The following is a 1,153,433-nucleotide window of genomic DNA, read 5'->3' on the forward strand; positions in this document are numbered from 1 at the left end:
AGCCGGCTCTGGCCTCGACCAGCCCAGAGTGGCTCCCACAGTGCAATGGCAGGCTGAAGGGCTCCTCAAGCGCCACCAATGTGGACGCCGAGGCCCAGGAGGCGCAGAGAGCGAGGGCTGCTAGCAGGTTGTCACCTCTCAGTCCCAGCTACTCGGGAGGCTGAGGCAGGAGAATGGCGTGAACCCTGGAGGCGGAGGCTGCAGTGAGCTGAGATTGCGCCATTGCACTCCAGCCTGAGGGACAAAGTGAGGCTCTGTCTCAAAAAAAGAAAAAAAAAGAAAACAGGCAGCACGCTGAGAATGTGCGTTTAGAGGTGGTGTACATTTTCAGCATTACAAATGAATTGAGATAAGTAGCAATAGTTTTTTTGGTCCATAGATTTTTGGTATCTTAACTAGTTTTGGATCTCTTCCACTAAAGAGATTGCCTGTGGAACCTTGTTAGGAATGGAAGTACTGAAGGCGTGCCTGGGTTTGAATTTTGTTCTGTCCCTTGCACCCTGCCTGGGTTCAAATCCTAGCTCTGCTTAGTAAGTTCTTTTAAGGGGGTGATCTTCGAGCAAATGTCTTAGCTCCTGTTTTCCCAAGTAAATGGACACAATAGTTGCTACCTTGTGGAAGATTCACGTAATTGACCAGCATTTACCAAGGAGCATCAGTGTTTAGTTTTAGTCATTGGTGATTGTGTAGTTGGACTGTGAGGCGGTGCTAGGGTAGGGGGTGGTGTGTGTGTGTGTAGCACTTAATTGCATGCAAAGGAAAAGATACTTTTGATGACCCAGAGGCAGCTCTTCTCTGCTTTTGTATCAAAAGGGAAGAAGGGAGTTGGGAGAGGGAAAGGAATTCTGTTCAATACTAAGCTCTCTTCCTCAAAATCAGAGGTACATAGAATGTGTAATAATTTACAGAATTTCTAGTCTTGAGCAATCTGATTTTTTAAAATTTATTTTTATTTTTTCAGGTCGAGACTGAGCTGAAAGTTAATCTGTGGCGACATGCTGGAGGTACTAGACAAACACCTCATTCCAGCAGCTAACACTGGCAAGGCCAAGGTTTTCTATTATGAAATATAGATTCTATACTAGAAAAGAAAATGTAAGATTAAAAGTTGGCCTTTTTAGAATCATGACTTTCTTTTATGTAGGTTTCCAATTTTTATTTAAAAATAATTGTTTAATGTTAGAAGAATAGTTAATATTGGAATAAAAAGATGGTCAGGCTATTATAAAAACACATTAGCTTTTGTTTTACTTATTTATATTCTTTTGCTTCCATGAGACCTATCTCATTCTCCTCCCCAAACGGCCATACATTGCACAGTGCTGGCTGAATGTTTCATGTAGAAATTTTATTTTATGATTCATACACTTGTGGCATTTCTTGGAACCACTTGCTTGTTTAATTCTAGTCTATCAAGTGATAATTTTGTTGATACTTAGAGGCTCCTCAGTTAATTTCTGTGGGATTTTTGGTTATATTTAATAAGGAAAATAATAGGAAATATCTAAGAAAAAAGAAACAAAGCCAATTATTCTTGAGAGTGTTTAGAATTATTGAAGTACACTTCTTAGTTCTTAGTATAGAACCTACATTTCATAATAGAAAACCTTGGACTTGCCAGTGGTAGCTGCTGGAATGAGCTGTTTGTCCAGTGCATCCAGAATGTCGCCACAGATTAACTGTAGCTCAGTCTAAACCTGAAAAAATAAAAATAAATTTTAAAAAATCAAATTGTTGAAGTCAAGAAATTCTGTAAATTATTACACATTCTATGTACCTCTGATTTTGAGGAAGAGAGCTTAGTATTGAACAGAATTAGTATCCCTCTCCAAAACTCCCTTCTTCCCTTTTGACACAAAAGCAGAGAAAAGCTGCCTCTCCATTCAAAAGTATCTTTTCCTTTCTACATGCAATTAAGTGCTACACACACACACATACACCACCCCCCACCCCAACCCTCTCACAGTCCAAATACAGAATCACCAATGACTAAAACTGAACACTGATGCTACTTGGTAAAGGCTGGTCAATTACATGAATCCTTCACAAGGTAGCAACTATTGTGTCCATTTACTTGGGAAAACAGGAGCTAAGACATTTGCTCAAAGATCATCACCTTAAAAGAACTTACTAAGTAGAGCTAGGATTTGAACCCAGGCAGGGTGCAAGGGACAGAACAAAATTTAAACCCAGGCAGTTTGCCTTCAGTGCTTACATTCCTAACAACGTTCAATAGGCAATCTCTTCAGTGGAAGAGATCCAAAACTAGTTAAGATACCAAAAATCTATGGACCAAAGTAACTACTGCCACTCATTTCTATTCATTTATAATGCTGGAAATGTACACCACCTCTAAAGGCACATACCCAGTTTGCTGCTTTTTTTTTGTTTTTTTTAAAGGGAGTCTCACTCTATTGCCCAGGCTGGAGTGCAGTGGCAGGACCTCGGCTCTCTGCAAGCTCCACCTCCCGGGTTCACGCAATTCTCCTGCCTCAGCCTCCAGAATAGCTGGGACTACAGGCACCCGCCACCACGCCCTGCTCATTTTTTGTTTTTTTAGTAGAGATGGAGTTTCAACGTGTTAGCCAGGATCGTCTCGATATCCTGACCTCGTGATCTCGGCCTCCCAAAGTGATGGGATTACAGGCGTGAGCCACCGCGGCCTGCCTTTGTTTTGTTTTGTTTTGTTTTTTGTTTTGTTTAGTTTCCCCGTTTTTTTGGTTTTTTTTTTTTGGGAGGTGGAGGGAGGCGGATCACAAGGTCAGGAGATTGAGACCATCTGGCTAACACGGTGAAACCCTGTCTGTACTAAAAATAGGAAAAAAGGCCAGCCTCGGGGGTTCACACCTGTAATCCCAGCACTTTGGGAGGCTGAGGCGGGCAGATCACAAGGTCAGGAGATCGAGACCCTCCTGGCTAATACGGTGAAACTCCATCTCTACTAAAAATAAAAAAAACTTTGCCAGGCGTGGTGGTGGGCACCTGTAGTCCCAGCTACTCGGGAGGCTGAGTCAGGAGAATGGTGTGAACCCAGGAGGCAGAGCTTGCGGTGAGCCGACATTGTGCCACTGCACTCCAGCCTAGGCGACAGAGGGAGACTCCGTCTCAGAAAAAAAACCAGGCCGGGTGCAGTGGCTTACGCCTGTAATCCCAACACTTTGAGAGGCTGATGTGGATGGATCTCTTGAGGTCAGGAGTTCGAGACCAGCCTGGCCAACATGGTGAAACCCTGTCTCTACTGAAAATACAAAATAGCTGGGCGTGGTGGCATGCACCTGTAATTCCAGCTACTCGGGAGGCTGAGTCAGGAGAATCACTTGAACCCAGGAGGCAGAGGTTATAGTGAGCCAAGATCACACCACTGCATTCCAGCCTGGGCGACAGAGCGAGACTCTGTCAAAAAAAAACAAAAATGAAACAAAGCCAAAAAAAAAAAAAAAAAACAACAACTGTGATACTGGCATAAGGACAGACATATAGATCAATGGGGTGGAATAGAGGGCCCAGAAACAAACCCTCATGTCAGTGGTCAGTTGAGTTTTGAAAAGGGTGCGAAGACATGCCGGGCACAGTGGCTCACGCCAGTAATCCCAACATTTTGGGAGGCTGAGGCAGGAGGATCACTTGTGGTCAGGAGGTTGATCAGCCTGGCCAACATGGCAAAACCTTGTCTTTACCAAAAATACAAAAATTATCCAGGCATGGTGGTGCATGCCTATAATCCTAGCTACTCGAGAAGCTGAGGCACAAGAATCACTTGAACCCGGAAGACTGAGGTTGCAGTGAGCCGAGATCACTCCACTGTGATCCAGCCTGGGTGACAAAGTGAGACAAGAAAGAAAGAGAAAGAGAGAGAAAGAGAGAGAAGGAAGAAGGAAGGAAAGAAGGAAGGAAGGAAACAGACAGAGAAAAGAAAGGAAAGAGACGGGTGCCAAGACTATGTAATGGGGAAAAAACAATCTTTTCAATAAACAGGCTGAGTCAGGAGAAACAGAGACAGAGACAGAGAAAAGAAAAGAAAAGAAAGAAAGGAAAGAGATATTCCAAGACCATTTAATGGGGAAAAAAACAATCTTTTCAATAAACAGTGCTGAGAAAACTGAGTATATATAAAAGAATGAAGTAGGATTCTTACCATATGCCATATACAAATTTAACTCAAAATGGATCAAAAACATAAACTTGAGCTAAAATTATGAAACTCTTAGAAGAAAACATAGGAGAAAACCTTGAAAACATGGGATTCAGCAGTGTTTTCTTGGATATAACATCCAAAGCACAGGCAACAAAAGAAAATAGATAAATTGGCCGGGCGCGGTGGCTCACGTGTGTAATCCCAGCACTTTGGGAGGCTGAGGCAGGTGGATCATGAGGGCAGGAGATTGAGACCATCCTGGCTAACATGGTGAAACCCCGTCTCTACTAAAAATACAAAAAGTTAGCCAGGGGTGGTGGTGGGCGCCTGTAGTACCAGCTACTCAGGAGGCTGAGGCAGGAGAATGGCATGAACCCGGGAGGCGGAGCTTGCAGTGAGCTGAGATTGCGCCCCTGCACTCCAGCCTGGGTGACAGAGCGAGACTCCTTCTGAAAAAAAAAAAAAAAAAAAAAAAAGATAAAAAGATAAATTGATCTTCATCAGTTTAAGAACTTTCATCAAAGAACACTATGAAGAGAGTGAAAAGAGGCCAGGTGTGGTGGCTCATGCCTGTAAATCCCAGCGTTTTGGGATGCCAAGGTGGGAAGATCACTTGTGCCCAGGAGTTTGAGACCAGTCTGGGCAACACAGGGAGACCTCCATCTCTACAGAAAATTTAAAAATTAGCTGGACATGGTGGCATGTGCCTGTAGTCCCAGCTACTTGGGAGGCTGAGGTGGGAGGACCACTTGATCTCAAGAGGTCGAGGCTGCAGTGAGCCGTGATAACACCAGTGCACTCCAACATGAGTGAGAGTGAGACCCTATCTCAAAAGAAAAGACCAAAAAAAGTGTGAAGAGACAACTCACAGAATGGGAGAAAATATTTGCAAATTATATGTCTGATAAGGGGTTAATATCCAGAACGTATTAAAAAAAAAAAAACTCCTACAACTCAACAATTACAAAAACAAGGAAGCCAATTCAAAACTGGGCAAAAGGCTTAGACATTTCCCCAGAGAAGACAGGCACACATGAGAAGAAGCTCCACATCACTGATCACAGTGGGGCGGTGGCTCATTGTGGAGGGAGGGTGGCTTGAATCCAGGAATTTGAGACCAACTTGGGCAACATAGTGAGATCCCATCTTTACAAAAAGTAAAATAAAATTCAGCCAGGCATGGTGGTGCACACTTGTGGTCCCAGCTACTCTGGGTGGGGTGCTGAGGCAGGAGGGTTGCCTGAACCCAAGGAATTCAAGCTTGAAGTGAACTATGATTGCACTACTGCACTCCAGCCTGGGCAACAGAGCAAGATCTTGTCTCAAAGAGAAAAAGCATGCAGTCTAAACTCAGTTTTCATCCTTCTCTGTTCCCTACACATTTGCAAGATACCACACCATTATTCGCCATTAAACATGGCTATGGCTGCATCACTTTCTAGCCTTCAGATGGCCATAGTGGAATTTATTCACCCTTTCTTGGTCATGTAGATCATTTCTCTGTTTTTTTTTTAAGTGTCTTGCTATTGGCTGTTTATTCGTCTTTGCTTTCTGAATCATTTCTGCTTCGGGTCCCGTGGCCCTGCTTTGGCTCCTGCCCCTTCTTTCCGTTGGCTGCCACCTCTCCCTCCTCCTTTCCCACGGGGCCAGGGACTTCCTGGGAAAGACACGTCTGGCTTTGTGTGCCTTGCCCATAGCCATGGTTTTACCATGTGATGTCACCACATCACTGACCTTTGACTTAAGCAGATGAGTCATAACTTGTGCTGTCATTTCTCTCCTGAGAAGCTAAACTAAGAGATACAGGCAATGTTCCTGAGCAGTCCTGGAGGGCCAAACTGAAAAGCCACTCACATCCGGGGCTGAGGCAACCATTTTTTTTTTTTTTTTTTTTTTTTTTTGAGATAGGATCTCACTTTGTCACCCAGGATGGAGTACAGTGGTGCTATCTCGGCTCACTGCAGTCTCTGTCCCCCAGACTCAAGCGGTCCTCCTACCTCAGCCTCCTGAGTAGCTGGTACCACAGGTGGATGCCACCATGCCCAGCTAGTTTTTTGTATTTTTCGTAGAGATGGGTTTTTGCCATGTTGCCCAGGCTGGTCTTGAACTCCTGGGCTCAACTGATCCACCTGCCTCAGTCTCCCAAAGTGCTGGGATCAAAGGTGTCCGCCATGGTGCCTGGAGGTTACCATTTTGGATCACCCATGTACTAGTGGATCAGCCTAGAAAGCGTGTTCTGACAGCCCAAGCGTCCGTTACAGATGACGCTTACAGACTACAGGCGCCCGCCACCACGCCCGGCTAATGTTTTGTATTTTTAGTGGAGAAGGGGTTTCACCGTGTTTGCCAGGATGGTCTTGATCACCTGACCTTGTGATCCGCCCGCCTCAGCCTCCCAAAGTGCTGGGATTATAGATGTGAGCCACCGCGCCCAGCCATGGTTCCGTTTTTATGAGGTATCTACAAATGTGAAACTCACAGAGGCAGTGCATACAATAGTGGTTACCAGGGGCTGGGGGGTGGGCGAAACGGGGAGTTGTTCCATGGGTGAAAAGTTTCAGTTATGCTAGAGGAATACGTTCTAGAGATCTGCTGTACAACACACGGCCTGTGAATAACAATACTGTACATTTCAAAATCTGTTAAGTGGGTAGATCTCATGTTGTGTTGTTACCACACACATAAAAACCCAAAACAAAAACAAGACCAAAGGGACACAAGGAAACTTGGGGAGGTGTAGGGTATGTCTATTCCCTCCATGTAGTGACAGTATCATGGGTGTTTGCAAATGTTCAGACTTACCAAATTGTACACATTAACCATGTGCAGTTCTGTGCCTATCAATTATTCCTCAATAAGATTGTTTTTTTCTTTTCTTTTTTTTGAGACGGCATCTCGTTCTGTCTCCCAGGCTGGAGTGCAGTGGTGCCATCATAGCTCGCTGCAGCCTTGAATTCCTAGGCTCAAGTGATCCTCCCGCCTCAGCCTTCAGGGTACCTGGGACCACAGGCATATGCCATCATGTCCTGCTAATTTTTATTTTTTTTAATATTTTGTAGAGATGCAACCTTGATATGTTGCCCAGGCTCTTCTTGAACTCCGGGGCTTAAATTATTCTTCTGTCTCGGCCTCTTAAAGTGCTGGGATTATAGGCGTCAGCTACCGCACATGGCCCCTCTCCCTTTTTCTGTTCAGGATAAGCCAGTGGTCCCTGGGGTCCTTTGTCACCTGTGTCCCAGGAGTCTTCTGGAGCTGAACCGAGGCTCTTGCACACACATCTGGGCTTGGACCCGACATCATCAGAACTGACGCTCTAGGACACATGGCTTTGACTCCTTTCATAAAACGTCCACGTCAGCAGCTTTCACCCATTTATTCAACAAATACTCATTAGCGGCCTCCTGTTCCCTCAGCCTTGGTTTAGGCCCTGGGGTTACTGGGCGTAATGGTGGGTGTGGCCCCTACTCTCATGAAGGTTAGTGGTGAGAGAAAGGAAGAAATAACTACACGAGATGGTTTTGGTGATGAACGCCCTGAAGAACAGAAAGCAGGGAGATGTGGGAGTGCCTGGGGTTGGTGGGGCAGGCCTCACAGGGCAGTGGCACCTGGGTTGAGACCTGGAAGACAGATTGCATCAGAGCACCAAGCGGGGCTCTTTGTCACAAACAACAGGATCCCACTCTGGTTAACAAGCAGAAAACGAATGCATGGGAAAGCGTGTCAGGTGGTTCAGAGAATGGGCTGGAGGCCTGGAGAGTTGGGCCAGCACACAGGGGCTTCCTAAGGGAGTTGGCAGCCAGAACCTTCAGCAGAGTCATGCCGCCACCCTGGATACTGGACGCCATTTGGGACTTGAAGGCTGGACCCTCTGGCAAGCCCCCAACAGAGGGACCTTCAACCTGGGCCCGCTGACCTGCCCCAGATTACAGGTTTGTCCTCTACTGGGTATCTTTTCGAACTGAAGATGGCTTCCCATCTCATGCACGGTGAAAGCCACAGTCTTTATAAAGTCCTACATGTAGCTGGTGCAGTGGTCCATGCCTGTAATCCCAGCACTCAGTACTTGGGGAGGCTGTGATGGGACTGCATGAGCCTAGGAATTCAAGACCAGCCTGGGCAATGTAGCAAGACCCCATCTCTGCAAAATAAAAAATTAAAAGATTAGCCAGGCATGATGGCACATGTCTAGTCTCAGCTACTCAGGAGGCTAAGGCAGGAGGTCGAGGCTGCAGTGAGCCATGATCACGCCACTGCACTCCAGCCCGGGAGATACAATGAGAACCTGTCTCAAAAAAAAAAAACTTTCTACATGACTTGGGTCCGATCCTCTGCCTTCATCCACTGTTCTTCCCTTGCCCCATCCTGCTCTGGCCACTTTGGCCACTTTGCTGTTCCTCAGTCATGCCAAGCATGGCTCTGCCTTCAGAACATTTTCCCCAGGTGTCCCCATTGCTCCCTTCTGCCCCTCCTCCAAGTCTTAGCTCAACACTTACCTTGAGGCCTGCCTGACCTCCCTATTAAGCACAACCTCACCTGCCCACCTGGTTCCTTCATGCTCATATTTTTTCCTGCTGGTCACCTTCTAACATACCATTATTGTGTCTGCTATTCATGGATGATCTCACTGATGACTCTCTGTCGGGGGCCCAGGCGGGGGCTGAGATTAGAGTCAGTACTCCACAGCTGTTTGTTGAATGAGCCTCAGTTTGAATCGTGCTTCTGTCATCGAATAGCTGTGTGATTCTGCACAAGTGTTTTAACCTCTCTGGGCCTCAGTTTCCCCATCTGTAACTTGGGGGCCTACCTCAAATGGGTTCCTGGTGAAGAGTAACAAGACCGTATCCTAAGTTCCAGTTGCCTTTTCCTCTGTCTTTCCACCTTCCCTTCCAGCCCCTCCAAATCTCTTTTGTTCAGACAGGGTCTCACTCTGTCGCCCAGGCTGGAATGCCATGATCTAGGTTCACTGCAGCCTCTACCTCCCAGGCTCAAATGAAACCCACCACAGCCTCCCAGAGTGCTGAGTGCTGGGATTACAGGCGTGAAACACTGTACCAGCTACATGTAGAACTTTATAAAGACTGTGGCTTTCACCGTGTGGGGAGCCATCTTCAGTTCTTCTGTAGCCGGGACTACGGGTGCATGCCACCACGCCTGGCCAACTGGTTTTGTGTTTTTTGTTTTTTTGTACAGATAGGGGTTTCTCATGTTGGCCAGGCTGGGCTCGAAATCCTGGTCTCCAGCTATCCTCCCACCTTGACTTCCCAAAGTGCTGGGGTTACAGGCGTGAGCCACCGCCCCCGCCCCCTCGAAATCTGTTAAGACTAGAGTCTCGCCAAGGAAATGCAATCGCAATATGACGTTTCCATTTACTTTGGATTATATGTCATTATGAATATTAACAAGACTTAAAAAGGACACCTTCGGGTAGGTCAGACGAAAAGTATAAAAATTGCGTTGTGGGGCTGCAGTTTGAGGACGGTGTCTGCAGCCGTCACATGGTAGCAAAACGGTGTTAGGCAGTGCAGAAGAGTCTGCATCGACCACAGCCAGAGTTCACGCATCGGGAGGTTCATGCGGTTTGAGAAGGAACAGGCAGGGCCGGGGCTGGGGGGGAAAGGGTGGGGGGGGGCGGCAGGCGGGCCAGGGTGCGGTTCCTCGCGCTCGCCACTAGAGGTCAGGAGTTTACCGCTTCAGGGCTGGAAGATGGCCCCTCGGGGATTGGAAAGTGCTGGCCTGGGGTGGAAACCCGGGCAGGGTTGGATGCGGCGCCTCTGGCGGCCCGTGGTTACTGACACCCGACTTTGGCATGACTTTTTTTTTTTTTTTCCCATCAAATTTCCTGTCTTTGTGGGCTGATGGACTAGAGGAAAGATGCCCGTTGAGGGTCAAAGGCGGAGCCTCTTTTGCAGCTTCTCAAAGCGCCTTCTTTAACAAAGAGACAATCTGCACGGGGTCTAGAACGGTTCTGAAACCCTGGTGAAGGTTTCTAAACTTCCTGTGCGGGTCTCCTGCCCGAGTGCCCACGCTGCCCCCGGGGTGGCTGGCCAGTGAGCCCCGCCTCCCAGTCTGACTGTCCCCGCGTCAGCCTGGATCATCTTTCGGGACCAGCTCCATTTGCACAGCCTGAGCTGTAGAGGGCGCTGGAGAGTTCGGGGTTCTTGTCCCAACTGTGCCCGTGCAGGCCCGTTCCACCCACTGGGGCTCAGTTTCCCCATGTGCCTAATAAGGAAGTCATGCGAGGTGGGGCTTCCAGCCTCTTGCAGCTTTGCCATTCATCACTTCCGCGTCTTCAGAGAGGCTGCCAAGTCTCCTCTGAATGAAGTTCCCCAAAAAGCAAAGGTAAGAAAATACACAGAGCTTACCCAGACACCAGGCCCTTTACAAATAGACCATTTCTTACCTTAGGCCGCCAGAAGGTCCTTATTCTAGCTTCGTGGAGAAAAGAGGAGCCTTCGCCTCAGTCCCCAGAGGCTGGGTGGAGTGGCTGAATTTTGGGGCCAGGTTTGGCACCTCTGGGGAAGCCCAAAGTGACACGGATGGTTTCAAAGCCACCTAGAGGATAAGGTGTCAGGACAGTGACAAGACCCCAGGTCCCTATCACACACCAAAGCTCACTGAGCCTCCGCCTGGGATCTCTGCTGAGTCTCTGACAGACCAGGAGAGAAGGGACTGGGGGTGCTGACCCCCAGAAAGTCAGAGAATGTGACAGTTGGAGGACCTGGGTTTGAGTCCTGGATCACCCCTTCCCCACCTTGGCAAACTACTCAGACTCTGGAAACCTGTTTCACTTGTAAGATGGGGATGACAATGAAACTCACCTTGCAGGGCTGTGAAGACGCCTTAAGACAAGTGCATGTAAAAATCTTCACACACACACACAAAGCCTTCCTAAAGATGGGGCGACAAGGCCTCCTAAGCAGCAGGTGGCCAGGCACCATGTGGGGGCTGGGGTCCTGTTTTCCCTGCAACCTGGGAAAGGGCTGATGGGCACTTGGTGGGTTTCGAATCATGACCCTGGACCTCAGGTGGCGGTGTGCTTTGTGTCTGCCGCAGAAGATCCCAGCCTCGTGCCTGTGAGTCCCACTATGGATGTTGAAGGGGTGGACAGCAGACGGGTGAGCCCCAGGCTGGCAGCTAGCAAGACCTCTCCCGTGTGAGCCCAGCACCCCCAATTCCCCTGAAATGTGATGTCTAGTGCTCCAGGCTGGGGGCTGTGGATCCTGGTTCCAGCTGTGTGAGGGCTAGAAGGCCCTGGGCAGGTCACCTGCCCTCTCTGGGCCTATTTCTGTCACATACTGAAGGGCTGAGCGCACTGGACTCTGTGGCTGTGCAACTCTTTGGTTCTGCATTTGTCCCTGAGGGCCCCTTAGTAGGCAGGGATAGTTTGAGGGCCTCAGGGCTGGGCCCCAAGACTCAGGTGCTCTCAACCCCTTCCTGGAGTGCCTAACTCAGGGGAGCAGACAGGCCCAGCAGGTAGGGCCACTCTCTTGCTCAGCTCCTGGAGCTGTATGTTTTTTGTAGCATAAAAGTCCATTGTATCAATATATAATCACTTAACCAATTCTCTATTGAAATGGTGGTCTATACATAAAAGAAAATACCATTCAGCCCTAAGAAAGAAGGGAATATTCCATTTGCAACCACATGGATGAACCTGGAGGACATTATGCTAAGTGAAATAAGTCAGGCACTTGTTTTCCAATTTCTGGTTGATTGACATGTAACTCTTTAGACGTTGAATGTTATCTGGACATATGATGTGAGGCACAGATGGAATTTATGCCTTTCCAAGCCCTTAGCCAATCGTCCCTGCACCATTTATTTAATAATCAAGACATCCGGCTGGGAGCGGTGGCTCATACCTGTAATCCCAGCACTTTGGGAGGCCGAGGCGGGCGGATCACGAGGTCAGGAGATCGAGACCACGGTGAAACCCCGTCTCTACTAAAAAATACAAAAAATGAGCCGGGCACGGTGGTGGGTGCCTGTAGTTCCAGCTACTCGGAAGACTGAGGCAGGAGAATGGTGTGAACCCGGGAGGCGGAGCTTGCAGTGAGCCGAGATCGCACCACTGCACTTCAGCCTGGGTGACAGAGCGAGACTCTGTCTCAAAATAATAATAATAATAATAAAATAATCAAGACATCCTCTCCCCACAGCTTTGAAATGCCTCGGTGCCCATGTACTTCATTCCTACATTCCTGCAGGTCTGTGTGTGGGCTCCCTTGTCTACGCATCCCACTGCTGTTCTATTCTCATGCTAGTCCCAAACCTCTGACTTTGTACCAGAAAGTTCAGTGACCAGATGACCAACCATGCAAGGCTGGTTCTCCTTTGGTTCCTCTACTAGATAGGGCTTGACACCCACTTTGGCTTGGGAATGTCAACTGCAGCCAGTTGTTACTGAACATTTAGTATTGACATTGAAAACCAGCACCTTCTATTCAAGAGGGAAACACTGTTGCAATGATTGTGGAACTAGCTCTTCTTACTAACTAGAGTCGCCATCCTTAAGAACACCCATCACCACAAACGTCCAAGACACTGGGAAATCTCAAGAACTCTGATGGCACCGACTTCCTGCAGTTCTGCAGAATGATCCCAAACTACTACTACTCTTTTGTTCTCGGAACTGCTTTTTGAGATTATTCTCTCTCCTCTCTCGGTGTCAAGTCGTCCGCAGTCACTTCTTGCCTCTAGCAGCTCTCCTTGTCATACTCTGTTCTGATCACCCATGGGTTGCAAACTCCAATAATTAAGTTTGGTGACCGTATTGGTGGCTGATCCTTACCACAACTCTGTTACATAGCTATCATGATCCTTACATTTTGAGATGAGAGTTTTTTAGCAGTGAATGATGATAGACTGTTTCTGAAACAAGGTGGACAGACATGTATCGGAAACTTGAGGAAGGATCCTCTGGGAAAAGCATCTCAGTCAAGCCCACGAGTCAGTGCACGGGAGGGAGAAGGGGAAATGAAAGTCAGGTTGCAAAGCATTATCAAGGAGTGGGGACGAAGAGGGAGCGGGAGTAGAGAAAGGCGGGGGGGTCTCTGGCGGAGCAAGATTTTGGAGGGGTAGAAAGGGAGTAGATGAAGAGTTGAAGTGGAGGCATTTGTTCAGAGGAAGGAGATATCTGTTCCTCTGAGTTATCATAAAAGGAGGAGAAGCTATGTAAAGATGCAGAGAAATGTGGAGGTTGAGCAAAGCGGCTGGTCGCAGATGTTTGTGGGAAAATAGAGAGAAGTCATTGAATAGAGCTGTTGAGCTCCTTATTGGGATGAAGCTCAGCTGCCCACAGCAGTAGCTGGCTTGAAATTACACCCAGTATTGATTGCTTTCACTTCCCTACCTGACTTCTCTCTCCGCCAGTGTTCAAGCTGCCTCCCTCCCTCCCTCCCTCCCTCCCTCCCTTCCTTCCTTTCTTTCTTTTTCTTTCTTTTTTTGACATAGTCTCATGCTGTTGCCTGGGCTGGAGTGCAAAGGCACGATCTTAGCTCACTGCAACCTCCACCTCCCAGGTTCAAGCAATTCTCCTAAAGCAAAACCAAAATTAAAGAAAAAAAGTTAGACCAGCTCGGTGGGTCACGCCTGTAATCCCAGAACTTTGTGAAGCCAAGGCGGGTGGATCATGGGGTCAGGAGATCGAGACCATCCTGGCTAACATGGTGAAACCCCGTCTCTACTAAAAATACAAAAAACTAGCCAGGCGTGGTGGCGGGTGCCTGTAGTTCCAGCTACTCAGGAGGCGGAGGTGGGAGAGTGGCATGAACCCGGGAGGCGGAGCTTGCAGTGAGCCGAGATCACCCCACTGCACTCCAGCCTGGGGGACAGAGCGAGACTCCATCTCAAAAAAAAAAAAAAGGGTCTGTCTTATTCACCTGTCTCCCTGCCTAGCACTGGACCAGGCACATGGCAAGCTCTCTGTAAGGCTCCGTTGAATGAATTGGGAAGGCATTAAATATCCCCATTTTACAGATCAGCAAACTGAGGCCTACAGAGGGAAAAATGACTCACCCCAATGACACTGCTAGTCAGGGACAGGGTGGAATGGAATTAAGGATTTGGAGACTCTGTGGTCCGGTGCTGTTCCCTGCACTGCTCTGTTACTGTACAGTTACAGAAGCCGGATTCAGGAGAAATCAAAACACAAAGAGTCATTATTTTCAAGTTTCTTATTTTTTACTATGCTTGACTCTGATCTTTCCAAACATGGTTTTCCTGATAATTCATGACCTGAGAGGAAAACCTTCACACAACTTTGCTCTCAAATGGGTCAGAAAGAGCAACTGGCACTTTGGGAGGCCAGGGCAGGTGGATTGCTTGAGGGCAGGAGTTCAAGACCAGCCTGGCCAACTTGGTGAAACCCCATCTCTACTAAAAATACAAAAAATTAGCTGGACATGGTGGTGGGTGCCTGTAATACCGGTTAGTGAGGAGGCTGAGGCGGGAGAGTCACTTGGACCCAGGAGGCAAAGGTTGCAGTGAGCCAAGATCGGCCCATTGCATTCCGGTCTGGCAACAGAGAGAGACTTTGTCTAAAAAAAAAAAAAAAAACAGAAGGAGGCTGGGTGCAGTGGCTCACGCCAGTAATCCCAGCACTTTGGGAGGTCAAGGCAGGAGGATCACAAGGTCAGGAGATGGAGACTATCCTGGCTAACACGGTGAAACCCCATCTCTACTAAAAATACAAAAAATTAGCCGGGCGTGGTGGCGGGCGCCTGTAGTCCCAGCTACTCGGGCGGCTGAGGCAGGAGAATGGTGTGAACCCGGGAGGCGGAGCTTGCAGTGAGCCGAGATCGCACCACTGCACTCCAGCCTGGGCAACAGAGCAAGACTCTGTGTCAAAAAACAAAACAAAACAGGAGCAACCGGGGCATTGCAGCTGAAAGCAGCCTCCAGTATCACCTAGTCCACCCACCCCAGTGCCTCCTCAAGAGGGGAGGTGAGTCTTGCACAATCACATGGGGGGCAGCTGAGCTGGACTCCCTTTACAGTGCTCCATTTATTCACAGGAAGTCAGGTGGCATCGGTGCAGGCTGAGCAGCAGAACGGAGCCTGGGTATTCATAGGACAAATGCTCACGGAAGCCTCTGGTACTGGCAGTCAAGCCCTGCAACCTCCAACAGGTCCCCACAGAGGCAGCGAAGCCCATGCGGGGAGGGAGGCAAAGCTCAGGGGGCAGGACAGGTGGGCCTTGCCCCACCAGAAGGACCTTTCTTGTGCATGCTCTTTCCCGACTGCTGCTATGCTGTGCTCTTGACAGCTTTGTCAAGAGGAGGACAGCTACCGTCCAAGTCTAGAGATTTATGGCTGAAGAAGGAACCAGGGATGTCCCACCTTATTCAGCCCTTTGAAAGTGGATTTACAGGATTGATATCTGGGCTGGGACACTTTGCCTTATCTTCGGGAAGGACTGTCCCACCCAGTTCTCCTTTGCTGCTGACACCTGCTGGGCCCCATGGCTGGAGAAATGAAACACACTGAGCCTGAGACTGGGAAATGCAGGTAGATGTTCCCAATGCACGGGAGACGTGCGCGGGTCTCGCTGGTCCAGGTCGGGGGTTGAGCAGGCCCTGCTGCCTGCCCCCAGGGTTATTGCTGGGACTCGGGAGAGCACAGTTGGGCAGCTGGTAGGATTGCACCTGGTCACGGCTTCTACATAGGCCAGAGGGTGTTCATTCACTCACCCCTTCATTCATCACATCCCCGAACACACGTATGCCAAAAAAAGAAAGAACCCATCACCTACCACGAGTCAGGCAGCTACAGGCTGAGGATCCAGAGATGAGTGATATCCCAGTGCTGGCCTTGAGGCGCTCCTGGACTAGAGGCCAGTGAACACAGTTACGGTGCGGTGTGGTGAGGGTCTGGACAGAGGCTTGCTTGGGGCTCTGGACGAGGGTCCATCCCAGCCCGCTAAGGGAGAGCAGTCAGGGAAGACTTCCTAGAGGAGGATGAAAGATGCGAACAGGCACTCCAGGAAGAGGGAATAGCCTGTCCCAAGGCGTGGAGGTGTGGATGGGCAGGCACACATGTAGCTCAGCGTGGCATGTGCAGCGTGGGTCAGGGAGAGGAAGGAGGCAAGACGGGTGGCGGTGGACGCAGGTCACTGAGATGCATGTGCATCCTGAGGAGCTTGGATTTTACCGTGGAGGCCACGTAGAGCCACAGAGGGGTTTCAAGGAGAATCCAGATCACACAATCAGATTTGCTGTCGTGAAGGCACTTGGGTGGCAGGTGATGAAGTGTGGATCAGAAGGAAGCGGGTGCTTGGCTGTGCATTGTTATTGCCTGGGGAGCTCTGGGAAGCACTGATGCCTGGGTGCCACCTCCAGAGGCACCCCTGAATGGGCCGGGGTGTGGCCTCGGCGTCAGGAAGGGGAAACTCCCTCCCCTGTGCAGGTGAGGGTGAGCCAGTGGAGAGGGATCCCCGTTAGCAGGCACTGTAGCCTTCCAGGTACGAACTGAAGAGGTGGTTTCCGTGCAGATGCAGGTGAGCAGATTCAGGAGGGAGAAACACAGCCCATACTTATGAGTTGGATGTGGATTCATAGAGAAAAGGGAAAAAAAAAAAAAAAAACAGTGGCAGGTCCTCAAAAGTTTACACACAGAGTAACCACATGATCCAGCAGCCCCACTCCCAGGTTCATGCCCAGGAGAAATGAAAGCATATGTTCAAGAACATGGACACACATGTTCAGAGCAGCATTTCCTTTTCTTTTCTTTTCTTTTTTCTTTTCTTTTTGAGGCAGAGGGACAGAGTCTGACTCTGTCACCCAGGCTGGAGTGCCGTGGTCTGATCACAGCTCACTGCAACCTCAAGTGATTCTCCTGCCTCAGCCTCCCTAGTAGCTGGGATTACAGGCATGCACCATCATGCCCAGCTAATTTTTGTGTTTCTAGTAGAGACGGGGTTTCACCATGTTGGCCAGGCTGGTCTCGAACTCCTGGCCTCAAGTGATCCGCCCACCTCAGACCCCTTCTGGGATTGCAGGTGTGAGCCAACTGCGCCCAACCCAGAGCAGCATTTTTATAGTAGCCCCAAACTGGAAGTAACCCAAATGCCCGTCAACTGATACCTGGATAAACAGAATGCAGTGCCTCTATTCAATGGAGTATTATTTGGCTATAAGAATAATGAAATACTAACACAGGCAACAACATGGGTGAACCTGGAACACAGTATGCTAAATCAAAGAAACCAGTGACAAATGTCATATGATTCCATTGACATGAAATGTCCTGAAGAGGAGAACCCATGTCGTCAGCACATAGATCAGTGTTTGCCAGAGATGAGGAGAAATGGTGAAATCCTGTCTCTACTGAAAATACAAAAATTAGCTGGGTATAGTTGCATGTGCCTGTAATCTCAGCTACTCAGGAGGCTGAGGCAGGAGAATCGCTTGAGCCTGGGAGGCGGAGGTTGCAGTGAGCTGAGATTATGCCAGTGCACTCCAGCCTGGGTGACAGAGCGAGAAGTTGTCAAAAAGAAAGGAAAAAAGAAAGAAAGAGAGAGAAAGAAAGAAAGAAAATATTCGAAGACTGTTGCAGTGATGGTTGCATAACTGTATGATATACCAAAACCCATTGACTTGTACTCTTTAAATGGATGAATTCTATTTTATGTGAATTACATCTCAATAAAGCTGTGAAAGAGAGAGATAAGCTGGGTGCAGTGGTGCACACCTATAGTGCCAGCTACTTGGGAGGCTGAGGTGGGAAGATCGGCCAAGCCCAGGAGTTCAAGTCCAGCCTAGGCAACATAGTGAGAAGTGAGATTCCATCTCAAAAAATAAAAAAGACAGAGAAAGGGAAGACGCAAGCAAGTTTGGGTTCTGACACTTGGGTGTCAGCTAAATGTTGGTTACATAGATCAGTTACGAAATAGAGGTAAGATGAGCAAGTTGGGGACAGTATGATACTGACTTATTTACTCATTCAGCAAACATTTTTCGAGCACCAGGCAGTGGGAAATATCAGTGAACAAAACAAAAACATCCCTTTCCTGTGGCTCTCACGCTCTAGTGGAAAGAGAAAAATCATACAATAAATAAACCCATTTGTAAGGTGATCAGTGCAATGGAAAAACCTATAGCAAGCAAGAAGGATGGCATGCTGGGAAGGGCTGCGGCTTTAACAGGGGTGGGCAGGCATGGCCTTGCAGGGAAGCTGACATGTGAGCAGACACTTGAAGGCAGCAAAGGGTGAACTTGGGTGACTGAGGGAAGAGCATTCCAGGCAGAGGGAATGTTGGTGCAAGGCTCTGAGGCAGGCGTGTTGGAGACACAGCGAGAGGCAGGGCAGACAAGCAAGGTGGGGAAGAGGAGAAGGGGTGGAGGAAAGGGAGAGAAGGCGATAAGAAGTCGCGGCTCAGCAGGTGGGGAAGCGGAACCCTGCAGGCCGTGTCCTCCACCCAGAGGGTGTGCATCTTACTCTGAGGGACGTGGGAGCCATGGGGGATTGTGAGCAGAGCGGTGCCATGGCCTGACCTACCAGGTAGAGTCTCCCTCTAGATCAGGATTTCTCAACTCGGCACTAGTGACACTTGGAGCAGGATCATTCCTTGTTACAGAGCCTGTCCTATGCATTGTGGGATGTTCAGCAGCATCCCCGACCTCTGCCTACAAGACTCCACAAAGGACCCTCTGTCCTAGTTGTGACAAACAAAGATATCCCCAGACCCTACCACATGTAACCTGGGAGGCAAAAGCACCCACATTTGAGAACCATGGTTCTAGGATGTAAGAGTGTGTACACAGGCAGCTCAGGTTTCCACAGGCTGGATTTGAGGTGCCTGTGAGACCTGCGTGCTGAGATTCTTTTGAGCAGTCAGACAGGAGGGACTGGAGCCCAGGAGAGAAGTCTGGGCAGCTTTGCTGTCTTCAGGCTCGGCGGCTGTTAGAAGGAATGTTGCAGAAAAAAAGAAAGCGATACGCAAAGAGTCTATTTCATTTCATTTAATTTTTTGAGCAAGGATTATGCTAAAGTCACCAGGCAAGAAACCAAGATGAGTCCACCTCACAAATACAGAAACTTCAGATCCAAGGCAGCTTGTAAGGTACAGAACGTTCTGGACTGTAGAAAAGAGAGGGTTAATCCAACCTAATTAGGAGAGAAATGCCATTATCCACTGAAATATTTCTTGACTATCTCCTACATGCTAGTCAGTTTCACTCACATTGTCTCATTTAATCTTTGAAAAACTAAATAAAAGTGTGAAGTAAATATTTTCCCCTCCCTTCTTTTTAAAGATTAGAAAACAGGGGCTCAAAAGGACCCACATACTCAGACTCACCCTGTCAATGACAGAGCTGGAGTTTGAGCACAGTTTGTTTAATGCCAAAACCCAATAGTGGCTTCTGGAAGCTTCTAGAAGGTGGGGCTGGAACTTCGCATTGAAGAGGTTGACAGGCAGTGTTGCAGGGAAATGGGAGAGGGAAACACACCAGGAAAAGGGAACTGCTTGGGCATGGCTTCGGCAGAGAATGAGGTACAGAGATTTGAGGACAGGATGATTTCTTGGAACACAGAGCTTGGTTCAGTAGAAAGAGCACAGGAAAGCCAGGATGTGGCCAGTTGAAAGGGAGGGGCTTTGACCATGTGGTGAGCCATTTTGCGTTTTACTCTGTTGGCATCAAGGAGACAAATAATGAGAACTCTGACTTGGGAAAAATGTTAAGGATCATTTTATCTTTTATCAAAATTGTAGCTCTTAAGTCTGGGGGCCTGCTATTCCCCATCTTACCTAAAAGGCACAAATGCACCTCTCCAAGCCAGGTATAAGACCCCCAACAATAGTTGCCTGGTCAAAAAATGCATCCTCAGAGTTGTCTACTACTACAGTAAATCTGGGGACAGTTTCTGAAAACTTGTTTCCCTAAAAGTTTTCATCAAACTATATTCACTGACATGTAACGATAATCATCAGCACTAAATCACATCCCAGGAGGTATCTGAGTGCAACCGTGAGGTGCTCCTTCATGTCTGAAGATGCATTTATAACAATCTGGAAAATAGTCTAGAAGATCTTCTTGGAAGTTAGACCTTCAACTTTATCTGAATTTTGATGATAAATCAAGAGCTCTTATTGTGCAGTTTCTGAGGTTCTTCAAAAGAGTGACTGTTTCTCTGTTTCCCCAGAAAAATACTACAATGTGGGGTGTGTGTGTGTGTGTGTGTGTGTGTGTGTAGGTGTACGTGCACATATGTGGGTGGGGGTGAATATGCCTATACGTGTGTGTGGATGGAGTAGGTATACATGCTGTGAGGGTGTGTGTGGATGGAGTAGGTATACATGCTGTGAGAGTGTGTGTGGATGGAGTAGGTATACATGCTGTGAGAGTGTGTGTGGATGCAGATGTGTGAGTGTGGGTGTGGGTGGGAGATTGTATGTGAGTGCATGTGAATGTGTGTGTAGATGGAGTGGGTATACATGCTGTGAGTGTGTGTGGATGGAGTAGATATACATGCTGTAAGTATGTGTGGATGGAGTGGGTATACATGCTGTGAGTGTGTGGATGTGCATGTGTGAGTGTGGGTGGGAGATTGTATGTGAGTGCATGTGAGTGTGTGTGTAGATGGAGTAGGTATACATGCTGTGAGTGTGTGTGGATGGAGTAGATATACATGCATGTGAGTGTGTGTGTGGATGGAGTAGGTATACATGCCTGTGTGTGGATGCAGATGTGTGTGTGGGTGGGAGTTTGTGTGTGAGTGCATGTGAGTGAGTGTGTGTGGTGAGTGTATGGAATGGGTTAGCCCATGCATAGAGCATCTCTTAGCCTACTTGACAGCTTAGGAGCCACCTCCTCCAGGAAGCCTTCCTTAATCTGTCCTTTGTCCTGCCCCTCAGGACCCAGGTGACACCAGGCATACAATTGCTTTATCCCTGGAGGTCTGCCCCCGACTCATCTCATCCCCAAACACAGACACATGCAAGAATGTGACCCTCCCTTCCCAATACAACACTAGGACATTTTATTCCCTTTGTATTCCTGGTGTCTGGTACATGGTAGGTCATCAATAAATAATTGAATTAAATATTGCAAAGGCCTCCAAATATCAGAATTGGTAAGCTCTAAAGTCTCTGTTTATTCTTGCAGATTCCTTCCCAGGTTTCAGCAGATCATAGAGAAACTCTCTCCCGCCAGTCCTAGTCTCAATGGGACAGTAAAGTGAAACAGGAACACCACCATCCCATACCCCTCCCCTTCAGTCAGTCCCTCCAAAATGAGCTGCTGCTGCTGGGGGAGCCAAAGCTAAACTCCATTTTTTTTTTTTTTTTTTTTTTTTTTTTTTTTTTTTTGAAACAGAGTCTCGCTCTGTCGTCCAGGCTGGAGTGCAGTGGCACCATCTCGGCTCCCTGCAAGCTCCGCCTCCCGGGTTCATGCCATTCTCCTGCCTCAACCTCCCGAGTAGCTGGGACTACAGGTGCCCACCACCACGCCCGGCTAATTTTTTGTGTTTTTTTTCAGTAGAGATGGGGTTTCACAGTGTTAGCCAGGATGGTCTCCATCTCCTGACCTCGTGATCCACCCGCCTCGGTCTCCCAAAGTGCTAGGATTACAGGTGTGAGCCACCGCGCCTGGCCAACCAGAGCTAAGCTTCTGCAGAGGCCTCTGCCCATGTCACCCCAGCTCCGCAGTCCTACCTGCCATGAGTCTTCCCATAACTATACCTAGGCTTGCTGACTGCTCTGTGAGGACGCCCAGCGTCACTGCACTATGGGATGGGGCAGTCAGAGCAGGGCTTCTTAGACTCTAACATGCACGTGATCACCTGTTTAGCATGCGGATCCTGATCCAGTAGGTCTGGGATGGGGCCTAAGATTCTGCACATCTAATACGCTCCCAGGTCATGCCCATGTTGCTGGCCTGTGGACCTTCCTCCCACCGGCAAATGCTTCCTCGCAGCTATTCAAGAGAGTGGTGTGGTGCAAATCGGGTACTGAGTCATTTGGTCACTTTCCCTTCTTGTTAAGTCAACTTCTACCATTTCACATGCATAGAAGTTTTGACAAGCCCTTGAGTCTTTTGTTTCTTTCTGTACCCCAGTAAAAAAAAGAACAGGCCAGGCGTGGTGGCTCACACCTGCAATCCCAGCACATTGTGAGGCCGAGGCGGGCAGATCGCGAGGTCAGGAAATGGAGATCGAGACCATCCTGGCTAACACGGTGAAACCCCGTCTCTACTAAAAAGACAAAAAATTGGCCGGGCGCGGTGGCTCAAGCCTGTAATCCCAGCACTTTGGGAGGCCGAGGCGGGCGGATCACAAGGTCAGGAGATCGAGACCACAGTGAAACCCCGTCTCTACTAAAAATACAAAAAATTAGCCGGGCGCGGTGGGCGCCTGTAGTCCCAGCTACTCAGGAGGCTGAGGCAGGAGAATGGCGGGAACCCGGGAGGCGGAGCTTGCAGTGAGCCGAGATCGCGCCATTGCACTCCAGCCTGGGCAACAGCGTGAGACTCCGTCTCAAAAAAAAAAAAAAAAAAAAAAAGACAAAAAATTAGCTGGGCGTGGTGGCAGGCGCCTGTAGTCCCAGCTACTTGGGAGGCTGAGGCAGGAGAATCACTTGAACCTGGGAGGCAGAGCTTGCAGTGAGCCAAGATTGCACCACTGCACTCCAGCCTGGGTAACAGAGCAAGACTCCATCTCAAAACAAACAAACAAACAAAACAACAACAACAAAAGAAAACAAAACAGATTCTATATTCATTGCTTCCAGTCTGCTAAAGGAGAAAGAAAATTGGACTGGGCATTAGGTGACATTAACTCCAGTGCCAGCTCTGCAGGCCCTCAAGGTTTTTTGGCCTCTGTTTCCTTTCCTATAAAGTGGGCTAACATAGTGGCTGACCTGGTTATTTCAAGAAGAGAGTGTGAGATTGCAGAGAGAGTGTGGGCTTTCTGGTGTCAGAACCAGTTTCTTTTTTTTTTTTTTTTTTGAGACGGGGTCTCGCTCTGTTGCCCAGGCTGGAGTGCAGTGGCCCGTTCTCAGCTCACTGCAAGCTCCCCCTCCCAGGTTCACGCCATTCTCCTGCCTCAGCCTCCTGAGTAGCTGGGACTACAGGCACCCACCATCACACCTGGCTAATTTTTTTTGTCTTTTTAGTAGAGACGGGGTTTCACCATGTTAGCCAGGATGGTCTCGATCTCCTGACCTTGTGATCCACTCGCCTCAGCTTCCCAAAGTGCTGGGATTACAGGCGTGAGCCACCGCGCCCGGCCTGAACCAGTTTCTAATGAAGAAAAATGACTCGCCTTCTCGGAGCCTCACTTTCTTCATCTGTTAAGTTAGAGAGGAAAAGAAAATGTGGGATATATAAGTGTGCAAGGCCTGTCAGCTGCCAGAAGTGCAACAAATGTTGAATCCCTTCTCTGCTCAAAGGGCTGTGATGGAAATTAAAAAGCCCCTTCTCAGTAAGGCCTCCCTGGGCACCCAATCTAAAATGTCAGGCCCCTCCCCCTTTTCTCTTTATTGCGGATCACTGTCTAACATTTGACTTCCTTATCCGGCTTATCATCTCTCCCTCGGCGAAGGGCCATGACATGAGGCCGAGAATCTGTGTCCGGATGGCTTGCTAATGTATCCGTGGTGCCTAGACCAGGCCTGGGACATGGATCTTTGTCGAGTGCATGGACCAGCAGTGCTTTAGATATTATACTATTGCGTTATCAGAATCCGTTTCTTCCACACCCCTGAAGCCAGAATCATGCACATGGAGAGTGTATAAAGCTGTTGAAAAGCGGAGCCCTAGCAGCAAACAGCCCAGGCTGAGGCTTTGAGGACAACAGGAGACAAAGGAATACTTGATGACTTCGTAGTGGGAGGCATGGAGAATTAACATAGTCAAGAACTGCGAGGCAATAAGAGGAGAGTCTTGGGCAGCCCTCAAATAGAATATTGTTCCTCTTCCTCTCTCCACCTCACCTAGCTACAAGAGATGAATCCTGTTCCCTCATAAGCCAGCTGATTCCATGACACAGCAGTTCATGCAGTCCCCGAGATTTATCCCAACTGCCTTCCTCATGTTCAGCTTCCAGGCTGCTCATTTCCTTGGCTTATTCACCCTGCGTCAATTTCCAGCGTGGCCCAGTCCCCAGGATCAACACACTCAGTTTGGGATTCTCTATTCAAGCTCTGATCTTGATTTCGTATTTGCCCTGTAGCGTCAGGCACTCAACACTTGGGTCAGGGGCACCCCACAGTCTGAGCCCCTTTCCAGGGGAGAGTGGAAGAGAACATGGGTTTAAGGTCAGGTGGCTCTGGGTTCCAACCCTGAGTCCTTGAGTCACTAGGTTTTGCCATCTTGGTCAATTTACCTGACCTCAGCTTTCCTGTTTGTGAGATACAGAGAGAAATATTATACTGCAATCTTGTTGTGAGCAGTGACTCTCAAAGTTTGGTCTTTGGCACATCAATCCTATGAGATGGAAAGGGGTTTTATTGTCAAGTGAGGTTGGCAAATGCTCAATATCATATCCTCGTCTTGGGAATTCTCAAATAACAAAAGAATGGGTTCCACTTTCATTAACTCAGTTTTTTCCAAGCACCAGAATTGTTTTTGCAAGGAATACCTGTTAGCATCCTGCAGAACCAATGTTCTGTATAACCCACCGTGGGGAAAGCTGCTTGGGAAGATTAGAAATGCTCAACACCAGGCCCTCTGCTCGGCTCCTGGCACCAGGAAGCATGAGCCCCTGTTGCATTTCTTCCTAATGTCAGGGATGTTTAGTCAAACCTTTCCTACCTCTGCTACAAAAAAGCATTTTAGGCTGTTGAGACAAGTAGTTTTCCCAAATATTTTTGTTGAGCCCTTTTCATGAAAGAGAAATAACACAAACTGAAGTTAATGACATCTGCACTTTGGAGCCTTGCTCTGTTGCCCAGGCTGGAGTGCAGTGGCATGATCTCGGCTCACTGAAAGCACTGCCTCCCAGGTTCAAGTGATTCTCCTGCCTCAGCCTCCCAAGTAGCTGAGACTGCAGGCACCCACCACCATGCCCAGCTAACATTTATATTTTCTTAGCAGATATGGGTTTTTACCATTGTTGGCCAGGCTGGTCTTGAACCCCTTACCTCAAGTGATCCACCTGCCTCAGCTTCCCAAAGTGCTGGGATTACAGTCATAAGCCACCATGCCCAGCCCACATCTGTACATTTAAAGCTAAAATACGAGCACTCATAAGCCTCGCTCTGTAGAACAGTCACTCTTGGATTTCTGGGAAGTGATTACTCAGACCTGCACCAATAGGAATTGGTGAAGTTGGGTAACTTGCCCAAAGTAGCAGAGTCAGCTCTTTCTAGTGACACCACCACCCTACACACACAAATTAGGGTATGTCCTATCATGTAGGTTCAGGGGATCTGAATACATTCATATCTCATCCTTCTAAAAAAAAGTCTAGGCCGGCCGGCGTGGTGGCTCAACCTGTAATCCCAGCACTTTGGGAGGCCGAGACGGGCGGATCACGAGGTCAGGAGATCGAGACCATCCTGGCTGACACGGTGAAACCCCGTCTCTACTAAAAAAATACAAAAAAAAAACTAGCCGGGCGAGGTGGCGGGCGCCTGTAGTCCCAGCTACTCAGGAGGCTGAGGCTGAACCCGGGAGGCAGAATCTGGCCACTGCACTCCAGCCTGGGGCGGCAGAGCGAACTCCGTCTCAAAAAAAAAAAAAAAAAAAAAAGTCTAGGCCGGGCGTGGTGGCTCATACCTGTAATCCCAGCACTTTGGGAGGCCAAGGGGGGCGGATCACGAGGTCAGGAGATCGAGACAATCCAGGCTAACACCGTGAAACCCCGTCTCTACTAAAAGTACAAAAAATTAGCCGGGCACAGTGGCAGGCACCTGTAGTCCCATATACATAGGCAGGAGAATGGTGTGAACCCGGGAGGTGGAGTTTGCAGTGAGCCGAGATTGCGCCACTGCAGTCCATCCTGGGCGACAGAGCAAGACTCCGTCTCAAAAAAAAAAAAAAAAAAGGTATAGCAATATGTATCCCAAAAGCCTTAAAAATCTTCCCATTTGGGAATGCCACTTCTGAAATGACTGCAAGGAAACCATCTAAAATAAAGACAAAGAGATGTGCATAAAGATATTCAGGCCAGGTGCCGTGGCTCACACCTGTAATTCTGGAGCTTTGGGAGGACGAGACAAGAAGATTGCTTGAGCCCAGGAGTTCGAGGGCGCAGTGAGCTAGGATCACATCACTGCACTCCAGCCCAGGCAACAGAGTGAGACCCTGTCTGTTAAACAAACAAACAAAAATATATTCATCACAGCATGATAATAGGCAGAACCAGAAACAACCCAACATTTGGAGAATAGTAAAATGTCCAACAGCTAGGGAATGATTACATCCATTATGAGACCTCTCTACATTAAACATCTTACAGCCATTTAGACTGATGTTTATTAAGAATTTTGAATGATACGGAACATGCTTACACTATAAGGTTAAGGAAATAAAACAGGCTACAAAAATAAAATGTATACACTATAATAACAGCTATGGTGGTGCACTCGTAGTAAATTTACTAATATATTAGGAGTGGTTATTTCTGAGTGGAGAGATGAGTGATTTTTCATTCTATTCTATATAATTTTATATATTTTCTCTCTTTATTCTACATGTTTTTCTGTATTTCCAAGTTTTATACAATAGTGATCAAGAAAAGGTAATTATTTATTTAAAAAGAAAAAAAGACCCATGAGTTATTGGAACCAGTAGATCTAAATGGCATTACAAACACGACTGTGGTCAGAGGTATCTCCCCTATCTAAGCAGTGCCAGGTTAGGGAACGCCGCCCATCAGCGTTTCCCAAACTCCAGGAACCATCTGTCCCACAGTGTCATATCTGTGTAGAACCTACACCATTTTTCATAGAAATCAACTCAGTTTTTTATATTTGAATATCTGTATTTTAAGAAAAATTTTATATCACTCTAAATGGAAAAAAAAGTCACTTGCCATTAATGGAAAGTGATCACAAAAAGAAATGCAACAAAACAAAACAATATCATTAAACTCTATACTGGTAAACCTTCTGAGCTTGAGACCTGTTTTTGCTCTGTTTAATAAAAGCAGGGGCCAAAGGACAGTGTTTTCAGGGAGGAAGGACATATTTACAAGGGTTTGGGAGTAAGCCTACCCTAGCAACAGACCCCTCAAAGGAATCGGGAAGATCGAAAGACAATGAAAAAGATTTTCTCACTAGAGATTTTGATTTATTTTTGACAATTTGCCCACCTACCACCCAAACTGCCTAGGATACGACACCTGGGGAAAGTGCCGTTCAGTGTCCCCAGCACCAGTGAGTCTCCCAGAGTTTGCCAGTCACTTACCCAGCTGGTTTCAAACTCAAGGACAGGTGTTTGGACCATCAGTGCCTTTCCACTCCTCTTACAATTCCAAAGTCCTGTCCTTGTTCAAGACCATGGTGTTTGCATGCAGTATTTTTAATGTCTTCATCATTTATTGCAAATCGTGCTTCAGGGTTTGTAAAACCATAAACTTGCCAATGCCGTGCCAGTCCTGAATCTGAAACAGGCCAGAGAAGTCAAAGTGGGCAAAAAGATGCCACCTGTGCAGGGAAACGGTAGAAGCCAGATTAGAGCTTAGTGAACTTAAATGTCACTCATTACACAGAGGAGGACGCTGAGGCCTGAAAGGAAGAAGGGACTGATGAACAGTGACAGAGCTGGCTTAGAATCCAGGTCCCCAACTGCCAGTCCAACGTCATCTTTCTGCTACACTCCATCTGAAATTTGCTCAGAACGAAAGATGACTGGTCGCTTTTAGTGTGAGAGGTTCGCCTGCTTTGGAATCCCTTTCTAGATGCAGGATCAGAAACTATTAATAACATCAGAGGCCAGGCTGGGCACAGTGGCTCACACCTGTAATCCCAGCACTTTGGGAGGCCAAGGAGGGTGGATCACTTGAGCCCAGGAGTTCAAGACCAGCCTGGGCAACGTGATGAAAACCCATCTCTACAAAATACACGAAAATTAGTCAGGAGTGGTGGCACGCACCTGTGGTCCCAGCTACTCAGGAGGCTGAGGTGGGAGGATCACCTGAGCCCAGGAGGTCAAGGCTGCAGTGAGCCATATTTCCGCTACTGCACTCTAGCCTGGATGACAGAGAGAGAGAGACCCTGTCTCAAAAACATAAAATAAAATTCACTTTTCAATCCCATAATTATTCATCTCCATCACTTCCTTCCATATCCTCAACTCTCTCTTCCTTCATTTCATGTTGCTTTTCCAAAACCACAGCCCTGGTTAAATCCAACTCTCTTGCTTCCTTAGCACCTGACCCTGTGTAGCTGAACCAAATTTGTGAAGAAAGCACAACCATACCAGTTGCTCTTGCATTTACATTCACCTTTAATGATGCCAGGGAGTCATACTACACATTCCCAGTCGATAGATATTGGCACATCCCACTCAATATTTGTTGAACAAATGAGTTGAATGCATGGATTTTAGTTAGGGTCCCATTCATGCTACAGTTCTGCTTGTCCAACTTTTAACATTTCACAAAATGAATTTTGCAACCAGGTTCAGGCTGAAATGGTAATACTGTCATCTTTGTTTGGAAGCTGTCTTAATGGTGTTTGCCTGGGCTGGTTCAACCTATAGGCAAAGGAGGCTCTTACTGGATTTAAGTTGTTGTTGGAGCCAGGGCTTGACCTGAGAACCTCAGGACTTTTCTTCCTCCAGAAAGAGCTTTTTGAAACAAGTCTAGGGGTCGGTCCAAAGCTCAGGAGCTGCAACTCAAATGCCTTCTTATAGTATTACTTGTATAAGTAAATAGTTGGCTTCCTATTGCGAGAAAAGATGTGTTTGTTCTCAAGGCTGTCTCCTGGCACCCACTAGGGATGCTGGAAAACACACTTCTGCCCTCCTGATGTTGTTTTGAAATAGCTGGCACAGTTTGGATTCTTCGACCACAAACACAATTGTACGCTGCAGCTGAAATATAAGCCACACTGCTTCCTCGGCTCTGTTTTGAAGCCCATCTGTCCCCTACCTCATCATAAAGCTTACTAAGAACCTGGCCTCCTTTCCACTCACCGTAGGTGCCCATGCCGACGATACGCATTGTTTGGTTTTCATTGATGTCAGCAGTGCTAATGATTAAGTGAAACACTCCACTCCATTCAAACGTCTTGCTTTCACCTGTTGATCCCATTGTGAAGAAAGGTGCAGCGTGCCTTCCAATATTTCTCCCAGAACTGGCTGCTACAGCGCAAGTGAGGTGAAACAGTGGAAGTTAGCCCTGTGGATTTGAATCATGCCGCCCCACCTTTACCAGCACCCTGAATGTCGGCCTTCTTCCCACTCAGATGTAGTTGGCCTCGAAAAGACCCAGAACAGATACCTCATCACCAAGGGGTACTAGACAAAAACGGAAGGTATAAGCAAAGCAGACATAAGTACTTATCAAGGTAGGTACTTCAGATGTGCACTCTTTATGTAACTGACAGCCCAACCGAATATTTTTGAGACGAAGTCTCGCTTGTTGCCCGGGCTGGAGTGCAATGGCACGATCTCGGCTCACTGCAACATCTGCCTCCCGGGTTCAAGCGATTCTCCAGCTTCAGCCTCCCAAGTAGCTGGCGCCCACCACCACACCTGGCTAGTTTTTGTATTTTTAATAGAGACGGGGTTTCACTATGTCGGCCAGACTGGTCTCGAACTGCTGACCTCATGATCTACCCGCCTCGGCTGAAATTTTTTTTAATGATGCAGAATTCTAGCTCGTGTTCTGACTAAGGTAGGATTTAGGGGTGGGGGCAAAGCAAGAATGCTATTACTCTGAGGTCTGGGTTGCCTTTAACAAGAGAACACCAAAACAGTGAAGAAAAATTGCTAATTGTTGTTTCAAAAAAAGAACAATAAAAAGCAAGCTTCCCTGCCCCTGCCCCCTACTCTTGCCCCCTTAACGCTCTCAATCTCTCCGTGAGATTTAAAAAAGAAAAGCCCAGGAAATTCCAAGCATGAATGCCTCCCCAGATAAGACAGAAATCAAGAAAACCAAACTTTGAAAAGTAAGCATTTTGATCTTCATGCAAACATGGAGTTAATCTAGGGACAGCTAGGCACAATTACACAGATGAATTCATTGTGTGAAATGGTCGCTGAGCGTAGAGAATGTCAGTGCCAGTTCAGAGTCCAAGCTCTGTAGGGGTCATACCTGAATCTGCTGAGCTGAGCACATGGAAACCTCAGTGTGCATTCAGCCTTGACCATTCTTTTTAATTTATTTCATAGTGGCTCACTGGGGTGGCTTCAGGAAACACAAATCAAGTGTCGGTCGTGGTGTTTGAAAACATGCCGGGTTTTGATATGTGTTTGACTGAAAATAGAAATAAAAATCTTTGAGTCTCTATCTACACGTGTTAAAGTTGTTCTTAAGGTAATGGTATGTTTTTTAGACTCTTTTACTTTTCAAATCAGCTTTTATTCATCTGGAGAGGAAGCCCTCTTGAGTGACACAGCCTTAGGCTGATGGCAGCCAGGTGCTGACTCTGCTTGTGTGAAATTCCCCAGGGGTCCTAGGGGACCATCATTCCTTGACTCTGGGTCTCCACATCTGTCAACTGAGGAGTCCCAGTACTGGTCTCTACAGTGCAAGTGAGGTGAAACAGTGGAAAGTCAGCCCTGTTGATCTGAATCATGCCACCCCACCCTTCCAGCACCCCGAATGTCGGCCTTCTCCCCATTTGGATGTGGTTGTCTTTGGAAAGACCCAGAACAGGTATTTCACTAGCAAGTGGTACTAGACAAAAACGGAAGGTATAGCAAAGCGGAAGTATGTGCTGGACTAACTCCGTGATCCAGTTCTCTAGTTCTGAGGCTTCAACTCACTGGAGTTTGGAAATACCACTCCATCTTGAGGATTTGATTTTAAACAAATGGGAAGTATTTTTACAGGGTAAACTGCTTGTGACTCTCCAACCTAATTGACTTGCCAAACCCACAGACTCAGGGCCACAGGTGGAAAGGACTCAGGTCTTTTGTTTTAAACACCCATCCCTGTTCCAATCAAGAGAAAATTCTAAACTCACCAGGTATCATAGGCCATGATGCATATGTGAAGTGTATCTTTACAAAGGAACTACATTATCGAGAAAATTTTCTCCGTGTTTATAATTATAAAATATTTGCACTGAAAGAGTCCTTAGCAAGCATGTAAACCCAGAATGATTAAAGCAACTTGCCCAAGAGCACACAGGCAGCAGGGAGGGAGTCAGGACCAAAATGCACGTCTCCTGGCTCCCAGCTGGGTTCAGGCTCCTGCATGTGCCCTTCAGAGATAGGAAAGTTCACCTTTGAAATTTGCCTTTTCATATTCACCTGCACCCTTAACAAACAGGGAATGGAAATGTTGAATTTTGCATGTTGGAGTTAGATCATGTTGCAACTCATTAGAGAAATCAGGATTGATGAAAAATTCACAGTTGCCTAGTCTGTAGGACAGTTTCACAAAAGATGACGGTCTTCATTTGACGCTGCCCCTGTTTTGTCACCAGAAGAGGAGCAGCCAGGAGAAAAGGGAAGGAAAGAGGCCCTGGTCTCCTCGGGAACTGTGTTACTGACAGAACAAGGAACAGCTTTGGCTGGAGATGTTTCTGCTGACTTTGGAGTATGGATCAGAAGAGAGTCCTGGCTTGCTGATGGTGCTCAGGTCTATGGAAAACAGGATGGTCTTAGAGTTAAAAACAAACAACCAACCCTGGGTGTTGTCTCAGAATATCTCCTGATCTCACAGATTTGGAAAAAGGACTCCTATTTCCAGCATTTTCAAATGCTTAAGCTACCAACACACTTGTCTCCCAAAGTCCGAGCGTACAGGCAAGGCGCCACACTCCTATTCCATGCACCTGAATTCAGGGATCATGTCTGCCCCAGGTCCTCTGAGGAGGGAGGGCAGGGCCTGGGAGGAAAGGATGAGTCAGCTGAAACTAATGGAAATTAAAGGTAAGTCTAAGAGAAGCTAGCATGGCACTGCAAGGTAAAGTGTGGGGAATGGCCCAGAACCAGAAGAGCTGAGCTTCGTTGCATTTGGGCTATGTGACCTTGGGCAGGATATTTACCCTGTTTCCTTATCTGTGAGATAAGGAGAACCATACCTCCTGAAAGTATTAAAGGAGAAGACTTATATCTAGTTCCCTTCCTCCCCCACTTTCCTTAACAGAATCTCTCAAGAGATGCTGCCATTTCCTGAGCACCCATGAGCTCATCTTATCCTTACAACTGAAAGTGCTTTTTCAGATGTCAGACATGGAAAAATATGGCACGTAAAAGAGGATGTCACTTTGACAATCAATCCTCCCCCAGCCCAAAACCAATTATTATAATCACTGATGAGACTGTGATACGGCCTGTGATTCACTTATGTACTCTTCTGTGTCCATAAGATCAGCTTCTGTCTTCTGCTTCCACCATTCCCAGTTCTCACTCCATTCCTAGCGTCACCTCTTGAAGATGATGCCTGTCCCTAACCTGCTTAAGTAGCAGAAGCAGCTTTCTGTATCTGGAAGAGGAGAGGCCACACGGGGCTTGGGGAGACACCATGATTTCTGGTCCTAGATGGTGTCCCCTTCTCACCATTCCCACACACAGTCACCCTTTGAGCTTGCACCATCCTTATAGCAGACCCTGCTGGCACCACTCTGGGGGGGAACAGTAACTCTCAAGGTTCAGGTGCAGAACAAGCACCTGTCAGGTGTATCCTGGCTCTGCCACTCACTGTGGGACCTAAGCCAATCCACTTCCTCTCTCTGAGCCTCAGTTTTCCCAAGGATAAAAAGAAGGATCTAGATGAGGTACCTGTCAAAGGCCACTCCAGCTCAGATCGTCTGACTTGCTTACTGTCTGATGAGACTTATCTTCTCCCAGAAAAGGCTTCTTTTTCTAAAGCCAAGTGTAGCAAGGACTCCTCTACCCTTTCTAGGCATATCAGACTTTCTTTAAAAAGATCTTATTTTGGCCCGGCATGATGGCTCAAGCCTGTAATCCCAACACTTTGGGAGGCCGAGGCGGGTGGATCAGGAGGTCAGGAGTTCGAGACCAGCCTGACCAACATGGTGAAATCCCGTCTCTACTAAAGATACAAAAAAAAAAAAAAAAAGAAAAAAGAAAAAAATAGCCAAGCATGGTGGTGTGCACCTGTAATCCCAGCTACTCAGAAGGCTGAGGCAGGAGAATCACTTGCACCCGGGAGGCAGAGGTTGCAGTGAGCCGAGATCACGCCATTGTACTCCAGCCTGGACGACAGGGCAAGACTCTGTCTCAAAAATTAAAAATAAAAAAAAGAAAAAGAAAAAAAGGATCTTACTTTACCAGGCTTTTTGGGGCCCACTGCCACTCAGAGGCCAAAATTCTCCCAATGTCAGCGGCTAGAAGAAAATCAGATCAAAAACATCCCTGCGCCTCATCTGAACCCAATTTCTGCTTTGAACCGTTTGCCAAGTCTAGGGCTTATCAGCCAGAGTGTGTGTGAATTACCATATGAAAGGACTCTCTTGGATCATATTTAAAAGAATCATCATTTCAATTTAGATCAGAAAAACACCCAGTCCTTCAGAAAATACATATAAATTCTTCTCTAAATGCCCAAACAGATTTATGCCCATAGAAGATGTAATTATCTCCTTCTGGGATAAAGGAATCTTCTAGCTGTGAGGGTGAGCCAAGAAGCCAGAACTTTCTGCCTAAGAGGAGACTGCAGCAGGGCCACTACAGAAGGTTGTCCAAGTTGTTCACTGCGCAAGGGCACTGGGCCAAGAGAGGGTAGCGGAGGCATGAGTAGCGGCTTGAATCCAGTCTGAGCTCCACTGGCCAAGTCATGTGCCCAGTGCAAGGTTACGTCAGTTCAAATGGAGGGGCACCTTTTGGTAATTGAGTAGAGGCACCGTATATGCTAGCAGGCAGCCACCCGGCATGGAAAAATGGGTTTTTCTTTTGTTAACAAACACATCAGCTCCCAAAGGCTCACAGCAAGAGCAGATGGCAGGAAAGCGGAAGTGAAGGCTGGGTGGCGGGGCAGGCGTGAGGAGAAGCTTGGGAAACCGTCTTGGGTGTCTGTAGAGGAGCTTACACCCTAATGCCTCCCAGCTGGCCCTGCATGAACATAGTTCTGAGAAGACTCCAGTAAGAGACTGTTTCCAGCCCCTCCCCTCCTTTACTGCCCCTCCTTTGGGGCTCTGCTCAGCCTTCCCTGATCTCCCAGCCTACATTAGAGTCCCCGTTGCAGGTTCTCTGAGCACCTTTGTTTTTCCTTTTTAACACTCAAGCTGCACTTTGTAATTATGTGGGCGTTGGGAATTTGAGTCACCTCTATTCTCCCCCCCCCCTTAGACTAGAAGCTGTGTGAAGGCAAACTATGTTAGGTTTTGCTCTTGTACCCCCAGAACCCAGCATAGTGTCTGGGGCATGAAGCAGGAACTATGAATGAATTAAAATGGTGTGAATTAAAGGGTGTGAGCCTTGCACTCTGCCTGCCTTTTTGCCAGGCCTAGGAGGTTGTCTGGGCACAGTGACATGTGGTCACCATGATATAAGTTCTGTGCCCACCCCCAGGAGACACAGTCCAGAAACAACATATCCAACCCTGGCCAAGCATTCAAAACACATATGAAGACCAATGAAAACAGCTTCCCAAAACCCACCCCAAGACATTGTGATTCAGGGCTACGATTTGTGTATTTAACAAGGTCCCCGGCCGGGCGCGGTGGCTCAAGCCTGTAATCCCAGCACTTTGGGAGGCCGAGATGGGCGGATCACGAGGTCAGGAGATCGAGACCATCCTGGCTAATATGGTGAAACCCCGTCTCTACTAAAAATACAAAAAAACTAGCCGGGCGAGGTGGTGGGCGCCTGTAGTCCCAGCTACTCGGGAGGCTGAGGCAGGAGAATGGCGTAAACCCGGGAGGTGGAGCTTGCAGTGAGCTGAGATCCGGCCACTGCACTCCAGCCTGGGCGACAAAGCGAGACTCCGTCTCAAAAAAAAAAAAAAAAAAAAACAAGGTCCCCCAGGTGATACTAATCTGCCTATCAGAACCAACAGATACTGTTGCAATAGATACAAAGAAGCACAGGGATCAAAGAGAAGGATCCCGAGGTCCCATACAAAGATCTGTGGAAGGGTTTCCAGTGCAAGTGAAGTCTCAGCCAGGTCTTGATGGCTGGGAAGGGCATTCTGGGTCAAGGAAGGACACAAACAAAGACAGAGACATTGGTGCACGTGGTGTGAACAAATGGGGCCAGGGCAGCAGGGTTGAATCCAAATGACAAGAATCCACTCCTGGGGGACAATCAAGCGTAAGTCACCCACCACTCCACTGGGCTCCCAGAGCCCTTTTAGGCAGGAAGCCCACATTTTGGCAGCCCCCAGAGGAGTTCCTCTGCACCCCCATTTCTCATGCGGGCTTCCATCCTATTTTCAGTCCCATTTCCCTTCTCCCTCTTTCTCATGTTCTTCCTCTAGTTAGATTGTGGACTCCTGGGGTCCCATGGCCATCAGGGAAGTATTGCCAGGGACTTCTTTGATAAATAGGCCTGATTTAAGAACTCCAAACTGTCCTGGCTGAATACAGGAGACTGCTGAAGCTGGCAAAAACTGTAGCCCCTAAAGTCAGTATCTACAGCCACGCATCTCCAGTGTGGCAGAGAAGGGTCATTTTACTTGATATAAAAGCAGTATCTGGAGCATGAAGATCAGGCCCTAGAGAGGCCTACGCATCATGCCGCACTTCCATCTTTTTTTTTTTTTTTTAACCCAGAATGAGGAGGCTAACATTGGAAACGACAATGTGGGATGGGAGGGCAGATCCTCAAAGACCTGCTTGAGCCCTGCCTAAGGTGGAGCGGGAGAATCCACAAGCTGGGTGGCTCAGGCTGTAGGAATCCCAGGTTCCCATCCATCCTTCCATATCTTTCCATGACTTCCTCTCTCCCCACCCCTCTCCGTCTTCCTCCAACGGGCCTGGGCTGGGTTGGCATGCTGGTGCTCTCTCTTAACTGGACTTTTCTAACGAGCCTGTCTGTTGCCTGGACATGTTTTCTACAAGTAAATACGCTGGAGAGAGGAAGTGGAAGTCCTCAGCACGTGGTTCCTCTCTTTGGACCAAGTGGCCTCTGGGGACCCAGTGAGGATCTGAAGTTCCCAGCGTTTGCACCAAGCTGCAGACCCAGGTGTCTTCTGAGCAGTGCCCCGCGCCACAGTTCAGTGCCACCCGCCAAAGCCCGAACTATCTTGTCTGCTGTCCAGTTATAAATTAATCTCTTGTCATCAGTGATTAACTTATTCAAGCCACGGGAGCTGCTGAACCAAAACAGCCCCTTGGGGTGAAAGAGCCTCCAGCATGGTGTGGCGTGTAGGTCTGCCTGTGACCCTGGCCATGCCGGCTCTTGTGCTGTGTCAGCAGGGCGGCAGGGATGGCCAGGGCAGGGGTCTGGCTCTGGGCACTGCTGCCCTGGAATGTTCACTGAGTCCCTCAAAGTGGAGATCCATGCTGCAAATATCTAGGGCTTGTGTGTGTGTGTGTGTGTGTGTGTGTGTGTGTGTGTTTGTCTGCAAGGAAGGCTTTGAAAAGGGGGTTGGGGTGGGCCATGTCCCTAGGGGCACATGTCACCTGAATGCAAACAGCCTGGACTGATAGAGGAGCAGAGGGGAGTCCAACTTTGGAATTCAACGATGTTGAGGGATGTTATGGGCCACCTCTTAGAGCATAAGCTGTCGCAGTGGGAAGAGTTCTCCAAGGTCATTAGTTCCAACCTCCTAATTCTATAGAGGCCAAGGAAGAAGGTTTGACTCACCCAAGGCCACACTCTAGAGCCAATGGGGAGGAAAAGAACAAATGTCAAATCTTGTCTATATGTCAGATAAAGGCTCATTTAGTCACCACCATGATGATAGGCAACAAACAACTTCCTTAGGAAAAAATTTCCAAGGAATCCTTCTATACCACACCACTACCATTTAAAGACCTTGAATGTAAGATTTCTCTGATTTTTTTCTGAATAGCCCTGGTAGATTTGGTCTCACTTCTTAGTTCAGAGCACCTCACAGCAATTTTAAAATGGTGCCTTTATTCACCTCTAGGATGATCCTCCCCCAGAAAACTGTAACCCCAGCCTAACCAGGAGAAAAACATCAGACCAACCCAAAATGAGGGATATTCTACAAAGAACTTCACTCCTACTCCTCAAAACTGTCACGGTCACCAAAGCCAAGGAAAGCCTGAGAAACTGTCACGGACTGGAGAGCTAGAGAGACACGATGATTAATTGCAATGTGGATGGGTACTGGATGGGATCCGGGAATAGGAAAAGGTCATTGGAAAATTAGTGGAATGTGAATAAAGTATAGAGTTTAGTTAACAGTAGTGTAACAATGCTGCCTCCTTAGTTGCAACAAATGGACTACAGTAATGTAAGTTTATGGCCACACCACCCTGAACTTGTCTAGAGTAATGTAAAATGTTAACAATAGGGGAAACTGGGTGTGAGATACACAAACTCTGTACTACCGTTGCATCTTTTCTGTAAATCTTTTTTTTTTTTTAATGAGACAGAGTTTCATTCTTGTCGCCCAGGCTGAAGTGCAGTGGCAAAATCTCAGCTCACTGCAACCTCCGCCTCCCAGGTTCAATGATTCTCTTGCCTCAGTCTCCCAAGTAGCTGGGATTACAGGTGCCCACCACCACCCCTGGCTAATTTTTGTATTTTTAGTAGGGACGGGGTTTCACTCTGTTGGCCAGGCTGGTCTCGAACTCCTGACCTCAGTTGATCCGCCCACCTCGGCCTCCCAAAGTGCAGGGATTACAGGCATCAGCCACCGTGCCCGGCCCTTTTCTGTAAACCTAAAACTATTTTAAAACAAAGCATTTATTTAAAACTTGTTTAAAACTTTGTTTTCTTTAGTCTGGAACCTTTATCAGAAGGTTCATTACAGTGTCCATAACATGGTAGGTGTGGAACAACAAGTATTTGAAAGAGGAAAGAAGGAATGAGAGAGGGAAGGAAGGAGAAGTAGAGAAGAGAGGAAGGAAAGGAGGAAGGGCAAGAGGGAGGGAGAAAGATATTAAGGGACAAAATACAAAAGTAAATAGAACCAGTCAGGTGTGGTGGCTCACGCCTGTAATCCTAACAATGAGAGGCCTAAGCAGGTGGATCGCTTGAGCCCAGAAGTTGGAGACCAGCCTAAGCAACATGACGAGACCCCATGTCTACTAAAAAATACAAAAAAATTAGCTGGGCGTGGTGGTATGTGCCTGTAGTCCCCACTACTTTGGAGGCTGAGCTGGGAGGATCACCTGAGCCCAGGAAGTAGAGGCTGCAGTGAGCTGTGATTGCACCGCTGCACTCCAACCTTGGTGACAGAATGAGACTCTGTCTCAAAAAGAAAAAAGTAAGTAGAACCATCATCAACTGATAAATGGATAACTGTGGTATCTCTGTGCAATAGATTCAATGGGATATTGGGCCATGAAAAGAAATTAAGTAGTAACACATGCTATAACAGGGAAGAGCTTGGAGACATTATGCTAAGTGAAAATAAGTCAGACAAAAAGACCATGTATTGCATGGTTCCATTTATATTAAATGTCCATATGCAGATATGAAATGTTCAAAGGCAAATCCACAGAATAACAAATAGATGAGTGATTACCATCTTATCTGTTGGGGACTGGGGAGGAGAAACAGGAGCGGCTGCTCATGGTTATAGGGTTTCTTTCTGGGGCAATGAAAATGTCCCAGAATTAGACAGGAGTGATGGCTGCACAACCTTGCGAACAGACAAAAAGCACTGAATTGTACGCTTTCAAATGGTGAATTTTATGGCATGTAAATTACATAACAAAGTTTAAAATAAAATAAATGAAAATTTGCAATCAATACAACCCGATCTGTACCTTCAAGGATCTCACAGCGTACTGGGGGCACCATTTCAGTCCAGACGACTGTAAGCCTCTCCCTTGTCTGTAAACTCTATGGAGGTAGGAACCATGAGTGTTTTGTTCATTCTTGTGCCCAGCACCTGGTAGGCTGTCAGTAAGCACTCACCGAATGAAGCAGTCAGTATGTGAAGTCCTGAGACAAGTATATGCACAGGAGCTCTGGGGCTACAGAGGAGAGGCTGGTTTTATTTATTTATTTATGTACTTATTTATTCATTTATTTTTGAGACAGAATCTTGCCCTGTTGCCCAGCCTGGAGTGCAGTGGTGCCTTCATAGCTCACAGCAGCCTCAAACTCAGGCATCCCCAATAGTGGGGACTACGGACATGCATCACTGCGCCCAGCCTTTCTTATTTTTTAGAGATGAGATCTCTCGATGCTGCCCAGGCTGGTCTCGAACTCTCAGCCTCAAGCAATCCTCCCACCTTGGTCTCCCAGAGTGCTGGGATTACAGGTGTGAGCCACCGCACCTGGCCAGAGAGGCTAACTTTCTAAGGCATTCGGAAAAACCACAGGCTCTGATGTGGACAAGGTTTAACAAATCATGACACCGTAAAGATTTTGAAACCTCTCCCTAGTGACTAATCCAGGCAGTTCGAAGTTCCCAAGCAAAGCCCTGAAAAGGTGGCTTCTTCCAGCCCGCTGCCCACTCCCTGTGCCCGGCAACCACTTTCTCTTGGATACCCACAAACTCCCTGGGGAAATTTGGTCTAGCTATCCCAAGAACTCACAGTCTAGAGAAAGGGGTGAGTAGGCACATCCCTAACACCCTACCTCTGCTGATGCAGTATGCTGAGGAGAGCAGAGGGATGTGCCCCAGGGCCATGACTAGCAGCTCACAGCCCTGGAGCAGTTTTGGTGACATCATATCAGTATGAGGGGCCTTGAAGCACAAAGGAATGAATTTATTCTGAAATACAGTTTCTGGGCTGGTCTATCTCCACTATTCCTCCTGCAAATAGTTGTGTACTTTCTTCTTCCTCCTTTCAAGGCAGGGTGGGGGGGGGTGCTTCATAGATCCTTAGATCTAGCCTTCAATGTCATCAATCAAGGCCCCAGTAAGACCCCCAGGTGACTCAACTACTCAAAGCTAAGTGCCATAAAAAGAAAAAAAAAGAAAATTGCTTTCTGACTTCTTGATCCAGCCAGAAGGAAGTGAATATATTTTTAATCTAGTTTCAAGTACCTCAAAATACTGGGTAGTTCTGGCTGGAAACTGTCACAGATATAGAAAGGACTCAGCAGAGAGCTCCCGACCACAAAAATGAGCTTAGCAGGGAAAGAAATCTACCCAACTAAGCACTGCAGTCTTGGCAGATCAGAAGTGGAAGCGCAAAGGATTTGTAGGCACACGAGGCTGGATGTAATAACAGCCCAGCTATGTCACCTTAGGAAAGTAAATTCTGAGCCTCGTGTGTAACGTGAGGATATAGTGCCCACCTCACTGTGTCATTCTGAGATTACAAAGATTATGTGTGTCAAAGCATCCTGATTAAGGTCTGGCAAATAAGAGACACTCAATAAACTGCAGGTCTTGCTTTTCATTGTTGCAATTACTATTGTAATTATAAAGATACCTTGTAAATTTGGAAAGTATTTGAAAATAAATTGTTCATCAAAAAACTGTCTCTAATCCTCCAGTGTATTCTAAAACCTATTCAAAGAACAAATTGAGCCCTGGATTTTTATCCCGGACTAAATGGCAAATAGAGTTGCTATGCTGTTTTGTAATGAGTATGTTGTGATAAAATCACAGAACAACAGACGCTGGATTTTAGACACCCACTCTCCTGCCTTTCAGCCTTGTCTGTAAAACAAAACAAAATACAACAAAGCACCAATCAGCCTCAGTGGACAGGCTGAGAAAGAGATTTTGGCTTCACGTGAAATCTGATTTCAATCTCCATTTCTTATTAAAATGGCAGCTTTGCAGGAATGCACTAAACACCTGATAGAAGTAGAAACTCACATGGTTTAAACAGAAGAAGGAAGAAGAGGGGGAAGTAGGGGGAGGGAGAAGAAGTGGCAGCAATAGCAAGTGCTCTGCACCAAATAGCTCTGATCTTGGCTAGCTACTGACTTTTGAATTTCTCTGGAAAATCAAGGGCGGTGCGTTACACATAGGAATTCTAGGAATCAGGTTTACCAAGTTTGATTTACCTAACTCATCAATTAGCATATGCTTCTCCCCAACCCCCCAACCCCACCACCACCAGTGACCAAACACTATTTGGAGGTTGTCTTCTCCTTGTCTGCCTTCTAAATCCTGCCCACCCTTTAGGGTCCAATCCCCATTCCCATGCAGTCTCCAGAAATGGCTCACCATTCTTTCGCTTTGCTGAACTCAGACTGACAGAAACTTAAGGTTAAAGTGGACAGTGGAGTTTCTTACCCACCCTCAAATACTGCAAAATTCCCGAGCCAACACCACCTGCTGCTGAAATATCTCTGGTAACAGAGAATGCATCACTGAACGTGGCATTCATAAGTTCTGTTGTTGACTGCTAGAAACAGCAGAACCAAACTCAGTTTCCCCACTACTTCCATTCACAGGACCCAAGTCAGCCTCAGGGCCACAGACGGTAGATCTAATTCCTCTTCCTCAGCAGGCTGGCTTCAGGACCCTGTATTCAGAAGGGCACTATGTGACAGGCTCTGCTTTAGCCACAGGGCATTCAATTCAAGGGTGAATTCAATGAATTGAAGTCATGGTCCCTGCCCCCCGCCCCCTGCATTTGGAGTGGGAGGCAGACAAGGAAGCAGATTATAAACAAGAGGTTCTCAAAGTGTGATCCCTGGACCAACATCAGCAACAGCACCTGGGAACATGTCAGAGATGCTGAATCTCAGAGCCCCACCCCAGACCTGCTGAGTCAACAATGTTGGAGGTGGGCCCAGAAATCTGTGTTTGAACGAGCTCACCAGGTGGCTCTGATGCACACTCAAGCTTGAGAACCACTGACAGAATGCAATATTATGCAGCCACCGAAAATTGTGTTTCAAAAGATACTTAATGACATTGGAAAATGATCTTGATATAATGATAAACTAGGGGGGAGAATCAGTTTACAAAATTACATACAAAATAATGCCTATTTTGGGGAGCAGAAACTACAGAGAGAAAAGTACTGGCAATAAATGCTATCAAATATTCATAGTGGCTCTCTCTGGAGCTAAGTTGGTTTATATTTTCTTTTTTTTCTTTGAGACAGAGTCTTACTCTGTCACCAGGCTGGAGTGCAGTGCCGCGATCTCGGCTCACTGCAACCTCCACCTCCCGGATTCAAGTGATTCTCCTGCCTCAGCCTCCTGAGTAGCTGGGATTACAGGTGTGCGCCACCATGCCAAGCTAATTTTTGTATTTTTAGTAGAGACAGGGTTTCACCCTGTTGGCCAGGATGTTCTTCATCCTTGAGTTCACGATCCACCTGCCTTGGCCTCCCAAAGTGCTGGGATTACAGGCGTGAGCCACTGCGCCAGGCCTATATTTTCTTTTTTATGTTGCTCCATGCTATCTATATTTTCCACTTTTATAGGCAGAGCCTTACTATTACAATAGATGATTGTAATTCACCAAGGCCCTGCCTTCCTTGTCAAGACCGTGAAGCCCCATTCACACCTAGGCCTGGGGAGTTGGCAGAACTTACATACACCTTCTCTTTGCTGTAACATTTGGCCCCTATGACCAGATTGTAGCGCTCATCCCAGATCTGGATTCTCTCCTCCAGAGTGGTAGGAATCTACCCCTTTAGCCTCCTGTCTAGAAGAAGAACAACATTTACTCAGTGCTAGTTACAGGCTAAATGCTTTGCATGTGTTACATTTACTCTCTATAAGGATCCTAGCAGGTTGCTTAAATTCTCCCTATTCACCAATGAGAAAACTGAGACTCAGAGGAATTAAGTCACTTGTTCAAAGACCACACCTCTTTTCAGTCTGGGCCATTTCTGCTAATAGGCATTTTAACCCTGGCTTCATTTAAAAGTTTTCTGGGCCGGGCGTGGTGGCTCACTTCTGTAATCCCAGCACTTTGGGAGGCCAAGGTGGGCAGATCACCTGAGGTTAGGAATCCGAGACCAGCCTGGCTAACATGGTGAAACCCCATCTCTACTAAAAATACAAAAATTAGCCGGGCGTGGTGGCGCGCATCTGTAATCTCAGCTACTCAGAAGGCTGAGGCAGGAGAATCGCTTGAACCCAGGAGCGGAGGTTGCAGCGAGTCGGGATCACGCCATGCACTCCAGACTGGGCGACAAGAGCAAGACTTCATCTCAAATAAAAAATAAAAATAAAAAGTTTTCTGGAAAACTTGAAAAGAAAAACAAACAGAAAACAACAGGCCTGATTCCCACTACAAACCAGTGACCTCCACATCTCTGGGGGTAAGGTCCAGGTACTGGTATGTCTTACAAACACCCCAGGTAGTTCCAGTGTGCAGCCAGAGGGAGACCCATTAGATGGTGCCAATTCCTTGAGCTCTTAACCATCTACCCAACCCCAGTAAAATAGTAAACAGGAAATACTTGCTTCTTGTGTGTTCCTCCAGGCCCAGTTGGGTTTAATAGAATTGCACCCACCCAACATTTATTGTGCTAGATAGATACTGCTGGACACCACTGTGCTTATTGTAAAATAATCACTTGGAGCACTAGGAACCACAATAGATCAAGGCCAACAGTGTGCATTAGCATTTACGTGTCAATAGAGGAGCCCAAGGCCTCAGCCAGGTGGGTGTGGCTGTTTAAACACTTGATGACTTAAGGGATTTCAGATATTCACTGGACAATCTAAGCTATTGATCTCATCACAAACACCACATCCAAAGAAGAAAATTTGATTTTTTTTTTTTTTTTTTTTTTTTTTTTTTTTGAGACGGGTCGCTCTGTCACCCAGGCTGGAGTGCAGTGGCATAATCTCGGCTCACTGCAAGCTCCACCTCCCGGGTTCATGCCATTCTCCTACCTCAGCCTCCCAAGTAGCTGCGACTATAGGCGCCCGCCACCATGACCGGCTAATTTTCTGTATTTTTAGTAGAGATGGGATTTCACCGTGTTAGCCAGGATGGTCTCAATCTCCTGACCTCGTGATCTGCCCGCCTCAGCCTCCCAAAGTGCTGGGAATACAGGCGTGAGCCACCTCACCTGGCTGAAAAAAATTTTTAATAATTTAAAAAATTATAATTCTTTCTTTTCAGCTTTATCCCATCAAGGTTTCAGGTTGTTTCTTAGTTTCCTCCTGTTCATGTCACCACTAGATGGTGCACATTACAAAACATTAGCCCAGAAGTGGGGCTGCATTTGTCATTTTGCAATAACTAGAAGGGAATCAGAGGTAGGGCTGCCAGATTGACCAAATCAAAATGAAAGACTTCCAGGGGCCAGGTGCACTGGCTCACACCTGTAATCCCAGCACTTTGGGAGGCCGAGGTGGGTGGATCACGAGGACAGGAGTTCATGACCAGTCTGGCCAATATGCTAAAATCCCATCTCTACTAAAAATACAAAAATTAGCTGGGTGTGGTGGCGTGCGCCTCTAGTCCCACCTGCTCTGGAGGCTGAGGCAGGAGAACTGTTCGAACCCGGGAAGCGGCGGTTGCAGTGAGCTAAGATCGCACCACTACACTACATCCAGCCTGGGTGACAGAGTGAGACTCCGTCTCAAAAATTAAAAAAAATTTAAAAAATAAAAAGAAAAGACTTCCAGTTAAATTTGAATTTTAGCTAAAATATCACATGGGACATACTTATGCTAAAAAACAACAACAACAAACCTGCTCGTTGTTTATCTGAAATTCTAATTTAACTGGATGTCCTAAATTCTACCTGGCAACTCTAATCAGAGGGGACTTCAGGGAATAAGTAGATAACACGATAGCTCTCAGTTTTTTCAAACACTAGATTTTTTGCTGGCATGCTTGGAGGGATCAAAAGACTCAAACCCACAGGAAACAAGCCAGCAATCATGACAACACAATCATAACTACAGCACGACAATGTCTTCAGGGTCCAAAAGCCTTAGCAAGGAACCCGCTACTCCCTGGTTTGCCCCAAGTCATTGTGTTCCTGCCCTGAACACATCTCTTATGTAATCAAGGCAAAGTTCTTGAATGCTCCAGCAAACTCCCTTGCTTTCCTTGGCAATGGTTTGATGGAACCTTGCCCTATGCCATCTAGATCTTAAATTAAGATGGACCTAAACTGTTTTGAAGCATAGAACCTCAATGTTCAATTTGACAGGGAAGAGTGCAATCATTTGTAAGAAAACTAATTTTTATATGTTGATCAAAACTTAGTGGCATATATGTAAACGTGGGTATTGCACCTCCTGCCCATAGCTGGCAGCCCTTGGCCAGCCTCAAGTTTAATAACTCATGGAGAAGAGAAGCTACTTAATCTGCATTCTGAGCTCTTTCTTGATATGCATTGACTTGACCTGCTTGACTATAAGCCCTCTACAAGAAGGGACAATCTTTACAGCATCTTGAATAGAGAAAAACGGAAACGTAACCTTGAATTCAGGGCATTGCACTCTGAATCAATGTTGCGCTTAATATGCTTTCTAGAAAATTGATTGTCCCCGCTTTGTGATCCAAGCTGTGGTCCATAGATCTACCTGTGTGACAAATGGATCCCTGAGTATAGGATAGGGAGATGAAAAAAGAAAAAGAGAATTGGAGAAGCTCAGATTGGAAGCATTAACCATCAAAGCTTCATAGTTGGAGCCTACTCTGATATCTGATTGCTCTCTCTGTTGAGAGGGTGAGGAAGGCCTGATGGTCAGCTAGCTCAGTCTCAATGCCACTATTTCTTTCTCCTGGAAAATGATCCCTTGCAGGAATAGGTAACATGGGAGAAAACATAGATGATACAATTCATTCATGACTATGCTCCGAAACTTGTGAACACATTGAGAAGAGTCGAATTTCTTGCGTCTAGAAACCCATTCCAAGTAGAGCAGCCCCACAGGAATGCTGCCTCCCCCGTAAGACTAAAAAGAGAATATTCGTCTGGACGCGGTGGCTCACGCCTGTAATCCCAGCACTTTGAGAGGCCAAGGCAGACAGATCACCTGAGGTCAGGAGTTCGAAACCAGCCTGGCCAACATGGCGAAACCCCGTCTCTAATAAAAATACAAAACATTAGCCAGGCATGGTGGTGTGGCGCCTGTAGTCCCAGTACTTGGGAAGGCTGAGGCAGGAGAATCACTTGAAACCGGAAGCAGAGGTTGCAGTGAGCCGAGATCGTGCCACTGCACTCCAGCCTGGACGACAGAGCAAGACTCCATCTCAAAAAAAAAAAGAGAGAGAGAATATTCATTTTGCTGGTGAAGAGGGGACATTTGGGGGCTGGGGACCTCCTCTTGGTAGATTCCTGACAAGCTGTGTAAGTCGTTAGGCCCAGGGGAAGACCATGAGGTTTTTCATCTGCAGAATGGGTACACGATCACTTCTCTTCCTCTTGGTAATCCTTAACTAACATACTCACACCTAGGAAAATTTAGGTCCTAAAGTAACATCCTGTTTAGACAGCCACATAAGAATGGTCAGGCAGTGACATGATTTAGACATTTTTGCGCTGTGAGATATCCTGAATTCCTTAGGTTAACACATGGATAAACATGCAAAGGAAAAGACATCACATTTTTCAGATTTTACTCACAATCCTCAAAGCATAACGGTTCTGGAGGAAGCTGAGCATTCCTACTTGGGAAGGGAGGGTAGGAATCAAGATTGATTGAAGTGAGTCATCCTAACTCCCCTGCTGAGCGGTTCCCATCCCCAGGAACTCTGCCTGTCTGCACGGATTCATTCCTCACACACTGTTGAGCATCTTGTGTGTGCCAGGTGCTGCAGATGAAAATATCACATTGTTTTGCAAGTGAGAAAACCAAGACTCAGAGAGTTCCCAAGATAACATAGCAAGTGATGCAGCTGAGATTTTAACCCAGGCAGTCTGGCTGCAGAGAAGCTGGAGTACTTAGCCATTATAGAAACTTCAACAACAATCAAAACGCAGTTTCTGGGTCGGGCAAGGTGGCTTATGCCTGTAACTCCAGCACTTTGGGAGGCCGAGATAGGTGGATCATGAGGTCAGATGATCGAGACCATCCTGGTCAACATGGTGAAACCCCATCTCTACTAAAATACAAAAAATTAAATTGCCAGGCGTGCTGGCGCACACCTATAGTCCCAGCTATAGGGGAGGCAGGGGAATTGCTTGAAACTGGGAGGCGGAGGTGGCAGTGAGCCGAGATCACGCCACGGCACTCCAGTCTGGTGACAGAGCGAGACTCCGTCAAAAACAACAACAACAAAAAAAAGCAGTCCCTTTTCTCGAGGAGATTATCATTAAGTGAGGAGAGCAGATAAATAAATCAATAATTAAGAAGAGACAGAATGGTAGTAGAGGTGAGTCATATAGGAAAGCCACAGGGGTACCACCAAGGGGACTTAAACCAGTGGCAGGTGGAAGTGAGCACAAGGTGAGTACAAGGAGGTTTCCTGAAACAATGAGTTTTGACAAACAAGGAAGGATCTTCCAGGGAAAAGAGAGGAAGAATTGTTTCCTTGCAGAGAGAAAATAGCAGATGCAATGTTTCTGATGCAGTAAGCAGCTTTAAGAAATCTGTAAAAATATCAGTGACTGGAGCAGAAGGTAGAAGTGGCCAAGAAGCGTAGCAAGAAGTGAGACAGAAGAAGCAGTCAGGGGTCAATAACAAACGGCCTTTTATACCACCTGAAAGTTGGATTTTATTCTGAAACTAACGGGATCCATTGAAGGATTTTCAACTAGAGGGCAAGGTAATCTAAAACTTTACCAAGTTCACTTGAGCAATATTATGGATAATAGATTGGAGAGGCACAAGAGTAAGCTAAAAATACTCAAAAATATCTTCCATACCTGCTCCAGTCTGAGCCAATTGTTCTCCAGAGAAGATGCACAGCTTTCTTTGTCACCTTCACTCTGTTGTCTTCCTACATTGGCTTTATCTTCCTCTTCCTGTCCACACCTTGCTGGAGTAGATTCTCATGTAGAAATACTAAGGAAATCTGCTTTACAGGTAAAATTTCTGAGTTCTTGCACATCTGAACTGCCTTTATTCTGCCCTCATTCTTGATAGATAATTTGACTGGGTATAGAATTCTTGGTTGAAGCTCCAAAAAAACAAAAACAAAAACAAAAGGAATATACTTCACCAAAGAGGTGAAAGAGTTCTACAAGGAAAACTATGAAACACTGCTGAAAGAAATCATTGATGACACAAACAAATAAAAACACATCCCATACTCATGGATAGGTAGAATCAATATCGTGAAAATGACCATACTGCCAAAAGCAATCTACAGATTTGTGCAGTTCCCCTCAAAATACCATCATTGTTCTTCAAAGAACTAGAAAAAACATCCTAAAATTCATCTGAAACCAAAAAAGAGCCCACATAGCCAAAGCAATATTAAGCAAGAAGAACAAATCTGGAGGCATCACATTACTTGACTTCAAATTATATTACAAAGCTATAGTCATCAAAATAGCATGGCACTTGTATTAAAATAGGCTTGTAGACCAATGGACAGAACCCATAAATCAAATCAAATACTTACAGTCAACTGATCTTTGACAAAGCACACAAAAACATAAATTGGGGAAAGGACACCCCCCCATTCAATAAATGGTGCTGGGAAAACTGGCAAGCCACATGTAGAAGAATGAAACTGGATCCTCATGTATTATTTTATGCAAAAATCAACTCAAGATGGATCAAAGACTTAAATCTAAGACCTGAAACCATAAAAAATTATAGAAGGTAACATTGGAAAAACTCTTCTAGTCACTGGCTTAGGCAAATAATTCATAACTAAGACCCCAAAGGCAAATTCGACAATAACAAAAATAAATAAATGGGACCTAATTAAATTCTGTACCCAGTCAAAAATAAATAAATGGGGCCTAATTAAACTGAAAGTCTTCTGCACAGCAAAAGAGATAACCAGCAGAGTAAACAGACAACCCACAGAGTGGGAGAAATATTCATAAACTATGCATCCAACAAAGGACTAATATCCAAAATCTATAAGGAGTTCAAACAAATCTGCAAGAAAAAGATAAATAATCCCATCAAAAAGTGGGCAAAGTACATGAATAGACAATTCTCAAAAGAAGACCCACAAACATATCAAAAAGCACTCAACATTGCTAATTATCAGGGAAATGCAAACTTAAACCACAATGAGATACCACCTTACTCCTGCAAGAATAGTTATAATTAAAAAGTCAAAAAATACTAGATGTTGGCATGGATGTGGTGAAAAGGGAACACTTCTGCACTGCTCATGAGAATGTAAATTAGTACAACCACTATGGAAAACAGTACGGAAATTCCTTAACTAACTAAAAGTAGAACTACCATTCAACCCAGAAATCCTACTACTGGTGTCTACCCAAAGGAAAAGAAGTCATTATATTAAAAAGATACATGCACATGCATGTCTATAGTGGCACAATTCACAATTGCAAAGATATGAAACCAACCTAAGTGCCCATCAACTAACAAGTGGAAAAAGAAAATATGTTGTATATATGCTACATTGGAATACTACTCAGTCATAAAAAGGAATGAAATAATGTCTTTTGCAGCAACTTGGATGGAGCTGGAGGTCATATTCTAAGTGAAGTAGCTCAAGAATGGAAAACCAAATATCACATGTTCTCATTTATAAGTGGGAGCTAAGCTATGAGGATGCAAAGGCATAAGAATGATATAACGAATACTGGGGACTCAAGGGGGAAAGAGTGTGAGGGGGGTGAGGGATAAAAGACTATATATAGGGTACAGTGTATTCTGCTTGAGTGATGGGTGCACTAAAATTTCAGAAATTACCACTAATGAACTTATCTATGTAACCAAAACCACCTGTAACCGAGAAACTATTGAAATTTTTTTAAAAAGAATTCTAGTTTGAAGACAACATTTTCTCTCGGGACTTTGAAAGCATTGCTCCATTATCTTCTGGTGATCAGGTTCTCTTTCCTTTGCTCTCCCATTCATAAGAATTATCTCGTATTTCACATAATCTTGGGCATTACACTTCAGCGATACTGGCCTTCCTGTTGTTCCTTGAACATATCAAACTTTACCTACCTACCTCTTGCCTCTTCCTGAAATGTTCTTTCCCCAATCCCCTTGTGGCTGGCTTCATTTCATCCATCAGGTCTGAGCTCAAATGTTGGCTCTCAGAGAGGACTTTCTTTACCAACCTAGCTAAACTGGCAAACACTAGATGTGTAAAAATATTGAGTTAATTTAAAATAATTAATTAATTCATTAAATCTAATTGGGCCAGGCACAGTAGCATGTAATCCCAGATACTCAGGAGGCTGAGGTGGGAGGATTGCTTGAGCCCAGGAGTTTGAAACCAGCCTGGGCAACATATTAAGATCCACATCTCAAAAAAAAAAAAAAAAAAAAAAAAAAAAAAAAAACTAATTGAGATTCTGCGGAATATTTCAAAAAGGAGTTAGTATTATTTGAACTGTGCCAAATTCACAATTTTATTTATTTTCATGCTATGCACATGAGAAAAAAACGAATCCCAAATGCCTACCTCACACCATACATGAAAAATAATTTAGGTGCCTTATAGATCTAAATGTAAAAGAAAAACTAATAAATATTCTAGAATAAGACATAAAATATCTTCATGATCTTGTAGGGTGGCAGATTCTTAAGCAGGACACGAAAAGCCTTAACCATTAAGACAAAACTTAATTAATTGGACTAGATTAAAATTTAAAGCTTCCGTTCATCAAAAAACATCATGAAGTGAGTAAAAAGACAAATGAGAAAAGATATTTGCAATACACAATGCACAAAGAACCCATTTTTAGAATATATAAAGAACACTAATCATTAATAAGAAGAAGGCAGACAATGAAGACATACCAACAGAAAAATGGGCAAAATATTTGAACAAATAATACACAAAAGAAGATATCCAAGTGGCTGATAAAGATATGAGCATAGTGCTCAATTTCACTATTCCTCAAAGAAATGCAACTTAAAAGCATAATATAATATCACTATACATTCACCAGAGTAGCAAAAATGAAAAAGACAAATGATTCAAATGCCAGCCAGTGTTCGGAGCTTCTAGGACTCATATTCAGTGCTGGATATGTATACTTATCAATTTCCTTTGGAAATCATCTTTAAAGCTAAACATATCCATGCACTGTGACTTGGCAATTCCACTCCTGGAAAAACTCCCAATTGCACATGTATTTTCATCAAAAGGTATTTACCAAAAGAATGCTCACAGCAGAACTATTAGTAACAGCCTAAAACAGGAGGCCAGGCATGGTGGCTTACGCCTGTAATCCCAGCACTTTGGGTGGCCAAGGCGGGTGGATCACCTGAGGTTGGGAGTTCGAGACCAGCCTGACCAACATCGAGAAACCCCATCTCTATTAAAAATACAAAATTAGCTGGGCGTGGTGGCACATGCCTGTAATCCCATCTACTCGGGAGGCTGAGGCAGGAAAATCGCTTGAACCCAGGAGGCAGAGGTTGCAGTGAGCCGAGATCACGCTATTGCACTCCAGCCTGGGCAATGAGAGCAAAACACTGTCTCAAAAACAAAAAACAAAAAACAGGAAACTACCCAAATATCTCTCAAAAGTAGAATGGATAAATTGTGGTATAGTCGTAAAATGGAATACTATTTAGTATGAGAATAAATGAACTATTATATGCAACAACATGAATGCACCTCGTAAACATATACATAGTAAGAGAAGCAATATACAAAAGATTTTATATTCTGTCCCATTTATATAAAATTCAAAAATAGGCAAAAACAATCTACGGGTTTAAAGTTATTATCTTTGCTTTCTCTTGGAGTAGGTGGGTAGTGGGGGCTGAACAGAACTGAGAGAGGGCACCAGTGAGATTTCTGGGGCACTGGTAATGTTTTTCGTTTTTGATCTGGGTGCTGGTTACATGGATATATTCACTGTGTGAAAATTCATCAATCTATGCATTTATGATTTGTGCATTTTTCTGTATGTATGTTATAGTTCAATAGAAAGGTTGCCGAAAAATGATGTTGTGGGAATTAAATAAGATAAAAAATTAAGGAACCCTGTTCAGTGCATAGCAGATGACAAGTACCCATTAAATGTTAATTGTTAAATTTCCTTGTATAGTAATCATAGTGAGCCAAAGAGAGACTTTTTTTTACCACTGCAAAAAGTAAATTTGAAAAACAGAATCATACCCATTAGGATGGCCGTTATTTGAAAAACAAAACAAACAAACAGATAATAAGAAGTGTTGGCAAAGATGTGGAGAAATTGGAAACCTGTACATTGCTGATAGGAACGTAAAACGGTGCAGCCACTGTGGAAAATAGTATGGCAGTTCCTCAAACAATGAAACATGGAATTACCACATGATCCAGCAATTCCACTTCTAGATATATACCCGAAAGAATGAAAAGCAGGGACTTGAAGAGATATTTGTACACCAAAGTTCATAGCAGCAATATTCACAATAGCTGTAAGGTAAAAACAACCCAATGTCCATCAACAGATGAATGTATAAACAAAATGTGGTATATCCACACAATTGAATAGTATTCAGCCTTAAACGCTGGGCATGGTGGCTCATGCCTGTGATAAATAAATAAATAAATAAATAAATAAATAAATAAGCCGGGCATGGTGGCAGGTGCCCGTAGTCCCAGCTACTTGGGAGGCTGAGGCAAGAGAATGGCGTGAGCCCGGGAGGCGAAGCTTGCAGTGAGCTGAGATTGTGCCACTGCACTCCAGCCTGGATGACAGAGCGAGACTCTGTCTCAAAAACAAAAAACAAACAAAACAAAGGAAGGAAATTCTGACACATGCTACAACTTGGATGAACCTTGAAGACAGTATGCTAAGTGAAATAAGCCATACATAAAAGGACATTGACTAAAAAAATCTTTTCCACACTGCTCTGAAATATTATCTTTATCATAAATCAAGTGGCCTATATGTGTCAGTCCACTTCTAGACCCTCTATTCTATTCGTGCGTTCATCTGTTTTTGGTCTACAATACCATACTATCTTAGTTACTGTAGCTTCCAATAAGGCATGATATGCTGCAGTATAATCCTTCCAGCTCTGTTCTGCTTCAGGATTATCTTGGCTATTTGCATTTCTATGCATATTTTAGACTCCCACTGCTTGTCGATTTCCATTAAAACACATGCTGGGATTTTGAATGAAATTGCATTGAATTTATGAATCAATTTGATAAGAGTAACGATGCTTTGAATTAGTAACTATCCCCATTACGGAGATGAGAAAACAGATTTGAAGAGATTATGTAACGTGCTTAAAGTCACACAGTCAGGATTTGAACCCGACACTGCACTCTTCCATGTCTGACTTCAGAGCCTTCACATTGAACCATGCCTTCTAAGGAGACTAAAATATCTCTACTACTACTGTCACTCATTGCCACCTAAGGACAGAAATTATGTCATCTACGTTTGTATCTACTTAGCTGCTAGACATTGCCCAGGACTAAGAAACTGTTCAATAAGGGCTCATTCAGGGCTGGGCGCGTGGCTCACGTCTGTAATCCCAGCACTTCGGGAGGCCGAGGCGGGCGGATCATGAGGTCAGGATATCGAGACCATCCTGGCTAACACGGTGAAACCCCGTCTCTACTAAAAATACAAAAAATTAGCCGGGCGTGGCGGTGGGTGCCTGTAGTCCCACCTACTCGGGAGGCTGAGGCAGGAGAATGGCGTGAACCCGGGAGGCAGAGCTTGCAGTGAGCCAAGATGGCGCTGCGGCACTCCAACCTGGGCAACAGAACTAGACTCTGTCTCAAAAATAAATAAATAAGTGCTGATTCAGTGATCAATTAAATGGGTGGGTGAGTAAGGTAGAGAATCACTAGCTTCTGAGAGCATAATGCCTTGCTGGCTGCCAGATGAATTTGCATTTGCCCCTCAGAGACAAATACCTAAATAAACAAACCAAACAGACTGGATGTGGTGGCTGTCATGCCAGCACTTTGGGAGGCAGAGGTGGGAGGATCCCTTGAGCCCAGGAGCTCAAGACCAGCCCCGGCAACATAGGGAGACTCTGTCTCTACATTAAAAAAAAAAAAAAAAAAAGTTGCTTTACAGATTTTTTTTTCTTTTTGAGACAGAGTCTCGCTCTGTCCCCCAGGCTGGAGTGCAGTGGCGCGATCTCCACTCACTGCAAGCTCCGCCTCAGGGGTTCACACCATTCTCCTGCCTCAGCCTCCTGAGTAGCTGGGACTACAGGCGCCTGCCACCACGCCCAGCTAATTTTTTGTATTTTTAGTAGAGATGAGGTTTCACCATGTTAGCCAGGATGGTCTCAATCTCCTGACCTCGTGATCCGCCTGCCTCGGCCTCCCAAAGTGCTGGGATTTTTAAAAACCAAAACTAACATTAATTAAATTAAAATTTTGTTCTGTGACTTTTTTTTTTTTTTTTTTTTTTTTTGTGATGGAGTCTCGCCCTGTCACCCAGGCTGGAGTGCAGTGGTGTGATCTTGGCTCACTGCAACCTCCGCCTCCCAGTTTCAAATGATTCTCCTATCTCAGCCTCCCGAGTAACTGGGATTACAGATGTGTGCCACCACGCCCAGCTAATTTTTGTATTTTTAGTGGAGACCGGGTTTCACCATGTTGGCCAGGCTGGTCTCGAACTCCTTGTGATCTGCCCACCTCGGCCTCCCAAAGTGCTCTGATTACAGCAGTGAGCCATTGTGCCCGTCCTGTTCTGTTACATTTTAACCCCTAACAGCCTAAGTCTTACCACCTAAGTACTACTTGACTTCCTGTAGAACTCTCCAACTTGTTCTCTTTTTGATCCAACTACCATGACTAAATGGAATAATGTCTACAGTCCATGTGACCAACATCACTAGGTATAAGGGAAGTCTGTTGGGTTAGAACTGCCCCACATTTACTTCCCTTCCCTAATAGCATCCTCACTTCCTTTATTGGAATCACCTCTTCTGCACCAGGCATAGGTTGGTGGTTCTACTTACTCCTAGCTGAGAGGTGGGCGGGTGGCCTAAGCTTGATCAATCTGATGTTCTTTCCCTGGGATTGGAATCTTGAGCAAAGAGAAAATAAGCAGGGATTGGCTACAGCACCACACCACCCTGCCCCGCATTGACCAGGCAGTTCCTCAAGAGGTTGGCTGCTGAGGTTTTCCAGCCATGCTCTCCAATCTCCTGATGATTCTTCGAGCCTCTGGGAGCCTTCCAGTATATTTATTTTTTGCTTAAAATTTTTTGCTACCAAAAGTTTCCTAACTGATACAGAATCTAATATCAGAAGCGGGATGTTGCAAGGCTAAGCGGAGGCATTTGAGTGAAAAGAAATAATTGATATCTGAGAATTTAGTAATTCTTTGTTAAGTTTCAGTAAATGGCTGGTTAAACCATTGCCTAGTAAGTCCTGAGAGTCAGACTATATGCTTCCTGAGGCTTTAACATCAAAGGATATTGTAAAAGAAAAAAAAAAGTTTTGGATTTTGGAGTGTGCTGACTTCTTCAGTAAGGTCTTCCAAGAAAGAGATAAGATTAGACTGAAACCGTCAGGGGCGTTTGAACCAGAGCAACTCCATCTTGAACAGGAGCTGAGTAAAATAAGGCTGAGACCGACAGGGCTGCATTCCCAGGAGGTTGTGGCATTCTTAGTCACAGAATGAGATGCGAGGTCAGCACAAGATACAAGTCAAGAGAGCTGGCTGATAAAACATCATGTGGTAAAGAAGCCTGCCAAATCCCACCAAAACCAAGATGATGACAAAAGTGACCTCTGGCCATCCTCGCTGCTCATTGTATGCTAATTATAATGCATCGGCATGCTAAAAGACACTCCCACCCGCACCTTGGCAGTTTACAAATGCCATGGCAACGTCAGGAAGTTACCCCTATACAGTCTACAAAGGGGAGAAACCCCCAGTTCTGGAAAGTGCCCACCCCTTTCCTGAAAAACTCATGAATAATTCACCCTTATTTCGCATATAATCAAGAAATAACCATAAAAATGGCCAACCAGCAGCTCGTGCTGCTGCTCTGCCTATGGAGTGGCCATTCTTTATTCCTTTGCTTTCTTAATAAACTTGCTTTCACTGTATGCACTCACCCTGAATTCTTCCTTGCACAAGATCCAAAAACCCTCTCTTGGGGTTTGGATTGGGACTCATTTCCAGTAACAAAACTGGTCCATCTAAAAGCAAGAGACAAGAGAAAAGAACAGGTTTGCTAAGAGTTGCCTTTTTTGCCAATGGCCTGCTGTTCCGCTTGTCCAGGAGTACAGGAAAAGCTCCTTTTTCACCCTCAAAGTTGGCAAAAGAGCTCGGCATGGTGGCTTGTGCCTATAATCCCAATACTTTGGGAAGCTAAGGCAGGTAGATAGTTGGAAGCCAGGAGTTCAAGACCAGCCTGGGCAACATAGTGAGAGTCTATCTCTACAAAAAAAAAAAATTTTTTTTAATTAGCTGGGCATGGTGACGTGTGTTTCCCCCTACTAGGGAGGCTGAGGTGGGAGGATCACTTGAGCGCAGAAGTTCAAGGCTGCAGGAGCTATGATCACACCGCGGCACTCCAACCTGAGTGACGGAGGGAGACCCCATGTAAAATACAATACAATATAATATGAAACATGAAATGAGCAAAAGAAAGGCGGGAACATAGGAACCTAACAGGAAATAAGATTGAGGCCTGGGAGGCAGCCCTCCCAAGCACCTCCTATTATGCCTTGAACGAAGAAGTTAACACTGCCCTTGGGAAGATGCAGCAGGATGCAGCCTGAGACCAGCACACAACAGGGATTATTGCTCCGCTAGGACTGCGGGCCCAGGCTGCCTGGGGTTGAATCCCCGCTCTGCCACTTACAAGCAGGTTGCTTTATTGCTCCATGAATTGTTTTCCAAAATTGTGCATGGTAACAGTTCCTGTCTCACAGGGCTGCTTATCAAGATTAAGTGAGTTAATAATACATATAAAGGCTTTAGAACAGTGCCTGTCCCATAGTAAGCAATCAATACATGTTACTCACCATATTTTTGTTGTTATTATAAGGAATGAGTAGTCTGAGTCCTCTCCACCCACCATATTGTTTTGGCTTTTCTCCAGTTGAGGCTAAGACAGAAGCATCAAATTGAAGGGATCAGGGGACGGCCAGAGCACTGGGCCCCATACTAGGAGGTTGATATTCCCAGGGAGGCTTTTGTTTCAAAGACTATGACGTGGTAAGATCTCTGGCTCTGGGTACTCTCCATGGCATCAGCCAGGAGCACATAGACCAGGACCTTGTTAACTTTTTAAGGGTGTCATTTTGCCAAAGAATCCTCAAGCCTGGCCTATAACGGCCTAGGGTGGCAATTTCCAGGCTTCCAAACTCACATCAACAGAGAGACAGCTGCTGAAACAGTGCCGCTCCCAGAAAGGGGTACCCCTCCTCAATGTGCATGTCACAGCGTCCCATGAAGGACAATCCACAGGAGAGATTTTCCCAGACAGACAAGCAGGGGCCCCTGAGGGCAACGGGCAGAGGGGAGTCTTGCAGAGGGCAGAGCTGGGGGAAGTCACTTATTTGCCCCCAGGAGACCACGTCCATGTGATTTCTGGCAGAGTCAGATATGGGCTATGGGCCAGTGACCACTGTGAGTTGTTTCCTATTCTTTCCTTTTCCAAAGGAGAGTTATTACTGCAATTTCCCTGTTCTCTCTCTACCAATGTCTACTGAGTGCTGGTTAAATTTACCATTTAACCTCAGTGGACCACCGGGAACCAATAAGAGCTCCATGTATGAGGATCACACATCACCCAGAGAACCAGAACTGGATAAAATTGTGGCTTGTCTCTTTGAAAAATTGTGGCTTGGCTCTTTGAGGGAAAGGGGTTGACTATGTTTGGTGTGGAGAGTGGAACTTTGTTAAGGCATGTTTATGGAGATAGATTTAAGTGTGGCTATTGGGCAGCTAGAGGGGGTAGACTGTACTGAACATATGTTGTTTTTGCAACCCGGTATCCACTCAGTCTTCTGACAAAATAACCTCTTCCAAATGTGGTTGGGTTGGCATCCCAGTCCTACACAAAAATCTAGGGATGGGCCTTGATTCTCTTAAGCCAATTGATGTGCCCTATCCCCCATCTATATAAAGAAAGCCAATGAAATTTGATACATGTGCTAAGTCTGGAAAAAGAAGTTTCTCACTCTTCTCTCCATCTGTCTGCAACAGAAGTTACTGGAAAGAGACCTCTCTTCCCCTGGATGGCATTGTGTGAAGACGTGGGACTTGCAGTCACTGTGGACATTTCTGACCACAAAGACCCATGAAACTCGATGATGAAGCCAAATCTAATACCACAGAAGGCAGAGCAAGGAGAGCGGGAGAGGCTGGCCTTGGTGACACTGTTTGAATCTAGTCTTCTCTGAATCAGTCCCCTCCACTTCTTAGCCCTTCTCATAGGTTCATAGTAAGTCATCTTTTAATATAAAACCCCTTATTTATTAAGACCACGGAGCTTCTGTCGTCACAGCATAAGTGGCGAATTCGGCTCATAGGTTCATTAGCACAGCCTCCCGAATGGGACCACAGGGTGCTAATTTTTTTATCTTTTAATAATAAAACACCTCGGCTTAGTGCTTTAGGCGTCAGGAGTTTTATAGTTTACAAAACATTTGCATAGACAGATCTCTTTTGATATTGTTACCTCCCAAATAGGCCAGGCAGACCTTGCGTTATCATCCTCCTTTTACTAGATGGGGAAACTAGGCTTGGAGAGTCTACTTTGCTCAGGGACACTCAGCCAGTAATTAGAAGGGCTAGAGCTTGAACTCAGGTCTTCTGACTTGAAGAAAAATTCTCATCTTGCAGTAGGTGTTGCACAGGCCCATTGCAGAACACAGCTTCTGTTCGAAATTCTGCAGTGGAACAGGATAGTCCTGCACCCAACCCAACTGATGTTCTCTCCCCATCAAATTCTCAAGTCTTGCCTGGATTTCAAGTCCTGAGCCCCGGAACAATTGCTTCTGCAGGAGGGGAAAGGACTCTGAGATATCTCTGAGGCAGTCATGCACGAGATCATTTTCCCTTGTGGTTTCATTGATTTTATGATGAGGGAGTCTGTGATCTTAGTTGGAAATATTTATGCTCTAAGGGGAGAGACTCAGGAGTCTCAGTCGTGTCTGTAGGCCACCCACCCCCAGGGACCTTCTTCATTTAGTGATTCCTCCTCTCCCGCCCCCCTTCCCCTGTCAGCCTGCCTTTACTCAGGGTGAGGTGGAGTGGGTGATGTATTTATGAGAGTGGTGTTCCAGAGCCCACGCGGAGGAGTAAATTACAAATGAATGCACCTCCAGGATGGGGTGGCCTCCCTTGTCCTGGCGGCACTTCAAAGCTTCCTGAAAATTCCCCAAGGAAAACAGCCAGTCTCAGAGGAGCTCCCTTCAACCCTCTGATGGCTTTGTCAGACACCTGTCCTAGCGTCCTCCAAGATCTGCCAGCTCTAACTCACTTGTTTCCACACCTGCTCACACAGAGAGCAGTGCCCCTTTGCAGAAGGAGACACAGAGGTGGAGGGAGGCCCAGATTATAAAGTTAGAAGGCTCAGGGGCTAAATCCACCCTCCAGATGCCCTTCTGGAGTTCCATTTACCAGTGCTACCTTCCTGAAGGGCCAGAACTGTGTCTCATCTGTCTTTAAATCTCCATCTCTAGCACAAATGATGGCCAACAGATGGGGCTCAATACATTTTTGTGGAAATCATGGGCAATTTTGCCATCCTTTCTATTAAAGTCCAACATGAATTTCCCATTCCTTTAGGCCACAGAGAACAAAGACTTTAAGATGCTTATAGGCATTGGATAGTATCCCATCTGATTCCTCAGTAACTCTTCCAGGTACCAAAATAAAAACCATTTACATCAGTAAAATTGCTTTACAATTTACAAAGCCCGTTTACTTATATCCTGCCATTCATCTCTATAACCATGAGGCTGGCACAGGTTCACCCATCTCAGAGATGAGGAAACGAAGAGAGTTTGGGTAATTTGCCAGAAGTCACACAGCTGATAAATGACAAAGACAGGACTCACACCCAGGTTTTTTAATTCTAAGTCCAGGGTTATTTCCACTGCATCATAACAAGCAGTGCTTCTTGTTTTGTTTGTTGTTGTTGTTTAGAGACAGAGTCTCGCACTGTTGCCTGGGCTGGATGGCGTACAATGGCGCGATCTTGGCTCACTGCAACCTCCACCTCCCAGGTTCACACAATTCTCCTGCCTCAGCCTCCCGAGTAGCTGAGATTACAGGCACACACCACCACATCTGGGTAATTTTTTGTATTTTTAGTAGAGATAGGGTTTCACCATGTTGGCTGGGCTGGTCTCAAACTCCTGACCTCATGATCCGCCCGCCTCGGCCTCCTGAAGTGCTGGGACTACAGGCGTGAGCCACTGTGCCCCGCCATAGTGTATTTTTATCGCCACCTTCTCACAGGCCCTGATGGGCTACTGGAGAAAGAGGAAGCTGAGTCCGGGGTGGGAAATCCCCAACTCCACCTGTGGCAATGGAGCAGGAAGATGAGGGTTGTCTCCAAGCTGCCTCCACTTCCTGTGCACCTACCGCAGGCTGGCTCCCTACACACACTGACCTGCTTCCAGGAGAGGATTTACAGAGAAGCTGAAGCTTCAAGCCCCTCCTGTGGTCCCGGTTAATGGGTGCCACCAATTGACTACACAGAACACCTGAAATGCCCTGAGCTCAAAAATAAAAGAAACCTCAGAGAGGTTTTCCCAGATTTGACAACAATCCTAAAAATGTGCATGACATTACAAATAATGATTAGTGGCGCTGAATAATAAACTCCCAGTAATCAAAACCAACTTTTGATGAACCGTGCTATTAAAAGACTGAATTATCTTTCTCTTCTGGCTATGGACAATATTACAAAATCTTTGTCATTGTAGGGAGTGATCAAAGAGGATTCAGTCAAAACCTAGGAAAGAAAGTATTTCAATTTTAGATTCGGGGGGTATGTGTGCAGGTTTGTTACAAGGATATATCGTGTAATGCTGGGGTTTGGGCTTCTCTTGAACCCCACCCAAATAGTGAACGTAGTGCCCAATAGGTAGTTTTTCCACCCACCCCCCATCCTTCCTCCCTGATGTTGGAGTCCCCAGTGTCTATTGTTTCCATCATTACGTTCGTGCATACCCATTGTTTAACTCCCACTTACAAGTAAGAACACGCAGGATTTGGTTTTCTGTTTCTGCATTACTTCATCTAGGATTATGGCGTCTAGCTGCATCCATGTCTCTGCAAAGATATGATTTCATCGAAAAGAAAGTATTTGAAAGAGCTTTGTTCAGGTAGTTAATTTTTTCTTAGATTCGTGATGTTTATGCTATTTGTTGACTTTCCAAATGTATAATTTTTGTCAATTCTAATTATAAATAAATGCCCATTTTTTACCTAATTTAGTGTAGTTTTCCATCCTGTTTCCTTAAAGAAAGTCCCATCAAATTGTAAAAGCCTCAGGTTCTCAGGTAAAAGCCTCAGGTTGGATCCAACCCTGTAGGGTCATCTCATTTAGATATTATTAGCATAATAACTCTATGAAAGAATTACTGTTATTATCTTCATTTTACAGATGAAGAAACTAAGGTTCGGAGATGATCATTTTGCCCAGATCCCACAAACTAGTAAGGAGCAAGTCTTGGTTTCAAACTCAGATGTGACCCACAGTCCAAGCTTTTCCTACTATGTGATTACTAGAACCAACCTTTGAGGAAATTCATTTGTGGTCCAGCCACTTAATGTTTTGGGAAACTGTGGTTTTAAAATATGTCCACAAATTATTTGGTACTCTTTCTTCCAAGAGGTCATTCCTAACTCCGCTCCCATCATGTGCAGGCTGGACTTAATGACTTGCTTTGAACAAATAGAATATGGAGGATGATGGCAAGAGATTTGATCTTGAAAGATGCTGGGGCTTCCTTCTAGTTCTCTCTTTCTTGGACTACTTTTTCCAGGTCATGCTAACTCTCATGTCACGAGGACACTCAGGCAGCCTATGGAGAGGTCCGCATGGTGAGGAACTGAGACCTCTGGCCAACAGCTTTGTGAGTGCACCATCTTGAATCTCCAATCCCGATCCAGCCTTCAGATGATTGTAGCCCAACCAACATCATGATTGCAATCTCATGAGAGACCACCCATTGCAAACCTGCTCCTGGATTCCTGACCCTCAGATACTATGAGATAATAAATGTTTTTAGCTGCTAAGTTTGGGGGTAATTTGTTATCAGCAATAGATAATTAATATGGGAACTGCTTAATGTTGTTGTAATGGAGATACTGGCTGGGTGTTTCTGAAATGTTTACATGGGAGATTGATTGGGAGGGTGCGATTGGCTCCCTGCAAATCCACCACTACTGGAAAACAATTTCATACACATATTTTACCAAGGGTGGACCAATATTGTATTTTATTCTGCATTTGCAAACATCCTCTCAATTAATCAGATTAGCTGTGGTGGTGCAGATATTCCAGCTGCTCGCCCATTACCAAAATGATCTCTTTACATTGAGGACCCAAGTGAAGGTTAAGAGGGAAAATATCTCGTTTTTTATTACGCCTCTCACTTGACAAAAGATTTGAAACTTTTTATAATATTATATCCTTTTAGTATATAAATAAGACAATGAGAAACAAAAGTCAAAAGCAGCAAGAATGTTGAACAATCTGAAGATCAAGACTAAAGCAAAGTTGGAATGTGCTATGCAAGCTCCAGGTCCTCCAGTTATTCAAAACGAGCCATTCATTTAGGCTCTGACCTTCCCAGAGGAAGCATAGGAAGCAAATTCCCACTGTCAGGACCAGCTTCATGTGTCTGCAGCCAGTGCAGTTGCACAAGGCCCTGTTACTCCAAAGGGCCCCATAGTTGGGGGTAATGCTCTGAGGTTGCCATTTTGAAATTCTTCAGTATTTTATCCTTGAATTTGTGTTTTGTAAGTGAAATCTGACATCCCAATGGAGCATATAACAGGGATTTGGAGCCTCTGCTCACAGTCTGTTCCTACTACTTGCTGCCTCTCACCTCCCTGTCCCCCAGTGGGCTATGCTTGCCCCGCTTCCTCTTCCCCTTCCTGCTCTACAACAGCCACCACCCTCCACCCAGGGAGGTATCAGCAGAGGGAGACTGGCACCTGGCCATCACTCTCCACCCTGCTGCAGGGACCTGGGCATAGAGGTGGGTAGAGTAAGAGTCAGGTGTGTGCCCCAAGGTGTCTTGGTGCAGGACAAGGTGGAAGCCGTCCCCACCTCTGGCTGGCGGTGCCCCACGTGTCTAAAAGGAATCCTCCCTACAGCTCTCAGGAAGGGAGAGGCTGAGGGATATTCTTTGCTGCTGTGGCCAGGCAGAGGCACTGGCAACGGGGTGAGGAGTGTGGCTGAGAGGCTCTATCCTAGCCATGCAGAGTGGCAGGTCACCTTTGGCTGCAAACTTGGCAGAGGCCTCGTGTCCACCCCAGATCCTGGTACCAAGCATGCCCCAGCACAGAGCTTACAGTCCCCAGGGGTCACCTGTCCACCGTGGGTGGGGCAGCAAGTGCATGGAAAGGGGACATTGACTTCCCAGGGCCCCACATTTTCATTTTGCACTGAGCCCACAAATTATTTGGCCAGCCTTGTCTGTTGTGCCGTAGGGAAGGAAGAAATCCATTTCTGAGAGTTAAGGAAGTTTTTCCAGCCCACGTGTCTGAAAGGAATCCCCCCTACAGCTCTCAAGAAAGGAGAGGCTGAGGGATATTCTTTGCTGCTGTGGCCAGGCAGAGGCACTGGCACCGGGGTGAGGGGTGTGGCTGAGAGGCTCCATTCCAGCCACGCAGAATGGCCGGCTGCCCAGGAACCCACCCATGCAAGGAACTCTGCAGCCTCCAAATCCAACCCTGAAGCACCAAGCGTCTGCAGCCCCGCTGAGCTCTCGCAGCAGCCCACGAGGTGCAGAACAGGCTGTGTTGCATTCTCTGTGACTGCAGACTCACTAGGCATTCAGTGAGCCAACTCCATGTGGTTTGAAAACGCCACCAAAATGTCATACTGGCTAGGCAGCTGGTCTGTGTGTCCTGGGGGGAGTCTCTATGCCAGGGGCTGCTCCTTTGCCTGGGAGCAAATCACAGTGTCCCACACAGGTAGGCTGACTTGGTGAAGGAGGGGACATAGGCCCACCCTGTGCAGGCAGCAGGGGTTTGTCATGGGGGTCTAGAGTCTGACCAAAATCAAGGGACTCTATGGGAAAGATGTGAAGACAGAGTTTACAGACTTGCCACGTGGACCTATTTGCAGCAGGCCCCTCCTCTCTGCCCTCCCATTGCCTCCTTGTCAAATGAGGCATTTCCAGGCAGGTGCATCTCACTCTACAGGGTCTTCAGGGCCAGGCTTGCCAATCCTGAGCAGAGTACCGAATGCACTGGGAGGAATTCATGTCATATTTTGTTCCTAGATGGTGAGCTCTTCTGATTCCAAAGGAGTACACTTTCTTTTCCATCCAAAAAAAAAATCTCGAAACGCTCCCTTGGACCAAAAAGTCTACCGAGATGTGACCAGCATTTAGGGTTTGTCCGTGACATTTAGAGTATCTTTGTTTGTCAAGAACTGAGGAGTTTCAGTGCTAAAATGAGGCCACTCTCAGGCAAATAGGAGGGTTGGTCACCCAACTGCCCTTTAGGTAAGTGAGAAGCCAGGTAAATCCAGATTATGTTTTTCAATAAAAAATTAATGATCACATTTATCACTCACCTTCAGGAGGACATATCTTAATACGAAATAAAACTCTCTGTGCTGAATTTCCTCAGGAGAGCCCAGAGGTCTTTCACGATGATACAGTAAGGGAAAGGAAGGACAGAGATCTGTTTCCTAGACTTGGCCTCTTTCCCTTAAAGTTGAGTTTTATCTGGTAGGACCTGCAAATGATAACTCCTCAGAGAACTGTGCTTTTCTAGAAAGGCGAGTAAGGTGAGAGGTCAGTTGTTCTCTGTGTACACACACCTATGTGCGAGAAAACTGTTCAACCTAAAATGCTAGCAAGGGCCTCCTAGGAATACCCGCTTTTCAAAGTTTTGCACTATTCTTGAATATGAAAACTGCAAAATCAGCTGTGCAAAAAAAAAAATAACTTTTTTTTTTTAAAGCTCTTAGCTTAAGTTCTACCAGGAGTCTCCATTGTATTGTGGTGGTAGAAGTTTGATCTTAGCCTATTCTTAGTCCCCATCTTTTCTTCAATGTTAATATCGAAGTTAGGAGGGGTCAGGAGAGGGAGTACTTCGTGTAATGGCAAGGTGCAAGGCAAGAAGGCGGGGGCGGTGGCGTCTCATGAGACCAGAAGCAAATATTTAGTGAGCACTTCCACGGTGCCAGGCACTAAGAGCTTCATCTGTGTTCCATCTTTTGTTATCTTAGATCAGTAGTGATCTGTATGATTTTTACCCACATTTTATAGATGAGGCACAGAAAAGGTAAGGGGCTTACAAAAGGATTACATGGCTAGGAACAGGCAGAGCTAAGGTTGAAAACCAAAGGCCTGATTCCAGAGGTCATTCATTTAACAAATATTGACGCATCACCTATTATCTGACCTAGGCTCACAGGATGGAGCCTAAAGAGAAAGGAATCCCTGCCTCAAGGCGCTTCCATTCCGGCCTCTTCACTGCACTGTTTCTTGCAGCAGCCGTGAGGCATCCACTCCCCATCCTGGTCCTGGGGCGTTATTTCCTCCAGGCTGCTTTTTTCCTTGCTCTCATTCTAGGGGACTCTTCAAGCCCTATGACTCTCTTTTTACTTCCACTCTTCTCCTAGGAAGGTGGACATGCATTCTATCTGCACCGTTCTGGCTCAGACCTCTTCTACTTCCACCTGCTCACCAACTCAAAGCACTTCGAAACCCCAGGTGCGTCCGCTCACTCATCATGCCCAGGGCCATTTCAGGCAGGCACATCGACCATGCACACAGGCCATTCCTGCTCTGGGGCCAGAACTCTGAACATCTAGCTTGAATGGGGAACAAAACTGCATTTGTCAGGAAGATCTACGCATGCCTCATTTCTTACTCTCCTCCTTCCCTGGTGGCGAGAAAACTGGTTCTAACTCACCCAGTTTTTTCTAGGTCCTGGGTCATCTCACAGCCATGGATTTTAAGTTTCCAAACCCTAAAGCGTTCTCTGCTCGCTACAGAAAATCCCTTCCCGCCCACTCGGTGTGTGTGACTGAACCTAAGTAGCATAAGGGTCAAGCAGGGAATAAGAGAAAAGACAGGGGAATGAACCCACCAGTTAACACTGTGTAAGACCCCTTCACTTCAAACAGCTGCCTGTTATTATTTCTACAGTTTGGGCCCCATAGATAAACATGGTTCGTGCACTATTAACGTTCGCCATACCCTTTCGACAAATCCCCCTTTGTGCCTCAATTTACTCACTTGTAAAGTAGGAATAATGACAGTGCCCACCTCCTACAATGTTTGGGAAGATTAAAATCAGTTAAACAGGCCGGGCGCGGTGGCTCAAGCCTGTAATCCCAGCACTTTCGGAGGCCGAGACGGGCAGATCACGAGGTCAGGAGATCGAGACCATCCTGGCTAACACGGTGAAACCCCGTCTCTACTAAAAATACAAAAAACTAGCCGGGCGTGGTGGCGGGCATCTGTAGTCCCAGCTACTCGGGAGGCTGAGGCAGGAGAATGGCGTAAACCCGGGAGGCGGAGCTTGCTGTGAGCCGAGATGGCGCCACTGCACTCCAGCCTGGGGGACAGAGCAAGACTCCGTCTCAAAAAAAAAAAAAAAAAAAAAATCAGTTAAAGAGTGTGAAGTGCTGCTCAGAACAGTTTCTGGCAAGGAGGGAGTGCCCTGTACACTGTTAGCTGTCATTATTATGATTAGTATCATTTGTTGTTGGTGTCATATTTGTCTTTCTCGTTACCCATGTTTCAGGGTGAAGACAATGTTTTAAAAATGTATCTCTGTATCCGATTCAGCACATGACAGGGCCCAGCACACAGTAGGTATTCAGTACATGTTGATTTATTGTTTTTTTTTTTAAGAGAAAGGGCCTCGCTCTGTCACCCAGACTGGAGTGCAGTGACGCTATCATAGCTCACTACAGCCTCGGACTCCTTGACTCAAGCGATCCTCCCACCTCAGCCTCCCGAGTAGCTAGGAAAACAGGCACACACCACCACACCTGGCTAATTTTAAAAAATTTTAAAAAGTTTTCTCTAGAGATGGGATCTCACTATGTTGCCCAAGCTTTGAATTTTTTTTTTTTTTTTTTTTTTGAGACAGAGTCTCGCTCTGTCGCCCAGGCTGGAGTGCAGTGGCCGGATCTCAGCTCACTGCAAGCTCCGCCTCCCGGGTTTGCGCCATTCTCCTGCCTCAGCCTCCCGAGTAGCTGGGACTACAGGCGCCCGCCACCTCGCCCGGCTAGTTTTCTGTATTTCTTTTTAGTAGAGACGGGGTTTCACCGTGTTAGCCAGGATGGTCTTGATCTCCTGACCTTGTGATCCGCCCGTCTTGGCCTCCCAAAGTGCTGGGATTACAGGCTTGAGCCACCGCGCCTGGCCAAGGCTTTGAATTTTAACTGAAGAAACAAACTGTTGTGTTTTGTTCTCTCTAACTAAAAATTCAGATTCAGACCTTTGATGTAATGAAATCACTTGACTCCTCCTCCACCCGCCCCTACCGATTACAAAAGATTACATACCTTAGACTGTCAGAGCTGGAAGAGACCTGGGGGATCATCTGGTCTAACCTTAGTTTACAGAGAAGAATTACAAAACCCAGGAAGAGGAAAATGAACTGCTCATGGTTACTTAGTGGGTAAAAGAAGGACTTATAAACCAACTGGTGGGAGTTTAATCACTTCCTTTGCAGGACTGAGAAACAGAGCTCATCCCTCCTTGTGCTCATGACTCATTGACAACATTTAATGAACACTCACCCCATGCCATGCTTAGGAGTGGGAAGACTGCAGGCCATAAGGCTAGAGCAGGGTTTAAATCTCAGTTCCACCCCTCGGCAGCTAACACCCTTGAATAAACCGAGCCTCATTATCCTCACTTATAAAACAGGGACAAATAATAAAGAGATGGAAGGAGTTTTGCGGGGAGTCAATGAACGGATGTGTTTGTGTTTCTAGCATATAGTAGCAATGTTTGTTTCCTTCCTCTCCACTCTGGTAGCAAGCCAAAGAAGTAGAAGATGGGCCCTTGTCCTTAAGGAGATTATGATCCTGTCTCTTATGAAGAAGTCTGAGCATGAGCTGAGCGGAAAGTCAAAGGACAGGGAGAGTTAACTGGGAATGCTTAATGGGAGAGGCAATTCTAGTTTTAAAAGAGAGAAAGAAGATCGATTGGCAGGGAGCATTAGAAAGATTTCCTAATGTGCTCTTCAGAGAGGCTTCCCCTGACCACCTGTGCAAAGTAGCCCCCATCACTCTCTGTCCCCTTGCCCAACATTCTATATCACAGCATTTACAACTCTGACACCCTTGCTTGTCTTTCTGTTTTTCATCTGTGCCCCCAACTAGAATGCATGCTCCAAAGAGCAGGGAATTCTTCATCTGCCATCTGCTTGGTGCTGTCACTCCTGTTCTAAACAATGTCTGGCATATCATAATTGCTTGAAAATGTTTGTCAAGTGAATATAGAGTGACAAATTACAACAGTAGCTGAGTGATCTTGGGAAGAAAGGAATTATTTGCCCGGGAAGAGTGTTTAAAATATCAAGGAATTAGTGAATGGTGCTCCAGTACTGAGGGCTGGGATTTGACCATTTCCGATGGCAGAAAGGAGGCCTCTTCTGTTGAGCTGGTGGAACAGCTTCCCTCCCTGGAAGGCCCACGTTCCCAACCTTTGGTCAGCTCTTTTCACTCCCATACCAACGTGAGCCGAGAGAGAGAACCACACCTCCTCAAGACCTGGGGTGCCTTTAGGTTAGCGCTTTACACGGGATCATCTGAAGTCATAAGGAATTCTCGAGTGTGTCTGACTTTGTCGAGTGTTAGTCCAGCTAAGTGTTAGAGAGATGGATGCTCACAGCCCACAAATAGCATGGTTGAATCACCAAGCATCTTGTTTGTGTTAGAGAGTGAGATAAACTCTAGGAGCCTTCACCCATAAAACTGTCTGCAGTATTGAAAACATGCTTCATAAAAACTCCCTGATGACCGGGAATGTATTCTTCTAACGTGGGATTGGCTGAAAACATTTTTGAAAACAAATTACTATGGGTTGTCCAGTTTTGCTCTTATGCAGTAGGGGGCGCTGTTGATACAAATTCCATCCGTACTACACGGACTCCATTACACTAACCACAGGTGTTCCGTGTTCACAGCTTTACCCAGACACTATAGTCCTGCTTGTTAACACTGAAGAGTTAACAGGTGTGCCAGGAGAAGAACGTGGCTTACTCAAACTGTTTGAAGGATAGCATTTTCTTGGTTGGCATCCTATCAACTCTTAACTAGTTCTCTTCGTACAGAAACGTTTTCACCTTTTTCAATTCTTACCATATAACATTGACTTTTCTCCTAAAGAGATTATTTGTTGTTCATCCTAAGGATTAATGTTTGGTGTCCTGAGAATCAGTGTATTAGAGGAATGTCAAGATGTCTGAAATGAGGAAGCCCAAGTCCTACCCACCAACTAGAAGAAAATTTAGACAAAGTCAAGTTGAACCCAACTCTCCCAAGAGATGAACTTACTAGGGCTGCAAAGGTACTTGTCCGGAAAACCACTCTTGGGTTTCCCCATAAGCAATATAGTCATTTAGGGAGGAAAGCTGCCCCTATAGAAATCCCAAAGTGGGGTGCATGAGAGTTTTCGAATGCCAAATATTGTAGGGATATTCACCCACTTAGAGACTGGGCGATAGATTTGCATTTCTGGAAGCTCTGACCTTACAGAATAAGGGATGAATAAAGGGTACCCTGGACCATGAAGAAAAGATGCCTCCAATCCTTCACCCTGTCTTAAGCAACAAGCTTCCAAGGCTGACTGAGCTTCGCCAGATCCTGCTTTGGCCATCTTGGGATGACCAAATTACCACATGGGTGAAGAAAGTATGGAGAATTGGGGGGCTATGGAGATACTTTGACCTTTTCTGGAGTCTAGGACCTTCACCGTCCTTGACGGTGCTTCTATTCTAGTTCTTCTAGCAGAGGAGGGCAGTGTTCCTATGAAGTTCCTATGCTCCCTGTGGCTCAAGGCCTTTGAAACTGGGGATCCCGGCCGAAGGCTGACTCAGTGTCTCAGGACCCAGCAAGCCCCTCAGCCCCTCAGCTCCTTCAGCCTCCCTCCACATAATGCTGTGGATGGAGGTGCCAGAGAGAGGCTGCAAAACAAAGGTGGCTTTCACCCAGAGCCAGCTGAGAGGTGATGACTGTGGTGGTGGGGTCTGCAGCCCTGAAGCAGGGTGCTGTCCTGTGACTCTGAGCTCAAAAATGTGTGAAATTTCTTTTTGCTGGGTATTCTACATCAAGCGGAACCTGTTCTCAGAGAAACATTCCATTTCACAGACCCTAATGGCTTTCCTCTGTGCTGATGCATTAATGAGGCTCCGGCTCATTCTAATCAGAAGGAAGCCATGCAGATAATTGCCTGAATTTTTAATTCAGGGTTATGATAGGGGAATCAAAGTCACACTGCAGTTGCTGAGGCTGCCTCTAGTTCCAGGCCATTGACTTTTGCAATTTTCTTTGATTTCCCCCTCCCTGTCTCTTTCTCCCCACTCCCACTCTCTCTCTCTCTCTCTCTCTCTCTCTCTCTCTCTCTCTTTTTCTCTCTGTCTCTCTCAGACTTGGTGGAGACTGACAGTCAGTTTCAGGTTGGGGTGGAGTAGAGAAATAGGGGCAGCCCTTGGGGTCTCCCACAGTCTTTCTTCCTCCTCTTTTGCAATCCTTCCCCTCCCCCATGAAAGCGTGGATCCTGCCTGCACCTGTCACCCCAGGGCTGGTTCTGGGAGAGTGCCCTGCAACTGGCCTTCCCACTCAGGGTCTCCGTGCCCATAAGCAAGGACAGGAAATTTGCCCCAGGAGAGGATCTCCCTTGGCAATTTACTTCTCATTCCATCTCAGTTTTTAGGGCAGAGGAGAGAAATGATAAAGGGAAGGGAAAAAGAGATCAGGTGACCAGAGCAGCTCAGCAGCTTCCAATGCCTTGCAAAGGCAATCTGTTCTCCTTTGGTGCTGAGACCAAGGGCAGGTGGAAAGTTGGAGGAACCTAAGCCTGAGGTCCTTCCTGAATTAACTTCTCCCCTGACATAATCATCACTGAGTGCTAGAACTTTAAAGAACTTACAGAACCCTGACAACTACAGGTGGTAGACAGAGGTAAATGCAAACTGGTTGTACGATAGGCCACTAACCCACAAATGAAAGAAAGGACCCAGAGGCTGGTACAGAAAGAGGCTCCCTGACATTGGCCAGTTTGCCCAGAATGTCCAGAACTTTGGGGTGACACAGAATTTGCTAGGGTGAGAGTGGGCAGCCTTTATGGCTCAATTCCAACCAATAGTCACTTTCCAGGAGAGTGACTATTCTTGCAAGGGAAGTTTTCTTCTCCCAGTATGCTCCAGTGCTGGCTATAGCAACACCATCGGCACACGTTTACACTTTAAGCCGGCATTCAGCAGAGTGATTCTTTCCCTTCCAGATTGGTCTCTGAATCACTGGGCACCACACACTTGGCATCTAAGAGCAAAATGTATCTCCACATCTCTGACTCTGTATATCGGTTCAGGATTCTTACTTTCAAGAGAGAGAAGATAATTTTCACTGGGACTGAGCATCTCCTGGGTGCCAAGGATGTTATATACCATCATTCCATTTAACCATTACCAGTACCTTGTGAAGAGGAGATGACTGTCTCTACTTTACACTTCAGGAAACTTGGGTTCACCAAAAAGGAACAGAAATTTTATTGCCACCTGCACCTCACCTTCCAGGGAAAGTTTTGTTTTGTGGAACCCAGAAATCCCTTTCAAGGTGTGTTTCCAGGGCTTAGCAATGCTACTGATAATGCAGTCTTTCCAATTGCAGGCTACAGCTTTCAGAAATCAAAGGAGGCAGTTACCTTTATTATGCTGGTGGAATTTGACCTCTGCTGGGCTTTTGTTTCCTCAATAAAACACGGCCTCATATCTGAATAGCACCCCTCTCCCAAGAATGCCAAAGCAACCTCACAAACTCCACAGTCATCCACACGCTGACTCCTTGAGAACATCCCCAACAGAACTATCATTTGACTCAGCAATCCCATCACTGGGTATCTACCCAAAGGAAAATAAATCGTTCTACCAAAAAGGCACAGGCACTTGCATGTTCATTGCCATGTTATTCACAATAGCAAAGACATGGAGTCAACTAGATGCCCATCCACGGTGGATTAGATAAAGCAAATGTGGTACATATACACCATAGAATACTATGCAGCAATAAAAAAGAGTGAAATCACGTCCTTTGCAGCAACATGGATGCAGCTGGAGGCTATTCTCCCAAAGGAATTAATGCAGGAACAGAAAACCAAATACTACATGTTCTCACTTATAAGTGGGAGCTGACCACTGGGTACATACAGACACAAAGGTGGGAAAAATAGACTCTGGGGACTCCAAAAGGGGAGAGGGAGGGAGGGAGGAAGGCAAGGGTTGAAAAACTACCTATTGGGTACTATGCTCACTACCTGGGTGATAGGATCATTCATACCCCAAACCTTGGTGTCATACAATATACCCAGACAACAAACCTGCACATGTACCCCTGAATCTAAAATAAAAGTTGAAATTATTTAAAAAAAAAAAAAAAAAAAAAGCAGTCCATCTCTTCTAGAACAGTGGACCTCATCATGGTGCTAGACTATTTTATGATAGCACAGAGTATCTCTGGGGATGTTTGCGAACCTCTGTTGAACTTTTAAAGCAAAATCAGTTACCGTTTCTTTTTTTTTTTTTTTCATTTTTATTTTCATAGAGACGGAGTCTCACTTTGTTGTCCAGGTTGGTCTTGAACTCCTGGGCTCAAGTGATTCTCTTGTCTCAGCTTCCAAAAGTGCTGGGATTACAGGCGTGAGCCACTGTACCCAGCCAGGTTTCTATGTCTTTTAATTTTTTTTTTTAAAGGCATGTGCTTTGGGACACCTTTAGGCAGAGTTAGGGTCTCATTTATTCAATCAGTGTATATTTAATGAGCACCAACTATGCACCAGATTGTTCCAGGCACTGAGTCCTGCCCTCTGAGGGAACATCACAGTTTAGTGGGTTAGATGAATGCAGGCTGAGGGATACGGCAGAGGATGAATGTTGAAAGGAAATCCTGAAATCAAGCTAACAACATGCTGTGTAAACTCCAACAAAATTGAGAGTAACAGTGAGCGCCCTTGTTCCTGAGCCCAGAGCATAGATCCATTCAGGGATGAAAAACCCCATTCTAAACTTTGGTCCCCTCCCACCTCAAAAGGCAACTTTCTCTTAGCTCTCTGGAGACCCAGTCTGCTCCCAGGTCCTGTGCATTCCAGCTCCAGCCCTGTGAACTTGGAGTTAATGATTAAACCATGCGGTAGTGCCGTGGCTGGAGGCCGAGGCTTCCTTGGGGTGAGCTGGGTGGCTCAGCCCTGGAAACTGCCAAGTTCCTGGCTCGGCTCCAGCCAGGGATAGGCCGGAGACAGAGCCAGCCCCCACACCCACATGCAGCTCATTTTCAAAGTTGGCTGCAGTCTCAACAACCTCTAGTCACAGAACCTCCTGCTACAAACCTAAGGCACTGTGGTATAGTGGAAAATCGAATGTAAAAGGAAACGCAAGTCTTACGTGCAAATTCTGACCCTGCTACTAATTCACTGGGTGACCTTGGGGTAGTCTCCTCACCTTTTCTGGGTTTCAAGTTCCTCATCCGTAACAGAAGAATGTTGGACCAGAACGTGCCATGTTCTCTTACAATTCTGTGCATTTGCACATGCTGTTACATTGCCTGGTACACCCTTCCTATCCCTTTTGTCTTCTTACTCATCCTCCAAAGTGCAGCTGAGGGGTCGCCATCTTCAGAAAGCTCCCTGACCCTCTCCCAACAGGCTAAGCTAGATGCCCCTTCTTTTAGTCCCATAGCACTCTGTATTTCCTTTATCATAACACTTAGCCTACTGTTTTTACAGGCGTATTTTGGAGATATTGTGGGTTCACTTCCAGACCACTGCAATAAAGCAAATACGGCAATACAGTGAGTCACACAAATGTTTTGGTTTCCCAGTGCATCTAAGAGTTATGGTCACACTGTACTGTCGTCTATTAAGTGTACCATAGCATCACATCTTTTAACAAGTACATACCTTAATTTTAAGATACTTTGTTGCTTAAAAAAAAAAAAATGGTACCAATCATCTGAGCCTTCAGTGAGTAGTAATCTTTTTGCTGGTAGAGGGTCTTGCTTCACTGTTGATGGCTGCTGACTGATTAGGGTGGTGGTTGCTGAAGATTGAGGTTGCCGCGGCAATTAAAAAAAATAATAAGACAATGAAGTTTGTGACATAGATGGACTTTTCCTTTTACAAAAGATTTCTCTGTAGCATGCAGCGCTTTTTGGTAGCATTTTGTCCACAATAGAAGTTCTTTCAAAACTGGAGTCAATTCTGTCAAATCCTGCCACCACTTTATCAACTAAGTTTATGAGATATTCTCAGTCCTTTGTTGTCATTTCAACAATGTTCATGGCATCTTCACCGGGAGTAGATTCCATCTCAAAAAACTACTTTCTTTGCTCATCTATAAGAACCAACTCCTCATCTGTCAAAGTTATATTATGAGCATCCAGGAGTATGACACAAAGGTGGAATAGACATTAATTTTGTGCATTCTTTGGTAATTTTTTTTTGGTAACGACAAAGCTTTGCTACAATTTTACGCATTTCATTCAAATCAGTGATCTGTGTTTGTATAATTTCTGAAACGTAATTGTGGATTATAAAAGTGTAACATCATAATTACATTTCTTTTTTTTTTTTTTTTTTTTTTTTTTTTTTGAGACGGAGTCTCGCTGTGTCTCCCAGGCTGGAGTGCAGTGGCGTGATCTCGGCTCACTGCAAGCTCCGCCTCCCGGGTTCACGCCATTCTCCCGCCTCAGCCTCCCAAGTAGCTGAGACTACAGGCGCCCGCCACCACGCCTGGCTAGTTTTTTATATTTTTAGTAGAGACGGGGTTTCACCATGTTAGCCAGGATAGTCTCGATCTCCTGACCTCGTGATCCACCCGCCTCGGCCTCCCAAAGTGCTGGGATTACAGGCTTGAGCCACCGCGCCCGGCCCATAATTACATTTCTAACTAGAATTAGTATGTCTAGTTTTGTATCTTTGTGCCATATTATTTTAAGTTCTGTAATATATGTGCAGGATGTGCAGATTTGTTACATACATAAATGTGTGCCATGGTTGTTTGCTACACCTATCAACCCATCACCTAAGTATTAAGCCCTACGTGCATTAGCTATTTTTCCTGATACTCTCCCTCCCCCACCCCCAACAGGCCCCAGTGTGTGGTGTTCCCCTCCCTGTGTCCATGTGTTCTCATTGCTCAGCTCCCACTCATAAGTGAAAATATGCAGTGTTTGGTTTTTTGTTCCTGTGTTAGTTTGCTGAGGACAATGGCTTCCAGCCCCATCCAAGTCACTGCAAAGGGCGTGATCTCATTCCTTCTTATGGCTGCATAATATTCCATGGTGTATATGTGCCACATTTTCTTTATCCAGTCTACCATTGGGTTGGTTACATGTCTTTGCTATTGTGAGTAGTGCTGCAATGGACATATGTGTGCATGTATCTGTGTCATAGAATGATTTATATTCCTTTGGGTACATACCAAGTAATGGGATTGCTGGGTCAAACGGCATTTCTGGTTCTAGGTCTTTGAGGAATTGCCATACTGTCTTCCACAATGGTTGAACTAATTTACATTTCCACCAACAGTGTAAAAGTGTTCCTACTCCTCCACAGCCTCGCCAGCATCTGCTGTTTCTTGACTTTTTAATAATCACCATTCTGGCTGGTGTGAGATGGTATCTCATTGTGGTTTTGATTTACATTTCTCTAATGATCACTGATGTTGACCCTTTATTTTTATGTTTACAGTGTCTGTTCATGTCCTTTGCTCACTTGTTAATGGGGTTGTTTGGTTTTTTCTTGTAAACTTAAGCTCCTTATAGATTCTGAATATTAGACCTTTGTCAGATGGATAGATTGCAAAAATTTTCTCCCATTCTACAGGTTGTCTATTCACTCTGATGATAGTTTCTTTTGCTGTGCAGAAGCTCTTTAGTTTAATTAGATTTCATTTGTCCATTTTTGCTTAGACTCCCACACAATAATAGTGGGAGACTTTAACACCCCACTACCAATATTAGACAGATCATCAAGACAGAAAATTAACAAATACATTCAGGACTTGAACTCAGCTCTGGATCAAGTGGACCTGACAGATATCTACAGAACTCTTCACCCAAAAACAACAGCATATACGTTCTTCTTGGCACCGCATGGCACTTACTATAAAATTGATCACATAATTGGAAGTAAAACACTCCTCAGCAAATGCAAGAGAGCTGAAATCATAACAAACAGTCTCTCAGACCACAACACAATCTAATTAGAACTCAAGATTAAGAAGCTCACTCAAAACCACACAACTGCATGGAAATTGAATAGCCTGCTCCTGAATGATTCCCGGGTAAATAATGAAATTAAGGCAGAAATCAAGAAGTTCTTTGAAACCAATGAGAACAAAGAGACAACATGCCAGAATCTCTGTTCAGCTAAAGCAATGTTAACAGAGAAATGTATAACACTAAACACTATAACACAAAAAGCTAGAAAGATCTCAAATTGACAATCTAACATCACAACTAAAAGAACTAGAGAGCCAAGAGCAAACAAACCCCAAAGCTGGCAGAAGACAAGAAATAACCAAGATTAGAGCAGAACTGAAGGAGACAGAGATCCAAAAACCCTTCAAAAAATCAACAAATCCAGGAACTGATTTTTTGAAGACCAAAAAAAAAAAAAAAAAAAAAAGACTGCTAGCTAGACTAATAAAGAAGAAAAGAGAGAAGAATCGAATAGACACAACAACAACAACAAAAAGATAAAGGGGATAACACCACTGACCCCACAGAAATACAACCATCAGATAATATTAAAAACACCGCTATGCAAAAAAACTAGAAAATCTATAAGAAATGGATACGTTCCTGGACACATACACTCTCCCAAGACTGAACCAGGAAGAAGTTGAATCCCTGAATAGACCAATAACAAGTTCTGAAATTGAGGCACTAATTAATGGCCTACCAACCAAAAAAAGCCCAGGACCAGAAAGATTTACACCTGAATTCTACCAGAGGTACAAAGAGGAGCTGGTACCATTTCTTCTGAAACTATTCCAAATGATTGAAAAGGAGGGACTCCTCCCTAACTTATTTTATGAGGCCAGTGTCATTCTGATACCAAAACCTGGCAGAGATATGACAAAAAAAGAAAACTTCAGGCCAATATCCCTCATAAACATTGATGCAAAAATCCTCAATAAAATACTGGTAAGCCTAATCCAGCAGCACATCAAAAAGTTTATCCACCACGATCAAGTCAGCTTCGTCCCTAGGATGCAAGGCTGGTTCAACATATGCAAATCAATAAGCATAATTCATCATATAAACAAAACTAAAGACAAAAACCACATGATTATCTCAATAGGCACAGAAAAGGCCTTCCATAAAATTCAACATCTCTTCATATTAAAAACTCTCAATAAACTACGTATTGATGGAACATACATCAAGACAATAAGAGCCATTTATGACAGACCCACAACCAATATCATACTGAATGGGCAAAAGTTGGAAGCATTCTCCCTGAAAACCAGCGCAAGACAAGGATGCCCTCTCTCACCACTCCTATTTGACATAGTATTGGGAGTTCTAGCCAGGGCAATCAGGCAAAAGAAAGAAAGAAAGCATACTCAAATAGGAAGAGAGGAAGTCAAACTGTCTCTGTTTGCAGACGACATGATCCTATATTTAGAAAACTCCATCATCTCAGCCCAAAAGCTCTTAAGATGATAAGCAACTTCAGCAAAGTCTTAGGATAAAAAATCAATGTGCAAAAATCACAATCACTAGCATTCCTATACACCAACAATAAACAAGCAGACAGCCAAATCATGAATGAACTCTCATTCACAATTGCTACTAAGAGAATAAAATACCTAAGAATACAGCTAACAAGGGAAGTGAAGGACCTCTTCAAGGAGAACTACAAACCACTGCTCAAGGAAATCAGAGAAGACACAAAGAAATGGAAAAACATTCCATGTTCATGGATAGGAAGAATCAATATTGTGAAAATGGCCATACTGCCCAAAGTAATTTACAGATTCAATGCTATTTCCATTAAATGACCATTGACATTCTTCACAGAATTAGAACAAACTACTTTTTATGCTGCATTTTAACACTTGGTATTACTTAGGTTATTTTGTTTTGGTTAAAATGGCTCAGGTAGAAAAAACAATCCAATTCATATTAAGACGATGTACAAAACTGTAAATAAAATGTGTACAGAGAATTGTCTTTTAGACGACTAGATTCGTCCTTTTATTTCTCCATCTCTATGAAAGAATGTGTACTTCTTATTGCAAGGCAGTCTCTACTGTGTCTTCTTTTGTGGCGTCTTCCATGTGAACAGCATAAGCTTGGAGCACTAGTTTGATTATTATGTTTATTACAATTTGTAATAAATTGAGAAGATAGCATCATATATATGGGGAAAAAGCTACATCATGAGATTGCAGCAATTCAGTCGCATCTTCAGGCTCCACTGTTTTTTCAGAAGCAGGGAGGAGGGAACAGGCTCCATTTCTAATTCTGGTTCTCTTGCTATTTTTACCACATGTGCAGTGACTTCCCCCCACTGAAGTAATGCGTAAGGGTTGGAATCAACTTCTTCCAAATTCTTGTTAACGTCGACATCTTGACCCTGACCCATGAATCATGAATGTTCTTAATGACATCTAGAACAATGAATCCTTTCCAGAAGGTTTTCAATTTACTTTGCCCAGATCCATCAGAGAAATCACTATCTTTGGCAGCTATAGCCTTATGAAATGTATTTCTTAAATAATAAGATTTGAGAGTCAAAATCACTCCTTGATCCATGGACTACAGAACGGATGTTGTATTAGCAGGTATGAAAACAGCATTCATCTCCTCATACATCTGCATTAGAGTTACTGGGCGACCAGGTGCATTGTCAATGAGCAGTAATATTTTGAAAGGAATCCTTTTTTCTGAGCAGTAGTTTTCAACAGTGGGCTTAAAATATTCAGAAAACCATGCTGTAAATAGATGTCCTGTCATCAGGCTTTGTTATTCCATTTCTAGAGCACACACAGAGTAGGTTTAATATATTTCTTTAAAGTCCTAGGAGTTTTGAAATAGTCAATGAGCTTGAATGCTCACGCCTGTAATCTCAGCACTTTGGGAGACTGAGGTGGGTGGATCACGAGGTCAGGAGCTCAAGACCAGCCTGGCTAAGATGGTGAAACTCCATCTCTGCTAAAAACTACAAAAAATTAGCCAGGCGCTGTGGCAGGCTCCTGTAATCCCAGCTACTCAGGAGGCTGAGGCAGGAGAATTGCTTGAACCCGGGCGGCAGAGGTTGCAGTGAGCCGAGATTATGCCACTGCACTCCAGCCTGGGTGACAGAGTGAGACTCTGTCTCAAAAAAAAAAAAAAAAAAAAAAAAAGGCCGGGCGCGGAGGCTCACGCATGTAATCTCAGCACTTTGGGAGGCCGAGGCGGGCGGATCTCAAGGTCAGGAGATTGAGACCATCCTGACTAAGGCGGTGAAATCCCGTCTCTACTAAAAATATGAAAAATTAGCCGGGCATGGTGGCAGGCGCCTGGAGTCCCAGCTACTCGGGTGGCTGAGGCAGGAGAATGGCGTGAATCCTGGGAGGTGGAGCTTGCAGTGAGCAGAGATCCGGCCACTGCACTCCAGCCTGGGCGAGGGTGCGAGACTCCATCTCAAAAAAAAAGAGAGAGAAAGAAAGAAAGAAGAAAAACAAGAAATAGTTAATGAGCATTGGCTTCAACTTAAAGTCACCAACTCCATTAGCCCCTAACAAGAGAGCCAACCTGTCCTTTGAAGCTTTGAGGCCAGGTATTGACTTCTTCCTAGCTATGAAAGTCCTAGGTAGCATCTTCTTCTAATAGAAGGCTGTTTGGTCTACATTGAAAATCTGTTGCTTAGTGTAGCTGCCTTCATCCGCAATCTTAGGTAAATATCCTAGAGAGCTTGCTGCAGCTTCTACATCAGCACTTGCTGCTTCTCTTGCACTTTTACGTTATAGAGATTATTTCTTTTCTTAAATCACATCAACCAATCTCTGCTAGCTTAAAAAAAAATATTTTGCAGCCTCCTTACATCTCTCTGCCTTCACAAAATTGAAGAGAATAAGGGCCTTTCTCTGGCCCTGGCTAAGGCTTTGGCTTAAGGGAATATAGCGGCTGGTTTGATCTTCTCTTCCCACCACTCAAGCTTTCTGCATATGAGCAATAAGGCTGTTTCCCTTTCTCATCATGCATGTGTCCACAGGAGTAGCGCTTTCCATTTGCTTCAAGAACTTTTCTTTGCCTTCACAACTCAGCTAACTGGTGCAAGAGGCCTAGTTTTCAGTCTAGCTCAGCTTTCACGTGCCTTCCTCACTAAGCTTAAGCCTTTCTAGCTTTTGATTTAAAAAGAGATGTGCGACTCTTCCTTTCACTTGAACACTTTGAGGCCACTGCAGGGATTATTAGTTGGCCTGATTTTAATATATTGTGTCCCAGGGAATAGGGAGGCCCAAGGCATGGGAGAGAGATGGGGGGACACCTGGTCGGTGGAGGAATCAGAACACACATATTTATGGATTAAATTTGCTATCCTATATGGTGCGGTTTGTGGTACCCCAAAACAATGACAATAGTAACATCAAAGATCACTGATCACAGATCAACATGATATATATAATAATACGAAAAAGTTAGAAATATTGCAAGCATTACCCAAATGTGACTCTGAGACAAAAAATGAGTATATACTGTTGGAAAATTGGCACCAATAGCGTTGCTCAATGCAGGGGTGCCAGAAATCATGCATTTGTAAAAAACCAAAACAAAAAAAAACTCAGTACATGAGAAGCACCATAGAATGAGGTATGCTTTGCTTAGCCTCATTCTCAGTCCTGCCCCACCCGCTATTGGACTATAAGCTTTTGAAGACAGAAGCTTTTGTTTATCTATTTTTGTATCCCCAGGGCACAGCATAGTACCTGGCATTAAGTGTGTGTTCAGAAATTTTAAGTTTCCTCCAATTAGAATCATTATGGTTAATGATATTTGTGAATTTACTTCTACCATTTTATTTTATGTTTTCTTTTTATTTTTACTTCTTTTCTCCTTTCTCTTTATTTTTTTTGCATTCTACCAATTGATCATATTATTTTTATTCGTTGGCTTAAAAGTTTTACATTCCATTTCTACTCTTTTAGTGGGAACCCTTAAATTTTTAATATAAATACTTATCCTAATTAGTCTAAAGGTAATCAATATCTCTAATGATTTTTCCTAAAATATAAAACCATAGGACACTTTAATTTGCCCTTGTCAAATACCTACTATGTCCTGGTAATTTAGTTTCATCTTATTTTTAAACCCACCAAAATTACTCTTTTAACAAAATTTTGTAGGCCAGGTACAGTGGTGCATGCCTATAATCCCAGCACTTAGAGAGGCCGAGGTGGGAGGACTGCTTGAGCCCAGGATTTTGAGACCAGCCTGGGCAACATAGGGAGACCCCATCTCTACAAAAAATTTTTAAAAATTAGCTAGGCTTGATGGCCCATGCCTCTTGTCCCAGCTACTCAGGAGGCTGAAGTAGGAGCACATCTCTATATATACATCTTGGGTGCCTGGGGTTCTGTTGCCCAGGCTGGAGTGCAGTGGTGAGATATCGGCTCACTGCAACCTCCGCCTCCTGTATTCAAGCGATTCTCCTGCCTCAACCTCCTGAGTAGCTGGGATTACAGGCACCTGCCACTACACCCAGCTAATTTTTGTATTTTTAGTAGAGATGGGATTTCGCCATGTTGGCCAGGCTGGTCTTGAATCCCTGACCTCAGTTGATCTGCCTGCTTCGGCCTCTCAAAGTGCTGGGATTATAGGCATGACCCACCGTGCCCGGCATGTGCCCATTCTGCATTTCTAACAAGCTCCCAGATGATGCCAGTGCTGCTGGTCCACGGACCATGTTTGACCAGCAAGGGTCCAATACAACCAGACACTGTGTTAAGAACATACGCGATGTGGGGGTTGGAGACAGAGAGTTTAAAAAGAACAACAGAGTTTGAGAAAGGAATACCCAGACTCTCAAAGCTCAGCTTTAGTGGCTGCAGGAAAATACGCTACAGTTATGGTGAAGGTTTGCCTGTTCACACATATTATTCCAGGTGCACAGGAAAAGGAAGAACAAATTATTTCCCTGTGTGAACCACAGAAAAGGAGTCTTGATGTATTTCTTTACATGCCAGCCACTTCCCTCTTTAGTGACTAATGCCAGCATTTTTTTTTTCCTGAGGTCTGAAGCAAAACTATGCCAAGCCCACCTCCTTAACTCACGCCTCATTATGGTCAGGGGGAACCCCATCTTCTTATGTACCTACAAATGCCACTGCAGCATAACTACATCAGGTCATTTCATCAGATTACGTTGCACAGATGTCAGCCTCTCTGGTCCCTCTGAGCCCACCTGCTTTGGAGAAACCATCCCAGAAAGGTTGCGAATTCCTGAATTGTTGGTATGGTGTTGAAAGAGGGAGAAACTGCAATGATGGGGGCTGGCCATCTGCCTATAAATTTTCACACCTGTAGCTTGTGTTGTTCTAGAGAGTGTCTACACTACACTTCTCTGATGCCACCAACCTGCTGCTTTTATTTTTAAAGAGGAAAAAAAAAAACCTATTCCAGTAATAATCTCATCTACATTTAATTATATTGCCCTGAGCACTTTTCTTTCACTGGCAATGAATGTGACCTGTAAAGAGTGTCTAGGGCCCTCAGGCCATAGTCACTTCCTGCAAGAGAAACTGAGATGGGATCCCCCGAGCCTGCTTAGAGCTGAGTGGTGCCCAGGGTCTGCACTGCTCGCCAGTGGCATGGGCACACCAAAACTGACCCTGAACTCCCCAAAGAGTCCTTTGAAATAGGCTAGGAAAGAGAGCAAAAATGAAGAAGGACGTTTTCTGAAGGGGCCACTCAAATTCTGTTGACACAAAGGGCCCACCTCTCCAATTCTGTATATTCAAGCCTTTCTCTCTTTTTTTTTTTTTTTTTTTTGAGACAGAGTCTTGCTCTGTCGCCCAGGCTGGAGTGCAGTGGCGCGATCTAGGCTCACTGCAACCTCTGCCTCCCAGGTTCACGCCATTCTCCTCCTCAGCCTCCCAAGTAGCTGGAACTACAGGTGCCCACCACCACAACTGGCTAATTTTGTTTTTGTATTTTTAGTAGGGACGGGGTCTCACCGTGTTAGCCAGGATGGTCTCGATCTCCCGACCTCATGATCCACCCGCCTCGGCCTCCCGAAGTCCTGGGATTACAGGCGTGAGCCACCGCGCCCAGCCCAATCCTTTCTTTCTTGAAGACTGAGGAGGAGAAAGCAGCTAAACTGTGTGGAGTTTTACAAAATCCACAGGCCCTAAGTGCACGGTCAGAGGCAGAGCAGAGGCCTGCACAGCAGAGCTACAGCAACCCTCAACCTTAGAATGGGGTGGGGGTACTTTCAGAGAAGGAGGGACCTCAACATTTGCCTAAATCAACCCCTTGGTTTCCAGGGAAACCAAGATCCAGCAAGAAGAAGAAAAGAGGACTGGCCTGCAAATACCCATAGGGTTTTTAAAATACAGCAATGGGCCAGGCATGGTGGCTCATGCCTGTAATCCCAGCACTTTGGGAGGCCAAGGTGGGCAGATCACCTGAGGCCAGGAGTTCGAGACCAGCCTGACCAACATGGTGAAACCCTGTCTCTACTAAAAAGTACAAAAAATAGCCAGGCATGGTGGCAGGTACCTGTAATCCCAGTCACTCAGGAGGGTAAGGCAGGAGAATCTCTTGAACCAGGGAGGCAGAGGTTGCAGTGAGCCAAGATTGTGCCACGGCACCCCGGCCTGGGCAATAGAGCAAGACTCCTTATCAAAAACTAATAATTTAATTAAATACAGAAATTTTTTTTAAATTAAATCCCCTTGGCATATTGTCACAGAGAACTTCAGAACCGATGTTTGAAAGCTCAAAAGCTGTAAACCATCAGGCACCAGGAACATGGCCGCTACAGCAGTGAGTCTCCACTGTGGAAGGCATCAGAACTTGGGGAATGAGCAGCGATTTGACTCCAAATCACACTGTGAGGTAATGAGAGAATCAGTCCTCAAATCCAGATCAAGCAATTCTCAACTCAGTGCTCTCTCTACCCCACTCAAGAGATGTGCTAGAAAACGTAAAATATAAATGAAAAGACCGGCTGGGCGCGGTGGCTCAAGCCTGTAATCCCAGCACTTTGGGAGGCCGAGGCGGGCGGATCACAAGGTCAGGAGATCGAGACCACAGTGAAACCCCGTCTCTACTAAAAATACAAAAAATTAGCCGGGCGCGGTGGCGGGCGCCTGTAGTCCCAGCTACTCAGGAGGCTGAGGCAGGAGAATGGTGGGAACCCGGGAGGCGGAGCTTGCAGTGAGCCGAGATCGCGCCACTGCACTCCAGCCTGGGCAACAGCGTGAGACTCCGTCTCAAAAAAAAAATAAAATAAAATAAATAAATAAATAAATAAATGAAAAGACCATAGCACTGAACTTCACCCCCACACAAATAGGAAAATAGGATTTGTGCACTGAGGTTTACTGTTTGACCAAGTGAGCCAGTAGTTTCAATGTATTACAAAAGTCAAGATTAGAAAAACTTGTTTTTAATAGTTTAATGAATTCTATTAAACTATAGATAGTGATCTATAGAGAGAGGCAGTCATCAGAGGGAGAGGGTTAACCCTAAATACCAGACTTAGGCAGAAATTCCATTTTAGGTTTTAAACCAGAAATACATTTGGGAAGATTCGTGTTTTAATATCAAATACTTGAGCCCTGCAGGAGTATATGCGCTAACAAACTCACAGATGGTAAATAGCTGTGAAAAAAACTCATAGATGGTAACTATGCCCAGCCTAATTTCCATTACTTCCATACTGTCTTCAAATTTCTGACTTCCAACATCAAAATTCCACAAACTGCAGCCTCCTGGTTCCCAAAAGGACCTACTTATTACTGACCTGAGTTACTAACATCACTAGTTGCACATCTTCTTTTGCTACTAGCTTTGGATCAAATACTAATTACATAGTCAATGATTGTGTGAATTCGCATCGGCTTTCTGGAAGGCAAATTGGCAATACATGTCAAAAGCCACAAAAATATCTATACCCTTGGGCTAAAAAATCCCACTTCTGGAACTTTTCCTCAGAAGAAAAGTCAAAAAAAGAAGAGACATTATAAAAGATGCCCATCATGGCATTATCGAGAACTACCCAACAATAAGGTCAACGACAGCACATCTGTAAGAACAGCTACCGTTGGCTGAAGAAATTCTCTGCCAGGCCTCTACATGTTTTACTTCTTTTTTTTTTTTTTTTTTGAGACGGAGTCTTGCTCTGTCCCCCAGGCTGATGTTCAGTGGCGCAATCTCCGCTCACTGCAAGCTCCGCCTCCCGGGTTCACGCCATTCTCCTGCCTCAGCCTCCCGAGTAGCTGGGACTACAGGCGCCCGCCACCATGCCCGGCTAATTTTTTGTATTTTTAGTAGAGATGGGGTTTCACCGTGTTAGCCAAGATGGTCTCGATCTCTTGACCTCGTGATCCGCCCGTCTCCGCCTCCCAAAGTGCTGGGATTACAGGCGTGAGCCACTGCGCCCGGCCTACATGTTTTACTTCTAAACCTTACAGTAACCCTGCCATGTCTGTGTGACCTCCCACTTCACAGACGAGAAAATAGACTCAAAGCACAAGGCAGTAACTGAGCCAAGGTCATATGAGTAGTAAGTGTCAGAAGCAAGGCTTGAACCCAAGGCTTTCTGACTCTGATACCTCTGCCTGTTCCATTCACCCCTGGGATTGCTTGCAACCAAGATGCTGGAGCAGTGAGTCCCAGGAACAAGCCATGATGCAGTAGCTTCCATGATAAGCAGGAAGAAGCAGCAGTGGTGAAAAAGCCTTCCTGGGCTGGGCATAATGGCTCAGGCCTGTAATCCCAGCACTTTGAGAGGCTGAGGCAGGAGGATCACTTGAGGCCAGGAGTTTGAGACCAGCCTGGTCAACATGGCGAAACTCTGTCTCTACTAAAAATACAAAAATTAGCTGAGCATGGTGGCACACACCTGTAATCCCAGCTACTTGGGAGGCTGAGGCAGGAGAATTGCTTGAACCTGGGAGGCAGAGGTTGCAGTGTGCCAAGATGGCGCCACTGCACTCCAGCCTGGGCAATGGAGCAAGACTCCATCTCCAGAAACAACAACAACAACAACAACAACAACAAAAACCTTCCTGAAATAACATTCAGGGAAAGAGAAGGAGATTAAATTAAATTAAATTAAACCTATAGTATGATTATAATTTTTATTAAAATATGTATAACATTTAAAAGTGATCACTTTTAAAAGGAAATAATTGGGCTAGCATTTGGTGGTCGGGAATGAGTGGGTACTTTCTTCTATTTATAGTTCCTTAAATGGTGTTATGCTAATATCTTAACAGCAAGCCTTAAAAAAATAATAATAAAGACTGACTTGACCAGTGTCTTAAGCTTAATAAAAGCATGTGAATGTTTTCCTCTCTCTCCTACCTTTGGGTGACTTCTCCACCCTGCCAGTTCTCTCTCGGTTTCATGATGCTTGCACCTTGCCGAAACCACAACTTCCCCCCAGAGTGTTCCTGAGTACCCAGGAGAGAGTCACTGGTAGGTCTTTTTCAGTAGAGGTGAGAGGATGCTGGAATAATGACATCACTATTCAAATGGTGAAGGAGAGAGGGAGAGCACCAAACAAACTCACACACCAAGGAGAAAACCAGTGGGCTTTTATGGCTCTGTTTATGGGAAGTGCCTCACCAACTGAAAGGTCAGGAGCTGACGTGTCCAACGGCACTGGAGCATTACATGAAATTGCAAAAGTAGAACCTTATAAAAATTCATAAGCTTGGCTGGGCGCGGTGGCTCACGCCTGTAATCCCAGCACTTTGGGAGGCTGAGACGGGCAGATCACGAGGTCAAGAGATCGAGACCATCCTACCTAACACGGTGAAACCCCGTCTCTACTAAAAATACAAAAAAAATAGCTGGGTGTGGTGGCAGGTGCCTGTAGTCCCAGCTACTCGGAAGGCTGAGGCAGGAGAATGGCGTGAACCCGGGAGGCAGAGCTTGCAGTGAGCCGAGATTGTGCCACTGCACTCCAGCCTGGGAGACAGAGCAAGGCTCTGCCTCAAAAAAAAAAAAAAAAATTTCATAAGCTCATGAAACACCCTCTTGACTATATCAGTTAGCGGTACAGTGCCCAGGATTCTGTCAGGCTCCAGAAAAAATGAAGCATTAGCAACCACATCCTGAGCACCCCAGCATTGTCTTAGAACCATGTCCTCAGCATTGTTCTAGGTCCGTCTCCTCGTAAAAAAAAAAACATGCATTGGGTGCTTACTGTATGCCTGTGCTTTGTGGAGCTCCTCCCATGTTAACTGTTTTCATCCCCATGTCCAATCCTATAATAGACATTATTGGCTTACGGGTGAGAAAACCAAGGCTTATTAAACCTGCAGTATAATTTTCGTTAAAAAGTGTGTAACAGCTAAAACATGATTACAGAGGGAAATAGTTGGGCTGGCATTTTTAAATGGGGTTTAAAAAAAAACTTGCCCCGCTGAGATTCAAGTCCAGGTCTGCCTGACACCAATCGCTGCACTCTGCAACCTCTCACACCATCACACCACCCAAAGTCTGTTTCAGCCACTCCTTTCAACACCCTGCGTGATTCTAAGCACTGTCTCCTTTATATGGAGAACACGGTCCTCTACCTGCGTGATCAGAACTGAGTGAGAGTTCACCAGGCTTCCTGCCTTCTCAGTAAAAAGAAAAGTGTTCCACGATGGAAAGAACGTGGCCTTTGGCATGAGATGAATCCAGGTTTGCATCCTGACTTCCGCATTCAGTAACTTCAGTAAGTCACCGAGTGACTCTGAGTCTCCATTTTCTCATCTGCAGAATGGGAGCCCCCTTCTCAGTGACGAGGACTGGAGTCCAGCACAGAGCCTGGTGAGAGTGGGAGTATTTTCACGTGGTTTTCCATTGATTGTGGAGGGATTGCTGAGGTCCAGCTCTCCCCGCTCCGGTGAAGCTGCTGTGAGACAATCATTGGTTGTCAGAAGCGCTCTGTAAATAGTGAAGGATGAGCAAGAGGTTCAGTGGCCCCTCAATGAAAAAACCTAATTATCCAGGATGTTCCTCCAGCTGCTACCTTTGCCATTTCCTTGCTCTCCTTCCAACTGATGCCACCAGACTTTGCCCAATTCATCCACCAGTGGGATGTCTGTTTCCTTTGATGAGACTATCCATTCCCCAATCTCCTAAGATGTTTATCTTCATCCTCGTTGTGCCTAGTCATTGATTTTCCTGTTTTACCCCCCTTTCCAAGCTCACCAGATGCCCTGTGCCTCAACTGTTCCACACTGCTCTTTGCAATTTTCCAGTTGGCACACAGAAAATTCTAGTAGGGTGTGTGACACAAGGGCAGTGACCACATCCCCAGGCCCAAGTACCATGCCTACCATATGGGAGGCGTTCAATAAATGTATGATATGTGGGTGAATGAATGAATGAATGAATCATTAACAAGTAGTTTGTATGGCCTGAGTGGAGAGTGAGTTATCCAACAGGAGGTTCTCGCAGAGGACCTATTGCTGGCTGTGAGCAGAGACTCCCAAGACAGGTCTGCCAGGCTCCCTGGGAGGCAGGGCGGATTACGTGCAGCCTTTCTGTTACCTGTTTCATATATATCAAGCCTGTCCAACCCATGGCCCATGCGTCACATGTGGCCTGGGACAGCTTTGAATGAGGCCCAACACAAATTTGTAAATTTTCTTAAAACAGTATGAGATTTGCTATATATATATATATATATATATATATATATTTTTTTTTTTTAGCTCATCAGCTATCGTTAGTGTATTTTATATGTGGCCCAAAACAATTTTTATTCCAATGTGGCCCAGGCAAGCCAAAAGATTGGACATCCCGATATGTATCATCTCATTTAATTCTCAAAAGAACCCTATCCATGCAAGTGGAAACCCCATCTTACAAAGAAGACTCACTCGCCCGGTTACCAGCAAGGTGGGGATTCTAACTCAGGTCTCTCTGACTCCAAATCCAATGTCGCTTCCTCATGCTGGGGGTTAAATGCATGGGCTCTGATGCCAGACAATTTGGGTTCATATCCTGATTTGCCTCTTACTAGCAGAGGGAACTATGACAATTCAAAGGACTCCCAAGTCCTGATTATCTTCTTTTTTTTTTTTTCTTTTTTTGAGACGGTATCTCGCTCTGTCACCCAGACGGTATCTCGCTCTGTCACCCAGTATCTCACTCTGTCACCCAGATCATGGTGGCATGATCTCGGCTCACTGCAACCTCTACCTTCCAGGTTCACACCATTCTCCTGCCTCAGCCTCCTGAGAAGCTGGGACTACAGACGCCTGCCACCGCGCCCGGCTAATTTTTTTGTATTTTTAGTAGAGACGGAGTTTCACCGTGCTAGCCAGGATGGTCTCGATCTCCTGACCTCGTGATCTGCCCGCCTCAGCCTCCCAAAGTGCTGGGATTACAGACGTGAGCCACTGTGCCCTGCCCTAAGTCCTGATTATCTTATCTGTAAAACGAGGATAATTGTATTTCTTACTTCAAGAATTGCTGTGAGAGTTACATGCGATAATATAAGAAAAATATCACCAGCCAAGCGCACAGTAAGTCTTCAATAGCAGCAGCAACAGCAGCAACAATAGTAATAGTAGTAGTGGTGGTAGCGGTACTAGGAATGTATGAACAGTGGTAGGAGTGATAGTGGTAGGGGTGGTATTCATAATGGCAAGAGTGTAATTAATAGTAATAGTAGTGGCCAGATGCTGTGGTTCACACCTGTAATCCCAGCACTTTGGAAGGCCAAGGCAGGAGGATTGCTTGAGGGCAGGAGTCCAAGACCCCATTTCTGGAAAAAATTTTTAAAAATCGGTCAGGTGTGGTGGCATGCACCTGTAGTCCCAGCTATTTGGGGGCTGAGACAGGAGGATTACTTGAGCCCAGGAGTTCAAGGCTGCAGTGAGCTATGATTGCACCACTGCATTCCAGCCTGGGCAACAGAGTGAGACACCAACTCTTAAAAAAAAAAAAATAGTGGTATATTGGTGGTGGTGGTGGTATTAACAGTGGTAGTGGTAGTAGTAGTAGCGGTATTAATAGTGGGAATAATGGTAATAGTAGTGGCATTAATGGTAGTTGTAGTGATAACACTAGTGGTGGTAGTGGCAGTAGCAGTGGTGTTAATGGTGGTAGTGACAGTAGCACTAGTCACGTAGTGGTAGTAATTGTGGTATTAATAGAGGTTGTAGTGGTTGTGGTAGTAGTGATATTAACGGTGACAGAAGTGGTGGTAGTAGTAGTAATAGTAGTGGTTGCAGAGTAGGGTATTAGTCATGCTGGCAGGAATTGAGTGGTGGTAGTAAGTGGTAGTAGTACGGGGTGATTTTAATGTTGACGTACCCTGAAGGCATGGTGGTAACTTGAGGATGTCAAGTGGGCTTGTTAACTTAAGTTACTTCCACTCTGGGAGACTGGGAGAGTATAGCAGTGGGAGAGGGATGCAAAGGAAACCTATATTCTGGGGTCCCAGTTGTCCTTACGAGCGGGAGAGCTGCAATTCCCAGGCACAGCCACAAGGCGGGGGCAATGATTTGGCACTCATGACATCGGAACATGCCCAGGAAAAAATAACTGGCTCAGGAGCTGGGAGCACCCTGAGGACCCCAGGAGACTCCCGGGAAATGAAGGAGAGTTGGCTGGTGGAGCTTCAGAGACAATTCGATCCTTGGGGTTTAAGACAGACATCAGCAGAGCAGGGTCCGCCACAGGAAAGCAGGAAGGGAAAGTGCAAAATGGGATGAGAGCAACAGGGGTGACCCCAAAACTGTGGTTCTCAATTTGTTTCCACCTGAGTGACAACGTTGGAACAGGGTGTGTGTGTGGCCCTCACTTCCAGGGGTGGGTGGACACAAATGAGCCACAGATGATGAGCAGTTCCCCTTTCTCTCTCACTCATCAGGACCCTCTATTATGTGGTGGGTATCCGAGAGTTTGAGGACCACTGATTTGGACTGGAACGTGGTGGCCAGAGGACGCAGAGAGAAAGTTTAAAAGGTACAGACATCTTTCAAGGAGCCACCTACACACAGAGGACTAGAGTGGCTGAGGATGGGCTGTGGGTGTCAATGCTAAAAACATGGCTTTATGGTTAGGGTTTGTAAAAGGGGCCCAGATTCCAATTCTGGCTCTACACTTTCAGCTACGTGACCTTGGACAAGGAGATAATATTAGTACTGGTAGGTTTGTTGTCCAGAGTAAATGAGATGATATCTTTAAAGTGCTTAGCATGTGCCTGGTAGTAACCACAGTTAACTGCAAAAAAAAGGGCAGCTATGATTATTACTATCATTATTGTTACGTGGGCTTGACAATGGAGAGAGATTACTTTTAAATCCTCTCTCTATAATCCCATCAATGTTACAGTGTCTTATACAGGAACTGTCTTGTATTTTGCTCAAGGTGTGTTACGTGTAATAGAACTGGCTTCCCAATGAGATTTCAAGGCCCCTAAGGGTAAAGCTATATGTCTCTTGACTTTTGGACAATTCCAATTATAACTCTGGACATAGAGTAGTTGGGTGATCAACATACTTGTCCATTGGTCTGTTGTAAAATTGATAGCCTGTAAATTTTCCAGCATGGCACCTAACAAAGCAATGCAGTAATCATTTGCTAAGCACCAGCTGTATGCTGAGAACACTGGGATAGTCTAATTTGGGGAGATTGTCCTATGCATCCCTGTCTTCTCATTGCTAGGCTATGACTCTGTGGGAGCCCATTGAATCTCTCCTCCTCCCTCCACTCTGACCAAACTGACCCCACTTCTGGGCAGAAACACTGGCATGGAACAGAAGAGACAGTACTAGAAACTAACTTGGTTCAGTGAATTTAGGCATTTGTTTCTCAAGTTCACAAGACCATTTCCTGATGGACTAGACAAAATTGATATAAAGTTGCCGTGACACTGAAGGAAAGGAAGAGAGAAAGAACTGAAAGTCCTGCTTAAATAAACTCAAAGGAAGCCAACGGGGTAAAGGACTTCCTTGGCCTCGTTGCTCTTCTGCCTTATGGGTCTGTTTCCTCATCTGGAACATAAGGGTACAAAAGTAGTGGGTTGCTAAGGTCGTTTAAGGACCCTGGACATAGCTCTATGTGGAGACTCACAGTGACAGAATTCTGGCTGCTTTTTAGTCACTAATTCCCTGTGTGGCCAGGGCCCCGGAGTCACTCATCCTCCACACCTCAGCTTCCCCAAGTGCAGGTGACCTCCAAGTTTACCCTGGCTGACCTTTAAAGGCCATCCCAGCCGGCACACCGATGCTACTTCTAACGTTCTGCCCAGTTCTGCCTGCCCTGCTCTCACCCCGACCACTGTTTGGAGTTTCAGTGGTGGGTGAGTTTCACTTCTTTTTCTTTCTCTCGATGGCAGGTAACTTTCGTGATGACGTACTCCTCCAGAGACGGTCTGGGACACAATTCTGATGGATGGAGGTGAACATGACTGTCCCTTGATACAAGGGGTAGAATTGATTCTGTTGCTGTTGTCCTTTGAGAATCACCACATGACTCTGTGTGGCTATTTCTTCAACTGCAAAATGAGAGAGCATGTTTCCTTTTTAGTCAGCAATATCACCCTTAAGGAAACCTTGAAGGGCAGTTCTATTATTAAGTATCTCAAGCACAAACTTTGATAAATGGCTTCTTTTTTTGCAAATTACAAATTGAATAGCCTTCTCGCCTCCTGTACTCCTGCACTCTCTTCAACCCGGAACCACAGGGGCTCTTTCAAGGGCATTTACCCCTTTGAGATGGGGAAAGAGGTGCCATTAATATGAACTTTCTCCTTCATCCTGATTCACCCTCCATTTCATTGCTGGCTGAAGGCCTCCTGTACAACCAGATGCATTTGAATAATTAATACTCAGCAAGTTGAATGGTTGACCTTCAACAGCTTTATGGCTCCTGAAACCGAGAGTGTTGTCTGTGAAGGCAGGGTCTCATGAAGCGGTCCAGGATGGCGCCTGAGGGAGGCTTCCTCATTAAACTCAAAGAATGTGGGACGAGAGCAGAAGCTGGCATGACTGCAGCCTCACCCAAGCCTCTGTGGAGAGCATCGTAGGTAGGAACTGGGCTTAAGTGAGAGTCAGTGATAAATGAGTGGCCATACCACACCTCAGAAGAGTGAACATGTGACTGAGATAAAAATGATCCGGTCTGCAGATTAGGAAGAGATGAGGCCCTAATACCTGTCAGGGGACAGGGAATGAATGTCCTTCATTGATCCATTCAAGAAACATGTATTGGGGCCGGGCGCAGTGGCTCACGCCTGTAATCCCAGCACTTTGGGAGGCCGAGGTGGGTGAATCACCTGAGGTCAGGAGTTCAAGACCAGCCTGGCCAACATGGCGAAACTCTGTCTCTACTAAAATACCAAAAAATTAGCCAGGCATGCTGGCGCACACCTGTAGTCCCAGCTACCCGGGAGGCTGAGGCAGGAGAGTCACTTGAACCTAGGAGGCAGGGGTTCCAATGAGGTGAGATGGCACCACTGCACTTCAGCCTGGGTGACAGAGTGAGACTCTGTAAAAAAAATATATAGAGAGAGAGACCTACCAAGTACCAGGCATTGTTTTAGACACTAGGGTTATATTAGCGAATGAACCAGAACCTCCCCTCCCAAAAAAGAAACCCTGCCTTTGTGGAGCTTACATCCTAATTGGGGAGAGAGTTGACGAATAAAATGCATCATTTGCCAGATGGTGATAAGTGCTTAGAAGGAGAAAGGAGGCAGAGCGTGGGGCTGGAGAACATCGGGTAGGAGATGAGCTGCAGTTTTAATAAAGATGGGCAAAGGAAGCCTCCCTGAGGAGATGGCAGATTAGCACACATTTGTGGGAGCTGAGGAGTGGGCTCTGCAGCCATCTGGGGAAGAGGGTCCCAGGGAAGGAAAACTGCAAGTGCAAAGGCCCTGGGGCAGAAATGTGTCCTGATGTGTTCCAGGAAGAGCTAGGAGGCCCCATGGGGGGATTCAAGTCCGTCTCATAGGGCTTTTCCTCCCAGTGAGACCGGAAACCATTCGAGCATTTATCAGCAGAGAAAGGCATGAGGTGGCTTCTGACTTAACAGGATTCCTCTGGCTACTGTGTGGAGAAGAGACTGTAGGGGGCAAGGGAAGATGCAGAGGGACCAAATGAGATGACAGGAAAGATGCCTGGCATGACTGAAAGGAGCCTGATGGAGGAACCGAGAAGTGGTCAGATCCTGGGTTCATGTTGAAGGAAGGTTGGCGGATTTGCTGAAGGAGTAGATACAGGTGTAAGGGAAAAGGACTAGTCCTTGGTTCTTGTTTTGGGGCCTGAGCAGCTAGAAAGATGAAATTGCCGTGTATGGAACCGAGACAGATTGCAAGAGAGTTGAGCAGGAAAATAAGCAGCAGCGTATGAACAATGTAGGGAGGGGATGTGTGGCATGCCTGCCCCACCCAGGAGAGTTCAAGGAATCTTACCAAACCGTGTCAGCCGGGGCACCCTGCACAAGTGGTACTGCAGGGTGAGGGAACATTTTCTTGCGTCAGAGCACCTGGCCTCATTCAGGTCCCTCGTCTGCCACTCTCCAGTGAAGGGATTTGGGACACATCATTTAAGCAAGCTGTGCTTCAGTCTACCCATCTTCAAAATCCCAGAGAGGGTGTGTGTGTGCGTGTGTGTGCGTGCGTGTGTGTGTGTGTGTGTGTGAGAGAGAGAGAGAGAGAGAGAGAATATATATATAGCTTCGTAAAATGCAAAACATTACACCCAGAGGCAGAGGTACAGTGAAATACTAGACTTTGGAACCAAAAGAGCTGCAACCCCTTCCTAGCTACATGATGTTGGGCAAGTTTCTTTTTTTTGGAGACAGAGTCTCACTCTGTCACCCAGGCTAGAGCACAGAGGCGTGATCTCGGCTCGCTGCAACCTCCGCCTCCTAGGTTCAAGCGATTCTCCTGCCTCAGCCTCGTGAGTAGCTGGGATTACAGGCATATGCCACTGTGCCCATCTTATTTTTGTTGGTGGTGGTTTTTTTTTTTTTTTTTTTTTTTTTTTAGTAGAGACAGGGTTTTGCCATGTTGCCCAGGCTGGTCTCGAACTTCTGACCTCGGGTGATCCCCCTGCTTCAGCCTCCCAAAGTGCTGGAATTGTAAGCATGAGCCACCGTGCCCAGCCAATGTTGAGCAAGTTTCTTAATCTCTCAAAGTCTTGGTTCCCTCATGTGTAAAGTGGAGATAGCACTGCCTACCTTACAAGATTGTCATGAGGTTTTAAGAGATAAGGCTTTTAAAGCATCTAGCAGAGAGCTAGGTACATAGTAGGAGCCCGATATAGCTGTTATTACACATGAAATAATGGTTATTATAGGTGTATTTATTTGTGTGTTGGCCACCTGGGTGATCCCAAAGCCCAGCAACATAGATGATATTATTTTATCTTGTGATGTATCATCAATAAATGATTTATTATGTATTTGCCTGTGGCCACATATACTCTGTGACATTATGAGCTTCCAAGAAACTCCTAGGAGCTGAGAAATAATAATAGAGACTTAAATATCCAAAATCAAACTTTCTTGAGACAAGGGATCTCATTTTATATTTTTTTCTTTGTATCTTTTACTGTAGACCTGGTTCAATGACTACACTTGAAAGTTATTTAATAGATAGATAGGATCAAAGAAAGGGAGCTTAGACATTCTTTTACTTAACCACTTTCATTTAAACGTAAGAAAACTAGAGCCCCGAGAGGGCCAGCGACTTGCCAGAGTGAACCAGCAAGTGAGTAGCTGATCTAGGGCTGGTATGAAGCTCGCCTGCCTCTTAGATCGATGGCTTTCCACTCTACTTCTCATCGCTGTGGGATGAATGAAACCAACCATGGTGAAATCAAGATCCTTTATTGACTTAGACCCTCTTTGATGGGCTCATCCAGTCTGACAAAGATTCAGAAGATTTGCTTGTAATTCCTTGTAATGACAATAGGATAAAGCAAAGGTTCTTGAATGGTTCCTTGAGCTTCTTGGATTTCTCTGGGGCCTGCAGTGTTTGCACTGGTCTAGACATTTTCCACCAAATCCCCCAGCAAATATTTGAAGGCCTTGATACAATGCCATACAAATAACCATATCTAAAGCTCTCCTTCGTAAACAGCCTGAGGTCCTTAGTCAGTCAGCAGTGATCGCAGAAAAAAACAAAACAAAACAAAACAAAACCAAAACTTGGCTCCTAGAAACAGTTTTTAAAAGGAAAACCTCAAAGACAACCTAAGAAGTAACACATTTTTGTTGTGGTTAAAGTCACAATTGTTATTTAGACCATTCACTGACAGCTGGGAGAGGGGTGTGTGTGTGTATTTTAACAGCTTTTCAAAGATACAGAAGAAATTTCCTTAGCAAATGTTAGTTTTTAAAAGTAACCTTTAAACTTTAAAAAAACCTGTGCCTCTTGTTCTGTTCCAAGTGTTGCATGTATAGCATTTAAATTTTAATAAGGGTTAGGGAAAAGACTTTGGAGTTAGATCAAATGCAGAAAAAAAATTGCTGTGGAATTTTGACGTGGTTCCTATAATAAGTTTCTTGTCATTGTCAGAGAAAAAAAGCAAGCACTCTCTCCTCACATGTTAGCAATCTGGCAATAGCACTAAAGATTTGTACAGGGAAATGCACACGAAATCTCAATAACAGTAGTTAGAGTTTACGACCAAAGCAGCCACAGCCAGACACCACAGATCAGAAAGTCCCAGGCCATCACCCAGCTGGACTACCTACTTGTCCCCACCCACTGCTTCCAACCTCCACAGTCTTCATAATTACTTCTGCACTACCTCCCAACCTTGTAAATTAACAATCTTATTTCCTAAAACCTTCTACTTTATTTATCCCCAGTAATCACAGGTTAATCAGATAAACTACCCTGTGGTCCAATCAGCAAGTCCTTTAGCAAAAGCAAGTAACAAAATAACCTAAATGTATTATTATTGATAATCATAGCAACTAACATTTCTGCTGCTTTATGACAATACTGTGCATTATCTAATTTAATCTTCATTCAAACTATGAATTTGCACTTACATTATCTCCATTTTTACCAAAGTAGAACCTAAATTCTAACTAGTACTCTATTCTAGTTTAAATACATAAAGGATCTTTAGCAATAATTGATAGAATTTGAGAATTATAAAAGTCTCTAAGAGATCTTTTTTTTTTTTTTTTTTTTTTTTGAGACAGAGTCTCACTCTGTCACCCAGGCTGGAGTGCAGTGGCACAATCTCGGCTCACTGCAAGCTCCGCCTCCTGGGTTCACACCATTCTCCTGCCTCAGCCTCCCGAGTAGCTGGGACTACAGGTGCCCGCCACCACGCCCAGTTAATTTTTTTTTTTTTGTATTTTTACAAAAATACAAAAAAATACAAACAGGGTTTCACTGTGTTAGCCAGAATGGTCTCGATCTTCTGACCTCGTGATTCGCCCGTCTCAACCTCCCAAAGTGCTGGGATTACAGGCGTGAGCCACCGCACTCAGCCAAGATCATATAATCTTAATGGAGTGTATTGCATGTTTTTTCTTGCCACTAATATTTGATTGGCAGTAATTCCTAAGCCATAAACAGGACCATACTACAAAAATGTTTGAAACTTTTTTCAGTTAATATATTGAGATATCATTAAATAAATAAGAATTAGAAAGTGTCAGCAACAATTGAGATTAAAGAAACTTGCACTTTCTCATTTTGCTTTAATTTTTTACAATGGCTGTACATTACCAAGAACTAAAAGAAAAAGTTATCTCCATTTTTAAAAGTTAAAAAGGATTACAGTACTTTATAGCAGAACATTGACACAAACCCATTGACATAAAAGTTTAGTCATTCACAGGGAGGGGGACATCCCACACCAGGGCCTGTCGGTGAGTTGGGGGCAAGGGGAGGGAGAGAATTAGGACAAATACCTAATGCATGCAGGGCTTAAAACCTGGAGGGCAGGCTGATGGGTGCAGCAAACCACCATGGCACATGTATACCTATGTAACAAACCTGCACGTTCTGCACGTTATATCACAGAACTTAAATTGTTTTAAAAAGTTCAGTTATTTATACCAACCTAGAGCTTTATGGTTTGCAAAGTACTTTTAATCTTCACAATAACCCTGTAAAATATTTAATTTTCTGGGGAAGGAAACTGAGGCTGGGCATGGTGGCTGATGCCTGTAATCCCAACACTTTCGGAGGCTGAAGCAAGTGGATTGCTTGACCTCAAGAGTCTGAGACCAGTGTGGGCAACATGGTGAAACCCTGACTACACACAAAAAAACAAAAATTAGCCAGGCATGGTGGCTCCACGCCTGTAGGCCCAGCTACTTGAGGGGCTGAAGGGAGAGGATTGCTTGAGCCCAGGCGGTGGAGGTTGCAGTAAGCTGAGATTGTACTACTGCACTCCAGTCTGGGTGACAGAGTAAGACTCTGTCTCAAAAAAAAAAAAAAAAAAAAAGGGTGTATAGTGTGTGTGACTCAAGGTTATATATAGCCATAAGGTAGAATTTGAACTCAGACCTCTGGACCCCGTGTGCTGCACATATTCCATGACCCTAAGACCTTCCTATAGTCACTTATCCATGTGTCCCAGGTCCTAAATGCTTTCTGGATTCTGCTCTGTCACCTGTACCTAGAAGTTTATGAGTTTTCACTTCCAGGATCTACTATTTTGAAGAGGAGAGCCACCGTGTAACAGCTGTTCCTTATCACTGGAAAGAAGAGAATAATGCTGCTGCTGCTGCTGCTTCTGCTGCTTTTTTCAAAGGTTCTCACTCTGTTGCCCAGGATGGAGTGAAATGGCACTATCTCAGCTCACTGCGGCCTCAACCTCCCAGGCTCAAGCGATCCTCCTACTATAGCCTCCTGAGTAGCTGGGACTGTAAGTGAGCACCACTACAACAGGCTAATGTTTTTTTTATTTTTTGTGGAGAAGGGGCTCTCAATTGCTGCCCAGGCTGGTCTTGAAGTCCTTGGCTCAAGTGATCCGCCTGCCTTGGCCTCCCAAAGTGCTGGGATTATAGGCGTGAGCCACCTCAACTGGCCAATAACTCTTCTTAACTAGACCCTTGGGGGAAAATGATACATGCATCCTAGGCATGAGCATAGTGCCTGCTAAGAGGTTCTCCCTTTCCCTCTCCTCTTCTTGCTACAGACTTCCTTGAGCCCTGACTGCACACAGAGCCCACGTTATGGAAGAAACTTCCAGAGGCGCATAACTAGTCAGCCCTGACTACATGTTTCCTATGTGCCAACATCTTCCATTGTTTTCTTCATTAAGTCCCAGCAATAATATTATCCCACCTTTCAGATGAGGAAACTGAGCTTTAGAGAAATTAAATCGCTAGTGAATGGTCACAGTGAGTAAGAGGAGGAATGGAAATTCCAATCAGCCATCTGTTCCCACCACCCACATTCTTAAGTGCTCCTTTTGGCTCCCTTTGAAGAGTGTACAAGGGAGAAGAAGGAATCAGGGATCTGTTTTGGCTTTTAATAGCATATATGCATGTGTGCATGCACGTGTGTGTGTGTATCTGTGCAAGCAGGCAAAACAGTACAAAGGAAACAAATAAACTGAATAGCAATTACCTAGACAAAGAGAGGAGATTGGGAAGCAGGTGATAAACAGGGGAGAAAGCAGACTTTCTCTTTTTGCTTTAGTAAGTTTTGATTATTTGAATTTATCATAATGTCTATTCAATCTTTTTAAATTATGATAAATCCACACAGCATAACACCTGCTGTCTTGACCATTTTAAGTGTACAGTTCAATAGTATTTTAAGTACATTGTTATTATTGGGCAGTCATCAGCACCATCGGCTCCATAACCTTCATCTTGCAAAACTGAAACTCTGTACCCGTTAAATAATAACTCCCCATCCCTCACTTCCCAGCCCATGGAAACCACCATTCTACTTTCAGTCTCTATTAATTTGGCTACTCTAGATATCTCATATAAGTGGAATCATACAGTTTTCGTCTTTGTGTGTCTGACTTATTTCAGTAGCATAACGTTCTCAAGGTTCATCCCTGTTGAGATATGTGTCAGAATTTCCTTCCTTCTTTTTTTTTTTTTTTTTTTTTTTGAGATGGAGGTGTGAGCCACCACACCTGGCCAGAATTTCCTTCCTCCTCAAGGTTGAATAATTTTCCATTGTATGTATATGTATATACATGTACATATACAATGTATATATGTATGTATATATAGTATACATTGTATATATGTATGTATATAGTACACATTGTATATATGTATGTATATAGTATACATTGTATATATGTATGTATATATAGTATACATACTATATATGTATGTGTATATATTGTATACATACTATATATGTATATATACAATGGAAAATTATTTTGTCTATTGAGAGATGAATGAACAAATATATATATATATAAAATCTCTTAATAGACACTTGAGGCTGGGAGCAGTGGCTCACGCTTGTAATCCTCGCACTTTGGGAGGCAGAGGCGGGCAGATCACTTGAGGTCAGGAGTTCAAGACTAGCCTGAACAACACAGTGAAACTTTGTCTCTACTAAAAATACAAAAATTAGCCAGGCATGGTGGTGGGTGCCTGTAATTCCAGCTACTTAGGAGGCTGAAGCAGGAGAATCACTTGAACCTGGGAGGCGGAGGTTGCAGTGAGCCAAGATTGCACCATTGCACCCCAGCCTGGGCTACAAGAGTGAAACTCCTTCTCAAAAAAAAAAAAAAAAAAAAAAAAAAAAAAAAAAAAAAAAAGACACTTGAGTTGCTTCCACCTTTTGGCTAGTGTGAATACTTATGCTATGAACATGGGTACACAAATATCTCTTCAAGTCCCTGCTTTCAGTTCCTTGGGGCCTATAACCAGAAATAAAATTGCTAGATTATATGGTGATATTGATTTGTTTTGTAATTCAAAAACTAAAAGCCTTTTTTAAAAAGTGAATGCTCACATAGATTACAATATTCAATAACAAGACAAGGAAGACAGTAGTGAAAATGATGGCTTAAGGGTCACTGCAGTTGTCAAGGGCTGTGAGCTCCCTGGGGGCAGGGGCCAGCCTTGCAGCTTCATACCCCACCCCACCACCCCATGCCCGACACATGCCTGTCTTCTTTAGGTGCTCAGTATGCTTACACTCAATCCCATTGCCCTAAAGCAATGACTTCACCAAAGTAGCTGGTGACAGAGGCAAGTGACAAATCTTCCCAAAGGACACAAAAGGCCTGCGTGGAGACAGTGCCCTGGTGACAGCGGAGGACAGGTCTTGATCACCTGCTCACTCACTGTATGACCTTGGGCCCTTAACTTCTGGGGCCTCAGTCTCCTTGGTTCCGTGAAGATTCTGTCCACCTTGCATTGTCACAGAATTACCGGGAAAATTCACCATTTATTCCTTCACCGAAATATTGCATGCCTCCTGGTGCAAGGCTACATCAAATTTGAAAGTAAAAAATTTCATTCAAAAAACACCGCTTGTGTTTTTATGTTTGTGTTATTTGCATAGCATTTTTTCATTATTTTATTGTGTATTCCTTGATTCGTTCTACACTGAAGCGCCTTGTCTCATTCCTTTGTTTTTAACACAAGGGTCTAAGAAGAAAAAAGTGCTCGGAGTTCTTTAAGAGCTTGGAACATGACTTTCTTCTGATGGCCCCATAAACCAGATTATCTCCCATGCCCTACAGGCGAGAACTCCCGGGTCAGGAACTTCTGGGAAACGGTGCTTTCTTCTGCTCTCTGAAAAACCTGTCAGCTCTTCTACTCCACAGTGGTCATCTCCAGCTGCAAGGAGAAGTTAATGAGGTGTGCGGGACAGTGATGGGAAAAGGTCAGCCTCCACATCACTCCTGACACCACTGCCAAGTGAGGGCCATGAAGGGGAACTGGCCATCGGGTAAGAGAGCTGGACCAGAAAGCAATCTCTATTGCATTAGCTGCTGGTTCTGAATGTGTGGAAAGAGGCCAAGGTCCAGCCCATGGACTGTGACAGAACATTCTTACAACACTGAGAGGTCTGAGCAAAGGCCGGCCAGACAGCAGAGGCACTGCCTCTGTCCAGTGGTGTCTTGGGGGTATTTTTTCCTTACTTTTTGCCTTTCTCTCTCCATCTCTCCCTCCCTCTCTCCCTCTCTCCTTGTCTCTCCCTCTCTCCTTGTCTCTCCCTCTCTCCCTCCCTTTCTCCCTCTCTCCTTCTCTCTCTCTCTCCCTCTCTCTCTCCCTCTCTCCTCTCTCTCTCCCTCCCTTTCTCCCTCTCTCTCTCCGTTTCACTCTCTCTCCTCTTCTTACCTTCCTTCGTTTCTTTTCTTTCTTCATTTCTTTCTTTTGCTTTCCTTCTCTCCTTCCCTTTTATCCTGCTTTCCTTTTTTTAAAAAAAAGCTTATTTCATTTCTTTTCTTCATTATCCCCCTTTTCTTTTCTTTCTTTCTTTCTGCCTTTCTCTCTCCTCCTATACCTCCAATCAATCTCCCCTTATTATTTTCCAAATTGTAAAAAATTCCTGAGAGGTGTCTGTCTTGTGACCTCTAGGCAAGTTTATCCAAAAATAAAATAGAAATTAGTACTTTTCTATTTTATGCACAAGCCGATATATTGAGGGTACAGGATGAAAATCTTGGATCTTATTTTTTTTATTTTTGAGTCGGAGTTTCGTTCTTGTTGTCCAGGCTGGAGTGCAATGGTGCGGTCTCAGCTCACTGCAACCTCCGCCTCCTGGGTTCAAGTGATTCTCCTGCCTCAGCCACCCAAGTGGCTGGGATTACAGGCACCCGCCACCACATCCAGCTATTATTTATTTATTTATTTATTTGGTATTGTTAGCAGAGACGTGGTTTCACCATTTTGGCCAGGCTGGTCTCGAACTCCTGACCTCAGATGATCCAACCACCTCAGCCTCCCAAAGTAATGGGATTACAGGTGTGAACCACCATGCCTGGCCTTATTTTTATATGTATGTTAACTCCATACTTTTATTCTTGTGTTAGTCTTACAATGAGCATAAAATATTAGTATGGTAGCACATGTAGTAAGTTAATTAATTCATTCATACAAATAGTGGAAACGAGGTGTTCAAACTTTTTTTTTAATTGAGAGGAGTAACTGGGGAAAAATATTTTCACACAAATGCTTTAAAGAAAAGCCCTTTAAAAACTTAGCAACACTTCATTCAACTCATTCCTATGTATAGTCAGTGTCTTTGCAACTCAGAGGGGATTTCTGGGCATGCACTGGGCCTGTATGGTAGGGTGGGTGGAGCACACGAACATCCCAAGAAGTCCGAGTTGATTTCCAGCCACATGTCACTTTTGAACCTCCTTCCCCAGGAAGATCCCTCACTTACAACAGTGTCCCGCACACTTCCTTTTCACTGTCCCCTGCCCTTTCATTTTTCTCGTTCATACATCCTCTTGTTCATACATCCTCTTGACTTGCTGTCTGCCCCTGGCTCTTGCTGGCAGGTGAGCTCTGGGAGGACAGGGGCTTTGTCTGTTTCATTCACGGCTGCATCACCAGTACCCGGAATAGGGCCTGACACAGACACATACTTGTTGAACAAACAAACCAACTTCTGCAAAGGTCCAAGTTACAAACCCAAACAAGGCTTGAGAACTCTGTTACAAACAGAATTTTCTAATTCTGGTGGAATTAGAATTCTACTGTATTTTCTCTCTTCTTTTTTTTTTTTTTTTTTTTTGAGATGGAGTCTCGCTCTGTCACCCAGGCTGGAGTGCAGTGGCGGGATCTCAGCTCACTGCAAGCTCCGCCTCCCGGGTTCACGCCATTCTCCTGCCTCAGCCTCCCAAGTAGCTGGGACTATAGGTGCCCGCCACCTCGCCCGGCTAGTTTTTTGTATTTTTTAGTAGAGACGGGGTTTCACCGTGTTAGCCAGGATGCTCTCGATCTCCTGACCTCGTGATCCGCCCGTCTCGGCCTCCCAAAGTGCTGGGATTACAGGCGTGAGCCACCGCGCCCGGCCTTTTCTCTCTTCTTAATCATTAGTTTTCTGAAGGCTAATTTCATAGCAATTATGATGCTTAATTACATGGAGTTAAACACTTTTTGGCCGGGCGTAGTGGCTCACGCCTGTAATCCCAACACTTTGGGAGGCCAAGGCGGGCGGATCACGAGGTCAGGAGTTTGAGATCAGCCTGGCCAATGTGGTAAAACCCTGTCTCTACTAAAAATACAAATATTAGCTAGGTGTGGTGGCACTCACGTGTAGTCCAGGCTACTTGGGAGGCTGAAGCAGAAGAATCACTTGAACCCAGGAGGTGGAGGTTGCAGTGAGCCGAGATCGTGCCACAGCATTCCAGCCTGGGTGACAGAGGGAGACTCTGTCTCAAAAAAACAAAACAAAACAAAACAGAAACAAAAAAACACTTTCTAACTCCCTGGCCAGATTGAACTCCTTGAGAATAGAAATTGTATTTTTAGGCCAGGCTCAGTGGCTCACACCTATAATCCCAACACTTTGGGAGGCTGAGGCGGGTGTATCACCTGAGATCAGGAGTTTGAGACCAGCCTGTCTAACATGGAGAAACCCTGTCTCTACTAAAAATACAAAATTAGCCAGGCGTGAAGGCACATGCCTGTAATCCCAGCTATTCAGGAGGCTGAGGCAGGAGAATCGCTTGAACCCGGGAGTTGGAGGTTGCGGTGAGTCGAGACCGCGCCATTGCACTCCAGTCTGGGCAACAAGAGCAAAACTCCTTCTCAAAAAAAAAAAAAAAAAAAAGAGAGAGAGAGAGAGAGAGATTGTGTCTTTAACATCTTTAAATCTCCAGTATTTTGCATATAGTAAATTCTGAATGGATGTTTGTTGAATGAATAAATGAATGTAACCTGGACCTTGGACATGCAGAAAGGTAGACACAGAACACAGCAAAAGATGTAGTCGCTTACAGAGCACCTGCGGCATACAGTGCACTGTTCTAAGCACAACTGAGCAACACAGAAGACTTAGAAAGTTTATTTCCTGGCCAGGCATGGTGGCTCATGCCTGTAATTCCAGCACTTTGGGAGGCTGAGGCAGGTGGATCACTTGAGGTCAGGAGTGCAACACCTGCCTGGCCAATATGGTGAAACCCTGTCTCTACTAAAAATATAAAAATTAGCTGGGCATGGTGGCAGGCGCCTGTAATCCCAGCTACTCAGGAGGTTGAAGCAGAAGAATCACTTGAACCCAGGAGGTGGAGGTTGCTGTGAGCCGAGATCGTGCCACTGCACTCCTGCCTGGGCAACAAGAGCAAGACCCCGTCTCAGAAAAAAAAAAAAAAAAAGCGTATTTCCTGTGCTTTAGGAATTTACAATCCACTTAGGAAAGATACAACAATCATGTAATGCCTCAAGAACAGCTGTAAATGGTTTTAGACTTCCAACAAACACAAAACAATAGGTTAAAATATGGTAAAGTAAGTTCATCAGCTTGTCTGCCAGTACAGTCAGTGAATTACTGTGCCCTATCACCACCTTAAGTCCTGGTGCTAAGGATCTGAGATTGATAAAAATTCAAGCCTGTCCTTGCGCAACTTCTGGTCTAGACACGTGATGAGGTCATTTCCACAACCTGAGCAAAGAGCCAGGACAGAAATCAGCACAGAGGGCACTGGGAACAGAAAGGAAGAATACAAAACCACAAAACCACGTGTTTCTCAACCTCAGCCCCACGGACATTTTTTTTTTTTTTTTAATTTTTAAAAATAGAGAAGGGGTCTCACTACGTTGCTCAGGCTGGTCTCGAACTCCTGGGCTCAAGAGATCCTCCTGCCTCAGCCTCTCAAAGTACTAGGATTATAGGCATGAGCCACCTCACTCTGCCCCATGGACATTTTAGACCAGATAATTCTTTGTTGTGGGAGGCTGTCCCATGCACTGTGGTATGTTTAGCCACATCCCTGGCTTCTACCCACTAGATGCCAGTAGCACCGCCCCCTCAGCCATGACAACCAAAAACGTCTCTAGACATTAGGACCAACTACATAATTTGCAAGGCCCAGTGCAAAAAGAAAGTGTGGGACTCTTCATTCATAAAGCAGAGGGAAAGTGCCCCTGAAGATACTCAGATATAAAGAGTTTTCATTCCCTTGGGATAGGCACACTATCAGGGTGAGTGCAAACCCTTGTAGGTGTCTGGTGACCCCACTCCATGACTCAGCACACACACGGAACCCACCAGCTGCCACGTCCCCGCTCTGACCAGCCACTGGGCCATGCATTTGCCCTTCCGAGGGCATGGAAGTCAAACCAGGTCTCCCTTCCCACAACTTGCTGCTCCAACCCATGGCAGATGGACAACCCCCAAGGGCATTACAACCATGGCACAAGGACACCCTTGGTTCAGAGGTGGGTAAAAAGCATGCCCCCCACGTAGCCTATTGCCTAATGCTCCATGGCACTGCCAGCCTGGGTCAGGGATGGCCACTGCCAAGCTCCACCCCGAGATGCCGTGCAACAAAAATACTCTATCTCAACCTCTCTCTGCCCACATGAAGACCCTAAGGACACAGAGGGCAGCAGTGGTTGCTGAGTGGGAGTGGGAAGAGAGAGGCCTGGCCAAGCCAGGGGCATCCGTGGATGGAGAGCTGGGGCCTGAAACCCACGCCGGAAAGGTAAGGAGGCAGTGGGAAGGGGGGACCACATGAACTGAGACTCTAAGCTCCCGGCATATGCCCTATTGTCCCATCAGCTTCACCTACAAAACAGAAAGTAAAAAACTATTAAGAATTGCAAGATGGCGGCCGGGCGCGGTGGCTCACGCCTGTAATCCCAGCACTTTGGGAGGCCGAGGCGGGCGGATCACGAGGTCAGGAGATCGAAACCATCCTGGCCAACACGGTGAAACCCTGTCTCTACTAAAAATACCAAAAAAATTAGCCGGGCGTAGTGGCGGGCGCCTGTAGTCCCAGCTACTTGGGAGGCTGAGGCAGGAGAATGGCGTGAACCTGGGAGGCGGAGCTTGCAGTGAATCAAGATCGCGCCACTGTACTCCAGCCTGGGTTACAGGGCTACAGAGCAAGATTCCGTCTCAAAAAAAAAAAAAAAAAAAAAAAAAAAAAAAAAAAGAATTTCAAGATGGCAACTACAGGGCGTTAAACCCCAAGCACACTCATGAAGCTGACCCTACCAGATATTACCAGAGCCCCCTAGGAGTTAAAACCATGCCCAAGTGAGAACCACTGATTGATAATTCAACCTAGGGTCAGGTGGGGCTTCTCAAAGGACTTGAGCTCTCAGCTGATCCCAGAAGGTTACGGGGTGGGGTGGGGGGGATGATTAGAAGGAACAGAGCTAGTCAGGAAAGCTTCCAGCCACTCATGAATTTTAAACCACATTTTCAGGGAAGTTGCAAAGTCTGGTTTGGCTGGAAGGAGCTCTTCCAGGTGGAGGGAGTGGCAGGTGAACAGGTATAGGAATGGAAATTAGCAAGTCGCTATAGGTTTGGCAGGGGAAGTGTGGGGAGAGGATGAATAAGAGAGGGGTCTTTCCACCTTACATGGATTATATCTGAACTTTCCTGTTGCCGCACTGTGGCTTCTGGTGAGTTGCTGAACTTCTAGGCCTCCTCCTGCATGTGGTGTGGGCTGTGACTCACTCTTCCTAAGGCCCTGGTGCGTGAAAGCTGAGGGGCACCCATCAGCAACCTTGAAGAGGCTCCTTCCACGGAGACCCTCATCTCCGCTCTGGTTTCTTTCCCTCTGTGCTGCCCCGCAACACCTTCACTCACCTCCTGTGGGCAAAGGCTCACTGGAGGGTCTCCATCAATGAGATCAATGAGCCTGCTGGTACCGTGTCTCTCTAAGTGTGTCACCTCGGGTAATCATCATCAAATAAGAGCTACTGAAAGCTTATTGACAGCCTCTCTTCTAATTGCTTTATATAGGCATTGACCATTTACTGTTTACAACCTCCCTGTGAGGTAAATGCTATCTCTATCCCCATTTTAAAGGTGGGAACGGTGAACCCCACAGAGGTTTAGTGAATTGCCCATATACAGTAAGTGAGCTGTGAGTCCAAAATCTGAATCCTGGCAGTTTGGCTACAGAGTCTTCATATTGAACAATTTCACTCAGTTTTGTAAAATGGAGATAATAAGAGTAACCTGAGGCCGGGCACAGTGGCTCACATCTGTAATCCGAGCAGTTTGGGAGGCAGAGGCAGGAAGATCACTTGAGGTCGGGAGTTCAAGATCAGCCTGGCTAACATGATGAAACCTTGTCTCTACTAAAAACACAAAAATTAGCCAGGTATGGTGGCACGTGCCTGTAATCCCAGCTACTCAGGAGGCTGAGGCATGAGAATCGCTTGAACCCGGAAGCTGGAGTTTGCAGTGCACCAAGATCATGCCACCGCACTCCAGCCTGGGCGACAGAGTGAGGTTCCATCTCAAAACAAAACAAAACAAAACAAAAAACAAAAACCAGCAACCTCAGATAATTTTAAGGATCAGATGAGATTAGTGTAAATCTTCACACAGTGATATAGGTACATAATAAGTAGTCACTACTATTGTTATTGTCGTTACAAGCATTCTTTTCTTTTTTTTTTTTTTTTTTTTTTTTTTTTTTTTTGAGACGGAGTCTCGCTGTGTCACCCAGGCTGGAGTGCAGTGGCGCAATCTCGGCTCACTGCAAGCTCCGCCTCCCGGGTTCACGCCATTCTCCCGCCTCAGCCTTCAAGTAGCTGGGACTACAGTCACCCGCCACCACGCCCGGCTAGTTTTTTGTATTTTTAGTAGAGACGGGGTTTCACCATGTTAGCCAGGATGGTCTTGATCTCCTGACCTCGTGATCCACCCGCCTTGGCCTCCCAAAGTGCTGGGATTACAGGCTTGAGCCACCGCGCCCGGCACAAGCATTCTTTAAAAAAAATTAAATAATGGCTCATACGCCATTGAAAACTTTGAGATGCCTCATTGCCTAAGGAGAGAGGATGAGACCCCCCAGGCCTGGCATTCAATGTTTGCTCTTGACCAGCCCTGTCCTTACTTTCCAGTGTCATCGTTAGCAAGATTCCTCCGTGGTCCAGGCAGCCCAACTTGCTCTCCTCCCCCGTCACCTCATTACCTGCTTTCATGCTGGGCTCAGCTCTTCTTTCTGCTTGAAATGTTCTCTGGCTTCTCCTTGATGTCAACATTCTATGTGCTCTTTAAGGACCCTGAGCCGGCACAGAATTTTGTTGGTTCCCCTATTATTATTGACATTTGCTTCTATTTATTAATTGTGCCAAGGGGGTTTACATGTACTGTCTGGTCTGCCAATTTCTACACTGTCCTCCTTTTTACAGATAAGGAAACTGAAGTTCAGAGTGTCATCTTACCCAAGGTCACATCTGAAAAGCAGCAGAGACCGATTTCAACCCAGATCAGGCTGACTCCAAGCCCCATGCTGATTCCCTACGGCACCTGCCTCTTGACTGGTACAGAAAGCCAGGGAGAGCTGCATTTGAATCTCAACCCAATCTGAGCAAGAACAAGCTCTGTGCAACTCCAACAGTTTAAGCATCAGTTAGGAACACTAACAATAATAATACTGTCTCATGGGCAGTTATGAAGAGCAAATGAGATGCTTTGTGTAAAGCAATCAGCACAGTGCTATCATGAAGCCTGTTCCACTCTGTCTAGCAATAGAGGTGTGTGTCCATGTCTGTCCCTCCCTCTGGATAACCAACTCCTTTAGAGCAGGAAGTGAATCTGGTTGCTCCAGCAGTGCCAGACACTGACTGCATGCCCAGCACATAGCGGATGCTCCATAAATGTTTGTTGCATTGACTCAGAAGCCCTGCATGGCTCTTCACCCCCAGGCCTGGGAACAGGGCATAGTCATCAGAGCACAAAAGGATACCTCGGTCATCCCTTAGTGTGAGGCTGAGTGGTAACTCTCATGCCCAAGGCACAGGTCATGGACAGCACTCCCGACCAGATACAGTAGGGCAAGTGGAGGCAGAGTCCACCTCGCTCCTGCTCTGCAACCAGGACCTCTAGAACCAGAGAAGACTCGTCGGTGGGGAGAAACAGGATAACATCAAGTGGGCAGAGGTTCTTGACTCACAGATCGAACTCTTTCCTAGAACCCTTACCAGAGAGGAAGGAAAAAGCCTTTGCCTCACTCAAGCATGGCATCGGGGGTAGAAACTGGTTGTCTTACTGTGTCTTCCTCTTAGGCCTGGTCCCTGTTCCTTGGCTGTGCTTTGTGCTGATCTTGTCATTATACAAACCCAATGTCATGGAGAAAACACTGGGTTCTAGATGCAGAAGTCTCAGGTGGTGATTCTGGCGCCTTTTGGGGGTCGTTTTTCCTCTGAGCCTCAGTTTCGTCATCTGTGAAATGTGCGTAGTAATGCCTGCCTTGCCTTCTTTGCAGGACTCTTTTGAAGATCAAATAAAAGAGGAAAGCTCTTTGCACACCATAAAATACTGTACAAATAGCATAGTTCTTTACGTGCCAGGTCTCTCCCTTGACAGGAAAGGCTTTCTCTCTCATCCTCTCCCCTCTCTGTCTCCTTTCTCCCTCTCTCTCTGCCTCTTTAAAGCAATCACAAGATTTTTCTGTGTGCTGAGGCTTTTCAGGGTGCTTCTGTGTGTGCCCCCATCTGTTTCAGGGCTCGGAAGGTGTCAAAGTGCCACAAATGAGGCACATAACATGGGATCTAGAGGTCCTCTGTCCAAGTCTGGGGTTCCGCTCCTTAACTGTTTGTGGGTCCTTGGGCCAATTCTTACCCTCTTGGAACCTCCATTTCCTCATCATTAAAGCAGGGATGGAGGATATTGCCTACTTCACAGGCCTGTGAGGGAGGAAAAAGGGGAGAGTGGAGCTGGGGCACCTCAATAACACTTATTTAAATATCAATCTGAAAACAGTTTCCAGAAAATTCTAGGAAAGATTATTGCCTTTTTCCTGAAACACTGCAGCCTAGCCACGATCATTTATTCAGTAAATATTTATGGAACACCTGCTGTGTGCTGGGCCTACCATTTACTCCATAAACACTTATGGGGCACCTTCTTTGTGCTAGGCCCACTGCCAATCTCATTTTTCATGGATGTTGTGGTAAAAGAAAGAGGAGTAGATGGTTGCTCTGGAGCGAAGGCTATGGTAGGTGTAGTATTTATTAGTTTAATATCATACTAGGTAGCCAGTTTTTAATTTAATCTTTTACAAGCTACTGGGAATACCCTGTTTCTAAAAAATGACCCAGCAGAAGGATGTGGGTTGTTGAATCAAAATGAGAGAGAAATCTTCTTTACCTTTAGGAGTTTCCCTGGCAACGATCATCTAATAGCAGCATGTCTGGGAAATAAAAGCTCAGAGCCGAAAGGGATTTCTAGAAAGGAATCTGATGGTGGGGACTGGTGGGATCTGGGATCCTCCTGTATCCATTTGTTATTTCCCCAGAGTGCTCCATGCAGAGTAGACACTCGGTAGTGTTTGTTACTGAACTCAGACCAGAAACTCTGTATTTCAAAGGAGGGGAGGGAGGACACGAGGGAGCCTCTGAGCCGTGTGCTGTGATCAAGCAAGTACTCCATGTGTTCCCAGCTCGTGCCAACCCCACACAAGATGTTTTTCTGTGTTACTTCATTTAATTCTTCCAGGAACTTTATAAGGTATGAATTTCATTATTATCACTGTTTACCTTTGGTGATAATATAAGGCTGAAAGAAATTTAGTAACTTGCCCAAAGTTATGGCCACACACTCCCAGAAAGCAGGTGGCCCGTCTGACTCCAGAACTGATTCTCCCAGGGTCCTGTGCTGTATCTCTTGGGAAAGTCATTTATCCTCCCTGAATTTGCTTCCTTATCCCAAAGAGGAAGAAGTGAAAGGGGATGATTTTAAGGCCCCTTTTGGACATGTGGACTTCTAGTGGCATAAGTGCTTTATCCAGGGGTTGACAAACTGTGACACATGGGCCAAATGCAGCCAGCTAATTGTTTTTGTAAATAAGCTTTATTGGAACACAGCCACACATATTCATTTATGTATTGTCGATAAGAGCAGAGTTGAATAGTTGTAACAGAGACCGTCTGGCCCATAAAACCTAAAATATTTACTATTTTGCCCTTTATAGAAAAAGTTTGCTGACTCCTGGACTATACTATGCTATAGACCTTAATGATGATTAACTATAATGATGAATAGGAAAAAATCTGGAGGACCAAACATCAACTGTAAACCGTTGAGGGGGATAAGAAGATTATTTACACTGTTTACTTTTTTTTTTTTTTTTTAGATGGAGTCTTGCTCTGTGGCCCAGGCTGGAGTGCAGTGGCATGATCTTGGCTCACTGCAACCTCTGCCTCCTGAGTTCATACCAGTCTCCTGCCTCAGCCTCCCGAGTAGCTGGGACTACAGGCGCCCGCCACCACACCTGGCTAATTTTGTATTTTTAGTAGAGTTGGGGTTTCACCATGTTAGCCAGGTGGTCTCAATCTCCTGACCTCGTGATCCGCCTGCCTCGGCCTCGCAAAGTGCTGGGATTACAGGCGTGAGCCACCGCGCCCAGCCCTATACTGTTTACATTTTATACTTGGAGTTATTTATTTAATTTACTTTATACTAATTTATAACTTACATATGGCAACATGCACAAATCCCACACATGTAGCCTGGTGATGGATCCACCATCCCAACCAATATATAGAACCTTTTCTAGCACCCCAGAAACCTCTAGCACCATGGATTCGTTTTTCCACTTTTTAACTTTATATAAATAGAATCACACAGTATAGATTCTTTTGTGTCTGGTAAAAGTAGTTATTTATTTATTTAGAGAATGGGGTCTCACTCTGTCACTCAAGCTGAAGTGCAGTGACACAGTCATAGTTCAATGGAACCAACCTCAGACTCCTGAGCTCAAGCGATCCTCCCACCTCAGCCTCCCGAGTAGCTAGGACTATGAGCACGCACTACCATGCCTGGCTACTTTTTTTATTTTTGTAGAGACAGGGTCTCACTATTTTGCCCCAGCTGATCTTGAACTCCTGGGCTTAAGCTATCTTCCCACCTTGGCCTCCCAAAGCACTGGGATCACAGGTGTGTGCCACCACACCTGGCAAGTATTTAGTTTTAACAGTATTGTCCAGAGGCAATCACATGTTCATTTACTCAGTAAGCATTTTCTTGAGCATCTACCATGCATCGGCATCTCTCCAGGCACTGAGGAGTAAGACATGAGAAGATGCCTGCCCCTCATGGGGTTTGCTCTCTGTGGTGTATTTTTTCGTGGCTAGTCAAGGCTTCATGTCCACTACTACATAGAGGTCTGGCCTGAGCTCTTGGCCCATCTGCCCAAAGGCCTGCAAGTAGACATCCTAATAATTTAAGACCTTTTAGGAATTTCAAATTATAAAAAAAGTCGGAGGACCTAAATGGTTATCCAAACCAACCGGCCATTTTTCAAAGGTAGAATCAGAGACCCAGAGAAGGTGCTCACCAAAACTCCTGGGGAGATGAATTTCCCAGAAAGGGGTACTGTAGCCAGAAGAAGAACCTCAGGCTCTTTCCAGACCCTGAAGTCTAGAATGTTCTCCAGGTTGCAACACTGCTGTCTAACAAGAAGGCCCCTGACCTCCTGCAGAACAGCTTAGGATGGTATTTATGTTTTACTCTAGAGATGATTTTATTTTGAGGCCTTCTAGATACTCTGTGAACCAATCAGAAAGCCTGGGAGAGTGGAGTGGCAGGGGGTGGAAATGACCAGAATCTCTTCTGTAAACAAAGAAGTGCAACCGTGAAAAGTAGGGGAAAGACTGCATGTACAAATCAGAAAAATATCACTTGCGCTGCTAAGTTCCAGGGGAGATGAGTTCACAGAAACCACACGTGCCAATCTGTGGAATGACCAGCATGGTGCCCAGAACGCCTTCATAGAGTGATGAATCAACTAGATTTCAACTTATTTTATACCAGGGATTGCACCTCCCATAAAAAAAAAAGAAAAAAACCTTGGGATATGAACTGCAAATTCATCTAGTTTGAGTAGACAAAACTGATATGGTCTCTTCAAATTCAGTAGCTCTCAAAAACATGCTGGGACTATAAGAGCCTAAAGACATCAGTTGCCTCAGTTCTCAGCGTGTTTTCAAGATGTGTCTTTTCTTTCTAAATACGTGAGAGCCCACCATATTCTAGGAATCTGTAGTTGCTAACTCACCTAATCTTCACACAGGCGCAGTAGAGTGTCATTATCATTTTGCACATAAGGAAACTAAAGATCAGAAAGATAATGTAACATGCCCGAAGTCACACAGCAGGTGAAGCAGATCTTGGGTTCAAGTTTAGTTCTGTTTGACTACTCCAAAGCCTGCCCACTATTCTCTGCTGGGTATCCTCCACCTCTCCCCCCTTAGAATCCTCCTTTCAACTTCTCATCTCTCAGAACAATGACAGCTAGAGACCTTCCCCTTTCATCCTAAAGTCCTGCTCAAAAGTTCTTAGCCCCAATCTCAACCCTTCCTTTAATTTGCTGAGGTGGCTACAAGCAACCTGAGACTCTCCCATATCTTATTTTTCCATCTTTAAAATAGGGTTATTATATCAGTCCATCATCACTTTATTCTGTGTGAAGCATAAACAGATGTTATTTCAATCCTACTCCGTCTTCCTCTATTTGGGGGAAGTTTAACTGAAGAGTTTTATAGGATAGCTCACTTAGCATTTGTGACCTGCATTCTGAAAGACTATCTGCTGGTCTACTTTACACATCTCTTTCTAAATTTCCATATGAAGGGATTGATGAAACTGTTTGAAGATCTACAGTACAGAATAATTACTTGATGAGCACTTACATCGCACAAAGTGGTATATTACAAGGTAGGTCTAGGAAGGAGCATTACAGGAAGTTGCTGGATGTGAATAGCCAGATTACCTGGAAAACATACCTGACACTCATAGGAAATGTGTCGTATCCTCTGTGTGAAATTTCCTGCACTTTCACGCAGTTACCTGGGGTATGGGGAAGAATGGGTTTGCTGACACCTGAATTCTGAGAGAGAATGAGACTTGGGAATCAGATGGGGCACACAGCAGCTGGAACTGCCAATCAAAGTTTTGTTGTTACAACAGAAATGATTGCTGTTTTTTCAATGGGTTTTTCCAGCTTAACACAGAAACTGATCTTCATTACACTTGATGCTTCTATCCTGATAGCGAGTGAGAGACAGAAAAAGAAATTGTTCTCCAGGAACATTTACTCTGAACACTTCATTATCCTTCTTGAGGCAAGCTGGACAGTTAGAGAATGTTCTTCCAGTGGGCAAAATTATGAGAGGCAAAGATTTGCCACCTATTACAACAAACTAGAGGGAAAAAAAAGGTGAAATGAAAAGCCAACATTTTTATGAAGTTATGACTCCCTCTGGCAACCTGAGGAGTAACGGGCTTCTGGAGGCTGAAGGATGGAGATGTTCCTGAATTTGGGGTTTGCTTGTCTCAGGCAAAGAGGGACTGAGATCAGTGTAAACCTTCCCCAGGCTCCATGCACTTAACCATCCCTTCTTTCTGGCTCTCAGCACAAGTGGCCCAGGCACCTGTAGCAGACCCTGTATTTAAGAGGCATCCTAGCTCCTTAACAGCCTGACTTGATAAATTACACCATCAGCCCTCGCACACCTAAGAGATTAGATCCTGCCCCTAGGCAGATGAGAGCTGCTAGACCCTTCCTCCTCCTGCTGAAATTCCTCTCTATCCCTAACCTAACCTTACTTCCTCCTAGTTATCTTTCAAGGGTGGGAGAGGAAGGAAAATGTGCTTAGAAACTCTTTTGCAATGTTTCTGCTGATTCTGAAACCTTAGTCCTCCAATCCCTCCAACCCCAGCACTGTATCACCAATTCTGAAAACCCTAAGTTTCCAGAGAAACTCAATTTTACTACTGGGAACTGGCTTCCCATCTTCCCAGACCAGAAAGTGTTGAACTTTATTATTAGACCAAGAGGTTGCACAAGTGGTCTCACTCAATATACACCCCCCCAAATAAAAGGTATCAGTGGTATCCCCTTTTTGCAGATGAGGAAACTGAGGCTCCCAGAAGGGAAGCGTTATGCTTCTCCCCAGAAGCCTTAGGTCTGTGTATGGTGGAAGCAAAGAATTCCCTTCCCCTGTTCTTCTACAGGTCAGGTCCTAGCTTGCAGGTTTGGGCGCAGCCCTCCCCTCCTGCCGGTCTCCCGGGGAAAAGCAGGTGAAACTCCAATAGTGCTGCCAGGCCTATGGCTTCCTACCTGGCCCAGGCCAGACTGGAAAAAAGCAAAACAAAACAAAACAAAAAACTTCTTTCCCTCAATAGCTCTGTCGACACCTTCTCTACTAGGAGTGCAAGATTCCTGCCACTGCTGCAGTGACCTCGTTTGCAGAGCTCGTCCCCTGCCCAGGGAACCACAGATGTTCTGGAACTGCGAATAAACCAGAAATGAGTGAGCCGGGGGGACACTCGGCTGCAAGTGTCCATCCAGCTGCAGGTCAAGCTTTGCTTTCACTGCCTCACCATCCTAGTGCCTCACCATTCTGCCTCACCATCCTCCCCCAAGGCGAAGACGCCTTGACATCGGGTTTAAACAGGAGAGTGACGAGCCCCAGGGGTCCAGCTCCCCAGTGGCGTTGTCAGGCTGGGCGCCGGTGCAGCCCGGCTGCTGGGGGAGCTTCACTTTGGCTACTCCCTCTGCCCATAAAGTAGTCTCTTTCCAAGAGTCCTCCCGGACTCCTTCACCCTCGTCTACGCTCTCTGGCGGGCAGTTCTGCAAACCCAAACCGCCAGACCGGGCCAGGGAAGTTCTGGGGCCTGGAGAGCAGTAACCAAAGTGGAAATAAATGGAGTCCCTCCAGGGCGCGCGCACCCCACCTAAGGCGGCCTCACCTCCCCGCTGGCCTCGGCGCCCCTTCCTAAGTGGTCAGTTTCTCTTCCGCCCTGCGGGCTCTCCTGGCCCACCACCTGCGTCGGCTGGGACGCATCCAGGGTCTCTACTCTTCGTTTCCTCCTGCGTCCCCTTCTTCCACGAGCACCCCAGCTTCCTCCGGCTCTCACCTGAACGCCGAAGCATAGTGTCTTCTCTCTGGACTAAAGCGGAACTGAGAACCGGTGGAAAAGCCCCGCGCCTAGGCTGCAAGGCACTGGCTTAACAAGTCCAGAGGTTAGCTGAAGTTTGGCTGATAAGCAGAACCAGTAAAAGAAGGTCTCCAGCCCCCCAGCGTGAGTAGAATGGACCCTGGCAAAGCCCCGCTCCCGGCCCGGGTCTTCTGTTCTCCAGGTCTGCCCCTCCGGCTCTCCCTCTCTCCGGGTTTCCCCCTCCCCACCATCATTTGCATCCAGCCGAAAGCTGGGCCCTTCCCACTAATTTGCATATCTTATATGGCCTAATGGTGGCGATCATGGCAAGTTAGAAGTTTTCTGACTCCTCTCGGAGGAGACTCCGGGACCCCGGGGAGTAACAGGTGTCTGGAGGCTGAAGGGTGGAGGGGTTCCTGGATTTGGAGTTTGCTTGTGAAAATCCCCTCCACCCTCCTCTCTCGCACCCACCCACGCCCTCACCCCCTTCTTTTTCTGTCCTTGGAAAATGGTGTCCAAGCTCACGTCGCTCCAGCAAGAACTCCTGAGCGCCCTGCTGAGCTCCGGGGTCACCAAGGAGGTGCTGGTTCAGGCCTTGGAGGAGTTGCTGCCATCGCCGAACTTCGGGGTGAAGCTGGAGACGCTGCCCTTGTCCCCTGGCAGCGGGGCCGAGCCCGACACCAAGCCGGTCTTCCATACTCTCACCAACGGCCACGCCAAGGGCCGCTTGTCCGGCGACGAGGGCTCCGAGGACGGCGACGACTATGACACACCTCCCATCCTCAAGGAGCTGCAGGCGCTCAACACCGAGGAGGCGGCGGAGCAGCGGGCGGAGGTGGACCGGATGCTCAGGTAGGCGCAGAGCGAGTTGGAGAGGACCCACCCGAACCCCTGGAGCCCCTGCCCCGGGCCTGAGTGACACTGCGCCCGACCACACTCGCCAAGCCCGTTTCCCACCAGAGAAGTCCCCCGGGGGGCGCTCTGCTTCTCTCCCAACACCTGGACCCTTCCCAATCCCTTAGCCGAAAGACACTGCGGCCCACCGGGCTTCTTCTCCCCGGGCCCAGGCCAGCGTCGTGGACCCAGGGGCTTTTCCCCACGGGGCTGGAGCTCGGCCAGGGAGAACTGGAGCTGCGGAGCCCTTTGCCGGGAGGTTTGCCCACGCGACTGAAGGTGCGAGTGGGTGCAGTGAAACCGCTGCGACTTCCCAGGAGCAGAGGCTCGCGCCGCTACAAGCCCCAGGCCGCGCATTTTTTCCTGCGCGCTGCCTGGGTCTGGAAAGCCGCATGTCGGCCTCGGACACATTGACCTGCATGATGACCTGCAGTTCTTTGCCGAAGGACAGGCGGCGTCCGGGGCCGGGATCTGGGAGGCGAGTTCCCTGGTGGGCACTCTTGTTAGCCGCCCCCATGCAAGGCCCAGAATTATCCGAGATCCCCAACGCCGGTTTAGATTTGCAAAGGGCATGTTGCACGTTGGGTCGGGGTGGACCCGCGCGGGGCCCAAGAAACCAAGCGGGGTGGTGTGGGGGCGAACATGTCTCAGACCTCAGTTCGCAGAGGATTTGGTCTCAGTCTGAGAAAGGAGTCTGCTCTCAGTCTGAGAAAGGAGGGCGTTTCCAGACCTCGCTGCCCACCCCCGGCCTCTCCCCAGGAGGTCAGGCCGGCTGGCAGTGTATCCCCAGGGCCGGGATCGTTTGTGGGTCCTCCCCGACCGCCCTAGGCTTTGACAGCTGGTTACTAATTATCTAAAGAGCCGAGCGGTTCCCTGGGACCGCACGTCGCTCCCGGGCCACTCCGCTTTAGGACGGAGCCCATCGCGTGGCTTCGGACACTGAAGCGCCGCGATTTCGGGGCTGAGCCTCGGCCTTACGTCCGCAGCGGCGGTTTGGGGTGGGATATGACCTTGCATTTGAATTTGCGCTCCGAGGGCCTGGCGGTTTGCCCTCTAGCCAAAACAATCAGGGATCTTGTAGATATTTTTCCCCCAAACACACTTTGGTATAATTCATAGGTTTGCGGTTCTTCCCTCGCCGCTCTCCCGCCCGGAGGTGATTTCTCCCTTATCGGGAGAGAACTCCTGCAAGAGAGTTCCGCGACGCGGCAGGTGTGAGTCATAGAGGCTAAGAGGGGTCGAGAGAGTGGCCCCTAGGGGCGGCTGGGGCGCCAGGGCTGCCGGGAGGTCGCTCAGAACCAGGCGGATGAACCAGGCTCCCACTGCCGGCCACTGGGGGGTCACAGGGCCTAGGCCCTCCGGCCCGGCCGCAGGCGGCCGCTTTTTAGCGCGGCGCTGGAAAGACCCGGGGCGCCCCTCCGCACCCAGCCCCGCGCCGGGCTGGACGCAGCTGAGACGTAACATAAACTGCAGCACGTGGAGTTGGGGTGTTATTAATTTATTTCTATAAATCATCAACAGAAAGATACACAAAGAGCCGTGATTAGGTTGAAAAGAGAGGCGGGTTATTCATTGGTGAAGTTGTAAACGCGGCTTAGAAGGGAAAGGAAATCAAAACGCGGGCACGGGGCTGCTCGCCGCTCCCAGCCAGGCGCACCCAGCCAGGCGCCCCGTGCGGCCCCGTGGCCCCGCCGCCCCGGCGCCGGACGCGGGCTCTCTGAGCGCCGGAGCCGCCCGCGGAGCCCCCGGGTCGCCGACACCCGCAGGCCCGGCCAGTGGAAAGCCAGGCCCGGCCCAGGGTCCTCAGACCCCAGCACCCCTCTTCCCTCCCCAAAACCCCAGGCCCCAGTAGGGCAGGGAGGGAGACTGGGGAGCCGGAGACCCTCGTCGAGTTGGAGACGCGGGACAGACCTGGAGGCTTTTTTCTCCCGTCCCGAGCGGGTGCTGCCTTTCCTCCCCCGCTCCCGGGAGCGTAGGACTTGATTAAAGTAATTTTTCAAGAAATCGCTAGCGGTCCTTAGGTCATTGCACAGGGGGCTCCCGAGCCCCCGGGCAAACGCACTCCCTTCTTTTGCCCACTGTGTTCCCTTAAGACGAAAAGCAAAGAGAAAAGAGAAGTCGTATTTTGGAGTTCCTGGAATTCTAGTAAACCTGGAAGAGAAAGGCGGGGAAGGAAGGTCCGGACTGCGCGCTTCCCGGTCCCCGGCTCCCGGCCGGAGCTGGCCTTACTCGCGGCCTCGAGGCGGGCGCGCCGGGGGCATCTAGAAAGTGGGTTGCTTTGTAAGAAGCCAAAGTTGGGCTCCTTAACGAACGTGCCGCGGATTGCGCTGGGATCCAGGCTTCTCTGTTCGTGGGCAGCAAAGTCATTGTTTGAGAAGGAGCGTGCGGGACGGACCCTGCGGGCGCCACGGCCGGCGTTTGACACCTGCGCTTGGGACACAATGGCCGCTGGCGCTCTTCGGGACCCGTGCCTTTCTCCGTGTTAGGAACCCCTGAACCTGAGCTGTGTTTTCAAATAAAAAAAATAAATAACCAACTCTCCCGGCTCTTGCCGGTGAACACACGTGAATTTGGGGTCAGAGAGCTGTAAAGGTGTAACTGCGCCATCTTACTCCTCACTCTCTTTTTAAGTCGGACTTAAAAGGTTTTGCCATCATTTATAAGGTTTTGGGGGGCTTTTTTTTTACCCTCCCCAATTGGTGAACTAATTCACTATTTCCACAGAACCATTCCCACTTACAACAGTACCCTATTTTTCTAGGTTTCTTAGGCATACCAAATGAACCCAGGTAAAGGCAATTAAACAAAAGAAAAATAGCCGAAGAATTTGCAAAAGCCATATTAACTTTTAAAATGCAGTTTTCCCCCTAAGGTTCGAAGTTTCTTGTTCGTAACCATTGAAAGTGTTTTTCCACCCTAAAAAATCTGTGGAAATATTCACCGGAAATAAGCTTTTAAATGATCTGTGATGTTTACAAGGACATGTCTAAAATGTTTATTACATTATTTTCCTCTTAATGTGAATTCTCCACGTTTGAAACTGTAACTCATTTTCTCATTTTTTGTTCTTGTTGTTACTTCCTTATATTGTGTACTTGGAAAGTACCTTTGTAAATACTTGAGAAACTCGTTTTTATATATAATTAATATAAAAGTTTGCATTTCTCAAAAACATCTCTATCAAAGCCTGTGCTCTCACGAGTTTAATACCAAAGTCTTGATAAAACAATCACAACTACCCAAATGCTTGCAAAATATGTTCAATTACTGGATTTTTATTCATTAAACAAAATTAATTTTATTTGACATATTAAAGGCACCATTTAGAAATAAAATTGCTTATTATATTGCACTGCTGTATCTATTTCAGCCTCTACTTTACACTGGTTTTTTTTTGTTTGTTTGTTTCACCTGAAACTAGTTTGTTTGTTTCACCTGAAACTAGTTTTCCCTTTCGTTTTTTTTTTTTTTTTTCCATGTTCTATTGAGCTAATACATACATCAACATACAGTAATGGGGTGCTGGTTTTTGTAAGTTAAATATGTACCTGCATTAAATAAATAGTAAATGTGTATATATTGCTTCTTTAGTACTTTTGTTCTGTGCTGCACAGTATTTTCTTAATTTCTAGTTTTAAATTATATCTCTCTTTTCAAAGCATCTGTTCAATAAGCAAGAAAAGATATTGGCAAAGTTGAAACCATTCTAGACAAATAAAATTCAAAGGTGCTAAAATTAGCAATTTACACACCCGTGTTTATGAGAAATGAAAAGTATAATCATGTTCTTACCCAGTGCTTAAAATTTATGAGAAACACAATAATACAGGAAAACAAGGCATCTAAAATTGTTAATGTCCGAAATTGAAATTATTTGTCCCCATTAGCCCAGTAGATTTTGTCTGGAAGGTGGGGCTGTGGATTTTTTTTTTTTTTTTTTTTTTTAACTACTTGCCTTACCTCAGTGGTGTGATCCTCCAGTCCCAAGGAGGTACAACATTGTATTCTGGAAAACTTTTCTAAAACTCTGAAAAGTATTTACTATTTGGCTGAGACACCCTCCTTGCTTCTCAGAAGGTGAACACGTACATTTCACCCCTGTTTTATAAGAAATGGAGATCCCCATTCAAAAGGAAAATAATGTAGGAGAGGTTGAAGCTAAAATTGGGCAGATTCAGAAACTGGTGCTATCCCCACTTCATTGTAGGATCAGTGAGTCCAGCCCCAAGCTAACGGCATCCCCACTTTCCAGTTGGCCTCCTGCCTTTTAAATCTCCCACATTCCAGGAAAATGAAGAAAAGCAAAATAAAACGGCCAGGCGCGGTGGCTCAGCAGTTTGGGGGGCCGAGGCAGATGGATCACCTAAGGTCAGGAGTGTGAGACCAGCCTGGCCAACATGACGAAACCCTGTCTCTACTAAAAATACAAAAATTAGTTGGGTGTGGTGCCGGGCGTCTATAATCCCAGCTACTCGGGAGGCTGAGGCAGGAAAATCGCTTGAACCCGGGAGGCGTAAGTTGCAGTGAGCCAAGATGCCATTTCACTCCAGCCTGGGTGAAGAGCAAAACTCCACCTCAAAATAAATAAATAAATAAATAAATAAATAAATAAAAATAAACAAAACAAGAGCTTTTCTTTTTGCTTTGTAAGAGAGAGTGGTGGTGGTGCTTTTTTATTCCTGAAGATGGGAAGTGCTCTTTTGTCCGCTAACCTCGGAAGAAAGGGGTGAGGTGTACCATACAGGGGCCGCCGGCCACCTTCTCTTCTGTTTAGCTTCCATTTTGGCCTCATGTCTATCCCAAAGTTGTAGCTTAGATGGGTGGAAAATTCAGAATTTTGCATAGAGTATAGGTAGCACCCCCTAGAAAGAGAATATTTCTCCCCAGATGTCTCCCGCTAGTACCCTAACCATCTGCTTGTCTGTCTAGTGAGGACCCTTGGAGGGCTGCTAAAATGATCAAGGGCTACATGCAGCAGCACAACATCCCCCAGAGGGAGGTGGTCGATGTCACCGGCCTGAACCAATCACACCTCTCCCAGCATCTCAACAAGGGCACCCCTATGAAGACCCAGAAGCGTGCTGCCCTGTACACTTGGTACGTCAGAAAGCAACGAGAGATCCTCCGACGTAAGTGTTTTCATCCTGCCTCTGCCTCAGCCTGAAGTGACCTTTGCCCTCTCACCCCATGGGCTGCCTCAGTTTCCCTTTCATCAACAAGGCCCTGTGAGCATTTAGCAGATATAAGGAAACTGGCAAGTAGATTTAGCCTTGGTGGTTGCTGTACAATGGATTGGCTTCTATCATGTTCTTCGGTCACAGCCCCTTGCTACCCAGCCAGTTGCTCTGAGGAGCCTGTCAGTGTAAGCAGCCTAGCTTAAACTTTTTGGCCCCTCCTTCCAACGTCCTCCTCTTTGAAACCAAGTAGGTGGCAGAGTGAAATATCTTCCCCCAGAGAAAGCCAAGTATCTCCCCTTGATACATGACCAACAGTCAATTTCCAAAGAAGACATTTCGTTGCAGTCAATAATATTAATTACTATTACAATTTCCTCCTCTCTGGAAAAAGTATCAACAATAGAAGGCATTTGTATAGAGAGATATATTCAGAACTTCACCCTGTTCTTGGAGGAGGGGTTTGAATCCTGAGGCAATTTAAGGTGTTTGCTCACATTTACCAAAATTGGTCGAGTGTGGGGACCTCAGCTGGTGGCCCTGCTCCTGAAGAAGCTACTTCTGGCTAAGGCAGGGCACAGGAAAAGTGTCTGCATTTGGAACTCTGACTCCTCAATTCTTATCATTCCTATTCCCATCCCAAAGTTTTTTTTCTGTCCCAAGATTTCTACCACCCAATTATTCTGAAAAGTTTTTGTTTTGAAGTAAGTCTAGGGAAGTTTGAACTGCATATGAATAACAAGAGTAGAATGACATACTGCCTGTATTTTAGGAAAGTATTCTTTGACATTAGACTTTCATTACTTTGATCCCATCCTTTCCCCAGAAAATTTTGTATTGGTTTTCACTCTCCCCACACATTATCCTCTGGCTTTATCTGAGCTTCTCTGTCTTTATCAAGATGTTAGTTTCCACCACTTTCTGGTTTGGGCTTTTTCCCTCTTGCTTTTTAAAATGACTCTTGTTTTCTGTTACACAGTGCTCTGAAGTGATTGTTTCAGTATTTATTGTCTCAATGTCCCTGGGCTGGTGAAAGGAAGGGTTTTAGGTGTTCATTTCATATTGTGTTTGTGCTTTTGTTGGGAGCATTACATGAATACATTGGAAGAAGTAACGTGAGAGCTATTTGCTGCTTAGAGCGGGAGACCTTTCCAAGAATGGGTTGGCCCCCCATACCTGGTGACTAGCTCTTTAAGAATTTGTGTTCCTGACATGAAGCAACTCTCTGTATAGTTCCTGGAAAGCCTAAAAAAATTCTCAGGAGCCATTGTCTCCGAAGACCCAACAACCCTTGAGCCCTGCCCAATTATTTAAGTTTTATGTAGCATCTCCAGTCTGTGCTGCCTCTCTGTATTCAATGAGAATTTCTTCAGAAAGGAGAAGGAGGCAGGAAAGGCAGACTGGAAACTTCTCAAAAGACAGCGGTCCAGAAAGTTTCTCAAGAAGTTGAGGAAGGGACATTTTACAAATACAACAGTCTCGTCAAGAGAATTGTTGTTATTGTTATTTTTGTTTTATTTATTTATTTATTTATTTATTGAGATGGAGTATCGTTCTGTCGCCCAGGCTGGAGTGCAGTGGCGTGATCTCAGCTCACTGGAAGCTCCGCTTCCCGGGTTCACGCCATTCTCCTGCCTCAGCCTCCCAAGTAGCTGGGACTACAGGCGCCCGCCACCATGCTGGGCGATTTTTTTTTTTTTGTATTTTTAGTAGAGACGGGGTTTCACCATGTTAGCCAGGATGGTCTTGATCTCCTGACCTCGTGATACGCCCGCCTTGGCCTCCCAAAGTGCTGGGATTACAGGCGTGAGCCACCACGCCTGGCCGTTATTTTTGTTTTAAAGTCGCATGAGATATAAAAGCTTAAGAAACAGTCCTTCATTCTGTAACTATTATACAGGCACCTACTATGTGCCAAACACTATGCTAAGCTGTGGAATACATAGGTTCTTTTCTCCAGGGACTTACCTGCCATCCAGTGAAGAAGTGGAGACGTTTGAGTAAATAATGACATTCACTTTTTAAGAGCTGTTATAAAGATATACACAAGGGGCAGCAGAGGAACTGCTAAATTGCCTGGAGATATCATGGAAGGCTTCCTAGAATAGGTGACATTCAAATCATGTCTTGAAGGATGAATACAAGACATGCAAGTATAATATAAGAATCAGGAAGTAAGAGAGATAAAAGAGGGACACAAGTGAATGGGGTGAGGAGAAGGAGGAAGAGAGGGGAGAGAATACAAAATGATACATGAATACAAATTTCCTTGAAAAACTAAAAATAACAAATGGTAATATTCATGGGCCTCTCTACACACATAGAATCTCCTTGTCCAAGCTGGCCCCCAAGCCTATAAAGAGACTACTGAAGCCAACTTCTCCAAGATAATTTTCATGGGCAATGGACATTTTGTTCCCCAAACACAATTAATCTGAAGGGAAGTAGAGAAGAGTTCGTGGTGGTTAGAGGGAGCAAATGTGGGAGTCTAGTTCTTCAAAAATTGGGAGAGGCTAGAGCCAAGCCCCTGAGGTCAGTGGAACCTGAATGGTTCTGAGCACCTACAGGCAAAGCCACCTGGCTGATTTGAGGACACACTGAGTTCTGAACACTGTTCAGGCTGCTACCTCCTCAAAGGGCAGGTGAGAGACTGAGGCAGCCCCCACAATAGGGAGCAGCTGCGAGAGTGTCACACCCACCAGACACAAAGCTTCAGGAGTCGGTTTTGTCACCTCCACACAAGTCAGATCTGAAGGGTTTGCGGGTACATTGCTTGGGTTTTGTTTTTAGTGAGAGGCGATGCACAGGGTGGTAGTTAGGAGTCTGCAAGCCTGCAGGCTGGGCTCATGTCTGGGCTCCTGCCCTAAGTCCTCATGACTTTGGGCAAGTCACTTAACCAGTCTGAACCTCAGTTTCTTAATCTGTAAAATAGAGATGGCCGTACTTCTCACATGGAGAGGTTGTAAGAATTAGATGAAGGAATATATTCAGAGGATTTGGCACAATACCTCACCATAGAAATGGTTCAATAAATGTTAACCGTTATTGTGTCTGTTTACATTAAATGAAAAAATCTCCCATTGCTCCCAGGCCCTTGGGATGATCTACACTGGCTTTGGCTATCGGTGACTCCACCGGTGCCACTCAGGGCCTACAGGGAGGAGGGAAGACACTGTGACAGAGCTCACTGAGCAGGGGACGTCTCCTTCTCTCCCTTTGATTTCTCCTCAAGTAACTGCATTTAGAGGAGCTGCTGTGAAGCCAAATACTGTACAGGGGCGAAAGCACTTTGAAAAGTATAATCAGGTGGGGCACTGTGGCTCACGCCTGTAACCCCAATGCTTTAGGAGGCTGAGGTGGTGGGAAGTCTGCTTGAGGCCAGGAGTCTGAGACCAGCCTGGGCAACATAGTGAGACTCCATCTCTACAAACATAATTTTTTTAATTAGTCCGGTGTGGTGGCTTGCACACCTGTAGTCCCAGCTACTTGGGAGGCTAAGGCAAGATGATGGCTTGAGCCCAGGAGGTCAAGGCTGCAGTGAGCTATGATCGTACTACTGCATTCCAGCCTGGGTGACAGAGCAAGACCTTGTCTGTAAAAAAGAAAAAGTCTAACCCCCAAAGGAATTTGGGCCAACATCACCATCATCCTGACTAGGGGTAGATATTCTGAAAGGCTAGTTAGTATCCCTAAGCTTTCAGTCAGTCTCATCCCACAGCTGGGGGGACTAAGTGATGAGGGAATTAAGCTAGGGTCCCACATGATCCCACTAGCAGTGACTTCCCACTAGCCATTTGGCAGGGACTCTCTCAGGTCTATAGTAGCATTGTTGGGCACCACTGAAAACAGAGCCCTAAGGTGGCCTAAGAATCCTCCAGGGTTCTAAATGGGCCAAATCAAAGGCCACAGTGTCACGATCAGTCCACAGTTAAACAAAGCCCAACACCACCTGCAGTTGGGATCCCAAGTCCTGGCTGGCTAGGGACCCTAACCGTTCCTCCTGATGGACCAAAATGGACATGAGCCTTAGATAGGTGGCAAGTTCCCTGCTGCTGGAGGCATATAGACTGGAGGGCCACTCGGTGGGGGGTTGTAGAGGGGATTCAAACATTAAGTAGTAGCCTGACTTGAACCTTGAGGATTTTTGATCCAGTTGTCCAAAAGAACGAGAAGGATAGCATGTAAATGATGGCACATTCAGAGCTTATCACAAAGGGAGGTGGTAGCCTTCCACTCTCTGTGACCTGTGAGAGTAATTACAGGAACTGTGAAAGAAAGACATTAAGGCTGGGTGCAGTGGCTCACGCCTGTAATCTCTGCACTTTGGGAGGCTGAGGCGGGTGGATCACCTGAGGTCAGGAGTTCGAGACCAGCCTGCCCAACACGATGAAACCCCATCTCTATGAAAAATACAAAAAATTAGCTGGGCATGGTGCCGCATACCTATAATCCTAGCTACTCAGGAGGCTGAGGCAGGAGAATCGTTTGAACCTGGGAGGCGGAGATTGCAGTGAGCCGAGATCACACCACTGCACTCCAGCCTGGGCAACAAGAGCAAAACTCTGTCTCAAAAAAAAAAAAAAAAAAAAAAAAAAGACATTAAGATCTAGAACATAGGGACCCAGAGCTAGGAAATGAATGTGTTATGTGTCTTTGCTCAGCAGAGTGCTTAGCCTCTTTGTTTATTCATCTGTAAAATGGAATTAATCACCCCAGTGAGCCCTGCTGCATGCAGATATGAAGACGAGGACAGCAAAGCTTTCTTCTTCAGTCATGTAAATATCAAATCTCATTAAACCATGTAGGCTAAGGCATCACCACTGGGCTGAGCTGCTGGCTCTCATTCATTCCAGAAAAATCTCCTGAGGGTCACAGTATTCCTGGACCCAAGGAATTGGACAGACAGGGAGCATCATTTCCAGCTAATTAAACACCACTCCCAGACGGGTCCTATGTTTGTAGTCTTTGAAATTATTTGAGATCTAAAGCACATCTTCTCTTTCCAATACAGAGCTCCAGTTATATTTATTTCAAAGCATGTTTCAAAAGGTTTGGGGTTTTTCTAAAAACCTGACTTTATAATGTAGATACCTCGGATATAGGAAGAGGGAGGAGAGGTGGGGAGTGCTATCTACAGCCTCTGAATATTTGTGCAAGTATAAATTGTACCTTTGAGCAGTTCTCCCCTGGATCTGAGACTCGATTGAGCTCACCCACTTGACATCAAATACAAGAGTTCAGGATGCAGAGTGTTGCTTCATGTCTGAGGGCCAGTGAGCCAAAGGGGAAAAAAAAATAATTTTCTTAAAACAATGGCTGGCTATGTTTGAGCTCCTTCAAAGAAAGGAAAAGGGTGGCTTTGCTGGAGCAACTGAGGTGGGCAGTAAAGGCCTGTGCTGAGGCCTCCCCATCTCCAGCTCCACATGCAGCGAGAGCAGGTTGCAAAGCTTAGTTAGAAGAGGGGAATAAATGTGTCTTCGTCCGTTGTCTGTCTGTCTGTCTGTCTGTCTGCTGAGTGAAGGCTACAGACCCTATCAAATCTACTCCTTTCTCTTTTCAGAATTCAACCAGACAGTCCAGAGTTCTGGAAATATGACAGACAAAAGCAGTCAGGATCAGCTGCTGTTTCTCTTTCCAGAGTTCAGTCAACAGAGCCAGGGGCCTGGGCAGTCCGATGATGCCTGCTCTGAGCCCACCAACAAGAAGATGCGCCGCAACCGGTTCAAATGGGGGCCCGCATCCCAGCAAATCTTGTACCAGGCCTACGACCGGCAAAAGAACCCCAGCAAGGAAGAGAGAGAGGCCTTAGTGGAGGAATGCAACAGGTAACACCACCAGAAGCTCACCTGGGCAGGTGGGCAAGCACAGGGACCCAGGATCCCTCCCCTCGGTCCTGGGATATTGAGACACTAGTTATACAGATAAGTGTGGCTAAATCAGGGCTTCCCAAAGTATGTTCCCAATATCAATTCATTAGTCAGTAAGTCTGAGAACCAGCATATGGATACTTCCCCTTAGAGAATCACAACATATATTAAAGGCTCTGAGAAGCCCTGCAGTCAAGAAAACCACTTAGCTTTGTTGAATGTGTTGTTAACTCTGGAATCTTTGGTAGAGTACAAACAATCCCATGAATTATTATTCTAGGGAAGATACTCTGGAGAATGCTGGTGTAAAATATGATACCTGTGAAATGAAAATTTTGTGTTCGACCTCCATACAGGCCAGGATAAAACTCTCCCTTAGCCACAGACCCTAGATCTGGCCTCTACCAATTGTCAGACATGCAGTGGTCCAAAAGGAAGCTTGGCAGGAGAGTAAGAATTGGTCAGATCTGTTCAGTCTACTCTGCCCCCACTGACTCAACAGAGTTCTGTTTACATGTTAACTACCAACCAGGCACGGTGGCTCACACTTATAATCCCAGCACTTTGGGTGGCCAAGGCAGAGGATTGCTCGAGCCCAGGAGTTTGGGACCAGCCTGGGCAACATGGCGAGACCTTATCTCTATTTTAAAACAAACAAACAAACAAACAAACAAAAACTATGTGTTATTTTATTTATTTATTTTTCATATGTGGTCTTGCTATGTTGCCCAGCAGATCTTGAACTGGGCTTAAGCAATCCTCCTGCCTTGGCCTCCCAAATAGCTGGAATTATAGGCTGTAGCCACCGGGCCCAGCTATTTTTTTTTTTTTAAACTATTGGAAAACCTTGGGAAATCTTTTTACTTCATTCCTGCCCTATTCTCCCTGACTCCAGTATTGACTTTTTAAAAATTCAGCTCTTTGGTCTGGCCAAGGCCTGTGTGCGCTTTCTCTGTCTCTGGGCTGGGCTGGCCTTGGCAGTGGAAAGAATGCAGCCAGGGAAGTCAGGCTGGGAAGCAGAGAGGCCTGTACTCCCACTGAGTCCTCAGGCTGTGCTCCGTACCCCGACTAATGAGATGCCTTGCAGCACCAGTAGTGTCTAAGAATCTCTCACACCTGGGTTTGAGGTTTCACCAGCCCTGATAAAGCTAGAGACCGGCCATCTCAATGCACCCTGCTTTGGACCCCACCCTGCCTGCCTTTTGGAGGGTATAAGGCATTTTGCTTCCTGGCACTCTTTCAGGGAGTTCAAACCCCAAAAGACCAGAAATCCTCTTGAAGTGCTTTGAAGGCATTCAAGACAGAGTCAGCGAAGGGCTTTGCCTTTTGTGTGGTGGGAAGAATGGCTAAATAAGGAGGTGTCAGGAAGCCCCATCTGGACCTTCCCCTGGACTGCCTGTCCCCAGCTTGCTCTCTTCTCCTCGGGAGCCACACCAGAGCCTAAGTCCCTGACTCCCAGGGTGGCATAGCCTGCTCTGTCCCTGCATTCAGACCCACTTCAGCCATCTTCATCATATCACTCCATGGGCTGGCCTTTTCTCTGCATAGGCCTCTCCTCCTCAGCCTTCCATTCTGCCCACGGCCCATTCACACTCCCAACCAAGACTGCTGTGATTGTGTGCTTTTGGCCAAACACCAACAAGTCCCCCCACCACCCTCACTCACCATCTCCCCTCCATCCATCCCCAGGGCAGAATGTTTGCAGCGAGGGGTGTCCCCCTCCAAAGCCCACGGCCTGGGCTCCAACTTGGTCACTGAGGTCCGTGTCTACAACTGGTTTGCAAACCGCAGGAAGGAGGAGGCATTCCGGCAGAAGCTGGCCATGGACGCCTATAGCTCCAACCAGACTCACAGCCTGAACCCTCTGCTCTCCCACGGCTCCCCCCACCACCAGCCCAGCTCCTCTCCTCCGAACAAGCTGTCAGGTAAACAAAGGTTGGGCCTCACTGCCTCAGCAACCCATCCTGGTTCTCGCCACGGATCTTACCTGGTTTAAGGGTTTTCAGAGGAGCAAATCCTTTGAGGTGATCCTAGGGCTGCTCTCTCATTGCCAGAATATTCCCCTGGAAATAATGTGTGGCTCTGATCAGTTTCCTCCAACTTCTGGCTCAGCCACTGCCCTGTGAGGCTCACTTAGCCTCCAGGGAACCCTTTACCCTATTTGTCTCCTTCCCTCTTCTTCTCCCTGTGTGGCTGCTGACTCAGCGGTCATTCTACACTGAGGAGGCTGCCTTATGGGTGGACCAGGTCCAAATCTCAGGCAGAGGGGTCGTGATGGTGTGGCATCCCTCGCAGTGTTGGAGGATGGCACTCTGTCCACCTCCTCCATCCCTGGCCATATCCTGCCCCTCGCTCGGTCCGGCTGCCTCAGGAGAAGCCCAGTGGCCTTTGGGGACGGCCACTCTGTTGGTGGCCTCTGCTTGTTGGCTTCCGTGTTTCATCAGGGTTGGTGGGGGTCAGTCACTTGAAATCTTTGCAGTGATGAGTTGGGCCAAACTGACTGAGTACCTGCTCCATCGTGCTTGATTGAGTGCTCCTTTGTGTGGGCCCTGGCCTGGATTAGAATGCCTCTGCTGTGGGCTTTCGGTTTGTCAGGATGGAATCCTACAGCCTCCTTGGGAAAAAGCACACCTATATGCTGAGCTCTGTGTTAGGCACAGGCTGGGATGGAGCACTTCTTCTGGCCCTTCATTCTTCCGGCAAAGCTGACTTCCTAGAATTGACGTGTTCACCGGGGTCTGTGCGGTGCCCATGAGGACAAAGTGTAGCAGCCTCCTGCCTGCTCCAAGAAAAGGGCTTGCGAAAGGAAAGCCAAACACTGTTTCTAACTCGGGGGTGATTCTGAAACCTGTTGCTCCCCTCACCTGTTGGTTGCCCTTCTGATGAGAAAGGCCTGAGGGCTGGGAGCTAACCCAAGTGTTCAGGGGACCAAAGCCCCCAAGACAGGCTCAGAGCCATCAGCTGGGTGGTATACAAGCATTTGTTCCATGCCTGCTGTGCCCTCCCATAGCACAGCCTCTTCCAGGGCCTCTGGGAGCCTGACAGTGTCCAGCATGAAGCTGGGGCCAGTGCCGGGGGTTTCTCTAGGTCCCTCTCCCATAGAGGAGAGAGGCTCAGCCACACAGGAAGATAGTCTTAGTTACTTAGGAGGCAGAGAAGCCCCCAGGCAAAGACTGGCCTGATTGCAGAGTAACTTCACCCCTTTAGGGAAATTCAAAGCAGGGTTCTGAGGGTTGTGGCAAATGGCACGTGGCTGGCACTGAGCAGGACCAGAGCGCTTGGCCGCCACAGCGATCCACGGAGTTGAAGCTGGGAGCTGCGGGGGGCGTGGTTGGGGCAAGGGGCATTATTGAGAAGACAATGGCCATTGTGCTGGGACCTGTGATCTCCACACCAAAGTCAGGGAGCCTGGAAGCCAAACAAAGGCCCAGCAGCCTTCTGACAAGCTGGGGCTGTGCTGAGGTCACCACGGGGTCGTTGGTTTAGGCATCCTGTGTGCTGACAGGAGACCCAGAGAGCTGGGGCTGGATGGACGGGGAGCAGGTGCTGGAAACCCAGCAGGGTGGGCAGAAAACACCGCCTGCGTACTCTTCTGACTGGAGTCTAAGAAGGGCACGTCCCACGGGAAGTGGATTCTCTGGGGTAGCCCAGAAGTCTGGATCTTTCTAAAAATCATGTAATATTAGAATTTGGAGGGAATTGGAAGAAAGGAACTGAGGCCCAGAAAGAGGCAGTGATTTGCCAAAGTGACACAGAGCAATGGTAGCAAAACAAGGACTAGGGCTCAGGCCTGCTGGTTCCCACTCCGTGCTTTCCCACAGCACAACGACGTGTTGAGTGCTTACCACGTCCTGGGAATACGCTAGTGATGTACGAGCTGCGCGTCCTGCCCTCTGGGAGCTTACTGTCTGGTAGGAAAGATATTGGGTCATCAGGTCAGTGTCAAGTCCCCAGAACCAGCTGCGGATCGAGGTTTCATTTGGGGGCTTTGTGGATCTTTCTGCGGTGTGATAGATCCTATTGCTGTTTCTGGAGCAACAGTTATGGGACACTGAATATTCTCGGTGACTGCTTTTCTTCTGTTTTTTTTTTTTTGAGAGACGGGGTCTCCCTCTGTCACCTGAACTAGAGTGCAGTGGTGCAGTCTTGCCTCACTACAGCCTCAAACTCCTGGTCTCAAGCAGTCCTCCTGCCTTAGCCTCCCAAAGTGCTGGGATTACAGTTGTGAGATTGTACCCAGCCCTTCTGCCTTAATTTTCACTCTGGGCTCCTCAACATGGTCCTTGGCCCAAGCCCAGGGACTGGCTTCTCTTTCTCTGAGTGCAGTTATGTATCTGGGTTCTAACCAGTGAGGTTATAACTGTGGCTGATTCACATAACTTCTCTGAGTCTGAGTTTCCTGCCTACAAAATGGAGAAATAGGACCTTCCAGACAGGGTGCGTGTGAGGATGAAGGGAGTGAATGTAAAAAGACACCTTTCTCAGTAACCCATACTACCCTCATTATGACTCTTAACGTTAGAGAGGGCTAAACAAGGGCAGTGGGAAGACTGGCAGGCAGCAGAAATCATTTTCTTTTTGATCTCACACACCAGGGCATTCCCCCTGAGAGGCAGTGAGATGTGTCCTGGCCCTGGGACTAGAAACAGAGGTGGCTGCTGTGCTGGTGCCTGGGATGCAGGATGCTGGGGTCAAAGACTAGTGTCCCCATCTCAGGCTGCCAGGATGGCATGTGTGCCATGACAGGGCTCCTGAGTAATGCAAGCAGGCAGACAGCAGGCTACAGCCCAGCACTCAGGGGTGGCTTCTGTCTGTAGAGCCACATGGCACTCTTCCCACCTCAGTGCCCACAGCCAAGGTGTGGTCACTAACCAAGTCAGAAATATAACTGCATGCAGAATACAAAAAAAAAAAAAAAAAAAACAAACAAACAAAAAAAAAAACACTCTGTGGGCTGGGTGTGGTGGCTCACACCTGAAATCCCAGAACTTTGGGAGGCCAAGGCGGGCAGATCACTTGAGGTCAGCAGTTTGAAACCAGTCTGACCAACATGGTGAAACCCATCTCTATTAAAAACACAAAAATCAGCCGGGTGTGGTGGCAGGCACCAGTGACTCCGGAGGCTGAGGCAGGAGAATCGCTTGAACCCGGGAGGCGGGAGGTGGAGGTTGCAGTGAGCCGAGATGGGCCACTCCACTCCACTCCACTCCAACCTGGGTGACAGAGCAAGACTCTGTCTGGGAAAAAAAAAAAAAAGATCTCCATGTTGCTGAGCAGAGCTCAACATCCATGGTCAGCACTAGCAACCCCAAAGACTGAGCTGGGGGAAACAAGGCCCCAGTTCCCCCACACCCACTCTCCACACTCTTCCCTCTCCAAACACCGCACCTGAGCCAGGAGGGCTGGCAGCACCTTGGAGACGAGGCTTCCCCAGAACCCTCGTCCTAGAGAGGAAGAGCGCCCTTTCTCTAACAGCACCTTCCCTCCCAGCCCTGCTTACCATGCTGTGGCCCACTTGCCCACGATGACCATGGTGTGACCCTAGTCCTGGAATGTCCGGCACAATAGGGGTGGCAGGAGGAGCACTCTGCCTCTGTCAGCGGCTGATTGGTTACAAGATGCCCTACAAACACATTGTCAGCAGAATCAGCTGTTTCCAGCGTTGCCCCTCCTCGGCTTTACAATCACACACCAGCATGCAGCCAAGGGTTGTCATGGCTTTGTCTCCCTTATGCATGCTTAATTGACAATTAAGCTGGGGCTTTGAACCAGCCTGGCTGCCGCTGCTGGGCCTTCATCTTTCCAGGGAGTGTCACAGGGGCACCCTTTGTTTGCTCTTCTTGGGGGCCTGAAGTTACTGTAGCAGGCTGCAGGCAGCCATTTATCTTCAGCCTGGAAGGCCTTTATCTGCCCCCACCCCCTATTCCAGCTCTCGGCCAGCAGGAGCTGTCCCTGGTTATAGGCCCCATGACAGCCCATTCTGAGGCCATTGAGCAGGTCCGGAGTGATGGCCTCTACCTCCCTTCTGGAGATGAATCAAGAGAAAGGCCCCCAAAAGGTCAGAGGGCAGGGCGGCAGCAAGGAGAGGGACTGGTTGGAGCCTGGTGCTTGTATTGATTGGCTCCAGGAGGAGGAGGAGGAAGTTGGCGCGGGATGGAAACTCTGCTAGCCTTGGCCCAAGCTGTGGTATCTGCTGTGTGATCTGTGGCGACCTTGCTCCCCGTACCTTTTGCTCTAGTCAGCAGCAAGCTCACTTGGCCACCACCTTGAGGAGGCGAGGAGGGGTAAAAGGTCTTCCTCAGCGTCCGCTCTCCCATGCGTGATGTGCTCACTCTTGTGTCACCTTTTGAGAGGGAAGTGGGGACTTACTCTCCTGGAAAGAAAGTGAGGCACAAAGAAGAGAAGAGGCCCCTCCAGGAGGACTTTCATGGGTCCCGAACCGTAGCCCCTTTACCAAAGAGGAGACATTGATTTCTGTGGCTGCTGCTCCTCCTCTCGCTGAACTCTATTCCTCCCTCTCCAAACCCAGTGGACTTGACTTCCCTGATGTGGCTTAGAGCTTGAAAAACAGAGAATCCTGCCTCCTGCCCCTCCCTCATCCCCCTTCACAGTCCCTCCCAGGTTACCTGTGGGAATCTAACCCTGGGTCTCAGACAAGCCAAACTCTGGGCCAGGGTACCTATGTGAAGTGCTGTTGCTTTTCCCGGCACTGGATTCTGCAGGACCCGAGGAAATCTCCAGAGTTTCCAGTGGCAAGGTAGTGACTCAACGGAGGAATTCTAATGGCCAGTGTTGATGGAGCACTTACTTCCTTGGTCCCAGGCCCTGGGCCGAGTTCCTCTGTGCATCAGCTTATGTGACCCGCACAATGACCCTGCAGAGTAGGAGCCATCTGTAGTGTCATCTTCATTTTACAATCAAGGGAAGTGAACTATTTAGAATGGAAGGAATGTGCCCAACTTCATATTCTTAGTAAGTGGTGGGGAGAGGTTTTGAGCTGTTGCACACTGTCTATCTCTTTTTGCTTTATGCAGATGCTAAAACTTTTCAGGCACAAAATCCAACACACACACAGAGAGAGAGAGAAACACACACACACACACGCGCGCACACGCACACATACACACACACACACACAGACAGCCCCCAGCAGTTCCTTTTCCCACATTCCTACTGTTCCCCTCTGAATGACACCAAGGCTTTGGGAGATCACGGCCAAAGAGGTGGGGTAAGGGTGTGAGTCTCCCATTCTGGCTAGTTTACTGCTTCCTCCCCAACCACTGCCCCTGACCAAGGTGGATTCTGTGCCCTGCCCAGGCAAGAAATCAAAGCCCCCTGTTTCACGACCCCATCCCCATCTGTGTGGGGATTTGAACTGCCCTTGCAGTCGGCACCGTCTGGGCTACTAAATGCCTTAACAACTTAATGGGGCTTCTGAGACAGTGCAAGCACCTCAGCTCACCTCTGGGAGCTCCGCCCACTCCCTGGGCAGCAGACAGCGGGAGGGGTTTATGAGGGCAGTTGTAAAAATATTCATCTCAGCAGCGAAGTTCCTTATGGTAAATAAGGCCCATTGTCCCTAAGTAGCAGATTATTTCAGTTCAGAAGAGAGACAAATCTTGCCTTGAAATGTCTGCTATTGTAGGAAGCACATTCTTACTGACTTGAGGTTTAGTAAGTGGTGGACATGGGCGGCTCCAGTGTTCTCCGTCTTAGGGACTTTATCTGAGTGCCATTTTATCTCTTGAATTTGAAGATCATTTTATCTTGTGGGTACCACCCCATCGGCTGCCACTAGATTGGGGAAGACAATCAGGATATTAATGAGATTAAGAGGCGTAACCTTCAAGGTATTCTGCTGTCAGCCTCCCCCTGATAGGGAACCAGCCCTGGTCTGCATACAAAGAAACCAGGCTGCTGGGCTGGTGGGGCTCCAAGCCTTTGCACAAAGGGGCCAGGAGATACTGCAGTCCTATCACCTAAGGGTCATGCCTAATCCCCCCTGAAGGATCCTTAGACGATTCAAGGACTCCTTGCCGCCTCCAGTCAGCTCTGGGGAGGAAGGAAGCTGCCTGCAAGCACACAGCCCTGGCCTGCGGCTCATGGTAGAAGTGCTCTTGGAAACTGTTGAAGGTTTGATGGGAAGTGACAGGAACTTGGAGAGAATTAAGCACCACGGTGCCGAGAGAGGCAGAGATCTGTGCAAGGGCCTTTGAAGCTACCTGCTTAATGGAATGGAACAAGATCTGGCCTTATGCCTCTACCTGTTTTTTAGGGGGACGTACAAACACAAATGAAGAGGAGAGAGAGAAATATACATGCATATATATGTATTATACACACACACACACACACACACACACACACACAGAAACTATGTATATAAAAGGAATTCAGCCCACATATAAAGTCAGATCAATCAGTCAATCATGGTTATTATCCTAGCTATTCATAAATACTCTAGAACAGGGATTGACAAACCTTTTCTGTAAAGAGCCAGATAGTAAATATTATTTTAAACTATTCAGTTGTAATTACTCAATTGTGCCTTTGTAGCACCATAGACATGGAAGTGAGTGAACATCGCTGTCTTCCAAGCAAACTTTATGGGGACTGAAATTTAAGTTTCATATAATTTTCACATAGCATCCTATAGTCTTTAATGGATTGTTTCTCAACTATTTAAAAATGTGAAACCCATTCGTAGCTGGTGGGTCGTACAAAGACAGGCTGCTTTGGTCAACAGACCAGTTTGCTGACCCTGCCGTAGGACAATAGTTCTCAAACGTGGCCACACTTTAGAATCACCTGAGGGAGTATCTAAAAATCCCAGTATCCAAGCTGCACCCTGGACCTGTCAGAACGGCTGGGGAGTGGGCCTACACATCAGTAGTTAGAATTTTCTAAGTGATAGCAATGTGCAGCTAAATTTGAGAACCAATTCTCAGGTTCTCAAATTTAGCTTCTCAAATGTTAAAGTGCACGCTAATTCCCTGGGGCGGGGGGTGTTAAGATACAGATTCTCATTCTGTAGGCCTGGGGTGAGGCCCGAGTTTCTGCATTTTCAACAGGTTCCCAGGTGCCGTTGAAGAGGATGGTCTGGGACACACTTTGAGTACCGGGGGTGGATTAGCAACTCATTCCCCTTTGCCTCCCCAACCTGTGTAATTTGCCTCACCATCCCCAGCCTTGACATCTAATATGGGGAAATGCTCTTTTAAATCCAGCCGGCACAGCGACAAAATTACAGGCTATGGAGCCACACCCAAATTCCAACCTTAACTTGGCCACTTACTGCTGTGTGACCCTGGGCAAGTCTCTGGAATCTCTGTGCTTGCCTCTCGAGGTGTGGAGACATCCACTCGTGCAGATGCTGGAAGAATTAAATGAGATAATATATATGTAAAACACTCCAGATGTAACAGGCTCTCATAAATAGTAGCTGTTACCATTCCTTGCAGAGGCTTGTGGGTTCTTTGTTTTTTGGTTTTTTAGTTTTTTCCCTCTTTCCTTGTCCTTCTTGGAGGTTTCATCCAATCTTGATTTTTAAAGAATTTGGGTATCTCCAACTAGATATTCATCTTGGTGTTTGCAGCAAACTTAGGCTGGCTTCTTGTAGCACATTGGGCATGAGGCAGTCTCCCGGTCTTCCTAGGACTTCTCTGTGACATCCACAAGGCATATTGAGTGTCGTAAGTCATTTAGTACAAATTCAGGAAACAGTGAGGGGAAGCTGGGAAGACCATGGATTGGTGGGGGCAGAGGGCAGGGTCATGACCGTGTAGCAGGAGGTCAAGTTCATGATGTTTATGTAGTCGAGATGACCGTGAATTTCCTGTAACTAATAGGGCATTTTTCTTTTTTTTTTTCTTTCTTTCTTTCTTTCTTTTTTTTTTTTTTTTTTTTTTTTTGAGAGACGGAGTCTCACTCTGTTGCCCAGGCTGAAGTGCAGTGGCACGATCTTGGCACACTGCAAGCTCCGCCTCCTGGGTTCATGCCATTCTCCTGCCTCAGCCTCCCGAGTAGCTGGGACTACAGGCGCCCACCACCACGCTAATTTTTTGTTTTTTTTTTTTTTTTTAAGTAGAGATGGGGTTTCACTGTGTTAGCCAGGATAGTTGCGATCTCCTGACCTCGTGATCCACCCGCCTCAGTCTCCCAAAGTGCTGGGATTACAGGCATGAACCATCATGCCCAGCCATTTTTCTTTTTTAATTAAAGGAGGTGTGAGTACCCCTACCCCTCTCATGTGTATTGCTTGTTAGTAATTAGCCCTGGGAACCTATCAGGTAGAGGGGGTGTGGGATGTTCCCAGTGGAGGCTGCATCTGGGAAGCTTAATGGCCTCTGTTCTTAGAAGGGAAGTTCCCCCAAACTTCAGGCGAAGGAGCATTAAGAAGGAGAGGGTGCACACAGCCCCACAGTAAGCAAAGGGAAACCTCAGAAGCTCCTACGGGCTGATTTTCTGGAAACCACTCGCCTCAACCTGTGAGCATGCATCTGCTTCAGGTACCGTCCCGTTACCCTACACTCTAACTTCAACAACCTCCGCAATAGCACACTTGTGTGAGTTCAGCCACTGAGGAATCAACTGGCAAGTGGGGGGACTCGATGCCTCCAATGCTTTTGAGAAGTCAATAGTCAGTTTTCTCAGGACTTATACTCTGCATGTTCTTCCTAAGTTGGAGAAACACTGTGCAGATGGTCTTTAGCATGTAGACTTTCCTAAGGAAAGTCTACCTGAGCCAAGGTGAGCTGGTTATGGCCAGTGCCTTCTCAGGACTGGATTCAGATGTGTGTGTCTGGGTAGCCAAGCATAGCACCCAAATCAGGCTTGGCTTGGGTTGTGGTTCTGTCACTATCTGGCAGTGTGGCCTCAAGTTATTAGCCTCTTTGTCCCAATACCTATCCCCTTAGGGGTGCTGTGAGGCTTAAATATGATCAGACACGCCCAGTGCCAAGAACAGTGCCTGGCAAGGAAGGTTAGCTGCCATTACAGTATTATTGAATTGACTCAGAAACTTGAGGGTGTTGAGAGAACAGAAGAGCTTGGGTTCTCTCTGGGTTCTTGACAAGGGTTTTGCCTTGCAGTTTCACCCTGGAAGGATTGATTTCCCTTTCCATAAACCCTGCTTGTCATTTGAAACATCAGAAACAATGAACCTAAGTATTGGCAAGATCAGTGGTTCTCAAATCTCTCTCCAGACCACATAAAAATCATCCAGGGAGCTCATTAAAAATAGACATGGCTCCCTCCACCCACCCACACCTTTAGAATCAGAATTGAGAAATGAGGGCTTTACAGGCATAAGAGCTTTTGACAAAAGCCCTAAGAGATTTACCTAGAGTCCCAGCTACTTGGGAGGCTGAGGCAGGAGGATCACTTGAGCCCAGGAGTTTGAGGGTGGAGTGAGCTATGGCAGTTGGATTGTAGACAACAAGGAGAACAGGCTACTTATTTCTATCTCCATTCATAAAACACCTTGAGATAAATTAAGCACTTTGTGCCCATTGGTGCCACTACACTACAGCCCGGGTGACAGAGTGAGACCCTGTCTCTAAAAAACAAAAAAGAGAGAGAGAGATTTGGATGCATAGTCAGGGTTGACATTACTAGGCCTGATGGAGCAGGAGAGTTCTGAAGGGGTTGAAGGTAATCCTCATGGCCCCTTGCAGAAATGGGAAAGGAGAAGCAGCCGGGGTGAGAGGCCTTGGACTAGGATTCAGGAGATCAGAGCCACCAATGAGCAAGGGTGACCTTGGGTGAATCATTTAACTTCCTGGGAATTCTGGCAAATGAGGGTGTGGGATGAGGGCCTTTCCATTCTGACAGGCTATTATTTGGAGACTGCATGTTGCATCCAGTCTTGGGGCCCAGGACTCCGCAGCTTGAAGTGCAGAGGGAGGCTTGCCATTGTGGTATTTTATTGTGAAACTCATCATCTGTCTCTCTCTCCTTCTCTCCCTCACTCCCTCGCTCCTTCCCCGTTTCAGGAACTGTGTGCTGTTAGAAGCCTTCCACCTTTATTAGGGATCATTAGAGCTTTACAACACCAGCAGATTGGGTGGGGCCAGTCACAATAAACAGATTTATAATGGGTATAAACGAGACACCTATAACTGCTGGAGGTTAACACTTTCAGGGCCTCTGAATAGCAGCTGGCATGCCCATGCCTTCTGGCCCTGTCCACTGCAGGGTGCTTCTTCCTGCTTGGCACCCATTGGACTGGGTTGGCAGTGAAGCCTAAGTGAGTTCTTGTTCAGCAAGGGTGGAAAACACTTAAACAACATCTCCTATTTGTGTAACATCAGTTTGCACGATGGGCACACAAGTGCTTAATTTCTCTCAAGGTGTTTTGTGGATAGAGACAGAAATGAGCAGCCTTTCTTCCTCATTGTCTACAACCCTACAGCCAGGGGAACTAGACGCTTTGCATCCCTACTTGTAAACTTCAATCTCACCATGAAGAAGAAGGTCCCTGAAGTCTCTGAATGCCTTGCTCTCTATGAATGTATTCTGAATGGTAGCATTATGGGCTGTACCAACATCTAAGCCTGAGTTGGATTTCTTCACCATTGTGTCTCCAGCCCATAGCCCTGTGCCTGGCACACGGTAGACACTCCATATATTTGTGAAATAAAGATATCTATTATAGAGGGCTTCCTGTCAAAGCATATGCAGGAAGCCCCTGTTTTATAAATTTGGTATTCAGTTTAAGAATTAAACTGAGCATAGGATTAGTTATGTTTTATATAGCATATATGTGCTGTATATATATATAGGCATATTTTCTCTTCTCTAGAAACAATGTCACTCAGCTCACCCCTATTAACACTGCTTAAGTATACAGTTCACAAATTAATGTCAACATTTAATGTTACCAGAAAGTTTTCAAAGAACATATCATGACTTTCTCCCTAATATTTTACTGGTAAACTAGTCTCATTTAATTTAGTTCTGCTAGTTAGCTTAATGTTCTACTACTTTCATTCCTTTTAAAATCTCTTACCAGGATCCCCAGGGCAAGAAAAAAGCAAGAACTTCTCCTCTTGTGTTTCCGTTGAGCAAAGTGAGGTCTAGAAAAGGGACTGGGCTACTGCAAATCAATTATCTGGAGAGACAGAAGCAAAACTGCCCCGCTCTGGGCAGCCATCAGGTCTCTGGTGGTGCTCCCTGAGCATCTGCCTGGTGCTCCTAGCTCAGTGCCCAACACCTGGTGTTGCTTGGGATGAGCCTCCCTGGGCCTGCCAGTGATCAATAGCTATCTGTCATGATGATGGTGATGATGATGATGATGATGATAATGATACTGATGGAGATGCCCTCTGTGACAGTGATGAAGAGGCTGGGATCTGGCCAGGCAAATCCCTATCACAAGGAAGCTCTGACACTTGCCAGGCCTCAAAGGATCTTCTCCCTGGGTATCATCTCCCAGTAGGGTCTTTCTTATGTATAGGCTGTGGTGGAAAACCTCTTTTTTCTAAGGCAATTTTATTAGCCCTTCAGTCACAATACAGATGTCTGTTTATAGGACCTTACTTTTGTGTGGACACCCAGTGGCTCAGTCTGCTGATGGCTTTATAGCCTTTCTCGCTTTGCCCAGACCCACTGGGAGCATCGCCATTCTCCTTGTCGGCCAGGCCTAGAGGCCTTTGTTGCAGCCATATTATCTCTGCCCGCAAAGGCAGCTGCTCAGAAAACACCAGACCCCAGGAGGCAGACTGCAGAAGAGCACTGTCTGTCCCCACAGCCTTTAAGCCTAACGATGTCCACCGTTAACCCTTCTTAGTTTTACCCTTAGTTTCTTTGGAGAAAGGGGCATTTAAGTTACTCATGTTGCCACAGTAAAATCCCATTAATTGACTCTTCTCCTTATACCCAAATCAACCCAGTGACCCCCAAACTCGGTTCTTCAAATGTGAAACTGCCCAAGTCTATCAATACTGTTTCTTCAATCTTGATTATATTTTAATCTCTCTCTCCTTTTCTCTTACTCCCCTTTCTTCCTCCTTAAAAAGAATGCTTGCCTCTCCTTGCCCACAGAAAAACAGGGAGAGGGAGGCCAAAGCAGGACTACTTGAGCCCAGGAGTTTGAGACCACCCTGGGCAACATAGAGCCCCCATCTCTACAAAATAATAACAATAATAATAATAATAATAATAAATTAGCCAAGCATGGTGGCATGCACCTGTAGTCTCAACTATTTGGGGGGCTGAGGTAGAAGGATTCCTTGAGCCCAGCAGGTCAAGGCGGCAGTAAGCTGTGATTGCGCCACCGCACTCCAGCCTGGGTGACAGAGCTAGAGCTTGCCTCAAAAACGAAAAGAAAAATGGGAAGATTTAGAGGATAAATGGATATACTCCGGTCACTTCACCATCACTCAACTTAACAGTCTAAAGGGGAAAGTGATGTGGAGTCATCAGAGTTTAAGCGTAGGTTATTCATTCATCATTTACTCCTTCAGCAAATGTTTAATGAATGCCTAGCATGACTCCATGCCAAGAAGAAAATGGAGAATACAGACAAGGTCCTGCCCTCATGGGGCTTACATTCTAGTGAGGGATGCAGCCAAGGAACAAGTAAACAAACCTGCAAAATCATTTCAAGCTATTAGTGGGTCATGATGGGGAGGCTCTACATATCTGGAGCCCATTTGGGGCTTATGGGAAAGAGGGAGAAGGGTCAGCTTTGGAATACCACTGACTTGCTGGGAGACCCCCTAGCAAGGAGCGGTGCAAACAACCTTGTCCTCTCTGAACCTCAGTTTTCCACTCTGTCAAATGGGTGCCTGTGACACATTGAGAAGCAGACGGGTGTGACATACTCTCAGATGTGAGGACTGCCCAAGTTCTCAAGTGCCAGGCTGGTTCCTTTTGCCTACAGCAGCAATCTTCAGGCTGAACTATTCGTTGCAAACCACCTGATGTTTGCCTGCAGAAACTGCCACTCTGGTAGGGATGAGGCGTGGTGGCACAGGTAGACCTTGTGGGGGAGGACACGCGGAGTTTCTGTTGCTCTTCTACCTCCCCGCATGTGCAGTTTTTTCAAGTGCACCATGCACATTAGCTTCTGTTCTCAGCCAAGGTGCTTTTGATGAAAGATTTTTTTTTCTTTTCTTGGTTACATTTGCTTTGATTTTTTTTTAAATAAGAAAACCAGTTTGTGGGCTTCCCTTAAGTATCACTCAACTTTTACTCCTTGAGTCAAGAATGTTTACTGTCCCCACAGGCCTGTCTGTATTTCTCCTCTTATGAATTGAGCTCCTAACTAAGCCATGTTAGGTAGAAAGGGATCTGGAATTGAAACCAGCCCAGCATTTAAATTGCTTTCATCTTGCATCAGCTTTTTCTTCCACACTCGCAGATTTTTAATCTTCTAAACTCTTTGCAAACATGAATCTTTATCCTCGCAGAGGAGGAAGTATTAATAAGAACTAGCAAAAGTCCTGTGCTACAAACAAGGACACTGAGGCAGCAATGCTAACTCATTTGAAAGCTTTAATTGCTGGAGTTCTCAGTTTCAAGCCAGGGAATTGTTCACATTCTTTTCTTCCAAATGGGCCTCTCAGAAGTTCACCAGATGGAATCATTTGTCTGTCTGCCTCTGTCCTTAAGAAAAGTAACGTGTTTAGGGAGAAGGTAGAGTTATCAGGACACAGTACTGGGTCCATCAAGCCTGGCGCAGTCTCTCCCTGTGCTCTCCCCAACATAACGATTTGGCTTCCTAGGAAAGATGGCACTGTCTACTCATAATTTATGAACAATGAACATAGGTATTTCCTTTTGGAAGAGCTTTCTCCTTCGCATGTTCTCTCCTGCCTGAGTTTAAATTCCCAGTTTCTAGACCCAACAGGGTTGGGTTGTGCTCTGCATGAGGTTAGAAACACAGGGGAAGAATGTGTGTGACAGAGCCCCAGCCAGTTGAGTAATGTTTACTCTGTTGGTGGCTGGGACGCTCACTCATGCTGGCAGAGGTCCACCAGCCAGAGGAACATTCCTGCATTATCAGGGATGGGAGGTTGGCTCTGAAATGTCAAGGGTGAACGGCATCCCACCAGATTCTGGGTGCAGCTCACAGACCTCAGCGAAAGGAACCCCCAGGCTTCAGCGCCAAAGGCCACATCAGGGGCAAGCTGAGCCCACATTGCCCAGGAATCCCCACTTTCCTCATTTCTTCTTACTGAAAGAGCAATTCTGGTCCTGTTTTCCTGGTTGACATTGCTCTTCTGTTCACACAGCAGAACCAGTGCATCTCTGACATTATTTTATTCATTCATGATTCTGGGTTGTGAAGAAGGAATATCTGCATGCCCCTTTCACAGACAAAAATGCCGAGGCCCAGAAGTTAACTGACCCAGAATCATCAGAGAGTTAAGGCAGAGAGAGAGAGAGAGAGAGAGAGGGAGAGAGATTGTTAAAGTGTCTGGAGCCTGGTGCCCAGTTGATCTCTGGAATCGTGGAATTGGGGTCTCAGCTGTTTTTTGAAGCTCTTAGAGCGGAATTAAATCGCCAGGGGCTCTGTGAGCTGTAGCTCTAAGCCCCTGAAGCACAGGTTTCTGGGGACTGAGGCGGGTGGATGACTTGAGTTCAAGAGTTTGAGACCAGCCTGGCCAACACGGTGAAACCCTGTCTCTACCAAAAATACAAAAATTTAGCTGAGCATGGTGGTGGGCACCTGTAGTCCCAGCTACTTAGAAGGCTGAGGCAGGAGAATCACTTGAGCCCGGGAGGTGAAAGTTGCCGTGAGCTGAGATTATGCCACTGTACCCAGATTAGGTGACAGAATGAGACTCCGTCTCTGAAATAAAATTTTTAAAAAGCACAACACTTGAAAACCTCTTCAGTGACACATTTTTTGCTTTGAGATGAAGTCTTGCTCTGGTCACCCAGGCTGGAGTGCAGTGGCGCGATCTCAGCTCACTGCAACCTCCACCTCCCAGGTTCAAGCAATTTTCCTGCCTTAACTTCCTGAGTAGCTGGGATTACAACACTGTGCCCAGCTAATGCACATACCACCATACCCAGCTAAATTTTGTATTTTTAGTAGAGAGAGGGTTTCACCACGTTGGCCAGGCTGGTCTCGAACTCCTGACCTTAAGTGATCCATCTGCCTCGGCCTCCCAAAGTGCTAGGATTACAGGCATGAGCCACCGTGCCTAGCCAACACATTTTTAAAAGATAAGAATCCAATAAAAAGATTATCAGAGTTTTATACCCGTTAAATAGTTAAGAAATATATAAATGCTGTACAACAATAAATATGGCAAGTTTGCCTAGGGAAGTGGGCATCAGAAGGGCTGCGGGTTGTGCGTTACTGTGAATCAGTGGAGAAAGGGTTATCTGAAATGGGAAGGAAAAGATGTGACTCCATATTGCGTGGATGTGTCTCACCAGCGCACACAGTGGACTGAGGTGCTTGGAGGATGTTTGAGGTGTGCATATGTACATACAGCAGCATTGTTAGCATTCTCCTATGTGGTTCCATTCGGCTGGATGCAGCTTTCTGAATTCACTAAGTGTTTTGCAAATGTGAAATTGACATTATACTCAAATTATCCCCTAATATGTCAATAGAATTGGAACAGATTTACACTTTCACTACCATAAATACAGAACTGACTGTATTTTCTCCTTCTGCTAGATGTGGTGCTCTTTGTCTGGGGCATGGGTGCTCAAAGCTGCTGGGGTTTCATTCCTTCAGTCAATAAATATTCATAGTATCAGGCAGTCTGCTAGGCTGTGAGGATGTGACAAGTAAAAACTCATCTCTGTCTTTAAGAGGCAGAGAAAAGTGAACATATCATCAGCATGCATGCAGGGTGACTGACTCCTGCCGTAAGCCTCTGTCTAGTGCATGTAAAATACAAAGGATGGAGCGGCCATCTCCCAGGATGAATCAAGAAGAGCTTCACAGGGGGGCAACATGTGACATGAGATGCTTTCCAGGCAGAGGGAACAGCAAAGGTGCAGAGGCAGGAGATGGTCAGGCCATTTGAGAAATGCGTTAAGGTCGTGGTGAGAGATAGTGCAAATAAAACAGATGTTGGGAGGCCGAGACGGGCAGATCACGAGGTCAGGAGATCGAGACCATCCTGGCTGACACGGTGAAACCCTGTCTCTACTAAAAAATACAAAAAACTAGCCGGGCGAGGTGGCGGGCGCCTGTAGTCCCAGCTACTCGGGAGGCTGAGGCAGGAGAATGGCGTGAACCCGAGAGGCGGAGCTTGCAGTGAGCTGAGATCCCGCCACTGCACTCCAGCCTGGGTGGCAGAGCGAGACTCCGTCTCAAAAAAAATAAATAAATAAAAATAAAAAAAATAAATAAAACAGATGAATCGCGAAGGCCCAGTTCTGCCAGTCTCAGGTGTTGGGGCTTTTCTGGAAAGCAGTGAGGAGCCATCAGACATTTCCAAGCAGAGCAGAGGCATGGTGTGACTTTGTTTTAGAAAGAAATCCCAGGCTGCAGCAGTGTGAAAGGCACCTTGGAGATGGTGCTCGCACAGGAAGGCAGGGCAAGGATGCTGGCTTCTTGAAACCATGCACTTCTGCCATGCCTTTGGCACTTCTGACCAGTCTATCGGATAGAAACCAAATGATCTGCGTCTGTCCCATATGCTGTTGGGAATCCAGGAGTAACCCGATACCCATGATGCTCATGCCTAGGAACAGGGGAAAGTAGACGATCTACTCACCAGGGCCTCAGGGTTGTCTCGACTCCACCTTGGATGGCTTTTGCTGCTTGACACACTTGCTGTGGTTTGCAGAGCCAACACTGGGGACAGGGCCAATTAGTGGCTTGAGCTAGGAAGTAAGTGGAAGGCGAATGGCTGCCATCTGCCACTCTCATTTCTCCTGTGGGTCCTCTGTGGCTATTCACCTGGCATCTTTGGTTAATCAATATTAAACCAGAGCCCTTGTCATATGTTCACTTTAAGAACTTGCATTGGTGAAGGAAGAAGGGAAGATGCCATTCCATTTCTTAATGCTCCCTAGCACAGTGCCTGGCACATGGTAGGTGCTCAATAAAGTGGCATGACCTCAGCCTTCCTAAAAATGTCTTTTAAACAAAGACAGTCCCAGAGTAGGAGGAATTGACGTGTTTTCAGCAACTGTTATATGCCCAGCATGGTCTGGGTACTTGGACATCCATTAACTCATTCCGTTCTCTTCCCAATGACCTGACGGATGGATATTGTTAACAATGAGGAACTGAAGCTCAGGGAGGTTAAGTAACTTTCCAAGGTCACACAGGTCTTACAGGGTAGAGCCAAGATTTAAACCCAGGTCACCTGGCTCCAGAGCCTACACACTTTGCACTTATTTTTGTTCTCACTTCAAGTGTTCTTCTGAGTTTTTGAAATATAGGAGGACTGGCCTCTCCTTCCTCTAACAAGAGCACCTATTTTTGGTGTACACCTTGTGATGCACCCCCACCCCCTCCCCCCATAAGATGGCTGGCTGATTACAGCCACCCTCTCAGGGGCCAGTGATTGCCACATTCTTGGTGAGAGGAGCATCGTGGGAACAGCTGCAGGTGGATCTGGAGCTGATGAGCAGCCTTGTGCCTGGCTCCCATCGCATTGCTGTGACAATGGGCCCCCTCCCCACGGTGGGCAGTCCTCTGGCTTATAGATGAGGAAGCTGGTGCTCACCCAAGAAATTGACAGCAGAGCTGAGATTAAAACAGGGATCCCCCAATTCCCAGCCAGACCTCTGTCACTTAACCAGAGGCTTTTAAAGGAATGTTCAGAGGTCTAGGCTCATCTGTCTTTTAACAGAGCAGCTCCATCGTTATATTTCTTATATTAAAGTTTTGTTGGGGAGAAAACGAAGTGTGAAAACCACAACAGCCTTGGAATATGCTGCCTAGACTCTAACAAATGGCTCTTGAGTCTCTCCTGACATGCTCCCTTGTAAAGAAGCCTTTTGTTTCCTGCGGAAATCCTTGGTTAATTATTTTTAAATAAATAATTGCGTAGCCTTTGGTAGGGGAGAAGCCTCCCTGTGACCCATATTTGATCATCAGAGGGCTGGCCCTTTTCCGTCAGCCAAATTAAATAGGCTAAATCCAGAGACTGTTTGACTTGAGACTGAATCGATGATGGGGACAGGCTGGGAGGTAAAAACACACCTGACTCCCAGCGTTATCACCACTCTCTCCGGAGCAGAGCCGCTCGGGGAGGTAAATAGCTGGTTAGGGAGTCAGAGAAAGCAGGAGAAAAACAGGGTGAAGTCCAGTTCCTCCAAAAGAACGGAGCAAGAGGGCAGCGGCCAGACCTCCCTCCTAAGTTGCTTCCAGGGCAAAGCATCAGTGGTTCTGCCAGGGTAGGATTCTTTGGAAACTCTTCTCTACGGAAAGATAATTCCATTCAGTGTTTAGAATCTGTCCTAAGCCATCCAGAATTCTAGGACCTTAGGGCAAATATCTTGGGGTCCATTCCTATACCAGCTTCCTCCCCACAGCATCCCCACCCATAGTTGCCATTTATATGGCATTTTGCAAGAAACCGTATAGATGTTACCTCTAATCCAAAAAGAGCCCTCTTGAGGATGCATTCTCTCCACTTTTCTAGAGGAAACAAAGGCACAGAGAGGGAAAGTAATTTTCCCATGATCACAGATCTATTAAGAGCAGCGTCAGAATTTGAACCCGAGTTGGTTTAGCTGCAGAGTCCATAGTCTTCCCACTGCCCTTCCTTGATAGAAATTCTTCCTTTTGTTTATTTGAAATCTACCTTCCTCTTTTCCATTGGACCTAGCTCTGCCTTCAGAGCTCATAAGGTTCAAATCTCTTTCTTCTTCTATGTGACAACACTTTGAACTGTTGGCAGCATCCTGCTGGGAACTGGGTGGCAAATGTGAGTGAAGAAAGAAGGCCTCATTTAATCCAATGGGATGGCATCAATGGCAAACAGGAGACGTGGGGGCTGCAAATAGACGCACAGGAGGACAGGGTACTGGGCACGGGCTGTTGACTTGGGGAGCTGGATGTTGTTCCTCCTTTTAACTTCATGATTTCTGTTCTTCCCCAAAAATGTAGTGCCTTAAACCAATACACCAATTCCAGCGCCATCCCACTGTCACCACCACCCCTACTAGCAGCTCCTTGATTCAAAGAATGGGGAAAATGGCCAATAGAAAAGCTCATAGAGCAAGCATCAAGCCACTACATACTCAGACAAGTTGCTCTTGAAGGTTAGAACCCAGCTTTAGCATTTGTTTTATTTTTTTCCCCAGCCCTCTTAAGTTCTAGGTCATATCAGCCTTGGGTAATGTCCTTAGGAAGATCCAAGGAAAACTGGCTTGGGGCTCATCTAGTCTCAACTTGGTAAGCTTCATCTTAGTGAATTAGAGGCAGATCACGACACGGATTATGGCAGTGTGCCTGGCCCCTGGGGGAACTTTGTAGCCTCCTCTGGAAGGTGGGGCTCTAGCTAGGGCAGGGGGTGGGTGGATGAAAGAGAACCAACAGAATCAGTATACAGGGATGGTTCATCTTGGGAAACTGGGCAAAGGAAGACGTGCAGCCAAAGAGTTGGTCCACTTCTCCAGATGATTCTATGCCTAGAGTATTTGGTCTCTGCAGGACAGGGTCCTCCAAACCTTTTTGTCAAATCCAAAGCAAAAAACAAGAACACTGTCTTTCTAAGCACCGAGCTTAGGGTGAGATGTCCCATGTAACCTCAACCTTGTCCTTGACTGTTTCATGGGCACATCAAGCAGGACTTCCATCTGCAAACTGGACCCAGGTTCTTGGCGTTCTTTGGCTTCCTTCAGTTGCCTGATCTCTGTCCAGTACTTTTCTTTCCTGAGAGCAGACCTCCATTTTGGTTCCCGAGCAAGAGGGAGGGTCAGAGCAGTGAGGCTGTAAACATGTTTGGTTCTACCCTTCCCTTGCAGAGCAAACTCCAGTGGTTTACTAAGCATCCACATCTGCCTGTGTGTGCTGCCTGCCCCACCTCCCGGCAGACGCACCTTTCCCTGTGCCCTGGAAGGCAGCCAAATGGGACCCCACCAAAGGAATGTGAGTTCTACAGCCTAGCCCCTAGACGCAGCCTCATCCCTGTCCTGCTCTGCCTGTGTCCGTGCCCCTGACCTCTTGGGCCTGGCCACAAAGTGATACGCAGAGACTGACGCCTAAGCTACGGCTCTTTCAAGGGTCACTGGACAAGGGCTTCTTCTTTGTCACATGGGTCTACTTATACTTTGCAGCGCCACGAGAGATGCCAGGGAAACAAACATTTCTAGAAGGCATTTTAAAGAATAAAAGAAATACTCCAGCCAGTAAGAGTATCCTAAAAGAACTATGCGGAAGCAATAACAAACAGAATCCATCCAGTCATTCATTTATTCATCAGAAGTTTACTGAGTGGCTAGTCAGTGCCAAGGCACTGGGGATACATCAGTGAACAAAACAAAAGGGATAAAAATGCCCTGCCCTCATGGAGCTTATATTCTAGAATTAAATAAAGAACATGCCATATTTACCCTGGAGAAAAACAGCCGATATTTCTTGTGGGTGGACAGGGAAGGATAAGGCAACTTTATTTTCTTATTACCCACCCTTGAAAACGGGGTGCCGAGTCATTGTTCCAGGGCCCTGGTGGCACTAATGTTCCCTATTGGGTTTGTGTTGTTTTGCAGGAGTGCGCTACAGCCAGCAGGGAAGCAATGAGGTCACTTCCTCCTCAACAATCAGTCACCACGGCAACAGCGCCATGGTGACCAGCCAGTCGGTTTTACAGCAAGTCTCCCCAGCCAGCCTGGACCCAGGCCACAATCTTCTCTCACCTGATGGTAAAATGGTGAGTACACCTGGGCCATTGTAGCTCTGGAGCTGATAAGATAAGAGGCAAAACAAACACAACTTCTCACAAGGCCTGCCTCAAACAATGAAGCATTGTAGCCCCGCAGGGGAAAATGAGGGCTGTCCGGAGTTGGAAAGGAGAGGTAGTGCTGGTGACCTAGCCTTTGGCGGGTAGAAGAGGTGTTCGGTTTGAACCCAGCCAATAAATCTGACAGAGTTCTGCTCTCATTTTATTGATTGAATGCCTCATAAAGGAGCAAGCCCGGTGGGACACTGTTTGTTTCGGGGCTTGCCAATGACATTTGTGTTGATAAAATGTTCATTCATCCCTCCCCCCAAGGCCTCCAAAGCCAATTTTTTAACTTAGAGAGCACCTCACTTTGACACAAGCCCCCTCTTCCTCCTTACCATCCCCTTGGTACTCACAAGGAGAGTCATTAGCAAGTCAGGATGTAGTGGATAGGAGGCGATGGGGAGAAGCTTCTTGAACTGGAACGGCAAAAGACATGGGATGCCATGACAGCGAAGATCACAGTACAAATGGTAGATGGGGTGGGGCGACGCTTAGGGAGGGAGAAACACCAGCTTTGAAGTTACAATTGCCCAGGTTCAAATCTCAGCTCCAGCTCTTAATAGCTGTGCAGCCTGAGCAGGTTACTCGATTACTTATGATCTCTTTTCCTCATCTATAAAATAGGGCCGGTAACAGTAGGCTCAGCAGGGGCACGAGCGTGATAACATATGAGAAATACTCTGCAGTGTTTGCCATAGGAAATAGTCAATCAACTGCAGTATTGTTGTTGTTGTCGTGTTAATGTCAATATCATTCTCATTAAATGAAGTTTTCTATATCTGTAACCATAGCCCCACATCCAGATGCAAGTTTAGCACACTTGGTGAAGAATGGACAATTTGAATTTGAATTTTCTACATCAAACTAGATTCTAGGCCAGGTGCAGTGGCTCACACCTGTAATTCCAGCACTTGGGGAGGCTGAGGCAGCTGGATCACTTGAGGCCAGAAAGTTTGAGACCGGCCTGGAAAACATGGTGAAACATCATCTCTATAAAAAAAAAATACAAAAATTAGCCGGGCGTGGTGGCACGCACCTGTAATCCCAGCTACTCGGGAGGCTGAGGTGGGAAGCTCACTTGAGCCTGGGAGGCAGAGGTTGCAGTGAGCCGAGTTCACGCCACTGCACTCCAGCCTGGGCAACAGAGTGTGACTCGGGTGTCTCAAAAAACAATAATTAATAATAATAATACAATAAATAAAACTAGGTTCTAATTAGGATTAGGTTCTGATCCTGTAGCAACACAAGTGCAGGAGAGTGGCTTATGGGAGAACAGGAGCATTACAACACGGCAAGGGTACAGAATGAAAAGCTCTATTCTTTGGGTCATGCTCTGTTTTTCAGGGGAGGGAGGAGCCGCGGGTTCCTGACTTTCATGCTGAAGGTGGAGCTGCACACATTCCCAGAGTGGGGGCCAGGATGGGTGAGGGCAACAGGGTGCAGAGGCCATTTTAGATCTTGACGTGTGTGCTGTGTAGGCAACACAGAAACGGTGGGTCACAGGTGATTGAGTCCCTGGCTCCCTGGAGGAAAAACAAAGTGTGGTTTCTGAGGGGAACGCTGACCCGGCCAATTCTGGTTTCGGAGGACCTGAGCTGCTCGCCCTGGTCGTGGTCTCTGAAAACAAAAATGAAAGGGCACTCCTGGGGAAGGCATTTTGCAGCCCCCTTCTCCTACTCCCACCTATCCCTTAAGAAAGATTCTTCTCCATATGAAGAACCACTTGTGTCAGTTACCTGTGAGAGGTACAGACAAGTCCTTCTGTCTTCTCAAGAGTGTCCCGAACAAGTTAGGGTTAAGGATTACCCAGGCTTCAGTGGAGAAGGGGGCCTTATGGAAGAGGTCTTGACTTCTCAGTGCGAAAAACCTTCCAGGTCTCAGCTCTTATTGCTTGAAGGTCCTTGGGGTTTCCTGTTGAGCTCTGCCACTCCTAAGAGGCAGGCTGCCTCACCCAGGCCAGGGCCGCTCTCAATGCAGCCTGCGGACACGCTTTTTGCTTCCTGTTCTGCTCGGCGGTGCTTTAACTGGGCAGTGTGTTACTGGATTGATGATTGACCAAGACTGCACACCTCAACGTTAGCAAACACCTGGAAGCTTGTTTGCGGGACTGGCTTTTCTCTTGTCTCCAAACACCCTAGTGCATGTGCTGTGTCACTATCATCAGAGGCCCAAATTCAAGAGTTTGTTTTCTTGTTAATATAATAACATGTCCATCACGGATCTTGGTCCACCAAGGCAAGAGTGGAGTATGGCTAAAAAGGAGTGCAGGCAAGGGAACCAGTATGTGCAAGTCTTGGCTCGGTCATTCACCAGCAGTAGGGTGGACAAATTGCTTAACCTCAGTTTCTTCATCTGTAAAATGGGGGATAATGATGCCTACGTCATAGGGTTGGTGTGAAGATGGCTTGCAGCACTGTTGTTCTTTGGGTCAGCCCTGTTCTAGGAATGACAGTCTCTGCATGCTGACTTTCAGTAGGACATGCCCTGAAATCTTTCCCCAAGGACTGGTTTTGGAAATAAAGTCAATCCATTTGAACTCTCTGTTGTACCGTCTGCCCCTACCCACCCCCATGCCCAAATGTCATGCGTTGACAAAAAACTGGCCAGGTTTAGGGTTATAGTCTGTGCATGTCGAACCTTTAAAAAAAAAAAAAAGAAAGAAAGAAAGAAAAAAGAAAAACACATACTGGATACTTTCACAGTATCAAGCAGTATGTCCTGATGGTGAAAAGCTCAGGCAGGCCGTGGTGGCAGATAGCCTGCTTTCAACCCCAATTCTACCACTTGGGCACACTTCTTAACTTCTCTAAATTTCAGTATCCTTATCTATGAAATAGGGATAATAATACCAACATTATAGACTATAGGTATGTAAAGAACCTAGCATAGTGAACAGACCATAAGTGACAGCATTCATATAATTCAGGCTCTCCAAATTACCATGTAAGGATCACCACTGATATCCTTAGCAGTGCCCTAGCTTCCATCAGTCCAGGAGCCAAATAGAAAGTAATGCTTGTAGCCGGGCACAGTGGTTCACACGTGTAATTCCACTACTTCGGGAGGTGACGAAAGATCATTGCTTGAGCCCAGGAGTTCAAGACCAGCTTGGGTAACACAGCAAGACCCTGTCTCTACAAAAAATTAAAAAATTAGCCGGGCACGGTGGTGCATGCCTGTTGTCCCAGCTCCTCCAGAGGTTGAGGTGATAGGATCGCTTAATTCCAGGAGTTCGAAGCTGTAGTGAGCTGTGATCGTGCCACTGCACTCCAGCCTTGGCGACAGAGTAAGACCCTGTCTCAAAATAAAATAAAATAAAATAAAATAATGGTTGCATTTTAGAATGGGAAGTAACTTGATCAAGGTTGCCCAAACTTAGCATGTGGATAAGATTTAAACTCCAGCAAAACTGGATTTTAACTCTGGCTTTTTCACTTATGAGTCAAGTGACACAGAAATAGTCTCTTCTAAAGATCAGTTTCTTAATCTGCAGTATAGGGACTGATAGTAATAATGCCTGCCCTACTTGTGTCATTATCTATTAAGGACAATCAGTGAAAGCACTTTACAAATCCTAAAGCCACACACATTTAAATTATCTTTATCACCGGCTTCCACATTTCTCTTATACCATTAACCACATGCTGAAATGGCAGAGAAATTACTGTCACTTGGTTGACTTTCTCCAAAGGAACTACATTACCCAAGAGATTCAGTCTGAAGGCAGGTTACGGAATTTTTTTTTTTTTTAAATGACTCTGACATTTTGAAAAACAAGTCCAGCAAACAGGCTGGTTCTCTCTTGTTTGATGTGGTCAGAATTCCTTCTTGGTCATGTGACCCCCTAACTCATTTCTTGATGCTTATTTTAAAAACACAAACAAACCTGTTTGGTTTTTTCTTTCTTTCTTTTTCAAATTAACCTTGGACGCTGTGGGGTTGACCAGAAGGGCAGGGTGGGAGATACCATCTTACCTGGGTGCTGGTGTGAGACCTATGGTCTGAAGAGCTCTGGGAAGTGAAAGATGGAAGAAGGAAAGTTGAGTTACTCAGACATCTGGTGTATCCTAACCCTAGAGCACCTCTCATGGTTCCTGACGCTCTCAAGCATGCCTGGGTTCAGAATAAGAGGGGCCAGCCCTTTCTTAATAATAACTTTAAAAATTATTTTGGCCGGGCGCAGTGGCTCAAACCTGTAATCCCAGCACTTTGGGAGGCCGAGATAGGCGGAATACGAGGTCAGGAGATCGAGACCATCCTGGCTAACATGGTGAAATCCTGTCTCTACTAAAAAATACAAAAAACTAGCTGGGCGAGGTGGCGGGCGTCTGTGGTCCCAGCTACTCAGGAGGCTGAGGCAGGAGAATGGCGTAAACCCGGGAGGCGGAGCTTGCAGTGAGCTGAGATCCGGCCACTGCACTCCAGCCTGGGCGATAGAGCGAGACTCTGTCTCCAAAAAAAAGAAAAAAAAAATTATTTTGAGGCTGGGCACAGTGGCTCCCGCCTGTAATCCCAGCACTTTGGGAGGCCGAGGTGGGCACATAACCTGAGGTCAGGAGTTCAAGACCAGCCTGGCCAACATAGTGAAATCCTGTCTCTACTAAAAATACGAAAATTAGCCAGGTGTGGTGGTGGGTGCCTGTAGTTCCAGCCACTCGGGAGACTGAGGCAGGAGAATTGCTTGAACCCGGGAGGCGGAGGTTGCAGTGAGCCGAGATCACGCCACTGCACTCCAGCCTAGGCAACAGAGCTGGACTCCACCTCAAAAAAAGAAAAAAATTATTTTGAAACTATAAGTAGTAAACTGATTTATCATGGAAAAAGTGTAGGGGTGTATAAAACTGATGGTGCCCTTATAATTACAACTAGAGTTAATGGGAAAACATTGGAAACATTTCTGATAACATCAGAAACAAGCACATCTGTTACAGCTGTTATCGTTTAATACTATAAGTTCTAAGCAATGCAATAGGACATGTAGACATATCTGTACTAGCAAGGAAAAGACTCTGTTACCATCAGATGCTTGTATTACAATTACATACTTGGAAAAAAATCAATGAGGAAAAGACACTAGTAAGTTTCAATGAAGTGGTCATGTACAAAGTAAATACACAAAAATCAGTAGCTTTCTCATACTAATCTGTCATTAAAATATAATGGCGATTACAATATAGGATCCTTGACCAAAAAAGAAATAAAAAATTTTGTAATGTGTACTGGAGATATGGAAAAAGTAGAGAAACCTTATAATGGCTAGTGTCCCTCAACCTTTAGTAATTTCTGAAGCTGGCTAGTAACTCAGACAGTCAACAACAAATGCACCATGAGGGCAGGGATCATTGTCTGTTTTACTTACTGCTGTATCCCCAGCACCTAGAACAGTGTCTTCCCACAGTAGACACTTAATAATTGTGTTTTTTTCTTTTTTTGTAGAGATGGGATTTCACCATGTTGCCCAGGCTGGTCTTGAACTCCTGAGCTCAGCCAGTCCTCCTGCCTTGTCCTCCCAAAGTGCTGGGATTACAGGCGTGAACCACCGCACCCACCCAATAATTGTTATTGAGTGAATGAAGGAATGAATTTCAGAACTAGCCATGCCAAGGAATCGCTAAGTCACATCATGTTGTAAACTGCTCTTTGTGGTCCAAGACCACCCATGTTTCTCTTGTTTTTTTCTCTCCATCAGATCTCAGTCTCGGGAGGAGGTTTGCCCCCAGTCAGCACCTTGACGAATATCCACAGCCTCTCCCACCATAACCCCCAGCAATCTCAAAACCTCATCATGACACCCCTCTCTGGAGTCATGGCAATTGCACAAAGTAAGTTCTATTCTTGGTCAGAAAACTTGGGGGCGGGGAGAAGAATGGGAAGCAAATTAGTGCGGTGAAAAATAACTGTAGGTCTCCTTCAAACTCACCCACACTTGTAGATTTGGTTTAACTTCTTTAGCTTCTGATCGGTCTCCTTAAATCCAATATTTGGATTGTTTAGCCTAAAACAAGAGAAAATTATGGAATGGATTTGTATCCTGGTCACAGTTCAGCAGCTGTGCATTCTTGGTCAAATCATTGAACCTTTAGGAGATTCAATGTCCTCATCTACAAAATAGGTTGTTGAAGTGATCAAATGACAGTGAATATGAACATGCTTGTAAATCTCTAAAGCATGAATATGTATAACATGGTAGCTTACACTTTGTCTTGAGTTCATTCCTGTCACTAAGTAGGTGGTAGATTTTTCAGGAGGTTCTTTATGTTTGGTGATGATGAAGTAAGAATGACAGGTTTCCTTCTAAATGGGGAATTTTGTGTGGTATATGAAATCTCCTTGACCAGCAGTGAAAATACACCGAGGGAGGACCCAGAAGGAAACTGCCATTGTATCTGAGAGCTTTGAAAACTTTAAGGAGAAATAGATTGCTTTGGGACATCACATGCCTGAAGACACAGAGATGGATCAGGTCCCTCCAGCTCCAGGAGGCTCATATTCAACAGCAAGCCTGTGCCCTCCCATACATAGGCCATCTCGAGGCATGAGAAGGCTGAAGGGAACTGTGGTCGTGGATGTCTCTTTGAGAGTTTTAATGTTGATGAGTATTCAGCATATTTTCAGCTTCACCATGACAGCTCAGGCCAAGTCATTGTTTCTCAAAACCATCCTTGTGACCCTTGGATGTATTACTGGATGTCTTGGGAGAGATGTAAGGGCAGCACATGGGTCATCTTTCTTTCAACCTTGTATCGCTCCATTGTCCTCTTGACCTTCCTTGTGTCTAGGGCCCATGTTGGCCATCTCTTTGTTTCTGCCTTTTTCTTCCTTCCCTCTTCTCTCCCTAAATCAGCTCTAGCTAGGGTCGGAACTTGGATTCTCACTTCTGAAGAGAATGACTTACGCATCCTTTGAGGTCAGAACAGGGCTAGGCCCATTGGAGCACACAAATTTATTGAATATGTGTGGCTCTCACTCTATCCTTAGCTGCTTGGAAATTGACACACAGTGCATTTATTTTGGCAGAAGGAAAATGGGACTGGGGAAGCATTTGGAGAACTCATAATATAAATGATCATTTTAAATGTACTGCCTTTTGACTGGGCCCTCTGGTATATGGAATATGGTAATTATACTAACACCAGAGTTTGGAATGAGATAAGATACCTAAAACCAGCTTGTTTGCCATTTAGAAGATTTGATTAAAAGACCCGTGGAGAAGATATTCCACTTATTTCTGCAATCAAAATAATAAACAAACTGTCCCACTTAACTTATTTCTTCCATTCTAAGCTTTCACTGCCATACAGTTATATATATATATATATATATATATACACACACTATCTGAATTAAAATTTTCCCTGGGGCTAGTCTTTATCTTTCCATTTTACACTTTCTAATTTCCTCTACTCATATTTCTCTATTATCTCACAATGCTCCTTAATTTCCTATTCAGATAGGCTACACCAAAGTGCACACTGACCTTAGAAGGATAGCTGTGTGTGTACATATCTGTGTACACTGGGGTAGACAGAGCATGAGGAATGGTGAGAATCACCAGAAAACTGCTGAGACACAGAGGTCCTACACTACGGAGTGTCAGGACAAGGAACTGGTTGCAGGCATCCTTATTTAACTGACTGAGGTGTTGAGTACCACAGGCCCTGCCTCGGAATTGCAGAAGCCCGTGGAGAAGGTGGTAACAAATTATGTGGCAGGGCCAATTCCTCACTCTCTACTCATTCTCATCTCTTCATCCTATTCTCTTCCTCCTCTCTTCCATGGACTGGATAGCAGACTTCCCAAGCAAGAACCAGTGCCCAGAAACAGAAACAGATGAAAAGGTCAAGACTTACCCACTGAGGGAGCTGGAATGACATCAGAGGCTCTCAATCCTGGAATTGAGGCACATTAGGATCACAGACTGCATTGAAAATAAGGTTCCTGGGCCCCACCTCTGAAAGTTCTGACTCATTAGGTCTTGGGTGGGGCCCAGGAATGTATATTTGTTAAAGAGCTCCCCCAGATGATTTCTGAAGCACATGCAGGTTTCAGAACTATGCCTTCAAATGTCATCCACTCTAGACAGGATCATTTGCTTTTCTGGGCAGCAGTTTCCCAAAAAGAGCAGCAGCAGTGCTCCCGGAGATTTCTCACAAACAGCAAATCCATGGGGCCTCCTGGGAGACTGAGACCGTAAGCAGGAGGTAGGACAGGGAAGCACAGTAATCAGGGTATCTGGTGAGATGCTGGCTTGAGGAGACGCTGAGCCCCCTGGGGAACTGGAGACAGTGCTGTTCTGAGGGTGATCAGAGTGTCGCACCCCCCAGCCCCCACCCAGGAGAGCCAGAAGCAGGATTATCCCCCTGTCCTTTCTGCTCAGGGCTCTCGCCTTTTAGGTTTCTGATAACAGTATCAGCGAAAGCTCTGAGGAGGCAATTGTTGAGGACTCTGTGTTATCTCCATTGATGACTTCCCACAAACCTGCTTATGAAACCGCCTCCATTTCAGGAAAGCCTCTCTAGGTGTCCCTTCCGCATCCACCTAAAACAGACCTTTTTCTGGATTCCTTCTTCATCCCATTCTTTCCCCAATTTCCCGGAAAGCAAGAACACACGAACACAGTCGGCCCCAGGAAGTAGGTCCAGGTGTCTTCTCTCCTGATCGTCCTGTCCCCACTCCAATCCTACCTTAGCTGTCTTCCTCCGGGTCGCTCTTAGGGAGGAGATAGACCGTGGGTACCAGGGGATCCAGTCCTCCCAGTTCTGGCCCGGGTTCTAAAGAGGCCTCAGGATACAGACACAGTTCCAAGTCACAGAGGCCCTGACATCCCCAGAGCAGAAAGATGGGAAGACCCGCTATAACTGCCACGAGACAACCTTTAATGTACTACTTCCTCTTTCTAAAACCTGGTCCTTTCAGTGCCACAAGCCCTATGCTGCCAGATAAGATATGCCCACTTCATAGACTGGCTGAGTTCCAGGGTTTTCTCCCGTCTCTGTTACAATCAAGGGAGTTGGCACCTGACATCTCTCGGGGTCTTTGCACAGTCTACTAAATAAGGGTCTCCAGACTTCACCCTCCCGGGACTATGGAAGTTGTTTTTGATCAAAATTTGGGTCCCTGCACACTCCTGCCCTCTACTGGACAGACGGATCTGGGCAATAACCTGTGCGTCCGTGTAGACATCTTTAACTCTGCCCTGCAGGCACCAGGGCAAGCCTCTGTCACAGCCTGGCATGGATGGAGTGGGCAAGCAGAGCCAGCTTTTCCAAAGCCCTGCTAACCTCAAGAAAGCTAAGTTTGGGAGGTCACAGGATGACTTCGGGAGACTCTCAGGCTTTAGTCAGATCTGTTTAATGCCGGTCTCCAACCCACAACTCACTGTGGAATTTGAGCAAGTACATTCATCTCTCCAAGTCTCCATTTCTTTACATAGGAGATCCCATGCAATCTCCTATGTAACAGGCTCAGCCCAGTGACTGGGACATTGAGCAGGGGCTCAAATGATGACATCCATTCACCTCTTCTCATCCCAAGAGCTGTCTCTGATGTTTTCCTCTTGCTCCCACAGGCCTCAACACCTCCCAAGCACAGAGTGTCCCTGTCATCAACAGTGTGGCCGGCAGCCTGGCAGCCCTGCAGCCCGTCCAGTTCTCCCAGCAGCTGCACAGCCCTCACCAGCAGCCCCTCATGCAGCAGAGCCCAGGCAGCCACATGGCCCAGCAGCCCTTTATGGCAGCTGTGACTCAACTGCAGAACTCACACAGTAAGGACACGGGCATGTGGAGGGAGGGAGCACTGAGGACCCTCAGTGGCCAACCACTTTCCCTCTCTGGGTCTGAACTTTCTCAGAAGTTTATTGGCTTGGTCGCTTTTCCCTGCCTGTGATCAACCGACCAAGACAGTTTCTCAAGCGTAATTCGTGTGTGTTGCTGTACCTTTTCTAGTCCTCTCCTCTACCCTTGAGATTCCCAGGGAAAGGTCTGAAGAGGACAGTGTAGGCCTACAGATGAAGGGGAGTTGGAACCAGACAGCATGTGGAACACGCACCGCCAACTTCCCATTCCAACACCTCTGGAAAAGATCACACCCAGAAACCACCAGCACCTTTTCCCAGTGAACCTCAACTTAGCCTTTGCAATCCAAACTTCCAAGCAGCCATTATCAGATGGTCAGAGTTGGCATCTAATTTGCATCCCGTTTGCCTTCCCTAAAATAGAAGAATCTTCTAGAGTCCTGTGTCCTCCTATTTATACACCACAAACACCTCTAATCAAGAACCAGGAACACAAGTGAAAAATACCAGTGGCATGCCGTCCTGGGCATTAGAGTTTCTTCCTCCCTGCCAGCCTTGCATCCCTGCACACAGACTTTTTCTCATATCCAATTTCTATACCTACCCCAAGCCTACCTTTCGACCACTTATTTCCCAGCCAATCTCTGCCTTTCGTCCTGAGTCCCAGGCTTCCAATCCTCTGGCCAGGTCTGGCTATAGCCCCTGACACGGAAGTTTGGGGAGGAATCATGGCTTCTCGGCTTCAGAAACCCCAAGGAAGTGTACAGTACAAAGCACTAGTCTTAGATCAGACAGACCTGGATTTAAATCCTGGCTGTGATACTTACCAGCTATGCAGCCTAATGCAAGTTACTTAGCCACTCTAAGCCCAATCTCTTCATCCACGAAATGGAAGTAGTATGCATTTAGGGTCATTATGAGCATGAAATAAACATGGGGTGAACTGCGTTTGGTAAGCATAAAGAATTATCAAGATTATTTATAAAGGGACTCCTAGAAGGCAATGATGGTGGAAGAGATTTGTGTTTCTTCCCTAGCTGCATCGGATAAGCTGTGGGTCTGGGGGAGAACAGCCAAGTCCAGCCTTCTATCTTCAGGGCTCAATCCCCACTCAGGCCTGTGGAGCTGGTTTCTGAGCACCATCTCACATTCCAATCACATTTTAGTGGCTTCTGAAAATCTGCCACAGCCTGTAGCAGAGTCTGAGACCACATGTGCCCCACTTCCCATCCTCCCAGAGCATGGCAATGTGCTCCCCACTTACCCCTCTCCCTTCACCTGGCCAGGCTTCCTCAGTGGCCAGGCCTGGGTGGGACAGTCAGAGAGTGGTCACCAGTGACCCGTGGACTGCTGAGGCCCAGCAGGCCTGGTCACCCATGAAGAGAGAGCCCATGGTGCCCCGGACCAGGAAATAACCTGCCTCCCTGCATGAGAAGGGCAAGCTGAGGCAACGGCCAGTGACCTTCACCCCCGTTCCATACCGGAGGCCTCCCTGTTAGGCCCCACGTTCTGAGAACAGGCTGGTCTCTCCCTCAGAGCCAAGCATCCGCATGCTTTCGGGAGTTGGTCATGTGACTTGAAATTTACATGAATCTTACGGATAACTCATAAAAGAAATCCCCACTGTAACCACCACCCCTTTTATCTGCCTGGGGAGATGGGAGCTGTGGTGTGGGATGGGGGCTCTGTAGCTGGGTATGTGCCTGTGCATGCGCCTTGAGTCTGTCTTTACTCTGTCTCTCCAGTGTACGCACACAAGCAGGAACCCCCCCAGTATTCCCACACCTCCCGGTTTCCATCTGCAATGGTGGTCACAGATACCAGCAGCATCAGTACACTCACCAACATGTCTTCAAGTAAACAGGTAATGCCAGCAGGATTTGCGGGGGTTGGGGTGTGGGCAGGGTGTGACTAAGGCTATTGATGTGCAGAGGGTGTGGCAAGCATGGACTTGGCCAGAAGTTAGGTCCTTCTGAGGCCCCCTGCTACTTGCAAAGGGAATCCTTAAGGTCCCAGGGCGAAAAAAGGGCCAATGGCTGAAAGGGCTTACTGCTCCCCCAGATTCCCCAGTAAGAGCACTAAACAAGGACAGAAGTTTGATAGGTCGCTGGAGCCTGGATGACATAGAGTGCTTAGATATTGAGATTGAGTGTTCCCTAATGGAATGATCGTGGAAAAGGTATTTCCAAGGAGGGCTCAGGAGGACAGATCCCCTGCTGAGGTTCATGCTTTGCAAGAGGCATCCCTGAGGATCCACAAAGTTGTCAGTGGGGAAAGTAACCAAGAAGTCAGAGGTCCTGAGGCTGATTGCCTTTGACCCAGAATGCCATAAGCTCCGGGAATGACCCAGTTATGTCAACCCATGGGGACTCCCCAGTAGACAGCCTGGCTTTTCCAGGGGTATGCATCCACTTGCGGTTTTATCAGGAAATTTAGAATCAACTTCCTGGTGCACTGAAAGTGGGGAATCCAGAGGCTTAGTCACTGTTTCAGTTGATGACTAAGCCCCACCTCCGAATAGAGGTGATGGAATAGTAAAGTCAGGCAGCTGATGGCGAGGCTCGTTGCTCCAGCTTGGACAGCTGGACCGCAAGAAGACACCGAGAGTTAGAAAACAGGACAAGCTGTCTGAACACAGGCGATGATTCCAGAGTAACACAATGAAACCTTTTAGTAGCTGGGGTCTGTGCAGCGTGGGAACTGTTTGGCCTCTATCGATTACTAGATAAGTAGGTGACAACCTTGAACTTCATGTCAGAGGCTCTCAGCAGAATTTGGTCTTGTTGATGGTCTTTTTTTCATCTGAGCCCTGCAAATCACACTTCATCTGCCGCCATGGGCTTCCCAGGAGGTTCCTTTATGGGATCAGGGTTCTCTATCCTTTCCTTTGCCCCGATCTCCTCCCAGCCCTAGAGTGTAGGTGGAGCAGGTGGGTTCTACTCCTAGTTCTGCCATTTGCTTGGTGACCTTGACCTCCCTGAGCCTTCATTTCTTCATCTTTAAAGTGAGAGTTGTAACATCTGCTTTTTCTGAGGATTCAGCAAGGTTGCACAGATTAAGTAACTGGTGTCTTGGGCACTGAAACACACACACGGCCAGGGCAGCTGGGCTCCTGAGCTGGGCGTAGAGGGAGAGGTGTGTGGGACCTGCTTTGTCACTCTTCTCTCACCCAATAGAAGATGAAAGGACAACTCCTCGCTACCCTGCCCTTCGACTCCCGTGCGAGTTCCCAGTCTTTGTAGTGAGCAGGGAAAACATTTATCTGTGCTCACAAATCTCAATCGGGGGGCAGCCAGGCGCAGCGGCCCTCCTTGGGAATACCTTCCCCTTTGAAAGGTTTATCAATCCATCTGCCGCTTGGTCAGCCCCAGACAGGACCATGATTAATTATTCCTGTCTTTCCCAAGTTGACTTTGATGGTTGCTTGTTGAAACAAGTCCTCTGAATTCAGGAAATGGTCTCCTAATCAAAATACTTTAAGATGCTCCCTGAGACGCTGCACCAGCCCCCTACTGGCTTCTCCTCTCCATTGGACAGAGTGGCGAGCCGACCTTGAAGCTGCATGAGTGGCCTCCCAGAACTGCTGTGACATTGTCTCCATGTCCCCAGGCATTTCAGGAGTCTGGCAATAGACTCATTTCTGTGATGATGAGGATGATTATTACACTTAGGATGAAAAATACTCATGTGGCATGTTACAGTTTATACTTCTCATGAACATTGTCTCATCGTGTTCTTTTTACTGCAACCTCCTAAGCACAAAGAAATGAACTAAAGCCCAGAGATGAAGAGTGACCTGCCCAAGGTCACACAGATGATAAATTCTAGAGCTGGACCTTCAGGCTTTAGTCTTTGACTCTAAATACTTGCCTTTCACTACTCATCTTTAAAATTCTATGGTAACTGCTGCCACTCTTGTTGTCTTTGTGGTCAGGAACAAGAGTAAAAAATAAGTTCATGGCCAGGCGCGGTGGCTCAAGCCTGTAATCCCAGCACTTTAGGAGGCCGAGACAGGCGGATCACGAGGTCAGGAGATTGAGACCATCCTGGCTAACACGGTGAAACCCTGTCTCTACTAAAAAATACAAAAACCTAGCCGGGCAAGGTGGCGGGCACCTGTAGTCCCAGCTACTCGGGAGGCTGAGGCAGGAGAATGGCCTGAACCCGGGAGGCGGAGCTTGCAGTGAGCTGAGATCTGGCCACTGCACTCCAGCCTGGGCGACAGAGCGAGACTCCGTCTCAAAAAAAAAAAAAAAAGTTCACTTACTATATTCCACTCAGGAGACATTCTTCCAACAAGTTGAAAGAGAAGGAGGAATGGGAAGGGCACAGTGAGGTAAAATGAGGGTAAAGGTGCTGCGTTCTGACAGCAGAAGGTACCCAAGGTGAAGACAGTTTGTACAAACTCTGTTCCTAAGGCAAAGGGTCAGAAGTGAGTTCTGAAAGAGACCTGATGGCAATTCTGCTTTTTTGTTTTTGTTTTAAGGTCTTATATTCCAACAGGAATCGCAAATTCACAGCTGGCGTGTTCCAATTTATTGCTTATAGCGATGTCTGTTTGCATCGCTATAAAGAAATATCTGAGGCTGGGTAAAAGAGGTTAAAAGGCTTATGGTTCTGCAGGCTTTACATGAAGCACGATGCCAGCATCTGCCTCTGCTGAAGGCCTCAGAGGGTTTACAATCATGGCGGAAGGTGCAGGCAGGGCAGGTGCATCACATGGCGAGAGTGGGAGCAGGAGAGAGAAGGGGGAGGCCTTGGGCTTTATTTATTTATTTATTTATTTATTTATTTATTTATTCATTTATTTATTTTTTTATGTTTTGAGACAGGGTCCAGTTCTGTCACCCAGGCTGGAGTGCAGTGGCACTATCATAGCTCACTGCAGCTTTAACCGCCTGGGCTCAATCAATCCTCCCATCTCAGCCTCCAGAGTAACTGAGACTACAGGCGCACACCACCATGCCAGGCTAATTTTTGCATTTTTTTTTTGTTTTGCCATGTTGCCCAGGCTGTTCTCAAACTCCTGCGCTCAAGTGAACCACCTGCCTTGGCCTCCCAAAGTGCTGGGATTACAGGTGTGAGCCACCATGCCTAGCCCTAGACTCTTTTAAACAGCCAGATCTCACGTGAACTAACTCAAGCATGAATTCACTGACTCATCACCAAGGGGATGATGCTAAGCCATTTATGAGCGATCTGCTCCCATGATCCAGTACCTCCCACTAAGCCCCACCTGCAATATGGGGAATCACATTTCAACATGAGATTTGGAGGGGACACACATCCAAACCATATCATTCCACCCGTGGCCTCCCAAATCTCATGTCCTTCTCACATTGCAAAATACAATCATCCCTTCCCACTAGTCCCTGAAAGTCTTAACTCATTCCAGTATTAACTCAAAGTCCGAAGTTTCATCTGAGACTCAAGAGCAAGTCCTTCCACCTATGAGCTTGTAAAATAAAAAACTATATACTTACTTCCAAAATACAATGGTGGTACAGGCATTGTGTAGATGTTTCCATCCCAAAAGAAATACATTGGCCAAAAGAAAGGGGTAACACCCCATTAAGTCTGAAACCCAACAGGGCAGGCATTAAATCTTTTTTTTTTTTTTTTTTTTGAGACGGAGTCTCGCTCTGTCGCCCGGGCTGGAGTGCAGTGGCCGGATCTCAGCTCACTGCAAGCTCCGCCTCCCGGGTTTACGCCATTCTCCTGCCTCAGCCTCCCGAATAGCTGGGACTACAGGCGCCCGCCACCTCGCCCGGCTAGTTTTTTGTATTTTTTTTTAGTAGAGACGGGGTTTCACCGTGTTAGCCAGGATGGTCTCGATCTCCTGACCTCGTGATCCGCCCGCCTCGGCCTCCCAGAGCATTAAATCTTAAAGCTCCAAAATAATCCTTGATTCCATGTCCCATATCCTGGGCACATTGGTGTGCCAGATGGGCTCCCAAGGTCTTGGGCAGATCTGCCCTGTGGCTTTTACATTCTGAGGTTGCAAGCTGCTAGTGGCTTTACCATTCTGAGGTCTAGAGGGTAGCAGGCCCATTCCCACAGCTCCATTAGGCAGTATCCTGCTGGGGACTCTGTGGGGGTGGGGGGACTCCAATCCCACATTTCCCCTCAGCACTCCCCTAGTGGAGGTTCTCTGTGGGGGCTCTGCCCCTGCAGCAGGCTTCTGCCTGGGCACCCAGGCTTTCTGATACATCCTCTGAAATCTAGGAGGAAGCTGCCAAGCCTTCTTCACTCTTGCGTTCTGTGCATCTGCAGGCTTAACACCACTTGGAACCCACCAAGGCTTACAGACTGCGCCCTCTAGAGTGGTGGTCTGAGCTGTATTTGGGGCCCTTTGAGCCAGAGCTGAAGCTAGAGTAGCAGGTATGCAGGGATCAGTGTCCAAAGGCTGTGCAAGGCAGCAGGGCATTTGGGCAACCCCCCAAAACCATATTTTCTTCCTAGGCCTCTGGGCCTCTAATGGGAGGGGCTGCCTACAAGATTTCTGAAATACTTCAATGCCTTTTTTCCATTGTCTTGGCTATTAGCACATGACCCTCTTTAGTCAAGCTAATCTCTCTAGCAAGTTGTTGCTCCACAAGCCACTTGAATTCCTTCTCTACCATAGGGTTAGGCTGCAAATTTTCCAAACTTTTATGCTCTGCTTCCCTTTTTAAATGTAAATTCCAACATTCCAAATGTAGGTTATTCCTTTGCTTCCATAGCTGACTGTGGGTTGTTAGAAGCAGCCAGGCCACACCTTGAATGTTTTACTGCTTAGAAATGTCTTCCCTTAGATACCCTAGGCTATCATTCTGAAATTCAAACTTCCACAGGTCCCTAGAATATGGACACAATGCAGCCAAGTTCTCCGCCTGGGCGTAAGGAGGGTGACCTTTGTTCTAGTTCCCGATCAGTTCTTCATTTCCATCTGAGACCTCATCAGTCTGGCCTTTGCTTTCCATATTTCTATCAGAATTTTGGTCACAATCACTTAACAGGTCTCTAAGAAATTCCAAACTTTCCTTCATCTTCCTGTCTTCTTCTGGCCCTCTAAACTCCCAATCTCTGCCTATTACCCGTTGCCAAAGCTGCTTCCACATCTTCAAGTATCTTTTTTTTTTTTTTTTTTGGGCGGGGGCGGGACGGAGTTTTGCTCTTGTTGTCCAGCCTGGAGTGCAATGGTGTGATCTTGGCTCACTGCAACCTACACCTCCCAGGTTCAAGCAATTCTGCCTCAGCCTCCCGAGTAGCTAGGATTACAGGCGCAGGCCACCACGCCTGGCTAATTTTTTGTATTTTTAGTAGAAACAAGGTTTCACCATGTTGGCCAGGCTGGTCTCAAACTCCTGACCTCAGGTAATCCACCCGCCTCGGCCTCCCAAAGTGCTGGGATCACAGGCGTGAGCCACTGTGCCTGGCCATCTTCAAGTATCTCTATAGCAATGTCCCACTCCCAGCACCAGTTTTTTGTGTTAGTCCATTTGCATCACTGTAAAGGAATACCTGAGGCTGGGTAACTTATAAAGAAAATACGTCTAATTGGCTCATGGCTCTGCAGGTTGTACAGGAAGTGTGGTGCCAGCATCTGCTTCTGGTGAGGGCCTTAGGAAGCTTACAGTCAGGGCAGAAGGTAAAAGGGGAATAGGCATGTCATATGGTGAGATAAAGAACAAGAGAGAGAAAGGGGCGATCTCAGACTCTTAACTAGATCCTGTGTGGATTAACTCGAGTGAGAGCTCACTTATGACCAAGGGGATGGTGCTGAGCCATTCATAAGGGATCTGCCCCCTTGATCCAGTATCTCCCACTAGGCCTTACCTCCAACACTGGGGATCATATTTCAACATGAAATTTGGAAGGGACACACATCTAAACCATATCACTAAGTATCAAGGACATACGAGTGAGGGGAGAGAAGGATTTCTTGGTCAAATATGTTGGGGGAACTGCTGGGTTCCATAAAGTTAAATGCCACTGGGCAGGGCTTCTCAGAGCATTTCACTTGCTGATGTGTGCGCTGACCCAGGCAGTTAGCACGCACCCTGCTCGGGTCAAAGGGACACATCCTGAGCAGTGCTATTTTAGAGGCATTGTACAGTGGTAGGAAACGCCAGCAGACCTGAGCTACTTTCAGCTCCATCACCCTCTGGTATGTGACCTTGGGCAGTTAATTGCCTTTTGGGAGACTCAGTTTCTTCATCTATAAATGGGGAAAATCCCACCCCCATCTCACAAAATATTCAACGTGCCTAACAGAATGCCTAGTACATAGTCAAGTACTCAGAGTGATAGCACCCACCCTGTTTTCTCTCCCGTCTGTGATCCTTTAGGAGATAGTTGTCTCCCCTTCCAGTGACTTTTTTTTTTTTGAGACGGAGTCTCACTCTGTTACCCAGGCTAGAGTGCAATGGCATGGTCTCAGCTCACTGCAACCTCCTCCTACTGGGTTCAAGCGATTCTCCTGCCTCAGCCTCCCAAGTAGCTGGGACTACAGGCACACGCCACCACACCTAGCTAATTTTTTGTATTTTTAGTAGAGACGGGGTTTCACCATGTTGGCCAGGCTGGTCTCGAACTCCTGACCTCTTGATCCGCCTGCCTCCGCCTCCCAAAGTGCTGGAATTACAGGCATGAGCCACTGAGCCCGGCCTAGTGACTCTTTCAATATCCAACTTGGTGCTTGGTCTACATGCAGTCAAAGCAGGCTGGGGTAAGAAAATGTCTCAGGATTACTACTGTCTCTCAAGCACATCCTACCTCTTGGGCCTGAGCTCCAGATCCCTGTTTCCCATTCTCCTGCTGATACACAGACTCCCCATTCACCCACTTCCCAGGAAAAAAGCAAATAGTTCAGGGCCTCTCAAAGCACCCATACCCTTTGGGCTTAGCCAAATGCCTGGGCTATATTAGATGTTCAGTAAATAACAAAGAATGAATGAATGAATGCAGAACTCGTATTTTTTGATGGCTCCATATTCCAAGCAGCACCCCAGATGCTTTTCTAGCTTACATTTCCTGGAGAACCCTCTTACCCATTCTGCAAGGTCGTTATTTTTATACCTGATTTACAAAGCAGAAAACTGAGGTTCAAAGACAGGTGTGGATCTGGTCAAGTTCAAACAGATCATAAATTCCAGAGCTGGACTTCCAGACTGGTTTTCTCACTCCCAACCCATTAAACAACGTTCATCTTCCAATATCCACTTTTAAGCACCCATAATAACAACCTAAGGCTATGCAGGTATAAAGCTAAAGCCAGGATTTGTACTTGTATCTGTCCGATCCCAGTACTTCCTGTTGTCAAGGCAGACGTGCCCCAAGGGCCTTGGGGATTACAGGTCAGGAACCCCAGGCTGGGACTTCTCGCTGCCAAGAATCCTTCTGCATCTACTGCCATCTGTCCCCTCCAGAGCACATACCTCTCCCTCCTCCTCAACTCTTGGGTGCTGGCAAGTTATCTCTGAGTGGGTTTGTGCCTGAGTTCAACAATGCCCCGCTAGTCTGGAAACAAGACCACAGCAAGCACTGACCTCAGTTAGAACAAGTGTAGGCAGGTTGTGAGCCAACTCCTGTTTCCACAACGTTCTCTCCCCGCTGCTTGACTTCCTAGTTTATGGGAAGGTCAAGAGAGGGCCCCCAGAGCAGTCACTAGTCAGGGCGCTGACATGGGGAGAGGGGAGGGGGGTGGCCTCAACATCTATCCGCTTCAGCTGTTCCCGCTCTCCCAGCTTCTTCACTGGGTGGGGAAGCAGAGTGTTCTGATGGTTGGGAGCATCGACTTGGGAGTTAGGCAGATTTGGGCTCAAGATTCTACTACTTTCTACCTGTGTGACCTCAGAGAAATGTCTAAGCCTCTCTGAGCCTCTGTTTGCGCACCTGTAAAATGAAGATAATGATACCTCTTTCATGGGATCACTGAAAGGACTAACTGATGAAGACGTGTAAAATACTCAGCGCATGTCCCAAAGGAAACACCCAGCCCATGGAAGCTGGGTCACTCTTGACTTCCCCTGCTGGCATCCCTGAGTGGCTCTGAGTTTGGGAAAAGGGCTTTAAGTGGCAAAAGGCATTTATTTCCCCCTGTTGAGGGGGTTGAAAGAAGTGCTCTTACATAGGGGTGCACAGCACAAGCCCTGCTGTTATGAGACCCTGGCCAACTTACTTATCACTTCTCCAGGCCACACTTCCCTCATCTGTAAAACCGGAATTATAATCATGACTTTTTTTATATATACTTTAAGTTCTAGGCTTCGGCCAGGCACGGTGTCTCACGCCTGTAATCCCAGCACTTTGGGAGGCCGAGGCGGGCGGATCACGAGGTCAGGAGATAGAGACCAGCCTGGCGAACACGGTGAAACCCCGTCTCTACTAAAAATAAAAAAAAAATTAGCCGGGTGTGGTGGTGTGCGCCTGTAGTCCCAGCTACTCAGGAGGCTGAGGCAGGAGAATGGCATGAACCCGGGAGGCCGAGGTTGCAGCGAGCCGAGATCGCGCCACTGCACTCCAGCCTGCGCGACAGAGCGAGACTCCGTCTCAAAAGAAAAAAAAAAAAAGTTCTAGGGTACATGTGCACAACGAGCAGGTTTGTTACATATGTATACATGTGCCATGTTGGTGTGCTGCACGCATTAACTCATCATTTACATTAGGTATATCTCCTAATGCTATCCCTCACCCCTCCCCGCACCCCACAACAGGCCCCCGTGTGTGATGTTCCCCTTCCTGTGTCCAAGTGTTCTCATTGTTCAATTCCCACCTATGAGTGAGAACATGCAATGTTTGGTTTTCTGTTCTTGCGATAGTTTGCTGAGAATGATGGTTTCCAGCTGCATCCACGTCCCTACAAAGGACATGAACTCATCCTTTTTTATGGCTGCCTGGTATTCCATGGGGTATATGGGCCACATTTTCTTAATCCAGTCTGTTATTGATGGACATTTGGGTTGGTTCCAAGTCTTTGTGTGAATAGTGCCACAATAAACATATGTGTGCATGTGTCTTTATAGCAGCATGATTTATAATCCTTTGGGTATATACCCAGTAATGAGATGGCTGGGTCAAATGGTATTTCTAGTTCTAGATCCTTAAGGAATCGCCACACTGTCTTCCACAATGGTTGAACTGGTTTACACTCCCACCAACAGTGTAAAAGTGTTCCTATTTTTCCACATCTTCTCCAGCACCTGTTGTTTCCTGACTTCTTAATGATCGCCATTCTAACTGTCGTGAGATGGTATCTCATTGTGGTTTTGATTTGCATTTCTCTGATGGCCAGTGATGATGAGCATTTTTTCATGACTTTTAGTTAATGGAGCTACGATGAATCTCACATAAGTTCATGGTCATAGAAGTGACTTATGTGTCCTCACTGTCTCCATTTCCTCACCCTCAATTCTCTCTTGAGATCGCTGCAGACTGGCTTTTGTCCTCACACCTCACTGTGTCCAGCTCACGAACACCTCCCTGCTGCTGAATCCAATGGTTACTTTTCAGCCTCTGTCTTTGACACAACTGATCGCTCTCTCCTTTTTTCCATGTGAGTTTAGGATACTACCATTCCTGATTCTTCTACGGCACTGGCCATTTCTCATCTCCTCAGCTGACAACTCATCTTCCCCACATTTATGTGTTGGAGGGCCCCAGGCCTCATTCTTTGGCCTCCTCTCATCTATGCTCACTCCTGGGTGGTCTCCTCCAGTCCATGGCTTTAGGTCAAGTGTACACGCCGATGGCTCCTATAATTCTGTCTGCAGTCCAGTCTTCCCTGAGCGCTTACTCACAAATCCAGTGCTTCTTCGGCAGGGAGAGATGCATGTCTAAAATATCTAATAAGCCTCTTGAATTCAATGTGCCTAAAATAGGAACTCTTCATTTTGCCCTAATTTCATCCTATCAAAATTGCTTCCTCCATGGGCTTCTCCATTTCCAAAACTGGTACCAGTTATTCAAGTGAGCGAGCTGAGAGTGTCCCTGATTCTTCTCTCCACATTACATCGGTCCATCAATAAGTTCTACTAGGGGGCCCTCAGGATACATCCTAAATCTGGCCTCTTCTCACACTCCCATCAGGACTGTCCTAGTCCCAGCCCAGGCCCCCTTGTCTCTCCCTGATCTCCTTAGGTGGCCCCTGCCTGTCTCCCACTTCCACCCTTGCCCCACTAGGGTCTGTTCACCAGAGTGATCTCTTACAAAGAGACATCAAGTATGTCAATCCCCTGGCAAAACTCTCCAATAGCTTTCCATGACAACCTAACTAAAACAGAGACATACAGGATCCTATGTGATTATGCCACTGCCAGTGTCACCGTTCTCACCTCCTCCCTCGCTCCATCGCCCGCTCAGCTTCAGCTGTGCCACGGCTGAAGAGATCCCACTCCAGGACTCCTGCATTTGTGGTGTCTGCCCAGAGCTCTTTTTTTCCATGCATTTTTACATGCTTGCCCATTCACTTCATTCAGCTCAAATGTTACCACTTCAAAGAGGCCTCGCCTGATTCCCCTATCTAAGGTAATCTCTTTTTCCTCAAGCTGCCCTAACCTGTATGTTTATTTTTCTATGGAGTGCTCATTTCTACCTAAATTTGTATTATATGTGTGTGTGTGTGTATGTATGTGTGCATTTGTTTACTTGTTTATTATTCAAAGCCTTCACTAGGAGGTAAAGTCTGTGAAGACGTGGGCAGGGTCTTGTTTACAGTTGCATCTCCAGTGTCTAAAAAAGTGCTAAGTACGCAGTAGGCACTCAAACATGTGTTAAATGAATTCACGATAATCACCTACTTCAAAGGGTCCATGTAAGAATTTGAGGCAGTGATGGTTCTGAAACCCTTAGTATGGTGCCTGGCACACAGTAGGACATCGATAAATGTTAGCTCTTACCATTATGTAACAAATCCTCTTAGAGTGAGGATGCCCTTCACATTGCCACAGCTACCGCACCTTTCAGATGGAGGGTCCGCGGTCTCTCAGAGATCTTCTGGGCCAGGCCCCCGTGGGGCTGCATGTGCTGGGCCTCCAGTTCTAAAAGACCACAGTGCACCCCTTATCAGATGTTTGTGTTTAGACTCTGAAGGGGGCAAATAACTCTAGTTCCTTTGACAACATTTTGGGCTCTGCCACCATTTTATTATGTGAGCAAACATTTGATAGCTGGGAAGCCCATCCCTAATGACAGGTCATAGAATCTCACTGGCGTCTCCTTATCTGCCCTTCTTGTTTGCTCTTCTATTGAAACCTGCAAGGTCACAAGCCGTTTTCTCTCTCCTCCACCTGAAATCTGAAAATTGGAAAAAGGCTGATAGTGGGAAGTAAAGAGACTTGAGAGTGGGGGTGGGCCAGAGGAGGAAGAGGAGGCAAAGGGTATCAGAGGACCCTGACCAATGTCTCAAGAATGTAGAAGGATCAGAAGCCCTGTCTCCTCACATGCACACACTGCTCAGCTCCACTTTTTTTTTTTTTTTTTTTTTTTTTTTTTTGTGAGACGAGTCTTGCTCTGTTGCCCAGGCTGGAGTGCAGGAGCGTAATATCGGCTCACCACAACCTCCACCTACCAGGTTCAAGCAATTCTCCTGCCTCAGCCTCCCAAGTAGCTGGGACTACAGGTGCACACCACCATGCCCGGCTAATTTTTGTATTTTTAGTAGGGATGGGGTTTCACTATATTAGCCAGTCTGGTCTCGATCTCCTGACCTCATGATTCATCCGCCTTGGCCTCTCACAGTGCTGGGATTATAGGTGTGAGCCAACGTGCCCAGCCTTCAGCCCCACTCTTAAGAGCACTGAGGAGCAGCACGGGCTTGGGCTGAAGAACCCCATGTTAATAATAACAGTTGTGCCAAGGACCATTCTCAGGACTCTGCAGGTGTTGACTCGTCGAATCACACAACAACTCCCATTTTATAGGGGAAGAAACTGAGGCACACAGAGAGTGACTTGTCCAAGAGCACAAAACTTCGTAGAAGGCTCCCCACCTCCAAGCATGATTGAAAGAGCACACTCTGAGTGGTCACCTACACAGCTAGTTTGAGGCTGTGGCTCCACACTCTCCTAGTTCTCAAACCTTGGATAATTCACTGACTCTTTTAGCCTTGTTTTCCTAATCTGTCAAATAGACATAATGGTATCCTCATATAGGGTTATGGTTGGAGCACTGATCAATGTGGTAACAGTGGCCTTTAGTAGTATTTGTAGGCGCGTGTGTGTGTGTGTGTGTGTGTGTGTGTGTGTGTGTGTTTGGGGGGATCTTGAGAGAATAAGCCACTAAGTCAAAGGCAGAACCTTAGATGCCAACAAAAACAAAAGGGAAGGAGGAGACACAGGGAGACAAAAAGACTCCCCAGAAGTGAAAAGGAGAGCAGGGACGCTCCATGACGGTTCAAATGAGTAAGGCCCGGGCACTGGAGGGCGAGGCTGCCCTGAGTTGGGTGAGGTGGCTTCTCTTGAGGGCTTCTCCAGCCATTCTGGGGTCTCCTGCCCTGGTCCACCCACAAGGATGGCATCAGAGGCCTTCAGCCTTTGGATCCTTTCCCTGGTCCTCTGAGTTTCTTATGCCAAAGTAAGAAACCTGTAGAAAGCACTTTGCAATTTGCAAAGCTCCTTCCTGATGAGTAGTTTGAGTGGTCATTTTCTCATGTGCTTTCTGGCCTTGCGGCCCTAGGTGAGCAGCACTGGCACACCCTGGGAACTTGTTAGAAATGCAGACTCTTAGGCCCACCGCAGGCCTACAAGTCAGAATTAAACCAGAATCCACATTTTCACAGGCTCCCTGGTACTTGTGGGTCCATTAAAGTTTGAGAAGCATTAGTATAGGAGACCTCAGCTCTTAGAGGTCTTAGGTAGAGACCCTTGTGTCCATGAGAGGCAAGAGCTCACCATCCAGCTGCCTTTTCAAGCACACTGGGCACTCTATAATGCCACTGTCACAGAAAGAGGGGCCCAACTTCAGGATTAAGGTCAGCAAATTAGGACTATTTCAAGGTCCTCAACGATTCACTTCTCTCTTCTGAAGTGGCCGGGAAAGCCGGCTCCCAGGTTTTCCTGCAGGAAGTGCGCCTCAGCATGAAAACCGCAGAACTGAGCAGACACGAGGCCCCCAGCCCTCCACCTGCTGCCCTTTGCTGGTGGAGTTGGGCATCAGCTCCCTTAGAGAAGCCAAACTAATGGCCCATGTCCCTGCCAAATGACACAGCTGAGCACTCTCCCTCCTCTCTCTCTGCAGTGTCCTCTGCAGGCCTGGTGATGCCTACACATCACTTACTTTGTGCGCAGCAACAAGGACCGTGTTTTCCACACCATCAGCCTCTGGGCAGCTGTCGTGGAAAAGCCCAGTGACCTGACAAGCACCTGCGAGAGGTCCCTGCTTACCCGACGGACGTCCTGCTGGCACCTCAGGCAATCCACTCTCAGGAGGCGCATCCTGAAACCCAGCTTCCCTTCTATGCAGTATTGCCACGATGCCTCTCCCACGATGTCACGGACTCCTGTCTGTCCTGGAGGTGGGAGACAAGGAACCGCCGAAGAGGAAGCAAGAAAGCCGTACTGTCTACGTTGTGATCCTTCATCGAACAAACTGATGCGAAAACTTGAATCTGTTACTGAAACGAGGAGAGGAGGACACGTGCTAGTGAACTGAGCCAAACACACTGTAAATATCTGCAGACTCCCTCCCCCGCCCCCATCCCAAATGATCTTGAGATTTCTTTTAAAGAAGTAAATTTGTCCAATGGCTGTAAACTATAAACTACTGTAATTAAGTGCAATTTCCCCTGTGTGTCCTCTCCCCTCTGCCCTGTATATAATACTAAAGTGTCTAATAGTTTTCTTTGTAAAGGTCAGAGTCAAAATTTCAAAAGTGATCTGTCCCCTCTCTCTTCCTTCATGGAGAAACACCCTAAGTGGGAAGTGAAGCCGCTTGTCCCCTCCCTCAGGTCTGGACACTCATGGGGATGGCATACCTTGGACTGACTACCAGCTAACTCCAGTCTCCTGACATTAAGACACACCTCTGGATCCCTGGAGGGGCTGAATGTAGTGTGTCAGAGTAATGTGCCAGCTTCCTGTGGGTCAGGAGTTCAGCCGTGCACTCCCTAACAAACCCCAGGGCAGGGAAACTGGCTGTTTGATAGCAGAAGAAAAAGTTGCAGTCTCAGAAAGCCTTCCATTAAAACAATTTATTTTATCACTACCCAGAGCCTCATATTTCTGTCTCTGATACTTTCCCTGCCATGGTTCCACCAAGGACCCCTGGCCTCTGGTCTCCTTGGAATTTTCTGTGTACTCCGCTGGGATCATGTAGTGTGTCATCTAGGGGTGTAGAGAGGCGGGTGGCCTTCTCTTGCCATCATTGTTCCTGGTGTCTTTGTGTAGGCTTCACTGCTAATTGAGGTAAAGGAGAGTTGATTTCCCCAGTAAGACTCCACGAGTCACTCAGAGGGCATCTGGCTGGAGCAGGAGCTAGCACCCTTTTCTTCCCTGCAACTCACAGGGGTAAAGTCACAGAGTCAACTCCTGGTGGGTGACCTGTGTGATAGAAACAGACAAAAAGTAGGATGAATGAAAACCCTGCGGGTAAATTGTTTAGCCTCATTTAAAGCATTAATTCCAGACTTTCTTCCTGCCCTCCTTTTCCTTCCTTTAGAGCTCTCAGTCACTGAGTGAATGGGCTCTTGTGGACATCACCTCTTGCCCAAGATTCTCTCTCTGGCGGGGATGCTAAGGAATACAAATAGTCCAAACAGTAAAAAGCCAAAGGCCCAGAGACTCCATCAGCAGGGACTTTACCACAAATAATTCAGTGCTGACTCCAGGAGAAAGGAAGATGGACCTGTCTTCTTTGCTGTTTTCTTTTTTGCCAAACAGCATAGGCCTACTGGCCTGTGGCTCTTCGCTTTTAGGCAGAGCATGTCCCAACGGAAGTGGAAGCAAAGATTGTGCTAACCAGGCCATGAGTAATGGACTTTTTTCAAAATCCCATTGAAGTGGGAGATTCAATTTTCAGCGAGCTGGGCAAATTTACTGAGTACCTACTCTGTGGCCAGGAATGGATGGATATGGAAATACTGACTTTAATTGATTCCTAGCTCCCCCTAACAGTATAATTTGGGTTGAAACAGTCAAGAGAAAAATTCATGACTGGGTTGAGGAGGGCTGAGGACAAGGCCAAGCACTACATATGGAGAGAGGCCAAGATCCCCTTTCATTAGTTGAGCTGTCCTGTTGGATGGCTCCTGTGAGCTCCGGGAAGAGGAAGGGAACACAGGCCTCAAGCTCCAGCCCCATTGAAGCCCTATATCTGGACTCGTGTTGTTTCTGGAAAAGCAAGCATCTGCTTTTGGTAGATTTTAGATCTTGCATTTAGACCCTGAAAACCCAGAAGGTCGTATTTATCTAACAGGTCATCTGGGCAGAGGTGTAGATGGAAGACAGGGAGGAGGGCTGGGTTGGGGACAGTCTCTAGAGAGTTTTCCTAACCAAATCCTGTTTGAACCAAGATATGTAGACAGCTGACCCTGGCAACTGAGAGCCCCAAGGATGGTTAGCTTCACCTTTCTAAATCAAACAGGGACCTCCCTCCACTGGCTATACAAGGGCCCAGGGGAATTACACACTCTGAAGATTCATTGGCAAGCTTCCACCCCCACACCTTCCTCCCACCACCTGATGGACCAACCATCTCCAAGGGTCTTTTCATACCCTGACCCCAGGCTCACAGACAGACGGTTCCATTTTTATCAGAGCCAGCTGTCACTTTCCAGGGTGAGCCTGGGGAAGGCAAATTTCATTTTAACATCCATGGATAGGAAATAAAATCAGTACTGAAAACCTGCCTTAAACTGTATTAAACTTCTCCATGCTAACCAGTTACGGGGTATTCCACCTAGGCAGAGATACTGCAGTGTAAGCTGCTGAATTCAGGTAGATAAGAAAGAATACAAGGCAGACAGTCAGGGAATCTGAGCTCTTGGCCCACAGTTGAGGGCAAGTCTTTGAATTATCTTTGGAGCCAGAATTCCTTGATTAGAATCTCCAACTCCACCATTTAACCTCCCTGGTCCTTAGTGTCCTGCTATGTGAAGCTGGAATGATAATGGTAGTACCTACTTTATAAGGTTGTTTGAGAAGTAAGAGGGTTAATATATGTTAAACACATAGAACTGTATATACGATGGGTATTGTGTGTTAGTATCATCTCATCTCAGAGTGCCTTCTCCTGTAGTCTCGTGTAGTCTTCTGGGTTTGGTTGACATTCCCAGATAACTTCATCACCAACTTGACGTTTGCTTAAAAAAAAAAAAACAACTGCCAATAATTGGTAACATGTTTTTGTTCATTTGTATGGTATATGGCAAATCTCAGTGGTAAACCAAGGCTGAGTCGGGAAGGAAGGGCCTGAGGAGAAGAGAAAGGCTTCACTGGGGAGAGTCTTTGTCCTCCTTAGGAAAAGAAGAAGATAGAACGTGATGATCTTACATGATCTTACATGTGGGAGGGCCACAGAGAGCACTGGGAAGATGGAACTAAAAGTGGCTTCGTGTTCTAAAAAGTGGGTTGGGGATCATGGAGGAGTCCAGTGAGCAAGGAAGAGTGAAGGTCAGGAAGAGGTGGGAGCTAACTTCTGTCCCAGGAAAATCAGGGCCAGTGTATCCCTTTTGACTTAGGAATTAATTCAAACACGCCATCCAAAGCTGCTCTAGAAAATGAGATATGACATATCCACGTCTTCACACTTCAAACACATCCCAACAGCATCACACAGGCTGAATATTTATGAGAAATTGCAATCCGCTGAACCAAGTGCCTGTTAGGTCCCTCCTCCCCACCCCGCTCCCTCCTCTTCTTCTCCTGGGTGCAGAGGTCATTCTAACTGGACAAATACTGGATTGTCTGCTGAGATTTATAACATGACTATTTTACAAATGAATCTTTAGAGTGGGCAGGACTTTGCACGTGCCTGGATGAACATTCCTTTTTCCTGGATGCGTGCCTATAGAGAAAACACTTTCAAAGGGAGAACCCACAAAGCAAATATGAGGGGGACAACATGAAAAGCAGGAAACACTAAAACAGGCTTCGCACAATCTGCGTATGTACGTTTATGCCAACAGATCACGCAACACAAAAACAAGATGTTTCTTTCTGCCGTCTTTTATGTTTTCACCAGATACACACTGTTACATTCCCCAAAGAAAGATTTCTTTCCAGTGCTACATTGTCTTGACATCATTAACGAACTGATACATTACATTATCCCCAATTAATTATGAAGGTTGAAGGTAATACATGGATAAAGCTAATTTTTTAAAAAGACCAGAAAATACCAGTATAAGGAAAACATGTCAGATTTCCTGAGCCATTACAAGATCTTCTGTATATATCTTTGCTTTTGGAAACACATAATCCAAAATAATATTGCCCCTTCATTTATTCAAGAAATACTTACTGGCACTTGCTGCATGTTAGGCACTATCGTTCTAGACACTGGAGATACATCAGTAGACCAAATACATAAAAATCCTTACCTTCATGAACCCTATATTCTAGTCACGGAGATAGCAAATAAATACGTGAATATGTGTATGTGTATGTGTGTGTGGCAGATGATTTAAAAAATCAATGCAAATTATAGCAGGTAAAGGAGATACCGGGAGTAGCCATCTATTTTTATTTATTTAGTTTTAATTTTTTTTGAGACAGAGTCTCACTCTGTGACCCAGACTGGAGTACAGTGACGTGATATCAGCTCACTGCAACCTCCGCCTCCTGGGTCCAAGCAATTCTCCTGCCTCAGCCTCCTGAGTAGCTGGAACTACAGGCACATGTCACCATGCCAGCTAATTTTTGTATTTTTCAGTAGAGACAAGGTTTCGCCATGTTGGCCAGGCTGGTCTGGAACTCCTGACCTCAGGTGATCTGCCCGCCTTGGCCTCCCTAAGTGCTGGGATTACAGGCGTGAGCCACTGTGCGCAGCCTGGTAGCCATTTTAAACAGGATGGACAAGGAAGAAGAGAGTGGCCACAGAGAACGTGACATCTGAGAGCCCCAAGGTTGCTGAGTGAGCCACGTGGACACCTGGGAGGAGAGCATTCCAGGCAGAGGTAACAGCAAGTGCAAAGGCCCTGAGGCAGGAAAGAAACGTATATCAGAGCAGCTAGAGCAGAGAGAGGGGGAAAGTTCTGGTTCACAGAGGTAAGCAGGTGCAGGGGCACGACGACAAACGGCCTTGTGGCCATTTGTAAGGACTTCTGCCAACTGCTGTAAGAACTTTGGCTTTTACTTTGTGTGAGCTGGGAGCCAGCAGAGAATTTTGAATACAGTAAGGATAAGATATGACTTATGTTTTAAAAGGATCCCTCTGACTGCTGAGCTTCTGGGAAAGGGCGTGCCAAGAGTGCCAGCAAAGAGACTATCAGGAAGTTGTTGCCATAATCTAAGCATGGGTGATGAGAGGTGATCTGATTGTGTATTTTGAAGGTAGAGGATTTGAAGATACCAGGATTTCCTGATGGTTTAGGTGTGGAATGTGAGAAAGAGAGTGATCAAAAACAATTCCAAGATTTGGGCCCTAAACAAAGTAGGAAATAGAAATTAGTGTTGTTGGCCAATTGTGGTGGCTCACACCCATAATCTCAGTACTTTGGGAGGCCAAGGCAAGAGGATCTTTTGAATCTTGGAGTTTGTGACCAGCCTGGGCAACATAGCAAGACTTTGTCTCTACTAAAAATTTTAAAAATCCAGGTATGGTGGTGTGCACCTGTGGTCCCAGCTACTCAGGAAGCTAAGGCAAGAGGATTGCTTGAGGAGGTCAAGGCTGCAGTGAGCCAAGATTGCACCACTGCACTCCAGCCTGGGCAACAGAGCAAGACCCTGTCTCAAAAAAAAATATAAATAAATAATAAAAATGAAAATTTAAAAATCCCTGCTGCTGTAGAAAACGAAAAACAATGTTACACAAACATATGCTCTATCTTGGTTATTCTTTAAAGTGGTACCTTAGGAAGCATCTTAGTAGTATGTTATGCTGTGATGTGATATTATCATATCCCTAATATGATGTCAGGCTCTTCATATCCCTAATATGATCCCTAAATGATGTCAACCAAATGACATTCATTTGGTTGATGTATTAGTCTGCTCTCACACTGCTATAAAGACATACCTGAGACTGGATAATTTATAAAGAAAAGAGGTTTAATCAGCTCACGGTTATGTGGGCTGTACAGGTTTCTGCTTCTGGGAGGCCTCAGGAAACTTACTATGATGGTGGAAGGTGAAGCAGAAGTAAGCATGTCTTACATGGCAGGCAGGAGGAAGAGAGAGAAGGGGGAGGTGCCACACACTTTCAACTGACTAGATCTCCTGAGAACTCTAGCATGAGACGGCACTGGGGGATGGTGCTAAAACCATTAGAAATCGCCCCCATGATCCAATCACCTCCCACCAGGCCCCACCTCCAACATTGGGATTTACAATTTGACATGAGATTTGGTCGGGGACACAGAGCCAAATCACATTAGTCAACAAGTGTTTATTGAGTGCTTACTATATGCTACATACTCCTTCCTCTAGGCATGGGAAGAAAAGCAGTTTAAAAAAGGTCACTTCCCTATGGGGTTTATATTCAACTGGGAGGGAGCCAACAAGAACTAAACAATATACTAAATGTATACTAAATAAACAAATATATGGGTGTTGATACATACTAGAAAGAAAAACAAAGCAGAGAAAGGTGAAAGGGGAGGGTGGCTAAGGAGGTGGATTCATATTTGCATGGGTATCTTTACTTTGCTTTCCAAGATAGGATTTCTTTTGGGCATCCTGACCAAAAAGATAACTGAGTGAGTATTTCTGAATCACCTGCACTGCCTGCTGAAGACTTCGTTTCCCTACTGCTTCCTCCTTTAGGAGATTCTATCAGTTCCCCCTTGCTGCTGTAACAAATTACCAAAAATGTGGTGACTTTAAATAACAGAAATTTATTCTCTTACAGTTCTGGAGGCCAGAAGTCCAAAATCAGTATCACTGGACCAAAATCAGGCTGTCAACAGGCTGTCACTCACTCCAGAAGCTTGAAATTTAGGAGAATCTTACCTTGATTCTTCCAGCCTCTATTGGCTGTCAGCAGTTCTTGGCTTGTGGCCACATCACTCCTATCTCTGCCTCCGTGGTCACATTGCCCTCTACTCTGTGTCAAATCTCCCTCTTCCTCCCTCTTATAAAGATACATGTGATTGTATTCACAGCCCACTGTGTTGCTTAGGATAATGTTCCTTAATCACATCAGCAAAAACCCTTTTTCCTTTTCATGTATCATTTACAGAATGGAGGGATTAGGACCTGATATCTTTGGGGGTCATTATTCAGCCTAATACAGAGACTTTATCACAAACCCACACATTCAAAGCTAGAAAAGAGAACTTAAGGTGATATTTTCTTTTGTACAACTTTTCCATTATAATTCAGCATTATTTTCAAAAAATAGGTTGTCTTGTCCAGGAAACATGGATGGTAACAAGAAAGACAACTGTTTCTTAATCATTACAAAATCTACTTTCAGCAGCCACACTTTGGGGCACTTGAATCAACAAGTCAATGAAAAACTTAAGCATGTTGCTCATGTTTGTATCATGGAGACAAAACAATAGTTTGCCACTGTAGTTAGGGTTAACCATTTATCTGCTCATTTGTTCATCTAGTAAATATTTACTGCTGCTGTATAGAGTTATGGTTAAGAGCTCAGAGTAAGGAGTCATTCAAATCTGATTTCAAACCCTGACTCTACCCCTTACTAGCTGTGAGATCTTTGGAAGGCAACTTAACCTGTCTGAATGTTTCCTTATCTGAAAATGGGGTTGTCTGGGGATTAAATGAGATAGAAGATGCATAAAGTCTTTTGCTTGGTACGTAAGAAGGTGCTCAATAAATGTTCGTCATTAGCATCCAATTCAGGAATACAACATGAGATAGCACAATGGGCCCCTTCCCTACTGTCTTCCTCCCACCAGAATATAGGTTTTGTGAGAACAGGCGTGTGGTGTTTTGTTCACTGGTTCGTCCCCAGCTTCCGGTACCTGACACCCATTGGCACTTGGTAAATATTCTCTGAATAAATGAATGTGTGTATGTATATTATGGGGTTTACTAGTTTTGTGTTTGGAAAATGACCCCAATACACACCTCCCACCACCACTATCACTATCACTCTCTGGGGCCTCCCAAGATTCAAAGGAAGAAGCAAGTCATTGGTATGACTTCTATCACTGGGGATAAGGAGAAAGAAGAGATGAAAATGGTAGTCCTGGGTGGTGTTTTATGACTAGTGTACTACTATGGATAGTTGGAAGTGTAACTTGTTTAGTACTAAACTAAAAGTGAAAGTTAAAATAATTGAGAGAGCTAAAGAAAAACAGGCCACCTCTCAAACTCATTTCAGCTTCGAGCTGGCACTAAAAGGGGGGGAAATCCCAGTACTTATGCCTACCCATGGGTCCAATTTCTGTATACCATCTGCAAATACTCCTACTATTCACAGAAAGAAAATCAGATTGCAAACTTCTTAAGGACAAAGACCTTATGTTATGCCTACCAGCCTAACCCAGGTTCTTCATTCCTTTGACTATATTCTTTGTACATTTTCAATATGCAAAACACATAAGTGTGGCAGGGAGACCCCACACTTGAGTGTGAGTGCTCATTCATTCAACAAACCTCTTTTGCACACCGACTTTGAGTCAGGCATGTTGGTGGGTGGTGGGGATTCTAAAATGTCCTGAAGGAGTTCCCAGCCTGGCTGGGGAGACAGATAACTTAGCAAGTGATTTCAATGACAGGGTGTGGGTGTTAGAAGGCATACTGATAGGACAATAGAGGAAGTTCTGCTTGGATGGCAATCAGAGAAGGTTCCTTGGTAGATATGTAAACTGTATCATGAAGAATGAGTGACAGTTCACCAGGTGAATGGGGAGCAGAGGATAGTGGAGGAGGCATTCCAGGCTAAAGACCCACAATGCAAAGCGAATGTCTAAATCAATAAGTTCATGGTGTTTCAGTCCAAATCTTCTGTCCTCACTGATTCCCCCAACCCAGCTCTGCATGCCTGAGACCCCTGCCTGAACTTCTCTTGCCCTGGCTCTGTAAATCATGATCTGACAGAGTGAAATGTGCTCTCCAGGCTGCAGGGTGTCAGGTCAAGGTAATGGGTCACTGGTCAGCCGGTGCCCCAGCAGAGTGAACCACGGCCTGAGAATCAAATATGTAGCCCCCACATCTCAGATGAGCAGAGGTGGGGCATAGGGTAAAGCATGTGATGTTTACGTTCAGAAACTGCAAAGCTACTAGCTTGCGAAGTGTCATTACATCTGCAGGTGGAGGGTAATTTTCCTGTTACTCAAGGTCTCCTAATCGGGCTCTGATTGGTTTCTGGGGAATTGTTTTATGACCCAGAGCCAGGCAGCGATAGATAGGAGATGTGGTTTGGTGGGCAGCAGTTTACAAGGCAGGAAATTGCTTCACTGGGCACAACCATTCATAAGAAACACCTCTGGGAAAAGGAGACCCGGGATCCTGGCAGGTCCGCCCCTGGCCATCTGTTTACATCAGCAGCAACCCACGTTCCTGGTTACACAATGTGGCAGCGTCATTTTGACTGGGGGATCTTTGCCCCGTGGAAGAATAAACACATTCCTCACTCTCAATAGAATTAGCAGACCTCACAGACTTTTCAGTGAGTCTCCTGGAGGCCTTAATGTCATAGGAAGGTGACTCTAAACATGATTAGCTGTACAACCTCACTCATTCCAAATTCAGTTGAATTTTCCTTCAAGGACAGTGAAGGCTTAGATGAAGATACTCCAAAGACGAAGGGTGGAAGGGATAACACTTTGTCAGGATTGTCAGTTGCCAAAGCCACGCCAAGTTTCTTAGGAACAATCCATTAGGGCCAGGCATGGTGGCTCACGCCTATAATCCCAGCACTTTGGGAGGCTGAGGCAGGCGGATCATTTGAGGTCAGGAGTTCAAGACCAGCCTAAATAACATGGTGAAACCCTGTCTCTATTAAAATTACGAAAAAACAAAATTAGCTGGGCGCAGTGGTGTGCTCCTGTAATCCCAGCTACTCAGGAGGCTGAGGCAAGAGAATCCACTTGAACTCAGGAGGCAGAGGTTGCGGTGAGCTGAGATCGCACCACTGCATTCCAGCCTGGGCAACATAGCAAGACTCTATCTCAAAAACAAAAAAAAAAACAGGAACAATCCATTCACTGGCTTAGGGGTCACTGGTCAGTCTGGGTAGGAGGAGGCAGGGCTGTGGGTTGTTCGGATACATTGCCCGCATTTCCATTGTCCCATCAGCTCTGCAGTTCCTTAGCTGAGTTCTAGAGTCCAGAGTTTTTAGCATCTAAAGCCATCAAATCCGCGTGTGCCATGGGAAGGAAAGATAAGGGGCAGTGGCAGAGTCTCCAGAACTATAGCTACTTGGGAGGCTGAGGTGGAAGGATCGCTTGAACCCAGGAGGTGGAGGTTGTATTAAGCCAAGATCATGCCACTGCACTCCTGCCTAGGTGACAAAGTGAGACCCTGTATTAAAAGAGTCATGCGCCAAAGCTTCCTCCTCCCCACCCTATTTGTAAACTCCATCTTACTCCCATCCTGGCGAGGTGAGCTTCATTCACCTCCCTAAGGTCTCAGGTTCAGTATCTTTGAAATGGAGAGAATCATGGCACTTAACTTCACAGCCCTAATGTGAAGACTAAATGATATAACGAATTTTCTTACTTTTTTTTTTTTTTTTTTTTTTTTTTGAGACGGAGTCTCGCTCTGTCGCCCAGGCTGGAGTGCAGTGGCTGGATATCAGCTCACTGCAAGCTCCTCCTCCCGGGTTTACGCCATTCTCCTGCCTCAGCCTCCCAAGTAGCTGGGACTACAGGCGCCCGCCACCTCGCCCGGCTAGTTTTTTGTATTTTTTAGTAGAGACGGGGTTTCACTGGGTTAGCCAGGATAGTCTCGATCTCCTGACCTCGTGATCCGCCCGTCTCGGCCTCCCAAAGTGCTGTGATTACAGGCTTGAGCCACCACGCCCGGCCTGAATTTCCTTACTCTTAAGTGTGTTTGCACACTTAAAGTTTGGTGCATTTTCTCTTGGGCAGTCGAGCAGGTGGAGGGACTTGAGGTGAATTTCATTTTATGTTTGTTTTTACTTTCCATATGAGGAATCATAGACAATCTATTGTTATCCCTGACTTAGTCCAAGACCTACTAACCGTATTCTTAGGCTATTGGGCAGAATATCCAGGAGCAGTCAGTGGTAGAAAGCCCTGGGCTTGCCCCATCTGAACATGTTTTGTTTGCTTCTATAGAGACCATTTGTTTAATTTTGTCTCCCACTTGCAAATTCTAAAGGGGCCCAGACCATGCCATTCTTGCTTACCACTGTATCTCCAGGACTTTATACAGTGCCTGAAGCATATTAGGTTCTCCATAAAGACTTGTGGAATGAATAAGAAAGTGCATTAATGTGTGAGTGAAAAAAATGAAGGCATCACACCTCTTTAAAAACTTAAAAAAATACTAATACGGTGAATCCATAACAAACCTGTATGGACTTGGGATCATATAACTTCTCCATTACCAGCTAAAAGGTAGTCTTTTTATCTGGTAAAAAGCAATTGCGTCAGGGAACACTAACTGGGGTATTGTGCTAAAGCTACCAAGGCAGTTGCAAGAACAATCCCTAGACCAGGACCCTTTAGATAGATAATTAGTTCAAGTATCTGCATTAGCTGTTAGTTGTTTTTGTTTTTTTTGAGACGGAGTCTTGCTCTGTCATCCAGGCTGGAGTGCTGTGGCGCGATCTCAGCTCACTGCAACCTCCGCCTCCCAGGTTCAAGCGATTCTCCTGCCTCAGCCTCCCATGTAGCTTGGATTGCAGGCATGTGCTGCCATGCCTGATTTTTGTATTTTTAGTAGAGACGGGGTTTCACCATGTTGGCCAGGCTGTTCTCGAACCCCTGACCTCAGGTGATCTGCCCGCCTTGACCTCTCAAAGTGCTCAGATTACAAGCGCGAGCCACCGCACCTGGCCGTGTTAGTTGTTGTGAACTCCCCTCAGGATCCCATGCTCACTGCTGCTTCTGCCCTACTCATTCTCTGTGAAGGAGACTACAGAAAGATTGATGGCCATTGCCCCAGACATCTAGGGAATATGGTCACTGGCCACCTGATCTCCAAACCCTGTTGTAGGGACCAGGATAAGCCCAGAGGTGGAGGGATGGCCCTGTGAGGTCAGACTGAAGGAGTGTGTGACCAGCGCAGCATAGGTCAAATCCAGAAGAGTGTTTCCAGATCAAGGGCAGGGGCCATGCAAATGTGTTAGAAATCCACTTTGGGGTGGTACCCTGAATGTGGTACATTTGGGCCTGATGTCCCAAAAGGCAAGCTTCTCAAACTGGAGTAACAGGGCAGTGAGCCAGAGGTTGCAAGAAGTCACAGGAAAGATGGCTCATCTTCCTGGAGTGTCCATTTTATTCAGATATAAGAAATGTTAACTGTATTTTTCTATAAAAGCAAACTGATGGATTATGGTAGAAAACAGAAAATTTAAACATGCTTTTAAGATAAAACATGGGGCTTTGAAGAAAGTTTCTGTTTGCAGCGATCTAAAACCCCACACCCCTTGTGAAGTGTAAATTCACTCTCTGCCACTAATGGTACTTCACAGGAAAAGCTTCAGAAGTGCTGACTGCAAAGAACCACACAGAAAATGCCACCCATGGACACTGCACCACACTGCCCACACATACACTGCCAGGCCCCCACTCCACACAGCAAAGTTCCCCTCCATGAGACAATGGCATTGGGATGCAACAGCCTCTTATATCACGTGGGTTGACTCTCTGTCCCCAAGAGATCAACTGGCTATCCTTCCTCCTGCAGGTTCTCAGAGATATCAGACCCTGTCTGAAAGAAGGAGCTACACCCACAATGTTAATTTCTCTATTCCCACTGTCCAGCATGCTTGGCACAGATGAGGCATTCAATTAATGTGTGTTGGGATGAACTGAACTCCAGACAGATGCCTCCACCTCCTCGTTCCTTCCTCCTGAGGGTGGAGGCAGCTGTGGCCTCAAATCCACAGGCAGCCCAAACCAAATAGTATGGGATACAGCTAACAAGCACAGCTCCAGCTAGGGCCCAGTGGTGGCCAGTTTCACTTCTTTTGTTCCCAGAGCTAAAGGGCTGAAAAATCCATTCCAAGCGAAGATACTAGAAATTACTTTTATTCCCATTTTTGAGAGGAGGATACAAGTCATAAAGGAAAAGCCTCCACATGCTGTTAGTTGGCAAGTTATCAGCTCCACTCTGGAATATACCAAGACCAATGGTGGATAGGTACCTGAGTCTCTGGCATCTGTGGTAAGCTCACTCTGGGCAAACTTACCCAAGACTCCAGGCCTCTGGTTGTCAAAGGAGCTTCCTGGGGTCCCCAGATCCAGCTCTTCCTCTGCCCTCCAGGGAAGTGAAGCTTCACTGGGTCTCCCCAACTCCAGCATAAGCCCCTGAGAGTGGGAATGGTGTCCAATTAATCTTTGTAACTCTACTGCTTAGCAGAGTCTCTGAACATAAGATGCCCTGAAGAAATATATGCTGGTAATGATGACACCATTCACCTATAGACATTTGACAAATATGTATGTTCTGTGCAGTCTTTTGGGCCTAGGAATTCAATGATGAATCAGAAACAGCCTCTTCCCTTAAGGGGCCATAGCTTAGTAGGGAAGGCTAACAACTGCCAACTGCAATATGGTGTAAACACCATGACAGAGGCCTGTACAGAATAAAGAGGCAGCACGAGGGGCCCTCCAGGCAGTGCAGGTGCTGCCTGCTCTCTAGTTGGTGGACTCAGTAGCTTCAAGTGGGGGCTTTTAAAGCCATTGAGGTGGGCTCAGTCTTCTGTAGTTGAAGTCATGGGGGGTGGGGGAGAGGGAGGGTCATGTTTGAAGGTGGGCTTTCACAATCACAGGAATGCCCAGCGTGGGTGGGCCAGAGGGTGACCTTCTCATCACCCTGTAGGAAAGTGAGGCCCAGCTAACACCTGTTGGAACAGGTAACTCCCATTTGCCCATTGTCCTGTGTTTGCAGAGGAGGAGCAGGGAACTCCGGAGAGTAAGAGGGAATGGGTCACAACCAGGTGAGTCTCCTTTTGGCACCACAAGCATTAGCACAGAGATAGGGCGGCTGCCCTGGGCAGGATTTATAACTCCAGATTTCAAGGTCTTATCATAAACAAGCTCTTTCTGAATTGCAACATGTCAGGGGTAGGGGGAGCAGACAGACAGAGACAGACTAGAGAGCGGTGTTGGGGGTGGGGGGCATTAGAATGTGGCTGATAGGGAAGTTGTGGGGGAGAGGTGGAGCTATTCATGGCTAACATTGTATGGAACATGGAACTGGTTAATAATAATGCTTTGCTTCTTATCCCATTCCCATGGCCCAACCATGAAAGGTAATAAACATGATTTGGAACATAGTGAAATCCTGGGGCAAGGCAAGCCCAGAGAGGCAAGCATTGTTTTACATAGGCTCCTGCTCTCTAGAACTTTCTGCCCCACTCCATGGATTCCTCATCAGTGCATTTTAGTGAGTGTGAGTAGGGGGTGGGTGGGCAATGTCTCTGGTCATTACCTAAGGCTTCTGAGCTGTCACCGGGAAATAGCAAATTGCCCACTCATGCTGCTTTGGTGGGGAGAAGGGGTGAAGCATGGGGCAGGAGTCAGGGAGGCACCTGTCAGAGGTGTGATTGGGGACATCAGGGCAAAGTGGAGAGACCTGCTGTGGCCCCTCAAGGCACCAGTGCTGCCTCTGGATGCCTCTTTCTCTCTTCAAGTCTTCCCTTGACTTTCATTCTCACCGGATGCCAGCTGAATAAAGACAGTGACCAAGGGAAGCAGCCTACACTCCAATTGGCCCTGGACCACACTCCTGTAAACCACCTTGAAGGGAGGGGACTAGGTGTCCCCTTCACTGAAGGCCTGTCACTAGCCCTTCTGGACTTTGGCCTGGTCTTCCTTCTGTTCAGACCAGGTGGGATGGCAAGCTCAGCAGGGGCTGAAAGATGCTCCTCGGAGGACCCCCAGAGCGTGCCTCCCTCCTCCTGCTTCTCCCGAGACATCAAACACACCAGGCTGGGTAGGCAGGCAGAGTTAACAAACACAGCGAGGCTTGGGAGAGGCTTGGAGGCCTCTCCTTCAGACTCCCAATTCCAGCCTGAGCAAATCCCCCGTGACTTCAAAGCCAGCAGCTTGTTTGCCTGGCCACAGGGCAGCAACAATGCTTTCCCTTTTGACCTAAGAAAGCATCCTTGAGGCTAGGCGCGGTCACTCACTCCTGTAATCCCAGCACTTTGGGAAGCTGAGTTGGGTGGATCACCTGAGATCAGGAGTTTGAGACCAGCCTGGGCAATATGCTGAAACCCCACCTCTACTAAAAATACAAAAATTAGCTGGGCATGGTGGCAGACACTTGTAATCCTAGCCACCCGGGAAGCTGAGGCAGGACAATCACTTGAAACTGGGAGGCGGAGGGTGCAGTGAACCGAGATCGCACCACTGCACTCCAGCCTGGGCGACAGAGTAAGACTCCATCTCAAATAAATAAATAAATAAACAAACAAATAAGCATCCTCGGCATCATTGCTGGAGGACTGCTGGCCAGGGTGTGGAGTGGAGAGGTCACTGACCTAAACCCTGCTTAGGGGCTCTGAGGTAGGCATTCCTGCCAGCCTGCCCTGCTGATCCAAGACCGGGGGATGTGTTGGGTAGGCCTGGTAGAAACTGTATCCCCATACTCCTGGAAAGCCTGACCCAGCCAGGACTCAGGGCAGAGAGAATAGGCCCACCTCAACCCAGCCGGGCATGGCAGGCCACATCAATGCACCCGGGAATGGAGACCACACCATGCACTTGCCGGGCCCCTGACGGCCACCCTTATTTCCAGGGATTCACACCACAAATGTAGCAGTATGTGTGCTTGTCTGTGCCAGGTGCATGTGTGTGCACAGAAGTGTACACATCCCGGCCGGGCACAGTGGCTCATGCCCGTAATCCCAGCACTTTGGGAAGCTGAGGTGGGTGAATCACCTGAGATCAGGAGTTCAAGACCAGCCTGACCAACATGGCAAAACCCGTCTCCACTAAAAATACAAAATTAGCCGGCTGTGGTGACGCATGCCTGTAATCCCAGCTACTTGGGAGGTTGAGGCAGGAAAATCCTTGAACCCGGGAGGCGGAGGTTGCAGTGAGCCGATATTGTGCCATTGCACTCCAGCCTGGGTGACAAAGTTAAACTCTGTCAAAAAAAAAAAAGAGAGAAAGAAAAGAAAAAGAAAGAAAAGAAAGAAAGAAAGAAAGAGAAAAGAAAGGAAAGAAAGGAAAGAAAAGAAAGAAAGGAAAGAAAGGAAGGAAAAGAAAGAAAAGAAGGAAATGTGCACATCCCAGCAGTCCCAGACATCACCACACGGTTCTTTAGGAACTATGCTCTTGACTCGCATCTTGAAAAAAACAAATCTATGCTTGATCTAAAAGCAACGCCTCCTATTGCTGCTATCACCAGTTTAAAAAATAAAATACAAGCAAAAGTCAGAGAACTATATATGAGAAGCAGTAACTTAATTCAACCTGTCAGCTCAAGAAATGAAGAAATCTCTCGTAGGACAGGAGGCTTACTTACCCTTCAGTTAACTTCTGCCAAGTTGATGATGAAACACTCATACTTTCAGGGATCTTCACATTGAAGTTTAAAAAAAAAAAAACCCCCACATTATAGCATCCTGCACCCAGTGGATCTTCGACAAGATGTTTCGGTAATGATTATGATGATTTTTTCCCTGAAGAAGGGCCCCCATGTATTCTCTATCCCATGCAAGAGAGGGTAAGGAGAGTGTCTAAGCTCTTTCTGAAGATTTGGCCTCACCGTTATGACAGTGTAGGTTAAGTGGAGCTGTTTGGACACTAAAGTCACCCTGAGCTGGGTTCACATTCTTGATTCTATCACTTATTCCCTATGTGACCCTGACTACACTAACACTCCAAGCCTACGTTTCCTCATCTGGAAAGGAGCTAAAACCTGCTGGCAGTTCCTGTCCTAAGAAAGTAATCATGTTCTTGGTGATTATAATAAGAAATCATTTGGCAAAGAACAGCTCATGGACAGAAACCCAGGACTGGGGCTGCACACCCCACACAGATATCCATTGCAGCTCCCTCCACAATTTAGTGAGACAGCGTAAGATAGTGGTTAAGAGCACTGGAGCTGGACTGCATGAGCTCCAATCCCACTCTGCCACTTTTAGCTGTGTGACCTTGAACAAACACTTAATCTCTGTGCCTCAGTTTCCTCAACTGTAAAACAAAGATAATAACAGTATGTACCACACAGGACTGTTGTCCTTTGGATGAAATGAATTAACATCATGAAATGAGTTCACATCTATAAAGTGCTTAGAACAATGGGTGGCACATTACAAGTGCCACATGTTTGCAGTTTTTATTATTGCATTGTCAACACTAGATACATACACCACTATCCTTGTGAATACTGCACAGGCAAAGTTACAAGTATTTAGTGAATATGAGGAGCATGTGTTGGGGTGGGGGATGTTTACTGATTTGTAAGTATGAGTTTTTGAGCAGGCTAGGTAGAAGGGAGATATGGGTAGTTAGGATTTCAGTCTCAAAAACATACCTCGAAGTTGATTTGTGCTAGTCAGATGCAAGCGTGGATGCCAATCCCACTAAACCAGGAGGTGTGAGACTGAGCTGAGGAGAGCACTCCTGCTGTCCCTTCCCTTCCTGTGGATCCTCCAACATCAAGTAAGGTTTTAAAAAATTCATGAAATGGTTTCATGTAAGAAATTGAGGCTGGACATGGTGGCTAGCACCTGTAATCCCAGCACTTTGGGAGGCCGAGGCGGGCGGATTACTTGAGGCCAGGAGTTCAAGACCAGTTTGGCCAACACGGCAAAACCCCGTCTCTACTAAAAATACAAAAATTAGCTGGGTGTGGTGGTGCACACCTGTAATCCCAGCCACCTGGGAGGCAGAGGCATGAGAATCACTTGAACCCGGGAGGCGGAGGTGCAGTGAGCCGAGATCACGGCATTGCACTCCACCCTGGGCGACAGAGCAAGGTTCCATCTCAAAAAAAAAAATTGAATTTTAATTCTATAGTAAAAATCCCAATGTACCAGTGTTCTGAAATTTGAGGACGGTGTTTTTTCCTGTCCTGGGACAGCAGTCCTAATGACTTTCCCTACCCCTGACCAAGCAGGTGTTTCCTGGTAACCTGCTGGCAGCCTCCACGCTGCAGGTGCTGCCCCATTTGTCTCCAAAACAGAGTAGATTTCTGTCCTGGTCCTTTCCCCACAGACTTTGCTCTGTTTTGGAGAGCTCCAAAGTGCTGCAGGAAAGGGTATAGGGGATGAAAGATTAAAAACAAACAAATATACCTCCATGGCTTCTGGTCTGAATGATGAGGCAATGGGGGACAGTTTGTCTTCGTGTTCTGCAAATGCAGGCCTCGTTTTATACAGAAGCCGTGCTTGATCACATTTATAGATGGCTAATTATGAAGTAACAACACACATTATTAAATTTAGTGAGGATATATATAAAGTCCTGTCTGTAGAAGCATTTTTCTTCTCTTTCTTAACATACAAATAGTATATTTTCAGAAATGCAGTTCAAATAAAAAATATATGGAGGGCTTAATTAACCCTAAACTCACCACAAATCAGCAGTGTGTCACAGCTACTAAAGACACAAATCTAGACGGCATCAATAGAAGTGACTGTGTTCAGATGATATGAGGCCCATTTTGTTTGCAATCCGAATACATCTTAAAAATCTAGCCATCATTCTCTCTACTTTTGTTTTCTTTTTTTTTCTTGAGACAGAAACTCACTCTGTTACCCAGGCTGGGGGCAGCAATGTGATCTTAGCTCACTGCAACCTTCCCCTCCCCCACTCAAGCAATCCCACCTCAGCCTCCCAAGTAGCTGGGACTAAGGTGCATGCCACCATACCCAGCTAATTTTTGTATTTTTTTTTTTTTTATATAGAGATGGGGTTTCACCATGTTGCCCAGGCTGGTCTCGAACTCTTGACCTCAAGCAATCCTCCCACCTTGGCCTCCCAAAGTGCTAAGATTACAGGCAGGAGCCACCAAACCTGTCCCCGTCTAATTTTTGTATTTTTTGTAAAGACAGGTTTTTGCCATGTTGCCCAGGCTGGCCTTGAACTCTTGAGCTCAAGGGATCCATCTATCCCAGCCTCCCAAAGTGCTGGAATTATAGGCGTGAGCCACTGCACCCGGCCTAGGCAACATTTTCAAGAGGGCCATTGACCAACTAGAAAGCACTGAGAGGAGAATGACCAGGATAGTGAGAAGTTTGGAAAACTATCTCATTCAGACAATAACTAAACCTCCTAGAGACAGGTAGTCTGAGAAACTAACAAATATGTGAAGAGCTGTCATGTAGAGGAGAAAACCTAACTCTCTAGATCAGTGGGCAGACTGTGGATTCACATGAGAATTTATTCAACGGCTTGCTGGTGAGGTGAACCCATCCCTGGCAGTTGGTAAATGCTGGAGGATGATCTGTCAGGGATGCAATACAGGGATAACTACATTACATAGTGGGTTGGATTAGACAAGAAGCCATTCAACTCTAAGAGTCAATGAATCTGTTTTTAAAAAATTAGAAATAGAGTCTTCTGTTTAGGCAAAATAGGATACTTGCCTAAAACTCCCACTGTTAAAAAGTCATTTAAATGGGTAAAAGCATTGTTTGTTCTGAAGCATTTCTTTTAAAATGCACTCTACAGCCAGGCGTGGTAGCTCATACCTATAATCCCAACACTGCGGGAAGCCACGGTGGGAGGATCGCTTGAGCCCAGGAGTTCACAGCTGCAGTGAGCCAGGATCTGCACTCCAGCCTGGGCAACAGAGCAAGACCCTGCCTCAAAAAATTAAATAAGTAAATAAATAATAAGATAAAATGCAATATGTTATCTGGGATGGGCAACATATTAGCACAGATAGATTTATCAGGTAACTAGCTGGAAGGAAGTGCGGGATCATGGAAATGCATTCAACTGGAAATCGGAAGATCTGGGTGTGAATCTCCCACTTATAAACTGTGTGGTCTTAAGCAGTTACTTACCTCTTTGAGTTTCTTCTTTAAATTTTTTGTCGAGACAAGTTCTCATTATATTGTCCAGACTGGTCTCAATCTCCTGGCCTCAAACAATCCCTTCTGCCTCAGCCTCTCAAAGTGCTGGGTTTACAGGCATGAGCCATCACACCTGGTTACCTCTTTGAGTTTCTGTTTCTTTATCTATTAAATGCAAATAGAAATATCTATTCTCAAACACCAAAGGTGTATACATTTTGAACACCAAAGATACATACATTTTGCTGGTACAGGTCTGGCAGGCAGAGCATAGCTCTAAAGCCAATAGTTCTGGTGATATATCCCTGTTAAGGTGGCATGTCCCTTTAACTAATAGCTATCCACTTTCACCACCTTCATTAATTTCATTGCATTTTACTGTCTATCCCAGCCAATGCAATAAGGCAAGGAAATAAATAGGCATAAGGATTGGAAAGGAAAAAATAAAATTGTTGCTATTTGTTGACAATATAATTATTTACATAGAGAATCCAAAATAATGTATAGACAAGCTATCAGAACTACTGAAAGGATTGCGCAAGGTTGCTGGATTCAGAATCAATATACAAAAAGTCAGATGCATTCCAATACACCTGCAAAACTAATTAGAAAATGTAATCTTAAAGGGACCTTGTTACATATCTGCAAAAACTAAAAGGTATTAGCAATAGATCTAATAAAAGAAGTGTTAACCCAAATGAAGAAAATGATAAAACTTTATTGACGGACATAAAAGAAGCCCTAAATAAATAGAACAATATACCATGTTTGTGAACAGAAATACCCACTATTATAAAAACAGCCAATCCTCCCCCAAATTTATCTATAAATTCAATGCACTACCAAAAAAAATCCCAACTTGGTTATATTTATATTTATATATAGTATATCAAAAATTAAAAAATTATATTCAAATATGAACTAGAAAAGAGTAAAGAATGGCTAAGACACTTAGGGGGGTGGGTTGTTTTTGTTTTTATTTTGAAACAGGGTCTCTCTCTGTCACCCAGGCTGGAGTGCAGTGGTGTGATTCTTGGTTTGCAGACAATTGCCTTTTCGCTATGTCTTCACATGGCCTTTCCTTGCTTGTGGAGAGAGAACTCTCTCTCTTCCTCTTCTTAGAAGGGCACTAATCCCACCAAGAGAGTCCTACCCTCATGATTTAATCTAAACCTAATTACTCATTACTCCCCAAAGGCCTCACCTTCAAATACCATCACACTGGGGGCTAGGGATTCAGCATGTTAATTCTGGGGAAACACAAACATTCTGCCACAACAGTCTACCAGGTACCTCAGACAATGAGGATGAAGGTGGAGTGAAAAATACAAAGACTGATGGAAATCTTTTCTTTTTTTCTCTCTTTTTTTTTTTTTTTTTTTTCGAGACAGAGTCTCACTCTGTTGCCCAGGCTGAAGGGCAGTGGTACAATCTCAGTTCACTGCAACCTCAGCCTCTCAGGTTCAAGTGATCCTCCAACCTCACCCTCCTGAGTAGCTAGCACTACAGGTACATGCCACCACACCTGGCTAATTTTTGGATTTTTAGTAGAGACAGGGTTTTGCCACGTTGCCCAGGCTGGTCTTGAACTCCTGGCCTCAAGTGATCTGCCTACCTTGACCTCTCAAAGTGCTGGGATTACAGCTGTGAGCCACCACCACGATTGGCCTGATGGAAATCTTTTAAAAACAATTAGGTTCCCAGATTCCCTTCCTTGCTGCGTGCAGCCAGACCTTTGAAGAGGGTAAAACAAAGAGTCTCTGGAAAGCAGAATAACAGACAAAGCTGAGCCCAGGTTACTCTGTCTGATCCATGGATCTCCCTTAAACATTCGTGACAAAGGGTAAGCCAGTCTTATGCTTGAACCCATGCAGTGACAAAGAACTCCCTCTTGCCCAGTAATAATAGCAACTAACCCTTACTGAGTGCTAGCTGTGTGCCTGGCCCTTTAAGCCCTTCCCATATACTGACTCTTCGAAAGTTGGCTCATTCCAAATTTGGACAGCTCGGTCTGTAAAAGGTTCAGACAGGCCTCTAAAGTTTCCCTCCTACCTTCATGTGTCTCTTAACTGAGGAGGAAGGAGGACTTTCATGTTGGGATGGCAGGTCCATAGAGATTATATATGGCAAGAGAAATGTTCATTGTGTTACATGTTTATCATCAAAAGCGCAGTCTATACTGGGCTCTAAAGTAATAGCAATAGTCATAGTTATTGCAAAGCCTGTACTCACTCTACATGCATTTACCTCACTTGATTCACATAACAATAGTATTTTTCTACAAACTGATTCTTTGAAAGATTAAGTGTTCTAAGGTTACAGAGCTAGTAACCAGCCTTCTGGCCCAGTCTGTCTGACCCAGAGGCTGAGCTGTTAATCACAAGAGTCAATACAAGTTTTCATCTACTATGTTTCTGAGAAGTATGTACTAGAAAAATCTCTGACTTTGGTGAAGATCTGAGCTCTGCTTCCTCCTCTGCTACTTTCCTGTGAGCTTGAGCAAATTTTCTCTTTTCCTTAAGTATAAAACAAGAGAGCTGGACTAGATGATCTCAAAAGCCCAAATTTAATTCTAATCATCTATATTCCAAGTTAAAGGTGTCTATAATCCTTCCCCATCTGGTAACATTTCTTGGAGCATCCAAATAACATGTGGAGATGATGATGATGATGATGATGATGATGATGATGAATGAATGAATCAATGAATGTACGAATGAATGAAGTGAAATCTTTCACATTTTCTTTTGCAAAAGGCTGCCCCTGGTCAGATATTCCTAGAGGACGAAAGAGAGTTCTTGTCTCCCTTTTCGGTTTCAGTTGCTTTTCACCAGTTGGCCTCAAATCTACGGTGTAAATAAAGCCAGCTTCACCCCCAGGCCTTTCTCTCAAGGCCCAGCTGTAGGCTAGAAGCAGAAAGTGAATATGCAGAGTGGCCAATTAGTTCACTGTGTGCCCTCATGACCTCTGACCCCTGCTGGGCCACCCCATCCATTAGCTGTCCTCTTCGCCCTCCACCCTCTTCTCTCAGTTTGAATCGTTGTCCTGCCATTCTCTTTCAGCAAAGAAACATGCTCAGGCATTTGGGCAGCAGCCTCCACTTTCTGCTCTTTTGTCTCCTCCCTCTGTTGCTCTTGTTGCTAACCTGGTCACCACTCCTTGACCCTACTGTTCTCGCCCCTCCTGGGGCTGGGGAGGGACAGTATTCCAAGACAGGGTTTGCAGGGAGGAAGAAGGCAAGCCCTTGCTTTTCCTTTTCACTTGAGTTTCATTCCACAAACGAATTTTGATAGTACTCCTTATTGCAAGAAATTCCTTGTAATGCTTCCTCCGGGATGACGATTTCTTTCGAAAGTGTTTCGAAAAGTCCACGTAAGTGAAGGCAGCAGTATGTTCCTTTGAGATGCTGGCTACTCCTTTATGAGGTTGGAAAATATATATACAGTATGTAAACACATATATTATAAATTATACATATTCTGTTGATTGAGGAGGGAAAAACTGTTCAAGATTATGGGTATGTGAGTATATAGTTGTGAAATACAAAGCAATCATCAAAAGAGAAAATCAACAAATTAACTTTATTACACTTGAAAAAAACATTTTCAAGTGTTGATGGCATCTGCTAACTCTTCAGAATCTCAGCTCAGACAGAAAAGGAGCTGGTGGTGAGTTTATCAAGTGCTTGAGAGTCAGACCCACTGGATTTAAATCTAAGTCCTGTCATTTGGTCACTAGGTGACTTCTGGTAATAATAGTAGCTTCTATTGTCTGACTGCATGCTAGATGCCAAGCACTTTACACATATCATTTCATCCTCATAATAAGCAGTGAGTGAGAGATGATCAGTTATCATCTTTATTTTGCAAATAAAGAAATGAAAGCCAAGAGTAATTAAATTATTGGCTCAGCACTGTATAAATGGTAAATGGCAGAAAAGGAAGATGAACAAGGTAGGTGAACAAGGTAACATGGCTCCAGAGTTCTTAAATCCAATGTTATACCTCCTCCAAATTGCAAAGTACAGTACTTAAGTTATTTAACCTTTATGAGTTTTGATTTCCTTGCCTGTAAGATGATCATCTATAAAATACCTACTAGCAATGATTAACAACTGAATGCTTATAATAGTCCAAGCATTTTTCTAAATGCTGAATTCTTTACTTCATTTAATACTTATGAAGTCCCCCAAAATAGGAACTAGTATCCCCATGACGCAGAGGAGGAAACTGGGGCTTAGATAGGTTAAGAAACTAACCCAGATCAGAGGAAAATGAGTCATTATATGAAAAAGATACTTCCACATGCATGTTTATAGCAGCGCAATTTGCAATTGCAAAAATGTGGAACCAACCCAAATGCTCATCAATCAACGAGTGGATAAAGAAACTGTGGTATATATAGACGACAAAATACTACTCAGCCATAAAAAGGAATGAATTAATAGCATTCACAGCAACCTGGATGGGACTGGAGACTATAATTCTAAGGGAAGTAACTCAGGAATGGAAAACCAAACATCGTATGTTCTCACTGATAAGTGAGAGCTAAACTATGAGGATGCAAAGACATAAGAATGACTTTGGGGTCTCAGGGGGAAGGGGTGGGAAGGGGATGAAGGATAAAAGACTACAAATCAGGTTCAGTGTATACTGCTTTGGTGACAGGTGCACCAAAATCTAACAAATCACCACTAAAGAACTTACTTGTGTAACCAAAAACTACGTTCCCCAAAAACCTATGGAAATAAAAAAAATTTTTTTAAAGAAACTAACCCAGATCACATACAACTACTAAGTGGTAGAGCTGGAATTCTAATTTGAGCCTGTGTCACTGCAGAGCCCGTGCCCCTTCCACTTTCCACTCCGTGACAATGGCCTCGATTAGGCCTACTGAGGAAGGTGGAGTATATATTCAGAGAAGGCTATGGGAACACAGGGATGGAGAAACATTAATTCCAACTGAGGGTAACAGGGACAGATTTATGAAGAATGTAGAGATTCACTTGATAGATATTCACTTTAATGCCAGAAAGGCTCAGAAATATATCTGTTTAATAAAGTTAGGCACACCCTCATTGGGTACTAATGTTAATGCTAAAGAAGCTAGGTCCTTGCCATAAAAATGCCTCATCAATAGTAAAGCAGGGACTGTATCCTACTCATCTTAGTAGTACTATCCCGCACCCTTACACTTTCCCAGTCTAATGGCAACTAGAATAGTGCCTTACACATAGTAGGCACTTGACAGGTATTTCCAAAATGAATAAGTGAATGATACTTCAGGAAAGACTTGCTTTGGGACCGTGCTAACTTGGGGGATGCTGTAGCCCCCCAAGCTGGAAGACCCTTTTCCCTCTTGTCTTTCTCCCTGCAGTTCCTCTGACAAGCCCATAGGCTGAGTGACAGGAGATCCACTGTACCGGAGATGATTTATGGTTCTTTGTTATACAAATCCTTTCACATTCCTCCCCATCCTCTTTTCGCAGCCAATTCATCATGATATTTAAATGAAACTTTGGTTAGTGAACTATGGCTCACCGCCCTAAAGACAATTATTCAAGATGCCATCTCTAAAACAGTTTTTAAAAAGACCCTCACTCCATCAGGATTGTCTTAGATTTCCCTGCTTTTCCCAAGGACCCAGGGAAATGCCTTTGCTTTTACTTTAGAGAATCCCAGGTACTCAGCTGGAGCAGTGAAAAGAAAGAAGGCAATGCTCTGTAATTGTTCCATAATTAAAATACTAGAAGCCCCAAGGAAGATATAACCACAGTATTTCAGCCTAGGCTACAGAATAACTTTGCAAAGATGCCTCCGAGATATTTTACTTAATGCTCTGGGAACCCCAGCTTTATTGAGTCAATCTGCCATCAAAATGATGATGGCAAAGTAAAGTGAAACTTTCTGATTCTTCATGCCATTAATACAAGCTGGTGTTACCCTAATCAAACTAAACCCCTTATCGTGACTATAGGAGTGGAACAGAAGCAAGCATTTCCTCCAACTGTCATTAAACTTATTTCAATCATATCACTCATGGGATATGACATATGCTGCCATTATCTTGACTGTGTCAGTACAATCAGTAGAACTGGGACAAATTCTTGGGCAAAAAAAAAAAAAAAACACATATGTTAATTCTAATACAAGATGGTGCAGAAATGGGTACTTTTATTTATTGATTTTATATAACATCACTTTATTGTGAAAATAATGGCTGTTAGATACTAACTGCAAGACATGTAATAATAAAGATGAGTAGCTGGTGCCTTTTAATTTCCTACTATGTGATGCTAAATAAACTCACTGCTTTTCTCTGTGCCTCACTTTCCCTTTATATATATTTAGAAGAATGTTTTGCTTCCCATACTCCTAAAAGACAGAAAACTCAAAATGCAACGGAACACAGTGAGGTATTTTATAAAATAATGTGTATTTTTAAAAGTTGGGCAGCTGGTCATGGTGGCACAGACCTATAACCCCAGCTACTAGAGAGGTTGAGGCAGGAGGATTATTTGACCCCAGGAGTTTCGGTCCAGCCTGGGAAACAGCAAAACACGGGTCTAAAAATTTTTTGTTAATAAAGAAATAAAACCTATTTTCTAAAAAGTTGGGCATATCTCTCAATTTCAGTAATTTTTTTTAAAGTAGGGCACACATCTCAATTTCAGTGAACCGCATCATACTTTCAATGTATCAAAGCAGCTGGGTGTGATGGCTCACGCCTGTAATCTCAGCATTTTGGGAGACTGAGGCAGGAGGACTGCTTGAGGTCGGGAATTCGAGATCAGCCTAGGCAACATAGTGAGACCCCATCTCTATTTTAAAATTAAAAAATAATTTTTTTAAGTATCAAAGAAACTCACATAATATTCTTTTGTAAAAATAATCAAGCCCCTTGTATACTATTTTAGAACATTCAAAATTTCAAGTAATAAATTTGCTTAAAAGAGAAGTTCAACTAGGCCAGGCGTGGTGGCTCACGCCTATAATCCCAGCGGTTTGGGAGGCCGAGGCGGGCAGATTGCCTGAGCTCAGGAGTTCGTGACCAGCCTGGGCAACATGGTAAACCCCGTCTCTACTAAAATACAAAAAAATTAGCTGGGCATGGCAGTGTGCACCTGTAGTACCAGCTACTTGGGAGGCTGAGGCAGGAGAATTGCTTGAACCCAGGAGGTGGAGGTTGCAGTGAACCGAGACTGCGCCACTGCACTCCAGCCTTGGTGACCGAGCGAGACAGCATCTCAAAAAAAAAAAAAAAAAAAAAAAAACAGAGAGAGGTTCAACTAAACTTACGAAGTTCCTTGGGTACACCCTATGTACTTGGTGGTATAAAATATTTTTATTACATATATTATCAGCTGAAACATTTATTATGTACTGTCCTTGCTTCCCACTCCTTGAATGCAAGCAGTTACCTTTGACCTATACGATGTTAACAATTTATTATTCATTCCAAATGAGTTTGTTTCTATTTAGTTGTCTATAAAAGTCTATCCCAAAGCAATTAGATAAAACAAAAAAGACATGAATTTAAGTGAAGAGCAAGATTTTTAAGATATTAACTCTTTACACAATTTGTTAATAGTCACACTAATTATTAATATTAAAAATCATAATCTGATTTATATTTTTCCCTAAGAATTTTTTTTTTTGAGGCAAAGTCTTGCTCTGTCATCCAGGCTGGAGTACAGTGGCACAATCATAGCTCTCAGTAGCCTCAAACTCCTGGGCTCAAGCGATCCTCCTACCTTAACCTCCTGAGTAGCTGGGAATATACCACATACCACTATCCCCAGCTAATTTTTTAATTTTCTGTAGAAACAAGGTCTTGATATGTTGCCCAGGCTGGCCTTGAACTCCTGGGCTCAAGCAATCCTCCTGCCTCGGCCTCCCAAAGTGCTAGAATTCCAGGCGTGAACTACCACATATGACCTCCCCAAGAATTTTGTCCTCCAAACTGAAAAAACAATGCTGTGGTAGAACCACAGTTCCCGAACTGTGCCCCAAGGAACTCCAGCATGGAACAGCAGCAAGTCCATAGAGCAACACAGAATATTTCAAATGTTCAAGGACAACACAATGATACTCAACATCTGTTGAAAATCACATGAACTACTAGTATGAGCTAGCCATGGTTTCAACGTTCAAATAGTACCCTTTTGGTAACGTCAGATCATTGCAAAGCGGGGTTTTCTGTGATTGCTGGGATGAAAGTCAAGTACTATGTGAATATCAACGTGAATCAGGAAATGAGTGTGTCAGTGTCCAACCTGAGCCCAAGGTTTGAGAAGACGTGCAGCATGCAATAAGCTTGTACTGCAACCTTATGTTATAGAGACTTTTTTTTTTTTTGAGAAGGAGTCTCACTCCACTCTGTCACCCAGGCTGGAGTGCAGTGGCACAATCTCGGCTCACTACAACCTCTGCTTCCTGGGTTCAAGCAATACTCCTGCCTCAGCCTCCCAAGTAGCTAAGATAACAGGCACCTGCCACCACGCCCGGCTAGTAGAGATGGGGTTTCTTTTTTTTTTTTTTTTTTTTTTTTTTTTTTTTTTGTGTCGCCCAGGCTGGAGCGCAGTGGCGTTTTTAGTAGCAAGATGGGGCCATTTCACGTATGTTGGCCCGGCAGAGCGGGGTTTTGTCTCGAAACTTGTCCGCCCGCCTCGGCCTCCCAAAGTGCTGGGACCTCAAGATGGGGTTTAATGTTGGCCTGTCTCAAACTCCTGACCTCAAGTAATCTGCCTGCCTCAACCTCCCAAAGTGCTGAGATAAAAGGCATGAGCTACCGCACCCGGCCTATATTATAGATACTATTATTAGACTCATTTTATAGTTCACAAAACTGAGGTTCCCAAACTTTATTGATAACTGTTCTCTTAGTGTCTAGGTAATTTTTTTTTGCAACTGTCATTAGCAAGTAAGTATAATTATTTTAAAATGAAATACAGTCTTTTTCTTCAAACTTATATGTATGGCCCGGGCGGTGGCTCATGCCTTTAATCCCAGCTCTTTGGGAGGCCAAGGCAGGAGCATCACTTGAGACCAGGAGTTTAAGATCAGCCTAGCCCACATAGCGAAACCCCATCTCTACTAAAAATTCAAAAATTAGCTGGGTAAGTCGGTACACACCTGTAATCATAGCTACTTGGGAGGCTGATGCATGAGAATTGATTGAACCTGGGAGGCAGAGGTTGCAGTGAGCCATGATCACGTCACCGCACTTCAACATGGGCAACAGAGCAGGACTCTGTCTCAAAAAAATAAAAAAATTTTAGATGTATTATTTTTTCAAATGGCTACTAAGTTGTAAAATCATAAATATATATTAAGATATTTGGGCTTGGCCGGGCGCGGTGGCTCACGCCTGTAATCCCAACACTTTGGGAGGCCGAGACGGGCGGATCACGAGGTCAGGAGATCGAGACCATCCTGGCTAACATGGTGAAACCTCGTCTCTACTAAAAATGCAAAAAATTAGCCGGGCGTGGCGGTGGGCGCCTGTAGTCCCAGCTACTCTGGAGGCTGAGGCAGGAGAATGGTGTGAGCCCAGGAGGCGGAGCTTGCAGTGAGCCGAGATTGCGCCACTGCACTCCAGCCTGGGCGACAGAGCAAGACTCCGTCTCAAAAAAAAAAAAAAAAAAAAAAGATATTTGGGCTTAACTTAATAAATGGAATTATTAGGTATTTCTCTGAGCCTGAGTTGTGAAAAAATTACTGAGACTCTAGGAGCACAGTTATCAAGAAAGTTTGAGAACCCTGGTTTTTTCTAGTGTAATATGAGTCTAATAACAGTATTTACAACATAGGGTTGCAATGAGATTAAATGAATTAATTTACAAAAAGTATTCGGAATAGTACTAGGCATCTTGTAGTAGTAGTAATATTACCACCTCATTACCTAGGACAGTTCTCGTCAATGATCTGACATCCACTTCTATGTGATTGATAAAAGAGTTTTGAAGTACATCTGCATCACTAACATTAAAACTTTATAACTGCCATCATAATCAGAAGTTTTTATTTAAATTTACTATCTGGGAAGGGACCAAAAATTATTCTATTTCTTTATTTTTTGATTTCTTAAATGTTTAGGTCTTCTGGGATTAAAATTTTCATTCTATTGTTTTTTTAATAACTAGGAATCCAGAATTTCTCTCTATTACAGAGTTAAAAAAAAAAAAACCCTTCAAAATTCTTTTGTACCAGGTTGGTATCTTTTAAAAAGCAATTTTAAAACCTGTGTTCATGCCAAGCATGGTGGCTCACATTTGTAATCACAGCATTTTGGGAGGTCGAGGTGAGAAGACTGCTTGAGGCCAGGAGTTCAAGACCAGCCTGGGCAACATAGCGAGACACCATTTCTACACAACAAAAGCAAAAGTAATCAGCCAGGTGTAGTGGTGGGTGACGACAGTCCAAGCTACTCGGTAGGCTGAGGTAGCAGGATTGCTTGGGCCCAAGAGGTGGAAGCTGCAGTGAGCTATGACTGCAACACTGTACTCCAGCCTGGGCAACAGAGCAAGACCCTGTCTCAAAAAATAAAATAAAAATTGTGTTCAAAGAAGCATCTAATAAGGTATTTGCCCTCTTCCCACTCCCCACACCCCAACTAAGACCTTCTAAAAGCTGTTCTGCTAGGAAGGTGAGCAGAATTTACTTGCTACACATTGACTACAGCCTTTATCTTGCTTACTCTTTTTATTTCTTAATTTCAGACTTACAGAAAAGGTATAGAAATTGTACAAAAAATTCCTGTATACTCTTCACCCAATTTCTTAAATATTGCTATTTTACCACGTTTGTTTTATCATTTTGGTCATTTTGCTAGCATAGTATCTGACATATTTCTCCACTCTAAATTTATAATCTGTCTCTTTATAATTAATAAATATCTTGTGGGGACATACTTTGTGACTATGTAAATATCCCATTTCCCAACCAAACTTTACCTGCTAGTTTTCCCATCCATCGATGCTTCGATTATTACCATGATCGTTGCCAGATAGTGATTTCCTAATTCCATTATTCCTTCTATATTTATTAGTTGATATTCTACAATAAGGACTCACTTTTCCTTCTCCCACATTTACTTACTCTTATTTGTATGCCCACATATGTTATTCGATGAGTTATTATACATTACTATCATTATTTATTTTTATGCTTAATTGTTCCAGATTTGGCCAGCAGGAATCCCTTCAGGATAACTCTTGGACATTTTGACATGCCTGATCCTGTATTTTTAAAGCACTTTCTAACTTACTAGCTCAATAAGATGTGCAAGGCTCATCTTGTACCCTCCCCAGCCCTGGCCTCCCTGGAATAGGCCAATTCCTCACGGAGCTCCGGTTCCTTTAAATAGTGAACAAAATTTAGAAATCATGATCTAAGTGACAGGTGTGCTCATTGCTCTTGGGGTGCCATTGTCCCTGGGCTTTCTCAGTGAATAGAGCCAGGGAATATATACACGCATATATATATGATTATACGTACACAATAAAAACATACTCATACCTTTCTTAAAAAACATGAGTTCTATACTGTCATTCCAAGTCTAATCCAACACTATAGGATTCATTCTACTTTTGTCCCATTCTAATTTGTAACTCTCTTCTCTCTGTGAGGAAAATGAATTCCATTATCTATAATAAATTTACTTATTTGCCCAATTCCAGAATATACAGAAGTAGTTTTAGAATTGCTACCAAAAGACATCCTCTAGTGCAAAAAAAAAAAAAAGTAACTAAAATTTAATATTCATTTGCAGTTCATTTAGTCTTTAATCTGAGAGTATACAGGGAAAAAAATCTATATTCTAAAGTGGCTTGGATTGGGTTAGTCCCCCCACCAACATACCTGCCCTTCAAGGTGACTATATTATTCACTTGAAGCTGTTAGTTTGATTTGTTTGTATTCCATTTTAGTATTTCCCTCCCCATTTGTGTGTGTGTGTGTGTGTGTGTGTCTATGTGTGTTTTAGTATATGAACACTAACATGGTTCCAAAAAATAGACCCATACAGAAAGAAATATCCAAGAAAATTGTCAGTCCTCATCTCCTCCACTTAGTCCCCAGCCTCCTCACCCTTTTTTCCTCATTTCCACCCACTTCCTGTAGGTAACCAGTCTCATTACTTTCTAATTTATCCTTCCTGGTTTTCTTTTTTGGTCAAAAAAGCAAACGTGTATGTTTTCTCACTCCTTTTTTTTTTTTTTTTTTTAAATACACAAAAAGTAGCATACTGTAGATTTTGTACTCTACCTTTTTCACTAAATAATATACCCTAGAAATCATTCTATATCGGTTTACGGACATCTTCCTCATTCCTTTTTTTTTTTTTTTTTTTTTTTTGAGACACACTCAGGTTGGAGTGCAGTGGTGTGATCTCAGCTCTGCAACCTCTGCTTCCTGGGTTCACGCAATTCTCCAGGCTGGTCTCAAACCCCTGAGCTCAAAGGAGTTTAAGCCTTTCCTTGAATAGAGTCCTGAGTTCAAAGGAGTTTGAGCTCAGGAGTTTGAGACCACCCTGGGCAAGATGGCAAAACCCTGTCATCCTGCCTCGGATTCTCATCAAGTGCTGGGATTACAGGTGTGAGCTACCGTGCCTGGCCTTATATTTATTTAATTAGTTTAGTTCTGAGAGTAATGCTGTACAAAAACAATGGGGCAGGGGAAGAGCCCTTAGATAAGAAATAATAGATACTTAAGGATGGATCACATTCTGCCTGTGGGAATGATTGGGGATATATTTTTACATCTCTAGGAAGGACGTATTTCCTCCCAGCAGAGTTGATGATCTGAAGTTGCTGGCAACATGATAAATAGTGAAGGGAGTAGGTCTGCCCGTGCTACAGAGCCTGGTTAATTACACTGTAAATCATGCAAATACCGACATGTTGAACAAAAAGCTTCTCCAGACATCTTCTCCTTCTCACTAAAAGACAGTTCTTTAAAAAACTAGGCAGATCGGTTGCCGGGCGCGGTGGCTCACGCCTGTAATCCCAGCACTTTGAGAGGCCGAGGCGGGCGGATCACAAGGTCAGGAGATCGAGACCACGGTGAAACCCCGTCTCTACTAAAAATACAAAAAATTAGCCGGGCGCGGTTGTGGGCGCCTGTAGTCCCAGCTACTCGGGAGGCTGAGGCAGGAGAATGGCGTGAACCCGGGAGGCGGAGCTTGCAGTGAGCCGAGATCGCGCCACTGCACTCCAGCCTGGGCGACAGAGCGAGACTCCGTCTCAAAAAAAAAAAAAAAAAAAAAAAAAAAAAAAAAAAAAAACTAGGCAGATCGGTAATTATCTCAAGCTGAGAATATACAAAATGCTGATACTAACCCCTAGAGATGCAGAAAAGTTTTAGGGCTTTGACGTCTGTAAGGCATTTAAAAAAAGCTTGGCCGGGCAAGTGGCTCACGCTTATAATCCCAGCACTTTGGGAGGCCGAGGTGGGCGGATCACGAGGTCAGGAGATCGAGACCATCCCGGCTAACACGGTGAAACCCCTTCTCTACTAAAATTACAAAAAAGTTAGCCAGGCGTGGTGGTGGGCGCCTGTAGTCACAGCTACTCGGGAGGCTGAAGCAGGAGAATGGTGTGAATCCGGGAGGCGGAGCTTGCAGTGAGCCGAGATCGCGCCACTGTGTTCCAGCCTGGGCGACACAGCAAGACTCCGCCTCAAAAAAAAAAAAAAAAAAAAAAACGCTTAACAAATATGATTTATAAATCATACACTCCTGATTAAGCATTTTATTAGTAGGACAACCAAATCCCACTCCCCATAGTCTACAATCAACACTGTAACATTGTTCTAGAATTTTATTATTTGTATCTTTCTCTTGGGAGCCTTTCCTTGCATAGAGTCTAGGATTCACGAATGATTCTCTACCCCTTAGAAAGGTAAATGTTTCATTTGGAAATCTTTGTGCGATCTGGGCTTTCACAGATGGAGATCAAAGATAGGAATTAGTCGTCTACTCCGTTCCTGACCAATAATGTCAGCAAATCCTCCCTTGTCCCTTTGTCTCTTCCACAATAAAAGCAAAAGAATATTACCATGGTGCACATATTGATATTTCACCACTTTTATATTACCATTTATACTGTGACCATTTCATTCACATGGTATCTTCCAGGTTGCTCCACTGTAAATTTTCAGTTTTTCTCTTTGTAATTAATCAATAGCTTGTGGGACACACTTTGTGACTACGTAAATATCCTGTTTCTCATATGTGGCAAAGAGTTTCATGAAGAGGCCACAAATTCACAATAGGGGCCCTCATTAGATCTCCTTAAATATGATATTATTTAAACCACCTCATGCCAAATAGTCTATACCTGAAGAAAACCAAGTTTCATTAATTGCTGCTTTTATCTTGGCATCAATAACATGAGGCAACACAGCCTTGTTTAAAGAGCTCAAGCTTGGGAATCACACAGATTGGGTTCAAAACCCAGTATGGCAACTTACTACCTATATGATGTGAGAGGCAAGCTACTTGACGTCTCCGAGCCCTAGTTTCTTCTCAGAAACATAACATTGTAATATTAACCTCATAGCGCTGTTGTGAGTTCAATGAGCTCATATAATCTGAAAAGTACCCTGAACCCAATGTGGCACACAGCAGGCATTCAACAAATGGTATCTATTAATAAATAATAATGGTGATATTATTTTGGTTAGTTTTGAACCCTGATGAAATTTTTTATGGATGGAGACATTCTGGCATACTATACACTGATTCTATTGATCCAGCCTTATGCCAGAGCTGATTTAAAAACAGAAAAGCAAATTCCTTGGTAGATTCTCTTCAGGAAATTAAACTGTGGGGTCTATGGGCCCAGAATTCATGTCAACTCTTCATTTCAATGTGGACTGTCCATTTGGAGGTCAATAAGATGATTCCAGAGAGCCCTTTATTCCAAGACTGGAGTGCCACCGTGAGGTCAGCATTGGTCCTTGCGATATTTACTTCAATTCTGTCCTGAGTAAAAGAATATTTGAGTAGTTACACTTACATTGCATTGTAGCCTAAAAAGTACTCTCTGTTGACTACTGGTGACAAAAAAAAAAAAAAATACAAAAAGTGTAAGAATTTGGATTTCTTAAGTACTTGACTTGGATTTCTAAAGTACTAGACTGTTGGTAAATCTTGAGAATTTGAAATTGGAAACTCAGCCCCGGGGAAAGCAAGGTTTTTGTCTCACTGTGGGAATGGCTTCTGGGTTTGTTATCCATAGCCAATCACCCTCTCCTCAACTTACTTTTAAATTAAGATCCTGATGTTACAATTCAGAAGTTCCTAGCTCCCATTGCAAATAAATAATAATTTCTACTTTCAAATATCCATTCGAAACTTCATTCAAATGTCCCACAAAAATCTCAAACTCAACATATTCAGAATTAAAGTTACTATTAATAAATAGTCCTCACACAAACCTAGCCCTTCAGCATTCCCCCTTTCCATGAAAAGGCTCACCCCTACTCAGTCACCTAAGTTTGAGACCTGGGAGTTATTTTAGGTTTCTGCCTCTCCTACTGTCCTCCCACATCCAATCACTTTACCTCCTTAATGTCCTTTAGATCTGCTCCTTTCTCTTCTTCCTTCAGCCACTGCCTTCTTTCCTCACTAGACTGCTATTTCAACATTGTCCTGGTCTCCCTGATTCCGGACTCACCTCTCTTCTGCGATGTTGCTAAAGTGATCTTTTAAAATTAAAAACTGCCAGGCACAGTGGCTCATGCCTGTCATTCCAGCATGTTGGGAGGCCGAGGCAGGTGGATTGTTTGAGCCCAGGAGTTCAAGACCAGCCTAGGCAACATGGTAAAACCCGATTCCTACCAAAAAAAAAAAAAAATGTAAAAATTAGCTGGGCATGGTGGTGCATGCCTGTAGTCCCAGCTACTAGAGAGGCTGAGGTGGGAGGATCACCTGAGCCTGGGGAGGGCAAGGCTGCAGTGAGCTATGATTGCACCACTGCACTGCAGCCTGGATGACAGGGTGAGACCCTGTCTCTAAATAAATAAATATTAAATTAAAAACTGTTTATATCAGTGGTTTAACATCCTTTAATGGCTCTCAGTGCCAACAAGATCAGGTTCAAAGTCCTCAGTGTATACAAAAGGCCCGTCACAAGCTGGTCCCTACCTACCTGTCCAGCTCCAATTCTTGCTGCAGCATCCAATTCCAGCTTTGCTGAGCCACTAGTAGCTCCCCAAATACAACAGGGTGTTTCATGCCTCCTTACATTTGTTGCGCTGCTCTTCTCTCTACTTAAATGCCTGTCTTGTCTAATTGGTCAACACTTTATTTGTTAAGGCTACGCCAGCTTTATCTTCTCTACAAAGTCTTTCTAACTTTCTACAAAGCCCACTCCATCCTGCCACCCTAGAGCAACTTACTCCCTCACTTTCTATAACTTATACTGCAGTGCCTAGAGAATTTCCTCGCTCTGTTTGCAAACAGTTCTCTGTCCCTTGCAAACTCAAAGCTCCTTGAGACCAAGGACTGCGTTTAGTTCATTTTTGGATCCCTAAGCCCTACTAGTCCATGCCAGAAACACTGTAAAAACAACCACCACCATGTTTGTTGAATGATAAACAAGGAGTGGAGAAAAAGTTTTCAAAAACATACTCTTAGGACACAGAGTGATCATTCTATTCACAACAAGTTATCCCAACTAGCCTCCACTGCAGTGTTAGACAGACTTTGTGTTCTCACTTGCTCCAGCTGACAAATCATGTGTGTCTACCAGTCAGACCGTACTGGTTTTTAGAGAAATTCCAGTTATACAAAACCATGATTCAGTTTCCTCACCGCTTTTGTTGACAATGCTTCTAAATTGTTTTGTTTTGTTTTTTCCCCAGGAGGAAATGGTCCTTTAATGAGTCAGCTGGACATTGTGAGGGTATGAAATGGTCTAAGTCTAACAGTTTCTATTTGCCTTCTTTCATTCATTCATCTAAAATTTATCACAAAGCACTAAGCAAAAAAACATACGGTCCCTTCCATAATTCATTAAGGTTGGCAGTTTCAGGGATCTTTGTCTATTTCATTTCACTTCATTAATTCGACAAGATTTACTGACCACTTACTATGAAACAGACTCCATAAAAAGCAAACAACATGAAGATAAATGAGATGTAGGAACAGCCCTCAAAAAGCTTAAAGTCTGTGGACATACATGGAAATATCATTTCAATGCTATAGGAAAAGAGTTAAAATAGAGGTACTTATGAAGTGGCATGAGAACTCAAAGAAAGATGGACTATGTCAAGGAGGGGACATTCAGGGTGAGTTCTCAGGAGAGGATGTGTAAACTGAGTATTGAAGAATATAAGGAGTTCTCCATGGAGGAAAGGAAGAAAGGACATTCCAAGAAGAAAGAAAAATAAGTAGAAAGGTTCTGAGTTGGAAGCAAAGCTGAAATGAGGTAAGAAAACTAAAGCTTAGAGAGGGTAAGTGACCACACAGCTGGTTAAGTGTTGGGACTGAGAGTTGAACCCAAGCTGAAGCTGTTTATGGGAGGGAGTCATAGTTCTTGAGAATGCTGAAGAAGATAAAACATTGAGAACCACTGCTTAAGGTTTGACCTACAAGTTATAGTTCAGACTATATTCAGTAGACAATAGGGAATCCTGAGAGGTTTTTAAGCAGAGAAACAACATGGGCCACATTTGGGCTTCAGAAATATAATTCCAGCAGGTGGATTCTTAATGTTGACTACAATTAGAATCACTTGAGAAGCTTTCAAAAATTACAGGCTAAGGAACCAGTATAGAACAATTAAACCAGAATTTCTGGGGGTGGGACTCAGTTTTCTTTTGTTTGTTTTGAGGCAGGGTCTTGCTCTGTTGCCCAGGCTGGAGTGTAGGGGTGTGATCATGGCTCACTGCAACCTCGACCTCCCAGGCTCAAGTGATCCTCCCAGTTCAGCCTCCCTAGTAGCTGGGACTACAGGTACACCACCACACTTGGCTAATTTTTTAAAATTTTTGGTAGAAATGGGGTCTCCCTATGTTGCCCAGGCTGGTCTTGAATTCCTGGCCCGAAGCAATCCTCCTGCCTCAGCCTCCCAAAGTGCTGGGATTATAGATGTCAGCCACTGCACTTGGTCACTTGTTTTATAAGTTCTTCAGAAGATTCTAACACGTGGTTAGGGTCAAGAACTATTGCTCTAGAAGGAAGAACTGAAAGATGGAAAAGAACTAATATTGATTAAGAAGTTACTATGTGTGAGATTTTGTTCCAAATGCTTTATACAATAACTACAGAATATATATACACATATATATACACACATATTAGGATTTTATATATATCTAGTATTCTGACCCATCTCAACCATTTTGAGCCCTGTGTGGTGAAAAATTATGTTACTCCTAACATCAAGGTAGATATTATAATCCTATAATCACTATTTTACCAACAAGGAAACTGAGGAACAGACCAGTGAACTAACTCATTTAAGATTATCAAATTAATAAATAATACAATTGGACTCAAATGTTAAGTCTTTCTGATGCCCCAAACCTACACTCCTTCCACTACATACCACTGCCTATGAGCCTAGCTTCATCTCCGGAACAATTCCAAAGTAGTTATCATGATCCCCATTTTACAAATAAAAAAATTAGTCCCAGAAAGATTGATGTGACCAAATCACAAATCACAGTTAATAGTGAAGAGGCTGGGAGAATTTAAACTCAGCCCTATTTAACTCCAAGTCCACGCTTATGAAGGTAAAGAATATAGTACATATTCAACACTCAATATAATTCTTCTTTCCTCTGAAAGGGAAGCAGCAAGTTGAGTTATTAGTATAACATAGAGTATTATTCCTAGCGGCTTCCTCTTCCTTCTTCGGTCCTAGGTGGCTAAACTTCTATTGAACTATCAATCTCAGGTGCTTTTTTTGTTGGAGTGGGGAGGGCAGAACTCTGCCATAACCTTCCATGATATTAACCCAGCAAAAGTTTATCCCTGGCCAAATCTAACACTATACACTTCACACCCTTATTTAAGTGGCTGAATCATGCTAATTTGTCTCCTTTTAAATTAATTGCCCTGAACCTCAAATGGGCATTCATTGCCCAGAATTATTACCGCCTTTCTTCAGTAAGTTCATTTTCCCACTGTTAGAGAATATTATTTCATATCACTTCTCTCATCAGCCCTCCAACACACCCTGAGAAAATTCCATCCCACCCCCATCCCATAATTCTCCCTTCTCTGTTGTGTCAACAATTTATACCTTTCCACTGGGTCATCCCACATAATTTACAAACATCTCCTAGCCCCCATATTTAAAAACATCAAAAAACAAAAGGAAACCCTCTTTGATTTCACATCTGGCTATAGCTACCACCCATCCCATTTCTCTGTTATCCTGCTCAGCTAAATCTTTGGAAGAGTTGATTTCATCCATCTCCATTTCACCACCTTCACCAATCATCTCCGTTCACCAATGTCCCTGAAACTGACATTATCAGGGTCTAGTGACCTCCACATTACCAAATGCAGTGATCTTTTCTGTCTTCAGCCTCTCAACAGCCTTTGAAATAGCTGATCACTACCTTCTTCTTGAAACTTTCCTCTGGCTTTGGTGATGCCAAATTCCTGGTCTTCCTACCTCACTGCTTGCTTCCTACTTCACTTGCTTCTTCTCAGACTCTTGCTTTATGGTGTCTCCTCCTCCACCTGATCTCCAAGCATTAGAGTACCATAGGGTCAGTCCTGGGTCCCCTTCTCTTCTCTATTCATGGATTTTCTCTAAGTGATCACATTCAGGCTCAGGCTTTTGGAGAGGGGTTTGTTACCACTTACATAGGAATTAGGTTCTAAATGAGCTCATAAAGAAAAAAAATCTCATAAAGTTGAATTTTTTTTTAATTCCCTAAGTCATCCATAAAACACAGGAGTTGTCATTTCATACATGTTAATTTTATATATGGCTCTGGCCATATTTATGTGCCAGACTGAAGATCAACACACTAATATTGAGTTTTCCTCTTATGTTGAGATAGATTAATTTTATTTATTTTTGAGACAAAGTCTCACTCTGTCACCCAGGTTGGAGTACAGTGGTGCCGTTATGAGTCACTGCAGCCTCAGCCTCCCAAGCTCAAGCAATCTTCCTGCCTCAGCCTCCCAAGTGGCTGGGACTATAGGTGTGTGCCACTACGCCCAGCTAATGTTTTAATTTTTTGTAGAGATGGAGTTCCGCCATGTTGCCCAGACTGGTTTCAAACTTCTGAGCTGAAGTAATCTGCCCACCTTGGCCTTCCAAAGTGCTAGGATTACAGGTATAAGTCACAGCGCCTGACCGAAGATGAATTATTTTTATTGAACAACAGATGAAGTACTTGGGAAATTCCTATTTTTAAAGAGTAGACAGGAAGACCACTTGGGACAGGAAGACCACCACCACCCCACTGTAATAGGGAGTAAGGGACGGAATCCATCTGAGAAATGGCAGATTCACACCCCCCACCTCATGCTCACCTCACACCTGCTTTCCTTGATTGTAAACGACTCACCTATACAATTTCAATTTGGTCAAATACATGTAACTGAATTTTTATAAGTTAAATGCGTATATGGTGCAACTCCTTTGTATCATTTATATGTTGATGACTTCCAAATTAATTTCTCTAACCCTAATTTTTGTTCCTGAGCTTCAGATTCAGAACCAACTACCTACTTGGATGTCTCCATTTAAAGTCAACTAGGCATCTTAACATGTCCAAAACATAACAATTGATTTTACCCTCCGTGTCTCACTTGTACCAAAAAGCCCTCCTTCTTCTCTTAGGCTTTCTTAGCTCAGTAAATGGCATGCCATCTACTCAGCCAAAAAACTAGGAGTGATCTTTGACTCCTCCCTTTCTCTCACCTCTGCATAAAATCCGTCAGGTACATTTAGCTCTACCTCCAAAATACACGCCAGATCTATCCATTTATCTCTTGCAACACAGATACCAACCTAGACAAGCCACGATCAACATTCTACTTTGACTAATCTGTTTCCACTCTCAGCTTTTCTGTGGTCCATTCTCCAAATAGCCAGTGTAATCCTTTATGAAACATCCACTCATTCATTCACCAAAGTGCACAGGAACTGGGAATACACAGCGAAGCAAAGGTATATCCCTGTGCTCAGGGACTTACATTCCAGAAGAGGGAGAGGCAATAAGCAGTAAATAATTTCGTACAGATGCAATAAATATAAAAAATTAACTGTAATAAACTAAATCATGTTCTCTCCATAAAAATTTTCAAATGGTTTCCTAAGGTGGAAGTCCAAATTCTTTACTACCACCCTGTTACAAGAATCTGTGATATCTGGCTTCTGTTTGTCCCTCCAACCTTATCTATACTACTCTATCACACTGCAACTTGGCTCCAGTCACACTGGCATTCTTTCTTTCTTTTTTTTTTTTTTTTTTTTGAGAGGGAGTCTCGCTATGTCGCCCAGGCTGGGATGCAGTGGCCGGATCTCAGCTCACTGCAAGCTCCGCCTCCCGGGTTTACGCCATTCTCCTGCCTCAGCCTCCCGAGTAGCTGGGACTACAGGCGCCCGCCACCTCGCCCGGCTAGTTATTTTTTGTATTTTTTAGTTGAGATGGGGTTTCACCTTGTTAGCCAGGATGGTCTCGATCTCCTGACCTCGTGATCCTCCCGTCTCGGCCTCCCAAAGTGCTGGGATTACAGGCTTGAGCCACCGCGCCCGGCCCACACTGGCATTCTTTCTATTCCCTCAAGGTTCCAATTTTTTTCCCCTTCTTCAGTCACGTGTTTCCCCTGTCTGGAATGCTGTTCCCAGATCTTGGACAGGTTGCTTCCTTAGCTCAAGTTATCACTTCAACAGAGTGAATTTCAGTAAGTCAGCTCTCCCATCATTTTCTCTATCAATTACACTTTTTTGTTTCATAGCACTTATTACTTTAGAGATTTTGCTTATTTGTTAACAATATCTGTTGTTCCTACTAAAATGTAAGCTTCGTAGGACGAGAAATCTTAAGATGTTGTTTACTAAAGTATCCCTCAAAGTCTAGAACAGTGCCCAACATAGGAGGATACTGATTAATATTTTTTAAAAGAATTTACACACGCCTGTAGTCCCAGTAGTTTGGGAGACCGAGCTGGGAGGATCGCTTGAGCCCAGGAATGCGAGGCTGCGACTGCGCCACTGCGCTCCAGCCTGGGCGACAGAGCGAGACCTTGTTTCAAGAAAAAAAAAAAAAAAAAAGATAAATAATGACGGAGTACACGGTAGTAAAATACCCCCTTCTCTCTCACCCAGCCAGGCTCCGCCTACGGGAGCCAATTACGCTCACGCCCTCTTCCGACGCTGTCAGAGGCCCGGGAAGTAATCTGCGCAGGCGCTGTAGAACGGTGGCGCTTTCTGGGTAAAGATGGACGTCCACGATCTCTTTCGCCGGCTCGGCGCAGGGGCCAAATTCGACACGAGACGTTTCTCGGCAGACGCAGCTCGATTCCAGGTACTGTGCCCGGGGGACCGAGGCCCGAGTAACTGAGAAGGAGCAGGAGCCCGGGAATGAACCCGCTGCGGGGGGAGGCCGGCGCACATGGACACGCGTGGCCTGGTTCTCACCCCCCGTGGGGTATTTTGCTTCCTTTTGTGTTCAGCTTACCTGCACACCTAGTCGGTTGAAGCCTTCTGAATGAGCTCTTTAACTATCCTGTTGTAGACCTAGTTGGGCCTGGCACGGAAACGCTGTTTCCTCCCTCTTACTCCAAGTTGGAATCCTCCTTTCAAAAGGAACTTTTTCTCCGAACCTAGAGGAAAGGAATTACGAAAACAGAAACAACCGAAGATGGAGAAAACAGATTCTCTCACTATAGTCTCCCCCAAGTTTGGCCTGGCAAGCGTATAGTTGTACCGGGCGTGGTTCTTTTTATTGCTTCAACCCCATGGCTTAAGTAACCAAGGAGAAGAGCGATTTATAAATGGGGGATTTTACCTAGAGAAGTAATAAGTGATAAATCGGGGGAAGTCAATTGGGCCCCAATTGTGGAAAATATTGAATGTCTACTTTGCTGTTTGAGTGTGTATGTGTGTGTGACATGTGTTTCTTCTTTCTCTAACTATTGAGTATGATCTCTGGAGCCAGATTATCTGGCTCTAAATGCTAAGTCTGCCAGTTACTAATTTTGAGACCTTCCTCAAGTTACTTAATTTCCGAATGTCTTGGTTTTCTCATTCGTAATACTGCTATTTACTTTATGGAGTTGTAAATATGAAGCAATTTAATATCTATAAACATGCTTAGAAATCTGCTTGACATTTAGTAAGCGTATGTGTTCATTGCTAATATTAATTTGTTACTATTATGAGGTCAGAGAAGATCTCTTCAGATTCTATTTGCCCAGACACTTGTTAGCTCGACAGATACTTGAAAAGGTAGAAAAGAGGAGTCATTGGACAATCTTGCTTGAATGAAAGGAATGGTCTTCTGTCAGTAGGTTTCATTTTAAATGTTTTGGGTTTTAGATAGGAAAAAGGAAATATGACTTTGATTCTTCGGAGGTGCTTCAGGGACTGGACTTTTTTGGGAACAAGAAGTCTGTCCCGGGTGTGTGTGGAGCATCACAAACACATCAGAAGCCCCAAAATGAAGAGAAAAAAGAAGAGAGCCTAACTGAAAGGAAGAAAGAGCAGAGCAAGAAAAAAAGGAAGATGATGACTTCAGGTTAGTGTTTGATATCTGTTATGTGTTTTCGCTTTAATTTTGTTCAGTTATAAAAATAATACAGGCTTATGGTTACAAGTCAGACAATAAAGTCATTTGTCAGCTGATGGCACTCAGGTTATTTCCAGGTATTTACCATTAGAAATATTGTTACAGCAAAGATAATTTTAAGTAAAGATACTTACATGTGTAAATCCTTTCGTACAGGTACTGTTATTTCTGCAGAATACCATCCCAAAAGTAGCATCATATGGTGAAAGGGTATGTACCCTTTCTTTGAAAAATACTACAAAATGACTTCCCAAGTCCTTGTCAGTGCTGAATATTATTGGTGTTAATTTTTTTGCCAGGCTAATGAATGAAACTTTTTTTTTTTTTTTTTTTTTTTGAGACAGAGTGTTGCTCTGTCGCCAGGCTGGAGTGCAGTGGAGCGATCTCGGCTCACTACAACCTCTGCCTCCTGGGTTCAAGCGATTCTTCTGCCTTAGCCTCCCAAGTAGCTGGGACTACAGGTACGTGGCACCACGCCCAGCTAATTTTTGTATTTTTAGTAGAGATGGGGTTTCACCATGTTGGCCAGGGTGGCCTGGATCTCTTGACCTTGTGATCCGCCTGCCTCGGCCTCCCAAAGTGCTGGGATTACAGACGTGAGCCACCGTGCCTGGCCTGAAACTATTTTATATTTATATTTTTTTGATAAGTAGTGAGGTCGAGCTTTTTTTTTTTTGAGACGAGTCTTGCTCTCTCGCCCAGTCTGTAGTGCACTGGCACAATCTTGGCTCACTGCAAGCTCCGCCTCCCGGGTTCGTGCCATTCTCCTGCCTCAGCCTCCCTAGTAGCTGGGACTACAAGCACCCGCCACTGTGCCCGGCTAATTTTTTGTATTTTTAGTAGAGACAGGGTTTCACCGTGTTAGCCAGGATGGTCTCGATCTCCTGACCTCGTGATCTGCCTGCCTCCGCCTCCCAGTGTGCTGGGATTACAGGCATGAGCCACCGCACCTGGCTGGTCGAGCATATTTTTGTATGCTTTACTTGACATTAACATTTCACCTTTTGCAAATTGTTTGTTCTTACTCTGCCCATTTGGACAGAGGCGTTTTTTTTTTTTTTTTTTTTTTTTTTTTTTGAGACGGAGTCAGGCTGGAGTGCAGTGGCAAGATCTCAGCTCACTGCAAGCTCCGCCTCCCAGGTTCATGCCATTCTCCTTGCCTCAGCCTCCCGAGCAGCTGGGACTACAGGTGCCCGCCACCTTGCCCGGCTAGTTTTTTGTATTTTTAGTAGAGACGGGGTTTCACTGTGTTCATCAGGATGGTCTCGATCTCCTGATCTCGTGATCCACACGTCTCGGCCTCCCAAAGTGCTGGGATTACAGGCTTAAGCCACCGCGCTACAGAGGCGTTTTTGTTTGTTTGTTTGTTTTTCTTTTCTTGTACTATAGGGCTATTTATATATTTTTAAAATCTATAATATAAAGTTTCCTAATCATTTACCTTTTTTTGGTAAACACTTGAGTTATACAATGATGAAAAGTAAAGTTCCTTCCTATTGTTTATCTCCAGTCCCATTTCTCCAGAGGCAGCCACTGTTAATCAGTTTCTTTTGTATTTTTCTGGGGACACTCTATTCCCATGTATTTATGCCTGACTCAAAAAAAAAAAACAAATACTCTACATACTATGTCTATATACTTTGATTACTCTATATACACTCTGTTGGGAACCTCTCTTACTACCTTCCTCTTTTTTAAAAACAATGTATCTTGGAGGTTGTTTGGAATCAGTAGGAAGTACATTGCCTTGTTTATTTTAACACAGCATTGTATCCCATTGTGTATTGCATAATTGATTTAACAAGTTCCTTTGTGATGGATATTTGTAGTTTTCACATTTTTGCTGTTGTAGTTTTGAAGTGTCATTCTACTTTTCTTTGCATGTGTATGTGAGTATATCTGTCCCATAAATTCTTAGAAGTGGAATTGCAGAGTTAGCAAACAGATTTATCCACCAGAAACACTCCATCAGTAGGAAGTACTTTGCCTTATTCATTGTTAACCCAGCATAGTAGCCCATCATACACTGTAGGGATGCCCCATGATCAATTTGACATGTAACTGTGTGAGGGACATTTACGACATTGTTTGCATGCTTTTGCTGTTACAGTGCTGCAGTAAAAGTTATTCTTCCCTGGCTGCAAGGAAGTTTGATAAAACCTTTACCATGATTAATAAGAAAGACATGCCACAAACTTAGCAAAATGATTCAAATGTTGGGCCACCAGAAATATACAGCTGTGTACTGTAACCATTGTGGCAACAAATGTATTTAGACCATAGATGTATGATAAATGTGTAGGCATGTATCGATTATTATTATTTTTTTTGAGATGGAGTCTTGCTCTGTCGCCCAGGCTGGAGTGCAGTGGCATGATCTCGGCTCACTGCAAGCTCTGCCTCCTGGGTTCACGCTATTCTCCTGCCTCAGCCTCCCTAGTAGCTGGGACTACAGGTGCCCGCCACGACACTCAGCTAATTTAGTTTTTGTATTTTTAGTAGAGACAGGGTTTCACTGTGTTAGCCAGGATGGTCTCAATCTCCTGATTTCGTGATTCGCCCACGTTGGCCTCCCAAAGTGCTGGGATTACAGATGTGAGCCACTACTCCTGGCCAGGCATGTATCTTTATTTATTTATTTGTTTGTTTGTTTGTTTATTTATTTTTGAGACGGAGTCTCGCTCTTTCGCGTAGGCTGGACTGCAGTGGCATGATCTCGGCTTACTGCAAGCTCTACCTCCCGGGTTCATGCCATTCTCCTGCCTCAGCCTCCTGAGTAGCTGGGACTACAGGTGCCCGCCACCGCGCCTGGCTAAATTTTTGTATTTTTAGTAGAGATGGGGTTTCACCGTGTTAGCCAGGATGGTCTCGATCTCCTGACCTCGTGATCCACCCGCCTCAGCCTCCCAGAGTGCTGAGATTATAGGCGTGAGTCTCTGCACCTGGCCGCATGTATCTATTTTTAACTGGAAAATTGAAGAGCTTATGAATTAGTAATGATTTGGGTCATTTAGTACCAACTGTCTCATAAAGGAAACAAAATTTTTTTTAAAGTCATTCTACTTTGTGATGCCTTCCAGCAAGGTATAAGACTTTCCTCTTTTTGTAAATTTGTCTCTCCATATGCATTGTACCCTTATTGTATTACATTGTTCCCTTATCGTATTACATTGTTCATCTGTTTCTTCTTAATTTATTAAACCTCATATATTGAGGAAATTAGCTCTATGTCTAGCATATTATGTTTACAAATATGTTTCCAGATTGTCATATGTCACTTGTCTTGTTTATTTATTTACTTTTTGGCCTTCTGTGCATTAAGTTTGTTTTTTTAAAATTCTAAGCTGGCTCACTTCGTAATCCCAACACTTTGGGAGGCTGAGGTGGGCTGATCACTTGAGGTAGGGAATTTGAGACCAGTCTGGCCAACATGGTGAACTTTCATCTCTGCTAAAAGTATGAAAGAATTAGCCAGATGTGGTGGTGCACACCTGTAATCCCAGCTACTTGGGAGGCTGAGGCAGGAAAATCACTTGAACCCAGGAGTTGGAAGTTGCAGTGAGCTGAGATCACACCACTGCATTCCAGCCTAGGTGACAGAAACAGAGCAAGACCCTGTCTCAAAACAAACAAACAAACAAAAAACAACAGCAAACTTCCATGTTTTCTTATTTGTTTCAATTTGTTATATTAAAATCTTTGACCCTGTGGAATTTTATTTGGTATAAGGAGTGAATAGGGAACTAAAATTTTTTTCAAATGTCTGAATAATTGTCTTAATACCATATGTTGGTGTTTTGTGTTATGTGGACTAATTGTCTTAATATCATATGTTGATAATCTGTGTTTTCTCTATTGGACTTTAATGCAACTTTAATTGTATACTGATTTTCCATATATATTCAAGTCTGTCTCTGGACCTCTTCTGTTTCTGTATTTGTATACCAATACCAGCTTGTTTTAATTACTATGGCCTTATATGTTATAAAATCCAGTAGAGTGGAGAGGCATACCAATATTTTAGGCAACTCAGTATTTTCTCCCTACAGTGATCTTCAGAATCATCGCAATCCCAATTAGAATTCTAGCAGAATTTTTTTTGTAGAAATTTCTGCTAAAGCTTTGGCTTTCTTCAAACACTCTCATAATAAGCAGATACTACTCTTGGGCCTTCCAGAAAGTCAACAAGCAAAGTGCCTTGCACATCCAAAAAACCTATTGCCGTTGCCTTTGCTCTTGACTTGTCAACTTTTGCTTTGACTGGACCACTTCCACCTCTTGGTAGTCATTGGTTTAATTGTGCTTTGTCTTCATGATCAAACTGGTAAAACCATGTTTCATCTTCTGTTAAAGTTCTTCAAAGAAATGCTTTAGGACCTTGATCCCACTTGTTTAAAATTTCTTTTGAAATCTCTGCTCTTGTCTGCAGCTGATTTGGGAGCAGTGGTTTTGGCACCCATCAGATGGAAAATTTGCTCAACTTATTTTCATTAAGAATTGGTAGGTAGAAGTCCAGATGTGGTGGCTCATGTTTGTAATCCCAGCACTTTGGGAGGCTGAGGTGGGTGGATCATCTGAGGTTAGGAGTTTGAAACCAGCCTGGCCAACATGGTGAAATCCCGTCTCTACTAAAAATACAAAATTAACCAAGCATGGTGGCGCATGCCTGTAGTCTCAGCTACCTGGGAGGCTGAGGCAGGAGAATCGCTTGAACCTAGGAGGCGGAGGTTCCAGTGAGCCGAGATCATGCCATTGCACTCCAGCCTGGGCAAAAAGAAACTCCGTCTCAAAAACAAATAACAAAACAAAGAATTGGTAGGGAGGCCAGGTGCAGTGGTTCACCTATAATCCCCGTGCTTTGGGAAGCTGAGGTAGGAGGATCAGTTGAGGCCAGGAATTTTGAGACCAGATTGGGCAACATAGCAAGACTCCATCTATACAAAAAAATAGGGCCAGGAGCAGTGGCTCACGCTTGTAATCCCAGTACTTTGGGAGGCCAAGGTGGAAGGATTGCTTGAGGCCAGGAGTTCAAAACCAGCCTGGCCAACATGGTGAAACCCTGTCTCTACTAAAAAAAAAAAAAAAAAAAAAAAAAAAATTAGCTGGATATGGTAGCTGGTGCCTATAATCCCAGCTACTCGGGAGGCTGAGGCAGGAGAATCGCTTCCACCCGGGAGGCAGAGGTTGCAGTGAGCCAAAGCCGAGATCACACCACTGCACTCCAGCCTTGGTGACACAGTAAACTCTAAAAAGAAAAAGAAAAATTAGCTGCACGTGGTAGCGCATGTCTGTAGTCCCAGCTACTTGGGAGGCTGAGGCAGGAGGATTGCTTTAGCCCAAGAGTTTGAGGTTACAGTGAGCTGTGATCATGCCTGTGTACTCTAGCCTGGCTGACAGAACAAAACCCTATCTCGAAAAAAATATATATATGGTGTAAGCTGAAGCAGTTCAGATGGCTGTGGTGTTGGCTGTTGTTTCTGCTATTAATCAACAGTCCTCTTTAATTAGGGCATGAACAAGATGAATTTTTTCCTTATAAATTGACGTGGGTGGTCTGCTGCTATAGACTTCATCTTCAATGTTATCTTGTTCCTTCTCAATGGGTGGTGTGGTGCTACGGACTTCATCTTCAATATTATCTTGTTCCTTCTTAAAACAGGTTATCCATTTGTAAACAGCTGATTTCTCTGGGGCCTTGCCCCCATAATCTTTTCATAAAGCATCAGTGATTTCACTATTCTTCTCCCCAAGCTTCACTGTAAATTTGAAGTTTGTTCTTGCTTCAGTTTTAAGAAGAATTCATGTTGCTTTTTTCAAACTGCTGTCTTATCCTTCTTAGTGTCCCAGACTGGATCCAGTTCACCCATATTATAACAAGTTGGTATGAGTTTATTTTGGTGCAAAAAATTTGAAATTTTTGCATAGTTTCTTCATAATATGGATTTTCCATGAACTTTTTGAAGGCCCCCTTATGTATAGATCAGTTAAAGAGAATAGCTAGTCCACAAACCCATGCATATATGGTCAATTAGTTCTCAACAGAGGTAAAAGGTAAATCAGCAGGGAAAAGAAAGTCTTTTCACAAACAGTGCTGGATCCATGTAGAAAAAACTGAACATCAAACCTAACTTTACATTGTAAGCAAAAATTAACTTCAAATGACTCAGACTGAAGTTTAAAACTATAAAAGTTCTAGAAGAAAACATAGGAAAAAAATTTTTGTGGCCTTGAGATATGTAAAGATTCCTTAGCACAACAGCAACAAAAATTTTTTAAAAAGAAAAAATTGATATATTGGACTTATCAAAACTAAAAATGTTCATTCTTCAAAAGATAACATTAAGAAAATGAAAAGGCAAGTCACAGATGGGAAAATATTCGCAAAATGTATATCAAGGGACTTGTATCTACTCACTAAAGAAGATAATACACATGGTGATAAGCACATAAAAGACATTCAACATCAGTAGCCATCAGGCAAATTAAAACCACAATACAATACTACTACATACTCATTAGAATGGCTAAAAATAGAAAGAGTGACTGTACCAAGTATGGGCAAGGATGTACAGAAACAAGCTCTCATAGTGTTGATGGTAAAATGGTACAACCACTTTGGAAAATAGTTTGACTTTTTTTTTTTTTAAATTAAACGTATATTTACCATATTACCCAGCTATTCTACTTGTCAATATTTACCTAAGAGACAGGAAAATACAAATCTTCAGGAAGACTTGTACACAAATTTTCATAGCAACATTACTTATAGCCAAAAGCTAGAAATGACCCAAATGTTCCTCAACAGGTAAATGATGAACTGTACCTCCATACAATGAAATACTACCTAGTAATAAAATGGTAAGTTGTTGATACATGCTGCAACCTAGATGAACTTCAGAATAACTATCTTGAGTGAAAGAAGCCAGACAAAAATTAGTACATATGACGTGATTCCATTTATATAAAATTCCAGAAAAGGCAAACTAATCTATAGTGGCAGAAATTAGATTGGTGGTTGCCTATGCATGGAGTGATGGATTATAAGGGGTCATGAGGAAATTTGGAGAAGTGATAGAAATAACCTAGAATGTGGTAATGGCTTTTTGGCTGTGTAGATATGTCAAAACTCATCGAATTAGATACTTTGAATATATGCAGATTATTGTATATATTTATGCCTCGGTGAAGTTGAAAAAAATTAAGAAATTAGAACTAGTCTTTGCTAGTTTTAGAACTAATTTAGAAATTAGAACTAGTCTTTGCTTTGTAGAACTAGTCTTTGCTTATTAAACTTAAAATTTTTTAAGTTAGGCCAGGCACGGTGGCTCACACCTGTAATCCCAGCACTTTGGGAGGCCAAGGCGGGTGGATCATGAGGTCAGGAGTTTGAGACCAGCCTGCCAACATGGTGAAACCCCATCTCCACTAAAAATACAAAAATTAGCTGGACGTGGTGGCATGCCTCTGTAGTCCCAGCTACTAGGGAGGCTGAGAATCACCTGGGAGACAGAGGTTGCAGTGAGCCAAGATCATGCCACTCCACTCCAGCCTGAGCAACAGAACAAGAGTCTGTCTCAAAAAAAAAAAAAAAAAAAATTTAGGTTAGTCTTACATATTTATTCTCCCATACAAACTGTTAAGTCAGGTGGTCTAGTCACCAAAACAGGCCTCCCAAAGTGCTGGGATTACAGGCGTGAGCCACCGCGCCTGGCCAGTCATTGCTATTTTAAGTGAGATCTTTCATCATATTTATTTTTTAGTTGTTGGTTGTTTACATATAGAGAACCTGACTGCCTTATTGAAATTTCTCATTGTTTGGCCAGGTACGGTGGCTCACGCCTGTAATCCCAGCACTTTGGGAGGCCGAGGCAGGCGGATCACTTGAGGTCAGGTGTTTGAGACCAGCCTGGCCAAGATGGTGAAACCCCATTTCTACTAAAAATACAAAACAAAATTAGCCAGGCATGGTGGCGGATGTCTGTAATCCCAGCTACTCGGGAGGCTGAGGCAGAGAATTGCTTGAACCAGGGAGGCAGCGGTTGCAGTGAGCCGAGATCGCACCACTACACTCCAGTCTGGGCGACAGACTGAGACTTCGTCTCAAATAAAAAAAAAAAAAGAAATTTCTCATTGTTTAAGTTGCTTTTCAATTAAACCCCTGTTGTTTTCAAGTATACTCAGTACGCTGCTGAAATAGCCAACAAAGGGAAGATAGTGAGCTTCAGAGCTCTGATCATAGCAACACAGAACTTGCCTTTTCATTTTCATTTTTATACATCCTATTACTTTCTCTTATCTAGTTGCATCAGCTGTACTTTTTCTTTTTTTAATGTGAAGGTATGGCTCTCTTGCTGCACATACACCCAAGATTAAAACCTTTTTTCTTTTTTTTTTTTTTTTTCAAGACAAGGTTTTCTCTATTACCCAGGCTGGAATGCAGTGGCGTGATCACAGCTCTCTGCAGCCTCAACCTCCCAGGCTCAAATGATCCTCCCCGCTCAGCCTCCTGAGTAGCTGGGACTACAGGCATGCACCACCACCCACCCTTGGCTAATTTTTAATTTTTTTTGAAGAGACGGGTCCTCACTATTTTGCCTAGACCGTTAAAATCTTTTACTTTTTAAAAATACATTTTAGAAATTACTTCCCAAGAAGAAGGTGCTACTATACAGTGGATATCATCTGTAGAAGCAAAGATTGAAGACAAAAAAGTTCCGAGAGAAAGTAAACTCACTTCCGGAAAGTTGGAGCATCTCAGAAAGGAAAAGGTAGAAAAATGTTTTGGGGCCAAAAGTGTATATATTTTCTGACCTAGTGACTTATTCACTGGACTTGGGTTATTCTGTTGTTAACATGAATATAGTTTTGTGAAGACAGAAGGTTAATTACATTCATTTAGATTTTACTTTAATGAAAACTTAAAGCAAAGTAGACATTTGTGCTGTGGGTGAACATTTTAAAGTTTAAATTACAGATACGTATATAAAATTCTTGACCTGCTCAAGTTTCAAGATTGATAGTATGTTTAGAATTATGTTTTTAAAATTTTGTAACCCCTTTCAATAAACACAATTTGACTCCCTTTCTTCTCTGTATTGAGCTCACCGGTTTAGAAGGATTTCCTCTGACACAGATTAGGGAGTTAGAATTCTTAAAGAAGGTGTTTTATGACTTGGGATTAAGAGGAGTAGGATATGGAAGAAACAACAAATACACCCTTTTTGTGTCTGCTGTACACCTGCCATATTCCTGATGGAGAGGTGTGTTCAGCTCACTTCAGGGATTAGTATGGCAATGCTTCAGTAACCCAGAAACCACAATTTGGCTGTCTCTGGTCCAGACAATGGGGAAACAAATCAAATCAACACTACTAGACTCTACTTTTTGGCATTCAGTTTTAATAAGCAGAGTTTTAGGGTAAATCATCAAAAAGCATTGATACTTGTATGCTAACCACCATATTAAAATAGTAGATGGATTCAATGGCTGACTTCTAAGAAGTTTATTTAAGGTTAGAAGTTATGACTGTGACAATAACACATTAATATGAAGAAAGCATAGACATTTTATGGAGGTTTTCTATGAAAGGGCATGAAATGTACCTAATATCTGTGATGATTTGGTTCTTGGATTTAACCAAAAGGTTTCATATGCTGCTAAAGGTTATCCCAGAAACTGTTAATGTTGCTTTATAACATCTGAGAATGTATTTATTTGGCCATATCCATAGGGGCCTCTTTACTTCACTTTTCAGATAAACTTCTTGCGGAATAAACACAAAATTCACGTCCAAGGAACCGATCTTCCTGACCCAATTGCTACGTTTCAGCAACTTGACCAGGAATATAAAATCAATTCTCGACTACTTCAGAACATTTTAGATGCAGGTTTCCAAATGCCTACGCCAATCCAAATGCAAGCCATCCCAGTTATGCTGCATGTGAGTATGAAGATCTAGAATGCCTGTAACATTCCTTCCTCTGTGTGTTTGCTCATTCTCTTCCCTCTCTTCTTGAAATTATTCTTTCCACCTTATCTCCCCTGTTAAAATCCTTCACTTCCTTTTAAGTTCATCAAATGCCCGTGCCTCCATAAAAGTTGCCTTGATTACTCCATCTAGATGTGATCTTCCTTTTCCAGTACCATTTCCTCCACACTGCAGTTCTCCTTGGTATTTGGTGTGTTCTTTTCCTTACAACATTTATTTTACATTTTACACTACTTTGTATTCGCACCAATCATATTTTTTTCATTTTACTACTGTGTAACCCCTTGGAGAATGGGGATTATGTTTCATTTGTTCATTGTTTATTTAGTTTATAATGCTCAGGAACTACTCCAGAAATACAAATGCTTTCTAAAGTTCTTGTATATAGCCTGACTTATTTTTCCCAATACTTTTTATAATTAAAGTACACTTTACATACAATAAAATGCATAGATTTTTAAGCGCCCTGTTTAGTGAGTTTCAGCAATGCATATCCTGTGTAACCACTATTCCAGTGAAGATGGAGAACATATGTATTACCCCAGACAATTTTCTTGTGCCCTTTCCAGTCAGTCCTCACCCTGCCCCTGCTCAGAGGCAATTTCTATTCTGATTTCTACTACTGTGTATTTCTTTTGCCTCTATTCTAGAGTTTTATATGAGTGGAATCACACATTAATCTTTTATTTCTGGTTTCTTTCACTTTGTGTAATGCTTTGAGATTCGTCTATATTACATATAGCAATAGTTTGTTACCGAGTAGTATTATGTTGTATGAATATACCACAATTTGTTATCCAGTCACTTGTTGATAGAGGTATGGATTAACTTAGGTTTTCGGACATTAAGTTTTTCTGAGGTTTGTTTCTGTAGCAATGAGAGTTGGGTTTTTTCCCCATGTAACCAAGATGGCCTTCAGTTCTGGTTTCCAAAGGATATAAGATACCTTTTCATCTATGCTAGTCCTTTTCATTTTCTTTGAGAGCTGTAATGAGAATACATTCATACATTTAAATGATGCTGTTGACTCATGTTATAGTAAATTTGCTTTTAATTTTTGTTTAAGATTGTTTCTGTCATGGCTTTAGCTTAAAGCTTTAAAAATCACAGTGGGGGCCGGGTGTGGTGGCTCACGCCTGTAATCCTAGCACTTTGGGAGGCCAAAGCAGGCGGGTCACAAGGTCAGGAGATTGAGACCATCTTGGCTAACACGGTGAAATCCCGTCTCTACTAAAAATACAAAAAATTAGCCAGGCGTGGTGGCAGGCGCCTGTAGTCCCAGCTACTTGAGAGACTGAGGCAAGAGAATGACGTGAACCCAGGAGGCGGAGCTTGCAGTGAGCCAAGATTGTGCCACTGCACTCCAGCCTGGGCGACAGAGCAAGACTGCGTCTCAAAAAAAAAAAATTCGCAGTGGGCCAGATATGGTGGCTCACGCCTGTAATCACGCCTTGTGGAATTTGCAAAGTGATATTTGGAAGCCCATGGAGGGCTTCCTCCCAGCACTTTGGGAGGCCAAGGCGGGCAGATCACGAGGTCAGGAGTTCAAGACCAGTCTGGCCAATATGGTGAAACCCTGTCTCTACTAAAAATACAAAAACTAGCTGGGCCAGTGACTTGTGCCTGTAGTCCCAGCTACTTGGGAGGCCGAGACAGAAGAATTGCTTGAACCCGAGAGGCGGAGGTTGCAGTGGGCTGAGATCGCGCCACTGCACTCCAGCCTGGGTGTCAGAGTGAGACTCTGTATCAAAAAAAAAAAAAAATCACAGTGAGTTTTTGAAAATTGTGTCCTATAAATTACTCTGTCCCTCAGGTCATTGCTATTTTTTATTTCTTCAGCCATTCTGTTTTTAATAAAACCTTCCCTAGTGATTGAGCAGTACAGATACCAGGACAAAAAGTTGGTTTTATAATTTTATTTTGACAATAGTTAAGTGGAAAAGAAAAGTTGAAATAATGGATATAACTTAGGTTATGAATTCTCTTTGGGTTTTAGTTATCTGTATTCTTTACAACCATTCAAAGGGAATTCGAGGGCAATGCTCAGAAACTTTGTTGGGGCGACGGTGGCATGAATGGAGGATGTTGGGAAAGCAGGTATGACTTGAATGAATGGATTCATTACGTAAAATTTTATTTGTTTTTTTCTAGGGCTGGTAGCATTATTTGACCAGGCTCTGAAAAACTTATGTCCTTTCTTTGTAGTACTTAATCATATCCTATTTTTTAGGGTCGGGAACTTCTGGCTTCTGCTCCAACCGGATCTGGAAAAACATTAGCTTTTAGCATTCCTATTTTAATGCAGCTGAAACAGCCTGCGAATAAGGGCTTCAGAGCCCTGATTATATCACCAACACGGGAACTTGCCAGCCAGGTATGACTTGTAGCTGTTGAAGAGAATGTGATTGGTGTTTACTTCAGTGATCTTTCTTATTTGAAGGTAATAAAAAGATCTTAAAAAAGCAAGGCCCGTGTCTTCTGTCATGGTCAAGTATCCTCTGCACAGCAGAGTGCTCTGGATCTTACACCATGTGGGCAAATCTTTTAAGTCTTTCTATAAGTTCCTAAAACACAATGATTTTAATATTTACACTTCTTTGGTAAATGCTTTAAGGTCTTTGAAGTTGAAAGGCTAATGAAATATAGTCCTTCTTGGACATTTATTTTTCTTATCTAAAAAAAAATGAATACTCATCTTAGTTTTGATTTTTATTTATTTATTTGTTTGGTTTTAGCCACAGATTCTTACTCTGTTACCCAGGCTGGCATGCAGTGATGTGATCATGGCTTACTGCAACCTCAAACTCCTGGCCTCAAGAGATCTCCCGCTTTAGCCTCTTGAGTAACTGGGACCACAGGCACATGCCACTGCACGTGGTTAATTTTTTTCTTTTTGTAGAAACAAGGTCTCCCTATGTTACCCAGGCTGCTGTTGAACTCCTGGGTTCAAGTGATCCTCCCACCTTGGCCTACCAAATTACAGAGCTTACAGGCATGAGTCATTATGCCTGACTCATCTCAGTTTTTTTTTTGAGAAAGGAAAAGTATACAGTGATCTGTTCCACCCTCCCAGTGTGCTTAATATAAAACACATACCAAGTATGAGATAGTCTTGTAATAGTACTGTGTGTGTATGTGTATATATATGTATCTATATGTGTGTGTGTGTGTGTGTGTATATATATATATATTTTTTTTTTTGAGACAGTCATACTCTGTGGACCAGGCTGGAGTGCAGTGGTGCCATCTCAGCTCACTGCAACCTCTGTCTCCCAGGTTCAAGTGATTCTCCTGCCTCAGCCTCCCAAGTAGCTGGGATTACAGGCGTGCACCATCATGCCTGGCTAATTGTTTTTGTGTTTTTAGTAGAGATAGGGTTTTGCCACGTTGGCCAGGCTGGTCTTGAACTCCTGGCCTCAACTGGAGTTCTGCCCACCTTGGCCTCCCAAAGTGCTGGGATTACAGGTGTGAGCCCCCGCACCCAGCCAATAGTACTGTATTCTGAAAACAATACGTAATAGATTAGTTTTTTTTTTTTTTTTTTTTTTTTTTGAGACGGAGTCTCGCTCTGTTGCCCAGGCTGGAGTGCAGTGGTGTGATCTCAGCTCACTGCAAGCTCCGCCTCCTGGGTTCACGCTGTTCTCCTGCCTCAGCCTCCCGAGTCGCTGGGACTACAGGCACCCGCCACCACACCCGGCTAATTTTTTTGTCTTTTTTTAGTAGAGACGGGGTTTCACTGTGTTAGCCAGGATGGTCTTGATCTCCTGACCTCATGATCCGCCCGCCTCGGCCTCCCAAAGTGCTGGGATTACAGGCGTGAGCCACCGCGCCCGGCCGATTAGTTTTATCTCTGGGAACTAGTCTATTCCACCTGAAGAAATTATTGAATCTTTTTAGGCATTGAAGTTTCAAAATGCTGAGATTTCAGGTTCATCTACAGATAGTTATGAGTTTAATTTCAGATATTCATGGGTTGGTAATAGATTTATTTTATTAATCATGTAAAAGAGAGTATACATCTTGTCCAAGTATGTTAGCAGCTAATGTTTTTATCTTTTTTTTTTTTTTTAGATTCACAGAGAGTTAATAAAAATTTCTGAGGGAACAGGATTCAGGATACATATGATCCACAAAGCAGCAGTGGCAGCCAAGAAATTTGGACCTAAATCATCTAAAAAGTTTGGTAAGGAATTCATACATGGGATGTAGAACATGTAAGGAATCTGGAAACTATAAATATCCTAATTGCTATGTAAGTATTGTTAAAGTATAGTCATGTATGTATAAAATTTGAATTTTAGAAGAACTAAAGAGATTCCCTTCTCACTCTACTGAGAAGTTATACATAACATATATACCAGTAGTTCTCAACTAGAGACAATCTTGCTCCCCACCTTTTACCACAGGGACATTTGGCAATAATCTGGAGACATTTTTAGTTGTCACAACTGGGGAGAAGTGCTACTAGCCTGTAGTTACTGGCCTATAGCCAAGGATGCTATTAAACATTCTGCAATGCACAAGACAGTCCCCTGCAACGAAGAGTTAGTTGGCCCAAAATGGTAACAGTGCTGAGGCTGAAAAATTCTGATATATACCATTGATTTTTAATCTGCCATGGAAATAATCTGGCAGACAAGAATGGCACACATAGCTGGGTGCAGTGGCTCACACCTGTAATCCCAGCTACAGGTATGGAGAAAGCTGAGGTGGGAGGATTGCTCGAGGCCAGGAGTTTGGGACCAGCCTTGGCAACATAGCGAGACTCAATCTCTAAAAGAAATTAAAAAAAAAAAAAAAAATAGCCAGGCATGGTGGTGCACGCCTGTAGTCCTAGCTACTTGGAAGTCTGAGGTGGGAAGATCGCTTGAGCCCAGGAGTTCAAGGCTGCCATGAGCTGTGATTGTACCACTGTACTCCAGCCTGAGCAACAGAGTGAGACTCCATCTTTAAAAAAACAGAAAGAATGGCTTACATCCTCACCCTTATATCAGCCAGAGAATCTGCTTTCATCTACTTTTCTTTCTTTTTGTTTTTTGACTTGTCCACTTGGAGATAAGCTTTCATCTGTTGTTGTTGTTGTTGTTGTTGTTTTAAATCTAGGGCCTCTGCATAAAATTCCATGTTAAAAAAATGATTTTCCTGGGGAAAAAAAAGATTTGAAAATTAAATTGTTCCTGCCTCTTAGAAATGGAGAAGAGGCTGGGTGTTGTGGCTCATGCCTGTAATCCCAGCATTTTGGGAGGCTGAGGCAGGGAGATTGCTTGAGCCCTGGAATTCAAGACCAGCCTGGACAACATAGGGAGACCTTGTTTCTACAAAAATAAAAGTAAAAAAAAAATTTACCATCTCTACTAAAAATACAAAAAATTAGCCGGGTGTGGTGGGGGGCACCTGTGGTGCCAGCTACTCAGGAGGCTGAGGCAGGAGAATGGCATGAACCCAGGAGGCAGAGCTTGCAGTGAGCCGAGATCACGCCACTGCACTCCAGCCTGGGTGACAGAACTAGACTCCATCTCAAAAAATAATAATAAATAAAAATTAGCCAGGTGCAGTGGCATGTGCCTGTAGTACCAGCTACTCAGAATGCTGATGCCAGAGGATCTCTTGAGCCCAGGAGTTTGAGGTTGCATGCAGTGAGCTCTGATCACACCATTGTACTCCATCCAGCCTGGGTGACAGAGCAAGACCCTGTCTCAAAAAAAGAAAAAGAGAAAGCTGCTCAGATATAATAAAAGGAAAGTAGGGATATAATAGTTTTGTGTTGTTGGCTCTGACTACTTCCCACTTCAGGCTATTAACTGAAGTTGAGGAGGCTTAATTCCTAGTTCAAGAGAGACAAATCCTGATTTTTGCAATTTCTACCATTTGTTTTTCCTATAGATATTCTTGTGACTACTCCAAATCGACTAATCTATTTATTAAAGCAAGATCCCCCAGGAATCGACCTAACAAGGTATAGATGATATTTTCATGTCTTTCATATGTATTTTTCATTCCGTTGATTACATTTTGTCCTCCATTGCTTGTATTTTTTCCCTTTGGAGCTTGCTGTTTGCTACCTTCCGTCAGTGTTGGCACTGAGAATAATGTTTTTTTTTTTTTAAAAAAAAAACTCATATAAAAGAAAACTATCTGGTCTGGAAGAAAGTTATACATTTTGATAAGCATTTAGTACAGAATTCCCCTAGACCTTTTTGCATGTTTCAGCAATGGTGATGGAGTTAGTGAAGTTTATGAAAAGCTCTGTTGTCGTTAATGGAACCTTGTATCTTTGAGGCTATTGGAATAGGTACATTGAGCTATGTTTATCTAGCTTTTACCTTTTTCCTGCTGTGTTAGTCCGTTTTCATGCTGCTCTAAACAGCTACTTGAGACTGGGTAATTTATAAAGAACGGAAGGTTTAATTGACCCACAAGTCAGGGCATGACTGGGGAGGCCTTAGGAAACTTATAGTCATGGCAGAAGAGGAAGCAAGGCACATCTCACATGGTGGCAGATGACGGGGGTGGAGAGAGAGAGAGTGCCCCCATGATCCAATCATCTCCCACCAGGTCCCTCCCTCAACACATGGGGATTACAGTTTGAGATGAGATATGGGTGGGGATACACAGTCAAACCATATCACCTGCTTATTTTTCTTTTCTTTTTTTTTTTTTCTGGTATGATAAAGTGGATCTGAGAAGCAGCATCATAGTTTGACTTTCTCATGTGTCCACTGCCCCCATGGTTTAGTGAAGTGTCTTGGATCTTTCAGTTCAATATCCACAAGTTGTTTTGTTATTTCTTAGTGTTGAGTGGCTTGTAGTAGACGAATCAGATAAACTGTTTGAAGATGGCAAAACTGGGTTCAGAGACCAGCTGGCTTCCATTTTCCTGGCCTGCACATCCCACAAGGTCCGAAGAGCTATGTTCAGTGCAACTTTTGCATATGATGTTGAACAGTGGTGCAAACTCAACCTGGACAATGTCATCAGTGTGTCCATTGGAGCAAGGTATTTAATTGTTTTTCAACATTATCCCATTGATTTTCTTTTTTTTAAATACAAGTCTTTTTTTTAAGACTGAAGGAAATAGGTTTCTTGGCCTGAGACTAGCAAGGGAGAGAGTTTTACTGATTGAAATGTGTTCTTTTAAGCCAAGATTGTTCAAGGATGTTCTGTTTTAGAATAATCTAAAAGAAGGTTTTTATATCATGTTAACATTCCTATCATGCTTTTAGGTGTTTTTTTCCATCCACAGAGTATAATATGAGCTCTGTGGCCACCCAGAAGATTTAGTTTCTTTGATGACTTAAATAAGTGGACCACAGAGGAAGAATGTGATGTTACTGAGCCACTTGATTTATATTTCTGTTTAAAAAATATTTTGGGGAGCATTTTATGGTAAATAAATGCTCAGTGATAAAAAAAAGTTTAAAGAAATTATGATATTGCTACCTGATGGATTATTATGTAACCCCTGAAATGATGTAGGAAGACTGTAGCTATATGAAAAAGTGTTTGTAATACCATATTAAATGAAAAAGTAGCCAATGGAACTGTAAAAAATACCCTATTTTAAACCTAAAATTCCTGTGTTTAAGAAGAAAGCAAGGTTGGGTATGGTGCCTCACACCTGTAATCCCAGCACTTTGGGAGGCAGAGGCAGGTGGATCACCCGAGGTCAGGAGTTCAAGACTAGCCTGACCAAAATGGTGAAACCCTGTCTCTTCCCAAAATACAAAAATTGGCGTATGTCTGTAGTCCCAGCTACTTGGGAGGCTGAGGCAGGAGAATTGCTTGAACTTGGGAGGTGGAGGTTGCAGTGGGCCAAGATCACCCCACTGCACTCCAGCCTGAGTGACAAAGTGAGACTCCATCTTAAAAAAAGGGAAAGCAGAATGAGTTCACATAAACATAATTTAAAGGCTGACAGTAGAATGGGAAAAATATTTATGATACAACATAGTACATTGTAACATCTTACAGAGTATTAATAAAGTCTTAATATATCTCACCCCCAACTGTTGGTCTATAAATAAATCTTTGCTAATCATTATGAAAAATGTTTAACCATGTGTAATAACAACCTTAAAAATGTTTTTATTATTTTACTCAATAATTTTACAGTTAGAAATTTTTTATAATTAATCAGATACATGAAAATTCATGACTGAAACATAAGTTTTAATGGTTAGCATTTCAAGATAGTTTTAAAATTAGAAGAAAGCATTTAAAAATAACAATTTTTGTCTTCAAGTTAAAATATAAAAAATTAAGTACTTATTAATATTGACAGTAGAAAAATTGATTTTGTTGGAGTTGTGTGTAAATGTTTTCATTTATTTAGAGTTCAGGGGGAAAAAGCAAAAATTGACTCTTACAAACTACAAGGTATATTTTCTTCTCAGGAATTCTGCAGTAGAAACTGTAGAACAAGAGCTTCTCTTTGTTGGATCTGAGACTGGAAAACTTCTGGCCATGAGAGAACTTGTTAAAAAGGTATATTTGGATTACCTTCTTGAATTTTGGTAAAGTTTGCCAAGTCTTATATTTCTGGTGGGAGGCTATTACAGTGGTAGCATTGTGTCATCATCATTCTTGCCTCGTATTCAGTAATCCACTGGTAAATTGATAAGAAAGTACATTGTGCCAACTATATGATCATCCTGCATCCTATTTAGTAATCTAGCAGTAAACTGTTAAGAAGCATATTGTCCCAACTCTTATCCCAACGGACAGAAGCTTGCCTCTCAGAATATGGTGAGTTGTCTTTTCGCAGCTCAGATTAAACTAGGAAACAATCTACCTGATGCCCTGAGAATCTCATTTTTCCACATTTGTCTGCTCCATCCCTCTGCTGGTTTCTTATAGAAGAATTGGGGTGTTGTAGGACACTGAGTGGGGTTTTCTGTTTTTATCCTATCAGTAAGTACTGAGTAGAAGGCATAGTTGAAAGTTAAGTACTGAGGTGTCAGCGCTGGACAATACAAGAAATCTCCTAAGTTCTGCCCCTGGAATTTAGTCTTATTTAGAGGGATAAAATAAATACACTTCTGTAAGATAATCTCTGATAAACTGTCATAAAGGGCTAAAGAGTACTTTTTTAAGCATCCATATCATCATAATGGGGCCATCAGGGTGAGCTGAATTGGTTGAGCCTTATAGAAGAAATGCTACTAAACTGATCCTTGAAAGATTTTCAAGACAAAAAAAAAGGTGAAGGGGAAGAGCAAGGATGGCTGGGGGAGCAGCTTGAGTAAAGCCTTAAGAGATGGAAGCGAACACCATGTGTTTGAAGACTAATGAAGCAGTTACCAGTCTAAGGCAAACAGCTTATGGTATGGAATTAAAGAAAGCCAGGTTGGACAGGAAAGTTGGGGACAGGATATTTTTGAAGAATGTGACTACATAATTTGTTTTTGTTTTTGTTTTTGAGACAGAGTCTCGTTCTTTCACCCAGGTTGGAGTGCAGTGGTGTCATCTTGGCTCACTGCAAGCCCTGCCTCCTGGGTTCACACCATTCTCCCTCAGCCTCCCGAGTACTTGGGACTACAGGTGCCTGCCACCACGCCCAGCTAATTGTGACTACATAATTTTTAAGGAAAATTAGTTAAACAGTAATATGTAAGGTGAATTATAATGGGAAAGATGGAAAGTAAGGAAACCAATCAGGCTTTTAAACTGGGCTAGGCAGAGATGAGGAAGAAATAAGGGCAGCAGCCTTAGTGGTGGGACATTACGTATAGTTGGAGGATGAAAGGGAAAAGTTTGTAAGTACCTGGTGACTATAGAAATGGTTTGCTTTAGTGGTTAAGAGCGTGGACTCTGGAGCCAGGCTATTTGGGTAGAAGTTCTAGCTCCACCACTGCAGCTTTGCACAACTTAACCTCTCTTCCACATTTTCCTTGTCTGTAAAATGGGATAATAATATCTACCTCATAGAGCTGTTTTACTATTAATTTGTTAGTACAAGCATAGCACTTATTATATAATAGTGCTTGGCACATAGTAAATGCTAAATGTATTTTATTAATATTCTTAAGAGAATCATTTGGTACTAGGAAATTTAAGGTTTTCCAGGATATTCACTTGGAGATTATACACCAGAGATTTTTAGCCATGTATGACCTTTGGGAGGTCTGCAGACCCTCTAAAATTATATGTAAGATTTTTGTGCGAATGAGTGGTTGCTTATTGGAAAGTTTCTTAGCTTTCATAAGATTCCAAAAGAGGTGTTTAAACCATCATAAAAAGGCTAAGAAATTTGGCCAGGCGCGGTGGCTCACGCCTGTAATTCTAGCACTTTGGGAGGCTGAAGTGGGCGGATCATCAGGTCAGGAGTTTGAGACCAGCCTGACCAACATGGTGAAACCCCATCTCTACTAAAAATACAAAAAAATTAGCCAGGCGTGGTAGCGCACGCCTGTAATCCCAGCTACTCAGGAGGCCGAGACAGGAGAATCACTTGAACCTGGGAGGCAGAGGTTGCAGTGAGCCGAGATTGCACCACTGTATTCCAGCCTGGGCAACAGAGCGACAGTCGGTCTCAAAAAAAAAAAAAAAAAAAAAGGAGAAAAAAAGGCTAAAAAACTCTAATATGAACAGTTAAAAAGATAGAAAGCTGGTTTGAGAGAGAGTAAGGGTTTGATAGTGTAAATGTAAAAATAATTTGCTTAGATACACAGACATCAGATGTAGTTAAAAAAAATTTTGCGTAGAGCTAGTAGTAGAGATTCAGCTCAGTAAAATAAAGATTATATTGAAAGAACAGAACCAAGAACTAAGCTTGGGGAGAGCACCAGAATTAGGATAATAATGAGTTAATGAGGGATGAAATACCACCTGTGGGGTACAGTGTACGCCAGTGGGGTGATGGGTACACTAAAAGCCCAGATTTCACCAGTATGCAATATATCTGTGTAACACAACTGCATTTGTACCCCTAAATCCATAAGAATAAAAAAATTTCACCCCAAAAAACCAAATGAATTAAAAAGATAGTTATTTCATTTTAAGCAGAATAAAAAAAGGTTTTGAGGCACAGAAGTCAAGAGATGATTATTTCAAAGTTTGGGCATCTGTTATTGTAGAGGGGTGTTGGGGGATTGATTAGACAAGATTATTGGAATTAGCAAGATGGAGAATATAGTTGAAGTTGAGTGGAAATAACCAATTGGAGAGAATGGTGAGGAAGATGGAGGCAGAGTTAGACCACTAGCCCAAGAAATTTGGCCAAGAAAGTACATTAAATTGAATTGGGTTCTTAGAAGCTACAATCATAATATGAAATACTGACCAATTGTATTCTTGATTGAGTTATGTGTGCCAATTTTTGCCTTCTTTTAGGGTTTCAGTCCACCTGTTCTTGTTTTTGTTCAGTCCATTGAAAGGGCTAAAGAACTTTTTCATGAGCTCATATATGAAGGTATTAATGTGGATGTTATTCATGCAGAGAGAACACAACAGCAGGTAAAGTCAAATGTATACTTTGAAACTCAGAAGAGCTACTTGATTTTAAATTATTGACTTTAAATTTATGAAGTACCTGTTTTCATTCTAAAGTAATTTAATATATATTCTGTTAACCAGAGAGATAACACAGTCCACAGTTTCAGAGCAGGAAGAATCTGGGTTCTGATTTGTACGGCTTTGCTAGCAAGAGGGATTGATTTTAAAGGTGTGAACTTGGTGATCAACTATGACTTTCCAACCAGCTCAGTGGAATATATCCACAGGATAGGTGAGTTGTCTTTTTTTCCTTCCCCTCTGTCACCCACTGATCTGTCTTAGCACCCCTGCTATTCCTGGCACACATGCTCATTTCTTAGTGCTATGAAAATCCAGTGACTTTTGTAAACGAATTTTGAGAGCCTCCATCCACCCAAAATGTGTTTTTTAATGGTCTAATTTTTCTTAGGTCGAACTGGAAGAGCAGGGAATAAGGGAAAAGCAATTACATTTTTCACTGAAGATGATAAACCATTATTAAGAAGGTAAACTAGAAAAAATAACCTAGTGCTATTGGCAGAATTGCTTCATTATTCTTATATGTATATTCAATTAAGAGATAATTACGGAACGGCTGCGTCCCAGATTCTACTGATAATGGTGTTAGTTAACCATATTTTAGCCATGGGAAAGGAAAAATGATCAAAGGGCCTTGTTTTTGCCCTTCCATTATTAGATTTTGGAAATGCATATTCAAAGTGGAATAATGTTCATTGTAAGTTTCAGATTCACAGGACTTTTTCAGTGGTTGACGTTAGATTTTAATGTAGAAGATGAGTTTCCTGCATTTTGACTGTCTACAGTAATCTTTGGTTGATGGTGATTGATAACACTTCACATTTCTAGGTAATGAAATCTAGTTTTGGCCCAAGGGGGTTTGTACTTAGATCTATTTATTGGTTTTGGTAAATATTTTGATTGTGCTTTCTGAGCTTTGGCTCTGCCACCTGTCAGCCTTTGTATCGCTTTGAGCAGATTCAAGTGTGCGTGTGTAGAGGGGTATATTCCAGCAACCTAGATCCACCATAGGCCTCAGCAACTGCAAGCATGTGAATCTCATGACCCAAATAATTAACTATGCACCTCAGTTTTCCATCTGTGAAATGAGGATAGTGACAGTATTTACAACACAGGCTTGTTGTGAAGAGTGAAGAAGTTACTATACACAAAAAACTTGGCAACAGTGCCAGCCCCATAGTAGGCACTTCCACTTAATGAATTTAAGCTTGACTCTGGCTTCAGTCAGTGCTTCGTCCAAGATTGATTGAGTTTACCAGCTTTATAGGATTTGATAAATGTTGAAATGTTATCTCTAGTTATTCATCAGTGCATTAATTTCAGCCCAGTGGATAGTTCTCTCTGTAATCCAATGTGCTTACATCAGGTAATAATTGATAACATATCAGAACACTTTGTGGATTACTTTGTGTAGTTTTAGTTCCCTCTAACGTTGTGCAGAGGGTTTACATTCATAAACATCCGTTTAGCAAGATACAAGTTTATGGGTTTCTTTTTCAGCGTTGCCAATGTTATACAGCAGGCCGGGTGTCCTGTACCAGAATACATAAAAGGTTTTCAGAAACTACTAAGGTACAATCTTGAATTTACCTGGATCTTAGACTCTCTGTCTCTTTGTATATACACTCTTTTTTTTTTTTTTCTTGCTCTGTTGCCCAGGCTGGAATGCAGTGGCATGATCACAGCTCACTATATAGCCTTGATCTCCGGGGCTCAAGTGATCCTCCTGCCTCAGTCCCCTGAGTAGCTGGGACTACAGGCATGCATCACCATGCCTGGCTATAATATTTTTTAGATTTATGGGGAGTAGAAATGGGGTCTTGCTATGTTAACCAGGCTAATCTTGAACTCCTGGTCTCAAGTGATCCTATCTTATATCTTTGCATCCCAAAGTGCTAGGATTACAGGCATGAGTCACTGTGCCCAGCCCAAAACTGCTTGTGAATATTATATATTATTTCTTGCCAGTTTTTTATCCTTTATTTATTTTTTTTTTAAATTTTTTTTCCTTGAGATGAAGTCTCAGCTCATTGCAACCTCTGCCTTCCAGATTTAAGCAGTTCTCCTGCCTCAGCCTTTCAAGTGGCTAGAATTACAGGTGTGTGCCACTACGCCCAGCTAATCTTTGTATTTTTAGTAGAGACGGGGTTTCATCATGTTGGCCAGGCTGGTCTCAAACTCCTGACCTCAAGTGATCTGCCTGCCTCGGCCTCCTAAAGTGCTGGGATTATAGGCATGAGCTACTGTACCCAGCCTTATCCTTGAAATTTTAAGTATTCAGATTCTTTTAAAAGTATTCAGTATAAGCAAAATATGCTAAGAATTATTTTGGTTCATAAAACCAGTAAAAAACTTAATTGATCAAAATCAAACTCTGATGCTTGTTAACATAGGATATAAGGTTAGCACAGGACATATTTTTATCACAGTCAGTAGCTTTTTAAAAGGTGGATTGAATTTATCATCCCTTTGAGTTAGCTCTCTAAATGCTATTAGGTGACCTCATTTATTAAAGTAGTTAACAGCCCCACCTTAAACCAGTAAATGGTTTTAAAAAATGAATTTTGTGGCCGGATGCAGTAGCCCACGCCTGTAATCCCAGCATTTTGGGAGGTCGAGGTGGGCGGATCACCTGAGGTCGGGAGTTTGAGACCAGCCTGACCAACATGGAGAAACCCCATCTCTACTTAAAATACAAAAAAAAATTTATCTGGGCATGGCGGTGCATGCCTGTAATCCCAGCTACTCGGGAGGCTGAGGCAGGAGAATCGCCTGAACCCAGGAGGCAGAGGTTGCAGTGAGCCGAGATTCCACCATTGCACTCCAGCCTGGGCAACAAGAGCAAAACTCCGTCTCAAAGAAACAAAAAATGAATTTTGTGATCAAGGATCAAAACTAATTCTAGCTTTAACTCTTCTAATTGAAGTTGGACTTAATTTGTTTCCTCTTTTACTTTGTAACTTTCAGCAAACAAAAGAAAAAGATGATTAAGAAACCATTGGAAAGGGAGAGCATTAGTACAACTCCAAAATGTTTCTTAGAAAAAGCTAAGGATAAACGGTAAGTATGTGGTAAGAAAAATGGCTATTTGACACCATCATAAAGTTATAGTAGGCATTATTTTTCCTTAGGGTAAATTTTTAGAAGTAAAATTGATACTACAGTCTGTTATAAAATGTGATAAAAATAATATATTTTAGGTTGCCTATAATTGGGGAATTTGTTTGTTTGTTTGTTTGTTTGTCGGTTTTTTTGGGATGGAGTCTCGCACTGTTGCCCAGGCTGGAGTGCAGTAGTGTGATCTCGGCTCACTGCAACCTCTGCCTCCCGGGTTCAAGCTATTCTACTGCCTCATCCTCCCAAATAGCTGGGATTACAGGCTCCTGCCCACCACACCCAGCTAATTTTTTTGTATTTTTATTAGACACGGAGTTTCACCATGTTGGTCAGGCTGACCTCAGGTGATCCACCCGCCTCAGCCTTCCAGAGTGCTGGGATTACAGGCGTGAGCCACCGTGCCCGGCCAGGAATTTATTTTAATATTGGAATTTTTCTGTGTCAATATGTTGATGATCTGCTTTTTTCCATCTTGGAAAATATTATTTCAATTCCTTGTAAATTAGAATTGTACTGCCCACCTTCTCTACACAACCCACATTAAGACATGCTACTAAGGCCAGTAGTTAGGACCATTGACTTACATGAATCTAGTCTTCTTTGAAGCTCCTTCATATTCTGGGCAGGATTTCAATATGATCTCAGGCTTATGCAGATGCACATTGTAACAGCTGTAAAAAGTATTACTTAGGTAAATTTGTGCTAGCTTAGCTGAGTTTTATGAGGATATTAAAGCATAGTTTTTTAGCATACATATAGACTCCCTTATTTTGCCCAGTAATACTAGGAAGCTTTATATTTTGAAAAGGATAGGTCAAGATATTCTGAACAGTTATACTCTTTCCACTATTTAAGGAAAATGGCACTCTTCACATTGTACCAGAACCAGGTTATTATATACTGTAGTAGAATTGTTCAAGTCTATAATTTGTTGGGTTTTTTTCCCCCTGAGAGTGCTATCAGTGGCCTAGGATATTACCATTGTGAAATATGCTAATGCTTATATCCAGTTACCTCACATCTGTTCTATAGAAGTCATTAGGAAAAAACTGTTTCCATAACCAGTAGGCATTTACCAAGTTGTCCTGCAAGGTACTTGGTGGTGGTTGGATATACAAATGAATATAAAATGAGACTCCTTTCCTGAAGCTGCGGAAAGAAGATTCGTGTACATGACAGAAAATTAGAGACTGGTTTTTAAATAAAATAGGAGTTTAGAGAAGAGAAAGATGATTGTGAATTGGTGTGGTTACAGAAGTTTCAACAAAGTAGAACTGTCTTTAAGGATAGGTAAAATTTAGGCATGGAGAAGGGAACCAGATGAACAGAGGCATGAAAATTAGAGTGTACTTTGTAATAAGTGAACAAGAGTTCACATGTTGGTATTGACTATGAGGAATAAAGGTCAGTTCAAATATACAATGTATATAGTGTCCCAAAATTTTATCGTACTTTTGTTTTAATAACTTAGGAAGGAAAAGTGCTACAAACTGAAAAAAGTATATTTGAATGATCAATCCTTTTAATTCCATTTGTACTTAATTCAGTTTTGGGAATGCTTCACATTCACTTTTTTTTTTTTTGAGATGGAGTCTTGCTCTGCCGCCCTGTCGCCCAGGCTGGAGTGCAGTGGCGCAAACTCCGCTCACTGCAACCTCCACCTCCCAGGTTCAAGTGATTCTCGTGCCTCAGCCTTCTAGGTAGCTGAGATTACAGGCACCCGCCACCATACCCGGCTAATTTTTGTATTTTTACTAGAGACAGGGTTTCACCATGTTGGCCAGGCTAGTCTCGAACTCTCGGCCTCATGTGATCTTCCACCTCAGCCTCCCAAAGTGCTGGGATTACAAGTGTGAGCCACTGCACCTGGCCAACATTTTTAAATTTTAATTTTCTGTCGCAGCACTCTCTGGGTGACACGTAGACCGGTGGATTGGTAGCGAACCTTGTTATGCTTGGCCGCTTTGGTCACCTAATCTGTCTTAATAGACCTGTTGGTGGGAGAGGAGTGGGTCACATCAGAACTGTTATGCATGCATTACTCTTTGGATGGTCTTAAAGCCAAGATAACAAATGCAGTCCTTTCAGGCACTGAGCAGCAACTGATGAAAGTTTTTACAAAGGTCAAAAATCAACTAGAACATAAGATGGTGACTATGTTGAATTTTAATAAGATCCATCAGTATTTTAAATAATTATACTTTAAATGCTGATTTGTTTTTGTTTTGAGATGGAATCTCTGTCGCTAGGCTGGAGTGCGGTGGCGCGATCTCGGCTCACTGCAACCTCTGCCTCCCGGGCTTAAGTGGTTCTCCTGCCTCCGCCTCCTGAGTAGCTGGGATTACAGGCATGTACCACCATGCCCAGCTAATTTTTGTATTTTTAGTAAAGACAGGATTTCACCATGTTGGCCAGGATGGTCGTGATCTCCTGGCCTTGTGATCTGCCTGCCTCCGCCTCCCAAAGTGTTGGGGTTACAGGCATGAGCCACTGCACCTGCCTTCCTCTGAGGTTATTAAAACTTAATTTGTACTAAGACTTCGAAGACACTTGATATAAATCTTGTCATATCAGCCCCCTGCTTCGGGTGCTTTGGTTGTGTCTCCATTTTCTTCGTGTGTAAAGGCCATACTACTTAACATAGCATACAAGCAAGACCTGTCATGATCCCACTCTGGCTTCCCTCTGCACTGTCGATGTTTCCTTCATGATCCCACCCATGCCGATAGGCTCAGCTCATACCTCTGTGCTCATAGCTCTTAAGGGCATATCTTCAGCCCCAACTTCCCCATTGAGCTACAGACCTGAATCCTTGTTGCTTAGTGGACCTCACTTCAGGCACCACAAACTTGGCCCCATGCAGTGAGTGGGGGAGGAACTGGATTTGGAGCCAGAAGAACTGGTTCTAGTATCTACTTCCCTGTGTAGAGTTGGGATTTGGGATTATATGAGTTAGTACACACCAAAGAACTTTGTATTACTGTAGTAATAGTTTGCAAACATTGATTATTTTCTCAAAACTTTTTTCCTTTGTCTGTTACCACTTAGTTAATGACATTCGACCTTCACTAGGCTATAGGATCAGAATGATAGGATTCATGTCTAACATGGATTACCAGTAAGTGATGACTGGCAAGTTACTCAACCACTCTGTGCCTCATTTTCCTCATCTGTAAACGGAGGATAATACTAGAATACTCCTCATAAGCTGTTAGGAAAATTACCTGAGTTAATACACGTAAAGCACTTAATAACAGTTTCTAGCACTTAGTAAGCACTGAATCAATGTGAATCATTAGGTCAGGATCCGAATCGATCTGTCGTAGCATGTAGTAATGTAGTTTACTGTGATGGTTTTGCCTCACTTAGGTGATTGTGATTTTCTAAAGGGCAGAGACCATGTCTAATGCATCTTTGTGTTCCTGGTGCCCGTTATTTGATACACAGTAGGTTTCAGTAAATGTTTATTAAACTGGTGGTAGGGTTATGGAAAGTAAATATATCTAGAATTTTTTATTCCGTTTTCCCTACTTTGCTCTTTACAGGAAAAAGGTCACTGGTCAGAACAGCAAGAAGAAAGTAGCTCTTGAAGACAAAAGTTAAAAACAGACTTTAAAAATACCATCCCAGAAATGTAATTTTATGATCCCAACATGAATGGTGTTTTCATGGAATACTTGAAGTCTTACAGTCACCTGTACCAAACATTTGAGATCAACTACAAGTACATGGGACTGGTGAAAAATGATCCTAAGCTATCAAGTCAATTTCAATTTGTAGGTGCCTTTTTTTTTTTTTTCTTTAGAGATGGGATCTTGCCATGTTGCCCAGGCTGCTCTTGAACTCCTGACCTCATGCAATCCTCCTGCCTCAGCCTCCCGAGTAGCTGAGGTTACAGGCACAAGCCGCTGCACCCAGCTCTGTAGGTGACTTTTAAATGATTATACAATGGAAATAACATTCATTGACATTGGTTTGAATCCAGAGAGATACTTCTTATAGAAGAACAAATGTTTATGCTAAAAATAACACCAAAATGTGGTAAACTCTTAAGGACTTTTCCCTTTGAGTGTGAAGGAAGGTGTGATGAATGCTGTGGAGAGGCATCTGGAACAGAAAATCAAAATAAAGCCTTGACATTAAATACCCCTTCCACTGCTCACTTTGTGGATGGTAGCATGGGCTGTCTACCAAGAAGAAACCTGCTGCTCTCTTAATTTTAGTATTTCCTAATTAGTTGATGGCCTTTTGTGTTGTGAACCACAACAAAGAGAGGCCTCTTTTGTGGCTGGTTATTCAAGTTCCCTGGGATTTTAAATTCTTTGGTCTATTAAGTATCCTTGTATTGGATACTTAATACCTTAGCCCTGCCATGATGTTGCACAAGATCATGATCGGCTTCTCTCTCTCTTCATTTTCCGTCATTTAACCATATTCTTTCCTGTCTCTTTTTCCATTTAAGATTATTTTATTTGAATACTGATAAACATTTTATCCTGATAAGGAAGAATGTTCCTGTTACTTGATATACCTCTGTCTTCATTCTGTTACAGCTTATCTTTCCTTAGGTTGATGGCACCTCATTTAGTAAGTAGATCTCTGCCTAAGCTAAAGGATTATGATCATATGGTGTTGGAGACTATTAACTATTAGATTTTTCTGAGATACGAGTTTTGTACAATGGAATGAAAAATTGACTTCATACACGTAAGACTGTTGCCTAAGAATGACTTGAATGTTATCAGTACTACTACAGAACTATAATATACATTACCTTTTCTCAGCAGCATTTGAATTCAACTTATTTATTTCCTCTATTCGCAGCTTTTTCTAGAGTCAGAACAGGTGGACTTTGTTTTGAATATTTTAGATGGGACAAAAATTGTTCATCTTCAGAATTTATTTAATGATAGACCTGGTACAGGGTGTAAAAATACTTACAAGAATATGGTTTTTTTGTTTGTTCATGCAAACAGATCCTTTACCCAATATATATTCTGGAGGTAGGTATACTGGTGCAACCCATTTGCCAGCTGTGTGACTTTGAATAAGTTCTTAATTTCTCAGAGTTTCAGTGTTCTCATCTATGAAATTGTGTCTCAAATTGTAAGTACCTAGCACTGTACCTGACACATAGTAAACTCACAATAAATATTCCTTTAACACACATAGATTTTGTTAGAAAAACAGGCTTGATAACACAGTTCCTACCCTTACAATATAATGTTAGAGAGAAAGTAAAGGAGCAGATAGAGTCACGCATCACTTAATGACAGAGATATGTTCTGAGAAACGCATCGTTAGGTGATTTTGTCATTGTGTAAACATCATGTTATATACTTCCACAAACCTAGATGGTATAGCCTACTGTACACCTAGGCTATGTGGTACAGTCTATCGCTCCTAGGCTACAGACCTGTGTAGCATGTTACTGTCTTGAATGCTATAGACTGTTGGAACGTGTAGACTTTTATAAACACTGCCCACTTAATCTATACTAAATTTATTGAAAATATTTTTCTTGGCCAGGCGTGGTGGCTCACGCCTGTAATCCTAGCACTTTGGGAGGCCTAGGTGGGCAGATTGAGCTCAGGAGTTTGAGACCAGCCCAGGCAACATGGCAAAACCCCATCTTTACTAGAAAAATACCAAAAAAAGTTAGCCAGGTGTGGTAACATAATCCCAGCTACTTAGGAGTCTGAGGCAGGAGAATAGCTTGAACCTGTGAGGCAGAGGTTGTAGTAAGCCGAGATCGCGCTACTGCACTCCAGCCTGGGCAACAGGGCAAGACTCTCTTGAAAATATACACACACACACATATTTTATATATATATATGTTATATATATATATAAAATATATATTTTTTCTTCAATAAAGTAACCTTAGCGTGCTATAACTTTTTTACTTTGTAAGAGTTTTTTTTTTTTTTTTTTTTTTCTTGAGAAACAGTGTCTGTCGCCTAGTCTGGAGTTTAGTGGCACAATCATGGCTTACTGCAGCCTTGACCTCTTAGACTCAAGTGATCCTCAAACCTCAGCCTCCTGTATAGCTGGTACTATAGGTGTGGGCCACCAACACTCAGGTAATTTTTAAATTTTTTTTGTAGAGACGAGGTTTCGCTTGTTGTCCAGGTTGGGTTTTTTAGAAAAAAATTTTTTTTTTGAGGTGAAGTCTTCCTCTGTTGCCCAGGCTGGAGTGCGGTGGAATGATCTCGGCTCACTGCAACCTCTGACTCCTGGGTTCAAGTGATTCTCCTGCCTCAGCCTCCCGAGTAGCTGGGACTACAGGCATGCACCACCACACCCAGCTAATTTTTGTATTTTTGTAGAGACGGAGTTTCACCATGTTGGCCAGGCTGGTCTCAAACTCCCGACCTTGGGTGAGCCACTGCCTCTGGCCTTTATAAACTTTTTGACTCTTGTAATAACACTTAGCCTAAAATGCAAACGTACAGCCGTAGAAAAATATTTTCTTTCTTTATACCCTTATTCTAGAAGCTTTTTTTCTATTGTTTTTTTTTTTTTATTTTACTATTATTTACTTTTAAACTTTTTCGTTAAAAACCATGGCACAAACACACACATTATGCTAGGCCTACAAAAGGTCAGGATCATCAGTCTCACTGACTTCCACCCCCACTTCTCATCCCACCATTGTATCTGCTGTCTGTGGCTGACCAAAACATCATCATGTAGCACATGACTAGTGTGACAAGTGCTGTTAGATGAAAGGCCATGATGCTAAAGCATCACAGGAGGGCATCTAACCCAGATTGGGGATGTCATGGAAGGCCGACATCCTGAGTTGAATCCTACAAATGTAAAAACCAATAGGTAAAGAAGAGGAACAAAAAGTATTCCAAGACAAACTGAGGTCACATCTATGATCCTTGTCTTTATTGTGTCTGTTTAAAGTATCTACAGTAACCTGCATCAACTTAGTCAATGTATTAATACTAAATTTAGCTCCTTCAAAGCAGTCTGAACTGCGTGCTACATAAATTTCAGCTTCACCCAGGGAAGGGAAGGAGTGAAATTAGTGAATAGACAGTTACAGCAAAAGACAGAAACAAAAAACAAAAATTGAATAGCTGGTTCTAGTGAATGAGCAAGGACTTTGGCGTCAAACTGGCCTGGATTTGAATCCTGATCCTATTTGCTTGTAGCTATATGATCTGGACAAATGACGTTGTTTCTAACCTTGATTTTCTCATCTGTAAGATGCCAATTGTAACTCCTAAGGATACTGAGGATTTTTTAAAATGGGCTTACAGTTCCTGACCAGTGGTTTGTGCCTAATAAATAACTTATTACAAATTGTTACCCAGTAAAAACCCTGAGACAAGAGTGAAAAAATAAAGCTAATTAATCCATTACTTGCTAACAAGCAAACTACATGCTTGAGAAAAGTACTCAACTTTTATGTTTTACTTCCAGACAGTAGTTTGATTAAAACAAACAAAAAAAATCACAGTCCAGGCATGTGGCTTACGGCTCACACCCTGGCTCTGGGAGGCCAAGGCGGGAGCATAGCTTGAACCCAGGAGTTTGAAACCAGCCTGGGCAACATAGATCCTATCTCTACAAAAAAAAAATGGCCCCGTGTGGTGGTGCATGCCTGTGGTCCCAGCTACTCAGGATGCTGAGGCGAGAAGATCGCTTGAGCCCGGGAGGTTGAGGCTGCTGTGAGCCGTGATCATGCCACTGCACTCCAGCCTGGACAACACAGCAAGACCCTGTCTCCAAAAAAAAAAAAAACAATTCAGTAAAAAAAATGCCGAAATAGCTTCAGAGTAGTTATGAACTGCTTCCCAAAAACCACTGTTTTGCACTTACCTGCAAGAATAGGAAAAACAAAGGGACTGTAAGGTGGCAGGATGGCAGAAACAAACAAGAGTAGTACACCTTGGAGTTCTTTTTTAAATATGGGTTGGGTTTTTGTGCTTTGGTTGATTTAAAATAAAATTTAAATGCCTTCAGCGTCTGTGATAGGTGCCAACATGAAGCTGCCGAGTTCCAGAGAAAGGGGGGACAGCTGATCACTAATCAGTGCTGCGAGACTATCAAAGGGCCCTTCAGGAGCTATCTGTTCTTTGTGTGTAAAGAGAGAACACTAGTGTACCCACCGTCTAGTTTAAAAATCAGGACTCAGCCTACTCTTTCCACTAACCGCGATCATGGTTTTCAAACGGAGGACCAACGGCGCTTTGCCACTGGGCCACCACCTGGGCCCTGCAGAGGGCCTACCAGACAATGAATCAGCTCCCTTGGAGAGGCGCCTGCGACCGCCCCACCACCCCGAGAGCTAGAATTGAACCTGGGGGACCTCTGCGGCGCCCTATCACATGCCGTGGGCGCGCCACGCCTCCCCGAGGGCCGGGGGAGTCACGTGGGCGCGCGGCCCCGCCCCATCGCCCTGTCCGCGGCGAGGTGGGGCCTGGTGTTTGCCCCGGAAGTGGATGTCTTCCTCTGACAGCTGCTGATAAGTTGGCGGCGGCGAGGGCAGCGGCAGGCCGGGAGCAAGATGGCGTTGCGGCCAGGACCTGGGTCTGGCGGCGGCGGGGCCGCGGGAGCCGGCGCGGGGGCCGCCGGGGGAGGCAGGTAGGTGTGAAGGACCGGGCAGGAACCCCCTGGCCTCCGCGGGGGCGGCGAGGGGCGCTTGGCGGTTATGGCGGTTTTCTCCAGCTCCGATTCTTTTCCTTGGAACTGGGCTGCAGGAGGAGGGTCATCCCCCAGGGACCCAGGACGAAAGGGGCGTGTGGAGCCCGGGTGCCCGACGCTTGTGTTCCGGGCTCATTTGGGGACGCCGGCCGCCTGGGGTCGAGCGGGGAGCGGGCGCGCGCCCAGTGTGGGAGGGGAGAGAAGATGAGGGTCCTCTTGGGGGGGGGGGGGGCGGGGTAAATCAGGAACCCCGACTCCGCTCCTAGTCCTGGCTGCCTTGAAGCGACCAGGGTCTTCCCTTTCCCTGGGCTTTCTAGACTTAACCAGATATGTTGGAGGGAGGGCTCTAAAAATCTGTTCACAAAGCTGGATGACTGTTTCCAAGGGGGTGTGTGTGTGGACGATTTGTCTCTTCCCCTTTTAGAGTGTCCTGTCCTCATTATATTTCCTTAACCCGCGACAAACGGCAGGAACATCTAAAGACCTCTGAATTAGTAATGGTCTTGAGATAGAGTTATTGTCTTGTACACTAACTCTTAAGACTTGTCTGTCTCCTTTTTAAAAAGGCATTTAAAAACAAAGAAAATGCACTGTTAAACAGCAGTTGCGCATTTATTAGAACAAAGCTTCCAGACTCTTAGCCCTTAAACACATCTGCCCTCTGCCACATTTCAGCCAAGAACTGGCTGTGGTTCTTCTACCCAGAACGATAAGGGAGATGTACATTTGCAAGTTGACAGGTTCATTATCATTTAAGGAAATATTTTATTCCGGGAAGTTTTCACTCCACTTCTATAATGACCTAGTCTGATTTTGTTTTACTAACCAACACATACAGCACACACATTTGGAGGTACCCTAAATTATCGTTGGAAATCGAAGTGTTAGGTTTTGTTTTGTTGTTTTTTTTTTTGTTTGTTTTTCCATGCAGTGTTTCAATTTCGGAGTCGTGAACACTACAAAAGTGTGAGGACCTTAAAGTTATCACCTCTTGCGGGTGCTTGTGTGTATGTCAGGAAACGAGCAGTGGCTGTTCAATAAACCACCTGTGTGCAACCCCATTTTTCATTTTCTCTGCACATCTTAGACTTAAGATTTTTAAACTTTTTGCTTTCTCTTTTGTTCTCTTCGTTGTTTCATTAGAGGGTTTTTAAAAAAATAAATACTTGGTATAAGCCAGTTTCTGGCTGGAGAAGAAACACATGTAATAATGTCCCCTCTATTTGTTTTGTTTTCTTTTTTTTCTTTTTTTCTTTCGTCTTGTTTTTTTTTTTTTTTTTTTTTCTTTTTTAATTTTTTTGAGAGGAAGTCTCGCTCTGTTACCCAGGCCAGAGTGCAGCGGCGCGATCTCGACCCACTGCGACCTCTGCCTCTGGGTTCAGGTGATTCTCCTGCCTCAGCCTCTGGAGGGATTACCCCCAGATGCGCGCCACCACGCCCAGCTAATTTTTGTTGATTGAGCGATTGAGACAGAGTCTCGTTCCGTCACCCAGGCTGGAGTGCCGTGGCACGATCCCGGCTCAGTGCAACCTCCACCTCGCGGGTTCAAGCGATTTTCCTGCCTCAGCCTCTCAAGTAGCTGGGATTACAGGCATGCTCCACCACGCCCAACTGATTTCTGTGTTTTTAGTAGAGACGGTTTCACCATGTTGGCCAGGCTGGTCTCAAACTCCTGGCCTCAAGTGATCCGCCCACCTCGGCCTTCCAAAGTTCTGGAATTACAGGCGTGAGTCACCACGCCCGGCATCCTCTATTTATTTCCTATGTGTGATTACAGTTTCTAAAATATCCCTGGGTGGTATTAATTTGATCAAGTATATGATTAATCATGGCACCAAGTTCTGGGAAAATGTAAACTTAGAAGAATTGATATCTAGGCCCAAATTGTTATTTACTTAAAAAAAAAGGTTTTTGGGTGGGGAGGACCTCAGGTTCAAGTGCATTATTCCCTTTAGTTTATAGTATTTGAGTATCATTCGTCCATGGACGCAAATTTTTTAAATGAATATGGGTTGAATTTTGATAGAATGATTTTTAAATTTCCCTCCTTTGTAAATGTAGTAACATCTGTATTCTAAAACTGTAAACGATATATGGGAGAGAAAGAAATGGTTAAAATGATCCTTACCTTGAAAAATGTATGGTACATGTTACATATATTGGCAGCTTTCTGAGACTGAGAAGCTGTATCCTCAATAGAAAAAGAAATACTATGTTTTTTTAGAGAGTTATGGTAAAGGCTGAAGCTATTTTATTTTTAATTTTCTTTTTGCCACCCACCCTCCCTGAAATTATTTTATAAGGAAACTAACATTATGGCAACCTAAGTATATTAGAAGAAAAAGAACAGGCAACTTCTCTACACCTTTAATGGAGAAAATCCTTGAACTATAACTGACTGTATTGTTTGGATACTTCTCTGTATTCTGAGAGGCTAAGCAAAAGACAATAATGTTTTCCAAATTTAATATTAGCCTACTTTTGATTGGTGTCCTGAATGAGCTACTTTAGAATAAATGGTAGAGTTGTATAAATGGCAAAATTTGCCCAAGAGATGAGAAGTATAATTCCTTTTTTTTTTTTTTTTTTTTAAATCAAGTAAGGCAGAAAAAAAAAAAGTTGAAAGGTCTGGATTAGTCTGTAGTCATTGAATGCCTACATGGGTAAGGTAATGTTCTTGATGCTGTAATGAATTAAAAAGACATCAAAACATGGTCCCCATCCTTGGAGAATGTACAAAATGACTGTGGTACAAAGTAAAAGAGAACAAAAGAGGTCACGTTCCTCTAGAATGTTATCATTTATGAACTTGTCTATTTTTTCCTATCTTTTACAAGCGTTTAGAGGGCTTCCTCATCTTTTCTTCTTCCACTGCTTCTAGCACATTTTTGCACATAAAAAACATTCTGTAAATATTTGTGGATTCCAGCTACATCAAAGGCAAAGAAGTGGTATTTCAGTTGGGTTACAATTAGAGGAAGAGGAAGCGGTCAAGAGATTGTTGTAGAGCTGGGAAGGCCTAGTGAACACTAAGGAAACAACGTACCTGCAGTGCCAGATGACTGTGGCTCCGAGTGGTGGTGAAGAGTTTTGTGAGATTATTTTATAAGGAAACTAACATTAGTTTCCTTATAAAACTGAAAAGTAGAGTTGTGCCCAAACTAGAGAGGGCCTTGAGTTTAAACTAAGGAAATTCAGTTTCAGGGAAATCATTCCATGGTTTTAACTCCAGGAGTGCATCTTGCTAAAGGACCGTTTAATTACTGAGTAATGGTTCATCATTTAGAAAGATGTCTGTCACTTGTGCTGCTTCAGATGAATTAGAATCCAGAGTCTGGAGGAGGGGTGATCCATTAGTAAGTCTTTAGGAGTCTAGGCCTAAGAAGTGAAGGCTAGTGTCAAATCTAGGTTAGTAGCAAAGGTAACTGAAAAGGAGGGACGGATGAGATAGGTAAGTGACAGAGCTCTGCTTTCATACTGAGATATCAGTAATATATGAATTAGTGATTTCACCTTTGTAATTAAATTGTTGGTCATTTTGCTGCCCAGTTTTTTGCCAAGCTTTTACTGTCTTATTAATGCCTCAGCTGCTTATCTAACCAATCTTTAAGCATGTTGATATTAGTTGTCTAAACATTTCAGAGAAAAATACAAATTTTTCATAGGTCACTTAGCAGTTCGAGTTGCTAAATTCTTACCAAAGTCATGTTTGTCAGTAGTCTTACTTTTGTTTTTATTTTGTTTTCAAAGGAACCTTTATACATCTGTTTATGTATTTATGTCTATGTGATTGTCTTAGCTGAGACTTTGTCAGACTTGATTCTACATCCTCATTTGACAGAGGGGAAACCAGACAGGGGGTGAAGGAGATTGCACAGAGCTTCACAGTTACTTTATGGCAAAGCTGGAAGAAAGAAAATATAACACGAGTTTCCAATTCTTCTGAGCCACTAGACCATATGACTAATTTAAATGTTTAAGGCTGATTTTTAAAAACCTTGACAGCTTGATTACTTAAATGTGTTCATTGCTCCTAAATTTATCAATTTTAGCATATGAGTAATGTCTTTAAAAACTGAATACAGGCATACCTCATTGCAGTTAGCAGATACAGTGTTTTTTATAAATTGAAGGTTTGTGGCAACCCTGCATTGAGCAAGTTTATCCGCACAATTTTTCCACAACCTGTGTTCACTTCATGTCTCTGTCACATTTTGGTAATTCTCACAATATTTCAAACTCTTTCATTATTATTATTTGTTATGGTAATCTGTGATCAGTGTGTCTTTCATGTTACTGGTGTAATTGTTTTGGAGCACCACAAACCCAGCTCGTATAAGCCAGCAAACGTAATGGATAAATGTTTTGTGTAATCTGACTGCTCCACCTACCAGCTGTTGCCCTGTCTTCCTCTCCAAGGGCCTCCATATTCCCTGAGACATAACAGTATTGAAGTTAGGCCGATGAACCCTACAATGGCCTCTAAGTGTTGGTGAAAGGAAGAGTCACACATCTCTCCCTTTAAATCAGAAGCTAGAAATGATAAAGCTTAGTCATTAAGTGTTGAAAGCTGAGGTAAGTCAAAAGCTAGGCCTCTTACACCAGTTAAACTAAGTTGTGAATGCAGAGGAAAAGTTTCTGAAGGAAATTAAAAGTCCTATTCCAGGAAACACAAGTGTTAAGAAAGTGAAACAGCTTTGTTGCAGATAATGAGAAAGGGTGAGTGGTCTGGATAGAAGATTAAACCACCCTTAACTTTCCCTTAAGCCAAAGCCTAATCTGGAGCAAGATCCTTAGTCTCTTCAATTCTGTGAAGGCTGAAGGCTGAGAGAGGTGAGGAAGCTGCAGAAGAAAAGTTGGAAGCTAACAGGTCGGTTTATGAAGTTTAAGGAAAGAAGGTGTCTCCATAACATAAAAGTGCAAGGTGAAGCAGCAAGTGCTGATGTAGAAGCTTTAGCAACTTATTCAGAAGAGCTAAGATCATTGATGAAGGTGGCTATGCTAAACAATAGATTTTCTGTTTTCTTTTTTTTTTTTAGACAGAGTCTCACTCTGTCACCCAGGCTGGAGTGCAGTAGCGTAATCTTGGCTCAGTGCAACCTCCGCCTCCCAGGTTCAAGTGATTCTTCTGCCTAGGCCTCCCCAGTGGCTGAGATTACAGGCGCGCGCCACCATGCCTGGCTAATTTTATATTTTTAGTAGAGATGGGGTTTCACTACGTTGGCCAGGCTGGTCACGAACTCCTGACCTGCCTTGACCTTCCAAAGTGCTGGGATTAACAGGCATGAGCAACCATGTCTGGCCAGATTTTCAGTGCAGACGAAGATGCAACCTAGGACTTTCCTAGCTAGAGAAGAGAAGTCAATGTCTGGTGCCAGAGGACAGGCTGACTCTCTTGTTAGGGCCTAATGCAGCTGGTGACTTTAAATTGAACCAATGCTCATTGACCACTTTGAAAATGTTAGGGCTTTTTAAAAGTATGCTAAATCTACTCTGCCTATACTCCATAAATTGAACCACAAAGCCTCAGTGACAGCACATCTGTTTACAGCATGGTTTGCCCATTGTTGAGACCAATTGCTCAGAAAAAAGATTCTTTTGAAAATATTACTGCTGGCCGGGCGCGGTGGCTCAAGCCTGTAATCCCGGCACTTTGGGAGGCCGAGACGGGCGGATCACGAGGTCAGGAGATCGAGACCATGCTGGCTAACACGGTGAAACCCCGTCTCTACTAAAAATACAAAAAACTAGCCGGGCGCGGTGGCGGGCGCCTGTAGTCCCAGCTACTTGGGAGGCTGAGGCCGGAGAATGGCGTGAACCTGGGAGGCGGAGCTTGCAGTGAGCTGAGATCCGGCCACTGCACTACAGCCTGGGTGACAGAGCGAGACTCCGTCTCAAAAAAAAAAAAAAAAAAAAAAAAGAAAATATTACTGCTTATTGACAATGTGCCTGGTCACCCAAGAGCTCTGATGACAATGCATAAGAAGTTTAATGTTCTCATGCCTGCTAAAACAACATCCATTCTGCAGTCCATGAATCAAGGAGTAATTTCTCCTTTCATCTCTTATTATTTGAGAAATTTATTTCATAAGGCTATAATGCCCATAGATACTGATTTCTTTTGATGGAACTGGGCACAGTAAATTGAAAACTTTCTGGAAAAGAATCACTGTTATAATTTTTATATTCTTTATTGTTGTTGTTGTTATTTTAGAGAGATGAGGTCTCACTATGTTGCCAAGGCTGGTCTCAAATTCATGGGCTCAAGCAATCCTCCCACCTTGGCCTCCCAAAGTGCTGGGATTACGGGTGTGAGCCACCAGGCCCAGCCATTCACTAGATTCTCTAAAGAGTATCTGGAAACCTTCTTTTCAGATCCTTGACTTCCACATTAAGAACCTTTCTCACTCAGAAGTCTTCCTTGATTTGTCCCTTTTTCTTTCTAGGCTCAGAGAAAGAAGTCCCACTTCGTTTTCAAACCAGATCCATTTTGCTAGTTTGTTTGTTTTGTTTTGTTTTGAAACAGAGTCTTGCTCTGTTGCTCAGGCTGGAGTGCAGTGGCTCAGCAATCTCGGCTCACTGCAACCTCTGCCTCCTGGGTTCAAGCAATTCTCATGTCTCAGCCTCCTGGATAGCTGGGATTACAGGCACATGCCACCACAACTGGCTAACTTTTGTATTTTTAGTAAAGATGGTGTTTTGCCATGTTGACCAGGCTGGTCTTGAACTCCTGGCCTCAACTGATCTGCCTGCCTTGGCCTCCCAGAGTCCTGGGATTACAGACATGCACCCCCTCATGTGGCCCCCTTTTGCTACTTTGTGTGTTAATCCCATTTCCTTAAAAACCTTATCAATCACTAAGTACGTATTTTGTCTCTTAAATTTTTTCTCCCTAGGGTCTCTTCCTCTTTCTTTTTTTTTTTTTTTTTTTTTTTTTTTTTTGAGACGGAGTCTCGCTCTGTCGCCCAGGCTGGAGTGCACTGGCCGGATCTCAGCTCACTGCAAGCTCCGCCTCCCGGGTTTTACGCCATTCTCCTGCCTCAGCCTCCCGAGTAGCTGGGACTACAGGCGCCCGCCACCTCGCCCGGCTAAGTTTTTGTATTTTTTTTTTTTTAGTAGAGACGGGGTTTCACCGTGTCAGCCAGGATGGTCTCGATCTCCTGACCTCGTGATCCGCCCGTCTCGGCCTCCCAAAGTGCTGGGATTACAGGCTTGAGCCATCGCGCCCAGCCCTCTTCCTCTTTCTCTGTTGAAACTAACTCACTCAACGATCACCGTTTTTGAAAACAGTGATTTATTTTATTTTTATTTTTTTTTTTGAGACGGAGTCTCGCTCTGTCGCCCAGCCTAGGCTGGAGTGCAGTGGCGCGATCTCGGCTCACTGCAAGCTCCGCCTCCCAGGTTCACGCCATTCTCCTGCCTCAGCCTCCCGAGTAGCTGGGACTACAGGCGCCCACAACCGCGCCCGGCTAATTTTTTGTATTTTTAGTAGAGACGGGGTTTCACCGTGGTCTCGATCTCCTGACCTTGTGATCCGCCCGCCTCGGCCTCCCAAAGTGCTGGGATTACAGGCGTGAGCCACCGCGCCCGGCCAGTGATTTATTTTTTAATCTTTGTTCTCACCACTATTCTACAGCATTAGATGCTGGTAACTACTTCCTTCTTGAAATGTGGTCCTTCTTCAGTTATAACTCTGTTATAAGGACTCCCTTGGTTCTCAATGACCATTTCCTACTCAGTTTTCACTGTAAGAATTCTCCAAGTGTCAGGACTGGGCGCAGTGGCTCACACCTGTAATCCCAGCACTTTGGGAGGCTGAGGTGGGCGGATTATGAGGTCAGGAGATCAAGACCATCCTGGCTAACATGGTGAAACCCTGTCTCTACTAAAAAATACAAAAAATTAGCCGGGCATGGTGGCGGGTGCCTGTAGTCCCAGCTACTTGGGAGGCTGAGGCGGGAGAATGGCGTGAACTCGGGAGGCAGAACTTGCAGTGGGCCGAAATGGTGCCACTGCACTCCAGCCTGGGCGAAAGAGCCAGACTCTGTCTCAAAAAAAATAAAAAATAAAAAAGATATATATATTCATGCCCTTGGCTATTTCATCTACAACCAGAGCTTATTTTTTATTTTTTATTTTTTTGATGCGGAGTTTCACTCTTGTTGCCCAGGCTGGAGTGCAGTGGTGCGATCTGAGCTCACCACAACCTCCACCTCCCGGGTTCAAGCGGTTCTCCTGCCTCAGCCTCCTGAGTAGCTGGGATTACAGGCATGCACCACCACGCCCAGCTAATTTTGAATTTTTAGTGGAGACGGGGTTTCTCCATGTTGGTCAGACTGGTCTCGAACTCCCAACCTCAGGTGATCTGCCCGCCTCTGCCTCCCAAAGTGCCGGGATTACAGGCGTGAGCCACTGCCTGGCCAGAGCTTAATTTTTTAACCTTTATTTATTTATTTATTTGAGACAGAGTCTCACTCTGTCGCCCAGACTTAACCTTTATTTAAAAGAGCCTAGGCCAAGTGCGGTAGCTCACGCCTGTAACCCCAGCACTTTGAGAGGCCGAGGCGGGCAGATCATGAGGCCAGGAGTTCAAGACCAGCCTGGCCATCATGGTGAAATCCTGTCTCTACTGAAAATACAATAATTAGCAGGGTGTGGTAGTGCTCGCCTGTAGTCCCAGCTACATGGGAAGCTGAGGCAGGAGAATCACTTGAGCCTGGTGGGTGGAGAGGTTGCAGTGAACTGAGATCATGCCATCACACTCCAGCCTGGATGAGAAGAGCAAACTCTGTCACAAAAAAATTATAATAATAAAAATTTTTAAAAGGTGTCAGCTTAACCCTTAGAAGAGAGCTTTCTTATGCTGTAAAGTGAGGACTTAGTGTTTAATGGGTACAGAGTTTCTGTTTGGGATGATGGAAAAGTTCTGGAAATGGATAGTGGTAATGGTTGCACAACATTGTGAATGTCCTTAATTATGCCGTGGAATTATACACTTAAAAATGGTTAAAATGATAGAATTTTATGTTGTGTATATGTTGCCACAATAACAATAAAACCTCTCACAACTTCATATAATATTAAAAATAAAATTAAACATTTTGAAGGCCCTCGGCCTGGTGCGATGGCTCACCTGAGGTCAGGAGTTTGAGACTGGCCTGGCCAACATGGTGAAACCCTGTCTCTACTAAAAATAAAAAAAAATTAGCCAGGCATGGTGGTGGGCAACTGTAATCCCAGCTACTCAGGAGGCTGAAGCAGGAGAATTGCTTGAACACAGGAGGCGGAGGCTGCAGTGAGCCAAGATCGCACTATTGCACTCCAGCCTGGGCAACAAGAGCAAAACTCTATCTCAAAAATAAATAAATAAATAAAATAAAAATAAATAAAGGCCCTGTACAATCTGCTTGCTTTTAAATCATATAGTTAACATTTAACCTACATTCATTTCTCCAAACATCCCTGCATCTCTGCCTCAGAGCTTTTGCTCAAAATATATAGTGTGCTTCTATTTTTCTTTAAGATTCAGCTCCAGAGCTACTTCTATAAAACTTCTTTTTTTATTAAATTCATCTTTTTCTTCTCATCCTTATTAATAATTTTGACCTCGCTTATAGCAGTTAGCACATTTACCCTGTGGTATAGTTATTTGCCTGCATATGTGTATTTTTGCTTATAAGATTCCATCATTTCATGTTGTTGACACTCAATAGATGTTGACTGAATTGAATCTGAAGTCTCTCATTTTATAGATGGGGAAATTGGAATCCAGAGAGGACACACAGTGACAGAGCCAGGACTAGTTTCAGGGTTTTCTGTCTTCTGTTTCAACAAGTTTCCGTCTGCACTAACATAGTGACATGCATCCTATGGATGCTCTCAGTCTACTGATGTTAGACAATTCAGTATTGTGGTACAGAATAAACACCAGGTCCCATCTACGAGTCTTTCATCCATATAAAAAAGTACATTTGTTATTTGAAAATCTTTGTACATATGAAGATTATGATGTATTTTTATTCTGTTTTCAGCTTCATGTTTCCTGTTGCAGGTGGGATAAGACCCCCTCAAGGTATGTGAAAGTTTAAGTTTTGAACTTTTATTTTTCACTCTTGTGTTTCTGAATCTGGAATTAAATAAGTAAATAGAAAGTAAGTTCTATTGCTGCTAAATAGAGTAAAATTTTCTACACTCTTAAACGTATATGACAGCTACTCTTAAAATTTCTCAAAAATTATATAATTTTGGGAGTAATAAGGGTCACTTCTCATTTCTCCCAAACCTATATAAACATTACGTTCATAGATTGTTTAACCTCAGAGGTGAAAGAGACTTTTAGGACAAGAATGTTAAGGAACAGGTGATAAGAATGAAATGAGCTGTAATTCACTTAATGATGTCTTTCTCCTTCTGTCTAGTCTTCCGCTAGATTGTTAGTGCCATGTCTGTCTAATGCTCATCTAGCATTATCTCTAGCACCCAGCATGTTGATTTAACATAATAGGTTCTCTGTAGATGTTTGTTGAATGAATAAACGAACATCTTTAGTTGTTTCACACTGCTATTTTTTCTCTATATGATAGTATCTTCTTATAATCATGTTTTATAAACATAATTTTGAAATTAAAAGAGATCACATACTGTGATTCAGCTTAAAGTATTTAAGTCTCAGGATTTTGTTTGGTTTTGGTTTTTTATTTTTATTTTAATTTTTTGAGATGGGGTCTTGCTCTTTCGCCCAGGCTGGAGTACTGGTGGCACAGTCATAGCTTACTGCATAGCCTCGGCCTCCTAGGCTCAAGCATTTCTCCCACCTCAGCTTCCCAGGTAGCTGGGACCACAGGTGCATACCACCACGCCTGGCTAATTTTTAAATATTTTGTAGAGACACGGTCTCCTTATGTTGCCCAGGCTGGTATCAAATTCCTCGGCTCAAGCGATTCTCCTGCCTTGGCCTCCCAAAGCACTGGGATTACAGGCATGAGCCCCCATGTCATATAAGTCTCAGTTCTATTCCTAGAAATTTCTGTACTAAGTATACCTCTTCTCTCTTGGTCTGAGACCAGGACCCACCAATATCAATTCTAGCTTTATCTTCAAGGAAATAGTAGTGACGGAATATAATTTTGACCCATGCTGCCATGCAGCTGGGACACAACAGTGAAGAAGGAATAGATCTGCCTTTCTCTGGCTTTTTTTCCACTCACTTCTCCCACTCTGATGTATTCCCTCTCCCCTCACACCAAGCTGCTTCTGAAAACTGGCTCTTCTTAAAAAGCCAGCGTTGATTGGTTGTCATAGATTTGCTGGAGAAACAGAGACTCATAGGTCAGCAGTAGAGATAAAAGATAAAGAGCAGCTCAGTAGCAGATGGTCAGTGGCTCATCCTGACTTTGTCTTCATTTATAATCAGTGATGGCGGTTGAGTTTCAGGCAAGTTTTTCCAAGGGTCAGTTGTATTCTTTTCATCGTGTTCACGTTTATGCATTATTTAAGCTATCTGTAATTAGATGTGTCCCAGATTGAGATCAAATGGTTTGAGATCTTTTGTTCTTTAGGAAGGTATTACAGAGTTATGTGTTCATTATCATGGTTTGTTATTTTGCATTTCTATACATTTTCAAGTAAAAATATACCTATGGAGCAAAGGAACTGGACAAGAAGAGCTCTCAAAATGTTGCCTGATATTTTTTCTTAGGGAATTTGGAATTGGTTTGGAGATTTTTTTTAACAGTTTTTAGGATGAACTTTTGGATCATTTGAAGGCTTTAAATTATGCGTGCATCATTTCTGAAAACATATGTAAGAAACTGACAGCAAGGGTGGCCACAAGATCGTGAGTACTTGAATAGGAGACAGAGGAGAGAAAGAGACCTATTTTTTACTGTGTACACTTTTGTGCCTTGAAATATTATGCCAGATATGTGAGTTACCCATTCAGAAATAAAATAAAATCAATTAAAATGAATAAAACTTTAAGTCTAAAGAAATAAGACAGAAAACATCTTACGGTGGCTGTTTTCAATCTGTGTATTCTAATTCTCCCTGACACCTTGTGATCTTTGTACTTGGTGTTCTTTGGTCTGGAATATTCTTCCCAAATACCTGCATGGCTTGGTTCTTTATTTTCTTGAGGACCTTTCTGAGATACCACCCTGTTGGTGAAACTTTTTCTGATTGCCCTATGTAAAATAGCAACCACTCTATTCCCTCTTGCCCTGCTTTATTATTTTTTGGCCCTAGCTCTTATCACCACCTGATATGTACTTATTTTTTTGTTGTCTGTCTCTCCTGATTACAGTGTAAGCTCCGTGAGAGTGAAGACCTGGTTTTATTCATGGCTGTGTCCCCAGAACAGTGCCTAATATGGAGTAGGCCTCAAATACTTGAATAAGTGAATGGTCTACCTCAAATAACTGTTAGCCACAATGTGGATGTCCATGCTTCTGAAATTAGGCTAGGTTATAGATAACCTGGAAGGTACACAAAAGCCATAAGATAAACATGGTATGATTTCCTAGATCTTTAATTTTTCAAATCGACAGTTTGATATAAAGTTCCTTACGGTGGAACCAACATGGATGTAGTTTGAATGCAAAATTAGAGTGAAATTTGTGCTCAGGCTATGTAAGGATTTTGTTTTATTCACTTCTGTGTACCAAGCACATAGAACTATGCCTAGCATATGGTAGGCGTTTAGTATTTATTAAAATCCCAAAGAGATGTATATTCATTCACCTATGCTCTTGGAAAAGTTTGGGAAACACTAGCCTAAATCATACTTTCATGATAGTTTTCTGCCATTGCACATACTGATGGCTACTTTGTGGTAACTGTTATATTACCTATTCATGTAAGAAAAAGGAAGAAGAATAACATTTCTTTGAGCATAGTAAGTATTAAACAGTTTTACAAATGAGAAACCAAGGCATAGAAAGAAGCAAATTGCCCAAGGTTCCAAAGAAGTATGTGGCATTTCTAGTTGGCTCCTAGAGTTCATGCTCCTGTTATTTTGTTAGTTATCTGCTGCTGTGTAACAGATTATCCTGAACATTAAAAAGTAAACATTTTATTATTTTATAGTGTGTCTGTGGGTCAGGAATCTAAGAGTAGCTCTGCTGGGTGGTTCAGGCTCAAGACCTCTTATGAGATGGCAGTGAAGATGAGCCAGGCTTGCAGTCATCTGAAAGTTTCATGGAGCTGCTTCCAGGGTGGCTCACTGAGATAGATGGCAAATTCATGCTGCCTTTTCGCAGAAGACCTCAGTACCTTACCACATGGATTCTCCATAGGTCTTACTGAGTATTTCATAACGTGGCAGTGCTCCAGAGCGAGTGATCCGAAAGAACCAGGAGGAAACTACAGTGTCTTTTAAGAACTAGCCTCCGGGCCAGGCGCAGTGGCTCACACCTGTAATCCTAGCACTTTGAGAGGCTGAGGCGGGTGGATCACTTGAGGTCAGGAATTCAAGACCAGCCTGACCAAGACGGCGAAACCCCATCTCTACTAAAAGTACAAAAATTAGCAGACACCTGTAGTCCCAGCTACTTGGGAGCCTTGAACCCAGGAAGTGGAAGTTGCAGTGAGCTGAGATCATGCCACTGAACTCCAGCCTGGGTGACAGAGTGAGACTCTGTCTCAAAAAAAATAAATAAATAACTGGCCTTCAAAGTTATATGCTGTCATTTCCACAGTATCCTATTGGTTATACTGGTCAGCCCCATTCAGTATGGAATGGAACAACACACGAGTATGAATACCAGGAGACAGAGGTCACTGGAGGCCATCTTGAAGGCTGAGTACCCCAATTAGGCCATACTGTTTTTTAGTATGCATACAAATTCCATAGAAGAGATACTATCTTCATTTTACAGATGAAGTTTTGTAACTTGTTCAAGATCACACAGCTAAGTAAATGACGGAGTTGGAATTCATATTCATATCTGTCTCACTCGACCCTGTACTTTTTCCATTACACTCTGCTTCCTGCCAAGTAACAAGTCCTTTAGGTACTTATGGTTTTAAGAAAATAAACTTTAAAATACATTGACTTTAATAATGTCTTTATGTTTTCAGCAGGCCTGATGCCGATGCAGCAACAAGGATTTCCTATGGTCTCTGTCATGCAGCCTAATATGCAAGGCATTATGGGAATGAATTACAGCTCTCAGATGTCCCAAGGACCTATTGCTATGCAGGTACTTGCTTCTTTAGTTGGTTTCTTACAAAGTTATTGTTTGTTGTTATGTTTATATATCAAGAGCTACAGGCTAAGAGCTTAATGTTACAATTAGAAATAAGCATAAATAAATGACTTCCTTCAAACTAAAATGAAGATGTGTTCACCCTCCAAGAGTGAGGGAGAAGGCTAAGTGTAGTGGCTCACACCTGTAATCCCCGCACTTTGGGAGGCCGAGGCAGGCATGTGGGTGTGGTGGCATGTGCCTGTAGTCCCAGCTACTCGGGAGGCTGAGGCAGGGCAATCCCTTGAACCCGAGAGGCGGAGGTTGCAGCGAGCCGAGATCATGCCACTGTACTCCAGGGCAACGAGGGGAGACTCCCGTCTCAAAAAAAAGGCCTGAGGAAAAAAAGGTTTTTGCTTTTGTACTATTAACCAATATCTTTAAAGCCATATACTGTATTTCTTTTTTACCTAATAATTTATTTAGTTTTGCTTTTTTCAACTTTTATTTTAGATTCAGGGGACAGTCTGTAGGTTTATTACACTAATGTGTTGTGTGATGCTGAGGGTTGGGGTATGATGGAACCGATCACCTGGGTAGTGAGCATAGTACCAAACAGGTAGTTTTCCAACTCTTCCCCCGCTCTTTCTCCCCTCTTATAGTCTCCAGTCTTTATGTCGAGCCTGTCTTTATGTCCGTGTGCACCCAGTGTTTAGCTCCCACTTGTAAGTGAGAACATGTGGTATTTGGTTTTTTGTTTCTGTGTTAGTTTACTTACTTACCTAATACTTTAACATTTTCTATTTCTGTGTGTTTTGTTATACAGTATATACTTTTATACAGTAACACATGTATATAACTTATAAATAAGTAATATTAGGAGTTCACAACCAGAATTTTCAGTTGAAACCATTGTTGTTTTGAAGTCAATTATGCAAATAAAGCTTCTGTTTTGTGTTTAAATGGTCAGGAAAACTTCCAGTGTCATTTTTTATCCATCTCTAGAAGGAAGCAAATGGGAATACATTGAGATTTTGTAGGTTTTTAATTCACGTTAAGCTAGCTTTCACTAGGTTGTGCTGCAGAAACAGTCCCCAGATCTCCATGACTTACAAAAGTTTAGCCCTCACTCGTGATACATATCCTCATGTGTTGGTGCTGACTCTGCTCCATGTTTTCTTTATCCTAGGACCCTCAGCCAGGACATCCTAGGCTCTTGGCATAGGAAAAAGAGATGGCCAAACGCTGTGATGTCTTTTAAAGCTAACACCTGGAGGTAGCATATATTAGTCACTTCTGCTCACCAAAGTAATATGGCCTTAGCATCAGTAGAGGAGGAATATACCAGGAGGAATGTAAACCATATAGGGATATGTAGTCCTCTTAGAATAAACGCAGCAAATGGCCAGGAGCGGTGGCTCACACCTGTTATCCCAGCACTTTGGGAGGCCAAGGCAGGCAGATCACAAGGTCAGGAGATTGAGGCCAGCCTGACCAGCAGGGTGAAACCCCGTCTGTACTAAAAATACAAAAATTAGTCGGGCATGGTGGTGCGCACCTGTAGTCCCAGCTACTCAGGAGGCTGAGGCAGGATAATCGCTTGAACCTGGGAGGCGGAGGTTGTAGTGAGCTGAGATTGTGCCACTGCACTCCTGCCTGGGCAACAGAGTAAGACTCCGTCTCAAAAAAAATAAAGTAAAATAAAAAAATAAGAATAAAGGCAGCAAATAACTAAAAACAATCTACTATAGAATACAATGTCTTTTAAATTAAAACTTCCTAAGCTTACTACTGAATCTTAATAACAATTGATACAAATTTTAAATCATTAATTTTTACACTAAACATTATTTTATGCTTACACAATTATCTGAAAAATGTTTTTAGAGTTTGAACCAACCAAAAACAGTAAGAGTCTCTAATATGCAGAACAATAGGAAAAAAAGTAAACTATGAGAGTTGATAGTGCCTTAATAATGTCCCTGAATATCAGAAGCTTGTGTATTAATGATGCTAAGACAAAGCAACCAAAGTCTTTTTCTTTAACCTTTACTCTTGCTGACAGGCATTATATTGTTTGGAAGATTCTGACCCCTTTTTTTTTTTTTTTTTTTTTTTTGAGATGGAGTTTCACTCTTGTTGCCCAGGCTAGAGTGCAATGGTATGATCTCGGCTCACTACAACCTCCGCCTCCTGGGTTCAAGTGATTCTCCTGCCTCTGCCTCCCAAGTAACTGGTATTACAGGTGTGCGCCACCACACCCAGCTAATTTTGTATTTTTAGTAGAGTCGGGGTTTTGCCATGTTGGCCAGGCTGGTTTCAAACCCCTGACCTCCGGTGATCCATCTGCCACGGCCTCCCAGAGTGCTGGTATTAAAGGTGTGAGCCACCACACCCAGTTGCTGCTCGCCATTTTTTTTTTAGAGTCTTGCTCTGTCGCCCAGGCTGGAGTGCAGTGGCGCAATCTCGGCTCACTGCAAGCTCTGCTTCCCAGGTTCACGCTGTTCTCCTGCCTCAGTCTTCCGAGTAGCTGGGACTACAGGCTCCCACCACCACGCCTGGCTAATTTTTTGTATTTTTAGTAGAGATGGGGTTTCACTGTGTTAGCCAGGATGGTCCCAATCTCCTGACCTCGTGATCTACCCGCCTCAGCCTCCCAAAGTGCTGGGATTACAGGCATGAGCCGTTGTGCCTGGCTTGCTCACCATTTTTTAAGGCGAAAAACACCCAGATTTTATTTGCCACCCCCTGGCCGAAACTCAGTAGCCTTAATCAATCAGGGACATATATGAAGCAAACCCATTGGTCCTTTAGTTATCTCTTAATCTCTTAAGTCTTTGGAGATAAAAGTGATGATTCAGATAAAAGTCAACATAGAAATTTAGTCTCTTTTTTTTTTTTTTTTTTTTTGAGACAGTGTCTGGCTCTGTTGCTCAGGCTGGAGTGCAGTGGTGCAATCTCAGCTCACTGCAACCTCTGCCTCCTGGGTTCAAGCGATTCTCCTGCCTCAGCTTCCCAAGCAGCTGGGATTACAGGCGCATGCCACCACATCCGACTAATTTTTGTATTTTTAGTAGAGACAGGATTTTATAGTGTTGGCCAGGCTGGTCTTGAACTCTTGACCTCAAGTGATCCACCCGCTTTGGCCTCCCAAAGTGCTGGGATTACAGGCGTGAGCCATTGTGCTGGCCAGAAATTTAGTCTTGATGATTATTATATTATTATTGATTATTATAATATCTCGCTTCCTCAAAAAACATAAAAAGAAAACCCTCCTCATGATGTACAATACATTTTAAAATTATTATTCTGAAGCATTTCAAACATCTAGGCAAGTGTAGAGCACATGATGGACATGTGTAAACCTGTTGCAAACTGTTGTGTAATTCTAAGAAATAATAGAAATCGTTTGCCCAGTTCCCCTATTGGTAAAACTTGTAGAACTATAGTAACACAATCAGCGTATGGACATTGGCACAGCTGAGATACAGAACATTTCTATCTCCCCAGGGATCTCCTCACGTTGCCCTTTTGTAGCTGTACTCACTTCCTTCCTGCCCCACTTTACCCCTTTTGCATTCGCTAGTGTGTTCCCCATTTCTATAATTTTGTAGTTTCAAAAATGTTATATAAATTGAATCATTAACCTTTTGGATTTGGCGTTTGTCGCTTAGCATAATCCCTTCAGATTCATCCAAGTTGTTGCATGTATCAGTAGTTCATTTTTTTAAAATTGATGAGTAATAGTTCATGGTTTGGATGTATGACTGTTTAACCGTTTGCTCACTGAAGGACATCAGGGTTGTTTACAGTTTTTGGCTATTACAAATAAAGGTTTTTGCGTGAACATACCTCATTTCTTGGGATAAATGCCCAAGAGTACAATTGCTAGGTTGCATGTATTGCATTTTTGGTTTTTTAAGATGCTGCCAAACTTCTTTCCAGAGTAGCTGTAATATTTTACATTCCTACCAGCAGTGTATCAGAGGTTCAGTTATACTGCATCCTTACCTGCATTTAGTGTCATTATTTTTTGTTTAGCCATTCTGACAGGTATGTTTAATATCTCATGGTTTTAATTTGCATGGTTTTAATGTGCAGATGATGTTGAACATCTTTTCATGTGTTTATTTACCATCATTACATTTTCTTCAGAGAAATGTCTTTTCATAGCTTCTGACCATTTTCTAATTGCATTTTTTGGTATTTTACTATTGAATTTTGAGAGTTCTTTATATCTTTTAGGTACTAGTCCTTTGTCAGATATGTGGTTTACTAGTGTTTTCTTCTTGTCTTTAGCTTGTCTTTTCACCCTCTTAATGGGGTCTTTCACAGAGCAAAAATTGAATTTTGATGAAATTCAATTTACCAGTTTTTCCTGTTATGGATCATGCATTGGTATAACTCTAAGAGTTCATTGCCTTGCCCTAGATTCTGGAGATTTTCTCCTATGTTTTTTTCTAAAAGTTTTATGGTTTTCATTTAAGTCCATGATCCATTTTGAGTTAATTTTTGATTAAGATCTAAGACTTAGATTGAGGTTGTTTTTTATCTCTGTCTTTGTATCTATGTAAGTCTGCCCCAGCAACATTTGTGGAAAAAGCTATTCTGCTTCCATTGAAATGCTTTCACATTTTTGTCAAAAATCAGTTGGGCATGCTTGTATGTATCTTTCTCTAGGTTCTCTGTTCTGTGCTGTCGTTTTATGTATATGCCTGTTCCTTCACCGATAACACAGTCTTTGTGATGGTAGCTATACGATAAGGTTGAGTCCTCCTACGTTATTCTTCTTTCCAGAATTTAACTATTCTGGTTTCTCTGCCTTTCCATATTAATTCTGGGATAATCTTGTCTATCTCTGGAAAAACTCTTGCTGGAGTTTTGATAGGCATTGTATTAAACCTCTATGAATTTAGGGAGAATTGATGTCTTTGAGAATTGACGTCTTCCGTCATAACAGTATGGGATGTCTCTTCATTTGTTTAGATCTTTGGTTTCTTCTATCAGCATTTATATAGTTTTCAGCATAAAAGTCACATCCGTGTTTGGTTAGATTTACATCTAAATATTTTGGTTTTTTGAGGAATTATGAATGGCGTTTTTTAATGTCAATGTTCACATATTCATTGGTAGTGTATAGAAATACAGTTGATTGTATATGTTTGTTTTATATCCTTCAACCTTACTGAACTTTTTATTAGCTCTGGGAATTTTTTTGTGGATTCCCTTGGGATTTTTTATATAGGTAGTCAGGTCCTACCTTTATCAAATTTTAACATGCCACATTTGCTTTACATTTTTTTAAAGAATTCAAAAATACTTTCCTTCCTCTCCTTCCCCAGAGGTGGTTATCACTATCATGAATTCAGTGTTTATGGTTCTCGTATATATTTTTATACTACTTTGTCACCCAGGCTGGAGTGCAGTGGCGCGATCTCGACTCACTGCAACCTCCACCTCCTGTGTTCAAGCAATTCTCCTGCCTCAGCATCCCTAGTACCAGGGATACAGGTGCCCACCACCTCACCTGGCTAGTTTCTGTATTTTAGTAGAGATGGGGTTTCACCATGTTGGCCAGACTGGTCTCAAACTCCTGACCTCAAGCAATCTACCCACCTCTACCTCCCAAAGTGCTGGGATTACAGGCATGAGCCACTGTGCCTGGCCATAATTTTATACTTTTATTATTTTATATATTTGTATACTTACGAGCAATATATAATATTTTCTAGGTTTTAAATTTTACGTATGTACCCTTCAACATCTTAACTTTTTAATTTAACATTGTTTGCCCCCAAGACTTATCCCTGTTGTAAAATTATGCCAAGTTCATTCATAGTAGCTGCTGTGTGGTATTTCATTGAGTGAATATATGTTGTTCTATTAACAGACATTTAAATTGCTTCTAATGTTTAGCTGTTTTGATCTCATTGATTTCTGAGTGTTCATTATATATTCTGGATTCTAATCCTTTGTAGTTACATGTGTTGCCAGTATCTTCTCCTAGTCGTTGGCCTCTTTTAATTTTGTTTATAGTGTCTTGTTGTGTAGAAATTAAGTCAGATGGATAAATCATTTCTTTTTTTCTGTCTTATCTAAGACATTCTTCCTTACCTGTGTCTTCTTATTTTAAAAAAGTTAAGTTTCTTGTCTTTCTTGTCTTTTTTTTTTTTTTTTTTTTTGAGACAGAGTCTCGCCCTGTTGCCCAGGCTGGAGTGTGGCGCAATCTCGGCTCACTGCAACTGCTGCTTCCTGGGCTCAAGCAATTCACCTGCCTTAGCCTCTAGAGTGACTGCAACTACAGGCATGCACCACCACGCCTGACTAATTTTGTATTTTTAGTAGAGATGGGATTTTACCATGTTGCCCAGGCTGGTCTGGAACTCCTGGCCTCAAGTGATCTGCCTGCCTCAGCCTCCCAAAGTGCTGGGATTACAGGGTGTGAGCCAATGCGCCCAGCCTGTCTTTTCAGATTAAGTCTCTAACCTACCTAGAATTGTTCTTTAGAATCAGCGTGAGGTAGAAGGATGTAATTTTATTATGTTCCATTGTAGTCAGTTGTTCCCAAATCATTTATAAATAGCCCGTTTTTTATTTATTGATTTCTGTGATTATTCCTGTAATATTACACTTCTTTATGTGCTTTGGATTAATTTCTAGGCTCATGTATTTGTCTCATTGCTGCATCTGTCTTTCCTTGCGTCAGTAAATATCTTATGCCTTAATTATCTAGCCTGAGATAAGCATTGATATGTGGTAGTATGGATCATCCTCCTTCTTTTACAGAATTATAACTGATTCAAGGTCCTTTGCCCTTCAGTATAATTTTAAGATCAACTTGTCAAAACAAAACTGTTGGGGTTCTAACTGAAATGGACACTTTTACTCTTTTAGTCTTAACTGTCATGCTATGCTCCTCAACTTATTGAAATCTTAAGTGCCGTCAGTAGTTTATCAAATGTATCTCAGATTTCTGAGTTCTTTCTTTTGTTATGTCATCCATTCAGTATGTAATTAAAGACTAGTATCTCTTAATCTTTTAGTTTATTTAGATTTCAAAAGTCTATAAAACTTAGTCCCTCCTTTCCAGGTGTAGGGGAAACACAAAATGCCGTTTAGTAAATTTGAATGTTCTTCAAGAGAGGAGTTTGTAAGTAAGAAGGCAATATGCATGACACGTTTCTTTCTTTCATTCTTTGTTATTTTTGTTGAACACTTTGCCTTATTTTTCATCTCTGATTTGGGTAGTTTCTTTTGTATTTTATATACTTTGGGTGAACTGAGTAAAAAAAAAGAAAAATTTAATTCTAGGACTGTGATCCTAATTTTTAGCAGCAAGAGAGCAATACTGTGATTTAAAATAAGTATACACAGCTATCTCCACCCAAGATTTAGAATAGAGAATGTTAGCAATAAAGCAATATTGTGTGTAACTCCAGTTGTAGAGTGCTAGAAACCCTTCAAAAGCATTCCAAGCTGGCCGGGCATCATGGCTCATGCCTGTAATTCCAGCCCTTTGGGAGGCCAAGGTGGGTGGATCACTTGAGGTCAGGAGTTCGAGACCAGCCTAGCCAACCTGGTGAAACCCCATCTGTACTGAAAATACAAAAATTAGCTCGGTGTGGTGGCACATGCCTGTAGTCTTAGCTACTTGGGAGGCTGAGGTGGGAGAATCACTTTAGCCTGGGAGGTGGAGGTTGCAGTGAGCTGAGATTGCACTACTGCATCCCAACTTGGGTGACAGAGTGAGACCCTGCCTCTAAATAAATAAATAAATAGAATTTAATGTGAATCCTCAATGTTTTTCTCTCCGGCATGGTTCAGTGGTTTTTGTATAAGCATGGAGAAGTTGATTAGTTGATTCTAATCAGGGGTGAAGTTTACCAGGAGACCATGTTAAGGAATTGACAATTAAGGGCATTAAGGATATTGACAAGGGCATTTAATATTGAACCCTAGAATCTAAATTGAGCAGGAAGGGAAGTGAGGATATAATGAAGATGATTAATCATGAGAAACGTGGCAAATTAACAGGTGGAACCTACAAAATAAGCCCAGGGAAAAAATAATAAATTAACAGGTGGGAGATATTAACGAGATAGGCGAATTACTGGTCTAGATGAGCTAGAAGGATCAGAAGTGGTGGTCAAGTGTCAGGATGCCTAACATCCAGATTTTGGACATGACACAGTCTTTGGTGCAGATAGATCACGGGTATTACCATGGAATGGGAAGCTGGAATTGTATGTTGGGCATGATTGTGATGAGGAGGCTAAAGACCTAGAAGACCACAGTGTTAGGTGAGTGATCCGTGTTGGTGATTGTTGACGTTACCAAGAGCAGTTGGGAGATAGAATGGAAGATAGCAAAGTCTGAAGTGTACAACTGAAGAGTGAGGAAGTTGAGGGTCAGTAGATGACGTGAACAAGATCGGAGAGTAAATGATGAAGTCTATTACTGAGAAATTAAAATGTATTCAGGTTTTTGAAGGTAGAGAGAGGAGAAAAGGTTTAGAAGAAGCAAGGAAGAATATTCCCCACTTACAGGAAATAGAAAAGTAGCAGTCTCCAAAATGAGAGTGTTTCACGGACAGACTTTAGTTAGGGACAGAAGGGGAACTTTTCAGGGAGAAGGTTGAGTAGTAGAAGAGTTTTCACTCACTAAAAATTAGCCATTTAACTATTATCATTGTCATCACTCTTAATATTAGATTTCGAACCAGGTGCGATGGCACATGCCTGTAGTCCTAGCTACTCTGGGGCTGAGGTGGGAGGATCTCTTGAGCTCAAGAGTTGGAGGCTGCCGTGAGCTGTGATTACACCATTGCACTCCAGCCTGGGTGACACAACGAGACCGTGTCTCTAAAAACATAATATTATTAAATTTTGTGATTAGCTGTTGTGTTATTCTTATTTCTGGACACTTTAATAAACTTTATAATATTGTATTATGTCATTATTATTGAATATGTTTCTTTCATTTTCTATAAAAGTTTGACTATTAGGCCTTTGATAACATCAAAATATTCATTATCCTCTCATATATATTGGAAAATCAGATTTAATTTCATTTGTGGTATGTTTACCATATGCCAGCCTCTTACCTATTATTGCAAATATGAAAATATGTAAGATATAATGCCTCTTCTCAAAGAGGATTAGTGAGCTCACAAGAATGTAATTTGTGGGCATATACTTCCATACTCACACACCAATCAGACTATTAGCAGCAGTCACCTCTGGGACAGTGAAGGGAATGGAGGGCTAGATATTAAGGGGAGCCTTCCATTTTTAGCATCTTTTAATATAATATGTTTATTTGCATATTTGCATCTTATTTGCATCTCTGCATCTTTTAATACAGTATATTTCTATTTTTTACAAATAAAAATATTAAGATAGAATTTTTGAAAGTCACATTTTTGTGTGTGATAATTAAAGGGAGAAATTGTGTTTTCTAAGCCTTTGTCTGTTTCTTCTAGGCAGGAATACCAATGGGACCAATGCCAGCAGCGGGAATGCCTTACCTAGGACAAGCACCCTTCCTGGGCATGCGTCCTCCAGGCCCACAGTACACTCCAGACATGCAGAAGCAGTTTGCCGAAGAGCAGCAGTAAGAGATCACCAAAATTAAAGGATAACAAAGATACATTATAGCATCTATCTTAAGAATTGTCTAATAATCTCTAGTGAAGATTTGAAACTAAAACAGTCAAAAGTTGTCTTTAAAACTCTTGGCCAGGCGTGGTGGCTCATGCCTGTAATCCCAGCACTTTGGGAGGCCAAAGCGGGCAGATCACGAGGTCAGGAGGTTGAGACCATCCTGGCTAACACGGTGAAACCCCGTCTCTACTAAAAAATACAAAAAATTAGCCGGGCGTGGTGGTGGGCGCCTATAGTCCCAGCTACTCGGGAGGCTGAGGCAGGGGAATGGCTTGTACCCGGGAGGTGGAGCTTGTAGTGAGCCAAGATGAGCCACTGCACCCCAGCCTGGGCGACAGAGCAAGACTCTGTCTCAAAAAAAAAAAAACAAAAACTCTTAAGGCCTGGCCCAGTGGCTCATGCCTATAATCCCAGCACTTTGGGAGGCTGAGGCGGGCAGATAGCTTGAACCCAGGAGTTCGAGGCCAGCCTGAGCAACATGGTGAAACCTTGTCTCTACAAAAAATACAAAATATTAGCTAGGCTTGGTGGCTCATGCCTGTAGTCCCAGCTGCTCTGGAGGCTGAGGTGGGAGGATCACCTGGGCCCCGAGATTGAGGCTGCAGTCAGCCGTGATCATGCCACTGTACTCCAGCTTGGGTAACAGAGTGAGACCCTATTTAAAAACAAAAACAAAAAAGCCTCTTTAAAATACCATTATTACAAGTTTAGAGTCAAAAAGGACCTTAGAGATCCTCTAATTCAACCCTGTTGTTTTTTATCTAGTGAAAGTGAAGTTCAGGAAAATGAAACAACTTGTCAGTCCAGGTAACACAGTTACCAGCAAAGCCTGAACCCAAAGTCAGGCCTCCTGATTCCCAGATCATTACTCTTTCTCCTGTATGACACTGCCTTCCCAAGCAGGTTCTTGTTTAATATGCAGAGCAAAGTGTGTTCTTACGTTTGTCTGCCTGTTTTTTGAGAACACTTTTGTATGCAAAAGCTTGTTTCCTCCTCTTGCAAATTAGATGAGAAATAAATTCATATTCATAATTTAGGTAAATCATTATTTAGACTCATGTCAAATATTTTGGAATTAATGTAGTGAGGAAACAGGATTGTCATAAGAAAACTAGATATTTAGCAATGAAATTTACACTTCTAGAAGTGCAACATGATATTGCTGAAACTGTTAGAAATCTGAATATAAAACAGTGTATAATCCTGGGAGCTTGTTTTTTATTAGGTCATTTTTCCTTCAGGAAACGATTTGAACAGCAGCAAAAACTCTTAGAAGAAGAAAGAAAAAGACGCCAGTTTGAAGAGCAGAAGCAAAAGCTCAGACTTTTGAGCAGTGTGAAACCCAAGGTAATACTTCAATACTTCTCTTCACCCAGAACATACACACCCTGAATGTGCCTCTTCCCACTCATTGAGTGGATGTCATCACTGGGGCACCAGCCCAAGCTGGGGCTGTGATTGACTCTTCTCATTTCGGTTTATCTAATTCCTAATGTGAAGGATTTTTCATTTTCTGTGAAGATACACTGTTATTGATGAGAATAGGGTATCAGCCATTATCTTCTCAACTCTTTTTTAGTATCATGGCAATATTTGTAATCTTTTTCTTGGAAAGCAGTAATCCTGAATTCAGTGATATTTCATATTTCTCTTAGAGCCTTCACAGGACGCTTAATATCAAACAGGTCTATCCTGAAGTATTTATTTATTGGCCTTGTAATGTTTTTATTTTCTGTAGAGTGTCATTGTTTAGTCATTTACCTGTTTTTCTGACTTGGAGAAGTCATCATCAGAAGTATGTGGTAAAAATATTGGAAGTAGATGAGTATCTGTGCCTTTCTTAATTTGGGAGGGTTTAGGATAGAGTGAGGGATAAGTAATGAAATATACATATATTTGTTGTTTCTTAGACAGGAGAGAAGAGTAGAGATGATGCTTTGGAAGCCATAAAAGGAAATTTAGATGGGTTTTCCAGAGATGCAAAAATGCACCCTACTCCAGCATCGCACCCCAAGAAACCAGGTAGTTTTAAGAGGCATTACATTTTTCTTTTCTTGGAAGGTGATTTACGTAGTCCCTGTTTCTTTACCTCGCCATTATATGTGTGTGTGAAAAGTCAATGCAGAACTCTTCCTTCAAGCTAAGTACAGATTTGGATGTTCTCAAATGTGCAGTGGCTTAAGAGCTGTAGTCTGGATAACAACTGTCTTGGGAGGGAAAAAAACCTGTCTTCTAATTAAATGTCAGTACGACAATTTCACCTGTAAGTTTTCTGTATATAAATATATTAACATTAGTAAAATCTATTCAGTCAGAGCAAATGTAATAAATGAGTTTACCATTTAATTCTCATTGTTTTACAGTAATTTTATGAACTAGTTCTGATTTCATTACTTAATGTGATTAAACTTATAAATTCTTAAAATGACTCGTTTCTAAAAATCATGGGTGTAATAATGCTCTTCTTGAAATTTTAGTTTCTCTAATGCATTTCTTTGTAATTTTTATCATCATTTATTGTCAGGTAAGCAAAAAGAAATGTACCTGTTTCAGAAAGCAGGGTAAAGGGATTGGGGGGTGGCGTTTAGTTGTTCTTTTGAACATTTGGCAGTTCAAATGAGTCTTGTATTTGCATAATTGTTACCACATTGTTTTTAAAAATTCAACATTTCAAGTCGGGCGCTGTGGCTCATGCGTGTAATCCCAGCACTTTGGGAGACTGAGGTGGGTGGGATCACTTGAGGTCAGGAGTTTAAGACCAGCCTGGCCAACATGGTGAAACCCTGTCTCTACTAAAAATACAAAAATAGGCCAGGCACGGTGGCTCGAGCGCCTGTAATCCCAGCACTTTGGGAGGCCGAGACGGGCGGATCACGGGGTCAGGAGATCGAGACCATCCTGGCTAACATGGTGAAACCCCATCTCTACTAAAAAATACAAAAAACTAGCCGGGCGAGGTGGCGGGTGCCTGTAGTCCCAGCTACTCGGGAGGCAGAGGCAGGAGAATGGCGTAAACCCGGGAGGCGGAGCTTGCAGTGAGCTGAGATCCGGCCACTGCACTCTAGCCTGGGCGACAAAGTGAGACTCCGTCTCAAAAAAAAAAAAAAAAAAAAAATTAGCTGGGCATGGTGGTGCGTGCCTGTATTCCCAGCTACTCGGGAAGCTGAGGCAGGAGAATCACTTGAACCCGGGAGGCGGAGGTTACAATGAGCCGAGATCATGCCACTGCCCACTCCAGCTTGGGCGTCAGAGCAAGACTCCATTGCAAAAATTCAAAGTTTTGACATTTTATCAGCTGATTTCAAGAAAACGTACCTAATAGGTAAACAGTTTTCATAAATCATTTAGGCAGCCAAGAAAGTACTACCTTCTGCTGGAAAATGTTACATTGATAAATTTTATCTTGAACTCTTGTATTATAGTACCTTTCATGGTTGATATCAAGAAGGAATAATCACAGGCATAGTAACCAGTTCTTGATTTTCCGGGACAACTTTTACTCTGTTCTGTTAATTTCACTTAAGATTCCCATTCCAAAAGTATGCCCCAAAATAAAATATACAAGATTGAAAAGAAAACAGGTATTAGCAATCAGGCTGAGATTAGAAAGGAAAAATATACCTAAAAATGAAAATTATAAGTTGAATAAGCTAGTCAAGGAGTAATTCAAGAATATATATTGGAAGTTAATACTAAAACTGGACCTAGACTGGAGGTTAGGAAAAGGAGAGAAAGGCAGTCAGGAGTTCAAGACCAGCCTGGCCAACATGGTGAAACCCCATCTCTACTAAAAATACAAAAAATTAATTGGGCATGGTGGCACATGCCTATAATCCCAGTCACTTGGTAGGCTGAGGCAGGAGAATAGCTTGAACCTGGGAGATAGAGGCTGCAGTGAGTCAAGACTGCGCCACTGCACTCCAGCCTGGACGACAGAGTGAGACTCCATCTGAAAAAAACAAAAAACCAAAAACCTAGTCGTAAAGTATTTATAAAAAGAGTGTCCAGGCCGGGCGCGGTGGCTCAAGCCTGTAATCCCAGCACTTTGGGAGGCCGAGACGGGCGGATCATGATGTCAGGAGATCGAGACCATCCTGGCTAACACGGTGAAACCCCGTCTCTACTAAAAATACAAGAAAATTAGCCGGGCGAGGTGGCGGGCGCCTGTAGTCCCAGCTACTCGGGAGGCTGAGGCAGGAGAATGGCGTGAACCCGGGGGAGCGGAGCTTGCAGTGAGCCGAGATCGCGCCACTGCACTCCAGCCTGGGGCACAGAGCAAGACTCCGCGTCAAAAAAATAAAAAAAAAATAAAATAAAAAAAATAAAAAGAGTGTCCAGCCATTCTACCACCAAAGGCACCTTTTAAATTTCTCTTTATAGATTGTTTATCTAAAATGCTGAATACTGAATATACAAACTATATTGATCATATAAATTTTTTTTTTTGAGACAGGGTCTCACTCTATTGCCCAGGCTGGAGTGCAGGGACATGATCACAGCTCACTGCAGCCATGACTTCCCAGGCTCAGACAATACTCCCACTTCAACCTCACGAGTAACTGGGACCACAGATGCACACCACCACACCTAGCTAATTTTTGTATTTTTTGTAGAGACGAGATTTCACCATGTTGCCCAGGCTGGTCTCAAACTCCTGGGCTCAAGCAGTCCACCTGCTTTAGCTTTCCAAAGTGCTAGGATTACAGGTGTGAGCAACTGTGCCTGGCCCATCATATAACTTTTATACTTTTTAATCATACACATTAGCTGCTAGAGTTGGTATGGGCCAAAATATATTCCACATAGAATTCACACATTCTAGCCAAATGCAAAGAAACATTGGTTTGGTCATTATAGTATATCCCAAGTAAATAGTCAGGGTCCATTTAAAAAATATTTTAAGTAGCTGGGAACCCAAATTGAGAACCTAATTGTTGGGAGACTTGGAATATAATGTGGGAGGGCTTTTTCTTTTTAAAACAAACTTAATTAAGGCAATAATTTTGCATATTTTGCATCTTCTTAGAACTTTCAGTGCATCCAGGTTTTGTTTCATTGATCCTAGAGAGAGGAAAGAAGTATGCAGGGTCTCCATTTTTCAAATGAGAGCCATTTCTTAAAAAAAAAGACTACTCCTAAGCTTCAAGTCAGTGAAGAAAAAAAGACTACTTATTGTGACAATAGACTTTAGTCATATTAAAGCAATTCAAAGTAATTTAAAATGTGGGGAGGCTGGGCGCAGTGGCTCACACCTGTAATCCCAGCACTTTGGGAGGCCGAGGTGGACAGATCACCTGAGGTCAGGAGTTCGAGACCAGCCTGACCAGTCTGGAGAAACTCCATCTCTACTAAAAATACAAAATTAGCCAGGTGTGGTGGCATATGCCTGTAATCCCAGCTGATATTTAGGAGGCTGAGGTAGAACCCAGGAGGTGGAGGTTGCTGTGAGCGGAGATCACGCCGTTGCACTCCAGCCTGGGCAACAGAGCGAGACTCTGTCTCAAAAAAAAAAAAAAAAAAAAAAATCTGGGGCCAGGCGTGGTGGTGCACACCTGTAATCCAGCTACTTGGGAGGCTGAGGCAGAAGAATTGCTTGAACCTGGGAGGCAGAGGCTGCAGTGAGCTGAGATTGCGCCACTGCACTCCAGCCTGGGTGACAGAGCTAGACTCCATCTCAGAAAAACAAAAACAGAAACAAAACAAAGAAGGTGAGACGTGGTGGCTCACATCTGTAATCCCAAAACTTTGGGAGACCAAGGCAGGCAGATCATGTGAATTCAGGAGTTCGAGACCAGCCTGGCCAATATGGTGAAACCCTGTCTCTACTAAAAATACAAAAATTAGCCGGGCGTGGTGGTGGGCGCCTGTAGTCCCAGCTACTTGCGAGGCTGAGGCACGAGAATGGCTTGAACCTGGGAGGCAGAGGTTGCAGTGAGCTGAGATCATGCCACTGTACTCTAGCCTGGTTGACAGAGGGAGACCCAGTCTCATATAATAATAATAATAGTAGTAGTAACAATAATACATGTAAAGATGCAACAATAAAATAGTATTGTTAAAGAGCTTCATGTTAAATGTAGCCCCAGTCGAGCAGGTTCATTACATAAGTGAATTTTACATTTAATAATAAAAAGCCACAGTGACATTTGTATCATTTAGTGCCAAAAATCTTTTAAAGGTAGTCGTAGTCTTCAGGCAGGGTTTACTTTCTTAAATTGACTGTTATTGTTTGATTCAGCACTTTATATATCCTAATGTTGATGCTTTTCACAAGAAAATATCACCTTAATAATGTGTTTAATATTCTTGTCTTGGCCAGGCATGGTGGCTCAGCCTGTAATCCCAGTGCTTTGGGAGGCCAAGGTGGGTGGCTTACCTTAGGTCAGGAGTTCAAGACCAGCCTGGCCAGTACGGTGAAATCCCTGTCTCTACTAAAAATACAAAAATTGGGCTGGGTGTGGTGGCTCACACCTGTAATCCCAGCACTTTGGGTGGTGGAGGCGGGCAGATCACAAGGTCAGGAGTTCGAGACCAACCTGGCCAATATGGTGAAACCCCATCTCTACTGAAAATACAAAAATTAGCCGGGCATGGTGGTTGCTACTTGGGAGGCTGAGGCAGAAGAATTGCTTGAACCCAGGAGGCGGAGGTTGTCATGAGCCAAGATCACGCCATTGCACTCCAGTCTGGGCGACAGAGCAACAGTCTGGGTGACAGAGCAAGATTCCATCACACACACACACACACACACACACACACACACACAAACACAAAAACAAAAATTAACTGGGCATGGTGGTGCGTACCTGTAGTCCCAGCTACTCAAGAGGCTGAGGCAGAAAAATCTCTTGAACCTGGGGAACAAAGCAGAGGTTGCAGTGAGCTGAGCTCATGCCATTGCACTCTAGCCTGGGCATCACAGAGAGATTCTATCTCAAAAAAAAAAACAAGTTCTTTTGTAATTTTTATTCCTCATATGGTAACTTTACTGAAATATGATCTATGCAAGTGTGTGGATCAAGCATGATATTTCAAAAATTACAGGTTTGTATTGTGCATTATTTCTTACTGAATTTCTTAATAAATAATGAAATTTAGTCATCATGGTATATATCTGTCCAAAATGTATTCAGCACTATATAGGTAGGTTTTCTTACATCTAATGTGTATTGGTTTGAGATAATATTATCTAGATAAACAGATCATTTTGACTTCAAAAATAATCGTCACTTTGATGTAAAGCATCAATGGTCTCAGGGGAAAAATTATTAATCTAATGAAAGAAAGAAAGACTGTTAAGGCCAGGAGCTCGAGACCAGCGTGGGCAACATAGTGACACACCATCTCTATGAAAAAAAAAAGAAAGGAAGAATTAGCTGGGTATGCTGGCATGTACCTATATTCCTAGCTACTCAGGAGGCTGAGGCTGGAGGATCGCTTGAGCCCAAGAGTTTGAGGCTGCTATGATTATGAGCTGTGAGCATGCCACAGCACTCTGGCCTAGGTCCTGTCTGTAAAATAAATCAATAGATACATACATTTTTAGTTTTGCCTTTTTTGAACCAAATGCAAAATAGCTATTAAAATTCCCCTTTAGAAAGACATAATATTGTGTATAGACATCAAAGTGTTTTACATGCATCATATAATTCCATTTGACTATTGTTACTTGTTATTTCTTGTTCACCTCCCTGTTTATGTTTCAATATATTCTTTTGCAATTGTACTACATCTTAATTCCTTTTTCTCTGTTGGTTTCCATTTTTGTGTGTTTCATTGCCATTTTCCATTTTGCAGATTGCCCCACATCATCTCATTCTACTAAAACTGTCTCCCCATCACCTGCCTTTCTTGATGAAGAAGAATTCAGTGACTTTATGCAGGGACCTGTTGAAGTTCCCCCATGTGGGCCTTCTTCCACGTCCCAGCCCTTTCAGTCTTTCCACCCCTCCACCCCACTTGTCCAGTTGCATACACAGAAGGCTGGGACACAGCCTCTCCCTCCAGGTCAGAGTCCAGTGCCTTTTGCCTTACATGGTGTCCCTGGGCAAATTCCTTACTTCTCTACTGCTTCAGCCTCACACAGTGTACCAAAAGCAGGTAACTCTTAGCATTATTAATGAAAATATTCTTAAGATATCCTGGGATAACTTATTTATGTTATATAAGTAGAATAATCCAGTGATGTTGGCAAATAAACATGTACATGAATGTATGACTGCTGTTGAAATTCAACAAACAAGTGTTCTAGATTTTTAAGTTCTGGGGTCTTCACATTCTGGAAAGGTGATTTAAAAGTTTTGCTCCTCAAGTAGGAGCACTTTAAACTGCCTTATAACTTTAAAAGAAATCTTCTGATTTTTCTGGAAGATTGTTGTTTGGGAGATTCACCAACATCATTTTCTTAAGAATAAGGAGCTAGGAAAGGCTTCTTTAGAAAGTACTCTTTCAGCTTCAGTGACAGGGCACTTGGGGGCAGAAGCCCGGGTTGTTCATTTACTATCAGTTTGTCCTTGATGTGCCTTAGATTTTGTCATCTGTAAAATGAATAGAGACAGCTCCCCATCCTGGCTGGAGACAGGGTGCTGGGAGGGATCTTGGCAGACATGTACTCAGTCCAGACTTTCTCATTTGATGGATGTGAAAACAGACCAAGAGGTGATGATGATGTCACTGGCCAGAGGCCTCCCTAGGAGTTAGTGAAAGTGTTGTCTTATGTAGGTTGTCAGATTTCAAAGGTAGTGCTCCTTCTTCCACTATACTCTTCCACCTACTGTCTCATAGAATTCTTTAGAATCACAGTAGATAATTATGTTTACATTCTCTAAAATCTCTAATAGTCTCTCAAGTCCTATACAAATGTGCAATAATTGAATTATTTCAACGTTTACATTTTTTTATTTTTTGAGACAGAGTCTTGCAGTATCGCCCAGGCTGGAGTCCAATGGCTTGATCTCAGCTCACTGCAACCTCCGCCTCCTGGGTTCAAGTGATTCTCCTGCCTCAGCCTCCCGAGTAGCTGAGATTACAGGCACCTGCCACCATGCCTGGCTAATTTTTTGTATTTTTAGTAGAGGTGGGGTTTCACTATGTTGGTCAGGCTGGTCTTGAACTTCTGACCTTGTGATCTGCCTGCCTTGGCCTCCCAAAGTGCTGGGATTGCAGGCTTGAGCCATGGCGCCTAGCCACAGTGTTTACATTATATGTGGCAGGGCCTCCCTTTAGAATATGGAGGTGAGCTGGGCACCGTGGCTCACGTCTGTAATCCCAGCACTTTGGAAGGCTGAGGTGGGTAGGTCACCTGAGGTCAGGAGTTCGAGACCAGCCTGGCCAACATGACGAAACCCTGTCTCTACTAAAAATACAAAAATTAGCTGGGCTTGGTGGTGGGCGCCTATAATCTTAGCTACTCAGTAGGCTGAGGCGGGAGAATCGCTTGAACCTGGGAGGCAGAGGTTGCAGTGAGCTGAGATCGTGCCAGTACACTATAGCCTGGGCGACAAAGTAAGACTCTGTCTCAAAAAAAAAAAAAAAAAAGAATATGGGGGTGGAGATGGATGATTGAAAAGATTAGACATGTACACATATACAGTTATATATAAATAATCCTTCGTGCTGTTTGTTTAGGCCCTTCCTTGGAGGAGAAGTTCCTAGTATCTTGTGATATAAGTACATCTGGGCAGGAACAAATTAAATTAAATACTTCTGAAGTTGGCCACAAAGCCCTAGGCCCAGGTTCCAGTAAGAGCCATCCCAGTGTAACGGCCAGTAACGGGGGTGCTGTAGATGGATGTGTAAGTGGTACCACCACTGCAGAGGCAGAAAAGACTTCAGATCAAAACCTGTCAATTGAAGAGAGTGGTGAGCTCGTGAAACATTCAGCAAAAAACTTGTTTAACCAAACGTTGCTCAAATGCTAACACCTTAAGCATTAATCTTCAAATGAATGCTGCTTGATTTTGCTAATTGAAATTTTGCTTGAGATATATTTAATGCATTCCTTTCTCCAATTAACCCCTAAGATTTTGCTCTGAATTCTTTCAACACACTGTTACTCGTTTTTTAAAATGATTTTGATAACTGGTTTTCTTAATTGGAATCATTTCTGATTTAAAATTTTCTTTCCTTTTATTTTATAAAAACTCTCTTTTTTTCCATTTATACTTTGTCTTCTTCCATAAAGGTTGAAAAGTTAAAATGTAACTGGAAAAGTCACCAATGAGAATATAATCTTGCTTTGTCTACAATAAATCATATGCACCACTGCCTAAAATATCTAAATTTTATAAATTCAACCCTCAGAAATGAATTAGAATGTGGGCAGCCTAGGAGGCAAACTTTTGGGAGGATATTTCACTGGACAAAAAGCCCCCAAAAGTCCTGTATATTTAAAACATCTGTATCATATGTAGATTAAAAAAAAAAAAGAATGAAACTTTGCAAAGAAGCACTAGTAAAAACTGCAAGTAAAGCTTGGACAATTAAATATTTTTAGATACATAATTTTAAACTATCATCTATCATTTTTTTCCTTAATTTGTAATACATGTTAAATGGTGCAAGGCTTATATGATTTAGAATATTGAATTGATACATTTTAGATTTTGTATAATTTACTCTTTAGGACATAGTTAACGTACAAGAGTTGCTTAGAAACCAAATATTTTATTCTGAATCTGGGGCAGGGGGGACCAAATATTTTAATTGTATTGGTGACTTTTTTTAGTGTCTCCAGCCAATGCTGTTTATAAAGAACCATGACTCAGTGTGATTTCACCATCTTCTCCATGGACCACTGTATACATTGATGTTTCTTATCTTCTAGGTGTGGGAGTATTTCCCTCACAGGATCCTGCTCAGCCCAGAATGCCTCCCTGGATTTACAATGAGAGTTTGGTTCCAGGTAAAAAAGCCCAGGATTCCCATCTGGATATTTTGCTATAAAGATTGTAAATGTAGTTGTAAATATTTACTGTCGTAGTTACAAAATATGCAGGAGGAATTGTGATTTTTCTTTTTTTCTTAAAGAGTACAGAAATTAAATAAATGTCGTGTTTCATAAGACTGCCTCATGTATGGAATAACTATATAAATGAAGGAGAATAGTTTTGTGTTAATGTTTTTTTTTTTTTTTTTGAGACTGAGTCTGGCTCTGTCGCCCAGGCTGGAGTGCAGTGGCCGGATCTCAGCTCACTGCAAGCTCCGCCTCCCGGGTTCACACCATTCTCCTGCCTCAGCCTCCCGAGTAGCTGGGACTACAGGCGCCGCCACCTCGCCCGGCTAGTTTTTTGTATTTTTTAGTAGAGACGGGGTTTCACCATGTTCACCAGGATGGTCTCGATCTCCTGACCTCGTGATCCACCCGTCTCAGCCTCCCAAAGTGCTGGGATTACAGGCTTGAGCCACCGCGCCCGGCCCTTGTGTTAATGTTTTATCAGCCATCATACTTCAATTTCTAAAAGCTCTTTTAGATTTATTATGCTTTAATGGACATTATCAAATATTTAGTTCAGCGATTAATAACATCAAGAATTTTACTAAAATATTTAATGTCATTTTCTGAATTCTTAGTTTATATTTTTAAAAATATTATTTCTATGACTTATTTGTCATGTAATACTATATGAAATAAAAGACCATGTGGGATCTTTTTTTTCACGTTGGAAGATGTGAAGGATAGTGTTTACTTTTTTTTTTTTTTTTTTTTTTTTTTTTTTTTTTTGAGACAAGGTCTTACTATGTCACCCAGGCTGGAGTGCAGTGACACAATCTTGGCTCACTGCAGCCTTGACCTCCCCAGGCTCAGACAATCCTCCTACCTCAGCCTCTCTAGTAGCTGGGACTACAGGTGCGTGCCACTACGCCCAGCTAATTTTTGTATTTTTTTGTAGAGACGGGTTCTCACCGTGTTGCTCAGGCTGGTCTCAAACTCCTGGGCTCAAGTGATCTACCTGCCTCGGTCTCCCAAAGTGCTGCGATTACGAGTGTGAGCCACTGCACCCGGCCTACTTTTTCTTTACATATATTTTTACTGCTGAGCCAAAAAGAAAAAAAAAAAGAAAAGAAAATCCTTAAAGTGCATTTTCTTCTTTAAACCAAAAAAAATTTATTTTTAATTTTTATGGCTACATAAGTGTATATTTTTATGGAGTACATGAGATATTTTGATACAGACATACAATATGTAATAATCACATCAGGGTAGATAGGGTATCCATTACCTCAAGCATGTATTACTTCTTTGTGTTATGAACGTTCCAATTGTTATTTTTTTCTTAAAATAATTATTTTAATGAAGTATTCAAAATAATTTTAAACATCTGATCAGTAAGATTAGACACAAATGAGTATGCTGCACAAATTATTGTTGACTGTAGCTACCTTGTAGTGCTATCAAATTCTAGATCTTATTCCTCCTATCCAACTATATTTTTATGCCTATTAACCATCCCCATTATTCCCCCCTCCCCACTACCCTTCTCAGCCTCTGGAAACCATCATTCTATTCTCTGTCTCCATGAGTTCAGTTGTTTTAATGTTTAGCTTCCACAAACAAATGAGAATATGTGAAGTTGGTCTTTCTATGCTTGACTTATTTCTCTTAATATAATGTCCTCTAGTTCCAACCATGTTTTGGAAATGACAGGATCTCAATTTTTTTATGGCTCAATTTTGCTCCACTGTGTATATGTACCACATTTTCTTTATCCATTCGATAAAGTGTCTGTCAACGGACACTTAGGTTGCTTTTGAATCTTGGCTTATAAATTAGTACAGCCACTGTGGAGAAACCTTTATACTGTTCTCCATAGTGGCTATACTAATTTACATTCCTACCAACAGTGTGTGAGGGTCCCCTTTTCTCCACATCCTCACCAGCATTGCTTGTCTTTTGGATAAAAGCCATTTTAAGTGGGGTGAGATGATATCTCATTGTAGTTTTGATTGACATTTCTCTGATGATCAGTTATGTTGAGCCCCTTTACATAAGCCTGTTTGCCATTTGCATGTCTTCTTTTGAGAAATGCCTGTTCAGTTGTCTTGCCCATTTTAAAATCAGATTGTTAGCTTTTTTTTCTATTGAGTTGTTTGAGCTTCTTATATATTTTGGTTTTAATCCCCTGTCAGATGGATGGTTTACAGATATTTTCTCCCGTTCTATGTGTTGTCCATTTTTTGATTGTTTCCTTTGCAGTGCAAAAGCTTTTTAACTTGATGTGATCCCATTTGTCCATTTTTGCTTTGGTTGCCGTTATTTTTGGGTTATTACTCAAGACATCTTGCCCAGATCAATGTCCTGGAGAGTTTCCCTAAGTTTTCTTTTAGTAGTTTCGTAGTTTCTGGTCTTACATTTAAAAGTCTTTAATTCATTTCGATTTGAGTTTTGTATTTGATGTGGGATGGAGTCTAGTTTTATTCTGCATATGGATATCCAGTTTTTCCAGCACCATTTATTGAAGAGACCCTTCCCAATGTATATTCTTGGCACCTTTCTGAAAAATGAGTTCACTGTGGATGTGTGGATTTATTTCTGGGTTCTCTATTCTGTTCCATTGGTCTCTGTGTCTGTTTTTATGTTATTACTATGTTGTTTTGGTTACTATAGCTTTGTGGTATGATTTGAAGTCAGGTAATATACAGTAATGTACTGTAATTCCTCCAGTTCTTTTTGCTCAGAATGGCTTTGGCTATTCTGGGTCCTTTGTGGTACCATATAACTTTTAGGATTATGTTTTCTGTTTCTGTGAAGAATGTAATTGGTATTGATAGGGATTGCATTGAATCTGTGCTACCCATTGCTTTGGGTACTATGGACATTTTAACAACATTGATTCTTCCAAAACATGAACATGGAATATTTCTCTACTTTTTTATGTCCCCTTCAATTTCTTGCATTAATGTTTTATAGTTTTCATTCAAATGCATTTTGAATGATACTACTCATAATGACAAAAGGCTGATTGTTACCAAAATCGTATGTACAATTCAACTGTACATAAAAATAATGGCTTTTCTTCCAAATGCCTATTAGACAGTTTGTATCTTTTCTTCTTCTCTGTCCTCAAGCCAAACGAAATCTAGATCTTGGTATGTTTTGGAGTTTTATCCATTTTCTGCCAGTTTGTATTACTTTCTCCCTCTTCCTTCCAAACATACATGCACATATACTTTCTAGTCAAAACATGTATTTTTTTTGTTTGTTTGTTTTTGAGATGGAGTCTCTGTCACCCAGGCTGGAGTGCAGTGGCACGATCTTGACTCACTGCAACCTCTGCCTCCCGGGTTCAAGCAATTCTCCTGCCTCAGCCTCCCGAGTACCTGGGGCTACAGGCATACACCACCACACCTGGCTAATTTTTTTTTATTTTTAGTAGAGATGGGATTTCACCATATTGGCTAGGCTGGTCTCGAACTCCTGACCTAGTGACTCGCCCACCTTGGCATCCCAAAGTGCTGGGATTACAGGCATGAGCCACCACAGCCGGCCAAAAATATGTGTTCTTATGGAGAGCCGACTAACCTGTAATCCATACTTATAATCCCAGATGTAAAATTTTTGTTTTAAACAGTTTCTCTGTCCACCTTAGCCCTACTAACTTTCATCTCCCTAACTAAGCTTGCTAGATTTAGTAAATAACCACACAGGATGCCCAGTTAAATTTGAATTTCAGGTAAAAAGCAAATAATTTTTTAGTATAAGTATGTCCCATGCAATATTGGCATTCTTTATTTTAGCCCTGTCTCTAACAACATTTCCCACTTGGTCCTTTGGAAAACCCATGTTATTATCAAAAACTCACCAACCGTACCCCCTTTTTAAGACACTTGTTCTGCTTCCTCACCCTAACAGAAACTGGGTCTTTCCTTAAAGGTTGTATTTCCATAGCACCTTCTCCAATGGTGTTTTCTCTCACAGCCTCTAATTTACTGGAGGAGAGTGATGTTGGTATAATTCTTACTTCCTGTTGCTCTTTTCAAACTGTTCCCACCATCATTACTCTACTGCTTCTCTTGTAATATCCAAAGCATGCTGTCTTGTTACAATCTTCCACTGAATTATAAGACTTTGTCTTACCTCTAGCCCTAAACTTTATCTTTAGTACCAAGCTCCAGACTCTTAATTGTCTGCTGGACATTTCCACTTGAATATCTCAATTTTTTTTTTCTTTTTTTTTGAAACGGAGTCTCACTGTTTCCCAGGCTGAAGTGCAGAGTGCAGAGTTGCAATCTTGGCTCACTGCAACCTTTGTCTCGGGGTTCAAGCGATTCTCCTGCCTCAGCCTCCTGAGTAGCTGGGCCTACAGGCACATGCCACCACGCCTGGCTAATTTTTGTATTTTTAGTAGAGATGGGCTTTCACTATGTTGGCCAGACTGGTCTCGAACTCCTGACCTCAGATGATCTGCTGGCCTTGGCCTCCCAAGTGCTGAAAGATTATAGACGTGAGCCACCATGCCCAGCCGCACTGGAATATGTTTAAAGCAGTTTAAACCCTGACATGGCTTTGGTTCTATTAAAGCAGTTTGATTGAAGATTATTCTTGTATACCAACAATGGCACCCCCAAAAATGAATCACTTGGAATGTGTTTCCATTTGTAATCTGGTCTTTCCTTTAATAGATGCCTATAAGAAAATCTTAGAAACCACAGTGACTCCAACCGGAATAGATACTGCCAAACTGTATCCCATTCTGATGTCATCTGGGCTTCCCAGGGAAACTCTTGGACAGATATGGGCCTTAGCTAATCGAACTACACCTGGCAAACTTACAAAAGAAGAACTTTATACTGTTCTAGCCATGATAGCGGTAACACAGGTAAACCATGTTTCTTAAGTTAGATCAAATAACTTTATTAGTATAAATTGCAAGGATATGAAATCTTTTTCACTACATTGTGTAACTCCTTGTACATTAAAATTTAGATCATTTTCAGGATATAGTACTTCAAAAATGTAGAGTTTATATGATGTGCATAATAGCAATTTATTCCTTTGTTTAAAGACCTTTTGTTTTGGTTTGTTTTTGAGACTGAGTCTCACTCTATTGCCCAGGCTGGAGTGCAGTGGTGCGATCTCAGCTTACTGCAGTTTCCACCTCCCGGGTTCAAGTGATTCTCCTGCCTCAGCCTCCCAAGTAGCTGGGATTACAGGCACCTGCCGCCATGCCTGACTAATTTTTATATTTTTAGTAGAGATGGGGTTTCACCATGTTGGCCAGGCTGGTCTCGAACTCCTGACCTCAAGTGATCCACCTGCCTCGGCCTCCCAAAGTGCTGGGATTACAGGTGTGAGCCACCATGCCTGGCCTAAAGACTTTTAATATATTAACATTCTCTGAACTTGAAAGTTAGTCAGTAATAGGTGAAATTACACTGTCTTTTGAAGTTTTCTCTAAAATTTCATAGATATAAAGTATTCTCAGTCTGGTAAAAATTTTTCTTTTATTGCAAAGTCATTTAAAATAAAATTTAAAAGATCATATAGAATTAACCTATAGAATTAACCAAATGTGTCAGAAAGTGAAAATGTCAGAACTGATATGTGTTGGCCATTTCTTTGTTAAGTATTAGGTTTGCATTGACCTTGTAACTTTTTTTCTTAAATCAAATTCATGAGTTTTGAGAGTAGGAGTGGAAACATGCAAAGGCTACAGATTTTTACCTTTCGGTCTCTGCCAGATTTCGACCGTATGTGGTTTACAACCCCCTAATCCATTTTCTTTCTATCATTTGTAGAGGGGCGTTCCTGCAATGAGTCCTGATGCTTTAAACCAGTTCCCAGCAGCTCCTATTCCAACTTTAAGTGGTTTTTCTGTGACTCTGCCTGCGCCGGTGAGTCAGCCAACCGTGATACCTTCAGGCCCTGCGGGCTCCATGCCCCTCAGCCTTGGACAGCCAGTCATGGGTATTAACCTTGTTGGACCAGTGGGTGGAGCTGCAGCCCAGGCTTCTAGTGGTTTCATACCAACCTTCCCTGCAAATCAGGTAAATGAAGAAGCTGTGCATATTTCAAGTAATCACTGAAAGTGAATCTGGGCACCATTTTTTCCAGGGATACATAGAGTAGGTTACTGGATTATAGGGAGCACATTTAAATTCTTAGGTTGTATCTTTCAGAAAAACTGCTAAACCTGAAATTAAAATACTTTAGTTTTTCACTTCTCAGATTAGCAAAAATGTTTGAAGTATATAATATTTAATGTCATTGAAAAAGTAGGGTAAAAGTGACTAATACACTCTAGGCTTCTTGGTACAGCCTTGTTGAAAGGCAGGCTTGGCAATAGTTATCAAAATTCTACATGTCAAGCTGGGCATGGTGGTGTGTACCTATAGTACCAGCTACTCCAGAGGCTGAGGCAGGAGGATCACTTGATCCCAGGGGTTCAAGTCTGCAGTAAGCTATGGTTATGATCACACCATTGCACTCCAGCGTGGCAACAGAAGGAGACTCAGTTTAAAAAAAAAAAAATGCCTCAGCATGTCTGTATCTTCTCTCCTAGCAGTCACATTATTAGAAATCTATCCTAAGAAATAGTTACTCAAATTAGCAAAGATATGTAAGAATTTTTGTTGTAATATTGTTTGTTAGAGTAAAAAGTGGAAATAGCTAAATATCCAACAGGAGGAGAAAGGTTAAATAAATTTCAGTTCATTCACACAGTGGTGGTAATCTTTAAACTGAGTAAGATAGAGCTACATGTACTGCATGGAAATGTATCTTTGTTATATAGTTAAGAGTATAGAGCAATATAGTGTAATCTCATTTTTCTTTAAAACAAATGAGCTGTTAACAATACTTCTGGAGTGTGGGATTAGGAGTCAGTGTCCACTCTTTGTACATGTATGTGATTGGTTATGATGAGCTTGTGTCACTTAATTTGCAAACATGCATGATGTATCTATATGTCTTTTTTTTTTTTTTAAGCATTTTGACCTTTTTAATTTTTTTTTTTTTTTTTTTTTGAGATAGAGTCTTGCTGTGTTGCCCAGGCTGGAGTGCAGTGGTGTGATCTTGGCTCACTGTAACCTCTGCCTCCCAGGTTCAAGCCATTCTCCTGCCTTAGCCTGCCAAGTAGCTGGGATTACATATACCCACCACCACACCCAGCTAGATATGTCTTTTAAAGATGGCAGGCTCTTAGTAACCCAATGAATGTCATTCAGCTATTTTTAAAATGTATAGATTAGTTTTTTGTTTGTTTGTTTGTTTTCAGCCAGAGTCTTGCTCTGTCGCCCAGCGGGGCTGGTGTGCAGTGGCACAATCTTGGCTCACTGCAACCTCCGCCTCCTGGGTTCAAGTGAGTCTCCTGCCTCAGCCACCCGTGTAATTGGGACTACAGACACATGCCACCATGCCCAGCTAATTTTTGTATTTTTAGTAGAGATGGGGTTTCGCCATGTTAGCCAGACTGGTCTCGAACTTCTGACTTCAGGAGATCTGCCCACCTCGGCCTCCCAAAGCGCTGGGATTACAGACGTGAGCCACTGCGCCCAGCCTAGATTAGCTATTTAAACCAATTTTTTACCATTTGTACCAGAGAGTATCTAAAAATACAAAACAGTATTCCTGCCTTAAGCACTTGAGTTAATGTATCTAAACTGAGAAATTTTAAGGACAGTCTTTGAAATTGACTGTTGGAGATTTGTTGTGTATTTATTTTGTCAGTCAGTGCTATTTATTTAAATATCCTTTATAAACCTAGGTAGTAAAGCCAGAAGAAGATGACTTCCAGGATTTTCAAGATGCTTCTAAGTCAGGATCCCTTGATGACTCATTCAGTGATTTCCAAGAGTTGCCTGCTTCTTCAAAAGCAAGTAACTCCCAGCATGGAAACAGGTAGAAAAGAGTTTAATATATTTAACATTGTATTTAACCATTAAGAAAGAGACATCCATAATAGGAAGGCTAGGTGTGAGAAATTTAAAAATTAAGACTCCTTACTCTACTACTTTCTGTGATTATTCCTTCTGTATTAATACTTTTACTCTCCAAACTTCTCTCTTTTGTCCACCTTAAACTTCAGCTCCTACTGTTTCCTCTAAGTACGCACCTACCTGGCAATATTCTTTTTTACCTGTGCCAAACCTTTATTATAGCTAGAGCACCTGTGCAGTGATGACTTCATGTTCCTGTATTAAAGCAAGGTCTTCAACTGTTGAAAAGTTTTTTAGGCAGGAGCACATAACTGTATGTTTTTGTAGTGTTATGTACTGTTACTTTTCCACAGAATCATAATTCACAACTCTAATCATATTTCTTCACATTTCTTGTATAATTGACATTAGTGTCTTTTAAGCCTTCAGATTTCTGTTGTTTGCATAGACAGCTGCATAAACATTTCTCTAAGGTTTTACATGCCACGTTAAGCTTCGGGTACAGTAACTGATTCAGTATGTTGTCAGCATTTTTTATTTTTTTTTTGAGATGGAGTCTTGCTGTGTTACCCAGGCTGGAGGGCAGTGGTGTGATCTTGGCTCACTGCAACCTCCACCTCCCAAGATACAGTGATTCTTCTGCCTCAGTCTCCCTAGTAGCCAGGATTACAGGTGTCCACCACCACACCCAGCTAATTTTTTTGTATTTTTGGTAGAGATGGGGTTTCACCATTTCGCCATGTTGGCCAGGCTGGTCTCAAACTCCTGACCTCAAGTGAGCCTCTCGACTTGGCCTCCAAAGTGCTAGGATTACAGGCATGAGCCACCATGCCAAGCCAGCATTTTTAAAAAAGTATTTAGATATTTCTGCAAAGTGGAACACATCAGACACCAGAGTAAGCGATATGAATTCCTTTGTTTTTATTTTTCAAATTGGTTTTTGTCAGAATACATATTCCGTGTCTCCTGTGTTCCTGTTTATGCAGTTTCGCTCCTTTCTTCCCCGTTTAGCCAATTGATTATCTCTTAGTCAGCACTTTGCCGCATACACACTGTAACAAGAACTAAGGGACAGGCATTATAGAGAATTGCAAATTAGGAAAAGAGACTATTCTCCTGATTTTAAAAATATATTAAATGCATGTATGTAACATATAGAAGAAACATATAAGGAATGAGACCATAGAGTGCTGGTATTTCCAGGACTGCTGCACCAACACAAGCAAGTTAAACCTTCTAGACACATAAATTATATTTCTACTCCAGATCTCTTCCTTCAAACAAAATTTGTATATAGTACTACTATCTAAGCATTCCCATCTGAATGACTCAAGGCATCTCAAATTCACTGCATGAAATTAAATTCATTGTTTTCCTACTCAAAGCCAAATAAAAATGTGTTAAATCATTATTCCCTTCCTTGGTGAATGATGTCACCATATTCAGTCACCAGATTAAAAGCATGCTATTTACTTTGGCTCTGTCCTCTCTTCTTTACCACCATTAACTCTGTCAGCTCTGTGTGACAGTGTGTGATCTTAACTCCTGCCCACTCTCAACTCTTGCTATTTCCCATGACTTACACTCCAGCCATGCCAGCATGACTCCAAACTGACCGTGCTCTTTCGAACTTTATACGTTCTGTTTGCTTCAGTCTGAAATACCCTTACCTAATCTCCCTATAGTTATAGTTCCATTTCAGAAATCAGCTAAATATAGGAAGTTTTTCCTAACCAATTCCTACCTCCAAGGTGAGTTAGGGGCCCCTCCTTTGCTACTGCTATAGTACCTGATGAATATCTGTGCCCTAATTGTAACTGCTGGTTTTCCTGACTGTTTCCCTTACTAGGCTGTAAGTATCTGAAGACAATCATTCATGTTTATATATGTAGTGCTTGGCCCCGTCATATGTAATTAATAAAGATTTGCTGGATGACTGTATTATAGTATGTGGCTTATAAACCTGATTTATCAAATTGGTGATTTATTTATCTGAGCAAAACTCTGTTTGTAGATGAAATTAAAATTTGGGGGTAGAAAGTTTTAAGATGGTGGCCAGACCTGAGATATATGGGGTATTAGCAATTTTGTGTGGCATTATCTCCATGTAATAGTTTACTTTCATATACGATACTTTGCAGATATTCCTCTTACATATAGCTCTGACTTGACTACTTCCATGCTTTCCTTGAATGAAACTATTTTATTTATTTTTTTTTTTTTTAAGATGAAGCCTCGCTGTGTCACCAGGCTGGAGTGCAGTTGCGCAACCTCGGCTCCCTGCAACTTCTGCCTCCCGGATTCAAGTGATTCTCCTGCCTCAGCCTCCCTAGTAGCTGGGACTACAGGCGTGCGCCACCACACCCAGCTTATTTTTGTATTTTTAGTAGAGACGGGGTTTCACCATACTGTCCAGGCTGGTCTTGAATTCCTGACCTCAGGCGATCTGCCTGCCTTGGCCACACAAAGTGCTGGAATTACAGACGTGAGCCACCATGCCCAAATGAATGAAACTATTTTGGTATTATCTAGAATTCATACTCAATATTCATTTATTCATCTAGCAAACATTTATTTAGTATTTGCTATATGCCAGACACTGGGATAGGCATGAGAAATACAGAAGCAAAAACCACAGTTCCTGCTCTAAGGACACTTAGTTTTATCTGGTATTTAAATTATCTGATAAAGTTCTCTTAGGATTAGTCCTTAAATATATGTATAAAATGTATTCCCTAGTTTATGATAATCTGTACTCCAAATTGTTTTAAAAAGAGATTTGTTAAATCATGATGTGAATAGCTAAGCCTAGGAGAGACCATTTTGGACAGAAAATGGGCATTATTTGTTAGAGAAGATGAAAAGGCAAGTAAGATGTTAGGAGTAGACCGGGATGGAGAACATTGTTAGTCTGTGAGAAAATAACATTAGTAAGGGACAGCACCAGTTGTGGGATGCCTTATGACTTATGACATACTCTATTTTAAAGCATTTTAGGAGTAAGAAGTGGCACAATGAAAGTGATTCTTGCTACTGTGTATAGGATAAATTCAGTTGCCATGGTAATCCTGCTGTGAGATGATGAGAATTACTCAGGGTTTAGAGTTATAGACACTGAACAGTTTATATCTGAGAAATTGGTTAGACTCGGTGTTGAACTAGACGTCAGAGTCAAAGGAGAGATGACAGTTGAGCCTGCGCATAAAACCTGAAGGGCCTCTGGAAGGCAGCAACATCATCCAGTTACTCATTCAGAAAATACTATGTGCCAGGCACTCGGGAGCCTAGACTAATCAACAAAGCAGATATGGGACATTGATCATAGAAAAGTTAACAAGGGGGCCAGGGTTGGCCAGGCACGGTGGCTCATGCCTGTAATCCCAGCACTTTGGGAGGCCGAGGCAGACGGATCATCTGAGGTCAAGAGTTTGAGACCAGCCTGGCCAACATGGCGAAACCCCGTCCCTACAAAAAAAATAAACAAATAAAAATACAAAAATTACCCAGGCATGGTGGTGTGTGCCTCTAATTCCAGCTACTTGGGAGGCTGAGGCAGGAGAATTGCTGAACCTGAGAGGTAGAGTTTGCAGTGAGCCAAGATCGCGCCACTGCACTCCAGCCTGGGAGACAGAGTGAGAAGTTGTCTTATTAAAAAAAAAAAAAAAAAAGGCTGGCGGGGAAGGCTGGGTGCAGTGGCTCTTGCCTGTAATCCTAGCGCTTTGGGAGGCGGACCAGTTGAGCCCAGGAGTTCAAGACCAGCCTAGAAAACCTATGGAGACGCCATCTCTACCAAAAATGCAAAAATTACCTGGGCATGGTGGTACATGCCTGTAGTACCAGCTGTCCCAACTACTTGGGATGCTGAGGCAGGAGAATCACTTGAACCCAGGAGGTCGAAACTGCAGTGTGCCATGATCGTGCCGCTGCACTCCAGCCTGGGCAACAGAGCAAGACACTGTCTCAAAAAATAAATAAAAGTTCACAAAGGGTTAATGTACAGGAGTTTGGGGTTGGTTAGTTTATTCTGCTGAGATCAAAATATTTCTTTTTAAATGTATATATTTAGCAGGGTAAGCAACTAAATAAAACTACCACAGTCATATGGAGTGATTGTAAAACACTAATAGATTCACTAGAGAAAATGCAAAATACTTTTTTATGCTGAATTTTTTAAGTCTTACCTTTCAGTAGAATACAGGTTCGTAAGTGTAAAATCAATATGCCTTTCTCACTTGAGTATTTTCATTAGTATGAAAGGATAGAAATAACTGTCTTCATGTTTGGAACGGATGATGAGTACTGTGTAACTGGCATAAACACTTTCATGGTGATTACAGTGTTTTTTTTTTAAATAACTTCAGAGAAAGAACTGGAATGAAATATTCATTTGCAGTGTGCATAAAATTACAGTCTGAGTCATAACTTTTTTGAATGAAATTTTGTTGACTTTAATCAGCAAGCAGTAGTTCATTACCCTGAAGATCCTGGTTTTTTTTTTTTCCCCCAATTCTGTGAATATAATTTTAAAATTAATCAATTAAGTGTAACATGTAGTAGAAAGATTTTTACCAATGAGCCTTAAAAGGCCATAGCTAAAGTTGGAGGATCATGAAAAATAAATAAATCATTCAACTTTGGGGTTTTTTTTCCCCCTAAGATGTTAATTGCCTTTATTCCCGTGTAACATCGTGTACAGTGAATTGTACTTTAATTACTTATGGAACTTTTAAAAAGTCAACTTACAATGTATAGATGATGGCTTATTTCATTTGTCAAGATCAGTTATGTAGCAGCTGTTTGGTGGTGATGTGAAATCATAATATTTGATGGCATTAAGTCCTAAAGGACTGTGTACCCCATTAGCATGCAGCTGCCAGAGCCTAGTTTTTACCTTGCTAGTAAGCCACTGATAAGAAGATTTAAATGACTGTGGAAATATTTTTGCTCCAGGGCAAAGAACTCAATAGAAATCCATTTATATAACTTATGCATGGTATTGAATGACACAAACTAGTGGTGGAATGTAGTCATTCATATGTAAAGGTAGTTCTTCCAGGGAGCTGCCCGGGTCTGATAAGGGAAGAAGAAGAAGAAAAAAAAAAGTAATGCTTTTATAGTATGTGTTTAAGCCTTCTAAGAATTACCCACACAGATACTACTCATTACGCTACTTTTCCATCCAGCATGAAATATGTCCACAGGCAAAAGTATCTTTATCTAATTTTGAAGTGATTGTTGTTTTGTTACAAAGATAGCTTCTGAAACCGCTGATGTGATCCCTGTAAAAATGCAAATTGTATTAACTCTACGGCAGCTTATCAGATGTGTGCACTTCTACTGGTAGGCAATGCAGTACAGTCAGAAGAAGAACAATTTACATTTGTCTTGGACAACATTTCATAAATAGATTTTTATCTTAACTGTTCTACCTCTGCACTCTGAACCCATTGAAGATAATAATTTATATTAAGGTTAACATGATTTATTTTAAAATATTGAGTATACATATGTGGAACAGTTCACTTTTGTAGTTTTATGGACCTTAAGTTAAAATTGCAGGAAGTCATCATTCTTTAATAACCTACTTCCAATGCCATTCCAGTTATTATGGCTTAAAGAGGTGCTTAGACAGTCAGCATGGATCTGACCCCTCTTCATTTAATTAAGAAAAAAATGATTGGGTAATGTGTTTTATCTTTTTTTTTTTTTTTTTTTTTTTTTTTTTTTTTTAGAAAAAGGACATTTTTTTTCTTTGTGGTGTATATGTATACTATATAGTTTCTAACTTTTAAAGCAGAGAGCCATGAGTTTTAATGAAATCCCTGTTTGCCATTTTAATTCGAACTTCTTTTTTGATGATAAAGGAAGCATTCAATGTCATCAAAACATGTTTCGTTTTTCCTTTAGTGCCCCTTCTTTGTTGATGCCACTTCCCGGAACTAAAACATTGCCTTCAATGGACAAATATGCTGTGTTTAAAGGAATTGCAGCTGACAAGTCCTCTGAAAATACTGTTCCACCTGGAGGTAAAAACAGTGGGTAAATTCATAAACTTGTGAATGCTAAATTGCATAATATTTAAATTGTATGAATCTTTAAGTGGTGGTCTTCTGTGTGCTAAATGTGTAAAATGCCTATACCACATGTTAAGAGTGTTTGGCGGCTGGGCGCGGTGGCTCACGCCTGTAATCCCAGCACTTTGGGAGGCTGAGGTGGGCAGATCACGAGGTCAGGAGATCGAGGCCATCCTGGCTAACACAGTGAAACTCCATCTCTACTAAAAGTGCAAAAAATTAGCCGGGCATGGTGGCGGGTGCCTGTAGTCCCACCTACTTGTGAGGCTGAGGCAGGAGAATGGCGTGAGCCCGGGAGGCAGAGCTTGCAGTGAGCCAAGATCGCACCACTGCACTACTCTAGCCTGGGTGACAGAGCGAGACTATCTCAAAAAAAAAAAAAGAGTGTTTGGTTAAACCAATCTGCCTGACTTCCTGGAGCTGTAATTTCAGGATTCCTAACCTTAATTGAGCTTCTGTCCTTTCTGTCATAGATCCTGGTGATAAATATAGTGCTTTCAGAGAACTCGAACAGACAGCAGAGAATAAACCTTTAGGTAAGTTTTTGAGTCCTTAAAAGAATAAATTATTTCCATTTTTAATAAAAAAGGGATTTTTGATGGTTCTTTCCATGGCATTCCTTTATTTTAGTGTGTGTGCGTGTGTGTGTGTGTGTTTGTGTGTTTAGGAGAAAAAAACTGAATAGATAATAAGGTATAGTAGTGATGTTTATAATAGATACTCTTAAAGTATTCTACTTCAGAAAACCTTAATAATAGCAACTGTGTTTAGGCCAGGGGCAGTGGCTCATGCCTGTAATCCCAGCAGTTTGGAAGGCCGAGGAAGGTGGATCACCTGAGGTCAGGAGTTTGAGACCACCCTGGCCAATATGGCAAAACCCTGTCTCTACTAAAAATACGAAAATTAGCCGGGTGTGGTGGTGCACACCTGTAGTCCCAGGTACTCAGGAGGCTGAGGCAGGAGAATCACTTGAACCCAGGAGGTGGAGGTTGCAGTGAGCTGAGATTGTGCCACTGCACTCCAGCCTGGGTGACAGAGCAAGACTCCATCTCAGAAAAAAAAAAAAAAAAGCTACTGTTTTTAAAAAATATCATGATAGGATCAGACACAGTTGCTCATACCTGTAATCCCAGCACTTTGGGAGACTGATCTGGGCAGATCACCTGAGGTCAGGAGTTCGAGACCAGCCTCGCCAACATGGTGAAACCCCATCTCTACTAAAAATACAAAAAAGTTAGCCTGGCATGGTGACACGTGCCTGTAGTCCTAGCTGCTCAGGAGGCTGAGGCACAAGAATCGCTTGAACTCAGGGAGACAGAGGTTGCAGTGAGCCAAGATCATAAAAAAAAAAAAGAAAAGGTAGGTACTGAATGGGGGATTATCTAATAGAAGGGAAATAAGATTACTTCTTATAGTTCTGGAAATTACAAGGAGTTAAATGTACTTGAGAATTACTTATTTTCTAAAATTTAGGGCATGCCAGGCACAGTGGCTCATGCCCGTAATTCCAGCACTTTGAGAGTCCAAAATGGGAGGATGGCTTGAGCCCAGGAGTTTGAGACCAACCTGGGCAACATAGTGAGACCTTGTCTCTACAAAAAAAAAAAAAAAAAAAAATTAGCCAGGTGTGGTGATGCACACCTGTGGCCCCAGCTACTCGAGAGGCTGAGGTGGGAGGATTGCTTGAGCCTGGGAGGTGGAGGCTGCAATGAGCCCTAATTGTGCCACCGTACCCTAGCCTGGGCAGCAAGCAAGACTCCATCTCAATCAATCAATAAAAATAAAATAAAATTTGGGGCAAATTCCAAATCAGTGTTGTTTCCTTTGAAGATAGGACATTCCCTTTCATGGGAAGCTTGCATGACAAGTTAAATTCCTTTGTGAAATGAGAGCTGTGGTTACTCTGATTTATTACACTGCTCAACGAGGCTTGAAGTATTAGCAGTACAGCAATCTGTGGACTGTAAAGGCAGCAACTAGTCTTTTTTTTTTTTGAAACAGAGTTTTATTCTTGTCAGCCAGGCTGGAGTGCAATGGCATGATCTCGGCTCACTGCAGCCAATACCTCTCGGGTTCAAGCGATTCTTCTGTCTCAGCCTCTTGAGTAGCTGGGATTACAGGTACCTGCCCCCATGCCTGGCTAATTTTCATATTTTTAGTAGAGACAGGGTTTCACCATGTTGGCCAGGCTGGTCTCAAACTCCTGACCTCAGGTGATCTGCCCACCTCGCCTTCCCACAGTGCTGGGATTGCAGGCGTGAGCCACCACACTTGGCCAGTCTTTTTCTTTTCAAGATTTTTTTTTTCTATTACTGTTGCAGTACCTGGTACCATTATTATTTGTTATTTTTTAGCTATTCACTCATGATCTAGAAATAACACATTCTAGAATAACATTATTAAAAACAAGTTGATTAAGGCATAGTCACTGCTACATATTATAAAGCAGGTACAAGGTACTTTACATTCACAGAGGTATAATATAGTACTGTCTTACATCTATAATACTAGAGCGTACAATTAAAAAGACGTTATATAAGATTTGATTCTACTTTTCCAGTAGAGAGCCCAAAGGTTGGTATGACACAGCTCTCATACAGAAATGCACCTTCTTAGCTAGGATTTTCTTTCAGTAGTAGCATGGTTATAGGTACTCACTTTTCTTCATGAACATCAGCTAAAAATAATTTTAAAACAAACATATGAAACATTGGATTCCTACAAAGATGACCAAGTGGGGGTAAGCAGGACTCAACCAAACTCATATTTTACCGGATCCCTCGTGTTTGAGCAGTGAGAGCTCTGTGAAAGAAAGGGAATGGCAAGGAGCACTTCAAAACTTGGGCCACAACCAAAACACAGGATCATTTCAAACAGAAGCAGTAACCAAACAATGCTCACTTAGTATGTTCAAGGATGCCAACATCAATATTCAGTCATCTGCACACTCATCCAGTAAGAATGGGTGATCAGTTACTATACTTGGCTTGCGTTAAACTGAATCACCACTCTACAAGATTTTCAAGATTGGCTGTAATTTGATGAGAAAGATGAAGAGAGGGGTTTATGTGCACATGTGGTTACCATCTCTAATAGTAAGACTTAGAGTACAAGGGAGTATAAAATGATCATTCGAGAGTCATATATGTAAAAACCGAAAGTTATATTTGTGGTTAAATCCTACTGTAAACATGATGTGTAGGGTTTAGATAACCCATGGGTCAAAGTATGTTCTCGAAAGCTTAACTATGCATGCTATGAAATGTGTATACTCTAATGAGAATTTCCTTCTGGGAACAATACCACATTCTATCTTTACATATTGAATGCTCAGACTTGGGACATCCTTCAGCAATCTTTTATTTCCACCCTTCTGCTAGGTTGGGGAGAGATGGTGGGTAGGTATGGTAGGAACTGTATTGCTTAATCATCTCTAAAAAAGGGAAGCCCACCTCTTATAAAAATATTCAACCTCTTTTAACTGTTAGGTTCTAGAAATGTTTCCTTGTGTTTCATCCAAGCTTTTAGAATGTAATAGCCATTTCTTCCTCAGTATCAGATACACAGTGGGAGTAACAGAGTGGGAGTAACAGAGATAAACAGAGTAACAGTGTGGGAGTAACAGAGATAAACCCGAGGGGAACTTTTGACTTGTGAGGTTTTTATTTGCACCTAGCAATGTTTTTTCATCAACACTTGGGCCAAGACAAGTTTGGAGTAAAGAGCACATAGTTTAACATGAGGGTTCTTTGTGTAATGTGGTATTAATGACCATAATATGTATTCCTGTAACAGACAATAGGAAAAGACAGTGGTGCCACCAATATGTAAGCAGTACCTTAGTCCTGCTTTTTCAATACTTTTTTTTTTTTTTTTTTTTTTTTTTGAGACAGTGTTATGTTCTGTCATCCAGCCTGGAGTGCGGTGGTGCAGTCATAGCTCACAGCAGCTTCCAGCTCCTGGACTCAAGCAGCCTCAGCCTCCCTCCCAAGTAGCTAGAACTGTAGATGTGCACCATCACAATGGGGTCTTGCTCTGTTGCCCAGGCTAGTCTTGAACTCCTGGCCTCAAGCAATCTTTCCAGCTCAGCCTCCCAAAATGCTGGGATTACAAGTGTGAGCCACCATGGCCAACCAAATTTCAGTACTTTTTTAAAAAAAGTTCCAGATTGTTGTTATTTTCATTTGCCTGCTTTCATTCCTATCTTAATTCTAAGGTCTTCCAAGTAGAGTTACCAACTGTGTTCATTTTAGGAGAATAGATTTTATTTTCCTAAATGGTATGATATCTTTTTTATACTCATTAAAAATACATTGATTTGACTTTGTTAAAGTACATTAGTATCTTAGAATTTATGAAGAATCTTATAGTATTGTGTTCAGAGCTGTGGGTTGCTTAGGTTACTGAATGACAGAGTTTAATAATATTTCCTTTTTTCCATCTCCACAGTTTAAGCCATAAATTAAAGTAAATGAGGAAAATGTTCTTTATAAATAAATGGCACATTTTTATTGAAGTTTTAGCAAAAAAGTGGATTCTTTTGAGATTTTTTAGAGCCTAAAAAGTGACAGGAGAGGGAAACTTATGAGTATGTAGACATTAACCAAAAAGCTAACCATGAAATAATATGCTTAATATGCCTTCTGATAGACAAGCTTCCATTGACTGTGACTAATTTATTTGCCAACAAATTCCCTTTGTAAACCCACCCATTTTTATTTCCTTTTAACCCTTTCACCCAGCTTACATTTCCATTGGAAAAGTTTACAATTCATCAGTAAGTGTAATTTGCTGTGGTGATTAAAATACACAAACAAAGCAATACTTGTCAATTTCACAGATATTTCAAAGCAATGCATTAAAAATTTAGGCTGTGATAAAAATGGCTACTTATTACCTCTACATTTACAGAAATAATACAGATATAATCAGTGATACTACTAATTTAAAATTCTAGGGTGATTTTTAAAAGTTTTACATCTTCTATCAGTTTGTGAAATTGACTTGAGTTTTACTAGTGGTATGTCTTACAAATATAAATTACAGGAAGTCTGAGTGCTGTTCCTCTCTTATTAGATGAATTCCTTGGTGTTGATGAATTATGGTGATGAATTGGTTAACTATCTCAGGTTAGGAGGAAAAATCAGCTTGTATTGTTTTTGGTGCTTTTTTTTCATCTTCTATATCCAAGTATATATCTTGTTACAAGCACAGTATATTTTATTTTTTAAATTTATTTATATTTATTTATTTATTTATTTATTTTTGAGACAGAGTTTCGCTCTTGTTGCCCCAGCTGGAGTGCAATGGTGCAATCTCGGCTCACTGCAATCTGCCCCCCGGGTTCAAGCGATTCTCCTCCCTCAGCCTCCCAAGTAGCTGGGATTACAGGCACCTGCCACCACACCCAGCTAATTTTTTGTATTTTTAGTAGAGATGGGGTTTTACCATGTTGGCCATGCTCAAACTCCAGACCTCAGGTGACCCACCCGCCTTGGCCTCCCAAAGTGCAAGGATTACAGGCGTGAGCCACCGTGCCCAGCCCAAGCACAGTATATTTTAAGCCTGCATTATTTTATATACCAATTTAAGCATTGGATTTTGGTTATTTTAATTTACTTAGTTTTAACCTCCAGAAATGGCAGTCTTTTTTTTTTTTTTTAATAATAAATGATGTTGGTTGGTATAGCTATATATATATTTTTTTAAATTTTTATTTTTGAGACAGTGTCTCTCTCTGTCCCCCAGGCTGGAGTGCAGTGGTGAGATCTTGGCTCACTGCAACCTCCACCTCCCAGGTTCAATCAATTCTTGTGCCTCAGCCTCCCAAGTAGCTGGGATTACAGGCATGTGCCTCCATGCCCAGCTAATTTTTCTGTATTTTTAGTAGAGATGGGGTTTCTCCATGTTGGCCAGGCTCGTCTTGGAACTCCTCCTGGCTTCAAGTGATAACGCCCGCCTGGGCCTTCCAAAGTGCTGGGATTACAGGTGTGAGCCACTGTGCCTGGCCTTGGCATAACTATATTTACATTTGGTTTATCTCTAGGTTTTAATTACCTGGTATAGCCTAGTGGATTTTATGGTAGACCTTCAGGTGCTATTAGAAAACTGAGATCATCTGCATCCTGACGCTCTACCTGAGTGATAACGTTACTTTGATAATAAAGAATATAGAAACCTTTTAAGAATCACAGGCCTTGGGCCGGGCGCTGTAGCTCACGCCTGTAATCCCAGTACTTTGGGAGGCCAAGGCAGGTGGATCACCTGAGGTTAGGAGTTTGAGACTAGCCTAGCCAATGTGGTGAAACCCCGTCTCTACTAAACATACAAAAATTAGCCAGGCGTGGTGGCAGGCGCCTGTGATCCCAGCTACTTGGGAGGCTGAGGCAGGAGAATCGCTTGAACCCAGGAGGTGGAGGTTTCCGTGAGCTGAGATCGCACCATTGCACTCCAGCCTGGGTGACAAGAACAAAACTGTCTCAAAAAAGAAAAAAAAAAAAGAATCACAGGCCTAAATTTTTATCAGTATGTTAACTGAGTCTGTTTAATTATTTATGAGAAGTACATAAGTACCCACATTATTTAACCAGAATATCAAAATAAACATTCTAGGACACATGTTTCTCAGGATCTCCTGAGAACTGTGTCATGGGCCAAAGAAATTTTATTAAAAAATAAAAAATATGCCAGGCACAGTGGCTCACACCTGTAATCCCAGCACTTTGGGAGGCCGAGGCAGGCGGATCACGAGGTCAGGAGATTGAGACCATCCTGGCCTCCCCCACCCCATCTCTACTAAAAAAAAAAAAAAAAAAAAAAAAAAAAATTAGCCAGGCGTGGTGGCGAGTGCCTGTAGTCCCAGCTACTCGGGAGACTGAGGCAGGAGAATGGTGTGAACCTGGGAGGTGGAGCTTGCAGTGAGCCGAGATTGCGCCACTGCATTCCAGCCTGGGCGACAGAGCGAGACTCTGTTTCAAAAAATAAAAAATAAATAAAGGCTGGGTACGGTGGCTCACGCCTGTAATCCCAGCACTTTGGGAGGCCGAGGCGGGCGGATCACCTGAGGTCAGGAGTTCGAGACCAACCTCAACATGGAGAAACCCCGTCTCTACTAAAAATACAAAATTAGCCGGGTGTGGTGGTGCATGCCTGTAATGCCAGCTACTCAGAAGGCTGAGGCAAGAGAATTGCTTGAAACTGGGAGGCGGAGGTTGCAGTGAGCCGAGATCACGCCATTGCACTCCAGCCTGGGCAACAAGAACGAGCTCCATCTCAAAAAAAAAAAAAAAATTCCGTCAGTTACTCCATTCTCAGAGTAGCATAATATAAACTAAAGTCTAAATTATAACTTCCAAAACTTTGTTATAATAGAGTTGGTATTTATTCAAATCCTTTTGAATTTTAATAAATAAAAATAAGTGCTCATTGATGCAGTGAGACAGCTAATTTGTAGAAAAGCTCAAGTGCTTAGAGACTTTTTTTTCTGTGAGATTCAGCTTATTAGAGAGTATGGGGAGGAGCTGCTTTACAGTGTGCCCCACCTAGAATGCTTTGCAAATAAATAGAACCTTTTCAAACATTGTCATCAAAGCTCCCTTCAAATTAATGCCTTCCTTTACTTGAGCAAGACCACATAGTATCTAAGGTTATTCTTAAAGTGCCCGGCTGAACCAAGTGTTGTCCATCCTGAATATTAGATGTAGGATTTTTCATAATATTTCATTGGTACCTCTGATTTTTTTTTTAACCAGGTAACATGTTTTATCTTTAAAGGGCCACTATTTTAATATGCCTCTCTTCAAGAACCTCTAACCCTATTTCTTATTGTATTGTCTGCTTGGTTGGCTAGCTGTGGGAACAAAAAGTCTTGAGAGAAGTGCTTTTAGCCAGCTGTAGGATCTAGAGCTAGGGGAGATCCCACACTAAAAGCATGAGCAAATGAAAATGTTACTGGCAGGTACTTTCAGTTTGATTTCTGTTTATTTCAGTATCACTAGACCTCAGTGTGGAAACAAATGTGTAGTTTGATAGGGTTTAAACTATAAACATTATTAAGTAATGTCAAGTCAGTGGAGAAAAGTCTGTGAAATTATGCTTGCAGTTTAATATGCTGTGCGTTATATGGTTTTCAGTTCAGCATTCCTAGTTTTGGGTGGTATTTTTTCTTTCAGGAGAAAGCTTTGCAGAATTCAGATCTGCAGGAACTGATGATGGTTTCACCGATTTTAAAACAGCCGATAGTGTATCACCACTAGAGCCACCGACAAAAGACAAAACTTTTCCACCATCCTTCCCCTCAGGAACCACACAACAGAAACAACAAACACAAGTGAAAAATCCTCTGAACTTAGCAGACCTAGATATGTTTTCCTCAGTTAATTGCAGCAGCGAGAAACCATTGTCTTTTTCAGCTGCATTTAGCACATCAAAATCAGTTTCCACACCACAGCCAACAGGTTCTGCTGCTGCTACGACAGCATTGGCATCAACGAAAACTTCTAGTTTGGCTGATGAGTTTGGAGAATTCAACCTTTTTGGGGAATATTCTGGTCTACCACCTGTTGGGGAGCAGGATGACTTTGCAGATTTTATGGCTTTCAGTAATAGCTCTATTTCATCTGAGCAAAAGCCGGATGACAAATATGATGCCCTTAAAGAGGAAGCCAGTCCCGTTCCTCTAACCAGCAACATGGGCAGCACAGTGAAGGGTGGACAAAACCTAACTGCTGTGTCTACCAAGTATGATGTCTTCAGACAACTTTCTCTGGAAGGATCTGGACTAGGTGTTGAAGACCTAAAAGATAACACTCCTTCAGGAAAAAGTGATGATGATTTTGCTGACTTCCACTCCAGTAAATTTTCTTCCATAAACTCGGACAAATCCCTGGGAGAGAAAGCAGTGGCTTTCAGACACACCAAAGAAGACTCTGCATCAGTGAAGTCCTTGGATCTCCCTTCCATTGGTGGCAGCAGTGTCGGCAAGGAGGACTCTGAAGATGCACTCTCTGTTCAGTTTGACATGAAATTGGCTGATGTGGGAGGAGATCTTAAGCATGTCATGTCTGATAGCTCTTTGGATTTACCAACAGTTAGTGGCCAGCATCCTCCTGCTGCAGGTGAGGAATTGGTGAGATTGCTCTGGTGATGGTGTTGTAGATTTCAAAGATGATTCTGCGGGTGTTGATTTACATGAGTAAGGCTCTGGCCCTTTATCTTTATGAATCTCTAATAATCAACCTCTTTGTTGCCAGTCTCCTTAAAGCAGTATTAAATTTGATTCTATGGATACTTGCATATATGGATACTGTGGCTACTGTGGAACTTAGATTGGGTAGCTAAAATATTTTTATTTTTGAAATCTAGCACCAGCTTGGTGTTAGAGGCACATACAAACTCACTGCTAAGTGAACCCCACATTGCCAGAAATTTGATAAGGACTTTTGCAGTGCCAGCAGTGTTTCTCCATTTCTGTGAGTAAAATCATTGTTTCCCTCTCCTTTTTTCTTCTCTTGGGTATACACAGCAACTGCCAGTATAGTATTCTGTTGGATTTACAGAAACTAACTCTCGTTAGGCCAAGAAAGTAAAAATTTCTAACCACTTGTAGTGCAGTTTGCCACATCCCTTTAAGAGAAGAAGAGAGAAAGAGTTTATATATGAATGTTCTTTATGTCAGGGTCTGGCAAAGAGGAGGGCGTGTGTTGTCAGTGGAATCCAGGAGCTGTTTTCAGTGTTAACTCTGTTACTAGAAATATTAAGTTGTAACAAATCTGTAGATATTAGAATAGGGTAACTGCTAACTTTCTGATAAAATGTTTGAAAACATCGTATTAGGGAGCCCTCTGAATTCTGTGTGGATTTACATGTAGCAATTTACTCTCTAGTTCAACTTCTGTCATAAAAACTAGATTCCCAAGTGTCCTGGTTTTTGTTTGGTTTTGTTTTTTGATATGTATATAGAAAGATAAACCTATTTTGTGGCCTTTTAATAATGAGAAATATCTCAGTATCACTGTATTATTCTAGAAAATGTATTATGCATATGAAAGGTTTGGTTTTGTCTAACTAGGGAGGGACACATGAGACACTTCCAAGTTTACAGATTCAGGCAGAAATTGTCAAGTCCTATAGCTTTTGCATATGTCAAATTTGCAAGTCGGAAAACAAAATTGCATCCATCCTTTGGCTCTGGAAATGTAGGTATTCCTAAACAGGGTGCTGAATCAGGAGCAAGTTAGCAGAGACATTGCATATTTCATGTTGCTACTTGCTAAGGTATTTTTCAAATGCAGTGGGCGGTCTGAAGAGCTCCTGTGCCCTTGACTGTCTACTTTCTTTTTTTTTCCTTTTTTTGTACTTTTCCTCAGAAATTTTCTTATTTTTTTTTGCTGCTGTTTGATAGAGTGATTTGGGTTTTTGTTTTGTTTTGTTTTGTTTTGTTTTTTTGTATGAGCTGCTTGAACCACAGCAGTTGGTTGCAAAGTGCTCTGTTTTCTGAACAATACTGGATTTTTATTTAAAAATCTCATAACATGTATACTAGCCTTTTGGACTCTGAAGCTACTAATTAGAAACTATTTTTCTGAAAGTGAATCTATATTCTTTCACAGTGCCAAGCTAGATGTCTTTATGAAATGAGTCTAATCCAGGTTTGGGGTGTCTTTTTTCCCCCCATTTTATTTGGAGGTTGGTTTTTTGACCAAGCTTGTTCTTATTGACCTGTTAAAATAATCTCTTCTGTGCTCATGTTCTTTTATGTATGTTTGGAACATCCCCAGCTTGGAGCCTGTAATGTTCAAGCTAACTCTCTTCAGTTGGAGGATATTCTTAAAACAGATTGTTTCCTCCCATTGATCTGTAAACCTCCTGTCAGAAAGGAGCAGTATCCCTTTAGAGCGGTTGTTAAAAGGGGTTGATGTCTGACCAATGTGCTATATTGCTGTTGTGCAAAACTGCTGCATTAACGTATTGTAGAGGGTAAATGGCAAGGACTTATTCAGAGTAATGTGGTTTTATTTTATCCTCATGTTCACCACAGTATCTCTTGCTCTCTTAGTTTGAGGGTTAAAGGTACTTCTTGTTGGAGAAATAAGAAGTGAGCTGATGAAGAGAGAATAAAACCTGGTAGATTGCTGTCTGTGGACCTTAATCCTGTTTAGAAGCCCTAACTTAACTCTGAAGGGGATACTGTCTCTTTTACTCTTGCTATAATTCTTTGTATGGAAGGTAGATAATACTGATAACATTGCCTGATTTCTCTGCATATATTACATTTAACCCTTTGAGCCCTTGCTGCATATAATTTCAACTAGGCTGCTTTTTCCCCCCGACTAAATTTAATCTGTGGCACTGAAGCATCTTGACGTGCAGTCATTAAAATCATATGGTTTTATTGGCAGCAAGAGCTGACCCTCATCTGTGACATTTTCAAAGGGTTAGCAAGACTTCTGTAGCTACCTACCTACCTACCTGTAAAGTAGCTCTTCTTTGACATTGAAAATCTTTGTATTTTAATTAGTGCCCCTTTTTTGGCTGCTTTTCTGATGTCTTTTTTTCAATTTAGACATTTTCTGTGTGAATGTGCCTTCGAATTTGCTTTAGTATATTCCTCTGCAAACACTGATCTGCATGCTTATTCTGATGACTTCTTTTCCAGCTCTTCTGTATCACTCTCTTTTGTGATCTGTAAGTCTTGTGTTAATAAATAATTCTTTGGCATATTTTGAAAGTGTGGGGATGTGTGTAATTTGTACTTTTTCAGGGTTAGACCAAAGAAATACCTGACTGGTACCAAGTTTAAAGCAATAGTAGCCTGAGACTAGAGGGTTTTCCCCTTTAGTTTTGTTTCGTCAAACACCTGCCTTCTAAGAAAGTATTGGTACATTTTAGCCGTTGTTTCTTATAATTCCATTAATGTAAGTTTTTAACATGGCATTGCATTGAAATATAACTTCAGACTTAAATAAGAGTAAACCTTACACTACTTTACATGATAGGGAGAAAGAACATTTGTTGCAGTTTCTTCTCTTGAAGAAACTGATCATATTTTATTGTAGAGAATCTGTCTTTACGAGGCATGACATTGAAGAGAAGGGGAAGGTGAGGAAAAAGACCTAAGAGTTGAGTGTTGTGGAAAGAGTTAACTATAACTACCTAGTTATCCATAACTATCTAGTTATCTGTAACTAACTGCATAGTTCAAGCTACTACGTAGTTATAGATAACTAGATAGTTATAAACTTAATTTAAAATAAATCAAATAATATTGAAATGGACTTCTGAGCACAGTAAATGTAAACTGTATTTAAATTGATAATCTGCATAATAGAAAGTGTTCTGTATTAATAGCAGGAAGTCTTCAGGATGGAATTTGATTTGAGTTTGAAATTGGATACTCAGCCGGGCGCGGTGGCTCACGCCTATAATCCCAGCACTTTGGGAGGCCAAGGTGGGTGGACTGCTTGAGGCTGGTAGTTCATGACCAGCCTGGGCAACATGGTGAAACCCCATCTTTACCAAAAAATACAAAAATTAGTCGGACATGGTGGTGTGCACCTGTAGTCCCAGCTACTCAGGAGGTGAGGATCAGGTGATCCTGGGAGGTTGAGGCTATAGTGAGCTGTGATCACATCACTGCACTCCAGCCTGGGTGACAGCAAGACCCTGTCTCAAAGAAAGAAAAATTGGGTGCTCCATCCTCTAATTGCAGAGCATGTTAGATTTGCAGTTATGTATTCTGTATGATGAAGCAACCCTCAGCCTTTTTTTTTTTCTTTTCTGATAGTACATAAAGCAAATTCTTAAAACAAGTTTGGGGGGTGTGTCTAAGAAAGTAAGGGTTGAACCATTCTTATTTTTAAGAAAACAATTTCTAGAAGGACCAATGAAATGTAGCAACAAGCGTAGGTCAAACATGGAAAATATTTTCTCCATTTTAGAGTATGGTAACAGTAAAAAAACCTTGAGAATATTACTGTGTTTCAGGTTAGAAACCCAAAACCAATAAAATCCCTGGGAAAATGGGATATTTCCATGGTTTATATTTTGTATTCTTATGTTTTGAGGCTTTAATTCTTTGTTCTTTTTTAGAATTTGAGGAAGGAAGGAAATTAAATCACTGAAAATGAAGATTTTTTTTTTTTTTTCCGAGATGGAGTTTCATTCTTGTTGCCCAGGCTGGAGTGCAATGGCACGATCTTGGCTCAGTGCAACCTCTGCCTTCCAGGTTCAAGTGATTCTCCTGCCTCAGCCTCCTGAGTAGCTGGGATTACAGGCACATGCCCAACACACCCAGCTAATTTTGTATTTTTAGTAGAGACGGGGGTTTCTTCATGTTGGTCAGGCTGGTCTCGAACTCCTGACCTCAGGTAATCCGCCTGCCTTGGCCTCCCAAAGTGCTGGGATTACAGGCGTGAGCCACCGCGCCTGTTTGTTTTGTTTTGTTTTGTTTTGTTTTTTAAGACAGAGTTTCCCTCTCACCCAGTCTGGAGTGCAATGGCATGATCTTGGATCTCAGCTCACTGCAACCTCTGCCTCCCAGGTTTAAGTGACTCCCCTGCCTCAGCCTCCCAAGTAACTGGGATTACAGGTGCCTGCCGCCACTCCCAGCTAATTTTTGTATTTTTAGTAGAGATGGGGTTTCACCATGTTGGCCAGGCTGGTCTCAAACTCCTGACCTCAGATGATCGATCCACTTGCCTCGACCTCCCAAAGTAGTGGAATTACAGGTGTGAGCTACTGCACCTAGCCTAGAAGAAGATGAGGATTTTGAATAGGATTCCTAAGAGATCACTTGTAGTGTCTTAAATATGCCCTTTAAGAAAGAAAAAAAGTTGTATTTAGAGGTTTAGATTAACTCTGAGAAAAGCCAGGCCTGCCATTCAAAGTACAGCATTGTCCAGAGCATACTGCTTTAAAAAGTTGAATAATACTTCGTTTCAAAAACTTTGTATAAATGCATTGTATTTTATTTATGATATGTGCTGCTAACACATTTGAAAGAAAGAGATCTTACTGTAGCTTCCATTTAGTGATAATGCTAGCTGCCCTTTATTTTGGATTTTCCCATGCTATTTATAAGACCAATCTCTTGATGGCTTTGGCTGAGGAATTTCTTTGTCAATGGAATTCTGTAATGCTAGATTAATTGGTCCATGTAGGACTGCTTTATTTTAACTCTTTTCTGCATTTATCTGAGCAGGCTGCAGAAAATGACTGAATGTAACTGTGCGTAAAGCATACATTCTCAAATTGAGTAATGGATATTTCCAAAGCAACATTACTTTTTAGGGAGGTAGTTTTAATGTAATGTAATGACTTAAACTTCTTTTGTAAAAAAGACTTGAAGAACTCTATGCTATAGGTTTAAACAAACAAACAAAATACTGATGCCATTAGTGCTTCACTTCATGTATCAGTACCTGAGAAGGTATACCCATGTATCTGTTGTTCTGTAGTCACTCTGTTGTTCACATCAAAATCCCTGCTGATTTTTAGAAGTAGCAGATGATGGCCGGGCGCAGTGGCTCATGCCTGTATTCCCAGCACTTTGGGAGGCCGAGGCGGGCGGATCACCTGAGGTCAGGAGTTTGAGACCAGCCTGGCCAACATGGTGTAACCCTGTCTCTACTAAAAATACAAAAATTAGCCGGGTGAGGTGGCGAGCGCCTGTAGTCCCAGCTACTCGGGAGGCCAAGGCACGAGAATTGCTTGAACCTGTGAGGCGGAGGTTGCAGTGAGCCGAGATTGTGCCACTCCCACTGCGGCCTGGGTGACAGAGCCAGACTCCGTCTCAAAAAAAAAAACAAGTAGCAAATGAACATGAAGGGAACACTGGCAATATCAAAAAACCTGTGCTAAATCCTAAAATAATGCACCAAAGAACCAAAAGGCCTCAGTTGTACTTCCTGTCTTCTGTGTTCATTTGGTGTCTCTTTGATGAGATTTTTACTGATGACTAGGGGCGGTCCCACTGTGTATCCTGACACCATTCCTTGGCCTTCTGACTTCCTGTGACTTAAAATATCCACAGGATTTCCAGTTTTCAGTTTTGAACTTAAAACACTGACACAGAAACCCAAAGGTGCTTATAGATAGTGTGGATATAATTTAAACCATAGAGTTGCGTGAGTCAGTACAAATGAAGAACAGGAAGTTTTCATACAGATTAGAAAACACTGGATGGCGATTAAACAGCAGCATTTTCCAGCCTGTCCACTTACACTGTGATCACTTTCATTCCTGTTTTCTTCAGTGTTTGAGACGTACAGGACACAGACCAGGTGTTTTAGTTAACAGAGAATATGAATACGACTGATCTCATAGGTAGATCAAAGACAGAATAGGGCCTAAAGGAGATTAGGGCCCAGAGTAGAGAGAAACTGAAATGTACAAGTATTTTACGGTTTGCTTTGGTAAATGAAGTTTAGATTAAATCAGTACTGTAAATGAAAATACGTTTCTTTCTTAGTCCAATGAACATTTTTATTGCTATATAAAATGAGAATAGTGGAATTTGCACGTATATCTCCTTTCCTCTTTCTCTCAACTCCTTCAAAAGCCAGTAACTCTTCATCACCTGGGCATATACTTACAGCTTTAGTAAATGTCCTTGGGAATGAGCTTGGCTGTCTGTATCCTGTAGTAGCAGCCGACATTCTTTGTTCGAAAAATACCTTGTTTTCATGTACAACATCCACTCAAAAGAGATTTGAATAGAGGTTATGGAAGAGACTAATAGGGTTACTTGCCAGCATAAGCAAGAAATACACGTTTTGCTCTGAGATCCGTGATGGAAAACAGATCGTATACGTTTATTCCTTTGGCCTTTGTAATAGGACATTCCTGGCTGCAAACAGATGTATGCATTAAAACACACAATTTGGCATATTATCTGTGTGCAAATGCAGTTCAGCCTAGCACAGCCTAGGAGTTCCACAGCAGAACTGGAAATACAGTAGTGATTTTCTGTTCATTTTATTGCATTCATTCTCCATTTTCTTTTTCCTTTTTCTCTTGCAATTTTCAGAATTCAGCTATCAAATTGAAAATCCATCTATACTAGCTTCAGTGATTACAAACTAAAATGTGGGTTATTCCACATCATTTTTTCAGACAAGACTTCTATCACTTATGTTGTAGGTGTTACATAATATTTAATATTTTTAAGACCATTATACAATAATACCTATAACTGGACTGCTTAGAAATGTAGAACTATTAACATGGGAAATGAAAATTTTCTTACTTTAAGCTACATTCAATGAACTGATGTACCACATTTTTCTTAGAAAATGGTTTACAAATATTCGCTATGCCAGAACATACTGCCCTGTATTTATATTGTTTATAAATGCTAAGTTTAGGGGCATGGTGTTCTGTCTCACATTCCTTATGTACCGTCAGTACTTGTGTTCAAATGAATTACACTTTACGAAATTACTTTTTCACACTATAGTAGCCAACAAATAAGCAAAAGTAAATTTAAAACTCAACTTTGAGGCTTGATTTTAGTGAATCTTGTGTATTTACTCTTCATTTTAAGTATAAAATATTTCTTTTTAAGTCTTTCATTTGCTTTTCTAGTCTTTCATTTAGTCTTTTCTGGGAGTTGCTCCAAAAGGCAAGATGTTACAGGCGTTATCATTTTTAATAAAAATAAGATTTCCTGAAATTTTAAAAATGCTTAAAAATGCCTCAGCTAAGGCAATCCCTTATTGCCTGTAATGCCTTTTACCTGATTATATTAGTCATTTTAGTTTTTTAAAAGACATTTTGTTGTTGTGTAATTGCAAAGAAAGATCTTTTTATTACCATAGCAATATCTTGATTGCAGTGTTTGAACTGGAGATATCTTTTCATTAAATTTATCATTTGCCTCTAGGAAAATTGTCTCCTTTTTTTTTTGAGACAGAGTCTCAAACTGTCACCAGGCTGGAGTGCAGTGGTGCCATCTTGACTCACAGCAATCTCCGACTCCCTGATTGAAGCGATTCTCCTGCCTCACCCTCCCAAGTAGCTGGAATTACAGGCACACGCCACCGCGCCCAGCTAATTATTATTATTATTACTACTATTTTGAGACGGAGTTTCGCTCTTGTTGCCCAGGCTGGAGTGCAATGGCGCGATCTCGGCTCACTGCAACCTCCACCTCCTGGGTTCAAGCAATTCTCCTGCCTCAGCCTCCCAAGTAGCTGAGATTACAGGCGCCTGCCACCACGCCCGGCTAATTTTTGTATTTTTAGTAGAGACGGGATTTCACCATGTTGGTCAGGCTGGTCTCAAACTCCTAACCTCAGGTGATCCACCCGCCCCGGCCTCCCAAAGTACTGGGATTACAGGTGTGAGCCACCATGCCCGGCCTGATACCCTTTTAATAGGAAAGATTCTGGAAGCAGTTCCTAATATAGTTTCCCAAAATGCTTTCATAGGACCTAGGAATAAAAATAATCTGTATTATGAAACATTCTTCTGAATGTACCCCTCCAAGAATAGTCCTATATTTAACTGCATCACCCCCTGATTGAATTTCACCTCATTTGAGTCTGGACACCTTCTGGTGCCTTTAAATAGTGGGGGAAAAAACAAAAACAAAAGAACACTACAGCAAAAGACCAAGAAAGCTTTGGGTTAAAGGCTTTTCCATTCATTCTAAACTCTAGATTTTTCACCTGAGGCCAGGCGCAATGGCTCATGCCTATAATCCCAGCACTTTGGAAGGCCGAGACGGGCGGATCACCTGAGGTCAGGAGTTCAAGACCAGCCTGACTGACATGGTGAAACCCCGTCTCTACTAAAAATACAAAAACTAGCCGGGCATGGTGGCGGTTGCCTGTAGTCCCAGCTACTCCGGAGGCTGAGGCAGGAGAATCACTTGAACCCAGGAGGCGGAGGTTGCAGTGAGCCGAGATCGCGCCATCGCACTCCAGGCTGGGTGATGAGTAAAACTCCGTCTCAAAAAAGAAATTAAGAAAAAAAAAAAAAAAACCTTTTCACCTGAATCTTTTTTTCCTTCTGTTTTGTAAACCACATTTGAAGGGTATGATTGCACCAGAGAATTTTTAAATATACCATCATTCTGTGAAAAGTGTTTGCTTTTTGCTGGTTGGTTTTTTGTATGGCTAGTGTTTTTTGTTTTTATTATTAACTTAGTACCCCTTTCCTAACAGCTCAAAGAAAAAGAGATTTGGATTATACCATTAGAAGAGCTATGGAAATGTCAGGAGCCTCTTACCCCTCATAAATTATGCAGTATCGCTGTGAAAGAAAGAGAAAAATGACTCCATGGTGGTTCACCTGTTGACTTAGTTCTGAAAATCTAGGTCACAAAACTTTTGAGCAGTTTCCTTGTAAATCACATATGTGGTTGTCAGAGGAAGAGTCTTGTATTTAGCCTTCTTGCCTCATGTACAGTGACTACAGTGAAACTAAATGCATAGCAACCTACTTCTCCACACCAGCCTAATCCAGTCTCGGCTGGTTTTGCTTTTTGAAAATGAGCAAGAACCTTTTTCTCCTAGTAATACCACTAAAATGTTGAGTTGACTTTTCATTTTTGCTTTGAAATTCCCCTCTAGGCTCTAAAGCAGCAATTAACTGTCAAGTTGAGGCTGGTGGCACCTATGCAGAGCAGACACTAGCTATTATGTATTGCTCACCAGGCGTCAATCTGGCCTTTTACACACGTGGTCACGGTTGATGGCCTTAACACAGTCCTTCCAAGTACATGGTCTTCTCCTCATTTTACTGATAAGCAAACTGAGGTTCAGAAATGTTCAATCATCTGCCTAGTGCCACACAAATAGTAGGTAGCAGAGTTGAACTCAGGTCTTTCTAAATCAAAAACCTACATTCTTTCTGCTGTTTTATGCTGCCTCTTAAATTACTTAACTATGTATTAAGAATGCTTTGTAAAATCAGTCGTCTGCCCAGCAGTTCTTTTTTTTTCCTTCTTTCCTTTTTTTTTTAAATGGAGAGTAGATACATAGTTGAAGGAAAAAGTGGAGCCCAACAGGACCCAGATCTTTTTATTGCATTTTTTAAGGGCGAAAGTAGATCAGATTGATTTTTCTTTCCTCATACTTCATCACAGCAATATGATGTCCAATTTGACCAAAATAACAACTAGGTAAGTAATTGCTTGATTAAAATCTCATATTTGGCATTGCCTGAGACAGAAATCCTAATAAGTGATAATATTATGACAGAAACCCTAATAATTGATTAAAAGTTAGATGACATTATTTTCATTTTAGTTTTGAGAAACTGTCAACTTTTAATTATTTTGCCATGTACATTTCACATGACCATGTTTTAAAGGCACATTTTCCAACATAGTCAAGATGAAGGGAGACATGTTTTAGGCAAGGAATATCAGTACGTTTTTAAGTTTATAAGGGAACAATTTATTAAATGACCCCAATCGTATATCAAATAGTATATACATTGGTAGATGAACCTCCTATCTTTTTTTAGTAATTTTTGTAGCCAAAGAAAATGGTTCTTGGTAACTAAATGTAAATGCCAACTCAAGGCTAATGTGGGTTTTTTTAAGATCAGATTTTACAGCCCAACTCTTTTAATTTTAGTGCAAACTCTAAATTTAGCTAATTTCAACATAGTATAAAACTAATCAAATATGCTAGGCATTTTGCTTCTACAGAGTTTAGGGCATTTTGCCTAAATTGCTTGCCTCTAATTGTGGGGTCTTATTTCCCTTTCAGATATAGAGGACTTAAAATATGCTGCTTTTGGAAGCTACAGTAGCAATTTTGCAGTGAGCACACTTACAAGCTGTGACTGGTCAGACAGGGATGATGCAACTCAGGGCAGAAAACTCTCTCCATTTGTCCTCTCAGCAGGAAGTGGATCCCCCTCAGCCACCTCAATTCTTCAAAAGAAAGAGACTTCATTTGGCAGTTCTGAAAACATCACCATGACATCTCTCTCCAAAGTAACAACCTTTGCAAGTGAAGATGCTCTTCCAGAGACCACCTTCCCAGCGTTTGCCAGTTTTAAAGACATGATTCCTCAGACCAGTGAGCAAAAGGAATATGAAAGCAGAGACTATAAAGATTTCACAAGACAGGACCTGCCTACAGCTGAACGGAGCCCAGAGGCCACTTGTCCCAGCCCAGCGTCCAGTGGTGCCTCTCAAGAAACCCCCAACGAATGTTCAGATGACTTTGGAGAGTTTCAAAGTGAAAAGCCCAAAATCAGCAAATTTGACTTCTTAGTAGCCACTTCACAAAGCAAAATGAAATCCAGTGAAGAAATGATCAAAAGTGAGCTGGCAACCTTTGACCTTTCTGTTCAAGGTGAGTAGCTTCCAAGGTAGATTTTACTATTGCGGTTTTTTTCCACTGAGATGTTAGATGTTCTTAAGAATAAAATGTTGCTCCCTGGTTTAGCAGGAAATAGATTTTTCTAATCTTTGAAATCCGGGTCAATTACAGATAGCTATAATAAAGATTTCCCTGAGACCGGAGTCAAAATCAGTATCCCTCAGATAACTGTTCTATGGGCTAAAAACAAGCATAGCATACAGGTATTGTTCATTAGCTCGTTTGGTTAGAGGTGCGCTGTGTTAAAAGAGCCAGATAAGTGGATTTGAGCCACTTGAAGGCACGTTAGCTCCTCTCCTGTTCCCGGGGCACAGATAATGTCTTTGAATCCAAAGGTTGCAATGTGGTGGCCGTGGATCTGTATCCAGCCTGCATATCACATTGACCCACACAAGAGATTTTTAAGTATGAAGTAATTGCCAGTATTTAAAAGACATGAGATTTCCCAATCTGGATTTCCACCTTTTCTTGAGAAGTCATAATATCTGGCACTAGTAGGTCTGCACTCCCATATGCTGACAAGCAGCTGGAGCCAAAAGCACCGCTCCCTGTAGATGGGTCATTCTCTCTCTCTTGCCATAATCCCCACCGCTTCCTGTCTCAGCGGACCTACTTAGGGTATTCACTTTCCTTGCCTGGTCTCTGAAGGCATTTGAGTTTGCCTCTTCTGCTTTAATCTCATCCTGACTGAAGGGGTCGTTGATTTCAGCTGGATTGAGAGCCTGCGAAGGAACTCGATTACAAATCCATAACAAATGACTGGAAAAGCCACACAACTCTTACACACGGGTATTTAGAAAGGTGCTTTTGTTCTCCAGACTCCAGTGATTCTGCACTGAGCATTATGGAAGACTTGTGATAGATCAGAGAAGAGTCATGTTGAAAATAAAAGGCAGGGAAACCAAGCAAGAAAGAACAGTGGAAAGAATTCAACATGTAGCTTCCCAGAAAGAATGAATGAGGAATGTGTTTGTGAATGCCTCATGACATAAGCATCTGAAGAAGAGGGTTGTGGGCTGGGTGTGGTGGCTCACATCTGTAATCTCAGCACTTTGGGAGGCGGAGGCAGGCGAATTAACTTGAGGTCAGGAGTTCGAGACCAGCCTGGCCAACACGGTGAAACTGCATCTCTACTAAAAATACAAACATTAGCCGGGCACGGTGGTGCACACCTGTAGTCCCAGCTACTCAGGAGGCTGAGGCAGGAGAATCGCTTGAACCCAGGAGGCAGAGGTTGCAGTGAACCGAGATCGCACCACTGTACTCCAGTCTGAGCAACAAAGCAAGACTCTGTCTTAAAAACAAAAAAAAAAAAAAGAGGGTTGTGGTAGCGAGGAAGAGCCTCTGCCTGAACTAAGGTAGGTGGCCAAAACCTTTGACTGTATTCTCCCCTTCTCCCAGGATCACACAAGAGGAGTTTGAGCCTCGGTGATAAAGAAATAAGCCGTTCTTCCCCTTCTCCGGCTTTGGAGCAGCCTTTCAGAGACCGTTCCAATACTCTGAATGAGAAGCCCGCGCTGCCCGTCATCCGAGACAAGTACAAAGACCTGACGGGAGAGGTGGAGGTGAGAGGAGAGCTTTCTATAGGGGGTGGATAACAGACCAGCAAGCACACAGGACCCCAAGACAGAATGCTCTCAGCTTTCACATGGGGAAAATGAGGAGCAGAAAGGCACAAAGCACCAGACATAAACTATGTAATTAAAGTGAGAGAAGGGTAACATTAGCCCTGGGTGAAAACATTTTCCAGGTGTGGCACCCACTGAAAGTAGTCAGTGACCCTAAAACCAAAACTATTCATGGGACTTCACAAGGATGGCAGAGTTTGTAGAATTCTTCTTGAGCACTTAGACTTCATTGTCTTCATGAAACCTCAAAATAGAGGAGACAGGGAAAATATTCTGAATTTTTTATTTTTGTCTGCTGCATCTTAGTACATTAGCCGGGCATGGTGGTGCACACCTATACCACGGTATGTTCCTCCTATGGCCAACACACTTAACTTCCTGCCTTTCCCTACTCCTTGTTACACATGCACGTGGGCCATGTCCTCACACACAGCGTTATAACCAGGGAGTGGAAAGCCAGCAGCCTAATAGCAGTTTCTGTACCAGATAGCTACATGCTGAGTGCCTTGGAAGAAGGGCTTACACTGTTACTGATGGAACAAATGAGGCAACACTCACAGGGGGAAGCCGCTGGAAAGCATGTCCCTTCGACTCACAGATCCTGTGCTCAGAAGTTACATTTATTAGTAATTTAGCATAGTTATTAGTGAGTTCAAAGGTAAACTGCGGCCGGGCGTGGTGGCTCATCCCTGTCATCTCAGCACTTTGGAAGGCCAAGTTGGGCAGATCACTTGAGCTCAGGAGTTTGAGACCAGCCTGAGCAACATGGTGAAACCCCACCTCTACCAAAAATACCAAAATTAGCCGCTTATGGTGGTGCGCACCTGTAGTCCCAGCTACTCTGGAGGCTGAGGTGGGAGGATTGCTTGCATCCAGGAGTTGAGGCTGTAGTGAGCAGAAATCATGCCACTGCACTTCAACCTAGGCAACAGAGCAAGACCCTGTCTCAAAAAAAAAAGAAAAAAAAAACTGCTTGAACTAGAGTGATTGTAATAAAAAGGAAAGTCTTCCAAGCTCAAGCCCTTTGAATTGACAGAGTCATCAATGGAAGATTCCATGTTTGCGCTCAAGGCGTAACCCAGTTCTTTTTATCAAATTCACAGGAAAATGAGAGATATGCATATGAATGGCAGAGATGCCTGGGGAGTGCCCTGAATGTGAGTATGTCATTTTCACGTTCACATGTATGTAAGTGTTCTCTTGTGCCTTTTTGCCTTCTTGGTTCATTTGAATGGACAGAGGCAAACTTCAGGAGAGCCTTACGTGGATGTCCCTGGGCAAAGTGAAACTCTGTGGAAGTCATACATCGTAGGTGAGGCTTCTTTCACACTTACAATAGCAGACTGGCTCATGTGTCAGTCGTCTCCTCATCTGTCATTGTGTTTAAGAAATACCAAAGTGATTTCATTAACTCTGACTAAATCAAAATAGTATTTAAACTAAAGAACCTGTCTTGGCCGGGTGCGGTGGCTCAACACCTATAATCCCAGTACTTTGGGAGCCTGAGGCAGGCAGATCACGAGGTCAGGAGTTCAAGACCAGCCTGATCAACATGGTGAAACCCCGTCTCTACTAAAAATACAAAAATTAGCCAGGCGTGGTGGCGCACGCCTGTAGTCCCAGCTACTCAGGAGACTGAGGCAGGAGAATCACTTGAACCTGGGAGTTGGGGGTTGTGGTGAGCTGAGACTACACCACTGCACTCTAGCCTGTGCTACAGAGCGAGACTCCGTCTCAAAAAAAAAAAAAAGAAAACTGTCTTTTCTCTTCCAAAGAAATGGAGGATTGTTTCTTCAAGGATAAAATGAGATTTTTTGACACCTCGTGGCTTTTCGGTTGGGTTTTCTACTAACAGTAAATTGATTTGCGATGACTTTTGTTAGTTATGTAAGGTGATGTGATTTCATTTCTTGTAGGTCATTAAGAAGGCAAATGATACCTTAAATGGAATCAGTAGTAGTTCTGTTTGCACAGAAGTAATTCAGTCAGCTCAAGGCATGGAATATTTATTAGGTATGTTCTTTTATATTTTACTATTGAAAATGATGGCACTTTGCATTATTTTCACTTTTCCCTTGAATTATTTTAAGCTAGATCTCTCAAGTTACATATGACTTCACTAAGAAGCATCTGCATTTGTGGGTAAGACACTTAAGTTACAGGCAGTAAACTATTGAACTTAAAAAGTCTCTATGGCTAAGTTTCCTCGTCCTTGTTATATACATAACAGCAAAAATGTAAAATTATGTCTCTGTTACTGGTTTATCAGAGCTACTGATGCACTGAAATAAAATCATCTTGTCTCCCATCAGTTCCTTACCATACTCTATATTCTTTCTCTCGACCGCTTAATGACACCACAGAATCCTTAACCTCCTGGTCATCTGCAGCAATTAGATACGTCAGTCCAACGTGAAAGCGCAGCCTCTGTCCGCTTCGGTGTTCCTCCCTTCCCCAGGCTCAGGCTTGGCCCGTGGCCGGAGCCACACACACTGGACCCTAATCTTTTTCAAATCTTTACTCACTTGTCAGCTTCTGAGTGAAATCTTTCCTAGCATCCGTCTCTCCGAAGAGTATCCTCTCTCCCCACCCCGGCACTTCCCATCCCATTCTCTGCTGGATTTTCTCTTTTGCTCTATTACCTTTAATTTCTTACATATGTTACTTACTGCTCTTTTCTTAAGACAGGATCACACTCTGTCACCCAGGCTGGAGTACAGTGATGTGATCATGACTCACTGCAGCGTCCACCTCCCAGGCTCAAGCAATCCTCCCACCTCAGCCTCCCAAGTGGCTGGAACCACAGGCGCGCACCACGATGTGCCCAGCTAATTTTTGTAGTTTTTGTAGAGACGGGTTTTCGCCATGTTGCCCAGGCTGGTCTCGAACTCCTGAGCTCAAGCAACCCACCCACCTTGGCCTCCCAAGTGCTGGGATCACAGGTGTGAGCCACTGCGCCTAGTTACTTGTTGTTTTTATGCTCTGTCTCCCTCCACTAGAATGAACCTCCACGAAGGCTAGGATTTTGGTCTGTTTTGTTTACTGGTGTGTCCCTAACACCTAATCTAGTGTCCTGCACATAGTTGGCACTCAAAAATATTTGCTGGATGAGTGGAGAGTGAAGGGATGTAGCCTCTGCCTTACTCCTGCCACCTCACTCGGGGTCTTCTTTTCCTGCTCAAACAGGCACAGTTCTGCATAAGCAGATGTCCACCAGGAAATGGGGCACCTGTCTTTTCTCCTCGTATCTTTGTATCTATGGAAGATTCTCTTAGAAGCGCCCTCACTTGGCTTAGGGTGGGCAGTGATTTCTGCCCCTCCCTTGGGGAATGAAGAAGAAAGGCCATAGTGCTGTGCACAGGGCTGCTGAGGCACACTCTGAAGATCCCCTGGAATCCCTCTGTGTTCACTTAGAGAGGTTGGGGTCATGTCTTTGGTGACTGTCACATTGCAGGGGTTAGGGATGTATCTGGTGGCTGTCCTTAGAATGTGAGGTACTTACCACCTCTCATCCTTGCTTGAAGAGTTCAACCACAATTTAGAGACCACAGGAAAAGAACCGGTCTGCATCCTGTTGCATGTATAAAGATAAGTGAAGTCAAAGTGTTTGTAAGACCTTCAGATTCAGAGGGGTGAGATATTTCTTAATTACTTTGTGATGCTATTAACATTGAGATTCTTTTAAATTTTTACTATCCCCATTTTCAGCTAGTTTATTGGGATTTCCCAGATTCAAGCAGATGGACTCATAAATAAACCTCCCAAAAAACAAAACCTAATAACTTGCATATTGCCTGCCATTCTCCAAGCACTGTTGTAAGCCTTTTACCATGTTAACCTGTTTAATCCTCTCAACCATCCTTGGAGGAGGTACTGTTACCGTCCCAACTTCACAGATGAGGAAATGGAGTTACAGAGAGGTTATGTGACTTGCCTAAGGTCATGTAGCCAGTAAGAGGCATAGCTGGAGTTTGAACCCAAGCAGTGCAGCTTTAGAGTCTATGCTCTTACCAGTGAGCTATACAGCAGCACTGAGAAGTGGATTGGTCCCAGAGAATAGTACATACACGTCTGTCCAGATGTACCCTTGTTTCTAATAGATATCAGCCAGCAATGATGCTCCCCTGTCTGGTTCCTCTGTGTCTCCACTGTCAACACTCTCTCTCTGCTCTCTCATCCCATCAGGTGTTGTTGAAGTGTACAGGGTAACCAAGCGTGTGGAGCTGGGGATCAAAGCCACTGCAGTGTGCAGTGAGAAACTCCAGCAGTTGCTGAAGGACATCGATAAAGTATGGAATAACCTAATCGGCTTCATGTCACTCGCCACACTCACAGTAAGTCCATGAAACAACTCAGCAGTTGCTTTCCTTTCCAGAAACCTAAGCTGTAAAGCAGAGTGTATTCCTATGATGGTACTTACTGGAGGCTGAAGGTGCCAACTGGAGCCTGTTGTATTAAAGGAGGGAGATCACCGGTGTGTGGTCAGCTGAACAGCACCAGGTCGGCTTCTGATCTCTCCAAGGCCCAGGGAACCTAAGGAAAAAAAGAGTATAGGAAAACATTCACTCTGGCTACACCTTTCTTAATTCACATAACACATGGGAGTTTTGCAAAGCATTGGTTTGAGATACTCCCTTTGCACTTCTAGTTATTTGTGTCCCCATATGTGTCCTTTCAAAAAGCTATATGATACCTCATGTTGCCATCCTGTAGTTTGTTTAGCCCTTCTTTTTTTAGGTTCTTGGGTTATTTTCATTTTTTCCTGTTATGAGTAGTTCTCTAAATAACAAATCACTGTTCCTTTGTGGGGATGTAGTTCCTCTAAGTGGAGTAAGAGGTCAGTGTGTGTGTCTGCACAGGTGCATGCATACATATGTAGCTGTTGTTACATTTATTAGAAGGCTTTCCAAGAGCTTGTATTGTTTGCAGTGCTACCAGATATATATAAGTACATGGATACATTTCTCTACATTATGTCCTATCAGTTTCTTAATTTAACAAGCATGCAATTATTCCCTAAGGTGTTTTTTGCATTTTGTTTTAATTTCATGAGAGGCTTTGCCGTGTTCCAAATGACAGTTTACTATTTCTGTTTCCTTTGTGTATAAATGGATTGGACTCTTTTGACCATTTGACCATTTATTCCTTGGAATATGGTTATTGACCTTATATATTTCATATTTGTAATAGATTTATATACATATATATAAGCTTGTAAACTTTTATCAGCTTTTTTTCCTCCTCTATTACTGTCCCTTTTTTACATTTCATTGGGCGAAACTATTTTATTTTTATATATTCATACCTATTCAGTTTGTCTCTGATGATATCCTTTATTTCACAATAGTCAGAAGTTTATCTTCCTTCCACAGCTGGAATAAATATGCTATTCCAATTTTTTTTTAACATGGAGCACTGTGACCCATCTGAATGGGATTGCAGTTGCGTGGGAGGAAGCAGTTCTAATTTTCTGAACTGATAGCCAGGTGGATACCCAGCTACCCCAACAATGTGTCTTCAGCAGCACATCCTCTCACCATTGTCATGTTGCTTCTGGTTTGTAATATTAAAGTCTTTAAGAGTTTAAATAATTTCCAAAACTTTTTCTTGTTCCCTTGGATCAGTTCTCATTTTCTAACCTAAAACCGTAGGTAGATAATTTTTTTAAAAAAACTGTTCTGGCAAGTGAAGTAAGAAATGAAGTATTAATATTGAAAAAAGAGATAAAATTATGTTTAGTTGGTGATAATGAAATTCTTTTAAAAATCTAAATTCAAGCAGCTTGGTGCAGTGGCTCACCCCTGTCATCCCAGCGCTTTGGGGAGGCTGAGGTGGGCGGATCACTTGACCCCAGGAGTTTGAGACCAGCCTGGGCAACATGGTAAAACTCCGTCTCTACCAAAAATACAAAAATTAACCAATCTCATAACCTGGTCAGTCGATAGATAGATAGATAAAAAAATACATTTTTTAATCTAAATTCAAGAGTATAAATGTATTGCATGTGGCAAAAATTCGTAACAATCCTACATATTAATAGTAGTTAGAAAATATGATGAAATTAGGCCAGGCATGGTGGCTCATGCCTGAATCCCAGCACTTTGAGAGGCCAAGGCAGGCAGATCAATTGAGGCCAGGAGTTTGAGGCCAGCCTGGCCAATATGCTGAATCACCATCTCTACTAAAAATACAAAAAAAAAAAAAAAATTAGCCGGCTGTGGTATCTAGTGCCTGTAATCCCCACTACTTGGGAGGCTGAGGCAGGAGAATTGCTTGAACCTGGGAAATGGAGGTTGTAGTAAGCCGAGATGGTACCACTGCATTCCAGCCTGGGTGACAGAGCAAGACTCTGTCTCAAAAAAAAAAAAGAAAAGAAAATGAAGTTAGATACCTTATTTTTTTTGTTAGAAAATATAACGAAGGCCAGGCACGGTGGCTCATGCCTGTAATCCCAGCACTTTGGGAGGCCAAGGTGTGTGGATCGCCTGAGGTCGGGAGTTGGAGACCAGTCTGATCAACCCCATCTGTATTAAAAATACAAAACTAGCTGGGTGTGGTGGTGCATGCCTGTAATCCCAGCTACTTGGGAGGCCGTGGCAGGAGAATTGCTTGAACCCAGGAGACGGAGGTTGCAGTGAGCCGAGATCACGCCACTGTCTTCCAGCCTGGGCAACAAGAGTGAAACTCCGTCTCGAAAAAGAAAGAAAAGAAAAGAAAGAAATATAATGAAATTAGAAATCTTTAAAAAAAAAAAAAAAAATCTATTAACTAATTCAAGCCCATATCACTTTTGAACTTCTGACCTCTTTTTTTTTTTTTTTTTCCCAGACAGTCTCGCTCTGTCACCCAGGCTGGAGGGCAGTGGTGCGATCTCGGCTCACTGCAACCTCCACCTTGTGGGTTCAAGCGATTCTCGTGCCTCAGCCTACTGAGTAACTGGGATTACAGGCATGCGCCACCTCGCTCAGCTAATTTTTGTATTTTTAGTAGAGACGGGGTCTCACCATTTTGGCCAGGCTGGTCTCAAACTCCTGGGCTCAACTGATCCACCCACCTTGGCCTCCCAAAGTGTTGGGATTATAGGTATGAACCACTGTGCCTGACCTTGATACTAATATCAGAAAGAAATTTCTTTTGTGGGTTCTCCTAAAGAGAAAACTGATATAATCAACATTGTCTTCAAAAAAAAAAAAAAAAGAAAAATCCTTTCAGTAAATAAAGCAACAGGTTTCATTGAGTAGTTTCTTATTACATCTCTCAATATAGGCCAAATGGCATAACTCCAGAGTATGAGAGGAAGTCATTTTAAGTGTGGAAAAAATAGATTAAATTGTAAACTAGGAGGTGTAGCAGTGCATACTGATGGCAGGCTCGTGTCTTTGCTCTGTAAAGGAAGCATACAAATCAACGAAAAATATACCAACATCTCAGTAACGTATGAGCAAAAATGTGAAGTGATTTGTAAAAGGGGAGGTACAGTTAATCAGTAAACATTAATTCAAATTAAAACAAGGTTACATTTTTTACCTACTTTTTTTTTTTTATTTTTATTTTTGAGACAGCTCTCACTCTCTTGCCCAGGCTGGAGTGCAGTGGCGCGATCTCGGCTCACTGCAACCTCCACCTCCCGAGTTCAAGCAATTCTCGTGCCTCAGCCTCCCAAGTAGCTGGGATTACAGGCGCCTGCCACCATGCCCAGCTAGTTTTTGTATTTTTAGTAAAGACAGGGTTTCACCGTATTGGCCAGGCTGGTCTCGAACTCGTGGCCTCATGTAATCCACTCACCTCTGCCTCCCAAAGTGCTAGAGGCATTACAGGCGTGAGCCACCACGCCTGGCCTGCCTACTAATTAAGCCCAATTTTTGTGTGATCTATTTGTTTGAATACTAATAGTGTTGATGTGGTAAAATGTGGACTATATACTGTAGGGTGGAGTCACCTATGGAAAGAGAATTTGGCATCATGCTCTCCTCCTGGCTGTGAACTTCTTGAAGACAGAGATCAAGACTGCGTTTTTCATCTTTTCTTCTTTATCTGAGCACAGTGCCAGGCACTATGTAAACATTCAGTGAACACCCAGTAAAAGCTGAATGAATTAAAGGAATTAATATTCATTCAGAGTAGCTGACTCAGTAATTCCACTTCTGAGAAAATGTCCTAAGGCAGCGATTCTAAATATGAATTCACAGAAAGAAGCAAGTTAAGTGCACAGAGTTGTTCTTTGTAAACATGAAAAATTAGAGACAACCTGAAAGTCCAAATCTAGAGGACTGGTTAAGTAAATTGTGGTGAATCTTTACGCCAGGATCTTATGCAGCCATTTTGTAAAGGAACACGAAGTTTGAATGACACAGAACTGTTACTACAGGGCTTGAAGGAAATCTGCCAAAATGATATTAGGGATGTGTTTGGGTAATGAGACACTGGATTTTTTTTTTCTTTCTTTTTTAGACAGGGTCTCCCTCTGTCACCCATTCTGGAGTACAATGGTGTGATCACAGCTCACAGCAGCCTTGACCTCCTGGGCTGAAGCAATTCTCCCACCTCAGTCTCCTAAATGGCTGGGACCACAGGTGCACACCACCAAGCCCAGCTAATATTTTTGTAGTTTTTGTAAAGACAGGGTTTTGCCATGTTGCTCAGGCTGGTCTCAAACTCCTTGGGCTCAAGGAATCCATTCACCTCAGCCTCCCAAAGTGCTGGGATTACAGGCATGAGCCACTGTGTCCAGCCAGAACACTGGATTTTTCAATATTCCTTTAGTTTTTTCATTTTTTCAACTTTCTTTCGATAGCATTTGTTGCATTTATAGTGGAAAAATAAGTGTTTTTACTCTAGTAGGAGAAATGTATCATTACCCTTCATTCACTGGCAGAAACCCTCCCTGTAGATACCCCTTGTTACCCTTGCCCACTTCTCCTTTCCATTGTAATGACAGGTTATCAAGTTCTTAAAACTGAATTTTATTTATTTACCTATTTATTTATTGTTTAGAGACAGGGTCTCACACTGTCACCCAGGCTGGAGTGCAGTGGCACAGTCATGGCTCACTACAGCCTTGAACTCCCAGGCTCAAGTGATCCTTGCATCTCAACCTCCCATAGCTGGGACCACAGGCATGCACCACCATGCCTGGCTTGGTAGGGACAGGGCCTCGCTATGTTGCCCAGGCTGGTCTCAAACTCTTGACCTCAAGCAGGCTTCCCACCTCAACCTGCCAAAGGGCTGGGATTACAGGTGTGAGCCACCACACCCAGACTACTTTAGGGACTTTAATTGCAGTAAATCTGCATGGCAACCTGACATCTTTACCCTGCCTTCATCCTCTCCTGAAGCAGAGGAGAATCATGCCCAAGCTACCAGACATCTTCTCTCCTGACAGTCCACCTGACTAAGGAGGACTATAGTACCACACATCACCACCCCTAAAAGGCAACTGAATCAGAATACTGCAAACAGAAGCTGGGGAGAAGGAATGGGGGTAGTTTACTACTTAACCTCTGTTTCTCTATTTACATTCAGAGAGGTAGAATTCTTGGGGTCTGAATGAGAGTCTTCCAGTTCTATCCTTAATGGATTGGTTAACTGTTACGATAACTAATCCAAGGAACTTGGGAGAAAAGGCATGTGTTTGCTGCAGTCCTCCAATTTTCTTTGAGCTTCTGGAATTCACTTCATTATCCTCTGGATCAGAGAAATGCATTAAACTCTGCATTTACTTCCTGAGCTCCAGCTACTAATGAAATTGATTGGCTAGTGATGTGTGCCGAGGGTGCCTGTGAAGTTGTGGGGTAGAGAAGGATGTGTCACCAGTTGTGAACTTGGAGATCAGTATGTGTCTGTGTCCTTCCTAATTCACCCAACCTGCTGCTTCCTGACCTTGTCCTAATATGGAGCAGGTTGAGCCTGAATATCATCATAGCAGTAGATACTTTTATTCTTCCCTTTTACAGATGAAGAAACGGAAGCACAGAGATACTGGCGAGGCCTGGGTTTATTCTGACAGTCAGAAGTCAACTTTCTCAACCTCTGTTCTTTGTGGCCACCTTGAGATGGGCAGGTCGGGTGGGTAAAACCAGAGAGGTACTTAAGTTTTTGTGGGGGGAATGGGTTGATTTTAGCATCAAGGTTAATGAGTTCAAACACCAGGAGTCTTTTCTGGCAGCAACTTGTTATAAACAGTCGAGTTCTTTTCTGCACGTTGCCCTTGCATATATATACCAGGACTGTAGAGTAACTTAAAAGCCTCCTTCTTTACATTTAGATTTTAAGGTTCTTTGTTTGGGTGGCAATCGGTTCTTATTGCAGTTAACACTTGAAAACTAGATTTCTATACAAACCCCCAAATCAGCCACCCATCTCTTCTCTCCTGTTGCTGCTGGGAAAAGATGACTGTGATCATAAAGCGTCTCTCTCCTTGCCATGAGCTCTTGGAAGAAAAGGTATCACAAAGACCAGGTGTACTTGCCAAGCTCGTGAATTTGGGGGAAAGGATAAGTGGGGAGATTCCTGGGTTGCTGCTGTGTGTTTACTTCTTGAGATAGCTCCTCTCGCCAGGTGAAGTGCAAGCCAGTTTCATTTTTGTGCCTCTTCCCAAGCTCCTGTGGCTGCAAGCTTGCTACAGCTGCACCTTCTAGACTCTGAACACCCCTCCACACCTTTTCTTTTCTTTTTTTTCTTTTTTGGTAAAATAAAAAAAATATATATATATACACACACAATAAGATGTGAAAATCTTGGTTGTACCACTCAATGAGTTTTGAAAAATGCATACTCTCAAGCATATAACCCATGCCTCTATCAGGATATAGACTACTCCATCAATCCGGAAGTTTTCTTATGCACCTTGTTAATTGTCGCCCTACTCAGATATAATCCCTGGTGTGATTTTTTTTATACCAAGGATTAGTTTTTCCCAGACCTTTTTAAAGAGACCTTGGAATTTGATTTTGTTGTTTTGAACAAAGCCTATTGGGTTTGGGGCCCATCTAACCTGGAGCTTTGCCCTGTTCACATATGGTGGCTCTAACTCCTTTAGTGTAAACAAATGTGAGGTAAATGCAGAAAAGGGCTGGACATTTATGCCCTTCCCTCAGACTCCCATTGTGAGCATCCTTTTCTATCGTCAGTGTCTAGATGCTAAAGAGTGGTTTTACCTAACTTTTGTTTTTTAAGACACTAGGTAAGGGTATAGAGATGAATTAATCTTCCAACTTGACAACACAAGAATGTACTGTAAATTGAACCTGAACACCGGAGTATTCATTTCTCTCAATACCCATGTGCTTCCCCTTATAATTGCTTTTTTCGCTAGGTTAGCTGTGGCAGAACAACAATCATTCTTTGCCCAGATTATACCATGTCATTGTACCCTTGATAACTGCTAGGTATGTCCTCTGTCTGTAAAACTTGAGTTTCCCACTGCATGAGGAATAGCACACATTCCACAGAAATAGTGTAAGGTGTTACTTGTCATGAAGAAGCCTTTACTCTAGCAGAACTGATGAGAATACCTGCATAAATGTAAATGACATAAACCAACATCTGTGTAGTTCAAATCATTTGTAACAAAACTATACAAACTCCCAGGACTCTGGATTAGACGCTCAAACCGGAGAAATCATTATTAGAAAGAGGCATGATTGAGGTTTTATGGGAAGCTTTTAATGCTTAACACTATTGCTTCATTTCAGCTAAATGACTTCCTTAATGAACTACATTGCCACAGTGAGGCCCTTTGATTCCATACTACTATTACTATTACTATTACTATTACTATTACTACTACTACTACTACTACTACTACTACTGGTTACCTTTTATTGATATTTTGCACCTAGGGCCTGTCAGTCCTTGTGCTATATGCTTTACATTCATTCTAATTGAATCCTGGTAACCCCTTGTCATCACATGATGAGTCCTTATAAGGGGAAGGTAGGAGGGGAAGAGTGAGAGAAAGTGATGTGACAACAGAAGCAGAGAGAAGAGGAAAGTGGCAGATGCTCTCTGCTGGCTTTGAAGATAGGACCACGAGCCAAGAAGTGCAGAGGCCATCTCTAGCAGCTGGATTATACTGTAGAAGTAATTATCACTTTTACAGATGAAGAAATTAGGGCTTTGAGAAGATGAAACTTGACTGAAACTGACAAGTCTGTGATTTGAATCTGTATCATTTCAGAATCCATTCTTCTTCCTACTCTACGTTACTTCCAGCTTTTAAGTTACTGAAAATGACTTCTTTCTTCCCATGAAGACTGTGAGGCTGTTTCTGTCAGAAGACAGCTGCTTCACCTTCTGCAGTGAAAGTCGCAGAACGTAGTGCTGCATCACAGTAGTCATGCTTGGGCTAAGGAAGGCAGGGTGCACAGTCTTAAACTCCAAACTGTGACTCCTTGATGTTTATTTAAGCTGGAAAGGACACAGTCATTCCCCTATCCATGGCGGGGAATTGGTTCCAGGACATCCCCCATTTCTGGATATAAAAATCTGCAGACGTTCAAGTCCCTGATAAGAAATGACATAGGATTTGCATATAACCTATGCACATCCTCCTGTGTATTTTAAATCATCTCTAGATTACTTATAATACCTAATACAATGTAAATGCTGTGTAAATAGTTATTATACTGTATTGGATCTTTTTATTTGTATCATTTTTGTTTTTTCCTATTTTTTCCTCCGAATATTTTTGATCTGAGATTGGTTGAACCCATAGATGTGGAACCCATGGATACCGAGGGCTGACTGTACTGGCAAAGCTTTGTGCTCTCTCTTTGGTACTCTTTTTCCCTGGACTAAGGCTCCCTCTTGTGGTAGAAGCATGTCTTCTCCGGGCACAGACTGAACACCTGCTTCTTTCCCAAGAGGTAAAAATCACCTAGTTTAGTGAGATGTGATGCACTGAGGTTGGCTCCCTAAGTGGCTTGTCATCTAAGGTTTTATCTTGTGAAGTGGGTTGAAGTTCAGTAGGGTTGGAACAAACAGAGAATTCTGTCCTGGAAAATTAATCGATTTTTGCCATATAAAATCTAAGAGAAGAGAAAAGGTTGTTATTCACCTGTATTTTAGTCAATTGGCAATCACACAGGCTCTTTGATTCCACTGTTCACCTCAGTGAAATATGAATTCTTTTGTACTTCCTTTCAATGTGAAATTGACCTGTGAATTTCAGAGTACTTATTTCCTATTGCTGTGACGTATCAGGAGAACAGTTTATTTTTAATGGTGATGGCATTTTTGTCGTCTTGCCAGTCTGCACAATGTTTTAGACACGGGATCTTTACTGTGTCTCTGCAGGGCTATCCTCAGTTGACAGAAGGCAGCTGTGGTAGACAGAATGATGGCCCCTCAAAGCTGCCCATGTCCCTGGAACCTCTGAATATGTTACCTTTGCAAATAGGATTAAGTTAAAGGTGTTTCATTGGGGAACGTATCCTGGTTTGCCCAGGTGGCCCCAATGTCATCACAGGGATCCTTAGAAGGGGAAGGTAGGAGGGGAAGAGTGAGAAAAAGTGATGTGATAACAGAAGCAGAGAGAAGAGAGTGACAGAAGCTACATGCTGGCTTTGAGGATGGGACCACAAGCCAGGGAATGCAGAGGCCGTCCCTAGAAGCTAGAAAAGGCAAGGAAACAGATTTTTCCCCTAGAACTCCCAGAAGGAATGCAGTGCTGCTCACTCATTTTAGACTTCTGAAATCCACAACTGTAAGAGGATACATTTGTGTTGTTTTAAGCCATTAAGTTTATGCTACTTTGCAACAGCAGCAATAGGAAAGATTATACAAAATACTGTAACCAAGCAAATACCAAAACTTTATAATTGCCTATGGAACCTGTGTCTAGATCACCCTTTGTATCAGTCAAACTAGACTAGGTTATGCTTCAGTAACAAACAGCTTCTTCCATCTTAGCAAAAGCAAAGCTTTATTTCTTGCTCAGGCTCTATGTCCATCTCAAGTTGGTGGGGGGCTCTGTGCCATGTCCTTATCCAGGGACCCAGGTTGACAGAGCCTCCACCATGTGGAACACAGCTGGTCACCATGGAGGGTCAAGGGAACATGAGAAATAGCACATTGGTCTTAAAGGCTTCCTCCCAGAGGTGACGCTTTTTTTTTCTTTTTTCCTTTTTTTTTTTTTTTTTTTTTGAGACGGCGTCTTCCACTGTCGCCCAGATTGGAGTGCAGTGGCGCAGTCTCAGCTCACTGCAGCCTCTGCCTCTTGGGTTCAAGCTATTCTCCTGCCTCAGCCTCCCAAGTAGCTGAGATTACAGGTGCCGCCACCATGCCCAGCTAATTGTTTTGTTTTGTTTTTGAGACGGAGTCTCACTCTGTTGTCCAGGCTGGAGTGCAGTGGCATGATCTCGGCTCACTGCAACCTCCACCTCCCGGGTTCAAGCAATTCTCCTGCCTCAGCCTCCTGAATAGCTGGAATTACAGGCAAGCACCACCACACCTGGCTAATTTTTGTATTTTTAGTAGAGACGGGGTTTCACCATGTTGGCCAGGCTGGTCTCGAACGCCTGATCTCGTGATCCACCCGCCTCAGCCTCCCAAAGTGCTGAGATTACAGGTGTGAGCCACCATGCCCGGCATTTTTTTTTTATTTTTAGTGGAGATGGGGCTTTGCCCTGTTGGCCAGGCCGGTCTTGAACTCCTGACCTCAGGTGATCCACCCACCTCAGCCTCCCAAAGTGCTGGGATTACAGGTGTGAGCCACCACACGCCCGGCCTACATGTGACTTTTGCTTAGTTTATTGACTGTGGCAAGTTACAGGCCCATGCCTGATTGAAAAAGGGGTAGGGAAGGCCCATCCTACCATTCCATAAAAAGGAGAAAGATTATTGGTGAAGAACACTAATGACTACCAAACTCTTCTTCCTCAATAAGGATCTTCTTGGACACCACTGTAGGAGTTGATTGTAGGCTAAAGACTCAGGATTCTATATCTCAGTCTGACACTGGCGCTTATCAGTGTCAGTAGGCCATATATAAAATATATATTTTAAATCTTTACTAAATGCATGAAATACTTGCCAAATAAGGAGACGATCAATTTAAGGTGACTTATAGAGGGCATATCTTCTTATATGAAGGCAGCCAAACTGTTATCTTATATGACTGGTGCCAAACTCTTGCTATTATACTACAATAAACACCCTGTTTATACATGTATACTTAGTTAATTTTGTCAGCTGAAAGAGTAATTTGATCACAGGATCATTTATGCAGAGCCTTATGGTTTTAACTGGCTATTACAGTATGACCTTTTCATTTGCTTTCTTTGTGCCTTTGGTAAACAGATATTAAGGGGCTTTATTAATTGGATTGATTTCAGGATTCAGAGTTTTCCCAGATTTTAGTGATTTCTCAAATAGCCCTGATTCAGTAACATGATGACTATCTATAATGTGGGTTACAGAGGTGATCCTATGTTTTAACCTCTTTAAAAAGCTTGCTAAGAGTTCTTCAAAGTGAATAATTGTGATAAGCATATAGACTATGTGTTCACTTCCAGACATGTTTTATGTCCATCTGAGATATATAGAAATGGGAGAGAGGTGTTAGGGCAAGTGAAATTGTTACCCTTTTACAGATGACTGACTGCAGAACAAACAAGTATCAGTGCCAGCCTCTTCTGCATTTGACCACAGTGACCATGGTTGCACTAAAAAAGACAAGAGAGAAAAGAAAAAAGATCCTATGACTTGGCTAAGGCCATGTAAGTTTACTTTGATCACCTATACCAGAGTCCTCTTGCACACAGTTGAAACATACACCTCCCCTTTTCTTCTTCGAAAACCATGTGTTCTTCCTTCCCCTGCTGTGATCTCAGTGGATCTAGCTCAAATGTGTTTAAGAAAGGTTTGTGGAGCTAGTTCATGGTTTATTATTTCAAATTAGAAAGGAACAGGGAACATCATACATAATCTATACATTTTTATAAGGAGAAACCTTTTTTTTTTTCCTGGTGAGGAAAAATATGGATCATATAATTTTGCTTTGTTGCTCAAAAACAATGTAGAAACTCCTCAGTGGTTCAGACTGGAAGAACTATGGGAAATGTAGCTGTTACTTTGACAGGAATTTGCCATCATCCTGGGTCACCTCAGTATCCATGAGGACAAACCAGCTTCCATGCCAGGCTTCCAGATGCTTGACTGCCTGGACCACAGGACCCTTGCTTCCCCTGCACTTCAGCCACCCACTGGCATCATCACAATGGGCTGTGTTAGCAAACACTGTGCAGCGCCTGTGCAGTCTCGAACCCAGACATCGAACTTCCTGAGTCCGGATTGGCAACCCTCCAGTTGTCTCACTCTTCACTGGCACTGCTGCTGTTTTTGGTTCTCAAGACAGGATATTGTCTCTTTTACTGTGTTCCTATCAACCCTCTTCTGTCTTCACTTCTTTTCTCACCTCCTTACTCTCCACAGTGCATGAGGCATCCCTCCTCACTCCCTTCAGTCATGCTCATTAGACAGAACCCAACCGGAATCAGTGCAGCCATCCACCTTCTCCCCCACCTTGACCCACTGTGTGCTGGTGGAGAGAATCACACCGCCAGTTTGCTGCTTGAAGCTCGCAAGGCTACTGCTATTTCAGACACAGCCGAGGATCTCTCACCTCCTGCATTAGAGTGAGGATAAACCCTCTGAGAGGAACTCCTCAACTTCTAGGCTCCCACCTAAGATTCCATTCTGTCACACTAGTGTGTTAGATCCAGTTCGTACTGGCTTGAAAGAGTTTGTTAAATGTTCAGGAATTTTATGAGCCAGTTGTTAAACATGGTTATTACTCAAAATTAAATGAAGACTGGGTGCCGTGGCTCATGCCTGTAATCCCAACACTTTAGGAGGCTGAGGTGGGAGGATCGCTTGAGGCCAGAAGTTCTAGACCAGCCTGGGCAATGTAGTGAGACCTCATCTCTACTAAAAATAAAAAGTAGCCAGGTGTAGTGGCACACACCTGTATTCCCAGCACTCAGGAGGCTGAGGCAAAAGGATTGCTTGATCCCAAGAGTTTGAGTCTATAGTGAGCCATGATCACGCACGTCTCTGCACTCCAGCCTGGGTGACAGAGTGAGACTCTATCTCAAAAGCAAGACAAAATAAACACAAATGATATAAACTTGCAGTTAAATACATTATATTAAAAATAGTGGTAATAAATACTTAAAACATTCTAGTTCTTAAATTTTACTATTTGTCTAGCTTTCAGGGTTATTTATGTCTATCACAGGGCAACCAACTGTCCCTGTTTGGTCAGGACTGAGGGATTTCCTCAGTGCTAAAAAGTGATAGAGAAAATGTTATTAGTGCAGATTAAACTTAAAAGTGTGTGGCCAGGCACAGTGCCTCACACCTGTAATCCCAGCACTTTGGGAGGCCAAGGTGGGCAGAGCACAAGGTCAGGAGTTCAAGACCAGCCTGGCCAAAATGCTGAAACCCCGTCTCTGCTAAAAATACAAAAATTTGCCAGGTGTGGTGGCAGGCACCTGTAGTCCCAGCTACTCAGGAGGCTGAGGCAGAAGAATCCCTTGTGAATCCAGGAGGCGGAGGTTACAGTGAGCCGAGATTGTGCCACTGCACTCCAGCCTGGGCTACAGAGCAAGACTCCATCTCAAAAAAAAAAAAAAAAAAATGTGTTAGCTGGGTATGGTGGTGTACACTTGTAGTTCCAGCTACTTGGGAGGCTGAGGCGGGAAGATTGCTTGAGCCCGGGAGGCAGAGGCTGCAGTGAGCCAAGATGACACCACCACACTCCAACCTGGGCAACAGAGTGAGACCCTGTCTCAAAATAAATAAATAAAAATAAAAGTGTGCTGCGGGGCCAGGCGCAGGGGCTCATGCCTGTAATCCCACCACTTTGGGAGGATCACTTGAGCCCAGGAGTTCAAGATCAGCCTGGGCAACATAGGGAGATATCATCTTTACAAAAAATCAAAAAATTACCTGGGCGTGGTGGCACGCACACGTGGCCCCAGCTATTTGAGAGACTGAGGTGGGAGGATCTCTTGAGCCCAGGAAGTCAAGGCTGCGGTGAGCTGTGATCATGCCACTGCACTCCAGCCTGAGCAGCAGAGTGACTGGACAGCTTTCCAAGATTGAGACCTCCTCTTTTAACCATTCTCTGTGTGTGTGTGTGTGTGTGTGTGTGTGTGTGTGTGTGTGTAGTGAATTAGATAATGCATGTGAAGAGCTTAGTATAGTGCTTGGCAAAGTAAGGGCTTATTAGCTGTTGTTCTATTTATGGTCTGTAGCTGGTGACTTTCAGTTCTCTCTGCAAGCAGTAGGCCTGTATGTCTATCCAACCACCTGCTTATGTAGCATGTGGCCTTTGCTGTCCCACAGGTGGCTCCAACTCAGCTTGGACCAAACCGAACTCTTCTCCTCAGCTTCCATCCTCAAACCTGGTCCTTCTTTCACGTGTCTTATTATGGTGAATCCCCTCAGCTGCCCGGGTCCCCCAACCTCTCCCATCCAGCAGGTCACCGAGGCCTGCTCATTCTCCTGCCTTGGCAGCTCTTTTCCGTGTCCATTTCTCCCCATTCCCCACCGCCGCTGCCTTCATTCTGACCATTGGTATCTGTCTCCAGGACTGCTACAGCAGGCTTCTGGCTGAGACCCACGCCTTGAGGATTGCCACCCCCAATTCATTGCCTATACACTAGCGAGAGGGATCTGTCAATAATACGAACCTGGGCCTGTGCTGATCCAGTTGGAACCCCTAGTGGCTTCCAGGATGCTCCTTATCTTCCTTGAAGTCCTCATGCTGTGGCTTCATCTCCTCCTTTCGTGGGCTCTGCCCCCACCCTCTAGATTCCTTCCCATACCCCATCTTTAGCTCAGAGGCCTTTGCCTATGCTGCTTGTTCTGCATAGAATATCCTTCCCTCCCCTACCTCACCCAACCCCATCCCCTTCACCTAGCAGCTCCCATCTACACTCAGCCAAGGTGATTCTAAGTTCTAGGAAGCAGGCCGGATACGGTGGCTCATGCCTGTAGTCCCACCACTTTGGGAGGCTGAGGCGGGTGGATCACCTGAAATCAGGAGTTTAAGACCAGCCTGACCAACATGGTGAAGCCCTATCTCTACTAAAAATACAAAATTAACCGGGCGTGGTGGCGCGCCTGTAACCCCAGCTACTCAGAAGGCTGAGGCAGGAGAATCGCTTGAACCCGGGAGGTGGAGCTTGCAGTGAGCTGAGATCGCACCACTGCACTCCAGCCTGGGCAACGGAGTGAGACTCTGCCTCAAAAAAAAAAAAAAAAAAAAAAGAGTTCTAGGAAGCAGTCTCTGGCTTCAGTCCCCATCCTCCTCGGGTTGGGCTAAGTGCCCCTCCCTTGTGCCCTGGCACTCAGGACTTCCCCTAAGTAAGCACACCTGGCACTCATGGCACTGCACTGGCTCCCTGGCGCCCACCCGAGACCGAGTTCTCAGAGGACAGAGGGCGTGTTGTACTTGTGCCGGCCTTCCTAGCACCTGGAAGCATGACGGGTTCCCAGTGGATGTTTGGGAAGTTAAATTATTGTAGGGGTGGTGCTAGAGTACTTACGTTGCCGCTAGACCTACTGGGGGTGAGCAATGAGGGAGTGAAGCGAACAGCGTGTGGACTTGCTGGACTTCTTACCCGTTTGTCTTGTCATCCTCATCCTCACAGCCAGATGAAAACTCGCTGGATTTTTCCTCCTGTATGCTACGGCCTGGGATTAAAAATGCTCAGGAACTTGCCTGTGGAGTGTGCCTCTTGAACGTGGACTCGAGGAGCCGGGTAAGCCACGCAGCCTCGTTGCAGGTGGCAGAGGGCTTCCCTAACGTGACTCGGGACGACCTCATCTGGCTCACTTTACTGCGAAGTTTGTGACCAGAGGTGGGGATTTTCTCAAGTCCTAAAAGCTGATGATAGGAGCAGACACATCCCCTCGTGAGGGCAGCGGGGGAGCTGTGGAGGGAGTGGACGCGGCTCTCATGCCTGCAGCACCCTGTACGTAGTGGGGTGGTCAGGAGGAAAGGGTGAACCTGTAAGGATGTGTTCGGAGGCAAGAGGCCCTGTTCTGGGAATGTTGTTGACCTGTGGTTTCAACGTTATTTCAGAAAGAAGAGAAGCCTGCAGAAGAACATCCTAAAAAAGTATGAACCAGTTACACCTTATCTTAGCGTCTCCATTTTAATTTTGAGTGTGGAGGGCAAATTGGATGATTCCATCCATTGCATCCTGAACTGTTCCAGTCATGAATCCTTCACTGAGTCAGTCTGGTTCCCATAATGTTTGATTGAGTCTACTAATGTGTCTGTGTGGCTCCACTTCTGTCTTATTTGCATGCTTGTTTCTCATAATTGGCTTCTGGTGTTGCAGTTATTTTTCTCTGTGATGAATGGGGTGACAGAACGAGCAACTTCTGGAAGCCTGGAAGGTGTAGTGACACACAGAAGGAGATCAAAGAGCTTATCAAGATGTAGCCATTTAGCCATATTTTAACAGACAAGCCACAAGTTGGGTTTCAGAGTTTTGTTTATATGCAGTGCATTAGAACACTAACCCCAGGACGCGGCTGAGGTTTGGACTACTGTTCCATGGCTGGCTGTAGCTTACCGATAAGCCTACTCATCTGGAAATAATTCTTATGTGTTTAATGCCCATTCATTTCAAGGCGTTTTTTTTTTTAACTCTATACCTGTTTGGACTTTTTGATAATGTAGATTGAGTTATTCGCTCCCAATGCCATTCGACCCTAAGAGTTGTTAACTGCCGTTCTCTGACTCTCTTGTTCTCGAACTCTTGTAATTTTTTGTCATGATAGGCTTGTGGTCAGCTGCAGAAGTGTAAAGGATTGCATGCCGCAGTCAGATGCCAGCCTTAGGAGGAGGGCTTCCTTCAGCACAGTGAGGGATCCAAGCTATCCACAGCCCTCGGCTACTTTAGTTCCCCTTATGATTCCCCCGCTCCGCCCCATAACCTCTGTCTGCCTTTTCCATGGAAGATTTGGCCGCCTTTTCCCGAAACTAGGTTTAGTGGTAACAATTTTATAGCTTTAATTAGCAGTAAAAAACCTTCTCTCTTAAATTCCTGTAGCTACCCACTCAGCTTTTGTGTGTGCCATTTTGGCCTCAGCCTCTGTGATCTGGAGAGATGTACATGTTGGTTTCTGAAAAGCTCTGAGATGCAGAAAAAGCCTGACTTGTCCCACATCTCTGTTTATTTCTGGCAGGCATTCAACTCAGAAACAGACAGTTTCAAGCTGGCCTACGGAGGGCACCAGTATCACGCCAGCTGTGCCAACTTCTGGATCAACTGTGTCGAACCAAAGCCTCCTGGCCTTGTCCTGCCTGACCTGCTCTGAACAACTCCTCTGTGAAGCACTGACTCTTTTTTTTTCTGTGACACCCCACGGGGTGACAGGGACCAATCAGTAGAATGCGAGCACTGCACAGTTTACTTCCCTGAATTGATATGAAGAACACCGCAAGCGACGGGGCCCCCGTCACCCCCACGGCCAGTCTGCGGGGCTTCAGGTAAAATCGTCCCACTCAAGCGGCACGTGGCGCCAGAAACTTGCTCACTTCTCTCTACTTTTCTTAAGGTTTTCTAAAATACAGACCACAGCTTTCTGGATCTAAGGAAGAACTTGCTGCTGCAGTATTGAAACTGTGAAGAACTGACATTTTTGAAGAAAAATAAACTACTGTTGCGGGACTAGAATGGGCAGCTGCTTGGAGCCAGTGCTTGTTTTTACCCAGAACACTTACTGTCCTGTGAAGTAGAGTGCATTTATTTGCATTTAGTTTGTTAATGTCTGAAATGAATAAAAAGAGGAAATTACGATTAAACTGATGTTCTGCTTTTTATGGAGAAGATTCTGCCCATCTGCCCTGGACAGTAGCAGGGAGGTGAGGGCAGATTTTACCCACTTGGCTGTCACAACTGAACCAGTTCTCTACTCCTTCCCTTCATTGCTGTCAACGCTCAAGACTTTTTTCCAAAACATGCCTGCAGTCCTGAAGAATGGCACTCTGCAGTCCTGAAGAATGGCACTCTGCAGTCCTGAAGAATGGCACTCTGCAGTCCTGAAGAATGCTCATTTTCACACAGGCCCAAATCCTGTGTATCAGGATAATATCCTTCCCTGCAGGAGCCTTCACTGCAAACCTGTTTTGCTGCATGCAAAGACTGTGACCATGGAGTTTTCTCAGACAAGATTTGTAAAGGCAGTGGAATGAAATGTCTTGGCAGTGGCCGCTCTCCACATTTCCAAAGATGACTACATAGGGACCAACACTGCCTGACTTTGCAGTATCTGTGAGAAAAACCTGAAAATTAATTCAGGGTGAAAATGTGGAGTTCTTGGCCTAGTGTAAAGTATCAAGATGTATATTTATGGGATAGATACATGACTTAGAAGAAAATTGTCCAGAAATAGTACTGAGTTTTAGATGGAAAAGACTCGTGCTTCCTGGAGTAGGGAATTTTCTTTGCCATTTAATCTGAATGCATAAAATTAGGGGGAAAACTCAAGTGGCTAAGAGCTGTTATTCCTAGGAAGAACGTACCAATCTAGGGCACACGTCTCTCTGAATTGTTGATTATGCGCTTTATGAAGAGATTTTTCAATCTCATGTGCTTTACTTTGTGCGGTTTAGGCCCTCTGACCTAGACTTTTATTTTTAAACCGACAAAGTTGGTCTTGTCTATAATTGCTGCTTTTACATAATTTATTTTCCCTTCTCAGAACAAATTCTATCTTGGTCCGTCTTACAGCTTTTCCATGTTCTCCAAGAAAGGTGTGGAACATTTTCATTAAACAGCTGTTGCCGAGGCTCCTGCTTGACCTTCTGCACGCCCCAATGCAGAGAGAGGCACCGAGGAGAGAGAGGCTTTCCTCACTCGCTCCCGATGACACCGTCTCTGGCCGTTCCTGACTGAGACAGCTCACTCTGAATTGGTACCTTTGGAGCTTTTGCCCACCACAAGGCTAATGGGGTGTTTCTAACAACACAGGAGGGACAGCTTGTGGCAGGCTTTTCCTGAGGCCTCGGTGCTTTCATCCTGGGCAGCACCAGGTCCACATGGAGCTGGAATGCAAGCAGGCTTCTAATTGGTCTTAAAAATTTCTTTCTTTTTTTTGTTTTTTGAGATGGAGTTTCACTCTTGTTACCCAGGCTGGAGTGCAATAGCACAATCTCAGCTCACTGCAACCTCTGCCTCCCGAGTTCAAGCAATTCTCCTGCCTCAGCCCCACGAGTAGCTGGGATTACAGACATACGCCACCACGCCCGGCTAATTTTGTATTTTTAGTAGAGACAGGGTTTCTCCATGTTGGTCACGCTCGAACTCCCAACCTCAGGTGATCCACCTGCCTCAGCCTCCCAAAGTACTGGGATTACATGCATGAGCCACCGCGCCTGGCCTAAATTTCATAACAGAACCATGACAGCAGAATCTACCTTTGCAATAAGAATGTTTCCCAGGAGTTAGAGACCAGCCCTGGGCAAGATGGCAAGACCCCAGCTAATTATACAAAAAATAATTAGCCAGGCATGGTGGAGTGCATCTGTGGACATTTGTGGTCCCAGCTACTAGGGAGGCTGAGGCAGGAGGATCACATGAGTCCAGGAGTCTGACAGTGACTGTTAAAAATTTCTTTCTTTTTTACAACAGCCTAGGTGATGAGAGAGACTGTGTCTCTTAAAAAAAAAAAAATAGTAAGTTTCCCAATTTGAAATGTTGCTGAGACATTTTTTTTGAAATGCTGTGTAGATGCCTATCATGTCACAGTGGCCCAGTATCGACATTTTAAAAAGTAAGCTTGTTAGCTGGGCTGGTTTCTATTCCTGAGAAATTCCAGAATGCCTCAGATACAATTCCTTAGTATAATTCCCACTTTCCTTACCAAGAGCGATAGGCTTAGTCACTCCGTGGGGGGTGCCACAGGAAAATTCAGCAGACGTCAACAGAAAAGCCTTTGCTATGAAAAGTATTCACTACCTTTCATATCTCTTGAATACTTGAAATGTTTAATTAGATGCCACCAATAGGGATCCAAGGAGTGTGGGACACCATTGCGCTGCTTTTCTTTATAAACATTTATTATAATGACTCAACACTGCATTCAGCTTCACCTCAGCTCTTCCTGTTAGCCAGGAGCCCCGTGTCCTTGGAAACCGTAACCAAGGTTACTTATTTCCATACTGTGTATTGTGTCAGCCCGTTTCACCCCACTGCTTGAATGGCGATTAATAGCACTTTTCTTTTTTTGGTGGGATGTTTTGCCTTTAAAATTTTTATGGCTTAGTGTGTAATTTCATTTTTGTCTGGACATGCTTGAGATAGAAGAGGTACTGGATGTATTAGGATATTTTCCATGCTTTATTTTTCCTGTGGCTACTAGTTAGCATTTCATAGGGGTTGTGAATTTTTGATTATTTGAATATTTTGTGTCCATACACATATTTGAAGGGTTTTGGGGGTCTTATTTGTTTAAAGGTGTCTTCTGTTTGCCTGTTTAATGTGTACTTCAGCTTTGCAAAGATTATAGGGCTGTATGTTACAGAAATAGGAGATGCTGGCCCTGTACTGGGGACCACTACAAAAATTCCCCTGAACACCTTTGAGGTCAAATGCCTGCCTTTGTGAACAGTTCATAAACTGACATTTTCAGACATCTGCCATTCAGAAGGGAGCACTGTAGCCTGCTGTAGACCTTCCAGCAAATGTCAGAATGCAGGGCAAGATGTGTGTCGACTGTGTTTTTTAAGTTTAAATTACTTATTTCTTCAGGTGAGTGTGCACCAAATAACAATACTGAAAGGCCCGCCCCTTGCAAGGCCGAGGAAATAAAGCTTAAGTGAAACAGCTCTTGGGGGGAAAAATGCCACTTTACGAATACTTTTCTAACAAAATAGCATTATAATGAAGTTTTTACTTAATTCCATTATTTATATGTTGATGTGAATGTAAGTGGTTAAAAAAGTATTCTTGTGGGACATCTCATTACTTTGTAGCTGTGGCGTTATTAACCAGTGAATGCTGTGGTCCGTAGCAAAATGCGTTGTCTTCTGTGTGATGTGGAATTCAGGCCTGTAATTTTAAAAGATGGTGTGGTTTTTCCCTTGTTCGTATTTTAATAAACAACTGCTCTAATTGATATGTTTAGATATTATAAAGCTTTACCTTTAAAATATTTTCAGGGTCTGTTCTGAAATCACCCACTGTTAAACTTCCCTCACCAAAATACAAGTGTAGAAGAATGTCAGGCTACTAGACCTTTTCTTGGTCTTGTCTTTGTTGGGTTGATTTCACGTAGATGCAAGTCACGAGGATGAACAGGGGCCCACGCACTTAAGATTACAAAGGTGTTCAGCTTCCTGTGTGTGAAGAACTCTTAGTCACAGCCCCGCAGTGCTGCTTGCCAGGAATTCTACAGGTGATTTTCATTAATTACGAAGAACATCGGTCACCAGGTGTCTTCTCGCCCTAGGACAATGGTTATTTGGGGGCTCTTATTCAGAAACTCCCAGACTCAAAGCTCAGCCTCATACTAAAGCAGCCAGAGCCTCCCTGGATTATTTGTTTTTTTGTTTGTTTGTTTTTGATCTTACAGCATTTGTTGGTTCCTCTGATTTCTCATAGAAACTATTAATTTTTTTCCTTTTAATTTTTCTAGAGAATAATGATGCATGTTTATAACAGTGGGCAGCCAGGGGTATAAAGCAATAAAAGGTAGAACTTAGATGGAAAAAACCATTGCCACAAACCAGGTAAAATGTTTCGTGGATATTTGTCTAAGTATGTAGCTACTGGCCTATGTATGGCTTCCTGCCAAAATGGACCCAAAAAATCTAGAAAACGATTCCTCTGGTGCGCAAGCTACAACGTCCCTGACAAATGAGGCCAAAGAGCAGGGCTGCGACCGGTTCCCATCGCACGGGCAGACTCCCAGGAGGCCCTCCATCCAGAAGGCAGGCACGCCCTAGGACAGTGGTTATTTGAGGGCATGTGGAAAGCTTTCGCCCAGTTGTGTCCCAGGAGTGGGACAGAGGCGAGCTCATTCACCTTCTACCGTGTACCTGATGAGCGGTGCCGCCCATTCTATCAGGAGCAGTGACCTGGGTGACATTTCCAAAGTTAAAGGCAGCCATTTTTTGTTATTTGCTTATCGCTTATACTGAGGTTTGGTTTAGGGCATTTTTGTAGGTAGTAATAGTTGAGCAGAGGCACCTTTTATTGAAAACCAGTTTCTCTGATGGAGGACATGTTGCTTTGGGGTGCTCCACTAACCAAGAGGAAACCAAAACCAGCACCCCTGATCAGAGCATGCACTCTTATCTCCCACCGCCCAGCACTGGGGACAGTGTGTCTGCCACCCACCAGGATGTGAAGCGCCGACGGGACTCTGCTGGGATGTGTATTTTAAGTGGTGTTCACAACTGTCATAAGAGCCATATTTTAGCAGTTACTGGAGAGCACCTTTTTTTCCATCATCGACACACACACATATCCTGAAATTATTAGTAAAAATTCTAATGTTAAGCATATAGATTTATTAAAAATAATGCTAATATAATCCTGGGCACATGGATTCCAAGAGTTTTTGCAGCAGATTTCATTATAGTTACTTAACAGCTAAATAATAAGGGTGTATTTAACTTACAGAGTCACTAAATAATAGAGGGGAAAGGAAAGAGTAGGGCTAATCCAGTAGAGACTGAAGCTGGTATCAACCTTCCCTAAGCATCTGTCTGGTCAGCAGCCTGGGGCGAAGCTTGTCTCTAAAGGGTTAATGAGGCCCCAAAGTGATTTTTGCACTGAGCTCCTCCTGCACCTACCAAGGTGCCAAAGGCATGAGATTCAGAAGAGAGCAGAACCAAACAGTTTATTAAACTGTTCAAATTGATAAAAATGATTAAAAGCTAAAGATTTTCATAAACACTATTCCAAAATGTTAATTTTAAAAATGTGACTAGCAATGTATGCATTCCCTTTATGTCCCCTCCCTCCCTCTCTCTTAAAATAAATTTGAACACCCAGTGTAAAAAACACTTCAGGGAGAACCAGAAGTCAGCCATTTGAGAAGACAGTGGAGAGGGAGCAGACGGCAGGGAGCAGACACTGGTCCCACTCGGGCTGCTGACGCAGGCTTCGGTGGCACTAAATCCCCCAGTAAGGCATCAGGTGTCGGGACTCCTTCTCATAGACGTCGGGAACTATGCCGTAAGGTGTCTGTACCATTTTAACTGTCGACTTCCCAAAGAGCTGGCGCTCATAGTCTATCAGCTGCCTCCAGAAGCCTACGTTGGGCCTGATTACAGGTCGCCGGGCTTTCACCCAGTTGTACGCCTCCAGCAGGCACACGTTGTGGAATTTCATCAGGTAGGCGATACAGAGCGTGGCTGAGCGGCTCACCCCGGCAGCACAGTGCACCAGGGTGGCCCCGTGCTTCCTGCTCACACTGTGGATCTTGTCAGCCACGGTGTCAAAGTACAGTCCAATGGGGGCGTGCGGCATGTCAGCCAGAGGCACTTTAACATACTCAAATTGGGGCCAGTTGAAATTAGGGATCTCAATGGTAGCATTAACAATGCAGGTGATGCCACGAGCCTGGAGGAGGTGCCGATTGGAGGCCACACTGCCTCTGCCCAGGAATAGAGAGGAGGTGATTTGAGCAATGCCTCCTAAGTCTCCCTCGGAAATCATCCGAGGGGCCATGAGAGTCCTTGGTAGTGTGCTGTGACCTCTGGAGCTCATGAAGACGCCAGCAGTCACACTTGCATCGTTGGGGGCAAGACCAGAGTGTTTGATTTTCCTCCACCAAGGAATCCAAAATCACAGTCTCCTTCCTGCAAAATACAGGTATGTGTCAGTACTTTAAATGCTACTGATTCATCACAGCCTTCTGTCACGTTTGTCACATGGGAAGATTAGAGCTTTTTTATAATACAGTACAATCTTTCACGGATACAGGCAAATCGTTTTCTATCAATTAACAGGAAAAGTCACCTAGGACACAAACATGTAAAATCAATGTAAAATCCAGCTCTCTGGTGACTGTCCAAAAAAAAATATATATATATATATGTGGGTGGGAGCTGGGCATGTTGGCTCATGCCTGTAATCCCAGCACTTCGGGAGGCTGAGGTGGGAGGACTGCTTAAGCCCAGGAGTTCAAGACCCACCTAGGCAACACAGTAAGACCCCATCTCTCCAAAAAAAAAAACCTTTTTTTTTTTAATTAGCTGGGTGGTAGTGCATGCCTGTAGTCCCAGCTACTCAGAAGACTGAGGTGGGCAGATCTCTTGAGCCCGGGAGGTCAAGGCTGCACCACCACACTGCAACCTAGGCAACAGGGAGACCCAGTCTCAAACAAAAAAAAAAAAGAAAAAAGAAAAAAGGCCAGGCGAGGTAGCTCATGCCTGTAATCCCAGCACTTGGGAGGCTGAGGCAGATGGATCACCTGAGGGCAGGAGTTCGAGACCAGCCTGGCCAACATTGGGAAACCTGTCTCTACTAAAAATACAAAAATTAGCTGGGCATGGTGACAGGCGCCTGTAATCCCAGCTACTCGGGAGGCTGAGGGAAGAGACTCGCTTGAGCCCGGGAGGCGGAGGTTGCAGCTAGCTGAGATCGCGCCACTGCACTCCAGCCTGGGTGACAGCGAGACTCTGTCTCAAAACAAAAACAAAAGAAACCCAAACCAAAAACTATTTCCTATCATTCTGTGACAATGTAAACATGGTGACATTTCCATGGAAATAATCCCAGGCAATTTGAAGGCCATGGTCTTCAAAGTTCGTTTCTGTAAGTTAAATGAGCATTTCACCTGACCTGACCTTGCGTGTGGCTAAATAACTTCACCTTCCTCTGCCATTTAATTCTGAGCTCCACGATGAATCCCACTGGCTTTTAACGTCTGAACATCGCTATCCTCCCATTATTCCAGTGTTTGCTATTAAATGTCAATATATGTATTAGTAAGAGCAGAAAAGGAAGTTCTCAGTTTCCTGAGATTTTAGATACAGCTCTTCCTCTCACCAAAAAAAAAAATCACAATGCTTTATCACCTGTGCCAAATGGCAGGTGTGCCTGCCCACACCCAGGGGACTGTTGGGAAGCCTGCAGGGATTTCAGTCAGACGACAGCCTCCCCAGGTGCAACGGGCAGAGCGTGCTGGGCTACTCACTTCCTCAGGAGTCCCGTGTGCGCTGCAGCTGGGTCTGGATCCAGAAAGTCCTAAGTGAGCAGTACTGGTGACAGTGGACACAAATCAGATCTGCGGGAAGACAAGGAGGCAAGGACAAAGCCAGTCAGGAAGTTCCAAAGAAGTCCTCGCGGGCTTTCACTACGTACGACCTCGGGTTTGATGGAATAGAGCCAGGATGCGGAGGAAGGTGCGCTGAACATTTCCAGGTGTGCATTTAAAGGCTGCACCAGTAAGAAACACCAGCCTAAGTCCCAGCTTTTTTGTTAATGACACATAACCCGCGGTGTGACAAATAGAGTTTTGGCAATAACACATGACAAATCTCTTGCGAGGAGGAGATTCAGAGACCACAACCTATCCGCGAAATGTCCGGCACGCTGAGGACACAACACAGACTCGAGTCTGTTCCATGCACCATCAGCCAGCCTGGCAGCGGGAAGACCTGGGCGGCACCGCGGTGGGAGAACGGACAGGTCGGGTGCCGCCAGGGTGAGCCAAGCAGCCCCGTGCCTGAACACAAGGTGCAGGACGGTGTGCACCAGGAAGCTAAGGACAGGCGCGGCCAGGACATGGCAGTGAGGATGGCTTCATGAGGAGCAGGACCGCGGATGCGGCTGCAGTCAGGAACGCTAACTAGTAGGCGGTGCTGGTGTTCAGGATGGCAATTTGACATTTTCCTTCATTTGGTTTTCTTTTCCATGTTGGCCCTATTTTATTCATTTATGTTATATAAATATCATGAAGGTCATAAAAAATGTGTTCTTCTACCACCTGTTCTCCTGCCTTTCCCAGGTAACTGTCAGACCTGTTGTGGTTTTTTTTACAGCTCTGTTGAGGTGTACTTGACATATAAACTGCTATACAACTTGAAAAAGTACATAACCTGATGAGTTTTGACATATGTACACAATGGAGACACCAGGACATAATAAACACATCCATCATCCCGCTCAAAATGTCCTCATGTTTTTTAATAATCCAACCCTTTCTTGCGCTTTACCCCATTCCCAAGCAACCACTGATCTTTCTTGTCACTATGTTTGCACTCTAGACTTTTACATTTATGGCCTTTTCTATATTTATCCTATATAAATACATATAGGCCAAGCGTGGTGGCTCACACCTGTAATCCCAACACTTTGGGAGGCTGAGGTGAGGCCAGGAGTTCGAGACGAGCCTGGCCAATGTGGAGAAACCTAGGTCTCTACTAAAAATACCAACATTATCCGGGCATGTTGGCACACACCTGTAATCCCAGCTACTCGGGTGGCTGAGGCAGGAGAATCACTAGAACCCAGGAGGCGGCGGAGGTTGCAGTGGAGCCGAAACTGCACCACTGTACTCCAGCCTGGGCAACAGAGCAAGACTCTGTCTCAAAAACTAAATCAACATACACACACACAACATATATATATATATATATATATATATGTATATATATATGGGGGTTTTTTGGGTCTGGCTTCTTTCACTCAGCATAACTTAGACATTCACCCATGACAGTGGGTTATCAACAGTTCACTTCCTTTTTTTTTTTTTTTTTTTTTTTTTTTTTTTTTTTTAGACGGAGTCTCACGCCGTTGCCCAGGCTGGAGTGCAGTGGTGCGATCTCGGCTCGCTGCAAGCTCCGCCTCCCGGGTTCCCGCCATTCTCCTGCCTCAGCCTCCTGAGTAGCTGGGACCACAGGCGCCCGCCACCGCGCCCGGCTAATTTTTTGTATTTTTAGTAGAGACGGGGTTTCACTGTGGTCTCGATCTCCTGACCTTGTGATCCGCCCGCCTCGGCCTCCCAAAGTGCTGGGATTACAGGCTTGAGCCACCGCGCCCAGCCAACAGTTCACTTCTTACTGCTGACAGTACTCTGCTGTGTAGAAACACCACAATTTGCTTATCCATTCACCTACTCATGAACCTGGGTTGTCTCTAGTTTAAAGCTATTGTGAGTACAGCTGCTATGAGCATCCACGTGCAGGTCTTTGTGCAGACATATGCTCTCCTCTCTCGGTTCAACACCCAGGAGTGAAGGTCTGGCGCCCAGGTCTTCCCGCTGCCGGGCTGGCTGATGGTGCACGAAGAGACTCGAGTCTGTGCTGTGTCCTCACAGTGCCGGACATTTCGCGGATAGGTTGTGGTCTCACGTATGTTCAACATTTTAAAATCGTTTTTAAAAAGAAACGTAAAAAATTATATATATGTATATATGTGTGTGTATATATATGTGTGTGTATATATATATTTTTTTGAGACGGAGTCTGGCTCTGTCACCCAGGCTGGAGTGCAATCTCAGCTCACTGCAACCTCCACCTCCCGAGTTGAAGAGATTCTCCTGCCTCAGCCTCCTGAGTAGCTGGGATTACAGACGTGCACCACCATGCACAGCTGTTTTTTGTACTTTTAGTAGAGACGGAGTTTTGCCGTGTTGGCCAGGCTGGTCTCGATCTCCTGAGCTCAAGTGATCCACCTACCTTGGCCTCCCAAAGTGCTGGAATTACAGGCATGAGCCACTGTGCCTGGCTCCATTTACAACTATTTCTATCATTATAATGCAGGGGCTCTCAAACCTGAGCATGCCTCAGAATCCCTCAGAGGGCTGTGCGCACAGACTGCTGGACCCTTCCCCAGCTTCTGATTCCACCCCTCTAGAGTGGGGCTGGAAGAGCTGCCCTTCGGAGGTGAGGCTGTGGGTCGGGGGCACGCTCGAGAACTACTGCAGAGGTGAGTGCTGTGGCTCTGTCCACACTTCCCCGGCAAGACTGAGGCACCAAGCATGCTGGTGCTAACAGCTCACAAGTCCCTCCTGGACACTGCCCTTCTCTGAAGGGAGCTGCCTCCTCACCCGAGACCAGGCCCTGCTTTGGGAGCCCACATGCCGTGACTGGTTAATGCTACGAGAGTACACAGAGCAGTCCCCAGGTGAAATGACAGCCTGGGGAGGAACGAGGACACAGTCCCATAAGGAAACTGCGCGCATGTGCGCTGGATGTAAAATACGAACAGGGCAGAAACTCTGAGAACATCCTTCCTACAGCACAGCAGGGTCTCCTGCCACTTCCCAGTCTTCCCTGGCAGAATCCTACTGGTTTAAAAAGCACAGTCACTGTGGTAATAAACACAAAATTAGGCCTTTAGGCTGCTGGGGATGACGTTCCTCATTGTGGAAAATCTGGAAGATGCTAATCAAATTTCCAAGTAGGTTATCTAGTCGCTGTCTAATTAAGAGAGGCTTGGCTGTGGACGTGGTGGCTCACGCCTATAACCCTAGCACTTTGGGAGGCCAAGGCGGGCAGATCACCTGAGACCAGCCTGGGCAACATGGTGAAACCCCGTTTCTACTAAAAATACAAAAATTAGCCAGGCATAGTGGCACATGCCTATAATCCCAGCTACTAGGGAGGCTGAGCCAAGAGATTCGCTTGAACCCCGGAGGCAGAGACTGCAGTGAGCCGAGATCGCGCCACTGCACTCCAGCCTGGGTGGCAGAGTGATGCATCCTCCCAAATTATGCTGTCTAGGAAGCCACTTGCCTTCCTGAGGCAAAGGAGCCCAGGTTCCCTGTGAAAGCCAGGCTGATTCTGTTAACTCACGTTTCCTGAGTGGTGCTAGGGTACTTGGTGCTGTAGGGAAAACAGATTGTGAGCCCTCGGGGCAGAATCCAAGTGAGACAGACAGGTTGCTCCCTCCCTGCTGCTAGTCCATCTCTCTGCCAACAAACCTGCTTAAAATGCCAAAGCTGGTCCCAAGTTTCAGGAAAACAACTTCCGCCAGAGGGCATGCAGAGGGCACAGACGCTATAGATGCTCCTCTGACAAACACTCCTGAACCCTCGACAGGTTGGAAACTACACGGTTCAGAAAGGGTAAGAGATTTCAACTTGAGAAGTGAAACCAGGAGAAGATGCAAGGTGTCCGGATTTCTAGCTCAAGTCCACACACTGCTTCTCTGCGGTGACTGCGTCGTGGCTGTGTTCTCATTACCTGCCTGCGGCGCTCCACACCTCCAGCCAGCGCCTGCCACACACGCAAGGGGGTGTGGATCTGCCTCAGAAAGTGTTTCCGTGCTACTTACAGAAAGGCTAAGCCCAGATGGGCTGAGCTGCTCGTTTCCCCTAGTGCCAGAACAGGCAACTACTGCCACATCCTGGTGCACCATTTGGTGCACAAAATGTCCCCCTGGCTGCAGAGGGTGGACCTCAGCAAGGAGCAGCCCCACAGTAGGCGCTACAAGAAGCCCTAGAGTCATCCAGTTCTAAGATCAGTAGAACCGGATGGTAAAAAAATAAAAAACCCATGGGTATGACATCACAGGTGCATGGAAATCTCCTCAGTAAATGTGTCCTAGAAGACAGGGAAAGGAGATACGGTGGCAGAGTCTGACCCGTAGTTGAAGGGATCACAGATTGCATGGCGCTCTCAGAGTGAACATGCCATCCTCCTGCAGGGCAACGGTCTCTGGGACGAAGATGACCAGGAAGAATGCTTAAGAATGACCACATCAGGCCGGGCGCGGTGGCTCACGTCTGTAATCCCAGCACTTTGGGAGGCCGAGACGGGTGGATCACGAGGTCAGGAGATCGAGACCATCCTGACTAACACGGTGAAACCCCGTCTCTACTAAAAATACAAAAAATTAGCCGGGTGCGGTGGCGGGCGCCTGTAGTCCCAGCTACTCGGGAGGCTGAGGCAGGAGAATGGCAGGAACCCGGGAAGGCGGAGCTTGCAGTGAGTGGAGATCACACCACTGCACTCCAGTCTGGGCGACAGAGCGAGACTCCGTCTCAAAAAAAAAAAAAAAAAAAAAAAAAAAAGAATGACCACATCACTGTCTACCGTGTTCAACTTGGCCTTCCCAAGATGCTCTAGTAGTGGCGCGTGCTTCTTGGAGGAAAAACATGTTTTCGTGGCTGGGGGGAGGGGGTAGGGTGGAGTGAAATACAGAAAGGAAGAGCTGTCCTAAACCAACCCCAGTGGTTTTTTGGGGTTTTTTTCGGGGGGGGGGAGCGGGAGAGATGGAGTCTCACTCTGTCACCCAGACTACAGTGCAATGGAGCGATCTCTGCTCACTGCAACCTCGGCCTCCTGAGTTCAAGTGATCCTCCTGCCTCAGCCTCCTGGGTAGCTGGGCTTATAGGTGCGTGCCACCATGCCCAGCTAATTTTTTGTATTTTTTAGTTTTGCCATGTTGCCCAGACTGGTCTTGAACTCCTGACCTCAGGGTGATCCACTCACCTCAGCCTCCCAAAGTGCTAGGATTACAGGCTTGAGCCACTGTGCCCGGCCTGGTTTGTTCTTAACCAGCTATAAGCAATGTCTTCTTGGAGATGATGCTGGTCTTTCTGGATAATAAGCATCGAACACTAAGTACTGAACAAAATAAAAGATGAGTGTCTTCCCAGCGGGCCTCTAATCTCAGTAATGCATACACTAATATTAATAACACCTGATTGCTCCCTGCACTGCAGAGCTCCTGAGATGTGGGCATCAGCCTTGTAGCCTTGTGGTCAGCACTGGCATCCGTACCTGCAGCGGTGGTACCTGATACTCAGAATTGCTACATGGGGTCACGGCCTAATCAGAGAAAGCATCCATCCTAGTGCCATGGAGGTTACTTTTCTTTTTTTTTTTAAAAATGACGACAACCACCAGAATCAGCAGTTAACTGAAATTCTATCTACGGCTTTTCTTTTCATGTTCAATCAACAGCAGAAAATGGACACAACAGTGCTTCAGATGACTGTGTAAAATGCTCTCACTAAAATACTTTCAGCTTTAGGAATTTCAGAGGGTCAGAGTATATACTGGAGAGGCCTACACTGTTACCTTTTTATATTCAAAAAGTTTGTGTAATCACATTTTCTCCTTCTAATAAAGTAAATGTCTATCTAGTTCTTTTTGTTTTGAGACCGAGTCTCTGTTGCCCAGGCTAGAGTACAGTGGCACAATCTTAGGTCACTAGAGCCTTGATCTTCAGACTTGAAAGATCCTGGGATTACAGGGGTGAGCCACCAAGTCTGGCCCACATTTCTGTTTTAGGAATGAAAATGACAATCCTAGCACTTTGGGAGGCCAAGGTGGTTGTATCACTTTAAGCTCAGGAGTTAGAGACCAGCCTGGGCAACATGGCGAAACCCCATTTCTACCAAAACACTCAAAAACCAGCTGGGCCAACATGGTGAAACCCTGTCTCTACTAAAATACAAAAACCAGCTGGGCATAGTGGTGTGCACCTGGAATCCCAGCTACTCGGGAGGCTGAGGCACTAGAATCACTTGAACCCAGGAGGCAGAGACTGCAGTGAGCCAACATTGTGCCACTGCACTCTAGCCTGGTTAACAGAGCGAGACTGTGTCACAAAAAATAAGTAAAATTTCAGCCAGGCACAGTGGCTCACAACTGTAATCACAGCATTTTGGGAGGCCGAGGCAGGAGAACTCCTTAAACCCAAGAGTTTAAGACCAACCGGGACAACAGAATGAGACCCGGTCTCTACAAAAAAAATTTTAAAAGTTAACCGGGCATGGTGGCATGCGCCTATAATCCCAGCTACTCAGGGGGCTGAGATGAGGGGGTCACTTGAGTCTGGGAAGTCGAGGCTGCAGTGAGCCATGAGTGTGCCACTGCACTCCAGCCAGAGTGACCCTGTCTCATATATACATATTAAAGTAAAACGAAGTAAAAGATACTCACAAATTGTTCCGTCACCTGGAAAGCTTTGGCAATTGTGATAAAACATCTCAACATTTTCTACTTACTTTAGAGGAGGGGTCGTTTTTGCTTTTCTCACTGTATTAATTAACTGATATGATAGTGTTCTGAGATGAGGATAAATACAGACAAGATACATAAAGCTAAAGACTGAGAGTCACACTCCGGTTCAGCCACAGATAGTCCCTCAGTGTGACACACAGCCATAGAGCAGCTGCCTATGTAGGTGTGACCAGACCAGCCACCTCGATGTCCGCAGATGGACCAGCGCTCGTTCACACTGCATTTGCTGAGGTTAACAGAAGCTGATCATTGTTTTTTTGTTTCGTTTTGTTTTGTTTTTTGAGATGGAGTCTTGCTCTGTCACCCAGGCTGGAGTGCAGTGATGTGATCTCGGCTCCCTGCAACCTCCACGTCCCGGATTCAAGTGATTCTCCCGCCTCAGTCTCCTGAGTAGCTGGGACTATGCCACATGCCTGGCTAATTTTTGTATTTTTAGTAGAGACGGGGGGTTTCGCCATGCTGGCCAGGCTGGTCTCAAACTCCTGACCTCAGGTGACCTGCCCGCCTTGGCCTCCCGGAGTGCTGGGATTACAGGCGTGAGCCACCGCACCCAGCCCAATCATTGTAAGATACTAGCCAGCTGCTGGGTAGAGAATATGCCACAGCCCAAGGAGGAGAGGGGCAGTCCACTAGATAAGCAGGAAAAACCATGCCAGCATCATGACACAGATGCAAAGATCTGAAGAAGTTCAGTTCCACGTGATCAATTCACAGATTCTCCATGTTGGAAACAGAGTAGAGATAGCAAGAAGAGACCAGCAATAACTGTAAAAGGTGGAAGGTCTGAATTTATCTCGGTACCATGGGGTAATGTGTTCACATCTGGAATTGAATTCTTGTATCTGGTCCTCACCCACCTTGGTGCTTAAATTACCTACCACTCATTCACACAACAGTCCTTCACTGAGTTTGTGCTATGCGGCCAACACCCTGCTGAGTGTTGTTGCGACCGCTGCAGAATGTATTCCCCAGAGATGGCCACAGCATCTCCCATCTCACATGGCATTCTTACAGTGTAACCTTGTTTTTTGTTTTGTTTTTGAGACAGGGTCTCGCTCTGTAGCCCAGGCTACAGTGCAGTGATATGATTTTGGCTCACTGCCACCTCTGCCTCCCAGGTTCAAGTGATCCTCCCACCTCAGCCTCCCCGTGTAGCTGGAACCACAGGTGTGTGCCACCATGGCCAGCTAATTTGTGTATTTTTTATAGAGACAGGGTTTCCCCATGTTGCCCATGCTGGTCTCAAACTCCTGGGCTCACACAATCTGCCCACCTCGGCCTCACCGAGTGCTAAGATTACAAGCGTGAGCCACTGTGGCCAGCCCTTACAGTGTAATCTTGACACTCCTCCCACCCAACAGTGGGGCTGATGTCCCCTCATTTGAACCCTGAGAAACCTTTGAGACGGCCTCAACCAAAAGAATACACTACAGGCTGGGCGTGGGGCTCATGCTTGTCATCTCAGCAGTTTGGGAGGCTGAGGCAGGACGACCGCTTGAGCTCAGGAGTTCGAGGTTGTAGGGGGCTATGCTGGCACCACTGCACTGCATTCTAGCCTGGGCGACAGAACGACGCTGTCTTTAAAACAACAAACAAAAAACTACAGTGGAAACGATGCTTCTGAGGCCAGAGTACAAACATGTCGCACACTGCTACCTTGTTCTCTTAGGACTTGCCCTTGGAACCCAGCTGCCATGCTAGGAGGAAGCCCAAACTAGCCCAACAGAATGACCACATGGAGAGGCCATGGGCATTTCGCTGACATCCCAACTGAGGCCCCAGCTGATACTCAAGCTCAGCCACTAGATATGTGAGTAGAGATACTTTATTATGATTACAGCTCCCAGTCATCAAGTCACCCCCAGGCTTTGACTCTCCCACCTGAGGCCTCAGACATTGTGAAGCAAAAGCAAGTTGTCCCTACTAGTGAGGTCCAAATTCCTGACCTACAGGAATCTGTGAGTACAATACAAATAGTCATTTTAGGCCAGGGGCAGTGGCCCAAGCCTGTAATTCCAGCACTTTAGGAGGCCAAAGCAGAAGGATTGCTTGAGCCCAGGAGTTCGAGACCAACTGAAGCAACGTGAGAAGATGCTCTCTCTACAAAAAAAAAAAAAAAAAAAAAAAAAAAAAGGCTGGATGTGGTGATGTGCACCTGTGGTCCCAGCTACATGGCAGGCAGGGGCAGAAGGACTGTTTGAGCCCAGGAGGTCGAAGCTGCAGGCAGCTGTGATTGCACCACTGCACTCCAGCCTGAGGAACAGAGCGAGTCCCTGTCTTAAAAGAAAAAAAAAACCAGGGACTTACAAACAAAACAAATAGTTATTTTACAATGCATTTTAGAGCTATGTGATGCAGCAATAGGAACTAGAGCAGGGATATACAGGTAACATAAGGCTTACCCCTGTGCTAGGATTTCATCATCTAACAGCAATGATACAAGATATACATCCAAGAACAACTGAATAGCAGTAAGAGACGGACTACCATTGAGTGAACGAAACAACTGGTGGGAACTGGGTGCTGCAGCAACACAAACAGGATCCAAGCAAAGTAAACACAGCCCATAGCACTGAAAACCTAAGCTGTTTCTTGGGCAGTTGTTTTATAGAAAGTATACCATGCTTTTTCTCCTCCCACTTTTGCCTTTCAAGAGCCCCCTTGTCCAGGCATGGTGGCTCACTCCTATAATCCCAGCACTTTGGGAGGCTGAGGCGGGCAGACTGCCTGAGGTCAGGAGTTCATGACCAGCCTGGCCAACATGGTAAAACCCTGTCTCTACAAAAATTAGCCGGGCGTGGTGGTGGGTGCCTGTAATCCCGGCTACTTAGGAGGCTGAGGCAGGAGAATCACTTGAACCCGGGAGGTGGAGGCTGCAGTGAGCCAAGATCCCTCCATTGCACTCCAGCCTGGGTGACAAGAAACTCCATCTAAAAAAAAAGAGCCTCCCGTTTTAGACTGGGAATGGGGGCTCTTCTCCATTGGAATGGAGAATACAGCCTTCTTCTACAGCCCTCACTACTCAACAAGTGTGACCCAAGTCCCAGCAGCATGGATACCACCTGGAGGCCTGAAAGAACTGCAGAACGCAGGCTCTATGCCAACACCTACTGAATCGGCTCCAGCAGCTTCACAAGATCCCAGGTGATCTGTATACACCATTTTTAAAAAGTGCAAACTGAAGATTAAACTCATTAAAAACTAACTTAAGTTAATACAATGTGAAAATCTGCCCCACTCTGCCCCCTCTGACCTATGGCAGCACGTTCGGGCGCCTGTCCCACGTAAGCCACATGAGCACTGCTCAGCCTCTCCCGGATCAGTATCATTCTGCTGTCACGGTTCCTGGAGACTCAGAAGTAAACGCAGGTTAAGAGGCTTTCCCAAAGACTCTACACAGAAAATTAGTAGCCCCATTGGGACCAGAACCGTCCTTCCATGAGTTGTCCATTTGTTGCTTAAGTCATACAATTGGACCACAACGGATCTATCCATTCAAAGTCTACCAAAATGTACATTTCATTGTGGGCGGCGGGGGGCGGGGGGGGGGGGACTGCAGAGAGAAAGGAATTAAGGAAAATAAGGTCAGGTCGATGTGACTGTGCTTTACTTCTACAGTCTAGGGAGTAATCTCTAAGAATCCTAAACTGTTGGTGGTACAAGATGCTCTTTGGGTGTGAAATATCCAATAAAACACTTTCAAAAGTCCACAACTGTATTTCAACTTGTTCAGTGAGAACTGGAAAGCAATTTGAGCAACAGCTTATATAAATAACACTTTAAAATCTCCCAGGAGTAAGTGGTAAAAATTAAATGTGAATCATATGTGCTTGGTTAAATGATAAACTTTTATTTATGTAAGTCAGAACATCTAGAGGCAAAGCGCTTAAAAAAAAAAAATCACATATCAGCAATAAAACCCAGGTAGGTATGAATTTGCCTCAAAACTGTCAAAGTTACTACTGCCCTCTGAGAAGCAAGACCAGGAAATCGCAGAAAATGCAGGTCTTTTCATAAGTAAGATTTCAGTCCTTACAAGTTCATTATTACTTTAAGGGAAGATAAAGAACGGAATTTATAAATTAGAATAAAGTTCACACGACTAAGAGCTCAGCAGTTAATAATCACCCTTTGATCATCCCACCCTTTGATGTCTCATTGGACATATCAAAATCCTTAGAACTTCAGCAGTGAGCTGCAACCTTCACCCTATGAGGACTTTCTTATATACCTGGTCCAATTCCACATCTTTTAGTGATTTTATACCAAATTAACTTCATTTATAATGTACTGATAAATTAATTTCCCATTTCTCTTTACAAATCAAAGGCACCTATAATTACTACGCTAGAGTTTCTGAGCAGGGTGAGGTAACCAGTGGAGTCTTCTGCCTCAGCTGGATGGAGGGAACTGACGAAGGCCATGCCCACTCCCATGCTGAGAGCAGTCCTACTGCATTGTGAGGGCAACTGGGGGTTTGCGCCATCCTACAGCAAAGGGAGGGATCGAGTTTTCAGCTGAACGAGAGGGGTCCCAAGGCAGAGGATCCTGAAGTTATTCTCTTGGCTTTAACTGAAAAAATACTGCCTTGAAACGCAATATGACAATGTAATAGTTCCCTTTAGAAGACTACATTACTAATTATTAAAACATTTCTAGGCCGGGCATGGTGGCTCACGCCTGTAATCCTAGCAGTTTGGGAGGCTGAGGCGGGTGGACCACCTGAGGTCAGGAGTTTGAGACCAGCCTGGCCAACATGGTGAAACCCTGTTTCTACTAAAAATATAAAAATTAGCCAGCCGTGGTGGCAGGCGCCTATAATCCCAGCTACTCGGGAGACTGAGGCAGGAGAACTGCTTGAACCCAGGGGGACGGAAGTTGCAGTGAGCTGAGATCACGCCACTTCACTCCAGCCTGGGTGAAAGAGCGAAACTCCGTCACAAAAAACAAACAAACAAAAACACTTCTAGAGGGTCGAATGTGGTGGGTCACACCTGTAATCCCAGCACTTCGGGGGGCCAAGGCAGGAGGATGGCTTGAGCCCAGGAGTTCGAGGCTGCAGTGAGCCAGGATCATGCCACCGTACTCCAGACTGAGCCAGTAGACCCCATCTCTTAAAATCAAAAAATAAAAAAATTCTTCTAAAAGTTTGCCAACTGATATGGTTAGGCTCTGTGTCCCCACCCAAATCTCACCTTGAATTGTAATCCCCATAATCCCCATGTGTCAAGGGCAGGACCAGGTGGAGGTAACTGAATCACGGGGGCCGTTTCCCCCCATGCTGTTCTCGTGATTGTGAGTGAGTCGCATGAGATCTGGTTTTATAAACGTCTGGCATTTCCCCTGCCTGCACTGACTGTAAGTTTCTTGAGGCCTCCCCAGCCATCTGGAACTGTGAGTCAATTAAACCTCTTTCCTTTATAAATTACCCAGTCTCAGGCAGTTCTTCATAGCAGTATGAGAATGGGCTACTACAGCAATCCTTGGCTGAAATTAGTAAGTTATAAAACCATCACAGCATAGCAGACGCATTTTTCAAAGTGTGGTCCCAAGGAGTCCTACACGAGAATCACCTGGGCTGCCTGTTAGACTACAGAGTCCTAGACCCTACCCCAGACCTAATTAATCAGAATTTCTGGAAGTGAAGGCCTGGGAATTCATATTTCTAGCAAGTACATTTTTAGAAGGAATCTAAAAGTATTATTAAGAGTAATCTGATACAGTGGAAAACATCAACATTATCTCCTGTGCTTTCTAGGAGGGTAACTGGAAAAAGAAACTCCATAAGTGTAATTTTTGTAGCAAAAAACAACAACAACAACAACAACCAAAAAAACCCTGATTACTTTCAAATAATACAGTGGTCATCTGGATTTAAGATACAATCTAGTACACAAACAAGTTCCACCATTTCCATTTTGGATCATCTTTGGCTGAAAGTTTACAGCAAGTACCTGAAGCTCTTTTTTTTTTTTTTTTTTTTAAGAGACAGAGTCTTGCTCTGTCACCCAGGCTAGAGTGCAGTGGTGCAATCTCGGCTCACTGCAAGCTCCACCTCCTGGGTTCACGCCATTCTCCTGATTCAGCCTCCTGAGTAGCTGGGACTACAGGCACCTCCCACCACGCCCAGCTAATTTTTTGTATTTTTAGTAGAGACGGGGATTCACCGTGTTAGCCAGGATGGTCTCAATCTCCTGACCTCGTGATCCACCTGCCTTGGCCTCCCAAAGTGTTGGGATTACAGGTGTGAGCCACCGCGCCCGGCCATAATTTTCTACATGATTTCAATTTCTAAAAGTAAAAAATATTTTTAATAGAAGAAAATTAACACATAATTGTCAGTCCAAGCCCTCTCTCCACTTCTGGCTTCAGCCTGCCAGTGCTCTTTATATAGGAGCCAGAATAACAAGTTAATTTGGGGGAGAGAATCACCAAAGATTTATAATGATGACATGAAGTGTGTCTTCATTACAAATGTTTTGTGTTTTATAATGAAACGCAAAGATGTAAAAGATTTAGATTTTAGCTACATTGGCAAAATTCTTCATTATAAATCTTCAAATCTGTATGTAATTTGTATGTTGACAGTACTTCCAGATTTTATTTTTATGAGTGCTTCCTTAAAACTTAAAGCAAGTTCAGGGCCGGGTGCGGTGGCTCACGCCTGTAATCCCAGCACTTTGGGAGGCCAAGGAGGGCGGATCATGAGGTCAGGAGATCGAGACCATCCTGGCTAACACGGTGAAACCCCGTCTCTACTAAAAAATACAAAAAATTTGCGGGGCGTGGTGGCAGGCGCCTGTAGTCCCAGCTACTCGGGAGGCTGAGGCAGGAAAATGGCGTGAACCAGGGAGGTGGAGCTTGCAGCGAGCCGAGATTGCACCACTGTGCTCCAGCCTGGGCGACAGAGCAAGACTCTGTCTCAAAAAAAAAAAAAACAAAAAAAACTTAAAGCAAGTTCACCTCCTGGTCACTCTCCCAGGCAGGGAAGACTGGTGGTTCGAAGGCGCTCTCTGCCATATAATGTTTACTAGTCAACAGAAGCAGCATGTTCTAGTTAGGGAGTTTTCTCTATGTACCCACACACCCAAAGACATAAGGAGTCCAAAAAAAAAAAAAAAAAAACTCGCCCTAGGCCATTGATGCTGAAACTGTTCTGGGACAAAGACAGAAGTAAACCCAGCAGTTGCATATGAACTTCAAAAGAACCTTCTTGTCCCCTGAGGTTTCAATATGGCATGGGGTGTGAAAAGCTGACCCAAATGGACCTCTGGTTGCTCTAGGCCGGTGCAAGAACAGAATGGGGTGTGCCCAGGTGAGCTGGGTGGGCTGCATGCAAAAGGACATGGCTATGGCCTCAGCCCTAGGCCTCCTCGCCCAGGCTGGGCTGCCCCTGCACTGAAACAGGTGGAAAATGGAGCTCCTTTGTGAAAGCTGCGGGCTGGAAGGCCGACAGGGTGACAAAGAACACAACAGGGCCCCTCCCCCATCACTCAGATCAACAGGTTCCCATACCAACGACTTCTTCCTCCGCCTCCTTTGGGTGTCTTTTCTTGAAAACTTCTAATTTATCTGCATGTGGTTTCTAAAATTATGATCATTTTAGAGAATCTGAAAAAAAATCTTTACTATAATGAGCAAAAGAGTCTTTGTGACTTATGTAAATAAAGACTGAAAATAGAGTGATTTAGCTATTTTCCAAGATGCTTTAGAGAAGAAATAAAAAGGATCCACAAATCTCAGTCTTTGTGCTAGTGTTCTTCCATCATCCCTCCAGCTAAAAAGGATTCCCGAGGTATTCTGTAAACCTACAGAATTGCATAACATTCTGCTCTCAGGGCAGAAACACAGCACATAATACTAGGCACATGGTAAGTACTCAACGAACACCTGAATTTAACAGCTGTCTCCAGGTGAACTGCCCATCTCTCTCCACACCCTCCCTCCTACTCCTCTTTCTCATTCTCTCACACACACACTTTAAATCCACCTGGCAAAACTAAACACAGGCAATCAAAGTGAGCCTGGCAACTCTGTTCAGAAAGCAGGAATTCAGGCTGGGTGTGGCACAGGCTGCAGTCCCAGCTCTTAGGAGGCTGAGGTGGGAGGATCCCTTGAGCACAGGAAGTCAAGGCCAGCCTGAGCCACATTGCTGGACTCCATCTCTTACAAAGAAAACGAACAAACATGACAAAAACCCAGCTCGAAGCTACTTCTACTTTCTCAGGTAAAGGAAAATTTGGAGAAAAATACATTTAAAAGATTTAAAGGCCGGGTGTGGTGGCTCATGTCTGTAATCCCAGCACTTTGGGAGGCCGAGGCGAGTGGATCACGAGGTCAGGAGATCAAGACCATCCTGGCTAACATGGTGAAACCCCATCTCTACTAAAAATATAAAAAATTAGCCGGGCGTGGTGGCGGGCGCCTGTAGTCCCAGCTACTCGGGAGGCTGAGGCAGAACAATGGCATGAATCCGGGAGGCAGACCTTTCAGTGAGCCGAGATTGCGCGCCACTGCACTCCAGCCTGGGCAACAGAGTGAGACTCCATCTCAAAAAAAAAAAAAAAAAAAAAAAAAAGATTTAAAAGAGTCATTGATTCCTGTAGCACAGAGTCTGTGATTACTTTGGAATTGCCAAGAAGCACATGTTAGGGTCTGTGCACAGTGCCTCTTAAGGATTACAAACAGGCACACAAGCGTGTGATTTGAGTCTCGTCCTCAGAGGGTACTTTCACAAGGATAGGCCTGGGTTCCTGTACAATACACTGTCCTACACATTGAGGGCTGGGCACAATAGAAGCATTCACCAGAGATAGGATTCATTCAAAAGCCTTAAAAGACTTCTAGGTACTAGACACTTATTTTTAGTACTTCATTTTGCATATTTAAAATGTCCTATAACTACTCATCTGTTCCAAAAAAAAAAAAAAAAAAAAAAGATTGATGAAAGGATTCCATTAGATATTTGTCAACCAAACACAGTGGGAAAACCACTTCTGGTGTTTGGGTGGTTAGTCCAAACCATATAACTAAATATAAATACGCTGGTACGTGACAGGCCAGGGATCAGACTACCCGGGGACCTTTATTCATTCATTCAGGAAATATTCAAGCATAATTGTGGTTAAACAGCAAATACAGTGACTTACAGACTCAAGGCTGACACCCCTGAAGGAATGTAAATTGGTGCCACCACTTTGGAAACCAGGTATCAACTAGTAAAGCTGAAGGTATGCACACCTGACTCAGGGCTGTTCATAATTGCCCCAGACCAGAAACGACCCAGATGTCCATCAACAGTGGACAGGTAATTTGTGGTATGTTCATAAGACAAAAATGTACTAACTGGGCTGGGTGTGGTGGCTCACACCTATAATCTCAGCACTTTGGGAGGCCCAGGCAGGAGGATCCCTTGAGCCCAGGAGTTCAAGACCAGCCTGGGCAATATAGTGAGACCTTGTCTCTAAAAAAATTAAAACAAAAACAAAAACAACTACAGGCATAGGCAACAACATGGATAAATCTTTTAAAATAGTATGCTGCAGAAATTCAAACAAAAAATTATATATGTGCGTATATATATACATACATACACACACACACATACACACACACACACACACACACGATGCCGACCAGAAAGGATTCACAAGAGTATCTACTTTTAGTTTGCACTGAGGTTAAAAAACAAAATAAAACTATGTCAATTAGGGATTTATATTTAAGGGATCAAAACTATAGAAAAGAAGGAAGTGATTTCCATAAAAGTCAGAGTAGTTTCTGGCTAGGACCTCTGGGGGAGGGGGAGAGTGTGGAGTGAGATTCTTGACCTGCAAGACAGTTACACTTAGGTTTTCGTTAAAATAACCCATCAAATTATCCGTGCATAATTCACAATTCAATAAATCTAATGTTGATTTCTAGGAATTCAGAGCCATGACAATTCTGGCCAACCCTCTCTGAATGTCACTTTTTGCTGTCAGCTTCATAAGGTCAGAGGCCGACCTTACTTGCCTTCTTCCTCTGTATTAGGCACAGCACCTTGAGCATGGTAAAAGTCCTCGGTAAATGTATAATATATAAATCCACAGACTCCTGACATGAATTTTGTTTTAACCCATCCATTTCCTGAAATTACTGATTTGAAGAGTGCCCACATTAACTTTCCTTTGTCTTCACCCAGGTGAAGCGAAGCTTTCATAAATAATAAAGCCATCTTAAATGTTAGCTCTGTAAGTTTATACCCAGGCCTCGGTTGCTTTAGCAACTCTCCCTGCCTTCCACTCCCTTTGACGTTTCTTTATAAGCAAAGATACTATGCTAGTAGTCCTAGATTTGTTTTTTAATAGGAAAAGTTTTCTTCTGCACCTAAGAGTAAAACCTAGGATCATAATGATTCTACTACTTTGAAGTTGTTTAAAAAGGGGTCATTTGCCCCTTGCCCTGAGAAGTAACACCGTCTATCAGGATTATTAAAACTTTAGGAACAGTTGTACTTAAACACGTTACTTGTTCTTGACAGAAGCCAAATCTTTATGAACAGGACAAGTCAGTTTTAAAATAATTAATTTCAGTTAAAAAACCACTTTGTGCAAACAGACGTTTATAAAAATGCTTAGAAAAGTCTAAAAAGATACACACAAACCGATAAAGACGCACTCGGCAGTTACTTTTGAGAAAGAGGTTCAAAAGAAAGCTTTAACCTTATTAGTAAAGTTTAAATGTCACAGAGAATGGTTAATGTATTCCTTGTGATTTTGGGAAAAGCATTTTTAATCCATTTTGCCTTAAAATCCCAACTGCAAAGGAACCGATCAAACACAGCCCTCCCAAAAGCCCACCTTTTAAAAACATTAAAGTCTTAAAGGATTTCCTGGACTTAACATACTTGGCTAATTTTTTATGATATGAATATACATTTACGCCATTCTATTAATTATTATTACAAAATTCATACCTGCAGTCAACCGATATGAAAGCTTTCAGATGAGAACTCAGGACAGACACGTTCAACACTGACATTAAAACGACTTGGAATGAAGGAAACTGTCTCCAGTTTTATGGGGGAAAGCCAAAAATATCAAGCGACTACCTCTCCTCCCCCAAGCGTCAGAAGATGAGTCAGAGCTGGAGGCAGGAATAGGGCCCATGTGTCAAGCCGCCTGTGCAGGGCTCCTTCCTACCTCCTCGTGGCAACCCTCGTCCCTCCCCCAGGTCAGGGTCTCTGCCCCGGCCTGTCCCTGATGTGAAGTGTCCCTGATGCGAATTCTCAGGCGTCTCTGGCGAAGAAGAGGCGTTCACTGTGGGGGTGCCTCCTTCCCTGCGTTTCTCAAGGGAACCAAGACTGGGGTCCTTTATGAGTCCACAACAACTAACAATAACCAAATTGCAGCTCAAGGGAGTGGAGCTTCCAGACACACGCACGACTCTGCAAAGAATACAGCACCTTTGTTCCCCTGTTTTTAGAGAGCAGGAAGGAAATGAGCGGGGAGAAACTGTGACTTGTCCAGTGTGACTTAACTTTGTGGCAGAGCTGAGTCTCAGGCCTGGAGCTGCCGGCTGGCCTCGGCCTCTCTGACTCTTAAGTGCTCTGTAGAATGTCAGGGAAGACGGTCCAACATTCCATTATACTTCTGAGTGGCCTTAGGGACTAGGAATTCCAGGAGACTCTGGGTTAAATCTCTTGGTCCCTATGCCTTTAAGCTTACTAAGGAACCCGGAGTTTGCTCTTCGCCTCCGTTTTTACATCTGTAAAACGGGATGGTAATGCTCTCCAACCCCCTCTCTTATAAAACCATAATGAACAGCTAACGAGTTAACACACGTTAAATGTTCGGAGGTCCTGCTAGTTAGAAAGTACAAGGTGGCTTAAAAAACAAACAAACAAACAAAAAACAAAAAACAAAAAACCCTGCATAGTACAACTGCATTTGTAAGTCGCTCCTCCTTCCCTAGCCTCTGGGATGCCCAGTTACCATAACACTGGCTGGTACCACTGGCAACATCCACCTAAATAAAGTACAGTTATACAATCCACTTAAGGCGGCCACAGCACGCACCTCCTCTCTACAGACAATAACTCAACTTCGCTCCGGAGCAAGGGTACTTAGGAGAAATAAAAAGACAGATGTTAGCACCGCGCACACCCATCTACCACCGCAGAGGAAGACTCAAGTTGGAGACTTGGCATCGCTGAAAGTCAAGTTGCTTCTATCCATGCTCAAGAAACCTCCGAGAGATGCAAAAAGCCGCGGCGCGCTCCAGAGCGGGTGGATGCCAGCGGGACGGGGCGGCCTCCGCGGGGTTGGCAGGCGGCGGAGGGGAGGCGCGGCCGAGGATGCTGGAGCCCCGGGGCACACGGACAGGGTCGCGGAGGCGGCGTGGCGCGGCGGGAGAGCGGCAGGGGGCGCACGCCCAGGGCCGGCAAGGGTGCGCTGCGGGGGTTCCCGGGCCTCTCCTCCCTGCGCCGCCCCGAAGAGTCAAGGACCGCCGGGGAGCAGGTGGGGGCGCCGGCACAAAGTTTCCAGAGGCGGGGTCGCGCGGGCCTCTGGGTGCCCCCTGCGCCCCGGGACCCGAAGCGCGAAGTCCCGCCCTCCCGCCCCCACCCCAACAGCCTCCCCACAACCCCCACCCCCGGGCCTGCGGGTCCCCTACCGGCGCGGCGCGGGTCTCGGATAGGGCTGCGTCCTACTGCGCGGCCGCCGGCTTCTGCGGGCTGAGCGCCGTGCGCGCCACCTCCTCCTCCCTCCGCCCGCGCCGGGGGCGGGCCGCGCGCACGCTCCCTGCGCCTGGCCGCCCTCTCCCGAGGTGGGGGGACGCGGCGCGGGGCGGGGGAACGCGCGGGGCGGCTGGAGGCGCGCGTGCGCGCTGGGCTTCTGCACGGTGCGGGGTGGCCCGGGCGCGCCCCTAGCTCCCGAGGTAGCCGCCGCCTCCAGGGCGCCCCTCTGTCCGAGTCCTCCGGTCTTTTACCCTGCCTCACACACGGACGACCGCTCGCTTCCCCAGTCAGCGTCTGCCTATGAGCCAGGCTCGAGGCGGGCTGCGGGGGCGCTCTACTGGGGTGCTTTCGGGATTGGAGAAGATTAAAGGCGAGAAAGCAAATCCGATACAGGTGTGAAGCCGCCGCAGGTGGCGAGCCCCGGCCTCGACCCCACCCCACCGCCTCCCCAGCCCGGAGAGCCCGGGAGTTGGGACCCAAGAGCGAAGGGAAAATCAGTAGCGCGGCAGTCCCTGGGTGACCCTTGCTGGAACAGGTACGGGCAGCCGTGGCGCCCGAGACCCGGAGGAGGTGAACTTCCAACCTCCGTGCGCATCTCCGCCTGCTCCTGCCACGCCAAGGTGCTGTCCGAGTCTCGGAGCCCACACCCACCGCCCGAGCCCCCGAGGCAGGGCTGGGGTTCTCCGGAGCGCAGGCGGGACACAGGCATTCACTGATGACTCATTTGCTGTGTAACTCTGAGGGTCTTTTAAAATTCAGGTCTGCCCATCTGTAACATAAATCGGTGCGAAACGGACGTTTTCTAGCACAGCCCCGCCTCCCCTCCGCTTCTGGCAGGTGAGGGGAGACACGTGGGAGGCAAAGCGACTTCCTCAAGGCTCTGCCGTGAGTCAGTGCACCTAAGAGTCCTGACTCCATGCCCAGTCCTTGACTCACCAGCCCCTGCTCCTCGCCGTTGCAAATCGTTGGCCTCAGAATTGCTGAGCAGTCAAACGAGTAGGCATGGGTTTGCGGGGAGGGGTGCGGGGGAGAAGTAAAGCCCGCGTTTGGAGTTTACATCTCCTGATGTCTTCAACCAAAAGCTTTGAAGCTTTTTCATGTTCTTCCCGATCTCCACTGCCCAACCGGCTTCAGAGTCATCCGATGCGTGCTGGAATATCTAAAAGTTAGTGATAATTTTAATGATAATCCTGCGAAACGAAAAAGGTCTAGAGAGATTTATTTTTGTCTTCATAAAAAGAGAAAGCTTTAAAATTAGGCAAAATTAAGAGAAATCAAAGTAGCATACTTTACTAGATTCAGGAAACCACTGAGTTCAAATCGTGCCTGGGAAAAGCATCTTCCTAACACTAAATTGTGACGTCAGTTCACTTAGTGACTTACTTGTTTACATGCCAATACGAAAAGAGCAAATCTCTAACAGAAAGGATTGTGTTTTCCTTTCTGCTCAGCACCCCCTAGTCCTTGAAGCTTCAGTCAATTCAATGACTCAGCAGCACAGATAGATGCATCCCTCTTCACATTCCAGCTTGTTACACTGAAGGCAGGTTTCCAGAACAAGCTCTAGTGACAAGGAGTGAGGCATTTTCATGGATTATGGGAACTAAACCTACCATGAAGAGTCAGTGAAGAGGAGGGAGGTGGGCTAAAATAGAGTTTGTGTTGTGTGTGATGTGCGTGTCAAGATTTAGAGATTTAGAGATTAAGTAGAAAAAATTGCTGAAGTCAGACCATGTAATGACTGTACAGACATGCTCTGGGGTAGGGAGGCGCTTTATGCCTTTACAGAATGTGGAAGTGCGGGCTTATACATGCCTCTACCAAAAAGGCAATTTGAAGATACTCTCTTCTGGACCAGCACTGTCCAATAGAACTTTGTGTGATGATAGACATGTTCTGTATCTCCACTATCCAATACAGTAGCCACTAGCCTCATGTGGCTACTGAACACTTGAAATGTGGCTAGTGTAACTAAGGAAGTGAATTTAAAATTTTATTTTAGTAAATTTAGATAGCCACATATGGCTAGTGGCTACCTTACTGGACAGCACATTTCTAGACTATAATAAGTATGTGAGTTTCTTTATAGGTGTCAATTTTTCTTTCTTTTATTTCCTTTTTAGATAGGCTTCAGGCTGGAGTGCAGTGGTGCAATCATGACTCACTGAAGCCTCCACTTCCTGGGCTCAGGTGGTCCTCCCACTTCAGCTTCCCAAGTAGCTGGGACTACAGGTACGCCACCACGCCTGGCTAATTTATTATTGTTTTTATTATTATTTTCTGGGGGACGGCAGTTTCGTTCTTGTTGCCTAGGCTGGAGTGCAATGGCACAATCTCAGCCCAGTGCAGCCTCCGCCTCCCGGGTTCAAGTGATTCTCCTGCCTCAGCCTCCCGAGTAGCTGGGATTACAGACACATGCCACCACGCCCAGCTGATTTTGTATTTTTAGTAGAGACAGGGTTTCTCCATGTTGGTCAGGCTGGTCTTGAACTCCTGACCTCAGGTGATGCCCCTGCTTCGGCCTCCCAAAGTGCTGGGTTTACAGACGTGAGCCACCACACCCGGCCTTTTTATTACTATTTAAAGAGACAACGTCTCTTTAAATAATATGTTGCCCAGGCTGGTCTTGAACTCCTAGGCTCAAGCAATCCTCCTGCCTCAGCCTCCCATAGTGCTGGGATTAGAGGCATGAGTCACTGCGCCTGGCGGTGTCAACTATTTTGGATGTAGAAACATTTTAGAGGCTGTCTGCTATAAAATTACAATTTGTCTATGCCCAGGGAGGGTTTGGGTTCTCCTGACTCCCAGGTAAATAAGCAGTGCTTTCAAGCAGGGCAGCATCTACAAAGAGTGAGAGCTGATCTGATTAACACAGTAAGTAGAGGGCGGAAATTTGTACTCTGCTTAGCTTCTGATGTCTGCCTTTCCAAAAATATTCTCCTTAATTGCTTGGGCAATGACTGCTCCTTAGATTAATCAGACTTTTATGGGTCCCTCAGAATGAATAGTTGCATCTTCCATTTGTGTCATTGCCTCTGGTTAACAAATTGGCAACAGCTTTGATCTGTCAGAATTGGGGAACAGCGGTCATCAAGGCTCCCAGTCTACAGAAGTTTGATTTCAGGGTGCCATCGGGTCTTGTGGCTCACAGAGATGCGGAAGGCCTGCTTGCCTGTGCCTCTAATTCCAAATTATATGCCATTGATGGCTATAAAAATGCAAATCCCCTGAGATAAGTAAATCTTTAAGCTACTGTCCTTTAGCAGATTTGAGAGGGACACTGGACACCAGGTTTCTGGGAGAAAAGATTTCTTAAAAACAAGCAGGATAGAAGTCTCAGAACACATTTCTTCTACTGCAGAAGTTTGCCTAAGGCTTGTGCTATTTCATAAGATGTAAAGTAGCACCTTATCTGGATATCATAAGGATTAACTAGATGTTATTAAATGTAAAATACTTTGAACTTCTTTCCAAGTTTTCACAGTTCTCATAAAATGTACTTTCCAAGTAATAAAGAATTGTCACATTACAAATAAGAAAAAGAAAAAAAAAGGAAAAAGGAGAGAAAAAGCATTGCTCACCACAATTTTATTACTTAACAAAACAACAGTTAGCATCTGGATTTCTTTCTGGTCTTGATTGTATGCAAGATTTTTTAGTTTTGTTAACACAATTACAATCAAAGTATGCATACAGTTCTGTAACCTGACATCAAGCTTTTTGAGCCAGGCATTATAAAAGGGAACATTACAGCATGTCTAGGATAATTAGGTAATTTCAAATCTGTCTCTGAAATGTTTTGCCCTTAATTCAACCCTTGGGCGGTAGCAATGATGCAGTGATGAGAATTTCAAGATAAACAGCATCCTTGTTAAATGCACATCTGTTTTAACATTTGTTCTTGCAGATCTTCATGTCCCTCTGTGAGACTTGCATGTGAGTTGGGTGGTACAGGAAAGTCATGTACTTGCTCATATCTGACTGCAGTGAAACTAAATGTCAAAGGCTCAGTGGGAAAAGAAAAGGAAGGAGTGGCACCAGGTATGTTATATACCTTAACCCATTTACTCTCTTTTTTTTTTTTGAGACGGAGTCTCACTCTGTAGCCCAAGCTGGAGTGCTATGGCGCAAGTAGCTGGAACTACAGGTGCGCACCACCAAGCCCAGCTAATTTTTTGTATTTTAGTAGAGACAGGGTTTTACCATGTTGCCCAGGGTAGTCTCGAACTCCTGAGCTCAGGCGATTCACCCACCTTGGCTTCCCAAAGTGCTGGGATTACAGGTGTGAGCCACCACACCTGGCCCATTTAATCTTCATCAACCCAGTCAGGTAGGTATTACCAACCACACATTAGACATGAAGTGTTAAAAAACTGCCCGAGGTTGCATTATTATTAAATACCAGAACAGGGATTAGTGCTCAGATCTTTTCAGTACACCAGGCAGGTAAACAAGAAAGCATTTAGCTGTAGAGGGCCAGTAATGTCAACAATTCCTACTTCTTCAGTTACTTGCTCTATAAACTTTTTTTTTTGAGATGGAGTTTCACTCTTGTCACCCAAGCTGGAGTGCAATGGCACGATCTTGGCTCACTGCAACCTCCAACTCCCAGGTTCAAGCAGTTCTCCTGCCTCAGCCTCCCAAGTAGCCGGGATTACAGGTGTGACCACTGTGCCCAGCCTGCTCTATAAACTCTTAGTTTTATTTTATTTTATTATTTTATTTTTTTTTGAGATGGAGTCTCGCTCTGTTGTCCAGGCTGGAGTGCAGTGGGCCTGATCTCAGCTCACTGCAAGCTCCGCCTCCCGTGTTCACGCCATTCTCCTGCCTCAGCCTCCCGAGTAGCTGGGACTACAGGCGCCCGCCACCATGCCCGGCTAGTTTTTTGTATTTTTTAGTAGAGACGGGGTTTCACCATGTTAGCCAGGATGGTCTCGATCTCCTGACCTCGTGATCCACCCGTCTCGGCCTCCCAAAGTGCTGGGATTACAGGCTTCAGCCACCGTGCCCGGCCTAAAGTCTTAATTTTAAAATGGGTGTTTTGGCGGGGCGAGGTGGCTCGCCCCTGTAATTCTAGCACTCTGGGAGGCCGAAGCAGGGGGATCACTTGAGGTCAGGAGTTGGAGACTAGCCTGACCCAACATGGTGAAATCCTGTCTCTACTAAAGATACAAAAATTAGCTGCGCGTGGTGGTGCGCGCCTGTAATCCCAGCTACTCGGAAAGTTGAGGCAGGAGAATTGCTTGAACCAGGGAGGCAGAGGTTTCAGTCAGCTGAGATTGCACCACTGCAACTCCAGCCTGGGTGACACAGTGAGACTCCATCTCAAAAAATAAATAAATGGCTGGGCGCAGTGGCTCAGGCCTGTAATCCCAGCACTTTGGGAGGCCGAGGTGATTGGATCACCTGAGGTCAAGAGTGCGCGACCAGCCTGACCAACAAGGTGAATCCCCGTCTCTACTAAAAATATAAAAATTAGCCGGGCGTGGTGGCAGACGCCTGTAGTCCCAGCTACTTGGAAGGCTGAGACAGAAGAATTGCTTGAATCCGGGAGGCAGAGGTTGCAGTGAGCCGAGATCGCGCCATTGCACTCCACCCTGGGCAACGGAGCGAGACTCCATTTCAAAAAATAAAAATAAAAATAAAATGAGTGTTTAAAACAATTTTTTTTACAACTAGAATGTATTTGAAGAAAATAAAATTTTAAAGAGACCTTCTAAAAAAGGGTACATGAACTATTCTCCCTTCAGGAGTTAATTATCTGTGGTAGTAACTATACCAGAAATGATAAGAGACCTACCTTTAAAGACAAACAAGCTATTGAATGATGCTTTGCATAAGCTCATGCAACAAAGAAGAAAACCTGGTCTTACTGAAGGGGAGTAAATGTACAAACGCACCCAAAAACCTGGAGACTTCCCCTCTAGTTCTAAACTGCTACATGTATCATACCAAGCTACTGAATATGCAAATTAAGGTGTGCTGAATATGCTAAGAAACAGAATGTGAATGGAAAGGTAGCTGAGGTTCCCAGATTGCTTAAAAGGCAACATCTAACCTACAGTCTTGCTCATCTCCTCTTTGCTTTGCCAAATAGTAGCAAACCTGTTACAGGAAGTCAGAAGGCTCAAATTAACTCTTCACCAGACCCGAGATGTACACATCATTGTAAACAAATCCTTGATGCAGAGTGTCTCCAGCGCCCTGGAGCAGTGTCTGGCTACCTCCTGGACGCTAAATAGGGTTATCAGCTTTCATCAGAGGGCCTCTAAGCTTCTGATCCCTACATCCACCCCATCTTGCCACATGTGCTAGAAATCTTTTTCCACCCCCCAACACACACACTTCTAGTTTCCATGGAGACGCAACAGTTTACTCTTTTCCTCCAATTGTAAGCCATGGTTATTTTTAACTGGAAAACTCTGAGCCAGGTCACAGCTGGGATCTGGATGATGCAATGACGTCTATAGCCACCCTTCTCTCCCACAAACGCCTTCTTTTCCACAGTCGCTGGGGGCGGAGGCACTCCTGGGAGACTGCTCTCAAAAGCATTTTGCTTTGCATCTTCCATTTGTATCACTGGAAGTTGAAATTAAATGAAATTAAAACCCATGCCCATCTTAGATCTGACAGGTGTCCTGAATCTGAAGCTATGCACGCCCAGAACAAGGCCAAGATTTTCTTGTTGAGGTTGACAGCCAGGTGAGGTTGACATTCCTATCGCCTATCTGTGGCTAGAGCTTAGATAAATGCTTCTACCTCCACTGGAGTGGCTTTACAGCTGCAGTTTGCCCTTAAAAAGGCTAAAAAGAGGCCGGGTGCGGTGGCTCACGCCTGCAATCCCAGCACTTTTGGGAGGCCGTGGCGGGCGGATCACGAGGTCAGGAGATCAAGACCATCCTGGCTAACATGGTGAAACCCCATCTCTACTAAAAATACAAAAAATTAGCTGGGCGTGGTGGCGGGCGCCTGTAGTCAGTCCCAGCTACCTGAGAGGCTGAGGCAGGAGAATGGCGTGAACCCGGGAGGCAGAGCTTTCAGTGAGCCAAGCTGGCGCCACTGCACCCCAGCCTGGGTGACAGCTAGACTCCATCTCGGGAAAAAAAAAAAAAGACTAAAAAGAGGCTCCTACTAGGGATATTGTGTGGAAAAGCTGTTACCCCACCTCTCCAAAGCAAATAACCATGATCTCTGGGCCAGAATCCTGCTGTCTCGTCTGCTACTAAAAGTTCAAATCAGTCCATCCATCTTAGCTAGAGTCTTCAAGACATTTCTGAACTTTTTGCTCTTTTTCAATAATTTTTGGGAAAAGCAATTAAATTACCCCCAAAATTGGCCTTTTCATCTTTGACAACTTCCTAAAGATTAGAAACTGAAATAAAAACATCAGTTTTCTTATAGGGGACATCGGTTGGGCAAATGCACTATTCCCTCCCCCCGTCTAGGAGTTAGTTATCTCTGGTAGTAACTGTATCAGAAATGATTAAGAGCCCACAGCCCAAATTCCATTGTTTTTCTTTCTTTTTTTTTTTTTTTTTTTTAAGAGAGTCTTACTCTGTTGCCCAGGCTGGAGTGCAGTGTCACAATCTCGGATCACTGCAACCTCCGCCTCCCGGGTTCAAGCGATTCTCCTGCCTCAGCCTCCCAAGTAGCTGGGATTACAGGCACGCACCACCACACCCGGCTAATTTTCGTATTTTTAGTAGAGACAGGGTTTCACCATGTTGGTCAGGTTGGTCTCAAACCACTGACCTCAAGTGATCCGCCTACCTCAGCCTCTCAAAGTGCTGGGATTACAGGTGTGAGCCACCACACCTGCCCTCCACTGATTTTTAGCTTCTTAATATGTTTTTCTGTTTTAAAGGAATTCCCTAAATGATGATAATGAAGGATGGAGGGGTGAGGGAGGGATCCAAATCAATAGTTACATATTGTTTAGTATAAAGAAAGTCTTAGGTCATTGCGAACAATTTCGGAAATGGAGAGTATACTCGGCAGCTAGCTTTCCAACGATAGGAGAGAGATGTTAGAAATGTCATGAGTTGGCACTTTGCTGTCAGTTCACTGAATAAGGGTGATTCGATGGCAGCATTTCAGCATTTCTGCTTAAGAAAGTGCTAGTTTCTTAAAACAACTGTGAGGCCCTCTCCTTTCCATACTTCCTAAGATGCTGATTCTGTTAACACAACTCTGGACCAAGGCAGGATTATTATAAGCTACCTGGAAGCTTTTTGCCACCCATGGCCTCAGGGGAGACCAGACCACGATGAAAAAAGTGTTGCTTGATTAAGAACAGGAGGTTAATTCAACCAAATGATTAGTTTGGTGCCACTAAAATCCATTCCGGTGCTCTGAAGTAGAAAACAGGTGCATCAGACTCAATTATCCAGCCCAAGTCTGGGCTGGCAAAATTTAACCACAGGGTTTTCAAAGACAAGGGTAAGTACAGTGACCTTCAGGGCTACATCTGTGAAATAATTTTTTTTTTTTTGTAGTTTTCAGGGTTTCGAACCCTTTAGTGGTAACTTCCTGTGCTATCTCCATTTCCTTACTCCTACTGGCAACAGGGAAGGGGGCCTAGTACACAATGCATAACAAGCTACTCAAGTGACAAAGGAATTGTAATGGCAGATGCATGACATTCATCTTTCCCTTAAATAATGTCTCTGATTTGTAGCTTAATCAATCAAATCAAAGGGCAGTTCGACTGCAGTATACCTTAACTGCTGGAAGCCAAGGCAACAAACAATGAACAGAAAAAGAATTCCCTGCCATTAGACACAGAAACTGGTTTTCCATACCTTTCAGAAACTGTTCATTTGTTCCCCCCTCAAACGCAGCATACTAACATTTCAGTTCTGTTGCACATTTCAAAGACTGGCTACTTAGGTTCCAAATTCCCTAGTTAAAAGCTCCTCACTTTTTTTTGAGACAGAGTCTTTGTTCTGTTGCCCAGGCTGGAGTGTAGTGGCGCAATCCCAGCTCACTGCAACCTCCGCCTCCCAGGTTCAAGTGATTCTACTGCCTCAGCCTCCCTGAGGCTGGGATTATAGGCGTAAACCAGCACGCCTGGGTAATTTTTGTATGTTTAAGTAGAGACGGAGGTTCACTGTGTTGACCAGGCTGGTCTGGAGCTTCTGACCTCAAGTGATCCACCTATCTCATCCTTCCAAAGTGCTGGGATTATAGGCATGAGCCACCGGCCTAAAAGCTCTTCACTATTGTTCTCACTCCCAAATCAAGTGCCTATGTCAGCAGGACTATTACTATTCAGGCTGCTGTGACCCTGCTCTTGTTCTGTTTCACTTACATGTGGCTCAAAAGGACTAGGTATTTTTTTTTTTTTTTTTTTTGTAGAGACAGGTTCTTGCCCTGTCATTCAGGCTACAGTGGCACAATCATGACTTACTGCAGCCTTGACTACCTGGGCCCAAGCAATCCTCCTGCCTTAGCCTTCCAAGTAGCTAGGACAAAAAGTGTGAGCCACCATACCCAGCTTGCTTTTTTTTTTTTTTTTCAATGTAGAGACGGGGTCTTGCTGTGTTGTCCAGCCTGGTCTCAAACTCCTGGCTTCAAGTGATTCTCCCACTTCAGCCGCACAAAGTGCTGGGATTACAGGCATGAGCCACTGCACCCAGCCTGTGTCTGATTAAAGAGAAATCTTTTAGCTTGGCCAACTCTTCTACACAAGGCCACAGACATGGCAGTGTCCCAGTGTTCCAAAGATGGTCCTTTTTGGCAGATGTGGGAAAGGTTAGCTGCATTTGGCTAAGCATGTTGGCAAGGAAAGCAAAGCTTCCAGATCAGCAGTACCTCTTGAATCAAACTTTTATTTAAATATAATTTTTAGAAATTCAAACAAAAAGCTAGGTGCATATAAGATATAGAAAACCCTTTTGTTTTGTCAAGAATAATGCAATATATATTTAGAAGGTGTCCACAAAGGTATTCTTAAAAATGAATGGGTGAAGTTCCCCAGAATGCTGTTGAGAATACAGTACCACTGTCTACTTAAAGATGGGTGAAAAAGTGGTTTTTGGAGGGATTCTAGGCATTAAGCTTTGCAAAGTTGGGTTTACTAAAGAAATAAAACTCATACATATTTATGAGTTTTCTCAAACTGCTATGTAATTTGGCCTCTGATTCTTCAATGGAGATTTTTTCTCTTGTTACATACCTACATATTTCCTAAAGCTAGAATGACTTACAAACTGGGATTTTGTTGTTACTGATGAATGCCATTGGTTTTCTCCCTTTTCCAGCTAACCCCCAGCTGAGGAAGATTTCAATGACTGGTTGCTTAACTGAGTTCGGATTTTTAAAAGCAGGGAAAGTGAAGATAGTTAACAATAAAAGGAAAGAAACTGGGACCCAGGAAAAGATAAACTGTGAATATTTAGTATTAATTGGTATCTCAAGAGACAGAGTCTTGGTCTTTGAGCACAGAGAAGAGTCATTACATGGAAAGAGATTTGTTCTGTATTTCCCACCACTTAGAGAGAAAAATATGCATAAAACTCCAGCAGAAACTTTTAACGTTAAATTGCAATAAAAATTTCAGTAAATAAGTCTTATTCATGTCATTAAGTTTCAGGGTAAACTCTCTCTTCTGAGACAATCTGGAGAGACCTCTATCAGTGTAGTTGGTTTATGGCCAACCCTGTCTAAAAGCAAACAGGAAGGATGCAATGCTACGTATCTTTGCAAAGTTGGGTATACCAAAGAAATAATTACCCTACTTTCTAAAATCCAGTCATTTAAAACTTCGGTCTTATTTTTCTATTACTATTTTCAACCATGCCATTTTCCTCATGATTTCCCATCAGCTTTTCAGAGTTCAACTGGTTCCAAGGTTTCTGTCAGACTGTCCTACCATCCTCCCACTCCTAACTACCCAGCTGCCCCTTGTGTTCTAGCCAAATAAATCTCTTGGCACCATTGTCGTTACACCCACTGCTGCCTCCACATCATTCTCCACCCCCTGTGTGTGGAACTGTCTCCCACTTCCATCTGCCATTTTTCTCTCTTCTCTATCATATAATGGCCCCAAAAGCCCACCTCTTCCAGGAAGCCTTCCTTAATCAAGGTTAAGGACTCTTCAAACTGCAACAGACATCACCTAACACTGATGTCTAATGCATCCCAACTTTTCAGAACAGGAGTTACCTTTCAGGGATAAGAGGCAATCCCTTCACAACCAACTAGGGGTGATGGTAGTGGTAAAATGTTTTCTACGAGATATGACTATACAAAAAAAAAAGATCATTTCCACATGTCATTCTTTTTAAAAAATCAAAGCCCTCTATTTGAATTCCCTCAGGTCCTGAGAGTCTCTTTTTCATTTCTCATCCCCTAGATGAATCCCTTCCCAGCTGCATGCATATTTACAACAGTCAAAATTTGTGCAGATGCTTCCAACAAAGCACACAATATTTTAATTAGATATTTGAATGTAGAAAGATTTAAACAATCAGTCAACTATTCGATGTGATTTGTGTAGATTCTGACGAAGTTATTTCTATATACAATTTTGTTTCTAACAGAAACAAAATAACCATAAATTTGGGTTCTTATTCTGCAGAAAGGTTTGAGGACCAAGTTTTACATGTGGTGGGGCTACTCACCCTCTTATCTACTGAGTCCCATATATAAAACTGCTTTACTTCTGTTTTAAAAGCAGCTTTTATTGCAGCCTAGCCTTTCACCATTGAGAAATCAGGGTTCAAGTCTCAATCCAAGCAGAGCTGAGGTTTGTTGCATCATCTCCATCCTCAGGGGCTTGGTATCCTGGGAAACCCAGGGCAAGAACAGGGTGAGTTCAGGACACATATGACAGCAGACAGTGCAGCGTGATGGGGCGGGCATCCAACACCTTAAGTGTATTTTAGTTACCAGAATATTTGACACACCCACAAATTAAATAGCAAAACATTTTAATCAATTAATTCTAAAAATAACAGAGACATGTTATATCCGGTGCCACCTCCTCAAAAGACTACTACTGCAGATTAGACAGGCAGACTGCAAAGTACAAAGCCAGACATTAAAGTTTTTTTTTTTTTTTTTTTTTTGAAACAGAGTCTCGCTCTGTCACCCAGGCTGGAGCGCAGTAGTATGATCTCGGCTCACTGCAACCTCTGCCTCCTGGGTTCAAGCAATTCTCCTGCCTCAGCCTCCTGAGTAGCTGGGATTACAGGCGTGTGCCACCACACCTAGCTAATTTTGTATTTTTAGTACAGACGGGCTTTCACCATATTGGCCAGGCTGGTCTCGAACTCATGACCTCGTGATCCGCCCGCCTTTGCCTCCCAAAGTGCTGGGATTACAGGCGAGCCACCTCGCCTGGCCGAAGTTAAAGATGCAGTTTGGGATAAGACTATCATAAGGATATTTTCTTCCCCTTTACTCATAAAAGTTGTCAGCTTAGGCCGGGTGCAATGGCTCACACCTGTAATCCTAGCACTTTGGGAGGCTGAGGTGGGTGGATCAACTGAGGTCAGGAGTTTGAGACCAGCCTGACCAACATGACAAAACCCTGTCTCTACCAAAAAATACAAAATTAGCTAGGTGTGGTGGCGGGCACCTGTATAGTCCCCGCTTCTCGGGAGGCTGAGGCAAGAGAATCACTTGAACCCGGGAGGCAGAGGTTACAGTGAGCTGAGATCTCGCCATCACACTCCAGCCTGGACGACAAGAGCAAACTCTGTCTCAAAAAAAAAAAAAAAAAAGTCAGTTTAGAAAACCCTTAGACGAGAGCTTTCTTATGGTCTAAAACCTTTCTCTTTATTTTAAATCTATCCGCAGTGTTTCAAGGCAAGGCAGATAAGCAGCAAACTTACCTCACAATATAAGGATCTGAGCTGGACTCCTGGGACTAAAGACTGTGGTTTAGTTCTATTTCTACCAGCACTGTGAAGTGAGGTACTATGGTTCTTTTAGTTACAAGAGGTGTTAGGAATGAATGCCCACTCACATTTAATAATAGCTTATCTAGCACACAACTCTGCAGCACAATACCAACAACAGGAGTGTTTTAAAGCAGGATGGAGAAGAAAGTAGACTTAATACAACTTAAGGTTTCCTTTGTCCTTTCCCCTCTTTTCACAATGAGAATTCAGCTGAAAAACAAAACTCTCCAGAATGCCCACCCACACTGTCCTTTGACCCCACCACATTCCAAACTTCTGACTTCTGATCCCAAGCCCTCGGAGCCTCAGCCTTTAGTGATGTATCCTTCTCGGATGAGGAAATCATAGATTTTCCGGGTTTTGTTCACATCTATCTTGATGAGTGCTCTTGCCTGCGCCAGTCTTAAGCCTCCTTGCTTGTTACATTCGTTCAATAGAGCAGATTTGTATTCTAAATAGGCTCCAGGGACCAACCTCACCATCTGACAGAGCTGCAAGACATGGCAAATTTAATAAACATTAACATCTGTCATTTTTGTAATTTAATCCAGCAGGTATAGCAAAATTTTTTTTAAAGTGACATCAACCTCCAACTATTTATAGGAGCTGATGGGTGGCTGGACTACATTCCATTTAGTCTCTTCCTCTCTGGCGAGAACGCTCCCTAAGGACACACACCCAGGAAGAGAAAGCCAGGGTGTGATGCTAGAAGAGCCTTTAGCACATGCCAGCTGGCTCAGGGGCCTGGGTGTGTTAGGGTTTACAGATATGTGCTCCTGAGGAGCAGCCTGGCTCATTCAGGAGTCAAACACTAAATGCCCAGGTACAGTCCCAGCACCAATGGTCAGGGAAGAGCCACGGGGCACAGTGGGGGCAGGATGCACAGGGATTTTCAAGGGCACATCACATTGTTTTTAGTATCAGCATAAAGCAGTAGTCCCTGCTTTGGGGATTACATTTCCTACTTCAAAGGGAAAGGACATAAAGAGACCTTGCTAAGAGGACATAACTTTAACTGCTAAAAATCTAGAAAATTGCTACATTATCCAGCAATGAGGAGTCTGAGGTCACCACTATGTGAGTAAGGATAAAAAAAGCTTGACATTCCAGGCCATTCAATATTTGAATCAGGCTGGCCTATGACCTTCTTCAGCAATACATAGATACTACATACATTTCCTTCCACTCCCAAACTAATCCCTACTGTTCCTGGTGGATAAAATAAGACTAACACTACCCCTTCACTATGACCCTTCCTTATTATCTGAACTGAACTAATGATATATGGTGGGAGATGGGAAACTGATCTTGGGAATTATAAAAGAAGCATATGAGGAGCAAAAGAGGAACTCCTCCAAAAGAGGAACACACTTCAGAGATGTGACACAGTTTTCTGAAAACTCCTGATGATGATTCTTATGAGGATGGCTTTAAATTTTAGAAACAGATAAAATCAATATGAAGACATGTCTGATGATTGCAACTGGAAAAAGTAGGTCACATAATTTTTTAAATCAGGCCGGGCGCAGTGGCTCACACCTGTAATCCCAGTACTTTGGGAGGCTGAGGCAGGTGGATCACCTGAAGTCAGGAGTTCGAGACCAGCCTGGCTAACAAGACGAAACCCTGTCTCTACTAAAAATACAAAAATTAGCCGGGTGTGGTGGTGTGCGCCTGCAGTCCCAGCTACTCAGGGGCAGGAGAATGGTTTGAACCCGGGAGGCAGAGGTTGCAGTGAGCCAAGATCGCGCCACTGCACTCTAGCCTGGGTGACAGAGTGAGACTGTCTCAAAAAAATAAAAAATAGGCTGGGCGAGGTGGATCATGCCTGTAATCCCAGCACTTTGGGAGGCCAAGGCAGGTGGATCACAAGGTCAGGAGTTCAAGATCAGCCTGGCCAACATGGTGAAACCCCATCTCTACTAAAAACTACAAAAATTAGCCAGGCTGGTGGCACGTGCCTGTGGTCCCGGCTACTTGGGAAGCTGAGGCAGAAGAATCACTTGAACCTGGGAGGTGCAGGCTGCAGTGAGCCGCGATCATGTCACTACACTCCAGCCTGGGCAACAGGGCAAGTCTCCGCCTCAAAATAAATAAATAAATAAATTAATTAATTTTAAAAATCAAAATTAACATGACTATATATGACATAAAATCTTTTCCTTATGTTTATAAACATGCTCTGGAGACAATTTACAAAAATGTTGTAAATGATGATTATGTTGTTGGAATAAGTATAGAACTTTTCAAGGTAGCCATTCTAATAGGAAATACCTATTTTCATGTAAAAGTTACTTTAGGTTTACAAAAAATTAATTTTATTTACATAAAGCACTTAGTAGAGTAGCACATGGTAAGTGCTCAATAGACGATAGTTGCTATTATTATGTAATTTACATACCACATGTGCTTTCCCCAAAAGAGGAATGGTGGTAGGGTGACAAGGTAAGCAATTCTCTGAAATCTGCCACAAGCGGCTCTTTAGCTCTTGGACTTCTAGGATTCACCAGAGCTGTGCGTGTATGTTAGATGGATGAAACACAAGGGTTTGACCCTGTAATGGATTTTTAATGACAACTCAATGAATAATCAGCCCCTATTCTCTTTCCCCCAGCCCCCTCCTTTTTGTTACCTCCTTTTCTTTTTCATTCAGCTTCTCTGTGCCAGGGAGGCCAGTGAGATTCAAGGGTGGTGCACTCCGTCTACCTATAGACAGAGAAAGGAAACAGCATAGATTTAATAGGAGTGACAATTTCTCAGGTATAAAGTATTAAAAACTTCAGTGCAGCCAGGCCAGCTAGGTATAGGCTCACTATATCCAGCTTAGGAAATCCTGTCCCATTCCCTGAGGCCTGTTTAGCTAGCAACATGGGCACCCGAACATTCACTTGAAAATAAAAATGAATTACATATTCAGGGCATATGAATTACCCACAATCTGCTAAAATACACATAGTCACACATACCTTAGCATCAAATGTAACTACTCACTACAGTAGCTATCTTTTATTTATTATTATTATTATTATTATTATTATTATTATTTTTGAGACAGGGTCTCACTCTGTTGCCCAGACTGGAGTGCAGTGTTGCGATCATAGCTCACTATAGCCTCAATCTCCCTGGCTCAAGTGATCCTCCTGCCTCAGCCTCCCAACTACCTGGGAAGACAGGCATGTGCCACCATACCCGGCTATCACCTATTTCTTCCTAACCATGTAGGAGACTCTAAAATCTGATGCCCAAATATCATCCAGTTAAGAAAGGTCACACACTGCCTGCTTTGACAGCTGATGAATGGAAATAATAACTGCAGGACAGACATTCCCTAATCCTTGCCACTCGGCCAGCAGTACAAGGCAAACATGGTAATTAACCAAGTACTGTGTGCCTTCAGATCAAAGAAAGACTGTTAGGCCAGCAAAAGGCCCGTCTTTTTTATTATGTGAGGGAATATCTGTTCCTTCCAAAGTAGCCCTGTTTACCTGCAAGATCCACAAACAGGAACAATGAGCCATTATATGGCAAAGCAGGGGCTGAGGTCAACTCACATACCTGAGAAGAAACCTAAATAGGAGGTCACTGGCCAGGAGGGGAAGCTTGATGAGCAAAACTTTTTTGGTTTTGTTTTGGTTGTGTATTAGGGATTGGTGTTCAGCTGGGAATGGATAGACTGAGTTAAGCAAAGAAAATGTCTAAGTTTTATAGAGGTTGCTTTTCAAGTGGGGCAGAGAAACGGGAGGGACTGTTACAAGCTCCTCTGGTGGAAAACAGGCTTCTCTGTTATATCAACAAAAGGCATAAGGGATTATCCCAAATCCTCAAAAAGGGAGATAAAATCATTTGGTTCCTCACAAAAGTCACCAGAGGCTAGGCTACAATCAAAGATGCCAGGCTTCCAATATATAGATGCCTTAAGAACTCAGAACATAAAGGAGAGCAAGAGATCTCCTCAGCCTAAATGTAAGGGGTGAGAAAGGCTAACACCAGACTAGGAACAAACAATGAACAAGAGGCCGGGTACAGAGGTTCACACCTGTAATCCCAGCACTTTGGGAGGCTGAAGCAGGAGGATCACTTGAGCCCAGGAGTTCAAGACCAACCTGGGTGATGTAGTAAGACACTGTCTCTACCAAAAAAATATATATATATATATATCCAGGTTTGGTGGCATTCGCCCGTAGTCCCAGCTACTCTCAGGAGCTGAACTGGGAGGATCACTTAGGCCTGGGAGTTCAAGGCTGCAGTGAGCCATGATCACACACTGCACTCCAGCCTGGACAGTAGAGGGAGACCCTGTCTCACAGAAAAAGAAAAAATAAACAATGAACAAGTCAGTGCAGATGGTACAGTAAACAAAAATCTATGATGTTAGCCAGTTCATTTAATTTAATTAATTAATTAATTAATTTTTTGAGACAGTCTTACTCTGTCACCCAGGCTGAAGTGCAATGGTGCCATCTTGGCTCACTGAAACCTCTGCCTCCCAGATTCAAGCGATTCTCCTGCCTCAGTCTCTGAAGTAGCTGGGATTACATATGTGCACCACCACGCCCAGCTAATTTTTGTATTTTTTTTTTAAGGAGAGATGGGGTTTCACCATGTTGGTCAGGCTGGTCTCGAACTCCCAACCTCAGGTGATTCGCCCACCTCAGCCTCCCAAAGTGCTGGGATTACAGGCGTGAGCCACTGCACCTGGCCCAGTTCCTTCATTTTAATTAGTCAGTATTAACTTAGTTGTATTTAGATTTTGGGGGCAGAGTGTTGGCAATAAGAAACTTACAAAATAAAACTTGGATTTCACTGTCTTGGCTACTCCCCTAAAACACTACCTTTTTCTTCCTTCCATGTTAAGAAAAAATTACTTGAAGTAAAGGAATAAATGGGGGGAAAAAAAGTCCCTAAAGTGGCCAGGTGCAGTGGCTCATGCCTGTAATCCCAGCTCTTTGGGAGGCTGAGGCAGGCGGATCACCTGAGGTCAGGAGTTTGAGACCAGCCTGGCCAACCTGTCGAAACCCCATCTCTACTAAAAGTACAAAAATCATCTGGGCATAGTGGCAGGTGCTTGTAATCCCAGCTACTCAGGAGGCTGAGGCAAGAGAATCGCTTGAACCTGGAAGGCGGAGGTTGCACTGAGCCAAGATCATATCACTGCACTCCAGCCTGGGTGACAGAGCAAGACTCCATCTCTCCAAAAAAAAAAAAAAAAAAAAAAAAAAAGGCCCTAAAGTGGACAAATCTGAGACCCAGATCCTGAATCTGCTGAGACATACCTCCCCAAATTGCCAGTCATCGATTACCTATCACCAAGGATCATCAGATAGCATATGGCCTAATCTTGCTCGGTATACTAATCTCAAACTAGGACATACTCAAAGAGGTAAAAGTAAGAAATAGAAATACTTTAGGTCTCCAACTTAGAAATCCTTATGTTTCTAGCAAGTAACATGCTTCTTTGCTCATGTTATATAAAAATAAAAAGCTTAGGCTGGGCACAGTAGCTCACACCTGTAATTCCAGCACTTTGGGAAGCCGTGGTGGGTGGATCACTTGAGGTCAGTTCCAGACCAGCCTGGCCAACATGGCGAAAGTGTCTCTACCAAAAATACAAAAATTAGCCAGGCATGGTGCCACACGCCTGTAATCCCAGCTACTCGGGAGGCTGAGGCAGGAGAATCACTTGAACCCAGGAGGCAGAGGTTGCAGTGAGCTGAGATCACACCACTGCACTCCAGCCTGGGGGACAGACCAAGACTCCATCTCCAAAAATAAGTAAATAAATAAAAAATAGAAAGCTTTTAATTTATCTCCTGTGAAATAAGTCTCAAAATTCGTGGTAGACACAACTGCAGTAAACTAATTGCTCATGAACATTGGTAAAATAAGTTACCTCTCTGAAGTTCTTTTTTCCCGTCTCTATGCTCTCTATACTCTCACTCTGAGAATAGTCTCTGTCTGGCCATGAAGATTCTGAAAACATACTGATGTTTACTATTATTCTGCCTAAGCACCCTGACACCACAGAGGAAGGAAGATTGCTGGGTCACCATAACCCCTACGATGCAAACTTCACAATTAAGACTTGTTCTGGCCTGAGAAATAATTACCTGAATTCGAAGCCATTGGAATGGAAGGACTCAGGCCGGAATCACTACAACAAAGAAGAGGAATTTAAACTTAGGTCATATCAAACAAGGTGATTTCCAAAAGCCCCTGTGAGACTGGGTGCCGTTTATCAGGTAGGTCACCTTGAAGAAGTGTAACGAGACAGACTGAACTATGTTTTATAGATATCTCACTGTATTGAGCAGGAAAGCAAATCTGTTCTAAGGAAGAAAAATTCCTCAGATTTGTTAAGAAAAGCTTGTAGTCTAGAACACCACTAACACCACTCAAGGGGAAGGGATACAAACATGATTCTCCAGTGAAAATCCAGGTATGAAGAGAGAGTTGAAGTCATGGGTAGAAGGCTAGGGGAAAATTCACTCATTTTTAAAAATAAGATCAAAGTAGTAAAGTTTGATTCTAGGAGGTCAGTTGTTTCTCAAAACTATCAGTATGGCACTGGTTCTGTAAGATGGACTGCTAAAATATTTCTGAATTCTTCTAGCTACTCAATTATTATTACTCTGCCATCTAGGGTGCCCAAAAATACATGCTAAGGCCAAGGCATCCCAGAAAGAATGCCTCCTTCACCCTGGAGTAATTACTCACATGTCAGCTTGCCGGCGGAGCCACTGCTGGCAAGCGCTACTGTCTTGGATATACTGGAGAACTTCTGAGAGCATAGTGCGTTTAAGGCGCTCCTCCTCCCGTGTCTTCTTGAGGTGATCGTAGGTTCTGGCACCTGAGGGTATAGAAAACACAGTGACCACAATGACAATGCAGCAGAACTGAAGGGCTTTCTAACTGACCAAGAAACTGGTTTTGGGTTTTGTTGTTAAAGTCTATTTCCTTTGCAAAACTGCTTTCACAATTATTTCTCCAAGACCCAAGTAGATTTTCCCTAGTTTGAAATCCTTTTCTTAACACTAAGTATTAAATATTTGTATTCCTTTTCTATCTGTAAGAAATTTGGGAGAAAAAAAACAATAGAAAAGTACAAAGAAAATAAGAATTGCTCATACTTCCACCCTCAAAAAGTAACCAACTTTTACTGTAGTCGTAGTTGCTTCCTGTTTTTTCTATTTTTATAAATTTTTTCAAAGTCACACATGTGCTATAAGCATATGCCTTTCCTTTAAAAACAATTAGAATTACAAAAAAAGAGTTCTCTTTGACATGTAGTACCTCTTCTCTATATTTCTCAGAGGCAGCCAATATCAGGAAACCAAAATTAATTATCAGAGTCTCTATATGCATCTTGCTAACAGAAGAGTTGTGTGGTGTTTTCTACATGTTAAAAAAGGTTCACAGATTCCAAAATACTGCACCAGTGGGTTTCAAAATTCAAACTAGGTTCCACAGAGCCCCAGGATACCATAGGAGTATCTTAGAGGTTAATGTAAAGAGAAAGGGCACTGCCAGATACCAGCGGTCCTGGGCTCTACACATAACTTGAACCATTAAAGTTCAACCAAAGTAATTCCACTTTTATCTTATTTGTAGATTGGGGCTCCACACAAAATTTAATTTTAAAAATGGTTTCCACTGTTAAAGAACCATTATATTAGGCTGAACTTACATCCATAAGGTTATGTTGCACCCAAAGGGCTGTGTTAAGAAGTCAACTATTGCCAGGCGCGGTGGCTCAAACCTGTAATCCCAGCACTTTGGGAGGCTGAGGCGGGCGGATCACCTGAGGTCAGGAGTTCGAGATCAGCCTGACCAACATGGAGAAACCCTGTCTCTACTAAAAATATAAAAAAAAAAAAATTAGCTGGGTATAGTGGCGTGTGACTATAGTCCCAGCTACTCAGGAGGCTGAGGCAGGAGAATTGCTTGAACCTAGGAGGCGGAGGTCGTGGTGAACCAAGATGGCACCACTGAACTCCAGCCTGCGCAACAGAGCCAGACTCCATCTCAAAAAAAAAAAAAAAGAAGCCAACTATTTCTTATAGGTAGTAGGTGATAGCTGTCAATAATCACAAAGACTTCAAATAGGAAGAAGGAGGGAGTGCTAAAGATCATTCCAACAATGACAGCAAAACAATAGAAACTGCCATTTATTAAGGATTTATTGTGTGCCAGATACCGTGCTATGCTTATATGCAGTATCTCTAATTAAATCTTTACACTAAGAACCTTAGAAAATTAAAACTTGAATAGAGGCCAGGCACAGTTGCTCACACCTGTAATCCCAGCACTCTGAGAGGCCAAGGCGGGAGGACTGCTTGAGGCCAGGAGTTTGAGATCAGCCTGGGCAACATAGCAAGGCCAGTCTCTAGGGAAAAAAAGAAAGAAAAAAAGGAAAGAAAAGAAATGTAGATAGAATCACATCGCAGAGCTGGTAAACTGGAGAGCCAAAATTTATACTCAAGCTTTTTAAGTCTAGACCCAAGCTCTTAACTACTATAATACACTATCTCTTACGATCTGGTTCTAGTACTAACTAGCTCTGTAACCTCTTTATACCTTAATTTCTTCATTAAATGGAAGTAATGGTACTTTGTAAGTTTGTCATGAGAATTCAGTGACTTGATCCAAGTGAAATGGTTAGCATAGAGACTGGTACATGGTAAACATCTGATAGATGTTAGCTGCTAATAATATAATTATTGTCACTACACCAAGTAACTGGCATACAAGCACCTAGAGCCAGTTGAAGCTTCATTATTTTATAAAAATGCTAAGGCCATGTATCATTAAATTTGAAAAGGGTGACAGTCCTTTTTTTTTTTTTTTTGAAACAGAATCTCCCTCTGCTGCCCAGGCTGGAGTACAGTGGCACGATCTCAGCTCACTACAACCTCTGCTTCTCAGGTTCAAGTGATTCTTGTGCCTCAGCCTTCTGAGTAGTTGGGATTAAAGTGTGCACCACAATGCCTAATTTTTGTATTTTTAGTAGAGATGGGCTTTCACCATGTTGGTCAGGCTGGTTTCGAACTCCTGGACTCAAGTGACCCACCTGCCTTGGCCTCCCAAAGTGCTGGGATTACAGGCGTGAGAGAGTCACTGCACCTGGCCCAAGATTCTCTTTTTATAAAGAGCCTTGGCAGAATCCTAAATCTAAAGCAGCACCTCTCTTTCCTTTGTCTCATAACTTTTATTTTACCAAAGATAATCTATGTAAAGGTATTTATAGGGATTAAGTAGCCAAAACTTTACTGGAAAGATTTAAAGCATTCTGGTAAAGAATAGCTTATGTTTTAAAAAAAATTCACAACTCAGAGACTTCCTCTGTGTGTTTGGAAGACACTTGCCCTCAGGTACGGTATGTAGCTGAAGCATACTTACTACAAAAATTGGTAATGCCTGCTGTCCTGTATTCTTGGAGCCTCTTGATTTCCCTTCGGAGTTCAAATTCCACTGTTTTCCCCAAAAGGAATGAAGGAAAAAGTTACAAAAATAAAAGCAACATCAGTGAGCACTTTTGCTATTGAGCATTTTCATTAATTCTGCCTTATAAGACTAGGTAAGTTCATTTGGAGAATCCTACTTGTTGGTAACTTCTCATTAGAAATTTTACCCAAGAGCTGAGGAAAACCTACTCCAGCTGTCTTCCAGCTGCTGTCTCCAGAGGCAGCAGCTGGAACTGTCTTCTAGAAAACTTAGTGAAATGGTTGAATTCATTTGTCTACAAAAGGAACAAATTTTTTTTTTTTTTTTTTTTTTTTTTTTTTTTTTTTTGAGACAGAGTCTCGCTCTGTCCTCCAGGCTGGAGTGTAATGGCATGATCTTGGCTCACTGCAACCTCCACCTCCCAGGCTCAAGCGATTCTCCCTGCCTCAGCATCCTGAGTAGCTGGGATTACAGACATCCACCACCACACCTGGCTAATTGTTGTATTTTTAGTAGAGATGGGGTTTTGCCATATTGGCCAGGCTGGTCTCAAACTCCTGACCTCAGGTGATCCAACCACCTTGGCCTCCCAAAGTGCTGACATTACAGGAATGAGCCACCGCACCCGGCCAAATATAATTTTTTTTAACAATCAAGTTTCCCTGCTCTAACTATCTTCTGTTAAAAGTTCCACCCACATGACCAAGTTCTTTTATGAAACCTATTACTTGATGTGGCCCTGATGCAAGGGAAAGACAAAAGCTCTGTGCACAAGCCCCTGTAAGTTTCTTTACAGCTTTATTCCTATAGGAACAAAAGTGCATTGTGTTTTCCATAAACCAAAGGTTTCTGCCTCCTCTGAGCATACAGATCAGGTTGTACTGTTTGGGTTATTATGTGATAAATCATTCTAACTTGGTTGCTTTTTGAAACAGAGAATGAAGAGCCTGGACAATCCATGGGGTGTAGTTCTTTGGAGTGACACATAAACCAGGGGTGTGTCCCAAACTGGGACAGGAAGTAAAGGATCAGTCACCTGGTACAAACCAAAGAATGCCAACCAAACAAGGTGTTTAGTGAGGACAACCAACCTGGCTCAGATAAATGTCTGCAATGCTACGTAAGAAATATTTTCATGATGAGAAAAAGGGCCTTAGTAGAGTACCCTCCCAGAACTAAACTTAAGAGGCCACATACACAAATGTCGTGATGAAAGGTACAGAATAAGCCAGAGTCCATATTATTTTAACAATCTAGGCCTTACTGCCATACTAACATTTTGTTTTCTGTTTTGAAACAGGGTCTCGCTCTGTCGCTCAGGCTGGAGTGCAGTGGCATGATTTCGGCTCACGACAACCTCCGCTACCCAGGTTCAAGCAATCCTCCCACCTCAGCCTCCAAAGTAGCTGAGGCTACAGGTGTGCACTACCATGCCTGGCTAACTTTTCTATTTTTGTAGAGATGGAGTTTTACTATGTTGCCCAGATTGGTCTCGAACTCCTGGACTCAAGCGATCCTCTTGCCTCGGCCTCCCAAAGTGCTGTGATTGCGGGTGTGAGCCGCCACGCCCGGCCTCATAACAACTTTCAATTTTTTATAGTGAAAAATCAAATGGTAACTAGGTAAAGCTCTCACAGAAATACCACAGAAAGGCAAGAGAACGATGGAAGTACTATCTCCACAAGCTATCCATCTCTGTCCTCATTTTTAAAACTACTTTTAATACTAAAATATTTATGAACAAAATAAAATGATGTCTGGGATTTGCTTCAGAATAATCCAGTCGAGGGCAAGAGGGGAGAGTGGGTGGTAAAGATGAAACCAGACTGGTCATGTGTTGAAAACTGCTGAAGCTGGATAATGGATACACGGGAGTTCATCATATTATTATCTCTACTTCTATATATATTTGAAAATTCCCATGATAAAAAGCAGGGAGAAAAACTACTAAATTATTGTTTATCTGGGGCAATGGGGAAAGCCATTAGGGCTTTTTAACCTCTCTTCTGCTACCCCCATAGTCCCAAATTTGTCCCATGGAAATAAAGGGGAACAAAGAGAGAAATATCCATTTATTTATTTATAGAACTCTGAATAAAACACATCATTATCTCTCCTATTTATATAAACATACACACACAAATACTGCTTAAGGCTCAAAAACCACCTACATGCATGGCTTTCAATGAATTTGTCATGTTCCACTGGCCCCACAATTCTTGCAAATCGCCTCATTGTTTCATAAAGGTCCTGGACCTCCTTGGGATACCGCCGTTCCATTACTACAGAGAAAATAAAACATAAATGTGTCATAGGAAATGTAAGGATCCCTAAGTTTTCAGCATTTTTTTTTTTAACAATTAGTAAAATAGAAGAACATTATTCATAACCTCACATGACTAACTTATCCATGACAGGAAGCAAACAGGAAAGCCAAGAATGCAAAACACTAATCATAATGACAGCACCATAGCAACTATCCCACAGGGATGTTATCACTGGAGATCGTCTCCACCACTGAGCATTACTAATCTCCCACATCTACTGATTTTTTTTTTTTTTGAGATGGAGTCTCACTCTGTATCCCAGGCTGGAGTGCAGTGGTGTGATCTCAGTGCACTGCAACCTTGGTCTCCTGGGTTCAAGCAATTCTCCTACCTTCAACCTCCCTAAGTAGGTGGGATTACAGACACCTGCCACCATGCCCAGCTAATTTTTGAATTTTTAGTAGAGACGGGGTTTCACCACGTTGGCCAGGCTGGTCTTGAACTCTTGACCTCAAGTGATCCGCCCACCACGGCCTCCCAAAGCGCTGGGATTACATGCGTGAGCCACCGCGCCCAGCCACCTGTCTTTTTTTTTTTTTGACATGGAGTCTTGCTCTGTGGCCCAGGCTGGAGTGCAATGGTGCGATCTCAGCTCACTGCAACCTCTGCCTCCCAGGTTCAAGCAATTTTCCTGTCTCAGCCTCCCAAGTAGCTGGGATTACAGGCACGCTGCCATGCTCGGCTAATTTTTTGTATTTTAGTAGAGACGGGGTTTCACTATCTTGGCCAGGCTGGTTTTGAACTCCTGAACTCAGGCAATCTTGGCCTGCCTTGGCCTCCCAAAGTGCTAGGATTACAGGCGTAAGCCACCATGCCTAGCCACCTCACTATCTTTTAAACTACACAGGGGCAGGAACTGCTTGCAGTAATGGACAAGACAATTAAAGGCAGATCTTACATTCTTAGGAAGAATTATGGCCAAAATATATGGTATTAACTCCCACAGGAAAACAAGGAAGCTACAGACAAAATAATCCATCCAGAAGATTTTCCATTAGCTGAGAAAAGGTGTGATTTCTTGCATGTACCACCTACACATCCTCAAGCAAGATATGTATTTTTTTCATCCTTCATACGGGTCATTTTGCCTTTCTCTAAACTAAATTAACTACTACAACTTAATTTACTGGTAATGAAGTTATATTTGACAACTGTCATGCAAATATCATGCAGAGACACCAGAGCAGCAACTCTGGGGATCACTACTGACCAAATATCTAATCCAAAGACGTATCTGCAAAGAAGATGGGAGAGTAAAACTGACTAACAATAACTGGTAGATTGGAGCAGTCAGGAACTCTCAAACTGCTACTTGGGTCATTTCAATCAGTAATTAGGTTAGTTCTATCTACTCTTGGACAAAAGATACAGGCTTTCATTTATGACAGCTATTATTTTTTCCTAGCTTGCTTTTTTATTTTTTATTTTTATTTTTTTGAGACAGAGTCCCGCTGTGTCACCCAGGCTGGAGTGCAGGGGCACAATCTCAGCTCACTGCAACCTCCGCCTCCCAGGTTCAAGCGATTCTCCTGCCTCAGCCTCCCGAGTAGCTGGGACTACAGGCACGCATCACCACGCCTGGCTGATTTTCTTATTTTTTAGTAGAGACGGGGCTTTATCATGTTGACCAGGATGGTTTCGATCTCCTGACATCGTGATCCGCCTGCCTCAGCCTCTCAAAGGGCTGGGATTATAGGCGTGAGCCACTGCACCCGGCCTTTTTATTTTTTATTTTTGAGATAGGGTCTCGCTCTGTTTCCCAGGCTGGAGTGCAGTGGCACAATCACAGTTCACTGTAGCCTCAACATCCCGGGCTCAAGAGATTCTCTTACCTTAGCCTCCCAAATACCTGGGACTACAGGCACATGCCCCCATGCTTGGCTTTTTTATACAGAGATGGGAGTCTCCCTATGTTGCCCAGGCTGGTCTTTAACTCCTAGGGTCAATCATTCCTCCTGCCTCAGCCTCCCAAAGTGCTGGGAGCCACTACGCCCAGCCTACGACCGCTATTTAAACTAAGTCCTCTTTTTAGGTGAATCTCTTATCTTGCAGGAGACATTCTTACCCAAAAATCCTAGAAGCTGATTTAAGGAGCAGCCATAGCTCATTAAAAAAAAAAACCAACAACAACAAAAAACAAAGCAGAAGAATATGGAGTAAAAATTTTAAATTTGAAGAAAAAAAACCCCTGCCTACCATATTAAGGTCAATTGTACATTCAGTATAATGGCAGCTGAAAACCTCTGAAACCACAATGCACACGCTACTTCTACACTCTCAGAAGCAACAGAGCTTCCCCTCAGCCCTCTGTTTGAAAAAATATAGATAACAGAATAATGAAGCAAAACTGACCTCTATCAGTTGAAAGAAGAATTTATTTAAGAGTCAATGTCTACAAGGAGTAAAGATCAAAAATTAACTGGACTACTATGGAAAACCCAGGAATTCAGATAGAGAACCTACTACTGTGGCTACTAGAACACGATCAATTAATCTGATCCTGAATTATTTTTGCAGATCCACGGGTCTTGATAAGGATGGGGTTCACTAGGGAATCTCATATACTGCTAGAAGAAACAGAAATTAATACAACCATCTTTTGGAAAGCAACTTGGCAGCAGGCATCAATAATTTTTAGTGGTCATAATTTTAGATGTATTAATCCCACTTCTAAAAATCTACCTTTAAAAAAATCCTAAATAATGACAAAGCTTTATTCACAAGTTCATCATAGCATTATTTATGTAATGATTAAAAGAACGCAAAACAAGCTAAATACCTAAAGAGAGAAGCATATAATTGTATCTCTTACATGTATATATACAACATAACTATTAAAAGTACATATTATGTAATCTATGAAAACTGATATCCTCAAAACACTACAGTAACTTGAAAAATATGTAACATAAAGTGAAAAAGGAAATAAGGCTGGCATGGTGGCTCACACCCATAATCGCAGCACTCTAGGAGGCCGAGGTGGGCAGATTGCTTGAGTCCAAGGAGCTCAAGACCAGCCTGGACAACATGGCGAAACCCTGTCTCTACTAAAAATACAAAAAATTAGCTGGGCATGGTGGCATATGCCTATAATCCCAGCTACTTGGGAGGCTGAGGTGGGAGAATCCACCTGAGCCTGGGAGGTGGAGACTGCAGTGAGCTGAGCCACGCACTCCAGCCTGGGCAACTGGAGTAAGACCCTGTCTCAAAAAATAAATAATAAAGGACCTAAAATGTAACATACTTATGATCATGGCTGTATTTTAAGAAAATAATATAGATTTTCTGTTGCCCAGGCTGGAGTGCAGTGACATGATTATAGCTCACTGCAGCCTTGAACTCCCGGGCTCAAGTGATCCAATGCCTCAGCCTCCCAAGTAGCTGGGATTATAGGCGCAAGCCACCATGCCTGGCTAGATATTCATTTAGACTAAAAAGACACTTAACCTTGTTGACTGAACCCTATAATGCTATGGATTATTAAAGAAATACCCCTACAAGAATCTATCAACTAGGATATGTTTTACAATAACCATTAGGTTATTGTACAAACCTAACCATTAGGTTATTCTTTACAAAAAAAGAATATTATGACACACAACTATTACAAATATTTTAATACAAACATTGTGATTATTATTATGATATCATCCTTCTTATTTGTGGAAGACTCTATGTTGTGGAAGAAGAAAAATACAGGGACTTCTTCTGCTCTGCTTAGGTATCTCTGATATTTAAAATAGCGAAGACCAGACACGACAGCTCGAGCCTGTAATAAGGAGGCTGAGGTGGGAGGATCACTTGCACCTAGGACTTCAAGGCTGCAGCAAGATACCATCATGCCACTGCACTACATCCTGGGCAATAGTGCAAGACCCTGTCTCTTAAAAAACAAAAAACCACAGTAAGGTCAAAGGTGGCATTTATTTTAAAAATCACTGTATGTATTTTTATCACCATCATATAATATTAAACATCATTTATTTTGTCTGCCTACAACCATCCAAAATAAAGATCACTTTCTGTTATTTATCTAAAATATTTTTACAACCTTAAGGTTATGTTATGCTTAACACATAGTTGTAAAACATGACTCTATCCAGAAAATGATTCATTAATATTCACACTGTAATTACTATACAAATTTTTAAAAAAGAATTTTAATACAAGTTTTGTTGACTACGAATACATTTATTTGTTTATTTATTTATTTATTTTTGAGACCAAGTCTCACTCTGTCGCCCAGGCTTGAGTGCAGTGGCATGATCTCGGCTCACTGCAACCTTCACCTCCTGGGTTCAAGTGATTCTCCTGCCTCAGCCTCCCGAGTAGCTGGGATTACAGGTGTGTGCCACCACGCCTGGCTAATTTTTTTTTGTATTTTTAGTAGAGATGGGGTTTCACCTTGTTAGCCAGGATGGTCTTGATCTCCTGACCTTGTGATCCGCCCACCTCAGCCTCCCAAAGTGCTGGGATTACAGGCAAGAGCCACCGCACATGGTCCCAAATTAATACTTTTAAACTCTCACTATGGATCAGAATTTCCCGAAGACTTTAAAAACGCAGATGCTGTCCGGGCATGGTGGCTCACGCCTGTAATCCCAGCACTTTGGGAGGCCGAGGTAGGTGGATCACAAGGTCAGGAGATCAAGACCATCCTGGCTAACATGGTGAAACCCTGTCTCTACTAAAAACACAAAAAAATTAGCCAGGCATAGTGACGGGCACCTATAGTCCCAGCGATTCGGGAGGCTGAGGCAGGAGAATGGTGTGAACCCAGGAAGAGGAGGTTGTAGTGAGCTGAGATCGCGCCACTGCACTCCAGCCTGGGTGACAAAGTGAGACTCCGTCTCAAAAAAAAAAAAAAAAAAAACGCAGATGCTGTGCCTCCAACCCCAGAGATTCTTACTTAATTAGTCTGGAGTGATAGCCAGGCTAATATGCAACTTGGATTAAGAACTACAACACATGATTTATTTAAAATTACTCATAATATTGGAAAAAAATTGTAAAATAAAGAAAACTGCTAATACTTACATTGAAACTTTCTAAGGTTGATTAATCCATGGTCTCTTATAATTCTAGAATGAAAAGCCACAATAATTTGTGCATTAGAATTATTTTCACATTTACTAATGCTTTCTATAGATAGCTGTCATCAGACCTCTTAAACATGCTGAGGTGGAATACAGAGGTCCAAAGAAGTCACTCTCACAAACTTCTGCAGGTCAGTGAATCACTAACACAATTTTAGACTCTCAGGCATCACAGGTTTTTCCTCTTCTTGTGTATAGTAGACTCTCCATGACTATTTGCTGAATGAATGAATGAATCAATAACCACTCACAAATGCTGAAAAACATGTGTCTGTCACTTAAGATGAAACCGAAAGGAATCTCTGTTCATGTCATAAAATTAATCTATTCAGCTTGTGGGAATAATTGAGAACAGCCATTTTAGAGAAATCTGCTAACTGTAAAAGGGCATCATGGTCACATATTCAACATTTACAACTGTGCATTGACACAACACTTTGACGGTACTAGAAATAAATATTGTGCATGTTTAATGAAAGGGCATCATAAAACAAAAGATTTGATAGCAACATCAACAACTGAGATCTACAATACTCTCTAGCTCGAATTGTGTGTTTTAAGCAAAAGAGAATTTAAACCAGGCAAAGTTATGTGTCTTGAATCTGATTTATACCAGAGGTATTCGTAACTAGCAATGAAGTTTCTCATAGGAGCAACTGGGTATGCTTCTTCAGCATTTCATGGAAGCTAACTCCAGACATGCAGAGAGTAAGTTTTACTTTAGATCAGGGGTCCCCAATCCCTGGGCCATGGGTCAGTTAGGAACCAGGCTGCACAGCAGGTGAGCAGCTTTACCGCCTGAGCTCTGCCTCCTGTCAGATGAGCGGCAGCATTAGATTCTCACAGGAGCACAATCCCTATTGTGAACTGCTCATGTGAAGGATCTAAGTTGTGTGCTCCTTATGAGAATCTAACCAATGCCTGATGATCTGAGGTGGAACAGTTTCATCCCAAAACCATTCCAGCCCCCAGCCATCCATGGAAAAACTGTCTTCCATGAAACTGCTCCCTGATGCCAAAAAGGTTGAGGACTGCTGCTTTAGATCACGTCTTAGTTCCTCCAGAGTGAATCTCAAGTCCCTCTTTCTTTTCTTTTACTTTTTCTTTTAGAGATGGGGTCTTCCTCTGTTGCCCAGACTGGCCTTGAACTCCTAGGCTCAAGTTATCCTCTCACCTCAGCCTCCCAAGTAGCTAGGCCTAGAGGTTCATGCTACCATACCTGGCTTCTCTCCTTTTCACTGCTGAGATACCACTGTGTCTACAGTTAGTTAACACCACAGTTAAATACATGTCTACACATATATACACACACCTGCACTCTTATACCCTCTGCATACTCTTCTCTGAAACCAACAGGGGTCTAAGATCCATAATTTCTAAGTCTGAATGTATACTTTTTGATATGTTGCAAAGAGAGGAATAACCAGTACGCCTGAAACTTGTTCGGAATTCCTTTGAAATCCTTTTAGATGAACGACTTCTCATAAAAAAATGAACAGTTAGAAAGAGACCATTAACAAAGCACAACAGGTCTGGGTGCAGTGGCTCATGCCTATAATCCTAGCACTTTGGGAGGCTAAGGTGGGCGGATCACCTGAGGCCAGGAGTTTGAGACCAGCCTGGCCAACATGGCGAAACCGTGCCTCTACTAAAAACAAAAAAATTAGCCGGACATGATGGCACGTGCCTGTAGTCCCAGCTACTTGGGAGGCTGAGGCATGATAATTGCTTGAACTCAGGAGGCGGATGCTGCAGTGAGCCAAGATCACATCATTGTACTCTAGCCTGGGTGACAGAGCAAGACTGTCTCAAAAATAATAATAATAAAATAAAAAATAAAAATCAAATATAAAAGCCTAACAGGCCGAGTGCAGTGGCTCACACCTGTAATTCCAGCACTCTGGGAGGCCAAGGTGGTAGGATGCCTTGAGCCTAGGAGTTCGGGACCAGCCCAGGCAACACTGTGAGACCCCATTTCAAAAAAAGGTTTTTTTTTTTGAGACAGAGTCTCACCCTGTCGCCCAGGCTGGAGTGCAGTGGTGCAATCTTGGCTCACTGCAACCTCCGCCTCCCGGGTTCAAGCAATTCTCCTGCCTCAGCCTCCCAAGTAGCTGGGACTACAGGTGTGCGCCACCACCCCCAGCTAAGTTTTGTATTTGTAGTAGAGATGGGGTTTCACCATGTTGGCCAGGCTGGTCTTGAACTCCTGACCTCAGGTGATCCACCAGCCTCGGCCTCCCAAAGTGCTAGGATTACAGGCGTGAGCCACCGCACCCGGACTAAAAAAAGAAAAAGGTTTTAAAATTAGCCAAGTGTGGTGGTGTGCACCCGTAGTCCTAACTACTTGGGAGGCTAAGGCGGGAGGACTGTTTGAGCCCAGGAGTTGGAGACTGCAGTGAGCCATGATAGTGCCACTGCACTCCAGCCTGGGTGACAGAGTTAAGTGTGAGACTCTGTCTCTTATTTAACAAAAAAAAAAAAAAAGGAACACGGTGGTTCATGCCTGTAATCCCAGCACTTTGGGAGGCAGAGGGGGATGGATCACTTAAGGTGGGGAGTTCGAGACCAGCCTGGCCAACATGGCAAAACCCCGTCTCTATTAAAAATGCAAAAATTAGCCAGGCGTGGTGGCGCACACCTATAGTCCCAGCCACTTGGGAAGCTGAGGCAGGAGAATCACATGAACCCAGGAGGCAGAGCTTGCAATGCGCTGAGATCACGCCACTGCACTCCAGCCTGGGTGACAGAACAAGACTCCATCTCAAAAAAAAAAAGAAAAAGCAAAGAATGATTCACAAATATTAAAAAAAAAAAAAAGTGTAACAATAATGTCTTCATGCCTTTATCTTCTTCTTTTACTTCAAAAAGCTTAAAACAGTGTACCCATATTATTCATTGTCCATCATAACGTCAATATAGGATAACGACAGAGGTTATAAAAATAACACAGGAATTATTAGCCTCATTTGAGAGATGGAAAAATTGAGGTCTAAGGAGGGTAAGAGTCTTCTCCAAGGTCAAAAGATAAGCCACAAGTGGAGCATTCTCTCATGGACTATATGTGGTCAATCACTCAAAGCTGAGGCCAGGCACAGTGGCTCATGCCTGCAGTCCTAACACTTTGGGAGCCGAGGAGGGAGGATCACTTAAGTCCAGGAGTTTGAGACCAGCCTGGCCAACATAGCGAAACCCTGTATCTACAAAAAACACAAAAAATTAGCCAGTGCACTGCTGTAGTCCCACATGCTCAGGAGGCTGAGGTGGGAGAATCGATTGAGCCTGGGAGGTTGAGGCTGCAGTGAGCCATGATTATGCCGCTGCTCTCCAGCCTGGGCAATAGAGTGAGACCTTATCTCTCTCTCTCACACACACACGCACACAAAACAATAATCCAAAGCTGAAAGGAGGCCAGGATGGTTTATTATACTTACTTTTTTCGTCTTTGTCTCTCCTTTAACCTGGAATGATAGATATCTACCACAGCCATCTTCAGAGCTACAAATAAATTCATACATATACTATATATACACATCACATATATATATATAAAATATAAATAAATAAAACCAAGACAAAAGTAAACCTTTTACCCAAACTTTGAACTTCATATTGCTAATTACTCCACACTCACTAGTCTAGAAAACATAAAAATATTCCAGCATAATGAATTTCTCTATCAGTAAATAAGGTTATTTTCCCCCTATTTATATATCTTATGGCATTACTCAGATTATGATTTCTGCTTTCTGCAGTCATAAAAATGAGTAAGATCAGGTCCTCTGCCAGGACGTGAACGGAGCTGGAGGCCATTATCCTTAGTAAACTAACACAGGAACAGAAAACCAAATACCACATGTTCTTACTTTTAAGCGGGAACTAAATGATGAGAACACACGGACACGTAGAGGGGAATAACACACACTGGGGCCTATCAGAGGGTGGAGGGTGGGAGGAGGGAGAGGATCAGGAAAAACAACTAATGGGTACTAGGCTTAATACCTGGATGATGCAATAATCTGTATAACAAACCCTATGACACAAGTTCACCTACGTAATATACCTGCATATGTACCCCTGAATTTAAAATAAAAGTTAAAAAAAATTCTGCTTTCGGCCGGGCGCGGTGGCTCAAGCCTGTAATCCCAGCACTTTGGGAGGCCGAGACGGGCGGATCACGAGGTCAGGAGATCGAAACCATCCTGGCTAACACGGTGAAACCCCGTCTCTATTAAGAAATACAAAAAACTAGCCGGGCGAGGTGGCAGGCGCCTGTAGTCCCAGCTACTCGGGAGGCTGAGGCCGGAGAATGGCGTGAACCTGGGAGGCGGAGCTTGCAGTGAGCTGAGATCCGGCCACTGCACTCCAGCCTGGGCGACAGAGCGAGACTCCGTCTCAAAAAAAAAAAAAAAAAAAAAAAAAAAATTCTGCTTTCTATTAAATACATTTTTTGGACATTGTTATGTATCTATTACTATACATAGTGAATATCTGATCTTTAGTAATACATGGGCTAGAAATTGCATCAATTAGAGTACTCATAAGAATGAATATTGGGCTGCGCGTGGCGGTTCACACCTGTAATCCCAGCACTTTGGGAGGCTGAGACGGGCAGATCACCTGAGGTCAGGATTTTAAGACCAGCCTGGCCAACATGGTAAAACACCGTATCTACAAAAATACAAAAATTAGCCGGGCATGATGGCAGGTACCTGTAATCCCAGCTACTCGTCAGGCTGAGGTGGGAGAATCAATCCTCAAAGCCAGGAGGTGAGGTTGCAGTAAGCCGAGATCATGCCACTGTACTCCAGCCTGGGGCAACACAGCGAGACTCTGTCTCAAAAAGAGAGAATGTTGGTCAGGCGCAGTGGCTCACACCTATAATCCATCCACCGAGGTGGGTGGATCACTTGAGGTCAGGAGTTCGAGATCAGCCCGGCCAATATGGTGAAAGCCTGTCTTTACTAAAGATACAAATATTGGCTAGACACAGTGGCAAGTGCCTGTAGTCCCGGCTACTCGGAAGGCTGAGGCAGGAGAATCACTTGAACCCAGGAAGCAGAGGTTGCAGTGAGCTGAGATGGCGCCACATTCCAGCCTGGGTGTTGCAGCGAGGCTCCATCTCAAAAAAAAAAAAAAAGAAAGAAAAAAAGAATATCGATCGTGGTCTTAACTGCACAGGAGTAAGAGAATGTCAAAGCAAGACTTATGTGAATAAAGGTACAGTTGTAGACATGTGGGAGTTTTCAATTGGGAAGCAGCAACTGTTTAGAGTGTAGAGTTTCGCATTCTGTAGTGAAAAGTTCCATCAAGTACCGTAAGCAGTATAAAAGCCCTGCTTGGTTTCCGGGACCCAGTCCTTTCCTGGCTTTAGTCTTATGTTAAAGACACAGGGAATAAGGAGGAAAGAGGCTGTAAATAGTAAAAGTTTTAATGAGTACAATAGTTCTGGTTCTTTCTTTCCCTAGCCACTCTTTCCATCTTCAGAGCTCCGAAGGTTCTGTTCTAATTTCTTAATTTCTTTTTACCCCTCACCTTAGTCCTATAAACTCCTCTACTTCTATGGGTCCAAGTACCATCAAAATGTATAATTTCAAACTCAATATCCATTTTAAGCTCCAGTTCCTACTGGTATCATTACTCACATGGCCTTCAGTTGCAAACTTATATTCTACCCCTTTCCTATCCTATAAAACTCCTATATTGGATAACTGCATCACAGTAAAGATAGCTGTCCAAGACAGAAGTCAATCTGGATTCTTCCTCCTTCCCCTCCATAGTCAATGAGTCTTAGCCACACTGCACTTAACACTTACATCTGTCAGATTCATCCCTTCATCCCTAACCCTATTCCCTAGCTCAGGCATCTTGTCTCTCCTGTCATCTTTATGCTATCTTGTAGGAGAGGCATCATTACTTACTGACTCCATTCTTGCGTTACTCTAACTCATCCCTTCCAAACGGTACTTGAGAAATATTTTAAAGCACAATGTAGTGGTGTAATTCCCTAGCTTATAATTCTTCAGTGGCTTCCCATCCACATACAGTTCAAACTCTTGCGTGTTACACAAGACTATTTACTGTCTTGATTATGCCTACCTTTCCACTCATTTTTTTTTTTTTGAGACGGAGTCTCACTCTGTTGCCCAGGCTGGAGTGCAGGGGTGCTCGGCTCACTGCAACCTCTGCCTCCCAGGTTCAAGGGGTTCTCCTGCCTCAGCCTCCCGAGTAGCTGGGATTACAGGTGTGCACCAACACGCCTGGCTAATTTTTGTATTTTTAGTGGAGACAAGGTTTCGCCATGTTGGCCAGGCTGGTCTTGAACTCTTGACCTCAAGTAATTTACCCGCTTCAGCCTCCCGAAGTGCTGGAATTACAAGGGTGAGCTACTGCACCTGGCCCCATTCTTGTTTCCTATCACTTCCAAGTAGGAAAAACACTGAAATTGTCTAAATGTTTTTTAGACAATTTCTCTGTGTTAATGCTATATTCTAAATCTGCCTTAATTGAAAATGAAATGTGTATTTTAAAAAACATCATAAGCGGCTGGGCACAGTGGCTCATGCCTATAATCCCAGCACTTTGGGAGGCTGAGGCAGGTGGGTCATGAGGTCAGGAGATCGAGACCATCCTGGCTAACAAGATGAAACCCCATCTCTACTACAAATACAAAAAATTAGCCAGGTATGGTGGCGGGCACCTGTAGTCCAGCTACTCAGGAGGCTGAGGCAGGAGAATGGCCTGAACCCAGTAGACGGAGCTTGCAGTGGGCCAAGATCACGCCACTGCACTCCAGCCTGGGCGACAGAGTGAGACTCCGTCTCAAAAAAAAACCAAAAAACAAACCAAAAAAACCCTTCAGAAGCAAAAAACTCCCACAGGTTTTTTTTTTTTTTTTTTTTTTTTTTTTTTTTTTAATAACCAGAAGACCTCTAGGGTAGAAATAAATGCCAGAGCCGGGCGCGGTGGCTCAAGCCTGTAATCCCAGCACTTTGGGAGGCCGAAACGGGTGGATCACGAGGTCAGGAGATCGAGACCATCCTGGTGAACACAGTGAAACCCCGTCTCTACTAAAACTACAAAAAACTAGCCAGGCGAGGTGGCGGGCGCCTGTAGTCCCAGCTACTCGGGAGGCTGAGGCAGGAGAATGGCATGAACCCGGGAGGCAGAGCTTGCAGTGAGCTGAGATCCGGCCACTGCACTCCAGCCTGGGTGACAGAGCGAGACTCCGTCTCAAAAAAAAAACAAAAACAAACAAACAAAAAAAACAAATAAATGCCAGATAGTAACAACGCTAGACGAAAATATGAGTAATGCAAAACTTAGCACTATGCTACATTAAACCTTTCTTCTCACGGACTCTGAAAGCACCTTGAGATTTAATGATTGCAACAGAATCTGAAATTTTCTTAATAACTTATCAATTAAGCTTTGTGTATGTTGAGAGTTTGGTGTTTTTTGTTTTAATTACTGAATGTATTTGTGGAAGAGGCTCTATAGCACAATATAACCTGCCATATGTCCTCTGAAAAACTAAAATATGTTACACAAATGTTAGGTAATATAATTTATATTTTTTTATAGTCCAATCTTTAAGCATCTGATCTGTCAACTTGGTGTTTTGAACCAACTCGGGGAGCTGACACTTTCACAGGCTTCACAATCTTTTGTGTAACTGCTGCCTTAGCAGCAGCCATTGCGGTCTTGCTAGCTTAGCCTTTTTTGCTTCCTTAGCAGCCCTGCTAGCTTGTTTTCATTGAGCCTTTTTAACTTCATGTTTCTCATTCCTCTTGGCCACTATATTAGCAAGAGATGCACCAGTAATGGCCCTCTGGAATTTGCTCAGCAGGTTCTTTTCTTTTGAATTTCTTCCAAGTGTCCCTTTTTTATGCTTTCTTCTGTAGAGGACCAGTTTATCTGCTGAGGATTCCTTAGAAACGAATGCCCTTGGCCAGGTACAGTGGCTCACACCCGTAATCCCAGCACGTTGGGAGGCCAAGGCAGGTGGATCATGAGGTCAGAAGTTCAAGACCAGCCTGGCCAAGATGGTGAAACCTCATCTCTACTAAAAATACAAAAATTAGCCGGGCGTGGTGGCGGGCGCCTATAATCCCAGCTACTCAGGAGGCTCAGGAGGCTGAGGCAGAGAATTGCTTGAACCCTTACATTTCGCACCAAGGAACTGGAAAACCTTCCCGTCAGTCCTGGCATAGCGCCTCTTGTGTCTGGTGTAGATCTTGTACCTGCTGAAACTGCATAGCTCAACTTTCAGGGCAGAAGCTCCAGGGGCTCAATGCTAGGTAATATAATTTCTAACATACCAGCCTTTGTAACAAATAATTTGGCTACGTATTAGAATCAGTTCTTTCAGCTGGGCGCGGTGGCTCACGCCTGTAATCCCAGCACTTTGGGAGGCCGAGGCAGGTGGATCACCTGAGGTCAGGAGTTCAAGACCAGCCTGGCCAACATGGCGAAACCCTGTCTCTACTAAAAAATACAAAAAAGTAGCTGGGTGTGGTAGTGGGTGCCTGTAATCCCAGCTACTCAAGAGGCTGAGGCAGGAGAATCGCTTGAACCCAGGAGACGGAGGCTGCAGTGAGCCAAGATCACACCACTGCACTCCAGCCTGGGCAACAAGAGTAAAACTCTGTCTCAAAAAAAAAGAATCAGTTCTTTCAAGGTAGTAAGCTTCAATCCAAAATAGAGCCTAGAGCCTCTGGAATGCTGATTAACTCTGAAGAGTAATACAATTTCATTCCTCATCCAAAGAATGTGAGATCCAAGTTCCAGTTTAGCCCATGGGGGCAATGAGTCAACACGTTATTTACATGTTCTACTACAGTTAAGTTTTAAACTGTATGTTCAAATAAAATCTTATTTGGAACAGATAAGTCAGATCTGCTCTAGCTGAACCCCTTCTGCCTGTATTAGCTCCAGCTGCCTTTCTCAGAAGTAGTCCCTGAAGGTGCCTCCATGGAACAACTGGAAGCCACACTTCTGCTGGAAGTAGATGTTAGGGTAGAAAAAAAGTGGGACCAATCAAATAAAAGAACAGAACACAATGGCTCATTAGAATCAACAATTTCTTTTATTACATGAAAGCAAACAAAAATTGAGCAATGTACAATCCTGAGATGCACTGTTAATGACCCTGATAAGGTAACAGAAATAAATTCTGATACCACATACTGACTCACTACCGTGCATCTCACTGCTACCTGCCCTTAAGATACTCTTTTTTTTTTTTTTCTCTCTCTCTACATGTTCTCATCTGAAGGATATTCTTAGACTGGAAAGTTCAATACCAAAATCTTACATGCTGGGTTATGAGCAGATGTCCTATATATATGTATGTAACTTCAATCACTGGGAGATGTCCAGGAGTTCTTTATCCAGGCCATTCTCCCTTGGGTCTGACATAAAAATAACCTAAGTCCTATCTGGATAATCTGAAGAGGTGAGGAAATGCAGTATTTTTAAAAGTTTAAGGATAAAAAAGAAAAATTAACTACCATGGATTCGTTTTGTTCATTTCTAACAAGTTCAAATATTTAAACAACACTGGTTTATTTTTCCTTATCCTGCCCACAAACTAAAAATAATTCAATACTGTCAGGTCCAAGATTTAAGGCAATAGTTTTCAAATTCTTTTTTTTAGGTAGCAGAACTCTTTCTACAAATGAAATAGTTCTTGATTTATATGGTTGTTACATATAAAAGTCCAGCTATCATAGAATGCCTATACCTGTCATTGTTTTATAACACAGTTGCTGTGGAATGATGGGCTTTAGAATGCTATGCTGGTGGAGATGTACTTTACAAGCCTATGGGTAGAAGTGGTGGGTAGAAACAAGGATAGGAAGTGCCTCTGACATACAGTATAACCAAATACAAGTTTTATAGTGGACTTTATCTCTTAAGAGAAAGGAAGGATTAGGAAGTCAACAGTTCAAGGCAGAAAGGGAAACAAATACAATAATGATAGCTAAAACACACTGAGTACTTACCATATTTCAGGACCTTTTTTTTTTGAGATGGAGTCTTGCTCTGTCTCCCAGGCTGGAGTGCAGTGGCATGATCTCAGCTCACTGCAACCTCCACCTCCCAGATTCAAGGCATTCTCCTGCCTCAATCTCCCAAGTAACTGGGATTACAAGTGCATGCCACCATACCCAGATAATTTTTGTATTTTTAGTAGAGACGGGGTTTCGCCATGTTGGCCAGGCTGGTCTGCAACTCCTGACCTCAAGTGATCCAACGCCTTGGCCTCCCAAAGTGCTGGGAATACAGGTGTGAGCCACCATACCTGGCCATATTTCAGGATCTTTATAAGCCTTATCTCATTTATCTACCCAGTAAGATGAATTTAATAGGAAAGAAAACGTCTTAGAGAGCCCATAAAATTACCGCTAACTGGCCAGGCGCGGTGGTTCAAGCCTGTAATCCCAGCACTTTGGGAGGCCGAGATGGGCAGATCACGAGGTCAGGAGATCGAGACCATCCTGGCTAACACAGTGAAACCCCGTCTCTACTAAAAAATACCAAAAACTAGCCGGGCGTGGTGGCGGGCGCCTGTAGTCCCAGCTACTCGGGAGGCTGAGGCAGGAGAATGGCGTAAACCCGGGAGGCGGAACTTGCAGTGAGCTGAGATCCGGCCACTGCACTCCAGCCTGGGCGACAGAGCGAGACTCCGTCTCAAAAAAAGAAAAAAAACAAAATTACCGCTAATTTTAACAAAATATTTTTGTGATTTATTTTTTATTTCTGAGGCAGTTTCGCTCTTGTCGCCCAGGCTGAAGTGCAACAGTGCAGTCTTAGGTCACTGCAACCTCTGTCTCCCAGGTTCAAGCAATTCTCCTGTCCCCACCTCCCAAGTAGCTGGGATTACAGGTGCCCGCCACCACACTTGGCTAATTTTTCTATTTTTAGTAGAGATGGGGTTTCACCGTGTTGGCCAGGCTGATTTCAAACTCCTGACCTCAGGTGATTTACCTGTTTCGGCCTCCCTAAGTGCTGGGATTATAGGCGTGAGCCACCGCACCAGCCTCATTTCTGTGATTTTTGTAAGACACAACATGCCATGTTGTTTCCTGAGATTTGTGTGGGAGTGATTTAATTTTTAAAAAAGGCCGGGCATGGTGGCTCACACCCGTAATCCCAGCACTTTGAGAAACTGAGGTGGGCAGATGGCTTCAGCTTAGGAGTTCGAGACCAGCCTGGGCAACATAGTGAAACCCTGTCTCTACAAAAATGTACCAAAAAATTAGTCAGACATGGTGGTATGTGCCTGTAGTCCCAGCTACTTGGGAGGTTGAGATAGGAGGATTGCTCCAGCCTGGGAAGCAGAGGCCGCAGTGAGCTAAGATTGCACCACTGCACTCCAACCTGAGCTACAGAGGGTGTCTCAAAACAAACAAACAAACCAAAACAAAAAACCCCTGTAATCCCAGCACTTTGGGAAGCTGAGGTGGGAGGATTGCTTGAGGCCAGGAATTTTAAGACCAGCTTGGGCAACACATTGAGATTCTGTCTCTACAAAAATTTTTTTTATAAATTAGCCAGGTGTGGTAGCGTGTGCCTGTTGTCCTAGCTACTTGCGAGGCTAAGGATGGAAGATCATTTGAGCCCAGGAATTCAAGGCTACAGTGAGCTAAAGATTGTACCACTGCATTCCAGCCTGGGCAACAGAATGAGACTCTGTTTCTTTAAAAAAAAAAAAAAAAAGCCTCTAAATAAATACTGCTGATAATTGGTACTACAGTTTGATCATTTCAGTACTTTAAACTTGTACAACTGGCTCTGGAGAACAAAAGGAAGAAAAGAAACACATAGGAGCAAATAGGAGAACTGGAATTCTCCCAGAGAAAAATTCATTTTGATGCTATCTCTGAGCATACTCAGATAGCAGCAACTGAATACAAGATCTTAACTGTACGAATAACCTAGGGAGGACCACAGCACAGCAGGCAGAACAGAAATGAGAAGGCAGAATCTACAAGAATGAGAATCACTTGTTCACAGTCTACTTAAAGCGGCTGGAAGCTGCAGTATAAGGTGGCAAACAGAGAACCAGAGATCATTACAAACAAACAAACACACCAAAATCACCTGTAATTTGTCCATTGCTACAAAGCCCCTGAAAGCTCAGCTTTGGGGGAAGCATAGTCTCCCTGTGATTACACTGGAGACTGATAAAATTTCCAAACGGCTAGCCTTAAAATATTTCAAGAAGTGGGCAGAAGTCAGAGGCAGCTCCTTCCCACTGCAATGTATTTCTAACATTGTTCAAAATAGCTAACAACATGTTTCTGTTTTCTTGACAGAAGGCACTTACTGCTTGCTTGGCAAGAAAACTAACTCAGAGGCCTTAACTGCAGGGGGGCCAATCAAAATCCCTACTGCAACCAAGTAAGTAGAAACCTGTGACACAGGTATTCCCCAGAAGCAACACTTTTTAAGTCATTTCCCCCAAGCTTTTGGCCAAGATGCACACAAATAATTTTGTGAAGGGAAGATCATGTGATCTAATGGCTAAAGTCAGCAACTAGGAAGCATTAGGCCAAGCTTATCCAACCTGCGGCTCGTGAGTCACATGCAGCCCAGGACGGCTTTGAATGCAGCCCAATACAAATTCGTAAACTTTCTTAAGACATTATGAGTTTGTTTGTTTTTTTCTTCTTAGCTCATCAGCTATCGTTAATGTATTTTATGTGTGGCCCAGGACAATTCTTCTTCTTTCAATGTGGGCCAGGGAAGCCAAAAGATTAGATACCCCTGGATTAGGCAAATTATTTAACTTGTCTGATTCCCTGAATGTAAAACAGGAAAATATATATTCCTCAGGAATGTTTTGAAGCTATAGAAGGTAACAAATGTGAAATCTCACAAAAATGAAACAGCAACAAACATTCAAAGTTGAGCCTGGGCAATATAGGGAGACCCTGTCTCTACAAAAATATTTTAAAAATTAGCCAGGTGTGATGGTACACACCTGTAGTCCCAGCTACTCAGGTGGCTGAGGTGAGAGGACAGTTTGAGCCCAGGAGGTTGAGGCTGCAGTGAGTCATGATTGTGCCACTGCACTCTAGCCTGGGCAACAGGGCATGACCCTGTCTCAAAAAAAAAAAAAAAAAAATCAAGATTGTAAAGACAGTTAAGTATTGTACAGTATAAAGAACACAGACGGCCGGGCGCAGTGGCTCACGCCTGTAATCCCAGCACTTTGGGAGGCTAAGGCGGGTGGATCACAAGGTCAGGAGATTGAGACCATCCTGGCTAACACGGTGAAACCCCGTCTCTACTAAAAATACAAAAAATTAGCCGGGTGCGGAGGCGGGCGCCTGTGGTCCCAGCTACTCAGGAGGCTGAGGCAGGAGAATGGCGTCGGCCCAGGAGGCGGAGCTTGCAGTGAGCCGAGATGGCGCCACTACACTCCAGCCTGGGCGACAGAGCGAGATTCTGTCTTCCAAAAAAAAAAAAAGAACACAGACTTGGGGATGACTCTACCTCTTGCTGGCTATATGATCTCAGGCAAGTTATCTAATCTAACCTTTCTATGCTTCAATGTCCTCATCCATAAAATGAGGATAATAATAATAATAATAATAATATGCAACTCATAAGGTTTTGAGGATTAAATGACTTAATATATATGAAGGGTTTAGAATGGTAACTAATAGTAAATGCTATATGTATTAGCAATTATTATTGATAGTATTCATGTCTAAAATATCCTATGTATAAAACAGTGAAATCAGGCCTGGCATGGTGGCTTACACTTGTAATCCCAGCACTTTGAGAGGTTGAGGTGGGTGGATCACGAGGTCAGGAGATCGAGACCATCCTGGCTAACACGGTGAAACCACGTCTCTACTAAAATTACAAAAAATTAGCCAGGCGTGGTGGTGGGCGCCTGTAGTCCCAGCTACTCGGGAGGCTGAGGCAGGAGAATGGCGTGAACCCAGAAGGCGGAGCTTGGAGGAGCTTGCAGTGAGCCGAGATCGCGCCACTGAACTCCAGCCTGGGTGACAGAGCAGGACTCCGTCTCAAAAAAAAAAAAAAAGTGAAACCACTATAAAGTGAAAGGAACTGCCAGTAGGTGAATACACAGAGATAAGGCTGGACCTCTGCTCTACTAATTGTTAAAGGATCTAAAGGCTAATAATATGCGCCAAATAAATACAATTTGAAAACTACAGTGGGAGGTGAACGGGTCCACAGATGCACGCCTAGGATTGACAACTTGCTGAAATTACCTTTCCAAACAGAGGGAGAAGAAATTGTGAACTGTACTAAGGTGCAACCCTGAGAAGTATTGGAAACTCAGACCCAACACATAGGAGGAGCTCATCATACCTCTTGGTTGCCTGGGTTATGGGGCAACAATGACTTAGAAGACACTACAACCAGGACTTTAGGATGCTGAGACACTCAGGGAAAGAGTACTCCAAAAATTTAGGAAGAATTTTTACAAATGAAAGGAGATGAAGAAAGAGATGGCAGCAAGAAGGAACTACACTAAGCATGTACACTGAGATCTCATAACATACATGAGACAAGAGAGTTCTAAGATATGAGTCTTCTCTATCTCTCTTTCTGAACCAAACATTTCCACTTATTTCAATAAAATATGAGTAAGTACCAATTAGGGATCATGGAACTTCCTTATTTTTCCTTGGATACTGCTTCACTCGCAGTATCCATTTGAAATACATTCTGAAAGCCTTCTGGTATGGTTGCAAGGCAATTATCCCTCCATTGTGTGCAATGAACCATACAAACCAAATTTATTAAACAAATTCCATGATTCAAGGCAAAATCTTTGTGTGGGTGAGGAAAAGGTCTTGGTGGCATCAGCCAATATTCTGGATAGCTTCTAAATACAAAACCCAGACAGTCTGCAACCTTCTAGTAGTTCTAAATGAGGAACCATAAAAATAATGTTGTTAATGCTCAGTAATATTAAGAGTATAATGGTATAATGGAATGGTAATAACACGAATCTGAATTATGTACCATGTTTCATTAGAGACATTTACACTCTGACTAATCAGTGTCACCTCTTCTTTAATGGCAGAGGACACAAAGAAACAGGGGGCAAGATTCCAAGGACTTACTCACGATTATACCATGACTCAGAAGCAAGCCAGAGGCTGAATCAGTGTCCTGATTTCCACAAAATCTGTGCCCCTCTCTCTGTTCCAGGTGTGCTTATAAAGTCTTTTCATTCCTTCCTGACTTTCCATGGGCTCCTAGTGCACTTCACTGAGTGTTCTGGGAGTGACAGCTCAGGGACAATATGCCCCTGGACATGGTCATGCTGCCACAGGAGCTACTATAAGAACTCAGAGCTGTAAACAAAATACCTCTCTGTGGCATGAGCAAGTCATTCCTTTGATTTGCAGTGATGACAAGCTTCTTTAAAATGTTACCATCTTTTTTATTTTTTAGAGGTGGGGGCCTCACTTTGTTGTCTAGGCTGATCTTGAAATCCTGGGCTCAAGAAATCCTCCCGCTTTGGCCTCCGAAAGTGTTAGGATTACAGGTGTGAGCCACCATACCCAAATCTAAAGTGTTATCATCTTTTTAAAAACATTCATTTAGGGCCGGACGCGGTGGCTCACCCCTGTAATCCCAGCCCTTTGGGAGGCAGAGATGGGCAGATCAGTTGAGGCCAAGAGTTTGAGACCAGCCTTGCAAACATGGCAAAACCCCATCTCTACTAAAAATATAAAAATTAGCCAGGCATGGTAGCACTAATTCCAGCTTCGCCAGAGGCTGAGGCATAAGAATCATTTGAGCCTGGGAGGCAGAAGTTGCAGTGAGCCGAGATCACACTACTGCGCTCCAGCCTGGGTGACAGAGTAAGACTCTGTCACAAAAAAAAAATAAATAAAAGCACTCATATAAACGTCTTATAGTTTACTATGGGGCAGAGGGAAAGAATTATTATTTATGTTGTATTAAAGCTACTATGTATAAAGATTAATAAGTTTCAGTTATAGCTCAAATGAAAATCAATAATTTACAGGGCTATAGAAACTTCAGGGAGAATACACTAAAGTACGTTATGGGTTTGAAAAGCTAACTGAACTATAAATTGCTGACAATCGCTTGTTGCTTTTTATCTCCACTTAATTACAAAAAGGACCTCAAGTGAACCAGAGGGAACTGCAAGCCCTGCTCCCACGAAGAATGAAGAATGAAATTAAATACCGACCATTACTACAGTTTTCTTAGTAATGTTGGGAAGTACGAATGAAGACCTTAGATTAGGCTCTAGAGAAGTGATTCAGCAAGTCGAGCCATTATTAACATTATAGATGTTGACTTTAAAATTCTGTAAGAAATTAATATATAAGTAAAAATAAAAAGCAGGAAGGAGGAGGAAAAACAATAATAATATTTATAAAATTTGTTTTAAGGGTTTTTTTTTTTAGAGACAGGGTCTCACTGTGTTGCCCAGGCTGGTATTGAACTCCCGGCCTCAAGTGATCATCCAGCCTCAGCCTCCCAAAGTGCTAGGATTATAGGTGTGAGCCACCACGCCCAGCCAAAAATTTGTTATTTTTGAGCAGAATCCAAAAGAATTATATTTATGAAGCTGCCCCTTTTGCACAGAGTAGTCTGGCATTCTGTAAGAAAGGTATAAGCCAGAAAACAATACCATTTTAATTAAAGCTGGTGTGTATGAGGAGAAATACTGAATGGCAGTCTGCATACTACCTTCAAAGAGAACACCACAAGAGGTGAGAAAAGACAACATGAGTCACTGGGATTGACGAGACTCACATGGAAGACTGAACAAATACAATGGATTGAGTTAACGCTAAAGTAGTTTGCTTTCAAGCTTTCCTCTTTTAGTTCAATCTGCGTCAGTTTGACTTTCCTTAAAGTTGTGTGGGAGAAAAGGAGGAATAAAATTTTGCCAAAAATAAACTAAAAAAAAAAACCCCACTGCTCAAGAAATGTGTAGAGAAAAATTTCTTAAGGTAAAATTGTTATGAGGACTATTTCTTTATCTTAGATCTGGTATAACAAATATCCAGGCAGCTCTTCTATGGAGAGAAAAGAATCAAGTTCCCCTTTTAGGGACCGTGTACCAGTTCACGCAACGTGAAAACTTGATTTATAATTTAACAAGTATTTTACTTGTCTTTCCTGCCTGGGATGTAAATTTAACAGAAATAATGAAGATGTTGTTTGGGAAATACAGATTCCAATAGATAATTACTGATCTCTGAACTAAAATTAAAGAAAAAAAAAGGACTGGGTATTATTATGTAGTATTAGTATATATTAGTATGTAGTTCACTGAAAATGGAAAGAAGGAAAAAAGGGACTCAAAAGTCTAACTATCTATTCTTAACAGCCCTTTGGCATTCACCACTTAAGTTTTAGGAAAAGAGTTAACATAAACCCTTAGAGGGCTAATCAAAGATTAAAATTCAGCAGTGTTGGGGCAGGCATCGTGGCTCATGCCTATAATCCCAGCACTTTGGGAAGCTGAGGCGGGCAGATCACTTGAGGTCAGGAGTTGCAGACCAGCCTGGCCAACATGGCGAAACAAACCCCATCTCTAATAAAAAAAAAAAAAACAAATATTAGCTGGGCATGGTGGCAGACACCTGTAATCCCAGCTATTTGGGAGGCTGAAGCAGGAGAATCACTTGAACCTGGGAGGCAGAGGTTGCAGTGAGCCGAGATTGCGCCACCGCACTCCAGCCTGGGCAACAGAGTAAGACTCTGTCTCAAAAACAAACACAAAAAAAGAATTCAGCAGTGTTGAAAATTCAACAGTCCTGAGAAACAAGAAATTCCCCATTTGCGCCTAAAAACTCTTGAGGAATTTCCATTGTTTTTCCTTGCTAGGGGAAATTTCGGGTAACAAAATATAGTGAACATTTAGTGTTAGCAGTTGTTACTGAAGTCCCAAGAATTCAAATTGATTCCCTTCCTTCTAAGAATGCAAGTGAGGGCCATTTAAACAATTACCTTAGTGTAGACTTATCTCAGATAAAAGTAAAAATCACACAGTCCAACAGATATTTCCAACTACTATCATATAATCAATATTTTTACCCTCATTACAAATCTTATTCACTGGTCAAAATCCAACAACAGAGTAAGTTCAGCAACTTAACCAGTAGATTTCTGAATTCCACAAGGGCAGGGGACATGTTCTATTCATCTTTCAATTCCCAGCACCCAAGACAGTGTTATTACACAGTTGGCGCTTGATAAACATTTGACAAAATAAACTGTTACCATGTAAAATGTCCGAGTCATCTTCAACAAAATCAATGTCTCTCAAGTCCCATTCTGCGTAATTGTCAAATTCCTGTTTGGGGGAACAAAAAAATCCCCACCCCAAACCCATTGGCTTTGATTAATGTCTTTACAGCAGCCATGCTTTAGAGGTAAACAGAAAAAACACAAGCAAACAGTTGTTAAAAAAGTCTAAATAGGGCAAAAGGCCACAATACTGGCACAGGTAATAGGAAGTCATGGGAAAAATCTAAGAGGCTTACAAGCAGTAGTGACAACAAAAAATTGGAATAGTTATGAGTTTAGGAATGAAGCTAAACATACTGCTCTAAAAACTAAAATTAGTCTGAGCTGGGCACAGTGGCATGCACCTGTAATCCCAGCTACTCAGGAGATTTAGGTGGAAACATCACTTGAGACCAGGAGTTTCAAGACTGCCTGGGAAACAGAGCAAGATCCTGTCTCTTCAATAAATAAATAAATAAAGTCAATTCTTTTTTTTTTTTTTTTTTTGGAAACAGGGTCTCACTCTGTCACTCAGGCTGGAGTCAGTGGTGTGATCTTGGCTCACTGCAGCCTCGAACTCACAGGCTCAAGATATCCTCTTGCCTCAGCCTCTCAAGCAGTTGGGTCTACAGGGACATGCCACCACACAAAAGGTAATTTTTGGTTTTGGGTTTTTTTTTTTTTGGTAGAATAACAGGGTTTTGCCATGTTGCCCAGGCTAGTCTCAAACTCCTGAGCTCAAGCAATCTGCCTGACTTAGCCTCCCAAAGTGCTGGGATTTACAGGTGTAAGCTACCGCAGTTGGCCAAACTATATTTCAAGTTGTGAATTAGATGATAAGTCAAGAGATTTTGTGGTTACATTCACATGTCTTTTAATTCCATAGCTGAGCAAAGAACATACAGTTTTTATACACATTCATCATTCTTTATATAATTGTGGATATTGTACAGGAATCAGTAAACTATTATTCAGCCTACTGTCTGTTTTTACACATAAAGTTTTACTGGAACACAGGCGTATTCATTTCTTCTTATATTATCCAATGCTGCTTTAGCACAATAATGACAAAGTATAGTTACAACAGAAACGTTATAGCATACAAAACCTAAAATATTTACTATCTGGCCTTTAATAGAATAAGTTTGCCAATCCCCGATATAGTACAATCTTGAAAGCCCCTAGATGTACAATAAGAACCAGACTACAGGCCAGGTACGGTGGCTCACGCCTGTAATCCCAGCACTTTGGGAGGCTGAGGCTGGCAGATTGCCTGAGATCAGGAGTTTTGAGACCAGCCTGGCCAACATGGTGAAACCCTATCTCTACTAAAAATACAAAAATTAGCCAGGCGTAGTGGCAGGCACCTGTAGTCTCAGCTACTTGGGAGGCCGAGACAGGAGAATCGCTTGAACCCAGGAGGTAGAGGTTGCAATGGGCCGAGACCATGCCACTGCACTCCAGCCTGGGCAACAAAAGCAAAAACTGTCTCAAAAAAAAAAAAAGAACCAGACTACAGGAATTTCATACCTAAGGAAGTAGAAGCCAGCAGATGCAACTTAAGAAATGGGTTTTCTGGGGCTTTTCTTGGAGACAGGGTCTCACTCTGTTGCCTAGGGTGCAGTTTAGTGGAATGACCACCACTCACTGCAGCCTTAACCTCCCAGGCTTAAGTGATCCTCCTGTATCAGCCTCCCAAGTAGTTAGGACTACAGGCATGTACCACCACACCCAGCTAATTTTTTATTTTTTGTAGAGACAAGGTCTCACTACGTTGCCCAGGCTAGTCTCGAACACCTGGACTCAAGCGATCCTCCATTCTCAGTTCCCAAAGTGCTGGGATTACAGGTGTAAGCCACTGTGCCCGGCCAGAAATAGGCTGTTTGTTTAAAGAATTTTTCCTGTTCCATATGTGAAAATGTTTACAAGTGAGAAAAGGCACTCAAATGTAAGAAAATGTGGCTGCCTAAAGGTCCTACAAATTACAGTGCTTTGAAAAATCTCCTTTTAGTGGTATGGAATCTATGGGTGAGATAGAAGGCTCATGAGAAATACAAACAAATTTTTCCTACTTTGTACTAAAAACACAGTTATCCTACCTCAATGAAATCTGCTCGAGCTGGCATGTACCCGGCCATGTCCCGAGAAAGCAAGGAGTCAAAGGTAGGTCGGGGAGGGTCATCTGTAGCTGGAAGAATTTAGAAGTTTTCTGAGTTAACTAATACAATATTGGCATGAAAAAATGACATAATAATAGTCCAAGAATAAAAAAATTTTAAATGGTTTTTATAGAAGGAAATGTGAAAAAGATAAAGTATTATGAAAACACATTTTTTTTTAAAAGAAAAACCAAGACTCAGGCAATCCTTTAAGTAAATATGGGGAAATTTCTTCTAATTTCTGCTTTTCTAAAATGAAAGGAAACCATGGCTTTTTTCTTTTAATATTACAGAACCTAAATATTTACCATTGGCTTTGGCTCCCTCAACCCTTAGGACGAACCTCAATTTACAAAACTCATCCAACTGAGAGGCAAAAAAAACAAAACAAAACAAAAAAAACACCAAAGGCAGGAAAAAAACAAACACCGGAATTGGAAGTTAGCTGGAATTAAGTCCTAGCTCTAACACACAGTAGTCCCATGACCCTGCACAAACTAACCTTTCTGCATCGGTCTCCTCCAATGTAGACCAAAAGCACTTGCTCTGCCTATCTCACTGGATTGCCGTTTGGAAACAAATGGTGTAATGAATTTGAGAACCAAGTGCTAACATCAAAGTGCTATCCAAATAGGAGGTATCAACCAGGCACGGTGGCTCATACCTGTAATCCCAGCACTTTGGGAGGCCGAGGCGGGCAGATCATCTAAGGTCAGGAGTTTGAGACCAGCCTGGCCAATATAGCGAAACCTCATCTCTACTAAAAATACAAAAAATTAGCCAGGTGTGGTGGCATGCACCTGTGGTACCAGCTGCTTGGGAGGCTGAGACACGAGAATCACTTGAACCCTGGAGGTGGAGGTTGCAGTGAGCGGAGGTTGTGCCACTGCACTCCAGCCTGGGAGACAGACCAAGACTCTGTCTCAAAAAAAAAAAAGGAGATATTACCAGCCTCTAAGTTAGTCAGCTATAAAACTGTTTCTAAAGAGTACGAGAAAAGAGAAAAGGGAAGGGAAAACATTCATATCTTATTACTTGTGCCCTGGGAGTCATTCAGGAAAGATGGTCATTTGTAATTCATCATGTTTTTGGTTATATTTTATTAAGAGACCCACTGGTCCCACAGGCACGAGATTAAAAAGTTCGCCGTCACTGACACAACCAAGTGAACAAAAATAACAAACCACTTCTTGGACTTGACACTGGGACAATTCATAATAATGAGTCAAATACTGTATTCTCTAAGCAACTTGTATGTATAATCTTGTAAGCTCTCCAAAGGGATTGAAAAAAAACTTATAACAGCATAGAAAAGATTTTCCCTTTTTGACATCTTATTTTACAAAGGAAACCACTGAAGTTAACTGATATGTTCAAAGGACTGGAGGTAGGTGGAACTACACATTGGCTTCAAGCACCTTGATGTCCCGTATAGAACTCTGACCCTTAGAGTATGTTCCTTCTTTGCTACATTTTAATCCTGACTCTTTTTTTTTTTTTAAGAGACGAAGTCTCACTCTGTCACCCAGGTTGGGGTGCAGTGATATGATCCTGGCTCACTGTAACCTCCGCCTACCTGGTTCAAGTGATTCTCCTACCTCAGCCTCCCCATTAGCTGGGATTATAGGTGTCTGCCACCACATACGGCTAATCTTTACACTTTTAGTTGAGACAGGGTTTCCCCATGTTGGCCAGGCTGGTCTTGAACTCCTGGCCTCAAGTGATCTACCCAACTCAGCCTCCGAAAGTGCTGGGATTACAGGCATGAGCCACCACGCTGGGTCGATCCTCACTCTTAATAGCTGCCATATAACTCCTCCTATCTTCCGTGATATCATTAGCTGTCGAATTAATCAAATCACTGTTTATTTGCTACTGGAACAGGGCCCAAGGATGAGCTAAGTGTCTTTTACCAAGATAGGGAAGCACTTACAGTGAAATGGAATGGCTGTGTCAGCAGTTTTTGCTTCCTCTGCTTGTTTCAGGTTAAGCAGGGTAGATGCAAACAGAGGGTTATTGATGAAATGCTTCATATAGTGCTTCTCACACTCCTCTTTGGTCTTGGTGCACATCTGATTGGCTACATCCTGCCTAGAGGATTGTGGGAAAAAGACAGAAGAAACTGGTACTTTCATTTCCACATAACAGTAAACGCATCATTTGCTCTTTTGATATTTTAAGTCACTAAGCTATTTAATTTAAATAAATTTAAGTCACTAAGCTATTTAAGCTATTTAATTAGCTGAGTATGGTGGTGCACAACTGTTGTTCCAACTACTTGGGAGTCTGAGAAGGGAAGATCCCTTGAGCCCAAGAGTTCAGGGTTACAGTGACTGTGATCACACCACTGTGATCACAGTGACTGTGATCATCACCAGGCATTTCAGCCTGGGTGATAAAGTGAGACTGTCTTAATAAAAAAGAATCCCTGACTTGAGCCAAGGTAATGGAGAGGTAGAGGTAGAAGTCCTCTCCTCAAGGTCTCTTTTCCACAGCACTTCACTTATCCTCCCCTAAGACATCACCGTGCTGTTTTGTGTACTTCAATCACTTGTACAGATATTTTGAGTCCCTTGCTAAACTATAAGCTTCCTGAAGGCAGGATGCATCTCATAATTCTTAGCTCTGGTCCACTCACTGCCAAACTTAGTGCCTTACCCACAGCAGACAGAGAAGCTACGTCTTTTTTATGTTCTTTGTTAAGAGGGAAGGAGGACAAACAGAGAGGATTAGCCTATTTTAGACAGCATGGTAAGCAAAAAATGAAAAACTAGGCCAAAGATGACTAGCAAGCTCCTCACAAGTGATTACTTTTCTACCTCCTTTGGTATTCCTCATTGTACACCGTATTTTATGATGCTTAATAAATACTGAATGAATGAATACAAGCAAAATGTGAACTAAATTCAGGTCTGCTTCTTCAGGTCCCTGGACATAAGGGAAGCAGCAGAATTTATTCTGATGAACACCAAGAAAGGTTATATACACTAGCAAGTCAGGACAGGGAGGACCTAATTAAGAGTCCCTCACTAATAAGCTACGTAATCACAAGAAATCATTTCAACCCCCTAGGCTTCAGATAATTTGTGAACAAAATATATTCAATAATGTCTCTGCTATCTAGTTCATAAAATAAAATCATCCATATGAAAGTGTTCCCAAAAGATAAAAACAAAAGTGGTAGTATTAAGTGGTGCTGCCCACTAAGGCAACAGCAATGAGTGCTATTCAATTCAGCCGGTGTTGGACTAAGGCAGGTGTTTGAAAGCTAAAAACAGTGAATGCTATCAGGAAGTCTGTGAAACTTGAATCTTAGATATGACCATCTAGCTAAAGTCTGATTCACTTAAATGACTAGGGCATCTATAACCAACAAAAATTCATAAAATCAGAAGGGAGTAATAACTAACAAAACTAAACTTCCCTACTATTCAGAAAGGAATAATCAATCTTCCCATTGTTGATACATATCCAAAGTGGCCTTTTAAAGCTGCTCAGTCATGGACCACTAAACATCCCATACCCTTGTGACACATTTCGGCACTGGAAAAATAACGTACAGAGGGGACTAACTTGTCTCTAAATCATGGGTTGATAGGAAAGCAACATATACTTTCTCTTCCTGAGGCTCCTTCCTTTACTCTTCAACAACAGCTTCTTCTCTGAGCCCACTAGGGCAGGATAACTCTTAACATCAAGCACTTACCAATTTCCAAAGCCACAGTCCATCACAGCTTCTAAAAGGGCCATTTCTTCTTGAGCAGTCCAGCTGGGATCCAGGACAGGAAAATCTGAGGTCTAAGGAGAAAAAAGTTTTGCTTAAGAACAGAGATACAAATGGAATCTAGGTGCCAGGCCTGGTGGCTTACGTCTATAATCCCAGTACTTTGGAAAGCTGAGGCAGGTGGATCACTTGAGGTCAGGAGTTCGAGACCAGCCTGGCCAACATGGTGAAACCCTGTCTCTACTAAAAATACAAAACTTAGCTGGGCATAGTGGCATGCGCCTGTAGTCCCAGCTACTCAGGAGGCTGAGGCAGGAGAATCACTTGAACCGGGGAAGCGGAGGTTGCAGTGAGCTGAGATCGTGCCACTGCACTTCAGTCTGGGCGTTACAACAAGACTCCGTGTCAAAAATAAAAAAGAAATGGAATCTTGGAACTTCAACTGTAGTAGTAGTTTATAGCTGAATGATGAGAGATACCTAGGGTACATTCTTATTAGTTGTCCACCTCTCCCACCCATTTCCACCATTAGCTAGAAGGGCCTCCATATCACCTATAAATGCCAAGAAATTCATGCAGATATACATATATTTTCAAACTTAACACAGAGGTACAGATAAATATTTTTGTATACTCCCATTTAGCTAAGAAAGAGGAAAAGACAAATATGTATGTATTCTTTTAAATGGAAGAATAAAACACACTTAAAAAAAAAAAGGGTTACTATGGGGAGGAAGAAAGAGAACAGGGTAGAGAGAAGAGGGATAGAAGCTAGACTTCTCTGAATATTCCTTGCTTGTAGATTTGACTTTGAAACATAAATAGTATAATATTAAACTTTAGGCTGGCCTTAGTGGCTCACGCCATTCCAACACTTTGGGAGGCCGAGGCAGGTGGATCTCTTGAGGTCAGGAGTTCAAGACAAGGCTGGCCAACATGGTGAAACCCCGTCTTTACTAAAAATACAAAAAATTAGCCGGGCGTGGTGGCGGGCGCCTGTAGTCCCAGCTGCTTGGGAGGCTGAGGCAGGAGAATGGCATGAACCTGGGAGGCGGAGCTTGTAGTGAGCCAAGATGGCGCCACTGCACTCCAGCCTGGGGGACAGAGAGAGACTCCGTCTCAAAAACAACCAACCAACCAAAACAAACTCTTGCAGTCTCGTATTTAAATTGAAAGTTTTATTATGAACTCATGTGTTGTATCTTAAAAGAAAAATAATTTCCTAACATTGTTCACTGAAAAGGTCTAGAAAAAAAAGACCAACCCAGTAGCAATGAGTAGTTGGGATTACAGGCATGCGCCACCACACCCAGCTAATGTTGTATTTTTAGTAGAGATGGAGTTTCTCCATCTTGGTCAGGCTGATCTCGAACTCCCAACCTCATATGATCCACCCGCCTGGGCCTCCCAAAGTGCTGGGATTACAGGCATGAGCCACCGCGTCTGGCAGCAAAGAAGCTCTTAAAGACTATAAAGGTCATGTAAAAAAATTCAGAAGTCAACTTCCAGAGACTCCTGTTAGCTAAAAATGGAATATTTTGAGCATCAATAAGGATAATAACCACAAATAACTGAAACATCAAATATTTTAAATATGTGGAGGATGCTAGGGAACCAATGCATATTCTCAAAACTAGTAAATAAAGGGAAGTAATCATCATTTCTCTTTCCTGTACAAACGTTACTCAGAGGGACCATGTAATAATAATAAATTTCTAACTCATAAATTAAAATGAGTGATAGAATTAAAAGATTAATGTTTTGCAATCCTTAGTGAATTACCAGATCCAGACAATGGTCCTAAATGAATCTGAAGTAGTCATTAAATGTAACTACTAGTGTATAGGAAACGCAGAAGACAGAGGAACACATTAGTCAACAAAATCCAGACTAACATCTGTAAGACAAACAATCCGGTTTTTAAAAATCAAATAAATAATAAGAAATGAGAGCGAGGAGCTTCCAGGCTGCTGAACACATGGAGGTGGAGGATGGTGTACCCAGAGAGGACAGGAAAGCTCCGTGCCCCTTCCCACATACACCCTGCCTCATGCATCTCTTATGGCTGGCTGCTCATTTTTCAACATCACCAGTGTTAAATTATGTATCATCTGATATGATAAAATGAGAAGGCAATTCACCTCTCTGTGATCTTCTACCTAAACACCTATAATCCAAATCTAATCATGATAAAATATCAAACCTATGAAGACAAAATTGAGAGACACTGTACAAAATACACTTCGACCTGTCAAGGTCATGAACAGGAAAATCTAAGAAACTGTCACAGATTGGAGAAAACATTATGACTAAATGCAATGTGGGATCTCCAATTGGATCCTGCAACAGAAAACGACATTTGTGGAAAATCTGGAGAAATCTGAATAAAATCTATAGTTACTAGTATTGTAGTAATGTTCATTTCTTTTTCCTTTTTTTTTTTTTGAGACCAAGTCTCGCTCCATAGCCCGGGCTGCAGTGCAGTGGCATGATCTCAGCTCACTGCAACCTCCACCTCCTGGGTTCAAGCGATTCTCCTGCCTCAGCCTCCTGAGCATCTGGGATTACAGGCATGTGCCACCATACCTGACTAATTTTTTGTATTTTTAGTAGAGACAGGGTTTTACCATGTTGGCCAGGCTGGTCTTGAACTCCTGACCTCAAGTAATCCGCCCAACTCGGCTTCCCAAAATGCTGAGATTACAGGTGTGAGGCACCAAGCTCAGCCCTTTCTTTTATTTGAGACAAGATCTTGCTGTGTTGACCAGGCTAGAGTGCACTGGTGTGATCATGGCTCACTGTAGCCTCAAACTCCTGAACTCAAGCAATCCTCCTGCCTCCACCATCCAAGTAGCTAAGAATACAAGCACGTGCAACCACACTCACCTAATTTTTAAATTTTTCTGTAGCAATGGGGTCTTTCCAGATTGCCCAGGCTGGTCTCAAACTCCTGGACTCAAACAATTCTCCCACCACAACCTCTCAAAGTGCCGGAATTACAGGAAAGAGCCACCACACCCAGCCAATGTTCATTTCTCAATTTTGACAAATGTACTATAATGTAAGATGTTAACATTTGGGGAAGCAGGATGAAGGATATACGGGAACTCTCTGTACTACATTTGCAACTTCAGTAAATCCAAAACTGGCTGGGCTCAGTGGCCAGCCAGTAATCCTAGCACTTTGGGAGACCAAGGTGGGAGGATCCCTTGAGTCCAGGAGTTTGAGACCACCCTGGACAACATGGCAAAACTCCATCTCTATTTCTCTATATATTTAAGAAGATAAAATTTAAAACATAATTATTCTAAAACAAGACCAAAAAAAAAAAAAAAAAAAAAAGAAATGAGAGAAAGGGAAGGAAATCCCATACAGAATAGAAAACACGTAAGAGGCAAACAGTTGGAAAATTGAAATGTGTGAATCTTATTTGTATCTGAATTAAACAAACTGCAAAAAGTAAAAAAAAAAAAAAAATTGTAATACCACACTACACTGACTAAAATAGCTAAAATCAATGAAACTGACAATGCCAAACGTTGGCAAGCACATGAAGCAATCAGAACTCTCGTATATGGTCAACAGAGGTGTAAAATGATACAAACGCTTTGGAAAACTTGCCAATCATTTCTTTAAAAGTTAAACAATCATTTACTCTATGACCCAGCAATTTCACTCCTAGGTATTTATCCAAAAAACAATGAAAACATATGTACATAGAAAGCTTTATACAGGAATATTCATTGCAGCTTTATTCACAATAGCTCAAACCTGGGCAAGGCCCAGGTGTCCATCAAAGGGAGAACAGATAAAAAACTGTATTGTGTTCATACAACAGAATATTACTCAGTAATTAAAAGAAATGATTAGTAGCAAATGTACTAGTAACATACACAACATGAATAAAACTCAAAAACATGCTGAGTGAGGCCGGGTACGGTGGCTCACGCCTGTAATCCCAGCACTTTGGGAGGCCGAGGCGGATGGATCACCTGAGGTCAGGGGTTCAAGACCAACGTGGTCAACATGGTGAAACTCCGTCTCTACTAAAAATACAAAATTAGCTGGGTGTGGTGGTGGGCGCCTGTAATCCCAGCTACGTGGGAGGCTGAGGCAGGAGGATTGCTTGAACCTGGGAGGCGGAGGTTGCAGTGAGTCGAGACTGTGCCATTGCACTCCAGCCTGGGCAACAGAGCGAGACTCTGTCTCAAAAAAAAAAAAAAAAAAAAAAAAAAAAAAAAAAGCTGAGTGAAAGAAACCAGAAACAACACAAGTGTACATACAGTATGATTCCATATATATGCAGTTTTAGAATATGCAAAACCAATCTATGCTGATTTAAAAAAAAAAATTAGAACAGTGATTGTTTCAGGAGTAAAAAAGGCAGCAGGTGTTTTAGATATTAAGCCTTTATGAAATGACTGGCGGAATGTGAAAAGTGACTAGAATTACATAGAGACCTAATGAAACACTTAAAGATGAAATAATATACTGCCTAGGGTATTTGCTTCAAAATAATCTAGAAAGGTGATGGTTTAGGCCAGGTGCGGTGGCTCACGCTTGTAATCCCAGCACTTTGGAAGGCCGAAGTGGGCAGATCACCTGAGGTCAGGAGTTCAAGACCAGCCTGGCCAACATAGCGAAACCCCATCTCCACAAAAATAAAAAAATTAGCTGGGCATGGTGGTGTGTGCCTGTAATCCCAGCTACTCGGGAGGCTGAGGTGGGAGAATTGCTTGGATCCAGGTGGCGCAGGTTGCAGAGAGCCGAGATCAACCCATTGCACTCCAGCCTGGGTGACAGGGAAAGTTGATGGTTTAGATAAAGTAAGATTGGCCATGAGTCGATAATTTTAAGCGCTAGTGATGGGTAAATAAACGGAAATTGATTACCACTATGTTGATTACAATGATGACGACATTTTTATCTGAGCATGTACTGTGAATATGCCTAGCACATGAGGTATTATGAGATCCAAGAGAGAAATTTTGGAGTCTATGTCTATACTAAATTCATAGCCCTCTTGGGACTTTCAGCCTAAGTACATCATGTGGAGCCAAGAGCCACCCTCACTGTGCCTAATCTGAATGCCTGAACCACAAAACAGTGGGAGATAATAAAATGGTCATTTTTTTTTTTTTTTTTTTTTTTGAGATGGAGTCTCGCTCTGTCACCCAGGCTGGAGTGCAGTGGCCGGATCTCAGCTCACTGCAAGCTCCGCCTCCCGGGTTCACGCCATTCTCCTGCCTCAGCCTCCCCAGTAGCTGGGACTACAGGCGCCTGCCACCTCGCCCGGCTAAGTTTTTGTATTTTTAGTAGAGACGGGGTTTCACTGTGTTACCCAGGATGGTCTCGATCTCCTGACCTCGTGATCCACCCGTCTCGGCCTCCCAAAGTGCTGGGATTACAGGCTTGAGCCACCGCGCCCGGCCAAAAATGGTCATTTTTAAGCATGAGGTTTTGAGGTAGCTGGCAATAGATAACCAAATATCATTCTCTCTTGTGTATATCTGAACTTTTCTATAATAACAAGTAAAACAAATAATGACACAAGACATCTTCAGATTACACAGGCACTTAGAACTTGTTATAACTTTTTTTAATGACAAAAAAAAGTGTCATGATTTGTGAAATTACACTACCAATAAGCAACACATTTTCATCTGAGCATGCACTACGAATATGTCTAGCACATGAGGTATTATGAAATCCAAGAGAGAAATTTCAGAGTCTATACACTAAATTCATAATCACTCTCAATTCAGCAAGTACCAAAAGACAAGTAAATATGACAACGCACACATTAGTTGAAGAGACTGTTATTTGTAAAACTGTATTTTAGAATATTGTTTCTCAACCAACTTTACTGTGAGATAAACTATAAAAACTTTCTATATCACAGACACACCAAAAAAGGCACAAGACAGTTTTACATAAAGTTTAATTAATATTATTCAACTCGGGGACCAAACCTCAGCACTTCTGAACCACAATCTCTCATAGACGAGTTTAGGAATCTACATTTATAAGAAACTCCCAGGCAATTCTTATGTACTGAAGTTTAAGAATCACTGGTATAAAAGGGTGTGGCAGAAAGAGCTGCCTTGACTTGTTCAAAGTTCTAAGAATTACAAGACAAAAATAGGCATAGAATTCAGAAATCCTGGTTAACGCACCACCTACCACAGCATGAGTAACTCCCAAAAATACAGCACTGTGACATGACAAAAGTACTGAAAACCATTTAAAGTTATCTGAGGCTTCATATGCAAAAAAATCAAGTTTTGTGTAGAAAGCTAAAATTTGGTCATCATGCCTATAGAAGGAAAGATTCACTGGGCATAAATAAGGTGGGCCACAAAAAGGAAGTATTAGTAACCCCCAAAAGCTCCCCAAAGTAAAGGACAGTACTCTGAAATGTGATTGTATGGGTGTTGAATATGTGAGAAAAGGATGATGTAATCAGAATTAAGTGGATGTGGAGTGAAACTTAGTCAGTGCTTTCAGCATTATGAAGAAGACATGATGCCCAGAATAGCTAAAGAAAGCTCATGGTCAGCTTTCCTAAAGTGAATAAGCATGACTACCAACCTACCCAAGCCATACTGAATTATCCCTTAAGGAATTATTTCACAACATGAATGAATAAATTTGTATTCTGGCTCTAGGTATTCTCGCATTAATTTGGGAAAAACAAACCAGTTTTCTGAAGACCTGATAACCTTGGTGAAATTAACTCAAATCCACAGCTACTTTGAACAGTCTCCTAACCCTTCATTTTTGCAATTAAAGGGGGAAAAAAATTTATTCCAAGTCTTACAATTACTGAAGCCATTAGTTAAAAGACTGAAATTGTTTAAAGATGGAAAGAGGAAGGCCAGCTAGTTGGCTCTCAAGGACTCTAACTAGTTCTCTGATTAATTCATTGTGGCCTAGAATCTGACCCTGAATATTATAAGCCCAGAAACTCATTTTAATAGGACTCCACCAGTAGTCAGGCTCAGAGATGCTGAGTCACCCTTTCTAAACTTTTAAGAGACTGAAGTAAATATACCACAGTGCTGTAGGAGGCCCAATTCTAAAGATGTTCTCTGGCTGGGCATGGTGGCTCATGTCTACAATTCCAGCACTTTGGGAGGCCAAGGTGGGAGGATCATTTGAACCCGGGAGTTCGAGACCAGCCTGGGCAACATGGAGAAACCCTGTCTCTATTCTTTTTTAATAAATAAATAAAATAAAAATAAAGATGTTCCCCTCATCCTAAGATTCCTGTTTTCTGATTATTCCATCAAACACTAACGAGGTACTGCTGGGAAAGGACTTTACAGATGGAATAAAGGTTACTAATCAGCTGACCTTGAAGGAAAGATTATCCTGGATTACCCAGATGGGCCCAATGTAATCCACATGAATCCTTACACGTAGCTGAGGTGCCTGCTGCGGTGACTCACACCTGTAATCCCAGCACTTGAGGAGGTTGAGGATTGAGGTGGGAGGATCCCTTGAGCCCAGGAGCTCGAGACAGCCTGGATAACATAGAAAGACCTGTCTACGAAAATCTTTTTTTTTTTTCGGAGATGGAGTCTCCCTGTCGCCCAGGCTGGAGTGCAGTGGCGCAATCTCGGCTCAGTGCAACCTCCACCTCCCGGGTTCATGCCATTCTCCTGCCTCAACCTCCTGAGTAGCTGGGAATACAGGTGCCCGCCACCACACCCGGCTAATTTTTTGTGTTTTTAGTAGAGACGGGGTTTCACTGTGTTAGCCAGGATGGTCTCGATCTCCTGACTTTGTGATCTGCCTGCCTTGGCCTCCCAAAGTGCTGGGATTACAGGCGTGAGCCACCACGCCCGGCCTACAAAAATTTTTTTTAATTAGCCAGGCATGGTGGCTTGTGCCTATAGTTCCAGCTAGTCAGGTAGCTGAGGTAGGAGGATAGCTTGAGCCTGGGAGGTCGAAGCTACAGTGAGCTGTGATTGTGCCATTCCTCTTTAGCCTGGGTGATAGAGTGAGACCCTGTCTCAAAGCAGAAGAGGAAAGCAGAAGAATCACTCATAAAGATTCAGCACAGGAAAAATAAGGCAGTGAGAGAGGTCATAGAGATTCCCTGGATTTCGTCAACAACCTCAAGGACTTCCTGTGCTCCTGGCTTTGAGAATGGAGAAAGGCGGCCCAGAGCCAGGGAATGCAGACAGCCTGTGGAAACGGAGAACATGCCCTGATCAAAACAGTGGCATCCTTCCTAAAACCTTAAGGCAGTGAATTCTGCCAACAACCTGAAAGAACCTAGAGGTGGATTCTACCCCAGGGCCTTCAGGTGAGAGGCCAGGCTGGCCCACATCTTCATTTCAGCCTTATGGAACCTGGAGCAAACCTGTTGAGCCTAATGATCTTCTGATCCACAGAACCTGTGAGACAAATTTGTGTCGTCTTAAGATATCTAAGTTTTGGTAATTTGTTATAGCACCAATAGAAAACTAATATAGATTAATCTACTATGTGAAATTTTAACTGTCGAGCCTGCCAGCATCCTTTCCTGTAAGAAAAACTACATGGGGGCCAAATGTCAGAAAACTGCTTGAGGGAGGAGATTTAGTTATATGCTTAATATGCTCTGATAACTGACAAAACTCTGACAAAACTATCTTTCTTTTGTCTTTTTTTTTGAGACGAAGTCTCACTCTGTCACCCAGGCCGGAGTGTAGTATTGCGATCTTGGCTCACTGCAACATCTGCCTCCCAGGTTCAAGCGATTCTCCTGCCTCAGACACCCAAGTAGCTGAGATTATAGGCGCACATCACCACATCTAGCTAATTTTTGTATTTTTAGTAGAGATGGGGTTTCACCATATATTGGCCAGGCTGGTCTTGAACTCCTGACCTCAAGTGATCCGCCCAACTCGGCCTCTGGAAGTGCTGGGATTACAGGCGTGAGCTACCGTGCCTGGCTGACAGAACTATCTTGACAAAGGTATATATACCCATCAAGCAGACTGGATATTCACTTTGGCTTATTAAACCACCCACTCCCATGGCCAGGGCTTGGAAGGACACTATGAACATTCTTATCCTTCTTTAAAGGTGGCAATACAATTAATCTATAGTCAAGTCTTATTCAGGTTATAAACCAGTCTGCCTCTTTGGCGATTTTATATATTAACTCATTTGCTGTGTTCACTTTATAACCTGACTGTCAGAAGGTAACTAATTTTCCCCAAGGCAAGCAAATGAACTGCTTGACAAAAACACCACTGTCCACATGAACCACATAAAAATACCATGAGCACACAGTGACAACACATTGGCTATATTTATCAATGAGCTTAAAAAGCAGCATCTTTAAAAAGCACCTGTTATCCTCATATCAAAAGTATTTCCTTTGAATACTTTCCAAATTTCAAACAAAAATCTGAGTATATAAAACTATTTTTGTGCTTAAATACCTTGATAGGTCCACAAAACCCTAAAAGACTTATTGGATAATAATTACCTATTTCCGAAGGGGAGAAAAGGTAAAGATATTCAGAGATTAAGAAAACTAATTCCCAGAAATCCAAGAGAGCTTAAAGAAAGAGAAAAATGGAAAAGAAAAACTACTTCCTAGTCTAATTCTTGAAAAAAGTGAACAGAAATTCCCAGAAACTTCATCATTACCATTATTTCATAAGTATGATCGCTTTGATGTTTCTTGTACTCAAACCCTCGAGTGAAACACTGCAAAGAAAGAAAAATTAAGTTAGCAAAATCTACTTTCTTAAAGGACAGAGGTGGTTTGTGTTATTTTCTTCTGACAAGTTTGGGTTTTTTAAATTTTATTTTTGGAGACAGGGTCTCGTTCTGTCACCCAGGCCGAAGTGCAGCGGCACCATCATAGCTCACTGTAGCCTTGAACTCCTAGGCTCGAGGGATCCTTGTACCTCAGTCTCCCAAAGTGCTAAGAATATAGGTGTGGGCCACCATACCACTTCTTATCAAGTTTTTTTTTTTTTTTTTTTTTTTTTTGAGACAGAGTCTTGCTCTGTCATCCAGGCTAGAGTGGCCCAATCTCGGCTCACTGCAACCTCCGCCTCCCAGGTTCAAGCGATTCTCCTGCTTCAGCCTCTTGAGTAGCTGGGATTACAGGGACCCGGCACCACACTCAGCTAATTTTTGTATTTTTAGTAGAGACGGGATTTCACCATCTTGGCCAGGCTGGCCTCGAACTCCTGATCTTGTGATCCACCTGCCTTGGCTTCCCAAAGTGCTGGGATTACAGGCATGAGCCACAGAGTTCGGCCAACAAATTTTTAAGGATTCATTTAATCTTGTCTGCAGCTGCAACAGAATGGTGGAATCATGATCACAGCTTTTCAGTGGCACTCACAGAGAAAAAACAAGTCTGAAAAAAAGACTTTTTCCTAAAACAACTCTTTTGAGAAGAGCATACGCCCTGGAATCACAATCATACAGCCTAAATTTGAATCCTGGCTCTGTAATTGTATTTCAGCCATTCTAAGATAAATATTTTTTCATATTTTAAACTCTGGGCTGGGCATCGTGGCTTGTACCCATAGTCCTAGTTACTCAGGGAATCCCTGGCTGAGGGAGCAGGATCATTGAACCCAGGAGGTAGAGGTTGCAGTGAACTATGACTACACCACTGTACTGCAGGCTGAGCAGCAGAGCAAGACTCCATCTCTAAAAAAAAAAATTCTTTAATTTTTTTTAAAGAAAAATAAAAAGTCCCTAAAGTAGGCCAGGAGTAATCCTAGCATTCTGGGAGGCTGAGGCGACAGGATTGCTTGAGCTCAAGAGTTCCAGACCAGCCTGAGCAACATGGCGAGACCCTTTCTCCACAGGGAAAAAAAAAAAAAAATTAGCTGGGCATGGTGGCACAAGCATGTAATCCCAGATACTTGGGAAGCTGAAGTGGAAGGATCGCTTAAGCCTGGACGATAGAGGTGGCACTGAACCATGATTGTGCCACTGCACTCCAGCCTAGGGGACACAGTGAAACCCTGTCTCGAAAAAATTAAAAAACTCTCTGAAATCAAGATTCATCTTAACGAAAGTACATCACAACTTTTATCAGCCATTTTTACATTTTAACATTTCTGAAATTGAGGTGCTTCTTATAATCAATGGTGTCTTAGATCTGATAAAATATGGTATTTGCTGTGTGACCTTGAACAAGTTACTTAAACTCTCTTAGCCTAAATTTCTTCATCTATAAAATGGGGATACTAATCATAGGTACTTCATAGGATTACAGTGATGATTTAAGGGTTAATTCATGTAAAGTACTCAAAGTGGTGCCTGGTACAGAGTTAAGTACTTATAATTAGTATTTCTACTACCATTATCACCCACAAAAATTGTTTCTTTCCTTGTCATCTGTACAGAGATCAGTCTTCAACAAGACAATAAACAGTGTCATCAAAAGGAATAATCTTCCAGTTCTGTTTCCTATAATTTCAATACTTTAACTTAAAAAAACAGTGTTATGGCTGGGCGTGGTAGCTCACGGCTATAATCCCAGCACTTTGGGGGCTGAAGCGGGAGGATCACTTGAGGTCAGGAGTTCGAGACCAGCCTGGCCAACATGATAAAACCCCATCTCTACCAAAAATATAAAAAATTAGCTGGAAATAGTGGCATACACCTGTAACCCCAGCTACTCGGGAGGTTGAGGCAGGAGAATCCCTTTAACCCGGGAGGCAGAGCTTGCAGTGAACCGAGATCACGCCACTGCACTCCAGCCTGGGTAACATAGCAAAACTCTGTCACGGAAAAGAAAAAAAACACAAAAAACAGCCAGGCATGGTGGCTCACGCCTGTAATCCCAGCACTTTGGGAGACCGAGGCAGGCAGATCACCTGAGGTCTGGAGTTCCAGATCAGCCTGACCAACATGGAGAAACCCCATCTGTACTAAAAACACAAAATTAGCCGGGTGTGGTGGCGCATGCCTGTAATTCCAGCTACTCGGGAGGCTGAGGCAGAAGAGTCGCTTGAACCCAGGAAGCGGAGTTTGCAGTAAGCCAAGATCACACTATTGCATCTAGCCTGGGAAACAAGAGCAAAACTCCGTCTCAACAAAACAAAAACAACAACAACAACAAAACAGTGTTAACTATTAGGGTTTTGTTTGTTTTTTGAGATACAGTCTTGCTCTGTTGCCCAGGCTGGAGTGCAATGGGCGATCTCGGCTCACTGCAACCTCCGCCTCCCAGGTTCAAGAGATTCTCCTTGGCCGGGCACGGTGGCTCACGCCTGTAATCCCAGCACTTTGGGAGGCCGAGGCGGGCAGATCATGAGGTCAAGAGATCAAGACCATCCTGGCCAACATGGTGAAACACCGTCTCTGCTAAAAATATAAAAAATTAGCTGGCCATGGTGGCACACGCCTGTAGTCCCAGCTACTCAGGAGGCTGAAGCAGGAGAATCACTTGAACCTGGGAGGCAGAGGTTGCAGTGAGCCGAGATTGTGCCACTGCACTCCAGCCTGGTGACAGAGCAAGACTTCATCTCAATAAAAAAAAAAAAGATTCTCCTGCCTCAGCCTCCCAAGTAGATGGGATTACAGGCACCTGCCATCATGCCCAGCTAATTTTTTATTATTTTTGTAGAGATGGGACTTCACCATGTTGGCCAGGCTGGTCTTGAACTCTTGACCTAAGGTGATCTGCCTGCCTTGGCCTCCAAAAGTGCTAGGACTACAGGCATGAGCCACTGTGCCTGGCCAAGTATTAGGTTTAAACACAGATGTGGACTAATCAACAGTCTGTCTCATCTAACTGCTCTGTTTCTCAACTTCCACTGGTAAAATGTATAATGAAAAATTGGGGCTGGGAGCAGTGGTTCACGTCTGTAATCCCAGAACTTTGGGAGGCTGAGGTGGGTGGATCACGAGGTCAGGAGTTCGAAACCACCCTGACCAACACAGTGAAACCCCATCTCTACTGAAAATACAAAAATCAGCTGGGCGTAATGGTGTGTGCCTGTAATCCCTACTCAGGAGGCTGAAGCAGGAGAATTGCTTGAACCTAAGAGGCGGAGATTGCAGTGAGCAGAGATCACACCACTGCACTCCAGCCTGGGCGACAAAGTGAGACTCCGTCAAAAAAAGAAAATCGGGAGAAATAGATTTAATAAGATATAGATCTCCTTAGCAGTTGACAGTAATCTCTGAAATATTACATCATAAAAAATAGCATAAAACTGGGCTAGGAGAGGCCAGCATTAGTGAGTTACCTGCAAGCAGAGGAAAAAAGGAGGTGGCCCACATTCAGCACACTTGATATAAGGCTCCATGAGGTAGGAGGAGCAGCCTCGGCAAGGTGGCTTATCAGAGGGATCATCTAGAACAAAGAGAAAACAAATGCACATTTCAGAACACTTTATGGTTATCTTAAGTGCAAAAAGGTGAAAATCCCCAAATGACCACACAAGTAGTGAGTTGAATTGAAAAGTTCATGGAGACAAAATGAGCTCATTACAAATAAAAAAAAAAAGCAAAAATTACGCTCCTTTTAACTTCAGGGCAGCAATGTTCCTTTTCACATAGCATTTACATAGATATGGACCCTGCAGAGAAATTTACAAGCATATATTTGTTCATTTATTTATACATTTTTAGAGACAGGGTCTTGCTCTGCCACCCAGGCTGGAGTACAGTGGCTTGACAATAGCTCACTGTAACCTGAAACTCCTGGGCTCAAGGGATCCTCCTGCCTCAGCCTCCCAAGTAGTTAGGACTACAGGCACATGCCACCACACCTGGTTAATTTTTTGTAGAGGCGACGTCTCACCACGTTGCCCAGGCTGGTCTTGAACTTTTGGATTCAAAGAATGTTCCTGCCTTGGTCTCTCAAAGCTCTGGGATTACAGGTATCAGCTACCATGCCCAGTCACAAACACATTTTTAACTGGAAGTTTCATAATATCCCAAACTTATTTTTCCAGGAGCATAAAATGGACACATACCTACACATACAATATAAAGAAAATCTGACAAAATGTTAATGATTGCTGAATCTAGGTAGCAAGCATATAAATAATCACTGTAGGCTGGCCACGTTAGCTTACCCTGTATTTCCAGCACTTTGGGAGGCCAAGGCTGGTGCATCACCTGAGGCCAGAAGTTTGAGACCAGCCTCGCCAACATGGCAAAACCCTGTCTCTACTAAAAATACAAATAGCCAGGGATGGGGGCACAGCCTATAATCCCAGCTACTTGGGAAGTTGAGGCACAAGAATCACTTGAACCCGGAAGGCAAAGGTTGCCGTGAGCCAAGATTGTGCCACTGCACTCCAGCCTGGGCGACAGAGCTAGACCCTGTCTCAAATAATAATAATAATAATAATAACAATAATAATAATTGGCTGGGCATGGAGGCTCACGCCTATAATCCTAGCACTTTGGGAGGCTGAGGCAGGCAGATTACCTGAGCTTGGGAGTTTGAGACCAGCCTGGGCAACACAGTGAAACCCTGTCTCTACTGAAAATACAAAAAAATTGGCCAGGCGCAGTGGCTCCTGCCTGTAATCCCAGCACTTTGGGAGGCCGAGGTGGGTGGATACTGAGGTGAGGAGTTCAAGACGATGGTAAAACCCCATCTCTACTAAAAACACAAAAATTAGCTGGGTGTGGCGATACACACCTGTAATCTCAGCTACTCGGGAGGCTGAGGCAGAAGAATCGCTTGAACCCAGGAGACAGAGGTTGCAGTGAGCCGAGATTGCGCCACTGCACTCCAGCCTGGGCGACAGAGTGAGACTCCGTCTCAAAAAAAAAAAAAAAAAAAAAAAAAAAAAAAAAAAAAAAAAAAATTAGCCAAGCATGGTGGTGTGCACCTGTAGTCCCAGCTACGCAGGCGCCTACGGCAGGAGAACTGCTTAAACCCGGGAGGCGGAGGTTGCAGTGATCCGAGATCGTGCCACTGCACTCCAGTCTGGGCGAAAGAGACAGACTCCGTCTTTAAACAAAATAAAAAAATAAAAAATAAAAATCATCACTGTACTGTTCTTTTGACTTTTCTATTTAAGTTTAAAATTTTTCATAACAAAAAGTTGGTGCAAAAAAGAGACAACTCCTTTATTTTTTTGAGATAGGGTCTCACTCTGTCACCTAGGCTGAAGTGTGGTTGCACGATCATGCCTCAATGTAGCCTCAACCTCCCAGGCTCAAGTGAGCCTCCCACCTCAGCCTCCTAACTAGCAGGGATTACAGGCACAAGCCACCACACCTGGGTAATTGTTTACAATGTATTTTCTATAGAGACAGAGTTTCACTACGTTGCCTAGGCTGGTCTTGAATTCCTGGGCTCAAACGATCGCAGGAATTTGAGCTGCCTCAGCTTCCTAAAGTGTTGGGATTATAGGTATGAGCCACCACACTCAGCTAGTGTCTAAATACGTCTCCTCTAAACACATGTCTTGGAATATACTATTTTATATTTGAGTTCGGACTTTTTTTTTCTTGAGACAGGGTCTTCCTGAGAGAGGATCTTGGACTGTCGCCCAGGCTGGAGTGCAGTGGCGTGATCATAGCTCACTGTGGCTTCAAGCTCCCCAGACTCAGGTGATCCTCCCACCTCAGCCTCCCAAAAAGAGGTACAGACTTGCACCACTGCACCTGGCTCAATTTTTAATTTTTGTAGAGACAGGGTCTATGTTGCCCACGCTGGTTTTAAGAAGTCCTCCTGCCTCAGCTTCCCAAAGTGGTGGAATTATAGGTGTGAGCCACTGCACCTGGTTCTGAGTGGGAATTTAAACCCAGAAAGCTTCCTCCCTTTCTCCCATGGTAAGTACATAACACAGTAGATCTTCTACTCCAATGACAGTGGTATGTCTCCAAACTATTAAGACAAGGAGCATAATCCAAACTCTCAAAAATCATAAAAATGCAGATATATGTGTCCTTGGTTGCCCCAAACTTGGCCTCTAGAGTCACGGCAACCTAGCAAAATTGTTCTCTATGATCAATCACAAGAATCTAAGAGAAGAAAGGCTTTGAAGGTAGATGAAGGAATTTAATTTGTTCAGCCTGGAACAGGATTTCTCACATTCTGTAATAGTATTTGCCTCCCTAAAGTCCAAGAAACACTCTTCAAGGTACCTTTCCCTCTTTCAAGTGATGATCACTGTTCTCTTTATTTGTTTTTAAGAAGATATAGAGGGTGGGCATGGTGGCTCAAACCTATAATCCCAGCACTTTGGGAAGCTGAGGTGGGTGGATCACTTTAGCTCAGGAGTTCAAGACTAACCTGACCAGCATGGCAAAACCCCATCTCCACTAAAAATACAAAAATTAGCCAGGTGGTGGGCGCCTGTAATCTCAGCTACTCGGGAGGCTGAAGCAGGAGAATCGCTTGAACCCATGAGGTAGAGATTGCAGTAAGCTGAGATTGCGCCATTGCACTCCAGCGTGGGTGACAGGAGCGAAACTCCATCTCAAAAAAAAATAAAAATAAAAAGACACAGAAGAAAATGACAAAAGAAAAAAAATGTACTCCTGGCAGTAGCTTTCAATTCAATATATGAAACTGCAGCTACTCTATTCCCCCCATTTTAAATTTTAATACAGAAGAACAAATCTTGCTATGTTGCTCAGGCTGGTCTCAAACTCCCAGCCTCAAGTGATCCTCCTGCCCCAGCCTCCCAAAGTACTGTGATTACAGGAGTGAGCCACTACGCCGTGCCAAAAACTGTTGTATATTAAGTGATAGATGCCAACTTCTACCAAGTTACCCTCTTCCTCACTTCCTGTTAATGATATAAGCTTGCTTCTCTCTTGCCTCCAACTATCCTATTTTTAAAAAAGGCATCAGCCATTGAGCAAAGTGTTTTTTTGTTTTGTTTTGTTTTTTGAGATGTAGTCTCGCTCTGTCACCCAGGTTGAAGTGCAGTGGCACGACCTTGGCTCACTGCAACCTCCGCCTCCTGGATTCAGGTGACTCTTCTCCCTCAGCCTCCCGAGCAGCTGGGACTACAGGCGCACACCACCAAGCCCGGCTAATTTTTTATACTTTTAGTAGAGATGGGGTTTCACCATATTGGCCAGGCTGGTCTCGAACTCCTGAAAAGTGGTCTTTAGTTATTGTTTTATTGAGACAGTGTCTCACTCTGGTTACCCAGGCTGCAGTGCAATGGCTTGATCTCAGCTCACTGAAACCTCAGTCTCCCATGTTCAAGCAATTCTCATGCCTCAGCCTCCCAAGTAGCTAGGATTATATGTATGTGCACTATGCCCAGCTAAATTCTGTATTTTTAGTAGAGGTGGGGTTTCCCCATGTTGCCCAGGCTGGCCTTGAACTCCTGGATTCACATAGTCCACCTGGCTTAGCCTCCCAAAGGGCTAGGATTGCAGGCCCAAAGTGATTTTTTTAAATCCTTATGTCAAGAAGCGGTTATTGGGCGGGGCACAGTGGCTCATGCATGTAATTCCAGCACTTTGGGAGACCAAGGTGGGTGGATCACTTGAGCTCAGGAGTTTGAGACCAGCCTGGGGAACATGGTGAAACCCCATCTCTACAAAAAAAAAAAAAAATACACAAAATTAGGCAGGTGCAGTGGTGCACGCTTGGTGGTCCCAGCTATACGGAGGCCTGAGGTAGGAGGATCACTTGAGCTGAGGAGGTCGAGGCTGCAGTGAGCCATGACCACACCACTGCACTCCAGCCTGTGTAAGAAAGCTAGACCCTGTCTCAAAAAGAAAAAAAAAAAAGGAATTCCTTTGTAAAAGTAATCCAATTTATAGTTCTTAACATTCCAAACAATAAAACTGTAAAGTATGTCATCCACAATTAGCATTTTGAAAAATATTTTTCCAACCTTTCTTCTCTGTAACATAGTACAAATATTCAACAAAGGTAGAGGCTAGGCTCAGTGGGTCACGCCTGTAACCCCAGCAATTTGGGAGGAAAAGGCAGGATGATTGCTTGAGCTTAGGAGTTCAAGCCCCCCCCCCGGGCAATATGGCAAGACCCTGCCTCTACCAAAAATAATAAAAAGAAAAAATAGCCAGGCATGGTGGCCCACACCTATAATCCCAGCACTTTGGGAGGCTGAGCCAGGTGGATCACCGGAGGTTAGGAGTTCAAGACCAGCCTGGCCAACACGGTGAAACCCCACCTCTACTAAAAATACAAAAATTAGCTGGATGTGGTGGTGTGCGCCTGTAATCCCAGCTACTCAGGAGGCTGAGGCAGGAGAATCACTCGAACCCAGGAGGCTGAGGTTGCAGTGAGCCGAGATCACACTACTGCACTCCAGCCTGGGTGACAAGAGCGAAACTCCATCTCAAAAAAGAAAAAAAAAGAAAAAAAAAGTGGAATATTATACATGATGTTTTGTAGCCTGTTTTATCACTTGACAATATATTGTGGACATCTTTTCATGACCATACACATTGACCTTCCTTGTTCTTTCTAATGGATAAACAACATTCCATTGTATCAATTATATTATATAACCTAATTTTACTCAGCTCTCCTCTGGGGAGACATTTGGAAATCTGAGGAGGTACCTTTTCGTTGCCACAATGACTAGAGAGCCCCGCTGGCATTCTGCAGGCCCCGCTAGATATCCTACAATGCTCAATACATTCTAATAAAAACTGACTTTTTTGTGTGTCCTGTGCAACTTTCAAATGTCCCACCATTCAAGTAAATGAAAAACCTCATATGACCTAGAACCTAATTCCATGTTATATATAAAGCAAAGTATTTTTGACAGTTTTAACATGCACTGAAATTTCCAGAAAGGCAATTGTATATAACTCTAGAGGAGAATGTATTTTGTTTTGCTCAGAACGTTTAGTTATTCTAGCTTGTGGTGTTTCTTAGTCACCAACATGACACACTTGAATCACTCTGCATTTGTATATGCACAGTGATGCAACATATGGGTACAAGTATCTAGTACTTAAATCATGTCTTCTATCATAATCATGTCTAAACATATTGAGATACATACTGCTATTATAAATTGCACTGTTTTACTATAAATTACTTCTCTTGTATTTATCTCTTTTATAATAGTTAGGGCATTATTATTTTTATTTTTTGAAATTATATATGCCAGGCATGGTGGCTCATGCCTGTAATCCCAGCACTTTGGGAGGCCAAGGCAAGTAGACGACTTGAGGCCAGAAGTTCAAGACCAGCCTGGTCAACATGGCGAAATCCCATCTCTACTAAAAATACAAAAATTGTCTGGGCCTGATGACGCATGCCTATAGTCCTAGCTACTCGGGAGGCTGCGGCATGAGAATCACTTGAACCCAGGAGGCAGAGGTGGCAGTGAGCTGAGATTGTGCCACTGCACTCTAGCATGGGCAACACAGCAACACTTTATCTCAATAAAAAAAAAAAAAAAGAAATCATGTATGTATGTAGACATATTGTCTATGTATTTTACTTCCGAATAGTAAACTTGGCTGATGGCAAACTCTGCCTCCCAGACTCAGTGATCCTCCCACCTCAGCCTCCCTAGTACCTGGGACTACAGGTGCATGCCACCATGCCCAGTTAATGTTTTTATTTTTGAGATGGAGTCTTGCTCTGTCTCCCAGGCTGGAGTGTAATGACGCGATCTCAGCTCACTGCAGCCTCCGCCTCCCAAGTTCAAGCGATTCTCCTACCTCAGACTCCAAAGTAGCTGGGATTACACCCACCACCACACCCGGCTAATTTTTGTATTTTCAGTAGAGGCGGGGTTTCACCATGTTGGCCAGGCTGGTCTCAAACTCCTGAGCTCTAGAGATTCGTCTGCCTCAGCCTCCCAGAGTGCTGGGATTACAGTCATGAGCCACTGTGCCCGGTCTCTTGTATGTACATTTCACATCTGTTCCACAGGGTATATATTTTCCTAGAACTAGAATTGTTGAGTGTACAGTTATTGAGCATTTTTTAGGTTTTTGATACACACAGCCCAACTGTCCTTCAAAAGGTATTTCAAATTTTTTTAAAACCTAAGAGAAAGGCTTTTTATTTATCTATTTTTTTCACTGAGATAACAGGAAACAAGAGAGGCTTTTTGTTTTGTTTTTTTTGAGGCGGACTCTCGTTCTGTCGCAAGGCTGGCAGGTTGGAGTGTTGTGGTGCGATCTCAGCTCACTGCAACCTCTGCCTCCCGGGTTCAAGAGATTCTCTTGCCTCAGCCTCTCAAGCAGTTGGGACTGTAGGCGGGCACCACCACGCCCAACTAATTTTTGTGTTTTCAGTAGAGACGGCGTTTCACCATATTGGCCAGGATGGTCTCGATCTCTTGACCTCGTGACCCGCCTGCCTTGGCCTCCCAAAGTGCTGGGATTACAGGTGTGAGCCACCATGTGTGGCCGAGAGAGGCTTTTTCAAAATCCAGGGGCAATAAAGGGTTAATAAACTTGACTACATTAATAAAAAGAAAACAAAAAACTTTTTTTGGCAAAAACACCATAAGGAAAGTAAAAAAGCAAGTATACTGTAAGGCAACATTTGTAAACGCATCAGAAAAAAGCACTGAAATCCCTAGTATACAAACAACTTTTAAAAATTAAGAGGGAGGCCAAGGTGGGCAGATCACCTGAGGCTGGGAGTTCAAGACCAGCCCGGCCAACATGAAGGAAACCCCGTCTCTACTAAAAATACAAAAATTAGCTGGGCATGGCAGCGTGTGCCTGTAATCCCAGCTACTAGGGATGCTGAGGCAGGAGAATCGCTTGAACCTGGGAGATAGAGGTTGCAGTGAGCCGAGATCGCACCATTGTACTCCAGCCTGGGCAACAAGAGCGAAACTCCGTTTGAAAAAAAAAAAATTGAGAGGGAGAATAAAAGACCAAAGATTCTGCTGCAAAAGACACAAAGATAACCTGGGAAAAAAAGACATAAAATGGCCTTAAACATATGAAAAAATGTTCAGCTTCATTCATAAGATAAAAATTAGAACTACCCTGACATATAATTTCTCACCCATCAGACTGGCAAAAGTTTCAATGCCTGACAATATAATTAGTCAGGCTGTGGGAAAATAGACACTCTTATTTTTTTTTTTTTTTTTTTTTGAGAAGGAGTTTCACTCTTGTCGCCCAGGCTGGAGTGCAGCGGCACAATCCTGGCTCACTACAACCTCTGCCCCCCAGGTTCAAGTGATTCTCTTGCCTCAGCCTCCTGAGTAGCTGGGATTATAGGCACACACTGCCATACCCAGCTAATTTTTGCATTTTTAGTAGAGGCTTCACCATGTTAGTCAGGCTAGTCTCGAACTCCTGACCTCATTATCCACCCGCCTCAGCCTCCCAAAGCGCTGGGATTACAGGCCTGAGCTTCCGTGCCCAGCCCGGGAACTCTTACATATCACTGGTGGGAACAGAAAATAGTACAACTCCTATAGAGGGGGATTATCTTTTGACCCAGCAATCTCACTTCTAGGAATTTTTTACCATGAATATACATTTCCAATAATACAAAAACATATATGTCCAAGGTTATATATTAAAATATTAGATGTAATTGCAACATACTACTTAGATGTCCAAGTATAAGCAATTATTTGAATAATAATATATCCACACGAGGAAGTATTACGTAACTATAAAAAACAGAATGAGGACAATCTCTACCAACTAATACAGTATTTCCAGGAGATACTATTAAGTGGGGGAAAAAAGTACAATCCTGGTGCTGACTGAAGAATTTTCTTAAAAGTACAAAAGAATATATATATATAAAATATGCTATCTTTCCTGTAAGAAATTAAGAGGCCAGGCGCGGTGGCTTGTGCCTGTAATCGCAGTACTTTGGGAGGCCCCAGCGGGTGGATCACCTGAGATCAGGAGTTCAAGACCAGCCTGGCCAACATGGTGAAACCCCGTCTTTACTAAAAATACAAAAATTAGCTGGGTGTGGTGGCAGATACCTGTAATCCCAGCTACTCGGGAGGTTGAGGCAGGAGTATCACCTGAATCCAGGAGGCGGAGGCTGCAGTAAGCTGAGATTGCAGCACTGCACTCCAGCCTGGGTGACAAGAGTGAAACGCTGTCTCAAAAGAAAAGAGAAAAGAAAAAGAAAAAAATTAGAGTAAAAAACAATCCTCTCATCTTTGCTAAAAGGATTAAGGGACAGATTAAACCAGAAGACAATGAAGTTGGTAAGTACAAGGGGTTGAGGGCAGGGGATAATGGAATTAATTGTGCTGATGTTGGGAGCCAGGGTTCTCACTGAGAAGAGACATATGAATAAGGAATTAATGCAGACAAGAAAAAAGCCCATGATGATGAATTAGAGGTATTAATGTGAACTGCTGATTTCCTAAAAAGAAGTAAATGTGTGTATGTATACTGGCATATATGTATACAGCACATAACATGCATATATTTCCTAGTTCTGTCAGCCAAAAGGGCCAAGATGCAAAAATATTCCAGTAGATGAAAAGATCTTGGTCTCTGACATGACTCCCTTGTAAAAGCACCAGGACTCCTCAGAGAAGTGGCTGATTCCAGGGCAGGGGAGGTACAGGATGCACTTGGAGTATTTAGTTATGCCAAAAAGGATGGAGATGCTAAAAAGAAAAAAAATACGATGAGGGTATGCTATAAGGATATAGGAGCCCATCTGAAGGGACTCCCAGTGGCCAAATTTGGAATAATCCGAGAACCTAGCTAATTATGTATGCTAATAAATCATAAATCATTGAAAAAATAGGAATTCCTGTGTCCATAAGAAGTAAAAAAGTGAACAGATAAAGAAAATGTAGTACATATACACCACGGAATACTATGCAGCCATAAAAAAGTAATGAGATCACGTACTCTGCAGCAACATGGATGGAGTTAGAGGTCATTATCCTATGCAAACTAACGTAGGAAGAGAAAACCAAATACCCTCTGATCTCACTCACAAGTAGGAGCTAAAAAAACAAGAACACATGGACACAAAAAGGGGAAGAGAAACCAGGGCCTTCTTGAGGGTGAACTGTGGGAAGAGGGAGAGGATCCAAAACTACCTCTCGAGTGCTATGCTTATTATCTTGGTGACAAAATAATTTGTATATAAAACCCCTGTGACAAGCAGTTTACCTATATAACAACCCTGCACATGTACCCCAGAACCTAAAATAAAAACTAAAAATGCTAACTAGTAAATGTGGAGAGAGCACTAGATTTGCAGGGGGGAAATCATCTTTTCGCAACCTTAATAGTAAAGATTGGGCCAGGCATGGTGGCTTACGCCTATAATCCCAACACACTGGGAGACCAAGGTGGGGACATCGCTTGAGCCCAGGAATTCAAGACTCCAGTGGGCTATGATTGTGCCACTGCACTCCAGCCTGGGTGATAGAGTGAGACCCCATCTCTTAAAAATAAAAAAAATTTAAAAATTACACATATATATAAACATACACAGAGAGAGAGAGAGAGAGTGCACGCAAATGACGAAGCAGATGGAGTAAAAGGTTAACAAAAGTTATGTGGGTATTGTTTGTATTCTTATTCTTGCAACTTAAGTTTGAAATTATTTCCAAAAAGAAGTTTAACAATTATTTTGGACACAGAGTTGAGGTAACTGTAAAATGAAACACTCCCAGCATTGGAGCAGTCCACTTAGATTTCTCCATATGTAAAATGAAAGAGTTGAACTAGATGTGTCTGAAGACTCCATTCTCTCCTAAATTTATATTAGGAGTGTGACCAAAGAGTAAATTAGAGCTTCTTTAAGAAATTGTTCTGTCAGGCTGGGAACAGTGGCTCACGCCTGTAATCCCAGCACTTTGGGAGGCTGAGGCTGGTGGATCACCTGAGGTCAGGAGTTCAAGACCAGTCTGACCAACAAGGTGAAACCCTGTCTCTACTAAAAATACAAAAATTAGCCGTGCGTGGTGGCGGGCACCTGTACTCCCAGCTACTCGGGAGGCTGAGACAGGATAATTGCTTGAACCCAGGAGGCAGAGGTTGCAGTGAGCCGAGATCATGCCACTGCACTCCAGCCTGGGCGATGTAGCAAGACTCCATCTCGAAAAAAACCACGAATTGTTGAAGAGGAAAAACACCCCAAAAGTACTTTTTTGATTCTTCTCATTGGGATACTACCAAACATTTAACAATGGAATTTCTATTTCTGCCAAATCTCATATATTTAGAATCAGGGAAAAAGAGTATAGTTTTTATTTGTTAGCAACAGATTCTTGCTCTTGTCACCCAGGCTGGAGTGCAGTGGCGTGATCTTGGCTTACTGCAGCCTCTGCCCCCTGGGTTCAAGCAATTCTCCTGCCTCAGCCTCCCAAGTAGCTGGGATTATGGGCACCCGCCACCACCCCCAGCTAATTTTTGTATTTTCAGTAGAGACAGGGTTTCACCTTGTTGGCAAGGCTGGTCTCAAAACTCCTGACCTCATGATCTGCCCGCCTCAAACTCCCAAAGTGCTGGGATTATAGGTGTGAGCCACCACGCCTGGCCAGTATAATTTTTTTATCCATAGTTAACGGCTACTTGAATTTACTTCACACGTACTCCATAATTCTCTACATTATTCTACTGTGGTTTACTCTTAGAAACAAGTTCCACATCAAGGGGAAGGTGGGGTGATATTTCCTTTATCTTACCACTGACACATTTCTTATCAAGGTGCCTGAAACATGTTATTGGTCTAAACAGAAATCCCATGGCTTTTCTAGGTTTAACTATAAGTTAATCAGAATATGCCTGGTCCATCTCAGCTTCATTTTCTTTCTTTTTTTTTCTTTTTTTGAGACGGAGTCTCACTCTGTCGCCCACGCTGGAGTGCAGTGGCAGGATCTCGGCTCACTGCAACCTCCGCCTCCCAGGTTCATGCCATTCTCCTGCCTCTGCCTCCCGAGTAGCTGGGACTACAGGTGCCTGCCACCACACCCAGCTAATTTTTTCTATTTTTTAGTAGAGATGGGAGTTTCACCATGTTAGCCTGGATGGTCTCCATCTCCAGACCTCGTGACCCACCTGCCTCAGCCTCCCAAAGTGCTGGGATTACAGGCGTGAGCCACTGCGCCCGGACACTTCATTTTCTTCTAAGACCCAGGATCATATGTTTGTGTCGTGTGTTCAATGGGTAATCAATATGTATTAGTTGATTTTATTTTGATACTCATAATTCCCTTAGAATCAGAGTCAAAGGGCTTTATTGCCTAACTTCATTGTTTATTTTTCTTCCTTGATCAACTTCCACTCCAGTTTGCTATTAATAGTCACCTGAAGGCCAGGAGTGGTGGCTCACACCTGTAATCCCAGCACTTTGGGAGCCCGAGGTGGGCAGATCACCTGAGGTCGGGAGCTCAAGACCAGCCTGGCCACCATGGTGAAACCCTATCTCTACTGAAAATTTAAAAAAAAATTAGCTGGGTGTGGTGGCGTGCACCTGTAGTCCCAGTTACTCTCAGGAGGCTGAGGCAGGAGAATCGTTTAAAGCCAGGAAGCAGAGGTTGCAGTGAGCCAAGATCATGCCACTGCACTCCAGCCTAGGCGACAGAGGGAAAGTCCATCTCAAGAAAATAATAAGTCACCTGAGACTTGTTCCCACTGTACTTACTGCTAAAGGAACCCAAACGGTCCATTCCCTAATAGGCAACGAGTGCTGCTTTGGTCTTCCTCAGCACAGAACTTCTTCAAGACTTCAGAACTGGCCAACACATACAACAAAGCTTTCCTGTGAGCAAACAAAAGTGGCACATGGATCAGAAAATCATTCAAAGGGACACAATAAAGAGAAGGTATGCAACATACTCAGCTCTGCCACATCTTAGCTTTGTAATGCTGAAAAATTATTCTACCTCTGAAAACCTGTTTCTTCCTCTGTAAAGTGGGTATAATGGTGCCTACCTTCCAAAGTTGTGAGAATTAAATGTCATAATCAAATATCATAATCCATATAAATAATGTAGCATGGTACCTGGTCCTTTATAAATGCTGCATATTTCTTTTTTTTATGAAGAAGTATTTGGGTCTGTGGGGCAGGGAGGGTGGAAGGGGCAAATGCTATATATTTCTAATAAACAACTGTTGGCTTTCTCTACTCAGCATCATTTCTCTCCTTAGCCACCATCTTTATTTGGGAAACTGACCCTTCCACATTTCATGTGGTACTGGTGGGGCTGCCAATCACAATACCCCATTCCCCACCCCTGACAAAAGCTAAAGCAACCAGGTCTCTTCTTCCAGAAATCTGGATCTTGAGTAAGACATGAAAGGACAGAAGGCAGCTGGAGCTCAGTCATTCACTAGAATTCATTCCAAGAATTCAGTCCATGTGCTCTGGCTGTTGAGATCCCTAGCCTCAGGTGGCTCAACTGTTTAACTCTTCTCTCATTTCTCTATTTTTAGTAAACTTTAATAAACTCAACTTTAATAATAAATCTGAACAAGTTTCTGTAAGTGGAAACCAAAAAACCCTATCTATTACAACATACATTTGTTCCTTACTCTTTCAACAAGTACGTAACAGGGCCAGGCACAGTGGCTCATGCCTGTAATCCCAGCACTCTGGGAGGCTGAGGTGATAGGATTACTAGGGCCCAGGAGTTCAAGACCAGCCTGGGCAACATAGGGAGACCCCCATCTCTTTAAAAAAAAAAAAGTTAACTGGGTACAGAGGCCCTTGCCTATGGTCGCAGCTACTCAGAAGGATGAGGTGGAACACTTGGGCCTGGGAGGTTGAGGATGCAGTGAGCCACCACTGCACTCCAGTTTGGAGGACAGACCAAATCTCTTTTTCTTTTTTTTGGATACAGAGTCTGGCTCTGTTGCCCAGGCTGGAGTACTCACTGCAACCTCTACCTCCCAGGTTCAAGGGATTCTCCTTCTCCATTTGGTTCTCATTTTTGTTTCTCGTGTCTTGTGCCTCAGTCTCCTGAGTAGCTGGGATTACAAGCATATGCCACCACCACACCTGGATAATTGTTTTGCATTTTTTGGAGAGACAGGGTTTCACCATGTTGGCCAGGCTGCTCTTGAACTCTTGGCCTCAAGTGATCCGCCCCCCCCCTTGGCCTCCAAAAGTGCTGGAGTGCTAGGATTACAGGTGTGAGCTGCCATGCCTGACCCAAAGTATCTTCTTTGAAACAGAAATGAAATAATGTTTTACACTAAGTCAAAAAATAACCCCTCTTCTGTACACTCACAGCTGTTTTTTTGGTGTGTGTGTGTGTGTGTGTTTGAGACTAAGTCCTGCTCTTGTTACCTAGGCTGGAGTGCAATGGCACGATCTCGGCTCACTGCAACCTCCGCCTCCCAGGTTCAAGTCAGCCTCAGCCTTCCAAAGTAGCTGGGATTACAGGCGCCGGCCACCACGCCCGGCTAATTTTTGTATTTTTAGTAGAGACGGGGTTTCACCATGTTGGCCAAGCTGGTCTCAAACTCCTGACCTCAGGTGATCTGCCCACCTCAGCCTCCCCAAGTGCTGGGATTACAGGCATGAGCCACAGCGCCCGGCCCACTCACAGCTTTTTATCTAGCATTTTTTACATTCTACTTTGTGAGTATTACTTCTGAATGTGTATTTTCCCCCACTTTTAAATTAAGTGAAAGCAGGCTGGGTATGGTAGCTCATGCCTGTAACTCCAGTACTTTGGGAGGCTGAGGCAGGTGAATCTCCTGAGGTCAGGAGTTTCAGACCAGCCTGGAGCAACACAGTGAGACCCCCATCTCTAAAAAATTGGCTTGACGTGGTGGTGGGTGCCTATAATCCCAGCTACTCGGGAGGCTGAGGCATGAGAGTTGCTTGAACCCGGCAGGTGGAGGTTGCAGAGAGCCAAGATTGTGCCACTGCACTCCAGCCTGGGCTACAGTGGAAGATCCTGTCTCAAAAATAAATAATAAATAAATAAGTGAAAGCAGAGAATATATCGGATACATATTTGCATTCTTTTAAAATGCCAAGCATACAGGAGGAATACAATAAACACATAGTAGTGGACCAATAAATGTTAGTTCTACAAAAGGTTAATTCATCTTTAGTTTTTCTGAAGTGATTTTTTTCACCCTGGTAATTTTTAGCTTGGAGAATAACTGATCACTAAGTGTGGGCAACATTCCACTAACGCTGCCGTCAAAGAACTTTTCCTTTTTGGGGTGGGGTAGGTCTCCTTTGCTGTTGTCTCAGGAAAAGTTGAGCTCTGAAGAAAAATGAGTCTAGCAAGGGTGTATTATGAATGCAGCAATCAAATAACAGCCAAATTTACTGAACTTTTTCCATTTGCTAGGTACCCGCAGGTACCTCGGTGTGGGGATTCTTTGAATCCTCACTCCCACACTCCTGAGGCAAGCTGCTTTTTCAAAAGCAAGCAAGCTCTGAAAGAGTATGTTACTTGCGCAGTGTCTTACAAGTAAGGGATAGCAGTGTCATTTCAAACACAGATGTCAAGGCTGGTAGTGGTGGCTCACGCCTGTAATTGCAGCACTTTAGGAGGCCAAGGCGGCAGATCATCTGAAGTCGAGAGTTCCAGATCAGCCTGACCAACACGGAGAAACCCTGTCTCTACTAAAAATACAAAATTAGCTGGGCGTGGTGGCACATGCCTGTAATCACAGGTACTTGGGAGGCTGAGGCAAGAGAACTGCTTGAACCCGGGAGGCAGAGGTTGCTGCGAGCCGAGAACGCGTCGCTGCACTCCAGCCTAAGCAACTCAGGTTGCAAAGTGCAAAACTCCGTTTCAAAAAAAACAGATGTCCAGTAAAGAATGCAGTCAATATGGACTGATCAACACTCAAAACAGCACAGCAGGAGGCCGGGCGCGGTGGTTTATGCCTGTAATCCCAGTACTCTGGGAGTCCCAGGTGGGCAGATCACCTGAGGTCAAGAGTTCGAGAGCAGCCTGGCCAACACAGCGAAACCCCGGCTCTACTAAAAATATAAAAAATAGGCCGGGTGCGGTGGCTCACGCCTGTAATCCCAGCACTTTGGGAGGCCAAGGCGGGTGGATCACGAGGTCAGGAGATTGAGACCATCCTGCTAACACGGTGAAATCCTGTCTCTACTAAAAATACAAAAAATTAGCCGGGCGTGGTGGCGGGCGCCTGTAGTCCCAGCTACTCGGGAGGCTGAGGCAGGAGAATGGCGTGAACCCAGGAGGCGGAGCTTGCAGTGAGCCGAGATTGCGCCACTGCACTCCAGCCTGGGAGACAGAGCAAGACTCCGTCTCAAAAAAAAAAAACCAAAAACAAAAACAAAAAATAGCCAGGCGTGGTGGCGGGCGCCTGTAATCCCAGCTACTCGGGAGGCTGAGGCAGGAGAATGGCGTAAACCCGGGAGGCGGAACTTGCAGTGAGCTGAAATCCGGCCACTGTACTCCAGCCCGGGCGACAGAGCGAGACTCCGTCTCAAAAAAAAAAAAAAAAAAAAAAAAAAAAAAAAAAAAAATTGTAGGGCCGCGCGCGGTGGCTCACACCTGCAATCCCAGCACTTTGGGAAGCCAAGGCGGAAGGATCATTTAAGGTCACGAGTTGGAGACCAGCCTGGCCAACATGGTGAAACCCCACCTCTACTAAAAATACAAAAATTAGCTGGGCGTGGTGGCACGAGAATCGCTTGAGCCTGGGAGGCGGAGGTTGCAGTGAGTTGAAATCGTGCCACTGCACTGCACTACAGCCTAGGAGAAAATAAAAAAAAAAAAAGCAAAAAAAGCACAATATTGCAGTCTGCAGAACCTTCTTTCTCCTCCTTTCACAAGAGACCACATTCTGACACCAACTTCCGTGGAAGCACAGGAGCCAGCTCCAAACTAACAATCGCCAAATTCGAATCAGTTACCGGGTGAAGTGAGACACTATGCCGGGCAGAAGTCCACGTGGGGAGGAGAAAAGGCGCAGGCTCCGGAGGTGTGGAGCCAACGTTCAAATCCTTACGAGGTGGGACCGGCCTGGGCCAGTCATTTTACCTGCGCCTCGGCTCTAACAGGGTACTGAAATACCTACTTTGGAGGGCCTGCTAAGAAATTCAAATGGTCTGGTCAGGGGCATCACGCACAGTGGCCGTCCTTGGTAGAGCCACGGGCTCCAGGGCTGAGCGTGGAATGGCGAGGCTGGGGCACTGCGGCACCGCCCAGACGCGGGGCGGGCACCAGGGGTCAGGCCGGGTCCCGCGCCGCCCTCCCCCACAGCGCGGCGAGGCCCGGCACCACCCGCCCGCCAGCCCGGCGCGTCCCGCCCGCCGTTGAGGCCCGCAGCCCGCGCCTCCTCCCCTGGCGCACCTCGCGGCCCCCGCTTCCCCGTAGTCCCGCTAGAGGGGCTCGCTCCCCGCCACCCGCCAGCCCAGCGCTGCCTGGCGCCTCACCTCGCCGAGTCCCCCTAATCCGCGCCAAGGAGCCGCCGGTCGCGCGCGCCTCCGGGCTTTGCGTGCGCGCCCCCGGGCGGCGCAGTGGCGAGCGCGCTTCGTGCCGCGCGCCCGCCGCCTCCGCCCCTCGGCTGTGGAGGCCCCCAGCGGGTGCTGAGCGCCAGCCGCCGCCCCCTTGGCCTTTTCCCGGCCACCGCCCGGCGCCCGTCGCTGTCCCTGTGCCTGAGGACTGGGAGGATGGGGCTAAGCCGCTTGCCTGACTTTTGATCCGCCAAGTAATCACTTTGTCCGTGTGGCGCGTGGCCCGTTGCCGGAGGCTTCCCAGCGCGTGGGGCCGTTTGGTCCCCTCCGGAGTGCGGTGAGGCGGGCCAAGCCGGGACTGCCTGGGTTTGGGGATAACGTTCCCACCCCCACCCCTGTTGCAGCAAGGGAAATTGAGGCTGAGGGAACTGGGCCCAGGGACGGCGAGCCGTGGCTGCCTCTCCAGTCCGGGCCCTGAAGGGCTGCTCGTGGATGAACCAGACTGATTTTTAAGGGGTGAAGAGGGTGCGTTTCAATCAGATGCTTCTGGAACGTCGAAATTGTCTTCTTTGGAAAGAACCATCCCCTCTTTGGGCTTCAGAGGCCCAAATTGAGGCGCGATGATGAGAGGATGTGGTGGTCTACTCTGATGTCAATCTTGAGGGCTAGGTATGTCCCAACATCTCTTATTACTGCTGCTAATGATGATTCTGATAGCTACCATTTGTCGAGTACTTGTTGCATGCCAGACGTTGCACAAAGCAGGTTACACATATGGTCTCATTTAAAACTTGTGAGGTAGGCACCTGTTGTTATCCCCATTTTCCAGGTGAAGAAATCTAGGCACTGACATATAACTTGGAATCACACTGCTAGGAAGTACTGGGGAAGGGAAATCAAACCATGGTTTATCTCAAGTATGTAACTGTTACATCTATTTAGAAGTCTGCCTTTGATAAATTTGCCCAGCCATTTTTAGAATCCACTTACACTTTATGCCTGTGTGAACCCTTTCATTCTTTTTTGGTATATGCGTAATACAAGTTCATTTTTTTTTTTTTTTTTTTTGAGACGGAGTCTGGCTCTTTCGCCCAGGCTGGAGTGCAGTGGCCGGATCTTGTATTTAACCTGTCATAGCAAAGATGACTAAGTGCCTTATTCCCTCACTAAATATCTCTGTAAAGGAACCTGAGAAATCACCTTTTTTCCTCTTTAAGCCGATATAATAATATCCAAATCCATGTTGAACCAGTATTTTTGAAGATTGACCTTCAGGATAAACTAATAGCACAATCTTCATGCCCTTTCATTCTTAACTAACTGAAAAGGTTGACTTTTGTACTAGGAACCCAACGAAGAAAACTTGTATCTTGTCAAGCTAGGTAACCTGGCTGCCATTAACTGAGACCAAAATATCCCAGCAGTTTGTCCTCAGCTGCTAAGCTGCTATGGTTAGAATCAAAAGTAGAGTTTCTGGCCTGGTGCGGTGGCTCATGCCTGTAATCTCAACACTTTGAGAGTCCTAGGTGGGAAAATTGCTTGAGCTCAGGAGTTCAAGACTAAACTGGGTAACATAGTGAGAGTTCGACTCTACAAAAAAATCGAAAAATTAACTGGGCATGGTAGCACACGCCTGTGGTCCCAGCTACTTGGGAGGCTGAGGTGAGAGAATTACTTGAGCTTAGACAGTTGAGGCTATAGTGACACGTGATTGTGCCACTTTACTCCAGCCTGGGCAACAGAGTGAGACCTCGTCTGGAGGAAAAAAAAAAAAAAAAAGGTGAAGAGACAACCTACGGAATGGGAGAAAATATTCATGATCCCTACATCAGATAAGTGGGCAAGGGCCCGAAAAGACATTGCCCAAAAGAAGACATGCAAGTAGCATGGGAGGCCGAGGCGGGTGGATCACCTGAGGTCAGGAGTTTGAGACCAGCCAGGCCAACCTGGTGAAACTCTGTCTCTACTAAAAATACAAAAATTAGCTGGGCATGGTGGTGGGCACCTGTATTCCCAACTACTCAGGAGGCTGAGGCAGGAGAATCACTTGAACCCAGGAGGCAGAGGTTGCAGTGAGCCAAGATCGCGCCATTGCACTCCAGCCTGGGTAACAGCGAGACTCCATCTCAAAAAAAAAATAAAAAAGAAGACATGCAAGTAACTAACTGGTATGTGGAAAAAAATGTTCAACATCACTAATCATCAGGGAAATGTTAATTAAAACTACCATGAGATATCACCTCACACCTGTCAGAATGATGATTATAAAAAAGCGAGATAAGCATTGGCAAGGATGTGGAGAAAAACCCTGTGCACTGTCAGTGGGAATGTAAATTAGTACAGCCATTTTGGAAAATAGTATGGAGGTTCCTTAAACATTTTTAAATAGAACTATAGAACTACCATATGATCCAATAATCCACTTCTGGGTATATATCCAAAGGAAGTGAAATCTGCATGTCGAGGTATCTGTACTCCCATATCCATTGCAGCATTATTCACCATAGCCAAGACATGGAAACAGCCTACATGTACACCAATGGATGAATGAATAAACAAAATGTGAGAGATATATATATATGTGTGTGTATGTGTGTGTATATATGTGTATATATGTATGTGTATATATATACACACACATACATATACACACACACACACACAATGGAATACTGTTCAGCTTTAAAAAATAAAGAAAGCCTGTCATTTGCAACAACACAGATGAACCTGGAGGACATTACGCTAAGTGAAATAAGCCAGGCACAGAAAGACAAATACTGCTTAATCTCACTTATGTGTAGCATCTAAATAAGTCAGGCTCATAGAAGTAGCAGAATAGAGGTTACCAGGGGATGAGAGAGAAAGAACTGGAAGATTTTGGCCGAAGGATACAAAATTTCAGTTAGACAGGAGGAATAAGTGCAGGAGATCTATTATACTATATGGTGACTATAGTTAAAAATATATACTTGAGGCCAGGTGCTGTGGCTCACACCTGTAATCCAAGGACTTTGGGGGGCCAAGGAGGGTGGGTCATCTGAGGTCAGGGGTTTGAGAGCAGCCTGGCCCACATGGTGAAACCCCATCTCTACTAAAAATATAAAAATTAGCCAGGCGTGGTGGTGCATAACTGTAATCCCAATTGCTCAGGAGGCTGAGGCATGAGAATCACTTGAACCTGGAAGGCAGAGGTTGCAGTGAGCCAAGATTGCACCACTGCACTCCAGCCTGGGCAACAGAGCAAGACCCTGTCTCAAAAACAAAAACAAACAAACTATATATATGTGTGTGTATATATACGTATATATGTGTATATATGTGTATATATATACACGTGTGTGTGTATATATATATATACACACTTGAAAATTGCTAAGAGAGTAGATTTTGATTATTCTTACCACACAAAAATATAAGTATTTGCGGTAATGGGTATATTTTGCGGTAATGGATATGTTAATTAGCTTGATTTAGCCATTCCACAATGTGTATGTCTATCAACACATGTTGTACATCATGAATATACACAATTTTTATTTGTCAAAAAGTGTTTATGCTATAAGTAAATTAAATAAAATATATTTCTTAGAATGTTATTTATAAAAACAAAGCAAAAAAACAGATCTGTCCAAATATAACTAATAAACTGACTCTCATTATTTAACACTCAAGAGTTGGCTGGTATCAGGACTTTCATAATGCCACGGCCATTAAACAGTTTTCGTGAATCCAGACCTTCATTACCCATCTCTTCTGCTTCTCCCTCACCTTATGGATTTCTTTCTCATGTACATAGAGTGCAGAATATCTGTCTCATGAGTCACCAGCCTTTGGGCAGAACCCAAAAAATTAGATGAACTAGAAACATATTGTCGCTAAGTGGCTCCGTTTACCAGACAATTCTAAAATGCCTACTAGGCTGCCTAGCTGCATACTTTTCCGCCTAATGTACAGGACCTCCACCTTGTGACTGTCAAAACAGGCTCCTAAATTATTTTGCATCATTTGGTGACAGGCAGTCTATACTCTTTTGCAACCAACAAGTAACCAATAAATGTTTGGAATATACAAGGAACATGGCATTGTTTAATATAATTGAAAAAGCAAGCTTGGACTTTGAAACTTTCCTGAATTTGAATTCTGTCTCCACTTCTTAATCACCTTTAAAAATTTAGGGCATGACGTGGTGGCTTATGCCTGTAAACACAGCACTTTGGGAGACCGAGGCGGGCGGATCACTTGAGATCAGGTGTTTGAGAACAGCCTGGCCAACATGGTAAAACCCCATCTCTACTAAAAATTTAAAAAATTAGCCGGGCTTGGTGGTGCATGCTTATAATCCCAACTCCTTGGGAGGCTGAGGCAGGAGAATCGCTTGAACCCAGGAGGCAGAGTTTGCCGTGAGCCAAGATCCCACCATTGTACTCCAGTATGGGCAACAAGAGTGAAACTCCATCTGAAAAAAAAAAAAGAATTTAGGAAAGTTATTATCTTCCTGCATCTCTTTTCTCCTCCTATGTAAAATGAAAATAATAATGTCTAATTCATAAGAGTTTCATAAGGATATGATGAAAGCCCGATGCAGTAGCTCACGCCTGTAATCCCAGCACTTTGAGAGGCCGATGTGGGCAGGTCACTTGAGGTCAGTAGTTCAAGACTAGCCTGGCCAACATGGTGAAACCCCGTCTCTACTAAAAATACGAAAACTAGCTGGGCATGGTGGCATGCACCTGTAATCCCAGCTACCCGGGAGGCTGAGGTGTAAGAATCACTTGAACCCGGGAGGCAGAGGTTGCAGTGAGGCATGATCGCTCTGTCCCCGACTCTAGCCTGGGGGACAGAGCGAGACTCAGTCTAAAAAAAAAAAAAAAAGGAGGGGGTGAGATGATATATGTGTGTATACTACTACCTTGTTCATGGTGGGAGTCAAATACATATAATTTTAATTCTAGAAGTGCTCCACAGGATCATCCTGGGGCTTATTTAGAAGTTGTTCTAGGTAGGTTAACTAGCGCTCAGCATAGAATTTTTCATTGTTTAAATAAAAAACTCTTATCAACTCTAAACCTGTAGGTTTCAAGAACAACAGCCAATTAACAGAATTTTTTTTGCTGGCAGTTTCTTCAGGATTTTCCTCACTATAGAATACTAAGGAAAGTATATGTTATCTCACAGGTCGCAGGACAAATGTGTAGTTGCAATATAGGATGGAGGATCCAGCCTTGCCTCAAATGGAGAGCAAACTAAGGAGCTATGTCTCATTTAATTAATGCAAATAGTGAACAAACTTATGCATCATTAGCAATTAACTATAAGACTGTTCCTTAGAGTACAGAGTGAGTACTTTTATTGTAATCAAAACTTACAACAAGATTAGTCTGATGCATATTTAATAACATATGTAATTGTTATGGTGTTGCATTATAATTAGGCCCTACACATTAAATTGTTTACATAAATGACTGTAATTGGCTATTTTTACACAGCCAAACACATAAAGTGTTTGCCTGCTCATTTTATTAATTTTCTGGAATCTATAATCATGCCAAAGAGAACAGTTTATCTGAAATCCTTTACTACTTAATCATGCACTCACAAACACACTATTCAAAATGACACAGCAGGATTTCCCTTGGTACTGAAAATAGCTACTATTCAAGACTTTCTGTGTATATTCTGTCATTTAATCCCTAAGAAACCCTTTAAGGGAGATGTTGTGACTCCCATTTTACTGATGCAGAAGTTGAATCTTAAGAGAATGTAAGTAGGCAGCATAGTGGATATTCAGACTACTACCACAATCCCTGACACTACTTTATACCGTCTCAGAAGGTAATGGATCACAGCAGAGATATGTAAAATTAGTTTAGGAGAGAGTGGCTCTGAGAAATACAGGATATATACAGTATATCCAAAGGGAGAATGAATCAACCTGAAAAAGAGAGAGATTAGTCAGGAAAGGAACAGTAATGGAAGGGCTGGAGCTGACTTAGTGCCCGTTCAAGGAAGACAGCCTTGGCCAGTACATTTCAGGCATTATTGCCCCATTATAGCCCACTATATTGTAGAGATACTTATCAGACTAATGCCATCTAATATTTAAATTTTAGAACTAACTCCTGTTATTCTGATTTCTTTTCCTTTTTTGAGACGGAGTCTCCCTCTTGTTGCCCAGGCCGGAGTACACTGGTGCCATCTTGGCTCACTGCAACCTGTGCCTCCCGGGTTCAAGCAATTCTGCTGCCTCAGCCCCCGCAAGTAGCTAGAATTATAGGCATGCGCCACCACGCCCGGCTAATTTTTGTGTTTTTAGTAGAGACAGGGTTTCACCATGTTGGTCAGGCTGGTCTCTTACTCCTGATCTCAGGTGATCTGCCCACCTTGGCCTCCCGAAGTGCTGAGATTACAGGCATGAGCCACCACCCCCGGCCTTATTCTAATTTCTTTTCTTTCTTCTTCTTCTTTGTTTTTTTTTTTTTGTTTTGTTTTTTTTTTGTGATGGAGTTTCGCTCTTGTTGCCTAGGCTGGAGTGCAATGGCGCAGTCTCAACTCACCACAACCTCTGCCTCCTGGGTTCAAGCAATTTTCCTGCCTCAGCCTCCTGAGTACCTGGGATTACAGGCATCTGCCACCACGCCTGCCTAATTTTGTATTTTTAGTAGAGACAGAATTCCCCATGTTGGCCAGTCTGGTCTTGAACTCCTGACCTCAGGTGATCTACCCACCTCGGCCTCCCAAAGTGCTAGGATTACAGGCGTGAGCCGCAGTGCCCAGCCTCTAATTTATTAAAAAGTAATTATTGTAAGGCCAGGTGTGGCGGCTCACGCCTGTAATCTCAGCACTTTGGGAGGACAAGGCAGGTGAATCACGAGGTCAGGAGTTAGAGACCAGCCTGATCAACATGGTGAAAACCCGTCTCTACTGAAAATACAAATATTAGCCGGGCGTGGTGGTGCGTGCCTGTAATCCCAGCTACTCTGGAGGCTGAGGCAGGAGAATTGCTTGAACCTGGGAGGCAGAGCTTGCAGTGAGCTGAGATGGCGCCATTGCACTCCAGCCTGGGAGACAGAGCAAGACTCCATCTCAAAAAAAAAAAAAAACCAATTATTGTAGGCTGGGCGTGGTGGCTCACGCCTGTAATCCCAGAATTCTGGGAGGCCGAGGTGGGTGGATCACCTGAGGTCCGGAGTTTGAGACCAGTCTGGCCAACATGGTGAAACCCTGTCTCTATTAAAAATACAAAAATCAGCCAGGCGTGGTGCTTGCACGACTGTAATCCCAGCTACTAGGGAGGCTGAGGCGGGAGAATAGCTTGAACCTGGAGGCAGAGTTTGCAGTGAGCCGAGATCACACTATTGCACTCCAGCCTGGGCAACAGAGTGAGACTCCATCTCAAAAAAAAAAAAAAAAGTGGTAATTATTGTAGGGGTTAAGCTAATGTTTTTCAAGTTTTTTAAGTCATTATTACCAGCCCTAAAGAACCTTTTTAGACATATATGTCTCCCCAACAAAGTTTTAATACCACAGATAAACTATATGTATGTTTATGTACTATATATATGTATTTTGTACATAAAAAGACTAAGTTTTTTTGCCCCTTAGGATAAGACTTTTCCCCCCACCTTTTTGAGTGCATGGGTTACACAATGATGCATGAATGATTTGGCTTCCCCCTAGAACTACCTTCAGATTCAAAACATGCTTTATGCAAAGGAGAGTATTTCCGTACATATGACAATTATTATTTCTAATTGTAAGTTAAATTCTGTACATATGACATTTATAATTCTCATAAACTAATAAACTAATTGATAGTTTTACTTTTGAGCTTGCTTAGTGTGATTCTGCTCCTAAATAAGGGGGTTATTCTCTATGTGTGGAAAATTTGGGTTTCAAAGCCTGTAAAATAGCATGAGAGGTCTTTTGATAGCCTGCTAGCTTTCACCAAGCCTTTTTGCTTGAAACTTCTAGAGCATTCTTAATTGTTCATTCCTTCATTTAGTAAGTATTGAGTCCTATTTTAGGCCAAGGACTGTGCCAGGTACTAGGGATTCAAAGACTAATAAAATAATGTGCCCTCCAGAAGCAGCTCACTGTCCAGTTGGGGAGACAGATATGCACACAAATATTACAATACAAAGTAATATGTACTGTAACAGAGATATGCTAGAGATACTAAGAGCTCCAAGAAAAGATTAGTTTATTTTAGGGAGAATTAAGTGGTGGAACTCTATAAAGTGATGAGTTAAATCTTGCAGAAGAATGAGGAAGAAATTCCAAGCAGAAAGAACAAATTATATAAGGCCCCAGAAGTATGAAATAGCATGGCCAGTTTGGTCTTTGTGACTGGAGTGCAGAGAGTAAGAAACAGGAAGGTCCCTCCTAAAGTAGAGAAACTTACACAGGTAGAGATTAGACTATAGAGGGCTTTATACTTTATTTATAAGGCTATGGGGAACCAGTGAAACATTTTTAATTGGGGAGTGATGCTATCACTAATCTGGGCTTTATCTTTCCAACCACTGGTGTGCCTTGAGAAGTGGCAAGATTAAAAGCCTGGAGTTATAGCAGTCCAAGTGAGAGATGGTGAGGGCCTGAACATCATTGGAATGGGAACGATGAAGAAGAAATTGATTAAAGATATTTAAGAAGTAATTAATTAGAGGGAGAAGAGAGAGGAAGGTGGTAGGATTAGAGATAATCTTCAGATGTCCAGCTGAGGTGGATACTGATGCTACTCACCCAGAGAGAGACAGCAGAGGGCAAAGCACAAACATGAAGGGAAAAGGAGAGATTTTGTTCTGGATATGTTGAATTTGAGGTGCCTATACAATATACAGGCACTATTCAATAGGTGGATTCAAAAGCCAAGGGAGGCTGGACGCTGTGGCTCACGCTTGTAATCTCAGCACTTTGGGAGGCCGAGGCAGGTGGATCACTTGAGGTCAGGAGTTCAAGAACAGCTTAGCCAACATGGTGAAACCCCGTCTCTACTAAAAATACAAAAAATAGCCAGGCATTGTGGTGAGCACCTGTAATACCAGCTACTCAGGAGGCTGAAGCAGGAGAATCGCTTGAACCTGGGAGGTGGAGGTTGCAGTGACCTGAGATGGCGCCACTGAACTCCAGCCTGGGCGACAGAGGGCAACTCTGCCTGAAAAAAGGAGAAAGGCCGGGTGCGGTGGCTCACACCTGTAATCCCAGCACTTTGGGAGGCTGAGTTGGGCAGATCACGAGGTCAGGAGATCAAGACCATCCTGGCTAACACGGTGAAACCCCGTCTCTACTAAAAATACAAAAAAAAATTAGCCGGGTGTGGTGGCAGGCACCTGTAGTCTCAGCTACTTGGGAGGCTGAGGCAGGAAAATGGCGTGAACCCGGGAGGTGGAGCTTGTAGTGAACCAAGATCACGCCGCTGCACTCCAGCCTGGGCAACAGAGCAAGACTCCACCTCAAAAAAAGTAAAAATTAAAAAACATAATAAGGGAAAAAAATGCCAAGGGAGACATTCAGGATAAATCGATGAGGGAGTGAGCAAGAGATTGATGGAAAATTGGAAGCCACAGGAGAAGACAAGATTGCCTGAACTCATTGAATGGAAAAACCAAAAGAAGGAAAAGTGAAGAATAGAAACTTGGATGACAACAGGTAAGACACAGAAGAGCCCACTAATCCAGAAAGGGAGAAGTAGATTTAAGAGAAAGAAGGAGCAGTAATGGTGGGAGGTGGAACGTAGTCAGCAGAGCATTATTAAGACCACATAGGCCCTAAAAAGGAAATATTATGGGGCTTGCCATGTAATTTTAATTTCAAGTGGATTAAATGTTTAAAGAAAAAAAAAAAAAAGGCCAGGCGCAGTGGCTCACAGCTGTAGTCCCAGCACTTTGCGGGGGCTGAGGCTGGTGGTTCATCTGAGATCAGGAGTTTGAGACCAGCCTGACCAATATAGTGAAACCCCATCTCTATTAAAAATACAAGAATTAGCTGGGCGTGGTGGCAGGCGCCTGTAGTCCCAGCTACTCGGGAGACTGAGACAAGAGAATTGTTTGAACCCGGGCGGCAGAGGTTGCAGTGAGCCGAGATCACGCCACTGCCCTCCAGCCTGGGCGACAGAGGAAGACTCCTTCTCAAAAAGAAAGAGAAAAGTTAAGAACTATAAAACTATTAGAAGAGAATATGAGAGAATTCCTACATAATTTTGACATGGGGAAGCAAAAATCTTCCTAAGTATGGCTCAAAATACAGAAGGCATAGAAACAGAAATTAATAATTTGGCTATACAAAACTCAAAATTTCTGCACAGCAAAAAAAAAAAAAAAAAAATCATATGTCAAAACATAAATGGGGCCGGGCACAGTGGTTCATGTCTGTAATCCCAGAACTTTGGGAGGCTGAGGTGGGCGGGTCATCTGAGGTCAGGAGTTTGAGACCAGCCTGGCTAGCATGGTGAAAACCTGTCTCTATTAAAAATACAAAAGTTAGCCAGACGTGGTGGTGCATGCCTGTAATCCCAGCTACTAGGGAGGCTGAGGCCGGAGAATAGCTTGAACCCAGGAGGCGTAGGTTGCAGTGAGCCAAGATTGTGCCACTGTACTTAAGCCTGGGTGACACAGCAAGACTCCATCTCCAAAAAAAAAAAAAAAAGAAGAAAAAAAAAAACAAAAAACACATAAATGGAAAAATGTTTGCTACTCATATCACAAAAGGCTAATCATCTAATATAAAGAGCTCCTAGAGCAGTGAGCCATGATCATGCCACTGCGCTCTAACCTGTGCAACACAGGGAGACCCCATCTCACACACACACGCGTGCACACACATACACACACACAGAAGCGGCTCCTAGAAATAGATAAGAAAGAGATCAGCCACTCAATAGAAACATCAATGAAAGATGTAAATAGAGGTTATGTGATGTGTAGTGGTTAACAGTATGGAGATTTTGATGTTACCTACCTATGTCGGAATCCTAGTTATGTCACTTACTAGCTCTATGACCTTCGGCAAGTATCTGATCCTCAACTTCCTCTTCTATAAAATGTAGGTGGTAATTGTAACTACCTCAAAGGAGTAAGTGAGAAAAAGGCCAGTAGTATTTAATAGTAACCTGGTGACTCATGGTAAAAGAAGAAAGGGGACCTAGAAAATGACTTCTAAATTTCTGGTATCTGGAACCTTGAAACAAAGAGATTCTGGGAAAAGGACCACAATCCCCATCTGTCTGTTTTTTCATTAAGGGCTCGTATTTACTAAGTCGCTACAAAAGCGTGAAACATAGCCCTTTTACACTGTAGAAATACAGTGTAAGATTCATTGTCTCTGTGTGAGAGAACCAGGCATCAATGAAATACTACAGAAATACATCATTACCAACAGATGAATACCAGGAAGGAAATTTACACTATAAAACAGTATAGAGGAATCTGATGGAGTTTAGGTCAGACTGAGGAGGTGACTGTTCAGCCAATATCTGAAGGAAGAGTGGAAAGTTACTAGGCTAATAGTAGTGAAGAAGGGGAAAGGGGATGAGACTAGAAACCATATTCCAGGCAGACAGAACAGCATAGGACTTGAGGAGGGAAAGGAGCTAATCCTTTGCCGCTGAAGCTAGAGAAGGGGAAGAGTGGGGGAGAGGAGACTGGAGGGAGGCAGGCAGATTATCTAGGGCCTTGGCAGTCGTCTTGAGGGTTTTGGACTTTATCCTGATAGCAGTGGGAAGTCACTGAAAGTTTTTTAGCCAAAGAGTAACAAGATCAAATCTGTATTTTGAAAAACTGGTTACAATGTGGAGAATTGTATGACGATTAAACTGAGGCAGGAGAGTGTATGGGGAGACAGATTCTGAGGATATGGTAGTTCATGCCAATGATATGCTCCGTAAACCTACTTGTTTTCCTAACATTACTGTAGTAGAAGGCAAAGACTGATTCTTACATAGTAAATGTGCATCAATATTAGCTATTATTATTATCTATAGCTAGAGATAAAAGGCTTAAAATTAATCTACCAGGAAGAATGAGTTCATTGGAGTGAAAGGATTTCATTGAAAGCATGGATATGCAAATCAGATTCTTTTCTTTCTAGAACAGGGAGGGAGTTAGAGGAGTTAAAAAGTGATACCACAGGCTGGCCGCGGTGGCTCACGCCTGTAATCTCAGAACTTTGGGAGGCCGAGGCAGGTGAATCACAAAGTCAGGAGTTTGAGACCAGCCTGGCCAACATGCTGAAACCCCGTCTCTACTAAAAATACAAAAAATTAGCTGGGCATGGTGGCGGGCATCTGTAATCCCAGCTACTCAGGGGGCTGAGACAGGAGAATCGCTTGAACCCGGGACGCGGAGGTTGCAGTGAGCCGAGATTGTGCCACTGTACTCCAGCCTGGGCAACAGTGTGAGACTGTCTCAAAAAAAAAAAAAGGCCAGGCATGGTGGCTCACGCCTGTAATCCCAGCACTTTTGGAGGCAGAGGTGGGCAGATCACCTGAGATTGGGAGTTTGAGACAGCCTGACCAATATGGAGAAACCCTATCTCTACTAAAAATACAAAATTAGCTGGGCGTGGTGGTGCATGTCTGTAATCCCAGCTACTTAGGAGGCTGAGGAAGGAAAATCACTTGAACCTGGGAGGCAGAGGTTGTGGTGAGCTGAGATCATGCCATTGCATTCCAGCCTGGGCAACAAGAGCGAAACTTTGTCTCAAAAAAAAAGGTGATACCACAGCAGGGAGAAGAGGAGGCCAGACAGACTTCCCTAACTGCAGTGTTACTCTAGCACACCAGCTATCTGTTTTGCAAAGATGCTCAACCACACTATTAAATATGGAAATTTACATAGGAACAACAATAACATTACTTTGCAGACATCATACTGGCAAACATTTTTAAATCCCAGATTTCCAAGTTAGAGAAATAATGGAATAATGGGCACTGTCTTTACTGCTGATTTTACTGTACTTGGTACAACCACTTTAGAGAGCCACATGTAATCTAGCAAAGTTGAGGATATATGTAAACTGTAGCCCATTAATTCTACTTCTTGGTGTAGTCTCAGACATAAACATGTTCAAGAATATTCACTGTAGAAGAAATAAACTGCTGTCTGATATAATCACATGTATAATTTATCAGTCTTCAAATTTAGTGTGTTTTCTATAGAATATTTGATTCTTCAAGAGGACAATAACAACTTTACCCTATAGCCTACACTGTTTATTTTTCTTTTTCAATATATTAGGGAGCAAAAATGTCCTGAGTTAATCCTCGGAGAGTATTCTGGGCATCATCTTATTCTGCAGAGACTGTGACATTAAGCCTGTAAACATATCATTCTCCATCCTATTTTAAATTTTAGTGAATAGGATGAAATTCGGCTGTTGTGAGTAACTTTTTTTCCCCTTGGGACAAGAGTACAGGCTTCACATTTATTATTTGTTTATCCATTTTAATTTTTTTTTTTTTTTTTTTTTTTTTTTTTTTTTTTTTTTTTTTTTTGAGACGGAGTCTCGCTCTGTCACCCAGGCTAGAGTGCAGTGGCTTGATCTCAGCTCACTGCAACTTCCATCTCCCGAGTTCAAGCGATTCTCCTGCCTGAGCCTCCTGAGTAGCTGGGACTACAGGTATGCGCCACCATGCCCAGCTAATGTTTTGTATTTTTAGTAGAAACAGGATTTCACAGTGTTAGCCAGGATAGTCTCAATCTCTTGACTTTGTGATCTGCCTGCCTCGGCCTCCCAAAATGCTGGGATTATAGGTGTGAGTCACCGCGCCCGGCCCCATTTTACATTTTTGTATTTGTGCCCACTGTGTTTTTTCAGAAGATGCAGTTAGCAATTTCAGCCACTAGATGGTGCAAATTCACAAGAATCCAATGAAAGTTCCTCAATTACAGTACAAGGTGCACCTGTTGCTACACTGCACCAATTGAAGGAGAGTGAGGCAAAGGAAAAACTTTTTGGATCTGAAATTTCAGTATAAACATGGATCCAAGTTCACTAGAAGTTCAGATTAAGGGAAATTTTTAGAATTTGATCACTGACAAGTCAGATCATTGAATAAGGAAAGACAAAAGAAAAGTGTTGTAATAATGAAGAGGAAGAGAAAAAGGAACAGATAATGAAATATGAGGGAAAATAAGTCTAAGGAGATGAATTCAAGTGTTAGCAACAATTATAGTATGACCTTTTACAGTTTTGCATCTCCCTGGTAACTGATAGCAACTTTGATGTAAAAATAAAGCTTACTTCATTCTCTTCTAAAAAGTCAGTTATGCTACCCTTAGCTTATCCATTTGGCAGTGTGACATTATCAACAAATATTTTTAGTATCTACTATCAACATGGTGCTTTGTTGATACAAAGTAATACACAGATATACAAATTAACGTAGATACTAGTCTTCAAGCAGAAGAACCAGTAAATACATATAAGAAGATAAGTAATTGACTGGATTAAGAAAATGTGGCACATATACACTGTGGAATACTATGCAGCCATAAAAATGGATGATTTCATGTCCTTTGTAGGGACATGGATAAAGCTGGAAACCATCATTCTGAGTAAACTATCGCAAGGACAGAAAACCAAACACTGCATGTTCTCACTCATAGGTGGAAATTGAACAATGAGAACACTTGAACACAGGGTGGGGAACATCACACACCAGGGCCTGTCGTGGGGTGAGGGACTGGGGGAGGGATAGCATTAGGAGATATACCTAATGTAAATGACGAGTTAATGGGTGCAGCACACCAACATGGCACATGTATACATATGTAACAAACCTGGAGGTTGTGCACATGTACCCTAGGACTTAAAGTATAATAATAATTTTAAAAAGAAGATAAATAATTCAAGGCAACCTGAAGGCCATTGTGTCAACTCAGAAAATGGAATACTTTTTGAGAGTGGGAATGGAGTATCAGTGGGTTGGGAAGGAAGGGATCATAGGACTCTCAGCCTGTCCAGGGCAAACAAAAAATAAAAGGATTTCTTCTGGCCTTTAGTCATAAGTACATGCAGCAACTCTTCCTTGGAAAATGGACAGTTATGGATATAGACATAGGAAAAGTGCTCTAGGTCAGAATCTGCTGGACAGTGATTAGAAAGCATCTAAAATATTAATAGGAGAGGGTAGGAAATATGAGGAAATAATGGTTAAGGCCAGTACCATCCCTGAAACCACTGTTGCACTAGCCTGGGAATACAGAAAAGGAAGGATGTTAATGGCTTGTTCAGGCCTTTCAGAGATCCAAAGTCCCAGGTCACTTTGATTTTTTAGATTACAGGTTTATCTAAAAAATGAAGAAATGGCAAAACAGAGATATACAATATGTTCTATATTTTATTTATATTTATCTTTTTTTTTTTTTTTTTTGAGATGGAGTCTCACTCTGTCACCCAGACTGGAGTGCAGTGGTGCCATCTGAGCTCACTGCAACCTCTACCTCCCGGGTTCAAGGGATTCTCCTGCCTCAGCTTCCCGAGTAGCTGGGATTACAGGCGCACACCACCACACCTGGCTAATTTTTTATTTTTGGTAGAGACGGGGTTTCACCATGTTGTCCAGGCAGGTCTCAAACTCCTGACCTCAGATGATCCACCCAACTCGGCTTCCCAAAGTGCTGGGATTGCAGGCGTGAGCTACCACGCCTGGCTGTTGTATATTTTAACTGTTTCTGTTTAACAAAGTAATGCTTTTAATATACATGCAAATATGGCTGTTTACTTAATGTCATTCAGCAATAACTTAAAAAGTTTAAATTGGAGGTTTTTGTGAATGTACCTCTTTGCCCTACACAACTACCTATCTTAATTTTTGGGCCTATCAAAAAGTATTGGGGTGACATTGACTCTTAGGGCGCGGTGGCTCACGCCTGTAATCCCAGCACTTGGGGAAGCCGAGGTGGGCAGATCACCTGAGGTTGGGAATTCGAGACCAGCCTGACCAACATGGTGAAACCTCATCTCTACTAAAAATACAAAAATTAGCCGAGTGTGGGGGTGTGCACCTGTAATCCCAGCTACTTGGGAAGCTGAGGCAGGAGAATTGCTTTAACCCGGCAGGCAGAGGTTGTGGTGAGCCAAGATCATGCCATTGCACTCCAGCCTGGGCCACAAGAATGAAACTCCATCTCAAAAAATAAAAATTTTTAAAAAGGTGGAACAGCTTCTAGTCACCTCTAAAACTTGAAAATAAACACAACTTCTGGAGATGTAGTAGTAACATATTAGCCAAGAAGAGACAGGTTTTTTGTTGTTGTTGTTGTTGTTGTTTTTTTTTGAGATAGAGTCTGGCTTTGTCACCCAGGCTAGAGTGCAGTGACACAATCTCAGCTCACCACAACCTCTGCCTCCTGCATTTAAGCGATTCTCCTGCCTTAGCCTCCCGAGTAGCTGGGATTACAGGTGCCTGCCACCATGCCCAACTCATTTTTTGTATTTTTAGTAAAGATGGTGTTTCACTATTTTGACCAGGCTGGTCTCAAACTCCTGACTCAAGTGATCCACCCACCTTGGCCTCTCAAAAGTGCAGGGATTACAGGCATAGGCCACCGCACCCAGCGACGAAACAGATTTAAAGCGGTGTGAAGAATATGAAGTTTTGTATGTGTCTTTTTATTATCTGTGTATATATATTTATAATGTCCATAAAGAGATATATTAACCACTGATTACATATTAACCAGTGTTAATGATTATCTCTGGGAAGAAAGATTAAGTATTACTTTCATTCTTTATACTTTTGAGTATTTTCTAAAAGTTTTTATAATGAGAATGTACTTTATTTTGTTGTTATTATTTTTTTTTTGAGATGGAGTCTCGCTGTGTCGCCCAGGCTGGAGTGCAGTGGCATGATCTTGGCTCACTGCAAGCTCCACCTCCCGGGTTCACGCCATTCTTCTGCCTCAGCCTCCCAAGTAGCTGGGACTATAGGCACCCGCCACCACAGCCAGCTAATTTTTTTTCTTTTTCTTTCTTTTTTTTTTTTTTTTTTTAGTAGAGACGGAGTGTCACCATGTCAGCCTTGATGGTCTCAATCTCCTAACCTTGTGATCCGCCCGCCTCGGCCTCTCAAAGTACTGGGATTTACAGGCGTGAGCCACTGTGCCCAGCTGAGAACATATTTTAATAATTATAAAAACAGTGTGGTAGCTTAATAAGAAAGAACTTGCAATAGAAACAGCTTTTACCCCAGCACTTTGGGAGGCCGAAGCGAGTGGATCGCTTGAGGTCAGGAGTTCAAGACCAGCCTGACCAATATGGTGAAACCCCATCTCTACTAAAAATACAAAAATTAGCTGAGTGTGGTGGCACATGCCTGTAATCCCAGCTACTCGGGAGGCTGAGGCACGAGAATAGTTTGAACCCAGGAAGCAGAGGTTGCAGTGAGCCGAGATTGTGCCATTGCATTCCAGCCTGGGCAACAGAGCAAAACTCCATCTCAAAAAAAGAAAAAGAAACGAAACAGTGAATAATTCCACAGGAATAATTGGCACTTCCACAGAAACAGTGTTTTATTAAGTTGTGTGTAACTTGGTCTATAATGGTGACACTAGAAATGGTGCCCAGCTCTGAAGTGATCTGCAGACTGAAGTCCACATCCCAAAGCCCACACAGGAGTTCTCCTTTCTCCTCTGCCTTCTCTCCCATCTCTGTTTTTAAAGATCTTCACTAGTAAGGGAATATAGGACTCGAAGTTATTAACTGATTAGGGAGTCAGAAAATCCTCTGAGGGGTCTATGCTTTGTCAGGGGAAACAAATTGTCCCCAAAGCAAAATAATTTTGATTCTGTCTGTGAATTTCTATAGAGTCAGTACAAATGTTACCCAAATTATACTTTTTTTTTTTTTTTTTTTTTTTTTTTTGAGACAGAGTCTCGCTCTGTCACCCAGGCTGGAGTGCAGTCGTTCAATCTCAGGTTCAAGCAATTCTCATGCCTCAGCCTCTGGAGTAGCTGAGATTATAGGTGCGCACCAGCATGCCTGGCTAATTTTTGTATTTTCAGTAGTAGTAGAGACGGGTTTCACCATGTTGTCCAGGCTGGTCTCAAACTCCTGGCCTCAAGCCATCTGTCCACCTCGGTCTCCCAAAGTGCTAGGATTACAGGCTTGAGCCACTGTGCCCGGGCTCCAAGAAGAGTCAGAGGAGTTGATGAGTGCAGATTTTGCCATAGGTTTTATCTCCTGGGAAATCTCATGTTTCAGGATTAAGGGACATTCAGTGGTGGATGAGGCTGGGAAGGGTGAGGATGCGTGTAGGCATTAGTTCTGGACCAAGAACTTCTGAGCATTTAATGTTTTTAATCATCTTCACCAGTGGTCTTGGGAAAGAGCAGGCATTTTTTTTTCTTCCTATTTTATTGTCAAACTAAGTCACAGATGGTAAAATAAACTTGAGGCAACATTGTGGATCAGTGGCAGGATGCAAATAATATACTCATTCATCCAAATGCCAACCTCAGTGTTCTTTCCTGTCTATCATATTTTCAAGGTGTGCTCTATGGAAATACAGAGGTTCCTTTTTTTTTTTTTTTTTTTTTTTGAGATGGAGTTTTGCTCTTGTTGCCCAGGCTGGAGTGCAGTGGCAAGATCTCGGCTCACTGCAACCTCTACCTCCTAGGTTCAAGCGATTCTCCTGCCTCCCCCTCCCCAGTAGCTGAGATTATAGGTGCCCTCCACCATGCCCGGCTAATTTTTGTGTGTTTAATAGAGATGGGGTTTCAGCATGTTGGCCAGGCTGGTCTCAAACTCCTGACCTCAGGTGATCCACCCACCTTGGCCTCCCAAAGTGCTGGGATTACAGGTGTGAGCCACCGCGCCCGACCCTAGAGGTTCTTCGGAGCTTCTTTGAAACGTGTCCTCATTATCCATGCTTTGTATCTGTTGTCTCTTTCAGACTGGACTTGAATATTAAATCGAGCCTTAGGGTGAGATCTTCCCCTGTTGGTATTGTTTTGATAATCACTTTTTGGACAGCACTTGAAGTGAAAGAAAGAAGGATACAGTTTTATGTTTTGTTTTGTTTTGTTTGTTTGTTTTCCAGAGAACTAAGAAAACGGAATTACTTAGAAACAGACACGTTTCACCAAAATGAAATGGAACGGTTTCAGACTCTTAGGAAAAGAAGCAGGGCCTCACCCTGTCTTATCCCTCCTGACATTTTCCTTTTCGCCTGAACATTGATTCAAGATCAGGTGGTTTCACTTTCACTTTCTCACCGAACTCTTATTTAAGCAGGTTAGATTTGACTCATAGCTATGCTTCTGTGAGAAACAGCATTATCATAATTATTTTGCTCTGGAATCCTTGTCCAAAAGGTATGCAGCTTTCTGTTAAAGTGTGATATAACATCAGAGCCACCTTAGGAATTCTGGATCATCAGAAAACTTCACTTGGCTACTAATGGTCTGTAGTCCCTGAACCCCTTGGGGATAACTTATGAGGAAGACATTTGGAATGCATAGGGTCAAGTTTCCTTCAGCAATGTGTGGATAGGTACATGTAATACCAGTGGATAGGTACATGTAGTACCAGAAGCTAAATTACAAAACCTTATGAACGTCAACCAGGGAGATGAGGAGTCCCACTGTAAGCTAGTTGAGGACCAATGAGCGTGAAGTCAGCTGTGAAGATAACAGAGGAGTTGGAAGCTATGTCCCACTAACAGCTGCCTTGTTCCTTGGAGGCTGTGTTTGAGTCTTCTGTCAAAGAGAGCAATAAGGTCCATTCACAGTGCTTGAAGGGAACGCTTTTTGTTCTCATCTGAGGGGATGGAAAGATACCCATATTGATGGATGTGTGAAGTGAATTACAGAAGGTTGTGGCTCAGACAGAGGCATGAGGGTAACTCTGCTAAGCCCACACTCTCCCTTCATTAACCAGGAATTGGTGTTTGATTGTAATGTCCCTGCTGAAGATATGAGTGTGAAATTGGCAAGAATGTGCCCATATTAATAGGGAGAAGACTGTGTAGTATCATTCAGTGTTTGAGATACAGCAGAACTTTTTAGAAGTATGTCTGGTGGATAACAGTGATCCCTGCAGCTTTCTTTGGGTCTGATGAATTGGCAGCATCTCGTCCAACCTAGAGATTGAAAGGAAATACGAAAGTTAAAAAAGGATGCAAGTGTATATAGTTCTTCATGTACCAAGAAAAGGGCTGGCTAAGTACAAAACCCCATGTAATTCCAAGTGCACTTCATTTTGCCTCTTCATTAATCAATAATTACACTGAGAAAGTATGATCAAGGTGCACATAGGTATGAGAACCTATACTTGCTTGGAACCTATAACCCACTAGCAAAGTAATTAAAAGATCTGGATCATAGTTCTGTTCTACCAGCTGTGTAACCTTGGGAAGTCACATAACCTCTTAAAGCCTCAGCTTAAGTATGAGTGAAATGTAGATGCTTGCCCTGGCTACTTTCCAGGATTTATGTAAGGCTCAAATGAGATAATGTATATAAAATTGCTATCTTAGTACTATTTTATTTTTTTTTGAGTTGGAGTCTCGCTCTGTCACCCAAGCTGCAGTGCAGTGGTGTGATCTCAGCTCACCGCAGCCTCTGCCTCCCAGGTTCAAGCGATTATCCTGCCTCAGCCTCCTGAGTAGCTGGGATTACTGGCATGTGCCACCACACCCGGCTAATTTTTCGTATTTTTAGTTGAGACGGAGTTTCACCATGTTGGTCAGGCTGGTCTCGAACTCCTGACCTCATGATCTGCCCACCTTGGCCTCCCAAAGTGCTGGGATTACAGGCGTGAGCTACCGCGCCTGGCCCTATTTTTATTCCTTTATCATATAGTAGCTTATTATGTTCATAGAAGTTCAATCATAGTTGCAGCTCCATGGTTATCTCTAATTCTAATTCTGAACTAGACTTTGTACTTTCCTTCAGGCCTATTTCTTCCAATGCTCAGGAGAAATGATAATGTTCTTTTGTTTTTGAGGCAGGGTCTCACTCTCTTTCCCAGGCTGGAGTGCAGTGGCTCAATCATAGCTCACTGCAGACTTCAGCTCCTGAGCCCAAGTGATCCCCTCCCACCTCAGCCTCCCAAGAAGCTAGGGCTACAGGCACGTACTACCAGCTGGCTTTTTTTTTTTCTTTTTTCTTTTTTTTTCCTTTTTTTGAGATGGAGTCTTTTTCTGTCACCCAGGCTGGAGTGTAGTGGCACAATCCCGGCTCACCGCAACCTCCGTCTCCTGGGTTCAAGCAATTCTCCTGCCTCAGCCTCCCGAGTAGCTTGGGACTACGGGTGCGTGCCACCATGCCCAGCTAATTTTTGTATTTTTAGTAGAGACAGGGTTTCACCATGTTGGCTAGTATGGTCTCGATCTCTTGACCTCGTGATCCACCTGCCTTGGCCTCCCAAAGTGTTGGAATTACAGGCGTGAGCCACCGTGCCCGGCCCAGCTGGCTATACACACACACATATATATACACATGTTTTTTGTTGTTATATATACATGTATATATACACGTGTGTGTGTGTGTGTGTGTGTGTGTGTATATATATATATATATATATTTTTTTTTTTTTTATAGAGACAATGTCTCGCTATGTTGCCTAGGCTGGTCTCAAACTCCTGGACTCCAGCAAGTTTCCTGCCTCTGCCTCCCAAAGCACTGGGATTGCAGGCATGATAAATCAGGCCTGGCCTTAAAAATCTTAAAAGATTCTTGGCTCCAATCTAAATCATCTGATTCAGTTTATATGGGGCCCAGAGGTATGTATATTCAATAAGCACCCTATTGTATTATGGCTGGACTGATGTTAGGAAAACAGTAGTATAAAATCCTACCTATTTCCTGATATAAGAAGGATTGCCCACATTTGCTTCATAACTGAAGCAGCTCCGTGTTCCTAGCACATTAAAAAAATATATTTTTCACAGTCTTCTTAGGGGCGAATCTCCTATCACTTATATATTAACCCCATTTTCTTTTCTTTTTTTCTTTCTTTTCTTTTTTTTTTTTTTTTTTTTTGAGACAGAGTCTTACTCTGTTGCCCAGGCTGGAGTGCAGTGGCACAATCTCGGCTCACTGCAATCTCCGCCTCCCAGGTTCAAGTGATTCTCCTGCCTCAGCCTCCCGAGTAGCTGGGACTACAGGCATGTGCCACCATGCCTGGCTAATTTTTGTATTTTTGGTAGAGACGTTTCATCATGTTGGTCAGGCTGGTCTCAATCACCTCAGGTGATCCACCTGCTTCGGCCTCTCAAAGTGCTGGGATTACAGGCGTGAGCCACCACGCCCAGCCTCTACCCCACCTTCTTTAAGCAAATGACATAAACCACACAGAGAACACTTTCCTTCTGAGGCTGAGAGTCAAGCTTGAATTCAGCTGTCCCAGGTGGCTGGCCTCCCTTCCTTTGCCATCTCCACAACCGCTGGCATTGGCACAGCTCCCTGGCTCCTAGGCATTGACACTGAAGGGAGAAAATGACTGGTATTAATATCAAGTGGCTGCTAAGCATTTGGTTTTCTTCCAAACCTCATGTTGGGCAACTTAAAGGAAGTCATCTCTTCTAAATAAAATATTCAGTCCTATGGACCTATCCTTCCTAGAAAATGTCTAAGTACAGCAGAGGAAAGGAACTTGCATTTAGCGAGCACCTATGTGCCAGGTGCCTTTCACACAGGATCTCAATCTTTATAACTAGCATGAGAGGCAAATATCATGAGACTTATTTTACACATGAGGCCCCGAGGTTAGAAAAGTCAAGCAACTTTCCCCAAACCACTCAGCTAGTGAGTGTGAGTGGCAGATCTACTCAAATTCCAAAGTCTGCTTTTCTCCTTATGCCAAGCTGCCTCTGGAACAGAAGAAAGTCTTTATAGGTCAAGTTCAAGGATTCAATACAACAGCAAACTTACAGGGCATGGGACTTCAAAAATTACAAATACTATAATGGCAACTCCACTGAGCAACAGGGTGACAGCAATCAGAATTTTGACCACAGTACTCCATTTCTGTCTCTTCTCTAGGTTCTCATCTGTGTCTAAAGGAGAGAGGGGAGTGGAAGAGGGAGAAAATAAAATTTGAGAGAGGGAAGAGATTGACCCTTTGACCTGAAGTTATTCTGGCTCACAAGACTATTAGAGGCCCAGCCAGACCCAGAGGCAGAGGCAGAATTTCCAATTCAAACTCAGGGTTGGAGGGAGTGGGGGTGAGCTGAGCATCATGGGCTCTGCTCTAACTTCTTTTGCACCCTCTTCCCAGTGAGTCACCTTCCCTGGAATTGGGGATTTTCCATAATCACATAGGGCTGATTCTTACACTGCTTGCAGGAAGAAAAATCTTGGGTACACCTGGAGTTCTAAATTTCTTTCATTGTCAGCTTTATCAGGGTTCCTACCATTTTGCTCTGACACATTTTATGGGATTAGAAAATCACCCTTCCTGTGTTTCTCCTGGCTTTCATGGGGTATAAGAGGAAGAAATGTGAAAATTAGCACTGCTTCTGGGTCAGAAGCTCAATCTGGCGGCACATGGCTAATATGCATCTTTTTCTCATTCTGTCGCTCAGACTGGCATGCAGTGGCACAATCTCGGCTCACGTCAGCCTCAATCTCCCAGGCTCAAACCATCCTCCCACCTTAGCCTCCCGAGTAGCTCAGACCACAGGTGAACGCCACCATGCCCGGCTAATTTTTAAAAATTTTTTGTACAGACAGTCTCATTATATTTCCCACTGAGCTTGAACTCCTGGCCTGAAGTGATCCTACAGCCTTGGCCTCACAAAGTGCTGGAATTACAGGTGTGAGCCACCTCACCTTGTCCTAATATGCATCTTGTTATTACTAATATCACGTTTTTTCCCCTGGTAGAAACTAGGATGTAACCTAAATTGGAATCTTACAGAATTTTAGTCCTGGCCAATTTAAGGAGGATTCTTGCTAAAAAAATAGTGAGGAAAGCTCACACCTGTAATCCCAGCACTTTGGGAGGCCGAGGTGGGCGGATCACTTGAGGTCAGGAGTTTGAGACCAGCCTGGCCAACATGGTGGAACCCATCTCTACTAAAAATACAAAAATTAGCCAGGCATGGTGGTGCGTGTCTGTCGTCCCAGCTACTCAGGAGGCTAAGGCAGGAGAATTTCTTGGATCCAGGAAGCAGAGGTTGTAGTGAGCTGAGACTGTGCTACTGCTCTCCAGCCTAGGGTACAGAATGAGACTCCATCTTAAAAAACAAAACCCAAAAAAACAGTGAAGATGAAAAGATGCTCTTGGAGGCTGGGTGCAGTGGCTCACGCCTGTAATCCCAGCACTTTGGGAGGCTGAGGCAGGCGAATCACAAAGTCAGGAGTTTGAGACCAGCCTGGCCAACATAGTGAAACCTTGTCTCGCTAAAAATACAAAAATTAGCCGGGCATGGTGGTGCATGCCTGTAGTCTCAGCTACTCAGGAGGCTGAGGCAGGAGAATCACTTGAACCCAGGAGGCGGAGGTTGTGGTGAGCCGAGATCACACCACTGCACTCCAGCCTGGGTGACTGAGTGAGACTCCATATCGAAACAAATACATGCTCTTGGGGATGGGCGTGGTGGGTAATGCCTGTAATCCCAGCAGTTTGGGAGGCTGAGGCGGTAGGATCGCTTGAGCCCAGGAGTCTGAGTCCAGCTTGGACAATGTGGTGAGACCCTGTCTCTACAAAAATTTAAAAATTAGCTGAACATGGTGGCACGCACCTGTAGTCACAGCTACTCAGGAGGCTGAGGTGGGGGGATCACTTGACCCCCAGAGGTCGAGGCTGCAGTGAGCCATATCTGCACCACTGCACTTCAGTCTGGGCAACACAAGACCCTGTCTCAAAAAAAAGAAAAGAAAGAAAAGCACTTGGTTGGTGTCATTACTCTTATAATTGCTTAGTGTTTAAATATTGTCCATCTATACATACAGCGGCTAGAATTACCTACTACAGAAATACAGTTTTTTCTGTCCCTAATTCTGGCTACAGGGTGAGCTCATTTGCATGGAGATAAACGATCATTGATGGTGTCAAATTACAAACATTTCTGGGACCTTCTTTATAGAGAAGCTAATTTTATTGTTGTTGTTGTTGTTTTGAGACAAAGTCTCACTCTGTCGCCCAGGCTAGAGTGCAGTGGGACAATCTCGGCTCACTGCAACCTCCGCCTCCTGGGTTCAAGCAGTTGTCCTGCCTCAGCCTTCCGTGTAGCTGGGATTACAGGCCTGTGCCACCACGTCTGGCTAATGTTTGTATTTTTAGTAGAGATGGGGTTTCACCATATTGGTCAGGCTGGTCTTGAACCCCTGACCTCAGGTGATCCACCCACCTCGGCCTCCCAAAGTGCTGGGATTACAGACATGAGCCACAGCGCCTGGCCTAGAGAAGCTAATTTTTTTTAAATAAAAAAATTGAATGATTTTTCAACGTACAGTCAGTAACTTCTCAACCTTAAGAAAACATATCAGTAGATCCAGACTAACACTGGGGCTAAAAATGTTTCTTTTTCTGTTCTTATTTTACTCCTACTTATTCTGTAGTTTGTCATTTCAAAGCTAGAAAAATTACCAGTACTTGTAGTTTTCTCTTCTTTATTCCCAGGAGTTATAGAAGGGGTAGTGGTGGAAAAAGTCTCTGATGAAGCCCCCATCACTGCATAGACTTTACATTGTGAGATCCCTGGTAAAAAAGCTATAAAACAAAGTAGAAAAGATGAAACTTTAGGGGAAAACTTCATCCTGCCTTTGAATCTGATAAAACCCTACCCAGCTTCCAATTGTGGTCCCATTAACCTGTCTGTCCATAGGTTTAGGGTGTGAGCACAAAATAATGCCAAGAGTAAATGAGGGTAGCAATACTAATAAGAGATATGGATTAAATGCCCATGGGACTTTTGACTAACACAGGATCAGAGTGAAGGAGTGATACCAATGATATCATTGCCTATCATTATTTAGGCCACAATAATAATAAAGATGAAGGCCGTTAAAAACTGCTGACGGTTTCCTTCTTTAAAAAGAGATGGCTCTAAAGTCCAAGGAAGAACATGAAATATCACAGTTAGCCTTAATGACTGCTGCAAGTGTGTCTAGTAGAATCTCGATCAACTACTCTGAGAGGGGACTGGGGAAAGCAGGAGGAGCTGGAAGAAGGAAAAGCCACCCAGCTTCATGCACTCCTTGATTTCATTCATTCAGCATTTTTTTTTTTTTTGAGATAGGGTCCCCCTCTGTCACCCAGGCTGGAGTGCAGTGGCGTGATCTTGGCTCACTGCAACCTCTGCCTCCCAGGTTAAAGTGATTCTCGTGCCTCAGCCTCCCAAGTAGCTGAGACTACAGGTGCGCACCATCACACCTGGCTAATTTTTGTATTTTTTGGTAGAGATGGGGTTTCACCATGTTGGCCAGGCTGGTCTTAAACTCCTGACCTCAAGTGATACACCCACCTCGGCCTCCCAAAGTGCTGGGATTACAGGCGTGAGCCACCGTGCCTGGCCTGGCCTTGCTTTCAAAGGATCTCTGGGCTACTGTGTTGGGAATGGGTTAGCAGTGGGCAAGGGTAGAAGCAGGGTAGCCTGTTAGGAGGCCATTGCAAAAGTCCAGATAAGAGATGATGTGATTCACACCAGCAGTGGAAGTGATGGGAGGTGGATAGAGTCTAGCCGGAGTCCGGAAATAACCTCACTCGTCTCCAGAATTGACCTAATCCAATTCAGACAGTGTGGTTTCTGTTCTATTTTTAGTGGTCTCATATCATTGCATATTAAATTAAGGTCTATAAATTCTACTTGACTTTTCTAAATTACTCTTCCGTGTCTTAAGTCCATGAGAAAATGATAGTTCTTTACCTCAGAGGCCAGTGGCTATAGTACCAGGCACTGTATATGAAATTATAGGGGAAGAAGTAATGCTGATTCCAGTTTAATCAGGAAGACAGTGTTGGCAGACATTGGCAGAGACAGACATAAAGTCAAGAGGTTCAAAAGGAAAAACAAGAACATTTTCAGCATAGTGCTAGTCAGTGCTTTGAAGTGATAACTTATGTGTTTGTGTGTCAGATTAGATAAAAATAAACAAATCTCACTTTGGACAAGTCACCACAAGTTCTCCGTGATTTGTTTTTTTAAATCTGTAAGATGGCAATAGTAAAATAATACTTGGTCTACCTATTTCACAGGGGTGTTGTGAAGATCAGAAATAAATAAAAATGAGAAAGCATGTGTATAAACACTTTGCAAACTGAATGATATTATGATTGAAAGAGGAGGAAAAAGATGACCTAATGAGTCTTCTTTCTCCACCAGAAGGAAATTTTGAAATATTGGTAATAGCGGCCTTTTCCTTTTCCAAATTTCATAAATAATAACAAATAGTCTCCATTTACCTTTTTCTACATTCCATGTTGACCCACATCTTCTGATGACCATTTGTATTGCAGAACATTCTCACCCTTACAGTTTCAAATTTCTATTTTACCTGAGGACATTTTCATGAACTGTCTTCTGACCGTTTCCAGGACATCCTTCTGTGCAGACTGTCTGGGACAACGGGCACACACCACCACACCTGGCTAATTTTTGTATTTTTAGTAGAGACGGTGTTTCACTATGTTGGCCAGGATGGTCTCGAGCTCCTGACCTCGTGTCCCTGCCTCAGGCTCCCAAAGTGCTGGAATTACAGGCATGAGACACCACGCCCAGCTCTAATTTTTATTTCTACCCTGTTTGAGGTTTATCACATCCTGGTACTGAGTGGAGATTTACATTCAGAATAGGAAGTTTCAAACTTGTAGAAGGGATTATGTTTCAAAAATTCATTCATAAATTCGTTGTTTTGGGCCAAGTGAGGTGGCTCACGCCTATAATCCCAGCACTTTGGGAGCTGAGGTGGGCAGATCACTTGAGGACAGGAGCTTGAGACCAGCCTGGCCAACATGGCAAAACCCCATCTCTACTAAAAATACAAAAAATTCGCTGGGCGTAGTGGTGCAGGCCTGTAATCCCAGCTGCTTGAGAGGCTGAGGCGTGAGAATTGCTTGAACCTGGGAGGTGGAGGTTGCGGTGAACCGAGATCACACCACTGTACTCTAGCCTGGGGGACAAAGCGAGACTCTGTCTCAAATAAATAAATAGGTTGTTCGGGATTCATCATTATGGTTTCATAAAAATGTATCATGAGTGATGATTAGGTCCCCAAACTAATCTACAAATATTCATTTGATCTTTTTGCATAGTTCAAATAGTACAGAGTATTAGCTGAAATTCTAGATGTGGGAAACAACTACTATGTTATGAAGGAAGGGGAAGAGTTTCTTTTTCTCTGGGAGGCTAGCCAAATGCAAATTTTTGAATTAGGTCAGATTGATCTTTGGCATCTCTCCTCTCCCTTAACCTCTCAGTTTTCCTTGTCCCAGTTTCTAAGAGCTACTGTCCTTAGTTGCCTCAAGTCCCACAATGCCTAGCACTATATTCACTCCACCCAGAGTGCTCCAAACTCCCAAATGACTTAAGTCCACTATTCCCCATTACAGCTGCCATGGACAGCAAGTTGTCATATGTTAAGAAGGAAACAATTTGATTTAATTAATTTGCATTAATGTTGAAAGTTCAAAACCCTGGCAGAGTCTTTTGAGCTTGTTTATTTTTTGAGAGGGTGTCTCGCTCTGTCGCCCAGGCTGGAATGCAGTGGCTCGATCTCGGTTCACTGCAACCTCCGCCTCCTGGGTTCAGTCATTTTTCTGTCTCAGCCTCCCGAGTAGCTGGGATTACAGGCGCGTGCCTCCATGCCCGGCTAATTTTTAAATTTTGTTTTGTTTTGTTTTTTGAGACAGAGTCTAGCTCTGTCGCCAGGCCGGACTGCAGTGTCGTGATCTCAGCTCACTGCAACCTCCACCTCCTGGGTTCAAGCTATTCTGTCTCAGCCTCCCGAGTAGCTGGGACTATAGGCACACGCCACCACACCCAGCTAATTTTTGTATTTTTAGTAGAGATGGGGTTTTACCATGTTGGCCAGGATGGTCTTGATCTCTTGACCTCGTGATCCGCCTGCCTCGGCCTCCCGAAGTGCTGGGATTACAGGCGTGAGCCACCGCACCTGATGCTTTTGAGTTTTTAAGAGTTTTCTGGCTGGGCATGGTGGCTCATGCCTGTAATCCCAGCACTTTGGGAGGCCTAGGCAGGTGGGTCACCTGAGGTCAGGAGTTCGAGACCAGCCTGGCCAACGTGATGAAACACCATCTCTACTAAAAATACAAAAAAAAAAAAAAAAAAGAAATTAGCTGGGTGAGGTAGCGGGCGCCTGTAATCCCAGCTACTCGGGAGGCTGAGGCAGGAGAATCACTTGAACCTGGGAGGCGGAGGTTGCAGTGAGTTGAGATCGTGTCATTGCACTCCAGCCTGGGCGACAAGAGCAAAACTCCATCTCAAAAAAAAAAAAAAGGGGGAGCAGTGGGGTTTTTCACATGATTTTTCACTGTGGAATTTTAGAAAATATCATAAAGTGAGTGAAACATTCAGGTCATGTTAGCATATATAATTTACTGTACCTAAGTCACATCCTGAGAGCCTATCCACTTATTTCCCAGTTTTAGTCTGCTGTTTAAAGTTTTTGCCATTATTCTGCTTGTGGAGCCCCTATTTCTCTAAAAATGTCAAGTTTTATTTTATTTTCCAGTAATGTAGCAATAGCATCTAGGGGATTGCCAGTTTATAAAGAGGAACTGGCTACACTAAAAAAAAACAAAAAACAAACAAACAAAAAAACTATATGACAAAAATAATGGGTGAGAAAAGGAAAGGAGGGCTGAAGCAGAGAAACTTCAGGCTGAGGTTAAGAACCACTGCCTAGCAGCTGTGGGGGAATAGGCATTCTCACCCAGGGTGGGTATGCACAATGGAACCAACCTCTAGGGAGGGTAATTTAGCAATAACTGTCAACCTTTGATGCAGCAATCCTGCTTCTTGGAATTTATCTTATTAATAAATTACAGGTATACAAGAAGAATATATATAGATCCTGAGTAATAGTGAAAGAGGGGAAAATAATTTATTAAAAGAAAAAAGAAGAATTTATACGGTCATTATTTGCAGCATTGTTTGTATTTGCAAAAGATTGGAAACAACCAAAATATATATCAATAGGGAGCTAGTAGAATATAGAAGAGACATGGCTGGGCACAGTGGCTTATACCTGTAATCCCAGCACTTTGGGAGGCTGAGGCAGGTAGATCATGAGGTCAGGAGATCAAGACCATCCTGACTAACAGGGTGAAACCCCATCTCTACCAAAAATACAAAAAATTAACCGGGTGTGGTGGCGGATGCCTGTAGTCCCAGCTACTCAGGAGGCTGAGGCAGGAGAATGGCATGAACCCGGGAGGCAGAGTTTGCAGTGAGCCGAGATCGCACCACTGCACTCCAGCCTGGGCAACAGAGGAAGACTCCGTCTCAAAAAAATAAATAAATAAAAGAATATAGAAGAGACATACTATGGGATCATGTACAACTGTTATTATTTGTACATTAATTTGTACATAAAAGAATGAGGCTGCCGGGCGCGGTGGCTCACGCCTGTAATCCCAGCACTTTGGGAGGCCGAGGCGGGCGGATCACAAGGTCAGGAGATCGAGACCATGGTGAAACCCCGTCTCTACTAAAAATACAAAAAATGAGCCGGGCGCGGTGGCGGGCGCCTGTAGTTCCAGCTACTCGGGAGGCTGAGGCAGGAGAATGGCGTGAACCCAGGAGGCGGAGCTTGCAGTGAGCCAGGATCCCGCCACTGCACTCCAGCTTGGGCAACAGAGCGAGACTCCGTCTCAAAAAAAAAAAAAAAAAAAAAAAAGAATGAGGCAAATATTTTTTAAAAGTATGGGGTAAATATATACATATTGAAATGGAACGACCTATAAGATGTATTATTAAATGGAAAAGCAAGGAACTTGGCTGGGCGCAGTGGCTAACACTTGTAATCCTAGCACTTTGGGAGGCTGAGGTGGGTGAATCACTTGAAGTCAGGAGTTCAACACTAGCCTGGCCAACATGGTGAAACCCTGTCTCTACTAAAAATACAAAAATTAACTGGGTGTGGTGGCGGGCACCTGTAATCGCAGCTAATTGGGAAGCTGAGACAGGAGAATCACGTGCATCTGGGAGGTAGAGGTTGCAGTGAGACGAAATTGCGCCACTGCACTCCAGCCTGGGTGACAGAGTGAGGCTCCATCTCCAAAGAAAACAACAACAACAACAAAAAAAACAAAACAACAACAACAAAACAACAACAACAAGCAAAAGCAAGGGGCAGAACAATGTATAAGGTATGTTACCATTTATGTTTTTAAAATACGCACATTCATACATTCTCAGAGTATCTCTGGAAGGAAATATAATAAGTAGATAGTAGTGGTTCCATCAGGGATAGAGAACTGGAGAATTGAGAGACAGGAGTAGGAGAGAGATTTACTTTTCACTATAAATCTATGCTGTTTGAATATTTTACTGTGTGCATTCAAAATGGAAAAAAAAAAAAAAAAAAAAAAAAAAAAAAAAAAACTAGCCAGGCACGGTGGCTCACGCTTGTAATCCCAGCAGTTTGGGAGGCCAAGGCAGGCAGATCACTTGAGGTCAGGAAATCAAGACCAGCCTGGCCAACATGGTGAAATCCCGTCTGTACTAAAAATACAAAAATTAGCCAGCCATGGTGGCAGACGCCTGTAATCCTAGCTACTTAAGAGGCTGAGGCAGGAGAATCACTTGAATCTGGGAGGCAGAGGTTGCAGTGAGCCGAGATTGCACCGCTGCACTCCAGCCTGGGCGATACGGCGAGACTCCATCTCAAAAAAAAAAAAAAAAAGAAAAAAAGAAATTTTAAAAAACCGTCAAAAGAAGACCCATCAGAAATGGAGATCACATGAAAATCACAGCGTATCAGGGCTAGAAGGGATCTTAGAGATTATAAAACTGACTCGCAAAGAGTACATAGATTTGCCCACGGCGAGGATAATTCATTTCCTTGTAGCTTTTCCTGCTACTGAGCTCCAGCTTCCTTCAAGGATGTCAACTAAAAGTTGGTGCCTGCCCCCTTCCTCTTTTCCAATCTCACCTTTGCCTGTTAGTAGAGATCCAGTCTGAAACTTGGATGTGGGAATTAGGTGACAGCTTGAGGAGGCAGAGCTGTTTCTGTGGGGAGCAGCAATGATTCTCAGGTTCTTCAGAATATGTTTGACCTTTGGCCTTCTCTCCAAATATACAAGGTTGACTTTTACTTTGCTGCCAGAGCCAAGGCACTGCAAGGTAGTTATAGTCTGATTTTGAATGAATGTTGTCCTTTTGGTTTCTGTGTGAGTTTCTGGAAGGAGAAGAGTCAGACAGAAAAATGGAGCTGGTTTTGTTTTTTGTTTGGTTGTTTTTTATGAGACAGGGCCTTGCTCTGTCACCCAACCTGGAGTGCAGTGGTGCAATCATGGCTCAATCTAGCCTCAAACTCCCTCAATCTCCAAACAATCCTCCTACCTCAGCCTCCTGAGTAGCTGAGACTGTGGGACTACAGGTGTATGCCACTATGCTCGGCTAATTTTTTAATTTTTTAAAAGACAAGGTTTTGCTGTGTTGCCCAGGCTGGTCTCGAGCTCCTGGGCCCAAGCAATCCTCCCACCTTGGCCTCCCAAAGTGCTGGGATTACAGACGTGAGCCACCACACCCGACCTTGGAGCTTTTGCTCTTGTTGCCCTGGCTGGAGTGCAATGGCACGATCTTGGAGTTTTGCTCTTGTTGCTCGGAGTTTTGTTCTTGTTGCTCAGGCTGGAGTGCAATGGCATGATCTCAGCTGACTGCAACCTCCACCTCCCTGGTTCAAGTGATTCTCCTGCCTCAGCCTCCCAGGTAGCTGGGGTTACAGGCGTGCACCACTACACCCAGCTAATTTTGGTATCTTTAGTAGAGATGGGGTTTCACTGTGTTGGTCAGGCTGGTCTCAAACTCCTGACCTCAAGTGATCCACCTGCCTTGGCCTCCCAAAGTGTTGGGATTACAGGCATGAGCCACCATGCCTGGCCGAAGCTGGTTTTTAATCTGAATAGTGCCAAGCTGACCCACTTCCATTCATGACTCCTGTTAAATTCCACTGCTATACTTTCTCCTCCTTTTAGTTAACTTCTTCTTTAGTATGTGTTCATAGTACTAATATACAAGTCCTGCCTTTCTTCCTTCCATGGTTCCCATGAAGGTTGGTGACAGCAGTAAATTCAGCACAGAGAAATACTCATAGATTTTTTTTGGCCGGGCGCGGTGGCTCAAGCCTGTAATCCCAGCACTTTGGGAGGCCGAGACGGGCGGATCACGAGGTCAGGAGATCGAGACCATCCTGGCTAACACTGTGAAACCCCATCTCTACTAAGAAATACAAAAAACTAGCCGGGTGAGGTGGCGGGTGCCTGTAGTCCGAGCTACTCCGGAGGCTGAGGCAGGAGAATGGCGTAAACCCGGGAGGCGGAGCTTGCAGTGAGCTGAGATCAGGCCACTGCACTCCAGCCTGGGCGACAGAGCGAGACTCTGCCTCAAAAAAAAAAAAAAAAAAAAAAAAAGAGATACTCATAGATTTTCTTTAATGCAGAGAGGAGTAGGTGCTGCCTCCTTCTCTTTTTTCATCTCCATCCGTTTAAGTAATATAGGCATGCCTTAGGTAATGACAGTTAATTTAAAGATTGGTTTCCAGAAAGCCTCTTGGGAGGATACATATCCTTAAAATAGGATATTTGAGAGATGGGCTAGGAAGCAGGAAGATGAGACATCTTTTAAAGGTAAAAATTTTTTGGAATGGCAATATCATTTTCCAGAAAGGACCCATTCCCTACCTTGCATTTGCAATTCTCTGATGCTTCTCACGTCCTTTGGGAAGAGCCCAGGCAGCTGTTCCACTTGGCAACTGCTATCTCTCAGGTCTAGGGGTGAGCAGAGCGGGAGGAGGGGAACGGGGGGAGAGTTGGGGAAAATCAGAATTTACTGGTACTTTCTTTTTAGAATTCTGGGCAATGGAGGAGAAGATATGAAAGAATGCAGTTCCTGCTCATAAAACTTGCAACTTGGGAGATCAGACACTCTCTAAAAAGACTTTGCTTTTATTTATTTATTTATTGAGACGGAGTCTCGCTCTGTCGCCCAGGATGGAGTGCAGTGACATGATTCCCTGCTCATTGCAACCTCCACCTCCTGGGTTCAAGGGATTCTTCTGCCTCGGCCTCCCGAGTAGCTGGGATTACGGGCATGTGCCACCATGCCCAGCTGATTTTTGTATTTTTAGTAGAGATGGGGTTTCGCCATTTTGGCTATGCTGGTCTCAAACTCCTGACCTCAGGTGATCTGCCTGCCTTGGCCTCCCAAAGTGCTAGGATTACAGGCGTGAGCCACCACACCCGGCCCTCAAAAAAGAACACACAGCCAAATACATACAAAGTAGTATTTGACCTAGTATAAAGAATACTGAGTACCAATCTATTACCCTTAGGACAAAGAAAGGTGAAATAGAGTTAAGAAAACTTGCTAAGTTAATGAAAGACTAACCAACCCATTTCCTTAAACACTGCTTATTTTCTCTTCTCCCTCCTATTCTATCTGCTTTCTTGTATTAAATAAAGCTTTTGGATATTTATATTGTCTGACCTTGGTATCTCTATAGGTTTCCACAGAACCATAGGTCTTAGTTATTTATGCTTTTTGGCACATAATTCAAAAGGTTGTGACATTTTTATAATTTGTCAAATTTGTTACTGCTGCCCATTTGGTCTGAATTCTGATTAGCTAATTTTATTTTATTTTTTAAATTTTTTATTTTTTTGAGACAGAGTCTCATTCTGTTACCTAGGCTGGAGTGCAGAGGTACGAGCTCAGCTCACTGCAACCTTACCTCCCAGGTTCAAGTGATTCCTGTGCCTCAGCCACCTGAGTAGCTGAGATTACAGGTGCATGCCACCATGCCTGGCTAATTTTTGCACTTTTAGTAGAGATAGGATTTCGCCATGTTGACCAGGCTGGTCTTGAACTCCTGGCCTCAAGTGATCCGCCAATCTCAGCCTCCCAGAGTGCTGGGATTACAGGCATGAGCCACCGCGCCCAGCCTTGATTAGCTAATTTTAGAGATGAAATGTTTACGAAACTTTGAAAAGTCATGTTTTAAATAAGCAGTTACCAAAGAGCAGCAAATGATGCCATTCCACCCAACACCACGCTTTCCCTCAGCTCTCCCCACCCAAGAATATCACCATCTAGTTATTTACATGTACCAACTTAAAAAAGGCAACAAGTTATGAATTTGGGAATCTTGGGTGGTAACAACACGGAAACTCTAAAGAAAGCCATCCAACAGTGAAAGAACTTTTAATGTTAATTACATGAACAAGACATAAGAATGGATCACATTCTCTTAAGACCTCTCATCATGAAACAGACAGCTATCTCTCTGGAATGAATAAGTTGCAGTCCTTAGAGGCGAGTGGATAACACAGGATTACCTCTGGATAGTATTGCTTGCTGGATATCAGCTACATGCCTATCTGGTGGAAGAGACCCCCAAACTCTTTCTAGGCCTCTCTCTGTATTTTCCAGGAGATTAGGCTAGAGAATTACTTACCTTTCTTGTTGGCATCATAGGATGCAATGATTAGACTGAAGACCAAGATGGTATCCATGTTAGCTTGAGCACATGCTCATTGCAGACAGACCACTGCTCATCTGTCACAGCCCTTGATAGCTCTGCCTCTAGTTGCTTTCACTGCACGCAGCTGGAACCAAGTTTGACCCTGAGAGACTCTGATTCCACCCTGATTATTTTGCCCCAGTTTCTGAAGACCCAGGAATAGAGCTAATTGGAGAAAGGGCTAATTCTGCTTGTTAATAATTCACTCAGAGTTCTGACTTCGCTGCCGGTGCTGACATAGAGAACTGGATTACCTAGAGGTTTCTCAAGCAGGAAGGCCATAAACGCCCATTGATATGCTTTACAAATACTTGCAGATAGACACGTAGACATTTACATGCATGCTCACTGATACAGGCACAGAGATTTATATACTTTCATGAAAATATGTGGAGATTTCTAGTAAGGAATATAATTTCTAGAACAGAGCAGGAAACTAGGACTAGGAGTCAGTACAACTGAGTTCTAGTACAGGCCCTGTTATTAACTATCACCTTGAGAAAATTACTTGACTTCTTGGGATATAAATGTTCTCCTCTAGAAATTTGAGAGTCCTGAACCATATCATCTCTTTTTTTTTTTCTTTTTCTTTTTTTTTTTTTTTTTTTTTGAGACAGAGTCTCGCTCAGTCGCCCAGGCTGGAGTGTAGTGGCACGATCTCGGCTCACTGCAAGCTCTGTCTCCCAGGTTCACGCCATTCTCCTGCCTCAGCCTCCCAAGTAGCTGGGACTATAGGCACCTACCACCATGCCTGGCTAATTTTTTTGTATTTTTAGTAGAGACAGGATTTCCCGTGTTAGACAGGATGGTCTTAATCTCCTGACCTCCTGATCCACCTGCCTCAGCCTCCTAAAGTGCTAGGATTACAGGCATGAGCCACTGCGCCTGGCTGTGTTTTTTTTTGAAGTGGAGTCTCGTTCTGTTGCCCAGGCTGGAGTGCAATGGCACGATCTTGGCTCACTGCAAACTTCGTATCCTGGGTTTGAGTGATTCTCCTGCCTCAGTCTCCTGAATAGCTGGGATTACACGTGTGTGCCACCATACGGGCTAATTTTTATATTTTTAGTAGAGACAGGTTTCACCATGTTGGCCAGACTGGTCTCGAACTCCTGACCTCAAGTGATCTGCCCCCATTGGCCTCCCAAAGTGCTGGGATTACAGCCGTGAGCCACCCCGGCCGGCCCTGAACCATATGATCTCTGGAATTCATCCACAGTTATATACATAAACTCACATTAGCACAGACATACCTGTTGAGTTTTGCACATCTTCACATTCCTGAATAGTGAAGTTAGTATTGATGAACAACATTCTGATGACCATTGGGCTGAGAGGTTGTGAGGAAGAGCTAAATACAGTAGGTGAGTGGTACTGTCTTTGGCTTGGGAAAATTTTCCTAGACAGATAACTGTTGTTGAAGATTTTTCCAAATTTGTATTATTTAGTATCCACAGTAATAATCTGTAGACTTGGCCGGGCGCGGTGGCTCACGCCTGTAATCCCAGCACTTTGGGAGGCCGAGGCAGGTGGATCACAAGGTCAGGAGATCGAGACCATCCTGGCTAACATGGTGAAACCCCGTCTCTACTAAAAATACAAAAAACTAGCTGGGCGTGGTGGCGGGCGCCTGTAGTCCCAGCTACTCGGAGGCTGAGGCAGGAGAATGGCGTAAACCCGGGAGGCGGAGCTTGCAGTGAGCCGAGATCGCGCCCCTGCACTTCAGCCTGGGTGACACAGCGAGACTCCGTCTCAAAAATAAATAAATAAATAAATAATCTGTAGACTTTGTGATGGCATAGATAGATGGAGCATAAAAGAGAATGAAGGGCCGGGTGCGGTGGCTCACGCCTGTAATCTCAGCATTTTGGGAGGCTGAGGTAGGTGGATCACCTGAGGTTGGGAGTTTGAGATCAGCCTGACCAATATGGAGAAACCCTGTCTCTACTAAAAATACAAAAATTAGCTGGGCGTGGTGGTGCATGTTTGTGATCCCAGCTACTTGGGAGACTGAGGTAGGAGGATCGCTTGAACCTGGGAGGTGGAGATTGTGGTGAGCTGAGATTGCGCCATTGCACTCTAGCCTGGGCAACAAGAGTGAAAATCCGTCTTAAAAAAAAAAAAGAGAGAGAGAGAGAATGAAGATCTACTCTGTCTTCATCAAACTCTAGAGCTTCTTTGTTCTTGTTTTGTTTTAGAGATGGGGTTGTTTTTTGTAGAGACAGGGTCTCACTGTGTTGCCCAGACTGGTCTCAAACTCCTGAGCTCCAGCAATCTGCCCACCTTGGCCTCCCAAAGTGCTGGGATTACAGGTGTGAGCCACTGCACCCGGCCTAGATAACTTTTTCAAAAAGTTTTGCTGTGAGAAAGAAAGCAGAGAAATGAGACCACTGACTAGAGGGAACATAAATGCCTCACGTCTTTATTGGTCCGAGCAAGTCTTTATTCGTCCTCCCTACCCTCTTGCCCCCAACTGCCTGCTTCTCTTAGCAGAGGAGGTGGTTAGGGCAGAGGGGCTTCATTGCCTTCCTTGGGTTTTGTGATTTTTGCTTACTATTTCCTTAACATGATGACATGATTCTCTGCTCCTGTGAGGTATTATCACCTTCCCTCCTGTTGCTCTGTTTGAAACTCTGTACATTACTTCCTCGATGCCACGGTACAATGCTGCCACCTTGGAGCAGGAGTAGGAACTGATCTGAGGGCTTGCTCTTCTCATTCAGTGTCACAAGGTGGCAAAAGATCACTTTTCCCAAAAGAGACCTTGTGCTTGGCCAAAGATGAAGTCTAAGAGTTTTCTTTGATCACCTCTCAGACCCTACCCTTTTATTTTGTAATTTAAAGACTCTAAAGTCAGCCTGGGCCAGGTGTGGTAGTTCACACCTGTAATCCCAACATGTTGGGAGGCCGAGGCAGTTGGATCACTTGAGGTCAGGAGTTCGAGACCAGCTTGACTAACATGGTGAAACCTTGTTTCTACTAAAAATACAATATTAGCCAGGAGTGGTATCGGATGTCTCTAATCCCAGCTACTTGGGAGGCTGAGGCAAGAGAATTGTTTGAACTCGGGAAGCAGAGGTTGTGCTGAGCTGACAGCACGCCACTGCACTCCATCCTGAGCGACAGAGCAAGACTCCATCTAAAAAAAAAAAAAAAAAAAGGTCAGCATGCATATTGGAGTAGACCATACTGTCGGGGACAGTGAGGTGGAAGATTATGGGCACTGTGGCTCACGCTGATAATCCCAGCACTTTGGGAGGCTGAATCAGGTGGATCACGAGGTCAGGAGTTCAAGACCAGCCAACATGGTGAAACCCCATCTCTACTAAAAATACAAAAATTATCTGGCATGGTGGCACATGCCTATAGTCCCAGCTACTTGGGAAGCTGAGGCAGGAGAATCTCTTGAACCCGGGAGGCGGAGGTTGCAGTGAGCCGAGATTGTGCCATTGCACTCCAGCCTGGGTGACAGCGCGAGACTCCATCCCCACCTCCCCCCCAAAAAAATCCAAGAGTAGACAAGTAGATCCATGTTTCTATTATTCCTAATAGACTGTTTCTCTACTGCTAGATATTTTGACTGACTTTCTAAGCATTTGGAATATCAGTGGAGCAGAGTATATCTCTTCTGATCTCCTTTCCCCACACACACACACACACAAAAACAAAAAACATCAAATTTGCCAGGAAAAAAGTTATGAGTTTTATGACATATGTAGTTTATTTTGTTTTTATTTTTGTTTTTTGAGATGGAGCCGCACTCTGTTGCCCAGGCTGGAGTGCAGTGGTGCAACCTTGGCTCACTGCAAGCTCCGCTTCCCAGGTTCATGCCATTCTCCTGCCTCAGCCTCCCGAATAGCTGGGACTACAGGCGCCTGCCACCACGCTCGGCTAATTTTTTGTATTTTTAGTAGAGACAGGGTTTCACCATGTTAGCCAGGATGGTCTCGATCTCCTGACCTCGTGATCCGCCCGCCTCAGCCTCCCAAAGTGCTGGGATTACAGGCGTGAGCCACCGCGCCCGGCCGACATAAGCAGTTTAGAGATATGATGTTGGAAGAGAATAGGAACTAGGACCAAATGGATGAATCAGGATGGGTCTGCAGAAGGAGCACTTGACAGGAAGCCAGGAGGCCTACCCTAGGCTCTTTAATGGACTAAATGAATTTGAACAAGGCACTTGTCTTCTCTTGGCCTCTATTTCGATTTCTGTAATGAGGTGGTTGGACAAAATGGCCTCCAAGGCCTCTTCTAGCTTTAAAATTATTGTGCCTGCACACTATGCTACTCTTTTTTTTTTTTTTTTTTTTGAGACGGAGTCTCGCTCTGTCACCCAGGCTGGAGTGCCTTGGCTCACTGCAAGCTCCGCCTCGTGGGTTAACGCCATTCTCCTGCCTCAGCCTCCCGAGTAGCTGGGACTACAGGTGCCCGCCACCATGCCTGGCCAATTTTTTGTATTTTTAGTAGAGATGGGGTTTCACCGTGTTAGCCAGGATGGTCTTGATCTCCTGACCTCGTGATCTGCCCGCCTTGGCCTCCCAAAGTGCTGGGGTTACAGGCATGAGCCACCACGCCTGGCCTATGCTACTCTTTTTAAATGCTGCATGCCATTTTGTTCATTTGTTTTGGTTTGTTTTTAAATTTAAAAAAAAATTAATAATGGAGGCAGGGTTTCACTATGTTGCCAAAGCTGGTCTTGAACTCCTGGGCTCAAGCAGTCCTCCCACCCCAGCTTCTCAAAGTGCTGGGATTATAGGGATGAGCTACCAGCGTGACCATTTTCTTTCTTTCTTTTTCTTTCTTCTTTCTTCCTTTCTTCCTTTCTTCCTTTTTCTTTTTCTTTCTTCTTCCTTTCTTTCTTTTTTCTTTCTTCTTTTTCTTTTTCTTTCTTTCTTTCTTTCTTTCTTTTTTTTTTTTTTAAACAGAGTCTCGCTCTGTTGCCCAGGCTGGAGTATGGTGGTGTGATTTCGGCTCACTGCAACCACTGCCTCCCAGGTCCAAGCCATTCTCTTGCCTCAGCCTCCCGAGTAGCTGGGATTACAAGCAGGCGCCACCACGCCTGGCTAATTTTTGTATTTTTAGTAGAGACGGGCTTTCACCATGTTGGCCAGGCTGGTCTCAAACTCCTGACCTCAAGTGATCCGCCCGCCTCAGCCTCCCAAAGTGCTGGGATTACAGGGGTGAGCTACCCAGCCCAGCCGCGGCGGTTTTTAAATTGTGGAATATACCATATATACAGGAGAGTATATAGAACATAAGTATATTTTCAATGATAATAATAATACTGAAAAGGTGAACATATGTTACCATCACCCAAACTAAGAAATTGAACATTGCCAACATCATGGATGCTCTTTACATGTCTGTGCCTCTGATCCTCTGGTCTCTTTCCTCCTCCCAATCTTCGTTTTTCCATGTTTTGTAAAATCATCGAACTATTGGCCAGGTGCAGTGACTCATGCCTGTAATCCCAGCACTCTGGGAGGCTGAGTCAGGCGAATCACCTGAGGTCAGGAGTTCAAGACCAGCCTGACCAACATGGAGAAACCCTGTTTCTACTGAAAATACAAAATTAGCCTGGTGTGGTGGCAGATGCCTGTAATCCCAGCTACTCGGGAGGCTGAGGCAGGAGAATCACTTGAACGCGGGAGGTGGAGGTTGAGGTGAGCCAAGATCTCAACGTTGCACTCCAGCCTGGGCAACAAGAGTGAAACTCCGTCTCAAAAACAAACAAACAAACAAATTGAACTATCTATATATGTATCACTAAAAATATTTTGTTTACTTTTGAATATTATATAAATGGAATCAAAGTCTTTTTTTTTTTTTTTTTTTTTTTTTGAGATGGAGTCTTGCTGTGTTGCCCAAGCGGGAGTGCAGTGGCACAATCTCGGCTCACTGCAACCTCCACCTCCCGGGTTCAAGCAATTCTCCTGCCTCAGCCTCCGAAGTAGTTGAGACTACAGGCACACACCAGCTAATTTTTTTGGGGGGGAATTTTTAGTAGAGACAGGGTTTCACCGTGTTACCCAGGCTGGTCTTTAGCTACTAAGCTCAGGCAATCCGCCTGCCTCGGCCTTCCAAAGTGCTAGGATTACAGGCGTGAGCCACCACACCTGGCCAATTTTGGTATTTTTAATAGGGACAGGGTTTCAGCATGTTGACCAGGCTGGTCTTGAACTTCTGACCTCAAGTGATCCGCCCACCTCAGCCTCCTAAAGTGCTGGGATTACAGGCATGAGCCACCGCATCTGACCTGGAAATTTCTTTTATGTGTTCTTCCAGTCACTACTCACCATCAGAAGTAAATATTATCAGCCAGACACTGTGGCTTACACCTGTAATCCCAGCACTTTGGGAAGCTGAGGTGGGTGGATCACTTGAGGTCGGGAGTTCAAGATCAGCGTGGCCAACATGGTGAAACCCTGTTTCCACTAAATACACACAAATTAGATGGGCATTGTGGCTCATGCCTGTAGTCCCAGCTACTCAGGAGTCGAGACTGGGTCACTGCACTCCAGCCTTGGCGACAGAGCAAGACTCTATCTCAAAAAAAAAAAGGGGGGGGGGGGCTGGGCATGGTGGCTCATGCCTGTAATCCCAGCACTTTGGGAGGCCAAGACAGACAGATCACCTGAGGTCAGGAGTTGGAGACTAGCCTGGCCAACATGGTGAAACCTTGTCTCTACTAAAAGTACAAAAATTAGCTGGATGTGGTGGTGTGCACCTGTAATCCCAGCTACTTGGGAGGCTGAGGCAGGAGAATTGCTTGAACCTGGGAGGCGGAGGTTGTAGTGAGCTGAGATCATGCCACTGCCCTCCAGGCTGCAGTTACAGAGCAAGACTCCATCCCAAAAAACAAAAACAAAAACAAAAACAAAAACAAAAACAAAACGTATTATCCAGATTCTTGCCATCACAAATGAGTTTTGCCTTTCTTTTTTCTAGAAATGGGGTCTCTCTCTCTCTGTGTTGCCCAGGCCGGATTTGAACTCCTAGGCTCAAGTGATCCTCCCACCTCAGCTTCCTGAATAGCTGAGACTACAGGGACATGCACCTGGCTTGTTTTGCCCATTTTTTGTTTGTTTGTTTTATTTTGACAGGGTCTTGCTATGTCACCCAGGCTGGAGTGGAATTGTGTGATCAAGACTCACTGAAGCTTCCAACTCCTGGGCTCAAGCAATCCTCCCACCTCAGCCTCCCAAGTAGCTGGGACTACAGGCATGTATCACCATGCCCAGCTAAATTGTTTATAATTTTTGTGAGACAGGATCTCCCTATGTTGCCCAAGCTGGTCGTGAACTCCTGGCCTCAAGTGATCCGCTTGCTTTAGCCTCTCAAAGTGCTAGAATTATAGGCATAAGCCCATGGGTACCTGGCCTGTTTTGCCTGTTTTTGTAGCAGGAAACATACATTTTTTGTTCAACATTATGTTGGTAAAGTTCATCCATATTACTTCACGTAGCAATCATCTGTTCATTCTCATTGCTTTATAATATTTCATTGTATGCATGTATCACAATTTATTTATTCATTCTACTGTTGAGAGACATTTGTGTTGTTTCCAGTTTGTAGCCATAATGAAGTGTTTCTGGGGCAGTTTTGAAAGTTTCTCCAGGGTATAAATCCAGAAGTTCTGGTTATAGGGTATGCAGAGTATGTACAACTTTACCAGTTAATGCCAAACTGTTTTCTAAGGGATTGTCCTCATTACACTACTACTTGTAATATATGTAAGTTCCTACTGTTACACATCCTTGCCAAAGGGGCCAAATAATCTTTCCTGCATGATGCAATAATAAGCCTGGGCAGAGCCAGGCATACTTACACGTGCCTTTGGTTGGTTCTCAGAAGCTCAGGCCATAGTCATTTGTTCCCTCCAAGTAAGGGTAAGGATTCATAATATCCCAAGATCCCTGATCACATGCTCCATTAACCTGGAAATATTGGGGCGGATGGGTTGGTGAATAGAATTTTTATTTTATTATTATTATTATTTTAGATGGAGTCTTGGTCTTGTCACCCAGGCTAGAGTGCAATGGTGCAATTCTGGCTCACTGCAACCACCACCACCTGGGATCAAGTGATTCTCCTGCCTCAACTTCCTGAGTAGGTGGGATTACAGGTTCCCACCACCACGCCCAGCTAATTTTTTTTTTTTTTTTTTTTTTGAGATAGAGTCTCGCTCTGTCGCCCAGGCTGGAGTGCAGTGGCGCGATCTCGGCTCACTGCAAGCTCCGCCTCCCGGGTTCACGCCATTCTCCTGCCTCGGCCTCCTGAGTAGCTGGGACTACAGGCGCCCGCCACCACGCCCGGCTAATTTTTTGTATTTTTAGTAGAGACGGGGTTTCACTGTGGTCTCGATCTCCTGACCTTGAGATCTGCCCGCCTCGGCCTCCCAAAGTGCTGGGATTACAGGCGTGAGCCACCGCGCCGGGCGCTAATTTTTGTATTTTTTGTAGAGATAGGGTTTCACCATGTTGACCAGGCTGGTCTCGAACTCCTGACCTCAGATGATTCACCCACCTTGGCCTTCCAAAGTGCTGGGATTACAGGTGTGAACCACCGTGCCCAGCCACTGAATTTTTTTTTTTTTTTTTTTTGAGATAGAGTCTCGCTCTGTCGTCCAGGTGGAGTGCAGTGGTACAAACACGGCTTACTGTGACCTCCGTCCCCCCGGTTCAAGTAATTCTCCTTCCTCAGCCTCCCTCGTAGCTAAGACAGGGTCTCCACTCTGTTGCTCAGGGTGAGTGCAGGGGGCAGTGAATTTAGTAATGACACAATTTCTTTTTTTTTTTTTTTTGAGACGGAGTCTCACTCTGTCTTGCCTAGGCTGGAGGGCAGTGGCGCAATCTCGGTTCGCTGCAACCTCTGCCTCCCGGGTTCAAGTGATTCTCCTTTCTCAGCCTCCCAAGTAACTGGGACTATAGTTGTGTGCCACTACACCCGGCTAATTTTGCATTTTTAGTAGAGATGGGGTTTCACATGTTGGCCAGGCTCATCTTGAACTCCTGTCCTCAGGTGATCCACCCACCTCGGCCACTCATAGTGTTGGGATTACAGGCGTGAGCCACCGCGCATGGCAATCACAATTTCTGAATCAAGTAAGGATCCATACGCACTCTGTTCTGCATTGAGCACTAATAGGAAATGAAAGAACAGGAGCATGGAGAGAAAGGGGAAAGTAATATTTTCTGTGTGCCTACTATCTTCCAAGCTGTGTGCCAGAAGCTTCACATTTTGGTCACATCATTTAATTCAAAACACCACCTTAGAAGGTAGGCTTTATATCCTGAATATAAGATAGATATATATAACATAGATAAGGAAACTGAGGCTCAGAAAGGGGTCACTTCCTCAAGGCCACAGAGCTAATTAGTGACAGAGTCAGGATTTAAAGCATGGTCTGTCTGATTAAAGAGCTCAAGCTGTTTACAATACAGAGCACAGAGAAGGTAGAGTTGCTGCCGCCCTTGAGACTGACACTGCCAATACCAAGAATCAGTTCTTCTCAGTTTTGCTTGCCTCTATTCACCCCCAAAACTATGTTATTCAACTGATTATGACCATCTTGTTCATTGATTGAAGCTACATTTCCTTTTCATGGATTTTTTTGTTGTCTTTAGTCTTTCTTCCTTTTTTTTTCTTTTTCCATTCAGAAAATTGGGCACATCAGCACAATAGGTCCACTGATAAACAAGACGTGCGTTGGAAAATAACTTTCTACCTGCAGGTCTAGGAGTTAACCAGGGTGAGATTTTTTTTTTTTTTCTTTTGAGACGGAGTCTTGCTGTCACCCAGGCTGGAGTGCAGTGGCACAATCTCGGCTCACTGCAACCTCCACCTCCTGGATTCAATGAATTCTCCTGCCTCAGCCTCCCAAGTAGCTGGGATTACAGGCATCTGTCACCACACCCAGGTAATTTTTGTATTTTTAGTAGATGCAGGGTTTCTCTATGTTGGTCATGCTGGTCTCAAACTCCTGACCTCAGGTAATCCTACTGCCTTGGCCTCCCAAAGTGCTGGGATTACAGACGTGAGCCACCACGTCTGGCCCAGAGGTGAGATTTTTAAAAAGACGTGACATTCATATGTTTATTGTGGCACTCTTCACAATAGCAAAGACTTGGAACCAACCCAAATGTCCATCAGTGATAGACTGGATTAAGGAAATGTGGCACATATACACCATGGAATACTATGCAGCCATAAAAAGGATGAGTTCATGTTCTTTGTAGGAACATGGATGAACCTGGAAACCATCATTCTGAGCAAACTATCGCAAGGACAGTAAACCAAACACCACATGTTCTCATTCATAGGTGGGAACTGAACAATGAGAAAGACACAGGATGGGGAACACACCGGGGCCTGTCATGGAGTAGGGGGAGAGAGGAGGGATAGCATTAGGAGATATACCTAATGTAAATGACGAGTTAATGGGTGCAGCACACCAACATGGCACATGTATACATGTGTAACAAACCTGCACGTGGTGCACATGTACCCTAGAACTTAAAGTATAATAATAATAAAAAAAGATGTGACATTGTGAAATCTTCTGCCCTAAGATATGACATACAGGAAAATTTTAATACAGAAGGTATTAAAAGGATAAAAAGAAATTGAATGATGGCTCAATTTTTCTTGACGATAAAGGCTCTACAAAAGTATTAATGTTATATTTTATTATGTATTGTGTTTCATATATAATAAAAAAAATAGAGAGTGAAGGTAGAAGACAGTGAAGTAAATATGTAGCAGGAAAAACCTGAACCTGATATAGGAATAATAGAGACACTAGGGAAGTCTAAAGAGAAGGTAGGGACAGGGGCAGGAAATAAACTTGCCAGGAGCATCTTCATGGCTTTAGAGGAAAGTGAAGTCAGGGATGGCTAGGCTATAAAGCTGTTCAACATAAAATGTCAGAATCCTATGATTGGGCAAGACCCAAACAAGTCATCTTGTCCATTTTGCTGTCTTTAAAGAGCCCTTTAAAATTTCTCCAGGCATTTTAGTTGTGGTGTGTAGGACTTAGAAAGGGATTTTTAAAAACATATATATTGGAGGCATCATGGAGGAAGAAGCTAAGATTTGGTAACTGGTTGAAGTATAGAGACTGGAAGTGTTTGCTATTGGATAAGGAAGGAGTGAGAGCAGAAATGCCACGTGAAAACCCTGTGTCCATGTGAAAACATTGTGGGGAGTCTCTACTATTCACGCTGTCCTTCATTGTGCAATTCTACCTTTCATCATTAGGACCAGACTTATAAAGTGGCCTCCCTGAGGACATTTTCTGACCTTATGTTATGAAGTTCCTTCAGGCTCTTAATTCTGGATAAACTGGAGTGATTAACAAGAGCAAAGAGACATAGTATTCAGATAAGGACTTTGGGTCTTATTTTTCCTTTATATCACAACTGGAGCCACAATTGTGGGCAAGGCACTGACTTTCTTGATGAATTCTGTCCATCCTAAAGCAGCTTTGCCTCTCAGAGAGGCTTTGCCTCTCAGAGACAACGTGAAGACGGATAAGCAAGCACCAGGAGCAGAGTGGCCTCTCAGGTACAAAGCTAATCTTTATTTCAGTCAATGAAGTGCTTACTAATAGAAATACCTAGTCCTACTCAAAGAGCTATAAAAGGGGGTAGCAAACTATACGAGATGGTCTCTGCCTTCAGGATTTAACTGGAGAGCTAAAACCAGTATGCAGACAAAAAATTATATCCTAATTAAATTCTGAACTGTGGGCCAGGCACAGTGGCTCCCACCTGTAATCCCAGCATTTTGGGAGGCAGAAGTGGGAGGATCATTTGAGGTCAGGCGTTTGAGACCAGCCTGGCCAACATAGTGAGACTTTGTCTACCAGAAATACAAAAATTGGCTGGGCATGGTGGCGCACACCTGTAATTCCAGCTACTCAGGAGGCTGAGGCAGGAGAATCACTTGAACCCAAGAGGTGGAGGTTGCAGTGAGCAGACAACGTGCCACTGAACTCCAGCCTGGAAGACAGAGCGAGACTCTGTCTCAAAAAAAAAAAAAAAAAAAAAAAATTCTGGCTGGGCACCGTGGCTCACACCTGTAATCCCAGCACTTTGGGAGGCGGAGGTGGGCAGATCACGAGGTCAGGAGATCGAGACCATCCTGGCTAACACGATGAAACCCCATCTCTACTAAAAATACAAAAAATTAGCCGGGCATGGTGGCGGGCACCTGTAGTCCCAGCTACTCAGGAGGCTGAGGCTGGAGAATGGCATGAACCCGGGAGGTGGAGCTTGCAGTGAGCCGATATCGCGCCACTGCACTCCAGCCTGTGTGACAGAGCAAGACTCCGTCTCAAAAAAAAAAAAAAAAAAAATTCTGAACTGTGTGATATGACCATATTGCCACAAGAATTCAGAGGAGAGAGAGATCAGTGAAAGCTGGAGAAGTAAGATAAATCTTGGAGAAAATGGGACTTCTAAGGACTAGAAAGATTCAGAAAAACAGGAGAAAAGTTGGATAAGTCTGCCACCATAAACAAAGGTATAAGGATAAGAATAAGCACGGCAATTGCCAGAAGCCAGATTAAAATATAACTATTGGTGGTCAGTAGGAAATAATAACCCAATAATTCCATTATCCTCTGTCCTGAAGACTGATCACTGATCTTGTTATCTATAGAATTTGGATTCATGGTGAGATAGCCCCAGGACAGGGGGCTCTTCATGGTTCTATTTTCTTTTCTTTTCTTTTCTTTCTTTCTTTCTTTTTTTTTTTGAAACGGAGTCTTTCTCTGTCTCCCAGGCTGGAGTGCAGTGGTGCTGTTAGCTCACAGCAACCTCTGCCTCTTGGGTTCAAGCGATTCTCCTGCCTCAGCCTCCTAAGTAGCTGGGATTATAGATGCCCACCACCATGCCAGGCTGATTTTTGTATTTTTAGTAGACACGGGTTTTTGCCATGTTGGCCAGCCTGGTCTCGAACTCCTGACCTCAGGTGATCCACCCGTCTCAGCCTCCCAAAGTGCTAGGATTACAGTCGTGAGCCACCATGCCTGGCCTCTTTTCTTTTTTTTGAGATGGAGTCTTGCTTTGTTGCCCAGGCTGGAGTACAGTGGCGCAATCTCGGCTCACTGCAACCTCTGTCTCCTGGGTTCAAGTGATTCTCCTGTCTCAGTCTCCCAAGTAGCTGGGACTACAGGCACATACCACCATACCCAGCAATATTTTTATTTTTAATTTTTTTTATTTTTGACAGAGTCTCTCTCTGTCACCCAGGCTGGAATGCAGTGACATGAGCTCAGCTCACTGAAACCTCTGCCTCCTGGGTTCAAACAATTCTCCTGCCTCAGCCTTCCAAGTAGCTGGGATTATAGGCACCTGCCACCACATCCTGCTATTTTTTTGTATTTTTAGTACAGACGGGGTTTCGCCATATTGGCCAGGCTAGTCTTGAATTCCTGACCTCAGGTGATCCACCCACCTCAGCCTCCCAAAGTGCTGGATTTACAGGCATGAGCCACCGTGCCCTGCCGCAAATTTTGTATTTTTAGTAGAGACAGGGTTTCACTATGTTGGCCAGGCTGGTCTAGAACGCCTGACCTCAGGTGATCCACCCGCCTTGCGCTCCCAAAGTGCTGGGATTATAGGCGTGAGCCGCTGTGCCCAACCCATGGTTCTATTTTCTATTAAGGCACTTTCTTTCCTCCCTTGATTCAACTCAAGTCTGACTTGAGAGACTTTCTTGTCCTAAGAGTGACAGGTATTGAAGGCCTTGTTGTTCAACAGCAACTCTGGCAGCAAAGAGGGGAACAATAATGATAAATCTTAAATGACTGTTCTCAAACTTCAGGGTGATTAATTATTAGGGATGCTTTAAAAAAAGAAAAAGTCGGCCGGGTCCAGTGGCTCATGCCTGTAATCCCAACACTTTGGGAGACCAGGGTGGATCACAAGGTCAGGAGTTCATGATCAGTCTGACCAACATGGTGAAGCCTCGTCTCTACTAAAAATACAAAAATTAGCTGGGCATGGTGGCCTGCACCAGTAATCCCAGCTACTTGGGTTGGGAGGCTGAGGCAGAAGAATTGCTTGAACCCAGGAGGTGGAAGTTGCAGTGATCCGAGATTGTGCCACTGCACTCCAGCCTGGGTGACAGAGTGAGACTCCGTTTCGGGGGAAAAAAAAAAAAAAAAAAAAAAAAAAAAAAGAAAAAGAGAAAAAGTCAACCAGGTGTGGTGACATCTCCCTGTAGTCCCAGCTACTTGAGAGGCTGAGGTGGCAGGATCACTTGAGCCCAGGAGTTGAGGCTGCAGTGAGTCATAATTGTGCTGTTGCACAAAAAAAAAAAAAAAAAAGGGCTGGGAATCTGCATTTTTAACAAGCACCCTAGTGTTTGTTTCTTTTTTTTTTTTTTTTTTTTTTTTTTTTTTTTTGAGACGGAGTCTCACGCTGTCGCCCAGGCTGGAGTGCAGTGGCGCGATCTCGGCTCACTGCAAGCTCCGCCTCCCAGGTTCCCGCCATTCTCCTGCCCAGCCTCCTGAGTAGCTGGGACTACAGGCGCCCCGCCCACCGCGCCCGGCTAATTTTTTGTGTTTTTAGTAGAGACGGGGTTTCACTGTGGTCTCGATCTCCTGACCTTGTGATCCGCCCGCCTCGGCCTCCCAAAGTGCTGGGATTACAGGCTTGAGCCACCGCGCCCGGCCGTGTTTGTTTCTTAAGGTGATCAGTGGGACATACTTTGAGAAACGATGCCCTAATCTAAATATTTGACCTAAAAATGCCAAATGAAGCTGCCTGGACAGTGGCGCATATAATATTTATATATATCTGGGTTTATCAATTTTTGAGAATTTATCTTTTCTCATCTATGGCTATTACAAATTCATATGGCTATCTTCTAAAGAGTGTGACACAGACACTCTGTTTTAATGTGTTAGTTTTGTCTCTTAAATAGACTATACTCACCTCGAAGACAGGGACCTCTCATACTTTCCTGACTTTACCCACAGGAAGATAAGAAAGCAATTTTAAGGTTGGAAGGTAGCTGGGCTGCTCAGGATGAATCCCTAATACCTTTACATCACCTTGAAAACCCTGGAAGTCATATATTTGGGATTTTGTATTCGTTTTCTAGGGTTGCTATAACAAAGTACCACAGACTGGTGGCTTAAACAACAGAAATGCATTTCCTCACAGTTCTGAAGGCTAGAAGTCCAAGATTAAGGTGTCAGCAGTTAGTTTTTTTCTGGTATTTTCTCCTTGGCTTGAAGATGGCCATGGACGCCCTATGTCTTCATAGGATCTTCCCTCTGTGTGTGTGTCTGTTTCCTCATCACCTTGTCTTATAAGGACGCCAGTCATACTGGATTAGGGCCCACCCATATGACCTCATTTTAATTTAATTACTTCTGTAAAGACTTTGTCTCCAAATATACTCACATTCTGAGGTACTAGGGGTTAGGACTTCAACATATGAATTTTGGGATACAGTTCAGCCCATAACAGACCTCTAGTGTCAGCTTCTAGAAACGTACCACTCATCCTTCTCTTCCATTTGTTAGTCTCATATGGTAAGTTCTCTCCACCCTTTGGTTCTCCTCCCCCACCTCTTACAGACATAATAGCTTGTGTAGCAAGAACTCATGGAGCAGCTCTAAAGAACCTACAGTAGGGATGGGCAGGTTGTGGCATGCACCAAACACCATAACACTCAGGGGTTGCTGAAATTCCAGTTGTACTGTCTTAAAGACACAGCTCTCTGCTCATTCTCTGCCCAGCTGTCTTAGCATTTGGTGATAACAATTAGATTATTAGATCCTCTGTAAGTGACCTTGGTATCATAACTCATCCTTCCTTAATTTTTTTTTTTCACTGTAGCTTTTATTAGGCCTTTCTTTGGCTAGTTCTTTAGAAAGCTCAATTATTTAAAATAGAAAGCTCAATTATTTAAAATAATCAGTGAGGTCAAAAGCAGGACATGCAAGGGCTGGCTGAAATTTCACGTAAGGACAGTTTTTGAGGGTAAATCCCTGGTTTTGTAGAGCTTCTAAAGCTGGTAAACAGCAACACCATTAAGAATCCTAGGGAGAGGCCGGGCGCGGTGGCTCAAGCCTGTAATCCCAGCACTTTGGGAGGCCGAGACGGGCGGATCACGAGGTCAGGAGATCGAGACCATCCTGGCTAACACGGTGAAACCCCGTCTCTACTAAAAAAATACCAAAAACTAGCCGGGCGAGGTGACGGGCGCCTGTAGTCCCAGCTACTTGGGAGGCTGAGGCAGGAGAATGGCGTAAACCCGGGAGGCGGAGCTTGCAGTGAGCTGAGATCCGGCCACTGTACTCCAGCCGCGGCGACAGAGCAAGACTCCGTCTTTAGGGAGACTTGGCATGGTGGCTCACGCCTGTAATCCCAGCACTTTGGGAGGCCAAGGCAGGCGGATCACGAGGTCAAGAGATGGAGACCATCCTGGCCAACAAGGTGAAACCCCGTCTCTACTAAAAATACAAAAATTAGCTGGACTTGGTGGTGTGTGCCTGGAGTCCCAGCTGTTCGGGAGGCTGAGGCAGGAGAATCACTTGAACCTGGGAGGCGGAGGTTGCAGTGAGCTGAGATTGCACCACTGCACTCCAACCTGGGAAACAGAGCGAGACTCCATCTCAAAAATAAAAAATAAAAAAGAATCCTGAGGAAAGAATTCCTATTATTTAATAAGATCTAGGAAAGGTAAAACAACAATAAGACACAACCTCATTGTTTTTAGTTCTTTCCAAAGTCACTCCCTTCACGTCAGCTTCAGAGACTGCTGTTATGGAAAGGCAAGGCTTCCCTCTTCCCAGGCCATGTTTTTCGGTCAGTCAAATCAAACATCTTACTAAGCCAGGAAGTCTTGCTCAATTATCTTTTTCCCCCCTACCTTTGTCCAACTGATAGATATCTCAGTGATACAATTATTGTGAAATATGAATCACTGTTCTGTAAAGTCCACATCTTCTTTCCTATGTTCTGTGCTTCCAATCCCTGTCATTTAATTAATTGATTTATTTAGAGATGGGGTCTTTTTACGTTGCCAGTGCTGGGGTGCAGTGGCTATTCACAGGCGCAGGCACAGCACACTACATATAGCCTTGAACTCCTTGCCTCAAGCCATCCACCCACCTCAGCCTTCTGAGGAGGTGGGACTATAGTCCAGGTACATACCACCGTGCTTGACCCTATTATTTTAAAAATGGGTTGATAAATTCTTGGGGAAGCTCCACCTAGTGGGATTATGAGGGCTCCTGGATGAATATTGTTCCCTGTTGGACCAATCTTTTCCTCTTCCTGCCTCAGCTTCCGCCAATAACTTCTTACCTGGGGCATGTATTTCTATCCTATTCACGTTTTACCCTCTGGCATAGAGCTTGTTCTCACTTAACTGTCATCCTCTGCGCTTCTGGCCTTCCTCACAAGTTTGTAAGCATTAAGAAGTTGCTGTGCATGCTTCATTAAATTCTTCCTTGGATGGGTTGAGTTCACCCTGTTCTTCTCAAGCGCAATTTTCCCCAAGTTTCTTCCCTAAGCAATGTTTGTATTGTGTTGGGACCCCTTCCAGTTATTATTAATTTTCAACACACAGCTACCATGAAAATCTTGCTATGAAGTAACTGGCGAAACTACAGACACGGATTGGCTTCCTCTCAAAGGCCCGGCGTGCCCACAGTGGAGGACGGAAAGCATTCTCCAATCCGAAAAGTCTGGAACGCTTTGGCAACTACTTTGCTCAGGGCAGGCAGAAGACGGTGGTTCTTTGGTACACTCCCCTTCTTACCGAGCTTCGTTTACTGAAGCTTCTCCTCAACACGCCAGGATCCAGCATGTGTAACACCTTTCGAGTCGGCTGTCTTGGGGTTGAGGAGCGAAACGGGGGGCTGGTTATGGACTTCCAGCATGGGGTTACTTAGCCCGCCCAGGCTTGCAAACCAGCTAGCGTGATGAGAACAGGTGGTGGACGCGATTGCCCACTTCTTGTTAATGTGTTAGGATTCAACAGACAATTAAACGGGCCCGAACGCCGCCTGCCCCACTCAGCCCGCCTTAATGCTGGGTTCCCTTTCCCCCCGCTACAGGCCGGCTAGTCCCGGTCCCTCACTTGGGACGCCTCTGTCCCTGGTGCGAGGCGCATGCTGGACCGCTTCCCCTACTCCCCTCTCCGCCAGGAGGAGGAGCCGAGGGGCTGGCCCCGCACCCGGCTGTGGCAGAAGGGGCCGCGAAGGCCGCGCCACGGGCGCCACGACTGCCCAGGGCCCGCCCGCTGCCCGCCCGCTGCCCGCCCGCCCTCTAGCCGCTCAGCCCCGAATGGCAGATCCGCGCTCGGACCATCGGCATCGCCTCACATCGCCCCGCCCCGCGCCGCCCTCCCATTGGCTGCTGCTGAGCCCTGGGGCCCGCGCCTCGCCCCCCGGCGGCCCTGGCCGCGCCGCAGCCCGGAGCGGGGTCAGAGGTGAACGGCCTGGAGTAACCCCGGACGTAGTCACCTCCTGGGGCTCGCCGGCTGAGGTGGGAGGCAGGGGCGGGGCGGGGGCGGGTCAGGTCCCCTGAAGCCCCGCCCCTTCTCCGTGTGCGGGGCCGGCCTGGTGCTGCGCGCCTGTCAGCCATCGCCTGAGCCGCCGACTTCTCCTCCCGCCCAGCAGTGTCTCCACGCAGGGGCTCCGGAACCGCCCGACCGCACACGTTGCTACCCTGAGGTGAGGTGAGGGCCGGCCCAGAACCTGTGACCGGGGGCCTGGAGAAGCTGGGGCCAAGGGAGGGGCGGCGTTAAGCATGGGGCCGCCTCCCATCCTCCGCCCGCCCGCACGCGGCCTGGGCTCCACACCATCCAGACCCGGTGCCGGGCAGCTTAACCCTTCCCGCGGCTCTGAGGCCTTGAGGTCCCCTCCTTAGAGACATGGAGAGGTCTGGGGTCTCGGGAGGTGGGAGCTCAGATCCCGGAACTGGGAGGCGTACAATTCAGGGCCCCTCTAGAAAGGGGCTGGGGTTTCTGCCTGGAGCTCGCCCCCCACCCCTCCTGCCCAGCTCCAGCGTGGTGTGATTCCTTCCAGACCCCTGTCCAATCCGATTCTGGGCTCGGGAGAGAGAGAAGACCACGTGGGAAGGGGGCGTTGCGGGTTGGGTCTGATTGCATTGAAAGTCCTCTCTCTCTTGCAGGATGAGGTGTGGGGTGCAGACCTCACTTGCTCTCTCCGTGCCTTTGTATCGTGGCGAAAGCCAGGGCCAGGCAGGTTGTCCCTGCCAGTTCCTGTTCCCAGGATTTTATTACGTTATCTGTGAGGGACGTAGTAAATGTACATGCCTTTTGTTACTCTCTCCTTGTTTGCCATGCTGATCAAGGGAAGTTACTGGAAACAGGACGTAGGAAGCTGATGTGAAGCTAATGATTTCACAGGAAAATGTGTGTGAAGGCCCTACCCGGATCGGGGCCAACATTAGTTTGGATTTGGAAGTGGGAGAGTGGACACTAATGGACACTTGAAATCAGCTCTAAAAATCAGGGACTTAGTGTAGGCCTTGTGGGTTTTATAGAGGCATTTAAGAATATAACTGCTCAGGAGAAATACTTTAATTTCAGATATTTTTGTTTGGGGATTTAAGACTGGAATAAAAAAAGACCCTAGGCCTTCCTAATTCCGTTTCTACTTTAGCGATGTTTCAGTAATTTCCTAATGTGTGGATAAACCTAATAACCACATCTTCAGTCTCAGAAGTTTATTTCCTTGAATTTTCTCTCTCTTTCCATTCATTTTTTCCCTCCCAATTCGGTAGTATAGATTGAGAAGTATGCTTTCTTTGGTTACATGGTCTCTTCTCCCTCAGCAGGGAGGAATACTCATATTTTTCCATTCTTGAGGGGAAAGCCCTGGATGTCTGTGATGAGAAGGATTTCTGTGCTGCTTATTTGATTGGCACTTTTCAGAAAAGCATTGTGGCCTAATAGAGCAAGACCACCGTTTACCTATCCAGATAGATGCCTGCTTGCTATAAATAGCAAGTTTCTTCCCACTTCTCTTGCCTCAGTTTCTTCATTTCTCAATAAAACTGAATGCATAACAGGAGGACTGATGTAAACCCAAGAATATTAAACATTTTAAAGTGGGCATATGAAAGATGCCAAAGGTAAAGTATTAATTTATGAAGCCATCTGTGTTTACTAGTGTTGTAGAATTTTGTTATTTTGTTTGTTTGAGATGGAGTCTTGCTCTGTTGCCCAGACTGGAGTTTCTATGGTGTGATCTCGGCTCACTGCAACGTTGTCTCCTAGTTTCAAGCGATTCTCCTGCTTCAGCCTCCTGAGTAGCTGGGATTACACACGTGCGCCACTATGCCGGGCTAATTTTTGTATTTTCGGTAGAGACAGGTTTCACCATGTTGGCCAGGCTGGTCTCCAACTCTTGACCTCAGGTGATCCACCCTTCTCAGCCTCCCAAAGTGCTAGGATTATAGGCATGAGCCACCACGCTGGGCTTGTTTTGTTTTGATTTACCAGTGCATAATAGAAATACATCCAGCATAAGATTAAACTGCTTTTTAAAAAGGAAGTCTTGGGAAATGGTGGCTTTTATCTTAGTGAATTTATAGTTCAATAACTAGGTAATGATGAAGACCTGGCATTGTGAAAGCCAGCCTCGGAGAACAATCTCTCATCTGATGTTGACCTCTCTAAAGTGCTGTAAGCAGGTTCAGGTGTACATCACTACGTAACACTATTTCCTTTGCCCTCAGTGATTGGGAAAATTTTTATACCTGTCATGTGGACTGGTTTAACAGGTCTAGGGCTAGTGTATTTCTTTTTTAAAATCTTTTCTTCCTTCATTTGGATGGCTAATATCCTAATAGTCTTAGTTTGGGAAAGAAGTGAATTAAAATAGAAACTGTGGAATAATACATTAGAAATTAGTATTTTCAATTGTGGGAGGAGAGGAGAATCCTTTTGTAATTCAGAAAAGAAAGTTATGTCATTATCTAACATGTTCTTAAAGATTAGTAATTATAAGAGCTGCCGGGCATGGTGGCTCACGCCTGTAATCCCAGCACTTTGGGAGGCCGAGGTGGGCGGATCACGAGGTCAGGAGATTGAGACCATCCTGGCTAACACAGTGAAACCCCGTCTCTACTAAAAATGCAAAAAATTAGCCCGGCATGGTGGCGGGCGCCTGCAGTCCCAGCTACTCCGGATGGGGATGCTGAGGCAGGAGAATGGCGTGAGCCCGGGAGGCGGAGCTTACAGTGAGCCAAGACTGCGCCACTGCACTCCAGCCTGGGTGACACAGCGAGACTCCGTCTCAAAAAATAAAATAAAATAAAGTAAATTCTAGGAGCTATGTGTCAAGCATCTTTCCAAACCCATAAAACAGTAAGATTACAACAAAGCGAATAAACACTAGAAACTCATTGGCTAAAAAAATTCCTATTAACTATTGAGGTAATTACCATTAATCTACTTTAACAGATTATTAACTGTTTTTTTTTTTGTTTATTTCAATTTAATTTAATTTTATTATTTTTTGGAGTCGGAGTCTCGCCCTTTTGCTCAGGCTGGAGTGCAGTGGCACAATCTCGGCTCACTGCAACCTCCACCTCTCAGGTTCTAGCAATCCTGCCTCAGCCCCCTGAGTAGCTGGGACTACGAGGTGCGTGCTACTATGCCCGGCTAATTTTTTGTATTTTTAGTAGAGATGGGGTTTCGTCATGTTGGCCGGGCTGGTCATAAACTCCTGACCTCAGGTGATCTGCCCACCTCAGCCTCATAAAGTGTTGGAATTACAGGTGTGAGCCACCGCATTCGGCCTCAATTTTATTTTATTTGTTTATTTATTTATTTGAGACAGGAGTTTCGCTCTCGTTGCCCAGGCTGCAGTGCAATGGTGCGATCTCTGCTCACCGCAACCTCCACCTCCCGGGTTCAAGCGATTCTCCTGCCTCAGCCTCCTGAGTAGCTGGGATTACAGGCATGTGCCACCATGCCTGGCTAATTTTTTTGTATTTTTAGTAGAGACGGAATTTCTCCATGTTGGCCAGGCAGGTCTTGGACTCCTCACCTTGTAATCCACCCGCCTCGGCCTCCCAAAATGCTGGGATTACAGGTGTGAGCCACCACGCCTGGCCACTTTATTTTTTATGTATTTATTTATTTTTTTGGAGATGGAGTCTCACTTTGTCGCCAAGGCTGGAGTGCAGTGGCGTGATCTCAGCTCACTGCAACCTCCGCCACCCAGGTTCAAGCAGTTCTCCTGCCTCAGCCTCCCAAGTAGCTGGGATTAGAGGCGCATGCCACCATGTCCGGCTCATTTTTGTATATTAATAGAGATGGGGTTTCACCATGTTGGCCAGGTTGTTCTCTAACTGACATTAGGTAATCTGCCCGCCTTGGCCTCCCAAAGTGCTGGGATTACAGGCATGAGTCACTGCACCTGGCCTTCATTTTAAAATGTTTTTTATTTTTTATTTTTTTAGAGATTCTCTCGCTGTGTCACCCAGGCTGGATGGAGTACAGTGATGTGATCATTGCTCACTGCAGCCTCGACCTCAGCTCAAGCATTCCTCCCACCTTACCTTCCGGAGTAGCTGGGACTGCAAGTATATACCACAGTGCCCAGCTAATTTTTAAATTTTTTTGTGAGATGGAGTGGAGGTCTCACTTTATTGCCCAGACTGGTCTCAAACCCCTGGCTTCAAGTGATCCTCCCACTTCAGCTTCTCAAAGTGTTGGGATTTTAGGTGTGAGCCATTGCACTCAGCCTATTTCTTTAGTTTTAAAAAACTGTAATGAGTACTGTATTCACTTGAATCTAATGGACTATTTGAAGGTGATATTAAACAGGTAGGAAACTATGACAAATAGTGTCATAAGGATGTTGCACTTACACAGAGTGTAAATCTGATTGATAAGGCATTAATTCTTATGAGTTTAGCTGGTCAATCTTAGTTAAGTGTGCTCTAATGATACAGTTCTCTTACTAATTTGTTACTTTTTCAAGCTACCATTGGGCTGTCTAGTCTCAGGATGTTTAAGGAGGCAAGTGAAAAGTGGCTTCAACAGGGGCTATTCAGTGCCCTACCTAAAGGTTGGTGGCCCCAATTGGTCTTGCCTTCCAATGGTGTTGAGACTTAGACTCATTCCATCCTTTTAGCATGACATACTCATGCTGTTTTATACAAAGAACCACAATAACGTTTACTATTCCATGACATCAGGACTGGAAATTGCATGGCAGTACTATTTATGGAATGGTTATTTCAGATAGAATAAAGTTGTATAAATTATTTTCTTTGTTTTAAGGCAGGATCTCTCTCTGTCATCCAGCCTGGAGTGCAGTGCTGCAAACATGGCTCACTACAACCTTGACTTCCTGGACTCAAGTGATCCTCCCACTTCAGCCTCCTGAGTAGCTGGGATCACAGGCACATGTCACCATACCTAGCTAATTTTTTAATTTTCTGTAGAGATGAGGTCTCACTGTAATGCTCAGGCTGGTTTCGAACTCCTAGGCTCAAGCAATCCTTCTGCCTTGGTCTCTCAGAGTTTTGGGATTATAGGCATGAGCCACCATGCCCAGCAAAGTTTGAAAATTCCGAATGAACTCATGGAGTTTGAAAAAACAGACTCAGTTTTGGGGAATTTTTCTCAAAAAATACAAGGCCTCATTTATGAATATTTGGTTATCCCTTCTGATAGAACTAGAGTATAATACTCATTAATGACATTCCTATAAAATTATCTTCTTTTTTTTTTAGATGGAGTCTAGCTCTGTTGCCTAAGCTGGAGTGCAGTGACGTGATCTCAGCTCACTGCAACCTCCTTCTCCTGGGTTCAAGTGATTCTCCTGCCTCAGCCTCCCTATTAGCTGGGATTACAGGCGCACACCACCATGCCTGGCTAATTTTTGTATTTTTAGTAGACAGGGCTTCACCCTGTTGGTCAGGAGTCTTGAACTCCTGACCTCAAGTGATCCGCCAGCCTTGGCCTCCCAAAGTGCTGGGATTACGGTTGTGAGCCACTGTGCCCAGCCTGTCTTCTGTTTTTATAAACAGATTTCAAATCTGTTCTTAGTTGTGTGTATATATTTTACACACATGCCAAGATGAAGAATAGTAGGTTGATAGGAGCTTGATTAGTTTTTAAGTTTATCAGGAGTAATATCAGTAGATTAGCAGCAAGAAGATGAATCGCTGGGTCCTGTTTTATGCTTTAGCATTTAGAGGTATTCCTGGCCCTGGCAAAGCAAGCTGTTTGATTTTACTTTGATTCTACCTCAAAATTCAATAACTTAATAGAACATTTAGTACTGGAAAGTGCCTAAGGGATTTTCTTTTCCAGTTTTCCACTTAATATGAGAGATATTTTATCTGATGTACATTTGAAAGTTTCCAACTATAGGCACATCTGGCATAAGGCATCATGGGGCAACTGATTTTTGGGAGTTCTTCATAATTTTCAACTTAAAACTGGCTCCTGAAGACTGCATAGGATATTGTAACTACAAAGGAATTAGGAATTTTTGCCTTAACCTGTAAATGTCACCAGCATAGATCTCTGTTAGGTAATATAAAGTATAATGCCTTAACATATCCATAGGACTTGGAGGCAAAAAAATTCAGCAGTATTTCTTTAAGGAAGAAATTCCTTTCTTTCTTTTCCTTTTTTTTTTTTTAATAGGGTCTCATTCTGTCACCCTGGCTCGAGTGCGCTAGCATAATAATGGGTCACTGCAGCCTCAACCTCCTAGGCTCAAGTGATCCACTCACCTCAGCCTCCCAAGTATTCGGGACTACAGACACACACCACCATACCTGGCTATTTTTTTGTTTTTTGTTTTTTAATTTTGGTAGAGACGGGGTTGTGTCATGTTGCCCAGGCTGGTCTCAAACTCCTGGGCTCAAGCGATCTTCCCGCCTCAGGCTTCCAAAGTGTTGAGATTGTACAGCCGTGAGCCAGTTCTTTTCCTTGAGACTCTGGTTTTCTTTAAATGCAGATCTATGAAATGAAATTATGAGCATAAATTGATTTCATCCTAGAACTTTCTGAATTCACAAAATGGCATTTTACCTGGAGGCCTCTAAATGTTTCTAGAGGATAATGTTTGAAATAGTGACTTAGTTTATGTCTGCTAGTTTTGTAACTCAAATATTCGTTGCAGCCTGGCCAGATGCGGTGGCTCATGCCTGTAATAGCACTTTGGGAGGCTGAGGTGGGCGAATCACGAGGTCAGGAGATCGAGACCATCCTGGCTAACACAGTGAAACCCCGTCTCTACTAAAAGACATACAAAACATTAGCCGAGTGTGGTGGTGGGCGCCTGTAGTCCCAGCTACTCAGGAGGCTGAGGCAGGAGAATGGCATGAACCCAGGAGGCGGAGCTTGCAGTGAGCCAAGATCGCGCCACTGCACTCCAGCCTGGGTGACAGATCCAGACTCCATCTCAAAAAAAACCCAAAAAACCAAAAAAAAACATGCAGCCTTTGAAAGCCTAGTGTTTACATGGCATTGTGAGGCATTGAGGGTGGTGGATCTAAATCAATTAGAAGAGGCTGGGCATGGTGGCTCACATCTATAACTCTGGCACTTTGGGAGGCCAAGATGGGAGGATTGCTTGAGGCCAGCAGTACAAGACCAGCCTTGTTAACATAGCAAGACCTCCATTTCTCTCTTTTTTGTTGTTTTTGGAAGGGAGAATAACTTCCCCAGCCTCATCTAGGAGATAACCCAGAGTCAATTACATAGTAACACATGTTAAAGAAATAAGTGAATAACATTTCAGTTATCTGGCTAAATACTCTGACAGATACGAGATAAGGGATCAGAGTAGCATGAAATTAATTGAGGAAAGCTTTTTATTAAACTTATTTAAAATCTTCAGTTGACAATATATTCATGTGGTTCAACATTTTGTTTTATTTGTTTGTTTTTTTGAGACAAGAGTCTCACTGTGTCACCCCAGATTGGAATGCAGTGGCAGGATCTTGACTCTGCAACCTCTGCCTCCTGGGTTCAAGCAATTATCGTGCCTCAGCCTCCCGAGTAACTGGGATTACAGGCGTGTGCCACCATGCCCAGCTAATTTTTTATATTTTTAGTAGAGACGGGGTTTCACTATGTTGGCCAGGCTGGTCTTGAACCCCTGACATCAGGTGATCCTCCCGTCTCGGCTTCCCAAAGTGCTGGGATTACAGGCATGAGCCACCGTGCCCAACCTGGTTCACCATTTTATTTTATATTTTATTTTATTTATTTTATATTTTATTTTATTTTGAGACAGAGTCTTGCTTTGTTGCCCAGGTTGGAGTGCAGTGGTGTGATCTGAGTGCACTGCAATCTCCACCTCCCAGGTTCAAGCAATTCTCCTGCCTCAGGTTCCTGAGTAGCTGCGACTACAGGCACACTCCACCACCCCTCTAATTTTTGTATTTTTAGTAGAGACAGGGTTTTACCATGTTGGCCCGGCTGGTCCAAAACTCCTGACCTCAGGTGATCCGCCCACCTTGGCCTCCCAAAGTGTTGGGATTACAGGTGTGGGCCACTGCACCTGGCCTGGTTCAGTATTTTAAAAGCACAAAAGGGGGCCGGGCGTGGTGGCTCATGCCTGTAATCCCAGTTTCACCGTGTTGGCCAGGCTGGTCTTGAACACCTGACCTCAGGTGATCCGCCCACCTTGTCCTCCCAAAGTGTTGGGATTACAGGCGTGAGCCACTGCGCCTGGCTGTTATTATTTCTTATTTCTTTTTAATAATTATCAGATATTTTAACTTATGTTAATGTTATTAATTTATTAATAACTTCTGAGATTTTATGCATTTTCAAGCAAATATATATATTCTCTCCCTCCCCTCCAACTATTTGTTATACAAAACTTTTTTTTTTGAGATGGAGTTTCACTCTTGTTGCCCAGGCTGGAGTGCAATGGTGTGATCTCGGCTCACCTCAACATCTGCCTTCCAGGTTCAAGTGATTCTCCTGCCTCAGCCTCCCCAGTAGCTGGGATTATGGGCATGCGCCACCTCGCCCGGTTAATTTTGTATTTTTAGTAGAGACAGGTTTCTCCATGTTGGTCAGGCTGGTCTCAGACTCCTGATCTCAGGTGATTTACCTGCCTCGGCCTCCCAAAGTGCTAGGATTATAGGCACGAGCCACCACACCCAGCTCGAAACACGTTTTTTGGTTTGTTCATTGTTTTGTTTTCGAGACAGGGTCTTGCTCTTTTGCCCATGCTGGAATGCAGTGGTACAGTCACGGATCACTGCAGCCTCAACCTCCTGGGCTTAGGCGATCTTCCCACCTAAGGATCCCAAGTAGCTGGGACTACAGGCATGCGCCACCACACCCAGCTAATTTTTTTTTTTTTTTTTTGAGATACGGGCTCACTATGTTGCCTAGGCTAGAGTACAGTGGTGCAGTTATGGCTCACTGCAGACTCGACCTCCTGAAATCAAGCAGTCCTCCCATATCAGCCTTCTGTGTAGCTGGGACCATAGGCATGTGCCACCATGCTCAGCTAATTTTTAATTTTTTAATTTTTTATAGAGACGGAGTCTCACTTTGTTGTCCAGGCTGGTCTTGAACTCCTGAGCAATCCTAATGCCTCAGCCTCCCAAAGTGTCAGGATTAGAGGCATGAGCCACTGTGCCTGGCCTGTTGTATACTTCTATTGCATCACATCCAGAGGTATATGAAGTCAGTTTGTCCTAATATTGGTGATATTTAGTTTGAATACTTAGTTAAGATGGTACCTGTCAGATTTCTCCATTGTAAAAATACCTTTTCCCTTTTGTAATTAATATGTAAGAATATGGCCAGGTGCAGTGGCTCACGCCTGTAATCCCAGCACTTTGGGAGGCTGAGGCAGGCGGATCACTTGAGGTCAGAAGTTCAAGACCAGCCTGGCCAACATGGTGAAATCCCGTCTCTATTGAAAATACAAAAAAAACTAGCTGGATGAGGTGGTGGGTGCCTGTAATCCCAGCTACTTGGGAGGCTGAGGCAGAAGAATTGTTTGAACCTGGGAGGCAGAGGTTGCAGTGAGCTGAGATCGGGCCATTGCACTCCAGCCTGGGCAACAGAGTGAGACTGTCTCAAAAAAAAAAAACAAAATATATATATATACACACACGCACACACACGTGAGAGAGACATATATGTAGGATATATCTTATATATGTATATGTGTAAAATATATATGTAAGATATGTGTATAATATATATGTTTTATATATATGTAAGAATATGTTGTTTTCACTGAGCATGGTGGCTCATGCCTGTAATCCCAGCACTCTGGGAGGCCGAGGCAGATGGGTTGCTTGAGGACAGGAGTTTGAGACCAGCCTGGCCAATGTGGCAAAACCTCATCTCTACTAAAAATACAAAAATTAGCCAGGTGTTGGGGCACACACCTGTAATCCCAGTTACTTGGGAGGCTGAGGCACGATAATTGCTTGAGTCTGGGAGGTGGAGGTTGCAGTGAGCCGAGATCACGCCACTGCACTCCCATCTGGGCAACAGAGCGAGACTCCATCTCAAAAAAAAAAAAAACTAAATAATAATAATAATAAAAAGAATATGTTGTTTTCTGAGAACCCTTATCCAATGGTTTTAACATATATTTACGATATTTGCCAATATCAATTATTGCATTGGTGTTTGTAAAATGAATTATGTTTTCTAATTGCATTATTCTCAGAGGTAATTATTTTGAGATTTTGCTGTCTGAAAATATGTCCTGTCCTCACAATTGATCAGCAACCTATTGTGTCTAAAATTCTACATTGAAAATAATTTTCCTTCAGAATTTTGAAGGCATTGTTTAATAACTTTCAAGCGTCTGTTGTTATTTCTGATAAGTCTGAAAGGCATTCAAATTCTTGATCATTTGTATGTGAACTTTTTTCTCTCCGGAAGCTTGTAGGATCTTTTCTTGTGTTCAGTTTCTGAAATTTCAGTGATGTGCCTTGGTGTCCGTTTTTATTCATTATGGTAGGCACTTGTTGGGCCTTTGAAATCCGTCAATGACCATGGCAATCTGGCATGATTACCAGATTAAAATTTTTGCCCTATGTTTTGTTCTTGCTTTTGGGAGCTTCCGTTGGACCTTCTGAACAGGTTCTCTAATTTTTTCTCTCCTGTTGTTCATCACTTTGAATCCTTTTTTTTTGAGAGACGGAGTCTCACTCTGTGGCCCAGGTTGGAGTGCGGTGGTATGATCTCCGCTCACTGCAACCTCTGCCTCCCAGGTTCAAGCAGTTCTCCTGCTTCAGCCTCCCAAGTAGCTGGGATTACACGTGTGCAGCACCACACCCAGCTAATTTTTGCATTTTTAGTATGGTTGGGGTTTCACCCTATTGGCCAGGCTGATCTTGAACTCCTGACCTCAGGTTATCTGCCTGCCTTGGCCTCCCAAAGTACTGGGATTACAGGCATGAGCCACCACACCTGGCCTTCTTTGACTTTCTATTCTGATTTGTGAAAGCTTTTCTTCAATCTTCTGAGTTTTCTTCTTCTGAGTTTTTTCGTTGCTGTGATCATATTTTTAGCTTTTCAAAATTCTTTCTTGTTAAATTTTATGTGTATATATATATATATATAAATAGGGATGGCATTATGCTTTATTGCTCAGGCTGGTCTGGAACTCCTGGACTTAAGTGGCCCTCTTGCCTCAGCCTCCCAAAGTGTTGGGATTACAGGTGGGAGCCCCTGCACCTGGCCTAAAACAGTTATTTTAAAAATATTTCAGCTGGGCGCGGTAGCTCAAGCCTGTAATCCCAGCACTTTGGGAGGCCGAGACGGGCGGATCACGAGGTCAGGAGATCGAGACCATCCTGGCTAACACAGTGAAACCCCATCTCTACTAAAAAAATACAAACAAACTAGCCAGGTGAGGTGCGGGCGCCTGTAGTCCCAGCTACTCGGGAGGCTGAGGCAGGAGAATGGTGTAAACCCAGGAGGCGGAGCTTGCAGTGAGCTGAGATCCAGCCACTGCACTCCAGCCTGTGCGACAGAGCGAGACTCCGTCTCAAAAAAAAAAAAAAAAAAAAAAATTTCAGACTAGCTGTGGTGACTCACACCTGCAGTCCTAACATTTTGGGAAGCTGAGGCTGGAGAATCGCTTGAGCAGGAGGTTGAGATCAGCCTGGGCAACATGACAAAATCCCATCTCCACAGAAATTACAAGAAAGCTAGCTGGGTGTGGTGGTGTGCACCTAGTCCCAGCTACTCAGGAGGCTGAGGTAGGAGGATCACTTGAGCCCGTGTATTAGTCTGTTTTCACACTGCTGATCAAGACGTACTTGAGACTGGACAATTTACAAAATAAAGAGGTTTAATGGACTTACTGTGCTATATGGCCAGGGAGCCCTCACAATCATGGTGGCAGGCAAGGAGGAGCACGTCATGTCTTACATGGATGGAAGCAGGCAAAGAGAGAGCTTGTGCAGGGAAACTCCCGTTTTTAAAACCATCAGAGGGCCGGGCGCGGTGGCTCAAGCCTGTAATCCCAGCACTTTGGGAGGCCGAGACGGGTGGATCACAAGGTCAGGAGATCGAGACCATCCTGGCTAACACAGTGAAACCCCGTCTCTACTAAAAAATACAAAAAACTAGCCAGGCGAGCTGGCGGGCGCCTGTGGTCCCAGCTACTCGGGAGGCTGAGGCAGGAGAATGGCGTGAACCCGGGAGGCGGAGCTTGCAGTGAGCTGAGATCCGGCCACTGCACTCCAGCCTGGGCGACAGAGCGAGACTCCGTCTCAAAAAACAAACAAACAAACAAACAAAAAACCATCAGAACTTGTGAGACTTACTCACTAACACGAGAGCAGCATGCGAAAGACCCACCCCCAGGATTCAATTACTTCTCACCAGGTCCCTCCTATAACATGTGGGAATTAAAGAGGAGATTTGGGTGGGGACACAGCCAAACCATATCATTCAGCCCCTGGCCCCTCCCAGGTCTCATGTTCTCACATTTCTAAACCAATCATGCCTTCCCAACAGTCCCTCAAAGTCTTAACTCATTTCAGCCTTAACTCAAAAGTCTACAGTCCCAAGTCTCATCTGAGACAAGGCAAGTCCCTTCTACCTATGAGCCTGTAAAATCAAAAGCAAGTTATTTACATCCTAGATACAATGGGAATACAGGCATTGGGTAAATATAGCCGTTCCAAATGGGAGAAATTGACCAATACAAAGGGGCTACAGGCTCCATGCAATTCCATAATCTAGCAGGGCAATCAAATCTTTTTTTTTTTTTTTTGAGATAGAGTCTTGCTCCAGCCCAGGCTAGAGTGCAGTGGCACAATCTCGGCTCACTGCAAGCTCCGCCTCCCAGGTTCACGCCATTCTCCTGCCTCAGCCTCTGGAGCAGCTGGGACTGCAGGTGCCCGCCAACATGCCTGGCTAATTTTTTTGTATTTTTAGTAGAGACAGGGTTTCACCGTGTTAGCCAGGATGGTCTCGATCTCCTGACCTTGTGATCCAACTGCCTCGGCCTCCCAAAGTGCTGGGATTACAGGTGTGAAACCGCGCCTGGCCAGAGCAATCAAATCTTAAAGCTACAAAATGATCTCCTTTGATTCCGTGTCTCACATTGAGGTCGTGCTGATGCAAGAGATGGGTTCCAATGGTCTTGGGCAGCCCCACCCCCGTGGCTTTGCAGGATACAGCCTTCCTCCCGGCTGCTTTCATGGGCTGGCATTGAGTGTCTGCAGCTTTTCCAGGTGCATGGTGCTAGCTGTTGGTGAATCTATCATCCCGGGGTCTGGAGGATGGTGACCCTCTTCTCACGGCTCCATTGGGCAGTGTCCCAGTAGGGTCTCTGTGCGAGGTTCCACCCCATCTGATTCCCTTTTGAAACTGAATGACTTTAACAGCGCCCAAGTTACCTCTTGAAAGCTTTGCTGCTTAGAAATTTCTTCTACTAGATACCCTAAATCACCTCTCTCAACTTCAGAGTTCCACAAATCTGTAGGCCAGGGGCAAAATGCTGCTAGTCTCTGCTAAAACATAACAAGAGTCATCTTTGCTCCAGCTCCTAGGAAGTTCCTTATCTCCATCTGAGACCACCTCAGACTGAACTTCATTGTCCATATCATTATCAGCATTTTGGTCAAAGCCATTCAACAAGTCTCTAGGCAGTTCCAAGTGTTCCCACATTTTCCTGTCTTCTTCTGAGCCTTCCAAACTGTTCCAGCCTTTGCCTGTTACCCAGTTCCAAAGTCGCTTCCACATTTTTGGGTGTCTTTTCAGGCAGTCCCCCACTCTACTGGTACCAATTTACTGTATTAGTCCATTTTCATGCTGCTGATAAAGACAAACCTGAGACTGGGCAATTTACAAAAGAAAGCGGTTTAATGGACTTACAGTTCCATGTGGCTGGGGAGGCCTCACAATCATGGCAGAAGGCAAGGAGGAGCAAGTCACGTCTTACATGGATGGTAGCAGGCAAAGAGAGATTGTGTAGGGAAACTCGCATTTTTAAAACCATCAGATCTTGTGAGACTTACTATCACAAGAACAGCATGGGAAAGACCCACCCCAGTGATTCAGTTACCACCCACCAGGTCCCTCCCACAACACCTGGGAATTCAAGATGAGATTTGGGTGGGCACACAGCCAAACCATATCAGCCCAGGAGGTCAAGGCTATAGTGAACTGTGATTACGTCACTGCACTCCAGCCTGCGTGACAGAGTGAGACCCTATTTCAAAAAAAAAAAAAAAAATCCATTCGTGCTTTATGTATATAATATCTTCTCTTAGCTCTTTCAGGATAATAACAATGGTCCCTTTAGACTTCAGGTTTTTTTCAAGATAGTAATTTTTTGTTTGTTTGTTTTTGTTTTTGAGGTGGAGTTTTGCTCTTGCTGCCCAGGCTAGAGTATAATGGCGTGATCTCAGCTTACTGCAACCTCCACCTCCCAGGTTCAAGTGATTCTCCTGCCTCAGCCTCCCGAGTAGCTAGGATTACAGACATTTGCCACCATGCCCAGCTAATTTTTGTATTTTTAGTAGAGACAGGGTTTCACCATGTTGGCCAGGCTGGTCTCAAACTCCTGACCTCAGGTGATCCACCCGCCTCAGCCTCCCAGAGTTCTGGGATTACAGGCATGAGCCACCGCACCCAGCCAAGATAGTAATTTTAGACTTACAGAAAAGTTGCAAAAGTAGAACATAGAGTTCCTGCGTACTCTTGATCAGGGCTTACTAATCGTTAATATCTTTTTTTTTTACTTTTATTTTAGGTTTAGGGGTACATGTGCAGATTTGTTATATATGTAAACTCATGGGCGTTTGTTGTACAGATAATTTCATCACCCAGATACTAATTAGGCCTAGTATTCAATAGATACTTTTTGTTTTTTTTTCTTTTTTGAGATGAAGTCTTGCCCTGTCACCCAGGCTGGAGTGCAGTGGCACGATTTCAACTTACTGTAGCCTCCACCTCCTGGGTTCAAACTATTCTTGTGCCTCAACCTCCCTAGTAGCTGGGATTACAGGTGTGTGCCACCACACCCAGCTAATTTTTGTATTTTTAATAGAGATGGAGTTTCACCATGTTGGCCAGGCTGGTCTCAAACTCCTGACCTCAGGTGATCTGCCCGCCTCGGCCTCCCAAAGTGCTGGGATTATAGGCATGAGCCACCACGTCTGGCCTCAAAAGATATTTTTTCTTATTGTTTCCCTCCTCCCATCTGCTACCCTCAAGTAGGCAAATGTTAATATCTTATTTACATAGCCAAAATACTTTTTTTTTTTTTTTTTTGAGAGAGTCTTGCTCTGTTGGTCAGGCTGGAGTGCAGTGGCACAATCTCGGCTCACTGCAACCCCTGCCTCCTGGGTTCAAGTGATTCTCCCGCCTCAGCCTCCCAAGTAGCTGGGATTACAGGTGCCTGCCTCCCTGCCCAGCTAGCCATAATACTTTAGTCAAAACTATAAAATTAACATTGGTATAATAGTAACTAAACTATAAAACTCTATTTCCTGTTTTTTTTCTTTTTTTTCCTCCAGAGATAGGGTCCCTTTCTGTCACCCAGGCTGGAGTACAGGGGCTCCATTATGGCTCATGGTAATCTGAAACTCCTAACCTCAAGTGATCCTCCTGGCTAGGCTTCCCAAAGTGTTGAGATTACAGGCATGAACCACCATGCTGGCCTTCTGTACCTTTTCTTTTTTAGTGGCTTTTTTTCTATTCCATCATTTAATGTAGGATACCACATTTATTTAGTGGTCATGTCTCATTAATCTCCCCTGATCTGTTATAGTTTCTTAGTCTTTCCTTTTTTGTAATGGCTTAGTGATTTTGAATAGTACTGGTCAAGTATTTTGTAGAATGTCCCTCAATTCAAATTTGTCTGATATTTTCTCATGATTAGACTAGGGTCATGGGTTTTTTGGGAAAATACCACACAGGTGGTGAAGTTGCTTCCCTCCCCTCGACCCTGTAGTTTTTAATGGTTTCTTGTGCCCTGTAATCTCTTTTCTTCAAGTTACATTTTTTAAAATCTATAGGTAGTTATTTGTTTTTAGTCTTTCGTGTTGAAGTTTTTCTCAGACATCTGGTAATCTTTATTGTCTGTTTATATTTAAGAGGAAGTATTGAAAGCTGATTAGAGATGGTTAGCTTACTACATTGTAATCTGGTTGGGCAAGTCAATTAGGGATGTTGATGTTAGTAACTTTAGGTTTTTTTTTCTCCTTGAGCTGGTCAGATTCTCCAAAGAAGGATCCTCTAGGCTGGGCGCGGTAGTTCACACCTATAATCCCAGCACTTTGGGAGGCCGAGGCAGGTGGATCACGAGGTCAGGAGTTCGAGACCAGCCTGACCAATATGGTGAAACCCCGTCTCTACTAAAAATACAAAAATTAGCTGGGCATGGTGGTGCAGGCCTGTAGTCCCAGCTACTCGGGAGGCTGAGGCAGAAGAATCTCTAGCACCTGGGAGGCAGAGGTTGTGGTGAGCTGAGATCATGCCACTGGACTCCAGCCTGGGCAACAGAGTGAGACTCTGTCTCAAAAAAAAAAAAAGAAGGATCCTCTAATCTCTCTCTGGGAGGGTGACAATTAGGGAAAGAGGACCAGGAAATCTTATTCAATATATTGACTTAATTTATTCATTTTCAGTATTGTACCCTGCCCCTTACTGTTGCTGGTATCCCCCAATCTAGAAACCCTCTGTTTAACCCTTTCTAGAGAATAAACCTAAAGTCTCAGGATGGTAGCAGCAGGCACCTGACCTCACTAGCGGGGGAGAAAATCTAATGATCTGAAGCTTCGGAAATAGTTTCAACCAATCCTCCTTATTTTCTTTAGCTCTCTTTCACCTCCACTTTCTGAACATTTTGGGGACTCTATGATATAAATTGTGTTGATTGTAAGTTTACCACAGATGAGCTATGATTCAGTTTTCTTGGGCTTGCCTAGTCATTTATTGCTCTTCTGTCTGCTTTCCAAGAAAATTGTCTTCCTGTTGTCTACCCAGACTTTTTAATTTCTTTTTTGGTCTTTTTGTGGGTTATGTCTTTTTAGTTTATTTATTTATTTATTTTTATTTTTTTGAAAAAGAGTCTCGCTCTGTCACCCAGGCTGGAGTGCAGTGGCATGATCTCAGCTCACTGTGGCCTCTGCCTCCTGGGTTCAAGCGATTCTCCTGCCTCAGCCTCCCGAGTAGCTGGGATTACAGGTGCACACCACCACGCCCAGCTAATTTTTGTATTTTTAGTAGAGACGGGGTTTCACCATGTTGGCCTGGCAGGTCTTGAACTCCTGACCTCAAGCAGTCGACCCTTCTTATCCTCCCAAAGTGCTGTGATTACAGGTGTGAGCTGCCATGCCCAGCCCAACACACTATCTTTCTTCAGAAGTTCGGCAAGATTTATTTAAAGATTTCTTGAAAGATATGAGAGCTTTTACCAGCTACATCCTTGAAAAATACTATACATCCCTGGACTGAGAAATGGGAAATAGGACAGTTACATTATGTTATTTCCTCTGACTGCTGTACCCTAAAAGAATACTCTCTTGGTTTATAAAAAAACAAAAAGTGGCTGGGCATGGTGGTTCATGCCTGTAATCCCAAAACTGGGAGGCCAAGGTGGGAGGATTGTTTGAGCCCAAGAGTTTGAGACCAGCCTGAACAACATAGCAAGTTCAGGCTGGTCTCAAACTAAAGTTCAGGCTTGTCTCTACTAAAAATAAAAGAAGTTAGCCAGCTGTAGTGGCGTGTGCCTATAGTCCTAGCTACTTTGGAGTCTGAGCCAGGAAAATCACTTGAGCCTGGGAGTTTGAGGCTGCTGTGAGCTATGATCACTGTTCATAGCCAAGAAAATTGCCTGGGTGGCAGAGAGAGACCCTGTCTCAAAAAACAAACAAACAGTAAGAAAAAAAACTTCTAGCTGGTTCCTGAAGGAAAGGACTTCGAGCTCTATTATAACCATTCATATCTAGTATTTCTCGTAAGGTTGCATCTTCTACCATCTGGTTCTTATTCAAATGTCCCTTCTACATGGAATGCTTCTTCCTCTCCCTCCTTGCTTATCTTTCCAGATTCATTTCTAATATCTTCCTACTCCACCTCCAAGTTTGGACAAAGTACCCTTCTTTTGTGTTTCTACACCTAGAGATTATTATTATTATTATTATTATTTTTTTTTTTTAGACGGAGTCTCGCTCTGTCACCCCGGCTGGAGTGCTGTGGCCGGATCTCAGCTCACTGCAAGCTCCGCCTCCCGGGTTCCCGCCATTCTCCTGCCTCAGCCTCCCAAGTAGCCGGGACTACAGGCGCCCGCCACCTCGCCCGGCTAGTTTTTTTTTGTATTTTTTAGTAGAGACGGGGTTTCACCGTGTTAGCCAGGATGGTCTCGATCTCCTGACCTCGTGATCCGCCCGTCTCAGCCTCCCAAAGTGCTGGGATTACAGGCTTGAGCCACCGCGCCCGGCGAGATTATTATTTTTTAAATTACATTATTATTTTAACTTAAAACAATTTTTTTTAGAGATAGGTTCTCACCATGGTGCCCAGGCTGGTTTCAAACTCCTGGGCTCAAGCCATCCTCCTGTCTCCGCCTCCCAGAATACTGGGATTACTGGTGTGAACCACCACACCTGGCCTAGAGGGTTTTTTTTCTTTTTAAAAAAATTTTTTAAGTTCTTTTTTATTTTTTATCTTTTTTATTTATATTTTTTGTAAGTGTTTTCAGAGATTATTATACTACTGTAATTGTATAATTAGATGTCTATAGCTACTTAGCTAGGGACAAATCTTATTTATCTTTGAATAATCAGCATCTGTTTCACTATTTGGAACACAAGTTCTTGTTATTTTAAAATTTAAAACTTGTGGTAAATTAAAATAGCTTTTAAAATAAAATTCTCTGTAATCCTTTTATGAATCACTGAATTAAAAAATAAAATCCATTAAAAAATAAATGACAAAATGAAAAAGGCAAATTCACTTATTCTCTTTGAAAACATCTTTTTTTTGTTTGTTTGTTTTTGAGACAGAGTCTCACTCTGTCGCCCAGGCTAGAGTGCAGTGGCTTAATCTTGGCTCACTGCAACTTCCACCTTCTGGGTTCAAGCAGTTCTCTGCCTCAGCCTCCCAAGTAGCTGGGATTACAGGCACCCGCCACCACACCTGGCTAATTTTTGTATTTTTAGTAGAGACAGGGTTTCACCATCTTGACCAGGGTGGCCTTGAACTCCTGACCTCGTGATCCACCTGCCTTGGCCTCCCAAAGTACTGGGATTACAGGCGTGAGCCACTGCACCGGGCCTCTTTGAAAACATTTAAGTGAACTTACTATGACGTAAGAGGCAAGGACATGTTGTATAAGCTTGTATACTTTTATCAGTGGCTACGAAAACTAATTGCTGCCTCTTTATTAGAATTGTTTGGAAAATACAGTGTAATTTGAGTTCAAGTAGAATATGCTAACTAAATTTGGTAACATCTGTTGTATTTATTTAGAAAAATATCTCTGGGCTGGACGCAGAGGCTCACGCCTATAATCCCAGCACTTTGGGAGGCTGAGGCAGGTGGATCACGTGAGGTCAGGAGTTCGAGACCAGCCTGGCCAAGATGGTGAAACACTGTCTCTACTAAAAATACAAAAATACAAAAATCAGCCAGGTGTGGTGGTATGCATCTGTAATCCCAGCTACTTGGAAGGCTGAGGCAGGAGAATCGCTTGAACCCGAGAGGCAGAGGTTGCATTGAGCTGAGATTGTACCACTGCACTCCAGCCTGGGTGACAGATTGAGACTCTGACTCAATAAAAAGAAAAAGAAAAAGAAACTCCAGCTTCACTGCATCTTTGGTTACATGATCCAAACTTTTTCCTTCCTCTTCTCAATTGTAGGGAATAATACTAGCTCAGATTCCATAACTGGATAAGTCCTAATATCCTAAATCTTGTCCCTTGTCATTTAGGGGTCCTCTCTTGGAAGTTTTAGATTTCCCTATCAGTGTGATAGGTTCTTTCCTTTTGTTTCTTCTCTGTCCTGAACCAGTGGTTCTCAACCCTGTATTTGCATCAATGTCAATTAACTGTGGAACTTAAAGTTGATATCCCTGGGCCTCTAGCTGCAATTCTGATTCAGCAGATCTAGGGTGGAGTTTAGACTTTGTACAAGTTTTAAAAGCTCCACAGGTGATTCTTAAACATAATCAGAGTTGAGAATTTCTACCCTAGATACATTTAAATTGTCAGGCTTAAGAAGGAAATCCAGGATTTGGGGAGTTGCTAGAGACTCTTTGATCTCTTACAGTTTAGGGACTTAGTATAATGGGTGCTCTGTCTTCCCCCTGGCTCCCAACCTTTGTGGGTAGGTGTAACCGCTTGGAAACATAATCAGAGCTTAAGTGAATTGTAGAGAATCTAGTGGTTCTCTTCTCCCCACTGCCTCTTTTTTGATGAAATATTAGAAATGAAAATGTTGAAATGTATTCGTCGAGTATACAATAGGAAAAGCCACCTTATGAAATGGTAAGCTTGTTCTATTGTTTAATATTTTCATAAACAATAAAGTATGTAATGTGTTTGATTTACAGAATTGAACAAATAATAGTTAAACTGCTAAACTTTGTGCTTTAAGTTAAATAATAGATTTGACCAGAAAAATAGATACTTTGTATATTATTACCTTTGTATTATGCTGAGCAAAACAGGAATTGACAAAAGTTTGTTTCTTTAAAAAAAAAAAAAACCTTAAAATCTTTCTCTCTTTTTCTCTCTTTAGTTCTTTTTGGAGGTGGATATCTACTCAGACAATAAGAATTATAAGAGGTCAGTTACAAATAATACTCCTTCTTGTTTACAATGTGATAAAAATTTTGTTCATGTTGTAAAATATCAAACTGTAGGCTTTTGTGTTGAAAGTTGACTTCCCCAAAATAATACAGGCAGATTTAGAGTGGATAACCTGAAGTGAACAAAGAGTCTAACAATGGTACTCAACTGTGTTCTCTCTTTAATTCAGGATTAGAATCAGTGGAAATGAGACAGGCTGTGGAGTAGCTTCTAGAGTGTCTGGACAGCTACTCAGTGATTTTCCATACATGACCTCTCTTTTCTGTTGGTCTGTAGGCTCGTGCCTGGGAAATACTATTCAGTACGGTTGCTGGACAGGCTTTTTAGCTGTTCACACTGAGTTGCCTCCAATCTACGTAACCGTTTAGAAAAGGCTGCCTTCATGGTCTTCTTAGCTAGGAACTTGAAGTTGGCCTTATTGAGACTCTCACTTATTAGCCCAGAAACCATGTTTTATTAACTCTTTCTTTTTCTTCTCCCATGGAATCAAAGAATTCTGCCTTTTTTTGTGGATTTTCTCTTTTGTGTGGTCACCTAACTTCAGTCAGACTGCAAGCTGGAATCTGCATCTGAGTGCCTTGTTTACTTACCTTGTGAAGAAGGCACTCATTATGTTCTGTTAGTTGGGATGGGATTTTATTTTTTGGATCTACTGTTATTTTTAAACTTAACTATTTACTGCTGTAAATGTGAAATAGGCTTTTTGCTGTTGTAACTTTTGGTGTTCTTCAGTGTAGTCAGTCTGTTGGAACGTTCCCCTCCCTCCCCCTTTCTTCCCTTTTCCCTCCCTTTTCCCCTTTTCCCTCCCTCTCTGCCTTTTTTTCTTCCTTTCTTTCTTCCTTTCCTTCCTTCCTTCCTTCCTTCCTTCCTTCCTTCCTTCCTTCCTTCCTTCCTTCCTTCCTTCCTTCCTTCCTTCTTTCCTTCTTTCCTTCTTTCCTTCTTTCCTCCTTTCCTCCTTTCCTCCTTTCCTCCTTTCCTCCTTTCTTCCTTTCTTCCTTTCTTTCCTTTCTTTCCTTTCTTTCCTTTCTTTCTTTCTTTCTTTCTTTCCTTTCTTTCCTTCTTTCGAGACGGAGGGAGTCTCTGTCACCCAGGCTAGAGTGTAGTGGCGCAATCTCAGCACACTGCAACCTCTCCCTCCTGTGTTCAAGCGATTCTCATGCCTCAGCCTCCCAAGTAGCTGGGATTACAGGTGCCCACTGCCACGCCTGGCTAATTTTTTGTATTTTTAGTAAAGATGGGGTTTCACCATGTTGACCAGGCTGGTCTTGAACTCCTGATCTCAGGTGATTCACCCGCCTTGGCCTCCCAAAGTGCTGGGATTACAGACAGTGACTGTGCCTGGCCAAAAATAATAGGAGCCCTTTAAAGGTTTTTTTTTTTTTTTTTTTTTTTTTTTTTTTTTTTTTTTTTTTAAAAGAGTCTCACTCTATCACCTCCCAGATTTAAGTGATTCTCCTTACCTCAGCCTCCTGAGTAGCTGGGATTACAGGCACGCGCCACCACGCCCAGCTAATTTTTGTATTTTTAGTAGAGACGGGGTTTTGCCATGTTGGCCAGACTGGTCTCAAACTCCTGACCTCAGGTTATCTACCCGCCTCGGCCTCCCAAAGTGCTGGGATTACAGGCATGAGCCACTGCGCCTGGCCTGTATTTTTAGTAGAGATGGGGTTTCCCCATGTTGGGCAGGCTGGTCTTGAACTTTTTTTAAGACCTAATATTTCTTTTTTTTTTTTTTTTTTTTTGAGACGGAGTCTCGCTTTGTGGCCCAGGCTGGAGTGCAGTGGCCGGATCTCAGCTCACTGCAAGCTCTGCCTCCTGGGTTTATGCCATTCTCCTGCCTCAGCCTCCCGAGTAGCTGGGACTACAGTTGCCCGCCACCTCGCCCGGCTAGTTTTTTTTGTATTTTTTAGTAGAGACGGGGTTTCACCATGTTAGCCAGGATGGTTTTGATCTCCTGACCTCGTGATCCGCCCGTCTCGGCCTCCCAAAGTGCTGGGATTACAGGCTTGAGCCACCGTGCCCGGCAAGACCTAATATTTCAAGGGAGAAATGTATAGTAAATTTAGACAGCAAATTTTTTCCGTTGCATGATACTTTTTTTTTTTTTGAGACGGAGTCTCGCTCTGTCACCAGGCTGGAGTGTAGTGGCAACCTTGGCTCACGTTGCATGATACTTTTATATTTGATTCTAGTTTTATTTTATTTTATTTTATTTTTGAGATGGAGTTTCACTCTGTAGCCCAGGCTGGAGTGCAGTGGCGTGATCTCTGCTCACTGCAAGCTCTGCCCCCTGGGTTCACAGCATTCTCCAGCTTCAGCCTCCAGAGTAGCTGGGACTACAGGTGCCCGCCACTACACCCGGCTAATTTTTTATATATTTAGTAGAGATGGGGTTTCACCGTGTTAACCAGGATGGTCTCGATCTTCTGACCTCGTGATCCACCTGCCTCGTCCTCCCAAAGTGCTTGGGATTACAGGTGTGAGCCACCACGCCCGGCTGATTATAGTTTTAAAGATAAAAGTTAGCTAAAGTAATCTCCAGTTCACTTTCAGGAAATGTTAGGCTGGGCTCAGTGGCTCACACCTATAATCTCAACCCTTTGGGAGGCCAAGGTGGGTGGATCACTTGAGCTCAGGAGTTTGAGACTAGGCTGGGCAACATGTGGAGACTGTCTGTACAAAAAAACAGAAAGTAGCCAGGCATAGTGGTGCATGCCTGTAGTCCCAGCTATTTGGGAGGTTGAGGCAGGAGGATTGCTTGTGCCTAGGAGTTTGAGGCTGCAGTGAACGAGGATCATGCCACTGCAATCTAGCCTGAGTGACAGAGCAAGACCCTGCCTCTAAAAAAAAAGGAAATATCTGTAGTTTTCTTTCTTTTTTTTTTTTTGAGACAGAGTCCTGCTCTGCACCAAGGCTGGAGTACAGTGGTGCTATCACAGCACACTGCAGTGTTGAGCTCCTGGGCTCAAACAATTCTCCCACCTCAGCCTCCCCAGTAGCTGGGACTACAGGTGTATGCCACCATACCCAGGTAATTCAAAACAATTTTTTTTAGAGATGGGATCTCACTATGGTGCCCAGGCTGGTATAGGTTTTCTTTAGTTTTGTTTTAGCAGTCCTGCCGATTTGTTAATTACTGTTTTATACTTGTAACACAGTGATTCTCAACGTTTAGGGCTTGTGAAAGCATAGATTGATAGATGCTGACCTGTAGGTTCTGATACGGTTAGTTGGTCTGGGGTAGGGCCCAAGAATTTGCACTTCTAGCAAGTTCCCACGGGATGCCACTGGTCCAGGGACCACACTTTGAGGATCATACTACTCTAACGTTTATAAATGCTGTTTGTCTCTGTAAATGAATAAACTGTGACTCACGAATTACACCAGAACAATCGTGCATATGTAATTTTCACATGTTCAGTGGTGATTTCCAAACATTTTAAAGTATTGATGGTTTCTCATCTGATGTCAAGGAGCACTATTGTCCACCTACTTTCATACTTCACAGTGGGTTATAGCATACAGAGTTATTAATAATACATTTATTATCTATTAATGTGCCATATCTTAGAGCACCTCAAAATCACAATTAGGTTTTATTTATTTATTTATTTGCAGTTGCAAGATTTAATAGAGTGAAGACACAGCATACAAAGGGAGGGGACCCAAAGAGGGTAGCCGCTGCTGGCTCGAATGCCTGGGTGTATATCCTGATCATTGTCCCTCCTGCTGTGCTCTCAGGCAACAGATGATTGGCTATTTCTTTACCTCCTATTTTTGCCTAATTAGCATTTTAGTGAGCTGTCTTTACTACCTGATTGGTCAGATGTGAGCTAAGTTGCAAGCTCCGTGTTTAAAGGTGGATGCGGTTACCTTCCCAGCAAGGCTTAGGGATTCTTAGTAGGCCTAGGAAATCCAGCTAGTCCTGTCCCTCAGTCCCCCCTCTCAACAGGAAAACCCAAGTGCTGTTGGGGAGGTTGGCCGGCGACCGCTCTAACTGCTTCCTGCTGAATTGGGGCGTAGGAGAGGTTGTGCAGTTGAGATTTCCTTGGGAGGGGTGCCTTCCATGTCATTAACATTGGAGCATGGGCTAGCAGGCTGGTCCAGGGGTCTGTGGTAGATCTTAGTCATGTACTGCATCTGGAGCTTCATTTGAAGAACCATTTGTAGTTTTACAGCTTCGATTTGGAAGAGACAAACTTAACAAGGAGGTTAAAGATACAGGGTCCAAAGAGGAGTAGCAATATTATAGCTGCTAGAGGTCCTAAGAAGGGGAGAATCCAGGGCATCCATTGGCTGAGAGGCCCCAGGGTCTAGTGTTTTGAAGCTCCTCTGCTCTACCTTGTATTTGATCTCGAATTTCTTTAACTTTCTCGGTGACGATTCCGGATTGATTAACATAATAACAGCATTCTTCCCCTAAAAATAAATAGGTTACCCCTCTTTCGGCAGTTAGCAAGTCTAAAGCTCTTTGATTTTGAAGACTACTGCTGCTAGGGAGTTAAGTTGATCTTGCAAGGTGACTAGGGAGTCGGCGACCTATTCCATGTCACCATTTAGTTCTTGAGACAGTTTGTAGTAGAACTGAGTAGAGGCTGTGATACCACCAATGCCAGTACCTACTCCACCTAGCACTCCTGCTTCGATAACGAAAGGAAGAATGGGTACTTGTTGCAGGGCTTAGGTACGACATGATTGTATAAATCTTGTTCAGTGTAGATGGTCATAGGGGCCACTAAGAATGACAGAAAGCACATAGATTCTGAAGAGCCATTCAAACATCGATAGGCTGAGGTACCACAGACAAAAAATATTCCTGAGGATAGGCAGACTGTTCGTGTGGGAGGAGTTACCCACCTGATGCATTGGGAGTTGGTTGTGTCTATAGTATTGCTATATTTTACACAGGTGAGGTTTGAGGTGTGGGTTATTTCCAGATTGGAGACAAGAGGTCCTACTAAAATGGAAGTGGTGTTTATTTCTGTGCTGAAGTTGTTCCATTGTTCAGGTACAGGGTTTGAAATGTATGGCCTGAAGTGCAGGGTGAGGTACATCCAACAGTTAGTAGGGTTTTGAGCCGAGACCTCCTGGAGCCCAGTGAGGGTGGTATTAGATAGGCTTACCAGGGGAGTATGGGTACGGAGAGTTTCATGTAGTTTTGAGAGATCCAGTCCTTTGTAGGGGCTAGGGGTGCTATGTACTCGGGTCAGTTGGGAGATTACTTCCTTTACATGTTTTTCTCTTGCCTGATCTTGAACTCCACCCCCATCAGACATACCGGTATGGGTGAAGTAAGTCCAACAGACAGTGGCTCCAAGTCCTCCAGGACAACTAGGATTAATCATTTTCTCTGTCCAATAATGAGTATTTGCATGCATGCAAAGGCTGGCAGAGTTATAGCAGTTGTGGGGCATATGGGTGTGGGCAGTGAAGGTGGGGGTTCCCTTAGATAAACTCCTATACAATGAAGCATCAATATTTCCGGGACGCCGCATTCTCCATAGAAACTCTTGGTAAGGGGAGCTACTGGTCATACAGCGGCATGGAGGGGTTACAGTGACAGTGAAAGGGGTAAGAGAACAGTAAAGAGAAAAATATGATAAGGGAGGGCCATGGGGATTTACGATATTAGTTACTTTCCTCCCAGTTGTCGTTTGAAGAGCAGGCACAGATCCTCTAGAGGTTCACAGGAATAGCTAGCGTTGTCTCCTGGATTTTCGGGTTCCTTTGGCGGTATCCAGGGTTTGACTCGAGTCTGATGTATCCAAGACTCCACTCCAGCTACTTCAACCGCAGTTGGGGTAGATAAAATGATAGGGTAGGGTCCTTCCCAGGATGTATCTAGGGATGGAGAATTAGAGGGAAGGGATTTGACTAATACCATGTCACCAGGGTGGAATAGTTCCTTTCCCTCTTCTCGGGCACAGGCTCCTTGTAATGTTTTGAGAACCTGTTGATATTTGGCTAAGGGGGTGATGTCTGCAACTAAGTTGGCCGTCTCTTGGTCAAGCACAAGGTCATTGGTTAGGAAGGGCCGTCCATACAGCATTTCGTATGGGCTAAGTCCTGCTTTTTGGGGAGAGTTTCGGATTCTTAGTAAGGCTATAGGCAACAGAGCAGGCCATGTGAGGTGGGTTTCCTGGGTTAGCCTTTTTAGATGTCATTTGAGTGTTTCATTCATTTTCTCGACCTTCCCTGAGGATTGTGGCCTCCAGGCGCAGTGTAAGTGATATTGTATACCTAATGCCTGGGATACTCCCTGGGTTATTGTAGCCTTGAAAGCAGGGCCATTGTCACTCTGTAAGCCTCAGGGAAGTCCAAATCTGGGAATTATTTCATGAACTAGTACCTTTATTACCTTTTGAGCCTTTTCTGTCCTACAGGGGAAGGCCTCTGCCCAACCAGTGAAAGTATCTACCCAGACTAGTAGATACTAAAATCCCTGAGATTTGGGCATGTGGGTAAAATCTAGTTGCCAGTCTTCTCCTGGATAATGGCCTGTTCTTTGTTCTCCTGAAGGAGCTTGGCGATAAGGCAGGGGATTATCTCTTTGGCACACATCACAGGCCCTGACTATCCGCTTGATAGTTTTGAAAAGGCCTGGTCCAGTAAATAATGATTTGGCCATCTGATGGGTGCTATCAATGCCTAAGTGAAAGGTTTGGTGAAGGGTTTTAAGTAATTTCCATTGGTTAGCTGCAGGCAAAAGTATTTTTCCTTCTTCGGTGGCTAGCCATCCTGAGGGGAGGAAACTCTGTCCTCATGAGGGTCCCCATTCTATTTCTTCTTCTGAGTACTGGGGCTTGGTTTCTCAGAGGGGATTACCCAATACTAGGGGTCCTTCTATAAGCATTTCTAATGGAGGGTCCTGCCTTGCAGCTCTTTTGGCTTCAATATCCGCTTGGCGGTTCCCTTCTATTTCCCTTTCCTTTCTGATGACCCCGGCAGTGTAAGACTGCCACCTCTCTAGGTTTCTGTACAGCCAGTAATAATTGCCTAATGGCTTCCTGATTTGATAGGTGTTCCCTCAGAAGTTAGGAATTCCTTTCTCTCCATATTGCTGCATGGGCATGGAGGAGTAGATAAGCATACTTAGAGTCTGTATATATATTTACCCTTTTTCCTTCTCCTGATTCTATTGCCCGAGTGAGGGCTATTAGTTCTGCCAGGTGAGCGCTAGTTTCTGGAGTGAGGGGTTTACTTTCAAGTATTCCATTATCACTGACCACTGCATAACCCACTTTTTGAAGTCCTTTCTCTGCAAAGGAACTTCCATCAGTATACAAGTTGAGGTCAGGATCAGTCAAGAGAATCTCTAAAAGGTCCACAAATGGGAATTATTATTTCCTGAATTAATCTTTTTCCTTTGTCTTTTTTGTGTGTGTGTGTGTGTGTGTGTGACACAGTCTCGCTCTGTTGCCCAGGCTGGAGTGCAGTGGCATGATCTCGGCTTACTGCAACTTCTGCCTCCCGGATTCAAGCGATTCTCCTGCCTCAGCCTCCCAAGTAGCTGGGATTATAGACGTGTGTCACCACACCCAGCTGATTTTTGTATTTTTAGTAGAGACGGGGTTTCACTATGTTGGCCAGGCTGGTCTCGAACTCCCGACCTCAGATGATCCACCCGCCTTGACCTACCAAAGTGCTGGGATTACAGGTGTGAGCCACTGCGTCCAGCCAATCTTTTTTTTTTTTTTTTTTTTTTTTTGTAGAGATGGGATCTCATTTTGATGCTCATGCTAGTCTTGAACTCCTGGACTCAAGCAATCCTCCTGCCTCTGCCTCCCAAAATGTTGGGATTATAGGCGTGAGCCACTGTGCCCAGGCTTATTTTCTGAATTAAAATAATTGATCTGGGTACAAGCTATTTAATACTGAGTTGATCTGTAGTTTTGAAATTTTAAGATGTGATTTTTGAGATGACAGAATAAATATTGTTTCATTTAGTTTGGGTTTTTATTGTTGTGAGCTCTTATTTTGGTTTTTAAAAAGTATTTTTAAATTTTTATGGGCAGCACTTCATTCCATAAAAAGAGAATGAATGTTGCTGTTTTGGTCTTTATTAATTAGTTTCTTTTTCTTTTTTTTTTTTTAATACTTTAAGTTCTGGGATACATGTGCAGAACATGCAGGTTTGTTACATAGGTAAACACGTGCCATGATGGTTTGCTGTTAATTAGTTTCTTAGTTAGCTATTGGCAGTATCTAATCCTAACTAATAAGGCCCTACCTTTAGAAAAATTATACTTACTTGAGATGATTATAGATTTTAAATTTGGTGATAGATTCACTTTCTCATTATATCAATGTCAGCACATTAGAGCCAAAAGTAGTCATTTTGGGGTGAAATTTTAAAATGCATAATTTAAGAAAAAACTCACGAGGACAAGCAAAGTTTTTGTTTTTAATTAAAAATCACCTATCTGGAGTTTGTTTTAAAAGTATACACATATGTAAAATTCATAGGCCAGGCACAGTGGCTCACGCCTGTAATCCCAGCAGTTTGGGAGCCTAAGGTGAGAAGATTGCTTGAGCCCAGGAGTTCAAGACCAGCCTAGGCAACATAGGGAGTCCCCATTTCTATAAAATATTTAAAAATTAGGCTGGGCACAGTGGCTCACGCCCGTAATCCCAGCACTCTGGGAGGCTGAGGTGGGTAGATCACGAGATCAGGAGTTTAAGACCAGCCTAGCCAAGATAGTGAAACCCCATCTCTACTAAAAATACAAAAATCAGCCAGGCATGGTGGTGGGTACCTGTAATCCCAGCTACTTGGGAGGCTGAGGCAGAGAATTGCTTGAACCCAGGAGGCGGAGGTTGCAGTGAGCTGAGATTGCGCCATTGCACTCCAGTCTGGGAGACAGAGTGAAACTCCATCTCAAAAAAGAAAAAAAAAAAATGGGCCAGGCACTGTGGCTCACGGCTGTAATCTCAGCACTTTCGGAGGCCGAGGCGAAAGGTCAGGAGATCAAGACCATCCTGGCTAACACGGTGAAACCCCATCTCTACTAAAAATACAAAAAATTAGCCAGGCGTGGTGGCGGGCACCTGTAGTCCCAGCTACTTGGGAGGCTGAGGCAGGAGAATGGCATGAACCCAGGAGGCGGAGCTTGCAGTGAGTGGAGATCGCACCGCTGCACTCCAGCCTGGGTGACAGAGCGAGACTCTGTCACACACACACACAAAAAAATAGAATTAGTCGGCCATGGTGGCACGTGCCTGTAGTTCCAGCTACTGGGGAGGCTGAGGTAGGAGGATCACTTGAGCCCAAAGAGTTTGAGGCTGCAATGAACCGTGATTGTAGTACTGCATGCTATGTGGGTGACAGAGTGAGACCCTGTCTCAAATAAATAAATAAATAATAAAATAAAAGTTATAGCCTCTCAGTATATAGTGTTTGAAGCCAGATGAGCATTATGTAGTTTAAATATCATTTCAAACAACCATCACTCTATCCAAACCCTTACCATTTGTTCCCCCTATTACTAACAACCAAAATAGCAATATCACAACAAGCAGCTTTTGCCTACTGCAAAGGTTTCCCCATTGATCATAATTATTTCTTGGATACCACCAAATGATAATGAGATTAGGAATGGCTTATAGGTTTTTGAGAAAAATTTCTTTGAGGAAAAGGGAACTGGTTTTAATTTATGGGCATAGTTATCATGATCTCAATTTTCCTCCCTTATAGAAATTAAAGGCCCTGAAATAAAATAGCCAAGGAATTTAGTTCTCAAACTGCCTTGCTTCCAAGTCTCAGCTGTGGTCTATTAGATATAACCTCTGGCTGACCTCAGATATAGATTATTATTCATAACCTGCCTTTCTCACTTCATTTTCTCCATAGCTCTAAGAGCTCATTTTGGAGGAATAATGGATGAACCATCTCCCTTGGCCAAACCTCTGGAGCTGAACCAGCACTCTCGATTCATAATTGGTTCTGTGTCTGAAGATAACTCAGAGGATGAGATCAGCAACCTGGTGAAGCTGGACCTACTGGAGGAGAAGGAGGGTTCTTTGTCACCTGCTTCTGTTGGCTCAGATACACTCTCTGATTTGGGGATCTCTAGCCTACAGGATGGCCTGGCCTTGCACATAAGGTAAGAGAGAGTTTAATGATCTACTTATTGTTTATTGGTCTGTCTTGTTAGTTTTGCTGATTATGTTCTGAAAAGAGCAAGAATGATTTTAGCGAAGACTGCTTTGACTTTTCCTATGTCACTGGACTCAAAGCTTTGTTGAGGAAGTCATAAATGATGTATTTTTCAGAAATCATGTATGTTTCCATCAAATTTTTCATGTTCTACTAGGTCTTTCTTTTTTATTTTTTTGAGATGGAGTCTTGCTCTGTTGCCCAAACTGGAGTGCAGCGGTGCGGTCTCAGCTCACTGCAACCTCCGCCTCCTGGGTTCAAGCAATTCTTCTGCCTCAGCCTCCCAAGTAGCTGGGATTACAGGCACCTGCCACCAAGCTGGCTAATTTTTTGTAGTTTTAGTAGAGATGGAGTTTCACCATGTTGGCCAGGCTGGTCTTGAACTTCTGACCTCATGATCCACCCGCCTCAGCTTCCCAAAGCGCTGGGATTGGAGGTGTGAGCCACCGCGCCCAGCCTATTTTTATTTTTTTGCTCTGTCACCAAATGGGAGTGCAGTGGTACCATCTCAGCTCACTACAACCTCCGCCTCCCAGGTTCAAGAGATTCTCCTGCCTCAGCCTCCTGAATAGGTTGGACTACAAGTGCGTGCCCTCATGCCTAGCTAATTTTTGTTGTTTTTGGTAGACACCGGGTTTCGCCATGTTGGCCAGGCTGGTCTTGAATTCCTGGCCTGAAGTGATCCGCCTGCCTCAGCCTCCCAAAGTGCTGGGGTTAAAGACATGAACCACTACACCCGGCCACTTCTACCTGCTAGGTCTTTTAGTGAGAGCTAGTGAGTAAGAATTAGGTTGAGGAATTTCAGTCTTTGCACTACTTTGACTAACATGGTTTTAACTATCTTGATGATTGATAGGAATTTTCCAGGGGTTGTCAACTTCGTAGTAAGTTTTTTTGAACTGATTCGTCAGATTGTCAGGAAGTTATATTCTGTTTCTAGCAGGGCCAGTCCCCATTAAGGGCTGTTAATAGAGCTCTCCTTTTTCTCTAGAAACACAATTCTCTGTAACTGAGAATGTCAGTACATAGTAACACTAGATTGTTTTTATTTATCAATGTTTGATTATATAACTAGCGTGTGAGATACTAACTTTTGGTCATTTGCTTTTCAGTTCTTGGATTAAAAGGTCTGGATCAGTGGTTCTTGGTTCTCACTGTTCATCAGAATCACCTCAGGGAGCCTTGGGAGATAAGCCCCATCCCTAGAGATTTTGATTCATTTGATACTGGCTTGGTGTGGAACTGGGGCTTTTTTTTTTTAAGGTATCCAGGTGATTGTTGTGTACAGCCAGCATTCAGATTATAGGTGTATCCTAGATAAACATAAGTTAGGGTGGCTGTTGCTGCTGTTATTATCTTGGTACCTCTATTATTACTGGGTCATAAAATAATTCAGCTCTGTTTTATACATTAAATATACTGACTCCATAATAAAATCCTGTATGAGATCTAGCTGGATGTGAGTGTTCTGTCTTACTGTTATTCCTAGGGCTTGGAATCCGGGCTTCTGGGAGACTAGGCAGTATTTGTTAGTGATCACCCTCATTTAGCTATGTAGAGGTCAAAAGAAAAGTATAAAGCAAGTTAATTATGTTTTACTTCACAGATTCCTAGAATTGTAATAAACCAGAGAGATAATTTAACCTGACACTTTTTATTTTATCTTATTTAAAAAAATTAATTTAAAAAATTTAAATAGAGACAGAGGTCTTGCTATGTTGCCCAGGCTGGTCTTGAACTCCTGGCCTCAAGCAATCCTCCTATCATGGCATGCCAAAGTGCTGGGATTACAGACATGAGCCGCCACATTTGGCCATAAAATACTTTTTAATAGTTGGGAAAACTAAGGCCCAGTGAGGAGAAATAACTTGCCTAAGTTTGAATAGCCGGAGAACTTGGAATCAAACTCATATCCTGATTTTATTTCAGTAACTTTTCTACTCTACTTGCCCATCCATACAGGTGTCTTAATTATATAACTAGTTCAGACAAAGTTGGTCTGATGGAGTTAGTGAACAAAGCATTATCTCTGGGTTAAAAAGAGGAATAGAGAGCAGTATTTTAGTGGCAGGTAAAAGGGATTAGGTCTTTATCTTTATGTAAACATTTTTTATTTTATAGTTCACTTAATGGTTGGCTTTAAGGTTAATACTGGTGGTGGCATTCTTCTCTCTTGAGGTCATTTGGAAGTGTTTGTAGGGGGGTTGTGACTGGTGGGACTACTTGCATTTAGAGGACAAAGGACAAAGGACCAATGATACTAAACCTTCTGTGGTATAGTAGATAATCCTACACAACCAAGAAATCTCCTACTCAAAATGTCATAGTGCCCCTCGTGAGAAAGACTGGTTTAACTCCAAATCCATAAAACCACACAGCATCTTGAGAAATCTGTCCAGTTAGAGTCTATGTGAAACATAATATCCATTTGCTGGATTAGGAAACTGAGTTTGGCAATGGTGATATAAACGCGTTATAAGAAACTCAGCTAGTGATATCCCAAGGCAGTCTGTAGTTGCCAAGTCATTCCCAAAGTTGATGGCTCTTATGCAAAGTCTATGTGGTCAGTGGCATGAGTGTCTGGAATTTTTTTGCATGCCTTACTGTTGCAAAAATCATGTCCGTAGCTCGTGGAGGGGCCGTGGATTGAAGTGTGATCAGCAGCATGGAAAGGAGACAATGCCAGTTCCAACTCACTCCTCAGATAGCTAACATTCCAAAATAGAAAAAACGTTTTCTGTTTATCCATTCCTTAAGTCACTTCTGGATATGATGACCTTTGGGGTAATTTTAATTGAGTCAAATTCATTTGATAGGTGAAAGACCTCTGTCATGACATCTGTCACTAATTAGGTGTGTGACCATGGACACTACATATTATCTCCTTGGAGTCATCTATAAATTTGAAGATAATGATTCAGATACTCTTTTTCACTCCTGGAACTCAAAGTTAAATAGAGACTAAGTTGAGTTTAAGATTAGTTCTTAGAACCAATAGCCCAATCCTTCACGGGTGACATAGATTAAGGGGGCAGGTACATTCCTAGGAGATGTTAACTGGAGGTCATCTGAAACCAAAGGAAGTAACTGCCATAATGTAACATGGGACTGAGTCTCTCTCTCAAGTTTAGGTGCTGAGAAGTCTAGTGGTATGTTGGATGAGCCAAATAGAAAATAGACTTTTCCTGCGATGGAAATTATTTGCTTCATGTACTTCCTAGAGTCCAATGAAGACTGGGTGAATCACTTTTTTTTTCTTTTTTTTTTTTTTTTTTTTTAGAAGGAGTCTTGCTCTGTCGCCCAGGCTGGAGTGCAGTGGCACCATCTCGGCTTACTGCAACCTTCATCTCTCAGGTTCAAGCGATTCTCCTGCCTCAGCCTCCCAAGTAGCTGAGATTACAGGCACCCGCTACCATGCCCAGCTAAGCTTTGTATTTTTGGTAGAGACGGGGTTTCACCATGTTGGCCAGACTGGTCTCGAACTCCTGACCTCAGGTGATCTGCCCGCCTCAGCCTCCCAAAGTGCTAGGATTACAGGCGTGAGCCACCATGCCCAGCCTTTTTTTTTTTTTTTTTTTTTTTTTTTTTCTTTTGAGATGGAGTTTCGCTCTTGTTGACCAGACTGGAGTACAGTGGCACAATCTCCACTCACCACAACCTCCACCTCCCGGGTTCAAGCGATTTCCTGTCTCAGCCTCCCGAGTAGCTGGGATTACAGGTGCCCGCCACCACGCCAGGCTAATTTTGTGTTTTTAGTAGAGACAGAGTTTCTCCATGTTAGGCTAGACCCGACCTCAGGTGATCCACCTGCCTTGGCCTCCCAAAGTGCTGGGATTACAGGTATGAGCCAGCGTGCCTGACCCCGGCCTTTTTTTTTTATTTTTTGAGACAGAGTCTCCGCCTTCCAGGTTCAAGATATTCTTGTGCCTCAGCCTCCTGAGTAGCTGGTACTAGATTTTTTGTATTTTTTGTATTTTAGTAGAGATGGGGTTTCACCATATTGGCCAGGCTGGTCTTGAACTCCTGATCTCAGGCAATCCGCCTGCCTTGGTCTTCCAAAGTGCTAGGATTACAGGTGTGAGCCACCATGCCCAGCTGGGTGAATCGCTTTCTAAGCTTTATGACCCAAACATTTGAAAATAAGACCCTGGCTGGGCGTGGTGGCTCACGCCTGTAATCCCAGCACTTTAGGAAGCTGGGGTGGGCGGATCACCTGAAGTCAGGAGTTCAAGACCAGCCTGACCAACACAGAGAAACCCCATCTCTACTAAAAATACAAAATTAGCTGAGCATGATGGCACATGCCTGTAGTTCCAGCCAGTTGGGAGGCTGAGGCAGGAGAAGCGCTTGAACCTGGGGGTACAGAGGTTGTGGTGAGCCGAGATTCTGCCATTGCACTCCAGCCTGGCCATCACAGCAAAAAAAAAAAAAAAAAAAAAAGAAAAGAAGACCCTAAGTAAAAAGTAGTTACAGCTTGGTGGAAATATACAGACCTCACTGTAGACAACTGATTTGGCTTTTTATTTTTAGATAAGATCAGCTAGAGGTTGATATATCAGCCAGGTTGATGTATTTCTGGAATTCATTAGTATTCAATTGAACATTTGAGAAGAAAGGCTAAATATGGACTTTTTTTTGTTTTGTTTTTTGAGACTGAGTTTCACTCTTGTTGTCCAGGCTGGAGTGCAATGGTGCGATCTTGGCTCACTGCAACCTCTGCTTCCTGGTTTCAAGTAATTCTCCTCCCTCAGCCTCCCGAGTTGCTATGATTACAGGTGCTCACCACCGTGCCCAGCAAATTTTTTTTTTTTTTCTTGAGACGGAGTCTCGCTCTGTCCCCAGGCTGGAGTGCAGTGTTGCCATCTTGGCTTACTGCAACCTCTGCCTCCTAGGTTCAAGCAATTCTCTTGCCTCAGCCTCCTGAGTAGCTGGGATTACAGGTGCGTGCCACCACGCCTGACTAATTTTTGTGTTTTTAGTAGAGACGGGTTTCACCATGTTGGTCAGGCAGGTCTCTGACCTTGTGATCTGCCTGCCTCGGCCTCCCAAAGTGTTGGGATTACAGGTATGAGCCACTGTGCCCAGCCCACCATGCCCGGCTATGCATTTTATTTTATTTTACTTATTTATTTAAAAAATTTTTTTTGTTTTTTTTTTTGAGTCAGAGTTTCATTGTTGTTCCCTAGGCTGGAGTGCAATGGCACGATCTCGGCTCACCACAACCTCTGCCTCCCAGGTTCAAGCAATTCTCCTGCCTCAGCCTCTCGAGTAGCTGAGATTACAGGCATGCACCACCACGTCTGGCTATTTTTTTTTTTTTTTTTGAGACGGAGTTTCACTCTTGTTGCCCAGGCTGGAGTGCAGTGGCATGCTCTCCACTCACCGCAACCTCCGCCTTCCAGGTTCAAGTGATTCTTCTGCCTTGGCCTCCCTAGTAGCTGGGATTACAGGCATGTGCCACCATGCCCAGCTAATTTTGTATTTTTTTAGTAGAGATGGGGTTTCTCCATGTTGGTCAGGCTGGTCTCGAACTCCTGACCTCACATGATCTGCCTGCCTTGGCCTCCCAAAGTGCTGGGATTACAGACGTGAGCCACCGCGCCTCGCTTATTTATTTATTTTTTTGAGACAGAGTTTCGCTCTTGTTGCCCAGGCTGGAGTACAATGGCGCGATCTCGGCTCGCTGCAACTTCCGCCTCCCAGGTTCACGCGATTCTCTTGCCTCAGCCTCCTGAGTAGCTGGGACTTCAGGCATGCACCACCACATCTGGCTAATTTTGTATTTGTAGTAGAGACAGGGTTTCTCCATGTTGGTCAGGCTGGTCTTGAATTCCCGACCTCAGGTGATCTGCCCACCTTGGCCTCCCAAAGTACTGGGATTACAGGTGTGAGCCACTGCGCCCAGCCAATTTTTTGAATTTTCAGTAGAGACAGAGTTTCACCATGTTGGCCAGGCTGGTCTTGAACCCCTGACCTCAGGTGATGCACCCGCCTTGGCCTCCCAAAGTGCTGGGAGTACAGGCACCTGGCCAGTGGACATCTTAATTTTGATAACCAATGTATGATTATCAAACTGGCATGTAACATAGCTATGTAGTTGTATGGATATTGGCAGTTTCTCTGCTCCTGTGGGATGTCACTTGAGGTCAGATAGTTTTGCATACTTAAAATTCACCACGTGCTATCAACCAACCAGAGGTATAAACAATTTGTCAACTACTAAGCTGAATTTCTGGTTTAAGTGCAGTTGGAACAGGTTATCTCTACATTTGGGTCTTTTACCTCTTAGCATAGTGTGATTTCTTTCCTCTTTTTAAAAAATCCACCACCTTACTGTCTAGCATAGTGTCTTTTCTTTAAATCTTTTTTATCCTGTGCTACATGTATGGGTTTTTTGTTTGTTTGTTTAGAGACAGGTTCTCACTCTATCACCCAGGCTGAAGTGTTCAGTGGTGCAATCATAGCTCACTAACTTTGAACTCCTGGGCTCAAACAATCCTCCCGCTTCAGCCTCCTGAGTAGTGGAGATTATAGGTGTGTACCACCGTGCTCAGCTAATTTTTAAAATTTTTTAGAGATGGGGTCTTGCTATGTTGCCCTGGCTGGTCTTGAATTCCTGGCCTCAAGTGATTGTCTGGCCTTGGCCTTCCCAAGTGCTGGGATGACACGTGTGAGCTACCTTGCCCAGTGTATACTTCATGTTACAGTGAAACAGGAGAATTCCCTCATTTCCCTTGCAGGATGTGCCACAGGGATGTGTCTCGCTCCTTTGGTTGCCCCACTGCTCAAACCCCTAAGGGGAGGATGCAGATGGGCAAGTGCAGCAGCCATGGGAAGCACTTTTGGGCTCCAGCCCCACGGCACCAACTGGGGGTGGTGTCTATGACTCCCAAAGCCCAAATGAGCATGTGTTACAGTGTGCTCTTTCAGCTTTGCTGTCTGCAGATGGCTTGTGTTAACCAGCTCAGTAGACCTTCTGCCTTATTGCAGGGGCAGAGGGCCAGTGTGACAGCTTTCTGTATCCTTAGCTCTTGCCCAGTGTACCAGAAAAATTGGATCACATGTGGGCTCGAAGGATGAGTGCAAGGTTTATTGAGTGGTGGAAGTGGCTCTCAGCGACATGGATGGGGAGCCGGAAGGAGTGGCTGGAGTAGGGAGGTGGTCTTCCCCTGGAATCAGGCTCCTGGCACTTGATTCAGACTCTTTGACCACCTCCGGTTGAATTACCCCTCGGTGTCCAGACATCCTTCCTCTCTTTCTCTGCCTCATCGTTCTGCCATCACAAGTCTGCCGGTCTGCTGATGTCTGCTGGTCTGTTCCTCTGCTCCTCTTGATGTTCAATCACTTGTGTCTGTGCCCTGCTAAGGTCTTGGGTTTATATGGGCACAGGATTGGGGGTGTGGCGGGCCAGAGTGATCTTGGAAAATGAAGCATTTGGATGCAAAAACAGGCATGCCTGCTCTCGCATAGGTCCATGGGCACAGGCCAAAGGTGGAGCCCTCGGCAGGGACTCTGCCCTTTCTGCCCTTTCCCTGTCCCCTTCCCATATCAATAGTATTTGAAACTCGATCTCAATTTTCTCTTATGTGTCTTAAAATATATGTTCAAGTCATTGAATGACCTTCATTTTATGGTTAACATAAAATGAAACGTGTTTGGTTAACAACTTTATCGGAGAACAATCTGTATTTGCTGTTATTTGTGTATACCTAAAACCAGCATAAGATGTCTGTCACTGGGGTTCAAGACAATAATTGTTGCTTTGGAAGGAGAAAGTATATTCACTCAGGAACAGCTCTGAAGTTGAGTTATATTTTTATTTCTTTTCTGATCTAGAAAGAAAAGTACCTTACCAATATTTTTGAAAATTGAGAATTCAGATGAGATTGCCTATAAGATGTTGGAACCTTCAGAATAATTTAACTAGAAAATTTTGAGCTTTTTGTAATTAGAAATAATTTGTAAAGTTTCTCCCATGATACTAGTCATAGTATGTTAATGAGTTTGGAATCAGCTCCTAGATACCACACTTCGTTTTCTTTTTTTTTTTTTGAGATGAAGTCTTGCTCTGCTCTGTCGCCCAGACTGGAGTGCAGTGGTGCGATCTCGGCTTATAGCAACCTCTTCCTCCTGGGTTCAAGCGATTCTCCTGCCTCAGCCTCCTGAGTAGCTGGGATTACAGGCATGCACCACCGTGTCTGGCTAATTTTTGTATTTTTAGTAGAGACACCATGTTGGTCAGGGTGGTCTCAAACTCCTGACCTCGTAATCCGCCTGCCTTGGCCTCCTGGAGTGCTGGGATTACAGGCGTGAGCCACCGCGCCCAGCCACATTTCATTTTCATTCACAATTCACATAAAGCTGTGCAGACCTTTATCCATAGGAAATAATAGTGTCCAGGTCAGATTCTGGGAGGATCTAGGATTGACTTTCAACTTCTTCCATTGGGTCAAAAGAGAAGTTTAGGGGACAATAGTGAGAGAAGGCCTATTGTTCCTACATTCTATTTTTCACATTAACTTTAGGAACTATTAGTCAAGTTTTCTCAGTAGCTAATTGGAAAAATAATAGTTATAACAGGTTACATTTATTAAGTGCTTTACTGTATGCCACATACTCTGCTCTGCTTTATGGAGTACCACACTGAATTGTCACAACAATCCCATGAGGTAGGTATTGTGCTATTATTGCCCACAATTTTTTTTTTTTTTTTTTTTTTGAGATGGAGTCTCACTCTGTCGCCTAGGCTGGAGTGCAGTGGCATGATCTCGGCTCACTGCAACCTCTGCCTCCCGGGTTCAAGCAATCCTCTAGCCTCAGCCTCCCAAGTAGCTGGGATCACAGGTGCCCACCATCATGCCTGGCTAATTTTCATATTTTTAGTAGAGACAGGATTTCACCATATTGGTCAGGCTGGTCTCGAACCCCTGACCTCAGATGATCCACCTGCCTCAGCCTCCCAAAGTGCTGGGATTACAGGCAGGAATCACTGCGCCCGGTCTGTTGCCCACAATTTATGGATGGGGATTGAGACATAAATAACATGCTTAAGGTGGCCAGTTTGGGTATTGATTCTAGTCAGAGCTCGTACTATAAACTACTACACTAAACTAAAACCCTTGGTGTAACAGATATGCTTTCTTTTTTTTTTTTTGAGATGAAGTCTCGCTCTGTCACCCAGGCTGGAGTGCAGTGGTGTGATCTCGGCTCACTGCAACCTTCGCCTCCCAGGTTCAAGCTATTTTCCTGCCTCAGCCTCCCATGTAGCTGGGACAACAGGTGTGTACCACCATGCCTGGCTAATTTTTGTTTTTTTAGTAGAGATAGGGTTTTGCCATGTTGGCCAGGCTGATCTCAAACTCCTGACCTCAAGTGATCCACCCGCCTTAGCCTCCCAAAGTGCTAGGATTACAGGCGTGAGCCACTGCACCCAGGCCTTATGTTCTGTTGAGCAATTCTTCTCTAATTAAATGTTAGCCTTGTTAGAAAGGGATAGAAGTTAGAAAATATATATTTATATCTACTTAAAAATTTTTTTTACAGACAGGATTTCTCTCTGTTGTCCAGGCTGGAGTGCAGTGGTGTGATCATGGCTCACTGTACCTTCAGACTCCTGGGCTCAAGCAATCCGCTTGCCTCAGTCCCTGAGTAGCTGGGACAATAGGTATGTGCTACCACTCCCAGCTAACTTTAATTTTTTTTTTTTTTTTTTTTTGAGATGGAGTCTCACTCTGTTGCCAAGGCTGGAGTGCAGTGGCACGATCTTGGCTCACTGCAACCTCTGCCTCCCGGGTTCAAGCAATTCTCTGACTGAGCCTCCCGAGTAGCTGGGATTACAGGTGCCCACTACCACGCCCAGGTAATTTTTTGTATTTTTAATAGAGACGGGGTTTCACCATCTTGGCCAGGCTGGTTTTGAACTCCTGACCTCGTGATCCCCCACCTTGACCTCCCAAAGTGCTGGGATTACAGGAGTGAGCCATAGTACCCAGCCTAAAATTTTTTGTAGAGATGGGGTCTCACCATGTTGCCCAGGGTGGTCTTGAACTCCCAGGCTCAAGTGATCATCCCACTTTGGCGTCTCAAAGTGCTGGGGTTACAGGTGTGAGCTACTGTGCCCAGCCTAGAAAAAATATTTTAAAATAATGCTTTATCAAAGAAGCATAATAGAAAATAAAAAACAACACAAGCAAGCAAAAATAAACCCTTGTATATTTGCCACCCAAAGGTTACTCCCTACCATCTGTATCCTTTTCTATGCATATATATATATATTCTTTTTTTTTTTACTAAAATGAGGTCATACTGTACACACAGTTTTATAATCTGCTTTTTTTAGTCAAAAAATTTTCACTTTCTATTTCAATAAATTTTAATCTAATTTAATATACACACTATTTCATTTCTCCAAGGAACCTCAAAATTCTGGTTCCTTCATGCAAGTATCCAATCCACATCTACAAATTGTGTATTATGTTCTTTAAATTTCTTAATCTGTCACATTCTATCACATTACCACCCCCCACCTTTTTTTTATGACATTGACTAGTGACTCGTTTAAGAGGAAGTTAGCAAATCATGAAAGTATATGGTTGCTAGTGAAAATTTGGTAGCATATAGAGAAACAGAAAGAAAAATAAAGGAAGATTACCATTCTACACTTTTTATACTTACAGAGCAACAATTGGTATTAATTAATTGCATTAACGATGATACTTTAATGAATTTTATAATCATTTTATGTGCCATTTATGACAGAGCTTTTTAGTTTTGGCTATATATGTTTGTGTTTGACTGGGAAAGAAATACAGATTCTCATTTCTTTTTAGTCTCTCACTTTAAACTCCTTGAGTTTGAAATGACTCTTTAAATCTAGTGGTAGAGACAGAGTTAAGTAATAGCTTTAAAAGCTGTTGGAATAGTAAAATGTGCCATACTGGTATAATATATTATTTATTATCAAGGAGTCCTTTTATAAGATAAACATTTTTTACTGGAAAAATCTCTTTAAGTCTTTTGTATGTTAGTGCTTAAAACTTGGAAATTTAGGTCTGAAAGCCTTTTGATGATGGCAAATATATACTATCAATATTATAATTCACACGTTGAGAATAACCACTACTGAAAATGCAGGAGGCCGGGTGCGGTGGCTCACACCTGTAATCCCAGCATTTTGGGAGGCCAAGGCAGACGGATCACCTGAGGTCAGGAGTTCAAAACCAGCCTGACCAACATGGCGAAACCCTGTCTCTACTAAAAATACAAAAATTAGCCAAATGTGGTGGCGAGCACCTGTAATCCCAGCTACTCGGGAGGCTGAAGCATAAGAATTACTTGAACCTGGGAGGCGGAGGTTGCAGTGAGCTGAGAGCACGCCACTGCACTGCACTCCAGCTTGAGCAACAGAGCAAGACTCCATCTCAAAAACAGAAACAAAGAAAAGAAAGTGCAGGAAATTTTATTCCTGCTTCCTATCTATTGGCTCATCACTATCAAGCTTTGACATGGGAAATAGGGAAATTGGCTCTGGTTTTGTTTATATTAAGGCTTTGCTTATGGCTAGTGTGAGAGTGTTCTTATGTATTGACTTTCTTAGCATTTCTCATTTAGCTTTCCTGAGCTTCTTCACTTCCCCTGATAGCTCTCCAAACTCTGCTTTCAATGCTCCTTCCTTGATATTCTGAGGTTCCCAGTTGCCATGGTGCCTTTGTAGTGAGTAGACAGAGAAGATCATTATGAGATCTGCAACTTGGTACTCCTTTGCTGAGGGCACTAGTTTCCTCTCTCCATCTCCCACCCACCCCTTCTTTCCATTCAGAAAACAGGAGCTGTCTGTGGCCATGTTTGTATTTTAGTCTCTGGAGTGCATTCTATAAACTTCGCTAATTGTGGAAATGAAATTATGAATGTTGTAAGTAAGGCTTGGTACAGCTGCTTGATAGTGTTTATTACTTTGATTATTTCAAGTGTAATGCATGCATTTCCCCCTCTTTTCTTTCTGTTAGCATAAGTTTACAAGTGAAGTTTGCATTTACTACTTTATATTGTTAAATTATTAGAAGTAATGTAGGTTTATTATTAGAAAAGTTGGAAATCCAAGTAATTTTTTTTTTTTTTTTTCCCCCAGATAGAGTCTTGCTCTGTCACCCAGGATGGAGTGCAGTGGCATGATCTTGGCTTATTGCCTCTGCCTCCTGGGTTCAAGTGATTCTCGTGCCTCAGCCTCCTGAGTACCTGAGATTACAGGTGCCCGGCACTATTCCCAGCTAATTTTTGTATTTCTAGTAGAGACGGGGTTTTGCCCTCTTGCCTAGGCAGGGCCGCCCGCCTTGGCCTCCCAAAGTGCTGGGATTACAGGCGTGAGCCACCATGCCCAGCCTCAAAAAGTATTTAAAAAAATAAAAACACTAAGGAATACAATCATTCCATAATAATCACTATTCATATTTTACATATTTCCTTTCTGTATTTTTTACCACTTACGGATAAATGTCATTAAAATATACATACAGATGATATTATAATGAATATATAGCTCTGTTTTCTGCTTTTTTCCCCCATATAACAACACTTTCTCATGTCATTACAAATCTTTTTTTTTTTTTCATTTTTTTCTGTGGACAGGGTCTCTGTCACCCAGGCTGGAGTGCAGTGGCATGATCACGGCTCACTGCAGCTTCGACCTCCCTGGGCTCAAGTGATTCTCCCGTGTCAGCCTCCCAAGTAGATGGGACTACAGATGTACACCACCACACCCAGCTACTTTCTGTATTTTTTGTAGAAACAGGGTTTCGCCATGTTGGCCAGGCTAGTCTCGAACTCCGGACCTTAGGTGATCTACCCTCCTCGGCCTCCCAAATTGCTGGGATTACAGGCATGAGCCACCTCGCCTGGACTGATTCTAAATTTGGCTATTGTGAATAGTGCTGCAGTAAATATGGAGTACAGATATCTCTTTGATATGTTGATTTCCTTTCTTTTGGATATATACCCAGTAGTGGAATTGCTGGGTTATATGGAAGCTCTATTTTTAGTTTTTTGAAGAGCTTTCATACTGCTTTCCATAGTGGCAGTACTAATTTATATTCCTACCAACAATGTACGAGGTTTCCCCTTTCTCCACATCTTCATCTCATGATACTACTTCAGTGGGTTCTTGTTACCCATAGGATATATTAGTGTCTAGCCAAACATTGTGTCACAGGTGCCTAATATTATTTCTAATACTCACAACAGTACTCATCATTATTATGGTGGGCTCAATGAGTTCTATTAAGGGTCCAATATGGTCTCGGAGATGTTTGAACTAGAATTTGAAGGATTAACAAAAAAAAAAGGCTAGCAAAGCTAGGGGTGTGTGTGTGTGTGTGTGTGTGTGTTTGTGTGTGCGTGTGTGGAAGGGTAGAGCTGGTGGGGTAGACAACATGCACAGAAGTACCAGTGAAGCATCTAGCATTTTCAGGCAATTACAAGTCATTGACTATTACTGGAATGGAAGGTGGGCAGCATGATCAGTGCCAAAGAAGAGGCAGGTAAGACAGAAATCAGGTCATTAAGGGTCTTTTATGTCGTACTGTGATAATAAATAAGCATTTGGTCTCTATCCTTGGTTCCTGCACACAGTTCCTAAAACCTTGGAATTTCTTGACTGGTAAGTGTCTTTTATGATAATGAGATGACTGGGGTCTGAGGGCCCCTGGATAGCTTAAGGCTGAGGTCTGGTCACCAGAAAGTCCAAGGAATAATTAGAGAGTTGAAACTTTCACCTCTACTCTCTAACCTCCAGGGAGGGGCAAGAGGCTGAAAATTGAGCTAATCACAAGTGGCCAGAGATTTAATCAATCATGCCTACTTAATAAAACCTCCATAAAACCTCCTAAAAAACAGAGTTCATAGAGCTTCTGGGATGGTCAACACATGGAGGGGCTGGTAGAGCTGTATACCTGGAGGAAGGTTTGGAAGTTCTGTGCCCCTTCCCCCATACCTTGCCCTATGTGTCTCTTCCTGAGTTCCTGAGTTGTATCCTTTATAAACCAGTAATAGCAAGTCAACTCTTTTCCTATGTTCTGTATGTCATTCTAGCAAATTATCAAACATGAGGAAGGGGTCATGGGAATCTCCGATTTACAGCTGGTTGGTCAGAAGTACAGGCGACTGGGATTTGCAACTGGTATCTGAAGTAGGGGACAGTCTTGTGGGAGGGACTGAGCACTTAACCTGTAGGATCTATGCTAACTCTAGGTAATTAATATAAGAATTCAAATGTGAGACTCCCAGTTGGTGTCTGGATAGAACTGGTTGTTGAGATGGAAAAAACCTGTACATTTGGTGTCAGAAGTGTTGTAAGTAAATACAGCTCGACATAAAACATCTGTAAAATGGAAAACAATATTTAGGTTCTCCTTACCTGTGCAACCGACTTTATTAAAAATATGGATTCCAGCTGGGTGCGGTGGCTCACGCCTGTAATCCCAACACTTTGGAAGGCAGAGGCGGGTGGATCACCTGAGGTCAGGAGTTCAAGACCAGCCTGACCAACATGGAGAAACCCCATCTCTACTAAAAATACAAAATTAGCTGGGCGTGGTGGCGCATTCTTGTAATCCCAGCTACTCGGGAGGCTGAGGCAGGAGAATCACTTGAACCCAGGAGGTGGAGGTTGTGGTGAGCCGAGATCGCGCCATTGCATTCTAGCCTGGTCAAAAAGAGTGAAACTCTGTCTCAAAAAAAAAAAAAAAAAAGGATTCCTGGCTGGGTGCGGTGGCTCACGCCTGTAAATTCCTAGCACTTTGGGAGGCCGAGGCAGACAAATCACTTGAGGTCAGGAGTTTGAGAACAGCCTGGCCAACATGGTGAAACCACATCTCTACTAAAAATACAAAACTTACCCAGGCATGGGGACATGTGCCTGTAGTCCCAGCTACTTGGGAGGCTGAGGCACGAGAATCACTTGAACCCAGAAGGCGGAGGTTGCAGTGAGCTAAGATCGTGCCACTGTACTTCCAGCCTGGGTGACAGAGTGAGATACCATCTCAAAAAAAGAAAAAAAAAAATGTGGATTCCTGAGTCCTATCCCAGATTTATTAGATTACAGCCTCTGGTCGTGGAGCCCAGGAATCATTATTCTAATACTTTCCAGGAGAGTCTGGTATGAATCCCGAGCCAAGAAGCACTTTTTCAGAGCTTTGAACAATGCCTGGCACATTTCAGTAGCTTAATCAATGTCTGTTACATTGAAATTAAAGTTGTACAAATGGAAATCTACTTGCACAAGAATATATAGTAGAGTGGCTGGGCATGGTGGCTCACGCCTGTAATCCCAGCACTTTGGGAGGCCGAGGCAGGCACATCATGAGATCAGGAGATGGAGACCATCCTGGCTAACACGGTGAAACCTCGTCTCTACTAAAAATACAAAAAATTAGCCGGGCGTGGTGGCAGGCGCCTGTAGTCCCAGCTACTTGGGAGGCTGAGGCAGAATAGTGTGAACCCGGGAGGCGGAGCTTGCAGTGAGCCAAGATTTCGACACTGAACCCCAGCCTAGGTGACAGAGTGAGACTCCATCTCAAAAAAAAAAAAAAAAAGAATATATAATAGAAAGGAAATGTGTCTTAGGGAAATATCTACCTCAATATCTACCTCATTCTTTTTTATGGCTCAATAGTACTCCATTGTGTATTGGGGTAGATATACTCTTTATTTTATTACATATTTCTTTTTATCCATTCATCTGTTGATGGACCCTTAGGTTGATTCCAAATCTTGACTATTGTGAATAGTGCTGTAATAAACATTAGAGTGCAGATATCTCTTCAATATACTGATTTCCTTTCTTTTTTGCATTTACCTAGCAGTGTTATTGCTGGGTTATATGGCAGTTCCATTTTTAGTTTTTTGAGGAATCTCCATGCTGTTCTCCATAATGGCTGTACTAATTTACATTCCCATTGTGTTTTAATTTATACAACCATCAACGGAACCACCAATACAAGGGTTCCCTTTTCTCCACATCCTCTCAGCATTTGTTACTGCCTCTTTTGGGTAAAAGCGATTTTAACTGGAGTGAGATGATATCTCATTGTAGTTGTGATTTGCTTTTCTCTGATGATCCATGATGTTGAGCGCCTTTTCATATAGCTGTTTGCTAATTGTATGTCTCGTTTTGAGAAATGTGTGTTCAGATCTTTTGCCTATTTTAAAATTGGATTATTAGATATTTTCCTATTAAGTTGTTTGAGCTCCTTTTATATTCTGGCTATTAATCCCTTGTCAGATGGAGATACTGCTTATTGAAATGAAAATGAAGTTGTAATAACCATAGTTCGATATCTCATATTTTTCTGAGTATTCTTTCTCCCAAGATTCATAGTTCTTTAGTTCTTTTTTTTTTTTTTTCCTTCAACTTCTATTTTAAGTTATGGGGTACACCTGCAGGATGTGCAGGTTTGTTACCTAGGTAAATGTATGCAATGGTGGTTTGCTGCACAGATGAACCCATCCACCTTGGTATGAAGCCCAGTATCCATTAGCTATTCTTCCTGATGCTCTCCCTCCTGCAACCCCCGATAGTTCTTACCTCAAAATGCTAAATTTAATAATTCTTCCTAAGTGAAAATTCTAACCTCCTCCCCAGTAAAATCTAATGATAGTCACAAAACTGGGACTCCATCAGTTAGGAAAATGTCTAGGAGTTCATCAAGGAAAGATTGTTCAGAGTGTTCAGAATATTGAATTTGGGTTCCAGGATATCCTGATCCGTTAAATCTATCATGACCCACTAATTGTGTCACATCATATCTACATTTTTTCCCTTTGTATATATTTTTTGTTTCTTAAAAAATTTTTTTTTTGTAGAGATGGGGTCTTGCTCTGTTGTCCAGGCTGGTTTCAAACTCCTGGACTCAAGTGATTGATTCTTCCACCTTGGCCTTTCGAAGTGCTGACATTACAGGTGTGAGCCACCGGACCCAGCTGCCTTTATATCTATTATTTCAGTTCCCACTATCACTGACCTTATGTAGGTGTTCATTATCTCTAGCCTAGTCTATTGCAATGGCCTTTAACTATTTTCTCTTACTTTAGTCTCTCCCTGTTTCACATCTGTTCAAAAACATGTAATGTTTTCCCTCTGCCTTCAGAGTAATGCCCAAGATAATAACCTCAACCTTTACTGCCATTTATTAAGCATTTATTGTGAGTTAAACACTAAGAGCTTTCAGTATTTATCTTATGTAACCAAACAACAGTCAGTCCTGTAAAATAGGCATTAATTATCTCCATTTTCCAGAAGAGGAGGATACAGGCTCAGAGAGATTATGTAATTTACCTACCTAATAAGTGGTGGAGGCATTGAGTCATGATATTCAAGTTCTTCCACAATCAGGCCACAGCTGATTTTTCTAGTCTCGTTTCTATCCAGTGTTTTTTCCCTCTTTGCTTATTCCAGTTGCAGTAGACAATTGCCTGTTTCCTAAAATTCGATATACTTTCCATCTTTATGCCCTTTGATCATTCTGTTTGTATCTCTCTCTGTCATGTTTCCTTATTGAAATGCCATTTCCCTGACTGTTGAAATTCCATTTACCCTTGGAGGTCATCACTCTTTTTTTTTTTTTTTTGAGATGCAGTCTTGCTATGTTGCCCAGGCTGGTCTCAAACTCCTGGCCTCAAGTGATCTTCTCACCTCAGTTTCCCAAATGCTAGGATTACAAGTATGAGTCACTGTGCCCATCTGAGGCCATCAATCTTTAAGGATCTTCTGAAATACTGCCTGTGCTATGAAGCTTTTCTTTTTTCTTCTTCTTCTTCTTTTTTTTTTTTTTAATTTTTGAAACAGGGTCTTGCTCTGTCACCCATGCTGGAGTGCAATGGCATGATCTCGGCTCACTGCAACCTCCACCTCCTGGGTTCAAGCAATTCTCCTGCTTCAGCCTCTTGAGTAGCTGGGATTACAAGCGCATACCACCATGCCCAACTAATATGAAGCTTTTCTTGTTCTTTCTCCTGTATTGTTTTTCTCTTCTGGTGATTTGGTGTTCCATTTTCTGCAACAATAATTTCATTTCTTCTCCATTGTCCTTAAGCCAGCAGTTCCATTTGTACCATTTCCTGCCTCTTCTAGACACTTTTAATTTATAGCTTTGCCACATATTTTATTAAGAAAATAGAGACTATCTGGCTAGTACTTCTTTCTAACACCTCATTTCAAACTTACTTTTTTATCTGTATTCACCTTCTCATTTTTCCTTCATGCGTGTGTGTGTGTGTGTGTGTGTGTGTGTGTGTTTTGTAACCCACAACAATGCTGACAACATTTTTCCTTCTCTCCTGAGAAGTGTTCCAAGTGCTTGGAACAGAGGATGACCAAAGGAGGGGGGAGGGTCCTGAGAAGTATTCCAAGCACTCTGATTTCTTCCATCTTATAGAAGACCTGTTTTTGATAGCCACATTCCCTTTGGACTATTGTCTTATCTCTCTGCCCCATTTTATGGCCAAGATTTTCAGAAGTGCTATCCCTACTTCCTCATCTCCCATTCATTCTTAAAGCTATTCTATTCTGTCCTCTGCCTAACTATGCTATTGAAACTGCTCTCGTAAAAACCACTAATGACTAATGTATTGCTAAATCAGTGTATGCTTTTCAGTTCTCATCCTTATAGGTCTCTCAACAGTTCCATACAAGTGACTACTTTTTTCTTAAACACATGCCTTCTTTTCTGCTAAAGACTACACTTTCATGACTTTCCTGTGTTACCTCCTTTCTACTCTTACCAATCTCCAGTCTCTCTTGCAAGCCCTTCTGCTTTCATGCAACCTCTGAGTGTTGAATACTTTCATTGTTTGGTTCTGGTCCTTCTTATCTTTTTACCTGATATACATTTATTTCCTTCCTTCCTTCCTTCCTTCCTTCCTTCCTTCCTTCCTTCCTTCCTTCCTTCCTTCCTTCCTTCCTTCCTTCCTTCCTTCCTTCCTTCCCTCCTGTCTCTTTCTCTCGTCTCTCTTTCTCTCTCTCTCTCTCCCCTTCTCTCTGTTTTTTTTTCTCTCTCTCTTTCTTTCTCTCTTTCTTTCTCTCTCTTCTTTTATCTTTTCTCTCTTCTGTCTTCTCTCTTCTGTCTTCTGTCTTCTCTTCTTTCTTGCTCTGTTGCCCAGGCTACAGTGCAATGTTGTGATCTTGGCTGTCTGCAACCTCTGCCTCTGGGTTCAAGTGATTCTCCTGCTTCAGCCTCCCAGGTAGCTGGGATTACAGGCGCCCACCACCATGCCTGGCTAATTTTTTTCTATTTTTAGTAGAGATGGGGTTTTACTCTGTTGGCCAGGCTGGTCTTGGACTCCTGACCTCAGGTGATCCACCTGCCTCTGCCTCCCAAAGTGCTGGGATTACAGGTGTGAGCCACTGTACCCAGCTACATTTTCTATATATAAAATTCATCCCTTTGCTACTGCTTATATGCTGATGATTCCCAAATTTATAATATCCATCCCAGACCTATCCTCTGAGATCACTTGTTATGTTCACCTATTTATGTGGCATTTACATTTGAATGTCCTATAGACATTAAACTCTTGATTTCCCCTACCTTCGTCATAAATTTGATCCTCTCCCAGTCTTCTGCATCTCACTAAATAGCACCTCCAGCCACTCTGTTTGAACCAAAAAACCTGGGAATTATACGTCAGTTCGGTTGATTCTATCTCCAGTATTGACCTCAGTACCTTCACTTGCCATCACCTTAGTCTAAGCCTTAGCACATCAACTCTTGCTTGGCATACTAGAATGATCACCTAACTAGATTTCCTGTCTGTATTATACTCTTGCCTCCTGATTTCTTGCTGCACATAGCATAAGATACGAAATTCTTGTTTTTTCGTTTTGAGACAGGGTCTTGCTCTGTCACCCAGGCTGGAGTAGTGCAAACAGGGCTCACTGCAGCCTCAACCTTCTGGGCTCAAGCCTCAGACTCCCAAGTAGCTAGGTCAATAGGTGCATGCCACCATGCTTGGATAATTTTTAAATTATTTTGTAGAGATGGGTTCTCACTATGTGGCCCAGGCTGGTCTCAAAGTCTTGGACTCAAGTGATCCTCTCGCCCCCACCTCCCAAAGTGCTGGGATTACAGGTGTAAGCTACCACACCCGGCCTAGATACAAAAATTTTAACTCAGTTCATGAGACCCTGAATGATCTGACTTCTGTCAGCTTCCATTTGCTGACAGGGCTTCAATCATATTGGCCTTTCAGTTCCTCTGAAAAGAAAGTAGGCCAATATTTTTCCTATCTCAAGGCCACATGCACTGGTCCTTATGCCTAGAATTCACTTTCACTGTCTTTGATCACTTGAGGTCTTTATCCTTTAAGTTTCAGATCAAATATCATTTCCCCAAAGAGGTTCTATTGTTAGTGTTCCTTTTTTTCCCATTGCGATAGCATTTATCGTAATTTGTAATATTTTTAGTAGTATATTTATTTGATTGCTTGTCTGCATTATACTGTAACATGAGCACAGAAACCATATATTTTGTTTATAGCTGTATACTCATGATTTTCTATAGTATATAATAGTCACTCAGTAAATACTTGTTGAAGCCAGGCATCATGGCTCATGCCTATAATCCCAGAGCTTTGGGAGGCTAAAGCAGGAGGTTTGCTTGAGCCCAGGAATTCGGGACCAGCCTGGGCACCATAGAGAGACCCATGCTCTACCAAAAAAAAAAAAAAAAAAAAAAAAAATTTTAATAGCTGGGCACGGTGTTGCACGCCTGTATTCCTAGCTACTCAGAAGGCTGAGGCGAGAAGACTGTTTGAGCCCCAAAGAGTTTAAGGCTGCAGTGAACTATGATCGTGCTACTATACTCCAGCCTAGGCAGCAGAGCAAGACTGTCTCTTCAAAGTAAATAAAAACATAAAATAAATGCTTATGAATAAATGGTAGAGGTGTAAAGATTGGGAGCAGTCACAAAAGTTAATAGTAGTAGTTTTTATTTTTCCATTTTCATTTTTATTTTATTTTATTTTATTTGAGGGCAGTTGCTCAATCTTGGCTCACTGAAACCTCTGCCTCTCAGGTTCAAGCAATTCTTGTCCCTCAGCCTCCCGAATAGCTAGGATTACAGGTGTGCACCACTAAGCCAGCTAAGTTTTGTATTTTTAGTAGAGGCACGGTTTCACCATATTACCCAGGCTGATCTCAAACTCCTGACCTCAAATGATCCACCTGCCTTGGCCTCCCAATATGCTGGGATTACAGGCATGAGTCACCACACCTGGCCAATAGTTTTAAAATTATACATATTATGTATTTGATTTCTGTAGTAGATTTAGGATTATTCAAATTTTCATGTCTTTCTGGGTGGAATGGAAAGTTAAGAAATTTATCAATTTTTTTTCTAACATTTCAAATTTATTGGCATAAAGTTTATAATAATATGCTTGTTTTTCCTGCCTGTAGGATTTTTTTTTTTTTTTTTTTTTTTTTTTTTTTTTTTTTTGAGACGGAGTCTCGCTCTGTCGCCCAGGCTGGAGTGCCGTGGCCGGATCTCAGCTCACTGCAAGCTCCGCCTCCCGGGTTCACGCCATTCTCCGGCCTCAGCCTCCCGAGTAGCTGGGACTACAGGCGCCCACCACCTCGCCCGGCTAGTTTTTTGTATTTCTTAATAGAGACGGGGTTTCACCGTGTTAGCCAGGATGGTTTCGATCTCCTGACCTCGTGATCCGCCCGTCTCGGCCTCCCAAAGTGCTGGGATTACAGGCTTGAGCCACCGCGCCCGGCCCTGCCTGTAGGATTTATAGTGATTCCCTCATCCTCATTCCTGATATTGGCAATTAGCATTTTTTCTTGTATTTTTATCAGTCTTAGTAGAAGTTTATCAATTCAGTTGGCCTTTTCGAAGAACTAACTTCTGGCTTTGTTGGTATCCATCTCTTTATCTCTGTATTCACTCATAAATTCATCTTATTATATTCCCCAGGCTTTGATATAAATTCTCATTATCATTCAATTAAAATACTTTCTTAATTTCCTTGTGATTTTTTGACCCATAAATTGTTTAGAAATATATCAAGACACTTGTGGATTTTATTACCTTTGTTATTGATTTTTAGTGTAATCCATTTTGTTCAGAGCATATACTCTATGTGATTTCAGACCTTTGAAATTTATTGATACTTGATGGCTTAGTATATGGTGTATTTTGATAAAGTTTCATAAACGCTTGCAATGAATGTGTATGTTGCAGCTGTTGATTATAGGTTCTATGTATGTTAGTTCAGTTTTTCTGTTGTGGTATTCTTCTGTATCTTTGATTTTTTTTTTTTTTTTTTTTTTTTTTAACTTGTTATATCAGTTGCTGAAGAGGAATATTAAAATATCCTACTATAAGGATCTTATGACTGGGCATAGTGGCTCACACCTATAATCCTACCACTTTGGGAGGCCAAGGTGGATGGATTACCTGAGCTCAGGAGTTTGAAGCCAGCTTGGGCAACATTGTGAAACCCCATCTCTACTAAAAATATAAAAAATTAGCCTGGCATGGTGCCACATGCCTGTAGTCTCAGCTACTCGGGAGGCTGAGGCACGAGAATCACTTGAACCTAGGAGGCGGAGGTTTCAGTGAGCTGAGATTGCACTCCAGCCTCAGTGATAGAGCAAGACTCTGTCTCAAAAACAAAACAATAAGAAAAAAGACATTCAACACAATAGAAATACGGGGAAAAGATTTCAACAGGCACTTCAAAAGAAGATACCAAATGTGAAGTAAGCATATGAAAAGGTGCTCAATGTTACTATTCATTAGGGATTTGCAAATTAAAAATACAATGAGTTAAACACATATCCCAACCAAAAAAGCTAACATTAAAAAACCAGCAATATCAAGTGTTAGCAAGGATATGGAACACATTGACTCTCACACACCACTGGTAGGAATACAAATTGGAACAGCCACTTTAGAAAACTATTTAGCAGTATCATTTAAGCTAAACATGCACATACCTCCCTAGTAAGCAATTTCATTTTTTTGTATATTCCCAAAGGAAATTAAGTTCATTCATCCATCAAAAATCAACTATAAGAGCAAATATTGTCAAAATTCATAAACAACCCAAATGTGCACGAATGGTAGAATAGGTAAGTAAATCATGGTGTATCACATGATGGAATACCATACAGAAATGAAAATGAACAAACTACTTCTGTATCACAACATGGATGAATTTTTTTTTCCCATAAATTCAACCAAGTGGTAAGCATAGATAAATTTTATACACATAAGGCCAGGCATGGTGGCTCACACCTGTAATCCCAGCACTTTGGGAGGCTGAGGTGGGAGGGTCAGTTGAGGCCAGGAGTTTGACACCAGCCTAGCCAAAATGGTGAAACCTCATCTCAAGTAAAATTTTACAAAAAAATTAGCTGGGTGTGGTGGTGCGCACCTCTAATCCCATCTACTTGGAAGGCTGAGGCAGGAAAATCCCTTGAACCCAGGAGGCGGAGGTTGCAGTGAGCCGAGAGTGTGCCGCTGCATTGCAGTCTGGGCGACAGAGCAAGACTGCATCACCAAAAAAAAAAAAAAAAAAAAAAAATTTATACACATAATATTGATCAAAAGAAGTCAGACATTAAAGTACATACATTATATAACACTATATATATGAAGTTCAAGAGTAAACAAGACTGATTAATGGTTATAAAAGGTCAGAGCAGTCTTTACCTTTAAGGGAGAATATTGACTGGGAATGGACACAAGTGAACCTTCTGGGACTCTGGAAATATTCTGTATCTTAATAAGGTGATTGGTTATATGGCTATACATATATTAATTTTACATATATATGTTTTATACTTAAGATTTTTCCACTTCATTGTATGAAGTTTTATCGGTCATTAAAAAGTCAATAAAACAGGGAGGACTTCCAGGTATAGCTGACTGAGGAGACTGGCAGATCTTTAACACAAAAACCAACTATAAAGATTGACAAAATGGACAAAATTAACCATTTTAACACTCTTGAAATCAACCAAAAGGCATACAATAATTTGAGAAAATATTATGGTTAAAAAACTGCTAAAATTCTGTGAAGCAGTAGGAGTTTGTGGTATTCTTGTCTGGGATTGTTCCTATTCCCCTTTCCCCAGCTGATTCGTCATGGAAGTTTTGCCAGCGTGGGTAGACCATGAAGACCAGCTGCTTTGATGCTGAAGTTGAAGGGAGTTTACTCAGTTTGGGTGGTGGATGATGTCCATGCTCAATGGCATTGTTGGGAGAAGTGTCCACTTGGCAGTGGGTGAATGGTACAGGCCAGTGACTTTGCCAGACTGAGGCCTGTTTGTGGTTGGGACAAGCATATTGCAGGCTGAGGCATGTACATGCACAGAAGAGACATGATAAGGCCCAACAGAAAGTCACAGCTAGGGCAGACTTGAAAAACCTGAACTTTGAATGCACTGCTCTGTATCCCCCATACTTCAGACGCATAAACAGAGGACAAAAGCCTTTCTAGCTTTAAGTATATGAAGATAAACTCTATCTAATCATTGGCTACACAGACATAGGGGTGACTCCTCAGAAGCCACATTTATACATAAAACCAAGAAATAAAAAGAAAATGAGCTGAGACATCAGTGGCTGCACACTGTTGGGGAAACAGAATTCACAGATTTAGCTCGGGCAAATGATTAAGCAAAGACAGAAACAAACTGTAGTAACACCAACTTTCATGGGTGAAAGAAATCAGAATCCAAATTGTTCATATGTTCAGATGTTCAGTTTGTAAATTGTTCATATGCTCAATTTGTTTTCTAATCCCATGACAGGTTATATTCAATTTTTAATTAAAAAGCATGAGACATGTAAAGATACAGGAAAATGTGATCCATATTTAGGAAAAAAAGAAGTCAATATAAATTATCTGCAAGTGTCCCTAGATACTGGATTTAACAAAGGTTTCAAAGTAGCGATTGTAAACGTGTCCAAAGAACTAAAGGAAAACATGTTTAAATAATTTTTTAAAATGTATTTATTTATTTATTTTTTATATTTTATAGGGACAGAGTCTTCCCATGTTGTGCAGGCTGGTTTCAAACTCCTGGCCTCAAGTGACCTTCTTGCCTTGGCCTCCCAAATCTCTGGAATTACAGGTGTGAGCCACTGTGCCCCGTCTTAAATACTATTTTCTTTTTTTTTTTGAGACAGAGTTTCACTCTTGTTGCCCAGGCTGGAGTGCAATGGTGCGATCTTGGTTCACTGCAACCTCTGCCTCCCGGGTTCAAGCGATTCTCCTGCCTCAGCTTCCCGATTAGCTGGTATAGCCATGCTCCACCATGCCCGGCTAATTTTGTAGTTTTAGTTGAGATGGGGTTTCTCCATGTTGGTCAGGCTGGTCTCGAACTCCGGACCTCAGGTGATTGCCTGCCTCTGCCTTCCAAAGTGCTGAGATTATAGGTGTGAGCCACCGTGACTGGCCCCTTAAATACTGTTTTTTAAAGCATGATAACAATGAATTAATAAATAGAACTTCTTAGCTGAGTGCTGTGGCTCATGCTTGTAATCCCAGTGCTTTTGGGAGGCAAGCGGGGTGGATTTCCTTAGCCCAGGAATTTGAGACTCCATCTCTACAAAAATTTTTAAAAATTAGCTGAGCATAGTGGGACATGTCTGTGGACCCAGCTACTTGGGAGGCTGAGGCAGGAGGATCGCTTGAGCATATTGAGTGTTTGCACCACTGCATTCCAGGCTGGGCAACAGAGCAAGACTCTGTCTCAAAAAATTAAAAATAACATAAAATAAATAGAAATTCTCAGTAAGAAAAGAGAAATGATTTTTAAAAATAAGCAAATGAAACCAAAGAGGATATACCTATGGCAAATAAGCACATGAAAAGATGTTTTGTAACTAATAGTTATTAGGTATTAGGAAAATGCAAATATTAATTAGTATTAGGAAAACGCAAATTAAAATAGCAATGAGATATCATTACACACTTATCAGAATGCCTAAAATAAGAAATAGACACAATATCAAAGGTTTGTGAGAATGCAGAAAAGTTGGATTTCTTGTACATTGGTGGTGGGAATGTAAAATGATACAGTCACTCTGGAAAATAATTTGACACTTTCTTTTTTTTTGAGATGGAGTCTCGCTCCGTTGACCAGGCTGGAGTGCAATGGCGCGATCTTGGCTCACTGCAACCTCCGCCTCCTGGGTTCAAGCGATTCTCCTGCCTCAGCCTCCAGAGTAGCTGGGATTAAAAGAACACCACCACGCCCTGCTCATTTTTTGTATTTTTATTAGAGATGGGGTTTCACCATGTTGGACAGGCTGGTCTGGAACTCTTGACCTCAAGTGATCCATCCGCCTCGGCCTCTGGGCTTGGGATTACAGGCGTGAGTCACCACACCTGGCCGATTTTATTTAATTTCTGTCAGCAGTGTTCCACAAGTTTTAGTGTACAAGTCTTATACCTTTTTTGCTCAATTTATTCCTATTTTATTCTTTCTGATGCTATCATGAACAGAATATTTTCTTAATTTCATTTTTGGATTGTTCATTTATAGCTAGCATATAGAAATATAACTTTTCTATATAGATCTTACATCCTGTGATCTTGATAAACTCATTTAAAAATTTTTTGTTAACAACTTTACTGAGATACAATTCACATACCATACGTTTCACCCACTTAAAGGATACAATTCAATAGTTTTTAGTATATTCACATAGTTATGGAACCATCATCACAATAAATTTGAGGACATTTTTATTTCATTATATATGTCATTTTTTTTTAAAGAGATGAGGTCTTGCTATGTTGCACAGGCTGGACTTAAACTACTGGGCTCGGCCGGGCGCGGTGGCTCAAGCCTGTAATCCCAGCACTTTGGGAGGCCGAGACGGGCGGATCACGAGGTCAGGAGATCGAGACCATCCTGGCTAACATGGTGAAACCCCGTCTCTACTAAAAAATACAAAAAACTAGCCGGGCGAGGTGGCGGGCGCCTGTAGTCCCAGCTACTCGGGAGGCTGAGGCAGGAGAATGGCGTAAACCCGGGAGGCGGAGCTTGCAGTGAGCCGAGATCGCGCCACTGCACTCCAGCCTGGGTGACAGAGCCAGACTCCGTCTCTCAAAAAAAAAAAAAAAAAAAAACTCCTGGGCTCAAGCAATCCTCCTGCCTCAGCAGGAGGTAACTGGGACTACAGGCACGTACACCATGCATGGCAATTTTAGAACACTTTTATTACCCCTCAAACCCCAAACCCAGTAGCAGTCACTCTTCATTTCTCCAATATGCTCCCCAATCCTAGCCAACCACTAACCTACTTTCTGTCTTTATAGATTTGCCTATTACAGACATTTCATATAAATGGAATGATATGTGGCCTTTTGTGACTGGCTTCCTTCATTTAGCATAATGTTTTCAATGCTGTAGCGTGTATCAGTACCTCATTTCTTTTTTTTTTTTTTTTTTTTTTTTTTTTTTTTTTGAGACGGAGTCTCGCTCTGCCGCCCAGGCTGGAGTGCAGTGGCCGGATCTCAGCTCACTGCAGGCTCCGCCTCCCGGGTTCACGCAATTCTCCTGCCTCAGCCTCCCCAGTAGCTGGGACTACAGGCGCCCGCCACCTCGCCCGGCTAGTTTTTTGTATTTTTTAGTAGAGACGGGGTTTCACCGTGTCAGCCAGGATGGTCTCAATCTCCTGACCTCGTGATCCGCCCGCCTCGGCCTCCCAAAGTGCTGGGATTACAGGCTTGAGCCACCGCGCCCGGCCAGTACCTCATTTCTTTTTATGGTTGAATAATATATCATTGTGTGGAGATACCATATTTTGTTTATATATCATATATACCATATTTTGTTTACCATATTATATACCATATTTTGTTTATATTGGGTTTTTTGTTTGTTTGTTTGTTTTGAGACAGAGTCTTGCTGTCGCCTAGGCTGGAGTGCAGTGGCGCGATCTTGGCTCACTGCAGGCTCCGCCTCCTGGGTTCACGCCATTCTCCTGCCTCAGCCTCCTGAGTAGCTGGGATTACAGACGCCCGTCACTATGCCTGGCTAATTTTTTGTATTTTTAGTAGAGACGGGATTTCACCATGTTAGCCAGGATGGTCTTTATCTCCTGACCTCGTGATCTGCCCGTCTCGGCCTCCCAAAGTGCTGAGATTATAGGCGTGAGCCACCGCGCCCCGCCAGATATTGGGTTGTTTCTATTTTGTGGCCATTATTAATGTTGTTATGAACATTCATGTATAAATTTTTATGTGGACATATGCTTTGCTTTCTCTTGGGTATACAATAAGGAGGGAAGCTGCCAGATCATATGGTTCATATGGTGAGAGTTTAGTTTATAAGAAAGTGTCGAATTAGCCAGGCCTGTAATCCTAGCACTTTGGGAGGCCGAGGCAAGCGGATCATTTGAGATCAGGAGTTTGAGACCAGCCTGGCCGACATGGTGAAACCCCATCTCTACTAAAAATACAAAAATTACCTGGGTGTGGTGGCAGGCACCTGTAATACCAGTTACTCAGGAGGCTGAGGCAGGAGAATCTCTTGAACCCAGGAGGCAGAGGTTGTAGTGAGTGGAGATCGTGCCACTGCACTCCAGCCTGGGAGACAGAGCGAGACTCCATCTCAAAAAAAAAAAAAAAAAAAAAAAGAGAAATTAAATAAAATCTAAATAAATGGAGAGGCAGTCCATGTTCATGGATTAGAAGACTCAGTATTGTCAAGACAGCAGTTCTTAAATTGATCTGTAAATTCACAGTCCATATCACATTTCCAGTAGCCTTTCTTTTTCTTTCTAGAATTTGACAAGCTGATCCTAAAATGTACATGGAAACAAAGGACCTAGAATAGCCAAAACACTTTAAAAGGGAGGGTGAAGTTGGAGGTCTTCATACTACCTGATCTCAAAACCTACTATAAAGTCACAGTTATCAAGACTATGTGGCATTGCTTCAAGGCTAGGCATATAGGTCAATGGATCAGAATTTAGAGTCCACAAAGAAACCTTTAACTATATGGCCACTTGATTTTTTGACAGAGACACATCCTTGATCCAAAATTTCTCTGCTTGTAAGAGCCCCAACGTAAAACAGTCTTTCACAGTGTGTGCTGCAGTATAAACTCAGACTGCGTTGCAGTCAAGCTAGCGAATGCATCACTGTCTGCCGGGTAAACTGCTACGTCATCCTTGGTGTTTGGCATGTTACAATGCTGGGATCAGTGTGGGCTTCTAGTTGGATTTTGTGCCAGGTATGTGTCTATGTTGGACACTGTTCATGGTAGATTAAAATGGGGATGCTTTAAATTTGGAGAAATGAATGTGGCTTTTTATTTCTTGTATTCTAGTATTAAAGAAAGATTGTGAGCAGCAGCGTCCATAAAAGATGTATATAGATCTCTAGCTTTGCTTTTGGACCTGGGTATGCTATGTTAGTGTTTGGTTGTTGTAGAAAGATCTCTTTGATGAAAGAAAGTGTAAACTCGATTACCGAGTGTGCCTCTTTAGTATATTTTTCTGATATAGTTGAGTGCAAAATAGTCTGCCTTATTTTACATTTAGTGCCTTATTTGCATTTTTGAATGTTGAACTTGTATAACAAGTTTGTTTTGTAGACACTTAGGTGTGTGTAAAATTGAGCAGCTTCTCATCTGTGGCTACTGAACTGTCCTGAACAAAGGCTGCAGTGCTCTATTTTTGAGACAGGTTATTCTGAAGAGACATAAAGATAGAAGGGCTCCTCTGTGTCAGCATGGTTCTTTAAAGGGAAAGTAAACTGGACTAACTTAATGAGCACTGGCACATTGTGGAAGGGATGATGCAAAGTACAGAACAGAGAACAACCAGGACTTCCCTTTTTTTTTTATTATAGCTGGTTGTCATGTTGGGTGGCCTAATTGAGTTTCTTGCAAATTTGGGCAACCTGAGTCTTTACAACTTAAGTTGCCTGAATGTCCTTCAGATCAATGTTTGTTTGTTGTAATCATTTATCTTTTATCTGATTATTTAACTTCTATGTTTCAGGTCATTTGTGTAGTTCTATTTTCAAAGGTTTTCCTGGAAGCTTAATGTATTCTCAGCATGGTTGGCATCAGATTGTTAACTATTTCTATCCAGCATTTTGATGGGAATGAATTTTTTATGGTTCACGATTCAGGTTAGATTTGGTGTACAGGCCTGAGGACTTGCCTCAGGAAGTTGTCATTCTATAGATTCTAAGCCTTTAGGGTCTTTTACCATTGATTTTTCTCCTAATACAGAATATCATGAGCATCTACTTAAGTAAAGGCTAAAAACAGGAAGATATTACAATATAACATTCAGCTAGTGTTTATTTCTGTCAGAGATCTGTGGCAAATTTGCTTTCATAGTAATATATGTGTCTTAGTAAGTAGTCTATCTAGGCAGGATTTTTTCTTCCTTGCTTAAGGGGGTTAGACCTCCAAAATATTTGTGAGGGTCCCTTTTCCTTTTAAGGATTTAACCCATATCTTTTCTGTATGCCTTTTGTACCAGCTCCGTTCTTATTCTCAAGCTTTGATGCATAAAACCTTAGTTTAGGTGTCTGTATGTACCACTACTTTGGCCTGAAAATTAGAATCATGGCTCACACTTGATTCTAGTAGTGGCGTGTTTCCTTTCTATTTGATTTCTGTCCCAGCTGACCTGCTTTTCCCCACCGTGCAGTCTGATAATTGGTATTATTTGCTTTGATTGGATCTCAGAAATTACCTCTTTAGACCAAGCTGTCCTTCTCCATCTGGATTTCATGTGCCCATTATTTTCTTGGCTTAATTGTCCTTGTAAACTTCATCTTTTTGCCCTGGGCTTTCCCTGTCATGTGCTGCCGGCAGCCAGGAGAGGCATTGGAGGTTTTCTCCGTTGACTGTCAGAAGAAAGTGACTGTTGTCGAAACATGTTTGCTGCAACTGAAGGAGAGCTGCTAAGATCTACTTTCTAGTTACACAAGCTTTTATATTTCTCCCTGGCTCCTCTCAGTTCCCTTGGGAAATCAACTAATTCTGTGTGTAAGCTAAGCGTGTGGAGGAGAGAAGATGCAAAAAGGAAGAAAGGTGGGGAAAGAAGGAAATTGGGAACAAATTAGACAAAAAGACTATAGTTTGAGGCCATCAGGAGTATTCTAGTCTGACTGAACCCAGGCCAAGAAGTAGGCAGAAGGCACAGTATCTCTTGTCCTCCTGGGTTTTAAGCAGCTGCAACAGAAGGAGGAACTGCGGCTTGTGTTTACAAGGCCGAAATCTGAAGAAAAAGCTTCCATTCCTTTGCCATCTTGATATGGAGGGTTCTCCAGAGGAAAATAAGGAAATGAGATATTACATGCTTCAAAGGTAAGTGTTAGGCTACCACATTTGGGTAATATATATATCTTTAAAAAAACAGTAAAGTACTGACAGCTAAGCCCTGAAATTTTTTTTCTATCTTTAAAAAATGAAGGCTTTTTTTTTTTTTAAGAAAATGAATAAAAATGGGCACATTGGCTCCTGAATTTCTAAACCTTTATTTTACATTAGAATTTGAATAAAAGATCCCTGAGCCCATGTGTGATACTATAGCTATGTTGAAAACAAGCACCCCATGCAGACCTTGCTGTGCTATTATTTCCTGAAGGGAACCTCAGATGTATCAAATTTACTCCCTGGGTTTGGCTAGTATTTCCAGTAAAGTCTCTTCAACTGCTGGAAAGGAAGGATATTGTATAGTTTTGCAGAAGACTTTTTAGAATGTGTATCTGGGGCTAGGAAAGGTGCCTGCTGTAATTTTTCTGACATGTAGTCAGACAGAGTTGTTCAGGATGCCGAACTCCTTCACTTTGGGACCTTTCTTCTTGCCGTTAGAATTCAGGCTGAAGAGGAAATGAATCAGGCCTTCTTGGGCCTTCTTCAGGCCTCTTGCAGGTCTGCACCTCCCTGCAGAGAACTGACATAAAAGACTTGAATGATTTGCTTGTGCAGTGCTTGTACAGTGGTGCAGTCATAGCTCATAGTAGCCTTGAACTCCTGGGCTCAAGTGATCTTCCCACCTCAGCCTCCTGGGGTAGCTGGAACTGCAGGCATGCACCATCATGCCTGGCTAATTTTTTTTTCTTTTTTTTTGTAAAGATGGGATCTCACTGTGTTGCCCAGGCTGGTCTCAAACTCCTGTACTCAAGCAATTCTCCCACTTTGGCCTCCACAAGTGTTGGTATTATAGTCATGAGCCACTGTACCTGGCCTCCCTCCATTATCTTTTTTGTTTGCTTGTTTTTATAAAGTAGAGTTTTTATTTTGAAGAAAATTATTGAGAGTTAAACTAAGGCAAAAACAGAAAATAAACAAAAAACACTGAGTTGGCAAAATCAATCTTTCTTTTTTTTTTTTTTTTTTTTTTGAGACGGAGTCTCGCTCTGTCGTCCAGGCTGGAGTGCAGTGGCCAGATCTCAGCTCACTGCAAGTTCCGCCTCCCAGGTTTACGCCATTCTCCTGCCTCAGCCTCCCAAGTAGCTGGGACTACAGGCGCCCGCCACCTCGCCCGGCTAGTTTTTTGTATTTTTTAGTAGAGATGGGGTTTCACCGTGTTAGCCAGGATGGTCTCGATCTCCTGACCTCGTGATCCGCCTGTCTCGGCCTCCCAAAGTGCTGGGATTACAGGCGTGAGCCACTGCGCCTGGCCAGGCAAAATCTTTCTTAACATCCTTTCCTTTCCCCCAGCTGGCTCTGTAATTGCCCCTTTTTCTTTTTTACCACTTCTTTTACCCTTTGAGGGGATAACTAAGCAAAACTTCCACTGAGAGGCAAAGAGGTAAAAAAGTAACTACAATATAGCTGGGTGTAGTGGCATGAGCCTGTAGTACCAGCCACTCTGCAGGCTGAGGCCAGAGGATTGCTTGAGCCCAGGAATTTGAGGTTGCAGGGAGATATATTCCTGCCACTGCACTGCAGCCTGGTCAACAGTGAGAATCCATCTCTAAAAATTTTTTTTTCAAAGTAACTGAGATATTATATATTATAATCTATGTTGTGTAAATATATATAATCAAAAATTTTATGTATATACATGTATAAATATATATTTCAAAAATGTATATATAGGCTATACATGGTGGTGGCTCATGCCTGTAATCCCATTACTTTTCGAGGCCAAGGCGGGTGGATCACTTGAGGTCACAAGTTCAAGACCAGCCTGGCCAACATGGTGAAACCCCGTCTCTACTAAAACTACAAAAATTAGCTGGGCATGGTGGTGGGCGCCTGTAGTCTCATCTACTTGGGAGGCCGAGGCAGGAGAATTGCTTGATTCGCAGTGAGCAGAGATCACGCCGTGATACTCTAGTGTGGACAACAAGAGCGAAACTCCGTCTCAGAAAAAAAAAGTATATATACATGTATATCTATACACACACACATATATACATATATATACACACACATGCACGTGTGTGTGGTTGTTGTGGGTTTTTTTTCCCTTTTGAGACGGAGTTTCACTTTTGTTGCCCAGGCTGGAGTGCGATGGCGCGATCTTGGCTCACCGCAACCTCTGCCCGGGTTCAAGTGATTCTCCTGCCTTAGTCTCCTGAGTAGCTGGGATTACAGGCATGCACCATCATGCCCTGCTAATTTTGTACTTTTCGTAGAGACGGGCTTTCTCCATGTTGGTCAGGGTGGTCTCGAACTCCCGACCTCAGGTGATCCGCCCGCCTCGGCCTCTCGAAGTGCTGGGATTACAGGTGTGAGCCACTGTGCCCGGCCTTAAATGTGTTTTATATATAACATTGTTTTTATATAAAACCTCATGCCTATACATATAGAAATAAAACGTGCATATATATAAGTATATATTAATATATAGTGTCTGAATGTGTCTTTGCCAAAATTTATATGTTGAGGCTGGGCGTGGTGGCTCACATCTGTAATCTCAGCACTTTGGGAGGCCAAGGCGGGCAGATCACCTGAGGCCAGGAGTTCAAGACCAGCCTGGGCAACATGGCAAAACTCCATCTCTACCAAAAATACAAAAAGTAGCCAGGCGTGGTGGCGGGATCCTGTAATCCCGGCTACTCAGGTGGTTGAGGCATGAGAATTGCTTGAACCTGGGAGATGGAGGTTGTACTGAGCTGAGATCGTGCTACTGCTCTCTAGCCTGGGCTGCAGAGAGAGACTCTGCCTCACACACACACAAAATGTATATGTTGAAATCTAATTACCACTATGTCAAGAAGTGGGGCCTTTGGGAGTTGAGTAGATCATGGGGCAGAGCTCATGAATGGGATTAGTGCCCTTATAAAATAGGCTCCAAAGATCTGCCTTGTCCCTTCCACTCTGTGAGGACACAGTGAGAGTCATACAAGTGAGTAGGACCTGGAGGCAGGGAACCCAAGAACTTCCTAGAACTAAATCAAATGGAAACAAACACTTCAGCTATGACGGGAAACATCCTCTTCATTTACATAGGATGTACACTGAATAAATGACTTTGTAACTTTACTTCATCATCTTCATTTACACAGGGTGTACACCAAGTAACAATGGAATTCTCTAGAGGGTATATAAACCCCAGAAAATTCTGTAACTAGACCATTGAGCTGCTTGCTTGGGCCAGCTCCCAACCTGTAGAGTGTGCTTTCGTTTTCCTTTTTCCTTTTTTTTTTTTTTTTAATTTCAATATTTTGATTTTGTGAAATGGAGTCTCACTCTGTAGCCCAGGCTGGAGTGCAGTGGTGCGATCTTGACTCCCTGAAACCTCTGCCTCCTGGGTTCAAGCAGTTCTCATGCCTCAGCCTCCCGAGTAGCTGGGATTACAGGCGCCCATCACCACTGGTGGCTGGCTACTTTTTTTTTTTTTTTTGAGACAGAGTCTCGCTCTTTCTCGCCCAGGCTGGAGTGCGGTGGCGCGATGTCGGCTTACTGCAGCCTCCACCTCCCGGATTCACGCCATTCTCCTGCCTCAGCCTCCTGAGTAGCTGGGAGTATAGGCGCCCGCCACCATGCCCAGCTAATTTTTGTATTTTTTAGTAGAGACAGGGTTTCACTGTGTTAGCCAGGGTGGTCTCTATCTCCTGACCTTGGGACCTGCCCGCCTCAGCCTCCCAAAGTGTCGGGATTATAGGCGTGAGCCACCGTGCGCGGCCTAATTTTTATATTTTTATTAGAGATGACATTTGACCATGTTGGCTAGGCTGGTCTCAAACTCCTGACCTCATATTATCCCCCCACCTCTACCTCCCAAAGTGCTGGGATTATAGGCGTGAGCCACTGAGCCTGGCCGTGCGCTTTCATTTTCAGTAAGTCTCTGCTTTGGTTGCTTTATTCTTTCCCTGCTTTGTGCGTTTTGTTCAATTCTTTGTTCAAAACATCAAAAACTTGTACACCCTCCACCGGTAACATAATTTGGCAAGCCAGCTAGGAGGTAATCCCAAAATTTGGGGTTTATTTTTCTCCTTTGTTTTTCCTGCTCCATACAGGGGAATGTCTCTCTCTCTCTCTCTCTCTCTTTTCCTTTCCAACTTGGGACCCTTGGTGGGCAGCACCTAAACACAGAGGCAACTACAGGTTTCTGCCTGGGGCCACTCTGAAGGACTGCTTTCTGTCTTTTCCAGTTGTGGTCCCTGATCCCTATGTGTGGCAAAGCTTGGGGCAGGCTGGCATTTGTTTCAGGTGACTTAAACCTTGTTTTCTCATGCTAAATTCTTCCCTTCCCCTACTCTGCTGGCTAAGGACAAAAGAGACCCACCCAGCCTCCAGTTCCTATCATTACAGTTCATGGCTATCACTCTAGTGGAACACGAAGCATGGGAAAGTGTGGCCTTATCAAATTTTAAGGATGCTGGAAGTTGAGGCCTTCATCCAGGGACAAAAGGAAACCTCATAGTAGGCCATCGCCTCTGAAGGGAAAACATGCTAAGCGGCACCAGTGCCCACCTAAGGTCAGAAACGTCTGACACTCTAAGACTGGACCCCAAAGGAGGATGGCCCAGGGATCCTCCAGACCTCAACTTCTCCAAGGGGGACACCCTCGGCAGAGTTCTGAGGTCTAGTATTAAGCCCTCAGAATTTTCTCTAACAGTTCCAATACTGTTTGGCCCCAATATTGTTTGGAATCTGGAGCTTGCTATTGAATAGGAAAGTGGGATGGAGTTGCATGTATCAAACTGCCGTCGAAAATGCTTTATCTGAAATTTTGGTTCACAGCCTTCATTGGATTATCTATTGGGGCAAACAAAGTAAAACCCCCCAAGCTTGTACTGCTATCTTATGGTTAAGATTCCAAGTTAAAAGCTATTGAATCTTCGTTTGTGTGCGTCTATACATGTCTAGATGTGTTTATTTGTGTGCACACTTATTGTTACATGTTGTGTCTACCAAATTGGCTTATAAATAAAAGAACACTTATAAATTAAATAAGTCTAAGCAATTTTCAAGTTCACGTGACTTAAGTATAACTTTACTAAACAAGCTGGCTTTAAAATTATTAGTAAAATAAAACTAGAAATGTCTTCAGAATTGTCAGAATACATTTTTGTCTGGATTTTATATTTGTCTCTGCTAAATATTTTGAGATGTCAATGTTTGGCATAGAAGGTTATAAAGCTACTAACTCAGCCCAAACAAAATGATATTGGTTTTTGTGCCTTTTTTTTTTTCAACAAATGAGAGTAACTTAATGCTGTTAGCTAAGTCTTCTGAGTTATTGGCAAAAAAAAAAAAAAAAAAAAAAACCAATGTATTTAACTTTAAGGCTGTTACTTAGGTTTAGGTGAGCACCTTATGTTCACTGGCTATTAAAAACATGGTTAGCAAGGAAATAACTAACTTTAAATGATAGTGTCTAACATCTCCGTTTACAGAAGTTATCTAAATAAACTGTTAAACCTGAAATAATTGAGTACAGTGAATGGGATAAATGTTTTAGGTAAACTTTTTGTGTAAATTAAAATCTCGGCCAGGCGTGGTGGCTCATGCCTATAATCCCAGTACTTTGGGAGGCCAAGGCAGGTGGATCACCTGAGGTCAGGAGTTCGAGAGCAGCCCGGCCAATGTGCCGAAACCCCATCAGTACTGAAAATACAAAAATTAGTTGGGCATGGTGGTGTGTACCTGTAATCCCAGCTACTGGGGGGCTGAGGCGGGAGAATTGCTTGAACCGGGAAGAGGAGGTTACAGTGAGTTGAGATTACGCCACTGCACTCCAGCCTGGGTGACAGAGCAAGACTCTGTCTCAAAAAGAAGTCTTAAAATTATTTTTGATGCTCATTGAATATCTGGGTCAGTTCCAATTAAAAAACGGTTGTGAGATGGGGAAATATGTTTCTAAAAATTGTGGAATTGTTCTTATCTATAATGCTTTTATCTGATGGTTCAGGATTTCTTGCTTTTTAGGGTTTCACTAAAGTTTTAGGTTACTAAGGGTAAGAATTCTAGTTAACGCATGATTCTGTATATGAAATGTGCCAGAAAGTGTTGTGTGATTAGTGAGAAAAAATAATTATGTCCAATTCAGAAGTTATCTAAAAGTTAGTTCAAATTACAGATTTGAAAAGGTTGTTTATGAAACAATGTAGTAAGGAACCGGTAGGGAGGGGGAGAAAGACGTGGAAAAGTTTAGATAATAAAATATATTCCTTAAAACCTGATAGAGAACTGGAGAAATTTGGCTAATTAACATTTTCATAGTTAAAGTTCTTAGTCTTGATTAAAGTAAAAATAAGTATTGTAAAAAAATTTGTCGGCAGTTTGCCACTTTTTTTTTATATACAGTTAAGCATGAAGCAGGATTTAGTGTGGAGCCAAATTTCACATATGTGCTTGCATTGCTTCACACCATGTTTCCTGTTTTGCATGGATAGTGCCGGCACTGGAGTACTTATTGGTCATTTGCCTAGAGTCAATTTCTTTTTTTTAAAACAGTTCTTTAAAAGCCAACTTTATTGAGGAATAATTTACAGCCAAATGTACGTGTTTTAAATGCACAGTTAAATGATTTTTTTTTTTTTTTTTTTTTGAGATGGAGTCTAACTCTGTCGCCCAGGCTGGAATGTAGTGATGTGATCTCGGCTCACTGCAACCTCCGCCTCCTGGGTTCAAGCGATTCTCCTGCTCAGCCTCCCGAGTAGCTGGGATTATAGGTGCATGCCACCGTGCCCGGCTAATTTTTGTAATTTTAGTAGAGACGGGGTTTCACCATATTGGTCAGGCTGGTCTCAAACTCCTGACCTCAAGTGATCCACCTGCCTCGGCCTCCCAAAGTGCTGGGATTACAGGCGGGAGTCACCGCACTCAGCAGATAAATGAGTATTTTCGAAAGGAGGTATAATTTACATACAGTAAAGCTTACCTTTTTTTTTGGTGCCAGGGGAGGGCAGGATGTCACTCTGTCACCCAGGCTGGAGTTCAGTGGCGTGATCATAGCTTACTGCAGCCTAGTCTTCCTGGCTCAAGTGATTCTCCCACCTCAGCCTCCCAAGTAGCTGGGACTGTAGGCGTGTGCCACCAAGGCCTGCTAATTTTTGATTTTTTTTTTTGTATAGATGAGCTCTTTCTATGTTGCCCAGGCTCATCTTAAAATCCTGGGCTCAAGCAATCCTTCTGCCTTGCCCTCCCAAAGTGCTGGGTTTATACGCGTGAACCACTGTACCAGGCCAAGTTCACCTTTTAAAATTATGTAGTTTGATGGTTTTAACACATATATCTACCCGTGTAACTATTACTACAAGATCAAGATATAGAATGTTTCCATCATTCCCATACCCCCTTGCAGTCAGTTCCCACAGCCCCAGCCCACTGATTTGTGTTCTGCACTGTAGATTAGTTATCCTTGTCATGTAAATGGAGTCATATGGTATATATTTTTTTTGTGTCTGGTTTCCTTCTCTGAACATGAGGTTTTTGAGATTCATTCATGTTATTGCTCAGTCTGATATACTGATAATGATCCATGGACTTGGGGCCCAAAAGAAATAGGTTCATGACAAAGTTAAGGACAGGAAGGTAATTTTTGTTTATTTAAAAATATGTGCAATAATAAAAAAGATTAAAAATAATGTATGAAGGAAAAATGAAGCAATTAAAAAAACAAAACAAAACATGTACACTGGCACTGTTTTTAGACCTCTGGTTTTATTATCATTAGATATGTTGCATAGTGTAATTGGAAGAACATTGAAGTGACCATGAAACCTGGTTTTCTGGTCTGTATATGCTACAGACTTCCTTTGTGACCTTAGACAAATCATTCTTCTTGTGGGCCTCTTTTTCTATAAGGTGCCTCTTAACTTTAAAGTTCTAATCCAGACGCAGTATTACTAAATACCTGGATAGAAAAGGATGAAGAAAATTTTAATAGATTGACCAGCTTGAAATGTCAGTCTCTAAGAAGGGTACAGAGCATTTTATATTGAGTGCCAACAGCAGAGTGTATAGCCTTTGTTATGGCTGTCCTTAAGTCTGGTAGGCAAAGTAGCTGCTAGACTCTGAACTGTCCCTTCTTGTTTTTTTTTTGTTTTTTTTTTTTTGTCTTTTTGTTTTTGAGATGTAGTCTCACTCTGTCGCCCAGGCTGGAGTGCAGTGGCTTGATCTCTGCTCACTGCAACCTCTGCCTCCTGGGTTCAAGCGATTCTCCCACCTCAGCCTCCTGAGTAGCTGGGATTACAGACGTGTGCCACCACGCCCGGCTATTTTTTTTTTTTTTTTTTTTTAGTAGAGACGCGGTTTCGCCATGTTGGCCAAGCTGGTCTAGAACTCCTGGCCTCAAGTGATCCGCCTGCCTTGGCTTCCCAAAGTGCTGGGATTACAGGTGTGAGCCACCGCGCCTGGCGTTGTCCCTTTTTATTATGCTCCTGTAGGTGGTGGTTTTGCAAGTTAAGAGCCACACTAAGTCATGTGAAGTATAGAGAAAATGCCCACTCATTGAGTTTTATGCATAGATACATTCAGAGAAGAAAGAAAGATTGGTCTTATTTATATTTGTATATGTAAAACTACGTATGTGCACAGAAAGCTAGATAGTGTGCTGCATGTGGGAAGATTTTTAATCATACCTTCTTATTTTGAAAAGATACCTTACTGTCCCATCAAGTTTAAATTGTAGGGGCAAGGAAGAAAAGGTGGGAATAGGAAAAGAAAATAGCTGTCTATCAAGCAGTGTACAAAGGAGCTTATATCCACTATCTTACTTTATCCTCCGAGCACTCTTTTGGAGAGTCTGTCAATCAAGGTGCTGTCACAAGGAAAAGAAATTGTACTAGATGTTATAAACAGAGAACATTCAGTAGTGAGAATTGCTTAATTGAGTGTTAGAGAATAAAAGAACAACAACAACAAAAAAAGGTACCTCAGAGTTAGTAACTAGAGAAAGTAGCTTTCACCCCTAAGGCTGGGAGAACAAAAGGGAAGTAGTGTTACCAGAACCTAGGAGCTTGGTGGAGGTCCTCTGGGGGGCTGGTGCCTGGACCTCTGGGCATAAGCTTTGAGTAGCTGGTACTCAGATCCTTGGCCTGACAGGTGAATGATAGGCCCAGGCAGTGCTGTCCAGAGGATAAGCGAGCATGGCAATGTTGATATTCTGACTGCCAAAGAGCCACAACCCACTGCTGCTGGTACCTCTATGGCTTTTCACCAGACAATTGAAAGAAGCTAGAGACTGGAATTAAGTCTCTGTTACTGCTGGAGCAATGCTGGTAACAGCTGGAAAATAGGAAGGAAGGCCCTTTTCTTACCTTTCTGCCTTTTGGTTTGGTGAACAGAACAGGAAGGAGCTAGCAAAGGAGTCTTGGAAATGAAGTTTGCAAAATATTGGCCCATTGTCACAGAGCAGAGCATAAAAGAGTAGGTTTGGAGCTGAGAGACAATAGGTAAATAACTGGGACAGTGAATATTATGCATATTTTACAAAGAGAACACTGAAGCTGAGAAGATTAAATTATTTGCAAAAGATCATTTAAGTGGACAGATCTGGAATGTAAACCCAGGCCTGTGCTGTTTCCACTGTCATATTTTGTCTAATCCAAGGTGCCACTGATTGTTAGAAATGCTATTATTTTACGTACCACTAAGGAAAAAATACAGTACTGCTGGCCGGGCATGGTGGCTTATGCCTGTAATTGCAACACTTTGAAAGGCCGAGGTAGGCAGATCACCTGAGGTCAGGAGTTTGAGACCAGCCTAGTCAACATGGCGAAACCCTGTCTTTACTAAAAATACAAAAATTAGCCAGGTATGGTGGCACGTGCCTGCAGTTCTCAGCTACTCTGGAGGCTGAGGCAGGAGAATCGCTTGAACCTGGGAGGCAGAGGTTGCAGTGAGTTGAGATCTGGCCAGTGCACTCCAGCCTGGGCGACAGAGCGAGACTCTGTCTCAAAACAACAACAAAAACAGTACTGCCAATGTAATAAGGCATCAATTGTAAAATACATACCAATTTCAGAATTTTTTTTTTTTTGGAGACACTCACCATCTCATTCTGTCACCCAGGCTGGAGTGCAGTAGCACGACTATGGCCTTGACCACCCACGCCCAAGCAATTCACCTACCTCAGCTTCCCCCCACCCCAAGTAACTGGGACTACAGGCACACGTGACTGTGCCAGCTAATTTTGGTATTTTTTGTAGAGACAGGGTTTCACCATGTTACCTAGGCTGGTCTTGAATTCCTGGTCTCAAGCCATCCTCTATCTTGGCCTCCCAAAGTGCTGGGATTACAGGCATGAGCCACTGTACCCGGCCTAGGAGATTTTTTTTAAAGTAAAAAGAAAAGTAGAACCTTAAAATTGATTAAATATGGCATATTATGCTGCCTTGTAAAGAATTTTGTTTTGGAGGCTGGGCGCGGTGGCTCAAGCCTATAATCCCAGCACTTTGGGAGGCCGAGACGGGCGGATCACGAGGTCAGGAGTTCGAGACCATCCTGGCTAACACGGTGAAACCCCGTCTCTACTAAAAAATACAAAAAACTAGCCGGGCGAGTTGGCGGGCGCCTGTAGTCCCAGCTACTCGGGAGGCTGAGGCAGGAGAATGGTGTAAAAACCCGGGAGGCGGAGTTTGCAGTGAGCTGAGATCTGGCCACTGCACTCCAGCCTGGGCGACAGAGCGAGACTCCGTCTCAAAAAAAAAAAAAAAAAAAAAAAAAAATTTGTTTTGGAGTTGTTGATTTTGAAATACCTAGGGGATACCCAGGTAAAACATTTAGTAGGCAGTTTTAAAATGTGGAGTTATAGCTCATAAGAAAGATGGAAGTCAGAGATACAGAGGTGAAGGTCATCTGCACACCAGAGTTGTGATCCAGAAACAACTTTGGTAACTTGTTTTTTGGCTTTTATGGTCTCTGAGTCTATTATTTCTACCATCTCATTTCATTCTATCCTTTGCCTATCTCTTTGTGATGGCATCTGTTGGGAAACCTTGATATTGTCTTTTATTATTCAGGAATGCTTTTTTTTTTTTTTCCCTTAAATTTCCACAAGCAAGAATCATTTTCTTTTCTTTTATTTGAAAAGTATATGACCTGCCAGCATGCAGTCTTCACAGGATGCAGTTGTGAAAGTACTGTTATGGGTATGGTAGTGGAAAGCAGGTCTCCAGAAAATATAGATGGTGTTTTTATGGCTTCTCTATTTTTATAGGTCCAGCATGTCTGGCTTGCACCTAGTAAAGCAGGGCCGAGACAGAAAGAAAATAGATTCTCAACGAGATTTCACTGTGGCTTCTCCAGCAGAATTTGTTACTCGCTTTGGGGGAAATAAAGTGATTGAGAAGGTAAGTTGTAACTTGCTGAATTATTTTGTCAAAAGCACATAGGATTTAATGCTTACTGAGATTTGTTGTCTGGATTTACTCCCAATTGATATTTAGATTCTCAGAGGCTTTGCCTCTTTATGTGAATTTTAGCCTTTCTGCCTCCCTAGCATCCTATTAATAGAATTTCACTGTTTTCCTATAATATGTATTTACCACAGATAATTTAGTCATAGCTAATTAAGGAGTTAAAATAGTGCTCATAAAGTTATTTTTGAGTACTATCAACTTGGGAGGCTGAAACGGAAGGATCACTTGAGCCTAGGAGTTCAGGGTTGCAGTGAGCTATGGATTGTGCCACTGCACTCCAACCTGGGCGACAGAGGAACCCTGTCTCAAAACAAAAAATGTTTTTGAAAGATCTTGGGGTTTTACAGGGTGGGGCTGCACTGATCCGACAGGGTATGAAGAATTGATTAGCTTGTGGGTGCTGGTGGGGAAACAATATGCCACAGCATTGGATTGAAAGCTAAGAGAGTAGAGAGAGTTTCATAAGAGAAGGCTTAAAGAGTTTGATACACTGTGACTTACTGGCTTCCACCAGGTATTTGAGATGTTTGAAGGGAATATACCACATGATATACTTAGAGATTCCAGGTATTCTGAAATGTAATTCTGTGTCACTTTTATCTAGACCATGTCAGAGCTGAGAGGATGACTTGGCTGAAATAGCTTCCAGTGATTAAAAGATTAAAGGATGGGGACCTATATTTCCACTCTTAAAAGTATTACTTCAGCAACATCCTTTTATTAGTCTTCCAATAAAGATAGATTATGTGTCTATTAGTCTGTGCTATCCTCAGAGGCATGACTGCAAGATAGGTAAGGAGATAAAAGGTTTGTTTACAGAAAGTCTCAGGATTATTTGATTTTTCTACAACAGTGACCATTCTTTCTGAGGCATTCTTTACAATTCTAAGGTATTGGAATTCAGTATTTTGCAGAAAAGTAACTAATACCAGGATTTTTAAACATGTTCAGTGCTGTGTACCTAATTTTATTGCAACAGAGAAAAATGCATGGCCCTGCACTGGTTGGCCTTCCCCTACTCCTGATTTCATAATATGTCATCCCTCTGAATTTCCTTTTCTTCTGTTCCTTAGTAATTGATATGGTAGTATGGTAGAATAATTCACAAACTCACAGGATTTAAGTAATTGTGACTTTTCCCTTCAAACAAATGAAGTTAGAAAGGAGTATGTTTTAGCTGGCACATACTCAAGTATTTGCTTAGCTAACATTTAGACATTGCTTGGCCATGGGGAAGCCAGTTTCTAACAGTCTGGACTAGTAACAAGAATTCTTGGTTGAAAGTATGACTTTTACACAGAAAGATAGATATACAAAAATTCTCTCATCTCTTTTCCTCCATTATTGCTTTTTTCTGCCTTTTCCTCCCATTCCCATCTCCTTTCCCCTCCCAGGTTCTTATTGCTAACAATGGCATTGCAGCAGTGAAATGCATGCGGTCTATCCGTAGGTGGTCTTATGAAATGTTTCGAAATGAACGTGCAATTCGATTCGTTGTCATGGTCACACCTGAAGACCTTAAAGCCAATGCAGGTGAGTTATTAGCATTATGAAAGCATCACTCTCAAAACTAAAACGTGGAATAGCACAGCCTTTAAGTAGGAGAATGTTAACTTAGGGGGATTCCCAAACACAAGACTTCCAAGTAAAATTCTTTTAAAATAATTTCTGTTTAAAATATGTCAGTAATAGGCATATAAAAGTGATTGCACTATAGTCAACCTCAATACAGATTCCTTTGTTCTAGGGCTAAGTAGGAAGAAATTTAACAAAAGTGTTGATTTGGCCTTTCAAGTGTATGCCTTTTTCAGTGTTATTTGCTATGCCGCATTCTTTGGAATGTGTAAGTGGAAAGATTTAGAAGGAAATGCTGTTTTCCTTACGCGTTATATTGAATTATAGAAAAACTTTGGGCTAAGATTTTTTTTTTTCCTCCTGAAGGAGAGATCTTTTGGGACCGAAGCGTGTTTCACTCTGTAAATTCTTCTACATATTCTTTTTACTCAGATGGTTCTCTGTCTGATAGTTATAGATAAAGACTCTTGGTATAGCTGAAAGATGTGACTAGTCTTTCTTCTCCATACCTTCTATCACTAAGGTATAATCTCTTAAGGTAGAGTACCCACAGATAATGTGAAGAGTTATCTTTTTTAACTTTTTTTTATCTTTTACTCCTAAGCAGCTGTGAAAAAGAGTTATCCTTTTGTACTTATTTTAGTCTGCATATGTTTTTTCTTTGTTGAGACAATGGTATTATGATTATGCCTAAGAAAGAAAGGTTATTATATCATCTTATTTAGAAATCGAGAAGTCACCAATTTATTAGAAAGCAAATGTTATATATTAGGCCATTCTTGCATTGCTATAAAGAAATACCTGAGGCTGGGTAATTTGTAAAGAAAAGAGGTTTAGTTGGCTCACGATTCTGCAGGCTTTACAGGAAGGATGGTACTGGCAACTGCTCTGCTTCTGGGGAGGCTGCAGGACACTTACTATCCTGGAGCAAGGTGAAGGGGGAGTAGGCACATCACACAGCCAGAGCAGGAATAAGACAGAGAATGCGGTGGCGGGGAGGGTGCCACACACTTTTAAACAGCCACATCTCATATGAACTTAGAGTGAGAACTCATGTATCATAAAGGAGATGGCCCAAGCCATTCATGAGGGAGCTGCCCTCATGATCCAAACACCTCCTACCAGGCCCTATTTCCGAGACTGGGGATTACAATTCAACATGACATTTGGTGAGGGACATACATTCAAACTATATCATGTTATTATGTGAAATCATTTAGATGCATACTTTCACATCTCTGAGCCACAAGTTTCATGCTTATAAAAGGAAGATCCTAATGTCTATTTCACTAGATAATTGTAAAGATGAGATCATCTATAATAAATACAAATTATCTTGCGTGGTTTTTTGTTTGTTTGGTTTTTTGTTTTTTTTTTTTTGAGACAGAGTCTTGCTCTGTCACCAGGCTGGAGTGCAGTGGCGCAAACTCAGCTCACTGCAACCTCTGCCTCCAGGGTTCAAGTGATTCTCCTGCCTCAGCCTCCCAAGTAGCTGGGACTACAGGTGCACGCCATCACGCCTAGCTAATTTTTGTATTTTTAGTAGAGACAGGGTTTCACCGTGTTGGCCAGGATGGTCTCGGTCTCTTGACCTTGTGACCCACCTGCCTTTGCCTCCCAAAGTGCTAAGATTACAGGTGTGAGCCACTGCGCTCAGCCCAGTTTCTTTTTCCTCATTCATTTCTACCTGGTACTCCAATTAATTCATTTATTCATTCACTTAACATGGAGACTGACAGTTGAATAAGATGTGATCTTGTTGTAGGAAACAAATAATTTCAATACAATGAGGTAAGTGCTATAAAAGAAACATGCACAGGGTCTGGTGAGAACACAGAGATGAGACATCTAATTCTTGGGGGCAGTCTTAAGAGAAAACTTTCTTAGGCTGAGTGTGGTGGCTCATGCCTGTAATCCCAGCACTTTGGGATGCCGAAGCCGGTAGATCACTTGAGGTCAGGAGTTTGGGACTCCAACATGATGAAACCCCGTCTCTACTAAAAATACAAAAATTAGCTGGGCATGGTGCTGATGCTTGTAAATCCAGCTACTCGGAAGCTGAGGCAGGAGAATTGTATGAACCCAGGAGGAGGAGGTTGTGGTGAGCCGAGATCGTGCCACTGCATTCCAGCCTGGGCCACAAAGCGAGACTCAGTCTCAACGAAATAAAAAAAAAAGAGAGAAAGCTTTCTGAAAGAGATTATGTCTAACCAAGAATGAGTAAGAGTTAGTGAAGCAATTGAAGGGAGAGAAAGGTGTACCAGACAGAAAGAACAGCATATACAAATGCATAAAGGTATGACACAAGTGGTTTTCTAGAAATTACAGGTGGCTACAAGATGTGATATAGTATTTGCCAAGGGGGACCTTGTTTTCCATCCTCTGAAGCACAGACTTTGTCTTTTGAGGAGAGTATGTGTGTGTGTTGGCCATCTAAGGATTTGCATTTTAAATGAATGTGTTTTTTGATGTGTGTGTGTGTGTGTGTGTGTGTGTGTTTAACTATGTAAAAGTTGAAGAGTATAATTAATCCCTTCCCATCTACCTGTCATGCAATATCAATAATTATCAACTCATGGCTAATCTAGTTTCATCTATATTCTTAATCCCATGCACAATTATTTTGATGCAAATCCTTGATACCATATTATTCGTCATGTTATCTGTGAAGATACTCTACCTTAAGATTAAGAGATTATACCTTATTGATAAAAAGTATGGAGGGCCAGGCATGGTGGCTCATGCCTGTAATCTCAGCACTTGAGGAGGCCAAGGCAGGCGGATCACTTGAGACCAGAAGTTCAAGGTCAGCCTGGACAATGTGGTGAAACTTGGTCGCTACAAAAAATGCAAAAATTAGCTGGGCATAGAGGCACATGCCTGTAGTCTCAGCTACTCTGGAGGCTGAGGTGGGAGAATCACCTGAGCCCAGGAGATCGAGGTTGCAGTGAGCCATGATCATGCCACTGTATTCCAGTCTGGGTGTCAGAGTGAGACCCTGTCTCAAAAACAAAGAAAAAAACAAAAAAGAAATCTAAACCAAAACAATACTAAAGATCTTTTTTTTAACTTACAAAACTCACAAAATTGAAAACATTCATAATACCTAACATAGGTGAGAGTATTTGGTACCCATGTTGCTGGTGAGAGTCTGAAAATATGAATACCTTTTGACCCAGTAGTTTTATTGCTAGTAACGTATCTGTGGATATAATTGGATAGCCATACAGGGATACACATTATTTTATTATTTTTCAAATTGTAAATAATCTGTACTTCCATCAATAAGTTAGTAGTCAAATGAATTATATAGCCTATTGAAATATTAGGTATCCATCAAAAAATTAAACATATATATGTACCAAAAAATATATATTTATATACAATAAAGCATAAACTGGTTGTCTTTGAGGTGGGACAATGGGTGAGAGTCTCACTCTGTCCCCCAGGCTGGAGTGCAGTGGCGCAATCTCGGCTCACTGCAACCTCTGCCTCCCAGGTTCAAGCGATTCTCCTGCCTCAGCCTCCCTCAGCCTCACTCTGTCTGTGGTGGGAATACAGGCGTGTGCCACCATCCCCGGCTAATTTTTTGTATTTTTAGAGAGATGGGTTTCACCGTGTTAGCCAGGATGGTCTCCATCTCCTGACCTCATGATCTGCCCACCTCAGCCTCCCAAAGTGCTGGGATTACTTTGGGTAATCCCCCACACTCAGCCAATTTTGACTTTTAAAATATAGTATTGTTATAGTCTGTTGTATTATCTAACATTATTTAATAATTTACATGCTTTCCCTCCTATAATCAAAGAGAACAATAAACCTATTTTAATTTTGAAGACATTCTAGCAGAATTTTTTTTTTAGTAGTTTTTTTTTTTTTTTTTTTTTTTTAGAAAGGACTTAAAATCTTATAAATAAGAACAAGATAATCACCATTCTGACTGTCATGAGATGGTATCTCATTATGGTTTTGATTTGCATTTCTCTAATAATCACTGATGTTGAGCTTTTTTTTTTTTTTTAAATATGTTTGTTGGCCGCATAAATGTCTTCTTTTGAGAAGAGTCTGTTCATGCCCTTTGCCAGTGCATGTGGGGCTTAATACCTAACTGATGGGTTGATAGGTGCAGCAAACCACCATGGCACATGTTTACCTATGTAATAAACCTGGATGTCCTGCACATGTATCCTAGAACTTAAATTTTTAAAAAAAGAACGAGATAAAAGAACTGTTAATAAATAATGTTGGATGCTTGAGTTGAAATTTGAAAGCTAAAATAAATATATAAATGGAGGAAATGAACTTTGAGCAAGTTACTTAACTCCTCCAAGCCATCATTTTCTGTCACATATCATGTATTGGGTTGATGAGAGAATTAAATGAGATAATGTATATATAAAGTGTTAGTTACAGTCCCTACACGTGGTAGCTCTTCTGTTACAGTTGTCATTGCCAGAATAGGAAGATAGATGTTAGGTGACAAATTTGAAAGGGAATACGGTACAACAAATATACATGAGAAAGTGGTTATCTTTCTCAAGTTTCTTTCAAATACCTGTTTCCAGATACACTCTTCCCAGACACTCCTGTAACTAGCCTTTCTTGTTTAGCCAGTTTGCAAGCCATTCAGGCTCTCCTATCTTTCTCCATTCTGTCAAGCTCTGCACCAGGAAAAGAGTCTAGGTCCAGTGCCAGTTAAAGACAAAGAATGTCAGGACTAGAACTTTTTCTCAGAATAGAGTAATTGCACTTGGGCCACTGAGAGACACATCAGCCTTGATATAGAAGTCGTAAAGATTCCTCAGAAAGATTACAAAATGAAATATTGGAGAACTGCTGTTTTAGTATAAGAGCTTCTAAATATGGGGGTAGCTCATATTAGTGCTTGTGACTTAACAAACTAAGAGAACCCAATTAAATGGTCCTGGAAATTATCCTATTAATGCTCTTTGTCCTGTGGTTACTTATGATAGTTCCTGACCTTTACATAGTTTTGCTGTGCAATTAAATTTTTGGAAGAAAACAATCATGTGTTCTCTATTAATTTGCTTGCATTTTCAGAATACATTAAGATGGCAGATCACTACGTGCCGGTGCCTGGAGGACCAAACAACAACAACTATGCAAATGTGGAATTAATTCTTGATATTGCTAAAAGGATCCCAGTACAAGTAAGAGACGCCAATGTGTCCTTTAAAACCAAATTCAGCCATTTTATAGTTAGGCACAGGGGGATATCCAGAGAAGAACATTTTTGTAAAGCATCTTTTTTGAAAATTATTAAATGCCTGTATATGAGATAAATAAGGAAAAGAAAGATGGAAATAATGGAATGGCTAAAAATAAAGTAAACCTAATACAAACAGAAAGTTTGGAAGCATCTTTCAGAGATTATTTATTCTAGGTATCTCACCTTTGAGCCATCCCCAGTAAGTAAAAATTACCTATTTCTTGTGGAATATTAGCCTAAATGATGGTGGTATATTAAAGAAATAGGCTGTTTCTTCTCTGTCACATTGTGTTAGTAAGTTTAGGGTAGGTATCTTAAAGCCCTAAGAGAAAAAACTCTAAACTTAAATGGCAGTGTAATCAATAAAGATGTAATGGAGTGGCCATAGTAATTGAATATGTGAAACATAGCCAGTATTTCTAGAAAATGCCCTTTACAGCCTAGGCTATGAATTGAGTTTCCTAAAGAGCAACAAGAATAACTGGATCTTAATATCAGTTTCAACTTGGTTTTGACCCCTTCAGAGATCTTGCCACAATGGACTACTTATTGTTACTCTGTAAAGAGTTTGCCAACAATCAAGCATAGAAGCTGAATTAAGCATTAGGCTGCTGTGGAACTATTGTACCTCATGAAATAGGGCCAGCCTGGATAGAGAGTCATGCAGTTTGTGGGGGTTTTGAATGAATTTTAAGAATGAATTATATTATATTCCCTTGCAGGCAGTGTGGGCTGGCTGGGGTCATGCTTCTGAGAATCCCAAACTACCGGAACTTCTCTTGAAAAATGGCATTGCCTTCATGGGTAAGCTGTTCTGACATACTGTCCCTGTCTTTCTGTTTCTTTTTGTCAATTTTGCCCACATTTTACTCTATAGTCTGATCTTCTTCTGTTTAAGATGTGCTGGGCTCTCTCTCTCTTTTTTTTTTTTTTTCCTCAATCTATTACTAACTCTCAGAGTAACCCTCTTCATTTCTTTCATTTTTTTCATTTCTTGCTTTTCTCACTTCATCTTGATTTTGTTTTCTGTCCCTGGGTCCGATATGGAGATGTGGAGAAGGCTTTGGTTTCTAAAACACTGACCTTTTAAAACTTTGCAACTAACCTTAAGAAAGCATGTGGGAAAATTACCTGTTTTTAGATAGTGAAGATAATTGAATACTCAGGATGCCCTGGCAGTGTGCCGTTAAATATGAATCAGCACCTTTGCATTTAAGCATGTAGGTGCTACAGGTGAGAGATACTTCTGACTTTTCTGCTGTCATTATACCAGAGAGGAAAAGAGAGGTTATATAGCTCAAAGTATTTTTCTGTCTGTCTCAGAGACCTTAAATAATGAACATTATGTTTTCTAAACCTTATTAAAGATAAGTCTCCTTTTTGGGTTCCCCTAAGACCAAAGAGTGTATGCTATTTCAGACTTGAATCCTAAAACTTTAAAGTCCTTATTTCAGGATATTGACTTAAAAAAGAAGACTTTATTGATCTGGTAAAGTTGAATCATGCTGTAATCCCAGCACTTTGGGAGGCCGAGACGGGCGGATCACGAGGTCGGGAGATCGAGACCATCCTGGCTAACACGGTGAAACCCCATCTCTACTAAAAAATACAAAAAACTAGCCGGGCGAGGTGGCGGGCGCCTGTAGTCCCAGCTACTCGGGAGGCTGAGGCAGGAGAATGGCGTGAACCCGGGAGGCGGAGCTTGCAGTGAGCTGAGATCCGGCCACTGTACTCCAGCCTGGGTGACAGAGCGAGACTCCGTCTCAAAAAAAAAAAAAAAAAAAAAAAAAGTTGAATCATGAAGAATGATAACATTATAGCTAGATTTGTCAAAAATTTAATTCAGCATATGTTTATATATATTGAGCTCTCACTCTGTACAAAAAGCTTACTACATTAGGTGTCATAGATGGTACAAAGGTAAGTCAAAGCATAATAGTCCCCATAATCAATTTATGATCTCCTTGATATGTGAGGGGTCGGGGAGGACAAGACAAATACATAAATAGCTATGAAACAAGGCAACTACATGTGCCAGAAATGAGGCCAAGATGTTACAGTCAGGATTCTTTTCCTGTTTTGTTTTTAGGTCCTCCAAGCCAGGCCATGTGGGCTTTAGGGGATAAGATTGCATCTTCCATAGTGGCTCAAACTGCAGGTATCCCAACTCTTCCCTGGAGTGGCAGTGGTAAGAACTGAATTCTTGTTTGTATCTTGAAGTACAAAATAGGTCAGTAGGATATTTGGGACTTACCTCTTTTGAAAAAGTATTGGGATACTTGACAGGAAATGGAATACTGGTTGATTAATGGTACCTTGCAGCTCCTGTCTTAATTAATACACCTGTGATTCTTTTATCTTAGGAATATAAATTTAGTTCCAGGGACACAGATGCTAAACTGTGATCTAGAGTGATCTTGTGAGTTAACTTGGAGAAACTCTGGGAAAGCACATACATGGTTTTGTGGGTTTAGATGTACTCTGGGTAGGCTAGAATCTTCCTCAGAGGTGGGCTTCCCAGGTGGAATTAGGTCTTCAGACCTGCCTGGGAGTAGTCTGGATCACTAAGAAAAACCTAAAACCTACTCAAATGTTTACTTGCCAATGTTTTCTTGATATCAACCCACAATCTATTGATAATTTGCTTTGACTGTTTAAAAACCATTCAACCTCAGTTGCCCTTGATGCAGAAAATGAGGTCAGTAATTAACCTTTCTTCCATGCATGCCAGAGGGGCAAGAATTTTCAGAAAATGATTTATTCTCAACAAATCCTTTAAAGAGTTCCATGTGAATTATTGTAGCTGATAACAATATGAATCTTTCTTTTTCTTTTTTTTTTTTTTTAGTACTCAAGCACTGGGAGCAGACATACACTAAAACTTCTTTTAAATGGGAATGACCATTGTCTTGAGGCTGAACAGATTTGAACCCTTGTTACTCTGGCTCTCCAGGGAGATTGCAATATCCTCTCCAGATCTGCTGGGTCAAATCGTTTAAAATAAATGGTTGAATTTGTTCTTGTTTGAATGGAGAGGCTATAGTGTTCCCCTTGTGGCTGAGTACAGGGACGTTCAGAGAGCATGGAATCATGACTCTGCTGAGGCCGATAAAACCGCCATTTCTATTTCCAAGGGCTCATAAAGATTGAATTATTTCCCAGACCTCTTGGCCCTGGAGCAGGCCTGAACACACAGTTTGAAGGTATTTTGCCTGCTGAGTTGCTGTGAGAAGTATGCCATGCTCTTTTTTTGTTTGTTTGTTTTGGTCTTGTATGTCTTTGCATTTTTATAAGTTGCTCCCTGTTAGCTCATGTGGCTTTTGCCAGCATAAGAACCCAAGTTGCTGGGTCATGCTATGGCTAAATCCTGTTAACCCCAAGGACTGATCAGGGTTTTATGGCATCCTTCTTTCTCCCATCCACTCTCAGTTTTGGATAAATATGATAGCATTTTAAAGAATGCAGAGCAGAAAATTGACAAGAGCAGAAGCTCTTGTAATTGCCCTAAGTTGCTATTGTCTATTGCAGGTCTTCGTATGGACTGGCAGGAAAATGATTTTTCAAAACGTATCTTAAATGTTCCCCAGGAGCTATATGAAAAAGGTTATGTGAAAGATGTGGATGACGGGCTACAGGTAGGTTACTAACTCCAGGGAGTGATACCTTTCAACTGACCAATTATAGTCACAAATGTGGAGATTGGGAGTCTGGCTCGTGATATATACCCAAGGTGGTGTTAGGGATGTAAAACCAGGAGGTGTAGTTTAAAAGTATAGAATACTCTGGTTTCTCTTTAGATTGCATAAGTCTTTTTACTTTAAAAAAATACAGATTGAGGAGGTGACTTTAAATGTAAACAATCTAAATTCATTTCGAAGCAGGCTGCTCATCTAGACAGAACATTTCTTAGGTGATTAAGTCAGAGTTTTAAGGAGGTGCTGATTCTCTCTCTCTCACACCTGTTAGTGTGTGAGGGCAGGGACAACAAACAACATACTTTTTTCCACTGGTTGAATTCAGAACCAAGAAGCCAGGAGGCAGAGATCAAACAGTCAGCTTTATTACGAACAGTGATGTTGGTGAAAATGGCTTAAGTGTGCAGCAACAATCAGATTTGTAAACTGAACACCAGAGTTAAGCAGGCTCACTCACCCACTGGTTACTGGCAGTGCTGAATGACCACAGATTTCCCTCGACAGAGAGCGAGCTTAATTCAGCTTAGTGTATGGCTGAGAGCTGACAAAGAGCATAAGTCCTGTGCAGTGGGTTGATCCCAAAGGGGAAAAGGCTGAACTATGCATATTCAGTCCCTCCTTCCAAGTTGACCAATCACATAATTTATTATTTTTCCCTTGGGGAGGAGCAAGGGAGTGAACCGAGAAAGACTGAAAGTGTTACTCTTAATTGTTGTCTATCCATGTAAAAATGTGAACCTAGGCAAAAGGAGATCCTTTCCCCACCATTAACTTTTCTTTCCTTATAGGTCCCTCCAATTTGTTCCCCTTTAATTTTTATAAATAAAGTGTTAGTTATGCTTTCAGGTATAATGAAAGATAATGAAAGAGGCTATTATAAGAAAAATACACTGCTTTAGTTTGACTCGTGTGTTATAAATTCAAGAGGGATGCTGAATGTTCAAATAATTTTGCTGTATTGTTTGCATTTTAAGTTAAACATCCTGTAATCTCCTTAATAAGAAGAATTAATATTTCTAATTGAATTGCAAATGCTTCATTTTGTTTGCTATAATTTGCAAAAGAGTAGAAGCTCTTTGTAAGGAACTAGCTTTTTTTTTTTTTTTTTTTTTTTTTTTTGCTTATCAACTAACATTCTTTTTTTTTTTGGTATAATTATAAACAGCATTTTCTGGTAGAAAATTTGAAAAGCCAAAGATGATGATAAAAGCCACATGAAAACACACCATCCAAAGATAATGTCTGTTAACATATTCATGTTTTTTGTCCTTTTCAACTCATAGATTTATATCATATAAAAATCTTTATTAATAGATTCCTATACTTATGATAATTATAAGTTTTGGGTCTTAATATATGTATTGTGTTGGTAATCATAATACTTTTTTCTACTTAATTTTTTTGTCCTTCTACCTCCGCGCTCCTTACTTAATATTATATTAAAGTGTTAAAATTCTTCCAAAATATTTTTAATGGGCGACCTGTGACTAAAGCTTTCATATATTTTTAAAAGGCCTACCTTCTTACTGACCTCCTGTGGGATACCCCCTTTTTTTGTAAGTCTTTCTCCACACTTATGCTGTCTCTTTGATCATCTATCACTCAGCAATTGAGTTCATTATACTAATTCTGTTTATATGAGCATAGGAAAGAATACAGTTAAGGACACATTAGAAAAGGTGAGACTGCGAGTAAAAGATTTTCATTCCTAATTGATTGACATAGGTTAAACATTGAAATGTTCTTTTTCTGGGTGATACTTATTTTATTTTTTTGGGTTGGAGTCTCACTGTGTTGCCCAGGCTGGAGTGCAGTGGTGCCATCTCAGCTCACTGCAACTTCTACTTCCCAGATTCAAGTGATTCTCCTGCCTCAGCCTCCTGAGTAGCTGGGATTACAGGTGCCCACTTTTGTATTTTTAGGGCAGACAGGATTTCACCAAGTTGGGCTGTCTGGTCTGGAACTCCTGACCTCAAGTGATCCACCCACCTTGGCCTCTTAAAGTGCTGGGATTACAGGTGTGAGGCACTGGGCCAGGCCTGGTGATATAATTTAAAGATATTATTGTAATGTAGCAAAACCTTAAAAGACTGGAATATTTTGACAAAGGAATGACTTGGTTATTTTATTTTATTTTATTATTTTTTGAGACAGGGTCTCACTTTGTTGCCCAAGCTAGAATGCAGAGGCACGATCTTGGCTCATTGCAACCTTTGCCTCCCGGGTTCAAGCAATTCTCGTGCCACAGCCTCCTGAGTATCTGGGATTACAGGCATGAAGTACCACGCCCAACTAATTTTTTGTGTTTTTAGTAGGGCCAGGGGTTCACCATGTTGACCAGGCTGGTCTCAAACTCCCGACCTCAGGTGTGATCCACCTGCCTCAGCTTCTCAAAGTGTTGGGATTACAGGCATGAGCCACTGCGCCCAACCCCACTTCAGCTAATTTTAAATGAACTCTTTATGTCTTTTTATTTTTTTTAATTGTGATACGTGGATACCTGCATAATATAAGAAATTCCAATAATGCAGAAATATGTACAGTGAAAAAGGAAAGTTATATCCACCCATCTTTCTTTGTTTTTTTTTTTGTTTTTTGAGATGGAGTTTCACTCTTGTTGCCCAGGCTGGAGTGCAATGGCGTGATCTCTCGGCTCACTGCAACCTCCACCTCCCAGGTTCAAGCGATTCTCCTGCCTCAGCCTCCCGAATAGCTGTGATTACAGGCATGTGCCATCATGCCCAGCTAATTTTGTATTTTTAGTAGAGACGGGGTTTCTCCATGTTGGTCAGGCTGGTCTCAAACTCCCGACCTCGGGTGATCCGCCCGCCTTGGCCTTCCAAAGTGCTGTGATTACAGGCATTAGCCACTGAGCACGGACCCATCTTTCTTTTCTAAATCGTTGCTGGTATGTACTCTGAACTTCAATTCTTTGCACTTACATATGTAGGTGTATGAATGCATATATAATTTTGTTTTTGACTCATGTGACATTACTTTAGATTGAACCGTAAGAAATTGTCTATATTCAGTCATTTTTTAAATCTATGAATAAGGCAATTTCTTTTGGTTCAACCTAATACTACAAATATTGTTCTACTATTTATTTTTTCACCTAATAGTGTATCTTGAAGATCTTTCTATTTTTCTGTATTTAGACTTACTGACTGCATTCTTAAAGGGAGAAAAATGCCAGTTTTCTCCTTCTCTAGTAATAACACTATTTCTTCTATTTTTTTTTCTTTTTTCTTGAAGGCAGCTGAGGAAGTTGGATATCCAGTAATGATCAAGGCCTCAGAAGGAGGAGGAGGGAAGGGAATTAGAAAAGTCAACAATGCAGATGACTTCCCTAACCTCTTCAGACAGGTAGAGTATAAGCTGTTTTTGTTTGTTTGAACTAACATATATATCAGAGGTACATGATTTAACTCATACTATAATTTGGATGTCCAGAAAATATTTAATTTTTAATTTTGTCTATAGCTAATTGTCTTTCACTCTAGTTTCTACCCGCATGTTAGCAGAGAAAAAAGGTTAATGAAATGTCCAACTCAATTTTAAGTTGTATTTAACTAGGTAATTCAAAAAGTAGAGTTATTCTGTCCTATATAAACATGCTCAGTTTCTCAGATAGCTCTTCCCTACATGGTGCGTATGGCTTTTAGGACCTCATAATGGCAAAGAAAAATCAATACCTTTCTATATTTTTGTGTCCCTGTTCTGCTGACTTTGTAGATAATGTGTGGTGTGGTGGTATGATACTGGTATGGTTGCTCTTGGCTTGGACAGGCCCAGGCTCTGTGATTGACTTTTTCTCACTTTAGTTCACATTGCCTAGAGACCTCTGAGTTACCATCATATGTCCCATCTACCCTGCTGTCCCAGCAGTCTATACCCTAGTCCGTGCTGCATGGCCACCACCCCCTGGCACAGGAACCCTGTGGCAGGCCCATAGTATATAGGAACTGAGAGTGACTCAGGAAAGCTCAATGTAGGATCTCTCTTTGTCTTACCCTCTGCTTTGCAGCCAAGTTGATGTGGCTGTACTATACATTGGTTGTAGAGACGACCAAATAAGTGATGTCTTTTTAGAATCTTAAACAGAGTGAGAAAAGGGAGACAGGAGTCTCTTTTTGTTCTGCCCTCACATACTTAGTTACCGTCACATACTTAACTCACTTTTTTTCCTTCTACCAGTGAGTAGTAAAAGATGTGTCAAAAAATGGAAAATTGGGACAGAAGTCTGCTCTTTTCACTCTCCTAGCTTCCCTCTTTTTCATAGTTTCCTTGTCATTTTCTACTTTGCACTTCTTTTACTAGTGTGCCATGCCACCTTTTATTTGGCTTTTTTTTTTTTTTCTTAAAACAGCAGCAAACTCCTTGCTTCACTGTCAAAAGTTAAATGGAAAATCTTATGAGCTGGGTCTTCCATAATTTGATATACAGATGGTCCCCAACTTAAAATTTCAACCTACAAATTTTCAGCTTTACAATGGTGTGCAACTGATAATGCATTCAGCATAAATCTTACTTTGAGTGCTCATACAGCTATTGTTTTTCACTTTCAGTACAACATTCAGTAAACTACGTGAGATAGTCAACACTTTATTATTATAATACAGACTTTGTGTTAGAAGATTTTGCCCAGCTGTAAGCTAATGTGTTTTAAGAACATTTAAGGTAGAATAGACTAAGCTATGAAGGTATCTTAAATACATGTTAAAATGTTTTAACTTATGTTGGGTTTATTGGGCCATAACCGCATTGTAAGTCAAGGAGCATCTGTACTAGATAAAGGAAGTGATAAAGGTGTTGTCTTGGCTGGGCTTGGTGGCTTATGCCTGTAATCCTAGCACTTTGGGAGTCTAAAGCGGGAGCATAGATTGAAGCCAGGAATTTGAGATCAGCCTGGAAGACAAAGTGAGATTCTATCTCTACAAAAAATTTTAAAATAAATAAATAAATAAGGTATTGTTTTGCTACATTATCCTATTTTAAGTGTCAGAAATTGAATACTACCTTGGGTTTTTTTTTCCCACATTTTTTTCATTGAATTCTAATTTCATAGGTAGATCAGTGACTCAGAGGGTCTAGAGAAAAGGACTTTGCTCTTAGAAGCAAAAAGAAAAAAAAAGCATGGATTAATGTTAACTGATACAGACATTTCAAAACTACTCATTACTATGGAATCAAATAGTGGAAAAGTCTTAAAACACTAAGGGGAGGTTTTCTGTGAAAGTCCTTAAGTTTTTCAATACTAGTTGGCTGAATAAACCAATCCTCCCATTGGGAATAAACTAGAAAAGCTGAACCAGATTTCTTTATAAATGTGTGTTATAAATGTGTGTGTGTGTGTGTGTGTGTGTGTGTGTGTGTGTGTGTGTGTGTGTGTGTGTTTTATGGCATTAGAGACCATTCAAGACAGTGAAGAATTATGGGGCTAACATATAGGAGAAAAAGGAAACCCAGAGATGTGAGCCTGACGTATGAGGCTACTTTTCCCCTAGATACATCTTCTAGTTCAAGAAGAAGCACCTGAAAGGCTGATAAGTTTTTGACAATCTTAAAAGACTAAGAGGGCTCCCTGGGGAGAGGTGCCCTGGAAAACCTCCCACATTTTAGGCTGGGATCTTTAAGGACTGACTACGGGAGAAAGGGTGAACTGGAAATAGACTAGCCCTCACAGGGACTAAATCTTGGCTTCAAAACATTCAACCTCTGATTTAAGCAAGATGTTTTAGGATTGCTAGTGCTTCTAGACACCTGCAGGAAGCAAATGTAAATCCTTTCCGGAGAAAGATAACATCCAGAACTTAAAATTATTTCTGTTAATTTTTCTTACAGCATATCAACCACTCAGTTGAAAACAGGCATACAAAATTAGACGATTGAAAACCAAGAAGAACAAAACAGTAGAAACAGACCTACAGAGGGTTTAGATAATGAGATTATCAGACAAGGACTTTAAAGTAATTCTGCTTAACATATTCAAGGACATTAAAGACAAGATTGAGAATTTTGGTAGAGAACTGGAAATTATAAAGAAGAAACAAAAGTTCTAGAACTGAAAATGCAATAACTAAAATTAAGAAGTCAGTATCAGTAGCCAGGCATGGTAGCTCATGCCTGTTATCCCAGCACTTTGGGAGGCCGAGGCAGGTGGATCACTTGAAGTCAGGGGTTCAAGACCAGCCTGGCCAACATGATGAAACCTCTACTAAAAATTAGCTAGGCCTGGTGGCACACGCCTGTAATCCCAGCTACTTGGGTGGCTGAGGTAGGAGAATCACTTGAAGCCAGGAGGCAGAGGCTGCAGTGAGCTGAGATTGTGTCACTGCATTCCAGTCTGAGCAACAGAGCAAGACCCTGTCTAAAAAAGAAGTAGTCAATATAGGAGTTTAAAATTATAGCATATTAGATGCAGTTGAAGAGAATTAATAAGTGGCACTGGAGGCTGAAATGGGAGAATCCCTTGAGCCCAGGAGTTTGAAGCTGCATTGGGTTATGGTCATGCCACTGCATTCCAGCCTGGGTGACAAAACAAAAAAAACATAGAAAAAGATAAGATAATTAATGACTGGTGAGTAGATCAGAAGGAAATTCAGACTGAAGCATGAAGAGAGACAAAAGGATGAAAAACATAGAGCAATGTGAGAAATTATTTGCAAAGATGATCATGATAACTCTTTCCATTTCTGTGTACCTACTCTGTACACCATTATTTTGCAGCTCCTCCTATCAAGAAGTAGAGTCTTTTTTCCCCAACCCTTGAATTTTAGCTGACCTTGTGACTTGTTTTGGCCAGTAGAATGTGGCAGAAATGGTACACAAGTTCTGAAGCCTAGCCGAAACTTCAAATAATTTTGTAGTTGCCCTTGCTGTCTTGGAGCGAGCCCTCAGACTACCAAGTGAAGAGCCCATTCTAGTCTACTGGAGAAGGAGAGGTCACATGAGCAGAGATGAATTGTCCCAGCTAAGGCCTCCTAGTCCTACTAGCTGACAGTCAGCAGCACCACATTTGAGACATGTAAATGAGACCATATTTGACCGTCTAACCCCAGTTGAGCTGCCAGATGACTAGAGCTGCGTGAGTTACTCCAGGCAAGATCAGAACTGCCAATTGTGCCAAATTCAAAATGCTGATCACACTTATGAGCAAATAAAATAAAATGGTGGCTATACGAAGTCACTAAGATTTTGGTAGTTTGTTAGGTATCAATGGATAATTAACACAGAAATTGATACCTACAGGTATGATATTGCCATAACAAAAAAGTAAAACATGAGACGTTGACTTTAAAACTGGCTCATAGGTGTAGGCTGGAAAATTGATGAGGAGGATGTTAATGAAGACTGGAAGAACGATGAACTGTTAAGGGAGGCTGGAAAAGCAGTGTAGTAATTGTTACTGGAGTCTGGAAAAAAGATCCATTTCTGTAATAATGGAACAATTGGCAAAAAATGTTATCTGAGGTAACTTGGAAGATAAATTGTATATATTAATTTAATGAAGTCATGGATCTGTTTAAGGAGCTCTCTACAAGTGTTTAAAGTATCTGTGGAGTGCTTCTAGTTGCTTATGTTAAGAAACTGTAAAAAAGAGGTAAGCTAAAGAAGATGTTTTGCTTGCAAGCAGAATTGACAGAATTTACAGAAATGTAAAGGACCCAGAACTTATTGAAAATAGAATTGTTTCTCATCCCGAGTCTCTCCAGCTGGCAAAAGATTTCCTAAGTTAAAAATGCCTCAGGGTAAAGACAAAGTCAAGAGTGCTGTGACTTTAAGGCCTCAGAAATCTTTAAGGTAGTAGCTAATAAATTATCCTTTCAGCTGCAAAGATGCTTCTAAGTATCCTTAAAAAAAAAAAAAAAAAAGAACACTTTCAGCTAGAAACAGGCTTCTAGCTATCTTTTTTGTTTGTTTGTTTGTTTGTTTGTTTGTTTTGAGAGGGAGTCTCACTCTGTCGCCCAGGTTGGAGTACAGTGGCGTGATCTCAGCTCACTGCAACCTCCACCTCCCAGGTTCAAGTGATTCTCCTGCCTGAGCCTCCTGAGTAGCTGGAATTACAGGTGTCCACCACAATGCCTGGCTAGTTTTTGTGTTTTGAGTAGAGATGAGGTTTCACCATGTTGCCCAGGCTGGTCTCGAACTCCTGATATCAGATGATCCTCCCACCTTGGCCTCCCAAAGTGCTGGGATCACAGACATAAGCCACCACGCCTGGCCCTAAGTATCTTAAGGGTACTGTCTCACAGCATCCTGATGTGCCCAAAGTATAGAGAGGTCTATGCAGACATGAGTTGTGGATGTGTCTCTTTGGGTGAGTGGTGAACCCCAATATGATTCATAGGAAACCCACAAAGTTGTCAAGAGATTTGTGTTGATGAATGCACCAAGGGACTGAAAGGGCCAGAAACAGCTCAAAATGAAAAGTGACCTCTGAGCCTTAAACTTTTTATGGGCAGGAAGCAGACAGAAAGCTATTCATCTGTAAACACCTGTCATTTCAAATAAAAAGGGAGATTTTTCAGAGAGTGGAGTCAGGAGCCCAGAGGGCAGAGCTAAGAGCAGGGGATGCCATGGATTAAGGACTCACTCCGAGGGAACCAAACTAGACCCTAAAAAACAAAACAAAACGAAAAGAAAAGCATTCCTGATGCTGGAGTAAGGGCATCTGACAGCATGTACCTATCTGGATTTCAAAACTGCTATGGACCAATGACTACTGTGTACCTCCTATTTCCTCCTCTTTGAACAACAATCTCATTTGCAATTATCCTCTCCCAATATCATCATAAATATTGGGAGTGTTGGGGCAGATAACTTGTCTTTTTAGTTCCCAGGTCTTTGGATCAAGAGAAACTGTACCTGAGGAGCTGCACCCAAGGAACCTCATTTTCTTCTGGACATGACTCATGAGAAAATGGACGTCAAGCCCGATGCCATGATTGGATGAGACTTTGGGGGTCTTGGGAGGGGGTGAGTCTATTTTGCATGTGGGAGGTATGTGAATTATTATGGCCATAGGGTAGAGCATAGTAAGTTGTTTGCAAGAGATGGCCACAATAACTCCTCCCATTCCTGTATGTACACCCTTTGCAATGTGACTTTGCTGTTCCTCCCTTCCATGGGTGGCATCTATTTCCCCACCCCTCGAATCTTAGCTGGCTTTGTGGCTTGCTTAGACCATCAGAATGTGGCCAAAGAGATGTATAAATTCTAGAGCTTATACCTCAAGAGGTCTTACAGCTTCTGCGTTTGCACTCTTGGAACACAGCACTGAAGAAGCCTGGTCTAACCTGCTGGAGGATGAGAAGTCACATGCATTGGAGATGAATGATTACAGCTGAGGCTCCCTAGACATACCAGCCAGCACTCAGCACAAATCACCAGACATCTGAGTGAGACCATTCTACCCCACTGAAGCTACCAGATGGTGATTTGTATATAAGTGCAAGACTAGAAGAAGAACTGCCCAGATGAGAACAGCATCATAAAAGGTTGATGTTCTAAGCAAGCCACTGAGTTTTGAGATGACTTGCTACATGGCAAAACAGAGCAAAAAAGATACAGAGCATAAAAGACTATGGGTTATGTGAAATGGTCTAACATCATGTACTTTAAGTCTCAGAGGAGAAGAGAAAGAGAATGGAGCAGAAGCAGTATTTGAAGAAATGATGAAGCAGAAGCCATATTTGAAGAGAGAAAGGCTAAGAATTTCTTTGAACAGATAAAAGATACCAAGGACAGATTCAAAAAGCACTATGAGCCTTAAGCAGGACAAATACAAAGAACCACATCTATGCTTATCAGAGTAAATCTACCACTCTACCCCCTACAAAAGAGAGAAAGAGAGAAAATCCTAAAGCAGCTGAGGAATAAAGATTACTTTCAAAAGAGTAACAATAAGATTGACAGTTGACATCTCAGTAGAAACAGTGAAAACCAAAAATTATTGGGATTATTTAAAGTGCTGAGAAAAAAAAATAGTTACCATTTTAGAATTCTGTCCCCAACAGTAATATTCTTCAAAACTAAAGATGAAATTCCTTTGGCTGCAACAATACCATATATGATGTAATGTGAACCAGGAAAGTATCTTGTCTGGAACAAGTTGTACATTTAGTTGTACAGAATACAGGATAGTAGTATTTTGCCCATTGTTGGATTTGTGTATGTGCCTATGTTTTCAAATATTTTGTTGTTTACCTTTGTGATGCACCAGATTTTCATGTTTTCATATTTATCAATTAATATTGATTATGTAAGAATGCAGCATCTTAAAGATATTAAAGATGATGGCATGGACTGTATTTTATTCACTTTTGTATTTCTGCTGATTAACATGGTTCCTGACACTTCTGGACATCTGCTTGTTGAAATCAAAGTAGCTTATCAAGATAGATAAAATGTTTAAAATTTAAGAATTGTTTTTTTTCCCCCCCTTTTCTAATACAGGTTCAAGCTGAAGTCCCTGGATCTCCCATATTTGTGATGAGACTAGCCAAACAATCTCGTCATCTGGAGGTGCAGATCTTAGCGGACCAATATGGCAATGCCATCTCTTTGTTTGGTCGTGATTGCTCTGTACAACGCAGGCATCAGAAGATTATTGAAGAGGCACCAGCTACTATTGCTACTCCAGCAGTATTTGAACACATGGAACAGGTACATATATTAAAAGGCTTACTTTATGTTTTCTTACACAGAACATTTTTCATTCAGTTCATGTACCAATCTGAGAATAATGGGATTTTAAACAACTATTCTGAATAATTAATAAAATTATATCCTTTTCTTAGAGAAAAAAAATTTTACTGTTCTCTCACTAAGAGAATTGTCAAGGAACATATCAAGCTCTAAAAGTAGTTAACGTGTTCTTAAAAAAAATCAGTGTACCATTTTGGGAAAGAGGGATAAAGAAGAGAAATGTTTTGAAATTTTTAGTCTTATGATTGATTTTTTTTTTAAGAAGCTCATAATCAGGTAGTTTCATTTGCTGGATTGATTATCATCAAGTCTTCAGCTGAATTTAATCAACTCTATTATCTTTTTTGGAAAGTCCTCTATCTTCAGAGTTCACACATTCTATCTTTTTGTATAGAAAACAGTTTCTCAGAGTCATGAAGGATGCCTTTGGAATAACTATAGTTTAGAGACCTGAACATAGTCTTTTCTGGAGTCCTGACCCAGTCTCTATATCAAAATATATTCTTCAAAATATATTTCTTGTGTGTTAGAAGTCTATTTCCTATGTTGTGTATATATTAGGATGAACTCTTGAACTGCTGTAATAAAGATGCCTTCAAAATGCAGTGGCTCGGCCGGGCATGGTGGCTCTTGCCTGTAATCCTAGCACTTCGGGAGGCTAAGGCAGACAGATCACTTGAGCCCTGGAATTTGAGACCAGCCTGGGCAATATGGTGAAACTGCATCTCTACTAAAAATACAAAAATTAGCTGAGTGTCATGGCACACATCTGTACTGTCAGCTGCTTGGGAGGCTGAGGTGGGAGGATCACTTGACCCTGGGAGGTCAAAGCTACAGTGAGCCTTGATCGTGCCACTGCACTCCAACCTGGGTGACAGAGCAAGACCCTATCTCAAAACAAACAAATAAATAAATAAATAAATAAGCAAAATACAGTGGCTTAAACAAGGTATAAGTTTCTATTTCTCTTTCATCATAGTTCAGAGATGAGCTGGTACCAGAAATAGGTTTATTGCTCACCTGTTGCCTGTTTTTATAAATAAAATTTTATTGGAACACAATGATGCTTATTTATTTATGTGTTATTTATGGCTGCTTTATCACTACAATGGTAGCATTGAATAGTTGTGACAGAGGCTATATGACCCACAAAATTGAAAATAATTACTATCTGGCTCTTTACCAAAAAAGTTTGCCAAACTTTGCTCTCGGACATTGTTATCTTCATGATTAAGCTAACTCACACAAGATTATGTGGAGGGCAAGCATATGGAAGCATGATCTTGAAGTCACATATATCACTTCTGCTCACATTCCACTGGACAAAATTCAGTTACACAATTATACCTAGCACAAAGGTTGTTAGGAATTGTGGTCACTAACTGAGTGACCATGTGCTCAGCAAAAATTTCAATTTTATTCCTAAAATGATGAAGTGGAGAAAAGTCACTGGAGGGCATTTCATAATCTGCCTCAGTCTGTTCCTCTGGCTACCCATTATCCTTTTATCCTTTTTCCTACTCTCAGAGCACACATTGCCTTTGTCCAAGGAAGACAGCCTGAAGTCCCATCCAGTTACTAGTAACTGGAGTTACTCTAGTTATTACTGGAGGTGATTCTGGATCTCTGTGTGATGTATATTCCTCTCCATTAGATATGTATTGTGGCTTTTCATGGGCCAGTGACTCAAAATACAAGTTATTTACCCACTGTCATTCCCCCCCTGCCCTTACCATACACCCAATATACAATAATGGAATAGGAACAAGATAATTCTCATTTGGAAAAATGAAAAGTACATAGCAATCATTGGTCCATAGCAGTTATCAAATCCTCCTTTTTAGGTAGGAATTGCAATGATTCCCTTCTATATACGAGAATACTACCTCAGGCCTTCTGGCTGTCCCTGGTTCCGCTACTGCACACTCCAAAGAAGTGCGATAAGGGAGTAAATCCCTTGTTCATTGTCCTTCAAGGCACCTACCATTGTTTTCTGGGAAGTTCTTCCTCATTCAGTTTTCTCTGTGAGTTGGGCTTTGGAGACTATGCCTTCTTTGGGAGAACTTTCACAACCCACTTCCTGCTGGTGCAGGATTGAGGGCACAAATATCCCAATCATCAACCGCAGGCTTTTGAAAGCCAGGTTTGTGGTTTGTTTGGAAATACAATTCCTTCAAATACTTACTAAGCTTCTGGGCTATTTGCTTGCAATCAGCTTTGGGTTGGACTAATCATACTCAAAGATTTCTTCTAGATATAGAAACTTTTCTTCTATTATTTACTGGCTTCTGTGCTTAGCCTATCTCTCTTACCTCGATTTAATATTGGCTATCTTGGGGCCAGCTGAAACTAAAGCAGCATGTTTAATCTGATCTTTGACACTGAGTTGCTTCAGGGTGATAATCTCATTTTCTTTTTGGGGGAGTACAAAAGAAGTTGGCTTTTTCTTCACTCTGACCCTTTCAGATCATCTTTTTTAAGGTTTAGTTGGTGTGTGGTCAGTATTCCAAGTTATTGTAGGAAACAGTTTACCAAATGTTGTGTTATCCCAACAAGGAGGTTATCGCCTTTCCAGCCTGCAGTATCTGTTTCTCTGCTACCCACTACCCTTTTGCTAAGCTAGCATCTCATATTTTAATATTTTTAAACAGCAGCATTCTACCTGCACTTAATAATTCCTGTATCGATTAGGATACAGGTTAAATTACTGTAACAAAAAGGTCCAGAAAACACAGTGGACCCCCCCAAAAAATAGAAGTCTATTTTTCTCTCCCATCCTAGTCTGGGGTGAGCTTTTCAGGGCTGGTGGAAGTTTTTTATTCCATGAGGCCATCTTGGGATACAGGTTCGTTCTTTCTTTTCTTTTTCTTTCTTTTCTTTTCCTTTCTTTTCTCTCTTGCTGCTGTTAGTGTGTTCTCATTTGCATGATTGAAGCTGGCTTATACTATCATGACCACATTCCAGTGAATAAGAAGGAAAAAGCTAGGAATAGAGAATGAGACTTTTCAAAATATGACTTAGGGCCGGGTGCCGTGGCTCACGCCTATAATCCCAGCACTTTAGGAGGCTGAGGTGGGTGGATCACCTGAGGTCAGGAGTTTGAGACCAGTCTGGCCAACATGACGAAAACCCATCTCTACTAAAGATACAAAAATTAGCCTGACACAGTGGCATGAGCCTGTGATCCCAGCTACTCAGGAGGCTGAGGTAGGAGAATCACTTGAACCTGGGAGGGGGAGGTTGCAGTGAGCCCGAGATTGCGCCACTGTGCTCCAGCCCGGGTGACAAAGCAAGACTCCATCTCAAAAAAAAAAAAAAAGAAAAAAATATATATATGACTTATGAGTTACGCATATCACTTACCAGTGCTGATGTCTTGTTTGTCAGAGCTTAGCCACTAACCAGGCCAGGCATGGTGGCTCACGCCTGTAATCCCAGTACTTTGGGAGGCCAAGGCGAGTAGATCACCTGAGATCAGGAGTTTGAGACCAGGCAGGCCAACATTCCATCTTTACTAAAAATACAAAAATTAGCCAGGCATGGTGGCGCATGCCTGTAATCTCAGGTACTTGGGGGGCTGAGGCAGGATAATCACTTGAACCCAGGAGGCAGAGTTTGTAATGAGCCACGAGATTGTGCCACTGCACTCCAGGCTGGGAGACAGAGTGAGACTCTGTCTCAAAAAAAAAAAAAAAAAGAAAAAGAAATCTAGTCTCTTCCTAGTTAGTTTCGTTTCTAGGAAGAAGAGGAGCATATTGGAAATACTGGAAACTGGACAAGAGTCTGTCCCTGTGTTTTTTTGTCTGCATGCATTTATGTCTGATGGGGTGAGGTTGCTTTTGATGCAAAGTGAAAAATACGCTTTTCTCCCGATTTTTCATTGAGTTTTTCATCGATGTCCAGGGATATGATAATCTGAAAGGGTGAAATGTGCTCTCATGTGGCTAAAAGCCTTTGATGGCTCTTTTTTTGAGACAGAGTCTTGCTCTGTCGCCCAGGCTGGAGTGCAGTGACTGGATCTCAGCTCACTGCAAGCTCTGCCTCCTGGGTTTACGCCATTCTGCCTCAGCCTCCCGAGTAGCTGGGACTACAGGCGCCCGCCACCTCGCCCGGCTAGTTTTCTGTATTTTTTATTAGAGACGGGGTTTCTTCGGGTTAGCCAGGATGGTTTCGATGTCCTGACCTCGTGATCCGCCTGTCTTGAGCCACTTTGATGACTCTTATACACACTGAACAGTTGAGTCATTGAGAGGCTGTAGTGGTCCAGCAGTTGGATAAGGTGAGATACTTATGTTTGCTTATCTCTCTTCTTTGAGTGTGCGGTGAAACTTGCCAAAATGGTGGGTTATGTGAGTGCTGGGACTGTGGAATACCTGTACAGCCAGGACGGCAGCTTCTACTTTCTGGAATTGAATCCTCGGCTACAGGTAGAGCACCCTTGTACAGAGATGGTGGCTGATGTCAATCTCCCTGCAGCTCAGCTCCAGGTGAGTCTCCCTGATCTGGGTTGTGGAGCCTAGAGAAGTCAGAGAGGCCTGAAAAACGGGTTTAACCAGTGTGTGATGAGAGAAAAAGCACCTCCTATCTGAGTCACACCTAATGTTCATTTCTCTTTCACGCTGTATGGGTTATGCATGTGTGGGTTGGTTTTCCTGATGTAGTACAGACATAGGAATATTATTTTTTTTTTTCTAGTCAGACACATCTGATATAATGTGTCATGGTTTAGAAATAAATGTTAATAATGTATGCTTTATTCAATTATTTAACTATAGTAAACTTCACAACTTTGTATTATAATTATTCCCTACTCATTTTTTTTTTTTTACTAGTGTTCTTTATTGAAATAATTCTGCATCAGAGATTGGTGGTTGAAGTTTTTCCTGACAAGAGTGTGGTAGCACACATATATTTTTATAATTTGTAAAGTGCTTGCTGTCAATATTATTGTCTTCTCTCAGCCCAGGAAACAAATATTATGGAAAGCAGTAATAGTTAACGATAAGGTTTGATATTATTTTTATCTAACATTATTTGCCCACATTGAGAACACCTTCTGGGTTCCTATTAAAGACTAAAGATTTACTTACTTCCGCCAGTGGTTTGCAGGGATGGAAGAGATAATTATGACACAATTAAGACTTTCTAGCTGTCTGTTTTTGGATAGCTATTAACATTTACTCCTCCCTTAGATATTTTCATTCTCATTATGTGATGGAGAAATGACAACATGAGAACTCGTGTCTGTTGCATTAGGAATGTGGGGACTTCTTTAGAAGTGGAGAATATTCTAACTACTTATCTGTAGTGATATATTGTATTTCAAGCAACTTAGAGTTGATGATTGTAGAATACAGATTATAAAAATAGAATGTTTTAGGGAGTGGCTCCAAAAATAAAAACATTTTAGGTTATCTGATAGCCTCTACACTTTAAGGGAAGTAACTGAAAAATTAAAGATGTGTGTTTTATTACCTTTCAGATTGCCATGGGTATTCCTCTATATAGAATCAAGGATATCCGTATGATGTACGGAGTATCTCCCTGGGGTGATTCTCCCATTGATTTTGAAGATTCTGCACATGTTCCTTGCCCAAGGGGCCATGTTATTGCTGCTCGGATCACTAGTGAAAATCCAGATGAGGTAACCCGTCACTTAAAAGGTTTATACCTCCTTTTAATGAACTTTAATGTTAAGATAGTATCTGAGCATATACTTCTGAAATATCTTGGGACTTCCTCTGGAGAGAGAAATATAGAGGTTTCTCAGAGCACATAAGTAAATGTCATTGCTTCATTGGTTACTTAATCCCACTTAAGTCACTATAGAGTCTTCAGTGGGCCTGTAGCATTGGGTCTTCGCCTTTATCATTTTTGTGTGTCTTCTCTGCTTCTGTGTGTGATTAACACAGAACTTAAACAAGAATATATAAATCTTCTCTTCCTTTGAAACATAATATGGTCTCTCATTCTTTATTCTCTAACAGGGTTTTAAGCCCAGTTCAGGAACAGTTCAGGAACTAAATTTCCGCAGCAATAAGAATGTTTGGGGATACTTCAGTGTTGCTGCTGCGGGGGGACTTCATGAATTTGCTGATTCTCAGTTTGGTCACTGCTTTTCTTGGGGAGAAAACAGAGAGGAGGCAATTTCGTGAGTATAATAGCATTTGATTGCATTTTACAAAATAAATTTGTGCTAATCTTAAGTGAAGGTATGAGCATGGGAATAGGAATCATCTGCTATCAAAGTAATAATATTAACAACCTTTTTGAAGAAATCTTGAATATTTCTAATTGTACTTACATTCATATTGTATTAAATTATGGAGTGCTTGGCAGATGTTTTTCTGTTTGTTGTTCGGAGCCTTTTGAAGTATTTTTACTTTCAAATATTTTTGATAAATGTATAAAATTGATTGCTTTAAAGGTATCTTATTTTTCCACAGAAAGAGTATTGTTATTGAGGGGAGGTAGATTCTTGGCCAAGAACTAGGTATCAAATAAATCATAGACTTTTATTTTATTTTTTTCTTGTGAGAAGACTTAAAATCTATTAGCAGTTTTCAAGTACACAATCTATTGTTATGAGCCATAGTCACCATGATGTACGCTTATAGTTATTTAAAATAATAAAATTATACTGCTCATATTATGAAAAGGACATAAAGAAATTGTCTACATTGCTTATATAAGAGACCTTAGTGTGCTGTAAAGTATATAACAGCTTAGGCAAATATAACTGCTATATCATAAATGTTAGATAATATTCTATTAATCATAAACAATGAATATTAAATTAACAGCACTTTTGCTTGCCTAAAACATAGGGCTGAAGGAGGTGATTTTAACAGCTTAGATCTTTTGGAATATCTATCCAAAATTGAAATTTGAACTAGTTCTTTTCTGTTTTTTTAATGATTTATTGCCTTGCATCAAACATTTAATACCATTCCCTTTACCTTTGAACTGTACACGGAGTAGGTAATTAATAAGTGTTTATTAGTATTAATTAATAAGTAGCATTTGTTTATTAGTAATGTATTAATCCTAGTATATGGTTATTTGTATTAATAAACACTTATTGATTAGTTTTATATTTTTATCAATTTCATGAATTAATTTTAAGAGGCAGGGTCTTGCTCTGTCACCCAGGCTGGAATGCAGTGGTGCCATCACAGCTCACTGAAACCTCAACCTCCTGGGTTCAAGCAATCCTTTTGCCTCAGCCTCCTGAGTAGCTGGGACTGCAGGTGTGCACCACCATGTCCAGCAAATTTTAAATTTTTTGTAGAGATGGGGTCTGCCTTTGTTGCCCAGGCTAGTCTCAAACTCTTGGGCTCTAATGATCCTACCACCTTGGCCCCACAAAGTGCTGGTATTATAGGCATGAGCCACTGTACCCAGCCTTGATTAATTAGTTTGTAATATTGTTTTTAGAAGTAGGGAAATCTCATTATTTCTCTATTTTGTCCTTTACATTTCTTCTCATTCTTCAAAACTATAAGTGGAATTTTTCAAAATTAAAACACTGCTACCAGAAAAAAACATTGGTATGAAGTTGCCTTTTAAGCATATTCACTGCCGTATTATGCTCTGCAAAGTGAAAAAGGTTTACTAGAGCTTGCAAATTGTTGGCTTTCTGGTGAGTTTCAACGTACAGATGTGTTTTGATCAGCTCACAGGGTGTTAATGTTTTTTAATTTGACAATATTAAAAAATTAGGAGATTGAAATCAAAATATGGATTTCTGCTAGCTCTTAAAAGTAGGACTATAATGACAACATTAGTTTTACATTCTCGTTGTTAAAAGTTAGCTAGGCTCTTTCCCTAAGTGGCCTGAGGTAATCTGTGAAAATGGTTCACTATTCACTTGACCCGGAGAACCCCACGAAATCATGCAAATCAGGAGGTTCCAATCTTCGTGTTCACTTTAAGAACACTCGTGAAACTACCCAGGCCATCAAGGGTATGCATATTCGAAAAGCCACGAAGTATCTGAAAGATGTCACTTTACAGAAACAGTGTGTACCATTCCGACGTTACAATGGTTGGGTTGGCAGGTGTGCCCAGGCCAAGCAGTGGGGCTGGACACAAGGTCGGTGACCCAAAAAGGGTGCTGAGGCCGGGCGTGGTGGCTCACGCCTGTAATCCCAGCACTTTGGGAGGCCGAGATGGGCGGATCACGAGGTCAGGAGATCGAGACCATCCTGGCTAACATGGTGAAACCCCGTCTCTACTAAAAATACAAAAAATTAGCGGGCGCCTGTAGTCCCAGCTATATGGGAGGCTGAGGCAGGAGAATTATGTGAACCTGGGAGGCGGAGCTTGCGGTGAGCCAAGATCACGCCACTGCACTGCAGCCTGGGCAACAGAGCGAGACTCTGTCTCAAAAAAAGAAAAAGAGTGCTGAATTGTTGCTGCACATGCTTAAAAACGCAGAGAGTAATGCTGAACTTAAGGGTTTAGATGTAGATTCTCTGGTCATCGAGCATATCCAAGTGAACAAAGCACCTAAGATGCGCCAACAGATCTACAGAGCTCATGGTCGGATTAACCCATGAATGAGCTCTCCCTGCCACTTTGAGATGATCCTTACTGAAAAGGAATAGATTGTTCCTAAACCAGAAGAAGAGGTTGCCCAGAAGAAAAAGATATCCCAGAAGAAACTGAAAAAACAAAAACTTATGGCACGGGAGTAAATTCAGCATTAAAATAAATGTAATTAAAAGGGGGAAAAAAAAAGTTACCTAGTTTTTCCTGGGCACAGTGGCTCACACTTGTAATCCCAGCATTTTGGGAGCCCGAGGCGGGCAGATCACGTAAGGTCAGGAGTTTGAGACCAACCTGGCCAACATGGTGAAACCCTGTCTCTACTAAAAATACAAAAATTAGCCAGGTGTGGTGGCGAGTGCCTGTAATCTCAGCTACTCAGGAAGCTGAGGCAGGAGAATCACTTGAACCCAGGCAGCTGAGGTTGCAGTGAGCCAAGATCGCGCCATTGCACTCCAGCCTGGGCAACAAGAGCAAAACTCCGTCTCAAACAACAACAACAAACAGCTAGTTTTGTGTGGCTGCTTCTTTTAGATGGTACATAAACTTTGTAGTTAACACAACTCCTATTCAGTCTGCCTTACTCATTTATGTTCCCAGACTGGCCTCTGTTGGCATTTAGGTTTAAGTTCTGATTTGGCAGACCACTGTGTATTTTTTTCAGGGAATGTCATATGACCCAATCCAGAAGACTTGTTCCTTATTTTCGACCAGCTCTGTACATTTGTCTACAGTACAAAACTAACTAGCTTAATTTTTAGCATGTCAAAAATACGTTGTCTACAATAAGTCTCCTTCTTGACACTATGCCAAAAGTTCATTCTTCAGCTTAGAGCTTTGTTTCTTATTTCTTCATTACATTATGTGTATATCTTCAGCTTGGGGTTTGGACTCTTGTTTGCCAGAATGCCCCAACTCATATATTCCAATATATTCCAGTATAATTTCCCTTGGGTCATAATCTAAATACCATGAGAACAGGACTGTGTCTTGTTACTGCTATATCCCCTGAACATAGTAAGCATTCAGTAAACGTTGGTTGAATGGATTAGCCACTCGTTCCCATCCTTATACCTCTGCTTCAATCATACCATTCCCTGAACTCAACCTGTATTTTCGTGTGTTTTTTTTTTTTTTTTTTTTGAGACGGAGTCTTGCTCTGTCGCCCAGGCTGGAGTGCAGTGGCACAATCTCAGCTCACTGCAACCTCTGCCTCCTGAGTTCAAGTGATTCTCCTGCCTCAGCCTCCTGAGTAACTGGGATTACAGGCACATGCCACCATGCCCGGCTAATTTTGTCAACCTGTATTTTCTTCTCTCTGCTTTTTTGTTTTTGCTATTTCCTCTGTTCATTCATTTATACTTTTTTTTTTTTTTTTTTTTTTTTTTTCCTGACATGGAGTGCCCACCACCACACTCAGCTAGTTTTTGTATTCGTAGTAGAGACAGGTTTCACCATGTTGGCCAGGCGGGTCTCGAACTCCTGACCTCAAGTGATCTGCCCGCATCGGGCTCCCAAAGTGCTGGGATTACAGGTGTGAGCCACTGTGCCAGGCCCATTCATTCATTCTATTAAATAAATATTTACTGAGTATCTACTATCTACAGGTTCTGGCAATACAGTGAGGTCCAAAATAGAATCTCTGTCCTCACAAAACTTTACAATCCAGAGGGAGTAAGACAATTGGCAGTTAAAATACAATGTAGTCAGGATGGTGATAGTCAGATTATTTAAGGGCATTATAGGATCATACAGATGAGTCAACTAACTCAGTCTAGAGGGGGTCTGGGAAGGTTTCCCAGAAGACAGTGACATCTAGATTGATAATTGAAGTTTGTAGAAGTAAGTCAAGTCAAAGGAGGACAGAGGTGGGCAACAGAATAATATTTTAGGCTGATGGAATGCCTGGACCACCTGGAAGATGATTCCTGTCACAGTTATAATTATCAGCTATACTTTTAGCCTATGTCAGATTTCACATTTTTCATGAAACTGTAGGGAGGTGAATTTCTCCCTTCTTACAACCTCTCCAGAACTTTGCTTAAGTATTGTCACTGGCATTGATGATATTCCACCATGTGTTTTGAAAGTGATTATTGTATTTATATTCTTTCTTCCTTACAGTCATAATATGTGTCTTATTAGTATGAACTACATAATTAGTATTTGTTTAAGTAAATACCTGTCCCGTGCAGGATAGACACTGGGCATAAATATACAGAAAAGCCCCATAGTATTTGAAATTCTGCTAAAATTGGATCACTTTGCACTTAACTGGGAAGTAATAAAAGTAATGAGCAAATCATTGCATAGATATCCAAAATGCAGTTTAAAAAAACACTCCCACTTTCCTGATATATGACTGCACCCAGAGAGTTGCTTCACTGTGTGGAAATCTTTAAATTAAGCCCTTGGGAAAATTCATTGAACTGTATACTTAAAATAAGTATATTTTACTGTATGTAAATTATACATAAATAAGGTTTAAGGATAGGGAGAATTAATGCCCTAATTCTTGTTAGCCAACAATAAATTAATGGAATAAGGGAAACTTAACTAAGTAAAAACTGAGGGTGGTTTGCATATAATTTGTTATAATTTGTTCTGTACTCATTATAATGAAATGTATCTGATTAGCTGATGCTCTTATGGTAATATCAGTTAGAATTCAAACGTTTACTGACTTTTTGCGAATTTTTCTCTGTGGAATGCACATGAATGAGCACACTTAACATGTGCACCCTTATTTGTTTTTGGAACTGTCTCTCTCCCTTCCCTCTCAGGATTCCGAAGGAATGAAACAGTTCTTTTCTTTTTGGTTGGGGGACGGAGTCTCGCTCAGTTGCCCAGGCTGGAGTGCAGTGGTGCAATCTCGGCTCACTGCAAGCTCCACCTCCCGGGTTCAAGCCATTCTCCTGCCTCAGCCTCCCGAGTAGCTGGGACGACAGACGCCTGCCACCACGCTTGGCTAATTTTTTGTGTTTTTAGTAGAGATGGGCTTTCACCGTGTTAGCCAGGATGGTCTCAATCTCCTGACCTGTCTTGGCCTCCCAAATCCGCCTGTGTTGGCCTCCCAAAGTGTTAGGATTATAGGCGTGAGCCACCGCGCCTGGCCAAACAGTTCTTTAAAATGATTGAAAAACATTAAAGTGTTTGTTGCTGAAACAGATTGGCTTCTGTTCTTCTCCCAGAAACATGGTGGTGGCTTTGAAGGAGCTGTCTATTCGGGGTGACTTTCGAACTACAGTTGAATACCTGATCAAATTGTTAGAGACTGAAAGCTTTCAGATGAACAGAATTGATACTGGCTGGCTGGACAGACTGATAGCAGAAAAAGTACAGGTGTGTATTTCTGTACTTGCACAAACAGCTGCTGGGATTGGGTTTTTATAAACTTGGGTGCTCAATCCCTGTCACTAAATGAAATTTATTTGATTCTAATGTAAATGGTTCTTGATCTACCTGGAAAAATCTAGGAGTCAGTGTAATTTTAGCACTCTGATGATTCCTGTGCTGGTGTAACACAGTCATTTTATGTTCTAGCATTGCTTCCTGACGTATATTTGAAGAGAGGCATGCAGAGATTGAATTTCTTTGTTTTTCTTCATTTAATGTTAAATCTGGTCCATAGTTGCCAACTTCTGTATCTACCGGATGCTGAAGAGAGAGGCCTCATTTAAATCAAGAGTTATCAGTTATTCCTTAATTCCTGGGGCTATGCTAAATTATCCAAGATTTTGTATAAAATCGTTAGATTCATATAATTTGTCTGGAGGTCCAAAGTTTGGCTATAAACTGTTTTTCTTTGAGATTATCAGTAGCCAAATCGTTGTGTCTTTAAATTTATTTCCGTCAGAAGCCTATTTTTGAGCTACTCATTGATTGGCTCAGTGGAAGTCTTAGGGAGAGAAGAAGAAATTTTTCATTTCTCTTCAAATGGTCCCTCTAATCAAATTCTAAACGTGAATGTGTTCATTTTTATCTAAAAAATCAGTTGGGCAGTGAGAATGGAGATTTTCATTGCTAGCTGTTTCATCACAACAAATGTGAACCTGATTTCATTTGAGAGTCTGTGGTGCCAAGTGACCATGCATTTGATCTGCCCTCTTTTTCCTCCTTTCAGGCTGAGCGACCTGACACCATGTTGGGGGTTGTATGTGGGGCCCTCCACGTGGCAGACGTGAGCCTGCGGAATAGCGTCTCTAACTTCCTTCACTCCTTAGAAAGGTAGGCTTTGTTTCTTGTAGGCTACACAAACTAACCAACGGTCCTGAGCACAGGGAGTGAAGCTCAAAGACCCATTTATTCTTCTGTCTGTTTCTGGCAGCTTATGAGTGTTACTTGTTATTCATGGACCATGGTGGCAAGAAAGAGAGGGGATGTTGACGTTTATGGCAAATTATTTGGGGAGTCTAACTGCAGATTCTAGACATTAACTTATACCACAGTTAGAACAGGTTGCTTCTTTAAAAACTGGAATCCATCTGCATTAGATATTCTGTCCTGTATAAGTATCAAATCTCTCCAAACCCTGGTGATAAAAATCTGGTATTTCTCCCCAGCACTGAACCATAAATATTTCGTGTATCACCTGTACCACCTTTCAGAAGTAAATAATTAAGGCTGATATTCAGGATGACCTCATGAGTCTTTCAAGTAGGGAGTGAGACATCTATGGGGCTAAACTAATTTCTAATGCTGATTCAGGAGACTAAGCTCTGCCTTTGAGTCCCCAGAGGAATGCTCCAAGTGGCTAATCATTTTAAAGCACTTTAATCACAGGCACTTTTATTTCCTTCTGTGTTGTTAGACTTATATCAATTCCCTTTTGAGGTATCTGAAAGAAAGAAAAGAAACAAAATTTAAAAATTGAACTGAGATTTCAAGCCCTATGATAAGTATCTTTCACTTTGTTACTCTCATGTAGTAAAACCTTCAGCAGCTTGGCATTTCTCTTCTGTATCAAATCTAAATCCCTTGGTGTGACTTTCAACTCCCTGTATTCATTGGCCCCTTTTTACCAATCCAGTCTTTCTGTTCTGCAACATATAATTTCTAACCTAGTTAAATAGTTTTCTTATTCGTGTGCAATTATGTCAAATGCATTTTCCTCTACAAGCCCCCTCCCCCTTTTTAAATGCTTTTGTTTTTAACTTATTTTTTTTATTTATTTATTTATTTATTTATTTATTTATTTATTTATTTATTTTTTGAGACAGAGTCTCGCTCTGTCCCCCAGGCTGGAGTGCAGTGGCGTGATCTCGGCTCACTGCAAGCTCTGCCTCCCAGGTTCACGCCATTCTCCTGCCTCAGCCTCTCGAGTAGCTAGGCCTACAGGCACCCGCCACCACGCCCTGCTAATTTTTTTTGTATTTTTAGTAGAGACGGGGTTTCACCGTGTTAGCCAGGATGGTCTCGATCTCCTGACCTTGTGATCCACCCGCCTTAGCCTCCCAAAGTGCTGGGATTACAGGTGTGAGCCACTGCACCCAGCCTTTAACTTATTTTAAAAACTTGTGTTTTGAAATAATTTTAGGTTTTTAAGAGTTACATAAATAATACAGATAATTTCTATATATTCTTTGCTCAGATTCACCAATTAACTCACAACTTACCACACTTGCTTTATCACTCTTTCTCTACTATTAGCAAAAGTTTTTCTTGACAGTGTTTCTCTCCTTGGTAATTTTCTCCCTCTCCCTTCCACCCACGCTACTGCCCCCCTTACCTACCTTTTTTTTCCTTTGAGACAGAATCTCACTCTGTCACCAGGCTGGAGTGCAGTGGTGCAATCTCGGCTCACTGCAACCTCTGCCTCCCGGGTTCAAGCAATTCTCCTGCCTCAGCCTCCTGAGTAGCTGGGACTACAGGCACGCACCACCATGCCCAGCTAATTTTTGTATTTTTAGTAGAGAAGGGGTTTCGCCATATTGGCCAGGATGGTCTTGAACTCCTGACATCAGGATCTGACCCTGGTCTCCCAAAGTGTTGGGATTACAGGCGTGAGCCACCACTCCTGGCTTTTTTTTTTTTTTTTTAAGACAAAGTCTTGCTCTATCGCCCAGGCTAGAGTGCAGTGGCACGATCTCGGCTCACCACAACCTCTGCCTCCCAGGTTCAAGTGATTCTCCTGCCTCAGCCTCCCAAGTAGCTGAGGTTACAGGTATGCACCACCATGCCTGGCTAATTTTTGTATTTTTTAGTACAGATTTGGTTTCACCATATTGGCAAGGCTGATCTTGTACTCCTGACCTCAGGTGATCCATCTACCTCGGCCTCCCAAATGCTGGTATTATGGACGTCAGCTACCGTGCCCAGCCTTTTTTTGTTGTTTTTTTAAGACGGAGTCTCACTCTGTTGCCCAGGCTGGAGTGGAGTGGTGCGATCTCTGCTCACTGCAAGCTCTGCCTCCCGGGTTCATGCCATTTTCCTGCCTCAGCCTCCTGAGTAGCTGGGACTACAGGCACCCACCACCATGCCCAGCTAATTTTTTTGTATTTTTGGTAGAGACGGGGTTTCACCGTGTTAGCCAGGATGGTCTGGATCTCCTGACCTCGTGATCTGCCCACCTCGGCCTCCCATTGTGCTGGAATTACAGGCGTGAGCCACCGCACCCGGCCTCCTGGTCTTTTTTAAGACTCTTAAATAAAGTTTCAGTTGCTAGGAGTAGATATGCTTATACTAAGTTTTTATAATTTTTTCACGTTTAATCTTTATCTTTTTTTTTTTTTTTTTTTTTTTTTTTTTTGAGGTAGAGCCTTGCTCTGTCACCAGGCCGGAGTGCAGTGGCGTGATCTCTGCTCACTGTAACCTCCGCCTCCCGGGTTCAAGCGATTCTCTTGTCTCAGCCACCCCGGTAGCTGGGACTACAGGTGCACTCCACCATGCCCAGCTCATTTTTGTATTTTTAGTAGAGTTAGAGTTTCAACATGTTGGCCAGGATGGTCTCCATCTCTTGGCCTCGTGATCAGCCCGCCTTGGCCTCCCAAAGTGCTGGAATTATAGGCGTGAGCCACTGTGTCCAGCGTTAATCTTTATCTTTAAGAACAGTTAACACATTCCTGTGGTTCAAAATTCAAAAGGCACAAAAAAGATAAGCAGTGAAAAGTCTCTCTCTGACCTCTGTTCTTTGGCCACCCAGTTTCCATCCCCTATAGTAAATTCATATTACCAATTGCTTTTCTAACCTTCCAAAGATATCCTAAACTTACATAAATATATACATGTGTATTAGTCTGTTCTCACACTGCTAATAAAGACATACCCAAGACTGGCTAATTTATAAAGGAAAGAGGTTTGAGTCACAGTTCAGATGGCTAGGGAGACCTCACAATCATGGCGAAAGGCAAAGGAAGAGCGAAGTCATGTCTTTTGTGGTGGCAGCCAAGAGAGAAAATGAGAGCCAAGTGAAAGGGGTTTCCCTTTATAAAATTGTCAGATCTCATGAGACTTATTCACTCCCACGAGAACAGTATGGGGAAACTGCCCCCATGATTTAGGTATCTCCCACCGGGTCCCTCGCATAACACATGAGAATTATGGGAGCTACAGTTCAAGATGAGATTTGAATGGGAACACAGCCAAACCATATCAACATGTGGTACTTGTTTCTTCCCACCTCCTGGTTTTTAAAAACTCAAATGGTAGCATACTGTGAAACTGTTCTTTACCTTGCTTTTTTAACTCAACAGTATATTTTTTTAAAGTGTTTTTTAGTTCACATCTTCTTAATATCTGTATGTTTTGTTCCACATGTGAAGCATGCGCAGCATCACTAATCATTAAGTAAATAAAGTCAAAACCATGATGAGATATCACCTCACACCCATTAGGATGCCCACTGTCAAAAAACAAAACAGCAAGTATTGGCAAGTACATAGAGAAATTGGGACACTTGTGCACTCTTGATGGGAATGTAAAATGATGCAGCCACTACTGAAAAATGGTATTGCAATTACTGAAAAAATTAAAAATAGAATTACCATATGATCTGGTAATACCACTTCTGGGTATTCTGAAAGAATTGAAAGCAGGGTCTGAAAGATACTTGCACAGCCACATTCATAGGAGGATTATTTACAGTAACTAAAAGATGGAAACAACTCAGATGTTGGTTGATGGATGACTGGATAAACAAAATGTGGGATATACATACAATAGAATATTATTCAGCCTTAAAGAGGAAGGAAATTCTGACACATGCTGAAACATAGGTGGATCTTAAGGACATTAGGGTAAGTGAATTAAGCCTGCCACAAAAAGACAAATACTATATGGTTTTACTTATATGCGGTATCAAGAGTAGTCAGACTCATAGAACCAGAAAGTAGAATGATGGTTACCAGGGACTAGGGGGAGGGGGAAATTGGGAGTTGTTAATGGGTGTAGAGTTTCACTTTTGCCAGATGAAAAAGTCCTGCAGATTGGTTGCAGAACAGTGTTAATATCCCCAACACTATAGAAATGTGCATTTTGTAATGGTTAAGATGGCCAATTTAATGTAATGTGTATTTTACCCTAATTTAAAAAAAATCCATTATAAGATTCTTTCATAATTGATGTGATCAATTCCTTACACATGATTATTGAGGTATTTAGGTTGTTTCTAGTTTTTTGTTGTCCTAGGAAATGCTATAATCAATAATCTTTTAGATTCTCTTATTAACTGTTGGAACTTTGTAGTAAGTGTCTCTCTTGCTGCTGTTCTTTCAGGGGTCAAGTCCTTCCTGCTCATACACTGTTGAATACAGTAGATGTTGAACTTATCTATGAGGGAGTCAAGTATGTACTTAAGGTATGCAGAACCCCATTGGAGTTTGCATCTTACTTTTTAAGCTATCTTTCTTTAGGCTGAGAGGCAAGAGAAAAAATTTGATGTAATGTAGGAATGGGGGTGTTAGTGAAATTACAGTCATTATTTGTGTCAGTGTCCTGAAGCAGCATTTGTTGTTGCCAAGAGATAAAGGAGAGACAGGGAACAACCACAGCTGGGAAAAACAACTAAGGTTGCCGTCTTTGCTTACAGCAGGACTGAGTCATGTCCACAGACACTGAGGCAAATAGCATCAGTGCCATGAGTTTTTGTCCTCCTGACAGATCTTTCTTACCTGTATTTTTGAAGCATTCAAATTTTGTTTGGAGTTGTACCTGGAAGGGACACACTGATCCTCATTCTCATTCCCTACAGGTGACTCGACAGTCCCCCAACTCCTATGTGGTGATCATGAATGGCTCATGTGTAGAAGTAGATGTACATCGGCTGAGTGACGGTGGACTGCTCTTGTCCTATGATGGCAGCAGTTATACTACGTACATGAAGGAGGAAGTGGATAGGTAAATGACTGTTTGAGGTCCATTTGCCGGTCATCCTATTAGCCTTTTCTCTTATAAGTTACTAGTTTTTGGGATTTTTCCCAGGCTTTTTTTGGTACTCGTTTGTAGTTTAAAAAAAAAAATAGTACATGTACTTAACAAAAATATCAAGAATATAAAAGTGTTTGTAATTAAAAACATGTCTCCCTACTTTTCCAGTGTATGTGGACAATGAAAAATAAGTTCCCCTTTTTATAAGTAACCATTGTTAAAAGTTTCTTATATATTTGAGTAAAAATTTTATATGCATGTACAAGTTACATTCATGTACATACTGTTTTTCTTTAAATACATTCACAAATGTGGCCAGGCGTGGTGGCTCACGCCTGTAATCCCAGCACTTTGGGAGGCCGAGGCGGGTGGATCACCTGAGTTTGGGAGTTCAAGACCAGCCTGGCCAACATGGTGAAACTCTGTCTCTACTAAAAATACAAAATTAGCCAGACATGGTGGCATATGCCTGTAGTCCCAGCTACTCGGGAGGCTGAGGCAGGAGAATCGAATGAACCTGGGAGGTGGAGGTTTCCGCAGGCCGAGATTGCATCATTGTACTCCAGTTTGGGCAACAGGAGCAAAATTCCATCTCAAAAAAAAAAAAAAAAAAAATTCACAAATGTTCAACACCAGTTGTGGTATTATGAGAATGAAATAAATTAATATGCTGAAAATGTGTAGAACATTGTCACAACATAGCTAGTCTTCAAGAAATGTTAGCTATTACATCATCAATATCTTTGTGTTTTTTTAAACTGTGGTACCTGTTATTTTTAATAGCCATGTAGTGTTCCATTATGTGATTATACTATACTTTATTTAATCTAGGAAATTTTTGTTAATTGACATTGTAAACAAAGGTGCAGTGAATGTCATGTGCGTGTGTGTGTGTAATAAAGTTTTCAGGATTTTTTTATTTGAAGGTTGATATTCTCTACCATTCTCCTTTACATCCTGAGGTGCTTTCTTAGCTTACATACTTCCACTTGTCTCCTAGATATCGCATCACAATTGGCAATAAAACCTGTGTGTTTGAGAAGGAAAATGACCCATCAGTGATGCGCTCACCTTCTGCTGGGAAGTTAATCCAGTACATTGTAGAAGATGGAGGTCATGTGTTTGCTGGCCAGTGCTATGCTGAGATTGAGGTCAGTGTGGTGAAAAGACTGTGGGATCATGGGAAGGGAAGGTAGGAAAAGGGTTGGCTGGGATGGACTAGGACCGAAAAGTTACAGAAAGGAGGCTGTGTGCAGTGGCTTGTGCCTGTAATCCCACCCCTTTGGGAGGCTGAGGCAGGAAGATCGCTTGAGGCCAGGAGTTAGAGATTAGCCTGGGCATGATGATGAGACCCTGTCTCTGTGAAAAACTAAAAAATTAGCGGCATACAGTGGCACATACCTGTAGTCCCAGCCACTCTGGCAGCTAAGGTGGGAGGATCCCTTGAGCCCAGGAATTCAAGGCAGCAGTGAATGGTGATTGTACCACTGTACTGGAGTGGTACAATTTGTGGCCTGGGCCACAAATCAAGTCCTTATTTCTAAAAAATTAAAAAAAAAAAAGGTGACAGATTGGAAATAAGAATGAAAAACATCAGTTGGCTTCATTAGAAGTACGAACCTTAAGATTTTTAAAACACATAAAAACACTTTGGCAAATGAGGAATCTCTAGCTCTAAAAATAGATACTAGGCAATAGCACTTATTGAGTGTTAGGTGTCCTAACTGCTGGCTGTCCAGAGGAAATATGTGGAAGTGGGGCACAAAACAGGCAAGTAATGTCATGTAATTAATTTTAAGAGAGCTAAGCATAGAGTGCAGAGGGTCACCTAACCCAAATCAAGCTAAGCTTGTATGGGAAGATATTCTGAAAGAAGAGACATTTGATCTTCGTTTCGAAAGACAGATAGTAATAGAGCAGGTGAAGAAGGGCAGGGAAGAGTGCTTAAAGTTGAAGGAATAGCATGTACAAAGACAGAAGCAAGACAGCACAGTGTATTTAGGGAACTGCAGGTATGTGTCGGTGTGGCTTGAGAATAGACTAAGGATTAATGGGGAGGGACAAGCAAAGATGCTAAAGAAGTAATGTGAGATCTTGAATGTGAGGTTATGAAGGATCTTATAAGCTATACTGGTAAGTTTACATTATCCTGGAGGCAGCGGGTAATCTCTGAAGGATATAAGTGGAAAAGTAGTATGATGATATTTGGGATCTAGAATGATTGCTTTTCGTGACCTTGTGGGAGGTATATAGCAAGTAGGGAGATCTCTTAAGGCGTCTTTGAAGTACTTTGGGCCAGAAATGAAGAAGGCGTAAACTGAAGAGATGGCAAGAGAGGAAGATTTTTGAGAAAGGTTTAGAAGATATGCCTGGCTGGATTGGTAATTGGTAGGTAAGGGAGAAAGAGGAGTGAAGAATGATCCTTAGGTTTCGGCCTGGATGTCTTAGATTGGATTCACTGGTATGAAGAGATTAAATTGTTCCTCACTTTCTAAGTACAAAACAAGTATAATCACAAATTATGCCAAAATGGTTTTAAAAGTTAGAAATGAGAAATGTCAATAACTGTTGTTTCTAAAGTGAGGTACTGAGAGATTTTCTAATTGCCTGCCTTGATAGTCCCTAGAAGATGGTGGTAAATTCCCATTTTTTCTGGGTCAAATTAGGTGTGGTCCACTTAGATGCTAAGGGAAAAATTTACCTCTTCTTAGCATTCACCTGTGTAAAGAGAGATAAATCTGAGTCTAATTTATTTTTCACTATAGGTGATGAAGATGGTAATGACCTTAACAGCTGTGGAGTCTGGCTGTATCCATTACGTCAAGCGACCTGGAGCAGCTCTTGACCCTGGCTGTGTACTAGCCAGAATGCAACTGGACAACCCCAGCAAGGTTCAGCAGGTGGGTTAGGAAGATGCTCCGAATATTGCTGTCTAAGAGCTAAAGAACTTGGTGGTTTGGAGACAGGCAAGTGATTTCAGTGCTTGGTTTGCCAGTGTTTTCTTTAGCTTTTTCGCCTATTAATCTTATGCCTTGTATTTGTACCTGTAGTATTATGGAACTAAGAGTTTGCAGGAGTTACTGTAATACTAAGATTCCATAATTTCCTTATGATGTTTCCTCCATTGACTTCCCTTCTGGTAGCTGGGTATGGTAAAATGATGTCTCCATTTTGAATGATAACTCTTAAGTTGTAGTGGTGTGTTTGTACCTTAGATCAAAAGTAGTAGATGACTTGATCTCTTGTTGGGGTTGATAGGCTGAGCTTCACACAGGTAGTCTGCCACGGATCCAGAGCACGGCACTCAGAGGCGAGAAACTGCATCGAGTGTTCCATTATGTCCTGGATAATCTGGTCAACGTAATGAATGGATACTGCCTGCCAGATCCTTTCTTTAGCAGCAAGGTATGAATCACGTCTCCTGGGGAAGGGGTGTACAAATGGGATACCTATTCTCCAAAATAGTTGCAAGTCTCATAATGATTGTTTAAGAGGGAGGAAAATAAAGCTGTTTGGCCTGGAACTCTTTCACCTTCAGTTGTGGGACTTGAGGTCTTTAAATCCATCCTTGTCATGGACTTCACATTTAATTGTGATTACTCCTTTTTTTTTTTTTCCCTCGAGACTGAGTCTTGCTCTATTGCCCAGGCTGGAGTGCAATAGCGCAAACTCAGCTCACTGCAACCTCCACCTCCTGGGTTCAAGCAATTCTCCTGCCTCAACCTCCTGAGTAGTGGGGATTACAGGCACATGCCACCAGGCCCGGCTAATTTTTTTCTTTTTTCTTTTTAATAGAGGCAAGGTTTCACCATGTTGGCCACACTGGTCGTGAACTCCTGACTTTGTGATCTGCCCACCTCAGCCTCCCAAAGTGCTGGGATTATAGGCGTGAGCCACTGTGCCCAGCCGTGATTACACCTTTTTAAACTGGAGAATAGGGGCAATGTTAGATGCTTACATTGCAATTTCAAAGTACTCTATGATAGTTGGCTCACATCTGTAATCCCACCACTTTGGGAGGCTGAGTTGGAAAGATCACTTGAGGCCAGGAGTTTGAGACCAGCCTGACCAACATAGCGAGACCCCATATCTATTGAAAATTATATAAATTTTATATTGAAAAGAAGTAGTATATGATAGTGAATTCAGATATAGTTTACTCTTGAGCAACACAGGTTTGAACTGTGTGGGTCCACTTATATGTGGATTTTTTCAGCCAAACATGAATCAAAATTATAGTATTGATGGAATATGGAGCCCACAACTTTTTCTATACATGGGTTCTGTAGGGCTCAAGTATGTGCACATTTTCATATGAGTGGTGGTTCTGGAACCAATTTCCCACGTATACGGAATGACAACTATGTATCTTTTTATTTGGGGGATTGTGTTAACTTTGGGTCCTATTTTACCAATGCTTTCTTTTTAGGTAAAAGACTGGGTAGAGCGATTGATGAAAACCCTCAGAGATCCCTCCCTGCCTCTCCTAGAATTGCAAGATATCATGACTAGCGTGTCTGGCCGCATTCCCCCCAATGTGGAGAAGTCTATCAAGAAGGAAATGGCTCAGTATGCTAGCAACATCACATCAGTCCTCTGTCAGTTTCCCAGTCAGCAGGTATTTATAGGATAACACTATCTTAATTTTTTTCTGGCTACCAATGCCAGAGTTCATATTGTAGGATTCCTTCCTATTTGGATCCTCCTTACTTTTTGGATGTTGTAGTTGTATACTTTTAAGCATTGTATTCCTCACAAAACTGCCTCAGGGTTGCGCCACTGCACTCCAGCCTGGGGGACAGAGCAAGACTCCGTCTCAAAAAAAAAAAAAAAAACTGCCTCAGGGTACAAAGCCAACAGTGAAAGTACTGTATGTGAAGTATAAAGTATCTGTAGTTATGAGAAAAGCACACTTGGATCATGTATACCATATAGCTTTTTTCCTGGGGCTATTCCCTAATTCCCTAATTAGAGGTATCTTCATGAATTGAAAGTAGAGTGATATTAGTTGATTGATTGATTGATTGATTTAGAGACGGAGTCTAGCTCTGTTTCCAGGCTGGAGTGCAGTGGCGTGATCTCAGCTCACTGCAACCTCTGCCTCCTGGGTTCAAGCAATTCTCCTGCCTCAGCCTCCTGAGTAGCTGGGATTACAGGCATGCGCCGCCATGCCAGCTAATTTTTGCATTTTTAATTGCCATGGGGTTTCACCACGTTGGCCAGGATGGTCTCGATCTGACCTCGTGATCCGCCCACCTTGGCCTCCCAAAGTGCTGGGATTACAGGTGTGAGCCACTGTGCCCAGCTGTTTATTTATTTATTTTTGAGACAGGGTCTCACCCTGTCACCCAGACTGGAGTGCAGTGGTGCAATCATATGGCTCGCTGTGGCCTTGACCCCAGTAGGCCCAATGGCTCATCCCACCTCAGCCTCCCAAGTAGCTGGGACTACAGATGTGCACCACTATGCCCAGCTAATATTTTAAAAAATTTTATAGAGATGGGGGTCTTGTTACATTGCCCAGGTTGGTATTGAACTCCTGGGCTCAACCTTTCCTCCCTCCTTGGCCTCCCAAAGTGCTGAGGTTACAGGTGTGAGCCACCATGCATGGCCTATTTGTAGTTTTATTTTTAGAGACATTCTTACTACCTTGGCAACATCTTTACTCTTTACCCATAAAGCAGAAGTACGTGTAGGGAGTATAAGTAGATAAGTGGGGAGTGAAGTTTGGATCTTGACCTTGAACAGATCTTGGTAAGATGATAGTTTTTGTAATGTAGTCATTAATTCATCTGGGAAAGGTTGACAAGGGATGAAATCTGCTTGCTTATTTAGCATGATCCTCTATATAAACTCTGCCCAGTAACTTCCAGCTACTGCCAACATGTGAGAGATAGGAATTGGCATGTTATAGCAAGAAGATTCCTACTGGTCATGCTATAGAGGCTGATGCTTTGGGGCATTTTGTTGGGTTGGGCCTCATTTTTTTCCCTTTTTTATACCTTAGATTGCCAACATCCTAGATAGCCATGCAGCTACATTGAACCGGAAATCTGAACGGGAGGTCTTCTTTATGAATACTCAGAGCATTGTTCAGCTGGTACAGAGGTAGTAACTTGTAACTCCAGATTCCCAGACCTGTCCATGCTCATGTCTTCCTTTCTTTTAAGTGGTCACAAAGAGATTTACCTCAGATTGACTTCAAGAAATTAAAAAGCACCTTATATCTTAGAAAGTACCTTGTATCTTCTAAATATCTTAGAATTGTGAGCTAACTCTTATGCTCAATATTTCTGACTTCTTAATATTCTACATTTTTTTCTGTCAATTATTTATTATTATTATTATTATTTGTGATAGGGTCTCACTCTGTTGCCCCGGCTGGAGTGCAGTGGCTCAATAATGGCTCACTGCAGCCTCAACCTCCCGAAGCTCAGGTGATCCTCCTGTTTCAACCCCTTGGAATAGCTGGGACTACAGCTGTGCACCACCACAACCAGCTAATTTTTATATTTTTGGAAGAGGTGGGGTTTTGCACGTTACCCAGGCTCATCTCAAGCTCTTGGGCTCAAATGATCCACCTGCCTCAGCCTCCCAAACTGTTGGGATTACAGGCATGAGCCACTGCATCCAGTTTGTCAATTAATAAGGCACAGAAATTTTGTTGTTTTCTTTTTCCTTGCCATTTTGGTGAAGCTCCTAATTTTTCTTCTGTCAGAGGGCCCAGTACGACATTTTTTATTCTTATCTTATGCAACCTATTGTATTAGGTTGGTGCAAAAGTAATTGTGGTTGTTGCTATTAATACTGAAGGGATATTCACAGAGCATTTTTATTTATTTATTTATTTATTAGAGACAGGGTCTCACACTGTCACCCAGGTCGCACAGTCACCCAGTCGCACAGTCTCAGCTCACTGCAACCTCTGCCTCCTAGGCTCAAGCAATCCTCCCACCTCAGCCTCTTGAGTAGCTGGGACTACAGGCACACGCTACCATGCTTGGCTAATTTTTTTGTATTTTTTGTAGATAAGAGGTTTTGCCATGTTGCCTAGGCTGGTCTGGAGCTCGTAGACTCAAGTGATCCTCCTGCCTTGGCCTCCCAAAAGGGGTCTGGGATTACAGATGTGAGCTACGGCGCCCGACCTCACAGAACACTTTTAACTTTAAGATACTTATAAATTTTTCAGATATCTCAGCCATTTCACAAGTACGGTAATAATTTGTACTTAGCAGTAGGAACTGAGTCAAGGTGTTGGTAGAGGGGGCTATGCAGGGTATTGTTGTCTTTTCTTTATTAAAAAAGGTCTTGTCTATAGTGAGATTTCTTTTAGGCTTAGAATTTAAGTTAATTTTGTAGTTCATTTTAGGCTGTTCTTTATTCAGAGGGAAAGCAGTTCAGTGGAATGTCATGGAGGTAAATTTGGCCTTTGGGTTTATTACTTAATAGTGTTGGATTGTCAGGGTTTTCAGTGGAGGCTTTCTATTTGCCTAGGTACCGAAGTGGCATCCGAGGCCACATGAAGGCTGTGGTGATGGATCTGCTCCGGCAGTACCTGCGAGTAGAGACACAATTCCAGAATGGTAAGCCTCTTCCTGAGGACTCTCTAGCCCAGAAAGCCTTGATTCTGATAACCAACCCAAACTATCCATATAGGACTGTGTAAGAGCTAAGCCCCCTCCTGTCAACAATACTTCCATTAATAAACAGTCTCCTATCACCACTCTTTTAAAAACTAAACCTCTATATCCACTAGCACTAAAGAAAGAACAACGAAACACAGCTTGATGAAATTAGGAATCCAGTGTGCTTCTGAGAAAGGGCTGAAATAATTTTTCTAATAGAGACTACCATTCCTGTTGATACCTTTTTGACCTTGTATAGCGTAAGTTGGTTGAGTCATCACAGGCTGAAATTGAGAAACCCATATCTGAAGAGCTTGATTCTTGGCAGCTAATCCATGAATTGAACCAGAGGCATCTAGGAAGAGCAAGTTCAGATTTTCCAGTACTTTTTAGTATATCTTTTAGGTGGACTTTATCCCTGGCTTTCTCTGAAGAGCTTCACTAAATGATATATTGTCTCTAAGTGTGAAATAACCTTGGTTAAAATTTTAAAGCTGTGTACTGCTGACATTGCTTCCTGCCACAAGATGGCAGTGAAACATCACAGAATTTGAAACATCTAAAATTTGAAATTTTCCTTTATCTGCTCCCTTTCACTTCCTTTAAAAGCAGCCTGTGCCACTCATGACTAGCAAAAATCCTCATGTAGATATTAGCAAACCACATGCAGTAACATACAAAATAATATATAACAACCAAGTTGGCTTTATCCCACTCATGCAAGGTTGATCAGTTTGGGGAAAGTCAATTAATATAATTTATCATGAAATAGATGAAAGGAGGAAAAACATGCTCATTATCTCAAGATAACAGGGTGTAGAGAGGGAGCATTTGACAGAATTTAACATCCATTCATGACAAACTCTTGGAAACTAGGAGTGAAATGGAACTTTTAAAATCTTGTAAAAGGGACCCACAAAAAAATCTGCAGGATGCATCATGCATTATGGTGAAACGCTGAAAACATTATCTTTAAGATCAGGAATAAGACAAGGATGCCTGCTGCCACTACTTCTATTCAGCATCATAGTGGATGTCCTAGCCAGTGCAGTAAGACAAGGCAAATAATTAAAGGGTGTAAGAGCTAGAAAATAGTAAAGCAATATGTCTGCTATTATTAAATATGTAGGGTGTCTTTTTAGAAAGCCTCAAAGGATTCACAGATTTATTATTAAGTTATTAAAAAAACATTTAAAATAACAGGCTAGATGTAGTGGCTCACGCTTGTCATCTTAGCACTTTGGGAGGCAAGGACAGGAGGATTGCTTGAGACCAGGAATTTGAGACCAACCTGGGCATCATAGTGAGACCCCATCTGTACAAGAAATTAAAAACAATTAGCCAGGCATGGTGGCACATGCCTATAGTCCTACCTACTCAAGAGACTGAAATAAGAGGATTGCCTGAGCCCAGGGTTTCAAGGGTGCGGTGGGCTATGATTGCATCACTGCACTCAGCCCAGGCAACAGAGCAAGACCCTGTCTCTAAATAATTAATTAGTTGATAAAATAGCAACCAAAAAGATGAAATACGAGTAAATCTAACAAAAAACATGCAAGCCTCTTTTTGAGAAAATTATAATAAAGAAGATTGTAATAGTAAAGAAGATTTAAATAAATTATCAAGGTCTTAAATTGGAATGTACACTATTAGGTGCTGATTCTTCCTAAATTCATCTGTAGATTGACATTTCAATAAAAATTCTGTTAGCGTATTTGTAATGCTAATTATAAAATTTCCATAAAAGACAAGTCTCACAATAATCAAGATACTTCCAAAGAAATACAAGGTGAAAAGATTTGCCTAATCAGAAAAGAAGATTTAAAGCCATATTAATTAAGAAATTGTGAGATAGGTATAGGGATAGATTTATAGATCAGTGGAACATAATGACCCAGAAACAGATCCACCCATATATGAAAACTTATTTTATGAAAGAGGAAGCATTGTAGATCATGAGGAAAGGACAGATTTTTTTTTTCAGTAAATGATACCAGCGTAATGGGTTATTCATTAAAAAAAAAAAAAAAAAAAAGGAAAGAAAGAAATGGAATCCCTATCTTATACACAAAAATCAGTTCTCAATAAAATAAAGATGTAAATATGTACTAAAGAGGTGAAGCTATTAAATGGTTAGGAGAATATCATTATAATCTCAGGATAGGAAGATTTTGTTGTATAAGACGTAGCAAGTACAAACTACAGAAGAAAAGATTTATTACTTAAACTCCACTCAAGAACTTCTGTTCATCAAAATACATCATAAGGAGACTGAAAAGTCTGTAATCCTAGCACTTTTGGAGGCCAGTGCTGGCAGATTGCTTGAGCCCAGAAGTTTGAGATCAGCCTGGACAACATAGCAAGACCCCATCTCTAAAAAAAATACACAAAAATTAGCCAGGTGTGGTGGTGTGTGCCTGTAGTCCTAGCTTCTTGGGAGGCTCAGGTTGGAGGATCACCTGAGCCTGGGGAGGTCGAGGCTGCAGTGAGCCATGATCACATCACTGCAGTCCAGCCCCAGTGACAGAGCAGGACCCCATCTCCAAAAAAAGAGAGACTGAAAATATAAGCTACCAAGCGTGAGAAGATATTTACAAAATCTATACCTAAAAAAGAATTAGAAGTATCTAGAGAACTGGTATGAATCATCAAGTTAAAGACATCTTAATAGAAAAATGGGCAAAAGATATAGAAAGATATTTTACAGAAGAGAAAGTACAAAGAATTCATCAACTTACACAAAGATGCTCAATCCCATTAGTAATTAGAGACATATGAACCAAAACCACAATGGGAGTGGCAAAAATTTAAAAGTCACATCATCATCTTCATTGCTTCTGTACATGGAAGTACAAATTGGTATACCACTTTGGGTAACAGTTGGTCAGTACCTAATAAAGTTGAACATATTTGTATTCTTTAACCTAGTAATTTTACTCCTAGAAAATATACTCTAGAGAAACTATTACACGTGTTTACTAGGAGACATATATAGGACTATTTGTGACAGCACTGTTCATAATCTCAAAAAAGACAAGAAACAATCTAAATATACAAAGATAGTGTAGATCATTGCAGTCTAGTATATTCCTACCATGGTTGACTATGCAGCAGTGAAAATGGATGCACCAAGGCATACACTGAACAAAAGGATGAATCTCAAAAATACAATGTTATGGAAAATAAACGGTACAGTCATTCCATTTTTTTCAGGTTCAAAAACCAGGAAAATTAAGCTGTACATACATTGGTGATAAAAGTTAAGAAAAGCAAAAGAATAATTAACATAAAATTCAGCTTAGTAGTTGTTTTTGAGGAGGGGTACACAGGGGTCTTCAAAAATACTAAAGATGTTCTATTAAAATTTAATAGCTTTAAAATAACACATGGGTGTTTATTTCAATTGATACCATATATTCTATATATTCTTCTGTATATATATTTCATAATTAAACTGTTTTGTTTTGTGTGTGTGTGTTCTTCTTTTTTTTTTTGAGATGGAGTCTCATTCTGACACCCAAGCTGGAGTGCAGGGGCACAATCTCTGCTCATTGCAACTTCCACCTCCTGGGTTCCAGCAATTCTCCTGCCTCAGCCTCCTGTGTAGCTAGGATTATAGGTGTGTACCATCACGCCTGGCTAATTTTTGTATTTTTAGTAGAGACGGGGTTTTACCCTGTTGGCCAGGCTGGTCTCAAATGCCTGACCTCAAGTGATCCACCCGCCTTGGCTGCCCAAAGTGCTGGGATTACAGGGGTGAGCCACTGCACCCAGCCAACTAAACATTTTTTAAAAAGAGTGTCTTGGTGTGCAGGATCTTCAAAGTAAAAAAAAAAAAAAAAAAAATCATTGTTTTCTTTCTGTTAATGTCTCCCCTCACCCTGGGTGAATGTGTTCCTTTTATTTCCCCTGGTCCTATTGCCAAAGTTTATTTGTGTTGTCACTTCAAAGCTAAGTCTTGGTAGAGAAAAATATTAATACAGAACAGCTGATTTTTAAACAGCTTCCCTTTTGGTCTAAATGTGTCTTTTATGAAATTGGCAGCTCTCTCAATATTGTAGTCCATTGTTTTTCAAATATAGTTTTATTTGGAAAAAAGTTGCTTATGTCAATCTCTAATATTTAGAATAGTTAAAAGCCTGGTTACACTGGTCCAATGTACTCAGTATTCTAGGAAACCACGGTAATGCAGTTTGAACGCCACTGTTCTGGTTTGTAACTTAACGTGGAATCTGAACTGAGGTGATAATCCTTTACTGTTTTCGTGATTTCATAAAATTCTGACCCTTGAGCATATTCAAACACTAATTCCTCTTTCCTTGGAAATTTAGTTCTGAGGTAAGCTGTTTTCTAAAGAACTGAATATTACTTATATCCCATGGCAGATATCACTACAGTGTACCAGAGGCTTATGCTTCTGTTGTAAAACATAGCTTTCCTACTCAGAACTAACCTGCCCCTGGTGGCCTTATGGAAGGCAAGTGAAGATATGCATAACTTTAGTCTCCCTATAGACCTTTTGACTTAATGCACGGTTCTCTTTGATCTATACCTTGGGTTGGATTTGGCATTCCTAGGCATTGCTTAGCTGTTTCAAGGACTAACAGAAGAAAATATTGATTCCAGGGGTAGTAGCCACACTTCTCATGGATATTGCTAAGTTTGATGTGGTTTTATTTTTTGAGCTAAAACTGTTCCTACTGGTTAGGGTAAACTGTTTTCTGCAACATGGAATCAGAATCTCAGGCTCCGGGGGAGACCTTAAAGATCATCAAGTTTAATGATATTTACATTTCTTTTTAAACAGCAGAAATTTCTCTTCTAAAGAAATCATGACAGAGTTTAGAGTAAGACTGGGGTTGGAGTTATTCCCAATCTTTCAGTCTTTGAGGCATACCCACCTCCCCAATTTTTAAAAAATTTAATAAAATTGAGGCCCAGAGAAGTGAAATGATTTGCCCAGGAGCACACAGTAAATTGCTAACGGAGCTAGGCCTTGAACCCAGATCTTATATCCAAATTGCCTAACTCCTAGTCCGGTGTTCTTTTACTAAATCACATTGCTAGTTTCTGTACAAATCCATCCAAGAAAATCCTTATGATGTTTCTTCTTACTGCTCATCTCATAAATTATAGACAGTACAAAACAAATAGCATGTAAATGTGAACATTTATACATGGGTGAGAACCAGTTCTTTTCATGGCGTGCAGGTCACTATGACAAATGTGTATTCGCCCTCCGGGAAGAGAATAAAAGTGACATGAACACTGTACTGAACTACATCTTCTCTCACGCTCAAGTCACCAAGAAGAATCTTCTGGTCACAATGCTTATCGTGAGTACCATTTTTCAGAACTCGTAAGGACTGTCGATGATATGCAAAAAGTATTTTTTCCTTCTGATGGCTGTGGTCAGAGAAAAAAACTACTGCCTTTTATAATTATGGGATGAGTGGGACTTGAGCTGTAGACTAACAGTTTCTCACATCTACCTTTGTCCTTGGTCTGAAGGAACTGCTTTAGTGAGAAAAGGACTCTTTTGGCTATTATGAATATGCTCCTTCACAGGGACTTACACCTCCTAACTCTGTTTAGAAATGCCCCATGCTTCACCATTCCTGTGGTCCTCTTGACGGCAGCTTTAAATTTTCATCTTATTTATCCAATATACTCTAATTTTAACTCTTGTTCCATAGATGCAAGCAATGGCTCTCATGTCAAACCTGAAAAGAAAAAAAATAGAAATCCAGCACTACCCTTCCCTGACCAGAGAAATTTTAATGTATTCTGCATCTTCATTGGTCCCTTTTTATTTACATTGAAAATCTAAGCTCGGATTATTGCATTGGTAGTAAATGTAAATGTATGATTTTTTTTCTCCATAACTTAGTAATATAAGAATTAGTAGGAAGTAGGAATGGGGAGTGAGCCTGGTAAGTTTGATGAGAGCTAATGTGCATTTGGCCAGTGGGTGGAATTTTTGTGGGCTGAAGGATTTTTAAAGATGACTTGCAAGTCCTTCACTCCTAGCTCATTCTGGTTGAGTTACTTGTAGGAATTAGTATAGTAGGACTATTCCTAGAGTCCCTCACCCCATGGTCCTGAGCATTTGCCTTGCTGCTGCTTGCTTGTCTTTTTGGGGACTGTAGTGCCTTTTCACTCCCAGAGTTTTCTTTCTTGTCCCTTTATGGAATTGGGATTCTTGGTACGTTAATTACATCATTTTTTCATGGAGGAAAAAAACGTACATCTTCATAGCTATTTTTTTATTTCGTACTTCAGAATGAAGGGAAACTATCTACCATATACCTCTGATTAACAAGAGTGCCGCTCATTCAGTTATCTGCCTAGCTGGTTAACTCTAAAGCATATAACATTTTTTAGAATAGCCACTTTAAAAAACATGTAATTATAGGGAGAGTTCATTGCCTTTGCTACCCCAGAATGACTAGATAGTGAGAAAACAAGAAGATGCATTTGAGGGGGAAAAATATACATTAGTACAATGTAATACTTCAGCTTCCCCTAAGTGACAGGTTTCAGCTAAGAAATGATATAATGTATGGCAACTTACTAATTTTTTTTGTCAGTCAAAAGAAGGAAGAAGGACTATTTAGATTTTTTTTAATTTAATGAAAAGATTGTTAAATCTTATTTTGATAAAGCCAAGACTTTCTGGCAGAAAAGGGTAATGAGGAGAAGGGTAAAAGAATTTGTCAGTTTGGACCTAGAATGGGGTGGAATTTGCCTTTATAGGAAGCTAATTATGGTGAGTTTTTCTTTTTATTGTGATTATGTTTTTAAGAACTTAACAGTTTTCTGCACTAAAAATAGACCAAAGCCTAGAATCCTTAGAGCAGCAGAAGAGTAATGATTGTCCAAGACTGTCGCTGGGTTTCTTAAATTCTAATTTGTAAGATATAGGGGCTCAGCTCGCTCCTTTTGCGGAGTGATTGTAAGTAACGCTTGCCTTAAGAATCTCATTATTGGAACACGGAGCCATATTTCCTCTGAGAATTCTGGAGTAGCTTTGAGCCGGGGCTGTTCATTTCTCAAGTAATCACGCTGGTGTGATGGAGAGAGAAAATGGCAGCTGTTCGGAGCTCAGGCCTTCAATTTTCTTCAGAGTCCAGTCACTCAAGTGTGTAATTACACGGGGGGTGCTGCAGAGGCGTTGGGCCCTGTCAGAGAACTGGTTTGAGGCTTTGCTTTCTGCTTTTGCCAGTCAGGACAGGCAGAAGCCAATGGGACTCTGACTTTCTGCTGTTCTTTTTTTCTCCCACCTTGTCATCCTGATTACTTCTTACCTGCATGGATAGTACCCAAACTTTTTTTCCACCAGGCTGAGCTCTTTAGAGAAAAGAGCTGTTTCAGAGTTTGAGTTTGGGTAAATAGGATGCAGGAGGAGGAGGAGGAGGAGGAGAAGGGGAACGAGAAGAGGAGGAGGAGAAGGACGGTTGAACATGTGAACCAGGAAGCCAGATTTGTCCTATTCTTTATTTTGGTGTCATTACCTTTTTCTTTAAAAACAAAAACAAAATGAGACCCAGTAAACCTAAGAGGATCTGTAAGCTTTCGTGTCATTAATTTCTTTTCAAATATCAGTTGTTTTCATTTCATCTTAGAGATCTGGAAATCAAGCTCAGGGCCAGCTAGCAGTGACTTATGGAACATGGGTAAAAGCTCAGGACGGTGCTCTTTTCTGATCTGATGTTACTGAATGCCAGACATGTCTTCCTCTTTTCCTGTTTGACAATGCTTTGCTGCTCCCCCTTCCTCCTTCCTCTCCGTTCCTTCTTCTCTCCCTCCTCCTCTCCCACATCTGCATTAATGGTAGTAGCTGGTAGGAGCCATTTTGGTTGTTTGGATTATTCTTTCCTCTGATCTTAGTGTCTTGTACAGATGTCACCTGCACATGGTAGCACTTCGATTCCGCCAACTTGTGTTCTCTGCTGGTTCCCCTTTCTTTGCATATCTTGGCTTCTTGATTGATGGTTATGTGCCCAGCATTCGATTCTCTGCTTTCTAGAAGTAGGAATGTTGATAGTATGTTTTGCTGAGCTAGATGATGATTTCTGGGGCTTTTGAACCTACAAGAGGGAGGTATCAAGAAAATCAGGCCTCCGTCAGTGTCATGGGATATGTGCTTCTCTAGTAAAGAGGTACCTTCATCCTCTCTAGGTGTTAGCATAACTTGCCCAGTGGTAGCTTGCCTCAAGGACTCTCAAGCAAATTTCTGGTAATCTTTCACTCTGTTTGGAAAGCAAAGTATCAGGTAAAAGGCTAAAGTCCTATCAGGTTTCCTCCGTTTAAAGGGACATTGTAACACAATGTAACACAAAGTCTGGAAGACCAATAGTACATTTATTTTTTGAAAGCTCTTCTTATTTCTTAAATTTAACTTTATAGGAAAAAGTTTAGGACTCAGAACATTGTTTATGTTTGCTTAGAGATATTTAAGGAACTCTTTAATCTTTAGCCAGATTAAGCTAATTGGTACAAATACAAAATATCAACATCTTCACAGCTGTCTAGATGGCAATGTACGTATCTTCTAGCCACCTTGATGGTAAGTAGTCTTCCCCTCACTGCTTATAACTTATTTTTGATACAGCCCACATGAACATGCTGTAAACCATGCTTCCCTATGAGTAATGCCATGCATATGAACCCCTGATTTGGTTTAGATGGGGAGAATTTATAATGGTGATCAGCACCTTTCCTTCCTCCACTTAACCTGACTGCAAATAATTTTGTCCAATGTGTAAATAAAGAAGAAGTCTTTCTCAGTGATTCCACATTCACTGAATAAGGGTGATATTAACAATTTCTTGTTAAACTTACCCTATGACATTTTTTGGGATATCAAAAAGTGCAGGTATGATTAGAAGCAGCTACCAGTTCATTGCTGATACTAGGTTTAGTGCCTACCCAGCTGAATAATAGTTAATGTCTTGAGGACATTACACATAAGGTCACATTCTTTTCGTTTTGAATTGCCTTATAAGATCAAGCTGGACTATGTTGGTTTCTTCTGTCAGTCAGCTGTGTAACTTTGGCTATGCCTTTTTTTTTTTTTTTTTTAATTAAACATGTGGTCTCACTATGTTGCCTGGACTGCTGTCAAACTTCTGTGCTCAAACGGTCTTGGCCTCCCAAAGTGCTGGGGCTACAGGCATGAGCCACTGTGCCCAGCCTTGGCAATGGGTTTAACATTTTATCATGTTTGTTGTATTTCTGCAAATGCAAACTATTTTCTATAGTTAGCTACCATCTAGGTCAAAAGTAAAAGCAAGAAATAACTGTTTTGTACCAGTATGGCTGAATAATAATTTTCACTTCATTTTATGACTCTGGACAGTTGGAACAGACCTTTGATTGGTGGATTGGGAAGCCAGATTTTTGCAAGTGACCTGTAATCCCAAAATCAGCAGGTTGGCTCTTTAAACAAACTTTTTATGTTGACTAAACACATCTGCTGACCTAGACACCATCTAAAGGTATTGTTACAAAATGTTCATCAGGATTATATGGTGATGTTGGTTTGTCCAGTTGCCCAAAAGAAACCTGTCTCTAGAACAGAGGGTAATCAACTTCCTGTTGGATGTTAGTTGGCATCTTAGGATGGGTGGTTCTGAAAAACCCTGATGTTTTCTTTCAGAACCTGAATGCTGTGTCTAGGTCAAGGACAAGACAGGGTTGAGAAAGTTATTCTACACATAATTTTCTGTTGCCAGTTTTTTCCTAAGTATTCATGATGACAGTGGAGAAAATATTTGAATGGAAAACTTCCAAGTCAGAATAGACTAATGAAAATAGTGGTTAACTCATACTGTGTTTGATAATTACTTCACATTTATTTATTTATTTATTTATTTATTGAAATGGAGTTTCGCTCTTGTTGCCCAGGCTGGAATGCGATGGCGCAATCTTGGCTCACCACAACCTCTGCTTTCTGGGTTCAAGCAATTCTCCTGCCTCAGCCTCCCGAGTAGCTAGGATAACAGGCATACACCACTGCGCCCAGTTAATTTTGTATTTTTAGTAGAGACAGCGTTTCTCCATGTTGGTCAGGCTGGTCTTGAACTCCTGACCTCAGGTGATCCGCACACCTTGGCCTCCCAAAGTGCGGGGATTACAGGTGTGAGCCAAAGCACCCGGCCTTATTTATTTATTTTATTTTATTTTATTTTATTTTATTTTATTTTTGTTTTATTTTATTTTATTTTAATTTTGAGATGGAACTTTACTCTTGTTGCCCAGGTTGGAGTACAATGACGCAATATCGGCTCACTGCAACCTCCGCTTCCTGGGCAGTTCTCCGGCCTCAGCCTCCCAAATAGCCGGGATTACAGGCATGCGCCACCACACCTGGCTAATTTTTTGTATTTAGTAGAGACGGGGTTTCACCGTGTTGGTCAGGCTGGTCTCGAACTGACCTCGGGTAATCCACGTACCCCGGCCTCCCAAAGTGCCGGGATTACAGGCGTGAGCCACCACGCCCGGCCCACATTTATTTTTTCTAATCTCCATAGTTCACTTTTCTTACAGATACTGTTGCTTTTTCCCAAAGCCCTTTTTTACTCCCTTTCTCTCATAATGGAAAGATAAAATGAAAAGTGGTTTTTAAAAAAGTGGTTTTGTGTGTTTTGCTTTGTTTTGTCTTTTAAGTTAGAATATGATCTGTAACTATGCAAGAGGGTAACTCCATTTTTTAAAATTTTAGTTTAATCTCGAAAGGTAAACCTATATTTCCTTTAAAGGGAATGCATTCCATATCAAATCTGATATGGTTGCGGAGGTGATTAGTGTTATTTTGTCATGTTGGCTTTTGTTTTTATTATTTATTTATTTTTTTATATTTTTATTTTTTTGAGATGGAGTCTCCCTCTGTCAGGCTGGAGTGCAGTGGTGCGATCTCGGCTCACTGCAACCTCCGCCTCCCGGGGTCAAACAGTTCTCTGCCTGAGACTCCTGAGTAGCAGGGATTACAGGTGTGTGCCACCACGCCCAGCTAATTTTTGTATTTTTAGTAGAGACAGGGTTTTGCCATCTTGGCCAGGCTGCTGTTGAACTCCTAACCTCATGATCCACCTGCCTCGGCCTCCCAAAGTGCTGGGATTACAGGCGTGAGCCACCGTGCCCGGCCGGCTTTTGTTTTTAATGTTGAGACTTCAGTCTGGCTTTGTACAGTGGAGCTGAGTTGTGGCATTACCCAGTACACTTCTTATGTTTTTAGGCCTTTTAGTGGGTCATTCTAATGCTTTTAGTAAGTACCTCGGAAAGGAGTATGTTTGCTCTATTAAGAACATTAGGAAAGGGACTTAGGTAGGAAAAAATTATCTTGGTTTCCCTACCCACTGTTATCTATCAATTCTTTCCTTGTGTTCTTTTTATGGTCCTGTTTCTGGTAGTTTTACATATTCCTTTGAAATTCTGTTTTGCTCATTAGTTCTCAGCAAAAGGTAAGAGTTACTTGCATTTTCTTTCTCCTCTTTGCTTTTATGCCTAGGATAGGTAGAACAGATCCTCTAATCTGTGCTGCCTGTTCAATCGAACCTCTGGGTTTATCTTCACTTTAATAGCAGCCTTTATTTTTCTCACTCAGATGAGTGAATTATCTGGGTTAAATGGGTGAAAACAGTAGTACTTGCACTTCCTTAATTATAAACCCCATCATATGTTTTATGACTCTGGACAGTCAGAGCAGACCTTTCCTTGGTGGATTAGGGAACCAGAATCTCATTATATCATTTTCTTTAAAAAAAAAAAAAAAAAAAAAAAAAAAAAAAAGCTTTGAGAAACCTTCCCAGCATGATGGCACTCAGTATTTCAAAAGTATTTACCTTGTGATGTGGAAGGTAGGGGTTTTGGAAAAAGCATGTCTTTTATTTTTACTGCATTTATTTATTTTGCTGTGATAAAGGTCTATAAAGAGTATCCCTGAGATGGGGAAGGTTAAGTATGAAATAGAAATTCTTCAAGAAAAGGACTGATAATCAAAGTGGGGAGAAGATTAACAAGCAGCAACAAGCAGGCCCTTTGGGTCTTCTTTCATGTCCCCTTGGTAGTAGGGGGAGAATAAATATTAAAATACAAAGGCAATTCTGTCTTTTAAAGTTTTTTTATTTTATTTATTTTTATTTTTTATTTTTAGAGATGGGGTCTCACCATGTTGCCCAGGCTGGTCTTGAACTCCTGGGCTCAAGCAGTCCTGTCTTGACCTCCCAAAATGCTGGGATTACAGGTGTGAGCCACGTTGCCCAGCCAAGGCAATTATTTAAAACTCCAAGTAGAGGGAGTGATATCTAAATGGATATATTTTATATGGTGTGGTGTTAATAATTACTACTACCAGTAGCTCTGTAAAATTCAAAAAGGACAGATATTTCTAAAAACTGCATTTGCAGTTTTTTCAACTTAGATGGAAATTGCAAGGATAATGGATGAATTTAGGGAATAAACTGATATTCCACTGGACTCCAGTAAGAATATTTCTCTCAGAATATGATTGGGATTTTTTTGTTAACATTTTTTACTTCTTAGAAGAGGAAGGACCCAATACTGAATAAAACATGAATTCTATAGTAGGAGCTTGTTTTTTTCCTCTAATTCAGCTAAGTATTCACATGGAATGATTCTTGGTACAGGAAGAAGAGAAATGATTTGGGGTACAGAATTGCCAGCGTATGAGATGGTGTTTTTAGTTAGTGTGTGTTTATAAATAAATAATTTATTATTGTGTTTCTGTTTTGCATCTGCCTGGGTTGCTGAAAATTTGGTTTATGAGATGAAAACCACTGGGATGGTTCTTTTTTCCTTATATCTACCTTCTTTCCAAAAGTGGGAAGGGAAACAGGAAGGCCTTTAGTCCCTATTATTTAAAACTTTCTCTTAAAATTTTGAGACATAATCTATTATTTCTTCCTCAGAATCCCCTTGGCCCCTTTTAGTGGTCTCTAATGATTTCTTCTGTGTGTTAAAAGTATAGTGTTGATTTATAAGGAAATACATTAGGAATTTTGAACGAGGGATTTGGACTGCCTCTCCTTAGCCAAACTTCCTCTGGGATCTTCTTTACCACATTGTTTAGGGTAAAAGTAATAGGAAGTTTGCATTTTCTTATCAATCCAACTGGGTTTACTTTGTTTTCATTCCTTTTCTCTATTTCAAAATCCTATCCACCTGTTCTTTTTAATCTGGCTATCTATGTTCTTTTTTACATTAACAATTAGGATCAGTTGTGTGGCCGGGACCCTACTCTCACTGATGAGCTGCTGAATATTCTCACAGAGCTAACTCAACTCAGTAAGACTACCAATGCTAAAGTAGCACTTCGAGCACGCCAGGTAAGGCCATTTGTTGGTTTTCTTAAAGGAGGGATGGCTTTCATAGATTAGGCAGTGCTAGACACAATGAACTTTTGCTTAATCATCTTACAAAAAACATGTTATTTTCTGTATGTGTCACATTTTCCTCAGAACAAATGTTTTCATGTGGTATGTTTTTTAAAGAGAAAGGACAAGATTAATGCTGCATTTCTTTAAAATAGATGCCCTTTACACATTAAAAAAAATCCTGGTATCATTCCCTTCCCTCCCTAGTAGCCCTGTGATAGTAAACCAGGGTCAGGTGGAGGCAAGGACACTCAGGGAAGGAAATAGACTCAATATTTCTTACTTCCCAAAGGGAGCTTAGAAGCAGATGAAAACTTCCACGTGTACAGGAAATAATCAAGTGTGGAAAGCAGAAAGATAACGAAATGAATCTTAGGTGGTAGCAATAGAACAACCCCAGAGAAGTCCAGTTAGTTTCACCCTGAAGTCTTCATTTCCATTCCAAAAGGTTTCAGCAGGGAAGCCAAGAGTTGGCGCTCCCTTTGTGTTTCAGTGCATGGGCATTGACAAGGAAGCAGCATTTGAAGCTGTTCAGTGACCTTCTGCTTTCTCTACAATTGTATCCATGTCACTGAACTACTCAAAGCTATTGAACCTCTCAGTGACCTGCTGAGGGTATTCAGATCCTACCGTGTCACTGTTTGTTTGTGACACTGCTTTCACTCTCTCTGCCCCTCACACACACTGGTGTTACTTCCTGACGCCTTCTCCTTGGTGCTGAGTACCTGGGGCTGTCAAAGCAGCTTTCCCTGTCTTTCTTTCTACTTCAGAGTTGCAGAAGGCTAGCTCTGCTGCATCTACCTTCCCCACAGCTGCTCCCTGCCAGACCTGATTCCCAATTAACAGCTAGTCATGCAGTCCCCAGGACCAGCAGCTTTGCAATGGTAAATCACATACACTGATGGAACTTGATTGAAGCAGTTTTCTCTCCCTTCCCCCTACCCACCATGGGAAATTGGCCACAATGCAAATCATGGTGAGAGTCAACTGAGATTCAGTATTTGGTGGCATTGGCTTTATGTTACAGGACCTAGAAGTTGTTTTACTTGGTCTCTGTTTTATCTGTGATGCCTGCACTTACAGATTTATATTTATTGCTTTTGTATCAGAGCTGCCTAATAGGAGCCTAGAATAATCACTCCCTGAGGAACGTGTGCCTCCTATTTTGTTCTCACTCTAGGTTCTTATTGCCTCCCATTTGCCATCATACGAGCTTCGCCATAACCAAGTAGAGTCTATCTTCCTATCAGCTATTGACATGTATGGACATCAATTTTGCATTGAGAACCTGCAGGTATATATATATATATATATATATAGCCCTTTCCTGCCTCTCTGGACTCTTATCTCCTTTATTCTCAAGCATAGTTTAAGTAATCAATTAATTAATTAATTTTGATTTTCCATGTAATGGAGTTTCATACCTTGACTTTCTAAAACGATTTATACTTAGGAATTTTTTTTTCATACAAATGCTGTTAGAATTGTGGCTTAGCTTAAAAATCAAATAGGCCTGCCTTGATAGAAGTGTCCTATTGAAGTCTTTATCTTTGTACTTTACCTAGAAAGTATTCTAGGCCAGAATTAAATAACAAGGCTGGTTGATTTCTGATATATATATATATATACACACACACACACATATATATATACACACACACTTCTCTAATGATTTATGATATTTGAATCAGATGTACACATACGTAGTTGTTACTCTTCTGGAGACAAAGCTATTTAAGTATCATTTAATTTTAATTTTATGTTAATACTATTAAGCTTTATAAAAAGCTCGTTTTTAAGAGATTATTGGCTAATTTTACTGCTAATCAGAAGGACTGCCACAATTATTTTTCAAACATTATCTTCTCAGGAATGACTATATTTTTCTACCTGGAAACAAGGATACCATTGTTATATCTGGCCCAGGGGAATCTTTAGACTTTCTGTAACATTTCTTCCTGGGAATCTAGAGGGGAAAGAAGGATGTTTTTTCTTATTTGGTTAATAGCTGAAATCTAGGGTTTCAACTGGGGTTCAAATCTAGGGTTTACCATAGTGGAGTATTGAGACAATATTTATTTTATTTAATTTTTCTGAGACAGAGTCTCACTCTGTTACCCAGGCTGGAGTGTAGTGGCACAATCTCGGCTCACTGCAACCTCCACCTCCTGAGTTCAAGCGATTCTTGTGCCTTGGCCTCCTGAGTAGCTGGGATTACAGGCACGCACTACTACGCCCAGCTAATTCTTGTATTTTTAACAAAGACAGGGTTTTGCCATGTTGGCCAGGCTGGTCTCGAACTCCTGACCTCAAGTGATCTGCATGCCTCACAGGCGTGAGCCACCATGCCTGGTGAAGACAATATTTAGAGAGTACAGATAAATGTCAGAAAAGAATAATAGTCATAAACACTTATATTAGCATACAAATAATGTACTGTTAATTCAGTATTCTAAGAATTTTACATGTATTTACTCATATAATACAACAGCCCTATGAGGATAGGTATTATTATTTTCTCCATTTTGTAGCTCAGGAAGTTGAGGCACAGAGAGATTACGGCATTCAGAGACAAAATTCTTAGGTTTCACTAAATGCTTCAAATGCCAAATAGTGTCCACTGAAATTGTTCTCCTTTTGATGTAAGGCTTAAGCCTGTCTTTGTATCTTCTAGAAACTCATCCTATCAGAAACATCTATTTTTGATGTCCTACCAAACTTCTTCTATCACAGCAACCAAGTAGTGAGGATGGCAGCTCTGGAGGTAAGTATTTATGGTAATGGGACATGACCTTTTGCTTTGTTTCTAGCTGGTTTCTTATATCCATTTGGCTGCCATGTCAGTTCTAGTTCTCTGGCCTTAAGGTTGGTTCTTAAGGGTAGTTAGTCTCTTCTCCTCTGAAACAGTATGTGCTTACTCAGATACTTTACTCAAGTGTTTCATCTGAACTCATCACCAGCTTCTAGGTTCCAATCACAGGAAAACAGCTGCCAGCATTTTTCAGTAGTTTCTATTTTCCAGGTATTTGAATTCTCCCATTTCATGAGTTAGGATTCCTTGTAACACAAAAAGTGAAAATATATGGCTGATCAGAGCATGTGTCATCTTACCATTGTGTGATTTGGGCCAAATTAAAATGGATTTTAGTTATGTTTTGGATTGTCAAGCAGCTCTTACGAAATACTTCCTCAAAGGAAAGAAAGTAATAGCATTTAATGAACTGTGTTTTAGGTATTTTATTTTTCTCATTTAATCCTACAGTTACTTTAGGAAGTAAGAAGAAAGTGAGACTCTGAGAGGTTAAGTGATTTGTCCAAAATCACACAGATAATAAGTGGAAGAGTTTGCATTTGAACTCAAGCTAATCTGACTCCAAAGACTTCTGTTTCCACTACAGCACACTACCTCATTAAGCACAAAAATTGCAGGCCCTGAATACCACTGTAAAGTTGCCAAATAGATGTTTTTTGAAGATGGGGAAAAAGAGTGTTTTAGATGATTTTATGTAATGTAACATCACGGTAGTCTGTTGCTAGCTCCTTTGTGTTACTTTTTATTTGTATTTTGTGGTAGAATGTAAATTATCCTACTCAGTAAATGCCAAAAGTTTTAAAACATTTAAGTGTTTTGTAGTGTTTTCATGTCATCTAATGAGAAGCTTTCTTATATACTTCCCGTGCCATAGAATCTCAGGTAGCATTTTATGTGCATGGCAAATTTGCTGTGAAATGTGTGAGGTTGCACTGACAGTTTTTGCGGAGATGTAGCCTATTGCTTTTTTTTTTTTTAATTTAAATTTATTTTTATTTTATTTTATTGCTGTTCCTTTAACTCTTGAGTCGAGTTCATGTATTTGAGATATTATATGTCCAATTATGTCTTACTGTTTATACCTTACTGCTTTTGATCAGGGTTTGCTGAAAACTGATTTTGAGTGGGTGGGGAAGTCGGGGAAGACACAAAACAAAGACATGAGATAGTAAAAGAGTTGAACTGTGATTGCTTGTGTCTTCTATTTTCACTCCGTAAGTGGCTCAAAATCAGCACCTCTCATTTTCCTCACTGCTTAATCTTCTCTTGAAATGATCATGCTTAATAGATTAATAGTTGTAGTTCTAGATGCTGTCTTTTGCTAAAGATTAAACCTTCTCCAGGGTTTAGGTTAGTGTGAAAGAAGGTTTACAGTACACATAGGTATCCAGCAGAGGCTGCCTAGTTTTGTTTTCATTAGTAGTCATGGGTGTAGTATTAAGACTCCAGCTTTATTAATTAAAGCAAAATATGTATGTATACAGAGGGCCTTGGGACTTCTCTCCCCACAGAGCACCTTCTGCCTCAGATACCTCGTTTCAAGACTCTTTTTCTGGGCTATTTTCTTAATTTCTGTTTTTGAAATTTATTTACTGAGGGTTACTTTTGAACCAGGTGTATGTTCGAAGGGCTTATATTGCCTACGAACTTAACAGCGTACAACACCGCCAGCTTAAGGACAACACCTGTGTGGTGGAATTCCAGTTCATGCTGCCCACATCTCATCCAAACAGGTGAGTTTGAGGTGGTATGTGCACCTGAGCCAGCCAGAGGTATACCATGAGAATCAAGGGGAGTAATGTGTATGACAATTCCATGTTTTTTTAATTAGAAATGTAGGGCAAAAAATGAACAATATGACCATAAGAGAAGAGCCTTTTGGTGCTCACTTCTTTGATCTAAAGAGACAAATTATGGTCTAAGTAAGATGAAAGTTTACGATTACTCCATTCATTCTTGCTTGTATTATGTCACTGAGGAAATAGTTTCTTTTTTAAAAAAATAGAAAGAATTGGCCGGGCGCGGTGGCTCAAGCCTGTAATCCCAGCACTTTGGGAGGCCGAGACGGGCGGATCACGAGGTCAGGAGATCGAGACCATCCTGGCTAACACAATGAAACCCCGTCTCCACTAAAAATACAAAAAAATTAGCCGGGCGTGGTGGCGGCGCCTGTAGTCCCAGCTACTCGGGAGGCTGAGGCAGGAGAATGGCGGGAACCCGGGAGGCGGAGCTTGCAGTGAGCCGAGATCGCGCCACTGCACTCCAGCCTGGGCGACAGAGCGAGACTCCGCCTCAAAAAAAAAAAAAAAAAAAAAAAAAAAAAAAAAAAAAAAAAAAAAAAAGAAAGAATTTACTAGCATTTTACTTGCTAGAACTTTGCCAGAAAAATCACTCTTTTTTTAACAATTTAAATCGGCAATTAGACCAAGAAAATATTTTGGGTGGAATGCTTTTCTTTTCTGTATGTTTGCTATGGGTTGAGGTTATACCTGAGCCAGTTTCATTGTCGCCCTAAAACAGACAACCTGAATTTAGCAGTTGAAATTCAATCAGTTTTTAAAAATTATATTTCAGAACCAAACTTCTTAATCTCAAATAAATTACTGAATTAAGCCATGATAATTACATTATTTGTCCCTTCCTGTGTCTTTTAAAAAATAAAATGTACATATGGACATTTTTGTGTCAGAATTGCTTTTGTTTTAAAATGAAAATACTTTATCTTATAGACTCATCTTTTAAGAATTATTCTAAGGCAATGAAAATCTATGAATTCCACCCACACAGAGGTTCATCCCCTCCTGTACTTTCATTCTTTTTAGTAATACCACAGAAAATATAAATACCACAGCCAGTGTTAACCTGCCCCTCTCCATTTCTTCTTTATGGCCTTTGGTTCTTCACTTGGTATTACAAAGTACTGTGTCTTTGGGGAACCTTAGTTATAGACACCAGAAATGGTTTTGTTCTAAATTGCCACTTCACCCAAAGCAATAGAAACCCTTTCTGGAGACAAAGAAGTCTGTGCTGAGACTTTTGGCCACTGGATGCCACTGTTGATCTAGCAGAGGTCGGCAGATGAGCAGAGGCATCTTCAGAAAAAGTACCACTCTTCTTTGTCTCAGAATATCCTTTCACTTCTCTACCTCAAAAATACCTTACGGCTGGCAGAGAAAAGCATATATCCTTGATTTAGCAAGCATCTCTCGGTACATTTTTGCCTCCATGGATTTCAGAATCTCATTTTCTAGAAACGAATGGTTGTCCTTCAGTGAGCGGCGAAGTACTCGTGGCACACATGGGCACAGCACTCAGTCTTCTTTCTTTTCCTGCGTTCCTTGAATAATTGTAGAGAACTACACTCTATACTTAATGCTCTTTGTAATTCTCAGGGCAGTTCTCCTTTTCTTTCTGCTTTCTCCTGCTTCCCTTTGGGCAGTGATTTGTAGTCGGGCTGCAGGGCCGCTTCTGATTTCCTTCCCTCCTCATCACTCTCCTTGTCTTTCTTAATTGTTCTCCCTGTACTACTTTTTTTTTATTTGAGGATATGTCCAGTTTGGTGAGGGAATGTTGGCTGAAAAATGAGAGGAATTCTTCTTGCCTGCTTTGTTAAGAAATCTTATTCACCTTTCTATGTCAAGAGTGTGAATCTTGGTTAGTTCAATGTGGTTACAAAACTTGTACGCCTGTCCCTCCCAACATCTGGACATGCCTGTGGATAAAGATCAGACTTGAACATAACAGTAATCCTGTAATCTCCCTGAAGTCTCCCTTGGTTGTCAGTGCAATTCTAAACCTGCTGGATTGTTATTGTTATTGTCATCATTATTATTGGTGTAACTGTGAAGGTGGAGATAATTGCAAAATAAAAAGGAAAAATAAAATCATCTTTGTGAAAACCAGAAAAATGTTAAAATTGCTTTAATTTTTTTTTGTATCTAAAGTTCTTTTGTTTAGGATCAAATGATCAGGTTTGATCATAAAATGATATATTCAGTTTCAAAGTATAGCTTGTTCAGTTATTGCAGATTTACTACTTGAATTTAGTTTTATAAGATTATATACATAATATATATAATGATATATATAATATAAATGAATATATGTATTTTTCCCCCAAATGTTTTTGTTATAATTTGGATTTATAGCCTTATTGTGACACCATCTGGTGTACTGCAATTGAATTCTGACACTAGCCATCTGAAGTTAGATCAGATGCCACAGGCTAAGTAAGGGCTCAGTCCACCACCAAATTGTCCCTACTTCAGATGGGGCCATAAATGGGGTGCCCCAGCCACTTGCACTTCTGACCAACTGGCTGCAAATTTGAGGGTCCCCTCAGTTTTCTCGGTTTGATAATTCCCTCAGAACAACTCACAGAGTTCAAGCACTACAGTTTTATTGTCAGGATCAGCAAAAAGCACGAGATGCTTAGGGTGAAGTGTGGGACAGTCTCAAACACAGAGTTTCCCTGTTCATTCCCTGTGGAATCAGAGTGTATCAACTCTCTCAGCACATCCATGTGTTCACCAACCAAGAAGCTCCATTGACCTTCAGTGTCCAGAGTATTTTAAAATCAGGGCTTCATTATGTAGGCATGCTTGATTAAATCGTAGCCTACATGATTAAACTCAATCTCCCCTCCCAGAGGTCCGGCTGGCTGAAAGCCCTCAACCCTCTAATCATCTAGTTGGTCTTTCTAGTGACCAGCTCCCCTCCTGAGTCATCTCATCTCTTAGCATAAACTCAGGTGTGATCCAATGACACTCCTATTACTTGGGAAATTTTAAGGATTTAGTCTCTCTTCCAGGAACCAGAGACAATGGCCAAAGTCTTTATTATACAATAGGCCTGCTCATCTTAAACAGAAATCTAAGCTGTTTTAGATTAAGCTAGTTTTGAGCCAAGTACTTTTCTAACTTTTTTTCTAACTCCAGTACTTTTTTTTTTTTTCTGTTATTGTTTTGATCAAGCAGGCAAAAAGCATATTGTTTCTCATTCTACAGAAAGAAGTTACAGAGGGCTACCAGTATTTGTTCTACTCCCAGTCCTATAAGGCTCAATTATGTCCACTAACCTCTAGATTAATGATTCTCAGAATTATGTGAGGGGCAATTTGAAAATACACATATTGCGGTCCTGACTTTCAAGACCTGATTCATTTTGGATTAGAGTCCTGGTGACCACTTTGAAAAGCTCCTCTGTACTCTGATGAACATCTGTAATTGACAGTCACTACTTCTAAACTAGTACTGCCAAATAGAAATATAATACAAGCCACGTTATTTAGAAGTTTCTATTGGCCACATTTAAAAGAGTAAAAAGAAACAGATAAAATTAATTCAAATAGCAACTTATTTAACCTATTGTATCCAAAATGCCATTTCAATATGTAATAACAATTGTTAATATTTTTTCTTTTATTCATACTGTATCTTTGAAATTTAGCATGTATTCTATACTTACAGCATGTCTCAATATAAACTAGCCATATTTCAAGTACTACCCTAGCTGCATGTGGCTAGTGGCTGCTATATTAGACAGTTCAACTTAGACCAAAAATTAATTAGGTCACACTGACCCCTCTTTTTTTTTTTTTTTTTTTTTTTTTTGTTACTGGTAGTGCCCTTGGAGAGAAGAAAAATTGTTATTCTTATGTTGCTTATTCTTAGTAGTTACAGGAATTATCCACACTTGATATTATAGATGTTACACAATATTTTATGCATGCTTTAAAAATTAGTGAGAATAAAGAAAAGGTATATGAATCATACATATTTTACTTATCTATGCAAAACGGAATTTTATATTTTTCCCAACTGAGATTAACAAGCCAATTTTTTTTTTTTTTCTCCCATAGAGATGGGGTCTTGCCATGTTACCAGTCTGGTCTCAAAATAATTCTCCTGCTTCGGCTTCTCAAGTAGCTGGGACTACAGGCATGTGCTGCCATACCTAGTGCAGACCAAAAATTCTTGGGGGAGAAAACAGGTTTTTTTTTTTCCTTTTTTTTTTTTGAGATGAGGTCTCAGCTCTGTCGCTCTGTCGCCCAGGCTGGAGTGCAGTGGCATGATATGGGCTCACTGCAAGCTCCGCCTTCTGGGTTCAAACGATCTCCTGCCTCAGCCTCCCAAGTAGCTGGGACTACAGGCGCCCACCACCACATCTGGCAAATTTTTTGTATTTCTAATAGAGATGGGTTTTCACCGTGTTAGCCAAGATGGTCTTGATCTCCTGACCTTGTGATCCTCCTGCCTCGGCCTCCCAAAGTGCTGGGATTACAGGCATGAGCCACGGTATTTTGGTTAACCAATCTTTTGTGTTTTCTTTCCTTGCACTTGGTCTTCACATTCCTAGCTGGGTGTTTTTGAAGTAGACAAAATTTGTCCAGCACATCATTGGAAGTGTCTTAGTAAGCTGTAATATCAAAGCAAGACTGCAATCTCATTGTGTATGGAATTCCATTCCTGCAGCTTTTTTTTTTTTTTTTTGAGATGGAGTTTCGTTCTTGTTGCTCAGGCTGGAGTGCAGTGGCACAATCTTGGCTCACCGCAACCTCTGCCTTCTGAGTTCAAGCGATTCTTCTGCCTCAGCCTCCCGATTAGTTGGGATTACAGCATGCGCCACCACACTCGGCTAATTTTGCATTTTTAGTAGAGATGGGGTTTCTCTGTGTTGGTCAGGCTGGTCTCCAACTCCTGACCTCAGGTGATCTACCTGCCTCGGCCTCCCAAAGTGGTGGAATTACAGGTGTAAGCCACTGCGCCCGGCCTTATTTGTTTCTTAACTCCTCTTACTATAATTCCCAGTCATGTAGTTTGTTTTTGACTGTGATTTAGCTTCCATAGGTTGGGGTGAAACATGGCACTCTGCAAACTGGCAGCAGAGTTCCCCCCCACCCCAGGAAAATCCCTTGGTTACTGTTGGGATTAAAGACCTGTGTCTTATTAGGACCTATTTTGATTTTTGGAGAAGTAGGCAAAATATATTGCAAATGACTAGGGGAGCCTCTAAAAAGGGAGAAGACAGCCGTTTTTAGCACACTTGAACAGTTGCTGGGTAGTAACATAGTTGGTACATTTTTATTTTTGTTTTAATTCATCATAGGACTTTGCATTGTTTGACATGTGGTTACTCTTGGTATAATTTGACTATTTTTTTTCTAGTAATCCATAATTTTTTTAAAAAGCAGATGACTGAATAGTTTATTCCTAATCTGTGTGACTTCCTGTTTCATCCTTCTTGCTAGGTGTGCGTCAGTCGAGGTATATCGTCTCCTTTTTGATCTTCTACCCAATACTTCTAAATTTTTCCTGGGGACTGTAGTTCCAACTTATTTGGCATCTGTAGGTCTTATTAACCAGAGGATCCAGTTATTAGAGCTTCACTCAGGGAAGCTCCTGGTCTGTATTTACCCTTTACTTCTAAAATTTCCTTCACTTGAAGAGCAGCTAAAGAGATTTTTCTGATTTAAGCATAGTTAGAAATATATATATACACACACACACACACACATATGTATATGTAACATGTGTATGTTGTATGTGTTTCCTTTTTTACCTTCTTAGCATTTAAAGGCTATGTGATTCTTTTTGAGGGGAGGGTTTTTTTATTTTTTTTTTAATATGTCATTGTTTTAACTGACTTGTGTTCTTGAAAGAGAAGTGACTATCCCAAGTTGTTTTCGTGGTGCAGGAATATTCAGGGCAACTGGTCTATACTAAGGGAGGATTTTGTTATTATGCAGACTTCTAGAACCTAATTCTCTCATTGAAGCGTCTGTGAGCCCAGCCCTTTAGTGAGTTTTACATGAATTAACCCTGGAGTTCAAACTATATCATTCAATGTTCCTTTTTCTCCTTCTTCCCCTGGTGAGTCATAGGGTTTAGAGCCCAAGCTTTGTATATGTCTGTCTTTTTTCCTATTCAGAAACTTAAGTATCACTCACTGGTGCTGGAGATGGGAAAGCTTGTTACACTGAAGCATCATCCTGAATGTCTGTATTTTGCACAATTCATTAAATCATTTGACCTTCAGGATTTCACTAAGCTTTGGGCATATTAAGTACCTCAGAATAATCTGGAAACAAATTCTTCAGTCAACCAGTATTTGATCTTTTAAAATATAGCTATATTTATATAAACATATGTATAGTATATTATCCCATAAATTGTGCCTATGCATATGTCTCTATATAATATAATATGACATTCTGGGAGTACACCATTTAAAACTCCAAATGATTTTTATAATTAATATACACTAGTGAACATGACTAATCTTTTTAACCTTTAATCTGTGATTCAAATAAGAAGCATCACATTTGATGCAGGAGATGGAAGTATACTTTGTTGTACGTTTCTGTACATATATAATGGGTGAGGACCTATTGGTGTTTATTTCCACCTGTTTCGTAGATGGAAATCCATGCTTAAGTCGGATTCCATTGCACCTTCTCTGCTATTTGCTACTTGTGAATTTGGTCTTCTGTGTTATAATGTTTTAATTCAAATACTTCCCTTTTCTCATGTCTTACATCCAGAAGAGGTCGGCTGTGTTTTCCCCTGATAGCATGTGTTTTGGTCATGGCTGAATTTAGGCTGCTTGGTATCCATCCTCAATGTTCAGCTGTCAGTGGGTGGCCTCTGGACTTTCTTTTTATTCGTAAGGAAGTTTAGAAATCAGGAGCCTTCCATATGACTAATTGGTAGCCAACTGCCATTCTCAAGAATTCTGATAATCTAACACTCAGAGATTAGACCTTTCTTTGGATAGTACTGAGATACTCGGAAGTCATCCAGCTTGCAGCATTTTTTCAGCAGCAGTGGGAGCCCTTGTAGTTAGCAAGCCAGAATGAGCTATAAATACATTAAATCTTACAATGCTTGCTTCCTTCATTCAGGGTAGTCTGCTGATAAGATGCAAGTATCTGGCAGAAGAGAAGATTCTCAGCAGGCTTAAGTGCTTACCAAAGTGCTTTCCTGTATCCATGGCTCAGCTTCTAGTCTCTGCTGTGTTATTTTGGCACTCTAGACTTGTAATATTGGAGAGTCGAGTTTAAAACTCTCAATATATCATTAGGGTAGCCCAAGGTCCCTTCTTGTCAAGGAAGACTAGCTGAGTCCAGGGGGAAGGAAAAGCAGAATCCAGGACACCTGTAAATCCCTGTAGTTTTGTGCTGTGGGTTCGTAGCTAATTATACAGCAGGCAACAGTAATATGCTGTAGCTCTGTTGGTGTACTTGTTTCAGAAAGAGCAAAATCTTCCAGCAGAGCAAAGAAGGGGCTTTGGAGGGGCTGCAAATAAATGAAGCAATGATCATTTTATTGTAAACTAAAGCTCTGCAACAGAATCAGGGCATCTGAACTGCAAGGAGGTGGTGGGGGAGATGCCAGTAGAAATACATGGTTCAGATGTGTTTTACAGCTCTTGATTTGGATTTTCCTACAGAAATATAGTCACGCAAAGAGACCACCACTGGTCACAGCCAGTCAAATTGCTCTTTCTCCTATGGTACTGCTGTTAGTGGCTGCTAGTAGATTATTCAGCCGACCTCTTCTGATTCTGCTTTGCTGCCTGATTTCAAAAGAGTTGCCCTATACTGTCTTTCAGTCACAGCTTGATGTAACTACTGCTTGTTTGCATGCATCCCCATCATTTTCATATAGGCTCTTTTTTTTTCTTCTTCAAGTTAGGAAGCAAAAGAATCAGGAGCATTTTTATATGACAAAAGATTTATGTAGGGCCAGCTAGAATCAAGCCAAATGAAATTCAGCTGGAAGGGGTGGTAAAAAGGCTCACAGAACTTGTGGCTGCCAGAGAAGTCAGTGTTCCTTAAATTAAAGAGGGTTCAGCTAGCAGGCGGCAACTCGACTTTGCATTCATATTGAATCAGGCTCTCCAGCCATTCTGGGCAGGCAGAGCAATAAAATCAGAGGTGACTTAGTGCCAGGAACCTCAGAATTCACAGGATTTCTCTTGTCTTTCTCTAAAATCTATATTGATGTGGAATGCTAACTTGGAGGGCGGAGATGAGAAAATGCCAGGTCTAGATTGTGGTTTATGACACCATATTGAATAATGTCATTGGAAAGCATCCTCTTTTGTTTTTTGGTTATCATATCTGTAAAATGGAGCTAATCTACTAGAAAGAAAGTAGTTCTAATATTTATCAAATGTTGTAAATGAAGATTCACTATAATAAGTGTTTTGAATAGCCCAAACAGCAGATGATAAGAAGTGAATTTATATCCCATTTATGTATTTGAAAATACACTTGATTGCCTTTGAGCAATTTTACTTTTTTTTTTTTTTTTTTGAGACAGTATCTTACTTTTCACCCAGGCTGGAGTGCAATGGCATGATCTTGGCTAACTGCAACCTCTGCCTCCTGGCTCAAGCAATCCTCCCACCTCAGCCTTCTGAGTCGCTGGGATTACAGGCATACTATGTGCCACCACACCTGGCTAACTTTTGTATTTGTGTGTGTGTGTGTGTAGAGATGGATTTTGGAGATGTTGCCCAGGCTGGTCTTAAACTCCTGGGCTCAAGTGATCCACCCACCTCAGTCTCCCAAAGTGCTGGGATTACAGGAATGAGCGACTGCGCCCAGCCTAATTTAACTATTTTTGCATGATGAGTATGCAGTGGAATGTGACAAATTTTATTTTCAGCTACATAAATGGAATATTTGACTCCTATACAATCTCCTCCCTTAGTTGTGTGTGTGGTTTTTTCTGTTGTTGTTTTTTTTTTTTTTTTTTTTTTTTGGTACAGAGTGTGGTGTATCACAGTGGTGTGTGATACGCCACATTTGTCATATTCTTAAATTGACCATATAGCCCTTGTATAGGATGAAAAATATGTAGTGGCCAGATTTGGTGGCTCACACCTATAATCCTAGTACTTCGGGAGGCTGAGGTAGGAGGATCACTTGAGCTCAGGAGTTCAAGATTAGCCTGGGTAACATGGTGGGACCTTATCTCTATTTCTTAAAAAAAGAAAACATGTAAATGATCATTATGGACATGACTAAGTATTTACCTGTTAATAGATAGTTTATCCTTCCTTCCTTCCTTGCTTATCTCCCTTACATCCCCACAGATTCTTCTTCTACCAAAGTGGAGAAGCTGGCTCTAAACCTACTTACATGATTGATTTGGGACCATTCCTTTAAAGATTAGAGATGTTGGGAGTTTTTACTTTTTACCCCATACTGTGTAGATGGTGCATAATTCTTATAACAAAGCAGCAGGGGGCTCTCTGTAGGAGCTTGAGAGTTGCTGATGGAGAAAGCCTGGCTTTTTGTTGTTCTTTTCAATTCAGGCCTTTTTCTACTGAAAACGTGGCCCTTATCCTGTGAAGACTCCCAAAGGGATTAGAATATAGCTACGGAAGCAGTTAGATTATTTTATTAGATTAGGAAATTTGTTAACAGTTGAGAGAGATTATACTGGTTTCTAAACTCTAGAAACCTGGATGAATGGAACCTGAGGTTTCTTTGGTTGTAGAATTCTCTCTGAACTGAGGTTCATGGTAAGAAACTGTGCAGGTGGCCCCTTTCCTTAGCATCCTTTATATCTTAAAAGGAAGACTATTCTCATTAGCATCTGCAGTTAGTATTCTGTTCAGCTGTACCTCCCTCTGTTCTAGAACCTGTGCATATTTTTTCTGTATTGATGAGGCCCAAGTGCATTATAACTAAGGATCTCTTATAAAAATAAAACCCATTCTCCTGAGTGAGAGGCTCAAGGAATCCAAACAGCAAAGGTTCAGGTTTCTGCACTCGGAGGTTGCTCTTGCTGCCTTATGAATTCACTCTGTGATACAAGTTTGATGTAAAGAGCATTTCTACTCACAAATCACATGAGGTATACAGTTTGTGTGCAGTGATATGTCACAGCTTTTTATTTATATGGCCTGCTCAGTCTATTCTGCTCCTTCCACTGCCATGGAAAGTGCATCATTTTCCTCCCTCTATCTTCTTTCCCACATATCATCAGCACCACCCACCATGTTCTGCCCATTAAGTCCTCTGTGTGCTAAAAAACCCCAACAGTGATTAAATGCTGATAAAAGAATGTTAGAAGGTTAAGATATCAACCGATCAGCCCCCTTACAATGCCCCTAAATTGTAGGTGGTAAGTATAACTTTGCCCATTTAACATTGAAAATAAAGGTTTTTATTTGTTTGATTATTTTTCAGTTGGAGAAATATTTTAAAAAGAGTTGGTGGCAAAGGCCAAAGAGAATGTGGGAGATGTGCCTTGTAGTTTCCTATTCTTATCGTGGTCTTTCTTTCGTGATTTTGGCACATTCTCTATAAGGAAGTTCTAGGGTAGTCAAATTTAGGTAAGGTTTTATTTATGAAAGGCCTAGAGTTTTTAAGCTAACAGCAGTTTTTAAAATCATTATGACCCTAAACTCATTTAATTACAAAATATTAATTAATTTTAACAACTTATACTGCTCTGATCATAGAATCATTTATCATTACTTTTCTGCATGATTTTCAGTTCTTTTAAGCTCCTAGAATACAGTACCCTCCCCCCTGCTCTCCTTCATGGGAGGAAGAGCATGGATAAAAAGACTTAGAACAGGTAGCTGGGAACCCAGATTCCTGGGTACTTCTCTTTGGTGGAGAATTTGTAGGTCTGTCACATATCCTGGAAAAGCAATTAAGGTAGGAGGGGCTATGGAATCAACTTCTCTGGACCTCCTTATTACACCTTCAGTAATAGGAACAAGAAAGAAGAGTCTCTAAGAATCCCATGAAGAATTATATTTCTTGTTGGAACTTAAGTTAATATACCTTATTATATATATATCATATATATATGATATATACCATATCATATAGCTTAAATTAATTTTCATTAGCCTGTGTTTTACCACTACTCTGCATTTTTTTTTTTTTTTTTTTTTTTTTTTTTTGGTAATAGAGCTATTTTTAAAATCCATGGTAAATACATTTTGACCCTTTCCATCAACAGCTGCTGTAGTGGGGTAGGTTAGGAGCATGCCTCTTTGGAGGCATCCTGGGGGTTGAAGGGTAATGAGCACTTAATTATGTCTGCTGAATGCCAGAGCTGCCAAACTGGAGCTCCTCACGACTGGTCTGTATCTGCTCTGACAATTCTTTTATTATGGCTTTCACTAACCTATCAGTAACTAACTGTGGTTGTTTAATTACAGAGGGAACATCCCTACGCTAAACAGGTACCGTATGTTTAGTTTCTTTTCCAATTAAAAGCACCTTTATGTAACTTATAATAGTGAAACCAGGAAGAAAATAACACTTGACATGATAATGTGTTGTCTGCTAGGGAGTCCTGAGCTCCCCTTTGGACATACTAAATTATTCTTTCTGTTTGGAAAACATGTCTTCAGCTTTTCTTCAGCTGTTCAAAAAGCACTACTTGAAAAGCCTCAGTATGGAGAAACTCCTATCTAGCTGTATATGGTAGGGGGTCTGTCTGCCTTATGTTCAGCCTTGCTAGCAGCATCTTCTTTTGCTAAGTTCTCTGTGTACTTTGAGGCTTTCAGAGGAGAAACCCTTAAGGTTACTCCTATCCTGGCAAATTATTCACAATTTTTACAATTTTTAGTTTCTCTAATTTGCTTCTCCTTTTAGAGGAGTGCAGATCCAGAAATAGCTGATCTCATGTTTTATCAGTTTGTTAGTTAATTTTCTAAAGTGTTAAAGTGTTAGAATGATAGTCAGTTTTTATTTCAGACCTGTAATAAGATTAACATTGGAAAAGTATATTTAAATTTTGATGTGTTTAGCCCTGTGTAGAGGTTTCTAGGCTAACATAACATAAGTGATATTTTAGTATTTTGGGTTTCTCCTGTCTCTTGAACCAAGCAAGGCAACACAATGCAAGTTTGAGAGGATAGCAATTCTGATTGGAATTGAATCCACAAAATGCAAAAGCAATAGTAAGTTGATGGCACGGTCTTTGCAGATAATCAGCTACATGTGGAAATATAGATTTGCATTTACTTTGTCCCTCTCCCTTTAAAATATTAAGTAATCAAAACTAATCATAGCTTTTAGATCCCAATTTGGATGTGGAGAGGAAAGGGAATGCTTTTAATTGGTCTTGTAATCTTCCCTTGGTGAGTGGGCTTGGCTCATTCCTGCCTGCCCTTAGCTGCCCTGGTTCACAAGCATAGCAGTGAGGGGAAACTGAATAGTCGATATTTCCCATGGGGTTCAGTTGAGTGAAAAAGCTACTTAACCCCATGGTTGCCACAAACATAGCTTCTTCAGAGGGAGTTCCCTTTAAATGTGGTCTGGAACCCTTTTATCTTTCCTGTCTAATGCCAAGCAGGTAGAAAAGATACAATGCCTCACAAACTTGCTCTTTTAGTAAATATATCTGGTGATCCTAGAAAAGAGGAGGATGATAGCACTTCTGTGGTAATACAACTCTGAATCCCAGTTTCTAGTGAGCACCATGTTTAAGACTTGCTTGATGTGTGTTTCATTTGTTTGTTTCATTCATGGTATCAATGGTTTCCTCTCCCACTTTGCCTTCTACTCCTGAGTACTGTCAAAAATGATGTACCTTTTCCATAGTCATTACTCACCAAAGGAATAAAAACCTGGAGTGTCAGTCTCTATAGTCTGTGTGAGCAGCACTCCCATCCTATAAAGAATTCCATTGCCTTATAATTATGATTTGCGATAGGGTACAGTATGTACCCAGATATCAAGTCCACGTTGTCGTCTCTCTTTCCCCTGCAACACTGCAGGTGGTGTACTTCAAGGAGATATTTGGGGCAGTTCTCCAAATTCAAGTGCCATTGCCTTGCCCTGAACTTGCTTCAGATCAGTATGCTGGTAACATGTCAGGCAAGTCTTGGAGGCATCCTTTAGCTTGGTCCTTCCTAACAGGCTGTCCTGATTGAGCATTCAGAAACACTTTACAGTATTATTTATTAGTACGTACTGTTAAGGTGCACAAGAAATATAGAGATTCATTGTTTTTAGATTGAACAAATCAGTTCAGTTCTCTTCAAGCATCTCTGTTTAGCAGCTGTTTGTCATGCTTACACATACTTTGAGACCCATACTCTGCCCTTTTGTATGTTGCTGGAAATTATTAAGGGCTTTCAAAGGAGATTTTTTTTGTTTTGATATAGAAGTGCTTAACTATGAAAAGAAAAACGTGCAATTTGGGGTTGAAAAATGTCTCTCTTTTCAAAAAGGGAGAACTGTAACCCCAGTAACTATCCCTACCAGCCCATTAAAGGAAAAAGTAAATTCCTCAGTAAATTTCCTTTTATAGACTGTGACCTGTTTCTGTACCCTAATGTTTTATATAATTATTTACTAAACCATTCCAGATGACTTAATTATAATTGTTGTTTTACATACATATATCTACCTATCTCTTTATTTATCTGTGAATACTTACTCTATTACAGTTCCTAGAAAACAAAATGCCTTAAGCATTGCATAGTTACAACACACTTGGCTTGCTTACTTCCTTTTAAAGGAGGGAATGCTTTAGGGAGGGGGAAGATGCAGGATGGTTTTTAACCCCTATGTGCTATTCATTCATTGGACATCTTACAATGTAATTGTATTAAAACTGCCTGGAAATTCCTAACAGTCCTTAGCTTTTTATTTGAAGAAATTTTGGAGTGATGAAAATATAGTTTATATGGGGAAATTCAAAAGAAAGGGTTAACATGAATCCAGCAAAACAACCTTATCCGTAGTGGGTAAAAAAACCAAATCTGCTCTGCAACCTGACCCTACTTCAGTGTTTTGTCCTAGTTCCTTTTCCCTACTGTTACTTTCCCAGTCCTTGCTCCTACCCTCCTTGTCTAATGAACGTGATTGAATTACCATTTAGAATGTCCTTCTCCTCCAACCTCAACCACTATGGCATGACCCATGTAGCTAGTGTCAGCGATGTGCTGTTGGACAACTCATTCACTCCACCTTGTCAGCGGATGGGCGGAATGGTCTCTTTTCGGACTTTCGAAGATTTTGTCAGGTAAGACATTGTGGAACTATGTCTATACAAGGGGAGCTATGGACATGTGTGTTTTGGGGTCTCAGCTTTCTGCAAAATGAATAAAGGTCTCCCGAATAGCCGTGAGCCAGCTAAAAAGATGTAACCCTTGCTGTATATGCTCTCAGAGAGGTATATATCCTTGCATTTCTACCTCTCATTCAGTTTCTACAAGCCTCTACTTGTAGTATGAGCCTGGTCAGAAAAAAAGAAACAAACGAAAACCATCTTTTCCTGAGGAGCTAACAGAAGAAGCTGTCTGCTCTGTGATGAGTGAAATGTCAGGAGAAATTAAACGTAACACTAGAGTGAGCCCCACAAGAGACGATACATCTTTTGATTAAATGCATTCAGCATCTATCTCTTGATGTATACTGATGCATTACCCTAGGGGGAGGGGTAATTACATTGGACTGTCACTACTCCAGTTCCAGGCACTTTCTGTTACTTTAAGACTGATGATGACAGCAGTGCTCATATCTTACATATGAGGAAAACAAAACAAAACAAAAAAGCTTTAGATCATTCTTTCTAAAAAAGAAAAAATATATATGGTTTATTAAAGTTTAAACAATCCATCCTCCTAATTTCTGCCACTTGGTGAAATTTTGCATGTCACCTCTAGCCACTGGTGATTCTATTCAGTTAACTATTGAGCCCAGGCTAAGATAGAGTATTCTTTTAGACTCAGCTGGCAATGGTAGTGTTAGTTTCCTGCCACTTGGGTTTCATGGTGGGTGTTTCTCTTGTATTTTTTAGGATCTTTGATGAAGTGATGAGCTGCTTCTCTGACTCCCCACCCCAGAGTCCCACATTCCCTGAGGCAGGTCACACGTCTCTTTATGATGAAGATAAGGTATAATGTCACTTTTGGGAGACTGCTTTGTTCCCTCAGACATGGGACTTGTACTGTATACTATCTTTCTGACTTTGAACTATTATTGGAAAGAGTTCATCATTTTACCCCACTTTATAGTATTTAATTTTGTATGCCTCACCAAAGTATTTTCTGGAAACAGGTGGAATATAAATCCTAACTTTAAAAAAAACTATATTAATTTTGGAGTCCATAGTATAGAATGGGCTCAGCTATGTCCATTGCAGCTGCCTCTGAATCTCTGAATGTTGTTTTAAGGATTTGGGCTTTGGTTGCTGGAATTCTTATTCGGCCATGGCTTATATTTTTGCTTAATGGTGCAATCATAGTCCTCAGAGAATGGAGGACTTTAGATTACAGGAAAAAAAATAGGCATTTTGTTTAAAACTTTGTCTTTTTATTAAATCATTTCTTTTTACTTATCAGTAGATAAATTATTCTTCCTCTATGATGTTATTTTTTCGTGATTTGATACTTCCATTGTTTGATAAATTATAAGGAAATATATTATGTGGGAATATGTCCAGATGGCTTATTTCACTCATTTTCCTTCACATTCTGTGAAGAGATGTGGCAAATAGTTTCACCCCCATTTTACTAGTAAAAAAGGTGAGACATAGTGATCTTCAACTTCATACCAAGTAAAGTTTGGGCCACCTGTTGCTAATGCCTCTGCTGCCTTATCTTTTAAAAGTTACATGCTTTACTTTATTTAATCTCTCTGTGGCTGTTGGACAGTGGTTTCAATTTGCTCATTCCTACTGCTGGGCAAACAAAAATATTCTGTGGGGTGTATCTGTTTTTCAGGTATTCTACCAAATATTATAACTTCTACCTGCATCTGTATTGGCCAGCCTCATAATTTCTTTGGCTTGTATTCTTGAGTTACAGGTTCCCAGGGATGAACCAATTCACATTCTTAATGTGGCTATCAAGACTGACTGTGATATTGAGGATGACAGGCTGGCAGCTATGTTCAGAGAATTTACCCAGCAAAATGTAAGTTCTCGATTGGGTGGAAGCTCATGATGGCCCCTTTCCTACTGACTGTGTATCATTAGCTATCCTTTTATCACTTGCTAGTTTATGGCTATGTCTTTTATCATAACTGTCAGAACTATGGCTAGTTCTGCCTTTAGGGATAAAATCCCAAAGTAACTTAATAATATATAATGAATATCTTTGTGTGTCAACAGACATAGACCTCAAATATTTAAAATGTTTTTAAGGGAAGTTATGTTGCTAAATCTCTCCCAGAGCTCCAGTCTTGAACTTCGAATCACTTACTGAGTATTTTCCTTTGGTAACTTTCCACATGTCTAAGCCCAAACTCCCCTCAGGTCCCTTCTGTGTCTTCCCCTCCCCTCCTTTGAAAATATCAGTTATAGCCGGGCGCGGTGGCTCAAGCCTGTAATCCCAGCACTTTGGGAGGCCGAGACGGGCGGATCACGAGTTCAGGAGATCGAGACCATCCTGGCTAACACGGTGAAACCCCGTCTCTACAAAAATACAAAAAAAATTAGCCGGGCGAGGTGGCGGGCGCCTGTACTCCCAGCTACTCGGGAGGCTGAGGCAGGAGAATGGCGTGAACCCGGGAGGCGGGGCTTGCAGTGAGCTGAGATCCAGCCACTGCACTCCAGCCTGGGCAACAGAGCCAGACTCCGTCTCAAAAAAAAAAAAAAAAAGAAAATATCAGTTATACACCTACCCTCCTTTCAATTTTATGTCACTTGGATATCTCCTGTTGACATCAAACTCCATAGTCTAAATGTCATTTTCCATCATTGTCCTTCTCCTCTTCTCATCCCTTTCCAGTCCCCTCATAAAACAAAACAAAAAACCTCACAACTCACCATACCTTTCACTCCCAATCATTCAGAAGTCATTGACTTTATCCTTGACATTCCTTCATTCTACCCTTCTACCCACAATCTGTACATATTTATTTGTATCTGGTCAGTCACCAAGGTCTGCTAGTTTTTCTTTGCAGTCTTTTTTACCCTTTCTCTTTTTCTTCTTTCCAGTTTTTAAATTCCCACTGCCATCCCTAATTCAAACCCTTGCTATCTTACACCTAAGACACCGCAGCAGGGTTACTTTTGATCTACTTATCTTCCTTCACTTTCTCCCTCCAAAGAGTTTCCATTCTGCTCACCATCACAAAATTAAATGTCCCAAATGTGCTCTGACCTTGTTATTTTCCCACTTAACAGTGATTCTCTTTGACCTTCCGAATACCTCCTTAAGTTTAGCTTCAACATCATCAGCCTATTGAGAGACTAACATGTAGCCTTTGCTATTTTGTGAAAACACCTTTGTTCATTGTCTAATATGCCTCATTTACTGTACTTCTTTGACTTCCTCTTACCTAGAAAGTTTTCTTTCACCTTTCTTTCTAAATCCCGCTTGTCTTAAGAACTGTCCCAAATTTCACCTCTTCAATGAGGACTTCTGAGTAGCCCTAACTAAAATGTATGTTCTTCCTTTGAATTCCTAATTGGTCAGCATACATTTATTAGCAATAATAATGCCAGCCAGGCACGGTGGCTCACACCTGTAATCCCAGCACTTTGGGAGGCTGAGAGAGGAGGACCGCTTGAGTCCAGAAGTTCGAGACTAGCCTTGGCAACATAGCAATAATAATGCCTTTTATTTATAAAAAAATTTCTACCTAAATTTTTTATTTGCATCTTACCACAATTCCATGGGGTTAGATAAGTCAGGAATTATTCCAGTTGTACACATGGGCAAAAGCTGGAGCTCAAAGAAATTAAAACCCCTAGGTCACCAGCTGGAAGGTGATAGAGCAAATACTAGAACTTAAGGATTTGATGCCAGGTGTAGGGAGCACAGATCTAGGTAATAGTAAGTAATACCTTCTTTGCCCTGAAGATGCTTATAGTCTAGTTGAGGGGATAGGATAGGCATGCTTAAAACAATAATCTACAGTTATATTTCATTATGATATGTGATAGATGGCAAAGTGTCATCTTAAACTGCCCTTGATGGCAAGACCCATGTGTTCTCTTGGAGTAGACAGCACTTAACCCATGGTCTTGTTACAGAGAAAGAACTCAGTAGATGTTTTCAAAATATAATTCAGTGGTGTAGACAATTCGTACCATTGGCATTCACATCATGTAATGCTAATGGTAGATATCTAGGGGAAAAAATGGTAAATTTGTGATGACTATAAGTCTTAGTACTTATTCCATGATACTGTCGTGGCACTTAAACTAACTGTGGGATTGCAGTGGCCAATAGGAGGAAAAGGTGCTTCCAGAGACGTGAAAGTAGGGGACATGCCTGGGGCTTTTTCTATAGACAGAAATTTACCTTCCTTCTTGCCCTTGACCAGTGACCACATAAAATTAACCTAAAGCCAGTGATCAAGGTAATCTTTGCTGGAAGAGTCCTTTTTTTTTTAGACGGAATTTCACTCTTGTTGCCCAGGCTGGAGTGCAATGGTGTGACCTCAGCTCACAGCAACCCCCGCCTCCTGGGTTCAAGTGATTCTCCTGCCTCAGCCTCCTGAGTAACTGGGATTATAGACATGTGCCACCACACCCAGCTAATTTTTGTATTTTAGTAGAGATGGGGTTTCTGCATGTTGATCAGGCTGTTCTCGAACTCTCGACCTCAGGTGATCTGCCTGCCTCGGCCTTGCAAAGTGCTGGGATTACAGGCGTGAGCCACTGCGCCCGACCTGGAAGAGTCTTAATGTTATATGTGGCTGCTGCTGCTGCTTCATGAAATAATCTATGAAAGTATCTTTCTAGGTTTTGAGGCACTAGTTGCCCATGTTTGAGTATTTTTCCATAATTTGACTACAACTTGCCATTTGTTGTTGCCCTCAAATCTAAGTGTCATATTTATCAGCACATGTTGATCTACAAAGACATTTTCAGCCAGGCGTAGTGGCTCATGCCTGTAATCCTAGCACTTTGGGAGGCCGAGGTGGGTGGATCACAAGGTCAGGAGTTCAAGACCAGCCTGGCCAATATGGTGAAACCCCATCTCTAGTACTAAATACAAAAATTAGCCAGGCATGGTGGCGAGTGCCTGTAGTCCCAGCTACTCGGGAGGCTGAGGCAAGAGAATCGCTTGAACCTGGGGGCAGAGCTTGCTGTGAGCCAAGATTGCACCACTGCACTCCAGCCTGGCGACACAGCGAGACTCCGTCTCAATTAAAAAAAAAAAAAAAAAAAAGTATTTTCTTCATATTCACTACATATGTTTGTAACATTAATGAGAAATAAGAAATTACCCTTTTCCTTGACTAGATGTGGAAACTAAGGCACAGAGAAATCCAATGTCTTTGCCTAACGCTATTTAGAATGGTAAGGGTAGACTGTGTTGACACTTTAAGCATAGAGAAGCTATTTACTGCATCAGGTACTGTGCTTATCCAGGGACATTTGGCATTTTCATCTCCTTGTTAAAATATATGTGTGTGTGTGTGTGTGTGTATATATATATATATATATATATATAAAAGAAAGAAAAGGAAAGAAAAGCAATTTAAGAAAAACAAAAGATGAAGTGGCAACTAGTTTTGTTTTTCACTTCATGATCATGCTCCTAGCAGTTTAAAAAAAGTTTTTTTTTAAAGCACACATTAAACTATCAAATAGGTTGATCCAAATTGTCCAAATAATCTTCTAGTCCCAGCATGTCTTTTTTTCTCTCATAGAAATTAGGATCATATATTTGTAAATGACTTGTGGAGGAGATTGAAGCAGTCAGTGTAAATGGAGTTTCTCCAGGTGCTGACGCCTAATCGCTGGGTAATAGCTGTGGACTTGCTGTGAGACCCGCATTATTACAATGTAATCAGAATCCTGTTGCTCTGCTGTTATTGTCAGCCACTTGTGGAATTTTAAAAGCAATAACAATTTTGATTTTAAATCATGGCATTATTAAAGTTATTTTCTTCCCTTGCCAGAACATAGCTATTGATGCTTGTCTTTGAAGGACTTGACTGTAGTGGAATCTTTGTTGATGTCAGAAGAAGTATTTCTGTTCCTGGCCACACTGAGAAACCCCCCCTTTCTTTTGACACATTTTTTTCATATTGTAGTGTCAATACTTGGTTATTTACAGCAAGGAGTATGATGGCAGTACAAATAATTTTTTAAAGCAGTTAAACCAAAATGTATTTATATTTGGCCTGATAATTTATTATTTTATTATTTGCTTATAGAAAATTAATTTTTCCAGTTATCTTTTGTTTATGCTGTTAATAAAATTATTTTATTACTCAGCAATGCCATGGCAGAATTGAAGAAACTGGAAGAAGTAACCCAAGAATGTGCTTCCTTATAAGGGGAAGACAATTTGGATTAAAAAATATAATATCATGAATGTTAAGAATTGGCGTATAAACATATCTCTTGGTTAGAGTTATAGCAAGAAATGTGGTCAAACGAAAGTCTGGATGTAGGCTGTGAAAGTCCACATTAGTTTTCTATTTGTACTATTCATATGTTTTCTCAGGTCATTCAACTGGTGGGGTTGCTTTTCTACTTGTTGTTATAATCCTTCTTTGTTAGGGACCTCTAAACCCATGTATTTTACTTAATTCATTAATTTGTATCTTTGTCCCTGCCTTTTGAAGCAAGTGAACAGTATAGGGAAGGGGAAGGCTTAGGTCCGGAGGCCCAAGACTCATATAAGTGGCCATCTTGAAACTACTGGTGTCTGTTGACTTCTTTGTTTTGAGGCAGTCTCACTCTGCATCCCAGGCTGGAGGACAGTGACGTAATCTCGGCAACCTCTGCCTCCTTGGTTCAAACGATTCTAATGCCTCATTCTCTCAAGTAGTTGGGATTACAGGAACGTGCCACCACACTTGGCTCATTTTTTCTATTTTTAGTAGAAACAGGGTTTTGCCATGTTGGCCAGGCTGGTCTCAAACTCCTGGCCTCAAGTGATCTGCCCCACTGGCCTCACAAAGTGTTGGGATTACAGGCGTGAGCCAAGACACCCAGGCTTCTGTTGATTTCTGATATACTAGTTGCCTATGCCTAGTGGAGATATGAATAATTCCTAAATTTAAAGGCCTATTAAATGTTGCTTTTAACAATTTTAAAAGGAACCTTTTTAAAAAATGCCTTCATGTAAGGTAAGGGGGACTGTTGTATCAAAACTGAAAGGTTACAATTTGTTAGGTTGAATTCTAGGGATGCTGTATCTGACGGTAGGTAATACCTACAATCTAAACAGTTTAGGACCTGTGATTTATGTTTTATGGAAAGTCCTTTTCTCTTTACCTTATTTCATTTAGCTTCTTTATCAATATTAATGTTTACATTTGAATACATGCCCAACAGTATGATTTCTATAAGCAGAAATTGTGTCGTGGCCTGCCTTTATGTAAATCAGTTCTGAGGTAATTTAATTGACTTCATATGACCCTTTCTTCTCCACAAAGTTCTCTTTCAGTTTTGTCCAAATCAATATAAAATTTATTTCATAAGACTTAGTCCTAGGAGCCAGGTTGAAATTTGTTCACTTTCAAGTTTGAAGGTACTAAGCTAAAATAAAGGTTTTCAAAAAGGGTGTTTAACTCCACCAAAGCCTTACGAGGAATGAATGGGATAAAATTTAGAATGAATGGAAATCTCATCTATTTTCTGTTTTACATGTTTTTGCTCCTAGAAAGCTACCCTGGTTGACCATGGGATCCGGCGCCTTACTTTCCTGGTTGCACAAAAGGTATTGACATGTGAATTGTACCTCTTTAATATTTCTTATGCTGCTGCTGCAACTTAATAAAAAATGGGATTGCAATCTTATGCTTACTAGTAGAATTTATGCAGAGAAATAACCACTTTTCTATAAGTTTAATTTTTAAAAAACGTTAGTTTAACTCATCATCTTTTACTCAACTTGTTTTTGATTTTGTTACTGATTGCCAATTTCTGCTCTTTTCTTCCTCTCTATCTTTTATTTGAAAGGATTTCAGAAAACAGGTCAACTATGAGGTGGATCGGAGATTTCATGTAAGTAAAATGAACAATAATGAAAGACTACTTACTGTTTTATTTGTTTGCCACTGATTATTTAAACAGAATATATGTTAGAAGGGCTGGACTGATATTTGGTCCCTCTTCTTTTATAAATTATTATAGTAAATATTCAGTTCTCTGTAATCCCAGCACTTTGGGAGGCTGAGGCAGGAAAGTTGCTTGAGCCCACAAGTTTGAGATGAGCCTGGGCAACATAATGAGACCCTGTCCTCTATTAATTAAAAAAATTTTTTTAAATTCTTATATCAAGTATTCCAGCTAAAGGTTTTTTCTTTTTTTTCTTAACCCTATAATGAATTCTCAATATATCTCTGAGAAATAGTTAAGAATGAACATAAGCATTTATCCAGACGAATAAGGTAGAAACAAGCTAACTAGTAATTTCTTCTATGCTCATAGTGAATCCATAATCAAGAACAGCCAGTTGCACTTTGTAGTCTTGGCCTCTTTATTGAGAATTCTCAATTCTAAAGAACAATGATTTATTATTTAAAATGCCTTGATAGAGCCAAGTTGCTATTTTTTGTCTTATGTTAATCCTAGGAACAGGAAATAAGTAAAAATTAAACACTCTGTTGCTTATTCTCCCATTTAACTGAATTAACTGTTAATATTTATGAGATTAAAATTTTTATCAAAAAGAGAATTAAGTTAATAGCCTGGCATCCAAACTGTGGTATACCCATATGATCATACCCAGTACAGTGACAGCAGTAAGGACAGAAATCCAGTTTGGAATCAACATGTCGTTTTCAAAATGACTGATTATAGTCAAAATATTTCATAAAAATTGATTCTAATGTAGCTAAGTCTTTTTTTTTTTTTTTTTTTTGATAAGGTATCTTGCTCAGTTGCCCAGGCTGGAGTGCAGTGGTGCAGTCTCAGCTCACTGTAACCTCTACCTCCCGGGTTCAAGTGATTCTCCTACCTCAGCTTCCCAAGTAGCTGGGATTACAGGCGTGTGCCACCACATCTGGCTAATTTTTGTATTTTTAGTAGAGATGGGGTTTCACCGTGTTAGCCTGGCTGGTCTTGAACTCCTGACCTCAGGTGATCTGCCTGCCTCGGCCTCCCAAAGTGCTGGGATTACAGGCGTGAGTCACTGTGCCTGGCCTGTTTGGTTTGGTTTTAGCAATTGAGATAATTTGGTTGTTAAACCCTGCTTATTTGTAACAATGAAGATGGCATTTGAGATTCTGGAAAGGACTTTGTAAACTCAAAGACCTATGTGTGATTGCTTTTATTACCTTTTTGTTTATTAGGTTTTTAGGAGTTGACGTTTTGTTTTCCTTCATACAGTTCACCTTATTGGTCTAGTCTATAGAGAAACAAGAAAGCTAAGATTTTCTGAAATGCTTTAGGAAATGTTGTGGACTACATGACTCCCCTGTGTTATTGATGTCAGGAAATCAAGCAGAGTGTAGCTATATATCAATCAATAACTTTCGATAGGAAACGGAGTCAGTGGAGAAGTATGAGGAGCTTAAAAAGAACCCTAGGGCTTTAGGAAGAAAAATCAGGAGCTTAGAGAATAAAATTGATACTTGGGGATAGAATATGAAAGCCCATGAATAAACACTGTAGCTAGTAGATGCTGATCAGAACTAAGGTAGACATGCCAGAGCCAGGCTCTGGATTTTAGAAAAGTATTGTGCTACGTTCTTAAATGTTACTGTGCTTTTTATCACAGACTTTAGAATAATAGCATTTTCTAGGGAATAACACTAAATCTATAAAATTGCTTTCCTTTTTGCTAATGGATTTGATGGAGTCTTCACATCTATAGCACACTAACTGGTTTCTATAATAAATACACTGATCAACTAAAACTGTCCACTAAAATTTTTAAAAAACCAAAGTGATTAGTTCTCACTGACATTTTCTCATATATGTAACACACATAAAAAAAACTTATCTCTGAATCTATAGTGTATAGTTATAAATATGCCCTAATATTAAGAGTATATTTAACAGCTTTAAAACATATTTTTCTCTCTGCTGTCCTGATATTTCTGGATTTAGGTTTAATAGGGACATGTATAGGCAAAATCGGCTAGAAAATTAGGCCAGCAGGGGGTCTTCCCTGACAATCATTGTCTGATTCCTATTTATAGTGGCATCAAGTGGGAAATCAGTTAAATTATCAAGTGACTTGATTTGTCATGAGTGTAGGAAAAGCTGCTTTAGAGCAGAGAGAACATTAAGGTTTAATTGTGGACTAGATTTGCTCTGAAGAATTGAGTGGCAGAGGAGTTGGGGTGTTTTTATGTTCCTTTAAAAATGATAAATGATTTTGCAAGGGGCAAGGGCAGCTATTAAACTGAACTCCATCTAGAATCTTCTATACAATCCAGGATCTACACTAGCCGGGAAGCCTTGGCAGAAACTGTACAAATCTGGGGGTCACTGTCATGGTGCTGCTGTGAGTTCTTTTGCTGATGGTAGCTTGACATTCATGAAGGATGCTTAGCCTCTGTCATGTCATCTGATTGTGCTTGCCCCATAGCTAGTGTACTGTGAAAAAGAGGAAGCTTTCTGGGAGTGTCAGAGATGAATCCCTTGATCTCTCTGGCTTCTTGGTAATCCACTGTGATGTATGCAGCCTCCCCTGTCCTATGCTGTGAAATCCCTATATTATTGAATGGAAGAGAGAATCTGCACTTGAGGGGCAAGAAGAGGAGGAAGGTTACCAAGTTTGATTCAAGCACATTGGTTAGTGGAATAAAGCAAGCTGTGCTGTTATATAGTTGTTGGTCTTTCAGATTGCCTCAGAACCAGAACAAGACAAATGAGGGCCAGAGTAGAGGTTCCTAGAGAGCTGTGTATATTGTTAGGTACTGATTCGGATGCCAGTGATTGCTATAAACATTTAAAATACTTCGTAGTTTAACTGCAATTGTCCCAGATAGCTGCCCACAGGTATGTCTGTTGCTGCCCTAGTCTCTTGACCCTGCCTGGAGATTATTTCTGTGACAGCAGTCTTCACCAGTGTTAAGGAAGCTGGGAGTTGACTCTGTTTCCCTAACCATCTAATTAAATCAAGTGCCCATAATGGAACTTGAAGAACTGCCTAACATTGATATTTAAACAGAAACTTTGAGGAAAAACAAGTCTCTTTTTGTAAATATATTCTTCTTGTTAAGAAAAAAGAAAGTAGATCATGATGTTCATCTGAAAATAAAAAATAAAAGAAAAAAATGCACAAGATGTTAAAAAAAAAAGAAAAAAGGAAAAAGATCAAAGCCTTGAATGCAAAAGAGGCTTCTTGAATTTCTGCAGCTATCTAAACTGCAGCTCCACAGTTTTCTGTTAGTTAAAACTTATGGACTCACTCTCTCTTAGTTTCACTCACATTTCAGGTCTGGAATTCCAAAAGATTCAGCAGAAAGTGCTGTCTAATTGGGATATAATATTATGCCTTTTTTTTTTTTTTTTTTAAGCTTTCCATATATATATATATATATATATATATATTTTTTTTTTTTGGCAAAGTTTGGCTAAGGACATTGGAATACAAATTTTCAGGACTTCTTCTTATCCCCATTAGGTCCTAAAACCATGATAAGATTCTAAATCACAGAGTTTTATATCTGTTAATAAAATGTTACCTTTTGTTCTTGTAAAATTTCATGAGATTTAAAAAAAAAGTCTACAAATCTCCTGAAAGAGTTGTTGTTTAATGACTGTTGTGGGATTCCCACTTTAAAATGAAATGTTTTGGATTATTTGGATCTTGAAGGAAGAGCTCACTGTCATGAGCAGTTATCATAATTAGTAGTTCTTTTTTTTTTTTTTTTTTAAGATAGTTCTGTTTGTTAGTGGACCAACTATTAGTTTTCAGAAGGGTTGGTTTGGGTTTTTGTTTTAATTACAGTCTATATAATTAGTTCTCAGCATGTTGAGGTAAAAGAGAATTGCACCAGCAAGCTCCCAATTTCTTCATCTCATTAGGTTTTTAACACGATTATTAGTATCATAATCAGCTATGATGTTTTTTGTTGCAGGTTTTCACATTCTCTGATTTGCAGGGTGTCTTGATTGGCTAATTTGGGCAAATTATTTTGATTGTCTTGATGATGGTTGGCTGATTAGAACACAGCAGGGGCATAATTTCTTCCTGTGAAACGTTGCATTCTTTTGTTTTTTGGTACCAGAACACTAAGAGGGTTTTTCTTTGTATACATTCAATTATGATATTTGCCCATGACACTAGTAGAATGCTTGGAAAGCAAATATATTGATGATGGAATAAGCATGAATGATTTCAGTGGAAAAACTGGCAGTATGAGGATGAGATAGGATAAAAGAATTTACTAAAACCGTAGGATCAGACTTTTAGATTTCTTCTTTTCTGTGTTTTCTGTGATTCTGTGGTTTTTGAGTGCCAAAAGAGGTTACTTTCTATAACAGTCTTCAGACTTCCAAGTCACTGAAGAATTGCTTGGTAGTCCCACTTTTCCATTGCATAGAGGTTCTTGCCATCTCTTGTTCTGAATGTTTAATACTTAAATTGAAGATTTTACCGGGGAGTTACAAATTTACTCAGAAGTTATTTTTTTTAAAAAAAGATTGTTTATGTGATCTCATGACACCTTTTCTTATCTAACCTTAATGAAAGTGGTTTTTCTAATTGGTAGTCATTGCCCACCTCTGCCAAGAATCAGTCAGTTTCTTCATTATTTGTATTAAAGGCGTTTCCATTCAAACTGCTTTATATGCCTTTCAGTTACTACAAATTTTCTTAATTGGTTTAGTGGAAAAGAAAGCATTTTTTTATTACTGTTGTTTTGTTTTTGAAAGGAAATGGTTTTGATACTACAAATGTGCATAATTAAATAAATGGCATCCTAAACAAACATTTTAATTAATTAGCTAATAACAGTTCAGGCGGAATAGAAAAGTATGTGCTTAAAATATCATATTATCAGTTTCCTTGACTTTTATTTCAGAGAGTTCCATGGAAAGATTTTGTCATTCTTCCTTTTTTGACATGTGTTACTTTTTAGGTAATGCTCTGAAAGCTGTACCTCACTAGAATAAAACCAAAACTAGGTTATATAAAACCATGAGCATGATATTTACTGACACCTCAGCTGAATGCATCTTACTTAACCTTGAAGTCATCCCCATGTGCTTCACTCTCATGGCAGGGAGGAGGGGTCAGAGAATTACTTAGAACAAAACTTCATTAGGAGAAGTTTAGTCCTGTGTAAAATCCACTTTAAAAAGGCTTTTAAAAAGGGATTTCCCTGAGGTTGGTAAATGAGCTCCTAGGAACCTTTTAAATGCAGTCTTACAGTTAAAATACCAAGGAAAAGATAAAAAGATTTATTAGTTGTGCAAGCTTTAGTTAAGGTGAGAGTGAGGTATAACACTTACGGAACGTATTCAAGAAATTTTCAGGAAATTCAAGAACCACAGGTTTACAGCATGAGTTTTGCTTTGTTTGCTTTGTCCTTTTTAAATTTAAAGTCTTAATTTCTGTTTTTTTGTCTCATCAAAGAGAAATCCTCTAAATGAGGGATTTAGATTATAATAAAAAGAGAAAGGTAATACTCTGCCCTTGAGAGGTGAGAGGGCATGGGCTCTGGCACTAGAGAGACCCAAGTTTATCTTCCAGCTCTGTGATTCTGAGCATATACTTGAGCCAAGGCTTCTGTAAAATGAGGGTCACAATATCTACCCGTAGAGGTTGTTGAGAGCATCAGATGGGAAAACACATGAGAATACCTGCCACCAGATTTTCAGTCCATGTTTCCTTCACAGTTCCTAAAGCTCATTGAGGATATGTAGGCAGCTAGTCCCAGTCTCTCTGCCTTGTACTGATAAGTGTTTGATTGTATTGCACTCATAATGAAGAAGATGCCTAATGAAACCTCCTATGGAGGCAAATAGTAATGACTTGATTTCAGCACTGCCAGTAGAGCTTCCCATCCGAGAAACAGGGGTATTTAGCGTTAGTAAGTTAAATTTCAGAAACTAATGAACTCTGCTAATTGAATTCATCTTTGTTAATTAATAAGGTTCTAGTAAATTGGTTTTTTTTTTTTTTTTTTTTTTTTTTTTGTATAATGCCCTACAAAAAAGCAGGAAGACCTAATGATTACAAGTTCACTAGTTCTACCTCATTCTTTCCTATACATTTAGTGGTAGTGACCAAGGTAGTATCTTATATTTTTCTTCATCTTCAAATGTTATCATTTAAACCCTTGACATTATTGACTTAAGAAGGAATGTGAAAATCATGGACTGAGCACTCTATACTGTCTGACTAGTTTACATTTTAAGAGTTTCTTAAAGAGAAACTTGGGAAATCAGTCCAGTAACTCGGCATAAGGGTATATTGGTTTTATTTGCCGGGTTGTGCCAAGAGCAATACCCAGCAAAAAATTTTTTTTTCACTTGGGAGATTTAAAAAATATGTACATTTTTTTTCCCCTGGGAGAAGGTAGATACTAAAATTAGGTTTATAATATGATTCTCAAATTTGGAAATGGGGTCAAAGTGATGGTTATGCAGCGGATCATTCATATTTCCTGGACTAAGCTTAGGTAAGAAGCATGTTTTCTAGAAAACTGTCTTCTAAATGCTTAACTGTTTCTATACTATATGTTTGTTTCCAAAGAGCCATGTCTATGAACTTCTGACACATTTTCCCTCTTCTTTAATACAGAGAGAATTCCCTAAATTTTTTACATTCCGAGCAAGGGATAAGGTAAGGATTGATTTCTTTCCTATTAAAAAAAAAAATTACTTTTTCTTAAAAGCCCAAGAGTGACTTATCTTTGCTATATGTTCTTCTTGCCATTCTTTTTTCTCTTATTGAACTTGTGCTTCCTGTTGCCTTACATGTGTCTTAGAACTAAAACCGATTCCTTTCTGAAAGAGTTTGGCTTAGGACACAACCAAATGTATTGAGCTACTCAATGAAGGTGATACCTTTCCAAATCATCCTTGTTCTGTAGAATAATCCTAATGATGTGATATTAAAGGACCATTCTTGTTATCTACAAATAGTTCACTGATACTCAACTCTAGTTTATGTGCATTTGTTTTTCAATTTTAAAATACAAAACTTCAGACCATGTTGCTTTCTTCCTGTTACCAGCTTATATTTTTGACTGTCTCTCTCCATTCGCTCAATTGACATGTATTCCAGAGAAATAATTTAGTTTCACTGAAACGTACAGTACATATACAGTAAATACAGTAAAGTTATATACTAGTACAACTTTGAAAAAACATTTATAAGTAATTATATATCTATGGATACAGTGTTCCAAAGCCAAATATCTCTTTAATTAAAAAATTGTATGATGTTTGTTTGTTATTTATTATGTCATTTGTACTTATCATAAGTGAGAAAACTTTTAGATTAGTTGGGTAAGCACAAAATATTGGCATGTGAAGTAGATATTAATGTGAAGCAGTCTGTAATTAATATAAAAATGAATTATATAAAGACATTAAATGCTGCAGGAGTTCTAAGGAAATTGAGGTTTTTTGGTTAGTTTTTAATGCATATCATCACTACTTGTAAAAGCATGAATGATGAAAGTTTAGGAGTATCATCCTATAAAGTACGTATATAATAGGTACTTTAGTGCCTAATCTTATGTAAGCTATAGCATTAGCCTTGAACATAGTTCATTTTTGTTGCTTATTAGCACATCATAGCTTATGTTTCTATTTTCAGGCATCTCTTTTACATTCACATTCATAGTATAGTGTTGTAACTGCCTCTTGTGAGCTGTTTTTTCTCTGATTCTCGTACTCAGTTTGAGGAGGATCGTATCTATCGTCATCTGGAGCCTGCTCTGGCTTTCCAGTTAGAGCTGAACCGGATGAGAAATTTTGACCTCACTGCCATTCCATGTGCTAATCACAAGATGCACCTGTATCTCGGGGCAGCCAAGGTGGAAGTGGGCACAGAAGTGACAGACTACAGGTTCTTTGTTCGTGCAATCATCAGGCATTCTGATCTGGTCACCAAGGTGGGTGCTGTACTTTAATGGGATGTCATCCCTGAGGGAAGGAACAGAGTAATATGTATGATTCAAAATCAAGTTTTATGCTTCTGCTGAGAGAGAGCATAAAAAAAAATCAGGTTTTCATTTTTTGAGTCAAGGTTCTTGTTCTCTTTCAATGTTTACAAAAGTAAATATTTCATATAATAAAGGCTTTTTTTTGTACAAAGCAGAAAGTGCATCTGAAAAAAAATTAAAAATGAAGGCTCTTTTTCCACTTTAATTTGATTTTTCTTAGTAGCAGAAGCATAATAGCACTCAAGAAAAGAAAAAGCATACAAACAGAAAAATCACAGGAAGAATTGGGTGATGATAGAGCATAAGGAGATAAGTTAGGAAAGAGGCGATCCCATTGTACACCTGTCTAGAGGTATGGATAGTGTCTGCATATAGCAAGGCACTTCCTGATGTGTTCATTATTATTATATCCCAAAGCTGTACCCTTTCTTCAGCTTTTCCTTTCCAAATAGCTCTGTTTGGCATATGTGAAATATCATCCTATTGAACTTACAGCTATGGGGATGCCCAGCATTTCTACCTCTTAGAAGGAAATGATACACTAAGAGTAAGGAGAAAGGGCTGACATGGACTCTTTATCTGACCCTTGCCTGCCCCTTCTCCCTGTGGTTACTGGACTGACTCTAGGGAGAAAGATAGTGTCTTCACCAGATGCCTTATGATTCATGACATACTGCCACTTAAGTGATTATAATAGCCATTTCTTTATTGCCTCTTTTAAAATATACTAATGTTGATTATTTTCTTCCTGTGTAGGAAGCTTCTTTTGAATATCTGCAAAATGAAGGGGAGCGGCTACTCCTGGAAGCCATGGATGAGTTGGAAGTTGCTTTTAACAATACAAATGTCCGCACTGACTGTAACCACATCTTCCTCAACTTTGTGCCCACGGTTATCATGGACCCATCAAAGGTACATTTCTCCTTAGCTTCTCTCCCAGCACTAGCAAGCATAAGCACAGAAGTTCATTCATATTTATCTCACTTGGACTTGGAAACAGGTACTCTTGTTCAGGCTGTTGAGCCCTTAATCTGTAAAGTTTATAGAATGTTTATAAGATTGAGTTTCTGGGACAATGTCAAAAATTTGATATAGTCATTAAGAAAACAGTTCTCAATGCTGAAGGTGGTATGGTGTTAGCTTGCTGGTCACTTATAAGCAGTATAAAAACATGAAAACCTTTTCTTTTGTTGGTACCTGTTTTATGATATTTGCTATAATGGTGGTCCTGTTTTGTATTATTCCCTACTATTTCTCATCTGGAATTATTAATTTTACTGTTACTAAGCATTTTGGCTAAATTACTGCTTCTGTGCACTAAATATTAATTACCTGGTGGCCTTAGTGAGATAATGTACCTTCTCAAAGTGTCTAACCTATCTCTCTCTAGTGTTTTTCCACAGGGAGAGAATTTGGCTGATAAGGAATTTCACATGTATTATGTATATTTTCTTCCCTGAGGGTCTATTCTAAAATGCATTGTATATAATTTAAGGAAGAAAAACAAGGTGATTTTGTACTTGACCTTTTATCCCCGGTGTAATAAAGACAAGCTGCTCTCTGTTTCTGCTCCCTCTGATGCTTTCTTTCTTTTTTTTTTTTTTTTTTTTTTTTTTTGAGACAGAGTCTTGCTCTGTCGCCCAGGCTGGAGCAGTGGTACCATCTCAGCTCGCTGCAGCCTCCACCTCCCAGGTTCAAGCTCATGCTTCAGCCTCCCCGAGTAGCAGGGACTACAGGCGTGTGCCACCACGCCCGGCTAATTTTTGTATTTTTAGTAGAAACGGGGTTTCACCATGTTAGTTAGGCTGGTCTCCAACTCCTGACCTCACGTGATCCGCCTGCCTCAGCCTCCCAAAGTGCTGGGATTACAGGCATGAGCCACCATGCCTGGCCCCTTCTAACTCTTTCTATCATGATACTGTGGAATTTGGATAGGAGAACCAGTATCTCCCTTTTTCAAGATCAACTGTAGGCATGAATTTTTGCTGCTGCTGCTCCTTTTTTTTTTTTTTTTTCCTTCTTTTTTTCTTATAGAGACAGGGTCTTGCTATGTTGCCCAGGCTAGTCTTGAACTCCTGGCCTCAAGTGATCCTCCTGCCTCAGACTCCCAAAGTGTTGGGATTACAGGCATAAGTCATCATGCCTGGTAGACTTTTGCTTCTTGAACTTAGTATCTGAGATCTGAGAAGTAGTTTTCTACCTTTTTTCCCTTCAAAATTCCAAGCTAATGATGGGTTGCTTTTGTCTGTAAGGAAAGCCAAGGACAGGGCTACTCTTTTGACTCAAATTGCATCATCTAGTTTAAGCAAAACTTCTCCTAAGCATTCTGGGACTAATAAGCTGGGAGACTTAAAACGTGGCATGGACACTGTACAGCTGTATTTTTTTAGATTTGGCTTACCTTTTTTTCTGAGTTTTTCAGATCAGCCTCAGCTTTCATTCTAACCACCCATATACACTCTGCTTTTCTAATGATAGATAGCTGCCAATTTTCTGTACATAAAGATTATTGGCTTTTGTTTCCTCAAGAAAAGAATGGATAAATATCTCTTGGTTAGCAATTAAGTGTGATAATAGAGAGGTTAATTCCCTGAAATTCATTCTAACTTAAAATTCTGTGGTGCAGAAACAAACTGCAAGGGTGGCACATACTACTAAAGAACCACAAGAGAAAGGGAATGTAAGATATTCTTGAGATTTTCTAAGAAGTTGAGGAAGCATTTTAGAAAGATACTTCATTTAAGGAAACATTAATTTCAAATAACATGTTCTAGCTGCATTATGTTCTGTGCAGCCATGTTGGGGAAAAAAATGTTTTGCTTTAGTATGTAAATAACAAGAAATCATGTCTAAGGCCATTTAGTTAAAATAACTGTCCTACCTCTAAAAACTAAGAGCATTAAGCTGCCTTGGTATAAACTTAGGGAAACGTGGGAACATCTGCCCCATCTTCTTAAATCCTAGATGGACTTAGCAGTGGCCAAGCTTCAGAGCTCTGTTGAGAGAGAATGTTCTAGCACCACCTACAAATTGCCTTTCTTTAATTTGTGCAATTTACCAAGAGACATATATTATAAAGTTTAATAAAATTGTATGGAAAAAAGCTCATGGTGGTAATTGCTATGTTGATTTAAAGTCCTGTAAGTGCAATGAAACATAGTTACCATGCATATAAATGCTACTTAATAGCTATTTAACTCGAGATTTTATTCTTATTTTGGGCTTCCTCTTAAATCCCGTGGCTTGTAATTTTAGATATTACAGATCTTTGATATAGAATATGAATATAATTGGGAAAGGGTAAGGAGTTGCAGAGATTTGGGTGTTGTTATCCAGAGAAAACCACTCTAATGCCAGGCCAGCATGAAATTGTCCCTGACTTGTTCCAAGAAATAATAGATTTGGGGAGAAACTGACCACTTTTTGTAAGGTGTGCATCTCCATAAACCAACCTCTTTTTTTTTTTTAGCCTTTCTATCTCAAATATGGGCAGACCTGAAACAGGTCTTAGTTACAAGATATTTAAGTTTTGTGCTTGGTAATGTGTCTGTGTCAGATTGAGGAATCTGTGCGGAGCATGGTAATGCGGTATGGAAGTCGCCTGTGGAAATTGCGCGTCCTCCAGGCAGAACTGAAAATCAACATTCGCCTGACGCCAACTGGAAAAGCAATTCCCATCCGCCTCTTCCTGACAAACGAGTCTGGCTATTACTTGGATATCAGCCTATACAAGGAAGTGACTGACTCCAGGACAGCACAGGTACAATACTCAAACAGGCTCCTCAGAGTTTCGATTTGGTCCTACAGATAAGACACTCGTCCTTGTTATAGAAGACCCAAACTCACAAATCCCATTGGTTCACCTGGTGGGGTTATCCCCAAGAGATTAAATGATTGTATGAATTTGAAAAACTTCATCTGCCTTTTAACATGTGCCTATGTTCTCTATCATGGCGTTATAAAACCGTTAACCATTTGTCGTGTATTGGTGAGCACTAACAGATGCCAAGTGAACCTGACTCCAGAGGTTATTCTGCAGTTTAGGGCTCTTTTTTTAAGAGGGCTCGTGGGTTATTTCAGCAATCTAATCTCTGGTCAGATGCATCCTTTCTGTTTTCACCATAATTAAACTACTCATTGGCAAGTGAGGAAAAGAGAATTGTTGGATTACGTCGCCAACTTCTATGTTAAAGAAGGAAAATTTCAACATAGTATAGTGGCGTGAGCCCTACCATCATCAGTGACTATCATATTTATCTATTGTGTTCTGTTTCTGTTTTTATCATATTTATTGTGTTATCTATTATGTTGTTTCCTTTCCTTCAAAGATTTCAGGGTGTCATATATTATACAAGAACAAAGTGGCAAATTTAAACCCGTTTTCAGGTAGGAAAGTTGAGGACGTAAAAATAGAAAGTGAGTCAGTACACTAATTCTGTGAAACAGACAATTCCCTTTTAATCTTTTTTACTACATCGGATTCTAAATATTTGGGCTCATTACTATGATACTGAAATTAGGTTGGTTCACCATTGTTCACATTTTTGAAGAGCTAGGATATTATTTTATGGCTTTGACCTGAATTCAAGAATTGCATTTCTTCTGATTAAAAGATGAACATGATCCAGTATACATAAACAAGAGTTTCAGTCTATTCCATGCTTTGGGTGCCAGGGAGAGATTATATGTCTCTTGTTTTTATCTATATCCTTTTAAATCCAGGAATAGAGTCAGGAAAATATATTTTTCAATCTTTTGAAGGTGAATTTTTAAAAATCTCAGTTTGGACCGTTGTCAGAATGACCTTTCATTTTGTGCTTTGATTCCCAGTAAGGTGGCTAGAGAAATCTATCCTATGAGAAGTCAGCAGTTAAAAACACAGAGAAAGAGTGCTCAAGAGCGTGAGTGGTGACCAAGAGAGAGAGTATTCAATATTTTTTGCTGTATTTGATGTTTTTTTAGTACAACTTTAAAGACATTTTCAGTCAAAGCTTTTGATGGGTAGGGATGTTTTTAATTAACTTCTACAATAGCTTCAAGGCAGGTCTATTCTTGTGAAAAGTAAGATGGCCACTTGAGATTTTAATGTTTTTGATAAATATGTTTGTTCTTCATAACTACTTTTTTTTTTTCCTTTCCTTTATTAGGAAACTCTGAGATTTCCCTCATGCTAGCTAATGGTGACACAGGAACATGAAAGGCACAGATGCCTTCAATCGGGGTTTAGTATTACACATGGTACAAAATAAGCACACAATAAGCATCTGAAAGAATGAACAAACCACCTTCAGCCTGAAGGAGAACCCCTTTTACCTAGCATCCTGCATATTTTAAAAGCCCTGCAGGAAGCGGTCTACAGGCTCTTCACTTGAGAGAGTTCAGGAGCCACTGCCACATGGGAACTAACTTTTGAGCCTGTGGCTAGAGGTGGAAACTGACAAAAGGAGCAGCCTCCAACCCAGTTTTGGTGCTCCTAATGCCTACATGGTGCTTATTGTCAAACTGTTTTTCCCTTTCTTTAATGAATCATTGTATGAATTTAATACAGAACCATGTCTGTTATTCATTCATTTGTTTTTTAATTTAATATTGATTGACTACTTATAGTATGTCAGGCACTATGCATATAAAGACAAAAAGCAAACTGTACTCAAGAAATTTACATCACAATGGAAGAAGACAAATGATTTGTTTCTCTGTGGCAAATATGTGCTATTATAAATAAGTACACGGTTCTAAGGGAGCAGACTATGGGTCAGAAATCATTTTCTGAAATCTTTTTGATGGTTTCTGGTGAAAGTTGTGTGATATATAAAATGTGTACATATTTTCACGAACTTCTAAAACATATACTTTACCAGTTTTTAGTTACTGTGTTCATTATAGTAGAAAATGGAACTAACATAGATAGTTGAGTATTCAGGAACTCCTATTACATATCAGCCTCTTGCCCTAGCACATCGTTTATTCATCTGCCAGTAAGGAACAAGGTTGATTAGCTTGAGTTTTATTTTGTTTCATTTTCCTTGTACAGTCTTTGTGCTATAGGCTGTAATGAACACTGATGTCAGGCAGTCATAATGGGGAGAAGAGATTTGGGTAATCCATTGCATAAGTGAATTGATTTCCAATGTGCAGTGTAAGAGAAAAATAACATTTTAGGCTGGGTGCAGTAACTCATGCCTGTAATCCCAGCACTTTGGGAGGCCGAGGCGGGTGGGTCACCTGAGGTCAGGAGTTTGAGACCAGCCTGACCAACAAGGTGAAAGCCCATCTCTACTAAAGATACAAAAATTAGCTGGGCGTGGTGGCAGGGGCCTGTAGTCCCAGCTACTCAGGAGGCTTAGACAGGAGAATTGCTTGAACCCAGGGTTCGGAGGTTATAGTGAGCCGAGATCATGCCACTGCACTCTAGCCTGGGCAATGCAGCAAGAATCCATCTCAAAAAAAAAGGAAAAATAACATTTTAAAATCATCTTTGGGCTGGGCATAGTGGCTCATGCCTGTAATCCCAGCACTTTGGGAGTCCAAGGTGGAAGGATCACATGAGCCCAGGAATTCGACAGTAGCCAGCACAACAAGGCAAGACCCTGTCTCTACCAAAAAAAAAAAAAAAAAAAAAAAAAATTAGCCAGGCACGGTGGCATGCACCTGTAGTACCAACTACTCAGTAGGCTGAGGCAGAAAGATCACTTGGGCCCAGGAGTTTGAGGCTGCAATGAGCTATGATCGTGACACCACACTCCAGCCTGGGCGAGAGAGTGAGACACTGCCTCTAAAAATAATAAATAACGCCTTTATTGAGGTGCAATTTACATATAAAGAAATGGACTCCTTTTGTGTGTGCAGTTCGATTCATTCTGTCAAATGTATACACCATGTAAGTACTATCACAGTCATGGTAGATAACATCTCATCACTGCAGAAAGTTCTCTTATTCCCCTTTGCAGTCAAAGGTAGAAGCACCAACCCTGGCCTTAGGCAACCACTGATCTGCTTTCTGTCACTATAGATGAGTTTTGCCCGTCCTAGAATTTAAACAATGTGTACTAGTTTGTGTCTAGCTTATTTTACTCAGCATAATATTTTTGAGGTTCAGCCATGTTACATAGATTATGCATATATGTTCCTTTTCATTTTTGAATAGTATTCCGTTTCATGGAATTTTTTTTTTTTTTTTTTTTTTGAGACTCACTATCTTTTGAGTCTCACTATCTTGCCCAGGCTAGAGTGCAGTATTGTAATCATAGCTCACCACAGCCTCAACCTCCTGGGCTGAAGCAGTCCTCCCACCTCAGCCTTCCAGGTAACTGGGACTGAGGGTGTGTACCACCATGCCCAGCCAGTTTTTAAATTTTTTGTAGAGATAGGGTCCCACAATGTTGCCCTGGCTTGTCTCGAACTCCTGGGTTCATGGGATCCTCCCACCTTGGCCTCCCAAAGTGCTGGGATTACAGGTATGAGCTGCCATACCCAGCCCCATTTTATGGATTTATCGAAATTTTTACATTCATTTATCAAAATGTTTATATTCACAGATATGTTTTGGCAGGTAAGGTGACTAACTGGGAGCTCTGACATGTTCCAAGGAAACAAGGCTTTCCAGAGTTTCCATCACATATAGCTTTGACTAGCAAGGGGCACCCCCAAAGGGCAGGCAATATCTTGACACCATTTCCATTTCTATTTCATTTGGGGATTGGTGACTGCCAACTCAAATATTAGATGGTTCTGTATGAATTAGTGGGAGGAATTATGAGAATAGAAGTCTCTATTGAGTAGGAGAGCATAAACTAAGACCACATGCCTGTGATGATAGTTTACAATGATTTGTGTGAGGAGTTACATGTATATTTCCTAAGTCCATATTCAAATTATTGATACTAAAAAAGACTGACTGTGTGTGGTGGCTCACACCTGTAATCCCAGCAGCTGAGGTTGGGAGTTTGAGACCAGCCTGACCAATATGGAGAAACCCCATCTCTACTAAAAATACAAAATTAGCTGGGCATGGTGGCGCATGCCTGTAATCCCAGCTACTCGGGAGGCTGAGGTAGGAGAATCGCTTGAACCCAGGAGGCGGAGGTTGTGGTGAGCCGAGATCACACCATTGCACTCCAGCCTGGGCAACAAGAGCAAAACTCCGTCTCAAAAAAAACCATAAAAAAATAAAAAAGGACTGAAACTCTAATTCTCATTTTCTTTTCTTTTCTTTCTTTTTTTTTTTTTTTTTTTGAGATGGAGTCTTGCTCTGTCACCCAGGCTGGAGTGCAGTGGCATGATCACGATCTCAGCTCACTGCAACCTCCACCTCCCGGGTTCACACCATTCTCCTGCCTCAGCCTCCTGAGTAGCTGGGACTACAGGCGCCCGCCACCATGCCCGGCTAATTTTTTTTTTTTTTATTTTTAGTAGAGACAGGGTTTCACTGTGTTAGCCAGGATGGTCTAGATCTCCTGACTTCGTGATCCACCTGCCTCGGCCTCCCCAAGTGCTGGGATTAAAGGCGTGAGCTACCACGCCCAGCCCTCTAGTTCTCATTTTCTTATTTTCCAAGATAACCTGTTGATGGACATTTGGGGTTTTATTTCCTAGTTTGAGCTATTAGTAGTAATAAAGCTGCTGTGAGCATTCATTTACAAATATTTGTATATATATATATATTTTTATTTCTTTTGGGTAAATACGTAAAAGTGTAATTGCTGGGACACAGTAAGTATATGCTTAACTTTATAAGAAATTGACAAACTGCCAAAATGTTTGTACCATTTAAATTTCTGCCAGCAATATACATATGTACCTAGATTGTTTTCTCCAGTCCCCTTCCTCAGTGCACGATTATGTTGCTTAACTATGACCAGCGTGTCTTCATCCCAAAACTTGGCCAAACTGAGCCTCAAACCCTATACCTACAGGTCTTGTCTCTCTTAACAGACAAGAAATGTCGTTCTAGGAAGCTGCTGCGTTTACCCCATTTTCTTATTTTGATTCAGCTTACCTGCTGAGTACAGTTTTCTCATATTGTACCCTTGCCTTACTTAACACTTTGAATCTCTTAAAACATTATTGCTTTTACTCTGACATTCCTAAGACATTACTAATTCTGCTTCCCCCAGGGTGACTTTTCCTATTGACCTTATGGAAGGGGACTGGGAGCTCCAGTCTCTGGGCCTTTAAAGCAGCCTGAGACATGTTTTCCTCATAATAGGACCTGATTGACAAATTAGCAGAACACTCATTCCTCTGAGCTAAGGGGCTAAGGATTTACAGATGAACTGTACCCAGGATTTAGGAAAGTACTTAATTCTATTCCTGTGCATATATATCAGGTTCACAAATCTATTCATTAATGGTAGACTTGTGCTTATTTTGTAGGTCTGAATAGATATGTAGGTATACACATACCCTTACATCCCAATCTCCATTTGTATTCACTGCATTGGAAATTTATATTTTATGTATCCATGCATAAAGTGCCTAGTTTAGTGTTATACAACCTCTGGGCACTCAATAAATATTAATTGAATTGAAATAATGGCATCCCTTATAAATATTCATAAGCAAATAAAACTATCTAAATATATGGAGTATGAAGCACTCCTCTAGAAATATTTGAGTTAAAATGATTAAAAACCAGTGTAGTGATTTCATTATGTGACAATATAGGTATTGCAGGAGCTATTCACTAGTTGTAGACAGTATCTTGAGGAGAAGTAAATATGTATATATATGTATATGTTTTTTAATATACATAATATAATATAGTTATTTTACTGTATGTAAAATATGAGGCTATGTCTCATGGGCTAACAAGAATTAACTATCTAGATGGATGGATGAAATCCACTTCTAGCAGAAATCTTTGAAGCCTTTGCATAGATAGTAATACTTATGAAGTACCATCTAATCAAGTGGACTAAAGGACTAAAGCAAAGATGATATAGTAGAGTCTTGATCTGGCCTTCTGCCATTGGGGAAAGAAGAGAATTATCTTTACTGCATAGCTGTTCTTCAACTTCAATACTAGGGCTGCTCAGACTAGTTAGTTGATGTACTTCATTTCTGAGTATATGACATTCAACTCACTTTAGATGGCTAGCATGGTCAGTCTGTCTTTGAGATATGAAATGTGCACCATGCTTTCTTGTTTATTTTTTTTTTTTTTTTTTTTTTTTTTTGGATATGGAGTCTTGCTCTGCTCTGTCACCCAGGCTGCAGTGCAGTGGCGTGATCTCGGCTCACTGCAAGCTCCGCCTCCCAGGTTCACGCCATTCTCCTGCCTCAGCCTCCTGAGTAGCTGGGACTACAGGCGCCCGCCACCTCGCCCGGCTAATTTTTTTGTATTTTTAGTAGAGACGGGGTTTCACCGTGTTAGCCAGATGGTCTCGATCTCCTGACCTCGTGATCTGCCCGCCTTGGCCTCCCAAAGTGCTGGGATTACTGGTGTGAGCCACCGCACCCGGCCTGCTTTGTTGTTTATTTCAACTAATCTAAAAGTGAGAGCAGTTATGGTGTATGGCTGGTTATATATATATTTTTTTGGAGTTGGTTAATCTGTGGAGAGGTGAGATCACCAAGTACCCAATGTTAAGAGGTATAGCTCAGCTACTCAACCTACCAAAAATGTTTTCGAATAGATAGCATTTGTGCAAAAAAGCCCCTCTAGGCAGTTCTCTGATTTTTTTTCTGTCTCTTAACTCCCCATGCCTTCTTTTTTTTTTTTCTTGCAGATCATGTTTCAGGCATATGGAGACAAACAGGGACCACTGCATGGAATGTTAATCAATACTCCTTATGTGACCAAAGACCTGCTGCAATCAAAGAGGTTCCAGGCACAATCCTTAGGGACAACATACATATATGATATCCCAGAGATGTTTCGGCAGGTAAGATGCCTAACCGGAGGGTCTGACATGTTCTAAGGGGCAGGGTTTCCCTGAATTTCCATCAGATGCAGTTTTGGCTAGAATGGGGCACTCCACAAAGGGCAAGAAATATCTTGACACTGTTTTCGTTTCTGTTTCATTTGAGGGTTAGTGACTGCCAACTCAGAGATTGGATGGTTATTTATGAATTAATGAGAGAAATGGTGAGAATAGAAGTCTCTATTGAGTAGGAGAGAGTAAACTAAGATTATTTGCCTGTGGTGATAGTTTACAGTGACTTGTGTGAAGAGTTATATGTGTATTTCCTAAGTCTATATTCAAATTATGGATATTAAAAAAGAGATCTGGTACTTTAGTTCTCATTTTCCAAGATAACCCTGGTTCCTAGTTGATAGCCTAGATTAATATGATGAGAATCAATATAGATAGCATAGACAAATGGATATAGAGTTCATGGTACACAGTTTAGAGTATAAGTTTTTTGTGGGAGATTTATTATAGCTGAATAAAAACTAGCATGAGAAAATACAACATTATGAATCTCAACCTCTATATGAAAATAAATTCCTTCAGTCTGTATGGTGAATCATCTCTATGCCACACATTTTTCTTCTATCAATAGAAGGCAAGAAAAGTATATCACCAGTAGAAAATGCAGCCAATAAAGAATAAGGTATCAAAAGAATACTGAATTTGTCCTTTTTAAAAAAATCTATGAATATAGGATTTTTCCAAGTTCCCTAGTCAATACTACCAGTATTACCACATTTGAATTTTAGTAGAGTATATATGTGGCCTTAGTAAACAGTCTATGTAGAATTTCTGTGTTATTCACAAATACAAGAGATTACCTCTATGCAACTATTTGTTTACAAGTTCTGTCTCCTGAAAGATACTTTCATTTGGTATTTCCCTTTTATAGCATTGCTAGCCTAAAAGCTGAGTGTTAATTCTGTTTCCCAATGCCAGTGCTATAAATATAATATAAATCACATTCTAAGTAATTCTTCCTACATAATAGGCATAAATATAGTGATTAGGACACATAGGTATATATGAGTCATTTGGGCTTCAAATGTTGCTTTGAGGCAAGCAAAGAAAGAGCTGAACTAGCTCCCACTTCACGAGGGATTTATAGGAAGTTGGGAATGGAAATCATAATATTTTTTAAATGAATAGGTATGTCTGTTTTTTTCAAAATTGAGCAGAATTGATCTGCACATTTACAAATAGTCACACACATCTAGTGAGCTAATTCCTGTGTATGGTCCTACAGCTATGAATAATACTAGAAAGAGGTTTCTTCCCTGGAATTTCTAGTAGAAACTTCATTCTGGCCTTCTTGGATTTTCTTTTTATTAGCTGAGTGTCATGTCATTTTCCTGGATATTCCTTTGTTGTCAAGTTTTTTTTTTTTTTTTTTTTTTTTGAGACGGAGTCTCGCTCTGTCGCCCAGGCTGGAGTGCAGTGGCCAGATCTCAGCTCACAGCAAGCTCCGCCTCCCGGGTTCACGCCATTCTCCCGCCTCAGCCTCCCGAGTAACTGGGACTACAGGCGCCTGCCACCTCGCCCGGCTAGTTGTTTGTATTTTTTAGTAGAGACGGGGTTTCACCATGTTAGCCAGGATGGTCTCGATCTCCTGACCTCGTGATCCACCCGTCTCGGCCTCCCAAAGTGCTGGGATTACAGGCTTGAGCCACCGCGCCTGGCCGCTGTTGTCAAGTTTCTTCAGGATTTTCTTTTTCTTTGTTTTAAGGAGTTGATGCTACTTATTTAGTTTTCTAATGTTAGTATTCCTAGGATAGTGTTAGGTCTTTACTGTTTGTTAATGCTCTGGTGCTGATTTGGAATCACTCAGTAGTTTGACTTTGTTGGAAAAGTGCCTGACTTTTGGCATGTAAAAAATAATTACAAATCTATTTTAACTGAGAATGGGAGCTGGGGAATTTAGTCTAATGTTTACACTCTGCGGAACACTTGGAAAAGAAAGCCAAACCAGATTGACTGAATCTTAATAATTATTTTTGTCTATATTGAAGTTATTGTCACTGATTAGTCAAACTTCTTTTCTCCACTAGTCCCTGATCAAACTCTGGGAGTCTATGTCCACTCAAGCATTTCTTCCATCTCCGCCTCTGCCTTCTGACATGCTGACTTACACCGAACTGGTATTGGATGATCAAGGTCAGCTGGTCCACATGAACAGGCTTCCAGGAGGAAATGAGGCAAGTAGTTGAAACCCCCCTTCCCTTTCTTATCTCTGTGCCCGCTAGTACCAGCTTTCTGTGAGGTGTTCATTAAATAGCACTGCAGCATGGTAGTCTTGTTTGGAGAGTTATTAGAGAGAGCATTGACTGGGTATCAAGAAATTGTTAATTTTCTAGGTTTGATAATGGTATTATGATTTTGCTTTTTAAAATAGTATTGTTTTAACACAAAGAACTCAGTTTTAAAAAAATAAAAAGGAATATTGTTTTCTTTTAGAGATACAAACTGAAACATTTACAGATGCAATGATTTGCTTCTAAATAAAGAGGTGTGAGGGTGGATGTGTAGATGAAACAGGGTTGGTCATGAGTTGATCATTGAAGCTAGGTGATAGGTACATGAAAATAGATTATTTTCCCTGTTTTTGTCTATGTCTGAAATTTGGGGATTTTCTTTTTTTCTTTTTTCTTTTATTGAGATGGTGTCTCACTCTGTCACACAGGCTGGAGTGCAGTGGCTCAATCTCAGTTCACTGCAGCCCTGACTTCCCTGGCTGAAGTGATCCTCTCACCTCAGCCTCCTGAGTAGCTGGTAGGTGTGCACCACTACACTTGGCTAATTTTTGTATTTTTTTCTAGAGATGGGGTTTCACCATGTTGGTCTCAAGCTCCTAAGCTCAAGCAATCTGCCTGCCTCAGCCACGCAAAGTGCTGGGATTATAGGTGTGCACCATTGTGCCCAGCCGGGATTTTCTATAATGAAAACATTTAAAGTATAGTTTTGCCTAATGTTTTTTCTTATTTGGATTCATATTAATAAATGCATTTTTCATTGTCTTTTCCATGCTCAATTCATTTGATCTGGTGCTGTTGTGAGCATGATAAATGTGTTCTTGAAAGGGCTTAATCAGAATTAGGGGTTCAAACATAAAAGAATGTAACAAAGAACCCATTTTTTTATAATTATCCCAAGAATGCATTTTCTAGCCTTGGTATCCTTTCTCTCAGAGTGACCCATGAATAGTGATAAAAAGGCATATTTTGCCCTATACTCTTGTCCATGCATTATCATTCTTTCTGATTTTAACTGTGCTCCTAATGTACAGTTATAACAATGACAATACCAGTAACAAACATAAAAAGAGAGAGATTTTTATTTCAACCTTAAATAGAATCCCTAGATAGATTTCATTCCATTGAAGGAGTAATCTTTACCTGTGTGTTCACCGTAAATAGGCTGGGTAGACCTTTGGAAATGATAAGCAGTTTGTTTCTATTTTATTCCATCTTTTCCAAAAAAATTTCACTATATATACAAGGTGTGTGGCTATTTCAGTAATATGCCAGTGGATGCCAATAGTAGATGATTTGGTATCAAGATGGATGCAAGCATTGGACCAGATGGAGAGTATCAGACTTGTAGGAGTCTCAACAAATAGCAAAGTCAAGAGGATTGTGGTGGGAGGATGAAAACATTTTGACAAGCATAGATATATACTCATCAGCACACAAAGTTGAAACAGGTTTGTGCCACTGTATGTAGCGTCTGCCTAGTGAGCCCCTCAGCAGCAAAGAAAAGCTTCATTGTGCTAGACTTAAATTCTGATTCATTGAACAGTGTAGTCTTCAGGAATGGAAGGTACCCTTGTGAACATGGGGCTGAGAATAAAATGGTTTTAACTAATGTAATTAAAACACAAAATGAGATTTTTGGCCACGTGAAAGCTAGCTGCAGTGCTGTGTGAAACCCCTTGCCATGATCTTTCTCTCCTGCTTTCTTTCTGCCCTCATTCTGTGTTTGAGCGAATGGAGACTCAGGGAATAGTGAAGTCCCAGAGGGACAGAGCTCTGTTCTTGCTGAAATTACAAGCACAGAGCTGCCTGGGCATGAACATGTAGTGTTTACTCTGCCAGTATGAATACAAATAGTCTTATTATACGGGCCTCTGTACCCAAAGACCACACACACACACACACACACACACACACACACACACACGAATTTTTTAAAAATTAAAGGTTTTTTTTAACCCCTTTAAGACCTAACAAACCTTAGTGGAAAAGATATGTCTTAAACAGTTGCCTAGGACTATAGCTATGAGTAGTAGTAGATCTAGTATAGGAGCCATATGTTTTCCTTTGTCCAGTGCTTTAATAGTTTTGAAACCAGAAAGTGAATAGTATTTGTTCAAAAGATTTTGAGTTTTTGTCAGTTCTCACTTTCTTCTTGTTCTACAGTTTTCCCTCCTTAGTTGCCTATTTTCTTTGTTCTATTTTTCTTTTCAAATGATTGACTAGGATTGAAGCTGAGTGTTAGCTTGCTGTTTCTGAGCCTTTGAGCTCGGGAGGAGTGAGACTGATGTTCTTTTGTGAGCAGTTAGTGACTAATGCCCAGGATGGCTGGTGAAGTCAGTCATTGGCCTTAGCTAGATTATAGGGCACTGCACAACAGGAATGAGGTTGGGGTATTAGTATCAAACTCTGCTACCAATAGCTTGAACATACAATGGAGCATGTCTACTGAGAGACTGACCCATCTAAGGATGGAGTTTCAGCAGTCAGAACTCTGAGGGACAGCTGTGCCTAAGAGATGACGAGGTGTCAGTAGGATATATTTCCTCATGCTGAGCCCAGTTTTATCAGGGCAAGTTGACTTTCAGCTATTGCGGTTTAATTTTCTTTGGCCAAAGAGCAAGTTTGTCATGAGCCTGGCACTCTACATATTACCCCAAGAATGATGTGAAGGGAATGAAAAGAGCTCATGCTGATGAGATTTGGAGCAAATCTGTCCTGTCCCAAAGAGAATGGGCATATGAACAGAGCCTTGAGAAATAGTTTTATTAAAAAAGAATAAAAAATTGAGCTGTTAATGTTCTGAGAGCCAAGGCTCAATGTAAATGCATTGGTGCTATGTAGACGTTAAATCATCATAATGTGGTGTTCTCCAAAAGTGACGGCTCTACCCGGTCATCATTGTGGGTGGTATTGCATTACCTTGAAGGATTGGAGTTTCTGGGTTTGAAAACTAGCACATGGATATAAGGAGTAAGGGTAAAATGAGAGATTCCTTTAGAGTTTTCCCATGAATTGAAGTGCTTTTCTCCATGATCGAAGGCAGAAAACCTGCACTTATCAGACCATCGACTGTATGGGTGGCCAGTCTTTCTAATTTTTTTTGCAGGACAGTAAATAGGTAAAAAGGTGATGGGACCAGGACTTGGACCAATTCAGTTCCATTTAGTTTTAGGTAACTTCTTTGCCATTTGAGGAGGAATATTGGCTGTTTCAGTAGAGATGTGACCTGCATTTTGAACATTTATGCCTGTGTTTAGAGCAGGAGAAAGAGCTTTTCTGATGCGGTATTAGCTACTGTCTCCTTTCTATTTTCCTAGCTGTCCCTTCCCCATAAAGAAAGATGTAACTAAAGGAATACCACCTAATGCATGATGAAAGGTATAGGAGAACACATTTTTCTCATTGTCATATTAGAATGGCATTACATTTAATATGAATTTAGAGTAGAAATAAAAAAGATGTAGACTAAATCTGTGAACTACGTTACTTGCAAATAGCTCCAAAGATGAGTTGTCCAAGATTTTTCTTAATAGTTTCAAGTAAAGATGAAAATTGAGGAAAATGTGATTGCGACATAGACTAAACTGATCTCATTTCTAGCTGCTGTGATGCTAGAAATGCCCATCACTGTATGTAAATACACAGCTACATGAATGTGTGCTGTTGAGCCTGGATACAGAAGAAATGCAGCCATCTAACAGTTCTACTTTACCACTTCTCAATTTTGGAGGAATTGTTTTCATTTTCCTGCCAGTTTACTAACCTGTTTTGATCCTTTGGTGGAAGCTATAATTGCAGGTGGGGACATTTTGAGTAACAGTTCGCAATCCAGTACAGCTGCTTTTCGCACTAAATCCTGTTATTAAAAAGCTCAGGCTAAGATCAAGCCAAGGGCTGTAACGGACTTGACAGAGAACAACTTAACTTTGCCTGGTAGGACAAAGACAATTCTAGCCTTCTTGAGACTATGCTTATGTTTATTCTGAAATAAGTTATTAGTGTTCTTTTATTTTATTTCTTTTGATCAGCTCTGCAAACTAGACCAATAATCTCTAAATTGGGCAATGCTGAAATATCGGTTAGAGAGTCAACTACCATAATAGCTTTAGTGCTAGTAGAAATTAGAACCCTGTTTTTCTTACCATATCAGAACATGGGCAGCTTTTTTTTTTTTTTTTTGAGACGGAGTCTCTCTCTGTCGCCCAGGCTGGAGTGCAGTGGCCAGATCTCAGCTCACTGCAAGCTCCGCCTCCCGGGTTCCCGCCATTCTCCTGCCTCAGCCTCCCGAGTAGCTGGGACCACAGGTGCCGCCACCTCGCCCGGCTAATTTTTTGTGTTTTTAGTAGAGACGGGGTTTCGCCGTGTTAGCCAGGATGGTCTCGATCTCCTGACCTTGTGATCCGCCCGACTCGGCCTCCCAAAGTGCTGGGATTACAGGCTTGAGCCACCGCGCCCGGCCATGGGCAGCTTTTTAACATCCTGTCTCATCATGCCTGTCATAATGAAAAACTGAGATGAGAAGACGATGTTGCGATGTTGTATTTGGAAGCAGTTATAGTAAGTAGGTACAAGATGTATAACCAAAAAAGGGTTGGTATTCAGAGACTGGAATTCTTGGTATAAACGTTTTTCTAGGAGGAAAGTATATTGAAAATAGAATGCAACTGGGGCCGGGTGTGGTGGCTTACACCTGTAATCCCAGCACTTTGGGAGGCTAAGGCTGGCGGATCATGAGGTCAAGAGATCGAGACCATCCTGGCCCACATGGTGAAACCCCGTCTCTGCTAAAAATACAAAAATTAACTGGGTGTGGTGATGCGCGCCTGTAGTCCCAGCTACTCCGCAGGCTGAGGCAGGAGAATCGCTTGAACCCGGGAGGCAGAGGTTGCAATGAGCCAAGATCGCGCCACTGCACTCCAGCCTGGTGACAGAGCAAGACTCCGTCTCAAAAAAAAAAGAAGGAAAAAAGAAAATTGAATGCAATTTGATGGTTACCTCTATACACACTATCACTCTTAAGAACTGTGGTAGCTCTAAGGCTTCATTTTTCCAGATGGGCGCTAGGTGTCAGGGTTTTTCCTTCTCAGCAGCTTAGCATTCACATGAGCCTCTTGAATTGCCTTGTTTGTTGAGGCAGATTCACTGGTGTCCTTTTTTCAGTTGGTATAGTAGCCTTTATCTAGTGTTCCTACAACAAGCAATTGCAATTTTAACTCTTTGGTTGAAGATCCTTTGTACCTTGCATTAGGGATCTAATTTTTTTTTTTTTTAAAGGAAGAGGATGATTGAAGAGGAAGTAAAGTAGTGTAAATTAAAGTTTAAAGACTAGCTTACAGCCAGGCATGGTGGCACATGCCTGTCATCCCAACACTTTGGGAGACCAAGGTTGGCGGATCACTTGAGACCAGGAGCTTGAGACCAGCCTGGCCAACATGGCGAAACCCTATCTCTACAAAATATATATAATTTAATTATATATATATATGATTAAATTAGCTGGGCATGTTGGCAGGCACCTGTAACACAAGAATCTCTTGAGCCCAGGAGGCGGAGGATGCAGTGAGCCAAGATTGCACCACTGCACTCCAGCCTGGGCGACAGAGTAAGACTCTGGCTGAGAAGAAAAAAAAAAAAAAAAAAAGACTAGCTGCCATCGTGACTGGTATTTTGGTTTTAGTCCTGCTTTATGTTTTCAGGGGTAAAATAGTGGGGACAGTGGGGATTAGGGGTTCAGTTTTGGAACTGCTCAGCCCTACTAATACCCATATTTAATTATTGTTTAATTGTTGGCAATGTACTGATATCCTGTACCTCCCAAAGTATAGCATCTCATTAATTTTTTTTATTTTAAACATATAAAAAAATACACAGTGATATGACAAATACCCCTGCATCTACTGACCAGCTTAAACAAATCTTACCATTTTGACTGTGCTTCTCACTTACATGTCACTATAATCCTTTGAATCTCTAATTTGAGTATCAAAAAAACAATTTAGGAGTTGGTAGGGAAAGGAAGTTGGTAAGCTTATATAAGCCGAAAAGATTAGAAGAAATTAATTAGTAGATCCATTTTGACAGTTGTTAGGCTGGACCTCTTAACCCAAAGGACCTCTTATTTTAGAGAAACCACCATAACCCTCTGTCTTAATTCACTTGGTTGACATTTTCCATGCTCTCAAAGGAATTGCTTGGGTTATCCTGGACTCAGATTCTAGTGGAAACCATTATGTTCTAAAACTGTGCCTATAGAGAGTGTGTATATGCTTATGGGTTTTGGTGGTGAGAAAAGGGTAGACCATTTCTCATGAACACAGGACCCAAATATTTAACATTAGATTTTTTATATTGTTTTACTCAGTTTAACCTCAAAATAGCTCCATAAATGTGATGCTAATTTGGATGCACTTTACTGTGCTTTTGTTTCCTTCTTTTGAGATCAGTTTGCCTTTTCATGCTGCATATAGAAATTGAGTCAGTGTCAGTCTTTTAGATATATGATAGAAAAGAGGCATATTTAAATTGTACTACGCTGAAGGCGAGTTCTGAAATAGACCTAAGCGAAGCGAGTCTGAAAAACAGGACCATGGTCTATGCATTGATTGTTCAACTTGTAAAAAGGGTCTTTGCCATCAATCTGTCCCTAAAGATAGGAGAATGTTTATAAGTGCTTTAGGATCCTCAGCAGAAAAGGGTCAGATACATATGATTATGTATAATTATGATTATCCATAAATGATTATGGTTATACATAAGTATTCATAATTTGTGCTTGCCTTATTTTTCACCAAGGCTTTGAAAAATCAATTTTGAATCCTTGAGATTAAGTATAGAGAAAGATATATTATGACATATATGGTAAGATAGTTTTATTTTAATTCTATGTTTTTTTTCTTTTATTCCCATTCTAAGTAAGTATATTTGGCTGTAAGTCTTTGTCTAAAATGATCTTCCAAACCAAATTTGGATCCCTCATTAGAAAAATATGGAGGCTAATTTTGAAAAATAAGTCTTCCTACCATGGAATTACTTCTAATGAATTTCTGACACTGTTCTTTTAAGATGTATAAACTTTTCTCAGAATTTCTTCTGAATGACTATTATTGGTGTTGGAGATTTCTCATCAGGTTGAGTAGTTTTTACTCATTTTTTTGATAGCAAAATGAGGCTCAATAACCTTGATTGACTTTGAAAATCCTAATGCATCCACTGGCTCACTAAAGTAGCACTTGTGGAGGGCTCCTCAGTTTCTTTCAAAAATAAGTCTAGAGATAGCCTTCAAACAAAAGAATGTACTTGCCAGCATATTTATACCTGTCTTAAGTTGTAAGATTTTACTGAAAAAGAATGTGACATAGTACCCTATGTCAAGAAACTTTACAGCTCCAACCAGAGGCAATAATGAACATCAGGACAGCAACAGATGACACTAGAGAATGAGGTGTAGCGTGGGGCACCAGAGTTCAGCACTCATTCGTATGATTAATGGACAAGGCTTCTGGGACTATAGTAGGCCAACCTGGTTAATTTCCATATCAACCAATTAATCCTGGGCCCCATTTCTCAAATACCGCTGGCTTCTATGTGCTCCACTGCATGTTTTTTAAAAAATAATTCCTATGCTTATTAAATTACTGTGTGTACATGTGTAAAATTACTGTGGTTTCATGTATATAAATGTTACAGGGAGAAATAATTCCCCTGTTCAAAACTATTATTTCTAATCTTTGATAACATTTTCAAAGAATTACCTCTGGGATGAAAATTTTTTGCTCTAAAAGTTATATTTTTCTTACCCTTTTATCGCTGTCTAGAGAGGTTGAGGTGAGTTTGTTCAGCCATTTTTGAATTATCCAAGCATGAAAAAAAGAGTTTTTCAGCTCTTAAGAAAATTATTTTGAGCTCTTTCATGTGATCACATAACACTAAACAATAGAACATTGATATCTGGCAAATAATACAATATGGAAAGGCATTGACGTATTTTTCAGCATGGCTTTTGCAAATGGCACAAATTAAGTCAAATATTGTATTTTAAGCCTTATGGCTTAAAAATATGTATTTTAAGACCTATACAGTGTTTTCTGATATTTCATCAAGTATGTTTTATTAAGAGACTAACAGGAGTTAAAATTACTATGATAATTATTTTCTGATAGTATATAATTAAAAGTACAGATTTAATATTCCATACAAGATACAAAAAGGGGAAGGAGGTAACATTTTGCTATGTATCTGAAAAGGAACTCAAGCTCAGGTTCCTTCTCTCTGGGTCTTAGTTTTGTCATCTTTATGATGCAGATGATGCCCAAGTCTGGGTTAGCGCTAACATGCTTGGATTCTTTGTATTGCTGCTCAAGGGCCTTGCAGGGTAGTCATCTTCCTGGCATTAGCAGAATTAGAACAATAGCTTTTACAGACTGTTCCAAAAACAACTCAAGCTTTAGGCTTTTAGCATGAATATAACAAATACAGCTTTAACATCTCAGCCACAGCCTAACCTGTATTTAAATCTGTATGGAAAGGTGTTGTTATAGCTCAAGTCAAAGTGTGGAGATGTAAGAAAGGCAACTGTGGCAAAGATACTCCCTTTCTGCTTCCCACAGCATAGCTAGAGTTGATGGATACATCTTTCACCCTTAAAAAACAAAATCCTGGTATGTTTTGCCCCTTAGCTTTTCCTGCAAATTTCTTTGTTGAGCTTAATATTGTTTTATTTTGTAGTAACAACAGCAGCTTTGGAAAGTGCCTGTGTGCGCTTGCACATTCTATTCACACTGATAGTACAATTAATGTTGATGTCAATTTTGGTGTTAATTTGGGGTCATGATTAGTGTTGACACTTTGTGTCAGACTAATGGCATTTATGGGCACCATCAGAATAAATGTTAATATTATCATGTTTTCACTATCTGTTATAGTAACATTAAACCGAGGTCCTTCCAGGAGAAAAAATACATATATGGATAGATAGATAATGCTGTTCTGTATCACTGGTGTTACTCAGAGAGAAAATGACATCTCAGGGCAGAATCCTAATCACTGTTTGGAGCATCAGAAATAATGATCACCTCTGATCGGAGGTTGTGAATAATTCATTTGGTTTGATTTTCACGTCCTGTCCAGTGATACTTTTCAAACCAAATGTGTTTCTACAGGAAAATAATGGTCCCACTTCTTATGGAAATACTGTGGCACAAATCATTTTACCCACATAAAAACAGTTAAATAAGACTGTTCTCTTCTGCTTGCCTTCTCCTTCCCATCCCCTCCTCCCTCACTTGAGCGTGTTCATTCCAGAATCAGAATGTAGCCAGAGAAATATTTTCTGCCTTAGAACTTGTGTAAGGGAAACAAATATTTATTTCTGCTTATCCTTAGCTTATTCCCTGTAGCTCTTTTCATCCTCTTCCCTTTTTCACTTTAAGATAATTAGCTTAGGTTGATAACCCTAAACCTAATCAACCTGCTCATTGGAATGTTCTGTTATGAAAAATAACCTGAAATTAAATATTTTAAAACTTATTCATGGCTATAGTAATGAAAAAATAATTTGTAGTAAGTACCTAGGACCACTTGGTTAGTCAATGCACGAGAGAAGCAGCGATCAGAGAAGACGACGCTGGCACTGCCTGTTTGAGTCTAAAACTCATTAGACCATAAACCCACCCACTTATAAGCAGGCTGTAGGCTACCTTTTTGTTAATTTCTTAGCTCTTCCGTCTTCCTTCAGCTCTTAGTCCTGGCATGTCATTTTCACCAGGTTTCACCTGGATAAAAATGTTAGAGAAAAAGAGAAGACCCCCAAAAATTCAATGATGGGATCTCCTTTAGTCATTATTCTTAAGTTAATATACACGGCAGATTGGGCTTAGGTGAAATCAATGAATGTCACATTGCTAATCACATTGTCACACTGTGTATACTTTTATAGTGATTGTGGAATTTTCTATATGAAATCTCCATTGTGTATATAATATAGATAGACCCATCTATAGAAAGTAATTTGACTGAAAAACTTACAGTGTACTAATTAGAGGGTGAAATATGACTGTCTTCTGAAGCAATGACCTAATCCTTTGAGATGAAGCTATTCATTGGTAGAATATTTTGAACCATTTCTCCTGAATGTTGTGACCCCTTTTTTTTTTTCCTAAATCTAACAAGGGCAGGGGAAAGCGTTTTTCAACCTAGTTTTCATCATCAGACAGAAAGTATTTTGCATTCAGAAACCATTTCCAGTATCAAATTCAATTTTGTCAAGTGATTAGTTGAGTTTGGTAGAGAATAATTTAAAAACACAAAGCTGGAAATGGCTATGATGCTTCTACACTGGAGGAGAGCAGTTGCTATTCTCAAGTTGCAAGCTTCCTCTCAGTGACTTTGCATCATAACTGGATTATTGTGTTGTATGCCTTTGCAGCTGTTACAGACCTGCATCTGTTGACACCATGTGTTCCTACCCATGACTGGTAGAAGAAATAGGGAATGGGTGATTGGGTACCTTCACTGCCTATCAGTGCAAACGTCCTTTTATGTACATATGTTTATAAAGTTCTTTAGCCCCCTTCAAGATGAAAGGTTCTGTATAAATATAAGCTTTCGATTTTAGTACATGTTTGTAATACATGTGGTACAGTCCTAAATATGTATTTAGCTGATAGGCACTGTTCTTGTCTATTATACAAATATTGACTTTAAAAATATAAATATGTATTCAACCATCAGACCAGAAAAACACTGAAGCAGTTACTTCTCAGGTAGAGACATTAATATTGTATAAACCTATGTATACATATGTTTACACTCTACCACATCATTGCAGAGCATTTCTTTTTAGAAAATGAAATGATAACCCAACAAACTTAGTTCTTGATATTTCTTTCTCTTTAAAGTGAGTCTCGATTTTTAATTTTCATATGTTTATCTCTTTCAAATTTTATATAAATAAGATCTGTTGTAGTATGACTACAATCTAGAATTAGTTCCTCTAAAATATGGGAAATTGATTAGGCTGGTGAGATTTTTTTCCCCCTTAATTTTTTTTTTTTTATTATGGAAATGCTCAAACGTACACTAAAGTAAGCATAAGTAATATAAACTCCCATGTACCTATCACCCAGTGAAGAAGTATTTGGTAGTTTTCTTTTCTCAGTTATTTTTTATTTTATAAAAAGTTAAAGTTATCAATGCAATATAAACACACACACAAAAATTTGGAGAATGGAAAAAAAACCAATACAATTTCATCATCCCAATAATTATCACCTCATTTTGCTGTTTCTTATTTATTTTTGTTTTTTCAACATGCTTTTCAACTGATGAAGCTGTCATTCATACTATGCACTTACTATATACCAGGCACTATCCTAGGACCTAACATGTATTTAATCCTTCCAACAAACTTATGCAGTAGATTTTTATTACCCTTGTTTTACCAGTGAAGGAACCGAGGTACAGGGAGGTTGATAACTTACATAAGGGTACATGGCTAGAAAGTTGAGTCTCATTTCTGTCAAATTATCTTAGATTCGGATTCAGAAGAGTCTCAGAATGCGGCTCCTGAGTCTGACCCCTTTTCTAATTTAGTATTACATCATGGGTATTTTTAAATGCTCTTCCTAATCTTCATGATCATCATCTTATAAGGCTGTACAGAACAGTAACAGTGATCTTGCTATCCAATTTACTTCCCTCCAAAATAATTTTAGGTTTTCAGGAAAGTTACAAAGATAGTATTAGACAGTTCTGGTATACCCTTTCCCAGCTTCTCTTAATGTTAACACCTTATATAACCATGATATAATTACCAAACTAAGAAATAAATATTGATACAATTGTGTTAAATAAACCACAGACCTCTTTTTTTTTTTTTGCCAGTTTTTCTCCTAATATCTTTTTGATTAAGGAACATACTTCCTTAATTTCTCTAGTAAAGAAAATACCATTTCTTGGCTGGGTGTGGTGGCTCATGCCTGTTACCCAGCACTTTGGGAGGCCTAGGCAGGTGGATCACCTGAGGTCAGGGGTTCAAGACCAGCCTGGCCAACATGGTGAAATCCCGTTTCTATAAAAATACAAAAATTAGCTGGGTGTGGTGTTACCTGCCTGTAATCCTAGCTGCTCGGGAGGCTGAGGCAGGATAATCACTTGAACCTGAGAGGCGGAGGTTGCAGCAAGCCAAGATTGCACCACTGTACTCCAGCCTGGGCAATGGCCTCAGACTCTGTCTAAAAAAAAAAAAAAAAGAAAATACCATTTTTGTGTATGTGAACCTCCTTTTAAGAAATAAACACTTTGGGAGGCCAAGGCAGGCAGATCACAAGGTCAGGAGTTTGAGACCAGCCTGGCCAACATGGTGAAACCCCATCTCTACCAAAAAAAAAAAAAAAAATATATATATATATATATATATATACACACACACACACACACACACGCACACACACACACACACACACAAAATTAGCCAGGCCTGGTGGCATGCACTTGTAATCCCAGCTACTCAGGAGACTGAGGCAGGAGAATTGCTTGAACTCAGGAGGCAGAGGTTGCAGTGAGCCGAGATTGCACCATTGCACTCCAGCCTGGGCGACAGAGCAAGACTCCATCTCAAATAAAATAAAATAAAATAAAATAAACAATTCACATTAGCTATAAGGACAAGTTACTTAATTTCTCTGTGCCTTAATTTCCTTATGGCAATAATAACAGCTACCTTTGAGTTAATAATAACTACCATTGGAGGGCTTTTGTATGCCAGGCTCTGTACTAGTTTAATATGGTGTTACTCACAACAGTACCTCCAGAAAGAATCTGTCATCCCCATTTTATAACTGGAAAAGTGAAGCTATAAAATGTGAAGTGTCCAAGGTTATACAGCTAGCATAAAGCTGAGATTTGAACCAAGACAGCTTGACTTTGCAGCTTAAGCTCTTAACCACTATCAGTAGTTGTCAACTTTTAGAACAGTACAGCAGATAGTAAATGTTCAATTAATGGTAGTTATTATGATAGCTATTGTTATTTTTAAAATAAAATAGTTTAAGACTAGGACTCTTATTCCATGACTTCTAAAATATATGTGGCAGACAATGTTCTGTGCCCTTGGTGTTAACTATTTTTCAAGTATTATTTTTAGAAGTGAGGCAGGGCGCAGTGGCTCACACCTATAATCCCAGCATTTTGGGAGGCCGAGACGGGAGGATCACTTGAGTTCAGGAGTTCAAGACCATCCTGGGTAAGATGGTGAGACCCCGTCTCTACAAAAAATAAAAAAAATTAGCTGGGCATGGTGGTGACACACACGCCTGTGGTCCCAGCTACTCAGGAGGCTGAAAGGGAGAATCACTTAAGCCCAGGAGGCCGAGGCTGCAGTGAGCTGTATTTGCACCACTGCACTCCAGCCTAGGTGACAGAGCAAGACCCTGTCTTAAAAAAAAAAAATTTTTGAAAAATAAAAAGACTCTGGAACTAGCAAGCATTATTACTCCCTTACTATGTGTAGTGTTCCTGGGAAGCACTAGAGGAGATGATAAAATTGTTCAAGATGGTAAGCCAAGAGCAATCCTAGGCAGCCTATGATTAGTTATCAGAAGAATTCTCAGGCTGGGCAAGGCGGCTCATGCCTATAATCCCAGTAATTTGGGAGGCCGAGGCAGGACGATGGCTTGAGGCCAGGAGTTCAAGACCAGCCTGCAACATGGTGAAATCTTGTCTCTACAAAAAAAAATGCAAAAATTGGCCGAGTATGAAGGCACATGCCTGTAGTCCCAGTTATTTGGGAGGCTGAGGTGGGAGGATTGCCTTAAGCCCAGGAGTTGGAGGTTGCAAGTGAGCCAAGATTGCACCACTACACTCCCACCTGGGTGACAGACTGAGACTCTGTCTCAAAAAAAAAAAAAATTCTCTACACAGAGGTCTTAGTAGGAGATCAGAAAAGAGAGGAATTACTTTAGGCTGGGAGAAGCTTTACTGAGGAAATGGAATTTGGATGAACCTTTTAGAATGGGTAAGATTTGGACAGAGTGAGGGGAGAGGAGAGAGAAAGACAAAGTTTTTTATGTAGAAGTTAATATAGTAGATTTCTGCTTTTAATAGTGTGTTTATCAAACCCATGGCTATTATTTTCTTAATTTCGCATGTGGGGACATTGAAGCTCAGTAAAATTAAATTAATTTTCTTAACATCACACAGTTAATATAAATGATAGCACCTGGATTTGGATCTAAGTTTGTTGGACTCTAAAGCCCATGTTCACCTTTATATGCCCTATCCTTTGATTAGCAGTGAAATCTAAATTTTAATGTAAATTGAATAATAAATGCTTTCTTAGATGTTTGTCCATCATGCTACCTCAGAACTGAATGTCTTCCAATCAGGAATCTTGCTGCACTAAGACTGGAATAACACTCTCTATTCTGTAATGGTACTTTTTAAGACAGGAGGAGGGGTCGGTCGATGAGCAACACTCTTTGGAAAGACATTGATAAAGAGTATTGTGTTCTTGGTGCTGCTGTGTTGACACCTAATTAGAAGTCAATATTGCAAGCATAATGACCTAGCCAATTGCTGAACTCACTGCCCAAGTGACACAGTTAGAGTCCCCAGGTAGTAATGAAAGATAAGAGTATTATTTGCCTGCCTAGTGCCACATGGTCACAATGTTTACATTAGCACACAAATGCTGAAGTAGATTCTTCAGGGCTTGTATCTAATCTGCTTCTGGCCTATGTGGCTAAGGTTAATATATCATAAAATTTGGTGTAAAACCCAATCTTTCTAACTACAAATGCATTTAGAGGTAAATTGACAGGAAATAGCTTTTCCTTCCTGAAAAACAAAAGATTTGGGGTTAAGGGGGCATGTGCGAAGGCAGATAAAATATTTCTGCTTGTACAGGGATTATATTAACTAGCTTCTTAGAAACCATAACCAAAATTATCCTGAAATTTGAGTGTTCGCTGTGCTATTTTTTGAATGATCTATTTTTCCTTCCTTTCTCTGTCTTTAATGAGTAGATGGAGTAATACCTTATCTTAGAAAGTGATTGGATTTTTTTCTGTGTGTTATATCCATTTTGATTTGTATTTGGCCAATGGTGTGATATATTAAATAGCTTATATTTATCTGTGGGTGTTTCATATATATATTTCCTAATGCTGAGAATCACAAATAGCTGTGTAGAATGCTTCAACCAGCCTGATTACAGTGGATGTGCAATTGGATTGAGGAATGTGTACTCAGAGCTTATGATCACTGGCCCGGTTGAGTCTGGGTGATGCATGTGGCTTTCCAGGGATGCTGCTATTTACATCTGTTAATGGCCCTTCTTGATGGCCAGCTCCCCAATGAGGTGATATGCAGCAGCCTGGGGATGAGGGACCAAGGCTGCATATGTGGCTGGGCTCCATTAGGCAGAACCAGGGATGCTCATCTGGTAGGTAGGCTTTGTGTTTGGTGGCGAGTGGTGGGGGCAAGGAGGGGGGCGAGAGACAGAAAGAAAGGGGGAAAAATGAATGGAAAACATTACTTATCCAGGTATAGGGGAAACAGGCAGACATGAAAAACTACAGCTGTAACTAGAGTATGAGTGAATAGAATAGAAAAGAAATGGAACTAGCAAATATACAAGTAGAAGGATTGACTAGTTCTCATATCGAAGGGGATTAAAACAGGAGAGGGCTATGAGAGTGTGGGAAGAGACATGTCACCTCTGCCTTTTAAGTCAATATCATTTATTTATGTCGCTGGCCATATGCTGCTGAACAGAGAGCAGAGATTTACATATAGTGCATCAAGAGATTAGTTCTTTCCATCCTTTGGTTTTCTGGTGCTGGGAGAAAGCAAGAGATGCTCACAAGGATGCAATGTTGAGCATTAGTAAATTCTTGCAGAAATGGAACGTACCTGAAACAAACCAGTAAGGAGTGTTTCTGTTATTCCTATCAAATGCTAGAGGACAGTACAAGGAGCCTGGATCATGAAAAGTGTACAGTCCATGAGAAGTGATTCTTTTTCTGCTTCCTTGTGTGTTGAAGATTTCTTGGAACAAATGTCACAAAAGATGGAGATAGTGTCTGTGTTAGTCCATTTGTGTTGCTATAAAGGAATACCTGTGGCTGAATAATTTATCAAGAAAAGAGGTTAATTTGGCTCATGGTTCTGCAGGCTCTATAAGCATGGCAACTGCATCTGTTGGGCTTCTGGTAAGGGTCTCAGGAAGCTTATGATCTTGGAGGAAGGTGAAGGGGGACCCAGCCATTACATGGTGAGAGAGGGAGCAAGAGAGAGGTGGGGGGCAAGGTGCCACACTCTTTTTTTTTTTTTGCACCATGACATTCTTGAGTTAATTTGAGTCACCCCTGGGTGAGAGGGCCCTGCACCTAGAAGAAGGTGTTGGGCCTCTTGGTGGTGAAGTATGGCTTATGCTAACCATGCAGGATCCCGTGGGGCAATGGGAACTTGATCTCAGAGTCATGGAACTGTTTGACCGCCAGCTGGCAGCACTTGCTGACCGCAGTTTCCACCTTCATGATCTGGGTGGAGTGGGCCTGTGTGTGATGCCAGGTGCCCATGTCTCACTAGCACTGGATGACAGCACCCATGGTGGTCAAGTCCTGGTATCCAGTACATGTTGTGGGTGCTGCTACAGGAGTCGTAGTGCAGCTAGATGCCAGATTTCTTCACCTGCAGGGGGGATTTCTCAAACACCTACCTACAGTAGACAATTTTCCCTGAAGACTTCTTATCTTCTTTTGCTGAGATACCAAGTACCAGAGGCGGGACTTGGCAATGACATGATTAGGTGCAAAGATTCACATACCACAGAAGGGCAGCATGTGGCATTTGGGGGTGGGCAGGCAGCAACCCACCACCTTGTACTCTCGTAGTGTGCCCAAGGCGTTCATAGCACTCTCTACATGCTTGCTTTCACCCGCAAAAGGCCACACTCTTTCAAACAGCCAGATCTAGCATGAACTCAGATCAGAGGGGAGCACCAAGCTATTCATGAGGGATCCACCCCATGACCCAAACACCTCACACCAGGCCCCATTTCTAACGTTAGGGATCATATCTCAACATGAGATTTAGAGAGGACAGACATCCAAACCATATCAGTGTCTTAGTATATATGGCAGTAAAATGAGAAATTAATCAACAGTGCCATGGCATTCTTCCACATGTATCCTGAGTGCATTTAGATTTTGGCTTTTCTGCCTTCTTTGAGCAGGCCCAAAGAAGGAATTGAGACAGTTTTGAAATACACAGTAGATCAGCTGTTCTCAGCATAATCTAGCAGCATATTAGAATGTCTTTTTAGTTTCCCACAGGGAGTGTGGCTCTTTAGCAATGTGTATCTTTACATAATGGCTGTGCCTAGGTATACTCTGATACCTTCAAGGAACCTGGAAAAAATTCTGCATGTAAAAAACTTCTGTTCATTCGTTTGTTTATGCCTTTCCAGATTGGCATGGTAGCTTGGAAAATGACCTTTAAAAGTCCTGAATATCCAGAAGGCCGAGATATCATTGTTATTGGCAATGACATCACATACCGAATTGGGTCCTTTGGGCCTCAAGAGGATTGGTTATTTCTCAGAGCTTCTGAACTTGCCAGGGCAGAAGGTATTCCACGCATCTATGTATCAGCCAACAGTGGAGCAAGAATCGGACTGGCAGAAGAAATTCGTCATATGTTTCATGTGGCCTGGGTAGATCCTGAGGATCCTTACAAGGTACACACTAAGAACATATAATATTTCAAAGTGCTATATGGTTATGCTACATGTGTGGATAGGTAGGGGAAAGGTAGAGGTTTAAGTTCAAAAATCACCACTTATGGTAAAAATTAAATATAAACAAAATTATTTATGAAAATTCCTTAAGACACCATATTAGAGAAAAATTATTTCTCAATATGTTCACCTGGTTTTTCTTCCAACTATAAAACAGGTTGCTGTTTCTTTGGTTGAGCACTAGATGAAATAGTAGGTATGCATTTAGTGTGAGACATGCTAAACCAAAAATATCTATCTTTAAACTATTTCATTGTGGCTTCCAGGATTTATGGTCAATCATCAACAAAATCCCTTACCTCCTCATCTTCTACTTCAACCTCCTTATTCACCTTGAGATCTGTCTCTCCTCTAAAGATATTGCTTCCCCCGTAGCCCTCTGGAGTACTGACTGATTTCTGTCTTTCTTTTGTACCACTGAGCCTGGAAGGGGAATATTGTCCTCTTTACCCTCCTTGCTGCTTCCGGACACCTCTCCCTTCTCTCTGAAAAAATCCCATCTTTGAATCTCATGTCATCAGACTGTGCCATACCCTCACTGCTCCTTGTGTTTCCTGATCCTTTGGTCACTCCCTCTCATTCTTTGCATCTTTTAGTTCCTGGCACATTGTCACTCTGTCCATTACTACTAGTCATGTGATAATTCTTGGTGATTGCTATATCCACATAGATGATCCTTCCCATAATCTGGCTTCTTGGATCCTTGACTCCTTTTCTTCTAATGGTTCTATCCTATACCCTAGCCCAGCCTCTCATTCCCCATAATCTCAATTTCAAGTATCTCTTTCTTTGCCACCCCCTCCGTCCTCTTTTCAGCTCTCTCTCTAGTCTGACAATCCTTTGAAATCATCAGGACCATTGAGTTGAACTCACCTGTTGATCCTCCCACCTTTCTTCTGTTCTTCACTCCCTCTTTACACCTCATTTCATTCCTATCTAGCTTAAACTCCAGGGTTAACTCCTTGATTAATCATTATGATCACCATCTTTTCTACACCTTCAACTTTCTCTCTCAACTTGCTTCAACTTGCTTCTCTCTTTGCTTACTCTGTGCCTTTACAGAAACCTTGTTTAAATCCAATTCTCTCCATTCTGCTTCCATGCCTGCACCTGCCCAGCTCAACTTTGATGGAGAAAAAAACAGTTCTGTTGACTGGTCTTACTTTAAATTCAAGCTTACCAACCTCCTGGATGACGGTTTCACATCTCTCCCCTCAAACCTCTAACATCTACTTCCCTCTCCCCACTCAGCTGATATTGTCAGACCTTGCTTCCCAATATTCAAGAAAAGAGAAACAATGAGAAGAGAGCTTCTACAAGCTCCCATGTACCTGCATCCGTTGTGCCCTTACTCTTCACCTTCTCTTCTACACTTTGAATGAACAGTTCCTACTTCTGTCTAAAGCCAATCCCTCCTCTTGTACACTTGATCTCCTTTCTTGCCAACTTAAGTGTATGATTAACACTTCTCCCTGCTCTTTCATGCATCAGCACTTTTTCCTTCTGTATTGTATCAGCCCTTGTAGCATACAAACACCCCTCCAGTCACTATCCCTCCCTTCCTTCCTTTTATAGGAAAATGTTTTTAAAAGAGTTGTTTGTTCTTGCTGTCTCCAGATGTTCTTCTCCCATTCCCTCTTGAACCCATTTCAGTTGAGCTTGCATCCTTATCATTCCACTGTAGCTGCTTTTTGTCAGGGTCACCAGTATTCCATATTACTGAATTCTATGGTGAATTCTCAGTCCTCACCTTAGTTATTTGACAATAGCATTAGCATTTGACACAGTTAGTCATTCCTTCATCCTTGAAGTACTTTCTTCTGTTGGCTTCCAAGAGCCCAAAGTCTCCTTTTTATCTTCCTGCATTTCTGGCTCCTCTTTTTCAGTTTCCTTTGCTGCCTTTCACATCTCTAAATATAAGAGTATTTCAGGAGATGATGGAAATACTCTATATTCTGACTGTGGTGGTGGCTACTTAAGTACATACATTTGTCATAACTCATCACATTATAACACTTAAAACTGATGAATTTTGTTGCATGTAAATTATACTTCAATAAAGTTCACAGAACAACTTTATTAAAATATGAAAATTGATCCAATACAGGGGGTTTTTTGGGGCTGATGAAAATATTCTGGAATTAGTGGTAATGGTTGCACAACATCTGAATATACTAAAATTTACTGAGTTATATACATTTCAAAATGGTGAATTTTGGCTGTATGCAGTGGCTTACGTCTGTAACGCAGCATTTTGGGAGGCCAAGGCAGGCAGATCACTTGAGGCCAGGAGTTCAAGATCAGCCTCGCCAGCATAGCGAAATACCATCTCTACTAAAATATAAAAAATTAGCCAGTCATAGTAGCACACGTCTGTAATCCCAGCTTTTCAGGAGGCAGAGAGGCATGAGAATTGCTTGAATGCAGGAGGCAGAGGTTGCAGTGAGCCAGGATCATGCCATTGCACTCAGCCTGGGTGACAGAGTGAGACTCAAAAAAACCTTTAAAAACCAAAATGTTGAATTTTATGTTATATTAATTTTATCTCTTTTTTTTTAAGAGACAGTGTCCTGCTTTGTCACCCAGGCTGGAGTGCAGTGGCACATTCATAGCCTACTGCGTCTTCCAACTTCTGGGCTCAAGTGATCCTCCCACCTCCACCTCCCAAGTAGCTGGGACTACAGGCGCACACCACCACACCCAGCTAATTTTTTTATTTTTCATAAAGACAAGGTTTTGCAGTGTTGCCCAGACTTGTCTCAAACTCCTGGCCTCAAGTGATCCTCCCACCTCGGCCTCCCCAAATGCTGAGATTATAGGCATTAGCCACTGTGCTTGGCCAGTTTTTTAAATTATATAAAAAAATGTGAATGGGGACATGTCAGGAGCACAGAGGTTGCAGCGGGAACAAGAAGTTCTGGACTTCCCATTCTCAACCCCACTAGGACTCAATGCCCTCTCACCTGTTGGTTTGGCAAGACAGCCATTATAGAAAGTAGGGTAGAAGGAAAAAAGTGATTCAAGGGCTTGGTCCCTGGCCTACTCCTTTTCCTATTTACCTTCCCTTGGTGACGTCATCCTGTCTTTTTGTTTTGTTCTGTTTTTTTGAGATAGGGTCTCACTCTGTTGCCCAGGCTGGAGTGCAGTGGTGCGATTACAGCTCACTGCATCCTCCACCTCCTGGGTTGAAGCAATTTTCCAGCCTCAGCCTCCTGAGTAACTGGGACTACAGCCATGCACCAGCAAGCTTGGCTAATTTTTTGTTTTTTGTAGAGACAGGGTTTCGCCCTGTTGCCCAGGTTGGTCTTGAATTCGTGAGCTCAAAGTGATCCGCCCGGCTTGGCCTCCCAAAGTGCAGGAATTAGAGGTGTGAGCCACCGCACCTAGCCTCATCCAGTCTTTTAAAGCTTTAAGTTTCATGTACAAGCTGATAAATGTCCAAATTTATATCTTACCCCTGAACACAAGATTCATATATCCAGACTCAACATCTCCACTTACATCTGCCTAAATGTCTACCTAAATTGTAGCTTCTAATCTTCCTTTAATGTGTTCTTCCTACAGTCTTCTCTGTCTCAACAGATGGTACCTCTATTGTTTCATTTGTTCAAGTGAGAGACCTTGGAGTTATTCTTGACTTCTGTCTTTCTTGCACACCCCACATTCACTTCCACACCCCATTCATCCATCTAAACAGTAAATCATGTTTATATCCCTACCTTAAAATATATCCAGAATCTGAGTACTTCTATCCAATTCCACTGCTACTTACTAACAGTAGCAGTAGTCTAACTCTCAGTCTCCCAAGTAGTTGGGATTACAGGCACCCATCCCACTGAGGTGGGAGAATTGCTTTAGCCCAGGAGGCAGAGGTTCCAGTGAGTCAAGATCACACCACTGCACTCCTGCCTGGGTGACAGAAGGAGACTCTACTCAAAAACAAAAAACAAACAAACAAAAAAACCAGGTAGAATGATCCAGTTAAAATATAAATCAGATCACAAAATTTTTCTCTGCTTAAAACCCTTTAATAGCTTCCCAATTCATTCAAGTAAAAGCCAAAGATCCTATAGTTGCCTACAAGGCCTTACATAGATTGGCTTTCCCGTACCACTCTGCCCTCATTTCTTGCTACAGCCTCCCCCAACCTTATTCCACATATTGGCTCTACCCGACTCTGCTTTCTTAAACCTGCGAAGTACATCATGCCTCAGTGCATTTGTACTTGCTGTTGCTTCTACCTAGAATGCTTTTTCCTCAGATATCCTCATGTCTCGTAGCCTCAGCTCATTTAGGTCTTTACTCAAATGACACTTTTCAATGAGGCTTTCCTTGGTTATTTTTTCTAAAAGTTGGACTGTCTACCTTCTCTTTCGTTTTTTTTTTCCGTTAAACATTATTCCCATTAACATTATACATTTTACTTATTTTGTGTATTTTGCTGGCTTTCCCAGTAGGAGGTATGTTTCATAAGGGTAGGAATTCTTGTCTATTTTTGTTAATTCCTGTTTTTCCAGTGCCTAGAATAGTACCTTGTACATAATAGGCACTCAGTAAATGTATACTGACTGACGTACTAATGACACTCAGTGCTATCAGGCATTCTCAACACAAATCATGCAAGACCAATTGCAGATTTATGTCTTTTCCATGTTGTGCTCACTGTGGGACATACATTTATTGAGTTAAATGGTGGGCATAATTTCTCATAGTATTTTAAATGCTTCCCTGTGTTTACTTATTTTTTTGACTGAGTGACTAATTCACTTAAGTTAAACACATATACCATGTAACTCTATTTTGTATGTGGATGTGTGTATAGATACATATAAATCAATTGTAAAATGTTAGTATAATTGTTTAAATGTAAATGGGCATTAGGAGTTGTTTATTGAAGAAACAAAAGATCTGAGTTCAGTGTTCACTATTAGCACTGTATAGACTTCTGATTTTAATATTGAATCTCCTAGATTTGCAGTTCTCTGTTATCCCTTGCTTGTATTTATTTTGATGATCCTGTGGATTTGAGAGAGTGAAAAACAGTAATTCACACAATTCTTCAATTTCATGTTGATATCTTTAATAGAGATGTCACTAAAGATCAGAAAATGACCCTTTAACCCTGTTGAAAATGAAATGAGGCTGGGCACGGTGGCTCACACCTGTAATCCCAGCACTTTGGGAGGCCGAGGTGGGCGGATCATGAGGTCAGGAGATCGAGACCATCCTGGCTAACATGGTGAAAACCCATCTCTACTAAAAATACAAAAAATTAGCCAGGCGGGGTGGCAGGTTCCTGTAGTCCCAGCTACTCGGGAGGCTGAGGCAGGAGAATGGCGTGAACCCAGGAGGCGGAGCTTGCAGTGAGCCGAGATTGCGCCACTGCACTCCAGCGTGGGCGACAGAGCGAGACTCCGTCTCAAAAAAAAAAAAGAGAAAATGAAATGAATGGAATATACTTAGAATTGCAGCTATAAGGTATCTTGTCTCAAGGACAGTTAGTGACTGAAAAAATAGGCACTTCCATCTTTCAAAGGAGGACTGTCTGTGCTAGTATTCTATTAGACAGTAAACCTAAGAAGTGATGTGGCAATTTAAAGCTAGCTGTGGAACAAGCTTCATTATGTATGCTTTGCTGTATCTTCTGGTTATATGACAATGGCAAATAATGAGTTAAAAACTATTTGTGCTTCACAGGGATACAGGTATTTATATCTGACCCCTCAAGATTATAAGAGAGTCAGTGCTCTCAACTCGGTCCATTGTGAACACGTGGAGGATGAAGGAGAATCCAGGTAGGTATATATGTATTGGAATAATTTGGTCATGACTAAAGAAAGGAGAATATGGTATTTTTTTCCTTATTGTACGGCTGTTCATAACCTTGAAGGACACTGAAGATAACATAATCTAGATGTCTTAGGTTTATATCCAGCTCTACCACTTATTAGCTGAAGAACCTTATTATTGATTGAAGTTTTGACGTTTATAATACTTAAGTCATTTTAGAAAAACTGAAACATGTAAACAATTATGAAGAAAAAAATAAAAATTAGCCACAATCCTACCTTCAGGCCACAATTATGAATTTATGTTATACTCTTGCTGTCTTTTCTGTAGACTTATCTTTTTTCTATGTGATTGAGATTATAACAAGAATTTCTTTTATAATTTATCCTTTTCACTAAAAACTATTTTTGGGAAAATTTCCTGTATTCTTAAAACATTATTTAAGAATAGGATGCTTAATGGCTACATAGTATTTTATTATAATAAATATATTTGAACATTCAGACTATTTCTAATTTTTCACATCCCTGGGCTGAACCCCCTTAAGGGATATTTATATAAATTTCACATAAACTTTTAGGAATTAAAAGCTCTGATCATCCCTTTTTGCTTGATTTCTAGAAGTGAAATTACAGGTCAAAAAGTCAATTTTAAAGGGTTTTAAAAAATAATTTTAAATTGCCTTCCCAAGATTTGCATTCCTGTCAGCAGTATAGAATAGGATTTGTTTCCCTCTTTAATTTTTCTTCACCCCTGCCAACATTGATTATTGTCAAATAATAAAATGGAATAAAAACGGCAATTGTTATTTTAACTTGTATTTTTGACTCCCAGTGAAGTTGAACATTTTCATATATAACTTGCATTTCATATAATCTGCAAGTATTTTTAAGAATGTTAATTGCTCGGCCAGGTGTGCAGTTTCAGGCCTGTAATCCCAGCACTTTGGGAGGCTGAGGCAGGCAGATAGCCTGAGGTCAGGAGTGCGAGACCAGCCTGGCCAACATGGAGAAACCTTATCTCTACTAAAAATACACAAATTAGCCAGGCCTGGTGATGCATGCCTGTAGTCCCAGCTACTTGGGAGGCTAAGGCAGAAGAATTGCTTGAACCCAGGAGGTGGAGGTTGTAGTGAGCTGAGATGACACCACTGCACTCCAGCCTCGGTGACAGAGCAAGACTCCATCTCAAAAAAAGAAAAAAAAAAAGAAAAAAAAGTTCATTGCCCTAATACTATTTACTGAAAATTTATTTTTTGGTGTTTTTTTGTTCTGTCTACTCTTGGGCTAATACCACACTATTTAAACTATTCTAGTGGGACAAATTTTCTCACATTTTAAATTTTTCCTCAAGTATTATTGGCTACTTTTGCTTTTTTTTAATGTAGAGGGTTTTTGTTTTTTGTTTTTAGAGACAGGGTTTCACTCTGTTGCCCAGGCTGGGATGCAGTGGTGTGATCATAGGTCACTGAACCCTCAAACTCCTGAGCTTAAGAGATTGTCCCATGTCAGCCTCCCAAGCAGCTGGGACTATAGACAGGCGCCGTCACGCCCAGCTAATTTTTTTTTTTTTTCCCGAGATAGAATATTGCTACATTCCCCAGGCTGGTCTCGAACTCCTGACCTCAATCCTCCCACCTCAACCTCTCAAGTAGCTGGGATTACAGGTGCAAGCCACTGTGTTTGGCTTGAGGCTCATGTTTTTCTAATTCCAAAAAAGTTTTCATAATGATTTTGATTCAGATTGCATTGAGTTTACACATTAATTTAAGAACTGACATCTTCATAATACTAACTTTCCCCAAAAAGAAACATGGTATGTTTTTCCATTTGTATGAGTGGTTTTTTTGTTTTGTTTTGTTTTTACGTTTTGTAGTTTTCTTCATATAGGTTTTGCCAGAGGTTCCCAAACTTTCTTGGTTCATCGCATCCTTAGTGTCTCAGTAATTTTTTCATAGCACCCCTAGAGTATAAGATACACTTAATATTTCTGCTTATTAGGTAGTTAAACAATAAGTATTTGTGTCCTAATAACTTAATAATCATTTGAAAAAATTATATACGTAAATTGAAAAAATTTATTCTTAAATAATTACAGTTACTTACTAATGAGATATTTGTGTCAGCATAACATCTCAAACCTTGGAATCAGCTTGGATATAGCCACCCACATTTCTTGTTCTTCATTGAGTTTTCACAGAAACTTCAAAAATCTAGCTTTGCAAAGACAGGACATTTTCAAAAGGAATGTAGCACTATTCTAACAAACTGTGAACTACTCTGAACTATCTAAAGCTAGTAGTTCACATAGGGTCACAGATATCACATATAATAGTGCTTCTCCCAAAAATTTAAAATATCTTGTAATGCTTCTGGGAGTTCATCATGGTGCCTTGGGGCACAACATGGTTATGGTGAGATTCTGCCAATTTCTTCATGCTTATTTCTAAATAGTTTGCATTTTTTCTTGCTACTCTGAATGGGATTTTTCCCCTATGATATTTTTTAACTCTTCATTTCTGGAATCTATGAATATTGAGTTTGTTACAGGCAAATCTGGCTGGGTCCTTGAATATTTACGACTATATGGACCTTATACGAGCAGGCACACACACACACACACATATACGATTAATGTAGTTAATTAACCCCCTTAAGGGACAGTAGCTTCATTTCTGATATAACTTTAGGACAGAGTCTAGATACAGAACAAAAGGAAGAACTGGGAAATTACTGGATATTAGGAGAGGCTAAAAATAGAAAGACAGCAGAATCTGGGAAGCAGAGATGCAAAGTCACAGATCAACAGCAAGGGCAAAGAAAAAGAATTGATGGAGGGCTGGAAATGAAGAAGGGAGCAGGAAAATATGGGGCCAGGAGGAAGTATTTTAAGAGCCACTATGGGGTACTTATTTATTATTTCAATTTATAAAACTGTGCCCACTGCCAAGCCTTCTGGGTATAGGTGGAACAATAAATAATATATGCCCATCTCTACTTTCAACTTTGTATTTTTCCTTTCTTTTATCAGTTACATTCCCCATCTCCCATTTCCCATTATCAGCTATCACTCCTAATCCCCTGCCAGGAAGACAGATGAGTGACTCCCACTAGATTCACCGGATGCTTTCTGGACAACTTGGTCAGCATTTCACTTCTACACACATTCCACCTGCCCCTCCAGAGGACATATCCAGGGACCCTTGTGTATATATTTGATATTTATGAAGGAGCAGGAATGAGAGTTCAGTATTTTGACCTTCGTTTCATCCCACCTTAGAAGAGGATTTTTGACTTGAGAAACTAAGCTGAGCATTCATTCTCCCTACCGCTCTGTTTGGATATTCTCTTCCTATGTAAAATTGTCTAAAATTGTTCATATGATGCCTGTTGCTCATTACAGAGATATACATTGACCTTGCTTTTAAAAAATTTGTTCTAGAAAATAAGCGAGGGCATCTAAAATCTGAGGGCCATCTATAACGTCAAACCTTCTCCTTGTTTGCTTTAATTTAACTTTCTTGTCAACCCTTAGAGGTAGATATTATTATTCCCATTTTGTAGAAGTTATTATTATCTTTAGAGTCACACTCCTGCGTGTATCAGAGCAAGGATTTAAATCTCTCTGCTTGGCTGGGCGTGGTGGCTCACGCCTATAATCCCAGCACTTTGGGAGGCCGAGGCGGGCGGATCACAAGGTCAAGAGATTGAGACCATCCTGGCCAACATGGTGAAACCCTGTCTCTACTAAAAATACAAAAATTAGCTGGGCATGGTGGCACGCACCTGTATTCCCAGCTACTCGGGAGGCTGAGGCAGGAGAATTGCTTGAATCCGGGAGGCGGAGATTGCAGTGAGCCGAGATCATGCCACTGCCCTCCAGCCTGCCAATAGAGCGAGACTCCGTCTCAAAAAAAAAAAAGTCTATCTGCTTAATTCCAGATTTTGCTCTTCCTATTAAGCCATATTGCTTCCAGGTAAAATAGGCCCAAGCTAAGAAGGAAATACATATAAATGAAGAGTATAAAAGGAAGCACATAAAGCCCTGGTATTAAATATAAGCTTTCAATGCACTTTTAGCAGACTTTTAATGGTGATTATTATTTTAATGGCTTGTTGTTACTGTGTTTAACCTTCGTAATTTGACATGGCCATATCCAATAGGTACAAGATAACAGATATTATTGGGAAAGAAGAGGGAATTGGACCTGAGAACCTTCGAGGTTCTGGAATGATTGCTGGAGAATCCTCATTGGCCTATAATGAGATCATTACCATCAGCCTGGTAAATCTTTCCAGAATGTGAAATTTTTGAAGAGTTGGCTGTGTAGCTAGGTTTATTTTTTCTCTTATCACTGCTGTTCTGTCCCAAATGATTCTTGAAGATTGTGTGTCTACAATTTTATTTTAATCACACATGATAATAGGAAGATAGGATAATATAAATAACTGAATTTTTCAAATAAACCCAGTACTTTGTTTTAGCTTTTAGTTTAACTTCTTTTTATTTTCTTCCTTTCTTCTCTTTTTTTTTTTTTTTTTTTTTTTTTTTTTGAGACAGAGTCTTGCCCTGTCACCAGGCTGGAGTGCAATGGTGTGATCTCAGCTCACTGCAACCTCCGCCTCCCGCGTTCAAGCAATTTTCCTGCCTCAGCCTCCTGAGTAGCTGGAACTACAGGCGCGTGCCACCACACCCAGCTAATTTTCGTATTTTTAATAGAGACGGGGTTTCACCATGTTGGCCAGGATGGTCTCAATCTCTTGACCTCGTGATCCACCCGCCTCGGCTTCCAAAAGTGCTGGGAGTACAGGCGAGCCACCATACCCAGCCGCTCTTTCTTTTTTCTAAGAGACAGGGTCTTACTCTATCACCCAAGCAAGAGTACAGTGGTGCAATCATAGCTCACTGCAGCCTCTACCCCCTGGGCTGAAGTGATCCTCCTACCTCAGCTTCCAGGTAGCTAGGACTACAGGCATGTGCCACCACCTCCAGCTAATTTTTAAATTTTTTGTAGTGATGGGGGTCTCGCTATTTTGCCCAAGTTGGTCTTTTTTTTTTTGAGACAGAGTCTCACTCTGTTGCCCAGGCTAGAGTGCAGTGGCGTGATCTCAGCTCACTGCAACCTCTACCTGCCGGGTTCAAGTGGTTTTCCTGCCTTGGCCTCCCGAGTAGCTGGGATTATAGGCACGTGCCACGATGCCCAGATAATTTTTGTATTTTTACTAGAGGCAGGGTTTCACCTTGTTGGCCAGGCTGGTCTCAAACTCCTGACCTCAAGTAATTCATCCGCCTCAGTCTTCCAAAGTGCCGGGATTACAGGTGTGAGCTTCCTCGCCCAGCCCCAAGGTGGTCTTGAACTCCTGGGCTCAAGCGATCCGCCCACCTCAGATTCCCAAAGTGCTAGGATGATAGGCATGAGTCCTTGCACGCAGCCTGAATTTTGCATCATTGTATTTTCTTTTCTTTGACCATGAAATTTTTTTGTGTGTGTTGTTATCAAACAGACTTCATAAAAAGCAATGTTTATTTCTGTTAATTTGGATTTTACTTATCTATGCCTTAGTTCTTACAGCTTCAGAGAGGACATAAATATGTGACATGTAGAATTTATTTTTTAAGGTGACGTGCCGGGCCATTGGGATTGGGGCTTACCTTGTCCGGCTGGGACAGAGAACCATCCAGGTTGAGAATTCTCACTTAATTCTAACAGGAGCTGGAGCCCTCAACAAAGTAAGTTTTTAGGGTTTTGAAGAAGTTTACATAGCTGATTGAAGATTATTTTGTGAATTCTTAATTCAAGATCCTGATTGGAAAGAAGCAGTTCAATCCATGCCTTCCTCAGTCTATCTCTTCCCCTCTCCCTCCATCTTTTCTGCCCATTGACTTGCTTGCCTTTTTATTCATTCATTTATTTCATTTCTCAACTATTTTGAGTACTTACTGTTTTCTAGGCACTGTTCCAAGCCCTGTGTATATGTTAGTGAACAAACTATATAAAACCACTGCTCCAAAGCACTTAACGTTTCAGTGTCATTGTGGAAAGACAGAATTAATTGAACGCTTCTGTTCTGTCCCTCCTCTCCTCTCTTTTTCTTAATCTATTAGTAAAAGATGTGAGGAGATCTGTACTCAGACATTGAGCTGTCTCTGATTCCAGCTGTGCTAGTTCCCATTTCAGACCTACATTATGAATTAGGTACTGGCCTAGGTGTTGAGACTATCAAGTTTTAATGATTTTGTGAAATCTGTAAATACACCTCTCGATAAGGGCACCGATGGTGGTCTCTTGTATATAGAAGAAATATTTGGCAAATATTGAGTGGGAAGATGGGTGAATGGATGCATGGATGGATTACTGGGAAAGAGTATGCATAAAGATTTATCTTCCCTTCCAAAGAAAGGTTTGTACTTTTTAAATCCAACTTTACAAGGGCTTTTCCAAGGGGGCAAAAATGGATGGTTGCAGTCACTGTTCGTAAGAGTGAAAACTATCTAAGAATACCTGAATATATAAAGGACAGTGCAGTTCTGACACCTTTGCAAGCATAGGAAAATTATTTTCTCCTCAGGGCCAGAAAAATGTAATGGAATAGTCTGAGGCTGACTGCCCTTGTGCAACTTATATAACCTCTCAACTCCTCAGCTTTCTTATCTGTCAAAGGGGGATAATAATTTAAACCTTTAAATAATGTGGAGCTCAAATGAGAAAACATAAGTAAAAGTACCGAGTTCTACTGGACATGCCTAGATTCCCAGCTACTCAGGAGGCTGAAGCAGGAGGAGAGGTTGAACCCAGGAGTTTGAATCCAGCCTGGACAACATAGTAAGACCCCATCTCTTTTAAAAAAAAAAAAAGTACCTAGTTCTTGGTGAAAAGTGTTGGCCCGCATTAAAATTTCAATTTCCGTTCCTCTCTCTAACATGATTTGGTGATTGAGCTAAAATTTCAGTTTCCCGTTCCTCTCTCTAACATGATTTGGTGATTGAGCTTATGGAGTTAATACACGTACTAAATTGTATCGGATATTACATTTGCTCTACTTGCGGGAACTTTTTATCAAGTCTTGACTTTCAAGTGTAAAGATAAGAATTAAGTGTTCTATCATTCCCATTTAGGAAAAAGTTGAAAATTCCATTGGTTTAATTAGATTTTGTGGATGTCAGAAATTAGAGGAATCATTTGATGTGATCAGCTTGCTCTCTGCATTCATATAAACTCTGTATCCTCCTCTGGGCTTGCTTTTTCTCACCAAGGAAAGGCACAGCAGTGCTAACAGTGGCGAACTTGGCTGTCTTCCTCCCTTTTTGGAGAGTAGCCTGGAAATAAAGGTTATGAACCACTACTATTAAAGATTATTATTGCAGTGGGAGAAACTGCTGAGAGTCTTAAGGTTGTTTTTTTTTAAGTTGCTCTTTTGGATACCTTCTTAGGATGAGATATTGATGAATGCTGAAGATAATTTTAGGTACCATTATCTATGAGAACAGAATGTTTGAAAGATTTTAAAAATTCTGTTCTCATAGATAATGGTACTTAAAAACCTATATTTCCATGATGTTCCCATACCCAGTCAGAGAGCTAATTTCTGAAATGTATCTTCTTATATTGAGTTTCTTTCTCCCCCCGTCCCTGATACTATATTATATACAAAGAATATTACAAAAAGCAGATGTTGGGTTTTTGGTTTTGTTTTGCTTGAAAACTTGCTAGTTGAATTTCATTTGTGCCATGAAGAGACATTAGAGATTGATTTCTTAAAATCTGACTGAATTGTTCTAATCAAATTCATTATATTCACCTTCATAGCTTACAGGGCTGCTTGTTAAAGAAAAGCTTAGTTACAGGGTGAAAGACAAATAAAGCTATAGCTTTAACTTACCAAACAACGCTCACTTCTAAAAGGACATGATTGTTGTTAGCTGAAGGGAGTGATCAGATACAGAGGTTACCTAATGTTGCTCTGCCTGCTTCACTATCTTCATGTCAGCTCCTCTTAAGTATACAGCTGTGCTGCTGAAGACACCCGATTTCATGCAAATTCATTCAGAATGTCCTATCAGCCCCTTTGCCTATCAGGTATGAAAAAGGAAACTACCATGCTCAGATGGCTTCCTCTGACTCACTCCTTGTGCGTGTTGCCTTTGTGTGTGCTGGTGTCTTTCTTCATCTCTGTTTGCCTTTCTTTCTGTAGGTATCTCTCTGTATTGTGTACTCTGGGTGTGTGCAAGTCACCCTGAGTGCATGTCTCTTTCCGTGTGGGTGCTGATCTTTCTGTCTCTTTGTGTCTGTGTCCTGCATATGGATCCCCCTCTTTCTCTGTCTGTGTGCCTCCCTGAGTGTCCATATGTGAGAAAGTCTTTGTGTATTTGAAACATTGTAGAGCCTCCTTTCTTAAGCCTTGGTGCTCATAGTATGTACCTGTGTAAAGTGGAAATGCAGGAGACATATGCAAGCCTATATACAGTCTTAGATTATAAATATTTGACCCCCACCTTTTTGAGTCTTCATCCTTTATGTTAAACATTGGGGTGAAGAATAAGGAGTGGGGGTGTTCAGAGGTTGTAGGGGGAAAAAATCTTGTGTGTGCAAGTGCCGATCCCGTTGACCCCTTTGAAAATTGAAATAATGATAATGCGCGTCTCCTGACTGCATCAAAGTATCAGCACATCAAAAGCCAGGAGGCATGAAATGCAAATGATAAAGTGAAAGCAGATGGATTGTGCATGATCGCCTGATGCCCAATGAATTTTAAAAGGTGCTGGTTTGCAGGAAGGGGGGTTTGGGGGGTTTTAGGGGGGACTGAAATAAACACGTTATCCCTGCAATTTTTTTTTTTTTTGTTCTTGATGCTCACTCCTGACAATATTTTTTCACACTTGAGTGAACACCCTCTCTCTCTCTCTACCTCTGTCCCCCTCCCCCTCCCACTCTCTCTCTCTCTTTCTGTCTACTCTCCAACTCCCCCCCTCTGCCCCCCCCCCCACCCCCACCTCTTACATGTCTCAGGTCATGTCGCTGCAGCTCCGGTGGAAATAATAAGATATAAACCACGAGGTTGTTATTTGCATAGAAATAGCATGGAGCCCCAGGCAGCAAGGGAGAAGGACACAGGGATCATTTGTCTAAAATTGTAATGAAAACTTTTGCTGAGGCAGAGATTTTTAAAAACTTACTTTCTCCCTGCTTTTCCCCTTTCTTCCCCTACCCCCCAAACCCCATCATTGATTTTACTTAACATGCTTCAGTTTGAAGAGAAAACATTGACACTCCACATATCATACTCCCATAATGCAGCAACCTGTAAATTGTTTGTTCCTTTAATAGATATGAAGCTGAAGAGACATGCATTTTCAACCTAATACACTGCATGTGTGCGCCAGGCTTTTATAGCTATACTCCATCTCGGCATACACATGATGTTGCCTGTCGCTAGCCTGTTTTTAATTAGTTTACACCTTCCTATCTTTTGCTTCCAAAGACTCTTACTTTTTAAAGGATTTCTTTTTATAGCCAACAGTAGTAACCTTCATATAAAATAAATATTTTCTGGTGTTTTCCTGTTTTTTTACTTTTGGTGGTTTTTCTGTATACTTACATGTTTTATTCATGGACGCCATCCTTTGCCACTGTGTCTTTTATTCCAAAACCAGGAAGTGCTTCCCACCTTTGTATTTTTATCCTTTTCCCCCTGTGAACTCACTATTTGTATATCTTCTTTCCATGTCTATCTTGCTTTGTTGCCTGCAGTTATTTGTAAAATATTCAAAATATTACCCAAATTGAGAAGAGATGTAGTATCTGGATTTTATTGACATTTGACATTAGAACTAAAGGCAGTAGGCTGGTGATTAGAAGCAGCCCAAGGGGGTTTACTTGAAATTCAATCAAGAATATCTGTCTGGTTCCTTGCTATCTTCTGGAATGGGTTAATGGTATCAGGGCTATATTTCGTAGACAGGAAGACAAAACCAATAGAAAGGAAAGTGACTTAGTTTCATTGACAGAGACTAGATCAGGGTCAGAACATGAACTTTCATGTCCCTAAGTTTCATTGAAGAAAGCTCAGGCCTCTTTGCTTAGTGGTCTGTAAAGCCTAAAAGAAGGTGGTCTGGTTGTTTTCCTGTTTGTCCAAATGTCGTGAGAATGATGACATTAAGAAGAGAAGTTTCTAGGGGCTTGCTATTTCATGTCGCTCAAGGTAGCAGATCCTAACTCTCGGAATTGTAGGCTGTGGGTGACAGATTCCTTAAAATGCCTCACTGCGTGGCAGACCTGATGTGCGTGGCAGATTACCCTGCTTGAAGGGAGTCATGCTGTCCTGGCAAAGGCAGTAACCTGTGTACTTGGGGAACTGGTAAAGATATACCCTTAAGGAGCTGAGATGATTGCAGAGTCATAAACTCTTAAGTCTATGTGCCACTGGACATTTGCAGAGATGATCATACTCACTTCCCCCCCCCCACCACTCTTCCTTTCAGTTTCCTTTTTATTTTTTTTCCTCCCTTTCCTGTTAAAAGTATTAGTATGTTTAACATAGTGTTAGGTGACAGATAAGCTGGAAGAACTAGTATTGTAAAGGAACACTGATGTATACTGGAGCCTACTAGCTCTCAATCCATTGCCCCAGACTTGGGGATAGAGAGCACATTCTGTATCCAGAGAAATAAGAATATGCAGTTTATGGTTGTCCTCTGGACATTAACTGCCTGTGAAGGTAAGGCATATGCCAAAGGCAGTGATAGATTCACCAGGAGATGATATGTGACTTTCTTGTATTTTAAAGCTCTGCTTCTGTTTTAGAAAAAAATATCCTATACTCTCATCTCCCTTAGCGAGATCAGGGCCCTATTTTCACTGAATCTGCAAGAAAAAAGAAATTATGTGATGGGTATGACTAGGGCCGTTAGTTTGGTAGGGGGCTAATTCTGCTAATCTTGCTTTTGAGACTTGGTGCAAGTAAGTTACATTTCTCTCTGGTTCTCATATACGTATTTTTCTGCAGCTATGCAGTATGAAATGTGAAGTTGTCATAGCTGACTCTGTTGGGCACAGTACCAGAGTTCCTCTCATGAGTGGGAATTGTCTGTTACACCAGCAACCTGCACTGTACAGTCTCCATGCTCACCCATGACTCTGTGACATACAACGTGAAAGTCATGGACGCTCAAGAAGGGAAGGAGAGATTACTTAGCTCTCACTGTGGGGCGGGCAACGTTGTAACTTTCACATAACTTAAAGAGGTTATGATAGAGACAGCGCCGGGACAAGTGAGAGCCAGAAGGGTACTGGGCGACTCTGTGCCTTGCTGAGGAAAAATAACTAAACATGGGCAAAGGAGATCCTCAGAAGCCTAGAGGCAAGATGTTGTCATACGCATTTTTTATGCAAACTTGTTGGGAGGAGCATAAGAAGAAGCATCCAGATGCTTCAGTCAACTTCTCAGTTTTCTAAGAAGTGCTCAGAGAGGTGGAAGACCATGTCTGCTAAACAGAAGGGAAAATTTGAAGATATGGCAAAGGCAGACAAGATCCATTACGAAAGAGAAATGAAAACCTATATCCCTCCTGAAGGGGAGACAAAAAAGAAGTTCAAGGATTCCAATGCACCCAAGAGGTCTCCTTTGGCCTTCTTCCTGTTGTATTCTGAGTATCACCCAAAAATCAAAGGAGAACATCCTGGCCTGTCCATTGGTGAGATTGCGAAGAAACTGGGAGAGATGTGGAATAACACTGCTGCAGATGCCTTATGAAAAGAAGCCTGCGAAGCTGAAGGAAAAATACGAAAAGGATACTGCTACATATTGAGCTAAAGGAAAGCCTGATGCAGCAAAAAAGGGAGTTGTCAAGGCTGAAAAAGCAAGAAAAAGAAGGAAGATGAAGAGGATGAGGAGGAGGAAGATGAAGAAGATGATGATGATGAATAAGTTGCTTCTAGCACAGATTTTTTCATGTCTATAAAGCATTTAACCCCCCTGTATACAACTCACTCCTTTTAAAGAAAAAAATTGAAATGTAAGGCTGTGTAAGAATTTTTTAAAACTGTATGGTGTCTTCTTTTGTATAGTTAACACACTACCAAATGTGTCTTTAGATAGCCCTGTCCTGGTGGTATTTTCATAGCCACTAACCTTGCCTGGTATAGTATAGGGGTTGTAAATTGGCATAAAAATTTAAAGCAGGTTCTCGTTGGTATACAGCACAAGTAAGTTATATATGGGGAGAGTAGTTTTTTCATTTTCAATTGTCTCTGATGCAGCTTATATGAAACAATTGTTCTGTTAACTGAATACCACTCTGTAATTGCAAAAAAAAAAAAAAAAAAAAAAAAAAAAAAAAAAAAAAAGGTTGCAGCTGTTTTGTTGGCATTCTGAATGCTTCTAAGTAAATACATTTTTTTAAAAATTAGTTTAAAAAAAAAAAAAAGATGTTATGAGCATGGGGAGGCTAGAGCCAGGCTGCCTAGGTTTAATTCTTGGCTCCGCCACCTACCAGTTGTGTGACCTCGGGCAATTTATTTAACCTCTCTGGGTTACAGTTTTATTAACTGTAAAAGAGGGGATAATAATAGTATCTATGTACCAGAGTCGTCGTGAGAATTAAATGAGCCAAAATAGGTAAAACATTGGCACTGCCATAGTCTTCTCTAAGGTGCATTTAGGGTTCCTCTCATTGCAATTTCTTATCCGGTTCTGGAAAGGAAATACAAACACATTATTCTCTATACTTTCTGATTCTTTGAAGGCAAAAATTCCTTCAAGAAAATGTTAGATGACAGTCCTCACTTGGCAGTACATTCATGTATTGACTTTCCCAATAGATGTATCTAACGACAATCAATGCTCTTTGGAAAGCCATTAACGTGAGAGGCACGATGTTCGGTCATGACAGGGTAGTATATATGTCAGTCATCTGTCTACAAGAGTCCCCAAGGACTTGTTGATACAATAGCTCATAATCACTCTAAGGATCAGTCTAGCAATTTGCATTTTTAAAAGTCCCTAACTACCTATTTTCACAATAGACAGTCCCTGTACTCCCATAGCTCCAGATGGGATCACTCTCCTATCTAAAGAGGGCATTTTAACTTCCTTTCTGAGTAATCCTTGCTTTAGCATTATGAATGAGTCCTCAGAAAGTATTGCTCAATGGACAGATCTCCCTAATATTCAAGCGCTCCCTCCCCACACATAAAATATTGGTAAATCTGGCCCCATTTAGGGGGATTGTTTTGTTTGTTTTTCATTTGATACTCCTCAAATTTGATAGAAAACTATACCTGGTTATGTTTGACTCTATTAGTGTGCCTTAGTGACCTGCCAGCAATCCTGAGTGCTCTGGTTTGGAGATCTTACAGGGTGGAATTGCCACACAGACCTCCACTACAGAAGTTGCCTCTGACTCTGAGAGAGCCCATGCATGTATGGTGGCTTAGAGTCTAAGAATTTGGGAGACCCTACAGCAAGTACCAGTCCAGAGCTTCTGGATACAGTGAAAGCTCTGAGACCCTGTTTGGGGCATTGAATGCAGACTCAGGAATTATCATGTTTGACAACCTATTATGAATGTGCTCAAACTTTCTGGAGTTACAGAACCTTTAGATTTAAAAAAAAAAAAAAAAAAAACAAACTGCCAGGCATGGTGGCTCATGCCTGTAATCCCAGCACTTTGGGAGGCAGAGGCAGACGGATCACCTGAGGTCAGTGGTATGAGACCAGCCTGGCCAACATGGTGAAACCCTGTCTCTACTAAAAATACAAAATTAGCCAGGCATGGTGGCACACACCTGTAATCCCAGCTACTCGGGAGGCTAAGGCAGGAGAATCACTTGAACCTGGGAGGCAGAGGTGGCAGTGAGCCAAGATTGCACCATTGCACTCCAGCCTGGGCAAAAACAGCAAAACTCCATCTCAGAAAAAAACAAACAAACAACAACAACAAAAACTTTTGATCATTATTCTCCCTGCCATTTACTAGGTAAGCAACTTTGGGCTTTAATCTATTTAGATGTTAGTTTCCTCTTTGTGAAATGGAAGGCATAATACATTTCCCATTTTAAAGTAGAAAATCTGGTTGGTGTGGTAATCCTGTAATACCAGCACTTTGGGAGGCCAAGAAAGGAGGATGGCTTAAGGCCAGGAGTTCAAGACCAGCCTGGGCAATATAGCAAGAAGCAAGACCCCCTCTACAAAATAATTAAAAAATTAGCCAGGTATGGGGGTGCCTGAGATGGGGAACCGTGGAACCTTTGGCAGTGGCATCCAGGGCTGGGACTGTGTCTGTGAACAGGGCCTGGCCCCCACAGAGCTCATGGAGGCAAGGCCCAGGACAAGGAATGGATGCCTATGACCAAGTTGGGCTGCCTCGTCAAGGACATGAAGATCAAGTCCCTGGAGGAGATCTATCTCTTCTCCCTGCCCATCAAGGAGTCTGAGATCATTGACTTTTTCCTGGGGGCCTCTCTCAAGGATGAGGTTTTAAAGATTATGCCAGTGCAGAAGCAAACCCACGCTTGCCAGCACACCAGGTTCAAGATGTTTGTTGCCATCAGGGACTACAATGGCCATATTGGTCTGGGTGTTAAGTACTCCAAGGAGGTGGCCACTGCCATCCATGGGGCCATCATCCTGGCCAAGCTCTTCATTGTCCCCATGCACAGAGGCTACTGGGAGAAGAAGCCCCACACCATCCCTTGCAAGGTGACAGGTGGCTGTGGCTCTGTGCTGGTGCGCCTCATTCTCGCGCCCAGGACACTGGCACTGTCTCGGCCCTGGTGCCCAAGAAGCTGCTAATGATGGCTGGTATTGATGACTGCTACACCTCAGCCAGGGGCTACACTGCCACCCTAGGGAACTTTCCCAAGGTCACCTTTGATGCCATCTCTAAAACCTACAGCTACCTGACCCCTAACCTCTGGAAGGGGACTGTATTCATCAAGTCTTCCTGTCAGGAATTTGCTGACCACCTCATAAAGACCCACACCAGAGTCTCCATGCAGGGGACCCAGGCTCCAGCTGTGGCTACAACACAGTTTTTACATAAGACAAATAAAATGAATTAAGCCTGTTTTTTGTTTTTTTTTTTTTAAGTAGAAGACTGGAGGGTCTCTTAATCTTAAATTCTCTTCAATGTCTAGTATTCTGTGATGTTATAAAGATGCATATTGATCTGTAGCCAGGGAACTGTTTTAGGCTGGGGAGTGAATAGATAGGGAGTGGGGAATTTTAAAAGTTATTGCATATTAGAGTATTATGTATTAAATTACATATTAGTGATATGTAAAATTATTACATACTCATGCGACCAGGAATGGAAGTTGGAGAGCATAATGATTTAAAAGTTTTTAAATTTTGTTTCTTGTCCAGATCACAGAAAAGTAAACACTATATGTTGTTCACAATCACGAGTGTCTGTAGAATTATAAATCTTGAGAGTGGGAGGATCCTCAAAAGTTCAGCCACACAATTGTTGCTTGAGTTTCCTCTGTGACACCATTGCTAAATATTCACCCAATTATGTGTGAAAAATTCAGCTGAATGGGAGCTCAGTACTTTTGGAATCAATCCCATTCATCTATGTATTCATCTGTGAGTTCTTTTTTCTATTTGGCTAAAGTCTGTTTCCCTGTACACAGAGACAGATCACTCTTTAAAGGTAGAGTTCAAATTTAACAAAGAAACGCCCAGTTTTATATGACCAACTGGAAATTGAATGGAACCAAAATCTTTCTCATGTACTTTTGTGTTCAGAGTCTGGTCTTGTCTCAAGAACAAATGTAGTGAAGATGAAAATGCTATTCCAACATAGAAAAGAAATTGGATTCATAAATAACTTTGCCAGTCAAAAATGTGAAATAAGTAGAAGAAACAAGGGAAACAGTTAAAACTTAATTCCACTTGAAAGTACTCCTTAGAACCTTAGGGGTCTCCTGCAGTGTCATGCAGTACCTTCGGAGCCTGATTATCTCCTGCTTTCTCCTCCCCTGCCTTGTTGAAAGTCAAGATCCTGATAGAAGGTTGGAGGATAGTTCTTTTTGACTGCTGTATTTGTAGATACCAGCTAAAACTCATTGGGTCCAAGGTTTGGTGGAATCAGTAAAGGTGATGTAGACGTAGGTACTCAAACCCTAAGGGTACACAAACACAAGCTAAACTGCTAGAATGTAGTACCCTCTTGCCTCAGTGAACAGTCTCTGGCTCACTTCATCCATGTGGACCTTCATTATATCTCTACCCTATCTCCATTGTCCATTTCCACCTCCAGGGTTCTGATGTGTCCTGAGTATTAGAATGAAGAAATGCCTCTACCTCACACTTTGGGTGGCATGTAGGGTCTCTGCACTCTGTCTCTAATAAAACATCGTCCCTGAACTCAAGCTAAGGGCCCACTTAGCTCTGTACACACGGTTCCTTTGACAGATTGGTTTCTTCGTCTTCTTCATTTTCTATTCAGTGGTGTGTTACACCTTCATATGTTGAATTTTATTCACCTTTCTCTCTTTCTACATGTATTCATAGCTTTGTCTTTGCAGATCAGTGCTCACTTGAAGCTTTGCTCCTCTGTCAGCCCCTCTCCTCTCTTCAACCTTTCTTTTCCTCCAACCCCAGCCTGAAGCCCAAGTAAATTAGCTTCTCACCCCTGCCCCCTAGTTTTAAAAAAAAAATCCCATACTCCTCCAACAGTGTCTATTCTTGGATTTGCAGTCAGCAACCATCTCCAATAACCATCAGGCTGTCAGCTTTGCAGCTCCCTACCACCTCCCACCTCCCCCATCACTCACCAGAGGAAAAAGAGAGCCAGAGCAAGAGCTTGAAATATATCATGCAATAGTGTATCATGAATTTGTTGTGAATCACAGTGGTGAAGCAGGTTTATTTATTTCTGAGACCTTAAATCAATACAAAGTAGGTCTCTTAGTTCTGAAGCTGGGATGGAGTGTGAAAAAATGAGCCCATTGTACTCTTAAAACTTTGGGGAAAGGAGATGACAGCTATATAATTCCATTTACCAGGCACTAGGGGCTTTAATGTGAAGGTGACAGGGAGCTCTTTGTGCATTTAGAGCACCATATCTTCTAAATAAAAGATCTGTAGACTTGATAGTGGAGCATAGCTCCAAGTTTAATAATCTCCAAGCATTAGACCGAGCCAATATGTTCCCAAGTCAGAGAGGTCCCCCCTAAACACTCATAAATTAAAAGTGCAAGAACCGCACATGTTGGTAGATTAGAAATGCAAGGACTCCAGTCTTTTCTAGAAAGAAGACAGAGCTGGGCTCTGGCTGTGCACAGACTGGTCTGTGAATATGATAAAGAAGCGGAAATGAGACTGTTTAGAAACCTGACTCCTAGCTGTTCATCATGCTAGGGAATGTTCCCTGTGCATGGATCCAAATCTAGCTATGTCCCTTCTCATTCAGATTGACCATCATCACACAGTCTAATCAGCTAATGTACATAGTCAGGAGTGTTGAATTATGAAAGGAGAAGCTTAAAGAGCTTTTTAGATTGAACTACAGATTACCATGCCTGGGCTTCAAGATTTTCTGGCTGATTTTTGACCGGTTCCTAAATTTAATGTCTCAGTGTCTGGGGTTTAAGCCTTTTAAAATAGTATGCACATCTAAGAAATTGACAAATTAGTGTTGGTAAGGAAAAGAACTCACCCAAATTTAACCAACAGCTTAAGATGCAAATATGAGAAGTCAAGACCATTGGAACATGTAATCAACTTTTGAGTATCTTCATTTTCTACCTGACCCATTGGTAAAATATGCCTTTCTCAATAGATAAAGCAGATTTATGCAGCTCAGAAGAGCACTCCTAACATAATATGACTTTATAGTACTTAGAATTACTAGTTTAATTTTAACCCATATAAAGAATTTTGACAGGGGGAGGGAGGGAAGAGAGCATCTACATTGGGGAAAACTAAAAAGGTAGGAAAATTGAACCACTCCTTTTGCTTCAGAAAGCCACTACACATTATAACACTAATATGAAAGACTTATTTTGCTTACAGTAGTTTAACTTGCTGAACATACTAATCAGTTGAGTTTTTATAGAATGCATAGAACTGTGGTAGATCACATGCATTTATTGCATGCCTGTTAGGTATAAAGCTGTTCTTATGCTGTGGCAATACAAAGATGATTCCTGGTTTCATGGAGCTGAAATTTAGCTAAAAGACAATAATAGGCTTTTCATGTGTTCTAAAGGAAAAAATAAAATTGCTGCCCACCAGATGTCAATGAGAAAACACGAACCAAAAGGCCACAGCGATAGCAAGTCAGTGCTACTCCCCTAAGAGCCAGGCCCTGCAAACACTAGACTCTTGGGACCTGGCCAATGCAGTCAGTCACAGCCTATTCAGTAAAACCAGTAGAAGGCGACTGACAAACAGGGATTTTTTTAAAAGTTTTCCATCTTTAGAAAATACATAATCTGATAAAAGACTGGTATCCAGAATATATAAAGAATTCTCAAACTCAATAAGAAAACAACCCAGTAATTAAAAACATGGGCAAGAAATTTGAACAGACATTTCACCAAAGCAAATATAAGGATGGTAAATAAGCACATGAAAAGATGCTTATCATTAGTCATTAGGGAAATGAAAATTAAACCATAGCTTGACACCACTAAATGGTTTTGTTTTTTGTTTTTTGTTCTTGTTTTTGTTTTTTTGAGACGGAGTCTTGCTCTGCCGCCCAGGCTGGAGTACAGTGGTGCAATCTCGGCTCACTGCAACGTCCATCTCCTGGGTTCAAGTGATTCTCCTGCCTTAGCCTCCCAAGTAGCTGGGACTACAGGCACGTGCCACCATGCCCCGGCTAATTTTTTGTGTTTTTAGTAGAAATGGGATTTCACTGCGTTATCCAGGATGGTCTCAATCTCCCTACCTCATGATCCGCCTGCCTAGGCCTCCCAAAGTGCTGGGATTACAGGTGTGAGCCACTGTGCCCAGCCTAAATGTTTGTTTTTTTAATGTTTGACAAATACCAAGTGTTGATGAGGATTCAGGACAGCTGGAACTCTCATAAATTGTTGGTGGGAATGCAAAATGGCACAGCCACTTTGAAAAAGATTGGGCTTTTTTTAAAAGCTGTGCACAAATGTCTACAGCAGCATTATTTATAATCCTCCAAAAGTGAAAACAGCCCAAATGTACACCAACAGGCAAATGGGTGACCAAGTTGTGGTACTTCTATAAAATGGAATACTACTCAGGAATAAAAATAAACTACTGATACCTGCATCAACATGCATGAGGCTCAGATGCAATATGCTAACTGAAAGAAGCTAGATTCAAAAGGCTATATACTGTATGACTCCATTTATGTAACATTCTAGAAAAAGTAAAACCATTGGAACAAAAAGATCAATGGTTGTTAGGGGTGGAGGGAGGGGACTGATTACAAGGGAACATGAGGAGACTTTGGGATGATGAAAATGCTCTCTATCTTGATTATTGTGGTGGTTATATGACTATGTGTATTAAAATTCACAGACTTGTATACCTTATGATGGACAGTTTTGCTATATGAAAATTATACTTCAATAAACCAGACTTTATTTAAAATGTTTACAAATTGGCTGGGCAAGGTGGCTTATGTCTGTAGTCCCAACACTTTGGGAGACTGAGGCGAGAGGATTGCTTGAGGCCAGGTCTTCGAGACCAGCCTAGACAACATAGCAAGACTTTGTCTCTACAAAAAAAAAAAAAGAATTTATCGTCAGAAATCTCAAGTCCCAAGCCTGTGCTTCTTCTCATACATTTAGCAAGCAAACTATTGTGTGGCTGCTCTCTATCTTTTTACATTACAAATGAGTCTCTGTTCCTTACCCACTCCACCTTCAAATCCTTATTGTCTTTGTGCTGTCTAATTCATTCCTCTGTTCTCCAGTGAGCCCTGCACTTCAGTAAAGAGATGTCTTCCAGTGTTATTTCTGACCTATATTCAGCCTTTTTTTTTGGCTGTTTCTTTTCCTTCCACTGACAGCACCATCCCTTTGCCCCAGTTTATACTTCAGCATACCTGATCACTTCATAATTTGCTGCTTATAGAGAGATTTTTGGTCTTATAGCAGATGGTCTTGAATCCAACTGTGGCTCATGTCAGAGGCTTTTCTCTCCTCTGCCCACAGTATGTCACTGAGCCCCTTCTCTACCCCAACCCTAGCCTAGGACCTACCAGCCAGCACTCCAGTTTGCCAGTGACAGTAGTGGCAATAAAGGTGGGGAAAAATTATAACCCTGTGCCTATGTATTAAGAAACTGTATTTTGCAACCCCCAAATAATCTTGGTGGTCACCTAGGTCCTGATTCCATCTCCCTAGAGATTTAATTCCATTCATCCTTGGATATATTCCTGAAGAAACATTTACATGGTGATATGTGCAGCACCACTTAAAATTGTTAATTGGAGATTGAATTACTTGTCAGATTTTTAAAATGTAGTCCTCTCAGGTCAGGGAGGAGGATATTAGCTGCACTAAGTAGATGAGCTATTGCATTTTTTTCTTCTCCTTTTTTCTCTCCTCCTCCCTTTTCCTCTCTCTCATCCTTCCTTCTTTCTTTTGTTCCTATTTTACCACTTTTCTCCTACTCCTGCTTATTCTTTTTCATATCTGTTCTCTTTCAGCTTTAGCCAACTTTTATCAATAACCTGACAGATCCCAGAGTGACTTTAATATCTAGAATCATGGATGAAGTCCAGTGATGACAATTACTCAGTAAATTTACAGTACCCCTCCTCAAATCCTTTTGAGAATGGAAATGTCCTAATAAGAAGGAGGATTGCAGCGAGGACTCAGCTTCTGTAGCCTAATTCTTAGATGCAGGAGGAATTTTGTATTCCCTGCTTCCTTAAATAGAAGATGTCCTGACCCACCAAAGATTGTTTAAAATGGGGGAAAAGACTGAACAAAAGGGGGAGAGAAGGAATAGATTTCATTTTTTATTCCATCATTGATATGCATCATAATTTTTCACATCTTCAGCACATGATTGCAAATATTTGCCTATAAGTCTAAGGGTCCCCAACATAATGTGTATGTCAGGACAAAGGCAATTTTTTAAAAATTGAGCTAAGTTGCATCTAGGAAACTTGGAAATCTTAACGCCTGTGCTGACAAATATCCTGACAAGTAAATACTGCACTCATTCAGTATTACATAGTGATTTCATTTGCACAAAACCTCACAATGCTCTGCCACTTCAGTCAAACGTCTGGAGCATGGGGGAAAGGAAGAACGTGTTTATCTTGATCTCCAAAAAGGGCTTTAAGGGAGACAGCAGGCGGTATATTAGGCTGTTTTCATTGCCTGTCAGCTGTGGTAAACCTGAGCTGTCTGCGGTGTCTCTAGATAAGCAGCAGCAGCAGCAGCAGCAGAGGCCTGAGCATGGATATATGACTGCATTCATTTGTACTTCTTATGTATCTCAACGTTTCTAAAGGCTACGTAGCATCTTTGGTGGAGCCTTTAACAATTGTGTCTCTGCTAATCACCGGCTTTTATGTGGTGCCCTTAATTCTTAGGTCCGCCGGCTGCAATGAATGAAGTGCTGGATGAGGCTTAAGTTTATATTGAGAATGAGTCAAGATCCTCTTTCCTCTCAGATTCAGCCCTTGTTCAGTTCTGTCAGCATGGCACTCTTCAGCAGAGGACCTGGAGGTGGAGCCTATTCCTAATATTGCATGGTACTGCTTCTCCACTTAGATCTGGAGGGCAACAAAGTGAGGCCTCAGGAGAATCACCTCTGTTTGACTCGCTCCTGTGTTTAAATGATTATTGCTGCTTGCTGGACAGATAAATTAAAAGTTTGTATCATACAGTAGAAATGTAAGAGGAATGTATTTGGGAACTGAAACACAGCAAGAAATGCGTAGGTCAAAGTTTAAAAGAGTGTTGAACGCAGCTCACCTACTTTGTGAAAATACGTTGATGAGAGCTGTTGACCCTGAGTTTTTCTGTAGAAGGTCAGTAGGGCAACCTTGAGGAAGAAGACAACGGTTCTGTCTGTGTGGGTTCTGTTCATCTTCCTAGATACCGATGAGGGTTTGTGTAACAGTTATAGCATGATCATTTCAGAGTTAGGCAGAATGGATTTTATCCTAACCCAGATTCTGCTTCCTTGGTTGGAGCTTTTGTTGTGAAGGATTCTAAAATCATTAAAACCACTTGAGTCAGCAACGACCCCTATAAATCAGGAGCTATTGTGTGCACCCTCATTCTACTGGTGCATACTCCAAACACGTGGTCATTGAAGATGAACTGGAGGGTACTGCTTTCTCTTCACCGATTGTTAAGTAGTCATGATTGTTAGCATTTGTTTGTGATTAGTGGAGCAGTTTCATTTCTGTGCCCATCCCTACCCTACCCTACCCCCCATCTCCCAAACTAAGGCTAGTCAGAGAGTGATATTGGGATACTCTTAGTCTATTCTGTAATTTTTCTCCTTAATTTCCAAATTAAATGAATGTTCTCACATGACAAACACTTCTTTAGCTCAGAAATAATGTTCCTGGTTATGTTAAGCCCTGGTTAGGTTTCTTCTAAACATAGGAAAGGAGAGATGTAGAAATACTGCTGCCTTTTCAGAACAATGCCAAAGCATCAGAACCCAAGTTTTAATTTAGCTTGTAAAGGGAGGAGTACTCCGTTACTGAGCCTACCAAGTTTGCTTCCCATTATTTTGTAAAAATATGGGGTAGAATGGATAAGTGGCAGAGGATCACTTTTAAATGAGGAGGCAAAGACATCAGAAGAAAGTGTGTTTAAACAGCTGGGCAGTCCCTTTTTCTGAGTGTAGTTCTTCATTGATCCATTATTAATTTTGGAGATGTGTAAGATTCTAAGTGGTTGGACATTATCAGGTATTAGAGATAGGAAGAAAATAGTGTTTCTGAGTAGAAAATAGCCCCAACTTTCTCTTCTGGGCAACAAGGAGTACTTGGCTCCTGACCTAATTGTGAATATCATGTTTTCAGGGTCAGCACAGTGTCTCCTTTTTTATTCCTTTTCCCCCTTTCCTGTTTTATTTTAATAATTAAAAATACTGCTGATCACACTGAATGACTTCTAGCCGAGAGGCAGTCTGTCCCAGAAGGACCAGTTGTGGACCATCGGGTTTATGACGACCATAAAACCAGAGCCAGATCAGAGCGTGGCCTCCTTAAGTGACAGGGTTTCTGCCTTTACCAGGCTCCTGCATCAACGGACTGCTTTGGATATTTGCTTTGGTTTGGATTTTTTGTTCTGTTTTGTTTCCTGATGCATGTGTGAGTGTGCATGTGTGCACACATTTAAAGATATAAATGAAACAGGTATGTAATGCCCTCTGCCTGTTAGAAAGACTAAAGCCATAAAAATAACAAACGGTGTGTATTTGCTAGAATGTCAAAGTTATGAGTTTATTTTGTAATGATGTGCTCCTGCCTTCATGAGGTAAACTGGCCGTGGCGGAGGTGTTATTAGTAATATGGACTCAGCGGAGCAGAAAGCCGAGTGACCGAGAGATCAGTGTATCAGTCAGAGAGAGGGCAAATGGAAAGAGACAGCAGGAGAATGAGAAAAGAGCCACAGTGCCTGGGCTGAGATTAAAGACGGACTGAGAGGCGGATGGGAGCTCAGTGGTCAGATACAGTCTCCCCTGTTCACGAGGCTCCTTCAAAGGAGCTGCCAGCATGTTGCTCAGCATGGGGCTGCCTGTAAAGGCTTGTTCTCTACGCTTCCTTATCAAGGAAAGCAGTAATCTGAGAGCAATTTTGCTTTCCATATTCCTTTCAGAAAAGTATCTTATGCCCTTCCTAGCTGAAGTTAAATGGAACCAAGGCCAATTGGGTCACACCGAGGTTATTACTTTGGTCACCAACTTCCTCCACCTTTGGAGGATCCTAGTGGGGGTGTTGACCCAGCATGCAGGGGAACCTCTCAAAGCTCCTAACAAGAAGGGGCAAAATGGGAATATGCAGGCAGACTTTGCTGGCCCTTAGTTAGTTACATTCTCCCCAGAGACTGAAAATGAATACAAGTAGGGAAGAAATTTTGTATCATCATTATTTTTTAAAGGAGGAGAGGAAAGGAAAAATAAAAGGTAAAATACAGTAAGCACTCTACAACTGTTTAGAGCTCTCAGGGGCTACCTTAGATGACTGGCAGTTACTACACACTCAGCAGTTTGCAATAGTCAGTGATCAGGCTGCCCGGCTTCCATCTGCTGGGTCAGAAAACCTCCTTCCCTGAAAGAAATTATTAACCAGTCTTCAAGGAAAAAGAAACCCTACAATTTCCAAGTCCAGGAATATCTTTTCTTCCTCTTTTTTTCTTCTTTAAAGGAAACTTTGTGGTTTCCAACTGCAGGTGCCCTTTGACCTTACAAGGGTTAAACTCCTCCAGGGATAGACCAGGGATTGAGGCCCTGAACTCCCTGGAGCCTTGGAAGGGAAGGAGGAGGGGAAGCGTGCTTGGGTATAAATCACAGCCCTGCACCCAGCACACAAAGAAAAGACTTGAAACTCAGGGGTTCATGTATGTAGCATGAGTTGCTTCAAGATTTTGCTAGCTTTAGGGCTTGTGCGTGGAAGCCAGTGTTAGGTTGGTGCAAAAGTAATTGCGGTTTTGCCATTAAAAGAAATGACAAAAACCACAATTACTTTTGCACCAACCTAATAAAAATCAAATATAAGGAAAAAATAATCCTTTTTAAAAATGAGGAACCTAAGCCCCCAGAGTTGCTGTAACTGAGACTTGTCACTAAATATTGTTGAAAGACAGGCATGTTACCTTTTTGTGTCTATGCACAGAGAGACTTGCACGCGATAAGGTAGCCTATGCCTCTGGGTCTCAGCCTCACCCACCACTGCAGTTTCAGCTGAGGGTGGAAGTATGCTATGCCTATCTGTGGCAGCTGGTGGAGAGAAAGGGGCTTGCTAGTTTTAAAATTGCAACCATGAATGTGATTGTTAAAAGTATTTTTTGTTTTCTAAGTTTTCTTTTTAGGAAGAATATTCAGATAGTCCCTCAGAACAACCCATGGAGACTGGAATCTCTGTTTTGTGGAGAAAAGAACCCATTTTAGTGCAACTTGTGAAATAGACCATGCCTTTATTTCTATAGAGACAAATGTCTTTTCTCTTGCTCATTTCTCTAGGTCCTCGGGCGGGAAGTGTACACCTCCAATAACCAGCTCGGGGGCATCCAGATCATGCACAACAATGGGGTGACCCACTGCACTGTGTGTGATGACTTTGAAGGGGTTTTCACTGTCCTGCACTGGCTGTCTTACATGCCCAAGGTGAGCCCTTCCTACCCAGCACTGACATGGCCTGCAGAGCCTGTCATTTCCGCCACAGCTCACTGCCTCTGTGTTTAAGGTCTTGTCTTTACGGTGGAGCAATTTTTTATAAAATATTTCTCCAAAAGCTATTGATTTCTCTTTTCCTTACAGCCATATTTTGCCTTCTACCTTTAAAATGTCTTTGGATTTCATTAGTTGGGCCCCTTTCTAATGTCTTACAGCCATGGAAGCCCTCATGGCCTACCTAAGGCTCAGATCCCAGTATATTAAGGTTCCTCCTCATTGTGGGTTTTCTCCTTTGTAATAGTCATTCATTCCTCAGAGGAGCATCCCAGAAAGCATGGGCACACTGAAATCAAGAGTCAAAACACACCGCTTTGTGCCAGCCTCCTAAATGAGACTATTGACCTATACATGTTCCTTGGGCCTTGGCACATAAGTAGGATTCTTCCAGCTGAAGATTGGGACTATTGGGTGTAATTCCGTATGTAGGCCCTGCTATCTTTGTCTATAGCTATTGTTGCTGAGTTGGAGTCTAGGGCTGTCATTCATTGATTGCTGTGTTCTTTCTCTTCCAATCTCCTTTTAGAGCGTGCACAGTTCAGTTCCTCTTCTGAACTCAAAGGATCCTATAGACAGAATCATCGAGTTTGTTCCCACAAAGGCCCCATATGATCCTCGATGGATGCTAGCAGGCCGTCCTCATCCAAGTATGTATATGTCTGAGGACCCCATGGTGTCTGACTCTCAAGCTTTTAGTGTTCTTTTCAATCAGTATCCAATTCCTGAACAATCGCATGTGACTAAGAAAACAGAGCTAAGTACCTGGAAATGAGAAAGACCTGAAAACCAACCCTCTGAAGAAAAAGGTGGGAAATCCTTCATGAACAAATGAAAAACAAATAAAACGAGATTTCCCAATCACCCATCGAGTCAAGTAGTGCAGTCACTAATACATTTCTTCTGTTTATTCTGTTATTGAAGCACTTATTACTTAATAGGTTCAAAGACTTTAAAACAGTTCAATATAAGCCATAAAATCATAGAATTATAGGACTAGAATCTTCAGTCATCTAATCCCTATAACCAAAAGAGATTAATCAGTTTCGTTGCAGCAAATGTCTTTGAGACCCTTCAGGGTAGAATAGGACTTCACTTTTCTCAGCAAGCTCTGAGCAGCCACCCTGCAGGTGCCCTTCTTTTCTTATGGTATTGGTAATGGTATTGGTACTTGCTCAGTAATTAATAGAAGGCTACTTTGTAAGCTCATTTATTCATGAAGAGATTGTCCAGAACTTTTGATTATATAGATACATGGAGTGAAAATAAGGCCTGCCTCCAGATATATCTAATCTGTTGCTTTTTTGGGAGCTGATTTTACCTAACTTAGAAACAAAACAGGAAAAAGAAGTAACTCTGTGTACATTCTCATCTGTTAGTCCATTTGGCTGTTCTAGCAAACCTCACTTATCAGGAGGTTCTTTTGTGGAGCACCAAATCCCTCTGCTATATTTTGAAACCATTTTTTCAAACTATGCGAGGAAGTGTTTGTTCTTTTTTGCATGTTTATTGCAACGATTGCAAAGAAAGGCTATATATAAAAGTAGAAGAGATTGCAGAAGGTATTTTATTAAGTGTAAAAGTCATTGTGATTTTGCTGAAAGAGAGGTCTTCATAAGGAAGATCGTATAAACCTTTGTAGGTACCCACTGTAAGCCAGGTGGGACTGTAAAGCACTTCCATATATGTTATCTTATTTGCACTTACAACCTCTCATAGGTAAAGAGAGATAACCCTTTTTTTTTTTTTTTTTTTTTTTTTTTTTTTTTTGAGACGGAGTCTCGCTCTGTTGCCCAGGCTAGAGTGCAGTGGCTGGATCTCAGCTCACTGCAAGCTCCGCCTCCCGGGTTTACGCCATTCTCCTGCCTCAGCCTCCCGAGTAGCTGGGACTACAGGCGTCCGCCATCTCGCCCGGCTAGGTTTTTGTATTTTTTTAGTAGAGACAGGGTTTCACCGGGTTAGCCAGGATGGTCTCAATCTCCTGACCTCGTGATCCGCCCGTCTCGGCCTCCCAAAGTGCTGGGATTACAGGCTTGAGCCACGGCGCCCGGCCGAGAGATAACCATTTTACAAAAATCAGAGAAGTTGAGTGATTTGTACAAGGTCACATAGCTATTACATAGCTATTATATTGTTTTTCTAAATATCTACATTAGGCTTTCTATTGTATAAAAACATGAGAGAAGTGTTTATTTTAATTTATAACTTTACCTGTTGTCTTCAGTGCCTTTTCTTGTTAATTTTAATAAAACTAAATAGTTTTTCTTACATAGCCTGGAAAATCACCATACTAATCTTTTCCCTGCTGTTTCTTTTTCTTTTTCTTTTTTTTTTTTTTTTTTGAGATGGAGTTTTGCTCTTGTCCTCCAGGCTGGAGTACAATGGCGTGATATCAGCTCACTGCAACCTCCGCTTCTATTTACCCCTTCTTTTTGTACCATGATTATGATAAGAACTATGAGCCTAAGATTATGTGTCAGCCTTTTTTTTTTTTTTTTTTTTTTTTTGAGACAGAGTCTTGCTCTGTCACCAGGCTGGAGTGCAGTGGAGCAATCTCAGCTCACTGCAACCTCCGCCTCCCAGGTTCAAGTGATTCTCCTGCTTCAGCCTCCCGAGCAGCTGAGACTAAAGGTGTGCGCCACCACACCTAGCTAATTTTTGTAATTTTAGTAGAGACAGGGTTTCACCATGTTGTCCAAGATGGTCTCTATCTCTTGACCTCACGATCCACCCACCTCCCAAAGTGCTGGGATTATAGGCATAAGCCACCACGCCTGACCACCTGTCAGTCTTAAAATGCAGGACTTTTCTGGGAATGAAGTGAGCCTCTTCACTTCTAGAATTTGGAACCAGACTTAGTGAGTGTTTTCCTGGGAAATACGGGAAGTCATCTTAGCTGGCTTCTAAGGTTCTGCATCGGAACTGGGTAGGATCTACTCTCTGGGGACTGTGAAGCACAACTACAATAGTCAGTGACTCCTCCCACCCCTAGCAGCAGGGTTTTAAACAAAGAAAACATTTCCATCTTGAAGTTACTTCAGTAGTTCCAAATCCCTGTTATTAAAGTGAGAATTAGAAAATGATCCAAGGATATAAAGTTAAAATTCAGTATTCTGATGAACGTAGAAATTTGGTTTAGAACCTTCACCAAAATTTGAGCCCTTCTTTCATGGGTGAAGAGAAGTATGTGTGTGTAGGTGGGCATTATCCTGGCCATTATTAATGAGATCTACAGAATAAAATGAAATTTGTGATAAACTAAGTTTTCTGTTTTTTGGATAATATTTTTTCATTGACTCCCTAGTAATTCATCCTGCTGTCTATGTGCAGCTAACACTCGCTCCCAAATCGAGTGACTTCAGATTTTAATTTAGTGGAAGCGTTAAAGAAAGCAGATGATTCCCTGTGATAAGTTAAAGCAGATATCTTCTAGGTGAAAAGTTAAAGTCATTTATCAGAGGAGATAGTGCTGTGATATTCTTCAAACTGACGCCCAACACAAGACCAGAATCTAAACGATCGGCTTTGGGCTCACGGATGGAGAGATAATTTTGAAATGGATGATCACATTTTACACTGGGGCCATAGAGGCAAGGAATGTAGAACACAGTAATTACAAGTTTAGTCTTGATAAAACACTCTCCATCCTGTTTAAGTCAGCAGAGGTTAGCTTGCTCAGATCTCCACTTTTAATTGGTTTTGGACTTGGGTTTTTAGCGGGTGGAGGGCCATGTTCAAATTAGAAGAATCACTAAAACCGTGAGCTGAGAGGGCAAACCAGGAAACACTTATTTGCAGAAGCTTTTATGGGGCTTTGGTCAAACATTCATACCTGTGGAACAAAAGTTTTTTTCTTAAACTAATAGGTTGAAAATTTTGGGTCTTGCCAGTGAAGGAAATTCCATGTGCAAGGAAGATTAATGGCATTAAGTATGTGCATCTTAACCATTGTATTTTTACTACCTGTCAAGAATATGTGGCCCTTTTTTGTAGAAAGATTATACTTTATCAGCTGTTTAATAAAGTAGATATATCTTGTTGCTTTTGTAGCAGAGAAACTGAGTTCCTATTTTTCCCTCCAAATTTGGATCCTTATCTGATCATTAATACTTATTGTTTGGTTGTTTTCAGCCTTTGGTTAAAAGAAAGTCAGTGGAATCAAACAAAATTGTAGGGCAAGTTTTAAAATAGAAATAGACATTTTGAAAATATCTTTAATGACTTGGCTGCCTTTTGACAAATATTTGTAGTGTCTTGAAGAAAGTCAAGTTATCTATTTAAAAACATGCAATCTCTCTCTGCTAGCTGAACCCCGCCGTTTAACAATAAATGATGCTTTGCTGATAAATGATTCTTTTTATGCAGACTAGCAAATGAAATAGAAGATGATGTCTGAAGGCAGATGAACATTCAGCTGCCTAATGCTTCCATTTATTATAATTTGGTTAAAAACAACAAACTCCCCAAAATAATCCCCCAAACCACCTTAAATTCGTCAGTTCCAGTGCATTGTCAATGGATTCACTGTCCTTATTCTCTGTTTTCTTTCTTTCCCTTCTGTAGCCCAAAAAGGTCAATGGTTGAGTGGCTTTTTTGACTATGGATCTTTCTCAGAGATTATGCAGCCCTGGGCACAGACTGTGGTGGTTGGTAGAGCCAGGTAAGAGCTCTTTTGTTTTGGCAGCTCTTTTTCCTCCCAATTAAAAATAAGAAAGAAAGAGCCATGGCTATGTAGATATATACCAATAATGTTCTCTTTGTCTGAACTGTCTAAGAATATTGGATTATAGCCATGCCCAAGGCAGAATAATTGGAGTGCTGGTTCTCAGTTGCCATTTTGTGTGTCACTCCAATGATGCATTTAATCTGAAGGCTAATTTTGACAACATTTCCTTTTTATAATGTTTCAGGAAAAACACTTTAGGAGCCGTAAAGCCCAACTACAATAGCCAGAGCCCACCAATGACTTTCCCTCTCCCAAAGACAATTTTCGTTCAGGAATAGGTGACAAGTGATTCAGAGACTCATCTGCTTTTCTGTGTAACTGGAAAGAGGCTCTTCATGGCACCGAGATTATTTAAGTGACAAATGTACTATATTAGATTATAATCAGATTTGAATTGCCAAAAAAAAAAAAAAAGAGAAGTTTACCTGAAACAGGAGTAAAATAAGCTGAAATAGGTTGCCAGAATACTTATATTTTTCAAGTGGGAAATTGAAGTTTCTATTAAATTTTAATACCCATTCTCAGAAGTGCTTCACTCAACAGCAAGCTCTGCGCAAAATAATCTGTAGCGCTTGCTATAACGAGCTATAACAAGCACCTGCCACGACTGATCTTAATCTACTTCTGCACTGCAGAGACATGCTGCTGAGAGACCGCATCTGGAGCTCACCTTCCTCTGGGGGCAATCCGTTTTTCTTATCTTGGTGAAAAGTGGCACCTGCTCAAGATTCTCAAACATGCCACATTGGGTTGAGATTTAGATTCTAGCCTTGAAAATAATTCTAGGCTCTGTGGTTCTCTCAGTACAGCAGGTCAGCACGCCTCCATGCTGCCTGTGACAAGAATCCATCAGAGGGCAAATCCCACAGACAGGGTCTTCCTCTGTGACTCTCAATAGGATTCTGGCCTGGAGTCAGCTCAGACTGAATGTCCCAGAGCCTACCTGTCTGTTTTCTTTAAAGTCTCAGGTCTTTTATCTCACCCCAGGCTTCTCAGTCCCAGTGAGAAGTATTCTCTGTGCCTGGTAAAATTCCCACTGGGGAGCTGAAAGTAGGAGATGCACTGGAGCGAGAACCCTGATACTCAGCTTCTGTATCAGCTTGTTAGATTCCTCCTGGCACACTAAGACCAACTTTTTTGAGATTTGTCTCATCTATTCTGCTTCAATTTTCCTGTCTGTGAAAAAAACATGACAGATTTTAAGTCTCAGAAAGCCAAACCTTTGTTAAGTTCTTTAAGATACTCCCATGGGAAATAAGAGAATAATACTTTACACTTATGATTAGAAGAATAGGGACTGCTTTGCGACCAAGATCAGTCAAGCTTGGCTTTGGTTAGCTCTGCCATTGTTTATTGCAGCACTCACTCTGACTTTCTCCTTTCTTTCCATCTGACGAGTTCTGAGCTTCTTACTCCAAACACATACACATGCTCACAAGTATATAAAACACAAATGGAGCTCTAGCTTCTTTCAAAAGCAATGGCATTTCAAGAAATAAATATAAATGTATTCTTCTGGGATTGTTACTGTAAGTGCTGCCAAAACTCATCTTTGGTATGTATGTTTGGAATATGTGTGCTATTGGCTGTAAATTGTCTTTTATTATTCCATGGCACCTTGTCCAGGGACACACTATAAAACAAGATGTAGCATCTTCATGTGCTAGCCTGATAAAATTTATATGAAGTATAATAGAAAACAGAAGTTGTTCTGAGCTGTTTTCAAGTTCAATAAATAACTGTAATACTCGGATAAAGATGTTCTTTATTAGGTCACATGGGCCCTAATATATAAGTTATAAGTTACCGATTTAGGGTGGCTTTTGCAATTACAAGTTTCCAGTCGGATTATTAATCATTGTGAACAGAAATATTTCTAAACCCTCCTGTGTACCTCCTGCTCGTTGTCTGGTTGTCTAGAGGGCTTTTGATTCTGATTCAGTGCAGGCAAGTGACAAGGGGGTGGGTGGTCTCCACTCAGGCCCTTGTCAGGCCTCTTGTGATGACAGGAATCCATTTTCAGTAGCCAATTTAACAACCAAAGGCCATCCGTCATGGAAAAGTTTGTTATGGAGATGCTGTGGGGAATGAGAGACTATAACCCATCCCAGCCCCAACCCCAAGGAATGCAACAGTGAGAATGAAGACTGAATCACATTTTCCAGAGTAAAGACTCACCCTATACTTTGTTTTGCTCTCTGATTTTTCCTAAAAAATCTTTATGAGGACCAAATTGGGAGGTCATAGTGGAGTATAAGGTGCAGAGGCTTTGAGCTCCTAAACAGTTTTTTAAATTAACATAGCTTTGAGATTAAATGTATACTTCTAATATAGATTTCACGAGGATTACTACTAAAAATTATCCTCGTCCCATTGGTCTTTTCCAAGAAAGGAGAAAGTTAAGGGCTTGTTGATCCACTTCTCTACTCTTGGCGTGTATTTTTCATCATTCTCATAACATGCCTACATATCCCTATCCACACACCCAATAGTAAGACCTATTGTACCCTCAAATCTTATCTGGAACCACATTATTAATATTCCATAGAAAATTACAACTCCATTTCAGCAAGGTCAGCCCTCATTAAAAGTTACTGAAAGTCTCAGATTCCTACTGCCTTTCAGACCATTTCCTACCATCTTCACCAAGGAGATGCTCTAGAGTGAACTGAGAAGTTTCATTTGGCAGCTACAGAGGTAGGGATGTGTATATGTGCTAGGCTGTTGAGTCTAAATGCAGAGGTTCCCCTAGAATAGCCCTTGGTTTGAATCGATCTTGTGTTGGGACATTTCCGAATAGAAGTGATTCTGAGGGTGGTTTCCCACCATATTTAGAGAGTAAATATCAAATCCATAGCGTCTCACATTTAACTCGTAGAAGAATCAGATTCCCCCTGCTCTCTGTGTTTGTTTCTAGTTTTTTCCCCAATGTCTTGATGTGGAATTGGAAAACAAATGGCTAGCTATAATGGTGACATACATTGGGTTCTTATGTGGCTCATTTTTTATCAGGCTAGGAGGAATACCTGTGGGAGTTGTTGCTGTAGAAACCCGAACAGTAGAGCTAAGTATCCCAGCTGATCCAGCAAACTTGGATTCTGAAGCCAAGGTAGGCTACTTAAGTACACTGTGAGCCTGTGCTTGGAGGGTTTTTCTCTTTGCAGTGCCTGTGGATACATCAGGAGCATTGCAAACCATCAGTTTTAGAGGGAAGGGCATCCGCAGCCTTGAATGATTTTAGAACATCATGTGCTCACTTTTAAGATAAGTCTAGATGGACTAGAAGCTAAATTCTGCCTCAAAAATTAAATAAGTCTTTACAGTAGTCTTCTTGATGCTAGAAAACAGTATACTTTTGTTGGGGAGATGGTCTTCCAGAAAGGCAGCTGAGATAATACTGAAGGCTCTTTGGTCCCCGATTCTTTGAGTATACACATGGAAGAGCTACAACTAGAGTTAATGGTGAAGTCTTGCCCTAATGCAAAGCGCGAACACCACAGCCTTTTTTTTTTTTTTTTTTTTTTTTTTTTTTGAGACATGGTTCGTGGCCCAGGCTGGAGTGCAGTGGTGTAATTTTGACTCACTGCAGCCTCGACCTCCTGTGCTCAAGGGATCCTCCCACCTTGGCCTTCCAAAGTGTTGGGATGAGCCACTGTGCCTGGTCCCATTTTTTTTTTAAAGGATGGATTACATTTTCACATCCTGACACCATTCAGAAAGTGAGGGGTCAGGGAGGCCAGGGAGGAGGCTATTCAGCAGTGTGACATCAAGTATCTATTGATTAGCTACAGTACAGGAAAATGCTATACTAAGCACAAAGGCGAAAGGACTGGGAGACTATGTACAATTGACTTGCTTTAACGAGTAGCACAATGGGGCCATTTTAAGTAGCTTTTGAGAAACCTAGAACAAGGGTCCTTAGGACTGCATTCTTCCCTTTTGACTACAGAGTTGTTATAATCAGGACTTAAAAAGAATAGTATTTAACAAGGTCAAAGATCCAGGATCCTTTCTTCTTTTTTACTCCAAACATGATGATCTGATGAACAGTAGTTTTTGTTGGTCTGATTTTTAGTTTTCAGTTTTAAATAAGTAAAATCTTGTTCACCTTGGAGAGATTTCCCCCTGGAGCTGTGTTGTTAATTGTGTCTTCTTTGACTTTTCCCAATAGATAATCCAGCAGGCTGGCCAGGTTTGGTTCCCAGATTCTGCGTTTAAGACGTATCAGGCCATCAAGGACTTCAACCGGGAAGGGCTGCCTCTGATGGTCTTTGCCAACTGGAGAGGCTTCTCTGGTGGAATGAAAGGTGACTGGCCTGCCTGTGGGCTGGAGGGGCATCACTGATTACTGGGCACTCTGCAGCAGAGGGAGTGTGTAGGTTCAGCGGAATCTGTGGGTGTCCTAATAGCCTAGGCTTTTTGGGGATTCTGCCCTCTCTGAGACATCTTTTGAGTTGCAACTTGAATGGAAAAAAGTACACTTTATAGTTTATAATTCCATACACAATTTCAGAATAATCTACTACTAGTGTTATTGAGGTGACCTACTGTTGTGGATTTAGCTCCGGTACTGAATTTGAAAATGAACAAATTCAGTACCGGAGGCTGTTCTTTGTGGCAATTTGTGCTGTTGTATTATTATATAACAACAGCCCTGAGCCTGTGGCTCCAGCATATTAGACCATTATTATAAAGGCTCTACTCCATGCTATGGGAATTGCTAAGTAATTAGGCAGCCAGTATCACCATTTACGGAGAATCCTTAATGTGTAGAGCAACTGTGGACACTACAGGGAGAGCCCAAGGAAACACCACCTCTTATAGTAGTGAAGCTCTCTCTCTCGTGGCCAGAGAATTCATGGCCATGCTAAGCCAGAGACTACATACCTGGAGGGCATGAGAGTATGCTAAGTATAAATTCCATCTGTCTTGGGGAGAATTTGGGGTTCTAAAGCAATAGGATAGGGCCAGGCATGGTGGATCACCTGAGGTCAGGAGTTCGAGACCAGCCTGTCCAACATAGTGAAACCTTGTCTCTACTAAAAATACAAAATTAGCCAGTTGTGGTGGTGCATGCCTATAATCCCAGCTACTTGGGAGGCTGAGGCAGGAGAATCACTTGAACCCGGGAGGTGGAGGTTGCAGTGAGCCGAGATTGCACCACTGCGCTGCAGCCTAGGCAGCAGAGGAAGACTCCATCTCAAAGAAAAGAAAAGAAAATGCTTAGGGACATACAAAATGTGAAACAAGGAACTCTCAATAGGGCACTTAAAAATAGCTTAGGGTGGAAGCACCCCCAGCCTGTGAGGGAGGAAAAGCCTGGGGAAACTACCAGATGGTCAGTTTTGTGGCAAGAGGGATTTGAAATTTTTGCCGACAATGTTTCCTTACTTGTCTAGGAAGAGCCCTGTATGGCCAGGCCTCGTTGGCAAAATGTAGACTAGGTTGATTTTGTGTGTGTGTGTGTGTGTGTGTGTGTGTGTTTGTGTGTGTGTGTTTGTGTGTGTTTGGTTTTTTTTTTTTTGGTTGAAAAGTTTACCTTTGCCTATATTTGCTGGAGAACTACCATATTTTATACTTTTCTTGGGGGAGTCTTGGACTATACATCCAAATTAATGATTGTATATATTTTTTAGATTATCACGGTGAATTATTTTTTGACCAAGATAATAAATTAGCAGAAATACCATGAGAAATTGAGAGTATACGGTTAAGTCAATCCTACACATTTTTATTGAGTTCTGTGTGTTAGGAACGATGCTAGCCACTTCAGAGAACAAAAATAAGTCAAAATAAGTCAGAAACAGACATTGCCTCACAGAGACAAGAGAAATGTCTTGAGCAAAATGATAAAGCCATAGTGTATAAACAAAATACCAGGATGTTCAAAAGAAGATGGTAGTTGTATAACAAAGGGTAGAGGGACCTGAAACCCCCTCATTCATATATATGAGGTTCATTCAGCATTAGATTTCACTTGATCCCACATTCCTTGGCTCTAGTATTTTTGTTGAGACCTGGGAGAGAATGCTATGCTATTACTCCTTACTTACCTCTTTGTGGGGGGCCCATTGAGAATGTACTCTTTCTGACATTACTTTGGAGTGTCACCCTGGATATTTTATCCTAACTGAAGTTCAGAGTTCAAAAGTTTCCAATGTAGCAATTCTAGGAAAAGCTTCAATTCTGCTACATATTTTGGCTCAGGCCCAGATTGGCTGCCACGCTGTAACAATAAGAACAACAACAATTAAGGTTCATTGAGCTCTTTTCACCAGAAACTTGTGCTAACAATTTTACATGTATTATCTTACATAATCATCACAACAAGCTCCTCTAAGGGGTAGGTTATATTGTTATCCACATTTTACATAAATTAAGATTTATGTAAATTAGGTTAAGTAAATTTCCCAAGCTCATTCAGCTAAAAAATGGCAGAGTTGGGAAAGGAAGGTGGATCTGTCTGACTCCCTGTAACACAGTTGGCTGATTTAGAGCCTAAGACCAGAACTAGATCTACTAGAATATCCCTATAACAGAATGTCAAGGTTCCTGAAAAAGTTATTATCCCACCTACTTCCCCTCTACTTTGTGGGTGTCCTTGGTTATTGTGAAAAGAAATTTCAAGAGCTCAGAAATGAGTTCATTTTTTATTGTGGTAAAATATACATAATATTTATCATTTTAATTATTTGTAAGTGTACAATTCAGTTGCATTAAATACATTCACAGTGTTGTGTAACTATCAAACTTTTCATCATCCTCAACATAAACTCTATACCCCTTACACAATAAGTACCCATTCCTTTCTCCCCGCTGCCCTTGGTCTGAAATGAGTTTTTGGCCTGATATATAGACCAGGGCAAGTTCTGTCTTCTTAATTTTGGTGCTGATGCATCCTTTTACACCTCGCATAAGACAAATAAGATTTAGGGAAGATAGAGATCCCTGTGAAGGTAGGAGGGGGAGGAACAGTGCCTTTCATATTTACATACAGGTCAGGGTGTTGTCTACGTATTATCTCATGTAAAGGGACCTAAACTGAGGGCCTCTTGTCATTCTTCACATCCCTTGGGGAGATGTTTGCAGTTTTGGTTTCAATACTGACTGGGGATTATGCAGGGAGGGAAAATAAACAATTATGCCATCCCTCAGTGCACACAAACACACAGCCAGGAGCCGACTGCACTGTGGGTAAAATGACTCCAAAATTGTGTGTAATGAGTAGGAAAAGATTAGAGACAGCTCTTGCTATGCTGAAAATTGACATTAGTGGAGGGGGAAAAAAAAACTCTTTACTAGTCGGCCTAGGAGGTCTAATTCGAGCAGTAAAAATATAAATAAATAAATAAAAGCATGTCAAGATGGTATTGGTGCTTTTTTTCCAATGAGCTCTATCTGGCCGGAAGGCTATTCAGCATAATGCAAAATTAAATTATAAAAACTGGCTGAATATTTAGATGGAAGAGCCATTTGGAAGCAGTTTATTTAGACGAACCGGCAATGACCCACAACAGGGAGACATCAAGCGTGAAATTTACTAGAAATTAGCACCAGGGTCCCAGCCTCAGCATGAATAGCTTGATAGGATGCAAATCCCAGTGATATTAAGCTGCCTCACTGCTGGTGCTACAGGGTCACTCTCAGTTGGCTTTTCATGTTATACTTATTATTTTTTCCTGGGACAGGTTATAAATAACAATAAAAAAAACATTTATTGAAAACTTTAACCGGAATGAAAGTCTATTTTAAAGTCTCTGATTACTTGGATGTTGAAATACAGTGTCAGCCGATCATAATGAACTAAGGAGAGACATTATGTATATGTAGCTTGTGTATGGCTAATGTTTACCTTCAGTTTCTAACAGATAATCTTGCCCAAGCCAATAAGATCTGTTTCGTTTTCAAGAGTGTGTGACACTGTGGAAACACTCTGCCACCCTATTCCCTTGTTTGATACACATGGTTGCCACAGTTTATCCATGTTTATAACAATAAAAGCCCTAGGCAGGGTTGGTGCCTAGGTGCTGAGAGCACACTGCAAAGGTTGTGTGTGATCACCATTCATGCAGATGTGCTTGGCCCAGCATGCTAGAAAACTCCAAGCTCCCGCCTCTCCAGTGAAGAACCTATCAGTATTTTCCATTCCCAGTTGCGTTTCTCAGGGCCTGAGAATTGACAGCATATGCATAGCTTTAAAATTCTGTAGACTGATTTCTAACCTAAACCCTTGGGGGATCACCCCTCCCCTGCTGCTCTTGGCTGTGCTTTTGCTCTGTCTCTTAAATATGAAGGGATTTCAGACAATTGTGTGTCAGATTGTTGCCAAGTGTTTCAACCTGCCTTTCAAAATATGTGGTTTGGGGCAGCTGCAGTTAGTCTGAGCATGTTGATTACAGAGTTTATTTGTGTGTTTGTTGATATTTTAATAGCCTGCTTTTTGGGTGTTTTGATGTTTGGGCTGTGGGTCTGTAGGTGTTCCAAGTTAGATGGAGGCAATATATTAGTCCCAAACATGTGAGCTTTAACAAACCCTGATGCTCCTTTCCTACCCACAGTCTTGGGGCTGAAAAATATTTGTTTGGCAGTCAGATCCAAGCCTCACACAGGCTGGTAGTGTTATCAGTATAGTTTTGAACGTTTCTGAACACAGGAAATCCAGCAACCGTTGGGAATATTCAATCATGTATTCAAGTCTCTTTTTCTGGTTTTATTTTACTCATCATATTAGATGTTGGAAAGCAGAGTACTTTCCAACAGTCTCATGCTGTCTCTCCTAGCAGTAAGAATGAAGTAGTAGAGGCCGGGCACAGTGGCTCACACCTGTAATCCCAACACTTTGGAAGGCCGAGGTGGGTGGATGGCTTGAGCTCAGTGAGACCAATCTGGGCAACATGGTGAAACCCCGTCTCTACAAAAAATACAAAAAGTAGATGCGCATGGTGGCACACACATGTAGTCTCAGCTACTTGGGGTGCTGATGGAGGAGGGTCGCCTGAACCCAGGAGGCAGAGGTTGCAGTGAGCTGAGGTTGTGCCACTGCACTCCAGCCTGGGTGACACAGCGAGACCCTGGCACCCTGCTCCCCACCTAAAAAAAAAAAAAAAAAAAAAAAAAAAAAAGAATGAAGTAGTAGAATGTGCACATTAGGGCCAACAAGATCTAGATTTGAGTCTTATCTCCACCACTCACTCTTATTTAACTAAGCCTCAGTTTACTCACCTGCAACTTGGATATATAAATAAGATGATGTTCTGATGATTAAATGATTTATATGTGTGTATATATAATCATGTTCCCTGGTACGCAGTAAGCTAGCCATGATGATGACAAAAAGCAGCCCACGTCCATTTCATAAAAGTAAAAATCGCACACACACACTCATCTTCATTCGAAACTGTTTGCATATACCAAAAATCTAATATTTTTTAAAACAGATGAATGAAAATACATTTTAAATAAAGTCTCCCCCTTTTTGGGATGTCAATCTGTTAATTATAATACAGAGATAGATTTTGTTATTGCTAAGTCTTTAACAAGAAGAAGTGAGTAAAAGAGCTGGAAACTTTGTCTTCACTTACCTCTAACTTTTTTTTCTTTTTCAGGTAGAATGACTTGTTGTGCTGTCTTTTATTGCTTTATTTTCTCCTTTTATCTATACCTTCCATTTCCTCTCTTTGCATGATATCGTTGAGGGACACTCTTTTCTGTTACTTGTTCTGAGACTGTACTCTTGGCAGCACTGAAAAATGTACTGCTAATTACACAATTATTTTATTATGTAGCACTGGTTGAAATATCCACTAAAGAATTAATTTAGTTAAAATAATTTGAACTGAGCAATTATTTTCATAACCACAGAATTAGCGTAAAGCGCTTAAAGTCCTTTATTCCTTGCTCTTCATACAGCAGTTGTGTAATTAGCAGTAAATTTTTTTGGTCTTAGCTTTTCTCCCAAAGGAATAAATGTCTTCACTCTGATCATATACATGCAGTATATAATCATACACATTCCACATAGAATAGGGAGTGTTTTCTGGGGCAACTTGGAATTTCTGAAGTATTCACAGACACACCAGGTTGGGGCAGTGGAGCATATGCCTTGCAGTGAACTATGCTCACTGATGGTTTGTATATTAAGCCATTTTTACTTTGGAGAAGGTGGCAGTTTAATTTACCAGTAACTACAATGAAAGCAATTTCTATTTGGTTTGCTCTTAACTTCCTGAAAAATGCTTCTTTGCCTTGGATTCCCAGAATTGATTTATTCCAAATTGAGATCCTCTCCTTGATAAGAAAGTTTGAACTCAGTTGAACCTGTTATTTGGTATTTAGAAAGGATCCATTGTGGCTCCACTGAAGAACTCATTAAACATCTGGACTCATAAACCTAAAACTTTAGCAATGGACTTCAGTGAGCTGGGAAATGGGAAGTCCGTAAAAAGTTGGGAAATAAATAACTGATCCAGTTTTCCAGGGACTCACTTTATGTATACTTCATGGGTCCTTTTCTTCAGGCTGCTCCTGGCTTTGGAGGAATTACAAAATGTACTCTTTTTTTTTTTTTTTTTTTTTTTTAAAGGCAGGGTCTCGCTCTGTTACCCACACTGGAGTACAGCAGCATGATCACAGCTCACTGCAGGTCTCAGCCTCCTAGGCTCAAGTGATCCTGCCACCTCACCCTCTGGGGTTGCTGCTGGGACTATGGGAATGTGCCACCATGTTTTGCTAATTTTTTTTATTTTTTGTAGAGATAGGGTCTCTCTCTATTGGTCTTGAACTCCTGGGCTCAAGCGGTCCTCCCACCTCAGTCTCCCAAAGAGCTGTGATTATAGGTGTGAGCTACCATGCCCAGTCTACAAAACATACTCTTTAGCAGAATGAAGAGGTGGCTCTTCTCTTGTTTTTTGTTTATTTTGTTTTATGTTGTTTTTGAGACAGAGTCTTGTTCTGTCACCTATGCTAAAGTGCAGTGGCAAGATCATGGCTCCCTGTAGCCTCGACCTCTTGGGCTCAAGTGATCCTCCCACCTCAGCCAAGTAACTGGGACTGCAGGCATGTACCATCATGCCCAGCTAATTTTTTATTATTTGTAGAGACGGGTTCTCACTATGTTGCCCTGGTTGGGTCTCTTCTTCTCATGTGGCTGTGTAGCATTTCCTAAATATTTTTTAAAATTTTCTGTCACTGATACCGTATAAAAATGCAACTGTTAAAGAATTTGTTTTTCTTTCTCATTATATTATTTCCAGAGTATATAATTAATTCATTCAGCATTAATTCATTCAGCAGATATTTGTTGAGCACTAACTATGTTCAGGCACTGGGCAGGGCTATTGGGATACCAAGATGAAAAATAGTTTTTGAAGATAAAATTTTTAAAGGATCAATTTCCATTAGCTGCACATTTGAAGAGCTCATCCTATGTTAAGCCTCATGAGAAGAACTGAAAAGAGGTAGAATAGTTCCTTCCTTTAAAAAACTTAATGTAGTGGGAGAGCACATATTGACATGAAAAATACTCAACATTTGTAGAGCAAATGTGAATTAATGTGGTGAAACCTGAGTACAGAAATTCAGACAGGATATGAAATGGAAAGGCAATCTGGAAGATGTACACACTGTATCTTGTGAAAGACAGTGCATCTCTCTGTTGCTGTCTTGAGATTTTGAAGATCCTCTGGAGTCTTGAATGGGATACAGGTCGATACTCCCTTCAGTCTTTAGGGTGACCAAACAGGAGGCATAGTATGAGGAGGCTATTCGTGGCCAGAGGTCCTGAACAGTGTTTAAAAGTACTGCTTTGAGGAAGAGAAATTTCATGATTTCTAATTTGTCTCATTCTCCGTAGATATGTACGACCAAGTGCTGAAGTTTGGTGCTTACATTGTGGACGGCTTGAGGGAGTGCTCCCAGCCTGTGCTGGTTTACATTCCTCCCCAGGCTGAGCTGCGGGGCGGCTCCTGGGTAGTGATTGACTCCTCCATCAATCCCCGGCACATGGAGATGTATGCTGACCGAGAAAGCAGGTAGCGTGCCTTCCGTATTTCCATTCACTGTAGCTTTAGGGACACTGTAGCTGTTGGTTTCCTCCTGGAGAATGGTGTAGCCATGGCACTACAGCACCACATCCTGTGATTCCAAACCAAAGCTTTTTCCTTCCATTAGAGTCCAGGTCCTCACTCTAGCATTTTAGGAAGCTGAAGACCATGGTGTTTGTAGCACCCAAAAAAACTGCAAGGGAGAACCTCAGGCTTGTTGGGAGGCAGTACCTGAAACTGCTTAAATAAAACAGATCTAATCTGGCATCCTTTCACAGTCTGTTCTCAGCTTTCCTAAGTAAACTTCAAAACATATTTCTTTGACATTTTCCTAGCAAACTCCTACCTCCAGTCGTTTTAGTGGACCGCCCACTTCTCTCTTGTCTCCCCAAATTCAGCCTTCTTTGTCAAAGGCTGCTTAGGAGAGTCCAGTAGTTTCACTGTGAAACCTCTAGGCTAAGAGGCTTATTATTTACATTCTGTACTTAGGGGTTTATTATTTTTTAAGTCCTAAACTCATCTGATACCAGATCAGAGACAATTCCTCTACAGACTTTGGAATCAGACTGTCTGGTTTCAAATCCAGTTCTGCCTCTTGTTATATTTGGACGAGTCTCATAACTTCCTAAACCGTAGTTTTCTCATCTGTAAAACGGGAATAATCACAGAACCTTACTACATAGTAGATGGAGACTGGGCATAGGATTGTTGTAAGGATTTACATGTAAGTGATTAGAACAGTGCCATGTACATAGTAAACATTAGCTATATTTTTTTAAACTAGAAAGCTGTGGGGTTTTTTTTTTTTTAAAGATGTTTAGGGCAAAGTTTCTGGGGATTGAACATCATTAGTATGCACTAAAAGTAACCCTGAGACCTTTGACTCTGCTCATTTCCATATCACTGGGCAGAATGTTTTACTTCCTACTTGGCCTGGCTTAGTGTGTCTGATCAGTGTCCTACAAGCAGACTGACAGCTGTGGTATTGGTGAGATAGATAGATAGATAGATAGTATTGATGAAGCATTGCCCTTCATCACTGTACATCCTACGTGATGGAGGTGATTCCCCTGTCACTGTGCCTACAGCATTTTTTTTTCCCATGGAAAATAATGTGATTCCTGTTACTCTTACCAGCTGTAGGTGGTGGAATCTGTATTCTTCTCCCTTTGAAATGGAAGTTGACTAGTGTGGTAATGAGAATTACTTTAAATACTTTTTGCCAGGCCTTTCTCATACCTCACTTAGACACTTCTCTGGCGCCTACTATTCTCCCTGGGGAGATGTCTGTTAACCATAGGTGGGCAAAACCATAATGAAGCTATTTCTTGGTCCACAAATTGTAACTGGCCTCATTTTGTTGTCTCCTTCCTTTAAAGTACCTCTATTTCTGTTTTGTTTTCTTTCTTTCTGATCCAGGGGATCTGTTCTGGAGCCAGAAGGGACAGTAGAAATCAAATTCCGCAGAAAGGATCTGGTGAAAACCATGCGTCGGGTGGACCCAGTCTACATCCACTTGGCTGAGCGATTGGGTATGTCTGCTTGTCCTCCTGGCAAATCAATGAGCCATTCAGCTGATTTGTAATGAGTGCATTCATAGGCCAGGGGAGGAGGCACTGAAGCATTTGATCAAATTCATGATAATCTTTATTTACTGTCCTCTATATGGTAAAAACCCTGGTAGAATGAAATAGTGTGTATAATAGGGAAAGTGAGCCCTAAAAAAGCAAAAGTCACCTGATTTTTTTTCCTGATATTTCCTTAGAGTGCAAAAAGCCCGTCTTTCTAAGATGTCCTTGTAGAGAATGAGTAGCTAGAGTTGCTTCTGGGGGCAGGCCTCACCAGACAGAGAATATGCTAGATCTAAATATGTCCTGTTTCTACTTGTTTCTTTGGACAGCTCACTTCATTTCTGAGAGATGGGATAGAAAAGCAGGAGTCTTTACCCAGGCGGTGTCCAGGGGTCATCCTGAGCTAGAGAAATAGAAGTAAAGATTGCGCACTGTGTGCTTCCAAACAGTAACTGCAGCCAGAATAGCCCTGAGAGCAGGCGTGCTTAATGCTTCCAGCCATTACTCTCTTGCTCATTTGTTTTCAGAGCTTTTGGAAGCCACTTGTGATTTGAACATAGGACTAAACCATGGGAGTCTTGTGTTGAGTCCAGAGTCTAAATGAGTTTCAGATTCTTTTAAAACACTGATTTTCTGCCCAGGTCTCCCATTGAGCTGCTTGCTATGTTAGTAAAGATAATTGCTCGAGGTTCTTTTGTCGGTTGGTTTGTCTTGTTTTTGTTTTTTTTCTAAAGGAACAGAGATTGCCTTTAAAACGTAGTGAAACTCAGTGAATGGGGAAGAAATGCTAGCTCATTTATATTCCAAATGATAATTTAATTAATAAAGTACCATTTGTGGACTGTATATCCCCACCATCCAGAGACAGAAAAATCCCGTTTGCCTACACTGTGGAGACTGTACATCCAGGTATTTAGAGCACTGAGCCAGGTTGCCTGCCAAACACGGTGACTTGGGTTACAATAAACCCTGTTTGTGTCCCATTGTTTGCCACTGGGTAACAGCCACCAATAAGTCTAACTCACCACAGTCTGATCCTTTTATGGGGAATGCACACATACAAGAAATGAGAGTTGTTTCTAAAATCTATTGCCACCCAGAATTGTTGAGGTGGTTTTTTTCTTTCTTTTCCAAACAGGATAATTACTTCTGACCAACCCCATACACTTTAATTAAAGTAACTGCAGCTCAACAGCAAGTTACTTACAACTGTACATAGAAAGAGCTCTAAAAGCTTCAGCCACTGATAAGCATCTCACTTAGATGGCTCATAATTGCTGCCAGCATCCCTCAATTGTGTTTACCACTAATTCCATACAAAGGCAGCAATGCCGCAATTGCAGGGTACAGCAAATTGCATCATTTTCCTTTTTCTCTTTTTCCTTTTTTTTCTTCCTTTTTCTTTTCCTTTTTTTTTTTTTCTTTTCTTTCTTTTTTTTTTTTTCTTTTTGCTGGTTTTCTTTCTGGCCAATTTAAAATTTGTCAAAGTCGGTCTTCTTCTGGATCACTGCCCTTTGATATTTCGCGCACTCCATTTGCCACAAACAAGCCGCAGGGCCGCAGTTCATGCTGACTCTAGCAGAAGCAGAGAGAGCTCCATTTATCTTACACTGCCTGCTGAATTCCTACTCATTAACTAGGGGTTCACTGCCTCTTTTTAACCCCCCAATGGCTGTTATCCCTTCAGAGTAACTGGGTGGTAGGGAGAGGGATCCTCTCTCCATTTGCAGAAGGACTGGATGGTTAGGGGTGTGGGGATGAAGCTTCTTTCTCTTCAGGGAAAGTGATGTCGCTCCCACCTTCAACCAGCACCTTTTAACTTTTGAAGCACGTGAAGGGGAGAGGGAGGAGACTCCCAAGTGATAGCCGTTTAATCATTTGTTACAAATCATCTCATTATCAATTTCCTATCCGCATTGGAGAAAACCATATTTATTTGACCTTGACCAAGATGGCACTTGAAGAAGGACCCTTAGTCTGCTAAATGTGAAGCAGGCTCTGGCCTAGGGCAGCTTGGGGACATGAGCAGTGGACTTGGAAGAAGAATAACTAACTGCGAGTCTTGTAAATTATTTAACTTCTCCGAACATCAGTTTTTTCCAACCATAAAGTGGAGATCACACCTCTGCCTAGCTAATATGAGGAGCAGATGAGTACGCATTTACTTCGTTGCATCATTATCTTTCCGTCTTAGTCATTAGAAAAAGCAGATGGCCATGTTTGGTATCCAGCATTCTCTGTGGCTCCGTCCCACATGTGGAAATAGGAAAGAAACAGAAGTATAGTCCTGTCTCTCAGGGATATCCGACACGGGCAGCTGTCTCTGCGACAAAACAGGTCAGCCTGGATATAATGGGACATACTACGAACCCGGTTCCTTTGGGGTTCACAATGATTCCAGCTCTTTTAGCAATGCCTAGAACCAAACTACCGAAATTCTTTTTCACAAAGTGGGTGAAAATTGTCTCATTTTTCAGATTGGGAAATTGAGGCCAAAAAAGTGAATAATCTAAGATACAAAATAAATAAAACTACACCAGAGCCCAGAATGGAATTCTCATTCCCTGTGTTCTCCATTTCTCAGGATTTCTTCAGATTTTTCCTCAGCTGAATACTGAGCCTAAAATAAATTAAACAAGGATTCTTTCCCGTTGTAATCTAAAGCCAATTCCACAGAGAAAATCTGATTTAGGAGAAAGCCTGTAGGAGTGGATGTTATCTTGTGTTCCCGTTCTCTCCCCAAATCTGCCTCTTTACTGGGGAGCTCACTCACAGATCACTCAGACAAAGCAGCGCACAACTGATTGACTGTGTTCAAAAACATAATTATTCCAGGCGCGGTGGCACACACCTGTAATCCCAGCACTTTGGGAGGACAAGGCGGGCAGATCACCTGAGGTTGGGAGTTCTAGACCAGCCTGACCAACATGGAGAAACCCCGTCTCTACTAAAAATACAAAATTAGCCAGGCATGGTGGTGCATGTCTGTAGTCCCAGCTACTCAGGAGGCTGAGGCAGGAGAATTGCTTGAACCCGGGAGGTGGAGGTTGCAGTGAGCCAAGATCGCACCATTGCACTCCAGCCTGGGCAAGAAGAGCAAAACCCTGTCAAAAAAAAAAAATCATAATTACTATTTATTTTCTAAGAATGAGTAATATTTAACTTCGAGCAGCTAACTTCATCTCTTCTAGAACTTTCATTTTTTTTAATGGCCTTTTCTCATCTTACATGGTTAGTTTGGGTGGAAAGATGGTGAATTACTAGTTTGCAGGTCTGTGATTATAACAAAATATGTAAATAGTACCTACACTGATTCCTAATAGAAGTAAAGGGAAGAATTACCTCAGAAAGAAAAGTGAACAAAGCCCACGCCCCAGAGTCTTGCATTGCTGAATCTGTTCTGACCCTGATTCACAGAACCAGGGCTTGGTAGAGTCATTTCAAGAATTACTTCCTACCATTTGGTTGCCTTAAGGAAATTAAATTTCTTCTCTGGAAATGGAGCCGCAGCCCTCCCGGGCCTTTTTGTCTCTCTCTGATATCCTTCTACTGCCTCACAAGGCCAGGAGCAGGCAGAGTGGCTGTGGAGCGGGATGGCCTTGCTAGCCTGGCCTCTTGAGTGCTGTGACCTGAGGTCCTCTCCTGGATCCTTCCCCTCCTTTTGTGTTCAGAGAGAAATCAATTTAGATGGAGAGAGAACTGTCCAGCCCAAGTGTGAAGCAACTGTAAGTTCCCCACTGTCCCTCTCTCTCAATACGAAGAGCACCTGGGCAAAGGTGCCACTTAGGGGAACTTGTTCTTGGTCGTGGCCCTATTCCCAGGCAGCTGGCAGCCTGCCACACAGCACCGCCACCCACATAGAACTTGCCCTGCCTGCCTGCCACAGTGAGCAGCAGCATGGACTGAGCACTGCTGCTGGCCCTCGCCTAGTCCTTCTAGGCCTGCCCACACCCACCATGTCTTCAGGGTCAAGGTTGCCCCAAGTGCAGATATGGAGCATTGTGGTGGCAGGTGAGGATAAACTCCCGTCTGTAAAAATCTTCAGGAATGCCTTCCTCCCAAGCCTTCTCTTTAGCAGCCAGAATGACAGGAAAAAGACTGTTCCCTGGGCTAAGGGGACTTAAGGGTTAAGCTGCTTTTCTGGCAGAGGTGATCACAGTATCTGAGTTGTGTTTTTCCAACTCTTGTGTCTATCTTCAGGAGGCTGAAAGCTGAAAAGAGACAGAGTTGCTTGTTTGAGGCAGAAAGTATGTCGTTGCCTGGAAAGTTAAGACTAGGAAAGAAAGAAGTTCTGATACGCATGCCTTAGTGAGTGGCCTTTCACCTCTCACCTGTTGAACTTGGAGTGTCCTCGCTGACACTACGGCCACTGTGTCCTCTGCAGTAAGGAGGCTGATGAGAAATAACACGAGGCTTTCTATCACGAAGGTAGATGTGGGATCTTGCCTCCTCTCCTGTTAGCAGTAGCTGAAAACCTACCCCTCACACTGATTCAGAAGCTATTTGACTTGGTGAAGTTTAGTGCAATAGTGACAACATTTTCTGAGAAGAGAAAGGGGTCATTTTAGTTTGATCCTTTAACCTGATTGTATTTATAAAAGCACCTGGGCTTGCTTCCCCTAAGAAAGCAGTGATTCACAATTCTGTTTGGCCAGAGGGACCTGGCAGGCATTTAGTTAAAGGGATTCCCCAAGAGAAAGCTGTCATCAGAATGTATCTTGGTCCCAAATGACCAGATCCCTGTATCCTGACCTGCCAGACATAGGGAGAGCAAATTGGGGAAGGAAAATAATGAAGACTGCAGAGGCATATTTCTACCAGAAGAATTCAGAGAATTATATGCTGTTTCCTGACCTTTTTTATATGGATATGTCTGCCTGGAAACACAGGGACAGGGCTGATCGGGGAGCAGTTTTTTTTTTTTTTTTAATTCCTGTTTGGAAATCTCTGGGTTTTCTATTAATATAATGATTTTTAAAAATATGAACAGTAGAGCACTAACACTGTGGCAAGGAACTTTAGGGTTAAACATCCCTGAGAGGATTGCTGTTAAAATCAATATGCAAATGTGGGTGTATTTAGATAGGTATGGCCCCCTTTGAAGAAAAGCAGATATATGAAAATGGGATTTTAAAAAAAGCTAGATACATTGGGAGAAATTATTCCCATTACAAAAGGATTATTTGCCTTACCAAAGGATTCACTGCAGGGTTCCTCATAAAATAGCTCCCTTAAGGCATTTAAAACAGGATCTGATTTACGCAGTTTTTCAAGAATGCTTTTGTGTAAAGAAAGGCACACCTGTTATGGATATAGAAATAGTTTTGCAGGATTTTTTTTTTTACGCTATCTTAGTATCTTTATAGAAAAATTTCTTTCAACATAGAAAATGTGATTACATAGATCTTTTAAACAACTACTTGTGTTTGTACTTCTGAATCTTAATAAGATTCCAGTCTTTTTAATGCTGATTTTTCAGTCTCAAGGTTGAGGGATGGGAGTGTGTTTTAATATCTGAGATATTCAGGAGCTCTCTGGGGAGCGTGGTCTGGTTCTTATCTCTAGCATCGGAAGTATTGAACCAATCAAAGCAAGTTTCTTTCCTCTTCTTTTCTTTTCTTTCATTCCTTTCTTTCTTTCGTTTCTTTCTTTCTTTCTTTCTTTTTTTTTCCAGAGTTTTGCTCTTGTTGCCCAGGCTGGAGTGCAGCGGCACAATCACGGCTCACTGCAACCTCTGCCTCCCGGGTTCAAGCGGTTCTCCTGCCTCAGCCTCCTGAGGAGCTGGGATTACAGGCATGCACCACCACGCCCGGCTAATTTTGTATTTTTAGCAGAGACGTGGTTCCTTCATGTTGGTCATGCTGGTCTTGAAGTCCTGACTTCAGGTGATCTGCCTGCCTGGCCTCCTGAAGTGTTGGGATTACAGGCCTGAGCCACCATACCCAGCGCAAATTGCTTTCTTAAGGAAGAAGGGCCCATCAACGTTAAAACTGGATTTAAATTTACATAGGCTTCTTAGTATAACTGTTTGTTTTTGTTTTTGTTTTGTTTTTGAGATGGAGCCTCGCACTGTCGCCTAGGCTGGAGTGTCGTGGTGCGATCTTGGCTCACTGCAACCTCTGCCTCCCAGGTTCAAGCGATTCTCCTGCCTCAGCCTCCCAAGTAGCTGAGATTACAGGCACCTGCCACCAAGTATAACTTTTTTGAAAGTTGAGAATGTTTTTTAAAACCCTTTAATATCACATTCTTTCATAAAACATTTTCCCTGTTTGCCAGACTGGGATTGTTGTTACATAAATGAGGAACGCAACTCAGAAAAGGAAAAAGATTTCTGCAAGGCCACCTAGAGCCTTTGGCTGGGCAGAGAATTTTTAGTCTACGAGTCTGATTTTTATTGCAAGCTTTGAAGATGTCACCTCCCCCAAATCCTGCTTTTATGATGTAGTTTGTTCATACACAGACTAGGGCTGGCCTTCTCCTGGCCTATTTAAGTGGTATGGCTGGGCAGAAAAATACCTCCTGCTGCAGAAATCAGCTCTTTCCTCTGGGAGTTTCCCTTTTTGTCTTTTTTCGGTCAGAGACAGATTCTCACTCTGTCCGCCAGCCTGGAGTTCAGTGTCATGATCATAGCTCATGACACCTCGACCTGCCAGGCTCAAGCAATTCTCCTACCGCAGCCTCCCAAGTAGCTAGGACTACAGGCATGCACCACCACATTCAGCTAATTTTTAAATATTTATAGAGATAGAATTTCCCTGTGTTGCCAGGGCTGGTCTCAAACTCCTGGCCTCAAGCAATCCTTCCCACCTTGGCCTCTCAAAGTACTGACATTACAGGCATGACCCACCGTGTCCAGCCTCTCTTCACCTTTGATACCATGGAGGAGAAATGTGGCTTTTCATTGTATCCTGGCTCCAGGGAACACCTGATAGGCCACTGTGTTGTGGATACTTTCAAGTCAATTTGAACTGCTTTGTTTAAGGAGCATGGGCCCTTAAACCAGATTACCTAGTACAAAATCACAACTCCACTATTTCCTAATTTTGTGGTCTTGGGTGAGTTACTTTTTTGTGCCTCAGTTTCCTCATCTTGTCTTTTAGGATTGTTGTAAGGATTAAATGAGATGAAAAGTACTTTAACAGTACCAGCACACAGTAACATCTCAATACTGTTAGCCCTTCTTATTTGATCAGTGATATTTTTTTTTTTTTTTTTTTTTTTTTTTTTGAGACGGAGTCTCGCTCTGTCGCCCAGGCTGGAGTGCAGTGGCCGGATCTCAGCTCACTGCAAGCTCCGCCTCCCGGGTTCACGCCATTCTCCGGCCTCAGCCTCCCGAGTAGCTGGGACTACAGGCGCCCGCCACCTCGCCCGGCTAGTTTTTTGTATTTCTTAATAGAGACGGGGTTTCACCGTGTTAGCCAGGATGGTTTCGATCTCCTGACCTCGTGATCCGCCCGTCTCGGCCTCCCAAAGTGCTGGGATTACAGGCTTGAGCCACCGCGCCCGGCCTGATCAGTGATATTTCATCTCTGTTTAACTCTTTAAAATTTTTAATTAGAAGTGTGCATTTTTAGGATTTCATGGGGACTTATTTTTTAAGAGACAAGGTCACCCTCTTTCACCTAAGCCAAACTTGTCCAGCCTGTGGCCTGTAGGCCACGTGTGGCCCAACACAAATTTGTAAGCTTTCTTAAAACATTATGAGATTTTTTTTACAATTTTTTTCCCTAGCTCATTGGCTATCATTAGTGTTAGTGTATTTTATGTGTGACCCAGGATAATAATTCTTCTTCCAATGTGGCCCAAGGAAGCCGAAAGGTTGGACACTCCTGACCTAGGCTGGAGCGCAGCAGCACAATCATGGTTCACCACAGCCTTGAACTCCCAGGCTCCAGCGATCCTCCTCCCTCAGCGGCCAGGGCATCTCTGGGACTACAGGCACGCTTCACCATGCCTGGCTAATTCTGGGGGCATGGGGGAGGAAAGACAGGGTCTCGCTTTGTTGCCCAGGCTGGCACCCTGGGCTCAAGCCATCCTCCCACCTTGGCCTCCCAAAGTTCTGGTATTACAGGTGTGAGCTACCACACTTGGCGTGTGTGTGTGTGTGTGTGTGTGTGTGTGTGTGTGTGTTTGTAGAGACAGGGTCTTGCTTTGTTGTCCAGGCTGATCTTGAACTCCTGGCTTCAGGCAGTGCTCCCAACTTGCATAGGGACTTTTTATTTTGGGTAGGAAAGGATGGGAGCACCTACCTTTTTACTCCCGCCCAGCCATTTCCTAATGTAGAATTCTAGAAAAGAATGACTTTTCTCTCTGTAGCATATTCTTAAACACACTCACACACGTGTACACACCAACTTGCTTTCCTAAAAACCCCGAGGCCCTGCAATCTGGCTAGAAAAGAAAGAAAACCATTTCAAGATATTTAATTGTACAGGGAGCTTACAGGATTGATCGAGAGCTTAGCTTTTTACAATAGTCCAGTGAATAAGAAATGCTCCTGACAAACGATCAATGATAGGATAATCACTCTTTATCCCCCTCCTCATTCTTACCTTCTTTCAGGAGAACAGGGTTCAGAAGTCAAAAATCTTTATAGACGCCGCTTTTAAATTAAGCAGAAAATAGACATTGACATATTTGTTAATCTCCTCTAAATCATTACCGGGGCTGGCTGCTTTGCTGTACAAGAGGAGAGGGGCCCTCGGTGTGCAACACATGGATATAACTGGCTTAACAACAGCCTTTTATTTTTAGAAAATAAAATTTAAAAAATATATTTCCCCCTAAAACAAAGCACACAAATCCTTGACCTTCACATGAGCATTTAAAAACACATATATTCTCCACTTCAGTCTTTTCCTTGCTTTGATGCTTTTTTGAGGTGGGTCTTGAACCATAATCAGAGGCATTACTGAAGGAATCAAACAAGGCAGGCTTTGGAGGAATGCCCTGTGATCTTCCTAGTCTCAGTAGGGCCAGAGCATTACAGGCGTTTATTTTGTTATTCTTTCAAAGCTCTAGAATAGCTTGATTGAGAGGGTAAGACCCAGAAGCCAGCATCCTCCGTCCTTCCAACTTGGCGAAGCCAAAGCCTGGTTTCTGAAACACGGTCCTCAGCCCATAGCTGCTCCCTCTTCTGCAGCCAGTTCTTAACTCCTTGCGAACAGCAAACCAACTCTCCAGCTGGTTTCCCTATAGTGGCCGCTGCAGGATATCTACGTGCCAGCCTTCAGTACCATTTAACGTGGAAGAACACAGGCTTTGGAGAGAGCCAGACCCAAGTGTAAATCCTGACTTGCCCACTTAAGAGCTGGATGCAGCCAGGTGCGGTGGCTCACGCCTATAATCCTAGCACTTTTGGAGGCCAAGGCAGGCAGATCACCTGAGGTCAGTTTGAGACCAGTCTGGCCAACATGGTGAAACCACATCTCTACTAACAATACAAAAATTAGCCGGGCGTGGTGATGGGCACTTGTAATCCCAGCTACTTGGGAAGCTGAGGCCGAAGAATCACTGGAACTCAGGGGGCAGAGGTTGTAGTGAGCCGAGATCACGCCACTGCACTCTAACCTGAGCGACAGAGCAAGACTCCATCTCAAAAAAAAAAAAAAAAAAAAAAAAGAGCTGGATGCCATTGGGGAAGTCCCTTTACATTTCAGAGCTGTGGTTTTCTTACCTGTAAAATAGATACCCTGGCATAAAGTTGAGTAGTCATAAGGATTAGAGATCACATACCTGAAGCAACTGGGAAAGCACTCAGTAACATTGAAGTATTTAATGTTACTTTATCAGCCAGGAGCCCACCATCATCACTTAGCCTTTCAGAAATTAAAGGGACACTACTACTGAAGCACTTGTCTTCTGCCCAAGTAAGCAAGAAAGGACAGCTAACAGTCTTCAAAAGCTTTGGGACCCAGACTGCTGCATTTGAGCCTTGGCTGTGTCACTTGCTAGCTTTGTGACCTTGGTAAGTCGCGTAAATTCTCAGTGCCTCAGTCTCCTCACCTGTAAAATGGGAATAATAAGAATACCAGTCTCCTAAGGTTATTGTGATAATAAATTAACAAATATAAAGCACTTAGAATGGTGCCCAGTACCTTTGATTATTGATTACATGCATTGGATAGCCAGGAATAAGTTTTCTTTTCCAGCTTGCCTCATTTTTAAAACTTTTCATTTGATAAGAATTTCACAAAAAAAGTTACAAGAATAATTCAATGCTTTTTTCCTCAAATTCACCTATTGTTAATATCCCATTGCTTTATTATTTCTGCATATTCACATGTGTACATGTATTTATTGTCTCTTGCTCCACACACACATGCATTTTCTTTGAGCCGTTTGAGAAGTAATCTGTGGACCTCTTGTCTGTATTTTTATTTTATTTATTTAATATTTATTTTGTTGAGACAGAGTCTCACTCCATTGCCCAGGCTGGAGTGCAGTGGCGCAATCTTGACTCACTGCAAACTCCTCTTCCCAGGTTCAAGCAATTCTCATGCCTCAGCCTCCTGAGTAGCTGAGACTGCAGGCATGTGCCACCATGCCCTGCTAATTTTTGTATTTTTAGTAGAGACAAGGTCTTGTCATGTTGGCCAGGCTGGTCTCAAACTCCTGGCCTCAAGTAACCCACCTACCTCAGCCTCCCAATGTGCTGGGATTATAGGTGTGAGCCACCGCACCCAGCCCTCATGCTTCTTTATTCATAAATATTAGTGTGTATTTCTAAGAACACAGACTTTCTCCTACATAACCACAATTATCAAAATCAAGAACCGTAAACATTGATACTACTAATTCATGATTCATATTAAATAAAATTTTACCAATTATCTCAATGTCCTTTTTAGCTTTTTTTTTTTTGAGGGGGCGGTCTGATATCTGATCTAATGAGCACACATTGAAATTCATTGTCAAGTATTTTTAATCTCCTTTAATCTGAACTGATTCTTCGACCTTTCTTTGTTTTTCACATTTTTGAAGAGTGAGCCACTTTTTTGTAGCATGTTTCCTCAGTTTGGGTTTGTGGTTAGATTCCGATTCTGCTTTTTGGGCAGGACTGTTGCGGAAGTCACGTTCTGTCCTTCTCAGGATGTCATCAGGAGTCACAGTATCAGTCTGTCCTATTGATGGTAATTTAATTACTTGTTTGAGGTGTTGTTCACTAGGTTAATCCACTATAAAGTTACCATTTTCCCCTTTGTAATTAATAAGTGATTTGTAAGGAATATTTTAAGACTTTGTGAACATTCTGTTTCTTATCAAACTTTCACCCACTGGCTTTGACATCCATTGATGATTCTTGGCAGAGTAATTTACTGTGATGCTTGTAAAACGGTGATTTTTCTAATTCCATCATTTCCTCTACACTTACTGTTCTTCTGCTGGAAGAGACAGTGTTCCCTTTCCCTTCTCCCTCATTTAATTACTTATATGAGGGTGAACTGGTAGATTCTAGTTTCATTCCACAAATACCCTGTCTGGTGATAAATATCATTATTTATTTTAGTGCTCATTGTCCCAGATCTGGCCAGTGGGAACACATTCAAAACTGGCTCCTGCATTGTTCTAACATGTCTCAATCATTTTTTGAGGGCTTCCACCTCAGGTTCATCTGATGTTTTCCCTGCCTCAACCCTAGAATCAGCTATTTCTCCAGGGGATCTTGGTTTCTTTCTAGGGAGAAGGGAAAACATTTGCTTCCCTGCCAAGGGTGTTCTGAGAATGTCTCATCTCCAAAGACACCAGCCAGCCCTTGATCCCTCAGCCCTCCTGCCATCAGCCCTCCAGGCAGATCTACGCTAGAATGTCATCCGTTAGTATGGGGCCCTGTGCGTTCATGCTGTTCAGATGTTTTGGAAGGAACACTGCTGAGGCACCGGGGCCTAAAGCAGCACATCAGTGGCACCTTCACAGTTTTGAAATGGTGATGAGCTTAAAAAAAGAGATAGAGTTGGGCATCCAAAAAACCTATAAAAATGGAACTTAAGTACTATAGTTACATCCCTCCTCTGTTAACCTGTGTTTATGTATAATACTTACTGCTCAGTCAGCAGCCCAAGGCTGTTTATGGCATATGATTCATAGTGGTGTAAAAAACGAGGCCTGTTCCCAGACAGGCATGCTTGAAGTAGACCTTCGTCTTCTGCATCCTATCACCTGTGCTCATGTATTTATTTGTCAGCTTTGGTGACAAAGCACTTCAGGTTGTCCCTAACACCAGGGGCTGTCACCTATTGCTCCTTTAGCTAGACTTACTCCTCCTTACTAGGCAGGCAGCTAAATTTTCAGTATTGATTGCAGATCCCATTCTGAAAGTAATTAGGAAGAAAAGCACACCATAGCAACACCTCTACTGGGACGCTATTGATTGGGGGAGGGGTCCTTCCTTGTTACAAGGAATTCCAAAGTCTCCTGTCTGTTGAGTCAGAGTACCGTGTGCAGTGATCCAAATGAGGTTTGCCGACTGCCTTTCTCTTTTTACATCCTCCTTCTCCTTTAGCCCAGGAAGTAGAATGTCTTTGTCACTCTGGTCAGGGATTGGCTCTGGCAGTGGCAGCCCAGGCGGGAGACCACAGGCTGACCCACTGAGCTGACATAAGACATGAGGATCTGGCTCTGATTAGATTGAGTTCTGCTAATTAGAGGTTAAGAGTATATAAACCTGAGATTAGAAGCCATGAAGTACTATGGCTTGTAACTTTAGGAGGTATTCAGGTCCTTGCCAAGTTTGGCAGATAACTTGCATGTACACAGGAAAACAAGAGCTGAGCTACTAGTTTGTGCTTGGAGCTTGGGGATGCTCTCACCACATCCCACATATGGAGTAGCCCAGCTGCTTTGATGTTGGTCAGCAGGGATAGGCATGGTGTCAGCGTACAAGTACTGGCCTCGGGAAGGAGGAGTCTGGGTGGTGTCAGCAAGATGCTGCAGGCCTCTAGGTGGCTACTTGCACCTTCTCAGGGAGAGGCATGGGCGAGGGACTGCCATCTCAAGTCACACTTGTGACTGCCACAGGGAAAAGAGGGCATGTGGGCTTCCTGTGGCAAGATAAAGACAGGTCTGGCATCTTGTAGGGCCCTGTTAATCAGCAAAGAGCAGAGAAGACAATGGAGAGCCAGGCCACAGAGGGAAGAGGGGGCAGGCTGATGAGCTTCCTGTGATTGTGGCTGCTTCTGTGCAGAGAGATTCCTGGTCACTACAGAGTGTGACGGGCATGTTTATCTAATTGCAGGGACCCCGGAGCTAAGCACAGCTGAACGGAAGGAGTTGGAGAACAAGTTGAAGGAGCGGGAAGAATTCTTAATTCCCATTTACCATCAGGTAGCCGTGCAGTTTGCTGACTTGCACGACACACCAGGCCGGATGCAGGAGAAGGGTGTTATTAGCGTAAGTACAATGGTTGCCACTTCTCCTGACTTGTCAGAGGCCCACATGTTAGCAAGTATGTGTGTGTGTTGCACACAGGCTCACAAGCAGGGAGCTATGAGGGCCAAATTAAAACAACTCCTGCAGATCAAAACATTTTCAATATTTTTTAGATTTTCGCTTTTTCTGTAACTGTTATCATCCTAAAACAATGTATAATTTAGGTTTCCATTAATTCCTCAGGAGGCAAGCTGCATTTTACTGGTGGAAAACTGAGTCACATGTGCCTTCATTTGTGACGGGTCCTCAGGATGTGGGTTACTATAGGGTTAAGGTTCCTGCAGCAGCTAATTCATAATTGATCTGCAAGTTGTTTGATCCATCTTCTCAAAACCAATTTCTCCTTGTCTGGTTATCTGGGAACTCACAGCCTCTTCCCCAGAACATCTTAGCCATGTGTGGGATCAGCATTAGCTGGGCCCATGGCTGTGCACAGTGCTGCAGACAGCAGGGCATGTGGGCTGCAATTCTGCCCTGGGGAACATCTGGAAGTGCTAGGAGTTTACAGCCAGCTCTTGGGTCTCTGAAGGGCTTGCCTGGAGAATCAGTTTTTATGCCTGTGGGTTTCCCTCCAGACTGAGCATTAAGCAGGAATTAGGACCGGGCTGACTAAGCTTATTCTTCTCTGCATGTAGGATATCCTGGATTGGAAGACATCCCGTACCTTCTTCTACTGGCGGCTGAGGCGTCTCCTGCTGGAGGACCTGGTCAAGAAGAAAATCCACAATGCCAACCCTGAGCTGACTGACGGCCAGATTCAAGCCATGTTAAGGCGCTGGTTTGTGGAAGTGGAAGGTACAGTGAAGGTAGGTGGGACACTCAAAGAGAAGCCTTTTTGCTGAGTTCCTCACACCACCTGAGGGCTGCAAGGCTTGCCAGCAAAGAGTCCACAGGCCTCTAAGGGCAGGAGTGGAAGGGAAGCATAGAGATCCAAGCTGTTTTCTCCCCTAGCTACTCCCCGTAACATGTCATGTCATGACATCTTGTTAGAAGAGGTGGTAGGGCATATGTTGCAGCTTATGCAATCACTCAGCAGACCTTTTTGAACACTTGCCGTGTACTAGACACTGTATTTGGTTCTGGGGGCATGGCAGTGAAAGAGGCAGATGTTGTTCCTATCCACATAGAACTCACCATCTAGAGGGGGAGACAGATAAGAGGTCATGCACAACAGTGAGGCCCATGCTAAACACAGCAAAGGGCACAGTCAGGGCACAGCGAGAGGACACTTGACCCTCTCTGGGAAGGATGGGGGAGGTCTAAGAAGTCTTGTGGAGTAAGTGATGTCTCAGCAGAGGCTGGAAAACAAAGCAGAAATGAACCAGAGGAAAAGGCTGGATTTGGGGGCGGTCAGGGCTTAGGAGGAATATTCCTGCAGAAGGAATAGCATCTCCTGCTGGAGGACCTAGTCATCTAAGCCACGAGAGTAAAGAAGGAACATCCTGCAGCTGTTTCAGGGCAGCTCAGAGACTGGGTGCTTGGTAGGAAGAAGGGGCAGGGGCATGATCACACAGGGCCATGTAAGCTGTCAGGGAGTTTGGACTTTGTCCTGAGGCCTGTGGGAAACCACTCAGGTATTTTAAGCAGTGGAGTGACATGCTCTGACTTCTGTTTTAGAAAGACCACTCAGGGGGCTGTGTGGAGGAGGGAACTGGAGGGGCCAAGAGCAGAAGCCCAACAGGATGTGATCGGCAGGAGATGCAATGACTAGAACTGAAGAGCTGCCTATTTCCAATCAGAAGTGGAAGGAAGTGTCCACCCTTATGCAGGGAAAGGGATCTATGAAGCTGGCATTTTCTTGGGGTGATCTCACAGAGAGGGCTCGTGACCTAGAGCAGTAACCCCGCTGAGATGGTGTCCCTGGTGCTCTAGCCTCAGTGTTGGGGATGGGGTGGGTCTCAGGCCAGGATGACCTAGCAAGGGCACCAGCGTTTGCCCCTGGAATAGTGGACTGCATAAGACAGTCCATGGGAGAGGATGGGAAGAAAAAGTTGGAACTTTTATTTCTGTTTATTTTTACTAACAAAAAGAAATTAACCTTTATTAGTAATGAATATATGGATTAGTCATTTACATCATATATGCATTTTATCAGAAAACTGGTAGTATGTGCTCAAAATATATCTGTCTGTCTGTCTCGTCGCTATATGTGATCACAAACGCTCGGTGACTAGCAGGTTAGAGCACTGATGGAGGGCCGGGAGGCTGGTGGTGGCTTGAAGGGTCCTGGCCCACAAAGAGGGGCACTCTGGCCTCCGCCTAGAAAGTGTTGCTTGAAGCCTCTGCTCATCATTCTCAAGGAGGAAGTCCAAGATTTGCTGTCAGTTTTAAAGTCAGTGAATTGGGGTGCTTCTAGGATTCACCTTTGTATTAAGTCGGCCCATTTTTTTATGACTGAAAAGCTTCTTTGGATAAATATTTCAAATGTGCAGTGGGGGAGCACAGCCTTCTCCGACATTTGGTTCAGGTTAAGGTCAGTCTGTGGCATCATAATTGAGTGAGACAATTTTGTCAGTGGCTACTGGCAGCTTCTAGTGGAAGTTGGCATTGAAAGTCAGGCAAGTGTAAAATAAGAGGTTGTTCTCCAGTTAAGAGTGGCCGGCTAGGTAAATGGAATGTGTGTGTGTGTGGCCAGGAGAGGTCTGCACTGCCTCCCTACCACATTAGTCACTAATGGACGTGTCCAGCCTCAGTAGGCACAAGGATGAGGAGAAGGAATAGTTTCCCTCCAAGCATGAAGCAAGTAGATAGGCCCTTCAGCTTTTCCCTAGCATGCTGCTCCCAAGGGGACAGAGCGTCTGAAGAAATAGGTCATTGCCATCTCAATGGAGAGAATAGTTGACCACGTGTGTACAAGCTCCTGGCTGGAACTGAAGTACAGAAGAGAACCCCAGCCCCATAGCTCAGGAAGAGGCTGCCTAGGCACTGGGAGCCAACTATGCCGAGCATTGAGGCCATTTCCCTTGTGCCCGTGTACAAAAGGCAGCATTCTCCTGAGCGCTCTGAGAGGAAAGCCGAGGACTGAACGTGAGGACGGGTGATCCTATGATGTCAGAGCATGTGGCTTTGAAACCTCCTTCCATATTCTGCAGGCTCAGCAGGACCTAGTTTAGTGTGGGGTGGGTGATAAAATCTGCAGCGCCCTTGAGAGAAGAAAAGGTTGCAGTGTTCAAAAGCCATCTGTGTGCCTCTGAAGGAGTGATACAGAATCTGCTTGCTGTTTGGAAATGGTTTTTGTTTTTTCTTTTTGGTTCTTCAAACAACGATAGATACTGTGCGTTGTGTTTCTCAAGTGCAAAGACTGGCTGAGTCTAGACCTGGCTTTGCACCAGGAAGTGACCCTCTAATCCTTGTTGTGGTTGGTTACTGGTAAGAAAAGACATTTCATGATAGGCATCTATTAGCCATGCCGTGTGTTCTTTTTGTTCCTGGAGAATTTGTTTTCTTAATCTTAATCCTGAAAACAGAGATTCTGGGACAGAACACTGAAGACACGGTGATGTTATATAACTGAGCACTATAATTCTTTTGTTTCCCTTAGAGATATCTGTTACCATGAGTTATGGGAGTCTGTTTGAATCCACTGGGACGATCCTACTCTAGGAAATAGTAGGATTTATGGTTCATAGTTTCACTGCAGGCAGAAGCAAAGCATCACTACAGCTCCTTGACGAAAATAACAAGAATAGTAGTTTAAATTGGGTCATAAGAACATGGCACACATTTGTATCCTGGGCACGGTTTCTCACTTGATTCTTAGATCCAAAATTTGAAGTATGTGGTTTTTCAAACAGGCTGATTGAGTTATTTTTTCCCAAACCCCAATAGTAGAAATTGAAATTAGGACTCTGCATGGAACAATGAGAATGTGGGTTTTGAAATCTCATAAACTTTGGGATCCCAGCTTTGTCATTTACTGACATGAGCATATTATTTAAGTCTCTATTTCCTCATCTGTAAAATGGGGGTGATGTTTATGTCATGGGGTTCAGTGATTTTAAATAACATGATGAGTAAAGTATGGAGCATAAGTCAGATGTGGTGACTCCCGCCTGTAATCACAGTGCTTTGGGAAGCTGAAGTGGGAGGGAGGATCACTTGAGGCCAGGAGTTTGAGACCAGCCTGGATAACAAAGCAAGACCCTGTCTTCACAAAAAATTTTAAAATTTGCTCAGTGTCCTGGCACACACCTGTAGTCCTAGCTCCTCAGGGGGCTGAGGCAAGAGCATCGCTTGGGCAAAGGAGTTTGAGGTTATAGTGAGCTTTGATGGCGCCACTGCACCCCAGCCTGGGCAAGAGAGTGAGACCCTGTCTCCAAAAAGAAAAAGTATGGAACACAATGTCTGGCTCAGTAGACATTCAAAATATGCTAGTTTCCCCTCCTCCATGTTAGAAGGTAAAAAAAATAATAGCAACACAGACCAAGTCAAAGATGTACAGCTGACTGACCTCGGTGGAAAGGGGGCTGACTCCGGAGCACAGTGGGTGCTCAGACGCTCTTTGGTTTGGCATGCTCTCATGTTCCCACAGCCTGATGCCATGGTGCGTTCTTACTGTTCACATGGCGACCCACTCGCTCTTGTTCTGGATTTCCAAGTGAAACGCATGCTCAACGGAGGCCCCTGTGAGGATCATAGAGGAGAAAGCACTATTGATAGGGTCGCCTATTTCCACTGACCTCAACACCTGGCCTCAGGCTACTGATGAATAAGCCTCATACACCAAACTCTCACACAGGGCCAGGCAGGGAGGACGTAAGGTAGAACCTGGAAAGCATTGCTTGGCCCTGCTATGGGCCTGGAGCTGAGATGGGATTGGCTCACAGGAACTTGGTTCACAGGGGTCTGGTGGCCACCCTAGCCCACATGTCCTTTGGCTATTGTACTCTAATAGTATAATATCACATCCTTTCTTGGGCTTCTGTTGGATAGGGCTTAGCCTTGTAAGTATAGGTGTGTTGAAAATGTCTTTCCAAAATATGCATATTCCTTGGGATGTGTATGCCATCCCTACTCCCATCAGGCTGCATGTTTCCCAGAAGTGGGAGGAGCCTCCCTAGCTGGAGGTGTCTCCAAGCAGCTCCCAAGGTGAGTTATTAGTAGGGCATAGTAATCAGGGCTACATCCATCAGGTTGTGCCCTGCTCACTCCCTGGCGCTGCTGAACCATTGTCTAAGGAGGACTTAACGGCTATCCAATAGGTTAGAAATGAAACTTTCCAAACAGGTCATTTAGATGTTGTGAGATAGAGTAATTACTACATAAAATTAGTGAGGCTGACTAGTGCCTGAGATACTTATCCGCTGATGCAGAGAGAAAGTGTCTGTTGAACATTCATTGGAGGACAGGCCACTGTTGTGATATAGAATTATTGATATTTTATTGGTAAAATGTTCTGATACAGATGGATATGCAGACAGGTGGCATATGGGCCCAGGCCTCTCATGATGTTAGCAGCCTAGCATATCACACTTGTTTAAAGTCCATGCTGGAATACTAGGAATGACTGGCCACACCTTCTTTCCTTTTTTTTTTTCTTTTTTTGGTCTCACTTTGTTGCCCAGGCTGCTGGAGTGTACTGGTATATGATGACTCACTTTCAGCCTCAACCTCCTGGGCTCAGGTGATCCTCCCCTCCCACCTCAGCCTCCCAAGTAGCTGGGACTATAGGCACACACCACCCCACCTGGCTGATTTTTTGTAGAGATGGGGTTTTGCCATGTTGCCCAGGCTGGTCTGAAACTCCTGGACTCAAGCAATTCCCTACCTCAGCATCCCAAATTGCTGGGATAACAGGTGTAAGCCACTGTGCCAGGCCTATTTTCATAATTTTAAGGAAGAATAATGGCTTCTTCCTGGGAATAAGGGTGGCTTATCCTTCTGGATGACTGGAATTAATGAATCTTACAACTGTTCTAAAAGAGCAAACAAGAAACTGTAGGCTCTGGCTGGGCACAGTGGCAGATGCCTGTAATCCTAGCACGTTGGGAGGCCAAGGCAGGGGAACTGCTTGAGCCCAGGAGTTCAAGACCAGCCTGGGCAACATAATGAGACCCTGTTTCTACCAAAAAAAATTTTGCCGGGCATGGTGGGGCGTGCCTGTAATCCTAGCTGTTCAGGATGCTGATGCAGGAGAATCACGTGAGCCCAGGAGTTTCGGGCTGCAATGAGCTGTGATCATGCCACTCTACTCCAGCCCTGGCAACAGAAGGGGAGACCCTGTCTGGAAAAAAACAAAAACCTGTAAACTCCATAACCCAGTGGAAGGGAGCTTGCTTTTTCCAGTTATAGCAAATTAGCCGACAACAGTATAGTAACCCTCCCAGGTCTGTTGAGAAAATCCAGTGGCACTCTGTGAACTGAAGTTTGTGTATTTTTGCTAAACATGCAGTTGATTAGAACTTGAGGCCCCTTTGCTTTGTGTACTCTAGGCTGTCATGTGCTGGGGCTTGGCTTGGTCACTGTCATCCAGTGGTACTTGGCGCAGACAGCAGGTGTTTTATATAGGGCCCATATTTTCAAGCAACTGTAAAACTTGGAATGCATTGCCCTAATCCTGTCTGGGAACTTTTCAAAATGTTTAACTTAAACACCTCGCCTACTCCGTGGCTGCAGGAGGGGAGGCAGAAGAGTTTTCTCGGGAGGGTAGCTGGCTTTCCAGCGTAGTGTCTGAGCATCATTGGAAGCAGGCATCTCGTTAGCTAATACATTACACCAATCAAGGAGAGTTATCTTAAGCCACAATTAATCTGCTCCCTGGCATATGTTGATAGGAAAGCATCATGCTGTTTCTTAATTAAAAGCAAACGGATTAAAAATGATTAATAAGAGTATTAAATATTCTCCTAAACTAAAGGCTTTGGGATTCTTGGGTAAATCTAAAAATATTGGGTGTTTTTTTTTTTTTTCCATTCTGAAATCTAAGAAGCATTTATTGTTTTATCTTTTCCTCCCCCCCACCACAATCTTCATAAGTAGGGGAATGTGTGGAAGTCCTGAAACCATGGAGCAGAAGAGTAAATTGCCAATGATGGAAATGGAAATGTTGAAATTTAGGTGGCGACGTTTAAGAGTCCAGGGGGACCCATCCATATGTGGGGCGTGCAGCAAGCTGGGTCGCAAGAGTGGGTTAAAAGCATGTTATGGGAAAAGCAGTGCCGCCTTCTCCCTCGTGGGTAGGGGCTGGCGTGACGCTTCCTTTCCTTAGGCGCAAAACAACTTTCTCAAGGCAGTGCGGCCTTGAGAGATGCTGGGAGTCCCAACCCAGGCACAGAGAGGAGAGGCTCGCTCGGGTTTGCACTGACAGGGCCACACACTCCAGCAGAAGAATTGCTGATCTGCTTATCAGTGATTACAGACAGAACTGGGCACATTTGAGTCAGAAAAAGAAACGGACAAAGAACTAGAAGAGACGCACTGCTGGTCTTTAGTCCCGGGAAGCCTTCGTCCTTCCAATGTAAAGAACTTAATTTTTAGAAACAGAGAAGTCAATGAAATGACATACATCAAATAACCAGTCACAACTAAGTCGGCAGCTAAGTTAGAGACAGGAAGTGAGAGTCTGAAAAGAAACCATTATATTTGAAGGCACGAGATAGTTAGAACATAGGCTAGCGCTCAGTTTTGTACTGTTCGAGGCCTCTTGTGATGAAAACATTTCCTCTGCAGCCCAGTAGTCACAGCTGTGGCTTTGGTGACCTTGCCTGTATACAGGCTTCCTATAGCCACATCTCAAGCCTCAAAGCCTCAGAGTCCCTAGCGTACCCACCTATTAAATTACAGCACCAAACTCATTGTCATTCTGACTTTGACTTCGTTAGCGATAACAGAGAAGGATAGCGCACCTTTAAATGACGAGCTTTGTGTTTAATTACCCAAACAAAATGACATAAATATGAATGAGCCCTAATTGTGGTACTTGGTTTTCCGGAAACCATTAACAAAACGATTCCTAAATGATTTGTAAAGAAAATGAGAGAAGAGAGCAAGGAGAAGGCTATTAGGCTTCTAACACACTCCTGAATTATTATGTAGTCAACCACCTAGGAAATACTCAGCTAAATGATCTTGAAAAGGAGGTGAGAGGTGGTTTGTTGAGACTTTCAGGGTTATGGACATCTTGATCCTTTTGAATACTCTCTTAGGTAATAAAATGGGGCTTAGGTTTCTGACCTGGTCGCTCTACCCTGGCAACAAGACTTCCCCTCCCATCAGTCCTCCATCCGTGCCTCATTGAAAGACAGTGGGCTCTATTTCAGAAGACTTCATCCATCCAGTGACTGCCAGGCTTCACTGGGGCTAGAGACTTACACTTTAGGCATTGTGTCTCAGCTCCTCTGAAAGCAAAACACCAAATAAACAGCCTCACCTTCTCAATCGCACTTTACTAAGTAGTTTGGGCTTTTAACTGGTTCTCTCAAATCTGTCAGGTTATTGAATTCGCTTAGCCTTTATCAAATAGGTCGGTCCCCAGAGTCTGACAGGACAGAGTCAGGGTGTGAGCACCAGAGTGCTCAGGAGAGCCCCGCGGAAGCTTCAGGTGTACACCTGTGTCCATAAATGAAGAGAAGGAGAAGGGGCACAGCTCCTGCCTTGAGGCCTACTTCCTCCTCCTGCACGATGCCGACAGTGAAGGAGAATCATGGACACGGAGCACACTTTTGGAGTAAGCACTCCAGATCCTGAACAGTCAGGGTGTCCAGGCCTAGCCTGAGCCCTGGTGTTTGACCAAGAGTCATCTGTTTGCAGGCCTATGTTTGGGACAATAATAAGGATCTGGCGGAGTGGCTAGAAAAACAGCTGACAGAGGAGGATGGCGTTCACTCGGTAATAGAGGAAAACATCAAATGCATCAGCAGAGACTACGTCCTCAAGCAAATCCGCAGGTGAGACCAACGTGGGGAACTCCACCGGAGAAGGAGGGCTAATTTCTTTGGAATAAAGTTTCTGAACAAATAATGAGATGATCGCAGAAACCTTGCGCTCTCTGCAGTCTCTTGCTGTCTGAGACACAGGTACAGATATGGCCCCGCAGCCCAATTCTTTTTCAGCTGCTGCTCCCCAGGGGCACTTAATAAACTCGGCTAGATGAAGGCTTAGTTCACTGTGCCCACCTCTTAGCTCTGAATGCTGATACTCAGACCGGACGAATGACTCTGGGAGGAAAGCCTCCTCCAGCCAAGTCAGCTGTATTCTTCTAGAGGCTTCCATCTGCTCCATAGGATGGGTGGTAGAGACTGCAGGGGCATTTTTTTTTTTTTTTTTTTTTTTTTTTTTTGAGACGGAGTCTTGCTCTGTCACCCAGGCTGGAGTGCAGTGGCCGGATCTCAGCTCACTGCAAGCTCCGCCTCCCGGGTTTACGCCATTCTCCTGCCTCAGCCTCCCGAGTAGCTGGGACTACAGGCGCCCGCCACCTCGCCCGGCTATTTTTTTGTATTTTTTAGTAGAGACGGGGTTTCACCGTGTTAGCCGGGATCGTCTCTCGATCTCCTGACCTCGTGATCCGCCCGTCTCGGCCTCCCAAAGTGCTGGGATTACAGGCTTGAGCCACCGCGCCCGGCCTGCAGGGGCATTTTTATAAAACTATTTGGAAACATTTCACTTACAGAAAAGTTATAAAATTTTAAAAAGTACAAACAACACGCCTATGTATAATATCCGCACTCAGATTTACCTGTTACATTTTCTTCTCCTTGCTCTATCACTTGTGAGTGTGCCTGTCCTCCCTCCCCTCTGTGTATACATTTTTCCTCTTTCTGAACTACTTAAGGGTGTTACATATATCATGGCCTTTACCCCCAAATATTTCAGTGTGCATTTGCTGAGAATAGGGATACTTTTACATAACCATCGTAAAATGATCCACTTTTGTAAATTTAACATTGATTAAAAACTTTTAGCTTATATCTACCATCTGTAGAACATTGCTCATTTTGAGTTTGTCTGCTGTCTCCCCATGATGAGATGCAGGTGAGGCGCTCTGGCCAGCACCTTCACAGGGCACCACATCTGGGGGCACGTGCTGTTCATCTGCTCCTCCTCATGTTAATTTCATCCCCTGGTCAAGATGTTGCTCCATTTCTCTACCGTATAATTACTGATTTCCCCCCCTTGCACCTAATAAGTAGTCTGTGGGAAGACAGTTTAAGGCCATGCAAGTATCTTGCTTTCATCAAAATTTCCCTCTGGAGAGTCTTGCCTGGTATGGTCTTTACAATGAGCTTGCAAAATGGTAACTTTCCAACTCCAGTACACCCTCCACAATTACCAGTCACCACTCAGTCCTCACTCCTGCCGATTCATTTATATATTCCTTATTGGTATAGACGCATGAAGTTCTATTTTTTACTGATTTATAATTCATTACTGGGCTTATTTTGATGCCCCAGTTGCTGTCTTTGTGACATGCCCCCATTGTTTTTGTTTTGGGTGTAATTCCTTTTTCAACATAGCAAAATGTTTTGGGTTCGTCTTGCACTACCTTGGCTGGATATTTGTAATGTAGGGAAACAAATAAGGTGAGGCGGTGACTAAAATGTCTGCAGTGGACGGTGCACACATGTTTATTGGGCAGTTCTTCAGCTGTCCTCATCTAGACACTTCTGCCTCTCTTTTCTTCACCATTCCCAATCTTCCTTTCCAGCTTGGTCCAGGCCAATCCAGAGGTCGCCATGGATTCCATCATCCATATGACCCAGCACATATCACCTACTCAGCGAGCAGAAGTTGTACGGATCCTCTCCACAATGGACTCCCCTTCCACGTAGGAAGAGCTTCCTGCCTGTCCCTGCCTCTGGAGAAAAGGGCTAGAGCTGCCTTTTACAACTGCAGCCACTGTAATGAGAAGGCACAGGAGACCCAGCACTGGAGTCAAAGTGGCATTTTACTTCCTCCCAAGTGTTTCAGGTTACGCATGACATCCTGGGATGTAAGATCACAGAACCCCTCCAGCCCACCAGTCACACCCACCCCATTCAGTATTTATTACCCCAGCCAGGCCTAGTCCTCCACTCCCTGCACAGGACTGAGAAGGCAATGAAAGGTACAAACATGTACCATGAGGTCTTACTACCCAAAGCAGGGCTGCCCCTCCTGTCCTGACAGCCCCTTGGCCCCCAGCACGGGGAAGCGTGAGGAGTTGGCGTTGCCAGGCAGCAGCCCCTCTCACCCCTGGCCCCATGAGCCGCAGCCACAGGCAGCAGAGGAGGGCTAAGGAGAGGAGGAAGCCTCAAGTCCATTGTTTATTACCCTGACTCTTAGCCCAGCACACAGTAGGCACTAGAGAGGAATGATTCCCAGTTTAACCACACCATGGTACCTTTTATGACGAAAAATTAGAGCATAAAATCTATCACAAGCTCCATAGGAACTCAAAGATGAGGGCAAAACTGTGAGCCAAGAAGCAGAGAAAAAAATAGACCCAGTTATTCTTGATTTAGGGGACTTCAACCTTGGGTTCAGTCTCTGAGGACAGAGGGAAAGGTAGTTGGCCTACCTCTCACCTGCATGTTACTGCTGGACTAGCTGTTGCATGTGGCTGGGAGCTGCAAGGCCCCAGTGCGTGAGGGGCCCCAGCAGTTCCATAGGCGGTGAAGCCTGAGTTGGCAGAGGAGGAGCCAGAGAGAACTGCTCTTTCTGCACTGGTGGAAACTAGTTACTTATGCCATGTGGAGGGCCAGCCACATAGTCTGTTTTGAGGACTTAGAAAGTTGTTCCTATGAAGCCTGGAGCTTGGATGGTTTTGAGGGGTTAATGGTGCCTCCACAGTCACTCTTCCCTAGTTCCAGGATTACTGTCCTAGCAGCTAACGTTTCTACTGTCTTCCCCAGAATGTAGACAGGCAGCAGATGTAGCAGCTCTCCCCACAGTTCTGAAAGGACCCTGGTGACAGCCACGCCCTCAGCACCAGGAGCTGGCCTTCCCGATGAGGGAGGCTTCCAGGAAACACAGAATCCACATGACCTTAAGATTCTTTACAACTCAGTCATGGTGCTGCTGTCCTCCAGGCTTACTGGCCCCTCCTGACTGGCATCGGGGGCTTCCTCAGGTGGTGGAGAGAGTTTACTTTCAACAACTAGTTTATTCAAGAAAAGAACTTACTGATTCCCCTGTTCCTAAAGCAAGAGTGGCAGGTGATCAGGGCTGGTGTAGCATCCAGTTCCTTTAGTGCAGCTAATTGCATTTGTCACTGACGACCAAGGAGGAAATCACTAAGGCATTTGAGAAGCAGTGGTATGAACGCTCTTGGACGAGCTACAGTTCTGAGCCTTAACCCTGTAGTTCGCACACAAGAGCGGAGCTCCACCTCCCCTTCTTCGGGAGGAATCTGTGCAGATGGATTGGCTGAACTTAATGGTTCTGGGTTGCAGGTGGGTACTGTATGGCTGGGTATGGAGCGGACTGCCCCCAGGAGTCAGAGCCTCAGCCTGGCTGCCCTGGTGGAAGGTGTGGGTGTTCAGCACCTTCAGAGAAGGGCATAAAGTGGTGGGGGACAATTCTCAGTCCAGGAAAATGCATTGACCATTGCTGGCTATTTGCTTGCCTAGTAAGAATTGGATTCATTTTTGACCAGATTATTCTTCTATGCTTTTTTGCAATAAATCAAATCCCACATATCTACAAGTGGTATGAAGTCCTGCACCCCCCAGGGGGCCTGTCCGGGCATCTCTTCAGAGGCAGGGTGGGTTACACTCATTTACCTCCCCTCTCCCCACCAAATTATGACACAAATGAGTATGTTTCCTCTCTAGAACCCTGTAATGCCTCCTCCCCGGTCCCCAGAGCTCCTCACTGTCGGTCTCACCCTGGACAAGGATTTTTTAGTCAGAGCCACAGAACATGGGCACTCTGACATTCCCACAGCCCCTCGCACATGCGAGGCTACCAAGGCAGGAGAGTATAAATGATGGCTATTGACCAAGACCTGCCTGGACGGGGACTGCCATATTATCTGTTCTCTTCATTCACAAAACAGCCTTCATTTGTCTCAGAATTCAATGGACGCATACCGTGATGAGCAGGAGCTTCAGATGCACTCTTTACACATTTTGTTGAAATAAACCTCTACATTTGTAGAAGAGTTACAGTTTGTCATTTCAATCCAGGCCCAGCCACCTCATCTCTTGTTCTGCTTTCAGCAGGGGCTCAGTGTGCGGCAAGCCCCGCCATGGCCCTGTGACACCTGACACCCTTTGTCTCCTGAACGTGCATAAAGGTGATGGCTAGGCAGTAAAAAGCTGGCCTTGGCCAGCCCTGTCTTATTGGCTGAATCAAGGTCAAATTCTGAAAGGCTACAAATGCTTGGGAACCCCATGGCAGAGAGTCAGTTTTTAGTTTCTGTTGAGTTTTTCAGGACGGGAAACTTCTTCCTGCTGAGAGCTGGATGGGAGTCCTGGCAGGAATGTCCCCTCCCAAAAAGAATGTCTTTAGAGCAGGAACAGGAAAGACCGCAGCTGTTTAGTGACGAAGCCCAGAGCCCACTGCCCTTCTCAGAAGTCGCTTCTCAGCGCACAGGAAGTCGAGAGTGCTAACAACTCAGTGTGAACACTGGGGCCGCAGGGCCCTTGTTAGAGATTTGAGAGGGAGGTTTTGGATTTTCTTAATCATTTAGCTATTCATGGAATTTTAACTCTGGGCACAAAAAGGCACTCAGGGCAGGGAGCTCATGATTGCGTGCCTTCAACCCTCTGCCTCAGTTTATCTCTCTAAAAAAGCTTTCTATGGGCCGGGCACGGTAGCTCACAACTATAAACCTAGCACTTTGGGAGGCCGAGGCGGGCGTATCAGGAGATTGAGACCATTCTGGCTAACACGGTGAAACCCCGTCTCTACTAAAAAATATATAAAAAATTAGGTGGGTGCAGTGGCACATGCCTGTGGTCCCAGCTACTCAGGAGCTGAGGCAGGAGAATCGCTTGAACCTGGGAGGCGGAGGTTGCAGTGAGCTGAGATCGCGCCATTGCACGCCAGCCTGGTGACAAAGCGAGACTCTGTCTCAAAAAAAACAAAAATTTTTTTTTCTATAAATCCCTGTAATTAAGGCAGGAATGAGCACCAATTCCTGAATGTCTGCAAAGAAAGATACAGGTCACAGGAGGTGAATCCCTGCCCTTTGCTGATTATTAAACTCAGTGTTGTATCTGTCTCTCTCTTTGGGATACATTGCAAAGCAAAGGGTTGCTTTTTCTAAAATGAAATAGAATGTTAAGAAAATATCAATTTGATTCCCCCTAAGCCAGATGTTCCAGAAAGGAGGGTCAGAAGGGAGATGCTACTGTTTGCCTCCCACTGCTGCTCTTCATGAGCAAGGAAGCCCGGGCTGCATGGCGGCCTGGGCCTCTTCCTTCGCTCCTCCCTAAGCAGGCAGCCGAGCGCAGGCGGCAGGTGTAAGCCCTCAGCCAGCACCTGTTGGTGGTTCTGGGGAGGGATTCTGCTGCTGCCTCTGGAAGCTTGTCCGATACAGTGTTTCCTGCCGCTGGGGCGCTACACTTCCTTCACTCTTCTCAACAAAAGGAAATGAATCCCCATTGGTCTTACTTTGGAGTAGTAAGGAAAAGACTGCACAGCCAGGGTTCTAGGATCCAGACCTAGACCCACCTCTCTTTCCCTGGCTAAACAGTAAGAACACAGTGATGAAGCAAATGCTTACGGACCATGGGGAGGACTGTTCACCCCTGGTACACAGCTCTCGGTGCTGGGCAGCAGGGAAAGGCCTGCAGAGGCACTGAACTGAAAGGCAAACCTTCCTTCAAACCACTGGCTCCTCAGGCCCTGGGCACACCTGGGCCTGCCCTGTTCCACATGGTGAGGCAGAAAGCACCATGGGCCAGAGGGAGTGGTGTGGACAAATGAAGCTTACTGGCAGAGAAAGGCTACCAGCTGCGGGAGGGTGGAAGCCAGGGCATTCCAGGCCAGGACACTGGGATTTACAGTGTTTACTGGATTTACACTGGGATTTAAAGTTATTCGGGGGGCACTGGGAAGGTTGAAGGGGAGTAGAGCAGTCACTTGGGGGAGTAATAGACAATGAACTCCCAAAAAATAAGCTGGCATCAGATATAAAGATCCTTAAATGCCAGGCCAAGGAGTAAGGGTTTGTCCTTTGATGGTTTGTGGGCACGGGAAGGCTGTGTATAAAGCTTGCAAATGCAGCCCAATTGAATAAAAAGAGCACAGTCTTGAGTGCCAAGAAACCTGGGTCCAAGCTCAGCTCGATCGTGTGCAGTCCCCAAGCTGGAGGGGCACCCACAGGAGTGGGGAACGATTGGCTATTTCCAGCGCTCTAGGAATCCTGCTGTGCCTCAGGCGGCAGTCTTCCCATGCCGTTGTCTTTGTGTTGACTGGAGTTTTACCCAGGAAGTGCAGTCCTGGTCACCTCCTGCTGGCCAGTGGCTCTAGTGGGTGTTGATAATAAGTGATGGGGGTAGGACATCTTCAGAAATGCAGTATCTTGGTAATAAGCAAAATCTTCCAAAGCATGGGATATCCTGTGGCTGGTGGAGGGCAGAATGATAACAGAGCCTCAGACCTTAGGAGACTTGGAGCCACACAGTAGGCTCAGCCCACTAGGAACCACATGGAGACAGGACAGAATAGCTCAGAAGGCGCTGAGTCTGATGGCCAACATTCTGTCACGACTGACCTACAGTAATCAGGGAGGGCTGGGGTGGGGAGAGGCAGAACCCCGTGTACAAGTCCAGGCTCTGCAGCAGGAAAGAGCTCACAGAGCATTCCTGCCCATGCAAACAGCTCCTTTCATAGCCACTTACAAGAACAGGGACTTTGGAATAAGCCTGAGCTGATTTCCAGTATCCAGCCCCTCACTCTTGTCCTTGGGCAAGTTCCTGCCTCCTCATCTGTGAAACGTGGACCTCAATGGGGCATTTTGAAAAATGACATTAAATTAGTTAATGTGAATCAAGTGCAGGGCATAAGCAGCAAATTCTCAATGCAGGTCAGGTTTCTCCATGCCCTGTCTCTTTCGCTCCCAAGACCAGGGGCCTGTCATCACTCAGGGGCACCCTCCTCATAGGGTATTGGTGGAGAACCGTCCCCCTGGTGAGGGCAGGGTCTAGGGATTGTCTCTAGGTGTTGGGTGACATGGACACTAGGCGGAAGTGCCACTGAGGAGCTGTGCAGCGGAGCCTGAAGGCCGATCTCCAAGCCTGGCTGCCCTCGCTTAGGGCAGGCCTTGAGCAGCGCAAGGGCGTTCTGAAGCCCTGCCTTCCCTGGGATGTGAAAGTAGAGTGTGGAACGAGAAGATCCCTAAGATCCCTTCCAGCTCTAGGAAGATTTTCATCTGGGATCATGGGTAATGCTGAAGTCTGGATAAAAATACTCCATGCCCACTGGCATTGTCAGCAACAGCAATAACTCAGTAGCAAACATACAGGGAAGACCAGTGGCTCAGCTTGGCTCAAGCAATAGACCAGCAGCCTAGCTAGAGCTTTAACAGAAGCAGGAAATGAGACAGCCACAAGGGGCTTGGTAACCTCCCGGCACATCCACACAGGCGAGACCAGAGAAGGCCCAAGCTAGTCACACAGCCCCGGCCGAGAGAACCTGTGGGCACATGAAGACGAAATGCCAGAGGGCCCAGCAGAAAGTAAAAGCCAGGGCAGATTTCAAAACTGCTGAAATTTTTTAATATGCAGCCCCCGCACACACATCGACTTATCAGCAGAAGATAGAAGCCTTGCTGGCTCAAGATACATGTGCCTAAATCATTGGCTGGCCAGTAGGCACAAGGGTGGCCCCTGTGAAGCCAGGCTTAAAAAATAAGAATTTTTAAAAAGAAAAACTGAGCAGAGGCTGGGTGTGGTGGCTCAATCCCTGCACTTGGGGAGGCTGAGGTGGGTGGATCACTTGAGGTCAGGAGTTCGAGAGCAGCCTGACCAACATGGTGAAACCCTGTCTCTACTAAAAATACAAAAATTAGCTGGGTGTGGTGGTGTGCGCCTGTAATCCCAGCTACTTGGGAGGCTGAGGCAGGAGAATTCACTTGAACCCGGGAGGTAGAGTTTGCAATGAGCCAAGATCGTGCCACTGCACTCCAGCCTGGGCGACAGAATGAGATCCCATCTCAAAAAACAAACAAAAACAATTAGGCAGAAACTTGAAAAACACACACACATTTACAGAAATAAAGGGTCAGGTAGAACAACCTTGGGCCCTTCTTTAAAAAAAAAAAAGAATTGGCCAGGCATGGTGGCTCACACCTGTAATCCCCAGCAATTTGGGAGGCCAAGGTGGGTGGTTCACTTGAGTCCAAGAGTTCAAGACCAGCCCAGGCAACATGACAAAACTCCATCTCTACAAAAAATGCAAAAAAAAAAAAAAAAAAAAAAAAGCCAGGTGTGGTGGCACACGCTTGGCATCCCAGCTACTTGGGAGGCTGAGGTGGAAGGATGACCTGAGCCCAGGGAGTCAGAGGCTGCAGTGAACCGTAATCACACCACTGCACTCCAGCCTGGGTGACACAGCAAGACCCTGTCTCAAAACAAAACAAAAAACACATTCTGAATAAAATTCTGATACATGCTGCAACATGGATGAACCTTGAAGACATTATGCTAAGTGAAATAAGCCAGACACCAAAAAAACAGATATTGTTTGATTCCACTTATATGAGGTATCAGAAATTATCAAATTCACAGAGACAGAAAGTAGAACAGTGGTTACCAGGGGTTGTGGGGAGAGGAACTTGGGAATTACTGTTTTCATGTTTAGAGACAGGGTCTCGCTCTATTGCCCAGGCTGGAGTACGGTGGTATGATCATAGCTCACTACAGCTTCTAACTCCTGGGCTCAAGCAATCCTCCCACCTCAGCCTCCTGAATAGCTGGGACTACAGGTACAAAAGCCACCATACCCAGCTAAAAAAAATTTTTTTTTTGTAGAGGCAGAGTCTCACTGTGTTGCCCAAGCTGATTTTGAACTCCTGGGCTCAAGCGATTATCCTGCCTCAGCCTCCCAAAGCACTGGAATTATAGGCATGAGCCACTGTAGCAGCTGCGAGTTATTGTTGAATGAGTACAGAGTTTCAGTATGGGATGATGAAATGTTCTGGAGGTGGATGGTGGTGATGGTTGCACAACAATGTGAATGTCCTTAATGTCACTGAGCTATACACTTAAAAACTGTTAAAATGGGCCAGGCGCAGCGGCTCACGCCTATAACCCCAGCACTTTGGGAGGCCGAGGTGGGTGGATCACCTGAGGTCAGGAGTTCAAGACCAGCCTGACCACCATGGAGAAACTCTGTCTCTACTAAATATACAAAAAATTAGCCGGGTGTGGTGGTTCATGCCTGTAATCCCAGCTACTCGGGAGGCTGAGGTAGGAGAATTGCTTGAACCTGGGAGGCGGAGGTTGTGGTGAGCCGAGATTGTGCCATTGCACTCCAACCTGGGCAAGAAGAGCGAAACTCCATCTCAAAAAAAAAAAAAAAACTGTTAAAATGGTAAATCATACATTTATCCCAGTTTTTGAAAAGGAAATTCTGAAAAGTTGACCAGAGGGACTACACAGTAGATTTGGGAAGACAGAAGAATCAGTGAATTTGAAGTCATAGAGCAATAGAATTATCCAATGTGAAGAACAGAGAGAAAAAAGAGTGAAAAATGAATAGAATCCCAGACCTCTGTGCAGCAACAGTGTGTTTACCAACATATGTGTACTGGGGGTGCCCGAAGAGAGAGAAAGGGGCGGAAAAAATATTTGAAGAAACAGTGGCTGAAAAATTCTCAAATTTGATGGAAAACATGAATCTGCAGATCCAAGAAGCTCAATAAACCCCAAGTAGGATAAACGAAGAGACCTGCACCTAGATACCTCATGGCCAAACTGTTGAAAGATAAAGAAAAATCTTAAAAGAAGCTAGAGAAGAACAAGTCATCACTTACAGAAGAATAACAAATCACAGCTGCCTTCTAATCAGAAACAATGGACCTCAGGAGGCAGTGAGGCGATATAGTCCAAGTGCCACAAGAAGAAAAAAAAAAAACCCTGTCAAACAAGAATCCTATATCCAGCAACACTCTCCTTAAAACAAGTACACATGAAATAAAGACACTCCACAAAAAAAGAGAATTCATTTTTAGCAGAACCAGCTTTACAAGAAATACTAAAAGCAATCATTCAGGCTGAAAAGAAATAATTCCAGATAGGAATTCAAATCTACTCAAAGAAATGAAAAGGCATTGGGAAAACATAAACAGTACCTAGGTAAATATAAAAAACTGTGTTCTCTTTAACTTCATTAAAAGACATAAAATTGCATTAAACGATAAGTATACTACTGTATTTTGGGGTTTATAGCATATAGAACTGTAATGTGTATGACAATCACACAAAGAAGGGGGTAAAAACGGAACAACATGAAAACTAAGTCTCTATGTGTTGCCATTATTAAGGTAATATTAATCTCAAGTAGATTGTTATGTAACCTCTAGAACAACCACTAAAAAAGTAACTTTATTTATTTATTTAGAGATGGAGTCTTGCTCTGTCACCCAGGCTGGAGTGCGGTGGGGCAGTCTCGGCTCACTGCAACCTCCACATCCCGGGTTCAAGCAATTCTCCTGCCCCAGCCTCCCGAGCAGCTGGGATTAATAGGCACCCACCACCATACCCGGCTAATTTTTGTATTTTTAGTAGAGACAGGGTCTCACCATGTTGGCCAGGCTGCTCTCGAACTCCTGACCTCAGGTGATCCACCTGTCTCGTCCTCCCACAGTGTTGGGATTACAGGCGTGAGCCACTGCGCCTGGCCGAAAATAACTTTAAAATACATAGTAAGGCTGGCAGCAGTGACTCACACCTCTAATCCCAGCACTTGGGGAGGCTGAGATGGGAGGATCACATGAGTCCAGGAGTTTGAGACCAGGCTGGGTAATACAGTGAGACCCTATCTCTACAAAAAATTTTTAAAAATTGGCCAGGCATGGTGGCACATGCCTGTAGTTCCAGCTACTTGGGAGGCTGAGCTGGGAGGAGCACTGGCCCAGGAGGCTGGGGTTGCAATGAGCTGAGATCGCGCCACTGCACTCCAGCCTGGGCAACAGAGCAAGACCCTGTCTCAACAACAAAAGGCAAAGGGCTTAAACCCATTTCTTCCAAGATGATTTATGAATGGCCAAGAAGCATATAAAAACATGCTCAGCATCGTTAACTGTTGGGGAAATGTACATTAAAACCACAATGAGATAACACCTCATACCCATTAGGATGTCTACTATAAAAATCAAACAGAAAATAACATGTTGGAGACGACGTGGAAAAATTAGAACCCTTGTGCACTGTTGGCAGGAATAGAAAATGGTGTAGCTGCTATGGAAAAATGGTTCCTCCAAAAATTAAAAGTAGGGCTGGGCGTGGTGGTTCACACCTGTAATCCCAACACTGAGAGGCTAAGGTGCCCAGGAGTTCGAGACCAGCCTGGGCAACACAGTGAGATGCCCATCTGTACAAAAAATTAAAAAGTAAAAGATTAGCTGGGTGGTGGCACACGTCTGTAGTCCCAGCTACTTGGGAGGCTGAGAGGAGAGGACTGCTTGAGCATGGCCAACATAGCGAGGAGACTCTGCCTCAAAAAAAGCAAAAATGAAACAAAAATGAAAAATAGGAGGCTGAGGTGGGAGGATGGCTTAAGCCCAGGAGTTCGAAGTTGCAGTGAGCTATAATCAAGCCACTGTGCTCTAGCCTGGGCAACAGAGTGAGACCCTGTCTCAAAAAAAAAAAGAAAAAAGCAAAGCACTACATATGATCCAGCAATCTCACTTCTGAGCAGATATCCAAAAGAATTGAAAGCAGGGCCTTGAATAGATATTTGCACATCCATGTTCATAGCAGCATTATTCACGATAGCCAAGAGGTGAAAGCCATCCAAACGTCCATCGAAGAATAAATGGATAAACAAAATGTGGTCTATACTTACAATGGAATGTTACACAGCCTTAATAAGGAAAGCATCCCAACCCCATGCTGTAACAGGAATGAACCTTGAGGACATTCTGTTAAGTGGAATAAGTCAGTTGCAAAAAGACAAATACTGTAGGATTCCACTTATATGAGGTATTTAAATAGTCAAATTCTGCTGTGCGCGGTGGCTCATGCCTGTAATCCTAGCACTTTGGGAGGCCAAGGCGGGTGGATCACTTGAGGTCAGGAGTTCAAGATCAGTCTGGCCAACATGGTGAAACCCCATCTCTACTAAAAATACAAATGTTAGCTGAGCATGGTGGCGCATGCCTGTAATCCCAGCTACTTGGGAGGCTGAGGCAGGAGAATCGCTTGAACCTGGGACGTGGAGGTTGCAGTGAGCCGAGGTCACACCACTGCACTCCAGCCTGGGCGACAAAGCAAGACTCTGTCTCAAAACAAAAAAACAAATAAAGTAGTCAAATTCATAGAAACTGAAAGAAGAATGGTGGTTGCCAGGGGTTGGAGTGAGGGGTAAATTGGGAATTGTTAAATGGGTATAAAGTTTCAGTTTTGTGGGGTAAGAATTTCTGGAAATCTGTTGCATGACAATGTAAATATACTTAACACTGTTGCATTGTACACTTAAACATGGTTAAGATGGTAAGTTTTATTTTTTTAGCCACAATTTAACATGTATCTATGTAAATATATATACAAAAAACAACACTGGGGCTGGGTGTGGTGGCACACCTGTAACCTCAGCATTCTTGAAGCCAGAAGTTTGAGACCAGCCTGAGCAACAAAGTGAGACCCAGTCTCCACAAAAAAAAAAAAAAAAAAAACACTAGCCAGGCATGGTGGCGCACACCATGTAGTCCCAGTAGTACTGAGTACCTGAGTAGTCCCAGCTACTCAGGAGGCTGAGGCAGGAGCATCTCTTGAGCCCAGGAGTTCAAGGCTGCAGTGAGCTGTGATCGCATCACTGCTCTCCAGCCTGCAGGATAGAGTGAGACCTTGTCTATAAAAAACACAAAAGCAAGCAGTAAAGGAAAAACAAATTAACAAAACCCTTATCAATAATTACATTAAATTTCAAAGGACTAAACACGCCAATCAAAAGATAGACTGTCAGATTAGGTAAAAAAAATCCAGGCTGGGTGTGGTGGCTCTTGGCTGTAATCCCAGCACTTTGGGAGGCTGAGACAGGCAGATTGCTTGAGTCCAGGAGTTTGAGACCAGCCTGGGTAACATAGGGAGACCTCATCTCTACAAAAAAATTAAAATACAAAAAATTAGCCAGGCATGGTGGCATGCACCTGTAGTCCCAGCTACTCGGGAGGCTGAGGTGGGACAATCACTCAAGCCCTGGAGGCTGAGGCTGCAGTGAGCCTAAATCACACCACTGCACTCCAGCCTGAGTGACAGAGTGAGATCCTGTCTCAAAAATAATAACTAAAAATTTATAAAAACAAACAAAATGCCTGTTACTCCTACCTCAGCCTCCCGAGTAGCTGGAACTACAGGTGTGTGTCACCACACCTGGCTAATTTTTTTTAATTTTGTGGAGACTGGGTATTAAGTCTTTAAGAAAAATACTTTAGATTCAAAGACACAAGTGGGTAAAAGTATAAAGACACCATCTACTATGCAAACAGTAACCACAAGAGTTGGAGTAGCTACATTAATATCAATATCTATATCTATCTATACATAATGTCATTAGAGACAAAAATAAACATTTATTATGCTAAAAGAATCAGTTTGTCAGGAAGCTATAACAATTATAAATGTATACATATTTAACAACAGAGCCCCAAAATACAGAAAGCAAAAACTGACAGAATAAAAAGGAGAAATAGACAATTCAACAATAACAGGTCTGGATCTGGATCAATAAACTTAAACTTCCACACCAAAAAACAGAGAAGAAAAAAGGAGAATAAACTAAGCCCAAAGCAAAAAGAATAAAGGAAAACATAAAGGTCAGAGTGGAAACTAGTGAAAGAGAAAACAGTAAACAACAGAGAAAAGTCAATAGAAACTAAAAGTTGACTCTTTGAAAAAAAATCAGGCCGGGCACAGTGGCTCACACCTGTAATTCCAGCACTTTGGGAGGCCAAGGTGGGTGGATCACGAGGTCAAGAGATCAAGACTATCCTGGCGAACATGGTGAAACCCCGTCGCTACTAAAAATACAAAAATTAGCTGGGCGTGGTGGTGGGCACCTGAAATTCCAGCTATTTGGGAGGCTGAGGCAGGAGAATCACTTGAACCCGGGAGGCGGAGATTGCAGTGAGCCGAGATCTTGCCACTGTACTCCAGCCTGGGTGACAGAGCGAGACTCCGTCTCAAAAAAAAAAAAAAAAAAAAAAAAAAAGGAAAAAGGAGAAAGAAAAAAGGAAAAAAACAATAAAATTGACAAGAAGAAAAGAGAAACAACACAAATTTCCAAAATCAGGAATCTAAGAAGGGACACTGCTAGTGGCTCTACCAAAATGAAGATGATAAAGAAATATTATGAGCAACTTTATGCCAACAAATTAGACTTAGGGAAAATGAACACATGCCTAGAAAGACACAAATTTACCAAAAGTGACTTGAGAAGAAACACACAATCCAAATAGACCTATAACAAATAAAGAAATTAGTCACTAAAAATCCTCCCACAGGCCAGGCACTGTGACTCACACCTGTAATCCCAGCACTTTGGGAGGCTGAGGTGGGGGAATCACCTGAGGTTAGGAGTTCAAGACGAGCCTGGCCAACATGGTGAATTGCCATCTCTGCTAAAAATACAAAAATTAGCCAGGTGTGTTGGCGCATGCCTGTAATCCCAGCTACTCGGGAGGCTCAGGCAGGAGAATGGCTTCGACCCGGGAGGCGGAGGTTGTGATGAGCCGAGATCATGCCACTGCAATCCAGCCCGGGCAAGAAAGCAAGACTCAGTCTCAAAAAAAAAAAAAAAAAAATTCCACAAAGTAAAGCCCCGGTCCCAGAAAGCTTCACTGGCGGATGTTCTGTAAAATATTTAAAGAAGAAATACTACAGCCAGGTGCAGTGGCTCGTGCCTGTAATCCCAGCACTTTGGGAGGCCAAGGAGGGTGGATCACCAGCTTAGGAGTTGGAGACCAGCCTGGCCAACATGGAGAAACGCTGTCTCTACTAACAATACAAAAATTAGCCGGTTGTGGTGGTGGGTGCCTATAATCCCAGCTACCTGGGAGGCTGAGGCAGGAGAATTGCTTGAACCCAGGAGGTAGAGGTTGCAGTGAGATGAGATAGCGCCACTGCACTCCAGCCTGGGTGAGGGAGTGAGACTCCATCTTGAAAAAAAAAAAGAGGCCGGGTGCAGTGGCTCAAGCCTGTAATCCCAGCACTTTGGGAGGCCGAGACGGGCGGATCACGAGGTCAGGAGATCCAGACCATCCTGGCTAACACAGTGAAACTCCGTCTCTACTAAAAATGCAAAAAATTAGCCGGGTGTGGCGGTGGGTGCCTGTAGTCCCAGCTACTCGGGAGGCTGAGGCAGGAGAACGGCGTGAACCCGGGAGGCGGAGCTTGCAGTGAGCCGAGATCGCGCCACTGCGCTCCAGCCTGGGCCACACAGCGAGACTCCGTCTCAAAAAAAAAAAAAAAGAAAAAAGAAAGAATACTGGTCCTTCTCAAACTCTTTTAGAAAACAGAAGGAACACTTTCCAACTCATTCTACAAGGCCAGTATTATCCTGATACCAAAGCCAAAGACATCACAAGAAAACTACAGGCCTGTATCCCTTGTGGACACAGGATGCAAAAATCCTTAGCAAATATTAACTAACTGGGCCAGGTGCCCTGGCGTACATGTAGTCCCAGCTACTTGGGCAGCTGAGGCAGGAGGACTGTTTGAGCCCAGGATTTTGAGGCTGTAGTATGCCATGAGCATGTCTTTAAATAGCCACTGCACCCCAGCCTGGTCAACATGGCAAGACCCCATCTCTTAAAAAAAAGAATGAGCAAACTGAATCCAACAACACACACCCACAAATTTTTTTTTTTTTTTTTTTTTTTTGAGATGGGGTTCTCACTCTGTCACCCAGGCTAGAGTGCAGTGGCAAGATCACAGCTCACTGCAACCTCCTCCCCTAGGTTCAAGCAATCCTCCCACTTCGGCCTCCCACCAGCCTCCCACCATCTGGGTGCGCACCACCACACCCAGCTAATTTTTGTATTTTTCAGTAGATATGGGGTTTCACCATGTTGGTCAGGCTGGTCTCAAAATCCTGACCTCAAGTGATCCACCCATCTTGGCCTCCCAAAGTGCTGGGATTACAGGCGTGAGCCACCATGCCCAGCCTAGCAATATATACATATATGTATTTTTTAAAATTTTATGTCATCTAAAAAAATAAAACAGGATACATGTGCAGAATGTGCAGGTTTGTTACATAGGTATACCTGTGCCATGGTGGTTTGCTTCACCTATTGACCTGCCCTCTCAATTCCCTCCTCTCGCCCCACTGCACCTCTCAGCAGGCCCTGGTGTGTGTCATTCCCCCGAGTCCATGTGTTCTCATTGTTCAACTCGCACTTATGAGTGAGAACATGCAGTGTTTGGTTTCCTGTTCCTGGGTTAATTTGCTGAGGATGGCTTCCAGCTTCATCCATGTCCTTGCAAACGACATGATCTCATTCCTTTTTAGGGCTGCGTAGTATTCTATGCAACATTTTTTGTTTTTAAGTAGTTTCACACCTTTAATCCCAGCACTATGGGAAGCTGAGGAGGGAGAATTACTTGAGCCTAGGAGTTCGAGACCAGCCTGGGCAACATAGTGAGACCTTGTCTCTACAAAAAAATTGTAAAATGTAGCCAGGTGTGGGCCAGGCACGATGGGTCATGCCTGTAATTCCAGCATTTTGGGAGGCCCAGGCAGGCAGAACACATGAGGCTAGGAGTTCGAGACCAGTGGGGCCAATATGTCGAAACCCTGTCTCTACCAAAAAATACAAAAATTAGCTGGGTGTGGAGCCACATGCCCATAGTCTCAGCTACTTGGGAGACTGAGGCAGGAGAATCACTTGAACCTTGGAGGCAGCGGTTGCAGTCAGCCAAGATCATGCCACCATACTCCAACCTGGGCAACAGAGCAAGACTGTCTCCAAAAAAAAAAAAAAAAAATTAGCCGGGTGTGGTGGCGTGCACCTGTAATGCCAGCTGCTTGAGAGGCTGAGGCAGGAGAATTGCTTGAACCTGGGAGGCAGAGGTTGTGGTGAGTGGAGATCGCGCCACTGCACTCCAGCCTGGGCTACAGAGTGAGACTGTCTCAAAAAAATAAAAATAAAAATAAATTTCCACAACCTGAGAAAGGGCGTCTGTGAAAAACCTCAAGTAACTTCATGTGTGATGGTGAAAGACTGAATGCTTTTCTCTCTAAGATGGAATAAGGCAAAAATATCTGCTCTTGCTACTTCTCAGCATTGCACTGGAGGTGTTGGCCAATGCAATAGGCTACACGAAAATTAAAGGTTTATAGATTGGAAAGAAAAGATTAAAACTCATTATTCACAAATGGCATGATCCTATATGAAGAATCCATTTTTAAAAACTAGAACGAATAAATGCATTCAGTAAAGTCACTGACTACAAAATTTAAAAACTCAATAATAGTATTTCTATACACCAGCAAGAAGAAATCTTAAAATGAAATTAAAATAATTTCATTGACAGCATCCAAACCAACAAAAGACATAGGAATAATTTTACAAAATAGACATGTTCCCTGAAATTATAAAACACTGCTGCGAGCAATTAAATAAAAACAAATGAAGAGCTAGTCCATGTTTATGGATGAGAAGACTCAATGTTGTTGGGATGGTAGTTCTCCCCAAATCGATCTATAGAGTCCGTGTAATCCCTATCAAAATTCCAGCAGACATTTTTCTAGAGATTAACAAATTTAGGCCAGGAACAGTGGCTCATGCCTGTAATCCCAGCACTTTGAGAGTCTGAGGTGGGAGTTATCACTTGAGCCCAAAAGTTCAGTATCAGCCTGGCCAACATAAGGAGATCCTGTCTCTACAAAAAATAAAAAAAATTAGCTGGGTGTGGCGGCATGTGCCTGCAGTCCCAGCTACTCAGGAGGCTGAGTGGGGAGGATGGCTTGAGCTTGGGAGATTGAGGTTGCAGTGAGCCGTGATTACACCACTGCACTCCAGCCTGGGTGAAAGAGAAAGATCCTGTCTAAAAAAAAAAAAAAAAAAAAACAAAAAGAAGAAGGAGAAGAAGAACAAGCAAAATAAACAAACGTATCCTAAATTTTTTTTTTTTTTTTTGAGACGGAGTCTCACTCTGTCGCCCAGGCTGGAGTGCAGTGGCGCGATCTTGGCTCAATGCAACCTCCACCTTCCAGGTTCAAGCAATTCTCCTGCCTCAGCCTCCCGAGTAGCTGGGACTACAGGCGCCTGCCACCAGGCCTGGCTAATTTTTTTTAATTTTTTTAGTAGAGATGGGGTTTCACCATGTTAACCATGCTGGTCTTGATCTCCTGACTTCATGATCTGCCTGCCTCAGCCTCCCAAAGTGCTGGGATTACAGGTGTGAGCCACCGTGCCCGGCCCTGTATCCTAAAATTTATACAGAAATGCAAAGGACTCAGAATACTCAAAACAATTTTGATAAAAATTTGGAAGATTTAAACTACCTGATTTCAAAATGTTCACAGATATAAACACAAGCAAATAGAATGGAACATAATTGAGAGTCTCAAAAGAAATCCTAGCATTTAGGATCAACTGATTTTCCACAAAGAAGTCAAGACAATTCAATGGCAGAAAAGCTAGCCTTTTCAACAAACGGTGCCAAGACATTCGGATATCCATACACAGTTATATTTTTAGACTCTTACACCATGGACAAAAATTTACTCAAAATATATTGCAGACTTAAATATATACGTTACAACTATAAAACATCCACAAGAAGACAAGTAGGAGAAAATGTTTTGTGACCTTGGATTGGGTAAAGATTTCTTAGATATGACATAATCCATAAAAGAAAAAAGAAATTGATAAATTAGGCTTCATCAAAATTAAAACCTTTTGTGCTCCAGAAGAGACCATTAAGAAAATAAAGACGGCCAGGCACAGTGACTCACGCCTGTAATCCCAGCACTTTGGGAGGCCGAGGCAGGTGGATCACGAGGTCAAGAGATCGAGACCATCCTGGCCATCATGGTGAAACCCCGTCTCTACTGAAAAAAAATTAGTTGGGCATGGTGGTAAGCGCCTGTAATCCCAACTACTCAGGACGCTGAGGCAGGAGAATCACTTGAACCCAGGTAGAGATTGCAGTGAGCTGAGATAGCCCCATTGCACTCCAGCCTGGCAACAGTGTGAGACTCCATCTTAAAAAAAAAAAAAAAAAAAAAAAGAAAGAAAAGAAAAAGGAAAAAGAAAATGAAGACAAGCCACTGACTCACAGACTGGGAGAAAATATTTGCAGATCATATATCTGATAAAGGACTTGAATCCAGGATATATAAAGAATCCTTACAAGGCAACAAGGCAACTCAATTTAAATTAAGATGTGAATAGATGTTTCACCGAAGAAGATAGATACATGAATAATGAACACGAGAAGATGTTCAACATCATTTGTCACTAGGGAAACAAATTAAAGCCACAGTGGGAATCCACTATTTGCCAGAAAGGCTATAATTGGAAGACAGACAATTACAAGTGTTGGCATGGATGTGGAGAAACTGGAGCCCGCACACTTTGCTGGTGTAAATATAAAGTGATACAGGCACTTTGGAAAACAGTTTAGCACCTTCTGAAAAAGCTAAACATAAGCTTTCTTTTTTTTTTTTTTTTTTTTCCCCTGAGACGGAGTCTTGCTCTGTCGCCCAGGCTGGAGTGCAGTGGCCGGATCTCGGCTCACTGCAAGCTCCACCTCCCGGGTTCATGCCATTCTCCTGCCTCAGCCTCCCGAGTAGCTGCCTCCCGAGTACAGGTTCCTGCCACCTCGCCCGGCTAGTTTTTTTGTATTTTTAGTAGAGACGGGGTTTCACCGTGTTAGCCAGGATGGTCTCGATCTCCTGACCTCGTGATCCGCCCGTCTGGGCCTCCCAGAGTGCTGGGATTACAGGCGTGAGCCACCGCGCCCGGCCTAAACATAAGCTTTCATACTCAGCAGTTCCATGCCTAGGTATCTGCCCAAGGGAAATGAAAACATCTTTCACAAAGGCTTGTGATTGCTCTTATCAGCTTCATACATCATCGCCCAAATCTGGAAACAATCCAAATGTTCATGAGTAGGCAAGAGGATCAACAAAATGTGGTATATCCACACAATGGAAGACTAGTCAGCAGTCGAAAGGAATGAACTACTGACATATGCCAGAATAAAGATATAAACACCTCATGCCGAGCGAAAGAAGCCAGACACAAACACTCTGTATGATTCTTTTTAAATGCAATGTTCGGAAAAGAAGGCAAATTACCTGGGACTGGGAGTAGGGAGTTCCGGCAACACCAGAGGAGCTTGTGGGGTGATGAGAATGTCCTAAACATGGGCTGTGTTGGTGGCAGCACAACGCCACAGACGTAGTAAAAACCACGGAATTGTACATTTACAACGGGTGAGTTTTATGGCATGTAAATTCTACCTCAGTAACAACACTGTAGAAGAAAATGGAGGCTGGGTGCGGTGGCTCATGTCTCTAATCTCAGCACTTTGGGAGGCCAAAGCGGGCGGATCACCTGAGGTCAGGAGTTGGAGACCAGCCCGGGCAACATGGCAAAAGTCTGTCTCCACTAAAAATACAAAAATTAGCTGGGCATGGTGGCAGGCACCTGTAATCCTGGCTACTCGGGAGGCCGAGGCAGGAGAATCGCTTGAACTAGGGAAGTGGAGGTTGCAGTGAGCGGAGATCATGCCACTACACTCCAGCCTAGGTGACAGAGTGAGACTGTCTCAAATAATAACCACCACCACCACCATCATGGGGTAGGGGCTACACAGACCTTACCACTGACATCCCACAGCCTGCCCTCCTGCGCTGCAGGTGTTTCCACAAACGCCTCCTCTCCCTCCCATCCCCGGCTGCTCTAGCTGCTTGCCAGTTTCTTTTCAGCTTCAGCCTGGCTGGTTCAATGATCACTGTCCTCGCACGGGACCCAGCCCCTCCTTAGGACCAGCAGCTGCGGCCGTCAGCTGCCCTGGCCCAGCTCCTCCAGAACGGCGTGTTAAAGAGATCCACCTGGGGCGGAGTTCCTCCAGTTGGTCCCTGTGAGCTCTCACATAAAAGTAATGAAGTTTAAACTTCTCTTCAGCAGCTAAGCATGGACACTGACCCTGGCACCTTGCTAAGCTAATCGAGTTACAAAATGAATCCTTTAGGATCAAATTCATTACAACAGCCGTGTCTATGACCCATTTTATTATAACCTTTACTGAAAATCTGCTCTGGTGTGCCACCCTCTGATCCTGCCCAACCAAGCCCTAGTTAGCCTGTGTCTGAGGACGCCTGGCGGGCCCGGCGGGACGCTGTGGAGGGTGAGGGGTTCCAGTCACCTGTGAGCAACCTCAGTCGTACGTGCCCAAGGCTCGGGTCCTGTAATCTATTTCTGTGACCTCAGGTCCCAGCAGAGCTCTGATTTCAAGCCACAGCCCTGGCCCAGGCCCAGACTGTGTTTCTGACTCAGCACCCAATAGGCATGTAAACAAGATTACATCCCAGATTTTCCCTGGCCATACCTCCCGGTCCAGACTCTGGCTGAAGAGAGACGCTGGAGCTTGGCCCTCCAGGAGTTCCAGAGTCACCGCTAGCCATGAGGGAACTTATCACCTAGCCCTCCTCTCACCTGCACAGGCTCAAACCAACCAGGAGCAGGGCTCCCGAGGGGCGAGCTTTATGCAAATGCCAGGGGTGGGGTTCCTGGCCACCGACCTCTGCACATGGTGCTGCCTGGAGGGAAGGTTCCAGGACTCTGCAATGGACTTCTGCCCAGTAGGAGTGGCGAACTTGTGGCTCTCACGGCTTTGCTTTATTTGTTACAGATACACCTCCACTACTTTACACACTATTAGAAAGTTGAGTACCCCAAATCACTTTTAGGCACATGCAGAAATGCAATTTTGGGAGGCAGAAACGACTCAACTCCAGCAATGCATCTAAACTCTACCCTGAAATAGCTGCATATTAAACTACCAAGGACAGTTAAGCTTTCAAAGGGAGAAGATCAAAGTGCTGTCATCTTTTAATTTAATCCTTTTGTTGCATCAATGGTCTTAAGAGGGATGAGAGAGATCAAAATAAAAATGGAAACAAACTCTATCTTTGTGGCTGTTGTGTTGTAGTCTTTTTTTTCTCAATTTGGGCCACAAAATAGGTCAGCTCCATTACTGATCAGCCTTCCCACAAATATTTAAAACAAATTGAATTGCACACCCAATACCCATCACAATTACACCAGGCACAATAACTAAATTAGCAATTCAACAAAATAATTGGAAATGCGATTCTCTCTATTCCACCAGTCTCCCTGGAGGCTTGAGCGGATCTATGGGGGAAAGCTCAGCTTCCCTAATTCTGCAGCTAATTAGAGACACACTTGTAAATGAAGTTGTTTGTCTTAAAGTTGAAATTCTCTTCTGGGGGTGGGGGAGAGGCAAGGAGAGATGAGAAAGTCCTTCCGCTCTGGAGCAAGTGTATGTAAACAGGTATAAAAACCCAGGCCTGGGTTCTAATTAGCAGCCATACCCACAATTAATAAAGCATCACTATTTTGCCTTCACTTGTCTGGTAATGCGCGACTTTGGAAGAGCCAGCCTGGCTGACAGCCGCGTAAATAAAGCGGTGCACCCTTCTGATGGCACTCGCGACCTGTCACTATGGGCTGCTGCTTTGGGAGCGGGCGGAGTGCCAGGACAGCAGGAGCGGTCAGTGGTGGCCAGTGTGTGCTGCTGGCTCCCACGTGGCCCCCCCCTTTGGGACAGGAAAACCAAAGGCTCACCCTAAAAGGAAGCAAGGCAGAGGCTCCCCTGCCCAACAGACCCTCCCCTCCCGTGGACCGCCGTCAGCAGCCGAACCTGGGCCCCGCTGGCTCAGGCCACCACACCAGCCAGAGTTGCAAATCTACCTCGGCCCACTTGCTCAGGCCACTCTTGGAGAAGCAATCTTGAGGTTGCAATTAGGCTGTCCTTGGCCTCTTTTTGTTCCTTCAGGAAGGAAAATCTCTGTTTAATTATATACCCGAGAACTAGGACTTAAAGCCGGCCCCTCTCATCCTTCTCCTGGAGGATGGAGATGTGACCTTAAAATGCAAACTCTCCCCAGGGCTCCAGAGGCTCGAGGAGCCCTGTCACAGGGGCTTACTTCCCAGGCCAGGCCGCTCTCCCTGCCCTGCCCGGCAGGAGCCTCCCAGACACACACACCTGGGGCCCAAGCACTCCCAGGAACAAAGCCCTGGCCTTACCAGCAAGGTGAGCCGATGAAACGGTGGCCCCGCAGCCTGGGGAAGCCTCCAATTCCAAGATCCTGGTGGAACATCACAGCACCTCGCTGGGGGGTGCGGAGGGACAGGAGCCTGCGAAAAGGCTGATAAGTGAATTCAAAGCACCTGCTCCTTTCTCCTTATCTCCTCAAACAATGTGAACTCGGAGCTATCACATTTAAAGTGCTCCGTATTCGCCTTACATTTAGCTCTTAAAACCAAGTGCAGTGTGCTACAACTTTAAAGGACACGAGAGTCAGGCTGGAAAATAATTTCATGGCATCAGGGATTCAGCTCCGAGCCCAGTCCCTCAGGAGGAGATGAGACTGAGTCAGCCTCCCGGGCTCCCCGGACCACCCTGGACACCACGCAGAAAACCGCCCGCTTCCCCACGCCCTCCACCTACCCCAGGTCTCAGGGCCAAGAACTCAGTGGAGACAGGTCACAGCACCAGCCCCAGCTCAGGTCTAGAACAGGGACTTCCCCCCAGCCTGCTGGGCTGGGCACAGGTGTGTGAAGACACTGAGCCCCTCAGCCCTGGGACAGCTGGAGCTCCTGCCACCTCATCTGCTGACCATTTGCCTCATCTTTAATTTTGGCACTTGCTGTGCCTTGCAAAAGGTTGGAAAATAGTCATACAAATCTGAACTGTCTAATACATTAGCTGCTAGCCACACTGCAAGTGCACATGTGGCTGGTGGCTACCGTGCGGGATAGCACAGAACAACCAGATTATATTCCCATCATCCTAGAAAGTTCTATCGGACAACTCTGGTCTAGATGCTCCGGACCACTCCTAGAGTTAGAAGAGGCATCCCCTGGAGCCCCCAGGCCTCCCCGCAGGAGAGAGGATGGTGCTGGCCATGCAGACAAAGGAACCAACACTTGAGCCACACTTGCTGGGGAAAGGCAGAAATTGCAGAGCAGCAGGCTAATTGCTTTGTGCTGGGGTATCAGCACACCTGCATACTAATGCACCTGCGTTCCTGCAGGCGGTCTCTCAGAGCCAGACTTGGAAGGCCCAGGATGTGAGGAGCCTTGAGCACCGGGGCCAGCGCCCTCCCCTGAGGCTGCGCTTTCACCTTGGAGAGCCAGAACCTGGGGAAAGTGCTGCTAAGCCTGAAAATGGGTCCAGAGCCTGAGCTTCCAGGAGTTGCAGCCAAGATTCAGAACAACTGCAGAGGGGGCAGCGGTTTTTGATGAGACGCAAGCCCACAGAACCCTACCGAAGAAAAGAGGAGGGCAACAGAAACCACCTAGAGACTGGGTCACGGGCCCAAAGAGCTCCTTGCTAAGCCTCCACCAGTGCCTGTCACACAGTAGGAGGTCAAGAAATACCTGAAGGAATGGACTTGAACAGCATTCTCACACCGCACTAACTCAAGTCTGCGACGCTGCTTTTACTTAGAAACAGCGGCTTCGGAATGGGAAAGTCCTTAGCAGCCATGAACTGACCCTCAGATCACTAATAAGGACCCTGAGGGAAGCGACTTCCTCAAGGTCAGACCCCAGCAGATTTGATTTCTAGTCCAGGATTCTCTCCACGACTCCAGCCTTCAATCACACGTGTCCTCTACCCAAAACATCACACAAGCCAGTGCCAGCACTAGCAATGTGTTCCTAAGTCCCTCTTAGAACCTGGTAGCACGGGAGGGGCAGATCGCAGAAAAGAGAAGTGACCAGCTGCCGGTGCCAGGAACCTGCCTGCCCAGCACACATGGAGCTCGTTTCCAATCCAGTCGCAAAGAGGCAGACGGGGTGGGAAGGGCGGGCAGGACTCTTCATGTGTTACTGTCAGGATGTATGTTGAGATCCTTATATTCTTCTTCTACCCGATCAGTGATGTGCAGCTGTTGCTTTTTTTCTTTCTTTCTTTCCACATTCTTTGAAATTTTCTTTCCTGAGAACATGGTGTCCTTGACCTCAACAAATGAACTCCGAGAACCCGGAACCAGGGGAAATAAACGGAGTAAACTTCTCAGGAATATAAATGCAGCTGAGGCAACAATCCTATTGACAGACCCCACACGATGGGCAAGAAAAGCACCGTAAAGGAAATCTATAGATCCACGAGAAAAACAAAAGTTAGATAAGGCGCACTCAGGCTGCATTTACCACCTTCCCCCCCTGCACACACGAGGAGAGGGTAATGACGACTTCATTGATAGAACTGTTGGACAAATCGAATCCACACGAATCAGCAGGGCGATGTGCAGCCTGGACTTAAGAGAGAATCAGTTAATGAACTTACCAAATTGCTGGCAATTATTTTGTAAATGTTATGAAGAAAGAGAAAGAAAGAAAAGAAGGAAAATGAGGTTAACTTAGAATGGTTCTCTTCACGAAGTCAAGTTTCATTTAATTTCTAGCACAATGCCCCAATACACATGTACATACATACATTTATTATTATTTTTTGAGATAGGGTCTCGCTCTCTTGCCCAGGCTGGAGTACAGTGGCACAATCATGGCTCACTGCAGCCCTGACCTCCTGGGCTCAAGGGATCCTCCACCTCAGCCTCCTGAGTAGCTGGGACTACAGGTGCACACCACCAAACCTGGCTTTTTTTTTCTATTTTTTGTAGAGAGTGGGGGTCTCACTTTGTTGCCCAGGCTGATCTCAAGGTTGAACTCCTGGGCTCAAGTGATCCTCCCACCTTGGCCTCCCCAAAGTGTTGAGATTACAGGCATGAGCCACTGCGCCCACCCACATACTTAAAATTAAAAATACAGGAGGCCGAGGCAGGCGGATCACCTGAGGTCAGGAGTCCAAGACCAGCCTGGCCAACATGGTGAAACCCCATGTCTACTAAAAATACAAAATTAGTCGGGCATGGTGGCACATGCCTGTAATCCCATGTACTTGGGAGGCTGAGGCACAAGAATCACTTGAACCTGGGAAGTGGAGGTTGCAGTGAGCCAAGATCACACCACTCCAGCCTGGGCAACAGAGTGAGACTCTGACTCAAAACAACAACAATAAAAAAGTAAAAACACAAACTGAGATGCAGAAAACAAAGTTCATTCGTTTTAGGCCAGGCTCACTGTTGCGTCTGCATTTATTAAACACAGGCAATAGAACAGCAAGGATAGAAAGTGGCACTATTCTGGTGTCACTGGAGGGGCAGGCAGTGGCCCAGGCATAAAACACCCACACTTTTACACCCAGCCTCGGGCTCTTCCCTGACACCCTTCACCGCTGCCCACCTGTACAGTTGTGCTGGGGCCAGTGCCCACCTCATTTGTGTGTCTGGATCCGGGGAGACGCGGATCTTGGCATTAACACATTCCATGTAGAGTGACTGCTTCATTCCTGGGGAATGGTACCAACCTTTATGACCAACATCACATTTGGATTCATTCTGAGCCTCACACTCTGCTCTCTTTGGATTAAATGGTAAGGCTGAGAGAGGCAGTCATGTTGGAGGGGTCTTAGCAATGCATGTGGAGAGCAGTACATCAACCTCTAAAAAGGAAACTACATCCCTAAGTTGGCGATGCAGGGTCAGCTGCTGGAGCAAGCAGGGGGCTGGCTTTGCCGTGTCTTCTCACATGTCCAGGGGTTCCAAATGATGCTCAATAGGGAGCCCTGGCCAGCATCCCTGGACAGGAATGGCTGCACACCAAAACCAAAGTCTAGAGGACAAGGAAAACCTGCCTGGGAGACCCCAGGGTGAAGGCGATGAAAGTAGCAAGAGCATGAAAACAAGAGGGGCATGTGGAGAGCAAATTATATGTGATCCAGCAGCCAGGAAAAAAAAAAAAAAAAGACAGGGGCCTGGGACGGAGATGATGGTGTCACTTTCTATTTACCCACCATCTTTCATTGGAGCATCATTTCAAAGCACATTACAGGAAGCAGCCCTTTAATCCTCCCAGAGGAGCATGCTGATTTGAAGGGGTCCCTGGGGAGCAAGAAATAAACCCCAGGATCAAATTCCAGGGCCAATGTCCTCCCTGGCTCCTCCACGCCGTGTGTTACAGACGGCCTGGAATAGGCAAGTGGGGGTGGACGAGGGCCCTGACGCCGCCACGATGTTCCAAGAGCCCTAAAAACATGCAGACTCTTTCACTTGATTCCTTTTACTCCTACAGATATACACCAACAAAAACAAGTCTCAAAAACCACCATAAACAAGTTGATGCACAAATATTCTCCTGTACTATCATCCTGTATATTAAGAGGAAAAACCTAGAAACAATGTAAATGTCCCCAAACAGGGGATTTGGCGAAATACTGAGACAGGCCCCAGATGGAATGACTAGTTAGTAATGGAAGTGTGACATCTGAGAAAACATGGAAATCATCTGACTGAGCTATTAATATTAAAATGCAGAATACCGTGAACCACGCTTCTCAGCTGGCATACATGCGTGCAGGGCGGGCGGCAGACATGGCTGCATGAGGATTTTGGTTTTAAGGATAAGTAAAAAATATCAAACAGTCCAGAAGTAAAAACCTGCAAACTGCTCCCCGGCCAAGAATCACCGGGGCTATTCTGTATGATTGTCTCTAGACACAGAAGAGGACCCCAAAGTACTAAAGATGACAAGTGGGGCGGGGTGCAGTGGCTCACGCCTGTAATCCCAGCACTTTGGGAGGCCAAGGTGGGCGGATCACTTCAGTTCAGGAGTTTGAGACCAGCCTGGCCAACATGGCAAAACCCCATCCATACAAAAAATACAAAAACTAGCCGGCATGGTGGTGCGTGCCTGTGGCCCCAGTTACTCAGGAGGCTGAGGTGGGAGGATTACCTGAACCCAGGAGGTCAAAGCTGCAGTGAGGCGAGATTGCACCACCGCACTCCAGCCTGGGTGACAGAGCAAGACCCTGTCTCAAAAATAAAATAATAAGACAAAAAGCCAGCCTTAGCATTTCCTCTACCATTAAGGGAGGCCCTCTGCCCTCTTTCCCAGCTCCCATCTCTGGTGCACACCTGGGCAGCGTAGAGCTGTGCCTGCAGCCACGTTTCAGTGTGACCAGCTCACCGCCTCACTGTACTGGTGAGACCTTTAAGGTCTATGGTTTATGAGTGTCTTGTGTGAAGCAGTCAGCTGGGCAAAAATAAAATAAACGCGAACTCCACACAAAAGAGAGGAATGCTTCAGTCAACACTGAAAAAGGGCTCTGGATTGAAACTCTTGATAACTGTTCTCAACTCATTTGAAAATCAGCATTAGCTACCAAAATGTAAAGTATTAGTTTTATTAAAATGCAAATCAATCAACTAATCTGTCTTTCTAGTAACAGTTGAATTGCAGTATCCGTGTCAATTAAAATAGTTTCCAATTTATTCTTGGCTGGAAGGAGGGTGGTTTTCTGAATTTTAAAATGCAAACCTCCCTTCAGTGAAAATTCCGTCAGTTCCTTCTTCCTCAGCTCTCATTTTTAACCCATTTTAATTAAACTTGCTGGACTCCAAATATTTTGAAGTACCTGTTTAAATCTTTTTCTTCATCAGAGTAACGATGACAAAGGTTCTGTTTAGGAAACTCGGGTTGGCATCAGGCTCATAGAAACCTCAGTGCTAAGAGGTCATTTCCTTGCTGTCTACCAAGCATCATCTGGAACCCTCATGGCCAGAAGGACAATGTTGGATGTTCTGTATTTTAAAAAGGGATCATTTTGAAAGCAGCGAATGTGGGGGAACTCTCCTATTTCGGTTGATTTTTTTGGTAACTGGAGACACATTGAAAAGTAAACATTTCCCTGACAGTCAAGCCAGAGAGGTGATTGTAGAGACAAGAAAAGTCACTGCATACCAAGGTCCAATTAATATGAGATGGAAAACCCCTCCTCGCTCCTATCCGCCCCGTCCTGAGCTCAGCAGCTTCATTTATGTTAAAACTCAACTGTGATGCAGATGCCATCAGGCCTGGCTGCTTCTGCAGTCCGGCCCGAAGGCACTGTGTGGCTGTCCCTGACACCAAGACAATGATATAGAGGATTCCGGGGGACAAAAATCTGTCCCTTGCTTTTGACATTTCAAAGCAATATCAAAACTCAACTTTGAAAGCAAGTAGCTAGGGCCAGAAGCAGTGGCTCACGCCTGTAACTTTGGGAGGCTGAGGCCGGGGGATCACTTGAGGTCAGGAGTTCGAGACCAGCCTGGCCAACATGGTAAAATCCCATCTCTACTAAAAATACAAAAATTAGTCAGGCTTGGTGGCATGAGCCTATAATCCCAGCTACTTGGGAGACTGAGGCATGAGAGAATCGCTTGAATCTGGGAGATGGAGGTTGCAGTGAGCCAGGATTGCACCACTGCACTCCAGCTTGGGTTACAGAGCAAAACTCTATCTCAAAAAACGAACAAACAAAAAAAACCAAGTAGTTATAGTAACTACAACTCAATTCAGTTGCCTGGATCCAACATGTCTTCTCTAATCCCATAGCTCTAAATAACAAGCTGGGCAAAGGACCTATGAGATGCTCAGGCCGGCATGCTGGCCACCCATATGCACACATTACTTATGCAAGATGATCTTCACTGCATATTGACCACAGCAAGCCTATAAATTCCCCTTATGGGGATTTAATTTCCAGCTTTTGACCTTTGGATGAAAAACAAGTGAATCATCTCCCCCTGCCAGATTTACACCAGAGCTAATCTCAATAGTGATTTAGGAATGGTGAGTGTGGAAAAGGACTCTGGAAGAATCTTTATAGGTGAAAAGAGGAGACAAAAAAGTCAAACAACCATATATTTGTGTCAATAGGCAAATGCCTCCAAATTACAAAGTCCCGTAGGTTTTTGGGGGAGTCTCTGCTTCTCAGAACTGTGATAAACCACTAAACATTATCCATTCAGCAGCATCCTGGCCGGGTGTGGTGGCACACACCTGTAGTCCTAGCTACCTGACAGGCTGAGGTGGAGGGGATTGCTTGAGCCCGGGAGGTAGAGGCTGCAATGGGCTATGATCACACCACTGCACTCGAGCCTGGGAGACACAGCAAGACCCTGTCTCACCAAAAAAAAAAAAAAAAAAAACCTTTTAAATTTATTTATTTTTTTAAACTCTCCTTGCAGAGCAGGGGTACCCCATAGGCAGAGTGTGCCCAGAGTAGCTGAAACCTTTTAAAAAAAATTAAAAGAAAGCAGCATCCTATCCCAGAATCATTCTTTTCAAGTGGTTTTTTTTGTTTGTTTTTCTTTTTTTCAGAAGGAGTCTCACTCCATCACCCAGGCTGGAGTGCAGTGGCGTGATCTTGGCTCACTGCAACCTCCACCTCCCAGGTTCAAGCGATTCTCCTGCCTTAGCCTCCCAAGTAGCTGGGATTACAGGCACGTGCCACCACACCTGGCTAATTTTTGTATTTTTAGTGGAGATGGGGTTTCACCATGTTGGCCAGGCTGGTCTCGACCTCAAGTGATCCACCCACCTCGTCCTCCCAAAGTGCTGGGATTACAGGCATGAGCCAAAGCACCTGGCCTTAAGTGTTTTTAAAATTAATAGTTTAAATTGACAAACATAATTGTATCCACCTATGCGGTACAATGTGCTGTCTTGATAGTGTACACAATGTAGAACGATTAAATCAAGCCTGTCCATGTATCCATCACCTCACTTGCTTATCATTTTTTATGGTGAAACATTTGAAATTTACCGAGTTACTCTGAAAAATACATTATTGACTATAGTTACCCTGCTGTATAATAGATCTCAAAACTTCCTCCTCTGGCTGGGAACGGGTGGGTCAAGCCTGTAATCCCAGCAGTTTGGGAGGCCAAGGTGGGTGGATCACTTGAGGTCAGGAGTTCGAAGCCAGCCTGGGCAATATGGTGAAACCCCATCTCTACTAAAAAAAAAAAAAACACAAAAATTAACTGGGTGTGTTGGCGGGCGCCTGTAATCCCAGCCTGTAATCCTAGCTGCTCGGGAAGCTGAGGCAGGAGATTTGCTTGAATCTGGGAGGCAGAGGTTGCAGTGAGCCAAGATTGTGCCACTGCGCTCCAGCCTGGGTGACAGAGTGAGACTCCATCTCTAAATAAATAAATAAATAAATACTTCCTCTGATGTGAAACTTTGTAGCCTTGTAGACTTTGACCAATGTGTCGCATTCCCTGCTCCCCCACCCCCTCAGCCGCCAGTAACCACAATTCTACTCCTTAGTTCCGCGAGTTGGCCTTTTGTAGATTCCACGCATAATTGAGATCAGGGAGTCTCTGTCCTTCTGTGCTCGGGTCATTTCACTCAGCATAATGCCTCCCAGTTCAACCACATCGTTGCGAGTGTCAGAATTTCCTTCTTTTTAAGGCCGATAAGGGGTATAGGTACACTGGGTACCTATACCTCTTATCCATTCATCTATATAATAAACTCAATAACAAGAAAACAAATAACCCATTTCAAAAATGGGCAAAGAATCTGAACAGACATTTCTCAAAAGAAGACATACAAATGGCCAACAGGCTTATTAAAAAATTATCAGCCTCACTAATCATTAGGGGGAAATGCATAGAAAAACCACAAAGAGGCCAGGCGTGTTGGCTCACGCCTGTAATCCCAGCACTTTGGGAGGCCGAGGCGGGCAGATTACAAGGTCAGCAGTTCGAGACCAGCCTGGCCAACATGGTGAAACCCCATCTCTACTAAAAATACAAAAATTAGCTGGGCGTGGTGGTGGGCACCTGTAATCCCAGCTACTCAGGAGGCTGAGGCAGGAGAATCGCTTGAACCCGGGAGGTGGAGATTGTAGTGAGCCGAGATTGCGCCACTGCACCGCAGCCTGGGAGACAGAACGAGACTCAGTCTCAAAAAAAAAAAAAAAAAGAAAAAGAAAAACCACAACGAGACATCACCTCAGACCTGTTATAATGGCCACTATCAAAAAGATGAACCCCTAAAATGTATACAACTATTACATGGCAATACAAACTTTTTTATAAAAAAGATGAAAGATAACAAGTGTTGGTAAAGGTGCGGAAAAGGGAGCCCTGGCACCAAGGCACGGAAAAGGGAGCCCTGGCACCAAGGCACGGAAAAGGGAGCCCTGGCACGCTGCTGGGGGGAAGGCGGACTGGTACAGCCATTACGGAAAACTGTATGGAGTTACTAAAAAAACTAAAAATGCAACTACCCTATGATCAAGCAATCCCATTTCTGGGTATATCTACAGATCAATGGACATGATTGTGTTGAAGGGACACCTGCACCCCCTCGTTCATTTTCCCCACAACAGCCACACTACACAAATAATCCGCATGTCTGCCAGGGTGAGTGGGTCAAGGAAATGTCAAGTCTGACATTGTAAGAGGAGGCCACTGGACTAGAAAAAAAAGAAAGCCCAAGAAACGTGTCATCCACTGGAGCGCCAAAGCAGACTGACTCAGCCTCTTAAGAAATCACAAGCGGTGGTGGCAGTAACAGTGCTCTTTATTTGTGGTGTTTAAAGGCGGGGTTGGGCGGGACAGCGCCCTTGCATGTATTAGGCACAGGTTCGGAACACAGCACCTTCCCAGGGGCTTCCCTACTAACTCAGTCCCATAAAGTCACTGGTTTCCTCCATCTGGACCAGCAGCCGCACCAGCCAAGGCGCCCGCTGGGTGTCGGAGGTGGGCGATGTCAATCCCCATGGCCTTCGTCGGGAGGGTGGAGCTGGCCAAAAAGAGAGCGGTACAGTTCTGTCCTAAAAGACAAACACGGCAAACTGGTTAACACACTGGTTCACTAGTCAAGGTTAAAAAGGAACGAAGTTGGAAAATACCCCACACGGTTTCTTCTGTTGAAAACACAGCCATGTAATTAAAAATGCATCCCACAGCTCTTACTCACAAATACAACAGAAGGAAGAAACCCAATCAAACAGTAAAATATGTAAATGGTCCAGTGCGGCTGGACACCCGTCTCCAGGGAACGAGTGTTCTGTAAGTTTGCCCTTTGCAGACAGCCTCTTCAAGTAAGAAAACAAGATTGAATATTTTAATAGGATGTAGGAGACTGCCACCCGATGAGGGGGATTCAATCAGACATGGGATATAGGGGATATAATTTAGTTTTCACATATTTTCTTGGACTTGGCAGTACTCGAAAAACAATGAAAATGAGCCAGCAACAAGATTCCAATTACTATCATCTGTGCAGTGGTTCAGGAAGAGAACCAAGCTTCTTCCACACTCCCCAGCTGCTCTGTCTCTATTCTCAGTCTAATAAATAATATGATTGGCTAATTTATTTCTGAAGTTGGGTTTTGACATTGAAACAGTAACATGCCAGGGTCTTGGGCCCCTAAAAAGAAAAGTAAATGACCACTTTCAAACTCTTTTAAATGCAACATACACACAAACGTCTGGCCAAAGCCATCTGCCAAGGCCTGGAAAACCTAAAAGGAGTTTGGGTGGGGCAGGGGTCTTTCCTGTCATTGAGACAGAAGCTCCCGAACACTTTCCCCTGTGCATACAGAGCAGATCCTCCCTGCAGAGACATGAGGGACCTATGAGGTTCCAAGCAGGTAAGACCCGCGTGAGGACGTCCCTGCCATCAGGGAGACGGGCATGTAGCATGTGGCCACAGAGGCAGCCATCCACGTCCACACTCTGCAAAAGGCCCAGCCAGTAGCCCTCACGGAGACAGGGCAGGTGCACACAGGGCTGAGGTCATGGGCCAGGAGCCCCAGAAGAAATCTACACCTGCTCGGACATTCTCAAGATCGAACTCAAATTATAGCCTGCCATCTTGTTAGGAAAACAAGCTTTTAAAAGTGCTCTCATTATCTGAGGGTCAGCATCGGCACATCTGACTTTAAAAACAAAACCAAAAAACCCCACCTTTCAAACAGCAAGGCTTTAACACAAAAACCTATTCGTCTTTTTTTGTAGTCACCCTACTATAGTTATGGATAGGAATAGAGGTACTACAATTAGGAAATCCAACAAAAGGAATAGAGTACAGAAGCCACAAATGTAAGCTAGCCTTATGTTGGGGACCACGGGATGGACAGGCAGTGAAAGTGCAGGCCAGAGAACAACAGGCCTCCAATTTTATTACAGGAATTTTATCCCAAGAATGTGCTGGTGCCTTCACCCTGAACTACCCAGCAGACCCCTAGGCCACAGACAAAGGACACAGCTTCCCCCTTGGGCTCCACCCATCTCTTCTGCTCTTCTGTTACACACATCCATGTGACTAGCCTCAATAAGCCCAGACGAGGCCTGCCAAGGTGGAAGGCAGCCCCAGACCAAATGCAAACAAATGGCTTCCAAATCACCAGTTCCGCCACACGGATACTGCAGTGCCCGGCGCAGGCTCCACTTCATCACACCATGGCCTGCCTATTCGCCAGTAAAGACAAGTCTCTCTAGCTGTTTCCACACAAAAAATTAAATGGCGTGAAAGGGAGAGTTGCCGTAACAAAAGGACAGTGTGGCTTTAAGACGACGACGACGTCTGATGAGTAGGAAATGCAGAGGCGCGAGGCTATTTAGCCCTTCACAATCATACCCTTTCTAGCCTCGCCGTGCTTGCCTGCACCAGACCCCATCATTACCACTGAGCAAATGCTCCCACTCCGCACGCAGTATCAGTGCAACGCCTGGGCCGAAGGCAGCAGTTACTGTCCGCAGCAGGGTTCATGTGTCAGGAGCAGAGAGTGAAATGCTGAAACCCGTGTTTTCATAGAACATCATTTCACACTCAGGTGGGCAAAGCTGACAAACATATGCAGCTGTTCATGGCAAAGCAACTTGGGAAGCTGAGTGGTCTGGGTTCTTAAAATATTTTCAGAGACAGAGAATATGAATAGGGGATTATTTCAATCTAAAAGTCCCCAAGCAATTTCAACTTTTACATCTTCCTCACCCACTACCACCAACTGGTGACTGTTTTTACCTTCAAAGCATCTCAAACTTCACGGCTCTCCAGGATTCCACTAGGTCAGATCTCACCGTGGCTCATGAAGCACATAGCGACAACCTCCTGGCTGACTCTTCCACTCCCTTCTCTGAGACAGACGAAGCAGACCCTCCCTGCGGCCCAGAAGCACCATGGGGATGAAGATTCCCCCCCGCCCCACCCCACCCCACCCCTGCTGCAGATTCCAGCGGTCCAGCTTGGCCTCAGTCCTTCCTCCTTCCAGGTCCTGGCTTTGGCTCCTGCCCTGAGCAGCTGGGCTGTGCTTTCCTGCACCGCCCTTCCTGCCTCTTTGCTAGGTTGGAGAAGGAAGGGTTGCACATTTTTATAACGTTTTTCACCGTAAGTTTAAATAGTTACAAAATATATGACCAGATGTTGTGAATATTAACTTTTGTAATGCCTGCAATGGAACCTACGTGCCATAATGATTTGATACTCATGGTTCTTTCAAGTAACACATAATTTTTTTTTTTTTTTTTGAGATGGAGTCTCACTCCTGGCACACAGGCTAGAGTGCAGTAGCTCGATCTTGGCTCAATGCAACCTTCACCTCCCAGGTTCAAGCCATTCTCCTTTCTCAGCCTCCCAAGTAGCTGGAATTACAGGCACCCGCCACCATGCCCAGCTAATTTTTGCGTTTTTAGTAGAGACGGGGTTTCACCATGTTGGACAGGCTGGTCTCGAACTCCAGACCTCAGGTGATCCACCTGCCTCAGCATCCCAAAATGCTAGGATTACAGGTATGAGCCACCGCGTCCAGCCAAGTAACACATAAACTCTTCTTTTTTTTTTTTTGAGATGGAGTCTCGCTCTGTCGCCAGGCTGGAGTGCAGAGGCACGATCTCGGCTCACTGCAACCTCCGCCTCCCAGGTTCAGTCGATTCTCCTGCCTCAGCCTCCTGAGTAGCTGGGACTACAGGCGCCTGCCACCATGCCCAGCTAATTTTTGTATTTTTAGTAGAGATGGAGTTTTGCCATGTTGGCCAGGATGGTCTCGATCTCTTGACCTCATGATCCACCTGCCTTGGCCTCCCAAAGTGCTGGGATTATAGGCGTGAGCCACATATAAACTCTTTAACTTGGACGTTTTATAGCACCTTTTTCTTTTTAAGTTTTATTTCCATCTGACTTTTCCCCTACAGAGTTTTGTCCTAATGGTTTCATGCTTGAATGTCTTTTATCAATCACCCTTACACTTCTTGGCCACATTAGTCTGTAAATAAAAACACTTTTGAAATTTTTAAAATGCAAAAAATTGAAATGAAAATATTTTGTTTGACATTATAAGGCTCTAAGTAGTTAAAAAATGTTCCTCTGGATTATTAGGATACAATCAATATATAATAACATGATACAATATATTCTAATTTTAGTGAAAATTTAGCATTCATACACATGTAAAAGGTTATTGGAAATGCATCCCTTAATGATATGGATGAGGCTTTTCCCTCCATTTGTTCATGGATCCATGGAGGAATATTATTTATTGCCAGAATGAAGGAGGGTTCAGCATCAATTCTACTCCTATTTTTTTTTTTGTAGACACAAGCGCTGAGAAACGTCATATAAACAAGCAGACAGGAATGACAGAGTTCTGGCATAGCAATGCCACTCGATTCTTTTCGCTCTTTGCGAATTATATGGCACACACAAAAAATCGCACAGTGACTCGTCACCGAACATTAGTCCTAACGATCAACCAACTGACAACTCAATTCAACTCGTGTTCTCCTGTGATTCTGCTGGAAGTGAAGACCTGGAAACCACCCGGCCTGCACAGGACTTGTCATCTAGTCCTTAAGCGTTTCCTTTCTCAATTTCTATACCCATATTTCCAGCTGTCCTTGTGTTTGGGGCCCTGGAGGTTTTCCTGTGGCAGCCCGAGGTCCACGTTACTTTAAGGATGGGCTCGAGGGAGGCTTTTCAAGGCCGGAGGAGGACGAGGGTAAAAGGAGAACCTGGTCCTCCAGCACAGGTCTGCTCTGGGGCAGACAGCTTTAGGAAAGAACGTACGTCTGGAGACTGACCCCTTGACTATCTGTGTCTACCTTCCCCTTGGAAAGTCTCTGCATACCCCAGTGTGAAGACTGAGCCACAGGGTGCACAGAGCTCTTCTTCCCTCAAACCTAGGCGGGTGTCTAGGTGCTCAGGGAGAGGCAAAGACATCTGAAAAGAAACAAAACACGTCCGTAGTCCTTACCCCATCCCAGGAAAAACTGCAAGTAAAGACAAGGCCACAAAAAGGAGCTATGGGACCGAGGGGCCAGACCGCCTTGTACTGCATGAACATCTTCCCCCGGCTGCATCTTCCTAACTGGGATTCAGCCACGCGGAGAAGCTAAACTATCAATCCTCCAGGTTAACCTTGTTCCACTGGATTCTCCAGGGTAAGTGTATAGTTTCATACCTGAGGTCCCCTTAAGGCTATCCATAATGAACTTTTTTTTTTAATACATAATTCCTGCTGCCCATCGCATTAAGAATCAAGATGCGAATCACTGATGTGTAGTCCCCCCACCCCTGAGCATACACGCACTCACGGTTAGTGGGAGTGCCCACTGTAGACAACGTGCTCATGCTGGTATCACGCAGGGGAGCGGCCTACGGAGTAATTAACCGGACTTGGACCCGAGGTAGAAGGTCGATAGCAGGGGCTCTTCCTTGAATTAAAATTTAACTTACCCTTTATTGCAACCTACAAAAGCAAGTAATGAGCACTAACATTTTTATTTCTTTTAAACTGTCATTTAGGCTGTAGAGGGGATAATTACCTATCTCTAGTGTAGTAAGGTTTTATAACCCTTAGTGAGGCATTTTCTAATTTAATATTTTTACTATATTATCATAAAACCTGTTTCTAGAAAAAAAATGATCATGGATTAGCAGCCATTTTCCATAAAGACAGAATGTGCGTGTGCGTGTGTGTGTGTGTGTCTTAGGATTCGGCTTATTAGGTGATTCTTCTGAAGAGACTTAAAGTATGCACATTGTAGCTAGCTGTGAACTGCAATTACTTGAGTGGCAGGTAAGATTTTAAAAGCTCTAAGTGAAATGGGGGTGTATGTGTACGAGAATGCAGCCCCTTGCCGGATGTGTGGATCCAAATACGTTCCCTTCAGTTCCACATGTGCACTCACCCCACCACAACACAGATCACTGTCTTTCACGATGTCATTTGGGCAAACAGTACAAAGAAGCACATTAAACCTGCAAATGATCTGTGTGGGGCTTTCAATTTGCTAGGTCAGTAGCTTGCAGCACTGGGGATTCTGAAGGGATTGTACCATCCACTCTACCGAAAATCCCACTCCTCCTATACTGGCCCTGGAACCCCCCGGCCTCCAAGACAACCCCGAGCTGTGCCTGCCCACTCTTGTGGCCAAAGACGGGTGGACGGCGGAGAGGACACAGCCATTCCACCGCTCCCCGAAAACGCCTGCGCAGCCTCCCAAAGCGCATCATGGTCTCCCAGAGAGTATTACATGCCAGTCTTCCAAAGGAGCTGGCGGAGACAATATTGCTGCTTTCCAGATTAAAAGTGACTCATAGGCCAGGTACGGCGGCTCATGTAATCCCAGCACTTTGGGAGGCTGAGGTGGGAAGATCGCTTGAGCCCAGGAGTTTGAGACCAGCCTGAGCAACACAGTGAGACCCTGTCTCTATTAAAAATAAGTACATAAAATGATACACATAATTTGCCTTTGACTAATTAAAAATTGTTCATTTGTTGCTTCTTAGGGGTGGGAGGTCTCCCTAAATATATAAGACACATCCCAGAATGTCGCGGCCCTTCCTTTCTAATCCTTTGCCTCTCCCACCCTGCACACAAAAGTGCTAGAGCATTTGCTTCTGCCTTAACTCAACCCCATACACACATTGCAGAATCAAGGGAAAAGAAGAAAGCACACGACAAGCAAGTTGGACAAAGGGTTCCAATCACAGCAGCGCTCACAGCTAGCAGGGTCTGGATCCGATTTGAAACCCTACAAGTAGAGTCCGCCCAGATATGGTCAGTCAGCACAGAGATTCACAAGCACGCCTGCTCTGCACTGACCAGCGCGGTTGCCGATGACAGATGTGTGCTTTTAAAATTACTGGTGATGTATTGATGCTGCCTTTTTTCATGTTTTTGTTTGAAAACAATTTGCTTAGTGTGGTGGAAGCCTAAACATGTACTAGATGTATATGATTCCTGGCCTCAAAACCTAACATACTAAAGGTATAATCAATTAATTAAAAATATTTGAATACTTATTTGAACTTTGTTAGATTTTGTGGAGGTTTACAAAGACATGAAAGGCACAGCGGAAGCTAGATCGGGTAGGTGAGTGTGTCTCAGACAAATCACTCCATCTGGGGAGACACACAAACATTCTTCCTCCTGCTGAACCCAATTCTGTCATTCTGGGACTCACAGTCATGGGCTCTTGTCCCTCTAAAGCCAGGAGAGAAGTAAGGCTGACTACTATTCCCTGTGACAGCACTTCAACTATTTGATGTCTTCCTCTAACTAAATCTGTTCTTTTCCAGGTTCAGTGGCCTCAGTTCCCTCCATTCCTCCTGTGACCAAGTCTGCTTGCCATCCTGACTGCACTCCTATGAGCCCTCCGTTTGCCAAAGCTCCAAAAGCAAGATCCTCGGAACCTGCAGCCCTCATGAGCCCAAAGCAGGTGGCGCAGGACTCCGTCTCTCCTACACTCTGAACACATACTTCTCTGTCTTCCCAAGGCCTCCGCTCTCCTCTGTTCTATCTACTGGCATGCCCAGGGCTTCCCAAACGTCTGCGGAAAAAGATGACTTGCCGATTATCACTTGGCACGTGCTAATGGCACCAAACAAAGGGAACCTTCTCCAACAAAACATGTGCCTCCATTCTGATTGCTAGAAACCGAAGTAGGCCAAAGGGCAAAGGCTACTCACTCCTCCATTTTCCTCTTAAAAATGTCTACAGACCAGAGGACAGCAGCTTTCTTTTCTTATATACTTAGAGAAGCCAGCTTAATAGAAATCTTGAATAGTTAAATAGAACAAGGTGAATGCTTTTATATGGCATAGAGCATGGCATCACAAGTGCTGTCAGAGCTGGTACTGACTCTGGCTCAGGTCCTTACTGGGTCTAGGACGTTAGGTAAATTACTTAGCCCCCCTGAATCTTAGCTTCCTCATCAGTAATGTGGTGACAGTATCTTCCTTAAACATACTGTTTTTACAGCACTAAGCAAAGTCCCTATTGCATAAATGGCATCGTCATCTATGATTATGAGAAACGGAATGAGTCAGAGCAACATGCTGAGGGCCTGTGTGCATGCATTACAGTTGCTCCCAACCAACACTAGGGACAAAATGGTACCCTCCTTTCATCATTCCTTTGCTTTCCCCGACCCAAATCCATCCTACTCTGTATCAGTGACTCTACAAGTGAGAGAAAGATATTTAAGAAGTGTCTCTATGACCTAAAAGGAGAAACATATTGATCCGAATGGCAGGCAATTGCCCTGTGCTTTTTGGGGCTGTGTGGTAGGGGCAGCCCTGTGTATGTCATGGGAATGGGCTCAGACACAGGCGACATGCGTTAGAACTTAGCTCCTCAAGGCTGGGCGTAGTGGCTCATACCTGTAATCCCAGCACTTTGGGAGACCAAGGCGGGCAGACCCCTGAGGTCAGGGGTTCGAGACCAGCATGGCCAACATGGAGAAACCTCATCTCTACTAAAAATACAAAAAATAGCCAGGTGTGGTGGTGCATGCCTGTAATCCCAGGTACCTGGGAGGCTGAGGCAGGAAAATCACTTGAACCTGGGAGGCAGAGGTTGCAGTGAGCCAAGATTGTGCCATTGTACTCCAGCCTGGGCAAAAGAGTGAGACTCTATCTCAAACAAAACAAAACAAAAACTTAGCTCCCCAAGAAGGCTGGATTGCTGGGAAAGTAATCCAAGTAAAAAGACATAGTGCTTATAAGGAGTTAGTATTTAGTCAGAATGACACAAAAATCACTATAGTAGAAAACAGGATTTCTGAATACGGCCAAAAAGTCGGTACTTACCCTCCCTGACTCTCCTCTTAACATCCCTCAACAACCAGAGGATCACAGGCTTCTCTCCTGGAATCTCATCATAATTCCATTCCAAAAAGCAAACCAAAACTGAACAACAAAAACCCCCTAAAAAAACCACAAAGCAAAGAAAAGAGGTAAAGGGGAAAGAAAGCAGCCTTCTTTCAGCTAAGACTTATTTCTTAACAGGATCAACTTAGCAAAATAAGAATGACTCAGAGACACCCCTTATCTATCACTAATTACCTAAATCTAGATACAAGGCAAATCATGTCCAATCCGACACTAGCTGAACTCTTCACAAGTTTCCAAAACAACAAAATCGCAGCCACCCGAATCTGCCACAAGGTGGCAGTACATGACTCATTTCTAAGTGGACCCAGCCACCATAATCAGGGGAGCCCATAAATTACGCGGTGTGTCTGCTCTCATCACCGTCCTCCCCAGTGCTTGAAGGAGACTCTAGAAGGTCTGTTTCAATTCGTTCTTTTGGTCAGGTCAGAACTAGGTCCTTCAAACCTCTGCAAAAGCTTTTAGCCCTACAGCTCTAAATTACATATGGTGACACGTGGCCTCTGGCCTGTCCCCTAAAGATCAGACAGACTCAAGATTTATAAATGTTCCAAGAAGCAGGTTCAGGCCCCAAACAAAGGAACTGAGAGGCTGGGGAACAGGGAGGAGAGGGGAGAGGGATGGGGGCGAGAAGGGGACTGCATGTGGACAGGTTTTCTTCTCACTTGTGCCTCCTTCTTATTCAAGCCAGTTACAAATCCCCTGCACTTTGTAACAAAGGAAGAAAAACACTTGAAACTTCCACCATCCCTACTACTAGCTTCAAATCTTCCACATTATTTTAAAGAAAAATAATTTACCTTAGTGGACTTGCAAAAAAAGGGGGGGTGGGGGAGGAGCCACTCTTCAGACAAAAGGGGCGCCGCTCCTTCCGCGCATTAATATTCCATATTCCCGGGATGATTTCCACTTTCACAGTTTGACTGTTTTATAACAGATTTGATGTGAGAGAAGACAAATGGCCTCACAAAGGAAAGACGACAAATCATCACACTGCTTTTAGCAGGGTTTCTCTTTATTTTTATTTATTTTTATTCCGGACCTGGGCTGCAGCAGAGCTCTCTGCCTTGCTGGAGATGTTTAATATTAACGTCAAGCCACCACGGTCCCCGCAATAGAGTTGGCCGGTGTTGTGTTTACGGTTTTGTGACTGCTGGCTTCAGGAAGATGAAGCTCCTTGTTCAAACAGCAGCCCCTCTAACAGCTCCTGTTAAAAGCCAGGGGATGCTTCACTGCTTAGACGTGAATCACTTCCCCCAACCGCACAGAAGGTGAGACTGACATTCCAGTTACATTTGTATCCGTATCAGGATGCTGCCCAACAACCCAGGGTGGGTGGGTGTGTGTGTGTGTGTGTGTGAGCGCGCGCACGTGTTGGGGGAGCACAGGATGCATCACTCAGCTCTAGCTTAACTTCAACACGCAGGAATTAGTGAGGGTATTCAATGTCAACCCACAGAGTTTCGGCAACGGCACTCTGCTATTACTACTGGTAATAAGTTGGAGGATTTCTTTTGCTTAGAAATCCGGTACCAATCAAAATGCCCAAGAAGCAACTACTGAGTGAGCAAACGCAAAGTGCCAGCTCTGCAATGCGAGTCAGGGGACACAGAGGAACCGCTGGGGCCTCGGAGCAAGCCCTTCCAGCTGCTGGCCAGCCGCCCTGCCCAGAAGTCTCGCCGACAGTGTGCAAGGAGCATGTGTTCTCCTGGCTGTCCTCCGCCTGCCTTCTCCCAGGTTCTGCTCTCGGCTTCCTCTCTTCTCTTGACACCCTCCCCTGGTGATCCCACACACTCTCTAATGGTCTAATGGTCTCCTCCTCGCGAAGGACCCCACAGCCCAAGCCCCCGCTCCCCCACCCTCCCCCTGAACTCATCTCCTGCCTTGCAAGGCTCTTCTGACGCCCAAGCTACCGTTTCTCCTAATAATGGTAGTAAATTCTTTTTTATTCACATCCCACACAACGGTTTAATGGCAGTGAGCTGTAAGACAAAATTACAGATTATCAATACCACATATTCTGATGAAAAAATAAAATCCAGTCTGAGATGGGGCTCTTGTTTGGACTGTATGCCTATTAATTGATTAAAAAAAAAAAAAAAAAGCCTGCTCTCAATCTGTCCATATTTTTTGGTTTCTCATAGTATCCTTCAAAGAACTTTCTCCCTGCCTCTGAAAATCAGAAATTCAGCAAAAGGAACATCTGTCCTAGACACCTGCCAGGTGAGCTTTCCCCAGCAGCACCGAGCAGGCCTGCAACAGGGGGTCTGCAACAGGGCATCTCTCTCACTCCAGTTTCACCAGCTAGTCCCTGAAGTCAGCAGTTTGATTACCTCAGTCAGTTATACGATTGGCTCTAAAAACCCTGACTGCTAAGTGCAAAGTGAGCAGTTTGCATTTCTTCCCCTGGACGCTGAAGAGTCTGTCTGGCTGCATAGTTGTGCTTCCCCCTGTAGGACCGAGCTGTGGAAGAGGAGGCAGAGTGCTGCCAAGTGTGTGTATGAGAAAATGTGTATTGATTTCTTCTTTCTTATAGGGGAGCACAAAGCATTGAAGAACAATTGCTCGTCTTTGCAGCAGTTCACATTCCATACAAGAGACAAAAGGCCCAACCCCCACTACCCTCTGAGAAGCAGAAAGGGGAATGGAACAGGACTGTGTCTCCTGGGTGTTGGCAGCCACCAGCGCTGCTGCAGGTCAGCCACTGAGACTCCAAACACCTTGGGGCCCACACCTGCTCACCTGTCTCTCATCAAGTAATTTCCCTATCTGGGCTGATGTTTCCTCATCTATATTGTGGAAGAAAGGCCTTCAGTCTTATTTACCTTGTAAGTGGAGGTGCCCAGGGGGTCAAAGAATTAATGTTTATAAAGTGTTGTGCTCCCCAGAGAGACAGTGGTAAAGCACAGGGTGTGGTTATGGCTCATTCAAGACCTCCCTTCGGAGGGTGGCTGGTGAGAGCGTCCCATGACCACGTGCTGCCAGCAACTTGAACTCCAAGTCTAACGAGGCAAGGTCCTCGACCTAAATATCCCTTCTTAGCTTGACACTTAATACAAACACTAAAAATAACAAAGCAGCTAGGCCTTTATGCTTTGTTAATGCACTTACAGAATCCATTCCAGAACTGTTTTCTTCTTAAAGAAAAATACTGAAAGCAGAGTCCAGAAAACTGACCTAAAGCTATAAATCACTGCAGAGTCCTGCTGGTGTTCTTCATGCTCCACAGTAACTGCATGGTGAGTATCCCTAATCCAAGTATCTGAAATCTGAAATGCTCCAAAATCTAAACCTTTTTGAGCACTGACACCAATTATGCTGTAAGAAAATGCTCATTGGAACACTTCAGATTTCAGATTTTCAGATTAGGCATGCTGAACGGGGATAATACAAATATTTCCAAATCCAAGAAAATCTGAAATATGAAATTCCTCTGGACCCAAGAATGCCTGATAGGTGACACTTGGCCTGTAATAATTTATAGGAAGGCCATCAAAACCAAATCTGGTTTAAATAGCACAGAAAACCTATAGTATATAGTATATAGCAGGAGAAAACCTACAGTATATATAAAGTTTAGGGTCTACACTCTCAGAAGTGATGGAAATGTAAGAGTGTTCTTGAGAGAGCTTTTTCCAAGGTTCAATCTAAGTAAAAATGACCTCAAAAACCCTCTAGGCAAAGGGTTGAGAATCATAAGTCCCAGAGCAGAACCTTTTATTCTGGGTCTTTTCCAACATGGCCATGAGCTAAGAACAAAATAAGGAGCTGGCCCTCAAGCAGTGCAGTGTTTTAGCATGGAGACCTAACCTATGAATAATTAGGAAGCAACCTGGTGGTAGATGCTATATATAATACAAATCTATACAAAGTGACATGGAAGCAGAGGAAAGTATATTTTGCTTCTGGTTTTTTTTTTTTTTTTTAATGAGACAGAGTCTTGCCCCCGGGTTTACGCCATTCTGCTGCCTCAGCCTCCCGAGTAGCTGGGACTACAGGCGCCCGCCACCACGCCCGGCTAATTTTTTGTATTTTTAGTAGAGATGGGATTTCACCATGTTAGCCAGGATGGTCTTGATCCCCTAACCTCGTGATCCACCCGCCTTGGCCTCCTGAAGTGCTGGGATTACAGGCGTGAGCCACCGCGCCTGGCCAAGAAAAGTATATGAAAGAAGTGAGATGATCTGGAGATATTTCCACAAAAGAGGCAAGAAACTCATCTTCATCTTATAGGAAAGTTGCAAAAATAATCTTGTAAACAGCAAACTGTAAACAAACATATAAGCTGGAGGCTTTTAAAAGCATCTCAGACAGGAAGCCTCTACCCAGCTGTTTTGGGGGTTTGCACAGAAATGGATATGTCTATATTGCGTGCTGAGGGACAGTGGCATAATACACAGATGTGAAAACACAAATTTTGTTTATTTAAATAATTATCTGGTAGGGGTTACATTTACAATAGTCCTTCTCAGAAATTAAAAAATTAAAAAGAACATTTTATTCTCAAGAATCCAGTGAACAAGAGGACTATTTTCACTATGTAAAAGAAAGAAACCATGGCCCATAAAGAAGGCTTCCCAGGGTGGCACTGCATATAAGCGAGGCCATAAGGTGCTCAGGAATATTAAGTCAGTTGCCGAGCTCAGAGAAGGCCAACAATAACTGGAAAAAAACCTTAAATGAAGTGTTTTGCAAATACTAAAATGCTACAAAATGCTATATAAGGCAGCTACAATTGAAATTAAATTATTCCAAATATATATATCTTGATAATACCAAATACAAGATTACAGTAAACATAGGCATACTTCTTTGACTTTTAAGTTAACATTCTTAGCAAGAAGAAAACCCCCAATAAGTGCGTCTGTGAACTGTTACACCGTTAACAGTATAACTGTTAGGGAGGAACGGAATGGGTTCAAAGAAGAAAAAGCCACCTGCTCGGTGGGGATGGAGAATCTAAAGTCTCCCTAGAAAGGCTGGTAACCTCATGACGGAATATTTCAACAGGAAACAACAGTGAGACGGGGATGGGAGATGCTGCAGGCTGTGAGTAGAATGAACAGACATGCAGAACAGGGAGTGTCCCAGGGACTGCAGGTGTCTGCTCTGGACAGCACACGGGGTGAAATAGGCGACAGGGAGAGAAAGGTAGCAAGGCAACCAGTCATCAATGGCCTTAACTGGCAGGCTTGAGAGTATGGGTTTTATTCTAGAGGCAAAGAGTAACATGCTCTAAGTGATATTTGAGGAAGGTGAATCTGGCAATGAAACAGAGAACTGATGAGAATAGAGACTATTAGTTAACAGGCTGTTAGTGTAATAGTCTATGTGGGAATTAAAAAAAACAAAAAAAATTGGCCGGGCGCGGTGGCTTACTTACGCCTGTAATCCCAGCACTTTGGGAGGCCAAGGTGGGCAGATCACGAGGTCAGGAGATCCAGACCATCCTGGCTAACACAGTGAAACCCTGTCTACTAAAAATACAAAAAATTAGCTGGGTGTGGTGGCGGGCGCCTGTAGTCCCAGCTACTTGGGAGGATGAGGCAGGAGAATGGCATGAACCCGGGAGGCGGAACTTGCAGTGAGCTGAGACTGCGCCACTGCACCCCAGCCTGGGCGACAGAGCGAAACTCCATCTCAAAAAATAAAATAAAATAAAAAAATAAATAAAAGGCCAGGTGTGATGGCTCATGTCTGTAATCCTAGCACTTTGGGAGACCAAGGTGGGAGGACTTGTTGAATCCAGGAGTTCAAGACCAGCTGGGGCAACATAGCAAGACCCCGTCTCTACAGGGAAAAAAAAAGGCTGGGTATGGTAGTGTGTGCCTGTAGCCCCAGCTACTTGGGAGGCTGCAGCACGAGAATCACTGGAGTGCAGGAGTTCGAGGCTGCAGTGGGTTATAATTGTGCTACTGCACTCTAGCCTGGGCAACAGAGTAAAAGCTTGTCTTTTGTTTAAAAAAAAAAAAAAAACACCTGGACTCAAAAAAAGAGGCAGTAGAAACAAAAAGTGAAGATCATTGAACAATATATTAAAGAAATGTTCCAAGTAGATTTAAAAAAAAAAAAAAACAGATGAAATTAAATAAAATTTAGGTGAATAATTGCTCTGGGATACAAGAGAGATTGCCTAATCATAAAACAATGAAAAACACCCCCCACAAAAAGGTTCTTATATATTTAATTAGGTTAAAAAGTAAAACTTCTATGTGACCAATAAAAATCATTAATATTGACAAGTAAGCAAAATGCGAAAAATCTACAAAGTCCAGGTAATTTTATACAACCATAAATATAGCCATAATATAGAGAATTCATACAGGAAGAAAATTCATAAAGAAAAGTCAAACCTCAAAAAGAAAATGGGCAAAGGATAAAAACAGAACAAATGATATAAATAAATGATTAATACTCTTCAAATTTACTATTAAATGAGAAAATAAACATTAGATTATAGCCCACTGCCTACCACATTATACGTCCTCAATAAGATGTCATTTGTTATGAACTTAAAAACAGTAAGTAACTTTTATATCTAAACAGAAGATATTTTTTAAAAGATAGCTCTCCCAGCTGGGTGTGGTGGCTCATGCCTGTAATCCCAGCACTCTGGGAGGCCGAGGTGGGCAGATCACCTGAGGTCAACTGTTCGAGACCAGCCTGGCCAACATGGCAAAACCCCGTCTGTACTAAAAATACAAAATTAGCCGGGTGTAATAGCACATGCCTGTAGTCCTATCTACTTGGGAGGCTGAGGCAGGAGAATCACTTGAACCCAGGAGGTGGAGGTTGCAGTGAGCCGAGATTACACCACTGCACTTCAGCCTGGGCGACCGGGCGAGACTCCGTCTCAAAAAAAAAAAAAAAAAAAAAGAAAAAAGATAGTTCTTCCTCTTAGCAAAGATAAAATGACATAAGCCTCAGCTGGAAAGAAAGGAGTCATGTAACTTAGTAAAACTTAACACTCATCAAGAGTCATTAGCAAGTTGAGATATTTGACCCAGAAATCCTAGAAATCCTAGAACATAGATTTCTGTATATATATGTTCAGTGCAGCACTACTTGAAAAGAAAGGCAACTACAAACAACCTAAATGTCTAACAATAATAAATATTCCATAACAGATTATAAGGTTATTAAAATGCTTTTAAAAATACTTAAGGCATTAAAATGCTTATAAGTTAATCTGAAAAAAGATTCAAAAACATATGTATATATCTGCATAAAATATATACACAAAAAATTCTATAAGAAAACATATGAAAGAATAAATAATGTTCTACCCTCAATAGCAGAATGACACATTTTTCTTTGTCCTTTCTATATTTTTCAAATTGTCTTCCATAAGCATGCGCTATTTTTATTATATGGGAAAAAGATACTGTCTCTATGAAAAGTAGGTGACAGGTGCCTGACTGTGGCACAGAATAGAATTATAAGCATAAACTGACTAAATATAATGGATCAGGATTCAAAGCTAATTATGAGGTCTAAGGTCTTTGTAACCAGAATGAGATAACATAAAACCAGGTTTGGGAATCCAGTGATTCACACTAACATATGAATGAATGACAGGCAAAAACCTTCCTATATAGAAAGTATCTCTCCTATAAAAGAAAGGGGGGGAAAAGCATTTTAATGGAAAGATTTTCCCCCCAAAGAAGTTTTTGAAAGAGCGGCTAGGGGTGGGGGTGGGGAGCTTCCCTTTGGCACATTATTCTCACATATTTCTAAAAGCTTGTTAATTTCTTGGCAATAGCAGTGGGGGTTGGGGACCACACTCTTAGATGCACATACCTGTTCCACTACTTACTTGCTGCTCAACTTGGGCAAGTTACTTAATTGTTCTATGCCTTAGTATTCTTATAAAATGCAGATAACATCAATCACTTCTTTTTTTTTTTTTTTATAAAGAACAAATGAAAATGTATGTGAAGGGCTTGGTGCAATGGCATATAGTAAACTCTCAGTAAGTGAAATATGATATGATTATTCTCTGTTATTTCATTGCCCATCAGACACAGGGGACAGACTTACAGTGGATAAATCAGAGCGAAGTACAACTGCACTTAGAAACAGACATGGTATCTTAGCAATCGACTGCTGGCTCAGTGATCACTGTGGGAAACATTAATAACATGGTTATGACTAACTAAACTAAGGTGAAAAACTTTGCTATTGCTTACCCACTTGCAAGTAACTTGCAAGTTACTTAGTTGTGATTAATACAATATCTATAAGATATATTAAGATATATTTAGAAGGCCAATAATAATAAAAATTTAAAAACAAGTCCTTAAGAGAAACATTTACACACACTTTAAAGAATGTGAAATATCCCTTTGGGGAAAAAAGAGGATTTACAATCCTTTGAAGAAGCGATGAGACTATAAGTGCAGAAATGAGAACTATAGTCAAAAAGGCCCATTTTGAGGAAGGATTTATCTTTTCAGCATCTACAAATCTCTTTCTAGAAGATGTGCTTTTATCACTCTACCTCCTGCTTGGAGCCAAGGCTTCATTTTGACAATGCAAATTCTCTAGAATAAGAGACTGAATAGTAGCAAATCAGGAAAAATCGAAGAAACAACAGCAGTGTTTTTTTTCCAACTCACTTTTAAAACTCTGGCCCAAGCCTTCGGTTTGAACTTGAGAGTGTTTCCTTTGTCCTTTCTGACATCACTGGAGGAAGAAGGCCCTGTGCCCCTATCTCTGTGCTGAACGCCATCTTTAATGATGATATATGGGGGTCCTTTCCCCTCAGCACTGCTTGGGGGGTCAAACGTGTGGTGCTGCCCGCCTGAGAATCAACAAGCAAATTATAAACTGTGTCAATCCGAGTTAATGCAAAGCTGTAATCCTCTTTAACAAGAGATCCAATCACTGCCATGAGTTATGTTCATTCTGTAATCTGATAAGGAAGAGAGGGAACCTCTAATAAAAGAGTAATGGGAGGCTTTAATGACGCTGGTAAAAGGCAGCCCCAGTTAAAATGTTGCTCTTGTTCCTGCTGATTAGATCAATGTTGCATATTTGCCCGGGCTTGTCTCACCTGTCAGAATAACCTGTGTCTTTTTAGGAGATAAGAAGCCTCAGAGAAAACATCTGTACTTTAACCATTCTTGCTTGCAAGTTTTTAACCAACAGAAAATGCTCTATGGAGGGTATTTCAGGGGTTATTAACTGATGTGTTCTCAAATGCTGAGCAAGCTATACCAGAATATCTCACCATGATTCGGTGCATATTCCTATTAAATACAGGTAGCGGGGAGCAAGAAATGGTTTAACTAACCTCTGGGTTACCAAATGGGGGAAAAGAATATCATCAGTAGAGTGGTAGAGTATGCCCATATTTAGGGTGCAGACCCATACACAAAAATGGCAAGCCGAAGATAAATTGCCTGTACAAATCCTATTAGACCAAGGCATCTCGAGAACAACGTGGCAGTGATGTTGACAAAGCACTTTACAAGGCTGGATTACATTTGTACATTTCTTTTCTAAAACTCCAGATGTAAAACAATAATGTATTTGGTGCTCAGTACTTATCATTAAAGGATCCTCTCCTTGCTCTTTTTTAATGCCAGCAGCTTCATAAAAGGAGTGGGAAAGGTGGTTTTTTATTTTGGGGGACAGAATAGGGAGCTAAAATTGAAACCCTTGCTGTACATATTGAGAATTTCTTTAAGTTATGTGCAAAGGAATGGAGTACCTACAAAATGTTAATCTTGCTACCATTTTTGGAATAAGGGGGGGAATCTACTTAGAAAAATTCAATACCTACACTTTGAACAGTACCAGAGTTAAATCTATCTAATAACCTCTCCTTGAAGCAGAATTTAATGCAAGGCAAACACCTATTTTCTTTGGCATGCATCAAGCTGACTGCCGTCACCAGACCCTTTCCATCCTGAGAGCCAAAACCCACGCCAACAGAGCAGGTTCACGTGGATGCCCCTTCCCAAATCGGAGTCAGTGGCCAGTTCCGAGGAACACATCTCTTCCTGCCTCAGGGGTCTCAGTCAGTATTTGTTTCTCTTGCCACACTAGCATTTTACTGACTTACATCCACACAACAAATGACAATTCACTTAGTCTGCCTCAGAGGGTCTGTCAGAAACACAGGCAAAAAGCAGATGCTTATTTCCATAACCCCAGATTCTTCACTTTGTTAGAACTATAGTGACAGATCATCTGCATTTATTTTATTTTCATTTTTGGAATGCATGTGTATTAGGCCATTCTTGCGGTGCAGTAAAGAAATACTTGAGGCTGGGTAATTTATTAAGACAGGAGGTTTAATTGGCTCACAGTTGTGCAGGTTGTACAAGAAGCATGGCACCAGGCATCTGTCCAGCTTCTGATGAGGCCTCTGGAAGCTTACAATCACGGCAGAAGGCGAAGCGGGAGCAGACACCTCACATGGCCAGAGCGGGAGCCAGAGAGACAGTGGGGACAGGGGAGAAGCCACACACCGCTAAACAACCAGATCTCTCAAGAACTCACTGTTATGAGAACAGCACCAGGGGAATGGTGCTAAAACAATGATGAGAAATCCACCCCCATGATCCAGTCACCTCCCACCAGGCCCCACTTCCAACACTGGTGATGACATTTCAACATGAGATTTGGCAGGGACGCCAATCCAAACCATATCAGTAACCATATCAGTATCCAACACTGGCTCTTCTTTCTCTGTATTGATAGATAATATGTGTACATATTTATAGGGTGCAGGTGATATTTTGATATGTGCATATAGCATGTTTAATGGTCACATCATACTCCCTCTGGTCTAATGGCATGGGGTGGGTGGGATTCCACATTACTCAATGTAAGCACTGTTTCTAAAAGGTCCTTGATGAGCTTAGAATAACTTCAGTAGAGAAGTAAACAACAGCCCTGCAAATCATGCAAGTTAAGTACTGACCTGCTTTTGCTGGTGATGATATGCTGAGAGGATTCTCTACCAATGAGATGTCAAGCCTTTTCTTCTCCTTAGGCCACCAATAGCTCTGGCTCTACAGAAAAAGGTGATCCTTTGCCTCTTAAAGATGACACTGTCGGCCAGGTGTGGTGGCTCACGCCTGTAATCCCAGGACTTTGGGAGGCCAAGGCAGGTGGATCACGAGGTCAAGAGATCCAGACCATCCTAGCCAACATGGTGAAACCCCATCTCTACTAAAAATATAAAAATTAGCCAGACGTGGTGGCGCGTCTACTCGGGAGGCTGAGGCAGGAGAATCACTTGAACCCAGGAGGCAGAGGCTGCAGTGAGCCGAGATTATGCCACTGTCTGGGTGAGAGAGCGAGACTCTGTCTCAAAAAAAAAAAAAAAGATGACGCTGTCCTGGGAGCTAAGCTGCCCTGTGTCAAGAGCATCAGGGGTTTAGCAAAGCCAGGGATCATTTTTAAGCTCATGTAACCACCTCCCTTGCAGGCAAACACATAATACACGGACAAATTTGGCTTTATTTTGTTTTCTCTCAATATTGGGAATGCTCATCAGACATGCAATACAAACCACCTGTAAACCTCATAATGGAGAAGAGTAAAGATCTACTAGACCAGCACATAGAAACTATCAGGGACTGCATGAGATTTCCACCAACAAAGAAGATCCAAAGGCATTAAATCAATATCCAGCATCTACCTAGAAGGAAATGCCCCAAAGGGAAATTTGGTAACACAGGGACACAACTTGGCTACTTTACATTTTAAAAGTTAAAAAAATAAAAAAATAAAAAAAATAGAGCGCTTGAAGAGAAAAATTCCTAGTGTGAGAAAAGAATTTGTATCAGCAGAAATTAACTAAATAGGTAACACTACTCAGACCACACAACAGGAGAACAAAATGAAGATGCCACTATCCTTTCAAAGGTAACATTTCTTTCTCCCCCAGGATACACCAACAGGATAATATCCTGTGTTAAAGATCTCGCTCTCTCCCTTAATGAGCTACGTTCCAGTTTCAATGTAAGTCAACCAAGGGCAAATTTACTGAGTTCAAACTGGAAAAGGGATATGGGGGAAAATTCAAGGATATGCAACTGGACACACCACCCCCACCAAAACCACTGAGGATTAATCCAATTTAGGCACATGTGGAAGGATGAACTGGAACCAATGAGCAACTAAGGAAAACAAGAGGGCTTCTACTTCCAGATGCAGGTAAACTAAGAACCACAAGTGCAGGTGCCCCTGGGAACAATAAATCAAAAGGGCAGAATATTTTGTTTCATGTATTTTACCACAATTAAAATTAGTGGAGTGTGGTGGTGTGCACCTGTTAGTCACAGCTACTCAAGAGGCTGAGGTGGGAGGATCCCTTGAGCCCAGGAACTGGAGATTGCAGGGAGCTATGATTGCACCACTGCATTCCTGCCCAGGAAAATACAGTGAGACCCTGTCTCTATTAAGAAAAAAAAAAGTAATAAATTCATTGAATGATTTTACTGTGATTATCTAGTTTGGGTCATTTGGATTTTTTATTTTTCTACAAACAATACTGCAATAAAGATCCTTGACACAAATGTATTTGGCAACTATTAATGGCTATCTCCTACAAGTAGATTTTTCTGTGTTAACAGAAACATTCAAAAATCAGAAACAGGGCTGGGCATGGCAGCTCACGCCAGTAATCCCAGCACTTTGGGAGGCTGAGGCAGGTAAATCACCTGAGGTCAGGAGTTAGAGACCAGCCTGACCAATGGGAGGCTGAGGCAAGAGAATTGCTGAACCCAGGAGGTGGAGACTGCAGTGAGCTGAGATTGCACCACTGCACTCTTGCCTGGGCAACAGAGCAAGACTCCATCTCAAAAAAAAAAAAAAAAGTTGGAAACACAATGTCAAATAGTCCTCCCAAAAGATTTTACCAATTACATTTCCAACAACAGTATGCAAAAGTGCGTTTTTCCTTCCACCATCAACGATGGGTATTACTAATCCTTTTAATATTTTCCAACTGAATAAGGACAACAAAAAGGAGGGGGGTATGCATGGTGGCACATGCCTGTAGTCCAGCTACTCGGGAGGCTGAGGCAGGAGAATCACTTGAACCCAGGAGGCGGAGGTTGCAGTGAGCACAAATAGTGCCATGGCACTCCAGCCTGGGTGACACAGCTAAACTCTGTCTCAAATAAAATAATAAAAAGAAATCTCATTATAATAATTTGCATTTCTTTGATTAGGTTGAAAGTGCTTATGGTTTTTGGCCCTTGAAATTTTTCTGTTTTGATTTTTAAGTCTGCTTGTTGACATGCTGTGTCCATTATTGTTACTGGGATATTCTTAGAGATTTGTAAAAACTCTTTACGTAGTAGAAAAATATGTCATCCGCTGGAATTTTTTTGTTCAAGTTCATCATTTACCTATTAACTTTGTTTTTGATGTATTTTTCAATGTGACTTTTATGTAATCAGGTCTATTAATACTTTACCTTACAGCTTCTGGCCCTGTAGTCATGCTTATAAAGTCCTTCACTACCTTAAAATCATTTAAAAAAATTCTCTATGCCCCCAGCACACCAAGAGTGACATATGTATCACTTAGGAAAAGCAAAACTATTTACTTGAGGAAAAGTAGCATGCAGTGATACTGATATTCTAACAATTATGAAATTTTCCTATTTGTGGTGTACAAATGGGACACAGAATAGAATGGTACTAGATTACTTCCACTTTTGTTTTTCCACTAAAGAAAAACAAAGGAGGATAAGCTATTACTGCTTCCTTCTTACTTAAAAGTTAACAATAACTACTGGCCCTAAAAATTCTGATACCAGGAGACAGAGTTAGTGCCTGTTTACTGTACCCATAGTTAATCTAGCCTATTCAAACCATAAAGCACAAGCAGTTGATATGGACACATCTCCCTATCCCTAGGAAACACAATGAGAATGGTGTGCACTTTGGTAAAAACAAACGTTCAGTCCTCCAGCTACAAGAATATTATTACATTCCTTAAGTAGCTAAACCAGCAGGAGAACAATGCTGGTAATTAGAAATCAGTCCACAAGGGATAGCCCTTTTTCCTTATAAATGTCACAAGGACTGTCACCCAGCAAACACATTCCTAACCCCTTCTCCCTTGCCTGCTCTACCTGGAGTGGCAACGTAACACAGTTCTGGCCAATGAAATACAAAAAGTTTGCTGAAGGGAATTCTGGGGAAGCTTTTACTTTTCTGATTAAAAACAAACAGGTATGGCTGGCACAGCTCTTTCCTCTTCCTCCTGCCTTGAATGCATGTTTGATGGCGTAAGTTGCAATAGCCATCTTGCGACCACAGGGGAAAGACCAAGAGATGTTGGTCCTAACACCACTGAGAAGCAAAAGCCATGGTCAACAATTGCCTACCACCCCTAGAATTAACCTGTCAGAAAGATGAACTTCCATTTCCTTATGTCTCTGTAGTCAGGTTTTACATTTTTTATAGACCATACCCAAATTAATTCTCATAGAGTCATTTTCAAATAATTTTTATGTCTAGCAAATAGTACACCTTCAAAAATTAGGAGTTAATATTGGTAAGATTCTGGAAAAGCTAAGTACCCCTCAAGGGATTCAAGTAAAATTCCAACTAAGAATGGGATAAAGTTGATTTCTGAATGATTTTATAGTACTATGATCAAAAGATGCCACTAATATCTGAATCAGGTTTCATTTTATGCCTGGGATAATAATGTGACCTTAAAGGATTTGGTTTAATTTTCAAAATCTAGTTCTGCTTTCTTCTTGATGTAATTTTTTCATGGCATCCTGACAGGGAATCTAAGATGCACTCATTTTACTCTGAAATTTTTAAACAGGCTGGATCCAGAAATGAACAAAAAACCATGGCCATATCTAGACATTCACTTGCAAAGTACAGGATAGCAGATGGGGTCACAAAGCCAGATATAAACGTACTCAGAACTATCCACAGGCTGTTTTGTGCTCAAAATGCTGAATAAACCAAATAAAAACTAGTAATAGTGTTTGTCAAAATTTGCAGATCTCATACTTTCCAGACAAGGGGTGGAAAGTCTGATGGCATTTGGTAACAAAATACTCTCAAATAAAAAGGTTATATGTAGTTTTAGGGATAAAACTGGCAAAAACTACCTGTGCCTATATTATGACCAATAATTTCACTTGGTAAATATGTTAAAAAATGCCTCTCATGCATTATTTACAACAAAGACAATTAAAAGCCATTTAAATGTCCAACAATTAGTGAATGGCTAAATAAATATTATAACAATATTATTTGGTCATTTAAAAAATTTAATTATTTTAATGACATGAAAACGCTCTCAGTATATAAAATATTTCCTGAATATAATTTCAGTACTATAAAAAAGAAAAACAGGAACATACTGAAAGGGAACTTATAAAAGCTGAAGTGAAATACTGTGGGATGTTAAAAGTGGCTGTCTTCTGTGTATGTGCGAGTATATACACGTACACTTCTCTCTCTCCTGACAGGCCTAGAAATAGCAACACTCACTAACAAGAAGCACCCCTAGTACCTAGATACTGGTTTCTAAATACCACAATCCACTAAAAAGAACCAGGGCTCCTTCAAGAAAGACTGATTTCAGGGCTGGAAGATGGAAAGTCTAAGATGAGCATTAAATATCTTATTGTGCCAGAAAGTAAGGAAGTACTCAAAGAATGACTGAAGACAACTTTGAAGGACACAAGCCAGTTTGAAGGCACTTCCACTATCTGGGACAATTTTAACATCAAAATAAATATAACTCATTGAAAACATGAGTCCATATTGATATAAATGCATAAATAAATGGTAAATAAATGAGGGAGAAGAGGAAGCTCTTCATTATAGAATGCCGATTAATAGATACAGAAGAAACTGTTATTTTAAAAAGGTTATCTCTGAATAGCAATATCATAAGCATACTTTTTTTTCTGTATTTCTCTCATTTCAGCTTTATAAAATAAGCATACATATCTTTTGTAAACACACTCACAATCCCCAACAAATACAACATATGCACATCTCCAGAGCACTCACTAGAGCCACTTTCAAAAGGAAAGCATATGCACAACAGCCCCAAGTACAAACGGCAAGAACATGGGCCGCCTGCCCTGTCCTAGAGAGCTCAGATGTCCCAGGGAGCTGGGCTAAAGCTCACAACAAAACAGGAAAACCAAACAAACCACCAAAGGCAGCACTGATATTTATGCAAGATTTTGGTTTGGTTTTATAGTAATTATGAGGGTGAAGAGATGTGACCCCTACTATGATGCCAATGACAAATGGTTAACTGATAAGAAGAAATGGAGAGGGCGAAGGCTGTAGAGCAGGTCAATATCAGGCTGTCATGAAGCCATTTGAGACACATAATTAATCTATTACTCACCTGGCGTCATCATTCATTGTAGTATGGTCAATAGGTGCCATGAAACTCAGTAGCTTGCTAAGGACATGAAACCTAAATAAAGCAGGAAGCAAACAGGCAGCAACATTAGTAACTATTAACCTAGGAGAGGAAACACATTCCATGAGTTAACAAACTCCAGAACCGATCACTGGAACATCTGGCTACAAAGTGGGATAGGGAAAAATTCATAGGCCCTTACCACTGTCGCTGGGATGACCAACTACAGTCATCCTATGGGATCTGTGGGGGAATGGTTCCAGGACTCCTCATGGATAAAAAAAATCCACAGATGCTCAAGTTCCTTATATAAAATGGCACAGTATTTGCATGTAATCTACACATACGGTCCCATATACTTAACTCATCTCTAGATTACTTAAAATACCTAATGCAGTGTAAATACTATGTAAGCAGTTGTTACAATATATTGTTTAGGGAATAATGACAAGAAAAAAGTCTGCACTTGTTCACAGGTATAGACACAACGATCCTTTCCCCAGGCGTGAATATTTTCAATCCTTGGTTGGTTGAATCCGCAGATGTGGAACTCACAAGTATGTAGGGCTGACTGTACATTTTTCCCTTTTTCGTTAATGCTACAGGAGAAAAGTCTGATAACAGCATATTGTAAATGACAGTTCAACACAAATTCATTTATAGCACAGCCTCAAAAAAGAATAGGTACACTTGTGCTTTTGAGCAATATACAACCCTTAAACATTATTCCAGACTAAAGACAATGAGGAATTGACTACTTCATTTTCTTCCTCTACATATATCTTAAGCATTTTTCATTTTAATAGATGTCATAAAAGTCATCTACTGGCAGCAGCAAAGGTAGTGGTATAGCATCTGAATGCAACACCTCATCAACACCATCCACACTGCCACTGGTTCCCCAAGTCAGAAAAGGGATCTGTAATTCCACGTCATCTCCATGCACTAGATCCAGGGGGTCTTTCATTTCCCCCACCTTTAAATGGAGAAACACAACTGAATTCACAATAAGTTTGATTCCTAGGTCTTCAGTCTAGGTACTATGGAAGTTACATCACCTACATTTCCCACCAACTGCAAAAAAAAATATTTTGTATGATGTGTTTGAGATTCTCTAGAAAATACATGACCTTATACAGTCCAAATCATACCAAAGATAACTCAAAAGGGTATCCTTTTCTTCTCATTATAATGTGCCCTCTCTATATACATAAAATAAAATTCTAACCCAAAAAACTCTACTAGGGCAAAACACTATCCATAAACAAAATGTGGTATTTTCATGTATTCAATACATAATATTTTAAAGTTTTAGGAACACTTCTATACTTCTATCAAATAATTTAATTATTTATTATATCACCCACAGCTCAGCCTCCCAAAGGTAATTCTTTATTTCAACAAACGAATTTTACAAGAATAATACTGATAAGATTTTCCCTATTATACAAGTAATAGTGGCAGGGTGCGGTGGCTCACGCCTGTAATCCCAGCACTTTGGGAGGCTGAGGCAGAAGGATCGCTTGAAGCTAGGAGTTCAAAACCCGCCTGGACAACATAGTAAGACCCTGTCTATACTCCCACATCAACAGAAAAAAAGTAATACAAAAGGTATAAAATACAAAAAATTAAAAAAAAAAATCCCACACAGAAAACACATACAGTTGGCTTGGCACAGTGGCTCATGCCTATAACCTGAGCACTTTGAGAGGCCAGGCAGATCGCCTGAGCCCAGGAGTTCAAGACCAGCCTGGGCAACATAGCACCACCCTGTCTCTACAAAAAGTAAAAAAAACTAGCCAGGCACGGTGACTCACGCCTGTAATCCTAGTACTTTGGGAGGCCAGGGGTGGGTCAGATCACCTGAGGTCAGGGTTCAAGACCAGCCTGGCCAACATGTTGAAACCCCATCTCTACTAAAAATACAAAAATTAGCCGGGTGTGGTGGCACACGCCTGTAATCCCAGTAAATAGGGAGGTTGAGGCAGCAGAATCTCTTGAACCCGGGAGATGGAGGTTGCAGAGAACCGAGATCACGCCACTGCACTCCAGCCTGGGTGACAGAGAGAGATTTTGTTTCAAAAATAAAACAAACAAACAAAAACCAAGAAGTAAAAAAACTGGCTTGGTGCAGTGGCTCATGCCTATAATCCCAACACTTTAGGAACCTGAAGCAGGTGGATCACCTGAGGTCAGGAGTTTAAGACCAGCCTGGCCAACATAGCAAAATCCTATCTCTACTAAGAATACAAAAATTAGCCGGGCGTGGTGGTGCGCGCCTGTAATCCCAGCTACTCGGGAGGCTGAGGGAGGAGAATCGCTTGAACCCAGGAGGTGGAGGTTGCAATGAGCCGAGATCAGGCCGCTGTACTCCAGCCTGGGCGACAGAGCACAACTCTGTCTCAAAAAAATAAATAAGTAAAATAAAAAAGTAAGAAAACTAGCCAGGCATGGTGGCATGTGCCTGTAGTCCCAACTACTCGGGAGGCTGAGATGGAAGGATTGCTTAAGCCTAGGAGGTTGAGACTGCAGTGAGCCCTCAGGTCTGGGTTTTGTAGCTCAGGCTGGAGTGCAGTGGTGTGATCACGGCTCACTACAGAGTATAAGCTTATCTAAAAAACAAAAACAAATCCCACACAAAATCCTTCTACCTATAGACAGTTGTTGTTATGTTTGTTTCACACAATGATCCTTTTACATATATATTCATATAATTTTGAATGAATTCTTTCCTCACCTAGCCTTATAAGCAATGTCCCATAAACAATTTATAAATGGCTGCATATAACGGTAGGAACAGAAGTACCATATTTTCATATTTTTGAACATATACATTGCTTCTAATTCTTCACTTCTTTTTGTTGTTGTCGTTGACACAGGGTCTCAGTCACCCAGGCTGGAATGCAGTGGTGCTATCTCGGCTCACTGCAACGTCTGACTCGCAGGCTCAAGCCATCCTCCCACCTCAGCCTCCTGAGTGGCTGGAACTATAGGAGTGTACCACCATGCCCAGCTAATATGCGTATTTTCAGTAGAGATGGGGTTTCACCATGTTGCCCAGGCTGGTCTCAAACTCTTGGACTCAAGTGATCCACCTGCATTGGCCTCCAAAAGTGCTGGGATTACAGGCGTGAGCCACCACGCCCAGTCTAATTATTCACTTTTTATAAAATGAAAAAAGACCTCTGTCTTTTGTTGGTGATGTTTTGTTTTGTTTTTTGAGATAGGGTGTTGCTTTGTTGCTCAGGCTGGAGTGCAGTGGTGCGATCACGGCCCACTATAGCCTTGACCTCCCGGGCTCAAGCCATCCCCCAACCTCTGCCTCCCAGCCCCCACCACCACCAAGGAGCTGGGACTAGAAGTGTGTGCCACCACGCCTGGCTAATTTTTAAATTTTTTTTTTTTTTTTTGTAGAGAGAGGGTCTTGCTATGTTGTCCAGGCTGGTCTCAAATTCCTAAGCTCAAGTGATCCTCCCACCTCAGCCTCCCAAAGTGCTGGAATTACAAGCATGAGCCACTGAGCCTGGCCAATACATAACCCTGAGATGTGAAATTGCTGAGTTGAAAGGTATGCACATGTAAACCCGACTGAGTCAAAATGCCCTCCCAAAAGTTGTGTCAATGTATGAGCATAAATATTTATATAACTTTTTATTTAAATATAAAGCAAAAATACTGTTAATTAAATGTATCTTTTAATGTCCTTAGGCCTCACTAAACTTCAGTGTCCATCTGAAAGTATGATTACTATTCTTGGCTGTGTCCACAGATGGGTTTAATTCACTTTCTAGACAAAGACTATGAACTATACTCTACAGTTGTGTTATGCAATGCAGTAGCTACTAGCCACACATGGCTACTATGCATTTGAAGTGGGGCTAGTCTGAACTGAGATGTACTGTAATTAAGTATAAGATACAAACCAGATTTTGAAGACTTGGGACAAAAAAAAAATACATGTCATCAATAATTCTTAAAATAATAAATTTTTGAAATAATATTTTTATATATTGGTAAATGAAATTTGTTATTAAAATCAAGTTCATCTTTTACTTTTTACTTTTTCAATGTGGCTACTAGAACATTTAAAATTGCATGTATAATATTAAATAATAAAAATACATATTAATATTTTTATTAGATGTCACTGCGCTGTAGAATATCTTTACATTTAATACAATATAGTTAATAACTATTAACTACATGATGAAATATAAGCTTTAGGAAGAAATCAGATTAAAGACCATTTAGTAATCTGTACTTAGCATAACGTATTCATCTAATCTCAATACTACTGAAAACGGGTGTATGTTTTAATATTAAATCACCTTTTCCCAACCATACTAAGAAAAGATAAATATTATTTTGTTGTGGAAGAACAGACCAACACAGTAAGACATCATATTATTAAAGGCTCGGGAGTTTGATCAACTTACATTATGATTTCTGATTAAATCATAACTAAATCCACTTATATGTAATGCTGACTAGAATACTGATAATCAATAATTATAATTACTGTATTTCCAAAAACCAAAATTTTTTTTAAAAAACATTATTTTCTAGCATCCAATTAGCAAGTCTGACCAGGCTGTATCATTTGAACTAATGAAGTGTTATTATTTAAACTGTTTCTAGAAGGTAATGTTAATCTTTGCTACATTTCTGGAAGTCTTACACGTACAACCCTATCACAAACAAGGAACAAAAACTGCTCAGTGTTGGGCCCTAGTATCAGTGATGATAGATGGCATACACTGTCTGTTCTTGAAGTCTAACTCTAGAAAGTTGTTTATAATATTCTCATCTAGCCTGGGAGGGCCACTTGGTTTAACCCCTTAGGAAAGGATGCTAAGGTAGCCAAGGCATCATTCTGATGCCTGTAGAGAGTTGGTCTTGCCAGTGAAACAACTCAATATCCAGAGATTAGAAGAGCAGGCTCTGGAATCAGACCAATTAGTTCAAATCCCAGTTTGCTACTTACTATGTAATGCTGGCAATGTTACATCACATGAATTAGCTCATTTAATCTGCATAACAACCCTATGAAATGTCACTTCTATGATCATACTCCTTTCACAGATGAGGACACTGAAGCACAGAGATGTAAAGAAATTTGTCCAAAGTCTCCAGGCCAGGAAATGGAAAAGTCAGCTTTCAAACCTAGGAAGTTTGGCTCCAGAGCTTGCGCTCTTTCTGCCTCTGCATGTAAATTGCTTAGCAGTGCCTGACCGGGGATTTCTGGAGATGTCCGTTGCTATGCTATTGCTGAGTAAAGACTACTCCCTGATTCTGACCACATCCTCACATTTATGGTCTCAAGATGAGCCAGGTGAGTACAGATGACAAAACCAAAACCAATTCAACACACATGAACTCATATTACAAACTTTTTGTTCTGTAATAATTTTAGGTTTCTAAGACCTCACATTACAACTTGCTGTGATGTCTCCTTATTCTGAAATCTGAGACAGTCCCTCAGTCCTTGTTTTCTCATTATTTTGACACTTGACGAGTGCAGGTCAGTTATTTGGTAGAGTGTCTCACAATGTGGGTTTGTATGCTGTTTTATGATGAGATTAAGGTTAGGCATTTTGTGGCAAGAATGCCACAGAAATGATGTTGTATCTTTCTACTGAAGACAGGGGGGTGTGGATATGTCTCTTTACTGGTGCTGTTCATCTTGAACACTTGGTTAAGGTGGCATCTGCTAGATTATTGCAAAGCCACTATGTTTCTCTTCGTAATGGACAAATATCTTGGGGGAGATACTTAGAGACCATATAAGTACAGTTTCTCCTCAAACTTTTGCCTATTGATTTTAGCATCTATGGGTGAACCTTGCCTGCAAAAATCATTAGGGTGGGGTTTCCCTAGTGGTGGTTTTCTATTTCTCTCATTCCCTCTACAACTGGATTCCAAAAGGCTTTTATGAAACAAACCAATCAAGACAGTAAAAGTTTACACAGAAATTCTAGAGGCCTTTTAAGTATGGAAAGTTTTAGTTTGAGGTTTCTGGAATTCTTCAGTAACCAAAGGCAAGTATTTCACGTGAAGAAATGTGATCACAAATGAAATGATGCTGCCCTTTGTGATTTCTCTGACGCACCAGGCGCTCCTGACCCCTTACTAAACAACTGTCTTGTATTCACCGCTGTCACTAACCTCCTCCTGCCCTCCTCCCTCAATGGCCACTGTTCCTCAGCATTCTTTACGAGCTCCTCTTACCCTGTCTATCTCACGTATGTTGACATTCTTCAGGATTCTACTCTTGTCACTCTGTATTCTTGTCACACTGTACTCTCCCCGGGAAACAGCAATTAAGCTGTTGCCAAACTATCAACTAATAAATACCTACATCCTCCTCTCGACTGAAAAATCTCTCAACTTGGATTTCTGAAGGGTCAGAAACTGAATCCACTCCTTCCCTCAAAAAACAACAACAAAAAAGATGTTCTCCTTGCAGCCCCTCTTTTACACATATCAATGATTACTACCAAGACCTATCTAGTTCCCTGAAACCCTGGGAGTCATTCCAACCTTCTCACTTTCCTTTACCTCTTCATGTGCGGCCACTCCTAAGTAAGAACTACTCACCTGTATAAATGTCTCTCAATGTGTCATCTCCTATTCCTTCCAGGCCTCGCTCTCATAACTTTCTAGTCCTTTATAGAAAATCTCCTACAATTACCTTTTTTTTTTTTTTTTTAGACGGGGTCTCGCTCTGTCACTCAGGCTGGAGTGCAGTGGCATGATCTCTGCTCACTGAAACCTCTGCCTCCTGGGTTCAAGCAATTCTCCTGCCTCAGTCTCTGGAGTAGCTGGGACTACAGGCACATGTTATCACACCTGGCTAATTTTTGTATTATTAGTAGAGACGAGGTTTCACCATGTTGGCCAGGTTGGTCTCAAATTCCTGACCTCAAGCCATCCACCTGCCTCAGCCTCCCAAAATGCTGGGATTACAGGCGTGAGCCACTGCGCCCAGCCAATCATCTTTCTAAAATGTGAATGTGATAACAATATTCCTCTGCCTAAAATCTTTCAATGACTCACTACAGTCTACAGAATAAAGTCCAAAATTCTTAACATGGCCATGATCTATCATTCACCCATGCATGCAGCCTTATCTCCTGTCATTCTCTCATATTCACTTTTGGTGCCTGTACAGGCCAGTTGGTCCTAGCAGTGAAACAATTCAACATCCAGAGGTTAGAAGAACAGGCTCTGGAATCAGACCAATTAGTTCAAATCCCAGTTTGCTACAAAAGTCTCTGCCAAAACAAATTAATTACAGTTCCCAAAATGGGCCCCACACTCTCTCAAGCTTACAAACCTTTTTGCACACATTCTCTTTGCCTTCCACTGGGCAAACACCTACTAATCTCTCAGGCTCAGTAAGGATGTCTTCTTGTGCAAGTCTTCCTGAGCAGTCTGCATCCCTCAAGGGTGGAGCAGGATTATTTCTACTGCTACACCACCCACACAGTACCTCAGTTAGCTAGGGTCTGCCACCCTCTCCAGACTAGTTGGCTTTCTGATTCTGTGGGTTCAGCATCTACAGATTTAATCAACCATGGATCAAAAATACTTAAGACATAAATGATTGTGTCTACATTGAATATGTCCCAATTTTTTTTCTTGTTATTATTCCCTAAACGGTGTAGTATAACAATTATTTATATGGCATTTGTATTGAATTAGGGATTATAAGTAATCTAGAGACTATTTAAAGTATACGGAGGATGCGTGTAGGTTATATGCAAATACTATGCCATTTTATATAAGGAAATTGAGCACTGTGGATTTTGGTGTCTGTAGGGGTGGGGGTGTGGGAGTGTTTGTGCGTCCTGGAACCAATCCTCCACATATACCACAGATGATGTGTATGCTCCCTGAGGGCAGACTGGGTCTTAACTACCACCTAATGACCATCTTCCTAGAGGGTGAAGGACAGTAAAACCACTTATTATTTAATATTTTCATGTTTAACCCTGTTTAAAAAGAATGTCTCTTGCCAGAATAAGATTTTACTGCCTCTGGATAGATGAGAATGTGGGGATCTCCACCGCTATCGAAATGCTGCAAAAGCAAAGGTATCTAATTGCACTGACACATACCTGTAATCAACAGTTTAATGAAGCTAGTTGAATTCATTAATATAAAAAGCAGTTGCTATTAAAACAAAATCCTGGTTTTTTTCCTTTCAAACTGATAAATCGAACATTTTTGAATGCCTACTATGTACCAGATATTTGCACATGATTTCATTTAATTCCCATACCAAATCCCCAAAGCAGGATTATCTCCACTTAGTAAATGAGAAAAGTGAGGCCCAGAGAATAAAGAACAAAACCAAAATCATATCACCAGACAGAGCCAGGATTTGAACGCAAGTCTTGTGATTTGAAATCCTAAGCTCTTCCTTCTAGAGAACATTTATGTCCTCATAAAATTACAATTTTAAAAGTACATTACTGGAGAAAAACTTGATCCCCAAAATAAAGAATAAGATAATTATTCAGCCTAGTCACCTATGAAGTACTATTAGTAACATTCTTCTTTAAATCCTTGAAGTGGGCTGGGGGGAGACAGGTACAGAAGAGACGTGTCAGTAAACAAATAAATGAACACTAGGAAAAGAGACTGACCCAACCTTGGAATACTGGTAGCAATAATAATGACAGTAGTAATGGCAATAAACACTTATATAGTGCTTACTATGTACCTGGTGCTATTCTAAGAGCCATACATATACTATTCATTTAATCCTCACAGCAACCCTTCAAGGCTGGTATATTATCATATCCATTTTACAGATGAAGAAACTAGCACAGAGTTAAAGGGTCTTGCCCAAAGTAGCTACTAATCAATGTCAAAGCTGGGATTCAAACTCAGGCAGTCTGGGTCTTAAGTCCATGCTCTTCACCTCTAAAAATGAACCTAGAGAACTATGAAAATTTGGAAATTTCAAGATATAAAAAGAGGTAAGCAAATTCTAACAATTTAACCTGAGATTTAAAAAAAGCGACCCTAAATCAAAGGATGATACTTTGCAAAGTTGATGATACTGTGTACTTTTGCAAAGTTAAAGAAAAATCAGCATTTCCTGATGAGTTGTGGTAAATACTAAAACAAGTTAATTAAAGTAACTGAAAAAATCTACTTCTCTGAAGATCTTTAAAAATCAGACCCACATTTGTCTAAAGGGAATTTAATGACAGGCAGGTTCTAATAAGGATGTGGGTTTAACTACCTGCCTGAAACTGTCCTAAAACAAGTTAAGATTTTCTCTCAGTGTGCACCTGAATTACAGGCAGTCTCTTTGACACTGAGACTTTGTGTGATGATACTGTGTTTCACACACACACGGCAGTTACCAAGTCTAACAGTACAGCGAGGTCAGTTTCCACTTTGCTCCTTCTCGTATGTGTGCCCTTATAAAACTCTGTAAAGAACTCACAGGGGAGGGTTTTCCTAAACTCAGCAATTTCTCTATTTTCTCATAAACATTTTATTTCTCCTCTCATTTAAAAACTTTGTTAACATTCCCTGTAGTCCTTCACTTATATCTTTTTAGCATACTGTGTGCACATATGGCTCATGAAAATGGACCAATAAGACAATAACATTTTTATTTTTATTATTTTTTTTTAGATGGAGTCTCACTCTGTAGCCCAGGCAGGAGTGTAATGGCACGATCTTGGCTCACTGCAACCTCCGCCTCCCGGGTTCTCCTGTCTCAGCCTCCTGAGTAGCTGGGACTATAGAAGCCCACCACCACACCCAGCTAATTTTTGTATTTTCAGTAGAGACACCATGTTGGCCAGGATAGTCTGGATCTCCTGACCTCAAGTGATCCGCCCACTTCAGCCTCCCAAAGTGCTAGGATTACAGGCATGAGCCACTGCGTCTGGCCATAACATTTTTATATGTTTCTATAGAAATTAATTGTTAAAATTAATACAATTTCAACTATCTTTTGTTTTCTTATTTTTTTCTCTTTCAAAGGAATGCATATATTATTTCACTCATCCATTCACAACAGTAGCACAAAAGTCAATGAAACTATATTTCCATTTTAGAATAAGAAAAACTGAGTTGCAAAAACCTTCAAATATTGTTTATTTTTCTGATCCTTAAAAACAGAATCATCAGAAGAAAAAGAAAAATGACATAACAGCCAGAATGAAAGAGAAGAGATACATACACAATATATGTTGACATTTTTTCCGAAAAGGAACTCACCGAAGTTTCCTGCCTTTGCTGGCTTTCCTATCTACTTTTTTGTGGATTTTGCTTCGTAACTTCTGGATTGCAAGCCACTGCCTGGAAAATTCACAAGCAATATTATGCATCATCACTAACAAAAATAGTTATACATATTGACAAATTGGAATTATTCTAACAACCTGCAGAAAGAAATCATCAACCTACATCAAGTTCCTTAAGATAGTTTGGGGCCAAACTGACTAATCAATTGAACAGGATTTGTGTAATGGTAAAACAGCAAATGGCAGCTGGGAAATTCTACAGCAAATTTGGTTAACAATGCTCCTTAGTATTTGGAGTTGCTGTGACAAGCACTAAATCTACCAGTCTGCAGGCAAACCCATCAAATTTAGTATAGCTGCTTGGGTTTTCTTTTAATGTTTTAGCTATGCAGCATGTTCTATTACTAATGTTGCAACTGCTGGTTGGTTTGAATGCATGAATTTTTAAAATCTAACTCTCCCTTTGGTAATCCTTCAGTGCTTTTTCTTGTGCTTTCCAATTTTTGCTAATTTTTAAATAATTATCCACTACTGATACTGATACTAGTTTTCAATTGTTTTAAATTGTTTAATTTTATTTGTTTTAAATTGTTAATTTTCATTTCATCTATAAATACTTCAGTACGTGTTGCTATACAAGAGGAGATATAAGGACTCTTCTCCCCTCAATATAATCTCAATACCATTACCACATCTAAAAAAAAAAGTCAACAATAATTCTTTATTATCAAATATTCAGTCAGTCTTCACATTTCCTGGAATGTCTCAATTTTACAGTTGGCTTGTTTGGATCAGAATCCAAACAAGATTCACATATTCTGCAGTCATTTTAGATACGAAGGAATTAATTTTTCAATAAGGGATACTAGGCTAAGAAAATCTTCATAAATTGCTCATATGAACTAAAGCGAAAAAAAAGAAAAAGAAGGAGAAACAGCAGCAGCAGCTAGTCATCTTACCTGATTTATACAACGAAAACTCAACACCAGAAAAAAAAAAAAAAATCTAGGGAAATCCAATTACTGTAATCTTAATATAATCTTAATTACCATAATCTATTTTATTGTAAAGTCAGATAAATGTACAATATAATCACCACTTAAATGCAATTTGCTCTATCACATTAAATTTATAGTGAACAGCTCTCTATAACATTCCAGAGATAAACGAAACATCAACAACATCCTACCCTAAAATTCAAATAATATTTTACTCAAATAAAATTATTTCATCAACACAAATTTTTCACTGCTTTCTCGAAAGGCTGCTCTGCCTAGAATCCCATTCTGGCACTTGCAGCTTTTGTTTCCTTTCATGCTTTTGCAAATTATGGCTCATGGCTATTTAAATGTACACTATTCATTAGGTAGCACTCTAAATGCCCTTTTTATTTTCCAACCACAGGATGAAGCATACACACAAGAGCCTTCCTTCACTACTTTACATTCTGCCCTGACATCTGGGTAATGCTGCCACGTACCATTTCTAATTGTGCTGAAGCTTTTACTGAAGGGGTGGAGGCCTAAATTAGGGCAGACTCTAAAAAAGCAGATTCGACTGAGAGCAAGGAACCTGTTGTGTGCAGTGCCATGTTCTGACAGCTGAGAGCTCACATTTGGGTGGCTGCTTTGTATCCACTGGTCAACAGATTGATATGGATACAATCACAACGCAAACCAGGGAGCAAAGAGCATCAGAAAGACTTGGGAAAACAAACTCTGAAAACAAACACATTGGTGTTTTATAATTTCTTTTCAAATTGTACTTTAGGCAATGTAGGGTAAACAATTAGTCACGTTTTCTTTCTAGCTCTTGTTATCTTGCTTAACTTCAATAATTATAGGACCAATCATTGCTTTGCAGGTAGACTTAAAGGAACTCAAGGGGAGAAACTATTACATAGGCTGCTTGCATGAACAGAAAGCTGTATCTAGATTACCTTCCCATGGCCACCTGATCGTTGGGATCCAAGGAGCTGGTCTTCCGTTCTATGAGTTCTCGAAGGAGCTAGGGGAAAAAGGAAAGCAATAAATTTATTTATCATCTTCCAGTACAACTGGTTTAAAAGGGCAGAGAAGGAATTCTGAATGGCATAGTGACAGCTCTAAAACTACAATCAATAAGGGACAACACAGTGGCAAGAGCATTACTGAATTCCCTTTAACCCTTTCATAGTTATATATCTTTAAAAAGGTGGCTCTAGCAGTAGCTGAGAACAGAAGTCCATTTGGAAGACTTATTGTACTGCAGTTCATTTCAAATACATCAATGAGTGTGCAACATTCCCTTCATTGTTTTTATGATTAGTTTTGTTCACTCCATCGATATCAATGGAGAATCTTTAAAAGGTCAGGTGGGAAGGGCCATGTGGCAAAAAGGGAAATGCATCAGCTCCTCACCAATAGGATAATGGTGCAAGGTTAACTTCTGAACTATAACCTCCAACAGTCAGAAAGGTCTTCCTCAGGCAAAAAGCCTTTACTGTTCGTAATTAAAAGTGTGCGCATCATCCTCTTGTTTCCCATACCTGCTACTCTACCATGCTTGGTATTAAGTGATTTAGCCACACATGATACCAACACATTCATAGCCAAAAAATTTTAAGAGGGAGGGAACCTAAAGAAAGTCATTTGTATACTGCAAATATACCACAGAAGATTAGTCTCTCGTCCCATATAATAAACTCCATGGGAGTTATTCTAAATGACTCTTCTACTGTCATTTTAACCCTGACTCCACTGCACCCAGTTGAAATCTGCGTCTGTACCTTTCGTACAGACTTATGAATCTGCACTGAATCTTAAAAGTCCTGGGTGAAGAGAAGCAATGGTTTTAAAAGTTAAACACTAAAGGAGAAAAACCCTACATTACGATAATAGAACTACAAGTACTATATGCAGAGAAAGAGAAACAGAGATTAAAATTCCAAAAATCTTCTGAGAGAAATTTAAGTGAAGACGCTAAGATAAACTAGTTCTGCTAATCATCTGTCAATAATCCAAGTTTGACCTTAAAACTTGTTTCTTCATAAAAATTAGCCATTATTTTGTAGGTGAGGCACGGTGGCAATAGAGATATTTCACCAAATCAAATAGCTGAAGCCTGTGGGAGGATGAAGAAACAGAAATAAATCCCTCTGAAAGCAGGTCTCTTTCTAATGTCATATGTTTATGTAAGTAGGCCTGGAAGAAGTAAAATAAATTTATAAAAATATTCACTTCCAAAAGATGAATCTTTATTGAAAAAGGGAAAAGGATATCTCAATTGCAATTAGAAAACCTCCCGTGATGTTTTTTCATTTGCTTATTTTGGACATTATTACCACAGCAATTATGTTTAAGAATGCAGGGACCAGAAGCCGCTGGTTTTATTATCACTAGAAAACAGCAAGCTATTTCTCTACCCTGTTTATCTGATTGATTCCCAACATCTTTCTGGCAGCCAATCTATCAGTTTATCTCTCCTACTTCATCACAGTCACTTCTGGCAGCTAAATACAAGATCCAAATCCAGTGTTACACAGACATACGACACAGTAAACCTATGTAACACTGCTGCTGTGTAAACAGCTGCCCTTAAGGCTAAGCAGAAATGGGCTTCTGGTTCCCAGTCAATATTCTGTCAGAAGCAAGGAGTAGGGGGAGTGAGAGGGAGTGGTTAATAATAATTATAAAGAAGAAATAAAAGAGAAAGAAAAATAAAAAGGAAGGAAAATAATGGAATAATTGCATTTCATTGCCCTTACCTTGTTCCAGCCACACAAAAGATTACAACAACCATTCCTGGTTTTCCTAATTTTCTCAGATCCCTTGAGACTGGGCAGTCAGGGTCACTGGGGAGGAAGTGCTCATGGAAGGCTGCCCCAGCACAACAGGGTGATCCTCGGGAAGAATATGCCCTTGCCGAAGGCTGGAAATTGGAGCTCACAACTGCAGTGGATCTATTACACTTGCAGTGGTCTCCACAATTCCAACACCAAGTTGGTGCAGCATTTACTTTCAAGCACTTTGTGTACTATATATAGTCTGAGCTGCATTTTCACACACAAGCGCTCTGTATGACTATTTTTACTCATTCATGACTTGGAAGATTGTTTTATTGGTCTCTCTAGCTAGGTGTAGTTTATTCAGTCCAATATTTCAGAAGATTCTGTTGTGTCCATGGTAAGAAAAAGAAAGCAACAACAACAAAAAATACAGTTAAACAAATATTACTGTTTCCCACAGCTACCATTATCACTGGGTTTAAATTTAATTATAAAATTGCTTTCAAAAAAGTTGCTAAAAAAAAAAGATTTGAGGATATTGGCTGAAGAATTCAATTTTCTGATTTTAATTTGTATAGCTTTAACTTTACAAATAAACCTTTCTACTAAAATTCAAGTTTCTGATACAATTATTAGAGCCTTTTATTTCAACAATGATGATACAGTATTTGTAGTAATTTTCTATGTGATTTGGAAAATGGAGAGAGAGATAAAATGTTTTTGCTCTAGTCTGTTAAAATTCCTCCAGAGAATCAATTCAGAAAGGCTTGATTATACCTCTAGTCCTAGGGGAAAATCATAGATACAGTTAGGTTTTCAGGTCGGCCACAGAAACCTATTTAACCCATACCAATATACCTGAGGAACAGCACTAATAGTACTACTAAGCATCTAATCAACATTTATAATACTTTCACTAGAAAAAAATGCATGCTAGAAACAGTTAAAAATGGCAGATTGAACACATTAGTTTATCTCTTCTCAACCCCTTTAAGAGACAGTTGAGGAATAAAATAAATACTAACTTACAAGAAAAAAGAGAAAGGGAGAGCTAATGAGTGCATATTTTCATAAATTTTTCCAAGACAGTAAGGACATGCAGGAGTTATCACCCAAATGCCCAGAGTGAATAAAAGTGAAGATGAAGCCAATTGTATTAGGCTGCAGAATTCCTGTGAGGATCAGCTCTCTGGCAGTTACCACGCAAGGTGGGAAAAAGAGAAGGAACAGAACCACTTGGCCCTTCTCCATTATCCCACACGGCCAAGTGACTAACCACCTCTACCATCCACCTCCGCTCGCGAGAAAAAAGAAATTTTATTCTTTGGAAAAACTGAACCACAGAAGTTCCAGAATAGAGGATACCAGGCAAAGAAGGCTGGAATGAGGTACAAGGGAAAAGCTCTATGTTACTCTCTGAAACCTCTCCCTTTCTCCCACCTTATTTGGAGAAAGCTAACAGCCTATTCTATAATTTCCTAGTTAGGAAAGCAGAGGAGCCTTTTCTGGAAGAAACTGAATGGTGTCTGCCCTCCCACCACCAAAATTAGATTTTGAAGTTGCTATGGTCTTCTGCATGTGTCCCCCAAAATCCATATGTTGAACATACTTAATCCTCAATGCAACAGTATTGGAAGGAATGGCCTTTGGGAGGTGATTGAGTCACACAGGCTCTGCCCTTGTGGATGGGATTAGGCATCCCTCTAAAAGGGCATGATGGAGGAAGTCTGTCCCTTTTGCCTTTCCACCTTCTGCCACATGAATTCCCTCAGGAGAATTCAGCATCAAGGCACCATCTTGGAAGCAGAGAGCAGCCTTCACCAGACAATAGAAACTGCCAGCTTCTTGTTCTTGGACTTTACAGCCTCCAGAACTGTGAGAAGTAAATTTCCATTCTTTTAAAATTACCCAATCTGTGGTATTTTGCTATAGCAGCACAAACAGATATATACAAAACAAAGCAAACAAATACAAATTCTGACATCCAAGGCTACTCTAACAAAGAAGTCAATTCACAACATAATTATATTTAAAGAAGCCAAAAAGCTCTGCCCAAGTTTCAGAGATTCCAAATAATAAACTTTAATGCTTTACTCTTAAATATGAACAGACAGTTAAGGATCACCTGCATCTGAGGGAATCCTCATGCAGAGACCAAACAAGTAGAAAAGAGACTCGAGGAAGCAATGCAGAGAACAAAGTAAATGCTTAAAAAGGAGAAAAAAAACTCCAAACTTACAATGAATATCCCAGAAGTGGGAGAGGGTATACTTTGATAAGAGCAGGATGCTGTGAAAAAGACTAAAATGAAAAATTAAACACTAAACAGAAAATTTTAAAAAATCCAACAGAAGAACTTAAAGATGAATGAAAATCTCTGATATAAAACAAAAAGCCAAAAAGCAAAAAGATAATATCCCCTTGTTTATTTGCAAGACAAGACAAAAATTTAGAGGATAATCCAGAAAGTCAAACATCTAACAAACAAAGGTTGGGAGAAAATGTTTGAAGCAATACTGAAAATTTTCCAAAATCATAGAAAGAACAGGAATACACCTGCAAAGACCTAGTGAAATGAATAAAAAAGGGCCTTTGTCAAGACACGTCATCATGAAATATAGAACACCAGAGGTCAAGAGAAGATCCTAAGCAGTTAAAGAAAAAATAGGTTACATATAAACAGGGTGACCATATGTCCCAGTTTACCAAGAAAGTCCCAGTTTACACCTGTTGTCCTAATATGTTGTCAGGCTAGCACCTTACATGTCCCAGTTTTGATAATAAATTATACAGTCACGCTACATATTAAAGAATGGAAGTCTGAATGGGAAAACACATCTCAATAGCAAGAGCAGATAGCAGAGGACAGCAAGGTACCTTCAAAATTCTATGGAAAATGACTTCCAGACTCAAATTCCACATACAGCCGCCTTATTATTATTATTATTGAGACAGTCTTGCTCTGTCACCCAGGCTGGAGTGCAGGGGTGCAGTTTCGGCTCATTGCAGCCTCTGCCTCCTCAGCCAAATTATTAACCAAGTATAATGAGAGTTACATAAATGCATTTTTCAAACATGTAAGGACTCAACAATTTACTTTCTATGTACTCTTTCACAGGAAGATGTACTTCAGTAAATGAGTATACAAAAATCAAGACATAAGATATTAGAAAAGAGAGGTCTAACTCAGGGAAGAAGCAAAGGCAAGTCCCAGGAATACAGCCAGCAGGCCTGGTGTGCAGACATGCCAGAAGAGTCCAGAGAGCTCTAGGATGAGGTCTCAAAGGGGCAAAAGCAGAAGAGAGGTGCAAAAGGATAGGTTATTTTATATATTCAAGGCATGTGGAGTACACAGGGTAAAACAGCAATAGTTACACAGAAAACTAAGCAAATCTTTTAAAAACAAGCATTATTAGCCCTAGGAAAAAACAAATTTGTAAGAAAAATGTAATCATAATATAGCGCTTGCTCCTATAGTTGGGATGTTTGTCCCCTCCAAACCTCATGTTGAAATTTGCTCTCAATGTTGGAGGGGCCTAATGGAAAGTGTCTGGGCCATGGAGGTGGATCCCTCATGCATAGATGAAAGTCCTCCCTTGGTTGTGGGGAGTGAGTTCCCGCTCTATTAGAGCCCAGGAGCTGGCTGTTGAAAAGAGCCTGGCATGCCTCAGTCCTCTAGCCTCCTCTCTTGCCACATGATCTGTGCACATGCCAGCTCCCCTCCGCCTTCCTTCATGAACAGAAGCAGCCTGAGGCTTCCACTTTAGAAGCCCAATCTTCCCAGGAGCAGAAAAGTGAGCCAAAGAAACCTTTTTTCCTCAAAAATTACCCATTCTCAGGTATTCCTTCATAGCAATGCAGAACAGACTAAGACACTTGAGAATAACATTTACTTGTAATAATAATGTAAACACTGACTGACAGTCATCCTAGCCGATATGATACATTCTCATTGCAGCTTTGATTTGCATTTCCCTAATGGCTAATGATGCAAAGCATCTTCCTGTGCTTACTGGCCATTTGTATATCTTTACTGGAGAAATGTCTATTCAGACCCTTTGCCCATTTTAAAATGAGGTTATTTGTCTTTTTGTTATTGAGCTGTAAGAGTTCTTTATATATTCTAGATACCAGTCCCTTACTCATTTCCCTCCTGTAATGTCTTCTCGCTTTCTTGATAGTATCATTTGAAGCAGAAAAGTTTTTAATTTTCATATAGTCCAATTTTTTCTTTTGTCATTTGTATTTTTGATTTGTATCTAAGAAACCATTGCCTAACCCAAGGTCATGAAGCTCTACTCCTATGTTTTCTTCTAAGAGGTTTATAATTAATAGCGCAGCTCTTATATTTAGGTCTATGATCCATTTTGAGTTAATTTTTATATATAGTGTAAGGGAGGGGTCCGACTTCATTCTTTTACATGAGGACATCCAATCATACCATTTGTTAAAAGACTATTCCCCACTGAGCTGTCTTGGCACCCTTGTTGAAAAACCAAGTAATTTTAAAAGCATTTTGGCTTTATGACCACATATTCCTTGGCTTTCTGAATTTGTGACCCAGAGTTATTGATTCCTACTTTTTAGGCTTCCACAGTTCATAGCCACAGATGCTTGAGATGGAAAAAGCTTGGGGCAAACCCTCTATCGAACTTACTTGGCCTCGCTGAGTCAGGGTTCCTCAAACTGCCTCACTGGGAGATACAAAATCAGACTCAAAGGATTGAGTTTACTTTTCCTGTAAATTCCCTCTCTCTCCCACAAGAATTCTTAGTGAAAATATATCTATTTTTGCTCTACCTCCTGCTTTACCACTTTTTTGGTTCTCAGCTCCCTAGTATTTCAAGTTATTCCCAAAAGGGCTGGGCGTGGTGGCTCACGCCTGTAATCCCAGCACTCTGGGAGGCCGAGGCAGGCAGACCACTTGAGGCCAGAAGTTCGAGACCAGCCTGGCCAAGATGGCAAACCCTGTTTCTAGTAAAAATTAGCTGGGCATGGTGGCACATGCCTGTAATCCCAGCTACTAGGGTGGCTGAGGCAGGAGAAATTGCTTGAACTCGGGAGACAGAGGTTGCAGTGAGCTGAGATTGTGCCATTGCACTCCAGCCTGGGCAACAGAGTGAGACTCCAACTCAAAAAAAAAAAGTTATCCCCAAAAGAAGTCACTTGCAATTTTTATACACCATATTTGAGGCATACAAAAAATAAACTGCATATACTACAATTTCAAATAGTTGGGAAGGAATTACTATACATACCTATAGTACAAAATTGGCACAAAATGACCCACTCCCCAACTGTATGTTCCCACTCCACGTTGCCCATTCACTCCCGAACAAACAGCTCCACCACCTAATATTTCTGCTTCCATTATGCTACTCAAACAACCTGTGCTAAGGTCTCAAGATCTCCATGTCTAATGGGCATCTGGCACTACTTGTCCTATTAGACTTCTTGAAGCAGCAACTGACAATGGATGTTCTCACCTCACCAAAACACTCTTTTCTTGGTATCAGTGAGGCATTTCTCTGCCTTTACTCCACATTCAGTCAGCCCCTCTAGGCAGCCATTAAATGCCGCCACTCCTCACGACTCAGTTCCAATCTTTCTTCTCTTCTCATTCCACAGGGTTTCCCCCCAAGAACTTCCTTCTGTTCTCAAGGCGTCAATGACCTAAGAGTTATCCCTGGAAATTCCTCTTCCCTTACATCCAATATCTCATCTATCTCAAGTCTTATATTCACGAATTTGTCCACTTTTCTCCATCTTCACTGCCTCCACCCAGTACTATCATCTTCGTTCACCCCATACTTTTTTTTTTTTGAGGCAGAGTCTCGTTCTGTCACCCAGGCTGGAGTGCAGTGGTGCTATCTCTGCTCACTACAACCTCCACCTCCCGGTTTCAAGCAATTCTCCCACCTCAGCCTCCCGAGTAGCTGGAATTACAGGCGTGCGCCACCACGCCAGGCTAGTTTTTGTATTTTTAGTAGAGACGGGGTTTTTCCATGTTGATCAGGCTGGTCTCGAACTCCTGACCTCAGGTGATCCACTCGTCTTGGCCTCCTAAAGTGTTGGGATTATAGGCGTAAACCACCATGTCCGGTCCTCATACATATTTTTTGAGTACACTGGAGAAACAAGAATAAAAGAGACATGGTCTCACCTGAGGCAGTGTAATGATTTCCTCTCATTTACTCTTATCCCTCCTCCATTTTTGTTTCCTCATTGTACTCAGAGTAGTATTTTCAAAAAGCAAATGTGTCAGGACATTTAACCACTAGGTCCCTTGTACCACTAGGCCCCTTGTCTACCTCTCCAGTCTAACCCACCTTCCGCCTCTGTGTTGCAGTCCCACCAGGCTTCATTCTGTATGTGAAATGCTCTGTGGGCCCTCACACCAGAGGCTGTTTCTGCATATGCACTGTGGGAACAGGCTTCGCTAGCCATTGACCTCCCACGCCTCCTCCTCTACTCATTTGTTAAATCGCTTCATCATCTCTTCCTGAGAGAAACCTTTCTTAACCACAGCTGCACTCACACACACGCACCATACTTTTGCTGTTCTTACTATACATTGCACTCATGGACTCCCTGATGAACGTCTACTTCCTCCCCTTGCTGACTGTGTGCTGTGTGACAGCAGAGACTCCATCTGAACACAATCGCCACTCCATCCCCTGCAGGGACCCCTTGAAGGAGCTAGCTCCATATATACACAGAGGGGAAAACAATTATTATTATTATTATTATTTTGAAACGGAGTCTCGCTCTGTCGCCCAGGCTGGAGTGCAGTGGCGCGATCTCAGCTCACTGCAAGCTCCACCTCCTGGGTTCACGCCATTCTCCTGCCTCTGCCTCCCGAGTAGCTGGGACTACAGGCGCCCGCCACCACGCCCAGCTAATTTTTTTGTATTTTTAGTAGTGACGGGGTTTCACCATGTTAGCCAGGATGGTCTTGATCTCCTGACCTCGTGATACGCCTGCCTCGGCCTCCCAAAGTGTTGGGATTACAGGCGTGAGCCACCACGCCCGGCCGGAAAACAATTATTTCTGAGAGAAAATACCAAATTTGTGTTTGCTTTATCATTTCTCCCACCACACACACATACCGTTTCAGTGTTTTTACACAAAAGGAGTCAATATACAATAACCTGGCTCTAATCCAGGCTACTATTATCTACCTAGGAATAGAGAAACCTATCTATTTTTCGTCAGTTGTTTTTGAACATATCTTTGCCATTGCCATTTTCAATGAAATGACTTCCCCACACAATATTCTTCTCACAAGTCTTACATAGGCCAGGTGACCTACACAACAAACACATAGACTGGTCTATTTAACAAACCTGGATGGTTTTAAGTGGATGAGAATTATCTTTTCCCCCCAGCCCCCATTCCAAGAGTACTTGAATTTAAAACAAACAAAAAACATTTAACTGGGGCCAGGCACAGTGGCTCACACCTGTAATCCTAGCACTTTGGAAGGCCGAGGTGGGTGGATAACCTGAGGTCAGGAGTTCGAGACCAGCCTGGCCTACATGGTGAAACCCCATCTCTACTAAAAATCCAAAAAAAAAAAAAATTAGCGGGGCATGGTGTCAGATGCCTGTAATCCCAGCTACTTGGGAGCCTGAGGCAGGAGAACCACTTGAACCCAGGAGGTGGAGGTTGCAGTGAACCGAGATTGCGCCACTACACTGCAGCCTAGGCAACAAGATTGAAACTCCGTCTCAAAAACAACCAAGACCCAAAAACCAAACCAAAACAAAAAAGCCATTTAACTATTTAAACTCATTCTTTGACTATTAAAATGATACAGACCTACGCTCCCTCTTTCCTAAAGGAAAAGGTCTATATAATTTTAGATATAGACCTCCCTCTTTCCCTCGCTCCCAACATTTCCTAAAGGAAAAAGTTGGTTCTTCTCAGGAAATGAGAGCAAGTACATCTTTGGTGCTTCCTCTATACTCCCCCCAACCCTTAACCTTTCCTGTAGTCTCTTTAAGTTGGTCCTTTTACTGCAAGACAGATGTCTTGACATCTTTGTAATAAAGGTCTGAATTAATTTCAGTTACAGTTGTGTGGTTTTAGAGACAGGGCCTTGCTTTGTTGCTCAGGCTGGAGTGCAGTGGCATGATCATAGCTCACTGTGCCTTTGACCTTCCAAGTTCCCACCTTAGCCTTTGGAGTAGCTAGTACTACAGGCATGCATGCCCAGCTAATTTTTTCTAGTTTTGGTAGAGATGGGGTCTGTCTATGTTGCCGTGGCTGGTCTTGAACTCTTGGCCTCAAGTGATCTTCCTGCATCAGCCTCCCACACTGCTGGAATTATACCGGATGAGCCACGATGCCCAGCCTAGTTACAGGGTTTTCTATTTAAATATCTTTTATCTATGAAATAGGCTTGTCAAATTACAAGTTTCCATCTCCCACTCTCTAAGATCTAACGCTTCTAGGTATGAATTTTCTCTTCTGTGAAGTGTGTACTGCACAGTTCAATCTAAGTGTAACTATCTGCCAAAGAGTCTGATTTACCTGTCTTGAATTCCAGCTCTGCGCTTTACTACCTGTGTAGTTTGAGACAAGTTCCTTGAGCTCCCTGAGATTCAGTTTCCTCATCTTATAAAGTGGTAATTATACCTCACAAAGTTGTTTTGGGACTTAAAAAGATGATAAAAGTAAAGCACTCAGCAAAACATTAGTATTCAATAAACAGAAATATGGTGAACATCAGATCATCCTCATAGATAATCCCTAAACCCCATTTAGGGTAAAATAAATCATCTTCCACAGCTAAATTGCCACAGCTGCTAACAAACAAGTACAGTAATTCAATTTTCCTTTCTACTGATTTTCAAACATAGGTAACAAATAAGAGTGAAAAGATAAAAATATAACAATAAAGAAAATCCACAAAAATAGTAAGTCATACATTTTAAAAGTACGTTATTGGTTATAGGACTTTTCCAAACTAGACCATGAGAAACTGGAGCAAAAGTCATCCTCTCCTTTATCATTTATTCTGTTTGAACTATCCACGATTCTCCTTCCCTGACCTTCAGCTCCCCCACAATCCCCTGATTACACAATTCCTTTATATAGAAGGCCTCCTCCCAACCTCAGAATATCTAAAATGCTGGCTTTCCTTCTTTGAAAGCCCAGATCAAATGCCACGTCCTCTTCCCTGGAGCCTTCTCTAATTCCCTGAAACTATTACTTTTCTCCCTCTTCTGAATTCTTCAATACACACTCACCAAGCATTTTGGTTATTTATGTTTATGTCATCTTGCTTGCCTGACTATAAGCTTCTTGCAGACAGGGGATACGTCTGACTGAAACTCTCACCCCAATACCTGGAACTCCACCACTGCCTTTGCATACGGTGATCATTCAATAATATTTCTAAGGGCTGGGCACAGTGGCTCATGCCTGTAATCCCAACACTTTGGAAGGCTGAGGCAGGGGGAATCACCTGAGGCCAGTAGTTTGAGACCAGCCTAGGCAACATACTGAGACCTTGTCTCTCCAAAAAAAAAAAAAAAAAAAAAAAATTTAAATTAGCCAGGTATGGTGGCACACACCCATAGTCCTAGCTACTTAGGAGGCTAAGGTGTAAAGATAGCTTGAACACAGGAGTGTGAGGCTGCAGTGAGCTATGACTGTACCACTACAGTCCAGCCTGGGTGACAGAGTGAGACCCTCTCTCAAAATAATATTCCTAAAACCAAAGAGTCAAGTAGCAAGCAGTCTTCTAGATCTTGTCAACAAGCATGAAAAGCAGCCACCTTTTGCAAGGGGAAGTGCAATATTTACAATAATAATACAGGGAAGAATGAAAGGAAATCAGGATGTGCGAATAAGGTCTAAGAAGCATCTTAATACTAAAGTTACAAATAGTCCACCTTTGGTTACTCAAATAGAATGTATAGCTAGAGGCTACCACTGAAGAAGTTAGCCTAATTCTGCCTCACTGCCCTCGGTCTTTAAGGATTTGATTAGTTTTTCCACTTTTTGATTCTGCGTTGCAGCATGCCTCCACTCTGGAGCTAGTGCTAAGGCCTATGATTTGGAAGAAAGGATAAATTCATTCATTGAATAAAGCAGTACTATTTTCTCAGCACAAGCCCTAAAATACCTCAAAGGCCATAATATTTCACTAAGCTTGGCCATTTGGGTTAAAATTTATTAGTCAACACAGAAAACTTTCTCATCAGACCCCATATATTCCATTAGGCATGATATATAGTGTCTCCCAATGTCTAATTATTAACTAGAAGTGTAAGTAAATCACTATCAGTATTAGGCCCTGATGAGTGAAGACAGAGTAAGAATTAAGCAATTCGAATGCTAAAGAACTTCTTGCCAATTTGCTTTTCTGTTTCCAACAAATAAAAGGAATTTTACAAGGACTAAGTGACTGACTTATGCAATTCTTTCCTTTTTTTTTTTTTTTTTTTTGAGATGGAGTTTTGCTCTTGTTGCCCAGGCAGGAGTGCAGTGGTGTGATCTCAGCTCACTGAAATCTCAGCCTCCCGGGTTCAAGAGATTCTCCTGCCTCAGCCTCCCTAGTAGTTGGGATTACAGGCATGCACCACCATGCCCAGTTAATTTTGTGTTTTCAGTAGAGATAAGGTTTCATCATGTCGGTCAGGCTGGTCTTGAACTCCTGACCTCAGCTGATCCACCCGCCTTGGCCTCCCAAAGTGCTGGTATTACAGGCAAGAGCCACCACACCTGGCCCTCTTTTGTTCTTTTTTAAATTTAAGGAAATCTTTTTTTTTTTTTTTTTAGAGACAGGGTCTTGCTCTGTCACTCAGGCTGGAGTGCAGTGGCACATCATAGTTTACTGTACAGCCCCGAACTCCTGTGCTCAATTGATCTTCCCACCTCAGCCTCCTGAGTAGCTGGGACCACAGGCGCAAGCCACCATGCTTGGTTAATTTTTTTACTGTTTATTTTTTTATAGAGATGGGGTCTCACTATGTTGCCCAGGCTAGTCTCAAGCTCCTGGGTTCACGCAGTCTTCCCACCTTGACCTCCCAAAGTGTTGGGATTGCAGGAGTGAGCCACTGTACCCAGCAAGCCACGCTTTCTAATCCATACTAAAAGTAACAATGTACGGAAGGTGCTGTTGTTTAGATTTTCCAAGAGCTCCCACTTCAAAAATTCTGCCCATTGGTCACTAGATGGATGTCTTGGTGTGTACCTCCCCCTCCATTTATAATAAAGGCAGGAAGAAGGGTTATAGATCCTCTCGGATACCAGCTCAGTTACTATTTTTTAGCATTCTTTATTTAGCAAGGTTTCTTTTACTATATGTCATTTATGTTTAAAGAATAAAGAGGAAGTCATTCTGAACTAGAGAAGGATTCACAAGTAAGAAACTGAAAGGGTAGTACTAACTGGTATTCTGTGATTATGTCCCTTAAGAACCAAAAGCCTAGCTGAAATAAATCTCTCCCTATATTTCCAGCATTCTCCCTCTAGCCTTCAGATGCCAATAATTCTTCAGCCCCACCAGAATCAATAAACCATCAATCCTGTCACCTTTTCAGCATCCCTCTTCCTCTCGTCCTGTGCTCACTTCCCCCCTTACCCAGGTGAATGAGATTCCAGAATCCATCAGGATAATCACCCCCGATATATATCCTGAACTCCCCTGCAAGCTGTCCCTTTGTCATACAGACCCACAATCCCTTAGGGATAGATGTATCTTGGAATTCAGAATGTTTCATATTTTAGAAAGGTAATACACTGCATATGTCATAAATGTGTCCGCAGAGTCTGGGGCAGCACCCCAAAGTCAAACACAAAATTTCTGTAGCAAAATATATTTTCCCACATAAATCTGATAAGTAAAGCCTATAAATAGCTTCATACTCATTCAGATCAGGTGCTGCCACCACAACAGTTTGCCAAACTTACCAAAACAAACAAAAACTACGAGTTTTCAGATTTTTAATCTTGGAATTGTTGGCATGGGATTATTTACCTGCTGTGGCAAAACCGCAAGCCATGTTAAATCTCAGTACCTGCATCCACATGGATGAATGTTGTGAGAGAAAGACCAGATCTTGCAAACTGGCCTCACTTTCATATCATTACTAGTAACCTGTGGGTCTTTTCGGCTACCTGACAGTGCAACTACGCGTTCCTAGTCCATTCACTCTCTGAGGTAACTTTTTCTTACCCTCTCTTTTCTCAAACCTCCATCTCCTCCTACATCTTATCACTCTCGGCTCCTTCATTGATAAAAAAATGTCATAAAATAACATAGAAGCACTCACATGAGGACTCTGCACATGCTCTCACCCCTTACCTCCCTGCAACTATACTCATACGTCCTGCCTTCCCTCTATCCGTCACACCAACCCCTCCTTACTTGTATACTGACCAGCAATTCTTACCTCTTTCCTGCAACATCCATTTTTACCTCTCTACAGGATCATTTCCATTAACATACAAAATATATCTCCTATCTTAAAACTCTCTCTCAAACCTTCCAGCAGCTGTCCCATTTCTCTATTCCCATTACAGCAAACCTCCTCAAAGCTGTCTATAATCACTGTCTCCAATTTATTTCCTCTCATTCTTGCTCTTGCAACCTCTGCCTCCCAGGTTCAAGCAATTCTCCTGCCTCAGCCTCCCAAGTAGCTGGGATTACAGGCACCCGCCAGCATGCCTGGCTAATTTCTGTATTTTTAGTAGAGATGGGGTTTCACCATGTTGGCCAGGCTGGTCTTGAACTCCTGACCTCAAGTGATCCACCTGCCTCAGCCTCCCAAAGTGCTAGGATTACAGGCGGGAGCCACCAAAAAAAGTCTGGCTTTTTTTTTTTTTTTTTTTTTTTTTTTTTGAGACGGAGTCTCGCTCTGTAGCCCAGGCTGGAGCGCAGCGGCCGGATCTCAGCTCACTGCAAGCTCCGCCTCCCGGGTTCACGCCATTCTCCGGCCTCAGCCTCCCGAGTAGCTGGGACTACAGGCGCCCGCCACCTCGCCCAGCTAGTTTTTGTATTTCTTAGTAGAGACGGCGTTTCACCGTGTTAGCCAGGATGGTCTCGATCTCCTGACCTTGTGATCCGCCCATCTCGGCCTCCCAAAGTGCTGGGATTACAGGCTTGAGCCACCGCGCCCGGCTTTTTTTTTTTGAGATGGAGTCTCATTCTGTCGCCCAGGCTAGAGTGCAGTGGTGCGCTCTCTCTTGGCTCCCTGCAACCTCTACCTCCCGGGTTCAAGCGATTTTCCTGAGTAGCTGGGAGTACAGGCGCATGCCACTATGCCCTGCTAATTTTATTTTTAGTAGAGATGGGGTTTTGCCATGTTGCCCAGGCTGATCTCAAACTCCTGATCTCCAGTGATCTGCCCATCTTGGTCTCCCAGAGCGCTGGGATTACAGGCATGAGCCACCATGCCCGGCCTCCTCCCATTCTCTCTTGAACCCCCTCCACCACTCTACTAAAAGAGCTCTTGTTGGTCAGATGTGGTGGCTCGCACCTGTAATCCCAGCACTTTGGGAGGCTGAGGCAGTCAGATCACTTGAGATCAGGAATGTGAGACCAGCCTGGGCAACATGGCAAAACCCCGTCTCTACTAAAAATACAAATATCAGCCGGGTGTGGTGGCGCATGCCTTTAGTTTCAGCTACTCGGGAGGTTGAAGTGGGAGGATCACTTGAACCTGGGAGGCAGAAGTTTCAGTGAGCCCCACTGCACTCCAGCCCTGGTGACAGAGTGAGACCTCGTCTCAAAAAAAAAAAAAAAAAGTTCTTGTCAAGGTCACCAATGGCTTCCACATTGCTAAAACCAAGATCAATTCTCTCTCAGCCCTCGTCTTACTGGATCTACCTGCAGCATGAAGATTTACTCCTGTTTTTTTTTCTAAAAGTTTAATAGTTTTAGCTCTTACATTTGGGTCTATGATTCACTGTAAATCAACTTTTGTGTAGGTGTGAGGGAAGGCTCCATCTTCATTCTTTTGCATGTGGATATCCAGTTGCTCCAACACCACTTGTTAAAAAACAAAACAAAAAACTGTTCTTCTGCCCACTGAATCGTCTTGGTATTCCTGTTGAAAGTCAATTAACTATAAATGTAAGGGTTAACTCCTGGACTCTCAATTGTATTCCATCAATCTATATGCCTAGCCTTATGCCAGTACCACAATGTCTTGATTATTGGAGCTTTGTGGTAAGTTTTGAAACTGGAAAGTGTGAATGCTCCAACTTTGTTTTTTTTCCAAGATTGTTTTGGCTATTTTGGGTCCTTACATTTACATACGAATTTTAGAATCAGCTTGTTAATTTCTGCAAAAAGAAAAAAAAAAAGGCAACAGGAATTTTGATAGGGATTGTTTTGAAACTTTAGATCAATTTGAGGAGTACTGTCATCTTAACAATGTTAAGTCTTCAATCCATGGGCATGGGACAGCTTTCCATTTATTCAGGTCTTTAATTTCTTTCAGCTATATATATATACACACACATATATGTATTTTTTGATACGGAGTCTCACTCTGTGGCCCAGGCTGGAGTGCAGTGGCGCAATCTCAGCTTACTGCAAGCTCCACCTCCTGGGTTCACGCCATTCTCCTGCCTCAGTCTCCCAAGTAGCTGGGACCACTGGCACCCGCCAACATGCCCGGCTAATTTTCTGCATTTTTAGTAGAGACGAGGTCTCACCATGTTAGCCAGGATGGTCTTGATCTCCTGACCTCCTGATCCGCCCGCCTCAGCCTCCCAAAGTGCTGGGATTACAGGCTCCCAAAGTGCTGAGATTACAGATGTGAGCCATCGAGCTGGCTCTTTCAGCAATATTTATAATGTTCAGTGTGTTAAATATTTCATCTTCTCGGTTAAGTTTATTCCTAGGTATTTTATTCTTTTAGATGCTATTGTAAATAGAATCATTTTTCTAATTTCCTTTTTAGGTCACTCATTGCTGGTATACAGAAACACAACTGATTTTTTGTGCATTCATTTTGTATCCTACAACTTTGCTGAATTCATTTATTAGTTAGCTCTAGTAGTTTTTTGGTAGCTTCTTTAGTACCCTTTTTTTTTTTTTTTTTTTTGAGACGGAGTCTCCCTCTGTTGCCCAGACTGGAGTGCAGTGGTGCTATCATGGCTCATTGCAACCTCCACCTCCCAGGTTCAAGCGATTCTCCTGCCTCAGCCTCGCGAGTAGCTGGGGTTATGGGCGTGCACCACCATGCCTGGCTAATTTTTGTATTTTTAGTAGAGACAGGGTTTCACCATGTTGGCCAGGCTGGTCTTGACTCCTGGCCTGAAGTTGATCTGACTGCCTCGGCCTCCCAATGTGCTGGGATTACAGGCATGAGTCACTGTGCCCAGCCGGTACTTTCCATATATAGGATCATATCATCTGCAAATAAAAGATAGTTTTACTTCATCCTTTCCAATTTGGATGTCGTTTCTTTTTCTTGCCTAACTGCCCTGGTTAGAACCTCTAGTACGATGCTGAATAAGTGGCAAGAGCAGACATCCTTGTCTTGTTCCTAATCTTACGAGAAAGTATTCAGTTTCTGGTCACTGAGTACGATGTTATTTGTGGTTTTCACAGATGCTTTTTATCAGGTGAGGAAGTTTCCTTCTATCCCTACTTGTTTAAAAATGTTTTTATCATGAAAAGATGTTAAAGGCTTTTACTGTCTCTATTGAGATGATCATATGGTTTCTTTCCATATTCTACTGATATGTTATATTACATTGATTGATTCTTGATGTTAAACTAACCTTGCATTCCTGGGCTAAATCCTTCTTGGTCATGGTGTGTAATCCTTTTTATTTTTGTTTTGTTCCTTCCTTCCTTCCTTCTTTCCTTCCTTCCTTCCTTCCTTCCTTCATTCTCTCCCTCCCTCCCTCCACCCTTCCCTTTTTCTCTCTCCTCTCTGTCTCTCCTTCTCCTTCTTCCCTCCCTCCCTCTCCTTTCTCTCTCTCTCTCTCTTTTCTTCGTCTTGCTCTGTTGCCCAGGCTGGAGTACAGTGTCACAATCACAGTTCACTGTAGCCTCGACCTCCCAACCTCAAGCAGATCCTCCTACCTCAGTCTCCTGAATAGCTGGGACTACAGGCATGACCCACCATGCCTGAATAGTTTTTTTGCTTTTTATAGAGAGACGGGGTCTCCCTGTGTTGCCTAGACTGGTCTCAAACTCCTGGGCTCAAGCAATCCTCCCACCTTGGCCTCCCAAAGTACTGGGATTACAGGCGTGAGCCCCTGTGCCCGGCCTGTAATTTCTTCTCTGCGATGTTTTAGTCTGGTTTGGGTATCAGGATAATACTGACTTCCCCCCCCCTTTTTTTTTTTTTTTGTGGGAGGTAGGCAAGAGACAGAGTTTCATTCCGTTAGCCAGGCTGGAGTGCAGTGGTGTAATCATAGCTCACTGCCGCTTCAAACTCCTGGGCTCAAGTGTCTCCTCCTTCTTGAAACACTTTCTTTACATGCAACCTGGAAAATCACTCTTCCTCTATTCTCTCTTACATCACCGGTTGCTCCTTCTTCATCACTTTTGTTGCTCCTTCCCATCTCCCCAATCTATAAATGTTTGAATGTTCCAAGACGTGGGCTTCAAATCTCTTTTTCTCTCTATCTTCATTTTCTAGCTAATCTCATTCAGTCTCATGGTATTAAATGCAATCTATATGCTGATGGTTCACAAATTTATACCTTCAGCCTGGACCTTCCCATGAACTCCAAAAATATATATATAACTCCTCAACAACTCCACATGAATGTGGCAGAAGTATCACAAACAATATAATCTGTAACCAAAATAAAGCCAACATAGGTCCACAGGGGTTGGGAAGAGGGGGCAATATAACCAAAACCGAGCTCCTGATTTATCTTCCAAACTAGCTTCTCTCACTTTTTTCTCAACTCTGTAAATAGCAACTTAATCCCTCCAACTGCTCAGGCCAAAAACCTTAATAGTCATTCTTGATTACTCTCTTTTCATATACCACATACAATCCATCAGCAAATCCTGTGTCAGCTCAACCTTCAACATAAATCCAGAATCCAACCAATTCTCTCTTCCAAAACCACCCTAGTTTAAGCCACTGCCATCGCTTGCCTGGATTATCACTGGAGTCTTTTAACTGGTCCCCTGTCTGCCACCTTGCCCCCTATTCTCTTGTGTCTACTCTTAACACAGCCATCAGTGACTCTTAAAATATGAGTCCAATCATATTACTCCTCTATATTCAAAATCCTCTGGTAGTTTCCCATCTTAGCCACATCAAAGTGTTACAGTGGCCTACAAGGTCCCACAGTACCTGGCCTCCCATTACCTCTGACTTCCTCTCCTACCATCCTCTTTCTTGCCTACTCCCCCACTGACTCCCATGACTCTGGCCTCCCTGATTTTCCTGGAACATGTTAGCCTCTGTTGCCTCAGAGTCTGTGCACTTGCCATCCCCATTGTCCCTAATCCTCTTCCCCCAGACAACTGCATAGCTCTGTTTGTCACTTCCTCAGGTCTCTGCTCAAAATATCTTTATCTCTGAAATATCCTAAATTAAAACAGTAACCATCACTTCCCTATCCTAGGGCTCGCTTTCACCATACCCAGTTTCATCATTCTCTACTGCATTTGTTACAATGTAGTTCCCTGTTTCATTCCACCTCTAAGCTAGAATGAATGCTCATGAGGGCAGGAACTTTGTTTTCTTCCAGCCTCTAGCAGTTCCAAGAGAACTTTCTGTGGTAATGGAAATGTTCTACATTTGCACTGTACAATACAATAGCAACTAGCACATGTAGTTACTTAGCACTTGAAATATAACTAGTGTGGCCAGGCACAGTGGCTCCAGCCTGTAATCCCAGCACTTTGGGAGGCCGAGACGGGCAGATCACAAGGTCAGGAGATCGAGACCATCCTGGCCAACATGGTGAAACCCCGTCTCTATTAAAACTACAAAAAAAAATTAGCGGGGCATAGTGGCGGGTGCCTGTAGTCCCAGCTACTCGGGAGGCTGAGGCAGGAGAACGGCGTGAACCCAGGAGGCAGAGCTTGCAGTGAGCCGAGATCGTGCCACTGCACTCCAGCCCGGGTGACTGAGCGAGACTCTGTCTCAAAAAAAATAAATAAATAAAAGTAAAAAATAAAAGAAATATAACTAGTGTGACTGAGGAGCTGAACCATTTATTTTATTCTATTTAAATTAATCAAAATTTAAATCTAAACAGTCACATGTGGTTACTACATTAGACAGCACAGCCTAGGATAATAGTTACTCAATAAATACACAATAGATACTCAAATATTTGTTGAATGAATGGAAGGTAAAAAGAAATATGACTTTTTTCCTCTTTAACTTTTTATTACAGAAATTTTCAAACATCCACAAAAGTAAACAATAGCAAAATGAACCCTCTTTTACCTGTCACCAATCTGAAGGTTCTTCTGCCCTGAAATAAGAACAGTAGATACCAGCAACTCAATCTGGCTTCCAACAATGATTACATTCTTGGAAAATATGTAATTTGTATTATCCAACGTTTATGTCAAATAGCGCCTCGTAAGGTCTTTTATAAGTTATAGAGAAATTACTGTAGAATTAGATCAGGTGTATGTTGAGGGGTAAACCAGTAGGCTAATGAATGCTTGAGGCATGTTTGTGAGAACGCTAGAGAACCACATGTGCATTTTTATATCAAATACCTGACTGCTTTTTTCAACATTTTCTCCACCTTAATTTTATTAAAGTCACACTCTTAATTTTGTGACTACACAGATCTTCACTCTTGTTAGGTAACACAAACTCTTTGGGCAGGGATTTTGGTCTTACTAGCCTTTATAAAACTAGTATCTGGCATAATAAATGTTTCTGTTGTTGTTGTTAGAGACAGGGTCTCACTATATTGCCCAGGCTGGTCTTGAACTCCTGGACTCAGACAGTCCTCCTGCCTTGGCCTCCCAAAGAGCTGGGACCATAGATGTGAGCCATCGTGCCCAGACTAATAAATGTTAACTGAATAAAGTTTATAACTGTATAAAAGTGACACTTGTGAATTGTCAGAGTGCTAAAAGATACAGTAGATCTCCAATTTCCTAAAAAGATATAGATTTGAAAAGAAAATTCTCAAAGGATTTTCAAACTTGTCCAATCAGAAGGGAGTAAAATGTGTCAGAAAGAAAATCAAACCGGGAGCAAGAACACAGGTTTCAATGTCCTAATTCACTAAGTGGGTAACTCTTACAACAGTCATGTACTTCCTTCAGGCTACATTTTCTGCACCTGTAAAAAGTGAGTTTGGGGCCGGGCGCGGTGGCTCAAGCCTGTAATCCCAGCACTTTGGGAGGCCGAGACGGGTGGATCACGAGGTCAGGAGATCGAGACCATCCTGGCTAACACAGTGAAACCCCGTCTCTACTAAAAAATACAAAAAAACTAGCTGGGCGAGGTGGCGGGCGCCTGTAGTCCCAGCTACTCCGGAGGCTGAGGCAGGAGAATGGCCTGAACCCGGGAGGCGGAGCTTGCAGTGAGCTGAGATCCGGCCACTGCACTCCAGCAAGGGGGACAGAGTGAGACTCCGTCTCAAAAAAAAAAAAAAAAAAAAAAAAAAAAAAAAAAAGTGAGTTTGGACTTGATGGTCTCCAAAGATGCTATCCAACTTTAAGATGATTATGCTTTATCTAGATCCACAATACATATACATTATTTTTTTTTCCACAAGTTACTGGGGTACAGGTGGTATTTGGTTACATGACTAAGTTCTTTAGTGGTGATTTGTGAGATTTTGGTGCATCTATCACCTAAGCAGTAGACACTGTACCATATTTGTAGTCTTCTATCCCTTGCCCCTCTCCCACTCTTCCCCCGCAAGTCCCCAAAGTCCACTGTATCATTCTTATGCCTTTGTGTCCTCATAGCCTAGCTCCCACATATCAGTGGGAACATATGATGTTTGCTTTCCATTCCTGAGTTACTTCACTTAGAGTAATAGTCTCCAGTCTCATCCAGGTCACTGCAAATGCTGTTAATTCATTCCTTTTTATGGCTCTGTAGTATTCCATCATATATATATATACCACAGTTTCTTTATCCACTCGCTGATTGATGGGCATTTGGGTTGGCTCCATTGTTTTGCAATTGTGAACTGTGCTGCTATAAACACATGTGTGCAATTATCTTTTTCAAATAATGATTCTTTTCCTCTGGGTAGATACCCAGTAGTGAGATTGCTGGATCAAATGGTAGTTCTACTTTTAGTTTTTTAAGGAATCTCCACACTGTTTTCCACAGTGGCTGTACTAGTTAACATTGAAATCGGCAGTATAGAAGTGTTCCCTGTTCACTGCATCCACATCAGCATCTACAGTTTTTTTATTTTTTTATTATGGCCATTCTTGCAGGAGTAAGGTGGTATCGCACTGTGATTTTGATTTGCATGTCCCTGATCATTAGTGATGTTGAGCATTTTTTCATGTTTGTTGGCCATTTGTCTATCTTCTTTTGAGAATTGTCTATTCATGTCTTTAGCCCACTTTTTGATGGGATTTTTTTTTCTTACTGATTTGAGTTTGCTGTAGATTCTGGATATCAGTCCTTTGTCAGACGTATACAGTGTGAAGATTTTCTCACAATACATATACATTTTTGAAGATGCCTATAAACTTCCCCTTTCTTTGCTAAATCATTTTTTCTATACATTACTTTTAAAGGAGCAACACATTAATACCAAGACCTCATGCCTACTTTAGAGAAGAGGTAATGTCTCCATTTCTTGAGGAGTGCCAAATTCTATACTTGAGGCTACTAAAATACTGCTGGGATCCTGTGTTTAATTTACACTCAGTCAGCTGACACTGGGCTTATTAGTACAAAAAGGGTAATTTTGGCCACATATTTGCCTAGCAAACTCTCCAGGTACCATTTGTGTTTGAAAAAGTTTCTTCAACACTTTTAAGCCAATTCTTATCTCTTTCCTAGGTGGCCCCTTAAAATGTACTGTTTTAGGCTTTGTTCTGAGGTTTTACCTTTGTTTAAACGAAGTGGTAGTACTAAAGTCATGCTCTGATGTTTTTTAAAGCAAGAAAGCTGCAAGAAATGAGGGCCAGTCAGGTGCACCTTACCTTGATGCTCCTGTTTGATGACATTTCTAGACTTTGCATTTAAAATGTGGCTTTTGCTTCCTGTTCTGTGCAGCTTCCACAATAGTGAGCTCAAGCTAGCAACCAAATGCTAATATTGATGACATACCTGGGTCTAAACACTGACAGATATACAATGGCAGCACTATTGGTGGAAAATGTCTTAAAGAAGCAGAAACTACCATGTAGTGCCAATAAAATGCTTATACATGGTATATAAATAATCTTGCTGTTATTAAAACTGAAATTTAATTGGGTCCTGGTATTTGCTTTGAGTTGTTTTTAATACAATTACTATGCCCCAATAAACCTAATGCCATGCTATATCTTCAATCATAATTTCAATTTTAATTAATTAATTAATTTATTTATTTATTTTTGAGACAGGGTCTCACTCTGTAGCTCAGGCTGGAGTGTAGTGGTGTGATTTCGGTTCACTGTAGCTTCGACCTCCTGGTCTCAGATGATTTTCCCACCTCAGCCTCCAAGTAGCTGAGACGTAGGCAAGCGCCATCACATCCAACTCATTTTTTTTTTTTTGCATTTTTTGTAGAGATGGGGTTTCGCCATGTTGCCCAGGCTAGTCTCAAACTCCTGGACTCAAGTCATTCACCCACTTTGGCCTCCCAAAGTGCTGAGATTATAGGTGTGAGCCGCCATGCCTGGCCAATTTTAAAATTTATGTACTTCATATATAAGTCCTCTCTAAAATAACTATAAATATCTATGTGTAGTTAAGTTTCATCAGACTTTTAAGAAACATTATCCAGATCTCAAATAACAGCAACATCTTAAAGTGAAACTAAAAACAAAATAGTGCCCTGAACAGAAGACGTGAGTCCAACAACTCATTCACAGAGGCAGGTTCAAATCAGACTTAAAAACATGTTATTAACCATCAGTTGAATCACTGGAAAGATACATGCCAATAGTAAGAATATCATCCTGCCAGGCTGAGCACTGTGGCTCACACCTGTAATCTTAGCACTTTGGGAGGCTAACGTGGGCAAACTGCTTGAGCCCAGGAGTTCAAGACCAGCCTGGGCAACACGGCAAAACCCTGTCTCTACAAAAAATATGAAAATCAGCTGGGTGTGGTGGTACCTGTTTATAGTCCCAGCTACTTGGGAAGCTGAGGTGGGAGGATTGCTTGAGCCCAGGAAGTCGAGGTTGCAGTGAGCTGAGATCGCACCACTGCACTCCAGCCTGGGCAACAGAGTGAGATCCTGTCTCAAAAACAAACAAACAAAATAAATAAATAAAACAAGAAGTATATTAAAAAATTATCGTATCACCATTAACATAAGAGTAGCTTGAGACATCTCTTATTCACACTGAGACCTAAATGCATACAATTCTACCACATCACCTGTCCATATTAATCACTCACCAATTTAATTAAAGTCATGTCAGAAAGCCTGCCTCTTCTCTATTTCTCAACATTATCGACTTTTAATAGTTGACTGAATTAGTAATTACTTGTTTATGGCATTATCAAATGTCTTAGATACAAAAGTTCAGCATGTGGCAAGGTCAGTTATAGGCATGTCCTGATGGCAAATGAAAGAAGAAATTTAACCCATCAAAGTGGTCATCAAAAGAGCAAAATCTATTATGCCGTTCTCTAGATACTCTTGGCTAGATTCAAAGTGACAGGACAAACCAGATCAAAACTAAACAGAGCTAGAAGCAACATACAAAATCCTAATGAACCCTTAGAAATCCAGGTATTGATCTGTCGACATCTAAGCTCAATTAGTCCTTTCAGAACAAAATATCTCATGAAGTGACAAGAAACTAGTTTGCGATCTGGGATATGAAAAGAATAAAACCAGTCACTTTATACAGCTTATTGCTAAGTGCAGTTATATCACAATATGAGGATCTTGTGAGGATTAAATCAAGACACATGCCAAATACCTATCTACTTAGTCCAGGGACTGGCACGCCACTAGTGTTTAGCAAATCCTGGTCCTTCCCTGATTCTTTAAAAACTTAGGCTAATCAAGTCAAAGATCATCTGATGGTTTAAAAAAATAAAACAAAACAAAAGCCTTAAATGGTGATACACACAACAGATCTGAAGAGAACTAAATGTTATAAAGTAGCAGATAGGATCACGACAATAACAAACAGACACTGAAAACATTTCTGAATGGCTCATCCTTCGTGGTCATTTACAACCTTCATGTTTTGTGAAACTGCCTTTAGGAATGCGCTTTGACAAGAAATAGGCCAAACTGTAAAGTAATTCTATTTGGAAGTAAAATCCCGCAATGCTTTTCTGAAGCAGGTGAACAGTTTATCTTGTAAAACCTTCACTATTGGCTATACTTCACGCTTTCAGCAATTCCAGTTTCCAAACAAACTGGTAACAAAACTATAAAGCTAATTTTTTCATTAGAATTGTTAAGTAACAAAAGTTCAATAAATCATTTGCCTTCTAAGGAAAAAAAATTACTTTCTAACACAAAACCCTTTTTCTGGTTCTATTAACATAAAGCTTATTTATTTACAAACTGAAAACTGTAATACTACAGTGAAATCTCTTTATGGCTCAAGAATGAAATATTTAAGAAATAAAGGTATGGAAACAGCAAGACTTGGTCTAAGAAGTCCTGACGTTAACTACCAGTGTTGCCATTTACTATATGATGTCAGAAGGTTACTTAACTTCTCAGGGTCTGTTTCCTCTAAGGTTCTTTTCAGCTCTAAAAACGATAAGATTATTTAGGATATCAGATACTATCTTCTACGGCCCACACATATACATATGTATGTATGTACACACACATATACATACATATATACATGTACCTTTATTAAATAATACAAATATATTTTGAAAGTTATGGTAACTTAAAGCCCATTAAGAAACAAAGAATGAAAGTGTGAATGAGTATGTGTGTGTAGAGGGGGAGTGTTCTGACCCCACACATCATTCTCAGTAGTTAGGGCATTTACACAGCTTCAAGATACCTGAATTAACCAAGTAAGCCTTTAAACCCTTACAATGGAACATTAAAATTCAATGTGGCTATAATCTCTTCCTTACAAAACATGAACCCAAAGAGTCTGGCTTCAAGTATGGTTTTAAAAAGGGGGGAATGTATTATATTCACCACCCAGCTCTTCCATATATGATCACGTTAAAAAAACACACACAAATGAAAACTCACAGGCCCATTGTAATATACTGAACCACTTCTGAATGCAACACTTAGCTCAGGCTTACTACTCTGACAAATAAAGGAAAGCACTTTATGAAGCCAATTTAATTGGGAGGTGACAGAAAACATACAGCCATTTTCTTTAGCTTTATCACTGAATTGGCTTCAGCTCCAATCTCTGGCAAATCCCACTCAACAGAAGAAATTAACCAGGTCAGCAGAACAGGTGCTACCTTGTGTCTGTCAAGGGCCTGGCATCACCACAATTACTTGCACACAATGAAGCAGTAATCTTTACAGATCATCTCTCCCAGGCAGCATATTGGGGAGGGGGAGGAAAACTGAAGGGTAGGGGGAGTGGGAAGAAGAAGGGGAATGGGAAGCAAAGAGAAAAGGCAAGAAAAGAAAATGAATGTGCAGCTGCCTTGCAGCTCAGCAGATGTCGGAATGTGATGTACGAGGCTAGGATAAGCTGTCGTAGCCTGCTGCCAAAGAGCGGTAAGTGATTAAAGCCTGTACAGTTCTAAGCACCATATTTAGAATCTGCAGGGTTTCAAGACTTGCACCCATTCCTTGCTGTGCTGCCAGATGTTGGCAACTGGTCCAGTTCCTACTGACTGTGCATGGATGGCAGCAGTTGGTGTAGCAGCAAAGCAATCTGGAATGCTTCCGGAGATGCTGTACATTAACAAGTGTCACCCATCATTCACCTTTACAGAAGGCTGAAACAACTCCAATTTGCTGCCACTTCCCTCTTGGGAAACAGCCAAGATAAAGTTGTGCCTGGCAGCCCCATTTGTTTCACTCAGGTGTTTCAGCTGCCTTGCTGACCTCCATTAGTTTAAGTTTTAATTTAGATTAACCCCAGCACCCCAATTAACCAGCAAGGGGAAAAGCTAAGATGTGACTAGTCATAACTCTGAAATCAGAATTTATCGAAGTTAAAATTATTAATTGGGATGAAGGGCCAATCAAGTAATGCTATTTCTTTTTAAACGGACCTCCAGGCAAAAAAAAAAAAAAAAAAAAAAAAATTTCAGACTAAGGACTGCCAACGGAGGCAACTTCTCCCCAGTAATTTCAGTTTATTTTATTAAGCCTGTTTAATTTATGATGCACTTTCCATCGAACAATGTACACTTCAATTAATGAGGATTGGAACATTTTTGATTGTCTCCCGTGATCTCACACAATTATACAGCATTAATATCCCATATCAGGTACTTCCTTACACACTCCAGAACAAAATAGAGTTCCTTACTCTTCTGACAAATGAATATAATAAGAGAAGAGAAAAAAAGAATCAGGACCTCTGACAGGGAACAGCTGCAGCCACACCAATCTTTTTTCCTATACCCTCTCGTCATTACTTTTAAGACTTACTTACAGCAATAATTTTATCAAACATTACAGAATGAATAAAAAAAATTAATAGAAAATCTCTTTCTCTTTTTAGGGCAAAACCAGAGGTATCCCCAACATAAAATCACTTGTTCTATATTGACTTTACATGTAATTTTCCTAAGAAGTTCTTTTCTTCATATCCATATACACAGTACAGCAGTCATGGCTAAATCCTCAACAAGCAGTTGCAAATTACTTGGCAAAAGTTAGCACATTAAAAATTTGACAGAGAAAAAAATTACCTTGATAAACAATGGGTCAACAATAACTGGTATATCACTGCTGAACAGTGTCCTCAATTCTCCACTAAGCTAGAAAGGGTACAGGCTAACACACACTCTATTAAGAAGTATAATTTATCTGGCCAGGCGCAGTGGCTCCAGCCTGTAATCCCAGCACTATGGGAGGCCACGGCGGGCAGATCATGAGGTCAGGAGATCGAGACCCTCCCGGCTAACACAGCGAAACCCCGTCTCTACTAAAAATACAAAAAATTAGCCGGGCGTGGTGACGGGCACCTGTAGTCCCAGCTACTCCGGAGGCTGAGGCAGGAGAATTGCGTGAACCTGGGAGGCGGAGCTTGCAGTGAGCCAAGATTGCACCACTGCACTCCAGCCTGGGTAACAGAGTGAGACTCCATCTCAAAAAAAAAAAAAAAAGTGTAACTTATCAAGAGACTCAGGAATACAAGAAGTTATTTCAGTTCTCTAGAATAGCCCAAATGTTTAGTCTATCTTAACAGTCTCTGGCATCATTAAAAAGAACAGCATGCCAGCAGAAAGTAATATCAGGGAAAGAAGTGGGGGAGTCTGTGAAAACATATTGAGAACTGTACTATATTTCAACTTCTAACAATTCTGTGTCTTCAAATGCACTATGCTTTTATAATCAACAGTTGCAGACAATCTCAATACATACTTAACTGACTTCAACAGGCACAAAAAGACATGAAGAACAAGATTTAACAGATAATAGAATCAGTAGTGCAATTCAAGAACTCTGGGATCCCAGTCCTCCAGCTCCATGTCCCATTCTAATAGTAATGAGACAAGAAACCAAATAACTAACAAATCCTCCATCATCAAAAATGGCTCAGAAAGAAGAACCCACTTGACTCAAAGAAAAATAAAACCTGAAACTGTTTTACAGATAATTTACACTCAAGCAACAACTAACAAAGTAGCTATAGCTGCTTTCATTTCAAAAGGAAAACATAAAATAGAAGAAAAGCAACAAATCCACAATGACACTGTAAGTCAATTTTGAACGCGGGAGTTCTAACTCACTGTCTGACTCTATCCTTCCAAAATAAGCAACTTCTTTGTTCAGAGAATTCTATAAGCTGCTTTAAAATGCTAAAACCTGATGTGTAACAAGAGAGTGTAAAAGTCTCACCTGGTGGTAAAAGTCATCATCATCAAAGATTTCTTCATCCAAGTCCTTCAGATGAGCATTGGCAGGACCTTGAGGAAGGATCTCCTATGTCAACAATGAGTAAGAAAAGAGTGAATTCCAATAAGGTTATCTAATTAATGTAGCTACTATAAATAATATGTAGAATAGTCAAATCACTGTTTTCCTTAAGATATAAAAAGTTCTTAAAATTAAAAAACAAAAAAACCAATATAAAAACAGGCAAAAACATTAACAGGCAGTTGATGAAAAAAGAACCATAAATAAACATATGATAAATATGTATAAATTAGAATGAGAAGATACCATTTTTCACCTCTACAACTGGCAACACTTAGTACCAGAGAACACAGCTGGAGGGACTGGAAATTAATGCAGCCTTTTTGGAGGCAATTTGGCAACATCTATCAGAATTTGGTGTATTTTCTTTAACACTTCCACTTCAAGAAATCTATCCATATATTTATACAAACACATAATAAATGTACAGGAATCTTTCCCGTAGCAGTGTTTCTAAAACTGGAGACAACAAAATATCCATTGTTTGCATAAATGACAGTGTATATTCATACAATGGAATACTTTGCGGTCATTAGGAAAAATGAGGTAGATCTCTAGGTAATGAAATGGAAAGAGTATCTAGGATTTATTAGATTTTAAAAGTTGCGAGACTTTAAATACAGTTGTAATATTTTACATATTTATACACACATAAATGTCTATCTCATTTAGTAAAAAAGCAACCATATTTTTACATATGTTTGTTATTTGCACATATATAGTTACAAAAATAGAAAAGACCCAAAAGCTTGTTACAACTATTACTTATTAACTGTAAGCTTGTTACAACTATTAAGTATTGAAAATTTCACCTCAGGAGTTACATTAACAGGCAGTTGACAAAAAAAGAAAAAAAATTTTCACCTTAGGAGTGAAACTGATTTCAGAGTAGAGAATTTTACTTTTCATTTCAAGTGGCTATAAACTAAAAAAGCATTAAGTATATATTTCTTCTATAATTAAAAAATTTTAAATGTTTCCTTTAAACAAAAAAATTTGACTATTACACTTCTGGACACTTTCTAAAGGACCTAAATGGCAAACATTGAGCCTAAAGTACACACGTGTTTCAATACTGACATTTCTACAGAAGTGGCTTTAAAACTGAATTTTGAAAATTGGACTATGAATGCTTCCACTACCAGACTCCTGCATCAAACTCAAAATTAAGAGAAGATGACACACAGGAGCTAATAGAAGCCCCATTCTTAAAAACTCTCTCCTCTCACATATACTCAAGGTTCTCTCAGTAATCCAGTAAAGTAGTGTTGCTTTCCTTTCTCTCACTAACCTCTTATACAAACAGGTAATAGCTACAAGTTTTTCAGCTAATTAGCCTCATAAAAGCTATTCCCCATAATCACTCTGCATCACAGAGTTCTTACCGGTTCCCCTGGCAAACTCTCTGGGACAGGCTGAGCTGCTGCCTCAGATTTGCCAAGAACTCGATAGACAGAGCGCTTGGTCTGTGTCCTTCGAAGTAATCTCTCCTTGTCCATCAGAATATGATCGATTTGAGTCAAAATTGAGCGTTCAAAGGCACCAAAACCCTGCAACAACATTAAGTAGCGTCAGATAATGCAGAAAATCAGTGCTGAAGGCAGCTACATTGGTTTCTCTATCTTTCTGTGTCAGCAGAGAGACAGACAATCATTTTTTCAGGAGAGACTTTCTGTAAAGGACTGAGTTTGTGAGTGGCTATAATTGTTCTTTAAAAAAAAAAAAGTCTTAAGCAGGTCATATCATTTTTCTACACTCGGAGATTAACTTCTGATACTTTAATAATTATTGCTTTGAAATCCACTCCTTTAAAGTATTTGTATTTTCAGCACTTGAACACTTACGAGGCCTGAATTTTAAGAATAAAACATTCTTTCTAATAAAGTTAAAATCCCAAGTCTGAATCGTATAAACCCCAGTGCCAGAAGTTCAGTAGATTTTGCTATAGAAATGAATGACTACCATTACATCATGACAACATCCATATAAATGAGCTGTAGTTCCAATTTCTTAAAACTTCAGGTTTCCACAACCTATCTTACACATACACGCATGCATACACACACTTGCCTTCCCCAGTTTTCCAGAAGCCAGTTTGGTTTTATCGTGCCATTTCTGAAGTGTGCGGTTCCTGTAGACTGTAAAGTCAGCAAAGCGCTTTGCCATGAAGCTGGGATAGTCCTCCATCTCCAGCTTCCTCTTTGCAGGGACCCTTCTTCGTTGCTGCGTCTTCTCTTCTACTAGCTCATCGTCTTCACTAGAAATCTCCTCACTAGAAAACCAGTAAGAATACTACGTCCAGTGTAAACAAACATTACTTAAATTTTAAAAAGTAGGCTCACATAAAGGACAGAGAATTTTTTTTTTTAATTTATTTATTATTATTATACTTTAAGTTGTAGGGTACATGTGCCTAATGTGCAGGTTTGTTACATATGTATACTTGTGCCATATTGGTGTGCCGCACCCATCAACTCGTCATTTACATCAGGTATAACTCCCAATGCAATCCTTCCCCCCTCCCCACTCCCCATGATAGGCCCCTGTGTGTGATGTTCCCCTCCCTGAGTCCAAGTGATCTCATTGTTCAGTTCCCACCTATAAGTGAGAACATGCGGTGTTTGGTTTTCTGTTCTTGTGATAGTTTGCTAAGAATGATGGTTTCCAGCTGCATCCATGAAGGACAGAGAATATTTAGGCCTTACCTGTTCTGTCTCCATTTGAAATAACACCAAGGATATGAGGATGGCTTTTGTTCTTTGAGAAATATTCATGAGATCAATCAAAAACCTGTGTAACTTTTTTTTTTGAGACAGTCTTGCTCTGTTACCCAGGCTGGAGTGCCATGGCACGACCTTGGCTCACTACAACCTCCACTTCTGGGTTCAAGCAATTCTCATGCCTCAGCCTCATGGGTAGCTGGGATTACAGGTGTGTGCAACCATGCCCGACTAATTTTTTTTTGTATTTTTAGTAAAGATGGGGTTTCACTATGTTGGCCAAGCTGGTTTCAAACTCCTGGCCTCCAGTGATCCACCAGTCTCGGCCTCCCAAAGTGCTGGGAATACAGGCATGAGCCAGCATGCCCAGCCTCATGTAACTTTTAAAATGAATATAAAAAGAACTAGTTTCAAAATATTTTTTAAAAGGTAAGCAAACCGTCAAAATAAATGAGGTTTTAAAAGAATTACTAGAAATGTGTATGAACCAGGCCTGTAGTATTATAGGACAGTCTTTAAAAATTAAACATACAATCATATTTCTACAACTTTAATCCCCAAATCAATAAGGGAAATGTATCTCTCTGTAACCAACTGTTAAGGAAAGATGAATAATATTAGTTGAATCAAATACAAGAGAAGCTGAATGTGAAGACAACTCAAAGCGGTAGGCAACAACAGAATTAGCGCTAACTTGCAGTACCATCTATGCAACTGCCATGGCAATGTAATACAACCTCCAACTATCTGCCAATTGCACTCACTGGATTACTGACCCCCATAGGTGCTCAACAAATGTGAGCTTCTTTTTTGTCCTCCCAACTAGTTCAGTAGATAAAAAATGAAACAAAAGACAAGCTCGAGGGAAAAAAAAGCAAGCAGGTATATACAGCAGGTGTAAATAAAAAGGGGAAAATCTTCATCAAATGTAATAATTTCAGGGGGAAAAAATAATTATTTTGCTGTTTTCTGAAATTTTTCCATCTTTCACAATAACAGTTTTTATTCAAAGGAGATGGCTGTGACCAGTGACTGGAATATATGGTATGGGCACAGAATGTTTCATAAACCAACATTAATTAAGCATTAATATTTTAAAAATGTGCTTTTGGCCAAGTGAAGTGGCTCATGCTTATAATCCCAGCACTTTAGGAAGCTGAGGTAGAAGGATGGCTTGAGCCCAGGAGTTTGAGACCAGATAAGGAAACACAGCAAGACCCTGTCTCTACAAAAAAAAAAAAAAAAAAGCCAGGCATGGTGGCAAGCGCCTGCAGTCTCAGCTATTTGGGAGGCTGAAGCAGGAGGACTGCTTGAGCCCAGGAGTTTGAGGCTGCAGTGAGCTGTGATCATGTCCCTGCACTCCAGCCTGGATGACAGCGTAAGATCCCATCTCTAAAAAAGAAAGTGCTTTTATCTTCTAATTCCAATAGATCTAAAGAGAAGGCAAGTCTTTTGTCTAAGACCACAAAGCACATCAGGTACAACTAAATATAAAAATCTAAAATCTAATCACCAACTTACATGCCATCCTGACCACCAGTGAAATATAAGAGACTCTATTTTACTAACATTAATATCTGCCTGAAGAGAACTTGGCTTTCTCCTTCATAAATGATGGGAAACTATCCAAATGAAAAGAAAATAAGCAACTCCATGGTTCTGTTCTCTTACCTTCCCGCATTGGGCTTTGTCCCATCTACTAGATATCTAGTGTCTGGGTACTGGAAAAGCAACTCTTCCTGAAGATCTACCAATGACCTCAACAATGCTTTAAGTGCCTTGTGACCTAGGAAATAAAAGACAGAGAAAGGACAATTAATTATCTACAATTTTCCTAAGTAGGTGATGCCTATAATTCATGACTCCTGAGCAATTCTGGCTGCGGAGAGTGAAGGGGAGGTGCAGGATACACACAGAAACTAAATACTCTCTGAAATATTCCCAAATGGAAATAACAACGTTGCTGACCTCACAGGATTGTTGTGAGGAACATGCAAGATCATGCATGTAAGGTGCTTAGAAAAGTGTCTGCAAATAGTGAGAGTCCAATACATTGTCAGCTCTTAAATGTATTAAGTTTGACAAACTCCTCCCCCACCTCTCATTATAACCATTAATTTGTTCCGTTGGTGTTAAGTTTCTTAGGTATCTTCCTACAGGTTACCCGCTGACCTCCTGGACTATTCCTTATCAGTCAGCTCCTTGAGCACTTCCTTCTTTTCTCCTAAAGAGTAGGACTTTGTCTAGCCATCCCCACCACCATCACCTTCCGCTTTGCCCCCACGAGATCTCATGTGCCTCTGGTTTGAGCTGCCACATCCTTCACTCTCTCAACTCATATCCTTATGGAAAAGTTCCTGTTCACATATGAAAACCCAAGCTAATGACTTCCTATTTGCAGTATTGAATTGTATGTTAAAAATTTGGGCATTGAGAATATACTCTCACCGGTTCTCCTTGGAGCCAATAAGATGCATCTATAATAGAGCTGGTCAAGATTAAGTATATAGTCTATGGATAAAAACTTTTAGAATAAAAACTGGTCGGCTGGGGGCTGTGGCTCATGCCTATAATCCCAACACTTTGGGAGGCCAAGATGGGTGGATCACAAGGTCAGGAATTTGAGACCAGCCTAGCCAACATGGTGAAACCCCGTCTCTACTTAAAAAAAACACAAAAAAATTAGCTGGGGGTGGTGGTGGATGGTTGTAACCCTAGCTACTTGGGAAGCTGAGGCTGGAGAATTGCTTGAACCCAGGAGGCGGAGGTTGCAGTAAGCCAAGATCACACCACTGCACTCTGGCCTGAACGACAGAGCAAGATTCTGTCTGGAAAAAACAAAACAAAACAAAACAAAAAAACACTCATCCTCAGGGAGGACTGCTTGAGTCCAGGAGTTTCAAGACCAGCCTGGGCAACATAGTGAGACCCCGGCTCTAACCAAAAAAACAAAACAAAAAAAATTTAGCCAGGCATGGGCCCTGAGGTGGGAAGATCGCTTGAGCCCAGGAGGTTGAGGCTGCAGTGAGCAGTGATCACGGCACTTCAGCCTGAGCAACAGAGTGAAGGTGAGACCCTGTTTCAAAAAAAAAAACCACACACACAGAACAAACCTCATCCTCAGCCAGGGCCAGTGCTTATGCCTGTAATCTCAGAACTTTGGAGGCCAGGTGCAATGGCTCATGCCTATAATCCCAGCACTTTGGGAGGCGGAGGCGGGTGGATCACCTGAGGTCAGGAGATCGAGACCAGCCTGGCCAACATGGCAAAACCCCACCTCTACTAAAAGTACAAAAATTAGCTGGGCATGGTGGTGTGTGCCTGTAATCCCAGCTACTTGGAAGGCTGAGGCTGGAGAATCGCTTGAACCTGGGAGGCGGAAGTTGCAGAGAGCTGAGATCATGCCACTTTACTCCAGCCTGGGCAACAGAGTGAGACTCTGTCTCAAAAAACAAAAACGAAACTAACAAAAAAAAACTTTGGGAGGCCGGGACAGGATGATTGCTTGGGCACAGGAGTTTGAGTCCAGCCTGGTACCACAGTAAGACTCTGGCTCTACAAAAATTTTTTTTAAACTAGCTGGTTTTGGTGGTGTGCACTGTAGTCCCAACTACTTGGGAGGCTGAGATGGGAGGATTGCTGGAGCCCAGGAGTTTGAAGTTACAGTGAACTATGATTATGCCACTACACTCCAGCCTGGGCAACAGAGCAAGACGCTGTCTCCAAAATCCCCCTGACAAAAAACAAAACGGGTCCTCTGACAACAGAATTCTTACCTCCTCTATCAGAATAATACTACTTAAGGGGCTAACTAGACACAGAGTCACCATTTATGTGTTGAAAGCACTCAGACATCTCTCCTATAATCAAACTCTCACATTTCCAGTGACTGCCAGAAAATCTTCATGTAGTTGTTCCATCACTCCTTCACACATACTGTGTCAGAAACAGAACTTTTGTTTTCCTACCTAATACTCTCCCTGTCTGAATCTCTGCATTGTTTAATGTGTTTTCATAGATCACTCACATTTGGGTGCTCTCATTCTAGAAGTTTAATTGGTTGCTGAATTCTGTGTTTTCCATTCTTACTGTTGCTAATAATTGCCCATTTATCTCTGGCCATGCTTCTATCACTCCTTCCATCTTTCATTTACGTAACTTTAGTCTCACAAGCATCCCTACCTCCATTCAACAATCCCGATATTCGTATATTTACATTTCACACAAACTGCAGCCCACACAAACTTAGGTTAAACGATTTTTATGTCTTATTCTTTTCCGCTTCTACCCTGTCCAGCATGAGCAGCCTTCTCACTAGTTTATATCCCAACTTTTTCCATCAATAGGCCACCAATACATGAGTTAGATAAGTTCTCCATGTATTTCATACTACAGCATTCTATTTCAGGGTCAGGCCTGGGAACCAACCTACCTGAGAGAACCATCTCAGACTAGTCAGAAGGAACTCAATGGTCCAATAACTACTTTGCATTCCTTCAAATAATATGCTTATAAAACTACATAAATATGACATCCTTGTTTAAAATAAGGTCTTTGATTACATCATTTCTAAATTCTGTAATCCTTTATAATCTGCATATCATACCACTTGGGAGAATTTGTAACACATAACTATCACCTAAAAAACTCAAAATGCCTTTGTTCCAAATCAAGATTCTCAACCAGTTGGTCTCTATCTCAAGAAAAAAATCAGTCCGGGAACAGTGGCTCACACCTGTAATCCCAGCACTTTGGGAGGATGAGGCGGGCAAATCACTTGAGCTCAGGAGTTCAAGACCTGCCTGGTCAACATGGTGAAACCCCGTCTCTACTAAAAATACAAAAAAATCAGCCAGGTGTGGGGGCGCACGCCTGTAGTCTTAGCTACTCGGGAGGCTGAGGTAGGAGAATCACTTGGACCCGTGAGGTGGAGGTTGCGGTGAGCCGAGACTGCACCACTGCACTCCAGTCTGGGCAACAGAGTGAGACTCCATCTCGAAAACAAAAACCAAAAAAACTAAGGCCTGATGTGGTGGCTGACACCTGTAATCACAGCACTCTGGGAGGCTGAGGTGGGCGAACTGCTTGAGACCAGGAGTTCAAGACCAGCCCAGACAATGTAGCGAGACCCTGTCTCTATAAAAAAATACAAAAATTAGCCAGGTATGGCAGTGTACACCAGTAGTCCTAGCTACTTGGGAGGCTGAGGTGGGAGGATCCCTTGAGCCTGGGAGGTCGAGGCTGCAGTGAGCTGTGATCACGCCACTATACTCCAGCTCGGGTGATAGAACAAGACCCTGTCTCTAACAATAAAATTTTTAAAAATTAAAAAAAAAGAAACACTAAAAAAACTTTTCCTAGAAGGAACTTTGAAATAATCAGGCTAAGTGAAATAAGTCAGTTGCAAAAGGAAAAACACTGTATAATTCCACATGAGGTACTTAAAATAGTTAAATTCATAGAGACAGAAAGTCCAGTAGTAGTTACTAGGGGCTGAGAAGAGGGGAAATGGGGAATTATTGTTTAATGGATACAGAGTTTCAGTTTGGGATCATGAAAAGGTTCTGGAGGTGGGTGGTGGTGATGGTTGTACAACAATGTGAATATCCTTAATGACAATGAACTGTCCACTTAAAATGATAAGCTTTATTTAAAAAAAAACCACCTGGACCAGGCGTGGTGGCTCACGCCTGTAATCCCAGTACTTTGGGAGGCCGAGGCAGGCGGTCACCAGGTCAGGAGATGGAGACCATCCTGACTAACACGGTGAAACCCCATCTCTACTAAAAATACAAAAAATTAGCCAGGTGTGGTGGCGCATGCCTGTAGTCCTAGCTGCTCGGGAGGCTGAGGTGGAAGGATCACTTGAACCCAGGACAGGGAGGTTGCAGTGAGCCAAGATCATGCCACTGCACTCCAGCCTGGGCAACAGAGCAAGGGTCTGTCTGAAGGAAAAAAAAAAAAAAAAAAACACTAAAAAAATCCCAAAACCAGAATATAATAAATAATCCTACCATCCCAGTTCATCTTTGTATAGAAAAGAGTTATCTATAATCCTTCAAACTGAGCCTACTCAAAAACAAACAAACAAAAAACAAAAAAACAACAACAAAAAAAGAGAAAAAACAATGGAATATTATTCAGACTTAAAAAGGAAAAAAATTCTGACATGCTGCAACATGAATAAACCTTGAGGACATTACGCTAAGTAAAATAAGCCAGTTAGGAAAAGACAAATACTATTTCCAATATACGAAGTACCTACGGTAGTCAAAACCACAGAGAGAAAAGCAGAATGGTGGCTACCAGAGGTTGGAGAAAGAGGCAAATGGGGAGTTGTTGTGTAATGGGTTGAGTTTCAGTTTTGCAAGATGAAAAAGTTCTGGAAATTGGTTGTACAACAATGTGAATATATTTAACACTATTAAACTGTACACTTAAAAATGGTTTAGTAAATTTTGTTATATGTTGTGTACCACACAAAAAAAATTGAGGCTGGTTACTGTGGCTCATGCCTGTAAACCCAACACTTTGGGAGGCCAAAGGGGAGGATCATTTGAACCCAGGAGTTTGAGACCTGCCTATATAACACAGTGAGACCCTGACTGTACCCCCCCCAAAAAAAGAAGAAGAAGAAGAAAATCAGCCAGGCGTGGTGGCACATGCTGATAGTCCCTGATACTTGGGAGGCTGAGGTGGGAGGATTGCTTGAGCCCAGAAGTTCAAGGCTACAGTGACCCACGATCATCCCACTGCACTCAAGTATGGGTAACGAAGCAAGACCCTGTCTCAAAAAAGAAAAAGAAAAAATTAAAAGAACAAGAAGAGCAAAGCATCTGGCCCTTAATTCCTATAAGTACCATGTGTCTATGACATAAAAAATAAAATCAAGATCCACCCAGAGAATAAGCTGCAAAGCAGCCTACATTATTTATAGCTACTTGTCCTCAACATACAAGTCAGAATTTGACTTTAACATGTAGCATACTCAAGAATTGTGAAAGTGTCCAACAAAAGACTACAACTTTTAAGGGCCACTTTCAAGTAGCTACATGAGCCTTTTTATTTTGGTCAAGTCAGTTTTTTAAAAATCCATTGCAGATATATTAGGCAGCATATCAATCCAACAAGAAAGCAGAGAGCCAATATCAGTAAATCAAAGTGTGCCTTTCTGTTAATACTCTCTCATATGTTCTCATTTTATACACCCCTTCACCCCGTCAGAAAGTAGCCCTGAAGTATTTAGGCTCCATTCAGGGATAGCACTACCATGCATCAAAGTGTCAAGAGACCTGCCAGAGATGAAATCTGCAAATCTGTGCTTCTAACCACCAAAAAAAAAAAAAAAAAAAGTTTATCAAAGTAAATGTCACCAGTGGCCCAATACCTGGACAACTTCCTATAAAGAGATTTAGAAGACAGAAGGCAATTCTTATTTCTTTGCAATATTAGGGCTGCATTTCCTCCTAGATGGCATGAAAAATCTGAGACAATGAGACAATCCTTTGCTGCAGGTGGTAGGCCTCCTCCAAGCCAGAGCAGACAAGAGTGAGGGAAAGACTCTCTCCCGGAGGCTCAAATCCAACAATGAATTCTTCCCAGCCAAAACAAACAAATAAACACCAATTTTTAAAAATTCTCTCTATTATTCACACAGGACTGAATTATAGTTGTTCAACCCTGTGAATAACAAACAGAATGAATCAACAGTTTCTAATTCATCTCTAATTTTTCTCCCAATTATTACAAGAGTTTAAAGTTAAGAAAAGCAGCAAAGATTCATATACTTTCTTCCCTCTCCCTCTTGGCACATGGCCACAAAACAAATGGATACTGTCAAGAATATATATGCTTATTTTACCCTACATGGTCCATTTCCAAAGGTCTTTCCCTTAAGAGGAGATTAAGAAGGACATATGCTTCATCATATTACCAAGATTTAACCTAAGCATCTGGCCACCAGCTTTAGGAATAATTTTCAGTAGAGAATAAATGTAAACAGTACTTTACTGGGGGTTAGCGGCCCTGTATTTTAACGGACATTGTCACTAACTAGTCATGTTATGCTGAATGGACCCATTTAATCTCTCTGAGTGTCAATTTTCTCATTTATAAAACGTGAAAGCCTTTGCTTGTTGATCTCACAGAATAAGGTAAAAATAGTAACTGTGTTATTATATATTAAGGCATTTTAGAATTTTTTAAATGCTGTAAAAACAAGGCATATTACTATCAAAAATCATATTTTACATGGTAAAAATCTTAAGCTCTGGTTGTACTAGGATTGGACAGTATTCACAGACTCCTACATTAGGTATTCATTTATATGCTACCCATATGCAAGCATTCTATATATAAAATGTCACCAATCTAAAAACCATTTTCACATAACAGCTTTATTTTTTTCCCTGATTCATCTAGGCTGTGCAACATAAACAAAACTGTAAGTGAGGAATAAGTTTGGGCATTGACACACAGTTCATTAATTAGATTATAAACCAATAAGTATAATTTCTGGAAATGGCGTGAAGTGAGAACAGGAAGAGTGAGTATATAAAGTAAATAAAGTTTACCTTATCAGTTTTTAAATATCTATACAGTTGTTTTTAAATAAATACACAAACATTACAATTATTTATGTACAAGTACACATAAACTCCCACATTTGTATTACCCCAGATAAATACATTGAATTGGAATTTACAGATTACGAGAGCATTTTTTTCTCCTCTAAAAGTAACTCTAGAACTAGAGCTAAACTATAGGTCAAAATGACACACGATATATTGGCCTGAGAACAATACTTTTCATTCAAATCCACACAAGCCTGCCACTTGCACTAGTCATCCCCGGCAATTAATCCCCCAAGAAAGACGTTTGATTAAATCTTTTCAAGCAAATCCTTTGCTTTGCTTTTGTTAGTTCACTTCTTGTCAACATCTATTAAAATATGCCTTTAATTCTCCCACAATCTTAAAAAACACCGATTCCACTGTCTTCAACTTTAATCAACTGTATGGCCGGCATTTTTCATTTCATAATAATGTGCTGCTTGGAATTCAAGAGGCAGGCTCAGCATCAATCATCTGGTAAGAATTTTTCCACTGCAATAAATATGCAAATGAGGAGAGCCAGTCAGTCGTATTTCAGGCCCGACTTGCTAGTGTTTTAAAAAAGACACAAATTTATTAATTGCCGGTGGCCAGAGGAATCCTATTACTTTGGGCATTGATTACAAAGCTGTGTGAGTGATTATTGTGCAACTCGCGGGCTACCCAGGCATGAGGAAAAATTATTAAAGCAAGGCAGAGATTATCAACTCAGAATAACAATAAGCCTTAACATTTAGGCCCTAACTTCTTCAACAAAGAATTGCATGAAGGCTCCACTGTATCATAATTCCGAATTCTGTCAGTATTACTGTTTGGGCTTGTTCTATATTCCCCAAGCAGAATGGCGTTACCAGTAAGACAGAGGACTGCAGGTTACAAATTCCTCAACATCAACCATTTGGAGAAGTTGCTATCATTTCCAACATATGGCCAACTAGAATTTTTAGATATCCAAGTATATATACACATACACAGGTATGCATGTATATATATTCAGATTTAGATAAATGTGTGTGCTATTATGAGGACCATGGTTTTAACTGGAATAGCGTGAGGACTTCTGGCCCAGTATGCTGGTGAGTTCTGTAGACTAAAAGTAGTCCACAGATTATTTTATGATACAAAATAACCACAAGGATAACTTCAAAGCAGAGCGTAGAGACTTATATTCTAAAATCATGAAGGCTAAGCCAAAAGCAGACGTGGGTTTTCATATCTCAGAGGGCACCACAGCAGAAGGCGTGCGATCTATGGAGGAGTCTACGGAGGAAACAACTTGATAGGCTAATTCTGAATGCAAAGTGTTTTTGTGAGAAACATTCAACCCAAGATATATTAAATCAAATAAGAAAGAGGACTCAGTGGACAAAACTTATTTTTTTCTCTTAAGAGAATGATGTGGGGAATTGGGGGAGTAAGTAGAAGTTGAAATAGGGGAGAGATGAAGAAACATATGATAAAATATATGTTGGGTGAGTCTCCTCATAGAAAGAAACAAAAAGAAAAAAAATTCTTACCATTTTACATTACTGCCACACTAAGTAACATGATAGATAGTGTGCATTTGAGTTCTGTGGAGGGACATCCCACTCAAGCTGTAATTTCTGACCAGGCATGAATTTATAAGGAAGGGAAAAGAACTGCAGAATTTCTTAGGTTTCCCTGAATACTCTCTCAAATACCTTGATGAAGTATGTCAATAAATCCTTAAAAAGCCCTATAGGACACAGCAATCTAGCTGATCAATGTACTTCCTGAAATCTACTACAGTTACCTTCCACTTCACAGTTCCTAGACCACCTCCATCGCTACTGAGCACTTTGTCAAAAAGGAAAATTTACTCTCCCCCTTTAAACAGAAAAGAGTAAATGTTCAGAATATGAGGTACTTAAAAACCAAGTTTATTTACAAGTACTGTAATTGTTTAAACTGTCTTACAGTAGTTACTCAGGGAGAGTGGCGATACTTTCATTTTTATTTGATATACTTTTGAACTGTTTGAATATTTTATAAGCATGTATTACTCTTATAATTTAAAAATTTTATTAAAATTTAAAATAAACTGTGAAGAAAGGAAACTTATTAAAAATAAAATTAGAACCACAATCCAAGTAACCCCCTCTGATTTTTAAGAAGTCTGACTCTTTCATATTATAACATCTTTAAAAAAACAGCCTCTGCTGTGGTGAAACTGTCTCTAACCAAATGCCCACAAATTCTCTCTATATAGTATGGGTCTGGAAAAAACTGATGAAAATGGAGATTCAGAAAATACCTTTCTAAAACAGAGATTCCATGCAGAATTAATTAGTCCTCTCTCAGGATCCTTCATATCGTTACAACACTTACCCATTTTGTACTGTGAGTCTGATTTCACCACCTTAAAGCTGCTTCAGGGCAGCTTCAGCCTGTCATCCAGCATCCAACACATCACCTGGGCCATAAAAGGTATTCTACAAATGTTTTCTTCATTTAGAGAGATGTTGCCTAAGTCGCACGGCAGAATATGATCACACTACCACTTCCAAATCTAAATGTTGACAAGCAAACAAAATGTAGACTACATACTTCCTAACTTTAATATCAACTATGTATCTTCAACAAACTGACCTTTTGTTAAGTAAGTAGTCAAACAACATTTTCTTTATTTTAATATGCCAACTATAAGACAATCGGGCTATTATCTTATAGTGTCTCAAAGCCATTTTGCCAGACAGGAATTGAAAAACAAAAACAATTAGCAATTTTTGCTAGGCATATTACAATGCATTCTCCTAAAAATTCAGTAATTACCATCACTTAAATGGAAACACTGAGACTCAGAAAATAAAAGATTGTTTTAATTGTGTTTCTTTTAATACTAGTAAGGCTGAGGGTTGTTTATTCTCCAACTCAAAATGAAACACTTTGAGAGGCAGTGTTTATGTAAAAACACTTAAATGATGCTTTAAAAGCAGCTTCCCTGTAACTACACCTTACTATGAGCTCCTTGAGAGCAGAAACTGTTAACTATTCACCTGGGTACGTTTGGTGTTGGCAAATGTTATTGAATGAATAACTGAAAAAAAAAATCCTAATATCTTCCTTGGTATGTACTTTTTACATGTGCATTTCAAGTCTTCAAAGAACTAACTGTATGTATAGTACTGTCTTTATTCACAAAATCCTTTCAAGAAGAGGAAAACAAATATTGTGGCCCAAGTGCTATATCCTTAAAAGATTGTACTATCAGTATTCAGATTAATAGTTAATACTCAGTAAGGACCTGCTAAGTACCACACACTCGCCTAAGCACTTTATATGCATTCATTCATTTAAGTCCTCATAACAATCCTTTGAGGTAGATACTATTATTGCATCACCATTTTACAGATACAGAAATTGAAACACTACTATAAGCTTAAAAAACAATTCCACAGTTTTCATTTTCTAGATCAATGTACCCTTGAGGGTTATGTATCAAAACTATCTGGGAAACAGAGTGTAATGAAATTTTCAATTACTAAAAAAATGACAAAAACTTCCCTCCCCAGTACCATCACATGATAAAAAACACTAGTGAGATTCTGTTAAAATGTCATGTCCAAATTTGATTCCCACACTTGAAAAAACAAAGCGGAGAAACTAAAGGAAGCCCACATCACATGGATGGAAAGCAGGTCCAGTAAGACAAGATAAAGCAATAATTGCTGAATTTGAAAGAAGAATGTTAACAAATGGATTAACAGTCTCCAAAATTCAAATGCCCACATACATCAGAGAAGATGCTTAGCCTTACTAATAAAAATAATTTTTTAAAGAAAAACTTAAAACAATGGGATATTTTTCTGATAATGCTTGATGCTGGCAAGGACGTGTCGGAAGGGGCACTCTGGGAACACAATGATGAGTTTAGTTAGCGTGACATAGCCAGAAAGCAATCTGGCAAAATGTATCAAAGTTTTACACATGCCCAGTCCCTGACCCTACTATTCTTCTAGAAACTAACCCTCAGGAAATAATTGTAAAGCAAAGAGGTAGGTACAATAATGTTATTTTCAGCATTGTTTATAACAGGTAGAAACTGCAAACATCTTAAGTGTCCATTTATAGGGAACTACTTAAATTAATTTTAGTTTAGCCAGGTAACTTTTTGTGCAGCTGTTGAAAAGGATTAGTATAAAATGGAATTTGGCTTAAGTAAACCAAACCATAAAAAACTTTTTTGGGATAAACAAAGTAATCTGAATATGAAGTACACATACAGTACTAGGAATATTAATTTAGTTAGGTGAGATGACAGTGTTACTAAGAGACATCCTCATTTTTTAGAGCCATAAACAGAAATATTTAGAGGCAAATGGCACGATGATTGTAATTTACTTTAGAACACTTAAAAAAAAACAAATATAATGAACATTAATTTTAAAGAAAAAAAAAGTAGACCTGCAGGCATTGACATGGGAAGATGTAAAGCATGATTTCATTTATGTTTTGAAAAAAGTTTATATTGACATAAAGTATCTGGAAGACAGATAGATTATTTAAAATGGTTATCTCTAGAGGACCCTTTTATGAGTAGGAAAAAGAATACTTTCACAATCTACGTTACATATTTCATTAAGTATTGTTTGGTGAGCAGGGAGGAATACTCAGTATTGTCTGAAAGAAAATAACATTTCACAACAAACAAGCTTTAATTTTATTATTTTTTAAGGCAATTAAGATTAAACTTCAACAATACAAAGAGGTCTTCTGAGGTAGATATAATTCCAGAAAATCAAACAAGAAGAAACAGATTAAAGTAAAAATAGGAGAATTAGAGTGGCATTAAAGTTGACTGACAAGGACATCATCTATCCCTAGAACCAGTTCAAAATTTTCCCTGTTTGATTCACAAAAGAAATAGCAAGGACCAATAAATGTAAGGGAGCAAAACTGTTTATCTTCATTAAACACTGGGAAATGTAAATTAAAATAACAGATACCATTTCCCAGATACCACTTGTCAAAGTGACAAAGATGAAACAAAATCATTATATCTGATGTTGACAAGGGTAAGGAAAACTGACTCATATAAAAAGGCGAAAATGTACAAATACAACTTTTCTGGAAGGCAACTTGGCCATATAGATAAAAAGCCTTAAAATTTTGCATATTCTTAGAAAATGTACTAATTCCACATTTAGAAATTTATGCAACAAAGTAAGCATGCATATGAGTAAAGACTTACTAATAATGATGTTTACTACATTATTTATAAAAATGAAAACCTGGAAACAATCCAAATGTCCAACAATAAAGAACTGGTTAAACTATCCACACAATGGAAACTCTATGCTATCATTACAAATAATGCTATAGAATGATATTTAAAGACAGGGAAACATATTCATAATCTGTTAAATAGAAAGAAATGAATTGCAAAACAAATTACAGAATACGGTCCCATTTTTGTTCTAAGTACATACCCACTGAGAAAAAAACCTAGAAAAGGTATTTACTATGTACCAAAATATTAAAAATACTTAACTCTTAGCTGCTAGGATTAGGGAAGAAATATTTCCTTAATTTTGCTTGGCTATTTTCTTTTTTTTCTTTTCTTCCTTTCTTTTTTCTTTCTTTTTTTTTTTTTTTTTTTGAGACGGACTCTCGCTCTGTTGCCCAGGCTGGAGTGCAGTGGCACAATCTCAGCTCACTGCAACCTCCACCTCCCAGGTTCAAGTGATTCTTCTGCCTCAGCCTCCTGAGGTGGGGATTACAGGCATGCGCCCCCACGCCCAGCTAATTTCTGTATTTTTAGTAGAGACAGGGTTTCACCATGTTGGCCAGGCTGGTCTCAAACTCTTAACCTCTGGTGATCCACCTGCCTCAGCCTCCCAAAGGTCTGGGATTATAGGCGTGAGCCACTGGGTCCAGCCTGCTTGGCTATTTTCTAAATTTTATACAATGAATACATATTATACATTTATAATTTATCATAAGAAAAAAGCCATTACTTATCACCTAAAAAATGGTCTTACCTGCCTAAAGGAGAAGGAACTAGATCAGCTGACCCCCTGAAAGTCTAACTCTTACTGAATGAAACAGCATCCAGGAAACAGCATCTTTAGAAAAACTGAAGGACATGTCTACTTCTTGTGCTCTAAGCCTTCTGTCCTACAACAAATTCATCTCCATATTTCTCCTGCCTTAATTGCTTTAAGCTGTGACATTTATTCCATATCTATGTTTCCTCATACTTTCTTTGAAAAGGGGAAAAGACCCTCAGATGAAAGAGTTAAGTTAAACCATATGCGTAGTGATTGGGCAGTGTGGCCAAGAGCAACGTTTCTGAGGCACAGCAGACCTCAGTTTCTACACTGGATTTGCCTCTCACCAATCGTGTGACCAAAAAAACAGCTACCTAACCTTTCTAAGCCTTGATTTCCTCATCTGTACAACACAGTTACTAGAGCCTACTGCACAGGCTGCTGTGAGAGCTAAATGAGACCTTTGTACAGGATTAATACAGTACATGGGAAGTGGTGCACAATTAACAATAGGAGGTTTTTGGTATTTTTGAGTATACTGGCATCTAGCATTGTATTTGCACAATAAAAACACCAAGAGAGAAGAAAATTAATTCCTATTCTCAAAATGTCATCTTTTTTTCTTTCTTTTTACTCATGTTATTTTATCTTGTGCGTCTGACTAGGGACACCAGAAATGCTTTTTAACCTGTTGAGTTAGCTGGGCACAGTGGCTCATGCCTGTAATCCCAGCACTTTGGGAGGCCGAGGTGGGCAGATCACAAGGTCAGGAGTTCGAGACCAGCCTGGCCAATATGGTGAAACTCTGTCTCTACTAAAAATACAAAAATTAGCCAGGCGTGGTGGCAGGCACCTGTAGTCCCAGCTACTCTGGAAGCTGAGGCAGGAGAACTGCTTGAACCTGGAGAGGCAGAAGTTGCAGTGAGCAGAGATCATGCCACGGCGCTCCAGCCTAGGCCACAGAGCGAGACACTGTCTCAAAAAAGAAAGAAAAGAAAGAAAAAATTTGTTGAGTTAAATTAAGTCACCCTTGACCTTGCCCTTGCCCTCAACCCTCACCACTGTTGACATATGTGTAGCATACACTATGCCTCATCTTTAGCATGTAAGAATCCTTAAGAGATTGTCTGAGCAGCTTCTCCAACTGTAAACATTTTCCTTGTTATGAAACTGGGAACAGCTGGTATAAATTTCTTAAAATAGTAGCCTTCTAGATTTTTTTCAGAGGCAAATTTACTCAACTGTCCCAAGAAAAATATAAACTGGTAGATTTGAGATTAAACACCAAGCAAAACAACTAACACTACATGAAAGGCATTAAAAATTACCAAAGAACTCAAGCTGAAGTTAAGTGTGTCCATGTATAACAAACTCTCAAAGCAGGTCACATGAGCAAACTTATTTGGGGACATGTTATAAATATAACAATTATAATCATCAAGAAATAATTATGTCTCAAGGTGTCATGATATATAGACTCTCTCTAAGATAATTCTTTTTTTTTAAGAGGCAGGGTCTCACTCTGCTGCCCAAGCTGGAGTACAGTGGCATGATTATTGCTCACTGCAGCCTCGAATTCCTGGGTTCAAGCAATCTTCTAACCTCAGTCTCCCAAGCAGCTAGGACTACAGGTGCACGTGTGCCACCTTGCCTGCCACATAATTCAAAAGTAACATTATAGCCTAAGTTACGTCTTTTTTTCCTCACCCCCACCATCCCCAGCATCCTCTCCTTGTCAAACTGCCATTCAAATTTCACAGAAGAAAACATAAGTGGAGGAAAATATACACATATTAAAATATCTGGAAATTGTTAGTAATGTTTTCTCTGAGAAGTAGATGTAGGAATTTGGAAAACTAGGAGAGCTTTTACTTTTTCCTTTATATACATCTATATTATTTACATTTTTTTCACAGTGAAGACGTACTGCTGTATATACATTTTAGCATAATTAATAGAAGAACATACGGACAAATTAAACTAAGTCCCATAAAACCCTTAGCAAGTTTCATAAATACCAGGCGGAAAAAATGTCTCCATTATTTTGGAAAATGCTCTGCAGCTTCTCGTGATACTTTTAGGGATACTCTAGCTAGTATTAGGAAAATACATTATGAGTAGATAAGCATTAGCGATGGTTAAAACTAGAAAGGAGAAACCTGCTGAACTATTGATCTGATTTCATGCTTCCAACTGCTTTTTACACTCTCCTACGTATCAAGATGAAGACCACCACTGGCTTAGACAAAGGCTTCCAAAAGAAGTGATAACAATCCAAATACTCTTGAAAAGTCATTTCGGCCGGGTGCGGTGGCTCAAGCCTGTAATCCCAGCACTTTGGGAGGCCGAGACGGGTGGATCACGAGGTCAGGAGATCAAGACCATCCTGGCTAACAAGGTGAAACCCCGTCTCTACTAAAAAATACAAAAAACTAGCTGGGCGAGGTGGCAGGCACCTGTAGTCCCAGCTACTCGGGAGGCTGAGGCAGGAGAATGGCGTAAACCCGGGAGGCGGAGCTCGCAGTGAGCTGAGATCCGGCCACTGCACTCCAGCCTGGGCGACAGAGCGAGACTCCGTCTCAAAAAAAAAAAAAAAAAAAAAAAAAGTCATTTCATGCAAAAGCAACTGAACAGGAATATTACAAAACAGTTGTTTGACATAAGCATAGGGTTATACTTGTCTCCATTTCTGGGATTATTTGGGTTATGAAAGGCAACTTCATTTATCAGTACAACCACTATTATCAAGGGGGGAAAATCTACAAATTCAGAATATAGAGAATTACAACTCAACATTATTATACCTTTTAAAATACATTTAGCCAAGTAGGGGCCACCCCATAAATGTTATATGTCTTCTAGGAAAATGTTTTCCTTTAAACAAAGGATTTACTTTCTACTTTTTCACCAGAGCCCCCTCTTTTGAATAATTTGTTCCTATTTTGGTACAATGTATCCTTAAGGAGTTTCAATGAGTTGTGAAATAATTGTTACTCATAAGCAAAAGGAAAGAAAAAAAAAGAAAGAAAGAAGAAAGAAAGAGAAAGCAGGATTAACTGCAATTGCCCCTACAACTGAGAAACTTGCATCTTGCACTTTCACCATGTAAATAATGCACAGATCCTGAGGGAACATGCCAAACACCAGGATTCTTAATTAATGGAGCTCTTTAATGTGCAAATCAGGAACAAATTGCAAGTTCTGACTTGCATTGATTATGAAAACATTAATTGAATGAGCAAGACCCTAAAAAAGACAGAATCCCAAGTCTTCCAAGAGACAGAAAGAATACAAAGCTCTGGAAACCAGACAAGTCTGACCAATGTCTAAAATGTAAACCTAAAACTGAGTGTTCTCACTACTACACAATGAATTGAAAAACGAGAAACAAACAAAAACCCCCAACAGTTTCATCAGACAGCAATCGTGATAAATGCATCTGTTACATTACCATCTTGCATTAAAAAAAAAAAAAAAAAAGAATGTTTACTCCAGAAGCTTACAGACACTGCTTTAACAGGGGAAAAAACAACATTTTCTATACACACATACTTATATGTATATAGGTGTAACAAAACAATGCTGTCTCTTTAAAAAAAATTCATCCTATATAAATTATAGCCATAAACTTTTCCTGCAGTACAGCCTAATTAATTCTTGTTCTATACACAAAGGGAAATGCTGGGTGACAAATGGGTGTGAAGCCAGAAAGCTGCCAGGTCTGCAAAACATTTTCTACTTCAATTTATAAGCAATTTTGCAGTAAATCATCAACCAGAACCTGGAATCTCAGGAATCTCTGAGTGTCCAAACCACATTATATCACTTATCAAAGAGAGAAGCAAAAAGAGTTTAAAGACATCTCATTTTTCAGTTCTAACCCACATCAAAATCTAGAAGCTCTGTGTAATCTATTATTCTCTTCTGGGTAAGGTTTTAGTACCAAGGATATATATTTCAAGCAAAAATGACACTATAGGTTGATGTAGCCCATTCCTCTATCCCTAGAAGTACTGTATCATGTATCCGTTACCGTAAGAAATATTCCCAGAGTTATCTGGGAATAAGCACACATATACCCCCTCCCTCAATCCAAGCAAAATGTACACAATAATCAAGCCAGGCTGAAGGGTTCAACAGTGAGCCACTGTGGAAAACAGGTGGAAAATACTCCAAGGAAACAAGATTAGTGGAGAGGAAAATAGAAACTCATAGAAAACAAAGAAGAAAGCTGGGCTGCCTCTTTGTACTCAGACCTTTCTCCCATCCCTAACCCATGGTAGCCATTGATCTATCCCAATAATTTTACCTTTTCCAGAATGTCATATAAATGGAATTTCCAAGTATATAATCTTTTGAGGCTGGCATATTTCACTTAGTATAATACCCTTGAGGTTCATCCATGTTTTTGCCTGTGTCACTAGTTTATTCCCTTTTATTGCTGACTAATGTACAATTTGTTGTACATTTGGACATTTGGGCTGTTTCCAGTTTTTGGTGGTTATAAATAATGCTGCTATGAATATGCATGTACAAGACTTTGTGTGAATGTATGTCTTCATTTCTCTAGGGCAGATATCTAAGAGAGGGACTACAGGATCAGGCTCATATGATGAATATATGTTTAGCTTTATTTAAAAACTGCCAAACTGTTTTTCCAAAGTGGCTGTACTATTTTGCATTCCCATCAGCAATGTACGAAAGTTCCAGCTGCTCTACATTCTTGTCAGCACTTGGTGTTGTCAGGTGTGTATTTGTATTTGGCCTAATAGGTATGTAGAGGTATCTCCTTGTGGTTTTAATTTGCATCTCACCAAACATTAAAGATTAAGTTAAATATCTTTTCATGTGCTTATTTGCCATCATATATTGTCTTTGGTAAAGTGTCCAAATCTTTTGCCCATTTTTTTTTTTTGAATGGATATTTTTTTTATTGAGTTTTGAGAGTTCTTTATATACTCTGGACACAAGCTGATTGTTAATTATGTGATTTGCAAACATTTCCTCTTCGTCTGTAGCTTATCTTTTCATTACTTTAACATATCTTTCACAGAGCAAAATATTTTATTTCTGATTTAGCCCAATTATCAATTTTTTCTTTTATGGATTATGTTTTTGATATTGTATTTAAAAACTCTTTGCCTAACCCATGTATTTTTCAAAACACTTTATGATTTATGTTTAAGTCAATATAAATTGACTGTCTTGTGTTAATTTTTGTATCAAGTATGAGGTACAGGTTGAAGTTCATTTTTTTTGCAAATGAGTGCACAACTGTCCCAGAACCATTTGTTGAAAAGACTATCCAGGCCGAGAATGGTGGCACATGCCTGTAATCTCAGCACTTTGGGAGGCCAAGGCGGGAGGGCAGGAGTTCGAGACCAGCCTGGGTAACGTAGCAAGACCTCATCTCTAAGAAAAATAAAGAAAATTTAGCAGGCCATGATGGCATACACCTGTAGTCCCAGCTACTCAGGAGGCTAGGGTGGGAAGATTGCATGGGCCAGGAGCTCAATGCTGCAGTGAGCCACTGCACTTCAGTCTCCACAAAAGAGGAAGACTCTGTCTCTTAAAAAAAAAAAAAAGAAAAAGAAAAAGAAATAAACCATCCATTCTCCACTGGCTTGACTTGGCACCTTTAAAAGTCAACTGCCCATTATCTGTATGAATTTATTTCAGAACTCTCTATTCTATTCCACTGATTAACTTTTTAAAAATATAACTTTTAAAAGGAGTAAACCCACAAAAGAAAGGTGAAGAATGAGACAGGATAGCAACTCAGTTCTGTAACCTACCTATACAATTATTAGAATGTTTAAAATTAAGAACATACCACATTATGAGGAAGTGGAGCAACTAGAAATCTTACACACTGCTGGTGGGACTGTAAAATGGTATAACCACTTTGGAAAATAGCTTGGCAGTTTTGGGAGTTAAACATGCATTTACCATGCAACTCAGCCATTCTATTCTTAGCTACCCAAGAGAAATGAAAGTCTATGTCCATATAAAAACATCAATACAAATGTTTGTAGCAGATTTATTTGTAATAGCCAAAAACTGGAAACAAAACAAACTGTGGTACACCCATACAATAGGATACTACTCAGCAAAAAACGGCAATGAACTACTGACACATGAAAAAATATGGAGGATGCTCAAAATAATGATGCTGAGTAAAAGCCAGACTAAAAAGGATACAAACTGTATAATTCCATTTATATAGAATTCTACAAAATGCAAACTAACCTATAGTGACAGCAGATTTAGTGGTTGCCTAGGGACAAACAGGGAAGGCCAGGAGGGAAAGATTATAAAGAGGCTGGGGAAACTTCTGCAGATGAGGAATATGTTCATTATCTTGACTGGTGATGGTTTCCCGGGTGTATACAAATGTCAAATTGCACACTGGACATATGGGCAATTTATTATGTCAATTACATCTCAACAAACCAGTTTTTGAAAAAGCAAATGGACAAATAATAACTGACTTAGATAACCCAAGCAAGATGACTAGGGTGCTAGCAATGAAGAATCAGATGCAACCTCACTTACAGTCCAGAAACAGAATGCAGAGGATTCAGGAACTGGCAGTGCCCAGCACTTCTAGAAAAGGAGATAAAAGCAGGCCTAAAAACAACTGGAGCACTTAAAATATCATATTTTCTTACTTAGGCAAAATTTAGAGGTTTATCCTTGAAGAGAGTTAAAGAGACGGTCTCTGTACAGGGAGATTCCAGACCATAGTTGAGGGCAAAGGAGTAATATTGAAAACAGGGGGACTAAACTGAAGCTTACAGACTGAATGCTGAGATCCGCAAGCCTACTCACCTCCTAGAGTGTTGGCCACCAGGCAGGAAACTGGAAGTCCTCTAGATTTTGATCTCATAAAGAGCAAAGATCTAAAGATACTGCCATTGGGAGTTCTCCCAAGATGGCGCAGATAGATTGCTTTACAATGGAGACCACAGACAGAAGCCCCATCCAACAAACAAGTTCCCCAACAACTTTTTGGTATGATACACTTAAAAATCAACAGAGAGCTCAGAGGATCACCAAAAATCCAAGAAAAACATGTAACATGTTATATAGGAGTCAAAGCAAAAGCAAAAAACAAACAAACAAACAAAGCAGCTTGGAGGAAACAGACTATGCAGGAAGAACACATACAAAAATACATAGGCCAGGCGCTGGGGCTCACATCCGTAACGTCAGCGCTTTGGGAGGCTGAGAGAGAAGCATCACTTGACCACTTAAAGCCAGGAGTTCAAGACCAGCCTGGGCAACACAGCAAGATGTCATCCCTACTAAAAATAAAAAATAGCCAGGGGGGATGGCATGCACCTGTAGCCCTAGCTACTCAGGAGGCTAAGGCGGGAAGATAACCTGAGCCCAGGAGTTTGAGGCTGCAGTGAGCTATGATCACACCACTGTACTCCAGCCTAGGTGACAGAGTGGGACCTTGTCTCAAAAAAAGAAAAAAGAAAAAAACCCAAACAGTAAATAAAACAAAATAAAATAAAATAAAATAAAAATATGATAGAAAAGGCCACGCACGGTGGCTCACGCCTATAATCCCAGTGCTTTGGGAAGCCAAGGAAGGTAGATACCTGAGCTCAGGAAGATACTCGAGCTCAGGTATTCGAGACAAGTGTGGCCAACGCAGCAAAACCTCATCTCTACAAAATCTACAAAAAATTAGCCAGGTGTGGTGGTGTGCACCTGTAGTCCCAGTTACTTGTAGGGCTGACGCAGGTGGATTGCTTGAGCCCAGGAGGCCAAGGCTGCAGTGAGCCGAGATCGAGCCACTGCACGTAAGCCTGGGTGACAAAGTCAGAGCCTATCTCAAAAAAAAAAAAAAAAAAAAAAGAAAAGAAAAGAAAAACAAGATAGAAGAAATTTTAAAACCTCAGTAGAGAGTATTGAAAATAAAGCTGAGGAAACGTCTTAGAGAGGGAAGGATGAAAAATTGAAGAGAAAAAGAATCACAGAAACAGTCTGATGCCAAATAACAGGCCTTCCAGAAAGAGAGAGGAGAGAGAGAAAGGAAACACAGGGGAGAAAGTAAAAAACAAAATAATTTCAAGAGGATTTTCTAGGACTGAAAGACATGAATTTCTAGATTGAAAAGGCCCTCCAAGTGCTCTGGACAACAGACAAAAACAGATCTATTCTATGGTACATCATTATGAAATTTCAGAATTCTGTGGACAAAGTTTCCAAAAAGTTTCCAAAAAGGAAAAAAAAAAAAAAAAAAAAAAGCAAGATCTAGAATCAGAACAACTTCTGGCTTACCAATTGCAACTTGAGAAGCTGAAATACAATGTAACATTCTATAGAATTCTATATACAAAGGATCAATCGTGATGACAGAATAAAGGTATTTTCAGACAACTGAAATCTAAAAATATTTACCTCCCATACACCCCTTCTCAGCAAGCTATGAGAGGATATGCAACAAAAATTGGAAGTAGCCAAGAAATCTCTGGAATAGGAGATCCACAGAAGCAAGAAGCTAAGGTAACCCCCAGTATGATGGTGATGGCAGATCCCAGCATGACAGCTGGATACCTGAGAAGGTAAACAGGCCAGGTGAGAGCAGGTCAAAAAGCTCTGGGAGGGACTTCTTAAGGAACATCAACTGGCATAATATTTGATGCAACTTAAGACTTGAGAAGAGATTTAGCTAACTGGAGAAAAGTTTGGGCTTGAATTACTACACAGAAACTCAACAAACAACAATTTAACAATTAACTCTAGAAAACAAAACAATGTGTGGGAAAGGAAAATAATCATTATTTATTATGTGGCTCAGCTGTGAAAAGTGTTTATAGACATAATAATGTAAATACTGAACACTGATCTAACCAAACTACAGTATAACCACAAAGGGGCAAATTAACAACATAACCAGAAAGTATGCATGAGTGTAGCAGGAATAAGAGCTAAATCTTCATTATTATAAAGGGGAGTCAACAGGTAATGCCTAAAACTGAAAACTCAAGTAGAAACAAACCATGTTAATTAGAAAAATCCATTGATTCAAAACAAAAACAAAACAAAAGTACAACAAAATAACTTAAAATATAATTGTTGCTTCAGGAGAAATGGTTATGGCACAGCCACTATACACACAAGCAGCAGACTACTGGTTTTCATAACAAGCTTCCTAGAATTATCTGACTCTTTAAATTGTATATATGTATTGGATACAAAGTTTAAAAGGAGGGCACAGCGGCTCATGCCTGTAATCTCAGCACTTTGGGAGGCCAGGGCAGGAGGATCACTTGAGGCCAGGAGTTTGAGATCAGCCTGGGCAACATGGTGGGCAACCCCATCTCTACCTCCTCCCCTCCCCCGCAAAAAAGGGAAAATGTCCAAGACAAACAAAAAATCTGGTTGAGACAGGAACAATTCCAGGAATTAAAATGACTCTACAACAACAACAAAAAAACTTTAAATTTACATAATATACTCTTATTAGTTATACAGAAAAGGAACATTCAGGAATCAAAAGACCCCTTAAAGACTAAAAATATGATTTAAAAAGAAAACTTCAGGCTGGGCACAGCAGTTCACACCTGTAATCCCAGCATTTTGGGAGGCTGAGGCGGGAGGATCACTTGAGTCCAGGAGCTCAAGAACCAGCTTGGGCAACATAGTGAGATCTCATCTCTACTAAAAATTTTTTAAAAATTTGTCAGGCATGGTGGCACACACCTGTAGTCCCAGTTACTTGGGAGGCTGAGGCAGGAGCATCTCTTGAGCCCGGGAGTTCAAGGCTGCAGTGAGTTATGATCACATTACTACACTCCAGCCTGGGCAACACAGCAAGGCCCTGTCATAAAATAAAATAAAATAAAATAAAATAAAATAAGAACTTAGCAGCTTAAAAATAACTTAAAAATTAATTTTAAAAAATCTGGAAATCAGCTTCAAAAATCTTTCAGAACATAAACATGGTAAAATCATAAAAAGATGGAAAATGAAAAATAACACATAAGAGACACAACACTAATCCAGGCTTAAAATCTAAGAGAACAGAGAAAATGAAACGAAGAAAATTATTAAAGAAATATTAGAAAAGATATTCCCAAAACTGAAGGACCCCAGTCTTCATACTTACTAAGGTAAATGTTTAGCATAATAAAAATGACCCATACTTAGACATCTCTTCAGGTAATTTCAGAAAATCAAGAATAAAGACAAATTCTGCAAGACCCCATCTCTACAGTGCAAGACCCCATCTCTACAAAAAAGAAAAAAGAAAAAAATTAGCTGGACGTGGTGGCATGCAACTGAGGCCGAGCTACTTGGGAGGCTGAAGTGGGAGGGTCACTTGAGCCCAAGAGTTCGAGGCTGCAGTGAGCCACGATTGCACCACTGCACTCCAGCCTGGGCAAGAGATGAAGGCCCCCTCTCAATAAAAAATAAAAATACAAGAAAAAATAACCAAGAGAAGATCCCAAACATGTCCAGAGATAAAAATAAGTCATCTACAAAGGAATGAGATTCATACCTTGTCACTGGAAAACACTGGGATGGTAGAAGACAATAAGACACATAGTAGGTTGAATAATCGTCCCCCAGAGATATCTACATCCTATACCCCAGAACAAGTGAATGTGGCTTTGTCAGTAACATATTAAAAAGTCAAAAGGGGTCAGGCGTGGTGGCTCACGCCTGTAATTCCGCAGTTTGGGAAGCCGAGGCGGGCGGATCACGAGGCCAGGAGATCAAGACCATCATGACTAACACAGTGAAACCCCGCTTCTACTAAAAATACAAAAAATTAGCCGGGCGTGGTGGCAGGCGCCTGTAGTCCCAGCTACTCGGGAGGCTGAGGCAGGCGAATGGCGTGAAACCAGGAGGCAGAGCTTGCAGTGAGCAGAGATCGGGCCACTGCACTACAGCCTGGGCAACAGGGCGAGACTCCGTCTCAAAAACAAAACAAAACAAAAGGTCAAAAGGACTTTGCAGATATAATTAAGTTAAGGATCTTGAGATTATCCTGGATAAGCCAGGTGGTCCAATGTGATCTCAAGGGTCCTTATAAGAGGAAGGCAACAGGGTCAGAGTCAGGAAAGGAGAGGTTGCAGAGATGGAATTGCTGGTTTTAAAGATGGAAGAGGACCATGAGCAAAGAATGTGGCCACCTATAAAAGCTGGAAAAGGCAAGCAAACAGATTTCTCCCCTAGAGCCTCCAGGAATAAAGCCCTGCTGACACCTTGATTTTAGGACTTGTGACCTCCAGAACGATATGATAATCAGTGTGTGCTGTTAAGTCACCAAGCTTGCGGTAATCTGTTACAGCAGCAAGAAGAAACCAGTAACAGGCAATACTTTCTAATTCTGAGGGAAAGTAATTTTCAATCTAGAAAGGTCTACCCAATCAAACAAGAATATATCAATGAGGAATGAGGGCAGAGTATTTTCAAACCTGCAAGAACTCAGATAACTTACTCTGGATGCATGTTTGGCAGCAAACTGACAGAGTAAACTGAGGTAACAGAAGAGAGCCTGAAAACCCGAAAGCCGTAGCTCTCTCCAGAAGAGCAGTGAAAGAGAGGCCCAAGAGCACAGCTGTGCATTACTCCCAGAGAACAACCAGCTCAAAGTGGAAAATTTAACACAAGGGATGGCACGATGTAAAGCTAAGGAAAAAAAGGATTGAGATGATAAAACTGGGCTACAAGGGCGGGGGGGATAAAAAATTACAAAACTAAGGGGAAAAAAACAATAAATTAATAGGAAGCAAACAGAAAATGGCATGATTTTAAGCAGGTAATGGAAAGCAACTAAAAACTTGAACTAAACTAGGAATATTCTCCTTTGAGTGGACTAGGAGCCATGACTGAAAAAACAGGGAAGAAATACAATTTTCCAATTCTTCCCTGTCCTAGCAGTCTACCTTATTTACATGGTAATTACACTGTAAATGCAGTTTATTGGCTCTTTTGTTTTGTTTTGTTTTGTTTTGTTTTAAAGACAGAGTCTTGCTCTTTCACCCAAGCTGGAGTGCAGTGGTGCGACCTTGGCCCACCACAACCTCCGCCTTCTGGGTTCAAGCAATTTTCCCGCCTCAGCCTCCTGAGTAGCTGGGCTTACAGGTACCCACCACCATGAGATGGTCCACATTGCTATCTAAGGCACTCTTGTGCACTGGCCCATCTCCACTCCATCCCCACTCACCCACCATAGGATGTTGTGACAGCAGATGTCCCCCTCTCCTGCAGCATCAATTTACCCCTCTCTGCTGGGTCACTCCTATCAACATACAAACATGCTAGTATTTCACCTTAAAAAAAAAAACAAGCAAAACACCCCTCTCATGACCACATCCTTCACCATCTAATGTCCCATCTCTCTGCTCCCTTTTAAAGCAACAACCCTTCAAAGAGTTGCCTATACTTTAATGTTTCATTTTCCCCATTCTCTCACTTTTTCTTTTTTAAAATTAATTTTTAAAAATTGAGACGTGGGTCTCACTATGTTGCCCAGGCTGGTCCTGAACTCCTGGGCTCAAGTGATCTGTCCACCTGGGCCTCCCAAAGCGCTAGGGTTATAGGCATGAGCCACTCACTGTGCCCAGCCACTCCATTCTCTCTTAAACCCGTTCCAGTCAAGCCTGTAAGCCTACCAGTCTGCCAACTTCATCAAGGTCAAGGATGCCCACCATGTTGCTAGATAAGTCAATTCTCAATCCCCATCTTACTTCTGTTAGCAGCAGTCTCACCCTTCATATCAGAGAATAAGTAAGACATAAAGATATAAACAAAATATCTAAAATTACAGAAGTAAAACAAATAAAATGTTAGTCAAAGGAGTACTGTCTTCCTGAAGGCTTCTGTATATTTATCTTACTCCTATGTGATTTTAATAAAACAATTTAAGAACAGGTTTTAAGACATAAACAACAGAGTATCATCTTATGCAGCAGTTGGGTTCTAAAGTCTGAGCATAAAGCAAAAACTCAAGTTTTGACAAAACCATTGTGAAAATCCCTTATACTGTACATAATGGATATTATTGTGTGAAAGATAGCATTGTGCTATCTTTCAATAAGTTCAACACAGCCAGTCCTTCCCCTCGAACATTAGCCCACAGAGCACTTTGTCAATTAAACACAGATGATTCCATTTAGGGACCGTCCTGTACAAAGACTGCATGCTGTAACTTTAAGCACTAGATTGATATTCTGCTGATCGATGCTCACTAAAGAGGTACCCAAGAACAAAAAATAACCAAGGCAATTAAAGAATCCGCCTGCCATCTCATGCATACTCTACGCTCACTGAATAAAGTGGCAGGCAGAATTATTGGCACTATATAAAGTTTCTCTCTCCTTGGTTTTTGTTTTGTTTTGTTTATTTTGAGACAGAGTTTCGCTCTTGTCACCCAGGCTGGAGTGTAATGGCGCGATCTTGGCTCACTGCAACCTCTACCTCCCGGGTTCAAACGATTCTCCTGCCTCAGCCTCCCCAGTACCTGGGATTACAAACGTCCACCACCACTCCCAGCTCATTTTTTGTATATTTCATAGAGAGGGGGATTTCACCACGTTGGCCAGGCTGGTCTCAAACACCTGACCTCAGGTGATTTGCCCACCTCGGCCTCCCAAAGTACTGGGATTACAGGCATGAGCCACGGTGCCCAGCCTCTCCATCTTCTTCTTTTGGCCAGGAGCATATAGTTATGTTTGAGTTAATTAAATGTACATATAAAGAGACCATTGTGCAATGATAAGTACAACTTCACCATGAATAGAGTGACACAGTGATCCTACTATGGAGCTACTAGCTACTCCAAGTCAGGGCTACTTTCTTATCTAACTCATTACTATTAAAATTTATTTTTCTGAGCTACTCTGGGCCACTCTGCCTATGGGATAGCCCTGTTGTATCTATGGAGCAGTCAAAAAAAAAAAAAAAATTATTTCTGGTGCTGAAGACAACCCTCACTCCTAAGAAACCCAACCCCAAAACAGTGAAATGCATTTTCTAGCTAGATTGGTATCAGTAGTTTTTAAGCTGCCCTTAGCTCCCATGGGTCTGTGACCCATTTAGGGCTTATACTCTCAGGGTAGGCAGAATCAGTGCATAAGAATCTGACACGTGGCCGGGCGCGGTGGCTCAAGTCTGTAATCCCAGCACTTTGGGAGGCCGAGATGGGCGGATCACGAGGTCAGGAGTTCGAGACCATCCTGGCTAACACAGTGAAACCCAGTCTCTACTAAAAAATACAAAAAAAAAAACTAGCCGGGCGAGGTGGCGGGCGCCTGTAGTCCCGGCTACTCGGGAGGCTGAGGCAGGAGAATGGTGTAAAAACCCGGGAGGCGGAGCTTGCAGTGAGCTGAGATCCGGCCACTGCACTCCACCCTGGGCGACACAGCGGGACTCCGTCTCAAAAAAAAAAAAAAAAAAAAAAAAAAAAGAATCTGACACGATACTCCCCTCCTCATTCTGCCACTTGGTGACTTTGGAAAAGTTCTTGCTCTGTGATCCAGCTTTACTCTCAACATTATATAAATGCCTAATTAACTAAACTGGACAAAGTAGTAGCTCAAAAGGGACAAAAAGTCTTCCCACACAGAACTCACTCTCTAATAAATAGATAAAACATGGCATATGTTATTTAAATGCTAACAGGTATTATATAAATATCAAACAGAAACTTAGCAAGAAATGATTGCCTTCATTTCCCACCTACAGTTTAGGAAAAAAAGATCAATAATACCTTGTGGAGGCAGGAGTGTAGGAAAACAACTATTACAGATGAGAATTTAAATTGTTACAATTCTTCCAGGGGCTAGTCAGGCAACATATTCCAAAAGCCTTTTTAAAAAAACAATGTACAAGGCCCGGCACTGTGGCTCACACCTGTAATCCCAGCATTTTGGGAGGCTGAGGCAGGCAGATTACCTGAGGTCAGGAGTTCAAAACCAGCCTGGCCAACACAGTGAAACCCAGTCTCTACCAAAAATACAAAAATTAGCCAGGCGTGGTGGCGGATGCCTGTAATCCCAGCTACTCAGGAGGCTGAGGCAGGAGAATCACTTGAACCCGGGAGGTGGAGGTTGCCGTGAGTCAAGATCCTGCCATTGCACTCCAGCCTAGGCGACAAGAGTGAAAACTCCGTCTCAAAAGAAAAAAAAAAAATCAATGTACAAGTCCTTTGTCCCAGCAACTACATTTCCAGGGAATGTAGATCTGTGCAATATGATACAGTATCCACTAGTTATATATGGCTACTAAGCACTCAAAATGTGTCTAGTCCCAATTGAAATGAATTGTGATTACAGGATATACTCTGGATTTCAACGACTTAACATGAAAAAAGAAATGTAAAATATCTCATTAAGATTTTTATATTGATCACATTGAAATTATAATATTTTTGATATATTGGGTTAAATAAAATGTCTAAAATTAATTTTACCTGTTTCTTTTTAAAAATGTGGTTATTAAAAATTTTTAATTACATGTGGCTTGCATTATATTTCTACTGGACAGTGCTATTTTTAGACAAACTGCACAAATATGTATGTACAAGGATATTTATCAAAGCATGTTTTCTACAAGTGAAAAGCTAGAATAAACCTAAGCACCCATCAATACAGATTGGCTAACTAAATTGCAGTAAATCTATAAAAAGGAATACTTTAACTCCTAAAAATGCTGATGTACATCTAAATATACTGACATGAAATATTAAGCAGGAAAAACAAAACTGAAAATAGTACATATTTATATGATTCCATTTTTTGTTTTAAAATGTGTGGTGTGTGTGTGTGCACGCAAAAAGGTCTGGAAGGATATTTATCAAAATGACAACTATGGTTATCTCTGGGCAGTAGGATTACAGCTAATCCTTATTTTCTTCTTTATGCTTCTATGTATTTTCCGATCTTTGAAATAAGCATGACATACTTTTATAATTAGAACGCTGAAGTTATTTTCAAAAATGATAGCCATCAGCTAAAGCAAAAAGATCAATCTTACATCATCTTGGCTAGATGAAGTCTGCAGCAATAAGGGTCCTTAAGCCTACACAATGTTACAATTAGTGGGGGTTGCAGGTGCCTTTGTCCCAAGCAATACTTAAACCCATTCCAAGTAATTAAAAATATTTCAAGGTTCTACAGAACATTGTGAGAACTTTGCCATGAACCCATAAAGTGTTAATTGAGAGAACTCTGAAATAAGTGTTTATGGATTTTTCACCTAAGGCAACTAAGTAATTTAAAACGGGGGGATTTTGGTGATAAAATTGGTTGCCTCTGGGACAGGGTACTGGGCTGCAAGGGTACAGGATTATCACTGTATAGTCTTTAGCATTTTTGAATTTTGAACCATGTGAATGTACTGCCTACTTAAAAATAAGTAAAACTTTAAAAACAAAACATTATCAAGACTCCATGATTGCCCATAGCTTATGCAAAATTTAAAACATTATTCTTTAAGGTGTCTATTATTGTTGAGGACAAATTACCATTAAAAATTTTAGTCTAGCCGGGAGCGGTGGCTCATGCCTATAATCCCAGCACTTTGGGAGGCCGAGGCAGGCAGATCTCGAGGTCAGGAGTTCGAGACCAGCCTGGCCAATATGGTGAAACCCCATCTCTACTAAAAATACAAAAATTAGCTGGGCGTGGTACCACATGCCTGTACTCCCAGCTACTCTGGAGGCTGAGGCAGGAGAATCACTTAAATCCAGGAGGTGGAGATTGCAGTGTGCCGAAGTCACGCCACTGCACTCCAGCCTGGGCAACAGAGCAAGACTCCATCTCGGGAAAAAAAAAAAAAAAAAAATTTTAGTCTAGTCAAGTCAAAATAATTGGGGCTCTTAGGGAAGGACCACAAAGATATGAGAGGGTAAGTATGAAGTGGGAAGATGACAGGGTGCAAACTAAATATAATTTATTAATAGTGAAATTTGTTTTCATACTCTTAGGCAAGTAAAAAATCTGAATACTTCCTCTGTATTTATATTACATTATACTGTGTTCTTGGATGTTTTGCTTATGGGAAATATCAAAATGTCAACCATTGTTTCTATTAAAGGTCTTTAATGATATTGCATTTTAGACCTGTAATGAAACATGGTGCTCACTGCAGTTTGTAATGCATCTCATTAAATACATTAATAATATGCATTTCACTAAAAGGTCAACTTATTATGACTGAAGTTTAGCTTTCCTTTAATCACTTCATTTAAAGCTATAGAGCAAGCTCTGAAAAAGACAGTAGAGTACCTGTTAAAGAAACACTCTCTAGGACCTTTCGCCTTAAAGAAAAGAAAAAAAACAAACAAGACATGCACTCACAATTTTCCCACCCATCCAAATCAGTCATTTTTTTTGTTTGTTGGTTGGTTGGTTTGTTTTTTTGAGAGAGTCTCACTCTGTCACCCAGGCTGGAGTGCAACGGCGTGATCTCCGCTCACTGATAACCTCTGCCTCCTGGGTTCAAGCGATTCTCCCACCTCAGCCTCCCAAGTAGATGGGATTACAGGCACCCACCATCATGCCTGGCTAATTTTTGTATTTTTGTAGAGACAGGGTTTCACTATGTTGGCCAGGCTGGTCTTGAACTCCGGACCTCAGGTGATCTGCCCACCTTGGCCTCCCAAAGTGCTGGGATTAAAGGCGTGAGCCACCACGCCCGGTCTGTATGTTTGTTTTTTTTTGAGACAGAGTTTTGCTCTTGTTGCCCAAGGCTGGAGTGCAGTGGGGCAATCTTGCCTCACTGCAACCTCCACCTCCTGAATTTAAGACATTCTCCTGTTCAGCCTGAGTAGCTGGGATTATAGGCACCCGCCACCACATCCAGCTAATTTTTTGTATTTTCAGTAGAGATGGGGTTTCACAATGTCGGTCAGGTTGGCCTCCAACGCCTGACCTCAGGTGATCCTTCTGCCTTGGCTTCCCAAAGTGCTAGGATTACAGGCATGAGCCACCATGCCAGGTCAGTTATGTTCATTAAGAAATTACTGTTAATGGTTTTATGTGGTATTATGGTATAATTTTTAAAAATCCTTATCTTTTGGGCCGGGCGCGGTGGCTCAAGCCTGTAATCCCAGCACTTTGGGAGGCCGAGACGGGCGGATCACGAGGTCAGGAGATCAAGACCATCCTGGCTAACACGGTGAAACCCCGTCTCTACTAAAAATACAAAAAATTAGCCGGGCGTGGTGGCGGGCGCCTGTAGTCCCAGCTACTCGGAGGCTGAGGCGGGAGAATGGCGTGAACCCAGGAGGCGGAGCTTGCAGTGAGCCGAGATCGCGCCACTGCACTCCAGCCTGGGAGACACAGCAAGACTCCGTCTCAAAAAAAAAAAAAAATCCTTATCTTTTGAACATACGTGCTGAAAATTTTACTGATGAGAGGATGTGTATTATTTGCTTCAAAATAATCCAGAAGGTGAGCGAAGTTGGTATAGCTACAGATGAAATAAGATTGATCATGAATTGATTATTGCTTAAGCTGGTGAAGGCATGTGGGGGTTCACTGTGCTATTTGTCTACTTTTATATAAGTTTGATATATCCCATAATGAAAAGTTTTAAATAACTCATGGTGAGATTTCCTTAAGTAACTTCCCTTCTTCCTGACATATCACTGCCACCAACATAAAAGACATACTTCCTAACACAGTAGAACACTTTAAAAGAAAGAGAAAAGGCCGGGCACAGTGGCTCATAACTGTAATCCCAGCACTTTGGGAGGCCAAGGCAGGCAGATCACGAGGTCAGGAGTTTAGGACCAGCCTGGCCAATATGGTGAAATCCCATCTCTACTAAAAAAAAAATTACAAAAATTAGCCGGGTGTGGTGGCACACACCTGTAGTCCCAGCTACCCAGGAGGCAGAGACAGAAGAATTGCTTGAACCTGGGGGGCAGAGGCTGCAGTGAGTTGAGATCGCACCACTGCACTCCAGCCTGGGTGACAGAGTGAGACTCCGTCTCAAAAAAAAAAAGGAAAAAAGAGAAAAAAGAAAGAGAGAAAAAGCAAACCTTCTTAGAGAAATGGTTTTGTGCACAGAAAATCCCTTAATTTTGTTAAGATTACTCCATGACTTACCACATATGCAGCCACTAAAATATCAGACAATGTCTTTGAAATCACTTCCACAGTTCAAGTTTAAATTACCAACATGTAACACCAAGGTGACTGGGGACTAAGTTTATACGTTTGGGGTGGCGTGTGGAGAGGAAGGAGATATTCATTTAGTTTCTGAAAAGTAGAGTTTAGGGTGCTGAAGCTACAAAGGCATGGTACTCAGCAGTTTACTGGGGCTAGAATACAGCTGGAAGTCTGTCATTTTAGAGGCAATAGTTAGGGCTATCCGAGTAAGTGACAGTGCCAAGGAGAGACTATATTGAGAAAACACAACCTGAGGACGGCATTCTAAATGGAATGAAATTTACGTTGAGAGGATACAAAAAGAGCCAGAGAAGAGATCAGAAAGGTAGGAGAACCCAAACAGCACAGGTAGTGTCACCAAACCAAAGAAAAGTATTTCAAGGAAAAGTTAAACGCTTCAAGGAGGTAGTAGCTGGGTATGGCAATAAGGAAATCTGCAGCCATCTTTCCATAGTGTCATAAGAGGCCAACACTGCATTGTAAGTATTAGTAAACTACAACACTTTCCAGAACAATTAAATTATATAAAGAATCCAAATACTAATAAAAAAGTAAAAAACACTGAAGACTAGTGATGCTCAGTCACACTGATAACTATTGAGTGATTGCTCACATGGTCGAATACTGCCAAATGCCTCTTTGAGCAGAAGATAATACTAGTACCTAACATTCATGGTGAGATGTGTGCCAGACACTGTACTAATGCTTTCTATTGATTATGTCCTTTAATCCTCACAACCATATTATCCCCATTTTACTGTGAAGTTAAGTAACTTGCCCAAGGTCACACGGCTAATCCATTGCTGAGATGAAATCTAAACCAAGCCAGTCTGACTTTAACTACTCTGTAAGACCAAGCAAATTGAAAAGAGATTTAATTAAAGACAATAAGTTCCAGTGTTTGTTCTGGGGTTAGTATAAATTCAGCCTATGTTCCACACCAGCTATATAGCACAGTATAAATTGGTCATCCAGAGTAATGTGACCAAGAATTTTCTCTCTCTCTTTTTTTTTTTGCGGGGGGCGGGGACAGAGTTTCACTCTTGTCACTTAGACTGGAGTGCAATGGCATGATCTCAGCTCACTACAACCTTTGTCTCCCGGGTTCAAGTGATTCTCCTGCCTCAACCTCCCAAGTAGCTGGGACTACAAGTGCACACCACCATACCTGGCTAATATTCGTATTTTTAGTAAAGATGGGATTTCACCATGCTGGCTAGGCTGGTCTCAAACTGCTGACCTCAAGTGATCTGCCTGCCTCAGCCTCCCAAAGTGCTGGGATTATAAGCGTAAGCCACCATACCTGGCCAAGAATTTTTTTTTTTTTTTTGAGACGGAGTTTCGCTCTTTTCGCCGAGGCTAGAGTGCAATGGCACAATCTTGACTCACTATAGCCTCCGCCTCCCAGGTTCAAGCAATTCTCTTGCCTCAGCCTCCCGAGTAACTGAGATTACAGGCGCCCACCATCACACTTGGCTAATTTTCGTATTTTTAGTAGAGACGGGGTTTCACCACGTTGGCCAGGCTGGTCTTGAACTCCTGACCTCAGGTGATCAGCCCACCTCAGCCTCCCAAAGTGCTGGCATTACAGGCGCGAGCCACTGCACCTGGCCAAGAATTTTTTTCTTAAACTCTGTTTATCAAAACAGGGGAGTATACAACATATTATGTCATATTGCCACAAGAAGACCAAAACAGACAAAAATTAGCTACTCTTCAAATGCACACAAATTCTCATTATTAGAAAACTCCCTACCCTCCCATCTTAGGATATGTGATACCAAAGTTCCTTTCTTCTCCCTCCTCCACCACAACCCACCCTGTCAGACTAATAGACGCTGTCAGATTAAATGAGGTTCATCAATGAGGTAGAGGCAATTGGTTAAGCACAAAAAAGAGTAAAAAGATCAGAACAAAATAAAAGTGAAATAACATTGCAGTGATTAAAGACACTAAATGGGCTGGGTATGGTGGCTCACACCTGTAATCCCAGCATTTTGGGGAGGCTGACACAGAAGGATCATTTGAAACCAGGAGTTTTGAGACCAGCCTGGTCAACATAGTGAGACCCTATTTCTATAAAAAAAGAAAAAATTAGTCAGGCATGGTGGCTCATGCCTGTAGTACCAGCTACTCAGGGGGCTGAGGCGGGAAGATCGCTTGAACCCAGGAGTTCAAGGTTGCAATGAGCTGTGATCACACTACTGCACTCCAGCCTGGGCAACAGAGCAAGACCCTGTCTCATAACAAAAAGAAATTAAATGGTATCCAAGAATATGTGTCTATTATACTGGATACTGACTAACCCCTAAAATATCTGTATTTTAAGATGAATTTTTTAAAATGAAAAAGGCTCAAGCAAAAAGAATGAGTAACAAAATGAAAAAGGCCTTATCGTGAAACATTTAAAATATTTAACCTAGAGCAGTCTAGGTTTCATTCCAAAGGCATATCAGGAATTAGGGTACCAGGGCACTAAACATAGCAGGGAAGTGCTCCAAAAATCTCAAAAAACTTGAAAACCATCAATCTGTCATCTATTTGAGAGAGAAAGGAGGCAAAGACAGGGGAGGGGATATAAACGGCCCACCTCACCCTCACAGGCTACACAACGTTCCTGGAAGGACCGCCCAGACTTCCCACAAGGGAAGAAGCAGACTTCAAGCGTGGCAGGACACAAAACCCAAAAACTGGACTCTAGGAAGCCATTCCTAATTACATCAGATATTCACCTACGAGAAATGTTCCAAATTAGATATCCTCCTCAGGTCCCTTCCAACTCTAACTCCATGAAACCAAAAAAATAAATTTTCAAGAGCAAATGAAAACACAAAGTCTCAGCATGCAAGTAAGACATATTGATCCCAGCTGAGCGCAGAAGCTCACGCCTATAATCCCAAAACTTTGGGAGGCCAAGGCGGGTGGATTGCTTGAGCCCAGGAGTTCAAGACCAGCCTGGGCAACACAAACTGTCTCTCTTTAAAAAAAAAAAAAAATAGATAGATAGAGATATAGATAGACAGACAGACAGACAGATGATAGATAGATAGATAGATAGATAGATAGATAGATAGATAGATAGATATAGATCCCAAACACAGTGCACTCACCCTAAATCTCCCTCTGCCCCAGTCCTTCAGTGCCACTGGGTACACAGGCAAGCAGCACACAGGAAGCAGTGTGGTGCAGAGGGAAGATTCCTGCATCATAAGGTAGAAAAGTTGGAGCTTCATCTCTGCCATACACAAATAAGCTCTGCAACTTTGGGCCAGTCATTCTGGGTCTCAATCCTCTCATGTGTAATATGAAGACACTGGGAACCAAATACTCTCTCAATTCCTTTTCTCTTCTAGAATTATTTATAGCTGAGTAATTCTCCTTTAAAATGTGTTCCTCCCTCAGCAGTATCATCTTTCCTCACTCTATGCCACTTGAAGAAAGATATAAATAACATCATCTTAGCACATTGTTCTAAAAACCTCTCAAACATAGGAAGCATCTTTTAAACACAGATACAACCAAGTTTAATGAGCTGAGTTAGACATTCTTTTTCTCCCTTTCTACATCAGTGGGTTTTCAAACAGCTTTAAAGAATTAACTCAGGGCCAGGCTCAGTAGGTCACATCTGTAATCCTAGCACTTTGGGAGGCAAAGGTGGGAGGGTTGCTTAAGGCCAGGAGTTTGAGACCGGCCTGGACAACACAGTGAGACTCTGTCTCTACAGGCATGGTGGTACATGCCTGTGGTCCCCGCTACTTGGGAGGCTAAGGTGTGAGGATCACTGAGGTGGGAGGATCGCTTGAGCCCAGGAGGCCAAGGCTGCAGTAAGCTGTGATAGCGCCATTGTACTTGAAACTGAGCAACAGAGCGAGACTCTGTCTCAAAAAAAGAAAAAAAAAAGAAGCAACTTGTAAAGCCAAGGGGGATAGAGAGGGGAGAGCAAGGGCAGATGAGAAGAAAGCACAATAAACATGGCTCAAGCTCCCAGTCCACTTCAGTCAAATCTGTCTTCATTTGACAAAGTGGTTCTAAGTATCCCAACAGGACATAAGTATTCTTACTATTTTTCAGGGCGCTGGAAAATTCTGGGCCACCTTTGTCCTTGAACAATGGGAAAACATCTGGTTGAGGAAGTTGGTTGGTGGTCAACAGAGCTTTTTGTAGTTTGATCCTTCCTTCCAAGAGCTGGTCCCACAGTGCTGAAAAAGAACAAAACAGAATCCCATTCCTCAATAATAAGATGCTCTGGGGGTGAGATGGCAGGGGCAGGGAAGAACAGGAAACCACACCAGTTTCCAAGCACTGCAGCTTTAGCACTTTAATGCCATGGAAACAAATATTCTCTATTATAAAAAATAAATTCAGTATCCATGAAGCAAGTATTTGCTACAGCAGAGTGGGAACGCTAAAACCCAAGGAGAGGAGAAAACACTCTTCTCTTCAATCTTCCCCAGTTGCAGGAAGTACTAGAGCAGAACCAGCTAAGCAGATCAGTGCAGAAATGGCTGGCTAAGCATACAAAAATAGGGCTTTAGGCCTCTAGGTAAGTGGGGCATGTCACAAACTAATTGAAAGGACACAGGAAAGAGAGAATAGCCAAAAACAAACAAATGAAAAGTAGACCAAATGCAGATACTTTGAAAAACAGGCAATCAGCAAAACCATGTACAAACCTATCTGGTTCTTTACGGCTCTTCCTTTCTCCACTTCCTCAGAAACTTTGACACTGGAGAAGGTCATCACCACACCATCATCCTCACTGTTTCTATCTCCAACCCTGTCTTCCTCACTCTCGCCTTGGAAGTCTTCTTCGTCATCCCCTTCTTCCATGCCACTCTCTTCGTCTTCCTCCTCCTCACTGCTCCCAAGGTCATCCATTCCCTCGGTAAACTTCTCAAAGTCACTGATGCTCTGGACACTGAAGCCCGGTGTTTTTGCAGAGTGGTTTCTGCTCTTCTTGCTCTTGTTCTCCCTATGATCACCACACTCCTGTTCCTCAGCAGCACCCAGGTCATCCTCATCAGATTCCTCCAGATCCAGTCCCTCTGAATCTTCATCTCCAGACTCTTCCTCGTCAGGTATTTCCTCGTCTAAACAAGAAGAGAGGGAAGAAAGAGAAAAATGGGCGTTACCTGGAGAAAATACCAAGCCATAGAATTCATTTCAACTAAAGCACTGTGGCATCAGGGGGTAAAATATCTTACTGTACTCAATTCAACAATATATTTATTACATATCTACAATCTCTAAAATGGCTAAGGGAGAAGCAAAGATGAATAGAACATGGGTCCTACCCTAACAAAAGGAGCTAGTGGGACAGACTCACAAAATTACAACTCAAGGAAGAATCAGAAGTGCTTTGACAAAATTTCAATAACCCAGAGAGTGAGAAATTTTAACTGTGGGGCAAGTGAATTTAAGTTAAGCTCTAAGGAAGAGCTAGCATTTGGTCTGGCCCTTGAAGAACATTAAGATTTCAACTGGTGTTAGAGAATTACCAGTTTTCCCAAACCTGATCTGAAAAAATGTACAATCTATCACACCCGTGTGCCCTATTTACTAAATACTTACTAAGCACTCACTATGAGCCAGGGGCTAAGGAAAGACAAAGAGAATTTAATACCTGCAGGGAGGAGTTCATGGTCCGGTGGGAGGGGTAGATATGCACGCCAATAATTATATTACAACGTCATTAGTACACCGTGTATGGAGATACAACCACCTAACTCTCCTGGAAAGGTGGGGGATGGTTTCATGTGGAGAAGGAGACATTATAATTTTACTTATGAAGCATAAGGGAATGAAGAGAGAAGAAAAACAGGAAACCGCACTGGAGTGCAGGATGCACAAAGAAGTGATGGGAGATGAGACTAGAAAGTTGCTCAGGGACCACATCAGGAAGGGTCTTGTCTTTCATGAGGACTCTGAACTTGATCCTATAGTAGATAGAGTGCTAGTTAAGGCTCCTGGTTTTACTTATGCTTAGAGTATCATGTGATACTTAGAGGTTTTTACAGTTTATCCAATCTGTTCCACGGTAGAACATAAAAGCCCCATGTGTTTCAAGTATGATTCTAAGATAGACCAATTTCCCAAAACTTTCTTTAATAAAATAAAGATTTTAGGAAAGCGTGATGGGTCTTCAGCGCTTCTTTAAAGAGGTATATATAAACTTAAGACACAAAGCTGCCAAAAATATAAATACAGAAACTAAGTGCCAAAACAGTAAACAGAAATTATTTAAATTCTTTGAATGTACGCCATTTCTCAGATTAAGAAACATTCATACAGTTTACTACAGTGTACATCTTGGAATCAGACGGCCTTCATTTGAATCCTGTTTCTTCCGCTTACTAACTATATGACCTTAAGCAAAGTTATGTAACCAACTTTCCCCTCAATTTCCTTATCTGTAAAATAGGGCTAAGTAGTAATAACTTTCTGGGCGATTGGGAGGATTATATTAGGTGATACATGTAGTGATAATGGTGATAATTTTTTATAAAAATCTGTCTCATTCCAGGTGATGCTATAACATTTTTTTTTGAGGACTTACTGAGTCCCAGGCTCTTAGAACTTAAATTATAGAGCTAAACTCAGTGCCTGACGCATGGTGAGAACTCAATAAATATTATCATATTTGTCTCATGATTGGTCCCTTTATCAGTCTCTAGGCAAATATGAAATGAGCTTATCAGGAGCTCCCAGAACTACATCAAGGACTAAATCATAGCTATCATAACCTAAATGATAGTTCCTTTTATATTATCTGTGGATTCTCAACATGATGCCCCTGACCTTTCTAACGGAAAACAAATGACATTCTCTCAATAATCACCATATCTAGCCCCTTCTTCCACTCTAAGAAACTTAGACAGTTCTTTAAAACTATAAGCGCACGGACTGCTAACTCTTTTGCAGGGAAGAGAAGGATTATGTGACTTTTTAGAATGACAAAAAATGAGTTTCACAAATAACTAATATTACACAGTGCTTCAATGCAAGACCTGAAAAACCAAAAGACAGGGGTCGCAATTCAAGGGTAACATGCTCATCAGACACAATGATTTTTCAGCTCATAACCCTCTCCAATAGCCAATATGCACTGCCTTCTCTGTCACTCCATTGTAGGGTGGGCCATTAGTCTGAACATAAGGAGTATAGCAACTGAATCACTCTGGGCTTTAGATTCCTTATGAAGTGAAATGAAGTAACCTCTAAGACCCTTTCTAATACCAAATCAATGGTCTCTCCTAAGATAACAGGTATGGGTGCCTGACCAACACGGACAAACCCTGTCTCTACTGAAAATACAAAATTAGCCGGGCGTGGTGGTGCATGCCTGTAAACCCAGCTACTTGGGAGGCTGAGGCAGGGGACTCGCTTGAACTCCTGAGGTGGAGGTTGCAGTGGGCCGAGATTGCGCCATCGCACTGGCAACAAGAGTGAAACTCTGTCTCAAAAAAAAAAAAAAAAGAAAGGATAACCGGTAGGGGTATGCAGACTAGTCTTGCAGAGATCATGGAGGGTGGCGGGAGGATTTTAACCCTAAAAAAATTAGGGAAGAAAGAGTTCCATGCAAAAACGTCTACTCACCAGACGATCCTGGCAGAGTCTGCTCCCAATGGTCTTCATTCCATGCTTTTCTAGAGGTGGTTCTGCCGCAATACCTTTTGTCTGTGTCCAAGAGGGAGGCTGATGCCAGTTTTCTAATGCTACCCACTGCTAGGAAATCACCTTCCCCATCTTCCCCTTCATCAAACCTGTCAATCACTCTGGCAGCAGTGGCTGTTGGGGGAGGGGGAAAAGGAAACAGAATCTCCAAGTTAGCAGAAATTTTAATGGGAACCCAGGTCGACCCATTCATCTCACACTTGAACGTCCTCTACAAAATCCCCACCAACTTCCAGGAATAGAAAATTCATTCTCTCCCGAAGTAGAACACTGTCTTATTGCTGTTTCTAAATGGAGAGATGACTCCCGGCATCTACTAGTGGGATCTATCTCTATGACTTGGATCCTATCAAACTAGTTGAATTCCTCTTCAATGCGTGACAGTCGCTCTAATATCTTAAATCAGCCATCACATTCTCCCCTCACTTTGTCCCATTCTTTGGGGAGTTTTCTTTGTTTATTCTGGCTAAACAGCCCCGGGTTCCTTCAACTGATCTTCCTAAGACATGGCTCAGCACTCGCATTTATCCCTCCTTATTCTCCCTTTCTCACACTTCTGACTCAAGTCTAAAGCAGGATTACTCCCAGCTAGACTCTGAACATCAGCTTACAGAACAGCAGTCTCAGTCGTCAGCCACTGAACAAGTGTCTTGAGACTTCAAGAGGCTTAAACAGCACCAGAAAATCCTTCCATCAGTCTCCAACTTAGTTTTTAAGGGCAACCAGAGTTAAAAACACGCGACTTTCTTCTCCCCCTTTCTAACGCAATACCAGAAAGGGCATCCTCAAAGCTAACTTCCAACTTGCTAGCAGACTCTCTGGCTCCCTCCAACAGCCCTGGAGCAAGTAAACCCGAAGACCAGCTCCTCTCTGCCTGAGCCCTCGATCTGTTCCGCCCATCCGGCCGAGCACTAAGTTTCGAGTGCGTGTGAAAAGAAGCCGAAGCCCTCCTCCCGAGCCCGGGACTACCCTTGCGGGAGGCGACATTCCTCTGCGCCACGCGAAAGAACGCAGGCCCGGCGGCCTCGCGCACGCCCCTCCCACGCCGCCCCCGGACCCCACAGGGCCTGGCCCACCGCTCCGCACGTGGCCTGCCCCAGTCTGGCCTCACCCTCCTCGGGGTCCGCCTCAGGGTCCGCCTCGCTCGGTCGCGGGTTCAACAACTGTTCCAGTTGCAGCGCCAGGGGCTGCGGCCCCGCCATCGTCACCAGCTCTCGGTCCACTCCGCTTCGCGCCCTTAAATGTGCGGCCCAAACCCCGGCCCCGACGCTCCCTCCCGGTCGGGTCCTCTCGCCCAGATCCGATTCCCCGACACCACCAGAGTCCGCGCGGAGGCCACCCCACAGCTCGGGACCGGCAACTTCCGGGAGGCGCGCGGGAGGGGGCGGGGCCTGCGCGTCACTGCGGGCGTTGCTAGGATGAAGGCGGAAGCGCGCGGAAGGTTGAAGGGATTGGAGCCGTGCGGGCGCGTGTGCGCGTGCGCGGGACTGGGCGGTGCGGAAGCACGCCAGGGCACGTAACCGCTTCTGTAGCTGAGATGGGATTGTGATGCGCGCGGCCAGTGTACCCTTGTACAAAATATGCCTCGAGATTTGTGCGAGATTCGCTTAGGAATAAAGCGTAGCTTAGCCGTGCCCACAGTGGCTAATTTGGAAAGAAGGAGGGAGTAAAGCTTAAGCTGCTCAAACCGCAGGTGCGCACTTGGGCGCGCAGAGACTGGGAACCAAAACAGGTTTGGCATTTCGCAATTTAGAGTAGTCTGAGGCCGGACGCACGCCTCCCGCCCTTCAGCGGCCAGGATTTGGGAATCCTATGTCGGGGATGTGCACATGTAAGTGTGTGGCGGACTACTGGCGTCTATTAATGGAAATACTTAGGAATCGCTGTGGTTAAAGATAGTTTCTGTAGCGTCTCCAAGTATCCTTGCCTGAGCAAGGAAAAGGGGGTGGGGTGTGGATTACTCCACTGCATACCCCTCGGTATTGATTATCTTTGCTGTTCAGAGATGAGGGCATGCTCAGACACCTTAAGCAGGTGCAGAAATGCAGAAAAATGCAGGTCTACCATTAGAGAGGCAGACTCAAAATATAAAGACTTAATAGTATAAATGTAATTGCACCCGGCACACGGAAAGACACAATCGCTTTACATCCTCTTTCTTTCAAGCATTCCCTGACTGCCCACTATGTGGCAGGCACTGCTAGATAAGATACAAGATAAGTTGGATTCTCTCCCCACGGTGATCAGCCTAGCAGGGTAGACAAACATGTAAACAGAAACTGCAATAAGGGATGATAAGTGTTACTACAAAGTGGTCTATTCTTATGGTATCTGTTGGAGGTTGCTTGTAGAGACCTAGACCCCTCTAAACAGAATCTGCCTCAAAAGGATCCAGAAAAGAGATGTTAGTGGTGCACTGTGGCAGTGCCCCTTGGGTACAGCCCAGGCCAGTTGGATCCCACAGCTGAACAACTGGGGAACCCCCAGCTCTCCACCGTCTCCCATGGAAACCAAGGGAAGAGAGGATCTCTGACTTTCACAATCATCATATGTCCTCAGGGTTAAGAGCAGTAAGAGGACACCACTTTAGTGGAGCCTGTTCCATGTCCCTGTAAAGTGGCTCTTGAAGAATGAAGACAACCAGGGCTGCAGAGGAGGAGAACCTATCTGAGGGTAAACCCCCTCAGACATGGAAAGAAAAGAATGACAGGCTAGGCAGGGGACTCAGGAGAAGAAAACTGCTTTTTACCATCCATAAGAGAACTTAGCCTAGGAGAACAGTTTTTTGTTTTCTTCTGTACTTGCAGTCTTGTGCCTGCGTCTGGGCCTCCCAAGCAAAAGTGTGTTCCTTGGTCCTTGGCAAGGTGCCATGGGGCTTTAAAGGACAAAAATGTTTCTCCCACCCCACGTTTAAGAAACTACCTCCTGCAATCCTATTCCCTTGCTATGTTGGGTACTTATAATGCTTAGAAACCTGGCCTTCAAGGTAAAGAGAAGGAAGAAAAGAGAAAGGGAGGTGAGTCAGTGCAGAGACCACCTCTAGGCTGTCATGCAAACAGGACACTGCTGGCCAGTTTGGGGACTGTGCTGGGCACACACTCGGCAGAAAATGCCATAGACCTGTTTACTTACTCTCCCTTCTCTGTCCTGGTCCCTACTGACTTGGGAAGCCATTTTAGCAAGGAATCAAGACCGCTCTACTGTCACACACATCCCAGGGCCCCCCAAAATGCTTGCCTGACCTTATACTGAAGGTAGAAAGAGGACTCCAAGAATGGAGGGAAGAAGGAATAATTCTAGGAATTAAGATGCAACTGAGAGCAGCTGAGGCAAGGGTCGGGGGAGCAAATTCTCAAATACTCCCTCTGGGGGCCTCTCCCTACCCACATTCCAGTGTCTTGAGTTGGTGGGGGAAGGGCTTCTTGATGGGGTAGGGATGGAGATGGAGAGTGGACTGTGGCAAGGAGATTCAACCTTTGACTGCTATAGAGATGAGAGCAGATGAGAGGAACAGGGAGAGGAGAATAAGGGTGAGCAGTTCCCCAACATAACAGCCTTCTCTGGAGAAGGCAGAGGGACACCCAGTCCACAGTCCCTCTGCCTGCCCTCCAAGGGCTGCAAAGTGGCGGGCGATTAGGCACAGCAGAAGATGGGCAAGGGATGACACCTTCCAATTGTCCCAAACGTCTGCTCACTTGAGGAGTTTCAAGAGTTTAGGAAAACCAAGTTCCCCCTTGCCTCTCCTCAGATGCCGTCCACCCTCAAGTCCCAGCCCTGGCAATGCCTGTCCTGGCTCTCCACGGGTAATGCTTCCCCAAGTGCCTCACCCGGAGCAGCTCCCCAGCGGCAGCCAGCCCAGAGAAGTTGGGTGGGTGAGCTTCAGCTCCTTCGCCAGAGCAGATGGTGGCCCCCTGCTGCTGGAACCCTGAAGGCAGGTGGCGAGAGGCACAGAGGTGGTGGCTTTAAGATGGCCGCGGGGAGAAACCAGGCTGCCCTCCCAGGCGAGAGGGGACCGCGGTGGCGCTTCCCTCCTGCCGCGCCTCCCGCGGGAGCTCCGCCTAGGGATGGTGCTGCGCGTCCCCGCACCTCGGGGCCAGAGGTGGGCAGCACAGCACTGATGGGAAGGAGAACAGGCCCTGACATTTCCAGGCCTCCTCCTCGGGGCCCTCGGTTCCAAATTTGACTGCTGAGCGTTGCCACCTGTTCGGGTTTTCGCCAGGATTCTGAATCCCGCGCTGAGGGGAGAGACTGCGCCACTGCCACGGAGTTAAGAAGAATCGAATCCACATCGTGTGCCCAACTCGAAAACGCTTCTTATCAAATACCCCGATTCCACAATAAAGCTGCTAAATAATTCAGCAGCCTTGATAGGAAAAAGCAGCTTCCCAATGAGCGCAGTTCATTTCAATGAATGTCTTTAAAGGGGGCTAGAGAGTAGAGGCTAATAACGAAAGTTAGCTATGATATAATGTATATAAATGCTAAAAAGGTAAAAACAAGCCGATCCAGTGATTGCATATAAAGCAAATAAAGAAGTGTGCTGTGTGCAGAGGCTGGGAATTTCAAAAGTCTCCTTTGTATTTCATACATTTTTATTTCTGAAAGAACACTACCAGATTCCTCCCGGATAGCCTCTTCCCCCATTAGATAAGCCATCATATGGATGCAGTGAAATATTGCTTATTTTAAAGCCTTCTCTGCAGGAAAAATAAACCTGGCTGTGTCTTAACAAAATTTGAAAACAGCACTGGAAATTATATACCATTTAATGTCAAACCTTTGACATTTTAAATAAGGAAATAAATAATCCAGAGTGAAATCTCGGTGATATGGAAAAGAAATCCTGGAACTCTAATAGCATCTGATACTGAAACACAAACATCCACAAGAGTATTTCATAGTAGATAAAATACTCAAATTTCTTCCAAGTCTAATGAAGGACTGGAAAGAATTGAGCTACTTTTAGAAGCTTTTGGTAACTCCCAGTTGAAATTTGATTTCTATATTAGTAATTTTTGTTCATCTTTCAGAGAAGCTAATATGTATCTTGTGCCAGGCAAAATAGTTTTCCTTCTGGGGAACTTCAAAGGTAACAAATACTACAAAACAACAATTTCATATCAGTTCTGTGAAAGGGATTAAAATATTTCATTTCTAGTTGTACTATACCTTCATTTTATATTATCTTTCAAACGACCAAATTAGAAAGCCTTTACATTATCTTTCAAACCACCAAATTAGAAAGCCAGATTATCTATGGGAAATGAATTGAAACTGAAAAGGACCATCTCTAACTATGTATTTACAAGTATCTGATCTTCACAAGCCCAGTTTTGCATGTGCAGGGAGAGTGAAAGAGGGAATGCCTTGGATCTCATGCCTAATCACAGACCTGGACCACTCATTTTTTAGCCATGGATTTGATTTCTATTTCAAGTTCTATATTAACTTATCAGCAAACATCTCTTCAACGATATCAGTTAAATCCACAGGATGCAAATCTGTAGCTAATAACAGCAGGAAGCCACAGAGAAAAGCTTGGCTGGCATTAGCAAAAGGTTTCAGCCACAGCCAAGGCAAAGACAGATATATTACCCCAATCCTGCCTCTGTTTTCCACCTGGCTTCTGAGGACCCATTCAGCTCCCCATCAGGGCTCCCCTTTGAACACATCAAATAACACGCCAATTATGTAAACATCAGGTTTTCTATTTTTATTAAAAACTCACAAATTTATTCAACATGTTTTCTTTCATACAGTGAATGGTCTAATATGCACTGGAGGTCACACAAGCTTAGGTTTATTAGAACAATAAAAGACATATGAGAAATTTAATATATAAAGAAAAAGTAGCAGCTGTTGACTGCATATTTGACCATAAAATTTAAATATTTTGGACTTTTATTTTAAAGACACAAAAATAAAACCTGTGTGGGTCTATATAAGTCATATTAACAATTCCATGAATGTTCAACAGGACAAAAATTAGCAAAGATGTTTTTTTTTTAAACCTTGTAACACTTTTTTTTTTTTTTTTTTTAACACTTTCTCAGGTTGCTGGTGCCAGGCACCTTTACAGTATTTGTGCTATAATTATTCTATTTGGCAACTGTCTGAATAGCATGTTTTCTCTTTGCCTCGTGTAAACAACACCTTTTTACATACTAGCACAGTGAGCCAAAAGCCCTGCAAATCTGTCAGAACATCTACAGGAAAAGAAAAGGAACAATTTTGGTTGATTGCTCAAAACATTTTGTTTTCGAACAAGAGGTTTGAAAACAGGATATATTAGTAAAACACTGAACTCCTGAATTTAACATTATACGTAAACAGTTGACTGTTTTTAGTTCAATAGTTTTTTTTTTTTTTTTTAACTTTTTTGTGTGTGAAGGTAGAATACTTTTCTTGTACAGCTGATGTTCAAGTCATTTTACTGAGCGGTCTGGCTGGAGACCATCCTACCGAGTGTGTCCGTGTATGTGTTTATGTGTGTGTGTGTAGTTTTGTGAAGGTAGAAGAGTTGATACGGAGGGCTTTACATTTAGAATTTTGCAATTTTGGCAAAAACAAAAACCAAAAATCCAGATAGACAAAAAAAATATATATAGTCCCACCTGATGCATGGCAGGTCGGCGTTTCTGAAGCTATAAGAGTTTGTTGTCGTTGTTGTTGAACTCTGAGACAACACTAATAAGGGATATCCCAGAGCTAGAACCCTCTTGGCTGACCCGGGAGCGCCCCCGGGCCGCTTCACCTCCCTCATGGTTGTGCTCACGGCCTCCCTCCCCAGGGCTCCTGGCATCGCCAATGGCTGTGCGCACCCGCGGCTGCCCTGGACGTCTTTTCGCCACCCGCCTGCCGGGCGCACACGCCCGCGGGGTCTGTCCACGGATCTAGGTCCAGGTGGGAGTTGGGGAGAGGTCTGCATTTCCCTTGGGGAGCTCCAGTTCTGCACGTCGAGAGCCAGTGCGCGGATCCCAATCCCACCTCGAGGCCGATTTGGATGCTATTTCGTGTCCCCCTTTTCCATCCGGAAGGAGAATGGTTGTCGAGGCTGGAGGAAGGGGGTGGGGACTTGCTTTTTATGTTTTTTTCTTTTTTCTGTTTTTCTTAAATAAAGGTTCATTTCTGTACAACCACGAACTCCGCAGACCGTGCAAGACCCCGCTACCACACGGCCGCCTCGTTCATTTCGGGGGGGTGGGACAGGTGATTCCCGTAGCTTGCCCCACCGTTGACCGACAGCGACGAGAAGGGCGGGCTAGGCCCAAAGACCTCGGCCGACATGGAGTGCAGAGGCCCGGGCAGGCTGGGCTCGGGGCTGGGCGAGTCGCCGGGTGGGTGCGCCAGGATGTCGGTGAACCGCTGCGCCTCGCTCGACGGGTGGTGGCCCGGCAGAGGGTGCTCCAGGCCACCCAGGGGCGTCCCGGACGGCCCAGACGACGGCACGAAGGGTAGGTCCACTGGCGTCTGGGCCTGCGAGGACGGGGGGCCTTGCGGGAAGAAGTCGTAGTTGCCCCCGGGCCCGTAGTACTCGCTCTGGTAATCTGCGGAGCGGCGGAGAGGGAGCAGGACGTCAGGGCCCGGCCGGGGGCCGGCGGGACCGAAAGGGAGGGAAGGCGCGCCCTCGGCGGGCTGAGGAAGACCACGCGGGGAACTCGCCGATCGCGGGGAGCCCTTGCGGGCCTGGGTGCAGGGAAGAGGCTGGGCGCAAACCCGGGAGCTGCCCCTTACCACCCAACCCCGTCATTCAGGGCCGGGAATTGGGCCCTCGGTCTCGCCGCCTCCCCTTGATTTATTCCCAGCCTTCGCCCTACTCGCCGCGACTCTCCAGTGGCTTACAGAGAAGGAGGCGTGCCCCTCGCGCTGCCACCCGCTTCTAACGAAGCCCGCCCCGACCTGGCCGCGCCCCGCCGCTCGACGCGCACCCACCTCCGTAGAAGGAGAAGGGGCCGTTGGGGATGAGCTCGCCGGGCTCCAGGCGGTCCACCAGCGGCCGCATCCGGCGCGGACTGCGGAAAAAGGCGTGGCGCCGGGCGCCCAGCGCGCTCAGCTGCTTCATCCTCCGCTCTTTGGAGCGCCGGTTCTGGAACCAGACCTGCAGCACATGGCAGCGGGGTGAGCCCTCCGAGACTCCACTCCCGACCCCGGGGTTCTCCAGGCCTAGCCAACACCCCTCCACCGCCTGGCTGGCCGACTCCGCGCGCGAGTGTGTGTGTGTGTGTGTGTGTGTGTGTGTGTGTGTGTGTGTGTAGGGTAGTGGTGAGGGGGCGATCTCCAACTAGGACCACTCAGGGTGGACCCTGAGCCAATCAATGGTGAGCAGGAATCCCACAGAAGGACCTGGACAGGCAGCCCTGTCTGGAGGGAGGCAGTTGTGGTATAGCTGGGGTTTTTCTAACAGTCACACTATCACAGTTACAGTTTCTCTGGGGCTGTACACACATAGAGACTACGCCTCTCCAAAATAATGTCAGACACACACCGGGCTTCCATTTCACGGTCTCTTGCAGCAACCCTCCTCCAGCCATGACAGAGACACAGAAACAGCCTGTAATACCAAAACCCACAATCTCCTTTTCACACCCATGCACAATCTCACAGTGCCAAACATACTTATCCACAGCCTCTTGCCAATGGTGACACAGACGCACAACTTCTCATTCATGCACACAGGTTCTCACAGTCTCCTGCAGGCCTCAGGGCCTTCCGTGTTGCACACATGTGCACACGCACGGCCAGGCTCCCAGGCAGGTACATCCACCCACACCCACGCAGGGCATCCAGGCCCGGTTAACCGGACACCTAGCACTGAGCCAGAGATTCCCCTGGCCTGGAGCTTCAGCAGTCTCACCTCCTTTCCTCCCACAGGCCCAGCTGCCTCCAGGTGGCCTCCCATCCCCATTTCACTCCAACTGGCTGGAAGCAAAGCTGACTCCTGGCAGAAGCACCTCTCTTTGGAGGGGAAGTCCCTGATCTGGGGCTTGTCTAATTGGAGCAACGATCACAAAGTTGGAGTTGCAGACTTAGAAAGAGTTGACTTTGTGCAGAAGGTAGAGGCACTGATTGACTCTGGGGGACACTGAGACTTCTCTGAGAACCCGAGATGGGGGTGGGGTATGTGCAGAAAGAGGGCTCCCCACTCTCTCCAGAGTGTTCAACAGTTCCCCTCCTCCAGTCTCTGGCTGAGCTCCCGCCCCTCCCCCTCCACTGCCACGATCACCTCTGTCGGGCCGGGAAGAGGGCTTTCTAGATGCTCTAAGGTATCAGGCATTTCATAGGTCCTGCAGGCTCGGGATGTGTCTAGGCACCCCACCTTCAGACTCCATCTCTCACTTCTCTCTGGATTCTGGGGTCTCCCGGGCTCGGCCTGCGTGCCCAAAGTGGCAATATGGGCCTCTGTGGGATGGAGAGGCGCGCCGGGGCCTGACCTGAATGACGCGCATGTTGAGGCCGGTCTCCTGCGCCAGCTGCTCGCGGATGTGGCGGGTGGGCTTGGGTGTAGCAGCGAAGGCGGCCTTCAGCGTCTCCAGCTGCTTGGCTTTGATGGTGGTGCGCGGTCCCCGCCGCTTGGCGCCCAGGTTCTGGTCGTCATTTTCGTTGCTACCCCCTTCCTTGTCTGACACGTTGGCGCTCTCCGAGTCCTTGGCGTCGTCCTGCGACGGGTCTTGGGAATCCGGAGACAAACTGGGGTCACTGCCCGTGGTGGCTGAGAAGAGGGAAGGGACAGATGAGCCGGGGCCTTGGCGAGCCTTTCTCCCCCAGGACCCGCTTGCACCTAGCCAGCCGGGAATTGGGGCCTCACCCGAGTGAAGGCTGTTCTCTTTGGCAACACTGCTGTTACTTAGGTAATCCTCTTTGCAGACGAACTTATTCTCGTCGATGATGTAGAGCTCCTCGCCAGTGGAGAGCTGCTTGTTACACATCATGCAGGTGAAGCAGTTCAGGTGAAACACTTTGCTCCGCGCTCTCCGCACCAGGTCGCTAGGGGAGATGCCCTGCGCGCAGCCTGCGCATTTGGTACCGAAACACCTGCGGGGGTGGGGCGGGGGCGGGGGCGGGGATGGGTCAGCCAGGGGCAGCGGGGAGACAGGCGGGGAGAAAGATGACAGCGAGAGGGGGAAGATGTAAAAAGTGGAGGAAGTAGGAGAGGAGAAATGGAGCGGAGAAATAAGGGAAGAGAGAGATAAAGAGAGGCAGAATTCCGGTTAAGCAGGTGAGGAGGCAGCAGGAGAGACAGCACGGCACCAGGGAAGAGTCAGGGAAGAGATACACGCGGTTAGAGCCAGGGGCCCAAGCTGCCCCCCAAGCCCCAGCCTCACTCCCAGCGTTATCCCAGAGGAAAGATGCATCGTCTAAAGAAGGTGGCCTGTGGGGGGGGTGGGGGGGAACAGGGGACACTTATTTTCCTATTAGATTCAGAAAAGTCGAATTATAGTTAGAGCTTTATATAAACGTGCGCGGAGCGCTGCTTTTCTCTCCTTCACCGCAAAAGGACCCGCACACAGGCGTGGGGTTGGCGAGGTCTAGTCCCGCTGTTGGTAAACAAACATAGCCGCGGAGAGACCCCCGTAGCCACAGCGGGGCCGCCGCCACGCTCTTGCCTGAAGCGGGGCAGGTTGGCAAAAGCGGGAGCCGCGGGAGCTGGCTCTGGGCGCCCTGCCGCGGGTTGTGGAGGCCAGGCCTCAGGGACCCACTGGCAGCGGGTACGAGTACGGTTTGCCACCCTCCCGCTATGATCCAGTCATTGCAGAGGAAAACCGAGCAGCCCGCGGAGGGTCAGAGGCTCAGCCCGCGCGTTCTCCCGAAATACCAGCGAGCACGGAGCTTTGCTTCATGATTCCACGCAACCCAACCCCAGCCTGGAGCGGCATTGGGGACAGCACGTCTTGGCCCTCTGAGTGGCTTTGAATCCCTCTTCCTCCCTGCTCCCTGGTTTGAACTATGACCACAAACTTAGAAAACCAGAGACTCGGCTGACGCCGAGTAAATTGCGAGATTTCACATCCGTAGGGTAGAATTACAATTCGCATTTGCGCCCGTTCTTCTCTGTTGACTTGTGTGTTTGTGCGGATGGAGTGGCAAAATTGTGAGTGTAATATAATATAATTAAAATGTTAAACGGATAAGGGGAGTAGGGAGAAGTCTCCCCACCAGCAAGCTGGGGGTCTCGGCTTTCCCCCAGGTTTCAGCAAGGAGGTTGCTGGCTGTGGCTGGCAGTTTCCTAGAAGGACTGCTGAGCGGAGCCCGTGGGAGTCGGAGTCGCCTGGGGCTGAAGCCGAACCACCAGACAACTTCGGCAGCCAGGAGAGCAGGGAAAAACTCCGGGCACTTCGCAGGCTACAGTGAGGCAGTTTGGCCAGGTCTGCACTCGGAGGCCTGTCCGGGTTTGGGGAAGACCCCCCGGGCGTGCAGGATCGGCCTTAAGGCCAAGTTCTTGGCCCAGACACTCTACGCAAAAGGCTCGGAGCTTCCCGCCAAGACCGCTCAGGGTCGGAAAAGGTAGTGACTGGGAGGGAGCCTGGGCTCAGCCTGGAAGGCAAACAACCCCGAAGGCCTGGAGAATGCAGTTGCTGCAGAGCTTGGCTCCGGGAAAGACAGCAGTACGGACTACAACGCCCGAGGCTGCCCTGTCTCTTCCAAGCTTGAAGGGGCTTCTGGGCAGAGTCAGGCTCAGACCCTTTCTTCCCAGGCACGTGCAGCCAAACCCAGACCCATAGTTTCCAGGATGCAAGCAGGGCCGCGTCCCGAGCTCCCAGCGCGCCAGCTGGCGGAGAGGCTGGCGCCCGCGGGACTTGGCTGCCCTCTCTAGAAGCAGTTCCTAACTGAGCTGCGAGGCCACGCTAACCTCTGATCCGAAGCTGGCCGGGAAGGGCCCGCGGGGAGGCAGCAGCAGAGGCGTGGGAGGAAAGTACTCACCGGAAGAAGTCGTTCTTGCAGTAGAGTTTGCCTTCCCTGGAGAAGCACTTCTCGGTCAGGTTGCATTTACATTCACAACACTGGACGCACTTGACGTGCCAGGCCCTGTCCAGCACGTTCAAGAGAAAGCGGTCCAGGATGGGCCTTTTGCAGCCGGCACAGTGAACCATGGTCTTTGGTTTGGTCTGATGAGGCCCAGAGAGAGCGGGACAAAGTAGAGCCCAGGGCTCCTGAAGACAACCGGCACGAACTCCCCAGTCTCTCCAAAAAGAGGACACACACTCGGCCGTGCAAGCCAAAACCCGCACCAGGAAATCAAAGTAGGGTGGAGAAAACGAGGCTGATCGGAGCCTGGGGGCGCTTCAGTGAAGTGTGCAGCCGGGGAGTCCCGGGGCCCCGGGCTATAGCTGCCCCTCCTCAGCTCCAGGGGCGAGGAAAAGAAGTCTCAGGCGGGCGAGAATGCGACCCTTCTGCCCAGAGCCCGCGGAGGAGTGAAGGTCGGCGAGAACGGCGGCGGGAACGGAAATAAATAAATAAAAACGGAGACGAAGAAGACGACGACGACTAGGCGAGCTCGGGTTGCGAGGAAAGCGCCGCTGAGTTCTCCCGGGCTTGAGGTAGAGCTGTCAGAAGTCAAAGTGCATCTGCTTTTGTCGGGGTATGAGGGCGAGTGTGTGCGTGCCAGGCTGCCCACCACTGGGATTTCCCCCCTCTTTTTAAAAAAAAGGAAAGGAAAGAACAAAAGGAGCAGAGAAGCTTTGGATCCTAAACTGCCGGCAACGCGCCGCGGGTCCGGACGCGCCGAGCGCCCGCGCTGGGCCTGGGGGAGGGGGCGAGGGCCGAACGAGGGGGGAGGGAGACAGGGGAGGGTAGGAGGAAGATCTTGGTGTTGATTGCTCTTGTTGCTTAGGTTTCCCCGCTTTTGGAGAAGTGTTTGTGTCAATCGAAAAGAGAGGGACAACTCCGGGCGGAGGCAGCCAGGCGCACTCGCTCCTTCCCTACCGCCCCAGCCCAGTCACCTCGGCCCTTGGCCTGCCTGGCGGCCTCCGTGTCCTCAGGGCGACCCTCCCTGCGCCCGGGCTCCTTCGGGAGGCACTACGGGCTGGCTTCTCACCGCGCCTGGCCGTGCATCGTGGCTCCAGTCACAACTCGCGGCCGCCTGGGCGTACAGCCCCGCATCGCTCGGCCCACGCTCTGGCTGCCTCCGTCTAACCCCACAGTCGCTCGACTTTCTCTCCTTTTCCTTTTCCCCTTCTTTTTTTCGTTGTGGTGGCAAATCTGGGTTTCCTTTCTAGCCTCCTTCCTTTTTTGTTTTTTTTTTGTTTGTTTGTTTTTCTTTTGCAGCGGGAGGAGTCGGGAAGGAGGGGGACAGCTTGGAGAGCTTTAAAAAAAAAAAATGTCCTGGCGCAGCGGCTACAGTAGGCCGGCGGCTGGAACGGCTCGCGCGGACCGCCGCTGTCGCCGCCCGGGCCGCGGCTCGTTGCTGGCCCTCCTCGGGCGCGTCCCTCAGTCCCTGGTCTCCTGGCCCAGTCGACGCCCTGGTGCGTCTCTCCCCAGCTCCGGCGGCTCGGTCACTGCTCCTGGCTGTTGGCTGAGCTCTGGAAGCCCCCTCGCCTTAATGCAGAGCCCGCCGACGTCACTGCGGCCTGCGACCAATCAGTGCCTCGCGGTCCCTCTGTAAACCATTCTGCATCCCCCGGCCCGGGAGAGTGCGGGGAGACCGCGTTTAGAGGATCAGTGGCGGCGGCACCCGCGGCCCCGCGCTGCGCGGACGGCGGGCAGCACCGTGCCCGGGCCCCCTCCTGCTCCGGTAAGGCGTGGGTTTCGATGGGAGGGACAGAGAGAGAGCGGGAATAGGCGCAGGTGGAGGCCAGAGTTCTGCTGCAGAGTAGGGGTAGTCCAAGACCGAGCCTTGTGGAAGGTTGGGGTGCAGCTGGGTCCGGAATCCCAGGCGGCTCCGCTGCACTGCTGGGCTTTGCAATTCAGCGGCTGTTGGCATTGTCCCCCCTTACTTTCTAGACCTGGAAGTTTGTTCCAGGCACAGTGCACATCTTTGGAGGGGGAGGGGGCGCTTAGCAGCAGAATCTCCCTCCTCCCGTCCCTCTTTCTGTGCCCCCTCCCCCAATCCATCCAAAGTCCACAGGGTCCGGGTCCTGGGCGAGCTGAGTGTCTGTCTCCCACAGAGCACTCTCGCAAAGTTGATTCGGGCGGTTTCCTGATGGGGGCGGGGAGACCGGAGGCACGGCGCCGGCGCGCAGTAAGGAGTGGACCGGGAAGCGCCACGGGTGAGGAGTTGCAACCCTGGCGAGAAAGTTGTGAGAAAACTGTGATCCGGAGACACCTTTCACGTACAAAAACAAACGACTAGGCGGGAAACCGGGGGCTCCAACGGCGGCTGGGGGTGATGGTCGTGGCGTTGGGAAGAGGGAAGGAGGAGCGGGATGCCAGGACGCCACGAAGAGGCTGCAGTAGATGGGCGTGCAGTGTATGGGCAGCGTGTGCCCGGATTCCAGTCCTCCTCTGTCCAGGCTTCGGGTTGGCACCGGCTTTCCCAGACAACAGCAAACCACACCCTCCATAGTTCACTCCTCAGGGAACCCATAACTCCTTAATCCCTCTCTGGCTAGGAACTCGGGACCGCCGCCCCCAGGGGCGCATTTGCCCAGACGTGGCGGACAGATCCTGGTCTAGAGTGCCTTCGCCTGGAAGAGTTACTTTAGTTTTTCGGAGCACTCAAGTCAAACCCTAAATTCCGTTTCGACCACACCTGTTCTGGGTGGGCTTAACCAGGATTTCTCCTGAAGTGGAGTCTGAAGGTGATTGGGCTGGGCGGTCCCATTTTTGCCCCCATTTTTGTGCTTTGGGGGAAGGAGTGCTAGGAAGGCTCATTTCACCCGAGCATGGAAGACAATGATGGTGGGCGTCCCTCCGGAGCTGGCTGGTATTGTGGAATTGGCCTTTGGACCCCACTCGCGATGCGCAGACCAGGCGGAGGCTGAAAGGGGGAAAATGATCGGGGAAGCGCAGTCCCATTGAGCTTGGGCTGGCAGGGAATCCCGCTGTACAGATGGAATACCCTCTTCGGACGAAAGGGGAAGCTGCTACAGCGAATCTGGCTTGCGCTCCGGGGAACCGTGGGGTTTTAGGGCTCTGCCAACGCCCCTTTGCTGACTCCGCCCGCACCGCGCAGCAACCCCGAGGCCCACAGGCAGCCCCCGCCTTGCCGCCGGCGTCACTATGTCATGGAAACCGAAGCCGCGGAGACCCGCAGTGCGACTCGTTGGCGTTCTGCCCTGACCCCTGGGTGCCGGAACCCTAACGCCTTCTCCACACTTTCTTGCACATACACATGTGGGCTCCCGGCTGCCGGCCGGAGGAGCGCAGGGAACTAGTCAGCTCCTGCGCGCCGCCGGCCTCCGCCGGTCTCTCCCAGGCCCCGACGCAGGGCGGGGCAGAGGATGGAGAAGGCGGTTCTGTGACCTAGCGGGCGGGCTCCGCGGGCTCGACTCGGCTTCGCGCTCCTCCTGCGGACCCGGCACTTCCCGGCGGAAGCCGACCGGTACTCGGTAGGATTCTGGCACCCCCGAAAGCGCCAAGAGCCGTGTGGCACCGGGTCCTCACTTCCTCCACCCGGACTCCCAGGCGCCTCCCAGCCTGCTGCGCTGCGTGAGGCCTGAGGGGGAGGGGGCCCATCCAGCCCTGCTGTCCTCACCCTCCTCCCCTCCCCCGCATCTGTCCCGGTTCTCGCCGCCAGCGCTCTCGACCCAACCGCCCCTTTCTGGAATCTATAGTGGCCCCAGTCCCGGGTGGCTCGCCTCCGCCCCTGCCCCAGCTGGGCTCCTTCTCATGCAAAGCAGAGGGGTCACGGTGGAGTGTGGGGCGGTCAGTGGGACCTACCAGACGACAGCTGGACCCAGCTGCCGGCCCTTCCCCAACGCAAAGCCTGTCACATCCCTCTGGTGGGCAGGAGGAGGTTGCTCCATCCATTTGGGGAGCAAGAACCTTGGGACCTAGGTGTAGGGGAAAGAAGGCCCCTCTCCACAGACGGACCAGCGAGGCAGGGGAGTTGAAGGTGAGGACAGGACGGTCGCTCTAGGGCGTCAGGCTCTGTTCTTCCTGGTGTCCAGATGGCTCAGTAAACAGGTCCGCAGGAGCCAGCCCTGGCGTCTACAATGGGGGTCGGGAGCGCAACTCAAAGTGCGCCTCTTGGCTCCAGATTCTAGGTTTGGAGTCCAGATTTAACTCCTCCACGGGGACAGCACATTAGACTAATGGTGGGTTTTGTTTTGTTTTCGTTTCCATTGAGCTTTTGTTTTAAAACATAATCGGTCGCAGGGACATGGAGAGAAAACTGACCAGGCTTTCTAAATTCACCTTCTCCGAAGCCTTTCAGCTCAGCTCTGCATTTAAGCCAGTGTCCGTTCAGCGAAGAGCGCCAACCTTCCCTCCTCACCTTCCAGGCCACACTTATTGTCTGCATCCTCAACTACGCAAGCGCTTTCCTACCCAACGTCCTCCACAGACCCACAGCCACTTACACCGCCCAGGACCTGTACATTCTGGACCAGGATCCGTGGGGATCATTTTCGCTGATAGCTCGGTGACCGCAGAATCCTTTCCACCCTCCTCCCAGTCACCCCCAGATATGGCCCCAGAGGGCCTAGGAGGTGACTTTCACTGTCCAGGTTTCTTTTCTTGAGAAGCTCCTTGACGATCAGCACCAGATCTCCCCAGATGCCTTGCAGTTTGGGAAGCCTGAAGGTGCCCCTCTCAAACTTCCATCCCCCTTCCTTCCCCACGAGGTTCCAGAATGATGCTCGGCCCATGGACAGAGCCTGCCCAGTCACCCCCCTGGCCATTTCCCTCCTGTCCCTTCTGCTCCAGGACAGCCCAAGGAGCAGAAAAGAGTGATAAGGCCGTGAAAGGAGGCACCTGGGGCGGAGCCGGCTCTAGGAGGTTACCCCATGCGGAGTACACACTCAGCTACACCCGTTCCGGAAGAGGGAGGAAAGAGCACCCCTGGACTCTGCCGGTCCCAGAGGCCACGCAAACTCCGCCCAGACTCGGTGAGGCCGCGGTAATGCCACGCAGGGAACTGCGTGGATAAGGTCGCTCGGATCTGAGCGCCAGGGTCTCCCGCCTCACCTTCCCCTCTAGATCTCTCCAGACTCAAATTGCCTTAATCTCACCCATCATTCTCTCATGGAAATGATCTACTCGTGTGCAGTACTTTACAGCTTTTGTCACGGTCTCCCCTGAACCGTATAGCAAGGGGGTAGTCGGGGGTGGAAGAGAAGGGTACTATCTCCACTTCTCCTGCCAGGGAGCCCAAGTTAGGAGGCTTGCCCGAGATCCCTAGGTCAGCGCACTATTTAAGGTGAGAAGTTGGGTGGGGGGCTTGGCACCTTGCTCCAGTGTGCACTTTGCGCCCGGCCATGTTTTCTAAGCAAGGGGGGCTTGGTCTGGTTAAGGGGGAGCAGGGACCGCAGGACTGGGAAAGGGCAGCATCCGGCAGGCCAGGGCGTCACGGTGTGTGCCTGGCCTGGATAAACAACTCGGGCTTCCCACGAGCGCTGGAGGGACCCTGGGCATGGAGCAGGGGCGGGGGGGGGGGGGGGGGAGCGGGTGCAGGGGGCAGGTGGAACAGCGAGGTCAAGCGTGGAGATCCCCGTTGCCAGTCAGCTCCGCGCCGCGGAGCAAAGACACGGCGTGGATAATCTCGCGAGGGAAACGCTGAGTTGAAGAACAGAAAAGAGAGATAGAGGCAGAAGTGAGGAGAGAGGGACAGGAAAAGAAAATAAAGGCAGAAACCCAGAGAAAAGACGAGACGGAGTACGGAAAAGCAGGCGGGGATAAAGGAAGGAAAGATCTGTCGGGGAAATGCGGGGAGGAGTGGAGGAAAAGAAACAGAAAAGAGACCCAGCCACGAAGAAGGCCGCGGGGATGGGCGCGGAGCCGAGGGTCCTCCAGGCACGAAGCGGGTGTGCGGTTTTGGGACAGGCGAATGCGTGCGGAGGAAGGAGGCAGCGTATTTGGTGGGAGACTCTGCACCCGTGGAAAAGCGGCTCTGGGCAGGAATCCAACAAATAAATAAAACGTCTAAGACGGCGTGACAACAATGTGTATTTGGGTGCGTGCCCGTGTTCCTCTGTCTGAACACACTCACACCCAGTAAGGAAGACAAACGGGGCTCGTGCCTCACAGTAATTAATCCTCTCACTAATTGACTCTCTCCTCTTACCTAATGGCGGTGGTCACTGCCGATATCTGGAGAGATATCAAGTAGGGGGAGACAGAGAGAGAGCGAACCCCAAAGCTAATGACCTTTGGGACTGGGATTGAGTTTTTTCTGGACTTGGCAGCTCTGAGCCCTGCCCCCACCTCCACTTTTGGGCAGAGTTCCATAGATGTTGCTGCCTTCCTTCCCCTTCCAGGTTTTGGGCAGCATTAATAAAGATCTCCTCAGATTAGGGTCACACACACTGAAGCTCTTCTACCGCCCTCCACCTGGGGAGATTAGTTTCAGAGGCTGAAAGCCACCCCTGTCCCTGGGACATTTCTTACCTCCCTGCAATATCAAAGCTCCCCTCCCTTGTTGTTCCCTCAGGGGCCCAGACCTTGCACCCCCTTCCTTCAGGCAGTACTAACTCTTCCAAGGACCTCGGTGGTGTCCTGCAGTCCCCTAGGGCGGGTGGGGTTTTGAATGGGCTGAGAAGCAGCCTGGGGTTGATGGAAGGAGAGCGGTGGGAGGTCAGGGCAACGATGGGGAGAGGCTTCCAGAGACAACCCTCTTCAGACTTGGGTTGAGAGATACAGAGGCGCAGAGGGGCACAGCTGCCACTAGGCAAGAGCGAGGCCTCTAGGGACAAAGGAGGGAAAGGTGGGCTCTATGCACTGTGAGAAGGAGCGCCAAGTGTGTGAGAGGCAGGAAGGTGGTCATGTCTCTGTGACTGTGATGGTGACCGTTCTGGTCTCTCTGTTTGAGCATGGGGAAGGCCCCCTATGTTCCCTCATATCACCCTCAGTTTTCAGACTGGGGAGAAGGGCCAGAGGACTGGCCTGGGACTTCATGGTCCCCTTGGTAGCTGAGTTGGCTGGGAGGGGCACAACACGCACAGTCTGTCTGGTAATGCAGCTTTGAGGCTTGGGTTTGGGAGGTGAATGTCAACTGTCACCCCTGTGAGGTGGCAGCTTTGCTCTGTTGGCCTCCTCAGAGGCTAAATAAAGAAATGCTGGGATCTATAAACCACTCAGCCCAGAGAGAGGAAGGAGGCAGGACGGGCAGCTCCCTAGAAAAAAATCCACTCCCCCTCCCAACCACTAAACACATTTTTAATTGTCCCTTGGGAACATTTGTACATTTGACCAAAGCGAATCTCAAAGCAGTAGCAGCAAAATGAGTCGGAGGGGCTGGTGGTCCAGAGAGAGCTGGGGATCGGAGAGGGGGAGGTGAGGAGAGGTGGCAGGCATGTTTGGGAAGGTGAGAAACTTGGCTCCTTTCTCACCGTCTCTGTCAAGCTTTAGAAAGAAAGTGAGCAGGAGAAATAAAGTTCCAGGGGAAAGAAAGAGAAGGGCATATAAAAGGCAAATCCAGCCCAGAAAGGAAAGAAAGTGAAGAAGAAAGAAAAAGGCGGGGAGGGGGGAGAGACTATAATAAAAGAGGGTGAAGGTGGCCCCAGGAGGCTGGGCCTCGTCCCAAACCATCCGTCTTCATTGTCTCCGTGTATGCAAAGGCAACTCTGGCATAAGGAAAACCCACTATTGGAGCCGAGGCTTTATTTTATATCCTATACATCAGGAGGGAGGCAAAGCTTTATTTTCGCCAAGAGACAGATATTTTATTTCTCTCTTACGGTTTTATGTGTGAGAGATGTCAGGTTGCCACAATGGATGGCTAATGCATAGGCAAGAGGAAGCCGTGTTGGCATGCTGTGTGTCATGGGGTCTTGGGGGGGTGAGCGGGCCTGGGATTTAGGGCTGATGGGACACTCTGGGGGATTTCTGCTAAAACATCTCTCTTCATAAATCCAGAAGCATGGTCAGCTCAACAGGGAGAAGAAGGAGTTTTAGAGAGAAAAGAGTTGGGCTTAGTAATAAACGAACACACAAAGGAACCGCTTACCTTCTAACACGCTCGGGCAACGGGGGGCATGACAGCCCCATGGAAATGCAGAGACCCATGTCCACGCACACAAGTGCCATTCACAGGGAAGTATTTTCCTGACACAAAATCCAATGTCAGTTTCCTTTCCTTCCCTTTCCCCATGTTACATTTTTCCACCCTCCTTCACCAGAAATCTTTTTTAACCTCCTCAGAGCCTTGGGGAAAAGAGCCATTAATTTGCAAATCATCTGATCTGTGAAAGGATCAAGATGCCTGGTTTTCACTGCTAAATCCAATGTCTTGAGTGGACACAGAGGCACACACAAGCCCGTCATGCTGCCAACCCTTGGGAGCGTAGGTGCCACATCTGTAGCCAAGAAGAGACTCCCTCTCCTCCCGGGACCTGCAGCTGAATTAAGCCTTAGATTCTAAACTGCATAATGTTCATATTTTTAAACCTGGAGAGAAGTGGAGAGATGAAGGGGGACAAAAAGAGGGGGAACTTTGTTAATTAATATGCTCCATTCAGGACTTAGACTAATTGTCTTCCCCACTTCCAGCCACCCCCCCTCCACCCAAGCCATTTCTTACAGGAGTTGCTTTTATTCATTCTCATGTCCTACTCTTTTCATTTGGATTAATATATACTTGTTTAATATCTACTGTAGAGCAAAAACGTGACCACGCTTTTTCCGTCTTTTCAGAGGGTCAGAAGTAGCACAGGATTCCTAGACAAGGAGCGTGAAGACCTGACTGTCCCTGGCCATTGGGGAAGACATTTAGCCTTTCCGGGTCTCAGTTTTCCCATCTGTAATATGAGGGGATTCAGCTAAATGATTACGGAGGTCCTTTCCAGCTCCGACCTCCTCTGGCCGAATGAGATAATGTGTGAAAACACTTTGTGAACGCTAACACCGGACGAATGCCAGGGATCATTATTACGATTCTAATCAATCCTCTTTTCTCCACATGGATCTTTGCTGTTTAGTGCCAGCAAGCAGGCTAAAGAGGGTGAAAGCGAGAAAGCTTAGCGGAGATGCAAAGCTCTGTGCTGTGGATGGAAAAAAAAAAAAAGCCCTACATCTCCAAAAACATTGTGTCTCTGTGTGCCCCCTGGGCCTAGTGGGAAGGGTTGGAGAGGAGGAGGCCTGACTTGGTATGACCCTCTTCGGTGTACGTGGTGGCAGAGAGTGTATTTCTTCAAAAGCATTGTTGGTCTCCAAATGACTGACATGGGAACCTGATGGGAAGGCGATTTGCAATTGTTTTTTTCCAGGAAGAAAGAAAGAGCAAGGTGTAGCTGATTAGCAAGTTAATTATTTCAGTACCCCAAGGGTTCCAGTGTGGTGGTAAGTTGTCCAGCCCTGGTATAATTTCACAGTCCGTGCATTTCCTGGTGAGCACCTGGGGTGCCCGAGTCTGTCTCTTTCTCCTTCCACCTGCCCTGTGTCTTCCTGACGCACCTGGGGAGATGAGCAGGGGCTGGGGAAGTTGACGGTACAGGGTACACATTCGGCTTAAGCTGCGGGTGGGGGCCACCCCCAGCACAGGGTGGAGGAAGCCCAACTGATGCCATCTACCTCCACTGAGTGTTTAATTATCTGGCCCTTTCTTCTTTAAAACAATCTTTTGTTTAATAAATATTAATGAGGCGGGTTATCGGAAAGTGTAGTTGCCATGATGTTATTTCCCCAGCCTTAGCATGGAAAGAAACTGGGTTTGAGGAGTCTTTCCGCCTCTCGCCGCCTCCTACCCCGCCAGCTCTCCCGTGCTCCTGTTCCGCAGCAGCTCCTCCGGTCTCACTTCAAGATTTGATTTCCCCTTGAGGGAGGGTAGGGGAGGAGGGAGGATTGTGTGGTCAAATGGACACTTCCCCTCGGAGAGATAAGTTGGAGACGTGAACATTAGCCTCAAGAATTAACAGCTTCTGCCGCTCTCTGCTCTCGGGGCTGAGAGGGCCAGCCCCCCGCTGCTCCTTCCGAGATGGATGAAGGGAGGGCCCTACAGTTTACTTAAGAGCGGTCCCATCTGCTCAGACTGGCCTTTCATAAGGGGAGGGATTTATGCAGTGTCCTTGTGCACAGACCTGGGATTTGGCTGAAAACCTTGGGCCTCTGAGAATATTACTGAACGCTAAAACGTTCAGCCATGGAGATGATTCATGATTTTGTCTGCATGGACAGGGTGTGTGTGTGTGTGTGTGCGCGCGCACGCACGCGTGTGTGTGTTTGTTGGGGTTGCACGCACACTGATGGGTGCTTTTCACCGTTCTCACTTTGAATCCAGATGTTAGGAAACTTTTTTTCCTTCTGTATTCACTCAGGAGACAACCCCTGGCACCAGGCTCTGGAGAGCCCGCTTCCTGACTCCAGCGGTGCGAAGATGATACAATACTTTCGGGTGCTGACATTCAGCTGTCCCCCAAACAGGTTGGCTGATAGCTTTGCTGGTCCTTGGAGAGGGGCCGGGGGCTGTCTAAAACGACAGTTCTGATGACTGCTTCGTTGCTGGTGGCAGAGGATTTGGGGCACAGGGGTGGAGTTAAGTCCAATTGCAGTTTCAACTGGACTTGGCCTCCTTTATTTTACAGTCCTAACGGGTCTCCATAGGAGAAAAAGTAGCGAGAGAAACGTAGAACGCAGGAAAGCAAGCATAGGGAAGAGTTTCTTGTCTCAATCTTGGTACTGCCGTGCCAAAATGAAGCCCAGGGATGGTTAAAAACAGATCCTACGGGCCGGGCACCTTGGCTCAGGCCTGTAATCCCAGCACTTTGGGAGACCGAGATGGGAGGATTGCTTGAGGTTAGGAGTTCGAGACCTGCCTGGCCAGCATAGTGAGACCTCATCTCCAAAAATAAAAACTTAAAAAAAAATTTTTAAAAACCAAACCAAAAATACAGATCCTAGGGAACAGACCTTTGAGGTTCCCTATGGGATCTTGGCCTGACTCTCGGGAGATGAAGAAGTCCTTGGCAAGTTTGAAAAGACCTACAAGTGCCATCTATTCAGGGGACTAAATGTGATTTCACTGCCCAGTGGCGGTTAAGGAAGGAAGCATTTTGCATTTTCAGCTTGTAGGATGGTCATTGGTGGTCCTACCATCTTGCTCATGTTCAAGTTTGGTCTTGTAGATGAAGCCCCCAGCTTCCCACCTCTTAGTTTTTCTTTTCCCTCAGGCCATTCATAATTTAGCTAACATTCTAGTCCATCGGCCAGCACGCACTTTGAAAGGTGAGCTGGCAAGCCTGTAACTGTGTGCAAGGTTGTTCTCATTTAGGCTCCAGGAAGAATATAGTTTCCCCATAAGAAAGAAAAGTGAGTGAGAGGCTGAGGTGGGAGGTCACTTGAGTCCAGGAGGCAAAGGTTGCAGTGAGCTGAGAACCATGCCACTCACTGCATTCCAGCTTGGGTGACAGAGTGAGACCCCATCTCAAAAAAAAAAAAAAAAAAAAAAAAAAAAAAAAAAAAAGAAAGAAAGAAAGAAAGAAAGAAAGAAAGAAAGAAAGAAAGAAAGAAAGAAAGAAAGAAAGAAAAGCAAGTTAAAAGCAAGGAACCATTTCTATGAATCTTTTAATGAAGGATTTACCAATCTGATAAGTACGAAGCTCCTTTTCCTCCTTCTGAATAAGTAAGTATGTCAGTCAACGCTGAGGGTCTGCAGAATCCATAAAAAATGCTTTCTTTGGTCTCTCAGTTTTAACACATGCTGGGGCTTGGGCCTGCCTCTGACAGACTGGGGAGGAGTAGACACATTCCAGAGACCAGGTCTTGGAGTGTTATCTCTTCCCCCACCTCAAATCCTCACCCTCCACTTTATCTGTCTTTAGCACGAATGCAGAGACCTCCTAGGGAAGTGTGAAGGGATGGGTTTTCGTCAGGTTTGGGAAAGGAAGGGGAACAAGAGGAGCCCCAAAGAAAGAGGGGGGTCACTTGGAATTTTTAGATGACACTGTTTTGTTATACTTCTCGTGTGTTGTGTATTATGTCCTACAAATCGCGCATTTGTTACAGTCAGCCAGTGTGTATGTGTATTTGCCAAGTGCTGCTTGGCCAAAACAGTGTTAAATAAAATTGTAAGAAATGCTACCAAGGCCTTGCATGGGTTATTTAATTCTATCAATGATAAACAACGTTAATGTGTAGCATCTCGGTCGGCACAATATCATGTTTCATTTATATATGCTGAGATATATTTAGGCATGAAAGATACAGTTTTCCAACACATATATTTCCCAGTGATTACTTAGGGGAAGTGTGATAGAAACAGCAGAAACCTTTCTCTCTCACATAAACCTGCACCCTGCAAACGCAGACTGCCAGTCACACTTAGTCACATGGCCAGCCAGCCATGTACATATTTTCATATACATGCCTTCACAGGTAAATGTAAATGTAGATTTTAGAAACGTAGATTCAAATTTCTGTACTGGCACACGATTCTAGATACATGTAGCAGCACACACAGGCAGCTTTTCAAAGTCTTTGTTACATTTACACATTTTCTCACACACTTACCTACCCTGCTGCATAGACTGATGCTAACACCAACATGCATATCATCCCACGTGTGGATATGTATGTGTACACATGTTGGTACTCTCACTGCCAAGTGCTGATGTGCCCAGAAGGATGTGTGCCCACATGCAGGACACAGTTCTGCCCAGTCTCCTCCTGAAATGGGCATCTATGTGCATGTGCACATTTGCACACACACATACACACTCCTCCACCCCTGCTCTGGGGAGTACACTAACATTCACTGACACACTCCATATGGCCATGGAGCAGCAGCTGCCCTATTACTCTCGGAGGCTCCAGGCCTGGTGGACAGTTTTTGACCTGGGAACTGTGTGTTTGCCCTATGAACCCTGAGGCCTTCAGGATAGGAAGCCTGGAGGATCAGGGTCAAGATGCCAGCCTGTCCAGCCTCTGATGAAAATCATATGAAAACGTAGGAGTGGGAGAGGGGGTTGGGTAGCTGGTCTCTGCAGACAGATGCCTCCAAAAGAGGATCAAGCTTTTATTTGCTCATTTGACAAACATGTCAGAGAGGTATATAGGAGTCAGGATGCCTAATCAGCTTCTCTGATTCTGACTCTGCTGCCAGTTAGCTGTGTGGATCTAGGCAACCTGCTCTCTAGGCCTCAGTTTCCACATCTGTAAAGAACGGGCCTGGGGCTGGACATGGTGGCTCACGCCTGTAATCCAAGCGCTTAGGGAAGCCGAGGTGGGTGGATCATCTGAGGTCAGGAGTTTGAAACCAGCCTGGCCAACATGGCGAAACCCCGTCTCTACTAAAAATACAAACATTAGCCAGGTGTGGTGGCAGGCACCTGTAATCCCAGCTACTGGGAGGCTGAGGCAGGAGAATCACTTGAACTCGGAGGGTGGAGGTTGCAGTGAGCCAAGATCGCACCACTTCACTCTGTCTCAAAAAAAAAAAAAAAAAAAAAAAAAAAAGAATGGGCCTGGATGGGCAGTTCTCAACCTTGGATGCACAGAGGAATCATCCGGGGAGCTTTCAAAAAATACAGATGTCTGGGCTCCACCCCAGACCAGTTAGATCAGCATCTCTGGGAGGTGAGTCCCTTGCATCTTTTTTTTTTTTTTTTTTTTTTTTCCAAAGCTCCCCAGGTGATTCTATGTTCAACCAAGGTTGAAACCCAGTGGCTGAGATGGTCTCCAAGGCTCTTCTAGACCAAAAGCTCTATGCCATGGAGGACTTTCCATACAAAAAGCACTGTGCTGGGTACCAGGGCACCCTGCTGAAACATCTACATTTACTTGTATAAGGTCAAAAAGTTATTAAAAATTATTCTTCTTTCAGTTTAGGCAAAGAATAATTTCAAACAAAGTATATTTATAATGGAAATACTCATACTTGCATTTCCAGCTCTCTTTTTGTGTCTTTGTTTCCTTTCCAATTTATCTCTCTCTGACTCACTCATCAAACATTAATTATATGCCACATATACAAATACTATACATGGGGATCTGGTAAATGTGATAGATACCTTTGCTACCCACACATATTTCCCGGCTAGCTCCTCACCCAACCTGTTGGATGGCATAATATTTTTAGCAGGGTAAATGATAAGGCACAGGCTCCAGGAGGAAAGTTTTCTCCCCCCGCCCCCCAAGCCCAGCTGTGAGTCAGAGAACAGCAGCCCCCAGGCCCGTGCCCCAGTTCTGGAGGCTGGCATGGTGCTGAGGAACGCATTGAGCTGCGTGTCCTAGAAAGCTGCTCTCAGACCTGGGCCTTTGGGAATCCCACATTAATATTCTCCACTAACAGTTCCCCAGGCAGGGCCAGTCCCCGTTGAAAACAAACCTGCTCCGTGAGCACACCTGCTGGAGAAGACTGCCTCTCATCCACAGTAGCGTGCAGAAGGCAAAGCTGAGACAAGACAGCCTGAGCTGCCGCCTGTGGGCCCCTTCTGTGTTGGAGGATGTTCAGGAGAGTATGGGGGAGGGCTCCTGCCTCTCATCTGCAGTGGGGTGGAGGAGAGGGGTTTCATTCTGCATGGAGGGCCTCCACTTTTCCCTCTGTGTACTAACCCACTCAGGCCTCCGAGAGAAACTCAGACTGGTTCTCTCTTTCCCTCTCTCCCTTTAGCTACACTGGCCTGCAGAATTTGGGATGAGGTTTCTCTTTAGGAAAGTTGTCCCAATGTGGCCATGGTGGCAGCTCTTCTGTCCAGGCTAGTGCCAGAGTAGGGATCAAGGCTGAGACCCGTGGGTTTGATCTCTAACCCTGTCATTCACTCCTGTTTGCTGCCTGTTTCTTTGTTTATCTCTTTATTTTCCCCCATCCCTTTCATTTTGTCTTCTCCCCTGATGACATACGGAGTCAAGTCCTGGCCACCAAGGTGGCCTTGAACATAGCGTAGGAGTGGTTGCTGGGCACAGCGGACCTCTCATGCCATGCCCAGTCCCTCTTCTCCCCTCCCCTCTCCTCTTGCACAGAGGATGAGTTTGGTGCTGAGGAGGGAGAGGCAGCAGGGGATCCTCAGATTCTAAACTCTGATCCAGGGCCCAGCTTCCCAGGCTTGAGTCCCTTCCCAGGGCCCACCTCCCCTTGGGCCTGGGGAACGTCACACACCAGGAAGTGATGGATTCCCCAGGCACCTTCAAAGAGCTCTGCATTTGTTTGCAATGCAGACCTTGAATCTTGCTCTGGTCATAAATGTTGTTTATTTTGACTAGGACCTACTGAAAGGGACTGGGGGGTATAGAGGGCAAAGAGAGAATTCTGTAGGGAAGATCATAAAACCATTAGCAAGGCAGGGCTTCTAGAGGTCACAGGATCACAGACATTTTCTGACTGGAAGGAGCATAGGCCATCAGGAAGGTCAGAGATGACCACTTTGTCAGCAAAAGGCCTTCAGGGGCCACACAGGGCTAGGGTGGGGGGTCTTTGGGCCTCTTGTGTGTGGACTGTTTCTAGAAAGTGGACCCAAGGTATGGGGTCATGACCCCCCAGTAACCTTATGCCAGGTCGGGGAGGCCAATCTTGCTGAATCTGATGGATTTGCCCTCCTGGTGGGAAGAACTAGTTGCTTGGCTGTGTAGCAGAGCCTCCTATCCTAGGGAGTGGGCACAGCTCCCGGGTTGAAGATTTTGCTTCCAGCAGCTCCTGGGGAAAAGACTTTGCTCTACTATAATTGATGGAGCAGCTGTGTATGCCAGGGGCTGTGCCTAATGCTCTTCTAGTACCTTGTCTTATTCACCCTTTGAGACAATGCTTGAAAGAGATGTTTCCATCTCCATTTTGCAGATAAGAAAACTGAAGCTCAGAGAGAAGAGGTGGTTTGTCCAAGGTCACACAGCAAGTTAGTGATAAGGCTGGGAGTAGGCTTTAAGACTTGGGACTCTTTCAACCTAATCTTCTCCACATCTCTCCTCTTCTTCACCATCCACTGTGGTCTGGTCTTCTGCGGCCTGAGAGAACAAATGGGAGTAAGGTTCCCCTCCCTCTAAAGCGTATGTTGGGCTGACAAAAAATTCAGGAACAAACCTCCTGATTTTTTTTATTTTTTATTTTATTTTATTTTATTTTTGAGACAGAGTCTTGCTCTGTCACCCAGGCTAGACTGCAGTGGCATTATCAAGGCTCCAACTCGTGGGCCCAACCTATCTTCCCACCTCAGCCTCCCAAGTAGCTGGGACCACAGGCACATGCCACCACACCTGGCTAATTTTTAAATTTTTTTTATAGAGATGTCTCCCTATGTTACCCAGGCTGGTGCTGAACTCCCGGGCTCAATCGATCCTCCTGCCATAGACTCTCAAAGTGCTGGGATTACAGGCGTGAGCCACCGTGCCCAGCCTGCAAACTTCCTTCTTGTAGGGGGAACAGCAGAGTCTTCGGCCCCTTCCAGTCCCTGGAAGTCCCTCGCTCTGCCGAGAACATGCTCCCATAAATCCAGTCCACAGTCAGGCAGCTATCCTAGTTGTCTTTCACTAGCAGTGTGACTCAGAGCAAGTCGCTTCACCGTTCTGAGTCACGCCTTCCAGATCCACCTCCAGACCTGGGGGCTCTGTGGAAGGTGAGGTTTGGCGGAGGTGGTGGTGAGCGGAGCCCTCTTAAGCTCTTGTTTGGTGTAATAGCTCAGGGCTGGGCAGAAGGAGATGAGACTTGATTTTGCCCCTAAACCTGACTCAAGTTACATAAAGATTCTTCAAAAGCAGGCGAGGCAGGGCTTGGTAAGATCCCTGCTGAGCCCGTGAGAGGCGGAGAGCCAGGGCAGAGGCAGCTTAAGTAGCGGTTCTTCCCTGATCCCCTGACTGTGTAATCCAGTTGCTCAGAGAATGGAAAATCCCTTTTGCCTCCCCCGGCCCCCTCCCCCACAAAGGCCTCCTAATAGGCCTGCCAGCTTTGGGGTGCTAATCTGCCCAGACATCACTCTGTGAGCAGGTTGCCCAGGGTTCCAATCCCAGCCACCCCACAGTGGGAGATGGGGAAGGCTGCGGGGAGCAGGGGGGCCTTCTCGGGAGTTGAGTGTGGGGGATTGCCTGCTCTCTGGCCTGCCCAAACGATCAGAGAAACAAACAGGCTCTGTGCTGAAAGAAACTTTGGGGATGGAGACAGGGCACAGGATTGGAGGGAGGTGGACAGGAGGGCTGGGTCCCCTGGCAGAGGTGCCTTGGGCGGGACTTATTATGAAACAGTCTCTGTCACTTCATCTACCAAGCTCCTTTCATTTTTATTTAAAGAGGGCCCCCCTCCCCAGCAACTTCACCTCCCCACCCCCTACACTTTCACTCATCCATCCACTGAGCCGCTGACAGCTGCCCTGCGGGTGAACTCCTGATCCTCCCGCGGCTGAGGCTGGAGTGATACTAGAGAGGCTCAGGCCAGATCACTGACCCGCTCCAGCCCTCCACCCTCACTCCCCAACACACTCACTCACTCCCTCCAGATAGGCCCACCTCGGTTCCCCTGAGTTGGTCAGAGGGAGAAGAAAACGAAGGAGGTGACAAAGCAGAAAGAAGGACCGGGAGGAGGATGAAAAGAAATAAATGAAGAATGGAGAAGAGGAAGAAAAAATCAGAGAGACCAAAAATCAAACAGTGAAGGAGGAAAAGGGAGGAACCGGAGAAGGAAGGAAAGAGAGGAGGAAATGAAGTACAAGGAGAAGATGGAAAAGCAGGAGGAGAAAGGAAAGAAGGAAGGACGAAGAGAGAGAGAGAGAGGGCAGAGACTGGAAGGCTGGAGCCCAAGCCCAAAGCCATCATCCTTAATAGCTGAAGATGCTGAAGGGAGGGGAAAGACAGGGTTGGGGAGGACTGGTGGGAGGAGGAGACCGCACAGGCGGGAAGGGAAGTACGAAGTTGCTCCAGGTACGATGCATGAGCCTGGATGGAGCCTCACCCACCCAGCTCCCAGCTCTGGAAACACAGTCCTGCCTCTGAACGAATGTCCCTCAGTGCAATGCCACAGACCGTGTCCACAGCCACGCAGGCTGCAGGCAGAGGAATCTCTCACCTGGAGTGGTCAGAGTTGTGGGACCGGCTGAATGGAGCCCTACAGTCCCTTCCTAGGATGGCGACAGCGTATGCCCCAGGCTGCGTTAACCATGCCAGTCTCAGCTGGCCTCACCGCCTGTAGCGTCTGGGTCCTGCCTGATCTCTTTGGTTACGGTTAGAAATTTCTCCTGATTTGAGATTTTATCTTACAATGGACTGGGCCTTAAAGACCAAGTACTTTCCACCTCCTCATTTTATAGATGTGAAACAGGCCTGGCGAGGGGAAGAAACTTGCTTACAGTGACATTGTGAGTTAATTGTGAGCTCTGCCTTTCTAAGCTCGAAGACCAAGGCTGAGACAATAGCCAGAGAAGACAAGGGAGTGTGGTGTCTCTGCAGAGGGCTCGGCATTCGATTCCTTCTGCTGGGAACACAGCCACAGCATTTTTTATCCTAGATGAGAGAAAACATTTGTGGCTACGATAGTTCCCATATTTTAAGTACCTACGATACACCAGCTTTGGCATACATTATTCTCAATAACTCCTCACACGTATGCTGTCATGTAGATATTCCATGCCCTGCATTTACAGAGAAATAAATCAAGGCCCAGAGAGGTTAAGTAACTTGTCTGAGGTCACACAGCTAGGAATTTGAGCTGGGATTTGCTCAAAGTTCATGCTGAATCTCTTATGCCATGCTGTCTCTTGGGTGTCCATAGGCAACACTCTTATTCCCTACCTCATTCCTACCCCACCACCACATACATAGCCCAGGGATTAAATCTGAGATGTCCTCATGGCAGCTGGAACTGATATTGCCAGGGAGAATGCAGCTGGGTGGACCTGACCATGTCCCCTCATTTCCCCTGAAAGACCCCACAAAGACAAGGGGAAGGTCCCCTGAGACTCTATATGATTTATCTGGTGATATTGTTATTTTATGGGATGGGCCAAAGAGGTGTCAGGAAGCAAGTTCGCTGTAAATCTCTTTTCTCTGCTCCCTTTCCCTCTGCGCGTCCCCTCCTGGGATTTATGGTGAAATCTGTTCAGACCGAGGGACTTGGGGCTTGGGTTCAGGCTTGGGGTGGTACGGCAAGGGACCGTACATCTTCCTTCTCTAGGATCTGCTAAAAGTGTGCTATCCACGCCCCATCACAAGCTGCAGCACTGTGTCCACAAAACCCTTATTAAGATCTCCACGGCACTCGAATAGCTCTGCAGACAGAGCACATGACCTGCCGTGGAGTTGTGTTATCTGGACCCACCCATAGGCTGGTGGCCCATGTGTGGCCCCCTCACTGGTGGGCACGAGTTTGTGATTCCAGCCAGGAACCTGGGAGCAGAGCCCACCTGGGAGCAGATGTGTGGCCCACACACAATGGCCCTGAGGCCAGGAAGAAGTGGCAGGGCTGGGGGTGCTCCTCATGGGTGGCAGGTCAGGAGCTAGCTGGAAAGGAACCTGCTTTTGGGTCCTTTTTGAGATGGTGGTGCACAGGAAGGAGGGCAGCTTCAAATTTGCTCCCCACCCCGGGGCAGGCAGGCTCAAAGTGACCGGCCCTGCAAACACTGCTGTGGGCTCTGTCACTGGGGGTGAACACAAGGTCACGCACTTGAGAGGGCAGATGAGGCTGGGCACCCTATCCACCTTCACACTTCGCCTCAGTGGCTTTCACAGCTGCAAATACTGGCTGATCTTCCTGAGCTGAGCTTGTCCAGTCAGAGGCCAGTGTGTGCCGGTTGCCACCAGAGGCCTAGAGCCAGCTCAGTCCAGGGAGGGAAGACATAGGAATGAGAGGAAGGCAGAGGAGGGGAAGAGGAGGGAAAGGAGAAGTTAACAAGGGAGGGGAGGAGCAGAGAGAAGAAAGGCGGAGATGCTAGCAAAAGCCTTTCCTGACCTGCCCCCTACCCAGATCACTCCTCCACTGTGATGAGAAATCTTCTCTCATCACAGCTCCTTAGAGGGTGCTAGTGTGGCCTCCTGCCCACGGTGGCCTCCAATATTCATGAGCCAGTGGTTGCAGAGGAATTTCTTCAAACAGTCCATGGCCCCTGGAGGATGCATCTTGAGCATCCATGACTCCCCACAGTCCCAAGTCCAGTGTGCAGAATCTTAGGGAGGGCTGGGTGAATCCTGGCTAAATGAATACAGAGAAAAGAAAAGGGGAGAAAAGGAAAGAGTGGATACCAGGTGTCTCCCCAACCCCGTCTTCACCCTGCTCATCTCCTGACTGCCTGAGCCAGGGCTGTGCTGTGTCTCCAGTTAAATATATGGAATTATCTATTACAATACTTCGATATTTATTACATTGATTTCGCTTTAAATGCTTTGTAAATCATAGCAAAAAATAATGGCCTTCCAACAGAGAGTCATATACCGTAATCAACTGGAAGAAAGTCGGCATTGTAATTTAAAATAAAAAAAAAAAAAATCCTTATGTGAGTCTCGTTTAAATTAAGAGACAGGACGTGATTCAAATAATAAGACTCAAGTGAGGCTGGTTTTTCTTGGCAAATTAGTAGAGGTTTTAACTGGAACTGAAAAGGTGTTAAGGTGGAACACTGACCTTATTAGACCTTAATTATTTTCTGTTGTTACATTCCTGGAGCCGAGGGTTTTTTTTTTTTTTTTTCTTCCTTCCAAAGTGGCCATGTTAAACCTCATCTCAGGAACTTTGGCTTTAGAGAGATATCACTTCTCAAGAGGCATTAGTGGGATAAAAAACAGACACTTCGCCAGCGTCCCTTTTCTCCGTCCTCGAGTTTCATGGGCACCCAGAATTGCTGGTTTGGAGGCAATGTTCTTGTCACTGAAAGCTGAGAATTTGCCCCACCCATATCTCTGATTCCTTTAGCTTTTTACCTGTGGCCTTCTTAGTGGTAGCCTCCTCTCCCTGGATCTAGCTGATGGAGCCAGCATCCACCTGGCCAAGAGAGAGGAGAGGGATGAGTGTGTCTGTGTGTGTGTGTGTGTGTGTGTGTGCACATGTGCATGTGTGTGCTGATTGGTGGGACACAGTGGGAAGCATTTTCCTCACCATGTACTGCAACCTTCCTGCTCCATGGCCAGAATTGGCTGATCATCACTCCCAAAGTTGACCAGGCCCAGCCCAAGATGCCCACAGCACTTAGAGATAAAAATGGAGCAAATGCCACCCCCTTTAAATGGAAATCACGCAAGTCAATGGCCTAGCACTATGCCTGGCCCAGGGAGGCATCCAACCCTGGTAGTTTTGTTTTTGCTGGGAGGAAGAGCACTCAGCAGAGCGCTCTTTTCACTTGCTTCCAGGATCCCTCCCACATGCCCTGCTGGCCCTGGGGTGGGGTGCAGTGGTAGGGAAGAAACAGCGAGCCCCAAGAGTCCTCAGGACAGACATGCATTCTGCAGCCACATGCCCCTCCCTGAAGATAACCCACTTGAGCTCTTCTTACTAAACGCCATTGGCTCCCGTCCTCCCCCAGCCTCCAAATCAACTTTGCTCTGATCAGTGTGATGGAGAACTTTTTCCGAGGCTGGGCCTCTTGGGGACCGTGTCTGGTGGTTCATCATTATCCCAGGGAAGGTTGGGGTGGGGGTGGGAGATGACGCTGAATCAGTAAGAAAGGTCTGAGGGTGAGCAGGACCCGTTAGGCCATCACAGATGGGACAGAGCCCCCAAGCAGGAGGAAAACCAAGGCTTTCTATGGTTGCCTATCAGTGGAGAAGTGTGGCCAGTGCTCTGCAGAGGACCTCCAAAATCCTAGAACATCAGGTCGAAAGGGTTTTAGGGCCATCTCAGCATACCCCCTTGCTTTGTGGAAGGGGATGCTGAGGCACTCTGAAATGATCAAACACCCTGCGTGAGCATCCCAGAGTGGGAGCAGTGTTGAGATGGCAAAGGAGGGGACACAAGAGCTATGGGTGCTGTGGCCTCTGACCTGGAGGCAATCTTGCTCCAGCTGAAGGGGCCCTGGTGCCTCGATATGCAAAGACCCACTTTCAGTCTTGGCATAAGTGGGCCAATCCCTGCTTCTGGCCAGTTGGAGTGACCCTTTCTGGATCCCAGTGACATCTCTCATCACCTAGAAAGGCCACATGGATGAAGGAGGGCATGCCGGGAGGAGCCAGAGGTCTGGGCTTTAGCCCTGCATGATTCAGGGAGCACTCCCGCTTTCTTTTTTTTCATTATTATTATTATTATTATTATTATTATTTAGTGTACTTTAAGTTCTGGGATACATGTGCAGAATGTGCAGGTTTGTTACATAGGTATACATGTGCCATGGTAGTTTGCTGCACCCATCAACCCGTCATCTACATTAGGTATTTCTCCTAATGCCATCCTTCCCCTGGCTCCCTAGCCCCCGACAGGCCCTGGTGTGTGATGTTCCCCTCCCTGTGTCCATCTGTTCCCATTGTTCAACTTCCACTTATGAGTGAGAACATGCGGTGTTTGGTTTTCTGTTCCTGTGTTAGTTTGCTGAGAATGATGGTTTCCAGCTTCATTCATGTCCCTGCAAACGACATGAACTCTTTTTTTTTTTATGGCTGCGTAGTATTCCATGGTGTATATGTGCCACATTTTCTTTATTTTCTTTATCCAGTCTATCACCGATGGGCATTTGGGTTGGTTCCAGGTCTTTGCTCTTGTGAACAGGGCTGCAATAAACATACGTGTGCATGTGTGTTTATAGTAGAAACACTCCCCCTTTCTAGACCAGCTTCCTCCTTGACCCACTTTCCTAACCCAGTGTGTGGGTGATGAGAATTTGCTGGGAGGCTAGTCGTGCAATAGAATTGTAAACTATGAAGTGCCGCACAGGTAGGAGGGACTGTCGTGGCCAGTCTGGATAGCCAACCCAGACATCGAGAGGAGGACTTAATCAGACATTCGTTTGCAGGCCCAGAGTGAGCTTCTGGCTTTTACCTCCCTCTTTTCTACCTTCCTTGTGGCTTAACTCCAAACTCTGCCCCACCAGGGAATGGGACAAGGGAAGGAGCTCAATCCTCCCAATAATATTCCTCTGAGATAGGTATCAGCATACGCATGTTACAGATAAATAAACTGAGGCCCAGCCAGATTAAATAACCCTACCCTACAGCTGCTGAGAGGAAGCACTGGGATACGAACCCAAGTCACTCTGACTCCAGATACATCCGAATCCCAAGCTGGGAGGTAATAGTACACGGTGGAATGTAAGCTACACGAGGGCCGGGATTCATAGACAATTTGTTCCCTCCTGAATCCCCAGCCCCTGAAGCAGCACCTGACACTGTCAACAGTCAGTATTTTAAAATAGTACATATTGGCTGGGCACGGTGGCTCACACTTGTAATCCCAGCTCTTTGGGAGGCTGAGGCCGGCGGATCACCTGAGGTCGGGAGTTCAAGACCAGCCTGGCCAATATGGTGAAACCCCGTCTCTATTAAAAATACAAAAAGCCGGACGTGGTGGCGGGCACCTGTAATCCCAGCTACTTGGGAGACTGAGGCGGGAGAATCATTTGAACCTGGGAGGGGGAGGTTGCAGTGAGCCAAGATCACGCCACTGCACTCCAGCCTGGGCATGACAGAGAGAGACTCCGTCTCTAAAATAAAATAATAAATATCAACATTAATGGAAAAGTTTGGTGTAGCAAAAGTGAGCTAGGAATAAAAAAGTTATTGGGAGTTATATCTTACATCACGGTTTTATAGAGGGTTCTGTGTGGTGGATAGTTTGAGGTGGCATTTTTTTTAAAGGTAGAGATGGGGTCTTGCTACATTGTCCAGGCTAGTCTCGATATCCTGGCTTCAAGTGATTCTCCTGAATGGGCCTCCCAAAGTGCTGGGATTACGGGTGTGAGCCACGGAGCTGGGATTACATGTGTGAGCCGCTGGGCTGGTTGCGGGTCGCAGTTGACTGTTCATGGTAGCGGTTTCTCTAGCCATGACAGAGGTTTGGGCCTCAGAGAGTAATTGAGTAAAAAAGAAACAACATTAACAGTGAAGTAAAATCTCTGTGGACATATATAGATTATATTAAAATTACATCATAGGCTGGGTGCAGTGGCTCACGCCTGTAATCCCAGCACTTTGGGAGGCCAAGACAGCCAGATCACCTGAGGTCAGGAGTTTGAGACCAGCCTGGCCAACATGGTGAAACCCTGTCTCTACTAAAAAATACAAAAATTAGCCAGGCATGGTGGCAGGCACCTTAATCCAGCTACTTGGGAGGCAGAGGCAGGAGAATCGTTTGAACCTGGGAGGCGGAGGTCGCAGTGAGCCAAGATCAAGCCATTGCACTCAAACCTGGGGGACAAGAGAGAGACTCCTCTCCAAAAAATTACATCATAGTGGCATATCCTACTTTGCCCCTTGATACGCCCCTTTGGGAAGACCTTACGGAGAAGAGAACATTGCATGCTTAAAAAAAATTACGGCCTTTAATTTTATATATTTTATATATTATATATATATTTTATATAATTTTATTTATTTTATACATTTTGATTTTATATATTTAAAGATATTGGACCTTGATGCAAGAAAACCAACTTTTAATTCAGCCTATTTATTTACTTATTTATTTATTTTGAGACAGAGTCTCACTCTATCGCCCAGGCTGGAGTACAGTGGCATGATCTTGGCACACTGCAACCTCCCCCTCCCAGGTTCAAGCCATTCTCCTGCTTCAGCCCCCAGAGTAGCTGGGATCACAGGCACGCACCACCACACCTGGCTAATTTTTGTATTTATAGTAGAGACAGGATTTCACAATGTTGGCCAGGCTGGTCTTGAACTCTTGACCTCAGGTGATCCGCCCACCTTGGCGTCCCAAAGTGCTGGGATTACAGGCATAAGCCACCGTGCCTGGCCCACAATTTTATTTTTACTGAGCACCCACTATGTGCCATGCGCTGGGTTAAGCCCTGGCAGGTTCAGAGATGTCCAAGGGATGGCCCTCAGCTCTAAAGAGCATCTCAAGACCAGCGTCCTTAGGGAGCCCTCCCTAGGGAGAGCCAGGGGCAGCAGACCACGCTCGGGGGCTTGCTCTGCCCAGTGTGGCTCTGCCTGCTCTCATTCCGGGTGGGTGTGAGGGTCAGTTTGCTGCAAGATATCAGCCTGGGGGGGCCTCTCTCTCTCTCCTGTCTCTCCCTCACCTTCCACACTCCACCTCCTCCTCTGGCTATTGAAAAGGTGCAAGGGGGAATCTGAGAGATTCTGTGCTGTTTGTTTTGGGTTCAATGGAATCTCATTTACACGTGTTAATTGCAACTAATTGGCACTAATTGGATGAACAGGAAACCCTCTGAGAGCACTCATACCTTTAATTTGTGGTAAATATCATTAATTAACATATGCTAATTAGAGCCAATTAACATTGATTAAGGGTTGCCAGCTACTTGGAAAGTACAACTCTGTGTCCTCCTCCCTTGATTGTCTGAAGTCAGCACAAAATATGATACATGAAGTCTGAGGGGAGGAGAGGACGGCGCATGGAGTCAGGTGGTATCTCCCAGTGGAGGGCATCATGGCTCCAGCAGCCCTCACCCAAGCTGGGCACTTAGAGGATGGCACCACCCTCACCTTCCCCAGGGCAAAGGGGTCTGCCGGGGAAGAGCCTGGTGAGATTAGCACTTCTCAGGGAGTGTGAAGGAGCAGATGGTGGGAGGTTCTGGGTGCTGAGATGTTCTCCCTTTTGCCTGGCCCCCAGATGGCAGACAAGGCCAGGGTGGGTTGAAACAGGACTGGAGGTCAGCCGGTGGGGAGACTGGGGCCACTGAGAGCAAGGAATGTTTGGGACTCCTCCTCCAGAGATGAGGGGTGGTGAGATGCCCACTGCCCATTGACCCAGTACCATCTGGCATGGAGTGTATGTGTGTGGCCAACGGGAGTGACCCTTTCTGGATCCCAGTGACATCTCTCATCACTCAGAAAGGCCACACAGATGAAGGAGGGCATGCCAGGAGGAGTCAGAGGAGTGTGTATGTGTGTGTGTGTGTGTGTGTGTGTGTACACAAAACCTTCTCCATCTGACATGGATGTATGAATGGGGATATATCTCCTCCATCTGACACGAGGTGCATAGATGATAGGACCACCTCCGTCAGACATCTCCTTTGAGAGTTTGAGATTTTTTTTTTTTTTTTTTTTTGAGACGGAGTGTCGCTCTGTCGCCCAGGCTGGAGTGCAGTGGCCGCATCTCAGCTCATTGCAAGCTCCGCCTCCCGGGTCTACGCCATTCTCCTGCCTCAGCCTCCCGAGTAGCTGGGACTACAGGCGCCCGCCACCTCACCCGGCTAGTTTTTTTGTATTTTTTAGTAGAGACGGGGTTTCACCGTATTAGCCAGGCTGGTCTCGATCTCCTGACCTTGTGATCCGCCCGTCTCGGCCTCCCAAAGTGCTGGGATTACAGGCTTGAGCCACCGCGCCCGGCCTGAGATATTTTTTTACTGAAGACTAGGATGCTGTTCAAACTTCCCAGGGTATGGGTGTCAGTTAAAAAAAAAAAAAAAATCACTTGCCTGGGAGCCAGAAGGCTTTTAGTTTTCACTTTCAGTTCTGTTACTAACTAGTTATGGGACCCTTGGGATTCATTTAAAAAATGTATACATTGTTTTATTTTAGTCTAATTACAAAAGAAATAAATGCTTATTGCAGACCTCACCCTCTCCATGGCTTCCTTCTGTAATGGGCTTCTGAGGCCCCACCCTTCCTCTTCTATAACATTCACCTTGTCGTTTTGTGTTCAATGTCCATCTTCATCAACAGGCTGTGAGTTTCCCAAAGACAGGGTTTAAGTCTGTCTTGTTCATTGTGCTATTTCACAGACACTAAAAATACTTATATGCTAGGTGCAGTGGTTCATGCCTGTAATCTGAGCACTTTGGGAGGCCAAGGCGGTAGGATTGCTTGTGTCCAGGAGCTCAAGACCAGCCTGGACGACATAGAGAGACCTTGTCGCTATAAAAAATAAAAAATCAGGCCAGGCGTGGTGGCTCAGGCCTGTAATCCCAGCACTTTGGGAGGCCGAGACGGGCGGATCACGAGGTCAGGAGATCAAGACCATCCTGGCTAACGCGGTGAAACCCCGTCTCTACTAAAAAAAAAATACAAAAAACTAGCCGGGCAAGGTGGCGGGCGCCTGTAGTCCCAGCTTCTCGGGAGGCTGAGGCAGGAGAATGGTGCAAACCCGGGAGGCGGGGCTTCCAGTGAGCTGAGATCCGGCCACTGCACTCCAGCCTGGGCGACAGAGCGAGACTCCGTCTCAAAAAAAAAAAAAAAAAAAAAAAAAAAAAAAATCAGCTGGGTGCAGTGGTGCATACTTGTGGTTCCAGCTACTCGGGAGGCTGAGGTGGGAGGATCACTTGAGCCTGGGAGGTCAAGGCTGCAGTGAACTGAGATCATGTCACTGCACTCCAGCTTGGGCAACAGTGAGACCGTGTCTTCACAAAATTAAAAATAAATAAAAATAAAAATATTTGTTGCACGAATGAATGAATGAACATATAAAACAAAAACCATCTGTAATTTCTACCACCACAGAGAAAAATGACATTTGGCATTTGGGATGTGTGTGTGTATGAGTTTGTATATATATAAATATCTATAAATAAAACATGTTATATGTAAAGCATACACACACACACACACACACACACACACACACACACACATATACAGCTATCCCAAAAGGCTTAATGTAGTTTTTGCTTTAACAACTTCAAAAGCGGCCGGGCATGGTGGCTCATGCCTGTAATCCCAGCACTTTGGGAGGCCGAGGCGGGCGGATCACAAGGTCAGGAGATTGAGACCTCGGTGAAACCTCGTCTCTACTAAAAATACAAAAAAATTAGCCAGGCGTGGTGGTGGGCGCCTGTAGTCCCAGCTACTCAGGAGGCTGAGGCAGGAGAATGGCATGAACCCGGGAGATGGAGCTTGCAGTGAGCCGAGATTGCTCCGTCTCAAAAAATAAATAAATAAAATAAAATAAAAATAAATAAATAACTTCAAAAGTGTAAATGCTACAAATTTTTAAGAACAAAAAAATCATCTGAAATCTTAATCATTTCAATTTATTATACACTTAGCATTGCACCCTCCAGAAAGGCTGAACTTGTTTACAGTTCCGTTAGCACTGGATGAGAATGTGGGCTCCTCGGATTCCAGCCAGCCCTGGGCCACTGCTTCTCTCTTTGAGCCACCAGGTAAGTCATTAAGTCCTTTTACTCATCTGTGGAATGGGGCCAGTGACATCAGCACTACTTAACCCTCGTGGCCTCTCATGTGGGAGAATGGGGGTGATTTTGTGACCCAGAGACAGGAGTCTCTGAAGAGACTTGAGTGTTACAGCTCCCAGATTTGAGCTGCTGGCGCTGATGAAAAGGGATGGGGGCCTGGGTGGGACAGAACTTGCAGAAACCTCACCTCCAAGGGAACCTCTATGGGTAGATCTTCATTGACCTAACTCAGAGAAATAGGGCTTCCCTGGAAGGGTTTGGGGTTCAGGACCAGGCAAATCATAAAGGCTGGAAAAGTCCCCCCATAGCACCACACACGGTAAAGTGAGTTAATATCCCCTGCTGTGGGGCAGGCCCTCTTCTAAATTCTTTCATGCATTCATTCCTTTAATCTTCCCACAACCCACTGATGTACGTTACTAGTATTACCACATTTTGCAGACAGGGAAACTGAGGCTCAGACAGACTAATTAACATGCCCTAGGTCACACAGCCACCAAGTGGCAGGGCTTCGATGTGAATGGAAGTTTAGAGCCCGTGCTGCCTGCTGTGTCCTGCACCCTCCCTTCCACCCACCTCTGGCTTGAGGAAGCTGTGGCTCCCGGGGTGGAAGCCCCAAGGCGGGAACTCCCTGCCCTGCCTAGGTCCCAGCAGCACTGCTGCCTGAGTCCAAGTGGACCCCCGTTCCCAGCTCCTCCCCCACGGAAATCTGAGGTCTGAGGGAGAGCTACTGGCGAGGTTCACAGCAGCTTAATTACCAAAGTGATTTTAATTTGTTTTTGTTAATTGAAATCTCATTAAGCAAGTAATTTACTCCAACACAGCTTAGGAGTCCACAGTTCCATGGGTGAGGAGGCTAAAGGGGTTTTTAGAATTTGCCTTCATCTGGGGACTGTACCTCTTGCCTGATCCTGTGACCTGTGTGCCTCTGAGTGTGTATGCACATGGGCTTCCCACAGAAGGGTCCCCCCAGGAGACCAGGAGCACCCTTTCTCCTTCTTTGCCCATACCCCCCTGCCTCACCACCACAGGGCTCTAGAACTTCCCTGCCTTGCCCTGTCCCCTGGAGTGATGAGGGAAAAATGAACCTGAGCTGTCCCTCTGCAGGTGTGCGACATGTGCTGCTTTTAGAACTACAAACAGATACCATCTCATATTCACTTATTTTCTTGCCAAGTGCTGTTCTAGGCACCAAAGGTGCTGGGAGAAAAATGGGTCTTCACTTCCTATAGTAAATAGCTCCTTTGCCCCAAATGGCCTTGGGGACAGGGGCCATCCAGGAAAGAGGCAGTTTCTGGGCTGGCTTGTCCCCCATCTCAGCCTATACAAGTGCCTCCACCTCTCAAGATCATGTCGTGGCCACTTCTCCAAAGAGCTTTCATTCCCTGCATCCTCCAGATGCACTGCCTTTCTCCTCGGTGTGTTTCTACCGCATTGTGTTGGCCCCCCCTCTGGATTCATTCTTCTGTGTACCAGAGAGACGTGCTTCTCTTGCTAGCTGGACTGAAGCACCATGAGGCAGAGATCTTGCTTTATTTATCCAACTTGAGATGCAGAAGACAGAAATTCTTCCAAACCTGTGCCTTACAGGTACTGTTCAACTATCATGCAGCAAATGAATGGGTGAGTAGTGTCCTGCCCCTCCTTCAGAATGCAGCTGAAATGACACTTTTTTGACAGGGGACGGCGGCGCACAACTAAGATTTGTAAACACTGTTTTTTTAAATTGTAGTAGAATACACATAACATAAAATTTACCATTTTCCACCATATTAAAGAGTTCAGTTCAGTGGCGTTAAGTTACGCAACCATCACCAATGTCCATCTCCAGAGCTTTCTCATCATCCCGAATTGAAACGCTGTACCCATTAAGCAATAAGTCCCTATCTTTCCTCCCCCAGCTTCTGGCAACCACCTTTTTACTTCTTCCTCCATGAATTTCAGTCCTCTGGTACTTCATGGAAGTGGAATTCTGCCACGTTAATCCTTTTGTGTCTAGCTTAGTTCTGAAATGGCACTTTTTTTTTTTGAGATGGAGTTTCTCTTTTGTCACCCAGGCTGGAGTGCAGTGGTGAAGTCTTGGCTCACTGCAACCTCCACCTCCCGGGTTCGAGTGATTCTCCTGCCTCAGCCTCCTGAGTAGCTGGGATTACAGGCTCCCACCACCATGCCCAGCTAATTTTTTGTATTTTTAGTAGAGACGGGGTTTTGCCATGTTGGGCAGGCTGGTCTCAAATTCCCTGACCTCGTGATCCACCCCCCTTGGCCTCCCAAAGTGTGGGGATTACAGGCTTGAGCCACTGTGCCCGGCCAGCACTTTTAAAGGGAGGTCTTTTCTGAACTCTGGACTCTGTCAGTTCACCTGTCACATGTTCCTGGGTACCCTTCCATTACTCTCTCATGCAGCACAAGTCCTTGCCATTGTCTTCCTTCCCCAGTTGTAATCTCCAATAGGGCAGAGCACACTTGGTTTCTTCTGGGCTGGGGTCCTGGCTTAGATGTGATGGTTTTCAACAGAGTGTTTCACAGTGGGGCCACCACAGGTATTTGGGGAGGCCATTTTTTTTTTAATTGAGACAGGGTCTTGCTCTGTAGCCAAGGCTGGAGTGCAGTGGCAAGAACAGAGCTCACTGCAGCCTTGACCTCTTGAACTCAAGGGGATCCTCCTGATTCAGCCTCCTGAGTAGCTGAGACTACAGGTGCACACCACTATGCCTGGCTAATTGGTTTCCTATTATTATTATTATTTGTAGAAATGGAGTCTCACCAAGTCGCCCAGGCTGGTCTTGAACTCCTGGGCTCAAGCAACAGGAAGGCCAATGCTTCGTTGAACGGGACTGTGTGGGCCATTTAGCATTCCTGGCCTTGCTTATTCAGTGGCTGTAGCATCCCCCAAATAATTGTAACAACCCAAACATACCCTCCACATCTTTCGACTTTCCCTGGGTGGGGTGGAAGTTTGAAACTAGTGCAATCGCCTGTACGCTGCCTGGCACATAGTAGGGGCTCAGTGAGCGCATGTTGAAAGGGTGACTGAGAGTGTGTATGAGCCATGCCCCTGACCTGGCTGGTGTTTCTCCGAGAGATGGGCACATGTGCACGTGAGGCTGCGGCACGTGCCGCTCCTCTGGCCTGTGCCCCTGGGTGTACTGTGCCAGCCGAGGATTCTGAGTCCTGCTGTAGACCAGGACCCTGCTTCTCTGGAGTTCTGTCTGTATTGGGTGTCCGCATTTTTTGTCTCTCCTCGTGGACCCTGGCTGCCTCCTCCCTTTGCCCCTGACTATGGCCACTTGGTAGATTTCCAGGCCTGACATTTTGAACATGCAATGCCATATGTATTACCACTCTCAGGTAATTATCACGTAAAATTAAGCTAGTCTTGTACATGAAACCAGCAATTAGCCAGGGATTGAAGGTCAGGGAGAGCTCGTTTATAGAGTCACTAACAAAATGTTAAGTGGAAGTGTGTGTCAGATGGGCCAGGAGGCTGGATTAGCCGGGGTCGCAGCGGTGGGACTGGAGAGCTGGTGGAGACTCCTAGCTCTGTAGTACTGGGCACAGCGGGAGGAGCTGGTGATTTACAGCTCACACTTTTCTCTTCCAGCTCTCAATCTGGGGCTTGGCTTTGAAGCGAAGGTTGCTAAGCCTCCTAAATCCTGATGCACACCAATGTCGTTTCCCCACTCATCTGGAAACCTGGTGGGTCCTGCCCAAACACCTGTCAGTTCCACCTCCTGCTTGGCTGCCACCATGCCAACAGTTTCCACTCAAGCCTTTCAGCTCTGCTTTGGGCACCTGAAGACAGAGTGAATCATCTTTCAAGAGTCACAAACTTTGCACATGCCATTCCCTCTGGTGAAAATGCTTTTCCCTTTCTCCCAACTGCCTTATCATCAGTCTGCAAAATATTTATTTCTGTTCCTAAAATCTCAGATATCACTTCTCCAGGAGCTTTCCCAGATGCCTCACTTTATTCCAGAAGGAGCTATCACCACTTTTGCCTGGGAAGTCCGTTTTCACGGTTACACTTATACGCTATGGCAATTTATTGGTGATTTGTCTGTCTCCTCTATCAACAGTGAATTACTCATCTATCCCTGGAAACCTGGAACTGCTCAATAAATGTTTGTGGTGTGAATATACGTGTTATTCTCTTCTGCCCTTTGTTTTTTTTTTTTAAATACCCTTCAAGGCCCTGCTCGGGTGTCACCTCCTTTGTGTAGCTTTCCTGGATTCACTTCCCTGGTAGAATTAATCATGCCTTCTGCATTCCCATGGCACTTTGTGTGTGATTTCATTACAACATTTGCCAAATTGCCTCATATTTCCTTATCAGTCTATCTGGGGTTACCACATTGCACAACTCCAGGGAACACAATTTACATTAAATCAAGCAATGCAGAGATGGCACCTGTATTTGCCCACTAGGCAGTGACCTTCTGCAGAGCAGACCCCGTGACTTTACTAATACCCTGCATACAATGTGCTTTTCTTGTCCACGTTACTGTCCATTTAGAATAGGTATGCAATAAACATGCGATGAACATATGTTTAATTATTCAACAGGGACAGGAGGTTCAGTGGAGAGAGCTCTAGAGTTGGAGTCTGGGGATGTGGGTTCCAGTTCTACATTGCTGTGCAGCGTTAGGTGAACTACTCCACCTTCCTGGTTCTCATCCTTTAAAATCAAGTCACATATGCTGAAGTGCCTAGGAAAAAGTAGGTGCTCAATGCATGTCAGTTTCCCCCTTTTCTTCATTTGTGAAATTAGGAATTTTAATATTCCTTGTATTCTTTTTTTTTTTTTTTTGAGATGGAGTCTCGCTCTGTCAACCATGCTGGGGTGCAGTGGTGCAATCTTGGCTCACTGCAACCTCCACCTCCTGGGTTCACGCCATTCTCCCGCCTCAGCCTCCTGAGTAGCTGGGACTACAGGCACCTGCCACCATGCCCCGCTAATTTTTGTATTTTTAGTAGAGACAGGGTTTCACCATTTTGGCCAGGCTGGTCTTGAACTCCTGACCTTGAGATCCGCCCACCTCAGCTTCCTGAAATGCTGGGATTACAAGGGTGAGCCACCATGCCCGGCCTATTCCTTGTATTCTTGTAGAATGATGAGGTCTCAGGATTGAAAGGAGTTTTGAAAGGGATGTGGCCTAACCCTTAGCATCTTTGGGAGGTGGTCATCCAGTTCTGGTTTGTGCATCTCTGGTGATGAACTACTTCCTCACAAAATAGGCTAATCCACCTTCAGGCAGCTCTGCCTTGAAAAGAGCTCTATTGTCAGACTCTTGGCTTCCCAGGATCTCTACCATATGGACTGGTTTTGTATCATGAGGCTAGTCCCATTGCCTCAGATGATAGTCATAGACAGCGATCTGCTCTAGGCTCAAAGATGCCAGTTCTATGGCCATTCCTTATGTGATCTGATTTAAAACCCAGTCACCCTCCTCTGAGTTTGCCCCTCTTTTTCCAAAGCCCTCTTAAGATGGAGCACCAGAAAAGGATAGGACTCTCACCTTCCTTTTCTAGAATGCGTTTTTTTGTTTTTTTGTTTTTGTTTTTGTTTTTTTTTTTAACCTGAGACAGAGTTTCACTCTTCTCACCCAGGCTGGAGTGCAATGGCGCTATCTCGGCTCACTACAACTTCCACCTGCTGGGTTCAAGCGATTATCCTGCCTCAGCCTCCGTAGTAGCTGGGACTATAGGCATGCATCACTATGCCCAGCTAATTTTGTATTTTTAGTAGAGACAAGGTTTCACCATGTTGGCCAGAGTGGTCTCAAACTCCTGACCTCAGAAAATCTGCCCGCCTCAGCCTCCCAAATTGCTGGGATTACAGGTATGAGCCACCGTGACTGGCCAGAACATGTGCTTTTGTTAATGGAACCCAGGATTATGTTGTTGGAATCTATATATCTTTTTTCTTTCTTTCCTTCCTTCCTTCCTTCCTTCCTTCTTCCTTCCTTCCTTCCTTCCTTCCTTCCTTCCTTCCTTCCTTTCCTTTCTTTCTTTTTCTTCTTTTCTTTCTTTCTTTCTTTCTTTCTTTCTTTCTTTCTTTCTTTCTTTCTTTCTTTCTTTCTTTTTTTTTCTTCCTTCCTTCCTTCCTTCCTTCCTTCCTTCCTTCCTTCCTTCTTCCTTCTTTCTTCCTTCCTTCCTTCCTTCCTTCCTTCCTTCCTTCCTTCCTTCCTTCCTTCCTTCCTTCCTTCTTTCTTTCCTTCTTTCTTTCTTTCTTTCTTTCTTTCTTTCTTTCTTTCTTTCTTTCTTTCTTTCTTTCTTTCTTTCTTTCTTTCTTTCTTTCTTTCTTTCAGAACGAGTCTCACTCTGTTGCCCAGGCTGGAGTGCAGTGGCACAATCTGGGCTCACTGCAACCTCTGCCTCCCAGGTTCAAGTGATTCTCATGCCTCAGCCTCCCAAGTAGCTGGGATTACTGGAGCGTGCCACCATGCCTGGCTAATTTTTGTATTTTTAGTAGAAGAGTTTCGCCATGTTGGCCAGGCTGGTCACGAACTCATGACCTCAAATGATCCACCCACGTTGGCCTCCCAAAGTCCTGGGATTACAGGTGTGAGCCACTGCACTGGCCTTTATCTCTTTCAATCCTAACAAGCATTTCACCATAAGGAGGCAAAGTGCATGAGCAGAATTTCTTTTAAATTTTATTTCACATTTTACAAGTCTGCATTTAAAAAAAAAAAAAAAACAAAAAAACCCCACCATATGCAAAGTCCAAAAACCAATGACAAACTAGGGGGAAAATATTTGCAACTCATACCACAGGCAAAGAGCTAATTTCTTTAATGGATAAAAAAAAAAAAAAAAAAAAAAAAATTCCACAGCTCAGTGTGAAAAATATCCACAATTTAGTAAAAATATGAGCAAAGGATATCAGAAAGTTGACAGGAAAGGGCCTGAAATTGCTTTGTTTGTTTCAGACAGTCTTGCTCTGTCTCCCAGGTTGGAGTACAGTGGCATGATCATGGCTAACTGCAGCCTTGTCCTCCCAGGCTCCAGTGATTCTTCTGCATCAGCCTCCTGAGGCGACTACAGGCGCACACCACCACGCCCGGCTAATTTTTGTATTTATTTTTTGTAGAGATGGGGACTCCCTAAGTTGCTCAGGCTGGTCTCTAACTCCTGGGCTCCATCGATCCTTCCGCCTCTGCCTTCCAAATTGCAGAGATTACAGACATGGGTCACTATGCCCAGCCTTGAAATTGCTCTCAAATAGATGAGAAGATGCTTAACCTCACTCATCATAAGAGAAATGCAAATTAAAATCACAGTTGTTTTTCACCTGTCACCTTGGCAAAGATGAAAATATTTGATAGCATTTTGTTGGTAAAGGTGTGGGAAAATAGGCACTTTCATACATTGCAAGGGTAAATTGATAGACTCTGTCTTGGCGGGATGGGGATTTGGCTTTATCTACTACATTTTAAAAATGCACAGATGCTTTGATTCAGCTATTTCACCTGTAGGAATGTATCCTGAAGATGTACTCACACGTTCACAATAGATGTCATGTTCCATGAGGGCAGGGACTTCTGCCTGTTTTGTTTACTGTTCTATCTCCAGCACCTGGAATGCTGCCCAGCACGTAGTAGGTGCTCAATAAATGTCTGAATGAATGACTAAGCAAAATTACATATGTTCAAGATTTTTCATTGCAACATTTTAGTAAGAGCAAAAGAGCAGAAATAATGCAAATGTCCCATTATTATGGAGGAGTGTGTTGCTGTTAAAAAAACCAGGATAACCCTCCATGTACTGATGTGTAAGGATCTCCAAGGTATATTACATGAGAAAACCAAGGTGAAGAAAAACGTATGTAATAACAATGCAGCTGGGCATTTGCTTGTCTGAACACAGAAGGTCTCTGGAAGGAAGCTCTCAAACTGGCCACTGTACTTGCTTTTAGACAGAATGAACTGGGGGCCTGGAACATGGGGTGAGAGATAGCTTAATTTTTCAGCATATATGTATGTGTGTGTGTGTGTGTATATATATATATATATATATATATATATTTTTTTTTTTTTTTTCTTTTGAGGCGGAGATTTGCTCTTGTTGCCCAGGCTGGAGTGCGATGGCATGATCTTGGCTCACTGCAGCCTCTGCCTCCCAGGTTCAAGCGATTCTCCTGCCTCAGCCTCCGCATAGCTGTGATTACAGGCTCCCACTGCCACGCCCAGCTAATTTTTTATGTTTTTAGTAGAGACAGGGTTTTGCCATGTTGGCCAGGCTGGTCTGGAACTCTTGGCCTCAGGTGATCTGCCCACCTTGGCCTCCCAAAGTGCTGGGATTACAGGTGTGAGCCACCACACCTGGCCATTTGCTTATATTTCATTTGGATTTTAGACACTGTGAATGTATTACATTTATTTATTTATTTATGAGGCAGAGTCTCCCTCTGTCGCCCAGGCCGGAGTGCAGTGGCACAATCTGGGCTCATTGCAACCTCTGCCTCCTAGATTCAAGTGATTCTCCTGCCTCAGCCTCCCAAGTAGCTGGGACTATGGACTCACACCACCACGCCTGGCTGATTTTTGTATGTTTAGTAGAGACAAGGTTTTACCATGTTGGCCAAGCTGGTCTCAAACTCTTGGCCTCAGGTGATCTGCCTGCGTTGGCCTCCCAAAGTGCTGGGATTACAGACATGAGGCACCGCACCCGGCCTTGTTTAAATAAACAAATACAATTCAGAATTTTAAAATAGCTGGGTTCAGGAATTAATCCTTTGCTTTTGAAGTGTACATTCGTGTACACGTGTGTCTGTGCATGTTTTTTTTTTGAGGCAGGGTCTTGCTCTGTCACCCAGGTGGAAGTGCAGTGGCACGATCATGGCTCACTGCAGCCTTGACCTCCTGGGCTCAAGTGATCCTCATTTTTTGTAGAGATAAGGTCTCCCATGTTCCTAGGCTGGTCTCAAATTGGGCTCAAGCAATGCCCCCACCTCGGCCTCCCGAAGTGCTGGGATTATAGATGTGAGCCACTGGGTCTGCCACGTCTGCACATTTCTGAAGATGTACATGTCATGTATGTGTGCATGCATGTATATTTCCAATCTATTACTTTGTTCACAACTGCAGATTAGTCTGGATTAAATAAAACAGGTACCAAGGATTTCTCCTGTTCAACAATCTTTGATGGCTCCCTCTTATCTATAAAACCCAAACTCTTAGTCCAGCATCTCAAGATCTTGTCATCTGACCCTAACCTACTTCCCACCACTCCCTTCACACAGTTTTGCCACAGACAAATGGAGCTACTTGCTTTCCCTATGTCCACCCACCAATATCCTGTCCTATGTCTTGAACTGTGCTCTTTAGAAAACCAAGAACCCCTTCACTTGCATTACTGCATCAAATCACCCGCTCTTCCAGACCCATCAGGAGCCTCTTTCTCCAGGAGGGCTACCTTGATGTCGCCAGTGGGAAATAGACTCTCATTTTTCATCTGCATTTCTCTTACAGCATTCAGGTTTTTTCAGCCTTGTAATGAAAGCTGTTTCCACACCTGATCACTGTTCTCCTAAGCTATTGGAAGGAAGGCAGGGTCCAAGCTTGATTCCTATTTGCATGGTCCTCAGAGCTCAATAAATGCCAGGCACATAGTAGGTGCTTGAGAAATACTGAAGGAATGGATATGCCTGTGTCTAGGTGGTGGTGATGAGTCTGTCTGTTCTTTGTGTAGTCTGAGCCATCACTATCGTGTTCGTCATCGCTGGGGAAAAGCCTTTTTCATACCTCGCTGCACCCGGCCCTGTGTGGGGCCTTCTGTAGAGCAGCTCAGCGTGAGCCACCACAGCCCCTGCCTACCCACCAGCCTGGCTGCAGAAGAGGGGCCCAGACGTGACCAGACGGTGAGGCAGCCACATTCCAGACGGATGAGGCACGCCTGGGAGGTCACATGTCTGGCTCACAACCCACCTGCAGGCACTCAAGCTTTACCGACCCTTGAGCTGCCCTGGGGTTCGAATCCTCACTCTCCTGTGAGTGTGCAAACGGGAACTCGCTCAGTCTCAGGGTTCTGTAAGACGGGGATGGCAAGCCCTGCCTCGTGGCTGCCATGAGGCGTGGAGAGACTGTCTGGGTGGTGCCTTGCCGAGGGCCTGGCATCTGGCAGGTTCTCAGAGGTTGACATGCAGGAAGCCACATCAGCCCAAGCTAAACCTAGAAAGGTAAATGTATTGCCAAAAACCCCATATGCCAAGCAGCACTTTAGTACAAAGCCAAACAGATTTTTTTTGGCTCAACCATTGTTTGGGATTATTTTGCCACAGTTAATGCTCTGTGGGTGAGAACTCAAGACCCACCCAGGGTGTGGTATGAATGATGGCCTCACATGCGCGAATGGACCTGTGTGCACGTACACAGACACGGGTGTGCGCACCTGTTCTGTACAGATGTGTACATACATTCACATGTTGGTGGACTCCACAGCAGTCGTGCATGTGTGTCCGTGTGTCCATACATCCAAACATGTGATGTGTTTGCTCCCGGCCATTCGTGTCCTGGTGCTGGCCTGGAGGCCCAGGCAAACTGGGACACGCCACCAGAAGGAGTAAAGGCTGGCTGGAGAAACGCTGAGGAAAGATGGGTAAGAAGAAAAAAAATACTGAAATACTCAACATGTGGGTGAGGGGCGTGAAGGACAGGAGAGTGTGGTGGCTCAGAGAGCAACCTCTGAACCTCTCCTAGGTTCAGACCCTCTTCCTGCTGATTCCCAGCTTGTCGCTTGGGCAGGTCACTCAACCCCTTTCTGCCTCAGTTTCTCACCTATGAAATGGGGATTAGAACAACAGCACCTATGAAATAGGGCTGTTGGAAGGAGTGAGTGTGAATACACATGAACTACTCAGTGGGGCCTGGTACCAAGTAAGTGCTTGCTTCAAAAATACTGGTGGAGAGGGATGGCCTCTGCCATCTGGAGGGCTCTCCTTTCCTTCCTCTTCCTCCCCTCTGAGTTGTCGCCTCCCAGCCTCTTTCCCTCCTCTCTCCCTCTCCCCTACATCACTCTCCAGCCCCCCAACAATGTCCTGGTCTTTGCCAGAGCCATGTTGGGAGCAGGCAGCACGTGCCACTGGCAGGGAAAGAAGGCCAACATGGAGCAGGAGGAGGTGGAGACGCTGGCTCCGAAATGTTGCTTCTTTTTTTCTCCCTGTTTCCCCAGCATGCTCCCAGAGGCAGGAGGTTTGGGGGACAGTGGGAGGGCTCCAAAGAACAGACAATCCCAGCCATTCCCCAGCGGGCCATGGGTCAGGCCCCTCCTTGCTCCATCTGCCTCTGCCGCAGCCTGTGCCATCCGGTTTGCCAGCCCAGCCCAGCAGGCTGGGACCCCAGGCTGTGCCAGCTCTGGCCCCGCTGGGGGTGGGAGTGGGCCATGGCCTGGGGTCCTTGAGGGGTTCTCTTGCTTTGTTTTATTTTTCTTTATCTCTACTTTGCTTTCTGAGCCCTGGTCTTCCCCAGCCCTCGTGGCTCTGACTCTGCCCTGCGCCAGCCTCTCTAGCTGTCTCACCGGTCCCTGCATCTCTGCCACCACCTGCCCCGGGTCTTCTGCCAGCTCTGGGCTCAGGGAGCATCAGGCCCTGTCAGCCTCAGCTCCTGCACACACCCCTCTCCGCCCCCTGGGCTGAAGGCTGGCAGCCCCAGCATCTGGAGAGGCTGGCTCTCTGCTCCGGCTGCCCTGGGCCGAGGGTCCTCCTCCTTGTTCCCCAGCCCATCTTCCCCGTTCCCCTCTCCCCAGTGACTAGAGTCCTCTTCCCACCCCTCTGCATCTTCCCAGCCCAGGACAGCTTGCTGCCCTCCAGGCCTTGGCTGGAGGCTCACAATGAAGCTGCCTCCCCCCACAGACTGGGAGGTGGAGAATCACCATGGCAACCAAGAAAGCCTCCCCTTCCTCCCCTCCCCTCCCCTTCCTTTCCCAGCTTCACAGAAGGGGCTAGAGGTCTGTGGGTGGGGGGCAGTTCAAGTCCTCGGAGATACAGGATGGAGAATGGCAGAGGAACAGGAGTAGCTGATGGGACATTTGTGAGAGAAATGGGCCAGTCCTGGGACCATAATTCTTGAGGAACTGGGTCCCTCTGATTATGTGACTAGTGTGGTCCCAGCCACCAGCTGAGTTCCTATGGCTCTGACTCATCTGGGCACCTTATTAAATGCAGAGCTTCAGCCCCCATCCTAGACCTACTGAATTCCATTTCCGCAGTTGGGTCCTAGGGACCCGTATTTCAGATTCTCTCTAGGTGATTCCTTCCTTCCTTCCTTCCTTCCTTCCTTCCTTCCTTCCTTCCTTCCTTCCTTCCTTCCTTCCTTCCTTCCTTTCTCTTTCTCTCTCTCTCTCTTTCTTTCTCTCTTTCTTTCTTCCTTTATCTTGCTCTGTCACCCAGGAGTGGAATCCCTTCAGTGGCAGGATCTCGGCTTACTGCAACCTCCGCCTCCTGGGTTCAAGTGGTTCTCCTGTCTCAGCCTTCCGTGTAACTGGGACTACAGGTGCCTGCCACCACACCTGGCTAATTTTTGTATTTTTAGTAGAGACGGAGTTTCTCCATATTGGCCAGGCTGGTCTTGAACTCCTGACCTTGTGATCCACCTGCTTCGGCCTCCCAAAGTGCTGAGATTACAGGCGTGAGCCACCGCGCCTGGCCCTCTCTAGGTAATTTCTATATGTGCCAAAGTTGAAGACCCACCAACAGGCCTGTGTTTAAATCCTGGCTTGGTCACACAAGATCAGACGACGAGTCTTGTGATTGTTTCAAGGCTCAGTTTTCACTTCTATAAAATGGGATAATAGTACCAGCTCCCTAGGGTGTTGTTGAGAATTGGCGCTCGCAGAGAACTTTGCACAGAGGTTGACAGCCTCCACTTTCTGCTCTAGGCTCTGCCATCTCCTGGAGACCAGTGGGGTCTGTGGGGGAGCATGACCCCCTCCCTCCATGCCTGCCATGGCCTGAGTCTTCTCTGACATTATGTGTTACAAGACACTGAGAATTCTCGACACTGGAGCAACATGAAATCATTAAGGCAAAACAATAAATAAAGGCCTGAAAGTTATTACAGAGCTGACATCGCACAACACCATCCCGCAAAGCAAATATGAATTATTTCAGAACATTTTAAAATGAAAAATCCTCTCTTCCTGCCCAGCCCTGTGATCCATTAACTCCTCTTTCCACCCTTCTTACCTGTGTGGAGAGTGGCCAGGCCAGGAGGGCCCCACCCAGCCCAGGGCTCCCAGGGAATTGGGCTGGAAGTCAGCCCATCGCTTCTTTGGCCTGAACGCCTTTTGGTTTGCTCAAAGTGTCTCCTGGTTCCATGTCTGCACCCGGGATCAGTGAGCAAGCATTACCGGGAGCCTTTCCTACTCCTAACGTTGTGTATCCTTTCACAGTTGCCAGGGAACCCTCCCTACATCTCCAGGAAGACGGGCTGTATTCTTCCCATTTTACAGATTGGAAACAGGTTCAAAAGGTTTCAGTGACAAGCCCAGCGTCTGATAAATGGCAGAGCTGGGACTCAAACCTGCTCACTCCAAATTTAAATGAGATTAAATAAGACAATGTATGCAGAGTACTTGCATAAGATACTCTAAAAGCTATTATTATTATTATTATTATTATTATTATTGAGATGGAGTCTTGCTCTGTCACCCAGGCTGGAGTGCAGTGGTGCTATCGCAGTTCACTGCAACCTACGCCTCCGGAGTTCAAGCAATTCTCCTGCCTCAGCCTCCCGAGTAGCTGGGATTACAGGCAAGTGCCACCACGCCCATCTAACTTTTGTAGAGATGGAGTTTCACCATGTTGGCCAGGCTGGTCTTGAACATCTCAGGTGATCTGCCCGCCTTGGCCTCCCAAAGTGCTGGGATTACAGGTGTGAGCCACCATGCCCAGCCTATTATTATTATTATTATATTCAAGGACTCATCCAGGTGCTGGCCTGTTATCCAGCACTGGAATAGGACTGCTGTGGCCATCTGTCATTTTTGACTGCTCAGCATCCCTCCCTTGCTCTGAACAGCACCCCTTCCCTTTGAAATAATGTCCTCTCCTTTCACTTGATCTTAGCCAAAAGGCTGAGAAGCAATTGTCCTCTCTTTCCATTTCAGTGGATGAGCTGTCAATCACTGTGCCATGCCCTCTCCTGGCCTCTAACACAGACATGAGATCCAGAAATGTAGGATTGCCCAATCATAGTGCCCCATTTTTCTAACCACAGGGACTGAACCTGAACTGGAGCCACTGGAAGATTTAGCTGGGATTGTACATACAGAGGCAAGTTTTCCCTCTCTCTACCTTACCAGTTCCATGAGGTCATGCCATCTGTCCTCGCCCATCCTTCTTACCCCAGATGAAGGAAGTCCATCAGGAGGAGAGGATGTAGCCAACACAGAGACAGACACAGAATTGTAAGATTTGGCAATATTGTTTGAGTGCCTGGATCCAGCTGCACCTGAAGTCAGCTGCACCTGCCTTTCCCAGTTACACAGGCCAATTCTCCCTTTTGGATGAAACTAGATTAAGTTGGGTTTCAGTCGCTTGCTCTGATGGATACAGGTGCTATGTGCATGGGAGCAGAGCACATGGCCTTTGGCAGTATATCCAGAGAGGAAGGCCCAACCTAGGAGGCCCATGAAAAGTAAGGGCATATCTTATCACTTCTAATCCCTCCGGGGATATAGGAAGCTGAGTGTGCCCATGGACCAGGAGCCCAAGCCCAGGGGTATAATCTCAGCAGAGCCATTGCTTCTGCCCTCTGGCAGATTTGTAGCAAGCCCCACTTCTCTGGACCTCAGCTTCCTCATTTGTAAAATGAAGGTATTGGGGATTAGAAAATGATACCCTACAGTTTGGCGCTTTGGCATGCTGAGTACTTTGAACTGGAGGACATTGGTGGGACCTCAGAAACAAAGTCTCTCTCTGACCTTCTCCTGGCCTTTTTTCTCCTGCTCCCTTTTCTGCCCCAGGGCAGGCCATGGAAACTAGAATTCCTCTTCTCCAAGACGGGTCATGGAAACTAGAAATATTGCTCTCCCCCTCCCCCGCCTTTCTGTGTAGGAGTTGGCCATAAAGAAATTCTCTGACCTATCTTGTCTGATAGTAGGTCATAAGACCCTCATTCCAGAAGGGGCCCTGCCCTATACCAGGGAGGGAGGAATGCTACGCAGAGAGGCCAAGAAGAATCTGAACAGACAGGCCTTGCTGGGCTCCCCCACTCAGTCTATTCCTGTTAGGTCATATCTTTTCTGTCTAATCACATTTCTATATGGCTGTCCATTCTTCATTGAACCTAAACATATAAATAGACAGTTTTTTCTGAAGCTTTGGTTTTTCATTTCTGAAGGCTCCTGTGTCACATAAAACTTTGCTTAAATACATTTAATGCTTTTCTCTTATTAACTTGGTTTTTGTTATAGAAATGTTGGCTGTGACCCTTATGATGGGGAGGAAAGGTATCATCTCTTTTCTATCCCTTCAAAGATGCTATTATCTCCAGAATATACTGCTAAGGTTCTAGGATTCACTTTGTATGTCAATGTGTACTAGGCATGGCTACAGGACCTTCCACAATCCCACCCCTGGCAGACTCTTCAGTTTCATCTCCCATGATTCTACCACTGTTATCCCACTCCCTTGTACTCTATATATCTCTGCAGTCCTAATTTCTTTTACTTTAGCTTCTTGAACAAACCGTCCACCCACCCATCCATCCATGCATCCATCCATGCATCCACCCATCCATCCATCCATGCATCCATGCATCCATCCGTCCATCCATCCATCCATCCATCCATCCATCCATCCATCCATCCCTCCGTCCGTCCGTCCGTCCGTCCGTCCGTCCGTCCGTACGTCCGTCCGTCCATCCATCCATCCATTCATCCATCCACCCAACCAACCAACCAACCAACCAACCAGCCAGCCAGCAAATCAACCAATCAGCGAGCTCTTGAAATATGTCAGGCGCTGTCCCAGGTGCGGTACAATATAGTCCTTGCCCTCATGGAGCAAACAAGCAAATACAAGTGTGTTAGAGTTAGGAAATGGAAGATGTAGGATGCTATGGTTACCTCTAATTAGGGGGGCCATAGCTGTCTCTGAGGAGAGATAGTTCTTTAAGGTGAGCCTTGAAGATTGAATAGAGAATAGTCGGGGATGAAGGGAAAGACAGCAAAGGGAGGACAGCTCCGTGTGTGGCCAGATGTTGGTGGGAAGCAAGAAGATAACAATCCATGTGTCACTATGTTTACCTGGCAAACTCCTGTTCATCCTTAGAAACGCTGCTGAGACATCTGAAGAGTGCCATCCCCAACCCGAGCTAATCGCTCCTTCCCCTATACATTGCTTGTACTTCTGTAGGTGCACCTTTCCCCCAGCCCTATGATGATCTCTTGCCACGTTAGTCTTTTCTCTTAGATGTATATTCCTTAGGGCATGAAGCTGTCTATAGTTGCAGTGCCTAGCACACAGGGGTACTCAACAAATGCTCTTGAACAGAATTGGATTGCATGGCGTGTATGCAGCCATGAGAGAACTGTTTGTGTTTCAGGAAGGGGCGGGAGGAGAGGCAGGCATGTATATGGGTATCTCTGCATTGGGACTGAAATTCAATAACATTTCCAGAGGGCTGTTTAGACTCACTGAACTGTGACAAGCTGCTGACCATTTTCTCAACACCAAGAAAAACTGGCTCTGCTGGAGGTGCGGGGTTGGTTGGGGCTAGGGCTCAGGCTGGGTTGCCTGCTTGCTTCTCCCCCATCTCTCCTTGATTTTTTGTTTCCCCCTCTACAAAGTGCACTCGGGGGTCTCCGGTTCTTCAGGACCCTTTGCCGGGGTAAGGTGGCGGACTGAGGCCATGGCCCCCACCTGGGTGCCCACTGGCCGCTGGCCAAGCTGGCTTCCTCGGTGAATATGCTGATCAATGGGGGCCCCAGGCTCCAGGCCAGGGGAGGTCCTTCCTTCTAATCTGTATCGACTGTCCCCTCCTTTGCCTGCCAATTTGTATCAGGCTGTTGTCTGCAGTGGTGATGGAAAGCACTGGGCCCATTTACAGTGATTCGTGAGGGGGATCAGAGGCCTCTGTGAGGCTGGGCTGGGCTGTGGGTCGAGGGCAGCCCTACCTAGGAGAAAAACCCCTGAACCGGCTGGGAAGGGGCTGCTCCATGTTCTTTATCTGTTTAAGCTCTGTGAGGGCTGGTCCTTCCCCAGGGCAAGAGAGGACAGGCAATGGGTAGGGGAAGAAGAAAAAAGGACTCCTTGCTCACACCATGTCATGTGCAGGCCAAGCGCAGAGCAGAGGCCCTTTGCAGTTCCAGCTACCTCAAGATGTAATGTCCTCAACCCAGGCATATCCATCAATTAACAAGTATGTAGCCCACCCTCATGCTTCAGGGCAGGAGGAAGCCACGGGCATGTGTGGAGAGCCTGCACTGCACGGGCTCCTGGCACAGTCACACTGAGTTCTCTCAACAATCCTGGACAGATGCTATTTAATATTACTCGTACCATTGAGGAGATGAGAAAACCGGGGCTCCAAAAGTTTCAGAAGCATGCCTGAGAGCCCGAGCCTCTGCTCTCTTCTCTCTTGTTCTACCTGACCGGAAGGAGCCACCCCCTTAAGAGAGACAGGACACATGGCTGAGCCCGGTGGCTCACGCCTGTAATTCCAGCACTTTGGGAGGCCGAGGTGGGTGGATCACCAGAGGTCAGGAGTTCGAGACCAGCCTGGCTAACATGGCAAAACCCTGTCTCTACTAAAAATACAAAAATTGGCTGGGCATGGTGGTATGCGCCTGTAATCCTAGCTACTCAGGAGGCTGAGGCAGGAGAATCACTTGAACCTGGGAAGTGGAGGTTGCAGTGAGCCAAGATCGCACCACTGCACTCCAGCCTGGGCAATAGAGTGAGACTCTGTCTAAAAAAAAAAAAAAAAAAGGCCGGGCGCAGTGGCTCAAGCCTGTAATCCCAGCACTTTGGGAGACCGAGACGGGCGGATCACGAGGTCAGGAGATCGAGACCATCCTGGCTAACACGGTGAAACCCCGTCTCTACTAAAAAATACAAAAAACTAGCCGGGCGAGGTGGCGGGCACCTGTAGTCCCAGCTACTTGGGAGGCTGAGGCAGGAGAACGGTGTGAACCCAGGAGGCGGAGCTTGCAGTGAGCTGAGATGTGGCTACTGCACTCCAGCCTGGGCGACAGAGCGAGACTCCATCTCAAAAAAAAAAAAAAAAAAAAAAAGGACACTCACACCTGAAGATGTCAATGGCCATGGTGGCCAGGCCAGGCCTCACTCTGTGAACATGTGACCCACCGGCACCCCTTCCCCTGGGGCCGTCTGGTCCATGGCATGGCTCCCTGCCCCTACTCTGCTCCTGAGGATGCCTGGGTCCTCTTCTTCCTCTTTCTCATCTCTGACCACTGACCCCCAGAAACCTGTGCCTTCTTCTAAGCCTTGGTGCAAGAATGAGGAGAGGAGAGCCCCTGCTCCATGGTCATTCTGGGTGGGAGGGAAGAGAGGGGGGTCAATTCTGTGCCTGGAGGCTTCGGTCAGGCCCCGAATGAGCTTTCCTGCAGCTTTCCTAAGGTCACAGTGACCTTGAGCAGATCATTTCAACTCTCGAGCCTCAGTTTTCTCATTTGTAAAATGAAGCTACATCTCCCAGACTTCTCTGGAGGAGACTCACAAGATGTAGTGCGTGTATGTTGCAAGTACTCAAGGAGTGTTTGGAAATGAAAACGCAGAGTTGGAGTTTGGCTTGGTGAGAGGGTCAGGGTAGGGCGGGGGTGGGAGGGATAAGGGGACAGGTGTGTATGGGAGGGCTGGCGGGATGAGGGAGCAGGGGAGTGTTGAGGGCTGTGGAGAGACCCCTGGGCTGAGTCACAGGAATAAGGGCAGAGAGGGTGAAGTTTAGGGGTTGCTGAATGCCAAGCTGCCTTTGGACTTTGTCCTATGGGTTGACGCTTTTCTCACACTGAGTCTTTTGTTCAAATGCAGTCCTGTTAGGAAGCCCACTAAAGCAAGAAGATGAAGGGCAGAACTGAGGCTGGGGTCCCAGAGTCCTGCTTTTCAACCCATCCTCATCACCCTCAATCCCAGACGCTCCATGGAATTCACAGAGCTACCCTGAGCACCTTTGGAAAGCCTCTGCGTGGAGAATGAATCAGAGAAGACTTCGCTGAATCTGCGGATTTCCAGGAAGCCTGAGAGAAGAGGGCTGAGAGAAGAGGGCTGAGAGAAGAGGGCTGGCGAAGGAGGCTTGGTGCTTTTGTTCTCAGTGCCCCTCAGGGCTCCTCATCCTTGTTCCATTGACCAATGATGATGCCATCTGCTGGAGGCTGGGTCCAGCTATCAGTTCTCCCTCTGGTCAGGTTGCCTCTGCATGGAGAACAGGGTACAAGAGTAGCCAGGGAAGCCCTAGGAGATGCAAGTTGGGTGTCCCCTGAGGGGTCCAGGTAACGGAGTATAGCAGTCTCACTGCTGATTTCAAGGCTCAGAGGTGGATACCTTGTGGGGTGCCTCAGTACATGCCAAGGGCCGTCCTATCACCTGCCTTCCTTACCTGCTGCCATGGACATTCTCTGGGAGGGTTGGGCACTTCCCTCTTTCACTCTGCTTCTCCACCTGGCTGATTCCCACGTGTCAGGCCTCAGCTTGGGCATAGTTTCCTCCAGAATGCCTTTCTTGTCCCCCTCTGCCATGTCCTCACTGCCCTGGGCTAACCTCGCTTGCAGCAAGGATCTCCATGTGCCGTAAGCATCTGCTCATTTGTCTCTGCTAGGTTTTACATTTGAGGGTGGGGCATTCTATTGCCAGAGCCTGGCACAACGCCTAGTAGATGGCAGTGAATGAGTTAAAGAGCCTTACTCCAGCATGGGAGAGACCAAACTCCATCTTACTCCAGCATGGGTGCAGGGAGAGACCAAACTCCATCTTACTCCAGCATGGGTGCAGTGTGAACTCTTCACATTTGAGGAATGACCTTCTAGAGAAAGGCTAGTGAATGGCATGAAGGCCCAGCCAGGGAGAGGTTGGGAGGAGAGCATAGTCACCGGGGTTCCAGGGCTGGGGTGGCCCAGTTCCACTCAGCACGTCTATCTCTTTTCATTCCTGCATCTTCCCGGTGGGGGATTTGACCTCCAGATCATACTAGCCCTGGGCATCGGACAGTGTCTGCTCTCCACTCTCCATGCCCACCTGTGCATGGGCGCATCCACCCAGGGGCGTTAGGTAGATCTGTGTCCTTGGGTCTGAGTGAACATGATGGGTACAGGGCTGCCTGGGAGTATGTGTCTGAACACATGCACACATGGTAGTAGCAAGCATGTGTGTCTTTGTGTATCCTGGTATGGGTGTGACACCTTTGCGTGTGCAGCTTTATACGCAGAACATGCCCTGATGTGCTTTTGTATCTGTGAGTGTGTCTGTGCTTGCACAGACATGAGTGTGCCCACTGGGGCAGGGTGGGGCCGGGTGTGTTCTGTCACCGTGCTCTGATTAGCCTTCACTTGGAAGCATTTAGGTGACAATTTACAGCTGCACCTGACCCTGGCCTCTCTGCCTCGTCCTGCGTGTGCTGCTACGGCTGCCCCCTGCCCCCTGGCCACATAACTGTGATTTATGGCTGGCCTGTGGGGAGCAGCCCTCTCCCCGCTGCCCACCTCTCTGCAGCTCCTGCACCAGATGGGCTGCCTGCTGCTCCCTGGAGCAGCCTTCACCAGGGAGGGTGACGCAAGACGACCCATCGCCAGGCCTGGCTGGGACCCCTCCCTTGCCCACTGCTCATTCCCTTTCAGACAGTCCCTGTCATCCTGTCTTGGTCTTGTTCATGGCTGTTGGGATTGTGAACTGAGATGAGAGGTCAGAGTCTGTGACATAGAACAGAAACCGCCCTCAGTCCCCCATTCATCTACTCCTCAGACACAGACAGACAGACAGATGGACAGACACACAGATAAAGGTATCGACAGGTCCTCATACAAGGACTGCATGTGCATCTGGGCGCGTGAGCACTCACACATACACACACACAATGAGAGTTCGTGGGGGATCTGCATATGTGTGGGGGCTGGGAAGGAAGCCAGGCCCCCTGCAGCCAGGCCAAGCCTCCCCAGCTCCCCACCGGGTCTCTGCCTCCTTTCTCCTGTGCCTACACTCCCTGATGCCAAAGGGGATCTTCTCCAGCTCGTGCCAATCCATTATGAAGGTCCACTCAACCAGCAAGGGCATTTCTGGGGGTGTCCCTGGGGTGGGCCCTTGGGAGCTGGGGCTCAACCTTGTACCCCCAGGCTGGCGTTGCTGGAAGCGGGGAGTGGTGGAGGGGCTGTGTCAGGCTGAAGGTGAGCGCTGGAAACAAAAAGATTGGAGTAAATTATTATTCCCCCCATGGCTTTCCCAAGGAAAGTGGAAGCAGCAGCCTGAGGCCCGTTTTCCTATTTGATGGGGAATCAGATAAATGGCAGGCAGCTTGCTCTGATAAGGCCTTGCTCTGGGCACAACCTCTCTCTCTGAAACCCTCTTACTATGCATAGAGGAAGGCTATCTGTGCAGCTGCACCTTGACACAAATATATCTGCACCCGAGATGAAGCAATTCCCCCAGAAATTACAGCAGAGGGATTGCATCTGAGGAGGGGGCCCTGGGGAGGGGCGGGGGCTGCAAGGGAGGGAGGGAAGAAGAGGCCTGGGACAGGCAGGGAGGAGAAGAGGGAGGTGGCTGGGAGGTTGGGAGTGGGAGCAAGAAGTCTAGAGGTTTGCACTGGGGAGGGGGCTTGGGAGCATCTTTGTATAAAATTTACATTTTTTCCCACCAAGCAGCTTGCACAGAAATATTCTTTTTCCCCTGTATCATCTTCTTCATAGGGACATTCTCACCACCACCCCCATCTTCCTCTGCCTGGCTCCACTGCTGCACTGGCCATATTCTCCCTGCTTGTAGAATTAAAAGGAAAATACATGGAAGATCATAGATTTTACAATTCGTCACCTAAATGGAGGAGTCTCGGCTGCCTTAGACATTTTCTTTTTTCTTTTTAAATGACAACTTTACATTTCTTTTTAATTAAACATTTTTTTGCCTTAAGCTTTTCTTTACACATTAAAAAGAAAGTGGGGATGGGGTTGTTGTAATGTGATTTTAATAAATACGTGAATAAATAAATATTTTTGAAAAGATGGAGAACACAGAGTTCTGATTGGGTATTTGAAACACTTTTCCAACTTGTCACACGGCTTCAGGAGACTGCGTGTGTGCACGCGTGCACATGTACGCATGTGTGTCTGCAAAAATGTGCATGAATATCCCTGAGTGTGGGGGGATGTGTTCTCATGTTCTCTCACACACGCACCTAGTCTGACAATACCCCAGGCTCTCTCTCTCCCCTTGCAGCAGTGTCTGCTCATCTCCGTGAGTTTGTATACCTCGCCTCTCCCCTTCCAAGGGTGAAGAACTGGAGGATCCAGCCTCTCAGGAGGCCTGAAGAAAACTCTCTGGTCCCAGAAGAGAAGCTTGAGGAAACAGACATCCCATCAGGCACAAGGGTCCCCTATCTCCTGCCAGACAGCCCCTCTCCCCAGCTCCTCCTTGGAGGAGCTGGGCAAAGGTGCCCAAGGGCGATGGCAGCAAAACTTGGCAGGACAAGTGCTTGGGGAAGGAGTAGTAGAGCCATGGGGAATGCGGGTCTTATCCCTCAAACCCTAGGTCTTGGAGGGACAAGGTGGGCTTGTTGGGGTGGGGAAGGGCGGCAGGAGACACTGCATTTACACGTGAGGGTGAGGGGAAGAAGTGGAGTTTGAGTGCATGTCGAGGGCGCTCATGCCCCTCCCTCCCCAAACTGGCACCTGCCTTGGGTCTGACTGTCAGAGCAGCTGCAAGACACAAGAGTCGGTGACAGATGCCACAGCCCCAGCCTTTGTCTGAGCAAGGGAAAAATCACACCCTCCCCTTAAGCCCCTGGGGCAGCTGAAGCTGGGAGGCTTTAGTCATCTCACCCCTCAACTCCATTGCCAACCCCGGAGAGCAACAGGGGCCTTTTCTCCGTCTTCCAACTTTGGGGCATTTGAGCGGTGATGGGAAAGATTCAAGAAAGTAAAGGTTTGCAGGGAGATCCTTTGAACCTGTCTGCCTAAACCGCGTGATGCACTCCCAGAACCCACTTAGGTTGGGGGCGGGGGTGTGTTCTGCCACATCAACCTAGATCAGCTGGAAAAGGGCTGAACTGGCAGGTGGGGATCAGGCTTCTAGTTTCATCTCTGCCACTTCTCTGCGGCCACCTACTTACTCTTCTGGGCCTTGCTTTTCTCAACTGTAAAATGTGGGAAAGCAATTGCTCAAATGACAGATGCAATGTTAAGTAACATGGATAACTGGTTTTTAGATGTATCAAGCCAAGGGGTGAGAATGTGACTGGTTGTGACTGTATCTCACTTGCTACTGGTTCGGGCTGAGTCTGGAGGAGCTAGAGGCCTGGTCTCCCTGCAGGAAATAATCCCTGGAAAGTAAGTAGCCTCTTCCAGGCTGCTGGGATCTTTTGGACTCATTTGCAAGCTGTCTCTGGAGATGGGCTACAGAAGTCCAAGGGGAACTCCAAGAGGAACTACTGTGGATAACCAGGCTGGGGTGTGTTGGGGCAGATGCCCAAATTTTCTACAGTAGAGGACTGAGCCAGAGTAGGGACCCTGGGAACTGTGACTCCTTTAGAGCAAATAGTAGAAAAGCTCCAAGGGAAGCCTAGAAGTCACAGATAGGTGTCCTATTGACCTTCATATTGGCAAGCTGGTGTCTCACTGGGACATGAACTCCCATCCATCTCTATAGTGGGACTTTGGCTATCATTGATATCACATTGGAACACTGCTACCACCACTTTTGTATATCATTGACTGCCATCGATCCCAATATTGGGACAGTGCTCCCCACATTGGAACATCGATTTTCCTTAACCAACTCTCAATTGGGGCATTGATGTCTACATTGGGATGTTGACTTTCTTACCCATCCCTATGGTGGTGGGCATCAATTCCTCTCAACCAATTCTCTATTGGGACATTGATCCCCACATGAGATGCTGATGACCTCAACCAAATCTTCACTGGGTTATTGATTTCTACACTGGAACTCCCTTTCCTGTCCAACTCTGGATTGGGACATTGATCCCACATTGGGACACTGATTTATTCCTCTCTCTATCTGGGTATTATCGTCCACCCAACCAGGAACAAGGATGCTGATTTTTATTTTAGGGCTTCGGTTCATTCATTCCACCAATCATTCGTTTCCTATAGCTACTATGTGTCAGTTTTGTGCTAATGGTTGGGATCTCTGTTTTTCTTTTCCTTCCTACCATCGATCCCTATGTGAAGACCCCAATTCTCTTCAGTCTTCATATTTGAACACTGATACAAACCTGCATCCATCACCCCCTTCAACCTCCCCCAGTGACTTCAACTAAAGTCTCTGTTCATCAGTTGAAGTTGGGAACCATATTGGAAAGTGCACAGTCTTTGGAGTCATGAGTTTGAATTCTGGGCTTCGCCACTTGCCAGCCTCAGTTTCCTCTTCTTTATTTCTCTCTCTCTTTCTCTTTCTCCTTCCTTCCTTCTCTTTTCTCTTCTTTCTTTTTTCTTGCTTTCTCTTTCTTTTCTTTCTTTTTTCTCTTTCTTTTCTTTTTTCCTCTTTCTTTCCTTCTTCTTTTTTTTCTTTTTCTTTCTTTCAAGACAAAGTCTCAATTTGTCACCTGTGATGTAGTGCAGTGGCTTGATCTCTGCTCACTGCAGCCTCTGCCTCCCAGGTTCAAGTGATTCTCATGCCTCAGCCTCCTGAGTAGCTGGGATTACAGGTGTGCACCACCACACCAAGACAATTTTTGTATATTTAGTAGAGACATATTTCACCATGTTGGCCAGGCTGGTCTCAAACTCGTGGCCTCAAGTGATCCACCCACGTCAGCCTCCCAAAGTGTCCTCATCTTTCAAGTGAGGACAAGGATACCTACTTTTCAGGTTTCCTGTGCAGATTGGAGGAGGGAAATGAGAGCACTGAATGGGACCCGGGCGTAGACAGCACCGACCTTCATAGCAAGGCTTTCCCTTCCTTGTTCTCTTTCCCCAGCCTGGGGAGATGGCTCTGAACTTGGCATATCCATGTGCCCCCCCAACACATACTGCTGAGAGGGTGAGACCTTCCCTCTCCTGAAATGCCATGGGCAGCATACCTCATGAAGTAAGCCCCTCACAACATTTCAGACCTAGCTCTCATTTTTTAAAATCCATATTATATAGATAGCAATGAGGAGAGCAACTTTTCTACCCCGAGCCTGTGTGTAATTACATATTTTGGCCGCGTGCTGGGCCTGGGATAAATCTGTATGGTAATGCAGTCCAGGGGCTTACGATGTAGGCACACATGCTAATTTTTAAACCACAAAATCGCGGCTGTTTTTCATTTTCATTTCCGACAACGCTGGTGGAGATTAGGTCCTATTAAGCACCGTGGGGCCTGTCCTCCCCCTGGCCACCTGCAGGGCTCCTTGTAGCTTTCGTGGGCTCATTGGGCCTGGCGCTGAGGCAAACACATCCCTCTTAATTGTGGGACAAAGCTCTGCCCAGCAGGAGGTGCCCAGGTTGGCAGAACAAGGCTGTCTTCTCTCGTCATCCCCACCCAGGCTGGGGCTAGGTCCCACTCCCGCCGAGGAGGAACTCGGAGGCTGCGGTGCCCAGGAGAACTGAAATTCCAGGCTGTGCCTCTCCTCATGGACAAGTAAAGTAGGCCCTCGCTCACCAGCAGAGCCCCGAGATATCCTTAGGGGCCTGGAGAGCAAAGGCTCAGGTCACTGAGCTGTCTGTCCAGTCCTAGTCCAGTTCAAGTGACCTTGTGCAAGTCACTTTTCTTCCCTGGGCCATCGTCTTCCATCTGTCAAGTCCATGAAATGTAAACTGGGCGATCTGAAAACATTTTGCATTTGAGCTACCTGTCCCCTGCCTAGGGGCAGACAGAGCAGTGATGACAGCAGCTCTCATTCGTTACACATGCACCGTGGATAAACTATACATGTTCATTATCTCATTTAATCTTCCCCTCGACTCCCCGAGGTGACAGCGTGTTAAACAAAAATCCCATTTTCACCACTCACTGGCCAGATGATCTGTTTTCTCATCTGTAAAATGGGGGTGTAACCGATAACAGTGCTACCCGATAAGGTATTATCACGATGGAATGAATTGCTGCAGAGTACACAAGACACTTATAACAACACCAGGCCCAGGGTTGCTATCATTATTATTACAGATAAGGAGAGGGAAGCTGAGGAAAGGATAAGGAACTCACTCAAAGCCACCCGGTTAGAACCCAAACCGGAACCCACGAGCCTCATATCTCCCACTGGATGCTTTGCCGCCTCCAACTCTTCCTGGCACAAAAGCTTCTCTATCCATCCAGAGAAGCAGCGTCAGGCCCTACTTCCCTTTAGTCGTCATTTCTCGGTACTGAGCAAAAATGGCAGCAGAGAGATGCAGAGGTAAGCAGAGAGATGCTGAGGGGCCCCCTGAATGGGTGTCTGGTGGGGCTGCCACCCCAGCCTTGACTCCTGGGGGTGCTTGGGCACATGGGAGCCAGTCCAGGCTCAGCCCATCGCTAGGGTCCGGCAGACCCTCTGCTTGTCGGAGGAAAGCTGAGGGTGAGGAGGGGCCCGGGAGGAGGAGCTGAGCCCCTCCCCGTTCCATTCTCTCCATCTGCACCCAGAAGCAGCTGAGCGTGGAGCGGAGCGGGGCCACCCCTCCCGCTCCCGCCCCCTTGCCTTCTCCCCTCCTGGGCTGGGGGCTGCCCCGTCTCTGGGGGGGATCCTGGTCTGTGCTCAATTTCATGCCACTTAATTCACAAGTCTGCCCGTGAAAATGGCGACAAATCGGCCCCAACTGCCCAAATGTCCCGTCCCATCTCGGACGTCTCTCCTGCAGCCCCCCCACTCCTCCGTCTGACAGCTCCTCACCCATCAGACTCGCGGGGGAGCGGGCCATGGTGGCAGCCAGCCAAGGGCCCTGCCACTGACTTAGACGCCACACATATCCCTTCTGCAGCGGAACCAGGACCCAACGGGGACTACAGCCGAGACCCCAGGTGACCCTCCAGTGCATCGTCAGCGGCTGGGGACTGTTTTCGTTTGGATTTTAATGTGACTGTGTAATGTTTATTTTAAAATTTACCTTCTTTTAAGAACAATTTAGTTTATTTTTTTGAATAAGTAGCACATTCACATGATGCAAATTTCAAAAAGTGGCCAGGCATGGTGGCTCAGGCCTGTAATCCCAGCACTTTGGGAGGCTGAAGAGAGTGAATCACTTCAGGTCGGGAGTTCAGGACCAGCCTGACCAACACCATAAAACCCCGTCTCTACTAAAAATACAAAAACTTGGCCGGGCATGGTGGCACATGCCTGTAATCTCAGTTTTTCAGGAGGCTGAGGCGGGAGAATCGCTTGAAACCTGGAGGCAGAGGTTGCAGTGAGCTGAGATAGTGCCACTGCACTCCAGCCTGGGCAACAGAGTGAGACTCTGTCTCAAAAGCAAACAAACAAACAAACAAAACAAAACAAACAAATACACAAAAACAGGCTGGGCTTGGTGGCTCACGCCTGTAATCGCAGCACTTTGGGAGGTCAAAGCAGGCAGATCACTTGAGGTCAAGAGTCAAGACCAGCCTGGACAACATGGTAAAACCCCGTCTCTACTAAAAACACAAAAATTAGCCAGACATGGTGGCAGGCACCTGTAATTCCAACTCCTGTGGAGGTTGAGGCAGGAGAATCGCTTGAACCCAGGAGACGGAGGTTGCAGTGAACCGAGACCATGCCATTGCACTCCAGCCTGAGCGACAGAGCAAGACTCCATCTCAAAATAAGAACAACAACAACAACAACAAATTTAATGTCTCCCCCCACCTCTACTCCAGTGTCCTGGTTCTCCCTTTCAACTCCCAGTTCCTATCCCAAGGGAAACCAATGTCCCCAGATTCTGGGGTGTCCTTCCAGAGACTTTTTATCCAATAATTAGCAAATATGTATAGTCTTTCCTGCCTCTGCCACAAATGGTGACATGCTGTACACACTGACTGCACCTCACTGGTCTCACCTGTACGTCCCAGTGACCAGAGCCTCCTCACTCCACCACTGTCCCCACCGCAGGGGCTATTTGAAGTTCTCTCTCCTCTCCTTTCACCTGCCCACCAGAAGGGCTTTGAAGCCACAGAGTCCAGAATTCAAGTCCTACCAGCTCCAACTATTCTCTGGGTGACCTTGACAAGTTCATTTCCTCTTGGGCCTCAGTCTCCAATTCAGTAAAACGGGAATATTCATGTATACCCACCTGGCAAGACTATTGTTGGGAGGGTGGGTAGTAAAGAAGATACTGGGCCAGGTGCGGTGGCTCATGTCTGTAATTCCAGCACTTTGGGAGGCGGAGGCGGGTGGATCACCTGAGGTCAGGAGTTCGAGACCAGCCTGGCCAACATGGAGAAACCTCATTTCTACTAAAAATACAAAATTAGCTGGGCATAGTGGCACATGCCTGTAATCCTAGCTACTTGGGAGGTTGAGGCAAGAGAATCGCTCGAACCGGGGAGGCAGAGGTTGTGGTGAGCCGAGATCGCACCATTGCACTCCAGCCTGGGAAACAAGAACGAAACTCCATCTCAAAAATAAAAGAAGATACTAGATGCAAAGTGAGGAGGTAAAGTGTAGCTGCTCCCTCCTTTCCCCTTTCCTCTCTGTCCCTCCATTAGGGGAATGCCTACTCATCCTTCAAGCCCCAGTTCAATGTCGCCTCCTCCTGATGCCCGGCTGCTGAAGGAATTGAACCTCCACTTTGCATCTATAGTGCTTCAGACCAGCCTTGAGGAGAATGTCACTGTGGTGTGGTGTAGCCATCTATACTCGTCCTCCCCCTACAAGGCTGAGAGCCACTTGAAGGCTTCTGATGAGGCAGGAGCCAAAATATTAAGACGTGAATATTTACAGTCTTTCTTCTCCTGCCATGTTTCCATATCTGAGCTGATCGAGGTGATAGATACGGATACAAAGTGGAAGATGCTTCACTGAAGAAAGAGCATAAAGTTAGCAGCAAAAGCTGGATCAAGCTGGGCACAGTGGCTCATGCCTGTAATCCTAGCACTTTGGAAGGCCGAGGCAGGTGAATCACGAGGTCAGGAGATCGAGACCATCCTGGCAAACACAGTGAAACCCCGTCTCTACTAAAAAATACAAAACATTAGCCAGGTGTGGTGGCGGGCACCTGTAGTCCCAACTACTTGGGAGGCTGAGGCAGGAGAATGGTGTGAACCCGGGAGGCGGAGCTTGCAGTGAGCCGAGATTGTGCCACTGCGCTCCAGCCTGGGCGACAGAGCAACTATGTCAAAAAAAAAAAAAAAAAAAAAGCTGGATCAGAATAGAATCGATCCAATCAGCTAGAGTTGGAGGCAAGAGAGAGCAGCACTGGAGTTTTAGGAGAGACAAAGGAAAAAGGGGGTGGGGGAGTGTAGTGACCTATGACACTTTGGGGAAAGACAGGACTGAAGAGGATTTGGAGAGAGTTTTGCTGTCTATTGTACGACATAGTTTCTTTTCCCACCTTGCCACTTATTCAGGAGTTTTGCAAAGGCTTCATTGCCAAACAGTGCTTTTGGAGATTATCAGGGTTTCTTCTGATGTGACCCAGGCTTCAAATGGCCTAAGATTTGTTCAAGTTGCATTGTACATTTTGGACCAAGTTCAGCAGGTATGCAGGATAATATAAAGATGAGACAAAAAAGCAGGTGGAGGGACAGGAGGAGGAGTGCACACTGGCTGTGGCTCTCTGTCCTTCTCTGGGCAGACCACCATGGTGGACAACGTTCATGTGTTGATGACAACATATTCCCTAGGGAGCCCCAGATTTTGATGAACCATCTCCCCAGGTCTCGCCTCTCCCAAATTGTGGATAAATAAAGCCCTAAGATTTGTGATAGGCACAACCATTGAGGATGCATCAGAAATACTCCCTCTCTGTGGTTTTGGTGCAGACAGAAGGGGATGGATGTTGAGTGTGATTCTCTTTCAGTCTTTCTTCACCTCTCAAGAAAGCTTATCAGGAAGCACACAAGCAAAATACTTCTAGATAAACATTACTTCATTTTACTCCTTCTAGGAATCTTGTGAGGTGGGATTAATGTTCTTATTTTAATTTCAACTTCCAATTGTTTATTGTTAGCATGTAGAGATATAATTGATTTTTATATATTGACCTATTATGAAATTTTACTAAACTTAATAGTTCTAGTTTTATTTTTGATTGATTCTTAGAGTTTTCTATGAAGACAATCCTGTTGTCTGTGAATAAAGATGGTTTCTATTTTTCCTTTCCAATCTGTATGTCTTTTATTTCTTTTTCTTGTCTTATTGCACTGGGCAGGATATCCAGGTCAGTGTAAAATAGGAGTGACAAGAGCAGACATACTTGCCCTTTTTCTGATCTTAGGGGGAAATATGTCTCCATTTTATAGTTGAGAAAATTGAGCCACAGAGATGTTCAGCCACAAGCCCGAGGGACCCCAGCTAGTGAGTGCCAGTGCCAAAATCAGAGCTCATATCTGGCTGTCTCCAAAGCCTGTGCTCCTTCTACTGCTTCAAGCTTTGTCGTACAAAAGTATGGAGTTAAAATAATTTCCTCTTTGAAGCCCTCAGTTCTCCAGCCAGCTCCAGGAATATAAACGGCTGCTTGGCGAACACTTGCTGTTTGACTGGAAGTAGTGAGCTAGAGTGGAAGGCATGAGCTAGAGAGCAATGTGGGATAATCTTCTGCCTTGATGTGGGGGTGCACAGTGAGGTTGGGGGTGGAGGGATTTCCATTCCACTCTGCAACCTGACGTCAACCTGCAAGAAGGAATGGTCCCTTGGGTACAGAGAGGACAGCTCTTAGAGACAAATGTGGGATTCAGTTTAGAAGACTTTGAGGGGCAAAAGCGCGTGTGGGGCACAACTGGATCTTTAAGAGGAAAGACAAATGATAGATCAAAATGAGGACTGCGGAGACTGACTTTCCAGGCTTGAAGCCCAATTCTACTGCCTACGAACCACGTGTCCTTTGGGAAAGTTACCTAGCCTCCCTGTGCTTCAGTCTTCTCATCTGTAAAACAGGGATAATTGTGTTTCTACCTCATAAACTCATTGTGTGGGTTACATGAGTTAGTACACAGTAAGTGCCCCTGGCAACTGCTATCTCAAGGTGAGTGATTATGATTTTTAATGAGTCACAGGACTGTCAGGGGGACTTCTAGAAGTTATAAGGGACTGTTCCTCCTCCTTCTTTGAAAACACACACACTTCCTGATCAAGCCCCTGCAACTGTAGGTAGAGAGAGATGTGTCTCTCTCAAGTGGCCAAGTTACTTAATTTCTCTGAGCCTCTGTTTCTTCAGGAAAAAAATGGGATAATGAACCTTATTTCACACTGTGAAGAGACAAGCAGATAAAGCATGGGAAAGCACTGTCAACATTTGGTAACAGTAAAAATAATGACAATTTCCAAGTGCCTCCTCTCTGCAAGGCAACTGAAGGTGCTTAATCTGTGTTTATGCCCCTGTGAGGTTGTCTGTTCTACTTTCTACATGAGGACGCTAAGCCCCAGAAATCAAATGACATACAGGCCAGCAGCCAGGGTTGAGCCCAGGTAGGCTGATCTCCAAAGCTGGATCTTTATTATTTTTGTACAATTCTCCTTCCGGGACCAAGGGGCCTGAGCTGCAGCATCTGGGTACAGGTGCCCCCTCCCCCAGGCATCCCCTCTCAGGCCTTCCCCTGGGTGAGGGGCTGCCCTTCAGTCACTCCCTTGTCCAGCCAAATGCGGGCGGGCGGCTGGCGGCTTTGGTGCATGAGGCAGATGGGACCTTCACAAAAGCCCCCGCACCTCTCCAAGCTGGTCCCCCCCACACGCCTGATTACCCCCCAATACCCAAGTTACCATTGATACAGTGGTGCCGGGTGATTCAATTAGTGCAGCCGGCATGAAGGCAACAGCACAAAGAGCTGGGGTAGTTAGAAACTCATTTTCTTTTGATTATTATAGCATCTCACACGTGGAAGCAGAAAATTATAGGCTCATGTGTCTTTGCTTAATATCCTCTGGGGCCAGATTTGTCGTCATGTTGAAGTTAGCTGTCAGAATTGACAAAATCATGTGGAGTTGATGGATTTACAGTGCCGGGGCCCAGCCAAGCTGGAGAGGTGCAGACTTACACAGATACACAGACAGACACACACACACAGACACAGCCGCACACTCCCATACACCCTGCGCAGACACACATCGGCCTTACTTTAGGATACTGAGACACGTTCACAGTGATTTATGCACAGATATGCATACACACCCATTCAGACCCACACAGAGATACACACACATACTCCACACACTGACACTCCCGTTAAGACACACACATACTCATACCCAGAACACTACTATATGCTCGCCAGTCTCACACAGGATACACATCGCCCCGCACCAACACACTTCTCCCAAACACAGATACACACACACACCCTACATCCCATGTACTGAGAAGATACACACAGTCATCTGCACACACTCACCCTCCATGCTGATAACCCCTCTCTCCCAGATGCTGACACACCCAGACACCCACACACACTGTCGCACACCCACACAGGTGCTTGCAGATACACATACACACTGCTGACTCATCCCTTCCCAGGCATTCACCCCTCCACACTGATACACACTAACCTAGACACACTCAGATCTTCATGCACCATTGATATGCACCCATGCAGACACACACTCAGATACACCCATAGATGCTGACATACGTTCAAACATACACACCTCGATAGACTCCAGTCCGGACGCACATGTACACAGACACAACCCCCTGCTTCACACACACACATTCAGACCTATACACACATCCCCGCAGAGACACACCCACACACACACACAGAGCAGGAGACACACACAGCTACGGCATGCACATGCACAAAGTTACAGTGATACGCTTCTACACACACACAGACGCCCAGACAAGTATACGACAGAGAGAGGGAGGGAGGGAGGGAGACAGGACAGAGTCACAGATACAGAAAACAGAGAAACGCAGTCACAGAGACATGGAGGCACGGGTGCAGCTCCCAGCTTCCACCACTGTAGCCCCCTTTTCTTTTGCCTTCTTTTTCTCCTCGTCCTCATCCTCCATTGGCCTGGCTAGGAGGGGAAGATTCTGGGGAAAAATATGGAAATAGAAACACAGGGTGAGGACTGGGGTGCCCCCCACCTCTGAGTCAGTACACCCCAGCCCCTGGTTTCTGTTTGTTTAAGTGAATGGTAGCCAAAAGGGTGCTGGGATTGGGGTTGTTGGTGAGGAGAGGTTGTGTGTTCAGAGGAAGAAGGGCTCGAACCTTCAATGAGCGCCCATTACTGTCCCCATTTTACAGAGTTGGAGACTGAGGCCCTCAGAAGGCAAGTTCCTCACTGATGCCACACAGGGTGCTTTCATGGCAATTAACCAAAGAAGCCCCTTCCAGGCAGAGTGCACACTTCGGTGAGTGGACAGGGGCCACGTGTGTGGGGTACACCCTTACTCAGCAGCCATGGAGACAGGATGGGTCTCCAAAGGGAATTCCTGGGAGAGGACAGGAAGGCTGGTTGGTGCTGGAAGGTTCCAAGCCCACTGCCTCTCCACCCCTGCCCACCAACAGGTAATGGGGGATCTGCTATGGGAGAGGTGCTAGGGCCCGCACCCCAAGGTCTCCCACGCAGAGGGGTCTCACTCAATGCTGTCTGTATGGTGGGATATTGGTGATGAGCCCAGGCCAGACTCAGACAGGCTTGGGCCCAGGCCCGGTGCATCATTCGGAAAGCACTAGGTTACCATCCGTGTCGCACCAGAGTAGAGGAGGAGCCTGTGGCAACCCTGCCAAAGCCCTGAAGAGGTGGGCTCTGATGAGTCCCAGAGCCTTTGCGCCTTGGCTCAGCCAACCTCCATTCCCTCAAAAGAGGAAAACCCCGCCCAAACTCCATGGCACACACATGAGACACCTGACCTGATCTCCTTCTCTCAGCAACACTCTGAAGTTGGTCCTACCATCCCTGTTGGCCAAGGAGGAGCCTGTCAGATGCTCAGAGAGGGTAATGACTGGCTCAAGGTTACATGGCTCATAAGACCCAGAATTTAAACCCAAGGCTGTTTGACTTCCAAGCCCTTGCTCACTCCCCTCCATCAGCTGAGGCCGGCCTTCCTCTGGCATAGCAGGCCGGAGGGACCCCCTAGCTCAGTCAGGCCTTAGGGTCCAGGGCCAGCCACTAACCTCCTTGGATAAGCTTACCCCCAGGGCCCCTCCACAGTGGGTGGGAGGCAATGGCTTGAGCTTTGTGGGTCAGACCCAGCTGGATTCAAATCCCAACTCTACAACCTTGGGGAAATCACTTTGCTTGTCTGAGCCTAACTTCCTCATCTGTCAAATCGGGATTAAAAATAACTCCATTTAAGAGTCAGAGAGAATACATGCACAGGGCTTAGTCCACAGTGGGTATTTCATATACCAGAGCTGGTTTTTGTGGTTCAAGGCTCCCCAGCACACCCAGTGCAGTGTCTTCAGTCCATTCCCAAGCTGGGCTACTCATTCCAATTTTGGCTCTTCCCTGCCTGTTTCATAGCCCCTGCCCTGGCCCCGGCCCAGGCCTCTGGCTTCTGAGGGTCTTGGGGCCTGAGAGTCCCTGAAGACTTGGAATAGATCCATGGACTTCTCAGGATTCCAGGCACCATTCAAGTCAGGGGCTGTCAATCCTGGCTGTACATTAGAATCATTGTTTAAAAAAAAAAAAAAAATTCAGTGTTCAGGCTTTTCTTGCAAAGGTTCTAATTGATTTGGTTTGGGGTGAGCTCCAGGCATTAGTCCACTTTTTATGGTCCCCAGGTGACTAGTGTGCAACCAGGGGTGAGAACCACAGAGCCAGGACCTCTAAAGTGTGGCCTGTGGACTGGCAGCGTTGGCATCAGCTGGGAGCTTCTTAGAAATGCAGACCCTGGCCAGGCACGGTGGCTCATGCCTGTAATCCCAGCACTTTGGGAGGCCGAGGCGGGTGGATCATGAGGTCAGGAGACCGACACTATCCCGGCTAACACGGTGAAACCCTGTCTTTACTAAAAATACAATTAGCCGGGCATGGTTGCGGGCACCTGTAGTCCTAGCTACTCGGGAGACTGAGGCAGGAGGGTTGCTTGAACCTAGGAGGTGGAAGTTGCAGTGAGCCGAGATCGCACCACTGCACTCCAGCCTGGGCGACAGAGTGAGACTCAAAAAAAAAAAAAAAAAAAAAAAAGATAAGGCCAGGCAAGGCGGCTCATGCCTGTAATCCCAGCACTTTGGCAGGCCGAGGTAGAAGGATCACCTGAGGTCAGTATTCGAGACCAGCCTGGCCAACATGGTGAACAACCTTCTCTACTAAAAATACAAAAATGAGCCTAGTGTGGTGGCCGGCGACTGTAATCTCAGCTACTCGGGAGGCTGAGGCACGAGAATCGCTTGAACCTGGGAGACAGAGGTTGCAGTGAGCCAAGACTGTGCCATTATGCTCCAGCTGGGAAAACAGGAGTGAAACGTCGTCTAAAAAAAAAAAAAAAAAAAAAAAAAAAAAAAAGGCAGAACTTCACCCAGACTCCCCAGATCAGAGCCTGCATCCGACGAGGATCTCCAGGGGCTTTGTACTCGTATTAAAGCTTGAGCGGCCCTGCTCTGGCCCAGGCAGCTTCAATGGACACTGTGGGAACAAGGCTCCAGTTAGTCTTTACTGACGGTGGCGATGTGTCCTCTTCTCCAAAGACGACCATTAGGGGCTGGGACATCTCCAACCCACCTCTCCGAGGGGGATTCCTGGTGACCTCTGCTCCTCCTGCCTCCTCCATCTGGGTCTGGTCTTGGAGATATGCTAATCAGTGTGGGAGTCCACCCTTCACATAATTATCATATACGAGAGGCTCCTCATCTCAGGGTAATTTTCTCATCTGCATAATCGTCTTTGACTTCCTTACAGATGTAAAAACCCCCTTACCTTGGGCGAGTTAATCTTCATTGATTGAATATCAAATTCATTCGAATGAGGCAGAAGAGGCTTTGCTTTCTCAGCAGCAGAAGGCTCTGAGGCTGAAAGCTGTGTTCAGCTGGGGGCCGAGGGGCCTTCACTTTGTCCCTGTCCTTGCCTGGCTGGTCAACAGCCCCTTCCCCTTCCCCTCTGACTCACTTTCTCCGTGGCTGCACCTTTCCACTTCTGCTTCTCTCTTTCTTGATCTTTCTCTGTTTTGTCTTCATCTTTCTGTCTCTGTTGTGTTCCTTAGTGTCTTGGTCTTTGGTTCTGGTTGTTGTCGTTGTTGTTGTTTTGAGACAGGGTCTTGCTCTATCGCCCGGGCTGGAGTGCAGTGACATGATCACAACTCACTGTAGCCTCAACCTCCTGGGCTCAAGCAATCCTCCCACCTCAGCTGGGAGTAGCTGGGACTACAGGCATATGCCACTATGTACTGTTTTTTTGTACTTTTTGGACAGATGGGGTTTCACCATGTTAGCAGGCTGGTCTCAAACTCCTGGGCTCAAGCAGTCTGCCCTCTTTGGCCTGCCAAAGTGCCAGGATTACAGGCGTGAGCCACCCTGTCCAGCCAGCTCTGTCTTTAAATTTTCCTGTCTTACCTTTGTTTCCCTTCTTTCTTGGTCATCCCTCCCTTCCCTATCTCTCCAAGTCTCAGACTCTTTCTTTACTTGAAACCCCAGTGTCTCAGCTATGTCCCCACTCACAACTTGGTGAAAGAAAAAAAAATCCAGCACAAACTCATTGCAGAAGCAGCTGAGATTCTTGGGAAGACAGAGGGCCTCGGCAGTGGTGGAGGTGGAGATAGGAGGGAGAAGGACAGGATGTCCTGGGACTGTGATGCCCTGGATCCCAGGTCCTGGCTGGGAGACCCATCCTTAGGTTAGAAAATGTCAGGCCTAACCTATAAGAAATGTTGTAGGTCTTCACAACAACCCTGAGAGTGGTATTTTCCTATTTTCAAACAGGGATATGATCAACACGTCCAAGTCCCATGAGTAATGGCAGGACCAGGACTCAAACCCAGGCCTGTTTAACCCTGGAGACAGCCCATGATTATACAGGAGGAGGCTGAGGCCAGGCCTTCTGCTCTCAGTAGGCCTTGAAGCAGGTGAATGAATCAGCTTAAGTCTAGAATCTGTCATTTCTCCTCAATCCTCTTCCCTGTCTTAAGAATGAGCCCTAAGGGGTCATCTGGGTTCAGGCCAAGGGAGGAATTTTCAGGGACTTTAGACAAGAGAGGACACAGGATTGCTTCTCCCTCTGGGATCCTGGGCTTGTATTAATATTTTTTTTTTGAGACAGAGTCTTGCTCTGTCACCCAGGCTGGAGTGCAGTGGTGCAATCTTGGCTTACTGCAACTTCTGCCTCCTGGATTCAAGGGATTCTTGTGCCTTAGCCTCCCAAGTAGCTGGGATTACAGGCACACACCACCATGCCTGGCTAATTTTTGTTTTTTGGTTTTTGGTTTTTTTTAGTACAGACAGGGTTTCACCATGTTGGCCAGGCTGGTCTTGAACTCCTGGCCTCAAGTGATCCGCCTCTCTTGGCCTCCCAAAGTGCTGGGATTACAGGTGTGAGTTACTGTGCCAGGACTCACTTTGTCTTTGAAGGGCAGGAAACAGACTTCCCAGTTTCATCTCTGTGGAGGGATTTATGCCTGAGGCTAAGCCCTGAAGAACTTGGGGTATACACTTTAGACTTTGTGGTTGTTTACCAGTTTATCCATAAAGCCACGCCTTCGCTGAGCACCTTCTGTGTTGTAAGGCATTGGTGATACAAAAACTGATGGGCCACAAGTCCAGCCCCAGAGGAGTCCACAGTCTGGTCAGAGAATCAGATATCGGAACAAATCATTACAATGCACTGTGATAAGTGCATCTGTGGAGGTTTCGGTGGGTGCAACACCCTCTGCTACAGAAAGGGAAGATTTCAATGAGGAGGTAATATGGAAAATGGGTCTTGAAAGGTGAATCAACATTTTCTAAAGAGTGGGATAGTGTTCCAGACAGACGGTCAGCACGTGTAAACACCTACGAGTATGAAGACTGTACTATATCAGGGAACAGAGCAGTTCTGTGATTGAACACATTTTCTTTTTAAAGGTGGGGGTGGGAGATGGGACTGGAAAGATGGTGGAACCCAGATTGTGAAAGGTCTTACAGACCATGGCCAGGAGTTTGGGCTTTTTTCTTCAGATGGAGAACCAGGGCTGGGCGCAGTGGCTCATGCTTGTAATCCCAGCACTTTGGGATTGATCACCTGAGGTCAGGAGTTGAAATCAGCCTGGGCAACATGGCAAAATCCTGTCTCTACTAAAAATAAAAAGAATTAGCTGGGTGTAATGGTGCACGCCTGTTAGTCCCAGCAGCTCGGGAAGCTGAGGCATGGGAATCACTTGAACCCAGGACACGGAGGTTGCAGTGAGCCAAGATCGCCACTGTATTCCACCCTGGGTGACAGAGTGAGACTCTGTCTCAAAAAAAAAAAAAAAAAAAAAAAAAAAACCAATATGAACCAGGGGTGAATATATTATTCTTTAGGTAAGCCTGGCAGCTGTAATAAGTAAACCCCCAAATTTCAGTGGCTTCCCTCAAAAGGTGTCTTTCTCACTTACACAGCAGCCCAATATGGGTGCTCCAGACTGCTGGGTCACTTCTTCCACATGGTGATTTAGGAGCCAGCCTCCTTACACCCCTGTCTTAGTCAATTTGGGCTGTGATAACAACCAAGCATAGATAGGCTGGGTGACTTAAACAACAAACACTTATTTCTCATAGTTCTAGGGACTGGGAAGTCCAAGATCAAGCTGCTGCAGATCTGGTGTCTGGTGAGGGCCCATTTCCTGGTTTGCAGACAGCTGTCTTCTCATTGTATCCTCACACGGCAGAGAGCAGAGTGGGACAGGGGAGACTGTGTCTCCTCTTTTCATAAGGGCAATAATTCCATTCATGAGGGTCCCACCCTCATGACCTGATATCTACCCATAATTACCTCTCAAAGGGCCCATCTCCAGATACTATCACATTGGGTTAAGATTTCAACATATGAATTTTGAATTTGATTATGAATATGAATTATAAATATCAATTTTTTTTGGGGGGGCACAACCTTCTGTCCACAACAATGCGTAAGAGTGAGGAATCTTGGAAGGTCTTGGAATCCCCCACTTCCAGCTGGTGGACAGGGAAAGAGAGGGTGGAGAAGGCACAGTTGCTTCTTAATCACTTGGCCCAGAAGCAACACACATCACTTCTGCCTGCATTCCACCCTCGAGAAGTAATTACAGAGTCTCAAGCAGTTGCAAAGTGCTCTGGGAAATGTAGGACCTGGCTGATTGGTGCCTTTCAGAGATAAGTGCCCCCTTTGAAAGGTGCAGCATGAACTTTTGGTGGACAGTTAGCTGCCTCTGCCACAGTTGAGTTTTAGGACAGTATCTCTGTCAGTAGAGTAACAATGGACTATGAATGAAGGTTTGGAGGAGAAGCGACTAGAGAAGTCCCAGTAGGAGGCTGTTGCATTAGCCCAGAAGAAAGAGAATAAAGTCCTTGTACTTAAACTACTTACTCTAGACAACCCTCTCCTTGAGGAGCATTGTGGGGAAAGAGAAGGCACACAGATTGGTGGACCTGGCTCCAAATCCTGGCTGCACTGTCCTCAGTCCATTACCTTGAGCAGTTTACTTGACCTCCAAGCCACAGTTTCCTCATCACTAAGATGGAGATGATAATGACACCTGGTTTACAGGATCATTTTGAGTGCTTAGCACACTGTCTGGAAAGTACCCAATAAATGCTAGACAGTCTCATGAGTGTTGTTGTTACTGTATTCAAAGACAGGCTGGGGGTTCAAATTCTCGCTCAGATGCTTGAAATCTAAGTGACTTAAGACACAGGCTCTCTGAGCCTCAATGGACTCATCTATAAAGTGGCAATAATAATAATAATAACTGGCTTGCGGGGCTGCTGTAAGGATTAGAGTTCTGCAACAGAAGACGAAGCACAGTGCCAAACACATTGTAGGAGCTCGGAAGATGTCAGCAATAGTTTTTACCCTACCACTATCACTAATGTTTTTACCACTGATGTTATTCTCATCATCATTATAATTATCTCTGAGTGCCCAGCATCTAGCAGATGCTCGGTAAATATCAAATCAGTGAATGAATGACTACCTCTAGAAGCTCCTTTTATTTCTTCATTACAGATCCTGGCTCCCTGACTTCATTTCTTCCATACATTTTATGCAGGGTCAGCTTCATGGCAGGACAGAGCAAGGGTTAAGAGCTGGACTCTGGAGGGAGCAAGATGTGATTGTGCGTCCCAGCTCTGCCACCTGCTAGAGGTATATAACCTCTCTGAGTCTCAGTCCCTCCATCTGTAGAATGGGATTCTCAACAGTACGTACCTCATGGAGTTGTAGAAAGTGTATCCAAGCTGACGCTTATAATACAGCACCCAGAGCCTGGCACCTGTCAGCACTGTAAACACCTGTAAGCACTCAACAAAGATCATCTACCTTCCCTACATCAGTATAGGAGTTAACACTGAGCCTGTGGAGAAGGGGGTGGGGTGGGAGGTAGGGGATGGGGATGGAGATGGGAGCAGAAAAAGAAGGTGGGGCCAGGCTGTGAAGGCCTTGAATGCCAGGTTAGGTGGCTTTTACTGGGCCTTGCCTACTCTCTCAGGATCCTGGAAAGGGGCCCTGGTCTGAGGGCTCCGCCTGCAGACCCTTTGAGACACAGCAAGGCTAGCGTGCCCTACAGGGGCAGGGACACATCGTCTTTGGGCTCAGCTGTCTCCAGCTGGAGTGGTGGGGAAAGGAAGGTCATTTGCAATTCAGATCTGGGGCAGATGGGAGGATGCCATAGATTGGTGGGGGGTGAGGGGGACACGAGTAGAGTCAGCTGCCTTACTTCTCACGCACATCCTCCACCAGCCCTTCCCAGCCTGGCTGCAGCCCCTCAGAGCACAACCCAGGCTCAGGCCTGTCCCAGCCCACTTAGACACATGCTCTAAGTGTTTTACATAAGTGAACTGATAACCATATGAGGAGGATTTTTTACAGATAGCAAAAGTGAAGTCCAGAGAGGCACAGCAACTTACCCAAGGTCACACAGTAGAGCTGTGGCTCACATCAGGCTGCCGGGCCTCAGGGCCCATGCTGACTCATGCATTGCACCATCAGAAAATTCCTCCCAGTTACAGCACTTCCACCTTGTGGCCCAAAGCCCTGGGAAGATGTTATGTGATATGCGTTGGACACACATAGCTGAGTTTCTCCTGTGAACCTGCAGCTGGCCTGGGGGTATCTCCCACCTTCTTCACAGTCCATGCAGCTCCCCTGGGGCTGCTAGGCCACCTTAGCAGGGAAGTCACAGACCCAGGCCCCTCCCACTCTCTGGGTCTCTGAGTCTTTTGCCCAGCTCCCCTGGGGCTGCTCCAGAACTGAGACCGTGCTGGCTGTGCCAGGTCAGCCACTGTGGGTCCTGCTCGTCTTGCCCCTCCCAGCTCGCCATCCCTGGGGCCAATCGGGGCATTCTCTGCCCACAGGCTGATGGCCAGGGTGTCAGAGAAAGACTGAGTCTTGGAAGAGGGTTGTGTCCTGAGGTGGCGAGGGGACCTCTGGACCATCAAAGGAGACCCAAGTGATAGATCAGGACTGGCAGGTGCAGGGACTTAGGGGCAGATTGACCACTGGAGATGTTTAACCTAGGACAAAGCAGGTCAAATATCTGGGGACGACTGCTTTGCTTCTCCCTTTCGACAGAGTGGAAGTAGTGGGGGTGAAGCACCTTCACACACATGCCCATCACCCCCTCTCCAGTCACCATGTGGTCCTGGGAGACAGGGACTGTTGGCTCCATCTTACAGCAGAGAAAATGGCAATTCCAACAAGGCCCTACTTGGCCAGTCTTTGTTCTTTGATGGACAGAACGGTCCATTCCCCATCCCCTGGCCCCTCTCCTTTCCCAGTTCCCTGAGGGAGAAAGGACAGGTAGGCCAGCAGCTTCCCTACTGGATGGTCCTTTCCCGTCCATGGGACTTCCGTGCTGAGGAAGTCATTCATCCAGCGGGACACCATGCTGTGAGTGACTGACTGACCGGGAAAGAGCCAGCGAAGGCCCTGGCCAGGCTCTCCTCCCCGCTGAAGCTGGGTGTTGGCCCTCACTCGCTGTGTGACCTTGTGCCAGCCATTTTCTCCCAAGTGCCACCATTGTCTCATCTGTGAAGTGGGCAGCACACTCCCCTCTTCACCAGATTAGTTTGTGGATGCACTCAGCCAGCACCTGTGTAAGCCCCAGCCCGCCGTCTGCCTAATGACTGAATGCTCTAATCACTGCCCCCACCAAGGTCTTGGTTCCCCAGTGGAGCCCATCCTCCTCCCTCTGTGACCTCTGACCCCTTCTCCTCCTCCCCTCGATTCCTCCTCAGCAGGGGCTGTGAGTCCCTTCCCCCCATGAGGCCCAGGGGGCCCAGAGAAATTAGACTGAATCAAAGCAGAAAATGAGTTTTCATTCATCTTGGAATGATGCGAGAGGTTACGGGCAAGACAAATAGCAGCCTCCCCCTCTTCCTTTATCACTGTCACTGCAATTAATAGGCTGTGGCCTTCGTTATCCAGGCCTTTGCTAAGGAGAGAGCAGGCCCCCGGGCAACGCTAACGAGGGAGAGGAAGCAGGCTCCACTCCATCCAAGTCCTGCCATGTGGCCATATGCTCACCTGGCCCTTCAAACTCACAAAGGAGGGGTGCAGCCACCCGCGGGGAGGCCGGGCCGGGTGAGAGGGGAACAGTCCCCTGACAGCCCTGAGAGCACCCAGCCAGCCTGTGGTCTGATCACCATCGCAGCTGCCTCATCATAAGGACAAGCTATGTGTTATTTCCTCTTCATACGGCAGTCGAGGAGCCAGGCGTCTGTTCTCCAATTTTTCTGATGAGGAAACTGAGATTCAGAGAAGTATACTTATTTGAAACTACTTGTTCGAGGAGGTCACACAGATTGGGAAGAGGAGGAGCCAGGCTTTGAACACAGACCTGCTTGACCCCAAAGCCTGGGTTCCTCACTATCACATTCTGTTGACCAACCATATGGAAGGAGCGAGGACTGGCAGACAGGTCCCTGAAAGTCTCTGATTCCAGGGTTTTCATATAAAAAGAGCCTTAGAGGTCAACGGAGTCAACATTAGTTCCACACTCTGGCCCAGACTTGGGGCCTCAGATCCTGCAGGGACCTTGAAGTTATCACCAGTCCTTAGCCTGAACCAAGTCTTTGTCAAAAGGACCAAAATGAAAGTCCTTTATTCAAGTGTAAGTTGATACTATTCAGATAATTTTAAAAATGAATTCCTTTAAAGGCTGACTGAACGCCAAAGGGGCTTGGTTCATTGAGTATTTGCTCAATCAATGAATACTGTATTACTTGTCTATTACTGTGTAGCAAATATCCCAAAACTTAGTAGCTTAAAACAACAATAAATATTTACTATTTCTCACAGTTTTCATGGGTCTGGAATTCAGGAGTAGGTTGGCCAGCAGCTCTGGCTTAGGGTCTCCTGTGACGTTACGGTCATATGTTGGTGGAAACTGCAGTCATCTGAAGGCCTGACTGGGGCTGGAAGATCTGCTTCCAAGATGGCACACTTGCATGGTTGGCATGTTGCCACCTGCTGCTGGTGGGAGGCCTCGGTTCCTTTTTATGTGGAGCGCTCCATAGGATGGCTCATAACAGGGCACCCAGCTCCCTGAGAGCTGTGATCCAATACAGCAAAGCAGAAGCCACCTGCCATTGATGACTTAGCCTCAGAAGCCATATACTGTCACCTCTGCCATACTTTGCTGGTCACAAAGATCACCCTGATTCGATGTGGGAGGGAATTAACAAGGGCCTGAACTCCAGCTGGTGAGCATCATGTTGGGGGCTGGCTCCTGCAGATACTAAAATCAAAAGAGCATTTTGTAGAGTTTACGAAGGGAGCCTCAAGGTTCAGAAAACAGTGTTAACAATCAGAACAGTCTTGACCTTTTGGGGAAGTAGGGACTGGGAAGGGCCATAAGGAGACTTCTTAGGAGTCAGTAATGTTTTCTTTCTTGGTCAAGACGCTGAGGAACTTTGTGAAAAATCACTGTTATGTATGTTTATGATGCTTCAGTAAAAAAATTTTAAAGAAGGGCCCTCATCCTTGAAAAGGTTTGGAGCCATCTGTGTAGTTTTTGTTGTTGTTGTTTGTGAGACAGAGTCTAGCTCTGTCACCCAGGCTGGAGTGCAATGGCATGATGTCGGCTCACTGCAACCTCCACCTCCTGGGTTCAAGCGATTCTCCCGCCTCAGTCTCCCAAGTAGCTGGGATTACAGGCACCTGCCATCATGCCTGGCTAATTTTTGTATTTTTTTAGAGACGGAGTTTCACTGTGTTGGCCAGACTGGTCTTGAACTCTTGACCTCGGGTGATCTGCCCACCTCCCAAAGCTCTGGGATTACAGGCTTTTACAGGATTGCCTGGCCAGTTCTAATCTATAGGGGAGAAAACACTGGGACTCAGGGAGGGAAGGTGACTTGCTTAAGGTCCCTTGGTGGGTCAGGGGTAGAGTTTTGGACTGGCATTTGGGACTCCTGGGTCCCAAGGAATGGCCCTTGACAGGCACTGTGGGAATGGGAGCTGATGCCATCAACGGGCTGGGGCTGGGGCTGGGGCTGGGGCTCCATTTCCTGCACTCTGCTTGCCCCTACTCTCCCCAGCTCCCCCCGGGGCTGCTCCAGCACTGAGACCATGCCGGCTGTGCCAGGTCAGCCACTGTGGGTCCCGCTCGCCCCACCGCTCCCAGCTCACCCTCCCTGGGGCCGATCGGGGCACTCTCTGCCCACAGACAGAAGGTCTGAGTGTCAGAAAAAGGCTGAGTCTTGGGAGAGGGCTGTGTCCTGAGCTGGTAAGGGGACAAGGATTGGAGGAATTTTGCTGTGTTAGAACATGACTCTCACTCAGATGTCAATGTCTGTCTCCCTTGGCCAGACTCAGGCCTTTCAAGGCAGGGACCTGGCCTGATTCAGCTCTGTGTTTCTTGTGTCCATCAGTTCACTCAGCAAATATTTACTGAGCACCTATGATAGGCACTGGTGATATGACAACGAACAGAAAAGACAAAGGCCCTGCCCTTAGGGAACGAATGCTCTAGTAGAGGTAGACACAATAAAACAGGTGACATATAGAATATGATGTGCATAGGAGTGTGTGTGTGTGGAGTTGTGTCAGGGAAGACTTTATTAAGAAAATGACATTTGAGCAAAGACTTGAAGGAGACCAGGGGGAGCCTAAGGTTGTCAGCAAGAAGAGTATTCCAGGCAGAGGGAACAGAGTGTTCAAAGGCTTGGATGAGAGAGCACGTGTGGCATGTTAGGAATAGCGAAGGGGCCAGTGAGGCCAGGCAGGCTGAGCAAGAAGGAAGTTCAAGCTCAGGGGCCCATCTGGCCTTGGTTTGAACCCCGGTCCTGCTATTTCCTAACCAGTGACCTGAGGGCTCTCTGTTGCAAAGGAAGGATAATCCCACCTACCTTGAAAGTTCTTTTCAGGCTTCTCTTTTTTTTTTTTTTTTTTTTTTTTTTTGAGACTGTGTGTCCCTCTGTCACTCAGGCTGGAGTGCAGTGGTGCAATCTTAGCTCACTGCAGCCTCCGCTTTCCAAGCTCTAGCCACCCTCCCAGCTCGGCATCCTGAGGAGCTGGGACCACAGGCAATCACCACCATGCCTGGCTACTAGTATTTTTGGTAGAGACGGGATTTCGCCATGTTGCCTAGGCTGGTCTTGAACTCCTGAGCTCAAGTGATCACCTGCCTTGGCCTCCCAAAGAGCTGGCATTACAGGTGTGAGCCACTGCACCTGGCCCCTTTTCAGGTTTAAACTCAGCCATACCTTTAGTGACATGTCCACAAAGGTTGAATGAGACAGATGGTCCTTGTCTGCCCACCTTCACTGGGATATAAGCTTCATGAGGGCCAGGGATTTTGTCTGTTTTGTTCATTGCTAAATTCCCAGACCCAGAATAGTGTCCTCAACAGAGGCCTTCACACGCCTTACAATTAAACCAACAGTTACAATATACTGTGATGAAACACACATCAAAGGGGAGATGTAGAGAGCTCTTGGCAAGGGAGCCAGCCGATTGGAGAATGTCAGGGAGGGCTTCCTGGAGAAAGCTGTGGCTGTGACCTGCTAATGAGTAGGAGTTAGCCAGACAGGGGTTCCAGGCAGGGGGAACAGCATGTGTGAAAGCCCAGAGGCTGGAGAGAGCAAATTATTTTGAATGTTTCAATACAGCTAGAACAGAGCATTGGGAGGGTCGAGTGGGCAGAGTGGTATGGGGTCATGAGACAAGAGGGGCTGGGGTGGGGAGACATGGCTAGAAATTAGGTAAGCAGAGTGCTGTATTCTAAGAGCAGTGAGAATATTCAGATGACAATCATGTAGGTAACACAGTACCTGGCACATAAAGTGAGATGGAAGGAGGGAGGGAGGGGGAAGGAAGGAAGGAAGGAAGGAAGGAAGGAAGGAAGGAAGGAAGGAAGGAAGGAAGGAAGGAAGGAAGGAAGGAAGGAAGGAAGGAAGGGAGAGAGGGAGGGAGGGAGGGAGGGAGGGAGGGAGGGAGGGAAAATGGAAGGAAGGAAGGAAGATTCTAGCCAACCACAGTCTAGCCCCATGCTATTTTCAGTAGCCCTGTGGCTGGAGCTCCTCTGCAACCCTGCAACTCAGCAACACTCCTGGGGTATCCAGCCCTGTGGCCCCTTCTCCAGGTCCAACAGGCCTCAAGGCCTCCTAGGACAGAGTCTGCCCTGCTCCCTCCCGCTCTCTGTGCTCTGCACCATGCAGGGTGGGGTGGGGCAGACAGCCCCAGGCTCCCCACTGTGGACACATGTTCTGGTTCAGTGGAAGGACCTTAAACGCACAGGCAAGGACACAGCAGTAAAGGATGATGTGGCCGAACCCCCCGGTTCCACGGCGAGCAGACCCCAGGTGTGTGATCGGGAGCAGTTAAATTTCATCATTACCCTTTCTCCAATGGTGTTTTTTATAGTCTTTTTTACTACTGGCACTAAAGGTTCTGGACTCATCCTGGCGGAGTGGAGGACATCAGTCGTCGGGCTGACTGCTCTGTGATATAAAAAAATGACAAGTTCTGGCTTCATCTTTCTGATAACTGTGTTCCGCGCCTCCATCCATCTCCACCAAGGGGTTTGGGCGAAGCTGGAAGACAAGAGCATCCCAGCATTTAAGAATGAAAAATTAAGTGCCCTTTTTAAGCACAGCGTGGAGCTCCCTGGCTTGGTGCTGTTCTAGAGGTGGGGGGTGATGGGGAGGGGAGGGGAGAGCAAGTCCAGCTGGGTCTCCTTCAGGTCCTAGGGTGGGGGGATGGACAGCAGGTCCCACACAGTATCATGGGAGTGCCAGGTGTGAGCACGTATACTTGGAAGTGTGCACATGTCTTGTGCCCCCCGTTGGCCCCTTGTGCCTGAGCCTCTGTGGCTGTGGTTTTGTGTGTCTGTATATGGTGGTGTATGTCTAATATGGGAGAGTGAAAATAGCCCTGCACTGAAAGTCAAGATGCTTGGGTTTGATTCCTAGCTCAACTTTATTTTAATTTTTTTTTTTTTTTTGTATAGAGCCTCCCATGTTGGCCTCGAATCTCTGGGCTCAAGCGATCCTCCTGTCTCAGCCTCCTGAGTGTCAGCTCTACTGACTTTAGCTATGTAGCCTTTTGGCAAGTCGTTTCCCCGCTCTGGGCCTCAGTTTCCTCATCTGTAAAATCAGTGAGCTGGGATCGCCTGGAGCCAAGGTCTTCAAGCAGCACCCACTCGCTGGCTGATCCCAGGCCTGTCACATGTCTATCTTCATCTCAGCTTCCCTGTCTGTCCCAGGAGACCTTTGCTCTAGATGACCTCCAAGGCCACCCAGGAAGAGACAACCCTAGAGCTGGGGAGCCAGCAAGACCCCTCTGGGCCCAGGTTCCCGGCCCAGCATCCCAGCTCTGGCCCAAAGCCAGCTTCCAGGTGTGGCTCAGACTTTTCTGTGCCTAGGAGAGCAGCTACCTGTTTCCTTTCCATGCCCCAGAAAGGGCCAGAAGCAGGAGCGGCCCCTGGGAACAGGGTGCAGAGGGCAAGAGCAGAGGGTTTGCTTCAAACCTGGCCTTTGATTCTAGTCTTTCTTACCAGTTGTATTGTGACCTTTTGAACCTCAGTTGTCTTGCCTGCAAAATGGAAACGAAGGGGATAGTTAGCACTCCCACTGGATCAAATAAGCTGCACCTCACACAGTGCTCAATAAATGTTGGTTAGTATCAGGTATCCCTGAAGGAGCAACCCTCCCTCCCAAGCTTTTTGTAATCACCAAAAGCTCTGAACAGAATTTGCCTGTCTGCCACCCCCTAATCCCATCTCCAATGCCTTCCTCTCCCTCCCTTGGAAATCCATCAGGGGGGACAAATGGCCGTCTGGCTTTTGATGAGAGAGGGAGAGGGGGCTAGCTGGGAGACCCTGGCTGCCAGAGGACTGACTTGTCCCTGAAGGGGCCAAACATTTGTTGTAAATAATAGCAAGAGGAAGAAAAACAAAAACAAAAAAAACCTGCAAAAATCTCCCACCTGGGCCCCAGCAGATGCAGCCCAGTACACAATCCCTTTATCACCAGCGCCTGTGCTTTGGAGAACAAGATGCCATGCCGATAGGGCCTTGGTTATCTGAGGCAGGCAGTGTTTATCTGGGCAGTTTCCGCAGGCCAGGGTCCCCACTGGTGTGCGTGTTATCTGGGCCAGAGGGGGAACGGTGGGAGATTTGGGCCCCACTCCCCCACTCGGCAGAGTCAGTAGGAAACTTTAGGACGGGGAGGGAGGTGGGCAATGAGGGCCTCTTGTTCAGCTGGGAAGATTTGTGGTGAAGAATGGCCAAGGTCCCCGCAGGCCTCAGGCCCAGGCTTCCTTACCCTGGGGCATTTGGAGCTGGTATGAACTTGCCCAAGAGATTCGGTGTCATGCCCATGCCAGTGGGGATCAGTAATCTTATTCACCCTGTGGGCCGGGAGGAGCCATCCCATTCCACAGACAATGAGTCCTGCACAGGTCGTGTCACTTGGCTAAAGGCACCCAGCCAGTAAATGGCAGAGCCAGGATTTGAACTCTGGTCTGCCTAACTCCAAAAACACTGGCCTTCCAAAACAAATCCTATGGCCTTGGCAGAGTGGACCCCAATCCCTTTCAAAGGAGTGGCACATTCTCAGAGACTGTTTGGGTCTGTTCACTCTACAATCCCACGCCAGACTGGGAGATCAGGAGTTTAATTAAGCTTTATCTTCCCCCCCATTTTATAGATGAGGAAACAGAGGCCTGGAGAGATACGGTCCTTGGCCACAGTCAGTCAAGTTGAAACATAGCTGGGACTTTGAACCCAGTCTCCCAGCTCCCAGTCTGCCTGCAGCCCTGTCCCCCTCCACCCCCAAGCCCTGACCAGAATTATCTTCTGTACATCCAGAAGGGCTTTCCCACTCCTCAGACTCTGAGACAATTACAGTCCGTATCACTCATGTGGCCCTTAATCATTTACTGCCCTTGCAAACAGCCTGTGGTCAAAAGCAATAAAGTTCGAACTTGGACAGATCAGACCTCGTGTGGCTGCTGTTTGTGCACATGGCCCACCTCCTCTATTGACTAGAAGAGCTCAGAGGGCAAGAACCAGGTGGCTAGAGGTTTCCGTGTTCTCCCTGCACTGCTGCCATGCTGAGGGGCTTTGGTGAGTGAGTGCTTGGCACATTGGCCAGGGAGGAGCCACAGGAGAAGGGACATGGGAGGAGCTGGCTCCTCACACTCTAGAGGACCAAGGTTAAACCCAAGGCCTGGCCCAGCCCCACTGACCAACCCTGGCATCCCATATGTTGGTGACTGGCACCAAAGCCACTTGGCACCTCCTCCTCTCTCACTCCCCCAACCGGTCATTTCCAGCTCCCATCAGTTCTGCATCTGAAATACTTCTTTTCGGTCAGGCCACCAGCTGCGCACCCTGGACTACTGCACCGGCCTCCTGATTGGCCTCCCTGCCTCTTGATTGGCCTCCCTGCCTCCTGATTGGCCTCCTTGCCTCTGGTCTACTCTCCAGTTGCAATAAGAGTGATCTGAAAATGCAAACTTCAGCTTGTTCCTCCCCTACTTAAATGTTCCTGGGTGCACAGTGGCCTGAGCCTGTAATCCCAGTGCTTTGGGAGGCTGAAGCGGGTGGATCACTTGAGGCCAGGAGCTCGAGACCAGCCTGGGCAACATGGTGAAACCCCATCTCTACTTAAAATACAAAAAAATTAGCTGGGTGTGGTGGCGCATGCGTGTAATCCCAGCTACCCTGGAGGCTGAGGCACAAGACTCACTTGAACCTGGGAGGTGGGGGTTGCAGTGAGCTAAGATTGCACCACTGCACTCCAGCCTGGGTGACAGAGCAAGACTCTGTCTCAAAAAATAATAATAAAATAAATAAATGCTCCTGGGTCCTCACTGTCCTATGACCTGGTCCTAGCCCATCTCTCCAGGCTTACCGCTGCTACGCTTGGCCACTCTGAACTCTGGGTTCCTCAAAATGACCCCCACACCTTGCCCTGGGCCATGGCACATGCTGTTCTGTCATCGGGAGGAACAGTCCTCCCTGCCTGGGCTCCCCTCACTGGCCAACTCCTCCTCTTCCTGGTCTCGTTTGGCGTCACCTCCTCCAGGAAGCCTCCCCTATCCCCTACTGAGGTACATGCCCACTTGTCCAAGCCAGCTTTTGCACCAACCCATTATGGCCCTGAAAACACGGATGGGGAAGTGTCTGTGAACTTGTCCTCTGTCTCTTCCATTAAACTCCACATTTCATGCAGGCAAGGGCTGTGCTCCTGTTTACTGAGGCTGCTTCTCAGTTAGAGTTTGGGAAGGAGCAAGTGCTTGACATCACCTCTCTTTCCTGATTCCTTTAATCCCTCAAAGGAACTCAAACAGAGAGTCCCTGGTGCTGGGGAACAGAGGGCATGGAGCCCACCCCTCTGCCCCTCTGTCAGATTGGGAGATCCGATACTCCCAATCTCCCAGTCTGGCATGGGACTGTAGAGTGAACAGACCCAGTCTCTGAGAATGTTATGTGCCACTCCTTTGAAAGGGACTGGGGTCCACTCTGCCAAGGTCATAGGATTTGTTTTGGAAGGCCAGTGTTTTTGGATTGTTCTGAACGATGATCTTCCCCTCCCAGTCCTGGGGCCTGTGGCTACCCTGTCCACTCCTATGACCACAGTGCAGCCCGCTCCCCTGAGATGGAGTGGGCGACAAGGCTCCGGCTGGGGCTGCCTCTACAGAAACCCTAAAGTCACTCCACTTCCTGGTGGAGTCAGGGTGAGGAGTCCCAGAGGCCTCCTGGGGGAAACCTGGGGCCCTGGGGCCGGCTGAGTGTTCCCCAGGCCTCCCCTTTTTCCCACCCCCGTCCTGGGAGCTTCACCAGCCACTTCACTGCCTTCCCTGGCCTCCCTCTCCCCTGACTGCTGGGCCCTGGCAGAGGGCGTGGGACTGTGCATCCTGGTGTGTATATCCAGCTGCTGCTCGCCACAGCTGGCTGCACTGGCCTCAGCAGAGCCAGGGAGGGCATGCTCTGCCCCTCACCATCCCATCTCCCTCATTCCTCCACCCCCAACCCCACTCCCAGACCCCCATCCACCTGCTCCATTGAATGCCCAAGATTGGAAGAGGGTCAACAGAATGTGGGGTCATTCATGGGTGGGGGCAGGACGTAGGTGTTCAGTGCCAGCCCCCGACTTACACGGTCCCTTCCTTGTTGGACACCCCGAGCCCTGGCTCTCCTGGCTGCTCCCCTCAGGACTGTGAGAGGTGGCACCGTTCTCCCTTCTGGGGCCTCGGCTTTCTCTTCCATACAATGGAAGATAGGCTGCTTTGGGAAGGCCCTCACCTTTCGGGGAAGAGTCTAGAAAGTACAGCAAGGATGTGTGCACTTCGCTGAGCAGCCCAGGGAGCTGTGAGAGAGGCTCCAGGTGGGGGAGGCAGGATCAAAGCCCTGCTTGGGGGAGATTATACCTGAATTGGGAAGGGGAGCGGTCAGAGGCAGGGCGGGCTTCGATTTGTGGGTGGAGTGTAGAGGAGGGAGACTCGGAGCACCCGGCCCAGGGCTGTAGGGGTAGCGTGGGGCTGCCTGTGGCTGCAGATGGTACCATTCTAGATGAAGCGGCAGGGCTGAGGGCCTCCGAGGGTCGGCTGGGGGAGCTGCCCAGCAACCTGCTCACCCTAGCAGGCTGGGACCCCCACACAGGCCACGCATCCTGCCAACAAGCCAAAAAGTATTTGCTAAATGCTACCATGTGCCAGGGAAGAGACAAGTCCCCACCCTTGGTCATCAGAGAGTCCAGCACAGCAACAGGAACTGCCGCTGGGCAGCAGTCATGAAGTGGCCCAGGGAGAGGGCACGACTGTGGTGCCAGGCCCGGTTTCCACACCCCATTTCCTGCACTCGTGGCATTAGCTCCTTTCTAACCCTCATGACATCCCTCTGAGGTATGTGCTATTGTCTTCATCCCCATTTTATGGATAAGGAAAGTGAGACATGGAGAGGTGAAGTTACTTGTCCAAGGGCACACAGTTTAATCCCCAGGACAAAAACCTGAATCCAAACCTGACCAGCTGGCTCCAAGGTGCTCTTCTCAGGCCTGCTCCACTGACCTCCTCCCCTGGAGGCAGGGAAGCTGTCTCCACATTTTGCAGATGAGGGAAGCAAAGCCTGGAGTGGGAGTGGTGTAAGTGCCTCCTGCAACCTGTGGCACGCTCTAGCGTTCGTGACCTAGAGGTCAGGGTGCAAGGTTTCTTTAGGAGTGGTGAGTTTCCTTTGGACAAAAGTGCCTAAGCCAGCTAAGTCAAGGTTGCCGGAAACACGCCACACATTTTTGCGCATGGATGTGTGTAAATGTATGAATGCTCGTGTGCACTGTATCTTACAGGCCTCAGCCAGCTCCCGGGGCTGTCCCCACCCTGCCCCAGGCATGCTATTCTCGGGACAGACACAAGCCCATCTGTCCCAAGACCCCTGTGCCCAGCTCCTGCAGCCTGGCCTAATGCTCCCCACCCACCCCCACACCCCAGCCTCTGCTAGTGCCATCTGGCGGGTGGCAAGATGCCCACCCCTGGGGAGTGGGTGCCAGGGGCCAAGAGGGGAGCAGCTGGGAGGCTGAGCTGACCCCATGAGCAGCAGCACAGCCCCAGGCTCTGTCTGGGGAGCTGCAGCAGGGTGACTGCACCTCCTAACCCACGAGAGACACACTGCGAGGGTCTTTCGCTGGCCTTAAGACACAAGGAAGCAGCTCGAACTGTTTACCATTGGGAATTCTCATCTCTGGGGACTCACCCCTGCCCCATAACTCACTCCAGTGAAGGAACACGGGGTGCAAAGTCTTCCCAAGCACCCTCACCCGGAGCACTTAGCTCCCGCCACTGCCACTGTCTGTTTAGCACAACGGTTCATGCTTTTGCAGCTCTTACTTTATGGCAGGCTCTGTTCTCATCCCTTTCTGTTGATTGATCCCTTTAATCTTCACCCAACTCTATGAGATAGATGTAATCACTATCCCATTTCACAGATGGCAAAACGGAGCTACAAAGTGCTTAAGTAACATGCCCAAGGCACACAGCTGCTAAGTGGCAGAGCTGGGATTAGAACCCAAGCAGTACAAGTCCTTCACATTGATTTTGCGCCTCCTGTGGACCAAGCATTGTTCTGAGTGTTTTACATGAAGTAGCTCATTTAATCCTCACAACAGTGTTGCTATCGTTCCCGTTTTACAGATGAGGAAACTGGGGCACAGAGAGGTTGCATGACTTGCCTAAGTAAGAGGAGGAAATAAGTGGTGCAATTTGAACTCAGGCTGTCTGGCTGTTCACAGGATCCCAAGGTTCATGGGTGAAAGGTTCACTCAGTAAAATGCTGTAAGAATAGATGGAGATGGGCTCATTCGACCTCCGCTCTTATCTCTTCTCTCCGCATCATCCCATTCTCGGTAGCCACAGCCAGGGAGACAAGGCAGAGGGAGGAGAGAGCATCTGTGAGCTGGGCCGGCAGGAGGGCATGCGGGAAGGCAGGCAGTCGCGGGTAGAGGCTGCACGTGCTCACGACGTCTCTTCTGTGGCCAATTAAACAAATTGCAGCAAAACAGCATTTTATTAGTATTTGCCCATAGCAGTCTGGAGCTGCAATAAATTTCCTCCAGGCTGCGGCACTGGAGAGGCAGGCGGAGGGGTGTGTGTGAATGGGGGAAGAGATCGGTGCCATTGGAGGGGCGTGGGAGCAGGGTGTGGGAGGGAGAGTTGGCATGTTAAGCAGTGGATGGTGGAAGAGAAACATCAGGAACGGCCCTGGGGGCTGTTGGGTATCAGAGTGGCTGTCTTCCCAAACAACCGCTCCGCTTCATCATAAGCACAGTGAGTTATGAGGCGGTGTTGTGCGCTGCACACGAGCAGCGGGGACCATGAAGCCGCCTGTCTGGGTTAGGCGGGGGGTGGGCAGGGAAGCCCAGTGCCTGGCTGAGGGTCCCCCCGAAACTCCATGGCAGCTGCCCTGGGTTCAGCCCTCATGATGGGATACCTGGGTCGCTGAAGTGGCGGCCTAATTGGTCTCTCCTCCTCCAATCTCGATGCATTAATTCATTCCAGAGGTATTTATTAAATGCCTGCTGTTTGCCAGGTCCTGGAGTAAACTGTCTGTAAAGTGTATCATTCTTCTATTTAAAAAACGTTTCATGTTTCCCTACTGCTTTCAGTATCAACCCCAAGCTTCTGAGGCCGGTGTTCAAGGCCCTTCCTACACAGGCTTCCGCCTCCCTTTCTAGCTTGTTCTGTGGCCACTCCCCTCCACCTCTGATAATAATAATAATGATAGCAGCTAACATTGATCAAATGCTCACTGTGTGCCAGGCACTGCTCTACGTGCTTTATTATGCACAGTCGTGTGTTGATTAACGACGGGGATATGTTCTGAGAAATGCGTTGTTAGGCGATTTCATCACTCTGTGAGCATCAGAGAGTGTGTTTACACAAACCTACCTGGCAGAGCCTATGACACACCCTGGCTGTATGGCATAGCCTATGCTCCTAGGCTACAAATCCGTCCAGCATATTACTATACTGAATACTGTAGAGAGTTGTAATACAGTAGTATTTGTGTATCTAAAGATAGCTACACAGGCCTCTTCTCTCTGGTTCCAGGTAAAGGGAGCTGTTTGCATCTCTGTGCCTGCATAGCACCTTGAGATGTTATCCCTATGGCACTAATTGCACCCCCTTGAGGGGTTCTTGTGCCCTGCTGAGCTCACTCAGAGCGGAATCTTCTTTGCATCCTTGGTGCCTCGCCCTGGCATTGGACTAGGATGGGCTGCCTGGCAGGGGTTAGGGGCAGTAGGCATTGAGGCTTAGCTGTAGAGTGAACCCTCACCTCCTCTCCATTCTGGAAGTCCTTGGGCCTAGGCCCTCCCTCCCTTCAGACCTCAAACTAAGTAGCCTGATGGGAGATGAGGCTGGAGGAAGATAGGAAAAGGCAGAGCTCTGGAGGGTGGCCTGGGGAGGAAGTGGCATTAACCCCTCAATCCCCCAGGGCCTTCCCAAGGGCATGGCGGGGTCACCTGATCCTGGGACCTGTCTTCTGGTTTTGGGCCCAGCCAGTCAGGCTGTTCCAGTTGAGAGCTCTCAGCCACAAACGTTTTTTGGTTTTGTTTTGTTTTAACTTAAACTACATTCCCTCCTCTCCCTACCCACCTCCAGGCCCACCATGGGTAACTTAAATCAAACCAGTCCCCGCCAATTGCTTAGGGGGATGGGGAGACTAGTCTGATCTAAGTTTGATCTAAGATGATGGCATTTACAGGTGCTGTGTAGGCTCAGAGACAGAAACAGCTTCCTTTACCCGGGGTAGGATGCCAAGGGATCCCCTGGCCAGCCCTCCTCCCATTGCTAGGGCAGCTTCCATCTGTAGGAGACCAGTAAAGGGCCTGGGAGGCAGGACACCCCCTACACTCACTGTGGACTGCCAGGGCATCTAGGACTCAGGCCACACTGTTCTCCCAACCTCCTGGAAACAGGCAACCACTCAGCTCCCTCCTCCTCTTCTCACCTCCCTCCCTTCCCTTCCCCGCCTCCCCCACCTCCAGTCCTTTTCCTCCAGGAAAATGTCCTTCTTTTCCCCTAGTTTTAGTGGGATACATTGGCCATTAAAAATTGCATATATTTGGCTGGGCACAGTGGCTTACACCTGTAATCCCAGCACTTTGGGAGGCCAACGCGGGCAGATCACTTGAGGTCAGGAGTTTGAGACCAGCCTGGCCATCATGGTGGAACCCCTGTCTCTACTAAAAATACAAAAATTAGCCAGGTGCAGTGGCGCGTACCTGTAGTCCCAGCTACTCAGGAGACTGAGGCAGCAGATTTGCCTGAACCTGGGAGGCGGAGGTTGCAGTGAGCCGAGATCGCACCACTACACTCCAGCCTGGACAACAGAGCGAGACTGTCTCAAAAAAAAAAAAAAAAAAAAAAAAAAAAAAAGCCCATATTTGAGGGGTCTGATTTGATGATTTGATAGATGTATACATTGTGAAATATTCACCATAATCAAGCTAACACATCCATCACGTCACAGGTACGATTTTCTTCTCTTTCTTTTCTTTTGGTGGTAAGAACACTTAAGATCTATCCTCTTAGCAAATTTCAAGTATACAATGCAATATCGTTCACTGGAGTCACACTGTTGTACCTTAGATCTCCAGAACTTATTCATCTGTTGTAACTGAAACCTTATACCCCAAGACCGGCATCTCCCATTTCCACCTTCCTCTAGTCCCTGGTAACCACCATTCCACCTACCTCCGTTTCCATGAGTTTGACTATTGCAGATTCCACGTGTAAGAGAGGTCGTGCAGTATTTGTCTTTCTGTGTCTGGCTTATTTCACCTAGCATAACCTCCTCCAGGTTTACTCATGTCGCTGCAAAGGGAGGATTTTCTAATTTTTAAAGGCTAATTAATATTATCTATATCTATATCTCACATTTCTTTATCCATTCATCCATTGACAGACAAAATGTTCTTACTCTTTTCTTCATTTGGGTGCCTTCCTTGCTCATGTCTGAACCCGGCGGCTGACACACAGAAGGAATTCAGTGAGTACTAGCTGACTGCATGATTGAATGGAAAAAAATTCCATTCAAAGGTGACATCGCTTTCCACCCCATAGCAGAGAAACAGAGCCTTAGAGTTCCCATCTTCATCTTGTCATTAAAAGGATCATTATTTTGCTGATATCTCGCCATTCTGCCCCAAATCTTAATTTCTGAACCCCTAACGTTATGTCAATCTTCCTGCCCTCACAAGAACAAGGCAACCAACTACCTCCTCTTGCCCGCAACAAGACTGTAATAACGTCCCAGGAAATATACCCTCACCTGGTCAACCAAGACATTTATTGAGCACCCATTGTATACAGGGCTTGTTACTAGGAGGGCCACAGACAGGGAGGCCCGATCACTATCACTGCCCTGACTGCTTATGAGCCTGGAGGGGCTGAGCCACATAGCCTCCAGCAGGGGCAAGTCCACAGGCTTTCCTAAAGAAGGGCACAGGCACAGGAAAGGAAGGCCAAGAGCAAGCCTCTCTCTTTCTTTCTTTTCTTTTCTTTTCTTTTCTTTCTTTCTTTCTTTCTTTCTCTTTCTTTCTTTTTCTTTCTTTCTTTCTTTACTTCCTTCCTTCCTTCCTTCCTCCCTCCCTCCCTCCTTTCTCTTTCTTTCTTTTTTTTCTTTCTTTCTTTCTCTTTCTTTCTTTCTTTCTCTTTCTTTCTTTCTCTTTCTTTTCCTTCTTTCTTCTTTCTCTCTCTCTTTCTTTCTTTCATTGTATTTTTATTTTACTTTAAGTTCCAGGATACATGTACAGGACACGTGGCTTTGTTACATAGGTATACATGTGCCATGGTGGTTTGCTGCACCTATTGACCCCTCTAAGTTCCCTCCCCTCACCCCCCACCCCCTAACATACCCTGGTGTGTGACATTCCCCTCCCTGTGCCCACATGTTCTGATTGTTCAACTCCCACTTATGAGTGAGAACATGCGGTATTTGGTTTTCTGTTCCTGTGTTAGTTTGCTGAGGATGATGGCTTCCAGCTTCATCCATGTCCCTGCAAAGGACATGATAATCTCATTCCTTTTTATGGCTGCATAGTATTCCATGGTGTATATGTACCACATTTTCTTTATCCAGTCTGTCATTGATGGGGATTTGGGTTGGTTCCATGCCTTTGCTATTGTAAATGGTGCTGCAGTAAACATAGGTGTGCATGTGTCTTTATAGTACAATGATTTATATTCCTTTGGGTATATACCCAGGAATGGAATTGTTGAGTCAAATGGTATTTCTGGTTCTAGATCCTTGAAGAATCCACAAACTGTCTTCCACAATGGTTGAACTAATTAACAATCCCACCAACAGTGTAAAAGCATTCCTATTTCTCCACAGCCTCGCCAGCATCTATTGTTTCTTGACTTTTTAATGATTGCCATTCTAACTGTGTTTCTTGACTTTTTAATGATTGCCATTCTAACTGGTAAGAGATGGTATCTCATTGTGGTTTTGATTAGCATTTCTCTAATGATCAGTGATGTTGAGCTTTTTTTCATATATTTGTTGGCTGCGTAAATATCTTCTTTTGAGAAGTGTCTGTTCATATCCTTTGCCCACTTTTTGATGGGGTTGTTTGTTTGTGTTTTTTTCTTATAAATTTGTTTAAGTTCCTTGTAAATTATGGATATTAGACCACATTTCTTTCTTCCTTTTCTTTTTCCTGTATATTCCTGTATTTAAGTGTTTTCTAAGGAGCATATTTTGCTCTTGTAATTTTTCAAACAATACTGGATTGTTTTTACAGAGAAGGCATGGCACCCATACGTGGGAGAAGGTGGGGTAGAAGTGTTCCCCTTTTCAGTCATCTTGGGAGGTGTGGGACCATTGATTCTCAGAGAGCAAGGCAGGGAGGCTAGGTTCAAGGCCTTGGATGATTTGGGTGGGAACAGAGGTGATAGGCCAAGGCCATGGGGCCCAGAGAGCATGGCTAGGAGGCCACATCCCAGCCTGGCTCAACTACCCAGGGTGTGGGGACCCAGCCAAGGCTGGTTGAAGCAAATGGGAATGAAAGCCCCATTCTCCAATAAATCAAGTCTAGGAGTCCAGCATTGCAGGCTCCAGCATTGCCAAATCGGGGGGTGGGGATGGGGCAGGGTGTCAACAAAGTTGACATCTCTCCTTGCCCACTCTGGTTCTATCACTGCAGCATGGCTGGGATGGCATTAGGGCATAGTGAGACCCTTGTGACTGGTTGTGGGCAGAGGGAAAGCTGTACATATGTATCAGGTGTGGCCGTTATGTTTACAAAGCACTTTCACATTCCTAAGACAACTTGTCACCACAGCCCAATGAGATATTGTTAGACTCATTTTATAGATGAGAATCCCGAAAGTTCAGAGAGGTCATTTGCCAGTCATCACGTGACTGGTGATGAGCTGAGTCTTAACCTAAGTCTTCTGATTACAAAGAGTGTCTTTTCCTATGGAGTTTTTGGGGGCAAGGAGGACAAAGAAACAGGTCAACTCAGCTTCTAGACCCCCAGACTGCTGCTGCAGGGGAGAGCAAGGAAAGAACAGGGTGCCATGAGTTCGGTGGTCCTACTGCAGAACACACTGCACCAGGCTGTCTTCCGGGACACACTGACTTTCAGCCTTGCACAGGAATGACATTTGGGGCCCAGAAGATGCTCTCTTGGGTTTCCTGTGGGCCTTAAACTGTACAGGCTTGAGATGGGCCAAAGCTGGTAAGACTCTCCATGTTGAGGACATTTAAACTCAGAGAGACAAAGCAATTGGCCCAAGGTCACACAGCAAGTCAAGGTCTGGGCTGAGATTAGGAATCTGAGTATGTGACTCAGAGGCCCTTTCTGTCTGGGTTTTCTCCGAGTCACCATCCATCTTCCTGCCTTCTTTCCCATCTCTCCCCGCATCTCTGCCAGCTGGGGCTGGCAGTTTTGTTGCATGTTTGTTTGTTTTTTTTCCCTTAGAGATGGAGTCTCACTCTAGCCTGGGATGGGGTGCAGTGGTGCAATCTCAGCTCACTGCAGCCTTGATCTCCGGGGCTCAAGTGATCCTCTTTGCTTTAGCCTCCTGAGTAGCAGGGACTACAGGCATACGCCACCATGTTGGCTAACTTTTTATGTTTTTTGTAGAGATGGGGTATCACTATATTGCCCAGGCTGGTCTCAAACTCCTGGCTTCAAGCAGTCCTCCCGCCTCAGCCTCCCAGAGTGCTGGGATTACAGATGAGAGCCACAGTGCAAGGCCTGAAGCTGGCAGTTTCTGAGCATCAGACTCTGCTATTTTCCTTCCTCTCTAGATAACTGGGCCTTTATAGAGCATTCTCAACCCTTTTCCAGAGAGAACCTCCAAGAGTCTAGCCTAGGCCCTAAGTGGCAAGACTGTGGCTAGAAGTTTGGGCCAGAAGTGGCAGATTCCTCTAAAGACCTGGCTGGGTATGTCCTCCCTCTGGGGCCCCATCTCACCTCCCTCCTTGTTGGAATAATCAGTGGCAACTTGGACCCGTTACTGGACACCTCCCCCTGCTGGGGTGAGCATGCCCCCACAGCAACAATGCAGGCACTGGGTGGGGGTGAGTGACAGACAGTAGCAGGCCCCAGTGGCACGCTGAAGATAACTGCTCTTGACAGATGAAGACGCAGCCCAGGCAAAAGCTACATCCTATTTGGCTTCTAATTTGGAGGCCCCGAGAGTGAATTGGGAAGCTCCCACTCTTGTCCTCACGTGCAAAGTGGATCTGACTTTCAGGAAATGACCTGAAGTGAAACCACATTACTTATCAGCACGTCTCTCAAATTCACAGCCTTCACGCTCCCGCCCCCATCCCTGGAGGGATCAGGGTTTCCGCTCACTTGCTCCAGTCCCTTCACACACATACCTCTATCTTATCGAGGGACAGCTGGCGTGGCCCAGGTCCCTGGTAACCTCAGGAGTGCGTGGGGGTGGAGGGGACGAGGGAGAGCAGAGCTGGGCTGCAAGCTTGGAATTGGGAACTTTCATAAACAATTTCAACTAAACCAGGAATCTGCAAATGATGGCCCATTGGCCTATTCCAGGTGGCCTGCCCCTGTTTGTGTATGACCATGAGTGAAGGATGACGTTTTTAAACGTTGAAAAAAATCAACAGAAGAAATATTGTGACATATGAAACTTGTAGAAAATTCAGGTTTCAGCATCCATAAATAAAGCGTTTATGGAGCACAGCCACGCCCACTCATTTATGTTATGTCTCTGGCTGTTTTTGAACAACCACAGCAGAGTTGAGTAGTTGAGACAAAGACCTTATGGCCCATCAATCCTAAACTATTTACTACCCTGGCTTTTTTTTTTTTTTTTTTTAATGGAGTCTCACTCTGTCGCCCAGGCTGGAGTGCAGTGGCACCATCTTGACCCACTGCAACCTCCACCTCCCAGGTTCAAGCGATTCCCCGTCTCAGTCCCCCGAGTCGCTGGGATTACAGGCGCGAGTCACCACACCCGGCTAGTTTTGGTATTTTTAGTAGAGACAGGGTTTCACCATGTTTGCCAGGCTGGTCTGGAACTTCTGACCTCAGGTGATCCACCCGCCTTGGCCTCCCAAAGTGTGGGGATTACAGGCATGAGCCACTGCACCTGGCCTGCCCTGGTTCTTTGCAGAAAAAGTTTGCTGATGTCTGATCTAAACTCTCATGCTGAAAGTGTTTAAAAATCAGTGGGTGGGCCAGGCACAGTGGCTCATGTCTATAATCTCGGCACTTTGGGAGGCCAAGGCGGGAGAATCACTCGAGGTCAGAAGTTTGAGACCCAGCTGGGCCAACATGGTGAAACCCCGTCTCTACCAAAAATACAAAAGTTAGCTGGGCGTGGTGATGCTCACCTATAATTCCAGCTACTTGGGAGCCTGAGGCACGAGAAGAGAATCACTTGAACCCAGGAGGTGGAGGTTGCAGTGAGCCAAGATTGCATTACTGCACTCCAGCCTGGGTGACAGAGCAAGACTCCATCTCAAAAATAAATAAATAAATAAATAAATAAATAAATAAATAAATAAATATTTTTAAAAAATCAGTGGGTGGCTGAGTGCGGTGGCTCATTCCTGTATTTCCAGAGCTTTGGAGGCTAAGCCCGGAGTGCTGAGGCTGCAGTGAGCTACGATTGCATCACTTCACTGCAGTCTGGGTGACAGAGTGAGACCCTGTCTCTAAAAAGGAAAATTAAAAATAAAAAAATCAAAGGCGTTAGGGTGGGGACAGGGGAGGAGTTGTCCTGAAACCCTATTTGCACCCCAACTGGGCAAGATGAGGGGACCTCTGCTAACTCTCCTCCCACCCCCACATCTCAGAGGGTGAAATGAAATGCGATCATCACACATTCAATGTGCACACCAGCACCAGCTCTATGCAGCCTCTGCTGCAGGTAGAGGAGATGGGAAGATGACTTAAGACCTGCTCTCATTCCCAACCTCCCACAGTCCACCAAGTGCAGGGTTAAGCCCAGGGGGCAATGGTGAGTGCCCCTGGCCCTACGTTCAGGGCTTTCACAGTCTGGGGTGGGAGGTCTAGACAGAAAGGTAAACAGAAAACTGCCCTGTCCTGTGTCCTGTGGTAGGTGTGACCTGTGGAGATCTGCCTCAGGAGCTGAGGCAACAGGGGCGGGTCTCTAACAGCCTGAGGCATTAGGGAAAGCCTCCTGGGGCACCTGTAAGAGGACTTTGAAGACCCGGCCTAGAGCTCCCAGAGATTCTGGCTTCATCTTCTACCGTGGGTCCTACCTTGGGAAAGTGGGTAGAGTTTCCCAGGGGATCTGAACGTTCAGCCAGGGCTGTGAAGCGTCTAAAGAATTAGCAGGAATTGACCAGGCACGGTGGCTCACGCCTGTAATCATAGCACTTTGGGAGGCCGAGGCGGGCAGATCACCTGAGGTGGCCAACATGGCGAAACCCTGTCTCTACTAAAAATACAAAATTAGCTGGGTATGGTGATGCACACCTGTAATTCCAGCTACTTGGGAGGCTGAGGCAGGAGAATCGCTTGAACCTGGTGGAGGCGGAGGTTGCAGTGAGATCGCACCACTGCACTCCAGCCTGGGTGACAGACAGAGCAAGACTCAAAAATAAATAAATAAATAAATAAACAAACAAACAAACAAATAAAAAGAATGAGCAAGAATTGGCTGAGTGAAGTGGGCAGGAAGCAGTCCAGACAGAGGAGGGACAGCCAGGGGAATAGCCAGGGGTCCTGGTATAGATGGGTGAGCTACCCGGCTGGTAGGTCACTCGGACTCTCCCCACGGCATGCCCCCCCACCCCCAGGTCCTTCTCTCAGCTGCTCCTCCCAGAGGAAGACCTCCCTCCACCCTGATAACCCCCTTATCTCTCCAGGAAAAGTGCTGATCCCATCAGACTCATTCACAAACAGAGCCAATTCCGGGCTCAGGAGAAAGAATGTCCCTCGGTGTTAAGATAAGAAAGGAAATGGTAATCTACACATCATTAGGTCAAATGCCCTCCCACCTCCCTCCCCACACCCAAATCGTGCTGTGATTTAATCCCAGGGCCAGGAGCTCCCCAGGCACAGGTAAGCGGAAGCTTTGAGCCTCCATTTCCCCTGACCCCTCAGGAATGAGGCCTGAGAGGTGGCAGTGGGTCTAGTCCAGGCCTCATCTTCCTATCTGGCCCTACAGGGAAGAGCGGGACCTGACGTGGGTCCTCCAGGCGCTGTCAGAACTCTCTGGACTCACACGCCCTATCTTTGATCGCTCAGGTAATGGCCTGGCCTGCTGTCTGTGGAGACAGGGAATAGAGTTAGCACCCACGCTCTGGGAGCCCTGACAGCCCGTTTAACAAGGTGTCCAACATCCCATTTCCTCTGCACTTCCTCTCGCTTTAATCCTTTTATGTGAAACCCACTCAGGAGCAAGCCCTGTGAAATTGATGCCTCTCTGTACACACGGCCTGGCTCGCTCCCTGCTTCTCATGGAGCACAGACCCCTCCCATTCCAGACACTGGGAATAGCAGGGCCTGGCATGGGGAGGGAGCCTGGTGCCCCAGAGGGTCACCCCCAAGCTCTGGAGGGTGGGGTGCTGATGAGGCACCTCAGAAATGGCTTAGAGTTGCTGGCCCCAGGTTGGGGCTTCTTGGAGCCGCAGCTCAGGCCTGACACCCAGGCCAACAATGCACTCCCCTCCTCCCTAACTCATGACCCCTCCTGGACTAGAAAGAAAGAAGGAAGCTCCTGGTGGCTCCAAGGAAACCTGTGACCCCATGCCCACCCCCAGCCCTATCCCCTCCAAGAAAAACAAATCATTAACTTTTCAGCTTGAACACCCAGGGGCGGGAAATGAGAGTCCTCCAGGCCATCCCAGCCAGGGCAGGAGATGAGATAAGGCCCAGGCTTTCTCAGTTGATGGTGGGGAACATAAAATGCTAATGAGAAAGGAGAGGAACTGGAAAAGGAGGGTGACCCAGCCCCCAACTTTTTCTGGCTTGACTTCCTTCTGACCTTCAAGCCGGCCCCCTCCTTGCTATCGGTGCCATCTGCACTTCCCTCACTTGCCTCATGAGAATGGGATGCCTCAGTTTCCCCCGGGGAAAATGAGGCCCAGACTCTTCTCTGGCTAACATGGGAGACAGTCTGACACCCTGTAAGCACCAGCCTCTCTCCCTTGGCTCCTTGAACCTGGCTCTGCTGTGGACATGGGACAGGTGAGGGCCATACCTGGGCAGTTGGCCGTGATGAGCAAAGGTACTTTGGCTTGGAAAGGGGGGCTGTGGCGGGGGCAAGGGACCCCATGGCCTGCAGCTCTCCTCACCCCTTTTCCTCCCTGGGACCCAGGGCCTCACAGCCCTGGCTTTGCCAGTCTTGCCCCTGCCCTCTCCCCTCTCGGTCCCCGCGGCCACCTGAAGACATGGAGCAGGGCCTGTTGTCAGTGAGCAGTGAGGCAGAAGAAGAGGGCGAGGGACTTCCAGGAGCAGAAAAACCACACAGACAAATGCGGGACCAAAAAAGGGACCGTGAGATGTGAAGGGAGACAGAGGGACCAGGAGAAGGAGGGGATGCGGGAGAGAAACAGAGAGAGAGGAAGATGGAGCGGCCTCTGAGGAATGCTGATCTTTAAAGCTGACTGATAAAAAGCTTGTTCCAAAGACAAATTCTTTCAAACCAACAGCTCCGATGAGACTTTCCGTCATTCTCCCTATCACGGCCTGGCCCCTTGTTGCCAGGAAGAAGATGAAAGAACATCTTCATCTGCCCTCCGCCTCCGGAGTCCCCACCACCTTCCTCCTCCCAGCACTGCTATAGCTGAGCTCTGAACCTCCCTCCCTGGGAGGCGCTCCCCTGCCCCCCACCATTCTGCACCCCTGTGCCCCTGCTGTCCCAACACCCATTTCCCACTCCCCCCACCCTAACTTCCTGTTTCTCTGGGTCAAGGGGTCCTCTGGTCCCTGATTCTCTTTCCTTCTCCCCGCTCTTGTTTTCCCTTCTGCACTGTCATTGCTTCTGACATCACCACTGCTCCCCACCATGGCTCCTGAGTGATGGCTCCAGGCTTTCTCCCTTGGATTTCTGAAGCAATCATATCAGCCCAAGCTTCTTGCTGGGGAAATCGAGGCCAGGAGGGCACCTTCATCTTATCTCCTCCTCCATCCTTACTATCCCAGCCCCTCAGAGGCCCTGGGAACCAGGCCTGGTCCCTGCCTGGCCGCGAGCACCTAAGCTGGGTCTCCTTTCAGGGATAAGGGGTGGGCATTCTCTCCTTACTCTCCCTCCCATTTCCCAGCTACAGCTGAGGCCAGACACCTCCCCACCACACTGCTCCAGCCTCTCCCTGCTCCCCACAATTAGCTCTACCTGTGCCCACATTTGAAAACACATCCCAGATGAATCCCATCCCGAATTGCTTAACAACAGCATCCTGGCCCAAGATCCAGGAAAGAATTCTGTCTCTTGGTGTTCCCATTCAGGGTCTCTCCCCTGTCAAAATCTCCACTCTGTTCAACATCTCTCACTCTTCCTCTGGAACAATCCCTACTTATTCTTCAAGACCCTACTGACCTGCTGCCTCCTCTAGGAAGTTCTCCTGACTCTCCCAGCTGCTCCTTCTGAGCTCCATTTGCACAAAATAGCAGCACGTGTGTTGATCCCTGATGAGACTGTGAATTCCTTGAAAGCATCAACTTCATCATTTTATTTAACAAACATGTATTGAGCACCTAGTGTGTGCTATGTGTTGGTTTGGTTATACAGAGATTCATTCGTTCAACAAGCATGTATTGAGCACCTAATATCTACCAGGCTGGGGATATAAAGGTGACCAAAACAGACACAATTCCTCTTCTCCTGGGGCTTGGACTTTAGTAGGAGATACAGACATACCAGTTACCATGTAGGATGGTAAGTGGTGTGATGGGAAGAAGTAATGGGCACTCCAGACCCTCAGGGAGTGCACCTGACCCAGCTCGGAGGATTGGAGAGGCTTCCTGGAATGGGGCTGAATGGGATCTATTCAGGCGAAGCAGAGGGGAGAAGAGGTCCTGGGCTTAGGGCATGGAAAGTATGAGAGAACATGGCTTACATGGAGGCCACCAGGAGGTGGGTAAGACCTGACTTTGGCAGGAGTGGCAGGTGGGTAGAGGTGAGGAACCATGTCCGAATCATCATCTTCCTCCAACCCACAGTAGGAGCTGGGTTAATGTCTTTCTTTCTTTCTTTTTTAGAGATAGGGTCTCGCTCTGTCATCCAGGCTGAGTGCAGTGGTATGATCACAGCTCACCACAGTCTTGAACTCCTGGGCTCAGGCAGTCCTCCCACCTCAGCCTCCAAATAGCTGAGATTATAGGTGTGTGCCACTGCACAAGGCTCAGGTAAATTTCTTGTCATTGAATGAATGGAGTCCAGTTTACACACACTAATCAAGTGCCTGCAGTGTGCTGGGCACCAGCGCTTGCGATAGAAGACAAGATTTACAAGGATAATAATAACAAACAAAAGCCAACATGAATAAAGCTGCTCACAGGTTGTAGGTCAAGCACTGTGCCAGGGTTTCCTAGGTGTCACTTCACTTATTCCTCACGGCCACCCTGTGTGGGATGATTTCTATGATCCCTTGGCCTGGTGGGCTCAGAGAGGTGAAGGGAACTTCCCAAAGCCATGCTGGAACCATGTTTTTGTTTTGTGGTTTTTTTTTTTTTGAGACGGAGTTTCACTCTTGTTGCCCAGGCTGGAGTGCAATGGCACCATCTCGACTCACTGCAACCCCCACCTCTTGGGTTCAAGAGACTCTCCTATCTCAGCTCCCAAGTAGCAGGGATTATGGGTGTCCACCACCAGCCTCTGCTAATATTTAAAATATTTTTAGTAGAGACGGGATTTCACCATGTTGGCCAGGCTAGTTTGGAACTCCTGCCTCTGCCTCCCACTCCCAAAGTGCTAGGATTACAGGCATGAGCCACCGTGCCCGGCCTGGAGCCAATATTTAAACACTGGCTCAATCACAGTGCAGTAGCCTCTCCCCGGAAAAAGTAGGAACTGGCTTTGCCTCCTGCAGAGACCCTGGCACCCCAGCCATCTGAACTGCTGCCTTCTGTCCCCTGGGAACTGCAGTCTTCCTGGGAAACCCAGCACATCCTCCCTCCTCTTTCTTTCCTCTGCCCCCACAGCCTGAATACTTCAGTTCCTCCCTGGCCTGTCCCCTCCCCTCAAAGAAAGAAAAAATGGAGAGAAAAATGAATCTTTAAAGATACATGTATCCATCACTATTATTTACATTCTAATGTGCGTCTGTGGCTCAGCTCCAATGGGGGAAATGTAAATCAGGTGGACACCGCTCCCGAAAGCCCTAAAGAGCTTGGCTCCCCCAAATTAGAATAGAAAATGCTCTTTTAAAATGCACCTTTAATATGTAAAAGCCCGCCGACCTGGGCTCTAAATAAACCAAACTTGAACCAGATGCCAAATAGAGTAGATGAAGGACAAGTGCACAGAGGGGCCCAGGCTGGGGAATGAGGCCTAAACAGCTATTTATATTAATGCAAAGAAAGTTCAACATTCTTTCCCTTGATATATGCTGCAGTGGGAGGTGGTTTTTGTCCCACTAGCAAGAATAAAACGCACAGCTCATGATGGGCAGGGTCACATGTGCGAGATAAAAAGCTCTGGGTATAATATATGTCTCCAGCGCGCATTCTCTGCAGGCTTCGCGTTAGATCTGCGGATGACAACAAGAAAACACTTACTCAAGGTTAGACTCTGTTCGCCAGGCTTCCAGTCACAGCTCTCTGTCCTGAGGGAATGCAACTGCCTCCAGGCTGGGCTCCTGGGGCACCCGCCTGCCTGGCATTGAGACTGCAAGTTGGTCCTGGTTGAGGCTGGAAGGGGGCTCTTGACCAGGGTCAGGGAATGCCTGCATGTGCCAGCAAGAGGGGAAATGTGTGTCCTTTTCACTGGGGACAGCCTGACTGTCCAGACTCCCTGAAGACAGGCTCACAGCTGCCTAGGCAGTTGACAAAGCAGGCCTATGTGAATGAGGGAGGAGGTAATCTTTAGCTTTTTTATGGATGTGTTATGTGAATTCCTGGTCTCTTCGTTGTGGATAAGTCAGAATTCATTTATTCATTTAGGAATTTCATGAAGGCAATTTTCATTCATTCGACAGAGTATTACTAAGACCCTCTGCAGGACCATAGGGAGGCAATCGAGTATAGAGGTTCTGGAGGACATAGAATAGGACAGTAATAGTGATTGTTCAAAGAGATCAGCTCTGAACGGTGTTTCGCCCAGTGCAGGGCAGTAGTAGGCAGTCAATAAATATTGGCCTTCTCATCATCATTGTTGTTAGGCAACGTGTTGGGGTGAGGAGAGAGATGGAAAGATGACAGAGATGCTGCCCATCTCATGAGATCCTTGCGGTCCTGGAAAGACCAGGCGGGCAGACAGATAAGCAAAGAAGCGCAAGTGCACGTGGTAAGTCTACACTAGCCGTATGTGCAGAGTGCTGTGAGGGCACAGATTGGGGTTGACCATGGACGGCTAGAAAGAGTGGGTAATATTTGGCCTGGGACTTTTAATTTAATCAACTTTTATGTTCTGGGGTACATTTGCAGGATGTGCAGGTTTGTTACATAGGTAAACCTGTGCCATGGTGATTTGCTGCACAGATCAACCCATCACCCAGCACCTATTAGCTGTTCTTCCTGATGCCCTCCCTCCCCCCACACCCCTCAGTGTGTGTGGTTCTCCCCCATGTGTCCCTGTGTTCTCATCGTTCAGCTCCCCCTTATAAGTGAGAGCATGCAGTGTTTTGACCTGGGACTCTAAAAAACAGAAGAGTTGATTGGTGCAGCCATTATGGAAAACAGTATGGAGGTTCCTAAAGAAATGAAACATAGAACAAGCATATAACCCAGCCATTCCTCTTCCAGGTACATACTTAAAGGAAATGAGATCACCATAGAACAAGCATATAACCCAGCCATTCCTCTTCCAGGTACATACTTAAAGGAAATGAGATCACCATAGAACAAGCATATAACCCAGCCATTTCTCTTCCGGGTATATACTTAAAGGAAATGAGATCACCGTAGAACAAGCATATAACCCAGTCATTTCTCTTCCGGGTATATACTTAAAGGAAATGAGATCACCGTAGAACAAGCATATAACCCAGTCATTTCTCTTCCGGGTATATACTTAAAGGAAATGAGATCACCATAGAACAAGCATATAACCCAGCCATTTCTCTTCCGGGTATATACTTAAAGGAAATGAGATCACCATAGAACAAGCATATAACCCAGCCATTTCTCTTCCGGGTATATACTTAAAGGAAATGAGACCACCACCTTGTAAAGACATCTGCACTCCCACGCTCACTGCAGCAGCACTATTCACAATAGCCAAGATTTGGAAACAAGCAGTGTCCTTCAATGAACGGATGAATAAAGAAACCGTGGGGGGTGTGTGTGTGTGTGTATATATATATGTGTATATATATATGTGTGTATATATATATGTGTATATATATGTGTGTGTGTATATGTGTATATATATACACACACACATATGTATATACACACATATACATATAGAAAGCAAAAAGTAGATTTTTGTTGTATTAAGCCACTGTATATTTATATATATGATGATGAAGGCCTTAAATATACACAATAACTTTAAAACATATTAAAATTAGTATCTCCTTAGGAGGAGACGTGAATGGAACAGCATTTTAGACAAAGGGAACAGCATATATAAAGAGATGGCTTGTGACAGAGCTGACGTGATAAGGGAATGAAGAGAAACTCAGTGTCTCTAGGACCTGAGATGTGAAAGAGTGTTGGGAGAAGAAGAAAATGTGGTTGCAGAGAGGTAGACAGAGAGCGTGAGCTCACTGAGGGCCTTGTAGGCCAACCTAAGAAGTTATGTTGCATTTAAGAAGAAGTTAAGTTACATTTATTCTGGTGAGTAGGGGAAGCTTACACATTGAAGAACTGTTTTTCCTGATTGGGGTAATGTAGGCATCTGACCTAAAGGCCACTAATCCTCACACTGGCTCAGTCAATGGTCAAGGAGAAAACAAGTTCACATGATAAGCCTGGGCAAAAAGAGAAACTGGACCAATCAGAGGCTCTTTCTTGGTGGATTAGTCAGGACAGGACAGGTTATGTTGTAGTAACAAACATCATCAAAATCTCAGTGGCTTAACACAACAAAAGTCTACTTTTTGCTTATAAAAAAATCTTCTGTGAGTCTGGGCAGCTTTCCAGGGAAGCTGCCACCATGCAATGACAGAGATTCCAGGCCACCTCCACCATGATGTCTTCATATCAACATGTGTTTCCATGGTAGCCAGGAGGAGACATGGAGAATCGTACCTTGGCTCTTCAACACTCCCACTGGAATGACACATACCACTTCTGCTCACATTTCATTGGTGCACACAAAACACAAAGGCCATGACTAACCTCAGTGGGGTGGAGAAGACAATCTCGCTATGTGCCCAGAAGGCAAGTAGAACTCAAAATAGCATCCAGTGCTTGTAATGCCTATCACCCTTGGGAAGTACAGAAAGAGCTGGTTTTCACTGGGAGAAGAAGCTGAGAAGTGACTGAGAAGGAGAGCTTCCATAGGCACCTACTCAGGAGGCTGAGGCAGGAGGATGGCTTGAACCCAGGAGTTTGAGGCTGCAGTGAGCTGTGATTGCACCACTGCACTCTTTTGTAATGTTCCTCCCGGCTCTAAAACTTGGAGATTCTAAGATTTCACAGAAGTCTTGTGACCTCTAGGAGTGGGGTGGAATACTGGTGGTACCAAGGAAGGGGATAGGGGCCCAGACGGAAGTCGGTCCTTCTCTAACCAAAATTTCAGTACACCTTGGAAAAGGATTTGATTGGCCAATGGGGCTGGTAGTGCGGGACAGGGATGCTATTCCAGGCTCGGGTCAACATCTTCCAGTAGATCTTGATTCATGTTAGAAAACTCTGGATGGGGCCGGGCGTGGTGGCTCACGCCTATAATCCCAGCACTTTGGGAGGCCGAGGTGGGCGGATTACCTGAAGTCAGGATTTCGAGACCAGCCTGGCCAACATGGTGAAACCCTGTCTCTACTAAAAAAAAAATACAAAAATTAGCTGGGTGTGGTGACACAGGCTTGTAATCCCAGCTACTCAGGAGGCTGAGGCAGGAGAATCGCTTGAGCCTGGGAGGCAGAGGTTGCAGTGAGTCGAGATCATGCTGCTGCACTCCAGCCTGGCCAACAGAGCGAAACTCTGTCTGAAAAAAAATAAAAATAAAAAATAAATGAATAAAATAAAAGAAACCTCCGGATGGTAGAAAACGGAGGTGTGGGTGGAAGATGCAAGGGCGGGGCTGGGTTTAGAAGGCCTGAGCCCAAAGACTTAATTCCCCTGAGGCCTGAAGCCGGTGGCAACAGGCTTGGAAGGGCCACAAAAGCATTCAGGGCCAGGATTCTCCCACTCCCATGGGTGCTGGGGCCCTGGCAGATGAGTGCAAGGCAGACATAGATCCTTTCTAGGGCATTTGGCCAGCAAGGAAAATACTACAGTCCTCTGCTTGGCCTGCAGAGGAGGAAGGGTGGTGGGAGCAGGGGTCATCACCCTGACCCCTCATCCCCTCAGACACCTCCAGATTGCTTCAGGGTTTGGCTCCCTAGGGATATAACTGATGCCACAAATCACAGGGTGGCAGGTCAGGGTGGCAGGTCAGGCCAGTTCTTTACAATGGGAATGGGAATCGAGGAGCCAGGAGTGGGGTCTGGTGGGAGGGTGAGGGAGGGGGAGCAGCCCCTGTGCCCGGCTCACTCTTGAGGGGTCACAGGGAGGGCAGGGAGGAGCCTTGTGCTGGGGGTGGGGGAAGCAGGGAGAGAAGAGGGGATGGAGGAGGAAGAGAGACAAGAAAACAGTGAAGGAGGGCCAGGTGTGGTGGCTCATACCGGTCATCCCAGTGCTTTGGGATGCCAAGGCGGGTGGATCACCTGAGGCCAGGCGTTCAAGTAACACAGCTGGGCAACACAGTGAGTCCTTGTCTCTACAAAACAATTTTTATTCTTTATTTATTTACTTATTTTTTTTTGAGGCAGTCTTGCTCTGTTGCCCAGGCTAGAGTGCAGTGATATGATCTTACTGCAACCTCCATCTCTTGGTTTCAAGCAATTCTCGTGCCTCAGCCTCTCGATGAGCTGGGACTACAGGCACCTGCCACCATGCCTGGCTAATTTTTGTAGTGTGTTTGTTTGTTTATTTCTTTATTTACTTATTTATTTTTGAGACAGAGTCGCACTCTGTCGCCCAGGCTGGAGTGCAATGGCACGATCTCGGCTCATTGCAACCTCCACTTCCCAGGTTCAAGTGATTCTCCTGCCTCAGCCTCCTGAGTAGCTGGGATTACAGGTGCCTGCCACCACGCCTGGCTAATTTTTTTGTATTTTTAGTAGAGATGGGGCTTCACTATGTTGGGCAGGCTGGTCTTGAACATCTGACCGTGTGATCTGCCCGCCTCAGCCTCCAAAAGTGCTGGGATTGCAGGCCTGAGCCACTGCACCCGGCCTAATTTTTGTAGTTTTAGTAGAGACAGGGTTTCACCATGTTGGCCAGGCTGGTCTCCAACTCCTGACCTCAAGTGATCCGCCCACCTCAGCCTCCCAGAGTGCTGCGATTACAGGTGTGAGCCACCGTGCCTGACCTACAAGATAATTTTAAAAAATTGACCAGGTGTGGTGGGGCACACCTATGTATTGTCCCAGCTACTCAGGAGGCTGAGGCAGGAGGATGGCTTGAACCCAGGAGTTTGAGGCTCCAGTGAGCTGTGATTGCACCACTGCACTCCAGCCTGGGCAACAGAGTGAGACCGTGTCTCAAACAAAGACAAGAAAACAGTGGAGGAGAAGGAAAAAGAGTGGGGAGGAGAAAAGGACAAATAAAGGGAAGATAGAAAAAAAAGAGGAAGTAAAAACAAAGACGAGCAAGTCAAGGGGCAAGAAAGGAAGAAGGGAGGAGGAAGAGTGTGATGGAGAAGGAGGAAGCTGAGAAAAGAAGGTAAGGAAAAAGAGTGGAGGATGAATTAAAGGAGGAGGAAGAGGCCGAGGAAACGGAGAATAAAAATAAAGGTGAAAGGAGACAGAGAAAAGCACAAGGAAAGAGGAAGAGGAGAAATTGAAACAGGAGAGAGAGAAGGGAGAAGCAAAGCTGCCAGGCACTTCCTGGGCCCTGGGAGCTGAAATGCGGGCACCGGAGCTGCCAGGAGGGGAGCCGGGGCAGGGCTGTTACGAAGAGCACAGTAGGCGCTATGAAGATCTATTGGGCCCCGCAGTGCCATTGTCTTCAGAAGGAATTAAAAACAAATTGCTGAGGGCCAGCACATAATTTAAAGACTCACGGCAATTTTATGACTTGCTAATGTTCCTAATTACATGCCCGTGAAAGGCTTAATTAATTGGGGGATGTAGCAAAAAGTGGAGCCTGTGTTTGTTATCATGGTTCCACTGCATTGATTTTAGTGCCTATGGAGAATTTAGGGCCTCTTTATTTGCACAAAGAAAATGCAAGTCTCTCGAAAAAATGCACATTAAGATCAACCCCTCGCTGCTATCTAATATACTTTCCTCTACTTAACCAAAGCGCTTGTAATCATATTTTGTAAATGTTGGTGCCGTTAATTGCATTGTGAGGGAAAATAGGTTCTGCTTGGCTGGTTGTGGAGAATTTTATAAAGTTCGTTCCTGGTGCCCCATTCCAGGGGACTCTTCCTAGGAAACTTGCGGAAAAGTTGGGAAGCCCAGCCTGGGAAGCTGGCACGGCTGCCCTGAGCTGCTCTGCTCCTGGCCTTGTCTTGACTGCCACTCCCTCTGCTGCCAGCGCCCTGATAGCCAAGGGGAGTTGGGCCTGCGCAGGAGTAGGATTGAGGGCAGTGGGCACAGGAGGAAGGCTGCACACGAATGTTCCTCTCAACAGCACTGGAACAGAGGACATTTCTGGTGTGGGCCCAGCCACACCTTATCTGTGAGGCCTTGGGTAAGGCCCTTAGCTTTGCTGAGCCTCAGTTTCTTCATGTGTGACATGGGGTGGTGGTCCCCACCCTGCTGACACCCTCAGATTGCTGTGATGATCAAACAAGAGAACCGAAGTGAAGGGAGGTCCTGATGTCAGGCTTGTGACTGTTTCCATCAGCTGCTGTCTCTGCTCTTCCTTCCTTAGGGCACCAAAGAGAAGTTCTCCTTCCAGCTGGGAGCTCTGTGTGAGAGGGGCCACCACCCACATTCTGCCTTTTTTTTTTTTTTTTTTTTTTTTTTGAGATGGAGTCTCACTCTGTCACCCAGGCTGGAGTGCAGTCCCACGATCTTGGCTCACTGCAACCTCTGCCTTCCAGGTTCAAGAGATTCTCCTGTCTCAGCCTCCTGAGTAACTGGGACTACAGGTGTGTGCCACCACACCCGGCTAATTTTTATTTTTTATTTTTTTTCAGTAAAGATGGAGTTTTACCATATTGGCCAGGCTGGTCTCAAACTCCTGACCTCAGGTGATCCACCTGCCTCAGCCTCCCAAAGTGCTGGGATTATAGGCGTGAGCCACCGCACCCAGCCCACACTCTGCCTTTCTACAGGGAGGGGCACAAGGAGGTTCAGCTGGAGATGGGCTGAGTCCCTGAGTCCAGGGGAGGAGCAGTTCCTGTCACCATCTGAGAAGCTGTTCCTGACGCTGCTCCCTCCCTGAAAATGGGCACTCGCCTTTCCTCTGGGCTCCCACTAGCCCAGAACTTTCCCCACGGGTTGTCATTGTCGGTGACTGCAAATCCCTTCAGGACAAGGACCAGTCTTCTCACCCTCCAGCCCCAGTGTGTCCCTAGAACCTGGTACCTTGAGAGACACTCAATAGCATTTTACTGAATGAATCAGTGAAGCAATGAAATCATTAATTTGGGCAATGGGGCTGGGTCACAGTGGGCTAACCAGGCTCAGCTTCTTATTTCTTCCTCTCTGGCTGAGTTCGCTGATCAACAGTTTATTCCCATCTAACCCCTAACCCCCACCTCACACACACACTCCTCAGGGACCCCTCTCTGGGCAAAGAGGGTCTCCTTCCAGAGAAGATTGGAAGAGTTGGAATCTTAGATCCTAACAGGGACCCTGCCACCATGCTTCCTCCTTACAATCCATCCCCACATGGTGACCAAATGCAGATTAAGGGCCGGGTGCAGTGGCTCATGCCTGTAATCCCAGCACTTTGGGAGGCTGAGGCGGGCAGATCACTTTAGGTCAGGAGTTTGAGAACAGCTTGACCAATGCAGTGAAACCCCATCTCAACTAAAAATACAAAAAATAGGTAGGGTGTGGTGGCAGGTGCCTGTAATCCCAGCTACTCGGGAGGCTGAGGCACGAAAATCACTTGAACCTGGGAGGCGGAGGTTGCAGTGAGCCGAGATCACGTCACTGCACTCCAGCCTGGGTGACAGAAAGTGACTCCGTCTCAAAATAATAATAATAAAAATATATACAAATGCAGATCAACTTATGTCAAGTTCCTGATTAAAGTCCCCCAAGCCACTTCCCATAAAAGCCTCTCACGGGGCCTACAGGGCCTATCACTGTGGTCAGTCCCATTCCTATCTCTCGCATCTCATCCTGTATTGCACTCCCTTAAAGTCACCTGCACTGCCCAGAACACTGTTTTCCTTCTGTTCCCCAACAGGCCAAGTTCAGTCTGGCCTTGGCCTTTGTACTTGCTGTGTCCTCTGCCTGGGATACTCTTCTCTGTCTCTTTGCATGGCTGGCTCCATCTCCTCATTCAAGTCGCATCTCAAGAGTCTTCCTCCAGACCTCTTCCCTGACCACCAATCTCATGTCATTTCTTTTTTTAGCATGAGAGATAGACACATTTTTGGGGTTCTCTGATGACTCCACAATATGAAATCCACAGGGCTCCCCATCGGGTGCTCACTGTTTTGGCAGACGCTCACTCATAGTTGTGTATTTCCTTGGGTGATGTGTGGTTTTGAAATGCGAGCTCAGGCTCAAAGAGCTTTATGTAGGAGAGTCATAGATGCCTGGATTGAAGGTTTGTCTCTCCAGAGAGGATGTGTATTTATCTCAACCCTAAGGCTGTTACCAATGTAGGTCTGTTTTAGTTCATTTATTGCCTTGGGTTTTTCTGCTCTCCGTGGGTGGTGTACAGCTGAGACCACCCCATATAAAGACAGACTGATGGTTATAGAATTCCCGGGAGAGGCTTTTATATTTTCTTTTTCTTTTTTGAGACGGAGTTTCACTCTTTCACCCAGGCTGGAATGAAGTGGCACAATCTCGGCTCACTGCAACCTCCACCCCCCAGATTCAAGCGATTCTCCTGCCTCAGCCTCCTGAGTAGCTGAGACTACAGGTGCCCGCCACCACGCCCAGATAATTTTTGTATTTTTAGTAGAGACAGGGTTTTACCATGTTGGCCAGGCTGGTCTCAAACTCCTGACTCTTTGTGAGCCGCCCGCCTCAGCCTCCCAAAGTGCTGGGATTACAGGCGTGAGCCACCACACCCAGCCACATTTTCTTTATATATATATGTGTGTGTGTATATATATATATATTTTCTTTTTTGAGACAGAGTCTTGCTCTGTTGCCCAGGCTACAGTACAGTGGTGTGATCTCGGCTCACTGCAACCTCCGCCTCTCGAGTTCAAGCGATTCTCCTGCCTCAGCCTCCTGAGTAGCTGGGACTATGGGCACCCACCACTATGCCCGGCTAATTCTTGTATTTTTAGTAGAGACAGGGTTTCACCATGTTGGCCAGGCTGGTCTCGAACTCCTGACCTCATGATCCATCTGCCTCTGCCTCCCAAAGTGCTGGGATTACAGGTGTGAGCCACCGTGCCCGGGCTACATTTTCTTAAAAAAAAAAAATTCATTTTAGGGATGTAGTCTTGCTGTGTCATCCAGGCTGGAGTGCAGTGGTGCGATCATAACTCACTGCAGCCTTGACCTGGGATCAAAAGACCCTCCTTGCCAGGCGCAGTGGTTCACGCTTATAATCTCAACACTTTGGGAGGCCAAGGTAGGAGGATTGCTTAAGTCTGGGAGTTGGAGACTAGCCTGGGAAACATAGTGAGACCCCATCTCTACATTTTTTTTTTTTTAATAAAAAGATAAAGAGAGAGAGATCCTCCTGCCTCAGCCTCCTGAGTATCTGGAACTACAGTGGCACATGCCACCATGCCTGGTGGCTTTTTTCATTTTCACTCGAGTCCAGGTGAAGACAGGAGCAGTCTTCTTTGGTTTTGACTCCTGGAGATTTCCCTCAATTTTTGCCACCTTGACTGTACCTGTGGTGAGATGTGTGTTGTATTTTACCAGCATTTCTAGGTGTTTTGTATTGGAAGGTTGTCTGCAGGGTGTCCAATCCATCGTATTGCTAAGGAATAGAGGTCTCTCAGGCATTCTCAATCATAAGTCCCACTTCTATTGTTTTCATAACACTTGTCGTACTCGAGACGATGATCGTCATTTGTTTATTTGTTTACTCTCTGCCTCCTCCCACTGGAATGGAAGCTCCATGAGGGCAGGAAGCTTGCTGCCTTGCTCACTGCTGTCCTCAACACCTAGACCAGCATCTGGCTCCCACAAATATTAACATTAGTTGAGTGATTAAATAAGTGAAAAAACTTGGGTTCAAATTTCAGCTTAGCAACTTGGGCAAATTACCTAGTCTCTCTAAACTCAGTTTTCTCATCTATAAAATGGGAGTAGTAATGTTTACTCTTACTTTAAGGGAGTTTTATGAAGATTAAATGAGATATTTGTCAAGAACTCCCTTGAATCAGTGCTGGACACTCAATAAGTGGTACTCTGACTGACGACTTCTGGGTCTTATGTGGTCCCATCCCGCCCACCTCCCAGGAAGACATATCTCCCTGCCCTTCCCACCAGGCTCTGCCAATTGGAAATCATGGCTCTGCCCTTCCCACCTCTGTGCAGGAGCTAAGTGGCCCTCTCTAACTTCCCAAACATGAGGGACCACGTTCTTTCCCTCCAGCACGTGGCAGGCCCACCTGGCTCCTGTGTGGTTCACAGTCCCTCCTCCCTGCCACAAGGAAAGGCCTTGGTTTGGTGGGAGGTGGAGGTAGGAGATGAGAGAAAGGCCCATATCTGCACAGATAGCTTGTGCTATGGGGGAGAAGGCCCGGGAAAAGAGGCCTGAAGGGTGGACAGCTGCCTGCAGAGGGCTTAGCTGTGTGGGAACTTGGGATTCCTAGCCTGGCTCTGCCACTTACTCTGGTGGTCTTGGACAAGATATTTAACCATTCTGTGCCTCAGTTTCCCCATCTATAACACAGATGACTACTTATAGAGTGGCTACTTTGTTATTTATTTATTTATTTGAGATGGGGTCTCACTGTGTCACCCAGGCTGGAGTGCAGTGGCATGATCTTGACTCACTGCAGCCTCCATCTCCTGGGTTCAAGCATTTCTCATTCCTTAGTCTCCTGAGTAGCTGGGATTACAGGTGTGCATCACCACACCCAGCTAATTTTTTTATATTTTTGGTGGAGACAGAGTTTCACCGTGTTGCCCAGGCTGGTCCTGGACTCCTGAGCTGAGACGATCTGCCCCCTTGACCTCCCAAAGTGCTGGGATTACAGGCATGAGCCACTGTACCCAGTCTTAGAGTGGTTACTTTATGTAAGTGTTTTCAGAATAAATAAGTAAAGTGCTTAGAAGTGAGCCTGAGATTAATGTGTTAATAACTATTACGTCTATTTTGTTCACTGCTGAATTTCCAGTACTTTGCACAGTACCTGCCTATAGTAGGCACTCAATAAATGTTTCCTGAATGGATGGAGGGATGGATGGATGGATGGATGGATGGATGGATGGATGGATGGAGGATGGGTGCATGGATGGATGGATGAATGGATGGTGGATGGATGGGTGGGTGGATGGATGGATGGATGGATGGATGGATGGATGGATGGATGAATGGGTGGATGCATGAATGGGTGGATGGATGGATGGACTGGCTAGCCTGAGAGGCAGGGAGAGTGTGTCCATCAGATCCCTCAGTGTGTCCTATTAATTTTGCTTACAATGTTAACAGAATTTAGGTAGACCCTGCCACATCATGGACTCCTAGAATGCTGGGAGTGGAGGGTCCTGAGAGATCTTCTCAGCTAGGTGTGGATAGCACACTCCCCAGGGGCTTCTTCAAATGCCTGCTCTCCCTTCCCTTATGGAGATGAAGTCACCTTGGCTGGGTGTGGAGGAGCGCCTTGTTAGCTCTGATAGCTCTGTCTGTCAACTCTCCTTCATCTAATCCACCAGCCTCAGATTTCAGAGGAGGAAATGGAGGGCCGGAGAGAGACAGCAGTTTGCGAAAGGTCCTGAAGGGAGTTGTGAAGGAAATGACTCGCGTTCAAGGCTTCTGAGTCCTGGTTGCCTGCTCTAGTACCACGCCACTTCTCTGCGCCCTCTCCACCAGGCTGAAGCAACTGGACTATTTACAGTCTTTTCAAAAATTTATGTATTTGTTTGTTTAGAGATGGGGCCTCTCTCCACTGCCGAGACTGGAGTGCAGTGGCATGATCACAGCTCACTGCAGCCTCAAACTCCCTGGCTCAAGCTATCCTCCCACCTCAGACTCCCAAGTAGCTCAGACTGCAGGTGTGCACCACCATGCCCAGCTAATTTTTTCTTTTTTTGTAAAGACGGGGTCTCACTATGTCACACAGACTGGTCTGGAACTCCTGAGTTCAAGTGATCCTTCCATCTCGGCCTCCCAAAGTGCTGGGACTACAGGCGTGAGCCACTGAGCCTAGCCTTAGAAAATTTAAAAAAAGAAATTTTTTAAACAAAAAAGGGGTTTCTATGATAAGGATACACAGAAGACTTAAGAAACCATGGCTTTGGGAGGCCAAGGCAGGCAAATCACAAGGTCAGGAGATCAAGACCATCCTGGCTAACACGATGAAACCCTGTCTCTACTAAAAAATAGAAAAAATTAGCCAGGCGTGGTGGTGGGCGCCTGTAGTCCCAGTTACTCGGGAGGCTGAGGCAGGAGAATGACGTGAACCCAGGAGGCAGAGCTTGCAGTGAGCCAAGATTGTGCCACTGCACTCCAGCCTGGGCAACAGAGCGAGACTCCGTCTCAAAAAAAAAAAAAAAAAGAAAAGAAAAAGAAACTAAGGGCAGGAATGCAGCTGGCCTTGGGGAGTGGTGCCTGGGTCCAGGCATTAGAACCTTCTCTCCATTTCTATCTCTCTCCCCCTCTCTCTCTTTTTCTGGGGGGCATGGTCTGGCACTGTTCTCTGTTGTCCAGGCTGGGGTGTAGTGGTGCAATCATAGGTCACTGCAGCCTTGACCACCCAGAATCAAGGGATCCTCCTGCCTCAGCCTCCTGAGTAGCTGGGACTACAGGTATACACCACTGTGCCCAGCAAATTTTTTTTAATTTTTTATCAATATGGGGTCTCACTATGTTGCCCAGGCTGCTCTCAAACTCCTGGCCTCAAGCAGTTCTCCTGCCTTGACCCCATAAAATACTGGGATTACACGTGTGAGCCACCATGCCCGGTCTCTATATCTTCTTAAATTGTCTGTCACCATTCAGAGCCTCCCACCCCGTTCTTATTTTCTAAATTAGCTTTTTTATTATGAAATATTTCTCATACAAAGAAAACTATAAACAATAATATAATGATCACCCATGTATCTTCTACTCAGCTTTGTTAAATCTTAGCATTTTGCTATATTTGCTTCAGATATATATCTTTTTAAAGAAACAAAACATTATATGTATAATGGAAACCCCCTGTATGTTTCCCCCAAGACTCATTCTCCTCCCTCCCTTCCCAGAGGTAATCACCCTCCTGAATTTAGGATTTATTCTTTCAATGCAAGTTTTAACTACAGATTATCAATACGTAAGCATTATATTGTATGAGTTTGCATACTTCTAAACTTTATATAAGTGACATCCCATATATAAACTTCTGCACCTTGGGTGTTTTGTTCAGTATGTTTTTGGGTTTTATTCTTGTTCCTACATGTATCTCTGTGCCATATTTATTGAATGAAGAAATATGCCTCAATCTGTCCTTCATTTATTGATAGGCTATAATAAGCACCCTTGTATATTTCTCCTTGTGCACACATACAAGGGTTTCTCTGGGGCATATAACTAGGAATGAAATTGCTGGGTGACAGGTCTATCAGTTATCTATTGCTGCATCATAAACCTCCCCAAACTTAGTGGCTTAAAACAACATCTCTTTTATTGGCTAACAATTCTATGCATTAGGAATTCAGGCAGGGCACAGTGGGGACAGCTTGTCTCTTTCCACAATGCCTGGGATTGCATCCTGGGTGATTTAAACATCTGGGACAGCTCAACTGGGACCTGGCGTGTGGGCCCGTGGTTCTAGCTGTCAGGCGTGTTCCTCAGTTTTCTTTTCGGTAACCTCTCCATGAGGCTAGCTTGGGCTTTCTCACAGCATGGTGGCCTCAGGACTCTAAGATGGAGTGTCCCAGAGAACAAGCCACCCTTTGCAAAGTGCTTATTAAGCCACTGCTTGCCTTACTCTTGCTAATAACCTATTGGCCAAAGCAAGTCAATGGCCAGCCCTAGAGTCAATGTGTGAGGATGTGGATACTGGAAGGTGTGAGTCATGGGAACTAACAATACAACAATAGATACAAACATTAACAGTTTCTGAGATGTTGCCAAATGGTTCTCCAAAGAGGGAGTATCCATTTACAATCTCCCAACTCTTTTTTTTTTTTTTTTTTTTCTTTTTTTGAGATGGAATCTGACTCTGTCGCCCAGGCTGGAGTGCAATGGCACAATCGTGGCTCACAGCAACCTCTGCCTCCTGGGTTCAAGCAATTTTCCTGCCTCAGTCTCCCAAGTAGCTGGGATTACAGGTGCATGCCACCATAATAAAAATAAAGTTTTTTTAAATTTTTAGTTGAGATGGGTTTCACCATGTTGGCCAGGCTGGTCTCGAACTCCCGACCTCAGGTGATCCACCCATGTAGGCGTCCCAAAGTGCTGGGATTACAGGCGTGAGCCATTTCACCTGGCCTAATCTCCCAACTCGTGAATAATCTCCTTCCCCAACAGTGTTAAGTTGTTCTACGTCCTCACATATACATGGGTATCGTCAGACTTTCATTTTTGCCAGTCTAATGGATCTGAAATGATGTCACACTATTGGTCGTCGTTCTTGTGTTGCTGTCTCTCGGGTTTTTTTTGCTTTTTTTTTTTTTTTTTTTTTTTTTTTTTTTGAGCCAGGATTTTACTCTGTCACCCAGGAAGGAGTACAGTGATGCTGTCATGGCTCACTGCAGCCTCAACCTTCTGGGCTCAAGTGGTCCTCCTGCTTCAGCTTCCTGTGTAGCTGGGATCACAGGTGCATGCCACCACACCCATGTAATTTTTTGAGTTTTTGTAGAGATGGAATCTCCCTTTGTTGCCCAGACTGGTCTCAAACTCCTGGGTTCAAGTGATCCTCCTGCCTCGGCCTCCCAAAGTCCTGGGATTACAAGCATAAGCCACTGTGCCTGGCCTCACACTGTTGTTTTAATTGCACTGTCCTGAACTAGTGGAGTCGATCGTCTTTTTCTATTTGTTGATCATTTATTTGGGTTTCCTTTTTTTGAATTGCCTGTTCCTATCTTTTGCCCATATTGCAGTCACTATTTTTTCTTTCTTATATTATAGTTTGTGTTTTTCGGATCCCTAATTTATAAATGTTTAACCTGACCACGGAGGGGATGTCTTCTCACTCCCAACCACCTGGAATAGGATGCTGTTATTGAGGACCTTGGGGCACAGACCTAGGTGGGGAATTTGGGGCTCTGAAGTCCTTTGGGTTCTGATTCTACTGGCCTCAGCATCTGTCCCACCCTCTGGGTGTCTCTCCCAGAGTTAGAATGCAGATGGGGAGACCCAGAGCCCCTCCATCACCATGGCCATTGACACTGGCTGCCTTCCTTTCTTGCCTTGGCTTCCCATGGCTTCCCTTCCCATGGCTTCAGATGGGTCTTCTCTTCCACCAGCAGAGATGGCCACCATTGGTCCCCTGGGAAAACTGGACAATGGTCTGAGCACAAGGTGAAAGAAAACTGGGAAATCTTCATATCCTGCGGATCCTACATATATCCTGTGCACCAGACATTGACCCTGAGCATACCTTGCCTTTCCTGCCTCTGTGCCTTTGCTTATGCTGTTCCCACTGCCTGGATGCCCCTACCTCTCACTAACCTCCCCTGCACGGATCCTCCAAGGTCTACTTCACTGGCCTCTCCATGAAAGTCCCCCTTAGGTGGCCCTCCCATGCCCACCATGGCGTAATCTATCTCTCTTTTGACATCATCCCATAGGATTTTTCTTTGTATTTGTTCCTTTTTACAGACCCAAATTTGGGTTCTAGACGGGACACGTTTTCTCAATAAATATGCTTAGTGGTTTAGGGTCCCTCCCAAAAAAAAAAAAAACAAAACAAAACCCAAACCAAAAAGTTCAGTTTTGATAAAGTTAACCACAATTTTGCAAGCAGAAAATCTAGAAAGAAGTGATGTCGCCATAGCATGATCACATATCATGCGGCTATATAAATGTCAATAAAAATGAAATGAAATTAAGTTTATCTCCTGAGTCACACTGGGCACGATTTAAGTGCTTCATAGCCACATGTGGCTAGTTACTATCATATTGGACAGTACAAATAGAGAATAGTTCCATCACTGCAGAGCATTCTATTGGGCCAGGAGCAGTGGCATTCATGTCTGTAGTCCCAGCCATTTGGGAGGCCAGGAGTTTGAGAACAGCCTGGGCAACATGGTTAAACCCTGTCCACACACACACACACACACACACACACACACACACACACACGAACAAATTAGAAAGTTCTATTGGACAGAGCTGATGTCTATTAGCTCTGTTTCACAGCTTCATATTGTTTCTATTTTGAAACACCTATATCAGGGGGAGAAAACAACATTTCTTCATTGTTTAGGCTTCCAAAGATCTAAGTATTACCCTGGTCTCAGCCCAGCCACTAATTTGTTGTGTGGCCATAAGAAAATCACCATCTCTCTGGGCCTCAGCTTGCTCGTCTATAAAATGAGGGAGCTGATGTAGAAGGGCCCTTCCGCCTCTGCCCAGCCTGTTCCACCCGGGAGAATTGCTTATTTATGTCCTGGCAGGAAGAGCAGGGGAAGGGGTGGAGAGGGGAGAGAGGCGGAGGAGGAGAGGAGGAGATCATTAATGGCTCCCAGGTTCTTGCCTTTGATCAGGTTGTCTGGAGCGAGGTAAGCAGCCAGGAGATGGGGTGCTGAGAGGAAGCAGAGGGCCAGGTGAGGGGTCAGGTGAGAGAGGCACCGGCCTGCGGTGGAATGGGGGAGGTCTTCCGCTCTGCCTGTCTCCACCTGGGAAGGAGCGCATGGGGGCTGGCCCCGCCACTCCTCCATTGTTCTAAGAGGAACTCAGTGTTGAGACAGGGTATTCTTGTTCCACGGGTTCTCCAGTCCTTGCTGCCAGAAATTCAAAGGCAAAGTGAGGGTTGATGTGCCTGGAGGAGAAGAAAAACTGGACTCCCTGGCAGACACCTGGCTGCCTGTCCATCCTACCTGTGAAGCAGAGGGGAGGAAGGAAATTAGTGCACTTTGAAATAAGAAAGGGGCGGCCTTTTATGAGATGCTGGCTTTGAGGACTGAAGCATATCACTGGATTAGTGGCCAGCAATTGGGAATTGTCTTCTCTCTTTAGGGTGGTAGGACTCTCCAGTCGGGAGACAGCCCTGGATATGGGATCGGAAGGTTTCCAATCCTAACTGCTGGGATAGGTTATTTAACTTCTCAAAGCGTCTGTGTCCTCATCTGAAAAAGGGGACCCAGGGCACAATGACGACTGAGGAAGAATGAGGCCGTCCCTATGTGTGAAAGCATCTGGCAGATAATAGATGCCCGATGCCTGTTTGGGAGTCCTCTGAAATCTGCGTTTGTGCCCTGGCCCTGACAGTTGTCCCCAGCCCAGGGCCCTAGACTTCATGGTGAGGAGGGGGCCAGGACCCTTTGATCTCCCAACAGCAGCATCAATGGAGGGCTGAGTGGGCTGGGCGGGGTGGGGGCACTGGCGTCTGGGCCTGATTGGCACAGACCCAGGAGTCCAGATTTCAAAGGCAAGCTTCAAAGGCAGGGTTACCTGAATGTGGCTTCTTTTGTACCTGCTCAAGGAAGGAAAACAAGCCAGTGCCCCCTCCTGCCCCAGGATGGCAGCTCAGATCCTGGGAGATACTCCCTACCCCACCTTCCTGCCCCAGGACGGTTAGTTTGATCTCTCCATCCGCAGGGTTTTTGTCTCATCAAAGCAGTGATAAAGGAGCCGATTGTGGTGGGCCCTGCCTGGTGTCACCTGTGGCCCAGGGCACCCCGCGGTGGGGAGCTGGCACTAGCACCGGAGGTTATGGTGACATGGGGTGGGGGGAGGAATGAGAGAAGGAAGTCCAGGAGGTGCAGCTTTCATGGAAAGGGGAGCGGCAGCGGCGGTGAAGCAGAGCTGGCTGGCAGAAGTTTGAGGTTCAGGAAATTGACTGGGAATGTGGTGTGGGCGGTGCCCGCGGCTGCTGCTGGAGCCTGCAGGCAGTGGGGAGGCCGAGAGGGACTCCCCTCACCCTCTTCCTTCCTCCAGCTCTCAGAGTAGGCCACTTACCTGTCACCAGTCTGAGAGGGTCCCACCTCCCTCTGCTGGCTAGACTCACCCCTGCTGGCCCGGGATGGGGGTCCCTGCGTGATCTCAGCACAGCTCAACACTGCATCTCAGTGACCCCCCCACACCCCGCCCGCCCCCTCCCGTGCCTTGGCTGGGCCCTGGCAGGGCAGAGGGTTGAAGGAAGGGGAGTAGTCCAGCCCCTCCCACAGTGGAGCTAAAGCTGTTCCAGTGGAACAGGCCAGGGCAGGAAGCCGCTGGAAGATGAATGACATGCTTATTCTTGTCGAGTTGCCCACACCTTGGCCTGAAATCCTGGGGCCTCAACCATGTGGATAAACTCCACCCCTTGAAGAAAAGCCTCCACCGCCTCACCTGCCTCCACCCTTCCCAGAAGTTTCAAAAGCCCAGGAACCTTGGATGACCAGGACTCTCTTGGGTTTGGTTTCCAGATCTTAGGTTTCAAAGTAGAGCACCAGGTGTAAATTCATTCATTCATTCATTCATTCATTCATTTATTCATTCATTCAGCAACATTTTACTGAACACCTCCATGTGTTAGGCATCCTTACCGGAAGTCTGCAATTTAGGCTTTTTTTTTTTTTTTAATTTTTGACTTTTTTTTTAAAATGGAGTCTCACCATGTTGGCCTGGCTGGTCTTGAACTCTTGAGGCTCAAGCGATCCATCTGCCTCAGCTTCCCAAAGTGATGGGATTACAAGCGTGAGTCACCGTGCCCAGCCTAGGCATTTTTAAATACTTGAGGAAACGGAGAGTCCAGGAGGTTAAACAACTTGGCCGAGGTCACACAGCGGCTGAGGGGCAGAGCTCTTTGCACAGGTTTTTGCCCCTGCCCCACCAACTCCCAGCTGGAGGGTGAGGGAGGAGGGCTCTCCCAGCCCAGCTGGAAAGGGGCCTTTGTACTCCCTCTGCAGCTGCGCCTGAGCTTGGTAGACCTGTTAGTGCCTGGAGTCTGTTGTGCTGCCTGGGCAGGCGCTAGTCTGGGCTGTGCTGTGAGACAGAGCGAGCCCTTCCTATGGGGTGCAGCTGTGTCGTTGTTCCCTGGGTCACACTTCCTCATCAGCAGTGAGGTAGGTAGACTGAGTAGGTGGCTGCACTTGAGTATTTAAAAAATATGAATGCCTCTTCCCCTACCATTCCCACCTGTCCCAAGAAATTCTGATTCTATTGGTCTGAGCTGGGCCGCACGCCTCTGTACTTTCGAAAGTTCTCTAAATGAGTTAAGTGTGCAGCCAGGACTGAGAACCTCTCGAACTACATGATGTCTACTTCGGTGAGCTAAAAGTCGCAGCCCAGCCCCTTCCCCAGGCTTGAGGCCATGGGCACAACTCTTCACCATCACAGCCGCCCATGGCCTCTGAGTCTCTGTTCTCAGGGTCTCTTTAAGGAGTTGTGTGCTGGGAGCCAGCTGAGGGCCACACCTGCTAGGTTCTGATGGTCAGAGGGACCGGCCCTGTGAGCCAGGTGGCCTGGAGGAGGCTGGCGGGAGCAGGTGCTTTAGTAGGAGTCGGGCGAGGAAGGAGGAAGGGAAACTCTCTCAGGCCTGGGGCAGGGGGCAGAGGGACTGAGGTCCTCCCTATTCTGGAGAGAAGCAGCTCCTTGGTCTGATGTTTTGGGGCCAGCAGGGGCAGGGACGGGCGTCAAGACCATGGTGCCTCTGGGGAAGGTGAACCTGGTGCCCTTGACCACTTGCCCTCCATCCCTGCACACAGTATTCTCACACTCACGTGGGAGGGGAGGGAACTAGGGGCACCTTGACTCTCCTTCCAGAAAGATCTGCTGACAGAGACTAACCCCCACCCCCACCCTCTCTGGCTGAGGCTGGCAGGCGCCTCAAGCGGTTCAGGTCGGGGAGGGCCCCTCCCTCCCGCCTTCCCCTGTACCCACAGCCACAACCTGTCAGCCTCAGCTCTCCCAGAGTCTGTGTGCGCTGCTCAGATTTGGGGTCCCCAGGCAGCGGGAAGAAGGGGCCTTTGAGACCTGGGCCCGTCTCTCCTCTTTTCAGATTTCAGCTGGAGCAGGGTTTCTCAAACTGTGATGGGTAGACACATCACTCCCAGCTCCTGTTCAAACAATTTCTGATTCAGAAGGCAGGGCCTGACACTCTGCATCCCTAGCAGGCTCCCCTGGGGTGCTGTACTGCCAGTCTGTGGACCACACTTTGGGCAGCAAGGAGCTAGAACTCCCACACGGATGTTCTCTGAGCCCAACCCTCTCATGGGCCTGGCAAGCAGCTGGCACCCACCAGGGTAGGACCAGGCTGGGCCAGGCTGGGCAGACAGCCACCATCCCCTGGTACCCCTAACGAACAAGTGGTCCTCACCAGCCTGGCACGTGGCACCCTTGACGGCTCAGTGCCCAGAATGGAGAAAACGTAAAATCTCATTTCAAGCCCCAATGATGGTTTGGTTCAGCTTTCCTAGCTTTTTAGGAACTTAATTCCATGCGTTTTTCTTAAATGCAAAGCTGCAAGGCACCTGCTTAAAATGATTTTTTCCCCTCTACATTTGAGTAGAGACAGGCAGAGGAGGGGAGGGAAAGGCTTTTCCTCTCTTTTCAGGGCTGTGCATCACTCTGTCTCTGCTGTGTCTGTTTTGATGTCTGTCCATGTTGGCTTCTTTTATCTCTGTTTCTATTTTTCCCTTGAAATAGTGCAGAGCAGGCCGGGCGCGGTGGCTCAAGCCTGTAATCCCAGCACTTTGGGAAGCCGAGACGGGTGGATCATGAGGTCAGGAGATCAAGACCATCCTGGCTAATACAGTGAAACCCCGTCTCTACTAAAAAATACAAAAAACTAGCCGGGCGAGGTGGCGGGCGCCTGTAGTCCCAGCTACTCGGGAGGCTGAGGCAGGAGAATGGCGTAAACCCGGGAGGCGGAACTTGCAGTGAGCTGAGATCCGGCCACTGCACTCCAGCCTGGGTGCCATAGCGAGACTTCGTCTCAAAAAAAAAAAAAAAAAAAGAAAAAAGAAATAGTGCAGAGCTTTGCATCTGTACAGACCTGAGTTGGAGTCCTTCTTCTGCCACAGTTGATTAGCTCTGTGACTTTGGGCAAGTCTCTTAACTTCTTTGAGTCTCAGTTTCTTAATGTCTAAAATGGGTTCATTATTAGATGCTTGTTAGAGTGGCTGTGAATATTTTTATTTGAAATCATACACACAAATGTCCTTTGTAAGGTGAAAAGGATTGGCCAAGGATATAGGATCATTATAAGGCAATGATTAAGAGCACAGGTGAATCCTGACTTCACCAGGTATCAGCTGTGTTGGGTGAGTGACCTAAGTGCTGTGAGCCTCAGTTTCCCTATTTATTTATTTATTTATTTATTTTTTAATTTATTTATTATTATTGTACTTTAAGTTGTAGGGTACATGTGCATAACGTGCAGGTTTGTTACATATGTATACTTGTGCCATGTTGGTGTGCTGCACCCATCAACTCATCATTTACATCAGGTATAACTCCCAATGCAATCCCTGAGGTTTCCCTATTTATAAAAAGAGGATAATTATACTATCACCCCACAGGATTACGAAGAGGGGTACACAAGATTACGTGTGGCTACTGCTCAGCACAGGGACACACACACACACACACACACTCCAAGTTGGGCTCATACTGCTTTTCCCCTTTAACACTAGATCACGGACGTGTCGTCATGTTGTTGTGTATTGTTGATGCATATATCCTATCAGATGAATGGATAAAAATTAGAGGACTACATGCTTCATTGTTGGTCATTATGGTTGTTGGGCTGAGGGTCTGGAGTAAACATTTGCAAAAAGAAAGAGGGCCCAATCATCATTTCCTTTCCCTCCTTTTTGGCCAAACAGATAAGAGGCCACCTCCCTGGCCCACGAGCCCCTCACCCAAGGCTTTGGCCAGCTTTGGCCTCTTCACTCAGCACATCCTGCTAGTTAGGAGCACAGAATCCCTTTCCTTTAAGGGGTTCCTCTGTGAACCGCTGGCGCTGCAGTGCTGGCATTGGATGTTACAATTTGCCCATTGCTATCAGAACTGGACAAGTGACCCAACAGGTATTCTTGGAATACTGAGGCAGACATGCTAGCACGAAGGCCTTCTTGACATTGAGAAAAAAGTACAGGTAAGGATGAGTGACCGGGGTGCCCCAGGGCTGCTGGCAAGCCCTCACTTCTGTTTCTGCCGGAGGAGGGCTGCCCAAAGGTGGAGGAGGTCTTTGGGGCATTAGGGTGAGCCCCAGCTGAACAAGGAAGGCAGGTTCCCTTTCCACTCTTCCTCTCAGGAAGTCCCACCACTTACTAGGTTGGAGGAGACCTTAACTCATCTATCTGTCAGTTTTCTTACATGCTATAGGGGCATAAAAGAGCATCTATTTCATTGGGCAGTTGGGAGAATTTCATGAATCCACATCTTAAAACAGCACATGCTGGCTGGGCGCGGTGACCCAGCGCCTCACTTTAGGTCAGGAGTTCAAGATCAGCCTGGTCAACATGGTGAAACCCTAACTCTACCAAAAATGGGAAAATTATCTGGGTATGGTGGCCCATGCCTATAATCCCAGCTACTGGCTGAGGCAAGAGAATCGCTTGAACTCGGGATGTAGAGGTTGCAGTGAGCCAAGATCCTGCCATTGCACTCCAGCCCGGGCAACAAGAGCAAAACTCCATCTCAGAAAACAAACAGACAAATAAAAAACAGCACATGTCCTTCAGTGAAGGTTCAAATAATACAATATTAGAAAATTTTGTGGTTCCCCGTCTCAGTCTGTCTGTGTCCTCTCTTTGCCCCTTCAGCCTTCCCAGCATCTCATGGTCACCCACACCCCTACAGCCTTCCCCTCCAGGAAATGTAACCTCTCCAGGGAAGCTTCCTGGGCCGCAGGGCTCACTCTCGAATTATGTAAAGAGTAGCCACAAACCTACAAAGAGCCACCCCACCCCGGCTGAAGCAGTGTGTCCAGAGGCCACAGGGACACAGGCTGGGATGATGGAAAGAAATATGTCACGGTGGGCAGAGTCCCAGCAACTGGAGGTTCCCCAGCTTCAAGAACACAACCTTTGTTGTCAGGAGTGTTGTTTCATGAAGGGCCATATGAAGCAGCCTTCTACATCCCTAAAAGACCCAGCAAGAGTCGGTGGATTAAATTAAAGCAGCAGAGATTTCAGTGGGATACAGGGAAGGCTCTCTTGATAGCCCGGGATAACACGCAGGAGAGGCTAGGGAAAGACGGCTGTGTTGCCCTGTCCCAGGAAGGGGGCCTGGAGAGGATTAGGTCTCAGAGTTGGCGTGGGTGCTCAAGAAATGCTGGTCAAATGAAGAAACTGGTGCAGGAGGGTGTGCGATCTCATCGCTCCTAGTCTAGAACTCAGTACTTTAATTTTGAAGTGATTCCTAAATTTCCTTTAAGCTTAAAGAAAAAATAATCCACATGAGCTTGAAGGTGGCATTCAGCAAAGGGCTTCACTGACAGGGGCCCCCACCCGCACCCTCCAAGCTTCCCGAAGGCACGTTTGGCTAAGAGACAAAGTTCGAGGTGGGAAACCCGGCTGTCGATACAGTCACTCTCTGCAATCAGGCAGAATTAATTGTGTGAACACCATTGATCAAACCACTTAATACTTACAGGGGCTGAGAAAGAGCTGAAATGTAATTTCATTACCAACCTGCTCACCCCTAATCAAACTCCTAATAACTCTCTAATTTTTCTTTTAGATAAGGGCTGATAGGTGGAAATGGGGGTGGGGCGGGGGATAGACACGGAAACTTATTTTCTCTTCTTTGCTAGACTCTGTCTAGATAGATCCAAGTTAAATGCCTACTTCCAGAGCACCTTGTCGAAAATCACTATAAGGGTTGTAGCCAACTTTGAGATTTATGCCTGGGATGGGCTGTGGGTGGGGGGCAGGGTGGAGGATGGGTGCAGGTATCCTGAACTGCGAGTGAAGTTCACAAAAATCAATTCTTTTTTCTTTCTCTCTTTTTCTAGATAGGGTCTCACTCAGTCATTCAGTCTGGAGTGCAATGGTGTGATCTTAGCTCACTGCAACCTCCACTGTGATCCTCCCACTTCAGCCTCCTGGGTAGCTGGGAACACAGGCATGCACCACCAAGCCCGGCTACTTTTTTGTATTTCTGTTCGAGATGGGGTTTCACCATGCTACCTGACTGGTCTTGAACTCCTGAGCTCAAGCGATTTACCCACTCGGGCCTAACAAAACTCAATTCTGATTTGACTTAGGGTGACTATTCAGTGACTCAAGATCAGCAGATACCTTTTTAGGCAGAAAACAAAACACATATAGGCTCCCATGGCCCACAGCAAGGGGTGGAGGTGGGGAGTGCAAGCAGAAGTAGTCACAGGTTCAAAAATATCCAAGGATAATAATTCCAGGAGAATGATTGCAAGGTAGGAGACTTGGCTCAAGTCCCGAGTGGGCTGGCGAAAGCTCCCTTGCAGGGGCCTGCACACGCACACACAGACACATGTGCACATGACACAGACACGTATCACACACCCACACACATGTACACAGGTGAATGTCACGCTCGCTGTTTTGTCCTGTGTCCATAGGGTGTTTGAAATATAGTAGACTCTCAATTGATATTTGGAAATTATGCTCAGAGCACATAGGCATACATACACATGACCTGCACACATACAGGTATGTATACACATGCTCGCACATGTGGTCTCCCACTCTTTGCTCTCTGGGAGGGCAGGGAAGCTGGCAGTTTTATTTGCCACTTGTCTCTGGCACATAGTGGGCAGGCCCTTGGAGGCATCTGTGCAAAGAAGAGCTGGAAGCAACAGGCCTGGAGCAAAGCCATCTCCTCCTCTACCATGGTTGTATCATGCCTTAATTTAAAGCTCTGCTCAAGATTCTCATCTCCTCAGAGGCCCTGCCCGCTCTGTGGCATTCTCCAGGACCATCCGTACACTTGAATATCTGTTCACACTGGTGGCTGTAGGTCTGTAGGTGTCTTTAGTGTGTACCTCCATCATCAGACTCCTGTCTTCCCAGACCACCTCCCGTCCCTCACTCTATGTCAGGTATTTCTTTAGAGGAGGGACCCTCTTCCCTATCAAAGTGGTAGTCCCTGGATGGCCCTCCCATGCCCTAGCAGACCAGAAGTCCCCCTATTTGAGAGTTCCAAAGGCCACAAGCCTCCCTCATCAATTCTTATGAGAGGTAGGTGCCTCCCTTCATTTTTCTGGGTTGCTAAGATGACAGCTTCTACTTGTTTAGTTTCTACCTGACCCCCTAAAGTCCCCCTGTGCCCAACAGATGCCAGAAAGCCTGCCCAGTGCCCAGGTGCCAGGGCTGAGCTCACAGGGTGGGTATGTAGGCAGGTGAGGGGAAAACAGCATAAATAACTCGATCTGGAGAGGTGTACATGTGTACATTTGTGTGTCTGTGTGTGTTCCTGCGTGCAAGAGTGCATGTGTGGAGGTGGGTCCTGCCTTCCTGGACTCAGCCAGTTTGGGCAGTAAAATCATTTTCTGTGACCCAGCCCACCATGCTCTGCCCAGGGCTCCCCCAGGCCACCCCCAGCCCAACCCAGGGAATTGTGACCTTGCAAGGATGTAGGAGGGGCATCCCCCGCCAGCCAGGTCTTCACTCCCACCTCTCCACAGCCTCCTTTCCTGCCCCAGCTACTTTACCTGGCTTCTGAGACCTGGGAAGGAGGAAAGTAGGCAGAGAGGAGTGGGGTGAAAGGTGGGGGCAGTGGAGGGTAGTTATTTACAAAGCCTGTGCCCTGGGGACCCTTGTCCTGGACAACAATTACAGCCCCTTAATTAACTGAAATGCAGTCCGCCTGTCGATGGAGGCCTGTCCCCCACTGAAGTTAGCTGTGCCTGCCGCTGTCTAGTACTGGTTAATGAATATAAATCAGATAGTTTATAGTTAGCGAGCATGGAACAGGCTGGCAAGGGCCTGAATTCCAATGCAGAATGCCTGAGGATAGGAACATGCCCTCCATGGGCATGGGGGCCTAGACACCCACGGGGGTGGCACCAGGTGGGGAGGGGAGTGGGCAGTAAGCCAGCCTACCTTGCACTTGGGCTGTGAGTGTACACACGAGGCACCCAGCACAGGCCTTCTTTGCATACACAACATTATATACCCACACAAGTGAACAACACAGGCTCTCTACAAGACACACGGAAACACGGAGGAAGTACAGCTCCCAGAAAACCCTAGGTCCTGCCTCTTCTAAATCTGCAGAGCCTTGGCTCTGAGCAGCTTCTCTCTTGCATGCTAGGGCCTATGCCCACTGCCCTCTGCAAGAGGCAGATGCAGTCTGATCCCCAGGCCAGCTCCCCACCTTATTCTGGGGATCAGCCCAGGTCCAGAATGCTAACTCAGTTTCTCCTCCCCAGGCTGCAGTCACTGGGCTGACTGCTGTGGTGGGGGTGGCAGTGACTATGGAACCCGGGTTCCAGACAGGGAGGCTTCTAGAATGTGTGTGGGGATTTTACCCAAGGTCTTCACAGCTGCAGAGGAAATAGATTGACAAGGTCCTAGCCTAGGGCCAGGTTCATGGGCTGGTGATCTGTGTACAGAGCCCTGTGGTTAGAAGGTTTAATGGTTTAATGCTCTTCTGTCGCTATCTTGAAAGCCTTAATAATGTCTGAACAAGGGGCCTGCACTTTCATTTTGCATTGGGTACTACAAGTAGTGTAGCTGGTCCCACTCTCACCCCAGACATAGGGTCAAAGGGAGAAGGCTGTGTGAAAAATGTGGATGTGGGGTTGTGGTGTTTACAGGGTCTCTGAACAGAGATCTAGCAATAGGGGTCACTTGTGGAAAGTACACTTTACCCAGACCTGAGGGTTCCTCTTGCTGGCTTTGTCACCTGGGGAAGGTCCCTCACCTTCCTAGGCCCCAGGTTCAGGCTTCCAAGGAGATGGCCTTTCAGCTCCCTTCTAGCTCAGCCTCTTCTCCCTGGGAAGAGTCCAGACCTCCTTGGAACCTTGGTTCACACACACACACACGCACGCACATACCCATGTGCACGCACACATGCACTCACGCACACACCCACACATGCACATGCACGCACACGCACACACGCAGGTACACACGCATACACACATGCTCACACACGCACAACGGAGCCAAATCTGCAACACAAAGTTGCATTATTGCCTCTGGAGAGATGGAGTGGCGGTGTCCCCACCCCCGGACAAGTCCTCACAAGCGGCTTCTAAAATCCAGAGACCAGCCAACACCTCTCCCTGGGTGGGTTTGTTTACTCCTCTACTAGAGGAGAGGGAGGGGATGGGGGGCCCACAGCGGGGTGGGGTGGGGGTAGGTAATGGCTTGGTGGGGGCAGATAAATAATTGTCATCCAGGGCTCACTGACACCCCTGCGTTCCGCCTGGCTGGTCTGGGCTGGGAGGGGCGACAATTATTTGCTTCTCCTGGGCTCCCTTGCTGGTAGAGCTATGGAGAGGAGGGGAGGGTCTGCGGGTTCTGCAGACAAAGGAAAATGATCCTATGACCATGGTGTGAGTGGTGGCGAGTGGGGCAGGGCCCAAGGATGAGACAGTGTGGCCTGGATACCAGGCAGGGCGGCTGGGGGCGCGGGGTGGGGGGGCAGCGTGCACAGGCAGAGCCCCCAAGTGGCCAAGGCTGGGTCCTGGTGCTGCAGACACAAACGAGGGCACCTGTCATGCAATGGGGGGCTGAAGGTCTGTCGCCAAGGGGGCCTCTCACACCTTGGGTGGCGGCAAGGGCCCGGCAGCAGGCTAGCTCAAGGCTGCCCACAGCAGAGGTCTCTGGGTGGTGGCATAGGGCACTCCAGCCTCCCTTCTTGTCTGACAGCCCAGGAGAGGAGCAGTCGCTTGGTCAGGCAGCTCTTCCATCTTGAGGGCACCAACGCAGGAGGAGGGAGGTGGTGGATGCTCAGCTAGGCCAGAGTCTCAAGCCTCACTGAGTGGGTCTTTCACAGAAGCATCTCTCAGTCCTGGCTAAGCTACTGTGAATACACCCATTCCACAGACGGAAAAGTAAAGAGAGAAGGCACTCACTCCCTGGAGACCTACAGTAAAATGAAGGTTAAAACCCAAGTGACTCCTCCCTGATTCCAGATTGGGACCCTGCTAAGAAAGTAAACACCCCAAATCATCCCCAATCCTCCCCCACAGACTCATCACATACACCCAAGAGGTGGACAGGAACTCCTTGTTCCTGTTAGACTTGAGAGAGGAGGGACTCAGCCTGCGAGCTCCAATTCTTTGACAAGATTCCCCCTAACAATGTGTCCTGATAAACCCTTTTGTGGGCCAGGAACATCTGCTGATCTTCACAACCCCTGGGTGAGAGGACTGGGAGGATGTCAGGAACTGAATTCACAAAGATTGCAGCCAGAGAAGGGGCCTGAAGGGGTTTGCACTGTGACTTAATTGGAGGTGAAATCCACCTTGACTCCCAGCCCACAGCACCCCTCTACCTGAGATACCCGGACGATGCCCCAGCTTAGGAAGCTCAGCTCCCCGAGTTGGGAGTGGAGGCAGGCACAGGCAGGAGAGGTTTTTGTTTGTTTGCTTCGGCAAGGATCTGGCCACCCTCCCTTCTGTGATAGGCCCAGTCCTCAATTTGGGGACACCACCTAAGATCAATCTCTAAGACACTCTCAGATGCCAAGGACTCTGTAGTCTTAATCAGGGAAGGCTTCCCGGGGGAGGCAAAATTGAAGGATGCTTTGATCAGGGCAGGGACAAGCCTGGGCAGAGATAGGAGATGTGTGCACAAGTGGCCAGCCCCCCGCTTTCCGCAGTCTCTGGGCTCAGCAGGCAGCAGGCATGAAGCAGCCTCTCACCTTGATGTGAAATGAGGAATTGGAAGCTTAAGAAACCTGTGATCCTGCTGAGGATCACTGACAACAGCATATCAGACAGCAAGATGGATGGCACGGGAAGCCCGTTCAGGCTCATCCCTGGCTCAGACTAGCAGAGACAGGACGCCTTGGACAGGCTCCATCCAGGACATCTGTGGGCACTGCCCCCGGCCGAGGACAAGCCAGCTTCGGTTCTGGCCCTTCCATTCCTCTTGGGAGCCTTGCTTGGCGCTCATTTCTTCCCCAAGGCCTCCTCAGACTGACCCCAGAATCCGCCCCCCACCCAAGTATCTGCTTCGTTTCCTCCTCCCAGGATGCAGGGAGGCCAGGGGTACCATCAAGACTCCCAGGCCATGTGTGAATTCATCATCTTCTTCGCGTCTTCTGTAGAATGTGGGAGAGAGGCGAGGGAGAGAAAATGAGAAAGAGGAAGGCGCTCGTCCACCCAGGTGTGCCGGGTAGAACTTGACAAGCCAAATTCTCCGCCTGTGGGCTGGACAGAGCAGGACAAGCAGGACTGGAGAGCAAAAAGCCTAGGTTGATATCCAGCCCAGCCACCCTGTCACCCAGAAAAAGCACCATGACCTCAGAGGCTCTCAGTTTGCCCCCCTGTGCTGAAGCCCCCTCCTCAGGGATGTTGGGAACCACAGAGATAAGGTAGGGGGAAAGCCCGGCCGTGGCCCCGGTTTATTATTAATTAGTTCTAATCGTAGAAGCGTCCGCTTGCACATGGCGGGAGGGAGGCCCTTCTTCTGGCCATGCAGGTCCACAGTGCGATGCCAGCCCAGCCCAGCCCACGCTGCGGAATGTGTGTTTGGAGAGAGGCAAGGGAAGGGAGGGAAAGGTTGACTGTTTTTTTCCCCTCCCTCCTTTAGCGTGGGTGACACTGGCGAGAAGCGAGCAGCTGACCCGGGTTTGAATTTAGAGTGTTCATTAATACGATATTATGCCATATGCTCCGCACACTGTCTCCCTCGAATGCAGCCGCCAATTTGCTGAGCAGCCCTAATTAGTAATGGTATAATGAGAGTATTCAGAGGGTAATGTGGTGGGTGGGGACGGAGGGACGGGATTGAGCCTGGCCGCTGGGGGAGGGGCAGGTCTGGCTACAGAGGGCTGGGGGACATGGCGGCAAGGGGTCATCTTCACCCAGGGCTGGCTGAGGCCCAGGAGATCAGATACCTCCCCTTCCTTCCCAACACCCCTCCGTTCCTCAGGGAGCAGAGGCTCAGGGTTGTGGAGTGGGGTGTGTGGTGAGGGGGTGGACAGGGTAGAGGGAGAGGTGAGAAAACCTGGGTGAAGGAGGAGGCATCGGGTGGTCCTTTGTTTTCAAACCAGAGGTGGATGACAGAGGAGAGGTGATGGTGGGGCGTGTGTGTGCCTGTGTGAGTGTGTGTGGTGTAGACACTAAATCCCCTGAGTCTTTATCATGTGCCAGGCATTCTGCTGGCCCTTCAGAATTACCCGGCCAGGTGGTATAACTAATGCTATTTTTCAAATGGGGAAACTGAGGCTTTGGTAGGTTCAAAGGTCAGTCAACTGGTGTGGAAGCAGAGGACTGGCAACCAGGACTGGCAGCTTCCAGAGCTGGAGAAGCTCGCCTTGGCTGTCATTGGCTCCTGTGGCCAGGGAGGGGAAGGGCGGAGAGCACAACGCGGGGCTGGGGATGGGCACCGGGCAGGAAAGAAGTGAACCTCATGCTCCTCATTCCTCCCTCTTCCTCCGTGCTTACCTGTCCCTCCCTTCCCTTCTCAGGCTGTAGCTTCCCAGCCCCCGTCCCCAGGGGGAGCAGTTTCCAGGACTCCTATTTGAGAGGCCACTATATGTGAGGACCAGGCCGTGCTCCACACCTTCAGCCATAGTCATGCCAGTGGCACCTTCGGCCTGGACATCTCCTGAGTGTGGGTTCGTGGGTGCGCCAACCTCAGAGCCTCAGAACCCTGGCATAGTTCTCTCCCCTCTCCCTCTTAACTTCCCTAAGCCTCATTTTCCTCTCCCTCTTAACTTCCCTAAGCCTCATTTCCCCCATTTTTCATGTGTCTCTGAGCTCAGGAAAACATCTGCCTCTTGCCACAGGCAAACCCCAATGAAGGACTGGGAGCCCCACGGGGCACGAAGTATTTGTGCCTCAGATTCAGGCTACCCCGGCCCCTCTGAGCCTCCCAAGGCCAAAGGAGTCAGCAGAAGCAGGTGGGTGGACCCTAAAACCTGCCTCCCCTCTCAGCCCCCCTTCTTCCCAGGCACGGCTGGGCAGCGCTCCCTCCCCGGGGGATCACAGCTCTCCCGCAAACCCATGCTCAGGAGATGAAATATTCATCACGTACATATTGGCTCCTCCAGCGGCTTTTAGGGAAAGCAAATGAGACTGACTCCGGGAAGGAAATGAGTGTGAGGTGTGGGGGGGTGTGGCGGGCGGCCAGGACAAGGGTGGGCAGCATCTCCCAGCCTCCCTTCTCTGGAATCCAGCTTCTGGGACTGGGCTGTACCTTGCATTCCTGGTGCTCCCAACCTACTACATCTTTGCCTTCCAACCACCGCATCTCTTCTCCTGGAAGATGGGAGGTTCATAGTTTTCCTCTCTATCACACCCAGGCAGAGCTGCAAGGCATGGATCCATCCATCCAATAGTCACTCTCAGCCAGGTGCGTTCCAGAGACCTGGCTCATAGGGTCGGACAGGCAGCCAGGAACCCCTCAGGGAGAACGCAGGCGACCAACAGGCCACAGACATATGAGACCGTGTCCGGTGGCGTCTGAGGGAAACGAAATATCTATTTTAGCTTGGTGGGCAAGGAAGGCCTCTGAAAAGGTGGCATGGGAGCTGGGATCTAGATGGCAAAGACAAACTTTTCAGGCAGAGGAAATAGCAGTGCAAAGGCCTGGAGGAGGGAATGAGCTTGCAGGGTTCAAGGGGCAGCCAGAGTCCAGCGTGGCTCTGATCCAGGAGGGTGAGTGAGTTTGAAGAAGATCTCAGGGGCATGATCACACAGTCTCACAGGCCACAAAAGGCTTGGGGTTTATTCTAAGAGCAAAGGAAAGCATTTGGGGGCAGCAGAAAGAGCACTGGATTTGGAGCCAAGGACCTGGGTGTGAGCCTGATAAGGTCACTTAACCTTCTAGCCTCAGTTTCCTCATCTGTGAAATGGGGATGGGGAACTGCAGGCCACAGGGTTGTTGCGAGGATTAAATAACGTCATTTATGTGAAAGTTTGTCACTCTTCAATGTTAGTAGTGAAGCAGTTCCTTCTGCCTGTCCCTGGGTAATCCCCCAAATGTCTGCCTGGACAGTACCAAGTTGCAGAACCTCAGAACCCTGACAGAGAGCAGGACTTTAGAAGTCTGTCATTCAGTGAATATTTATTGAGGAACTATGTGCCTTGTGCTGTGCTTGGTGCAAGATGCAGCCGTGAACATGATAGACTCAGAGTGTGGACTGGAGAGATCTGGACCAGCCCATTTCATAGATAGGCAAGGTGAAGGCCACATAGTGCTGACCAGAAAGAGAACCCAGGTCCCCCGACCACCAGTCCAGTGTTCTCCCCAAGATGCAGACAATGGGTGCCCTTCTTTTCCTTTGCCTGACATTTTCTCCCACACTAGGGCTTGCTTGGGAGAGAAGGCAGCTCCCTGTCCCCCGTGGCCTTGCTTGGATGAGGAGGAATTCTGAGGGGACCAGGAACGACTGTGATGGGCCTTGAAGGATAGATGTGATTTGGCTGTGAGGAATGGCAGGACACTGGGCAGAAGGGACAGCAAAGCCCTGGAGACAGACAAGTGTTGACCTGCATGTTAAATAGCAGGCGGGGCTCTCAGGGAGGAAGAAGAGGCCAGCACGCCAGATCTGGAAGGGCAGGGGGACGCTGTTTCTCCAGCAGTGGGGGCCGCTGGAGCTCTGAGTCAGGGAGTGGTGCTGGCAGGATGCACCTGAGAGAGTGCTGGCAGCTCAGGGTGACTGCATCAGAGGCAGGAAATGGAGGTAGAGAGCCCTCTGAGCAGCCTAGTGCAGTGGCCCGGGTAAGTGCTAGCAAGGACTCCACTAGAGCAGCAGCAGGGGCAAAGAAGAGAAAGGAGCCATTGGAGAGGCTTTCCAGAGGAGGGGGCCACCAGCCGCCCTGATGGAGTGTGGGGAGCAGGAGGGAGGGAGGAGACAAAGAGCTTTCAGAAGATGGGAGATTTAGCTGTCCTTTATTGATTGCACGAACATTTCCTGAGCACCTGCAGAGGGTCAGGCCCCGTGCCATTCAGGCAGGAAATTGAGCAAAATTGTGCAAAACCTGAAGGCTGGTGATTTGTGCTCTTGTTGGGATTGGGGGAAGGGGAAGTGGGGGCGAGGGGTCGTTGGGCAGCTGGCACCACTCTCAGAGCCTTGATTTTGCCCTCTGTGAAATGGATGGCTCTGAGGGCCAGGGAAACACTGGCTGGGCTGGGTGCTTCAGGAAGGTGCTTCCGGATAGATACCACCGAGGAATTCTGGGGACTCAGCCTGTGGAAATGAGAAGGCAGTGGGTGAGGAGAATGGGGCTCCCCTTCGGGGCTGGGGAAGCAGACCCACATAGGGGAGGGAGGAGCCTTGTTGGGTGTCATGTTCCTCTCAGGATTGTGGGGATGGGGTCTCAGGGCCTCCCACTTCCCACCTGGGGAAAAAGACCCGGAAAAAGAACACCCCAGGAGCAGGGAATCTGGCAGTGATTCCTTCAATGACAGCAGCCGCAGCAGTAGCTAATGTTTCCTGGATCTGTCACACGCATTAGGTCAGCCAATCCTCACTGTGTCTCTGGAAGCAGGTGCTGATAGCGTTCCCATGTTCCAGATGAGGACACTGAGACCCAGACTGCTGAGAACATTCACAGAGCCAGAACTGGAACTCAGGCTGCCCGACTCCACGTTAGGCACATTAGCTCTTCTCAGATCCCCTCTTCTTTTTTTTGAGGGGGTGGGGGACAGAGTCTCCCTCTGTCACCCAGGTTGGAGTGCAGTGGTGTGATCTCGGCTCACGGCAACCTCAGCCTCCCAGGTTCAAGCAATTCTCCTGCCTCAGCTTCCTGAGTAGCTGGGATTACAGGTGCCCGCCACCATGCCTGGCTAACATATTTTTAGTACTTCCCCATGTTGGTGGGGCTGCTCTCGAACTCCTGACCTCAAGTGATCCTCCTGCCTTGGCCTCACAAAGCACTGGGATTACAGGCATGAGCCACTACACCTGGCCCCAGGTCCCCTCTTCTGATAACCTATCTAGGACCTGCAGTCCACCTGCCCTGCCATCCTCTCTAGGGCCTGCCCCAAACTAGCCAGCCAGTAACTGCACCTTCCCACTGCAGTGAGAGGGCAGCAGAATCCAGGGCGCCTTCCTGGGAGCAGACAGCTTTGAGGAGAATGCTGCAGCAGAGGTCAAATGTGAACTGGCCACGACGGGGGCCCAGAGGGGATCCCAGGAGTGCCTTTGCACCACCTGAGCAAAAGTGAGGTGTTCCCTCCCTGTGCTCTGGGGCTGGGGGACTGAGCCCCGAGGGACCCCCTTTCTTCTCATCCTGTTACCAGTTCTCCAGGAAGTTTGGAGTCTCCCCCTGCCCTCCCCCGCCTACCAGGGTGAAGGTTTGTGGGGAATGTTCTCCCGCAGAACTCGGCATGAAATAAATTCCATTCTTACTCTGCAAATGACACTGCACATAAATATTCAGTAAATTAGCAGCACGCTTTTATAGATTTATCAGTCATTGCAGGCACAAAATGACAGGCAATGTTGTAGCTGAAATATTAATGCTGACAAATTAATGATTTCTGAGTAAATGATGTCATTTTTGCACCGTTTCATTAAAATTTACTCACTTCTGCTTCATTTCTGGACCTAAAAAAATTAAAATCATTTCCTTCTCTCTTTCTTCTTTCTTTTTAGTGTGGGATTGGTTCCCAAACCTGAGAGGGATATAAATTTTCCTCAGCAGCACCCCAAAACAGAGGCGGGGAGCCAGGCAGGGCTAGCATTCCTCACCCCAAGCTCTAGGGAGGGGCTGGGGAGAGACCCCCCTGGGTCCCAGAGATGGTCCTTGGGCCTCCACCATTAGTCTAGCTGGAACATAGCAAAACTGTGTCTTTGGGTCAAGCCTGGATTGGGGTGGGGGGTTGTAGGGGGAAGTGGGGAGGAAGCTTGGGAGGGGGTGTGTCCTGGGAGGGCACCTGGGAGAATAGGGTGTGGAAGGAAGTCATGCTCCTTTCTTTGGAAGCTCTAAGTGCCTCCATCATCCTCATCATACTTGACCTCCTTCTAGCAATAAATGTGGGGAATAATCAATTCTCGAAACCTCCCATAGTAGGTAAAGGGGAAATACCAACTGTGTAGATATGCCCGACAACCCCCCTCACCGAGGCTCTAAGGAATGGACAGATGACCACTTACTCGCAGTGTGACCTTGGGCGAGTATTGTCGCCTCTCTGAGCCTCAGTTTCACCTTCTCTGATGATCTCCTCATTTCTCAGGGTTCTTGGGAGGATGAATGCAATGGTATGGACAAGGCACAGGACAAGTTCCCCAGTCGGACAGCCCCTCCAGACGCGGCTCCCAGCTGCTCCCCGCACACGTCCCGGAGAGGGCGAGAGGGGCTGCGGGGGAGGAGCAGCGAGGCCCCTGCGCGCCAGGATCGGCCCAGGTGACCCGGCCGGACCCTGTGGGGCTGGGAGCACCAGGAGCACACGGGTCCTGGAGCCCCAGGCCCCCGGCCGCCTCGGTGCGCTCAACGTGGCCAAAGCCAAAGCACTTCGCTTGGCCCGGGTCAGCGCCGCGGGAATGGAGGGCGGCGAGGCCGAGAGGCGAGGCGGACACAAAGGAGAAGCGAGGGAGGCGAGCGAGCGGCGCCGGCGCCCGGGCCAAGGCGTATCAGGCAATCTCCGGGCTAATTCGTGTCAGGGCTGGCCTCCTATCTCCCGCCCGGCTCCCTGGCCGCTGATCAAATTGAAGTGGAAATGAAGTTGGATGCTCTGGAGCACCCGCGCGGCGGTGGGGGTGGCGGGGGCTCCGTCCGGGGCAGCTGCGCCCTCCGCGGGCGCCCTTGGCGCTGCCCTTGGCCAGGCCGCGGGGATGGAGCGGGAGAGCCGGGCGGGGAGGGGAGGACGCCCCCGCGCAGAGCCCTTACCCGGCGTTTCCCGATCCTGTCCCCGTCCAGATGAACATTTACCCAGCAGTGGGAGCGGGGTGGAAATGCAGGGAGCGGCCCGAGTGCGGGAGACGGCAAGGCAAGGACACCCTCGTTTAATGAGCGCTTATTAAGTGCCAGGCTCGGCGCCAGGTGTTTAAAGTGAGTTATGCGCTCAGTTACCCCTCCCCCCACCATATGAGGTGGATCGAGTGATTGCTTCCATTTGTACGGGTGCTGACTTGGAGACCCAGAGTCTCAGCCGGCCCAGGGACAGCTAGCAGAATGGCTGCATTTGCACCCAGGCTCTGGCACACTGCAGCTGCGGCGCGTCACCACCACACTAACCCGCACTTGGGAGCGCCCCGGATAGGCAGAGAGATGACACAGAAGCGGGGCGGGGTGCTGGCAGTTCTGCAAGCCCGTTAGGACGCAGGCCTTGCAGCCATTAAATGGTCTGTCCCCTGAGCTCAGAACCGCCTGAGAGGTGGATCTTTCCCCCAGGTGAGGAACCTGGGGCTGAGGGGGCGTGGAGGCAATCGAGCTGGGAACCAGGGGAGGCAGACTGCACTGGCCCGCTGAGTTCATCTTTCTGACCCCCAAAGTCCAAATCAGATCGGGATGAAGTCTCTGCTGCGCTGTACTTTCCTGAGGGAGGCCGGTGGGGGCCTGGAGGTGGTGACCGGCTATTGTAATGCTATTCGCTTATTATCCACGTATATTATTTTCCATTTTATTTATTTATAAATTGGGCCCTGCCTACCTCACCCCTATCAGTGTCTGCCCGCTCCTGCCTCTGGCTACAGCCTCACCGCCAGTCTAGGCTTTCAATGGCTCCTTTCTGCCCCAAAGCCTTCACACGTTTTCTGCCTTCAGCTTCTCTCCTGTGCAGCTTTTTCATCTCTCCATTCTCATGATCGTTTTAATAATCCTTTTAATGGCATTGCTATACATTGATATACTAAAATGTATAGACTTTATTTTTATTTAGTTGGACATGGAGTGGTAACTCAGTGTGGACAATTATTAGGTCACAAGAGACGTCTTAAAAACATTCCAGAGAATTACCATATACAGAACGTTATGGTTCTCAGCCCATAATGCAATAAAATTAGAAATCAACCACCAAAAGAGAGTTACCAAAACCCTACATGTTTTGAAATGAAAAGCTTCACCTTGACATTATCTGTGGGTTAAAAAGAAATCAACAAAAATTATTCAATATTTAGAACTGAATGATAATGAATGCACTTAATGTCAACATTTACAGGGTGCAGTTAAAGCAGTGCTTACAGGGAAATGTATAGACTTAAGTGCGTGTGTTGAGATCATTAGAGCTGTTACTAGCTCTGCATTCTATGCAGATCTAGAGTAGGCTTCTTCTGTTATCTTTTTTTTTTCTTTCAAAGCTCTTGTCACACGTACAATTGCCCCTTGGTATCTGTGAGAGGTTGGTTCTAGGACTCCCCTTGGATACCAAAATTCAAGGATGCTCAAGTCCCTTGTATAAAATGGTGTAGTATATGCATATCCTCCCTTAGACTTTAAATCAAGTCTGACTACCTATAACACCCAATACAATGTAAATGCTGTGTAAACAGTTGTTATATTACATTGTTTTTTATTGCTATATTATTTTTATATAACTATTTTTGAGACAGAGTTTCACTCTGTCGCCCAGGCTGGAGTGCAGTGGCGCGATCTTGGCTTCCTGCAACCTATACCTCCCAGGTTCGAGTGATTCTCCTGCCTCAACCACCCCACTAGTTGGGATTACAGGTGCACACCACCATGCCTGGCTAATTTTTTTGTGTTTTTACTAGAGACAGGGTTTTACCATGTTGGTCAGGTTGGTTTTGGACTCCTGACCTCAGGTGATCTGCCTACCTCGGCCTCCCAAAGCGCTGCGATTACAGGCATGAGCCATTGTGCCCGGCCTATTCTTTTTTTTTAAGAAAATTTTTGATCCGTGGTTGATTGAATCTGTGGATGCAGAACTTGCAGGTACAAAGGAACAACTGTATATATTTATTTATTTATAAGCATACTTCTTAGTGTCTGACCCCCTGACTAGACTGTACACTCTATAAGGGTAGGAACTGTAGCTGTTTTGCTTGTCGTTGTATTGCCAGCATTTAACACAAAGCGTGACAGATAATAGGTGTCGAATAAATATTTGTTAAATATGTGTTTGTCCAAGAAATATGTGTTTATTATTAATGAAGTCACACCCTATTCTCTTTAAAAATGGATTTGAGATTGTCTGTAATAAATACATATAACATGTTAGGCCAGTCACGTTGGCTCACGCCTGTAATCCCAGCACTTCGGGAGGCCGAGGCAGGCAGATCACCTGAGGTTAGGAGTTCAAAACCAAACCTGGCCAACATGGCAAAACCCCATCTCTACTACAAATACAAAAATTAGCCGGGCATGGTGGCAGGCGCCTGTAATCCCAGCCTCCTGGGAGACTGAGGCAGGAGAATCACTTGAACTCGGGAGGTGGAGGCTGCAGTGAGCCGAGATTGCACCATTGCACTCCAGCCTGGGTGACAGAGCAAAACTCCATTTCAAAAAAAAAAAAAAAAAAACCATATAGGATGTCAGTTGAAAGGACATTAAAAGGACAGCTTAGCAGCGGGATGAGAAACTTGGGAGAAGAAGGGGGAGAGTCAGTAATTGAGTGTGTATTGTGAGGGGCAGCATTGGGAATGCTAGTTCCCAGGTAACCTTCACTCCTCCCAGGGCCAGGCTTGGGGGCAGTTGAGAAGGTGGCAGGAGAAGGGAGATAAGGGACTGGTTGAGAAGTCAGACTGAAGAGGTTGAGTAGATTCCCTTAGTAGAGGAGGGATGTTGGGGGTTGGCCTTTGGGAGTGCAGAACAGGGCTCCCATACCAGGTAGGTGGGTGGTGGGGAAAAAGGTGGAGGTGAGAGGCAGAACATTTTTGTTCATTCATTCATTCATTCATTCATTCATTCATTCCACAGTCTGAGGGACTGTGTGAATAGGGGCTGCAGAGCTGGGTTAGAATGGACCAGTGGCTGCATTGGTTTGAGCTCCCAGCACCAAGATCTGGTGCCCTCTGGGGTAGCTGGACGGGCCCCTTCTGTGTTTAGCAAAGGACAGAGTCTAGTTCCACAAAACACCCAATTCAGTTTTAGTTCAGCTCACCCGTCCACCTAGCTTGACTTTCTGGTCTTCAATTTCTGTGTTCATAATAGCTCCTTCTTGAGAGTACACTTGATACTATTCTTCTCACTGAGTGGGACAGCTTTGATGAGCCATTTTTATGGCTCTTTTTAAGTGCATTGCCAAAGAGTTATTTTAAAAGAGGGGTTTATATGAAGAAACCTCCATCTGGGGTGAGAAAACTAGTATCGGAATCCTGGCTCTGTCACTGTCTAGTTGTGTAACTTTGGACAAGTTGCTTTCCCTCTCTGAACCTCAGTTTTCTACTCTAAAAATGGGTATAAGAAGAATAATATTTGCCTCACAGGGTAAATAGCATAAATATAGGTAAAAAGCAATGACCTTGTGTGTGTGTGCATGCTAGGAGGGTGTGTAAACTATAAAATCTTACACAAATATCAAATTTTAGTATTATTCAAGGTCTCCCCTTTGCCTGTAGTTCCTCCCTGTGTCCACCCCCTTGAGATCCTTTATGAATCCCACCATAAACTTTGTATACCCTCCTCTCCCCCGGTTGAATCTAAATTAATTTATCCCAATGGTGTCTTCCAGCCGCACCATGTATGGACCTCTCTGGGGCCCTCTCACTCGGTGCCCTGTATAGGAATTCCCTGTGTTTGGTCTGCCCTTTCTGAACTACACATCCATGACATTTAGAGTTAGAAACTGAAGAAAGTGACCTCGACTTAGCATTTCTGGATCCCTAAAATCTAGCATGGTGCCCTACACATAGCAAGAGCTCAAAAAATGTCTGATGGCCGAGTGTGGTGGCTTGAGTCTGTAATCCCAGAACTTTGGGAGGCTGAGGCAAGAGGATTGCTTGAGGTCAGGACTTCAAGACCAACCTGGGAAACATAGTGAGATCTCATCTCTGCAAAAAAATATAAAAAATTGACCAGGTGTGGTGGCATACATCAATAGTTCTAGCTACTTGAGAGGCTGAGGCAGGAGGATTGCTTGAGCTCAGGAACTTGAGGCTGCAGTGAGCCGTGATCATGCCATTGCACTCCAGCCTGGGCAACAGAGTGAGACCCTGTCTCAAAAAAAAAAAAAAAAAAAAAAAAAAAAAGCTGCAGTACTAAAGGCTCTTAAGCCTTCGTTAATTTATCCAAACCATTATTTTCCAGTACAAATATTTTTTTAGAGATTTGTGAATTATAGAAACAGTAAAACAACATTAAATATAATTTTGAGGTGAGAAAAAAATTATCTTGAATCCTACCACTAGTAGTCAATGCTTATTTTCATTCTTGTTTATTCTTTTCCAGTCTTTGTTTTTATGCCTGAAGATTTTACCTTGCGGCTAATAACACATGTGTTTCATGTTCTTTTTTTCTATTTCACAGTATCTCAAACATTTGTGTACTTTCTACATTTTCATAATGATGTTTTTAATGGCACAGAGTAGGTGTCCCAAAATTTATATGTTTTTCCCCAATCACACGTGGAACTGTTACTAGAATTACATATTAGATCACAGAGGAACTCTCAAAACATTCCAAAGAATCAACATTATACAGAACATGTTTTCAGACCACAATGCAATAAAATTAGAAATCAACCACAGAGAAAGCAAGCTAACAAAACCTTCTACGTTACGAAACAAAAACCCCGCAGATTTCTAAGTAATTCGTGGTTAAAGAGTAAACCAATGACAATTAATTAAATATTTAGAATTAAATGATAATGAGGCCAGGAGTGGTGTAATGTAATCCCAGTATTTTGGGATTTCATGCCTGTAATCCCAGTATTTTGGGAGGCCGAGGCAGGTGGATCACCTGAGGCCAGAAGTTCAAGACCAGCCTGGCCAACATGGAGAAACCTCATCTCTTCTAATATTACAAAAATTAGCCAGGCATGATGGTGTGCACCTGTAATTCTAGCTACTCGGGAGGCTGAGGCAGGAGAATTGTTTGAACCTGGGAGGCGGAGGTTCCAGTGACCTGAGATCATACCATTGCACTTCAGCCTAGGTGACAGAGCGAGACCCTGTCTCAAATAATAATAATAATAATAATAATAATAATAATAACAACAACAACAACAACAACAACGAAAAGGTTAGAAATTCGAAACCACTATATATGTATACTGGAATTGAACTTTTTTTAACCTTTATTTTAGGTTCAGGGGTACATGTGCAGATCTGTAAGATAGGGAAACCCATGTTACGGGGTTTGTTGAATTGAACATTTAAGTAAATGAATGGGACCCAGAGTTTCACTGCTCCCAGTGAGTGGTTGTAATGGGAGGTTATATATAAGCAAAGCATTGAACTTGAACTTGAATGATCCATGTGGTAATGGATGAGAGTTGGAGATATCAGATGAACTTATGTTTAGCTTAATAGAAATACAGATGATTACATATAGAATTTTGTATAGATATGTGTGGATAAATGGTCAGCATACACACATATATTTCTTTGCCTTGCCCTTTGAGGCCTAGAAGCAATGACCGCCAGTAGCAACAATCACACCTAGTGCTCAGATCTTGGTTTCTAATACCATTCTCCAATGAAAAGAACCAGGGTTCTTAGAGAAACATCTGATTCTAGGACCAGACAGGAAATATACAAGATGAGCCTGGAGCATCTTTTAGTGCCAAAAAATAAGGAAATGCTCAGATATAAAACAACTCACATTGATGAGGATATGCCTAAGACACATAGGAGCCCACCGAAAGTGCTCCCAGTGGCCAAGGCTGGAATAATTTGAGCAACAAAATAAATAACACAGTATTGGATTATAATCCAAAGTAAATAAATATCCACGAATCCATACTGATATAAATACATGGTTGAATAAATAAATTAATGGGGAAATAGACAAGCCTCCTCTGCAGAGGAATTTCAATTATGTAAAGGCTCTGCCTTCCAGGAGGTGGAACATAACTTCCTATTCCTTATCTATGAACTTAGCATAGTGATTTTCTTCCGAAGAGTACATTATGGGCCGGGCGTGGTGGCTTATGCCTGTAATCCTAGCACTTTGGGAGGCTGAGGTGGGTGGGTCACTTGAGTCAGGAGTTCAAGACCAGCCTGGCCAACACTGCAAAACCCCCTCCCTACTAAAAATGCAAAAATTAACCGCGCCTGGTGGCAGGTGCCTGTAATCCCAGCTCCTTGGGAGGCTGAGGCAGGAGAATTGCTTGAATCCAGCAGGTGGAGGTTGCAGTGAGCTGACATTGCGCCACTGCACTCCAGCCTGGGTGACAGAGCAAGACTCCGTCTTTAAAAAAAAAAAAAAAAGTACACTATGGAAAGGGTGATAAGGGATGATGGAGGAGGAGTAACTTTACAGTAGAAAAACCTGACAAGCACTGCCTCAGCTGTGTGATCAAGGTTAACATCAACAGTGATATCCTATCGATAGTATAAGCCCTTGGTATGATGTCATGAGAATGGCACTTTACTTCTGTGATCTCCCTCTCAAAAGAACCATAACCTCCTGGCTCGCGCCTGTAATCCCAGCACTTTGGGAGGCCAAGGTAGGTGGATCACCTGAGGTCAGGAGTTCAAGACCAGCCTGGCCAACATGGTGAAACCCTGTCTCTACAAAAATACAAAAATTAGCTGGGCGTGATGGCCAGTGCCTGTAATCCCAGCTACTCGGGAGGCTGAGGCAGGAGAATCACTTGAACCTGGGAGGCAGAGGTTGCAGTGAGCCGAGATCATGCAATTGCACTCCAGCCTGGGTGACAGAGCAAGATTCCATCTCAAAAAACAAACAAACAAATATAACCTCAGTGTAAACATGAGAAGAATATCAGATGAATCCCAGTTGAGGAACATTCTACAAAATACCTGACCAGTACTCCTTAAAACTGTTAAGGTCATGAAAAACAAGAAACACCGGAGATACTCTCACAGACAAAACGGGTTGAAGGAGACATGATGATTAAATGTAATGCAGCATCCTGGATGGGATCCTGGAATCGAGAAAGGACATTGGGTTCCTTCAATCCCATCCATGTTGTTGCAATTGACAGGATCATCCTGAGGCAGGAGGATCATTCTTTTTTGTGGCTGAATAATGTTCCGTTGTGTATATATAATACATTTTCTTTATCCATTCATCTGTTGATAGACACTTAGGTTGAGTCCATGTCTTGGCTATTGCAAATGGTGCTACAATAAACATGCGAGTATGGCTGTCTCTTCAAAATACTGATTTTCTTTCTTTTGGATATATACCACTAGGGGTTGCTGGATTTTACATTGCTCCTTTCTCTCCTGGATCTCATATAATAAATAAAATAATAAATATTCCAAAAAGGAAAAGGAAAAGGACATCAGGTAAAAACAGAGGAAATCTGAATTAAAATCTGAATTAAAGTATGGGCTTTAATTAATAATAATTTATTGGAGCTGGGTGTAGTGGCTCACACCTGTAATCCCAACACTTTGAGAGGCTGAGGTAGAAGAATTACTTGAGTCCAGGAGTTCAAGATCAGCCTGGGCAACATAAAGAGACCCCCATCTCTTAGCCAGGTGTGGTGGCGTGTGCCTGTGGTCCTAGTTAGTCGGGAGGCTGAGGTAGGAAGATCACTTGAGCCCAGGCGGTCAAGGCTGCAGTGAAACAGGATTGCACCACTGCACTTCAGCCTGGGTAACAGAGTAATAATAATAATGTATCGTGGTTCATTAATAATGACAAATATATCACACTAATATAAAATGTTAAGTAAGGGAAATTGAGAGGGGTTATATGGAAACTTTCCAGTTCCTATCTTCACAATTTTTCTTTAAATCTAAAACTATCCTAAAATGAGATGCTTATTTTGAAATGATAATGAAAGTCTTGGGTAAAATTTCTAAGGAGCAGTTAAAGCTGTATTTCGAGGGAAATTTATAAACTTAAAATGCATGTGTGTTATAGTCATTAATGCTGTTCCCCAAACATACCCAGCTCTTTGCCTTCTGGCACATGATAGGCCTGCACTTCCTGGTCTCTTTCAGTTACATGAGTTGTGAGTTGAAGTGATGTGTGTCACTTCTAGGAGGACAGATTTAATGATCGGTACAAGACCATCCAGCACTCTCTTTCTCTCTGCCATGGCCATCATCACCATTTCAGATAGTGGCTGCTCCATTAGCTGAGGTCCTAGCATGGACATGACAAAGAGCACAGCCCCTGGCCGACCTATGATGGGCCAGCAACATGAAGGAGAGGCTCCATGGAGCAGAGCTCACCTTGCAAGGTTATATGCATAAAACATAAACTTGGTTTTTTAAGTCACATGATTGTTGGAACTCTTATAATAGCAGCCTGGGTTCTTACCATCCTAATTAACACAGGAATAGATAAATAAACCAATAAAACAGATCAGAGAACCCAAGAACAGATTCCTATCTATATATAAGATCATAGCATATGTTAGAGGTGTCGCCACTAATCGTTAGAGAAAAGAAAGACTATTTAATAACAGAGCTGTGACGTGTCATTAACAAAAGTAAAATATAGATGTTTTAGTGACCTAAACATGAAAAACAGTTAGAAGAAATTATAGGAAAATATTTTTCATGACCCAGGATAGAGAATGATTTCTCAAACAAGAAAGACACAGTAAGAACATCCTATAAAAAAAAAAAAAAAAAAAAAAAAAAGATTACTTAACTTTGATAAAATTAAATCTTGTCTCAGGCAAAATATGCCCTGTGCAAGATTAAAAGGTGAACAATTTACTGGGAGATATTTGCAACATGTAATGTATCTATCAGAATATATAAAGAATTTCTATAATCTGTAAGAAAAAGACAACCCAACAGAAAAGTGAGAAACACACGAACAGACAATTCATACAAAGGAATATTCAAATAGCCACTAAAGCCATGAAAAGAAAAGTGAGATATTATTTTTACCCACCAGATTGGGAAAAATTAAGAGGTCTAACAATACAAACGGTTGCCAGATGCAGGGGTTCATACCTGTAATCCCAGCACTTTGGGAGGCCGAGATGGGAGGATTGTTTGACCCGGGTGGTCAAGGCTGCAGTGAACTATGATTGATTGCACCATTGTACGCCAGGCTGGGCAACAGAGCAAGACCCTGTCTCTAAAGAATAAATAAATAAAATAAAGTGTTGATGAGGGTATGAAGAAAATGATAGCATTATTACAAATAAGCAGAATCTAATAACATTTAAAAATGTATATCCTTGCCATGATCATGCCACTGCATTCCTGCCTGTGCAACAGAGTGAGACCCTGTCTCTAAAAAAAAAAAAAAAAAAAAAAAAAAGAAAGAAAGTACATCCTCTATGAGCTATTCAGAAAATCCCATTTCTAAATATATTCCCTGGAGAAATTCTGTCATATGCATATGCAGGATGTATATTACGTCATTGTTTGCAACTGGCCAAATATTGAAAACAATCCAAATGACCATTTATAGGGGAATGAATTAATAACATATGATATGTTTATATGATGGGAAATTATACAACAGTTTAAGAGGAATTAACTAGATCTACACATATCCACATGCATAGTTTTAAGCTATATAATGTTGGGCAGATAGAAAAAAGATTCAGAATGATATCAAAATCTTATCATTCACATACCTTTTAAAATGTAAAAACAGCATGCGTTATTTGTGGATACATATGAATGGATGGAAACATTTTTAAAATATAAGGATTTACCTCAAACTCATAATAATGGTTCCCTCTTGGAGAAAGGGTATAGAACCAGGGATGGCTGTTAGAAGGGACTTTAGCTATATCTGTAATGTGTAATTTCCTTAAAAAGAAAAAAAAAAAAAAAACAGCAAGCATAGGTGACAAAAAATATTAACTTTGTTAAATGTATCAGTCAAGGTCCAGTCAGGAGACAGAAACCGCATGGAAAAAAAAGTAATATAAAAAGCAATTAACTGAAAAAATTAACTAATAAAAGGTGGTTACCAACCAAGAGGGGGAAAGGTACCTTTAAAGAAGGGTAGCAGACATGGGGGGCAGTCACTACCTCTAGGGCTCCAGAAGCACACCCAAGGAACCATGGCACTTGGGAGAAACCCCCAACCCATGCCTGCGAGTCAGACCTTAGAGAGGGTGGGGCTGTGGATCATGTGGAGAGGTTCACCAAGGTGCTTCAAGCCAAACCTGGGCCACAGCTGATGGGCCATGGCTGGCAAGCAGAAAGCCAACCACAGGGGGGGTGCCAGTGTAAATTGCCAGAGGGTAAGCACCACTGGGTCTCCCATACGCTGCTGGCAGCTGTGTCCCGGGAGCAGGAATTGAACTCAAGAACCAGGAAGAGAAGCCCATTCTTCTGCTGTGCCTCATGATGTTCCTCTAGCGCCCTCTATCCACAAAACCAGTGTATGTAGAGGAGAAGTGTTTACAGGGTCCAGCTGCAGTAACATGAAGCAGGCAAATAATGGCAGGTTTGGTGCCAGGAGGCAATACACTGATTACTGGCACATTAATAACAAATGGTAAGAATATAGGTGTTGCTTGTATTATTCTTTATTTCTTTAGAGCTCAAGACTCTCAAAATAAAATGTTAAATGATTACAAGTTAAAGAATATTTTTTAAAAATATTCTTACTGGTTAAAAAGTTAACCAGTAATGGAACAAAAACTTCTTCCAGGCTGGGCATGGTGGCTCACACCTGTAATCCCAACACTTTAAGAGGCCAAGGCAGGCAGATCACTTGAGGTCTGGAGTTCAAGGCCAGCCCAGCCAACATGGTGAAACCTTGTCTCTACTGAAAATACAAAAATTAACCAAGCGTTGTGGCACACTCCTGTAGTACCAGCTACTTGGGTGGCTGAGGCAGGATAATCGCTTGAACCTGGGAGGCAGAGGTTGCAGTGAGCCGAGATCGCGCCACTACACTCCTGCCTGGATGACAGAGCAAGAATCCGTCTCAAAAACAAAAGAAAACAAAACAAAAAACTTCTTCCAAAACACTAGGGAAGAAAGGTAAAAGGGACAGCAAAGATTAGAAGATCTTAGAATCTTTGAAAGCAAGATTAAAAGTCAACCAGGAGGTAAAACTAAGGGTCATTTGTTTCTGTCTCTGTCTATCAATAAGGCAAAAACAGTTAAATACAGAAAAAGATGTAAATGGAGAAAAACCTACATATTAAAAAAACAAAGACTTAAAGATTGAGTCAAAAAACTAAAGTCAAATCGTGTGCTGTTTATAAGAGACACCCCTAAAACAGCGACAGAGAAAATGTAACCTAGTAGGATGAATCTCCCCATGATAAGTCTATCCTTTTTGGTACCCTTTATTTCTTTCCTTCTCCACCTATCAAAACCCTTCCAATAGGTAGATGTATTTGTACATGCCTGGAATCTCTCTTGAAGAATAAGCAAGAAGCTGATAACATTGGTTACTCCAGGGAGGTGAACCGGGTGACTGACTGGAGGATAGAGGTGCGAGGGAGATTTCACCTTTTGAATTGTGAATTATGTACATATATTACTTTTTTTTTTTTAAAGAACAAGTCAAACAAACTAAAAATGAAACTGAACTGTATGATCCTTAAGTGAAAGTCATCCCCTTTCCTCAAAAAATTAAAAATAGAATTAACATGTGCTGCAGCAATTCTGCTTCTGAGTATATACTCAAAAGAATGGAAAGCAGAATCTTGAAAAGATATTTGTGGCAGGGCACAGTAGCTCATGCCGGTAATCCCAGCACTTTGGGAGGCCGAGGCAGGCAGACAACTTGAGGCCAGGAGTTAGAGACCAGCCTGGCCAACATGGTGAAACTCCATCTCTACTCAAAACACAAAAGTTAGCCAGGCATGGTGGCGAGCACCTGTAGTCCCAGCTGCTCAGGAGGCTGAGGCAGGAGAATTACTTGAATCTGGGAGGCAGAGGTTGCAGTGAGTTGAGATTACGCCACTGCACTCCAGCCTAGATGACAGAACAAGGCTCCACCTTGAAAAAAAAAAAAAAAAAAAAAAAGAAAAGATATTTGTACACCCATGTTCATGGTGGCATTAGTCATAATAGCTAAAACGTGGTAGCAATGCAGGCATCTATCAAAAGACGAGCGGATAAGCAAAATGTGGTACGTGCATATGATGGAATAGTATTCAGCCCAAAAAAGGAAGGAAATCCTGACACGTGCTACAACATGGATGAGCCTTGAGGACATTATGCTAGTGAAGTAAGTCTGTCCCAAAAGGACAAATACTGTATGATTCCATCTATATGAGGTACTTAGAGTAGTCAAATTCATAGACAGAAAGTAGAATGAGTTGGCCGGGCGCGGTGGCTCAAGCCTGTAATCCCAGCACTTTGGGAGGCCGAGGTGGGCGGATCACGAGGTCAGGAGATCGAGACCATCCTGGCTAACCCAGTGAAACCCCATCTCTACTAAAAAAATACAAAAAAAAAAAACCTAGCCGGGCGAGGTGGCGGGCGCCTGTAGTCCCAGCTGCTCGGGAGGCTGAGGCAGGAGAATGGCGTGAACCCGGGAGGCGGAGCTTGCAGTGAGCTGAGATCCAAAAAAAAAAAAAAAAAAGAATGAGTTGCCAGGGCCTGCGAGGAGGGTGGGGAATGGGGAGTTGTTTAATGGGTACAAAGTTGCAGTTTGGGAAGATGAAAAGAGTTCTGTGGATGGATGATGATGATGGTTTTACCTAATATGAATTTACTCAGTACCACTGAATTATACGCTTAAAAATGGTTAAGATGGTAAATTTTATGTTATGTGTAATTTTGCCACAACAAAAAAATTGACAAAGAGGCCAGGTGCAGTGGCTCACACCTATAATCCCAGCACTTTGGGAGGCCGAGGCAGGCAGATCACCTGAGGTCAGGAGTTTGAGATCAGCCTGGCCAACATAATGAAACCCCATCTCTACTAAAAATACAAAAATTAGCCAGGCATGGTGGCGGGTCCCTGTAATCCCAGCTACTTGGGAGATTGAGGCAGGAGAATCACTTGAACCTGGGAGGCAGAGGTTGCAGTGAGCCGGTGCACTCCAGCCTGGGTGACAGAGTGAGGCTCCGTCTCAAAGCAAAAAAAAAAAAGGAAAAGAAAGAGGCACAGTTGCTCCCTTCCAAGAGGCCCCCTTCCCACACATCTCCCTCTTCTCTGACCTTGTGTTGCTGTTAGGAAAGTTCAGCCCATCTCTAGGCATGTTAGTTTCCTGGCAAAACCACAGACTCAGATCCTTGAGGACAGGCCTCTTTTATTTATTTATTTTTAACAAACAAACAACAACAACAACAACAACAAAAACTACACCTCCGTACTCCTGGATGGCAAAGTATTTAATGAATGTTTGATGTTGGCATATTTAGCTTCCTAGGCTAAATCTACCCTTGGCGAGCATACTTTCTGGGGCTCTGGAAATAGGAACACTGCCAACTTGACCACTGTGATGTGGTGGAAAGAGCTCAGGCTTTGAGCTGACTGGGATTGAAATGCCAGCTCAGCCACTGTGGCTTCAGGCAAATAAGTGCACCACCCCGGCCTCAGTTTTCTTCACCAAAAAATGGGATAAGAATGTGTGCTTAAATACAATGTGGTTCTTCAGAAGGATGGGTTTGGTGAAAAATATACATAATGCAGACCATTCTTATCTGTTTTCTACATGGAGAGAGCTGTGGATCAAGCACTTATTCCTCTCCTGACTGTGCCTTTTCCTATCTCTATGTCAGGAGGCAGAGAGAAATCTGCTGAGGGAACAGAATACTTTTTTGTTCATTTTTCCTTTTTATAACTTTTGTCTTTTGAGATCATTGTAAACTCACATGCAGTTGTAAGAAGTAATACAGAGAAATTCCATATACCCTTCATCCAGTTTCCCCCAGTGGTAACATCTTGCATAGCTATAGTACAATGGCACAGCCAGAGATTGACAGGGGTACAACCCATTGACCTTATTCAGGTTTCACCAGTTTTATATTCACATGGGTTTGTGTGTGTGTGTGTGTGTGTGTGTGTGTTGAGTTCTATGCAGTTTTATCCCACGTGCAGATGTGTAGATCCTCAGGCTATCCTTTTATAGCCACAGGTCTTAGTTCTGTTTAAGGGCTCCTGTTTCAGAAGGATATTTATCCAACATGCATCACTGAGGTTTCCTTCAAAGACTCCCATCTTCACAGCTCCACTACTGCCTTTATCTTTCTTTTTCTTCCACATCTTAAAGGTTCCTTAGAGAGTAGGAACAGGCCAGGAGTGGTGACTCATGCCTGTAATCCCAGGATGTTGGGAGGCCCGGGTGGGAGGATCACTTGAGCCCAGGAGTTTAAAACCAGCCTGGGCACCTTTCCCATGACTTAGGGGAAAAAAAAGAGAGAGAGAGAGAGAGAGAGAGAGTTGGAACAAGTAATGGGTGCATCAGATAATCCCCTACTCATCTTCATTAAAATGTGTCCTACGTCCCCTGGAGCCCCCTAGACTTGAGAAGGGCCCCTATTCCAGCAGAGGCCTTTGGGGGACAGGTCACTCACGTGTCTTCAGACATGCACTACACCTGCCCCTCCCATTTCACCATGACCCGGTGGCAGTGAAGAGAAGCCATCATTCCTATTAACTTATTTGAGGTCCAGTAGGCTCCTGAGAGCTGGATTTACCACCTGATTCATGTGGTAAGATCCTGCGTTCCAGCCTGGGCCAGTGTGGGCTCAAAGCGTTCCCACTTTGGTGAGCTCCAAACCTCCTGAATTACCTTTCTTTCCCTTTGTGGACGTCTTCCTTGGAGCTGCAAATTCCAGTTCTGGGTCGTTTCATCCTTATAAGGCAATACAGTCCTTGGGTGTTTGGGGGTGTGCCAAAGGAGCAGCTGGCAAGGTCAGGGACCCAGAACTCTCAACATGTTCCCATCAGTTGGACTTGTGCTCATTGAAAAGTGAAAAGTGGATCCCATCAAAGGTGCCCCTTTCTTTGTTCCCTGGGATCCACTTTTCAGATATGTGCTTTGTGGCCTCAATGATACTGGTGATCTAATCTCTCTGGGCCTCAGTCTTCCCATCTGTGAAATTGAACCAACAGGCCCTCCCAGGGCTCTCATTGATGCTTCAGTGAGATAACGGCTGCAGCAGGCTCAGAGCCTTGGTGGCAAGTGCTCAGTGAAAAGAGCTGTCAGATGCCACCCTATTTGTCATGCTTCTCCTCACTCCCCAGTCACTGGCCGTACATGTCACTCCACGGGGGCTGGATATGCCATCCTCATCCTTCCATATCTTTCTCTAGATTAACTGTCCTAAGAATTGGGTCTCATCTTGAGGGTGGGAGGAGAAACCAAAACAGGTGATGTGTAATTAGGGACTTAACATGACTCAACTATACGCTGGCTGCATCCCCTGTTTCCCAGGCCATTTAAGCCACTTCCAATTATACAAGATTAACTTGCTTGCTAGGACTCCCAGAGAAACCTGAGGTCCCGGGCTCTGTCTCTCTCTCTCTCTGTCTCTGTCTCTCTCTGTGTCTCTGTCTCTCTCTCTCTGTCTCTTTCTCTCTCTCTGTCTCTCTCTCTCTGTCTCTCTCTCTCTGTCTCTGTCTCTGTCTCTCTCTCTCTCTTCCTCCCTCTCTCTCTTTTTCACGGCCCAGGACAGAATAACTCAGAGCTTCCCTTGGGAGGGTGCACAGGACACACAGCGAGAGGCAGAGCTCAGATCTTGCTTCTTTTCTTCCTCGGCCTCTCACACCCCCAGCCCTGCTGCCAACCCATGAAATCCTGCACCCCGGGGCGTCCCTGGGGGGGCAGTGGCCCATCTCTCTTTACAGGGAGGCAGGATTGGCAGGATTTGGCTAATAAGAACCAGCTGTGTTGTTGGTGGGTTTTACTCTGCCCCTCCCCTGCCCTTGCTCTGATAGCTGTGAGAAACTGATGACAACCTGTTTGACCTCTGACCTCCGAACTTGACCCGCTGCTAATACCTCCAGCTGCTGATTGCTGGCCGAGCCCTTTGTCTCAGGCTGTTTGGGAGCCAAGACAGACAAATGATTTCTATTTGTCCTCTGGTGCCGCGGACGGAGCTGATCGATAGGAACCGCGAATGATGTCAAGGATTTGTCACCATGGCTTATGAATGACAAAAACGCTCCTCGACTCCCCCCTCTACCTTTTCCCCCTCCCCAAAGAAACACCTTTTGGGGGAAAAAAGAGTGAAAGCCAGAGAAGGCATATCGATTTTTTTTTTTTTTTTTTTTTTTTTTGCTTTCTTAAATAGCAGCTCGAGCCACAAAAGAGAGAAAGACAACACTATTCTGTGCTAAAATGCAGCAAAAAGCTTCCCAGAGAACGAGACTAGTGATTAGATCAGCTATTGCATTTAAGTACCACAGCCCGCCTCACAGCACAACCGCTCAATTTCATCTGCTGAAGGCTGTACCATTTCTCCCCCATTTCTGATCATTCCAGACACAAGGGAGGCTCCCAGCAAGAAGGCACTTTGCTCTCTTCTCACTTCTTCATCTGCCTTCAGCTTGGTGACCATCTCTGTCCCTTTTTCTCCTTCAATCTTCTTCCTTTTTCCTGGTTGAGAATGGGTTGGACATCCTGGTATGTGAGTCTGAACTGGTTTCCAGCCTTTAGCTAGAGCTTATCACAGCCTTTGAATTTGGATGCTTATTTGGAAAAGAAAAGACAGAAGGTGGGGACATGATCTCAATGGCAGGGGACACACAGTTTGGGAAAGCCCCTATCGGTCTCCCATGCAGGGGTGGGGGCAAGTTTCAGAGGGAGGCTGGGGAGGCAGCCCATCCCTCTGGAAAGCTGGGAAGCCCCAAAGCAGGGAGGGCAGCAGGGCGCCCCCTCCTCCCACTTCAACATCTGACACCTTCAGTGAGAGCCTCTCTGTGCTGGCACGGGACCACAGGGCGAGTGAGATCTGTCTGCTTGTCCTTGAGAAGCTCACCCTCTAGGACAGGCGAGCAAACCGTGGCAGGGCAGCCAGATGGATGCATGCTGGGGCAGAGGAGAGAAGGGAGTGGGGAAACCTGGAGTGGCAACAAGGGTTGGTTGGGGGTGCCTTGGGATCACTAGAGGAGGGGACACTCTTGTTGAGCTTGGACAAATAAGCAGCAGTAGAAAGAGGGCCACTGCGTTCCAGGCTGTAGAGACCAAGGACCTCATCCAGCCTGTGGTGTGGTCTCTTTAGGCTATGCCTTATTGGAGGCCCCAGAGTGAGCAGCCATTGCACGAACGACTCAGAGACTCCATTTTCTCATCTGTGAAATGGACACGGCAATGGCATCCACCTCATGGGGTTGCCAAGAGTATTACACGGGATAATCCATGCAAAGTGTTGATACTGTCTTGTCATACATGTGGCTGTTCTTGTTTTTATTCTTTTTAGCCATTAATATTCGAAGACTTGCTTCCAATCTGGAGATTCCTCAGTCAGGCTGACTAAATGAGGGTGGAGAGAGATAGCTCCTACTTCCCACACACCCTAAGTAGAACCACAACCTGGGTGTAGTGGGGAAGCCAAATAAATGGGGCTCTGGCAGGATGAGGCCTCTGACCAAAGTCACAGCACGGCTCTGGAGAAGACCAGAATGACCTCTCTCCTCAAGCACAGGCCCTGGGCATAGACAGCAGAGAATGCCTGCTCCCAGATGGGGCTTAGACTGAGTAGCTACAAGGATACAAGGCTATGTAGGACTCAGTACTGATTGCTTGGACTATTGCAGTAGCCACCTACCTGGTCTTGGGTCTCTCCCATCCACTGTCTATACCACCATCAGGTTGACTGTCCCACCTCAGATCTGATCATGACACTTCTCTGTTTGGATCCCTCCAGTGGCTCCTCATTTTCTCTAGGATAAAGCAAAAACATCTTATACCAGCATTCAAGGCCACCCCGTAGTCACCTGTTTTGCATCATGCTAACCACACAAATCATACATCCTGTGTGGCTCTACTACCTGACCTTTGCTCAAGCTAGTTCCTCTATATGAAATGCCCTCTTCGCCTCCATTTTAGTAGGAATTCTCCTTTCTTTCTCCATTTCTTCCCACAGCACGCTGTTCTTCCGTTCTAGTACTTACAGCCCTTGATCAGAATGATTCTGTTCACTTCTGTCTCCTGTCTTGATTGAGGGCTCTGAAGGCCAGGAACAACACTGTGCAGAGGCCATCACACCAGATAACTGTGTACTGAATGGAATATTTGGAAAGTGCTTGAATCTTAGAGAAAACTTAGGAAGTGGTGAGGGGTGGTGGCATGGGAGTGGGAGGTGCTGGGCTTTAACAAAAGACAATGGTAGACAAAGTAGTTTTCAGATTGATCAAAATGTGAAGTGATTAAAGTCGGGGGTTTGCCATCAGTGACTCACAAATAGCTGCTCAATTAAAATGTTTGCCAGGTCTGGTGGCTCATGCCACTCAACACTTTTTTGGGAGGCTGAGATGGGAGGATTGTTTGAGCCCAGGAGTTCAAGACCAGCCTGGGCAACATAGTGAGACTCCATCTCTACAAAAAAATTTAAAAATTAGCCAGGCTTAGTGGTGCATGCCTGTGGTCCCAGCAACTCAGGAGGCTGAGGTGCAAGGATGGTTTGAGCCTGAGAGGTCAAGGCTGCTGTGAGCTGAGATCATGCCACTGCACTCCAGCCTGAGTGACAGGGCAAGACTCTGTCTCAAAAAAAAATTTTTTTTTAAACACTGAAAATACAACATACTTATTATGGAAAATTCAAGCAATATGGAAAAGTAGGTCAGATTAAGTGGCTCATGCCTGTAATCTAGCACTTTGAGAGGCCGAGGCCAGAGGATCACTTGAGGCCAGGAGTTCAAGACCAGCCTGGACAACATAGTGAGACCCTGGTCACTAGAAAAAATAAAATAAAAATTAGTTGAGTGTAATGGCATGCACCTGCAGTCCTAGCCACTTGGAAGGCTGAGGTTGGAGGATCACTTGAGTTCTGAGTTTGAGGCTACAGTGAGCTATAATTGGTCATGCCACTGTACTCAAGCCTGGTCAACAGAGTAAGACCCTGTCTCAAAAGGAAAGAAAAGAAAAGAAAAGAAAAGAAAAGAAAGAAAGAAAGAGAGAGAGAAAGAAGAAAGAATTTTAAAAGTTTAAAAATGAAAAAAGTATAAAAAGGTAGTAAAAATTCTCTTAAAATCATCTTGTATTGATTAGAACTATTTCTTCTAGCCATGGCAGAAAACAGCTCAAACTAGCTTACGTGTAAGGGGATTATTGGCTCTTGGGACAGAGGAGCGTGGTCAGGCTCAAATGATGCCCTCTGGACCTGCTCTCTCTTTCACACTGTCTCACTCTCACTCTCTGGCATCCCTTGGCTCTCCTCCATGCTGGCTTTATAGGCAGGCTTCCGCTTTGTGATTCCAGGGCAGCTACATCTATTCCAAATCTCTCATCTCTAAGCTTAGGGTCCAGCAGGGAAGAAAGACTGTCTATGACAGATTGTCTTTTCTGTAGAAGGTCACATGATATCTCCATCTCACATGCTCTTCTGCAATGTGACCTTGCAACTTCCCCATCAAGAGGTGAGGTCTAATTCCCCTCCTCTTGGATCTGAACTGGTGAGCTGGCTTTAGTGACTCATTTGCAACCAAGAGAATGTGGCAAAGTGGTGCTGACATGGTTTCTGAGGCTAAGTCAGAAGCCTCGCCGCTTTTGCTTTGGCCTCTTAAAATACCCTCCAGAGTCTTCCCTCTTAAAGATGCTGCCCCTGGGAACAAGATGCCAAGCTGTCAGAAGTCCAAGCTACATGCAGCCCACGTGTAGGTGCTCCAGTAGACAGCTCCAAGTAAGCCCAGCCTTCCAGTGACTCCAGGTCTGAAGAGCTCTCCAGCTGATTCCTGGTCAAGTCATCTGTAGCTGGAAGTTGCAACTTCCCAGCTGAGGCCCTGGATATCATGGGGCAGAGATAAAGCATTCCAGTTGTGCCTTCTCCAAATTCCTGACAACAGAATTGGTTATAAAATGGTTGTTGTTTTACACCATGTACATTTTAGAGAACTTTGCTATGCAACACAGTCTTTCTCAGGATCTCTAGAATAATCCATGCTGATATCCCCTGGTCAATCCCCTTAGCCTATCCAAGGGCACAGTCAGTCATCCTAATCCCAGGGCAAGTCAGCTCCATCAGAATGAGAACTGGGGCCACTGGGCACGCCCAGATGGTCACTGGGCACTGGTTACCCACAGAAGGTACAAACCACAGAATCCACTTCCTACCACAATTTAGCACAAATGAAGCACACTCTCCATGATCTTTTGTAACCTTTTAAAAATTCAATGGATTATGGGGCTCTGTTGATGTCAATGGATACATACATCTTTTTTTTTTTTTTTCGAGACAGGGTCTTGCTCTGTTGCCTATGCTGGAGTGTAGTGGTGCAATCATAGCTCACTACAGCCTCAAACTCCTGGGCTCAAATGATCCTCCCACCTTAGCCTCCTGAGGAGCTGGGACTCCAGGCATGTACCACCACACCTGGCTAATTTTTCCATTTTTATTTTTTGCAGATACAGGATCTCACTATATTGCCCAAGCTGGTCTTGAACTCCTGGCCTCAAATGATCCTCCTGCTTCAGCTTCCCAAAGCTCTAGGATTACAGGTGTGAGCCACCATGCCCCAGGCATCATTTTTAATAGCTGCATATGATTTCATTATATGAATGAAGTATAATTGATTTAACCAGCTCTCTATTTATGGATCATTAACTCGTTTCCATTTTTTTGCTATTATAAATAGTACTGAGATAAACACCATTGCATATATACCCTTGGGCACATCTTTCAGTGTTTCCTTAGGATAAATTCCAAGAAGGTGAATTGTAGATTCTAAGGTTATACACATTTTCCAGGCTTGCCAAGGTTTCTAAATTGCCTTCCAGAAATGTTTTTCTTTCCTTAATTCCTTTCCTTTCCCTTCTTTCTTTTCCTTCCTTCTTTCCTTCCTTCCTTTTCTTCCTTCCTTCCTCCTTTCTTTTTCTTTCTCTCTTTCTTTCTTCTTCTTTTCTTGCTTCCTTCCTTCCTTTCTTCTTTCTTCTTCTTTCTTCTTTCTTGCTTTTTCTCTTTCTTTTTCTTTCTTTTTTTCTTCCTCCCTTCCTCCCTTTCTTCCTTCCTTCCTTTCTTCCTTCCTTTCTTCCTTCCTTCCTTCCTTTCTTCCTCCCTCCCCTCCTCTCTCTTTTTCTTTCTTTATGAGACAGGGTCTCACTCTGTTGCCCAGGCTGGAGTACAGTGGTGCAATTATGGCTCACCAAAGGCTCAGCCTCCTGGGCTAAAGTGATCCTCCCATCACAGCCTCCTGAGTAGCTGGAACTACAGGCGTGCACTACCATGCCTGGTTAATTTTTAAATGTTTTGTAGAGATGGGGTATCACTGTGTTGCCCAGGCTGGTCTCAAACTCCTGGGCTCAAATGATCCTCCCATCTCTGCCTCCTAAAATGTTGGGATTACAGGCATGAGTCACTGTGCCTGGCCCAAAAGTGTACTTTTTTACACTGCTGTTGTCCCACCAACAAAGCACAAGAGTGGCCATTTCTCCATATCCTCAGTAACATGAAATATTTGCCAATGGGAAAAGTGAACAAATGATTCCTCATTGATGCTTTAATTTGAATTTCTTTGATTACTAGTGAGGTCAGGTACCTTCTCATATCTATTTCTTCTTTTGTAATATTGCCTGTTCATGTCCTTTGACCATTTTTGTTGTTGTTGCAGTGTTCATGTATTTTATTATTAACTCATAAAAACTTTTTATATATTAGAATGTTAACTTTTGTTGCTCATATGTCTTAGAAACATTTGTTTGTCCTATAAGTTTGTATGGGGCAGGCACTCTTTTTTTTTTTTTTTTTTTTTTTTTTTTTGAGATGAAGTTTTGCTGTGTCACCCAGGCTGGAGTGCAGTGGCGCGATCTCGCCTCACTGCAACCTCTACCTCCTGGGTTCAAGCGATTCTCCTGCCTCAGCCACCTGAGTAGCTAGGACTACGGGCGTGCGCCACCGCACCCAGCTAATTTTTGTATTTTTAGTAGAGATAGTGTTTCACCATGTTGCCCAGGCTGGTCTCGAACTCCTGACCTCATGATCCACCCGCCTTGGCCTCCCAAAGTGCTGGGAATACAGGTGTAAGCCACCGTGCACAGCCCGGCACTCTTAAACTAATAAGCCAAGCCCCCAAATAAGACAGAATCTAAGCCTTCAAAAGTAGTTGACACCTGGCAAGAGACTTAAACCATTCTTGTCAGAGGGCATCAGCAGCCACCTAGAGAAGAAGAGAAGAATCCAGGGTGGGGGAACTGGAAAGGCCAACAGAATTGACCATCCTGAGAGGAGGCTCCAATACCTACACCAAAGGAGGCAGATGTCTCAGGAAGCCAAATGCCAAAGTAGCAGACAAAAGTCAGAACTGGGGAGGAGTGAGGCAGAAGAAACCAGGAGGCCAGGGACTCTGCCATTGTCCAAGACAGCCCCAGGTTCCATCCCAGTGCAAGGCCGCTCTCTCTGGTTGGCTCCTGCTCTAGAGGCCCTGTGGGAGCAGGGGCACCCTTGGGAGCAGTGCTAGAGGTAGGAGGCCCTTAGGGTCCCCCAAGCTTGGAGAGGCATTGCTAAGCAGCCAGAAGGTATAAAGGTGATTTAGCCCTGGGATCATGGAGGGAGTCAGGCTATTACCAAGGAAACAATGGGACTGAGTGTTCAGTCTGAAGGGCAAGGCAAGGATCCTGTAGCCGACATTCTGCCCAAACTCTCCTTGGTGCTGAGTGTGTTAGCTGTAATGGCTCTCAGCTCCCCCCATCTCTGGAGAATTGCACTGGCTGAATGGGAGCTGCCTACCCTGAAAGGTTACACATTCCTGGGAAGCCCATAACCAATGACTGATTGACACGAGGGGAGGAGAGGGTGCAAAAGGCTGGCCCCTTGCCTCAAGGAGGGACCAACTCTCTGGCTCAGCTGATGCTCCAGAGCGCCCTGTGATACCAGGTTGAATCTGGCTGAGGCTGTATCCTTGCTCATCTCTCCCCTTGCCTAATTCTGCTTCTTTCATACCCTTTCTCCTGAGACCACACCCCTGATGAATCACATGTGCCCTAATCCTTGTCTCAGACTCTGCTTCTAGGGACCCTGTCCTATGATGGAGCCCAAGCTGCAAGTTCAGGAGCAGGATGGGATGAGATGAAAGGAGAGGGGCAGAAAGGGTGATTCGGAACCAGAGCTGGGCTATTTGAATGGGGACTGGGGCTCTCCTTGTTGGGGTGGGAGGGATATTGTAGATTGCCCAGCACTCACTGCCCTATCTACTAAAAACTGAAGCCCAAATTCCCTTTGGGAAACTACTCCTTCTCCATTCCCTAGGTGATCTGGTGGGATTATACCACCCACAGCTCCAGGGATGGGCTCTGGGTTTACTCAATCTTTGTGTCCTCCACCCTCTCCACCAGTCATACTGAGTGCTCCAGAGCATATAAACCAATCACAGCCAGTGAAATGCTGAGACTTCTGGGAAGGGAAATTCCCTCTTTTCCACTGGATTAGGCAAATATGTATCTTAGTGTGGCATAGCTATTTTTGCCAGCCACAAAGCTGAAGAATAGAGATAAACACAAGCAACTGAGCTGAGAGATGGATTCTGGTGATGTCATTTGGGCCTTGTATCAAACTTTACCCGAAGCCAGACCTACCCCTGAACTATCCCATTATGAGAATCAATAAACTCTCCCTGTTTTCTGAAGCTGAGGAAGGTTTTCTGTCACTTGCAACCAAGAGTTCTAAAAGACATGTATGGTGTGCATTGAATGGTTCATGCAGGGGTCTAAAGGAACCCAGCAAGCCCATGCAAGTTAAAGCCAGGAGGGTGACCCCTAATCTGTCTTTCTTCACTCCTATTCCAGGCAACCTGCTCCCTCCCCAGGGCCATGTTGATTGGGGAAAATTGGCCAGAGTGAGGCCAGGTCAGGACAAACCCAGCACTGTTGTCATCATTCAGCATCCGTGGCCAATTCCTTCCACAGTGGCCTTCAGATTCTTTCTGCAGAACTGCCTCCCCCAGGCAGTTCATTGCTTCTTCTCCCCTCTCTGGAATGGAGCAAAGGAAGTCTATTGTAGGCGAGGAAGAACAAGGCTGTTTCCAATGCCACATCAATTAGGTGGTGAGGGAGCTTTCTTTGTTGAGTGTTTTCTCTTCAGACTAGGAGGCAGGAAGGTAAGTGGGTATGGGAGAAAGACCATGTGCTTTGGAGCTGGATAAACTTGGGCTCTGGTCCTGGCACTTCCAGCTGTGTGGCCTATTTGATGTCTCTGTGCTTCAGGTTATCCATCTGTAAAGCATGGAGAAGCATGTCACCCTTAGAGGAGCTCTAGAGCACAGAGCTGATGACGCAGCTGACTAGGTCCAGGCCAGGCCTCACTGAGGTGTATTGTCAAGGGCCAGGAGAGGGGATGCAGATCCCTAGACCTGAGAGAGGCAAGGATAAGTTCAGTTCCTGGGATTCGCAGTGGGAATGCCTGGAATTTGGCCAAGAGACAAGACAAATTGGGGCCCAGTGCACCCTCTCCCCAAGCCAGTGCAGGGTCTGGGGCTCATGGCACCTGCAGCAGGAGTTAAATGGCACCCTCTGGGGATGGGAACGTGGTCCAGGCAAGCTAGGCACTACTTTTTACCCTCCTTCTTAACCAAACCAGTCTCCCAGTCACCTCTGATCCCAGCAAAAATAGTATCAAGTCAGAAGGAAGAAGGCCCCAGGGCTGGAGGCAGGGCAAAGTCCTCCCTCCAGCCCACACCTAGAGGGAGAGGCCAAAGTGACCAGGACCTCAGCTGGAAGAAGGGGCCCAGTACAGCCTCCCCGAGTAGTTTCTGCTGCCCTGGGTGGAGTAGGTGGATGTTTTCAAGCAGATCTCCTGAAAAACATAAGAGAAGGCCCTCAAAGGACAGTCCCAAGGGAGCTCCAGGGGGAGGATGTGGAGGAAGCAGGAAACTAGTGTTTACTGAGCATCTAGTAAGCACCAGGCCTGGAGCTTTAAGTCCACAATCTTAACTAATGCTCATGGCTAGCTGGGGAATAAAAATTATTCCTCTTTTGCATATGGGGAAACTGAGTCCCTTTGCCCTGATGTATCTTGCCTGAGACCAGCTGAGGGGTGCCAAGGCCAGGATCCCAGCATCGGTAGGTTAGGCTCCCAGGAGCTCCTGCTTTCCCAAGTGGCACAGCGGCACTTCCATGGTGGCCTCTGGAGGAAGCACTGCCCTTCCTGGAGGAACCCCCTGCAGCCTTCTGAAAGCCAAGGCCTGATGTGACATCTGGAATTGGCCTGGAGCCAACCAGACTGAACCCAAGAGACAGCCCTGGCTCAGCTGCTGCAGGAGAGGAAGAGGGGCGGATCCACAGGAAGTCGGGAAATGCCCCCAACCCTGGCAACCCCCTCTCACCTTCAGCACCAACCCCCCTACCCCTTGGAGAACTGGGCCTTGTGAGGGACTGGGTAGGGGAGCTGGCCTGTGAGGAGATAGAGGTGTGCCTCCTTCCAGGGACCACTTCGTAGGGATCTCCCTCTGAATTCCTGAGTCAGTCAGGTTGAATGGAAAGAAAGCACAGAGCATGGAGTCACACAGATCTGGGTTGACCCTCAGTCCCACCATTTCCCATCTGTGTCCACAGGCCCATCACACAAACCTCTCTGGGCCTCAGATTCTTCAGATGAAAAATGGGAATGATGCCTACCTCCTGGCATCCTTGTGAGGATTGAATGAGGAGAAGCACGTGGAGATGCTGAGCGCCCTGCCTGGAACAGAGTGGACACTCAATACCTGTTAGTTCTTCATGGAACCAGGCATGGTGGCTCATTTCTCAGTGCTTTGGGAGGCCAAAGCAGGTGGATCGCTTGAAGCCAGGAGTTTGAGAACAGCCTGGGCAACATAGCAAGACCTCTGTCTCTACAAAAAAAAGAAAAAAAAAAGTTTTAATTAGCCAGCTATGGTGATACATGATTGTAGTCCCAGCTACTCGGGAGGCTGAGGCAGGAGGATTGCTTGAGCCCAGGAATTAGAGGCTGCAGTGAACTGTGATTGCACCACCGTACTTCAGCCTGGGTGACATGTGAGACCTGGTTTAAAAAATAAATAAATAAATAAATGTTAGTTCTCACTCTCCATTTGAAATTCTCATGACCATGAAATCTCATCTAGCCCATTTATATGACTAAATTATAAATAATGTCTAACATTTATTGAATACATACTATGTGCTAGACATTGCTCTGAATGTTTTAATCTGTTACTTCATTTAATCCTCAAACAGTCCCATGAGGCAAATGATTATCCCTATTTGACAGATGAGGAAACCGAGACACAGATGTTAAAGCAACTTGCCCAAAGTCACACAGCTAATGAGTGGCAGAGTCAGGATTTGAATTCAGCTTAGCTTGGCTCTGAATCCTGGACAGAGAGCATGCCCCCTTTTGCCTTCCCTTTCTCCAGTCCCTTCCCATGCCCACTGTATGCTCCTAAGCCCCTTCCATGAGTAAGTGCCATGCTGGGGGGCAGAGGGAACTAAATGAGATACTCAAGGAGCTCGTGGGCCAGGGCAGGAGATAAAAGGCACAGAAACACAAGGTAAGAAGGGGGTAAATGTCACAAAAGGAAAACTGAGTTGCAAGTTGAGAAAAGGAGGGATCAATGTCAGAGACCAACATGGTGCAGGGTGGGCATCCCAGGCAAAGGCAATCTTTTTTTTTCCCCCTGAGATGGAGTTTCACTCTTGTTGCCTAGGCTGCAGTGTAATGGCATGATCTCGGCTCAGTGAAACCACCATCTCCCAGGTTCAAGTGATTCTCCTGCCTCTGCCTCCTGAATAGCTGGGATTACAGGTGCGTGCCACCATGCCCAGCTAATTTTCGTATTTTTAGTAGAGACAGGGTTTTGCCATGTTGGCCAGGCTGGTCTCAAACTCCTGACCTCAGGTGATCCACCCACCTCGGCCTCCCAAAGTGCTGGGATTACAGGTGTGAGCCACCGCGCCCGGGGGCAATATTTCCTTTTTTAAAATAGAGATAAGGTCTTGCTCTGTTTCTCAGGCTGGTCTTGAACTCCTGGCCTCATGTGATCCTCCCACCTCAGCCTTCAAAACGCTGAGATTACAGGCATGAGACACTACCCGACCATCCCAGGCAAAGGGAAGAGCAAGAACAATGGAGTCAAGGTGGGAAATGTCTTTGAGGTATGGGCACTTTAAGGGGAGTTTTGTGGTCAGATTTAGGAGGGTAAGTTGGGGACAAATAGTGAGGGCCTCCTTGGGACTTTAGTCTCTATACCAGCAGGGAGAGGATTGAAGGCTTCTCTGAAGATAAGTGACACCAACAAATTTGTGCCATATAAACACAGCTCTGCCAGCAGTGCGAAGCTGGCATGGGACTGGATGAAGTTAGGTACAGAAGCAGTTTGGGAGGCAGTTGTAATGGCCTGGTTGAGCATTGATGGGGGTCTGCACTAAGGTGGAGACCATGGATGAGATACTCCATAGCTCTCTCCCTGGGGGAGCAGTGGCTAAGAAAGGTCATTTGTATCTGGACAGCAGCTGGTGTCTCCTAGCTCAGCCTAGTCCCACTGGTCAGCTCAGTCTTGGTCACCTGTTCCCACCACCCAGTGATGTGGGCGGTAAGTATCATTAACCCAAGCCATGGACTCACCCTCCCTTCCAACACATCTGGCCGGATAGATGCCCCTCCTCTACTTCCGCCCCCCACTTAAGGGTAGGAAGAAATGGCTTTCAGACCAGCTAAGCCTTTTCCCCCACTGCAGAAAGGTCACAGAAACACACCTGCCACCATCATTTTATTAATACTGCCCACTAGAACCACGTACATGTACCTCAGCCATGTGGCGTCACAGAAGTAGCATTGGACTAGGAGCTGGGAGGTTTAGGTATGGATCTCAACATGGCTGCCCATGAGCTCTGTGGCCCTCAGCAATCTATTTATGCTTTCTGAGCCTCGATTTTCCCATCTGTGACATGGGGATAAGGTGCCTCCCTTCCAGGATTGCTTTGTGGACTGAAAGGGTGTACGTGAACATCTTCTGCAAACCTTTGAAGTGCCATTTAAATGTTGAATTTTGTGTATACTCATTCATCCCACCAATCTTTGTTGGGCTCTGACTATAGGTGCCAGAGTGTGAATACACCTTTGTACTACCACATTCACGGTCCATTCCAGCCTTGCTGCCTTCCTGTCATGAGGAAGAACTTTGCGTGAAACACAAGCTATCTTCACATCCTGTCTACGACAAATAGGAAAATGGCTTAAATTAAAGGAGGAAAGATTTGATCAGGACTAACTTCCCAACGCAGGAGGCTAGTCGGTTCCTGGAAATCTTCCCAGAAGAAGAGAATCAATTAAGTATTTTGCCCAGAGTAGACACCAAATCAATTGTTGAGTGGAATTGACTCTGTCATATCATTTGCCAGGAGACAAGAGAGTTGATCCAATGACTTAGGACCCACTTTTCCATCTGACTTTCCATATGCCATATATACAAACTTGCATGTTTGGTGCAGGGGAAAGAGGCTTAGGCTGACACTTAGCAGAACTGCCTCAAACCAGCTGTGTGACCTTGTAAAGATCTCATGCCCTCTTTGAGTCTCTATTGTCTCTCCTGAATGTCAACCAGAATAAGAAATATATCTAACCTCCTAGGATAGTGATAGTGTCTGCCCTTGACATTCCACAAGTGTTTGCTAAATGAATGAATGAATGGTGAGTGAATGAATGAATGAATGAATGGCACTCAGGAACATACATGATTCATGAAAGTGCCTCTTTCTTCTCTGAGCCTGAATGGGCCCACCTGGCAGATGTGGGCATTTGGTTGCCTATTTCCAGGTTCCCTGTCAGTTCAGGCTTCTATGATCTGCCTCTGTGCTGGAGGAGAGCAGCTGGGGGATTTGGGATCTGCATCTTCACGCCCAGCAGCTCAGGCTGCCCTCCCGTTTCAGGGCATGGACAGCAGGTATGTGCTTCTGTTCCCACGGGGCCGCCTGGCTTAGCCCGAGGCTCCCTTTGCTGGGAGAGTAGCCTGGGCTGCAGCCCTGCACTGACCTGCTCTTAACCTCCAGGAAAGTTACACAAATTCCTCCACGCTCCACTGAGAGCTGGGTTGCACAAGGTGGGGGCAGGAACAATGCTTCCCCTTGTGCCCTCAGCCTATTCCACATTAGCACACATGGAGGAGGAACACAGGAGGCAAGCTGGTGGGGGCACCTAGCTCCGGTTTCAACCATGCCTGGAAATTGGATATCCTCCCTGGCCAGAGCTCTCTGGGCCATGAAGTGGGGCTGGAGCTCAGGTCTCAGGAGAAACCCACCCTTTCCTCCCTGTGGTTTTCCCTCTGAGACCAGTCCTGTGCCTCAGTCACAGAGCAGATCTGTGCAACTCCTTAGCATTGCATATCCCTTTGGTAAATACATCCCAGTTCTGAGATGTACTGCATGAAGATGGTAGGAAGGAAAGGGTCTACCCTGGGAACCAGGAAACCTATGTCTGGTTCTGCTGTGGCCAAGTAAGATACCAAGAATGGGACTAGCCAGGGACTGAAAATGCAGGATGTGGAGCCAGGCCACCTTGGACCAGGTATCTACTACTTTGACGCTCCATTTCCTCATCTACTGTGATGGCACCTACCTACCTGGTTTTGTTATGGGGAATAAATGAGTTCTTATGCACGACATGCTTGCTTAGAGCAGAGTTCAACAAATGCCAGCTGTATGGTTTGCTCTCCACACAGGTTTCATGGGAATTAAAGGCATGTGCAGTCTTTCCTCAACTTTCAAGGGAAAAGCAAATTGTTCAAATTGTCTAAAACAGAATAGAACTACTTAAAGTACATGAAACTAGCTGTCAAAATTGTGAACCATAATCACAGTTTTGATTGCTTTCTGACAGTGTAAAAATTGCAAATTTTTCATCGGGCAAGAAAAGAAAAACAAATAATAACTACAGTCAACCCCATCCCCCCTCCCATTTGTGTTCCACATGCCCATCTGAATTAGTTTGCTCATGTTGACACATGCACAGCTTTGTATCATTTGAGACACACGTTTCTTATTCTTCCTCAGTCATTTAGTATTTAGGCTATAGTTGTAGAGTGGTTGGTTTCTTTCCAGGCAACCGCCATTGTTTGAACATAATGTCAAAACAAAAGTCTCTCTTCTTCTCCCTGACAACTTGTCACAGCTATGCCTCTGGACAGCTTCTGCCCCGTGCCCCTCTCTGTCAGTGACCTCTCTTCTGCCCCATGACCCCCTCTCCTCTTCCTTGATTCAGAATTTCCTGGAAGAGAACAAACAGGAATCATCCAGGTCCCAGAGAAAGAAAAATAATAATGACTCGGAGTGTGAGAAGTTTCAGGACCATGGACAACAGCACACATGCCCTCACCTTGTTTCCCCAACCCCCAAACATTTCGTTTATGTTATGACAATACCTCTCGGAGACTTGTTTTCCTTTTCTGTAAAAAGGACAGGGTGAGTGCTGGGCATGGCGGCTCACACTTGTAACCCCAGCACTTTGGGAGGCCGAGATGGGTGGATCACTTGAGGTCAGGAGTTCGAGACCAGCCTGGCCAACATGGTGAAACCCCATCTCTACTAAAAAAAAAAAAAAAAAAAAAAAAATACAGAAAAAGGGGGAATGGGGGAGGTAACTGGGAGGGTTGGAGGTGGACAAGGTCATCTGTAAGACTTCCTACAGCTCTGTGACCCACAGGCTTGCCCACATTGTGTCTTCAGAAAGAATCAAAAGTGGGAGAAGCATGTGAGTTGTGTTTTAAGGGCCAGGCCTGGAAGTTGCAGCACATCACCTCTGCTCCCATTCCATTGGTGAGGACTTTGTCATGTGGCCACCTCAAGCCACAGAGGGACTGGAAATTTTATTTATTTATTTATTTTTGACTTTTATTTTAGGTTCAGGGGTACTTGTGCAGGTTTGTTATCTAGGTAAATTGCATGTCATGTGAGTTTGGTGTACAGATTATTTCATTGCCCAGGTAATAAGCATAGTACCCGATGGAGAGTTTTTCAGTCCTCTCCCTCCTCCCAACCTCCACCCTCCAGCAGGCCCCGGTGTCTGTTGTTCCCTTCTTTGTGTTCATGTCTATGCAATGTTTATCTCCCTCTTACAAGTGAGAACATGCAGTATTTGGTTTTCTGCTCCTGCGTTAGTTCATTTAGGATAATGGCCTCCAGCTCCATTCATGTTGCTGCAAAGTACATGATCTCTTTCTTTTTATGACAGAGTAGTACTCCATGGTGTATACGTACCAGGCTGGAGTGCAGTGGTGTGATCTCGGCTCATGGCAACCTCTGCCTCCCGGGCTCAAGCAATTCTCCTGCCTCAGCCTCCTGAGTAGCTGGAATTACAGGCACCCGCCACCACAACCAGCTAATTTTTCTGTATTTTTAGTATAGAAGGGTTTTGCCATGTTGGTCAGGCTGGTCTCAAACTCCTGACCTCAAGTGATCTGTCCGCCTCAGCCTCCAAAGTGCTGGGATTACAGGTGTGAGTCACCACGCCCGGTCTATATTTTCTATCCAGTCTACTGTTGATGGTTGTTTAGGTTGATTCCATGTCTTTGCTATTGTGAATAGTGTTGGAATAAGCATATATGGGCATGTGTACTTATGATAAAATGATTTATTTTCCTTTGGGTGTATACTTAATAATGGGATTGCTGGGTTGAATGGTAATTCCGTTTTAACTTCTTTGAGAAATCGCTAAACTGCTTTCCACAATGGGTGAACTAAATTTGCATTCCTACCAGCTGTGTATAAGTGTTTCCTTTCCTCCGCAAACTTGCCAGCATCTCTTACTTTTTGACTTTTAATAATAGCCATTCTGGCTGGTGTGAGATGGTATCTCATTGTGGTTTAGATCTGCATTTCTCTAATGATTAGTGACATTGAGCATTTTTTTGTATGCTTGTTGGCGATGTGTATGTCTTCTTTTGAAAAGTGTCTGTTCCTGTCTGGGGCTGGGAAATCTAGTCCCTAGCTGGGCAGCCACGTTCTGGGCTATGACTTCACTACTTTGGTTCAGCAAGTCCACCACAAACATTATCCTCCATTTAATGGATGAGGTAGAGATGTGGAAGTGGGAAATTTTGCTCAGGGAAAGAGAATTTATTGAGTCAGACACCATGCTTAGCATTTTCCCGTACACTTAAAACACCCTGGGGTCTCATCACCCAGATGCCCAATCTAATCCAGTTACTTCCCAGCCTTTGCTTGTGCTGTGTCCTCTGCCTGGAATGCCTTTGTCTTTGGATGAGTTGGTCCCACCCTTTCCTCAAGCTCAAGAACTACCTCCTTGATCATAGAATTTTAGAGCCAGAAAGAGCCTCAAAAACATTTAGGTCAGTCGGGTGCAGTGACTCGTGCTTGTAATCCACTGTGGGAGGCAGAGGCAGGAGGAATGCTTAAGGCCAGGAGTTCAAGGCCAGCCTGGGCAACACAGCAAGACCCTGTCTCTATAAAACAAACAAAAAAACACATTTAGGTCAATGATTCATTTTATAAGTGAAGAAACTGAGGCCCAGAGAGGGAAAAATACTTGCCCAAGGCCACATAGTACAGTATCTATATATTAATAGCTGCATGGCCCATAGCTAGAGTTCAGGACTCCAGGTCCAGTGCTCCTTTCAGCCCTAAGAAACCACTGCCTGCCCCACAGGTCTCTGCTTTGCCTTTGTGCCTCTTGCTCTCTGACTTTGGACATATCTCTCAGCCCCTCGAACCTCCAGATACTTAAGCTATGAAATAAAGAGCTTGAATCAGATTATCCCTAGGGGTCCATCAGAACATAGACCCAGTTCCTTCCTAGACTTTCACATCTTGGCCCCTGTCAACGATGCTGAGACATCACCCAGAAAAAATGGTGCAGACTCACCTTGTCCACTTCCTCCTGTGGGCAAATTCACAGCTGAATCAACAAAAGACCTCCTTTTTTCTCACCCACCCGGGAAGCAGGCATGGGGCTGAGCACCTTACACGCTGTATCTCGTTTCATCACAAAAATCTCTCTGGAAAGTGGGTATTATTATCCCCCGTTTTTTTTAGAAGAAGAAACTGAGGCTGTAAAAGGTTAATGACTCTTTGGAACAAACAGATTAGCCTTGATCCTGGGATCCCCAAAGTAGGAAGGTAGGACAAGCGGGGGAGGATGCAGGGAGACTCGGCTTGATGCAATAAAGAACTTCCTACCAGAACTTCCTCCAGAGAGATAGGCTGTCTTGGAAAGGGGTGATTTCCTGGTCACTGGAAGTGTGCACACACTGGGTGAAAGATCAAAGGATTTTAGCACCAAGGTAGAGGCAAGGGCAAGGGAGTGGACTAGATCAGTAATTCCCAAAGTTTCTTTCAGGTGCTACATTGACCAGCATTCAATAAGATTGCTTACAGGGAAAAAAAGTTACTCCTTAAATTATTTCTCAAGCTTTCTGATTTTGACTAGGAGAAGGTCTTGGTTGGAGGCTGGTGCAGCTTGCATACCTCTTTACCACTTGTTAGTTCTTTTTCTAACAATAGACATTCAGCCTCAGGCTCAGAGCTCAGAAGCAGGTGGCAGGACTCAGCCAGGAAGGAATAACACTGAGCGTTTTTTTCTTTCTTTTTTTTTCTTTTTCTTTTTCTTTTTTTTTTTTTTTTTTTTTTTTTTTTTTTTTTGTCAGAGCAGAAGAACTTGAAACATTGGTTGTTGTATTTTTAAATTTTTATGGTTACCTTCTTTCATGGCAAATTATTCTGCTTTCCCCATTACCACCGTGATATGAAGTTTCATTTGAACATGAATACAGTATATTTTAAGAGAATGAACAGACAAGCCACAGACTGGGAGAAAGTACTTGCAAAACACTTATCTGATAAAGGGCTTGTTTCCAAAATGTACAACGAACTCTTAAAACTCAACAATAAGAAACAAACAACCCAACTAAAAAGTGGGCAAAAGATTTGAACAGTTACCTCTTCAGAGAAGATATCCAGATGGCAAATAAGCATATGAAAAGATGCTTGACACCCCATGTCATTAAGGAACTGCAAATTGAAACAACAATGAGATGGCGCACACACCTATCAGAATGTCTAAAACCCCAAATACCAACAACACTAAATGCTGGCGAGGATGGAGAGCAACAACTCTTGCTCATTGCTAGTGGGAATGTGGAATGGTATGGCCACTTTGGAATACAGTTTGGTAGCTTCTTACAAAGGGAAACATAATCTCGCCATATGATCTAGTAATTGCACTCCTAGGTATTTACTCAACTCAGTTGAAACCTTACGTCCTCACAAAAAAACTGCACACAAATGTTTATAGCAGCTTTATTCATAATTGCCAAAACTTGGAGCCAGCCAAGATGTCCTTCAATAGGCGAATGGATAAACAAACTGTTGTAAATCCAAACAATGGAATATTTTTTGGTGTTAAAAAGAAAGGAGCTACCAAGCTATGAGAGGACATGTAGGATAGGGTAGAGAGGACATGGTAGGCAAACTAAGATGATATTGTTAAGTGAAATAAGCTAGTCTAAAAGACCACATGCTATATTCCAATTATATGGCATTTTGCAAAAAGCAAAACTGTCGAGATAGTAAAAAGATCAGTAGTGGCTAGGGGTTTGGAGGGGTGGGGAGAGGGATGAACAGCGGATTTTTAAGGCAGTGAAACTATTCTATGTGATATTATAATGGTGGACCCATGAAATTATACATTCATTAAAATGTATGCCCAACAGAAATGTGGTAATGGGTCCACCAAAATACACGAACAGGACTGTCCACAGTGGCCCTGTTTTTAATAGCCTCAAACCAGAAATAATTCAAATGTCTACCAACAGGAGAATGGATAAACACATTGTGGTGTACTCATACCATTGAGTACTAGGCAGCATGAACGAGGAAAAACTACTGCCTTGCCCAACAACATGGGTGAAGCTCACAGATACGACGTTGAGTGAGGGAAGCAAGACAAAGACGAGGACCTTCTGGATGAGTCAGTGTATGGGAAGTTCAAACACATGAAACTAATCTATGGTTACTTTTGTGTGGCACTGAGTGGGAGGGGCTATGAGGGAGGCTTCTGGGTGCCGAAAATATTTCATATTTCGGGGGCAGACTGCACGGGTGAATACACAAGTGAAAACTGATGAAGCTGTACGCTTAAGATATATGCACTTTATTTTAAGTTTAAAAATACAAGGGAACTTAGAAATGGCCAACATTGTGAGAGCAGAATGCAAATGACTAAAGCTTAGAAAACAGTGGGTGAGAAGTTCTTTCAAGGGTTTACTGTCCTGAGAATGAGATCCTCTAACTGCAGCACCACCACCCACTCCCCGCCCTGGGCCTCAAGGCCCTAAGGTCAGGGGGTGACCTGTTCCTTATCTGGCCTGTTGATCAGTGGAGGCACCAGGTTTAGGGGGTCAGACACCAGTTGCCACCCCGTCCCCAGGGCCAGCTTTGAGCCCTGAAACATGAGGCCTCAGGATCACGAGGGCAGATTCCTGCCTGAGCCTTTACAAACAAACTGGAGGCCTTTGGGGATGCACATGCTGCCGTTTCCCCCACTGCTCATCTCCCACGGCGTGGTGAGTTTTCTCCTGGGCCTCTCCCGGCCTGCTGCCATCTTGCAGTCAAGCGTCATCCAACATCTCCCCATGGGCTTGGCCCCAGCCTCATTTTCATCCACCTGGTCTTCACTGGCTCTTCTGCAGATTCACTGTGGAACAGGTCACTTCCTTTTACCTCCCCATACCTCATTTCTATCTCTGCAAAGTGTAGGAACAGAGAGGATTCAGGAACCACTCGGCTAGAAGCACAGACCAGCCCTTCCAACGGTGTGTTCCATTCTGCAACACCCCAGGCAGTTACTCAACCTCTGTCTAAACACCTGCTATCAGAGGGAGCTCACCTCTGGCTGATGGAAAGTGCTTCCTAGAAATAAGAGCAGCTAGTATGGACCCATTTTTGCAAAAAAAAAAAAAAAAAAAAAAAAATTCAATGATCTACCATCTACAAATTGATCTAAATATCTAAATATGTGTATAAATATATAAACACATATATGCCTACTATGCATAGATAAGTTCTCTCTGGAAGGCTACACAATAAAAGAAGCAAGATGTACTCTCCACTCTGACCCATTTGCACCTTTTGAATTTTGTACTATGTGAGAACACTACCTAGTAAAAGTAGACAGAAGATGTCTGAAAAAAAGCTCTGGCCAAGCATGGTGGCTCCCAGCAGTTTGGGAGGCTGAAGCCAGATGCTCACTTGAGCCCAGGAATTCAAGGTTACAGTGAGCTGTGATTGTGCCACTGCACTCCAACCTGGGTGACAGAGCAAGATCCTGCCAAAAAGGAAAGAAAGAGAGAGGAGGGAGGGAGGGAGGGAAGGAAGGAAGGAGGGAGGGAGAAAGGGAAGGGAAGGGAGGGAGGGAGGGAGGGAGGAGGAAGGAAGGAAGGAAGGAAGGAAGGAAGGAAGGAAGGAAGGAAGGAAGGAAGGAAGGAAGGAAGGCAGGCAGGCAGGCAGGCAAAAGTTCTAGTTCTTACCCTCCTTGGCCATACCTCAACCACCAGACCACCCGCTTGACTTGGGTGAGATTAAGACTTTGAAGACAGATGTTTGAGCCTCCATCCCCCTCTGTCAGTACTTGTGAGACAGTCGCAAATTGCATATCTTCTCTGCACCAAGGTTTCTTTGCTTATAAGATGTGAGACTAACAATGTCTGCCTGCTGGGTTACTGTGAGTTTTCAGTAAGGCAATGTCTGGCTCAGAATAGGTGGCTGCGTAATAAAGTTTAATTATTGTTATTTAATCTTGTCTCCTTATTTTGCTTGCATAGGTATACCTTTTGATTTACAAACTATTCTATTTAACTCTCATGAAGGGCAATGTTGGGGGTTTTTTTGTTTGTTTGTTTTTTCTTACATAGGGTCTCACTCTGTCACCCAGCTGGAGTAGTGGCAAAATCACAGCTCACTGCAGCCTCAAAGCTCCTGGGTTCAAGCGATCCTCCTGCCTCAGCCTTCCAAGAAGCTGGGACTATAGGCATGTGCCATCATGCCCAGCTAATATTTTTATTTTTCTTTTTAATTTTTTTGAGACGCAGTCTCGCTTTGTCACTCAGACCACACTCTAGTGCAGTGGCACAATCTTGGCTGGCTGCAACCTCTGTACTCCCAGGTTCAAGCAATTCAGCCTCCAGAGTAGCTGAGATCGCAGGCGTGCTTTACCATTACTGGGAAATTTTTGTATTTTCAGTAGAGAAGGGGTTTCGCCATGTTGGCCAGGCTGGTCTCAAACTCCTGACCTTAAGTGATCCGCTTTTCTCGGCCTCCCAAAGTGCTGGGATTACAGGCATGAACCACCACACCTGGCCTTTTTTGTCTTTCTTTTTTAGGGAGACAAGATCTCACTCTGTCACTCAGGCTGGAGTGCAATGGCACAATCTGCAGCCTCCACACCCCTGGATCAAGTGATCCTCCCACCTCAGCCTCCCTAGCAGCTGAGACTACAGGCGTGCACCACCACTCCCAGCTCATTGTTTTTTAAATTTGTTATAGAGACAGGGGTCTCACGATGTCTCAAACTCCGGAGCTCAAGCAATCCTCCTGCCTTGGCTTCCCAAAGTGCTGGGATTACAGGCCTGAGTCACCGCATCTGGCCACAATGTTGGGTGTTTTTAACCCCATTTTACAGATAAGAAACTGAGGCTCCGTGGCTTGGCCAAGGTTACCCAGCTGATAGGTTGCCAAGCCAAGAATCAGGCCTCCAAGAATCAGGCCTCCACAACGTCTGTGGCACTTTCTTCCTCCCTAAGCTACCTCTGGGTCTGGAATCTTTGTTCGGCATCTTAAATTATTCTGAGTGCCACAGAGGTGCCTCTGCCCCTTTCCCTTCTCCCCTCACCTCTGTTACTCCAGTAGCATCTTTTCTGAGCCCTTGCCCTGGAAACCTGGGTATTCTGCGAAGTCAGGGAAGAGAGGGGGATAGGGCTTTCTCCATAGTCCAGACAGGGCCAGGCTTTACCCCAGAGAAAGCTGAGGCCCCTGAGACTTGGTTGGAAGAGACCAGGAGAACAGATCAGGAAACTCAATGGTCCCAGAGCCGTATGAAGATGTCACCATGAGAGGCCAGAACAGGAAAGGCAGCTGTAATTAAGACCTCGATGGAGGTCAGCGTGGGCCAGGAAGCCAGCTCCCGGGCCTCAGACCTGGCCCAGACACTGGAGGGCAGTGATTCCTCCAGATTCCCTCTGGCTGTAAGGAATCAGCAAGGAGGCTCTCCATCCCCAGGGAGGATGTGTTTGCAGTTTATTCCATTAAAGTTCATCTTGCCCCTGGGCTCCAGAGGGTTTGGCTCACATCTGTCATGCTCAGCAGCACCTGGCATAGGCAGAGCTGGTACACGCAAGGCGCCTGCTATTTGTCAAATGGCTAACTGGTACCCCATAGGCTTTCCCATTCACCGTGGCCTCTGCACACTGCTGCCTCCAGCACTCACCCATTTCTGCATACTCAGACCATCCCAGTGTCTGGGACCTTCTGGCTGAAGTTTCTCCTGCATCCTCCCTGTGGTAGCCTCACCCCTGCTCCTCTGAGGTCAATGGAACCTCTGGAGGGAGGCATGGGTGATATGGACCAGGAGCCGTGGCAGAGTTACTACAGCTCCCTCAGCTCCCAGTGTGGAGGAGAAAATCACCGCTGTAAATTTCCCCAACAGCGCCCCGCCCAGCTCCTCCTCCCTGATTCCAGCCCCTTAGCTCATGATTTATAGCAGGAGCCTCAGTGGCCTCCTCTGCAGGAGGAAAGCAGGCACCTGCAGCCTGCACGGAGGAGTCATCTCACCCCAGGCCTGGGGTGGGGACCCCAGACGTTCACCAACACCCCTCATCCCCTGCCCCTGTCGCCACAGAAGGCAAGGCTCTTCTGCCTCTCAGGGGGCATCCTCTGCTGCAGTCCCCATCACCCTGCCCACCACACCGTGGCTTCCCTGAACCCTGAGACCTCTGGAAGGGGAAGCCAGGAAGCTGCACCTCCCACAGCAGCTCATTCCACAGCCACTCAACTTGACCTCCAGTTTTCCATCTGTCCAATGGGACATTGGGGGATGACTGAAACGGGAATGACTCCAGCCAGGGGCCCTGCTGGAGGACAGGAGAGAAACACAGAATTTTTTTTTTTTTCCATTCATTCATTCATTCACTCACTCACTCACTCACAGCCATGGGGACACAGATTGCACAGAAAGGGGGCTGTGAAGTCCTGGCCTTATCCCACCACGTGAGATGGGGAAAGAGCACTGGGCTACAAGCCCAGAAGTCTGGATTCTGGTCCCAGCTCTGGGTAAATGTCCGGCCCTTTCCACGTGTCAGTTCCTCCATCTGTAAAATGGGGGCTTGGGTCAGGTGGCACCTGAGGGTTTAGGATGAACCTAAGGGGACACCTCTCCACACCTATGCCCCCTGGACTCGGCCTCACATCCGGGGCTGGCACTCACTGTCTGGCTCCACAAGTAGCACTCTGCATTCGAGTCACGTTATATTCCCCTCTCCTACTCCCCACTTCTGGAGGAGGCCAAGAATGGGGCCTGCTGTCCTAGACCCATTCATTCATAAGGTAAAGGGCATGGGTGGTGGCTGACACGGTGTCCCTGTCACTCCTGGGGCTGTCCCACAGCAAAGGCCCCCTCCCCATCTCACCCTGAAAGCACAGGCTCCTGGAAGGCCTCCTACCACCACCAGCAGCAAGACTTTGCCTCTGCCTCCTTGTTCCCTCCCAAATCTACCCCAAGGCAGAAGCCACACCCCTCCCCACGAACCACTGCCCAAACCAGGCTAGTTTTCCTCCAGCTCCGGCAGGAACCTGGGAGCCAGGCAGCTTCTGAGAGGTCTGGGCTGGGGGCACATCTCCTCTGCCCACCCCCAGCAGCAGGTAGGCATCGAGGTTACTCCCTAGATCAGGGTCCCAGGGATCAGAAAGAGGACTGGGTGATAAAATGACCAAGGGAGGGGGACAAGCCCTGAAGTTCCTGTAAACGTTCAATGAACTGAAAGCAGTTCCTCCGGCCACAGGGCTCGGGGCAGCACACTGGGCCTGCTGGTCCCTGTGAGCCGAGGGTTCTCTAAGGCCCTTGTTTACTAGTAATGTCATCAGTACCAGGACACAGAGGATCCAAATGTACTTCAGTCAAGTTCTGAATGGATTTTTGCTGGCAAATATCTTATTCTTTCAATGCCAAACTCCCCAGGACGATCTGTCTTTTTCCATCAGACTGAGGGGTTCCCAAGGCAGAGTTTACCTCTGCCATCAGACTGTGGGTTCTCCTAAATAATAATAATGATAGCCATACCTACTGAGCCCAGCCCTGCTGTACGTACTTTACCCACAATATCACAACAACCTTAAAAACGGTGTGCTGCTGTCATCTCCAATGTACAGATAAGGAAATGAAGTTCAAACAGGTTGAGCTACTTGGCCAAAGCAATAGATCACAACCAAATTCAAATCCCAGGTCTGCCGTGGAAGCCCGAGCTCCACCCATGCTGCTTCTGAGAGTTAGAGGTTGGGGGCCCACACCTTTGATCTACTCCTTTTGCAATACAGAGGCCCAGAGACAGGGAAAAAAATGCCCAAGTTTGCACAGCAAGATAGAAGCAATCTTGATGCCCAAACCCAGTTTCCTGAGGGCCTATCCTGGATTCTAGTCCGCATGCAGCCAGACCCTACTCAGCCTTAGGATAGAGTGGCTCCCAGCACCCAGAAAACCTCCCCACCCCCTCCCCACCCCCAGCTTCCCTGTGCATAGAGAAGCCAGGTCTCCTTCATGTATGTGGCCACTCCATGGCTATTTGTCAGTGGTCTGTAAGCTCTTCCTGTAACACACACACATTCGCGGTTCAGGTCATCAAAAGCCAAGCATATAATTTTTCATTTTTATATCAATCCGTGTTCTTAGGCATCAGTTTTACCCTCCTGGAATTCAGCTCAGCTGATGGTGAAATCACTTCCCTTCCCTGAGATCTGATCTTGCATGAGAGGCAGGCGGATGGCCTGGATCCCCTCAGGGTAGGGGACCCGCTGACTCAGGGAGTGGTTTGTCTCAGGTATCGGAACATAGAGGATCCAAATCCACTTAAGTCAAGTTATGAGTGAACTTTTGCCTGCAAATATCTTATTTTCTCAATGCCTATAAGCGCACAAGGACAGGGTCTGTTTATTTTCCATCAGACTAGGGGGTTCCCAAGGCAGACTTGTACCTCTCCCATCTGATTATGGGTTCTCCTAAAACAGGAATTCGGTCTCCCCTATGAGACTGAGGGCTCTCCCAGGCCAGAGGTGTGACTCCTTCATTAAACTGGTTATTCCCCAAGGATAACACTGTCTCCCCCATCAGATTAGCTAACCCCTGAGGATAATGCTATCTCCCCCATCAGACTGAGTAGAGTCTATATCCCCTCCAGTCAGTCGCCATCCTGGGCATGGCTGAATCTATACCATTTGGCACAGGGCAGCTTCTCACAGAAGAAAGCTTCAGATGGCAGGAAAACTCCCGTCTCCCTCCCACCCCATCCCCAGGGAGCCAAACCAATAGAGGCTGCTGTGAAGGCTCCTGGGGGCCTGTCCCAGACTAGCGAGGTCCAGCCAGGCCCACAAGCTCCTCTCACTGCCTTCCACCCCCACTGGGCAGCCCAGCACCCCCTGACCTCATGGCCTTCCATCATGGGAGATCTATAACGTTTACAATCCCAAAACAAAAGACCCCGAGAGCCGAGGACAGAATTCATCTTCCCAGCTGACAAGCCCCGTTAATTAACGACTTAGAAATCGATGACGAGAAGGGACAGGCGGCAAATGACACCTTATCGTGGGCCAGGAAGAGGGAGGGAATGTCCAGGGACTGGTGGACGCGCACCGTGGGGCTGGCTGGGCGCCTGGGAGAGCCACCCTCCCATCTGTCTCTGTCACTTCAAACGCGGTCAACTACCTCCCAAACCAGAAATTCTCATTTCCCACCATGGCAGACCCCCAAGAAAAGTGGGGAGGGATTGTACTCAAAGAGCAAAGGGAAAGTAATTTATGGAGCACCTTCCATGTGCCGGGCACTGAGCTAGGGGCTTCTCGTTCCTTATAACCTCTCACAGCAACCAGGGCGGGGAGGCTTCCTGATTCCCATTTTAGGGATGAGAAAATTCAGGGGCGGAGGAAAGTCAACCTAAGGTTGACTAAGGTTGGGGTTGTGTTTTTAAATGCCTGCTACAGGTTGATGAAACCAGCTCTGCTTCTAAGGAGGCAACTTGATTAAAGCAAAGAGCTCTGGATTTGAGAGCAGAAGATCTGAGACTAACCCCTGTCTCCATCCCCACTGTCTGTGTAACATCAGACAAGTTACTTAATGTCTCCAAGCCTCCATTCCCTCATCTGTAGCAGAGGGAGAATCCCTCACCCTTTCCTTACCACATACAGGAGTCACACACTCTTGTGGAGGAGCTTGGGCTGCCTAAGGCCTACGCTTGGGTAAGGGGTCAGATGTTATTTTCTGCTCATCACCCCTACCCAACTTTGGGGCAAGATACGGGATGAAATGGTATGAAAATCCAGAAGGGAAGGCTTGGGAGGGCCCAAGAGTGTCCATCAAAGATAGGAGGGCAGGGGCCGGGCGCGGTGGCTCACACCTATAATCCCAGCACTTTGGGAAGCCGAGGCAGGCGGATCACTTGAGATCAGGAGTTCCAGACCAGTCTGGCCAACATGGTGAAACCCCCGTCTCTACTAAAAATACAAAAATTAGCTACGCATGGTAGTACGCACCTGTAATCCCAGCTACTCGGGAGGCTGAGGCAGGAGAATTGCTTGAACCTGGGAGGCGGAGGTTGCAGTGAGCCAAGATCGCACCACTGCACTCCAGACTGGGCAACAGAGCGAGACTCCATCTCAAAAAACAAACAAAACAGATGGGAGGGTGGGGCTGGAAAACAGCCCCCTTGGGCCCACCTGTGAGTCCAGTCTTTCTGTAAATAACGGACATAACAGGCCTGGCACGGTGGTTCACACCTGTAATCCCAGCGCTTTGGGAGGCTGAGGTGAGTGGATCACCTGAGGTCAGGAGTTCGAAATCAGCCTGGCCAACATGGTGAAACCCCGTCTCCACAAAAATACAAAAATTAGCCGGGCATGATGGCAGGTGTTTGTAATTCCAGCTACTTGGAAGACTGAGGCAGGAGAACTGCTTGAACCTGGCAGGTGGCGGTTGCAGTGATCGGAGATCACACCACTGCACTCCAGCCTGGGCAACAGAGCGAGACTCCATCTCAAAAAAAAGAAGAAGATAACAAAGGTGCCTACTTTGTGGAAGTTACTGTGAAGTTGAGACAGACAATGCCAGCAAAGGACTTAGCACGGCCTGGGACATAGTAAGTGTCCAATACATGTCAGCAAGGGTCAGTGTTCTCCCGTCCCTTCTCCCTCTCCCAAATCAATGTTTACAGAGATGTGTCAGAGTGAGGATCAAATAAAATGCATGGAGCACCTGCCTGACCCAGGACTCCTTGCTGAGGGCCCCTGGGGATGGGGGGAGCACAGCTCCTGCTCTTGAAGAAGACCCTGAAAATGGAGCTCACAGTTACCATCCGCTATGAGGAGTTCAATGCTGGGACACGGACTGGGTTCTCAGCGAGCCCAGAGCGGGCGCTGTCTGGCTTGGAAGAGTGAGTAGGAGACATCGTGGTGGGATGTGAGGAAAGGGACTCAGCAAGATAGGCTGAGGGAATCCTGGTGCCCCAAGACTGATGCCTCCCCTTCTTCCACCCAGTCCAGAGTCAGCAGAGTCCAGGAGATGTCTGGGAAAATTGGGAGTCCCAGAGGCTGCTGGGAGTGTGAGGGTGGGGGCGGGCAGGATAAAAGCCTAGAGGGGCTGGGGCCAAATGGAGAAGGGCCCAGGATACCACAGTACGCTGGAGAGTGAGAGCCGCAGCTTCTGGGTGTATCAAATGGGGCCAGGTTCCAAAGAAGAGGCACACACAGCAAACAAGCACAGGAAACGAAACTTCACCTCCCATTTGCATTTGCCACAGGAAGGTGGGCCGGGCCCAGTGGTTCACACCTGTAATCCCAGCACTTTGGGAGGCTGAGGCAGGCAGATCACTTGAGATTAGGAGTTGGAGACCAGCCTGGCCAACATGGCAAAATCTCATCTCTACTAAAAACACAAAAATTAGCAAACAGGCATGTGATCCCAGCTACTTGGAAGACTGAGGCAGGAGAATCGCTCGAACCCAGGAGGCAGAGGTTGCCGTGAGCCGGGATCATGCCACTGCACTCCAGCCTGGGCGATAGAGGGAGACTCTGTCTCAAAACCAACCAACCAACCACACGAAGCTATCACTCCATCATACTGGGATGGCTATAATTAAAACAGAAACACACAGAAAATAAGCATTGGAGAGGATGTGGCAATACTGGAAACCTTGTGTATTGCTGGTGGGACTGTAACATGGTGCAGCCACTGTGGAAAACAATTTGGAGATTCCTTAGAAAGTGAAACCTAAAATTACCATATGATAGCAAGTCTGTTCCTAGGTATAGAGCCAAAGGAACTGAAAACAGCGACTCAAACAGATACTTGTATATACCCATGTTCATTGCAGCATTATTCACGACGGCCAAACTGAAGTGTCCATCAATCAATGAATGGAAACACAAAATGTGACACAGACATAGGATGGAATACTGCGCACCATTAAGAAGAATTAAGTTATGACACATGCTACAACATGGATAAACCTTGAGGACACAATGCTAAGTGAAATAAGCCAGGCACAAAAGGACATATATTGTATAATTCCACTTACAGGAAATATCTAGAAAAGGTAAATTCATAGAGACAGAAAGTAGATGTTACCAGGGGCTGTGGGAAGAAGAGAATTGAAGTTATTGCTTAATGGGTGCAGGGTTTCTGTTTGGGGAAGTGAAAAGTTTTAGAAACAGAGTGGTCGTGGTTGTACAGCACTGTGAAATGTAATTAATGCCACTGAATTGTATCCTTAAAAATGGTTAAAATGGTATAAGTTATATATGTTTTACCACAACGTTTAAAAAGACTTTAAAAATCCAACAGGAAAAAATGGTGCTAAAGATCTTTTTGGCAAGAATTCTGCTTTGTCTTCTTAGGGATTCCTTCCTAGGGATCAAGGAGCCCTATACTAGGGGGACCCTCTGAATCGAGGCTGGAAGAATGATGCCAGCCCGTCTGCCCCCAAAACTCCTACCCCACCCCTTTCCCCCAGCCTAAGCCATGGGGGGAAAGTTGGCCAGGCCTGGACAAGCCTGGGCCTTCCTCTCGGAGCAGATGGCTTCACTCTACTCCCCTCCCCCTGCTTTCTCCCCCACCCCCAGCCCCCTTAAAGAAGAAGAGACCTTTCCAGAATACGTCATCTCACCGGAGCCGTAAATGTCAAATTTAAATTCATACTTTGTACCACCTTTGATTTCAAAGCGGATTACACCTCAGTGGTGAAAGGCGGCCGCGGTGCGGGGCCTGAGAGGCCTCCTGGGCCTCTGCTGGCCCGAAGCATTGTTAACTCCTTCCAACTCATTAGCTCTAATCCCGATGGCACTGAGTAAGGGGCCCTGGGCCGCACCCGGCACTCAGGACCATATGTGCCATTGTATCACTCCTCGGCTAATCCAGCACCCGTCGCAGGCACTGGCCCAGGGGAAAGGGGCTGTGGCCACCGGCTCTGGCCTGGGAGTGTGTCCTGGCCCTCAGTGAGGGAGCGGGAGGAGGCAGGCAGGCGTTCAGCCCCAGAACCCCCACAGAGCCTTTGAGGATCAGGACGAAGGGACCACAGAGTGGGGAGGAAGGGGCAAGGGTCTTGGGAGAGGTGGAAGGACAGACAGACGTCAATCGGTGCTGCGTGCGTTTTCTCTCTCACAGTATACACTCACTATACACATCTATTCACACATCCACACTCACACTCCGTCACACACCAGCACACTCACTATACACACCTATTCACACATCCACACTCACACTCCGTCACACACCAGCACACTCACTATACACACCTATTCACACATGCATGCACGTGCTCCATCACACATCGCCACACTCACTATACACACCTACTCACACATCCACACACACTCCATCACACACCAGCATGCTCACATATACACATATACACACCTATTCACACATCCACACTCACATATACACACCTATTCATACATCCATGTTCACTCTCCATCACACACTGGCACACTCACTATACACACCTATTCACACATGCACACTCACACTCCATCACACACTGGCACACTCACTATACACACCTATTCACACATGCACACTCACACTCCATCACACACCGGCACACCCACTATACACACCTATTCACACATGCACACTCACACTCTGTCACACAGCACACTATATACACCTATTCACACATCCACACTCACATATACACACCTATTCATACATCCACATTCACACTCCATCACACACCAGCACAGTAACTATACACACCTATTCACACATGCATGCTCGTGCTCCATCACACACTGCCACACTCACTATACACACTTATTCACATATCCACACTCACACTCCGTCACACACTGGCACAGTCACTATACACACCTATTCACACATGCACGCGTGTGCTCCATCATGCATCGCCACACTCACTATTCACACCTACTCACATATACACACACTCCATCATACACCATCACACTCACATATACACCTATACACACCTATTCACACATCCACACACACTCTGTCACACACCAGCACACTCACTATACACACCTATTCACTCATCCACACACACTCTGTCACACACCAGCACACTATATACACCTATTCACACATCCACACTCACATATACACACCTATTCATACATCCACATTCACACTTCATCACACACCAGCAGAGTCACAGTCACTATACACACCTATTCACACATGCACACTCACACTCCATCACACACTGGCACACTCACTATACACACCTATTAACACATGCATGCTCACACTCCGTCACACATCAGCACACTACATACACCTATTCACACATCCACACTCACATATACACACCTTTTCATACATCCACGTTCACACTCCATCACACATCAGCACAGTTACTATACACACATATTCACACATCCACACTCACACTCCATCACACACTGGCACACTCACTATACACACCTATTCACACATGCACGCTCATGCTCCATCACACACTGTCACACTCACTATACACACCTATTCACACATCCACACTCACATATACACACCTTTTCATACATCCACGTTCACACTCCATCACACATCAGCACAGTCACTATACACACATATTCAAACATCCACACTCACACTCCATCACACACTGGCACACTCACTATACATACCTATTCACACATGCACGCTCATGTTCCATCACACACTGCCACACTCACTATACACACCTATTCACGTATCCACACTCACACTCCGTCACACACCTTGCTCACTATACTCACCTATTCACACACCCACACTCACACTCTGTCACACACCAGCACACTACACCTATTCACACATTCACACTCACATATACACATCTATTCATACATTCATGTTCACACTCTATCACACACCAGCACAGTCATTATACATATCTATTCACACATGCACACTCACACTCCATCACACACTGGCACACTCACTATACACACCTATTCACACATGCACACACACTCCATCACACACTGACACACTCACTATACACACCTATTCACACATGCACACACACTCCATCACACACTGGCACACTCACTATACACACCTATTCACACATGCACACTCACATATACACACCTATTCACACATCCACACTCACACTCTGTCACAGACTGGTACACTCACTATACACACCTATTCAAACATCTACACTCACATACACACCTATTCACACATCCACATTCACACTCCATCACACACCAGCACAGTCACTATACACACCTATTCACACATGCACATTCACACTCCATCACACACTGGCACACTCACTATCACACCTATTCACACAACCACACATCCGTCACAGACTGGCACACTTACATATACACACCTATCCACATATCCACACTCACACTCCGTCACATACCAGCACACTCACTATACACACCTATTCACACATCCACACTCACACTCCATCACACACCAGCACACTCACTATACACACCTATCCACACATCCACACTCACACTCCATCGCACACTGGCACACTTACTGTCATACAGCACCCTGCACCCACAGCATCTATGCACCTACACACTGTGCACACACAGATGCAACACCTGTACACACTCACAATACCAACACCCAGAGGCACACCTTGGCACCTACACACACGTCCACATTCATGTACCCTCAATACAGCCGCATTCTCACACTGTGTCTACCCATCCACACACATGCACACACATATCCATGCACTCGTGGACACCCAGTCCACTCTGCAGAATGTCCCTGTTTGTTTTAAAAAAATAAAAGCGCTCCTGGCATCTTTTCCCCTGACCTTTCGAATGTCCAGAATGTCAGAGCTGGAAGAGACTTTAAAGAGAACCAAGTCTGCCTGTCTCACTTACCGGTGGGTAGACTGAACCTCAGCTGCAGTGCAGCCCAGCCCTTCCCAGCCTGGTGACATCACACAATGTTCTTAATGCCACGAAGGCCCTGCTTCCTCTGCTAACGAAAGAAGTTCAACATTCTAATGAATTTAAAAAGAAAAAAAAAAGTATAATAGCACCTGCCCTGCAAGATTCTTACCAGGATGAAATGAGACAATGTGCCTCCAAGCGTTTTATGAATGTGAAAGCACCCTACACAAATGTGTAAATGTCGTAAATGGGTTCCCAGGACCACCTGTAAATAAGCAGCAATGGAAGACTAGAACCTAGAGCTTTGGGCTCTGCCCAGGCGTCCCATGGTCCTCAACTTTTCAAAAGAAAGATGGGGCAGCAGCCCAGACCCGGAAGGCTCTGGGTAATACGGGAAGAACAGGCTACAGCTGGGGCTGGTCGTGGTGCGGGGCTGCTTACTCAGGCCCCACCCACACAATGGTCTCAGGCTTAGGAGAAATCAAGTTTCCAGGTGAAAAGAGTAAACTAGGCCTGTCTGACCACTGATATCTACCCAGGCCTGGGCTCCAAGCTCTCAGTGCTCGCTCTCTAAGGAGAATCTGCTGGAACAGTCTGGCTGAAGGTGACATTTAGTTAGGATAGGGGGCAGAGGCCAACATGTCACTGATCCTGTCCCCAAAAAAGGGGACAGACACATGCAACACCGTAGGCTAACCATATGCAGAGGTACTAGCACAGCACCATCTATCTGTCTGTCTTTCTGTCTGCCTGTACACATTTAGGGGTGTGGAGGGAGTGAACAGAGGTTAAAGCTGGTCGGAGAGGGGTTGGGTCTGTTTCTTCTGATTTTTCTCTTAAGCTAAGAAAATACATGTACACTTATAGATCAGTGGTGTGTTAGAGCCAATCATGGTTGTCTCTTTCGAAGGCCATGTTCAGTGACATCAGGTTAGTAATTTGAAATTCATCGTGGTGGGAGTAGTTATACCACGGAAATTGGCAAACACTTCAAATTAGGACTCCCTCCATTCCTCAAATCAATTGTTAAACATTTACTAGCACAGCACTGCGCAACATGTTCCCTGCTCCCCACTGGGAAACGTATGCCCCTTGAACTTTAAACCCAGGTTACCTTAAGTACCTGAACTCTCCCCTCCAGCCAATGCCTCTCCATCTTCTTCCCCATCGGAGCCTCAGCTTCCTCAACCATAAAATTAGGAGAATGATGATAGCATCTGGAGCAGAGCCTCTTGAACTTCAATGTGCACACGAATCACTGGAGGATCCTGCTAAGATACAGATTCTGATTAGTCTGCGTCTTAGTCCACTTCTGCTGCTATAATGAAAATATCACAGACTGGGTAATATATAAATAATAGAAATTTATTTTTTGCAGTTCTAGAGGCTGGGAAGTCCAAGATCAAGGCACTGGTAGATTCTGTGTCTGGGAGGGCTGCTCTCTGCTTCCAGCACAGCACATTGCTACTGTGTCCACACATGGCAGAAAGCAGAGGGGCAAAAAGGGCCTGGTTAGTTCCTTCAAGCCCTTTTATAAGGGTACTAATCATGAGGGTGGGGGCCTCGTGACTTATTCATCTCCTACAGGCCCCACCTCCTAATACTGTTGCACTGGGGATTCAGTTTCAACATGAATTTTGAGGAGACAGAGACATCGAAACCATAGCGGCCAGTTCAGGATGGGACCCAAGATTTTACATTTCTGACAAACTCCCAGGTGGCGTTGATGCTGCTGCTCCATAGACCACACATAGAAGAATAGGGACATCTTTATTAACATCTCACGAGTGCCAGGTAAAGGTGTTGAGGCTGCCTTGAGTCTTTCACCTCTGGCCTGACCAACTTCCTCAGCCCCAGACCCCCTCCTGATAGCTTGTCATCTCTATGTGAATGCCCCTCTGGGACTTTTCAAAAAGCTAAGGCAAAATGGAAAATACTCATCCCTTCATCCCAAACACCTTCCTCCAGACTGTGATTCTCCCCAGCCATGCTCTTTCTCTTGCCCATGCTCAGTTGGTAGCAATGACGTTCACCAGGAACATCTTCCCTAGGTGGTGGGAGCTTGCTGCTTCTCTAATTCTATCCCCTCCAGCCCCTATTCATGGAAGTCAATGGCAGTTTTCCTCCCCAACCTTGAGTGGGTGCCCCTCATCTCTAGCTTGAAGTCCAAAGGCTCTTGCCTGCCTGGTCTGTACTGTGTCTTGGCCAACCTCTCCCTCAAATGAGTCCCAGCTCAGTGCTGCAGCTCACTGTTTCCAGGAAGTTCAAGTGTATCCCACTAAGATCTGCCCTTTACTCCTTCAAGGTCAGCAGGACAGCTCCTCCCCCTAGGCTCCGCCCTCCCTTCTCTGGACCTCCTCCTTTGGCACTTATCTCTGTGTTACCGTTTTCTCAAATTTGTGTCCCTTTTTTTGTTTGTTTTTTCATGAGACAGAGTCAGTCTCTCACCCAGGCTGGAGTGCAGTGGCACGACCTTGGCTCACTGCAACCTCCACCTCCCGGGTTCAAGCGATTCTCCTGCCTCAGCCTCCAAGTAGCTGGGATTACAGGCGTGCGCCACTACACTCAACTAATCGTTTTGTATTTTTAGCAGAGACAGGTTTCACCATGTTGGCCAGGCTGGTCTCAAACTCCTGAACTCAAGTGATCCTCCCGCCCTGGCCTCCCAAAGTGCTGGGATTACAGGTGTGAGCCGCTGCACTCAGCCTCAAATTTGTGTCTTCTACTTAATTCCCCCATGTGACCAGGAGCTCCCCCAGGGCAGTGATTGTGTCTGCAAAATCAGACTGGGGACATCTCCCAGGACAGGGGCTGTATCTCCTCCAGGGCCCAGGGGTTCTTCCGGCAGAGCCCAGGTTTTCTGCAACAACCTGGAATAGGTGACACCACGTTTCCTATTCCATCCTCAGCTCTGGCCGTGGGACTTGGGCCTTCTCCCTTCATTCCACCATTTCCCAGGCATGGCTTTCCTGGGCCCAGCCAGACAGAAGAGAGAAAAGCCACTGCAATCACTCTTGGGCAGGGGGCCCTCTGTCCAGGGAAGGGTCAGGCTACAGTCTGTCTCCTTCACTGACCCCCATACCTCCCCCGACACCTGTTTGCAGTACTGTTCCAGAGTGCCAAAGGAGCTCAGGACTCCCAGAGCCATGAAGCCACTTGCTAATTAATTGCACTAATTAGCAGGGATGAGGCTGGACATCTGGACCCTCTCATGGGTGAGTTCAGACCCTCGGCAATCTCAGGTTGAGGACAGCTGCCCGGCAGGGACATCGTCTCCAGCCTGCCAGACCTGGGGCCCCCTCCCGAGGCACAGAGCACCCCACATATACTCTGAGCACCCCACATACACTCCAGGCACCCCAAAGGGAGAGGAGAAGCCAAAGCAGACCAGCGGCAGGGAGCCTGAGACTGGATTCCTGCAAAAGACTTCCCACCCCCGCCTCCTCTGGAGTGAGGAAGGGAGGGTGGAGGTGCTCTGCCCAGGGCAGGAAGGAACCCCTTTGGCGGAGACCAGCTGCACCGCCTCTTCATACCCTTGCTCACACACCATTTACCCCTCAGCCCTCTTCCTCCTTAACACCCAGGGGCACTCATTGTCATCTCTATGCAAACACTTCTCTAAGATCTCAAACCCGATGGTTCTAAAACAAAAGCAAAACCATAAAGACTCATCACCCCTTCCACTCATTCATTCATTCACTCATTCATTCATTCACTCAGTCATTCAACAAATATTTATTGAGCACTGACCATGAGTCAGGCACTATGCCAGGCACAGAGCATGCAGTTGTAACCAAAATATTGTGTCTACAGGTGATGGAATATTATTCGGTCATAAAAAGAAATGGAATTTTGATATATAGTACAACATAGATCAAACTTGAAAATACTATGCTAAGTACAGTTAGCCAAACATGGAAGGACAAATATTGTAGGATTCCATCTCTATAGGCAAATTTAGAGACAGAAAATAGAATAGAGGTTACCAGGAGCTGGGGGGAGGTGGGATGGGGAAGTTATTGTTTAATGGGCTCGAAGTTTATTTTGGAAATGATGAAAGAGTATAGGGTATAGACTGGGATGCTTACACAACAGTGAGAATGCATTTAATGCCACTGAATTGTACACTTACAAATGATTGAAATAATAAGTACTGTATGTGTATTTTACCACCGTTAAAAACCAACAACAGGCCAGGTGCAGTGGCTCACACCTGTAATCCAAGCACTTTGGGAGGCCAAGGAGGGCAGATCACTTGAGGTCAGGAGTTAGAGACCAACCTGGCCACCATGGTGAAACCCCATCTCTACTAAAAATACAAAAAACTAGCTGGGCATGGTGTTGTACACCTGTAACCCCAGCTACTCAGGAGGCTGAGGCACGAGAATCGCTTGAACCCGGGAGGTGGAGGTTGCAGTGAGCTGAGATCATGCCACTGCACTCCAGCCTAGCGACAGAGCATCACTGTGTCTCAAAAACAAAACAAACAAAAACACCAGAAGTCCCTACCCACATGGAGCTTAGCTTCTAGAGGAAGCAGACAATAAGCAAAATCAGTGAAATAGAAGAAAGATGGTGACACACGCTATGGAAAGAAATGAAGTCAGAGAAGGGAAGAGGGAGTGCTGCGTGGGGCTGCAGATTGGCTACGGTCAGGGAAGGCCTGGCTGGGGAGGACCCGTGGAGCAGAGCCGTGGATAAGAGAGCACGTGGACATCCAGGATAAGCAATCCTGGATTGCGCAGTCCTAGAGTGTTGCGCAGGCTAGAATGCCAAGGCCCCGGGGGAGGACGCACTTCTGGTGCACGTGAGGCACTGCCAGGGGGCACTGTGGAGCTGGCAAAGGGGATAGGAATAGGAGAGGAGGTAAACAAGTTGATGCGCATTCACCAGAGGGCCCTGAACACCTAGAGGGCTCATCATGCACCCAGCATATATGCTGCAGTAACCAGCGCCTCGCTGGAGTACCTGTTGCACCCTCTACCAAGTACCTACCAAGCACCTCACCCTTCCCAGACCCGTCCCTCAGCTCTTCCCAGGGCCCACCTCTCACACCCCACCCTCCAACCCCACACCCTTGACACACGCCCCATACCTTGACCCCGCTACCTCTGCACTCCCTCCCCCAACCCAGGTATCTAGAAGCCTTCTTGAACCTCCAGCCCTCTCCTAGCTTCATGGCAACAACATCCAGGCCTTCTAGCTCCTACCTGCCCAGCCCTCAGCCCAGCCCAGGGTAGTTCCACAGTCCTCACTCCCATTTCTCAGCTGAATACACCAAGTCTCAGACATATGGAAGGGCTTCAGCTTCTTAATGCTTCCCCTCCCCCCTCCCCTCCCCTCCCCTCCCCTCCCCTCCCCCTCCCCTCCCCTCCCCTCCCCCTCCTCTCCCCTCCCCTCCCCTCCCCTCTCCTCTCCTCTCCTCTCCTCTCCTCTCCTCTCTTTTGAGATGGAGTTTTGCTCTGTCATCCAGGCTGGAGTGCAGTGGTGTGATCTCAGCTCACTGCAACCTCCATCTCCCAGATTCAAGTGATTCTCCCGCCTCAGCCTCCTGAGTAGCTGGGATTACAGGCGCACAAAACCATGCCCGGCTAATTTTTGTATTTTTAGTAGAGACGGGGTTTCACCGTGTTTGTCAGGCTGGTCTCAAACTCCTAACCTCAAGTGATCCACCCACCTCGGCCTCCCAAAGTGCTGAGATTACAGGCATGAGCCACCACACCTGGCCTCCTTAACAATTCTTCATCAGAGGAGGGAGGCCTGCATGCAATCACATAAAACAGGATCTAAGCTCTTGGAGGCAGCCTGTGCACACACGCACGTGTGTGCGTGCATGTGTGTGAGCGTGTGTGTGCACATGCCGCCCTAACAGCTCCCATGCAAGGCCCACGCTATAGTAGAAGGCTGCCACAGAGCTCTGTAGAGCAGGAGAGAAGGGAACTGGAGGGTGCAGGCCATTGGAAACAACAGTCTGGATATGTTCTGTACAAGAGAAAGGCACAGGCTCACAGTACACTCAGAAGCAGCCCACCCTAAACCCTCCGGGCCTCATCGCCCTTGACTCCTTTCTTTCTCACTCAACCTGGCAGCCAATCCAACAGCTAACCTGGGTAGCTCTGCCTGCAAAATTCCTCCGGAATCTGACCACTGCTCTCCACCACTGCCTCTCACCTGCGTGACTGCAGCAGCCTCCAAATGGGCTTCTGCCCTTGTTCCCCCACAGCCTGGTCTTGACCAGTAGCCAGAGGAACCTGGTTCTAAGTCATACCGTGTCCCTGCTCTGCTCAAACCCTGCCTGGCTCTCAGCTTCCTTTAGAGTCGAAGCCCTTGCAATGGTCTGTGAGCACCGCCCCTCCTGACTCCCTTGGCCACCTCCCTGTGACCTCACCTCCTACCTTGCCAGCCTCCCTCCTTCCACTGGCGTCTCTGGCCTCCTCGCCTCTCCCTGAACCGGCCAGGCCAGTCCTTCCTCAGGGCCTTTCTGCTGGCTGTTCCCTCTGCCCAGGAGTCCTTTCCCCAAAAATCAGCAGGGTTCCCCTCAATCAGGTCTTTGCTCAAATGTCACCTTCTCAATGAGGCCCTCCTTGACTACTCTCTTTAAAATTGAACCCATTCCCACAACACCCTCTACGTCCCCTTTCTGCTTCATTCTGTATAGCACTTATACAAGCAAGCAGACACTTAAATAACTGATGTAATTTGCTGTCTGTCTCCCTCCACTAGAGTGTAAACCCCCTGAGGGTAGATGTTTTTGTCTGTTCACTCCTTATCTCCAGTGCTTAGAACAGTACCTGGTACTAAATTGGTCCCCTGTTGAATGAATGAATGAATGAGTCCACCAGGAACTACAGTGAGGGTGAAGCTCCCAGGGAGGGGGCAAGCAGCAAAAGGAAAAAGAAGAGAATTGACATTTGTCTTAGCCTTTCTGTGAACTGAGCACTTCACATTCAGCAGACTGATGCCCAGAGAGGTGAAGTAACTTGCCCGTGGTCACACAGCTTGAGAAGGGGCAGGGCAGTAAGATGAGTGTGTCTGCTTCAAAACCTGTTTAATTTACCTGCACTGCCTACAAAATTTTGGCACCCTGACCTGCTGGATACTCTTTCCACCCTGATTGTTCCCCTAAATGCTGTTTCTGACAGTTCTCCCCCTACCCCCATGTGGCAACAAGCACAGCCCTCCGTTTCCCCACCCACACCACACCCACTGGGAATCCCGTTCTGGAAAACCCTGGTGCCCAGTGGTCTGGGTTCTATTACTAAGAACCCCTGTGACCTTGAGCGAGGCTGGTCCCCCTCCCTCCACACGCCTTCACTCCTCACTGCCCCATGCCCACTCCACACCACACACTCACTGGGAGCATGGAGCTGCACTGGAAGATCCCGGAGATTCCTCTGAGTCTGCTTCAAGTCCCAGACACCTTCTATAGCAGGACAAAGCCCTACCCTCCACCCAGGCTCCCACCAGTGTATCTGTCTCGCAGAGCGCCTGGGGTGGCTGAACTCCGGCGGAGAGCTGCTGAGATGAGGGGGGCCTGGGCTTACAGAACTCCCCACTACAGGGCACCAGGTCAATGAGGCTTACACTAGTGAATGAAGTGAATAAACCTGAGCACCACAGGCCTCCTGGGGTCTTGCCAGGAGTCTGACGGCGGGTCATTTGCTTTTTCGGATGAGACCGCCCCTCTTTGGCCGCACCCACTTTTCAAACCTAAGTCTCTGCAGCTCCAGTGGAAGCCTACCTGGGTTTATCCCTCTGGTCTGGCTCCCTTAGGTTCTGGGTCAGCCTTAACAAATGTTCCATGGAGGTGTTGTGAGGATTCAATTGGATTAATCCATGTAGAACACCTGCCCAGTGCCTGGAACCCGTAAACGGCAAATGTTAGCTGGGGTCGGTGATGATAGGAGGGGCTCCCCAACGGGGCCCATCTTCTATTCCTCCTTCCAGATTTTGCAAGCTCAGCTGAAAGGACAGAAATTGGGATTCTGGGGGGAAAAGCAGCTGAGTCTAAAAAGTTAGGCTATGTGGAGAGAGTAAGGCTGGAGAAGGGAAAAGTTTACTGAGCAACTACGATGTGTAGAGTCATCTTCTTTCACCTCACTGCACTCTGAGCCCACGATGCCGCTGCCTGCCTCCTGCTGAATGTCCATGCACCTCTGTCGTAGCTCACACCAGATTTGCAAGTATTTCTTTCCCCTTCTGTCTTTCCTGTCATGGACCTCTTTGGAGGAAGGGTTGGACCACATCCTTGTGTGTGTGCCAGAGCCTTGGAAGCATGCAGTCAGGGCAGCTTTACCCCATTTTCTAAATCAGGAAATGCAGACGTGAGGAAAGGAAGCACATTGCCCAGGGTCATGCAGCAGGTGAGTGCAGCAGCTGGGTTGGGCTCTGTGACTCTGCACAGAGGAGTGGGTGAGGAAGAAGAGCCACTAAGGACAACAGAGCTGGGGGAGCGGGGGAGAGGGGACCTAGCTGGGCACTGGGGATGAGGAGTCTGGTCTTACAGCCTCCGTGATGTAGCAACATCAGCTGCACCACTGCTGCGTCCCCTGCACTTGCTGTGTCCCCTGTGCCGTGCTAAGAGCTTCACACACATGATCTCATTTCATCCTCCCAGCTGTCCTGGGAGGTAGGTCCCATTTGCTCATCCCCATTGTATAGGTGAGAACACTGAGGCCCCGGAAGGCAAAGTGACCTGCCCTCGACCACACAGCTGGAAAGAGAAAGAGTCAGGATTAGAATTCAGCTCCTTCTGACTCCAAAGCCCATGTTCTTAACTGCTACTCTATTTTGCAGACTTTAGAATAGGCAGGAGCCACCCCGCCTTTCCCAGAATGGCCTAGTTCTCACCATCTCTATTTGAGACTCATTGATTGATTATTGATGGATGTATTTGTGGTCTGGCTCTGGGGCCTCTTGGCCAGGCCCTGGGCAAGGACAAGAATGGGGATGAGGTGGGGGTCTTCCAACCCCAGGAAAAGCCCTCAGGCTGCCTCCCCCAACCCCCAGCATCCCTGCTTCTGGCCTCCACCACTGCCAACTTCCCTCTGCCCCTGGATTTAAAGTCACAGTGACAATTAATCACCCAATGACATGGAGGGCAGGCTGCAGAGGAGTTAATTAATTAGGGAAATTTCTCCTGGCCCTTTGAAGGTGAAATGTGTGGGGAGGGGACAGGGCCAGGGATAGTTATTATTCAAGCTGAACAAGCTGACTCTGGGAGGCTTCGAGAAGAACTCCAGGAGAGCTTTGAAAGGATGGAGACCTCACCAGGGTAGCCTGGAGCCCAACCCAAGACTGCCCCGCTTAGCGCAGCTCGAGGTTTCGGACACAGTGGGATGGGATCCTCCTGCGCCAATGGGCTGGGGCAGCCCTTGAGGCAGAAGGGCCTCTAGGAACCCAGGGTGATAAGAAACCAAAGCTGTTACCTGCATTCCCTCACCAAATTAAAATAGCCAATAACACTGCATATGCCCAAACCCCTGGAGAATGATTTGGGTGTCCTTTGCACAGCTTGGATGCTCCAGACACACAGGTAACTGGGAGGGGACCCTATCAGACCAGCACAGGCTGCAGCGGGAAGGGGAGCTCCAGTCTTTTCAGTGTCTCCCTTCCTCCCTCTGCCACCGTAGCCTGGAGGGGTTGATCCTCTTGCGCTGGCTGGGGTTTCCTGTTACCTGCCAGGCTGGGCAGCTGCCCATTCTCACCCACAGCTGGAGTAGGCAGTTGACTTGGTCATGAGATTTAGAAACAGCGGGACACTCCCCCCGACCACACACTGGGTGTCACCCTTCTGCAGTGCGAAGACTTGGGAACTGGAGAGGTATTGAGGTGACAAAGGTGCTTAGGACCTGTACTCCACCTTGAAATCACCCACAGACCCTCCTACACCATTGACAGAGGAGGCAAAGGTCTGAGTCCCAAACGTGGTAGATGTGAAGCTCCATGGGATCACAAAGGAGGGCTTCAAGGAGGTGGTGTCATCGGGGGTGAACACCTGGAAAGAAAGCTGAAATTTCAACAGGCATCCATTCCAGGCAGTGGGAGCAAAGAAGAGGGGTAGCAATTTGCACAGCGCATGTGGGGAAGGGTGAGGCAGTGGGCAAGGTGAGCTCAGTCTATGGTGGGTGGACAAGAAGCCTGAGGACGGGGCATGAGGCAGGAGAATCGAGGTGGCCGGTGATGGAGCACCATAGAGGATGGGGCCGGACACTACTCAAACATGGTGGGAAGTCAGCGGGAGTTCTGAGACAGGGCCTGTCTCGATGGAGGGCTCTGGGCTTAGAAAGAGCCTATGGCAGCTAGGGACGATGGGTTCTTTGGAGAGGGGTGAGGCGAGGTGGAAACCAGTGGGAAGCCAGGTTTCACGGTCCAGGAGAGATGAGGATGGCTTCAGCCAGGAGACAGAGCAAGGGGGAAGGGAGCTCCGGTTCACTGTCCACAAACTCCGTGCTGGGTACCGCACCAGAAGCTGCACATTCACCTTCTCCCTTGGATCTCAGAACCTTTATTATCTCCAGGGTTCCTGGGCACCTAGGGGGGCTGATGAAGCTGGGGTGAGGAGGTTCTGTACACCTGTGCAGGTATCTTTTCTCCATTCTCTCCTCCCCTCTGCCTCTTGACATCTCCTTTCCACCCTGAAAAAGGACAAGGTGCCTGGACACACTGCCGGAGCCCAGCTCAGGGTTCCTCACAGCAAAATCGTGGAAAGCAAGGCCATGCAGCCCACGCCATCCCAGCCTCCTCCCCCATCCCTGCCCCCTCCAATCATTTGTACGACAGGAAGAGAACCTAATCCCGAATCTGAAAAACTATGTGATGGAGGATTTACAGTATTAGAAGGCAAACAGTGGCAGGTGTAATTAGGAGAAAAATTTGTCATGCTCTCGACTCGGGGAAGAGAAGGGAAGGTCTGGCATCACAATCTCCCCGGTGTTTACCCAGCGTGCGCACACACGCGGGGGAGCGGGCGCTGGCCACGGGCAGATTAATATTTGATGCAAGGAAGAGAAACGCATGCTGTTCATGTTTATTTAGGATATTGTGAAATACAGTGAAATTTGCAATTTTATTGGATTTGGGGGGACGGTGTTTTGGAGAAGTCTTAAGCCGCATGGTAGGACACGCACATCTCTCTGGAGCATAGAGGCACCAGCTTTGGTGGCGAGCCCCCTCTACCCCCCTTCCCAAATCCAAACTCCTAGTTCCATTCCCCTCCTGAAATGAGAGAGGATTGGCCCCAGGAGTATGGGTGGAATAAGACAGAAATCTCAGCTGGGCCTCTTAATTTGGAGTTTAGTGGCATGTGGCTGGCACAGAGAGAGGCCATCTCTTGAGGGAGGGGAATTCTTGTCAATTACACAAGGGCTGGAAGCCAGGGCTGGGGGGCTTTAAGCACTGGTGACCCTGGCCCAGCTTGTGGGGCACTGGGAAGGAGTGGGGAGAAATGGGAAGAATGTGGGATAAAGAGCTGTTCTCTTTGTATCCAAGAAATTGGTTCATGGAAAGGGCCTTAGACGGCATGAGTCTAACCTTCCTCCCCAAAGGAAGGGCCCAACTCTCCCATTTTTCTTTCCCCAAGTGGGGTCATCTAGCCTGTGCCTCCACATCCCCAGTGTTGAGAGCTCGTTAGCCCATTTCATTGTCAGATATTGCCCAGTGGAGAACTTTTCCTCAGAAACAGCTTCCAAACTATATAGGGAGGTTGGGACTGGGGGAGGGGAGGGGAAATAAGGATCAGGGCACATGTTATGCTCACATTTGTCTTAAATAAAGGACAGATCAACAGACAGCGCTGCTTGCATGCACAGCATATTTCTGAAGAAACACATAACAATTGGTAACAGTGGTTGTTTCTGGAGAAGGAAGCTGGATGACGATGAGCCGGAGGAGCCTGGGCAGCCAGAGAGAGACCTACTTTTCACGGTACACCCTTTGACCAATTTGAATTTTTCATCATGTGCACTTATTATTTTTTCCTCAATAAAAATCCGATTTTCATTTTTAAAAAGAACGTATTTTCTACTCCAAGAACAAGCTGAGATAAAGAGAAAATAGTATGGTATGAAAAAGCCATAGGATGAGCTATCGGAAATAGAGGAAAGAAAGGGCTGCAAGGAAACGGAAGACGCAGTAGCAGAATGTACACCACGCATGCTGGTGGGTGGGCGCACGCACGGAGAAATCACACTGATCTCTATGTTCAACCAAAGGCTGTCTGTCTCCTTGCAGCTTCCACCACTTTCCCACTGTCCTAGTTCTACCAACTGGGTCATGCAGAGAAGTCCTTTCCTTCTGCCCCATGGCAGCCCTTCGGGTGTTTGAAGATAGAATGAAATTCCCCTAGAACTGTGGCTGGCACCTATAAATATCCGAGCTGGCCCTCTCGCAGCGACTTCTCTCCCCCACCACATCTTGCCACTCCTTTTCTCCAGGACATGGCTCCTCCTGCCGTCGTGAGGCCTGCCCCTGAGGTCAAACGCCCCTCTTAGGCCGGGAGCTCAGAGTGGGGCCGAGATGCCTCCAGGTTGGGGCCGTCTGTGTAGTTGTCTCACACTTTCTGATTTGGACAGAGGTGCCACCTTCTTCAGCACAAACTGTGGACCTCTGGAGCCTGATGGCCTCAGAGACCATCCAATTCCCCCATTTTAAAAAATGGGTAGGCTGGGCGCACGGTGGCTCACGCCTGTAATCCCAGCACTTTGGGAGGCCAATGCCGGCGGATCACCTGAGGTCAGGAGTTCGAGACCAGCCTGGTGAACATGGTGAAACCCCATCTCTACTAAAAATATGAAAAAGTAGCTAGGTGTAGTGGTGCACACCTGTAGTTCCAGCTACTTGGGAGGCTGAGGCACGAGAATTGCTTGAACCTGGGAGGCGGAGGTTGCAGTGAGCCGAGATCATGCCACTGCACTCCAGCCTGGGTGACAGAGTGAGACTCTATCTCAAAAAAAAAGGGTAAACTGAGGCCCGGGACAGGGCAGAGACTGGCCTGAGGTCATGGAAACGAGATCTTCCTGTATCTACTTCTCCTTCCTCTTGTGAGCCCTCTGAAGCTCCCAGCAAGATGGAACCTTGGGCAGGTCCCTGGAGAAGTGGGAGTAACACTAGCCAGCCTGGTGTTGGAAGTGGCTCTGCTTCCAGGATAGACAGGGAGCAACAGAACCCAAGGCAGGGCAAGCCAGACAGGGCGTGAGGTTAACTTGGGCTTGCAGGAAAGACAGAGGTGAGGCAGGCACCAGCATGCGGTGTGGTGCCGGGGGAAGGTGGCTATGCTGATGCTTGAGTGTACCGGTGTGTGTATGTGTGTGTTGTGCATGCACACGTCAGTCTGCGTGGTGTGAGGTGTGTGCCTGTGTAAGTGCAGGGACTCTGTGTGCACATATGAGTACTGGAAAACATGCACACTGACAGTGAGCAGGGTGTGAGTGTGTGTACCTGTATGCTCTCTGCCTCTGCTACAGCCCTCAGCACACTGACTTGTCTGCATTTGTTCCTAAAGCTGCCTCTTTCCCTGAGCTATAACCTGAGATTGTCTTTTAAAAAAAAAAAAAATCTCAGTAGTCCCAATGCCAAGTGCAGCCCATGGCATATAGTAGGTGCTCAGTCAGTGTTTGCTGGACTGACCTGGATTGAATTGAATTGAACCAAACTGAACTGAATTTCCTGTCTGTCTCTGTGCATAGGAGTCTGTACCGGGGAGAGGGAATGAATCTGTGCCACGTGGGCAAATGCTCGTGGAGTGTCTGTGCATGCGTGTCTGGGGTGAGTCTTCACATTTACATGCAGGTCTGTGTGCATGCTGTGAATGTGCCCTGGCACAAGCAAATTCAAACCACATGGTGGGAATGTGCATACGTGTGTATGCATGTGCGTGTGTGTGTGTGCACGTGCCCGCTCCCGCAGCCTTCTCATACATGCGGGCGGCCCCCTGGCGCCCCAGCTTCAGCTCAGCCAGGCTTCTTCCCTGTAAACCTGGAGCAGCTAAAATTAGTATGAAAATGGTAGTGTTCGGTTAAAAGGAAGGGGGGTGGGAAGAGATGAGGGTGCCCATGAGTGCTATTTTATTTCTCAGTGAGAGGATAAAGTGATTTTTCCTACATAATTTTTGATGTAGAGGCTAAATTAGGCCGGAGAAGAGGGACAAAGCAACTTTCGCCCTCATTAGTATTCTGGCCGCGTTGGCCCAGGCACGGCAGTTATGTATTTTTGCAAGTATGCATATAATTTATTGTGGAGAACACAATTTACATGGTAGTCGATGCCTGTTTTATAGCCTCACAAATAGATGTATGAACTCAAGCATATAATGGCCCAACCAGCAGGCGCAAATACGTTCTAAATCTTCTAAATGTGCTTCACAAAAATGTAACTGAGGAATATAAAACAGATCAATTCTTGCATGTTATATATTGGTTTTTGATTTACAAATCTAATCTGGGACATTTCTTCAGAAATGAGGGGATTTTTCCCCCACTCCTTCCCCTCCTCTTCTTCCACCAACTTCTCTGTGCACAGACCTCGCCTGCTGGTCAGGTGCCGGCAGGCACTGCCACTTCTGGGATATGTGTAGGTGCCCGTGCGTGTGCTCCTGTGTGGGGGGCACACTCTTGCCTGTCTGCCTGGGTGCACACTCGTATGTGTGTCAGGAATCTGCAGACCTAGGTGGAAGGGAGAGAGTGGTTTCTCTCCATCTGTGTCACCTCCCCCATCTGAGGCTGAAAATCTGGGGAGAAGGGCTGATGAGAGAACCCCATGGGGGTGTGGGCATCTCTCAGATATGTTCCCTCTGGGCTCCTGCTTAAATGGCCTATTTTCTTCTGAGACCCAAGCTGTCTTCATGACTTATTGGAGCAGAAAAGAGAATGAGGGTCCGAGGCATGAAATTAAACTAACATGTGTTGAGTTGCATTTTAAAAGTGCATTTTATTGAAAATATTTTAATCAACCTACCTTTAGGCACACAGCTTTTTAAAAAGCCCATTCCATCAATAGTTGAATGGACACATAAATGATGGTGTATTCATAAAATGGAATATGATACAGCAAAGAAAATTTGAGCCAACGATTGCTTCCTGCAACAAGGGGAATCTCACAAACAGAATGTAAAATGCAAGAAGCCGGACCCAAAAGAGGACCCGCTACATGATTGGATTTATCAAGTCCAGAGCATGAATTGAACCCAACTATTGTGTGTAGAGATGGCAAAACTATCAAGGAAAGCAAAAGTATTTGCCATAAAAGTCAGAATGGTGGTTTTCTCTGGGGAGGAGGATTGGATAGAGTACAGGAGGGGCTTCTGGGGAGATGGTAATATTCTTCTTGAACAAGTGGTGGTTTCATGCATATTCACTTGGTGATAAATTACTGAGCGGTACTTTTAAAAAATCCACTTTTCTGTATGTGTCTTATATTTTACAATCAAAGCATTTACAAAAATAGCCCTTAAGGACTTATAATAAAAAGCAGGCGCCCCAGCTCCACCCTCCCCAGCCCTGTTTCTCTGAAGGCAACTACTGGTAACCATTTCCGGATGTTCTCTCCAATCTCTAGAAACGTTGTGGAGCTTCTTTCAAATCTCTCTATCAGTGAAATTGTATAATCCTTTTTATTTCTGTAAGGTCAGTAGTAAGGTCTCCACTTCCATTCCAGACTTTAGTAATTTCCGTTTCCTCTCTTTTTTTTTTTCCTCTCGGTCAATTTAGCTAAAGGTTTGTCAATTCTGTTGATCATTTCAGAAAACCAACTTTTGGTTTTGCTGATTTTTCTCTATCGTTTTTCTAATCTCTGTTTCGTTTATCTCTGCTGTAATTTTTTAATTTGCTTGCTTTGGATTTAGTTTGCCCTTGTATTTTTAGTAAGGTGGAAGGTTAGGTTATTGATTTGAGATCTTCTATTTTAATGTAAGTGTTTACAGCTATAAATTTCCCTCTGAGCACTGCTTTTACTGCATCCCATAAGTTTTGGTATGTTGTGTTTTTGTTTTCACTCATCTCAAAGTATTTTCTAATTTCCCTTGTTAGTTTTTGGCCCTTTGGTTAGTGAGGAGTGTGTTGTTTCATTTTTACATATTTGTGAATTTTCAAATTTCCTTCTGTTTTTGACCTTCTAATTTCATTCCTCTGTTGTCAGAAAACATATTTTGTGTAATTTCAATTTTTCTCAGTTTATTGAGATTTGATTCGTGGCCTAAGATGCAATCTATGCTAGAGAATGGTCCATGTGCACTTGAGAAGAACGTGTGTTCTGCTGTTGTTGGGTGGAATGTGCTCTTAGATCGCTGTTAGAAAGCAGTGTCTGTCAGGTCTAGCTGGTTTACAGTGTTTTAAAGTCTTCTATTTCCTTACTGATCTCCTAGCTAGTGTTCTATCCATTACATCAATGGGATGTGATACTTATAATGTACAAGTCACAGCCCTAATTTCAGGAGGTTCACAATCCAGTGGGGGTGGGGGAGCTTCATGTCTACCCAGCTGGGCCACCCCATCCTTGATCTCCAGTACAGGAGGATCACCCTCACCCCATACTGTCCTACAGCCTGGGGTCTTGGGCTGCTGTGAAACTCCCCATCAGCCTCAAGTATCTCCCTCTCTCCCATTCCCAGGGTTACTAACCCTGGTGCAAACAAAGCAGAACAAAGCAGAACTGGAAGAGGTCTCAAAGACCATGTGGAGGTCAATGCCCTTGTGGTACAGATAGGGAAACTGAGGCCCAGAGAGGGACAAGATCTCATTCCAAGTCTCCTGGAGCCAGGCCCAGTGATGTCCTATCAATCATCTGCTCAGCCCACAGCACCACGATCCAGTGGCTATGGAGAAAAAGGGACCTGTTGATGTCACCTTCTGTGTCATTTCCATTGTGGCAGACAAGGCCAGTATTAGAGGGGGTGAGGAGGCTGTGCTGAATGCACATCCCAGAGCACTTAGAAGACCTATGCTTCCATCCTAGCTTGACCACTCTGAGCTGTGTGAGCTTGAGCAAGTCACTCTCCTGCTCTGAACTTCAGATTCTAACATCGTTAAGCACTGCCACCATTCATTGAGTCCCTACCATGTACCCAGTACTGTACCATACGATTTCATTCAATTCTCCCGACGGCCTTGGGAGAGGTCAGTACCTTTGGCATAGGAGGAAAGGGAGGCCCCGTAAAGCAAACCATCCACCCAAAGCAATCCTCACTCTCTTTTTTTTTTTTTTGAGACGGAGTCTCCCTCTGTCACCCAGGCTGGAGTGCAGTGGCCAGATCTCAGCTCACTGCAAGCTCCGCCTCCCGGGTTTACACCATTCTCCTGCCTCAGCCTCCTGAGTAGCTGGGACCACAGACGCCCGCCACCTCGCCCGGCTAGTTTTTTGTATTTTTTGGTAGAGTCGGGGTTTCACCGTGTTAGCCAGGATGGTCTCGATCTCCTGACCTCGTGATCCACCCGTCTCGGCCTCCCAAAGTGCTGGGATTACAGGCTTGAGCCACCGCGCCCGGCCAGAATCCTCACCCTCTTAAGGCTCCAAAGCTAAAACACAGAAGCTGCCCCACCACATGGCCCTACATCCACTCTTGCAGTGTGGGTTTACATATTTACGGAGGGAGGCGGGGTGCAGGTGAAGAGGGACTGAGCATCAGCTGACACTCACCATGGGATTACTGTTCATTTCCTCAGGTATGATCCTGGCATGGCCAGTTACTGAGAGGTACTTACTGAAGTCATTCCACACGAACTCATCTGATATCTGGGATTTGCTTTCAACTTCCCTGGCAAAAAAAAAAAAAAAAAAAAAAAAAAAAAACCAAGAAAAAACAGGGGACAGATGAAACGAGATGGACAAAGCTAATAATTGTTGCAACTGAGTGGTGGGTACTCGGGGTTCATTAAATGCTCTCTCCGGCTTTTAATGTTTGAAAATTTTCACAAGAAAACATTAACGAAAACCTTCGGGTGTCCTGACTCCAGGTAGAGCCCACTTCGGGAGAGCTGGTGGTTTTCATATAATCTTGCCCCTGCTGGGGAACCCACCCGAACCTCTCGGCGTCCCCGATGCCAGCAGGGGTCTGGTCTCTGGATGGGGTTGGCTGTACGGTCTAGAACACAGGTGTGGCTGCGTAACCACATGTGTTTCCCTGCCTGCCCTAGTCACCCAACCGCAAGGGGACCCACCGTTCCCCAATATCGGGACCATCAAGACAGCCATTTTCTCCCTTGACCCAGGACAGCCCTCCTGAGGGAAAATGGAAGGAACGGAGGCCTTTGCTTTAAATAATGGCGGCGGGGGCGTGGACGGGATGGCCTTTCAGTTCCCTTCCCAGACAAACACATCCCAGCTGGGGGTCTTCTCCTGCCAGGAAGGGGAGGCTTGAGCTGGACTTCTAGGCCTCTATTCACAGCTAGCATCCCCATGGCAACAAGCCCCATGGCCCGTCCCCCTGGGGCCACTTATCTGCACCCACCTCAGGAGGGCGGCATTAATAGGCTGGTGCCTGCTCCCAGTTCCCGCTCCCAGGCCTCCCCGTGACTCCCACCCACACCCCACAGACACTGTCCCTGATATAAGGAACCCAGGAGACAGGGGCCCCCATCCGTGGCCACACACTCACACACACACCACACATATTCTCTCTCTCAAACTCTCCTCCTCTCACACATACACATACACGCGCACACTCTGTCTCACAGACACACACACTCAACACATACACGCACAGAAGTATACCTTTCTCACAGGCACACAACCTCTCACACTCTCCCCCTCTCTCACATACACACCCGCAAGCACACAGTCTCTCACATTCTCTCACACACTCTTCCTCCCTCTCTCACACACATGCTAACTCTCCTGGTCTCTCTCACATACACACACACCCAGCACACACACACACCACACACACACACCACTCTCTCACAAATGCACACACACGAACACACACATACATACACACTCATGCACACACACATACACATTCTCATACTCTCACACATACACACGCACACACACTCACACATACACAGTATACCTTTCTCACAGGCACACACACTCTCACACTCTCCCCCGTCTCTCTCTCTCTCTCTCACATACACACCCGCAAGCACACATTCTTTCACACACTCTTCCTCTCACGCACACACTCTCCCAGTCTCTCTCACATACACACATACCCAGCACACACTCTCACACACCACACACACACACCACTCTCTCACAAATGCACACACACGAACACACACACTCATGCACACACTACACATTCTCATACTCTCACACACACACTCACACACACATACACAGTATACCTTTCTCACAGGCACACACACGCACTCTCCCCCGTCTCCCTCTCTGTCACATACACACCCGCAAGCACACAGTCTCTCACATTCTCTCACACACTCTTCCTGCCTCTCTCACACTAACTCTCCCGGTCTCTCTCACATACACACACACCCAGCACACACTCTCACACACCACAAACACACCACTCTCTCACAAATGCACACACACTCATGAACACACACATACACACACACACTCATGCACACACACACTACACATTCTCATACTCTTACACATACACACTCACACACACATACACAGTATACCTTTCTCTCTCACAGGCACACACACACACACTCTCCCCCGTCTCTTTCCCTCTCTCTCACATACACATCTGCAAGCACACAGTCTCTCACATTCTCTCACACACTCTTCCTCCCTCTCACACACACACTAACTCTCCCGGTCTCTCTCACATACACACACACCCAGCACACTCACATACACACACCTCAGCACACACTCACACACCACACACCATTCTCTCACAAATGCACACACACGAACATACACTCATGCACACACACACTACACATTCTCATACTCTCACACATACACACTCACACACACACACACAGCATACCTTTCTCTCACAGGCACATTCTTCCCCATCTCTCCCTCTCTCTCATACCCGCAAGCACACATTTTCTCACACACGCTCTTCCTCTCACACACATACACACACTCTATCTCTCTCACATACACACACCAGCACACACACACACCCCAGCACACACTTTCTTACACACTCAGCACACAATCTCTTACACACATACACACCAGCACATACTCTTAACACACACATACACACCAGCACACACTCTTAATACACACATACACACCAGCACACACTCTTACACACACCCCAGCACACACTTTCTTACACACACACACCAGCACACACTCTCTTACACACACACACCCCCCAGGGCACACTCTCACACATGCATGCCCACACCCTGCGGTCAGTTCAGTGGGAGGAAGGAGGAGACAAACATTGACCCCCTACTGATACGCTCCCACCCGCACACTCAGACACCACAGCGCTCCCGTCTGGGAAGCTCCTGGCTCTGATGTCAGATGCCAGATGCCCCAGTGTGGGCAGCGTGGTGCTACCATGCAGCAGTAGGTAAGCTACAGAACCTCTCTGCCTCAGTTTCCTCCTCTCTACCTTGAAAATAATTAGACCAACCACCTATGTCAGGTGTAAAGCTTAAAGTTCATCATGAGAACACAATAGGTACCCAATAAATACCTCCTCCTTCCTCCCACTGAACGTGGGAAGATTCTGTTGTCTTTGGAAGACTGTGGGGCTCTGGCTTAGTGAGGTCTGGGAGTCACACAGCTCGGCAGGTGGGCAGGGCTCTGCCGTGGACCAGGGGTCTGATGTGGGCAGCCGAGTGCTTTCTCAGAGCCTCGGTCTCCTCCTCTCTGGGGCCATTGGGACTAACGAGTTAAGAAGGCATTTAGTACCGTGCTTGGTATGTCCTCAGTGTTGGTAGTGTTGTAGGAATAAGAATAATGAACAGAACCATGATGCTGAGGATGGCAAAAACTATCTGTAGAAAGAGGGCTTACTGTGTCCCCAGCTCTCCACTGACGCATGAGCTCGGCTGATCCTCGAAAGTCTATGTGAGAGCTAGAATATCCCGATTTCACAGATGGGAAATGAAGGTTTGGAGACATTAAGAAACTCATTCAGGCCACAGAGCTAGAAGGTGGTGGTGTGGGGATTGGAGCCCAGGCAGCCGGCTCTGCGCTGATCTCAGGGCCACAGTGCAGTGCTCGGGAAGCCGTGCTGCTGTCATTATTAATTAGAGACAGCGGATGGGTCACGGATCTTCTCAGCCGAGAGCCAGAGCCCTCACTTGGCAGAAGACAGGCATGAGGGCCTAAGTGGGGCAGCTCCTCACTGAGGTCACCCGTGCGGTCAGCAGAGCTCTGGGCACCGCCTGGTCACGTGCCCAACATCACAGGCCCAATCTCGTGTTCCTAGAGTGCCCTCCCCCAGATCAGGCTGCTGAGGAGAATTTAGCATCTGCAGCTGACTGGGACGGCATGGGGACTGGGGGGCCTGAGTGGACTCTCGGTGGCAGAGATCCCTGAATCCTCCCATAAATCCCCCCATATCGTCTTTCTTTTATCCCTTCTTCCTCCGTCCCTCTCTCTCTCTTCCCTCTTTCCTTTCCCCTTAAATAAGTTTGAATGTTTCAGTTCCTTGTAAGCGATCTCTCACCCTCACCAGGAGTGTGCCCCTACCGTGCCCCATTCTCCAAGCTGGACGCCACACGGGGATACCTCTGCCGCTTCTGCAGAATCCCTGGCCCGGCCCAAGGAAGCCAATCCCCGCAACTTCTTCGTTTCCTCCTCTGTAGAATTGGGGTATTGAGTCCTAATTCACAAGGTTGTTGTAAGGACTAATGGAGAGAGCTTAGAAAAGCCAGGGAGAGTCGGACACGGTGGCTCACACCTGTAATCCCAGAACTTTGGGAGACTGAGGTGTGCGGATCACCTGAGGTCGGGAGTTTGAGACCAGCCTGGCTAGCATGGTGGAACCCTATCTCTACTAAAAATACAAAAATTAGCCGGGCTTGGTGGCAGGCGCCTGTAATCCCACCTACTTGGGAAGTTGGGCAGGAGAATCACTTGAACCTGGGAGGCGGAGGTTGCAGTGAGCCAAGATAAAGCCATTGCACTCCAGCCTGAGCAACAGAGTGAGACTCTGTCTCGAAAGAAAAAGAAGAAAAGAAAGAAAGAAAAGCCCAAAGCGAGGCCGGGAGCAGTGGCTCAAGCCTATAATCCCAGCATGGTAGGAGGCTGAGGTGGGAGGTAGCTGCGACTACAGGCATGCTCCACCTCAGCTAACTTTTTATTTTTTGTAGAGACAGGGTCTCCCTATGTTGCTTAGGTTGGTCTTGAACTCCTGGGCTCAAACCATCCTCCTGCCTCAGCCTCCCGAAGTGCTGGGATTACAGGCATGAGCCACTGTGCCTGGCACAATACTATTAATTACAGCCCTCCTACTGTGCAATAGAACACCTCCTATCTAACCATAACTTTGTATCTGTTGACTAATCTCTCCCTATCCCGACTCCTCACCCCTAGCTCCCTGCTTCTGGTAACAACTGTTTTACTCTCTACTTCTGCAAGAATAATTTTCTTAGATTCTACATAAGAATAAGATCATGCAGTATTTGAATTTCTGTGCCTTGCTTATTTCACATAACATAATGTCCTCCAAGTCCATCTATGTTGCCACAAATGACAGGATTTTGTATTTTCATGGATTAATAGTATTCCATTGTTTCTATGTACCACATTTTCTTTTTCACTCATCCACCATGGACACTTAGGCTGATTCCATATCTTGATTATTGTGAATAGCCCTGCAATAAACATAGGACTGCAGATGTCTCTTTGACATACTGATTTCATTGCCTTTGGATATATCCCCAGTAGTGGGATTACTGGATCATAGTAGTTCTATTCCTTCCTGGATCATAGTACCTTCCTTTCCTTTTTCCTTTTCCATTTCCTTCCTTCCCTCCCTTCCTTCCTTCCTTCCTTCCTTCCTTCCCTCTCTCCCTCCCTCCCACCTTCCTTCCTGTCTTTCTGTTCTTCTCTTTCTCTTTTGACATAGGGTCTCTCTCTGTTGTCCAGGCTAGAGTGCAGTGGTGTAATCACAGCTCATCACAACCTTGAACTCCTGGGCTCAAGCAATCCTCCCATCTCAGCCTCTCAAAGTGCTTGGATTACAAGCTATTTTTAATTTTTTGAGGAACCTCCATACTGTTTCCCATAGTAGCAATACAAATTTACATTCCCACCAACAGTATATAAGACTTCCCCTTTCTCCACATCCACACCAGCACTTGTTATTTTTTTGTCTTTTTTGATAATAGCCATTCTAACTAGGGTAAAATGATATCTCATTGTGGTTTTGATTTGCATCTTCCTGATGATTAGTGATATTAGGGCCAAATGAAATGGCTCACGTCTGCAATCCCAGCACTTTGGGAGGCTGAGGTGGGCAGATCACTTGAACTCAGGAGTTTGAGACCAGCCTGGGCGACATGGCGAAACCCTGTCTCTACAAAAAATACAAAAATTAGTCAGGCATGGTGGCACACATCTGTGGTCTCAGCTACTCAGGAGGTTGGGGTGGAAGGATGGCTTGAGCCTGGGAGGTGGAGGTTGCAGTGAGTCCAGATTGCACCGCTGCACTCCAGCCTGGGTGACGAGCCAGATCCTGTCTCAAAAAAAAAAAAAAAAAAAGTGATGTTAAACATTTTTTCATATACTTGTTGGTCATTTTCATTTCTTCTTTAGAGAAATGTTTATTCAGGTCTGCTGCTTGATTTTTAATCAAATAATTTGTTTTTTGTTTTTTTGAGACAAGGTCCCAAGCTGGAGTGCAGTGGCATGACCATGACTCACTGTAGCCTCAACTTCCTGGGCTCAAACAATCCTCCCTCCTCAGTCTCCTGAGTAGTTTTCTGCTACTGAGTTGTTTAGTTCCTTACATCTTCTGGAGAGTAACCCTTTATCAGATGCATAGTTTGAAAATACTTTCTCCCATTCTGTACCTCACTCTGCCGATTGTTTTCTTGGCTGGGCAGAAGTTTTTCAGTTTGATGTCATCCCACTTTCTTCTTCTGCTTTTGTTGCCTGTGCTTATGAGGTCTTATCCAAAAGACCCTTTCCCAGACCAACGTCATAAGGCATTTCCCCCATGGTTTCTTCTAGTAGCTTTATAGTTTGGGGTCACACGGACTCTTAAAGATAGAAAGGACCTTAGAAATCAACTTACCCGACTCTTCACTATCCAGATGGAGAAACTGAGGCACAGGGAGGGGTGGGCTGGAAGTTACGAGCATTTAGGTGGCAGTGTTGCTGGCGAGATCTCCCAGCACAGTCCTTGGATTGAGGGGCAAGGATGGGTGATGTCCTCTCATTGTTCTAAGAGGTTGCCAAAAAATCATGCTGGGGACAGGTGAACCAAGATACTGAGAAAGGGGTGGCATTCGTTTCCTAGCACTGCTGCAACAAATTGCCACAAGCTTGGTGGCTTCAAGAGACAGGATTGTATTCTCTCACAGTTTCAGAGTCCAGAAGTCTGAAATCAAGGTGTTGGCATGGCTGCTTCCTTCTGGAGCTCTGAAGGAGAATCTAGTCCATGTCTTTCTCCCACCTTCTGGAGGCTGCCGGCAATCTTGGTGTTCCTGGGCTTGTAGCTGGGCGTCATTCCAATCTCTGCCTCTGTCTTCACCCATGGCCTTCTTCTCTATGTTCCTCTGTGTCTCAAATCTCCCGCTTCTGTCTCTCATAAGGAAACCAGCTATTAGATTTAGACCCACCCTGAATTCAGGATGATCTCATCTCAAGATCCTTAATTACATCTGCAAAGACTCTATTCTAAATAAGGTCACATCACAGGCACTGGGATTTAGGTTTTGGCCATATCTTTTGAGGAATACAGTTGAGCCTGCTCTAAGAGATCCCAGGGTCACCATGGAGGAGGGGAGAGCAGTAGCAGCCCCAGAGGCGACCCTCTCAGTGATGGCCTATCTTCCCAGGCCGGGGCATGCCCTCCTTTCTCATTCCCGCCCTGCAGATGAGTAAACTCAGACCTGCTGCTGGCTCCTGCCACTGGGGCCAAGACCAGATATGTATTGGAGTGCCAAGTCTTTGAGGGACGTTTTCGCGTCTTCCCACTTGAGGGGCACTACACTGGATGCTGGGGAGGAGCCAAGTTCCTCTTTCCGAGGCTCTCACAGTCTCCCAAGGGAGCCAAACCCAAACTCCCACAAGGAGGCCTGAGACTGCGGGGCAGAGGCCACCACAAAGCTGTGGGGCTGCTGAGGGGACAAGGAGGAGATGAGGGAGGGCCAGGAAGTGAAGAGAAGGATTTTGAAGGAGAGAAGTGGGGAGGAGGTTCCCATGTGAACCTAAGAGCCCTTGGTTCACAGCAATGCGGCAGCCTGTGTGATGCTGGGGAGAGGTGCCTGGAGGACCCTCCACTGCAGCGCCCAGGCTGACCCCAGGGGATTCTTACCACATCCGGTGTCATGGGCTGCATCCTTGGCTGACCCCTCTGCCAGGCGCTGAGCTCCTGAAAACAGAGGCTAGGCATTCCATCACAGCAGCCCCAGCACGAGGCCTGGCATGCCCCCGGGGAACCTCAAAGTAGAGGACCACCCCCTAATCTCACCTCCGACACATTATCACCCCATTATTACCATCAGTCATGGACTCCACAGTGTCTTTCTTTTCATGCTTGTGTTTGTTGTTGCTGTTGTTGTTTGTTGTTGTTTTTGATAGGGTTTTGCCCAGGCTGGAGTGCGGTGGCACAATCATGGCTCACTGCAGCCTTGACCTCCTGGGCTCAGGTGATCTTCCCACCTCAGCCTCCCAAGTAGCTGGGACTACGGGCATGTGCCACCCACCCAGCTAATTTTATATTTTTTATAGAGATGGGGTCTCCCTATGTTGCCCAGGCTGGTCTTGAACTCCTAGGCTAAGTGATCTTCCTACTTTGGCCTCCCAATGTGTTGGGATTACCAGCATGAGCCACCTCGCCCAGCCTCTTGGTTTCTTTATGTACCAGCATGGATACACACATGCACACACACAACCCCTTCAAGGATTGGAGGCAGCTTGCAGAAAATGCACAACAGGGTAAAATAAAATTTAAATAAGTGGAGGTGAAATTGGGACCAAGGGAAAATGTGGGTGGAGATACTAATATCGGCATCATGCATTGAGCGCCTGCTGTACGCAGGATGCAAACTGGTGCTTCCAGTTTCTCAGGGGAGGAACGGAGCCCAGCAAGGGAGGAGACTGGTCATCTCGGGCTCCCGGAGCTTTCCATTTGGAAAAGCTCCTGGAAGTGCCTGAATTCAGTCTTCTACACAAAGTGAAATGCTCTCTACTTCATTACTTCACTGATCATTTGTCAATTTATGCAACAAATCCTTACAGAGCACCTACTGTGTGCCTGCTGATAAGCACTGGTCAGAGCCAATCTCTCCGTGCTCTCCGTGGGTGGTCTCTCTGGTGCCACTTATTCTGTTGCTGTGACACTGCAGGGAAGATGGACACAGGTGCAGAGATGAGGCCCAGCCTGCCAGGGCCTCTTAATAAGACAGACAGTGGAGCCCAGGCCCACCTAGGTTTTCTGGAATGGGAAAGACATCAGTGCTGGGCATTCTCCTACATTGCATCTCATTGAATGTGTCATAATGCATTGTGATTGTGGGCTGGAAGCTCAGTTTCTTGGTCCCTCTGAAATCTCATTAGTAAGGTGGAGATCATTAAAAATTAAAGGACCTAATGTACCAATGTTGGTTTCTTAGTTTTGGCAAAAAATACTATGCTGACTGCTGACATAAGATGTTAACAGTAGGGGAAGCTGGGTGGGGAGCTTACGGGAACTCTCTGCACTATCTCTGTAACTTTTCCATATATCTGAAATTATTCTAAAGTGAAAAGTTTATTTAAACAATTAAAGGACCTGTCTGACACATTGGTTGTGAGGAAGACTTACTCAGAACACTGTCGTTCTGTTTGGTTTTGTTTTTGAGATGGAGTCTCGCTCTGCTGCCCAGGCTGGAGTGCAATGGTGCAATCTCGGCTCACTACAACCTCCCGTTCCTGGGTTCAAGCGATTCTCCTGCCTCAGCCTCCCACGTAGCTGGGATTACAGGTGCACGCCACCAGGCCCGGCTAATTTTTTGTATTTTTAGTAGAGATGGGATTTCACCATGTTAGCCAGGCTGGTCTCAAACTCCTGACTCAGGTGATCTGCCCACCACGGCCTCCCAAAGTGCTGGAATTACAGGCGTGAGCCACTGTGTCCAGCCCAGAGTCTCACTTTTTTTGCCTAGGCTGTAGTGCAGTGGCACCATCTTGGCTTACTGCAACCTCTGCCTCCCAGGTTCAAGCAATTCTCCTGCCTCAGCCTCCCGAGTAGCTGGGATTACAGGTACGTGCCACCACACCCGGCTAATTTTTGTGTTTTTAGTAGAGATGGGGTTTCACCATGTTGGCCAGGCTGCTCTCAAACTCCTGACCTCAAGTGATCCACCCCGCTCAGCCTCCCAAAGTGCCGGGATTACAGGTGTGAGCCACCACGCCCGGCCAGCACACTGTTAAGCATTGGGAATTGTTACTGGATTTTCACAAACTATTGTGATGGAGATTTCTAATTCCCATTTTTCAGACTAGCCTCAGAGAAGTTCTGTGACTTGCCTGAGGTCACACAGATAGCATCAGGAAACATTCGGATTTGAACTCAGGCCTGACATGCTCCAAAGGCCACAATTCTTCTACCACAGTGTGCCCCTCTAGCATCTTAGTGATTTTAGTGACAAGGACATGACCACTTTGCCTGGAACAGTTCTGTGAGGTGGGAACTGATTATTATAGTTAGAAATGATCAAATATGCCTTCCTGTACATTTTATGTAGGCACATTTTCCTGCAGCTTTCATGGGTTGATCTTGGCTCCACTGCTTAGGATTGCATACAGCACATCTCCATCCTGTGCTCCAGGCAGCCCTCAGGCGTGTTAAGCAGAGTTCACATTCTACGCTGAGGTCAAGCTCCATAGTGCCCCCCATAGCACAGCCAGAATGCATTGCTCAGGCCTCAGTTCCAAAGACCAAATGGATGTCCACCTTCCCCCAACCCTAGTCCCCTGAGCAGGCCCACCTCATTTGGTCAGCTGCCCTCTTTAAGTAAGGGGCTCAGAGCAGACCCAGTTCTCTGGGTGAGGGCCCCTCGTGCTGAGCCATTCTCTTCCTCAAGGGATCTGAACATCTTGGTTCTGCTCCTGCAACCTGGCAGTAAGGTAGCTTTGGAGCAGCCTTCTCTTGCTACCTAAATGAGGTAAGAAGAGCACGATCCAGGCTGCTGGAAGCCACAAGTCAGAAGACACAGCGTTCAGTCCTGGTGTCTCTGTGCACTGGTGTGGTCTTGGGCAGTCCTTTAACTCTCCTAGGCCTCAGTTTCCTCATCTGTAATATACAAAGATCAATAACAATACTTCTTATCCCCTCCTACCTCCCAAGCAGAGCCTGGAATGAGACAGGATGCCCAAGCTCTGGCCCTCCCCCAACCCTTAATATTTCCTTACAGATAAGCACATCCCACGAGGGACCCTAATGCCAGTTTTCTTGCATTTTTCCCTGGGAAGTGTGTGATTTTTGTGGGGGCAGCAACTCTGTTTTATTTACCTTTAGATTCTCCAGTGCCTAATAAGATTAACATCAGAAAACACTTATACAGCACTTAGTCTGGGCTGGGGTCAAGCTTGTGAGGTAGATCCCATTATTACCTTTATTTTATAGATGAGGAAGCTGAGGCACAGAGAAATCCCCAGTACTGTACCTGGCACATAACACATGTCCAACATCTGGTTTTGTTAGATGGATGCAAGGGTGGATGGGTGAACTAATGAGGGGACTGGTGGATGAGTGTGTGGAGGAGTGGGTGGATGGAAGGATAGATGGATGGCCACATGGGTGGGCAGAGGGATTAGTAAATAGATGAGTGTATAGGTGAGTGGGTGGGAGTGGGAAAGTGTGTGGGAAGGATGAATGAGTGGATAGGCAGATGGATGGGGGGATGAGTGGATGGGTGAATTGATGAGTGGATGGGTGAATTGATGAGTGAATGCATGAATGGATGGATGGATGGTGGCAGGTGGATAAATGGATGAAAGAGTAGACGAGTGGACTGGTGAGTGGATGAGTGGTTAAGTTCATGTGTTATCAAGTCCTGAGAGTGGGGAGGTAACTTTGGGACCATTTAAATGGTGGAGGCATTTAGAAATAGCAAAGGAAGCCTCTTCACCCTAACATTGAGAAGACCCTAGGAGGGGGAGTTCCCCCTCCCATCTGACCCATCCACCTGGCCCAGACCCCTGGGCAGGCAACCATCTCCCAGGCCTGCAGATCTCTCCTCCCCCACCCCTGACACCGCCCCTGGGCAGCCCCCCATGCCTGCGGATGAAAGGTTGGCAGAGGCAGCGGGTGGGTGGGCGTCTTGTTCCCTCATTGTCGGCGGTAACCTTCCTCCCAGCTGCTTGTTCTGCGTAATGTTACACTTGTCTTCCCGCAACACTTGGATACCCGAGCCAATTTTGTCATGCAAATGAATTCAGCCCATTGTAAATCCCGAAGAGAGGGTGTGGGCCTCGCCAAGACAGCGGGGGCGGGGCTGCGCTGGGATGCGAGGCTTTCCTGCTGCCCCTTTCAGGGCACAGAGGAAGGGGGTTACAGACCTTTGCCGCGGACCTCTGGCCCTTTCCTCCTAGAATCCAAGACCATTAGAACCGGAACAGGCCTTAGAGATGGATGCTTTCCAATTATTGGTTAAAAATCTGAGGCCCAGAGAGGGCCAGTGTATTGCCCACAGTCACACAGCCCATTAGCCAGGGTTCAGCCAAGTTCCTGACTCTCAGCCATAACTCTCTGTGAGGTTGAGCTGAGCCTGCCACCTTGAATCTACCCCTGCACCCAACCCAAGCTGCAGGGGAACCCTGAGACCTTCCAGGGTCCAGGACCTCCCAGTAGCTAGCTGTGTTACACGGGGCGGAACTGACATGTGGACTAGGGACACATCTGGCCTGGACAGCCAAAAGGGTCTAGGGAACAGTCTGTGGGTCTAGGCAGATGTAGGCACATCTAGGGATGCTGGCAAGGCTGGGCTGACAGGTATTACCGGTTGGGGGCGAGGGTGGAGTGAAATGCCAGGTGTTCTGCCAAGGAGGACAGGCTGGGACCAATGCCAGGACATCACCGTCAGCAAAAGCAAGGGAGACGGTGCTTGGGCACAGGGCAGATGATGAGTGACAGCCCACAGGGCTGCCTGCAGGTGAGCACTGCCCGAGAAGGCAAGGACAAGGTACCAGGAAACATACAATGCCCCAGCTGGAATACTGGCAGCGTGTGGTGGGTGGGAGAGGGAGAAGTGACATTTGTTTCAAGGCTGCGATATGCCAGGCACTTCACACCATCCCCAGATAATTCTCACAGTTACGCTGGGAGACAGATGTTGTCTCTATTTTATAGATTAGAAAACTGAGTCCAGGGAGGTTACGTGCCTAGCCCCCAAAGTCACACAACTTGAAGCAGAGATTTAACTCTAAATCCATGAGATGCAGGCATTCCGGAGTCTATGCTCTTTCTGCTCCACATTCTGCCACTCCTGCCAGACTCTGCCATCAGTTAGCCCCTTATTGAGTTAGTGACAGCTGGGGACAGTGGGGGGCAGGGAGTTGATGAGGGCAGTGGTCATGGGTAGAGCCCAATTTTCCAGGAGGTGAGCGTTTCCAGCTATTTGGAACACTCAGGGGCTCCCACTGAAGCAATGGATAAAGCCCTGTCTTCTTTCTCTGGCATTTGAGGTGCTTCCCAACATGCCTCCCCCTCCCCTATGCACACACCCTCCTCCTTACTGTTCCCACTCATCCCGCGCTCTTCTTTGCCTCCAGGTCTTTGCACAGGCTGTTCCCTCTGCTTGGAATGCCCTTCCTCACTGTGTCCACTATCTAATCTTCGAGTCTTGACTCAACTGTCCCCTGGACTCTCCATTCCCCACCCTGGACCAGGCTGGCTCCTCCCTCGTCTGTACTCCTGTAGTTTTCTCACTCACTCCACTGGTTGTAAGAACTTACATTGTGTTGGTTTTCCCCACTAGTCCTAGAGGGCCAGAGTGGCTCCTGATTGCTCATACTGCAGACTCTGTGGTCAGCGACCCCCAGGCTGACCCTCTAGACTCCCCAGTGTCTGTCTGGAGCCCTTCTTCCAGTCTGTAGTCCATCTCCCCCTCAATCACTAAATCCCCGTGCTGTTGATGCTGCCCCTCTCAGTTGGCCTGAGCCAAACCAAATGCAGATCAATCAACTGCTAAAAGCACTGGCACTCCCAAGCCTGGCCCAGGTCATTCTGAGGAGGCAAGAGACCAGAACAGCCTCAGATATGGGCTCAGGGCCCCTGGGGCTGGTGGCAGGGCCTTGGGTCCCCTCTTCCCCTGATGGCTGCGAGCATGCACCAGCACTCTGCCGCCTGGCCAGCTTCCCAGGCAGAAGCAACCTAGAAGTCAGGATGCTGCCAAAGAAAGCATCCAAGGTTCTCCCATGGCTGCGAGACCCAGTCTTTTGTCCAGTTCTGCCTGGAGCCTGCGGTGTGCCCTGAGCTGGGCCCTTTCTTCCCTGGGCTCAGTTCTCATCAACCAACTGAGAGGAACGGACTCAGACAACGTCAAGGCCTCCCCTTTGTGGGAGCATGTGACAAGGATAAAACGTTCACTTATAGCTCAGACGCCTTTCCCTGGAGGCCCCACCCTGGGTCAGATGAAGGAAGCAGTGCTGGGCAGTCCAGAAGGTCCTTAGGGCCACCAGAGGAATGATCATTATAAAGATAGTAACAGGCTTACCGAGCACTTAGTGTGTCCAGGCAACAAGCTAACAAACCTTCTATAAGCTATTTCATCAGTCCTTTCAACCACCCTATTAAGTGGGCTACGTTATTCTTCCCATTTCACAGATGGAAAACGGGCCAGAGAAGGGTCCTCCTCCCCGGCTACACAAAGCCCAGTTCTACTGACCCAGCCTTTAGTCTTTCACTGCACAGCTTGTCCCCATCTGGCCTTAGGCTTGGCTTGAGGACACTCAAGAGACCTGAGCCTCTCTGCCCAGGTCTGCTTGCCCCCTTTGCTGGAGAAGGTGGTTCCATAGTAGATGGAGGGAGGAGGATGGCTGGGGGGGTTACACACAGAGCGCCCCTGACCAGAGTGCCCGCACATTCCCCAGTGCCTGGCTTCTCATGTGCACTCCATGAAAATGTGCTGGAGGAAGGGAGGGAGGGAGGGGCCATAGGTAGCTGGTGTTAACTGTATATGACCCCTCCACATCTCCACGTGGACAGTGGGCTGGGTTATGGGAGGCTCCCATCTCTCAGCCACTGCACAGGGGAGGCATGGATCTGGATAAAGACCCCAGAATCACAGGAACCTGCTCTGCCCTCCCTCAGTGGGAGGCCTCAGACACACCCCTTCCCTTCTCCAGACCTCAATTTCCCCCTCTGTGCAATGTCAGAATGGAACCAAAAAACTGTCTGCACTGCACCCTCCCCATTGCTCTGCCACAAACCCCCAGAGCTCAGGGAGCCCCTGGGTGCCCCCGACTGGCACCCCTGCAGCCGACCATGCTGCGGACACCATCCAAGCACTCCTCTCGGCCATTCATCCAGGGCCGCGGGGTCCTCCAGCTGCCCGCACTCATGCCGCCGCCTTTTGCTTTTGCTGGCATAATGTATGCCCCGTGCTGCCGCCCCAGTCACTCAATCCCGGCCGGTCTGCGGAGGTAGAGATAGTCCTTAATGAGAAGAGCCTGGGCTTTATCTGCTTTCTACTTCAGCCATTATCTCCCCCAGTCTATAGACACGCAGTTACCTCTGACAATAACGCTCAGAGGCAACAAATGCTGATGAGTTTTCTATGCAGTCCGCACAATAAGTC

At 44.1% G+C, this 1,153,433-nt stretch overlaps 9 protein-coding genes, 4 long non-coding RNA genes and 3 pseudogenes across 48 annotated transcripts; 8 read left to right on the forward strand and 8 right to left on the reverse strand.

Moving 5' to 3' along the window:
- Window positions 1-117,580: 117,580 nt before the first annotated feature.
- Window positions 117,581-178,598, forward strand: HNF1B (HNF1 homeobox B). Of its 4 annotated transcripts, none has more exons than XM_050764606.1 (9): window positions 117,583-118,660; window positions 123,632-123,831; window positions 129,437-129,701; window positions 131,433-131,668; window positions 152,388-152,548; window positions 158,313-158,445; window positions 162,192-162,386; window positions 164,162-164,280; window positions 177,633-178,598. In XM_050764606.1, the coding sequence occupies exons 1-9, from the start codon at window positions 118,317-118,319 to the stop codon at window positions 177,651-177,653; spliced, it is 1,674 nt and encodes a 557-aa protein (XP_050620563.1). In that variant the 5' UTR covers window positions 117,583-118,316; the 3' UTR covers window positions 177,654-178,598. The 4 variants fall into 4 exon arrangements, with proteins under 4 accessions (XP_050620564.1, XP_050620566.1, XP_050620563.1 ...); XM_050764608.1 differs by having other exon boundaries at window positions 129,515-129,701; XM_050764607.1 differs by lacking the exon at window positions 164,162-164,280 and having other exon boundaries at window positions 117,581-118,660.
- A 41,403-nt stretch (window positions 178,599-220,001) lies between these two features.
- DDX52 (DExD-box helicase 52) lies at window positions 220,002-250,806 on the forward strand. The gene is made up of 15 exons (XM_050764600.1): window positions 220,002-220,141; window positions 221,155-221,353; window positions 230,042-230,172; window positions 231,159-231,344; window positions 233,623-233,766; window positions 235,464-235,575; window positions 237,276-237,348; window positions 238,185-238,388; window positions 239,786-239,876; window positions 242,724-242,846; window positions 242,967-243,117; window positions 243,295-243,370; window positions 244,404-244,475; window positions 245,871-245,963; window positions 249,566-250,806. Exons 1-15 carry the CDS (start codon window positions 220,055-220,057, stop codon window positions 249,621-249,623), a joined length of 1,800 nt encoding a protein of 599 aa, XP_050620557.1. The 5' UTR covers window positions 220,002-220,054; the 3' UTR covers window positions 249,624-250,806.
- A 3,602-nt stretch (window positions 250,807-254,408) lies between these two features.
- On the forward strand, window positions 254,409-350,702 carry SYNRG (synergin gamma). 15 transcript variants are annotated; one of them, XM_050764569.1, is made up of 23 exons: window positions 254,409-254,621; window positions 264,713-264,753; window positions 268,758-268,879; window positions 278,346-278,476; window positions 279,768-279,873; window positions 280,437-280,548; window positions 286,324-286,626; window positions 288,154-288,387; window positions 289,352-289,429; window positions 294,148-294,344; window positions 295,264-295,512; window positions 297,231-297,364; window positions 303,310-303,428; window positions 303,950-304,012; window positions 311,648-312,592; window positions 323,198-323,791; window positions 325,220-325,383; window positions 326,550-326,603; window positions 327,363-327,459; window positions 329,632-329,780; window positions 345,108-345,218; window positions 345,542-345,577; window positions 346,657-350,702. In XM_050764569.1, exons 1-23 carry the CDS (start codon window positions 254,545-254,547, stop codon window positions 346,786-346,788), a joined length of 4,248 nt encoding a protein of 1,415 aa, XP_050620526.1. In that variant the 5' UTR covers window positions 254,409-254,544; the 3' UTR covers window positions 346,789-350,702. The 15 variants fall into 15 exon arrangements, with proteins under 15 accessions (XP_050620526.1, XP_050620529.1, XP_050620532.1 ...); XM_050764572.1 differs by having other exon boundaries at window positions 323,333-323,791; XM_050764575.1 differs by having other exon boundaries at window positions 323,336-323,791.
- Window positions 350,703-351,967: 1,265 nt separating this feature from the next.
- On the reverse strand, window positions 351,968-374,189 carry DUSP14 (dual specificity phosphatase 14). 2 transcript variants are annotated; one of them, XM_050764624.1, is made up of 3 exons: window positions 374,060-374,189; window positions 354,622-354,711; window positions 351,968-353,281 (listed from the first exon to the last, which is right to left on the reverse strand). In XM_050764624.1, exon 3 carries the CDS (start codon window positions 353,187-353,189, stop codon window positions 352,593-352,595), a length of 597 nt encoding a protein of 198 aa, XP_050620581.1. In that variant the 5' UTR covers window positions 353,190-353,281; window positions 354,622-354,711; window positions 374,060-374,189; the 3' UTR covers window positions 351,968-352,592. The 2 variants fall into 2 exon arrangements, with proteins under 2 accessions (XP_050620581.1, XP_050620582.1); XM_050764625.1 differs by lacking the exon at window positions 374,060-374,189 and adding an exon at window positions 372,363-372,521.
- A 1,310-nt stretch (window positions 374,190-375,499) lies between these two features.
- Window positions 375,500-398,205, forward strand: LOC126939358 (uncharacterized). Of its 4 annotated transcripts, XR_007720362.1 has the most exons (5): window positions 375,500-375,763; window positions 376,247-376,355; window positions 378,031-378,164; window positions 393,040-393,270; window positions 397,773-398,205. It is a non-coding gene; the product is annotated as an uncharacterized LOC126939358 (long non-coding RNA). The 4 variants fall into 4 exon arrangements; XR_007720360.1 differs by lacking the exon at window positions 397,773-398,205 and having other exon boundaries at window positions 375,503-375,763; window positions 393,040-393,752; XR_007720363.1 differs by lacking the exon at window positions 397,773-398,205 and having other exon boundaries at window positions 375,503-375,670; window positions 376,251-376,355; window positions 393,040-393,752.
- TADA2A (transcriptional adaptor 2A) lies at window positions 384,585-941,104 on the reverse strand. The gene is made up of 17 exons (XM_050764615.1): window positions 941,094-941,104; window positions 458,302-458,326; window positions 453,565-453,681; window positions 441,278-441,384; window positions 437,700-437,759; window positions 428,031-428,122; window positions 426,258-426,415; window positions 424,265-424,353; window positions 422,160-422,232; window positions 407,327-407,390; window positions 403,837-403,880; window positions 398,644-398,754; window positions 396,428-396,499; window positions 393,746-393,878; window positions 393,139-393,182; window positions 389,664-389,737; window positions 384,585-387,522 (listed from the first exon to the last, which is right to left on the reverse strand). Exons 3-17 carry the CDS (start codon window positions 453,587-453,589, stop codon window positions 387,337-387,339), a joined length of 1,332 nt encoding a protein of 443 aa, XP_050620572.1. The 5' UTR covers window positions 453,590-453,681; window positions 458,302-458,326; window positions 941,094-941,104; the 3' UTR covers window positions 384,585-387,336.
- On the forward strand, window positions 458,415-788,135 carry ACACA (acetyl-CoA carboxylase alpha). Of its 10 annotated transcripts, none has more exons than XM_050764555.1 (56): window positions 458,415-458,991; window positions 533,201-533,247; window positions 543,122-543,374; window positions 586,036-586,168; window positions 587,632-587,770; window positions 592,874-592,983; window positions 593,765-593,846; window positions 595,132-595,230; window positions 596,571-596,677; window positions 599,993-600,103; window positions 607,196-607,405; window positions 611,764-611,934; window positions 612,930-613,091; window positions 613,435-613,598; window positions 619,189-619,339; window positions 620,121-620,224; window positions 624,710-624,791; window positions 625,185-625,330; window positions 626,361-626,511; window positions 628,126-628,260; window positions 628,619-628,765; window positions 629,790-629,978; window positions 631,368-631,468; window positions 632,855-632,943; window positions 638,197-638,321; window positions 646,221-646,334; window positions 647,563-647,676; window positions 649,057-649,146; window positions 650,809-650,927; window positions 662,389-662,412; window positions 665,064-665,207; window positions 665,985-666,081; window positions 666,994-667,101; window positions 672,763-672,819; window positions 673,062-673,106; window positions 679,807-679,848; window positions 680,912-681,127; window positions 681,935-682,090; window positions 684,735-684,938; window positions 691,909-692,064; window positions 694,143-694,289; window positions 711,814-712,083; window positions 717,841-717,938; window positions 722,097-722,217; window positions 723,553-723,663; window positions 743,085-743,228; window positions 743,821-743,941; window positions 747,855-747,951; window positions 751,030-751,126; window positions 752,189-752,324; window positions 759,869-760,046; window positions 761,478-761,590; window positions 774,864-775,018; window positions 775,693-775,863; window positions 783,806-783,942; window positions 785,700-788,135. In XM_050764555.1, exons 1-56 carry the CDS (start codon window positions 458,954-458,956, stop codon window positions 785,821-785,823), a joined length of 7,152 nt encoding a protein of 2,383 aa, XP_050620512.1. In that variant the 5' UTR covers window positions 458,415-458,953; the 3' UTR covers window positions 785,824-788,135. The 10 variants fall into 10 exon arrangements, with proteins under 10 accessions (XP_050620512.1, XP_050620509.1, XP_050620519.1 ...); XM_050764558.1 differs by lacking the exon at window positions 458,415-458,991 and adding an exon at window positions 512,434-512,673; XM_050764552.1 differs by lacking the exon at window positions 783,806-783,942 and having other exon boundaries at window positions 458,424-458,991.
- Window positions 476,360-494,063, reverse strand: C16H17orf78 (chromosome 16 C17orf78 homolog). 2 transcript variants are annotated; one of them, XM_050764631.1, is made up of 7 exons: window positions 493,908-494,063; window positions 492,136-492,222; window positions 490,386-490,631; window positions 483,859-483,981; window positions 481,197-481,321; window positions 480,626-480,748; window positions 476,360-478,402 (listed from the first exon to the last, which is right to left on the reverse strand). In XM_050764631.1, exons 1-7 carry the CDS (start codon window positions 493,963-493,965, stop codon window positions 478,325-478,327), a joined length of 840 nt encoding a protein of 279 aa, XP_050620588.1. In that variant the 5' UTR covers window positions 493,966-494,063; the 3' UTR covers window positions 476,360-478,324. The 2 variants fall into 2 exon arrangements, with proteins under 2 accessions (XP_050620588.1, XP_050620589.1); XM_050764632.1 differs by lacking the exons at window positions 476,360-478,402; window positions 481,197-481,321; window positions 483,859-483,981 and having other exon boundaries at window positions 480,637-480,748.
- On the forward strand, window positions 613,644-616,177 carry LOC126939353 (60S ribosomal protein L17-like; annotated as a pseudogene).
- LOC126939359 (uncharacterized) lies at window positions 620,233-713,508 on the reverse strand. Of its 2 annotated transcripts, XR_007720364.1 has the most exons (4): window positions 713,475-713,508; window positions 628,571-628,781; window positions 626,762-626,900; window positions 620,233-620,834 (listed from the first exon to the last, which is right to left on the reverse strand). It is a non-coding gene; the product is annotated as an uncharacterized LOC126939359 (long non-coding RNA). The 2 variants fall into 2 exon arrangements; XR_007720365.1 differs by lacking the exon at window positions 620,233-620,834 and having other exon boundaries at window positions 626,507-626,900.
- LOC126939346 (60S ribosomal protein L18a-like) lies at window positions 710,153-711,321 on the reverse strand (annotated as a pseudogene).
- Window positions 726,954-730,258, forward strand: LOC126939344 (high mobility group protein B1-like; annotated as a pseudogene). The gene has a single exon (XR_007720353.1). The product of XR_007720353.1 is annotated as a high mobility group protein B1-like (transcript).
- LOC126939357 (uncharacterized) lies at window positions 751,105-805,821 on the reverse strand. 3 transcript variants are annotated; one of them, XR_007720359.1, is made up of 4 exons: window positions 805,711-805,821; window positions 779,508-779,680; window positions 754,071-754,243; window positions 751,105-751,184 (listed from the first exon to the last, which is right to left on the reverse strand). It is a non-coding gene; the product is annotated as an uncharacterized LOC126939357 (long non-coding RNA). The 3 variants fall into 3 exon arrangements; XR_007720357.1 differs by lacking the exon at window positions 751,105-751,184 and having other exon boundaries at window positions 752,688-754,243; XR_007720358.1 differs by lacking the exons at window positions 751,105-751,184; window positions 754,071-754,243 and adding an exon at window positions 769,145-771,634.
- AATF (apoptosis antagonizing transcription factor) lies at window positions 816,810-928,619 on the reverse strand. The gene is made up of 12 exons (XM_050764605.1): window positions 928,284-928,619; window positions 927,095-927,286; window positions 924,172-924,588; window positions 923,560-923,697; window positions 887,402-887,516; window positions 885,081-885,282; window positions 884,396-884,560; window positions 882,933-883,016; window positions 854,025-854,092; window positions 852,060-852,140; window positions 841,794-841,865; window positions 816,810-817,080 (listed from the first exon to the last, which is right to left on the reverse strand). The coding sequence occupies exons 1-12, from the start codon at window positions 928,372-928,374 to the stop codon at window positions 817,017-817,019; spliced, it is 1,689 nt and encodes a 562-aa protein (XP_050620562.1). The 5' UTR covers window positions 928,375-928,619; the 3' UTR covers window positions 816,810-817,016.
- LHX1 (LIM homeobox 1) lies at window positions 932,865-940,813 on the reverse strand. The gene is made up of 5 exons (XM_050764616.1): window positions 939,092-940,813; window positions 936,978-937,204; window positions 936,604-936,881; window positions 935,105-935,270; window positions 932,865-934,719 (listed from the first exon to the last, which is right to left on the reverse strand). Exons 1-5 carry the CDS (start codon window positions 939,259-939,261, stop codon window positions 934,340-934,342), a joined length of 1,221 nt encoding a protein of 406 aa, XP_050620573.1. The 5' UTR covers window positions 939,262-940,813; the 3' UTR covers window positions 932,865-934,339.
- Window positions 940,799-971,507, forward strand: LOC126939355 (uncharacterized). The gene is made up of 5 exons (XR_007720354.1): window positions 940,799-940,901; window positions 949,519-949,624; window positions 967,216-967,332; window positions 968,764-968,988; window positions 970,970-971,507. It is a non-coding gene; the product is annotated as an uncharacterized LOC126939355 (long non-coding RNA).
- Window positions 971,508-1,153,433: the final 181,926 nt, after the last annotated feature.

The sequence above is a fragment of the Macaca thibetana genome, chromosome 16, assembly GCF_024542745.1.
Source record: "Macaca thibetana thibetana isolate TM-01 chromosome 16, ASM2454274v1, whole genome shotgun sequence".
Classification (NCBI taxonomy): Eukaryota; Metazoa; Chordata; class Mammalia; order Primates; family Cercopithecidae; genus Macaca; species Macaca thibetana.

Bases quoted from the DNA above. Each gene is read 5' to 3' on its own strand.
- HNF1B (XM_050764606.1), top strand. From the start codon at position 118,317: ATGGTGTCCAAGCTCACGTCGCTCCAGCAAGAACTCCTGAGCGCCCTG. The intron at 129,702-131,432 runs GTAACACCACCA...ATCCATCCCCAG, and splicing joins TTAGTGGAGGAATGCAACAG to GGCAGAATGTTTGCAGCGAG. The intron at 131,669-152,387 runs GTAAACAAAGGT...GTTGTTTTGCAG, and splicing joins TCCTCCGAACAAGCTGTCAG to GAGTGCGCTACAGCCAGCAG.
- DDX52 (XM_050764600.1), top strand. From the start codon at position 220,055: ATGGACGTCCACGATCTCTTTCGCCGGCTCGGCGCAGGGGCCAAATTC. The intron at 220,142-221,154 runs GTACTGTGCCCG...TTTGGGTTTTAG, and splicing joins CAGACGCAGCTCGATTCCAG to ATAGGAAAAAGGAAATATGA. The intron at 244,476-245,870 runs GTACAATCTTGA...TGTAACTTTCAG, and splicing joins GGTTTTCAGAAACTACTAAG to CAAACAAAAGAAAAAGATGA.
- SYNRG (XM_050764569.1), top strand. From the start codon at position 254,545: ATGGCGTTGCGGCCAGGACCTGGGTCTGGCGGCGGCGGGGCCGCGGGA. The intron at 327,460-329,631 runs GTATGTTCTTTT...TCATCCCATCAG, and splicing joins AGGCATGGAATATTTATTAG to GTGTTGTTGAAGTGTACAGG. The intron at 345,219-345,541 runs GTAAGCCACGCA...ACGTTATTTCAG, and splicing joins ACGTGGACTCGAGGAGCCGG to AAAGAAGAGAAGCCTGCAGA.
- DUSP14 (XM_050764624.1), bottom strand. From the start codon at position 353,189: ATGAGCTCCAGAGGTCACAGCACACTACCAAGGACTCTCATGGCCCCT.
- TADA2A (XM_050764615.1), bottom strand. From the start codon at position 453,589: ATGGACCGTTTGGGTTCCTTTAGCA. The intron at 437,760-441,277 runs GTAACTCACTAA...CTTTCTTTGCAG, and splicing joins CTTTTTTCCTCTGCTTGCAG to TGTTTCACTCGAGGGTTTGA. The intron at 393,183-393,745 runs GTGAGTAATTAC...TCTTTGTTGTAG, and splicing joins CTCCGCCGGCAAGCTGACAT to TGATTCCGGCCTGAGTCCTT.
- ACACA (XM_050764552.1), top strand. From the start codon at position 458,954: ATGTGGTGGTCTACTCTGATGTCAATCTTGAGGGCTAG. The intron at 665,208-665,984 runs GTAAGACATTGT...TGTATTTTTTAG, and splicing joins ACTTTCGAAGATTTTGTCAG to GATCTTTGATGAAGTGATGA. The intron at 761,591-774,863 runs GTATGTCTGCTT...ATCTAATTGCAG, and splicing joins CCACTTGGCTGAGCGATTGG to GGACCCCGGAGCTAAGCACA.
- C16H17orf78 (XM_050764631.1), bottom strand. From the start codon at position 493,965: ATGGATACCATCTTGGTCTTCAGTCTAATCATTGCATCCTATGATGCC. The intron at 481,322-483,858 runs GTAATTTTTCTA...TCTCTCCTTTAG, and splicing joins AGAGAAAACTACAAGTACTG to ACACAGATGAGAACCTAGAG. The intron at 478,403-480,625 runs GTTCTCTGTGTG...TTCAATCTCTAG, and splicing joins CTCAGCCTCAGAAGGAAAGT to GTTGGACGAGATGCTGCCAA.
- AATF (XM_050764605.1), bottom strand. From the start codon at position 928,374: ATGGCGGGGCCGCAGCCCCTGGCGCTGCAACTGGAACAGTTGTTGAAC. The intron at 885,283-887,401 runs GTAAGAGAACAG...CTGGTTTTCTAG, and splicing joins ACAAAGCCCAATGCGGGAAG to TGAGGAGATTTCTAGTGAAG. The intron at 884,561-885,080 runs GCAAGTGTGTGT...ATGTTGTTGCAG, and splicing joins CTTCTGGAAAACTGGGGAAG to GGTTTTGGTGCCTTTGAACG.
- LHX1 (XM_050764616.1), bottom strand. From the start codon at position 939,261: ATGGTTCACTGTGCCGGCTGCAAAAGGCCCATCCTGGACCGCTTTCTC. The intron at 935,271-936,603 runs GTCAGGCCCCGG...CATGTGCTGCAG, and splicing joins TCAACATGCGCGTCATTCAG to GTCTGGTTCCAGAACCGGCG. The intron at 934,720-935,104 runs GTGGGTGCGCGT...GCCGCTCCGCAG, and splicing joins CCCCTTCTCCTTCTACGGAG to ATTACCAGAGCGAGTACTAC.